The 978754-nt window shown below is 40.8% G+C and overlaps 7 protein-coding genes and 6 long non-coding RNA genes across 13 annotated transcripts; 5 read left to right on the top strand and 8 right to left on the bottom strand.

The window, feature by feature from the left end:
* Positions 1-20885: 20885 nt before the first annotated feature.
* LOC134224604 (adenylate cyclase type 6) lies at positions 20886-825715 on the top strand. Its single transcript, XM_062704018.1, has 19 exons — positions 20886-22799; positions 30692-31313; positions 424381-424607; positions 434015-434284; positions 531597-531693; positions 550371-550522; positions 632417-632588; positions 667817-668471; positions 714366-714794; positions 801166-801328; positions 812820-813638; positions 813706-814037; positions 814105-814189; positions 814255-814371; positions 814435-814515; positions 814584-814741; positions 823886-824126; positions 824191-824560; positions 824624-825715. Exons 3-19 carry the CDS (start codon positions 424485-424487, stop codon positions 824878-824880), a joined length of 4521 nt encoding a protein of 1506 aa, XP_062560002.1. The 5' UTR covers positions 20886-22799; positions 30692-31313; positions 424381-424484; the 3' UTR covers positions 824881-825715.
* Positions 233526-263320, top strand: LOC134224602 (constitutive coactivator of peroxisome proliferator-activated receptor gamma-like). Its single transcript, XM_062704015.1, has 3 exons — positions 233526-233641; positions 261351-262179; positions 262238-263320. Exons 1-3 carry the CDS (start codon positions 233559-233561, stop codon positions 263072-263074), a joined length of 1749 nt encoding a protein of 582 aa, XP_062559999.1. The 5' UTR covers positions 233526-233558; the 3' UTR covers positions 263075-263320.
* On the bottom strand, positions 281290-283319 carry LOC134220375 (uncharacterized). Its single transcript, XM_062699424.1, has 3 exons — positions 283176-283319; positions 282276-283116; positions 281290-282218 (listed from the first exon to the last, which is right to left on the bottom strand). The coding sequence occupies exons 1-3, from the start codon at positions 283256-283258 to the stop codon at positions 281331-281333; spliced, it is 1812 nt and encodes a 603-aa protein (XP_062555408.1). The 5' UTR covers positions 283259-283319; the 3' UTR covers positions 281290-281330.
* Positions 299425-301764, top strand: LOC134228115 (constitutive coactivator of PPAR-gamma-like protein 1 homolog). Its single transcript, XM_062709895.1, has 3 exons — positions 299425-299800; positions 299868-300711; positions 300778-301764. The coding sequence occupies exons 1-3, from the start codon at positions 299718-299720 to the stop codon at positions 301645-301647; spliced, it is 1797 nt and encodes a 598-aa protein (XP_062565879.1). The 5' UTR covers positions 299425-299717; the 3' UTR covers positions 301648-301764.
* Positions 726173-726833, top strand: LOC134224605 (uncharacterized). Its single transcript, XR_009982996.1, has 3 exons — positions 726173-726478; positions 726537-726623; positions 726688-726833. It is a non-coding gene; the product is annotated as an uncharacterized LOC134224605 (long non-coding RNA).
* A 34035-nt stretch (positions 825716-859750) lies between the features above and the next one.
* On the bottom strand, positions 859751-860572 carry LOC134220888 (uncharacterized). The gene is made up of 3 exons (XR_009982091.1): positions 860331-860572; positions 860005-860096; positions 859751-859943 (listed from the first exon to the last, which is right to left on the bottom strand). It is a non-coding gene; the product is annotated as an uncharacterized LOC134220888 (long non-coding RNA).
* A 2171-nt stretch (positions 860573-862743) lies between these two features.
* On the bottom strand, positions 862744-864926 carry LOC134226098 (SET and MYND domain-containing protein 4). Its single transcript, XM_062706645.1, has 3 exons — positions 864333-864926; positions 863898-864270; positions 862744-863840 (listed from the first exon to the last, which is right to left on the bottom strand). Exons 1-3 carry the CDS (start codon positions 864895-864897, stop codon positions 862790-862792), a joined length of 1989 nt encoding a protein of 662 aa, XP_062562629.1. The 5' UTR covers positions 864898-864926; the 3' UTR covers positions 862744-862789.
* A 179-nt stretch (positions 864927-865105) lies between these two features.
* On the top strand, positions 865106-880252 carry LOC134226100 (uncharacterized). Its single transcript, XR_009983396.1, has 4 exons — positions 865106-865243; positions 865313-865425; positions 878423-878492; positions 878944-880252. It is a non-coding gene; the product is annotated as an uncharacterized LOC134226100 (long non-coding RNA).
* On the bottom strand, positions 866883-921370 carry LOC134226099 (proton-coupled folate transporter). Its single transcript, XM_062706646.1, has 5 exons — positions 921197-921370; positions 868787-869080; positions 867720-868721; positions 867333-867658; positions 866883-867268 (listed from the first exon to the last, which is right to left on the bottom strand). Exons 2-5 carry the CDS (start codon positions 868805-868807, stop codon positions 867136-867138), a joined length of 1482 nt encoding a protein of 493 aa, XP_062562630.1. The 5' UTR covers positions 868808-869080; positions 921197-921370; the 3' UTR covers positions 866883-867135.
* Positions 921371-936311: 14941 nt separating this feature from the next.
* Positions 936312-936725, bottom strand: LOC134219295 (uncharacterized). The gene is made up of 2 exons (XR_009981528.1): positions 936540-936725; positions 936312-936467 (listed from the first exon to the last, which is right to left on the bottom strand). It is a non-coding gene; the product is annotated as an uncharacterized LOC134219295 (long non-coding RNA).
* Positions 936726-946346: 9621 nt separating this feature from the next.
* On the bottom strand, positions 946347-947357 carry LOC134219294 (uncharacterized). The gene is made up of 3 exons (XR_009981527.1): positions 947293-947357; positions 946933-947233; positions 946347-946857 (listed from the first exon to the last, which is right to left on the bottom strand). It is a non-coding gene; the product is annotated as an uncharacterized LOC134219294 (long non-coding RNA).
* Positions 947358-952719: 5362 nt separating this feature from the next.
* On the bottom strand, positions 952720-954529 carry LOC134220033 (uncharacterized). The gene is made up of 2 exons (XR_009981748.1): positions 954013-954529; positions 952720-953629 (listed from the first exon to the last, which is right to left on the bottom strand). It is a non-coding gene; the product is annotated as an uncharacterized LOC134220033 (long non-coding RNA).
* Positions 954530-958729: 4200 nt separating this feature from the next.
* On the bottom strand, positions 958730-978230 carry LOC134219376 (uncharacterized). The gene is made up of 7 exons (XM_062698097.1): positions 978097-978230; positions 977941-978033; positions 975366-975820; positions 974610-974787; positions 973658-973845; positions 973424-973595; positions 958730-961388 (listed from the first exon to the last, which is right to left on the bottom strand). The coding sequence occupies exons 1-7, from the start codon at positions 978158-978160 to the stop codon at positions 960931-960933; spliced, it is 1608 nt and encodes a 535-aa protein (XP_062554081.1). The 5' UTR covers positions 978161-978230; the 3' UTR covers positions 958730-960930.
* Positions 978231-978754: the final 524 nt, after the last annotated feature.

Genomic DNA, 978754 nt, shown 5'->3' with positions numbered 1-978754 from the left:
ACGTAAGCGGTCGCGTGTACTCAGACGACTAATGACGGTGAAAGACCGACACTTGATTACAATTATATGCGTATTATTCGGCAGCTCGGCCATTACGAAACCAAAACAAACCTGTTTTTTTTCCTGAAAATTATTCGCGAAGTCGAAGCAAAATTCTTCACACAAACAATGACAGTTCTTTATGGGTTTTTACAGTAGAGCAACAGAGAGGAGGAGATAACGGCCATGTTTCACTCAAACTCTGACAGATAGCAATGGGATTTCCCATAGGAGGGAAGAGCAGAATTTGCTTCGACTTCGCGAATTTCTCGACGAAAATCTGCGTGAATGAGCATTCTCTTCTCGTGAGAATGAGTGAAAATTACGATCATTGGATTAGCTGAACACCTACTTAAGAAAGATGCAGAGAACTCTACGATTTATCATAGGTTTCACAGATGTTTTTGGAATTTTTAGTGAGACAGGAAAAACAGTAGCATCGTTTTGGTACAAAACGATACAAAAATTATGAAGATTCATGTACAACGAGCCTGGAATTGAACGCTCGACCTCTTGCTTGTAATGCTCTCTAAACTTTTAAATATTTTTACTCCAAAATATGCATATTTTCCGACTTTCTGTGTGTATTGATGAACGATTTTTGCTATGGAATTTGACAACGCATGCAATCTTCAAGATTGGGGAGACTTGATCGCCTTTCTATGATATCTACTCAATAAATATATATTTTCTTGAATTTTTTAGACAAATTTTTATGTGGATGCCTAATGAGGCATAAAGTCTCCTCGAATTGAGGCAACAACTCAAAATCCAAATATCCTGAAATTGTGGTGGAATGATGGCATTTTTTTCAGTGAAGATCATTTAGCATATTTATGGATTTGTGCTGTGAAAAAATGATAGCATTTAATAATTATTGGGAGAAGTTGTTCTAATTTTGCGTGGCCACTAAAAAACATCTTCAGGAGGAAAAAACACAGTAAATAATAAAGTAAATAAGGTTGTCAATTAAAAAAATAACGCGCCACTAAAAATCATGAAATCATGAATCAGGTCAGTTCATGAAACCATGATTATAATTCATGATTTCAGGAACATTATTCATGGTAGTAGGCAATCCTCATCAGTCGACAGTATGCATAACCGGTTATATTTCGAACACTTCATTCCCAAGAGGTAAGAACTAGGGCTGTGCAAATATCGACAATATCGATATTATCGGATGAAATACATCGATACGATATCCGATATCATTGAACTCAGATATCGCTGATATCGATAAATTTTTGTAATCGATGTAATGATGATGCCCAATTAAATCAACTACATCCACTGGCTCACTGACTACATCCTTTAAAACATATGTAGCAAGCCAATCACATTTTTTAAATGTCCATTGTGTCTGGTGTTGAGAAATTGGGCGCATCAGTACCCACTAAGATGAAAGGCAAAACGCATGAACGATAAAGCTTACAAAACCCTCGACAGGAAATCTAAAATATAATAAACCACAGGCGGTGAAAGTTATTTCATGAAAAGTATTGTCGTTTGCGGTGTTTTAGCAAGATGAATAAGAGCGACTAAAATTTTCAAATGGTTTTGGAGTGACAAATTAGAGTTAGAAACGTGATAAAATCGATAGTAGACAAACTCGGGTAAAAACGATCCGATATCCGATATTTTCAAACCCGATATATCGCCGATACCGATATACAGTCAAACTTCCATGAGTCGATATTGAAGGGACCATCGACTCATGGAAATATCGAGATGTGGAATAGGAAATCCTTGGGAAGCTGTTTGGAGGGACCATCACAGTAGCCCAGAAAATATTTTTTTTAATATGGCATAATTTGCTTCCATGAGTCGATAGCGAGTCATGGAACATCGACTCATGGAGGTTTGACTGTATCACCAAATGAATATCGTCGATATCGATGAACCTCCATTGTGCACAGCCCTAGTAAGAACGACTGAGAGGTAGCACGCCGGACTCTCGCTCAGTGTACTCGAGTTCAAATCCCCTGTTGAACTTTTTTTTTTCTGTCGATCTAAACAACCAAATTGTAACGCAATGGTTGCGTTACGCGAAAATATATCATGAAATCATGATTTATATTCATGGTGTATTTTCATAGCATGAAAACACGACGGATTCATGGAATCATGAATTACTTTCTCATTTCTGGGAACAGATTTTTATATGTATTTTGGTTGATTTTGTTAATCGTTTGTCAATCCTCCCCACAAACTCAATCATTTCCAGCTTACCACAGATAAGCAAGATAGTAAAGCCTATTTTACTGTTGTGGGATTAGATCCATTAAATTGAGCTTTGTGAACGATTCACAGGCTTTTTACAAAATGAACAAAAATGCGAGTGTTACAAACATGCCATCATGGGCAGTTTAGTTCTTGGTAAAACAGGGGAGAATCAAGTCTCCCAAGGAATCAAGTCTCCTCACCTTCCCCTACTGCATGAAGTTTGAGTTTAAAAAACTTCGAAACCGACAGGTCTCTAGCTTGCATAACTGTATATAAATTTATAAATTGTGACGTAAAACGCCTTCAATTAGCTACTGGTGAAATGCCAATAAGAGCAGCGAGTTAAATGGCTGGCGATGTTTCAGAGAGATCATTTTTCCAAGATCCGTAATTTCATTTCCACCATGAACAAAGCATCTTCCAATGGGTACATAAATCTACATAAAAAAAATCTTAGTCAATAGTTTCAAAATAGTTGAAAATAGTGACTTTTTGCGAGAAAAAGTGACTTTAGTGACTTGAGGTCGAAAAAAGAGACTTTTTAGTGACTAGCCCGAAAAAAGTGACCAAGTCACTTAAAAGTGACCCGCTACCAGGCCTGCAAATCTAATACATTTCAATTCATGCGTCTTTATTCGTCATAATAATCATTAGGCGATAACAATACTTTCGCCTCTCCAACAAGCATTTGTTTACTTTGCTCGGTAGGTAGACGGTTTGACAGTTCAATAGGTAGATTTGGCTTCACCTTTTGCGCAACTCTATATATAATAGACTCTGATACAATACATTCATCAATTCGTTTGTCCAGATAATGTACATCACATCACAATAGAGACAATTGTGTCGCCATAAAATACATATTGGGTTTGCCAAGCACTTTGCGCCACTTCAAGTTTTCGTTGTTTGGTGGAATTAGGCTCACATATCTTGCTGTCATTCAATGTTCTCCACGGCTTTGGTATGATTTACTCTTTCAGTTCACTGTTTCCTCAAAATTTGTTCACTCATATTTTGCCGTAAGCTGAATTCTCCTTCCTCGTTTTTACCTTTTATTTCGAAAGAAGATGCTGCATGCACTCCACCCCCTTGGTAGTCTACCGAAAACAAAGCTTTGTTTTTGCATACAACTTTTCTTTCCGTGTTAGCTGTTAGCAACTGACTCTCTCTCAAAATTTCTCTATCTCTCTCTCAGAATTTCTCTCTCTCACTCTCTCTCTCTCTCTCTCAAAATTTCTCGCCGGTTTATCCAGCCTTCACCTTGAAGTGACTGGTGTCTCGGCGACTTTAGCAGCTAATTCTTCACATTCTACTCGGTCTCGTGCCAACGGGGAATCTAACTTACTCCGACAGAGCGCCGGCAAAGGAGGTTCTTCCGATACCGACGCCAAACACTCGAGTGCCAAGGTCGGTCCAGCGATTCCGGGGGACTGGTGCCCTGGCGACCCGTAACTGGTTGTATTTCATCGCGAACTACTCGGTCTAGTCTCCGGCGGTGGATCTAGCCTACGCCGACGGAGAGTTCTCCAACGAAGGAAGTTCTCCCGATACCGATGCTCTTTGGTCGTGACGCCATTTCTTCTGCAACTCGGATAAAATCCGTGTAGCTACCCTGTCGACTGCATTCCACGTGCTTTCCTCTCGGTACATTTTTTCTATCACGTTCTCTTGGATTAAACCGTGTATTTCCCTTCGAACTGCCTCAAACCTGTGTGTGTGCAGCCACGCACCAGAATGCAGCAAAAGTATTACTCATTTTCAGGCATGATTTGCTCGCTAGTTGCTCCCCCGATACCGACGACCCGCATGGCTGATACATTACCAACACTACACTTTCATCTGGTCAGCATGTTCATAGATCCGCTCAAGTCCTACGCACATTCTCACTTCAACGGGTGACCGGACGAGTGCCAAGGTCAGACCAAAGATGTTGAAGTTTTTTTGTAATGAATGTTTATTTTTAGACGTTTGATGATGGCTGAAGAAAAGTAAGCCGCAACGCGTAACATGAAAATGCTTTTTTGATTCCATCGTTACCGAAAAATGCCAATCAATTTCAATTAATGAATTCCACGGTGATTAGCTCAAAACCAGATAGAATGACATATAGTCAGACGACTACTCCACCAACTCATTCTTTCGACTGTCACTGAGGGTGCTTACTAATCATTCATTTATTTAGTTTACATCTAAACAGATAACACTGAATCAACAATTTGACCCCACAATACACGGTTCGAAGCCGCATCTCTCCATCCTCGAGTGAGCCCCACACTCGCCAAGTTGTTTTGCACCTGGTCTGCCCACCTCGCTCGCTGTGCTCCACGCTGTCTCGTACCTGCCGGATCGGAAGCGAACACCATATTTGCAGGGTTGCTGTCCGGCATTCTTCGCTGTATAGCTGAGCGAGCTCGTTCATTCTTCGCCGCCACACACCGTCTTCTTGCACACCGCCAAAGATGGTCCTAAGCACCTGTCTCTCGAATACTCTGAGTGCTTGCAAGTCCTTATCGAACATTGTTCATGTTTCATGTACGTAGAGGACTACCGGTCTTATCAGTGTCTTGTCATCTTCTTCTTATTGGCATTACATCCCCCACTGGGACATTGCTGCCTCGCAGCTTAGGGTTCATTAAGCACCTCCACAGTTATTAACCGCGAGGTTTTTAAGCCAAGTTACCATTTTTGCATTCGTATATCATGAGGCTTACACTATGATACTTTTATGCCCAGGGAAATCGAGATAATTTCCGGCACCGAGTATCGAACCCAGCCACCCTCAGCATGGCCTTGTTTTGTAGCCGCGCGTCTTACCGCTAGGCTAAGGAGCATCTTGTATATGACACATTTGGTGCGGTGGTGAATCTTTTATGATCGCAGTTTTTTTTGGAGCCCGTAGATGATGCGCCTTCGTATTTCACGACTAACATTATTATCAGCCGTTAGCAACGATCCGAGGTAGACGAATTCTTCGACCAGCTCGAAGGTATCCCCGTCTATCGTAACACTGCTTCCCACGCGGGACCTGTCGCGCTCGGTTCCGCCCACAAGCATTTACCTTGTCTTCGATGCATTCACCACCAGGCCAAGTTTTGTTTCTTCACGCTGTACAGTTTTGCCACATTTGCAAATGTTTGGCCGACAATGTCCATGTCATCCGCGAAACAAATAAATTGTCTGGATGTGTTGAAAATCGTACCCCGACTGTTACACCCGGCTCTTCACATGACATCTTCTAGCGCAATGTTTAATAACAGGCATGAAAGACCATCACCTTGTCTTAGTCCCCGGCGCGATTCGATTCGCGATTTGCACACCATCCACCGTTGCTTTGATCAGTCTAGTAAGCTTCCCAGAGAAGCTGTTATCGTCCATAATTTTCCATAGCTCTACGCGGTCTATACTGTCGTATGCCGCCTAGAAATCAATGAACAGATGGTAAGCTGGGATCTGGTATTCACGGCATTTTTTAAGGATTTGCCGTACAGTAAAGGTCTGGTTCGTTGTCGTGCGGCCGTCAACGAAGCCAGCTTGATAACTTCCCACGAACTCATTCACTAAAGGTGACAGACGTCGGATTACGATCTGGGATGTCACTTTGAAGGCGGCATTAAGGATGGTGATCGCTCGAAAGTTCTCACACGCCAGCTTGTCGCCTTTCTTGTAGATGGGGCATATAACCTCTTCCTTCCACTCCTCCGGTAGCTGTTCAGTTTCCCAGATTCGGACTATCAGGTTGTACAAGCAAGTGGCCAGCTTTTCCGGGACAAGATGCTCCCATCCTTATCCCTGCACATATCGGCCCGTGGCACGATGCCTTTGCGGGATGCGTTGAGCTTGTGATAGAACTTGCCTGTTTTTTGAGAATGGCACAGCTGTTCAAACTCCTCGCACTCCACTTCTTCCAGGCGAAGTTTATTCTCCTGAAAAAGGCGGGTCTGCTGTCTCCGCTTCCGTCTATAACGTTCAACGTTCTGTCGTGTACCTTGCTGCAGCACGACCGTCCTTCTCTTCCAGAATCTGACTGCACTCTTCGTCGAACAAATTGTTCCATCGACCTCGTCCCACATACCCGACGTTGTTCTACGCTGCGTCGGTAAAGGCTGCTTTAACTGTATTCCAACAGTCCTCAAGAGGGGCCCCATCGAGCTCCCCCTTTTCTGGCAACGCTGCTTGGAGATGCTGTGCGTATGCAGTGGCGATATCAGGTTGCTTCAGTCGCTCTAGGTCGTACCGCGGCGATCGTCGGTACCGAACATTGTTGATGACGGATAGTTTTGGGCGCAGTTTAACTATCACCAGCTAGTGGTCAGAGTCGATGTTAGTGCCACGATACGTACTGACGTCGATAATGTCGGAGAAGTGCCGTCCATCAATCAGTACGTAATCGATTTGTGATTCTGTCTGCAGTGGTGATCTCCAGGTGTACCGATACGGGAGGCTGTGTTGGAAGTAGGTGCTGAGAATGGCCATATTCTTGGAGGCCACGAAATCAATTAGTCGTAGGCCGTTTTCGTTTGTCAGCTAGTGAGCGCTGAACTTTCCAATAGTCGGTCTAAACTCCTTCTCTTGGCCAACCTGAGCGTTCAATTCTCCTATGACGATTTTGACGTCGTACTCACGTTCCAGCTGGGCGTAGAATGCGTCCTTATCATCATCAGTGCTTCCAGAGTGTGTGCTATGGACGTTGATTATGCTGAAGTTGAAGAATCGGCCTTTGATCCTCAACCTGCACATTCTCTCGTTAATCGGCCACCACCCGATCACGCGCCTTTGCATATCGCCCATCACTATGAAAGCTGTTCCCAGCTCGTGTGTGTTGCCGCAGCTCTGGTAGATGGTATGATTACCTCTAAACGTTCGCACCATTGATCCCTTCCAACAAACCTCCTGCAGCGCTACGATGCCGAATCCACGGTCCTTGAGCACATCGGCGAGTATGCGTGTGCTCCAGATGAAGTTGAGAGATTTGCAGTTCCACGAACCGAGTGTCCAATCGCTAGTACCTTTCGTCGCAGTGGTCTTCGCCGATGGTTTCGGTCCGTACTCTCTTGTTGATTGTTCATTGCGTATGTTTTTTTTTAAAGGCTGGCTTGTGCTGGCTTGCAGGGCCTGACACAAAACCCCCTAAATTTTCGGAGGACCATTCCTCCTTATTCCCGGTGGACCATGGTGCACAGTTTCACTTAGAGTCCCTCGCTGGCACTCGGACGATGATCAGCCGCCCCTAACATGGAGAACAGACGCTGTTGTGAGCCGCTCCTAACGTGGAGAACAGAGGCTCAGTAAGATTTGCACCTTAGGAGAGGGGCAACCCCCCCCCCCTTCCTTGTCAGCATACGACCATAGTTCCCACTGGGGTTGATTACCCGATCTTCCCTAAGGTTGCTCGTATCCCAGCCAGCGCCACGAGAAGGTAGGGATAGGAGTTGCTGGGTAAGAGGCTAAGGACCGCGAAATAGGGTCTATTTTATTCCTTCAGGTACGCGAAGTACCAATGGTACGCTTCACCCAGCATTTGCAGTGCCAAAACATAATTAGCATTGTTTATATTGATGTTTACCGTTGAAAGTACCTCGCGGATGCAAACCGGGTTCAGTTCTATGTGAAATTACTTTACTCATTTAAAACGTGTTTAGATTTTAGATAATTTATCATTTTCCAGTCCGAGTTCTGCCCCGGTCGAGTATAGACGCTTACTGGCAATTAATTAAACCAACTACCGCGATCGCGAAAGTATCATATTACCCCCGACCGAGACCGTGAAAGTGTCGAATCACCAATTACTAGTGCCGTCGACCGAAGCGTAAACAACATACATAGGGCTCTGAACTTGAATAAATCCTGCGCCACACCAACTTGCCGGATGAGTGCATCCAATTTCCCCCGACTGGGGAAAACCTCTGGGGGAAACCCCAGAGAAATGATAATGGTGATGGAAAGGATGGAAGAGGATAAAAATTTCCACGGAGTGTCCCCGATACTTGTGGAAAAAACAATCCAAAGTTACTGTGGAAGCGGAACCAGCGCAAAGAAAACGAAGGATGGAAAAATTCTAGTGACGGTGAGGAACGAACACCAGGCAAAAAACCTGGCTAAAATTGAAAAATTGTGTGACGAAATTACCGTCAAAGTGTACGAGCACAAAACTTTAAATTCGAGCAAAGTAGTGATAGTTTGCCGAGACTTGAAGGAAGTGAGTGACGACGAGCTTCTGGAAAACCTATCCTCCCAAAGAGTTACGGAAGTCAAACAGTTGATGAAAATGCGCGACAATGTTAAAACTCCGATGGGAGTTTTCGTTCTTACACTTAAAGGAAAAACACCCCCCAAAGAAGTTAAAATTGGAAACACTGTGCTGGAAACAAGACCATGGTATCCAAATCCGATGCGTTGCTTTAAGTGCCTAAAGTTTGGTCACATTGGAAGAAACTGTTCAAGTGAGAAAAAGTGCGGGAAATGTGGAAATAACTATCATGAAGAATGTGAAAACCGAGAAAAGTGTATAAATTGTGGAAACGAGCACGGAGCGTTCTTTAATGGATGCCCCGTCTCAAAAAGAGAAAAGGAAATAATAAAAATCAAAGTGGATAAAAACTTGTTTTTTCTGGGAAGCCAGAAAAATGATAGAAGATCAAAGCTCGAATACTTACGCCGACCAAGTGAAACAACTAAACGAAGAAAAGAAAACCCTTGAAGAAAAGATCAGAGCTGACATCAAAAATCAGTTCGAAGTGAAGCTGAAGGAATACAAAGAAGAAATCAAAAAAGTCTCAAATGAAAACGAGAAAAAGATGGAATCCATGGAGGAAAAATACAAAGCACTGAACCACAAATTCGAACATCTGGTATCAGTCTACAAAGAGGAGAAAACAAGAAGAAAAGCAGCCGAGAACGAACTTGAAAGTCTGAAAAAAGACAACAGTAAACTACAAGCAACATTGAATTTGTACGCACCCTCCCATAGCGGACAGAAGAACCCAACTAAGCACACAAGAAGTCAAGAGAAGCAGCCAAGTTCACCTCCAAGGAAAAAAGGAAACAAAATGAAAGCAGTTAGCGAAGAAGTAGGATATATTTCCACAGACCCGGAAAATAACTCAGATGACGGAAACGAGAAAATGAAATCCTAAAAAATAATAGCAAAACCAAAAAGCATTACAAAATAGCACAAACAACACAAGACCACTCAAGTACAATCAGCAGTGAACACCATATAATTTCATGGAATGTAAGAGGCTTAAGAGGAAGAAGGCCTGACCTCAACATCCTTGCAAGCACTTACAATACATTAGCTATTTGCCTTCAAGAAACTATGTGCCAAAATGACAACCAATCAGAAATCAGAGGATATTCAATATACCATCGTCCAAGAACAAATGGAGCAAGAGCAGCAGGCGGTGTAATAATCGCAGTAAAAAACGACATCGATAGTCAAATCATAGATATTGATACAGATCTAGAAGCAATTGCAGTTAACATCGGAGCACCACTGAACGCAAACTTACTAAACGTATACCTCCTCCGAAACAGATCACAAAAGAGGATATTATGGCTTTAATAGAACAAATTCCTGAACCTTTCATCCTGGTAGGTGACATAAATGCCCATCATCCCTTATGGGGATCGGAAAATATCAGCACTAGAGGTACAACAATAGAATCAATAATAAACGAAAAGAACCTGGTAGTTCTGAACAACGGTGAGAAAACCTACATAAACAGCGGCACAGGAATCGGATCTTGCATCGACATTTGCCTCTGCTCTAATCAACTAGCGGGAATATTGGAACTTACCGTCTGTGAGGATTCACACGGAAGTGATCATATTCCACTAATTATGTCGACACCGTCAAAATCGCCAGCAAGTGATCGTATTCCAAGATGGAAAATAGAAGATGCGGATTGGGAAAAATTCCAAAATAACATTAACATTGAGACGAAAAATGATGTCATCGATCAAGTAGAAGAAATAACTAAACAAATAATAATAGCAGCAGAACAATCAATTCCAAAAACTAAACCAACAACTGCTGGAAAACGTGTGCCATGGTGGAGCAAAGAAGTAGCCACAGCTGTAAAAACTAGAAGAAAAGCTCTACGTAAACTTAAAAATAACAAGAACAAACCTCCAAGCCCGCAACTAATATACGAATATCAAGACGCCAATGACAGAGCACAAAAAATCATCACAGAAGCAAAAATTAGCTCTTGGAAAGAATTCGTCAGCAAATTCAACGTTCATACTCCGGCCAAAGAGATGTGGAGCAATTTAAGGAAAATTCAGGGAAAATACCAATCATCAGCTATTAGAGAAATCAACTTTAACGGCCAACTTACTTACTTACTTATGGGTCCTGTACACTTCCGGTGGTGCAAAGGGCCGACTTGAAAGATCTCCATCCTGAGCGATGCCCAGCTATCGCTTTAACCTGTTGCCAGGTTAGATTTCGGTCGACCTCTTTTATTTCTTTATTGAGGCTTCGCCGCCATGAGCCTCTGGGTCTGCCTCTGCTGCGATGTCCCGCTGGGTTCCAGTCTAATGCTTGCTTACAGATTTCGTTTCCGCCCCTACGTAGAGTGTGGCCGACCCAGCCCCACTTCCGATCCCGAATTTCTGTTGTTATCGGCCTCTGGTGACAACGACGATGGAGCTCGTTGTTTGAGATCCAGTTGTGAGGCCACCAGGCCCGAATTATATACCGCAGGCATCGGCCAACGGCTTAACGGCCAACGCATGAACACAAACATTGAAATAGCAAACAGCCTAGCCGACCACTTTGGAAAATATCAAGCGATAAAGAGTACAATCAAAACTTTATACCATTGAAGAACAGGATCGAGCAAACACCTCTCGAAATAAAAAAATGAGGATACAGCAGAGTACAACGCACCATTCTCCAAAAACGAACTAGCAGAGGCAATGGAAGGATTAAAAGGGTCATCTCCTGGTCCAGACAACATACACTATGCCATGATCACTCATTTGCCAGTAGAATATAAGAACCTCTTGCTGAAAACATACAACTGGTTGTGGAATGAATCCATGTATCCAGTTAGTTGGACCAAATCATTCGTAGTACCTATTTACAAAGGAAAAGGGAAAGAAACAACCCTGGAAACTATAGACCTATTTACCTAAACAGTTGTCTTGGAAAGATCATGGAAAGAATGATCAACAACAGGCTAATGTTCATCTTAGAAGAAAAAATCTAATCAATCAACACCAGTATGCCTTTAGGAAAGGTAGATCTACTACCGATTATCTGGGCCATTTTGACAACATCGTGAGAGAAGCAATGCATAAAAACGGCTAACACAAGCAGTTTTTCTGGATATTAAAAAAGCCTACGACACAACCTGGCGCAGATTAGTTCTGAATAGAATAAGCGAATGGAAAATAGGAAGAAACCTCATCAAATATCTTCAACAAATGCTGATGAAAAGGAGCTTCAAAGTTAAGGTAAACGGCACATACTCCCGCGACACGCTAATGGAAAATGGTTTGTGTCAAGGATCAGTTATAAGCGTGACCCTGTTCTTGATAGCTATAGACACCATATGCTCAGACCTACCACCAAACGTCCAAGTCTTACTTTATGCAGATGACGTAGCTTTGATCTCCAGCGACAGTAACCAGAAGAAAATAGCTAAAAACCTGCAACTTGCTTTGAAAAAATTGAAGCTTGGGAAACCCACACTGGATTCAAGATCTCAGCCGAAAAATGTGCAACCGTAGTATTCAAAAAAGCGAGATCAAAAAAACAAGCCAACGTAAACCTTAAAATTAACAACAAGCTCAGTCATAAATGTCTTGGAGTAACACTAGACCAACACCTAACATTCAAAATACACATCGAAGAAATAAAGGCAGCATGCCAGCAAAGAATACAGTTTTTACGTTGCACAACCACCAAACAATGGGGTGCAGACCGGCAAACTTTATCAAAATATACAAATCAGCTGTACTAGAGAAAATGCTGTACGGCGCGCCAATCATCTCCTCAACCTGTGAATCTACAATGAAGCAGCTAGAGAGCATACATAACCAAGGACTGCGAATAATAACAGGAGCTTTTCAAACCAGCCCAATAGAAAGCCTACAAGCCAAATCGGGTATACCAAGTCTTAGAAGTTTTTTCAGTCAAAGACTCGCTATCTTCGCAACAAAGCAAACAAACAATGAACAGGCTTTAACAAATAGTGCAACAGACGAAGAGAATAACAACAGCTCAGGAGAATTGTGGGCCCAAGGCCCAGCATCAGAGCCAAGCAATATCAGAACAAGAAGCAAGAATATTATCGAAAATATTGGAATTCCTCTACCACCAAGCAAATCCCTAAATATACCAAAAACTCCGCCATGGATAAGAAAAGACATTCTAATAGACAAAACAATGATGTCCGCTAGTAGAAACGGGAAAAACCCAAACGAACGTAAAAACTGTTTGTTAAATAAAATCCACACCAAACATAAGTTCTGCAAGATGATATACACGGACGGATCAAAAAACGACTCTAAAACGGGATACAGCATATTAACCGCCGAAGGAATCATACGCAAGCGAACCCATAGTCTACTCAGTATTTATAGTGTGGAGAGCCTTGCAATAATAGAGGCCCTAAACTGGATTTCAAACCAGGAAAGAGTAGGCGCATATATTATTTGCACCGATTCTTTAAGTGTTGTCACATCACTAGAAAAGAAGAAAATCAGAACCAGCTTGAAAGACGAGATAGTTCATCTGTACACCAACATAGGGAAGAAAGGTACATCGGTAACATTCATGTGGGTCCCTAGTCACATAGGCATCCCAGGAAATGAGAAAGCGGACAAAGAAGCAAAGAGTGCGCTAGAGATGAGCACAATTACGCGGAAAACAGTTGATCACCGCGAAATAAAAACCATCATTAAAAATAGTATGACTAAAAAATGGGAATCCGAATGGAATTCAACGTCCCACATCAAACTTAGAGAGAAAAAAAACACTACCAAACCATTCAAAGAGGCGCTAACAGGAAATCGCAAAGAAGATGTCATACTCAGCAGCCTACGAATAGGCCACACCCGGCTAACACATGCATACTTACTGGAAAAGGAAGACCCACCAAAGTGCGTAAAATGTAACCACCCACTCACCATTAAACACATTATCGTTCAGTGCCCTGGATACGATGACGCAAGAAAGAAAATCGGACTCCAACCAAACATGAGGGAAGCATTAGCCGACGACAACAGTCAAGCAAAAAGAGTACTGGAGTTCTTTCAAGAAATATCGCTGATCGACGCGATTTGACCCCAAAGTGAAACCTTGAAGAAGAAGATGGAAACACCTTGATGAAGATGAAATCGCTGCAATAACTCTCAAGGAGAAAACGAACGATATCATACAACGTAGTAATTTAAGCAGTGTCAATAAACTCTGTAAACTCTTGACAGACTCGAATAAAATTTTAAAGAGTCTCTAATAAAAAAAAAAAAAATTATCATTTTGTAGATTGTGCGTAAATATTCAATAACTAATATTCAACGGAATATTGACAGTCCAGAGCCGACTATGAATGTGTCTGGAAGTGAGCTGACAAATAAGGAAAGGTGGACTTCATCAACAAATTTCGATTATTTCTCTGGTCTGAATAAACCGCGGAAATCCCGAAATAAAAGTGAAAAAAATGCATAAAAAGCGAATCGTGTAAAAAAATCGCGTTGAAACATGTACATCAGGTATGAAGCGTTGACTCTCCCTTGATCCAATAGTTCAAGAAAATTGAAAATCCATCGAGAAACGGCTGAGATATTAACGATCAAAGTCTATCATATTTTCGTGACGTTTTTCGTTTCGTAAAGTGTTTCCCAATATCGAATTCACAGACGAAGTTCTACGTCAAAAATCTTCATGCGTGCCGCTCCCTAACGGGATTATCAAATCTATACTTTTGCCTCTAATTTTATCATGTAAATGCCCTTCTAAGTTTGAAAGATGATATTAGTGCTTCCATATCAGTGTGATATGGTTCTGTTTTCTATAGAGTTATTTGTGATTTCGACGCCCCCAAGGGCTAACCTGGCTAACCGCACGCTACCGCGCTGCTTAACCCCTATTGGCCACTGCTGGAACTTATAGAATGTTCGTGAAAACCGTTTTCGAAGTAAATCGTTTCACCTAAATATTGACATGTTACTAATTAACAGCGATTTCTGCAAACCCTGCTAATTAGTTAATATCGAAAACATAAAACAATATGAATTTAGGAATACGCCAGACAGATCGGTGCCTTTTGAGCTGGCTGGAAATTAGTCAATTTCGTTTATTAATCCTAATGATTCGATTAAACGATTATGATTTGCACTGTCATCTATGCTCACTTTGCTATTGCTCTTGATGTGAAATGTAGTGCAAGCTGTTCCAGCCTTCATCGTTCCACCCTTACTATGTAAATATGTTCCATTAAACATTGATTGCACATAATAACCGACGACCTATATCTCATTACAACACCCCAAACTCCACTTAGAATTTGTTTCAAGCCAGTCAGCTCAAGTCAGAAGAAAACGTGTTAACAATTTTCCCACGTTTTAAATGTGCATCGTTACTACTCCCCTCACGGGCTGAGTGCTGCTCTCAGGAGTATGGCCCAAGCGAGAGTGAGTGTACGACAAACCACCCAACGTCGATTTTCCCAGCTGATGGTCTTGGACGCGCGTCGCGATTGCGATGTTTTCCGAACAACATCCGGTCGGACTGTTTTGTGTTTGCTTTGGAGACGCAACGGAATGGTATCCCGATGTATTGGCTTCGCAGCCTCACTTTGTCGGTGGACGTCGCGCTAGGTGTACGCGTTCTTTTCTATACTTCCGGGTCGCGTCTGACAGGATTTGGATTCCTTCACCCCGAAGTGTATGTGTGTGTGTGTTTGTGTGCAAGTGTGTTCTTTATCTCTGCATGCTAGGGAAGGGAGGCTCTTTGTGCTGTTGGGCCTTCCAAGAATAATAATAAGGGCATCCCACGCCCCGCCGTGCCACTCCTTTGCCGGTGGGCCGGGTGTTCGCCAACGGTGTCGGCGTTTCGGAATCGGGCACCTGTTGAAACGGCGCGCCGAGAGTTCGGACTTCGGGTGTTTCGCGTCTGTGAATATGGAGTGTGTCTAGTTGACCGTGGAAAAATTTTGCGGAGGTTCACCATCGTCGCGTGCTTTGTCGGGACGACACAAAGGATGATCAAAGAAAACGTCCCCAATTTGGTCTAAGCAACGTGTGCTGTATGAAGAAGAGTGAGAGATTTATTATTTATTTACCGAATCGTCGTGCTCATGGACCAACTGCTGGAAAACGACTAGGAAAATACTAAACAAGTGCCAGCTATTCATGTTTTCCGTTGGTATCTGCTGGCTGTAAGGCGGTTACGAGATAATATAAATAAATACCAAGTTGATGTTAAAATTTAAAGTAAATATTTTATGTGAAAACTCAGTGTACAGGCTGTTACTGTAGCCTATTCAACACGTGATATTTGGTGTTGATATCTTCAATGTGAGTGTTGGTGTACGCACATCTCTAGAAAAAAATAAACAATGTTACACGGATTCTGCTGTCTATAAACGTAAGTTATTTAGTTTGCCGAATACATCATGACAACATGATGTATTCTAAAAACCCTTAAAATTGAGAGAACTTTGTAAACCCCCTCCCCACTATGTAAACGCAGGTGCGAATATTTGTATTCCAAAAAAAGAATCGTACATAGTATAAACGAAATTAAATTTAGATCCAAATCAGTTCAAATATGCCTTGCTACTAAACAAGTAGGTAAATAAATCGGAACATCTATTTGATTTTTTATGATAAAATTATGTAAGCTCTTTGCTCTTTTAATGGAATGTCTTCAACTGTCATATAATAGTTGTTTTTTTGTTTTTTGGAAGCATAGAAACGGCGACTACTTCAGAACAAACAGACAAGCAAATGAATAAACGAAAAGGTAGAGTACTGCGAATCCGTCAACGCCAAGTTTAATTTCTCCAGATGGTAAATCCGAAACTACTACCTTATTAATTATTATTTTATATGAAGTTGTGTCGAAAAAATTACAGAACATATCAAACGGGAGTAGGTAAACTTTCTAAAGTTTAAGAAACATAAGAATAACCATGAATATAATGAAAGTTTGAAACTATTGTAAAAATGATCTGATGCATATATTATTAAAAATACATAGAGGGATATGCTTGGGAGTTTTCCCAACATCTTATGTAGTACAAATGGAAGCTTTTGAAAACCCTTTATCTGTATTCAATTTCATATCCACGCAAAAAAAACAAAAACATTTCCGATTTCCTGCAGAATAGACAGATTTATAGCAAGGATCTTGGAACACCAAAACGTTTTTTTATCTTTATTTAAGTGGTTTTAACATCAAGGCGTTCAAGTACACTTGTCTGTTGTTCCCGAAACCGTGACACAAAAGACACGGTAAAATGAAAAAAAAAATTCCAAAAATTGTTCTGTTTTAGCATACTTTCGATGGTTCGATGGTTACAATCGATTCAATCTTTCCTGATTATGTTTATATTTTTATTACCAGACTAAGGCCGAAGTGGCCTGTGCAGTACACAAAAGTCTTCTCCATTCAACTCGGTCCATGGATGCACGTCGCCAGCCACGCAGTCTGCGGAGGGTCCGCAAATCGTCCTCCACCTGATCGATCCACCTTGCTCGCTGTGCAACTCGCCTTCTTGTTCCCGTCGGATCGTTGTTGAGAACCATATTCACCGGATTACTGTCCGACATTCTGGCTCCGTGTCCGGCCCACCGCAGTCTTCGGATTTTCGCGGTGTGAACGAAGGATGGTTCTGATGCAACTCGTGGTTCATTCGCCTCCTCCACGTACCGTCCGCCATCTGCACCCCACCATAGATGGTACGCAGCACTTTCCTTTCGAAAACTCCCAGTGCGTGTAGGTCCTCCACGAGCATCGTCCAGGTCTCGTGTCCGTAGAGGACTACTGGTCTAATGAGCGTTTTGTAGATAGTCAGTTTGGTACGGCGGCGAACTCAATTCGATCGGAGCGTTTTGCGGAGTCCAAAGTACGTACGATTTCCTGCAATGATACGTCTCCGAATATCTCTGCAGGTATCGTTATCGGAGGTCACCAGTGATCCCAAGAACACGATTTCTTCAACCACCTCGATTTCGTCACCACCAATACAAACTCGTGGTGGGTGGCTTACGTTGTCCTCTCTTGAGACTTTTCCAATCATGTACTTCGTCTTCAACGTGTAGCTGACTAGTCCGATCTGTTGAGTTTCGCTTTTCAGTCTGATGTAGGCTTCCTCCATCCTCTCAAAGTTACGTGCCATAATATCAATGTCGTCGGCGAAACAAAATAATTAGACGGACTTCGTGAAAATCCTACCACTTGTGTCAATCCCTGCCCTTCGTATTACTCCCTCCAGAGCGATGTTGAATAGCAGACACGAAAGACCATCACCTTGCCGTAACCCTCTGCGCGTTTGAATGCCCCTGAAACTCGAACTACGCACATCAACCGATCCATCGTTGCCTTGATCAACCTTTTCAGTTTATCCGAAAATCCGTTTTCGTGCATTAGCGGCCATAGCTGGTCCCGATCGATTGTATCATATGCGGTTTTGAAGTCGATAGATAGATGATGTGTGGGCACGTTGTATTCGCGGCATTTCTGAAATACCTGACGTACGACGAACACCTGATCTGTGGTAGAGCGTTCACCCATAAATCCCGCCTGGTACTGCCCCACGAACTCTTTTGCAATTGGTGTTAGTCGGCGGCATAAAATTTGGGTGAGTACCTTATAGGCGGCCTTCAGCAATGTGATTGCGTGGTAGTTGGTACAATCCAGCTTATCGTTCTTACCCAAGTAACAATTTTCATGCTTGTCAGTTTTATTTAATTCTTATAGCGGATTTATGAAAGCAGTCACCATGGCTAGTTGATCAGATTTATTGGCGATCTTATTGCTATCAATAAACCTCTCATAAATCTGTTCGAAAACCTTCAAATGTCAAATGCCGACTGGTCTTGTTAGCAGCTCTACGGTTGTAACGAAGAGCATAATAAGTCCAATTTTAAAAGCTTGATCAAAGCCATAATTTTGGGTCGTAATGTGGTCAAATGAATAACCCCAATAAGAATATCTACATTGCAAAGGGTTTATAACGGTGTTTAATAAGAGCAACATTTTTCTGATCGAAATCTATGATGGCCATATTGGAAATGGAGAGCCATCTTCAAGTCAGTGAAATTTATCACTGGAATTTATGATTAGACGGTATTTTCGCCGCAAAAGACACGTTTTTGGTGAAGAATATAAAAAAAAAACAAACATATTTGGGTGTAATATTAATAAATTTTGTGAAAATTTACGTTATTGATGTTATACTAATTTTAAATTCATTGCCCAAAACTATATTATTTTGCGGGCGCGTAGTGCTTAATCTCATTTTTGCACTAGCTTTCACCGTGAAATCGAGCGCGCGCCTTATTTCCATGAAAGTACATTGAAAAAAAAAACTTGAAAAAGTATTATTTTGTAGTCATCCTCATCATGATTTTCTTCAACACTTTAGTTTGTTATTATTTGTTTGCAAAATTTTGTTTCTCTTTTTTCAAAGCAAATTTTTGACAGCTGCCGCAGCCAAATTCCCTTTTTGCGGGCGGCTTAAAACGGATTTTTATATACTCTTATAAGAGGTTTATAGTGGTAATCTAGAGAGGGCCATTTGGACATATCTTACTCTTATAGTGGTCATCAGAAGGTAATCATGTAGGAATGGGTTTTATTGTCAGTTCTTGTAATTCGATCTTGAAAACCATTTCTAGAGCGGAATAAAACTTGAAATGTTACTTGGGTATTGTAGATGGGGCACACGTGTTTAAACCACCATGTTTAAACAGCTCTCCTGGTAGTTGGTCAATTCTAGGGGCCAGCCGGCCAATTGTAGCGGTCGTAAATATTGAATGTGTTTCTGTATATATGTGAATGGGTGAAAATGCCATTTAAAATGTTTAAATGTTTAACTGTCCCTTAGCATAGGCAACAAGCCATACATTTTTGCTCAATCTTTCCTTGGGCGAGTTTATTTGTCGCCTCGAAAGGATGGAAAGGGACGGCAGCAGGTTCAGCGCACCGAGTTATCCTTCGGAATTGTGCAATCACGAATGTGCACGAAGAAATTTCAGGAAATGGCGAATCTCAGGATTGTCCGGGATTCACTTTCCTTAATCTGAGGGAACATAGATTCTGCCATTTCGTCTGTGAACAGCCAGTGTATAGGAAGTGTGCGCGTTTATTAGTTTATTCGTTTTTTCTAATAAGTATGTTAAATAGAGTGACGTTAAGTGCATAAAGTTAATTAAATATTTGTTCGTCCTTAGATTAGTAGTAAAGTGTGCGTAGTCAGGATTTGTGTGCGATATTTAAGTTAAAGCCAAAGCTAAAAGGTAATGTGCTCGATATGTGCTGTACGGTGCTTGTGCTCAAGTGTTCTGTTTAGCCATTTTGGCTATTTAATTCGCAGCAAACGTACTCGCACCCAAGCGTGCGAATTTCTTCCCCTCCATGGACGAAAGCCTTCCCAGCAACCGTCAACCCTCTGGAAGCTGGACGATCCGTCAACAAATCGTCCGGGCGAGGCCTGGGGGATCTCATCGTGGACAGGGTCCAGAAAATCGGTCCGTTTCATCGTACCGCCAACCGCCATCAAAAGCTGCCAACGCGTGTCGCCATCGCTGCATCGCCGCTGTTAGAGCGGGCAAGCCAACCATCATCGACCAAGCAGGCGCTTGGCGTCATCGTCGCCGCTCGAGACGGGCACATTGACCTGTCCTAAGGTCAACGACTGGGCCGGTAAGCCATCCAGAATCCGGTGAGTCCATCCAGTGGAAGTTTTCTTTTTTTGTGGAGTGGGGGGTCCGCTGAGGGCACCTCGGAGTAGTTTTTTGTCCAGTCAAAAGACTGAAGGAATGCGCCTTTAAAAGCCATTCAGAAGATTTGGTGACCGTGAAAGCGTACGTGACGCCGCTAAACTTTTCACCAGGAGCGCAGACTAGCCCACTGATGCGCTGCTAGAAATGTGACGTCACATCAAGAACATTTAAAGCACATGACCATCATTCCTAGTCTGATCGTCCGAGCAGTTCGGACGTGTCCTAGTACCAGCAGAGAGATTTTAGAGCTTGCTCCAGCGTTCCGCTCCTCATTCAGATCCTTGCGGGGTAGTCTGGTGTGGACACCGGTTCGCCTCGCACATGGGCAAACTATTATTTCGCGGCCTGTTGGCTATTAGGCTGTTATAAATCAGACGGTTGGCTACTAAAGTATATTTCTAAATCGTGTCGGTCGGTCGGCCAGTAAATGCCGCGTCGTCGTAAGAAGAATGGCAGACCTTCTGCCAATACTACTGCCAGCACCCCTGATCTGGACAATGCAAAGAAGAAACGGCATGTGGAAGAAGTCTCGGTTGCGTCCCACAACAAAGCAAGCGAAACTGGCGAAACCAACACTGTTGGCACCGCAATCAACGTCAGTGACCTCAACGGTTTCCAACCTACCTCAACGAGATCCAAAACGATGACACCCAGTCGCGTCCACCAACTTCAAGCAAGGTTCCCCCACTGATGGTGAAATCCATAGGACTGGATAAGCTCAAGCGGACTCTCAAGTCGATTGAAATCAACGCGTCCTATAAAATATGTCGCGTCGGTATCAATGTGGTTCTCACATCCAAGGAGGACTACTTAAAGACGAAGCAGTATCTCGACAAATGCAAAGCCAAATATTTTACCTTCGACATTCCGTTGGAGAAACCCTTCAAAGCAGTTATCCGTGGATTGCCCATCATGGACGTAGAGGAAATAAAGTTGGACGTGGAGCTTCGGTACAAGCTGAAGCCACTCGCCATTTTCCCCATGTCAAGACACAGCAGAGTCATGGAGTATCGTGACTGCTTGTACCGTGTGCACTTCCGGAAAGGTTCCGTGTCGCTTGGCGCACTGAGTGCAGCCCGAGTAATCCAGGATATTATCGTTTCGTGGGAAGATTACCGTGGAACGAATAAGGGTGTGACGCAGTGCATGCAATGCCTGAACTTTGGACATGGCACTCGAAACTGCCGACTGAAGGCTAGATGCAACGTCTGCTCCCAGGAACATCTCACCGATTCCTGCCCCATCGAGGGCGCCGTAGAATACAAGTGTGTTCATTGCGGTGGGGCCCACCGTTCAACTGTTCGAATCTGCCAGAAGAGGGAAGAATACAAGCAAATCCGAAAACAAGCATCAACATCAAACCAACCCGGGAGGAAGAGGGACCGGGCCCCCATTCTCGATCCGGCCGATTTCCCGGCTCTTTCTCCAGGAATCCAAGCCACTCATCAGCTGCCGTCGACAAATTGGAACATTCCGCACGCCGGAAGAACAAGTCAACGTGCACAAGTCCACTTCACCTGAACCTCCTCCTGGTTTCCAGCAATCAATTCAACCTCGTATGCGGCCGTCGTACGAAAATGATCAAGCTGCTGCTCCCCCGCTCCTGTACACAGCAGCTGACATTCAACACATTCTCAATGAGATGTGTGACAAACTTCAACAGTGTTCCACTCGTCTGGAACAAGTGCGGCTGATAGAAAATCTTGTGCTCACCTATGGCTACTAACGATCTACAACTGCTGCTGTGGAACGTCCGCTCTGTGATGCGGAAAAGTGTTGAGCTGCTAATTTTGTTGATAAGTCAGAATATCGACATTCTTGTAGTCACCGAAACTTATCTGAAGCCTGGTACCAATTTCAACCTACCAGGGTACATCGTTGTCAGACTGGATCGCACGCGCTCAAGCGGGGGTGGATGGCGTGTTGATCGCGGTAAGAAGCACATTGAAGTTCACCATCCAACCACATTATCATACAACTGTCATCGAAGCTCCGGGGATCGAAGTGAAGACGGATACCGGTGAGTACCTGATCATCGAGGCAATGCACCTACAACAACGGAACCAGCGGGGCCTTCAAAAACGACCTTGCGAAACTGACTAGAACCAGGAAGAAATTCATCGTTGCATGTGACCTGAATGCCCGTCATGAAGCCTGGAATAACCATCGACGAAACAAAAACGGCGTGTTGCTTTTCCAAGACAGCCAACTGGGATACTACACCGTCAGTGCACCACTGGATCCAACGTTTATCTCGCCAGCCGGCGTTACGTCAACGTTGGATATCTTTTTGACAAATGCTGATCCACATGTGCAAGCACCGGTTACCATATCCGAATTGAGTTCGGATCACTACCCAGTACAACTCCAGATACATGCAATTCCGTCTGTTCGCCCCAAAGGACAGCGAAAGGACTTCCATCATGTCAATTGGGTTGAGTTTCAGAGAAGGGTCAACCATCGCATTGACACACTAAGCCCCTTGGCAACCGCCGAGGATGTCGACCGTGCGTTGATGAATCTCCAAGACTCCATTGTAGCTGCTGAACAACACTGTCAACCCGTCAACTGTAAGTAACCCCATACAAATTGATCCCGTAACTGAAAACCTGATTACTAGGCGAAACACAGCACGTAGACAATTTCAAAGATCCGATAATCCCAGAGAGAAAATATTAGCATCCAAACTTATTAAAAACAGAATCAATGATCTCAAAAACTCAAATTTTCAAAATAACTTCTTGTACAAATTAGACTCCCGTTCAAGCGCATTCTGGAAACTGGCAATGAAATCCAAATCACAACAAGTTCCACCATTAAAAGTTAATAATTCGCTCCTTATTTCTCCTAAAGAGAAATCAAATGCAAATAGCACAACATTTTATGGATTCACGAGCACTAGGTAGCAATATACACGTAAAAAAATTTAATGTTATATATTATTAATATTTCTAATTCTTTTTTGCCAAAGCAGGCACTTTATGATATGTATAAGAAAAAACTTATACATCGCATTAGTCACATACATTCCGAAACTTATACTTTTCATTAACTTAGGAATGTTATTAGCTTTTTGATGTGGGATCATTCATTAGGTGGCATAATGATGAGTATAAGTATTTTCGAATGGGTTTTTGCCATAACATATAAGGTTATTTTTTTTCGCGTAGTTAGCCCAATGGAACCAGTGGTAATTAAACCATTGTCACGTTGAATAACACTCCTTGCTATGTCCCAAATGGCAAAACAATATAACATGTGATGAAGACAGGATAACTTTGAAAAATTGTAAGAACATGAAGGCCACAGGATTCGATTCAATTTTCAACATTTTACTCAAAAACTTAAGCAATACCATTTCAACACATCTATCTTGCATCTTGAACAAGTGCATGGATTTACAGTATTTTCCAACTAGCTGGAAAAGTGCCAAAGTGGTCCCAATACAGAAGCCTGGAAAGGATCCTACGGCGCCTCCTTTCATCGCTGAGTAAAATTTTTGAAAAGCTCATTCTTAACCGACTACTAGACCACATGCAAATTAATAGAATTCTGCCAGAAGAACAGTTTGGCTTCAGGAAGAACCATTCTACCACGCATCCACTACAAAGGGTTGCCAAGTTCATTAAAAGAAACAAGACAGTAGCTAAATCGGCGGTGATGGTACTGCTGGACATAGAGAAGGCCTTTGACAATGTCTGGCACGAAGGTCTTCTGTACAAGCTCTATAGGTATAATTTTCCAATTTATCTAATTACACTAATACAAAACTATCTATCGAATAGGAGTTTTAAAGTACAGTAGCCGTTCGATAACTGCAAAATGTTTACTTTTCAGTTAACGAATGCCGTTCGATAACTGTAACGCATTCTAGACGTCAAACGGTTGTCAATCGACGTCAGATGCAATAAAAGTGCATCTAAATGTGCAGCGCAATGCAGCTGTCATTGAGTTTGACATCAGTTTGAAGTTCAGCTAGAGGTGTGCGCCGGTCCAAAAATCGACGGCGGCGGCGTTTGTCAGAATTTTAATCGGCGGCGGCGGCGTTTTCGGCGTCACGCCGAAAGCCATTTTAACCGGCGGCGGCGGCGGCGTGAATCGGCGTGGTGATTTTTTTAAAACGTTCTCGAAGATTTTTTTTCGGGACGCATCGGGAGCATCTTTTCCAGAATTTTTTTTCCAAAATATTAATTATTAGAAATTATTTCCGAATTTTCCACAGGAACTACTTTGCAGCTCTTTGTCATTCTCAAGGATTTTTTTTTTTAATTTCAGGGGAAAGCAGTTCAAAATTAGCATGAGAAACTTTTCAGAATTTTCATGAGAAAATGTTCTAAATTTTGTACTCCAGAATACTCAACAAAATATTTTGTCAAATTTACATTGAACATTTTTCGGAACATCCACGGAAGACTCTAAGGAGTTTTTACGGGAAACTCGCTGGAGTTTTCACCAGAAATTTTCCGCGGGAAATTTTTCAAAATGAGAAAAAAATTTCGATTTCAATGGAAATTGTTAGCAGTTTTCATAGGAAATTTATTCTAATTGGTACGAGATTTTTTTTTTAAATTACCATGGAAAGTTGTGCGGAATTTTCCAGAACTTCCACAGCGTTACTACTACCTGGAGAACCTGAAAAAATGTTGGAATTATCAGAGAATTTCTGACACAATCAGGGAACTTTCAAACATGAAAAAATAACAAATTTAAGAATTGAACACGTATGGATCATTGTTACGATCTATGGACAAAAAAAAACATTTATCCAGCTTCAAAGGAATTTCTGAATAATTTCCGAAGCAATACCTAAAGAGAGCTAAGCATTTATTCGGGAAATCAAGTAGGTTTTGCTTGTAAAATCTTCTGAGAATTCGCAAGGAAATTCTTCATGAATGTATTAAAAAATATATAATAATTAAGGATTTCAAGGCTGGAAGAACTTTCGAAGAAATTTGTGGATCAATTTTCAAAAGAATTTTCGGAGGGTTTTACAAAGGAATCACGTGTCCTGGGAATTATATATAAGCGTAATTTTCTAAATAATTTCTGGGGGAATTTCCAAGATGAGTCCCCGAATGAATTCCTGGAGGAATTTCTAATTCCCGCGGTAGAACATAAAAAGATTTTCAAGAAAAAGGAAATTGTGAAGGATTTCTGCTAAAGGAATTTTTGATGGAATATCGAATGGATTTTCCAAGGAATTCCCGGAAGAATTTTCAAAAGAATTTCTAAAGGTATTCTCGAACTAATCCTCAAAAAAATTCAAAGAATTCCTCAGAAGGATTCCAAAATGAATTTATAAATAGATTCCCGAAGGAATTTCGAAATCAATTTCTATGGAAATTTTAAGAGAATTTCCGAATGTTCAAAGGAATTTGTAGAAGAGAAACTCTCTAGAAATGGCCGAAAAAATTTCCGGAGAAGATACTCAAGGAATTCCTCAAAACAAATACCGAAAATAATCTCCTCTAGGAATTCTAGAAATAATTTCCAAAGAAATTCCTTAAGGAAGAATTTACAAAGGAATCGTTTTTCTGAAGGAATATCCGTACGAAGTTCTGAAGGAATTCCAGAAGAAAGTCCCAAACAGATTTCCGGAACAATTCTTGAAGAAGTTTACCAAAGTTCCTCTAAAGGAATTCTGGAGGAAGTTTCGAAGGAATTCCTGAGGGAAATTTTTTCGAAGGAATTTTTAGAATGTCTCTTTGAAGGAATTTCCAATTTCATTTCCTGGAGGAATTTTCGAAGGAATACCTGAAGAAATTTTTGATTGAATGATTGAAGCAATTTCTTGATGAACTAATTTACGAGTCAGGCCATAAAGCAAAACCATGCACAAGGTGGCTGGGTTCGATTCCCGATCAGGTCTAGGAAATTGCGGTACACGGCTGCCTGATGACGACTGACAACTTGTTCTTCTCGGAGGCATTCCTCCAACGTTACCCGGATACATGACAACCGAACAATGCAATGATCGTTGGACTCATGGCACAGACAAATGGACACAATGGACTCACGACGAGATGGAGCAGCAACGAACAACACTGAATAATGGAAAAATCTAAAAATTTTGGATTTTTGGATTTCTACGGGAGGTTCTTTGTATTGTCCATAAGAAATTCTTCAAAAGTTCCATTGGGAAACATTTAAAACAGGAAAGGGTCATCGACCAAATAACTTTGGGCTAGATGGACTTCGGTCGAATGATGTGCTTGGTCAAACTACATATTCGGCCTAACAACTTTCGACCTTGTTTCGGCCAAATTACTTTCTGCCAAACGACAAAAATTCTATTTCAGCGAGAAATTCTTCGGAATTTCCACTCACAGTTTTTCTAAGTTTTTACGGAGAGATTTTAACGGTAATTCTCAAGGAAATCATTGGTATTTTCACGAAAAATTCTCTGGGGTTCCAAAGTGATGATGTGGGGATCATTCGGGAAATTCTACGGAAATTCTACTGAATTTTCGAAATTTTTACGGAACATTCTTCGGACTTCTTCAAATTTGAATCGGCGTGGAAAAATATAGATCAACGGCGTGACAAAATTTTGAATGGCGGCGCGCCGATGCAAAAATGCCGGCGGCGGCGGCGTGCCAAAAACTGTCGGCGGCGGCGGCGTGGCGCGGCGGCGCACACCTCTAAGTTCAGCGGTCCGATAACTGCAAAACTGTTGCAACTATCGAATTGCAGTTAAAAAGCATTGCAGTTAAATGACTTGCAGTTATCGAACGTCTACTGTAGTTGTAAACAATACCACCTCTGACACTTTTTCTATCCCAGCTGGGGTACCTCAAGGTAGTCTACTAGGTCCAATATTATATAATGTTTATACATCTGACATCCCGCAACCACCAGAGGGATGTCATCTCGCACTTTACGCAGGCGACACATCGCTGATGGCTAAAGGTAGGAATACCAGATGCACTATTAGAAAGTTGCAAGCTTATGTAACTTCTGTATCCGAGCATTGGCGTAAATAAGGGGTGGCCAGGGGGGGCCTGGCCCTCCCCAGACCCACTTGTGGCCCCCCCCAGAAAATTTTAAAAATTACAAAATAGTAAACTTCAATATATCACAGCCATATTTCCTCATTCCTCATTCATTCCATGTCTTCTTTGATATTTTTTTTCAGTTCAGAATGTCAAGTCCATAGATTTGTCAGATTTTTATTGCCAATCACTTCCTTTGCCAATAATCAATCAAGTGTTTGCAAAGCATGATAACATCCAATTTTATTATTTAAACCAAGTTGAAAAATAAGATTGTTTGCAAAAATATACATTCAAGTTCTGACATCTAACTAAAGTTAGATTTAATCGAAGCTATAACTTACTCGACCACAATTTTAGGAATAATAGTCGTTTACCCAAATTATTGGTCCTCATAATCCAGCAAAAGATAGTTCAAACGATAATTCTTAAGTAAACCTTTCCAAAATAGAAATTAGAGATTAGAATAAATTGGTAATTATTCAAGTATGCCACAAAAGAGTTGATCACATTCTAAATAAGGTTTTAAGTAGAGAGACAAGTGCAGATGTTTAGATTTCACTGCTTTCACTGTTCACTGCTCAACTCGGCCGATTGTAATTTAACGTCAGATATGCCTTTTCCAGTCTTACTGTAGAGATATGCAGAACGTAGATCTGAACAGATATAAAATTGTGGAATAAGGAAGAATAGTTGTTTTTATAGGCTAGTGGAATAAATAGTAACGTACTAATAAAATAATTTAAAAAAATAATTGAATGATTCCTAGATTTGTTCATTTTAGGGTTCAGAAATTTAAAACTCTGACGAAAACTTACAAGAATTTCTCATGGAATAGTGTAGTTTTTGTTGAAAACCGAAGTGAGCTAGTGCGTCCTTCATTGAATATTTCAATAACACCTTCCAGATCTCAATGAATTTTAAAAATATTTCTAGAATTATAAATCAAATAGACAAAAAAAATCACAGAATCTCAAAATTCTGTGCAAATATTAGGATATTTCAACTAGTTTTTTTTACTTGTTTGTTTTACTTGTTTTTTACTTGGTAGGCTCAATCGTGTATGGCGCTTTGCGGAGCCGTAATTCTTTAGTATGAAAATATTACGGTTATTAAACTCTCACAATGATTGAGATTGCCTGAATTGTTTGTGGACACCGCAATATCAACAAATCATCTTTGTTTTTACCTTTATTAAATTAAGGATTTTTATGGACACACCATGTAATTTTTTTTTCTTCCAAAAGTTTTTTTTTTATATAAATAGGAGCAGGATGTCGCAAAGTGCTTTAAAAAATCGGACTATCGTACAATGATCATGAAATTGGGAAGAAAGTACGTCCGCTTTATTTAAACATTTTTAAAGCTTTCCCCATATCATACAAACGTAAATAAAGAGATCCAAAAATTGCAAAGCTGATTTAGAAATAATAAAATTGGAAATGAAAATTAGACACGTATTGACTAAAGTCGGAATTCGCTGGTTGGGATTTTAATACTTGGGCCTCTGCTGGTTGGGTCATGGCCCAACTAAAAAGCAACCGTACGTCAAAACTCAATGTAAATACGGAAAACGGGATTGGGTGTCAATAGACATCATTTGTGATGTTCAAGTCGAAATACACGTGTTCAAATGGCTGTCAGTTGGCCCAACTAAAAAACCGAATTCGTTAGTTGGGTCGAGTTCGTGGCCCAACCAGCGAATCACGACTGTATAGCACACCATTACTAGAAATAAGTTTATTTTTTCGCATATTGAGTGAAGTTAAGAACAAGACAAATGGACAGCAAAGGCATAAAAAATCCTTGTCAGCCCATGCGTGACTGCTCTATATTGCTTTAGAATATTATCTCTCACCAGCTAAGGCCATGGCCCACCCTAGACCGGGACTCTAGTTACGCCTATGTAACCGAGTAAATGCAAAGCTGGAAAATTAAGATAAATAACTCCAAAACACAAGCCATTTTGTTTCCATACAACAATTCCACAAAACTGAACCCACCTGAAGATTGTAAAATAGCTGTTGAAGGTACCCCAGTCGATTGGTTAGACGAAGCGGTCTATCTAGGGCTTATACTGGACCGAAAACTAATTTTCCGTTCTCAAATACAAAAGACTAAAACCAAATGCCAAAAACTTTTGAAAAGCTTATACCCACTTATCAATAGAAGATCTAAATTATCTATTATAAACAAATTGGCAGTCTACAAACAAATTGTACTTCCTGTAATACTCTACGGTTCTCCCATTTGGTACAGTTGCGCTACAATGTATAAGAAACAACTACAAATAATCCAAAATAATTTCTTAAGATTAATATACTATTTGTCCAGATTCACAAGAACCAGTACCATTCACCAAATAGCAGAAACCAAAACTATTGTAGAACAATTAATAGATATAAAAAAAAACAAATTTATACAAAAATGCCAAATCTCGGAACATGGAATCATTCGTGGTCTATTTCCCTAGTTTTAGAATAAGTAGTATTAGGTGTAGGTTAAGTTTAAGCACAATCAGCAATGCAGAGCATTGAAAATGGAAAACAAAACCAGTAAAAATGTAAAAAACAACAATAAAAACTGCCAAACAACCAAAAATGCAAACGAAAGTGAATAAATTGAAATGTAAAAAGAACAGAAATTGTTAAACAAAATGTAACCAAATAAAATTGAAATAAAAAATGAAAAAATAAAAGTTTTCTCGATAGAATCAGCAGGACAATTACATCGAACATAGACGAATCGAACATCGAACATTGACGAATTTGAGTGCGTGCCCAATCTAACCCCCACTGGCTGGCAGCGATATTATTGAAGAAAGCTGTCTGTATTACAGTCAGATTTAGTCCGGGAGTTAGAAGGTGTTAGCTCTACTGCAGATCAGATGACCTATTTCAGACTGCCTGATATTTCACAACCAGTCCGTGGTCACCTTCACTTACAATAAGCCCCGCCTGTTTATGCTACCATTATTAATTGGACAATGGATCCATAAACGAACGTATCTAGTGTTATAGATGGGAATCGTAATAAAAATATATTGGAAAAATCACACCAAATCAATCCATTCCCTGATGGCGGACCTAACCACGAATTTCATGAACGTGGGAAGTCTCGGTAACTATGGGGGCAAATTCGTTCTAGCTAAGGATGTAGGAAATTACCTATACGCACTATTCTATGCTCGGTAATTAAGCGACAGGAATTTATTTAACGGCAATTCAAAATTTATGTCAACAGAATATGATCCAAAAACACCGTGACAACGAAAACAAAACACGTCTAATCGCGTCAAGACTTGCTACGATTTGTAATCTTGGTGAAGAATTCTTCGTTTTGCGTAAATTAATTACTCAAAATGCGGAGTAAAACAGGACGAATCCATTGTTTTCATTTATGAAATTCCACTAACCCCTTGCAACTTAGTAATATTTTAATAAGTTTATTTTTTTTTCTTCTAATTTTAGCTTGATGTATAAATGTTGAAATAAATAAGCTATCTAAGGAAAATATCAACATTTTCGGGTCTCCCGCCACTACTGACTGTATGCTCTACAAGCTAATCCAGCCGGTTCCAGCAAAACACGTGAACTCAACTTAGCCGCTGCTCCACCGCGTCGTCCTTCGCTGAGGTGCGTACCTGGCTAGCCGATCTCGTTGGTGGTGAATGTGAGGCAGATCGCTACTGTAGTTAGTGTTTAAATCCGCGTTATCAGTGTTTAGATTAGGCGTGTGTAAAAGTGGGAAGAAAATCACTGATGATTCAATGTAATTGCCGGCTGCGGCTTGGTGATGTAAATAGATCTTTATCCAGAGTGTTTGTACTATTGCTAAGGGGCTGCTGCGGTCGCCACCGCTGAGGGTTTGCAGTGAGTGTGAGAATCGGCGTTAAAGTGCTCTGGTTGTTGGCTTTGGTTAGCCGATTTTACCCAAGCGACTAAGTTTGCCGGTTGATTATTATTGCCGTGAAGGGGGTTAATTGGAGGAGATTTCAGTAGATCAGGTTAAAGTGTGGCTGGCTATAGTTAGTTGAACGTGAAAAGCGTTGATTCCGCTCGGTTCAAGGTCAGCCGGAGAACAAACAAAAAGGTGAGCAGACAGTTTTATTACTTGAATATTGATTTTGGAAGCGCATATGTGTTGAGGTTTTATGAATGCATTTCGAAACATTGGCGTGCAAATAACTTGCATTTCGAACTGTTATTTGGGTAATAAATGAGTGATATCATTGGATATTTGTTGACAGTAAGCGTTATATTTTGTTTCATCCTATCCGAATCCAAGAAGATCTTTAATTTTCCTTATATTTTTGATTTATAGGAATCACTCCGGAATCACAATTGGTCGGGGTTCAACGGAACCGCACCAAGCACCTTTTTGACTGACTTGCCATATTTTGTTCGTAGAATGAAAACCGAAAGTAATTCACATCAATTCATAAACATACATTTGTTGAAGGATATCCTCAGTTATAGGGTAGAAGGATATCCGACACGATGTGTAACAGAGCGTTAATGAATAAAGCTTCCAATGAATGATTTATGATTAATGAATAATGATTTAATAGCCCATTATTCATTAATCATGATTAAATCTATGATTAATCACTAATGCTCTGATGTGTAATCAATTGGATCTGCCACACGAAAGTTTGTATAAGAAAATGGGTAATTTTTCATTGGCGCTTGGTGCGATTTGGCTGAACCCCGACCGATTGTTAGGATTTGGTCCGATTCGCGAATTAAAATCAAATTAAACTTAAAAATGACAGTTCAATAATTTTCTAATAACCCTGCTCGCAGAGCAAGATTACTTTTGACAGATGTTGAATCATTTTTGATAGATATTTTGTTGGCCTTGCTGGGTAGCACCAGCCATTCTTATGAGCGGGGGATTTCATAATTTCTGAACTGTCACTTTTAAGTTTAATTTGATTTTAATTCGCGAATCGGACCAAAGCCTTAATATGCACTGCACAGGCTAGCAGTAAGATGTGCGACTACAAAGCAAGGCAGATGCTAACGTTTTGAATATTGGACTGACTAACTCTGATAATTATACTCGTCGAAAGGACAGAGTAGGCTGAGCTTGCGAACTAAAGCAAACTTTCTGTCAGTTTAATTTTTCTCGAATATTTTGTATTCAATTTGAAAGTATTGGCTGGCTGTGCTACGTTCTCCAAAGTGTTTTACGCGTTTCAGTTACAGTGATGCTAGTGTATTAGTTTACCTAACATAGACCATTGGGGTTTTCAAAAATGAATAGCACATATATTAGCTGCAAGAAGCATCAAAACAACTCGAAGCTACTTCCAGCTAATATATGCGCCATGGAGTTTCTGGTCTCCGGATATGTATATTTTGGTGAAATTGTCAAAATAATATTAGTAGATGCAGATTCTAAGTTTCTGGAGCCTTTTCCAGATGCCGAACAGAATGCCGAACAGAATGAAAAGTCCTACCGACCAGTATTCGTGGAACTTCTTGCTTCTTCAATTTCAGGAGATATTTGAAGCTAGGAATATTCCTTCCCAATTTAGAAAATTGTAAAGAATATTTTGAATCTCATAAAATTTGTAGGTGCTCATTTCAGGGTTGCTATCGGGGAAATGTTTTTTGAATTTTCGATTATGAATTCTGAATGTTTTGATTATCCAGCTTTTTACGAGTCGATGCTATAATACTTTGAATCACCTTTATTGACACATGCTGTGTCATCTACAATTTTGGATGGATTCAACAATCAGTACTTCGCTGAAATGTATTGTCCATAACATTGAACCATTGAGCTGTCATAATTTAACTTGGAACTCGAGCATGCTTCTAAAACATGGTTCAAAGGCATGCTCGTACCGAAACATACGATTAATTTTTAATTAGGGGTTAGAAACCAATATATTGAGAAATTATTTTGTTCAGCATTCTTCCGCAAGGCGGCGCTAGTATTCGTGAGCGATAAGTTTGGTTCGATATCTCGAGTTCAGTGGGAGTAAGAAAGTTGTCGTATTCTACAAAGTTGATCGGGGATTGGAATCCAACCTGTTAAGAAACTATTTAGTTCGGAATTCATCCACAGGACGGCGCTAGGATTTGTGGGCTTTAGAAAGTTGTCGTCTTCTACAAGGTGATAATCAAATCGATCAACATGAAGATCTACGATATCCTAACTATTTTTATGAGTTGGAATAGCTCCACGTTTCTTCGTTACACTATTATAAACACATTACAGAATTCGAAGAACATCTACGTCACTCCATGAGTTCAGATCTTAATTTTCAAATCAACATGACGATCTACGGCATCCCATCTATTTTTATGAGTTGGAATAGCTCCACGTTTCTTCGTTACACCATTATAGACACATTATAGAATTTTTTGAACATGTGCGACAATCCAAACTGCCCATGAGTTCAATTCTTTATATTCAAATCGATCAACAAAAAGATCTACGAGGGTCTAGCATGAATTTACTGCCCAAAATGTATATGGCGAAGGACATCTAGGGAAGATCCATATAGTACGTCACGCAAAACAATTACCATTTTCAATACCCCTCCCCTCTTCGTCTCACTTCTTGTAATAAACCTCTAGTAGTATTTATTTTATTTTATAAATCGTCACGCTGCTCAGACCTCCCCATCCCAGTAAGGATGTGACGTACTTGGTGAATGGCCACCTTACACAAGTTTCATCAAAAACAGGAGAATTTCTCAAAAAAAAAAAAGAAAACCAAACCAGTCTATCAAATATTTCATCGATAAAGAAGATTATTATTGAGAAACTTAACTATTGATACCTTTTGGTACACTGTGCTCCCAAAAGGTTTACTCCTAGTGTGCTGCATGTTTTCGGCAGTGCACCAGAGCTAAACGTGTCGATTTGAATTTGATTGTTTCTGATGATTCGACAACTAAAATGAAAGTTTTACTGAAGCGCAGAGGAACTGAGAGATAGATTTTTTTATAACATGTATAGTATACTATAGTAACAAGTTTTAGCTATTACATTACAATTCATTTTGGGATAAGTTCGTTGAAAAGTGTTTGAAGTGAAATTTTATTAAATTATTCATACGTAAATTAATTAACATTAACATATAAACGTTAATTTTAGAAACAACTACTTTCGTGCAGTTCTAGGTGTGCAATCCTCATTTATTGCTTAGACTGTAATCTCAGAATACTGTAATATGAATAATATATATAATATGTAGTGCCTTCGGGGTGCAACTTACTCTAATTCTGATCGTGTATGTAGTAGCAACAATTCACATGTACAGCCGGTCATCAACGGACGTCGTGGTGCCCGTAGACTAAGCTTTATTCTATAACACTATTGACGATACAATAAACGAAAAAAAATGCCGATGTGATGCTTGTGATCTTAATAACACGTTTATTTTCGTGCGTATGTACTGTATAATGATGTCCATTGGAGCAAATTCCAACTAACAAGCAAGTTTGGGAAGCTCTGTTATAGAATTCTAGAGTTCTGTAATTGTTCTGGGAATACTGTAACTTTTATATAATGGTGTAATGATGTTCCAAGACACTTCTCCAACTAACAAACAAGCTTCAGAGCCTACGAATCATTCTGTTGGTCTTTTAGACCTCCTATATCTGAACTCATGTATGGTACCGTAGATATTCTTGGAATGTTATGATTTGTATTTACTGGTGTAATGATGTCCCATGGGGTTTCTCCATTTGATACACACGCTCAGCAACCTATGAATCACTCTGTTGGCCTCGTAGGCCTCCAATATCTGAACTCAAGAATGTTTTGGAGTACCGTAGATATTCTGGGAATGTTTGTAATTTTCATATACTGGTGTAATTGGGCCCTCCTTAGCCGTGCGGTAAGACGCGCGGCTACAAAGCAAGACCATGAGGGTGGCTGGGTTCGATTCCCGGTGCCGGTCTAGGCAATTTTCGGATGGAAATTGTCTCGACTTCCCTGGGCATAAAAGTATCATCGTGCTAGCCTCATGATATACGAATGCAAAAATGGGTTGGTTTTGTAGACCCCCATGATCTGAATTTGAGAATGGTTTGCAGTATCGTTGATATTCTGGGAATATTGTATTTTGTATATACTGGTGTAATGATGTTCCATGCGGCTTCTCCAACTTACACACAAGCTCTGAAACCAAAGAATCGCTCTGCTGGTCTTGAAGACCTCCAATATCTGAACTCAAGGAGTTGGGGACCGCAGGAACTCTGGAAATGTTGTGATTTGTATATACTGGTGTAATGATATCCCATGGGGTTGCTTCAACTAACACACAAGCTCAGGACCCTATGAATCACTCTGTTGGTGTTGTAAACCTTCAATATCTAAACTCAAGAATGGTTTGGAGTATACCATAGCTATTCTGGGAATGTAGAATTTTTTATATACTAATGTAATGATGTCCCATGGGATTTCTAGAACTAACACACAAGCTCAGGAATCTATCAATCACTCTGTTGGTCACGTAGACATGTCAGATTTGAATTCAAGAATTGCTTAGAGAACCGTAAATATTCTGGGAATGTTGTATTTTGTATATACAGTGAACGTTCGCTAATTGGGTTTTTTCTAGTTGGGGCGTTTTTTAGTTGGGGGTTCGCTAATTGGGGCGAAACCCAATTAAAAAGCAGCTAAACGTCAGAATGTGACGTCAAAAACGCGTTGACGTTTTATTTCCGTGTTTGGCGGGATCGATATTTTCTGGCGCGCAAAATTTTCCTTTGTTCAATGCAAAAAGTAAACAACATTGACGCTTGTCAAAACGCCCCAATTAGCGAATGGCATTCGATAATTAGGGTGAGGTCGTGCCCCAATTAGCGAACGATCACTGTACTTATGTAATTATGTCCCATGGGGTTTCTACAACTAACACAAGCTCAGGAACCTATTAATCACTCTATTGGTCTTGTAGACCTCCAAGATCTGAACTCAAGAATAGTTTGGAGTACCGTTGATGTTCTGGTAAAACTGCGATTTGATAAAAATAGTTCAATTATGCCTCAAATAGTATTACCAACTTCAAATTAGGATTGAGGCTCCGTAAAACGCTCTGTTGTTTATGTCGATCATCAAGATCTGAGCTCAAAGAAAATTTGGAAGCCCTAGAAGATCCTAAAAAAAAAAAATTTTCCTCCATTTGTCTACTTTTTTATGGTTTGCATAAGTTTTTGAAGCAGTATGTCCAAAATTTATATTGAAATACGAGGAAAAAATCCGTATTGAATCGGTTAATGTACTAAATCAGCGGTTCTCAACCTTTTTCTTGAGTGATACCCCTTTAGACTATGACACAGCTGGAGTTATCCCCTGTTTTTTTTTTAATTTATCGGTAAGCTCAAATGTAAAAGTGGGTAATTGATTTTCATTGGGCTTTTATAAAACCTAACCATTAAATTTGATTGAATTTTCAACAACATAGTTTTGGGCTTCTGACAAATTTTCGTACATCGACTCATCAATTTTTAACCTTGCCACTTCCACAGAAAGGGTAAAAATTAAAGAAGTTCGGTGTTTTAGAAAAATAAAAGTCTTAGTCTTCTGATGCAAGACCATGATGAAGGAGGCTGGGTTCGATTCCCGGTTCGGTTCAGAAAGTTTTTTCGACTGGGCAGTTCCGCCGTGCCACCAATGCAAAAATAACAACAATGCTCCGAAGCATCGCAGGTAATAAAATAATGCCAAGGAAAAGTAATAGAACTTTAAAAACTCTGCAAGGATTTTGAAATTTTTACTAGGTTAAGAAAATGTCTTCAAAATATTGGAGCCTGAGTGAAATTTTGCAATTCTCATCAAAATTCTAGAAATGAAAGGGAAAATGTTTTGTGTCAGTGTTTGAGAAATTTGATTTTCTGTTCTTAAAAAAATAGTAGTTTTTGAAAAACTTTTGAGAATTTAGAATCTTAGGATTTAAAGCATTGAGTGACCCCAAAAAACGGAAAGTTGATGTCAACATCGCGTTTTCATTGAAGATTGACAAGAGAAATTTCATTCACCTTGGCCAGAACTAAACCATTTTCCTTAATTTGTTCGAAACCTGTTTATGTGTTAAGAGAATATTATGTTTGATTTGATTTGAAGGAATTTTAACCAAGAGACCAAGCATTGTACGAAATGTGATATTTGTATTGGATCATTAAAAAAAGTTGGAAAAGCTTCAAAGGTAAGGTGCTTATTGTGAGGGTGAGATATATTAGGAGTTGGGCAATCCGCTTTTAGAGTGCATTGATGACAGATATGCAAATATCGTATAACGGTTTGGTTGCCAACAGTAACTAGTAAAAAGCACGCCATGACTTTGCCTCTTTCCTCGTGGGACTCGTTATAGCTCGTTCGGCAGAACTAGGCCGCACACTTATTTAGTAAAAATTATCAATATTGATTAAAATTACTTATGGAAGTTATTGAGGTGAACCGGTCAAGGGCCGAAAACCTCATTAATAAAGACAATAAAAAAAACTTATGGAAGAGTGAGCAAACACCGAGTCTGAAAATGCAGCACGTGTCAGTTTTGCTGTTGGTGAAATTTTGTCAAAACAGTTCTTTGCGGACAGCACGGAAGTCACCGATCTTTCAGCACGGCAATGAATTATTGGCAGTGGCTGATTTTCTACTCGCCGCTGTCACATCCAGGCGCTATAGTATACACCCAGGTTTTTTTACACGGTTGGAATTCATTAATTTCTCGGTTAACCTGAACTTTTACAGCTTTTTAAATACCCCCTGAATTTTCTTTGATTTTTTGTGAATTTTTTGGTGGGGTTAACTCATTTCTTCATTGTCACTGAAGGTCTTAAACGACCAAAACCAAACCGTGTAAAAAAAAAACCTGGGTGTATGCGCAAAACACCCAGCAAGAGTTAACCGCCAGAACTTTGTATGGCGAAAGTAATCTAACGCGGGTTTTCTCAAAATAAGAAACTTTTCATGAAAAACTATTTGGTACCGATTATGTAGGAAGGTGTCCGCTACCATGCCTACCAAATATTTTTTTGATGAAAGTGCTTATTTTTTAGAAATCGAGCCTTAGATGCCTTTCACCATACTGATTTCAGAAAGTTAACTCCTAGTGTGCCGCTGTAAGCATGCTAAAAGCAGGCGATTCATTAAGACACATTTTATTGCATCATGCTATTAAGCTACATTTATTCCATATTATTATTAAATACTACGTCAAAAAATAATATTAAATACTTATATCTTCGGTGTTTCACTATGCGGCAACGGATATTTCAATTCCGTCGCTCCCGTGCTGTTGCTTAATCGTTTCTGATTAGTTTTCTTTAATCAGCATAACACCGAAGATGAATACACACAAATAATGTCCATGTTCAGAGATTTACTTACAAATATATTCTCACGTAACGCAGTTGAAACCATTTCAATTTAAAGAATGGAGAACTTGTTAGGGAATGCATATCTGTTGTTTTTGACATAATCTGCCCTAAGAAAAAGCCTTCTTCAGTAGCATTAGTTTATCGCGGAACACGATAAATATCAAAAGTTCTCGCAGAAGATTCGAAAACTACGTATGTACGAAAACTATGTACAAAAGACTCCTGCATCAGATTCTATATTCTCGCATGTAATGAAAATACTTATGTGAAAACATGGCACATGTAGCTATCTTCTCAAGGGATATTGTAGATCGTCTTCAAATCACAGAGGAATTGGCAGCTTTGATTCCAATGAGTGCAACGACTACCGGAAAAGACTGTAGAAAAATTTTTATGACCTGTCTGAAGGAACTTGGACTCTCCTTTAAAAACTGGCCTTACATCTGATGTCGCTGGGAATGTCGTCAATCATGGGAAAGAACACTGTCATTGTGATATTTCTAAGAAAGGAGAAGCATAACCACAGTATGATGGCATTTCCCTGCACATTGCATTATTCACCAAGAAAAAATATGTGCGAAACCGAGTGAATGAATAGCTTCTCTAGTAGATGACATCAAACATCTTTATTACTTTTATATAATGCTGCAAGGCACACATTTTCCAACATTGAAGCTTTTAAAACTAAATAAATACTTTGGCACAGTAGGTTTATTGGAGTTTTCAAGCCTATTCGCTGATTTTTGAGAACACAGTAACAAAAATTTCATATAAGAAAATTATTTTGAGCTTTTTAGTGGAATGTTTTCACCTTTCATAAGACGAGTTTATACAATCCCATTAAATTCCACCAAGTGGTTAATTAAGTGGTGGAATTCAATGGGATTGTATAAACTCGTCTTATGACAGGTGAAAACATTCCACTAAAAAGCTCAAAATAATTTTCTTATCAAAATGGCATCCAAGCGGAACGAGCGTAGTACTTTTATAGATTTGAAGAGGAGGATCGCAGGTATTCTTAAGGACATGGCGTTCCTTAAGAAGTGCCAAAAGGAGAGGCTGACTCCTGTCAGCCATAGGATTAAGATGGGAGCTCACATCCCAAAATCTATCAGTAAGAGGGCGGAATCGGATTTGTTGAAGTTGTCAATCAAGGGGCACTATGCCAAGCTAGAGAGGTTGAACTTGGAGTGCTACAACCTGCACCTCAAGCTGGCAAAGGAGAACCAAGATTCTTTCTACATATTCCTAAAGAAGGTACAGCGGGCCGAAGAGTGTGAAGCGGACAGGAAGAGGAGACTGCACAAGAAGAAATTGATCATTCTACGAGGGAAATCAGCGACGGAAGGTAGAACGACTAACCCCACAGTACAAATGATCGAGGGATTCGTTGTTAACCGTTCGACACAGCAGTTTACGGAAGAACAATTAGCACACCTCAACAAGGTGTTAGGGTATGCGACAACCCAGAAAGCGGATCTAGAGCAGATAATCGTGGATACTGAGACAGCGATTTCACGAAATGTTGATCAACGGGACCAGAATAGTGTGAGAAACATCGTAGCAGACGCCATAAAAGCAGGACATCATGGGACATCGAACAAAGACGAGAGGAGGATTTTAAAGGAGTTAAAGGAGAAACCAGTTTACTACATGAAGGCTGATGAAGGAAACGCAGTGGTGATAAAGGACAAAGAGGACTACGATGAACAGATGACGACAAAAATCGGAGGACCATACAGGCATTTGAGAGTGGACCCACTACCCGGACTAATCCGACTTACGGATAAAACGATAAAGGAATGCAAGACGATCATCGGAGAAGCCCGGGTTAAAATGACGAACCCTGTGTTACCAAGGATCAAAGGACTACCAAAGATACATAAGCCAGGTACAGAGATGCGAGAAATAGTTTCATCAGTGGGATCCCCTACACAAAACTTGGCCAAGTGGTTAGTCAAGGAGTTCCAGAGTATGCCGAAGCCGTTCCCCAGCAGATCAGTTGTAAACACCCAGGAGTTCACCAAGAGGATATTGGAATCAGGAAACATCGGAGAAGAGGACATCATGGTATCATTAGACGTAGCGGCATTGTTCCCAAGCGTTCCAGTGAAGGATGCTTTGAACCTTTTGGAGGATTGGCTACTAGAACAACGGACGGATACAGCATGGCGAGGAAAAGTAAAGATGTATCTCAAGCTTGCAAGATTATGTATGAACGAGAACTACTTTACATTCCGTGGAAGCTTCTACAAACAAACGAAGGGTGCACCTATGGGAAATCCGCTATCACCGTTTTTGTGCGAATTATTCATGGCGAATTTGGAGGTCAAACTAGAGGAACAAGGAGTACTACCCGAGAAATGGTGGAGATACGTGGACGACATTTTCAGCATTATCAACCGGAAAGATCTACCCAGGATTTTGGAAGCGATAAACAACGTGCATAAAGACATCAAATTCACCCACGAGGAGGAAAAGGAAGGTAAATTACCTTTCTTGGATCTACTGGTTATCAAAGGAACAAATGCAACATTAGACTTCAAAATCTACAGGAAGCCCACCAACACCATGAGAGTCATCCCATACACATCAAATCATTCGTATCAGCACAAAATGGCAGCTTTTCATCACATGATCCACAGGATGCAGACGATTCCCCTGAGCGAAGAAGGAAAAACGAAGAAGCTACAACACATCTTGGAAACAGCGAGGATAAACGGATACAAGGAAAGAACAATACAAGCAATAATCAACAAGAAGCAGAGGAACCTACGGAAAAACGAACTGACAACACTGACACCGATCGATGAACCGCTGAAGAGGGTATCGCTCCCCTATGATCGACACATCACCCACCACCTACGCCATCGACTGAGGAAATTCGGCATCGATTTAGTATTCTCCAGCAGAAGCAATCAACTGAAGACACTGTTGGGCTCCACAAAGGATAGAGTAGAAATGTTAAATAAGGCCGGGGTTTATCAAATTAATTGTTCACAGTGTGATAAAGTATATGTAGGTCAAACAAAAAGATCGTTAGATGTAAGGTTCAAAGAACATATTGCAGAAGTAAGTAAGGCTAAGAGGGAAACTGATAAGGGATTAAATTATGAGTTTAGGTCTAAGGTAGCTGAACATGTATATCAGGAAAATCATTCAATTACGACATCAAACATTAAAATTTTAAGAAATGTCTCTTCTCCGTGGAAACTTGATGTTGCTGAGAGCTTGGAAATCTACCGACAGGTACAAACGCGGTTGTTGAATAAAGATCAAGGAAATGGTAACTCCTGGCTCTTCAAGTTTATACCTAAGCATTAAGCGCATCAAGCGAGTAGAAATAAGCACCGTAGTAAGATAAGTACCTAGATAAATTATCATACCTACGCATAGTATAAATAGTGTAAGCTGCGATCATTTTCTTCAAGTCGAGTCAAGTACGAGACACTGAAGACGGCCTTACTTTTGAGGTCGAAATACGTATCTGTCAAGATACAATTAAGTGGTGGAATTCAATGGGATTGTATAAACTCGTCTTATGACAGGGGGAAAAATTTCATTTTCTCAACTCCGTTTACTGTTATGAACAATGTACCTGAAATATTAGGAGATTATTAACCTCCAATGTAAAAACAAGCCTAAATCTATACAAGCAACCTCGTCAGTAGTTCCTTTTCTATATGCCCTTTAGAAAGTGGTGCATGTTATAGAACCTGTCCCAATCTTCATAGAAATAGCTCTGGCCAATTGCTTTAGAATCAATTTTCACTTCATCAATTGATAAACCTTTTCTAAATGGGCGTAATAGATTTTGACCTTGGGCTTTAAACAGCGGTTGTGAAATCTCACCAAATCCTCATAAGAATTTTGTTTGCTTGAGGCAAGAAACCGTATGCGTGGAAACGCTTCGATATTGGCTCTGATTATGTAGGTATGCTGTCCAACTACAAATTTTACATTGCTTAGATTTGTCGTATCTATCAAGTGTCAAAAATTAATACAGAGTGGCCTACAACCGAAGACATTCCCTTACTCATTATAACAGTATTTAAGTATACCATTTTCATGTTGACACCTACACACCTATTTATAAAAATTTGAGAGCGATCCATTGCGCTTATTATTTACTTGTTAGAAAGATGCTGACAGAACGCTAAGATGCTTTATCATTGTATTTAAACGACCTACACACCTATTTATAAAAATTTGAGAGCGATCCATTGCGCTTATTATTTACTTGTTAGAAAGATGCTGACAGAACGCTAAGATGCTTTATCATTGTATTTAAACGACGCGGGACGTAAAGTTGAAAAAAAAAACAAAATTCATAACCAGTTTCAGAGATAAAACATTGAAAATGCTTCATCGAACGAAATACAGGAACCCCCCTTAGATCAATTTTCTGGCTACGCCACTGTAATGAAACCCATTGGTAATTGCAAATTTTGAAAAGCTAATGAAACGAAACTTCCAATTTTTGATTTTTCTTTTTTTTTTTTTTTTTTTAACTAATTTTATTTGCTAATTATCTAATACATGCATTCATCTCTTAGACTAGGTGTTCCGTGTTTTCTTAACACTATCATCCTTATTTGCTATGTTACGCTTTTAGTTATTATTAATACATTTCAATTGCCTCTGGCAGTTAGAATTTTTTCCTCTGGTTGAATTGAACCATGTAGGAATTACAACACACTTAAAATAAATCGCAGATTTCTGTGAAATTTCACCGAAATCTCAACAGCAGAACTGTTCGGTAAAAATTTTACAGATTTTTTGGTGGTTTTGACAGTTGAACAAAGAAAAATACCGCAGAAAATCGGTGAAATCATTACCGAACAAATCTGCTGTTGAGGTTTCGGTGAATTGAAGCAAAATTCACCGAAATCTGTGAAATGATTTAAGTGTGAATGTTTTCAACTTAAACTAAACTTAACCTATTTTATACTAAGGATACAAGGAGTTAATCGTTGCAATAGAAGATTGCAACGATTTTTGTCTAAAATTGGAAATTATTTTGTTGGTCATTTGTTGCAAAGTCTCAATATTAGAAATTCTATGAAGTTCATTGGTACTATACCACGGAGGCAACTTCAGAATCATTTTCAGAATTTTTTTTGAATCCTCTGAAGTGCCTTCTTTCTGGTATTGCAGCAACTAGTCCATATTGGCACAGCATACAACATGGCAGGTCTAAAAATTTGTTTGTAAATCAAAAGTTTGTTCTTAAGACAAAGTTTTGATTTTCTGTTTATAAGTGGATATAGGCACTTAATATATTTGTTACATTTGGCTTGAAGGCCTTCAATGTGATTTTTAAAAGTTAATTTTTGATCTAGCAGAAGTCCTAAATATTTAGCTTCGCTAGACCAATTAATTGGAACCCCATTCATAGTGACAATATGTCTGCTAGAAGGTTTCAAATAAGAAGCTCTCGGCTTATGTGGGAAAATTGTAAGCTGAGTTTTGGAAGCATTCGGGGAAATTTTCCATTTTTGCAAGTAAGTGGAGAAAATATCCAAACTTTTTTGCAATCTACTACAAATGACACGAAGGCTTCGCCCTTTGGCTGAAAGGCCCGTGTCATCTGCAAACAAAGATTTTTGACACCCTGGTGGTAAATCAGGTAAGTCAGAAATAAAAATGTTATACAATATGGGCCCCAGTATGCTGCCTTGGGGAACACCAGCTCTTACAGGTAATCTATCAGATTTAGAATTCTGATAGTTTACCTGCAGTGAGCGATCTGATAAATAATTTTGGATCAGTTTAATAATGTACAGAGGAAAATTAAAATTCATCAATTTTACAATCAAACCTTCATGCCAAACACTGTCAAATGCTTTCTCTATATCAAGGAAAGCAACTCCAGTCGAATATCCTTCAGATTTGTTGAGCCGAATTAAGTTCGTAACTCTTAATAACTGATGAGTGGTTGAATGCCCATGGCGAAAACCAAATTGCTCATCAGCAAAAATAGAATTGTCATTAATATGAACCATCATTCTATTTAAAATAACCTTTTCAAACAGTTTGCTTATTGAAGAAAGCAAACTGATTGGGCGATAACTAGAAGCCTCAGCTGGATTTTTGTCCGGCTTCAAAATTGGAACAACTTTGGCGTTTTTCCATTTATTTGGAAAGTATGCCAATTGAAAACATTTGTTAAATAAATTAACCAAAAAGGATAAAGAGCTCTCAGGAAGTTTTTTGATAAGTATGTAGAAAATACCATCATCACCCGGGGCTTTCATATTTTTAAATTTTCTAGTAATAGATCTCACTTCATCCAAATTAGTTCCCAACGAAGGGTCAAAAACATTATCTTGGATGAGAATGTCTTCGAAGCTTCGTGTAACCTGATCCTCAATTGGACTAGTGAGACCTAGACTAAAATTATGGGCACTCTCGAACTGCTGAGCAAGTTTTTGAGCCTTTTCGCCATTTGTTAATAAAATTTTATTTCCCTCTTTAAGCGCTGGAATTGGCTTTTGAGGTTTTTTAAGAATTTTTGTTAATTTCCAAAAGGGTTTCGAACTGGGATCCAACTTCGAGACATTATTCTCAAAGTTGGTATTTCTCAGAATAGCGAAACGTTTTTAATTTAATTTGCCAATCTCGCCAAATAACTTTCAACGCGGGATCGCGAGTTCTTTGGTATTGCCTTCTTCTCCCATTTTTAAGACGGATCAGTAGCTGAAGATCGTCGTCAATAATAATGGAGTTGAATTTAACTTCACATTTCGGAATTGCAATGCCTCTGGCTTCGACAATTAAATTTGTCAAAGATACGAGAGCATTATCAATATCACTTTTGGTATCGAGAGGAATATCAACATCAAAATTCCTATCGATATACGTTTTATATAAATCCCAATCAGCTCTATGATAATTAAAAGTAGAGTTGATTGGATTATAAATAACTTCTTGTGAGATTTCAAACGTCACAGGAAGGTGATCAGAGTCAAAATCAGCATGAGTTACCAATTGGCCACACAGCTGACTTGAATCCGTTAAAACTAAATCAATTGTAGAAGGATTTCGACTGGAAGAAAAACAAGTTGGTCCATTGGGATATTGAATAGTATAATATCCCGCAGAACAATCTTCAAATAAAATTTTACCATTGGAATTGATTTGAGCATTATTCCATGAACGGTGTTTGGCATTGAAGTCACCAATTACGAAGAATTTTGATTTGTTGCGAGTCAGAATTTGAAGATCAGCTTTCAACAAATTCTTTTGCTGCCCATTGCATTGAAAAGGCAAGTAGGCTGCAATGAAGGAAAATTGTCCAAAATTTGTTTCAACAGAAACTCCCAAGGTTTCAAAAACTTTGGTTTCAAACGAAGAAAATAATTTATGTTTGATACGTCTATTAATGACAATGGCGACCCCACCACAGGCGCTGTCAAGACGATCATTTCTGTAGATAAAATAGTTTGGATCTCTTTTAATGGAGAGTCCTGGTTTTAAATACGTTTCAGTTATAATGGCAATATGTACATTATGAACTGAAAGGAAGTTGAATAATTCATCTTCCTTACCCTTTAGAGAGCGGGCATTTCACTTTAGAAATTTTACACAATTATTTGGATCCATTGAAACGGAGTCCGATAACAATTTTTTGTGTGTACTTTATACCAACCTGAACAGCTTCAGGAATGGTATTTGCTTTGAACATTGCATCAATCATGTGATGCAATTGTTCAGTTAAAAAATCAAAATCGGAAGCAGTCATGCTACCTGAATCGGCAACATGACCGTTATTTTCCGTTGGGACATGAGTATAAACTTCATTTTGAGAAGAGAAATTTGGTCTACCAGCAGCGATGTTTGCATACGTAGGTACGTTGGAAAAATTGGAATTTACTGAAGTGCTTGCTACCCGTTGACGAGCGGCAAAATTTGTTTGTGAATTGTGGTGGGTATGAATTGCTCAACCGGTAACCGGTTTCGAAATTTGAGCGTTTGAAAAATTTCTACCCGTTGAATCTGGGATCCGATTGGAATTTCCCGTCATCAATTTTGCACGGGAATTCAAAACTTTTGCGTGAAGGGCATTCCCAGAAATTGGATTTATGATTGCCCCACAGTTTGCGCACTTAAATTTATTGGAATCTTCTCTCACAGGACATGCGTCCTTGGCGTGAGAGGTTCCACCACAAATCATGCATTTAGCATCCATGTGACAATGTTTAGTTCCATGACCCCACTTTTGGCACTTACGGCACTGGGTAGGGTTTGGAAATTTCCCCAGGCCTGCGGAAATGTTCCCATGTAACACGGACATGAGACATAATACAGGCCTTTTCCAAACTTTTCATATTATTTAGTTCACTTTTGTTAAAATGAACTAAATAAAATTCTTGAGAAATGCCCTCTGGGAAGTACCAGAATGGGATTTCTTTTCATCTTAATTACTTGGACTGGTGAAAATCCAAGTAGTTGAGAAATTTCAATTTTAATCTCATCCAGTGATTTGTCATCACTGGGGAGACCTTTCAAGACGACTTTGAACAATTGCTCAATTTTGTCGTCGTATGTGAAGAATTTATGGCGCTTCTCAGTTAAATAGTGAAGAAGACGTTTGCGATCGTCAAAGGATCCCGGCAAAACGCGGCAGTCACCCTTCCTAGCAATCTGAAATGAAACCTTGATCCCCTGAAGGTTACTCAAGATTTCATTCCGAAAGCCAGAAAACTCGGCAACAGATACCACAATTGGCGGAATCCTTTGTTTCTTCGCATGAATCGAATCACCTGGGCTAAAGGTAGATTCGATTTGCTCAATTTCATCATTAATCAAATCGAACTGATTGCTCAGTAAGATTGGAGAAGAATTATTTCCGATATTAGAATTAGACGGAATATCTGAATTCTCCAACTTCCTTCTATTTTTTCCGCGCTTTGGCAGGACGGTCTTGAAACCTTGTTTCTTTGAAGGAAGTGGAGAATTCAGAGACTCCCCCTTCCTCTTGTTTTTATTAATGCTCATGGCTGAGCGTGGAGACGTGACCTTCTAAGAGGTTTTTTCCCAGAACGGTGTCCCTGCAGGATTACCACCGCTTGTCGGAATTTTACTTCCGCAAACGGGTCCAACGTAAAACGAAGGCACGGGTCCTTGCAAAGATCGTAACGGGATCAGTGGGTACAAATAGCGCTAAGAAGCACCGTTGAAATTAAAATAGCTTCGGGTAGTATTAAAAACTTCCTTCCGCAAAGAGAGAAAGAACCGCACAGCACGAAAGCACGATGCGGTCTGTGACCAATTTTTGATTGATTCAAGACACTGTTCCACTATGTTATACGAATTATATTTTTTATTATTAGTTTGAATGCAACATAGGTATTCGAAAAACCCAAAACAGTTCGGTACAAATTGTACAAATGTCTGCTTACACCCATTTCAAACTCGAATTGCTCGAGGCTTCTAAAAGATAGTCCAGCATAGATCGATAAAGCAAATAAAATTACCGTTCATGTTTTCCCATGAGATCCAACCTTCTGAGAAGCTCGAAAAGCGTTTAAAATGAATGAATCAAAATGGAGCGGCGCTCACTCACTCATTTCGACCACCTCCGCACTTCCTGGATGCCTGCGAAAAAGAATTGCTTTTCCGTTATGCGACGTCTAACGTTCAAAAGTTGAAACACTTTAGAATAAAAGCTGCCGTATGCAAAGATTGCGATTTTCAAGCGGTTTATTCATCATTAATTCTCGCTTAACTTTTCAAAAGGACCTAAGTAACATTTTTTTCATGAATTAATTTGAATACTGCAATCAATAGCTTTCATGTTGTTCTGTTGATTGCGCTATTCAAATTAATTCATGAAAAAAATGTTACTTAGGTCCTTTTGAAAAGTTAAGCGAGAATTGCATTGTAATCTGTAATGACAAACCTTATTTGGCAGATACCTCGCTTGTACAAATTCGTGTTTGTGCGTGGAAATACTCGATGCCGTCAAAAGTACTTGGATTAGAATCGAAAATAGCCTAACTATCATGCGAAGAAATTTGAGATTATTTCCTGAAAAGAAAGAGAAATGAAAAATCTCTCACTCATCATTTCTGAATACACTTGGTCGGGGTCATGCTAAACCTGACGGCCTTCTGGTACTTTGCTCGTAAAAAGAATACAAAACAATATTCATAACTATTTATGCGCATAATTGATAAAGAACATCCTTGATTTTTTTCCGTCTTTATTAAAGAGATAGCAATATCCTTGATCTATAAACATTGTGTAAGTCCAGAAATGTTTCATTCGGATAATTAATAGCGCTACAAGTTGTTTTGTGCGTTAAAAGGGTGATTTTTCATTTGAACCGTTTGTTTAAGAAACTGCATATGTAACATTTCTGGTCAAATGAGATTTTTATATATTCTGAATCCTCGTCCAAAAATACGTATTCTGGCAAAAAACACGAAAAAAATTTTTTGTTCAGGTATGTATGAAAAAAATTGTTTGAGAAAATGATAATTTCAGAACTTTCATTTGCTTACAATCTTTTTCGACGTTGGATATCTGTTCTCTGTGACCGCAGTTACAACGCCGAAATGAGTTCTGTTCCGTGATATTATCTGATATTGTTGAATCTATAATGAAATGCTTCCTGTGCAAGCTTCCGATAAATACATCCAGAATGATGTCAGGGGAACTTCTTCGTTTCATCCTGGTCGTGAATCAACCGTGAATCTGGAATGTAATAGCGACATGATGGTGAATGCTGTTGCTGTTGGTTCAATTGGAGTGATGGAAAATAGAAGCTTTTGAAATGAAGGTGAACCGTATCGGTAGGACACGTACTCTATTGAACCTGTATGACAGCTCCCACATGATTAGAGGAAAAGAGCACGAAGCGGTGTCTAATGGGTATTGAATGTCAGTCAGCTATAAAGGTAAAGGCAACGTCTCGTTCTCATGCACTTGCACTGGTGGGTATTATCAAAGTTTTTTTTTCTATGGAGAGTTTTAACAGGAAAAAAACAAAATTAATCTTCTAGCATATTGAAAAGGAAAAAATCTCATTTAATCCATTAAGACATTCTCTAACTTAATAACAAATAAAAAAAAAACATAAAATCAATTCGGGCTATCTAGACCAGAGGTTCCCAAACTGTGGGTCGCGACCCCCAGGGGGGTCGTGGGCTGTTCAGTGGTGGGTCGCGAAAGACAAATCTAAATTCATAATTTTGTTACTATTTTGTCCCACAAATATAATCCAAAATTTAAAATAAGGATCTAAGTAATGATTTGATGATTAAATAGCAACAAACCTGACGAGGTCAACGGCCCTTTTTGTTTTACGATATTTAGGCAAGTAGAAAGAAGTCATATACAATCCAAATCTAAGCCCCGAACTCAATCCAAAACCAATCCTAATCCAATTCGAATCCAATCTAAATCAAATCCAAATCTATTTAAAATCCAATCCAAATCTAATTCAAATCCAATCCTAATCAAATCGAAATCCAATCTAAATAAATTTCAAATCCAATCCAAATCCAACCCAAATTTAATTCAAATCGCATCCAAATCCAATCCACATCCAATTGAAAAAATTGACGAAATTTTGACAAATACTATGATGGGATAAAGAGCAATTTGTTATGATTTGTCCAATCTAACGCGAACTCATTTTTATCTAATTTCACAAAATCAATACATTTGGTACCTGGTGGGTCGCAAGCAATATGGGATTCTGCTAGGTGGGTCGCATATCCAAAAGTTTGGGAACCTCTGATCTAGACCAATGGTTCTCAACCTTTTCGGTGTCGCGACCGTTTTTATGATCAGCCAAGCGGTCTATAGCTGTTAACTCATTCAGTGTGACTTTTGTACTTGAATTTGTGATACCAGCTAATCATAAATCGTTATCAATGTTCAATCTGTTTCTGCTTTGGTCTTTATCTGAAGATGTATTGAAAATCCACTCTCGCATAGATAAGCAAAAGCAAACGGTTTATTAGAGTCTCCATAGCTGAGACCACTGTTGTAAAATGTCATTTGCATTCGTTTGTATAATTTTTCCAGAACTTTTTTCAGAAGGTAGCTATCAATTCATGTTGTATGACGAACTTCTTCTTCTTCTACTAATTGGCATTACATCCCCACACTGGGACAGAGCCGAGCTGCTTAGTGTTCATTAAGCACTTCCACAGTTATTAACTGCGAAGTTTCTAATCCAGGTTTACCATTTTTGCATTCGTATATCATGAGGCTAACACGATGATACTTTTATGCCCAGGGAAGTCTAGATAGTTTCCAATCCGAAAATTGCCTAGACCGGCACCGGGAATCGAACCCAGCCACCCTCAGCATGGTCTTACTTTGTAGCCGTGCGTCTTACCGCACGGCTAAGGAGGGCCCCACATGTATGACGAACTTATAGCGGTTAAATAGGCCTACAACTTTGTCTAACAAGATTTTGCTGTAAATATGTAATCTGGGGCGTGGGAGGCAAAATGTCATTCCTCTTTGACACGTGACATTTTGGAGAGTTAAGATAGGTATTAAGCGAGAAGTTACCACCATACTTCTTCATTGAGATTGGCAAGCAAATAATGTTGACCCAGGCTTAAAAAAAATCAGTTTCATTCCGTAATTCAAAAACGCGAATAAGAACATTGTCTTTTGATAATTAAAGTACGTGTAGAAAAGAAGGGCCTCGTGATCTGGATTCATTTATTTGCAGCGTTTTTCGAATAAACTCTTCAGATTTGATTCTCAATTGGTCGGGGTTCTGCTACACCGCACCAAGCAACTTTTTGACTGTATTGTAATTTTTTCTCGTAAAAAGAATACATACCATTATTTATATCTATTTATCCGTTTATATCAGCGGTTCTCAACCTGGGGTACATGTACCCCCAGGGGTACCTTCGCTGACCCCAGGGGGTACCTCGGACGAAAATGCGTAATGGCGGACATTCCAATAAAAAACTATTGGTAAAGTTTTAAAAATTGTATAAATTTATATTTCAAGACTTTGTATTGTAGGGGTAATGACTGCTTATGCAGGTTTTGTTTTATTATTGGCAGATTTTTTTTTTATGACTGATTATGCTCAAATTTTCCCAAACATTCTTTGCATATCAAAGAATATTGTGGCCAAATTTCATAAAATTCGGTCGACAAAAACCCCCCTGCCAATAATAGAACAAAACCTGCCAAAGCCGTCTGTTCCCCTACATAATATGCATTGCAATAAGTAAAACAAAATCCACTTAATCGAAATAAAATTATGAAATATATTGAAAATATAATTCCTAACTAAAATATTAAATTTGAAGGCTCAGAAGCCTTGAAGCATGAAGGCTCTTTTTCCCACCTAAAAACTCTTGGAAGCCTTCTTCTACGTCGAAAGCTTTCTTCCAAGCAAAATAATTGAAATATTAAATTTGAAGGTTAGGACAAAGGCTTTTTTTTCAAAAAAAAAAAAAAAAAAACTTTTGGAAGCCTTCTTCGACGCGGTTGAACAACCTCCTTCCAAGACCGCTTCAAGAGACTTGGAAACCTCCTTTCGAGGGGCTCAGAATTCTTCTTTCAGCCAGCCCCCTTTCATGAGGCTCGAAATCCTCCTTTTAGGAGGCTCGGAACCAGCCTTTCGAGGGGCTCCGAATTCTTTCAGCCAACCCCCACAAGTGTTTCGGAAGCCTATTTTCAAATAGTCGGAAACCCAGTTTCAGTAGACTCGGAAGCATCCTTTTCAATAGGCTCAGAAGCCCACTTTCAAGAGGCTCGAAAACCCCTTTCATGCGGCACGGAAGCACCTTTTTAAGAGTCTCGGAAACCTCCTTTCGAAGGGGCTCGGAATTCTTCTTTCAGTCAGCCCTCTTTGAAGTGGCTCGGAAGCCTCTTTTCGGTAGCCCCTTTTCAAAACAGATAGGAAACCCTCATTCAAGAAGCTCAGATGCCACTTTTTTAGAGGTTCAAAGGCCCCTTTCTCCAGAGGGTTTGAGATCTTGTTTCAAATGACCCGGAAGTCTACTTTCAAGTGGCTCGGAAACACAATCGAGGGGCTCGGAATTCTTTGTTCAAGAAGCTTGGAAGCTTACTTTCAAAAGGCTCAGCAAAGTAATTTTAAGATGGTTAATGTCTCCTTTCAAGAGGCTCGAAAGACCCATTTTATCAGGGTCGGAAATCAGATTTCGAAGGGGCTCGGAATTCTTCTTTCAGTCAGCACCCTTTCAAGTGGTTCGGAAGCCTCTTTTGGAAAGGGTCGGAAGCCCCCTTTTAAGTGTCTCAAAAACTTCCTTTGGAGGGGCTCGGAATTCTTCCTTCGAGAAGCTTAGAAATATCATTTCAAGATGCCCAAAGCCTCATTTCAAGGCTGGAAAGACCCTTTTTCATGAGGATCGGAAGCCCCCTTTTAAGAGGAAGTCTCTTTTCAAAAGGGTCGAAATCCCAGTTTCAAGAGGCTCGGAATTTTCCTTTCGAGTGGTTGGGAATTCTTCTTTCAAGAAGTCTACTTTCAAACGGCTCAGCGACGTCATTTCAAGATCCTCAAAGCCTCCTTTCAAGAGGCTCGAAAGACCCCTTTCATGTGGCTTGGAAGCCTCATTTTGAAAGCCTCGGAAACTCTTTTTAAAGGGACTCGGAATTATTCTTTCAAGAGACTTGGAAGCCTACTTTCAAAAGGTTCACAAACGTCATTTCAAGATGCTCGAAAGCACTCTTTGAAGATAATTTTATGAGTTTCGCTTATAAAAATAGGGGGTACCTCAATGAATATAAAAACACGAAGGGGTACCTCTGAAGAAAAAGGTTGAGAACCGCTGATCTAAGGTAACAAATGATGTCGATATTTCATCCGCAACCTAACACTTGATTTTGATCCGTCCAACGTTATACGAATCAACCGTACCAGTTTCGCCGGAAAACCATGTTCAAGCATAATTTGCATATTCAGGAATAGGTGGTTGAAATTCAAAAAATTCCCAAAACATTATTAGGGTATCCAAGATCTATAATATATGAATGTTCAAAAAAAAAAAAACTCGAAACATTTCGGGCTCAAGAATTCTCCTTGAAATCCTTATAGAAGCTCCTCTGGGTACTTCTAAATTCCTCCTGAAAGTTATCCACAAATTCATCTGAAAATCGTTCGAAAATCCTTCTCATGTAATTGTAATTCCTCCTTATCCAGAAACCCCTCACTATTTTTTTTAGCAAATTCATGAGAAAATTCCTTGAAAATTTCTTTCCTTCTTTCCAAGTTTTACTTCTAGACGTTTTATCGGCTATTCTTCCAGAAAAATCTCCGGCATTTTGTTCAGGAATGCATTCGAGAGTTCTTTTAAGAATAAATACGGAATTCCTTCCCAAAATTCCACCAGAAGTTTCTTCAAAAATTTATGAAGGAAATCCTCCGATTTCGCTCCATATTTTCACTTGTAAATTCCTTCGGAAATTCTTCTAGGAACTTCTCCGGGTATCCCTTTAGGAACTTTTCCTCTATTTCCCCCGGGATAACTTCCAGGAAATTTTCTTTTCCAGAAGGATTTCCTTCTGGAATTCGCAATTACTTCCGAATACCCTTCAAAAATTCCTCTAGAAATTTCTTTAGGAATCTCTCCCGGAATTCGTCCAAGTATTTCTCCGGAAATTCTTACATGTATTTTTCCGGGAAACCCTTCAGGTACTTCCCCAGGAATTCCTTCAGGAATTTCTCCGGGAATTCTCGCGGGATTCTCCTAGAATTCTTTCCTCACACGGAATTTAGTCCAGAATTTCATTCTGAAATTATTTTGAGAGTTCCTGCAGGATGTCTTCCAAAAGTTCTCTCAGGAATTTCTTCAGAACAAACCCCCGGGAATTCATTCGGAAATTCATCTGGGAATACTTTCAAGATTTCATCTGGGAATTTCTCCTGGTAAATTCCTTTAGGAACTTCTCCAAGAATTATTTTAGGACTACAGCGTGGGAATTCCTCCGGAAGTGCTTGTGGAAGTTCTTCCGGGAGCTCCTCCAGGAGTTTTACCAAGAGTTCCTCCGGGATTCCCACCAGGAACTTCACAGGGGATTCCTGGAGGATATTTGGCAGGAGTTTCACAGGAAATGGGATTTCGGAAGTTCGTCTAGAAATCAACTCCGGGTATTCCACCGGATGTTCCTTTGAAAATTCCTCCGGGAGTTCCACCAGTATCTCCTCCGGGAATTCATTCAGGCTTTCTCTCAGGAATTTATTTAGGCTTTCTTTAGCAATTCATCTACAAATTCCTTCAGAAGTTCCTCGGAAAATTTCTCTGGGAGTTCCTCCGGGAGGTCCTTTAAGAATTCTTCCAGGAGTTTCTCCTAGATTTCTTACGGAAGTTCATCCAGGAGTTCTTACGAGAGTTCTTCCAGGAATTCCTCCAGGATTTCCTCCGGATATTCTTCCTGTAGTCTTCAAGAAATTCCTCCAGAGGTTCCACCGGCAGTTCCTCCGAGAATTTGTCCAATAATTCTCCGGGAATTCCTCCAGAAAATCCTCCGGGAGTTGTTCCGGAAATTATTCTGTGAGCTCTTCCTCAGAGGAACACCCGGTGGAACTGTCGGTGAAACTCCCGGAAGAATTCTCGTAGAAACTGCTGGGGGATCTCCCGGAGGAATCCCCGAAGGAACTGCCGGAGGACCTCCCGTAAGAACTCCCGGAGGGATTTCAGGAGGAACACCTAGAAGAAGGACCTCCCGGAGGAAATCCCAGAGAAACTATCGGAAGAACTACGGGAGGTATTTTCAGATAAATTTCTGAAGAAAGTCTTAATGATTTCCCGAAAGAGCTACAGGTTGAACTCCCGAAGGAATTCCCGAAGAAACTCCCGGAAGAACTGCCGGTGGAATTCCGGAAGAATTTCTGAAGAAACTCCCGGGAGAATTTTCAAAGGAACCCCCGGAGGAACTGGCAGTGAAACTACCAGAAGAATTCTCGGGAAAAATCTTGGAGAATTCATCTTATAGACAAATCTCGTCTAGCTGAAACCTTCGTAGGGGTATGTAACTGGACCATCATCATCATCAGAATGAATTCCAATTCTGGAGAAATAGGAACTGCCGATAGAACTACCGGAATTATTCTCGGAGGATCTCCCGGAGGAATGGAACTCCTGGAAGAATTCCCGGAGGAACTACCGGAGGAATTTTCGGAGAAACTCCTAGAGGATCTCCCAGTGGAAATCTTGAAGTTTCCACTGGAATTCTTTCCGGATTTCTTCGGGAATTAATCTAGGAATTCCTCCAAAAATTCCATTGTTGATTTCGTTTTCGGTATAATTTCTGTATAAATTTTTGGTGGAGTTCCTGAAGAAATTCTTTGAAATTTTCACAAGAAATTATTCGAAACTTCCATGGAAATACCTGCCTTAACCCTACCCTGATTTCTTTATTGACAATTTCTTATTTTTGTTATTTGAAATTTTTATTTCTTCATGGAAATTTAATTTTGCTGCCTTTTAAATAAGATGTATTGTGAATTTTTCAGGATTTCATAGAGCATGTTGTACAGACTTCAGTAGTAAACCGAAATCAAACGAAATCAAAGAGTACGACCGAAATACGACTAATAATAATCGTATGTAGGTATGTAAATACAGAATTCTTACACGTAAAAAAATAACCTTATATGTTATGGCAAAAAACCATTCGAAAATACTTATACTCTTCATTATGCCGCCTAATGAATGATCCCATATCAAAAAGCTAATAACATTCATAAGTTAATGAAAAGTATAAGTTTCCGAATGTATGTGACTAATGCGATGTATAAGTTTTTTCTTATACATGTCATTAAGCGCCTGCTTTGGCAAAAAAGTATTAGAAATATTAATAATAAACAACATTAAATTTTTTTACGTGTAGTTAAACAGCAAGAGGTCGGTGATAAAACTTGAAAGCTTTAGAAAAGTAAATATAAATTCTCACGTATCTAACCATATCAATTTTATTTGCAGTGTAGTGCAAATCTAAACAAAATCGGAATTTAAGAAAAATGGAACAAACCTACAGATTTCGCTGTTAAGGGAAAAGTAATTCGTTCTTGCACTGAGGTGCATCTTCTTCTTCTTCTTATTGGCAATACATCCCCACACTGGGACAGAGCCGCCTCGCAGCTTAGTGTTCATTAAGCTCTTCCACAGTTATTAACTGCGAGGTTTCTAAGCCAGGTTACCATTTTTGCATTCGTATATCATGAGGCTAACACCCTCAGCATGGTCTTGCTTTGTAGCCGCGCGTCTTACCGTACTGAGGTGCATGCCTTGCTTAAATTTCTTCTAATTCTTGTCTCATCGGTGAGAAAATTAATCATCAGAAGTAGTTGTTCGACACCAGCGACCAATGCAGGGAGTAGCTGCGTTGTAACTTTGTTGCTTGATTGAGTATAACGCACGAAGAAATGCCACTTATGTCATTATCCTACAAACTTGCAAACACCCTTCAAGCAGCTAAACGGCTGACCATACCGGGATTGAAGGCTTAACTTTGAAGAAACTTAGAAAAATAAAAATCAGCGATATCGTTCTTGGATTTAGACAATTAGATTTTTCATATCCTGTTGTTCTTGAAGCTTGAAGTTTTTTGGGATGTTGACCGTCTGATTTGAACTGGTCGCTTTCAAATTCAATCAAAACACTTGAGAATTATTGCCGGAAAAAATCTTCAGCTCCACAAATTGGAAGATATCAATAAATTTTTGACGGGAGGTTGCCCTAAAAGTTAATCCACCAAAGTTGATGAACCAAAGCACCATGCGTCTTCATATGCCCGATTCTTACATGATAATGAGCACTTTTTAATATCCTTACCTACCCTAGCTGCTTCCTGGAAGATTAGACGCCCCATTTGAAAACATTCATGAGGGCAATAAAATATCAGATTGTCGAAATAAGTTAGTATCACATCAACATAAAACATGAAACGCGATAAACGTAAACGTCGAGGATAAATCATAGCATGAGCATGAGCATGAGCATTATGACCGCACAATTCGTAGTTGCTACTCCGTGATTGACTGAACTTGCGAAATTGTACAGAGAACACAATGAATGGGGCTTGGGATTAGCTACCCATTCTCAATGTACACGTTTCGGGAGCTCAAATATTTAAAGTCAATAACGGCGCCGGCCACGTCCTTACGGTCATATAGGAATGGAAGGATTGTTAGTCCGACTCTCGTTGCTACTAGAGACCGAATATACCTCTGCATCTCCACGATTGTCTTGGGATAGGATATCGTCTTAGTTACAAAGGCTAATTTATCTGGATTCACTTTGGTAAGCGATGCGATCTATGGGATGGGAAATGACACTAATACGAGTTAAAAGTTAAAAAACATGCACGCCCGGTGGCATATGAAAGCTAAGGAGATTCGCGTTTTGGACGACCGCACGGAAGCGCAGCACTCTGTACTCACTTGTTCGATGGCTACAGCAAACTATTGAAGAACTCGCTTTTTTCGACCGCGCGCGACATGCGCATGAGCCACCGAACACAAGATACTTTATTTCTTTCCCGACGACTAAAACACGCACTGCACTTACTTGTTCGATAGCTACTCTTATTACCGGCCGCGCAATGCAGAACAAATATTTCGGCCGATCGCGTCATCGTTCTGCAGTCCGAAACAAGAGAAATCTCGCACTGAACTGATTTTTATTACCGGCCGCGCAATGCAGAACAAATATTTCGGCCTATCGCGTCATCGTTTTTTTTTTATTCCTTTATTTATTTGTTAGGCACTCTGTGTTTCTTAACCGCTACTGTGCCGAAATCTACTGTGGTATTCTGCTGAACAGAATCCACACAGAATCTATTTTTAGATTTCCATTATTGTTGTCGTTGCCAGTCCATCTCATCGTGAGTCCATTGTGTCCGTTTGTCCATGTCGTGCATCCAATGATCGTTGCATTGTTCGGTTGCCATTTATCCGGGTACGTTGGAGGAATGCCTCCGAGAAGAACAAGGTGTCAGTCGTCATCAGACAGCCGTGACGATAAGACGCGTTCCCCAATACGCTACCGCATAGGCTGCGTATCCGGCGACTGACGAGGGTTTGGTGGAGGGGCTGGGAATCGAACCCATGACCATTCGCTTGTAAGGCGAACGTGTAGCCAACTACGCTACGGGACCCCCATCGCGTCATCGTTCTGCAGTCCGAAACAAGAGAAATCTCGCCCTGAACTGATTTTTATTACCGGCCGCGCAATGCAGAACAAATATTTCGGCCGATCGCGTCATCGTTCGGCAGTCCGAAACAAGAGAAATCACGCACTGAACTGATTTTTATTACCGGCCGCGCAATGCAGAACAAATATTTCGGCCGATCGCGTCATCGTTCTGCAGTCCGAAACAAGAGAAATCACGCACTGAACTCTAAACGTCGAGGATAAATCATAAGCGACGAACCCCCAGCTATTTTGCGTCATCAAGAGTACATCTCTGTCGACGAGTGTTATCATTAATATTTACTCATCACCGACCCCAGCAAACTCCAGCATGTGGTGGAGAGTTAGTTCAGTTTTAACCATTTTTTGAAGTACAACAACGACCAAGAATCCGCGAGGTTCTGAACAAATTTCAACGAAGTATTACTCGAGACAGTGCAGTGGTATGGTAAAGCAGCACTAAGATACAGAGCTTACTTTTAATTGAATTTGACCCAACCGAAGCTATTGTTCGCATATAGATTGAATTTCTTGAAATCCCCCCTCAAATGGATCAGAAATCTCTTTCAAGAAGTGTTCTGGCAGGAACTAAATATTTCTTCTGGCGCTTCTCTTTCGTCCAAAATGTAAGAACGAAACATAATCCCTAATTACTGTGCAAGAGAAGTTTGTATCGTATTTAGATCTTTCTGTGTTCACTAAACCCGATTCTTTTACTTTCCTTATACACAGATGCATATCGAATGGTAAGCTTTTTAAAATATGAAAAATGTTCTGATGGGGCCAAGGAAGCCCCATCAGTTACTTTGCTTGAATGGTACATAATAAATTTCACGGCGACAAATTGTTTATGATAAGAAACGATGATGCATCGTTTTTTCTTACTGAATATATTAATTTATCCAATTTCAATAACTTTTATTCCATCATCCATGGTTCATCTATTCTGCTCACTTCCGGAGTAGCACCCGGGTATTTGAGACAATGAAAATGGTCACCTCTGTGAATTCGGTTTCCTCGCATTACAATAAGGAATTGTGGAAGCAGAGTGGGAGGCAATCCACAACCAGTAATTCAATAGTTTTTCTCCCTCAGGAAGAACAAAGCACCCGCTCCGGACGGACGGCAAGTATGACGACGAACACTGGTTTCGATTGCAATCCTTTGGGAACATTCTGCCATCGCCGGTAGTCCAACCGACCGACCGTTCATCATCGTCCGGTTGAATCAAATCGAGAGGGAAAACCACCATCACGACCCACCACCACCCAGTGTGCATCGAAAAAGGTATTCAATGGATCGAAGGAGAGTGCTTGAGATGAGATTTTGAAGTAGTTCGTCATTGGCGTACGAGGATCCGCAATGAAGGGGGTTAATGGCTTAATTTTGTAACCGTTTGGTTACAAATTGTAGATTTTTGTTTTGCAATTATGTTGTTTTGTCGGAGCCTTCACGTTTCTCGTGTAATACCAGCAGAACTACCACAGAAGCGTTAGGGTTTGGTACCGCTGTAAAGACATGAGGATGCTATCAAATATCCAACATGGCATCATGATTCTGCAAATGTCATGTTGGATGAAAAATGCAATAAAAATTAGCGGGAAAATATGGAGGGAATTTGGTATAAAAGAGTAGCCATTGCCCAAACTCGGCCTCTTAGTAAATCAGGCGTCCGTGTGCTGTGAAGTGAAAGTAAAGTGCAGTATTCCAAGTGAACCCCCCCCCCCCCTTTCTAGTGGGAGCTAGTGTGAGCTCCGGGGAAAAAGTGTTCAGGTAATTCCCAATCCTGTACTATGGAACTTGGAATTAATTCCTTGGTGTCCTTTAGGACCTCTTTTCCTACCTCTTTTTCAACGACGTTTTCGGACTGCTTTTCCGTCTAGCACACGGCTCGGCCCGCGAAGCCTTCAGGCTTCCGCGCCTAATCCGTCAAGGATTGTGACGTCCTTCACCGGACGATTCCTCGGGCCGTAGGCCCTAATCGTCAAGGAGGAGTTCCCCTCTCGGCCGTCCAAGGTGGCTAAGCCACGGCCGGCCGATCGCGCCTACTAGGGAAGACGCCTGCCCACCATCGTCCAGCAACGCCCGCTGGCCCCGTCGGACGAGAATCGTCCGTATCGACGCTCGCCTCGTTATTCCGGCGAGATTCCTGGCCGCACAGTTGGACTGGAGTCGCTGTGCCGGCTATTCCGGCCTCAACATCGAGAGTACCAGCGGTATGTACCGGTACCAACGTTTAAATTAGGTCACACTTAACAAATTAACACACAATTTGATAACACAGAACAACACGCACACGCCACAAATAGGAAAAATAAAATATGCATAAGTAATGTGAAAGTTCTGTGTTGTTAGTTTTTGTTTACCGCGAAAAACCCTTGATTACCCAGTAGTTAGCCGACCCTGGGATTGCCGGAGAGTCTCTTGTGTCCTGGTCTGGCCTGGCTATTGCTAGTTGTCGATTAGTAAAAGGGGGAGTTTCAATTTTTAATTATTTATGCTGTTACCTTCTGGGAGGTTGAAACATTATCAAAATTTAAGAATTGTGGTCCTTAGCTTAAAAAGTTCCGTTCCCTATATAGCTGATTCAGGCATACTAAAGGTAGACTAAAGAACAGGGTCATCGCCATAAGAGATCCTTGCAATCGAATCTTCCTAGTATTCCCTGGACGCTGAGTTAATACTCGAAAGGGCCTGTGGAGAGCACTCAACGGCTGTGGGTGCTCATCAACAGATGAATATAATTCGGAATATAATTCGGGCCTGGTGGCCTCACAATTGGATCTCAAACAATGAGCTCCTTCGTCGTTGTCACCAGGGGCCGCGGTCGATAGCAACAGAACTTCTGGATCGGAAGTGGGCGTCTTGGCCATAGCTTATGTAGGGGTGCAAACGAAATCTGTATATACAAGCATTAGACTGGAATACAGCGAGACATCGCAGCAGTGGCAGACCCAGAGGTTCATGACGGCGAAGCTTCAATAAAGAAATAAAAGAAGTCGATTGAAATCTAGCATGGCATCATGTTAAAGCAATAGCTGGACATCGCTCTGAATGAAAATCTTTCGAGTCGACCCTTTGCACCACCGGAGGTGTACAGTATATGTAAGTTAGTTTATGTCACTTACACACCTTTGCATTTCACCTCCGCTATTTTCATTGCTTGATGCCGGACAAACACCTTCTTTTGAATAAGGGATCAAATCCAACATTGCTTCAGTCCGGGAAAACGCCTAGTTTCAAAGAAGCATTCACATCCTTTGATTTATTCCGGGCCAACGCCTATTTTAAAAGAAGGGATTAAATTTACCATTGCCTTATTACAGGCAAACGCCTTCATCCAAAGGACGAATCACAAGAAGTACGCAGAACGATCGCGCGATCATCCAAAATAATGTGTTTTGCTTTGTGCGGCTGGTAAATAAATTAATTAGAGCGTGTTTGTATTTCTAGAAATGCGCAGAACGATTGAGAGGCCATTCAGAATAATTTGTGCGGCCGTGAATTTAATTAACTAGTGCGCGTATGGTCGTATTTTAGGTTACGCACTGGTTTGATTACCAAATGGATTCACCAGATGCTTAAAAACCGACATCTCTACTCGACATTACGTCAAGCAGCGATTAGGAAATTAAGTGTCTGTGGCTGCCCTCAAGGGGGAGTATTATCTCCACTTTTGTGGAACCTCGTTGCAGATACGCTATTGAGATTACTCAATAATGGCGGTTTTCCTACCTATGGATTTGCCGACGACTATCTAATATTAATAACCGGTTTGTGTATTACTACTTTATTCGACCTGATGCAAAATGCTCTTCAGGCAGTCGAAAGTTGGTGTCGCCAATATGGCCTTTCGGTTAATCCGAATAAAACATCTATTGTACTTTTCACGGAAAAACGTAACCGTAATGGTATTCGCCCATTACATCTTTTTGACTCTGAAATCAATGTAACGGATCAGGTAAAGTATGTGGGACTAATTCTTGATTCCAAGCTCTCCTGGACTCCTAACATTGAGTTCAGAGGCAAAAGGCGTGTATGGCTTTCGGTCAATGCCGACGAACTTTTGGTAAAACTTGGGGTCTTAAACCTAAATATATCAAATGGATTTACACAACAGTTGTACGACCAATTTTGGCTTATGGATGTCTTGTGTGGTGGCAAAAGGGTGAAGTGAGGACAATTCAGTCTAAATTAGGCCATCTTCAAAGGATGTGCCTAATGGCAATGACTGGTGCGTTCTCTTCGACTCCCACGGCTGCTCTCGAGGTTCTTCTCGACGTTGTCCCACTACACATACATCTCAAACAAGAAGCACTTTCTTGTACTTACCGATTATGGGTTCTCGGTTTCATGGAAGAGAATCCTGTTCACTTCGTTGTTACAACTCATGGTTGATTGGGACAGAACAGTCCTTGCTCCAAGTGATCTCACACTCGCTAGTAGTTTCCCTTATAGGACATTTTCAACACAATTCCCCTCGCGGGATGAGTGGACATCTGGCTATTCGGAGAGAAGTATGTCGGACAGCATTGTTTGTTATACTGACGGCTCCCTCTTCGAAGGTAGAGCGGGTGCAGGTGTCTACTCGCGTGAGCTAAGATTGGAACAGTCCCACTCACTGGGTAGACACTGCACTGTCTTTCAAGCGGAAATATTTGCCATTATGTGTGGAGTGCAATCCGCACTGCAAAAACACATAATGGGCAAAGTAATATACTTCTGTTCAGATAGTCAAGCAGCTATCAAAGCCCTCGCTTCGGCCAACTCAAGGTCGAAGTTAGTAATCGCATGTCGAACTCAAATAGAGGAACTGAATTCAGTTAATACATTGCACCTTATATGGGTACCTGGCCATTCTTCCATAGCTGGAAACGAATTGGCTGATGAGTTAGCTCGCACTGGAGCATCACAAGACTTTATTGGTCCTGAGCCAGCTATTCCAATATCTAAGTGTTGGGTGAAGCGTTTGATTAGCTCTTGGGCTTCCACTCAGCACAAACGGTATTGGAGTAGTTTGGATTCATGTCGACAAACAAAATTGTATATCCGAGAGCCATCTCCGGTAGTAGCTAACTATTTAGCTAATCTGTCTAAACAGAATTGCAGTGTCTTAGTCAAGGCCTTGACAGGTCACTGCCGACTCAACTATCACATGGCAAATATTCAACGTGTTGAATCCTTTGTCTGTGATGGTTGTGAATCCGATTATGGAACTTCTTATCATCTGATATGTAACTGCCCAGTTTATGCGCAACTGCGTTTCCAAATATTTGGTAAACACTTACTAAGTGAAATTGACTACAGAAACCTGAACCTTCAAAGTATTCTGTTGTTCATAACCCGTTGTGGTAAGGAGCTATGAGCTTTTGTACGTGTTGTATACATTGTATGCCCTCTTCAAGGGTACCTTTCCCAAACTTCCCATTTTTCTCCCATCCATATTCGTTTCCTTTTTGTTCACTTCCTTTTCCGTCAGGTGCGTGATGAGAAAGGCTGTGAAGGCGATGGCACAAATCTCCCGAATTGAGGTGAACGTGCCCCTGGAGCCGACGTTCTGATACCTGATACCTGATGTTCGTATTTTAGGTTACGCACTGGTTTGATGGGTAGAAACGTGAGTAGAGTATTTTCAATGCATGTATTTATATCCCATCCCATATGTTCCGGCCGGAGTCATCATATTGACCTGAAATAGAAACATAAACATGAATTGTAATAAGTAGTTATCAAATCGTGATCAAAGTGAAATATACTCCATCCAAATCGTTATTCCAGTGTTCTTATTCGAAACCGTGACTCTGCAGTCGTGAACCGTTACCGGTAGTAGTAAACCGTTGCCAGTGCCAGTGATTCCTAGCCAGTTCGGGACGAAAAGTAGTGTGAAAGGTCGACGCGAAAACATTTGGCGCTGTAGACAGGATGCCTTCGACATTCACCATGGAACAGGTAGTGCTGCGACGCTCCGCAGTGGAAGGAAAGTTGAAGCGGTCCACGACACGAGTGAGCAAGCTCAAAACGGACACGGTTTCCATCGACGAACTCAACGCTGAGCTCGATAACTTGCATCTTCTTTGGCAAGATTTTCGAGACCTGCAAAGCTCCATTCTCGGCCTCTGTGAGGACGCTGGGGCCATCAAAAACCACCTGGATTCTGAAGCCGAGCTCGAAAAGCGGTATATCCTTCTAAAAGCCACCATCACGCAGTTTATACGTGTGACCGCTAATCGAGACAATCTGCCGGGATCATCGCCAGGAGTTTCAAATTCGGTTGCCAGCCCGGGACCGAATGCTACGCTAGTTCCCCCCGAGCTACACCTTCCGAAGGGAATCCTCCCTACCTTTTCGGGAGACTACGGAGAGTGGAATTCCTTCTACGATCTGTTCGTCAGCTCCGTGCACAACAATCCGCGACTGACGAACGCACAAAGGCTGTTCTACCTGAAAACGTACACTACGGGAAGAGCAGCCGCCCTCTTGAAGTACATCAAGGTTGAAGATAATGCCTACGCTGGAGCCTTGGACATTCTGAAAAAGCGCTTCGATCGGAAAGACCAGATCGTTAATCATCATATTCAACGGTTCTGCGAAATTCCGAGCACCGTTATTCCTTTGGTGAACGGCCTACGCAAACTTCACGAAACGGCCGACGACGTCAAGCGGGCATTGCAAGCGATTGAACGTGTAGATCGAGACTGCTGGTTAATTTACCTTCTCCTGGCTAAGGTAGATTCCGAAACCCGACAGCAGTGGTCGGATAAGATCGCTTCAAAGCAGACGCCTCCTAAGCTGGAGGAATTTCTGGAGTTTCTCGAGCAACGAACCTATTCGTTGGAAACGGCTCAAACTCCGACCTCAAAGACAACGCTGAAGCATTCCGCTAAGCCGCAACCGCGGAGCTCAAGCTTCGTCAGCACCCACGAAGAACCGAAGACTCCCACAAAGTGCTCCGTCTGCAACGAAGGCCCGCACAGGTTGTACTATTGCAAACGTTTCCAAGAAATCCCGGTTGCTGAACGGATTCGTTTGGTAAACCAGCTAGGCCTTTGCAAGAATTGCCTCTGTGCGTCCCACGGCAAAAACTCCTGAACTGCTGGAGACTGTCGTAAGTGCAAAAAACGACATCACACTCTTCTCCATGAAGGACCACCGCTGGGATCTATCCCGCCACAGGGCAGTCAGCTATCATTCGGAGTCACCAGTCAACTCTCGTACAACGATTGTTTTACCTCTGTGTTTCTTGCCACCGCCGTCGTCGTTCTTGTCGACGCAAATGGTCAACAATTCACCACCCGTGCTCTATTAGACTCTGCGTCGCAAGCTAACTTCATCACGGCAAATCTCTCGAAGAAGCTGGGGTTGAAACCACATCGAAAAAACTTGCCGCTCAAAGGAATTTCCGGACTGATGACCAAGATCACCGAAGCCCTCAGGGTAGACCTGAAATCACGAATTTCCGAATACAACATCCGAATCGACTGTGCGGTACTATCAAAGATTTCGGATCCTATTCCGCACCAATTTGCCGACATTTCAGACTGGCATCGAGAACAGTCATTAAGCAAGCTAGTTGCAAAATTCTGGGAGATGGAAGATTTTAAACCAAGCAAGCACCTGACGAAGGAGGAGAAGTTTTGCGAAGAGCATTACAAGCAGACTACAGTCCGTGACGCAACCGGACGATATGTGGTAAGGCTTCCTTTTAAACAAGATCCAGCGACAATCGGGGAAACCGGTTACGCCGTATTGGCGCAATTCACTTCGATGCAACGGCAGTTACAGAGGGATCCGGAGAAATACGGTCTGTACCATAAATACATGGAAGCTTTCCTGGCATCCAACCACATTTCAAGGATTCCCCCGGATCCAAATCATCCGAAAATCATCTACGTGGCACACCATGGAGTCACCAAGGCAGACAGCAGCACTACGAAGCTTCGTGTAGTGGTCAACGCAGCCCAAAAATCATCCAATGGTCTGTCACTCAACGATCTGCTGGCAACCGGTCCCATCGTGCAGGACACACTTTACAACCTGCTGCCCAAGCAACACCACTTGTTTCTCAGTGAGTACCAATAACTGTGGTGTGACTTACTAAAGATCTAAATTATGTACAACACGTCGTATTTGGAACTCCTTTGTGACACAAAAAGCGCTAGAGGTGGAGTCTATTTGCAACATCTTGCGGCTACAATGAAAATAAAAACACAAAAACCAACCGGGATTCGAACCATGGACCTTGAGATTTGTTACCTTTTACTATAACCATCACACCATCAATTCTATTTAAAAACTCTGCTACAAGTGCACTATATAAACCACAAAGTCATTTGTAACTTCATTGTACCTTATAGGAAACATGCAAAGGACTGTCAAAAATAAAATATTGCTCAGCTGAGCTCAAAGTGTATTGCAACATATAAGGAACATTGTTGTGACAAAAATGAACCGAAGTGTTATTAATTCTGCAACTTATCTGTTTTGTTCCTGATATGAAACACATTGAATTCCAAATCACCCAAGAAGTCAGATGCGTGGCATATTGCAACGCCACTTAAACGGAAATGAAACATTATATGTTTCTGAAACTGGAAAGTGACTCGATGTATTGCCAATATCTTCAATGCAATTAATTAGCAACAAACAGCTATTTCAAAAATGTTGCGCGTGCTGCTTGGGTGATCAACTTCCCTTTGCATGCCGTTGTGATTACGGGAGACATTGAGAAGATGTATCTGCAGATACGTGTAACCGAGGACGATAGCAAGCTCATCCGAATGCTGTGGCAGGAGCCAGGACAACCGCTGGCGGAATACGGAGTCAACACCGTCACCTTTGGAATGTCTTGTGCGCCATATCTAGCTACCAGAACATTAAACCAGCTAGCAGAGGACGAAGGCCATGAGTTTCCGCTAGCAAAGGAAGCGATCGAAGACTTTTACGTCGACGATCTACTTTCCGGTGCTGCCACACGCGAAGAAGCGATCGAAAAGCGTCGTCAACTATCCGCCATGCTGCAACGAGGAGGTTTCGTCATTCGAAAATGGGCCTCCAACGACAAGGAAGTGCTGGCGGAGATACCGCCAGAAGACCAGTTTTCAAGGGCACACCATTCGAAACGGAAGCAACGCACAACTGTCATTTTTATTTTATCAGCTTTGCTGCGTCGCAGCATGCGTGCACACCAAGCACACCAAGCACCAACACCAACCGCTCGTGATGAAGAAAGCGTCAACAGTGAAGTCAGGAAGCAGTCACCTATCCTAGCTTACCTCATGACCAGCAGCGACGTCATCTAGGACCTGATAAACAAATATTCGTCCTACGCAAAATTGATAAGAGTGCTGGCGTGGGTCATTCGATTCGGTGAAAATTCTCAACTAGATCGCAGTCAACGTACCTCCGGACCCCTATCAGTCATCGAATTGCGCGCTTCAAGAAACCTGCTGATTCGGTACACTCAACATCAAGCATACGCAGAGGAAATCTCCGCTCTTGAGAAAGGTCAACCGTTACCCCAACGAAGCAAGCTTCTAAATCTCAATCCGTTCATGGATAGTAGCCTGCTCAGGGTGGGCGGCAGGCTCGCCAGAGCCAACCTCGAGTACTCTGCAAAGCATCCTAGCTAATAGTAGGTTAGCAACTCTAATATTTCAGTTCGAACACGGCCGGAATCATCATTTAGGACCGACTGCTTTGCTAACAGCCGTAAGAGAAACGTTTTGGGTTCCTCAAGGGAGAAACTTAGCTCGAAACACCGTCTGGAAGTGCTGGAAGTGGAAGATTCATATATCACAATTTCCTTGAGCCCAGATTAATAAATTCCATAATAAAGATATTCTAAGTTGTTGAAAACATGGGCCAATCTGACTCCTGTTTGACCAATTATCACCCCCGATGACGGTACATAAATCATAGTTTTGCTTTGTATTGTTCTAAATACAATGGCTTTTCAATTTTAACTAATATTGTAATTTCGACCTTCTGTCCTTTCGACATTTTGTCCTTTCGATCTGAGAGAGAAAAGCCAGCTCACTGACAGATCGTTTATTTACTATGTCTTCTTCTTCTTTATTTGTATGGAAACCGTGGAAGCTCAACAAATCAAAGTAACATTTCATAACGTCGAAAGCAACATTTTTCACTCCAATAAAAACATGTTCAAATTAGCTGATTTTAATGGTTATGACCTTCCTAATGTGGAACAAAACCGTTTTCTCATAATACGGGATCATTCATATGGATAATTACGGGTTCAAATCACTGTAGTAGATATAAGAAAAGTTGCGAACATAAATCGCCAAATAAATAATTTTGGTTACGACCATTTGAAGTTGCATCACAGTGTTTACTTTTTCGGTTCGCAGTGACTGGATCGCGGTGACATTAGGATGAACGTAAATAAAGCGAGCTGTCTTCTCTCTCTCAGCTTTCGATCTTTTGTCCGTTCGACCTTTTGTCCCGTCGACCTTTTGTCCCGTCGACCTATTGTCCCTTCGACCCTTTGTTCATTCGACCTTTTGTTCTTCGACCTTTTTCATAGATTCCCCCTAACGTCGCCATCTTAGTCGAATCAATTAAGAAATATTATTATTGACCTGAGTTTTATTCACCGTTCCGGTTTTGTATCCAGCATCACTTGGTCAAGCTTTTCATTTAGTGAGCTCCAGAAAAATGTATGCCAAATGTCCGTTATGCCGTGACTTCATAGTCGACATACATTGGAACTACCCGGATAAAAAATATCATTAAAATATCATAAATTTTATTGTTACAACACCATTTAAAACATAATTTTTACCATTGAATATAATGGAATTTTGACAATAAAATCACAAGAGAAATAATGGTTTTCCACGATAAAATGAATGGTAAATGGGACTTTTACAATTAAAAAGGGGGGTTGTTATGTATCTTTACAATAAAAAAATCGAAAATTTTCCATACAAAATTCGGAGCAAAACAATTGATTTTACGGTTCTTCAATGGGATGATTTCGAGCGACAAAACAATAGAAAACATTGTGTTTTAAATGTTTTCAATTACTGTTTCTATTGTTTTACAATAGGAATACAACAGGATTTAGAATACATTATACTCCAATATTTCAATAAAAATACAATACAATTAATTGTTTTACATATCATTTTATTTTCCTCCGGTTGTTTAGCATATCTTTAGATGAATCCAGCGCACTACTTCCAAAGTTAAGTGGGTTGCCTGTATCTGGAGAAAAATCCATCTTCGGTTTAAAAAGTTAGTACACTTTTTTGTTCCGAATAGATATAAACCTGTGAAAAATGTAAATTATAAAAGAATGTCATTTTTATTAGAAAAAATACGTCGAGAAGAAAATAAAAAATTACCTGCATCAGTTCTTATTATATCTCGTTGGTGAGATTGGCCAATGGTAGCCACTGAACGATCTTCAATCGGTGACCAGCAAGCAGCAGTATTTTATTTATCATAATCTTCATTTCTGTAAAGGAACAAGGATACATGTTACCAGGCATGTCATCAGGTACTATGATGATAAAATTTTCATTTATTTTTTGTTCGGGATGAACCACTGCGTTCATTATGTACATTGAACTTTTGTAGTATAAGATTACGATTACCGGTGGTGAGTATTAGCCGTTTGTCAGCGCAGTATCATTACTTGACACTTTACCAGTCGCTACTAAACGCGCTGCTAAAACAGTAGCGCAGCTGACAGGTGACCAAATTGACCAAATAACAGCGCTACTATTTGATGAACTATCAAACGTCGAACGTCACCGATACGGAATGCAGCCACCGAAATGATAACCGAAAATACTGAAAATAGTGACCGATGCGAAAAAGAGTGACTAATCTAAAATGACAGTACAGTGAGAGTGATCAAAATACTCGCGCCCAGTAATGATGCTCTAACGCGCTTCAACACTTTAGATACTCATCACGGTACAGAAGCCATAGTGATCTACCGCTTTCCCAGCAGCAGAAACTGCAATGAAAAAAACACTTTCTGCCTGCACCATACACCTGCTTCATTATTTTCAACTAATTATAAACAAAACTGTACACAGTCAAATGAATCCAGCCATTCTCCGAGTAAATTATAAGCAAAAGTTTTTGTTCCCTTTCATTTTTTTGAAATCAAATTTTTATTGCAAAACATTTCTAGACCTGCAACAAGACTTGCAATATGAAAATATATACTTGAGAACCGGTATAACATTTTTATTTATTTAATAAACAAAGCTATTGAAATTTTATTGTTTTCAATTGTTATTTCATCAATATAATAAATCCATGAAATATTCCAAAATTATATTGCGCTTTTTGCACTTTATAAGAGTTCTGCGAGATTTTTTTTCTCACAGTCATCTTTTTCTCACACTCAATACACTCAAAAAAGTTTGATTTTCCGTGCATAATATTTGTGTGTGAGTGCTCAATCTGAAAACAAATACACACTTAATTTATTTCGCCGAAGCCGGCAAAATAAATTGCCGAGAATCCAACAGCTGATATCTCGGTAAAAATCTCGGTGAAAGTTAAAATTACCGATCGGTCGTTAAATGTTCAACACCACCCAGCTGTCAAAATTTGCCGTTTCGTTCGGTAATGTGCTGCCGAATTGATCGGTAATGTTCTTTGCCGAAATTCAGTTAATTATTATTTTTATTCATTTTCAGATGAACCAAAACAAATATCAAACGCGTCAATAATATGAAAGTAGGATTTATTGCAGATTGTATTTTTGGTGTTGTACAAATAACTAATTGAATGCAAAAAAGTGCATGAGATTCCTATGCGCTCTGGCAGCCGTCTATTCAAATTCAAACTGAATGAATGGATTAATTAGTTAACTCTTCTGTAAACGTTGTGGCTGGAACCGGAATACTGCCCAAATAGTTATTCCCCTATACAGGTTCCTAATTTCTTCAACGATGTTCATCATGCTTATGCTGGCTTCTTCGCGCGGGGAGTCCATTTTTCTTGGTGTGTTTGAAGCAAATTTTCGCTGTGATTACAGCTGGAGCTGGAATCAAATACGTATGTTTCATTACATTCAATGTTGAAGTTAACGTAAAATGTAGTGTTAATATTCAACAGATTTGAAATAAGATTGAATGCTTACCAAAAAAGCAAAGATGAGGTTTTTATTTTCCAATTACTTTTTGTTTCTTCACAAGTTTTTAAACAGCGATTGAGCACGCTAGAGGTAATGTGTTTGACAGATGGGTTTGCCGAAACTCGGTGAAATAACGAACTACCGATCACTATGGCAAACTTGACTGCCGATTTTCAGTAACTTGTGCAAACGTCATATTTATTAACGAGATATCAGTTAAAATAAGCTTTACTGATCATGTTCGTCAATTTATTTTACCGAGAATAAAATTGTCGATTTAGTGTGTAGACGTCAAATCTTGGCGGGAATAGACTAACGCAAAATGAACTCCCCCAAGAAATTATGACGTTTGAGCGAGTCGCATAATGAACGCAAAATGAACTTTTGTTCGAGAAAACGACCCGCTCAAATGTCAAAATCCATCGGGTGAGTGAATTCGATGAACCCCTGCATAAGTCTATCGATTTAGTGTACACGCTTACATGTGACTAACGAGTAATGGGTTATATTTGGGTAAATTTCAGTAACAAAAATCGATCAACCCGAAATGAGAGTGAGTGTGAGAAAAATTAGCGGGCAAATCACAATCTACACAGAACTCTTCAAATTGGTGAAATCGGCAATATTAATTCAATAACATTAGACGGATTTCCAGATCATCCAAATCGAATACTTTTAAAAATTGTTTAGTTTTTGGATGAGCAATACTAAACATAAGCGAACAATAAAAATATAATAGAATATATCGGAAACATTTAAATATATTGTGATTTTAATGTACGTACAATAAAGATCTTTTACAACCGTGAACATTTTACAATAAGCATACAATAGTTTGTATTGTTTGCCACACAATCTATTGTATTTCAATGGGTTATGTAATACAAGTTACTGTAAATTTTTATCCGGGTAACTTACCAAATACATCCTTTTCTGGATATCTTTGTGCGGGGTTCGGTTTACAAATTGGGGGCTACCTTGGACGTTTTGAAACAAAAATTATGACGCAAATAGCTTACAAATGTTTATACTCACAGTTTTTGATGATTAAGGACACTCCTCACGAAATACAAATTTAAAAGTACTCGCGCTTTCAAGATCACACCCCTCGATGTGATATTGTGTATCCGGAATAAATTTATACCGCTTTTTATACCGAAGTTGGATTTTTCTCCAGATACAGACAACTTTCCCAACTTCGGAAGTAGTGCGCTGGATTCGCCTAAAGATGCGCTAAACAACGCATCAATTAGTTTGACAAATAAAACTTCGGAAGAAAGTTCGGTTCGGAAGTCCCGACTTCCGAATTCTAACTTGGTGCTACGCCGACAATAGCACAACTGTCATGCTGCATGTACACGGTAGAAATAAACTACCCAATAGTGAGTTTAATTCACCCAACCTTGAACATCCGTACGGGAAGCCAAAATTGAGTAAGTAGGGTCGAAGTAGTTTGCCTTTACTCCCATGTTAAAAAAGTACCCAACGGAAAATTTATTGACCCAAATTTAAGTTTAATTCACTCAATTTCGACCTCAGGTAATAAAACTCAAAATTGGCTTCCCGTATTGAACTGGCGTCGTTGGATTGTTTGGCTCTTTTGTTTTGACAACAAAAGAAAGAGTGGATGAAAGAGAAGAGAAAAATAACTCAAAAGTAAGTTTAAAAATACTCAATTTTGGGTACTTTTTTTCTTCCGTGTAGGGATCCTATTATAGGATCCCTAGCTGCATGCTGCGACACAGCAAAGCTGAAATAATAAAAATCTTTAGTTGTGCATTGCTTCAAAACGCGAGCACCTTAAAGGGTGGGTGGTATGGACTTCTTAAGTACTGTGCAAATAGATAGGACAAGTAGCAGTCAAGGAATGATTTTGCTGCTGACATTCCTTGAACAGTACGGAGCTGGCAAGGAAAATGAATAATTTGGGAATAGCAGGCGGATTGTTATGAAGAAAACACAAACCGTCATCTTTCCTTGCGAAATAATGCACTGATACATTATTCCGCAAGTAAAGTGACGTTTAGTTTTGTTCATATAGTTTTTGTTTTTGTTCGATAATTATTACAGATTATAGATAGTGGAACATATAGATGAGCGAAGATAAATCCTCTGTCTCCAAACGAACTGTCAAACGTGTCTCCAAACGAGCATGACGTCACGATTTCAATGGAAACGTTAAGGGCTGTGACGTCATTTGCACGTGCGCACGGGCAAAAAAATCGACTCAGCCATGCTTTCGCTCATCTATAGATTCTACTATCTATATTACAGATCTCCTATTTTCAGATTGTTGTGATCTCCAGATGTACTGCTACAGATGAAAGGAAGTGTTGCGCATGACCGTGTTCCTGGAAGAGGATAAATCAATTATTTGTAGGCCGTTTGCGTTTGTTAGTCGGTGGAGCTGAACTTTTCAATGCTTGGATTAATCCCTTTCTCCTGGCCAACCTGAGTATCGTGTGATGATTTTCATGGGGCAGCTTGAGCATCTGTATGCGTGTACATATATTGGCTGGTAATCATCAGTGCTTCCGGACTGTGTATGCGTCACTGCATTTTTTTATCATCACTATGATAGCTATTCCCAAATCGTGTGTTTTGTTGCAGATCTGGTGGATGTAAGGCTACCTCTAAATGTTCGCATCATTAACCACTTCCAACACACCTCCTGCAATGTTACTAGTAGCTATATATATGTATAGCTATATCGAATCGGCGGTCCTTTAGTACATCGGCAATTATGGCTAGCAGGGCTTTAACACCTACTCCTGAATTTCCTGCAAAGAACTTGGAAGATTTTCATGCCGACTTTAACAAGGCGAACAGGCGCTCGATCAGATTTGCACCTTCGGAAAGTTCCAAATTTTTCAGCAGGGTTGATTATCTGAGTTGCATCCAGTAAGGTCTATTTGATTATTTCAAGTATGAACACAAAGTATGAATGGTATGCCATGCTCAGCATTTAGCCTGCCAAAAATGCCAATTATTACCACCATAAAAGAAGACCCATCCAATGCCGTACCACGCCGCCGCCAACTGCAAAAATGAATCGACTCGACACCGTAATACAACTGACCACGCCGCCTATCCTTTAACCACGCCGATGCCTATTGAAGGACCGTTAAAGTAGAAAGTTCATAGGTTTCATTAGTTTTTTTTTTGAAGAGAAACTCGGGAGAGTTTCTGGAAGAATTTTTAGGGTTATTTCTTTAGAAGATTCCGGGGAAATTTCCCGCAATTCTGTGGATTTCTGGTATCGATTTCAAAAAATTAGTGGAAATTGCCGGGAGAATTTCTTAAATAGTTTCCTGAGAAGTTTCCAGGTGGTTTCTAGAGGAAATTCCCTGCGAAGTTTCCCCAAGAATTCCTCTAAAAGCTCTTCTAGAAATTTCTCAGGAAGTCCTTTCAGGAATTCCTCGAAAAGTTACACCAGGAACTCTCCGTTCTACAGGAATTCTTCCAGAAATTACTTCGTAAGTTCCTTAAAGAATTTCTCCGGAATTTTCCCGAACAATGCGACTTTTTGGATCAGTTCTTCCAGGAATTCATCAAAAAGTTCCTCCTCAAATTCCTCGGGAAATTTATCCGTACATTTGTATAGGAATTTCTCTGGAAGTTCCTCCAAAAACTCCTGGAGGAACTTCCAGAGCAATTCCCGGAGGAACTTCCGGAGAAATTCCCGGAGGAATTTCCAGAGGAACCCCGGAGGAACTTCCGGAGGAATTCCCGGAGGGTTTCCTGAGGATTTCCCGAGAAATTTCCTCGGGAAATTTATCCGTAAATTTGTATAGGAATTTCTCTGGAAGTTCCACCAGTAGTTTCTTCAAGAATTTCCCTGAAAGTTCCTTGCTTTGCAGGATTTCTTGTGGATATTGTTCAGGATATTTCTCCGGAAATCTCTCAGGTAACTCTTTCGGAAGTTCGTCACGGAATTCCTCCGGAAATTTTGTAGGGAGTTGCTCTTCCATGAACTATTTCGAATTACTGGACGAACTATACTAGGAACTCTTGGAGGAACTCCTAAGGTCTGAGGAAAGCTCTCTCGCGCTAGAGCGCTCTTTTCGTAATAAAATGTCTATAACTCGGTACTGGGAACGAATTTCGCTTATACCAACTGACAATCTCTTTTAAATTTATCAAGGAATGCTCCTAGGAAATTTCATGGACCTACTATTTCCTAAATTTGAATTAAGCACTATATACTGAAGTATTGTATAACGGAAATTTTCCCTTCTCATTACCTCTCTCCGATGATTTGAGGCATAAAGGAACCGAATTTCGCAAAACACAAATGACAAATGTTTTGAAATTTCCCAACAATTATTTTGCTGTAATGAAAGTATGTGACCGCATTAAATATTGAACCAAGTCAACAAAGTCTTAAGACAAAAACCCTAATTAATCCACCTAGCGGTGTTGGTGCCTTTCTCGTGCAAAAAAATACAAAAAAATATGAGTGATTGTTTTTTAGCGTGTTGCGCAAAGAAAATAGTATTTTGGCCATAACTTCTGATCCCATAGTCCAATCTGGCCAATTTTCAATAGCAAACAATGGGACAGGATTCTCAGTCGAATGGAACTTGTTGCGAGTAATTCGGCCAATGCTAAGTTCCAAAAAGTGTGTCTACAAAATTTTGTACACATACACACACACACACACATACATACATACATACACACATAACAGACATCACCACAGTTCATCGAGCTGAGTCGAATGGTATATAACACTATGGGTCTCCAAGCCTTCTACCAAAAGTTTGGATTTGCAGCAATCATATAGCCTTTACGTATACTTAGTATACGAGAAAGGCAAAAAATACATATAAGACAAATAAGACAAATAAGACAATTAAGACAATTAAGACAAATATGACAAATAAGAAAAATATAACAAATAATTCCGGGAGGATTTCATGGAGGAACTACAGGAAGAATTCGTGGAGGAATACCTGGAGGAATTCTTGGAGAAACTTTCGGAGAAATTCCTGGAGGAGCTTCCGCAAGAACTTCTGGCGGAATTCCCTGAGAAGCTTCCGGAAGAATTTCTGGAGGAACTTCCGGTGGAACTCCCGGAAAGAACCTCTGGTGGAATTACCGGATGAGCTTCCGGAGGAATCCCCAGAGGAACTTCCAAAGAATTCCTGGAGGAACTTCCGGGGATTTTCCGGAGGCACTTCCAAAGAATTCCCGGAGGATCTTCCGGAGCAATTCCCGGAGGAACTTCCGGAGGAATTCCCGGAGGAATTTCCGGAGGAATTCCCGCAGGAATTCCCGGAGGAACTTCCGGAGGAATTCCCGGAGGAACCTATTCCTGGAAAAACTTCTGGTGATACTTTCGGAGGAATTCCTGGAGAAAGAACCTGCGGAGGAATTATGGAAAAAAAAACCATAGTTTTTGTTTATAGAACATTTCGAGCAACTCCTAGAGGAACTTCTGGAGGAATTCCTGAATGAGGTTTTCACAAAAGAATTCATGGAAAAACTTCCAGAGGAATTCATGGAGTAACTTCCGCAGGGGAAATTTTCTTCGATGTTTTCTGGGTGTACTTCGTGAGGAATTTTTGATGGATCTTCCGGAAGAATTCCTCAGGGAATTCAAAGAAACTGGAAGTATTTCTGGAGGTACTTCAGTAGGAACTCCTGGAAGAACTGAAGGAGAAATTTTTGAAGGAGCTCCCGGAGGAATTCCCGAATGAACTTTTGGTAGAATTTTTGAAAGAATTTTCGGAGGAACTTCTTTATGATTTCTTGATAAAACGTTTGTAGAAATTCCCGATAGGAATCCTCAAGGAATTCCTGGACAAATTAGTAGAGGAACTTCTGAAGCAATTCCATGAAGTGGAATTTCAAGAGGAATTCTGGAGGAAACTTTCGAATGTATTCCTGAAGAATTTTCGAGAAGAAATTCTGGAGGAACTTCTGGATGAATACCTGGAGGAAATCTCAGAGCAACTCCTGGGGGAGTTCCTGGACAAACTACCGGAGGAATTCCTCGGTGCCACGCTGCTGGCTGAAAATGATAAAATTTCACTCGATGCAAAGCCGGAGACGACCCAGCCTAGGGCTAAAAATCTCCTTAATAAAAACAATTTTAAAAATAATGCGAAGCTCTACTCCAGAGAGTCTCTAGAGCAATTTCCTCAGTACTTCGGGCTGGGAAATTTCTGGGATAATTCTTGTTAGAATCTCCAAACTATTGCTAGGGAATTACGTGAGTAAATTTGCAATAGAACTTGAGGGAACCCTCAAAACAACTCGCGGTGAATATCCGAAGGAACGCCGAGTAATTCTTTGTGGAATTTTCCAAAGTCAATGTAGGGGAAGGGGGAGGAAATGATTATGCAATTCCTCGCCCACTGCAAGCCGAATATACCTCTGAACTTACCACTAGTGCATGCGGAATTTACTGAAATTTTTGAGTTAGGTTCATCTTGGTTAACGAGTTGCCAATGTGGCACGAGAAAGCAATTTATGGATTTCTAATTGGTTGCAGGAAACGAACTTTTTTGTTCTTTTCCAATTTCAGCAGTCGCTGCTAGTTGTCGAGCTGAAGATATGGGATAGATATGGAAACCAGGAGAATGGGACGGCCCTGGGATTGAACTCACAACCTCCTGCGTATGAGGCAGCCTTTTATGCCTGTTATGCCTGGATTTCTGACGCATGTGAAAGACGGTACCGTCGTCGGGGGTGACAATGGGTCAAATGGGGATGAGAATGGGTCACTTTTTCAACCACTTAGAATGCTTATAGAATAGATTGAATGTATCTGAGGGCAAGAATACTAAAATATAAGAGACCTTTTTGAACGATTTTGCTCTATGACCTCCAGACTGCAGGTGAGAGCGATGACCCATTCTTACCCCAGACCCATTGTCACCCCCGAAGTGAGTTTATAACCCAAATTGCATTTTTGGCTTTTGGGCACAAATGAATCCTGATTTCTGATGAGTAAGGTCAAAACAAATATCGTATTTTTCTTACGTCTTTAATTTAGATTTAAAATACTACAGAAAGTGTGTAAGTTACAGTCGTCTCGAATAAAACAAGCACAGTTTGCTTTCCCGAAAGTGATTTTTATTTAAAAAAAAAAAGACGTTCTGTGCTATTAAGCGTAGCTTCCTTTCTTTAACCCGACAGTTAACTCCGTACCCTAGTTACGATTCAGCTAGACTCTTGATTAATTCTGGTTCGTAAACATAAACCGTTTGGTTCATCAGGAAATGGGAACAACGCGTGATCTGGTTTCATTGCTCCTAGCATCTCAGTTCAACGACAGCGTAGTTTTGAACACCAAAGTTTACATTCTTGGAATTTTAACCACCACAACCCCATCTCAACGGTTCAACTATTCCAATATTAAGCTTCTCGACCATCTTGGAGAACTAGTAGACCCTAAATTCAATCCACCAAGCGCAATAGATATCGTACTAGGAACTGAATCTTTTCTTGCTCTTCTCGAGGTAGGACAATTCAGGAACAAAAGCGGCCATATAGTGGATCTTCAGATAGATTGTCGAAGGACAGTACAATGCAGCAGGAGCCACACATTTAAACTACAGCATTGTCAAACTGCATGTTGAAATAAATCTGAACCAAACCTTGGAGCATTTCAAGGAGCAGGAGACAGACTTCCGTTTGATGATTCCAAACCAGCGCTTGGCCATTCTCTCGTTGAAGCTATAAAAAGAATGCACGATGTGGAATGATCCAGCAGCGATTTTTTTATCTGCCTCACCAAGTCGCTTCTTTATCAGTCTCGCAGAAAGACCATTTCGCTGTTTCTTTGCGGCTCCGTTCTGACCAAGTACTCCTTTGGGCCTTTTCCATCGAAGCGTGGCTTCCAACGCATTGTTTTCCGTGAAAAACCGGGTCAGGCTTGTATTGTAGCATACGGTACTAAAACGGCTCCTCACATGGTATTTTATCCATGAGAAAGGCAGCCAAACCTTTTAAAGCAATATTCTCAAGTAGAATAATTTCAGAAAAGCATGAAAAGCATGCATTTTCTTAAGTCGTGATCGGATCAAGTTCCATGGATTTTTTGGACGTCTTCGAACAATCTTTGACTGCTGTCGTATATGCGAGAACAATATAGATGAACAGAATAAGGCATCGGTAGTTCTTGTAGTTGACCTACCACTTGTGGCGCCAATCAAGCAAATCTCTCAGCCCTGACTGAGAATGGTGCACATCCCCTCATTGATCTGATATAACTTACTAAACTGATTCAAAATCAAATGTGGTTTCAAGAAGCACCGTGGATGATGAAAGATGAGTCCGATAGGGAAGCAAGTTCCGCCGCTGCAGTCTGTTGAAAAAACATTGGAAGTAAAGCGGATTAAAACATTTCACAAAACATCAAAAACTGCTACAAACTGTTCTGGAACGAAGCACATTATTTGTGCACTACATTCCATTTCTGGATGCTGGAGGAAGCATGCGTGTAGGTGGCCTTTTGCAAAAAGGACAACCGATGACAAGAAACACCCAAACAATTGGTGCGTGATTTACATCTTCGTGAAACCATATACAGGGTCTACTCTGATCCATATACAGATCCTTTTCACATGTCCTTCTGGTCACCAAGGGGCACATCGTGGTGTTTGTGTGTCTCTCAACTAGAATTGTGCACCTAGAAGTGAAAATCTGTCACGTTTTCAGACTCTTTGAAATATATTATCTCGCGCTTTGATCACCTTGTTGAAATCCGGTCAAACGACGGGCCCAATTGTGTTGGTATTGACCGTTATTTGCGTGAATTCTGTAGCTATTGTAAAATCTGGGTATCTTCTTTCGCCTCAAACTCCGGAATCTGACAGACCGCGTCATCCAGAAGTATCCGGGGCTGTTATTGCAATGTTGCGTAGAAGTTCAACTGTGCATAATTTCGACTGATTTAAGCCACATGATACCTTGAAGCGCCTCACGTACGGGTGCCGTATATTTGAACTGCATTTATATTTTAACTGCAACATATTTTTCAATAAAACTGCAGTGGAAGAGAAGAATATTAAAATAAATCTTTTATATATTTATTATTTTCAATTGCATACCTGCTTGATGACATTTTGTCAGAAAATGCTTTATTTTTCGCCTCCTTTTTCAATTAAGTTCATAATGTCAATTTTACTTTGGTAATAAGATCAAATTTTCCTTGACCGTTTTCCTTGAGAACTGCATACTAAGCTTTAAACTTGGATTCCGTGAGGAGTGTGCTTAAATGGACTTTCTGTTCTAAGCTTGATACCTATGTTAGGTGGTGATCGCTAGTACCAGAAACAACTCGCTTCTACAACGCGTGGAAAAAAAAATACGTTCGGAAATTTGCGACCGCTTGCGAGCATGGTACTTTCAGGCCCGATGCACAACTGTGTTATTTAAGGTCACTCCTGACAGAATCCAAGATTCAAAGTGCTCGCGTTTTCGGGGGCACACCACTGGATACGGAGGCGGCGGACAACTGTCATTTTTGTCGATTCAGCTTTGCTGCGTCGCAGCATGCGTGAAAAAATAAAAAAGACAGTCGTGCGTTGCTTCCATATCGAGTGGTGTGCCCCCGAAAACGCGAGCACTTTGAAGCTTGGATTCTGTCAGGAGTGACCTTAAGTTTTCATCTGAGATTTGTATATTACGAACATAAAAATAGTTAAAGCTTGTGAAATCATGAATAGTTCCAAAAACTAGTTTTCATTGCTCATCTAATTTAACCACTATATAATATGTAAGTATTTTAGCACATGTGCGTATTTTGACCTTGGCTTATACCGAGAACATCCTAACTCAACTGTTCTCACGGTGAAACATTATTTTTCAAAAATCAGTATCTCTGAAACACCCACCACGTGAAAGTAGATGCTCTCCTCTTTCATTTAGTGGGTAAACTGAAATGTTCTATCGGGGGATCTAGAACCTTTTTTCTTTTTACTATTTTTGGTGCGAATTCCATAGAAATCTCAAATGATTTCTCGCTTAACTTTTCAAAAGGACCTAATTAACATTTTTCATGAATTAATTTGAATAGCGCAATCAACAGAACAACATGAAAACTATTGATTGCAGTATTCAAATTAATTCATGACAAAAATGTTACTTAGGTCCTTTTGAAAAGTTAAGCGGGATTTAACCAATGTATGGAAAAATGACCCCTGATAGAACATTTTAAAAATGCACCTACGTGAAAAAGGAAAACCTATACTTTCGTGTAGTGACAGTGTTAGAGATACTGATTTTTTTGAAAATAAGCCTCTTCGGACAAACACACCGTGTTCTAAATATGCGTTTCTGTCACATCAGTTATGGCATAATGAGGTGGAATTAAAATACACGGCAAGTTCGCCTTCCCATCAACATTTTGACTTGACCTTTTGCACAGTTGGATTATTTTTTTATACGCAAACAAGGTACGCGAGAAAAACTCTGACCTGTTCAAAATGCGGGATGCCCCTGCCAGCTACGTCAAGTTGACTGCAACTCATCATTTAATTCAAAAGTGTAGTCAACAGATCCTGAAACCTGTTCCGGCATGGGAAAAACCAGTTTCATTTCCTCGCCGTTGAACAACGGCACGCCGGGAAAAGGGAATGAGAGCCGGTATGTGGACGGGGTGGGGCTTTGCAATAACAATAATGGATAAAAAGTGCAAGCTGTGTGGGAGTTTTGACAAGCGAATAAAGGATCCGAGATGGACTGGACTTTGGTTTGCTGGCGAAGAGGCAGGGGTAGAAGAGTGTGTGCGATGAGCGGTGCAGAATGTATCCCATGGTTTTCCTTTTCTTGTGCTCCGACTTTTCTCAGTTCCAATACTTGTTGGCAGATTGTATGTGAGCGGTACTAGCGGGCAGAGGTAATTGTAGCAAAATGCAACAGCAGGGTATTTCATGAAAAGCATTACAAGTCAATACAACAGCTTATAAGATGCCACTTCGGATACTCATCACCATACAAAGCGTACGTGTCTGATCCCACTTTTTAAAGTCGATTTCCGTCTTTTTTCAGACTTGAATCAGACCATGACCAGGACTTTAGGCCAAGACAAGATCATTCTTAGCCGTAGAAAATGCCAACAGCATCAATTAGAAATGAAAAGGATCTCGTTTGTCATTTGTCGTTGGCCCTTCGACATACAATTGTAAAAAAAAATTATGCAAGCATGGTACAATTATGCAAATAGAGGTAGGCTCTATAATGAATAATGATGCTCATACAAAATCCATTCCAGCTGGTGCAAACTTTTTATCGAATTTGATCAAACCTTTCCATAAATTTGACCCAATTTAAATGTGGAATTTTATACATACTTTTTGAAATGTTTCGTCTCTATTATTTTTCTTAATTATGTATCTTTCCGTGTTGTTTTTGTTAGAAATTGTAATTTTACAAAACCAATACATTTTGGTTTTTTTTATCCTTTTTTATTTTCCACTACTCTGACGAAGAACTTACATTTGTATAAAATAGACTTTATGGTATAATATTGCATTCAATTTTGATTAACATGCCGTGTTAATCAAAATCTGAGTCAGATCATTTGATGCCGTTGTTCCTTATATTGCTTTCCTGCCGGTATAGATTTAAAGTATAGAAAAGCTACTTTGTTACAGAATGTTTTCTGATACTAGACAGATAGAGGACATGACGGCTCCGGTGGAAGTTGATTCCGGTAGGAGAGCGGAGGTAATGTGGAAAACTAATACGGGAAATGGAATGTTTACTTATGGTCGGGAGCCACGATAGCAGTGAATGTTGGTAGACTTTCAAACAAGTGAAACAATAGCTACACTTTTGTTTGACCAATACTGAATGCATTATTTTGCACTTCAGTGCAGTTTTGTTTGGAATGGGAAAGGGTCGTTTGGCTGAAACTCATTCGGCCGAAAGCCATTTGGGCGAATGCCGCTAGGCCGAAGAAAGCCGAATAGGTCATTTGGCAAAACAGGTCATTTAGCCAAACAGGTCAATTGGCCGAATACACTGAAAAAATTGCACACAATTTTTTGAAAAAAAAAAACCATTGATTTAAGTAAAATACATGTGGGGTCTGTTATATGCAGTTATGTGTGAATACAATTTCCATATATTTGGGTCCCCAAATTCCAAAAAATTATATGTACGACAAATATATTCAATATGAAGAATTTTCTCAATGTAGGACATTTAGCCAAGTAGGATATTTAGCCGAGCAGGACATTTCAAGACAAAATTTTCAAAACGACTTATCTGCTTTTGTAAACAAAGATTCAAACGGCGATTTGACGAATCTGATAGCTCTCCCGCGCAAACCAAAACCATCAATAGGTAGATGAAGAATTCCGCTACCTGTTGATGGTGTTGGTTTGCGTGGGAGAGCTATCAGATTCGTCGAATCGTCGATTGGATCTTTGTTTACAAAAGCAGATAAGTCGTTTTGAAAATTTTGTCTTGATTTAGCCGAGTAGGACATTTAGCCGAATAGGTCATTTGGCTGAACAAGTCATTTTTTAGGCAGTTTCAAATATAACGAAATTTTGATTGAATTTTGACGTCTGGAAATTGTAGAAGGAGTTACTTAGAAAAATTATCTTGAAAAATGTATCAAGATGTTATATTAGAAATTCATCCAGAAATTCCTATGGATCACCCAGACTTTTTTTTTGTAAATACCGCAAGGAATTCTTTCTGATATTCATTCAAAAATTCTTTCATGCATTATATAAGGATTTTGTTTTCTAAAAATTCCTTCAGGAAGTTTATTGAAAATTTCTCCAGGAATTTATTCTACAACTTTTTTCAGGAATTTACTTATCCGAAAATTTAATCGGAAATAGATCTTGAAATTTCTTTGAAAATTCATTCAGATAAAACTGTGGGTAATTCCTGAATGAAATTCATTTAGAAAATCCTTGAAAGCTTTCCTTAGAAATTCCTTCGGAACAGTGTTGGGAAATGTACAGTAAAACACTGTGATTATGCGAATGTTTACATTTTATCCGGTCAAATTTCACGCACCGCACAAACCGAAACAGTTTTCCAAAAAAAATGTACGCCTCATTGTGACATTTTTTTTACCGATGAGGCAAACTGTTTGTATGTTCCTGCCTGCTGCTGCGTGAGAGTCGAGCCGTCTGTGCGGTCAGGAGATTTCTTGTTTCGGTTCGTGCGCAGCGCAAACAGAACAGAATCGAGTTTAATTGCCTGTGGCGCAAAGCCTAGTAAGAATGCTAGCCGTTGGTACTAATTAATTAGTTCTAGTCTCTAAAATGAGCAAGGAGTAAAGAAATAATCATTTACCACCAAAAACGGTCATACGTCGTGAAATGAGCGTACAGAAACATTAATTGTGGGAGAGAAAATAATAAAATCATGTGCTGACTGTCGTCTGCTTGGTCGTGGCTGCTGCTGCGGCTGCCGTGTTTTTGTTTTTCTTTTACTTCGTGGCAGATTGGATGATAAAGAGAAATGTCAACCGTTCCCGTCCCTGCTTCGGAATAAGCATAAGGAATTCCTTGTCAATTTTTTTCAAAATTCCTTTAAAATTTTCAGATTTCTTCAGCCATTTAGCATTAGCATTAGCATTGTTAGTTTGTTACGGTGTAATTCGTAGATTGGACACTAGTGATACTCATGTTTTACTTTTGAGATCCTCATCTTGAACGATATCAGAAATCAAGAAGGGGAGTGGTCCTTGATTCCAGTCTTAGATAAAAATAACAAAAGTATGAGGATTACTACTCCTGGCTACGCCCATCTTCACCATAATTAGGAAAAGAAGGAAGTGTTGATGTGGTACTTACTTAACGAGAGGTCACCAACTTAGCGACACTCTCTTAATAGGCAAACAAAGACAATATTTTCGTCCTGAGGAAGGCACAATCTCCGTGTTGAAACGTCACTAAATTAAAGTTTAAGTATTCTTTTGGATTTTTTCAGGATTGAGTTCAAAAATAATTGTAGGAGAAATTTCTAAAGAAAATTTTAATTGTATTTCCGAAGGGATTATTGAAGTTTACGTTTCTAAAGAAATTCCAGGAGGATTTCCTCATAGAATATCCGTAGGAATTCATGAAGTAATTTTCCAGGAACTCCTGAATGAATATCAGATGGAATTCCTAAACGAAATCTGAGAGCAACTTCGTATAGAATACTAAGAGGAGAAACTTCCAAATGATTTTTTAAAGAAATTCCTTAATTATTTCTAGATTAATTTATTTGAGGAATTCCCTAAAAAAAATCCTTTCTGGAAAAAAATTAAAACAATTTTATAGGAGAACCTGAAAAGGTGTTTGAAAGAATTGCTAAACGGTTCCCGAAGCAATTCCTATTGGAATTTCCAAATAAATCCCTAATGGCCTCCAAGAAGTTCTTCAGGAATTATAGCAGGATTTTGTTTGTAAAATTCTTCCAGACATTTTGAATTCTTTTTAAGTAGGACAAAACGACGAAAAACCTTATGCCCCATTTATTCTTGCATTAGGACGTAAACTATCGACTCCTCATTTGAACCTTAGAACAAGCGATATGAATACAACATGTTCACTTTTTCTCTTGGAGATTTGCCCGGAATCTGTGTCAAAAGGTCGAAAGGACAAAGGGTCTGAAAGACAAAAGGTCGAAAGGACAGAAGGTCGAAAGGAAGAAATGTCGAAAGGACAAAAGGACGAATGTCAAACGTTTGAAAGGACAAAAGGTCGAAGGAAAAGAGGGTAAACAAATGACAGGAGGTTGAAGGAAAAACAGGTTGAAAAAGTAATTGGGTCAAAAGGTCGAAAGGACGGAAGATCGAAGAGACAAAAATTGACAGAAAAAAACAGTCGATTAGACAGAGATTGGAGGTTTCATTTTATGCATAATATATAAATAGTATGAGGTGCGATCATTTTCTTCAAGTCGAGTCAAGTTCGAGACACTGCTGCTGAGACGGACTTGCTGCTGAGGTCGAAATACGCATCTGTCAAAGGTGCAATAAAGCAGTCGAATTAAATGGAATAGTACAAACTAGTCTTATGACAAACAAATAAATATAAAAATGTGAATCTCATGTGTCTACATAAAAGTGCAAAAGAATCGACGTTTTGCCTATTTTTTTTCGACCTTCGACCTTTTGATTTTCGACTTTTTAACCTTCGTTTTTTTGTCCTATAACCGTAATTTCTATCTTTTGTTCTTTCGACCTTTTGTACTTTGACGTTTTTACTTTTTGTTCTTAGACCTTTTGACTCATCCTTTCGTCATTTTGACCTTTTGACCTTTCAACCTTTTGTCCTTCGACCTTTAGACTCAGATTTTTTGATAAGAAAATTGTTTTGAGCTTTTTAGTGGAATGTTTTCACTTGTCATAAGACGAGTGTATACAATCCCATTGAATTCATTAATTGTATCTTGACAGATACGTATTTCGACCTCAACAGTAAGGCCGTCTTCAGTGTCTCGTACTTGACTCGACTTCGAGTCGAGTCAAGTACGAGACACTGAAGGCGGCCTTACTGTTGAGGTCGAAATACGTATCTGTCAAGATACAATTAAGTGGTGGAATTCAATGGGATTGTATAAACTCGTCTTATGACAAGTCAGATTTTTTGTTTTGACCTATTGTCGGTTTGACCCTTCGACCTTCTGATTAAGAGTTTTTTATTTCGACCTTTTGACCTTCAACCTTTTGACCTACAACCGTATCCAGGTAGTTGACACCCTGTCATCTGACTTCATACTTCTCAATCATCATTTCTCACTTCAAACTGTAAAAAGAGAGAAATGAGAAGTTGATGAGTGAGATGGGAGGCGTCTTACTTCGCTCTTTCCACTTTTCACAGTGGGAGGTGATAAATGAGAAATGATTAGTGCGAATTAAGGAGTCAGACCTCTCACCATTCACTTCGCACTTTCCACTTTTCACAGTAAGCAGGGAAAATGAATAGTGAGAGACTGAGATACGTCTCACTTCTCATAAATTATTCCTCTTACTTCTTACTTCTTAATGTAAAAAGTTCAAGAGGCGTCTCACTACCCACTCCGCACTTCTGAGAAGTGAGATGTCTCATTTCTCACTTCGTCCTAATAATTTCTTATTTTTCACTGTGGAAAATGAGAAGTGCGGAGTGAGTAATGAGACGACTCACTTCTCATTTTACACTCCTCACTTTTCACAGTGAGAAGCTAGAAGTGACAAATTGGGAGTTAGAAGTGAGACGTCTAGCTTCTCACTACTCACTTTTCACTATGAAATGTGTGAAGAGCGAAGTGAGAAGAGAGACGTCTCTCTTCTCACTTATTATTTCTAACTTCTCATTTCTCACTTTTCACAGTGAGTAGTGAGGAGTGAGACGTCAAATTAACTGTTCGGCCAAATGACCTGTGGGATGCAAAACAGTGAATCCCATATAGCCCTGGCTTCAATGAAGAGAAGAGGGTGAAAAGAAAGAAACATCAATCAGACCGCATCGTGCTTTCGTGCTGTGCGGTTCTTTCTCTCTTTGCGGAAGGAAGTTTTTAATACTACCGAAGCTATTTTAATTTCAACGGTGCTTCTTAGCGCTATTTGTACCCACTGATCCCGTTACGATCTTTGCAAGGACCCGTGCCTTCGTTTTACGTTGGACCCGTTTGCGGAAGTAAAATTCCGACAAGCGGTGGTAATCCTGCAGGGACACCGTTCTGGGAAAAAACCTCTTAGAATTTCTCTTCTCCACGCTCAGCCATGAGCATTAATAAAAACAAGAGGAAGGAGTCTCTGAATTCTCCACTTCCTTCAAAGAAACAAGGTTTCAAGACCGTCCTGCCAAAGCGCGGAAAAATAGAAGGAAGCTGGAGAATTCAGATATTCCTTCTAACTCTAATATCGGAAATAATTCTTCTCCAATCGAACTGGAGCAATCAGTTCGATTTGATTAATGATGAAATTGAGCAAATCGAATATACCTCTAGCCCAGGTGATTCGATTCATGCGAAAAAGCAAAGGATTCCGCCAATTGTGGTATCTGTTGCCGAGTTTACTGGCTTCCGGAATGAGATTTTGAGTAACCTTCAGGGGATCAAGGTTTCATTTCAGATTGCTAGGAAGGGTGACTGCCGCGTTTTGGCGGGATCCTTTGACGATCGCAAACGTCTTCTTCAGTATTTAACTGAGAAGCGCCATAAATTCTTCACATACGACGACAAAACTGAGCGATTGTTCAAAGTCGTCTTGAAGGTCTCCCCAGTGATGATAAATCACTGGATGAGATTAAAATTGAAATTTCTCAATTACTTGGATTTTCACCAGTCCAAGTAATTAAGATGAAAAAGAAATCCCACTCTGGTACTTCCCAGAGGGGCATTTCTCAAGAATTTTATTTAGTTCATTTTAACAAAAGTGAACTAAATAATATGAAAAGTTTGGAAAAGGCCTGTATTATGTCTCATGTCCGTGTTACATGGGAACATTTCCGCAGGCCTGGGGGAAATTTCCAAAACCCCACCCAGTGCCGTAAGTGCCAGAAGTGGGGTCATGGAACCAAACATTGTCACATGGATGCTAAATGCATGATTTGTGGTGGAACCTCTCATGCCAAGGACGCATGTCCTGTGAGAGAAGATTCCAATAAATTTAAATGTGCAAATTGTGGGGGCAATCATAAATCCAATTTCTGGGAATGCCCTTCACGCAAAAAGTTTTGAATTCCGTGCAAAATTGATGACGGGAAATTCCAATCGGATCCCAGATTCGACGGGTAGAAATTTTTCAAACGCTCAAATTTCGAAACCAGTTACCGGTCGAGCAATTCATACCCACCACAATTCACAAACAAATTTTGCCGCTCGTCAACGGGTAGCAAGCACTTCAGTAAATTCCAGTAAAAAACAAAATTTCTCTTCTCAAAATGAGGTTTATACCCATGTCCCAACGGAAAATAACGGTCATGTTGTTGATACAGGTAGCATGTCTGCTTCCGATTTTGATTTTTTACTGAACAATTGCATCACATGATTGATGCAATGTTCAAAGCAAATACCATTCCTGAAGCTGTTCAGGTTGGTATAAAGTACACACACAAAATTGTTATCGGACTCCGTTTCAATGGATCCAAATAATTGTGTGAAAGTTCTAAATTGGAATGCCCGCTCTCTAAAGGGTAAGGAAGATGAATTATTCAACTTCCTTTCAGTTCATAATGTGCATATTGCCATTATAACTGAAACGTATTTAAAACCAGGACTCTCCATTAAAAGAGATCCAAATTATTTTATCTACAGAAATGATCGTCTTGACATGATTTGTGGTGGAACCTCTCATGCCAAGGACGCATGTCCTGTGAGAGAAGATTCCAATAAATTTAAATGTGCAAATTGTGGGGGCAATCATAAATCCAATTTCTGGGAATGCCCTTCACGCAAAAAAGTTTTGAATTCCCGTGCAAAATTGATGACGGGAAATTCCAATCGGATCCCAGATTCGACGGGTAGAAATTTTTCAAACGCTCAAATTTCGAAACCAGTTACCGGTCGAGCAATTCATACCCACCACAATTCACAAACAAATTTTGCCGCTCGTCAACGGGTAGCAAGCACTTCAGTAAATTCCAATTTTTCGAATGTACCTACGTATGCAAACATTGCAAACAAAATTTCTCTTCTCAAAATGAGGTTTATACCCATGTCCCAACGGAAAATAACGGTCATGTTGCCGATACAGGTAGCATGACTGCTTCCGATTTTGATTTTTTAACTGAACAATTGCATCACATGATTGATGCAATGTTCAAAGCAAATACCATTCCTGAAGCTGTTCAGGTTGGTATAAAGTACACACACAAAATTGTTATCGGACTCCGTTTCAATGGATCCAAATAATTGTGTGAAAGTTCTAAATTGGAATGCCCGCTCTCTAAAGGGTAAGGAAGATGAATTATTCAACTTCCTTTCAGTTCATAATGTGCATATTGCCATTATAACTGAAACGTATTTAAAACCAGGACTCTCCATTAAAAGAGATCCAAATTATTTTATCTACAGAAATGATCGTCTTGACAGCGCCTGTGGTGGGGTCGCCATCGTCATTAATAGACGTATCAAACATAAATTATTTTCTTCGTTTGAAACCAAAAAACCTTGGGAGTTTCTGTTGAAACAAATTTTGGTCAATTTTCCTTCATTGCAGCCTATTTGCCTTTTCAATGCAATGGGCAGCAAAAGAATTTGTTGAAAGCTGATCTTCAAATTCTGACTCGCAACAAATCAAAATTCTTCTTAATTGGTGACTTCAATGCCAAACACCGTTCATGGAATAATGCTCAAAGTAATTCCAATGGCAAAATTTTATTTGAAGATTGTTCTGCGGGATATTATACTATTCAATATCCCAATGGCCCTACTTGTTTTTCTTCCAGTCGAAATCCTTCTACAATTGATTTAGTTTTAACGGATTCAAGTCAGCTGTGTGGCCAATTGGTAACTCATGCTGACTTTGACTCTGATCACCTTCCTGTGACATTTGAAATCTCACAAGAAACCATTTACAATCCAATCAGCTCTGCTTTTAATTATCATAGAGCTGATTGGGATTTATATAAAACATATATCGATAGGAATTTTGATGTCAATATTCCTTTGGATACCAAAAGTGATATTGACAATGCGCTCGTATCTTTGACAAATTTAATTGTCGAAGCCAGAGGCATTGCAATTCCTAAATGTGAAATTAAATTCAACTCCATTATTATTGACGACGATCTTCAGCTACTGATCCGTCTTAAAAATGTGAGGCGAAGGCAATACTAAAGAACTCGCGATCCCGCGTTGAAAGTTATTTGGCGAGATTTGCAAATGATATTAAAAAACGTTTCGCTATTCTGAGAAATACCAACTTTGAGAATAATGTCTCGAAGTTGGATCCCAGTTCGAAACCCTTTTGGAAATTAACGAAAATTCTTAAAAACCTCTAAAGCCAAAGAGGGAAATAAAATTTTATTAACAAATGGCGAAAAAGCTCAAAAACTCATAATTTTAGTCTAGGTCTCACTAGTCCAATTGAGGATCAGGTTACACGGAGCTTCGAAGACATTCTCAATCAAGATAATGTTTTCGACCCTTCGTTGAGAACTAATTTGGATGAAGTGAGATCTATTACTAGAAAATTTAAAAATATGAAAGCCCCGGGTGATGATGGTATTTTCTACATACTTATCGAAAAACTTCCTGAGAGCTCTTATTCCTTTTTGGTTAATTTATTTAACAAATGTTTTCAATTGGCATACTTTCCAGATAAATGGAAAAACGCCAAAGTTGTTCTAATTTTAAAGCCGGACAAAAATCCAGCTGAGGCTTCTAGTTATCAGCTCAATCAGTTTGCTTTCTTCAATAAGCAAACTGTTTGAAAAGATTATTTTAAATAGAATGATGGTTCATATTAATGACAATTCTATTTTTGCTGATGAGCAATTTGGTTTTCGCCATGGGCATTCAACCACTCATCAATTATTAAGAGTTACGAACTTAATTCGGCTCAACAAATCTGAAGGATATTCGACTGGAATTGCTCTTCTTGATATAGAGAAAGCATTTGACAGTGTTTGGCATGAAGGTTTGATTGTAAAATTGATTAATTTTAATTTTCCTCTGTACATTATTAAACTGATCCAAAATTATTTATCAGATCGATCACTGCAGGTAAACTATCAGAATTCTAAATCTGATAGATTACCTGTAAGAGCTGGTGTTCCCCAAGGCAGCATACTGGGGCCCATTTTGTATAACATTTTACTTCTGACTTACCTGATTTACCACCAGGGTGTTAAAATCTTTGTTCGCAGATGACACAGGTCTCTCAGCCAAAGGGCGTAGCCTTCGTGTCATTTGTAGTAGATTGCAAAAAGTTTGGATATTTTCTCCACTTACTTGCAAAATGGAAAATTTCCCGAATGCTTCCAAAACTCAGCTTATAATTTTCCCACATAAGCCGAGAGCTTCTTATTTGAAACCTTCTAGCAGACATATTGTCACTATGAATGGGGTTCCAATTAATTGGTCTAGCGAAGCTAAATATTTAGGACTTCTGCTAGATCAAAAATTAACTTTTAAAAATCACAATGAAGGCCTTCAAGCCAAATGTAACAAATATATTAAGTGTCTATATCCACTTATAAACAGAAAATCAAAACTTTGTCTTAAGAACAAACTTTTGATTTACAAACAAATTTTTAGACCTGCCATGTTGTATGCTGTGCCAATATGGACTAGTTGCTGCAATACCAGAAAGAAGGCACTTCAGAGGATTCAAAATAAAATTCTGAAAATGATTCTGATGTTGCCTCCGTGGTATAGTACCAATGAACTTCATAGAATTTCTAATATTGAGACATTGCAACAAATGTCCAACAAAATAATTTCCAATTTTAGACAAAAATCGTTGCAATCTTCTATTGCAACGATTAGCTCCTTGTACCCTTAGTATAAATTAGGTTAAGTTTAGTTTAAGTAGAAAACATTGTAATTCCTACATGGTTCAATTCAACCAGAGGAAATATTCTAACTGCCAGAGGCAATTGAAATGTATTAATAATAACTAAAAATGTAACATAGCAAATAAGGATGATAGTGTTAAGAAAACACGGAACACCTAGTCTAAGAGATGAATGCATGTATTAGATAATTAGCAAATAAAATCACTAAATTAATGATTTCGTGTGTGTTACTTCTACGTGAAGTTAAACGATTTACAATGATATGGAAATGCTAATATCATCTTCCAAACTTGGACGTACATGTTCATGATAGCATTAGAGGCGAAAGTATAGAATTGATAGTTCCGTTAGGATACGGCAGGCATGAAGAATGTTTTATAGAAGTCGATTTGAAAGCGAGCGGAGGGCAATATTTGTGATGGCATATCGCACGACCTTCCTTCTGCCAAGCTCCTGTATGAAGGGGAGGGAAGAATATCAGTGTGGAAGCTGATATATCTCCACTGGCAAAAGGAAGGTGGTTTGACTTGCTCATATGCCATCGCGTGCGGAAGGATTTGCTATCGACGAGTACTGTCTCCAAATTTCTAATATGACATCAGCATTTAGTCGAATAGGATTTTTATTGCACAGTTCTGTTTTCTCATTGCGTCCGTCTCGTCGCAACCAACTTGGCTGCCTCGGAGAGAACAAAGCAGAGAAAGGCACTGGCATAAAAACATTCTTCATGCCTGCCGTATCCTAACGGAACTATCAATTCTATACTTTCGCCTCTAATGCTGTCATGAACATGTACGTCCAAGTTTGGAAGATGATATTAGCATTTCCATATCATTGTAAATCGTTTAACTTCACGTAGAAGTAACACACGAAATCATTAATTTAGTGAACTACTCTTGGTGGGGGCATCCATCAATTCAGCTGTTATTGGTCGACGGTACAGCAGCAGTGCCTTTCTCTGCTTTGTTCTCTCCGAGGCAGCCAAGTTGGTTGCGACGAGACGGACGCGATGAGAAAACAGAACTGTGCAATAAAATCCTATTCGACTAAATGCTGATGTCATATTAGAAATTTGGAGACAGTACTCGTCGATAGCAAATCCTTCCGCACGCGATGGCATATGAAAGTTAAGTCAAACCACCTTCCTTTTGCCAGTGGAGATATATCAGCTTCCACACTGATATTCTTCCCTCCCCCTTCATACGGGAGCTTGGCAGAAGGAAGGTCGTGCGATATGTGCCATCACAAATATTGCCCTCCGCTCGCTTTCAAATCGACTTCTATAAAAACATTCTTCATGCCTGCCGTATCCTAACGGAACTATCAATTCTATACTTTCGCCTCTAATGCTATCATGAACATGTACGTCCAAGTTTGGAAGATGAAATAAAATCAGTTAAAAAAAAAAAAAAAAAAAAAGAAACATCAATCAATACCAAATTTTCAAAACGACTTGCTCTTGTAAACAAAGATTCAAATGTCGATTTGACGAATCTGATATTACTCTGGGGCCTTCCTTAGCCGTGCGGTAAGACGCGCGGCTACAAAGCAAGACTATGCTGAGGGTGGCTGGGTTCGATTCCCGGTGCCGGTCTGGGCAATTTTCGGATTGGAAATTGTCTCGACTTCCCTGGGCATAAAAGTATCATCGTGCTAGCCTCATGATATACGAATGCAAAAATAGTAAACTGGCTTAGAAACCTCGCAGTTAATAACTGTGGAAGTGCTTAATGAACACTAAGCTGCGAGGCGGCTCTGTCCCAGTGTGGGGGGATGTAATGCCAATGAGAAGATATTACTCCCACGCAAACCAACACCATTAACAGGTAACAGAAACCTTCACCAACGTATTGACGATGTTGGTTTGCGTTGAAGTGCTATCAGATTCGTCAAATCGTCGTTTGAATCTTTGATCACAAAAGCACATAAGTCGTTTTGAAAATTTGGTATGGAAATGACCTGTTCCGCCAAATGACCTGATCCTCCAATTGTCCTATGCGGCCAAACAGTGTTGTGCTGAATCATTATCAGACGATAATGATTGCAATTTTCATCTTGAGACTTGATCCCCTTTTCTGATTCCCGATGTATCACTGCCAAAAATAAATAAACATACGCGATTTTCACACAGACTCTCTAAGAAATATAATATTTAACTTTACTGATGTATGACAATCCTTAAATTATTGTTGTTATTGATATACAAACGATTTTTTGGAGTTCTGTCAAAAATCGACTTTCAAAATATTCGGGGGAAACTGAATCCCTCTTCAAGAACTTGCTTTGATAATCTTCACTACCATACTACCCATAATTGGCCCATACTAATCTTTGAAGTTTTTTACTTTTATCTCAGAGCAGGCTATTTTGAGTTTTTTTTAATCCTAAAAGACAGCGAGTTTTGTTCAAATAATTGATGCTAAATGTCGAGGCATTTGTGGCGGTTAACAGTTCAATTTAAAAATTATATTTTATTGTTATCGCATTCGCAAAACTAGGATTTTTTCGTTACTTATTTTGTGAACAGACCCTAAAGACTGTTTTTAATTCGTATCGCTTGGCAATTTTTTTCATAGTTTTATTCTAGTACTACACTTAACTGACGCAGCCTAAATATAGTTGAGTTTGTTGTGGCTTATATAGTTTGTATTAGTGTGTGTTGCTCATTTTAGCTTGGAGTTTGTTTACGTTCTTTCTTCATTAATAAATAGTCTTCGTTGGTATCTAATAGATTTTTCATAATGGATAATGATGATGAGTCCTATTGTTCGGTTTGCAAGAAAAAAGAGACGGACTTTTTTTTGCTCATCAGATTGTTCGGCGACCTACCAAAGAATAGTCACTATGCAGAATAACAATCAATCACTATTGTATTCCTTTGCTGTTGAAATAAAATCAATAATTTCTGCTTCTGTTGCTAAAGAAATGCAATCGATAACAGATGAAGTCAAGCAGATTACCAGCACAATTGAAAAATCACAGATAGCTCTTTGAACTAAATTTGATGAAATCTTTACAGATTTTAGGGGTCATTTAACAAGTTAGGGTTAAATGTTGATAAGACTGACCGAGCAGCCTTAGAGAATAATGTTGTTGTATGGGGTATTCCTGCCACACCCGATCAAAATGTGTCTCAGGTAGTTCATTAGCAACTACATTGTATAGGTCCTAATGGAAACTGTGGGTTTGTATCAGCTGAGCACATGTTTGTTGATAGTAAGTCTTGTGCAATTCAACATCGCACATACGAATCACCCATCATGTTTACATTGCTTGCACTCGCGACTGACCTCGTGATGAAGGAAGAATTGACTGACCGCGAATGTGTCTCTTGCATGCGATGGCTGCTACGATCTGTCATGTGACTGAATAACAGTATATTAGACTTGTTCATGTTTATAGGCCTGTCCAACGCCACACATCTCCCCTCTTCTCTAAAAAAAAATAACGACTGGCATCTATGTTTAAAGAAAAAATAACTTTACCGACATATTATTAATGATGAGAATACTCTCTCACAATGATAAAAAGGCATCTTGAACCGAACGATCACTTCGGGCGCATTATTGTACAGCGAGCGTCTAATTTCGTAATCGAAAAACACTATGGATAAACCATCATTATGGTTGCCCAACTAAATATGGAAAATCATTCTCAAGACATTCTCGTGCAGTAGTAACTCGCAATGAAAACACCATTTTTAATAACCCTTTTTTGCTTCTAGTAACATTCATCAGTACTAATACTACCTTTACTTTCTATGAGCACACGTCTATTTCAATATGAAACTATAAATGTCAAACAACCAGCAACAAAAACTAGAAACCGATTCGGAATAGTATCGATAAACTGTTCTTAACTATAGGCGGATATCTTTTCTCAATGCAATCAATCTCCACGAGCACCTTTACGAATCCACGATAAAAATCTTAACTCTTCTGAGCTTTCTACCATTGTGGGGAAATTAAAATCTTGCCTGGGGATGTTCTACTATAGAGTTCTCACCATTTCGGCCTGTAGTAATACTATTCTTCTTGCGGGCGTCCCAATTAACGCAGAATAGTGATCATTCCGATCCACAATAACACCATTCTTCTTGCGGGCGTCCCACCAACGCAGAGGAAGAATCTACTGAATGCAGGCGTCCCAATTAACGCAGAATAGTGATCATACCGATCCACAATAACACCATTCTTCTTGCGGGCGTCCCACAAACGCAGAGAAAGAATCTACTGAATACGGGCGTCCCACCGCGCAGAATTGTGATCATTCCTATCCACAAAAACACCATTCTTCTTGCGGGCGTCCCACCAACGCAGAGGAAGAATTTACTGAATGCGGGCGTCCCACCACGCTGAATTGTGATTCTTCCGATTCACAATAGCACCCCTCTTCCTGCGGGCGTCGCACCACCGCAGAGGAAGAATCTACTGAATCGGGGTGTCCCCCCACGCTGAATTGAGATCATTCCGATCAACAATAACACCATTCTTCGTGCGGGCGTCCCACCAACGCAGAGGAAGAATCTACTGAATGCGGGCGTCTCTACCAACGCAGAATTGTGGATCATTCCCATCCACAATACCACCATTCTTCTTGCGGGCGTCCCACCAACGCAGAGGAAGAATCTACTGAATGCGGGCGTCCCACCACGCTGAATTGTGATCATTCCGATTCACAATAACACCATTCTTCTTGCGGGCGTCCCACCAACGCAGAGGAGGTATCTACTGAATGCGGGCGTCCCACCACGCTGAATTGTGATCATTCCGATCCACAATAACACCATGCTTCTTGCGGGCGTCCCACCAACGCAGAGGAAGAATCAACTGAATGCGGGCGTCCCACCACGCTGAATTGTGATCATTCCGATCCACAATAACACCATTTTTCTTGGTGGGCGTCCCTTGTACCAACGCAGACGAAAAGAACACTTGAACGCGGGTGTCTTTTTCACGCTTAACTAAAAACAATAAAACTCTCTTTATTGAACTCCTCGCTGAACTAAATTTTTCAACAGAAAGTATCAACAACATCTCAAAAAGTACTTTTTACGAATTTTTGGCAACACAGGCCACCAACAAAATTCACCTAATCGAAATATTGTTTTCTAAGCACAATACATCTAATCCACGTGGCATTGCAGATATTTTATGTCACAGTATCATTCGATTTCACCACACTCAGATACAAGAAGCATTGCGATTGCATATTTTCAGTAAATTCTGAAACAACAACATTGAACATAACACATAGTTTTGAAAATGGAACTTGTAAATAGTAATTTATGGAACGACTCTTTCTCATAAGTAAATTTCAGATTTTCATTCGACTTACTGAAAATCATTCCTATACTTTTTCAATGGTACTTTCAATTTTATCAATAACTTTATGTGTACTTCCAACTTAAAAAGCTTTTACTAAAACCAGTTCATATATCGCCTTGCTCCGAAGTTAATCAAATTTCACCATCTCACACTTGGAATAATCCATCAACAAACATATCCTACTCTACACACTTAAAATAAATCGCCGAATTCGGTAAAATTTTACCGAAATCTCAACAGCAGAACTATTCGGTAAATAATTTAACTGATTTTCGGTGATTTTGACAGTTGAGCAATGGAAAAAATTACAAAAAATCTGTAAAATAAAATACCGAACAGTTCTGCTGTTGAGATTTCGGTAAAATTTACTGAATACGGTGAAATGAGGTAAGTGTGTACTCTTCTACTACCAAGTCTACTACTCTATTCAACTAATCTAAAAAAGCCTTACGAAAGTTACTCTGTGTTACATACCAATCAAAGAATATGAACCATAAAATGCCAGCACATAAACGTCCCAAGCATCCGATGTTTTTCAAATGTCCAAGAACAGCACCCAAAGGCAGGGTCGGTGGATAAAATCAAAACATCAAAATCATTGTCAGAAAATCTCCATAAAAGCTTTGTAAAAGTATTCTTTGCATGGATTTGAGCATTCTGAGTGCAGTTGAGAGAGTACACGTGAAAAGTAAACTCATTCTATCGAGGCTTTTATCATTATCATTGTTTACAAAGCATTTCTTTGTTTTCTGTTAGAAATATCAGTCTTGCCTGTTTGCTGCTTAGATTATTCATGTCATTACATTCTAGGCATAAAATGCGGAAGAAAAACATTAATAAAAAGTAAAACGTAACAAACATCATTTTGTATTCGGGTCTACCGGAATGTTCAAGCAGAATCATATCAAAACAAAACCTTAAGTGTAAATAATCGGGCTGCCGCTATACGACTCATAAAATATCTTATAACTAACTTCCAACAAAACTCAACAAGTGAACGGTATGAATTCGGCGCAATCACTTATGCAATGCGACAAATCGAAGAAATAGTTGTAACTAATTAAAAAACCTAGATTAATCCACCTAGCGGTGATGGTGCCTTCCTCGTTCGTTCAAAAGGTTTGGAAAAATCTCAAATAACACCAATATGTGGATTGGTCTTATTTTTCATATTTGTTTATAGGCCTAAAAAAATTCTCGCCGAACGCAATTTGTTGCAAACAAATCGGATGAGCATAAGAGCAAAAATGGCATTTATTTAGTAGTTTTAAAATTAGTATTTTCGCCATAACTTTTGACCCAATTGTACGATCCGGCCAAGTTTCTATAGGAAACAATGGGACAAGATTCTGCGTCGAATGAAATCTGTTGCGAGCGACCTGAGAAGCACACATATTGGTAACATCAATCACAGTAACTTATATATGACCGGATTCCGTCACAATATGGTTACTGCAACCAGATTTGTTGAAATTGTGTTGCTTGGGGAATAGATGAAGTATAAGTGCTAAGAAAGTGAGCTAGACTTTTTTGAACTCTTTTTCACAATAAATAGTAATTTGACCATAACATCTAAGCCCATAGTCCGATCTGGCTAATTTTCAATAAGAAAATATGAGACATTCTGCGTCGAATGCAAATGCGAGCAAATCGGTTGAGGAAAAGTGCCTGTAAAATGAGTGACATTTTTTACGTAATTTTTTCATAAAAAACCCAGATTAATCCACCTAGCGGCGATGGTGCCTGTCTCGACCTTCGTAAAATGTGTGTGCTTGAAAATAGATGAGCTAGTAGCTAGGAGTAAAAAAGACAAATTTCTTTGTCCGTTGCGCACTACTCGCGATGCAGTTACAACATCCGGAAATGCGAGAAAATGCGATTGTCGCGAAACCTCGGTTCGGTTTTCAGCTTGATCTACAATATGCTAATAAGAATTTCTGACATTTTGTTTCCTTTCCAATCTTTTGACGTACATACCCTGTTTTATTTTTACCCAGTCATATCTTTTAAGGATATCACTTTTGGATGTAAATTGAACTGAAGCTCTGACTACACAAAAGAAACGAAAATGTCATTCCCATCAAGCGGGCGGCGGCCTACGTTTGTTATGCTCTAAACCTCATGACCGTCTTTCTCCCAACCTCCCGTATGAAGAGGAAGGGAAGTGTATCAGTGTGGAAGCATCCGATAGTTCGTTTTCGGAAAGAAATTATAGCCTTTCGGTACAACTTTGTTGCACAAGAAAGGCAAAAAGTATTTTGGCCATAATTTCAAAGGTAATAGTCCAATCTGGCCAACTTTCTAAGTAGAACAGGATTCCGCATCTAATGCAATTTGTTGTGAGTAAATCGGTTGAGGGTAAGTCCATTAAAAGTCAGCTAGACTTTTTACTCGCTTTTTATAACACATAGTATATTTTGGCCATAATTTCTGTGCCCATGGTCCAAATTTTCAATAGAAAACAATACGACAGGATTCCGCGTCGAATGAAACTTTGTTGGAATTATAGATAGTGGAATATATAGATGAGTGAAGATAAATCCTCTGTCTCCAAACGAACTGTCAAACGTGTCTCCAACTGAGCATGACGTCACGATTTCAATGGAAACGTTAAGGGCTGTGACGTCATATGTGCGTGTGCACGGGCAAAAAACCGACTCAGCCATGCTTTCGCTTATCTATATATTCTACTATCTATAGTTGGTATTAAATCGGTTGAGGATAAGTTCCAAAAAGTGAGCTAAACTTTTCGCACTTTTGGTGCGCACACACACACAGAGACATCATCGCAGTTCATCGAGCTTATACGTATATAACACTATGTGTCTCCAGGCCTTCTGTAAAAGTTTGGTTTGAGCGAACATACAGCCTTTTCAGAAAAAGGCAAAATGGTGTTTCAGCCATAATTTCCGATCCCATAGTCCGATCTAGCCAATTTTCAATAGAAAACAATGGGACAAGATTCTGCGTCGAATGCAATCTGTTGCGAGCGTCAATAGATGAAGTCTAAGTGCTAAAAAAGTGAGCTAGACTTTTTCGAACTCTTTTTCACAATAAATAGTAATTTGACCATAACATCTAAGCCCATAGTCCGATCTGGCCAATTTTCAATAAGAAAATATGAGACATTCTGCGTCGAATGCAACTTGTTGTGAGCAAATCGGTTAAGGATATGTGCCCGAAAAATGAGTGACATTTTTGACGCGATTTTTTCGTATGAATTTGTATTTTGGCCATAACTTTCGATCCCATAGTCCGATCTGGCCAAATTCAAATAGGAAACAATGGGACAGGATTCTGCGTCGAATGCAACATGTTGCGAGCAAATCGGTTGAGGATAAAAGCCCGAAAAATGAGTGACATTTTTTACGCGATTTTTTCGTATGAATTTGTATTTTGGCCACAACTTTCGATCCCATAGTCCGGTCTGGCCAATTTCAAATAGGAAACAATGGGACAGAATACTGCGTCAAATGCAACCTGTTGCAAGCAAATCGGTTGAGGATAAAAGCCCTAAAAATGAGTGACATTTTTTACGCGATTTTTTCGTATGAATTGGTATTTTGCCATAACTTTCGATCCCATAGTCCGATTCTGGCCAATTTCAAATAGGAAACAATGGGACAGGGTTCTGCGTCGAATGCAATTTGTTGCGAGCAAATCGGTTGAGGGTAAGTGCCCGAAAATGAGTGACATTTTTACGCGATTTTTTCGTATGAATTGGTATTTTGGCCATAACTTTCGATCCCATAGTCCGATCTGGCCAATTTCAAATAGGAAACAATAGGACAGGGTTCTGCGTCGAATGCAATTTGTTGCGAGCAAATCGGTTGAGGGTAAGTGGCCGAGAGATGAGTGACGTTTGTTACGCGATTATTTTGTATGAATTTGTATTTTGGCCATAACTTTTGTTCCCATAGTCCGACCTGGCCAATTTCAAATAGGAAACAATGGGACAGGATCCTGCGTCGAATGCAACTTGTTGCGAGCAAATCGGTTAAGGTAAGTGCCCGAAAAATGAGTGACATTTTTCTAGTAGTTTTGCACACACACACACACATACACACACACATACACACACACACACACACACACACACACACACACACACATAATAATAGCCACAGACATCACCTCACCCGTCGAACTGAGTCGATTGGTATATAACACTATGGGTCTCCGGGCCTTCTATAAAAAGTTTGTTTTTGAGCGATCATATAGCCTTTACCGTATACTTAGTATACGAGAAAGGCAAAAATGGTATAATTTTCGATCCCATAGTCCGATATGGCCAATAGGAAACAACGATACAGGATTCTACGTCGAATGCAACTTGTTGTGAGCAAATCGATTGAGGATAAGTGCCCGGAAAATGAGTGACATTTTTTACGAGATTTTTTCGTATGAATTTGTATTTTGGCCATAACTTCTGATCCCATGATCCGATCTGACCAATTTCACATAGGAAACAATGAGACTGGATTCTGCGTCGAATGCAACTTGTTGCGAGCAAATCGGTTGAGGATAAGTGCCCGAAAAATGAGTGATATTTTACGCGATTTTTTGTATGAATTTGTATTTTGACCATAACTTCTGATCCCATGGTTCGATCTGGTCAATTTCAAATAGGAAACAACTAGACAGGATTCCACGTCGAATGCAACTTGTTGTGAGCAAATCGATTGAGGATAAGTGCCCGGAAAATGAGTGACATTTTTTACGCGATTTTTTCGTATGAATTTGTATTTTGGTCATAACTTTCGATCCCATGATCCGATCGGACCAATTTCACATAGGAAACAATGAGACAGGATTCTGCGTCGAATGCAATTTGCTGCGAGCAAATCGGTTGAGGATAAGTGCCCGAAAAATGAGTGACATTTTTTACGAGATGTTTTCGGTTGAGTTTGTATTTTGGCCATAACTTCTGATCCCATAGTCCGATCTGACCAATTTCAAATAGGAAACAATGAGACAGGATTCTGCGTCGAATGCAATTTGTTGCGAGCAAATCGGTTGAGGATAAGTGCCCGAAAAATGAGTGACATTTTTTACGAGATTTTTTCGTATGAATTTGTATTTTGGCCATAACTTCTGATCCCATGATCCGATCTGACCAATTTCACATAGGAAACAATGAGACAGTATTCTGCGTCGAATGCAATTTGCTGCGAGCAAATCGGTTGAGGATAAGTGCCCGAAAAATGAGTGACATTTTTTACGCGATTTTTTCGTATGAATTTGTATTTTGGCCATAACTTTCGATCCCATAGTTCGATCTGGCCAATTTCAAATAGGAAATAATGGGACAGGATTCTGCGTCGAATGCAATTTGTTGCGAGCAAATCGGTTGAGGCTAAGTGCCCGAAAAATGAGTGATATTTTTTACGCGATTTTTTTGTATGAATTTGTATTTTGGCCATAACTTCTGATCCCATGGTTCGATCTGGTCAATTTCAAATAGGAAACAATGGGACAGGATTCTGCGTCGAATGCAACTTGTTGCGAGCAAATCGGTTGAGGATAAGTGCCCGGAAAATGAGTGACATTTTTTACGAGATTTTTTCGTATGAATTTGTATTTTGGCCATAACTTCTGATCCCATGATCCGATCTGACCAATTTCACATAGGAAACAATGAGACAGGATTCTGCGTCGAATGCAATTTGCTGCGAGCAAATCGGTTGAGGATAAGTGCCCGAAAAAAATGAGTGACATTTTACGCGATTTTTTCGTATGAATTTGTATTTTGGCCATAACTTCTGGATCCCATAGTCCGATCTGACCAATTTCAAATAGGAAACAGTGAGACAGGATTCTACGTCAGATGCAACTTGTTGCGAGCAAATCGGTTGAGGATAAGTGCCTGAAAAATGAGTGACATTTTTACGCGATTTTTTCGTATGAATTTGTATTTTGACCATAACTTTCGATCCCATAGTTCTATCTGGCCAATTTCAAATAGGGAAATAATGGGACAGGATTCTGCGTCGAATTCAATTTGTTGCGAGCAAATCGGTTGATGCTAAGTGCCCGAAAAATGAATGACATTTTTTACGCGATTTTTTTGTATGAATTTGTATTTTGACCATAACTTCTGATCCCATGGTTCGATCTGGTCAATTTCAAATAGGAAACAATGGGACAGGATTCTGCGTCGAATGCAACTTGTTGCGAGCAAATCGGTTGAGGATAAGTGCCCGGAAAATGAGTGACATTTTTTACGAGATTTTTTCGTATGAATTTGTATTTTGGCCATAACTTCTGATCCCATGATCCGATCTGACCAATTTCACATAAGAAACAATGAGACAGGATTCTGCGTCGAATGCAATTTGCTGCGAGCAAATCGGTTGAGGCTAAGTGCCCGAAAAATGAGTGACATTTTTTACGCGATTTTTTTGTATGAATTTGTATTTTGGCCATAACTTCTGATCCCATGATCCGATCTGACCAATTTCAAATAGGAAACAATGAGACAGGATTCTGCGTCGAATGCAATTTGTTGCGAGCAAATCGGTTGAGGATAAGTGCCCGAAAAATGAGTGACATTTTTTACGAGATTTTTTCGTATGAATTTGTATTTTGGCCATAACTTCTGATCCCATAGTCCGATCTGACCAATTTCAAATAGGAAACAATGAGACAGGATTCTGCGTCGAATGCAACTTGTTGCGAGCAAATCGGTTGAGGATAAGTGCCCGAAAAATGAGTGACATATTTTACGTGATTTTTTCGTATGAATTTGTATTTTGGCCATAACTTCTGATCCCATAGTCCGATCTGGCCAATTTCAAATAGGAAACAATGGGACAGGATTCTGCGTCGAATGCAACTTGTTGCGAGCAAATCGGTTGAGGATAAGTGCCTGAAAAATGAGTGACATTTTTGAGAAGTTTATGCACACACACACACACACATTCACACACACAGACACACACACAGACACACACACACACACAGACATCACCTCGATTCGTCGAACTGAGTCGATTGGTATATAACACTATGGGTCTCCGGGCCTTCTATAAAAAGTTTGTTTTTGGAGCGATCATATAGCCTTTACCGTATACTTAGTATACGAGAAAGGCAAAAAGGTATAATTTTCGATCCCATAGTCCGATATGGCCAATTTTCAATAGGAAACAACGAGACAGGATTCTACGTCGAATGCAACTTGTTGCGAGCAAATCGGTTGAGGCTAAGTGCCTGAAAAAATGAGTGACATTTTTACGCGATTTTTCGTATGAATTTGTATTTTGGCCATAACTTCTGATCCCCATAGTTCGATCTGGTCAATTTCAGATAGGAAACAATGGGACAGGATTCTGCGTCGAATGCAACTTGTTGCGAGCCAATCGGTTCAGGATAAGTGCCCGGAAAATGAGTGACATTTTTCACGAGATTTTTTCGTATGAATTAGTATTTCGGCCATAACTTCTGACCCCATGCTCCGATCTGACCAATTTCACATAGGAAACAATGAGACAGGATTCTGCGTCGAATGCAATTTGCTGCGAGCAAATCGGTTGAGGATAAGTGCCCGAAAATGAGTGACATTTTTTACGCGATTTTTTCGTATGAATTTGTATTTTGGCCATAACTTCTGATCCCATAGACAGATCTGACCAATTTCAAATAGGAAATAATGAGACAGGATTCTGCGTCGAATGCAATTTGTTGCGAGTAAATCGGTTGAGGATAAGTGCCCGAAAAATGAGTGACATTTTTACGAGATTTTTTCTTATGAATTTGTATTTTGGCTATAACTTCTGATCCCATAGTCCGATCTGACCAATTTCAAATAGGGAAACAATGGGACAAGATTCTGCGTCGAATGCAACTTGTTGCGAGCAAATCGGTTGAGGCTAAGTGCCTGGAAAAATGAGTGACATATTTTACGCGATTTTTTCGTATGAATTTGTATTTTGGCTATAACTTGATCCCATAGTCCGATCTGGCCAATTTCAAATAGGAAACAATGGACAGGATTCTGCGTCGAATGCATTTTGTTGCGAGCAAATCGGTTGAGGATAAGTGCCTGGAAAAATGAGTGACATTTTTTGAGTAGTTTTGCGCACACACACACACACACACACACATACACAAACACACACACACACAGACATCACCTCGATCTGTCGAACTGAGTCGATTGGTATATAACACTATGGGTCTCCGGGCCTTCTATAAAAAAGTTTGTTTTGAGCGATCATAGCCTTTACCGTATACTTAGTATACGAGAAAGGCAAAACAACACAATGACAATTCCACGTGAAAAATCGCAATGTGTGCACTGACAGGAGAGTTACAGGGTCTGTAGCAAAACATTTTGAAAATAAGAATCTCTCGAGTCCGCGGCTCCCCAGCCTGAGAGCGGCATCCACACAGATATAACCATTACTCCACCTATGCAAAAAGCTTCGCCACTCCAACCTATTTTCGGCTTCCCGTGAAGTTCGTTCAAAATCATAAGCACACATGTTTACACAACATGATGGTGATTCCACAAGCAACGCCAGCACACACTCATGGCAGGATCGCCAAATGTGCAATTCAACATCGCACATACGAATCACCCATCATGTTTACATTGCTTGCACTCGCGACTGACCTCGTGATGAAGTAAGAATTGACTGACCGCGAATGTGTCTCTTGCATGCGATGGCTGCTACGATCTGTCATGTGACTGAATAACAGTATATTAGACTTATTCATGTTTATAGGCCTGTCCAACGCCACACAAGTCTCCCAATTCGCTGACTCCAATCAGAATTGTTTTTCGTGATAAAGAGTCAAAAGAAGTAGTGCTAGACAAGAAAAATCAATTTGGAAAGTTATTGTCGTCTACGATTGATTCCGCATTTGTTGTTAACGGAATGAATGTAACATTACGTAAACCAGATTTAGTAAAAAGCAGGGATGATCTCAACCGCGTTGTAAGTGTGCTAATGAAAAGTTCATCTGTACCTAAACCTGCGAATGTTTCAAAGCCTTCTCCGTCGCCTAAACGGAATAAGAGTACGCATTAGATTTACAATAACAATATATTGTTCCGTAAAAAAGTTAAATAATAAAAATGGATTCCATACCGAAATTAATTTTAATTAATTACTTTGATAGTCTACATGATTTTAATACTAAATGCAAACTAAATTAGCATTAGCATTTAGCAGTTCGCATAAATTCGTTGGTGGTACAAGTCAAGACTATTGTATGAGAGTAGTATCACTTTCACCCGTTAGCACAGATATTGATTTGGGACTAATCACTAACTCTTAGATGGAAGCAATGCATTCTCCAATAGTCGAGACCTGTCCTGGCCACGTCCTTGTGAATGCTTAGGAAGAGGAAGGATGGTTTGTTGGACACCAACTTAAGAAAGATGCAGAGAATTCTACGACCTCTCATATGGCCATGGGAGGTTTTGGGATTGTGTGGAAGGTTATAACAGTAGGAATCGTTTTGGTATACGTGTGTAACGTGAAACACAGAAAGAACTTAGATAGAAATACAAAGTAGGAAAAGGACGAGCCTGGAATTGAACCCACGACCTCCTGCTTATAACTGAATGTTTGAATATTGTACAATGGAATGTTAGAGGTATAAATAATTTTGAAAAGTTCGATGAAATAATGTATTTTGTGAATGAGTGTAAATTTGATATCGATGTCGAGGTTATTGGCGAAACGTGGTAGAAAAAAGAAGCAAGCAGAATTTATAATATTCCTGGCTACAAAGCATTTTACTCGTGTCGTGATAATTCTTCGGGTGGTTTAGTTGTGTTTGTTAGAAGTCCTTTTTTGGAGAATAGACATAAAGAAAGTCGAACAATTGATGGTATGTACTACGTTCATTTGGAAGTTAAGTTCAAAGGTAATCAGTTTAATGTCATTGGTGTCTATCGTCCACCTTCGTTTGATTATAATTTATTTCCAAGTTCGTTTAAATTATAATCTATTTCGAAACACTTTGGAAGGCTGGTTATCAAATACCACGCCATCTAAGCCAACTTTAGTTGTCGGTGATGTCGATGTTCCAGTTAATTTGCACAACAATAATATTGTAGTTAGATACAAAATTTTATTGGAATCATACGGCTAGCACGTTAATAAGCCAACTGGTTGTCAATAAAAGTAGTAGACAATATTGTCTCCCAGCCTACTTATTGAAAGCTTACACAATCCCTTTTTCCAACATTTTATGTAAAGTCTTCAACCAAATAATAATAACTGGTTCATATCCTAATATTCTGAAAATAGCTAAGGTATCCCCAGTTTTCAGATGTGGTGATGTCTTTGACCCTTCTAATTATCGACCCATCGCAACTATATCAGTTATCAATAAGTTATTAGAAAACTCCTAACTGGTCGCTTAGTGAACTTTTTAACTTTGAACAATGTGTTATATAAACACCAGTATAATTTCCGGGAAGGATGTGGGACAGTTAATGCTATTACAGAGCTTATGGATGAATCAATAACCGAAATTGACCGGAAAAAGATAGTTGGGGATTATTCATTGACCTGAAAAAAGCTTTTGACACTATCAACCATGAAATACTTTTAAAGTAACTTGACAAATATGGAGTTAGAGGAGTGGCGAATGACTTGATAAGAAGCTATTTGAGCGACCGAAAACAATTCGTAGTAGTAAATGGTGTTCGGAGCAGTCTTCGGTCTATTAATATAGGAGTCCCACAAGGAAATAACATTGGACCATTGTTATTTTTAATTTTTGTAAATGATCTGTGGAATTTAAAGTTACGTGGGACCCCAAAACTGTTTGCTGATGACACAGCGTTGTTTTACCCAAGTACATGTGTTCATTCAGTTATTAGAGACATTGAGGCGGACTTGTCAACCTTTTTAATGGTAATTGTCTCTCTTTAAACATAGAGAAAACAAAATATATGATTTTTACTATGCGGCGTGTATTCATTCAATAATTCAATACCTTTTAATTGTTTGGGGTCATGCCACTAAATCAAAGTTAAAGAAAATACAAACACTTCAAAACAGATCCTTAAAATAATATACAGGGGATGGACAAAATAATTAGGACAGGCAAATTTTGGGTAAAATTAGATGTGTTGTAACTACCTTAGTTATCATCCGATTTTGACAATTCAGGCATGCCTGAACTAGAATATTAATGCAGTTTGACGGTATGTCCATGGAACTGACTATGGCCACCGGATTCCGGAGATGTTCTAGGTTTTTCGGAGGTAGGTTCAAAACCGTAAATTTGAGGTGGATATTAGGAGAAGTTGTGGTTGAAAATTGAATTATATTAGAAACCACAAATGAAGTAGGGGCTCTTGCTGATTGGAACCATATATTGAGATTTGAATCGGACCAGAATCAAGGAGATATGGCCATTTCTTTAAAATCGGTTCCGATCGATACTTGTCAACGGGGTCAGGCCACAACTTCATTTGAATCTCTCTTTTTGATAGATGGTCCACTATGATTTTATTCTAGAAGGTCTCTAATGATGGAAAAATGACCCCGATAGAATATTTTAAAATTGCACTTACGTGAAAGAGGTCTATACTATCGTATAGTGGGCGCTGATACTAATTTTTTGAAAATAAGTCTCTTCGGACAAAGATACCGCCAATATCATCAATTGATTGTAGATTACAGACACGTATTTCGACCTCAAGAGTTAGGCCGTCTTCAGTGAATATAGTATTTGTCTCAACTTGGTTGAGTGGCAACCATAGTGTAAAGCCCTGTAGTGAACCAACACATTATACATTATACTCGCTCAGCTCCTCGGATACCAAGTGGCGCTGCTTAACTGTAATTAAACAATTAAACCAGATATCCCGCATCCCGCCTTCCATTCAATCGAAATTCAAACCTAAGCAATGTGCATTGAATTATTTCGCATGAGCAAAATAAGCACTTAAATGCAAGCTGACGTCATTCATCGTTTCATCATCGATGATTGCCAAGAATTACTTTTATATAGCAATTATTCTCACTGCGGGGTAGCTACAAATCGTAGCGCATTCTCACACTATGCGTGTGAGGTCTGTGGGCAGCGCAATAAGTGTGTGTTTGATGATAATTTGTTATCAATTTTTACCAGTGTTCGAATTAATAATGCTCAAATTACCGGGAGTTCACAGCACTAGAAATTTGACGATATGATAATTTTCTGTACGTATTTTTTTTAAGAAAGAACGCGAACAATTTTGATTAATTGTTATTTTAATACTTTTATTATACTTTCAACTCGTTTGCTTGAACTTCTAATTAATAATTATGCATTCCGTTTATGTTATTAACAAACATAGACAGACGAACAATGATGCTCTCGACTTAAAGCGTGCGAAGTGGGCGGCGTTTGGTTGTTTTAATGCGAATCAATCGATAATTATGCCGATGATGGACGCAATGGCTTCTGGTAGTGTGATGAGCTGCACCCGCTCTGTGAGTGCGTTCCAGCGTGCGAGATTCCATTGAAAGTGTAGCGTTGCGTTGCTGCCTCGATGGGAACTGGACTGACGGGTGAGGCGGATCCTATCACGCCTACTGAAAAGAACCATTTATAAAGGGTGCGAAACAGCAATATCCAATTAATTATTACTGGAGTACCTGGTTATTAACATTGGATGATCATTTGTGACGTGACGCTCTGCTTTTGGATGATTTAAATGTTAAATGTTCTCTAGCTCGATGTCAGATCTCTTTCACTAATATTGAAAAGTTACCTCTGTAACGCGATATCCGCGCCTACGAGTTTTTACTTTGGACTACGTCAGTGCTTTCTATAGTGGGGTACACTTTGCGGTTGCGAATCGAAAGTATGATAGGCTTAAAACGTTCTCAGCAGTTTCAGAATTTCTTTGACCATTCGATCGAGGGAGCAATTACAGCTATGTAAGTAGTTCTACGTCACCTTTGCGTACAAACCACTAGGGCCTTTGAGTTTTTTTTATCGAATAAGCAAGAGTTCACTCTACATTAGAAAATCCATTGTTTCATACATAGTAAATAATGCATAACACAATTAAGCAGATGGCTTTTTTCTCTTAATCAATTAAGTGTAGTCCCTCAGCACCGGATACCTTCTAAAAGCGGACTCTTTTTCAAACGACGCTTGCAAAAGAAAGCGATTTGGAAGTTCTTTACATGCCCAGAACATTAGATCCTCATGTTGTAAGCTTCATTTGAGTTGCTCAAATGCTCAAAATTTACATTGCTTTATTTTAGAAGGATATTTAGACCTGTGCGCCGGTCATATAATCGGCGGCGGCGGCGTGGTGGTTACTTGTGGCCCGGCGGCGGCGGCGTCACGGCGGCGCGCCGTTGGTTTTCATCGGCGGCGGCGGCGGCGTGAACCGGCGTGGATGAAAAAATCAATGGCTGAAAAGTCAATTTTACCGTGGATTTTGAAAGTGGTTTAATGTGCCAAAAAGTTCTTGGCAGAGTTTCTGAAAGAATTTCTGAATGAAAACGAGATTTTGTTTTGAACCCCAATTACTTGGGAAATTTTATTCCTCGAGAATTTAGCGTTTGCATTGGAGCAATTCGCACAAATTCGTAGGTGGTACAAACATAGTATTTTCTAAGAGACTAATCACTATCTCTTAGATGGAAGGTAGGCACTCTTCAACATGTGATATCTGCTCTGGCCACGTCCTTGCGAATCCTGGGGAAGAGGAGGATTCTAAGACTTCTTCTTCTTCTTCTTATTGGCATTACATCCCTCTGTGATATTGCTGCCTCGCTGCTTAGTGTTTGCGCTTCCACAGTTATTAACTGCGAGGTTCTTGCTGTATAGCCGAGCGTGTTACCGCTAGGCTAAGGAGGGCCCCAGAAACCATCGTTTAGTTGAACTTAAGACTACTTAAGAAAGATGCAGAGAACTCTACTCATAGGTGCCACAGGGGTTTTGGAATTGTTAGTGTGGAAATCGTTTGGTAGGAATCGTTTTGGTAGAACGTGTAATACAGATAATAAAAACTGAGAGAGAAATACAAAGTAGGGAATGGATGAGCCTATAATTGAACCACGATCTCTTGCTTATGAGGCAGAAGAGATAGCCACTAGATCACCGAGCTCGTCATGGTAAAATCCTATGAGAATTTCTGCGGAAACTCATATAAGCCATTTTATGAGACAGATTCAATCAGCTGATCGAAATTTTGAGTAAACGGCTCGGTCTTTTGTTTTGGTAAATTTGCATGCAAACCATCATCATTTCGTCATCATCATCATGTTCCTTGTAAAAACGTAAATATTAGTGTTAGGTCTCCTGTCATATGAGCTTATAAAATAGCTTATAGGTATTCTTCCGAAAATCCATTCACGTTCTTTTTAGTAAAATCATACAATATTTCTTCTGGATTTCATTTGGCAATTTATTAAGGAATGAAATAGTTTCCGATGGAATTCGTAGAAGTATTTCCGAAGGAATTACGTGAAGAATTTTCGAAAGGCTTCCTAAAGGACTTTCTGAGAGAATTCCTGTTGTAAGGCCCGAAAGAGTTTGTGAATGCGTTTCCGGCAAACTTTTTGAAGGAATTTCCGGAAGACAGATAATTTAAAAAAAAACCCAAATTTATCCCGTAGTGGTGATTATGCCTTTCTCGATTCAATGTGTTGAATTCGAATTAGTATGGTCAATGCAACGTAAATTGCCTACATTTAGGCGGTTAATAGCTTTGATGCGATTATATCACGCTGCTTAAAAATAACTCAACTATTAGAGTAATGGATTGCGTCACGGCTAAATTGATTAATGATTTAAAATGTGCATGTACACAGCGTATTTGATAAAAGAAAAATAGAAATATTATTCAAACCGCATGAGATATTGGCAAACAAAAACAATAGTGTCCAACTAGGAAAGTTTCTCCGTCGAATGAAACTAGTTGCACTCGAATCGGTCAAGTCCTTCTAAATGAAACGTGTTTAACAATAAAAAAATTCCCGGGGCTACACACACACACATACACACACACAGTCAGACATGTGCTCAGTTTTTCGAGCTGAGTCGATTGGTATATAACACTATGGGTCTCCGAGCCTTCTATCAAAATTTGGCTTTTGGAGTGAAATTATAGCCTTCTGGTACAACTTGTTGTACGAGAAAGGCAAAAATCCTAACAGAATGCATCCCAAATGCAATTATCAAAGAAATTTCAATTTCTTTAAATGTCGAAAAAATCAAAAGTAATGGAGAATGTTGTAAAGGAATTCCTGAGGGAAATGGAATGAATTTTCTGAAGATTATCCTGAGAATTTTCCAAGGAATTGCTTAAGGTTGTTCTGAAAGAATTCCTATGGGAATTTCAGGAAAAATTGTCAAGAAGCTTGATAAGGAACCCTTTAAGGAATTTCTAAGAAATTTCCGAACTAATTTCTAAAAAAATCCGAAAGAAATTTCTAAGCAAATTATCAAACCCTAAAGGAATTTGCGAATGAATTTTAGAAGGAATTTTTAGTTAATTTTTGAAGGAATCCGTTTTAGAGGATTTTCGAAGGATCTTCTTAAATATTTTCTGATGATATTTCAAAAGAAATTTGTGAAGGATTTTCGGAAGGCATATTCGAGAGGATTTGTGAAGCTATGGAAGATGGAATTTGCTAAGGAATTCATGAAGTTTGTCCAAAGGAATTTCCTAAAACCAATCCTGGTAGAAGTTCTTAAATAATTCCTGAGGGAAGATTTGAAATATTTTATTTTTTTCTTATCATTTATTTTTTCTAGATTTATTTCCTAAAAATTAATGCGATCCCTAGAACTCTTGGAAAAAATCTAAGATTGTCGGAAGTTTTTTCAGGATATTCTTTCAGGAACTTGTTCAGGAATACTTAAGGAATTTCCTAGAAATTCGCCCAAGAACTTTGCAAAGAAGTCTGAAAGACTTTCTGGAATTCGTTTCCCGGAGTTTTGTGTGAGCTCCTTGGAGGCAATTTGAGGACTTACTGGACAAATCGAAAGAAAGGAATTTCTGGAGGAAATTGCGAATACATTACTGAAAAAAAAAGTCCAAAGAATTCCTTGGAGAAATCTAGATTTTACTTCAGAAATGCCAGTAGGCACTATTAGACATTCCTCTGGAAACTCCTTCAAAATTCTTCAGAAATTTGTTTATGGATCCTCTGAAAATTCCTCTAGGAATATTTTAGGAAGCCTTCTAGAAATACCTTCAAAAACTCTTTTAACAGTTCTTTAAGGAATTATTTTCGAAAATCCTTCAGGTTCTTTTGAAATGCCTTGAAAAGTTAATTTGGAAATTCTTGTACAAAACCCTCCATGATTTTCTTCAAAAACTCCTCCAAAAATTCACTTGATTAAATAATCTAAAACTACTTTAGCTATAATTTTGTAATGATAAACCCTAAAAGACTTTCAGGAAAGAATTGTTGAAAAAATCAGTGAAAATTACTGAAAGATTTTCGGAAAGAACTCATGAAGGCATATTCGAAGGAATTCCTGCAGAGAATGTTTTAAGGAATTGCTTGAAATAATTGTGCAGAAATACCTCAGGAAAATTGAAGAATTTCTTATTCAATATCTTGAAGAATTTATTTAAGGAATTCATTAAATAATTTCCAAAGAAATTTCAAAAGATGAATTTTCGAAGGAGTTCTCAAGGAATTTTCTAAAGGTATTACTTTTGAAAAATGAAGGATTTTGTAAGCATTTTTTGGAAAAACTCTTAACGGAATATCTCAAGGAATTTCCGGAGGAATTGCTAAATAAACTTCTGAAGGAATTCTTAAGGAGTCTCAACGAATTTTCGTAGGAACCCCTGCACTCATTTTCGTATGTATTCCTTAAAGAATTTCGAATAAAATTCGCAAAGGATTATCTACAGAAATCGGTAATGGAAATTCTGAAGGAATCGTATGAAATTTCGTAAGGAATTTCCAAAGAAATATATAAAGAAATTTCCGGAAGAATTCCTGAAGTAATTTTCTAAGTTTTTTTTAAAGGAAACTTTTAAATTCATTTCCGTAGCAATTTCTGGAATTATTTCCGAAGGAAGAAATTCTGAAGGAAATCTTAAAAACGATACTTTTTCAATTATTCTCAGGAATTCCTGGAATTGGAAGTTTTTGAAGGAACTTTTCCTAGAGCTTTCACAATAAACTATTACACAATAAAATAAAATTTCGTAATGTTTGAAACTCTTGGCGTTTCAACCAAATAAGTTCACTAAATAAGGTAAGACGGTATAATACTCCCCCCTAAGGCAACACCTATGATAACTTTTTACTTTTCAATGCAATTTAGGCAAACTTTGTGTTACCGCCATCGGGGGTGACAATGGGTCTGGGGGTGAGAATGGGTCATCGCTTTCACCGGCAGTCTGAAGGTCGTAGAGCAAAATCGTTCAAAAAGGTCTCTTATATTTTAGTCTTCTTGCCCTCAGATGCATTCAATCCAACCTACAAGCGTTCTAAGTGGTTGAAACAGTGACCCATTCTCACCACCGTTTGACCCATTGTCACCCCCGACGACGGTATTTGGTAGTCCAAAAGGTCGCGAATGCATTGCCTGTGGGTAGTCATATAAAACATATTACTGAGAAAACGCAATAAAGCTTTTTTGAAAAGTCGTGAAAAAATGGATTTCAAAAAGTGCCTGGCAAATACGCCCCACCTTAGCCGTTTTATTGCCCTTCATTATTATTTTTTCTATCCAATAATAAAAAGTTTACAAATCCTTATGTGCTTGACATTAAAAAACCAACAAATGTCCATTTAAGCAGGTGTGAATTACATTTTAAAATTTTCCATATAATTTGGAAGCAACAGCTGCAGGCTCGCTGCGCTTGTGTCCAGTTGGTAAGGGCACATCGTCCTGTCAACACTGGGCGTTTTGACCAGTGAAACATATTATCGGAAATCGTTACATTTTTAAAAGATGGAAGCAACTTTATATCATATCAACCACAGAGAAAAGTTATTTTGTTGCCCAACTGAGTGTTCCAGTGCAAGTTTTGCGGACAGTATGCTAGCGTCGCTCCAGAATGTTGATTGTTTGTTTCAACAATAAAAGTTACATCAAAACTGTAACTTTCTGTATTATGCTTTTATTTTCAAAAATGTAATACAAAAATACTTCCACATTCACATAGTATGATGGTTTTCTAATTATTTAAAGGTACCAACTAATTTTACTCTTAGTTAGTAATAGTTTGCTAGAAATCGAAGGGGGCGTTTTGGCTAGGTGGGGCGCATTATACCGTCTTACCCTACTACGCGACGAGGCGACAACATCCCCAACAGTGGCAGTTAATAAGAAAAGAAGAAGGGGTTTCAACTGATGTTCGCAATATACCAAGTGATTTTATCAATCATATTCAAAAACTGATTTCAAAATAAAAATTTGTTACACGGAATAAAAAAGAATCGGGAAAGCATTCACAGTAGGGATTTAATTATTTTGCTAAATTTAGCCAAATCAGTCAACTGTCCTAATGGTGCAAATCTAAAAACAAAGAAAACTGGCCTTTTTGATTTTGATAAATAAAAAAGAAAATATTGTCAAGATAATGAATGTGCTACTTAATTTGATATTCCTGAACTGTAATTATTTGCCTACACCATTGTCACATCCTATAAGAATGGGAGGGGGCGCTTTGAGTAAAAGCTTATGTACCACAACAAACATATTTTAGGAGTCTCCTACAAGTTTAGGTGCCCGACTGAATGAAGCCCTGACTTAGACGAATTCCAAAAACCAGTTAAACAATTAACATATGTTTTATTTTACTAGATAAAGCCTCATTCAAACTCTCAATCGAATCAACCAACTTTTTTCATTAACCAAGACAATGCATGTCACTACACCGACTTAGAGACACCGAGACACTATCACTTGAGGAAGATTTGAAATTGAATTCTGACGAGTTTACTCAACATCATTGTCAATAGACGAGTTTAGTACTATTCCAATTAATTCCACCAATTTGTATTGCTTTAGCGATACGTATTGCGATCTCATCTGTTAGGCCATCTTCAGTGTTTTGTTCTCGATTCGACTCAAGTTAATTGAATTTTTCATTGCGACTAATCATCGGCGTGGCAAAATTATGATCAGCGGCGCGCCGACCCAAAATCGCCGGCGGCGGCGGCGTGAGTAAAACCACCGGCGGCGGCGGCGTGGCGCGGCGGCGCACAGGTCTAAGGATATTAAAATCAATCAAATTTTGATTTTGTGGAGAAGGTCAGTATAAGCCTTGCTCTAAATAACGACTTGAATGTTTCGTGTCTGGTATCTACCGATATTTTTTCAATTCATTTATGTTCGTAATTTAAATAGAATTGAACAAATGACTTTAAACTCGGCTTCGAATAAAACTAACACACCAAAGGCTTGAAACGAAAAAAAAAACACATCAACTTATGGTACAACCTGCTAATGGCCAGCAAATAGATACTTAACACCGATTGTTTTCATCTCCCGAAATTGGAATCCAAACTTGGCGTCAGATAAAAGATACTAAATCTGCTGCCAGATTGCCCGCAAAATGGTTCCATGCGGTTGTTATGGTTATTTATGATTTTTACTGGTAAGCAATAAAACATAATTGAATGATCCATAAAGCTGAAGACGCCCGCGAATCTTTTGGTCTAGCCCACGCTCTCAATCTGTGCCACGGGATTGAGCCAATGCCAATGTGGTTAATATGGAAATATATATGCCTCATAATATGGGAGTTATGTTTGATTTATAAGTTTCAGTCGAGTTCGATATTGCCGATACAAAATATTCTCTTTACATGTTTGTATGACGGTTGTTGTAAATTGCTTTGAAAAAATAAACATATAAGTTAGTGTAATTTAAAAAGAAAAGCAAGAAACGGCATTATTTTGTTACCTTTCCGTCCCCAACGTCTGTTTTTAAGGGCTTTCAAAAATCTAAACTGCTGTAAAAATCGCATTTCTTGACCGATTCTTTCGCAACAAGTTGCATTCCATCCGGATGGATCCCAATTTTTGATTTATTTAGTTTCGAGGCTATCCACAATACGGTTCCAGAATTATTCCAGATTCCGTTGGGGTCAGTTGCCCCCGGAATAAGTGGCCATTTACAATTTTAAGTCAAAACAGGTCGTGCGACACCTCAAACTTCATGATTTCACAAAGCAATGATGCAAATGATATTTTTGGGGTTCCTGGCCCACTCGGACTCAATCTGGCTACATCGGTCACAATCCGGGGACCAACGGAATGACCATTTTCTAAATTGATTCAAAATAGGTCGTGCGACACCTCAAACTTCATGATTTTACAAAGCAATGATGGGAATGATATTTGTAGGGTTCCTGGCCCACTCGGATTCAATCCGGCCACATCGGTCACAATCCGGGGACCTACGGGATGGCCATTTTTTAAATCAATTCAAAATAGGTCATGTAACCAGAGCTTAAAATATTCATCTTCATGAAGCAACTTCGGTCCTAATTTTGACAAACATCGCATGAATATTCAAAACATAGAATGACATAGTCAGACGACTACTCCACGAACTATTCATTCGACTGTCACTGAATGTGGTTACTATGTGCAGAAAAAAAACATAATTATCATTGTTTATGTTGATGTTTACCACTGAAAGTGCCTCGCGGATGAAAATCGGATTCAGTCCTGTTTGATAAATTACTTTACTCATTTGAAACGTGTTCAGATTTCAGATAATTTATCAATTTGTAAAATGTGCATAAATATTCAATGACTAATATTCAACTGAATATTGACTGTCCAGAGCCGACTATGAATGTGTCGGAAGTGAACTGACAAATGAAGAAAAATGGTCTTCACTAAAAATTTTCGATTATTTTACACTCTGCATGTAACACCTCAAACTTCATGATTTTACAAAGCAATGATGGGAATGATACAAGCGCTTAGCCAGAGTGGACAGGTTGGGGCAAAACAACTCGAAAAGTTTCGGGCGCAAGAATTCTCCTTGAAATCCTTCTAGAAGCTCCCCTGGGAACTTCTAAATTCCTCCGAAAAGTAATCCACAAGTTCCTCTGAAAATCGTTCGAAAATCTTTCTCATGTAATTGTAGTTTCTCCTTATCTAGAAACCCCTCACTAAATTAGTTTTTTTTAGGAAATTCATGAGGAAATTCCTTGAAGATTTATTTTTTTCTCCAATTTTTCCTTCTAGACATTTCTTCGGCTATTCTTCCAGAAAATCTCCTGCATTTATATACATTCGGGAGTTCCTTCAAGAATACAAACGGAATTTCTTTCCAAAATTCCGCTAGAAGTTTCTTCAGAAATTTATGACGGAAATCCTCCGATTTCGCTCCACAATTTCACTTGTAAATCTATAAGAAATTCCTTCGGAAATTCTTCTAAGAACTTCTCCGGGCATTCCTCCAGGATTATTATTATTTATTCAGACTAAGGCCGAAGTGGCCTGTGCGGTATATAAGAGTCTTCTCCATTATGCTCCATGGCTACACGTCGCCAACCACGCAGTCTACGGAGGATCAGGCAAGTCATCTTCCACCTGATCGATCCACCTTGCCCGTCGGATCGTTGTCGAGAACCATTTTCACCGGGTTACTGTGCGACATTCTGGCTACGTGCCCGGCCCACCGCAGTCGTCCGATTTTCGCGGTGTGAACGATGGATGGTTCTGCCAACAGCTGATGCAACTCGTGGTTCATTCGCCTCCTCCACGTACCGTCCGCCGTCTGCACCCTACCATAGATGGTACGCAGCACTTTCCTTTCGAAAACTCCGAGTGCGCGTTGGTCCTCCACGAGCATCGTCCAGGTTCTAATGAGCGTTTTGTAGATTGTCAGTTTGGTACGGCGGCGAACTCTATCCGATCGGAGCGTCTTGCGGAGTCCAAAGTATGTACGATTTCCAGCCTCTATGCGTCTCCGAATTTCTCTGCTGGTATCATTTTCGGCAGTCACCAGTGAGCCCAAGTACACAAATTCTTCTACCACCTCGATTTCATCACCACCGATGTCAACTCACATTGTCGTCTCTTGAACCTCTTCCAATCATGTACTTCGTCTTCGACGTGTTGATGACTAGTCTGATCCGCTTGGCTTCCCTCTTCAGTCGGATGTAGGCTTCCTCCATCTTCTCAAAGTTACGTGCCATAATATCTATGTCGCCGGCGAAGCCAAATAGCTGGAGGGACTTATTGAAAATTGTACCACTCCTGCAGGAACTCTTCCTTTAATTCCTCCAGGATAACTTTCGGGAGTTTTTCCGGAAATACCTCCATAAATTTAGTAGTGAAATCCTCTAGGATTTCATTCTGGAATTCTTTCCGCTATTACTTCAGAATATCCTTCAAGAACTCATCTAAAAATTTCTTCAGAATTTTTTCCAGGAATTCGTCCATATATTTCTTCGAAAATTCTTCCAGGTATTATCCCGGAAATTGCTTCAGGTACTTCTCCAGGAATTCCTTTAGGAATTTCTCCCGAAATTTTTCCGCGGAATTGTCCTGGAATGCTTTCCGGACTTCACTAGAAATTCACTCCAGAATTTCATTCGGATATTAATTTGAGAGTTCCTCCAAGATATCTTTCAAGAGTTCTTCCAAGAATTTCTTCAGAACAATCTCCGGGAATTCATCCGGTAATTTCTTCAGCATTTCATCTGGGAATTTCTGCAATAATTTCTTCTGGTATTTTTTCTGGGAATTCCTTCACATATTTATCCAGAAATTCCTTCATGAACTTCTCCAAGAATTAGTTCAGGACTTTCTTGTGAGAATTCTTCCGGAAGTGCTTGTGGGACCTCCTCCAGGAGTTTTTCCAAGAGTTCCTCCAGGAATCCCTCCAAGAGCTTCACAGGGAATTCAGGAGAATATATGGCAGGAATTTCACGGGAAATGGAATTTCGGAAGTTCCTCTAGAAATTCAACTCCGGGTATTCCAACGACTGTTCCTCTGAAAATTTACCTGGGAGTTCCAGCAGTAGCTCCTCCGGGAATTCATTCAGGCTTTTTTTAGAATTTATCTACAAAATCCACCAGAAGTTCCGCGGAGAATTTCTCTGGGCGTTGCTCTGGGAGATCTTTTGAGAACTCTTCCAGGAGTTCCTCCTGGAATTCTTACGGAACTTCATTTGGGAGTTCATCCAAGAGTTTTTACGAGAGTTACTCTAGAAATTCTTCCTGTAGTTCTTTAGGAAATTCCTCAAGAAGTTCTACCGGAAGTTCCTCCGAAAAATCCTCTGATAATTTCTCCGGAAATTCCTCCAGAAATTCCTCCAGGAGCTCCTCCGGAAATAACTCCAGGAGTTCCTTCTTAGAAGAACACTCGGGGGAGCTGCCGTAGAAACTTCCGGAGAAATGCTCATTGAAACTGCCGGTGGATCTCCCGGAGGAATTCTCGTAGTAACTGCCGAAAGAGCTCCCGGAGGAATTTCAGGAGGAACTCCTAGCAGAATTCCTAGAGGGACTCCCAGAGAAACTATTGTATTGAAGAAGGACTAAATGATTTCCTGAAAAAAAGCCTGCATGATTTCCTGGAAGAGCTACCGGTGGAACTCCCGGAGGAATTCTTGAAATAACTTCCGGAGGAATTTCTGAAAAAACTCCCGGGAGAATTTTCACATGAACCCCCGGAGGAACTGCCAGTGAAACTACCAGAAGAATGCTCGAAAAAAATCTTGGATAATTCATCTTATACACAAATCTCGTCTAGCTGAAACCTTTCTAGGGGTATGTAGCTGAGCTGGGTCATCATCATCATCGGAGGACCTCCCGGAGATTACCTTCAGGAGCTCCCAGAGAAATTCTCGGTGGAGCTTCTGGAGGATTTTCTATATAAATTCCTGGAGAAGCCTAAATGAATTCCAGAAAGAAAGCTTGAATGAATTCCCGGAGGAAATTCTGGAGAAATTCCCGGAAGAGGAACCCCCGTAGGATCTGCCGATAGAACTACCGGAATAATTTTCGGAGAAAATCCTGCAGGAACTCTTTGAGGAACTGCCGGTGGAATTCCCGGTGGAACTCCGGGAGGAATTTTCAGAAAAACTCCTGAAGGATGTCCCAGTAGAAATCTTGAAGTTTCCACCGGAATTCTTTCAGGATTTCTTTGGGAATAAATCTAGGAATTCCTCCGAAAATTCCACTGTTGATTTCATTTACGGTATAATTTCTGTATAAATTTTCGGTGGAATTCCTGGGTCCCTGGATTGTAACCGATGTGGTCGGATTGAATCCGAGTGGGCCAGGAACCCAATTTAGAAAATGGCTATTCCATAGGTCCTCCGGATTGTGGCCGGAATGGATTCTAGTGGGCCAGGAACCCTAAAAATATCATTCTCATCATTGCTTTGTGAAATCATGAAGTTTGAGGTGTCGCCCGACCTATTTTGAATCAATTTAGAAAATGGTCATTCCGTTGGTCCCCGGATTGTGACCGATGTGGCCAGATTGAGTCCGAGTGGGCCAGGAATTCCACAAATAGCATTTGCATCATTAAAACGATGTCTGTGTACGTGCCCGCCGAAAAATCTCTTTCATTTTAAATGCACTTATCTTTAATCGATTTGCTTGCAACAAGTTGCATTTAATGGAGAATCCTGCCCCTTAGATTTTTATTGAATATGATCGGTCAGATCGGACTATTTGCTCAAGAGTTCTGGCCAAAATAGTAATTTCGTAAGGCACGAGAAATTAACCATTACCGCTAGGTTATTTTTCATTTCCCTATTTCTTTTGGTGCAGCTTTATTATTGCCAGTTCTTTTCTTGTCGTTATTTTCGAAGAAATATTGGCACTTTTTTATGGTTTGTTCAGCAACCTACCTGTCGGGCAAGTAAGAGGCCAAGAAGAGGCATATTAAATTGCAATAGATTTTTTTTTGTCGATTTCCCGTTATAAGTAAGTTATTACTTTCGGTGAACGATGAAACTCGACGTTTACCGAATTCGAGCTGTCGGACCTGTTTATTATGATCAATAAAAATAGCAGAATTGCGTTCCTGGATTTGATTCGGATATTAAAATTGAAGTGATGGAGATTCACTTGAATCGCATTTGATTTGTTCTATTTTAGAAATATTCCTTGTTCATTCATCTGGTAAGACATTTTTTAGAAGTACATGTACAACCTACTATCGAGTGGCCGAATCGAAAATTCAATTCATTTCCACTGAGCTATCAGGTATCAGATATCAGGACGTCAGCTCCAGGGGCACGTTCACCTCAATTTGGGAGATTTGTGCCATCGCCTTTACAGCCTTTCTCATCACGCACCTGACGGAAAAGTAAGTGAACAAAAGGAAAGGAATATGGATGGGAGAAAATGGAAGTTTGGGAAAAGGGACCCTTGAAGAGGGCATACAATGTACAAACGTACAAAAGTTCAAAGCTCTTTACCACAGCCAACGGGTTATGAACAACAGAATACTCTGAAGGCTCAGGTTTCTGAAGTCAATTTCACTTAGTAAGTGTTTACTAAATATTTGGAAACGCAGTTGCGTATAAACTGGGCAGTTACACATCAGATGATAAGAAGTACCATAATCGGATTCACAACCATCACAGACAAATGATTCAACACGTTGAATATTTGCCATGTTATTAGTTCAGTCGGCAGTGACCTGTCAAGGCCTTGACTAAGACACAGCATTTTTGTTTAGACAGATTAGCTAAATAGTTTGCTAATACCGGAGATGACTCTCGGATATACAATTTTGTTTGTCGACATGAATCCAAACTACTCCAATACAGTTTGTGCTGAGTGGAAGCCCAAGAGCTAATCAAACGCTTCACCCAACACTTAGATATTGGAATAGCTGGCTCAGGACCAATAAAGTCTAGGAACTTTTTTCAAATAGGCCTAACTGTATTTGACCTTGAAATTTGAATCGACTCATACTCTGTCTATTCACCAAATTTCGTTCAACTGACGTTACTACCGGATAGTCCGCAATCTATTCTTTCTGTTAAGTACATTAGTTGACCAAAATAGTTTGAATTAAGAGCACAATCGCCGTTCCAAAAATCAAGGTCAGAATCAATTACGCCCATTTGAAAAAAGTTCCTAGAAGTCTTGTGATGCTCCAGTGCGAGCTAACTCATCAGCCAATTCGTTTTCAGCTATGGAAGAATGGCCAGGTACCCATATAAGGTGCAACATATTAACTGAATTCAGTTCCTCAATTTGAGTTCGACATGTGATTACTAACTTCGACCTTGAGTTGGCCGAAGCGAGAGCAGCGATAGCTGCTTGGCTATCTGAACAGAAGTATATTACTTTGCCCATTATGTGTTTCTGCAGTGCGGATTGCACTCCACACATAATGGCAAATATTTCCGCTTGAAAGACAGTGCAGTGACTACCCAGTGAGTGGGACTGTTCCAATCTCAGCTCACGCGAGTAGACACCTGCACCCGCTGTGCCTTCGAAGAGGGAGCCGTCAGTGTAACAAACAATGCTACCAAACATACTTCTTTTCAAATAGCCAGATGTCCACTCATCCTGCTAGGGGAATTGTGTTGAAAGTGTCCTATAAGGAAAACTACTAGCGAGTGTAGGATCACTTGGAGCGAGGACAGTTCTGTCCCAATCAACCATGAGCTGTAACAACGAAGTGTGTGTAGAACTGCGGTTTACAGGATTCTCTCCTACCGAGAACCGGGAACCCATAATCGGTAAGTACAAGAAAGTGCTTCTTGTTTGAGATGTATGTGTAATGGGGCTACGTCGACGAGAGCCTCGAGAGCAGCCGTAGGAGTCGAAGAGAATGCACCAGTCATTACCATTAGGCACAACCTTTGAAGATGGCCTAATTTAGACTGAATTGTCCTCACTTCCCCCTTTTGCCACCACACAAGACATCCATAAGCCAAACTTGGTCGTAAAACTGTTATGTAAATCCATTTGATATATTTGGGTTTAAAATCCAAGTTTAACCAAAAGTTCACCGGTATTGGCCGAAAGCCATACACGCCTTTTTGACTCTGAACTCAATGTTCAATGTAATTCAATGGAATCATGATTTAGTCTCACATACTTTACCTGATCCGTTACATTGATTTCAGAGTCAAAAAGATGTAATGGGCGAATACCATTACGGTTACGTTTTTCCGTGAAAAGTACAATAGATGTTTTATTCAGATTAACCGAAAGGCCATATTGGCAACACCAACTTTCGACTGCCTGAAGAGCGTTTTGCATCAGGTCGAATAAAGTAGTAATACACAAACCGACTATCAATATTAGATAGTCGTCGGCAAATCCATAGGTAGGAACACCGCCATTATTGAGTAATCTGCAACAAGATTCCATTAAAGTGTAGATAATACTCCCCCTTGAGGGCATCCGCAGACATTTAGTTTCCTAATCGCTACTTGACGTAATGTCGAGTAGAGATGTCAGTTTTTAAGCATCTGGTGAATCCATTTGGTTATTATATTAGGGAGTCCATGACAACGGGCGGCTTCCAATATGGCATCGAAAGACACGTTGTCAAAAGTACCCTCAATATCTAAGACCGCACTCAAGCACGATTGCTTTTGAGCAAATGCTTTCTCGATGTCGTAGACATCCTTGTGTAGAAGAGTCACGGTGGACTTTCCAGATTTATAAGCATGTTGATTAACATGGTTTGCCAAACAGTCATCATGAATGTGATGATCGATAATACGTTCTAAGTATTTCAGAAGAAATAAGGTCAGATTGATGGGTCTAAAACTCTTTGCTCTTCATACGAAGCACGTCCTCCTTTTGGGATAAACTTTACAGTGACATCCCGCCAGGATATGGGAATATACCCAGTAGCAAAACTGCATACTAAAAGTTTTTTCAAAGCATGTTTGATATGCTCAAAACCTCTCTGAAGAAGAAAGGGATAGATCCCATCTTCCTAGATTTGTAAGGAGCAAAACTGTTAAGAGCCAATTGAATCGATTCAGTAGTTATGATTCTACGAGCCTGAGCCCAAGACCCGTAGCTACATTAGGGTGTCCCAAAAAAAATCGATGTTCGAAAAGTCATGGTGCTCAACCCTGAAATGAAAGATATACCTGTCTGGATAATTTTTGTAGAACAAACCGAATTTCTAAAAAATCGTTTAGAGGTCGCGCCAGATCGCTTTTTGAAAATGAGCTTTTTTTAGGTCAAAAATCAAATATTGAGTCCTTTCACAATTTTTTTTCAGGGTCACCCATTCGTTTTATTTTTTTTGTGGATCTTTGTCCATACTCTCCATGGATTAGTTTTTGGTATTATACCTGTTTACAGTCTGCAGAACTTTTTAAATATCGAAAAAAGCACATTTTTTTTACTAATTTTCGAAGTTATTTCATCCTCACACAAAGAATATTTTTTTCTCGTTCAGAAAAACTTACATACTACGAAGAGCTATTTATAAGGAGTATTTTCATTAAAAAATATCCAAGAAATGTCGTTCTGAGGCTGAGATATTGCAGTTTTGGTAAAAAGTCAAAAAGTGTCCAAATTCGGTACTTTTTCTTTACATATTATAATTTCGTCAAGTTGCACCAATATTTTAATTTGAATTAAAAACACCAAAAGCAAATAAATGGGAATATTTTCTGTGTAACATAGCTTTTATTTCCGATGGAGTTGGTTACCTGAATTACAGAATTTAGCCGGAGTATATGGATGGAGCCAGTTATAAAATGATATCACATCCAACAGTTAATATGTAACAATATACAAATAATCAGGTTTACTATGATCTCTTTATTAGTTTTGATTCAATCATAGGATGCTTTTCACGGTATACAAAAACAAGGCAGGCTAAGCACGTATGTAAATATTCAGTTTGAATGTAAACATGTGTTGTCACTACTATTTTCGCACAAGCTGAACTGAGACGATGCTCTACGGTCTCAGCATGCTTACTTTTGTACTCTATCAGGTGGCATTAAAATATGCGTCACTCTTGACGTGTCACTTTTCTTACAAGCCTACCTTGTTGTCTGTATACCGTGATGCTTTTGATATGTCATATGACAGTCAAACGTTTTTTTTCGTCGTACCAGTTCGACAGGTTTTCCATGAGTTCACTTGAGATATTGGAAAAATAAAAACGGAATAAACGTAAAGTAAAAATGGAAAAATGACACTTCAAGTGAGAGCATGCTGAGACCGTAGAGCATCGTTTCAGTTCAGCTTGTGCGAAGATTGACCATTGCACGAGTCAAAATCTCCATATAAAAAAAATTGTAAACATTGCCCTCATGAGAAGTCACTCCCATTTAAACACGGGTAAAAAAAATGTAAACATTGCCCTCATATGGTGTCCGATGACGTCATGATGCAATCGTTAATAGTAGTGACCACAGATGTTTACGTTCAAACTGAATGTTTACATACGTGCTGAGCCTGCCTTGTTTTTTGTATACCGTGAAAAGCAGCCTATGATTGAACCATAACTTATAAAGAGATCATAGTAAACCCGATTACTTGTATATTGCTACATATTAATAGTTGAATGTGATATCATTTTATAACTGTCTCCATCCATATACTCCGACCAAATCCTGTAATTCAGGTAACCAACTCCATCGGAAATAAAAGCTATGTTACACATAAAATATTCCCATTTATTCGCTTTTGAATTGTTTTTAATTTAAAATAAAATATTGGTGCAATCTTGATGAAATTATAACATGTAAAGAAAAACTACCGAATTTGTACCCTTTTTGACTATTTACTAAAACTGCAATATCTCAGCCCCAGAACAACATTTCTTGGATATTTTTTTATGAAAATACTCCTTATAAATAGCTCTTCGTAGTATGTAGGTTTTTCTGAACGGGAAACGACCTCTAAACGATTTTTTAGAAATTCGGTTTGTTCTACAAAAAATATCCAGACAGGTATATCTTTCATTTTAGGGTTGAGCAGCATGACTTTTCGAACATAGATTTTTTTTGGGACACCCTAAGCTACATGAAAATACATCAGGAACATCCGAAGATGCTATATCGACACATCCAGGGAAATGTATAACAAATAAGTGCTCTGATGCTTCCTCGTCAGAAGAAGTGTAGTCGCCATTAAGCTTGCGAATTTCGCCAACTTGGAAATCCTTAGATCTCGCAAGAATTTTATTTAACCTACTGGCTTCATTCTAATCGGAAACATTTGCACAAAGGTTTTTCCAGTTGGATTGTTCAGCAGCTTAAAGAGCCTTCTTGTAGGCTTTTCCTGCAAACTTGAAAGACTCAGTCCCTGCTGAATGGCGTCTGTTCCAACTTCTTCTGCACTGCTTCCTGAGTTTAACCAATACGGAATTCCACCATGGGTTTGAGGCTCTCACGGAACGCAAAGGGCAAGCTTTTTCGAAATTTTTCACAATATGCAACGTTGTAGTATCAACGGCATCATCAAAGTCGGTAGGAGTTTCAATGGTTGGTAGATATCCATGAAATTTTGTCGAGAGCAACTCTGTATAGAGATCCCAGTTAGTTGAACGAAGACTTCTAAAACGCAAGGTCTGCGAAGTTCAAATGATCAAAGAAGATGTAGCGATGGTCAGACATTGATTCCTCATCTGATACATACCAATTCGTGACTGATTCTATTGGTAAATAAACCGAACAATAGACGTATTTTCTGAAGGGCGTTCCACCAGTTACATCAATTGTAACAGCACATACATCTCTGGTTGTTATTTCAGAGATAAGTGTAGCAACGATAGCGTTGTTAACAAGTATACATGCACGACGCATTGATCGATTGTATGCCATTTCATTACTGAAAGCAGCAAAAACCGGGTTCACTAGGTTAGTTAGGTAGAAGCTACCCTTGCGAAAATAGGGTACCTGCACCAAAGCCACTTGGGATTTGCCATTTTGCATAAGTCTATAAGAGATTAATTGTAGCTATTCTTTTATGCTGAAGATTGATTTGAGCTATCTTAACTGTAGCCATTGCGAATTAAGATGATACACTCCACAACTTCAACATTTATGTGAACAGCAACGATGAAACCAACGATGGTTTCGTATCAAGAATGTCAAAGACGAAACACAGAGTACACTGCGAAAAACGCATAAAGCGAGTCCATATAGGTGATAATTTGAAGAAAAACTAAATAAAAACATACTCATAATCCCACCCTTATTTATTTATATTTTCCACCTTTATTTATTTATATTTTCCAAGGTTTTTTCTTCGGTATATATTCATTGAAATGATCTGCGCGTTCAGTTTTATTGTGAAACCTAGTAAAAAATAAGATTGAGCACTAGGCGCCGACAAAATTATGTAGTCCTGGGCAATACACTGGACATAATTATAACATTGATATTCTAAATATCCACTTATTCCATTCATTTCCCTCACCAATATATTTGCAATTCTAACCAATTGCAACCAGGAGATATTTGGACTGCAAATCCTGGAAAGGTAGTGGGTTTTATTAAAAGATCTTTTAGTTACTAGATAAAGATTGTCGCTTCGGTTCCCTTTGTTCTGCTGTCCGAAACATGTGTGGTCCATACCTGTCAAATCGTATGGATTTTACTTCTTTGACATTTAGCTCCCCTATCCTCGCCAGCAAAAGATGTTCCGGACAGCGACGACAGCGACAATCTTTATCTAGTAACTAAAATATCTTTTGTTTTATTAACTCAATTATACACTCAAAATAATTTTCACTTAGAAGCTACTTGAAAACATATGCAAATATTTTCCATGTAGTTTCGGGTGTAAAAGTTAAATGATTCATTAGTGATGGCACTCATTATTCTTAATTCACTAGAAAATAAAATAAAATTTAAGTGAATTTCCGTCTGGCCATGTACTTAAATTTTAAGTGAAACTTCGATAATTTTATTTCTATAGTATCCCTATAGTTGATATCCCGTCCACTAGAAGCGGACGAGGGCAAAAAGGAGCAGAAAATTAATTCAAACTCAAACAATTTTTTTTGCAAATCGTTCTCATAATGCTTCTGCAAAATGTTTCATTAGCGATTGTTAATAAACATACATTTCGCTCTGAGAACCCCACTCATATATTTTTCATACATTCATTTTGAGTAGAATTCACTAGAAGAGTATATAGATATTATTTTCTATGTTTTCTAATGAATTCCACTACATTTCTTATTAAGATGCACTTGTGATTTGAGTAAGTTTTATTTGATTCCAGTAAGGCCGATGAAAGTTTTGATTTTTAAAGTCTACATGACTTTTTATAGTAGAATTAAAGTGACAATTATTTTGAGTGTACCGGACTGGGAAAAGACGCGTCTTAGGTTGTTTACTTGACAAATGGTGATCAACCTACAAGATGCGAATACATAGTTAAGAGTATAGATAGTAGAATCTATAGATGAGCGAAAGCATGGCTGAGTCGATTTTTTTGCCCGTGCACACGCGCGTATGACGTCACAGCCCTTAAAGTTTTCATTGAAATCGTGACGTCATGCTCGTTTGGAGACACGTTTGACAGTTCGTTTGGAGACAGAGGATTTATCTTCGCTCATCTATATATTCCACTATCTATAGTTAATAGTAATCAGAGGTATACCACAAAAGTTCAACTCAATGGACGCAATGGTTCTACGCCCCAACAAAAAAAAAACAATTGCCTAAAAAGTTCTTTATGCGGCGTAAATATTGTCTAGAAGTGAATTTCAGTAATGAATTTCACTGATTTGGAAATGCTTTTCTATTTTCAAATGACCATCATGCATATCGCACAGAAAAATGTTGCTCTCGACGAACACCGTAATAAACTCTATGCAATGCAAATATTCTTATTGTGGTTATTCATTCGACCATATTACGGCCAAAAATTTTGGCTTTGATCGAGCTTTGAAAATATGACTTATTTCGCTCTCAGCCATAACCGTAAAGCTGCCCATAAGATCAATCAGCATTTAACGTTTGAAGCTTTTTCAGCAGATTTATGAGAGGTTTATTGATAGCAATAAGAACGCCAATAGAACATAACAACTGGTCATGGTGACTGCTGTTATAAATCCGCTATAAGAATTGAATAAATCTAACAAGCATTGAAATTGTTACTTGGGAGGGGACGAAAAGCACAGGATGTCTAGCTCGGTGTTAGGAGGCCCGAAAAGATTAACGAGGCGTGCACAAATGATAATTAAATTACAAATGATAATTAAATGATTAAAAACAGAATCGCAAAATAAAATAAAATATAAAAGCAAATATGAACTTTATTTGATTTATTAAAACTATTTTCACATCAATCAATGAAATTTAGAAACTTATTTTTGCGTCCTTTTTTATGCTCAAAATATGTGCATCAAAATGAATGTAAATTTACAAAATATTTCGGATAGTGTGCGAAGATAAGCAGGAACTATACACCAGTAAGATGTATTTGCTCTTTTGTAATATCAAGGAATATTTTTAGCTAGCGATTGTAGATACTTGTGGTTGAAATATAAGAGAGCTGCAGTTGCTGGCAGAAGTATCAGTCAATAGACCGCCATAGAGCAAAGAACACTCTAGTCTTGTGTTTTCTTTGTGAGGGAGTTCCCCTTGGCGTTGGGCGGTCAATACAAATAAAAATTGTGAGCATACACACTATTAGTAACCCTGAAGTAAAGAAAGATTTTTTGTCCCGGGTATCCCAGGATTTTCGGGATTTCAAAAATAATATCCCGGGAATCGGGAAATCCCGGGATTTTTCGTCCCGGAATGTCCCGGGATGGAAACTCTAGTCCGGTGTAAAATTACAGAAAACGGGCATATGGAAAATGGTTTGTTTTTGAATTATATGAATGTATAATTGTTTTGCTTTAAATTTAATATGTATAGAAGCGTAAAAATATGGATTTTTGGGAAAGATGATTTTAGAAAAGCGATCGTAAACGCGAAGCGAAAATTGATCGAAAAAACTGAGCGTTTACGGAAATTGTTGGAAACAGGACAGCAGGGCAAATCAAATACATTTCATTATTTGCCGCATGTTTTACTAATTTTCTAATTTTTACTAATTTTTACGCACGGTTACAAACAATCAGATTAATCCAAGCGTTGCTATCAATGGAAACATTTGAGACATGCATTGACACTAGATCGCAATGATCCTACGGTGCAAGTTGGTTTGCCATGTAAAACGGTCTAGCTGCTACGTAGTTTCGCGTCATCCAGCTTCCATTGTTCGGTTTACTCTAATCGCACCGAACATCAAGAATCGCCAGCTTCGCCGTCGGCTTTTCGTAGACTCCTGAATCCCTGTCCTTCCCAATACTGATTATTCTCCCCTTCGGCCAGCAGTTCCGGGGCAGCTTGGGATCCACAATAATTGCAATATCGTCTACAGATATTGGTTTTGCGGTCTGGTGCCACTTAGTTCGATTTCTGGGAGGTAATCCGTAACCCAGCGGCGCCAATATTTATTGGCCAGGATTTGCAACGTACTCCAATTCTGGGCTAAGGCGTTCCCAGTATCGTCGCACACACTGAGCGGTTTGCAGCCATCGGAAGATCCCAGTAGAAAATGGTTTGGTGTTAGAGCGGGGGCGGAGTAATCGTCAATTGGTACATGCGTTAGTGGACGGGAATTTACAGTGTTTTCAATTTCTGTTACAAGATTTCGTAGGACTTCATCTATCAGTTTTTTCATTGAACACACGGCTAACAAGTTGGTTTTTACTGTACGTGTAAGTCGTTCCAAACTACCACTCATGTGGGGGACATTTGGGGGGTTGAATATCCATTCAAGCTCTGCACTGACGAACTCCTTCATTAGCTCTTCATGACCCAGCGTCTTCTCTACTGCCTTTAATTCGCGATTTGTGCCGATGAAGTTCGTCCCGCGATCGCTGTAAATTTTTCGCGGTTTGCCCCTACGTGCGATAAAGTTGCGAAGTGCCATGATGCAAGAACTCGTAGTTAGTAAGTTTACAACTTCGATATGTACTGCGCGTATTGTCAAACAGGTCACCAGCATTCCCCAGCGCTTCTCTACTCGTCGACCTACTACAGTTTCAATTGGACCAAAATAATCCACGCCTACATATGTAAATGGACGTGTAAATGCGGCTAGACGGGCCGGCGAGATGTCGGCCATGATCGAAGGCTGTGGAATAGGCCGTTCTTGCAGCGCGCTGCGGCGCTGACATGATTTCCTTACATGAGCAAGACATACTCGCAGACGTGGAATTCTATACTTCTGTCGGATTTCATTCACAACAGTTTCTTGATTTAAGTGGTGGTATTTTTCGTGATAATATTTTATAATAAGGGTGGTGGTGTAATGGTATCGAGGAAGAATGATGGGGTTCTTTGCGTTGTCAGTAGCATGTTGACAGGCACCAATACGTGTTTTCGTTCTCATCATGGTTATCCATTCATGGTGCAAGTTGGTAGAGGGAGCTTGTACTTGGAATTGTCTCTGTCGAGCACGGATTACGTTTGACCCGTTGGAGAATAGCGAACTCATCCGAATATCCTGCCCGCTGAGCTTGGCTCAATAGGTAGTTTTCTGCTATGCGAAGCTCATCACTGGACAAAGATTCTTTTATTATTGGCGACTTGGGTAAGTGCTTAAGTTGGAAATTTTTCAAGAAACGTTGGACGTAGGCGACAATTCTGACTAGTTTGCACCAGCTGGAGTAGTTTTCAACACAGGTGAGTGGTTCTAGCGTTTGATGCACTGCTACAAACGAGGGACGAAGTTCGTTGACGGTCGTACATTTCTGCTTTAATTGTTGCGGCCATAGATTTTCCTTTGCCAGAGGAAATCGGGCCCTTTGAACCAGCGGCCATCCGGAGATAAATTCGGTAATAAATCCAATTTTGTGGCATCGTCCGCGACATTCTGCTTGCTAGGTATCCATCGCCATCGGACGTGAATTTTATCGGAGCTACCCGTGACCTGGACGAGTCTCGTGGAGGACCAACGCGCACTGGGAGTTTTTGAAAGAAAAGTGTTGCGTACCACCTATGGTGGGGTGCAGATGGCGGACGGTACGTGGAGGAGCCTAATGAACCACTAGTTGCATCAGCTGTTGGGTTGGGAGAACCATCCATCGTTCGCACCGCGAAAATCGGAAGACTGCGGTGAGCCGGGCACGTAGCCAGAATGTCGGAAAGTAATCCGGTGAAAATGGTTATCGATAACTATCCGTCAAGAACAAGAAGGCGAGGTGCACAGCGGGCAAGGTGGATCGATCAGGTGGAGGACGATTTGCGGACCCTCCGAAGACTGCGTGGTTGGCGAAGTGCAGACATGGACTGAGCTGAATGAAGAAGATTTTTATGTGCAGCACAGGCCACTCCGGCCGTAGTCTGGTAATAATAATAAAAAGCATTCGATTTTCCCCGCTTTGAAGATTCTTAGCATAACAAGGGCTGCCATTGTATTTTCGCTGGCATCAACAAATGTGTGCAACTGAATTTCATTTGCCTCATTTAGAGATATTTTATCGCGGTGTTGAACTTAGTCTGTAGATTAAAAAAACACCTTAATAAAATGATATGGAAATGCTAATATCATCTTCCAAACTTGGACGTACATGTTCATGATAGAATTAGAGGCGAAAGTATAGAATTGATAGTTCCGTTAGGATACGGCAGGCATGAAGAATGTTTTTATAGAAGTCGATTTGAAAGCGAGTGGAGGGCAATATTTGTGATGGCACATATCACGCGACCTTCCTTCTGCCAAGCTCCCGTATGAAGGGGGAGGGAAGAATATCAGTGTGGAAGCTGATATATCTCCACTGGCAAAAGGAAGGTGATTTGACTTGCTCATATGCCATCGCGTGCGGAAGGATTTTCTATCGACGAGTACTGCCTCCAAATTTCTAATATGACATCAGCATTTAGTCGAATAGGATTTAAATTGCACACTTAATAAAGATTAAAAAAAAACTAAAGCTATTTTATCTCTGTAGCATCGGGGTTTTTTAACATTTTCTACCTGTGGGAGAACTTTCAACTAAAGACACCATTTGCGGAACGTTTCCTCGTAATGGTTTCATCCCATAGAGTACCAGATCGCCAGATTTCTTGAAGGATGACTTTCAAAAATGCGAGAAAATGAGCAATCAAGCTAATGGGGTCATATATTGTCATCATTCCCAACACTTTCTCAGTTGACATTTCGGATGTTAGATCAAGGCATTTCTTTTCAGTGGTTGATTCGTTGAGTGTTGCTAGAACTTGGTTAGAATTGCTTATCCAATTTCTGATCTCAAATCCTCCTGCTGCATGAACGTTTTTCACTTCATTTGCTAGTTGAATAGCTTCTTCTTCGGAATCTACGCTGATCAACATGTTGTCGACGTAATGGGACTTCGTTATAGCTTCATATGCCGCCGGAGATCGTTCTCTGAACCGTTCTGCGTTCATGTTTTTAACGAACTGCGTACTACTGGAGGAGCAGCACGCACCAAAAGTCATGACCCGCATAGCGTAAGCCCCTATCTCACCTGTACTTTCTTTCCAGAAAAAGTTTGACCTGCTTCCCTGATTAACACCTGGTGGAATATCTCTCGTATATCCCCTGTTAGTCCGATGCGTCCTTCTCTAAACCTGAGCAAAATTGCAAATAGAGAGCACGTTTGATCTGGACCCTTGAGCAAAGCAGAATTGAGTGACTTGCCGAAGGCGGTAGCTGCCGCATCCCACACCAATCTTACCTTTCCCAGTTTATTTATATTCGTCACCGCGAATATGGGCAGATACCAAGTGCGGGCGGAGTGCTGATCAATTTCCTTTTGGGAAAGTATGTATCCTTTGTATCCTTTGTTCATGTAGTCTGTGATTTTTTGTTCGAGAACCTGCGCCAGCTCTGGGTCTTTAGATAGGCGTTTTTCAAGACAGTGGTACCGACGCAAAGCCATATTCCGGCTATCTGGCAGACGGGCATCGTCGTTACGCCAGAGTAGACCTGTCTCATAATGATCTCCCCGAAAAAGAGTTAAGGACTGGAGAAGGGATAGAGCCCGTTGATCTTTAGTAGGAAGAAGTGATTGGTTTGGCCTTTGAACACCTAGGCAATCCAAAGAGAAATACTTTTTCATCGCCTTGTGAAGTCTGTCATTTGACTGTTTGTTACAAGGGCAGATATGAAAAGTGTACCGGGGAAGTTTGCTTGGGTTGGATCTATTTCCTCCGCAGACTGTCCATCCCAACAAGGATTTCGCCGCAATTGGTTGATTCAGGTTTCCTTCTCTACATTTCCGTACCATACTCAGTTGAATGTGTTTCATGCCAATTAAGATTCGTGGACTGACGTCTTGGTGAGAATTTATTGGAAGCCCTCGGATGAATTGGGTACATTTATGTCCATCGTTTGTGAAGGCAATGCGAAATTTTCGACGGTCCTCACTCCATCTAATGAAAACAGCTTCTCTTCATTTTCTGGTCCTGCGATGTGTAGATTCACAATCCGCGATCATCCCAATCCTGTCCATCCCAAGAACAGCGGATCAAGGGGATCATCCAGTTCTAATTCCTCTGCAAGATCCTGGTTGATTAGTGTTTATTCCGCTCCTTCATCTAGTAAGGCATAGGTGCGAATTATTCGCTTGTGTCATTTTAGAACTACAGGAAGATAGCGAAACAATACGGCGCTCGTTTTCGTGATATGCACGTTGCATCCTTGCTTGGGGCCACATTTTTCTTCAGATTGAGTTTCACTTTCAGTTACAGCAGAGGAGTTTCCTTTTGTTCATTGTGTAACAATTCGTTGTGTCTGATCGTACAATAATTTTTACCACACGGTTTTGCTCGGAACTCAAAGGCGTGTGTTTGAGTTCGACATAGTCCAAGTTCTCGAACTATAGCCCATGTAGAGTCCCTGGTGAGCTCCAAGAAACGCTTGCACTTACCCGTCGACTTACAGGTCCCTTTGCAGATCGGACATTCGTCGTGTATCGGTGGGGCATATGATTTTCTGGGGAAACTGGTCTCGTCTTCTTCCTGTGATGATGTCTCGGAATGAGTATTCAAATAAGTTACACATTTATTTGCTCCTCGACTTTTTGGTTTAGTTTGCTATGTCAGTTGGTATGAAGTTAGAGGTGTGACGGAGCTTGCTGCATCAGCTAAAGAGTAAAGGCTTCCCCAGACCTAAGCGATTTCATCGCCGCGATGGCGACAACTAGTCGCCGCGATTCTATCGTTGGGTCGCTGCAGGCAATGTTCTATTTACGATTCCATACCAACGACGACAGAATCGCTGTCGTCAAGCGATAGAATCGCGTCGCGACTGTCGCATCGCGTGTGTTTGGGGGAACCTTAAATCCAACCACTAAATGTCGCCAGGTTGACCATTGGTAAACGCTAAAAAGCTGTAAATAACTATCAATAAATATATTATTTCAGTTTTTTAGCTAATGAATTACAAATATGTATTTTATTTGTTGTGAGCATCGGTTCAAAGCCACCAGCCAATAGCTTCCGCAACAGAAATAAAATCAATAACTGCAAAAAGTGTTAAATGCCTAGTTTAAAAAAAAAATAATTAAAATCTATGCATCAAAAATATACGCTGTAGGTCTTATAACGAATAATAGCCATATGTATAAGGTTTACTTTTCCGAAATCATTTTACGATCTGATTCGACAATGTGAGCATTGTCTACATTGTTTGTAGCTTTATTACATAAACTAAAGAATCTAAAGATTTGAAATAACGCATCGACCTGCTACTTGCTATCCGACTCATGTAAGACAAAGGTCCTATTCATAAAGCCAAATTTCCCAGCTGAACATGAAAGTCGTAAATAGTTTATACGTCGTTGATGTCGTTCTCCGTACTTCTCCCCGACTGATTGTCTGTGCGGTGCGATTCAATAATAATTCTCCAGCTATGTTTAGCTTCGCCATAAAGTAACGGCTTTTACAATCGATATATTTTCTTGTTGTTAGATTCCACCACACCGTAGATCGCCGTCGCCGTTCGTTCGTTGCTCTTTTTTTTTTTTTCGATTTTCCCTCCACTGCGCTGGGGTGCTGTTTTCCACACTTCGTCGTACGCTGTCTGGTGCGGCATAGCGCGGCCGTGGCCGTCAAACGACGGGAAAATTTCGGACTGCTTTCTTTCGTATTTTTTTTCCTCTTCATTTATTGCCATTGAATACCGATACAAATATTTACTTCATCATTGACCCCGAACTGACATGACCGACCGCTGGCTCGCTAGCCTGTGGGATGGTAAACTTGGCTGGCTGGTTCGGTGGAGGAAGAAAAATCGCGTGATATCTGAGACTTGGGAGAATACAAACGGGGATCTTTCACCTGTATCAATCAATAAATTACGAGAAATAAAAGAACAACAACTGGAAGAACAGAAAACCCCTACGGGTAAAGACGGATACCAGAAGACGGGGTTTGAAGACTCAAGAATAAAAATCGTTTCGAATGAATCGAAAAGTAATCATGGAGATCTTTCATCTGATTCATTTTTCATCGATAATTTTTCCAAAAATAATTCAACTCTTCGTGAGGTGGTTTGAGGTGAGCAAGTAAGTGGCAAAAGTCTATCTCTTGCAGAGTTGTCGTTTGTACGAACATAATCAGATTTGAGTTGGAAAACTTTATGTAGACGCTGAGGCTGGCTGAACAGCTTATAACTTTGGTGAGATCAATATGGCACTTGGCATCAAATCAATCATTCGATTTCCAAACGAAGTAACATGGATAGTTGACCATTTGAAATTTGAAAAAAATCAATAACCACGCAACACTTTAACAACTCAAAATGAAATTCAGACTTACTCATAAATGATGATATTGGTGATGATGATATATAATTCAATTTTAATACATGTGGAATATGTAAAGGAAGAGATTCAAAAACTAGAATTAATTAATTTTCAGACCAACTGCTGTTTTTATTACTGATATATTGTCTGTTCTTTTTAGCTCTAATATCGAAAAACATCGTCTGCTCGGGGTAGGTACTAGTCGTGAGAATAAACTCATTTGAATAATCCACAAAAATAACAAGAACTGCTGTGTGCCAAGTCTGAGTTCGTACATAAACTATGTTATCTAATAGACTGAGAGCACCTAAGGTGACCTTTTTCTGCGAAGTGCGTGTATCACATGCCGGTTTCACCTTTACCTACATGAGGATATGTTTATCTTTTGCTATCTATCGGTATCTAGGAAAGTTGCGTAAGCTTCAAATGGAAACGAACTGATTTTTTAGGAATTTTAAATTGAGTGACGCGAAAACTGCTACCAGGAAGCTTACATCAAGAGAACAAATTTTGATACTTTAGTTTCTCACAATGGCCATATCAATTAAGTTCGGTTTATAGTGAAATTTAATTACAGGGGTCACGTCCGGTGGCGCTTTGATACACAAAATGTCGCATTATCTTCAATTAGCGAGTAAATTAAAAGTTCCGGGACAAATGTTCGTGCCCGAATTTGTTTGTGTGTCAAACCCTTAATTTCATTTACCCTTCCCCTGTTTCCCTTGTACACCATCACAGGTAGATGGATGTTGGTTGTTCATCGACACCACTTTGAGTAATCAGTCATCCAAAATTCGCAGTCAGTTTCCTAACCCGGGCTTCTGGGCGTTTCCAGCGAAACCACCGAAAATAAATCAACCCGGACCAAAATGGATTCAATTATTCGCTTCCTCCCTCCCCATCTCGGAATTGCGGCGGTGCGGGACCATCCAGTTCCTCCAGGTGCTGTTGTCTGTGTTCCGTTTTTTGGATGGGAAACACTACGGCTGCTAATGGGGCACGTGTGGTTTCATATTGATAGAATTGAGATAGGGGCACGAAATGGAGTGCGCAACATTTTTTTTTTCTTTCGCGTGCACTGAAAAGGTCATCACTGCTTAACGAATACTCGAACTTGAATACTTTAAAATACACACATTTCACATTGTAAATTTTTGAATTCATCGAAAAATAATGCACATGATGCTTCTTCTTCTTCTTCTTCTTATTGGCATTACATCCCCACACTGGGACAGAGCCGCCTCGCAGCTTAGTGTTCATTAAGCACTTCCACAGTTATTAACTGCGAGGTTTCTAAGCCAAGTTACCATTTTTGCATTCGTATATCATGAGGCTAACACGATGATACTTTTATGCCCAGGGAAGTCGAGACAATTTCCAATCCGAAAAATTCCCTAGACCGGCACCGGGAATCGAACCCAGCCACCCTCAGCATGGTATTGCTTTGTAGTCGCGCGTCTTACCGCACGGCTAAGGAGGGCCCCATGATGCTTATAGGATATGAAACATTACCTTAGGAGTGTTTGAAAGTCGTCGAATCACATAAGGTCGAAAGGAATGTAATGTTTTCAAACTGAATGTCATCCAACAAAACGTCATTCGACAGTTCTTTCGATTGGAATATATATAAAATATAGCGGTGGTAATTTTTTCTGCAAAAAATCCTCAGAATATCCACAATTATTCCTTCTTCAAATGACGAGCTCGGTGGTCTAGTGAATATTACTTTTGTCCTACAAGCAGGAGGTCGAGGATTCAATCCTGTGTGACCCTAAATAGCTAGAACGAAATGATGCGGCAGCGACTCCGTGTACAGATATGAAACAATTTGTAAGCTTCATGTACACAAACTACGCAGAACGTTTAAATGTTTTTCAGTGTTGTGTTGTGATATTGAAATATCGGGAAAAGTAGCAACAATCTAAATAGGGGAAAATACGGCTTTGGCAGGATTCGTTCTATTATTGTCAGTGGGGTTTTTGTCGACCAAATTTTATGAAATTTATCCACAATATTCTTTGGAATGCAAAGAATGTTTATGCCAAATTTGAGCATAATCAGTAATAAAAAACCCCCTGACAATAATAGAACAAAACCTGCCGAAGCCGCCATTCCCTATATGTATCTGATTCCGTACATTCAATCCAATGACTTTTATTATTTTGTAAATTTCAAGAAATCTGATCCAACAGGTAACCCCGTTATGGCTAGTAAGTCAGTTCAATCCAAGATAAATTTCCAGATAAAAATTTTGGAGCACAGATTATTTCTGCTTATCTCTCAGATTTCGTTGTATCTAGACGTATGCTCCGATTGAAATTTTATCGGCGGCGGCGAAAAGGTCATTTTCAGCCAGCGGCGGTGGCGCTGCGGTGTGGGTTGGTGTAGGCTAATTTTATGCAATTCTCCGGATTTCTTCGGAAGCTTTCAGGATGTTTTATTAATTTTTCTTATTCCTTTCTTTATGATCGTTGCATTGTTCGGTTGCCATTTATTCGGGTAAGTTGTCAGTCGTCATCAGGCAGCCGTGACGGTAAGGCGCGTACCCTAAACACCATCGGGTTGTTGACTGACGAGGGTTGTTGAAGGGGCTGGGAAGCTTTCAGGATGTTCTCCACGAATTACTAAGAAGATTCATCGAGTGATTTCTCCAGAAAAAAAATCTTTCGAAAGTTCTTTCAGCAATTCCTCCGGAAGTTCCTCCAGGAATTCCTCCGGAAGTTCCTCCAGGAATTCCTCCGGAAGTTCCTCCAGGAATTCCTGCGGAAGTTCCTCCAGGAATTCCTCCGGAAGTTCCTCCAGGAATTCCTCCGGAAGTTCCTCCAGGAATTCCTCCGGAAGTTCCTCCAGGAATTCCTCCGGAAGTTCCTCCAGGAATTCCTCCGGAAGTTCCTCCCGGAATTCCTTCGGCAGTTCCTCCAGGAATTCCTCCGGAAGTTCCGTCAGGAATTCCTCCGGAAGTTCTGTCAGGAATTCCTCCGGAAGTTCCGTCAGGAATTCCTCCGGAAGTTCCGTCAGGAATTCCTCCGGAAGTTCCGTCAGGAATTCCTCCGGAAGTTCCGTCAGGAATTCCTCCGGAAGTTCCGTCAGGAATTCCTCCGGAAGTTCCGTCAGGAATTCCTCCGGAAGTTCCGTCAGGAATTCCTCCGGAAGTTCCGTCAGGAATTCCTCCGGAAGTTCCGTCAGGAATTCCTCCGGAAGTTCCGTCAGGAATTCCTCCGGAAGTTCCGTCAGGAATTCCTCCAGAAGTTCCGTCAGTCATTCCTGATGGAACTTCAGGAGGAATTCCTGACGGAACTTCCGGAGGAATTCCTGACGGAAGATTCAATCCTGTGTGACCTCCACCTCCACAGGAAGTTCCCCCGGGAATTCCTCCAGGAATTCCTCAAAGAATTCCTCCGGGAAGAGGAATTCCCGGAGGAACTTCCGGAGGAATTCCCGGAGGAACTTCCGGAGGAATTCCCGGAGGAACTTCCGGAGGAATTCCCGGAGGAACTTCCGGAGGAATTCCCGGAGGAACTTCGGAGGAATTCCCGGAGGAACTTCGGAGGAATTCCCGGAGGAACTTCGGAGGAATTCGGAGGAACTTCCGGAGGAATTCGGAGGAACTTCCGAAGGAACTCCCGGAGGAACTCCCGGAGGAACTTCCGGAGGAATTCCCGGAGGAACTTCCGGAGGAATTCCCGGAGGAACTTCCGGAGGAATTCAGGCGGGAACTTCCGGAGGAACTCCCAAGGGAACTTCCGGAGGAACTTCCGGAGGAACTCCCGGAGGAACTTCCGGAGGAACTCCCGGAGGAACTTCCGGAGGAACTCCCGGAGGAACTTCCGGAGGAACTCCCGGAGGAACTTCCGGAGGAACTCCCGGAGGAACTTCCGGAGGAACTCCCGGAGGAACTTCCGGAGGAACTCCCGGAGGAACTTCCGGAGGAGTTGATAGCCTTTGCTTATAGACGTCGGACGTGATTCTTCATTCGCTTCACTTTGTGCTCTTCGTACGATTGCCAATATGAACGTATCGAGAAAAAATACGATAATAGTTGATTTCAGTGTTTTACCTGAAAGACCTAATGCTACAAAAGTTCAGCAGTTCCTCGAAAAAGAAATTCAGTTGAATCTGTCGGAAACTGAAAGCATTCAGTTGCACAATATACGCAATTGCGTATATATTGAATTAAAAGATAGTGAAATAGCTGCTCGCTATCAACAGCTCCATAACAATAGACATTCGATCTTCCACGGTGATAAGGGTTTTAAAATACCCGTTTATGTGGATAGCGACACTGTTGCCGTGCGTGTGCTCGATTTACCGCCGGCAATGAAGCACACTATTGTAGTTGATTTCCTCCGGCAATACGGTGAAGTTCTATCCGTGACTAGGGAGCGTTGGAAAAATTATTTCCCAGGTGTACAATGGGGTTAGAATTCTGCACATGAAAGTGAAAAACTCAATTCCATCCTTCGTAACCATAAGTGGACATGAGACGACAATTTCTTACCCTGATCAGCCTAAATCATGTCGTTACTGCCTTAAGACCGCTCATCCGAAACAAAAATGCACGGAAGCATCGATGACTACGACTGCCGAAATATCCCAACCAACCACAAAAAATACCAAAGCGCCAAGCATCGCAGCGTCATTAGCGGTATCAAACCAAACGAACAATTGCTCGCTGAATCCAAAAGAGTTCCCCCCGATCGTGCCGTGCACTGTACTGTTACAGAAAACACCAAAGCCATTATCCACAATACCATTAGATGACACACAACATCAACAGAGCAGTAACGATAACGACGACGACGACGACGCAAACGATAGCTCTTCATCACACATTAGCGAAACTGCCAAAAAGCGACGGTTATCAACCAAGAAAGGAAAGGAGAGAAAGAAATTCAACAAGGGTTCCCAGAACAGTCAACATGTAATCAATGATTATAGCAATGCTTGATCTTGTTGGGGTTCTCTGGAATATTTCTGATAGAGAATAATTTACTTTGAATTGTATAATCAATTTTAATGTAAAAAAAAAGTTTGCAAAAGTGTAAATAAATCTGAAGGTTAGAGGTGAGTCAGCCTAGGGCTGCAAACCTCTTTAATAAAAAAAAAAAAAAAAAAAAACTTCCGGAGGAACTCTGGAGGAACTCCCGGAGGAACTTCGGAGGAACTCCCGGAGGAACTTCGGAGGAACTCCCGGAGGAACTTCGGAGGAACTCGGAGGAACTTCGGAGGAACTCCCGGAGGAACTTCCGGAGGAACTCCCGGAGGAACTTCGGAGGAACTCCCGGAGGAACTTCCGGAGGAACTCCCAGGAGGAACTTCCGGAGGAACTTCCGGAGGAACTTCGGAGGAACTCGGAGGAACTTCCGGAGGAACTCCCGGAGGAACTTCCGGAGGAACTCCCGGAGGAACTTCGGAGGAACTTCGGAGGAACTTCGGAGGAACTCCCGGAGGAACTTCCGGAGGAACTCGGAGGAACTTCCGGAGGAACTCCCGGAGGAACTTCCGGAGGAACTCCAGGAGGAACTTCCGGAGGAACTCCCGGAGGAACTTCCGGAGGAACTCCCGGAGGAACTTCCGGAGGAACTCCCGGAGGAACTTGGAGGAACTCCCGGAGGAACTTCGGAGGAACTCGGAGGAACTTCCGGAGGAACTCGGAGGAACTTCGGAGGAACTCCAGGAGGAACTTCGGAGGAACTCCGGAGGAACTTCCGGAGGAACTTCCGGAGGAACTTCCAGAGGAACTCCCGGAGGAACTTCCGGAGGAACTTTCGGAGGAACTCCCGGAGGAACTCCGGAGGAACTTCGGAGGAACTCCCGGAGGAACTCAGGAGGAACTCCCGGGGGAACTTCCGGAGGAACTCGGGAGGAACTTCGGAGGAACTCCAGGAGGAACTTCGGAGGAACTCGGAGGAACTTCAGGAGGAACTCCAGGAGGAACTTCCGGAGGAACTCCCGGAGGAACTTCCGGAGGAACTCGGAGGAACTTCCGGAGGAACTCCCGGAGGAACTTCCGGAGGAACTTCCAGGAGGAACTCCCGGAGGAACTTCCGGAGGAACCCCCGGGGGAACTTCCGGAGGAACTCCCGGGGGAACTTCCGGAGGAACTTCCGGAGGAACTCGGAGGAACTTCGGAGGAACTTCCGGAGGAACTCCAGGAGGAACTTCAGGAGGAACTCCAGGAGGAACTTCCGGAGGAACTCCCGGAGGAACTTCGGAGGAACTCCCGGAGGAACTTCGGAGGAACTTGGAGGAACTTCCGGAGGAACTCCCGGAGGAACTTCCGGAGGAACTCCCGGAGGAACTTCGGAGGAACTCCCGGAGGAACTTCCGGAGGAACTCCAGGAGGAACTTCCGGAGGAACTCCAGGAGGAACTCGGAGGAACTTCCGGAGGAACTCCCGGAGGAACTTCGGAGGAACTCCGGAGGAACTTCCGGAGGAACTCGGAGGAACTTCCGGAGGAACTCGGAGGAACTTCGGAGGAACTCCGGAGGAACTCCGGAGGAATTCCCGGAGGAACTTCTGAAGGAACTTCCGGAGGAACTTCCGGAGGAACTCGGAGGAACTTCCGGAGGAACTCCCGGAGGAACTTCCGGAGGAACTCGCGGAGGAACTTCCGGAGGAACTCCCGGAGGAACTCCCGGATGAACTCCCGGGGGAACTCCCGGAGGAACTTCCGGAGGAACTCCCGGAGGAACTTCCGGAGGAATTCCAGGAGGAACTTCCGGAGGAATTCCTGGAGGAACTTCGGAGGAACTCGGAGGAACTTCGGAGGAACTCCTGGAGGAACTTCCGGAGGAACTCCCGGAGGAACTTCGGAGGAACTCCCGGAGGAACTTCCGGAGGAACTCAGGAGGAACTTCCGGAGGAACTCCAGGAGGAACTTCGGAGGAACTCCCGGAGGAACTTCCGGAGGAACTCCCGGAGGAACTTCGGAGGAACTTCCGGAGGAACTCGGAGGAACTTCGGAGGAACTTCCGGAGGAACTCCCGGAGGAACTTCCGGAGGAACTCGGAGGAACTTCGGAGGAACTCCCAGGAGGAACTTCCGGAGGAACTCCCGGAGGAACTTCCGGAGGAACTCCAGGAGGAACTTCGGAGGAACTCCAGGAGGAACTTCCGGAGGAACTCCCGGAGGAACTTCCGGAGGAACTCCCGGAGGAACTTCAGGAGGAACTCCCGGAGGAACTTCCGGAGGAACTTCGGAGGAACTTCAGAGGAACTTCGGAGGAACTTCCGGAGGAACTTCCGGAGGAACTTCGGAGGAACTTCCGGAGGAACTTCGGAGGAACTTCCGGAGGAACTTCGGAGGAACTTCGGAGGAACTTCCGGAGGAACTTCCGGAGGAACTTCGGAGGAACTTCCGGAGGAACTTCGGAGGAACTTCGGAGGAACTTCCGGAGGAACTCGGAGGAACTTCCGGAGGAACTCCCAGGAGGAACTCCAGGAGGAACTTCGGAGGAACTCCAGGAGGAACTTCGGAGGAACTCCCGGAGGAACTTCCGGAGGAACTCCCGGATGAACTTCCGGAGGAACTTCCGGAGGAACTCCCGGAGGAACTTCGGAGGAACTCGGAGGAACTTCCGGAGGAACTCCGGAGGAACTTCGGAGGAACTCCAGGAGGAACTTCCGGAGGAACTCCCGGAGGAACTTCCGGAGGAACTCGGAGGAACTTCCGGAGGAGCTCCCGGAGGAATTTCCGGAGGAGCTCACGGAGGAACTTCCAGAGGAACTCACGGAGGAACTTCCAGGGGAACTCATGGAGGAACTTTGGAGGAACTTCCGGAGGAACTTCGGAGGAACTCCCGGAGGAACTTCGGAGGAACTCCAGGAGGAACTCGGAGGAACTCGGAGGAACTCCCGGAGGAACTTCCGGAGGAACTCCAGGAGGAACTTCGGAGGAACTCCCGGAGGAACTTCGGAGGAATTCCCGGAGGAACTTCCGGAGGAATTCCCGGAGGAACTTCCGGAGAAATTCCCGGAGGAACTTCCGGAGGAATTCCTGAAGGAACTCTGGAGGAACTTTTGGAGGAATTTCCGGATGAATTCTCGGAGGAACTACCGGAGGAATTCCCGGAGGAACTTCCGGAGGAATTCCCGCAGGAACTTCCGAAGGAATTCTTGGAGGAACTACCGAAGGAATTTCTGGAAGAACTACCGAAGGAATTCCTGGAGGAACTTCCGAAGGAATTCCTGGGAGAACTTTCGAAGACAATTCCTGGAGGAACTTCCGGTGGAATTCCTGGAGGAACTTCAGAAGGAATTGTTGGAGGAACTTCCGAAGGAATTGTTGGTGGAACTTCCGAAGGATTTCCTGAAGAAACTTACTTTATTTGTCTCATCTATCTTATTTGTCTCATTTGTCTTATTTGTCTTATTCGACTCATTTGTCTTATTTGTATTATTTGTCTTATTTGTATTATTTGTCTTATTTGTTTTATTTATCTTTATTAAGAAAATTATTTTGAGCTTTTTAGTGGAATGTCTTCACTTGTCATAAGACGAGTTTGTACAATCCCATTGAATTCCACCACTTAATTGTATCTTGACAGATACGTATTTCGACCTCAACAGTAAGGCCGTCTTCAGTGTCTCGTACTTGACTCGACAAGTCGACTAAGTCGAGTCAAGTACGAGACACTGAAGACAACCTGTGAGTCAATCTGTCAAGACTCAATAAGTGAATCAATGATAACTAAACTCGTCTTATTTATTGTCTTACTTACACCAGCAACACTGTTATCACCCAAATACTTTTCAAAGCATGTGTGGAAACCTTGTACAGAAATATTCTCACGATATTTTCTAATTTTGTTCTAGAAACGGCTCATGTTTTCATTTTCCAAAACCAGCTGGAGTTTGTTTATTTTGATTTCCTCATTGCGTGAATGGTCGGTGCTGCTGCTGTTCTCTCGCCGAACCACTGCATGAGTGATAAATTTCTTCTCCATTGTTGCCAATTCCTTTTGTTCTCCGTTTACGGCAAATTCTCAAGCAATTGTAAACTGCATAATGATGAAATAATTTTGGCGACATTGACAGCGTTATTCTGGCCGGCTGTATTGGGCAATTTTCTCTCTGAGAGAGTGCTACCACGTGCTTTTTTAACGGAAAACCCTTCCCTCAGACCTTAAGCACTTTCACAGTTATTAACTGCAATGTTTCTAAGCCAAGTTACCATTTCTGCATTCGTATATCATGAGGCTAACACGATGATACTTTTATGCCCAGGGAAGTCGAGACAATTTCCAAACCGAAGATTGCCTAAACCGGCACCGGGAATCGAACCCAGCCACCCGCAGCATAGTCTTGCTTTGTAGCCGCACATCTTACCGCACGGCTAAGGAGGGACTATTAGCAGCGAATTCGTATTCAATGCGCTTGGAAACCGAGAATCGCTTGACAGAGACAATTCAGGAAAATTTAAATTAATTTCGAAGCATGATTCTCGGTGATTCAGAAAATTGCCATTTTTTCTACGGGAAATTCTGCGAGAAATTCTTCGGAATTGTCGGAGTACATGTGTGTATCCTCATTCTAACACCCACTGTTCGGCAGCGGTATTATGGAAGAAAGCTGTCTGTAATAATGTCAGCCTTAGCCTGAGAGTTAGAAGGTGTTAACTCAACTGCACTGCAGCTCAGTCTGCCTGGTAACACACGTCCAGTCCGAGGTCACTTTTGCTTGCAACAAGCCCCGCCTGTTTATGCCACCTTTATCAATTTTTAAATCTAGCGTGAATCGAATTAAAGCACATTGGAACAATATTTCCAAACTACTCCAATTTCGGATAAATGAACTTAGTAAGCGAAGATCACTTCTAGTGGCCACAAACAATTCACTTTATTCTTCCAAAGCTATTCTTAGCAATTCGTTATTGATCCATGTATTCCAAATATTATCACACAGCCACACACATTTAACCAAAGACATCTCTGTGTACAAACTACACAAACGATTTCGCGCACTCAATTAAGAAATACACTTTGTTAAAGGTCATCAAACGCGTAAATTTCAAATTTCAGATCACTTAAACTGTTTTCTTCAAGTACATATTCAAAATATAGACAACAGCAAAATATATTTCTTGCGGGAACGAACAAAAATGTGACAGCAGAAAAAATCTGAGTTGTCGGAGTGAATTCTCCGGAATTTCCAATTGAAATTTTTCGGAACTTCAAGTGGAAATTCTTTTAGTCTCTCGAGAGAAATCTCCAGATTTTTTTTCTTTTGAGATGGATTCTTCATCTTTCGAGATAGTTGCTAAAATCCTGCTTTTGAATCGTAGTTGGGTTTCTCTGCAGTTTGTCTTTTTAGCTGGCAATACCATCTCAGATATAAATTTTGTCTATCTGGTAGGTACTTCATATTGTGCTTGTTGAAATCGATTCGATTCCGTCGATCGTATCAAAACATAAAATTCTTAGTACGGAGGCAGAAAAGAAGTAGAACGCAGTTGTATTTCAGAAGTTTTTTTTTTCTACTTTATCCTTATACATGATGTGCTGTCAGTAACGCATTTGTTATTCATTGCGATTGGAAACCGAGAATCGCTTACAAAGACAATTCAGGAAAATTGAAAGCATTTCCAAAGCATAATGTTCGTTGATTCAGAAAACAGCCTTCTTTTGTTTTGCGTTCAGCTCCCACACCTTATCTGTAGGTGGGGAAAAGTAGGACAAAATGCCCTGGTAAGTATCGTTAGAATCTTTAAGATGTACATACGACCGAATGTTATGGTTTATGGATGTTCTTACCTTATTCAACAGTCAACAAACATAGCATATGTTTTTCTCAAAATTGCGGAAAATCTCAATATTATTTATAGCACTCAAATTTCAAAAACTTGGTTATTTCCAGTTGCTCACTGCGTCACTGCGACAAACGCGTTTTAGCTGGCGGCTCTTTGGAACAAAGCACCATGCGTCCGCACTTAGCACGTCGCGTATTGGTGTTATCGAATGTTTTCCAATTGTAACAAATCGATATTTTTTGGACTCTTTTTGCACTTTTTTTTTCTATTCGATCAAAACAATGATAAATATGAGGGAATACCCAAAACGGTTGGTGGGCATTATGGGACACCTTCCCATAGTCATAAATGTCGAAATATTGAATTACTTTTCGTGGCTTCACGCCAACAGCTTGTAGCGTATTCAATTTAGAAGGCGCTCTATCTCTGCAATCTTTTATGGAACGGATGCCTGTCATGGAGCCTGCGTAACGGGGCAACGAATGAAGATTGAAATTGCAATAGGTCGGCTGACAAAATTCGTATAGGAAATTGAAACAAAACACCAAATTAATTCACCTTACGATGATGTAATTGTCATCGTTTAGTACCCGAATGTTAGGATGGAATATAGCAATTTTCTTTAAATTGCGAAGAATCTTCCAAGGTAATAGCGCTTCAGATGATTTGCATAGAATTACCCGAAAAATACAATCTTTATTAATGTTATCCTCAATTTTTGTTTCACTGTTCTTGGTGATTTTTGAAGAATTATTAGCTCTAACTTAATTACAGTAAATTAAACAATGCAGCTGTGAAAACTGCATTTTACCTTTTCATTGTTCATATTTTTTATTCAAACGGCCATTTGTTTGATGCGTGCGTTGAGCTCGATGGTATTTTTTTATTTAGAGTATATATAGTAGAATCTATAGATGAGCGAAAGCATGGCTGAGTCGATTTTTTTGCCCGTGCACACGCGCATATTACGTCACAGCCCTTAACGTTTCCATTGAAATCGTGACATCATGCTCGTTTGGAGACACGTTTGACAGTTCGTTTGGAGACAGAGGATTTATCTTCGCTCATCTATGTATTCCACTATCTATAATTTAGAGCAGTGCTCCCGGAGATCAGGGGTGGCATTGCGCACCTCGACTCGAAACGAAAAAAACATGCAAACTGTCATACGAAAGAGCTGTCGAAAGGAGATGCGCAATGAGGGCTCAGGATTTTTCAGGGTTTTTTTTTCTAAGTGCTGCCGTTACTAAGGGGCCTCACACACGCTCCGACATGTTGTACAACTTTGACTCCGCCTCCAGCAAATTTGGTTCGGTCGGAGTAAAGTCGGACCGTCTGTGGGCAAGTTGTACTGTCCAACAGTCGTACAACTTGCCCACAGACGATCCAACTGAGTCCCCATACACGCTCCGACATGTTGTACAACTTTGACTCCGCCCCCGAGAAATTTAATTCGGTTGGATTAAAGTCGGACCGTCTGTGGGCAAGTTGTACTGTTCAACAGTCGTACAACTTGCCCACAGACGGTCCGACTTTACTCCGTCCGAGCCAAATTTCCGAGGGGGGGAGTCAAAGTTGTACAACATGTCGGAGCGTGTATGGGCTCAAAAAATAAATAAATAAATCTATATACATAAAAATGAATTTCTGTCTGTCTGAACCATATAGACTCGGAAACTACTGAACCGATCGGCGTGAAAATTTGTATGCAATGGTTTTTGGGGACGGGGAAGGTTCTTAAGATGGTTTTAGACTCCTCCCCCTTTGGAAAGGGGGGCTCTCATACAAATGAAAGAGACATTTCTGAATAACTCGAGAAATAATCATAGAATGAATCAATTTTAGGCGAAGCGAAGTTCGTCGGGTCTGCTAGTAAATAAATAAATAAATGTATCAGACACGCAAGCTTGTACGCTGATGTAACAAATACAAGTAAAAAAGGCGCTGCTGAAAATTTAATATTTTAATTAGAAATGATATTGAAATAAATATACTTAAAAATGTATGTTCGTTCTTGATTTCAGCATAACATATTGAGCGCCACTGGATTGATCGTCGAGGGGGTCGCGACACTGAAAAGGTTGGGAACCACTGAGTTAGAGGGTTCAGCAGATCCACCAAATTCGTATCCGCTTCTATCCTAATTAATGAGCGCTCAGGAGCTTGGAGATTCATATAGTCGGCATCGAAACCAATCTAAGATTGTGTTTTCATAATTTACTCCATTGACTCCATCCACAAGGTGCAAAAGGTGGGTCATCTGAAAACAAATTATAGCCGTTCCATACTCTTCCGACCATCACTCATAAGTATTAACAGTAATAGTAAGAACTAGAGCACAGTGTGGTAGATCTTACTCCGTAAAACAACCCGAAAAGGTGTCTACCCAGCATTACGGGCGTTTTTGGGTTGGAGCGATTCAACTACTGTTCTGTCGTGGATCAAATCGGATACCCGTCGATATGGGCAGTACGTCGCCTTCAGAGTCAATGAGATCTTAAGCCTTTCAAAAATAGATGAATGGCGATGGTTGGGAACAAAAGTAAACGTCGCCGATGAAGCAACGAAATGGGGGAAAGGTCCGAACTGCAATCCCGATAGCAGATGGATGCGTGGTCCAGCTTTCATGTATGGTACGGAGAATGATTGGCTGAAGGACAAGTTTGAGGACATCGATGGAAACGAAGAAGAACTCCGACCTGCGTACGTTTGTAGTCATTTCCTGGCGGTGCCGCCTATTGATACGTCGCGATTTTCGAAATACGAGCGGATGCTGCGGAGCATAGCATATGTCTACAAATTCTACAAGAAACTGCTGCAACGTAGCAAGCAAGCATCGTACAAAGAAAGTGGGAGTCTCAGAAGCGAGGATTTGAAAAGCGCAGAGAAGAGCCTGTGGCGAACAGCCCAATCAGACTATTATCCGGATGAATTGGCTACGTTGAGGCACAATGCACAGGTTACTCCAGGGAACCAACAAGCACTGAGCCGAAGCAGTCCGCTAGCGAAGATTCCTCCAGTCCTGGACGAGGACGGACTGATGCGCGTTGATGGCCGTGTTAGCGGAGCAGAATATATGGTGTACGATGCCAAGTTTCCCATAATTCTGCCCAAGGAACATCCGATCACCAATCTGCTCTTGGATTGGTACCACCGAAAATTTCGTCACGCCAACAACGAAACGATCGTCAACGAAATTCGTCAAAAATTCTATATCCCAAAGTTGAGATCGTTGATTCGAACTGTGGCAAAACGATGCCAGTGGTGCCGTGTTTACAAGGCATCTCCTGTGGTACCAAAGATGAGCCAGCTACCCCAGTGTCGTATTACTCCTTTTATTCGGCCCTTCACATTTGTAGGAATCGACTAGATCGGTCGTAGCTCCGGAAAACGCTGGGTAGCGCTTTTTACGTGCCTAATGGTTTGGGCCATACACATGGAGATAGTGCATACGTTAACATCCGATTCGTGTAAGAAAGCTGTCCGTCGTTTCATCGCTCGCAGGGGTGCACCGCAAGAAGTATACATGGATAACAGTACAAACTTCACCGGCGCTAGCAGGGAGCTAGAAAACGAGTTGCGAGACATCAATCGCGACATTGGAAACACTTTCACGGACGCAAACACTAAATGGCGGTTCAACCCGCCATCCGCGCCCTATATGGGTGGATGCTGGGAGCGGATGATCCCATTCGTAAAAATTTCACTCGGAACGTTGCCCGAATCGCGAAAGTTGGACGATGAATTATTTGAAACGTTATTAGCCGAAGCCAAACATATGGTGAATTCCCCACCGCTTACTTTCCTGCCGCTGGATAGTGAGGAGCAGGAATCGTTAACTCCGAATCATTTCCTGATGCTCAGTTCAAGCGGAGTTCGGCAACCGGTCAAGGTACCGGTCGATGACAGCAAGACTTTGAAGGGCAGTTGGGAGCTGATTCAGAACAAGCTGGATGCTTTTTGGAAGCGATGGATCGTTGAGTATTTGCCTGTCATAACTCGACGGTCGAAGTGGTTTTATGATGTTGCACCAATCCAGGAAGGTACGTTGGTATTGGTAGCTGACGGGAAAATTCGCACTTAATGGATACGTGGCCGGGTGCACCGAACCTACCCGGGTAAAGATAGAGTCGTGCGTCAGGCGGACGTGCAAACTTCGAATGGAATGCTGAGAAGGCGAGCAGTGTGTAATCTGGCGGTTCTTGACGTATGCAATCGTGCTGAAACAGATAAAAGCGACCGTGCTGAGTCGGGTAGTGACAGTTCGAGAAGTAGTGAACGTGGTGCCGTCGAACAAGTGTGCACACGCCACGAGGGGAGGATGTTGCGACGAGTGTGTCTATTGGCGCGCCCCCCGAAGCTGATAACGTATCGAATACAAATGAGTGACCAAGCGCAACGGTCAACTGGTTGTCAGCGAGATTGAGATAACAAAAAGAAAGAGAAATTTGTATGTCATTGTTTTGCTAATGACGTGGAAGCAGCATTGCAAAGTGAATTAGAAATCCTATAAATATATTCTTAATTACTAATTGAAAACACTATTTACAGATGAATACTTACAGCTATAATTTGTTTCTAAATTTGTTCCTTAAATTGATTAATAGTACCTAGTACGAGACCAATTGTGAGTAAATTAATTTGTTATTCTATCATTATGTTATCAATAAACTTTACAGCTTTGAGCATTCAACACCGGGAGCATTGGTGAAGTGGCTTCAAGGAACTCCGAAAAGTTTCAACCGGAACATTATCCTTTGGATTCAAACCCTGGCATTGAGCAATTCGCACAAGTTCGTAGGTGGTACAAGCCTGGACTATTGTATTAGGTTAGCACCACTTTCATCCGTTACAACAGATATTGATTTGGGACTAACTACTATCTATTAGATGGAAGTAATGCACTCTTCAATAGTCGATATCTGTCCTGGCCACGTCCTGGCGAATGCTGAGGAAGGGTTAGTTGGACATCTACTTAAGAAAGATGCAGGGAACTCTACGACCTCTCATAAGTGTCACGGGGAGTTGTTTTTGGAAAGTTATAACAGTAGAAATCGTTTTGGTAGAACGTGAAACACAGAAACAACTAAGATGGAAATACAAATTTGGAAAGAGGCGAGCCTGAAATTGAACCCACGACATTCTGCTTATTAGGCAAAAGCGGTAGTCACTAGACCACCGAGCTCGCCACAACATCAAATCATTTGATGCACGGTAAATGTTGGTTTATTTTTTCGGTCTGAATGTTATTAAAATCAACGAAAATATGAAACTTTAATCGAGTCTTATATGCCGCTATATTCTTTAAACAAGGCTTATGGTACTTCCAAGACATTTTGTCACATATTTATGTGATTTAGAAACATTTTAGATTCCTTGAATATTCTTGACATTAAGAAATATCAACACTTTTCGTACAGTGCATGCCATTTGAAGTTTCCAAAACTCAATCTGCTTCTTCTTCTTTGCTCCGCAAAATTGAAAGTGTTCTCTTTGCTCGCAATAGATCATTGCGCGCGGAAAACCTAACCTCACTATTTTGACAAGTACTGGTCCTGTTGTTTACGTTTCGGACTTAGATTTTTTTTTGATCTAAATTAAATCTGCATATTTCATGTTGTTGAAGACATTCCGTACATTCCGCATTCAAATATTGGTAATTATCGATAAGTTTAGGTAATTATCGATCAGAAAATCCAAAGAATGGTAGAAGTATCTCAAAATTAAAATAAAGTCGTCTGTAAATAATAGGACCAGTACCTGTCAAAAGTCGCGCGTGACGTCACTGTGCAATGGAGTATATGAGGTTTCCCAAAAAACGTCATCGATTATTCGAATAAATCTTCTTTAGCCGAAAGAAAAAAATCGGAGACTTCAAAGTAATTATTATAGAAAACTTTTCAACAATTCAATAGAAACCTATTCGGAATTTTCACGGGTAACACTTCAGAGTTTTCGATTTTTTCACAGTTTCCGAGGGAAAATTTATCAAAATTTTCTGTAGTTTCCGCTGAAATTATTCGAAATTTCTAGAGTACTTACAATTTTAGGAAATTTCCACAAGATTCTTTGGATTTTATACGGGAAATGCTTCCTTCCAAAGAAACTTTGTCGAAATATGCAAGGAAAATTCTGTTGAATCTCTTGGAAACATCGTTAGAAATTTTGTGTGGGAAATTTTCAAGAGAAATTCCACGTTATTTCCATTTGAACTTTTAGTTGATTTCTGTTTTTTATTAGTTTTTTTTCAATTACTAAGGTAATTTGTACGACAAATTCTTTTATGTTTATGTTATTTTATTCGTGGGTCAAATCTACGTGATATAAAACTGAAATCTTGAAAAAAAACCCAGATTAATCCACCTAGCGTTGGTGGTGCCTTTCTCGCATTTAGTTAAGACACCAACCTTATATGGTTTTTTTTTATTTTACAAGGGAGAATGCATTTACACACTAACCCAGTACACGTGCATTGTAGTTGCCAAACTACCACACGGAAGTGTACTGGAGTGTCGGACTCGACCATACCGGTAATACCGACTAAACTCCCTTGGGCTCCACCATCGTTTCCCCAGGAACTACCTCGCAGTACTACTTCTGGGGGACGGCAGTACTAAGCGTACTCGCTCATTATCGCTCACACAGGCACTCGTCCCACGCGAGACTGACTTGGGTGCTCGCACACCATTCACTCCATTTGAGTCTTACTTGGATGCTCTCCCGGGCGCTCCCGCTGCCATGCCTCGAGGTGTCGATAGCGGTAACTGCCTGGGCCTACAGATATTACGCTACGACACTCCTGCCTCAGCACGAGCAGATCAATCACACCACTGCCGAAGCAGACCACACGCTACCCTGCCGAAGCAGGGACACTCCCCATGCACCACATGTGCACAACTGTGGGTGTTTGGGTACAACCCACTGCTACCCTGCCGCCGAAGCAGCTTCTCCAAAGACCATTCGCTCCATGTGACCCTTTTTCGGGTGCTCACTCTAACACTCCACTGCAATGCCTCGAGGTGTCGATGGGATACCTCGACTCCTACCTCAGCATGTGCAGTCCATACTCAGACTTCTGCTGCGCTTCGAGGTGACAATAGCGGCGACACGCTATGACACTCCTGCCTCAGCACAACCAGATCACTCACTCCCTGCCAGAAGCAGCTCACGCGCTACCCTACCGAAGTAGGGACACTCCCCAACTCACTCTAACACTCCACTGCCATGCCTCGAGGTGTCGATAGCGGTATGTAGGGACCAATCAACGATACTACGCTACGACACTCTTACCTTAGCATGTGCAGTCCATACTCAGACTTCTGCTGCGCTTCGAGGTGACAGTAGCGGTGACGCGCTATGACACTCCTGCCTCAGCACAAACAGATCACTCACTCCCTGCCGAAGCAGCTCACGCACTACCCTACCGAAGTAGGGACACTCCACATGCCAATTGGCACTCCCTGGGCTTGTGCTTTTGAAGCGGCACACAGTCGCTTTGATAGAGTCCGCTTACGGGCACTTGTGGTTTTTTGGGAGGGATTTTAGCAGAGCCCACTGCTAAACCCCACCACGCCCTTGGCAGTTCTCCTTATATGGGGTTTATATGGTCCGATGTACCATTTTCTTCATAACTTTGAAACGCAATGACCGATCGTTATAAAATTCAATAGTGATCAACAAGGCTTTGTCCCCTGTCGAATGAAACTTGTTGCGAGAAAATCGGTTAAGGATTACTATACGAAAAGTTGTCTAATGTTTTTTATAGCTTTTGTGCACACACATACACCCACACATATACACATACATACACACGACCCCTCCACATGGCCACTGCGAGTTAGACCGGGACCATCGTCCCTAACCCCTAATCCCAAGGCGTCAAGCGACCCGTGCCGAGGGGATGCATGGCCAGGGGGGTGAAATAATAAGCTAGGCCTTTAACGGAGCCTGTGTGGTACCTGGGCACCCTCCACAGTAATTGTCCCTTACCGCGTCATGCTGGGCTCTGGCGTGGTGGACCTCTTTTCCCGAGCAACTCGTGGGACCAAAATGGAAAACCAAGTCAATTCTTCAATTAGTGGTAGTAGTGTAGGCGACAACCCCTTCGCAAGAGGTGGGTTGTTCAGGTCTCCGCCTAGGAGGCCAGAGGCAATAGTCGGCAGCTCAGTGCGCAGCGCCAGCGTGGGTCACTCAACCTTCCTCTCGGCTATAAAAACGCCGGTAGGGGTTATTGACGGCCCATGGCTTGTGGAGGCGATGAACCGCAAACGCGATGGGCTTTCGGCCTTCGAGGTGGCGACGGAACAGCTGGACGCCATCATCGACTTTGCGTCATCGAAGCATAATATCAGCAAGGAGCTCAAGAGGAGCTTGCAGAAACTTCGAAAGTCGATGCTGGACGCCAAGCTGGAGAGGGCGGTCGGGACGGCCAAGTGTAAACCCGTGAAATCGGTGGAGTCGAGGTCTGCAGACTGAGGCCCAAGGATTCGCGGACTCAGGCAAGGTCGAATCGACCGAAGGCGTGCCAGCGAAGACGGTGGTGCCAAAGTCTACCCAGACTGAGGCTCAAGTATTTGCAGGTACGTCAGGGGGTGACTGCTCCAATGGAGCAGACACAAAAACAGGGAGACAGTCTCAGGGATGAGCTCCTGGGGGCCGCTCCAAAACGCGGAGGTTACTACCCCGAACAAGGGTAGTGGGGCTGGGAAGCTGAACCCCGGTCAGGTACCTCCAAAACCGGGGAGGAAGGACCTGGAAAGGTCCGTCCACTCCAGGAAAAGACGGTGATAAGGGGTTACGGCAGGCTGAAAGTTCTCAGCCGCACCAGACCAGAGAAATAGAGGTGACGCCTCCTGGACCCTGGTCAAGAACAAGAGGAAACCGAAGACGTCAAGGGCCGAAAAGAAGGCCCAGGCGAATGAGGGTAGCAAGAAGTCTAGGATAGGCGCCAATCGCTCCAGGGCGATGCCCTAGTCATCACGGCGGACGAGGCTAAGTACTCGGATGTTTTGAAGGCGATGAGGAGTGACGTCAAGCTCGGTGAACTCGGCGCCGACGTACGTCGAATAAGACGTACCCGGATGGGCGAGATGATACTCGAGCTGAAGCGGGGCGTCTCGCAAAAGGCGCCGCCTACAAGAAGTTGGCGGAGGAGGTCCTAGGCGAGACGGTCAAGGTGAGGGCACTCACGACGGAGGTGAATCTAAGGGTTAAAGACCTGGACGAGATCACTGAAGTCGAAGAGCTCGTCACGGCGCTGCGGCGACAGTGTGAAGTGGAGACGACCACCGCAGCCGTTCGGCTACGGAAAGGTCCGGCAGGGACGCAGGTAGCATTGGTTCGGCTATCTGCAGCGGACGCCTCCAAGGTAGTCAAGTTAGGGAGCGTCAAGGTGAGATGGTCGGTATGCCCTGTGCGCATATACGAGCAACCCGAAGTTTGCTTCAAGTGCCTGGAACCGGGGAACAAGCAATGGGACTGCAAAGGCCCTGACAGAAGCAATCTCTGCCGACGCTGCGGATTGGAGGGACATAAGGCACAATGCTGCACGAACCCTCCCAATTGTTTGATTTGTTCCAGCAAAGCTGTGAACAGCAAGCACCCCATGGGGGTTCGATGTGCCCGGCGTTTAAGCGTGCTGCAAAATCAAAGTGCAGGTAACGCAGCTGGCTTGCTCGGCCTCGCCCGAGTGTTTGGTGTGCGCAGGTTTAGAGGAAACGGCGGAACACGTGTTGTTCGTGTGCCCACGTTTTCGCGCAATGCGTGACCACATGCTTGCCACATGTGGTCTGGACACTACCGTAGTTCGGAGGATGTGTAAAGATGAAGTTGGCTGGAACGCCGTTTTATCGGCTATCGTCCATATCGTCTCGGAGCTACACAGAAGGTGGCGCGTGGACTCAAGGATGGCAAGTTCAGGCGCAAACAAGAGGTGGTCCAAGGGTTCGAAGTCGGCTTCAGGGGTCATACCGGTGGTCATGTCCTGTGGTCGAACTCGATCCTTCTATCGAACAAGTGGCCGCGCGAAGAACAACATGGTATCGTCGCTTTCGCGGCGTCAGTCAACCGGGCGGGTTCCGAGCCCGAGTACGGAAAGGGGTCCTCGTCAAGGCTGGGGCAGGCGTAGGCCTCGCGTCGGCAAGTCCCTCTGTGTGCTGTCGAATAGGCCCTATCGCAGAAAGGTCAATTTGGGGTGCACGCGGCATCATCATTCTTGATACCAGTCGTGCAGAGGGAAGCAGGCGCGAAGTCGACCCTTCCCACCTTCCGAGGACATAGGGCGTGGTAAGGCCACCTGGAAAGCCGGCAACGCGCTGGCACGATACCATGGTGTTCTTCTAGAAAAGCGAGTTACGATGTTCGGTGCTGCAAGGACACGCAGCTAACCTCGAGGGTGCGTTGTGCACTGGCCCCCCTTTGAAGCACTACTTTCTGGTTGTACCGAAGGGACTATGGGCTTGGCGGCAATGGAAACGGTTTAGTGGGTCGGGAATGTAGTCCTGCCTCCCTCGGTGATCCCTAACCCCGCACTTCCTGGTCAACCCAGGATGTCTGTTGAGCAGATTCCCCCTCCATTGTTTAGGAAGAAAAAAAACATACATACACACGGACAGACAGACATGTGCTCAGCTCGTCGAGCTGAGTCGATTGGTATATAATACTATGGGTCTCAGACGCTTCTATAAAAAGTTCGTTTTCGTAGTGAAATGATAGCCTTTCGGTACAACTTAGTTGTACGAGAAAGGCAAAACCCAAATTTAAACACCAGTGGTGATTATGCCTTTCTCGATTCAATGTGTTGAATTCGAATTATTATGGTAAATGCAACGTAAATTGCCTACATTTTGGCGGTTAAAAGCTTTGATGCGATTATATCACGCTGCTTAAGAATTACTCAACTATGAGAGTAATGGATTAAGTCACGGCTAAATGGATTAATGATTTAAAGTGTGCATATAAACAGCGTATTTGTTAAAAGAAAAATAGAAATATTATTCAAACCGAATGTATTATTAGCAAACAAAAACAATAGTGTTCAACTAGGAAAGTTTCCCCGTCGAATGAAACTAGTTGCATTCGAATTGGTCAAGTCCTTCTATAAGAAACGTGTTTAACAAAAAAAATTCCAGGGGCTACACACATCCACACACACACAGACGGACATTTACTCAGTTTTTCGAGCTGAGTCGATTGGTATATAACACTATGGGTCTCCGAGCCTCCTATCAAAATTTGGCTTTTGGAGTGAAATTATAGCCTTCTGGTACAACTTTGTTGTACGAGAAAGGCAAAAACAAATTTGAAACAGCCTGCATGTTCAAATTTAAAATATTTTCTTCACATGCAAATTACTTCTGATTTTATTGTAAAATCACTTTTTAACATAAATTCACATATTACGCAAATTTCACGAATGCAAAAATGTCGGCGGCGGTAGTCTAAGATCCTTCTGCAAAATGACCCAGACCCGGTTTTTCCCTATCCTTTCGACCTTAGTCCACGTATGTGTGCCTTTCTTTTCGAAAATCTAATAAAGCTCACTTTCGATATGTTTTTGTGTACCTCAACTTCTAACCGGGTCGGCGGCTTGGTACAACCACCGTAAGAGATAACGATCCAATTGCAGAAGAAGGAAATCTCTTTCAGAACCACACACCATTTTCCCTTACCACATCGCCTGCTGCCGTCGATGCGGTAGACGGATCCTATTTGTGCATCGAGGGAAACGAACCGGCTGGCAAAGTCGCAAGTAGGTATGTATGCGAGATAATCCCGTCAAGTTTTATCAGCTTTTTGATGCTCATTTCCTTATTCTCGATGGTTCATCCGGCAGCTCTGTAAGGAAAAGTTCCGACAGCTTTGAACGAAAGTCAAAGTAGGATAAGTATAGTCAGCTTGCTACTCGCCCAATCGTCATCCTTACCGGTGAACTGATTGGGCAAGGACTTTCAAGAGCACTCGAAACAATCTCCAGTAGAACCGGAAAAAAGAACTGGTAGGAAAGCGAGTGGGAAAATGGAAAACGCACACACACTTGACAACCCGGAATCGGATTTTGATGAAAGTGGTTGGCCGGAAGCGGTCATCTGAAGATGATAGACAACTGACAGTTGCATTTAATTTATTCCACCGAAGGAAGACGACATTTTGTAATCAATTTTATTCTATTTATACGACGGGGTCTGTTATTGGACTATTTTGATATTCTTTAGTAAAATAGATTAAGAATTAGTCGAAGGTTCTGTTGTGTTCAATATTCAAATATTAAAGAGCTGACTGTTAAAGTTGGAAACTGAGGAAATTGAGGTTACAACGGCAATGTGCTACTTAATTCGTCAAGTTAACGATTGTTCACATGAACAAGTACAGTATTGATACAAAAACATGGATACTTTATATTATGTATAGTAAATAGTCAATTTCTGTATTGCCATTTATTTTGTTCCATTTATTCTCCACACACGCACTCGCGGGTCGTAACACTAGCAGATGGCTATAAAGTTTTCATGTGCGGAACTGAAGTATGTTTGTGTACTCAAAGGACCACTCAAATCATGTGCATTGTACATGATTTCCTTCTATCGTGCGAGTTTTTGGCCGTTACGCACCTTCTTTACACATATTGAAGTGCTTCCTTAGTACATCGGTATGAGTCGTAGCCGTCAATAAAAACCTATCAATTTGTTGATTGCTTTTCGGAAAACGTTGGTAAACCAAGGTGTGTTTGGATTTTATCAACTGGAGGTGAAACGTGGCAAAGGGACGTTTTAGTTTAACTTTTAGATTCAATTTCCTAAGTTTGGGGTATTGATTCTTGAACGACTTGCCAATCGAGAGAAAAGTTTCTTGTCGCTCAACCATTATGGAAAGGAGAATTTTATTTTCCTCTATTTTCGCACGTTAAATGTAGTAGATCGGGCCACTATCCTAGACAGTTCGGTTCCGTTCTGGCTAGGATCTGATGTGTTTCCGTGGAATGCTAAAAATAGATCATTTGCTCCGGCTCACCTCGTTTTTTTTCTGCGAACGAACCAGCCATCCTCGTTTAGGCTCAATAAAAGAGTGGTTGTGAATCAGTTCCACTGGCGAAGCAGGTTGTGCCTACATTTGATAGCGGTGGCAGCGAACTTGAGTTACACATCATCGTTTTGTAGAAAGATTGATGTGAACTTTTAGCCTTTGGGAAGTATTGACACTGCATATGGCCTAAAGAACTCAATCAACGCAATTTAAAGCAAACTAAAAGTAGATATATATGGGAAGATGAGGAACCTTTATCCCTTGGTAAACTTTGTCCTCCCCTTTTTTACTGTGAACCAAAGTAGCTTTGTTCTAGCGCAGCGGTTCTCAACCTTTTTCTTGAGAGGTACTCCTCCAAACTTTCGCATTAAATGAGGTACCCACTCTTGAAAGTAGGCTTCCAAGCCTCTGAAAGAATAATTCAGAGCCTTTTGAATGGAGCCTTCTGAGCCTCTTGAAAGAAGCTTCTGAATCTCTTGAAAGTAGGCTTCCGCACCTCTTGACAAGATGGTGGCTTTCGAGTCACTTAAAAGGAGGCTTCCTTTGCACATTGAAAGGACGCTTCTGAGCCTCTTGAAAGAATGCTTCCAAGCCTCCTAAAAGAATTCTGAGTTTCTTGAAGGGAGGCTTCCGAGCCTTTTGAAAGGAGGCTTCCATTTCACCTGAAAGTAGGTTTTCGAGCCTCTTAAAAAGAGCCTTCCGAGCTTTTTGCAGGTAGGCTTCCGGTACCTCATAAAAGGAGGTTGAGCCTCTTGAAAGGAGCTTCTGGACCTCTTGAAAGTAGGCTTCTTCACCTCTTGATGAGATACTTCTGAGCGTCTTGTAGAGAGGCTTTCGAGACTCTCGAGTGGCGTCTTTTTCTAAGCCTTTTGAACGAAGAATTCCAAGCTTCTTGAAGGGAGGATTCCGGGATTTTTAAAAGAAGGCTTCCGGCCTTCTTAAAATTAAGCTTCCGGCCTTCTTAAAATGAGGCTTCCGAGCCTGTTGAAAATAGGTTTCCGGGCCTCTTGAAAGCAGACTTCCGAGCCTCTAGAAAGGAGCTTTCCGAGTCTTTGAAAAGAACCTTCCAAGCCCCTTGAAAGTAGGCTTCCAAGCCTCTTGAAAGCATGCTTCCGAGCCTGTGAGAAGGAGGCTTTCGAGCCTCTTTAAAGAAGGTTTCCGAGCCTCTTGATATGACGCTTCCACGACTCTTGAAAGGAGGTTTTCGAGCTGTTTGATATAAGGCTTCCGACCCTCTTGAAACGAGGCTTCCGGGTCTCTTGGAAAGAGACTTCCAACCCTTTTGGAAGGAGATGCTTCCGAGCATCTTAGAAGGAGGCTTCCGAGACTCTTAAAATAAGGCTTCCGAGCCTATTGAAAGGAAGCTTCCGAGCCTCTTGAAATGGGCTTTCCGAGTCTTTTGAAAAGAACCTACCGAACCTCTTGAAAGAAGGCTTCCGAGCTTTTTGTAAGTAGGCTTCCGACTTTCTTGAAAGGAGTCTTCTCTGTAAAAAGCCTTCATGGCTCTCAAACGGAGGCTTCCGAACCTTTAGATTCTAAATTTCAGTTGAAAAGCATATTCCTAACATATTATTCAACATTTTGTTTACATCACGTAAATTGCATTGAAGATTTTTCAAATTTGCTTATTCGACGTTTTGTCCGTTTGATCTTTTGTTCCGCAGCCCTTCATACGCTGAGGTGGTTGAGCAGGGTAGGATTCAATTTGCTTTGTTTTACTGATCGCCATGCATATTATGTACAAGACAAAGTTTTGCAATAAAAAATCAATTAAAAACCAATCAAAAAACCAATTATCAAAAGTTTCGATTGGAATTTAATACGAACGCCATTAAGCATTTTTGTCCGAGGCACTCCCTAGGGCCAGCGAAGGTACCCCCAGGGGTACATGTACCCCAGGTTGAGAACCGCTGTTCTAGTGTATTCCTAGCGTTTTTATTAGGACGGCTTGAACGTTTGGAATCTCCTAAAGATTGTTTTAGTGGCCACGCAAAATTTCAATAACTTCTACCATTCACCACAGAATATAATTTTTTCACAGCACAAAGCCATAAAATTTCAAATTATCTTCACTGACAACATTCCTTCACAATTTTAGGATACATATTTAAATTTCAATTCGGTTACTCAATATAGGGCCACTATTTGTTCCTTTATGAGTCACCCATGCAAAATATTGGCGAAAAAAAAAAAATTTGTTCTGAGGTGTCTAATTTTTTGATGAAATTCCACATTTTTACAAGGAAAATTATTCCATAAATCAGCGAGCATTTCTAATTTTATCAAAGCGAGTACTTGTAAAATTCCCTCCGACTTTTTAAAATTCAATTTTTAAGGCAAATCGATATCGTTTTTAGAGATTCTGTGCGAAGCCGCGTTAAATTATTTATTTTTGGCTGTGATATATATCAGAAATGACCAAAGGGGATCATGTCTCCTAAATTCCTCAGTCTCCCCTACAAGTTATGCAAAATGTTTTGAAAGATTTGTAGAATTGTTAAGATCTTGAGATTGGAGGAATTGAATTCCATGAAAGAAAAATGCTTTTGAGGGGTACAGATGGAGTGGACATGGTACGCATGGCAGAGGTTAATCAATAATGAATAGCATCAGATTTTACGGGAGATATCTATCGTTGATACCGCAGTAACAGAACGATTGTGTTGAACCGGGCATGTAGCCCGAGTATCGAATGAAGGGGCCCTGGGCATCCACAAAACCTTATGTACCAAAATCAACCTTTTTGCCTTTCTCGTATACTAAGTAAAGGCTATATGATCGATCCAAAAACAAACTTTTTATAGAAGGCTCGGATACCTATAGTGATATATTCCGATCGACTCAGTTCGACGAATTGAGGTGATGTCTGTGTGTATGTGTGTGTGTGTCTGTGCGCACCCACGTACCAAAATGTAGCAAAAGTGTCACTCATTTTTCGGGCACAACCGATTTGCTCGCAACAAGTTGCTACTTACTTGATACTTGATAGGCTACAGCTCTTCGATGAACCTACGCCGAATGGAGTTTCCTTCTCCACTGGACTCGATTCTGTGCCAATCGCTTCCAGTCGCCCTGAACATTGAGCGCCCTCAGGTCCTCTTCAACTGCAAAAAGCCATCGTGTACGCGGCCTTCCACGAAGCCAACGGCCTCTTCCGGGTCCTCTACTGAATATTCTCTTCGCTTGATGATCTTCCAGCATACGAACAACGTGTCCAGTCCACCTTAGTCTGCTGTGTTGTATAAGCTTAATAATATCCAGCCCTTTATACAGGTGGTACAATTGGTGATTCATGCGACGTCGCTAGATACCGTTCTGCTGTTTACTGCCGAGTATTGTCGGCAGAACCTTGCGCTCAAACACTCCGAAAGCTCTCCGATCAGCCTTCTTTAACGTCCATGTCTCATGACCGTATAAAGCCACCGGAAGAATCAGAGTTGTATACAGCGCAAGTTCTAAGTTTTTTTTTGTTTTTTTTTTTTTAACTATTTTTATTTGCTAATTATCTAATACATGCATTTATCTCTTAGACTAGGTGTTCCGTGTTTTATTAACACTATCATCCTTATTTGCTATGTTACGCTTTTAGTTATTATTAATACATTTCAATTGCCTCTGGCAGTTAGGATATTCCCTCTGATTGAATTAAACCGTGTAGGAATTACAATGTTTTCTACTTAAACTAAACTTAACCTAATTTATACTAAGGGTACAAGGAGCTAATCGTTGCAATAGAAGATTGCAACGATTTTTGTCTAAAATTGGAAATTATTTTGTTGGACATTTGTTGCAATGTCTCAATATTAGAAATTCTATGAAGTTCATTGGTACTATACCACGGAGGCAACTTCAGAATCATTTTCAAAATTTTATTTTGAATCCTCTGGAGTGCCTTCTTTCTGGTATTGCAGCAACTAGTCCATATTGGCACAGCATACAACATGGCTGGTCTAAAAATTTGTTTGTAAATCAATAGTTTGTTCTTAAGACAAAGTTTAGATTTTATGTTTAAAAGTGGATATAGACACTTAATATATTTGTTACATTTGGCTTGAAGGCCTTCAATGTGATTTTTAAAAGTTATTTTTTGGTCCAGCAGAAGTCCTAAATATTTGGCTTCGCTAGACCAATTAATTGGAATTCATAGTGACAATATGTCTGCTAGAAGGTTTCAAATAAGAAGCTCTCGGCTTATGTGGGAAAATTATATGCTGAGTTTTGGAAGCATTCGGGGAAATTTTCCATTTTTGCAAGTAAGTGGAGAAAATATCCAAACTTTTTTGCAATCTACTACAAATGACACGAAGGCTTCGCCCTTTGGCTGAGAGACCTGTGTCATCTGCAAACAAAGATTTTTGACACCCTGATGGTAAATCAGGTAAGTCAGAAGTAAAAATGTTATACAATATGGGCCCCAGTATGCTGCCTTGGGGAACACCAGCTCTAACAGGTAATCTATCAGATTTAGAATTCTGATAGTTTACCTGCAGGGAGCGATCTGATAAATAATTTTGGATCAGTTTAATAATGTACAGAGGAAAATTAAAATTCATCAATTTTACAATCAAACCTTCATGCCAAACACTGTCAAATGCTTTCTCTATATCAAGAAGAGCAACTCCAGTCGAATATCCTTCAGATTTGTTGAGCCGACTTAAGTTCGTAACTCTTAATAACTGATGAGTGGTTGAATGCCCATGGCGAAAACCAAATTGCTCATCAGCAAACATAGAATTGTCATTAATATGAACCATCATTCTATTTAAAATAATCTTTTCAAACAGTTTGCTTATTGGAAAAAAAAATAACTGATTGGGCGATAACTAGAAGGCTCAGCTGGATTTTTGTCCGGCTTCAAAATTGGAACAACTTTGGCATTTTCCATTTATCTGGGAAGTATGCTAATTGAAAACATTGTTAAATAAATTAACCAAAAAGGATAAAGAGCTCTCAGGAAGTTTTTGATAAGTATGTAGAAAATACCATCATCACCCAGGGCTTTCATATTTTTAAATTTTCTAGTAATAGATCTCACTTCATCCAAATTAGTTCCCGACAAAGGGTCAAAAACATTCTCTTGATTGATAATGTCTTCGAAACTCCGTGTAACCTGATCCTCAATTGGACTACTAAGACCTAGACTAAAATTATGGGCACTCTCGAACTGCTGAGCAAGTTTTTAGCCTTTTCACCATTTGTTAATAAAATTGTATTTCCCTCTTTAAGCGCTGGAATTGGCTTTTGAGGTTTTTAAAATTTTCGTTAATTTCAAAAGGGGTCGAACTGGGATCCAACTTCGAGACATTATTCTCAAAGTTGGTATTTCTCAGAATAGCGAAACGTTTTTTAATTTCATTTTGCAAATCTCGCCAAATAACTTTCAAAGCGGGATCGCGAGTTCTTTGGTATTGCCTTCGCCTCACATTTTTAAGACGGATCAGTAGCTGAAGATCGTCGTCAATAATAATGGAGTTGAATTTAATTTCACATTTAGGAATTGCAATGCCTCTGGCTTCGACAATTAAATTTGTCAAAGATACGAGCGCATTGTCAATATCACTTTTGGTATCCAAAGGAAGATTAACATCAAAATTCCGATCGATATATGTTTTATATAAATCCCAATCAGCTCTATGATAATTAAAAGTAGAGCTGATTGATTTCAAATGTCACAGGAAGGTGATCAGAGTCAAAGTCAGCATGAGTTACCAATTGGCCACACAGCTGACTTGAATCCGTTAAAACTAAATCAATTGTAGAAGGATTTCGACTGGAAGAAAAACAAGTAGGGCCATTGGGATATTGAATAGTATAATATCCGCAGAACAATCTTCAAATAAAATTTTACCATTGGAATTGCTTTGAGCATTATTCCATGAACGGTGTTGGCATTGAAGTCACCAATTACGAAGAATTTTGATTTGTTGCGAGTCAGAATTTGAAGATCAGCTTTCAACAAATTCTTTTGCTGCCCATTGCATTGAAAAGGCAAGTAGGTTGCAATGAAGGAAAATTGTCCAAAATTTGTTTCATCAGAAACTCCCAAGGTTTCAAAAACTTTGGTTTCGAACGAAGAAAATAATTTATGTTTGATACGTCTATTGATGACAATGGCGACCCCACCACAGGCGCTGTCAAGACGATCATTTCTGTAGATAAAATAGTTTGGATCTCTTTTAATGGAGAGTCCTGGTTTTAAATACGTTTCAGTTATAATGGCAATATGCAATGAACTGAAAGGAAGTTGAATAATTCATCTTCCTTACCCTTTAGAGAGCAGGCATTCCAATTTAGAACTTTCACACAATTATTTGGATCCATTGAAACAGGTCCGATAACAATTTTTTGTGTGTACTTTATACCAACCTGAACAGCTTCAGGAATGGTATTTGCTTTGAACATTGCATCAATCATGTGATGCAATTGTTCAGTTAACAAATCAAAATCGGAAGCAGTCATGCTACCTGAATCAGCAACATGACCGTAATTTTCCGTTGCGACATGGGTAGAAACCTCATTTTGAGAAGAGAAATTTTGTCTACCAGCAGCGATGTTTGCATACGTGGGTACATTTGAAAAATTGGAATTTACTGAAGTGCTTGCTACCCGTTGACGAGCGGCAAAATTTGTTTGTGAATTGTGGTGGGTATGAATTGCTCGACCGGTAACCGGTTTCGAAATTTGAGCGTTTGAAAATTTCTACCCGTCGAATCTGGGATCCGATTGGAATTTCCGTCATCAATTTTGCAGTGGAATTCAAAACTTTTTGCGCGAAAGGGCATTCCCAGAAATTGGATTTATGATTGCCCCACAATTTGCGCACTTAAATTTATTGGAATCTTCTCTCACAGGACATGCGTCCTTGGCGTGAGAGGCTCCACCACAAATCATGCATTTAGCATCCATGTGACAATGTTTAGTTCCGTGACCCCACTTTTGGCACTTACGGCACTGAGTGGGGTTTTGGAAAATTCCCCCAGGCCTGCGGAAATGTTCCCATGTAACACGGACATGGGACATAATACAGGCCTTTTCCAAACTTTTCATATTATTTAGTTCACTTTTGTTAAAATGAACTAAATAAAATTCTTGAGAAATGCCCCTCTGGGAAGTACCAGAGTGGGATTTCTTTTTCATCTTAATTACTTGGACTGGTGAAAATCTAAGTAATTGAGAAATTTCAATTTTAATCTCATCCAGTGATTTATCATCACTGGGAGACCTTCAAGACGACTTTGAACAATCGCTCAGTTTTGTCGTCATATGTGAAGAATTTATGGTGCTTCTCAGTTAAATACTGAAGAAGACGTTTGCGATCGTCAAAGGATCCCGGCAAAACGCGGCAGTCACCCTTCCTAGCAATCTGAAATGAAACCTTGATCCCCTGAAGGTTACTCAAAATCTCATTCCGGAAGCCAGAAAACTCGGCAACAGATACCACAATTGGCGGAATTCGTTGTTTCTTCGCATGAATCGAATCACCTGGGCTAGAGATAGATTCGATTTTCTCAAATTCGTCGTTAATCAAATCGAACTGATTGCTCAGTTCGATTGGAGAAGAATTATTTCCGATATTAGAGTTAGAAGGAATATCTGAATTCTCTAGCTTCCTTCTATTTTTTCCGCGCTTGGGCAGGACGGTCTTGAAACCTTGTTTCTTTGAAGGAAGTGGAGAATTCAGAGACTCCCCCTTCCTCTTGTTTTTGTTAATACTCATTGCTGAGCGTGGAGACGTGACCTTCTAAGAGGTTTTTCCCAGAACGGTGTCCCTGCAGGATTACCACCGCTTGTCGGAATTTTACTTCCGCAAACGGGTCCAACGTAAAACGAAGGCACGGGTCCTTGCAAAAGATCGTAACAGGATCAGTGGGTACAAATAGCGCTAAGAAGCACCGTTGAAATTTAAATAGCTTCGGGTAGTATTAAAAACTTCATTATCGCACGTCACTAATGTTCCAAGATATACAAATTCTTCTACCACTTCAAATTTTTCACCATCCAGCACCATTTCGCTACCACCACCACCAATGAACCCACGTTGATTTCCAGCGACCATGTACTTCGTTTTGCTGGTATTGATCGAGTCCAATCCTCGCTGTCTCCCTCTTAAAAGACACAAAAGCCTCTTCCATGGCACGGCGATCAGAGGAGCGACATCCAATTTTTTTACTATGGTTTTTGACAGGTTTGCCTGTTCGTTCTTTTTTGGGGGATAAATTTATCCCCAGTGTCAAATTACCCCAATACTGATTTATTTTGCAATAGTATGTGCGTGAACTTTGAATGTTTACGTTTTTACAGGAGAATATGATGCAAAACGCCCATACCACTAAATAATGCAACATGATACAATCATGAGAAAATAGAGAAAAATTTAACGAATTATCAATTAAAACAATTGCACACTCGATTCCATGCTTCAAACTTAAGAATGTTCAGCTTATTTGCTCAATTATTTAGAATGCTAGTTGTACAAGGTACTGTCTATGCATTTGTTCGTTTTGTATCATTTTCACCCTCGCAATTGTTTATGCTGCATTCGCAGTTCACTCGTATTGGTGATTCAGGAAAGATGTGACAAAGATGGCGTAGCTTGTCATCCCCGTGACGGCGATCAATTCCGATAATATCGATATCGTCCGCAAATCCCAGGAGCATATGCGATCTTGTGATAATGGTACCGCTTCTTTGCACACCAGCTCTCCTAATCGCTCCCTCTTACACTTGATTTCGATCCGTTCAACGTTATACGAATAAGCCGTATCAGTTTTGCCGGAAAACCATGTTCAAGCATAATTTGCCATAATTCATTCCGTTTCACTGAATCGTACGCCGCCTTGAAATCAATAAACAGATGATGTGTCTGCAAGTTGTACTCCCGGAATTTATCAAGGATTTGTCTCAGGGTAAACATTTGATCCGTCGTCGATCGGCCCTCACGAAAACCTGCTTGGTATTCGCCGACGAAGGACTCTTCAAGCGGTCTCAATCTGTTGAACAGAACACGGGACATAATTTTGTACGCCGAATTAAGGAGGGTTATTCCTCGGTAATTGGCGCACTCCAGTGTGTGCCCTTTCTTAAAGGGAGGGAAAATGAAGCCGTCCAACCAGCTAGCAGGCATTTCCTCGTCTTCCCATATTTTCGACATAATATGGTGCAGAACTTCATAAAGCTGCTCATTGCCATGTTTGAGAAGTTCAGCCGGGAGCTGGTCCTTCCTCGCAGCCTTACAGTTTTCAGGTCTTTAACAGCTTTTAACCTCATCTAGTGTAGGTGACTCCACAGCTTGTCCATTGTCGCTAATATTTATTCTGTTCACCGATGCACCGTAACTTCCTCCATTCAATAAAGTCTCGAAGTGTTGCTTCCACCTGGTAGCCACTTCAGTTTTATCTATCAGCAAATTCCCTTGTTGGTCGTTGCACATGATGGGAGATGGCGCTGTCTTTCTCCGCACGCCATTGACAGACTCATAAAACCTCCGCATATCGTTTTGCTCCATTTTTTTCCTGCGCCTCACTAATAACTTGTTCTTCGTACTCTTTTTTCTTCCTTCGGTGGGTTCGTTTTTCGGCTGCTCTTGCTTCCTTGTACCGATCTCTATTCGGGTACCCGACACCAACATCCAGCTTCTGGCAACGTTCTTCTCATCTGTCACTCTCTGACACTCCACATCGAACCAACCCGTCCTGGGTCGCCTCTGTGCAGTGCCTACCACTTCTCGTGCTGTTGTGCTCACCGCTCCATGGATCGACTCCCATAGATCGTTGATGTTGTCGCTAACGTTGATTGCACTTATCCGTCTGACAGCCGCCTTCCGCCGACAATCGCTGGATATTGTAACGCATCGTTCGCTGTGATCTTTCGTTCGATACAGTTGACAACCGTGATCGAATTTTACTGACAACGAGGTAGTGATCAGAGTCAATGTTCGGACCTCTGAATGTCCGCACATCGATAACATCCGAGAAATGGCGCCCATCCACTAGAACATGGTCTATCTGGTTGCAAGTTTCACCATTTGGGTGTCTCCAATTGTGCTTTCGGATGTTCTTTCGTGCAAAGTAGGTGCTACTGATGGCCATCCCTCTGGCAGCAGCAACATTTACTAGCCGTAGGCCGTTGTCATTGGTAGTGGAGTGAAGGCTTTCCCTACCGATTATGGGACGGAAAAAGTCCTCTCTACCGACCTGAGCGTTAGCGTCTCCGATAACAATTTTCACGTCATGCTTTGGGCACTTGCACTTTGGGCAAAAATAACATTCTCTTTTTCTTCTATCTCCATTTTTCGTGGTATTTGAGAGGCTTCAGTAAGCTACCTTACCAGGGTCGCGTTACTTTCATCGCGATGATGGGGCTGCCACCTTGTAGGTATAGTTGACGCGATACAGCATTTCGTTAATCAGCCGCTGGGTACCAGGCAGACGCTGTTTGAGCCGCACCTCCTGGTGAACAGACGCTCGAGGCGTACCTTCTCACTCTAGCTGATGTCAGAAGACAACAGTGCCCAGGCTGCACTACCAGCTAAGTACACAACCCTTAGCTGGCGGTCTTTTGTCATCGGACGACCCGTGGAAGCGTGAGATAGGGACTTGTGGGGACCAGAGCTCTGTTGGGCGCTCCTTCCCTGATGTCAACCCACCATTTTGTAGCCCAATAAGTTGCATTCGACGCAAAATTCTGTCCCATTGTTTTCTATTGAAAATTGGCCAAACCAGACTGTGGGATCGGAAGTTATGGCCTCAAACATATCATTACTCGCTTCTCACTATTCACTTTTATCTTGCAAGCAAAATCTTACTTCTCACTTCACACTTTAGAGATGGAAACAAATTTCAACTATTTTGCCAAACGGCATTCGACCAAACCTTAATAACAAACCAACAACAAAGTTCAAAGCTCTATCTCAAAGGAGATATTTAGAGCAATTTAGAGTAAACAAAAACTTTTCTTTTACCCTTTTGCCTTTATCGTACACCAAGGTGCAACGAAAAGGCTATATATTCACTTCCAAGACGATTTTGTGATAGAAGGCCCGGAGACCCATAGTGTTATATACCAATCGACTCAGCTCGACACATTGAGATGATGTCTGTCTGTACGTGTGTATGTGCATGTGTGTGTATGTATGTGCGCAAAATAAAACTCACTTGTCTTTTAGGCACTTATCTTGATCCAATTTGTTTGTAACAAGTTGCATTCGACGGGGAATCATGTCCCATTATTTTCAATTGAAAATTGGCCAAATGAGTTTCCAATTTCTGGAGGCCGTGGGAGAACGCAAAGAAAATCAGTGCGTGCGCTTCGGTGAGGATAAGGAGTCCGGTTCCAAATGGGTGTTAGGGATCGTGTGGAGCCCAGCAAACGAGGAATTTTTCTTTTCGACCAAGCTCAGGAACGATCTAGCGCCTTTCCTGTCCGGCGAGCAGCTGCCGACAAAAAAGATCGTGATGAGTTTCTTCGACTTGTTGGGACAACTCGCCGTTTTTACATTCTACGGGAAGCTGCTGATTCAAGATCTCTGGCGAAGCGGACGCGAATGGGATCAGTCCGAAGAGGCAGAGAAGTGGGACCAGTGGATCCGGAGGCTTCCGGAAGTCGAGGAAGTGCGAATCTCTCGTTACTATTTCCGCGGTGGACGTTCTATGGATTACGGTAGCCTTCAGCTGCATACATTTGTGGACGCAAGCCAGGACGCGTACGGAGCAGCAACGTACATCCACATTGAAACGGGCGAGGGGCCGATATGTTCGCTAGTAATGTCAAGGTCGAAGGTAGCACCGTTGCAACACATGTCAATTCCCCGCTTGGAGCTGTAAGCAGCAACGCTAGGAGCGAGGCTTGTCAGTTCCGTCGGCGAGATCCTTACGTTAGAAGTCAAGCAGGGTTTCATGTGGTCCAATTCGAAGACCGTACTCTCGTGGATTCACTTTGAGCACCGTCGGTATAAACAGTTCATGGCGTTTCGCATCGGCGAGATATACAGCCTAATAAAAAAAGCGCACAGCATGCATTCCGATGCTCCATGGTTCCGTGGCCCTGGATTCCACTACCAACCGGAGGATTGTAGCACATGGAAACGTGGAGTCTGCTGTGAACGAAATCTAACAAAGATCTAGCATCCAGAACCTGCGAGCCGAGTTGAAGCGGATCGGGAAGTCTTACATGTGGTGCAAGGTGAAGAAATGCCGATCGAGGACACCGAGAATGGCTCCATTGCCGCAGTCGCGCGTCTCGCCGGGACTACCACCGTTCAGCCACACCGGCGTGGACTTCTGCGGGCTTGGTTACAGTCATAGTCGGTCGAAGATCGGAGAAGCGGTACATCTGTTTGTTCACCTGCATGGTAGTCATGCTGCCCACCTTGAAGTCGCTCACAGCCTGGCGACCCAAGCGTGTTTGATGACCATCAGACTCGTGTGCCGCCTAGGAAAATGGTCGGAATTCTACTCCGACAACGGCATGAACTTTCAAGCCGGCAGCCAAGCGATTGTGAAGCAAATCGGAGAAGAGTGCGAGGACGAATTTACGGATCCAGAACCCGCTGGAATTTCAATCCGCTCAGCGCTCCACATATGAGAGGTGTCTCGGAGTGACTGGTCCGCTCAGTAAAAGCGGCGCTGACGGTATTCGACGAGGGGCGGTCTATAAAAGACGAAGTTTTCCTAACAGCAGTTGCGGAGGCTGAGGACCTCATCAACTCGCGGCCGCTGACATACGTGGCCCTGGAGTCAGAAGCACAAGAAGCGTTAACACCGAACCATTTCATTCGCGGCGTCGGAACGATCAACGTGGGCGAAGCACTGTGGGACCAGTACACGCGGTCGCAATTGTTGGCGGACAAACTGTGGGCTCGCTGGGTGTCCGAATATTTGCCATCAATATTCCGAGGTGACCTCGTATACATAGCAGATGACGCGATGCGGAAGAGCTGGGTTCGTAGCGTCGTGATTGAAATTTACCCTGGAGCGGACGGACGAATTCGGCAAGCGATGGTGAAGACTGCTAAGGGTAAGTTGAAGAGGCCGGTGATGAAACTAGCGGTGCTGGAGGTCCAGGATGGTAGCTCTGGCGTTGTAGAAGCCCCACCAGAAATACGGGGAGGGGGTATGTTGGCACCGCTACCACACGATATCGAGAAACAGTAAACCACATGTTTCGCTGGAACTATTCAATATTTTGAAAGCGGGAGCAGTATGTCTGGATTCGGCCAGACGTCTATCAATTTCTGTTACCTAGGAGAGAAACTGGCGTTTCTCGCAGACTGTACGTCTGGGACAGAAACAGGAGTCTACCGCTGACGCAAGCTGGGAGGGCTTATGTTTATTTTACAGCGAGTTGAGCTCGAATTTGATGTAGTATGAGCTGCAAGTTGACGTAGCGTTGAGTTTGGAATCGTATTCATGTTTATACAGCTTGTTTGAATGTTTTAACATTACGCTCATGTAACATTGAAACATAGGCAGATCATCGAATCATTTTTTGCTGCAAAAGGATACACTTCTCTTAGCCGTCTCTGTATTCGTGCGTGAGGTGACTAGAACAACAGCATTTCGAAGTAAATGTCTATGAGAAGCATACTCCAAAACCTGATCATAATGTGCTTCCATGTTATGCATGTACTCTGGAGCTCTCTCAAGCCAGAAACTGGTAGTATCGATGATGGACTATGATTGTATAGATCAGCGGTTCTCAACCTTTTTCTTGAAAGGTACCCCTTCAAACTTTTGCATGATTTGAGGTACCCCCTCTCGAAAGTAGGCTTTCAATCCTCTTGAAAACATAATTCCGAGCCCTTTGAAGGGAAGCTCCTTTAAGCTTTTGAGTCCCTTTGAAGTAGGCTTCCGAGCCTCTTGAAGGCGGTTTTCGAGCCACTTAAAAGGAAGCTTCCGTTGCATCTTGAAAGAACGCTTCTGAGCCTCTTGATAGTATGCTTCCAAGCATATTGAAAGAAGAATTGTGAGCTTCTTGAAGCGAGGCTTCCGAGCCTCTTGAAAGGAGGCTGCCGAGCCTCTTGAAAGAAGGCAACATAACCACGTGAAAGGAGGCTTCCGAACCTCTTGGAAAAAGGCTTCAGAGCATCTTGAAAGGAGGTTTTTAAGTCTCTAGAAAGGAAGGCTTTTGAGCCTCTAGAAAAGAAGGCTTTTGAGCCTCTTGAAAGGAGGCTTCCGAGCATCTTGAAAGAAGGCTTCCGAGCCTCTTGAGAGGAGGCTTCCGAGCCTCTTGAGGGATCCTTCTAAGCCTCTTGGAAAGAGGCTTGGGCCCTCTTAAAAGGGCTTTGAGCCTCTTGAAAGAGGCTGAGCCTCTAGAAAGGTTCTTGAAAGGAGGCTTCCGAGCCACTTGAGAGGAGGCTTTTGAGCCTCTTGAAAAGAGGCTTTCAGGCCTCTTGAGAAGAGGCTTCCAGGCCTCTTTAGAAGAGGTTTCCGAGCCTCTTGAGGAGGAAGCTTCCCTAGCCTCTTGAGAGGAGGCTTCCAGGCCTCTTGAGAGGAGGCTTCGAGGCCTCTTGAGAGGAGGCTTCCAGGCCTCTTGAGAGGAGGCTTCCGAGGCCTCTTGAGGAGGAGGCTTCCAGGCCTCTTGAGAGGAGGCTTCTGAGCCTCTTGAGAGGAGGCTTCCAAGCCTCTTGAGGAGGAGGCTTCAAGCCTCTTGAGAGGAGGCTTCCAGGCCTCTTGAGAGGAGGCTTCCGAGCCTCTTGAGAGGAGGCTTCCAGGCCTCTTGAGGAGGAGGCTTCGAGCCTCTTGAGGAGGAGGCTTCCGGAGTCTCTTGAGAGGAGGCTTCCAGGCCTCTTGAGAGGAGGCTTCCAGGCCTCTTGAGAGGAGGCTTCAGGCCTCCTGAGAGGAGGCTTCCAGGCCTCCTGAGGAGGAGGCTTGAGCCTCTTGAGGTAGGCTTCCGGGCCTCTTGAGTGGGCTTCCAGGCCTCTTGAGAGTAGGCTTCCAGGCCTCTTGAGGAGGAGGCTTCCAGGCCTCTTGAGAGGAGGCTTCAGGCCTCTTGAGAGGAGGCTTCCAGGCCTCTTGAGAGGAGGCTTCCGGGCCTCTTGAGGAGGAGGCTTCCAGGCCTCTTGAGAGGAGGCTTCCAGGCCTCTTGAGGAGGAGGCTTCCTGAGCCTCTTGAGGAGGAGGCTTCCAGGCCTCTTGAGAGGAGGCTTCCGAGCCTCTTGAGAGGAGGCTTCCAGGCCTCTTGAGAGGAGGCTTCCAGGCCTCTTGAGGAGGAGGCTTCCAGGCCTCTTGAGGAGGCTTCCAGGCCTCCTGAGAGGAGGCTTCCAGGCCTCCTGAGGAGGAGGCTGAGACTCTTGAGAGGTGGCTTCCGAGGCCTCTTGAGAGGAGGCTGAGGCTCTTGAGGAGGAGGCTTCCGGGCCTCTTGAGATGGGGCTTCAGGCCTCTTGAGAGGAGGCTTCCAGGCCTCTTGAGAGGAGGCTTCGAGGCCTCTTGAGAGGAGGCTTGAGGCCTCTTGAGGAGGAGGCTTCCAGGCCTCTTGATGGGAGGCTTCCTGAGGCCTCTTGAGAGGAGGCTTCTGAGGCCTCTTGAGGAGGCTTCAGGCCTCTTGAGAGGAGGCTTCAGGCCTCTTGAGAGGAGGCTTGAGGCCTCTTGAGAGGAGGCTTCCGAGGCCTCTTGAGAGGAGGCCTGAGCCTCTTGAGGAGGAGGCTTCTGAGCCTCTTGAGAGGAGGCTTCCAGGCCTCTTGAGAGGAGGCTTGAGCCTCTTGAGAGGAGGCTTCCAGGCCTCTTGAGAGGAGGCTTCCAGGCCTCTTGAGAGGAGGCTTCCAGGCCTCTTGAGAGGAGGCTTCCAGGCCTCTTGAGAGGAGGCTTGAGCCTCTTGAGGAGGAGGCTTCCAGGCCTCTTGAGGAGGCTCCAGGCCTCTTCAGAGGAGGCTTCCAGAGTCTCTTGAGGGGAGGCTTCCGGGCCTCTTGAGAGGAGGCTCCAGAGCCTCTTGAGAGGAGGCTTCGAGGCCTCTTGAAAGGAGGCTTCCGAACCTCTCGAAAGGAGGCTTCCGAACCTCTTGAAAGGAGGCTTCCGAGCCTCTTGAAAGAAGGCAGGCTAACTACTTGAAAGAAGGCTTCCGAGCCTCTTGAAAGGGAGCCTTCGAGCTACTTGGAAGAAGGCTTCCGAGAGGCGTAAAAGGATGCTTCTAATCCTCTTGCAACGAAGCAACCAAGTTTTAGTGAAAAAAAAATCATTTTGTTCATTCGACGTTTTGTTTGTTTGATCTTTTGTTCCGCAGCCCTTCATACATTGTGCTGGTTGAGGAAGGCACGAATCAATTGGGATTCATTGCTCGCATTACATATTTTGTACAATATAAATTTTTGAAATAGAAAATACACAATTATCAAAACTTTATCAATGAATTTTGATTGAAATTGTTATATGTCCGGCATTACGCATTTTTGTCCGAGGTACCCGCTAGAGCCAGCGAAGGTACCCCCAGGGGTACATGTACCCCAGGTTGAGAACCGCTGGTATAGATCAACCGTCTTCCTTCATGTGTTGTATAATATCTTTCGCGTTTGTACTGTCCTAGGACAACGAAGTGTCATCAGCAAACTTCCGAGGTTTCCATGCAGTTTCAATTTCGGCAAGTCGTTTATGTATAGGAGGAACAACAGTCAACCAAGAGTACTGCGTTGCGGAACACCGACGGTTAATTAACTAAATATTATTATTATTCACGTGTACAAATTGAGTTCTTCGAGATAGATAGCTACGGATGAGGTCATTTGATATTCCTCGAATTTAATTGAATTCCGCTTGCGCAATGATATGTCATGGTCGATGGTGCACGCAAACATGCGTTCATGAATTCGTGAACTAACGAGTTCACGGTGTATTTTTTCGGGAACAACAGTCACGGATTCGGGAATACAGTCACGTTTTCTGGAACGTTCTGGAAAACGTGACTGGGGTTCACGAATTCATGAGTTAAATCACGGTGTATTTTTGCTGGTTCACGAAAACGGGAACGCTTTTTTTTGCGTGTGTGATCTTACATGAACATGTCAAATGATTTGCTATTCCGCTATTTCACTGGGACTTCCGAAACATGTAACATGAATAAAATGGAATCTGAAAGTCTCGACCTTTTTCGGCGAATATCCTAGCGGTTTTCGAGAAGGACGATCATCAACGGACCAGATGTTTACTCTGCGACAAATTCTGGATTAATTCTGGGAATAAGACTTGCGGACTTGTCATCTGTTTGTGGACTTTGAAGCAATATACAACGGAACGAATTGTGACATATACTGCCGTAATCTGAAAAAATGACGTATACGCCATTTCCCAAAAATGGTGTTAACGAGTACTACTCATCAAGCTCTTTAACAGAAAAATGGAAAACATGCATGTTGTAAAATGGCTGTTACGTCACTTTTCCAGGTTACGGCAGTATAATGCTAGAACATGGATTTCCGGCAATGCTCATTATGCTGATTAGTGCGACGCTGTATGCGTCAAAATCGAGCGACAGATCATTTGGTGAGATATCCGATTCTTTCGCGACGTTATATGATGTGGAATGTATTCTGACTGTTTGCAGGTGGAATCCAATTGGAACACTTTACTCATCCGATCTGCCCGCAACAAATTGCGTTCGACGGTTGAGTATGAATGAATGCGAAAAATATTAGTTTTTTTTTAAACTAGAGCCTAGAAGCAGTACTTCCTCTCTAACTTTTAATCTACTTTTATTTCGTACGTTATAGCAATGGTACAAAATTCCCAAATTAGAGGAAACGTATACTCTGTTGATATCTGACTCTTGCGCTTCGTATAACCTCCTAATTACGTAAAATCAATCGTATAGCTTAATTACGGGAGAAAACAGCACCCCAATTGAGATGCCTCATGCCCAACCAGATTGATGATGTCGAAATGAAAAACCAACAAATTTCTTCTGCTCTCGTTATCCATCAGTTTTGCACCCCGTACCAGTTTCATCGCGATTACAAAGCCAAATATTTTTCGATCAGATTTCGACATCACCTCTCGCGCTTTAGTTCATACAACGTAAGGAGCGTTCAGAAATTATGTAACGTTCTTGTCCAAGGGAAATAGGATGGAAAACCATATAGCTTGATACCCGATACAAAAATCTACACAGGAGCACAGTTTAATTTTTTTTTGATTCAAAAGAACATTGCGATCGATTGAATTTTTACATTTATTTATTACGTTTATTTGCATGCTAAAAATTTGTGCATGAAAATACATTTAAAATCACAACATATTTTTATCTGTGTAAGATCAAAACATACATTCATACGTAATTTGCGAACGGTCCTGAAACGGATTTATGTCGCTACATTACCCGAAAATTGAAACATATTATTTATTCTTGACTCGGTGGAAACACCACACCATGGCGGAAAAAAAACTTTTCTCGGTAAAACGGTCGCTCGTATGACGAATTGGTACCCATTTCGCGATACACATTGCTCCGCGAATTGAAGATAACCATTGCGCCATAATGGTGACATCGGGAGGGGGATGAATTATATCCATTTCTCCGGAACCGGTCCGGGCGGGACTGAAATAAACGAGGCCATGAAGGTAAATGGTTTGCTCGGTACTTTGCATTTTTGAGTGAGTTGCAAATTTGACCAAACTCTTTTTATTTGAAGCAAAATTGGTAGTGTTCCAAACTGAAAGGCATCAAAATTTTTACCTGAATTTTATGTATTTCAAATTACTTGATGGGACCACCGCGTTCGAGAAGAATTCTAATAGAGATAGTTACGTTGAAATTACATCGTGATGATGAGAAGCTTGTATTCGCAAAACAAGTAACGTTGTCAATCAGATGATAGCCCAAAAACCATTCAATTCCAATATTGAAAATCATCGAAGTAGGCCGACTTCTGCCAAACCGTACTAAGCGGCTTTTTGACTAACTTGTGATATTGTGCCTTGCAACAAAATGACAAGTTTCGTGATCATTTTCCAAGGCTCTTATAGATGTGAAAAATTTCTCCGCAGTACAAATAGCAGTGCTATCAAAGCATTCACCGCCAGAATGGTGTACCTTAGAAATAATGATTACTCGAATAAGATCCGTGCTCTCCCAGACTGTGCTAAGCCGTTCTGGAAAATGACCAAAATGCTTATATCTAAGCCTCGGCCCATTCCACCTTTGATCCCTTTAGACAACAATGTCTCTACGGATCGCTTGATAACTCTTGCAGAGAAGCTCGCTGAAATAGGTTGTCAGTTCGCACAATCTCGGACAGAACACGAAGCAACCGTCAGCGAACATTCATCTGACTCCCAACGACTTCTCGGAGGAGTTAGAGATCTCAGCTGGCGAATTGACGGCCTATATCAAATCATCGAAGAACATGAAGGCCCCAGACATCGACAGTATCCTGAATCTCGAGCTCAAGTACATGAGTGATCCGTTCTTTGAGCACCTTTTGCTGATCCTTAATCAGTGTCTCAGACTCAGCTAACTTACATTGTTCTGGAAGTCAGCTAAAGTTATCACCATCCGGAAGCTTGGGAAGGATCTTTCCTCCCCCAAAAGTTATCGTCCCATCAGCCTTCTGTCAGGATTATCAAAGCTACTCGAAAAAGCTATTCATCACCGGTTACTTGAGGCTGCCGAAAATCTCAGAGTAATCCGGTTAAGAGAGCTTGTGGATTTCTCAAAAAACTAGTCCTGGATTTTGGAAAAAAAAAAACATACAATCTACTGTTGCTGATCCGGGACAATCTTCGACTAGTATTGAGGATTTCTCCGAACAAAGTCCCAGGGGCGAGACGCCAATTCCATAACATTCGCTCAACTGTTGTATCGTCTACTCCGCAATAACTGGGACATAACAAGTTTCCCGGACGACCGGATGCATGGTATCTCAGTGAAGGCGCTCAAAACTGAGACTGACTCTATGCGGCAAGTGGCGAGGTATCATGCTGCTGTATAATGCTTGTCTTCAAGGTTCCATGCAAAGTGATCCCAGAACGAATCCAGGAGAAGATTGATCCGACTCTTTGACGACAACAGGTCGGCTTGTATGTGGGAATATCCTATGTGTCCATATTGTCACGCTCCTTATCATTCTGGAGCCGGTCAACGGATTCCAAGACTCTTACAATTTGGTTCCCATTGTCTTCGAAAAATCTTTCAACCGACTTAATCACAATGAGACGATTTGTTAGCAAATCATCAACCTAATCAAGGCAAAGCAAGGGGCCTTCTCATACAAAGTGATACACAACGAGAACCTGTTCGATGTCAACCGGGTCGCAGCTGGTGAGGCAAGGATATATCCTATCATCACCTTGCTGCACAGTAAACGACGGTGTTGTTGTTCGTGATCCAAACCACGTACCACCAGATAGCACCGGAACGATGTCGATTTGGCTGAAAACGTTACACGTCTAGCTTAACGGCTATCTGATATGCAGATTAAGAGCGACGAACTGCCTTACATTCCTAATCGACAGGCTTAGTCATCAACGTTAACAAAACCAAATCGTTGAATGCAAACACGATGACCGCTTCCAACTTTATAGTGGCCGAAAAATTAGTGAAAAATGTTGAAAGCTTCTTGGAAGCCAAATGGCGTCAGACGGCGGTTCTAAGATCGATATAGGCGCACGGATAAGGAGGGCAAGTTAAAATAATGCGTGAAAATTGTGCTACTACAGTCGGGATTCGCTGGTTGGGATTTTAATACTTGAGTCATTTTTTAGTTAGGCCTCCGCTGGTTGGGTAATGGCCCAACTAAAAAGCAACCGTACGTCAAAATTCAATGTAAACACGGAAACGGTTTGGGCGTCACTGTACATCATTTGTGATGTTCAAGTCGAAATACACGTGCTCAAATGGCTGTCAGTTGGCCCAACTAAAAAACCGAATTCGTTAGTTGGGTCGAGGTCGTGGCCCAACCAGCGAATTGCGACTGTATACGCTAGTGAAACATGGTGTGCATCAGTGGACAGTCAGCGGCTGCAGGTATTCATCAACGGTGCTGGTAGCCTTACAAAAGGCTCTCAAACACCGAGCTCCATCGCTTCCTAAATTTCATTGCACGGTTATCCCGATCCACTTCCTACATTCAAGTGGGCGGTCATCCCGGTCCGCTTCCTAAATTTCATTGCGCCGTCATCCCGATCCGCTTCCTAAATTTCCTTGCGTGGTCATTTAGAACCGATTCCTATATTTTATTGTGCAATCATTCCGATCTGCTTCCTAGATTCCATTGCGCGGTCATCCCGATCCGCTTCCTAAATTTCATTGCGCGGTCATCCCGATCCGCTTCCTATATTCCATAGCGTGGTCATCCCGATCCGTTTTCTAAATTTCTTTGCGCGGTCATCCCGATCCGCTTCCTACTTTCAATCGCGCGGTCATCCCGATCCGCTTTCTATATTTAATTGCGCGGTCATCCCGATCCGCTTCCTACATTCCATAGCGCCGTCATCTCGATCCGCTTTCTAAATTTCTTTGGGCGATCATTTCGATCCACTTCCTAAATTTCATTGCGCAGTCATCCATATCCGCTTCCTAGATTCCGTTGGGCGGTCATCCCGATCCGCTTCCTATATTTCATTGTGCGGTCATCCCGATCCACTTCCTACATTCAAGTGGGTGGTCATCCCGATCCGCTTCCTAAATTTCATTGCGCGGTCATCCCGATCTGCTTCCTAAATTTCATTGCACGGTCATTTCGATCCGCTTACTAAATTTTATTGCGCAGTCATCCCGATCCGCTTTCTATTTTCCATAGCGTGGTCATCCTGATCCGCTTTCTAAATTTCTTTGCGCGGTCATCCCGATCCACTTCCTACATTCAATCGCACGGTCATCCCGACCCACTTCCTAAATTTCTTTGGGCGGTCATGTCAATCCGCTTCCTAAATTTCATTGCGCAGTCATCCCGATCCGCTTCCTAGATTGCATTGCGCGGTCATCTCGATGCGCACCCTAAATTTCTTTGCGCGGTCATCCCGATCCACTTCCTACATTCAAGTGGGCGGTCATCCCGATCCGCTTCCTAAATTTCATTGCACGGTCATTCCGATCCGCTTCCTACATTCCAATCGAAACTTACGATCTGTTCGTAAAAAAAACTGTTCTCAAATTGACATTTCTTTTTTTTTATGGCTCAAATTCATCTGGGGTGTTATTAGGAAGTAAATAAAGCCACTTCATGGGAAATAATAATTAGAGCTCTTGTTGTCCCGTTACGCTGGGATATGGATACTCTGAAGTAGTGCGTAACGGTGTAAATCCGGTCATATCGCCAGACTCAGTACAACACTGAAGCTGACAATATGACGTCCCTAACCCCGAATCCCAAGGTGTCAGGCGACCCGTGCTGAGGGGATGAATGGCCTGGGGGGTGAAACAATTAGCCAGGCAGTTAACGGAGCCTGTAATGCTGGGTAGACACTCTTCATGTTGCATTACGGAGTAAGATCTACCACACTGTGCTCTAGTTCTCACTATTCTTGTTAATACTTATGAGTGATGGTCGGAAGAGTATGGAACGACTATAATTTGCTTTTAGATAACCCATTTTTTGCTCCTCAATGTCAATGGATGCTCCTGAGTCAATGGAGTAAATTGTGAAAACGTAACTCAATCTTAGGCTGGTTTCGAAGCCGACGACATGAATCTCCAAGCTCCAGAGCGCTGATTAATTAGGAAAGAAGCGGATACGAATTTGGTGGATCTGCTGAACCCTCTGACTGATTAGAGCTCTGTGTAAAGGTGAGATTCGGAAATGCCAAACGCAATGAAATCAGATCTCTATACAAAAACGAATTCGGAACTCATAAGAAGCAAAAATATGTTTGAACTTCAGTACCGATGCATGGTCAAAATCAGTATTATCCCACTTATTGTTGAGCCGAAACTGATTGAGGGGCGCGCCTTTGAGAGTTGGTGTAAGCCATTTTTCGAAGGGTATAAATAGCGGAACCTTAATCTAAAGAGGCCTTACATTAAACTTGAGAAATATGTGAATAAAAAATGACTACTTCATTTCTTCTCAATAGAAATGGAGCAGAAAGACATGCACTAAACAAATGACACGGGTATACTACAAAGGTTCAATGAAATGGACGCAGTGGTTCATCCCGAACAAAAAAAAAGAGCTCTTGTTGATAAATAGAAAAACATATAATTTGTTGGTGGCAATATAATCCATGGGACCAGGCGTTTTATTTCCTCAATGCAGCCCGACCTCCTCAAAACTATGCTCTATACCACTTCACCCCGATCAGTCTCAGCATCAAACCCATCGACCAACAATGATGTACTTGATCAATATAACAAATTGCACCATACTCAATTTGTTAGATTTTCACTACTGTGCAGTGTGCACTGCTGTTATGAAAACAAAAACACAACAACTCCTTTGCGCGCTCGGATGAGTAGTAGGAAAATCCCTTTTACACCATCACCACGAGCTTGTGCTGGGTGATTCTCCATTTTTGCTACAGTAAATAGAATTAAACTCCTGGCAGGATCGCCAAATATGTAGCTTTGACTCCAACAGAGAATCACCCAACACAGCTCGATGTCCTTGCACTTTAGAATCCTCCTTACAACTGCCAGCAGTAATGGCTGTATACCTTACCTTACATGCACAGGATGCGCAAAGGGCTTTCATAGACTGATCCATGTTATAGACTGATTCATACCACACAGAAATCATTTCATATCAATTCATACATACATTTGTTGAAGGATATCTTCAGCTATGGAACTGAGGTATATCTGATACAATTTGTGGTCAATAAAATCTGATAAACGAAAGCTCTCTTAGAAATGTCATAAAATTCCGATTAATCAATCAGTAATCAATCGATTACTCTCGATTCTTGTCGATTATTGAATCGATTAATCGTTGAGAAGTAATCGATTCAAATTTGACCGATTATCATAACGATGAATCGATTAATTTGCGACATCTCTAGATTCGTTCATTCACGGCCATGAAGCATGAACGTTAAAAGATGCAGACTATCGAATTCTTGGAAAATACTGCACTCAATAATTGATGGCGTGGTGAAAAATGGTGAATGGCGTGGACGAACCACGAGCTGTACCAAGTGTACAAATATGCAGACATTGGCAGGTAGATGATGTCGGCTTCAGGGTAGACCCTGCACTCGCTGGCTGTATGCATTTGTGCAATCGAGGAGAAGCGCGTGCGGCTGGGGGCTTTCGGTTCAATCAAAGTTATTTGCCTTTTTTCTGGGCATTGGACCACTCGACCTGTACATTAATTTAAGGCGATTTCACAACATCAAAACAAGTTATCGATTTGTTCTCAAGCTTTGCTCAAAGAGGGCCCCCTCCTCACCGATTATGATTTCTTAATTTGATATCTTTTTGGTCGTTTCAACGGTTAAAATAACAAAACATATAGCAGAAAAATCTTACTGTGACATCAAATCGAAAACTATTCTGCTATCGATGAGATAATTTTAATATATTATAACAAAATAAGTACACAATTTGATGTCAGATCATACAATTTAGAAATCTACAGCCAAATGAGACCAAAATATGTAATCAATCATGATGATTCGTATTCGAAAATAAATTATGATTTTAATTTGATGTCAAAAACAAAATATGTCTTTCATATGCTCTCATTATGTTTTCAGACTAGCTTATTAAGTCATTATTGAGACCAAGTTGATAACACATTTTGTTATGTATGTTATGTAAGCAAATTACAAATTTAGTTATCCGTCATTACTGTTTTTTGACCAAAATAGTGGCATCTGCTTTACCGACTTCGTCATGCATTGAAAAAAAAAATGCATGCCGTTACCGGGACTCGAACTCGAAACGAGCGATTATAGGTCGCCGTTGCTATATGCTAATCGATAGCCAATTTGCCTGAGTGATAGGCACCCATCCCGAGTAGAAGGTCATATCAAAATTATATCAACATATGTTATTACGTTATACTAATTTTCTGAAATAAAAATTGTTAGAAACTAGGTGTCGGATGTTGCATTACACTACATGAACCAAAAAGCTTTCAAGCTTTGTTGCAATTTTATAGCAAATATAACATATTTTGTTATGAATTTATAACAGAATCAGATACAAAATATATTGTTTACTGTGCAGGAAGAATTTTTTTCTTACTTTGATGAAACTAAGCCCATTACAAATTAGGTAACCTTTTCAAATTCCATCAGAGTTGTGACATCCATTTTTATTGCCTGCTTTAAGGAAATCAGGCGCTGAACATTTTGAAAGTCATTTTATGATAAAATCTTGATACAACATTTGAATCATAATGGCTACTAAGAACAAATTTTTATCAACATAAGTTATAAGTATCACAATGTATAAAATCTGTGTTCAGTTTTTGTTATGCTCTTCTAGTCAAGATCCAGTTAATCTTACATGAGAAGCAGGGAAGATGAGTGCTACACTTTCTATATTTTTGCGTTTACTGAAATGTGTTTATATTTAGATCGTAATGCCACGGAGAGGGCCTCCTTAGCCGTACGGTAAGACGCGCGGCTACAAAGCAAGACCATGCTGAGGGTGGCTTGGTTCGATTACCGGTGCCGGTATAGGCAGTTTTCGGATTGAAAATTGTCTCGACTTTCCTGGCGTTAAAAGTATCATCATGCTAACCTCATGATATACGAATGCAAATGCCGTTAATAACTGTGGAAGTGCTTAATGAACACTAAGCTGCGAGGCGGCTCTGTCCCAGTGTGGGGATGTAATGCCAATAAGAAGAAGAAGAAGAATACCACGGTTATCACATGTGTTCAACAGAGAGCTGAACATCGGGCTAAGAAGAATAATTAATTAATAACAAAATCTATTATCCGGTTATTGTGATAACTAGAATTGTTATCATTTTGGTTGAATTGTCGAGCAATGTCGAGCAGCTTACCGAATTTCAATAAATTATTATATTAATCACGAGACGAACGATCCCGACCCTCGCGACCTGGTTGCTTTTTTTTCTGTCCAACTGTGAATTATTGAGTTTCCAGTTAAATGTTCCGTCCTTTCTTTTTCATATATAAGCACTGCTGATCCTAGGATGCATCAATCTGTAAATCTTTTCGCGAATTCTGCGAATTTCGTGATTTTAGCTGATCAATTGTAGTAATAATTCCTTTTAATCTGTATGGTAAACTATATTCAGGAAATGATTCGCAGTTTTCATTTGGTAGAGGTTTACTTATAGTGTGCCACCTCCGTAAGTTTATTAATTTTTTTTAAATATTAATTGGTCCGTGACAAATATTAAAAAAAAAATATGTCCTGTGGTCACCGAAAGGTCAAGGGGGAAGATAATGTTAAAAAATGTTTTGATGTTTCTCAAAATAACCCAAAAATTTTTTTGGTACCCCGCAAAATATTATTTTTAGGCGAAAAAATCCGAACGGGTAGACATAATTTAAAAAAAAAAAAAAATTTTATCGGTCTTATGATATCTGATAAATACTACTCTCGATCTTATATATCATTGGATGAATTTGTATTCAACAAGTTGTAGAGCACTTGCACATTTAAAAGGCGCAATATAAATGAATACTTTATGTGGCTAACTATATCAGATTCGGTGTAATTGGTGATAGTATTTTCTTTTGATTTATGGCCACATTTCGAGACAAACAGTTTTTTTTGCCTGGTTTCGTGCAAAATAAATCTTTTATAAATTAGAAACAGTTTATTCGCTTTTCATCTTATAGTGTTGCATAGGCTACCGACTTAGAAACTCGTTTTGGTCTGTCTGCCTGACAGGTTTTGCTCTGCTCCCTCATGCAAATTGTTCACAGCTTAAGGTCAAGGATGAGAAAGAAAACTATTTTTCACATTATGTTCCATGTGTATCTTTTATCCGTGTACTCAAACATTAATCAACACGATTGTTCTTTTGGCTTTGGGCTTCATATTTATTGTATGTAGAAAGAGTTCGAATTCGAATAAGGCCCGGTATATTCTCCTACAAAATTAGTATGTTTGAATGAATATAATGCTCAGTTCGATTATTGAATGAAATGAAATTAAAAAACTATCAAGTTTGTATTGATAATGCAATTTGTTGTCATTCATGTGCCCAATTCTCATGCAGAATTGTTAAAAAAATTATCAACGCTAGTTGGGTGTAGGAAAGGATACGTCGGAATTGTAGTTATTATCCCTCAGGAATTTTAAAATAAAATTGTACTGTGAAATCATCAGAAATTTTCCAGCAAACAGAGCATTTCTGTCTGCTGAAAAAATATGTAAATTGCGTACCCGTTGCCGGGGTGGTCCCCGGTGGCGATGGCCAGGTAACAGCAAGTTTCGAATTTCAGCCATAATTTGTTGGAAGCGTGGAAACGCAACGTCCCCATGATGATGGAAATGTGCTGAAAAAATATCGCCAAGCATAATCGGTCTCGACTGGAAGTCTGATGAAAGGTAATTATTAATGGGAATGACGAAAGTCATCTCGTTCGACCCGCGCCCGAAGAGCACTTTGGTCGATGGGCTGCCGACGCGACCGGTAGGATTAGATATCGAACGTGACAGAAAAAGCGATTGAGTGCTGAGTGGAAACGAACGGCAGCATAAATTAGATTTGATCGAGAGCTGTACAAGTTAGAATTTACATTTGTAATTAGGTATTGAGCTATGAAAACTGTAATCTCTATACACTAGATCTACACCGAACCGATAGAGGATTCTAGTAAACAAAATGCTAAACTCTTTAGCTTTTTGCCTTATCGTATTTTATGTAATAAGCAAAAGAGTAACAACAGAGAAAGATTGTCGGTACCCTTTGTTCTGCTGTACCCGAAATACGCTGGGTGCAGATAGATAGATAGATAAGGACTGTATCGAAAATAAGTTATCCACTTTCAAAGTGTTACTACTCAGAAACTCATGAAGGTATTGGTTTGTTTTACCCTGCATTTGATGTATTCATATGTTAAGTTTCAAATCAGAATTTTTTTGTTGAAAATGATGTATCTCACATTGAAAGTGATATGGAAATTTGAGTTTTGGACACATGGCTCCGTAAGACGGGCATCGAGATGGATAATTTGATCAAGCATTTTACTATTCACCCCCAAAGGTAAAAATTCATGGTCAACAAGCTTAAGGAGCTACACGTTCGCTAACCTGTCGGAAAAAGAAAGAAAATCAAAATCAAGTGACTGGAATTTGGGCCAGAAAGTAATCATGTTTTAAGGACATAGTTGGAAGAGTACCACGATGGCAGTCAAGATGGCACCGGACCTTCCACGGGTCAACCCCACACCTCCCGCACCCCTCTCCCACCAGCATTCGAATGCTTCGAACAGCATCGAACAAAAGTTGAATATTCAAATTACTAACCTGTTCACAGCATATTTATACTCTTCCCGTGATAATTAACATGTTTATCCAAAAAGTCCTATGAATTTCGGCTCGAATAATATCATAAATTAGCAGTTTCGTGCCAATTTATTGGCCGTTCGCGATTTGGTGGGTTTATTACTGCACTTCACTTCTTCTCAAACACCCCGAAATGTTGATGGAATGCAAATTAAACATCACTTTTCGAAATCAGTCACTTGAAAAAAACGATTAAAAACTGATCGCGGAGCGAATGTAAACAACGGCACCGGCAGCAGCAAACTAATAAACAGGGTGGCTCAAAAAATAATTTTGCTCCGCCACGCTCAGTCGATTATGATTTATAATTTGGGTGTTATCCGATGGTTTGGCCTGTTTTGATAAGAGGCTTACCGTGTACAGGTCGTTTCAGGTTTGTATGACAGTTGATATGGCGAGGTTGAGTTTTACATTATTCTGATTCTGGCACTCCGTCATTGGGCGACGGCGAGGGGGGAGACCATATGACTGGATGAAATATTCAAGAGCTTCAGCTCCATAGACAATCCATATAGAATGGTCGTTCCAATAGTTGGGAGTCGATTTTAAGCGAGGTTACGAATCTTCAGCATGATAATTAGGCTTCTCAGAAGGCATCAGTGAAACGTGCAATTCAAGACAAAATTCTCAAAACGACTTATCAGCTTTTGTAAACAAAGATTCAAACGACGATTTGACGAATCTGATAGCTCTCCCACGCAAACCAAAACCATCAACAGCTAGCGGAAACCTTCTCCTACCTATTGGTGGTATTGGTTTGCGTGAGAGAGCTATCAGATTCGTCAAATCGTCGTTTAAATCTTTGTTTACAAAAGCAGATAAGTCGTTTTGAAAATTTTGTCTTGAATTCAACAAAATACCCAGAATTTGTCTGTGATATCTATTGCACCAGGGGCAGATACTTCTAGTCTAGTCTAGTCTACACAATCGCGCAAGGGGCAAATGCTTCATACAAAAAGTTTGACGTGGGGGTGAGTGGGGTATAAAATGCTATTTTTGCGTTACGTAATCAATGGATCTTTCCTGCGGTGCGGTTTTCGATCAGTCAAGTTTCAGGAATGTTGCATTCAGCTATGTGGGTTCTCTTTTCGCCAGCGTTTGGAGGGGAGGCACTGTAGCCAGTGTAATAAAAGGTTTAGTTTCCCATACTAGTTTTCATACAAACTTGAACCGGCTTGCGCTCAACCAGTTTTTGTTCAAATTGGTTTTTGGAGGACACTAGGAGCATGGGACGGAATCGAGTGAGCGTGGTGGTGCTGGGTGGTTTTTTGAACCACCCTACTAATATTCTTTGTTTTTTTTATAAATACGATACCAATACTACTACAGCATATGACAGTTTTTATTGTACCAATACTCTCAAAGCTTTGTTTTGGTACTCAACCCACCTTCACCTTAAAACGAGGCAATTTCATGCCGATTTATGACAAGGAAAATGCTTGAATAAATGTTGGAATATGGCAATATTTATTGAGTATTATATTTTTTAATAAAACTTAACAAACAGAATTAACATATATTGCTAGACAAATTTTAATAAATTTTTAAAATCCATCCGATTTTATTCGAATAAAACAATGTGGATAACTTATTTTCGATACAGTCCTTAGATAGATAGATAGATAGATAGATAGATAGATAGATAGATAGATAGATAGATAGATAGATAGATAGATAGATAGATAGATAGATAGATAGATAGATAGATAGATAGATAGATAGATAGATAGATAGATAGATAGATAGATAGATAGATAGATAGATAGATAGATAGATAGATAGATAGATAGATAGATAGATAGATAGATAGATAGATAGATAGATAGATAGATAGATAGATAGATAGATAGATAGATAGATAGATAGATAGATAGATAGATAGATAGATAGATAGATAGATAGATAGATAGATAGATAGATAGATAGATAGATAGATAGATAGATAGATAGATAGATAGATAGATAGATAGATAGATAGATAGATAGATAGATAGATAGATAGATAGATAGATAGATAGATAGATAGATAGATAGATAGATAGATAGATAGATAGATAGATAGATAGATGGATAGATAGATAGATAGATAGATAGATGGATAGATAGATAGATAGATAGATAGATAGATAGATAGATAGATAGATAGATAGATAGATAGATAGATAGATAGATAGATAGATAGATAGATAGATAGATAGATAGATAGATAGATAGATAGATAGATAGATAGATAGATAGATAGATAGATAGATAGATAGATAGATAGATAGATAGATAGATAGATAGATAGATAGATAGATAGATAGATAGATAGATAGATAGATGGATAGATAGATAGATAGATAGATAGATAGATAGATAGATAGATAGATAGATAGATAGATAGATAGATAGATAGATAGATAGATAGATAGATAGATAGATAGATAGATAGATAGATAGATAGATAGATAGATAGATAGATAGATAGATAGATAGATAGATAGATAGATAGATAGATAGATAGATAGATAGATAGATAGATTGATAGATTGATAGATAGATAGATAGATAGATAGATAGATAGATAGATAGATAGATAGATAGATAGATAGATAGATAGATAGATAGATAGATAGATAGATAGATAGATAGATAGATAGATAGATAGATAGATAGATAGATAGATAGATAGATAGATAGATAGATAGATAGATAGATAGATAGATAGATAGATAGATAGATAGATAGATAGATAGATAGATAGATAGATAGATAGATAGATAGATAGATAGATAGATAGATAGATAGATAGATAGATAGATAGATAGATAGATAGATAGATAGATAGATAGATAGATAGATAGATAGATAGATAGATAGATAGATAGGCCATGCAGCCCCTCGGCACGGGTCGCACCTCCTCACTCTAGTCCTGCTATTTTCCCATGAACGTATGACATATGATCCATACATTTTTGGAAAATGACCCATAAAAAACTATACAGTCACTTCTCCTCATCTCGATATTGAAGGGACCATCGAGGAATGGTAGGAAAATCGGAATGGGTACTGGATCGAAAAAAGCCCGTTGCTATGAAAAACGTCAACAAAATAAATGTCGTTTCTTGTTGTTGATGTGTTTGTTATTGTTCAAAGATGGTCTAGTAGCATACAAATTTGAATATATCGACATAAGAAGAGTGAATCCTGAAAAAGTATGATCAGAACACATCGAGATAAAGAGATATCGAGAAATGGAGGTTTTCAAAATGTAGAAAATTCAAATTTATATAGACGAATCCAAGTAAAAACAAAAAAAATAAATTACAATATGTCTAGAATTTATTATAAGCATTTTAAAAATATCTCCCCATGCTGAACTGTAGGATCTGTCAAAGTTAACCCCGTCGTGTGTCGTCTTCTTATTTTAACTTGGATTTGTCTATAAGCCATTTCATGAGACAGATTCTAACAGCTGATCGAAATTTTGAGTGGACGGCTCGGTCTTTGTTTTGGTAAATTTGCATGTAAACCATCATCATTTCGTCATCATCATCATCATTTCATTTCATTTTCGCAAATGTTCCTTGTAAAATGTAAATATTAGTATTTGGTCTCCTGTCATTTGAGCTTTCTATAAAATGGCTTATAGGTAGGTTGAATAGACTGAGGAAACCATCGACATAAGTAGAGATATTGTCTATCCGGAACAAAGTTAGAACGCTTTTTATACCGAAGTTGGAGTTTTCGCCAGACACAGGCAACTTTCCCAACTTCGGAAGTAGTGCGCTGGATTCGTCTAAAGATGCGCTAAACAACGCATCATTTAGTTTGACAGATAAAACTTCGGTTCGGAAGTCCCGACTTCCGAATTCTAAGTTGGTGCTACACCGACAATATCGAGATCTGGGAGGGAGAGCCAGATACTACACACGAAATCAAAATAAAATTCAACGTCATGACGCAAGCAAATTATCGATTAGAAAAACATATCAAAGCAAGCGACGCGCGACGTGCGTGACTTACACGTGAAATATCTCATGAAATATTGCGCGCTTCTACCTTATAAGCAGGAGGCCATGGGTTCAATTCCAGGCTCGTCCCTTTCCTACTTTGTATTTCTATCTTAGTTCTTTCTGTGTTTCACGTTCTACCAAAACAATTCCTACTGTTATAAACCTTCCACACTAACAACTCCAAAACCTCCCGTGGCACCTATGAGAGGTCGTAGAGTTCTCTGCATCTTTCTTATGTAGGTGTCCAACTAACCATCCTTCCCCTTCCTCAGCATTCGCAAGGACGTGGCCAGGACAGATCTCGACTATTGGAGAGTGCATTGCTTCCATCTAAGAGATACTGATTAGTCCCAAATCAATATCTGTGGTAACGGATGAAAGTGATGCTACTCTCATACAATAGTCTTGGCTTGTACCACCTACGAATTTGTGCGAAGTGCTTAATGCTAATGCTAATGCTAAGTGTCTCATGAAATATTGCGGCCAGTGCAGTGAGAAGTGTCCGGAATTTAGTTCTTTTCGTTTCCCTACGGAGGGAATCACAAGATCCCGGTGGATTAAATTCTGCCGATTAAATCCGGATGTGAAAATCAGGCCAAGTTCTCGAATATGCAGTGTAAGTAAAACACGAATGTCGTGTTAGCAGCTTTAGTTTTTTATTGTACGAGAATGCGTTTTTCGTTTTTCATGCGCATTTCGAAGAATCCTGTTTTAAAACGTGTGCGAAAAGACGGAAGTTTTGCAAAGCAGATCCAGATTCGGACGACGAAAAATAGTGAAGTATTTTTTCAAATCTCGTCCTCTGTATTCCTCTCTGGATCTTCAAGATCACAATTTTATTTTGATCACGCAAATTTTGTTACCGTAATTGCGGATTGGGTTGACATTGAGGAACGTGAATCAAGCGATAAAGAAAGCGTCATGTGGACTAGAATACGCAGCGGAAAAGCCGGATATTTATGAAGATGAAGTGTATAGAGATCGTGCTTAAAATTGTTATATTCTTAGTTTTTAACTTTTTAGTTATCCAATTCTGATTTTCAAAACATTTATTTTCCTAACTCAATAATTTTTCATGCATCTAATTTTACAATTTTCCAATACATTGGTGTTGATTTTCACCCAGTGAATAATCTCAACACTTTTCCTAAGTCGTTTGGCATAAATATCTCAAAAACCTATTGTAAGATATCAACGCTATTGCCGTTCATAATTTTTGTCATGCAAGCTAATTTACACCCTGTCCCGTATTTTCCGGTGCGACGTTGTTAAATTAAAACAAAAATTACAATCATCATGGTTTGGGCTCCTTCTCATTATTCGATCCCGAGAAGCAGGCGCTAAGCGGAAGTGATATTTACAATCGGAAAATCACCTTCGATGATTTTTTCATACTAGTTCGTCAGAAAACCTTGATCAGCTGGCAACAGAAATGAGCAAATGAGGAGTTGGGTAGATGGCTGTAGGAGTCGAAGCGTTCAAAAAATTGAATATGGGACGAGAATTCATAATCTGTTTACGAGTGGGGCTGTCAATCTTTGTGTTTGTGGCGAGAATGTTGACCACGTCGTGTAGGCGTGCGAAGGGTATCAGGGCGTTAGATCTGCGCTAACTGAAGATCTCCGGTTCTGAGGAAAACACCGAAAGCATATTATGGTATTGGCGTGCCTTGAACTCGAATACGCTTGCCAGCAAACTTTTGAAAGTTGCTGATGAAAGACTGTAATCATAGTCTGTCCATCCCCTTGTCTGTTGCACCCATTACCCATTAATGCCTTCCTTTTGTTGGCCATCTCTGTCATTAATTCCTTTCGTGTGTCTTTCTCTCGTTGTCTACCAAGAAACAGTTTGTTTGTTCCGTCACAGAAGTGAAAAATCGCCAAGAATTTCAACTATGCGAACTTCAGCATCGTAATTACACAGACAGACAAACAGACGTAACACTGATGAAATTCCCATCGACCATGAGCCCAACGGTCGTTTCAAATTCAACTGCTTGCAAGTTTCACAAACAATGGCGCGCGCATCGGATACCGGATACTACTCAAATTTTGAGTAGTTCCACTTTTTACGAAAATTGAGTAACTTTTCAGTGAGAAAAAAGAGACGGCAATACAATTTCACTCAGTCTCTGAGTGATTTGAAACGGGTGTGTACTTAACTTTATTTCGTGTAACATGCACGTGAGGTGGTGGTGAATTAACTGCCCATGGGCGATGGATTTTAAATCAAATTGTTCTAGCTGTTACGTCTGTTTGTCTGTGGTAATTACTTGAGCACTCCCTCCCATTCCTATACTGTCCCTACTTTCTGACCTCGAACAACCTGCGAGGCTTTCGGTTTCCCAAAACCAACACTATGCATTGCATAAGAATTAATTTTCATTCCTTTCTTTATTTATTAGGCACTCTGTGCTACTTAACCGCTACGGTGCCGATATCTACTGTGGTATTCTGCTGTACAGAATCCACACAGAATTTATTTTTAAATTTCCATTATCATCATTGCCAGTCCATCGCACCGTGAGTCCATTTGTGTCCGTTGTCCATGTCGTGCTTCCAACGATCGTTGCATTGTTCGGTTGCCATTAATCCGGGAAACGTTGGAGGAATGCCTCCGAGAAGAACAAGTTGTCAGTCGTCATAAGGCAGCCGTGACGGTGAGGCGCATAGCCCAAAACACCACCGTATGGGCTGCGCATCCGGCGACTGACGGTTTGGTGGAGGGGCTGGGAATCGAACCCGTGACCGTGAATAAAAAAAGTGTTATAATCTACTTGATTATGACTCTGTAACGCTGTTCGGCAAATAAGTGTTCCAAATAAAATAAATAACCAACCAAGCAAGGCAGGCTACATGCCGCTTATATATAATACAAGAAGATTTATCAAATGATAATACCTACTATTATGCGCACTGATTGTGTTTTCTTCATTCCAGGTAATAATAACAATCATCATCAATTTCATTGCTGTCCCAAATAAGGTAACTATGGATGAAATTCAGCTCTCAACCCAAAAGGCTTCCTGTAAAATGTTAGGGAAGCTGTTCGTATTGTTACTCATTGGACATATATTTATTTCATCACCGAAGAAAGAAATTAGAAATAAATCTTGCCATTTTTTTGCTTACAAATGCGTGATCACCGCTGAAAAATAAACAAGAAACATAAGCAAATCAAATTCCTTCGGAATGCTTCGTTGTTCATGTGGTGAACATAGGAGGAGCTATGAGATGAAGTCCAGGAACAGTAATCCATAATCTGCTTCAGCACGTCACCATGAGCCCATTTGATGCTGCGCTCGTGAAACATCAGCAAAACTTACTAATGGAAATCCAAAGAAAATGTCATAATGCCGATACAGTGATGACGGTAGATGAAGATTATTTTATTATTTCATGAGAGATAGTTGGCTGCCAAAACAGAGCACACACAAACTGAAATTTTGTTAACTCTAGTAAAGAAAACAAGAGAATTGTTAAATAAGAAATGTATGCTTCTAAAGCTGATTCGAATCTGGACATTTTGCTGGTGGAACATTTTCTCGACTTCGCTGGCTGGCTGTTTGTTCGTGCTAGCTCTTGACGTGCAAATAAATGGTACTCTGACCCCACATATATGAGTCACTTTGTAACAATAATTAGTCACTCCAATTTGCATGTTGGTTACATGGAAATGACTCATAATAGTGTGTGACCCATGATTGTGAGGTCAGTGTACTTGACTTCTTGGCTGTAATGTTCATGTTAAGTGATATAATGCCAACAAAGAGCATAGAATATTATAGTGGACTTTTCATTAATATACTCAATTAAGTTGAAAACTGGAATCGGGGACTATCGAAGCTAGATTTTTCTCGCAAACTGTACGTTAAACCTAACTTCGCTAGTATTGCGTTAATCTAATTAAGACAGAACAGTCCAAAATGCACCGCTTAAGTTTTTTTTTCGATGTTTTCACCAATATAAACAAAAATTCACATTGTTCTCCTATTCAAAACAACAAGGTTCTCATAACTTTCTAACGCATTTAAAAAAATGTTTAAAAAATGGACCTGGGGCAAAACGCCCGAATGGTCATGTAAAATGACACAATTGCATATAAAATAATGATGAACGCATGGTTGTTTATTTTTTTCTGAATGGATTGAACGACAATCTTACGGGTGAGGTGGAAGAATCGTAAATCGTTAAATTTGAGTGAATATGAAAGGATATTGCCCATTGTTTTTCAATGGAGTAAAATAATGGATAACTAATTTCCTGCAAGTACAACGTTCTGAAAAAAAAAACTTCTTAGAAGGTCACGTCTCCACGTCCAGCAATGAGCACTAACAAAAACAAGAGGAACGGGGAGTCTCTGAATTTCCCATTTCCTTTTAAGAAACAAGGTCTCCAGACCGTCCTGCCAAAGCGCCACAAAAATAGAAGGAAGCTAGAGACTCCAGATTTTCCTTCTAACTCTTACACTGATCCCACATATATGGGTCACTTTGTAACAATAATTAGTCACTCCAATTTACATGTTGCTTAAATGGAAATGACTCATATTAGTGTGTGATCCATGATTGTGGGGTCAGTGTACATTGAAAATAATTCTTCTTCGATTGAACTAAGCAATCAGTTCGATTTGACTCATGACGAAATTGAGCAAATCGAGTCTACCTCTGGCACATGTGATTTGTTATTAAGGCTTGTACGCGACAAAATCTGGACACCTTTAAACACGTATAACTTTTGAAATAGCTCATCAACAAGTGAATTATTTCGTAGATTGATGAATGTATGTCTGTACTTTCTGAAAATATATTCCTTATAAGTGTTACAAGTACGTAAGATGGCGTCGGAGGAATTGCAGGTTCGGAAAGAATTGTGTGCAGTCGCAATTGAAATTCGGGTCTCTCGATCCACAAACTGACTAAAAACATTTTGTTTTCATGTGAACACTGTTCAAAGCGTTTTAAAATTTGTCGATGCTTGTTTGACAATATCTAAAACGTTAGAGAGTAGAACAAAAACGGATTTTATGAGCCACCAGAAGGATACGAGCTCGAAACAAATTCTACTGAGGGTGCCAGATCTTTCGGCACGTATTATTTCTTTGAAAATTCAAATGTCACCAAGTTTCGTGCATACATCGAAGCATCGATAAGGAATGAAGCCATTTGAAGTAAAAATCAGAAGGGTTATATACAAGATACGACCGCCCGACGTAAACTACGTAAAGCAGATCATAAGATAATAATTAATTTGCTTAGAACTTAGAGTGATTGAAATTTTGACTTTTTCGCTCTCCTATGCTTGAACGATAACATTTGCTGTTTTGATAAACCTCCTAAATTTTCAACTGAATTGGTTGTAATTTAACTGAGTACGAACAGTTTGAAGTTTGTATGAAAATCGCCCCTTATGTGAAAGATCGTTTCGTGAGGCGGCTCATTAACTATTTAGGGGGAGATCCCCCAGCGCAGGACACCTCCCAATACCGGACACTTCTTAAAACGATACTTGCAGAGTTCCCTCCTTCGACTTATTAAGTACAAAAGGAAGCTATTGAAAGGCTTTTAACGGCATGGGATATCAGATCTTCATGTGGTAAGCTTTGTACAAAATTTGAAATTGAATAAAAATGCTTAAAATTTTGATGTTTTGATGATGATGATTTGTTAGATGTAACATGTAATTGTGGTGTTCGAACATTGAGATTCATTGAGATCATAGCCATTTTTACACCTGTTTTGTTTCACTTACTTCAATTCAATTGTTTCTTCTTGCTGAGAAAGCCACAGAAATTAGCAGAAACAAAACTTGAAGATGACATTCAAAAAGGTGAGAATTTGGATTAAGATGTAAAAAATTTAGCTGAAGAGTCAAATAAGCTTTACTAACAATTTTTAATATTTACAGCTTGAAGCACGTAAAAACTATGATTATTCTGAATGATGTCTTTACTCATGTAACAGGAACTTAGTGACATTTGAACACTAATTGAACATTTGATGCAATACTGTTCGGTACTAGGAGACATTTTTCTGAACCGTGCAATTTTTCGTCGTAAAACGTGTTCAAATGATTAAATATAGCTTGTATGAATCATTAGTGGCCACATTTTATGTATAAGGTATAAAAGAAAACATAATCCGGATAGTTAGAGTTTTTTTTTCAAATTGCTTATGTGTCCGGCACTGGAGGATCTCCCCCTAAATATAATCAACCCGAAGACTTATTCTTTTACGTGCTCAATTGAATTTCCCACGGTTTAGTATTTCCTTAATAATATTTCTTGCAAGCAGCAAATTGTTTCGCAACAAAAACGATTCATTCGCTCGCTAAATTTGCCAACGTACTAATATATTTTCAAATCGCGCGTGCTGAGTCAAATTACAACCATATCTGCTAAAAATCAGGAAGTTCCATAAAGACAACTGATGCTTTTTTTTTTTCCAAGTTCGTTTATTTGGTAGGCTCAGGCGTGTATAACACTTTACGGAGCCATGGTTCTTTGTGATATATACAATCAATATCATTTAATTTTTCAGTTAGTAAGAGAGGGGTAGAAGCCAGCGTACTCGTGGTGACTCGAGGTTAGTTTACAATGTTTAAGGATGGACAGGGCTAAGGATTTGGGATCAGGGAATTTCAGCTTCTCATCCGGGTATTTGGCGTCAGGGACGATGTGGCGTGACGTCGTGCTCGAGGAATGGTTCGACTGGGAGCATCTTCCGGATGGCAGAGCTATGGTGCTCTACGGAACAGAAAGCAGAGACTAAACCCAAAAAAAAAACTTTGAAGAAAGAAAAAAAACTATTATATTTTGATATCAGAAGCACAAAGAAAACTATGAATGGCCTCCAAATAGACCACATCACGATCTCCCAAAACACCTCGAACTTCCCTGAAGGGTTGTTTACCTCAGGCCACTAGGGTATCCAATAATTGCTCTCTGAGGCGTCATTTTCCGAGCAGGACCAACTACGTGATCGATGTCATCATAACCGGCTCCGCACCTACATAAGTTGCTATCGACAAGGTTTATTCTGTACAGATGTGCGTTTAGTGAATAGTGATTAGACATAAGTCTCGACATCATGCGAATGAAGCCTCGACTTAAGTCCTCACCTCTGAACCACGCTCGCCCAGAAACTTTTGGAACTATAGAAAATAGCCACCGTCCAAGTTCGTTGTGTGTCCAATTATTTTGCCAACATTGAAGAGTACTCTGACGGACTAATGGGAAAAACTCGTTGCTCGAGAATTGTCTATCATAAACCTCACCTTCCTGTGCGCCCACCTTTGCCAGCGAGTCTGCCTTCTCATTGCCGTAGATTGAGCAGTGAGAAGGGACCCAAACAAAGGTAATCTTGAATGATCTTTCGACCAAAACACGCATCTGCTCTCTTATGTTTGTAAGAAAGTAAGATGCGTGCTTAAGGTGATTATACAATCGAGCCATGTGGTGAATTTCAAATTCACCACACGGTTTTCTACTCCTATTATCAAAAGTTCAAATCTAGCATAAGAATTTCCGTACAATGTTGAAAATGAAGTCGATTGTTTAGCATAAGTAAGCAAACGATCTACGGATGTTTCATCTGTTTGGGCATTGTGGTTCTCTCAATTCGTGCTCTTGAAAAATCACTAGAAAAAGCACGTGGTTTCCAAGATGGCCGATTTGTGGCTTTGTTGTATAACCACCTTAACGGGTTTCATCGACCGGAGTGCCTCGATAGAACTAAGACTATCCGAGAAGATGAAATAATGGTCTACGGGCTGATTGGAAATTATCCCCAAAGCGAAGTTAATTGCTGCCAGCTCAGCAACATAAACCGAACACGGTTCCTGAAGTTTTTGGAAGGTGGTTGAAGTCACATTGAAAACACCGAAGCCAGTGGATCCGTTGATACGAGAACCATCAGTGAAATATCTGTTGTTGCAATTGACATGTTCATATTTTTCAGAAAAAAAGTGAGGGAATAGATATTTGTCGAAGATGATCTGGTATTCCTTGAATAGCATGTTTCATGGACAGATCGTATACAATTGAGGAACTGTCGTTGGTGAAGTGAACTCGAGGTGGATTATAACACGGAAGACAAAGATCTGATGATATGTAGTTGAGATAAACTCTCAGGAATCTTGAACGACAAGTTAGTTCAAGCATATTATCGAAGTTATGTAAGACAAGTGTGTTACTTGTCCCACATTTGATGAGTATTCTAAGTGAGAGCTCCCAGTAACGATGCTTTAAAGGAGTGACTCCAGCAAGCACCTCCAGGCTCATGTTATGCGTTGAATGCATGCAGCCAAGGGCAATACGCAAACAACGATACTGAATTCGTTCCAATTTGATCAGGTGGCAATCAGCTGCTGAGAGGAAGCAGAAGGAGCCATACTCTAAAACAGAGAGAATAGTCGTTCTATAGAGTTTGATGAGGTCTTCCGGGTGAGCACCCCACCATGTTCCGGAGATAGAACGTAGAAAATTGATCCTTTTCCGGCATTTTTGTATCAAATACTCAATGTGGAGTTTCCAGGTACATTTGGAATCAAACACGACCCCAAGGTATTTAGAAGATAAAGTTTGGTTGATGTCATCATTCAACAGCTTGAGTTTCAGTTGAGCAGGATACCGCTTCTTAGTAAACACAACCAACTGAGTTTTTTGCGGTGAAAACTCGATCCCTAGATGTCTGGCCCAAACACTCAGATTATCCAGGGTACTTTGCAATGGTCCTTGCAAGACAGCTGCACATGGACCTCTTAGAGAGACCACGGCATCATCTGCAAGTTGTCTGAGCGTGCATTGTCCTTCCAAACAATTGTCAATATCTTTGACATAGAAATTATAAAGCAAGGGATTTAAACATGAACCTTGGGGAAGGCCCATGTAACTTTTTCTGGAAGTTGTCAGAGTGCCGAGTGTGAAGTTCATTTGTTTTTCTGACAACAAATTGTACAAGAAATTATTTAAAAATACGGGTAGCCCATTACTGTGCAGATTGTCTGACAGTACTTCAATGGAAACTGAATCAAAAGCGCCCTTAATATCCAAGAATACTGAAGCCAATTGCTCCTTGTGCGCAAAAGCCAGTTGTATATCTGAAGAAAGCAACGCTAGACAATCGTTTGTTCCTTTACCTTTACGAAATCCAAACTGAGTATTTGACAGTAATGCATTTTGCTCGACCCAATGGTCGATTCTTGAAAGGATCATTTTCTCCAATAATTTTCTCATGCATGATAGCATGGCAATCGGTCGGTATGAATTGTGATTAGACGCTGGTTTCCCAGGCTTTGAATAGCTATTACTTTGACCTGTCGCCATTCAGGTGGCACAATGTTGTACTCCATGAAACAGTTGTACAGGTCAAGTAATCGTCTTTGCGATATCTGGGAGGTTTTTAAGAAGATTGAATTTGATGTTATCGCATCCCGGAGCAGAGTTATTCGATGAAAGAAGAGACATAGAAAGTTCCAGCATTGTGAATGGTCCACCCAAAGAACCGGGATCATTGACTGATTCTCGAAATAGCGGTTCTGCTGGTACGGAATCTGGACAGACCTTTTTTCGAAGTTGAATATCCATCGATGGGAGTATTCTTCACTCTCGTTGGTGGAAGTGCGGTTCCGCATGTTGCGGGCCGTTTTCCAAAGTGTTGTCATTGAGGTTTCTCGCGATAGTCCTCGACAAAACGTCGCCAGTAGCTACGTTTTTTAGCCTTGAGAAGATTTTTGAGCTTTCTTTCAAGCCTCAAATACTCTTCGAAAAGCTCAGACCTTCCGTATTTACGGAAAGCCTTGAAGGCATCAGATTTCTCAGAATACAACTTAGTACATTCATCATCCCAACCAGGAGTGGCTGGTCTTCTTATGACGGTTGTACTTGGAACGCGTCGTTTCTGAGCTTCTAGTGCGCTTTTTTTAATTAATTCGGTAAGGAATTGATATTCATCCAGCGGTGGAAGAGTATCAGTTGATTCAATACCAATATTTACCGCCGATGCAAATTTTTGCCAGTCAATGTTCTTCGTGAGGTCGAAAGGAACATTAACTGGCTCAGATTGTTGATAGCTACTTTTAATTGTGGTAACTATCGGCATATGGTCACTACCGTGGGGATCTTGGATAACCTTCCACGTGCAATCTAACGATAGTGAATTTGAACATAAAGACAGATCAATACGGCTTTGTTGACCATTTGGTCCTATTCGAGTTACTTCACCAGTGTTCAAAATATTCAAATTGAAATCGTCACACAAATCATAGAAAATGGGCGCTCTATAATCGTCATACGTTTCGCCCCATCCAATACCATGTGCGTTCATATCACCCAATATCAATACTGGAGATGATAGGAGGGAGACTGCGCTCCAAAAATGTCGACGATTAATAGAGGCATTTGGAGGAATGTACACTGAAGCTATGCAAAGGTCTTTATTCTTCACATTTACTTGGCATGCGACGATTTCTAAGCCGGGAACAGTCGGAATGGGAATTCTGTAGAAGGAGTAGCATTTTTTGATCCCCAAAAGAACGCCACCATAATGATCATCCCGATCTTGGCGAATAATGTTAAAATCGTGGAAGTTGATTTCATCTTCAGAAGAAAGCCATGTTTCACAGAGTGCAAATATGTCGCAATCGGAATTGCGAATCAAAAACTTGAACACGTCTAATTTATTTTTAACATTTTTGACAGTTCCACTGCAGCACAGTGATTGTATCTTGTGGAATAGCCGTATTATCCATCGAAAGATACAATTCCTGCAAGAAGGGGCCATGAAACAGTCAATTGCTTCAGATAACTTTCCACTGTTGGTATAAAGAGGTCAATGATTGGCCTCAATGAATTCGGAATATTGAATAAATTCAAAAAACGGTCCACAAGGTCCTTAAAGGAGATCAATCCTCGCTTGGACGGAGTACTTTTTTGGGAAGAACGAATTGAAGTTTTTCTTTCATTGATTCTCCTAGCCGGATGTTTCTTGGAAACATCGGTTTTGGGCAATGGCGGGAATGTCTTGCTGCAAGATGGATCCAAAGGAGCAGTGAAGACAGGTTGCTTCGGGATTTTAAATAATCCCCCATTGCCTTCAGATTTGGGCAAGCTTTTATGGATGACTTTTGATTTCTTACGGCGCGACGGTTGCTTCCTCTTTTCGGGCACGTGTACCTCCGTAGAATCATCCATATCAGCTGTGTCAGAGTCCAATTCGTCAATGCATATGGAATCATAATAATCACTTACTTGAACGGTAGCTGAAATAGCAGCCTTTGCAGTGGTATCGGCGGATGTGTCTTGCGCTTTAACCATTTCCGCATAAGTCTGCTTGGAGCGCTGTACCAACGAGCGCTTCACTTTTTGGGTGCGCTTTCTGTACACCGGGCAATCTTGCAAACCATGGGCAGGAGCCATACCGCAATAAGCACAGGATTCCTCCCGATGTCTTTCGAAACATTTACCACAACGTGGTTTGTTGTCACAAAACTCGGCAGTGTGACCAAGTTGTTTGCAATTGGTACAATTAAATACCCTTGGTACAAAAAGACGCACCGGAAACAACATATTCTCTAAATCGACATATTTTGGGAGAATCGAACCGGCAAACGTCACCCGAAGCGAGCCTGACTTAGAATATACCTTTTTGCCATCTACCATGGTTGCTGAGTGCAATTCCTTGCAATCCAGAATATCCACGGTAGACTCAATTGCGTTCTTTAAGCGGCCTTTTCCCGCAAGTACATCCTTGCAAGTCAGGCTCGCTGCGTTGATCACACCTTCGATTTCGACCTCCCGCGAGGGGACATTTTTGTTTAATATTTGTTTTTTTTTTTGAAAAGTGCTGTTTTGCTGATGGACTCTTAACTGTTAAAACAATAACAACAAAATGTTTAGTACTGCCAGAATTATAAACTATTATTTTTAAGTCAAGTAAGAAACTCAAACTGGTTGAATAAATGGGGGCAATGGTCAAATGTACTTTTGAAATCACAGACGTGTTGTCTGAACGTGACTATTTCTTGCAAAAGTTCGGAATTGCAGACTTCCCGGACTATACGGAATACATGTGAATTGTGAAGTAGAATCGGTGAAGCATCATATCAGCATGCTCTACTACTTGTTAACGGATGGACTACGGGGATTTTTGTATACCTAGTCGTACGGAGGTCATTTCGGCTCAAGCACGGCGGTTGCTGTGTGGGCGCTTCCCAACCCCACACGATCTGAGTTGTCTTCTCAGGTGTCTGGTTGCAGATTTTCGTTTACCTTACTTCAAGCAAAGGTGCGATACACTAAAAACAACCTTGATTATTGGGAGTGTTATGAAAAATAAAACATTCCTCCAAAGTTCTTCCAAATAATCTAATTAAATTTCCATTTCTTTATAAAAATAGTTAATCAAAATTACATTGGCTTTACGACACCGGGGTTGGTCTCCTTCTCAGCATCCATGTACGTGTGTTCTGAGCACCTTTAGGGGTACATAGGGCCAACGTAAAACATCTCCATCCTTGACTTTGGCCCAAGTCTGATTACTATCGACTTCGAATATTTCTCTGTTAAGGTTTCGTCGCCAGGAGATTCTAGGTTTGCCTGTGCTACGATGTTCTGCCGGATTCCTGTCCAGCGCTTGCTTGCCGATTTCCGCTCTTGCATGGTGTGTGACCGACCTACGTCCATTCAAATTGTAGAGATGCTGTTGATATCGGATTTCGATGGACGTTGACATCGGTTGATGAATACTCGCAAATCTATGTGATCTCTGCTAATACACACCAAGTCTTACTGGCGTATATCATAACAGATTTCACGTGAAAGTTGCGTATTCGGGGTTTGGTGCATTTCCTGGACCGATTGGTTCTCCATGTTAAATGTTGATCTTGGTCCACCGCCCGTTGTTGATTTTCGACCTTCTCCACTGTTTGCCCGGCAACCGCACAGTTGAAATTTTTCACATCCAACAATTTGGTCTTGTTGACGTTGATGAGTGTCATTCCGTCACACGGCCAGGTCATTCAGTTTACTCTACACGGTAGATCACTTTTGCGTTGATAAGGCAGTATCATCATCTGAGTTGAGGTCGTTCGATTGCTCTATGGTGATGGGCTGCTAGAGCGGTCCATGATTTCGTCGATTTCGATGGGCAACAGCAACAGAGATATAATACATTCATTCATACCTAGAGGGACTCTTGAAATTCAATGATGCAAAGCGTGACAGAATGGCTCGGAATTAATCGTGTGCGGCGGAATCCTGTTTGCTGCCGTCGGAGAATTGTCAACCTTTCCCTATAGCTGAATTAGGATAAGTCGTCAAAACGTCAAGAAGATGTTCTAAGTGGTCGAGCAAACGTTTCAGCTGATCAGTTGGTATGGTGAGTGACTGACAAGTCACGTCTTTCTCTGACATCCACAGATTTGTCCTTGCTTCAACCATGCGTCGTGAAATATCGTAGAAGAAGCTATTATTGACGGTTGTTTCGGCTTTCCTTCCATCGTCGACCGTGGAGCCCACCTACCCCCCTTTCTCCCGTATGTAGCCAGCAGCGTTTGACTTACTTCTCTGAAGCCGCTTTTAGTTGACAGGTCTAGTATTTGGCTCCACTGGTAATTGATCAGCTGAAAGTGGAGACGGTACCCGTAATAAACGCAGCGCTGAAGTCGCATTTCATTATCATCTTCTAATTGGCGAGATCCGACAACGCATTGCTCGGATTCAGCGGCAGGAGGAGAGGTACGGGCGACGAATCAAAACAGACCGACTAGAAGATCCAGCTGTGAAGAACTTGGAGCTCGGGTAGTTGATATTCTGGAAGGTGGTAGCGTAAAAGAGAAGTGGGCGACGAAGAATGTTTTTATCGCAACCGGCGACAACAACATGGGTGTGCTGTTCACTCAGCGAAAAAAACGGAAGATTGAGGAGCATACAGAAGCAAAGATTGAGCAACAGAGAGAATCAGAGGAGTTCGAGTCCCGTCAACGATATGTGTCTCTGTAAGTAGGAGGCGGGTGCTGCTGCAGGCAGGACAGGACAGAAAGGATGGTTGCAGCAACCGGAAATTATCAAATACTCACTGACTTGGACAGCTGAAATGGAGCTTTGTCTAGCCCCATTCGGATAGTCGCTGATGTGAGGCAAGGATTTCATCTTCCTTGTTACTTCTGCGCGTAATTGATAAGATCTTTTTGGGTGCGATTGACTGTGTACCATACCTTGAGCTGCTTTGGCAGTTTATTTTCGCGTAACATCTAGACGACTCTGATTTGAATTGGCTAATGATCACGAAACGCTATATTAGTACAACGAGCTAACCGTATGCTTCATTGCGACGGGTCTTACCATCAACGTCAGCATGACGAGGTGGCTGAGTGTCAACGGGAACAGCCCCTCAAACTTTGCAGTAGGCGGATGTTTGGAGGATTTCAATATACTGGCAGTCTGATATCATCAGACGGCGAAATCAAGATCGACATGGAAGCACGAGTCAGAAAGACTGGGGCTATTTTCGTGAGTTTCCGAAATATTCGGAGACCCAACCGGATTGTTCTGTTCGGATTGCAGTGAGCGGATCTGATCCGTTCAGCTCATTGAAAAGAGTCAGCTCCTTGGATCAGCTCTTCAGTTCTTTAATGCTACATATAATAAAACATACCTAATTGGTCATATTATTATTTTAATTATTGTTAAAAAATTTGAAAAATTTATGTCATTCATTAATTTATTCATTCATTCATCATTCATCTATTTACCTTTCTTTGAAATTTTTAAAATGTTTAGCTACAGTGAGGTAATAATTTCTATTGAAAAACCGACAATTTTAAACTAATAACATTTATTACGCTTTTTCTGACCGTCTAATTTTGAAGTCTAGGAGTTCATTTAGAACCACCACATTTATTTCTATACAAAAACTAACTCAACATTATTTTCTATTCATAATTCTAAGTTACTTTTTGTTGATAACGTTTCTCAAATCGTTAATTTAAATAATTCAGTCCCTAGTCTCTGATATGTATATGAACCATATCACGTGTCATAAGTTTTCTCTTCATACTGGGTGCAGTAAATCAATGCCTTGTTTGCGCGCGCTTCTAAACCTTCTAACCATGCGTAGTTGACATTTTCATACAAGCGAGTCCATTCATCTATATTGGTTCCCGAAATGCGAGAGAAATAAAAACAAGAGAGTAAAAAAATACAGAGCACGGCGCTACAAACAAACCGAGTGCACATGTACCAGTATGCTGGCGGGAAAACCCGTCGCAAGTAAAAGATCCGCTCCGTGCAAGACACAGCACCCAGCTCGGTTCGTTTGAACCACACGGTTCGCTTGCTAGAATCGGTCGCGACTGATCCGGATCGAGATCCGTGTCGCACGGATCTGAGCTAGTGGCGCAGCTCTCGCTTCCATGTCACAGCAATTTTGAGCTGAACGACGACATGAGCGGAACTGAGAGTTGTTCGGATCTTCGGATCTTTTGCTTAGTACGGTTCGTTCGCTACCGCACTACTAGGTATCTTTTGTGTGTCCGTTCGTAGCGCCGAGTATGTGGGTATGGGTTAAGAAATAGGCGGCAAGCTAGATTATTTTTGCTTGTGTGTTTCTTATTCCTCTCTGCAGCAGAAATGATTTCTGTCGCTTGGCTTGATGGTGCTTGAGGTGCAAATAATAAACGATCAGCACGTGTGCGGTACTGGACTGGAATGCTCATACAAGCTCGCTTGTGTTGTGTACCGCGAGCGTGGTATTTTCGTTTGTGCTGTACAAAATACAACAGCGCGCGTGCTCGAGTGCGTACGCTCGAGGGAGTTTCTCTAGGCGCGTGTTTGACAATGATTTCATCAATTTAAAGTGAGCTGCTGAGCTGGGCTTCTTTAAAAAAGATCCATGGCTCATCAGCCCAATGTAAGGAAGCGAATCTTTGGAGCAGCTCCTGAGCGGAGCGCCCATCTCTAGATTGTTCCACGCACCAAAATTCAAATGTACTACTCTATTGTGAAACATGTTGTGTATAGGCAGATATAACGCAGATGATGTCTAAAATTAATAATTCTGACGGTCTTTTATTTATTTATTTATCATCAGACTAAGGCCGGAGTGGCCTGTGCTGCACATAAAAGACTTCTCCATTCAGCTCGGTTCATGGCTGCACTTCGCCAACCACGCAGTCTGCGGAGGGTACGCAAGTCGTCCTCCACCTGATCGATCCACCTTGCCCGCTGTGCACCTCGCCTTCTTGTTCCCGTCGGATAGTTGTCGAGAACCATTTTCACCGGATTACTGTCCGACATTCTGGCTACGTGCCCGGCCCACCGCAGTCTTCCGATTTTCGCGGTGTGAACGATGGATGGTTCTCCCAACAGCTGATGCAACTCGTGGTTCATTCGCCTCCTCCACGTACCGTCCGCCATCTGCAACCCACCATAGATGGTACGCAACATTTTCCTTTCGAAAACTCCCAGTGCGCGTTGGTCCTCCACGAGCATCGTCCAGGTCTCGTGGCCGTAGAGAACTACCGGTCTTATAAACGTTTTTTAGATAGTCAGTTTGGTACGGCGGCGAACTCTATTCGATCGGAGCGTCTTGCGGAGTCCAAAGTACGTACGATTTCCAGCCACTATGCGTCTCCGAATTTCTCTGCTGGTATCGTTATCGGCGGTCACCAGTGAGCCCAAGTACACGAATTCTTCAACCACCTCGATTTCGTCACCACCGATAGAAACTCGTGGTGGGTGGCTCACATTGACCTCTCTTGAGCCTCTTCCTATCATGTACTTCGTCTTCGACGTGTTGATGACTAGCTCAATCCGTTTAGCTTCGCTTTTCAGTCTGATGTAGGCTTCCTCCATCCTCTCAAAGTTACGTGCCATGATATCAATGTCGTCGGCGAAACCAAATAACTGGACGGACTTCGTGAAAATCGTACCACTCGTGTCAATCCCTGCCCTTCGTATTACTCCCTCCAAAGCGATGTTGAATAGCAGACACGAAAGACCATCACCTTGCCGTAACCCTCTACGGGTTTCGAAGGGACTCGAGAATGCCCCTGAAACTCGAACTACGCACATCACCCGATCCATCGTCGCCTTGATCAACCGTATCAGTTTATCCGGAAATCCGTGCATTAGCTGCCATAGCTGGTCCTGATCGATTGTATCATATGCGGCTTTGAAGTCGATATATAGATGATGTGTGGGCACGTTGTATTCGCGGCATTTCTGCAATACCTGACGTATGGCGAACACCTGGTCTGTGGTAGAGCGTTCACCCATAAACCCGCCTGGTACTGCCCCACGAACTCTCTTGCAATTGGTGTTAGTCGACGGCATAAAATTTGGGAGAGTACCTTGTAGGCGGCGTTTAGCAATGTGATTGCGCGGTAGTTGCTACAATCCAGCTTATCGCCCTTTTTGTAGATGGGACACACGACACCTTCCATCCACTCCTGCGGCAGAACCTCATCCTCCCAAACCTTGGTAATCACCCAGTGCAGCGCTCTAACCAGTGCCTCACCACCGTGTTTAAACAGCTCTCCTGGTAGTTGATCAACTCCAGGGGCTTTGTTGTTTTCAGCCGGCCGATCTCCTCCTGGATTTCCTGGAGATTCGGAGCCGGAAGTCGCATGTCCTGCGCGCGTGCTCCTAGGTTCATTACCATACCGCCATCGTTGTCTGCCATATCGCCATTCAGGTGCTCTTCGTAGTGCTACCGCCACCTTTGGATCACTTCACGCTCGTTCGTAAGAAGGTTCCCGTTTAAGTCCTTACACATATCGGGCTGTGGCACGTAGCTCTTACGTGAACGGTTCAACTTCTCATAGAACTTTCGTGCGTTATTAGCGCGGTACAGTTCCTCCGTCTTTTCACGGTCTCGATCTTCCTGCTGGCGCTTTTTCCTCCGGAAAATCGAGTTTTGTCTGTTCCGCGCCCGTTTGTATCGTGCCTCGTTCGCCCTCGTGCGGTGTTGCAGCAATCTCGCCCATGCTGCATTCTTCTCCTCAACTAACTGCTCACATTCGCCGTCATACCAGTCGTTTCTCCGATCCGGAGCCACCGTGCCTAGTGCAGCGGTTGCGGTGCTTCCAATGGCGGATCGAATATCTCTCCAGCCATCTTCAAGAGATGCTGCGTCTAGCTGCTCTTCCGTTGGGAGTGCCACTTCCAGCTGCTGCGCGTAGTCTTGGGCTAGTCTACCGTCTTGTAGCCGCCCAATGTTAAGCCGCGGCGGACGACTCCGACGCGTGTTGATCACCGTCGAAAGTTTTGAGCGCAGACATACTGCAACGAGGTAGTGGTCGGATTCAATATTCGCACTGCGGTAAGTGCGTACGTTCGTGATGTCGGAGAAGAATTTACCGTCGATTAGAACGTGGTCGATTTGGTTTTCCGTTACTTGATTAGGTGATTTCCATGTGGCCTTGTGGATATTCTTGCGGGGGAAGAAAGTGCTTCGGACTACCATTCCGCGGGAGGCTGCGAAGTTTATGCATCGTTGGCCGTTGTCGTTCGATACGGTATGCAGACTATCTGGTCCGATGACCGGTCTATACATTTCCTCCCTTCCTACCTGAGCGTTCATGTCACCGATGACGATTTTGACGTCCCGCAGTGGGCATCCATCGTATGACTGCTCCAGCTGCGCATAGAACGCTTCTTTCTCGTCGTCGGATCTCCCTTCGTGTGGGCAGTGCACGTTGATGATGCTATAGCTATAGTCCCAGCTCGTTGGTGGTGCCACAGCTTTGGTAGAAGGTAGCCGCTCGATGCCCGCTTTTCCACACTTTCTGTCCTGTCCAGCAGATTTCCTGCAGCGCTACGACATCGAAGTTGCGGGGATGTAATTCATCGTAGATTATCCTATCGCAACCTGCGAAGCCTAGCGACTTGCAGTTCCATGTTCCAAGCTTCCAATCGTGATCCTTTATTCGTCGCCTAGGTCGTTGCCGATTGTATCGAGTCGTATTATCTTCTATGTCGTTCGTAATAGTTGTTTTTAAAGGCGGCTTATTGGGCCTGCGCAAACCTCCTGTCTCGTCGGAGGGCCGTCGTGTCAGGGCTGTTTAGCGTCCCACCTAACACCAGGACTTGGGCTTATGCGCTTTGAGCGGCACACGATCGCTTTGGCGGAGCCTACTTGCGGATACATGCAGCTTTTTATAGAGGTTTAACAGGGCCCACTGTCAAACCCCACCACATCCTAGGCAGGCGCCACAACTCGCAGATGGGCTGGGGAGGGATCGTCAAGCCTTTGGACATAGTCCCTGCTCTGACGGTCTTAAATAGATGCTGAAAACGTGAATGGAAATGGCCACATATTGCATGGGAGGACGGAATCTGTAAGCAAGAGTCCCCTCAATATTCGGGACCTGATAGGATATAGAATATTTTCGTATTTTCAATTAAAATAGTCTTGGTAACAAATTTATGGTCTATAGATGGTATATTTCGTAACAAGATAAAAACAGTTATGTATAATGTTCAAAATTAAAAAAAAAAAAATCCTTCAAAAACACTTTTTTTTTCGCCCCCTCAATATTTTTGGAAAGTTGAAGGGGGAGGGGGGTGACATAAAATAAATTTAATATTTGTATCGGCCTAATGACAATTCTATTTTTGCTGATGAGCAATTTGGTTCGCTCACTGCAGGAAAACTATCAGAATTCTAAATCTGATAGATTACCTGTAAGAGCTGGTGTTCCCCAAGGCAGCATACTGGGGCCCATATTGTAAAATATTTTTACTTCTGACTTACCTGATTTACCACCAGGGTGTCAAAAATCTTTGTTTGCAGATGACACGGGCCTTTCTGCCAAAGGGCGAACATTTGTGTCATTTGTAGTAGATTGCAAAAAAGTTTGGATATTTTCTCCACTTACTTGCAAAACTGGAAAATTTCCCCGAATGCTTCCAAAACTCAGCTTATAATTTTCCCACATAGGCCGAGAGCTTTTTATTTGAAACCTTCTAGCAGACATATTGTCACTATGAATGGGGTTCCAATTAATTGGTTAATTGGAAGGCATTCAAGCCAAATGTAACAAATATATTAAGTGTCTATATCCACTTATAAACATAAAATCAAAACTATATCTTAAGAACAAACTTTTGATTTACAAACAAATTTTTAGACCAGCCATGTTATGTGCTGTGCCAATATGGACTAGTTGCTGCAATACCAGAATGAAGGCACTTCAGAGGATTGAAAATAAAGTTTTGAAAATGATTCTGAAGTTGTTTTCGTGGTATAGTTCCGATGAACGTCATAGATTATTTTATCCTGCAAAGTCCATGCACAATCCTGCAAAATCCATCTGCGTCAATGATGGCCCATTTATGTTTTAGCTAAATTTTGCCAGCTGCCATTGTAGCAAGGAAGTGCTACAATGGTACTAGGTATAATGGGGGAGTTCAGCCCATCCCAAAAAATCTTAATCCATCAAATTGTGCTCAGTTCCAGTTGTTCAGTTTTGGGCGATTATTAACAAGAAACTAAAGATGAAGGGATCAAGGTTAAAAGACTATTATTCTTCCATTTACTTCCACTATTCACTTTTTATGTATCAACAAACAGATACGTATTTCGGCATTTGTAGCATTTCCCCTAAGACGCTCTAAAATAATTAATCATTATGAAGGGATCAGTTACTACTGACATTGGCCGTATGAAGAATTGGTGGAATCAGCTAAGCAAAATCATGACTGAAGAAGGCGCCGACTGATAAGCGGCTGATAAGCGGCATCAACAGTAAACTGTGAGAATTTCTTCGAAATAACGATTCATGATTCATTTCAGACATTCATATATAAAATAAAATCATATAACATTTGTTCCATTCTTAGAAAGTTTTCCGATCAAACTGAAAGTTAAAAAATACACGCAATTGAAAGTGCCCCATTTCCAAATGATCTGGTCTTTAAGAAACTGATTGCTGAGTGGACGTAAATGTCGTTCACAAGATAAACATTGTGATACTTTTTGTAAAAGGTACCGTAATTTGAAGCAAAGCAAAACTGATCAGTGAAGTAAAATTTATCATTCTGATAACAAGTTTTCACAAGAAGAACTGTAATAATGCTTTACAGTATCTATGAGTTAATTTGTACCCTATCAAGGCATTTTTGAAATTTAAATGTTTCGTAAACTGTTCCCAAGACGGTGAAACAAATCGATAACCAATCAATCCAAATACGTTAAATACATCTGACATGAAGTTGGTGAAACTAATTTTAATCTTGTTTGTTTGAAATGCGATTGAGCATATTAATGCTATGTGGCATTTTTATTGTTTTATCCATTCGCCCCGTATTTCAGAACCATATTTTTCCACAGAACATATTATTATGACTACGTACGGTGGTTAAATAAAACAATCGTTCGATTCTGCGCAGCTTCAGTTCTCCTTGGGAGAACAGAGCATGACGCACCCAAATCGTTCTTTGAACTCACACCCTTTAGGTTTTCGTTCAATCAAATAAAATTTACAAACAGCCATGCGTTCACCATTTATTTGTAACGCAAGTGTGCCATCCTGTACCTCCTCTAGTTCGTTTTGCCCCGCATCCATTTTTGAACCAATTTTAATTGCTTCGGAAAATCATAAGCCCTGCTTATTTGGAGTCGAATTTTGTGCTTTCACGTAGAAACGATTTGGTATCTCTGTTCGTATTGGTAAAAAAAAAACGAAAAAGTTAAAGGGGGCATTTTGGACCATTCTTTCCTATGAGTGCCAGCTTGGCGGGTCTCCATAAAGTTATATCTCGCCTAGATGATGGAGGGTGTGATGATTTGTAAAACAAAATCACGGAAAGCGCAGTATAGAGTGAAGGCGGTTGAACAAGACCATCCATTTTCGATCCATACCGACTTGCTTCGGAGCCAGAATGCACGGATAGTTTTTATTGCTGATAATTTTCAATAGGGCCTTCTTGTGGGTATATTTTATTGAAGTCGTTGGTTTGTCCATAAATTTCGTTAATCAGTTAAAAACGATAATTGCTACTCCATAGTTGAGCAGAGCTGTCAGTGCTACGCAGGTAACTATTAGATAGGACTTCTTTTTGAAATATAATACTCGTATCGCAAATTTAAATTTGAATGAATAAATATTCCATTAAGAAAAAAAAACATGCAAAATAAAAACTCCTCTAAAAATTAGAAATTTTCCATAAAAAATACTTACTTGATACTTGATGGGCTACAGCTCTTCGATGAACCTACGCCGAATGGAGTATCCTTTTCCACTGGACTCGATCCTGGGCCAATCGCTTCCAGTCGCCCTGAACATTGAGCGCCCTCAGGTCCTCTTCAACTGCAAAAAGCCATCGTGTACGCGACCTTCCACGAAGCCTGCGGCCTCTTCCGGGTTCTCTACTAAATATTATCTTCGCTTGACGTTCTTCCGGCATACAAACAACGTGACCAGCCCACCGTAGTCTGCCGTGTTGTATAAGCTTAATAATATCCAGCCCTTTATACACCTGGGTACAATTCGTGATTCATGCGACGCCACCAGATACCGTTCTCCTGTTTACCGCCGAGTATTGTCCGCAGCACATTACGCTCAAACACTCCGAGAGCTCTCCGATCAGCCTCCTTTAACGTCCATGTCTCTTGGCCGTATAAAGCCACCGGAAGAATCAGAGTAGTATACAGCGCGAGTTTTGTTTTCGTTTGCAGACTACGGGACTTAAGCTGGTTACGAAGTCCGTAATAAGCCCTATTTGCAGCTGCAATACGTCTTTTCACCTCGCGGGTAACATCATTATCGCACGTCACTAATGTTCCAAGATACACAAATTCTTCTACCATTTCAAATGTTTCACCATCCAGCACCATTTCGCTACCACCACCACTAATGAACCCACGTTGATTGCCAGCGACCATTTACTTCGTTTTGCTGGTATTGATCGTGAGTCCAATCCTTGCTGTCTCCCTCTTAAAAGGCACAAAAGCCTCTTCCACGGCACGGTGATCAATTCCGATAATATCGATATCGTCTGCAAATCCCAGGAGCAAATGCGGTTTTGTGATAATGGTACCGCTTCTTTGCACACCAGCTCTCCTAATCGCTCCCTCGAGCGCTATATTAAACAGTAGGTTCGAGAGTGCATCACCCTGCTTCAATCCATCTAAGGTAACAAATGACGTCGATATTTCATCCGCAACCATTACACTTGATTTCGATCCGTCCAACGTTATACGAATCAGCCGTATCAGTTTCGCCGGAAAACCATGTTCAAGCATAATTTGCCATAATTCATTCCGTTTCACTGAATCGTACGCCGCCTTGAAATCAATAAACAGATGATGTGTCTGCAAGTTGTACTCCCGGAATTTATCAAGGATTTGTCTCAGGGTAAACATTTGATCCGTCGTTGATCGGCCCTCACGAAAACCTGCTTGGTATTCGCCGACGCAGGACTCTTCAAGCGGTCTCAATCTGTTGAACAGAATGCGGGACATAATTTTGAACGCCGAATTAAGGAGGGTTATTGCTCGGTAATTGGCGCACTCCAGTCTGTGCCTTTTCTTAAAGAGAGGGCAAATGAGGCTTGTCGATTATTACATCGATTAATCGTTGGGAAGTAATCGATTATCACAAGGATTAATCGATTAATTTGCGACATCTCTAAGCTCAAAATGCTCAAAACCTCTCTCGGTGCGATTGATAAATTTTGACGGTGGTAGGTCATTTGGTATGAAGTCGTTTGGCATAACGCCGTTTGGCATAAGGCCGTTTGGCATAAAGGTCGTTTGGCATAATGTCGTTTGACATAACGGCCGTTTGGCATAATGGCTGTTTGGCATAATAGTTCAATTACGAATTTTATGCATAATATGTCGAATTATATATAATGGCTGTCACTTGAACATTATAATTAATTATTTCGAATGAAAGATCAGATTTCATCAAATCACTGCTCGAAGGAGCTTTGGTAGATTTTTGATTATCTGCCTATTTCACTTCATTTTTTGTACCTCTGGTTCAGCAGCAAGATCGTCGTTGACTAAAAAACAAACGACAAAATACGGAAACTAGCAAAATTGTAAGTGCTCAAGAACAAAAACTATTTTTACACAAAAAAAAAGGCAATAAAAAGCAAATGAAGTTATTTCTGCATGAGATATATTCAAAGATATGAAAAAGCATACTTTGTCGTTCTTAACTCTAAAAAGTATATGCTTCGGCATATGATAAAAGAAGAAACGATACACTTTATTTTTTTTCAAATAATGCATTTGCCAGGCATAACACAAGGGAGAATATGTAGGGTAACCAACTTGATTTGGACCCATCCACATTTTGGACACTTCTGGCGACAGTTTTCGAATTTCTGAACTAAAAACAATGCCGCTGCTAATTCTCCCATTGGCTTCAGGAAATTAATATTGTTCAGTATCTGTTTCACTTGTTTCCAGTGCGAAAAAGCGATATTTAGATGAAATTTCGAGGAAATTAGTTTGCTCGTTAGCTCATTTCGAATTTCTTTTTCACAAATAAGACTTTCATATTTGAAATGGTGTCATTTCCGCCCATATCGAACCTGTATTTCAATAGACATTGGGATGCACTTCCTCAAGGGGTCCAAAATAGAACAGTTACCCTATGGTTCCGATTATCAATGTGTGCATTATTCAGTTTTAAGGAAAGAGAAGATATAATTCCTCCTTTCAAAGGATGCATTTTCTCGGCGAAAGCAAGGGAAGATTTTATTCATTTGTTCAATTAAGGCATTTGCTCTGTTTAACCTTTCCGTCCCCAACGTCTGTTTTGAAGGGCTTTCAAAAATCCAAACTGCTGTGAAAACCGCATTTCTTGACCGATTCTTTCGCAACAAGTTGCATTCCATCCGGAAGGATCTCAATTTTTGATTTATACTAGTTTCGAGGCTATCCACAGCACGGTTCCAGAATTATTACAGATTCCGTTGGGGTCAGTTGTCCCCGGAATAAGTGGCCATTTACAATTTTAAGTCAAAACAGGTCGTGCGACGCCTCAAACTTCATGATTTCACAAAGCAAGGATGCGAATGATATTTTTGGGGTTCCTGGCTCACTCGGACTCAATCTGGCCACATCGGTCACAGTCCGGGGACCTATGGAATGGCCATTTTCTAAATTGATTCAAAATAGGTCGTGCGACACCTCAAACTTCATGATTTTACAAAGCGATGATGAAAATGATATTTTTAGGGTTCCTGGCCCACTCGGATTCAATCCGGCCACATCAGCCCCAATCCGGGGACCAACGGAATGGCCATTTTCTAAATTGATTTAAAATAGGTCGTGCGACACATCAAACTTCATAATTTTAGAAAGCAATGATAGGAAAGATATTTTTAGGGTTCCTGGCCCACTCGGATTCAATCCGGCCACATAGGTCACAATCCGGGGAACTACGGAATGGCCATTTTCTAAATTTATTCAAGATAGGTCGTGCGACACCACAAACTCCATGATTTTACAAAGCAATGATGAAAATGATATTTTTAGGGTTCCTGACCCACTCGGATTCAATCCGGCCACATCGTTCACAATCCGGGGACCAACGGAATGGCCATTTTCTAAATTGATTCAAAATAGGTCGTGCGACACCTCAAACTTCATGATTTCACAAAGCAATGATGACAATGATAGTTTTAGGGTTCCTGGCCCACTCGGATTCAATCCGACCACATAGGTCACAATCCAGGGACCAACGGAATGGCCATTTTCTAAATTGATTCAAAATAGGACGTGCGACACCTCAAACTTCATGATTTTTCAAAGCGATGATATAAATGATATTTTTAGGGTTCCTAGTCCACTCGGATTCAATCCGGCCGGGGACCAACGGAATGGCCATTTTCTAAATTTATTCAAAATGATTTCATGATTCATGATTTTACAAAGCGATGATGGAAATGATATTTTTAGGGTTCCTGGCCCACTAAGATTCAATCCGGCCACATCAGTCCCAATCCGGGGACCAACGGAATGGCCATTTCCTAAATTGATTCAAAATAGGTCGGTGCGACACCTCAAACTTCATGATTTTACAAAGCAATGATGGGAATGATATTTTCAGGGTTCCTGGCCCACTCGGATCCATTCCGGCCACAATCCGGAGGACCAACGGAATGGCCATTTTCTAAATGTATTCAAGATAGGTCGTGCGACACCACAAACTCCATGATTTTACAAAGCAATGATGAAAATGATATTTTTAGGGTTCCTGACCCACTCGGATTCAATCCGGCCACATCGTTCACAATCCGGGGACCAACGGAATGGCCATTTTCTAAATTGATTCAAAATAGGTCGTGCGACACCTCAAACTTCATGATTTCACAAAGCAATGATGACAATGATAGTTTTAGGGTTCCTGGCCCACTCGGATTCAATCCGACCACATAGGTCACAATCCAGGGACCAACGGAATGGCCATTTTCTAAATTGATTCAAAATAGGACGTGCGACACCTCAAACTTCATGATTTTACAAAGCGATGATAGAAATGATGTCTTTAGGGTTCCTGGTCCACTCGGATTCAATCCAGCCACATCAGTCCCAATCCGGGGACCAACAGAATGGCCATTTTCTAAATTGATTCAAATTAGGTCGTGCGACACCTCAAACTTCATGACTTTACAAAGCAATAATGGGAATGATATTTTTAGGGTTCCTGGCCCACTCGGATTCAATCCGACCACATTTCCGGAGAAATTCTCAGAGGATTTTTCGGAGGAACTTCCGGTGGAACTTCTGGAGGAATTTCTTAAAGAACTACAGAAAGAATTTCTAGAGTATCTCTCGTAAGAGCTCTTGGATGAACTCCCAAATGAACTTCCGTAAGAATTCCAGGAGGAACTCCTGGAAGAGTTCTCAAAAGATCTCCCAGAGCAACTCCCAGAGAAATTCTCCGAGGAACTTCTGGAGGATTTTGTAGATAAATTCTAAGAAAACCCTGAATGAATTTCCGGAGCAGCTACTGCTGGAACACCCGGAGAAATTTTCAGAGGAACAGTCGTTGAAATACCCGGAGTTGAATTTCTAGAGGAACTTCCGAAATCCCATTTCCCGTGAAATTCCTGCCATATATCCTCCTGGATTTCCCTGTGAAGTTCTTGGAGGGATTCCCAGAGGAACTCTTGGAAAAACTCCTCCTCCTCCACAAGCACTTCCGGAAGAATTCTCACAAGGAAGTCCTGAACTAATTCTTGGAGAAGTTCATAAAGGAATTTCTGGATAAATATCTGAAGGAATTCCCGGAAAAATACCAGCAGGAAAGGAAAGGAATTCCGAAGAAATTTCTTATAGATTTACAAGTGAAATTGTGAAGCGAAATCGAAGGATTTCCGTCATAAATTTCTGAAAAAACTTCTAGCGGAATTTCGGAAGGAAATTCCTCTTGTATTCTTGAAGGAACTCTCGAATGTTTTCCTGAAGGAAATGCTGGAGGTTTCTTCTGGAAGAATAGCCAAAGAAATGTCTAGAAGGAAAAATTTGAGAAGAAAAGAAATCTTCAAGGAATTTCCTCATGAATTTCCTAAAAAACAAATTTAGTGAGGTGTTTCTAGATAAGGAGAAATTACAATTACATGAGAAAGATTTTCGAACGATTTTCAGAGGAATTTGTGGATTACTGTCCGGAGGAATTTAGAAGTTCCCAGGGGAGCTTCTAGAAGGATTTCAAGGAGAATTCTTGAGCCCGAAACTTTTCGAGTTGTTTTGCCCCAACCTGCCCACTCTGGCTACGCCCTTGTATCATTCCCATCATTGCTTTGTAAAATCATGAAGTTTGAGGTGTCACATGACCTATTTTGAATTAATTTAGAAAATGGCCATCCCGTAGGTCCCCGGATTGTGACCGATGTGGCCAGATTGAATCCGAGTGGGCCAGGAACCCTAAAAATATCATTCCCATCATTGCTTTGTGAAATCATGGAGTTTGAGGTGTCGCACGACCTATTTTGAATCAATTTAGAAAATGGCCATAGGTCCTCCGGATTGTGACCGATGTGGCCGGATTGAATCCGAGTGAGCCAGGAACCCTAAGAATATCATTCCCATCATTGCTTGGAAAATCATGAAGTTTGAGGTGTCCCACGACCTATTTTGAATCAATTTTGAAAATGGCCATTCCGTTTGTTTCCGGATTGTGACCTATGTGGTCGGATTGAATCCGGATGGGCCAGGAACCCCAAAAATATCATTCCCATCATTGCTTTGTAAAATCATAAGTTTGAGGTGTCGCATGACCTATTTTGAATAAATTTAGAAAATGGCCATTCCGTTGGTCCCCGGATTGTGACCGATGTGGCCGGATTGAATCCGAGTGAACCAGGAACCCTACAAATATCATTCCCATTATTGCTTTGTATAATGATGAAGTTTGAGGTGTCCCACGACCTATTTTAAATCAATTTTGAAAATGGCCATTCCGTTGGTTTCCGGATTGTGACCGATGTGGCCGGATTGAATACGTGTGGGCCAGGAGCCCCAAAAATATCATTCCCATCATTGCTTTGTAAAATCATGAAGTTTGATGTGTCGCACGACCTATTTTGAATCAATTTAGAAAATGGCCATTCCGTAGGTCCTCCGGATTGTGACCGGAATGGATCCGAGTGGGCCAGGAACCCTAAAAATATCATTCTCATCATTGCTTTGTAAAATCATGAAGTTTGATGTGTCGCACGACCTATTTTGAATCAATTTAGAAAATGGCCATTCCGTAGGTCCTCCGGATTGTGACCGGAATGGATCCGAGTGGGCCAGGAACCCTAAACATATTATTCTCATCATTGCTTTGTAAAATCATGAAGTTTGAGGTGTCGCACGACCTATTTTGAATCAATTTAGAAAATGGCCATTCCGTAAGGTCCTCCGGATTGTGACCGGAATGGATCCGAGTGGGTCAGGAACCCTAAAAATGTCATTCCCATTATTGCTTTGTAAAATCATGAAGTTTGAGGTGTCGCACGACCTATTTTGAATCAATTTGGAAAATGGCCATTCCGTTGGTCCCCGGATTGTGACCGTTGTGGCCGGATTGTATCCGAGTGGGTCAGGAACCCTAAAAATGTCATTCCCATTATTGCTTTGTAAAATCATGTAGTTTGAGGTGTCGCACGACCTATTTTCAATCAATTTAGAAAATGGCCATTTCGTAGGTCCTCCGGATTGTGACCGGAATGGATCCGAGTGGGCCAGGAACCCTAAAAATATTATTCTCATCATTGCTTTGTAAAATCATGAAGTTTGAGGTGTCGCACGACCTATTTTGAATCAATTTAGAAAATGGCCATTCCGTAAGGTCCTCCGGATTGTGACCGGAATGGATCCGAGTGGGTCAGGAACCCTAAAAATGTCATTCCCATTATTGCTTTGTAAAATCATGAAGTTTGAGGTGTCGCACGAGCTATTTTGAATCAATTTGGAAAATGGCCATTCCGTTGGTCCCCGGATTGTGACCGTTGTGGCCGGATTGTATCCGAGTGGGTCAGGAACCCTAAAAATGTCATTCCCATTATTGCTTTGTAAAATCATGAAGTTTGAGGTGTCGCACGACCTATTTTGAATCAATTTAGAAAATGGCCATTCCGTTGGTCCCCGGATTGTGACCGATGTGGCCAGTTTGAGTCCGAGTGGGCCAGGAACTTCAAAAATATCATTCGCATCATTGCTTTGAGAAATCATGAAGTTTGAGGTGTCGCACGAACTGTTTTGACTTAAAATTGTAAATGGCCACTAATTCCGGAGACAACTGACCCCAACGGAATCTGGAATAATTCTGGAATCGTGCTGTGGATAGCCTCGAAACTAGTATAAATCAAAAATTGGGATCCATCCGGATGGAATGCAACTTGTTGCGAAAGAATCGGTCAAGAAATGCGATTTTCACAGCAGTTTAGATTTTTGAAAGGCCCTAAAAACAGACGTTGGGGACGGAAAGGTTAAGCCAAAGGAATATATAATCCCTTCTTTCAAAGGATGTATCTTCCCAACAGTTGCATCAGAGAAGATATGGTGCCATTTTTTAAAGCATACGTTTGTCCGGCAGATTGCGAAATACGATATGCTTTCTTCCAAATCAGGCTTTTGCTTTTCTGGTTTAATGCGAGGGAAGATATGATCCCTTCCTTCAGAGGATGGCAGAAGGTCCACTAGAAGGCAAAAGATGATATAATTCCTTCTTTCAATTCAAGCATTTGCTTGACTAAAGGTGAAAGGTCCTTTATTCAATTCAGGTGTTAGTTCGGTTTAAGGCAAAGGATATATGATCCCTTCATTCAGAAATTGCTTTCTGAATGGTAGAACCTGTAGTTTTCCACTATCACTATTTTTAACACCCACAGATACCGCTGAATCGTAACATGACAATCTTTGAAAAGAATTTGTGTAGAATAAAAATAGGGGAACTGTTCCGATCTCCATCTCACTGAACATATATCCATCTCATCACTAAACAAAGATATGCTACTTACAGAAACGCAATAATGGTTCTGTTCAATCAACATTTGTGACTTTTCGTCTAATTCCCTTAAACCATCATTCTGCGCCATTATTATCTGGAAAAGTGCTATCCTACGAAATGGTGTAAGTGGGAAGATAACATCTTCTTTCTATTAACATAAGGTCTACAGTGGAAATAATGCCTTCTTTAAATGAACGGTATCGGTTTAAGACAAACATAGGAGGTAATGCCTTCTTTAGATGGATGCATTTTACGGTACAAGACAAACATAGGAGGTAATGCAATTTTTAAATGAACGCATTTGCCCGGTTTAAGACGAACATAGTTGATAATGTCTTCTTTTTATTAACGCGAATGCGCCGGATATAAAGCGAACAGGGTTGATAACACTTTCTTCAAATGAACGTGTTTACCCGGTTTAAGACAAACAGAGTTCTTTGGATGAACACATTTGTCAAATCTCGCCTAACTTTTCAAAAGGACCTAAGTAACATTTTTTTCATGATTTAATTTGAGTACTGCAATCAAAAGCTTTCATATTGTTCTGTTGATTGCAATATTCAAATTAAATCATGAAAAAAATGTTACTTAGGTCCTTTTGAAAAGTTAAGCGAGAAATATAATACGACAGAGTTGGTAATACCTTCTTTTTATGAACGCATTGCCCAGTATAAAGCGACCTTAGGAGATAATGCCTTCTTTAAATGAACGCTTTTGCTCGGTTTAATGCGAACAGAGTTGATAATGCCTTGTTGAGATGAATGCATTTGCCCGGTATGAGGCGAACACAGTTGATAATGCATTCTTTCAATGAACACTGCCAAAAATATCTATATAAGATATATGTGTCGCCGTTATAAATTTTTGCAATAGCTCCACCCTAATATAATCGATATAAAACCACACATAAATTAAATAATTGCTAATTCAAGACCACACATAAAGTTTATTTGGACATCTATTTTATTAGTAGTTCGCATGGAGAATGGTTAAGTGTGCGCTGATATACATCATAAGTAAAATCTGTGGATTTTTGCCAATAAATATGTGTGGATTTTTAGTAGAACGCATGCTATTAAAAACGCGTTTGCCCGGTATGAGGCGAACAGAAGAGATAACACCTCCTTTAAATGATCGCGTTTGCAAGGTATTAGGGGCTGTCCACAAACCACGTAGCCCGAAATTTCACATTTTCAAACCCAACCCCCCCCCCCGTCCCCTCTAGTAGACTTTCGTAGACTTTTCCGTTTGGTATCCGTAGGTTTATGATTAATAATTTAAAAAAAAGTCTTCCATTTATTTCGTACAATACTAAAATATTTTTCAACCATTTATTTCACTCCTAATTGATCCAATTAGGCTGATACAAATATTTAAAAACAATTATGTCTCCCCCCCCCCCTTGGATGATTTTGAGGATTTTCAAAACATTCTTTAATAAATCCGAGGAGTTTTATTGATTTTTTTTCCATTTTAATATTTATTTTTTATCATCCCTCCCCCCTTGATCTTTCAGAGACCAGAAGGACAAAATTTAAATTAAATATTTGTAACGGCCTGAAACTTGTGACTCGTATGGGATATGGGAATTCTCAAGGTCGTTACTCCAACTTACCTTTGTCTACTCTCGAACCAACCTCTCACTGGTACTCACCCACGTGAGGGAATGTTATTGAAACGAAACACGTGCCCACTGGGTTGACACGTGTACGGAAGAAAGTAAATTCTAGGGTTTTATGCTATAGTGACTCAAAAACCATAGGAAAGCGTACTCTTTGTTCAACCTCCGAAGACGAGGCTTGAAAACTCTATTCTGAGCACGGAAAAAGCGGAAAACAACGTAAGAGCAAGTGAAACCTTATTAATCCATGGATGCGCCTTAGAAAAAGAATCGCTTACGCCTGATTATTAAATTAACATGCTTTTGCTTTTATTCGCCCTTTGGGCTAATTTTGTAATTTAGGGGTATGTACATGACGTCATATCAAAAAAGGGTACTTGCGGTTGTAGGCATTGGCCAGCCTATGATACGGATCCGTAGAAGGTTTGGGGTGCACGTCTGAAGGTCTCTGCCCGAGGTGTATGGGACACGACGCTGCCGGGGCCTGCGGACGGCTGGTTGGTCGTGTAAAGCTGATTTTGCCGGCAGGCGACTGATAGGGCTGATGACAGGCGCTACGGTGGCCGGATGGCACGGTGGACAATACGATGGTGTTGCCGGGTGGCACGGTGGGCAATACGATGCTGTGGCCAGGTGGCACGGTGTGCAATTCGACGCTATGGCCGGGTGGCACGGGGGTCAAGACGATGCTGAGGCCAGGTGGCACGGTGGGCAAGGCGATGCGGTGGCCAGGTAGTACGGTGGGCAATTCGATGCTATGGCCGGGTGGTACGGTGGTCAAGACGATGCTGAGGCCAGGTGGCACGGTGGGCAAAGCGATGCGGTGGCCAGGTGGTACGGTGGGCACGGCGATTCGGTGGCCAGGTGGTACGGTGGGCACGGCGATTCGGTGGCCAGGTGCTATGGTGGGCACGGCGATTCGGTGGCTAGGTGGTACGGTGGGCACGGCGATTCGGTGGCTAGGTGGTACGGTGGGCACGGCGATTCAGTGGCCGGAACTTTCACAGTGATATCTTTTCCACGGGATAACAAATGGCGGCTACAGTTTCTTCCACAACGGCCTTCCAAGCAATGGCGGCTCGGTTGTATGGCTTTCCGGACAATAGCTTTAATAGTTGATCTGGACAAACGGCTAAACAATGGCGCGGCACACAATCGATCTTCACTCGCGCCGAAATTGTCCTTCAGGTGTCCGGAATTATTGCCACTTTTGCCTGACTGGACCGTGGGAATTCGTGGAGCAACCTCTTGCAGTAGAAATTTTATATGTGCGCGGTCTTCACTTCCCGTGGATGTCACTTGTGTCGTCAGCGAGGACAACTAAACCTGTCCAGTTGACACGGAAGATAAAAAAAGGCCCTTGTGTGGACCTGCCACATGGCATGAATACCCTCTCTACAATGACGTCATGCAACTTAATACCATCTAAGATAATTACCTTTTATGAATAAACTTCTTTAAAAGCAATTAATAATAACTAGCACTTTGACCGTACTATATTGATTAAGAATAAATCACTGAAATGTTAAGTAAGACGAACAAAATTAGAAAAATAAAGTTTTTTAGCTGTCAAAAGCACACCACTTGCTAACCTCAAATATTACACTTTAATGAATTCACGTCGCGCACTACAATTTCTTCTGAGGTTGCAACGAAATAGAAGGCTTTCTTTCTTCGGTCGAGAATATTTATATGGATTGCATAAAAAACGGAGGTCAATCGTCGTAAATCACGAAGATTGACGTTTTGCTGATCTCCTACCCTAAATGTACATTTCTTGAAAATATACACTAGTGCCCTCTTTATGTCATATTTTTTTATAGTGAGCAAGCATTTGTTTATGTGTATTTTTCATTCAAACCACAGTCGGCGAATATTCATGAGGAGGAATGGTTGAGAATGGACCATGAGTACCACATCTGTCAATCTCTTTGGTGAGAGATTGAGAGTGCACTCAATATATGTTGGGTAACTACAGGGTGGGAATAAAGGTAAGGCGAAATTGGCTTGTGGTGGAGCCAACAAGTAAGTAAATTGGAACCGTGGCCTATGCGGAATGTTGTCACATGAACTGGAACAGTGGTGAATTTCTCTGAAATCATGGTAAAATTATTCGGAAATTTCATAATAGTTTTAAAAACAGAGCGTAGTCTACAAAATAGTAGTTTTTACCACGGATTTTTTATGGATACCGTCCCGATAGAAAATGAGAGTAAGGTGTTGATATATTGAGTAAAATTTTGCTTAGGCCGGGAATTGATTTGAAGTGTGCCGGAAATGCAATCGCTTTGACTGAAATGAGTGTTGCACCTTGTTTATTTATATCAAATAAAAGCTTTTTCAAACGATGTTTAGCAAGAATAGGTATTTTTAAGCAGAAGTAAACCCCATTGCAGTACACATTCAGGAAAAGATGCTTTCTGTCATAAATATCAATTAAATAATGCAGTTTAAAGTTTCCCGATAATACTCCAAAGAACTTTCCGTAAATTTCGATACTTTTCTTATAAATTCCATGCAATAACTTGTTAAATATTCATCCGTTGAAATCCCATGAATTTCCTTCTTAAATCCAAAAGTTTTCCCGTTATGAGTAATTTATAGTAAAAATTAAAATTTATTTCCCGAGGTAATTCTAAGTTGAAACGAACATTTCCAACTATTTCAGAGGAATTTTAGAATGGTTTCCTAGGATATTTTTAAAATTCTTTTTCAAATTTGGAGCAATTTTCACATTGCAAAGAATTTTCCGAATAATTTTCGATGGAAATTATTAAGAATTTTCAGTTGAAACATTGGTGAATTTCGAATAAATTTTCGTGAAAATTATAAAGGCTTTCGTACAAAAATTGCAAATATTCTACCGAAATTAAAAAAAGTTTCCAAGGTACTTCCTAGAAAATTTCCAGTGGAAATTCTGAAGGGTTTCTTGCGGAAATTTCGGAGAACTCCCCTTACAAGTTTTAAAGAATGTCTTTTGGAAACTCAAATGGCTTTTTCTTTGCTACTCCAAAATGCTTTCTTTGGAAATTCCAAAGAATTTTCCATTGAAGTACGACATCATTTTCCAAATTCTTAAGAATCACTTGTCGTTTCCATAGAAGTTCCTTCCGAAAATCAAAAGATATTCTAATAGTTTTTACAGAACACATTTTCCTGCTGAACATATAAGAATTTCCGGGTGAAATCCATGGTAGTTTTAAGCCGTGGTTCAGCCAAAAAAAACCTTAAAAATCAAACAAGTGAACATCCCACAATGCTGTTGCATAAATTGTTGTCAACAAAAAAGTCTACGTGGGCTTTTGGTATACCCCCGTTCCCCTTCGTAGACTAACGTAGACTTTTTCGAACCCCCCCCCCCCCCCCCCTCAAGAGTCTACGTGTTTTATGGACAGTCCCTTACGAAACTATGCCTGCCTGTTCCTTACCACGTGAGGAACAAGCATATTCGACGTATAGAAGAGATCCTCTCATTCTGGGGTCTTGTCGCCATGCCCTTCTTGTCACAGTAAGGTTTATAGCCGGCAAAATTCAGAAGCAACTTTTCTACTCCTTTATTCTGTTTAAATACATGTTCGCGAGTCGTCTCAAGCCCAGTCGACGTGGGCTGAAATTTCCTCCAACTCCCTGAATTGAGCATGGGGTTCGAGGAAGTGGCCTTCGAGGTAATTGCATTATGGATAATGGAATTATGGGTAGTGTCATAGCGTCGAAAGGATCCCTTCTTTCAATTCAGGAATTTGATTGGTTTAAGCCATGGAAAAATATTTCCCTTCTTTCAAAGGATGCGTTTACCCAGCAGAAGCAAGAGAGGATATGACTCCTTCTTTCAATTCAAGCATTTGGTTCACACGGTTCAATGCAAGGGGAGATATGATCCTTTCTTAGAAACCGTTTGCTAATAAAAGGGAGAAATTGGCAAGCTTTCTGGCTTTTCCTTACATGAAAAACAAAAAAAGCTCCAATATCAATTTAATTTAATGCTGATCTAGTAGGTGCTAGTAGGTGCGTCAACATTTTAAAACGGTTTCGTTTTGACAGGAAGCTTCTTTATTTTTAATTTGTCACGCCGTACAATCCCGTTTTCAATTATCATGTATTACCCATATGAAGGAAACCACGTAACTGAATGGCTCAACAAATCTTACTTATCCATTACACAGCTTGAATAACAATTATGCCAAATGTCCTTATGCCAAACGACCATTATGCCAAACGGACATTATGCCAAACGGCCATTATGTCAAACGACTTTATGCCAAACGACTTTATGCCAAAAGACATTATGCCAAACGGGGTACAATCCTTTTTGACAGATTAAGTATTTTTGCGTGCGGTTACAAAAAAAAAGATATTTTAAAATATAATAAAATATAATAAAATATAATAAAATATAAAATATTTAAAATATCTTTTGTTACAACGCAAACTCCATCCAGGTGAAACTGACACCGGGAACAGATAGAACTCCGAGCCATATATGGAATAGCCATAAAGTGGAAAATGCCGTGAGTGGGCCCCAATATTTGTGTAATTAGCGGAAGCCATTGTTTACGTTTGCGACTTTCGCCCTTATGAAACAACAATGTCGAATTCCGTTTGGTTCGTTTGCAGCAACTCTAATGTAGCGTGCACACGCTCAAACACGTTGGGCCAACATTTAATCCGCCCCCAAGAAAACAATCAATTCTCGCTTAACTTTTCAAAAGGACCTAAGTAACATTTTTTTCAAGAATTAATTTGAATAGCGCAATCAACAGAACAACATGAAAGCTTTTGATTGCAGTACTCACATTAATTAATTAAAAATTGTTACTTAAAAACTGTTACTCAAAAGGACGAAAAGTTAAGTGAGAATTTATTCGACCAACAATATCACACACTAACGACCGGCGCGCCAACCATCAAAAAATATATGGTGATTTGTGTGACTTCAGTACAAACGCTCAACCATGTTCGGCGAACCATAACTTAGCCGCCGACAGCTCAAACCAAAATCAAACCGTTTTGATTGTTTTCAATCAAGTCGCCAGCTGTCAAATGGTTGTTCGAACAACTTCACACACGTTCAAACAAAGCAGCAACCGAAGCGTTTTCTTGGGGGCGGAGTCAATGCTCGTCAAAGTGCGTGAACGTATGTACGCTGCATAAGTTTATTGATTTTGTCGTATATGAGTCACTGAAATTTGTGCATGGAAAGTGCGCTACTCGGGTGCAACAGATCTTTTATCGAGCAAAAAGAGCCTGTGGAATTTGAATTTAATTATAGTATGTCATGTGAATTATATACAATCTTCCTCTGAATCACGCGCAATTTCGTGTTTTACTTGTGGAGATTATAATCACGGAATTTACCCCTTCAGCTTAGTCAGTTCGCTCGCGTGCCAACACGTGTGTTTCTATTTCAAATTAAAATTAACGTCGGCCACAGATTCCAGACACATTTATTTCCGAATAAGTAACTCTTCATCATTACCAATCAAACTTATGGCCGTTATGGATCAATCGTAAATAAATATTAATATCTATAAAATTAAAAGCTCATCGAGTTTGTTGAAGAATGATTTGGAACTTCATAATAGTTTTCTGAAATATATTTAAAATTCCCTCTAATAATTTACCCTAAAATACCAAGGGGGAGGCATAATTTAAAACATTTCTAATGGCAATCATGTTTGTCCACATCTCTCAAGTTGGGAAAAGTTTTGCCCCACGGAAAATATTATGTTGTTCACTATGATTAAATTTGTACAATATGCCCTCCTAGAGTGGTAGAACAGCTGCGGGGAAAATTAATGTTTCATATTCAAACTGACAGCCCCGAACGATTTGAATCACTGCTGATTTTGCTCTCAGTGCAATGTTCCAGAAATCAAACAACTAAAATTGCATCAAACAGATATTATTCATGAAATGAATTCATAAGTTGAAATCAAAATTTCAATGCATCCAAACCTGCGATATTAACCATTATTTTTGAATAACTTTTTGAAAATTTGTTCTCATAAACCAATCAATGCGGCTGGAAAGGTCTATTTTTCTCCAGATGTTATCGCACAGCGTAGTGGATTGGTAACAGTCCGGATTGAACAGTCAGTTTCTTTGCGATAGTCATGGGAGTTAAAGGTCTAAATTATTTCGCTTACAATCGTTTACCGAATGGGACATGTCCCATCAGAATCAAAGATGAGATAAGGTAAGTTTTGAATATCCATTTCGAGAGAAAAAAATCTCAACAAGGCCGGTAGTAGTTCCGGATGAAAGAAATGTGTATACATGAATTATCCCCATATGAAACTTTGGCTGTTACAAATATTTAATTAAAATTATGTCCTATTGGCCGTCGAAAGGTCAACTTCGGACGCTTCGATATATGAACATTAATTACAAAATCATTACGATTTCATTAGGTATATGTCGTCACATTCCACATACACGTTAGTGTCAGCTTTTATTATTTCTATTTTCTAGATTATTCTCGGGTCTGAATAAAAAAACCCAGATTAATCCACCTAGCGGTGATGGTGCCTTTCTCGTTCGTTCAAAAGGTTTGAAAAAATCTCAAATAACACCAACATGTGGATTGGTTTTTTGTGTGTCTTTATTAAAGAGACTTTCAGCCCGAGGCTGGCTCGTCTCCGATGTGGATTGGTCTTATTTTTCATATTTGTTTACATGCATAAAAAAAATTCTCGCCAAACGCAATTTGTTGCAAACAAATCGGATGAGCATAAGAGCAAAAAATGGCATTTTATTTTGTAGTTTTAAAATTAGTATTTTCGCCATAACTTTTGACCCAATTGTACGATCCGGCCAACTTTCTATAGGAAACAATGGGACAAGATTCTGCGTCGAACGCAATCTGTTGCGAGCGACCTGAGAAGCACACATATTGCACATCAATCACAGTAACTTATATATGACCGGATTCAGTCACAATATGGTTACTGCAATCAGATTTTTTGAACTTGTGTTGCTTGGAGAATATATGAAGTCTAAGTGCTAGACTCACTAGCTAGAGCTAGCTCACTAGCTAGACTTTTTTGAACTCTTTTTCACAATAAATAGTAATTTGACTATAACGTCTAAGCCCATAGTCCGATCTGGCCAATTTTCAATAAGAAATATGAGACATTCTGCGTCGAATGCAATTTGTTGCGAGCAAATCGGTTGAGGAAAAGTGCCTGAAAAATGAGTGAGTCTTTTTTTCCGATTTTTCCATAAAAAACCCAGATTAATCCACCTAGCGGTGATGGTGCCTTTCTCGACCTTCGTAAAATGTGTTTGCTTGAAAGTAGATGAGCTAGTAGCTAGGAGTAAAAAAGAAAAACTTCTTTGTCCGTTATATGAAAATTGGATTATTTTAAGCAAAGATATTGTAGATCCAGTTGAAATCGCGAGATCTCGTTTCGGTTTTCAACTTGATCTACAATATGCTAATAAGAATTTCTACAATTTTTTTCCTTTTCCAATCTTTTTGATGTACATACCCCTGTTTTATTTTACCCAGTTATATATTTTAAGGATATCTCATTTGAATGTTTTTTATAACATAAAGCATTTTGGCCATATTTTTTGTGCCCATAGTCCGATCTTTCAAACTTTTCAATAGAAAACAATACGACAGGATCCCGCGTCGAATGGAATTTGTTGCAAGTAAATCTGTAGGATAAGTACCAACTGAGCTAAACTTTCCGCACTTTTGGTGCGCGCACTGCACACACATACATACACCCACAGAGACATCCTCTCAGTTCGTCGAGCTGAGTCGATTGGTATATAACACTATGGGTCTCCAGGCCTTCTGTAAAAGTTTGGTTTTGAGAACGAGAGATAAATAATAAATAAACATTATTATTTTATTTATTCAGACTAAGGCCGAAGTGGCCTGTGCGGTATATAAGAGTCTTCTCCATTCGGCTCGGTCCATGGCTACACGTCGCCAACCACGCAGTCTACGGAGGGTCCGCAAGTCATCTTCCACCTGATCGATCCACCTTGCCCGCTGCGCACCTCGCCTTCTTGTGCCCGTCGGATCGTTGTCGAGAACCATTTTCACCGGGTTACTGTCCGACATTCTGGCTACGTGCCCGGCCCATCGCAGTCGTCCGATTTTCGCGGTGTGAGCGATGGATGGTTCTCCCAACAGCTGATGCAATTCGTGGTTCATTCGCCTCCTCCACGTACCGTCCGCCATCTGCACCCCACCATAGATGGTACGCAGCACTTTCCTTTCGAAAACTCCAAGTGCGCGTTGGTCCTCCACGAGCATCGTCCAGGTCTCGTGTCCGTAGAGGACTACCGGTCTAATTAGCGTTTTGTAGATTGTCAGTTTGGTACGGCGGCGAACTCTATTCGATCGGAGCGTCTTGCGGAGTCCAAAGTACGTACGGTTTCCAGCCACTATGCGTCTCCGAATTTCTCTGCTGGTGTCATTTTCGGCAGTCACCAGTGAGCCCAAGTACACAAATTCTTCTACCACCTCGATTTCGTCCCCACCGATGCAAACTCGCGGTGGGTGGCTCACATTGTCTTCTCTTGAACCTCTGCCTATCATGTACTTCGTCTTCGACGTGTTGATGACTAGTCCGATCCGCTTAGCTTCCCTCTTCAGTCTGATGTAGGCTTCCTCCATCTTCTCAAAGTTACGTGCCATAATATCTATGTCGTCGGCGAAACCAAATAGCTGGACGGACTTATTGAAAATTGTACCACTCGTGTTAATCCCTGCTCTTCGTATTACCCCTTCCAAAGCGATGTTGAATAGCAAACACGAAAGACCATCACCTTGCCGTAACCCTCTGCAGGTTTCGAAGGGACTCGAGAATGTCCCTGAAACTCGAACTACGCACATCACCCGATCCATCGTCGCTTTGATCAATCGTGTCAGTTTATCCGGAAAACCGTGTTCGTGCATTAGCTGCCATAGCTGGTCCCGATCGATTGTATCATATGCGGCTTTGAAGTCGATGAATAGATGATGTGTGGGCACGTTGTATTCACGGCATTTCTGCAGTACTTGGCGAATGGCGAACACCTGGTCCGTGGTGGAGCGTTCGCCCATAAAACCCGCCTGGTACTGCCCCACGAACTCCCTTGCAGTTGGTGCTAGTCGACGGCATAAAATTTGGGAGAGTACCTTGTAGGCGGCGTTCAGCAATGTGATTGCGCGGTAGTTGCTACAATCCAGCTTATCGCCCTTTTTGTAGATGGGACACACGACACCTTCCATCCACTGCTGCGGCAAAACTTCCTCCTCCCAAATCTTGGTAATGACCCAGTGCAGCGCTCTAGCCAGTGCCTCACCACCGTGTTTAAATAGCTCTCCTGGTAGTTGGACAACCCCAGGGGTTTAGTTGTTCTTCAGCCAGCCAATCTTCTCCTGGATTTCCTGGAGATCCGGAGTCGGTAAAATTATGTCCTGCGCGCGTTCTCCCAGGTCCATCACCATACCGCCATCTTCGTCTGCCACATCGCCATTCAGGTGCTCTTCGTAGTGCTGCCGCCACCTTTGGATCACCTCACGCTCGTTCGTAAGAAGGTTCCCGTTTATGTCCTTACACATATCAGGCTGTGGCACGTGGCCCTTACGTGAACGGTTTAATTTCTCATAGAACTTTCGTGTGTTATTAGCGCGGTACAGTTGCTCCGTTTCTTCACGGTCTCGATATTCCTGCTGGCGCTTTTTCCTCCGGAAAATCGAGTTTTGTCTGTTCCGCGCCTGTTTATATCGTGTCTCGTTCGCCCTCGTGCGGTGTTGCAGCAATCTCGCCCATGCTGCATTCTTCTCTTCCACTAACTGCTCGCATTCGCCGTCATACCAGTCGTTTCTCTGATCCGGGGGCACCGTGCCTAGTGCAGCGGTTGCGGTGCTACCAATGGCGGATCGAATATCTCTCCAGCCATCTTCAAGAGACGCTGCGCCTAGCTGCTCTTCCGTTGGAAGTGCCACTTCCAGCTGCTGCGCGTATTCTTGGGCTAGTCTACCGTCTTGTAGCCGCCCAATGTTAAGCCGCGGCGTCCGACTTCGACGCGTGTTGTACACCGTCGAGAGTTTTGAGCGCAGGCATACTGCAACGAGGTAGTGGTCGGATTCAATATTCGCACTGCGGTAAGTGCGGACATTCGTGATGTCGGAGAAGAATTTACCGTCGATTAGAACGTGATCGATTTGGTTTTCCGTTTCTTGGTTAGGTGATCTCCATGTGGCCTTGTGGATGTTTTTGCGGGGAAAGAAGGTGCTTCGGACTACCATTCCGCGGGAGGCTGCGAAGTTTATGCATCGTTGGCCGTTGTCATTCGATACGGTGTGCAGACTATCCGGTCCGATGACCGGTCTATACATTTCCTCCCTTCCTACCTGTGCGTTCATGTCACCGATGACGATTTTAACGTCCCGCAGTGGGCATCCATCGTATGTCTGCTCCAGCTGTGCGTAGAACGCTTCTTTCTCGTCGTCGGGTCTCCCTTCGTGTGGGCAGTGCACGTTGATGATGCTATAGTTGAAGAAACGGCCTTTAATCCTCAGCTTGCACATCCTTGCGTTGATTGGCTGCCACCCAATCACGCGTTGGCGCATCTTACCCAGCACTATGAAGCCGGTTCCCAGCTCGTTGGTGGTGCCACAGCTTTGGTAGAAGGTAGCCGCTCGATGCCCGCTTTTCCACACTTTCTGTCCTGTCCAGCAAATCTCCTGCAGCGCCACGACGTCGAAGTTGCGGGGATGTAATTCATCGTAGATCATCCTGTCGCAACCTGCGAAACCTAGCGACTTGCAATTCCATGTTCCAAGCTTCCAATCGTGATCCTGTATTCGTCGCCTAGTTCTTTGCCGATTATATCGAGTCGCATTATCTCTTATATTGTTCGTAATGATTGGTTTTCTAGGCGGCTTATTGGGCCTGCGCAAACCTCCTGTCTCGTCGGAGGGCCGTCGTGTCAGGGCTGTTTAGTGTCCCACCTAACACCAGGACTTGGGCTTGTGCGCTTTGAGCGGCACACGGTCGCTTTGGTGGGGCCTACTTGCGGATACATGCAGCTTTTTATAGAGGTTTAACAGGGCCCACTGTCAAACCCCACCACATCCTAGGCAAGCCCCACAACTCGCAGATGGCCTGGGGAGGGATCGTCAAGCCCTTGGACATAGTCCCTGCTGCCCGCGAAATAAATAAACGCCCGCGAAAAAAAATAAATAAATAAACATTTGCATTTAATATTATGTGGAAATTAGCTGTCCAACGTGTCCGAAATATGAAACAGTGCGTGCGTGTGTCCGAAGTTTGGTTCTAAAAGTAGTCGAAGAATTCTAGTTTTAGTGCATTTTATAGACTGCGACGAACGAATATTAACTTGAGAATCGAATGCTTTGGCTCTTGCCTTTCGGATTAAACTGTACTTGGATGGACTTGGTTAGTAGCTTGTGATTAAATTCTTAATTTGTCTAAAAAAGTCCTTAAGTGTCCGAATTATGAATTTGCACGGTATAGCCTTTTCGTATACTTTGTAGACAAAAGGCAAAAATGGTGTTTCGGCCATAACTTCCGATCCCATATTTCGATCTGGCCAATGTTCAATAGGACACATTGGGACAGGATTATGCGTCGAATGCAACTTGTTGCGAGCAAATAATCTGAAGATAAATGCCTAAAAATGAGTGACATTCTTTACGCGATTTTTTCGTAAAAGTTTGCATTTTAGCCATAGCTGGCCAATTTTCTATAGGAAACAATGGGGCAGGAATCTGCAGCGAATGCAACTTGTTGCGAGCAAATCGGTTAAAGATAAGTGCCCGAAAAATGAGTGACTTTTTTTACGCGATTTTTTCGTATGAATTTGTATTTTGGCCATAACTTTCGATCCCACAGTCCGATCTGGCCAATTGCAAATAGGAAACAATGAGACAGGATTCTGCGTCGAATGCAACTTGCTGCGCGCAAATCGGTTGAAGATAAGTGCCCGAAAAATGAGTGACTTTTTTTACACGATTTTTTCGTATGAATTTGTATTTTGGCCATAACTTTCGATCCCATAGTCCGATCTAGCCAATTTCAAATAGGAAACAATGAGACAGGATTCTGCAGCGAATGCAACTTGTTGCGAGCAAATCGGTTAAGGATAAGTGCCCGAAAAATGAGTGACATTTTTTACGCGTTTTTAAGTTTGAATTTGTATTTTGGCCATAACTTTCGATCCCATAGTCCGATCTAGCCAATTTCAAATAGGAAACAATGAGACAGGATTCTGCAGCGAATGCAACTTGTTGCGAGCAAATCGGTTAAGGATAAGTGCCCGAAAAATGAGTGACATTTTTTACGCGATTTTTACGTATGAATTTGTATTTTGGCCATAACTTTCGATCCCATAGTCCGATCTAGCCAATTTCAAATAGGAAACAATAAGACAGGATTCTGCGTCGAATGCAACTTGTTGCGCGCAAATCGGTTGAAGATAAGTGCCCGAAAAATGGGTGATTTTTTTTACGCGATTTTTTTGTATGAATTTGTATTTTGGCCATAACTTTCGATCCCATAGTCCGATCTGGCCAATTGCAAATAGGAAACAATGGGACAGGATTCTGCGTCGAATGCAACTTGTTGCGCGCAAATCGGTTGAAGATAAGTGCCCGAAAAATGAGTGACATTTTTTACGCGATTTTTACGTATGAATTTGTATTTTGGCCATAACTTGCGATCCCATACTCCGACCTGGCCAATTTTCAATAGGAAACAACAAGACAGGATTCCGCATCGAATGCAACTTGTTGCGAGCAAATCGGTTAAAGATAAGTGCCCGAAAATGAGTGACTTTTTTACGCGATTTTTTCGTATGAATTTGTATTTTGGCCATAACTTTCGATCCCATAGTCCGATCTAGCCAATTTCAAATAGGAAACAATGAGACAGGATTCTGCAGCGAATGCAACTTGTTGCGAGCAAATCGGTTAAGGATAAGTGCCCGAAAAATGAGTGACATTTTTTACGCGATTTTTACGTTTGAATTTGTATTTTGGCCATAACTTTCGATTCCATAGTCCGATCTAGCCAATTTCAAATAGGAAACAATGGGACAGGATTTTGCGTCGAATGCAACTTGTTGCGCGCAAATCGGTTGAAGATAAGTGCCCGAAAAATGGGTGACTTTTTTTACGCGATTTTTTCGTATGAATTTGTATTTTGGCCATAACTTTCGATCCCATAGTCCGATCTGGCCAGTTGCAAATAGGAAACAATGGGACAGGATTCTGCGTCGAATGCAACTTGTTGCGCGCAAATCGGTTGAAGATAAGTGCCCGAAAAATGAGTGACATTTTTTACGCGATTTTTACGTATGAATTTGTATTTTGGCCATAACTTTCGATCCCATAGTCCGATCTAGCCAATTTCAAATAGGAAACAATGGGACAGGATTCTACAGCGAATGCAACTTGTTGCGAGCAAATCGGTTAAAGATAAGTGCCCGAAAAATGAGTGACTTTTTTTAAGCGATTTTTTCGTATGAATTTGTATTTTGGCCATAACTTTCGATCCCATAGTCCGATCTGACCAATTCCAAATAGGAAACAATGGGACAGGATTCTGCGTCGAATGCAACTTGTTGCGAGCAAATCGGTTAAGGATAAGTGCCTGAAAAATGAGTGACATTTTTTGAGTAGTTTTGCGCACACACACACACACATACACACACACATACACACACACACACACATTATTATTACAGACATCACCTCAATTCGTCGAACTGAGTCGATTGGTATATAACACTATGGGTCTCCGGGCCTTCTATAAAAAGTTTGTTTTTGGAGCGATCATATAGCCTTTACCGTATACTTAGTATACGAGAAAGGCAAAAATGGTATAATTTTCGATCCCATAGTCCGATATGGCCAATTTTCAATAGGAAACAACGGGACAGGATTCTACGTCGAATGCAACTTGTTGTGAGCAAATCGGTTGAGGATAAGTTCCCGAAAAATGAGTGACATTTTTTACACGATTTTTTCGTATGAATTTGTATTTTGGCCATAACTTTTGATCCCATAATCCGATCTGGCCAATTTCAAATAGGAAACAATGAGATAGGATTCTGCGTCAAATGCAACTTGTTGCGAGCAAATCGGTTGAGGATAAGTGCCCGAAAAATGAGTGACATTTTTTACGCGATTTTTTCGTATGAATTTGTATTTTGGCCATAACTCTCGATCCCATAGTCCGACCTGGCCAATTTCAAATAGGAAACAATGGGACAGGATTCTGCGTCGAATGCAACTTTTTGCGAGCAAATCGGTTGAGGATAAGTGCCCGAAAATGAGTGACATTTTTTACGCGATTTTTTCGTATGAATTTGTATTTTGGCCATAACTTTCGATCCCATAGTCCGATCCGGTCAATTTCAAATAGGAAACAATGAGACAGGATTCTGCGTCGAATGCAACTTCTTGCGAGCAAATCGGTTAAGGATAAGTGCCCGAAAAATGAGTGACATTTTTTGAGTAGTTTTGCACACACACACACACACACACACACACACACACACACACACACACACACACACACACACACACACACACACACACACACACACACACACACACACACCACACACACACACACACACACACACACACACACACACACACACACACACACACACACACACACACACACACACACACACACACACACACACACACACACACACACACACACACACACACACACACACACACACACACACACACACACACACACACACACACACACACACACACACACACACACACACACACACACACACACACACACACACACACACACACACACACACACACACACACACACACACACACACACACACACACACACACACACACACACACACACACACACACACACACACACACACACACACACACACACACACACACACACACACACACACACACACACACACACACACACACACACACACACACACACACACACACACACACACACACACACACACACACACACACACACACACACACACACACACACACACACACACACACACACACACACACACACACACACACACACACACACACACACACACACACACACACACACACACACACACACACACACACACACACACACACACACACACACACACACACACACACACACACACACAAGTTAGGGAGCGTCAAGGTGGGGTGGTCGGTATGCCCTGTGGGCATATACGAGCAACCCGAAGTTTGCTTCAAGTGCCTGGAACCGGGGCACAAGCAATGGGACTGCAAAGGCCCTGACAGAAGCAAGCTCTGTCGACGCTGCGGATTGGAGGGACATAAGGCACAATGCTGCACGAACCCTCCCAACTGTTTGATCTGTTCCAGCAAAGCTGCGAACAGCAAGCACCCCATGGGGGTTCTGAAGTGCCCGGCGTTTAAGCGTGTTGCAAAATCACAGTGCAGGTAACGCAGCTAAACTTGAACCACTGTGATGCAGCCCAGCAACTGCTGTGTCAGACAGTTGCTGAATGGGGACGGATATCGCCATCATAGCAGATCCTTACCGGGTACCCGCCAGGAACGGTAATTGGGTCACCGATGGGTCTCAAATGGCAGCGATATGGACAACGGGAAATACCCAGTTCAAGAGTTGGTGTCTTCGACACACGAGGGCTTCGTCATTGCCAAAATCAACGGGGTCTTCCTCTGCAGCTGCTATGCGCCTCCTCGATGGTCGATCGAGCAGTTCGGTCGAATGCTAGATTGTTTGACGGCTAACTTGATGGGGCGTAGGCCTGTGGTGAATGGGCTTGGGCCGTGGAATGGGGAAGCCGATCCACGAATCAACGGGGGCAGATCCTGCTGGAATCACTGGCCATGTTGGATGTGGACTTGGCTAATGTCGGTACCAAAAGTACCTACAGCTGGAACGGGGCCGAGTCGATTATCGACGTTACGTTCTGGAGCCCTGGCCAAACGAGTAGTTCGAACTGGAGGGTAGATGATGGCTACACTCACAGCGACTACCTGGCGGTTCGCTACAGTATCGACTATACGACCAGCATTCAGCGGACGGAAGAAGGGGCGAGGCCTAGCCCTCGTATGTGGAAGACATCGTACTTCGACGACGAGGTGTTTAAGGAAGCGCTCCGCCGCGAGCACAATACTCTCGGTCTGAGCGGCGAGCAGCTGGTAACAGTACTCTCGCGTGCATGCGATGCCACCATGCCCAGGAAAGTCCACCCTAGGAATGGGAGACCACCGGCTTACTGGTGGACTCAAGCAATTGCGAACCTGCGCCGCGACTGCCTACGGGCAAGAAGGCGGATGCAGCGAGCACGCACAGAAGAGGAGCGTGTTGAACGACGGGTGGCGTTCGTGGCTGCTAGAGCCGCTCTGAAGACTGAGATTAGATCAAGTAAAAAAGCCTGCTTCGAGGGCCTGTGTCAAAGTGCCAACGCGAATCCATGGGGTGACGCCTATAGGGTCGTAATGGCTAAGACACGTGGGGCGATGGCCCCTACAGAGCGGTCTCCAGAGGTGCTGGAGAGGATCATCGCGGGGCTCTTCACACGTCACGACTAAAACCCCTGGCCTCCCTTCGTGGAGCTGCCAGGAGCCAGGGTGGCCGACGAGGGAAGAGTAACTGTGGCGGAACTTGCGGGGATTGCACAGTCCCTTAGTGTAGGTAAGGCGCCAGGACCGGATGGTATTCCGAACCTGGCCATTAAAGCGGCCATTGCCGAGGCTCCCGAGATGTTCAGATCTGTCATGCAGAGATGCCTGGACGAGGGAGTCTTCCCTGAAGCATGGAAAAGGCAGAGCTTGGTCCTATTGCCAAAGGCACGAAAACTACCGGGGATCCGTCGGCATATAGACCAATATGCCTGCTTGATACGGCGGGGAAGGTGCTCGAGAAGATCATCCTCAACAGGTTGTTGATACGCACGGAGGGTGCGGATGGTCTATCGAGTAACCAGTTTGGCTTCCGAAAGGGTAAGTCGACCGTAGACGCTATCTTGTCGGTTACCAAATCCGCGGAGATAGCTATCCAGCGTAAGAGGAGGGGAGTTCGCTATTGTGCAGTAGTGACTCTCGACGTGAGGAATGCTTTCAATAGTGCCAGTTGGGCAGCTATTGCAGATGCGCTCCTGCGTCTTGGAATTCCCGAGTACTTGTACAAGATTCTCGGAAGCTACTTCCAGAATCGAGTACTGGTATACGACACGGAGGCGGGTCGGAAGTGTGTTGACATAACCTCAGGGGTTCCGCAAGGTTCCATACTGGGTCCGGTGTTATGGAACGTCATGTACGACGGTGTCTTGAGGTTGAAGTTCCCGGTGGGCGTGGTAATCGTTGGTTTCGCTGACGATATTACGCTGGAGGTCTACGGCGAATCGATCGAAGAGGTGGAGTTGACTGCAGCCCACTCGATCGCAATTGTGGAGGAGTGGATGAGTTCCAGGAAGTTAGAACTGGCTCACCACAAGACTGAGGTGGTTGTTGTTAACAACCGAAAGTCGGAGCAGCAAGCGGTGATAAGGGCAGGCAACTGCACGATCACCTCTGAACGCTCAATCAAACTCTTGGGGGTAATAATCGACGATAAGCTCACCTTTGGTAGCCACGTCAATTACGCCTGCAAGCGTGCCTCCACAGCTATAGTGGCATTGTCCCGGATGATGTCCAATAGCTCTGCGGTTTATGCCAGCAAGCGCAAGCTTCTGGCTAGCGTTGCTCTGTCCATACTGAGGTATGGGGCCAGCTTGGGGCACGGCCCTGCGTATTAACTGCTACAGAACGAAGTTAGAAAGTACGTATAGGCTCATGTGCCTAAGAGTTGCGAGCGCGTACCGTACCGTGTCGCACGATGCACTCTGCGTCATCACCGGTATGATGCCTATTGACATCGTTATCGGTGAAGACATAGAGTGCTTTGAAATGCGCGGCACGAGAGGCATCCGCAGGACTGTCAGGTTGGCCTCAATGGTCAAATGGCAGCGTGCGTGGGACAGTTCCACTAAGGGTAGATGGACACATAGGTTGATACCGGAGATAGGTACGTGGGTCAAGAGGCGCCATGGGGAAATCACTTTCCACCTGACCCAGGTCCTTACAGGCCATGGTTGCTTCAGACAGTACCTACACCGGTTCGGACACTCGGCCTCGCCCGAGTGTCCGGTGTGCGTTGGTTTAGAGGAAACGGCGGAACACGTGTTGTTCGTGTGCCCGCGTTTTCGCACAATGCGTGACCACATGCTTGCCACATGTGGTCTGGACACTACCCCGGACAACCTAGTTCGGAGGATGTGTAAAGATGAAGTTGGCTGGAACGCCGTTTTATCGGCTATCGTCCAAATCGTCTCGGAGCTACACAGAAGGTGGCGCGTGGACTCGAGGGATGGCTAGTTCAGGCGCAAATAAGAGGTGGTCCAAGGGTTCGGAGTCGGCTTCATGGGTCATACCGGTGCCCTGTGGTCGAACTCGATCCTTTTATCGAACAAGTGGCCGCGTGAAAAACAACATGGTATCGTCGCTTTCGCGGCGTCGGTCAACCGGGCGGGTTCCGAGCCCGAGGACGGAAAGGGGTCCTCGTCAAGGCTGGGGCAGCCGTAGGCACCGCGTCGGCAAGTCCCTCTGTGTGCTGGCGAATAGGCCCTATCGCAGAAAGGTCAATTTGGGGTGCACACGGCATTATAATTCTTGATACCAGTCGTGCAGAGGGAAGCAGGCGCGAAGTCGACCCTGCCCACCTTCCGAGGACATAGGGCGTGGTAAGGCCACCTGGAAAGCCGGCAATGCGCTGGCACGATACCATGGTGTTCTTCTAAAAAAGCGAGTCACGATGTTCGATGCTGCAAGGACACGCAGCTAACCTCGAGGGTGCGTTATGCACTGGCCCCCCTTTGAAGCATTACTTTCTGGTTGTACCGAAGGGACGATGGGCTTGGCGGCAATGGAAACGGTTTAGCTGGTCGGGGATGCAGTCCTGCCTCCCTCATTGGAGGTGGCCCCTAACCCAGCACTTCCTGGTCAACCCAGGATGTCTGTTGAGCAGATTCCCCCTCCATTGCTTAGGAAGAAAAAAAAAACACACACACACACACACACACACACACACACAGACATCACCTTAATTCGTCGAACTGAGTCGATTGGTATATAACACTATGGGTCTCCGGGCCTTCTATAAAAAGTTTGTTTTTGGAGCGATCATATAGCCTTTACGTATACTTAGTATACGAGAAAGGCAAAAAGTGATTGCACGCTATGCTTGACCGGCACAAAATTGCGTTGAATTTGACACATTTTTGTAACTAATGGGACAACCTAATAATGTAGTAAAATATACCACTTTAATAAGATGATTATTTTGTGGAAAATATAAATAATCCTCCATCTAATGAAAAACGACTTTACCCACATTAGGTGCTATTCACATATTTGAAAACAGACTTCGAATCTTGTTATAATCGTCATTTTAATTAGGTACACTAGGGTCGCTTTTTACGAGGTTTGATTTTGGTTTTAATTTGGTTTGTGGCTCTTGGTTTTGATAAAACATTTAGTTGACCCAAGGATAAAATAAAACAAAAAATAAATCCATTCCGAAAAATTGTAGTAATATTATTTACTTAAATTTTTGCCTTTCTCGCATATAAAGTATACGTAAAGGCTATAGGATCACACCAAAATCTAACTTTTGATAGAAGGCTCGGAGAGCCTGTGTGTGTGTGTGTGTGTGTGTGTGTGTGTGTGTGTGTGTGTGTGTGTGTGTGTGTGTGTGTGTGTGTGTGTGTGTGTGTGTGTGTGTGTGTGTGTGTGTGTGTGTGTGTGTGTGTGTGTGTGTGTGTGTGTGTGTGTGTGTGTGTGTGTGTGTGTGTGTGTGTGTGTGTGTGTGTGTGTGTGTGTGTGTGTGTGTGTGTGTGTGTGTGTGTGTGTGTGTGTGTGTGTGTGTGTGTGTGTGTGTGTGTGTGTGTGTGTGTGTGTGTACAAAAATGTGAGCTACACTTTTTGGTACTTAGCATTTTCCGATTTGCTCGCAATCGACGCGCATTGCGGTCTTTTTGTTTCCTATTTGAAGTGTATTCAGTTGAGAGTGTAAAATGAAAAGGCCTTTATAATATGAGCAATCATAATCCATTTAAACTTAGTGTGTAAGTAACTCCGTTTAACGGAATCGAATAACGACGGTCGATAGATAGACGACCGAGCAGACGAAGGTCTGAATGATGAGCTAAATAAAGAACGAAGTGATTCGTATCTGAAACCTCAAAGTGAGCTGACGCTGTTTTTAATACCTCTAAAGAAAATCACAGTTTAGTTAATAACTATCGATTTGTTGGATCCGGAGTAATTGGGAATCTAATAACTGGCGACGAGGAAAATTGTGCGATTGAGCTGGTGGTGACAAAGTGCCGGAGAAGAAGTTTTAAAATCAGTTTTTCGGCAGATCGTTAGCCATCAATCAGCGCAAGGCTCTAAGGGACAAAACCATCCTGGAACGGGAATCTTACAACCGAAGTTTGCTAGTAAAGGAATTCAGAAGTGCGTCGATCAAAGGGTTTTTTATGGTGTGTGACTATAGGATCAATTAACGTTCCCAGGATCCGCCATCGCTGTGTTTTGTTCTTGCTTATCCGCAAGTAATCTTTCGGGAAACCAGCGCCATCTTCGGAGATTCTTCAATTTCAAGTGGTTGGCTTCCTAGGTTGGTGGATTTCAAGCCGGAAGAGGCTTTTCTGATTCGCTGACGTCAACTGACGGATTACTTGTTGCTTAGTGGCGAAAAGCGCGAATTCACCTTTTATCATTGTCGGCAACGGCTGAAAGGCGTATCTGGTGAGTCATTTTATCTTTATTATTGCGAGACAAAGGAATCCGGTTAAAACTTTATATTGCTTAGCGCAAATTGCTGCAGTGCTAGTTACAAACTTTTAAATCAATTATGGCTCAGTCCAATATTAATAGTACATTAGAGCCTTTCCGCAAGGGCAATTCTTTTGGAGATTGGGTTGAGCGGTTAGGTTTTTTCAATATGAATAAAGCTCCCGAAGATGAGAAACGGGACCATTTTATAACTTTAAGTGGCCCAACCATTTTCCGCGAATTGAAATTGCTATACCCTAATAGCAATTTGGCTGAAGTTCCTTATTTAGAAATGGTAGATAAATTGAAAGCACGACTCGACAAGACCGAATCAGACTTGGTACAACGTTTAAAGTTTAATGTAAGAGTTCAGCAGCCAGACGAATCGCTTGAGGATTTTGTGTTATCCATCAAGCTCCAGGCAGAGTTCTGCAACTTTGAGAATTTCAAGCAAATGGCAATTCGGGACCGCATTGTTGCTGGAATTCGAGATAAATCTCTTCAACAAAGATTGTTGAATGAGGAGAAATTGACTTTAGAAGCAGCTGAGAAATTAATCGCTACCTGGGAAATTGCCAGGAACAATGCTAAAAACATGGATAACAGCAACAATGCGGACCAAATAGCATCATTGAAATCGTCGGGCTTTCCTGGTGCAAGGTTGAACAAGTTAGCGGCAACATTTGATTTGGCAGCAAGATATAATGGTAATTCAGGGGCTGATCAAAACCGTGTTCCCGTAAAAAATAGATTAGGCTACTCGCCATACCAAAAAGATCGATTTAAACAAAGACAATGGCAAAATAGGCAATGGAGGAACAATAGTCAGGACAAACAGGTTGGAGGCCGTCAATGGGTTCGTCCAGATTATTCACAAATGGTTTGTGATTTTTGTGGTGTCAAGGGGCACATTAAGAGAAAATGCTTCAAGTTAAAAAACATGCACAGAGACGCAATAAACATGATTGATTCGAACGCTTCTTGCACCAACCCGGATAAATTTTTGAGCGATATGGTTAACAGGCTGAGAACGGATTCTGATAGCGAGGACGATGCGGATGGTGAGAAAAATGTTTTTAATTGTATGCACGTGTCTTCTATCGGTAACATAAGTGAACCTTGTCTTTTGAGAGTAGAAATTGATAACGTTTGGTTTGACATGGAAGTGGATTGTGGCTCGTCCGTGACTGTTATGAGTAGACAGCAATATTTCAATCATTTTTCTAAAGAATTATCAAAGAGTTATAAAAAGCTGGTTGTTGTGAATGGAACGAGTCTTGTCATAGAAGGAGAAGCAAATGTTTTTGTGAAATTGAATGAAAGTTCATCAAATTTGAAGCTCTTGGTGATAAATTGTGAGAAATCGTTCACCCCTTTACTGGGAAGACCATGGCTTGACGTATTTTTCCCTAATTGGAGGAAGGTTTTTGTGAATTCAATACATAGTTCTAGCCATGGAAACGATCAGACAATAATTGATGAGATAAAAAGAAAGTATAAAGATGTTTTCAGTAAAGATTTTTCCATTCCTATTCAGGGGTATGAGGCTGATTTGGTCTTAAAATCTGAGGCCCCAATATTTAGGAAAGCCTACGATGTGCCTTACCGCTTGCGGGATAAAGTCTTTGAACATTTGACAAAACTAGAAAACGAAAAAGTAATAACACCAATTAAAACAAGTGAATGGGCTTCTCCGGTAATCGTTGTTATGAAAAAGAATAATGAAATACGTTTAGTTATAGATTGCAAGGTTTCGATTAATAAATTTATTGTCGCAAACACTTATCCTTTGCCGACTGTTCAAGATGTTTTTGCCGGGTTAGCTGGATGCAAATTTTTCTGTTCTTTAGACCTTGAGGGAGCTTATACGCAGCTATCACTTTCCGAAAGATCCAAAGAATTTATGATAATAAACACTATCAAAGGACTTTATTCATACAATCGGCTTCCACAAGGTGCATCATCCAGTGCATCGATATTTCAACAAGTGATGGACCAGGTTCTGAATGGAATTGATCATGTAACAGTATATTTGGATGATGTGTTAATTGCTGGAAAGGACTTGAATGACTGCAAGCAAAAGTTAATCACAGTTCTTGAAAGACTTCAGAAAGCTAATATAAAGGTAAATTGGGAAAAATGCAGGTTTTTTGTGACGGAATTAGTTCATTTAGGGCATGTTATAAGTGAGAACGGATTGAGTCCATGCCCAGATAAAATTTCTACTATTAAAAATGCAAAGATACCTCGAAATGAGACGGAACTAAAGTCTTTCCTAGGGTTGATCAATTATTATCATAAATTTATTCCTAATCTGTCCACCAAGCTTTATTATTTATATAATTTGTTGAAGTCGGACGTTAAATTTGTTTGGGATTGCAAATGCGATAAAGCTTTCAATGAAAGTAAGAAGGCACTAGTAGAAACACAGTTTTTAGAGTTTTATGACCCCAATAGTTATAGTATCTGATGCTTCAGGATATGGTTTGGGAGGAGTAATGGCACATTTAATAGACGGATTTGAAAAGCCAATTTATTTCACATCATTTTCGCTGAATGCAGCCCAACAAAAATACCCAATTCTCCATTTAGAAGCGCTTGCATTGGTTTGCACTGTGAAAAAGTTTCATAAATTCTTATATGGTAAAAAGTTTTTTATTTATACGGATCATAAGCCTTTGGTGGGGATATTTGGTAAAGAGGGAAGAAATTCAATTTACGCCACAAGATTACAACGATTTGTTCTAGAATTATCTATTTATGAATTTGAAATACAGTATAGACCATCGAAACACATGGGAAACGCGGATTTTTGCTCTCGCTTCCCATTAAACCATGCCGTTCCCAATGAATGCGATGTAGAATTAGTTAATAGTGTTAATTTTGGTAACGAATTTCCCATTGATTTTTCTGTGATAGCCAATGAAACTAAGGCGGACAATTTTCTGCAAAACGTTATTTCATTCATGACAAATGGTTGGCCAGCAAAAGTGAATAAGCCCTATATTGATGTGTACGCTAATCAGCAGGATTTAGAAATGATAGATGAATGTCTACTATACAAAAACAGAGTAGTAATTCCTGCAACAATTAAAAATAGAGTCTTAAAATTGTTACATGGCAACCATGCAGGTATAGTAAAAATGAAACGTTTGGCCAGGCAATGTGTTTATTGGTTTGGTATTAACTCAGATATTGAACGATATGTGACAAAATGTGATTCTTGTAACAGTATGATGATATTGCAAAAAAACAAAACGAAATCTACATGGATACCTACAACAAGACCGTTCAGCAGGATTCACATTGATTTTTTTTATTTTGAGCACCGGACATATTTATTAATAGTTGATAGTTATTCCAATTGGATCGAGGTTGAATTAATGAGAAATGGCACGGATTGTGATAAAGTTTTGAAAAAATTAGTTGTTTTTTTTGCAAGGTTCGGGTTACCCGATGTATTAGTTTCCGATGGAGGCCCACCATTCAACGCACATAAATTTACGTTCTTTCTGAAATGCCAAGGAATTAAGGTACTTAAAAGTCCACCTTACAACCCATCTAGTAATGGACAGGCGGAAAGATCTGTAAGAACTATAAAAGATGTTTTAAAAATATTTCTAAATGATCCAGAACTTTCTCAATTGGATATTGAGAACCAAATCAGCTTATTTCTATTCAATTATAGAAATAATTGCCTTACTATTGATGATAGCTATCCAGCTCAAAAGATCTTTTCTTATAAGCCTAAAACAATATTAGATCTACTAAATCCTAAAACTAATTACAAAAATTTTTTGAAAAAAGAAGCAATGCATGATAATCTAATAACTAAAGAATGTTTAGTCCCAACGCATGATGCTAATCAAAAAAAGGATCGAGGGTTGTCATCAGATCCAATTGAAAGTCTGACGCCAGGGGACGAAGTATGGTATAAAAACCATAATCCTCACATCATAGCGAAATGGATTAAAGGAAATTACATTAAAAGATATTCTCATAATACATTCCAGATTCTAATTGGAAGCGTGCCAACCATGGCGCATCGAAATCAACTTCGCATCTATAGAGGTGGTGATTCCCACGCACGACCGAATATCCGCTTGGTGCGGCAGCAGCCGAGGGCACCCGAAAGCGAGGATGAATTCCGTGGCTTCTCAGATGTGGAGATTAGTCGAAGCAGAAAAAGAAGGGGTGTGATCGAACATTCCAATGATCCGGATGAATCGCCGGATTGCGGTCCAAGGCGATCGAAAAGACGACGAAAAACTAAAACTGATCTGAATTTTCTTTATTAAGTATTAGTTAGTGATTTCGAATCACATACAGCATACATTTATATTTGCTTATGAATTATAAATCTTTATTATTGTAATTTTACGTAAATGAACTAAAATTTGATTAATTTGAGATTTAAAATACGTAGTCAGAATACTGTCTTCCGAAGGGGAAAGGACTGAAGTGTATTCAGTTGAGAGTGTAAAATGAAAAGGCCTTTATAATATGAGCAATCATAATCCATTTAAACTTAGTGTGTAAGTAACTCCGTTTAACGGAATCGAATAACGACGGTCGATAGATAGACGACCGAGCAGACGAAGGTCTGAATGATGAGCTAAATAAAGAACGAAGTGATTCGTATCTGAAACCTCAAAGTGAGCTGACGCTGTTTTTAATACCTCTAAAGAAAATCACAGTTTAGTTAATAACTATCGATTTGTTGGATCCGGAGTAATTGGGAATCTAATACTATTGAAAATTGGCTCGATCGGTCATTGCGTATCAGAGTTATTCAAACAACATTGCTTTTTGCCAAGGGTCCTTGGATTTTTTTAAAAGCTTTTTTTTTTTTCTAATGTTGCGTTCGAATGTCCGCAAATAGATATGAATTGATGGAAAAAGTAAAATTTATCCCTCTAAAGTGCTATTTCGACCTCTCTAATGCGTTTTTCTTATATTTTCAATGCGCGAGGAAGGCACCACCAACGCTAGGTGGATTAATTTGGGTATTTTTTTTTAAATAAAAATGAGTTTGATTCGAATAAGGGCGCTGAATTCGCATGAAGATATCATAAATAACGCATCATTCAGTTTGACTGGGATTTCTTCCCGGTTTGTTGTTGTTTGTTGCTGGTCTTTGGATTTATGAAACTATGAGTTGCCTTCACGAAAAAGTTAACGTAAAATTGATAAAAAATCAGAAATTAAATTTTATTTTCTCTTTTTTTCTTTATTCATGTGAATTATGATGGTTGGGTCAGTTCTTCACTCATCGTTTATACCCAGGGGCCCGGGGGGGTGGGGGGGTTGGGGTCAGACAGGTGACTTGGAAAAATTGTCCGTCCGTCCGTCCGAAGATTGATTTTATTTGCTAACTATCTCTTAGGTACATGCATTCATCTCTTAGACTAGGTGTTCCGTGTTTGCTTAACACTGTCTTCCTTATTTGCTATGATACATTTTTAGTTATTATTGATACATTTCTATTGCCTCTGGCAGTTAGGATTTTTCATCTGGTTGAATTGAACCATGTAGGAATAACAATGTTTTTAACTTAAACTAAACCTAATTAATACTAAGGATGCAAGGAAATTATGGTTGCAATAGAAGATATGGGATACACCTTAGAATTGAAATTGGAAATTATTCTATTTGCACATTTGTTACAATGTCTCAATATTAGAAATTCTATGAACCCGGAGACGAGCCAGCCTGGGGCCAGAGGAAAATTAAAATTCATCAATTTTACAATCAAACCCTCATGCAAAACACTGCCAAATGCTTTCTCTATATCAAGAAGAGCAACTCCAGTCGAATATCCTTCAGATTTGTTGAGTCGAATTAAGTTCGTAACTCTTAATAACTGATGAGTGGTGGCCATGGCGAAAACCAAATTGCTCATCGGCAAAAATAGAATTGTCATTAATATGAACCATCGTTCTATTTAAACTAATATTTTTAAACAGTTTGCTTATTAAAGGAAGCAATCTGATTGGGCGAAAACTAGAAGCCCCAGCCGGATTTTTGTCCGGCTTTAAAATTGGAACAACTTTGGCGTTTTTTCATTTATCTGGGAAATATGCCAAATGAAAATATTTGTTTAATAAATTAACCTAAAAGGATAGAGAGCGCTCAGGAAGTTTCTTGATAAGTATGTAGAAAATACCATCATCACCCGGGGCTTTCAAATTTTTATATTGTGTCCACTTTATCCAAAATTATCCATTCTCTTAATCCCCGTCTGTCGTAACACTGCTTCCCAGGCGGGCCCTGTCGCACTCGGTTCCGCCCACAAGCATGTACTTTGTCTTCGATGCATTCACCACCAGTCCAACTTTAGTTACTTCACGTTTCAGGTGGGTGTACAGTTCTGCCACCTTTGCAAATGTTCGGTCGGCAATGTCCATGTTATCAGAGAAACAAATAAATTGACTGGATCTGTTGAAAATCGTACCCCGTCTGTTACACCCGGCTCTCCGCATGACACCTTCTAGCACAATGTTGGACAACAGGCACGAAAGTCCATCACCTTGTCTAAGTCCCCGGCGTGATTCGAACGAACTGGAGTGTTCGCCCGAAATCTTCACACAGTTTTGCACACCATCCACCGCTGCTTTGATCAGGGAAGCTGTTCTCGTCCATAATTTTCCATAGCTTTAAGGCTCCCCCAGACCAAAGCGATTTCATCGCCGCGACGGCGACAACTAGTCGCCGCGATTCTATCGTTGGGTAGCTGCAGGCAATGTTCTATTCTTCCATACCAACGGCGACAGAATCGCTGTCGCCAAGCGATAGATTCGCGACGCGACTGTCGCATCGCGTGTGTTTGGGGGAACCTTTACGCGGTAGAGGTGTGCGCCGCCGCGCCACGCCGCCGCCGACATTTTTGCACCGGCGCGCCGCCGTTTAAAATTTGTCACGCCGCTGATCTATAATTTTTCACGCCGATTCAAATTTGAAGAAGTCCGAAAAATTTCATGATTGATCCCTACAACATCACGTTTAAACTCCATGGAAAGTTTTGATACTGGTGATTTTCTTGAAAATTCCATACAATTTTTGATTGAAATATCAAAAACTACTCTCCGTAAAAACTAAGAAAAAAATCGTGTGGAAATTGCGAAAAATTTCCCGTTAAAACGCAAATAATTTCTCGTTGAAATTGAAGTTTTGGATGAAAAAGGGTCGTTCGGCAGAAAGCCATTTGGCCAAAGACCACAAGGCTGTAGATTGCTTGGTCGAATACATCGTTTGACCGATTAGACTGTTTGGTAGAAGACTAACTAGCCTAAAGTAATTTGGCCGAAAATGCAATTTGTTCGAACAGTTCATTTGCCTGAAAACATCGGTTGATTGACTAGCTCAAAAGGCCGAGTATGCCCTTTTGGCCGAAAAGGTCGTTTTACAGAAAGCACCATTTGGCCGATAATGTCGTTTGGCTGAATTGGTCATTTTATTTTGGATATTTTCGAAGCATTATTTATAGAAACTTTTGAATTTCGCCGAAAAAATGTGATCAACTTCCCAAGACAATGCTTCAAGGTGATTATACAATGAAGCCAGAAATCGGCCATTTTGTAAACCATGTGCTTTTCCAATATTTTTTTCAAGAGCACGAAATGAAAGAACCATAACGCGTATGGGGCTGATATAATGGTAGATCGTTTGCTTAGTTATGCTGAACAATTCTTATTTGAGTTTCGGCACTGTAGGAAAACTATTACGCCAGATTTGGGCTTTTGGAAATGTGTGTAGATAAACGTGTGATATATTTGATATTCACCACGGGCTTCATTCTATAATCACCTTAAGGTGATTATACAATCAAGCCATGTGGTGAATTTCAACAACAACAAAGTTATTAACAACAAAGCCACAAATCGGCCATCTTGGAAACCACGTGCTTTTTCTAGTGACTTTATAACTTTATAAAGACGACTAGTTTGGCATATATTCAACGTTACAACAGAAAATATATCGGAATATCTGCGGAAGATTCACTGGAATTTTCACGAAATTCTTCAAAGTTTCTGCGGAAGATTGTTAAAAATTTAAATTAAAAAAAAAATCTTTGGCTTTTAACGGAAAATTGCTCAAAAGTTATTAAGGATTTTTTTTGATTTCTACAGGAAATTCTATGTAATGTCCATAAGAAATTCTTAGGAAATTCGATTGACCGTTTACGCTAACAAGTCGTCAGGTCGAAACGATCATTTGACCACAGAAGTCATGAAACAAAAATGCCTTTGGCCATTTGGCAGAAAATGTTATCTAACATACGTCCAAATGTCAATTACTGAATGGATAATAGCACAGCATGAGCCCTTGCACAAAACGTAGGTGGAGTTGTCAAGGTCATTGTAGATTCTGCCCAAACCTACAATTAGGTACTGAATGGATAATAAAGTCAACAATGGCCACTCGTTTGGCGAAATGGCCTCTTCGTCAAATGACAGGTGAACAGAATTCCGTAACCTTTTTTTAATTTTTAAGGCGATACTGGCCCAAGCAGCACAAGTATAATGAAACTGGTTACAGCAACCCAATTGTGACTAAATCGGGTCACACATAAGCCACTGTGATCTATATACAACATGTGTGCTGCTCGGGGGGCTTTGAGCCAAAAGTCATCTTGCCAAATTTCACATAGCCGAGCCGAACTGAACGTTTATCTGAATCTGTTATCAGGTCGGAAATGGTTTGACCAAAAATATAGTTTGGCCGAAAGTGACATATAGCCGAAAGAAACATTCGGCTGAATGGGTAATTAGACTAAAAAAGATGTTTGACCTTACAGGTCATTTGACTGAAAATGCTGTTAGACCGAAAAAGTTGTTTGACCGAATAGATCATTTGACTAAAAATTCATTTTGGTAAAAATGGTCATTCGGTAGCAAGAGCCATTTGGCCTGATTTTCTGCCGAATAACCATTTCGGCCAAATGACATTTTCTGCGAAAAGTGTCATTCGGCTGAATCGATCATTTAGCTAAGAAGTCGTTTTGCCGAATAGGTCATTTGGGAGAAAATGCCGTTTGGCAGAAAGGATATTTTCGGGCCAAATGGCTCTTTCTGACAAATGACCACTTCACAAACGAAATTTTCGGTCGAATGAACTATTCGGTCTGACGATTGTTTCGACCAAACAACCAGTTTGGTTAACTTCAGACCAAATAACCATTTTGGCTATATGTCGATTTCTGCCAAACTACATTTGCGCACAAACCGTTTGGGACCTAATGACAGTTTCGGATATACGTTCAATTCGGCTTAGGTTGGCTTAAAACGACTTACAAAGTAGAGAGGTTACGAATTTTTGTTCAATAAGGCCAATCACCGTAAATGTAATTTGGCCAAACTGGTGAACGGACATTTTTGACCGTTACAACATTTTTGGCCAAATGGCATGTTGTGTCAAACGGCATTTTGGCATATGATCTATTCGGCCGAATGACCTGTTAGGGAATACGACTTTTTCGGACAAATTATCGGTTCGGCCATGTTTTGCTTTCAGCCAATGGAATTTCCCAAGAATTTCCTATGGACAATACAGTCGTTAGATAACTGCAACATGTTTACGTTTCAGTTAGTGAATGCTGTTCGATAACTGCAACGCATTCTAGACATCAAACGGTTGTCAGTTGACGTCAAATGTAATAGAAGTGCAGTTAAATTGGTTGCAGTTAAATGGGTTGCAGTTATCAAACGTCTTCTGTACAAAGAACTTCTCTTGGAAATACAAAGAATCCTTAAAAATTCCGAGAAATTTTCCGTTGAAATCCATAAATTTTATTACTGAAATCTACATTTTGAGCAACCTTCCGCGAAAATTGAAAACAAATTTCAGGTGAAATTCCGAAGACTTTCATTTGAAATTTTCAGAGAATTTCCTTTGAAAACTCCATAAAGTTTTCTGTTTTCTTTTCTAACGTTGGGCATGCCAAACTAGCCGTCTTAATTATTCTAGACTGAGCAAGCCAACGTTAAAACACCCATTCTACCAGCCGCACTCTTCTATCATTACGAGGAATTTTCTGTATAAATTTCGAAAAATATTCAACAGAATGTTAAAAGAAACTTCCCGTGGATATTTCGAACATTTTTCTGTAGAAATTTAGAACAATTTCTTATGCAATTTCCGAAGAATCTTCTGTTGAAATTCCAAACAATTTTCTTTGAAATTTCCAAAGAGCTTCTGTTGGTAATTCCGAAAAATTCTTCGTATTTCAAATCCAAATATAATTTCCATTTTGGAAAGCTTAAGGAACTTTTTGAGGAGGTTCATCAGATTTTTCAGGCAAAATTCAAAAGATTCCTCGCCTCTGTTAATATCTTGTATATAAATATCCCGAAACAAAGCAGAAAAAAAGTTAAAGAAACGTAATAAAAAAAATCGCCACGCCGATTCACGCCGCCGCTGCCGCCGACTAAAATGGCCTTCGGCGTGACGCCGAAAACGCCGTCGCTGCCGACCAAAATTCTGGCCAACGCCGCCGCCGACGAATATTGGACCGGCGCACACCTCTATTACGCGGTCTATACTGTCGCATGCCGCCTTGAAATCAACGAACAGATTGTGCGGCCCTGGTATTCACGGCATTTTTGAAGGAGTTGCCGTACAGTAAAGATCTGGTCCGTTGTCGAGCGGCCGTCAACGAAGCTGGCTTGATAACTTCCCACGAACTCGTTCACTAATGGTGACCTGGGTGCTGCGGATAGAGCCGCTTTTCTGCGCTCAAGCGAGTAGAGGGATATTTTGAAATCATTCCTATAAACAAAATTATTTTGCAGTTACTTGGCTGTCAAACATCTCCCGCTCTTCGAATTTCTCTTTCCACGCTGCATGAAGGCGCACAAATGCGCTAGACTCTACATGACTTTACGATTGTTTACATACATTAATGCTCTAATCAGCTACTGAATGTCGTGAAATTTCGTAACGAGTGCTTTTTAGTTGCAATCCTACTAATTTCCCACTCGAAATATATAGTAAGAATATTAGTTACAAAGAATACAAAACTCAAACAAAGTTTATTTTTATTTTTTCCCCAAATAATAACAATACTTCTCAATATTAGATCAGAAACGAACATAACCACAATCTTCAATGTTTGGCTCCGGCACAATAGAAAATTTTGGCTTCAGTTTGACAACCAAATCGATTCTATCCGCACCACCCAGATGGTGACAGACGTCGGAAGATGATCTGGGATATCACTTTGTATAGGCGGCATTAAAGATGGTGATCGCTCGAAAGTTCTCGCACTCCAGTCGCCTTTCTCGTAGATGAGGCATATAACCCCTTCCTTCCACTCCTCCGGTTGCTGTTCAGTTTCTCAGATTCTGTTTATCAGTTTGTGCAGGCAAGTGGCTAGCTTTTCCGGGCCCATCTTGATTAGAGATGTCGTAAAATCCCGATTAATCGATTAGTTACTAATCGATTACTCTTGATTCTTGTCGATTATTGAATCGATTAATCATTGTATGGTAATCGATTCAAAATTAATCGATTATTACAACGATGAATCGATTAATCGAAATAATCAATTAATTTTCTACATCCTTATGATGTCGTAAAATTTTGATTAATCGATTAGTAACTAATCGATTACTCACGATTCCTCTCGATTATTGAATCGATTAATCGTTGGGTAATAATCGATTCAAAATTAATCGATTATCTCAACAATGAATCGATTAATCGAAGTAATCGATTAATTTGCGACATCTCTAATCTTGATAAGCTCATCATACCATCCGCTCCGCTCCGATACCATCCTTACCAGCTGCTTTATTGATCTTTAGCTGTTGGATGGCATCCTTAAGGCTCAGGACTCCATCACAATGTTTTGAGAATTAATGCATCGCTTGTTTGTAATAGTGAGGCAATTGGTACGGAAAAGTGCAGCAGCCATAGATAAATTTCGTTTACTACTGGGGTGGGTGGAAATGGGGTGGATGCATAATGTTGCCAGACTTGACGAAATGTTTATTCTAGATCATAACACATGTTCACGGTGTATCAAATATATGGGTATTTATCGGTTTAAAATTTGTTATTCACCACTTGGAATTTAACAGAAGCTTACATAACATGTTTAAATATTTATTTCTGGTATATTTGTTCAATCCGACAAACAGCAATGATTTTTTTCCAATAAACGGCTTGATAACTCCCCGAACTCATTCATTCACTAACTCATTCACTAATGGTGACAGACGTCGGAAGATGATCTGGGATATCACTTTGTAGGCGGCATTAAAGATGGTGATCGCTCGAAAGTTCTCGCACTCCAGTCGCCTTTCTTGTAGATGAGGCATATAACCACTTCCTTGCACTCCTCCGGTAGCTGTTCAGTTTCCCAGAATCTGACTATCAATTTGTGCAGGCAAGTGGCCAGCTTTTCCGGGCCCATCTTGATGCTCCGATGCCATCCTTACCAGCTGCTTCATTGATCTTTAGCTGTTGGATGGCATCCTTAATTCCCCTCAAGGTGGGGGCTGGTTGGCTTCCATCGTCCGCTGAACTAACGTAGTCATCTCCTTCGCTGCCTTGACTTCCACTGCCTGTACTCTCAGCGCCATTCAAAAGTTCCTCGTAGTGCCGCTGCATTTTCCATTCAAAAAGACGTAATTTAAGCCCTAACGCAGACAACTAGTTGCGATGCATATTTAATAATGAAATAATTATATCAACATTTGTATAATGTTATAACGAGATATCTGTACAGATGATAGATTGTGTACAAATGAGTATGATTTAAAAACACTTGACTTGCCGTGTTCAAATATCACTCAAGACTGATATGCCGCTGCATTTTCCATTCAAAAATAATAATTTGGCTTCAACTACTCTAATGCTAAGTTAAGTTGAGCTAAGTTAAATATTCTTTTTCGAACATGTTTTTAATCATACTCATTTGTACACTACAATATCGACCTCTATTATAATTGTACTACGTCTAAACCGATTTAGACGTACTTGCTTAAAGTACTTGCCACTCTCCTATGATGATCTATTCTTTCAACCTTAACCTTTACAGGAAATATTATGACAGCTTTCCGGATGCACCACCGCCGATCATCGTTGTGGATTTGAAATGTTTGGTGTACCCATTTCTTCGATTAGACCCTGCTGGAGTCATCTGCGGAGGTCGCTTCAACTTTATTGCAACTCGTATGGATCGCTTCTTCACTGACCTGACGACGCTCGGGGCGAAGTTGGAGTTTTTCTGTGACGGCCCAATAAGAAACGCTACCAGTGAGAAATGGTGCATGAAAAAAGATGACTACTACAGAAGAATGGAACTTCTATTCGATGCCGTAGATAGCGATAAAGAACTTTCTATGATTCAAAGTTCTACTGATCTACCTTTCGATTATGTGTGCACCATCAAAACAATAGCGATGAAACATGGACCCTTTCACTGGGCTGTCACCAATGAATGTGATCAGGAGATGGCACATTTTGCGAACCAATCGAAATCGTTGGCCATTATGACGGATGATAGCGACTTTATGATATATGAGGGTTCTTTTCGATTTTGGTGTGTTTCAAAACTAAACGTCGAAAATTTAACTTTATTCGAGATCGATCGGGTAGGATTGGTAAGACACTTGAGGCTCAGCCCAAACCAGATGCCTTTGCTGGCAACCTTAGTTGGAAATGATGTTGTAGACTCAATAAAAATCCAAAGATTCCACAAAAGTTTGGGCCGCACATCAGAAACCATACGGAATGTTGCAGCATTCATTCGTAATCAGCAACAAATTGCAGTCGGTCAAATTTTTGACAAGGTTCTTACAATTAACTCCACTCGCTCTGGAGAATTAAAAAGTACTTTCCAAAAGAGTTATGATTCATATCAAAAAGTACGAAAAGACAACAAAATTTCGATTTTCAAACCTAATTTTAATTTATTTTTCGCAGACCTTTGAACCATTCAACCTGGAACACACCAGTGACCCAATTGAAGCAGTCCTTTTGTCGCGTAAAGCTCCGTTGTTCTATCAACTGTGGCACTCGAAGAACATAGAGTGCTTCCCCGGTGTAATTGATTTGCGCCATGACCAACTCGGAAAGCAAGTGACCCTAGCTAGGGTGTCTTTAATTCTTAGAATGGGGGGAATCATTTTATACCATCGACAGGTGTCACGCAAGACGAAGTGCAGCGTTATGGTTAAGCTTGACCATGATAGTGCCCATGCTGTACAACCGCGGTTTGTGATCTTTCCAACTCGAATGGAGCCTCCCCCACTTACGGACCTTCTATCGAATGATCCGGCCCTCTGCGATGAACTACAGGGAATAAAATGGAAGCTTCTTTGGTGGGTTGTATCGGAAACCTTTGATCAGCGTGGGATTGAGACAGTTCCAGAGCCGATGCAGATCGCCGTTGTCACTTTGTATTGGCTAATGGATAACCGCATTCTGGAACTGTACGAAGCCGATTTACTCTTGCAAGTAGCTCATGATGTAACATTTGACAAATACGATCTAGAGGCAGTTGAATATCCAGAAAAACTGGCCAGCCGCCCGTTTCGGGTGGCATTCCTATTTCCACTGTTGTACTCGCTCATAGCCAGCGTTTTCAATTTGGTTGGATTGCCTGGCTCAAGGTATGAAAATCCACCATTCGATGGGGCGCTGTTCCATTCTAGATACAATGGGTGGAAGGAACGATCGCTAAATGGTAGCGCTAGATGGGATGGAATTGAGGAGATGAGAATCTACTCATCAATCATTACTAGGCCGAGCACGGACTGATCGGTCTCGGTAAAACTTTTTATTAAATTATGTCATGAGTACACAAAACTCGGCAACAAATCGATATCTTGATCATGAATGAAATATAGTTACTCCATCAAAAGGCTTAATGAAAAAAATAATTGCTCTACGAATGACTTAATTTTTGCCTGTGCTTTGTGTGCTTACAATTTTATCTATACAAACTAGTACTAACACTAGCTTTGTACTTTCCGAAAACGGATTTAATATTACGTCATTTTGGATGAACTTACTATGAAATAAAATTTTAATACTTTTTTATCTGTTTTTTTTTTCGAGAAAAATCCGTTTAGGGTAGGTTGTTGTTATCATGGAATGGGAATAGATTTTCTTTTCAAAAGAAATCTGAAGTCCTTCTTATAGATCATTCTGAGAAGCAATTTAACAGCATGGGTAGTAAATTCATTTTGGGGTTTGTATATAGTAGAATGCTTCCACTTATTATAATACCAGTTTATATGACAGCCACTTGCAATTATGCAACATATATTCCAAATATAGTATATTAACAATATGGCTCACTTCGTGAATCTTCTATGTTGGGCAACGGTCAGTACAATCACATACATCTTGCGTCACAAAGGAAAACTAACGCCTAAAAAGCCTGAAAGCGATAGGCAAGGGGTGCCATAATTGCAAAAATAACACAAATTTTACAATGTTCAACAATTTGAATTTTATTTAAAAAAAACTCAAAGATGCAGCCCAATCGGGTTGTACGCAAAAGTGACTTAGGACTACGTAGCTATTCGAAATTGATGGTATTTGCCATAAGAATTTGTGTCGTTTTATTAACATTGAGCGAACTGCTCGGAGGCCAACTGAATTAAGAAGTCGAATAGTTGTTCCCAGTTGGATGGAGTTTGAGTCTCTAACCGTGGAATTAACATGACTCATCGGCCGCTGAAGCCAATCGACTGGCTTTCAGTCGGGGACATCACAACCCTTACTTTGCCACGTACGCTTACATCGCGGGTCTTTATGCAAAAGAAGGTTGATCCGACAATCCGATATGAACTTTCTTCAAAGTGCAAAACTCAATCGTAACTAGGAAATTTGATAGCGCGGAGGGAGATGATGCAATTAATTTGAACGGACGCAATAGATTTAACAGCAACCAAGCTACCCGATGCCGTCGAAACAATCAATTTTCGCAATTAACTCTTTCTTTCCATAAAATGCTGGTCCTGAGAAGAACCAATTTTCATTCCCAAATGCGTCTTTCCAATAACTAACTGCATCCAAACGCTTGTCAGCACCTTGCTGACCGCCACTTGATGATTTTTCGCTAAGCCTCCACCATTTGGAATAAATTTTCAGCATTACCACTGCTACCCACGCCTTCGTGCTGCTGGGTCCGCTCCGCTGCATCAAATTTTATCGAACCGCTCATTCCCGATCAAAATGGCTCGCGCGCCGAACAGCAGCTTTCTTGTACGTAATAAATTAAGCCCGTTAGCCCCGCCCCTTTGTGATCTGATATGGGTGTAAATATAATGTGCACTAAAAACGATTAATGAAAGGGGCGGGGCTAATGGAATTACTTCATTAGATATAAGAAAGCTGCTTATTGGCGCGCGTGAGCCAGAACAGGAGCACAGCACGCCGCAGAGTGGGTCAGCAGACACGCATCTGAGGAACGACGCACCATTCCAGTTCGAGACAGCAACACGTACGGACGTGTTTTTTGCTCGCGCATTTTTTCGAAGTGTTTTTTTTTTCTCGTTCTTTCGCTGTTTACGTTTTCGCTTGTCGCGTTGGCGTTATTTTCTCCCGGACCCGTCATGGGAGACTCGGTGGCCGATTCGGTCGCTGGAAAAGTGCCTAAGCGCACTGCTCTTGGAGGCGCGGGTAACCCCTCCAAGCAGCTTTTGCAGAGCAACGTGTTCTCGCCGTTGCCGCTTGATGACGCCGGCAATCCGCCGAAAAAGAGGAAGAAGCAGCAATCGCAGCTGCCGCAGGTGCAACCGGAGCGGAAGGAGAAGTGCCCGCCCGTGTTTGTGAAGGGCGATCCGCCGGATTTACGCCCAAAAATTCGCCAGCTGATCGCTAAGGGGCTGAAATGTACTTTTCGGCTCTGCAGCGAGGGCGTGAAAGTGATGCCGGCCAACAGGGACCATCATCAATCCGTCGTGGAGTTCCTCGAGGTCCACAAGTATGAGTACTACACTCATGACCACCCCGGCACGAAGCCGCTCAAGGCTTTGCTGCGAGGACTTCACGACATGAAGGAGGAAGAGCTCCAAGCAGAGCTTGAAAGTTGCGGACTGAAGCCAGTAGCCGTCCACAAGATCGCTCGTCACGACAAGGCGAGGAAATATCGCGACCAGCTTTACCTGATCCATCTGGAGCACGGTTCCACTACCTGGAAGGACCTGAAGCTGGTTGGCGTTATAAATTACACCGTCGTTGACTGGGAGCGATATCGGCCAGTGCACCGCGATGTCACGCAATGCACCAACTGCTTCAATTTCGGGCACGGCACCAGGAACTGCCGCATGAAGCCGCGCTGCAACAAGTGTGGCGAACCCCATCCGACTGACGAGTGCGACAAAATGGAGGTGGCCGATCCCAAGTGCGCCAACTGTGGCGACAAACATCGGGCCACCACAAAGGGCTGCCCAAAGCGAGCCGAGTTCCTGGAAATCCGGAAGAAGGCTTCCACCAGGACCATTCCGAAGAAGAACCGTGTTCCTGTAATCAACGAGGTGAACTTTCCAGCTATCCCGGCTCCCCGTCGTGTGATTCCAATACTCCCACCGCTACAGCCGCACAAGCGACTGGCAGCGGCAGCTGCATCGGTCCAAGCTCCAGCATCGTCGGCACCATCCACCAGCGAATGGCCCCCGCTTCCTCCTCCTGGGTTCCGTCGGCAGTCGGAGAACGAAGCCGTCCCACCGGAAGAATCTGCCCCGCTGTACACTCCGGAGCAACTGATGCCGATCTTCGCGCAGCTCACCACTCGACTGCGCGGCTGCAAAACCCGATTCGACCAGGTCTTCACTCTTGGCATGTTCATCATCGAAAATGGCTGCTAGGGTGGGCCTGGTCAACTGGAACGCTTGCTCGCTCAAGAGCAAAATAATTGAGCTGAAGGATTTCCTTGAGGAGAAGGAAATAGACGTGGCGTTCATCACCGAAACGCACCTAAACCCGGAGGTGAACATCAACATCCCGGACTTCCGCATCGTGCGACTCGACCGGCCGACCAGGGGAGGTGGTGTGGCCATCGCTCTTCGCTACAACATCAACTGTCGTCTGCTTCCAAGCTTCCAGCTCAGTGTCATCGAGGCCATCGGTGTCGAAATCACCACTTCGGTCAGCACAATCGCGCTCATCGCGGCGTACTGTCCAACGCAAGCCAAAGCCGGCGATGGATCATCGGCTGCCCTTCGGAGGGACATCGTCAAGCTGACGCGGAGGCAAGGCCAGTATATCATTGCCGGCGACTTGAATGCCAAACATCAAGCCTGGGGCAACAGTCGCGGCAATCGAAACGGCACCATCTGCAGCAACGACATGGAGGAAGGCCACTACACGATCCTGAGCCCGGATTCCCCCACTCGGCTGAGTCGGTCCGGTGCCCACGCAACGCTCGACCTCTACGTAACAAACCTGAGTGACCACGTCTCGCAGCCGGTTGTATACCAGGAGCTCAGTTCGGATCACTATCCGGCGGTGGTGGAACTGGGCTCCTCGGTCAATCGGCACCAGCAGTTACGGCGGAACTACCACCGAGTGAACTGGCAGCGTTTCCAGCAGTGCGTCGATAACACCGTCGACTACGAGGTGCGTCCGGAGACGCCAGAAAGTATCGACCGCCAGCTGTGCGCTATCGAGGAGGCGATCACGGCGGCCCGAGAGCAACACGTACCGACGGCTCGGCAGGTAAGCAACTCCTTAAACATCGATACACTCACCAAAGATTTGATTCGATTGCGGAATGTCACTCGCAGGCAGTTTCAGCGTACTGGACTGCCTGAGCTTAAGGCACGCTGCAATCGAATCACAAAAGTTATCAAGGCCAGAATGGTGGACCTCAAAAATAACGACTTCTCGAATAAGATCCGCACTCTCCCAGATTATGCTAAGCCGTTCTGGAAAATGACCAAAATTCTAAAACCCAAGCCTCGGCCCATTCCACCTTTGATCCCACTAGACAATAATGGCTCTAAGGATCGCTTGATAACTCCTGCAGAGAAGGTCGCTGAAATAGGTCGTCACTTCGTCAGCTCACACAATCTTGGGCAGAACATCGTCAGTCCACACGAAGCAGCCGTCAACGAGCATGCTAACAACATCCATTTGATTCCCAACGACTTCTCGGAGGAGTTGGAGATCTCAGCTGACGAATTGACGGCCTATATCAAATCGTCGAAAAACATGAAGGCCCCAGGCTTCGACAGCATCCTGAATCTCGAGCTCAAACACATGAGTGCTCCGTTCTTTAAGCACCTCTCGCTGATCTTTAATCAGTGTCTCCGGCTTAGCTACTTCCCATCGTCCTGGAAGTCAGCGAAAGTCATCCCCATCCGGAAGCCTGGGAAGGATCCTTCCTCCCCCAAAAGTTATCGACCCATCAGCCTTCTCTCAGGGTTATCCAAGCTATTCGAAAAAGCTATTCATCATCGGTTACTTGGGTCTGCCGAAAATCTCAACATCTTGCTCGAGGAACAGTTTGGTTTCCGACGCGGTCGCTCAACTGTACACCAACTGACCCGAGTTACCAACGTCCTCAGACGGAACAAGTTTGTCTCGAAAACATCCGCCATGGCCTTACTCGATGTCGAGAAGGCATTTGACAATGTATGGCATGATGGCCTGGTGTACAAACTACAACGCTACAATCTTCCCAGCTACCTGGTGAAAATCATCAACAATTACCTGTCGGCAAGGACATTCCGGGTCTCAATCAGCGGAGCGAGTTCCAATGCGCACAACATCGTCGCAGGCGTTCCCCAGGGCAGTATCCTCGGGCCCCTGCTTTTCAATCTGTTCACCTCCGACATGCCAGAACCTCCAGAAGGCGGCATTCTGTCTCTGTTCGCAGATGACACATCCATCGTCTACAACGGTAGAGTGATCAGAGCGCTAGTGGCAAAACTCCAACGAGGCCTGGATGCCCTGACAGAGTACCTCACCAGCTGGAAGATCTGTATCAACGCGGCGAAGACCCAGGTCATCATTTTCCCCCACTCCTAATCCCCTAAACTTGTTCCGCCTGGGGACTGTAAAATCATCCTCAATGGCACGACCGTGGAATGGGCCAATGAGGCCGGCTACCTTGGCTTGACCCTCGACAACAAGCTTATTTTCAGGCAACAGGTTGACAAAACGGTGACAAAGTGTAACGTCTTGTTGAAACTACTGTACCCTTTGATCAACCGCCGGTCGTCATTGTCCCTGAAAAATAAGCTTGCTGTCTACAAGCAAATCATCCTCCCTGTGATCGAATATGGCATGCCGGTCTGGGAGAGCTGCGCTAAAACCCACCACCTCAAACTTCAACGGGTCCAAAACAAATTCCTGAGGATGATCCTCAACCCCCCTCCCAGGACAAGAACATCCGAGGTCCACCGTCTGGCCGGAATAAAAACCTTACATGAACGCTTTGGTGAGTGTAAAGAAAAGTTTAGGGTCCGTTGCTTGCATTCGGATCAGGCTCCAATTAGGGCGCTAGTTCCAATCTAGGTTATCAAATTTCTTATTGTAAATATTAGTGTACATAGTAGTTAGGTTATCAAATTTAAAAAAAACACACCAGCGCCTCCTAAAGGCCGTCATGATATATCATATTAACACTTAAATAACAATGTAAACATAAAAATTTAAAATTGAAGTTGGAGGGCCAAGCCGGCCGAGCACTGTACATGTAAAAAATAATTGTAGAACAGAAAATGAAACAATAAAGAAGAATTTTACTACTACTACGCGCGTGAGCCATTTTGATGAGGATTCCGCAGACAATGTCGGAGAATGTTATTTGCCACTGCCTTGCAAGCGGGAAAAAATAAATAAGAGATTTAAAAAAAAAATAGATTTTACGTAAAACAAATCAAAACAAGGCACGTTACATTTTTTAGTGAAGAGTGCTAGTTGGAAAACGCATCACAAGTGAAAAAAAAATGTTTTGCACTTTTTTTTCCAGGCAATTTTGTCAAAAATCAAAAACCAAGTATACAAGAAAGGCAAAGTATGTTTCACGCTAATCACACCATAATCTAACACATGAGATTCAAAATAATTATTACCAATGGGAAAAAGTATATCTTTGTCGTCATTTATCAACGAATTATAACTGGAAATCCATCTTCCACTCGAAACTTACGATCTGTTCGTAAAAAACCGTTCTCAAATTGACATTTCAATTTTTATGGCTCAAATTCATCTGGGGGATTAGTAGGTAGTAAATATAGTCACTACATGGGAAATAATAAATAGAGCTCTTGTTAATAAACACAAAAACATATAATTTGTTGGTGGCATTATAGTTGACACTGCCTTATAAATGGTTAAACCGCTCTTTGCGGAATCCCGATCAAAATGGGTCGCGCGCCGGAAAGCAGCTTTCTTGTACTCAATAAATTATGCCCGTAAATTTGAATGGATGCAATCACTAACAGAAACCAAGCTTCCACGCCAAACGCCGATGCCACCGAAACAGTCCATTTTCACAATTAAACCTTTCTGTTCACAAAATGCTAGTCTTGAGAAGAGCCAATTTTCTTTCCCGCTTTCCCGCGCTTTCCCAATAATGTAATAAAAGCATAGCCACTGGCGGCACGGGATCGCAACAGTGCTATTTTTATAGTCAACCCTTTCTTCATATACAATTCTGGTTCGTTGAGGCGCAGGCCCAATAAGCCGCCTTTAAAAACAACTATTACGAACGACATAGAAGATAATACGACTCGATACAATCGGCAACGACCTAGGCGACGAATAAAGGATCACGATTGGAAGCTTGGAACATGGAACTGCAAGTCGCTAGGCTTCGCAGGTTGCGACAGGAAAATCTACGATGAATTACATCCCCGCAACTTCGATATCGTAGCGCTGCAGGAAATCTGCTGGACAGGACAGAAAGTGTGGAAAAGCGGGCATCGAGCGGCTACCTTCTACCAAAGTTGTGGCACCACCAACGAGCTGGGAACCGGCTTCATAGTTCTGGGAAAGATGCGCCAACGCGTGATTGGGTGACAGCCAATCAACGCAAGGGTGTGCAAGCTGAGGATAAAAGGCCGTTTCTTCAACTATAGCATCATCAACGTGCACTGCCCACACGAAGGGAGATCTGACGACGAGAAAGAAGCATTCTATGCGCAGCAGGAGCAGACATACGATGGATGCCCACTGCGGGACGTCAAAATCGTCATCGGTGACATGAACGCACAGGTAGGAAGGGAGGAAATGTATAGGCAGTTCAGCGGACCGGATAGTCTGCACACCGTATCGAATGACAACGGCCAACGATGCATAAACTTCGCAGCCTCCCGCGGAATGGTAGTTCGAAGCACCTTCTTTCCCCGAAAAAATATCCACAAGGCCACATGGAGATCACCTAACCAAGAAACGGAAAACCAAATCGATCACGTTCTAATCGACGGTAAATTCTTCTCCGACATCACGAATGTCCGCACTTTCCGCAGTGCGAATATTGAATCCGACCACTACCTCGTTGCAGTATGCTTGCGCTCAAAACTCTCGACGGTGTACAACACGCGTCGAAGTCGGACGCCGCGGCTTAACATTGGGCGGCTACAAGACGGTAGACTAGCCCAAGAATACGCGCAGCAGCTGGAAGTGGCACTTCCAACGGAAGAGCAGCTAGGCGCAGCGTCTCTTGAAGATGGCTAGAGAGATATTGGATCCGCCATTGGTAGCACCGCAACCGCTGCACTTGGCACGGTGCCCCCGGATCAGAGAAACGACTGGTATGACGGCGAATGTGAGCAGTTAGTGGAAGAGAAGAATGCAGCATGGGCGAGATTGCTGCAACACCGCACGAGGGCGAACGAGGCACGATATAAACAGGCGCGGAACCGACAAAACTCGATTTTCCGGAGGAAAAAGCGCCAGCAGGAAGATCGAGACCGTGAAGAAACGGAGCAACTGTACCGCGCTAATAACACACGAAAGTTCTATGAGAAGTTAAACCGTTCACGTAAGGGCCACGTGCCACAGCCTGATATGTGTAAGGACATAAACGGGAACCTTCTTACGAACGAGCGTGAGGTGATCCAAAGGTGGCGGCAGCACTACGAAGAACACCTAAATGGCGATGTGGCAGACGAAGATGGCGGTATGGTGATGGACCTGGGAGAACGCGCGCAGGACATAATTCTACCGGCTCCGGATCACCAGGAAATCCAGGAGGAGATTGGCCGGCTGAAGAACAACAAAGCCCCTGGGGTTGACCAACTACCAGGAGAGCTATTTAAACACGGTGGTGAGGCACTGGCTAGAGCGCTGCACTGGGTCATTACCAAGATTTGGGAGGAGGAAGTTTTGCCGCAGGAGTGGATGGAAGGTGTCGTGTGTCCCATCTACAAAAAGGGCGATAAGCTGGATTGTAGCAACTACCGCGCAATCACATTGCTGAATGCCGCCTGCAGGGTACTCCCAAATTTTATGCCGCCGACTAACACCAATTGCAAGAGAGTTCGTAGGGCAGTACCAGGCGGGATTTATGGGTCAACGCTCTACCACAGACCAGGTGTTCGCCATACGTCAGGTATTACAGAAATGCCGCGAATACAACGTGCCCACACATCATCTATTTATCGACTTCAAAGCCGCATATGATACAATCGATCGGGACCAGCTATGGCAGCTAATGCACGAAAACTGATTTCCGGATAAACTGATACGGTTGATCAAGGCGACGATGGATCGGGTGATGTGCGTAGTTCTAGTTTCAGGGGCATTCTCGAGTCCCTTCGAAACGCGTAGAGGGTTACGGCAAGGTGATGGTCTTTCGTGTCTGCTATTCAACAGCCTTGGAGGGAGTAATACGAAGGGCAGGGATTGACACGAGTGGTACGATTTTCACGAAGTCCGTCCAGTTATTTGGTTTCACCGACGACATTGATATCATGGCACGTAACTTTGAGAGGATGGAGGAAGCCTACATCAGACTGAAAAGCGAAGCTAAACGGATTGGACTAGTCATCAACACGTCGAAGACGAAGTACATGATAGGAAGAGGCTCAAGAGAGGTCAATGTAAGCCACCCACCACGAGTTTGTATCGGTGGTGAGGAAATCGAGGTGGTTGAAGAATTCATGTACTTGGGCTCATTGCTGACCGCCGATAACGATACCAGCAGAGAAATTCGTAGGCGCATAGTGGCTGGAAATCGTACGTACTTTGGACTCCGCAAGACGCTCCGATCGAATAGAGTTCGCCGCCGTACCAAACTGACTATCAAAACTGACTGACAAAACGCTTATAAGACCGGTAGTTCTCTACGGACACGAGACCTGTGCAATGCTCGTGGAGGACCAACGCGCACTGGGAGTTTTTGAAAGGAAAGTGTTGCGTACCATCTATGGTGGGGTGCAGATGGCGGACGGTACGTGGAGGAGGCGAATTAACCACGAGTTCTATCAGCTGTTGGGAGAACCATCCATCGTTCACACCGCGAAAATCGGAAGACTGCGGTGGGCCGGGCACGTAGCCTGAATGTCGGACAGTAATCCGGTGAAAATGGTTCTCAACAACGATCCGACGGGAACAAGAAGGCGAGGTGCACAGCGGGCAATGTGGATCGATCAGGTGGAGGACGATTTGCGGACCCTCCGCAGACTGCGTGGTTAGCGAAGTGCAGCCATGGACCGAGCTGAATGGAGAAGTCTTTTACAGGGGTTAGGGGTTTTCCGAAGGTATGTTCAAAATGCATTTTTTCCACTGCTTGTCATTCTATGTGATGTTTACTTTCATCCTGTTTTAAGCTTTCTCCAAGAACTAGAACTAATATGCCGGCCAATGGTGGCTGTAGATCGAGAATCAATCAAAACTACGCCGCAGAGATATGGCCATTTCCGTAAAAACGGTTCCGGGAACATGATAAAATGATAACAGATCGGAACAATGCAAATATGAGTATCTAACTTCATGGCTTTGCTAGACAATGTTTACAGAAACATTTTCAGAATGATAGTGTCCACTGCCACCCTTCTAGAGGGTTCCAAGGGCCTTTCAGGAGGGGGCGGTTTTGGCACCGTCTGGAACTATGCATATATGGGTGTCAAAATTTATGTTTTCCCAAGACGATGAATATAGGATCTTCATTAAAGATACATTATGGTTACTGTAAGACTCTCTGGCCAATTTGTAACAGGTTCCGGGTGTTCTGCGAAAGTGACATTTGTTCAGGGTGTATGGCCAATCCCGTACCGATTTCATGAAAATGGTCATATCTTTGCGTATACCAAACGAATTTTTGATCTGCAGCCAGCATTGGTCAGCTTATTAGTTCTAGTTTCCAGGGAGAGTATAAAACATGATGGCAGTAAACGTCAGATAAAACGACAAGCAGAAGAAAAAATGCATTTTTAACATATCCTCGGAAAACCCGGAATCAATCTGAGTTTTTGCATGGGGCCAGTATACTAGAAGAGTTTCCGCGTCCGGAGGTCCCGGTTTCATCGTAATCATTCTACGCAAAGTAATGCTGATTTGAACTTCGACAAAATGTTGCCTATCTTAACCTTTTTGTCTAACCCCTGTATGTGCAGCACAGGCCACTCCGGCCTTATTCTGATAATAAATAAATAGCTAGTGATGTATGTACGTGATTGGTTTGTATACCTATTTCTAAACTTTTTATCAAATTTCGATAATAAATAGTTAAAAATCAGTATCAGCAAAGAAGCGTTGACTCATCCTTGATCGAATGGTCCAAAAAAGTTGAAAATCCATCGAGAAACGGCTGAGATATTAAAGTTTAAAGTCTATCATATTTTCGTGGCGGTCCCTGATCTTCGTAATCGTAAAGTATACCCCAATATAGAAAAGACAGACGTAGTCCTACGTCAGAATGTGTCAACCTAGGATATAAAAATGGGGCCATAGTATCTAAAATAATACGTGAAATTGGATCTCTTCCTATTGGTTTTGATAGTTTAGGGATCCTACTACATTGAGTAGAAGTCACTTACAAAACGAATAAAATCGGACTGCACTTAGCACTATTTATATTTTAATAAAAAAAAGTCAAATCCAGGTGAGACGCCATACCTCAGGGGGAGATGCCGCACGTGGGAAATGCTGCAGAAAGGAGATTATAATTTGTTTTTTGGAGTTGAACGTACTTTTTCAGAAAAGCATAATCATTTATTTTTGTATTTCAACCCAAAAACAAAAACATTTCTTCGCGTGAACAATTTCTTATTTCTACTGTACGTATTACAATATATAGACGAGGACATTAGTCATTTAATAGTCTTTTACTTTGTTGATTTTTTCCCACAATCAATAACATTAATAATCAAAAATCGCATATATTGCGTTCTCCTATATCCACGTCGTTCTTTCAACTTGATTAACATTTTAACATGGCCTAATATTCTTCATCACAATGCTTTTCCTGCGTGAGGTAGAGCTCTTGCAATTATTAACATATACTTTGATTAAAATCAACCGAAAAAGATGAAATGAGGCACAAATTGATTTGTTTCTCATTATTGTGATGTTTTCAGTAGTGAGCTAGGGTGCCAATGAAAATCGACTTTTCGAATTTCAAAAACGGGTAGTGCTCAAAAGTTTCATCTCCTCGAAAAAAGTCCCTATGCAAAATTTCAGCTCAATCGGACTTCGTTAAGTGTTTGACCAAAGCGGTCAAAGTTTGACTGTTTTGAAACACGAAAATTTCTCAAGCCCCGTACAGGAAGAATTCGAAATCGATTTTTTGTATGCCAGATGTCTTAGAAATGCATGAAACGTAGATCTGGTGTCGACTCGACGTTTATGCATTTGTAAGACATTTGGTATCAATAAGAAAAATCCTCCCAAAAATAATCTAAGTCTCAAAAAGTCTATTTTTCCCAATTTTTTTTAGATTACACCAGATCTCGACGTTTCATGCATTTCTAAGACATTTGGCATAAAAAAAATCGATTTCGAATTTTTCCTTGGGAAATTTTCGTGTTTCAAAATAGTCAAACTTTGACCGCTTTGGTCAAACACTTAACGAAGTCCGATTGAGCTGAAATTTTGCATAGGGACTTTTTGGAATTCGATTCAAATTTTTCCCATATATTCCATTGGCACCCATTGTATAATGTAATATAAGTCTTTAGCTATTAAATATAAACTAATTTTATGCCAACAAACTCGAACGCAGACATACGCTTATTGCCAAATATTAACTTTAAAACCAACAGCATGACCTAACTAACAACTAACTGCTCTTCGGGAAACGCCCTGTACCGGTATGGTTGTGACTGAAAATCGATACAATTTTGAAGCTTTTGAATAATCTGGATCTGCAGGATCAAGAAAATGTGAGAAAATTTCAGATTTCTATAATATACGGAATCTAAGGAATTGAATCAGTTCCAGAATCTGGAATAAATAAGATATCAGAGAATTCCCCAAATCTGTAGCATTCTTAAATCTGCAAAGATCTAAAAATTTACTAAACTAGAAAAAAAAATCTGAAACATCACCATTTCCGTTTCACTGTTCTTAAAGAATGGTTGTTCAAACTAAATACTTTTTTTGTGGTTCAAAATGCAGTTTATTTTGTCAAGTGTTGATACACAGTTCATGGTTTTACGAAGTATATCCTGTCGTTACACTGGTTAACAAAATTTCCACTCGCATAGGTTTTCCTTTACCAGCCAGTACAGGTTTAGAAAGCTCTTCGAAGGACAATCGTCTCCACCCATTCGTTGTTCTTGTTAGCGTTCGTTGCAAAACTGTCGATGCCTGGACGACACGAGCGCAGGAACAAAATTTATGATGGAGCGTTTCGTTTCGATCTTATGGAAGGGGGTCGCGACCCCTCAACTTTGGGAAGCTATGCACTAGAGGATGAAGGTAGATGACGAAAAGGTGCATGGACAACGGGTCCCCTTGCCGCACCGAACGAGAGAGACGCCCGTTTGACGAGTAGCCGGTATGTGGAGTGACTGGCGATGCGCGTAAGAAGAGCGATGAGTTTCCGCTTAACTTTTCAAAAGGACCTAAGTAACATTTTTTTCATAAATTAATTTTAATAGCGCAATCAACAGTACAACATGAAAGCTTTTGAATGCAGTACTGAAATTAATTCATAAAATAAATGTTACTTAGGTCCTTTTGAAAAGTTAAGCGAGGTTCTTCGTTGAATCCGAGCGACCACATGGTGTCGAAAAGGAATGAATGGTGCACCCGATTGAAGGCGTTCTCAAGATCCAAGCTAATGAGCTTAAGGCTCTATAAACCGTCATCAATTTGATAATGACGATGATTTTTCCGTATTTGCACTAATACTAATGCAATTTTAGATTAAAATTAATATAGTACTGCTAAATACCGACTGACCCCCAGTGCATATTCATGGCATTTTACTATACGTTTTTCACTCACCTGACTAAGTAATTACTAAGGAATAGCTCAAAAAGCACTTTAAACTGCTTTTTCTTAGATCATGGTTCGTATGGTAGTCGAACACACACTAACTCCAAACTTTTAGATCAAACATATACACTGGGGTATCTTTTTACGCGGGTCGCTTTTTACGCGAATTTTGGGATTTACGCGGTTTTAATTTTTTACGCGATTTTCCGAAAAAGTCTTGAAATCACGTGAAAATTGTTAAAAGTTGATTTTTTATCGATTTTTGGAAAAGTCGTTTTTTACGCGGATTTCGGATTTTACGCGGTTTTCAAACAAATATTCTAAGTCCTTTTCGATGTTGGGTCATTAGAGCGAAGGCCGTCAGTCCCGGAGATCATTTGACCACAGCCGTTAGGCCGAATGAGAAGTGAGAAGGGAGAAGGGAGAAATGAGAAGAAAGGTGTAATATGTGAGATGTGAGACGTGAGTAGCAAGAAGGGAGAAGTGAGAAGGGAGAAGTAAGAAGTAAAAAGCGAGAAGTGTGAAGTGAGAAGCGAGAAGTGAGGAAGTGAGAAGTGAGAAGTAATAAGTGAGAAGCGATAAGTGAATAGTGAGAAGTGAGATGTGAGAGGTTACAAGTGAGAATTGAGAAGTGATATGTGAGAAATGAGAAGTGAGAAATAATTTGTGAGATGTGAGAAGTGATAAGTAGGAAATGAGAAATAATTTGTGAGAAGTGAGAAGCAAGAAGGGAGAAGTGAGGAGAGTGAAGTGAGAGAGCGAGAAGTGAGAAATAAGAAGGAAGAAATGAGAAGTGACAAGTGAGAGCAGAGAAGTGAATAGTGAGAAGTGAGTAATGAGATAAACATGTGGGATGTGAAAAGGGAAAACTGCGAAGCGAGAAGCGGTAAGTAAAAAGAGGAATGTGAGAAGTGACAAATGAGAGATTAGATACGATAATTGGGATTTAAGATAGAAAAAGTGAGAAGCGGGAAGAGAGAATTAGGAAGTACGTAGTGAAACATGAGAAGTGTGAAGTAAGTAGTGTAAAGTAAGAAGTGAGGAGTAAGAAGTAAATACAGGCCGGGAGGCTCGATTAACCGGAGGCTCGATTATCCGGGGCTCGATTTACCGGAGAAAATGGCTCGATTATCCGGAGTAATAGTTTTACCCATCTTACAAAAATAGAAATAATATCTTTGTGTATCAGTAACGTATCCAATATGTGCAAGACACCTAGTAATGATAGTGACTTTCTCGCTTTCTTAAGGGACTGTTCACAAATTACGTAACGCTTTAATTAATTTCAATTCAAAGCACCGATTTTTTTTTTACATTTGTATGTACATTCTGAGTACAGCATTGACATTGTGATTCATGCCACCAAATGGTCCATCGGAATATCCGGAATGGATTCATTCACAAATTCACAACGTTACGCTATATTTGATGATTCTGGACTTCCATCCTCCCCTCGTAACGCTTTTTATATGGAAGGTTTAATTGGTTTGTATTAATCGTAACGCACGATCTGACCCCTTCCCTCTCCTTCCAGCGTTACGTAATTTGTGAACAGCCTCAATATTTATATAAATAATAATTATTTCACCAACGGTGGTTCATGTATGGATTAAAACACCAGTTCTATATTCATAGTAACAACAATCCTTGTGTTTAATGAACATCCGTAAATTACGTAACGCTTAAAGGGGGGAGGGGGATTTCCTGAAGTGTGACACAATTTTTTCAGATACTTCATACAAAAAGTGTCACATAGGCGGGAGGGGGCCGGGAAAATGGCCATTTTTGCGTTACGTAATTAATCGATCTTCCCTAATGATGAAATTAATATTTTCATTTTCAAAAAAATTACACGGTGGCCATGGTGATCCATCCCGGTGAAAATGGTTCCTGTTAGGGATCCGCAGTTGACAAGAAGGCGAGATGCGCAGAGAGTAAGGTGGATCGATTGGAGGTCCCTTCGTGGAATGTAAATGAATTTTATGTTTTGCAGAGGCCTAAGTTTGAATAAATCAAATGAAATAAATTCCGATGTTAGAATGTCAAATGGTGCTATGCGATGAAATTAATTATTTTTTGTTTTATTTCATGGATGTTCCGGATTTTTCGGAAGGCCACGACATCTATAAGCCACAACATCAAAATTTAGAAGTTTTCATTTTTTGGGATCCTCAAGAATTCCCGGAGGACACCACGCTGGTTAGAGGTGTGCGCCGTTGCCAGGGACAGTTTATGACAATCCCGTTGAAAGACGATTTCTCGTGGAAAAAAGCTTGAAAATTCCATACAATTTTTCGTTGAAAAATCGAAAAAGCTTTTCGTAAAACTAAAAATTTTTATTGGAAATTCTGAAGATTTTCCTTCGATATCTCGAAAATACTACTGTTGAATTCTTAGTAAATTTCCTTAAAAATTGGGAAGAACTTTTAGTCGCACAGACTGAATACATAACACTTAGCATTGGACATACGCTTAGACTTAGATTAAATACGCTTAGACGACTGACGCCATTAACCACACGGCCACGAACAGGTGCAAATTCCAGAAATTTCATGAGTGAATTATAAAAAATTTCCTTCGAGTATCTCAAAGAATTACATGCGGAAATTTCCAAGGATTTCCTGTTAAAATCCACAGAATTTCACGTTGAAATCAAATGTTTTAACGGTGAAGGGCCGTTTGTTGTTTGGCCGAATATGTCATTAATCTGAAACTCGACTGGCATTTGGCCGTAATAGACATATAGCCGATAATGTCGTTCGGGCGAACAGGGCATTTAGCCGAAAAGGCCGAGATGGTTACCTTGGTCGGACGAGGTGACATAAGGTCGAAAACGGTTTGGCCAAAATTTCGTTTGGCTGAAGGCGACGTACGGATGAAGATCATACGGCCGCAAAAGACGATTACTTCGACAGCTCATTTGTTCGAAAATGGCGTTTGGTCGAACGGGTCGACGATTTTCGATATATATTCCGATCAGCTGAATAACATTTTCGGCCAAATTGCCCTTCCTGCTAAACTACCGTTTCGGTCAAATGAAATTTTCGACGACAAGGCCTATTCGACCAAACGACCTGTTAGAGCATATAGTTTTTTCAGTTAAATGACTAGTTTGGTCGTACCGTCAATCCGTTTTCCACATAATAACCGTATCAAACAAATGGAATTCGGCTAGATAGCTTTCGGCTTAACGTATTATTTGGCCAAGTGGTATTCGGTCAAATGACTTTCCTCCGAATGATTTTCAACCAAACGACCCTTCGTCTTTTGAAAATTTTCTCGTAGAATTTCCGAAGAATTACTAATAGACTACTACTTCTCCCGTTTATGTCTTAAAAATATCCTGGAAAAAAAACTTTACGTTACGAACGTAATAAATAAATCGCCAAGCCTTCGCCGACCAAAGTTATGACAAACGCCGCCGCCGACGATTTTCGGATCGGCGCTGACCTCTAACAGTAGTCAGAGCCCATGAACGGACCAACGGGATATTTTATTAGATTTTATATAACTAGAATAAAGATTGTTTGAGCAAAAGTTAAATTTTCAGCGACAACAAAAAATGGCTCGATTATCCGGAGTGAATTTTTTTTCAACACTCCGGATAATCGAGTCCGGCCTGTAGTGAGAGATAAGAACTGAGAGTAAGAAACGAGTGGTGTGACCCGAGAAGCAAGAAATGAGAAGCGAGAAGGAAGAAGTAAAAAGTAGATGAGAAGTGAGATGTGCGAAGTGAGAAGTAAGAAATAGGAAGGGAGAAATAATAAGTAAAAAACCAGATTAATCCACCTAGCGTTGGTGGTGCCTTTCTCGCATTTAGTTAAGACACCAACCTTAAATGGGGTTTATATGGTCCGATGTACCATTTTCTTCATAACTTTTAAACGCAATGACCGATCGTCATAAAATTCAATAGTGATCAACAAGGCTTTGTCCCCTGTCGAATAAAACTTGTTGCGCGAAAATCGGTTAAGGATTACTATTCGAAAAGTTGTCTAATGTTTTTTATATATTTTGTGCACACACATACACACACACACATACACACACACACATACACACATACATACACACGGACAGACAGACATGTGCTCAGTTTGTCGAGCTGAGTCGATTGGTATATAACACTATGGGTCTCAGAGGCTTCTATAAAAAGTTCGTTTTCGGAGTGAAATGATAGCCTTTCGGTACAACTTTGTTGTACGAGAAAGGCAAAAACGGTAGCGAGAAGTGAAATGTGTGAAGTAAGGAATGATATGCGACTCTTGAGATCATTTCGACAACATGTTCGGTGTTATGAAAATGCTTATTTTAATGACTCAGCTTTATATTTTTTAACTGTTTAGGTTGAAATTTCATCAGAAAAATTCTACTGTGGCATCGAATCGAAAACTTTGTCTGCTGTTTAAAAGAATAAATTGGAAATTAATTCTGATGTTAGTTTTCGATAGCAAAATAAATAGGTTGTTTGACGCCATACATACAATTATGAAGTCCACATTTATTATTTGAAAATGATATGCTCTTTGATTATTTTCTGCGTGGTCATGAAGTCATAGAAACATCTGATTGATGGATGATGATATTCACAATCAGTCTGGAAATATTTCAGTTGCATTGTAGTTTATTTTACAAACAAAATTCAGAGTGGACATTTTTATCCTGCGGGTTAATTAAACCTATGAATATTCCTGCGCTTGCGCATCTGTACGGTTTTCCAACCCGGCTCTTCAATTTCATCAGGAGCCAAAATTCCATTCGCTTCGTAGATTCTGTAGTCTCTAATTCGATCCAAGTCACATAATCCGCGGCTCCATTCGTCGTACAGGTCGTGGAACAATACACCATCGAACGGGAGATCATCCCGAACGGTTTCACCGTGATGTACACCCAGGAGGCGAAATGCTTTCGAAGTCTGAGCATACACTTTTTGAAAAAGGAAAACCACCCGATAAGGGCGACCCTTGATCGTCGTTGGATACTCAACAGCATTCGGATCGTACCTTTTGTATATCACATCGTAGGCTACCTGAAGGAATAGATCGGCTTCGAATAACTCGAGAACTTTCTGCTCCATCAGATAGTACAAAGTGTAAACGGTTAGACGCAATTCTTTCGGGATTCTCTGTAGACGGCCAGGATGAAGTGAATCGGAGGCGATCCACGCCAGCAATTGGTATTTGATATCCAGCACATTTTCGCTTACGGTAGAATCGGTGGAAAACAATTCAAGCACAGTGGGTGGTTCTACATCAGGCGGATACTGAATGTCTAGCCAATGTATTTGATGCGAGCTCGTGTGGCTTAATTTTATTATGATTGGGCATTGAGTTGGACGTGCAGGTTTTTTATGAAACAGAATGATTCCGGCCATTCGGAGTATAAGTGAAGTCAGTAGTTGCTCGTTATCAAAGCCCGGCTGACGCATATCTATTACTCCGACGGCTATATCTAATGGAATCCTCCTCCAGATAAAATAGTGGAATGGGGAGTCCAATGTAGAAAGTACTTGCGATACAGGATCGTCCTGCGAACTGTTTGTATTAATGCTGATGGTCTGAAAAAAAATCGATTTTATACTGAAGAGTCAGCCAAATTAGAAAAAAATACTTACCGTTCTGTATGAATCCAAACTCATCTCAAATTGTTCCATAAGGTCTTTGTCGATCAGATTGTTGTACAAAATTTGGCTCAAATTATTCAAGTTAGCAGTTTTTTGAACAAATGCAAGTGGCAGTTCTCGTACAATTCGAGCTGTGTCGGGAACTTTATTATGATGAGTAATTCGAAGTTCAGAATGCAATTGCAAATAAAATTCTCGAGGCATTCGATTGGCCCCACAAAGAGTGGCAAACAGTGGCATCTGTTGAAATGTTAGACCCAAATAGCTCAACAGTGCCGGGCGATTATATTCCCTGGTTTTCATTGACGATAGTTCCAACACTTGAGACGACCAATAGCGCCAGGAACCCTCGTAAATTAGGAAGTCCGAATTGTTGGAAATAATAGCCATCGCATTGTATTTGTTTGCATAGGTTGCTATCTCCCGGTGACAGTCTCGAGCCGGAGCCATTTTGTATAGACCGTGCTTTCTAGCAATTTTTGCTAGTGGGATTCGAAAGCTCAAGATATTCCAATGAAGGCGTAAGAAATCGTCAACTCCTATCTCCTCATCAACGGCGTCGAAGAGCATTAAATTTTTCATGTACCAAGTATCTTGACGATTGCACCAATCTTCATCTTTCTGCTCCTGCACCGCACCTTTATCGAAGAAAACCAATTCGACACCAAACGATTTAAATTTTTTGAAGAACTGATCAATCACTGAATAAGCCAAGTTAATTCTCCCACCAAATGGAAGCCCTTTTTCATCATATTTACTTAGAGTTCCATACAGTGACACCAGATCAATGACGATTATAGGCCTTGATGCAACCGCCAGGTCCGCGCATTTCCTAATTAGATTTGAGGGATTAGAGAAAGCACACTCACTTCTAATGCCATCCTTGCTTACCGAATTTCACTTTCCATTTCGATTAGGAAGAATCCGCCTGGTACATTGTTTCGAATGAACGAATCCAGATATGAAACTCCCATTGCAAGACAACGTGCGATCCGATCAGCAGGCACTCGACAAATAAATGTCGCACCAGGATGAATCGGATGAAATGTAGCATCGATCCACGATACACATCAGTTTGAACTAGGTTTTGCTGAGTAAGCACTTTTCCAAATAGTGTGGAACGAATAGAAGAATGGTAAGTATGGTTATCGAACATAATCTCGTTATGCTTGGAACAAATAAATACTGCTGGGAGGTTTGTTTATTTTTGGGAATTGCTGCAATACTTTCGGCCGTCTAAGTGTTTAATCATTTTATGCTTTCATGTTACAGCCCATAAGTGGACATTTCAACCAATGTTTAATTTTGAAAAATTGAAAAAGTCTGGACGTGGTAGATTTCTATTAAAGACTGTTTATTGTTTTAGTTGATTTTGTTTCATTGGCGTATCTTTGCTTTTTTTGTGATATACATTGAGACTACGATCACGACCACGACGGTTGAAGATCAGCCTTGAAATCTTGAATAATGGAAATCAGCAATTATCGGATTTGATTGCCTATAAACTATCATCACGATCAATTATAAGATTAAAATTGATAAACATGCAACAGTCCTAATAACCTGTTAAGTTTGAAGGGTTGGATAATGAAGAGCCGAAACATAAAGAGCGGCGGCGGCGCGGCGTGAAGCGTGTCATATGAAAGAAATCAGTGAACATTTGTCAGCATCAAGCACCATATGATAATAGTCAAACCGGTTTTAAAGCAAATTTAGTTCAGTTGGAGAAAGGACTTTTTTTCGAGATATTATATCAGAAGCTCCACGAAGAGATAGTTTGATTTTCCACAGAAAACGTCTGTCGAATTTCCGTGGGAAATTCCTGGATTTCCAACGAAAAATCTCTTGAAACGAGAAATTGTTTAGTTTTTCAACGGAAAATTCTTTTGATTTTCCGCTAGAAAATCACGCGAATTTAAAATCTTTCCAGTGGCCTTTGAATTCTTTTTCAATACGTCCACGGTATTTTTTTTTTCAAATTTTCACAAGAGCTCTCCCGACAAGCATTTGGATGCAGTTAGTTATTCGAAAAGCGCATTGGGGAAAAAATTGGTTCTTCTGAGGACCAGCAGTTTATGAAAAGAAAGAGTTAATTGCAAAAATGGACTGTTTCGGTGGCATCGGGTTTGACGTGGTAGCTTGGCTGCTGTTAGTGATGACTATGTTAGTGACTATGTTCATTAATATTTACAATAATAATTTGATAACCTCAATAGGAGCTAGCGCCCCAATGGTCGCCTGGTCAAATTGTAAGCAACGGACCCTTAACCTTCACACTCAGTTTTCATTTCTGCAGCTCGGCAAAATCCGCAGAGCCGTGTGCCCAGCAAAATAAAAAACTGATATCCCGTCAAAAATGAGGTTTGTTAGCTGGGTTTCGGCAAATTATTTGCTGATTTTCAGCAACTTTGACATATATCTCGGCGAAAAACATGTTTGCTGGGGCTCGGCTGTGCGAATCTCGGTAAAAGTTGAACAAATTGTTGAGATCCCGGTAAATAAAATTAAGTGTGTTTCATTACACTCACCAAAGCGCTCGTGTAGAGTTTTAATTCCGGCCAGACGGTGGACCTCAGAAGTTCGTGTCCTGGGAGAGGTGTTCATGATCATTCTCAGGTTTTGCGCAACTCTCCCAGACCGGCATGCCATATTCGATCACGGGGAGGATGATTTGCTTGTAGACAGCAAGCCTATTTTTCAAGGACAATGACGACCGACGGTTGATCTAAGGGTACAGTAGTTTCAACAAAACGTTACTTCGTCACCGTCTTGTCAACCTGTTGGCGGAAAATAAGCTTGCTGTCGAAGGTCAAGCCAAAGTAGTCGGCCTCATTTTCCCATTCCACAGTCGTGCCATTGAAGATGATTTTACAGTCCCCAGGCGGAACATGTTTAGGGGATTTAGAGTGGGGGAAAATGATGACCTGGGTTCCTTCGGGAATTCCTCCGAAAGTTCCTCTGGGAATTCCTCCGGAAGTTCCTCCGGGAATTCCTCCGGAAGTTCCTCTGGGAATTCCTCAAAAAGTTCCTCTGGGAATTCCTCCGGAAGTTCCTCTGGGAATTCCTCCGGAAGTTCCTTCGGGAATTCCTCCGGAAGTTCCTTCGGGAATTCCTCCGGAAGTTCCTTCGGGAATTCCTCCGGAAGTTCCATCGGGAATTCCTCCGGAAGTTCCATCGGGAATTCCTCCGGAAGTTCCTCCGGGAATTCCTCCGGAAGTTCCTCCGGGAATTCCTCCGCAAGTTCCTCCTGGAATTCCCCCGGAAGTTCCTCCTGGAATTCCTCCGGAAGTTCCTCCGGGAATTCCTCCGGAAGTTCCTCCGGGAATTCCTCCGCAAGTTCCTCCTGGAATTCCCCCGGAAGTTCCTCCTGGAATTCATCCGGAAGTTCCTCCGGGAATTCATCCGGAAGTTCCTCCGGGAATTCCTCCGGAAGTTCCTCCGGAAGTTCCTCCGGAAGTTCCTCCGGGAATTCCTCCGGAAGTTCCTCCGGGAATTCCTCCGGAAGTTCCTCCAGGAATTCCTCCGAAGTTCCTCCGAATTCCTCCGGAAGTTCTTCCGGGAATTCCTCCGAAGTTCCTCCGGAATTCCTCTGGAAGTTCCTCCGGGAATTCCTCCGAAGTTCTTCCGGGAATTCCTCCGGAAGTTCCTCCGAGAATTCCTCCGGAAGTTCCTCCGGGAATTCCTCCGAAGTTCCTCCGGGAATTCCTCCGAAGTTCCTCCGGGAATTCCTCCGGAAGTTCCTCCGGGAATTCCTCCGGAAGTTCCTCCGGAAGTTCCTCCGGGAATTCCTCCGGAAGTTCCTCCGGGAATTCCTCCGGGAATTCCTCCGGAAGTTCCTCCGGGAATTCCTCCGGAAGTTCCTCCGGGAATTCCTCCGGAAGTTCCTCCGGAAGTTCCTCCGGAAGTTCCTCCAGAAGTTCCTCCGGAAGTTCCTTCGGAAGTTCCTCTGGAAGTTCCTCCAGGAATTCCTCCGGAAGTTCCTCCCGGAATTCCTCGGAAGTTCCTCCGAATTCCTCCGGAAGTTCCTCCGGGAATTCCTCCGGAAGTTCCTCCGGGAATTCCTCCGGAAGTTCCTCTGGAATTCCTCCGGAAGTTCCTCCGAATTCCTCCGAAGTTCCTCCGGGAATTCCTCCGAAGTTCCTCCGGGAATTCCTCCGAAGTTCCTCCGAATTCCTCCGGAAGTTCCTCCGGGAATTCCTCCGGAAGTTCCTCCAGGAATTCCTCCGGAAGTTCCTCCGGGAATTCCTCCGGAAGTTCCTCCGGTAATTCCTCCGGAAGTTCCTCCGGGAATTCCTCCGGAAGTTCCTCCGGGAATTCCTCCGGAAGTTCCTCCGGGAATTCCTCCGAAAGTTCCTCCGAATTCCTCCGGAAGTTCCTCCGGGAATTCCTCCGGAAGTTCCTCCGAATTCCTCCGAAGTTCCTCCGGGAATTCCTCCGGAAGTTCCTCCGGAATTCCTCCGGAAGTTCCTCCGGGAATTCCTCCGGAAGTTCCTCCGAATTCCTCCGGAAGTTCCTCCGGGAATTCCTCCGAAGTTCCTCCGGGAATTCCTCCGGAAGTTCCTCCGAATTCCTCCGAAGTTCCTCCGGGAATTCCTCCGGAAGTTCCTCCGAATTCCTCCGAAGTTCCTCCGGGAATTCCTCCGGAAGTTCCTCCGGAATTCCTCCGGAAGTTCCTCCGGGAATTCCTCCGAAGTTCCTCCGGGAATTCCTCCGGAAGTTCCTCCGGGAATTCCTCCGAAGTTCCTCCGGAATTCCTCCGAAGTTCCTCCGAATTCCTCCGGAAGTTCCTCCGGGAATTCCTCCGGAAGTTCCTCCGGGAATTCCTCCGAAGTTCCTCCGGAATTCCTCCGGAAGTTCCTCCGGAATTCCTCCGGAAGTTCCTCCGGGAATTCCTCCGGAAGTTCCTCCGGGAATTCCTCCGAAGTTCCTCCGGGAATTCCTCCGAAGTTCCTCCGGAATTCCTCCGGAAGTTCCTCCGAATTCCTTCGGAAGTTCCTCCGGGAATCCCTCCGGAAGTTCCTCCAGCAACTGCTCCGGAAGTTCCTCCGGGAATTCCTCCGGAAGTTCCTCCAGGAATTCCTCCGAAGTTCCTCCAGAATTCCTCCGGAAGTTCCTCCGGGAATTCCTCCGGAAGTTCCTCCAGGAATTCCTCCGGAAGTTCCTCCGGGAATTCCTCCGGAAGTTCCTCCAGGAATTCCTCCGGAAGTTCCTCCGGGAATTCCTCCGGAAGTTCCTCCAGTAATTTCTTCGGAAGTTCCTCTAGGAATGCCTTCGAAGTTCCTCCAGGAATTCCGTCGGAAGTTCCTCCGGGAATTCCTCCGGAAGATCCTCCGGGAATTCCTCCGGAAGTTCCTCCGGGAGTTCCTCCGGAAGTTCCTCCGGGAATTCCTCCGGAAGTTCCTCCGGGAATTCCTCCGGAAGTTCCTCCAGGAATTCCTCCGGATGATCCTCCGGGAATTCCTTCGGAAGTTCCTCCACGAACTCCTCCAGAAGTTTCTCCAGGAACTCCTCCGTAAGTTCCTCCGGAAGTTCCTCCGAGAATTTCTCCGGAAGTTCCTCCGGAAGTTCCTCCGGGAATTCCTCCGGAAGTTCCTCCGGGAATTCCTCCGGAAGTTCCTCCGGGAATTCCTCCGGAAGTTCCTCCGGAAGTTCCTCCGGGAATTCCTCCGGAAGTTCCTCCGGGAATTCCTCCGGAAGTTCCTCCAGGAATTCCTCCTGAAGTTCCTCCGGGAATTCCTCCGGAAGTTCCTCCGGGAATTCCTCCGGAAGTTCCTCCGGGAATTCCTCCGGAAGTTCCTCCGGGAATTCCTCCGGAAGTTCCTCCGGGAATTCCTCCGGAAGTTCCTCCGGGAATTCCTCCGGAAGTTCCTCCGGGAATTCCTCCGGAAGTTCCTCCGGGAATTCCTCCGGGAATTCCTCCGGAAGTTCCTCCGGGAATTCCTCCGGAAATTCCTCCAGGAACTCCTCCGGAAGTTCCTCCAGGAACTCCTCCGGAAGTTCCTCCAGGAACTCCTCCGGAAGTTCCTCCAGGAACTCCTCCGGAAGTTCCTCCAGGAACTCCTCCGGAAGATCCTCCAGGAACTCCTCCGGAAGTTCCTCCAGGAACTCCTCCGGAAGTTCCTCCAGGAACTCCTCCGGAAGTTCCTCCAGGAACTCCTCCGGAAGTTCCTCCAGGAACTCCTCCGGAAGTTCCTCCAGGAACTCCTCCGGAAGTTCCTCCAGGAACTCCTCCGGAAGTTCCTCCAGGAACTCCTCCGGAAGTTCCTCCAGGAACTCCTCCGGAAGTTCCTCCAGGAACTCCTCCGGAAGTTCCTCCAGGAACTCCTCCGGAAGTTCCTCCAGGACCTCCTCCGGAAGTTCCTCCAGGAACTCCTCCGGAAGTTCCTCCAGGAACTCCTCCGGAAGTTCCTCCAGGAACTCCTCCGGAAGTTCCTCCAGGAACTCCTCCGGAAGTTCCTCCAGGAACTCCTCCGGAAGTTCCTCCAGGAACTCCTCCGGAAGTTCCTCCAGGAACTCCTCCGGAAGTTCCTCCAGGAACTCCTCCGGATGTTCCTCCAGGAACTCCTCCGGATGTTCCTCCAGGAACTCCTCCGGAAGTTCCTCCAGGAACTCCTCCGGAAGTTCCTCCAGGAACTCCTCCGGAAGATCCTCCAGGAACTCCTCCGGAAGTTCCTCCAGGAACTCCTCCGGAAGTTCCTCCAGGAACTCCTCCGGAAGTTCCTCCAGGAACTCCTCCGGAAGTTCCTCCAGGAACTCCTCCGGAAGTTCCTCCAGGAACTCCTCCGGAAGTTCCTCCAGGAACTCCTCCGGAAGTTCCTCCAGGAACTCCTCCGGAAGTTCCTCCAGGAACTCCTCCGGAAGTTCCTCCAGCTCCTCCTCCGGAAGTTCCTCCAGGAACTCCTCCGGAAGTTCCTCCAGGAACTCCTCCGGAAGTTCCTCCAGGAACTCCTCCGGATGTTCCTCCAGGAACTCCTCCGGATGTTCCTCCAGGAACTCCTCCGGATGTTCCTCCAGGAACTCCTCCGGATGTTCCTCCAGGAACTCCTCCGGATGTTCCTCCAGGAACTCCTCCGGAAGTTCCTCCAGGAACTCCTCCGGAAGTTCCTCCAGGAACTCCTCCGGAAGTTCCTCCAGGAACTCCTCCGGAAGTTCCTCCAGGAACTCCTCCGAAAGTTCCTCCAGGAACTCCTCCGAAAGTTCCTCCAGGAACTCCTCCGAAAGTTCCTCCAGGAACTCCTCCGAAAGTTCCTCCAGGAACTCCTCCGGAAGTTCCTCCAGGAACTCCTCCGGAAGTTCCTCCAGGAAGTTCCTCCGGAAGTTCCTGCAGGAACTCCTCCGGAAGCTCCTCCAGAAACTCCTCCGGAATTTCCTCCAGGAACTCTTCCGGAAGTTCCTCCAGGAACTCCTCCGTATTCCGAAGGAATTCCTGGATGAACTACCGAAGGAATTTCTGGATGAACTTCCGAAGGAATTCCTGGAGGAACTTCCGACGGAATTCCTGGAGGAACTTGTGGAGGAACTTCCGAAGGAATTCCTGGAGGAACTTCCAGAGGAATTCCTGGAGGAACTTCCAGAGGAATTCCTGTTTGTTTTGTCTTCTTTGTTTTATCTGTCTTATTTGTCTTATTTGTTTTGTTTGTCTTATTTATCTTATTTGTCGTATGTGTCTTATTTGTCTTATTTGTCTCTTTTATCTTATTTGTCGTGGTTGTTTCATTTGTCTCATTTGAGCGATTCCAAGCAACAGCATCAAAATTTAAGAAAATTTTTAATTCATGATTTTCTATTGAGTTGAAACTTTGCACAGTTTTTCAATTTCATCTAAATCGTCATTTTTCGATATCAAATCTTCATATTGAGTCACGACTAACTTTTCAAAAGGGTGTATGTGAAAATGGTTCAAAAATATTTAAAAAGCTGCACAGCAAAAACGGAATGTTCGATTGTTATGATTTTTTCAGCAAAGTTAGACAACTAAATGGTGATTCTTAAGAAAATGCGCACAGTAAAAAAATTTTTTTTTGCCTTTAAAAATATCATTTTTGTCACAAAAACTCAAATATCTCAAAACCCTATCTTTTTCGAACGTAATTTTTTAGGAAAACGGTCCATTATATTAGCTATCTACCATAAAAATTTGGTGATGGTAAACTAATAAACAAAAAAGTTATGACATTTCAAACATTTCACAATTTTCACATATAGTAAACAAAAAAATTTCCGTGTATTTTTTTTCAAGAATCGCAGTTTGATGCTGATTTTATTGTTAAGGGCCTTGCGTGAGTTAAACAAGTTGTTTGTATGATATTCCATATTTATGTATTCATCGATATTATGTATATTATATGTATAAATATTATATGTATAAATAAATAAAATGAATTAATATTATCCTAAGTATTAAATTAAATGTGGCAGTTACACAATGTTGTTATAGAAACTCTAAGAGTTTTGGGTTTGAATTTTGGTATGGGTTATGATATCATGAAAACAGTTTATTAATACTTATTTTTATTTATTTTTATTCAAATTTTTAAAATATCGAACACTTTTGAATTATTATCAGCACAGTTTGAGTATAGTTTTGCTTTAATTTTATTTTCCGACAATGGAATGAAACAGTGAAATTTTTGGGTTCCTTGGATCGTTTTCGCGTTATTAAATTGCTCGCTGAGCTCTGAAGCCTTTATTTCGTACTCTTCAGTAGTAGTAAAACAAAATGATAATTTGGTTAAATCTTTTCTTTTCTACGATTTGCCCAATCAAAAGTTCTTTCGCAGTTTTAATTGGATGCTCACGTTCTTTGGCTAAACTTGCTCTTGTGGCCATGCGCTTTATTGTTCCTCCAATAGCATCACAAGGACCTTTGCCATGTGATGTAGCAAAAAATGCCATTCTGCATCAATTCCGTACATTGATTTAAATTGACATAGGCTCGAAAAATTCTTACGATTTTGTACTGCGACGCTGCTCCATCAGACATGAAATATATCTTTTTGACTTCTTTATGCTTATCAACGCGTAAAAGTTAATCATTTTTCAATGAACAAGTTTACGGATACTGAATCGTGTCTTAAATCTTCGGAAATTATAATAAAACTTAAGTGTTCAATTTGCGTACTTCCATTAAAACAAATAACGAATGGATGAATTGTAGCTTATTGTACGTTCCAGTGATGGGACTGCACTTCATCTTGCAATACAAAGCTGTTATTTTCAGAAAAATCACAAATGACTAAAAATTCACCATTTTGTAATGTATTTTCGTATTTTTAAAAAGCTGGATTGTTCTGTTTTAATGAAATCGTGAGGGATTAAACTTTCTAATTTCAAGCAAAAATATGACACAAACTCATCTACAGGTTTTACAATAGTTTCTATGTCACACCTATCCGTGGTCACCCATTGCTCAAATGATAACTGATCAATATATTTTTCTTCAAACTCAGCGAATAAAGTATTTTCCAATGATGAAGAATCTGGACAATCCGAACAAGATCGTAGATAGCAATTTGATGTTGTATTTTCACACAAAAGACTACCAGTTAACATTTTAATATCCTTTGTTAAATTGATTCTTTTCAAACTATGTAAAATAAGATTAATATTCTCATGGGTTGTGCACACACACATTATGTGTTCCTGAATTGGAAAGAAGCTTACATTGCCTTGGCCGAAGGCTTGCAAATGAGGAAAAACCTATTTTAATATTATCGTGAATTTCCTTGAAGCGTGTGTACGCTTCTTTCAAAATCGTCATCATTAATCGTTTTTGGATTGCTTGACGCTTTCCATCTTTTTTACTGATACATAATCTTTTGACCAGGCATAGCTCGACTTACTTCATCATCTTCAAAATATTGAACTACTATTTCTTTTGTCTCATCTGTTAATGCAGTACTAGACCTTTTGGTTGAAAGACAGTTATTCTTCAATTGTTTTGCCTCTTTTACTGTATTTCTATTGGTTTTGAACTCATCAATGGCATCCTGAATAGACCACGAACTTGGCAGCATCGACAAAATCAATAATTTTTCTTTCCTTGTCGTGGCTGCATTCGAGAACCTTTCCTTCATATTTATAATTACCTCATCGTAGTCTGTATTTTCCACATCATCAGGTCCTAATTTGAAGAGGTTTCTTCGTACAGCTTCGTTTATTTCACGGTATTTTTCTCCGGGTAATAAACGTAGTCCATCTTACTCAATTTAATCAGGTCACTTTTATCCCAGCTATGCCCTCGTTAAAGCGTTCGATGTTGACCTTTTGGATACACTCATCTTCCGATTGATTTGTTGAAACAGATTTCGCTGATGGTACGGTGGCAAGGCTCTCAGCACTTAATACTTCTGGTAATTCCTCAGTTGTTGTCGATACATCTGGCAATTCCTCAGTTGCTGTCGTTTTCGAACTTCCTGCGCTCTGCTCAACCGATGATATACAGATTGCTCTTTTGTCAACGTTTAGACGGCAGGACGTGCAAATGCGTAAATTTGTATTCAATGTGGACATTGGAGCATAACCAGTCGCTTTCAGTTTATCTATGGTGCTTTCGGTGAGATTTCGTAACTCTTTTGAACACTTTTTTCCATCAAACGGCCTACAACAGTTGAGAAAGCGGCTACTCATGTTGTTCGTAATATTTCAATAAACAAAATCACTTTTAAGTTTTTACTGACCAGTTTGGTGTCATTTGCTTGACTGAAGAAAAAATTACAATAAGATCTTTAACAACCTTAGTAGTAGTAATTTTTTTGCTTTTCGTGAGCATTGTCATGGTATGTACCTATCATGCATTTGTTGTTGTTGAAGATACCCGTTTCCTCCCGATCATAAAGTCTATTCTCTAAGAGGTATATTTTTTGCAGGTAAACTATAGACGTACACGTGTATATAAATCTTTGATTTTGCAGCTTTTGTCTTAAAAATAACATTTCTGATATGTTTCTATCAACGTTATTATCAACAGGTTTCAACACTATTAAAAGAATTTTTCGCCAGTCACGTGCAATGAAAATTATGACACTATCAATACTTTTGATCACAAAACTGGATCGTGTCTAAGTTTCTTATAGATGCTATGAATAATTAAATCAAAATATCATGAAAACAACTTGTTTAAATCACGTCCCTTAACAATAAAATCTGCATCAAACTGCAATTCTCGAAATAACTTACACAGAAAAAAAATTTTTTTGACTAAATGTGAAAATTGTGAAATGTTCGAAATGTCATAACCTTTTTGTTTATTAATTTACCATCACCAAATTTTTATGGTAGATAGCTGATATAATGGACCGTTTTCCCTAAAAAAATTACGTTCGAAAAAAGATAGGGTTTTGAGATATTTGAGTTTTTGTGACAAAAATGATATTTTTAAAGGCAAAAAAATTTTTTTTTTTACTGTGCACATTTTCTTAAGAATCACCATTTAGTTGTCTAACTTTGCTGAAAAAATCATAACAATCGAACATTCCGTTTTTGCTGTGCAGCTTTTTAAATTTTTTTGAGCCATTTTCACATACACCCTTTTGAAAAGTTAGTCGTGACTCAATATGAAGATTTGATATCGAAAAATGACGATTTAGATGAAATTGAAAAACTGTGCAGAGTTTCAAATATTTTCGAAATGGTCGCTCAGGATCGACTGACATGCCCCCGTGGAATGCCTCTGCAGTTATTCGAAAAGCGCATTGAAAAAAAAAATGGTTCTTCTGAGGACCAGCATTTTATGGAAAGAAAGAGTTAATAGCAAAAATGGACTGTTTCGGTGGCATCGGATTTGACGCGGTAGCTTGGTTGCTGTTAGTGATTCCATCCATTCAATTTCATTGCATCTTCTACTTCCGATGCGCTATCAAATTCGCTAGCTACGATAGAGTTTTGAACTTTGAAGAAAGCTCATTTCGGATAGTCGTATCAATCTTTTTTTTATAAGATGGTGGCTTTTGTATAAAATCGATGAAGACGACACCTCAGTGGAAACTATCTACGGCAATCACCAATCGACGAACGTCACTTAGACAGACAGATACCAAGAGGTAATGTTTTGTAATATAAAAAAAACTTAGTTTTGAGTCAAATTTCTGTTGTTATTCTTCACAACAATACGCACAATAACCAAGAACTCATAACCAAATTCAGAATCTCACGAGAAAATTTCATAGAATTCTTAGAATTTGTCATTCTCCGAACGGTCCATTGTCTGTGGAATCCCGATCAAAATGGCTCCCGCGCGCCTTTTACCCTTCTTATTTTTACTTAAATTCATTTATTTTTGATTTTTGATAACTACTATGTACACTAATATTTACAATAATAATTTAATAACCTAAATTGGAACTTGCGCCCTAATGGTAAGCAACGGACCCCAAACCATTCCTTACACTCACCAAAGTGCTCGTGTAGAGATTTAATACCGGCCACACGGTGGACCTCAGAAGTTCGTGTCCTGGGAGGGGTGTTCATGATCATTCTCAGGTTTTGTGCAACTCTCCCAGACCGGCATGCCATATTCGATCACGGGGAGGATGATTTGCTTGTAGACAGCAAGCCTATTTTTCAGGGACAATGACGACCGACGGTTGATCTAAGGGTACAGTAGTTTCAACAAAACGTTACACTTCGTTACCGTCTTGTCAACCTGTTGCCTGAAAATAAGCTTGCTGTCGAAGGTCAAGCCAAGGTAGTCGGCCTCATTTGCCCATTCCACAGTCGTGCCATTGAGGAAGATTTTACCAGAGTTTAAAATAATTGAAAATTTTTGGTGGAGTCCACCTTTCTTCATTTGTCAGCTCACTTCCAGACACAATCAAAGTCGGCACGACCTATTTCAGAAACCTTCTCTGCAGGAGTTATAAAGCGATCCTTATAGCCATTATTGTCTAGTGGGATCAAAGGTGGAATGGGCCTAGGCCGAGGCTTAGATTTTAGAATTTTTGTTAGCTTCCAGAACGGCTTAGCACAGTCTGGGAGAGCGCGGATCTTATTAGAAAAATCACTATTTCTGAGGTTCACCATTCTGGCCTGGATAATTTTGGTCATGCGATTGCACCGAGCCTTGAGGTCTGAGGGAAGCTCTCTCGCGGTAGAGCGCTATTTTCGTACTAAAATGTCTGTAACTCGGAATTGGGAACGAATTTTGCTTATCCCAACTGACAATCTCTTTGGAATTTATCAACGAATGTTTCTAGAAAATTTGCTGGACCTACTATTTCCCTAATTTGTATTAAGCTCTAAATACTAAACAATTGTACAATTAAAATTATCGCTTCTCAGTACCTCTCTCCGATGATTTGAGGCATAAAGGAACCGAGTTTTGCAAAACCCAACTGATAAAAGTTTTGAAATTTTCCAACGATCATTTTGATGTAATAAAAAGTATATGTTACTGCATGACCGAAGTTCCTCCGGGAATTTCTCCGGAAGTTCCTCCGGAAGTTCCTCTGGGAATCCCTTCCTCCGGAAGTTCCTCCGGGAATCCCTTCCTCCGGAAGTTCCTCCGGGAATTCCTCCAGAAGTTCCTCCGGGAATTCCTCCGGAAGTTCCTCCGGGAATTCCTCCGGAAGTTCCTCCGGGAATTCCTCCGGAAGTTCATCCGGGAATTCCTCCGGGAATTCCTCCGGGAATTCCTCCGGAAGTTCCTCCGGGAATTCCTCCGGAAGTTCCTCCGGGAATTCCTCCGGAAGTTCCTCCGGGAATTCCTCCGGAAGTTCCTCCGGGAATTCCTCCGGAAGTTCCTCCGGGAATTCCTCCGGAAGTTCCTCCGGGCATTCCTCCGGAAGTTCCTCCGGGAATTCCTCCGGAAGTTCCTCCGGGAATTCCTCCGGAAGTTCCTCCGGAAGTTCCTCCGGAAGTTCCTCCGGAAGTTCCTCCGGAAGTTCCTCCGGAAGTTCCTCCGGAAGTTCCTCCGGAAGTTCCTCCAGAAGGTCCTCCGGAAAGTGCTCCGGAAGTTCCTAGGGGAAATCCTCCGGAAGTTCCTCCGGAATTCCTCCGGAAGTTCCTCCGGAATTCCTCCGGAAGTTCCTCCGAGAATTCCTCCGGAAGTTCCTCCGGAATTCCTCCGAAGTTCCTCCGGAATTCCTCCGGAAGTTCCTCCGAATTCCTCCGGAAGTTCCTCCGGAATTCCTCCGGAAGTTCCTCCAGGAATTCCTCCGGAAGTTCCTCCGAATTCCTCCGGAAGTTCCTCCGGGAATTCCTCCGGAAGTTCCTCCGGGAATTCCTCCGGAAGTTCCTCCGGGAATTCCTCCGGAAGTTCCTCCGAATTCCTCCGGAAGTTCCTCCGGAATTCCTCCGGAAGTTCCTCCGGGAATTCCTCCGGAAGTTCCTCCGGAATTCCTCCGAAGTTCCTCCAGAATTCCTCCGGAAGTTCCTCCGGAATTCCTCCGGAAGTTCCTCCGGGAATTCCTCCGGAAGTTCCTCCGAATTCCTCCGGAAGTTCCTCCGGAATTCCTCCGGAAGTTCCTCCGGGAATTCCTCCGGAAGTTCCTCCGGAATTCCTCCGGAAGTTCCTCCAGAATTCCTCCGGAAGTTCCTCCGGGAATTCCTCCGGAAGTTCCTCCGGAATTCCTCCGGAAGTTCCTCCGAATTCCTCCGGAAGTTCCTCCGGGAATTCCTCCGGAAGTTCCTCCGGGAATTCCTCCGGAAGTTCCTCCGGGAATTCCTCCGGAAGTTCCTCCGGGAATTCCTCCGCAAGTTCCTCCGGGAATTCCTCCGGACGTTCCTCCGGAAATCCCTCCGGAAGTTCCTCCGGAATTCCTCCGGAAGTTCCTCCGGAATTCCTCCGGAAGTTCCTCCGGGATTCCTACGGAAGTTCCTCCGGGATTCCTCCGAAAGTTCCTCCGGGAATTCCTGCGCAAGTTCCTCCGGGAATTCCTTCGGAAGTTCCTCCGGGAATTCCTGCGCAAGTTCCTCCGTGAATTCCTCCGGAAGTTCCTCCGGGAATTCCTCCGGAAGTTCCTCCGGAATTTCCTCCGGGAATTCCTCCGGAAGTTCCTCCGGGAATTCCTCCGGAAGTTCCTCCGGAAATTCCTCCAGAAGTTCCACCGGAAATTCCTTCGGAAGTTTCTTCGAGAATATCTCCGGAAGTTCTTCCGGAAGTTCCTCCGGGAATTCCTCCGGAAGTTCCTCCGGGAATTCCTCCGGAAGTTCCTCCGGGAATTCCTCCGGAAGTTCCTCCGGGAATTCCTCCGGAAGTTCCTCCGGGAATTCCTCCGGAAGTTCCTCCAGGAATTCCTCCGGACGTTCCTCCGGCACTTCCTCCGGGAGTTCCTCCGGGAGTTCCTCCGGAAGTTCCTCCGGAATTCCTCGGAAGTTCCTCCGGAATTCCTCCGGAAGTTCCTCCGGGAATTCCTCCGGAAGTTCCTCCGGAATTCCTCCGGAAGTTCCTCCGGGAATTCCTCCGGAAGTTCCTCCGGGAATTCCTCCGGAAGTTCCTCCGGGAATTCCTCCGGAAGTTCCTCCGGGAATTCCTCCGGAAGTTCCTCCGGGAATTCCTCCGGAAGTTCCTCCGGGAATTCCTCCGGAAGTTCCTCCGGGAATTCCTCCGGAAGTTCCTCCAGGAACTCCTCCGGAAGTTCCTCCAGGAACTCCTCCGGAAGCTCCTCCAGAAACTCCTCCGGAATTTCCTCCAGGAACTCTTTCGGAAGTTCCTCCAGGAACTCCTCCGTATTCCGAAGGAATTCCTGGATGAACTACCGAAGGAATTCCTGGATGAACTTCCGAAGGAATTCCTGGAGGAACTTCCGACGGAATTCCTGGAGGAACTTGTGGAGGAACTTCCGAAGGAATTCCTGGAGGAACTTCCAGAGGAATTCCTGGAGGAACTTCCAGAGGAATTCCTGTTTGTTTTGTCTTCTTTGTTTTATCTGTCTTATTTGTCTTATTTGTTTTGTTTGTCTTATTTATCTTATTTGTCGTATGTGTCTTATTTGTCTTATTTGTCTCTTTTATCTTATTTGTCTTAGTTGTTTCATTTGTCCCATTTGTCATATTTGTTTTATTTGTCGTATTTACACCAGCACTGTTATTACCCAAATCCTTTTCATAGCTTGTGTGGAAACCATGTTCAGAAATCCTCTCACGATATTTTCTAATGTTGTTCTAGATACGGCTCATGTTTTCATTTTGCAAAACCAGCTGGAGTTTGTTAATTTTGATCTTCTCATTGCGTGATTGGTCGGCGCTGCTGCTGTTCTCTCGCCGAACCACTGCATGACTGATACATTTCTTCCCCATTGTTGCCAATTCCGTTTGTTCTCCGTTTGCGGCAAATTCTAAAGCAATTGTAAACTGCATAATGATGAAATAATTTTGGCGACACTGACAGCGTCATTCTGGCGGGCTGAATTGGGCAATTTTCTCTCTCAGAGAGTGCTACCACGTGCTTTTTTAACGGAAACCCTTCCCTCAGATCTTAAGCACAGGCAGCTCAGTACGTTGGTACTGCCTGCGAGTGACATTCCGCAGACGGATCAAGTCTTTGGTGAGTAAATCAATGTTTAGGGTGTTGCTTACCAGTCGAGCAGCTGGCACATGTTGTTCACGGTCTTGAGAGATCGCCTCTTGGATGGTGTGGTCGGACGTCGCTGGTAGTTGATGTTTCCGTCCATACGATGGTAGTTTCGCCGGGACTGCTGATGCCGATCGACCGAGGAGCCCACTTCCGCCACCGCCGGGTACTGATCCGAGCTGAGCTCCTGGTAGACGACCGGCTGGGAGATGTGGTCGTTCATGTTTGTTATGTAGTGTAGAGGTCGATTGTGGAATGGGCGCCGGACCGACTTAGCCGAGTGGGGGAATCCGGGTTCAGGATCATGTAGTGACCTTCTTCCATGTCGTTGCTCCAAATGGTTCCGTTTTGATTTCAGCGACTGTTGCCCCAGACTTGGTGCTTGGCCATAACTTCTGAACCCATAGTCTGATCCTGCTGATTTTTAATAGCAAACAATTCTGCATCGAATGCAACTTGTTGCGAGCAAATCGATTAAGGATAAGTGAGTTTTTTGCACGTATTTAAAAAGTTCGTTTTTGGAGCGAATATATAGCCTTTACGTATACTTTGTATACAAAAAAAAAAAATTACCAGTTGTGGGTGCATATAGGTACAGTGTACACATGTACCTGGTACACATTAGAGGTTATAGGTACATGTTTGTTGTAAGATAGTCATGTATATATATACTTTTAGCTTTGAATGAATGAATCAGTGGACTGTAAATATCAAGTTGATAATAGACTTTCTTCTCTTAGATGTAGATATTTTACAACTGCCAGCAATTGTAACAAATAAGTGATATTGATCGTAGCAACCACAAAATTCCAAAACTAAACGCCTTTAATAAAAAAGTTCGTATAAATAAATCGAAAAAACCTAAGCATTGTCGTTATAAAGGCAGCAGAGGTGAGTTACTCAGAGAGAGTGTATTCATTGTTATGGGTATAGCTGGCCTCGACTCTTATACACGGGAAAATGTCCCAAACGGATACTTACAGATTGACATGGAGGTTGAAATACGGTAAGTGTGACGTTTAATATTATAGTTCAAAAATTTTTTTAACGATTTGACTTTTTTCGCGATTTAGGAAACATTTGGAAGCAGTAGCGGAAACAAGTCCATCACCTACGCCAATTATTGTCATCGACCTGATCTCACTGTACACACCGCTGAGCAAATACAATGAAATGGGTCTTCCATTTGGAGGAAGATTCAATTTGGCAGATTCTGTGGTGGAAGAATTCATTGAAAAGCTAAAATTACTTGGCGTCGATTTGGTGTTCTTCTGTAAAAGCCCAATGCAGCAGGAAAAGAGCACGGATTGGTGCAAAGTTCAAGATAATTGGTACTCGCTAAATTTGATCATGTTTGATGTGGTGGATAGAGGAATTGAGCTGGATGATTTCCTACGTCTGCATTCAAATATGCTCAATTTTCGATACCCTCTGACGAATGTCGCTAGAAGGCATGGTCTATTAAAAATAGCTACAACTCGGGACTGTAATAAAGAGCTGGCAACATACGCATCCGAATCCGGCGCTCTGGCTATCATCTCCAACGATTCAGATTTTCTTGTCTTTGAGGGCCCCTGGCGGTATTGGTCATCCCAAGTGTTGGAGTTGTCTACGTTGAAAACCATGGAATACAATCGACCAGCTTTGCTACGCCATTTGAAGCTCACATCTGAACAAATGCCACTGTTCGCCACACTCTGTGGTAATAAGATTATGCCAGCGCAGATCGGTTGGAAGCTACAAAAGGAACTTGGGTGTTGCAGAATAAGTGTGTCCAACATAGCTAAATTTGTACATGAATTCAATGGTCCTTTAAAAAATATCGATATAATTATTCTGCAGAAAATTTTGAATGCTACCAAATTAGATGAGGGCTTTTTAAAACTTTTCCAACGAAGCTTGATTTTCTATAATTTGGTAAGTATCGACGAAGAAAAATAATTCTTACGACAATCAATAATAAAACATGATTTATTTTTTCAGGCCATCAATCCAATAATTGTTAAACCCATGGGGGATCCAGTTTTGGAAATTCTCTCAAAAAAGGATTCTCCATTCTACTACCATATCTGGCAAGGAATTCCTCTAGACGTAGCTATTGGTATTGTGGATTTACGAAACCCAGGATTCAATTACAAGCAACTGTTGACAACACTTATTCTCCGAATGGCTGGCGTCATTCTTTTCCACAAGAAGCCCCAGCGACCAACGAAATGTCCGATCATCATCAAATTTAATCACGCGAGTCGCCATCAAGAATATATGCTTCCAATACAGTACCCATCAGATGTGAAACCACCAACATTTATAAAACTGTTGTCCGAGAAACCTTCAGTAAGCAAACGAATCCAGAATGAAAAATTTCAACTTTTAGCGTGGATCGCCTCCGACAACCTTCAGCCTGATGATCTGCTGCGGGTTCCAGAACTACTGCGTCTAACGGTGTACACATTGTACTACCTGGTGGAGCAAACCGTTCTTGAACTATTCGAGGCCGACCTACTCCTGCAGGTAGCCTACGATGTGATTTTCAAAACGTATGATCTTCACTCGGTCGAATATCCAACGACGATCAAGGGACGCCCTTACCGGGTGGTTTTCTTGTTTCAAAAGGTATACGCTTTCACGTCGAAAGCATTCCGGCTGCTTGGTGGGCACGGCGATGATTATCTGCTGAACAATCTCCCGTTCGATGGCGTTTTGTTTCACAGCCGGTACGATGAATGGAGCCGTGGTCAATATAACATGGATAAGATAAGGAACTTTAGAATCTATGAGGAGTTGAATGCTTCAGCTCCAAGCGAAGAGCCTGGTTGGCATACGGTGAAGACGCGCAAGCGCAGAAATTTGTGAAATAAATTTGAAATTAATTTAGCTAATTTAGATTGGTTTAATGTGTTTTTGTAAGTTTACGGTCACAAAATGTGAAATAAAACCCACCGGTGAGCTTTTGTGCTTTTGAAGCATTTAAAAAACGGTTATATTGATCCAGAATAAGATATAAATTCTCTTCCTTGGTTAAGCACGTTTCTGTTTTGCCTTGTCGGCACGGGCTGAGCCCGATGACTAGAGGGTCGCTGTTGCACCTCTCCTTCCTCTATCCGCTGGCCGCTCGCTCTGTTCCCCGTTCCAGGACCAGCTCCAGTAGGGGCTCCCTCCTCGGGCAATCGCATGGGTGGTATTGTTCTTAAGCGTAACTCCATATCTGGGTGTGCTTTCATTCCCGGAAGCTACGGGTTCTGTAAAGTTATTTAATTCTTTACAGTGCTAAATAGCTAGGTTCAAGCGCCAGTGCTCGCCCGAGGGTGGTTTTTCATTGGTGCTTAGGAATTGGGCCTTCAGCTCCCACCTACTCGAAATGGTGGTTTTTCATGGACGCCCAGGGTATTTCACCTGAGCTCCCACCTACTTATTATTATTATTATTATTATTATTATTATAGAGTTTTGGCACTTCCTCAGCAAGCGTGCTGGGAATTTTCACCTACCCGGGCAATCTGAATGCCAAAGGGGATTAGGCTCTGTGGATCTCATTCGCCGGTTGACTTCAAATCCTATAATAAACGTTTGCACCGGATGTATTAGTTATGGTGGTTCAGGAATCTTCTTACGATGCTGTAAGCTCCAAGAACCACTGTCTTTTGGATGCTATGGAGGTTATGAGATAGTTCCAGCTCTCCTAAGGATCTCAGAAGAGATTTCGGGACGATTCCGGTTGCTGAGATAACAACCGGAATTATACGCACGTCCTCCAGGTGCCACATCTGCTTCAACTCCTCCGCCAAGTCGTGGTACTTCGTTATCTTGTTGGAGAATGTTGTTTGAACATTATGGTCTAGCGTACAGCAATGTCGATGAGGGTTACCCGCTTCATCTTTTTGTCGTAGACCACAATATCGGGCCGATTGGCACGAATGAGAACATCCGTTATGATCTCGCGATCCCAGTACAGCTTTACGAAACTATTTTCCAGAACCGGGACATATTTGTAGTAGCACCAGCCACGTATTCGACGCCGCTTTGTCGACATATTCCAGCTCCAGTTGATGGGGGTGCGTCCCATGTAACTCCTTCTGCTTCCACGATGCGATCATCTCGTCGACAGATTTTATGTCGCAATTCAGCTGATAGTCCTCCTGCGCCAGATGCAGGGCACTGAATCCGTGGTCAGCTTCACACACAGCGCGATAGATTTCGTGGCGGTTCTGGCTTTCCACGAAGTATCTTCGCAACTGCTGGATCTGGGAAACACATAGTGTTTGTTTATCGGTGACGCCTCTTCCTCCTACTGTACGTGGCAGGGTGACTCTCTCAATAGACGATTTTGGATGGCGCATGCGATGCTTAGTGAACGCCACTCGTACTGCTCGTTCTAACGCCTCCAAGTCAGTCTTGTTCCACTTCACCACCCCGAAACTGTATGTCAACAAGGGCACAGCAAACGTGTTTATCGCCTTCACCTTGTTGCCGGCCGACAAGAGGCTCTTCAAAATACCGTTGACACGATGCAAGAACTTTTCATGCAGCTCTTTCTTGATCGTCGTATGGCGAATTCCTTTCAGTTGCAGGAAACCTAGGAACTTGTACGTTTCGCCTTCAACCATGTTTCGAATCTTCTCCTGTTCGTTGACGCGGAAACTGTCGGCATCCACCAGGTGACCCCGGTGTAGATGTATGGATCGACATTGATCGATACCAAACTCCATCCGGATGTCGTTGCTGAATACCGTTACAAGCCGCAAAAATTGGTGCAGCTTCTCCACAGATTCCGCAAACAGCTTAAAGTCGTCCATAAAGAAGGTGTGGGTAATGTTTGTACTCCTTTCCCCACTCTTCAAATGATAGCCATAGTTGTGTTGGTTGAGTGCTCTGCTAAGAGGGTTCATGGCAAGGCAAAACCATAGAGGACTAAAGGTATCGCCTTGGAATATGCCCCTCCTGATGCTGAGAGTCCTGGACCGTAACACCTTTTCTCCATCGGTAATGTGTAGGGATGTGCTCCACATCCCCATAGCGTGCTGCATTAGCCTGATGACGTTACCGTCTATCTTATACAACTGCAGTACCTTAAGAAGGTACAAGTGAGGTACTGAGTCGTATGCCTTTTTATAGTCGATATACGCCATGCTCAGGTTTCTTTGCTTGTGGGGGGCCTGCCCAACAACGACTGCATCAATGATGACCTGATCCTTGCAGCCTCGTGTGTTACGTCGACAACCTTTTTGTTCCTCGGTCATCAGGTTGTTGACGTCGCAATGGTTCTGCACCCTCCTCGCTATTACCGATGACAGCACTTTGTACAGACTCGAAAGGCACGTTATTGGTCTGTACTTGGCTGGGTTCAAAGTTTTCCGATCCTTCGGCAGAAGATAAGTGACACCCCTAGTGATGAATTCCGGTAGCTGCCCGGGGTTGTCTAGTACCGTGTTGAAGCATTCCGCCATCCGCCCGTGGAGCGTTGTGAGTTTTTTATACCAGAAATTATGCACGAAATCGGGTCCTGGTGCAGCCCAATTCCTGGTATACCGAGTAGCCTCACGTATGTCTTGGGCGGTCACGTTGATAGCGGTCATGTCTCCAATTTCACCACAATATTGCTCTTCTTCTGCCATCCACACCCCATCGCCGTTGAGTATGACAGGGTTCTCCCATAGATTGGACCAAAACTGCGTGACTTCTCCAATCTCCGGAAGGCCCTCGCCAAAGCCGGCTTTGTCGTTTCGGATGTGGTTGTAGAACTCCCTTTCGTTGATGTTGAACATTCGATTTTGCTCCTTCCTCTTCGAACATTCTCCATAACGTCGCAGTCGTTTAGCAAGAGCACTCAACCGCTGTACATGGGTGTCGAGGATCTCAGTTATATTCGCCTCGGTGAGATCACGGAGTTCTGTGGGTTTCGTAATTTCAGCAACATTCCGAACTAGCCTGGTTGATCGATTCCCCTGCTTGTACTGTGTTAATCGACCAACTTTTGACCGCAGTGTGGCGATGCGGTTCTCCAGACGTCGCATCCACGCGGGTTTTCGTGCTTTGGGGCGTGCGCGTCCATCACTCTCACCTTGTGGGCGCGTTCGCAATCCCAACGTTCTTACAACAGCCACTGCAGCCGAATACACGATAAATTGCAGCTCCTCAAGGTTCTCCACGGTTTCCAAGTACTGTGGCAAAATATCCTGGTTAAGGATGCTTACTGTACTCGTCAACCGATAGGAGTACTGCAACTTGGGTATCCGGTGTCGGGACATGGGGTCTGTCCCACGGAACTGTGTAACTGCTGTGCCCATATGATTAGCTAGTTCGTCCTTTAATTGCTGTCGTTGCAATTCCACTGTTGGTCCTGGAGCGGCGGGTGCAATCGAATCGCGACGGTTACTTGCGATTGATGCATCCAACCCAACAGAACTCCTTCTCGACGTATCGCTCGATCTTGCCTCCTCCTCCTCTCCTAATTCCCTCTGCACTTCCCGCTTGATGAACTCTAAGTCTTCTGTACAACTTGTTCTGGTCAAGCTGGGGTGCAAACCGAGGGAACCTTATTATTATTATTATCTTTATTAATGAGGTTTTCGGCCCTAGGCCGGTTCACCTCGTAACATGTCAAAAGAATGTCATGACAATGCTAATACTAATTTTCTAATAACTTTTTCCAAAAGTCATTTACCGTTCGGATTTTTTGATTGACATGAAGTATTAGTACTAGAACTTGATCGAACAGATGATTGTTCTACATACAAAGTGTGAGCCATGAGAGCGAGATTAAAAATTGTCACGGAATGTCATGACACGTCGCCAATATCATGTTAACGTTAGAAAAAGATTTCGTGTCCTTTGAGGGCTACATGTTTACATGGAAAACATAATTGTAAGCAATTTAGTCTCATGACATCGAAATGACACTTCCCGTCATAGGATCGGAGACCCATAGTGTTATTATCAGCTCGAAAAACTGAGCATATGCTGTCTGTGCGTGTGTGTGCTGTTTGTGTGTAGCGCATGAATATTTTGTTCGTTAGACGCGTATCATTAAGTTCGTCTTATTAAGAAAATTATTTTAAGCTTTTTAGTGGAATGTCTTTACTTGTCATTAGACGAGTTTGTTCAATCGCATTTAATTCCACCACTTAATTGTATCTTGGCAGATACGTATTTCGACCTCAGCAGTAAAGTCGTCATAGGGGCAGCAGGGACTATGTCCAAGGGCTTGACGACCCCTCCCCATGGCCACTGCGAGTTAGGGGGCCTGCCTAGGATGTGGTGGGGTTTGACAGTGGGCTCTGTTAAACCTCTACAAAAAGCTCAAACCCAGTCAACACATGAACGTATATGGTGTCGTGTAGGATGCTGAAGTGCAGGCGATAGAGGTACTTTTCCACACAACATGTATGTATATCGTCTCCAATTTAGCATCTTGTATTGCACCATGTGCGATTTTATGTAGACTGGGAAGCGACCGTGTGCCGCTCAAAGCGCACAAGCCCAACACGAGTGCCAACCGGCACATCAGGATTAATACCAGTGAGATCCTGATTACGGTATACTGGTCAAGGCAAGTGACAGACACGCGCGCGCGAAAGTAATGCAAAATAAACGACATGTAAAATGAACGTAAATTTACATTCTTACTTAACGTCAAATAGAGATAAAATAAGGGTTGCTGAATAACATTAGCTTTCCGATTACTATCAATTATTTTCAATCCCGTTTCTTTTTTACTTTTCTTACGTTAATTAAATGATAACGTGGGCGCCTAATCCGAAATTCAAATGAACAATCGCTCACTTTGAGCGATTGATTGTTTTTTCTCGCGAAGAATGAACAATTGAACAAATTAAGGAAATGCTAATACTGCTGTGTAGAAGTAGGAGTAGCAACCATTTATATGTACAGTCAGTCTAAGCTAAGCTAAGCTAAGCTAAGCTCAGCAGTAAAGTCGTCATCAGTGTCTCGTACTTGACTCGACGAAGTTGGAAATTTGGAAATTTTTATATTTTTAATTTCCTAAAATTAAAAAAATTAAAAATTTAGAAATTTAAAAAAAATATAAAAATTAAAAAATTTTAAAATTTCAAAATTTAAAAACATAAAAATATAAAAATTTAAAAATTTATTTATTTTAAAATTTAAAATTTTAAAAATTTAAAATTTTAAAAATTTAAAATTTTAAAAATTTAAAATTTTTAAAATTTAAAATTTTAAAAATAAAAAAATTAAAAAAATTTAAAATTTCAATATTTGAAGATTAAGAAATTAAAAAATGAAAAAATTAAAAAATTAAAAAATTTAAAAATTAAAAGATTAAAAATTTAAAAATTTAAAAATTTAAAAATTTAAAAATTTAAAAATTTAAAAATTTAAAAATTTAAAAATTTAAAAATTTAAAAATTTAAAAATTTAAAAATTTAAAAATTTAAAAACTTAAAAATTTAAAAATTTAAAAATTTAAAAATTTGAAAATTTGAAAATTTAAAAATTTAAAAATTTGAAAATTTAAAAATTTAATAATTTAAAAATTTAAAAATTTAAAAATTTAAAAATTGAAAAGTTTAAAATTGAAAAATTTAAATATTTCAAAATTTAAAAAATTTAAAAATTTAAAAATTTCAAAATTTAAAAACATAAAAATATAAAAATTTAAAAATTTAAAAATTTATTTATTTTAAAATTTAAGAGCCAGTTCGCGAGAAGCGCGACCCCCTTTCCAAGGGAGGTTGCAACGATGTTCTCCGATTTGGATGAAATTTTCAGGGTTTGTTCATATATGTAAGAGAAGGCATTTTGCAAATTTTCAGAATTTTTTCATTGAGGGAATGTGAAATAAAACGGCCCTTCAAAAATTATTGTTCAAAAATCGCCAAACACAAAAAAATGCAATAACTTTGGCAATGAGTGACCGATTTTGTTTAAATTTCGCACGTTTTTTCTACTCAATTAGTACTTTATACCAAGTGGTTAATAGGGTTATAAAGTTGTTTACTTTAGGAGAAAATTGACTTTTTCGATAAAAAATGGTCGTTTTTCCAAAGGGAATATTTTTCACCAACAGATCTAGGATAAAAAAACTAAACCCGTAAGGCAATTAAGGAACTAAAGAGCTTTCATCTCATATATTATTCAGAAGCGCCAACTCAAGAATTTCTTAGAAAATCGCAATTTTCTGCAACACTGTTTATTATTAAGAAAATTCGCACAAATTTCTACCCTACTTATGTTGATGTTTTCCGATCTGGTGAAAACTGTCCAAACTTTTTTGTCTCAGTTGAAATTAAAAATCAGAATTTTCTATTAGGGGAGTGTTAATAGTCTTTTAAAAATAAATGTCAAAAAATCATTTTTTCATGTGAGTTCTAGCAGAAAATACATAAGTTTAAAAAAACTGTTTCTTCTTCCTTCCAATTCATCTATATTTTTCGTCTCAATAGATACGTATATCCTTCGCTGATCTATATTCGATAGCAAACTATTTGCAGAACAATTTTCAACAGAAGTAAAATAGGACCAAAATAAGTGCCTTAAACATTAGCACGTCTTTCGCAAACTGAAACAAAAATGAACGAATTCGGCGAACGTGCTTGTTGATATTTTTTTCGAATAAGCTACAATTAACGTGGGTACCGGTAGTGATGTTGCTTTTACATCTATGCGAACAAAAAACAATTATTCTTAACGACAAATGAGCAATTCCGGTAAATTGGTCTATTTAGGCCTTGTAAAAATAAAATGTCAAAAATTCATAAATTTTTGTATGTCAGCTCAAGCAGAATATACATCAAACTTATTGAAACTTATTTCAGTGCGCCAACTTAAGAATAATCAATCAAATTATGAATTTCTGCATATTGCACTTTTTGTTTGCAAGCCAGTTTGTGAGAATCGCAACTCCATTTTATCGATGTTTCAGCATCTGGCTGAAACTCACAAGATTTATTTCTATATGTACATGAAACTATTTGGCAAAATATTGGGATGGGGAGAGAGGGGTAAAATAGATCTCCAAATATAAATAATGTTACGAAACAAGATAATCGTAACCACACTTCTTAGATTTGATTATTCCGACCCAACTGGCAACTAATCTAGTGATTTTGCTAGTTAGCTTCGAAATTCTTCCAAGCTTAGTGTTTTTATGGTTTTCTATCTGTCAACAATTAAATCCTTCACAATCTCTCAATCTCAAAAAATAACGTGAACTAGTCAACTAGTCATGTCATTTCTATAATATTCCGGCGGAGGTATTGTAAACTTTGCGCCGTCTTAAACTCCCGTTCAAAATTATTGTTCCACCCAAATATATTCCCACCAGTTCCTCCATGGTGACGTCTTAATTGCAAGAACGATGCATGGTTCAAGAACGACGTAAAGCAAAATCCAATGCTTTAGCTAGTTTCCATCCATTCGGAAGTGAGAACATTTGTTTTGGTACTTTGTTTGTTACATTGGTACTTCAACACGGTAATTTATTCTTCGGTGAAAAAAGCAATAGGGTTTCTTACCCCATTCCCGGCCTAACATGCGTACGACTGCATTATTTAATTGATATTTATGACAGGAAGCAACTTTTTCTGAAATTTGTAGGCTGTATAATACTGCATTGGGGTTCACTTCTGCTTAAAAAATAGCTATTCGTGCTAAATATCGTTCAAAGAAGCTTTTATTTGATTTAAATGAACGAGGTGCAGCACTCATTTCAGTCATAGCGATTCCCAATCCGGCATATCACAAAAACCAGTTCCAGGCCTAAGTAAAATTTCACTCAATCTCTCAACATTTCTCTCTCATTCACTCTCGGGACGGTAGAAAATGCGACGCAAACAAAAATATGCACGTTCCACGACAACAAGATGCCAGATGGTATTATTCATAATCATTTTTATTTGGTTGAGAAGATATTTAAACTCATCCAAATTTCTTCCAAATACTTTAAAACAATATTTATTTCACCTTTTAAAATCGAGAGAACTATAAATAACATGATAACGTCAACATATTAGACAATTTTCCTATTAACGATGAAGGATAATTTTTATAATCCTGGCCTTTTGGCAGCACGGTGCGGCTAGAAGTTCTTGGGCCGAGGTGAATTTTTGTTCGGTTTGTGAATACATTTTAAAATGTATTCTAGTATGTTTAAATAAGTTCTAGTGAAACGAATAAATAAGAATAATTGAAGTGCGGGTGTTTAGAATTATGGTGTGGTGATTAACAGCTTCATGCAATGGTTGTATCGAGCACTGTGACGATTTTCAGGTAGGTGTTTATTCGATAATACCGTTTTGTAAAAGTGGAAAGAATCACTTCGGCTCAGTGGTGTGGGATCGGAGAGTGAAATTTTGAATTCTACATTTTTATTTTCTACAATTGAATCAATTAGAAGTAAAACAAGTGATAGAAAAATATTGAGTATTGTGAAAAATAAATGGGAGACTTTTTAAAAATTATCAACCATAAACCTACGACTTCCAAACAGTTTAAATCATTAGTTTTATGTGCAGTGAGCCGGGAACCGGGTCCATAGGCCCAAGTAGTGATTTACCCTAGATAGATTTCTCAAAAAGTATTGCAAGCTGTTACTACCCAAGTACTACTTCTTAGCAAACCACACCTTATGGTTGATTGGAAATATGTTCATATAAGGTTAGCAAAGATTTCAAGAGAAAAAGGCTGATATTTAAGGCATCCTTTTTACAATCAACTACACAGTTTTGTTGAGGTACTCAAGCACTTTCAGGTGGTGTAAATTAAGCCGAGAATAAAACAGTTTTGCTTGGTAATCTTTTAATTAATTGATTAAGCGATCTACAATTTACATACTTTATCTATGAGTGTAGAAACGTGTATCCTAAAATTTGAAGTATTTTCATGAGGGGTGTGTTTTCAAATCGTCAGACAATAGATACTCTATCCTATTCAATAGTATACACATTACATTGTTTCGCTCTCCTTGTAAAAAATCAGCTCGTTGTAGAAAAAAAAAGGTTTCTCCCGTATTGTGCAAAATGAATGCAACTTTGTTAAACTTTGGAGTGATTTTCGCACAGTTGTGTAAACATAGAATCGAGGGTATTCTATTACCTATGAGATAAAATGGGCCAACCCTTGAAAATATATACACTCGATTAGAACTGGTATAGTCCATTCAGTCAAACATTTTGTTTAGATTGTATCTCTGTAATATTAGCTAGCAGTTTGAAGGTTAGTAATTCAAAATGTATGAATGGTACACGGTTTGACGTTTTTGCACAATAAACAGAATTTGGTTTAAATTGATAATGATGGAGGATGAAAGAGAGTTATGAATACCACGCAATCGTTACAAGCTACAAAAACAAGCCTATGGTAACCTGATGCAAGTAGGTACAAAAGAAAAATATAATCTCATTTGCCGTTAAGAATAATTGTTTTTTTTCGCATAGCTGTAAAAGCAACATCAGTACCGGTACCCACAGTAATTGCAGCTGATTCAAAAAAAAAATATCAACAAGCACTTTCGTCGAATCCGTTCATTTTTGTTTCAGTTTGCGAAAGACGTGCTAATGTTTAAGGCACTTATTTTGATCCTATTTTACTTCTGTTGAAAATTGTTCTGCAAATAGTTAGGATATACGTATCTATTGAGACGAAAAATATAAATGAATTGAAAGGAAGAAGAAACAGTTTTTTTAAACTTATGTATTTTCTGCTAGAACTCACATAAAAAAATGATGTATTTTTTGACATTTATTTTTAAAAGACTATTTTACCCTACACTCCCCTAATAGAAAATTCTGATTTTTAATTTCAACTGAGACAAAAAAGTTTGGACAGTTTTCACCACATCGGAAAACATCAACATAAGTAGGGTCAAAATTTGTGCGATTTTCTTTTGAATAAACAGTGTTGCAGAAAATTGCGATTTTCTTAGAAATTCTTGAGTTGGCGCTTCTACATTATATATGAGATGAAAGATCTTAAGTTCCTTAATTGCCTTACGGGTTTAGTTTTTTATCCTAGATCTGTTGGTGAAAAATATTCCCTTTGGAAAAACGACCATTTTTTATCGAAAAAGTCAATTTTCTCCTAAAGTAAACTAACCACTTGGTATAAAGTACTAATTGAGTAGAAAAAACGTGCGAAATTTAAACAAAATTGGTCACTCATTGCCAAAGTTATTGCATTTTTTTGTTTTTGGCGATTTTTGAACAATAATTTTTGAAGGGCCGTTTTACCCCACTTCCCCTCAATGAAAAAATCTGAAAATTTGCAAAATGTCTTCTCTTACATATATGAACAAACCCTGAAAATTTCATCCAAATCGGAGAATATCGATACAAGAGGGGGTCGCGCTTCTCGCGAACTGGCTCTTAAAATTTTAAAAATTTAAAATTTTAAAAATTTAAAATTTTAAAAATAAAAAAATTAAAAAAATTTAAAATTTCAATATTTGAAGATTAAGAAATTAAAAAATGAAAAAATTAAAAAATTAAAAAATTTAAAAATTAAAAAACTAAAAAATTAAAAAATTAAAAAATTTAAAAATTTAAAAATTTAAAAATTTAAAAATTTAAAAATTTAAAAATTCAAAAATTTAAAAATTTAAAAATTTAAAAACTTAAAAATTTAAAAATTTAAAAATTTAAAAATTTGAGAATTTGAAAATTTAAAAATTTAAAAATTTAAAAATCTAAAAATTTAAAAACTTAAAAATTTAAAAATTTGAAAATTTAAAAATTTAAAAATTTAAAAATCTAAAAATTTAAAAATTTAAAACTTAAAATTTAAAATTTAAAAATTTAAAATTTAAAATTTAAAATTTAAAATTTAAAATTTAAAATTTAAAATTTAAAAATTTAAAATTTAAAATTTAAAATTTAAAATTTAAAATTAATAATTTAAAATTTAAAAATTTAAAAATTTAAAATTTAAAATTTAAAAATTTAAAATTTAAAAATTTAAAATTTAAAATTTAAAATTTAAAATTTAAAATTTAAAATTTAAAAATTTAAAAATTTAAAATTTAAAAATTTAAAAATTTAAAATTTAAAATTTAAAAATTTAAAATTTAAAATTTAAAATTTAAAATTTAAAAATTTAAAATTTAAAATTTAAAATTTAAAAATTTAAAATTTAAAAATTTAAAATTTAAAAATTTAAAAATTTAAAAATTTAAAATTTAAAATTTAAAATTTAAAATTTAAAATTTAAAATTTAAAAATTTAAAATTTAAAATTTAAAATTTAAAAATTTAAAAATTTAAAATTTAAAATTTAAAATTTAAAAATTTAAAATTTAAAATTTAAAATTTAAAATTTAAAATTTAAAAATTTAAAATTTAAAATTTAAAATTTAAAATTTAAAAATTTAAAATTTAAAATTTAAAATTTAAAATTTAAAATTTAAAAATTTAAAATTTAAAATTTAAAAATTTAAAATTTAAAATTTAAAATTTAAAAACTTAAAATTTAAAATTTAAAATTTAAAAATTTAAAATTTAAAATTTAAAAATTTAAAAATTTTAAAATTTAAAGATTTAAAAATTTAAAAATTTAAAAATTTAAAAATTTAAAAATTTAAAAATTTAAAAATTTAAAAATTTAAAAATTTAAAAATTTAAAAATTTAAAAATTTAAAAATTTAAAAATTTAAAAATTTAAAAATTTAAAATTAAAAAATTAAAAAAATTAAAAACTCGAAAATTAAAAAAAAAAAAATATGTAGCACTTTAAGTAACTGAAGAGCTGATCAAATGGAACGTACACACGGTCAAGCCGTTTGACCAACATTGACTCCACCTCTCGTTTGTTCAAACATCCATCAAGTTTTATCAACAGCGGCACGAACAATCAAATCATTCGACCAACAATATCACACACGAACGACCGAAGCGCCAACTTGAACACCAACCATCAAAACTTATATGGGGGTTTGTGCAACTTCACTACAAATGCTCAAACATACATAAAAACAAATGCTCAAACATACAAATGCTCGGCGAACCTTGACTCCACCCCCGACAACTCAAACCAAAATCAAACCGTTTTATTTTTTTCCAATCGAGCCGCCAACTGTCAAATGGTTGTTCGAACAACTTCTCACACGTTCAAACAAAGCAGCAACCGAAGCGTTTTCTTAAGGGTGGAGTCAATATTCGTCAAACTGCTTGACTGGTGTGTACGTTGCATAAGGAGCTGACTCTTTTAAATGATCAGACCCGCTCACTGCAATGAGCTGTTTTGCCCATATCTGGTGCGTAGCGTAACGGAGTATACCCATTTTTGGACTGTCTCGTAAGTGTTCGGAATGTGAGTTGTAAGTCAAACAAAACGGGTAGTGTGCAGAGCACGAAGAGAAAATCAACATGAATTCTTGCCACTTAGTTTACCTGCATTTATCTAATCGATCTAACACTTTTATTATTAAATCCTACAGATTTCATCTTGCCCCACTTCTTTGCTTCTTTGTCTTGTGATAATTCTTCTCTATATACGATGGTAATGAGCTATGCATTGGTGTGTCAGATCAGAACAGAACATACCACGCAACGCGCCATAGCTATGATTTGCGCCAGGGAGAAGAGTTAACTGACAGAGTGATTCACTGTTCAAAAGTTCTGCCTTACAAACCAAAGCTATATGGAATGCGTTCATAATAATTGCGTTGACAGTAGAAGATAAACACTTAAATACCGATGTGAAGCTTGCGAAGCTTATGGGACGAACGTCCGAGAAGTGTTTTCTAAAGATGCGTTAAGTTGAACACTCACCGAAGATTGCGATTCAGAGCGTTTCTCAATAAATTAGAAAGCCCTAACTAATGCAGTTTAGTTAGTACAAGTTTACACCCCATAACGGGTGATGAACAGGAAATGTGGTAATAAAAAAGATTTGAACTTTTTTTTCCTAACTTTAGTTCTAATAACGGTTGGTTTGTATGCAAACAATAACAACATTTTTAGAACGATATTCTGATTTTAGAACTCAGAGGACATGGATCTGTTTTACGTAAGTTGATTTGTGTGTAAGTTAGGTAACTCAAATCAATCACCTTTAAAAAAAATCCTTAGCTAATTTTATAGCGTTGTTTCAGCAACAAACTTTCACATATTTGTTTTTTCGCTCAAGCAAAAATTAATTACTTACACATCAAGAGTTCATTCTACAGAGACCAAAACGTCCCGGTTGGATGCCGTGACGTTTATACTTACTATCCGACAGGGAGGTCATTCTCCGAACTCGTGTCACCCCAGGTTTGTCCTCTGCTTTTTCGTTGATCTATGGTAAGGTAAGAGGAGCTCAAATAATGAGACATTCTGTTTTGTACAACTAAGTTTTTTTTTTCAAGAAAACATCCAGAATTGCCACACATCACAAATTTGGAATTATTTAGATGCAGTATTTGTTTTGTTAAACATTGCAGAATAATTAATTTTTTTTCAATACTGCAGAATGTAGATTCTGTTGCCATATCGTTTCGGAACAAACATAAAGCAACTTTCGCCATTTTAATGGAGAAACTTTTAAGCTTCCTAATTAGTGTGCACAGTGGCAACAAAGAGCAAGTTTCGGTACCTACTACAAGTGCACACAAGCGCGCAGCCAGGGATATTGCCGGATGGAGATTAAGATGGTGCACGATAATCTCTTGGCTCTCTAACATCATGTCCCCGGTGTTGGAACATGTGTCACTTCGGTGGGAGCTTACACACCTTCGCCGTACCGACGCTGTTGTTCCTTGTTGCTTAGAGCTACATGAGTATAACTACTTTTGGAGATCTGATTGATGACAAGTGCACTACGATGTATAATCAAAATCTGGGAGCCAAGGTAGCTATTCAAGTGCTTTTTCCATGAAATTATCCTAACGCCATCAAACGCTTTTCAACATAGGATGGAGCATTTTTGGAACTGTGCTCAAGGTGGAAGATTATAGGGGAACTGTTCCGTTTTCCATCTCACTGTACATATATTCATCTCATAGCGAAACAAAAGAAATTCCGCACCAATTTCGTCGCTTCTTTTTGCTAACATGCATGCTCACTGCTGAAAAAATCACAAAAATAATAAACAAACAAAATACCTTTTCATTGCTTTGTTTTTCGTGAGACCAATATCGGAGCTATGAGATGAAGTCCAGGAGCAGTAACCCTATTTCAGGATTACTTGGTGTTCAAAAAACACACAAATAAGAGGTCCTTCAGAAACTACGTGGTCTAAATTTTCAAGCTTTCTCCCCATATATTTTATTGTACACATCTTAATATTCTTGTGTAAATCTGCGCTATCTTTTTCGTTAACTAAATTAGTTTCGCTTACTGACTGGGGTTTAATCACCGTGGAAACTTATTTGTTGTTTTTGTTTGTGTTGTTTGTCTGACTGAACAGCTAGGAGGTTGCCAGCTAGTAGCGTCTGATGATGGCTGAAGCGTAGTAAGCCGAAACGCGTAACGCTAAATTGCTGTTTTGATTTAATTGTCACCGAGAAAAGCCAATTAAAACAACAAATAGTTTCGCTTTAGTGTTTTAATTTATCTTCAGAATAGTGAAGCTATTCAGGCTGTTGTCGGGTACCCGATCGGACAGAGATCGGTACAAGGAAGCAAGAGCAGCCGAGAAACGAACCCACCGCAGGAAGAAGAAAGAATATGAAGAACAAGTGATTAGCGAGGCGCAGGAAAAAATGGAGCAGAATGATATGCGGAGGTTTTATGAGTCTGTCAATGGCGTGCGGAGAAAAACAGCGCCATCTCCCGTCATGTGCAACGACCAAGAAGGGAATTTGCTTACAGATAAAACTAAAGTGGCTGCCAGGTGTGAGCAACACTTCGATACTTTGTTGAATAGTGGAAGTGACGGTGCATCGGTGAACAGACTAAATATTAGCGACGATGGACATGCTGTGGAGTCTAGATGAGGTTAAAAAAGCTGTTAAAGAGCTGAAAACAATAAGGCTGCGTGGAAGAAACAGCTCCCGGCTGAACTTCTCAAACATGGCAGTAAGCAGCTTTATGAAGTTCTTCACCATATTATGTCAAAAATATGGGAAGACGAGGAAATGCCTGCCAGCTGGTTGGACGGCCTCATTTGCCCTTTCTTCAAGAAAGGGCACTGACTGGAGTGCCCCAATTACCGAGGAATAACCCTCCTTAATTCGGCGTACAAAATTATGTCCCGTATTCTGTTCAATAGATTGAGACTGCTTAAAGAGTCCTTCGTCGGAGAATACCAAGCAGGTTTTCGTGAGGGCCGATCAACGACGGATCAAATGTTTACCCTGAGACAAATCCTTGATAAATTCCGGGAGTACAACTTGCAGACACATCATCTGTTTATTGATTTCAAGCGGTGTACGATTCAGTGAAACGGAAAGATTTATGGCAAATTATGCTTGAACATGGTTTTGCGGCGAAACTGATACGGCTGATTCATACAACGTTGGACGGATCGAAATCAAGTGTAAGGGTTGCGGATGATATATCGGCGTCATTTTTTACCTTAGGTGGATTAAGGCAGGGCGACGCACTCTCGAATCTACTGTTCAATATAGCGCTCGAGGGAGCGATTAGGAGAGCTGGTGTGCAAAGAAGCGGTACCATTATCACAAAATCGCATATGCTCCTGGGATTTGCGATATCGATATTATCGGAATTGATCGCCGTGCCGTGGAAGAGGCTTTTGTGCCTTTTAAGAGGGAGACTGTGAGAATTGGACTCACGATCAATACCAGCAAAACGAAGTACATGGTCGCTGGCAATCAACGTGGGTTCATTAGTGGTGGTGGTAGCAAAATGGTGCTGGATGGTGAAACATTTGAAGTGTTAGAAGAATTTGTGTAACATTAGTGACGTGCGATAATGATGTTACCCGCGAGGTGAAAAGGCGTATTACAGCTGTAAATAGGGCTTATTACGGACTTCGTAACCAGCTTAAGTCCCGTAGTCTGCAAACGAAAACAAAACTCGCGCTGTATACTACTCTGATTCTTCCGGTGGCTTTAAACGGCCATGAAACATGGACGTTAAAGGAGGCTGATCGGAGAGCTTTCGGAGTGTTTGAGCGTAAGGTGCTGCGGATAATACTCGGCGGTAAACAGGAGAACGTTTTTTGGCGGCGTCGCATGAATCACGAATTGTACCAGGTGTATAAAGGGCTGGATATTATTAAGATTATACAACACTGCAGAGTACGGTAGACTGGTTACATTGTTCGTATGCCGGAAGAACGTCAAGCGAAGATAATATTTAGTAGAAAACCCGGAAGAGGCCGCGTACACGATGGCTTTTTGCAATTGAAGAGGACCTGAGGGCGCTCAATGTTCAGAGCGACTGGAAGCGATTGGCCCAGGATCGAGTCTAGTGGAGAAGGATACTCAATTCGGGTTAGGTTCATCGAAGAGCTGTAGCCCAAGTATCAAGTATCAAGTAAGTAAGATTTATTCTATGTAATTCAAACCTCATTCTTAAAGTACGAAGCACACAGATAGATCAAATTTCTTTGAAAATACGTAGTTTTGTAAATCAAAACCTGTTTTTTTCTCAAAAACTGGAGGTGTTACAAAAAATCTGAAAACATTACTGAAATCAGCGAAGGAAAATATTTTTACACTGTTCACTAGTGTTGACGATTAAAACCGAGATTGAAACTGTCGATACTGAATGTTATTCGAAGAGCAATTGTCAATGAAAAAACGAAAATGAAAACCATGTGTTTCTGTGATAAGCAAATTAGTACAATATCGTGTTTTATTTATGTCCCCTCTAAACAACGAGCATAGTCCGAGTCGTAGTTTCCCATATCACAGCATCGAATTCCCGGAATTAGCTAGCGAATACACATTTGACCGTGCGGACTAGAATCACTAATGAAATATTTAATCACAGCAGATTTCGCTGCTGGCAGACTGTGCTGTTGTATGCTTTGAGGGAGACACTTTTCTCCGAAAGAAAGCATGTTATCGTACGTGACGGGTGTACGGGACGTGTGTGGCAATGTAATGCTTGCCAGGGACGAATCAAATGAATGCTAGCACTAACAACGGGGCCTTCCGTGGGATAGTGGAATTATTGTCTGATTTTGCAGGACGCAAGGTTCGAATCCGAAATTTTGTCACTTTTTGCTCACGTTTACAATTATATGCTCAGTGACTTTAAGCCTCGAATTTTCCATGTGTTCAGTATTCGAGGATTGATTATGTGGCGTCTTGCTTAGTCATTTTCTTTTAAATTGAAGTTAAGTTAAAAAGTCTGTCAGTTCCTTTTTTTCAGGTAGATTTTAATATTATTATTTATTGTTGCCATTTCAGCTGTCATGCTTCTAACCAAAGTATTGAAATGAAATTACATTTTTATACATAACCTGTTATTTTGACGGCGGAATTTCATTGTTGCTCTGGATGTAATGTTATTATCAAGCAGAATAAAACACAACTGGATCTTTGCTAATTCCATTTCCAATCCGATTCGTACCATCATCATCGAATCTTGTTATTCTTCATCCTCAGTAATTATGTCCCATTGTATGATAACTAGCAGCGGCGTGTCGGTCTACCCCAAGTTGTCCCCATTAATAGAAACATGCACATCATTAGTGTCGCCTCGGTGTCTACCGAATGTCACCTTTGGCTGCTATCGCGCACCATGTCGACCATCGTCATCGTTTGGGTTTCTGATTTTTATGCGCGGGCTCCAGTTTTCTGGATCCAACTCGAAAGTCAAAACGCGGCATCGATGACACATTTTTGGTATCGTCTCGACGTAACGGTTCCCTCGGGCGCCTTGCTGCGGAATGACGTAACGCGACCTCCAGTACACTTGCTTTCGTTTGCCATTTCACCAACGGTTGCGTTGTTGTTCTTGCTGAAATTTTATGACCTATGGCTGGATTGGCTGGCGCCTGTTAACTTTCATTTTCTTTCCGTTCGGCGGCGACATTGAACATCTTCTTGGGTAATGGTGCCAAGTTTTATCACTGATGCAATGCAATGTGACCTTCAGTATACTGACTAGGAAAGCTCAATATTCAAAAACTGAATACACTAGGGGAACGTCCACAAATTACGTCACGCTTAGAGGGGGGAGGGGGGGTTCGGTGAAGTGTGACGATCCATACAAAAATTTCAGACGCTTCATACAAAAAGTGTGACATAGGGGGGAGGGGGGGTTGGAAAAACCCAATTTTTGCGTTACGTAATTAATGGATCTTCCCTAGGAGAAAAGTCAAAAAAGAAAAGTAGAATCACGAGAAAAAACCCAAAGCAAGATATGGGATGCAATTCTCCAAATAATTTTTAAAAATTCAAAATTATATGAATTTGAAAATGATTTGGAGCACAATGTTAGACATTCAATTATCTACATTGTACATCTTCTTCTTCTTATTGGCATTACATCCCCACACTGGGACAGAGCCGCCTCGCAGCTTAGTGTTCATTAAGGTCTGAGGGAAGCTCTCTCGCGGTAGAGTGCTATTTTCGTACTAAAATGTCTATAACTCGGAGTTGGGAACGAATTTCGCTTATCCCAACTGACAATCTCTTTGAAATTTATCAAGGAATGTTCCTACAAAATTTCATGGACGTACTATTTCCCAAATTTGAATAAAGCTCTAAATACTGAACTATTGTAGAACTGAAATTTTCGCTTCTCAGTACCTCTCTCCGATGATTTGAGGCACAAAGGAACCGAATTTCGCAAAACCCAACTGACAAAAGTTTTGAATTTTTCCAACGATCATTTTGATGTAATAAAAAGTATATGTCACCGCAATAAATTTTGCAGGAAGCTCTTTTTACTTCAACCAAGTTTTTTTAAATTCCATACAAAAGTTACCATTTCGAGAGAGCAGCCAACAGCATATTTTCTTGTGGCGTACGGCAGGAAAGGAGCGATGAGAGCGGTAGAAAGTCCGTCAACTTTGTATCTAGCGTGACACTAGAAAAAAGCTTATTCCTATTTGTGAACACGAGAATACCAAATATATAAATTGAAATCAAATATAGGAATTTGATGGGATAAACAATCGAAAATAAATAAAACAAATAAGACAAATAGAATAAATAAGCAAAATAAAAGAAATAAAACAAATAAGACAAATAGAGCAAATAAGACAAATAAGATAAACAAGACAAATTTCTACGGAAGTTCCTCCAGGTATTCCTCCGGAAAATCCTCCAGAAGTTCCTCCGGAAGTTCCTCCGGAAGTTCCTCCGGGAATTCCTCCAGAAGTTTCTACGACAATTCCTCCGGAAGTTCCTCCAGAAATTCCTCCAGAAATTCCTCCAGGAAATCCTCCAGAGGTTCCTCCAGATATTCCTCCTGAAGTTCCCTCAGGAATTACTCCGGAAGTTCCTCCAGTAACTCCTCCGGAAGATCCTCTAGTAATTCCTCCTGGAACTCCTCCGGAAGTTTCTGCAAAAAATCCTCCGGAAGTTCCTCCAGGAGTTCCTTCGGAAGTTCCTCCAGGAATTCCCACTGAAGTTATTCCAGGAATCCCTCCGGAAGTTCCTCCTGGAATTCCTCCGGAAGTTCCTCCTGGAATTCCTCCGGAAGTTCATCCAGTAATTCCTCCTGAAATTCCTTCGGAAGTTCCTTCAGAAATTCGGAAGTTCTTCCAGGAATTCCATCGGAAGTTCCTCCAGGAATTCCTTAGAAAGTTTCTCCAGGAATTCGTTCGGAAGTTCCTCCAGGAATTCCTTCGGAAGTTCCTCCAGGAATTCCTGGAAGAACTTCCGGAGGAATTCCTGGAGGAACTTCCGGAGGAATTCCTGGAGGAACTTCCGGAGGAACTTTCGGAGGAATTCCTTGAAGAACTTGTCTTATTTGTCTTATTTGTATTATTTTCCTTATTTGTCTTATTTGTCTCATTTGTCTTATTTGTCTTATTTGTCTTATTTGTCTTATTTGTCTTATTTGTCTTATTTGTCTTATTTGTCTTATTTGTCTTATTTGTCTTATTTGTCTTATTTACACCAGCACCACTGTTATCACCCAAATACTTTTCAAAGCTTGTGTGGAAACCTAGTACACAAACCCCCTCACGATATTTTCTAATGTTGTTCTAGAAACGGCTCATGTTTTCATTTTCCAAAACCAGCTGGAGTTTGTTTATTTTGATTTCCTCATTGCGTGATTGGTCGGCGCTGCTGCTGTTCTCTCGCCGAACCACTGCATGAGTGATAAATTTCTTCCCCATTGTTGCCAACTCCTTTTGTTCTCCGTTTACGGCAAATTCTCAAGCAATTGTAAACTGCATAATGATGAAATAATTTTGGCGACACTGACAGCGTCATTCTGGCGGGCTGAATTGGGCAATTTCCTCTCTCAGAGAGTGCTACCACGTGCTTTTTTAACGGAAAACCCTTCCCTCAGACCTTAAGCACTTCCATAGTTATTAACTGCGAGGTTTCTAAGCCAGGTTACCTTTTTTGCATTCGTATATCATGAGGCTAGCACGATGATACATTTATGCCCAGGGAAGTCGAGACAGTTTCCAATCCGAAAATTGCCCAGCCACACTCAGCATGGTCTTGCTTTGTAGCCGTGCGTCTTACCGCACGGCTAAGGAGGACCCCATTGTACATATATTTATTTAATTGGTAAAATAATTCATTTTTTTTTCTCTAGGTACGATTTTTAATGTTTATTGAATCTCTAATCTCGTGTAATAAACCATTTTCATAAAAAAATTAGCTCGTTATTTTAAACATTATTTTGAGTTCCATTGGCTGTACCTTGCCTTAGTCAATTTTTGTGATTCTTCATTCGGTTTTCCCAGGCCTTTGTTTGCTATTGAAAACTGGCCAGATCGGACTTTGGGATCAGAAGTTATGAATGACCAAAACATCTATCTATCTATCTATCTATCTATCTTCTATCTTATATCTTATATCTTATATCTTCTTATATTATATAATAAAACTCAATGTTTGGATGTTTGTATGTATGTTTGTATGTATGTTCCAGCATAACTTCTGAACCCATTGACCGATTTCAACCAAATTTGGAACACACATTCTTTATCTTAAGGAGACAACGATAGGGGGTTGAGGATGCTCTTTGGACAAGGGGGAGGGTATGGGGGGAGGAGTATTGCTTGGTTATCGATCAACTCAGTGTACCTTTGGAACCCCTTGGCCGATTTCAACCTAATTTGGAACACACATTCTTCATCTCAAGGAGACGATGATAGGGGGGTTAGGTTAGGGATGCTTTTTGGAAAAATGGGGAGGGTGTGGGGGGAGGGGTATTGCTTAGTTATCGATCAACTCAGTGTACCTTCTAAACCCCTTGGCCGATTTCAACCAAATTTGGAACGCACATTCTTAATCTTTAGGAGATGACGATAGGAGGATTAGGAATGCTCTTTTGGAAAGGGGGAGGGTATGGGGGGAGGGGTATTGCTTAGTTATTGATCAAGTCAGTGTACCTTTTGAACCCCTTGACCGATTTCAACCAAATTTGGAACACACATTCTTTATCTTAAGAAGACGATGATAGGGGGGTTAGGGATGCTTTTTTGGAAAAAGGGGGAGGGTGTGGGGGGAGGGGTATTTCTTAGTTATCGATCAACTCAGTATACCTCCTGAACCCCTTGGCCGATTTCAACCAAATTTGGAACACACTTTCTTTATCTTTAGGGGACGACTATAGAGTAGTTAAGCATACTGTTTGGACAAGGGAGAGGGGTATTGCATAGTTATTGATCAATTAAGTGTAGCTTTTGAACCCCTTGGCCGTTTTCAACCAAGTTTGGAACACACATTCTTGATATTAAGGAGACGACGATAGTTAGGCTAGGGATGCTCTTTGAAAAGGGGAGGGTATGGGAGGAGGAGTATTGTTCAGCAATCGATCAACTCAATGTAAGTCTTGAACCCAATGATTGATTTGAACCGTATCAAATATTGTCTGTCCTAAGGAAACAATTTTAGTGAATGTGGGTAGGTCATTTGAAAAGGGGGAGGGTGTGAGAGAGGGGTATTGTTTAGTTATCGATCAATTCAGCATAACTTTTGAACCCATTTACCGATGTCCACCAAATTTGGAACCCGTATTCTCTATTTAAGGAAGACTATATCAGACTGGGTAGGAGTGTCATAGCTGAATGAGAGAGAGGATATTTATTAAACTAACAGTTTAGTATATCTTTTTATTGATGGGTCAATTTAAACCAAATTTGTAAACACGTATTTTCTACCCAAAGGAAACTATTATAGAGAGGCTGGGAGGGACTTTGGGCTTTGCTTAGAAAACGATTTAAATTAAAATCCCTTTTATTTAGTTCATTCGAGCTCCGAAAACAAATTTCCCGAATTCCTCAAAAAAGCAAATCCGTGACAATAACATTTTCCCGGTAATAACATTCCCCCAAAAATGACGAAAATGATATTTTCCAAAAGTGATTCTTACCGATACACATATCCCAGAATATGACATTTCCCTGAAAATGACATATCCCTGAATGAAGCAGTCCATTAACATAACACTATTTGGCCTAAGGTCATTCGACATGAATTATGAACAGCATCAGAAAAATCTTTCATAGAAAGCATGCATTTGCTGGGTATAAAACATAGATTATTGTTACCCTTCATCGGAATCATGGTTTGCCCATTGAAAAGCAATGATTAATGTTTTTCCTTCTGGATGATGGATGTGATTGCTTCTTTTGAAAGTAGGCAATGGTGGGTGTGATCCCTTCTTTAAAAATATAAATAATGAATAAATAATGCATCGGTGGATGTTTTTCCTTCTTTAGAAATTGACGTTTTCCCGGAATAAGGCTATTCAAAACAACGATCCCTTCTTCAAGATCAGTCAATGTTTCCAAAAGCCTTATTTTAATCAAATCTTGAAGTATCAATAACAGTCTTCAAGGTGCAACATGTGTGAGATGTTCACCTAAGTTTGTGCACCCAATCAAACATTGCTTGCTATGTTCGAACTTGCACATAGCAATCTGAACACGAGCCTGAACTCCGATACACCCAGGCGCAATGTACAATGTTCAAACATAGAGTTTAAACTTGGGTTCAAACATGTGCGCTTGCACACGAGAATGCTACGCTTGGGTAAATGAACGGGTTGCTAGGGAAACTATTGTTGATTCTTCACGTTTCCCAGCCTTGTTATTCATATCTCGAATAAGAGAATTTAACCAAACTTCAATAAAGGAGTGATTGAAAAATTGAAACATGTTGTGCACATTTTTCGCACTTGCATAACGAAGTGTTTATAGAGGTGAGGTCTAGATTCAGGCCTTTCATACATGACGTCTTAGGTTCGAATCTGCTCTGAGCGGAGCTTTTTGTTCCATTTTCGAGGTTCTGAAAGCAATTCTTCTTAGAATTTCAGGATTCTGCAAATATCAAAAAACTGATTAGTTCATATTTCTAAAATTTTGGGATAAGATTTTTCTGACACGTTTATATGGGGGTAATTCATTCTACTTACTTTGCGGTAGTACTTGATAAATATACCGAGAATCTGAAGCGAAGTTCTGGGTTGCATAGAGATTTATTTATTCCAGGGAGAGGGTTTTCGACCTTTTTGAAGAAACTTATGATCAACTGGGCTTTAATTCCAGTTTCGTAATTTTTAGATTGTCATAATTGGAGATTTAATCTTTTATCCATGTAGTTTATAAGACATTTATGTTTAAGGATTTGTGGGCTTATTTCTGACCTGGAGCTCCATCGTTTGTGAGTTTTCTTTGTATTGCATGATGTCATCGGCGTATTATTTATACATTATTATCCATTATTACCCAGCGATGAATCGATTCAATAAGAATAAATAGTAATCGATTAGTTACTAATCGATTATTCGGGATTTTACGACATCTCTAGTAGCGTATGACGTCAGATTTGCATTGTGTAAAATGATTGGATGAAGATTATTATATAAATTATATAAATATCAGTTGAAAATGTCGATTTATGAAATTTTGAAATACTTGTTTGGATACACGTTGAGACAGACATAATTATAAGCATATGAAACTATAGACTAGATATTTTAAATCCTGTGGGGATTTCCTTGCCCCAATTTGCCCCTCTGTTGCATATGAAGCCTTCAAATTTCAATATTTTCGACCTTAAATCGCCGATAACAAGTCATGTTTGCAAAAAAACATCCCTGGTATCTTCCAGAAAGTGGTCTATTTTGATTATATATACATTTTTGTAGAATATTGTATTGACCTGAAACTTTTAATTTGGAAAATATCTTTAAATACTGTTATTTTAGGGTCTGTCCATAAAAAACGCCCGTATTTCAAAAACGATGATAGATGGACACTCGGTGTCTTCAGCAATAAAATTCATAATAAATTACACTACAACTTTGCCAAAGACACCATATTTAAAAATCGTTTATTAAAGAAGTTACATTTTGCAGCGCCACCTGTGGCAAAAATTGGAACTACAACTTTTCGTCATTCGATGCGCCATATTTTTCTAAAATTTATTCCCGAAGACACCGATGCCAAAAAATAACACCCTAAAGTGGTAAAACAAAAAGTTCACGATTTTAGCCAAACGCACCACTGTGCAATGTTCGTTCAGATATAGCCTGAATAGCTTCCTTTTTATGACTACTATCAGCTAACTGAAGCATCGGAAATGAAGATGTCTGGTTGGTTCACGTTTACTGGGTCCGCTGACTTTTCTGAATTGCTTCGATGGCCTTTCTTGCGATCTTATATACATGCTTGATTTATCAATATAACGTCGAGAATTGTCAATTAAAAAAAATATCCTCTGAAATTTTCTCAGCTCAGACAAAAACAAAAGGAGAGCTATTATTATTTAAACCTCGTTTCCTCCGGCAGTGGACGTATTGTTGACTTATCGTTACACAAACTGTCGAGCAGCCGGTCGTATTGCGCTATGTAGCAGCGTTTCCCGAACTGATTCCCATTTGCATACGTTATCTTGTTTGGTTAAATCACAAATCTTAAAACGTTCAAAAACGGGTGACTTCTTTTTAGCTTTTCGGTTTAACTTTTATGGATACGTTTTTAATTTGCAGGAATGGAAGAAATTCGTGTAAAAATAGTCCCGACTGAATGACTCATTTTTTAAATACTGGAACTGGAACATAGATTATCTCTGTTAAAACGCTTTGGTGGCACCTAGCAGCGTCATATCGAGTACACCTAAAATGTAGCTCTTGTTCCGCTCAGAGTAGGTGTTTCAATGAAATAAAATATCTGCTATTCTATCTTTCGACATTTGTGCTAGGTGACTAGGTGACCACTGAAGCGCGCCGTATTGTATAAGATTTACAATTTTTTTTCTTTTTTGAACATATTATATAGCAGCACGTAACTCATGCGTATGTGCCACACGCTTTTTTCTGACCTCCCACTGAGTATTGTACATAACACCTTCCAGTCGTAAAATTCAAAAGCAAATCTTAGTCCTGGAATTGACTAGGTAAGCAGAAGGTAACCTTATTTGTAGTAGAAATGCTTTATAATAATCGGTCATAATCGCCCGCTCCAAGCATTCGGGATAATTTTTCAACACCTCCAAACACAAACCTTCAAGCACTACCTCGGCATGATCAACACAAAACTTATCTCTGTCTCTACATGCAACCATGTACATCGTCAGAGCTAACGCATATGCTCTCGTTTTCCAAACGAAATCGAGCTCAATGGAAACGATCCCAGAGGAATGTGTAGTGAATGTGATTGAATACAAAGTGTAGATTGTTACGGATAGAAATAGAATGAGAGGATATGTAGGAGATGTGATTGAATGTGTTCAGGAAATTGTTTACCTTTGAATGCTTATAAAGTGGGACAATGATCCCTGGTAATATCGGTGTGCTTAAAATGGTTTCACAGCACACTTAAATAGGAATCAATGACAAAAGGTCGAAAGGACAAAAGGTCGAAAGACAAAAGGTCGAAAGGACAAAAGGTCGAAAAGACAAAACGTCGAAAGGGACAGAAGGTCGAAAGGGACAAAAAGTCGAAAAGGACAAAAGATCGAAAGGGACAAAAGGTCTATCAAAAATAATTTAATAACAATTTGGGTGTATTCCAAAAGAATTTATGAAATGCATTTAACTATAAGCAGAAATAACGAACTCATCTAAACAATCAAAGGTGAAGAATGAGCAATTTTCTAAGAAGGAGTAATTACCATAAGACAATATTATGAATATCTAAATAGTTCTGAAATAGATATAAAAAGATTGTTAAAAACATATGAATGAAGCTTATATTTCGCGAGATAGAATTGTTCATACCACGCAGGCGCACGCATTGAAAATACACCGGCGTATAGTACACGCCGGTGTATTTGATCGAAGTGACATTTAGAAAACTCTAACATTCATCTATAAGTGGTACTTATTGACGGAATTTCATTTAATTGTTAAAAATTGTAAAAACAAAAGAGCAGAGTTTTTGTTAACTGTGTAGGGCAACTCTGGTGCGAGATTGATTCTCTCCGTTTCAGTTTCTTGTCAATTTCAAACTTATGTCCCTTTCGACCTTTTGTCCCGTTCGAAGTTTTGTCCTTTCGACCTTTTGTCCTGTTCGACGTTTTGTCCTTTCGACCTTTTGTCCCTTTCGACCTTTTGTCCTTTTCGACCATTTGTCCCTTCGACCTTTTGTCTTTCGACCTTTCGAGCATGTAGCAGCAGCTTAGCTTCCGTAACATACATACAGAAATGAAATTCGCTATATATAAAACTTTAGTTCATCCAGTAGCCTTTTTCGGAAATTAGTCAGTTATGAGAAGTTATGAGACGAAAATAAGTCAGTTATGAGAAGAAGAACAATATATCAAGGGGAAAATATTATGAATCCTTTAAAATATGGTAGACTAACAATGGTGCTTAAGTAACATGATTACGAACAATCACCTTAACTAATTATTTTTATTCTTTCTCGGTTAAGGTAGCCTCACACCTCGGGAATTTGGTCCGCGGATTTTTTTCCCTTGTTGCTTAATATTGTTGAGATTACGGAATCGAACGAAACATTCTGGTGCTCAAAAGTTTCCCGTAAATTGCAAACCGATGTATGCTGTAGTCATCTCAAAGATTCGTGCTTACGCTTTGTCTCGTCGAAGTGGGTATGTCAGGACGACTACGACAACGACGACGGTGATGTGTTTGCCAACAGTACATTTTTTACGCCTGCCAAAGCCCGTCATCCTCTGTTGTTTTCCATTTATATGAAGTGTCACTATCTCTTTCCAACTAACGTGCTGTCGCTTTTTTTCTTTCTATCTGCCCTTACTTGGGGCATTCCAGGTAACATTCACTGTACATCAGCAGCCCCGCCGCCTACTTGAATTACACGGTTTACGCTTCGTGGCTTCCGGCACTGGTCCTTATGAGACGGATCACCTCCTACCCTGACGACGACGACAATGATTGCCATAGAAGCGTCTTGCCTATTTACTACACCCCATCTGCACAATAGCTGGAAGGTAGGAATGAAACGGATCTGGGGCGGATGGTTGTTGAAAATTGCGGAAAATGTTAAGCAAACAACGGGACCTCTGGTCAGTAGTAACTCTCCGGAGAAATCAAGTGTCCCATGATGCACAGTGCTTAGAAACCGTCGATTGTTCGATTAAAATTGATAACTTATGGCTTGAAGGGAGAGTCGACGAAATCTTTACAATCAACAAGTGATGCCACTGACAAGTAAAGCTCAAATAAATACGTACGCTCCATGGAAAATTAGATGACCATCATAGAAAATTTTCATATTCTCAATGAAGAAATTAGTATGCGAATGCAACAATTAAACATAAAGGTTCAAATATTGTTTTAGCATTGGCTTAGCATAAGCTTGGTGACTGTACACTTTGTAGTTGCTACTCCATAGTTGATCAGAGCAATTGCAATTGCACAAATTAATTGCTTTCCAACCTAAATGTGCACAGTTCCAGAGGTCTGGTACTTTTAAATTATCAATAATGGCGCTGGCCTCGCTGTGCCAAGAATTTATAGTTATTAGAATTCTCGTTTGGCCGTGTGTAATATGCATAATATCCATTGCATAATATCCAAAGGCGCCAACGCGACATTATTTGAATTGAGCGTCAGTAGGCCATGAATTACAACATGCTGCAAAGCAACCAGTTTTTCCTCTGATTAGTTACGGACGACACGTAAGTACCTACTATTTTGCCCCCGACAATTACCTAACGTATTCGGCTGGTCCTTTACTGATGGCAAGAGGCCACACACTATCTTTGCAAGGTTGCTGTCTGGCATTCTGGCTGGCAACATGCCCTGCCCATCATTCCCTTCTGGATTTAGCCACCTTCTGGATATTTTCTTTCACTCCTCCGGTAGCTGCTCAGATTTTCAGATTCTGATAATCAGTTTGTGCAGGAAATTGGCCAACTTTTCCGGGCCTATCTTGAAAAGCTCACCTCCGATATCATCCCTACTAACTGCTTTACTGCGCATGATCGCATATTTGTAACATTTGCATTTTGCTTGATTTTGTAAATCGTTTGTCAATCCTCCCCACAAACTCAATCATTTCCAGCTTACCACATATATGCAAGATAGTAAAGCCTATTTTACTGTTATGGGATTCTGCATCCAATCTCATGAAATTGAACTTTCTGAACGATTCACAGGCTTTTTACAAAATGAACAAAAATGCAAGTGCTACAAATATGCAATCATGGACAGTTTATTGGTGTTTAGCTGTTGGATGGCATCCTTAACTACCCTGGATGACTTCTATAGTCCGCTGAACCAACCTAGTCATTTTCTCCGCTGGCTTGACTCTCACTGCCGTCGGTTCCTAGCATTGTTGATGACCGATAGTTTTGGGCGCACAGATAGGGGTAAGAGTCGACGTTAGCGCCACGTTATTCCCTGACGTCAATAATGTCGGAGAAGTTCCGTCCATCAATCAGAACCTGCTCATTCTCTCATTGATCGGCTATCACCCAATCACGCGCCTTTGTTTATCGTAGAACACTACAAAAGCTGTTCCCAGCTCGTGTGTTTGGCCGTAGCTCTGGTAGGTGGAATGATTACCTCTAAACGTTCGCACCCTTGATCTCTTCCAACAAACCTGTGCACCGCTACGATGCCGAATCCGCGGTCCCTGGGCACATCAGCGTATGCTCCCGATTTGCAGTTCCATGAACCGAGTTTCCAATCGCTAGTCCCTTTCCGTCGTTGTTCCGGTCCGTATTCTCTCGTCGATTGTTCGTTGCTTGGTTTTTTAAAGCTGGCTTGCAGGACCATTCCGCCTAAATTTCCGATGGACCATGGAGCACAGTTTTGCTTAGAGTCCCTCGCTGAAACCCGGACGATGATCAACCACTTTTTGCAACCCCCCCCCCCTAGAGAAGCAAACACTTCCCCCTCCCTGTCAGCATATCACTAGAGTTCCCACTCGGGGTTGGTTACCCGATCTAAGGTTGCTCGTATCTCGGCCAGCTCCACGGGAAGGTTGGGATAGGAGTTGCTGGGTAAGAGGCTAAGGACGGCGAGATGGGGTCTATTTCATTGCTTCAGGTAAGCAAAGAACCAATAATGAGGGGAAGGGTCGTTTGGCCGAATATCGTTCGGCCGAAGGCCACTAGGCCGAAAGTTGTTTGGCCGAATATACCATTTGGCCGAAAGGGTCATTTGGGCGAAAAGCTCATTTAACCGAAAAGTTTATTTGGCTGAAAGGGTCAGTAGGCCGAATAGGTCATTTGATCGAATAGGTCATATGAAAAGTGAGAAATAGTGTGTGAAAAGTGAGACGTCTCACTTCTCACTACTTTTATCCCACTTCTCACTGTGAAAAGTGAGTTATGCGAAGAGTAGTAGTAGTGCTCACTATTCACTTTTCACAGTGAGAAGTGGTAAATAAGTACCCAAGTAACACGGTTTGTCGTATGAGTGTAAAAAATACATTTTTCGAACATATAGTTTGTTACGTTTTGGTATGAAAAACTGCTTTGATTACTTTCACACGACCCAAACAGCGCAAAAAATATCGATATTTTCAACATCTTTCAGTTGCAACCTTGTTTTTGATTGTACATTCAGAAGACTAAACTCAAGTACTAAGGATGTTTTCAGTAACCGACTTTCAACATGGTTCTGTCAAATTGAATACCAAAACAAAAATGCTGACCAACATGTTCGAAGAAAGAAATTTTATACAAAAAACGAATGAAAACAAGCATGCATGAAATGATGAACACCATTTTAACAATATTAATAATCATATACAAACTGAATTAATAAATCAAATTTGTTTCGAAGTCTCGGTCGAAACATTATGTGCGGCTCATGTTTCATTGGCTAAATTTTCATTTTACTCTCTCCTGCCAAAGCATAATTTTGAAATTGATATAGGGTTACAGCTCCTGGACTTTATCTCATAGCTCCGATATTGGTCTCACGAAAAACAAAGTAATGAAAAGGTAAATGGTTTGTTTATTATTTTTGTGATTTTTTTCAGGAGTGAGCCCGCATGTTAGCAAAAGGAAGCGACGAAATTGATGCCGTATTTCTTTGTTTCGCGATGAGATGAATATATGTTCAGTGAGATGAAAAATGGAACAGTTCCCCTATAAACAAATTCTCGAATCCGCAAAATAAAAAGAATATGGCGAGTTGTCGATAAACAACAGGGTCGATGAAGAACGTTCATAACATTGATCTTAAAAGATGTTGAATTCACGTTAAACTTCTATCTAGGGTGGTCGGTATTGGCAATTTTTGTCAAAAACCGGTATTCGGTATTTGATGGAGTCAATACCGGTAATACCGGTAGAATACCGGTTTTAGTGAAATTTTCAGGTAGTAAAAGAAAAACTTTTCTTTTGAACTTTTGGATGAAAAACAATGTTTGTTGACAAACTTCAAATGTGAAAATCATTGCTTGTTGAGCTGAGCAAAGCGACACTTAAGTAGACATCACATATACTGAGCTGAGCATATACTGATATCTCTTAATCCGCATTGGATTTTGTTAGCAATGTTGCCAACTACTGAGAATGCCCTCTCTGGTTCAACCCTGGGAGTTCAACCGAAGGTTCCAAGACCGTATTTGACACTGAAATCAGTGTCAAATACTTGCCCTTAATCCCTTCCGATTCATAGTAGGAGAATTCCTTATGTATTCAAGGATCCTGGCGTCAACGTATTTGCAACTAGCAACACAAGTGTTTTGCTCTGCTACAGTCTCTTCACAAGTTGTTCTTTAACCGATAAACTAGAAAAATATCCATAGAGGCATCTTCTTCGTACCGGTCGTCAGGTATGGTCGTTGCCTCAGTCTCAACAATCGCATCAAGAATGATTAGACGCTTCAAGATCCCGTACGCTTGCCTAATCAAAATAGCTCTGGGTGCCTCGAAGAAAACGCCAAAATCGTTTCTGGTTAATTGATTCACGATAAGAATTATTCAAAAAAGCAAAAAGATCCGCATATTTGGATCGTCTTTCTTGGATTCATTCCTTAAAAGCATGCGGAGATTTTTGTGGCTTCTGTTGTTCTAATTCAAAAAAATATTCAAGATTTTTTATACTGACAGCAAAATTTGAAATACCGAAAATACCGGTATTTTCGGTCTTGAATACCGGTATTTTCGGTACCGAAAATTGGCTGGAAATGCCGGTATTACCGGTTTCGGTACTACCGGTTAGACCACCCTACTTCTATCGTTAGGGTATATATTCTGACGAACCAAATGCCAAAAAATGAACATGTTATGACCTTGTTCGTAAAATCTTCCTGTAGACATGTTTTATTTTGTGAGAATGTAAAACGAAGCATATCAAAAAACCAAACAAATGTCAAAAGTTTACATGTTATCATCAAGTTGTGAGAATGTAGTATGAAACTTCTTCTTGATCAAAATGCTGTATGTTTTGCAAAAACCTTATCATAGCTTTCCTTGAACATAACATGTTTTGTATTTCATTTTCCCGACCTATATTCAACATCATTATTAGATCTTAGTTAATAATGATGTTTTCGGTGTTACTTGGGTAGTGAGAAGTAAGACGTCTCACTACACAATTCTCATTTTATACAGTGAAAAGTGAGAAATTAGGAGTTAGAAATGAAACGTCTCCGTTCTCACTGCTGATTTCTCTCTTCTCACTGTAACGACTCACTGCCCACTTTACAATACTCACTTTTTACAATGAGAAGTGAGAAATGAGGAGTGAGAAGTAAGACTTCTCACTTCTCACTCCACATTTCTCAACTCTTACTGTAAAAAATGAGAAGCGCGAAGTGAGTAGTGAGATGCCTCACTACTCACTTCTCATTTCTCACTGATCACTGTAAAATGTGAGTAGTGAGAACTGAGAAGTGAGACGGCTCCCTACTCACTTTTCAAATGATCTATTCCGCCAAATGTCGTGTTCGGCCAAATGTTCTATTTGGCCAAATGTCCAATCCAGCTTTTTACGGGTTGATGCCATAATACTTTGAATAAGTAGCGGAAGTAATGGAAGGGGAAATCATTGAAGTAGAGGAAGAAATTGTTGGAGACCATCAAGAGGAAGAAAGTCAGATGCAGGAAATAAGAGAGATGCCAGAAAAGCAGAGATCGGATATTGACGACGAGTATATCGAAAGAACGTTCGGAATTCCAAACTGTTCGCAGCTGGTCAATGACTTCAAGGTAGTCATGAAGGAAAAAACACGAAAGCTAGAGGCGAGCCAGCGTCGGGCACAATTTGCTTCTTCTGGATCCACCGAGCGAGCACCACCGAGAAAGAGCTCTCGAAAGACCGCTAGATGATGCTTTTTTATTGTTAAATTAACCACTTTGTGTTATTAAAATTGTTTTGGGCTCCGTTAAGTTTTGAGAAAACGCCTGAGCCTTAATAAACAAATTTATAAAAAAAAAATAATACTTTGAATCACCCCTTTTGACACGTCCACTTTAATATTTACAGACGGATCTTAGCAATCGATGATTCATTGATTTTTTTGTTTACAACATTAAACTGTCATAATTTTACCTGGAACTCAAGCATGCCATTAAAACGTGGTTAAATGTTCCATCTACATAAAAAATTATTAGTATACTTCTTTTAGGTGTCTGTGAAAATGTGAGCTTGGCTAGCGTCTGGGGCACGCCATTGGATTAATAGTAAACGAGCTTTCATGCATTATTTCAAGAATAAAGGACACACTCGTTCTAAGCAGTGTGGTATTATAATACTAGCTATGGTTTGTTGAATAAATGGTTTTGCGGCCAAAGAGATCAATAATGAATGTCATCTAAAATATGAGGTGCCTTCCTGAATAATTGTCTTAGAGCCGCGCGTTTCCTCTCCTTAATTACGGATAAAATAAAATATCTACTAATTACAGAAATGCTTATGAGAGGAAGAGCGTAATGAGGTAAATCATTTTCCTTGCATACGATTATTTCACGAGTAGAGAGACGAGACGAATTAATATTTCATTGAGCAAAGTCGAATGCTCTTATGTCAAATTCGTATACTATAGTCGCTTCACGAGAGAATAACCGGAATGTTCATCTTACTTCACTCGTAAAATACGAGCAATTTTGAAATGAATGGATCAGATAGGTACCTCGTATTCAAATATCAAGGTTCGTGGTCGGAAAGTTTGCGAAAAACTAATTATGACCTTCCCAAGGGTTGGAAACTCCAGAGTAAAAACCCTTACGCAATTCAAAACGTAATTAACTGTAGAATTCTGCGAAAGATCAACACTGAATAAAAAAGGAAAAGCTGTGCGAACTTATACCCCGAAAGCTGGGGTTGTATCATGGAAAATAGCTGCAAAGGGTTACGTCGCAGAGGCACAGCACGGAGTCTCGGATTGATCGTAGAACCAAGGTCGATCTTAAATTACAGACGCGGCATCGTTTAATGTTACATATGACGAAATCGTAAAGTTTCAAATTTGATACCAACGAACGTATCAAAACCGCTATTGGCCGTGTTATGCGTGGCTATCAAGCATTTTTCATTCATCCCTTGAAATGTCTAAAATAGAAGAATGGTTAGTAATAAAGAAAACACTGATGTGTGAATTTCCTTGTTATTTAAAAATAAATAGCCTAAAAATCTCCGTTGGTAACGGGAAAATCATAGCTCTACTCCATGGCTACCAAGATATTATTTCAAATTAAGTTCACAGCATATGTCAAATTCGATTCACCCCTTGTTAATTTATGGCTAGCGTAAAAAGCTGTATTCGGCCAAATATCTTATTTGGCCAAATGACTCTTTTGGTCAATTGACTCGTCCGGCCAAATGACCCTTTCAACAAAATGAACCTTTAGGCAAAATGACCAATTCGCCCAAATAACCCTTTCGGCCAAATCACGCTTTCGGCCAAATGACCAATTCGGCCTGACTTTCGGCCAGATGGGTGTCGGCCTAATGGTTTGTTTGGCCTAGTGGTATTCGGCCAAATGGCTTTCGGTCAAACGACTCTTCCGCCAATAATGGTACCAGCATTTGCCATGCCGTGAAAGAGGATCAATTCTATATTCTTTAATTGCATGCTCTGTTGAATTCTGTAGCAACGTGAGTAGTTAATACGCACAGCAAATCGGAGAATCTGTGTATTTGGGAGGTTTTTGTTTTAATGAAGGATATTATCGATCATTTAGTAATTTGCATTCGATTATTTAGTAGTTTGTCAATAACTCATTCCAAAAGCTGGTTCTCAAAATGTGTTGTATGGTGGATTTCTAGTGTGAAGGTTTTTCTACAACTCTGCCTAATGGTTCGTTGTTTGAATTCCACTAGTAATGGAGCTATAACTATAGTTTCAGTAGCTTAGACTAAATGATAACAAAATTCCAATCATTTAGTTTAAGTTACTGCAACTAGCGCTATAACTCCTTTATTAGTTGAATTCTAAAAACGAACTGTTAGACAGAGGTGTAGAAAAACCTTCGCACTAGAAGTCTACCATACAACACATTATGAGATTCAGCTTTTGGAATGAGTTATTGACAAACTACTAAATGATCGAACGCAAATTACTAAATGATCGATAACATCCTTGGTTTTAATCAGATAGCCCCATTTCACTTTTATCGAAGCATGTTCTTGGAGAGGGATTCCCCCGAACATTTATAAAGTCGATTTTTGAAAGCACTCAAAAAATCTGTTGTTTATCAATAATAACACCAATTTAATACCAAATTTTCAAAACGACTTATCTGTTTTGGAAAACAAAGATTCAATCGTTGATTTGACGAATCTGATAGCACTTAAATCTTTGTTTACAAAAGCAGACAAGTCGTTTTAAAAATTTGGATTTGAAATTACACATCAGAAAAGTTTAATTATGTATTTCTTAAAATTCCTAGGAAAAAAACGAGTAAACGGGAAAAACGGTTACTATTAATTAAGGGTATGCGATAACACCCTTTTTCCTAACGAAACGAAACGAAACGAAACGAAATTTGAAATGTCTATGTTGATTCGGATCGAAACGAAACGAAATATAGATTTACTTTCGAAACTTCGAAACGAAACGAAATCCAGGTTCATTTGATTCGAAATTTTTCGAAACGAAACGAAATTTCAATTTTTTTTTCCGCGGAATTTTGATTGAATTGGTTTTTCATTATGTACGCAATTCGGATTTCACTTTTTTGAAATCAAATAATTGTTTTACGACCAATAGAGTTATAATAACAGAAGAAGTAGTCTGTGATAAATCACCGCATTCTCGCCGGATATACCATTGTCGATAAGGCAATAACCCAGCATTTATGATATCAGAAAGTATAAAAAAAATATAGAAATTGTGGGATTTTTCATATACGGATTTAAATTTCGTTTAAAACCTGAATTCACTTAAGAATAATGTAATTATGCTGAAGCATACTTCATATTGTCTTGTCAGCGTGGTTTTATAGTATTGAGCTAATTCAAAATCTGAAAATTAATGCTTAAATTATTTTTTTTATTTAGTGGGATACTCAATTATGTATCCACATATGCCAGGCGCATACACAGATAGAGAATTGTTATTTGAAAAGTGCCAAAACTTATTCCTTCTTATTATTCATCTACATATATATAGCATACATTTGCTCACTAGAAGAATGCTGTGCACCTTTCTAAAATGCACAAAGATATGTACTTCAGATTGAATTTCACAGACCCATAGTCTGATATACAAACAGCTAAACAAACTGAGCTATAGTCTGCGTGTCCTTGGCATATGAGAACAGCTGTTTTAGTCAGTATGAGCTAAAAGCAATCATAAGTAAAAAACTTTCAGCAATTTTAATGATCTTCCAACCCGTCCTGGATTTTTTTTTGCAAATTCCATGCAAAGATCTAGAAATGCCCACAAATTTTCAATGTTCCTTACATATTGTGGAAATAGTCAAAGAAAAGCTTAGCTTGATTAACTGTACATATCGTAATTGCTAATCATGATTGTCTGAGAAAAAGCAAAAATGCACAGCTCACCTATTAAATAATATTCTTGGGATACAAAAAAGTTATTCTTATTGTATACTTTTTTCGGAGTTTCCAAATCATGACCAATAACGATGCTGGTCACGTCCATATAGTCAATTTAGGATTCGGAGACGAAAATTAGTTTAACACTCATTGTTATAAAACAGCGGTTCTCAACCTTCTCCTAGAGAGGTACCGTTCGAACTTTTGCATTAATTTAGTTACCCCCTATGTTTTTTTTTGCTGTAAACGAAAATAGTCGTAGCTCTTCAAGTATATCAAAAATGGACCTAAAATCTAACGGAATATATGGCTCTCCATATTTTTTCTGAAATTTTCATTTTTTCAAACCTTCTAATTAAAATTAAGTTCTTACATCAGGGGCTTCGGAGCCTCTTGAAAGGAGGCTTCCGAGCCTCTTGAAAGGAGGCTTCCGAGCCTCTTGAAAGGAGGCTTCCGAGCCTCTTGAAAGGAGGCTTCCGAGCCTCTTGAAAGGAGGCTTCCGAGCCTCTTGAAAGGAGGCTTCCGAGCCTCTTGAAAGGAGGCTTCCGAGCCTCTTGAAAGGAGGCTTTCTCCTTCTTCAAATGGAGGCTTTCGAATCGGTAGACTCTAGAATCATATTCTTAACATATTATTCAAAATTCTGTTTCGACCCGGTAGATTCCATAGAAGATTTTTGAAAGTTTGTTCATTCAAAGTTTCGCCCTTTTGATCTTTTGTCCCACTGATATACTGATCGCCATGCATATGATAAGGAAGGTATTTTGGACCACCAGTTCGAAGGCTCATATTTTGGACCACTGAGTGCAAATTCCTCTTGGTGGTCCAAAATAAAAGCCCCCGTAAGGGTGGTTACCCTATTATGTACAAGACAAAGTTTAGAAAAAAAAAATACAAAATTTTATCAATAAGTTTGGATTAAAATTGTAATTCATCCGCCATTAAGCATTTCGTACATGTACCCCAGGTTGAGAACCACTGTTACAAAAGACCGAGGAATGCTCTGCATCTCCGTGAGCGCTACGGGAAAGGAATCGTTGGTTAGTAAAGAAGGTAATTCATGTGAAGCCCCTAGGTAAGCGACTGAATATTTATTGTAAACAAAGTTATTTTGAAAACATGAAGACGAAAACTGTGTTTCAAATCAATCCAACACAATTCAATGTGCTTCGTTTAATAAGCTTCTACAATACGATCGATTCCGCACTAAATAATTCTGTGCTCTTCGCTGCAGACATTAGTTTTATCACTTCGCGTTCTCCCACACTAGCTGGCGTGATCAGCATCTACAAGATGCCGTCCCATAACCAGCAGCAACACGATCGATTCCGCATTCATATTGTACAAATAGTAAAAAATATCACAAAATTTAAATTTGAAACTTGGAAACACTGAAGACGTTTTATAGAAGAAAACTGCATACGTATTTGTCGACCAATAATGGGGTTAAGCGTTAATAGAAAAAATTGTATAACCTAAAGTTTTGAAAACAACTTAACGATTTTGCCAAAATTTTTGATAATATAAAGAACGGTTTAAGGTTAAATTTGTTTCGAAATTCCGCGGAATTCCGTTAAATTTCGTTAGAAGCTAGATTTTTCTAGCGAAATTTTTGTAATTTTACGAAACGAAACGAAATCATGAAATGCGATTTCGCCATGCTAAAATTCCGCGAAATTCCGCGGAATTTCGTTTCGAACCACCTGAAACGAAATTTTTCGAAATACCGCATATGCTTACTATTAATTATATGTGTGTTTTACTGCCGCTAACCGCAAGTCGAGCACATCCGTATATGGAGCTCCAGTGGAGAAGGATACTTCATTCGGCGTGGGCTTTTTTTATTTTTTTTATAAAGGGATGAAGGCAAATCTGTAAACACCTGAAGTTAGCACTCAGGGAGTAGGGTTGACGGAACGCCGGACCCACTAAACCCACCCAAGCAACGGAAGGTTACTTGAGTTACCCTTTCTACGAATACCCTGGTTCCCCCAGGAACTTCCTCCCAGCATTACTTCTGGGGGCGAAGGCTTATCGAGGAGAAGATGTAATCTATCAAGTAAGTATCAACCAAGTAAAGACGCAGTGAGTGAACTTAAAATTGGGTATCATTGTCCGTAATGTATGTTTTTGAACTTTTTATAAACTTTTTAGTTCATGATTTTTTTATCGAAGTACCAGTAATGTGTATAAAATATATATGAGAAAAGCTGCAGGGAAATTTGTGTCACCGTTAGATGGTCTGACTGACACGGTGGTTGCAGTGGACGTCTCCCAGGAGAAATCATCGCTACGAAAATTGTCCGCTGTCAACTCCATTGATGTCGAGCCGTGCATGTGTGTCGAAAATGCGTCGTCTTTCCACCAAAGGTAAGAGCAATAACAACACCCCAGGTGGATGCTCGACGGTTTAATTACCTCGGTTCACTTGTTTTGTGACGGAAAATGAGTTCGACTTGATAAATAAAGCTTGCGTTACCATGCGAGTGAAGCTGTCGGGTCGTTATTGTTTCTCAGGTGCTGCGCACGTGGGTGTGCGGTGCATTCGGGTGTGTGTAAAGGGGACGGTGATCCAAAATGCATCCATGACAATTAAATGCCGAAGATTAACTGTAGTGAAATTTATTAGCAAGAAATTAACTCACAATCCAGCATTAGATATTCAGTGTTGTATAATTAAAGTATAATTTAATAAAGATCATGTATGTTGGCAAAAAAAAGCAACGAGAAAGCTGTATTTATTTCTTTCGCGATTAGATGAATAAATGTTCAATGAGATGGAAATAGTAACATTTTCCAATTATGAAAATTATTTAATTTTTGAGTTTCCATTGGGAAAAGCAAAGGTACATTTTGGACCATCGACTCTTATGTACAACACACTCAGTTCAAGTACTTCCAATTAATGCCGCAATAGACGATGTTTACAATCTTGCGAAGAGGTACGCAAAGTCAATGGCGCCATTTAGAGGAGGACAAAATGGGCGAAGCGGGGGTTTGTTTTTGTTTTTGTAGAATTATGTGCAGAGAAGGTTTCTTTTTAAAGCAATCCTGCAATCGTCCCTGCAATGTTCTCTTTAATTATCAAACCTTGGTATGGTAATTTATACTTCGTTGTTTTCATGAGACATTATGAAGGAACGTGGGTAGACTTGGTAGTTGCCTCGCAACTATAAACCCAGAGGCCAAAGAGGGCTTAAACAAGTATCTTGCTCGATGATGGCCGTATGAGCTCCCCTTAATTCGTCATACAAGAAGTAAAAAACATCATCCGGTTTGCCTTAACAAGTGTGCAAGAAATAAACAAAAACAATTATCTTATGTTAGGGGAGCCGAACCCGATGCGGAGCTGCTCCATATCACCATCACTACAGCCAGATGCAGGATAGTGATAGCGGTGGTAGCAGCTAGATCATTTTTTCATCATATAGCAGTTAATGGTCTTTCAAAACGCTACACATTTTAAACTTTTAAAGTGACTTTGATAAAAAAAATCAGCCTGTACGAATCCATGTTCTCTTGGCCGCTGAGCTATTTTATGTAGATGGAACGCAGGTTCCACAATAGAATTCATTAATGTTCCGAATATTCTTAGATCCACCTATGCTGCCTACTTCATTCTATAATCGACCGGTAGTTTACCGACTAGGTCATGAAGAAAAGATGGGTTCATCAGATGTGCGTGTAGTACTCGATAGGACAACTCGAAGAGTACCAACCGGATTTGAAACTGGGCTCCTCTGGAAAACGGATAACGTGGAGCTTCCGCAAAGCTACGGAATGGCCTACAGAAGACTATGTTGCCTCGTCCTGTGTAAGGACGAACACCTGAACGAGTGTGTATGTAAAATAATCGGCGAATACGTAGAGAAACAGTATGTACATGAAGCCGCGAGCATGAACTTACAGCTACCAGACCAGAAAAAGTTAGTACTACCTTCCAATTGGTGTAGTCATCAATTAATTCTAAGAAGAACAAGGGCAGGCTGATCATGGATGCAAGAGCATCCAGTGTATCATTCCACTCTTTCCTATTGAGGATATGAGATATGCTAACATCCAGTGTTGGTAAAATCATTCATAAAACTCAATCATTGAGCGCTCCCGCGCGAACTAACTCGTTTGCGATTTAAAAATAATGCATCACGTCTGAGTTTTTCATGCTAAAACGGAACATTTCACTCATTTCCCAAAAAATCATTTCGCTCTAGAAAGTGTTTATAATCAATTTGGGGGCGATTTATTGTTTACAGACGCAAGAGTATATGCATTATTCTATGTGTTGAACGTAATTTACTGTTATTTTACGAAGGAGAACAAAAGAAAACTTAGGATGATTCAAATGGATGATTCAACTCAGTCATGATTTTTTAGGTGCTGAGTTGGGTGCGTTTCAACTCACGAGTGATTTGAATCGTTTATAAGTTTTGAGATTTTGAGTTTTTCCCAACATTGCACAGTGGTGCGTTTGGCTAAAATCGTGAACTTTTTGCTTTACCACTTTAGGGTGTTATTTTTTGGCATCGGTGTCTTCGGGAATAAATTTTAGAAAAATATGGCGCATCGAATGACGAAAAGTTGTAGTTCCAATTTTTGCCACAGGTGGCGCTGCAAAATGTAACTTCTTTAATTAACGATTTTTAAATATGGTGTCTTTGGCAAAGTTGTAGTGTAAATTATTATGAATTTTATTGAAGACACCGAGTGTCCATCTATCATCGTTTTTGAAATACGGGCGTTTTTATGGACAGAACCTAAAAAGCATTTAAAGATATTTTCGAAACTAACAGTTTCAGGTCAATACAATGTTCTACAAAAATGTATATATAACCAAAATAGACCACTTTCTGGAAGATACCAGGGATGTTTTTTGCAAACATGACTTGTTATCGGCGATTTAAGCTCGAAAATAGTGAAATTTGAAGGCTTCATATGCAACAGATAGGCAAATTGGGGCAAGGAAATCCCCACAGGATTTAAAATATCTAGTAGGGTGGTTCAAAAAATCGATTTTGCTCCACAGTGTTCATCTGATTCTTTACCATGTTCTGAGTGTCCTCTGAAAATTTGAGCTTATTTGGATTAAAACTGATTTAGCACAAGCCGTTTCAAGTTTGCATGCAAATTAGTATGGGGAAATTTAATTTTTCATTATACTGTTAATGACGTTTCCCCATTAAGCGCAGGTTAAAAGAAAACCTACATAGCTAAAAGGGATACTAAACAGCTTTCACCCAACGAAAACCGCATGTTGATTAATCGTCCAAATAATTAGTAATCGATTTTAAGACAGGTTGCGAATCTTTAGTCATGATCGTTAATCTTCTTTGAGGGCATCACTGAAATGTGCAGTGCAACATAGTAGCCTGAATTTGTGTGTGGAATCTTCCGCGCCACGAGCAGCAATGTTGCCTGTTGATGAGTTATGCAATTAGCTCCAGAAAACCACGGTATAGATTAAATTCGATTACTAATTATTGGAACGATTAATTGAGATGCGGTTTTCACTCAGTGAAAACTGTTGAGTATTCCTTTTAGCTATGTAGGTTTTCTTTTAACATGCGCTTGATGGGGAAGCGTCATTAACAGTAAAAAGAAAAAATAAATTTCCCCATACTAATTTGCATGCAAACTTGAAACGGCTTGTGCTAAATCAGTTTTAATCCAAATGAGCTCAAATTTTCAGAGGACACTCAGAACATGGTAAAGAATCAGATGAGCACTGTGGAGCAAAATCGATTTTTTGAACCACCCTATTATCTAGTCTGTAGTTTCATATGCATATAATTATGTCTGTCTCCACGTGTATCCAAACAAGTATTTCTAAATTTCATAAATCGACATTTTCAACTGATATTTATATGATAATTGAGATTTCACCACACTGCATACCACGCTGTTGAATGTTAATGTCAAAAGAAGTGCATCGTGAAGCTATTTTTTGTTCTCTTCATCCAATCATTTCACACAATGCAAACCTGACGTCATACGCTCCTAGAGATGTCGTAAAATCCCGAAAAATCGATTAGTAACTAATCGATTACTCTTTATTCTTGTCGATTAATGAATCGATCCATCGTTGGGTAGTAATCGATTTAAAATTAATCGATTGTCACAACGATAAATCGATTAATCGAAGTAATCGATTAATTAATAAATAGTAATCGATTAGTTACTAATCGATTATTCGTGATTTTACGACATCCCTAGCAGCGCATGACGTCAGATTTGAATTGTGTGAAATGATTGGATGAAGAGAACAGAAAAATAGCTTCACGCTGCACTTCTTTTGACATTAACATTCAACAGCGTGGTATGCAGTGTGGTGAAATCTCAATTATTATATAAATATCAGGACCAACGCGCACTTGGAGTTTTCGAAAGGAAAGTGCTGCGTACCATCTATGGTGGGGTGCAGATGGCGGACGGTACGTGGAGGAGGCGAATGAACCACGAATTGCATCAGCTGTTGGGAGAACCATCCATCGTTCACACCGCGAAAATCGGACGACTGCGATGGGCCGGGCACGTAGCCAGAATGTCGGACAGTAACCCGGTGAAAATGGTTCTCGACAACGATCCGACGGGCACAAGAAGGCGAGGTGCGATCGATCAGGTGGAAGATGACTTGCGGACCCTCCGTAGACTGCGTGGTTGGCGACGTGTAGCCATGGACCGAGCCGAATGGAGAAGACTCTTATATACCGCACAGACCACTTCGGCCTTAGTCTGAATAAATAAATAATAAATCAGTTGAAAATGTCGATTTATGGAATTTAGAAATACTTGTTTGGATACACGTGGAGACAGACATAATTATACGCATATGAAACTACAGACCAGATATTTTAAATCCTGTGGGGTTTCCTTGCCCCAATTCGCCCCTCTGTTGCATATGAAGTCTTCAAATATCACTATTTTCGACCTCAAATCGCCGATAACAAGTCATGTTTGGAAAAAACATCCCTGGTATCTTCCAGAAAGTGGTCTATTTTGATTATATATACATTTTTGTAGAAAATTGATGGACACTCGGTGTCTTCAGCAATAAAATTCATAATAAATTACACTACAACTTTGCCAAAGACACTATATTTAAAAATCGTTTATTAAAGAAGTTACATTTTGCAGCGCCACCTGTGGCAAAAATTGGAACTACAACCTTTCGTCATTCGATGCGCCATATTTTTCTAAAATTTATTCCCGAAGACACCGATGCTAAAAAATAACACCCTAAAGTGGTAAAACAAAAAGTTCACGATTTTAGCCAAACGCACCACTGTGCATTGCCTAACATCGTTACCAGCGGTTCTGAGTTAGTTGCGCAAGTTCCAATACGCCATAACAGCTGACATAAAGGAAATGTTTCATCACATCAAGATACGAGATGAGGATCCACAATTTCAACGGTTCCTGTGGCGAGACCGACCGGAATCAAAGCCTTCGACATTCGTGATGGGTGTAGCGATCTTTGAATCTACCTGTTCACCAAGCTCAGGCTAATATGTCCAAAATCGCAATGCACAAGAGATCGCGAACGAGTACCCAAAAACAAGGGACGCAATTATTCGTCATCATTAGATAGACGATTATCTCAGAAGATTTGGTTCAGACCGCTTTGTACTTTCTTGCTGTGCGGTTCTTTTTTCTTTGCTTGGACCCGTGCCTTCGTTTTACGTTGGACCCGTTTGCGAAAGTAAAATTCCGACAAGCGGTGGTAATCCTGTAAGGACACCGTTCTAGGAAAAAACCTCTTAGAAGGTTACGTCTCCACGCTCAGCAATGAGCATTAATAAAAACAAGAGGAAGGGGGAGTCTCTGAATTCTCCACTTCCTTCTGAGAAACAAGATTTCAAGACCGTCCTGCCAAGCGCGGAAAAATAGAAGAAAGCTAGAGACTTCAGATATTCCTTTTAACTCTAACATTGAAAATAATTCTTCTCCTAATGTTAAAATTTCAATCGGATCCCAGATTCACTGGTTAAACATATTACAAACGCTCAAAATCCGTAATCATTTGCAGGTCGAGCAATTTTGCTCGACTACCTATCATCACCGGGTAACGAACAGTTCGTCGAATTCAAATTTTTCAAACATACCTATCTATTTTTTGGAAAAGATGTTTAATTTTGATACACATAGTTAAGTTTGCCATCTTAGGGTGTTTTTAAGAGATATTGCGAAAAAAGATTCGGCTGCCGGTGGGACTTGAACCCACACTATTCCATTTAGTACACGGACGTATTACCAATTATACAACAGCTGCCCTTGCGAGAAGTTGTTCCATAACCAGCTAATAACGATGGGATATCAGTCAATTCCCCGTATCTATCGAATCTGCTTTGGCAACATTTCACACCCTGTTCTCTCTACCCAACTATGTGTATCAGAATTGAACAACAGTCGGTTGTAGGGTGGTCTAACCGATAGTACCGAAACCGGTAATACCGGTATTACCGGCCAATTTTGGGTACCGAAAATACCGGTATTAGAGACGGAAAAACCGGTATTTTCGGTTTTTCAAATTTTGCTGTCATTTGTAATTTGTTTATTTTTATTGGACACGGAAACCTGTTAGTGTGACATTTTGTATCAGGTCAAGGGTAATTATAGATCATCATAGAAAATCTCGAATAATTTTCACCTACATGTATCAGCTCAACTCAGGGTTTGCAGAAATCGCTCTCAACAGATAACGAACAACGATAAAGGAGAGGCAAAAACTGTTCCGAATCATAACAAACCATGATAACAAATTTATCAAACTTGTATACAAGTGCGAAAAAACAGAATCGGATAAGCAGCCCCCACAGAAAAATGGTGATTCTCGCTTCGTTTTCGCTCCTTCCGTGTTGGTGACTGCACAGCTGTGTAGAACAAGTTGAAATGCATCATTAGAGCCAGTGCTCCCTGTATTTGGAGCTTTCTAAAAGAAGTTTATCATGGGGTATAGCATCCCGAATCAGTTCTCTATCATGACAGCTTGCGAAAAAAGTTTTCCGCGGTATGCTACATATCGTATATGTATATACAGAGATGATAAGTGAGAGACTTGTTCTTTCTCTTTAGGATTCAATCCCTGGCTCAACTGCATGTAATCGCATATCATATCTAAATCCATCATTAGTTGAGTGAATTTTATGAACTCTTGCACAGGTCTATTAATTATACCTGTTGCTTCATTCTCTTAGCCATCTGTCAAACTGCGAATGACTTTTTTCTTCAATAAACATTATTGACATCGTCGACCATTTTCCGCAATGTATGAAATTATGAAAAATGTACACATGTGAAAACGATTGTCTGCAAAAAATGTCCCTTTTTCAATTTGGAAAATAATTTGAATTAGTGGCTGATGCCAATGCACGCTGGTATAACACCTTAACTTTGCTCAAACGGATCCATGAGTTTATGCTTTAATACAAATTTACCTTTTTTTTCCCTTGTCATAAGACGAGTTAATACAATCCCATTGAATTCTACCACTTAAGTGGTGGAATTCAATGGGATTGTATTAACTCGTCTTATGACAAGTGATGACATTCCACTAAAAAGCTCAAAATAATTTTCTTAACAAATTTACCTTCAGTGATGATTGTTTGACGGTTGGTGCAATAATTTAACCCCTCGAACCTGCTCAAGCTGCTGTGAGTTCTGTACTCTATATGAAGCCTACGTGGCGCTGCAATACATGTTGGAACAGTTATCAAATCAAGCCACAGAAATTTCCACCACTTATTCGATGCTTTTAAGGAATTTTCTTCGAGGCATCCAGAGCTACTTTGATTAATCAAGCGGATGCGATCGTTGAAACTGAACGGAACGAAGACGATGCCTCTATAAATATTTTTTGTCGTTTATCGGTTAAAGGACAACCTGTGGAGGGACTGTAGCAGAGTAAAACACTTGCGTTGCTGGTGGCAAATACGTTGATTTCATTATCCTTTCATGCAATCCGTAAGGAATTCCCCTACTATGAATCTGAAGGGATTAAGGGCAAGCATTTGACACTGATTTTTGACGGTCTTGGAACCATTCCTCCAATTCCGGTTGAATCAGAGAGAGCATTCTTAATAGTTGGAAACATTTCCAACAAAATCTAATGCGGATTAGGAGACGAGTCGCTCAGTATTTAATGTTTACATAAGTTTCGCTTAGCCCAGCTCAACATGCAACGATTTTAACATCTGAAGTTTGTCAACAAATATTGTTTTTCATCCAAAAATCCAATTCGAAAAAATTTCTTTTAATACGTGAAATTTTAACAAAAACCGGTATTCTACCGGTATTACCGGTATTGACTCCACCAAATACCGAATACCGGTATTTATCAAAAATTGCCAATACCGACCACCCTAGTCGGTTGCGTTTGAATCACAAACATGTGCTTATATTTGTCGTATTGAGGCGGGTTTGCTTCTGCAACGACAATAGAGGCTCGCTTGCCACCGAGCGTCCGACCAGCAGCGGTGTGTGATACTGCAGGGTATCATCGTTTCTCTTTTTCTTGATTGATGACTTGTGAGGGAAGTCAGATTTTTTCTTTTTTTGGAAAAGATGTTTAATTTTGATACACATAGTTAAGTTTGCCATCTTATGGTGTTTTTAAGAGATATTTCGAAAAAAGATTCGGCTGCCGGTGGGACTTGAACCCACACTATTCCATTTAGTACACGGACGTATTACCAATTATACAACAGCTGCCCTTGCGAGAAGTTGTTCCATAAAAATCTGACTTCCCTCACAAGTCATCAATCAAGAAAAAGAGAAACGATGATACCCTGCAGTATCACACACCGCTGCTGGTCGGACGCTCGGTGGCAAGCGAGCCTCTATTGTCGTTGCAGAAGCAAACCCGCCTCAATACGACAAATAGAAGCACATGTTTGTGATTCAAACGCAACCGACTGTTGTTCAATTCTGATACACATAGTTAGGTAGAGAGAACAGGGTGTGAAATGTTGCCAAAGCAGATTCGATAGATACGGGGAATTGACTGATATCCCATCGTTATTAGCTGGTTATGGAACAACTTCTCGCAAGGGCAGCTGTTGTATAATTGGTAATACGTCCGTGTACTAAATGGAATAGTGTGGGTTCAAGTCCCACCGGCAGCCGAATCTTTTTTCGCAATATCTGTTAAAAACACCATAAGATGGCAAACTTAACTATGTGTATCAAAATTAAACATCTTTTCCAAAAAAAGAAAAAATCTGACTTCCCTCACAAGTCATCAATCAAGAAAAATACCTATCTATGCAAGCATCGCTACAGGCAGGCGAAAATTCGTTTCTGAAAATTTACCGACGACGAAAGGTTTTCAAACCCATTCTTCAACGGAAAATAACGTTCGTTCTGACGACTAAGGTACCATGTCTGCTTCCGACTTTGATTTGATAAATGAAAAATTGCATCACATGATTGATGCAATGTTCAAAGTAAATACCAAAACTGAAGCTGTTTAGGTTGGTATCAAATTTACTAAAACAATGTTATTGGACTTTATTGGATTCAAATTATGTTTTGAAAATTTTAAATTGAAATGCCCGTCTTTAAAGGGTGAGGAAGATGAATTATTCAACTTCCTATCAGTTCATAATGTGCACATTGCCGTTATAACTGAAACATATTTAAAACCTGGACTCCAAATCCAAATTATTTTTTTTACAGAAATGATCGTCTTGATAGCGATGTACCTGGGGAGTTTCTGTTTAAACACATTTTGGACAATTCTTTTTTATTGGATTTTATAAATCCAAATTTTTCATAATTGGTGACTACAATGCCAAACACCGTTCATGGAATAATGCTCAAAGCAATTCCAATGGCAAAATTTCATTTGAAGATTGTTCTGCGGGATATTAGGGTTTAGTTTTAACGGATTCAAGACAGTTGTGTGGCCAATTGGTAACTCTGATCACCTTCCTGTGACGTTTGAAATCTCACATGAAGCCATAATTAATCCATTCAGCTCTACTTTTAATTATCATAGAGCTGTTTGGGATTTATGTAAAACGTATATCGATAGGAATTTTGATATTGATATTTCTCTCAATACGAAACGTGATATTGATAATGCTATCGAATCTTTGACAAATTTAATTGTCGAAGCCAGATGCATTGCAATTCCTCAATGTGAAATTAAATTCAACTCCATTATTATTGACGATCTTCAGCTTCTGATCCGTCTTAAAAATGTGAGGCGAAGGCAATACCAAAGAACTGGCAATCCCGCGTTGAAAGTTATTTGACGAGATTTGAAAAATCAAATAAATCAACATTGAGAATAATGTCTTTAAGTTGGATCCCAGTTCGAAACCTTTATGGAAATTAACGAAAATTCTTTAAAAAAACATCAAAAGCCAATTCCAGCGCTTAAAGAGGGAAATAAAATTTTATTAACAAATGGCGAGAAGGCTCAAAAACTTGCTCAGCAGTTCGAGAGTGCCCAAAAATTTTAGTCTAGGTCTCACTATCCCAATTGAGAATCAGGTTGCACGGAGCTTCGAAGTCTTTCTCAATCAAGATAATGACCCTTCGTTGGGAGCTAATTTGGATGAGATGAGATCTATTATGATGGTAGTATTCTCAACAAACTCATCAAAAAACTTACGGAGAGCTCTTTACCCTTTTTGGTTAATTTATTTAACAAAGGTTTTCAATTGGCATACTTCCCAGATAGATGGAAAACGTCAAAGTTGTTCCAATTTTAAATTCGGATAAAAATTTAGCTGAGGCTTCTAGTTATAGCCTAATCAGTTTGCTTTCTTCAATAGGCGAACTGCTTGAAGACACTTGAAGACACACATGACACAAGACACGACCGCTCGACATAAACTACGAATAAAGCCCCAAACGCAATACAACGGAACGGCGACGGAAACGGCAAATTTGACAGAAAATATATGGGCTAACTGTCAAATTTTCCGTTTCCGTCACCGTTTCGTTGTATTGCGTTTGGGGCTTAATTTTTTGGTGCAATGATAATTTTAGCGTCATGTAAAAATTAGTTTGCGGCAGCCGTTATCGCTACTCGATGCCATGGTCGAATCTCCGCCCGACGATCGCTTCCGATGCTGGATCACAGCCATACCATCGTGTCCGCTCTCTGTGAATGCTCGAACGGAAATGACACGCGCGCCTGAAACACGTGTCTTTTTATGCATAGAGAAAACAAAGAGGTGGACTCCGCCCTTACAGTGAATGTAGAAATGCATAAATAACATGTGCACCATTACTACTAATGGGCGGGGCTAATGGTTTTACTTTATTGGATACAAGAAAGCTGCTGTCTCGCGCGCACGCTATATGCCCTAGCTAAGCAAACACTGCTTTATTGTCTTATTTGTAACGCTATTCATGAGTATTTTAACATTATGCATCAGTTCAACAAGATAGCTAGTTGATGCCATTCAAAAATTGTCGAGAATCTCAATCATATTGATAAAAATCACATTTCAATAAAGTGGTGATATTCTGTTGAGCATGAGCATGAGCATGATGACCGTGCATTTCGTAGTTGCTACTCCGTGATCGACCAGAACAATCGCAATTGCACAGGGAACCAATGGGTGGAAGCATGGGATTTGCTCTCCAACCTCAATGTGCACAGTCCGAGAGCTCTAGCATTTTTGGATGGTCGATAACGGCGCTGGCCACGTCCTCACGGTCATCGGGGATGGGAAGGAATTGATGATGCAGTCACTCGCCCACTGCAAGCCGAGAACACCTCTGCACTCGCCACGAGTTCCTGCGGAATTTTATTGGAATCTGGGGTTAGGTTTTACGGCAGAGGTTCGTCTTGGTTAACGGGTTGCCAATGTGATAGTAATGAAAGGGTGGAGTATATTCTAATTGGATGACGAAACGAGCTTTTTTTTTGGCTCATTTCGAATTCTAACAGTTACCTGCAAGAACTATTCAAGTTGTAAGTATATTGATAGAAGATGGAAACGGTGTGAAATCCCATTTCCAGTTCTAGCGATTGCTAGAACATGAGAAATATATGAAAAGATACAAAGTAGGAGGAATGGAACGGGCCTGGGATTGAACCCACGACCTCCTGCGTATGAGGCAGAAGCGGTAGCCATATGACCACCAAGCCCGTTAGTCAATAAAGTGGTGATATTCTGTTGCCGGAAAACTCATGAGGCAAAACGCCTTTTGGCTGGCAGCTCCTAGGGAACAAAGCACCACGCGTCGGCGAATCAGCGTTCTGGTATGGATAGTGCGTGGAGACGCAAGTACATTGTAGGTTAGTGCCACTAGGGCGTTTTGCCTCGCCAAAATGTTAGATGTTTCTTCAAAATGTGGAAATTTTCGGTTTTTCCGACCTTCCCATACACTATTTTGAAACTTTTAACGCCTGACCTACATAATTTTCGATCTAGTTTTGTTATCTTAATGACGGTAAATATGAGGGAAACCACAAAAGGCGTTTTGCCCGGGGGGAAGGAGGCCTTGGTCGTTCGGGGCCTCTTCCCCTACCTAAGAAGAAAAGGGAGAGATAGAGAGGGGAGATGGCAGCCGTCGATTTATTGTTGTTTTAAAGCAAATAGTGAAGAAATGTTTCTGCAGCTACCTGCTCAGACCGATAATGGCGTCAGATTCCACTACCGACGCCAAGCGATTATGTTTGGTACTTAGAAGTTCGTTTCGAGAGAATTTTCTATTGTTAAACATCTCAATGATATGAACATTGAAACACATTGAAACAGCACATATCAAAACTCATGATGTCACATAAGATGCTAAAGTGGAGGCGATATAAGTACTTCCCCATACAAGACGTACGTATGTATATCGCTTCCAATTAACACCTTATGTTACATCTTATACGATTTAATGTTTGCCACTAACGTCATCGCTGCGCCAGCCGTTGTCGATGGGATTGCTACTCGATTCCATGGTCAACTTTCCGCCTGACGATCGCTTCCTATGCTGGCTCATAGCCATACTCTGTGAGTGCTTGAACGGAAATGACACGCGCGCCGAAACACGGGTCTTTCTAAGCATAGAGAAAATGAAGAAGGGGGCTCCGCCCGAACAGTGGATGTGACAATGCATAAATGAAATGTGCACCGTTTTTAATGGGGGGCTAATGGTTTTACTTTATTGGGTTGCAAGAAAGCTGCTGTCTCGCGCGCGCGTTTTCGGTTCACACTAACATTCCGCGCGGACGACAGGCAGTGTGAGAGACATGCCATCACATCACAATAATCGGCCGTAGCAAAGGACTCGGCAATGGGGCCGAGCATATTTCCGGTCTCATCTACTTGGAAACCTGTGCACGGAGCACTCCAAGCGCAGAATTGTCACCGTCATGGACCCGTACGCACTGACCGAGTAACACAAGTTTGACAAAAATGGTTGCAGCAACTTGGTTGTGACTAAATCTGGTAGTTGCAGTAACCTATGTGGGACATGTGTGCTGCTAAGGTCGCACGCTGTACGCCTCCGGAGGTGAAGCGTGTCCGTCCACATCGACAACAATCCAACGGCCCTTTTTAGAGCCACCGGGAACGTTCCCAAGCAAAAGGGGGTTGCTCGAGAAAAATAGAGGGAGAGAGATGTCAGCCTTAGATCCACAATAAATCGTGGATAAATAGCATAAGAGTGAACAAATTTTCTGCAGCTGCCACCTGCCAATGACCGCCGCTTGAACCGATACCAGGGCAGAAGCCATGAACAGAATAGCAAAACATCATTTAAATATCAAAATGTGCTCGCAGTCCGCTCGCCGGGAAATCTCGAACGAAAATGACGCTCACGCGCTAGACACGACTCTTTTTATGCACAGAGAAAATGAAGTGGTGGACCAAAAGGTGCGTACGTTGATGTCCGTGTTGGGGATGCATAAACGGAATTGGTTGGTTCTGAAATTTTTACCAGACGTGAAAGAACTAAAATTTTCAATAGTTTGACCTTTATATTCAATAGTTTTAATAAATTAGCGAATTGGTGGAAAGTTTCGGAATCTATTGATAAAAAATCTCGAAAATGCATCGAACGATAAAGTCGCTAGGGGCCGTCCAGAAACCACGTGGTCATATATGGGGGGAGGGGGGGGGGTTTGAAAAATGACCACGATAAGCCACATGGGGGGAGGGGGGTGTTGCTCTCGAACCACGTGGTTTTTTTTTCACGAAAAACTTTTGGTGAATAAAAATACAAATCAATAAAATTTAATGATTTAATCATTAAACGCAAAGCGTAGCGTAGCGTCTTTTCAACTCAGCGTTAAAAAGACGCAGGTGTGCATCGAGAAAACCGGTAACACAGCGTTGGTCGTAATGCCGATGCATATCTGCGCTACTTGACCATCTTAGCCTTAGATCCTTTTTCCATAAAAAAATAAGCGAAAAAACAGGTTGCGATTCAGTCTCAATTTCCACAACAAAAATTTTGAAAGGAAAAATGGGAAAATATAAAAAAAAAATCCGCCGCGCCACGCCACCGCCGCAGATGGTTTTTGGCATCACGCCACCGACACTCAAGGATGTGATCGACCTTTTGATAATCTGTTTTCGATCGTTTAGTAGTTTGTCAATAACTCATTCTAAAGGCCAAATTTAAAAATGTATTGTATGGTGGACTTTTAGTGCTAAGGTTTTTCTACAACTCTCCTTAACAGATCGATGTTTGAATTCCACTGCTAAAGGAGTTACGGTGCTAGTTGCCATACTTATACTAAATGATAACAAAATATGCAATCATTTAGTCTAAGTTACTGCTTATAGAGCACTAATAGTTCCGTTATTAGTGAAATTAAAACAACGAACTGTTAGGCAGAGTAGTAGATAAACCTTTGCACTAGAAGTCCACCATATAACACATTTTGAAATTTAGCCTGTGGAATGAGTTATTAAAAAACGACTAAATGATCAAATGCAGATTACTAAATGATCGATAACATCCTTGGACACTTTTGCATCAGCGGACTGCAGCTACAAATTTGAAAAATATTCATGTTTTTACAATAATCCAAGAAAAAACTTCAAAAGAATTTCTTGTGGATATTCAGGAAAAATCCAGTAAAGAAATTTCCTATAAAAACTTTGAAATTACTTCATATAATCCTGATAAACTGCTGGCATTCAGAATGATTTTTGAACAATTCTCTCTGAAAAAATTTGCTTGGAAATTTTGCTACAAATTGTCAATGAAAAAAAAAAAACAAAACATCTCCAGTGTAAATTGCGAAAAAATTTCCTTAAAACTCCGAAAAAAATTCCATGTGACTTCTATCTGAAAATTCAAAACAGTCCCGTGGGAAATAGGGGGAAAGACGGCTTTAGCAGGTTTTGTTCTATTATTGGCAGGGGGTTTTTGTCGACCAAATTTTATGAAATTTGGCCAAAATGTTCTTTGATAAGCAAAGAATGTTTAGGCCAAATTTGAGCATAGTGAGACATAAAAAACCCCCCTGCCAATAATAGAACAAAACCTGCCAAAGCCGTCATTCCCCCTACATATAATTTTCAGTGGAAAAAAAATGTTCAAATTTTCATATATTTTTTTTACATTCTAATGAAATTTTCTACGACAAGTTCTTTCGAATCTTCACTAGAAATTCTTCTTTATTTCCAAAAGAAGTTTTTCGAACATTTTAAGGAGTGCACTTAAAAATGTTCAGTTCAGTCTGCAATGGCTGGCCTATGAAAGCTTTCAATTTATAACTAAGAAAATGTCAATAGAATATACTAAGTTAAAAAGCAGACCAACTTTCAGTTGGAATATGAAGCCATAGAAGAAGAAGAAGACTTCTAAATTTTTCAATAAAAACTCTTCTGAATTTCCAAAAGATATTAAACAGCCAATGCCACATGAAACACTTTGATATTTCCGTTGATTTTTAGTTTTTGTTTTTTTTTTTCAAATTTGGAATATTGAATTGAAAATTTTTCGGAATACTTTTTTACGCTCTTTGTGAATTCTATCACTTTAAAATTTTCAAAGTATTTTTTTATTCAAGGCATTATTTAGAATTTCCACGGAAGAGTCTATGGATTATCTTCAACAAATTCTTTGGATTTTCAAAAAATAAACCTTTAGAATTCCATAAATTCCATATTACCATTCCAATTCCATTGTACCATAAATTCTTCCAAAATTTCATAAGGAATTCATTCTTCTTCGGGAAGTCATTTTGATTTCTTTGTATGTTCAGCTAAGCATTGCTTTAAGTCTTTACCATGCAAAGATGCACAGGAAATGATTTGGAAATTTTAAGGAATTTTCACATCGGAAAATCTTTAAAATTTTGATTTGATTTTTTAAGGAATTCCTTCAAAAGTTCAAAAGGAGATCTCCCAGTGCCGGACACATAAGCCATTAACAAAAAACTCTCTAATTATCCGGAATATGTTTGCTTGTATACTATATACACAAAATATGATCATTGATAAGGGAGAGTCCACAAATTACGTAACGCTTAGAGGGGGTAAAGGAGGTTAGTCAAAGTGTGACGATCCATTTTCAGATGTTTCATACAAAAAGTGTGACAGAGGAGGGAGGGGGGGTTGAAAGTGCCCAATTTTTGCGTTACGTAATTAATGGATCTTCATAATTCATACAAGCTATATTGGATCATTTGAACACGTTTTTCGACGATGTATTTTGATGATGAATTTTGGTGAGAATTTTCACGGTTCAGAAAAGTGTCCCCGAGTACCGGATACTATTTCATCATATTCAAATTTGACCAAGTTCCTGTTACATGAGTGAAAACATATTTTTCACTTGCCTCAAGTTTTAGGTATAAACTCGTGTTAGTAGAGCTTTTTTGATTCTCCAGCTCAATTTCTTACATCCTACTCAAAATTCCCTTCATTTTCATTAAAATTTATTTCTGCCTATTTCTGTGGCTTTCTGAGCAAGGAGCAAGGAAAAACATTTGAATTGAAGTAAGTTTCACAAAACAGGTGAAAGAATGGCTATTTTATCACATGAAAAAACTCACTGTCCGGACCCGGGGGACAGCTATCGGATACAGAAATTGTTATTGCACCATAAATACATTATATATCTAACAAATCATGATCGCTATTTGATATATGACTAATATTGACCATCTCGACATTATCAGAATGCATTCGATTGATTTTAATATTGTTGATTCAAACCTTCTAAAATAAGGCGAAACATGAAAATTTTTGACATTTTTGTTCAATTTCAAATTTTGTACAAAGCTTACATAATTAGGATCTGATATTCCATGCAGGTAAAGGACTTTTCAATAGCTTTCTTTTGTATCACATAAAACTATGAAGGGATCTCAGCAAGTGTTGTTTTTAGAAGTGTCCGGTATTGGGAGGTGTCCGGCGCTGGGGGATCTCCCCCTACAATTTTTTCGTAATTTTCACTTGTAAAAACATCGGAATTTCCCCGGGAAATTCATTATTGGTGTTTCAGATGACCTTTTTTCGATTTTCTACTGGAAAATCTTAGGAATTTCCATCGGAAATATTTTGGCATATTCCGAATAATTTGTTTTGGAAATTTAAAAAAACTGCTGAAAGTGTCTAAGAATTTCTTTTGGAAAACGGAAAAAATTTCCATTGGAAATTTAGAAGAACTTCCTTTGAAGATTCATTAAAGTTGCCCAGGATTTTGAAAAAAAAAATCTTTAGAGATTCTGTAAAAAAAAGTAAGCTGTCCCTAAAAAAAGTCCCAAATACTCTTAGGAATCTATAGGGATATTCAGTGAAGAACTTTATAATTATTAAAAAAAAATCACTGATAAAAAATTTAAACAAAAAAATAATAATATAGGGATATTTTGGAAAATTTCTGAACCATTACAATTTTTTCTCGAAATTTTTATAACATATTCGCGAGTCCACATTTTTTTTGTACCCTCCTGATGCATCGAAGGTGAACGAGTTCTAGATATCCTAATACCCGATACACATTACAACATGATAACATCATCAAAATGTTCAAATTCATGAAAATTTAAAATTTCCATGCTGGGTCTAGTTTGATTTTGAATCAGTTGAAATTGTCCATCTTCAAAATTGTTTTAGTAACATAAGGTTTAGTAACATAAGGTTTTTTTTTAATTTTTGTACTTTAGAAAAAACCACGTGGTCATAGGGGGGGAGGGGGGTCTGCCAAATGACCACGATAAGCCACATGGGGGGGGGTTGAAAATCTTCAAAAATATGACCACGTGGTTTCTGGATGGCCCCCTATTAACGTTTGAAATCTTACATGATTTCGTTACCTAATTTGGAAATTTTCATTTTGCACCCTGTATCCGAGTCTTTCCCTTAGATGTAGTTTACGTCAAAAAATCGTTGCAATCTTCTATTGCAACGATTTTTTTTCTTCTTTTTTAAAGAGGCTTTCAGCTCCTTGTGCCCTTAGTATAAGTTAGGATAAGTTTAGTTCAAGTTTAAAACATTGTAATTCATACATGGCTTAATTCAACCAGAAGAAAAAACCTAACTGCCAGAGGCAATTAAAATGTATTAATAATAACTTAAAAAATGTAGCATAGCAACTAAGAATGATAATGTTATGAAAACATGGAACACCTAGTCTAAGAGATGAATGCATGTACAGGCATACCTCGATAGTACGTACCCTCGATAGTGCGTACCCTCGATAGTACGTACCCTCGATTGTACGTACATTTTACCTCGATAGTACGCATAGAGATGTCGTAAAATCCCGATTAATCGATTAGTTACTAATCGATTACTCTTGATTCTTGTCGATTATTGAATCGATTAATCATTGTATAGTAATCGATTCAAAATTAATCGATTGTCACAACGATGAATCGATTAATCGAAATAATCAATTAAATTTCGACATCCTTATGATGTCGTAAAATTCTGATTAATCGATTAGTAACTAATCGATTACTCACGATTCATCTCGATTATTGAATCGATTAATCGTTGGGTAATAATCGATTCAAAATTAATCGATTATCACAACGATGAATCGATTAATCGAAGTAATCGATTAATTTGCGACATCTCTAAGTACGCACACAAAAAAAAATTTTTTTTTCGTTCTGTTTTCTGTACGATTTTAGTTAAAATTTTAAAATGTTTTGAACATGGCACATGCGTGGGGTCCTTTATATGCTACGTAATCATTTTACATCTGATTTAAACACCATCGTGAGCTTATAACGAATTTAGTTGCAGTACTTTAAAGAAGCAGCGCTTAATAATCGTCTGACAGTCTCACGTAGCACACATCATTCTATTATTTTAAACAATTCAAGGAACTCCTGAAACAGCTGATTACATTCTCCAAAAATATTACCATAATTGTATGGGTGTGGATGCATAGGCGATTTTCTTAGAAAGCAGAATAGCTATCCACTTAATTGAACGATTATTATGTTCATGAATTATTTTATCTAACAAGGAAGTTAGTTCCAGTTCTAGAAACCCATGTATTATTTCACCTTATAGACCCGAGAGCATTATCCCGAGGAGTAAATTAAATTAATCATGGGAATAATGTTTCACAAAAATGAATTTGCGGCAAGATGTACAATAGTTCAATTCAGTTCACAGTAAGTTTAGTTCCAATCTATCCCCTTGTTGATGACAACATTTTTCTTGAGAAATAAATCAGCAGCGTTACTAAAATGAAGATATTTTTTTTGGTTGCATAGTTATTTTTATTTTATTTATTTTGTTTTGTTTTTCAGTTATTTATTTGAAATAAAAATTCAGTTATTTCCCAGGAGTTCCTTAAAAAAATCATCCCTAGATTTCACTATAAATTCAATCAGGAGTTCCTTCTAAGATTCCTCTAAGACGTCTCACTAGAATCCCAGAAGAAATTTATCCTGTAACCGAAGTTTCTCCAGTTTCTACAGGATTTCACTTGATATTCACTCAAGACCTGTGCGCCGATTGAAATTATATCAGGGTGCCAGATAATTTTCAGCCAGAGCCAGCGGCGGTGGCGTGGCGGTGTCATGTCGCTGGTGATTTGCGGCAACGTGCATTTATGTTCCTCCAGGATTTCCTTCGGAAGTTTCTCCAAGAATTTCTCCGCAAGTTCCCCCAGAAATCTCTCCAGAAGCTCCGCAAGGAATTCATCTGCAAGTTCATTCAGGTCTTCCTCCGCAATTTCCTCCAGGCCTTCCTCCAAAAGTTCCTCCAGGAATCTCTCCGAAAGTTACTTAAGAAATTTCTCCGTAAGTTCCTCCAGGAATTACTTTGGAAGTTCCTTCAGAAGTTCCTCCGGAAGTTCTTCCAAGAACTCCTCCGGAAGGTCCTCCAGGGATTTCTCCCGAAGTTTCTCCAAGAATTCGACTAGGACTCATAGGAATTACTTCAAAAATTTCTCCGTAAATCCTTTCAATAAACTTTCAAAATCACATTTTAAATTGTTGCCTTAGAAATTTCCACGTCTCCTCTCTTAGAATTTTCACCAGAAAATCATTCAGAAATTCCCATGTAAACTCCTCCTGGCATTCGCTCTGAGGTTACTCCAGAAATTCCACCAAGATCTCTAATTAATTACTTGAGATCTTCCAGAAATTCCATATGAATTTCTTCATAAACTCACGTAGAAGCCCTTGATAGACCCTTCATAGACATCAGAAATTCCTTGAGAAATCCGTTTGAAAATTCATCTGACAATTTCTCCAGCTATTCTTCCGAAAATTTTGTTAAAGCTCTTTTGGGGCTTCCTCCCAAAATTCCTCTTGAAATTCCTCTGGAAATTATTGAAGCAATTCTCCCGCAAGAAAAACCCGGAATTCTCAACATTTCTGCGGTCTCCTCTAAAATGTCTACAAAAAATCATCTAAAAAATCTCTCATGATTTTCCGATATTTTTTGCCAGAAGTAAGCAGCAAGAACCTCGGAAATTCTTCGAAAAACTCTCCCAAATTTTCTTTCAGAAGCTCCTCCATGAATTCTCCCAACAATTTCATCAAGAATTTCCCCGGAAATTACTTCGAGAGTTTCTCCAGAAATCCCTTTTCCCAGAATTTTTCATGAATTCCTGGAATTCGTTTCGAATCCCACAGGAATTTCTTAAGCTATTCTGCATGGAATTCCTTCAAGAACTACTCAGGAAGTTTCTTTTTAGGAAGAATTTTCGAAGGAATTCTTGTGTGAGTATTCGAAGGAGTTCCCAAAGGATTTCCTGCTGCATTTCCTATTGTAGGTTCTGGAGGAGAGGATCCCAGATGGATTTTGTGGATTTCCTGGAGAGATTTTCAGAGGAATTCCTAGAAAAGTATCGGAAACAAATCTAGGAGAAATTCTACAATAAGAAGCTTTATTTAAATGAAGTTCATAAGGAATTTTCAGAGGAAAATATTTTTAAATTTCTAAGCAAATTTTAAATAAAGTTATGAAATAATTTCTGACTTTTAGTAGAGTGTTTAGTAGATTTTAGATTTAAAAACTTTATCGACAAACATCACCTTAATTCGTCGAGCTGTGTTGATCGCTATAGGGAAGTCATCAGCCTGTCATCAAAACATCGTTTTTTAGTGAACATACAGCCTTTTCGTTACACCTTAGTGCACGGAAAGCGTAAACACGATTCTAAAGACGAGAATACTAAAATAACATAGAACCTTCTTACATCTTCGAAATTTTTCTTGTTGTTTTTATACTCATCTCAGTGTTAAATACTCATATAATTACGAATCATAATGAAGGTTCCTCCAAACCAACGCGATGCGACTGTTGCTATGGTTGGCAGTTTGTCGCTTTGGTAAGGCAGCGTCATTGGAGTCAATAGAGTCGCAACGATAGTGATAGGCAACCTAAAAGCTTTTCATTCCCATAAAATCTATAGGGGAAATCCATAAAATACGTCATGTAAAAAATAAGTGATCTAGCAACCACCCCCAATCTTCGCTTTTTGTAGTAACATGCATAATCATGTACGATGTGTAACATACATTTAAAACATTACTCCTGCAAATGTCACGTAATTTATGGATGTTCTGAAGCATTAAAAAACAGTACATATTTTGTAGAAAAAGCCTCACATGTACAAAAACGATGATTTGGCTCAATGCTATATATGTAGGCACTATTTCAATAAAAATCTGGGTCCTGTTGGTTCCTCATGTACTATATCAAATACAAATATGCTTGGAGTACAGAGCCTTCTATCGAAATTTTGACTCCCGGATGGTTTTATGAACTTTCTGCTATTCAAAATACAAAAAGGCAACAAAAAAAAATTTTTTTTCGGATTTTTTTTTGCTTCGATAGTACGTACACTAAAATTACGCAGGTGTACGTACTATCGAGGTATGCCTGTATTAAATAATTAGCAATTAACCTGTCGTTAACCTTTACCCAGCATTTGGCACGGCAAATGCTGGGTAAAGCGTACCATTGGTACTTCGCGTACCTGAAGGAATAAAATAGACCCCATCTCGCGGTCCTTAGCCTCTTACCCAGCAACTCCTATCCCTACCTCCCCGCGGTGCTGGCCGGGATACGAGTAACCTTAGGGAAGATCGGGTAACCAACCCCGGTGGGAACTATGGTCGTATGCTGACAGGGAAGGGGGGGTTTGCTCCTCTCCGGAGGTGCAAATCTTATTGAGCGTCTGTTCTCCATGTCAGGATCGGCTCACAACAGCGTCTGTTCTACATGTTAGGGGCGGCTGATCATCGTCCGAGTGCCAGCGAGGGATTCTAAGTGAAACTGTGCACCATGGTCCACCGGAAATAAGGAGGAATGGTCCTCCGGAAATTTAGGGGTTTGGTGTCAGGCCCTGCAAGCCAGCCTTTAAAAATCATAAGCAACGAACAATCAACAAGAGAGTACGGACCGGAACCATCGGCGAAGACCACTGCGACGAAAAGGGACTAGCGATTGGAAACTCGGTTCGTGGAACTGCAAATCTCTCAACTTCATCGGGAGCACACGCATACTCGCCGATGTGCTCAAGGACCGTGGATTCGGCATCGTAGCGCTGCAGGAGGTTTGTTGGAAGGGATCAATGGTGCGAACGTTTAGAGGTAATCATACCATCTACCAGAGCTGCGGCAACACACACGAGCTGGGAACAGCTTTCATAGTAATGGGCGATATGCAAAGGCGCGTGATCGGGTGGTGGCCGATCAATGAAAGAATGTGCAGGTTGAGGATCAAAGGCCGGTTCTTCAACTTCAGCATAATCAACGTCCATAGCCCACACTCCGGAAGCACTGATGATGATAAGGACGCATTCTACGCGCAGCTGGAACGTGAGTACGACAGCTGCCCAAGCCACGACGTCAAAATCATCATAGGAGATTTGAACGCTCAGGTTGGCCAAGAGGAGGAATTTAGACCGACTATTGGAAAGTTCAGCGCTCACCGGCTGACGAACGAAAACGGCCTACGACTAATTGATTTCGCCGCCTCCAAGAATATGGCCATTCGCAGCACCTACTTCCAACACAGCCTCCCGTATCGGTACACCTGGAGATCACCACTGCAGACAGAATCACAAATCGACCACGTTCTGATTGATGGACGGCACTTCTCCGACATTATCGACGTCAGGACATATCGTGGCGCTAACATCGACTCTGACCACTATCTGGTGATGGTTAAACTGCGCCCAAAACTATCCGTCATTAACAATGTTCGGTACCGACGATCGCCGCGGTACGACCTAGAGCGACTGAAGCAACCTGATGTCGCCACTGCATACGCGCAGCATCTCGAGGCAGCGTTGCCGGAAGAGGGTGAGCTCGATGGGGCCCCTCTTGAGGACTGCTGGAATACAGTCAAAGCAGCCATTAACGACGCAGCGGAGAACAACGTCGGTATGTGGGTCGAAGTCGACGGAACGATTGGTTCGACGAAGAGTGCAGACAGATTCTGGAGGAGAAGGATGCAGCGCGGGCGGTCGCGCTGCAGCAAGGTACCCGGCAGAACGTGGAACGTTATAGACGGAAGCGGAGACAGCAGACCCGCCTTTTTCAGGAGAAGAAACGCCGCCTGGAAGAAGCGGAGTGCGAGGAGATGGAACAGCTGTGCCGTTCTCAAGATACACGCAAGTTCTATCAGAAGCTCAACGCATCCCGCAAAGGCTTCGTGCCGCGAGCCGAAATGTGCCGGGATAAGGATGGGAGCATCTTGACGGACGAACGTGTGGTGATCGAAAGGTGGAAGCAGCACTACGAGGAACATCTGAATGGCGCTGAGATTACAGGTAGTGAAAGTCAAGGCAGCGGAGGAGATGACTACGTCAGTTCAGCGGACGATGGAAGCCAACCAGCCCCATCTTGAGGGAAGTTAAGGATGCCATTCAACAGCTGAAGCCCAATAAAGCAGCTGGTAAGGATGGTATCGGAGCTGAGCTCATCAAGATGGGCCCGGAAAAGCTGGCCACTTGCCTGCACAAACTGATAGTCAGAATCTGGGAAACCGAACAGCTACCGGAGGAGTGGAAGGAAGGGGTTATATGCCCCATCTACAAGAAAGGCGACAAACTGGAGTGTGAGAACTTTCGAGCGATCACCATCCTTAATGCCGCCTACAAAGTGATATCCCAGATCATCTTCCGTCGTCTGTCACCATTAGTGAACGAGTTCGTGGAAGTTATCAAGCCGGCTTCGTTGGAGGCCGCTCGACAACGGACCAGATCTTTACTGTACGGCAAATCCTTAAAAATGCCGTGAATACCAGGTCCCAACGCACCATCTGTTCGTTGATTTCAAGGCGGCATACGACAGTATAGACCGCGTAGAGCTATGGAAAATTATGGACGAGAACAGCTTTCCTGGGAAGCTTACCAGACTGATCAAAGCAACGATGGATGGTGTGCAAAACTGTGTGAAGATTTCGGGCGAACACTCCAGTTCGTTCGAATCGCGCCGGGGACTAAGACAAGGTGATGGACTTTCGTGCCTGTTGTTCAACATTGCGCTAGAAGGTGTCATGCGGAGAGCCGGGTGTAACAGCCGGGGTACGATTTTCAACAGATCCAGTCAATTTATTTGCTTCGCGGATGACATGGACATTGTCGGCCGAACATTTGCAAAGGTGGCAGAACTGTACACCCGCCTGAAACGTGAAGCAACAAAAGTTGGACTGGTGGTGAATGCGTCAAAGACAAAGTACATGCTTGTGGGCGGAACCGAGCGCGACAGGGCCCGCCTGGGAAGCAGTGTTACGATAGACGGGGATACCTTCGAGGTGGTCGAGGAATTCGTTTACCTCGGATCCTTGCTAACGGCTGACAACAACGTTAGTCGTGAAATACGAAGGCGCATCATCTGTGGAAGTCGGGCCTACTACGGGCTCAAGAAGAAACTGCGGTCCAAAAAGATTCGCCACCGCACCAAATGTGTCATGTACAAGACGCTTGTAAGACCGGTTGTCCTCTACGGACATGAAACATGGACAATGCTCGAGGAGGACTTGCAAGCACTCGGAGTATTCGAGAGACGGGTGCTTAGGACCATCTTTGGCGGTGTGCAAGAAGACGGTGTGTGGCGGCGAAGAATGAACCATGAGCTCGCCCAGCTCTACGGCGAACCCAGTATCCAGAAGGTAGCTAAAGCCGGAAGGGTACGATGGGCAGGGCATGTTGCAAGAATGCCGGACAGCAACCCTGCAAAGATGGTGTTCGCTTCCGATCCGGCAGGTACGAGACGACGTGGAGCGCAGCGAGCGAGATGGGCAGACCAGGTGCAGAATGACTTGGCGAGCGTGGGGCGTATCCGAGGATGGAGAGATGCGGCCTCGAACCGTGCATTGTGGCGTCAAATTGTTGATTCAGTGTTATCTGTTTAGATGTTAACTAAATAAATAAATAACCTGTCGGGACTCGCATGGTCCCATATCACTCTTGTGATCCACGAGCGTTATTTTTTTTCGAAGGTGTTGTATATTTTACAACAACGGTGCGATTCCTAGAAGGTTAAAATGAGTTAAAAACCCAAATTTATCCACCAGTGGTGATGATGCCTTCCTCGATTCAATGGGTCGTATGAATAAAAAAAATAGCAAAACTCAATGCTTGTAGTATCTACTCAAAATGAAAATCCACAGAGAAAACCACATGTTTGATATGAATAAAAACATCTTCGAACTTATGGCATATGCTACATTCGAACTTAGCCTTTACTACAGTTTACTACCATTTTCTACAAGGAGAAACGTCAAAACAAAATAGACCTCATGATGACGATGATGATTTCATCATTTTGTTGCGGCTAATCAACATAAGACATGTCTGCTTTGTTTGTTTCCCCTAAATTGGACTTCTATTTACAAGAACAAAGCCGATTCCACGGTGCGCCGGTAGACCGTTATTATAAAATAAAAATGTCCATCAAAACCAAGTACAGTGCTCGATTCCTGTGGTAATTCTGCACCTCTGAACCAATTTAAAAAAAAATCCCTAGGAGGAATCTCGAGAAATTTTGATTTGAAGTTTTTAATTAGGAAATTTCAAAAGAATCTATATTTTAATTCAATAATATCCCCAAAATACCTTCAAAAGCGTCCAAAAAGTGGTCCAAGTTGTTTTCAACCAGTTTGCATTTATTGCCTTTCTTCTTCTTCAATGGCATTACATCACCCACTGAGACATTGCCGCCTCGCAGCTTAGTGTTCATTAAGCACTTTCACAGTTATTAACTGGGAGGTTTCTAAGCCAAGTTACCATTTCTGCATTCATACATTATGAGGCTAACATGATGATGCTTTTATGCCCAGGAAAGTCGAGACAATTTCCAATCCGAAAATTGTCTAGACCGGCACCGGGAATCGAACCCATCCACCCTCAGCAAGGTCTTGCTTTGCAGGCGCGCATTTTACCGCACGGCTAAGGAGGGCCCCATTGTTAGCTTTATACAATTATAAATTTTTACAACTGATTAAGCTCACCAAACTGACTTAGGTATGTTTTTTGTATGGCTTGAAGCCGTCTATCTTCAAGCATGCTACCTCTCGATCAGAACCATTCATTCACAGGCTGCAGATTCTTTGTTGAATGCCATTCAGATTAAAGTTTGTATTTTTTTATTGTAGTCACAAATTTATTCGAGCATCAGAAGTAATGATTGGAGTACGGAAGAAATTGAAAAAAAAAAACCAACAGCTTAAAGATTTGTTTAAAGTAGTGTAGTTGTTTTGCATTATATAACAGGTTAGATCTTCGTCAGATGCTGTAACAATTGAATTGACGGAGCTTTATCAAATTCTGAAATTTCCCCGCAAAAGGATCATCGGACTAGTAACGACTCCAATGGTGGCGGTAAGGAAAAGCTACGATTTTTAAGAGTGAGCTCAGCATATAGAATGAGATCTCGAGAACCAAGGAAAACATCAGGAAAAATGCACAAGAGAAAGAAAGAATTTTCCAAGCTTTGTGTATATTCTTTTGGGTTTTCGGTTACGACGAAGATATAATATTCAATTTTTGAACTTTTGAAAACACTTCAATAAAGAGACAAAATGAACCTTTGCTTACCCCCGCCACTACACATCTAGTTCGCAATTGTTAATACGATTTTAAAGTTGCTCGAGAAGCGCCATGTTGAGTAAATTTATGGGTGAACCAAGTACAGATGAGGCATCAACAAAATGCATAGAGTTCACTAGAATCCCGATCTTTCGGATTACGTCACGGTAAGTTACTCTGCTTAAACATTAGCAATTTTCTAATTAATATTTCAATCTGCAGGTTCTGAATGATTTCAAAAAAATGTACGCAAGATACAGCTTATTGAAACTCGAGCATGGTTTTGAGGAAGCAATTGATGGCTTTGCTAGCAGCTGGAAAAAGCCGCAGCTTCCATTCACGTCAAAGTACCATATCTTGAATTATGTATCATGTTTCCGAGTTCTGTAGAGGTACCGGAATAGGTCTTGGCTTACATATCAAACCTTCTTTTTCTAGTCCGTTGATTAGAACTTTGACGAGATTTGGCAGCAAAGATCGGTTAATAAGTGCTGTGATCCTACACGAACTCTGGTCTTACTTCTCTCCATTATGAACATGAACACTAAATTAAAATTAATTTTTACCTTTAATTCTATTAAACATGGAAAGCAACACTTTTACTAAACTCGAGCAAGTTAGCCATACAAAAACATACTTAAGTCAGTTTGGTAAGATAATTCAGTTGTAAATATTTATGGTTCTAATAACAGCAACGCGTGCTTAGGGCCATCTTTGGCGTTGTGCAAGAGAATGGTGTGTGGCGGCGAAGGATGAAACAAAAGCTCGCCCAGCTCTACGGCAAACCAAGTACCCAGAAGGTAGCTAAAGCTGGAAGGGTACGATGGGAAGGGCATATTTCAAGAATGCCGGAAAGCAACCCTGCAAAGCTGGTGGTTACTTCCGACCCGGCAGGTACAAGAAGAATTGAAGGACATCTATCTAGGTGGATTAATCATGGTTTTTGGTGATATTTTTGGATTCTTATATGGATGCTTTTGAAATTTCTTAACTAAAAACTTCATATCAAGATTTCTCGAGATTCCTCCTAGGGATTTTTTTAAAAATTGGTCCAGAGGTGCAGAATTACCACAGGAATCGAGCCCTGTACTTGGTTTTGATGGACATTTTTATTTTATAATAACGGTCTACCGGGGCACCGTGGATTCGCTTCGATTCTGATGAGTAATCTGCATTTGAAACATGAGTAGCAACGTCTTGAGCAGACTACAAGAAATCAGTAGTAAACTCTTGTTTTATTCATACCGAATCAGTTGTTTGTAGTATGTTCGAAATGTGTAGTGTAGTAGAGACTCTTTTATTCATACGAACATGTTCCACAAGTGACGTTTACTACTGAAAATGTAGTAAAGTTGAACTTACTACTTTTTATTCATACGACCCAATATGTTGAATTCGAATTGATGTTGTAAATGCACGGCTTATTGCCTACATTTCGACGGTTAAAAGATTTGGTGCAATTCTAGTACGCTGCTTAAACATTTCTCAACTATGAGAGTAATGGGTTGCGCCACGGCTAAAATGGTTAATGATCCAATGTGTAAATGCAAACAGTGTTTTTGTTGATTAAAAAATACAAATATAATCCAAACTGCTTGATTTGAGCTTGAGCTTGATTGACTGCTCGTAGTTGCTACTCCATTATGACCAGATCAGCTGTTCTTGCACAGGGAACCAACAGATGTTTGCTTGGGACTAGCTCACATCTTCAATGTACAAGTACTGGTGATCTCATTTGTTAGGTCATACTGGCGCCTGCCACGTCAGAATGCAAGTCAATGTAGGGAAAGGGGAGGAAATGATGATGCAATCACTCACCCACTGCAAGCCGAATATACCTCTGCACTTGCCACGAGTTCATGCGGAATTTGTTGGAATTTCTGGGTTAGGTTGGAGACGCAGGGGTCCGTCTTGGTTAACGAGCTGTCAATGTGATAGATAGCCCTAGTAACATTTTGGTTTTATGCTGGTTTTATTATACTCTTGTAGAGTAAATTATGGTCTTCAAGAGCGTTATAAAACTTAAAATGTTACTTGGGAGGAGAAGGTAACTGATGGAATTTCTAATTGGATGTAGGAAACGAGCTCTATAGTTCATTTCCAATTCTAGCAGATTACTGTTAGAATACTCAAGTTGAAGGTATAGGAATAGTAATGGAAACGGTATGGAAGTCCATTTGCAGTTCTAGCGATTGCTAGAACATAAGAAATAAAGAGAAAGATAAAAAGTAGGAGAATGGAACGGACCTGGGATTGAAACCATGACCTCTTGCGTATGAGGCAGAAGCAGTAGCCATATGACTACCAAGCCCGCCTCGAAACAAGAGAGATCACGCACTGAACTGATTAATTTTATTCCCGGCCGCGCAACGCAGAACACAATAATTCGGCCGACCGCGCGATCGTTGTGCTGTCCGAAACATGAGAGATCACGCACAGAACTGATTAATTTTATTACCGGCCGCGCAATGCAGAACACAATAATTCGGCCGACCGCGCGATCGTTCTGCTGTCCGAAACATCAGAGATCACGCACAGAACTGATTAATTTTATTATCGGCCGCGCAATCTATAATCCAAACTGCTTGATTCATTGAAAAACAAAAACAATAGTGTCCAACTAGGAAATTCGCTACGTCGAATGAAACCAGTTGCACTCGAATCTGTCAAGTCCTTCTATATGAAACGCGTTTAACAAAAAATATTTATGGGCTACACACATACACACTTTTGGAGTGAAATTATAGCCTTCTGGTACAACTTTGTTGTACGAGAAAGGTAAAAAGAATGTAAACCAAGAGAGACTCTCTTTTAAACATACGACGTTTTAAAAAATTTGTTACATGGCGATTTAAAGGAAATATTGTCACTTGTCATAAGACGAGTTCATACGATTCCATTCAATTCCACCACTTGATTGTACCTTTGACAGATATGTATTTCGACCTCAACAATAAAGCCGTTTTTAGTGTCTCGTACTTGACTAGACTATAATATTGTTTTATCCAACAATGAGAATACTTTAATATTTTGCATTACGCTGCATTTCAGATGTTGTTCGGAATTTTTGATAACATTTGATGGCGTGTTCAGTATTTAAGACACAAGTTTGGCAGAATAAAGTCATTTAGTATTGATAGCTACAATCAATGAAATATGATTATCTGGAATATCTTTTCTTTTGCTTGCTGCTAGAATCAATTACATTGAATTCTGTTTTACACGATTTTTTCGCTTGTAATTTTATTCGTGAACCTTCCATTTGCCACCAAAGTCTTTGCAACGTGTTTAAAAAAAATCCTAAATAATTCAAAGAAAAATCACATGGTAATTAATATGCGTCAAACATTTAGGAGAATTGCAAAATTGAGAAAATGAAAATCGTGTAAACACAGAATCCAGTGTGATCTATTCATAGATCTATCCTGATAGAGCTCATCACCTTGAGTATTCTCGTCAGCTATTGCCTAGAAAAATTAAATTCTTACATCTGTGGTAGAACTGGTTTGGCATGATGGGCAACTTTATTCTCTTACGTTGCAACAAAGTAGATATAATTGATGTTGATGGATGGTTCCACTTTATCAGCGTTTGACAGCATTCTACAGTATATCAACTGCATTGAATGAGTTGGTACGCCTTGTACTGTGCTGAGGCATAGTTTAACGCGATACTTCGTACCATGGTCGACGATAGTAGTTTAGAGTATTTGCTTCACTATTCACGATATGTTTTGATTTATTCTGAATTTTAGCAAAAAATATCTCTATCACCCAGACCATCAGAAGGAAGAGATAAATCCGTATTCCCAAACAAATGTTTAACTGTCAAAGTTCTGATTTCCATTACTGATACTTGCAATTACTGAAATCTATATCGATCTCGGATGAAAATTGTATTATAAAATTATTGTAATAAATGTATTTAAAAAGCAAAAAGGGTCAGAAATGTTCATTAGGATGGATATAGCAGCGAACGCCCTACTCCCGTTAGGCATTGTACCGTCGTTTATGATTTTGTGCGATGGAAACTGTGGAAACGAAAAGTGCATCGAATCTGTTCCCACTTTATTGTATCGCTCGCTTTTCGCATATTAACATGCCTCATCAATATGACGCGCCTCGTACGTGTCCTCCGTAGGAAGGACCTTCTGTTCCAAGCCCGTTGGAACAGCGTTGTTGCTTCAGAATGGGACCATCAGCAGAACGACGATGAGTGATGTTTTTAACTGAGCTGTCTGTCAATCATGGAGCCCGGAAACGCGCCGGCAAAGTGGCCTTAACCCACTTCCCGGATCGAAACGAGTCCTACGTGCGGTAACTTTTCAAGCTTTCAATGGCAGCGCTTTTGACTTTTGCGCGAGCGGAAATTGGTTTCAGTTTCGACTTTCAATCACCGGACGAGCGATGTAACTAGATGTTGGGCATTGCATAAGCTAGCGATTTGTTCCAGAGTGCTCACATACTATAGTAAGCTCGTCGCTAACTTGTCGAAATTATTTCAATCCTCTTTTCACACGTAGGTCGGGAGGAGTACATGCATGTGGCTGTTCAGCTGAAGGTACTCATCATGGATTGCACACGTGGTTAGCCGCAAAATTATTCCTGGCATAGTCAGCTCTGTTGCGCCGTTCGTAGAAGCAAAGTTTGCAGTTGAGCTTCCAGCTAGTGCTACACTTTTATTTTCTAACCTACATGTAATTTTGGTTTTAATGAAAGTTAATTGCACGGTTGTTCTCTATAATTTTCCTTGTTTCTCATTTTGAACGGATAAAACAGTTTTGCCTAGAAAAGAAAAAAATAATCCTATAAAAAATAGAGTAATCACGTGATTAACAGTTTCAAGCAATGATTGTATCGAGAATTGTGACGATTTTCAAGTAGGTCCAGTTTATATAATAATACCATTTTGAAAAAGTGGAAAGATTCACTCCGTCTCAGTGGTGTAGCAACGAAGAGCGAATGTTCGGAATCTACATTTTTATTTTCTACAATTGGATCAATAAGCAGTAAAATAAAGGGTTGAAAAGTATTGAGTATTGTGCGAAATAAATGGGAGACTTTTTTTAAATTATCAATCATAAAACTACGGCTTCCAAACAGTATAAATTCTCTATTTTTTTGTGCAGTGAGCCGGGAATCGGGTTCATGGGCCCAAGTAGTGATTTACCCTATATCCAATTCCTTGTAAGGACTGCCCACCTGTTTACATTGGTCAAACACGCCAAAAAGTGAAGACCCGCTTAAAGGAATACATCGAAAGAAATTGTATTTTCATGTTTATTAAAGTGATTTTTCTTGTTGGAATCAGAGTTCATCACTGAGAAAATAGAGGTGATTAGCGACGTTTTTGGATAACAGCATAAAATACAGTAGAGATCTGAAACAGGCCGTACTGACCCTCTGCGCACTAGTCGTGGAGGCGAAGTTGGAGTGAAAGACCCTGCTGGAGGCCAGCAAGAAAAAGGGTTCATAAGATTCGCCTCCTTACTGAGCGGTGGCGGTGAAAGCCAGTGAGGAGGCCGAATTAAAGAGTTGTCTCCTTACTGATGTAAAGCGGCTGGCGGAGAGCCAGACTGCGAAACTTCAAAAACGCATGGCGATGAGCGGTGCATTTCCAAAGCTTAGTAAGGTCACTCATATGGCGGACTTGAATGTAACTAACATGAAGTCAGTACCTCCGAAAAGGAGGGAAAGGCCCTAAGGAACAACAAAAAACTAGTGCCTTCACCAAAGAGGACTTCTGAAGATTGCCGAGAAGAAGGCCTGCTATGGGTGGACGTCAAGAATCCTGAAAAGGCGATGCGGAATGGTTAGCAAGCCGCAAGGAGTGCGGCAAATGGAGCGGAACATGCCACGGCTAAGAAGTGTAGAGCCCGTGAGAAAATAGGTGCTCTTTCCAATTGCAACGGCAAAAGAAAAGCCAGAGGTGAGGCGATTATCCTCCAGAAGTTCCTCCAGGAATTCCTCCTGAAGTTCTTCCAGGAATTCCTCCTGAAGTTCCTCCAGGAATTCCTCCGGAAGTTCCCCCAGGAATTCCTCCGGAAGTTCCTCCAGGAATTCCTCCGGAAGTTCCTCCAGGAATTCCTCCGGAAGTTCCTCCAGGAATTCCTCCGGAAGTTCCTCCAGGAATTCCTCCGGAAGTTCCTCCAGGAATTCCTCCGGAAGTTCCTCCAGGAATTCCTCCGGAAGTTCCTCCAGGAATTCCTCCGGAAGTTCCTCCAGGAATTCCTCCGGAAGTTCCGGAGGAATTCCTCCGGAAGTTCCTCCGGAATTCCTCCGGAAGTTCCTCCAGGAATTCTTCCGGAAGTTCCTCCAGGAATTCCGCGGAAAGTTCCTCCAGGAATTCCTCGGAAGTTCCTCCAGGAATTCCTCCGGAAGTTCCTCCAGGAATTCCTCCGGAAGTTCCTCCAGGAATTCCTCCGGAAGTTCCTCCAGGAATTCCTCCGAAGTTCCTCCAGGAATTCCTCCGAAGTTCCTCCAGAATTCCTCCGGAAGTTCCTCCAGGAATTCCTCCGGAAGTTCCTCCAGGAATTCCTCCGGAAGTTCCTCCAGGAATTCCTCCGGAAGTTCCTCCAGGAATTCCTCCGGAAGTTCCTCCAGGAATTCCTCCGGAAGTTCCTCCAGGAATTCCTCCGGAAGTTCCTCCAGGAATTCCTCCGGAAGTTCCTCCAGGAATTCCTCCGGAAGTTCCTCCAGGAATTCCTCCGGAAGTTCCTCCAGGAATTCCTCCGGAAGTTCCTCCAGGAATCGCTCCGGAAGCGCCTCCAGGTATCCCTCCGAAGTTCCTCCAGGAATTCCTCCGGAAGTTCCTCCAGGAATTCCTCCGGAAGTTCCTCCAGGAATTCCTCCGGAAGTTCCTCCAGGCATTCCTCCGGAAGTTCCTCCAGGAATTCCTCGCGACGTTCCTCCAGGAATTCCTCCGGAAGTTCCTCCAGGAATTCCTCCGGAAGTTCCTCCAGGAATTCCTCCGGAAGTTCCTCCAGGAATTCCTCCGGAAGTTTCTCCAGGAATTCCTCCGGAAGTTCCTCCAGGAATTCCTCCTGAAGTTCCTCCAGGAATTCCTCCGGAAGTTCCTCCAGGAATTCCTCCGGAAGTTCCACCAGGAATTTCTCCGGAAGTTCCTCCGGAAGTTCATCCAGAAGTTCCTTCAGGAATTTCTCCGGAAGTTCCTTCGGAAGTTCATCCCGAGGTTCCTCCAGGAGTTCCTCCAGAAGTTCCTCCAGGAATTCCTGCGAAAGTTCATCCGGAAGTTCCTCCAGAAATTTTTTTGGAAGTTCCTCCGGAAGCTTTTCAAGAATTTTTTCAGATTTTTTTTTCGAAAGTTCGGAAGTCTCACATCGCATGTTTTTACAATAATATTCACTTCACATCAGTAACATACGAGAATCGATTAATTTTTTTTTCAACCATATGTCTTGAGAAGAGGGAAAGACACGTCAACCTATGAGTCCTTTAATAAAAAACTAGAGGTGTTATAATTCGAGTTCGATTCTCGGTCCGGTCTAGAATGTTTTCGACGACGAATATACATACTCATTAGAGTGATTCAAATTTTGACTTTTTTGCTCCCCTATGCTTAAACGATGACACTTGCCATTTTAATAATCGTCCCAAATTTTTAGCTAATTTGGATGTAATTTGACTGAGCATAAGCAGTTTGAAGCTTGTATGAAAATTACTATGAAAACAGTAACTTTTGTGGAAAACCGTTCCCCATCATTGCCCATTTAGCTCTAAAAATGTATGAATACGTTAGCAACATAGGAAATTTAACAAGAGAAAATATCGTCGTTGTTGCTAAACGATTTGATGTTGGCAACAAAAGTTATTAGGGAAATACTGAATTGTGCTAAATTCAATTTAACACATAAAAAAATAACATCAATATCAATAATGAGCATTTCTGTTTTCTTTATAATTTTGCTCACAAAAGTCAGATTGCTTCGCAGCAACAACTGACTTTCAGTGTAGGATCTATTCTATGACGGCGATGCGTTAAATATATTCAAATAGATTCTGGGCTGCTTCACGAAACGATCCTTTACATAAGTGACAATTCTCATAGTAATTCTCATATAACCTTCAAATGGCACGTGCACAACCAAATTACATCCAAATTAGCTAAAAATTTGGAGGGCTATTAAAATAGCAAAAACAATCGTACAGGGGAGCCAAAAAGTCAAAATTTGAATCACTCTAATACTCATGCAATGGTGGGCACAGAAAAGCTTTCGATTAATAACTGAGGAAATGCTAATAGAATACTTAGTTGGCCAAGTTAGGCCAAGTTCCAGTTGGAATGTAGACCCTTAGAAGAAGAAGAAGAAGAAGAAGAAGAAGGAGAAGAATAAGGTGTTATAATAGAGAGCAGATTCAGGTACCCATGAACCGCCTTGAAAAAGGCTTCTGCTATCATCAGCGTAATTCCTGACTTTTCATATCTATCACGAGCTTTTCAGATGGCTTAGCACCAGAAAACAGCTCTGTGTAACATCTGCTTTCACAGTTTTCCAGGAGCCAGCAATTATAAATTCTGTGCAACAACAAAATCTTTTATTTCATTTATATTTCATTGAAACTGAAGAATACAAGAAGGAATATTAAGAAATGTTTAATGATAATTGTAGCAAACGATTTTGCGCTCACTCGTCAGCACGGCAAACATGATTCTAAGAAAAACATGCAAAAATCACAAATATTGTTATTCAATTCATTGTTGTAGATCGATTAAATAACCCATATTTTATGCAGGCCTGCTTCATAGAATACAATTCTCTGGAGATGTTTATTCTCAACACGTGTTCTCCACATGTTTAACCAACCTCCAAGCTATAAAAGCAAACATGCTGACTTCGAGGAACTTGTAGAAAATGTTTTCCAAGAAGAACCGCCGGCCAAATTTAGAAAACGTTCGAATCACAAAGCATTACATCCCAAATGTGACGCTAAGTCGAGATCAACGCTAGCAGGAACGACGATGAAGACGGACTCCTTTTTCTATCCGATCCAACTTGACCGGCAAACCTAACCTGTCAATCGCAGTGACGTGTTTCGTAGGCATTTCCTTCCTCGGAACTATCAGTCACCGTGGAAATTTATGCAACCAACCAATTTGCCTAGACCCAGAGCAAATTTAGTGGCATTGACGCCGCCACCGCACCGCACCTCCCATCCCCCGGAATATCGTTTGCAGACATTCGGCTCTGGGCTGTTTTTATGCGTTCGATTCTATTTGATCCAAGTTGGTTCAACCGAGGGAAGAAAATAGCGACGAAAACGTACAACGACTAAAATCTAATAGTCCCATAAAATGGAGAATAATGTTCGCTCAGAATCTTCTTCTTCTGCAAGGCATTTACGCGCTAATTGATTATGGCCATGTTCCCGGAGCTCAGCTTCCTCCGGTATCCAATGAGTATTTTTATTTGTACGGTTTCTGATGCAAAATGGACATTTTTATGATCATTTCTTTTCGGTCCATCGTGCAACGCACAACCAGATTGGATAATATCTGTTGGAAGCTGGCACTACAGTTATGAATTGTGGAGGAGAAAACCGAAGAAGGATGATGGAAAGGATTCGTGCAAATTTAATATTCAGATACGTTGACGAAGCCTCCCGGCTAAGATAGGGTTGGAGGCGAAGAAACGGAAACGTATGTACGTACAAACGTTGACAGAAGATATCACACATGGCACGTTCGGTATGCAAAGCTATGTCTTCTCGGTCTGGTGAAATGTTTGATCTCCATTTCTCTGCGTGTTTATGTGCGCGCGTGTGTGTGAAATTGTTGCCGAGATGTGACACATTCCTTAGAAAGATTTGTTGGAATCTGGAAAATTAGATCATCATAAGATGGAAAATATCGTTAGGCACTTGATAATGTGCAGGAAGTGGGGAAGAGGAATTTCGGAAGACTTGTGTGCAGAGATGCGAGTTCAATCATTACTAGTCGAGGATGCCACAGTCGTTATGACTATTGATATTTAGCTTGCCTAGGGAAAATCATTTAAACATTTAAATTCTAATGAAGGAATATTTCGGGGATCCAGCAAAAAAGGAATAAAGGAATAAAGGAATAAAGGAATAAAGGAATAAAGGAATAAAGGAATAAAGGAATAAAGGAATAAAGGAATAAAGGAATGAAGGAATAAAGGAATAAAGGAATAAAGGAATAAAGGAATAAAGGAATAAAGGAATAAAGGAATAAAGGAATAAAGGAATAAAGGAATAAAGGAATAAAGGAATAAAGGAATAAAGGAATAAAGGAATAAAGGAATAAAAGAATAAAGGAATAAAGGAATAAAGGAATAAAGGAATAAAGGAATAAAGGAATAAAGGAATAAAGGAATAAAGGAATAAAGGAATAAAGGAATAAAGGAATAAAGGAATAAAGGAATAAAGGAATAAAGGAATAAAGGAATAAAGGAATAAAGGAATAAAGGAATAAAGGAATAAAGGAATAAAGGAATAAAGGAATAAAGGAATAAAGGAATAAAGGAATAAAGGAATAAAGGAATAAAGGAATAAAGGAATAAAGGAATAAAGGAATAAAGGAATAAAGGAATAAAGGAATAAAGGAATAAAGGAATAAAGGAATAAAGGAATAAAGGAATAAAGGAATAAAGGAATAAAGGAATAAAGGAATAAAGGAATAAAGGAATAAAGGAATAAAGGAATAAAGGAATAAAGGAATAAAGGAATAAAGGAATAAAGGAATAAAGGAATAAAGGAATAAAGGAATAAAGGAATAAAGGAATAAAGGAATAAAGGAATAAAGGAATAAAGGAATAAAGGAATAAAGGAATAAAGGAATAAAGGAATAAAGGAATAAAGGAATAAAGGAATAAAGGAATAAAGGAATAAAGGAATAAAGGAATAAAGGAATAAAGGAATAAAGGAATAAAGGAATAAAGGAATAAAGGAATAAAGGAATAAAGGAATAAAGGAATAAAGGAATAAAGGAATAAAGGAATAAAGGAATAAAGGAATAAAGGAATAAAGGAATAAATGAATAAAGGAATAAGGGAATAAATTAATAAAGGAATAAAGGAATAAAGGAATGTGGTAGCATCTGCGGCAGAACTAAGGGCCGATGCTCGGGTAGAGTTTTATCAAAGCCACGCGCACGCAGCATTACCAAAACGCAGCGCAGGTGTGCATTGGGAAAAAAGCGGTACCGCAATGTTTCCGCCTAGAGGCATTCCTACATTCTTTCAGCGTCACGTGCACACAGCGTTGGTGTCGGCTCTAATTTTTCTCTAATACGAGCATTGAAAGTTTTCCAGTAGACGATGTAATAACGAAAAAAAGAAAAACGAAATGCATATGATTGATTTTCGGAATTCGTTTTCATTATTGCTGCTTTAACGCCAACGACAGCTTCCCGTTTACAAAAATGGCCTGCGTGAGTTTGATTCGCTTTTTCCGTTCCGTAGCAATTCCCTTTTGGATCCTAAAGCAGGCGGACTGATTAGAGCAAAAAACAGCTCTGCTAAAATATGCTGCGGCCGATGAAGCACGCCTGAAGCCGCATGACGCAGCGCCAGGGAAAAAAGGTGGGCTTCACGTGGTGCGAATGCTATTTATAGAATAGAATCGTTTTCCACTCAGCGCGCTTGGTCGTTGGTTCGGTTTGAAATTGCGTGCGGCATATCTTTCCCACATCATAGACCAAAAGCGTATTTGAATAGGTCCGAAAGCGGTTGGGGAACAACAGCGGCGGGGCAAAAAAGTTTCAGTTTGAGTCCCATCGAGGGTGGTGAGGGTGTGGTCTACCAGAAAATGATTGGTGTTGGGTTTCGCTCATTGAAAAATGAGCATATAACTGCTCTTTGATTGAGATGGCTTTTCAAATGATGAACTTTTTGAATCTGGCAGACAGCATGACGGTGATTAAATTTAGTGTTCAAATTCGAATGAGCAGCATATTCGTTTGAAGTAGCTCATATCTTTCAGGCAGCAAGCTTTAATTTTTATTGCTTTATTGCTAAGCAGACCAGATTTTTTTTTTCTAGGATACGCAACATTCTTATTTGATTATTCCTCACTGGCACCAAGTTTATTAAACGAAACAGTTTCATTTTTTAGAGTTATTATTCGTTGCTATGAGATACATGGATATCATGTTAATGTTATTAATGACTAAAAATCGAAGCAGCTTCTTTCCGTCAGTAACTCCAGTTCTAAGACTGTTGGACCTAAATTTATCATGTCCTCTTGTACGGCCGATTGGCATTCAACCCACCGCATTTTGCATATTAATTATTCATCAACTAATTTTCGCAGCACAATGTAACAACTGTGTACCACTCAAACCAGAGCGGATCCATTTCATTCGTTGACCACACAACTGGGCCGGTAATTGATGGCTTTTAGGTGCCCGCCCAGCCTCCGTCCAACCGCCCCGAAGTAAACATGAATAGTCTGTCTACGAAGGGCTTCGACAATCGCCCCTTCATTATTGGATCGGAGAGTCCGACGGTGGTGGTGACGTGGAAGCATATGAGAATGCGTATGCGGTCTGCCGCCGGTCAAATAGAAATGAATAATATAAACTAATTTTACGAAATGTGTACACTTCCGAGAAGCGAATGAAACTATTTGAATTATTCATGGGGAAAATATGTCCCCAGCACGTCGGTATGGGCACAGCAAGTGCATTGAGCCAAGTTTGTCATGCGGAAAATCTACGCATGAATTTGCTAATCTGGATGCTAATACAATTTTGCGACACTTCAATCAAGTTATTCACAAGGTTCAACATATAATGAGCTAACCCGCGGCAAAAACTCTGATTATTGTTGAGTTAATTAAATTAGCCACCGAAAAAAAGTTTCATGTTTCTTCTTGAAGTTGTATTCTTATCCCATGCATTATTATTTGTGACTGGTGCACTTCAAATCTATCATATCAAATCTATTTATCAATTTTTTTCGTTCTTTTCGGGAATATTTCCCGGAATCCTTCCCGGATTCCGGAGGGAATCCTTCCCGGATTCCGGAGGGAATCCTTCCCGGATTCCGGAGGGAATCCTTCCCGGATTCCGGAGGGAATCCTTCCCGGATTCCGGAGGAATCCTTCCCGGATTCCGGAGGAATCCTTCCCGGATTCGGAGGGAATCCTTCCCGGATTCGGAGGAATCCTTCCCAGTTCCGGAGGAATCCTTCCCGGATTCCGGAGGAATCCTTCCGGATTCCGGAGAGAATCCTTCCCGGATTCGGAGGGAATCCTTCCCGGATTCCGGAGGAATCCTTCCCGGATTCCGGAGGGAATCCTTCCCGGATTCCGGAGGAATCCTTCCCGGATTCCGGAGGAATCCTTCCCGGATTCCGGAGGAATCCTTCCCGGATTCCGGAGGAATCCTTCCCGGATTCCGGAGGGAATCCTTCCTGATTCCGGAGGAATCCTTCCCGGATTCCGGAGGAATCCTTCCCGGATTCGGAGGGAATCCTTCCCGGATTCCGGAGGAATCCTTCCCGGATTCCGGAGGAATCCTTCCCGGATTCCGGAGGAATCCTTCCCGGATTCCGGAGGAATCCTTCCCGGATTCGGAGGGAATCCTTCCCGGATTCCGGAGGAATCCTTCCCGATTCCGGAGGAATCCTTCCCGGATTCCGGAGGAATCCTTCCCGGATTCGGAGGGAATCCTTCCCGGATTCCGGAGGAATCCTTCCTGATTCCGGAGGAATCCTTCCCGGATTCGGAGGAATCCTTCCCGGATTCCGGAGGGAATCCTTCCCGGATTCCGGAGGAATCCTTCCTGATTCGGAGGAATCCTTCCCGGATTCCGGAGGAATCCTTCCCGGATTCCGGAGGAATCCTTCCCGGATTCCGGAGGAATCCTTCCCGGATTCCGGAGGAATCCTTCCCGGATTCCGGAGGAATCCTTCCCGGATTCGGAGGAATCCTTCCCGGATTCCGGAGGAATCCTTCCCGGATTCCGGAGGAATCCTTCCCGGATTCGGAGGAATCCTTCCCGGATTCGGAGGAATCCTTCCAGATTCCGGAGGAATCCTTCCCGGATTCGGAGGAATCCTTCCAGATTCCGGAGGAATCCTTCCCGGATTCCGGAGGGAATCCTTCCCGGATTCGGAGGAATCCTTCCCGGATTCCGGAGGAATCCTTCCCGGATTCCGGAGGAATCCTTCCCGGATTCCGGAGGAATCCTTCCCGGATTCCGGAGGAATCCTTCCAGATTCCGGAGGAATCCTTCCCGGATTCGGAGGAATCCTTCCCGGATTCCGGAGGAATCCTTCCCGGATTCGGAGGAATCCTTCCCGGATTCCGGAGGAATCCTTCCTGATTCCGGAGGAATCCTTCCCGGATTCCGGAGGAATCCTTCCCGGATTCCGGAGGAATCCTTCCCGGATTCCGGAGGAATCCTTCCTGATTCCGGAGGAATCCTTCCCGGATTCCGGAGGAATCCTTCCCGGATTCGGAGGAATCCTTCCCGGATTCCGGAGGAATCCTTCCTGGATTCCGGAGAATCCTTCCCGGATTCGGAGGAATCCTTCCCGGATTCCGGAGGAATCCTTCCAGATTCCGGAGGAATCCTTCCCGGATTCCGGAGGAATCCTTCCAGATTCCGGAGGAATCCTTCCCGGATTCCGGAGGAATCCTTCCCGGATTCCGGAGGAATCCTTCCCGGATTCGGAGGAATCCTTCCCGGATTCCGGAGGAATCCTTCCCGGATTCCGGAGGGAATCCTTCCAGATTCCGGAGGAATCCTTCCCAGATTCCGGAGGAATCCTTCCCGGATTCCGGAGGAATCCTTCCCGGATTCCGGAGGAATCCTTCCAGATTCGGAGGAATCCTTCCCGGATTCCGGAGGAATCCTTCCCGGATTCCGGAGGAATCCTTCCCGGATTCGGAGGAATCCTTCCCGGATTCCGGAGGAATCCTTCCCGGATTCGGAGGAATCCTTCCCGGATTCCGGAGGAATCCTTCCCGGATTCCGGAGGAATCCTTCCCGGATTCCGGAGGAATCCTTCCCGGATTCCGGAGGGAATCCTTCCTGATTCGGAGGAATCCTTCCCGGATTCCGGAGGAATCCTTCCCGGATTCCGGAGGAATCCTTCCCGGATTCCGGAGGGAATCCTTCCCGGATTCCGGAGGGAATCCTTCCCGGATTCCGGAGGGAATCCTTCCCGGATTCCGGGAAGCCTTTCTATACATTAATTCTCGCTTAACTTTTCAAAAGGACCTAAGTAACATTTTTCCATGAATTAATTTGATTGGCGCAATCAACATAACAACATGAAAGCTATTGATTGCTGTATTCAAATTGATTCATTAAAAAAATGTAACTTAGGTCCTTTTGAAAAGTTAAGCAAGAATTGAATAAAGGAAGTTGAAAACCCATTTGCATTCCATTATTATAAGGAATTCTTTTCAAGAAGGCAAAACAAAACTAAGCTAAAGTAAGCAAACAACACACAGAAGCTGTGAGCCAGTGCCGAAATCAAAACATGTACAAGTCTGATCCCTACTTCCTTTCTATGGATTTCGGTGGCGACCTTTGTGAAATTTATGGCACTGTTTTCGTACCCGTATGCTTATTCGGATGGCCATCCGATTGTTTTCCCATGCACAACATTTCGGTGTTAATTTCGATTCAAATAAATTAAATTCCTAAACGTAAACAAGCATACTCGAGACCAGCACCGTTGCGTGCTATTTTGGCTGTGGGTTCGGGATTCAGTGGGAAACGAAAGCAGCTGTACGAGAGACTAACATTTTACAGCCAAATATGGGGTACTACCGTTTTCTAGTGGTAGTGGGGGTTGCTACATAGCCGTGGGAGTCAGTGTCTAAAACATCCAATGTTTCATTCATGAAGCTTGGCACATATTTATTCGCCAGTGAGCACTCGTTTGCGTTGTTTTTCATTGCGCTTTTGGTATCGTGAATGATCTTCTGTTCAACGATTTATATAAAGTTCCAGCTTCAAATGTAATTTCAGTTTAACCATCCTTATGAGACAATAATCATGTTGTTTGGGACAGTATTCATTGTAAGCTTCTTTGTTCGTACTTGAGTAGACTGAGAGCCAGCTGTTTGAATATTTAGTTCCCATGATTTTCTGATCATGGTAGTCCGCGTTAGTAATTTCATCACGGTATTCGTAGTGTTAAAGACAAGTGCCAGAAAGTAAAAAAAATAGTACAAACATGATTGCATAACATTGATATTTATTTATTTAAACTTTTAAATAGTTCTATAGTATTTAAACTTTTAGCCAAATTACTATAGAACCACACTAATATTTCCCAATTGATATTAAATAAGTATTACGAACCCTGTTCACAGCCATCTTTTCTTTACATGTCATAAGACGAGGTCGTACAATTCCATTGAATTCCACCACTTGATTAATCCTTTGACCAGTTTTTTCCGAATCGGTTTTTTTTTTCCTACTTTTCCAACTGAGATAGTTTTATTTTCAAAGCTTGTTATGATTCGGAGAGGTTTTTGCCTCTCTTTTATCGTTGTTCGTTAACTATTGCTTCTTTGACAGATACGTATTTCGACCTCAACAGTAAGACCGTCTTCAGTGTCTCTTACTGGAATTAAATGGAATTGTACGCACTCGTCTTATGACAGTAAAGACCAAGATTTTTTTATGTACAGGTTATCCGACTTCGTCAGTAGATGGGAATAACCAGCGCGGGGGGGAAACATATATTTTCAGTGCAAAACGTAAACAAACGAGCATAAATTCCATACAAAAATACAAGATGGCTGAGTTGGGGATATTGACAAGTCGGATAACCTGTACATAAAAAAATCTTGGTAAAGACATTCCACTAAAAGTTCAAAATAATTTTCTCATCATTTATTCTTTGTTAACTTGATAAAGCTCGTGGTTCATGCGTCTATGCCTTGTAATCATATTATACTTTACAATCATATTATAGTATTGTGCGCAGAACCGTACTTGCCTCTTTTAACATCCATGCTTCATATCCATTAAAAATAATTGGGGTTAAATAATAATTAGGGTTTTCATTTAGATTTTGTGGGACCTTGGCTGACTCCGTCATCCATATACCATGAATGATACAAATGATTAGTGGGGGAAAAATCTTCAAACTCCAAACATATCCCCGTCGAGTCATATCGTCTGATAAGCTGTAACTCCATGTGCAATAACATCATGAATAGTAAAATTAGTATTCATACTCAAACTATACAATTACTCAAACGCATGATTCAACCGCTATTCAAGTATTTGTCGACACCGAAGAACGACATTATCTATTGGTAGGGTGCCTATCATCGTATGTTATTTATTTGCTCATCCATAGACTTGCACTGGTTCAATATTTATTCATGGTCGTTTGGACTGTAGCGACTCTTCTTACCCAGCTACGTATTTGGCAGAAACTGTCAACTGCTCGTTTTCTCATACATCTAATAGTGCCTATTTGACATCGCAATTCCCGGAAGAGATTGCCAAACGATGCACGTGGATAACAGTCGAGCACGGTCAAGGCCCTGAGACTGAAATGGTTTGCGGCATAGGTCTTCGTTGGTTTAAGATTGAGGCATAATCATCAACCATAAATCAGCGACAAAGAAATATCCTAATTGGATTATATGAACTTAAAAGTTGATAGATGCCTCATAATAAGAAGTCGAACAACATCGAACATGATTTAAAAATACACATATAGGAGAAGGTTGTCAATAACCTTTTATTTTCGATTCATAGCTTTCGTCCAATTGAACAAAGTGGAAATATTTGCGTACCAATGGAAGCCTATTGGCATAAGCTAATGATGCTACAAAGGGGTGGGTTGGAAGTTGAAAAGAGGCAATTGTGGCGTTATGTAATTTGTGAATGGTCCATCAGAAGACGTTGCTCATAGGTTTAAAATGTGATCCTATTCAAAATTAAAGATAAGGTTTTATTCTAATCGATGAAGTTTCAACATTTTCCCCATGGTTTTTTTTTCAAAAAGCCACTATACAAATTTTTGTATTGGAGCAGAAAACAGTTTTGGAGCACGTCACACTTTTGAGAAATTGATTTTCTTTTCGTTTCAAACAATCCAATGACTTAAAAATGCACAAAACGAAATGTTGAACAGTTGAAACATTCGGTTTGTTCTCTTAGATTACTTTTAAACGAATTCTAATCCAATTTCGATTTTATTTAATTTTGAAATACATTTTTGTTCGATTTCGAATCAATATGAATTAAATGTCGATTTCCATTCGATTTCAGTTTGATTCCGATTCAACTCGGTTTCGATTTGATTACCATTCGATTTCGTTCCTCGTTACAATTAAATTTCTATTTGATTTTATAACGATGATGGCTTAATTTTGATTCGATTTTGATTCTATTTCGAATCGATTTGTATTAGATTAAATTTTGATTCCGATTCAATTTCTAATCGATTCCGATACGGTTCTTTCGTTTGTTTTTGATTTGGTTTCGACTTGGCTTCGATTTCAATGCGGTTTCGATTCGAAATCGTACCAATTTCCATACGGATCCTATTTGACTTTTATTCACTTTCGTGTGGGCTTTGATTTAGGTTCGATTCGATTTTGATTCAATTTTGATTCGATCCCGTTTCTATTTCGAATTAATTTAGTTCAATATCGACACGATTTCAATTCCATTTCGTTCCTATTTTGATTTGATTGCGATTCGTTTTTGGATCGATTTCTAATCGATTTTATTTAGTATATTTAGAAGATTTCAATTCGAATTCGATAAGCTTTTTATTTCAATTTCGTTTTGATAATATTTCGATTTTCATACTTATTCTACCACTCGCATGAGTTGAGGCGGCATTTCGAATAAAGAGAATATTATCGTTATTTCCCATTTATGTGGGTCGTCTCACGCGAGACAAATCGAAATTGAAAATTGATTCGTTTCAAAATCATTTCAGATTCTATTCCTAATCGATTTCGATTCGATTTAGGTTTCAATTCAAAATCAATTCAGGGGGTTAGAAGCAGAGAGGTGTAAATTACATTTTGGTCAGAATTCAGTTGACGGCAGCAAAAAATGCTTTGGTTCAAGAGCTTTGCGGCAATATGTTGACATAGTTTATAAGTTGTTTATAAAAAATGTAAAAATTCACAGAAAATTAGTAATTCTATGAACTACCATACAAATTGTATGAAACGAAAATAATATTGAAAAACTTTGCACTAATTTTTCTCAAAACTAACTTTTTGTCACATACACCCATTTGCGTTTGACCTCCTCAATTCAATTTTAATTTATTTTCGAATATATTATGATTTTTATTCAATTTCGAATTGTTTTCGAATCGATTTTGATTTCGATTTGATTATGATTCATAGTCGATTCCGATCCGGAATAATTTTAGATTCCAATGCAAATCGATTTTGTTACTATTTCGAATCAATTCTGTTTCTATTTCAAATCAATTCTGTTTCGATTTTGATTCGATTGGATTTCGATTAAAAATCATTTTGATTTCAATTCAGTTAAAATTTGATTTTGCTTGGATTTCGAATAGTATTCAAAATTCGATTTTGATTCGATTAGGATTCGATTTCGAACTCCTTTCAATTCGATTTTCGATTCAATTTCGACTGGACTTCGACTTCAACCCGATTTCGATTCTATTTCAATCGGATTTTTATTTCGTTTTAGATTCGAGTAAAATTCGATTTCTAATTGATTTTGATTCGGTTTCAAATCGATTTAATTGCGATTTTGATCCAATTCGATTCCATTTCGATTCGATTTTGTTTTGATCAGGATTCAATTTCTCTTCAGTCTTTAATTCGTTCTGGTTTCAATTTGATTTATATTTGATTTTGATACGATATCGATTCGGTTTTGCTTCGATTTCGATTTTATTTTGATTAGGTTTTGATTAGAAATCGATTTAGATTTGATTTGGAGTTAATTTGGATTATATTTCCACTTGATTTCGATTTTTATTCAGTTTCGATTTGATTGCGATTTCGATTTGATTTTCGTTCTCGAATCAATTTTAATTCAATTTTATTTTATTGGCGAATCGATTTTGTTTTCAATTCGATCATGAATCGATTTAGAATCGATTTCGATGCAAGTTGGAATAAATTTTAGATTCCAATTCGAATCGATTTTGTTTCTATTTCGATTCAATTCGATTTCGATTAAAAATCATTTGATTTCAATTCAGTCTAAATTTGATTTTTAATTCATCTGTCATAAGACGAGTTTATACAATCCCATTGAATTCCACCACTTAATTGTATCTTGACAGATACGTATTTCGACCTCAACAGTAAGGCCGTCTTCAGTGTCTCGTACTTGACTCGACTTGAAGAAAATGATCGCAGCTTACACTATTTATACTATGCGTAGGTATAATAATTTATCTAATAATAATAATTTATCTAATAAGGCCGGGGTTTATCAAATTAATTGTTCACAGTGTGATAAAGTATATGTAGGTCAAACAAAAAGATCGTTAGATGTAAGGTTCAAAGAACATATTGCAGAAGTAAGTAAGGCTAAAAGGGAAACTGATAAGGGATTAAATTATGAGTTTAGGTCTAAGGTAGCTGAACATGTATATCAGGAAAATCATTCAATTACGACATCAAACATTAAAATTTTAAGAAATGTCTCTTCTCCGTGGAATCTTGATGTTGCTGAGAGCTTGGAAATCTACCGACAGGTACAAACACGATTGTTGAATAAAGATCAAGGAAATGGTAGCTCCTGGCTCTTTGCGTTTAAATTATTTTCGAATCGATTTTGATTTCGATTCAAACATAATCGATTTCGATTCCATTTGGAATAAATTACAGATTCCAATTCTAATCAATTCTGTTTCTATTTCATTTCAATTTTGTTTCGATTTTGATTTGATTGGATTTAAAAAATCATTTTGATTTCAATTCAGTTTAAATTTGATTTTGATTAGATTTCGAATAGTTTTCAAAATTCGATTTTGATTCGATTGGGACTTGATTTCGAATTCGTTTCAATTCGATTTTGATTCGATTTCGATTCAATTTCGACTGGACTTCGATTTGAACCCGAAACCCATTTCTCTTCTATTTCAATCGGATTTTTATTTCGTTTTTGATTCGAGTCCAGTTGGATTTCTATTCGATTTCGATTTGGTTTCAAATCGATTTGGTTGCGATTTTGATCCGATTCGATTTCGATTCCAATTCGATTCAAGTTTGAGTCATTTCCGAATCGTTTTCGATTCGATTTATTTTTGCCTTTCTCATATACAAAGTATACGTAAAGGCTATATGTTCGCTCCAAAAACAAACTTTTTATAGGATGCTCGGAGACCCATAGTGTTATATACCGATCGACTCAGCTCGACGAATCGAGGTGATGTCTGTGTGTGTGTATGTGTGTGTATGTGTGCAAAAAGTCTAGCCAACTTTTCAGGCACTTAGCCCTAACCGATTTGCTCGCAAAAAGTTGCATTCGACGCAGAATCCTGTCCCATTGTTTCCTATTGACAATTGGCCGGATCGGACTATGGGCTCCGATATTATGGTCAAAAAACTTTTTTTAGGCAACAACGAGTGGAAAAGTCTAACCCTTGTTTCAGGCACTTACTCGACGCAGAATCCTGTCCCATTGTTTCCCATTGAAAATTGGCCGGATCGGACAATGGGCTTGGAAGTTATGGCCAAAAGACTTTTTCTCATAAAAAAGCGCGTAAAAAATTATAGCTCACTTTTTTAGCACTTTCCTTCAACCAATTTCCTCGCAACAGGTTGCATTCGACGCAAAAACATGTCCTATTGAAAATTGGCCAGATCTGACTATGGGCTCGGTAGATATGCCCAAAATATTTTTTTTTCATACCAAAAATGCGTAGAAATTACTCACTCGAAAAAAAAAACGAGAAAGGCATCATCACCGCTAGGTGGATTAATCTGGTTTTTCTATTTGGATTTGGATTTCGATTTGATTTTATTCGATTCAGAATTATTTCATATTCTATTTCTAATCGATTTCGATTCGATTTTGATTTGACTCGATTTGGGTTCGATTTCGAATCAATTTCAATTCAATTTTATTTTATTGCCGAATCGATTTCGATTCAATTTGGAATAAATTTTAGATTCCAATTCGAATCACTTTTGTTTCTATTTCAAATCGAGACAGAATTTTCGATTCGATTTTGATTTCAATTCGGTGTTTTGATTAGATTTCGAAAAGTCTTAAAATTTGATTTCAATTCGGTTTTGATTCGATTTCGATTTAATTTTGACTGGACTTCGATTTAAACCCGATTTTGATTCCATTTAAATTCTATGTCAATCGGATTTTTATTTTGTTTTCGATTCGAGTTCAATTCGATTTCTATTTGATTTCGATTCGGTTTCAAATCAATTTGGTTGTGATTTTGATCCGATTCGATTTGGATTCCATTTCGATTCAAGTTTGAGTCGTTTCCCAATCGTTTTCGATTCGATTTTGATTTGATAAGGATTCAATTTCTCTTTAATCTTTAATTCGTTCTGGTTTCGATTTGATTTATATTTGATTTGGATACAATGTCGATTCGGCTTTGATTCTATTTCAATTTTATTTTATAATATATAATATTCGATTTAGATTTGATTTGGAGTTGGATAATTTGGATTCTATTTCAATTTGATTTCGATTGAACTTGAGTGCAATTGGATAGAAATTTTGGTTCGATTCGATTTATTTTTTCTATTTGGATTTCGATTTGATTTTGTATTGATTTGGGCTCATTTTCGAAACAATTTCAATTCAATTTTATTTTGGAATTGGAATCATGATTAGAATCGATTTTCATGCAATTTGGAATACATTTTAGATTCCAATTCGAGTCGTTTTGTTTCTATTTCTAATCAATTCTGTTTCGATTTTGATTAAAAATCATTTTGATTTCAATTCAGCTTAAATTTGATTTTGATTCGATTTCGAATAGTTTCAAAATTGGATTTTGATTCGATTTGAACTCAATTTCGAATTCGTTTCAATCAAGTTTTGATTCGATGTCGATTGAATTTCGACTAGACTTCGATTTCAACCGGATTTTAATTCCATTTCGATTTTATTTCAATCAGAATTTTATTTCGTTTTCGATTCGAGTCCAATTCGATTTCTGTTTGATTTCGATTTGTATTCAAATTGATTTGCTTGCGATTTTGATTCGATTCGATTTCGATTCCATTTCGATTCAAGTTTGAGTTGATTCCGAATTGTTTTCGAATCGTTTTTCATTCGATTAGGATTTAATTTCTCTTCAATTTTAAAATAGTTTTGGTTTCGATTTGATTTATATTTGATTTTGATACGATATCACTTCGGCTTTGATTCGATTTTATTTTGATTAGGTTTTGATTAGAAATCGATTTAGATTTGATTTCGAATTGATTCGATTTGGGTTCGTTCTCGAATCAATTTTAATTACATTTTAATTTCTTTTCGAATCGATTTTGATTTCCATTTGATCATGGTTCGATTTAAAATCGATTTCGATTTAATTCGGAATCAATTTTACATTCCATTCCGAATCGAATTTGTTTCTATTTTGAATCAATTCTGTTTCGATTTTGATTCGATTTCGATTAAAAATCATTTTGATTTTATTTTAGCTTAAATTTGATTTTGATTCGATTTCGAATAGTTTTAAAATTGGATTTTGATTCGATTTGGACTCGATTTCGATCCGATTCAACTTCGATTCGATTATAATTCGATTTCATTTCCGTTTTTATTTTTCGAGTCCGATTTGATTTCGATTCGATTCTTATAACTATTCGATATTGTTTTCGATATGTTTTCAATTAGATAACAATACGATTTCAATTCCATTTCGATTGTGACTTTTAATCTGTTTCAATTCAATTTTTAATCGATCTATTTTCGACTTGGAGTCTATTTATTTTCGATTTCAATAAATACTTTTTCGATTTTGATTCGTTTTCAATACAATTTTGATAAGACTTTGTTTCGATTTTGAATCAATTTCAATTTGGCCTAATGCCACTAAGCCGAAAGTTGTTTGGCCAAATATACCATTTGGCCGAACAGACCATTAGGCCGAAAGTCATTTGACCGAAAAGGTCATTTGGCCGAAAGGGTCGTTGGGCCGAAAGGGTCATTTAGCCGAAAGGGTTATTTGGCCGAAAGGGTTATTTAGCCAAGAGGGTCATTTAGCCGAGAGGGTAATTTGGCCGAATGGGTCATTTAGCCGAAAAGGACATTTGGCCGAAAGGGTCATTTAGCTGAAAGGGTCGTTTGGCCTAAAGGGTCATTTGACCGAAAGGGTCGTTTGGCCGAAAGGGTCTTCTTCTTCTTCTTCTTATTGGCATTACATCCCCACACTGGGACAGAGCCGCCTCGCAGCTTAGTGTTCATTAAGTTCATTAAGTACTTCCACAGTTATTAACTGCGAGGTTTCTAAGCCGAGTTACCATTTTTGCATTCCTATATCATGAGGCTAACACGATTACTTTTATGCCCAGGGAAGTCGAGACAATTTCCAATCCGAAAATTGCCTAGACCGGCACCGGGAATCGAACCCAGCCACCCTCAGCATGGTCTTGCTTTGTAGCCGCGCGTCTTACCGCACCGGCCGAAAGGGTCATTTAACCGAAATGGTCATTTGCCCAAAAGGGTCATTTAACCGAAATGGTCGTTTTGCCGAAAGTGTGGTTTGGTCTTAATAGTTGTTATGCCGAAAGGGTCGTTTGACCGAAAGGGTCATTTGACTGAAAAGGTCGTTTGGACGAATGGATCATTTGGGCGAATAGGTCATTTAGCCGAATAGCACATTTGACCGAATATGTCATTAAGCCGAAAAGTTCAATGAAAAGTGAAGAATTAGGAATGAGAAGAGATACGTCTCACTACCCACTTCGCACTACTCACTTTTCACAGTGAGAATTAAGAAATGAGGAAAGAGAAGTGAGACGTCTTACTTGTCACTCCTCATTTATCACTTCTCGCTGTAAAAAGTGAGACGTCTCATTTTAGGTTTCACACTTTTTAAAGCGAGAAATGAGGAGTGACAAGTGAGACGTCTCACTTCTCTTACCTCATTTCTTACTTCTCACTGTGAAAAGTGACTAGCGCGAAGTGGGTAGTGGGACAATTCTCTTCTCATTCCTAATTTCTCACTTTTCAATAATCTATTCAGCCAAATGACTTATTCGTCTAAACCTCTCTTTCCGCCAAACGACCCTTTCGGCCAAATGACCCTTTCGGCCAAATGACACTTTCGGCTAACTGACCCTTTCGGCAAAATGATCCATTCGGCCAAACGACCCTTTAGGTTAAATGACTTTTTCGGTCAAATGACCCTTTCGGCCAAATGAGCGGGCTCGGTAGTCATATGGCTACTGCTTCTGCCTCATACGCAGGAGGTCGTGGGTTCAATCCCAGGTCCGTTCCATTCTCCTACTTTGTATCTTTCTCTTCATTTCTCATGTTCTAGCAATCACTAGAACTGGAAATGGACTTCCATACCGTTTCCATTACTATTCCTATACCTTCAACTTGAGTATTCTAACAGTAATCTGCTTGAATTGGAAATGAACTATAGAGCTCGTTTCCTACATCCAATTAGAAATTCCATCAGTTACCTTCTCCTATCTATCACATTGGCAGCTCGTTAACCAAGACGGCCCTCTGCCTCTCCAACCTAACCCAGAAATTCCAACAAATTCCGCATGAGCTCGTGGCAAGTGCAGAGGTATATTCGGCTTGCAGTGGGCGAGTGATTGCATCATCATTTCCTCCCCCTTCCCTACATTGACTTGCATTCTGACGTGGCAGGCGCCAGTATGACCTAACAAATGAGATCACCAGTACTTGTACATTGAAGATGTGTGCTAGTCCCAAGCAAACATCTGTTGGTTCCCTGTGCAAGAACAGCTGATCTGGTCATAATGGAGTAGCAACTACGAGCAGTCAATCAAGCTCAAGCTCAAATGACCCTTTCGGCCAAATGACCCATTCGGCCAAACGACCCTTTTGGCCAAATGACCCTTTCGGCTTAATGACCCTTTCGGCTAAAAGACCCTTCCGGCCAAATGACCCTTTCGGATAAACGACCCTTTCGGCTAAATGACCCTTTCGGCCAAATGACCCTTTCGGCCAAACGACCCTTTCGGCCAAACGACCCTTTCGGCCAAATGACCCATTCGGTCAAACAACTCTTTCGGACAAATGACCCTTTCGGCCAAACGACCCTTTTGGCCAAATGACCCTTTCGGGGGCAGCAGGGACTATGTCCAAGGGCTTGACGATCCCTCCCCAGGCCATCTGCGAGTTGTGGCGCCTGCCTAGGATGTGGTGGGGTTCGACAGTGGGCCCTGTTAAACCTCTATAAAAAGCTGCAAGTATCCGCAAGTAGGCTCCGCCAAAGCGACCGTGTGCCGCTCAAAGCGCACAAGCCCAAGTCCTGGTGTTAGGTGGGACGCTAAACAGCCCTGACACGACGGCCCTCCGACGAGACAGGAGGTTTGCGCAGGCCCAATAAGCCGCCTTTAAAAACAACTATTACGAACGACATAGAAGATAATACGACTCGATACAATCGGCAACGACCTAGGCGACGAATAAAGGATCACGATTGGAAGCTTGGAACATGGAACTGCAAGTCGCTGGGCTTCGCAGGTTGCGACAGGATAATCTACGATGAATTACATCCCCGCAACTTCGATGTCGTAGCGCTGCAGGAAATCTGCTGGACAGGACAGAAAGTGTGGAAAAGCGGGCATCGAGCGGCTACCTTCTACCAAAGCTGTGGCACCACCAACGAGCTGGGAACCGGCTTCATAGTGCTGGGAAAGATGCGCCAACGCGTGATTGGGTGGCAGCCAATAAACGCAAGGATGTGCAAGCTGAGGATAAAAGGCCGTTTCTTCAACTATAGCATCATCAACGTGCACTGCCCACACGAAGGGAGATCCGACGACGAGAAAGAAGCGTTCTATGCGCAGCTGGAGCAGACATACGATGGATGCCCACTGCGGGACGTCAAAATCGTCATCGGTGACATGAACGCTCAGGTAGGAAGGGAGGAAATGTATAGACCGGTCATCGGACCGGATAGTCTGCATACCGTATCGAACGACAACGGCCAACGATGCATAAACTTTGCAGCCTCCCGCGGAATGGTAGTCCGAAGCACTTTCTTCCCCCGCAAGAATATCCACAAGGCCACATGGAAATCACCTAATCAAGTAACGGAAAACCAAATCGACCACGTTCTCATCGACGGTAAATTCTTCTCCGACATCACGAACGTTCGCACTTACCGCAGTGCGAATATTGAATCCGACCACTACCTCGTCGCAGTATGTCTGCGCTCAAAACTCTCGACGGTGATCAACACGCGTCGGAGTCGTCCGCCGCGGCTTAACATTGGGCGGCTACAAGACGGTAGACTAGCCCAAGACTACGCGCAGCAGCTGGAAGTGGCACTCCCAACGGAAGAGCAGCTAGGCGCAGCATCTCTTGAAGATGGCTGGAGAGATATTCGATCCGCCATTGGAAGCACCGCAAGCGCTGCACTAGGCACGGTGGCTCCGGATCAGAGAAACGACTGGTATGACGGCGAATGTGAGCAGTTAGTTGAGGAGAAGAATGCAGCATGGGCGAGATTGCTGCAACACCGCACGAGGGCGAACGAGACACGATACAAACGGGCGCGGAACAGACAAAACTCGATTTTCCGGAGGAAAAAGCGCCAGCAGGAAGATCGAGACCGTGAAGAGACGGAGGAACTGTACCGCGCTAATAACGCACGAAAGTTCTATGAGAAGTTGAACCGTTCACGTAAGGGCCACGTGCCACAGCCCGATATGTGTAAGGACATAAACGGGAACCTTCTTACGAACAAGCGTGAGGTGATCCAAAGGTGGCGGCAGCCAGTGTTGTAAAATGTCATTTGCATTCGTTTGAATAATTTTCCCAGAACTTTTTTCAGAAGGTAGCTATCGCTTCATGATGTATGACGAACTTATAGCGCTTAAATGTGCCTATAACTTTGTCTAACAAGACATTGCTTTAAATATGTTATCTGGGGCGTGGGAGGCAAAATGTCATTCAAATGACATTATGTCAAATGACACGTGACATTTTGAGGAATTTTCACTCTCCAGCCTCAGATGTTATATTTAGAGCAATGTACCCTTGGACAAAAATATAGCCCTACTCAAGCGTTATGAGTGCATCTAAAATTATGGAATAAATTTGGCTTCGAAAGAAAGTTACGGACAAATTAGTCAAATGACATGCAGATGACATTTTACAAGCCTGGCGGCAGCACTACGAAGAGCACCTGAATGGCGATATGGCAGACGACGGTGGCGGTATGGTAATGAACCTAGGAGCACGCGCGCAGGACATGCGACTTCCGGCTCCGAATCTCCAGGAAATCCAGGAGAAGATCGGCCGGCTGAAAAACAACAAAGCCCCTGGAGTTGACCAACTACCAGGAGAGCTGTTTAAACACGGTGGTGAAGAACTGGCTAGAGCGCTGCACTGGGTGATTACCAAGGTTTGGGAGGATGAGGTTCTGCCGCAGGAGTGGATGGAAGGTGTCGTGTCCCATCTACAAAAGGGCGATAAGCTGGATTGTAGCAACTACCGCGCAATCACATTGCTGAACGCCGCCTACAAGGTACTCTCCCAAATTTTATGCCGTCGACTAACACCAATTGCAAGAGAGTTCGTGGGGCAGTACCAGGCGGGATTTATGGGTGAACGCTCTACCACAGACCAGGTGTTCGCCATACGTCAGGTATTGCAGAAATGCCGCGAATACAACGTGCCCACACATCATCTATTTATCGACTTCAAAGCCGCATATGATACAATCGATCGGGACCAGCTATGGCAGCTAATGCACGAAAACGGATTTCCGGATAAACTGATACGGTTGATCAAGGCGACGATGGATCGGGTGATGTGCGTAGTTCGAGTTTCAGGGGCATTCTCGAGTCCCTTCGAAACCCGTAGAGGGTTACGGCAAGGTGATGGTCTTTCGTGTCTGCTATTCAACATCGCTTTGGAGGAGTAATACGAAGGGCAGGGATTGACACGAGTGGTACGATTTTCACGAAGTCCGTCCAGTTATTTGGTTTCGCCGACGACATTGATATCATGGCACGTAACTTTGAGAGGATGGAGGAAGCCTACATCAGACTGAAAAGCGAAGCTAAACGGATTGGACTAGTCATCAACACGTCGAAGACGAAGTACATGATAGGAAGAGGCTCAAGAGAGGTCAATGTAAGCCACCCACCACGAGTTTCTATCGGTGGTGACGAAATCGAGGTGGTTGAAGAATTCGTGTACTTGGGCTCACTGGTGACCGCCGATAACGATACCAGCAGAGAAATTCGGAGACGCATAGTGGCTGGAAATCGTACGTACTTTGGACTCCGCAAGACGCTACGATCGAATAGAGTTCGCCGCCGTACCAAACTGACTATCTACAAAACGCTTATAAGACCGGTAGTTCTCTACGGACACGAGACCTGCACGATGCTCGTGGAGGACCAACGCGCACTGGGAGTTTTCGAAAGGAAAGTGTTGCGTACCATCTATGGTGGAGGGCAGATGGCGGACGGTACGTGGAGGAGGCGAATGAACCACGAGTTGCATCAGCTGTTGGGAGAACCATCCATCGTTCACACCGCGAAAATCGGAAGACTGCGGTGGGCCGGGCACGTAGCCAGAATGTCGGACAGTAATCCGGTGAAAATGGTTCTCGACAACGATCCGACGGGAACAAGAAGGCGAGGTGCACAGCGGGCAAGGTGGATCGATCAGGTGGAGGACGACTTGCGGACCCTCCGCAGACTGCGTGGTTGGCGAAGTGCAGCCATGGACCGAGCTGAATGGAGAAGTCTTTTATGTGCAGCACAGGCCACTCCGGCCTTAGTCTGATGATAAATAAAATACCCTTTCGGCCAGATGGGTTTCAGCCTAATGGTTTGTTCGACCTAGTGGCCTTTGGCCAAATAGCTTTCGGCCGAATGGGTTAGGGCAAATAACCCTTTCCCGATTTTGATATTGTTTGTTTTTCGATTTTGTTTCGTTTTCTATTCGATTTTGACTAGATTTCGTTTCAATTTTGATCAATTCGATTTTGATTAGATTCTAATTCGATTTAGTCCGTTTGTTAAGACTGAGATAACCGCAATGCTTACATACAATCAAATGATTGCTAATTGGTATATTGCATTTCATTATGAGGGGATATACTGAGATCTATCATGCTCAAAATGACATTCGTAATCGAGGATGATTCGATTTAAAAAAAAAATATCAACGACTTATCCAGCATCCCTTGTAATAGCCAGCTCTGTCGTACCTGGAATGGTGCATTTCAATCCACGCGGAAAAATCTCAAAGCGAAAACTTTCTCCACTCGAACGCGGAGCAACAGTGTTCCTTCATTCTTTTTCGATCAAGCTATACGTTCTGTTCGTAGCGACCGGATGAATGATTGAACTCGGTGGAAACGGAAACCCACTCCGTGATGGTTCCGTACGAACAGAAGCTGCTGAGCGGGCCTGTTTATGCTTTTAATCAGTTTTCCAACTTTCACATTTTTCTCCGCCGAGAGTTGCGCAGAGTCCTCTGCTCTGCAACCCCACTTCCGGTAGGGGAAGTTTTGATCGCATCAAGGTGTGCTTCAAAATGAGCTGACGAATGAAGCGAGGAAAAGTTTATCCTCGTTCCGCGCCAACCCCCTTCGGGACTCGCATCGCATATTTCGAGATAATTTCCCTTTAATGGCAGACATATCGTTCTGGGAAATGCGATGCGGTGCGGATTAAATGGATCTCTGACGTGAGTGCGCTCCTGGTGATTCCATCTTTGTCGACGAAGGTTGGCAGAAAATTGAGTGCTGGAAATGAGGAAAAAAATATAAGTTTGCAATTTATCATTTACTTCTTTTATCCGCAATGGTAGCTGTGGCGCTTGGAGAGGCTCGGAACTAGTAGTGTTTCAAAGAACATTCTTCATCCTAGGATCAGCTGCAATGAAATAACAAGTGGAAGCGTAATTCCATTTTATTTCAATTTAGCTAATTGAAAGAAAAGAAAATATTGAAAAAACTTTCTCATTGTTACTACCGCCACATTGAGGAATGTGACAACGTAGATATGCACTTTTCTCGTCCAGGAGCATTCAAGTTTCTTATTGGTATTTTAACTGTGATATAATGTACCTGGGCAGAAGACATGAACAGAACAGAAGAACAAAACATGATATGGACATATTGATATTGTTGTCTGCTCTTTTATCTCTTATATTAATCAGGTCCATATCTTAATTTGCTTTCGGTGTCACAAAATTTACATTTCGAATCAAAAACCGTCAACCATTCTGGGGTCTCGTTTAATTGGGTCGTTTTTTACGCAACTTTTTTCCGAATATTTTTGGATTTATGGAAATGTTCATTGGAATTATTTAATGCGCTTTTTATAAACCTACTTGAAACCGTAAAAAACGATTATCGTTTAATTAGTTTTCACTCGGTTTTTGAGATTAGCGGCGTTTGGGGGAAGTGTGCCATAGGGGGAAGTTAGTCACCCGGTATTATTTAGTAAAATATCCATTCAACAACTCACCAGGTACACAGATGATTGGACCTTGCTACCAGACACAGTGTACGGAACACGGATGTTAACGTTAATAAACGATTAACACCGTTTCGTCAAACCGTTAACGTAAATATCAACGATTAACAATTTTTCCGTTAATCTTCATAAAACGTTAATCCTCGGTAACGGTAACTTTCTTCGTTAACTAAACGTTAACGGCTATACACCCAGGTTTTTTTTTACACGGTTTGGTTTTAGTCGTTTAAGACCTTCAGCGTCAATGAAACAATGAGTTAACCCCACGAAAAAATTCACAAAAAATCAAAGAAAATTCAGATGGTATTTGAAAAGATGTGAAAGTTCGGGTTAGCCGAGAAATTAATGAATTCCAACCGTGAAAAAAAAAACCTGGGTGTATTATTTTTTACGTTAATGTGTTGTCGAAATCCAATTGTTCAAGGAAAACTGTGACTTTTCTTCTTTTATTGGCAAGAGTTTTTGTTTTCAATATATGTAAAATTAAGACGTTTTGATATACAAAATAATTTTGCAAATAAATTTGAGATCATATGAAATATGCTTTCCAATAATAGATCACTTTGCCAAAGCCATCATTAATCAGATATTTTTATAAGTCAGATGACGGTAATATGACACAAGATATTAATGTATTTTGGAGTGAAATCAGAAGTGATTCAGATTCATTCCAAAATTTCGACCACTATTCTAGTTTGAATATGGAGCAAAATAGAACAAACTCACTGGTTTCCCCAGCAGTGTTCCATTCATATTTTACAAATTTTCAATAAAATGAAATCATTATGCTGCTGTCAAGAAAGGCGCCGGAATTGCAAAGTAGATTGATCCGTAGATAAAATGACGCATTCATACACTAAAACAATTGAAAAATATTTTAATCTCGTGATTCAATCGTGGTTCAAATCTGCAGAAAATATAACTGAGCGTTATAACAGTTCTAATTTTTTGACAGTTGACTGGTATAAAAAATGAATCTAGAACAGCTGCTGGGAAAATTTATGATTCAGATTCATATTCAAACTGACAGATATGCAGAAGCTTGTTTCATAAGATCCCCATATTCGATTGAAAACTAAGTGCGTACTCGTGCCCCACTTTTCTCTAATATTAATCTTTCCATCCTCAACCTATTTTGTGCACCCAATTTTTGATGATGTTTTGACGTGAACTACGTCTAAGGAATACAGGGTGCAAAATGAAATATCTTCTTCTTCTTCTTCTTTGCGGGGTGGCGAGACTGACGTTTCCAGTCTATACTGCCAAGGGTTGTCAAGTCGTGAAGCATATACGTTTAGGGCATAGCCATCGCCCATTTGTTAATTCGATCGCGATTTCTAATGATTTTGTTTTTCCTCGAGTTATTAATAAATGGCACCGATCCTTTTTTAATCGGTGATTAAGCTAAGTTAAGCGTTTATAAAAGTAAAAATCGTTCTCCAAGATGTTAGTTTCAAAGCTTGTGATTATTTTCTTTTAAGAATTTTGATATTTCTCGATATTCTTTAATTTTAGCTTGGTTAAGTAAACTGTCGATGTTTCTGTGTTGTGTTAGTATTTTGTATTTTGTTCTAGATTGTACGTATTTTTCACAGTGTAGAAGGATATGTTCTGAATCCTCCTTTACCCCACACTCGTCACATTTATCATCTTGAGCAAGGTTCCACATATATAGTTTTTCTTTTGTTAGAGTATGGTATGTTCTTAGTCTTCCTATCGTTACAATTTGTGTTGTGTCTAATTCAAATTTATCGAACCATGGTTTAAATGTTGGTTTTGGAAGTAAGTTGTAGTGTTTAATGCCTTTTTGTGTCGATATTGTTGTGTATTCTTGTATCCAGTCGTCTAGTGTTTCTTGTTTTGCTAAATTCATTGTATCATTCATTGGAATTTTTGTGTAAATCATCTGTTCACTATTACAACCCTCTTTGGCGAGCCTGTCTGCATGGTCATTCCTAAGTTCCTTTGTGACCTGGTACCCATTGCAGGTATATACTTTTGTTTGTTTTGCTCAATTTTTGTATTATGTCGTATGTAATAAAATTATCTTTTATATTTCTGTTTTTTATGTTTATCAAGGCTGATTTTGAATCTGAGCATATAACAAATTTTTGGTGTTCTTTTGTGTTAATTGTATCTATGGCCGTATTGATAGCCATCATTTCGACATTCGTGATAGTCATAGAATTGTTGACTCTACTTTTCAATTCTTCGTTATTTGATTCATACCATATCCCTATACCACAAGCTTCAGTCGTTTTTGATCCATCCGTGTAAATTTTTTCGCATTGACTATATTTTTCGTTTAGATGGCTTATTGTTAATTTTTCAATTGTTTCGCTGTTCATGTTATTAGTTTTTATTCCCGGTATTTCTATCTGTATTGTGTTCTCTATTTTATTATTTCTGTTGTATGTTAGTGTACGATTGTGAGTTAATGCAATCAGATAATTATTTTGAAATGTTATGTATTCTAAAAATGTGTAGTTTTTGGTAGTTCGTCTATTTCTAAAAATTTTGATGTTAGTTGTGTAATAGGTTTATTGAGAGAGAATGTTTTAATGGCTTCTTTTTGGCTAACCATTTAGCTCGAAGGTGTATAGGAATTTCACCAGATTCCGAGTAAAGAACGTTGATTGGTGTTGACTTTAGAAGTCTCAAACAAGTGCGTAGTGATGAATTGAAGGTTGAATTTAGTTTCATTAAATTTGTTTTAGCCGTTCCACCATAAAGTGTAAGTCCATAATCAATTTGAGATCTTATGATAGCTTTGTTAATTTTCAATGCAGTTTTTGGGTGCGCACCTTCATTCTTTTGCAGATCATTTTAATTATGTTTAATCTTTTTAATTTTATTGTTTACAAAGTTTATGTGTATTTTATGGGAAAGCTTATTATCTAGGATATAGCCTAAGCATTTATATTGTTCGTTCTGTTCTATTCGTTTGTCACCTATTTTTACATTAACTTTGGCGTTGAATTTACAGTTGTAGAGTACTACTGCAGATTTATCGGGATTAACATTGATTTTCAATGTTAAAAGCTCTTCTTCAATTTTTTCCAAAATGATGTTAGACGTTAATTCTACTTCTTCCAATGTTTCACCTATAATGGTTATTGAAAAATCATCTGCATATTGAATGAATACTGTTTTGTCTGTAGTTATGTCATGAAGCGTTCGAGTGTAAAGATTGAATAATATGGGCGAAAGTGGACAACCCTGTGGTAATCCTTGATTGGTGTTTTTCTTTACTTCTCCTTGTGAAGTCTCTATAATTATTTTTCTGTATTTTAGGTATAGATTTAACCAGTTAGTTATTTTTCTCGGGATTCTTAGCCTGTTTAATTGTTCTAATAGTATGTTTATGTCCACCGAATCGAATGCTTTTGTTAGGTCTAAGAAAATAGTTGCAGCTATTTCCTTTTGTCTTTTAGCTTCTGTGATTAATGTATTGATATGGTTAATACAGTTTATTGCGGAATACCCTTCTCTAAAGCCATATGATAATTTAGGCATTAGTTCGTGTTGCTCTATAAATATGTTTAGTCTTTTTAACTTCATTATTAATAATTTTAAATTTATATTAATTAATGCTATTGGTCTGTATGATGTTTCTTTGAGTTTATCTTTTCCTTGCTTCAGAATTGGTATTATTTTTATTATTAACCACTCTTCTGGTATTTTTTCATCCAACCATACTTGGTTTGTTAGTTCCAGTATTTTTGTGAGTAAATTGTGATTAATCTGTTTTAAGAAATAGTATGATAGTTTGTTTTGTCCTGGAGCGGATGAGTCCTTCCGTTCTTTCACAGTGGTTATCATGTGTTTGATGCTTAAGGGTGCTAGATATGTTTCTTCTTCTACGTCATAGTTTGTAAACATAATTTGATTAGTATCTACTTCTTCTTTAAAGTTTAGTTCCATGAATTTAGTAGCTAGGTCTTTGTTGCTTATTATTTCTGAATTGTCTTTGTGTTTGAAGTTTCCACTAACGCATCTAACTATTTTCCACATTTCATTTACTTTCGTCTGTTCGTTTATCCTGTCTAACATTTTCTTCCTATATTCAATAACCTGGCTTTTAAGTGCTTTTTTAAAATTTCGTTCTGCTTTTTTGAATTCATGTTTATTTGCTAGTGTGAGATTATTTCTAAACTCTATATGTTTTTTATTTTTTATTTCATATAACTTTTTAATGTTGTGATCCCAGTATGGTTTAATTTGTTTTTTACTGTTAGGGTGTATTGTGTATGTTGCTTTTTGTAATGCTTGGTTTATTGCTTTGTTAAGATCTTCAATGTTGTTTAGTGTTTTTGGGTCTATTTGATTAAGGTTTTCTATTGCATTTTTTTTACTAACTATTGTTCTTTTTGAATTATTTATGAATTTGTTGAAAAGTGTGATTCTACATTCTATTAATTTGTGATCTGATCCTATATCTTCTGTACTTTTCCCAATTAATTAATGGTGCTATGTCCGGTGTTGTGATCGTTAGATCTATTGCCGAAGATATGGAATTAATATCTTCCCATCTAGTTGTTTCTCCTGTGTTTAAGAATGTTACATCGTTATTTTCGAATAACTCACATATGAGTTCACCTCTCCTATCCGTTTTATTTGATACGTTGTCCCATATTGGGTGATGGGCGTTGAAATCTCCTCCTAAGAATATTGGTATTGTACTGTGCGTCATATATTGGAAAAGTTTTTCTAGTGGTTCTTTAATTTCTGTTATTGGAGTGTCAGGTGGTATGTATAGTGATATAAATATGATTGTTTGTTTTATGTTTTTAATTTTTACTGCAGTTAGTTCTAAATCTATGTCGTTCATTATGATTTCTTCGTATATTAGAGTAGGATGTATTAAAATACCTGTACCTCCGTAGCCATCTGGTCTACAGTTGTTTATGAAATTATAGTTGAGAAATTTAAATTTCTCATCTGGCTTTAGCCAAGTCTCTTGGAGTAAGAGTATATGTATGTTTTTAATTTTAAGTATGTTTTTATTGTTTCTCTTTTGTGTAGTGGTCGTATGCTGTGAATGTTTATTTGAGATATGTTTAAATCACCTTGGAAGCTATAGTCCATGAATGTGTCTAACAAAAATGGTTTCACTTACTATGGTGAGATTTGGTAAATGTCATTATATTTTGTATTATAGAAGCTATTTCGATCAGAAGAATGTCTGATTCTATTTTATTGTCACTAGTTTTGTCTGTAATCTTTTCTAGAATTTGTTGTAGCTGTCTGGTCAAATTTTCTTGTTCAGTTTGTATTTTTCTGTTTCTGTAACTTTGTGTGGGTTGTTTTTATCACTTGAACCTGTTCAGGGTAGTTTTCTACTGTCGGGAATGTGTTTCTGTGTATTTCTGTTCTCTGTTTTTTGGGTTTTCTTGATGGTCTTTTTTGCAATGTTTTGTATCAAAGTTCTGTAGTCAAGGTTTGGTGTGCTCTTCTGATTAACTCGTCTGAATGTTGCGTTTGTCGTACTTGGTTGTTCCAATTGTGGGAATTCAACGGCAGACTCTAGCAAGGCAAAGTTGTTGGAAGTTTTAATGCTCGGTTTCGGATAAAACTGTTCGGCTTCCTGGAAGGTCATTTTGTTTACGGTCATGGTTACGTTTATGTGTTCCATTCTTAGACGTTCGGGACATTCTTTGTGTGTAGGGAGATGATTTCCTCCACAGTTTCTACAGTTTTTCTTTTGGTTTTCATCACAATGTGTGTGTTCGTCTGTTATGTATTTGCCGCAGGTGATACATGTTTTTTTGCTTTTACAAGCCGTTTGCTTGTGCCCTAGTCTCCAACAAGAGGTACAGATCCTAACTGGGTAAATGTAGATTTCGGGTTTTTCACAAACCCCATAAATTGAAACTGTTCTTGGTAGTTCTGGTCCTTCAAATGTGATTTTTATTGACCTTGTGTCGATTAAACTAGATTGTGTGTCTCGGGGGTCTTTTCGTCGTTTTATTCTTTCGATTCTTGTGATTGTTTTTTCTGAGATCGTGTTCTGATAGATTTCTTTTTCTGTGAGTGAGACGGGTACGTTTTTCAGTATGCCTGTTGTTTCAAGTAACATTCTTGGAATGAAAGCTTTGTAGTTGTTGTTTTTAGTGTTTGTGTTGAGTTTAATATCTTTTCTGCGTCTTTTGGTCGTTTGTAAATTAGTTTGTATCTGTATTGCCCTGCTCGTTTCAATTCGGTGAATTGGTCTAACCCTAGCTCGTGTAGGAATTTACCTACCTCCATCGGCTCGAGTAGGTTCTCCCCTTCTTTGATTGAGATAGGTTCGATAAATAAGACATCGTGTTGTGTGTTTTTGATCAACATTGTTTGTTCGCTTTGGTTTGTATTTTTCAGATTGTTTGATTTCTTGTCGTTTGTGTGGCTTTTGTTGGTGTTTGTTTGTTCACTGTCTTTTGTTTGGATTTGTGTTTGTGATCTTGTGTAGTGTTGTGTTTGTGATTTTTTGAGTTGTTTGACTTGTTTTTCTTGATGTGTGTTGGTTTCTCGTCTTTTCCTTTGTTGGTTTTCTTTTTGTGTTTGTGTTTGTTGCTCATGTTCGATGAATCCTTCAAAAGATTCTTCTTCATCAGTGTGGGGTAAATTTGTATCCATCCAATCCTTACCTTTGTCAGGGGGAAGTTTTGGGTTGTCTGTTGGTGCGGAAGCCATGTTTGGTGTCAACCAAGCATGTGCTTGGGGTCCACCACTCTTTTTGTTTAACCTAGCTTATCAAAAAATATCGGTTTTTCTTTTTAATTTCTATTCACTACTTATTTCCTAACACTTATTGAACGAAATCTTACTCTCCTAAACTATTTACTAATATTACAAATGAAAATTATTAATTAAACGAGTATTTAAAAAATCACTAGAAATTTAAGGTTATGAAAATTTTTCGCACACGCGGTTTAGATGCTTCACTACACTTGACGCTTGGCTTTCAACTTTCGCTTTTGTGATCCGCTTCGAACGACGGTTTGAGAGGTTGTGCAAAATGAAATATTCCAAATTAGGGACCGTCACGAAATCATGAAAACTTCAAAAGTTAATAGCGACTTTATCTTTAGATGGATTATCGAGATTTTTTTTTTATCGAGTTCTGTGCGTGATCTCTCTTGTTTCGGACCGCAGAACGATCGCTCGGTCGGACGAATTATTGTGATCTGCATTGCGCGGCCGGTAATAAAATTTATCAGTTTTGTGCGTGATCTCTCTTGTTTCGGACCGCAGAACGATCGCGCGGTCGGACGAATTATTGTGTTCTGCATTGCGCGGTCGGTAATAAAATTAATCAGTTCTGTGCGTGATCTCTCTTGTTTCGGACCGCAGAACGATCGCTCGGTCGGACGAATTATTGTGATCTGCATTGCGCGGCCGGTAATAAAATTTATCAGTTCTGTGCGTGATCTCTCTTGTTTCGGACCGCAGAACGATCGCGCGGTCGGACGAATTATTGTGTTCTGCATTGCGCGGCCGGTAATAAGATTAATCAGTTCTGTGCGTGATCTCTCTTGTTTCGAAGCGGGCTTGGTAGTCATATGGCTACTGCTTCTGCCTCATACGCAGGAGGTCGTGGGTTCAATCCCAGGTCCGTTCCATTCTCCTACTTTGTATCTTCCTCTATATTTCTCATGTTCTAGCAATCGCTAGAACTGGAAATGGACTTTCATACCGTTTCCATTTTTATTCCTATACCTTCAACTTGAGTATTCTAACAGTAATCTGCTAGAATTGGAAATGAACTATAGAGCTCGTTTCCTACATCCAATTAGAAATTCCATCAGTTACCTTCTCCTATCTATCACATTGGCAGCTCGTTAACCAAAACGGACCTCTGCCTCTCCAACCTAACCCAGAAATTCCAACAAATTCCGCATGAACTCGTGGCAAGTGCAGAGGTATATTCGGCTTGCAGTGGGCGAGTGATTGCATCATCATTTCCTCCCCTTCCCTACATTGACTTGCATTCTGACGTGGCAGGCGCCAGTATGACCTAACAAATGAGATCACCAGTGCTTGTACATTGAAGATGTGTGCTAGTCCCAAGCAAACATCTGTTGGTTCCCTGTGCAAAAACAGCTGATCTGGTCATAATGGAGTAGCAACTACGAGCAGTCAATCAAGCTCAAGGATTATCGAGATTTTTTTATCAAAAGATTCAATTTCTCTATGTATAAAAATAGTCGTTTCTAGCGCGTGAGCGTCATTTTCGTTTGAGAGCGGACTGCTTCGCTGGAGCGTGGACCGTCTAGTAATAATGGCTAGGTGGCCTTGGCGTTCGGTGGCGGTCGTGGCACCAGCAGCAGCAGCGCGTCATTTAAGAGTGATATGGACTTCAAAGTACTGTGCAAATAGATAGAACAAGTAGCGGTCAAGGAATGATTTTGCTGCTGATATTCCTTGAATAGTGCGGAGCTAACTAGGAAATTAAATAATGAGGGACCGACTGTTTACTTCGATGACATTTACTTCCAGGGTGCAGCAGCCGTAAAAAGTGTAGACAACAACCTTCCGTGCACCATGTTTACGGTACTCGTCACTGAGTGGCGATACCGGCGTTTCTATCTGAGTTGTTAAGCCCGCTACTCTTTGTTCTGAGATTTTTATAATTTTCACCATGAGCTCATGGAAGAATGGTAGTTGGAAATCGATAAAATGTATGGGAAAATCAAGTATTTTGCAAAATTATGGAAAATGGTGGTGTTTTAGAAGAAAGTAGTGATAAGAAATGAAGTATGAGGTGAAAAGATTATCTCCTGCACTTAGTTTGTCCTGATTAGTAGTCTAATAATGATGAAATTTCGATTTTACTACCATTGAAAAAACGCCATCTCTTGCATTTAATCGTTTTGACTGGTACCTTATTTAGCAATAGCTGGCGCAGAGCTGGTAGCAAGTCACTTTTTAGTGACTTGGTCACTATTATGGGCCTAGTCACTAAAAAGTCACTATTTGCATCCAAAAGTCACTAAAGTCACTATTTTCCGGAAAATGGTGACTAAAGTCACTATTTTCGCACCACCGTTTGTAAAAAAAATTCAAAATAAAGATCATTTGTACCTACCATTATCATCAACCAAATCAAATGTAAATCTGTTAGCAAAATATATAAAGTTTGAAAAAATGCTCCAAGGCCGTCTTATGAAAGGCAGAGTGAGTTCGAACCATGGACTTCAGGATCGAGAGACACACAGACAGACCACACAGCGAAGCTTGGGCATACGTTTAGGTAATGCCGTATATAAAGCGCAGGATTGTTACGACTACGAGGAATTTGCGATTTTAGTGGTTTTTGCTATTCTCGCGGATTTGATGCGGATTTACATTTCGTGTGGAAATTTAATAAATAAGGAGCGTAGGGTTTTGTTTTTGATAGCAAAATGTCGTTGAGATGGGGCTCCACATTTGAAGTCTATGCTTACCCAATTTTTCGGATATTTCCAAGCCATTATTGAATGCATTAAACTCTTGAGTCTAAAACAAGTCTAAGCAAGCTTTATACGGGTAAGAACTTCACTTGTTGTTATTTTTCATCGTTTCTGAATATCCATTTGTAGTGAATATAAGGAATACAAAATAGAAATCAAGTTCACAAACAAATGATTGTGAAATAATAATAATTTAATATGAACAGTTTTCAAATTACTGGTTTATTAAAAAAAAGAATAAACGCCCAATCCTTTTGAACCGATAAAGACTATCAATGATGAAAGAATACAGACTGATGCGTACGATGACGCACAGCAGAAATTGCAACGGTAAAACTAGGGTTTCTCACCCCATTCCCGGCCTAACATGCGCACGACTGCATTATTTAATTGATATTTATGACTAGGGGCAACTTTTCTGAATTTTGTGGGCCGTGTAATATTGCGATGGGGTTCACCTCTGCTTCAAAAATAGTTATTCTTGCTAAACACCGCTTGAAAAAGCTTTTATTTGATTTAAATTAACATGGTGCAGCACTCATTTCAGTCATATGCGATTGTTTATCCGGCATACCCCAAATCTCCTCGGCATACGCAATATTTTACTCAATCTCTCAACATCTTACTCTCATTCTCTCTCTCGGGACGGTAGAAAATGCGACGTAAACAAAAATATGCACGTTCCACGACAACAAGATGCCAGATGGTATTATTCATAATCATTTTTATTTGGTTGAGAAGATATATTTACTCATCCAAATTTCTTCCAAACACTTAAAAACAATATCTTTTCCACCTTTTGAAATCGAGAGAATTACAAATAACATGATAGCGTCAACGTATTAGACAGTTTTTCTATTAACGATGAAGGATTATCTTCATACAAAAATAAGACTTATGGCCTTTTGGCAGCACTGTACAGCTAGAAGTTCTTGGGCCGAGGTGATTTTTTGTTCGGTTTGAGGATACATTTTTAAATGTATTCCAATATGTTTATATAAAATCTAGTGATACGAACAATTACAAAAGATTGAAGTGCGTGAGTTTAGCATTATTGTGTGGTGATAAACAGCCTGAAGCAATGGTTGTATCGAGCACTGTGACGATTTTCAGGTAGGTGTTTATTTCATGATACCGTTCTGTAAAAGTGGAAAGAATCACTCCGGCTCAGTGGTGTTGCAACGAAGAGCAAAAGTTTGAAATCTACCTTTTTATTTTCTATAATTGGATCGATTAGGAATAAAATAAATGGTTGAAAAATATTGAGTATTGTGCGAGATAAATAGGAGACTTTTTAAAATGATCAATCATAAACCTACGGCTACTAAACAGTATAAATCATTAGCTTTCTGTGCAGTGAGCCGGGAATGGGGTCCATAGGCCCAAGTAGTGATTTACCCTATGTTCCAATATGTAGAAAGTAAGGGTTATTAAATACCAGAACATTTCTAGAAAGCCGCTGAAGTTTAAAGATTTTCTGAAATATTTAATAAACTAATTCAAGTAAAAAAATAGATCCAGTAGTGTGTGGATTTTCTACAAAAAAAAAAGGATTTAATTAGGAAAATAAAATAATTCTCAATTCTTGCTATTCGATTTTGATTGCTATCGAACCTAGTCACACCAAGAAGAACCCCTATATGAAGTGGATGACGAAAAATTCAATTTCGGAGTGGCTTGGTTTGCAAAAAACTACTGTTCTTTAAATGAACTTCAAATTTGGAGTGAATTGGTTGATTGTGAGAATAGAGATTGGTCCAAGTCGTATCAAGAACAAAACAATTCCGGAGTGGGTTGTTTGATGGCCAGAATAACCAACAGGCCCTATTCAGATCAAGGTATATGAGTTTTTGGAATGGGTCTGGCGGTAGTTTGGTAGCACTGCTTGTTTTGGATGAACCAATAAATTTCTACTAATTTTCTTTCTTAAATAAAGTCAGTTACTGATCTCCCTCCCTCTTCCTAATCTAATTTAGCCGTCGTTACTGAAATCCCTTGATGCATATTCTCATATTCAGCTTTACTAGTTTATAAAGATTAGACTGGATCAAATGCGATCGCATAGTTTGACGGCATAAAATGAGCGAATTTATCTCAAATTCACACAAATTTCTTATCAGTACTTCTATACATCTATTATTAGATAACGGTTTGCATTTGTAAGTCGCAAACAAAAACTATATGTATTTGATTTACGCTTCGCCCTTGGCTTATTGAAGTCCTTATCTGGGGCTCCTTCCCCAGAAGCTTGTTTCATGCTCCTTTCCATTTGCATTTCCTGTTCCTTCCTTTTCCTTCGCTTTCTTTTCCATCAAGTAAATAATGAAAAAGACATTCCCAAATTAGGGGAGCATGCCGAAGTTCTGATACATTGAAATGTTATGACCCCGGGAGTTCCCAGAAAGGGACTAGCCTAGACCCCAAGCTGCTGGTCTGACCAACGGCAGCTTCCGGGGTGGGCGCAACATGCCTCCTTTCTCCCAGGTCCCAAGGACTTTATTCTTTACACTTTACCTTTATGGTGATGGGCGGCGATGAGATACAATGGCAATGGCTTGGTCAGTTAGCAGTGGCACTATCGCAGATGGCGTTAGGTACTGGCGCGACGTGTAGCTCGACGATCTTATGGCCGAGGTAAATTCCGAAATTATCATCCGTTGACGGAAGCCGGCGTTAGTTGCCACGATACGTGAGAAAAGCTGGGACGAATAATAGCTGTCGTTATCTGGACTCCGTATGAAAAAATGGCGTCCGTGCCGTGATATCGGTCCGGGCGAGAAAGTACCTTCAGGAATACGAGAAGTCCCGACACCTCTGGGCAAAATGTTAGCAACATCACCACACATGCACGTAGCTGGATTCCCACTTAGTTCGTTCCCGAACGTCAAACTATCGGACTGACTATTTGGGCTGATTTACCATATAATCATCAAATTCAGAGTTTCACGAGGAATGGAATAAACTCCAAAGATGCGAGTTGGCTGTAGGTTCTTAGTATCTCGTACCTCGACTGATCGCTTTATTCCTTTCTTCATAGAAAACTCTGGAGCACATATTTTTGATAACCGTATTCATTTACCACCCACTTTGCCCGTTTTAAAATTACGATTAGACACTAACTTGACAAATTATTTCCCTGCATGCCAACACCATACACAAAGTGATACCATTCGGTAACAACCTGTATCAGTTATTAACGGAACAGGGTCTTCCAGAAATATGTCAAATGATTGATTATGTATGTAGTCCCCGAGAGAATCGTAATAAAAGGTTAAATTTGTAGGGGAAACTGGACACACATGATCCCCACTTTTTGTTTAGGATATTTCTTGATGAAACATGGACTGATTTGCATGCTTCTTGATGGACTTGATAAAGAATTTAATGAGCTATTCAAAAACGTCATTGGAAGCAATTATTTGTCCATGAAAATTACCAAAAAATCGATTTTGCCGAAAGATAGAAAATTTGGAATTTTCAAAACTTGCGGGAGACTTGATCCCCATATAGGGGGAAATTGATCCCATTATGAGCTGAACATGTTTAGGTTCTTCCAAGTCTAATGAAATGTTGAATTGGTCTAGCTTCAAATCCTAATAATTCTTCATAGTCTGCCGTAATATCAGTTGTGCGAAAATTAAATATTGTGGGTATTAAGCAAGGCAAGTATTTTAGTTTTCGAATAGAGTAATAGTGACATATAGAATGTCTGCTATAGCAACAAAATTGACATGGTGATGATGATTTATCTGCAAACCAGTCACTCCACTAAAAGACAGTGGTCATATCACGACAACCATGATGTTCCCAAGAGGATCTCTCTTTATGATTGATACCAAGTTATGATACCAAAAATGGTTGATAGATACATAAATATATCTTTGTAATTTTAGAATTTAATTATTCTTTTAAATTGTTCAAAAATGTCTCTGATATTTTGAACTTCTTGCCGTCAGATGCATTCAATTTATTTTACAATCATTCTAAGTAGCTGAAACAGTGACCCATTCTCACCCCTATTTGACCCATTGCCTCCCCCGACGACGGTACATCGAGATTGCCAGACTACTACCAATACCACAACCGTGATCATACCATGGATGATGACTTCATACATCAATATGGTACTATCACGTATCATCATTTTTGTAGTGAGTGTTATTATTACACAAATGCGATTTCTCTTAAACGACTGACCAAAAGATGTTGAATGAGCCTATTATTAAAAATTCTTTAAGAAGATTTACAAATAAATGATGATTGTAAGCAAATCTCCTCGTTCAAACGGAAAAAAAATAATCGAAAAGATCGAAAAAAATCGAAAGATCGAACAATACTGATTTTAAGCCCTGTGATTTGTTGAATATTTTCAAAGCTTAATTCACACTCTTTCTCATTGAAAATAATGTAAAATGCATTTAATAAAACTAATCAAAACTAAGTATGTTTAACTACACTTTGTTCTGGTTAATGAAATAAGGTTATTGAGAAATTCAAATTGCGCGTGAATTGTCTGATTAACAAAATTAAAGAGAAATAAAATTTATTTATACTTTTTAACTAGAAAATAATTTTAACAGATCAATTAGTTACATACAATACAATAATATGCGACGGTATACAACAAACGCCTTAATATATGCAATATCGGGATCAAGTGTGTCCAAACTGTGGGGGATCAAGTGTGTCCATGTTGAGTATTTATCTTGTTTTGTTTTTTTATTCAATGGAAAATAAGCAATAGTTATTTGAATAAATTTATTCAATTCTACAATAATAAAACTTTGTCCAGTAAAAAATTGGTACGTTTTGGTTGGACATATTCAAAGTTATTAAACTTTTCTCCTTTGAAGAAAAAAAGGATTGAGAATGCTTAAATAATAAAACGTCTCTAAAACCCATGTACATAAAGTAACGAGTATCACATATCACTGGTATAAAAATGTGATTAGTTTTCGAGAAAACAAGGGGGGATCATGTGTCCCCGGGGATCATGTGTGTCCAGTTTCCCCTATCACTTTGAACCAGTGAATTTTTGAATTTGTCTTTTCCTATAGCGAAATTCTGGCGCCCCCCTAAGGCCAGGCGCCCTTGGCGGGGGCCAACCCGGCCAACCACACGCTACGGTGCTGCCCAACGAATACCTTCCTCAATATCCAACTCTGTGGTATTTATGATGGTGCCGCCAAGTCGGTTGTCCCCTGCTAAGATCCATTCTCTCCCTAGTTACGATGAAGATGCACACGGCCAGCAGTAGGCCTAGTAATCCTCATGATTTTGTTATTTTGTCTTCTCTTGATTTCTGATAGCATTCTAATAAGGACTTGAAGAAACATGATATCCCTAGTTTCCGATCTACTAAGATTTACACATTAACAATACGAATGCAACTCAGCTCACTTCCTGGTTAGTACTTCATACAAAAGTCACTATTTGGTCACTTTTTCTGCTTCTGAAAGTCACTATTTGGTCACTATTTTCGTCATCGTTGGTCACTAAGTCACTATTTTAAACAGCATTCATCGCTACCAGCCCTGGGCGTATTGCAGTAAATAAAATACAGACATACGTCTACCCTTGCGAAATAATGTGCATTATTCCGTAAGTAATGTGACGTTTGGTTATAAGTTCTCCACATTGTTTTTGTTTTTTTTTTTAAATAGTTTAACTAATCGCGATTAATTACAGATCTATGTTTTTTCGGCTGTTATGATCTCAAACCGTCTAAGACGAATTAAGTACTCTCCATTTAATTCCACCGGATTCCACTTAAAAGAGCTTTATATATTTTTCTGATGATCTCAAAGTTTACCGATGCGGAAGGAAGTAGGTGCTACAAATGGCCACGTTCTTGAAAGTAATAAAATCAATCAGTTGCAAGCAGTTTACGTTTTAAGGTTATGTAGCAGGGCTTGACACCAACATCTATATTTCACTTTTGCTTAGGGATACTCAAAGACACTTGGGCGTTGTTAAACCGCCCCTAACAAGGCATACAGACGCTGTTGTAAATAAGATCCGAGAAGTTGAACATCCAAAAAAAAAATCAAAGTTTCCACCAAAGCTCTTTATCAGATCGACCACATGGACAACATTTACCCTGCCAAATTTTTAATTATTATCACCATATAAGGCCGCTACCCCTTCGAAAGGTCAAGGAATGGAGAAATACAACTAATATTCAAACGATCAAAAATCTTAAAAAACAGCGTAACGTTTTCTAAATTCAAGATTATTTTTTTCTCCAAAAAAAGCATAAAGTTGAATGATTGTGAATTGTTAATTGAAAGATTATTTGACATTGCATTCATTAGAATTCTTAGTGACTGCTAGATAAAGCTTGATATGTAAGTTCTCACGATAGACTTTTTTAGTTTAACGATTTATGTTGCCGCTCTTTGTTTCTGTTTGGGAAACATAGTTTTATTATTTCCAATCAATAAAATTGTATCATATATGTATGTTCATGTTCATGTTCATTACACTTTTCTTTGTTGCCATTTGGTGCATTTGGCATCGAGTTTTTCAACACAAGTTGACAAAAGAACTTTCCTCCGACTTCTAGGTGGTCGTTCTGACTTAATTCAAAATTGTGATCGTCACGAAAGCAAGCCGGGAAGTATGAGCTAATAACTCAGCCATTTTTTAAACGATTTTGGAGATTTTGGTATCAATCGATCAACGGACTCTTTAAGATTTTGCTCAACTTATAAAAACAATGGATTAAAGAAGTTAAATCATTGAACAATTAAATTCCGCCTGACACTGTTGGAAATCGGTAAATCAACCAATCCTTTGGGAATTCCTGCGGAAGTTGCTTTGGCAATTCCTACGAGAGTTCCTTCAGGAATTCCTCCGGAAGTTCCTTTGGGAATTCCTCCGGAAGTTCCTTTGGGAATTCCTCCGGAAGTTCCTTTGGGAATTCCTCCGGAAGTTCCTTTGGGAATTCCTCCGGAAGTTCCTTTGGGAATTCCTCCGGAAGTTCCTTTGGGAATTCCTCCGGAAGCTCCTTTGGGAATTCCTCCGGAAGTTCCTTTAGGAATTCCTCCGGAAGTTCCTTTGGGAATTCCTCCGGAAGTTCCTTTGGGAATTCCTCCGGAAGTTCCTTTGGGAATTCCTCCGGAAGTTCCTTTGGGAATTCCTCCGGAAGTTCCTTTGGGAATTCCTCCGGAAGTTCCTTTGGGAATCCTCCGGAAGTTCCATTGGGAATTCATCCGGAACTTCCATTGGGAATTCATCCGGAAGTTCCTTTGGGAATTCCTCCGGAAGTTCCTTTGGGAATTCCTCCGGAAGTTTCTTTGGGAATTCCTCCGGAAGTTTCTTTGGCAATTCCTCCGGAAGTTCCTTTGGGAATTCCTCCAGAAGTTTCTGTGGGAATTCTTCCGGAAGTTCCTTTGGGAATTCCTCCGGAAGTTCCTTTGGAAATTCCTCCGGAAGTTAATTTGGGAATTCCTCCGGAAGTTCCTTTAGGAATTCCTCCAGAAGTTCTTTTAGGAATTCCTCCGGAAGTTCCTTTAGGATATTTTTAATTCATTTTTTCCTTTTTTTCTATTTCATTATCCTATCATCAGCTCATCGAACTCATAATTTTAAATAGTAATAGCTAAAGCATTAGTCATAGTAATAATAATAATAATAAAATTTACGACGAAAAATTCAGTGAAAAAGAAAAATTATGTACAAATTATTTACTAAATAAATGTAACCGAAATTAAAGGTTACAAACTGGTGGTCCAAAATACCTCCCTTACCCTACTATTTAAATCTGTACTATCCAATATACAATTGAAATCTCCACCGATTACCGAAAACTCACATTTCGACTTTGTGAGGTGTACCACAATTTCGCTACGAAAGAACTCATCACGAAATCCCTTTTTGTTCGTTCCCAACGGTACATAAATGTTCACAAAGTTGATGCCGTTTACCATTACCGATATTATTCGATCTGAAGGGTCGAGGATTGGACCGAGATCTACAAGACTGCATCGCTGTTAGATCCTTCTCTGGAGCCACAAGAGCTTTCTTAATCACCGGAACCGTGTCATCAGACCCAGAGGCAGACGAGTCTGAACCAGCGTTTTCTTCCGCTTGATGACTGATGACTTCTACTTGTTTCTTGGCCTTTTCTCCCTTTTGGATCTTCCTCAACCTTACCCTCATCTGCCTCCATGTCCTATCCTCAAGTACGTCGACCTCGACGCGTCGCGACGGCTGTTGCGATGGTGCAACTAGACCTCTTTATCACACTTTGAGCGTATGATCTACCTGCTCCTACCTCAAATCGATCGTTCACAGTGATGCGTTTCGGACAATTCATTTTGACATGTTCAGTGATTCCGCAAAAGAAACACTCACTTCTCATTCCGTCATAAAAACACTCTGTCCTGAAAATGCTGAATGTAAATCTGCGCTGGAATCTTTGATGTGAGTTCAATGTGCATGCGCACTCCGTTTAGGATGGGGTATCCAGTGTCAGCGCCGTATCGCTCTCGTACCATGTGCTGTATCTTCCCATACTTGGATATGGCGGATGTCACGTGTTTATCCTCGATCTCGACTGGGAGACCAAAAAATCTCGTACATACATGAAATTTCCCCGGGCTGCTTTCAAAGTTACCGGTGTGGTTTGTCCGTTGTCATACTGGAACGGAGATGATTCTAGACTTCGAGCTAACTCCTGTTTCATTTGCTCCTCTGTTTTGAACATCACGTAGACTAAATATTTCTTCGGTTTCCTGGCGTTCAACATTTCATCGGTCCAATTTCGCTTTCGCAAAAAAGCAAAAATCTCCTGATCTGAAGGCATTTTGGAATTTGCTTCAAAAACAATCTTCAAACAGTTCACATGTACATGTCAGGATTCCATTTTGCCACAATGCCTAGCCAGTTTTTATTATATTAGAACAATAGACACAATCCGTTCTATTATCAGTTCAATTTCTAGCTTCGACCACTTGAACCATACGTGTGTTAATTTCGGCTTCTGGACACGAACTGAGTTTGAATCCGAAGCGTTTCCGTATGAAAACAAATCCTATCCTTTTCATGCGCGTGCTAGAGAAAGATGATTAAACGTCAGATATAGAGTTTCCATTTCCCGGCCATTTTCGTCGTCCCGGGATTCGGGATGAACATGTTCGTATATCCCGGGATCCCGGGATTTTTCGATGTTTCCTTAGAAAACTTATTTTTTGATTTAAAAACGATTTTATTCAATGTTCAGGGGTAAAGTTCATATTTTATAAAACTCTAAAACAATATTTGATGCAATAATCGTTTAACTGCATCTTCAAAATAGAAGTTTTGTTAATAAAACCAAACTAAACAGTTAAGATATTAAAAATATTCTCAGATTATTTATTATAGAAAACTAAGACTCTGTAAGCAATTTAATGATTAGTAAATTCGGTGACCTTCTCGAATTCCAATTAAATCCACGATTTAAACGCGATTCTGAATATTTGAAGGTGATGCAATACTTAAAACAGGTTTTGTAAAACCAACTTGAGAATATTTGTACTTTTAACTTTAACATAGTTATCGATAAATCAACGAGTACTCGATTACGATAACGTTAAATCAACGCTCACTTTATCGTCAACGAAACATCATCGTACAACCATTATCGTTATCGAAGTTGGCGTTAAATTAACGACGATAATTCATTGATTAACAACCCTGGAACAGATTATGGTCCAGGAAGATTTTTTTTTTGTTATTTATTTTTTTTTTTTTGGAGTGGGAAGTTGGGGAGTTGATCAGTAGGAGTCCAAGCAAAGCTTTGGTCAGGAGCTGGTCAGCAGCAAAAAAAAAATAGGCAGAGCATCTGGGTCGGACCACTTATACTTGCGCATGTGCTGGAAAGTTTGTTGTACGAACGTCGATTGGAAGGACATGAATTGGATCAAGAATTGTTTTGGAGGCATGAAGCTCAGGAAGACTGACTGACAAGCTCGGTGGTCTAGTGGCTACCGCTTCTGCCTTATAAGCAGGAGGTCGGGGGTTCAATTCCAGGCTCGTCCCTTTCCTACTTTGTATTTCTATCTTAGTTCTTTCTGTGTTTCACGTTATACCAAAACGATTCCTACTGTTATAACCTTCCACACAATCCCAAAAAACCTCCCGTGGCACCTATGAGAGGTCGTAGAGTTCTCTGCATCTTTCTTAAGTAGGTGTCCAACAAACCATCCTTCCCCTTCCTCAGCATTCGCAAGGACGTGGCCAGGACAGATCTCGACTATTGGAGAGTACATTGCTTCCATCTAAGAGTTAGTGATTAGTCCCAAATCAATATCTGTGGTAACGGATGAAAGTGATGCTACTCTCATACAATAGTCTTGGCTTGTACCACCTACGAATTTGTGCGAACTGCTAAATGCTAATGCTAATGCTAATGCTAATGAAGCTCAGGAAGACTGACTCAATGTTGGGCGGCGCGAGGAGATTAGCAAGGCGAATATCAGCTAGTGTACACAACCTCGCTGTAGACGGGAGATGGGTAGGAAGCAGGCGCCAAATAGATGTAGCTGATCTTGTACTGTAGATACTTGTCGTTTAATTAATAGAGAGCTGTAGCTGCTGGAAAAAGTATCAGTCAGTAGCCCTCCATTGAGTGGTATAGGGGAATCTAATATTTTTTGTGAAGGTGTTCTATTAACTATCTCCGATATTTTCATGTCTGTTCCTCTCTTACTAATTTAATAATAAGATGATATCGATTGTACATCACACAAAACCTGAGCTCCGTGTACATGCCTGAGCCTACCAAATAAACGAACTTGGAAAAAAATCATGTCTGATGGGAGGTATAAAAATATGATATGAGTTTATCACCTAAGTTGGGTTTCGTTTAAAAAAAAAAACTTTTGTAAGACGAAAAATTACACTGTTTGCGAACCGAAAATGAAACAGTATTTTTTGTCCCGGGTATCCCGGGATTTTCGGGATTTCAAAAATAATATCCCGGGAATCGGGAAATCCCGAATTTCCCTAAATCCCGGGATTTTTTGTCCCGGGATGTCCCGGGATGGAAACTCTAGTCAGATAGCCTTATGAGGCGTTCACTCAAACTGATCCAAGAAAATTGAAAATCCATCGAGAAACGGCTGAGATATTAACGAACAAAGTTTATCATATTTTCGTGACGTTTTTCTTTTTTTTTTTTAATTCCTTTCTTTATTTGGTAGGTACTCTGTGTTACTTAACTGCTACTGTGCCGAGATCTACTACTGTGGTATTCTGCAGCCAGAATCCACACAGAATCTATTTTTAGATTTTTCCATTATTCATTGTTGTTGTCGTTGCTGATCCATCTCGTCATAAGTCCATTGTGATCGTTTTGTCCATGTCGTGTATCCAATGATCGTTGCATTTGTCCGGTTGCCATTTATCCGGGTAACATTGAAGGAATGCCTCCGAGAAGAACAAGTTGTCAGTCGTCATCAGGCAGCCGTGACGGTGAGGCGTGCACCCCAATACGCCACCGCATAGGCTGCGCATCCGGCGACTGACGAGGATTTTGGTGGAAGGGCTGGGAATCGAACCCAAGAACATTCGCTTGAAAGGCGAACGTGTAGCCAACTACGCTACGGGACCCCCTCTACGTTTTTCTTTTTATTGCAATCGTAAATTATGCCCCAAAATAGAAAGACAGACGTAGTTAACATCTAAACAGATAACACTGAATCAACAATTTGACGCCACAATGCACGGTTCGAGGCCGCATCTCTCCATCCTCGGATACGCCCCACGCTCGCCAAGTCGTTTTGCACCTGGTCTGCCCATCTCGTTCGCTGCGCTCCACGCCGTCTCGTACCTGCCGGATCAGCTAAAGGTGACATACTTGCCCCAAATTCCACTACACGGTTTTCGAGGTACATAAACAGTACAGACAGGAAAGAAAGTGTGGAAAAGCGGGCATCGAGCGGCTACCTTCTACCAAAGCTATGGCACCACCAACGAGCTGGGAACCGGCTTCATAGTGCTGGGTAAGATGCGCCAACGCGTGATTGGGTGGCAGCCAATCAACGCAAGGATGTGCAAGCAAAGGATTAAAGGCCGTTTCTTGAACTATAGCATCATCATCGTGCACTGCCCACACGAAGGGATACCTGACGACGAGAAAGAAGCGTTCTACGCACAGACATACGATGGATGCCCACTGCGGGACGTCAAAATCGTCATCGGTGACATGAACGCACAGGTAGAAAGGGGGGAAATGTATAGACCGGTCATCGGACCGGATAGTCTGCACACCGTATCGAATGACAACGGCCAACGATGCATAAACTTCGCAGCCTCCCGCTGAATGGTATTCCGAAGCACTTTCTTTCCCTGCAAAAATATCCACAAGGCCACATGGAGATCACCTAACCAAGAAACGGAAAACCAAATCGACAACGTTCTAATCGACGGTAAATTCTTCTCCGACATCACGAACGTCCGCACTTACCGCAGTGCGAATATTGAATCCGACCACTACCTCGTTGCAGTATGCCTGCACTCAAAACTCTCGACGGTGTACAACACGCGTCGAAGTCGGACGCCGCGGCTAAACATTGGGCGGCAACAAGACGGTAGACTAGCGCAAGAATACGCGCAGCAGCTGGAAGTGGCACTCCCAACGGAAGAGCAGCTAGGCGCAGCGTCTCTTGAAGATGGCTGGAGAGATATTCGATCCGCCATTGGTAGCACCGCAACCGCTGCACTTGGCACGGTGCCCCCGGATCAGAGAAACGACTGGTATGACGGCGAATGTGATCAGTTAGTAGAAGAGAAGAATGCAGCATGGGCGAGATTGCTGTAACACCGCACGAGGGCGAACGAGGCACGATATAAACAGGCGCGGAACAGATAAAACTCGATTTTCCGGAGGAAAAAGCGTCAGCAGGAAGATCGAGACCGTGAAGAGACGGAGCAACTGTACCGTTCACGAAAGGGCCACGTGCCACAGCCTGATATGTGTAAGAACATAAACGGGAACCTTCTTACGAACGAGCGTGAGGTGATCCAAAGGTGGCGGCAGCACTAGAAGAGCACCTGAATGGCGATGTGGCAGACGAAGATGGCAGTATGGTGATGGACCTGAGGGAACGCGCGCAGGACATAATTCTACCGGCTCCGGATCTCCAGGAAATCCAGGAGGAGATTGGTCGGCTGGAAAACAACAAAGCCCCTGGGGCTGACCAACTACCAGGAGAGCTATTTAAACACGGTGGTGAGGCACTGGCTAGAGCGCTGCACTGGGTCATTACCAAGATTTGGGAGGAGGAAGTTTTGCCGCAGGAGTGGATGGAGGGTGTCGTGTGTCCCATCTACAAAAAGGACGATAAGCTGGATTGTAGCAACTACCGCGCAATCAGATTGCTGAACGTCGCCTAAAAGGAACTCTCCCAAATTTTATGCCGTCGACTAGCACCAATTGCAAAGGAAGTTTTTTGGCCAGTACCAGGCGGATTCAATGGGCGAACGCTCCACCATGAACCAGGTGTTCGCCATTCGCCAAGTACTTCAGAAATGCCGCGAATACAACGTGCCCACACATCATCTATTCATCTATTCATCGGCATATGATACAATCGATCGGGACCAGCTATGGCAGCTAATGCACGAAAACGGATTTCCGGATAAACAGATACGGTTGATCAAAGCGACGATGGATCGGGTGATGTGCGTAGTTCGAGTTGCAGGGGCATTCTCGAGTCTCTTCGAAACCCGCAGAGGGTTACGGCAAGGTGATGGTCTTTCGTGTCTGCTATTCAACATCGCTTTGGAAGGGGTAATACGAAGAGCAGGGATTAACACGAGTGGTAAAATGTTCAATAAGTCCGTCCAGCCGAATGGAGAAGACTCTTATATACCGCACAGGCCACTACGGCCTTAGTCTGAATAAATAATAATAATCATATTTTTCTACTTTTTTAAGCGCGAGAAAGGCACCAGCACAGCTAGGTGGATTAGTCAGGGTTTTCCTTGAAGGTTCTCTTATCTGATGAAGGTCGATCGATATTTGTTTGTTGACGGTACTTCTTCTTCTTCAGCGGCATTACGTCTTCCACTGGGACAAAATTAACATGAATTGTTAATCTGCTACATTCGCACGCCATCAATTATTAGATACAACCAGGATACAACTACATAAAAAGAAAACGCTTCACTAACAATCAATTAATCGTCTCTACTCAGAATTAAACGCACGCATCTATGAGCTACATTAACATGTAATTACCCCATATTTCAATTGTGTATTCAGTTTCGCCTTGCTGATATTCCAGCAACAACAGTTCGCAATGATTAGCGGCTAACTTTGTGCGTGTCGTGAAATTAATTCCATCTCTTTGCCTTCGTCGGATAAAGCGGATCGGCAGCTATTAACTTCAACCAAATTGCTCAAACAATCAAAACAACCTCCGCCGTTTTCCTACCTCGCAAAATCGTGGTCCCCGCTCGGTGGTAAGCCGGACCAAATTATAGGTAAGTGAGTAACGAACTCGGAGGCTGGTTATTGCTTCTCTTACCGGTTGGATGCCTTCATCAAATTTTCACGCCATCCCGGTCAAAGTTCCAGAACCGGCCCAAAAAGATAAACAGCCTCGGAGAGTGAAGTTGCCTCTGCGTTGCCAATGTTAGATTGATAGCCGAAGATTGCGGTGTGTTATCTTTCGATGAAGTTCGTGGGATACTGACCTGACTTTCGCTGGCTCCCTTCACTGTGAAAGGTGGGCTTTCCGAAAGCTGTGGAGCTCGTTCGAATGGGCCTACCTAGTAGGGAATTAACGAACATTGTTCGGGAGGGACAGTCTTTTGCCACTCTCGATGGGAAGTGGAACGTGAGGGATGATGGTCCAGCTAGATTCAGCAGCGACGACACCGGCGCACGATAACATCCAAAGCCTACGTGGAAGATGATTCCGGATCTCATTGTTTCCGAGAGATGTTTTCCGGCGTGGGAATGATTTCAGCTGCGAATAGGCAACTTCTAAGAATGTGGTCGGTAAACAGTTTGCTATAGAAAGCTTTAGAAGCGTAGTTTAAAACGGTTTTAGCTCCGTGATGAAGATTAATGTCTATTTTGTCGGTTCAGCAATTTGTAAAAGCTTCGCCTTTCATAAACTGCAACGGAAGCTTATCTTGTAAACTGGATGTATTTGTAGGTATTCACATTCTTTTTATAAAATAACGTGGAGACTAATTTATGGTTTATGTTCATTGGCGGAAATTCAACAAAATCACATCAATGTGCTCAATTGTTTTAAAATAGACCTAATTATCTTTTACGTTACTTACAAATCTAGAGTAATTCAAATAATGAAGTTATGAAAATTGTCGTAAAGTTGATGGATTGTTTGTTTTCGTTGTCTTTGAGTTTTTCTGAATGTATATAACAATCTGCTTATGTTTTTCAATTATAGCATAATAGAAAATAAGTGGTGGAGAAAAATATAAAATGGTATGTTCAAATAATCTTGCACTACTTGGTGCTGCCCAACAACTTGGATATTCATTAGCTTGATACTTCCCCGACCTACACATTTCTGGATCCTTTTACCATGGGAACTCCAGCATTTCAGGATCAGATAAACGATTTTGAATTAATTTACGTCAAACGAATAGCACCCACTATCTCGCACTACTTGCATGCACAGCCCGACCCGACGATGCTAATTCCGTGATAACCGTCATTTCTCATTCTTGTTCGTGTCTTGTCTTCTCGGTTGCAGGGAACAGGCGCTACTTTCAAGACGGATGCATTGCGCCGATAACTGAACCCAACCGTTAGCACCGGAGGAGACCAGGGAGCCAGAACTGGTGGAGCAGAGGAGCCATGACATCACCCTTACCACTGTTGCGTTCCTTCTCGACCGAAAACCAGAACCGAGACTGGTGCAAGCGATTCTCGCTGCGAGTCAACCGGAAGGCCGCCAACAACGCCGCCGATGGAAAGTTGGTAAGTGAGTTACCGCAACGCGGAGGGGTGTTTGGGTAAACTGGCTTGTAAAATAAATAAATAAGTAATTGATAATACTTATTTAGATACCGAATAAAAATACAGTAGATAACGGAAAGGCTGACCTTGGCTACATTTTTGTTACACATATGCTGGGCATACTATAGAGCACCGAAATCGTCAATCATAGGCGAAGCTTATTCAGTTTCCTTGAGCGGATAGCGTCTGCAGTTCAGATTCCACCAAATTCAGCCAGCGTGTTTATGATCTTCCACGAAGTCGCCGGACGCTATCCGGTTTTTTGTTGAATATTGTTTTTGAAATGTCCTACGAAAGGCTGAAACACATAAGGCTGAATACTCATAAGGCTGAACTGAAAAGGCCGACATTTCGAAAAGCTGACAGTCTCAAAAGGCTGAAAGTATCGGAAGGCTGTTGTACCAACTATGTTGAGTACTTTTATAGTATAAATGAATGAATAAAGATAAATGATAAAGAATAAAGAATAAAGAATAAAGAATAAAGAATAAAGAATAAAGAATAAAGAATAAAGAATAAAGAATAAAGAATAAAGAATAAAGAATAAAGAATAAAGAATAAAGAATAAAGAATAAAGAATAAAGAATAAAGAATAAAGAATAAAGAATAAAAGAATAAAGAATAAAGAATAAAGAATAAAGAATAAAGAATAAAGAATAAAGAATAAAGAATAAAGAATAAAGAATAAAGAATAAAGAATAAAGAATAAAGAATAAAGAATAAAGAATAAAGAATAAAGAATAAAGAATAAAGAATAAAGAATAAAGAGTAAAGAATAAAGAATAAAGAATAAAGAATAAAGAATAAAGAATAAAGAATAAAGAATAAAGAATAAAGAATAAAGAATAAAGAATAAAGAATAAAGAATAAAGAATAAAGAATAAAGAATAAAGAATAAAGAATAAAGAATAAAGAATAAAGAATAAAAGAATAAAGAATAAAGAATAAAAGAATAAAGAATAAAGAATAAAGAATAAAGAATAAAGAATAAAGAATAAAGAATAAAGAATAAAAGAATAAAGAATAAAGAATAAAAGAATAAAGAATAAAGAATAAAGAATAAAAGAATAAAGAATAAAGAATAAAGAATAAAGAATAAAGAATAAAGAATAAAGAATAAAGAATAAAGAATAAAAGAATAAAGAATAAAGAATAAAGAATAAAGAATAAAGAATAAAGAATAAAGAATAAAGAATAAAGAATAAAGAATAAAGAATAAAGAATAAAGAATAAAGAATAAAAGAATAAAAGAATAAAGAATAAAGAATAAAGAATAAAGAATAAAGAATAAAAGAATAAAGAATAAAGAATAAAGAATAAAGAATAAAAGAATAAAGAATAAAGAATAAAGAATAAAGAATAAAGAATAAAGAATAAAGAATAAAAGAATAAAGAATAAAAGAATAAAGAATAAAGAATAAAGAATAAAGAATAAAAGAATAAAGAATAAAGAATAAAGAATAAAGAATAAAGAATAAAGAATAAAGAATAAAGAATAAAGAATAAAGAATAAAGAATAAAGAATAAAGAATAAAGAATAAAGAATAAAGAATAAAGAATAAAAGAATAAAGAATAAAGAATAAAGAATAAAGAATAAAGAATAAAAGAATAAAGAATAAAAGAATAAAGAATAAAGAATAAAGAATAAAGAATAAAAGAATAAAGAATAAAGAATAAAGAATAAAGAATAAAGAATAAAGAATAAAGAATAAAGAATAAAGAATAAAGAATAAAGAATAAAAGAATAAAGAATAAAGAATAAAGAATAAAAGAATAAAGAATAAAGAATAAAGATAAAGAATAAAGAATAAAGAATAAAGAATAAAGAATAAAGAATAAAGAATAAAGAATAAAGAATAAAGAATAAAGAATAAAGAATAAAGAATAAAGAATAAAGAATAAAGAATAAAGAATAAAGAATAAAGAATAAAGAATAAAGAATAAAGAATAAAGAATAAAGAATAAAGAATAAAGAATAAAGAATAAAGAATAAAGAATAAAGAATAAAGAATAAAAGAATAAAGAATAAAAGAATAAAGAATAAAGAATAAAGAATAAAGAATAAAGAATAAAGAATAAAGAATAAAGAATAAAGAATAAAGAATAAAAGAATAAAGAATAAAGAATAAAGAATAAAAGAATAAAGAATAAAGAATAAAGAATAAAGAATAAAGAATAAAGAATAAAGAATAAAGAATAAAAGAATAAAGAATAAAGAATAAAAGAATAAAGAATAAAGAATAAAGAATAAAAGAATAAAGAATAAAGAATAAAGAATAAAAGAATAAAGAATAAAGAATAAAGAATAAAGAATAAAGAATAAAGAATAAAGAATAAAGAATAAAGAATAAAAGAATAAAGAATAAAAGAATAAAGAATAAAGAATAAAGAATAAAGAATAAAGAATAAAAGAATAAAGAATAAAGAATAAAGAATAAAAGAATAAAGAATAAAGAATAAAGAATAAAGAATAAAGAATAAAGAATAAAAGAATAAAAGAATAAAGAATAAAGAATAAAGAATAAAAGAATAAAGAATAAAGAATAAAGAATAAAAGAATAAAGAATAAAGAATAAAGAATAAAGAATAAAGAATAAGAATAAAGAATAAAAGAATAAAGAATAAAGAATAAAGAATAAAAGAATAAAGAATAAAGAATAAAGAATAAAGAATAAAGAATAAAGAATAAAGAATAAAGAATAAAGAATAAAAGAATAAAGAATAAAGAATAAAGAATAAAGAATAAAGAATAAAGAATAAAAGAATAAAGAATAAAGAATAAAGAATAAAAGAATAAAGAATAAAGAATAAAGAATAAAGAATAAAGAATAAAGAATAAAGAATAAAGAATAAAGAATAAAGAATAAAGAATAAAGAATAAAAGAATAAAGAATAAAAGAATAAAGAATAAAGAATAAAGAATAAAGAATAAAGAATAAAGAATAAAGAATAAAGAATAAAAGAATAAAGAATAAAGAATAAAGAATAAAAGAATAAAGAATAAAGAATAAAGAATAAAGAATAAAGAATAAAGAATAAAGAATAAAGAATAAAAGAATAAAGAATAAAGAATAAAGAATAAAGAATAAAGAATAAAGAATAAAGAATAAAGAATAAAGAATAAAAGAATAAAGAATAAAGAATAAAGAATAAAGAATAAAGAATAAAGAATAAAAGAATAAAGAATAAAGAATAAAAGAATAAAGAATAAAGAATAAAGAATAAAGAATAAAGAATAAAGAATAAAGAATAAAGAATAAAGAATAAAGAATAAAGAATAAAGAATAAAGAATAAAGAATAAAGAATAAAGAATAAAGAATAAAGAATAAAGAATAAAGAATAAAGAATAAAGAATAAAGAATAAAGAATAAAGAGTGAAGAATAAAGAATAAGGAATAAAGAATAAAAAAGAATAAAGAATAAAAAAGAATAAAGAATAAAGAATAAAGAATAAAGAATAAAGAATAAAGAATAAAGAATAAAGAATAAAGAATAAAGAATAAAGAATAAAGAATAAAGAATAAAGAATAAAGAATAAAGAATAAAGAATAAAGAATAAAGAATAAAGAATAAAGAATAAAGAATAAAGAATAAAGAATAAAGAATAAAGAATAAAGAATAAAGAATAAAGAATAAAGAATAAAGAATAAAGAATAAAGAATAAAGAATAAAGAATAAAGAATAGAGAATAAAGAATAAAGAATAAAGAATAAAGAATAAAGAATAAAGAATAAAGAATAAAGAATAAAGAATAAAGAATAAAGAATAAAGAATAAAGAATGAAGGATAAAGAATAAAGAAGGAAATTGAAGAAGGGAAAGAGAAGATGGAAGAAGGGAGAAGGAAAAAGATGAAAGAATGAAGAGAAAATGTAGAATAAAGAAGAAGGAAAAAGTAAGACAAAGATGATGAAGCAAGAAGAAACAAGGAATAATGAAGACAGAAGACGGAATGATAAGGATGGAAGAAACAGTGAAAAAGGAAAAAGAAAATGAAAGAAGGGAAAAAGAATACGGAAGAAGGGAGAAGGAAAAAAAATGTGAGATTGAAGAAAAATATAGAAGAAAGAAGAAGGAAAAAATAAGATAAAGATGGAAGAAGGATCATTGATGAGACAAGAAGAAACAAGGAAGAAGAAAGAAAAAGGAACAAAAATGAAGAAAAAAAGAAAAGGAAGACGGTAGAAGAAAGAAGAAGGAAAAGGCGAAAAGGAAGGAAAATGAAGGAAGAAAAAAAACAGATGAAGAGACAAGGGAAAAGGAAGCAGGAAGAAAAGAACGAAGAAGGAAGGACGAAAAAAAGAAAAGGAAAAAAAAAGGTTAAAAGAAGGAAGAAAGTAGAATGAAGAAAGAATAGAGAAAAAGGAATAAGGAAAAAGAAAAAAGACACTAGGAAAAGGAAGAAGATAGAGAAAAGAAGACTAAAAGAAAGGGAAACCAGGACATGGAAGAAGGAAGAATGAAGAATAATAAAAGAAGAAGGAAGAAAAAGAACAAAGAAAAATGGAGGAAGAAGGTACCAGAAACAAAGAAGTAGGAAGAACGAAGAAAGAACAAGGGAGGTAGAAGAAGGAAGAAGGAAATAGCAACAAGTAAGGATGAATTAAGAAGGAAGAACTATGGAGGAAGAACTAAGAAGAAAGGTAGAACGAAGAAGGAACTAGCAAGGGTTGAAAAAGAAAGAACGAAAAAAATAGAAAAATGAAATCAAAAAGAAGGAAGAAGAAAAAAGGGAGAAGAATGAATAATAAAGGAGGAAAAAGAAGAAGGAAGAAGAGATGAGAATAGAGTATAAATAATAAAAAATATGAAAGTAATCTTGTCAAAATCAAAAACCAAATACAAGAATGAAGAACAATAAAGTCTTGATCCTTTCTATGTTACATAAAAAATTTTTGAGCTGTTCAGACTAAAAACTAAGAATTCCGTATAAAAATTGAAAGACAACAAGAAGTCGCAAGAAGGTTGCAGATCATTTTAGTTTGTGTCCGTGTTAAGCGGTAGTACACTTATTACGTAAACCACACCCCCCTCCCCTTGTAAGAATTTTTCCATACAAATTATTTTTTGTTTATAAGGAGCGTAAGAAAATGACAGACCCCACCTCCCCCCATAAATGCTTACGTAATTAGTGTACGCCCCTAACGTTAAATGTGAATTCTTCCACTTAAATTGGTTTCTCTCGATTTCTGGCCTTTCCTCTTTAGTTTTAAGGCTTATGGTTCCAATAAAAGTAATTGGGAAATTTTCTAATTTAACAGTTAGCCCTAAATAGGCATCGATTAATTTTAACAATTCAATAAACTAACTACTAGGTGCACTAATATTTACATTGAAAATTTGATAACCTAGATTGAAAATAGCGCCCCAATAGCGGTTTTGTCCTAATCTAAGCAACGGGCCCTAAACCGAACGTCACACTAACCAAAACGCTCGTGGAGTGTTTTGACACCAACCAGATGATGTATCTCAGAGTTTCGTGTCCTGGTAGGAATACTGAAGATCATCCTCAGGAATTTATTTGATCACAGGGAGAATGGTTTGCTTGTAGACAGCAAGCTTTTTTTCAGAAACAATGACGACCGACGGTAGATCGAAGGGTACAGTACAGAGCGCTAATCGCAAAACTCCAACGAGACCTGGATGCCCTGACAGAGTACCTCACCAGCTTGAAGATCTGCATCAACGCAACAAAAACCCAGGTCATCATTTTCCCCCACTTTAAATCCCCCAAATTTGTTCCGCCTAAGGACTGTAAAATCATCCTCAATGGCACGACTATGGCATGGGCCAATGAAGCCGAATATCTTGGCTTAACCCTCGACAGCAAGCTTATTTTCCGGCAACAGGTTGACAAGACGGTGACGAAGTGTGACGTTTTGTTGAAACTACTGTACCGTTTGATCGACCGCCGGTCGTCATTCATTTTCATTTATTTACTTTACATCCAATCAGATCGTTTTGTACCTGGTCTGCCCACCTCGCTCGCTGCGCTCCACGCCGCCTCGTACCTGCCGAATCGGAAGCGAACACCATTTTTGCAGGGTTGTTGTCCAACATTCTTGCAACACGCCCTGCCCACCGTACCATTCCGGCTTTAGTTACCTTCTGGATACTGGGTTCGCCGTAGAGCTGGGCGAGCTCGTGATTCATTTTTCGCCGCCACACACCGTCTTCTTGCACACCGCTAAAGATGGTCCTAAGCACCCGCCTCTAGAATACTCCGAATGTTTGCAAGTCCTAGTGATTGCAAGTCCTCGAGCATTGTCTATGTTTCATTTCCGTAGAGGATTACCGGTCTTATCAGCGTCTTGTACATGGCACATTTGATACGGTGGCGAATCTTTTTTGACCGCAGTTTCTTTTGGAGCCCGTAGTAGGCCCGACTTCCACAGATGATGCGCCTTCGTATTTCACGACTAACATTGTTATCAGCCGTTAGCAAGGATCCAAGTTAGACGAATTGCACGACTACCTCGAAGGTATCCTCGTCTATGCATTCACCATCAGTCCAACTTTTGTTGCCTTAACGTTTCAGGCGGGTGTACAGTTCTGCCACCTTTGCAAATGATCGGCCGATAATGTCCATGTCATCTGCCAAACAAATAAATTGACTGGATCTGTTGAAAATCGTAGCTCGGCTCTCCGCATAACACCTAGTGCAATGTTGAAAACATGCACGAAAGTTCATCACCTTGTCTTAGTCTCCGGCGTGATTCGAACGAACTGGAGTGTTCACCCGAAATCTTCACACAGTTTTGCACACCATCCACCGTTGCTTTGATCAGTCTGGTAAGCTTCCCAGGTAAGCTGTTCTCATCCATAACTTTTCATAGCTCTATGCGGTCTATACTCTCGTATACCGCCTTGAAATCAATGAACAGATGGTGCATTGGGACCTGGTATTCACGGCATTTTCGCTAAGATGCCATCTTCTTCTTCTTATTGGCATTACATCCCCACACTGGGACAGAGCCGCCTCGCAGCTTAGTGTTCATTAAGCACTTCCACAGTTATTAACTGCGAGGTTTCTAAGCCAAGTTACCATTTTTGCATTCGTATATCATGAGGCTAACACGATGATACTTTTATGCCCAGGGAAGTCGAAATAATTTCCAATCCGAAAATTATCTAGACCGGCACCGGGAATCGAACCCAGCCACCCTCAGCATGGTCTTGCTTTGTAGCCACGCGTCTTACCGCACGGCTAAGGAGGGCCCCTTAAAGATACCATCACTTAAAATATTTCTTCAGTGCCTGCACTGATGTCATGGAACCGCAACCGACGCCAATTTTGCAATTAACCCTTTCTTCTCATAAAATGTTGGTCTTGAAACGAACCTAATATCTGTAAATCTCCTAAACGTTGATTCGACCGAATATTGCGTGAAAATTTCCCTTGAGTGCTGCTGCGGTCAGCGTTGGTGACGTCCTCTCGATTATCCGTTTTCTGCTGAGACTACTGCTACCGGCGTCATCGTTGCGACAGTACTGTCCGGCCCTCGTGTTCCCTCTCCGAGAAATCGTGATTTAACCACAGAGTTAACTAAGGATTAGAGCCCAGCCCGTAAGTTGCACGATTTTGATGTCTGTGCTTGTGATGCACATACGGGATTGGTTGGTTTACCGTATTTTGACAGTGCCTGCCGAAATTCAATTTTGCAATAGATCAGTGGGCAGCTAAATAAAATTTCCATTTAAAATTAGAAATTTTCCATAAACAATTAGGAAATTGCCAATAAAAAAATCAGGGTATGAGCAATAAATAATTATAAAATTTCCACAAATAAAACAAAATTTCCATAAACTATTAAGAATTTTCCACAAAACAAAAATAAATAAGCACTTTTAAAAGCAAAAATAGCAATTATAAAAGAAGAATTTTCCATAAAGAAATGAAAATGTTCCACGAAAAAATACAAAATTTCCATAAATAAATCAATATTAGCAATACACAATTACAAAATTTTCCACAAAATAAATATATTGGTTCCATAAAAAAAAGAAAAATTTTCCACAAAATCGTAATCAAAAAAAGAGCAATAAAAAAATAAGAAAATTTCCATTAAAAAATACAAGAAAGCAACAAAGCTGATGAAATTTTACATGAATTTTAAACGCTTTAAAGAAGGGGTCATCTATGAAAAAAAAACACAGTTTGATTGCTTTTTTATATTTCTTTATGGAAATTTTCTTATTTTTTATTGCTTTTATTGATCATTTCGTGGAAAATTTTATTTTGTTATGGAAAAAATATATTTATTTTGTGGAAAATTTTGTTATTTTTTATTGCTAATATTGATTTATTTATGGAAATTTTGTATTTTTTTTTCGTGGAACATTAAATTTTTTTTATGGAAAATTCTTCTTTTATAATTGAAATTTTTGCTTTTAAAAGTGCTTATTTAGTTTTGTTTTGTGGAAAATTGTTAATTGTTTATGGAAATTTTGTTTTATTTGTGGAAATTTTATATTTATTTATTGCTCATACCCTGATTTCTTTATTGGCAATTTTCTATTTTCTTATGGGAATTTTCTAATTGTTTAGGGGGAGTATTTATTTTAGTCTAGATCAGTGCTTTGAACCCATTTTTTTTCAAATAGTTATGTACAATAGTTCGTAATACATTAATTCAATAATTAAATAATATAATAAATAAAAATATCGTTTCTTCCAGCTCCATTGATGTAGCATCCCTATGTGTAACACGCGTTTCCTCGGGGGCGAGTGCTTCTGTGTTGAACACTCGCACTTGCTACCGACGTGCAAGGTGAAAGCATATTATAGCTGCCTCAATGGTGTGAATTGCATTTTCACTCCGGCAAAACGTATGGCTTTCACGGTTGCTTTTATGTGGGCTATTCCGTTGGTTTGGATTCAAATTGGGTTCAAATTTATTGGGGTTGTATATTGGCTATCTGGCAGCTGCTGAACATGTGCCATAGTGGAATAGGGAACGAATGAATTACCGTTGTATTCGATATAGGAAATTAGTCGTTATTTGGGAATTATTGTGACACTCTGCCAATAAAGGATTAGCCGAAATGTAGATTTGGATGTACACAAAAGGATCAATGGGGTTTGGAACAAAATGGTGCTTATTTTCTCTGAAAACTGAAATATTTTACTGCAACAAGGTTGTTATCCTGATTTAGGAACAGTTTATCACTAGGCTTATTTTGGGTTAAGGATTTATAAAGATCAATAGATTTCAGTGACAAAGTCAGCCTGTATGTGGCACAACACTCCTACACATTCATTCATATATATGCCACGAGCCGCAAAATCAATCGCAAGATTACCCCATCCTGAGCCCTCTTAGCACTGTATTAATGCCTTTCTTCCTCCTCTGCACCGTCTTCTTAGGACTTTTCGACGCTGCGCAAAAACAAGTTCGCCCGCCGTTGTTCGTCCCTGCGGCAGCAACCAACGGGCCCCGAGCTGCAAACCACATCGAGCGTGACACTGGAGCTGAAGAGTGCCAGCCCAGCTCAATCGATGATTATCCACGAGAAGAGTGCAGCCCCCTCCAACAATAACAGCAGCAGCTCCCCCAAGAAGCCAAAATGGGAAGTGATTGAGCACTTCAAGAGCACCGGACGCGGCCAGGAGTCAATCAGCAGCAGTCTAATTGCGGTGAGTGTATTATTGCTGTTTATATAGGAGCTATTATTGTTTATGCGGAACGGGATTTGCGATCGAGCAGCAGCACAGCAGAGTAAGCAGCTTATCGTATGCACAGTTTGATTAACACGCACTGGTTGATCAAATAGTAAACAGTGAGCGCCAAATGACCAAGAATAATCCGTTTGATTAATTTCGTGGTAGGGTGAAACGAGTAAGGATTTGGAGGCGTAGTCTGGATTTCAAGAGCCATGACAATGGCGAAACCTTTATTGGATTAAGGATTTGGAATAAGGAGGAGGGGACAAAGGGGTTTTCAGTGGCCTTGAGAGCAAAGGCGTTGGAGATGACGAGATCGATTCTCGGTAACGTAACACCCACTATTTTTTGTTGCCGGTTCACGAAAACGATCTCAAAGGGATTTTAGAAGAAAAAAATCTAAAGGGATTTCTGAATGACTTTTGCTAACGGAATAATCGATGGAATTCCAAATGGATTTTCCTAGGAGAAAATTTTCAAAATAATTTCTAAAGGTATTCTCGAAAGAAAAAAAAAGTTTCAAAGATTTCCTGAGAAGGATTCCAAATTGTATTTATTTAGTAATTGATTTCGAAATTACTTCGTTAATATAGAAGTAATTTTGAAATCAATTACTATTAACATTTTAAACGAAGGTTCAAAGGAATTTGTAGAAGAGATGCAAAAAGAAACTCTCTAGAAATGTCCGAAGCAGTTACTGGAGGAATTTCCAAAACAAATACAGGGAATCATCTCCTATAGGAGTTCCAGAAATAATTTCCACAGAAATTCCTGAAGGAATTTAATAAAATTTCCAAAGAAATTCGTAAAGAACTATTTAACGAATCTCTAAAGGAATTGTCGTAGGAATATTTGGAACAATTCTATAAGGTGTTTTCTAAAGTTTTCGTAAAGAAATTTTTGAATGAATTCCTTAAAAATTTCCCAGGAATTAAAAGAAATCCGAAGAAATCCGTGGAAAGTTTCAAAGGAACTCGTAAAAAAATTGTAATCGTCAAATGATTTTCTGAATGAAAATCCGGAAGGAATACCGGAAGAAAGGCTCAAAAAGAATTCCGGAACAATTATTGTTTAAGAAGTTTACTTAAGTTCCCCTAAAGAAATTACCGATTTAAAATTGATCGAATTATCGAACAAATTTTAAAAGAATATCTGAAGAAATCTCCAGAGTATTTTACGAAGGAGACCCTAAAAGTAATTCTGAATGAAATTCTGGAGGAAGTTCTGAAGGAATTCCTGAGGAAAACTACGAAGCAATTCTTAGAATGCCCTCTTTGAAGGAATATCCGAACTCATTTTCTGGAGGAATTTTCGAAGGAATACCTGAAGGAATTTTTGATTGAATCACTGGATTCTGGATGAACTTGTGAAAGCATTTTTGGAAGAATTTCCGTAAACTACGTCTAAGGGGAAGGCTCGGATATAGGGTGTAGAATAAAAATTTCAAAATTGTGGACCGTCACGAAATCATGTAAGATTTGTAACCCTCATAGGTCCTTTATCTTTCGATGGATTTTAAAGATTTATATATCAATCGATTCGCAAGCTTTCCATTAAATTGCCTGTAGTATTGATTTGATTGATTTTTTTATTTTTATTTTTATTTTATTATTCAACGTGAAACTATTGAAAATTTTAGTTCTTTCATGCATCATGCATCCCCTAAAGAGCGCGTTCCAATCCTTGGTAATTGTCTACTTTTAGGGTATCATCAATTATTGAACTGGGTATGAATGAGGTGATCCATCCCTACTCCCTCACAGAGTGGGAGGCGCTGCTTAAACTGGATAATAGTGTCGGTGGGATGGTACCTCTCTTCTTATAGAGCGGAATAATTGAATCAGTGTACTATATTTGGTATTATGTAGTTTACGTCGAGCGGGTCTTGTATTCAACCTCAAGATTTTTAAGTAATTTACGAGTCAGGGCTATAAAGCAAGACCATGCAGAAGGTGGCTGGGTTCGATTCACTGTGGAGTTCCTTTAGTTGCGGAAGTGTTGTTTTTACTCAATATACGTAATTAACACAGCAACCCATGCAGTCTATCAATGTTGCCCTGTCATTATAAGCAATAGAAGAAAAATAGGTAAGAATTGCATAAAACCGTAAAAGTATCAATAAAATACCTTATCTTTCTCTCTGCTTTGCACCAATAGTTGCGGTAGTGTTCCTATAGTTGCGAGTCAGTGGGATTCGTATGTATAGGAACACGAATTAAAAAATACCGCTACTGATGCAACACTGCACCAATGATTGGAGGTATCATTTTACGTAAGAATGATGGATTCTGCAGCGATTGGATAATTCTTCGTTTAAAATATAATTGAATAATGCGTACTTAAGGTAAGCGGAATGAAGTATAGACGTGGTGTAAGCGAACAAATAGTGGTGGATCGTGCTTAGTTCCTCCACTATGGAACCTTTTACCCTAGAACAAAACATCTTCTACGATCAAAGAGCTGTATGTTTAGCAAAAGCCTTTTCACAACTTTTTTCGAACATGTTTTTTCAATCATTCGACATGAAATCGTCCTTTCCGTAATATTTTTTTTTAAAATTTGGCAGCATAACATTTTATAAAATTTCAGTTTCATAATATGAAGCATGCGTCTCAACGTCATTTTCGATTAAAACAAGTAGTAGCTTGCTGTGCTTGAAACAGCTTCTTTTCTACAAAAAAATCCCAATTCCAACTTATTTTTCCCATTTTATTTGCTAAAAACGTTGTGAAAAGCAGAACCTAATAAATAAAGAAGAAATACTACAAAAGTTCAATGAAATGGACGCAGTGGTTCATCACGAAAAAAAAGAAGAAATACACGATTAAAGCTGCTGCTGAATCGATTTTCCGACTGCTGATATCTGACCGGCTTAAATTCAACATCGTTAACCTATCTTCAGTCATCTAAAAACAGCTGAACCATTCATAGTGCACAGGTCTTTCATCCTTGTCGTCAGGTGCAAATATTAGTTGTAAAGCACAGCATCCCTGTTAGTTCATCCATATGAAGACGATAGCGACGACATCGTTCTAGCGATAATGGGACGTGCCTTCGAAGCAATCATCTTTGTTAAACGATTTGCAGATGTTTTCGCAGTGTAGGATGAAACTGGAAGTGAGGTTAAACAACCTTTGCTACAACAATAATATCTTCCTTTCCGTGAAGTTCACCTGCTGCAACCACTACTGCGCTCTGACTGCACGTTGTCGATGTCGATGTGGGATTCTCACAAAGGCAGCTAATGTTGCCGCTGATAGTCCTATGAAGCACATGATAATGTGGAGCATATGTAGAGTGTAGCGAAGGTAGGTTGTTTCTTGTAAGCGGCAGCATATCTAGATTTGCTGCATGGCACCAGCTCATCCACATAAAGGGCTGCATCTTTTAGTAGTAAATAGGAACAATCTACTCTGAAGTTTAGGTAAATCAGAATATAATCGTTTTCGTCTTGATGCCAGAGTACGTTTGTCTCGTACGTACGTTTGTCTCTGTGTATCTCGTTGGAAGTTTTAATATGTTAATTTTCAGTTTGAAATCAACACGGTATAATCGTTTTTAGATGAACTGAACATAGAAGCATCACAAATCTGTATAAGAGCTGGATTCACTAGCGAATCGATCTAATGGATGGGAAATAATTTTAAAATAAAAAAAAACTGTCCAGATTCTAAATAGTTTTTACCTCGCATTTTCAAAGGCACCAATCTCAACCAAGAAGCAATGAATAACAGTCCTCTTTTTTTAAGCTTTGCTGCGTCGCAGAAAGCATAGAATGAAAAGATTATGGCTGATCTTTGCTTCATTATTGAAAGAGGTGCCCTTCAAAACGTGAGGTGGAATAAATTTGATTCCGAAAAGCTCGTCCTTGAAATATTCTACTCAATTTCCTTTCCATCGAATTGGCGTGGTAACGTGCACAACTTAATTTATTTACCGGCCGCACAAAAGAGAACAAATTATTAAGGATGATCGCGCGATCGCTCAAACAAGCCTTTACTCATTGACCGCATAACGCGCAAGCACAAACTTGGATTTCTCAAATGTTCTGCGTCCTACCGACGATCTCGTACCATTTAATTTAATAATTTCCTGTGAGAACGGATTCATATACGAAAAAAAAAACTTTGTCTCGCCAACAATTGATAAAATTTCTAATACAATTTCTGCATACACTATAAAACAAATCGGTTCTTCAGGATGATTTTTCATTTGTTTTTGCAGTTTTATCATAACATTTTATATTTTTCCTATTAATTAAGTAAACATACACAAATTAGCATAAATCGATCTTTCTATTATCGAATAGTAATGCCTACTTCTTGTTATATGTACAATATACCAAAATTAAAGATACTGTTACACTTTTGCAAGCTTTTCTCACAATACCTAGTATGAATCCTTACATCTTCCATATATATATTAGGGTGGTTCAAAAAATCGATTTTGCTCCACAACGCTTTTTGATTCTGTCTCATGTTCGAAAATTTTTGCTGATCTGTCTTGTCTTGTCTCTGACAATTCGAGCTGATTTGGATTCAAGTTTGCACGGAAGATAGTAGGGGAATATTTTTTTATTATACTGACTATACTGCCGCTAACCGCAAGTCGAGCACATCTGTATATAGCGCTTCCCCAGTAGGCGCAAGTGAAAAGAAAACCTACGTGGCCAAAAGGAATACTTATAAGCTTTTACTCAACGAAAACCCCATCTTAAATTCTTAAATAATCGCCTTAATCGTAGGTTGCGAATCTTTAGTGATGATCATTGAACTTCTCTAAGGGCATCACTGATGATGGGGCCCTCCTTAGCCGTGCGGTAAGACGCGCGCCTACAAAGCAAGACCATGCTGAGGGTGGCTGGGTTCGATTTCCGTTGCCGGTCTAGACAATTTTCGGATTGGAAATTGTCTCGACTTTCCCGGGCATAAAAGTATCATCGTGCTAGCCTCATGATATACGAATGCAAAAATGGTAACCTGGCTTAGAAACCTCACAGTTAATAACTGTGGAAGTGCTGAATGAACACTAACCTGCGAGGCGACTCTGTCCCAGTGTGGGGATGTAATGCCAAGAAGAAGAAGAAGAAGAAGAAGAAGAAGAAGAAGAAGAAGAAGAAGAGCATCACTGAAGCGTGCTGGGTAACATAGTAGCCTGAATTTGTCTTAACTCTCTTTTGCACCAAGAGCAGCCTGTTGAGTAATTACGCAATTACCTAGCTCCCGAAAACTGCGAAACCCGAGCAGGAGCGACTACCTCGATACCATACTCTGTTATGAATTAGCCTTGCATAAGAGGTAAAATACCAAAAATTAATATGCAGAATACTCTAGGCCTGGGCTGCCCAACGTACGGCCTCGGCTCCTTTTTTGTGGCCCGTGAGCCGTAGCAGAAACTTCATAACCGGCCCACAAGCTTCTCTATGTGGCTCGAGAAGCTTCTTTTTATCAGTTATTATTAAACATCAGCTTACTGTGTTTGTGCAAATCGTTTTTCACGTCGTTTGCCAAAGTTCTCATTTTATTCCTGTTTTTAACAATGTAATATTTGCATTTATTGTCATCAAGTTATACCAAAGTGTTCAGCTTAAAGAGTAGTTCCTGGTTATATATGCCATTCTCACTTTAAGTACTAATATTGAATGTTACTACACCAAAACTGTTTGTGACTATTGACAATTGATTCTCTGCTCTGTCCATCGCCGTAAGGGGACAGCATTTCGATCGCGATGACGTCGGTGTTATGCAGTGTGTGTGATCAAAGGCAGCGTTACTGAAAGCGACCGTGTGTACTGCTTTGGTAGATGCAGAAAAATGTTGCATGTCCGCTGTTCGGAACTGACTAAAGCTGGAGCTAATGCTATGAAAGACAACGTTGGACTGAAGTACATGTGTTTTGACTGTCGAAAAATGCAAATCAGTTTGAACCATATACAGCAAACATGTTCTGAGATGAATGCTAAATTCGACATGCTGAACTGCCGCACCAATGACCTTATTTCTAATGTTGAGAGCATAATCCAGAAACAGTTACAACTACTCGAGAATTCTATATCGCTGCGTATTGAATCCGTCTTTAATAAACGTATTCAAGTCAGCAACTCTGCTTTGCTACCTACGACACCCTGTAGTAGCAGTTCTAACTCAGCTGCAGTACGACCGTCATTTGCCACTGTTTGTCGTAGTGGAAATAAACGAAAACGATCATCTTCTGATAAGATTCGCAATGGTGAATCTCCTGTTACCGTATTCCATGAGAATAGCATCCAGTTGGAAAACTCTGAGATTTCTTCCAGCTGTACAAATCTACATGAGTCTGGCTGGGTATTACGATCGGGCAGGCGCAAGAAAACTACTACATCAGATGTTAGTTCTCAAGCAGTGTCTTCCGTTCCTGTGAAAGCTGGAATAAATGGTGATACAATACAATTGAAATCGCCGATAGTCAAAACAAAACGGATCGAAAATATTGAAAAAACGGTACTGTTACGTCCTAAAATTAGCCAGGAAATTGTGGTGACGAAAACTGATTTGTGTGAAAAACTGGATCCTACTGCTTTTGCGGTTAAAGAAGTACGCTTTCGGGATTCGGGCAGCGTGTTGATCCAATGTGATACTAGCGAACAAGCATCCGGTCTTGCTTCTGCAGCATCCAGCTCACTATCGGATAAATACACTATAGAAATTATGAAACCACTACATCCTAGAATTAAGCTTGTCGGTCTCATTTCTGACTTCAACGAAAATTATCTGCTACGGAAAATGAAAGCTCAAAACCATCTTCCTTCAGACTTTAAATTCCGACTGGTGCGCGTCACCAAATCACAAAAACAGAACATCGAACGGTTTAGTGTATTACTTGAACTGGACGCTGTATCTTTCGATGCTATCATGAAGCTGCAGTACATAAATATTGGATGGGAACGCCACAGAGTCACTGAAGATATTAATGTTACGCGATGCTACAACTGTTCTGAATACGGTCATCTAGCTTCTTCGTGTGACAAGGCAACCTGTTGTCCTAGATGTTTTTTTTTCTTCCTAAACAATGGAGGGGGAATCTGCTCAACAGACATCCTGGGTTGACCAGAAAGTGCGGGGTTAGGGATCACCGAGGGAGGCAGGACTACATTCCCGACCCGCTAAACCGTTTCCATTGCCGCCAAACCCATAGTCCCTTCGGTACAACCAGAAAGTAATGCTTCAAAGGGGGGCCAGTACACAACGCACCCTCGAGGTTAGCTGCGTGTCCTTGCAGCACCGAACATCGTAACTCGCTTTTCTAGAAGAACACCATGGTATCGTGCCAGCGCGTTGCCGGCTCTCCAGGTGGCCTTACCACGCCCTATGTCCTCGGAAGGTGGGAAGGGTCGACTTCGCGCCTGCTTCCCTCTGCACGACTGGTATCAAGAATGATGATGCCACGTGCACCCCAAATTGACCTTTCTGCGATAGGGCCTATTCGCCAGCACACAGAGGGACTTGCCGACGCGAGGCCTACGCCTGCCCCAGCCTTGACGAGGACCCCTTTCCGTCCTCGGGCTCGGAACCCGCCCGGTTGACCGACGCCGCGAAAGCGACGATACCATGTTGTTCTTCGCGCGGCCACTTGTTCGATAAAAGGATCGAGTTCGACCACAGAGCATGACCACCGGTATGACCCATGAAGCCGACTCCGATCCCTTGGACCACCTCTTATTTGCGCCTGAACTAGCCATCCTTGAGTCTACGCGCCACCTTCTGTGTAGCTCCGAGACGATTTGGGCGATAGCCGATAAAACGGCGTTCCAGCCAACTTCATCTTTACACATCCTCCGAACTAGGTTGTCCGGGGTAGTGTCCAGACCACATGTGGCAAGCATGTGGTCACGCATTGCGCGAAAACGTGAGCACACGAACAACACGTGTTCCGCCGTTTCCTCTAAACCTGCGCACACCAAACACTCGGGCGAGGCCGAGCAAGCCAGCTGCGTTATCTGCACTTTGATTTTGCAGCACGCTTAAACGCCGGGCACATCGAACCCCCATGGGGTGCTTGCTGTTCACAGCTTTGCTGAAACAAATCAAACAATTGGGAGGTTCGTGCAGCATTGTGCCTTATGTCCCTCAATCCGCAGCGTCGGCAAAGATTGCTTCTGTCAGGGCCTTTGCAGTCCCATTGCTTGTGCCCCGGTTCCAGGCACTTGAAGCAAACTTCGGGTTGCTCGTATATGCGCACAGGGCATACCGACCATCCCACCTTGACGCTCCCTAACTTGACTACCTTGGAGGCGTCCGCTGCAGATAGCCGAACCAATGCTACCTGCGTCCCTGCCGGACCTTTCCGTAGCCGAACGGCTGCGGTGGTCGTCTCCACTTCACACTGTCGCCGCAGTGCCGTGACGAGCTCTTCTACTTCAGTGATCTCGTCCAGGTCTTTAACCCTTAGATTCACCTCCGTCGTGAGTGCCCTCACCTTGACCGTCTCGCCTAGGACCTCCTCCGCCAACTTCTTGTAGGCGGAGCCCTTTTGCGAGAAGCCCCGCTTCAACTCGAGTATCATCTCGCCCATCCGGGTACGTCTTATTCGACGTACGTCGGCGCCGAGTTCACCGAGCTTGACGTCACTCCTCATCGCCTTCAAAACATCCGAGTACTTAGCCTCGTCCGCCGTGATGACTAGGGCATCACCCCTGGAGCGATTGGCGCCTACCCTAGACTTCTTGCTACCCTCATTCGCCTGGGCCTTCTTTTCGGCCCTTGACGTCTTCGGTTTCCTCTTGTTCTTGGCCAGGGTCCAAGAGGCGTCACCCCCCTCTATTTCCCTGGTCTGGTGCGGCTGAGAACTTTCAGTCTGCCGTAGCCCCTTATCACCGTCTTTCCTGAGTGGACGGACCTTTCCAGGTCCTTCCTCCCCCGGTTTTGGAGGTACCTGACCGGGGTTCAGCTTCCCAGCCCCACTACTCTTGTTCGGGGTAGTAACCCTCCGCGTTTTGGAGCGGCCCCCAGGGAGCTCATCCCCTGGAGACTGTCTCCCCCGTTTTTGTGTCTGCTCCGTTGGAGCAGTCACCCCCGACGTACCCGCAAATACTTGAGCCTCAGTCTGGGTAGACTTTGGCACCACCGTCTTCGCTGGCACGCCTTCGGTCGATTCGACCTTGCCCGAGTCCGCGAATCCTTGGGCCTCAGTCTGGGTAGACCTCGACTCCACCGATTTCACGGGTTTACACTTGGCCGTCCCGACCGCCCTCTCCAGCTTGGCGTCCAGCATCGACTTTCGAAGTTTCTGCAAGCTCCTCTTTAGGTCCTTGCTGATATTATGCTTCGATGACGCAAAGTCGATGATGGCGTCCAGCTGTTCCGTCGCCACCTCGAAGGCCGAAAGCCCATCGCGTTTGCGGTTCATCGCCTCCACAAGCCATGGGCCGTCAATAACCCCTACCGGCGTTTTTATAGCCGAGAGGAAGGTTGAGTGACCCACGCTGGCGCTGCGCACTGAGCTGCCGACTATTGGCTCTGGCCTCCTAGGCGGAGACCTGAACAACCCACCTCTTGCGAAGGGGTTGTCACCTACACTACTACCACTAATTGAAGAATTGACTTGATTTTCCATTTTGGTCCCACGAGTTGCTCGGGAAAAGAGGTCCACCACGCCAGAGCCCAGCATGACGCGGTAAGGGACAATTACTGTGGAGGGTGCCCAGGTACCCCACAGGCTCCGTTAAAGGCCAAGCTTATTATTTCACCCCCTGGCCATGCATCCCCTCGGCACGGGTCGCTTGATGCCTTGGGATTAGGGGTTAGGGACGATGGTCCCGGTCTAACTCGCAGTGGCCATGGGGAGGGGTCGTCAAGCCCTTGGACAAAGTCCCTGCTGCCCCCTGCTGTCCTAGATGTAGAGGGTCATCCTATTGGTGAATGTGTTTCAGCCTATGAGAAGTGTATCAACTGCGACAAAATGAATTGCCTACGTACATCGAAACCTGATGCTTTGGTGGATATCGATCATTCTTCTTGGAGCCTGAAATGTCCGATCTTTATCTAAAGGCGTAATAAAGCACGTCAAAAAATTGACTATTCTACATAGCAGTTAGCGCATTCGTTGTATGCAGAACATTACACTGAACGAACTCGGCATCAGTCATCGGTGGATGTCCTTGCTTTCTCAGGTAACTATAAGACTGGTATATGTCCCGCCGAAGCAGGGATGACTACTGCACCTTGTCATAGCGATACCTCCATCTTGCAGACCCCTACTCAAGCCTATGTTCCTGTACTGACTGGTGTAACTGACCACTGTCGATCGTTGACTGACCTGCCGCATACCCTGCAAATTTACCCACAATTAAACGATGTAGTACCTGATCAATATATGAACACATCGATGGATACTCCGATATGTTATAGTTTAAGAATCTTCTACCAAAATGTGAGAGGGCTACGCACGAAGGTCGATGAGTTTTACCTCGCAACGTCTGATGCAGATTATGATGTGATTGTTCTCACCGTGACGTGGCTGAATGATCAGATATTCTCGTCGTAGCTGTTTGGAGACCTGTATACCGTATATAGGAAGGATCGGAATGCTGAAATAACCGGAAAGAAACGAGGTGGCGGCGTTATTGTCGCTGTTTCGAATCGCTTGAAATATGTTGATGTTACGCTTTCCTGCACATGATCAACTGGAACAGTTATGGGTTCGTGTTTCTACTGCTTCGAACGATGTTTGTATTGGTGTGATATATATATATATATATATATATATATATATATATATATATATATATATATATACCACCAGAATCACTACTGATCCTCACTACATTGAGCAGCATATTGAGTGTGCCAGTCATGTTGCGGGCTCACTTGGGCTGCATGATTCCCACCTTATACTTGGTGACTATAATCAGCTTGGACTCGTATGGAAAAATGTCCCTAACAATTTCCTATACCCCGACCCTTGTGAATCATCTTTCAATAGATCCAACTCAGCACTGATTGACGGTATGTCGGTGCTTGATATGAACCAATTTAACCCAGTTATCAATCATAGTGATCGTATACTGGACCTGGTTTTCTGCTATGAGAAAGATGCTTGCCAGTGTAGCATTACTGAAGCCGATGAGCCACTGGTTGCTATGGATGCATTCCATCCTGCTCTCCTAGTATCACTTAACTGTCCGCAGAAGATACCCTTTATAGGAACTTTCTCAGTTCAATTTTCGTAAAACTGATTTCTCCGCATTAAACCGTGCCATTTTAGAAAAAGACTGGACACCACTGTATACTGCTGAAAATATGAACGATGCTGTGAGAATCCTCACTGATACGCTTCTCGAGTTGTTTCGGGTCTATGCTCCTGTAACTCGTCGTACTCAAGGTCAACCTTGGTTGAACCAACGCCTGAGAATATTAAAACGTAAACGTGCTAAAGCCTTACAGCACTATTCTGCCAATCGGAATATAGTTACAAAACAAGAGTTCGTCGCTAGTAATAGATATAAGAACTATAACCGACTACTATATTCATATTATGTGCGACGAAGACAAAATGATTTGAAGCGTAATCCCAAGCGCTTCTGGACATTTGTGAATGAAAAGCGTAAAGTAAATGGTTTTCCCTCCGTTATGTCCTATGGTACTGAAACAGCATCATCTTCTGCGGAGATGTGCAATCTATTTGCAAGCCATTTCTCAAGCGTCTTCAAATCGGATGGGGCATCCGCGCAGCACATCGTAGCCGCTCTTCGTAATGTCCCAGAAGGACTACTAGGAATGCGGAACATCGTTTTCACTGAAGCGAATATTTGTGATGCTATCACCAAACTGAAAACATCTTGCCAACCAGGACCAGATGGTATACCACCCACTGTTTTCAAAAAGTGTGCCTTGGCACTCTGCGCTCCTCTATCTGCTATTTGCAATCAATCTATGGCCCAATCAGTATTCCCAGATACATGGAAGAAATCCATCCTTATCCCAGTTTTCAAAAAAGGCAACCGTGGCAATGTGAACAACTATCGCGGTATCACATTTTTATGTGCAGGATCAAAGTTACTTGAAATTCTGGTTCACAAAATACTGTTTCATGAAGTAAGGAATTATATTTCAAATGATCAACATGACTTCTTTGCTGGTCGATCAACAGTCACTAACCTCACAGAATTTACATCGTTCTGCTTACGTAATATGGAATACGGGTGTCAAGTAGACACTATATACACTGATCTGAAAGCTGCATTCGATCGTGTTGACCACAACCTTCTCCTTGCGAAGATCCAGCGGATGGCTGCTGCGCCAAAATTTATCAACTGATTAAAATCATACCTAACTAATCGACGTCTGTCTGTGAAGATTGGTGGAGCTCAGTCCAATTCCTTCTCGAATTTTTCCGGTGTTCCTCAGGGCAGCGACCTAGGCCCTTTGCTGTTTTCCTTGTTCATCAATGATGTTTGCGCTGTTCTCCCTAGAGGCTGCCGACTTCTGTATGCAGATGATCTTAATATATATATCGTTATAAAGTCCCTCGAAGACTGTTTAAAACTCCAGAAACTTGTTGATGCCTTTGCAGAATGGTGTGGAATCAACGAGATATTAATCAGTACTAAAAAATGCTCGGTTATATCTTTCACCCGTATTTCACCCCTATGATATTGAAGGTGAAATAGTCGCGAGAGAATCAGTAGTTAAGGATCTTGGCGTTCAACTAGACACAAAACTGTCTTTTCGAGAGCATTACTCGTATGTTATTGCGAAAGCTAATCGAAATATGGGATTTATCTTCAGAATATCAAATGAACTCAAGGATCCGTACTGCTTGCGAGCATTGTATTTCTCGCTAGTGCGGTCTGTAGTTGAATATGCTGCTGTCGTGTGGAGCCCTTATTCTGAAAGCTGGACTTCGAGAATAGAAGCCGTCCAATCTCGTTTTTTTTTCGTTATGCGTTGAGGCATCTTCCTTGGCGTGACCCTTTCAACTTACCATCATACCGGAGTCGCTGCCGTTTGCTTGCAATGGACACATTAACTAGGAGACGTCAGGTGGAAAGAGTTCTGTTTATAGAAAAAGTGATAACTGGATATATTGATTCATCCAATTTGCTAGCTCAAATCAACATAAATGCTATTCCTCGTAACTTAAGGTGATTATACAATCAAGCCATGTGGTGAATTTTAAATTCACCACACGAGTTTCTACTCCTATTATCAAATATTCAAATCTAGCGTAATAATTGTCGTACAATGCTGAAATTAAAGTCGATTGTTTAGCATGAGTAAGGAAACGATCTACGAATGTTTCATCCCCATGGGCGTTGTGGTTCTCTCAATTTGTGCTCTTGAAAAATCACTAGAAAAAGCACGTGGTTTCCAAGATGGCCGATTTGTGGCTTTGTTGTATAACTTAAGACTTTTTAAGATTGGACTATAGACGCACTGGCTATGGTCAGAACGAGCCAATACGTATAATGTGTTGTATGTTTAATAGTGTTTACAGTTTATTTGATTTTTCTATAAGCACAAGTAATTTCAGACTACGATTGTTGCAATCTAATGCATTTTCCTAGCTTAAGTTTTATGATGTAGACAATGATGTCAGATGAATGTACCAATTAATAAATAATAAAAATATCATTAGTTTGAAAAAAAGGTCTTGCAATTGCAATCTAGCCATTTACTTTTATTGTATTCCAATAATTTCATTTTGAATTTGAAACAAAAAACACTATTGAACAATGGAAAGCTGGAGAAGTCAAACCACTGAGGAATTGGCAGCTCATTGAGGAAAGACTGGAAAAGACCTGAGGGGAACTGTTGAGACCTGTATGAAGGTGCTCCTTTAAAAACTTAATTAGCCGTATATACAACTGATGGCGCCGGCATCGGCAGTAAGGAGTCATACACTTATTACCTAAGCAATTTTTCTAGGATTATCTTCCCATACTCCCCCCATGTAAGATTTTTTTCATACAAATGATTTTTATTTATATAGTGCGTACGAAAACGATAGACCCCCACTCCCCCATAATTGCTTATGTAATATATGTACGACCCCTAACGGGAAAGAACGCTGGCATCGTGACACTTCCAATAGAAGGAAAAAAACAACCACAGTGGCATGATTTTCCCCGCACATTGCATTATTCACTAAGAAAATCTATTTGAGAAAACGATCAATATTCTTGAAATACTGACGCTCGACATTAAGCCAACAAACTTTATCAACGCGAGGAATCCACCACCACCAATTCTAAATAATGTTGACGGAAATGGAGGCAGAATACGGAGATTTGGTGCATTATTGCTTTTCGTCTACTAAACCGTTTTACCAGGCTTAAAAGATTTTATTCTCTTCGAAACTAAATCGCACGATTTGATAAAGATAAACCAATGCCCAAACTGGTAGATCCTGAATAGGCGAGTGGCTTAGCTTTTGTGGTAGATATTACCAAAAATTTCAATGACTTGAACGGGAAGCTGCAAGAAATGGATCAACATGTCTTTTATTAGCCAATATTAAAGCTTTTGTAACGAAATTAGCACGAAACATTTTGGTTGCAGTTGCAGAATTAGCACATCTGAAAACATTGTTTTCGTGTATGCTGCAAGTGAGCAAAGTAAAAACTACTTTTCGCTGTTGCCTGTTATTGGCTTTTAGAGTTATGTCCCCCTGAGAGTGCTACGCGGTTTTGAAGGTGGATTCCAACGCGATTCATCATAATAATGTTTGAGAGGCAAAGGTCTGTCTTGGTTAACGAGCTAATGTGATAGCTAGGAGAAGGTAACTGATGGAATTTCTAATTGGATGTAGGAAACGAGCTCTATAGTTCATTTCCAATTCTAGCAGATTACTGATAGAATACTCAAGTTGAAGGTATAGGAATAGTAATGGAAACGGTATGGAAGTCCATTTCCAGTTCTAGCGATTGCTAGAACATGAGAAATAAAGAGAAAGATACAAAGTATGAGAATGGAACGGACCTGGGATTGAACCCACGACCTCCTGCGTATGAGGCAGAAGCAGTAGCGATATGACTACCAAGCCCGCTTCTGCGATATCTCACGGATGGTATCATCCAAAAACTAAAATCAATTGGATTTTCCAAGATATCCACACTGAACACCAAGGATTTTCGTATTTGTTCGTCTTGCCGTCTACATATTGATTCAAGAGCTCACCTCACCCAAAACGAAGAACAAAGCGTAGCCGGCGGCTCAATGATGCCATCTGTTCAGACCATACCTGATGTACCTGATTCGCAAAGCTATGAAAGTTTGGTCACGACACCATCAGCGTCAACGCTAAGCACAATTCAATCAAATGAAGACTTCACGATGCCTGTAGACGTCGAAATATTCAACCGAGGAATAGCAGCTATTCGTGTTTCGCCTATAGATTTAGGTAAGGTTAAAAATGTTCACTATCCTGAAAAAAAGTGCGCTGAAATCGTCGAAGGTGTACGAAGAAATCTTTTTAAATTAGACGCTAAAACAGAAAAAGCAAACGAGTTTGATGAAGTCATAGAAAATATGAAAATTAAATTTTTAAATTCAGCCACAAGGCAAGAAAAACTATCAATTTTATCATTGTTACTAGAGATGGGCAAAACAGCTCATTGCAGTGAGCGGATCTGATCCGTTCAGCTCATTGAAAAGAGTCAGCTCCTTGGATCAGCTCTTCAGTTCTTTAACGCTACATATATTAAAACATAATTGTTATTATTATTATTTTAATTATTGTTCAAAAATTTGAAAAATTTATGTCATTCATTAATTTATTCATTCATTCATCATTCATCTATTTACCCCACTTTGAAATTTTTAAAATGTTAACCTACAGTGAGGTAATAATTTCTATTGAAAACCCGACAATTTTAAACTAATAACATTTATTACGCTTTTTCTGACCGTCTAGTTTTGAAGTCTAGGAGTTCATTTAGAACCATCACATTTATTTCTATACAAAAACTAACTCAACATTATTTTCTATTCATAATTCTAAGTTACATTTTGTTGATAACGTTTCTCAAATCGTTAATTTGAATAATTCAGTCCCTAGTCTCTGATATGTATATGAATCACGTGTCATAAGTTTTCTCTTCATACTGGGTGCAGTAAATCAATGCCTTGTTTGCGCGCGCTTCTAATTCTAACCATCCGTAGTTGACATTTTCATACAAGCGAGTCCATTCATCTATATTGGTTCCCGAAATGCGAGAGAAATAAAATCAAGAGAGTAAAAAATAAAGAGCACGTTGCTACAAACAAACCGAGTGCACATGTAGCAGTATGCTGGCGGGAAAACCCGTCGCAAGTAAAAGATCCGCCCCGTGCAAGACACAGCTCCCAGTTCGGTTCGTTTGAACCACATGGTTCGCTCGCTAGAATCGGTCGCGACTGATCCGGATCGAGATCCGTGTCGCACGGATCTGAGCTGGTGGCGCAACTCTCGCTTCCATGTCACAGCAATTTCGAGCTGGACGACGACATGAGCGGAACTGAGAGTTGTTCGGATCTTCGGATCTTTTGCTTAGTACGGTTCGTTCGCTACCGCACTACTAGGTATCTTTTGTGTGTCCGTTCGTAGCGCCGAGTATGTGGGTATGGGTTAAGAAATAGACGGCAAGCTAGATTATTTTTGCTTGTGCATTTCTTATTCCTCTCTGCAGCAGAAATGATTTCTGTTGCTTGGCTAGATGGTGCTGTCGCTTGGCTTGATGGTGCTTGAGGTGCAAATAATAAACGATCAGCACGTGCGCGGTACTGGACTGGAATGCTCATACAAGCTCGCTTGTGTTGTGTACCGCGAGCGTGGTATTTTCGTTTGTGCTGTACAAAATACAACAGCGCGCGTACTCGAGTGCGTACGCTCGAGGGAGTTTCTCTAGGCGCGTGTTAGACAATGATTTCATCAATTTGAAGTGAGCTGTTGAGCTGGGCTTCTTTAAAAAAGATCCATGGCTCATCAGCTCAATGTAAGGAAGCGAATCTTTGGAACAGCTCCTGAGCGGAGCGCCCATCTCTAATTGTTACCAAAATCATGGTCAGTACAAAAAATTGTAGACGAATTTCAAACCAGTAGAAATGTGGCATCAGATGCAAGAAAGGAAAGAGATAATGTATTAGATTCATCTCAAGGTTCAAGCTCTGGAAAAGCTTTGAGCAATGAAAAAAAAATTGGTTTTGAATTGTTTTGAGGACGATGATATAAGCCGTGCAATGCTAGTCCAATGAGATTTGGTTAGCGTAAAGACAGGAAATAAGAGATTAGCTGTTTAGAAAAGATTGTTAATGATGACATTGAGAGAAGCTTTTAATCGCTTTAATGAAATGTACGTCAATGTAAAAATAGGGTTTTCATCATTTGCAAGCCTCCGCCCAAGGCAATGTAAACTATTGACTATCACAGGCAGTAGAGATGGGCGAACGCTCACGAGCCGTTCGTTTGAACCGGTTCATAAGAAAAAGCGTTCAAACCACGGCTCTCTAAGTTTGAGCCGCGGCTCTCAAATGCATCGTGGCTCAAATAACAAACACTGTGTTACTTGATCAGCCGCTTTATTTTGTTTGTTTGTTCAGGAGCTTGTTTTCTCCTTGTTAGGGGAGGAGGTTCGGTTGTGGGCACCTTTTTGTGTTTAATCCATAACTTTGGCCCTGGTTGATCTTATGTCGACATTTGCATAGCAATCGAAAGCTAAACTTATAACCTTACTACTAGCAAAGAAATTAATATGATTCCATCGATTTAGAAAAAAATATTGACAATTTAGAAAATTTGACATTTTTGGACATTTTCATTTCGTGGTTCGGTTGTGGGCACCCTTGAAAACTTAGCTAAAAATAAAGAAGTATGAATAAAAACCACCCAGATTTAAAGACAAGGAATAGTTTATTCATTCTAAAAGCCAGGAGACGCTAAAAAACTCAAATCAATTCACCTAGCAGTGATGATGCCTCACTCCGTGCATTAAGGAGGATGTTGAAAAAATCACATAAGAAAGGTCTAAAATAGCACTTTAGGTAAATGGGTTTTAATTTTTCATTGATTTACGTTTTATTGGTATGCATCACAGTCAAAAAAATCCTGATTAGTCACCCTAGCGGCAATAGTGCCTTTCTCGTTCATTTCAAAAAATAATATTTTGGCCATAAATTTTGATCCCATAGTCCGATCTGACCAATTTTCAATAGAAAACAATGGGAAAGCATTCCCCGTCGAATGCAATTTGTTGCAAGCAAATCGGCCAACGCTTTGTTCCAAAAGTGTGTGTATAATGACTAGACATGCCCAAAGAACAAAAATATTAAATAAACTCATTATTTCGAACAATTATGTCAAACTAATTATAAAAACTGCCTTAAAACGTTATTAAAAATAAGTTAAGGGACAAGTAAAACGATATTGAATGGTTTATCAATAAAATGAGGGTGCCTATAACCGAACCAATAAAGGTGCCCTCAACCGAATTTCGCAGCCTTTTTGGAACGAGAAGAAAAAATAATTCGCGCTAAAATTTTGATGGCAATCGACATTGGGCCTTGAGGCCCAATTTACTGTGTAAATACGCATTAGAACTCACTTTTTGAATTAAATCCTTTAATTTATGACACTTTGAAAAAGGCCAAAAAAAACTTTCGTGTTGTTTTTCTTGTACGAAAAATTTATTTGTTTCTAGTTCAAAGTAGAGATGCCCATCCGGTTTGATATTGAGCACAAAACATCATGCTAATAGCAAACAAATGACGGTTGTCAGAATGACAGCATCTCTTATCTGTCAAAAGATACATAGGGGTGCCCATAACCGAACGGTGCCCACAACCGAACCTCCTCCGAACTCCTTAGGATTTTCAGGCCTTGAAATGAACGAGCTGGTAGCGCAGTCGGTATTTCTCGTATTTTTGAATCCTCGATTTTAAAAACTGGGGTTTGGAGCTGACAGTAAATAACAGCAAATATATCAATCGATAATTGACCTTTCCCCTTTGAAAATTATTATTCGCTCAATCGATTCTTTATTTTTTTTTTAAGGTCAACTTTCCCAAAGAACCCATACTTTTTATGCCTTCTAAGTATTTTTTAAATTTAAAAAAAAAACCCAGATTAATCCACCTAGCGGTGATGGTGCCTTTCTCGTTTATTTCGAGTTAGTAATTTCTACGCACTTTTGGTATGAAAAAAAGTATTTTGTCCATAACTTTTGAGCCCATAGTCCGATCCGGCAAATTTTTAATAGGAAACAATGGGACAGGATTCTTCGTCGAACGCGACTTGTTGTGAGTAAATCGGTTAAGGATAAGTGCTCAAAAAATGAGCTATACTTTTTAATGTACTTTTACATGAAAAAAAGTATAACTTCCATAACTTCTAAGCCCATAGTCCGATCGGGTCAATTTTCAATAGGGCACTGCACGAACTGCTTTGTCTCTTTCTCGCTGCAAAGAAATTAGAAAACAACAAGGCCAGTAAACGTCAAAATTTATGAGGAACGAAAGAGAAAGAGATGTTTCCGTGCAGCGCCCTATAGGAAACAATGGGACAGGATTCTGCGTCGAATGCAATTTGTTGCAAGCAAATCCGTTAAGGGTAAGTGCCTGAAAAATGGGCTAGACTTTTCCACTCGTTGTTGTCTAAACAAAAAGTATTTTGACCATAACTTCTGAGCCCATAGTCCGATCCAGCCAATTTTCAATAGGAAACAATGGGACAAGATTCTGCGTCGAATGCAACTTGTTGCAAGCAAATCCGTTAAGGGTAAGTGCCTGAAAAGTGGGCTAGACTTTTTGCAAACTTTTGCGCACATACACACACATACACACACACACACATACACACACATACACACACACAGACATCACCTCGATTCGTCGAGCTGAGTCGATCGGTATATAACACTATGGGTCTCCGAGCCTCCTATAAAAAGTTTGTTTTTGGAGCGAACATATAGCCTTTACGTATACTTTGTAGACGAGAAAGGCAAAAACAAATAAAAAAATGCTGTCAAGGTTGGCCTAACATTTGCCCAACTTTGAATGAACATCGGGTGATTTTTTCAGGCCGGTTCACACGTGCAGTACTTTTTGGGTTTTGTCGATTTTTAAAATAGTTAGAGGCTTAAACAATATGACTGAAAAAGCCAAAGAATCGACTGAGACAATAAAACGAGATATAATTTTTGACGAGAAAGGTCAATTGAAAATAAAGAATCGATTATTCGAAAGGGAAAGGTCAATTCAAAAACAGGTTCTGTCGAAGCTCAGTTGTCTGTATGGGAGAAGTTTGACGAACAGATCATATTATGATCATATTATGATCCATCAGTTGCTGTCATAATCGAAGGCGCTAGGTACACTACTTCCGAAAGTTAGCAATCCCTTGTTATGGTGGGAGCAGATAAAAACAATTTATCCAAGGTTATATCAGTTGGTCTTGAAAAGATTTTGTATTACGGGTACTTCAAGGTCATGCGTGAGAAAACGGCACAAATTTGTAATAAGCGACTTAGCCGACTAACATCGGAGAAAAAAACAGTCCACTAGAAATGAGTTGCATATCAAGAAGTTACTAGAAGTTCAAATTAAAAATGAACTCCGATAATTTGAATGATGTTTCGTCAAACCACCGGGGGTTCATAGTTCTTTTGAATGAACTAACGAGCCGTTCAAATGAGTCGGCTCATTTAAGTGAACGCTTGCTTCAGAGCCGCTCATCTGAATGAACCGTTTTGCCCATCACTAATCAGAATTAGTGAGGATCATAGTAAGTTTTTGTACGTGATAAGCTAATGTTTATTAATAGTTTAGGGGGGCCGAAATTAGGTTCTATTAACAAATTCGGATTTTCAGCATATTTTTCGTTTGTTTTAATGTTTTTCTACGTTGCAATGTACAAAAGAAGTATAATCAGAAAATAAAAACAAAACTATTAAATAGGTTCCATAAGAATGTATGATTTATAACCTGATTTTCAATATTTACATGTAATCTGGGCGATGTCTGGGTTCACTAGTAGTGATATTTGTAAGAAACTCTAACAACCGCTGGTTGGGTGTGTAAATGCCATCTGAATACAATAATCACATGACTCTCTACTGGAGCAGCTTACTTGTATTGCTTTTTCAACTACTTCCAAAGCATTCTCATATTATCGCCGTTATCAAATTATCTCGAGGGTATTCCTTTCCGCCACAACTGCACAATCAACGTCCATAAAAAGTGACAATGTCAGTGTCAATATGAGCAACGACACAGCAGCCAGCAATCTGAGCTAGAGCCTCGTTTATCATCATTACGGAATATGTTTCTGAGGTCTGCAGCGGACGACAAATGACGAGTGCGCGTGTGGGGCGCTGTGGTGGATCGGATATGGGAAGATGCACCCATTCACGATGCATCCATGTTGCTGCCGTATGCCTCAGGTTGCGCTCCGCATATGACACTGTTGCTCCATTTTCCCGTTCCTCCAAGGTATACACACACGACATCCATCTCATCGCTTCAGGGCTCGACGGACGAGCATTCAAGGGGTTGCCAGTTAAGGAGCGTAGTCTCGTTGCTACTTTTACTTAAACATCGCTTCGTGGAAAGAGGTTGCCACTTCTTTCTACGCCCGCTAGACTATGATCAATGTGTAACTGTGGAAAAGGATAACACGGTTGAATAGAAATACCCAAAGGCGGTAAGGTGGCTGGTTTGGGATCTGAATGGCGAGCTAATGTGCATGGTTATATGACAAGCTTTGTTGATGCAGAATGCTCACGGGCTGCCACCAGCTGCTTGCTTGGTTCCAGGTGGATGGCAAAATGTGAAAATTTGTCACACCATAAAGGTAAATGTTACCAGCGGCACTTTTTGTAACAAACTTGGCATTCTTTTGTGTAACTGGTCTTGCTTCATTGGAGAAGATAGCTAAATCATTCATTAATGTTCCAAAATTTATCTTTTACTGTGGTCAAACAAAATATTAGCTGAACTATTCTGATTTCCTGTGCATCGATTGGCACAAAAATAGGTAATTGGAAATTTATTTATATTTATAATCTTATTTATTGTCTTTTAGTCTATTACACTTATTTTCTTATTTTCGTTCTGAGTCGTGGACCTGCTGCGCCACTGCTTCAATGACAATTTCCTTGAGCAATGATAATTCAATATGCAACACAACTAGGGAAGAGGAATCGATACTGTCCCATTGTAGTAAGAAGCCACGTTTTGATGCGTCGCATTGCTGAGGAACTTCGTTAAGCAGACGCCGATTTTTTTTTAAATCCGGTTGGGTAGTTGGGTATATTTATCACTGCGACAAGTTTTTTTTAGCTATTGTGACATATTCCTCCTTTTTTAGCTGAGTCGTAATGACAGTTGCCACGAGTAACGTCCTGGATCAAATATTGCCAACTGTCGAGTGTCGAGTGAAGTTGTATTTTTTCTCCATCCAATATGTACCGTGCAAACTCAAACTTCGGACGCTTAAGCACTTTCTGATATACAATCGTCCTGTTAAGTCGCATTTTAAATCACACCGTTTAAATCTCCATTGCAATCACTAAGTACAGTATTCATCTTTGCACTACGTATTTAATACGTGCAGAATATTGCAAAAAATGTTTGCAATTTATGAAAATGTCCGGCTTCTGTTTGATTCAAACCTCGGACACCGGCGGGGTTGGATTCATATTTCGGACACAAAGATTCAAACTTCGGACACCTGATTACACAGTAACGGGAAGAATTATTGAAAACAATTCTCACTGCACAGCTCCGACTGTCTTTTAATCATTTCGTCGCATTGTTTTAACATGTCTTATTAAAATGTAACTATACTAAAACAAGCAAAAACTATTAGTCCTTCCGTTCCAGCTTGACGAAACATTTCGATGAAATATTTCAGAAAATTTCCCATACGAATTCAAGCGTCCGAAGTTTGAGTGTGTCCGAATTTTGATTATCCACGGTATATATTGTACGTCCCTTAGGGATTTATTCTTATAATTCTAAGAATCCTCAGGTGTCTTAATATATCACCTTCGAAGAGGTTTTCGGATCCCTTTATCCTTAAAGCACACTTTTCCGCATCTAATGATTCAAAGGAAACAGATAGAGTAATGCTTTCAGTGCTTTCGTTGGTGTGCTGCTCATTGTAGCAATAATTGAAAGACTTGCTAGTCTTTGAAGTTTTTTCAACATTCTTTTAGCCCCTACCTGTTTCGTTTTCGGCCACCAGGCTATTGAAGCAAAGACAATTCTTGGACTTACAATCGCCAACTAAATCCAACTGAGGTAGTTCTTGTAAACACGCATCTCTGACTCCATGTCTATTATGTTAATGTTAATGACTCATCATTTGCATAATGTAATTCTTGTATTGAAGAGAAGAGGTCATAACCGCCGGGAAATATAACTAAATGGTTTTGGGCAACTTTGCAAAATATGGGCGCGATTGGTTGCGTCCTCGCTTTCCGCATCGCGTTTTAATTTTATATGAAGATTTTTGCTCTTATCGGCTTCTATTCATCGTCAATCACGTTAGCATTTAGTCTGGAAGATGCCGAAACACTTTATATTTTTATATTTATATTTTATATTTTATTTATTCAACTTAACAATGCAACCAGTTTGCTATAATAGACCTCAGGCAGTTAGAAAACTGATAAGGAGGCCTTGCTTCGCTATTCGTTTGTGCGTATGAGAGTTATTCATTTTGATCCAATTCATTATAATATGTTTTCCATTACAAATTTTTTTAAGCCTTCTCTAAACGTATTCAATGAGGTTGTTTGTTTCATTTCTAGTGGAAGATTATTAAAATTAACAATAGCAGGATACATGCATCCTAAACGTACATAATTTGTTCTTGGTGTGACTAAATTGATATTTTCCGTGTTTCGTGTATTGTAACGATGCAATTCATTAGCGGATTGTAAATCAAAATTATTTCTTATTAAATTTCTCTGAACTTTGAAAATGAACATAACCGACTCGAAAAAGCTAATTTGATTCAAATTCATTACTTGATTATTTGTATATAAATCTACTGTTCTAATATTTGGATCCAGGTACTGTTCCCAAAAGATGACTCTCATAAATTTGTTCACCGTGACAGTAATTTTTTTCGTGACGTATAATGGAGCATTTTGCCATATTATGTTTAGATAGCAAATATGCGAGTGCACGTGTGCATAAAACAAATGTTTCTTCTCATGTGTTGGTAACATATGATTAGCATGCCTTAGGATTCCGAGAAATTTGACAATTTTTTTATGAATATGTTCAATGTGCATGTTCCATTTTAGATTTTGTTGTAGTATTAGACCTAAGTAATTTGTGACCTCAACTCTCGCAATTTTCTCATTTCCTATCCAAAGAGAATTATCCACATAGTTAAAACGATCAGTACTAGCAAACATTACAAATTTTGATAAGAAAATTATTTTGAGCTTTTTAGTGGAATGTTTTCACCTGTCATAAGACGAGTTTAAACAATCCCATTGAATTCCACCACTTAATTGTATCCTGACCGATACGTATTTCGACCTCAACAGTAAGGCCGTCTTCAGTGTCTTGTACAAGTCCAAGTGTCCAAGTGTCCAAGTCGAGTCAAGTACAAGACACTGAAGACGGCCTTACTGTTGAGGTCGAAATACGTATCTGTCAGGATACAATTAAGTGGTGGAATTCAATGGGATTGTTTAAACTCGTCTTACAAATTTTGTTTTCGTGGCGTTTACAGTCAGACCATTGTCATAGAACCATCTGCGAATCAGGTCCAAGTCGTGTTGCATGTCTTGAAATATGGCCTCTACACTTTTTGAGCTGTAAACGATGGCCGCGTCATCAGCATATAGTTGAAGCACACCTTTTAAGGGCAACTCAAAAATATCGTTAATGAAAACATTAAACAATAACGGTCCTAATATTGACCCTTGGGGAACTCCAAAACGTACAGTTACTAACGTGCTTAATCGATTCTCTAGTGTTACATATTGCTGTCTGTTATTAAGATAGGATTCAATAAGCTTATTGGCATTCCCTCGGATGCCATAGCGATGCATTTTTTCTAATAGTATTTCATGTGGCACACAATCAAAGGCTTTGGATATATCTATAAAAATAGTGGAACATATCCTACGTTGATCTATGTTTTGCTGTATTTTGTCAACAAGGTTAACTGTAGCACTGGTAGTGTTGGATTTTGCTCGAAAACCATATTGGTTTCTATTGATGATGTCGTTTCTTTCAAGAAAACTGCTCAGCCTACTGTGAAGCACCTTCTCTAATATTTTGGATAATGTAGGAAGTATTGAAATTGGCCGATAATTTCCTAAACAGTTTCTTAAGCCGGACTTGTAGATGGGAACGACTTTAGCTTTTTTTAAACAAGAAGGGAATAAACCATCTTCTAAGGATTGATTCACTAATAACGTTAAAATAGGTACAAATAAGGCCATATTCCATTTAATAAGTTTTGCGGGTATTCTATCAGCTCCTACAGCACTAGAATGGTTCAGATCTTGAATGTAATTATTCATTTCGTTTTCTGTTACTGGTAACATCACTATAGAATTTACAATAGTTGTATTCAAGGTAAAATTTTGGGCTCATTTCTGAGCATCAATGTTAACTGCTTAGATAGCTCACATGGTATACCAACGAAAAACTTATTGAAAGCGTTACATATTTGTAATTCATTCTTCAAAACGATGTCATTGACAATTATTTCAGTTATGGTTTTTCTCTGGGATTTCTTATTGCCCCTAAAAGCGATTTCATTAAGTATACTCCAAACCTTTCTGATATTACTACGGTTCTGAGCAATCAAATTATGATAATACAATCTTTGCTTACGTTTCAACAATCCAGTTACATAGTTTTTTTGCCTGTTGTAGTTGCTTTTAATTAGAGCATTTCTTGGCCACTGAGTTGTCCTTCGATACATTTGTTCTCTTAATCTAATTTCTCTCAGTACCTCTCTATCAATCCACGGAGCTCTTATTTGTGTTGTTCTGTGTTTTGTAACTTCATAGGAATGTTTATTCATGGAATGAGTTAACAAATCTGTCAAGCTGTCAAAGCTGTCTGCTCTTTCAGAAAATTGTGCTATTTCAGAGGATATAAGGTTGTAATTGTACCTAACACTTGAAGTTACGGAGCGATGAAAAGCAGCACTAGAGTTAGTTCCGAAATTGATAAGCATGGCCTTATGATCTGAAAAACTAATAGTATCAAGACTGACGGAAAATTTCATTCTAACTAAATCGGTAATAGCATGGTCTATTATTGATCCGGTGGCTCCGTGACCATGAGTGGTGTGAGCAATATCAATTTGGTTCAAACACGTAAAACCATTAGATTCGATCATTGACAGATAACGTTGTGAGATAGAGTTGAGTAGGTTCATGTTGAAGTCACCCACACAAATCGTATTTTGATTGCATTCAAGTAAGGTGTCTATGTATTGAATACTTTCTCTCAATCCGGCATGTGGGGGTCTATAAACTAATGCCACATTGATCTTTGGTTGCCTAAGTGATATGATGATAGCACTTCCTTCCAAGAACTCTTCATTTCTGATCACGTCATATTCCATAGAATGATGAACAAATATACAAGCTCCACCACCCGATCTATTTGTTCTGGGGCAGCAGACGACGTCATAGAATTTATATAGAATTTATATTGACGTACAGTAGGTTGATTTTTGTGTTAGAAAAAGTTTCATTAGCGTGAGTGTAACATACATCTACATTATCTCTTAACTGCACATTACTGATAAAATCATTTCCATTAATTTGGTTCACTGTGTTTTCATATGCAAATAGTCAACACAACAGACACCAACAGCAGCAACCAACAGCAGCAGCAGGAGTGCAGAGATCAGGCCCTCCTTGGCGATGAGCGTAGTTTGAGAATGTCTTCAACGCAATCGATAACATAGACTTCTGATGAATCATCGCGTTTACAGTAGATGTTACCTTTGCTACACCACACATACTTGAACCCATGCGACGCTCGGAGAGATTTTGCCTCTCTGAAAATCGACCTTGTCTCTCTAGATAGATTTTCGTTGATGTAGACCTTAGTGTGATTACGCTTGATATTGGGAGAAGACCTGGAGCCACTTGGAGAAGACGCAGAGGGCAACACAACATTCCCAAAATCAATCTCGTCGAGAAATATTGACTTTCCCTTTCTGGCGCGGAGAATGTCGTTACGCACTTTGGAATTACTAAATTCAACAATAATCATTCCATTTTTTGTACGCTGAGTTTTTTCGATGTCCGTGGAGAACAACTGAACTCCAACAGCAGCAGCAACTTTAGTAACGATAGTCGATTCGCCGAGAGAGAGATCCTTTGGAATACCGTTGAGAACAATTTCATTTTTTAGTGCAGTCTGTTCGGCCAGCCGCAGTCGTTTTTTCATTTCATGGACGGAGCTATTCAGATTCCGGATCTGCACATCATGGCCACTCACTTCAGTCAAACAGCTCGACAAATCCTTCTTCATTTCTTCATGCAGTGTTTTGATATCTTCGTATTGCGCAGATATGAACGCTTGGGATGACTTCACCTCCTCCATCGTACTCTGCATCTCACGTTGCGATTTGGACATTTCACTTATCGACACCGACAGTTTCTTCACAGCTTCATCTGTTTTCTTCTGGTTAACTCCATTTTCTTCACATTTATCGTTTATTTTGTCCATTGAAGTTTGGAGACCACGCATAGTAATCAACAGTTCATCCATCTTTTTATTAGTTGAATGCGAAGATTCGCATTGGGTCGAGCAGTAGTAATTATGAGTCTTCTGAACTTTGTTGTAACGAGATTCAGACATTCCGGCACACTTCCAATGCAACGAAATGCTACAGTAGACACATTTTAGTTGTTTTTCATCCAACTTGATTTCATTGTGGCAGACATGGCATTCTTCCATTGCTGCTCTTTTACTACGGACTGTAGCAGCACTCATCACTGTACTTGAGGTACTCTTACGGTTGTAAGCGGCTTTGTGACACACCGATCAATTTCACAGAAAACCGCTGTACCATTAGGAATTTAAGGTTTTCGCCACTTTTCGGAAAAATCGCGTCGACGAATGGATGCAAATACGCGAAGTTGTGTATTTTGATGCACTTAATCCCGCAATAAGACCGAATTTTAGAGTGATATCTGATGGCGTCTGTTCACTCTCAGTCGCACTCACTCACACTTTGCTGAAGAAGGTACGTTACTAGAACGCCTACTAAAATGATATAATGCCTCGAATATTGGTTGTTCGAACCATATACATATATGGAAGAAATCAATGTTTCTGCCAGCACTACCAGGCTACCTATGGTTGATTGTGGGCAAAACCCTTCTACATCCTTGACCCGACTTAGGCTGTGAACCATTCCACCGATTCGTTTAACTTTTAGTTAAAATTTGACACTTTGATGGTTATTTCCCCATCGTGGTTAAAAGTTTACTCGGAAGCCGACCCATTTGAGTTTTGACAGATTGATAGTTATTCGGAACGAAATGGATTTGGCGCCAATTTTCTCGCGAACAAAGTTTAACTATCAAACTGTCAAATCTAACCATGCTCCGGAGCAGGGTTATTTTTAACCACGACGAAATAACCATCGAACTGTCAAATTCTAACTAAAAGTTAAACCACAGATAACAGACATTGAAGCTAGAACGAATTTTATTGAAAATCCTGTGTAAACTTTTGAATTGATATACGTTGGCCCACTACTGCCATCTACTCAACTGATTGCGGCAGTACATAAGGATGCAGCTGAATTACAACCGTCGAACGCAGCCAATGCATTTGACAGCCGCAATCGGGCTGCGTTTTCAATAACAATGATTCTTGCGCCATCTCCAATCGATTGCCAAACGTGGTCCCAATTTAAAATACATTTGAATTAACGGTTGCGGATGTTTACACACGTATGGGATGCTAGCCTCAACATCTGTTATCTGTGGTTAAACGAATCGGTGGAATGGTTCACAGCCTTAAACGTTGAGAAATGATTCCGAATAACTCCAGTTAGCATCCAAGCCTTATAAGATCAATAGTTTTGAAATAACATTCAGTTAAATTATTGGTCCATGTAGTTCGGTAGTGCTGGCAGAATAATCGGTGTTTTGCATATGGTTTGATCAAGCAATCGGGTTATACTTTAACACAATGTGTACGTTTGCCCATACTTAGTTTCATACAAACGCGATGCGGAAAGCGAGGAAGCAACCAATCGGGCTCATCAAATTTTGCAAAGTTGTTTGGGACCCCGAATGGTATCGAAAAACCATTGATTTGATGCTGTCCACTTGGCATCGTTTTTCAAGGCTAGTGTTATGTGCCATAAGAGGTATGTGCCATAAGATTTGTCACCGTTGATTGTCTTTTAACGAAGCCATGTTGATATTCGGAAATGATAGGTTCGGTAGCCGAATACAGTTTATCGTGAACTAGGAGCCAAGTGTCTTGGCGAGGCAGCACAGTATTGGAATAGGGCGATAGTTTTCAATATTATGAATGCTACCCGGTTTGTGTATCGGAGCGATTGCGGATAACTTTCAAGCGTCATGGAAGATACCTTGCGTGAGCGACAAATTGAACAGCAGACAAACGGTAAGACTCAGTACATCAGAACAATTTTGGATAAAACTTGGCGGTAGTTTATCTGAAACAGGGCTCTTGGATGGATCAAGGCGCTTACTATTTCTGCAGTTGAGAATGGCAGACGTGGGAAGATGATAGCGTTCAATAATAACATATATTTCGCCTTATGCATGGTTCCCCAAACTGTGGGTCCCGACCCCCAGGGGGGTCGCGTGCGGATTGTTGGTGGGTCGCGTAGAACAAATATTAATTGCAGCTCGAATGCCGAACGATTTGATCATTTTTTCAGGAATATAATTTCTAGTTCAAACCGCATTTGTTTTAAATATTCATCACCACGCTATTTCAGAAAACATTTATGCCTAAAAGCTATCCCCTTAATGAAGTAAAATAAAAACATTTTGACAAACATGTTTGTCATTTTTTGCATTTGTACAAGAAAGTAACGTGAATATTTTTGTAAAACTTGCCGAAACAGATGACAGTCTGATTCAATTAATGTATTAATAATACTACTTGGTAAAAAAAATTCATAGGTGGGTCGTGAGACATATAGAATTTTGCTAGGTGGGTCGCATACCCAAAAGTTTGGGAAGCTCTGGCCTTATGGATGCCTTATTTTGTAATACTAATCTTGTTAAAATACCTTAAAAATGATTGAGATTTATATGTTAGTAAATTTCAGAATTGGTACACATACGCATATATACATGCATATAAGTGGTCTATTAGTTTCTCAAAACATGCTCACATTTGCTATCTAGCTTCCACTGAAGAAATTTTTGAAATCCCTTTAAATTTTTACGTTTTTGCTTTTCAGAGAAGATTGTTTGGTACATGCTTCTATGTGTTCCTGAATTAAAATCAATTGTTTCTTTGAAACAAATCAGAAAAATATAATCATATTTCCATATCATATCATTTGTTATAATTATGTTTTCATTATTAAAGTTAAAAATATCATACATTTTTTTTCATATTTCAAGAGATTTGATGATAGATTAATGCGTAGCACGCCTGCGTAACGCATACAAAGCGAAATTATAGACACTTCCGAAGGAAGGGTCAAAAACAAAACAAGATAAATACTCAACATCTACACACACACTGTGCCACCAAAGTACTCTTTAATGGGTAAAAAAGTACCCATTATGAAGTTAAATAGTTCAACTCATTAAAAGAGTAAAATGCGTTTACTCATTAATGAGTAAACCGCTTATACGTCAAATTAGCGAGTGATTTTTACCCACTACCACCAAAAAGTTTGACCAGAAAATGTGTGAAATTTACCCTTTATTATTTTCAAAAAGCATCTAATAACGTAAGTAGCGCTATTTCACTAGTAAACTAAGCCATCATCTAAATTTGTACATTCTCGGCGTTAAATCAGAACAAATTGATGAACTTCCTGTCAGCGGATCCAGAGACTCTCGGATATTTTGATCCCTCCTGTTTTCTTCCGTGATTTTCAGCGAACATGGGATAGCGTAGCACCAACAGTTCCTGACGCCATAAAACGGCAAGGTGTTCTCTGGCTTTCGCATTTCGACAAATGCATAGAAGAATAGTTAGCTGAAATAATCAAAAGTTATTCTTCAACATTATCCTGCGAATCTCAATAAAATGAAGATAGTACTCACGTTAATTCCGTTTGCTGGAGATTGGTTTAGCCTTCTGCGTTTATTCACCATCAAGACGTAAAGTTGATTTTCACCCATTGATGGGTAAAATCATTTTCTTTAGAAATGGGGTAAAACTACGCATTATACATAATTTTGAAGTACCCATTATTTTTGGCATCATATACCATCGAATAATGGGTCTTTTTAACTCTTTAATGTGTATTGCTGGGTTTACAGTGCATGATCCCCCACACGGTTAGATGACTTTACCCATTAATGGGTACTATGTTATTGTTGATATTATTCCCACCGTGAAAAATTCACCCATTTCAAGAAAATGGGTGAATTTTTCACGGTGGGAATAATATCAACAATAACATAGTACCCATTAATGGGTAAAGTCATCTAACCGTGCAGGTTTTGGACACTTGATCCCGAAATTGCATATATTAAGGCGTTTGTTGTATACCATTGTATTGTATGTAACTAATTGATCTGTTAAAATTCTTTCTGGTTAAAACGTATAAATAAATTTATTTTTGCCTTTCTCGTATACTAAGTATACGTAAAGGCTATATGATCGCTCCAAAAACAAACTTTTGATAGAAGGCTCGGAGACCCATAGTGTTATATACCAATCGACTCAGCTCGACGAATTGAGGTGATGTCTGTTTGTGTGTATGTATGTATGTGTGTGTGTGTGTGTATGTGTGTATGTGTACAAAATTTTGTAGACACACTTTTTGGAACTTAGCATTGACCGAATAACTCGCAACAAGTTCCATTCAACTGAGAATCCTGTCCCATTGTTTGCTATTGAAAATTGGCCAAATTGGACTATGGGATCAGAAGTTATGGCTAAAATACTATTTTCTATGCGCAAAACACGCTAAAAACAGTCACTCATATTTTTTTTTTAGTATTTTTTGCACGAGATAGGCACCAACACCACTAGGTGGATTAATCAGGGTTTTTCTTTAATTTTGTGTATCAAGTGATACAAATTTGAATTTCTCAAGCCTTCTTTTATTAACCAGTACAAAGTGTAGTTGATCATACATAGTTTTGATTGGTTTTATTAAATGCTTCTACCATTATTTTCAATGAAAAAGAGAATAAATTAACCCAGGTAACCATTAAGCACTGTTATAAGCTTAATAGGAACCATATATTAGCATTTGATAAGCTGTAAGCTATAAGCTGTTAATAACTTTTGCTAATGCCTATAAGCACTGTGCTATTTAAGCAGCAAAGCAAACTCTACATGGGTATATAGCGCTATTTAACAGGGTTTTTAAGCCCAGTGTCAGCAAGCCGAGTGTGATGATTGCCAATGCCAGTCTACAAACAAAATAAATTTCAACAACAAAAAAGTCAACAATGGATGGAAGCGAAATTTGGCAAAAGTTCCTCAAAAGTGGAAGCTACAGGAGAAAGTTGGCGAAATATAAGCATTTAGTGGTAGATACTAACGCGCCATCGACCAGCAGCAATCCGACGACTAGCGATTTTCAGATTAGTTCATTTAAAGGGCAATGTGATGATGTCGACAGCCGCCAACCAAATGAATATGGTGCAATCACGGGGATAGCAATGGATGATGATGATTTCGACCTCGATTTGAACTGTGCTAGCGATCCAGAGATCTTTGAAACGTCGACGGAATATAGTCCTGCTGGATCATCAGATTCAGAGGTGGAAGACACAGGTGTAACTGATAGCTTAGCCAGTTTTATTCAAAAATGGAGTCTAGAACACAACATTTCACACTCAGCCTTGAAACCTTTGCTCAGTCGGCTATCTACAATTGATCGGAGCCTCCCCTTAGAACCGCGCAGATTGTTAGGAACCCCTAGAAAAGAACCAATTCTATTGGAAATCGGAGGTGGCCAATACTGGCACCGAGGGTTAGGTAAAATCCCTGATAAAAAGTATTTTTATAATTACACAAAACCCAAATGCCACATTTTCTCTATATCACAGGTGAATGTCTTCGTCAAGCTTTTCATGATCTCGACCAGCCTCAAACCATCTGTCTAAATATAAACATCGATGGGCTACCACTTTTTAAAAATGGTACCGATCAGGTTTGGCCAATTTTATGCAACATATTCGAACACCCAGAAATGAAGCCAATGATCATCGGTATGTTTCACGGAAAGAGCAAACCGAGTTTTGTAGAGGAATATCTGAAACCGTTTGCCGACGAGATGGAATCAATTTTGCTATCGGGAATTCTCATCAACAACAATGTATTAACTGTAAAAATAAGGGCATTCATATGCGACTCCCCCGCAAGGGCCTTCATTAAAGGTACTATTATAGTTTCATTTAACTTTCGATTTTTTGTTGATATCTATTGTTATATAATTGCAGGAACAGTAAACTTCAATTCATTTCATGGGTGCTTGAAGTGTACTTATTGTTGGAGAACGTTCGAATGTTCTGCGTGTAAATGTTTATCCTGCAACTGCGGCTCCTAAACGAACAAATGAAGGATTCCGCAACCAGTCATATGGAGAGCATCATCAGGTTTACAAAATGCTAGAGAATGGTAAACTCAGGAAGATTTTTGTCGAAACACCATTGCTTCGTTTGCCAATTGACGTGGTTGAAGATGTAATAGTGTCAGATTCATTGCATCTATTACATTTGGGAATCACGAAAAATTACTAACAATTTATAAAGAAGGTCAAATGTATTGTGCGAAGTGGCCCAAATCTACCACCGAAAGCATAGATAAAATACTCCTCAACATAAGATTACCATATTAGAAATTCACCGTAAAGTGCGAGGATTGCGTTTTCTTTGCCATTGGAAGGCATCAGAATGTGCCTCTTTTCTCAATTACATAGGCATAGCACTTCTCCAACATTTTGTCGAAGAACAGCATTTTGAAAATTTCATTAATTTGTTCTACGCGGTCACTATCTGATCTAATGCACACTATCAAAAATACTTTTTGAAACATTTATTGAAATTTCACAAATATTTCAAAATCATATCTAGTAACACACATAATTTAGTGCATATTGTAGATGAAGTGAATCGATTTGGACCACTTCCGACGCTGTCATCATATCCATTTGAAAATGTTTTACATCATATAAAAAAAATGGTACGATCTGGACGGTTGCCGTTGAATCAAATTATTGCGAGAATATTGAAAAATTCGAACCGGAGTCCGACGGTCGACTGTCGGAAAGCTGTTCCGCAAACGTCAAATCACTTGTTGCACAGTAAAAATTTTTGGTTTATTTTTTCGGTGTGAATGTTGATTATTTAAATCAACGGGAATATGCAACTTTAAACGAGTGTTACATACCGCTATATTTTTTAAACAAGTTTTATGATACTTTGAAGGCATATTGTCGTATATTTATGTAATTTTGAAACATTTTAGATTTCTCGAATATTCTTGATATCAAGAAATATCAACACTTTTCGTACAGTGCATGCCATTTTGAAGTTTCCGACACTCAGTCTGCTTCTTCTTCTTTGCTCCGCAAAATTAGAATTTTCTCTTTTCTCGCAATATCAATAGAATTTCTGAGAAAAATAATTACCATAACAACAGGTCCGATGATCAAGCATATCCTATTTTGAAGCAACCTTCTCAAAACGACAGTTCTAGCTTTGTGTGTTGCATCTTATACGACGGGTTCACTTTAACAAACAAGTTTCAGGACAAATGGTTTTTGACAAATGGGCAAGAAGTAGTAGCTATGAATTTTGGAACTGAAAATGGTATAGTTGGAACAGAACTTCTACATTTTGAAACTCATATCAAAAATCCATTCCCGTCGGATGTTTTTTACGTCTACAAATCAAACTCAAACAATAATTTCAGATCACCTAAACTTTATCCATTCCAAAGCATTTTTTGTAAATTAGTTGCAATAGAAATTTACAAAGAAACTGTTTTTGTACCTCTTCATCATACTTTACCTGCAAAATGAACACACATGAAAAAGCTCGAGCAAACAGATCTGTACAAAACATATTGTAAATAAAAAGATTCTGGTTTTCCTTGGTTGTTATTACTTTTTCGGTTTATTAGACTATTATCACTCATAGCATAGCTAACAATATTGCAAAGTATAAAAAACAAACGAAGACTTCAGACTTCTTGAACAAAAAAGAAAAACAATTCCAAATCCAACACATCACTTCAATCCTCGGTTTCGTATGTTTTTGCAGTCTTACATCTCAATTTTTAGATCGGAGTTTAGCGGTGGAAGGTTCTCCTCGTTTTCCTAGACTTCCAGAAACTCCACCTGCCATGAAGCGCTTACCGTAGTTTCGTCCGGTAACTTTTTGTCTTCCTCGATGAAGTCCGAACTGCTTCCGGCAGTCTCCTCTGATGTTCCTGGAACACTGACGCAGGCAAACTTCTTATCTCCCTCACCAACATGATCTTCAAACAACCGCTTTCGCTTCCGTGAAACTGAAACGGTATTTTAGCCAGCTTAACGCCGGACAGGTCATTCGCCGATGCTCCCGGTTGACATTGTTTGGCACCCAACGCATCCACTTTCGTATTTAGGGGAAGAGGCCCCAAAACGCCCCCCCGATGCAAAACGCCTTTTGGGGTTTCCGTCATATTTACCGTCATTAATATGGCCGTAACAAAACTAGATGTAAAATTATGTAGGTTAGGCGTAAAAAGTTTCAAAATAGTGTATGGGAAGGTCGGAAAAACCGAAAATTTCCACATTTTGAAGAAACATCTAACATTTTGGCGAGGCAAAATGCCCTAGTGGCGCTAACCTACAATGTACTTGCGTCTCCACGCACTATCCATACCAGAATGCTGATTCGCCGACGCATGGTACTTTGTTCCCTAGTAGTTGCCAGGTAAAAGGCGTTTTGCCTCATGAGTTTTCCGGCAACAGAATATCACCACTTTTTTGAAATGTGAATATTATCAATATGATTGAGATTTTTAACAATTTTTGAATGGCATCAACTAGCTAGCTCGTTTAACTGTTGCATAATGTAAAAATACCCATGAATAGCGTTACAAATAAGACAATAAATCAGTGTTTGCTTAGCTAGGGCATTTTGCCCCCCCCCCTTCCCCTACGTGTGAAATCAACACCAAGCATTTATTTATTTTTGTGTGGAGACTGTCATTCCCGTCCGCAGATTCATTTGGCTCCGTTTGCGTTGAAGCATCCTTTTTCTCTGGAACCTCTTCAACGTAAGAATCCTGTAGCTGTATGGCTCGCATCAATGCTGCTGCTGTCGGTTTCTTCTGACTCGTTTTTCTGCCAGAAGACACTGCGAGGTAAACAAAATGCAAATAAAAAAGAAATTTCCACAGATACTTTAAAGTAAACTTACTTGTAGTCAACCTTCTGCTTTAAGAACATCTATCTATCAAGAATGTCACCGGAGCAAAGATGGATTACCTGGAAAACGCCTACCGAACAGTCTTCAACCCAACGCAACTAAGTTCGAGTCCAGGCCGGTGCCGTTCGAGCTCACACAGCGAAACATATAACTTTCTACAGAGAAAATGAGAAACCACCGATGGTCTGACACGCGAAGGATTACAGTTGGTGTGAGGAAGAAAGAAAAAGCAATAAAAAACTTTTTGGTTGATTCAGAAGATCAAATGCAAGACGAAAGAACATAACATAAACAAAACATTTTTTGACGTAGAACTACGTCTGTCTTTTCTATATTGGGGTACACTTTACGATTGCAAAAAATCGAAAAACGTCACGAAAATATGATAGACTTTGATCGTTAATATCTCAGCCGTTTCTCGATGGATTTTCAATTTTCTTGGACCATTCGATCGAGGAAGAGTCAACGCTTCATACCCGATGTACACTAAAGTCGTTTTTTACACGATTTTTTTTACACGAATCACTTTTTATGCGATTTTTTTACACTCGTATTTCGGGATTTCCGCGGTTCATTCAGACATATTTTAGGACTTACGCGATTTTTACGTTGTTTGGATTCACGCGGTTCATATCCTCCGCGTAAAAACTGACTACAGTGTGTTACACACACCTAATTTTTTTCGCCGAGACCGGCAAAATAAATTGCCGAGAATCCAACAGCTGAGATCTCGGTAGAGTTCTCGGTGAAAGTTCAAATTGCCGACTGGTCGTAAATCATACAAAAATAATCATCTGTCAAAAATTGCCGTACTGCTCGGTAATACATTACCGAGTCGATCGGCAAAGTGCTTTGCCGAAATTCAGCATATTATTATTTTTATTATTATTGTTTGTTTCATGTTTCAAAATACGAAATCAAATCAAAATATGAAATGGAAAATTTATTTTCGGTGCTACTTCTCTTTTATTGCTCAAAATGTTTTATTGTTCAAAATGCAAGCACGTGTAGGTAAATATCAACATGACTCTTCATCAGAAACTCTCTGTACAACTTATCACGGGACCGTTGCCACGAACATGCGACCGTGCATTGCTTCGCGATGTAACATTGGGACTCAAAAATGGTTGTTTCTGGTTTGTTGCACCGACTCCGCCGCTCCGTATCCCTGGTTCCTGGATGGTATCCTTACGATGTTTAGCATGTCAAGTTTGGCTCTTAGCACAGAAGGCAATCAGCACGCCTTTGCTGTGATTACATATATCTGTGTGTAGTTAACTTTAGTTGGAGGAAATCCACTGAAATTGTAAAAAAGCAAAAGTATGCTTAAAGTCCGTCAAAATTAAACAGAAAATCGAGATTCAATTGAATGCTTACCGGAAAAATCTTCAGCGATGATATTTTTTTCTTTCCACGTGTGACCGACACCCCCATGAAACGGCTGTCATCCACGAACAACTCGACTGAAGCCAAAAACATGGTGCTGCAACATGGTGCTGGATGTAAACATTGCCGGTTAAGCAATAAACACACGAAGTCAGAACAGTCGGATGCGTAAGCGGCATGTGTTGCATTGTTATTCAAGTTATATTCAACGAGATGTATTCCATTGCTGCGTGATTTTCGATGTTATTAATTGGCGCTTTGATGTTGCATGAAGCAGAAAGATGATATTTAAAAAATTTCGCTCGGTAAAACATACGAGGATATTTTTGAAACTCTTCTCTGAAATTCTAGAGGCAATTTAATTAAAAACGGTAAACAGTACGGGGTTGGACTTTTCTTATACTGTGTATTAAGTATGATATCACAGAATAAAAATTGAAATTGAAATATTGTGTTTATTGTGCAGTAGAAAACAAATCTAACCCCGTACTGCTTACCGTTTTTAATTAAATTGCTTCTAGAATTTTGAAGAAAAGTTTCAAAATTTTTTTCGTATGTTTTCCTGTGCGAATATTTTTGATTATCATCTTTCTGCTTCTTCTTTTTCATGCAACATCAAATCGCCAATGCTCTCGCGGCGGTATGAACGGAGCTTAAAATAGGAAAGGCAACACTAGCGCCACCCAATCGGTAGACGGCTTTAAGAACTACATCTCATTTCAGGGGGGTGGTGACCGATAGAGCAATACAACTCGCAAAAAAAAATATTGTTTGACAGATGGGTTTGCCGAAGTTCAGTTCATTTCTAAAATGCCGAAAACTGTGGCAAAGTTGATTGCCGAATTTCAGTAGGATGAAGAAATGTCTTATTTATTAACGAGATGTCAGTTAAAATAATCTTTTACGGTCATGTTCGTCAATTTGATTTACCGAGCAAAAAATTATCGATTAAGTGTGCACTACTGAAAACTAAAAACTAAAAGTTTAGCAATCGGTTTCGGTGAATGAGTCAATCTCGTAAGTGCATCGCAAGCTTCTTCTTCTATAGCACTACATTCCAACTGGAACTTGGCCTGCTTTTCAAGTTAGTAATCTATTAGCATATCCTTAGTTATTAATTGAAAGCATTCTATGACCACAATTGCATTAATATGTCTCTTGTGTGGCAAATAAAATGGATATAATATGCCCAGGGTATCGAGAATAGCAAATAAAATGGATATAATATGCCCAAGGTGTCGAGAATGTTTCTCACCCGAAAACATTCTTGAACCGATCAAGAATCGCCACCAGGGGCTTAGACTGACTTAGTGGCGGGTGCTTAGTCTCTGTTCCAGTTTGTGTCGGTGATGGTTGCAGCGGTACACTATTGTTGGGTTGTGTTGAATCATTCTCATACGATAATGAATTATTGGCAGTGGCTGATTTTCTACCCGCCGCTTCCACATCCAGGCGCTATCGTATATGCGCAAATATCCAGCAAGAGTTAACCCCAGGAAATTTGTATGGCGAAAGACATCTAACGCGGGTTTTCTCAAAATGAGGACCTTTTCATGAAAAACTATTTGGTACCGGTTATGAAGAATGGTGTCCGCTACTACGCCTACCAAATATTTTATCGATGAAGCTGCTTAATTTTGAGAAATCGAGCCTTAGATGCCTTTCGCCATACTGATTTCAGAAAGTTAACTCCTAGTGTGCCGCTGTAAGCACGCTCAAAGCGGGCGATTCATTATTTGAAAGAATCGCCTGCTTTGAGCGTGCTTACAGCGGCACACTAAGAGTTAACTTTCGGAAATCAGTATGGCGAAAGGCATCTAATGTTTAATATCTCGAAAAAAGCACCTTAATCGAAAAAGTATTTGGTAGGCGTAGTAGTGGACACCTTCCTACATGACTGGTACTAAACATTTTTTCGTGAAAAGTTCCTACTGTTGAGAAAACCCGCGTTAGATGCATTCGCCATACAAACTTCAGGTGGTTAACTCATGCTGGCTATTTTTACATATACAATAGCGCATGGATACGGCAGCGGCGGGTAGGAAACCAACCACTGTATGTAATTCATTATTCATTATTTGATAACTTCTCAGGTGTGAAAAGTAGGCGAGTTGTCATCGGTGATAACTTTTCAAATTTTGGAATCGATTGATAATAAAAACAAAATTATCATTTAAATATAAACGTAACTAGCTAAACTAACTAACTAAACCTAACTACCAATTTAATGTCAACAATGAAGTTCAATCGGATGTTTGGCATTGCGTATTGGTGCTATGTAGGAAAATAAGTTCAAAAGCAGCATTTACCAATGCTTCAAATCTAGATACAATGTATCGCCTGCTTTGAGCGTGCTTACAGCGGCACACTAGGAAATCAGTATGGCGAAAGGCATCTAAAGCTCGATTTCTCAAAATTAAGCACCTTCATCGCAAAAATATTTGGTACGCGTTGTAGCGGACACCTTCCTACATAACCGGTACCAAATAGTTTTTCATGAAAAGATCCTAATTTTGAGAAAACCCGCGTTAAATCTATTTCACCATACAAATTTCTGGCGGTTAACTCATGCTGGTTATTGGCGCATATACGATAGCGCCTGGATGTGGAAGCGGCGGGTAGAAAATCAGCCACTGCCAATAATTCATTATCGAACAATTCTTACTCTCTAGCGAGTGATTATCAATTGATAGCTAATTGTTCATCCTTATTTCCATGTTTATTAAAATAATTGTTCATCCTTATTTGAAAACTTTATTTTTATCATCCTTTTCAAATGTTGGGCTAAAAATAATATACATTACCAGGGTTCGTAGCGTTTTGGCTCAAATCCCGAACATGACTCATATTCCGAACACTGGCGTTTTAGCGCCCTAAAATTGGTTTTCTTCACTGATGATCACGATTTCAAACGAATTTAGACTCCCGTGGAGAAAATTGCACGAATGAAGTAAAAATGGCCATTAAAAAGGTAATGTTCGGAATATGAGTCATGTTAGGAATTTGAGTCAAAACCGTAAAGCTTACTCAATCTCAGGAGCACAGGATGAACAACGAAAACAGTTTCACTCTGGGCTTGAAAAACGCTTGCTTTGGTCTTATCGAACAGAAAAGTCGAAAACCTGTACATTACATACAACTACGTAGTTCAACGTCACCTTTGCGTACAACCCGATTGGGCTGCACCTTTGAGTTTTTCGATCTTCTTATTCTTTCCCGTTGCGGTAGAAATATTTTGACGTCTCTGCCATGGGCATCGTTCGAAAGTGGGGGCAGGCAGTATATCAGCCGAATAATTCGCCAAAAGTGGATTTTAAGCAGCATTTTAATGGGATATAATTTTTTTAGGCTCTGTAAGACATGTTCTTTATTCGATTATAGAACCAAATTAGTGCCAATTTTTACGGCCTAACGGTTACCTGGGAAGCTTTGAAAATACTCTACAAATCACTGGGCTTAAAATCAGTATTGTTCAATCTGGTATTTAATTGTACTTTCCGTTTCAACTAGGGGAAGATTACTTACAATCATCATTCATTTGTAAATCTTCCTAAAGAATTTTTAATAATAGGCTCTTTTAACAACTTTCGGTCAGTCGTTTAAGAGAAATTGCATTTGTGTAATAATAACACGCACAAAATAACACGCAACAAAAAATGAAGATGTTTAAAGCATGCGTGACAGTGCCATATTGATGAATAAAGTCAACATCCTGGTATGATCACGGTTGTGGTATTGGGAGTAGTCTGGCAATTTCTATGTATAACAGACATTTTTTGTTGGTCACAAAACAGGTACTCAGGAATATTTACCATTGACCATGGCATTTGCGGTTTTTTCATTTGGCAAATTTTCAGAGATTTATTAGAATAATTAGATTTTAATGATTGTAGGAGATTGCGACTGGTAGAATGGATATTTTGACGTTGGCTTTCTCAGTCTAATTTAATTAAGACGGCTAGTTTGGCATAGCCCGACGTTTCGGTCCCGTGTATTGGACCTTTTTCAAGGGATAAGCTGTCGGCCGACTCTCGTTACATACATACAGTCGGCCGACAGCTTATCCCTTGAAAAAGGTCCAATACACGGGACCGAAACGTCGGGCTATGCCAAACTAGCCGTCTTAATTAAATTAGACTGAGAAAGCCAACGTCAAAATATTAGATTTTAAAATTACAAAGATATATTTATGTATCGATCAACCATTTTTGGTATCATAACTGTATCAATCACAAAGAGAAATCCTCTTGTTAACATCATGGTTGTCGATCATATACCACAGTTTTTCAGTGGAGTGAATGGTTTGCAGATAAATCATCATCACCATCACCAACTTTCTTGCTATAGCAGACATTCTATCTATACTCTGTTCGAGAACCAAAATACTTGCCTTGCTGAATATCAACAATATTTGATTTCCGCACGACTGCTATTACGACAGATTATGCAGAATTGTTAGGATTTGAGAATAGACCAATTTGACCTTTCGTTAGACTTGGAAGAACCTAAACATGTTAAGCTCATAATGGGATCAATTTCCCCCTATATGGGGATCAAGTCTCCCGCAAGTTTTGAGAATCCCAAATTTTCTATCTTTCGGCAAAATCGTTTTTTAGGTATCTTTCATAGACAAATAATTGCTTCCAGTGACGTTTTTGAATAAATAATAAAATTATTTATCAATTCCTTCGAAAAGCGTGCAAATCTGTGCATGTTACATCGAGAAATATCCTAAACAAAAAGTGGGGATCATGTGTGTCCAGTTTCCCCTACTTACTTGCTCTATGGCTACTGCAAACTCTGTTGAGTCAAAACGGTATTTCTAAATTTATTTGCGGCGGGTTTTTGACGATATTCCTTGAGGAGAGAGAAGAAATTCAAGATAGAATTCCTGGAGGATTTTTCGAAGGTATGTATACATGAAAGAATGTCTGGGTGACTAACCGAATTCATTCCTGGGGAAGGATTATTCGAACCAACATTTGAATAAAATCATGAAATGATGGCTACGATTCAGTGAAAAAATCAGCTGTGGCAGATAATGTCCGAACATGGTTTTCCGGCGAAACTGAATAGACTGATACATGCAACGCAACGTGCAACGATATCAAGTATTCGGATTCGGAGACGAGCCAGCCTAGGGCTGAAAGTCTCCCTAATAAAGACAAAAAAAAGGGGGTCGGATTGCAGACGAAGTGTCCTCCTCGTTTGTGACCTTAGACGGATTGAAGCAGAGTAATGCACTTTCGAATTTATTGTTCAACATAGCACTCGTAAGCGCTATTAGAAGACCTGGCGTGTAAAGGAACGGAACTATCATCACTCGGTCGCATATGCTCCCGGATTTTTTCGGACGACATCAACCTTGTTGGAATCGATCGCAGAACAGTAGTGGAGGAGTTTGTTCTACTGAAGAGGGAGATGGCGATGGCTAGACAAAGTACATGGTGGTAGGTAGAGAAAGAGGAAGACCTAGTGGTGTTGGTGCAGAGGTAGTGCTTGATGTTTTTGAAGTTGTTGGATAATTTGTTGACCTTGGAGCGCTTGTGACATGTGACAATGACGTTTCCCGTAAAATGAAAACTCGTATTGCTGCTGCGAACAGGGCCTTTTACGGATTACGTAATTAGCTTAGGTCCCGCAACATGCAGACGGAAACGAAATTTGTTCTAAATAAAACTTTGTGGTAAAAAACCAGTGGTAGAATCATGAATCATGAATGCTTCATTGACATGAAGCATGGACGTTAAAAGAGGCGGACCGGAGAGCTTTCGGGGTTTTCGAGCGAAAAGTGCTGCGTACAATACTCGGAGGGAAACTAAAATGGTGTATGTCGCAGACGCTTGAATTATGAGCTGTATCAAGTATACACAGAAGAAAATATTGTGAATCGTATAAAATACGGCAGACTTCAGTGGGCGAATGTCGGAAGAAAGAATAGCGAAAACAATATTCAACAGAGAACCAGATAGGGGCCGCTGACTGCACGCGGTGGAATCGGACCTGGGGACCCTGAACGTTCGGGGAAACTGGAGGAACATCGCTCAAGGCTGACGATTATGGAGCTCTACAATACGCCAGGCATAGGTGTATCGACGATGTAGCCAACCAGGTATATGAGGAATTTCCAATGAAATTTCTGGATTTATCTCCGAAGTAATTTTCGGAGAATTTTCAGAAGAAATTCCAAGAAATTCCGAAAAAAAATCTTGGAGGACAGTCCAAGGAAATTCTTGCAGTACTTTAGGAATGCCGGAAATTCCTTTACGAATTCTTTTCGAAATTCCTTTGGTAATTTTTTCAGATAATTCTATGTGAAATCCTTTGGGAATTCATTCAGCAATACCTATGGAAATTGTTTTAAGAATACCTTACTTGTCATAAGACGAGTTTGTACAATTCCATTTTATTCCACCTTTTTATTGTTCCTTTGACAGATAGTAACTTGACTTGACCGTTTAGTAGCCGTGCTTCTTTCCGCAAGGAACCCAGGTCAATGATGACTTTCTTTTTCAATACCTTTAATATGGTTCGCTACACTTTTCTGTAACGCTGTTTTAAAGGTGGTGCCAAAAACAGAATTCAATTATAGAGTAGCAATTTGGCGCACTCATCGTCGCTCAACATTGTTTAAACTCAACTGCCACATTTTAAACCCCGCGCAAGCAAACCTTGATAGTCCATGTCTATTCCCAGTACCCGTAACCTAGCCAATACCGTAAAAATGTCGTTTTTCAATCACTGCTAGCTAGAGCCGACTGTGATTGCTTTCAGTCCCATGAAATCATGACATAAGCCATCGTAAAAAAAATCTTTTCGATTTCCCCGATAGATACACAGCGAAAAATCAGTTCCGTAAATCACGTTCAAGCCGAGCGCTTTTTGTTCAAAGCCCCCATTCTATGTAGAGAAAAATGCTTTTTGTCAACGTGTAACCGCACCCAGTTTCGATTCAACATAAGCCCTTTTTCATGCGACAAAAAGTAGTCTACTTCGCTTGAACGCCTCCATTATTGAGCGATGAAGTCAATCTGGTTACTTCCTGACAGGCATCATCTCCCGCAGAAAAAAAAAAAAAAAGAAGTGGAAAAAGCGATTCATCTTTCATCGAACGTGAAGCCCCGTCGGAGAAGGCGGACGCCGAGAAAAATCTCGACATCCCGACAAAAAGTCCTTTTCGTCATTGTCCATTTTTTTTATCTGCAGCCTTTCCATCACCCGCCAGCTGGCATTTATCACCCACAAATCAATATAATGCTCCAGCGACAGAGGACGGTGCGATGTAAAACAAGGAAAAGCTTCGAGAGGGTTTTCTGGTGCGAGGGTGCGGGCAAAGCTACAAGTGTTCGAGTGGTTTTTCAAGAATGACCCTCGTTTTGCGCTGCGAAGAGATGCCGTGGGCGATTGGGGCACACTAAAGCATTTCTGTTGAAAATGCTTGTCAAAATTCATTAAAAGCCCTATGAAGTATTAGGAAGACAGCATACTGATAGCATAGTTTGTATGAAAATAAATAGAACATAATAGTGAATTGGAATTTCAGAGACAGTTATTGACATAAAAGCGAACCGAGAACCCAAATCGACGTCCAATGAAATAAAGACATTAGGGACATTTGATTCATCTTTTTTGGCCAGGTTTCTGGCCAAAATAATCCTTGTGTTCGACAGAAAGAGGCAATCAAACAGCACACTTTGAACTGAAGAATATGATGACTTGCGGTGCTCGGTATAATATCAGATCTAGTGTTGGACACTTGAGAATTATCTCGAGAAGGGTAAACACGTGAGAATAGATGAACCATTTAAAGCAAAAAGGATGATAGAAGAGGTTTGATTGAATATCATTAGCCCTGTGGTATCTTTTCAGTTGGGTCTCTATATGCATTAGGCTTAGGGGAGGGTGATCCAATATACAACCTTTTTCAATGTTCTAACCCAGTGGTCCCCAGTATGCTTACTATCAAGGGCCGCACAGAAGTTTTTAGTTGTTGAAGCGGGCCGCAGTAAATTTGTAAGATTTGTTTTGCAGTTTGCACATTACGGAATATTGAATATTTGAACAAACTATTTTATTCCTGTGAATCTTTTTCAAATAAAGTATGTAATGTACTTGTAAGGACATTTCATTGTCCAGAATTTATCGCCGTAGTTGACTTTTAGTCTATATGACCGTTTTTGCTTTAGCGGATTTGACATGAGAAATTGCAATTAATTGCATATTATTCGGCAACTCGGCCGTACGAAAACCATTTTGTTAAATATCTTGGCAGTGCATATGTACAGCACATGTTTCGAAATGGACAAATTGATATGAAATTTGCGAAAAAGAATCCACGTGTCTTGGAGGGACTCGAACCCTCAACCTCCTAGTTGTGATAACCCCTACACAACAAGACCACTTAAAGGTTACGTCTGCGGAAAAGTCATGGATCCATGTTAGGTGTTAATCTTTATCTGTGCCATTGCATGTCCTAGAACGTTTGCTTTGTATGGTATACAATTGTAGTAACTTTGTTGTATCGTGTGTCTTTATCGATGTCCTTTTTTCGTTAGCGTGGGTCGTTTGTTTGATCCGGGGGTTCTTGTTAGATGTCCTTGTCTCCATCTTTTAAGAAGTGGATGGTTGCCGTCTCGTATGCCGGGTCGTTGGATAGTGCATCCCTGATACTACCAATCGGGTACCGCGACCTAGCGGCCTCATAGAGGGGGTACTCATACAGTACATACTCGCTGCTGTTTCTTACTAACAGGTGTCGCACATCCGGTGGAACGGGCCCTGGCCGGAGAAGTCCTTGCTCAGCCTGGAGTGGCTGGTCCGAAGCCGGGACATTGCGCGTTGTTCTCTCCAGTCCACTCGATCCTCCCATGCTCTCCCAAGTAACATTTAAAGTTTTATAACGATCTTGAAGACCATAATTCACTCTTCAAGAGTGTTATAAAACCAGCATAAAATCAAAATGTTACTAGGGTGGTCTTCCGCAGGAACAAGGAGCGGTTTCCCCACCACTCTTTTTTCCCATGAATCTTTCACTGCTCTCCTTATTTCGTTTCTGACATCGGGCCCAGGAACCTCTCGCGTGAGGAAGCCGCTGTTTCTTTCCAAGTTGGCCAGCTTATCCGCCTCCTCATTTCGGCGTATTCCGACGTGGCCGGGTTGCCATGGGAAAGTGATGTTGCTGTCAGCTGCTTGCACGAGCTCCTGTGTGGCTTGGATCCACGGGTGCCTTTTTCTGGGTGTTTCGCTCTGGGCGCTCGCTGAGTGTGAAACGATCAAAGTGGATGCCGCATTTGTATCAGATGCTGCCTTGGATAAGGCCGCTGCTTCATACACTGGTCGGGAAGTCTCAGGTGTATCTGCAGATCTGAACCGAAGGCACCGATCCCCACCGAACCATTAGCCTTAGATCCGTCAGAGTACCGAATCTCCGCGTCTTGGTATTTGTGTCGGATCTTTTCACTGAAGAGAGGTTTGGCTCGAGTCGGGTTGGTACCCTTCCGCAGCTGCGCCTTGATTGCCCAGTCGAATGGTTGGGGCTTCGGCCTTCCAGCTTCCTGGTCCTACTCGGTGAACCTCAGCCACCGGGGGAAGCTTGGATTTGGCCACCACGTTTAGGGCAAGGGTTGCTTGGATTTGCAGGAAGCAAGCAAGCAGATTTCCCCATATACGTTCTAGGAATCCAACTGCTCTGCATCCGATTGTCGCTGGCCAAGGGAAGCCAGGTACGTCCCAGTGCCAAGGCCAGGCCGGAAAGCATGCTGTCTAAAGTCCAGTCCTTTGTGCTGTACAAGGTGGCCCATCAGTCTGCGGTTCACCATCCTCTCCGTCACCTTTGCCACGCAACTGGTCAAGGCGATTGGGCGGTAGTTACCGACCTCGTTGGCGGAACCGGTGCCTTTAGAGATGGGGATTATACAACTGTGTTCCCAGCCTTCAGGAAGTTTTGCCTCCAGCCACTCTTTGTTCATCCCTTGCAGGAGTGCGCTTTCCCGCTGGGGGGAGCCTTTTAAGCATTGGGTAACCCAGTTCATCTGGTCCTGTTGATTTCCTTTGGCGTTCTGTAGGGCGAATTCCAGGGGCTCTCCTTAGCTGTGAGATAAGAAGCGCGGCTACAAAGCAAGACCATGCTGAGGGTGGCTGGGTTCGATTCCCGGTGCCGGTCTAGGCAATTTTCGGATTGGAAATTGTCTCGACTTCCCTGGGAATAAAAGTATCATCGTGTTAGCCTCATGATATACGAATGCAAAAATGGTAAACTGGCTTAGAAACCTCGCAGTTAATAACTGTGGAAGTGCTTAATGAACACTAAGCTGCGAGGCGGCTCTGTCCCAGTGTGGGGATGTAATGCCAATAAGAAGAAGACGAAGAAGGGCGAATTCCAGCTCCTTCATGGAGAAGGGATGGTTGAAAACCTTCGTCGGGTCGTGAGGCACTACGAAATTCTTGATTGCCTGATCTGGTGCAGGGTGCCGGCTCAAGAAACGAGCGAGAGCTATTGGCCTATTGGCGCTTTGCGCGGGGGGAGCCGATGGAGTCGTGGCTGGTGGTGGATTTGGTAGTCGGTCGTGTCCGTTTCGATTGATGAGAGGAAGTGAACGTAGTGTCTTCGTCAGAAAAAAATTCGCATTTTGGAGCCTTCTTCTTTTGAGACATCTTCTTTTTCTTATTTCCTTTCGCTGGTGCGGTGGCTTCGTTCGTTTCGGACATGTGTTACTTACTTGATACTTGATGGGCTACAGATCTTCGATGAACCTACACTGAATGGAGTATCCTTCTCCACTGGATTCGATTGTGGGCCAATCGCTACCAGTCGATCTGAACATTGAGCGCCCTCAGGTCATCTTCAACTGCAAAAAGCCTTCCACGAAGCCTACGGCCTCTTCCGGGTTCTGAATAAAATATTATCTTCGCTTGACGTTCTTCCTGCATACGAATAACGTGACCAGCCCACCGTAGTCTGCCGTATTGTATAAGCTTAATAATATCCAGCCCTTTATACACCTGGTACAACTCGTGATTCATGCGACGCCGCCAGGTACCATTCTCCTGTTTACCGCCGAGTATTGTCCGCAGTACCTTACGCTCAAACACTCCGAAAGCTCTCCGATCAGCCTCCTTTGATGTCCATGTTTCATGGCCGTATAAAGCCACCGGAAGAATCAGAGTAGTATACAGCGCGAGGTTTGTTTTCGTTTGCAGACTACGGGACTTAAGCTGGTTACGAAGTCCGTAATAATCCCTATTTGCAGCTTTTCACCTCGCAGGTAACATCAATATCGCACGTCACTAATGTTCCAAGATACACAAATTCTTCACCATCCAGCACCATTTCGCTACCACCACCACTAATGATCCCACGTTGATTGCCAGCGCGCTGTACTTCGTTTTGCTGGTATTGCTCGTGAGTCCAAACCTCGCTGCCTCCCTCTTGAAACGCACAAAAGCCTTTTCCACGGCACGGTGATCAATCCCGATAATATCGATATCGTTCGCAAATCCCAGGAGCATATGCGATCTTGTGATAAAAGTACCGCTTCTTTGCACACCAGCTCTCCTAATCGCTCCCTCGAGCGCTATATTGAACAGTAGATTCGAGAGTGCATCGCCCAGCCTGAATCCACCTAAGGTAAAAATGACGGACATGTGTTATTCGAACCATTTTTCTATGCTGTCTACGGTTGCAGGCGCGTTACCTTTTCTGGACTGCGGCGTTTCGGGGATGGTGAACTGTGAGATGAGAGCACGATTGCTGTTATCAGACATAGTAGCAGCAGGCTGATCCCATCGCTCCCGGCTGGATGGGATCAGCCTGATTCATCAGCCTCCTGATCGTCTCACTCTTCCTCACAATCAGTTTATCCCGTTTTTCGAGGTCAGACTGCAGTTTCTTCACTGTGGTGGAAAGCTGTGGTGAGGATTTTTATATCAATCGACTTGGACACTCTCCAACAATTCGTTAATTTTATCAACGATTAACGATAAGCTATTGAAATTTTCAATTTTTGTCAAAGCCAATTAAAATTTCATATATAAACAATCCTGTACAATCCTGTCCTAACACGGACATCAGAATTCTGTGAGTCACGGGCTTTCGGGTCCACCGCAAGATTTTCTTTGTGTATAAAATAAGCTGTTCCTGCCGTGTGTGACTCATTCCAGTTTGAGACAGAAGCGCGTACTGACGTGCTTTTTGCTCGCACATTTTTCTCTCGTTCGTTCGCTGTGTTTACGTACACAGCATGCAGTCGCCAGCAGCAGAATATGCATTTTTTGCCATTCTATGCTTGGTAATGGTCGGATACAGTGAGGTCGGTTGCGAAATTGAAATTGCGTTTGAAATGGAAAACGGGACAGTTCCCTTAAAATAGCACCTTTTGCCCAAGTCTAAAAATTTGTTTATTAGAATTTTTAAACTTTAAATACTATCATCAATAAGAAATCTATAAATGTCCTACATTTGCTTGAGTAAATAAGAGCCTAATAGTTAGAAACAAAGCAATTCTGATTATGTATTTAATTATCTGATTATGAATTTAATTATTATTTCCAGAAGTTTTGAATAAACCAATTTCCAATAATTCTGCACATCATGAATGTTGTTGTTTCCGATATCAATACCTATAATCAAACCACATAAATTTAAAAGTTAAATGTATATACGTTACGTTTATATAAGTCCTACGTCTACTCGCGGTTATGCTTAAAACATTACCCATTGCTTGTTTTTCTTGGTCATGTCAAACGGAACATATTGTCCTATTAATTGCCAAATTTAAGCATAGTTATGGGCTTGAGCTAGAGTTGCTACTCCATTATCCTCTTCTTCGGTGACATTATCCCTCACCGGGACATTCCCGCCTCGACTAAGCTAGTCCACAGTTATTAACTGTGAGGTTTCTAAGCCAAGTTACCATTTTTGCATTTGTATATCGTGAGGCCAACACGATGATACGTTTCTGTCCAGAAAAGTCGAGAACGTTTACGAATTTCCGGACCGGGAATCGAACCCAACATAGTCTTGCTTTGAAGCCGCGCATCTTAGCGCACGGCTAAGAATATTCAGACATAAGGGGATGAAATTCAAAAGATTCCCATAAATTAATTAGGGAATCCAGAATCCATAATATATGAAAGTTAAAAAAAACTCGAAACGCTGAGCTGAGCTGAACGATTTTCCTTGAAATATCTGTAGTCTGTTTGAAATCCTTTTATTCAATTGAGAAACTCAATAATAACATTAATACTATATTCAGTATTGTGGATTTCTTTTATTGTTGTTACCCGATGCTTTACCCGGTCTTAATGTTTTTCACCATTTCTATAATACACTCCCGGCCAAAACTTTGGGTTCACCCTCGAAAAATATGGGCAAAAGTTTTTGGCCGTATTTTTGCCATCTTACATCCGATTTCGGGTATTGTTAACTCAGTACATAGATTATGAGTAGATCTTGGATCGTTGGTGTTTGAAACGAACAATTATCATTTATCAGTCAAATTTACAGGTATATAAACACCTAATATAATCGTCAGCTCATCAATTTCTAGGAACTGGTCTCAGATTGATGATCGGCCACATCTACACTCTGTGATTGACGGTGGATGGATCGAAAGTTTGCCATTTTTATATGGACGAAAATAGCATGATAGCCACACACTTAGTTTTTATTTCTGCAGCTCGGCAAAAATCCGCAAAATAAAAAAAAATAAAAAACTGATATTTCAGCAAAAATGACGTTTGTTAGCTGATTTTCGGCAAAATATTTGCTGATTTTCAGCAATTTTGACAGAAATCTCGGCAAAAAAACATGTTTGCTGGGGCACGGCTGTGCGAATCTCGGTAAAAGTTCAACATTTCGCTGAGATGCCAGTAAATAATATTAAGTGTGCACGCAATAACAATTAGATTTCTATTTTTTTTCGAAAATGTGCTAAATCTGTTATGGCATTTTGCGTCGTAACTTGCATACAATCAAAGCTTGCATTGAAATTGTTGTACTAAAGTCGTGTACAAAATCTAATAGAAGAGCTTGCATGGGTTGATACTTGTATGTGTTGGTTATGTTTTGTGATGAGTGTTGCCGAGAAATTCGTGGAATTTTTGCGTGAATTGTTTATGAATGGCAGGTAAAACTCGTTTTTATGTGTAGGTTTTCCATGTACAGTAGCGACTGCAGTAGAGCAGGGCGTGATTAGCCTCCACCACCCTAGAAGACCGCAGCCAACCACTCACCATAGTCCTCCAACCCAACACCAGAGGGCCAGAAGCTCCATCGTCGAGAAGCCATGAAGGGATGGCGTAATTGGGTTGATGCAATGATGCGAGGTGACTGACCTGAAAAAGGTCATGACCCTAGAATACGGGAAACAAGCATAAAACCGGTCACTTATCCTACGCAATTCGAAGTGAACGGAATAAAGTTTTAAAGCTAGCGAAAGTTACCGAATTAGAAGAAGTTGAAGTGAGAGAGTTTGTGGAAGAAGACCAGGCGTAGACGACGTCAGGTAGCTTAAAGTTGCTGCTTCCGGAGGCAGAAGCTGATCCCAGCATTTTCTTCTTCTCAGAACCCCGCCGTTTTTATGGTTAAACCCTTGGTTAAACCCCATCGAGAACTGCCATCGTATCCAGGTTCCATTGTCGGCCTGATTCGGCATTGTTCCGCCGATAGCCGTTCGGCCATCTTATTGGTCGTTTTGGACGCGGTGAGAAGCGAGAAGTATCCCCAAGCCACCCTGACGTTACTACCGGATCCGTAGTGAGCAGAGCAATCGGCTACCGACGCGCAGGTTACCGAAGAAGGAATGTAGAGAGGGAGTAGGAAGTCACGAAAAGAAGAGTCCACCGCCGCCACCACGTAGGCCGCCGGAGGGTGCAGGAAGCCTGTATTCTGTAGCGAGCGGTAGTAGAGGACGCTTGCGCTTGCAAGGAAGGTAGAGGACGAGGAAGGACCGGAGTCAAAGAAGGAAGAAGTGGAGTGGTGGAGTGTTGCCAGGAAGAGGGGCCCCAAGGAAGACAGTTTAGCTAGGCTTAAGAAAGTGAAAGAGTGGAGAAAATAAAGTGTCGCATTGTGAAGTTCTGTGGTTTTCCCTACATTTTGATTGCGAGAGTTCCCTGCCCGCGAGTAGCTTGAGGTGAGCGTGCCGACCCTGAGGCCATTGATTCAGGGAGTCTCAGCATAGCTCAGGCCATACTTACCCAATTATTACATACTTTAAGGCTATAACTTAATATATAAATACTATAACTTAATTACTATGTTTCATAACTATCTTAATATTTAGATTTTTTTGGAATGCACAATCGTTATGAAAGTCAATAGTAATCAACTAGGGTTTGTTCTCCGTCGCATGCAACTTGTTGCGAGAAAATCGGTTAAGAATTACTATATGAAAAAGTGGCTAATGTTTTTCGGTTCTCGTGTGCACACACACACACACACACACACACACACACACACACACACACACACACACACACACACACACACACACACACACACACACACACACACACACACACACACACACACACACACACACACACACACACACACACACACACACACATACATACACACGGAGCTGCCAGGGGCCAGGGTGGCCGACGAGGGAAGAGTAACTGTGACGGAACTTGCGGGGATTGCACAGTCCCTTAGTGTAGGTAAGGCGCCAGGACCGGATGGTATTCCGAACCTGACCATCAAAGCGGCCATTGCTGGGGCTCCCGAGATGTTCAGATCTGTCATGCAGAGATGCCTGGACGAGGGAGTCTTCCCTAAAGCATGGAAAAGGCAGAGCTTGGTCCTATTGCCAAAGGCACCACCGGGGATCCGTCGGCATATAGACCAATATGCCTGCTTGATACGGTGGGGAAGGTGCTCGAGAAGATCATCCTCAACAGGTTGTTGATACGCTCGGAGGGTGCGGATGGTCTATCGAGTAACCAGTTTGACTTCCGAAAGGGTAAGTCGACCGTAGACGCTATCTTGTCGGTTACCGAATCCGCGGAGATAGCTATCCAGCGTAAGAGGAGGGGAGTTCGCTATTGTGCAGTAGTGACTCTCGACGTGAGGAATGATTTCAATAGTGCCAGTTGGGCAGCTATTGCAGATGTGCTCCTGCGTCTTGAGTACCTGTACAAGATTCTCGGAAGCTACTTCCAGAATCGAGTACTGGTATACGACACGGAGGCGGGTCGGAAGTGCGTTGACATAACCTCAGGGGTTCCACAAGGTTCCATACTTAGTCCGGTGTTATGGAACGTCATGTACGACGGTGTCTTGAGGTTGAAGTTCCCGGTGGGCGTGGTAATCGTCGGCTTCGCTGACGATATTACGCTGGGGGTCTACGGCGAATCGATCGAAGAGGTGGAGTTGACTGCAGCCCACTCGATCGCAATTGTGGAGGAGTGGATGAGTTCCAGGAAGTTAGAACTGGCTCACCACAAGACTGAGGTGGTTGTTGTTAACAACCGAAAGTCGGAGCAACAAGCGGTGATAAGGGCAGGTAACTGCATGGTCACCTCTGAACGCTCCATCAAACTCTTGGGGGTAATGATCGACGATAAGCTCACCTTTGGTAGCCACGTCAATTACGCCTGCAAGCGTGCCTCCACAGCTGTAGCGGCATTGTCCCGGATGATGTCCAATAGCTCTGCGGTTTATGCCAGCAAGCGCAAGCCCCATACTGAGGTATGGGGGGCCAGCTTGGGGCACGGCCCTGCGTATTAACTGCTACAGAACGAAGTTAGAAAGTACGTATAGTCTCATGTGCCTAAGAGTTGCGAGCGCGTACCGTACCGTGTCGCACGATGCACTTTGCGTCATCACCGGTATGATGCCTATTGACATCGTTATCGGTGAAGACATAGAGTGCTTCGAAATGCGCGGCACGAGAGGCATCCGTAGGACTGTCAGGTTGGCCTCAATGGTCAAATGGCAGCGTGCGTGGGACAGTTCCACTAAGGGTAGATGGACACATAGGTTGATACCGGAGATAGGTACGTGGGTCAAGAGGCGCCATGGGGAAATCACTTTCCACCTGACCCAGGTCCTTACAGGCCATGGTTGCTTCAGACAGTACCTACACCGGTCTCGGTCTCGGTCTCGGTCTCGGCCTCGCCCGAGTGTCCGGTGTGCGTAGGTTTAGAGGAAACGGCGGAACACGTGTTGTTCGTGTGCCCGCGTTTTCGCACAATGCGCGACCACATGCTTGCCACATGTGGTCTGGACACTACCCCGGACAACCTAGTCCGGAGGATGTGTAAAGATGAAGTTGGCTGGAACGCCGTTTTATTGGCTATCGTCCAAATCGTCTCGGAGCTACACAGAAGGTGGCGCGTGGACTCGAGGAATGGCTAGTTCATGCGCAAATAAAAGGTGGTCCAAGGGTTCGGAGTCGGCTTCATGGGTCATACCGGTGCCCTGTGGTCGAACTCGATCGTTTTATCGAACAAGTGGCCGCGTGAAGAACAACATGGTATCGTCGCTTTCGCGGCGTCGGTCAACCGGGCGGGTTCCGAGCCCGAGGACGGAAAGGGGTCCTCGTCAAGGCTGGGGCAGGCGTAGGCACCGCGTCGGCAAGTCCCTCTGTGTGCTGGCGAATAGGCCCTATCGCAGAAAGGTCAATTTGGGGTGCACGCGGCATCATCATTCTTGATACCAGCCGTGCAGAGGGAAGCAGGCGCGAAGTCGACCCTTCCCACCTTCCGAGGACATAGGGCGTGGTAAGGCCACCTGGAAAGCCGGCAATGCGCTGGCACGATACCATGGTGTTCTTCTAAAAAAGTGAGTCACGATGTTCGGTGCTGCAAGGACACGCAGCTAACCTCGAGGATGCGTTGTGTACTGCCCCCCCCCCCCCCTTGAAGCATTACTTTCTGGTTGTACTGAAGAAACGATGGGCTTGGCGGCAATGGAAACGGCAATGGAAGCGGGTCGGGGATGTAGTCCTGTCTCCCTCGTTTGCTGTTGAAGGTGGTCCCTAACCCCGCACTTCCTGGACAGCCCAGGATGTCTGTTGAGCAGATTCCCCCACCATTGCTTAGGAAGAAAAAAAAAACACACACATCCACACACACACACACATACACACGGATAGACAGACATTTGTTCAGTTTGACGAGCTGAGTCGATTGGTATATAACATCATGGGTCTCCGAGACCTCTATAAAAAGTTCGATTTTGGAGTGAAATGATAGCCTTTCGGTACAACTTTGTTGTACGAGAAAGGCAAAAACGTGGTGGGGCATTTTACCCAACCAGCGCATTTCATACTTATTTCCGAGCTACTACACACATGTGGAAGCATTTGATTTAGGAAAAAGATTGTGAGTGCTTCGACCATGCGTCCGATCAGGGTAATGTGACCAGCAAGCGTCCTGCGAAACGCAGGACGCCTATCTAGATTGCGTAACTTGCTTAAAAATTGATCCTCCAAAAGTGCATTTCTCATAGATTTTTGCCCAAAAAAATTGGAAAAATATTTGTAAGGCTGTATGAATTGTAATAAATTTGTAAAACGAAGTTGAAAAATGCAGACGGGGGTCCTTCGTAGCTTAGTTTTTTAAAAGCACCAGTCTAACGTACTGAAAGTCGTGGGTTCAAGTCCCATTAAAGGAAACTGGTTACCTTCAATACATTTTTCAAATCAGAATCTTCCACATAATGTACATAGTCCGCCTGAGTTTTCAGAACATAGTAAAATAATGTCCAAGTCGAGTGGTCTAACACCCGGAACATTTGCAATTAACTTTGATTGAACAAAATATTCTTGAATCTATTCTCATCGGTTATACGAGAAGCATGAAAATCAAACACGCCACACATGCTTTTGATGGGCTAATTGATTCCGTAGTTAGCTCTAGAAGCACGATTACATATATAAAAATGAATGCGAGCGAAGACTACGATTCCATGAACTGAATTCCGTACACTGTGGACGGATTTAGATTCTAGAGAAGCTAATTTTATTCGTATTTTTAAAAAGCTTTGCTTAACAAATAGTTTATGAATGTGTCACATCAGAAAAACAGAGAACCGTTTTATGCAGAACATATAACAAACATGTTAATTGTATTATAAACGTATATTTTAGAGGCTATTTGCACAAATTAAGTGCTTAGGTGTACGGACTTCGGTGCCCTACGGTGATGCCAATGTTTGAATCATCAATATTCTTTATTCACTTTAACACTTATGCTTCAACATTATTTTTATTGTGACCCGGACTGCACATCAAAATCCGCATCGCCATGGTATCTAACTGTATTTAGATTAACAATGATAATAAAACATCTAGCAAAAACTATGAGGATATGAATCACGGTTACCTTAAGACTGTAATCCACTGTTCCAACCAAACGCCTTTGTATGAAAAAAACCACCCGCTGCTTGAATCATGCACAAAACCTCAACCGGTAATTACCTACCCTTATTCAAACAAACTCCTACTCAGGGAGTCAGGGAAATTCTCAACCGCAGTGAACTCAACTTGACTCGAGCGACGGAACTGGTTTTGTGCTTTGCACTACTCAAAGGCAGTGGCTGCATTCACTCATATTACAGTGAAACTTTCGGGGTGTTTGGTTAGACAGCACGCTACTAGAGCTATTTTTTTCATCAAGATTTAATTATGGATTACAGATTCATGAATGAAACAATAAGATCTATTTGCAAAGATATCGAAATAATTGGTGGAATTAAATGGAGTTACTTAACTCGTCTTTTTTTTTTTTTTTTTTATCTTTCGTTTATTTGGAAGGCTCATTTGCCGTGAAGCGTTACGGAGCCGAAATCAAGTTTAACAATACATTTCTTGATTCTTATACATAGTGTTAGTTTTGGGGAACCGAAAGACTCGCGGTTTAGTCGAGGTTAGGGAATACAATAATACAGTAGGAAAGGAAAGGATTTTAGGGTGCTTAAGTAATTACTATGCTGATGTTCACAAAGTTGACATTCCTCGCATTTTACATCTGTAACGGGACAAACAAACTTTTTTGGGAGACAACGACGAGAGGAAGACATACGGAAGGGATTAACGACAGACATGGAAATGTTCAACAAGAGGAAGACATTCGATATGGGGTACGACAGACAAGGGAATGGGCAGACAATGATTACAGTTTTACATCAGCAACTTTCAAAATTGGTGGACCAGGGACATGTACTCGAGATCAAGGCCCGACAACACTTCCCTAATAGGCTTTGGTTGTTTTCCTCGGACCCGGAGATGTTCAGTTAGCGCAGATCTGGGGCCACGATGCTCCTCGCACGCCCACACGACATGATCGATGTCCTGATAATCCTCGCCGCAAACACAGAGATTTCCTTCCGAGAGCCCCACTCTGAAAAGATGTGCATTTAGAGTGTAGTGATTGGACATTAGACGACACATGGTTCGAATGAAGTCTCGTCCCATATTCAATTTTTGAACCATGGACGCTTCGACACCTGCGGGCGAATTGAATACAGCCATCTACCCAACTCCCCATTTGTCCATTTCTGTTGCCAGCTGTTCAAGGTTTCCTGACGAACTAATGTGAAAAATTCATCGAAGGTGATTTTCCGATCGTAAATATCACCTTCCATAGCGCCCACCTTAGCCAAAGAGTCCGCTTTCTCATTTCCCGAGATCGAGCAATGAGAAGGGACCCAAGCCATGGTGATTGTGTAAGACCGTTGTGATAAGGCACTCAAAGCTTTCCGTATCCCATTCAGAAGATACGCTGAGTGCTTAACCGGTTTCATTGACCGAACAGCCTCCAAGGAACTTAGACTGTCGGTGAAGATAAAAAAGTGGTCAGGAGGTAGGGATGCGATTTGCTCGAGTGAATAGTGTATAGCTGCTAGCTCAGCAGTATACACGGAACAAGGCTCTTTGAGCTTAAAGTAGGCGCTATGAAAAACGTTGAAAACACCGAAACCAGTGGAGTCATCTATTTTGACCCGTCTGTAAAAATGCTTATCTCCTCACTGGCGTGCCCGTATTTGCTTGCAAATAATGGAGGTATGACCTCCGCACACAGAAAGTCTGGTATTCCATGAACCTCCTGCTTCATGGACAGATCAAAAGTAACAGAGGAACTGTAAGAGTCTAAGAAGTTAGCACGATTGGTGTCAACCGAAGATGGGCTTACCTCCAGCGTCATATACCAGTGGTAAATACTCATGAATCGGGATTGAGGGTTTTGTTCGAGCAGCTTCTCGAAGTTGTCAATGACCAATGGATTGAGAACCTCACAGCGGATGAGGAACCGGAGCGATAATTCTGCGAACTCTCGCAAGTACTTCCAAGCTCATCGTATGTGTCGAATTCATACATCCTAACGCGATACGAAGACAGCGGTACTGAATCCTTTGAAGCTTCAGCATGTGTGTTTTAGCCGCGGACTGGAAGCAGAAACTACCGTATTCGAGGACCAACAAAATTGTTGTTCGATACAACGTCATAAGATCTTCGGGATGCGCTCGCCACCATGTTCCGGTCATTGATCGCATGAAATTGATCCGTTTCTGGCATTTTTGTGTCAGATACACAATGTGCTTCCCGAAGGTACATTTCGAGTCGAACCAGACCCCGAGGTATTTAGAAGATATGCTATGAGTGATTGTCTTACCCATCAGTTGGAGCGGGAACTTTGTCGGCTTATGTTTTTTTGAAAAGACAACCATCTCAGTTTTCTCCGGAGAGAATTCGATACCCAGCTTCGTAGCCCAAGTAGACAAATTGTCCAAAGTATCTTGCAATGGTCCTTGCAGATCAACCGATGTTGGCCCCGAAACGGATACAACACAATCATCTGCAAGCTGTCTCAACGAGCAATTTGGCATGAGACATTCATCAATGTCTCTGACGTAAAAATTGTAAAGAAGGAAGCTCAAACATGATCCCATGTAGCTAATTCGTGAAGTGGCCGAGTCACCATGAAAAAAACTCATACGCTTCTCTGACAACAAATTGTACAAATAGTTGTTCGAAATTGGCGAAAGTCCACACTCGTGGAGATTGTCAGATAAGACATCGACGCAAACTGAATCAAAAGCCCCTAATGTCCAAGAACACTGAGCCCATTTTTTCTTTTTTAGCGAAAGTAAGCTGAATTTCTGAAGAAAGCAACGCAAGACAGTCGTTCGTTCCCTTGACCCTGCGGAATCCAAATTGTGTATCTGACAACAAACTATTCGATTCAACCCATTTGTCTAGCCGGAAGAGAATCATCTTCTCCAACAGCTTCCGAAGACATGACAGCATCGTGATGGGGCGATACGAGTTACAATCCGACGCGGGTTTTCCGGGCTTCTGGATGGCTATCACCCTCACTTCCTCCAATCATCCGGAACAATGTTGCACTCCAGTAACTGATTGAACAAGTTCAATAAGCGCCTCTTCGCGACGTCTGGGAGGTTTTTGAGCAAATTGAACCTGATTCTATCCATCCCTGGAGCGGAATTGTTACATGAAAGGAGAGCAAGTGAGAATTCAATCATCGAAAAGGGACGATCCATATCATCCCTGTCTGCAAAAGCATCACGTAGCTCTTGCCTCACCGGTACCGAATCCGGACAAACTTTCTTTGCGAAGTCAAGTATCCACCGCGACGAGCTTTCACGATCTTCGTTTACGGACGACGCGTTGCGCATTCTTCTCCCGACGGTCCACAGAGTTTTCATTGAAGTCTCGCGCGATAAACCTTCAACAAAAGTGCGCCAATATCCGCGCTTCTTCACTTTGACCAGTTTCTTGAACTGGATTTCGAGCGCAGTGTATCGTTTGTGAAGAACGATCGCCCCGTGTTTCCGAAATTCTTTGAACGCGGCGGATTTCTCGCGATAAAGTTGCGTACACTCGATGTCCCACCACGGACTGTAGGGTTTCCTACGAACCGAAGCTCCTGGCACCGGCCGACGTTGTGCCTGAAGAGCGCTTTCAAGAATCAACTGCGATAGAAACTTGTACTCTTCCCGCGGGGGAAGTGCTTTTATCGACAGTATGCCATCGCTGATGGCGTCCGCATATTTGCCCCAATCGATGTGTTTCGTGAGGTCATATGAAAGATCGATGGAAGCAGATTGCTTATGTCCATTGGAAATCGAAACTTCGATCGGCAAATGATCACTACCATGGGGATCTTGGACCACCTTCCAAGTACAGTCTAACGATAATGAGCTCGAACAAATGGAAAGATCTAGACGGCTATCTCTTGCTGGAGGAGCCACTCGTGTAACTTCTCCTGTATTCAAAATTGACATATTGAAGTCGTCGCAGAGGTCGTATATCATTGATGAACGGTTGTCGTCGTACAGTTCCCCCCAGCCTGTTCCGTGGGAGTTAAAATCTCCCAGGAGCAACCGTGGCTCGGGCATAACCGAGCAGATGTGCGAGAGATCTCTTCGAGATATCGCGGTGTTTGGAGGAAGATGTATCGAGGCGATACTGAGGTCTTTTCCTCGAATAGTCACCTGACATGCGACAGCTTCGGTGCCAGACATCGGCGCAAGATCGACTCTATAGAAGGAGTGCTGTTTTTGATCCTAAAAGCACCCCTCCATATCGATTTGCCCGATCGCGGCGGATTATGTTGAAATCAGGAAAATGAAGGTTCACATCTGGTGTTAGCCATGTTTCACATAAAGTAAAAGCATCGCATTGTAATATTTTAACTAAAAATATAAAAATATCTAATTTTGGAAGAATACTTCGACAGTTCCACTGTAGAATCGAAATCATGTTACCCTTATTGACTAAGTTAGCCATCGAAGGATACAAATGACTCGAGGAGGGCATTTTCGAAGCCAGCTGCTTCAGGAGAGGAGTCAGAATAGGAAGAACAGTTTTGACCATGTTCTTCACGGGGTCGGAAGCATCAAAGAAGTTGAGGATGAGCTCCACGATGCCAGAAAGTGTGAACATTGGAGCGCTCAGGGAGTTCTTCTGCTCGCTCTGTATGCTCTCTTTCTGGCTGAGAAATCGCAAAAAATGGGGTATCTGGGATTTTAGATGTTCCCGGAAGCGGTGGAAACTCTCGATCATCCCGATGTGAAACCACAAAAGTTGATCGTTTTGAGTATTTCCTCCGCTTTGAATTTAACCATGTTGGATTGGGGCTCACTTTGAGGCTGTTTTCTAGGCTTTTCGAGGGTCGCTGGCTCTGTTTTATTCTCTTCCTCGTTGAGCCATTGAAAACAAAGGGAACCCCATTTCCAACCTCGGAGTCAGAGCTACCTTGATCGTCCAAAGGAAGAGACGAGTAGATGGTGTCAGAAACGAGTGGAGGAGCGGCCTTCCTCAACATTTCGGCGTAACTTCGCCGAGAACGTTGCTGAAGAGACCGCTTCTGGTGGATTCGCTGCTGTATGTACGTTGGGCAAGCTTCAAGAGCATGTGGAGGGCTTTCGTTACAATAGACACATTTCGGTGCCGTCTTGCACGCTCCCTCCACATGCTTCTCTCCGCATGATGCACAGCGAGGTTTATTGCAACAGTACTGAGCGGTGTGGCCCAGCTGCTTGCAATTAACACAATTCATCACCTTCGGTACATACAGCCGAACAGGTAGACGAAGTTTGCCAATCACTACGTAGTCAGGCAGTGCGGACCCGGAAAAGTGACGCAGAAAGAGTCAGACGGGGAATAACTCCGCTTCTCTACCTCCTGCGACACCGAATACATTTGTTTGCAATCCAGTATCGCAACAGGAGGCAAAGAAACGTTCTTAAAACGACCGAAACCTTGTTTCAAATCGTCGCATGTCATACTTCCCTCCGTCACCACCCCCTGCGATCTCACACACTGCTGACGGTAAATACACCCTATATTCGAGAGTGAAAAGCTCACAGGTGACAATCTCGTTGGCCTGTTTGCGATCACTGACCGTGACACGGAGTTTACTGGACCCAACCATGTCAATGGTCGTGACAGACGAAAATCGCTTTTCCAGATCTTTGCTAATCTGGCTGATATTCAAACGTTTGCCTTTGGGTCGAAAGAAAACAACATACGGCCCACTAGAGTCGTGAGGGTAGACCTTGGGACGGGGGCTCGTAGAGGAAATTTTAGCGTTGCTGGTGTCCATTTCGTTTTGGTTTGGAACACCCGAATGCAACGAAACATCTGACATGGAATACGAAGTACCCCCGCCAACTTCGCCTTCGCGCATTGCGGACACGAAGTGCGCCGCTGCAGCGAGGCACAATCTCTTTTAAAACTAAACAATTATCACAAGGGCAGAAAAAAACACACACACACACAAACAAAATAATGATTTGGGACAGAGGGGAAGATGAGTAAAAAAGAAAGAAAAAAACTATTCCAATAAGATGGAGAAGAGAGGGGAACAATGAGAGGGAGCTCAATTAAATACTTGCGTTCACACTGCTGTGTTGCCGGCTAACAGTTCTGGCAGCACACACTAGCAGGGTTGCCACATTTAAATCTGTATTTTTTCTTCAGGAAATCTTCATATCTGTATCTCAAGTAAAAAAATCTGTATTGAAAATCTGTATCCATCTAAACCCAATCAAAATGGTTTTTGAACAAACTTTGTTTTGAACAATATGTAAATTTGATAAATAGTGAACGAAATCTGTCGTGGGTCCGTATATAACCAGGCTTCGGAATTCTCACTCATATGAATAAAAACCCAGGATTGATCCCAACAGCGGAGTGCAATTTTTCCATATTCTCCTTTGAGCAAGTGTTCTCACACAATATTTTATCCGGATAGAAAGACGGGCGATAAACTCGCGAGCGGCGGTTTGCCGGATAATTTAATTTTGGGCCTCCAAATTCTCCATCTCGCCACTTCTCCAGCTAAGTTTTAAAAGCATATTCACAAAAATGTAGGTCCGCGACGGGATTCGAACCCAAAACAATTTTAAAATGTATAGAGCGCCCACTATAACCACGCCACCACACGAACCGATTGAAAGCAAATAGAAAAACTGCTGTCTTGAACCTACTACTTATCGTGGCGCATCCTCGTATGCAATCAATTCGGAGAAGCAAAGTAAGCAGCATTTGATTTTCACGAAACATGGGAAGAGGGATAACAATTTTTCGCACCATCGCTTGTGCCGGAGTTTATCGCACTGTAATTTATCCGGATAAAATGGATGGTGGAGCGATCTGTTGTCGCGTGAGTGAGTGAGAAATCCGAACCCTGTATATAACTATTATAGCGACTTTAGTGGACCAACCGCTCAGTCACACTAAACCAACCAAGCAGAACTACTGTTTCTAGATATGTGAATATAGGCTAGATCTGATTCTCTTTTATTATTGCTTGAGCTTTTCTTGAGACCATTTTATTCAGATATAGTCTGAACATTTTACGGAGCAAAATCGTTGATTTGCATAAACCTGCCAGAGCCAAAATGTTCTGTCTTTTCAAATTAAGATTTTGCTAATATGATAATAGTCTGTAATAAGATCAGTTTTACAAAGAATTTTATTTTATAAGTCTCAAATCTTATTGAAAACAAGTATTTACTAATAGCAAATTATTTATATAATTTTTATTACAATTTTCAGTACTGCACTCTTCAAGAAATCTGTAAAATCTGTAATTTTGCTAAAAATCTGTATATCTGTATATACAGATTCTTGGTCACCGCTCTACCTCAAAAATCTGTAAAATACAGAATAATCTGTATATGTGGCAACCCTGCACACTAGCTCGATGGACACTCGCCGGTGGTGCGGTCGAAGCGAACCACGCTATTGTTGGTGTTCTCGCCGCACCCAACACTGCAACTGGGTGGATGGATGGTGGCAGGACGGCGGCGTCTGTGTTGGTGGAGACGCACGATGGATGATGACTGTCGGCGTGGGACGATGATGCCTGCGCCTGCGATGGACGTCGAATAAACTGCAAAGTTTTGCGTAGTTGCAAAACCAACGAAATGGCTACTTAACTGCTACAGCTAAGCACCACTTCCACTCAAGCACTATGCTTCAAAACACTTTCGAAAAAAAAACCACTACCTGTACTTCAGGAAAAAAAAACCGAATGAGAAGCAGACCGTACACGGACTTACAACCGTCTCGCACGGATGCTCGACGTGGAATGACTTAACTCGTCTTAGACGGTTGAATAAGATCTATTAATATTAATTTTCATGGATGATGATTGTTGATATTTTAAATTATTCACTACTTACCCCTAGTATCGTTTTCATATTTAGTGATTCTTCAAATAATTCCACAATTAAAAACATTTACTAGCATCGGATTTTTAAAAAAATCTACCTTGTACTATCAAATATTTCGAGATTGTTTTTATTGTTGTATCTACTATTAGGCCGATGCAAATATTAAATTTATTTTATGTCCGACAGCTCTTGGAAAACACGAGGGGGGGGGGTAATAAAAAAAAATAACAAGGAAACGAAAAAAAGTCCAAAATGGGAATAATTAACATGAAAAAATTGGAATTTTAATGGAAAATGATAGCAAAGAATGTTTAGAGAAATCAAAGAATATGAATATTTGTAATATATTTATGCAGTAATGAACTTAGCACGAACTTTATATAATTTAAAAAATACTTGAACTTATTTCCGTAGAAATTTTAGTTTTTCTTTTTGGGAAAGTTTTGCTGATGGACATTAAATTGTTGAATCCATGACACCAACATTTTTAAAGTACGGCTAGAATTATAAGCTTTTGTTTAAGTTAAGTATGAATCTCAATTTGGTTGTACTGGGGCAATGATCAGGTGTACTTTTGAAATCAGAGATGTGTTGTCTAAACATGGATGGTTCGGAATTGCAGACTTCCCGGACTATACGGAATAGATAGGTGAAGTTTGAAGTAGAATCGGTAAAGCACGTCATATCATGCTCACATTCCTAAAATTATTGAAATGCCAAGCTTCTTGTTAGCGGCATAGATACGGCCTCGGATAAACCCGTAGAGAGAATGCAATGGACGTTGAACTTACTCATGCAAGAAATATGCGTGGATCAGCTGCGGAGGTTTTTGTATACCGCCATCGGGGGTGACAATGGGTCTGGGGGGTGAGAATGGGTCATCGCTCTCACCGGAAGCATGGAGGTTGTAGAGCAAAATCGTCCAAAAAGGTCTCTTATATTTTAGTCTTCTTGCCCTCAGGTACATTCAATCCATTCTACAAGCATTCTAAGTAGTTGAAACAGTGACCCATTCTCACCCTCGACGACGGTAATCGTAAGGAGGTCATTTCGGCTCATGCACGGCGATTGCTGCCTGGGCGCTTCCCAATCCTTACACGATCTGAGATGTCTTATCAGGTGTCTGGTCGCAGATTTTGGTTTATCTTATTCCATGGTACGATACACTGAAAACAACCTTGCTTTTTGAGAGTTACAGCTCCACTATTAAGCTAATAAAAGTTACACAATTCATAGGCTATACGGCACTAGGATTGGTTTCTTTCTCAGCACCCATGTACATGTGGCATTCATTAAGTTGGATCCAATTCTCACCCACCCACTCTTGTGTTCTGAGCACCTTTTAGGGTACACGGGGACAACGTTAAGGATCTCCATCCTTGGCTTGAGCCCAAGTCTGATTTCCATCGACTTTGTTTATTTCTCTGTTAGGGTTTCGCTGCCAGGCGATCCTGGGGCTGCCTCTGCTGCGATGTTCTGCCGGATTCCAGCGCTTGCTTGCAGATTTCGTCTCTGCTCTTACGTTGTCTGTGGCCGGCCTACGCCCATTCACACTGTGGAGTTGCCGTTCATATTGGATCGTCGATGGGGCTCAGTATTCGGGATCCAGTTGTGAACCCACCAGGCCCGAGCTGTAAAACATAGACATCGGTTGATGAATACGCACCAAGTCTCACTGGTGAATAACATCACAGATTTCATGTTAGAGTTGAGTATTCGAGGTTTGGTGCATTGCCTGGACAGATTGGATTTCCATATTCTATGTTGATCTTGGTCCGCCGTCCGACGTTGGCTGGCTTTGGTTTCGACCTTCTCCAGTTGGAGTTTGTTGAGTGGGAGCATACGACCAGGTCATTCAGTTTACTCTAGTTTACTACATGGTAGAGCGCTGTGGCGTTAGTAGAGCAGTATCATCATCTCGTTCGATTGCTCTATGGAGGTAGACTGCTAGTAATGTCCATGATTTGGTTGACTACGATGGGAAATAGCAACAGAGGTATAATACATGCACCCTTGTCTCACTGTTGTACTCAGTCACGGTTCCGTGGTCAATCAGTACCAAATGGAAGGACTCTTGAAAATAAATAACCTGCTCCAGCATGATGCAAAGCTTGATAGAATAGTTCTCACATGATCGTCCGAGGCGGAATTTTTCTATCATCCACAGATTTTGAAATCGGCTAGAAAAACATGGGTGAGCTGCTCACTTAGCGAAAAGAATGTATTACAGGTGTAACCCGACGGAAGATTGAGGAGCGTAGAGAAGCAAACGGTGAGAAAAGTGAAGAATCAGAGAAGTAAAGTAGAGTCCGTCAACGGTATGTATTCCTCTAAGTTGAAGTTGGGCGCTACTGCAGACAGGACAGGCGGGCATTAGTGAATTTCCTGACCGTGACCGATGAAGAAAAGGTGGCTGCAGCAACCGGAGGTTATTGCCTCAATTGCTCTTTGACTAAGACAGCTGAAATGTTGGTTCACGAATTTCGAACAGCAGCTTCAAGTGTCAGCCAGTGTTCTTCGAAAACCACCCATCCGAGGCATACAATTTGAAGTATTGGCTGATGATCACGAAACACCATATTAAAGCCTGTCCACGTCAAATTTCGGACACTTAGGTACTGTCCAATTGATTTCTCGCCATTTTTATCAATTTGTGCGTGTTCAAAACATCTGAAAGCAGCACATAAAGCAGACAGATTCAGCTGTCATGTAAATTGATCGTCTCAGTAGTTGGTGAAAATTTTCAAAAATTGCCTGATGAAATTTAACGTGAACAGGCTTTAGTTTAGGGGCCCTTCTTAGCCGTGCGGTAAGACGCGTGGCTACAAAGCAAGACCATGCTGAGGGTGGCTGGGTTCGATTCCCGGTGCCGGTCTAGACAAAAACGACGTGAAACGTGTTGAGTATATAGGCAAAGATAACGCAGATGATATTTAAAATTTACAATTCGGATGACCATTCAGCTGGATTTCGTGTGCCGAGCAACATAAAAGCCATCAAATACCGATAACAATATGAAGATGTTCGATAACATTGGTGGATATCGGTAGGCAACATATTGCAAGGGAGCTTAGACGGAATCTGTAAGCAAGATTGCCCTTAATGTGCGTGACCTGATAGGATATAGAATATTAATGCCTATAGATATATATGCTGTTGTTTTCATTTGAAATACTCTTGGTGACAAATGTATGATCTATAAATGACATTTTTCGTACTAAGATAAAAACAGTGATGCACACGTTCAAAATTTAAAAAAAATATATCGCCAAAAAAAATTTTTTTTTCGCCCTCTCAATATTTTTGGAAAATTGAAGGGGGGGTGACATAAAATAAATTTAATATTTGTATCGGCCTTATAAAAAAAAAAAAATAGCGTTTAGCATTGAAGCAATTCGCACAAATTCGTAGGTTTAAAAGTGCGAACTTATTTTTATTTTGTGGAAAATTCTTAATTGTTTATGGAAATTTTGCTTCATTTAGAGAAATTTTATATTTATTTAATACTCATACCATTATTTCTTTATTGACAATTTCCTAATTTGTTATAGAAAATATAAAATTCTTCATGAATATTTTATTTTGTTGCCATATGTTGCTAAGTTTTAGTTTTACTTATTTTAGTAACGTAAACTTTAGTTGAGATTGTTTTCCTCTAGTTGACTTTGTGCCTCCGACCCAAAGCGTAGGTAGTTTTGCCAGTTTTACATCTTTTCATGGTATCGGAGCTGAGCTCATCAAGATGGGTCCGGAAAAGCTGGCCACTTGCCTGCACAAACTGATAGTCTGAATCTGGGAAACCGAACAGCTACCGGAGGAGTGGAAGGAAGGGGTTATATGCCCCATCTACAAGAAAGGCGACAAACTGGGGTGACATTGCGCATCTCGAATCGAATCACTCGATTCGTACGTTTTCGCATTCGTTTCGAAAAAATTGCGGCATTATGTATTTCGTTCGACTTCATTCAGTCGCAGTACAAGATTTCGAATGGTGCTGTACTAGTTCAAACGAGTATGTTCTGTCAAACGAAATGTAAACAGAGAGAATAAGAGATAGCTGTCTCAGTGTTTATCATGCCGCTCGCTGGAGAGACAACCTTCAGCGCATTGCGAATGTGAGTAAACAAAGAGAATAAGAGTAATTTCATCTGCGTGTAGCATGTGGCCTGTTGGAAAGGCATCCTTCATGGCATGAATTGGCAGTTAATTTATGAACAAGCAGATCGTGCTCAATGACTATAAAAGCAATATTATTTATTGAGCTGTTGAAACCGATTGAAACATTATTAAAACAAACATGTCCTATCGATGTTTTATAAATTGAGATATAGTTACGACACAAATTATAAATTTTATTATTCGGCAACTCGGCCGTACGAAAACCATTTTGTTTTTTTAATGTCTTGGCTGTGCATGGCTTTGCTAAAGCATTTGTTTAGTTTGATTGCTCTAATTGTAATCAAGTGTCGGTCTTCCACCGTCATTAGTCGTCTGAGTACACGCGACCGCATGCGTAGAGCAATCAAACTCATCAAATGCTTTAGCATTTATTATATTTATTCGAGTTTATGCCACAGATCCAATTTTGAGCTAAATAATTTGAAGCTAAAAAAGGATTCGATAATAAATTACTTTGATGTTTCCATCTGTTAGTTAGATGCACTTGGGCCATCTCTTGCGCGTTTTTTTATTTAACTCAACTATTTTTACTTAGATTTTGAAATATATACGTTTTTACGCAGATTTACCCCATAGATTTTTCACACGGTTTATCGAAATCGTCAAGAAATACGTGAAAACTGCAAAAAAAAAAAACGATTTAAGTTGAAGTCGTTTTTACGAGGATTTCGGGATTATTAGAGATTGCATATTGTCTGGAAGCTATAAAAGTAGGTATACTAATGATATTCTTTCCTTCAAGATACAATAATGAAACATTTAAACTCTTCCCGTAGAGAAATAATAACAAATATAATGAAAAACTTTCAGCAAGAAATGACTCTCGAACAACATTCGAAAGCTATAAAGGTGAGTGATTTTCATTTGACTTGAGTCGTTTTTCAGTGTGCTATCGAGTCTCCATAATGCCAAAACATCTCGTTATTCTTGTACCTCCTCGAGCATACTCGAACGATGAGTCGTTTTCGAGATCGAATCGAAAGCCGTAATGCCAAACATGTTCGACTCGATAGAATTACGTTCGAATCGAGATGCACAATGCCACCCCTGGAGTGTGGGAACTTTCGAGCGATCACCATCCTTAATGCCGCCTACAAAGTGATATCCCAGATCATCTTCCGTCGTCTGTCACCATTAGTGAACGAGTTCGTGGGAAGTTATCAAGCCGGCTTCGTTGACGGCCGCTCGACAACGGACCAGATCTTTACTGTACGGCAAATCCTTCAAAAATGCCGTGAATACCAGGTCCCAACGCACCATCTGTTCGTTGATTTCAAGGCAGCATACGACAGTATAGACCGCGTAGAGCTATGGAAAATTATGGACGAGAACAGCTTCCCTGGGAAGCTTACCAGACTGATCAAAGCAACGGTGGATGGTGTGCTAAACTGTGTGAAGATTTCGGGCGAACACTCCAGTTCGTTCGAATAGCGCCGGGGACTAAGACAAGGTGATGGACTTTCGTGCCTGTTGTTCAACATTGCGCTAGAAGGTGTCATGCGGAGAGCCGGGTGTAACAGCCGGGGTACGATTTTCAACAGATCCAGTCAATTTATTTGCTTCGCGGATGACATGGACATTGTCGGCCGAACATTTGCAAAGGTGGCAGAACTGTACACCCGCCTGAAACGTGAAGCAACAAAAGTTGGACTGGTGGTGAATGCGTCAAAGACAAAGTACATGCTTGTGGGCGGAACCGAGCGCGACAGGGCCCGCCTGGGAAGCAGTGTTACGATAGACGGGGATACCTTCGAGGTGGTCGAGGAATTCGTCTACCTCGGATCCTTGCTAACGGCTGACAACAACGTTAGTCGTGAAATACGAAGGCGCATCATCTGTGGAAGTCGGGCCTACTATGGGCTCCAGAAGAAACTGCGGTCGAAAAAGATTCGCCACCGCACCAAATGTGTCATGTACACGACGCTCATAAGACCGGTTGTCCTCTACGGACATGAAACATGGACAATGCTCGAGGAGGACTTGCAAGCACTCGGAGTATTCGAGAGACGGGTGCTTAGGACCATCTTTGGCGGTGTGCAAGAAGACGGTGTGTGGCGGCGAAGAATGAACCATGAGCTCGCCCAACTCTACGGCGAACCCAGTATCCAGAAGGTAGCTAAAGCCGGAAGGGTACGATGGGCAGGACATGTTGCAAGAATGCCGGACAGCAACCCCGCAAAGATGGTGTTCGCTTCCGATCCGGCAGGTACGAGACGGCGTGGAGCGCAGCGAGCGAGATGGGCAGACCAGGTGCAGAACGACTTGGCGAGCGTGGGGCGTATCCGAGGATGGAGAGATGCGGCCTCGAACCGTGTATTGTGGCGTCAAATTGTTGATTCAGTGTTATCTGTTTCGATGTAAACTAAATAAATGATGAAATGAACATCTTTTCAAATGATTTTCCATTGAGTGATCAATTTTATCCCATGGCTGACTTTTCAGTTTTGCATTTTTAGTTTGGTGGAATAGTTAAATACTAATGATCTTGGTTTATTTGATAAATATATGCCCAAAGTTTATGGTGTCTGCTGAAGAAAAGGTATGAAGAATAACTCTTTGAAAAGCAGATTATAATCATCCTTCAGAATTTGTAATATATAGACACATTATCCTTGAAATATATTCTTGAACAGACCAAAGAGGGTTCTGCCGAACGAAGCAAAAAGTACATCAGATGCTGTACATTGTGCAGCTTACGGTCGGCAAGAAACTGTTCTGCTTCATGTTTGCAACGTGTTGGATCGTCAGTTAACTCGCTGTCAACACGTCCAATTTGAATGTTAATTAACTTTTTCGCACCGCTTCGCTCGATGGCTTACATCTCTTGATACAGGTTTGAATCGGAAGCCTCGATGGTTTATTCATGCCGTTTTAAGATTACTTACCTTTCACCATCGACATAAAAATGCAAAAGCTCTAAAAATAGACTCGTGTAGGAAATATAGAGAATATTCGCAAACCAGTACCGTTTGGTTTCCAGTTCGGATCTTCTTTTTTAGCCTTCACGACTTTACGTTTCTTCTGGAACTTGGCCTGCCCAGAATTGAACATAGGGATGGGAATCGAACTCGCCGTCTTCGGTTTGCGTCTTTTACTTGTAAGGCCATCTCGTTTAGTCATGCAATCAAAATTCCACGTGACGTCGTTTTACATCGGGACTAGATCGTACAGTTGAGTCTCCCACAGCACAGATTATTACTACATAAATAATCGCTTTATATCGATGCTAGGTTTCACGCATATGACAATTAACGAAAAAATAATATTTTAATTCGTCTCATTATGGAATATCCGTTTATTTCCATCTTCACGGCTGACAGCCAGCAACCTACATATATGGAATGCCAATAATATTATCGATTATCGGGCATGCTTGAGGAAACCTGACTGTACTTCACTTGAACCTTTTTGTGGGCACTAAGACCAGGAAGCACGTGCCAGGGTTAGGCGAAATTGTTGCTCTTGCAAATTTTCTGAATTTCAACTCCAGCCGAACCATGAAGCAAAATCAGCATCCTTTGTCCGGCATTGTTCAGGACTTGCGTTACATCGTCGCGTCGTCGTCGGTCGATCCAGTAACTGACTGTGTTGGCCGTTATATCAACCCGGCGACGATAAGCACGTCCTACTAGTCAGTGTGTTAAAAACAACGAGAGCGTAAAATGATGATAAATGGCTCAGTAGGTTTGTAGGCAGCCCTGCTATCTATTGTAGATGACCGCTGGCTGCACAGAACACTCCTTGTCCTTATCCGGCTTGAGTGCATGCGGGCGGATGTCATGTCTGGTAAAGTAAGGATTTCATCCCCGCCAAAGTTAGTTCTAATGTGCGTTCCCGTTACAGGCTTCGGTTTGCATGATTGCCCCCTTGCTTCGAGTGTGGAAGGCACAGATTCCGGATGAAGCATGGAAGCTGCGATGAGTGATGATGATAAGGCTTCCTTCATGACTGGGCGAGCCATGGACGGATGATAATTTCCCGTTTAAATTATGCTAATGCAGGAAGTATTGCAATTTTCGACGGTTGGGATATATATTTGAGATTGATTACGTTCGTGAGGATCAATTATGCCCAAGTGAATGGACGTGTTCTAAATTATACTGCCAATGAGTGATGAGTTGAACCGAATACAACAAATAGAAGCTAAGATAAGTACATGGAATGAGAATTATTTCACAGTTGGAAAAGGACTAAAATATTGAATTGTTGTTAGTTTCAAAATATTTGAATCATGTTATCATGACTCAAGTAAACTTAGTTTCCATCTCAAAGGTGATTACCCGAGCCTAGACCCCCCTGAAAGGCCATTGAGCACCTTATTGCGTTTAGTGAAAAAGTTTCAAACCTTGGGGTCTCCATCGGTAATATCGCATCTCGTGCATTTGAAAAGAAAATGATGTTTGGTTTTCGCAATGAGCCTTTTCCTAACCGGTCAACGTCTGTGTCGTCGTAAAGACGGATAGAGCGGACCAGCATAAAGGCACAAGATACAGCCTCGGTGGTTTTCGACGGGGGATTAATATTGTATTTTCAATATGTATTTGTCCAGAAGACCGATACAAATTTGTTTTTCAAAAAGTTTATTTCTATATTTTAGAGATTTTACCACATATAGAAAATTAAAATTAAGTGCAAAATTACTGGAGAAGTATGGAATATTTCCCCATTTTTGAAAAAACAATTCGAAAATTCATAAGACATTCGTTTGGAACCCCTTAATTGAATTGGAATCCAATTTTACTTTTATTTTAGTTTAGATTGGACTGAACCAACAATTTGACGCCACAATACACGGTTCTTCGAATGCACCCCACGCTCGCCAAGTCGTTTTGCACCTGGTCTGCCCACCTCGCTTGCTGCGCTCCACGCCGTCTCGTATCTGCCGGATCGGAAACGAACACCACCTTTGCAGGTTTGTTGTCCGACATTCTTGCAACATGCCCTGCCCATCGTACCCTTCCGGCTTTAGCTACCTTCTGGATATTGGGTTCGCCGAAGAGCTGGGCGAGTTCGTGCACGCAAAAAAAAGCGTTCATGAATTCGTGAACTAACGAGTTCACGGTGTATTTTTTCATGAACAACAGTCACGGATTCGGGAACACCAGTCACGTTTTCCAGAACGTTCCAGAAAACGTGACTGTATTCCTGAATCCGTGACTGTTGTTCATGAAAAAATACACCGTGAACTCGTTAGTTCACGAATTCATGAACGCTTTTTTTTGCGTGTGGTTCATTATTCGCCGCCACAGATCGTCTTCTTGCACACCGCCAAAGATGGTCCTAAGCACCCGTCTCTCGAATACTTCAAGTGCTTGCAAGACCTCCAGTCCAGTCTAGCTTTTGTTGCTTCACATTTTAGGCGGGTACACAGCTCTGCCACCTATGGAAGTGTTCGGCCGACAATGCCCATGTCATCTGCGAATTAAATAAATTGACTGAATCCGTTGAAAATCGAACCCCGCCTGTTTCACCCGGCTCTTAGTATGACACCTTCTAGCGCAATGTTGAACAACAGGCACGAAAGTCCATTACCTTGTCTTAGTCCTCGGCGCGATTCGAACGAACTGGAGTGCTCACCCGAAATCTTCACACAGTTTGGCACACCATCCACCGTTGCTTTGAACAGTCTGGTAAGCTTCCCAGAGAAACTGTTCTCGTCCATAATTCCATAGTCCATCTCTCGCGCTTAGTTTCATAGGGGCGTAACTGTATTGATCGATTTCTCTTCGTCGATGTTTTCTTTTTATTATTATACCGAATTGCGCTAGTTTGTCGATGATTTAATGGTTTGGTGTGATAAAGGATGATTGTACCTTGCACTAGAATCAATAATCACGATTGTAGCTTTTGAAACAATTGAGTTATTAACAAAATATGAAATCGATTAAGATAAATCGATCAATACAGTTACGCCCCTATGAAACTAAGCGCGAGATCTATACTGTCGTATGCCGCCTCGAAATCAACGAACAGATGGTGTGTTGGGACCTGGTATTCACGGCATTTTTGAAGGATTTGCCGTACAGTAAAGATCTGGTCCGTTGTCGAGCGGGCGTCAACGAAGCCGGCTTGATAATTTCCCACGAACTCATTCACTAACGGTGACAGACGTCGGAAGATGATCTGGGATATCACTTTGTAGGCGGCATTAAGGATGTTGATCGCTCGAAAGTTCTCACACTCCAGCTTGTCGCCTTTCTTGTAAATGGGGCGTACAACCCCTTCCTTCCACTCCTCCGGTAGCTGTTCAGTTTCCCAGATTCTGACTATCAATTTATGCAGGCAAGTGGCTAGCTTTTCCGGGCCTATCTTGATGAGCTCAGCTCCGATACCATCCTTACCAGCTGCTTTATTGGTCTTTAGCTGTCGGATGGTATCCTTAACTTCCTCTAGGTGGGGGCTGGTTGGCTTCCATCGTCCGCTGAACTGACGTAGTCATCTCCTCCGCTGCCTTGACTTTCACTGCCTGTAGTCTCTAATGTCAAATGTTCCTCGTAGTGCTGCTTCCACCTTCCGATCACCACACGTTCGTCCGTCAAGATTCTCCCATCCTTATCCCTGCACATTTCGGCTCGCGACACGAAGCCTTTGCGGGATGCGTTGAGCTTCTGATAGAACTTGCACGTGTTTCTTGAGAACGGCACAGCTGTTCCATCTCCTTACACTTCGCTTCTTTCAGTCGGCTTTTCTTCTGCTGAAAAAGGCGGGTCTACTGTCTCCACTTCCTTCTATAACGTTCCACGTTCTGCCGGGTACCTTGCTGCAGCGCGCGCTACGACCTTCTCCTCCAGAATCTGTCTGCACTCTTCGACTCTATCGTTCCGTCGACTTCGTCCCACATACCCGACGTTGTTTTCTGCTGCGTCGTTAATGGCTGCTTTGACTGTAATCCAGCAGTCCTTAAGAGGGGCCCCATCGAGCCCACCCTCTTCCGGCAACGGTGCCTCGAGATGCGGCGGTCGTCGGTACCGAACATTGTTGATGACGGATAGTTTTGGGTGCAGTTTCACCATCACCAGATAGTGGTCAGAGTCGATGTTAGTGCCACGATATGTCCTGACGTCGATAATGTCGGAGAAGTGCCGTCCATCAATCAGAACGTGGTTGATTTGTGATTCTGTCTGCAGTGGTGATGTCCAGGTGTACCGATACGGGAGGCTGTGTTGGAAGTTGGTGCTGCGAATAGCCATATTCTTGGAAATCAATTAGTCGTAGACCGTTTTCGTTCGTCAGCCGGTGAGCGCTGCACTTTCCAATATTCGGTCTGAACTCCTCCTATTGGCCAACCTGAGCGTTCAAATCTCCTATGATGATTTTGACGTCGTGGCTTGGGCAGCTGTCGTATTCACGTTCCAGCTTGCGTGTAGAATGCGTCCTTATCATCATCTGTGTTTCCGGAGTGTGGGCTATGGACATTGATTATGCTAAAGTTGAAGAACCGGCCTTTGATCCTCAACCTGCACATTTTCTCATTGATCTGCCACCACCCGATCACGCGCCTTTGCATATCACCCATCACTATGAAAGCTGTTCCCAGCTCGTGTGTGTTGCCGCAGCTCTGGTAGATGGTATGATTACCTCTAAACGTTCGCATCATTGATCCCTTCCAACAAACCTCCTGCAGCGCTACGATACCGAATCCACGGTCTTCGAGCACATCGGCGAGTATGCGTGTGCTCCCGATGAAGTTGAGAGATTTGCAGTTCCACGAAAAGAGTTTCCAATCGTTAGTCCCTTTTCGTCGCAGTGGTCTTCGCCAATGGTTCCGGTCCGTGCTCTCTTGTTGATTGCTAGTTGCGTATGTTTTTTTAAAGGCTGGCTTGCAGGGCCTGACACTAAACCCCCTAAATTTCCGAAGGACCATTCTTCCTTGTTCCCAGTGGACCATGGTGCACAGTTTCACTTAGAGTCCATCGCTGGAACTCGGACGATGATCGGGCGGACAACATAGAGAACAGACGCTATTGTGAGCCGATCGTGACATGGAGAACAGACGCTCAATAAGATTTGCACCTCCGGAGAGGAGCAAACCCCCCCCCTTCCCTGTCAGCATAGTTCCCACCGGGGTTGATTACCCGATCTTCCCTAAGGTTGCTCGTATCACGGTCAGCACCACGAGGAGGTAAGGATAGGAGTTGCTGGGTAAGAGGCTAAGGACCGCGAGATCTATTTTATTCCTTCAGGTACACGAAGTACCAATGGTACGCTTTACCCAGCATTTGCCGTGCCTTCCAATGGAAATGTCAACGGGATTTCCAGATGAAATTTTCGACGGAACTCTTGAAGTAATCTCTAAATGAATCTCAAAAAAATTTTTGACGGAAATTTCTATCTTAACTTCCGGAGGAAGTTAATTAACTTTCTCAAGAATTCCTGGGTGGAATTATGAAGATATTCCTAAGAGGAATTTCAGAGGATTTCCAAGACTTTTTCATAGAGTATCTTAAGGAAGTACTGGAAGGATCTGTTTGCGAAAATCCTGGAATAAATGCTGTCGAAAATTATAAAAAAAGATTGAATTCCTTATTCAACTTCAGTAATTCCTTTGGAAGCTCTACGAAGAAATATTTTTTTAAGAACTTCCTCCAGGATTTCTTTCGAGAATTCTTTTAGGTATTCCTTCGGATGTTCATTCGGTTATTCCTTCTGATTTATTGAGCAATTCTTACATAAATTCCTTCAAACCTTCGGAGTTTCCATTTGAAATTTCCTCGTTATTTCATTTGCGCATTCTTTCAAAAGTCTCTTTAGAAAATCCTTTAGAATGTTTTTAAAGAATCCTTCGTAAATTCCATTTGGAAATTATTCTGGGAATTTCTTCGGGAATTCTTTAGACGTTCCATACAAAGTTAAATGAGGAAATCCTTTTGAATATACGTTAGAAACTCCTTTAAAAATTCCTTTAGGATTTCCTGTTTTCATTCTTAACCTTTACTGTACCGACCTTTTTTGTTCAGTAACTTAAGTTGGAAAAATATCACCCAATTCGATGGATTCAGAAATTCATATAGTTTTATGTTCCCGGAGTCTGGAGACGGTCCGTATCATGGTTCCGGAGATATTCCGGATTCCGTGAAGTTAATAGATTTTTTACGCATGGAAGAAAATCCTTTTCTCTGCAATCCAATGATTGTAAAATATAAATTCATCGACAGATGTTATAATACGTAATGCAGAATGACCTCATAGATTTCCTGTGATTGTTAGGCCACTTTAGAAGTACCTTATGCCTGGTTCCCTAGGGGAAGTGTCCACTTACCTGCCCAATTAGAACAAGCCCATGTATCGCTTCAAACTTCACGATTTTGCAATGCCAGTGCATTCCTGGTCATTTCGAACATTATATTTCTGTCTCTGTTCATCTGGCCATGTCCACTGACCACTGGTGCCCTGAGGAGAAGTGGCTACTTATCGATCCGAATCAAACAACGTCATGCGGCATATCAAACTTAATGATTTTACAAAGCCAGTTCATTGCGGGAAATTTCTTATATTTAATGTCTGGGTCTATCTGGCTATGTCCTCGAACCAGGTGTTCTGGGAGAAGTGGCCACATCGATCCGGATCAAACAGTGTCATTAGACGTAGCAAGCTTCATAATTTTTCAATACCAGGTCACTTCTGGCAATTTTGTAGAATATTATTTATCTGTGTCCGATTGTACATGTTCCGGTATAGGTGACCTGGGGAATGTGGCCACTTATTGATCCGAATCAAACAATTTCATGCGACCCATAAAACTTTATAGTTATATAGTTATTGTTGCTGGCAATTTGGTATATTTTCAATCAGTGTGCATCTTGTTGTGAGACGGACTAGTTGCCCTGGGGAAAATGATCACTTGGGCAGTTCAAATTCGAAAATGTTCGATAATCCCAGGTCCCATATCTGTATTAGCATCTTTTTGACATTCAAGGAGTCCTGGCAAAATTTCAAGTAATTTGTACAATCCTAATTTCAATCACGAAAATAAATAAATTAAAAAAAAAACAGTTTCAATCTCTAGTACCTATATAAACTGAACCAGGTCCCAACGCACCATCTGTTTACCGATTTCAAAACGTCGTATGACAGTATAGACCAAGATTAATACACAGCTAGGTGTTTCAATCTGCCCAATTTATGGACGAGAAGAAGGCGGGGGTGAAAAATTCATTTTCGGTGCAAAACATAAACAAACCGGCTGGCTCTCCCATACTAAAATCCCACGGTATACAGAAAACAAGGTAGGCTCGTTAGAAAAATGACACTTCGAATGTGACGCATATTTTATCGCCACAAGTAGGAGTGCAAAAGTAAGCATGCTGCGACCGTAGAGCATTGTCTCGGTCCAGCTTGTGCGAAGATAGCAGTGACGTCACATGTTTACATTCAAACTGTATGCCGTGCTAAAATCCAAGATGGCTGAATCGTGAATTTGGTAGATTGGAACACTTAGTGGTGTATTCATCTTGGTATAGACTGCGAAGAGCTATCTTTCTTGGGAAGCTTACAAGACTGATCAAAGCAACGGTGGATGGTTTCAAAAGCTGTGTAAGATTTCGGGCAAAAACTCCAGTTCGTTCGAATCCCGCCGGGGACTAAGACAAGGCGATGAATCTTTGTGCCTTTTACAAAGGTGGCAGAACTGTAAACCCGCCAGAAACGTGCAGCAACACAAGTTGGACTGTTAGTGAATGCCTCGAAGACAAAGTACATGCGAGTGGGCGAGACCAAGCGCGACAGGGCCCACATGGGATGCAGTGTTACGATAGACGGAATTCGTATCGTATACCTTGGATGTTTGCTAACGGCTGATAATGGTGTCAGTCGTGAAATACGAAGGCCTACTACGGGGCTCGAGAAGAAACTGTGGTAAAAAAAAATGTACAGAACGCTCATACGGACATGAAACTTGGACCACTTAGACTTGCAATTCGGACTATTTGAGAGAAGGGTGTTTAGAACCATCATTAGCAGTGTGCAAGAGGACGGTGTGTGGTGGCGAAGGATGAACCACGAGCTCGCTCAATTCTAACGTCGAACCCACCAGTATAAATTCATTATTCTAAGGATTTTGCCGAGACATTTTAATAAAATCTCTCGGGAAATACAAAGGAATTTCCTCCATACATATTGCGAAATTATTTTGAGAAATTATTCGCAATTTTCTCGGGAAATCCGCGGAATTTCATCAAGAAGTTTTTCAGAACTTTCATTAGGAATTCCCTCGGGAATTTTGTGACAATTTGCCCGGGAATGCCTCGGAATATCTACGGGAAACACAGAATTTTCTCGGAAAATTCTTTGGAACTTTCTCAGGAAACTCTTTGCATATACCTTGGGAAATTATTGGAATCTCGTCGGTAAATTCATTGGAACTTCCTCGGGAAACAATAAGTGAGTGACCACCAGAGCACCAGGTCCGAGGCACAGCCAAATACACACATATAGAAATTATAATAAAAAAGCAGCAGCGAAATCATGAAGTTTGATACGTCGCTTGACAATGTTTGATTTGGATCGATAAGTTGTCACTTCCCCTAGGGCATCTGGTCCGGCGCATGGACAGATGGCCACAGTCAAAAATACACGGAGTTGCCAGCAATGAACTGGCTTTGTAAAATCATGAAATTTGATGTGTCGGATGACATTGTTTGAATCGGATCGATAAGTGGCCACTTCCCTCAGGGCACCTGGCCAGGGACATGGCCAGATGAACATAGACAGAAAATAAACGAAGTTTCCTGCAAAGAAATGGTATTGTAAAATCATGAATTTTGATTCGTCGTATGACACTCTTTGATTCCGATCTATAAGTGGCCACTTCCCCCAGGGCACCTGGCCAGGGACATGGCCAGATGGACATAGACAAATAATAAACGAAATTGCCAGCAATGAACTGGAATTGTAACATCATGAAGTTTGATACGTCGCATGACATTGTTTGATTTGGATCGATAAGTGGCCACTTCCCCCAGGGCACCTGATCCGGGGACTTGGCCAGATGGACAGAGACAGAAATACAATGCCTGAAATGACCAGGAATGCACTGGAATTGCAAAATCGTGAAGTTTGAAACGTCACAAGGCCTTGTTTCGATTGGGTTGGTAAGTGGGCACTTCCCCCAAGGTACCAGGCATTTGGTACTTCCGAAGTGGCCTAATAATCAGAGTGAATTTATGAGGTTATTCTGCATTACGTATTGAAACATCTGTCGATGAATTTATATTTTACAATCATTATATTGCTGAGAAAAGGATTTTCTTCCATGCCAAAAAAATCTATTACCTCAACGGAATCCGGAATATCTCCGGAACCATGTTACGGTTCGTCTCCAGATTCTGGGAATAAAAACTATATGAATTTTTTCGATCCAACAATACCAGAAGCATAAAAATCGGTGGATATTTGACCAAGTTAGAGTAGATTGAAGGAAAACTCAAAGGAGCAGCCCAATCAGGTTGTACGCAAAGGTAACGTAGGACTACGTAGCTATTCGAAATTGATGGTATATTCCATGATAATTTGTGTTTTTTTTATTAACATTGAGCAAACTGCTCGGAGGACATTTGAATCAATAAGTCGAATAGTTGCTCCCAGTTAGATAGACTTTGAGTCTCCAACCGTGGAATTAACATGACTCATCGACCTCATCGCCGTTGAAAGCTATTCAACTGGTTTTCATTGGAGGACATCACAACCCTAGAGAACAACATCCTCAAAAATGTCCGGAATAAAGTAGAAACAAGCAAAATCAAAAGAAGCGTCAGACCAGACCCAAATATATTTATTTGAAACGTTTGGTTTTCGCCCGCTCTGCTTTCCGGCACACGCGAGTCATTTTGATCGGGATTCCGCAGAAAACGGACCGTTCAGAGAATGGCAAATTCTAAGAATACTATGAAATTTTCTCGCAAGATTTTGAATTTGGTTATGAGCTGTTGGTTATCTAAGATGCATGTTGTGAAGAATAACAACAGAAATTTGACTCAACACCCAACCGGCGGTTGTTAGATTTTCTAACAATTCTGTGTAAGAATCTACCAAAAACTGTATAAGAGCTGTGCATATGCGAAATTGTTAGATTCTTATACAAAAATTGTAAGAAATGCTTACAAAATTGTTAGATTCTTATACAATATTTGTATAAGAATCTAACAATTTCGCATATGCCCAGCTCTTATACAGGTTTTGGTAGATTCTTATACAGAATTGTTAGAAAATCTATGAAGCCATAGTTTCTTCATACAACAAAACATTATCTCCTGGCATCTGTCTATCTGAGCGACGTTCGCCGATGGGTGGTTGCTGTAGGTAATTTCCACTGAGGTGGCGTCTTCATCGGTTTTATACAAAAGAAGGTGGATCCGACTATCTGAAATGAAATTTCTTCAAAGTGCAAAACTCAATCGTAACTAGCGAATTTGCATTGGCGTAAATAAGGGGGGGCCGGGGGGGGCTGGCTTCCTCCAGACCTACTTGTGGCCCCCCCCAGAAAATTTTGAATAGTAATTCCAACTTAGTCAGTTTTTATTTCATTTACATATTTCCTACATATTTCTTAATTTTGATTATGAATTCCTTAAACACATTTTTTGTTGCGTTATCACATCTATGACCATTTGTTCAGCAAAGCATCGAAATATTTAAGTTGGACCCCCGGGAACATTTTCTCGATTTTTAAGCTAAAATCAATGCCGCTTCTAATTCAGTTGCTAGCTTAAAATAATAAATTTGTTCTGCATTTGTTTGACTAGTATCCTGGTCGCAGAAACATAAAAACATAATTGTATTAAGATATAAATATTTCTTTTCTATTAAACTACCATCCGCTTCAAAAAAGACTGAAGCAACTACATCAAAATGAGCAAATGTACACAAATCCGGTCAATGAAATTTCGAACGATCATTCTTTCGAAAATCTTCGAGTTAATCGCAAGGTATGCCGCAAAACAGTTGATCAAATTCCTATGGAGCTTTTTGCTCTCGCTATATAATTCTAGCACAGAAAGAAAAAAAATTATAAAACTTAAGAATCTTTTTTTACAATGACAGAAAAATCAACAACGCATTCCATTGAAAGTATTAGGACAAAACTTAGGCAACCTTCGCACTCACAACAGAGATTGCATTAAAAAAATATTTTTAAGATCTTGTTCCATTTAATTTTTTGGCGATTTCATAAGGATCATCGGAAAACTCTTTTGTGCCTGCTTTAGTTAGAATTTGTTTTTTAGGATAAAAAAAATGATTTAGAAACCAGTTCGTATCAGAAAACATTTCTTTTGCAGCACAATTCAAATCGATTTGGTTGCTTCTCAAGTCTCTTTGATTTTTGCAGAGAAATCTCTCACCTATTCAGAAATCCATAATAAAGCCTCTTCCTAACGTCAGTAACTACAAAAACCCTATGTTATTCTGGAATTTGATTTATGATTCTTAATTTTATGACTCATGGAATTTATGACTCATAAAAAACACTTTTGGATTCCAAATTTGTGTTCATCGGTACTTAACTATTTCAGCACATGGCATACATTTTGGAATTGCATGAATACTTATATTGATTATGACAAAATTTCGTGGAATTTATTCCACATCTAAAAAGTTTCAAAATTTCAAGTTTCAAAAAAATCGAGATTTTTATGCATTAAGTAATCATGAAAATGCTTGAAAACTTTCAGAAATATACTCATATCGAATTTCATTTAAAGATAATTCGAAGAAGATTCTTGAATCTTAGATTACACACTTATCCACATTTAGTAACATGGAGAAGACAAGTTGACACATACACAGCGTTTTGAAGCAATCACAGCATCATTGGAAATCAATTGTATTATTCGCGATTTTTTTATGTTAGTTCTAGGACGAATGAGCGATAAACTTAGTCAAACAATTTCTATTGCAATCCATGTGCACAGTGCTTTAAATCGCCTTTGAAAATTACATCCCAACAGCTGGTGCCATGGCCCCCCCCTAGACCGAGACTCTAGTTACGCCTATGCGAATTTGATAGCGCGTCGGAGGGAGATGATGCAAGAAAATTTTAATTGATGGAATCACTAACAGCAACCAAGCTACCACAAGCTGCCACCGAAACAGTCCATTTTCGCAATTAACTCTTTTTTTTCCATACAATGCTGGTCCTGAGAAGAACCAATTTTCTTTTACCAATGCGCCTTTCCAATAACTATCTGCATCCACACGCTTGTCAACACCTTGCGTTGAAATTTTTCGACCGCCACTCGATCATTTTTCGCTAAGCTTCTACCATTTGGAATAAAATTTCAGCATTACCACTTCTACCCACACCTTCGTGCTGCTGTGTCCGTTCCGCTGCATCAAATTTTGTCGAACCACATTACATAATACGCACTCATAACGATTAATGAAGGGGCGGGACTAATGGAATTACTTCATAAGATATAAGAAAACTGCTTTCCAGCGCGCGCGGGCCATTTTGATCGGAATTCCGCAGACAACGGGCCGATCGGAGAATGTAATTTGCCACTGCCTTGCAAGCGGGAGAAAAGACACCAACAAAAATAAATAAAAGATTTGAAAAAATAAGTTTTACATAAAACAAATCAAACCAAGACACGTTACATTTTTTTGGGAAGTGTCCTAGCTGGAAAACGTATTATAAGTGAACATTTTGGTTTTGCATTTTTTTTCCAAGCAATTTTGTCAAAAATATAAACACCAAATATACAAGAAAGGCAAAGCATTTTTTAAGATCATCACTGCATAATCTAAGATTATGAATAATTATTACCAATGGGAAAAAGAATATCTTTGTCATCTTTTTTCAACGATTTAAAACTGAAAATCCTTCTTCCACTCTAAACTTACGATATGTTCATAAAAAACTCGTTCTCAAATTGACATTTCAATTTTTATGGTTCAAATTCATCCGGTTACTAGGCAGCAAATATGGCCACTACATGGGAAATATTAAGTAGAGCTCTTGTCAATAAATAGAAAAACAAATAATATGTTGATGGCACAATAGTTGCCACTGCCTTATGAATGGTTAAACCGCGCTTTGCGGAATCCCGATCAAAATGGCTCGCGCGCCGGAGAGCAGCTTTCTTGTATTCAATAAATTAGGCCCGCAAATTAGAATGATGGAATAACAGATTACATGGCGGCGGGGGATCACAAAAGTGCCTTTTTTATAGTCTACCCTTTCTTAATATAAAATGCTGGTTCGTTGAGGTTGAATGATCTGCAACAACACACCGACATGCGATGGATTTCCGTTGAAAATGTTACCAGCGCCTCCATGATGCAGTGTCCGCTCCGCTGTGATCGCTTTGATGCGTTCGCTCTGCATAAAATCTTGTTCAAACTGAGGATTAGAATCAAAACCCGCAAGTGATTGATTTTTTATGTCTGTGCTAGTGATGCATGTTAATGATTGGTTGGTTTACCTATGTTTAAGCTTTTTATCAATTATCAATAATAAATAGTTAAAAATTAATATTTTCATATAAATACAAAGAAGCGTTGACTCGTCCTTGATCGAATGGTCCAAAAAAATTGAAAATTCCTCGAGAAACGGCTGAGATATTGAAGTTTAAAGTCTATCATATTTTCGTGACGGTCTCTGATTTTCGCAATGGTAAAGTGTACCCAAATATAGAAAAGACAGACGTAGTCCTACGTCAAAAAAGTTACTGGATAAATTATGTCGGTACAGTAAAGGTTTATACATATAAAAATTTTCCTGATGAATTTTTTCAGCAAAACTTCCGAAATAATTCCTGAATGAACTTTGGAAGGAATTTTACTTTGGAATTTCTGGAGAAATTTACAAAGGCTTTTCGGGAGGTTTTACGAGGGAATCCCTTTAGGGATATCCAAATAATCTACAAAGGGAATTTTATAAATTATTCCTGGAGGAGCATTTTTGTATGAATTTCAGGAGGAATTTCTGAAGAGCCACTTAAATAGATTTGGTACAAGAATTTCAAAACGAATTTCTGAGGGAATAATTGAAGGAATTTCCAGAGAAATTATGAAAAGAATCCTCGAAGGAATTCCCAATGGATTTTTTAATATAAATTTTTAGATTACTACGAGCTTGGTAGTCATATGGCTACTGCTTCTGCCTCATACGCAGGAGGTCATGGGTTCAATCCCAGGTCCGTTCCATTCTCCTACTTTGTATCTTTCTCTTTATTTTCTCATGTTCTAGCAATCGCTAGAACTGGAAATGGACTTCCATACCGTTTCCATTACTATTCCTATACCTTCAACTTGAGTATTCTAACAGTAATCTGCTAGAATTGGAAATGAACTTATGAAGCTCGTTTCCTACATCCAATTAGAATTTCCATCAGTTACCTTCTCCTATCTATCACATTGGCAGCTCGTTAACCAAGACGGACCTCTGCTTCTTCAACCTAACCCAGAAATTCCAACAAATTCCGCATGAACTCGTGGCAAGTGCAGAGGTATATTCGGCTTGCAGTGGGCGAGTGATTGCATCATCATTTCCTCCCCCTTCCCTACATTGACTTGCATTCTGACGTGGCAGGCGCCAGTATGACCTTACAAATGAGATCACCAGTACTTGTACATTGAAGATGTGTGCTAGTCCCAAGCAAACATCTGTTGGTTCCCTGTGCAAGAACAGCTGATCTGGTCATAATGGAGTAGCAACTACGAGCAGTCAATCAAGCTCAAGCTCAAGCTCAAGCTATATTTTTAAATTACTACGAGAATTCCTTGTGAATTCGGCCTGGAATTTCTCAAGGAAGTCCTTCGAATATTTGGACAGCGGTAAAACAAACCCTGCAAAGACTTAGTAAAAAAAGCAAAAATATCTGGATTTCAGTCGATCCATCATCATACTTCTTCGGATATTCCCCTAGGAATTAATTCGGTTAATCACCCAAAAATTCTTTCAGGTAAACCTTCAAAAAAAATCTTCAGGAATTACATCGTGAATTTTCTCTCTCTCCTTTAGAAATTTCTTCAAAACTCCTTCACAAATAAATTTAGAAATACTTTCAATAATTCCACAATTCCTTCGAAAATTACTTTAAAAATTTTCTCTAAGAATCCGCTGAAATTTCTTCCAGGAGTTTCCGAACGAATTCCTGATGGAATTTCCGAAATTCGTGAATTTCTCTGTGAAATCCTCCAGGGATTCTTTCGGCAAATTCTCAAGAAATTACTTTGGAGAGAGATCCACTTTTTTTTGGGTATACACAGGGCCAGATTTAGGGGGGGGGGTAGACCTGTGCGCCGCCGACACTTTTTCGCATACGCCGACGCCGATCAAGGTGTCGGCGGCGATCCATACGACGGTTGCCTCCACGCCGCCGATTTTCGTATTTCACGCCGATGACTGGCCAACACAAAAATCACAATATGCAGTGCTTTTGCATCTGCAAAACCAAGGCAACCTATCAGGCATTAATTAAATAGCTATAACTTTAGCAGATTTGTTTACTATCTCTGTCACTTTTACCCGCATTGGCATGTTAAATGTTAGGTCATCTAAGGTCATCTTCTTGGCTTCAGACCTACAATCAACGAGTGTAGCGATGAACTTCTAATATCATATGTAACTTCATGTGGAATAACCTCATTCTGGTTGCACAAGTCAATACTATGAATGTTGGATTTGGAATCCCAGTCTGGTAGAATTTTTCCAATCTTCCCTGGGCATGAAGTATCATTGTGATAGCTTCGTGATATACGAATGCAAAAGCTACAGCACGATGTGGCATGTGTCCCACCAAATTGAACATCTCCTTCACTATTCCTTGTACTTAATTGCCAGAAATGTTCTGAAAAAAAAAACTGGTTTTGATTTATATTGAAAAAAAAAGTTCAAAGAAATTTCTTGGTTTTCCTGAAATAATTTCCGAAGTAGGTCCTGGAGGAAGTTCTGAAGAAATATATGAAGAAATTCTTAGTCTTTAGGACTTTCTGGATTTATCCCCGTATTTCAGGAGGATTTTCTGAAGGAATCCCTGGAGAAAATTTTAAAGGAATTCTTGGAAGAATGAGCAAAGAAATTATTCAAGAAATTTAAAAATGTCGATTATTTCTTTAGGAGTGCCTTTGGAAATGGCTTTAGCAATTCGAGATATCCTAAAATGGTCTTAGAATTTTGAAAGGAAATTATGGAGAAAGTTTCGAAGGACTAGATGAATGTCCAAGGCAGAGCAGAGACACTTACGCGAAGTCCGCAGGATAGAGATAATCTCATTTTAATAGTGTAATCCAACAGACTAATAAAAAACCTTATTTGGATAAACAATTCCCATATAAATTTTCTTGGTTTTCTTGAAATAATTTACAAAGGAAGTCGTGGAGGAAGTTCTGCAGGAAAATATAAAGGAAATTCTTAGAGTCTTGAGGAATTTCTGGATCTATCTTCATAGTAATTTCTAGAGGATTTTCTGACGGAACCCCTGAAGAAAATTCCTAAGAAATTCTTGAAGGAATGTTCAAATCAATTATTAAGGAAATTTAGGAATATTGGTAATTCCTTTTGGAGGAAATTATATCTAATATGTAAAAATTCGTCCTAGAATTTTGGAAGGAAATGGCGGAGGAAACTCCGAAGGAATTACTAGATGAATTTCCGGTGGAAATGGAATATCTTATGGAATACCTGGAAAAGTTCCAGTGAAATTGTTAAAAGTATGTAGGGCAACCTCAGTAGCATTTTGGTTTTATAATGGTTTTAAGGCACACTTGTAGAGTGGAAAATGGTCTTCATGAGCGTTATAAAACTAAAAATGTTACTTAGGAAGTGTATCGGTTTTAGCCATCAATCCCGGAAAAGCTGTTTTGTTTTCGAAGTTATGGGAGAAATTGGGCAAATTAGGAACATGGCCAAATCTGGTACAGTTACCTATGTATTTATCCACCATCCTGGCTTGAGTCTTGCTCTGCATACGGTTCCAACAAATAGTACAATCGAATTTAATCACCATTCTGCTTTCAATGTACTGCTGTATGAAGAGCCAAATCGGAAGTGGTAGACCCGTAAGCAGAGACACTTTCGCGAAGTCCGCGGGATACAGAGAATCTCCTTCCAACAGTATAATCCAACAGACTAGTAAATAAATTCGCAATCCTTTTTGAGCTTTCCGAGAGATAGCTTCTTTAAGGAAGAGCGTGTAAAATTCATTACAACTAAGGGGAAGTGTACCCATCTACACGGGTAGCATATTTTAAAAATGTTTCAAAAAGAATTTCTGAAGAAATTCCTGATGGATTTGTCAAAATTATTCTCAGAAGAAATTTTGAAGGAATTTCCAGAAGAATTCTTCAAGAAATTTCCTAGGGTCCTAAGCAATTCCCGACGGAAATTTCAAAGAAAAACCTGGTTTCATTTGTGGAAGTATTTTAAGGAGGAGTAATTCCCGATCGAATTTCTGAAGGTTTACTAGAATGAGTTTCTTGATGACTTACCGAAATGGTTCCTAAATATAGGGAATTATTTGAGGTATTTACGAAAACAATCCTTTGAAATTTTCAAAGATATACTCCTGCAGTAAATTCCCGAGGAATTCTTGAGAAAATCCAAATATAGACCGTTCCGATAATAAAAAAAACCTTTTGGTTTATTGAATAATTAAAAAAAATTCAAATAATTTACTGTTTTATGGTTACATATAGCCTAACATTCTATTTAATTTCATACAGCATCGAGTTTTCCAGAATGTTCTAAATTCCATAAGTTCTATAATTTTTCTTTCGCAATGTTTCAAGGATTTTGCACAAAGTGTTTTTCTGCTATTATTTTTTTGTGGTTTTTCGAATTTTTTAGGTCATTGAAATTATTTTTCAGCCAGATCTCGTCATTTATGCGAAAAGACAGACATTATTAAGCGTCTGTATTGAAAATTATATTATAAGTTCTTTTCTAGGTAATTTACCAAAAAAACACGTTCCAAAAATAACCCATTCCGCGCAAAAAAAAAACTTGGTCAAAAATCAAAGCTTCATATTTTCCTAATTTTAAGCAAAAAAATCGGAAATTATACATCACGTGAAAGAGTTGGATGTAATTTAAAGGAGGTATCGACATTTTCATGGAATAACAAACGGTGTTTCAATTGGTGACTTTTTAGTGTATTTATAGTTATCGGAACGGTTTATATCCGCAATTTCTAGAGTCAAAATTGAGTTTGTTTTACTGCTGTCCGAAATTTCTGAGAAATTCTTGGAGAAATATAGAAATTTTTATTTATATTCCAATAGCTACTTGTTTGGAAAATTCCTTCAGAAATTCATTTTAAAATTCTGTTCGAAAATCTTTTCATGTATTTTTTGGTTATTCCTTAAAGAAATGAGTCAGAGATCCCTCCAGGAATTTCTTTGAAAATCTCTTTAGAAAAGCCACCAGGAATTAATTTGGACATTCATACAAAGATTCCTTCAGAAAACCCTCCAGAAAGCACATTTATTTTTCCTATAGAATTTCCTTAGGAATTGTTTTCAGTAAACCATCCAAAATTCCTGCAGGAATAATTACGGAACGAATTCTAATTTGATTCTGCAGGAATTTCTAGAAGAGTTGCTAAAGGAATTTCCGGAAGAATGTCCGAAGGAATTTGTATAGGAATTTCGGAAAGAATTCCTGAAGAAAGTTCCAAATAAATTCCAGAGAAACATTTCGAAAAAATACCAAAAATATCTTTTTACAGTTACCGAATAAATTCTTAGAGGAATTACTGGAAGAATTTTTGTAAGAAATTTCCGAAGGAATTCAAAATAAATCCTAAATCAAATTCCTAAGGTTTTCTTCTAAAGGGATTCCCGAATGTATCCCCAAAACAGTGTCCGTAGGTATTCCTGTAGACATTCTTGGAAGATTTTTCATGGGTATTTTCTAAAGAATTCTTAAAGGAATTTTCAAAGCAACAAGTTTTCGAATTCCCAATTCCCAAAGGCTTCGTGAAAGAATTTCCGAAGCAATCCCTAAACTGATTTCTATGGAAATTCCTGAAGGAACTTTTGGAGAAATGTCGAAACGAATTTCCGAAGAAATACCCAAATAAATTATCAAGGGATTTCTTGGAAGGAAGTTCTGGAAGATTCTAGGAGGAAGTTCTGAAGGAATTCATGAGGAAAATTCTAAATCAATTCTTAGAATTCCTTTTTTGAATTTTCTGAGGAATATCTTGATGAATTCCAAACGAATTTTTGTTTTTATAAGTAATCGAATTACTTTCCAATGAACTTATGTGCTGTGATGCGTCAATTTCCTGTGAAGGATGTAATGTAAACTTTTGCTGTGGAAATACCAGCTAGATATAGCTATTAGGATGTTCACACCATCAGTCTGACTGTAGCTAGCAATTGAACAAAACAATCTTAAATTCATAAAAAGCATCATATGCCTTGCAGCGTAATTTGAGAATGGGTCATCGCTCTCACCGGCAGCTTGGAGGTCGTAGAGCAAAATCGTTCAAAAATGTCTCTTATATTTTAGTCTTCTTGGCCTCCGATACATTCACTCCATTCTACAAGCATTCTAAGTAGTTGAAACAGTGACCCATTCTAACCCCCATTTGACCCATTGTCACCCCCGACGACGGTATGCTCAAAGTTCTTCACGCCGATTCACGCCGCCGCCGCCGCCGCCGATTATTGCTTACGGCGTGACGCCGCCGACGCCGCCGCCGCCGGTGTAAAAATGGACTTACGCCGCCGCCGTTCTCGAAAACTTCGGCGCACAGGTCTAGGGGGGGCGGTGGGTCCGTGGCCCACACAAATCTCATGTACCAAAACCAACCTTTTTTGTACATTTTGGGGCCCCCTTCCGGCCAAATCCGCCCTGGTTACCCGACTAGAAGGTCATATCAAAATTATATAAACCTATGTTATTATGTTATACTAAATTTTTATAACAAAATTTGTTAGAAACGTGGTGCAGAATGTTGTTAAAATATCTAAATTTCTATCAAAAATCACACTACTGGAAACAAAACAACTATCAAATTTTGTTACAATTTTATCATAAAAATAACATATTTTGTTAGAAATTTATAACAGAATCAGATACAAAAATATTGTTTCTGTGCAGTTTCACATTTTTACAGTTCGTGATAGGTCTCCAGATTGTGATCAACAATACAAAACTTTTATTTTTGTCTGAACACGAATATTTTTCGAGAACATGAAACTAACAACATTATAAATAAGGCAACCTTTGCAAATTATATCAGCGTTGTGATATCTATATGACTGGAAGACTTTGCTACATCCATTTTAATTGCCTACTGTTAGGCAATTCGCTGTTACGCATTTTTTAAATCATATTATGATAAAATCCTGTTACAACATTTGAAAGATAATGGCCACTAAGAACAAAATTCTATCAAAATAAGTTATAAATATCACAATATGTTAATATTGTGTTCAGTTTCTGTTATGCTCTTCTAGTCGGGTATACATCAAGATATTCCTTCAAAAATTCCTTCAGAAAATCCTTTAAAATTCTTAAGGAATTCTTGCGTCTAGAGAATTTAGTCAGAAATTCCTTCCGAGATTTCTTGGAAAATTCCTTTTTTTAAGAATTTTTTTATTATTTTTTTAAACTTCAACGGAAATTGATTTGAAAATTTGGTCGGAATTCCTGCGGAAGATTCTTCGGAAAAACTTATAAAGATTGATTTTCAGAATTCCTTGTAAAATTTCTTTATGATTTCTTTTGGAAATAGCTTTGGGAATATCTGCGGAAATTGGTTCAGGATTTTTTTTCGAACTTTTTTTTCGAAATTGCTTCAGCAATTGTTTTAGGAATTTCTTAAATAAATTTCTCCAGTATTCTTATTATTATTATTGGAGTTCAAACGAAATTTCTTCAGAACTTCATCTAGGTATTCTTTCGGTTTTGCCTTTCTTGTAGGGTGTGTGTACCAATCGTCGCCATAGTTAAGAACAACTATTTTTAAAAATATAGATAAAAGGTATATGGGAGACGTTGATAGGTCATGGGTAAGGATTCCCTTCCTGTTCCTTATAACAAATGTGAAAACCGCATTCAAATTTGTGATATTACCTAAACTTGCTTAATCCAGGACATATCGTGGCGCTAACATCGACTCTGACCACTATCTGGTGATGGTTAAACTGCGCCCAAAACTATCCGTCATCAACAATGTTCGGTACCGACGACCGCCGCGGTACGACCTAGAGCGACTGAAGCAACCTGATGTCGCCACTGCATACGCGCAGCATCTCGAGGCAGCGTTGCCGGAAGAGGGTGAGCTCGATGGGGCCCCTCTTGAGGACTGCTGGAGTACTGTCAAAGCAGCCATTAACGACGCAGCGGAGAACAACGTCGGGTATATGGGTCGAAGTCGACGGAACGATTGGTTCGACGAAGAGTGCAGACAGATTCTAGAGGAGAAGGACGCAGCGCGGGCGGTCGCGCTGCAGCAAGGTACCCGGCAGAACGTGGAACGTTATAGACGGAAGCGGAGACAGCAGACCCGCCTTTTTCAGGTGAAGAAACGCCGCCTGGAAGAAGCGGAGTGCGAGGAGATGGAACAGCTGTGCCGTTCTCAAGATACACGCAAGTTCTATCAGAAGCTCAACGCTTCCCGTAAAGGCTTCGTGCCGCGAGCCGAAATGTGCCGGGATAAGGATGGGAGCATTTTGACGGACGAACGTGTGGTGATCGAAAGGTGGAAGCAGCACTACGAGGAACATCTGAATGGCGCTGAGAGCACAGGCAGTGAAAGTCAAGACAGCGGAGGAGATGACTACGTCAGTTCAGCGGACGATGGAAGCCAACCAGCCTCCACGTTGAGAGAAGTTAAGGATGCCATTCAACAGCTAAAGACCAATAAAGCAGCTGGTAAGGATGGTATCGGAGCTGAGCTCATCAAGATGGGCCCGGAAAAGCTGGCCACTTGCCTGCACAAACTGATAGTCAGAATCTGGGAAACCGAACAGCTACCGGAGGAGTGGAAGGAAGGGGTTATATGCCCCATCTACAAGAAAGGCGACAAACTGGAGTGTGAGAACTTTCGAGCGATCACCATCCATAATGCCGCCTACAAAGTGATATCCCAGATCATCTTCCGTCGTCTGTCACCATTAGTGAGTTCGTGGGAAGTTATCAAGCCGGCTTCGTTGACGGCCGCTCGACAACGGACCAGATCTTTACTGTACGGCAAATCCTTAAAAAATGTCGTGAATACCAGGTTCCAACGCACCTTCTGTTCGTTGATTTCAAGGCGGCATACGACAGTATAGACCGCGTAGAGCTATGGAAAATTATGGACGAGAACAGCTTCCCTGGGAAGCTTACCAGACTGATCAAAGCAACGGTGGATGGTGTGCAAAACTGTGTGAAGATTTCGGGCGAACACTCCAGTTCGTTCGAATCGCGCCGGGGACTAAGACAAGGTGATGGACTTTCGTGCCTGTTGTTCAACATTGCGCTAGAAGGTGTCATGCGGAGAGCCGGGTGTAACAGCCGGGGTACGATTTTCAACAGATCCAGTCAATTTATTTGCTTCGCGGATGACATGGACATTGTCGGCCGAACATTTGCAAAGGTGGCAGAACTGTACACCCGCCTGAAACGTGAAGCAACAAAAGTTGGACTGGCGGTGAATGCGTCAAAGACAAAGTACATGCTTGTGGGTGGAACCGAGCGCGACAGGGCCCGCCTGGGAAGCAGTGTTACGATAGACGGGGATACCTTCGAGGTGGTCGAGGAATTCGTCTACCTCGGATCCTTGCTAACGGCTGACAACAACGTTAGTCGTGAAATACGAAGGCGCATCATCTGTGGAAGTCGGGCCTACTACGGGCTCCAGAAGAAACTGCGGTCGAAAAAGATTCGCCACCGCACCAAATGTGTCATGTACACGACGCTCATAAGACCGGTTGTCCTCTACGGACATGAAACATGGACAATGGTCGAGGAGGACTTGCAAGCACTCGGAGTATTCGAGAGACGGGTGCTAAGGATCATCTTTGGCGGTGTGCAAGAAGACGGTGTGTGGCGGCGAAGAATGAACCATGAGCTCGCCCAACTCTACGGCGAACCCAGTATCCAGAAGGTAGCTAAAGCCGGAAGGGTACGATGGGCAGGACATGTTGCAAGAATGCCGGACAGCAACCCTGCAAAGATGGTGTTCGCTTCCGATCCGGCAGGTACGAGACGGCGTGGAGCGCAGCGAGCGAGATGGGCAGACCAGGTGCAGAACGACTTGGCGAGCGTGGGGCGTATCCGAGGATGGAGAGATGCGGCCTCGAACCGTGCATTGTGGCGTCAAATTGTTGATTCAGTGTTATCTGTTTAGATGTTAACTAAATAAATTAAATGAATGCTTAATCCATAATAGGAACGCGTGTACCAGTGTTGGTACTATTATTAAATTAATTCTTAAAATATTTTAGCAAATCCCATTGTTTTATTATGGGGTTGGCCATAATGGGACCACTTGAGCAACAACTGGTGCAAAGGACGACAAAATTTAAGCAAAATCATTTTTTACAATTTTGGTTTGTTTGATTTGGAGAAGATTAAAGGTGTTATCGTGTCATATGAATATGGCTCATTGATCAGAAAATGGTATATAATGCACTAGTGAAACAGCTGGTGCTATAGCCACGACTGGTACATCAAGCCAATTCTAAGTATACGTAATTTAATTAATTTAATACTTAGTCAATATTTTCACCGGCTCTATTTTGAAATTTCGGAATAACCATTTATCTATGTATTTTTATAATCGAAGAGCTGCTTCTCCAACTCATCTGGTTCTCCATTCAGTCTCAAAAGCGCACATAAGCCATATTATTGTTTTAAGATCCCATTACTCATGAAAAAACCAAGTGGCACTCCTTTAGAAGTCCTTTCCGGCAAGAGTATGTGAAGCACAGCCTTCATTATCATAAGCGGGGTTGTTTTGGAAATGGTTAACTTTTCAGTACCCGCTCGTTTGTCTCCTTAGTCGGTCGGTTCACAATATAGAGGCGAACAATGCAAAACGTACCTATGGGACAAAATGGTCCATCTCTTAAAGTCACTCATACAATCATTTGTAGTATATTTCTGAGTTATTATTATCATTACAATTCAATATTAGATATCCATCATCAATATGTAGAACAAATATTGAGAAAAAATCCCTTCACGTTGATCGATGTGTGCGAATAAAAATCGAATAAGGTTAATAAAAAACCATGCGCTCACCTTCTATTTCTCATTTAAGTGTATCATTTTGCACGGTCTCTATTTTGACAGTTTTGTATCTGCACGATGAAATAATTAGATATTTCGGTTTATATTGGTTGAAACATCTAAAAACCTCCAGAGGAACATTGAGGACCATCCTCCGCTATATGTAGTGCTACAGTTGTGCTCGCAGAGAATCATGTTCCATGAATTTTTATGAAGATTTATCGCAATTTTGCGCAGCATCGTGCCGACGTCATCGTCAGTCAGCTACTTAGCTGCTTTAGACTCTACTGCAAGAATGGAACCAAATAAGAAGAGTGTGCTGGATCGCCCTTTCGTGCTCGTGAGCACCCATCACGGGGACGGAGCATTGCGATGACAGAACGACCAGTGGGAGCGCTTCATTGGAAGCTGATTGTTGAAATTGTTGAGAAAACGTGAAAGATGAAGAATGTTTCGGGTTATTATTATATCGCTATGTAGCTCATTCAAGACGGTATGTTTGCTACAAAACATACACAATTAGTTTCATTTACCTAATTTTATTCAGCTGAAAAAGAAAAAGCTAAAAAGAAAAAGTTTGTCTCACCGTTTCTAACACGAGCTCCGAAAATATAATGGCACGTTGGCTCCCCTGAGCATTCCCATCGTAAATGTTGTTCACCGAAACCATAAATATGCACAGCCGCACCTCCACCATCATCCGAAGTGACATTGATTCCCATCAATGCGATTAATTCGCTTAAATTGATCACGTCAACGATTTCCATATTTTTCCATTTACTCATGGTTCAATTCTCATGGTTGTTTTCTTTTTTTTTTCTTCTTCTCTCCACAGGCGGGAGTGACGGCATTCAACCTCGATGATACCACGTCGAACTACTCTGCAACAGCTTCGCTGCGGAAAAAGAGCTTCCAGATCTACGGTGCTGCCGGTGAGTGTCGACGCGTAAGAACGTTGGTGGGAGGTAAACTTTTCTTGTTTTCGTAGTTGAATTTGTGGTTCAAGTAAACAACTCTTCGCTAATTGTGCAATCCCCGCACTAGTGGGTGGTAGTAGCGAGGGAAAAAAGTTTCAGATCTATTTTCCTGCAGGATTTGTTTCGGAAAACTTGTTACTGAAACAGTTGTTGTTTGTTGGTTTGGCGGGATAACCGCACCTGTTTTGATGGTTGTTGGCAGCAGTTTTTACTCGAAATTCAAATGGAAGTTTCTGTAATAGGATTTTAACTAGACATTGTAATTTTGAATATGACTCGATGAGACTAAAATGATAAATCGTCGTGATCCATTTGCAGCTCTGATTCAAAAAAAACACGGGTAATAATAATTTTGACCTACACCCATTAAAGAAATAAAGATTATTGCTCCCCAGTTCTTGAAACCATAATAAATCGTCGGGAAGGTGATTCGGTAAAGTGATTGTCACGAAACCAATCATGAGGGAACCCTGACACAATATCCCATAAATCATCAGGGGCTTCAAAGGTAATATCGTAAATTTGATTACGACTTCCCGAAACACCTTGAACGTCTCCCATCAACTTTGGTTTGGCCACTACGTATCGGTATGCTGGCTGCAAATGATTTCCTTTTGGTCCACCATACAAGCATAAAGTCGACCCTTCTTCCATTCGTTATGAACTGATTCGGGGATATCTGTTTGCTAGACACATGTGCGAGCGGCGGAAAAAATAAGATGGGAACATCTACCCAAACATAATCAAGCTTGGGTTGACTATGGGAAAACGGTTTTTATGGCTTACAAATTAGCACTTTTGGGTCCTGCTAGACGATAAACGAAGCTTTGCAATTGCTGACCCGTTTTGTATAAAAAATCAAGATATCACACAGATATCTTTTATTTATTTCTACACACTAAACGCCAGGGCAAGAATATGCACATAAGAATGAAAAGTATATTGAAAATCTGAGCTGTGTGCCTAGGACAGATGCCAATTTTGTCAACATCATTTCATTTTTACTAAAAAATCGTTTAATGATCACATCAGCCCTCCATGAGGAGTCGTCCAGAAACCGTGACACTTGATGACAACGTGTTTTTTTTTCTTGTGCATAATCTCAAGCATAGATCTCTCAGAAAAAAATTGAAACATTTTGGAACAAGAAGAAAGCAAAGTAGAAATTGTTTTTCTAGGTGGAAACGAAAGCAAACTCCAGGTGGAAACGAAAGCATTTTTTTGCTGAGAGTTTCGCTAATAAAGACAAAAAAGCAAATTTTATCAGCAATTTGAATAAAAAAAGTTTTCTACGACATTTTTCACAACACAATCCAACCATTTTTTATCAAATAAGTAATTTCGTCAGAAAACATTAAATATATGAGTGGGAATTATTATTTTTAGGCGAAATTGCTTGCAACTCACTACAACTTTGAAGAATAGTCACAAAGGGTTGTGATATATTTTTTCTTGTGTAATAGATTTTTTCTTGTAGATTATTTTATGATATCATTTCTATTTTGATGTCATGTGAACATTATCACCAAATAGAAATTCAAATGAATAAGTAAGAAAATTAATATGGAAAAAATAGACTGGATTACTTGGAAACAAAGCCGCTACGTCGAATGGTGCCATGATGATTTCCACTCCGATGTTTCCTGCTTCCAATAATTTCTTGGCCCTTACAACTGATGCTTACTCCCAGGTGCTTACTACTGACCTGTCGGGGAACCACTTGGCCATGTTTTAGGTAGGGGTTACCACTGATGAAACTATTTCACGCATCTCTTCATCTGGATTACCTGGTAGAGAGAGAGTAATACTGTACCTGGTGGTCAGTATTACGTGAGAGACCATGTTAAAACTGGCAACACCTGTAGTCACGTTACGGCAACTGTCGGAATAATACTTTGATCTAACGGGCGGTTAAATATCATGTCGATGTGGTAACTGTTTTCTAGTTGAATCGTGCTAACTCAAGCTCAAATGTTAAAATTATATGAATTTATTTGCTTAACCTGAAGCGCCCCAAATTTTGGCGTATACAAATTATAGGATGATAAAATCATTGTATTAAAATCTTTAAATTTTGTATTAGTTTAATATAGTACCTGTATAAAGAGCTTACATTAGAGGTGAGCCAGCCAAGGGATTAAAGCCTGTCAATTAAAGACAATATAAATAATTAGTTTTCATTTTTGCCTTTCTCGTATACAAAGTACACCTGATCTGATTCTTTTTTACACGAATTATTTTCACACGGATTTTTTTGTACACGGCTTTTTTTACACGGATTCATTTTTACACGGAACGCATCCCCCATATTAACAAAGATCCGGTTACTTTTTTTACACGGAAATTTTTTGCGCGGCTTTTTTTACACGGTTTCTCGAAATAACACGAATTCTTTCACACGGCACGCATCCCCCGTGTAAAAAAAGAATCGGGTGTATACGTAAAGGCTACATATTCGCTCCAAAACAAACTTTTTATAGAAGGCTCGGACACTAACAATGTAATATACCAAGCGGCTTAAATCGACGAATTAAGGTGATGTCTGTGCACTAGAGTGATTCAAATTTTGACTTTTTCGCTCCCCTATGCTTAAACGATGACATTTGATGTTTTATTAATCCTCCTAAATTTTTAGCTAATTTGAATGTAACTAGACTGAGCACGCGCAGTTTGAAGTTTGTATGAAAATTACTATGAAAACAATAACTTTTGTGGAAAACCGTTCCGCAACGTTGCTCATTAGGCTCTAAAAACATATAAATATGTTGCCAATATAGAAAATTTTGCAATGAAACTGATCGTCTTTGTTGCGAAACGATTCTATGCTTGCAAGATAAGTTATTAGAGAAATACTGAATCGTGGTAAATTCAATTTAACACGTAAAAGAATAACATCAATATCAATAATGAGCATTTTTGTTTCATTAATAACTTTGCTTACAAAAGTCAAATCGCTTCGCAACAACAACTGGCCTCTCGCTTAGGAAGTATTCTATGAAAGCATCGTGTCGATTACATTTGAATAGTTAATGGGTCGCAACACGGAACAGTTTTTCACTTATGTGGCAATTCCTATAGTAATTTCCATACAAACTTCAAACTGCGCGTGCTCAGTCTAGTTACATCCAAATTAGCTAAAAATTTAGGAGGGTTAATAAAACATCAAATGTCATCGTTTAAGCATAGGGGAGCGAAAAAGTCAAAATTTGAATCAGTCTACTGTGCACCCAACCAGTGGTTGTTAGATTTTCTAACAATTATGTATAAGAATCTACCAAAACCTGTATAAGAACTGGGCATATGCGAAATTGTTAGATTCTTATACAAAAAATGTAAGCTCTCAAACAAATATTGTTAGAAAAGCTTACAATATTGTTAGATTCTTATACAATACTTGTATAAGAATCTAACAATTTCGCATATGCCCAGTTCTTATACAGGTTTTGGTAGATTCTTATACAGAATTGTTAGAAAATCTAGCATCCGCCGGTTGGGTGTGTGTGCGTGTCTGTGTGTTTGTGCGCCGCGCGTAATAAAAGTTTCACTCATTTTTCAGGCACTCATGCTTAACCGATTGCTAGCAACAAATTGCATTCGACGTAGAATCATGTTCCATTGTTTCCTATTGAAAATAGGTCAGATCGGACTGCCCAAAATACATATTTTCCATGCAAAAATTGCATTAAAAAAAATCACTCGTTTAGTAGGCTGTAAACGCTCTACCACAGATCAGGTGTTCGCCGTACGTCAGGTATTGCAGAAATGCCGCGAATACAACGTGCCCATACATCATCTATTTATCGACTTCAAAGCAGCATATGATACAATCGATCGGGACTAGCTACTGTGATGATAATTTAGCTGAAATATTAGTTTTCTTAATTTTCACTTTTTGACCCACGTGCTTTACCCTTTAAAACCTTGAAAAACATTGGTAATTTCAATTAATTCGTTCTCGTCATCGCTTTCACTGAAATCAGCTCAACTCTATGTGTTTGGAAGGGGAAAAATAGAGCTAAAAGATGGTGTCATGGAAATTGCTCTATGACTCTTCCTCTTTCCATAGGGAGGTTGAATGTATGATATAGGTCATAAATGCCTTAAACACAGTACCAAAGTAAAAACATCCTCTTTCAAAATGGCGCAAATTTGCGCAAGGTTTTTCTTCGGGATCCCGAAATATAGACATAAATGCGTCATCTCTATACTGAAATATTACCGAATACCATCGAATAAGTGTTTTATGCTTTTTGAAAATATGAGTAGCATTAACTAGTTTTAGCTCGAAAATGGACTTCGAATTACTCTTTTGTATTTCTGTTCAGAACCATTTATTCTTGTCAAAAATATGTTTACATGATACTATTTTGTCTACTTTTTCATGGTATGTACTGATCTGTCGATTAGGTCTCGTTTCGACCGTCTTCCTGTGCGGTTGGTTTTTGCGCTCTACTTTTGTGCGGTGATTCGCTCAAAAGTAGAACAATAGAACCAGTGCAGTGACCGCGGTCGAAACAAATGTGTAGTGTATAAAAAAGTGCTGCAGATCCGGAAGACGTGCGCATGTTTGTGCTTGCAAGGGCTAATCGATTGTTATCAAGGGCAATGCCCTTGCTAATATTGCGATCAAGGCTATGTAAATGCTCAAACATGTTCAGCGTCAGATTTATTAAGGAGAGGTAAGGTTTTGATGATCCGTAAATTTAACACGCACGCATTCACACAAACGCACACACACATTCACATTATACACACATGCATATACACAAATACATACATATACTGATGGACATGAGTGTTCGTCATGTTTTCATAGTAGTTCTATTAAAATATGACGAATACTTTTGTCTATCAGTGTAGACATATAAACACACATACACGCTCATATACATCATACAAAAAACACGTACAAGATTTTTATCATATATTAGGTATCTATATTATTGAAAGCGTTTGGTACGGGAGGTTCACGCTTTCTTCCTTTCCCCTCGATTCCAAGCTATTGAGTGACTTTAGGTATTCCTGAAGTCGCTCAATATCTAGGAGTCATCTCTGCGGTACATACTGCGTAGTTGGCCTGGCCATATGAAAAGAAAAATGACGGAATTCAGAAACCGTCATTTTCCAGGATGCTTTCAAATATTGGCTACGCATGTATGAGATTAGATTAGATTAGATTAGTATGTACTGATCTGTCGATTACTGTGACAAATATTTGACCACAATAGAACATACCGAACGTAATCAAATTCAACAGAGAAAACCGTTAATTTCCTCAATGAAAAACCTCTAACTTTCTAGAAGTGTAGTGGTAAAACTTTAAATATAAATAGAAAACCTAGTACTTGGACTGGCTCGCCTACTATTTAGAGAAGTTTTAGACATATTTGGACTGCTCTAGGACAATTTTGAAAATTTAATTTTATTCCGGCTAGAATGGTGAAATACCCCTATGTGCGATGGATCGGGTGATGTGCGTAGATCGGGTTTCAGGGAGATTATCGAGTCCCTTCGAAATACGCAGAGGGTTACGTTAAGGTGATGGTCTTTCGTGTCTGCTATTTTACATCGAGGGAGGGAGTAATACGAAGGGCAGGGATTGACACGAGTGGTACGATTTTCACGAAGTCCGTCCAGTTATTTGGTTTTGCCGACGACATTGATATTATGGCACGCAACTTTGAGAGGATGGAGGAAACCTACATCAGACTGAAAAGCGAAGCTAAACGGATTGGACTAGTCATCAACACGTCGAAGACGAAGTACATGATAGGAAGAGGCTCAAGAGAGGACAACGTAAGCCGCCCACCCAGGTGGTTGAAGAATTCGTGTACTGTACCAATTGGGCTCACTGGTAACCACCGATAACGTTACCAGCAGAGAAATTCGGAGACGCATCATGGCAGGAAATCGTACATACTTAGGACTCCGCAAAACGCTCCGATCGAAAAGAGTTCGCTGCCGTATCAAACTGACTAACGCTTAAGCTCCACAAAACGCGGTAGTTCTCTACGGACACGAGACCTGGACGATGCTTTTGGAGGACCAACGCGCACTGGAAGTTTTCGAAAGGAAAGTGTTGCGTAACATCTATGGTGGGGTGCAGATGCCAGACGGTACGTGGAGGAGGCAAATGAGCCACGAGTTGCATCAGCTTTTGGAAGAACCATCCATCGCTCACACCGCGAAAATTGGAAGACTGTGGTGGGCCGGGCACGTAGCCAGAATGTCGGACAGAAATCGAGTGAAAATAGTTCTCGACAACGATGCGACGGGAACAAGAAGGCGAGGTGCACAGTGACCTGGGTGGATCGATCAAGTGGAGGACGATTTGCGAACCCTCCGCAGGCTGCGTGGTTGGCGACGTGAAGTGCAGCCATGGACCGAGGTGAATGGAGAAGACATTTGTGTACTGCACAGGCCACTCCGGCCTTAGTCTGGTAATAAATTAAAAAAAAAACCTCAAATAAAACGTCAAACTTTAGATGCCAAATAATTTGAAAGGGCAGAATTCGCAGAAACGGACGGAAAAAGCGAACAAGTTTTCTGTCATATGTGGACTCTTCTTTTTAAATTTGAAATAGGTACCTACATGAGGTTCAAATAGTATTATTGTTTCCAGAGAGAAAAAAAAATTAAAATCTTAATGGGAAATGTGAAGGTGTTAAATAAAACATCGAGATAGTTAGTAAAAGGTGATGATCGGGAATACGTTAGAAAATTTTGTTGAGCGTCGAGATACATGTTGGTTTGAAAGGAATATATTTTCTCTTGGCTTAAAATTGTCAGAAATGCAGGAGCTGGATATTCAAGAGAGAATTTTCCGTAAAAAAAATATATTGCGGGTCACTTCCACTTTATAATCGGTACAGTGAGGAGACATCAAGAGAGACATCCTTGTACAAGCAGCGAAAATATGGACGTAGTGAAACCACTCCCCTCTGAATAGGAACTACTCTCATTCATTTTTTATGTACATAAAAAGAGGAACCTACAATTAAATGTACAATATATAATAAGAAATGTATAAGTCGGAAAACGGAAGATGAATTTTCGTGACGAAAATTTCAGACGGTTCAATGTCAACATTATTTATATACTTTGATTTGAACTTTGAAATTTATGTTGGATCCAGGAAATGTCAGATAGGGGTGCTTCAAAATTTATAAATTACTGTCCAGAGTAAAAAGCTGGCACTGATTTCAAGACTGATTTACGATTTGGGCGTAACATATTCTGGAAACAAACTTTGGAAGGCAAATTGCTGCTAAAGCAAGCATCTCCTGACAAAAACGAAGGCACGGAACAAACAGAATAGGCTTTCCTTCATCAGATAGGATAATTAGTTGTATAGAAAAATTATTGCATTCTACGGAATCAATAAAACAATGTTTGTTTACAAAATAAGTTACGCCCTAATTGTAAATTGGTGCCGATTTGTGATTTAGGCGTAACTTATTTTATAATCAAACATTGTTCTAAGGATACCTTAGAATGCATGCACTTTTCTTCAAAGCTTATTCCCCTATCTGATAGAGGGAAGCCCATTCTGTCGGATACACGGGTAAAAATCCGTTCCCGAAAATGAGAAAATAATTCATGATTTCATGAATCCAACGTGTTTTCATGTTATGAAAATACACCATGAATATAAATCATGATTTCATGATTTATTTTCGCGTAACGCAACCAATGCGTTACGATTTGGTTGTTGAGATCGAAAAATAAAAAAAAAGTTCAACAGGGGTTTTGAACTCGAGTACACCGAGTGAGAGTCCGGCGTGCTACCTTTCAGCCGTTTCCACTTCTTGGGAAGGGAGTGTTCGAAGTATAACCGGTTATGCATTTTGTCGACTGCTGAAGATTGCGCAGTACCATGAATAATGTTCCTGAAATCATGAATTATAATCATGATTTCATGAACTGGCATGATTCATGATTTCATGATTTTTTATTCATGATTGTGGGTATGCATTTGTTTCCGTGTACATATACAATGGTTTTGTCAGGAAATTCCTGCTTTAGCAATGTTTGTTCACAGAATAAGTTACGCCTAAATTGCAATTCAGTCCCGAATTGTATCATTGGGTGTAACTAAAAGGACTTATGGGGCCCTCCTTAGCCGTGCGGTATGACGCGCGGCTACAAAGCAAGACCATGCTGAGGGTGGCTGGGTTCGATTCCCGGTGCCGGTCTAGGCAATTTTCGGATTGGAAATTGTCTCGACTTCCCTGGGCATAAAAGTATCATCGTGCTAGCCTCATGATATACGAATGCAAAAATGGTAACCTGGCTTAGAAACCTCGCAGTTAATAACTGTGGAAGTGCTTAATGAACACTAAGCTGCGAGGCGGCTCTGTCCCAGTGTGGGGATGTAATGCCATTAAGAAGAAGAAGAAGAAGAAGAAGAAGAAAAGGACTTAAAAACCATAAAATAAATGTCCCAATTTAAAAAATATACAACACAGAAAGGAAACATCGAACTTATTTGATAATGTTTTAAGCACTTCACCTTCGTGTAAATTACTTTCAATCGAATCATGTGGAATAACAGTTGGAACAAATCCCAATTATCTACATGGAATGAAAAGAGGAACCAATTGTTAAACATCATCACTGCACACACGCACCACTTGTTTGCCTAAAGGTAAGAGTTGGAATAACAGAAACCAAGCGCACTCGAATTACAACTGAGGTGAACAAATTCAGTGACCAGTTCCTCCTTCCGGAAACCAACCCGGCTGCCACCACACTCGTTCAACTTTAACTCTGGAGGAAATTCAATTATTCGAAACTTTTTCCTTTCCTCCTGTGCTTACCTACTTGGAGCGACTTACGGAGGATCACCGTTGGTGGAGGAAAGCCACTCTGGATTATTGAATTTTGTGTAAGGGTGATGGTTATGGGAAAAGTCGCTCGGTCCTGTCGTGGATGGGAGACATAGAAGCCATTTGAACTTTAAGTGCATTTTGATTTCTATTTAAAACACGATAGCTGCGATACCTATCAGTGCGTTGGCAGTTTCAACCGGTAACTTACCTTGGCGGAGACTCTGTCTAAATCAGGTGAAAATGCGAAGCATACTCACGCAAACCAACACCGCCGACACATAACACCTTCGCCACCGGTTGTTCGTAGGTTTCCGTGGGTGTTCCACCGGATTCATCAAATATAGACGGTTGAATCTCTATTTAGAAAATCAGATCGTGTTGAATATATGCTACTGAAAAGATGTCTCCATTCTACTCTGCGAGGAGGAGGCGAATCATCTCCCGTCTTCTTTTATCCGTTCAATACCGAGAACCAATTTCATTTGGTTATTGTTTGCCTATATAATGGTTATGGGTTCCCTGGCAGCTGATACAATTCATTATCTTTTCCAAACCGTTGCTAGAGCGGAGCATTTTTTCCATTTTTCGGAACCCGAAAAGCGCATTGGTTTAAGTGATGAACTTTGTACTATCTTAAAAATCACTTTAATAAAAAAAAAAAGCGCATTGGTCCTCCACGAGAATTGTCCAGGTTTCGTGTCCGTAGACGACTACCAAGGGTTTTGAGGGTTATGCATATGGTCAATTTCTACTTCCTATCACTTTTCCACCGGTGCCATAGAAAACGATACACGTATGCCTCCACCGCAGGTGGAAACCGAACGTTACATATAAATATTGTGGGGCCGCCACCAAACCGGACCGCGGGATTGAGCACTCGCGCTGCGACGTGAGTCGCGACAATTTAAAAATATGTCATTAGTAGTGCGCATCATACACGCACGGATGTACTATCATGCGCATTAATCAGAAATGAGTTGCGACGTCTGATAACTGCAGATATTTCATTTTATTGAAAATAAATTTTCGATTTTCCACCATACACGGAATATATTTGCGTTTGGTTTCGCGTCGCTTCCGATTCGGCTTATTTTTATTTTTCTATTTTGACATTGTTGAGGATGGTGACTCCTGGGGTTCCGATGTCCTCCACTGAAAGCCAGATGATTGTCTTCAGTGGCTATGCGGCTTATTAATCCTTTTCCATGGTTGGAGACTTAAATTCCATCCAACTGGAAGCTACTAGTCGGCTTTACGATTCCATCGATGACTGATCCATGACAGCAGGTATTGTGCCCATAACGTGCTAGGTACACAATCGAGTAACTATGAATAAGCACTAACCCCATGATACACTTTCCTAGCACAGACATCAATTTCTTATACCACCTGGTAATCATTGGAAGCTTTATCCTCAAATTCCAATCAGTGCTAGGAAGTGTTTCGGTGCGTTGGATAGGGTCCCTATTATTCGATAAAAAAATCGAACAGTTTGAGAAAGTGTAGAAGAAGGAAGTGTGTAAATGGAAAGTGTAAGAAGAAAGTGCAATGTCACAACACATGGTTGAGTAAGAAAGAGTCAATACTGAGATTTTCGAAAGAGTGAAATATTAATAAAGAGACACAAAATATGATGACAAATACCATCCATTTCGTATAGCCACGTAGTCCTACGTCACCTTTGCGTTCAACTCGATTGGCCTGCACCTTTGAGTTTTTAAGAGTATTCACTACAGCGCATGCAGTTTGGATCTTGAACTATGAATCTAGAAGTAAATAAGTAAACATTCTTGGAAATATGTTTGAAATACCGCTAAAAATTCCAAAAGGTCGTTTTGTCCAAGGGGTTTACCCTATAAACCATTTTTTAACATTTTTTCGCGAATTAACCATCATAGTCTGAATGAACGATTCATTCTTTCATATAATCACTATAAAAAATCATAACTTCCGCATTATTCAACCGATTATGACAATCAATCAAAGAGTGGCGGATTTAAAAAATTTTATTGTTGAACGAAATGATCTATCAATTTGAATAATGTTGTATTTATTGATCAAGCCTTATTCTCTACAGCTCCAAAAAGAATTTTCTATTCTACTGGAGCAACCCTACCACTTTATTTCTACTTGCTTCTACAATAGTGAAAACATTTGGAAAGTGTACCAAATACACCACTATTTTGCTGGTGCATTGAATTTTACTTTATTTTCTTCTTGCTTTTTAGTGTGAGCTATCTCAGTTAGTCCCTTTGGAGTGAGAGTTAGAATTATTGTCTTCTGATTCGGATGTGTGTGAACAATGAATTCGAGCAGTGATTCCGATTGTGAGATTCTGGGGAAATCCGTGGGAGAGTGAAGGAGAGTCGAATACGATATAGAAGATGAGGCGCTTCCGTTCGGAGATGCTGTAGATGGTAACGAAGAGAGCAAAGAAGAAGAAGAAAGGCTGTTTCTAAAAGAAGCCGAAAACGTGATTTGGAGTATCAAATATTTTAAAGGAAACTGGATGGAATGAATCGCGATCCAAATTCGATCATTCGACAGGAAGTTTCTTCATCAACCGTGACAGCATCCGTTCATCGTAAGATGCGTTCATGGAATTCGTAGATAAAGAAATGCTGGGATTTATTGTACGATTCACAAATGTAGAAGCGTTAGCAGCAGCCCATACCAGGTTTAAACCGCTGACCGTAGAGGAACTTCTAGCATGGCTCGCGTGTTCAATAGTCGCTGGTTTGTTGGGCGCAAACCACACCAGTGTGAAACATTTATGGACAACGGACTCCGTATATAGCAACGGGTTCTTTCGAGCTGTAATGAGCATCTGTCGGTACATTCAGAAAATATTTGCCTGTTGAAAACCTTTTTGTTGATGAGCGAATGGTTAGCTTCAGAAGCAGAGTGGTGTTCAAGGTTTATAGCAAAGGGAAAACCCGACCCCTACGGAATATTTTTTTTTTATTTGTCCGACGCTGCGAACGCGTATTTTGCTGATTTCGATATTTACACAGGTAAGTAAAAGAGAACGAAACATTCCTCTTTTAAAAAATGTGCTCATTACTTATAGGGAAAGTAAAGAGTTGATGTGACAAGATCAATAAGTATAGTTGCCAATGGGCTACTCGTCATTAGTCTGAGACTTTATTTGAAAATTTTGTCGACATCACTGTACATGATTCATACATTTTGTTCAGTTGGGCCAATACTTCCACATCTCTTACCAAGAGAAACTATATTGAATGGCTTGCTGAAAGATTTAGCCATTGATCATGTAAGATCACGAAAACAGCAATCGTTCGGTATGCAATCTGAGATAATATGTAGACCTGATGGACAACTTTACGAATAATTTTGACAAATTGTTCGGACCAACGTCGAACCCCACAGCTTCGTGCAAAGTATGTGATCAAGACACTTGTTTTCAGATCTGTGCAAATTGTAAAACAGCAGGCTGCAGCAATTACTGTAGGGATCAGATGTTGAAATGGGAGATGTGAGGTTTGAGTAAAATGCCTTCAGCGTGTGTTAATAAAATCGCATATCAGCGTGTCAATCGGCGAGCAGCAAGCCATGACTTTGCTCTCTTCTAGTCAGACCTCCGCGGCGTGCACACGCATCCACGGAGAGTCGCTGTCATAACTTCGTTCCGGCCATTTGGAGTCACACATTTTGGCGATCCTGCCTGTCCTGTCGCTGATTTCATGAGGTGAGTTGAATTCAAGTATAGTTAAACTGTGATGAGTGATATATTTCAGTTTTTAAAATCACCAGACGCGTCTCGAAGATCGTCGGAAAATGGTTTGTGATTTGCAAAATCACATAACGTGTCTTGAAGACCGTCGGGAAATGGTTTGTGGTTGTCAAAATCACAAGACGCGTCTCGAAGACCGTCGAAATGGTTTATGGTTTGAAGAACATCAAAGCCTCGAATGGAGAACCGTTAAAAATTGGTTTGTGGTTTGCAAAATTACAATGCGTGTCTGGAAGATCAGTGGAAATGGTTTGTGGTTTAGAAAACTATAAGGTGCCTGCCAGAGTAAAAGCGACGTGCGATGCGACGCAGCTTGACTCACGTAAAAGAATAACAATCATTATCAACAGGCTGTCAAATTGCACTGTCGCGTCGCGTCGCACGTCGCGTTTACTGTGGCTTCACCCTAAGGCTTGTCTGGGAGGTGGCCGAAAATATGTATTGCAGTTTGCGGAATTACAAGGTGCGTATGGAAGACCAACCAAAACAAATTTAGATTTCATGGAGCCACTTGGCGACGTACATGAGACTTCCAGTTGAGCTATGATAAAACGAAATTTGAGAGAAATGGAAATAGTCAATGCTGTACTGTTTGAAACTGTTCGGAAAGCCAAATATATTATATGGAAATTTATCTTGGAATGTGCTGACTTAGTATCCATAGCGTAAATGGATGATGGTGTACTAAACGCGAAACTAAAAGTTGGATTAAAGCTATGTCCATTTAGAATCCGGAATAATAAAATCATCTGTATCTCGGTAACGGATTGACGTACAAATAAGGTTAATACATCAAAACTCAAACATCAAAGGGTAATTCACTGTACTTTAAGGAAAAATTATTGATGCAAATAATTTCTTCGTGTTTCTAGAGAAAATTCGCCCCTTCTTCTTTATTACTCTCATCAAAAGTTGCACACCTCCGGAGTCAACTTCCTTGGCACATTTGTTCCACATTTTGGTCATCTGAGTCGCGTCCCGAGCTGTTTTTCCACTTTTTCCACTTTTCTTAAGCTTCCGCTTCATTACTGCCCAAAATGTCTCGATGGGCCGGAGCTGTGGGCAGTTGCGTGGATTTATGTTTTTATCGATGAAATCTTCGTTATTATCGCGGTACCACTGGATGACTTCCCGGCTATAGTGGCAACTCGCCAAATCTGGCAAAAACTTCACGGGACCTTTATGGGCTTTATGGAAGGTCGACCGCGGTTTTTTGAGACATTCCTCCTTGTACAGCTTCGAGTCCATCGTCTTATTAGTCACAAACACTTAGATCTATGCCCCACAGTTGCATATCCCTTGCCAAAATCATCCGTTTTTTGCAAGTTTGTCCAAAAAGCAAACTTAAACTTCGCAGGAACTACTCCTCGTGCCGTCACCATGTAGAATTTTTGGCTAGGAAGCTGTCCGAAATCCATTTTGACGTAGGTTCCATCGTCGATGACAGGATTATCAACGTGGGTGTGCAGACTTTTTTTTCTCCTTTCGGCTTCCATCTGGAATAATTTTTGTTACGCTGCACAAAACTTCGTGAAATTTATACCACAGCAAGTAGGCGTCTAGGTGGACAAACCGCTGTAAAAGAATTCTCGCAGCGGTCACTTTCCGTGCCGCTGCAATACAATAAATGATTCCGGATTCTAAGTGGACATTGCTTGAAATGTACGGATTGAAATTGTAATTAAATTGGATTTGAATTAGATTCGAATTGGCTTTGCATTGGATTTGGATTTGGATTGGATTTGGATTGGATTTGAATTGGATTCGAATTGGCTTTGCATTGGATTTGGATTTGGATTTGGATTGGATTTGGATTGGATTTGGATTGGATTTGGATTGGATTTGGATTGGATTTGAATTGGATTTGGATTGGATTTGGATTGGATTTGGATTGGATTTGGATTGGATTTGGATTGGATTTGGATTGGATTTGGATTGGATTTGGATTGGTTTGGATTGGTTTGGATTGGTTTGGATTGGTTTGGATTGGTTTGGATTGGTTTGGATTGGTTTGGATTGGTTTGGATTGGTTTGGATTGGTTTGGTTGGTTTGGATTGGTTTGGATTGGTTTGGATTGGTTTGGATTGGTTTGGTTGGTTTGGATTGGTTTGGTTGGTTTGGATTGGTTTGGATTGGTTTGGATTGGTTTGGATTGGTTTGGATTGGTTTGGTTGGTTTGGTTGGTTTGGATTGGTTTGGATTGGTTTGGATTGGTTTGGATTGGTTTGGATTGGTTTGGATTGGTTTGGATTTGGTTGGATTGGTTTGGATTAGTTGGTTTGGATTGGATTGGTTTGGATTGGTTTGGATTGGTTTGGATTGGTTTGGATTGGTTTGGATTGGTTTGGATTGGTTTGGTTGGTTTGGATTGGTTTGGATTGGTTTGGATTGGTTTGGATTGGTTTGGATTGGTTTGGATTGGTTTGGTTGGTTTGGATTGGTTTGGATTGGTTTGGTTTGGTTGGTTTGGATTGGTTTGGTTGGTTTGGATTGGTTTGGATTGGTTTGGATTGGTTTGGTTGGTTTGGATTGGTTTGGATTGGTTTGGATTTGGATTGGATTTGGATTGGTTTGGTTGGTTTGGATTGGTTTGGATTGGTTGGATTGGTTGGATTGGTTTGGATTGGTTTGGATTGGTTTGGATTGGTTTGGATTGGTTTGGTTGGATTGGTTTGGATTGGTTTGGTTGGTTTGGATTGGTTTGGATTGGTTTGGATTGGTTTGGATTGGTTTGGATTGGTTTGGATTGGTTTGGATTGGTTTGGATTGGTTTGGATTGGTTTGGATTGGTTTGGATTGGTTTGGTTGGTTTGGATTGGTTTGGATTGGATTTGGATTGGTTTGGTTGGTTTGGATTGGTTTGGATTGGTTTGGATTGGTTTGGTTGGTTTGGATTGGTTTGGATTGGTTTGGATTGGTTTGGTTGGTTTGGATTGGTTTGGTTGGTTTGGATTGGTTTGGATTGGTTTGGATTGGTTTGGATTGGTTTGGATTGGTTTGGATTGGTTTGGTTGGATTGGTTTGGATTGGATTTGGATTGGTTTGGATTGGTTTGGATTGGTTTGGATTGGTTTGGATTGGTTTGGATTGGTTTGGATTGGTTTGGATTGGTTTGGTTGGTTTGGATTGGTTTTGATTGGTTTGGATTGGTTTGGATTGGTTTGGTTGGTTTGGATTGGTTTGGATTGGTTGGATTGGTTTGGATTGGTTTGGATTGGTTTGGGTTTGGTTTGGATTGGTTTGGATTGGTTGGATTGGTTTGGTTGGTTTGGATTGGTTTGGATTGGTTTGGTTGGTTTGGATTGGTTTGGATTGGTTTGGATTGGTTTGGATTGGTTTGGTTGGTTTGGATTGGTTTGGATTGGTTTGGATTGGTTTGGATTGGTTTGGATTGGTTTGGATTGGTTTGGATTGGTTTGGATTTGGTTTGGATTGGATTTGGTTGGTTTGGATTGGTTTGGATTGGTTTGGTTGGTTTGGATTGGTTTGGATTGGTTTGGGATTGGTTTGGGATTGGTTTGGATTGGTTTGGATTGGTTTGGATTGGTTTGGATTGGTTTGGATTGGTTTGGATTGGTTTGGATTGGTTTGGATTGGATTTGGATTGGTTTGGATTGGTTTGGATTGGTTTGGATTGGTTTGGTTGGTTTGGATTGGTTTGGATTGGTTTGGATTGGTTTGGATTGGTTTGGATTGGTTTGGATTGGTTTGGTTGGTTTGGATTGGTTTGGATTGGTTTGGATTGGTTTGGATTGGTTTGGATTGGTTTGGATTGGTTTGGATTGGTTTGGATTGGTTTGGATTGGTTTGGATTGGTTTGGATTGGTTTGGATTGGATTTGGATTGGTTTGGATTGGTTTGGATTGGTTTGGTTTGGATTGGTTTGGATTGGTTTGGATTGGTTTGGATTGGTTTGGATTGGTTTGGATTGGTTTGGGTTGGTTTGGATTGGTTTGGATTGGATTGGTTTGGATTGGTTTGGTTTGGTTTGGATTGATTTGGATTGGATTTGGATTGGATTTGGATTGGATTTGGATTGGATTTGGATTGGATTTGGATTTGATTTGGATTGGATTTGGATTGGATTTGGATTGGATTTGGATTGGATTTGGATTGGATTTGGATTGGATTTGGATTGGATTTGGATTGGATTTGGATTGGATTTAGATTTGATTTGGATTTGGTTTGGATTTGGATTTGAACTGGATTTGGATTGGATTTGGATTGAGTTTGGATTGGATTGAGATTGGATTCGATTTAGATTGGATTTGAATTAGATTTTGATTGAATTTGCATTGGATTTGATTCGGATTGAATTTGGATTAGCATGGATTTTCTTATATTTATTAGGTTGTTCTTAAATCTTATTAGTAATGAAGTTCAACACCTCTTAGTTTTGGATTGCATTTAGGTAAGATTTGGAATGTTTTTCGGAAGAAATTGTCATAGTATTTGACAAACAAAAGAAGGGCATTGGCTTCATAAATTTGTTGTTCTCTAATCTTCCAACGAAAGTATTAAAACCATGATGTTGAGTCAAATCTATTTTGGTGTGCCAATGGAGTTAACCGGTTGCTCAATTGCAACCGATGTTCACCTTCGTGTCATTTAAATAATCCAGGAGAAAAACAAGCATTGCATCCTATGTTAGAAGATTTTTTTTTTGCGTGGAAAGGAAAGGAAATGTGGGGTTTGAGAAAAATGCCAGCGTGTGTTAATAGAAGCTATGACTTTTCTCTCTTCTAGTCAGACCTCCACGGCGTACACACGCGTCCACGGAGAGTCGCTGTCATAACTACGTTCCGGCCATTTAGGGTCACACAGGAGAAGTGATGCTCCAAAAAGAAATGAAGCGTTGTTCATTTTGTCCTCGGATTAGAGTCAGAAAAATTTCTGTGGCTTGTCACAATTGTGGCAGGTTTATTTGTGCAAATCATACTAGGTTGATAATTCATATGACAATTTGCATTACTTGTATCATGTATCCCATTATTGTAAGAACGAACAAAATAAATTGAAAAAAAATTAAAACTTTTTTTCATGTTTATGTATGAAATCAAGATACAGGGGAGCTGTTCGGCACTTTATCTTATAGCTCCTATGTTCCTCTTCACTACATAATTCCTACCTTGGCAACGATCATAGCCGAGGAGGGCCTCACAAACTCTGTGATGAAATATTCCGTTTCATCGTTCAACATGGAAATAGCCTTGTGACCTCCCAGACGGTGCAATGTTTAGCTGCTCACAAAAAAAGAACCTTCTGACTTGAAGCATTTTAATTAAACATTATTTAGACGTCAACTCGTCGGTAATGGGGTGCAACCTTGTGATGGTCGAATCTGGCTCCGAGTTACTTAATGATGCGAATTTACTAAAGCACTCATTCAGACCTTGGAATAATTGGCTGATTCTTGTAAATTTTGAGCAAATTTGATATATATAGGGGAACTGCTCCTTGAATTCATACCATGTACCCAAATCAATACCATTCGAAAACAAAGAATTGGTGCGCAAATTGTTTTATTTCTCATTTTTGTGATTTTTTTCAACAGTGAGCACGTCGGATAACAACAAAACACGACACAAATTGAGCCTAAATTGCCTGTTTTGCAAATGTTATTGATATAGGAGCATGTTATTAATAATGGAACAGATACCCTATATATATATATATGCAGTCGTGGAATGATGGATTGTCTTCCCGAAGGCACTCCAGCGGTGACGTTTTGTGGTGCTGATAAGAATTCTGTAACTCGTACATAGAAAAATTGCCCTGTTAGATAATAACTAATAAGTTTCGTAGGTATTCAGGGAAGTTGGCTTGCACGAGCTTGTTTCTAGGATTCATTATTTTAACTTTCAACTTGGCGAAGGGCTTACGCTGCCAACAATTGGTATTATCCCCAATGTGGTTTCATTTTAATTCTAAGGTGTGATAATATAAACGAGAATGGTACGGAAAAGATATATAAAACGCATTTCACTCGAAAAGATTTCCTTTTATTGAACTTTTCGTTTGTTTCATTTCTATCCCTTTTTTTCAGCGCCAGACGAGCTTGAACCATTGAACAATGGCAGCCACAACTGTGGCACTGGACCTGGGGTGGAGGGTGTTTGCGACACCACCCGATGCTGGAATCACATCAAATGCCTATTCAACGGTATCATCTGTTCGCATAAATTCAAGAACGTTCAGGTGAGTACCTTTCCGAATGTGTGGTGTTGGTTGCCGCATGAACCGGCATAACTTCTCGTTAGCACAGGCAGGCAGGCGACTCTACCTTCCAGGAGAAAGGGATTTTCGCTTTATTTAGCGAACGAACGGGAACATGCTAAGCCGTTAATGGAGTGAAGATCCTGAAGTTTCTTACGACAGTGATGCTTCTTTTGTAGATTAAGGTATTAGGTCGAGCTGTGGGAAGAACGCCAGTAAGTTGCCCAAATTCGTACCCACTCATAAACTGTCGCAATATGCGCTGTCACTAAATTAAATACAGTCAAATAGTGGAATATCAAGTTTCTCACCACAAAATAGTTATAATGATGTTCCTATCTGCTGTACTGAATGCTCAAATGTTTTTGGAGGCCCATGGAGTTATATACGAATCGTTTGTATATCTGTACATGTGTACGCAAAACATTAGTGTTTTGTGTATTACTCCTAATTTGCTCGTAACTAGGGAATAAAAACCTGTATCTTTGTTTCATACTGAAAATGAGTCTAATAATTAATGACCTCAATGCTAGGTCGTTTTGAAAATTTGTTCTTGAATAATAAGGTGGAACTTGGATAGATCTGTACGATGAAACCACGCTAGTTTTGTAAAATAAAAAAAAATAGGAATGTTTTTGTGAATTAGAGTTATTTTTCATTCGGATATCTAGGTCATTACTACAAATATTTTATCAGATTGAATTGGAATCGAAATTGCAATCGACATGAACATGAATGTTCATTGTTTATCTTCAATGATTAACGTGATACTTTTTTAACTTTTTGCTCCGTATCATTGTCTAATTTGACGAATTGAAAAATGTTCGTCCATATTTGTATCGAACCGTGAGGAATTTCATTATAAAACGCTTACCAAAGTATGTACACCTCGCCAACTGATAGCTTTGGACGAGGAACCATCTTACGCTGCTTGATTTCCAGCCCTTACAGAACGAGGCAACTCGGAAGATAATGTGTAAATATGATCTTGTTCCTAAGTTGCAGTGAAATGGCGAATGCACGGGACAACTTTCGAAGCAACTCGATAAACAAACGCAGAAAGTTTCCGTGGAACGTACCACAGCATTCCCCACCGTGTAGGGGAGAATCGCTCTGAACGAACCACCAAAATTTACACACTTTGGTAAATGGACATTAGTACTACCAAGGCACTAATATCAGCGAATGTAAAATTAAACTAATAGCCAATGACAACAACGTGGTCCTCTCTTACAAATGTCAGGGTAGCACAACTGGCTTCAAAAAATCATCGGTTTTGAAGTATTTTTCGACAAAACAAACTATTGGTTGTCAACATTTGGACAAAAACACAGCCATCTATTGATATGATCTTAGTTTCGTCTTTTAACTATAAAAACAATCGCAGTTTGAATTTGAGCAGATAAATTTGAGCGTAACGTTGTCTTTATCCTCTGCGGATAGGGACACAGACATTATCGCTATTCTCTTTCGTTGATTGTTTTCTTGCGTTTGTCAGCGACAATTACACTCCTTGGTAGATGTCCTTTTTGTAATATCCTCCCCAATATCCGGAAAACACACTTTGAGGGTGGCGGCTGTTGCACGCCCCGAATATAATGATGGCGATGTCAGAGAGTTGCTGTCGACGAAGCATATAGTCCGTGTCTGACGCGGGTAATAGGAAATTGCAAACGAACTCAATGTTAACGTGAGTTGTAGATCTGTGATGACCAGAACTGGTTTTGAGTCTGAAAGTTTACCGGAGATGTTTGACTAGTGTAGTGGAAAGTTGTAAGCTCTTCCGACGGGTAGAGGAAGTTTGCTTTGTAAATTCTATTTTAGTAGCTGTGAAGCTTTGTTGTTTGATAGAGAAAGTTTTCCAATGCAGCTGGCGTAGCGATGATTATTATTGTTGTTTTTAAAGCTATTCGTTACGATTCTAATGTTCATCAAAACATGACAGGTTTATCTATTTATTAATAACTTCACTTTAATTAAGGATTTCTATGAAAAATTCTTTGAATGGTTCACGACTTTTAATTTTCCTGGTGGAGAAGGGTCGTTTGGACGAAACCCATTCGGCCGAATGCCACTAGGCCGAACAAACCATTAGTCCGAAGTCCATCTGGACGAAAGCATTTGGCCGAACGGGTCATCAGGTCGAATAGGTCATTTGATCGAATAGATCGAATTTGGCCGAAAAGGACATTTGGCCGAATACGTCATTTGGCTCACTTATCACCGCTCACTTCTCACTACTAACTTCTCACTTCGCACGACTCACTTTTAACTGTGAGAAGTGAGAAATAAAGAGTGAGACGTGAGACGTCTCACTTCTCACTCCTAATTTCTTACTGCTCACTGAAAATAGTTACTAGCGCGAAGTGCGTAGTGAGACATTTCATTACGTAATTCGCGCTTCTCTCTTTGTACAGCGAGAAGTGAGTCGTCTCCTTTTTCACACCTCATTTCCCTCTTTTCAAACTTCCTATTCAACCAAATAACCTATTCGGCCAAATGTTCTATTCAGCCCACGATCGCATATTTGAAACATCTGTATATATGTCGATTAGGTCATGAATCATCTTCAAATTGCTAGTTATATCAGCTTACCTGGTAAAATAAGAAAGTTCGTTCGAAAAATCTAGAAAAAACTACCAAGTTGTTTTGTAAAATCAAACAAAGTGACCACATTACCGTAACAATGGAAATGTTATTGCTGGTACACTGTGTACAAACATTGATGTGCTGTGTACAAAAATTTTCGCAATTAGTTTGCACTCAAATACTAATGAAATGTTTCTACCAAAGATTCCAACTGGATAAAGTGTTTGTGCATTTTTTGGGAATTTTCAGAAAATCATTGAGATTTGCATACTACCTCTACATTTCACAAACTTCATCGTTCCATTTCTCCCATGTCTACTTTTGTCGATTGCTACACATATGTGATCATAGGCACATAGCAATATTAAAGCCCGGATTTTGCAAAACCTAGGAAAGGATGTGACAACTCAATTGTGACCTGCTGCGTTTTTAATTGATTTTTATTGACGGGGAGGTCACCAATGCTAGGGGAAGAGGTTAGGTTTTAGGCACCGTTCAGTTATGGGCATCCCTACATATCTTTTCACAGGTGACATATTCTGTCATTCTGACAACTGTCAACATCAAACCAAATAGACATCTCTACTTTGAACTCAGAACATTTTTTTTACACGAAAAACAACACGAAAGTTTTATTAAACTTTTTCAACGTATCATAAATCGAAGTGATTTAATTGAAATAGTGCGTTTCAATGCGTATTTATAACAGTTAAATTATCCTCAAGATCAATGACGATTGCCATAAACATTTTTTTAGTGACATTTTTTTTCTTCACATTCCAAAAAAGCTGCAAAAATCGGTTATGGGCACCCTAATTTTATTGTAGTTGTCCAAAACTTATTTTTGATGGCGTTTTTATTCACGCGCGCATAGAACGAGTGAGCATACCAAGGAGGAATTTTTTTTTCAAAACATTTGTCATGGCACAAAACTTTAAATTTGACTTCCGATCGCAGCGCTGCTGTTAATTCTTTATTATGAATCGTACGACTGACAAAAGTTTTCTATGTGATGTGGAGTTGTGTTATGTTCCCATTTCACACTTATCACTTCTCATTTATTATTTCTCACTTCTCACCTCTCACTTTCAATTCACATTTCGGCATTAACACTAAAATCATATGGAATTTGGCCAAACGACCCTTGCGGCCAAATGTACCCATATTTTCTGTATGTATATTTGGAAGAGGAAAGGGATTCAAAATGATGTGGTTTCCAGTTGTGAATTTGCGTCATTTTTTGTGAGAGGCAAAGCGATTCAAAATAAAGGACCGAAAATGCCCTTGTTTCAAATAATGCAGCGAAACAACTGGGTGGCTTCCTAAATAAAGCAATTAGAAAAATTCTATTTACTCTCCATTAATCGATATCGAAGAGATCATAGACTCATGGAAATATTGAGAAAGAGAAGGAAATATTTTTAACATGTGCAGGAGATATAATTTTTACAAAAGTTTAATTCTGCTTAAATTAATAATTCTCATATGGAGTTGAAATAAGTAATGAAGACTACCACAATAAAAATTATTATTCAGCGGCGGAGAAGCGGATGCAAAATTTCGGCGAAGGCGAGATGCCAAAAAATACTCTTCGTGCGCCAGTGCACATTTTTACCTCTATTGATAGAAGGATTGCGATGAAAAGAAAAAAAAAACCATTTGGCTGTATCCTAATCTTGAAGCATATCGATTATTTTCCTAAAGCTGAAATAAAAATAGCCAGTCGATAATCATTGCACTCTGCACCCTTCAGCACTTTCTTCAAGGTCAGGTCAAACCTCCAAATAGCAGAAAAGCAATCCATTGCACAGTACGTAAAACACTGAGGGGTCAGAAAAGTGTAAAACAGTCATAATATAGACTGTTCCAGAAATTATAAGAACACTTGTTTTTTGCCTTTATCGTATACTAAGTATACGTAAAGGCTATATGATCACTCCAAAACAAAACTTTTGATAGAAGGCTCGGCGACCCATAGTGTTATATACCGATCAACTCAGCTCGACGAATTGAGGTGATGTCTGTATGTGTGTATGTATGTATGTGTGTGTGTATGTGTGTATGTGTACAAATTTTGTAGACACACTTTTTGGAACTTAGCATTACTTGATTTACTCGCAACGAGTTGCATTGGACGGGGAATGCGGTCCCATTGTTTGCTATTGAAAATTGACCCGATTGGACATTGAATTTCGGAATTATTGAAAAATCATTGTTTTTTCCCAGTTTTTTGGAAAAAAAAGTTCAAAATCGAAAAAAAAAATTTTTTTCAAGATTGGTGGCAATGCATAGTAATTAATGCGAAAACATGCAACATGATAGAAAATATGCGATCTATTCCCCTAAAGTGCTTCTTTGACCTTTCTTATGTGATTTTTTCAGAACATTTTACTATGCACGAGAAAGGCATCATCGCCGCTAGGTGGATTCATCTGGGTTTTTGAAATCAAAGGTATTTGGAAATGTTTTTGAGAGCTCCTTTGCAAATTCCTCCTTTTGAAACTTCTTTGGTTTCAGAGGTGAGCCAGCCTAGGGCTGCAAGCCTCTTTAATAAAGAAAAAAAAAAAAAACTTCTTTGGTAATTATTCCATTAAATAAATTCTTCGGAACGTCCCTAAAGAATTTTGTTACTTTTTAAGGACGTGCCTTAAAGGCACCGGCTAATATGAGCTTGAACTCTCAATTCCCAGAGTTGGCTACTTTCGAGGGGCTAATCAAGGTAATAATGGCGAAGTACACTACTTACAATCAACATTTGGTTGTAATTCAAGTGTAGGTGTAACTTACAGAATAGTTTGGTGTATCTGTGTGGAGCCGGCCGGCTAAAACTGCGTCGTTTACCACGAATCGTCTGGGGCAAAGTTGGGAAAGACCTCATGGGTTGCGGCTGGGTCTAACGTGCGGGGTAACTAGCGTCCGGAGGCTTTGGACGGTATGTTCAGCTGGCCGAGAGACACTCGGTGAAGCTGACTTCAAGGGTTCGACGTCACGGGGGTTCGAAAAGCCTTCCGATGTGGGTCACACCCCAAGTAACAATCGCAATGCTTCGAAGATTTATGCTAGTTTTGTAAAGGTTTTATTACGGCATGTAGAAATGCCTTAAGTTTTGCATTGGTTTTATACAGTTGTCATTTAATCAGATCCGCAAGAGTACTTGAAAACTACGTTTTGAATTCCAATTTAAAACCACAGCTCTTTGGGTTTTATAACGCTCCTGTGTTCCTCCTCAGAGCTAAAAATTGGAACTGACATAAAGCCAACAGTTTAGTTATATGTTGGTTTTGATCAAGACTTTTAAAAGCTACCAAGCTTCGTAAAGTCCTGTATAAAACCCACATATAACCTTTAATCCTGAAAAAGACCTGCATAGGAATACGAAGCTTTCAACTACTACAATGGATAGAAACCAAATTTCGAATTCAGTACAAATTGTTTGACCCACGGAAGTCTTTTCATTTCGATTTCAGACGAAAATAAAAAAAACCAACTGCAGTTTTTGACGTAAACTACGTCTAAGGGAAATACTCGGATACAGGGTGACAAATGAAAATTTCCAAATTCGAGACCGTCACGAAATCATGTAAGATTTCAAACGTTAATAGCTCCGTTATCTTTCAATGGATTTTCGAGATTTTATTATCAATCGAATCGGAAACTCTCCAGCAATTTTTTAAGCTCATTGGAACTATTGGCTATCAACGTAACAACATTGAAAATCCAAATCTTTACCAACCCAGTAAAATTTCAGATTTTCGTTACGACCGCCGTTTGGTGCCGTTGGTTCTTGCGCTCTACGGGGCCGTACACTTATTACGTAAGCATTTTTTCTGGGTTTTTCGACCCCCCCTCCTTCCTTGTAAGATTTTTGCCATACAAAAGATTTTTTGCCTTTCTCGTATACTAAGTATACGTAAAGGCTATAATTTCACTCCAAAACCAAACTTTTGATAGAAGGCTCGGAGACCCATAGTGTTATATACCAATCGACTCAGCTCGACGAATTGAGGTGATGTCTGTTTGTGTGTATGTATGTATGTGTGTGTGTGTGTATGTGTGAATGTGTACAAAATTTGTAGACACACTTTTTGGAACTTTGCATTACCCGATTTACTCGCAACAAGTTGCATTCGACGGGGAATGCGGTCCCATTGTTTGCTATTGAAAATTGGTTTGATCGGACATTGCATTTCGGAATTATTGAAAAATCATTGTTTTTTCCCAAAAGTCCCCCCTTGGAAAAAAAAATTTCAAAATCGAAAAAAAAATTTTTTTCAAAAATGGTGGAAATGCATAGTAATTAATGCAAAAATATGCAAAATGATAGAAAATATGCGATCTATCCCCCTAAAGTGCTTTTTTGACCTTTCCTATGTGTTTTTTTCAGTACATTTTACGATGCACGAGAAAGGCATCATCGCCGCTAGGTGGATTAATCTGGGTTTTATTTATATGACGCGTAAGATATTAACAGACCCCCCCTCCCCCCATAAGTGCTTACGTAATATGTGTACGGCCCCTACTTTTGTGCGGTGATTCGCACAAAAAGTACAACAATAGAACCAGAGTAATGACCGTGGTCGGAGCAAAAAAAGTGGTGTTTATGAAAAAGTGCTATAAATGCTGGACATGTTCGTGTAAGCAAGAGGTGATCATTAAAATTGATTATCAACTATAAACAAGGTTATCTTACTATTTAGGCGCGCGGCTACAAAGCAAGACCATGCTGAGAGTGCCTGGGTTCGATTCCCGGTGCCGGTCTAGGCAATTTTCGGATTGTGCTAGCCTCATGATATACGAATGCAAAAATGGTAACCTGGCCTAGAAACCTCGCAGTTAATAACTGTGGAAGTGCTTAATGAAGACTAAGCTGCGAGGCGGCTCTGTCCCAGTGTGGGGATGTAATGCCAATACGAAGAAGAAGAATAAGGTCAAAAATATCCACCCGTTTGGCCAAATAACATTTTCATTTGGCCGACAAACGGTTATTTCGGCCAAACGACTTTTGCGGCCAAATTTACAGTCGGCCGCACAACATTTTCGGCGTATGTCCATTTCAGCTAAATAAAATTGTCGACCAGATGGGTCTTGGTCTAATGGTTTGTTCGGCCGAATGACGGTCTTGTGTCTATCGGCCAAATGGCCCTACCTGTCGTTTGGCCGAATGTCAACAATAACAGGTTAGGGCAAAAGTCATCTAGCCAAATTTCATTAGGCTGAATTAAACGTTTGACCGAAACGGTATTAGGTCGAAAATGGTTTGTCCGACAATAACATTTGGCGGAAAGCGACAAACAACCGAGTGGCTCATTCGGCCAAATCGGTCATTTGACCGAAGAACTTGTCTGCTTTAATAATTTATTAATAGTTTACTCAAAATTTCATTTGGACGAAATGGTCGTTTAGACAAAAATGTCATTTGGATGAAATGGTCGTTTAGGCAAAAAAGTCATTTGACCGACCAGATCATTTGGCAGAAAATGCCGTTTTGTAGAAATGGTCGTTCGGCAGAAAGAGTTATTTGGCTCTAAAATGCCTCTTTTGCAAAACAAACATTTCAGCCAAACGGCATTTTCTACCAAATAATCTATTCAGCTAAACGGCGTTTTTGATGATGACCAAATTGTCAAGTGCGGGTGTGGCTCTGAGAAAAATTCCTGAGTGGCAGTGAGATTGCACTTGTTGTTAATTATCAAAAAGGCAATATCTAATTGATTTGAAAGAATCAAAGTAAGCTTGATATGAACAGCAACGTAGAGCCAAAATTTCAATCAAAGCAAACGGAGGAATTCCTGGAGGAACTTCCGGAGGAATTCCTGAAGGAACTTCCTGAGAAATTCCCCGAATGTAACATTTCCCCGAGTGGAACAGTTCCCCGAAAAGAAAGTATCTCCTGCAAAAACAACGGTGCGATCGATTGTATGTGTCTGAACAGATCAGCAGTCAAAGAAACGTTATAGAGTGTCTTCTTGGAGATTATTACCTGAATATCCTTTGATAGTATTGAAGAGTCTTGATCCCCCATAATGTGTTGGTAAATGAAAAAGATATCAGAGTACAGTGTTTCCAAAGTAGTTTTTTTTTCTAACATAGTCGAAAAACGGCTGCATCTTTTGAAAAAGTAAAAAGCCGAAAACGGCTGCATCTTTGAAAAAGAAAAAGTAAAATAGTTATTCTGGCAGATAGTGTTTGGGTGAATTTCTATCTTTGAAATCTAAATCCTGTCCTGCATATCACTTCTAAAGAACTATAAAGTAAGGGTTGATGTAAATCCTTTTGAACAAAAATAATGCGTTTGTCCTGAATGAGGCAATGGTGAATGTGATTCCTTCTTTAAATAGAATGCATCTCCAGGAATAATGCAATAGTAAATGTGTTCCTCCTTTAAAAGAGGGTTGTTTCCCGGAATAATGAAACAGTGATTTTTTTAATAGAATATCTTCCCGGAATAAGGAAATGGGGGATGTGGTCCATTCTTTGAAAAAAGGCATTTTCACGAAGTAAGGAAATGGTAGATGAAGTCTTTTTTTTTCAGAAGCGGACGATAGCTCGAAATGAGGCAAAAGCAAATGAGTTTCTCTTTTGGGGAGGACGTGTTTTTCCGCAATAAGGATGAATGTGATCTTTTATTTTGATGTAGGCGAATTTGACCAGAATAAGGAAAATATATATGAGATCCCTTCTCAACCTTCCGGCACTCTCATTGTCCTGGATCACTTACGGAGTCTCGCTGCTCTTGTAAACAACAAGCGTGCTTGTTTTCAAAGGTGTTGTACTTTTTACATTGGAGCGAGTCACGGAAGGTTAAGCAATGAGTATCGATTTTTTTGCAATTCTCCGAAAAACATTTTGCTAATGCGCGGAATAACATTTGGTGGTATGACATTTGATGGATTATACTCTTTCAGAATGACTTTTGGTGAAATACCATTTTGCAGAATGTTCCATTAGCAAATTAGCATTCCTCATATAAATGTACTGAAGAATAGGGGCAGTTTTGAGGCATATAATTGATTATCTCCTCTCCTTGCATTATAACGGATAGACTTTTTTGTTAATAATTTCCTTTCGTCTCATACTGGGTAGACAAAATCATTTAAAGAAGGCATTATCTCCTCCGTTTGCATTATTCCGGGCAAACGAGTTCATTTAAGGAAGGGACTATCTACCTTCTTTGTCTTCCATAGGGCAAATGTATTCATTTGAAGAAGGCATTATTTCCAAACCTCGCTTTGTACCGGAAGAAGGCATTATCTCCTTACTTCGCCATGTATCGGCCAGAAAGCATTGCCTTTTTTCACGGCTTAGTTTTCTTCTTCTTCAATTATTCTACTTTCCATCTCGAACTTGACCTACTTTTCAACTTGGGGTCCTTTTAGCATTACCACGGTTATGCCCAACAGTTGCATGCGTATGTGTCTTGTGTGACGAGTACGATGACTACACAATGCCCAAGGATCCAAGTATGTTTCCCACCCGAAAGTGTCCTAGGCCGAGACGAAAATCGAACTCGCAATCTCCGGATTGGCCAACCTACGTCTTTTCTCACATTTCATATTCAGCATATTCGATTGTACGACAAATCCCTGAAAACCAATTCCCCGAATGCAATTTCCCCGAATATAATTTCCCCGAATGTAAGAATTCCCCGAGTGGAACAATTCCCCGAAACCATAGTACCTCTTACAAACACACCTTCGCAATCGAAAAAAGACAGCGTTTAAAGATACGTTCAAGTGTGTCTTATTGGACATTACCACACCCAAAAAACAAATCTGACAATTATTGTATAAAATCTGGGCATATACAATTCTGTAAGCTTTTTATACAAATATTGTATTAAAATAATACAAATCTGTATTATTTTAATACAATATTTGTATAAAAAGCTTACAGAATTGTATATGCCCAATTATTATACAGTTTCTGTAAGATTCTTATGCAGAACTGTATTAAAATCCGCCATCCCCTGGTTGGGTGCAGTGCAATATCCTTTGGGAAAGATGGGCGTGGCCAGGAGTAGTATTCCTCGCTTCCGTGATATTTATCCTAGATTGAAATCAAGGATCACACCTTCCTTGATTTCTGATTCCTTTTTTAAAAATAATACATTTGCTCGGACTAATGCAATGGTGAATGCGTCGCTTCTTTAGGGAGTGTTTCCGCAGATTATTATTGTTATTATTCTATCTTTAATAACACGTATCTGCCCGAAATAAGATAATATGGATGTAATCCATTCTTTAAAAGAAATCATTTCCACGAAATAAGGCAATGGTAAATGTTATCTTCAGAAATAGGCGTTAGCTCGAAATAATGCAAATATGAATGAATTGAGAATGATAATAAGGATTCGTGTGCTCTCTTATTTTGGTGCTAATTTGGCCAGAATAAGGAAAAACCCTGATTAATCCACCTAGCGGTGATGGTGCCTTTCTCGTGCATTATAAAAATAGTATTTTGGCCATTACTCTTGAGCCCATAGTCCGATCTGGCCAATTTTCAATAGGAAACAATGGGAGAGTATTCTGCGTCGAATGCAACTTGTTGCGAGTAAATCGGTTAAGGATAAGTGCCTGAAAATGAGTGACATTTTTTTACTAAATTTTTCTATAAAAATGTGGTATTTTGGCCATAACTTCCGAGCCCATAGTCCGATCTGACCAATTTTCAATAGGAAACAATGGCAGAGTATCCTGCGTCGAATGCAACTTGTTGCGAGCAAATCGGTTAAGGATAAGTACCTGAAAATGAGTGACTTTTTTGGGTGCGCACAGACGCACACACACACACACACACACACACACACACACACACACACACACACACACACACACACACACACACACACACACACACACACACACACACACACACACACACACACACACACACACACACACACACACACACACACACACACACACACACACACACACACACACACACACACACACATACACACAGACATCACCTCAATTCGTCGAGCTGAGTCGATCGGTATATAACACTATGGGTCTCCGGGCCTTCTATAAAAAGTTTGTTTTTGGAGCGATCATATAGCCTTTACGTATACTTAGTATACGAGAAAGGCAAAAATATATAAGCAATATGTATTGAATGTATAATATTTTATCGAAAAACATTTTGCCGAATTTATTTCCTCAGAATAGCATTAGTTTTTTTTTTCAGATTGTTCTAAAACTTGTCTTTTTCTTGGATAAGTGTAGCATAGCAGCAGTTGTAAAACATAAATTTGCTCCATGTCAATCCTTTATTATATCTGGCAAGCGCGCTCCTATAGTGAACGAATTATCTCCTCTTCTTGCCTTATTATGGACAGACGTTCTTTCTCGAGACGCTTTATACTAGATAGACGTGTTTATACAAAGAAGGCATTATCTCCTCCATTAGCATTACATCGGGTAGACGGGATCATTTAAAGAAGGCACTGTCTTATTGATTCACTTTATTTCAGACAAACGAGTTCATTTAAAGAAGGGACTATCTATCCTCTTTGCCTTATATCGGGCAAATGTGTTCATTTGAGGAAGACATTGTCACTAACTTTTGCTTCAAGCCGGGCAGATGAATTCATCATTCACCAAGGATACTAATACATTTAAAGAAAGCAATTTGTCTTCACTTCGCCTTGGGCTTAGTGTTCTTCTCAACTTAGTGTTCTACTAGCATTTCCACAGTTATTGAAAGCTTTCCCGTGCCTGCCAGTTGCATGAATGTCTTGTGTGGCAAGTGCAATGGACATACTGGGCTCAAAGAGCCGAAAATGCTTCTCACTCGGAAGCATCCTAAGCCGAACCGAGAAGCGAACTCGCATCCTCCGGATCAGAAATCCTCCAATCGCTTTGTGCCGCACTTAAACAGAAGAGAAGCATTCGGGGAAATGTTACATTCGGGGAATTGTTTCATTCGGGGAATTGTTACATTCAGGGAAATGTTACATTCGGGGAATTGTTATTCGGGGAAATTGCATTCGGGGAATTGGTTTTCGGGGAATTATCGTACAATCGCATATTCAAATAGAAGAGGGAGGCCTTCGGGGAAATGTTTCGTTCGGGGAATTGTTACATTCGGGAAATTGTTATTCGGGGAATTCGCATTCGGGGAAATTGCATTCGGGGAATTAGTTTTCGGGGAATTGTCGTACAATCGTTCCTACCCAGTAAAAATATCGAAACCAACCAATCCCTTTCATGCATTCCCAACACGGACATCAGAATAATGTAAGTTACGGGCCTTGTGACCTACCGTTTCATTTTCTCCGGGTATAAAAAGGCCCATGATTCGCGCTCGCGCGTCATTTTTGTACGATGATCCACGGTGTGCGATCACGGAGAGCGGGAAGGAAAAGCACACAGAACGATGGCGTTGGTAGCAGTCCTAGCATGGATGGCGATGGTTTCTGCATCTGTAGCGGTTTAGCGGCAAACTATCGAGTGGCTATCGTCGGCGTCAGCGGCACTCCAGTGAAATTTTCGTGCATGGCTCTAGATCTGGTTTTGTTGCAGGACCAATAAATTGTTTCTTTTCAAGACCGCCATTTTATACAAGGGAAGGTTGAATTTTGTTCAAAGTACAAATTAATCGCTTTGCGACGCCAGAAAGTTGCCATCCGTAGTAGAATCACAAACGCGTGACGCGTCGGAGGGAGATGCTACAAATATTTATTCGCATGGATGGCGTCAGTGGCAGCCAAGTAAATTTTTTTCCAGATTCTGATTTGGTTTTGTTACTGTTTGTGACTGCCTCTTACGACATCCCGATTCAAATGGCTGGCGCGCGCAGAAAAGCTGCTTTCTTGTAATCAACCAAGTTAATCCTGTAGCCACGCCCCTTTGGTAAATGTTACGTTTACACAATATTTGCCCTCATATCGATCAACAAACAGGCGGAACTAATGTCATTTCATTTTAAATGTCCCAGAGAGGGGATAGCGGTTCCTATTCCAGTTCGAGACAGCAGCACGTACGGACGTGTTTTTTGCTCGCGCATTTTTTCCAAGTGTTTTTTTTTTTCTCGTTCGTTCGCTGTTTACGTTTTCGCTTCGTCGCGTTGGCGTTATTTTCTCCCGGACCCGTCATGGGAGACTTGGTGACCGATATTCGGTCGCTGGAAAAGTGCCTAAGCGCACTGCTCTTGGGGGCCGGTTTAAGACCGCCCCCCCCCCCTAAGCTTTTGCAGGGCAACGTGTTCTCGCCGCTGCCGCTTGATGACGCCGGCAATTCGCCGAAAAAGAGGAAGAAGCATCAATCGCAGCTGCCGCAGGTGCAACCGGAGCGGAAGGAGAAGTGCCCGCCCGTGTTTGTGAAAGGCGATCCGCCGGATCTACGCCCAAAAATTCGCAAATAAGGGGCTGAAATATACTTTTCGGCTCTGCAGCGAGGGCGTGAAAGTGATGCCGGCAAACAGGAACCATCATCAATCCGTCGTAGAGTTCCTCGAGGTCCACAAGTATGAGTACTACACTCATGACCACCCCGGCACGAAGCCGCTAAAGGCTTTGCTGCGAGGACTCCACGACATGAAGGAGGAAGAGCTCCAAGCAGAGCTTGAAAGTTGTGGACTGAAGCCAGTAGCCGTCCACAAGATCGCTCGTCATGACAAGGCTTTAACTGATCCATCTGGAGCACGGCTCCATTACCTGGAAAGACCTGAAGCTGGTTGTCGTTATAAATTACACCGTCGTTGACTGGGAGCGATATCGGTCAGTGCACCGCGATGTCACGCAACTGCTTCAATTTCGGGCACGGCACCAGGAACTGCAGCATGAAGCCGCGCTGCATCAAGTGTGGCGAACCCCATCCGACTGACGAGTGCGAAAAAATCAGAAGGGTTATGTACAAGACACAACCGCCCAACGTAAACTACGTAAGGCAGTTTTGTTCATTGAGGATTGTAGTGCCATCATGCATGAATATTTTTAGAAAATTCATTTGATTACTTATGTCACTGGTTTCGAACAAAACTAGCGTATCTTAAGATATGAAAATTGTTGGATTATATTATTCGGCAACTCGGCCGTACGAAAACCATTTTTGCCTTTCTCGTATACTAAGTATACGGTAAAGGCTATATGATCGCTCCAAAAACAAACTTTTTATAGAAGGCCCGGAGACCCATAGTGTTATATACCGATCGACTCAGCTCGACGAATTGAGGTGATGTCTGTGTGTATGTGTGTGTGTGTGTGTGTATGTGTGTGTGTCTGTGCGCACCCGCCCAAAAAAAATGTCACTCATTTTTCAGGTACTTATCCTCAACCGATTTACTCGCAACAAGTTGCATTCGACGCAGGATACTCTACCATTGTTTCCTATTGAAAATTGGTCAGATCGAACTATGGGCTCGGGAGTTATGGCCAAAATACCACTTTTTTATAGAAAATTTGTGTAAAAAAATGTCACTCATTTTTCAGGCACTTATCCTTAACCGATTTACTCGCAACAAGTTTTATTCGACGCAGGATACTCCACCATTGTTTCCTATTGAAAATTGGTCAGATCGGACAATGGGCTCGGAAATTATGGCCAAAATACTACCTTTTTATAGAAAAATTTAGTAAAAAAATGTCACTCATTTTTCAGGCACTTATCCTCAACCGAACAAGTTGCATTCGACGCAGAATACTCTCTCATTGTTTCCTATTGAAAATTGGCCAGATCGGACTATGGGCTCAAGAGTAATGGCCAAAATACTATTTTTATACTGCACGAGAAAGGCACCATCACCGCTAGGTGGATGAATCAGGGTTTTTTTTGTTTAATATCTTGGCTGTTCATATGCACAGCACATATTTCGAAATGGACAAATTGATATGAAATTTGCGAAAAAGAATCCACGTGTCTTGGAGGGACTCGAACCCTCAGTAGGAGGTTGAGGGTTCGAGTCCTTCTAAGACACGTGGGTTCTTTTTCGCAAATTTCATATTAATTTGTCCATTTCAAAACATGTGCTGTGCATATGCACAGCCAGGGCCGGATTTAGCCGGAAGGGGGCCCCGGGGCCGACGGTATGTGGGGCCCCAAAATGTACAAAAAAGCTTGGTTTTGGTACATAAGATTTGTTGTGGCCCGGGGCCACCCCCCCCCCCCCCCCCCCCCCCCCCCATAAATCCGGCCCTGTAGCACAGCCAATATATTTAACAAAAAAATCCTCTTTTCCGTTTGCAACATTTATTATTCAGAAATATTCCAATCATAGGCATATCTTGTTTTTCGTGCATCACTAAATATCATAAAATGTCAATCATGTACCAAAATCCAATTAATTTGGTTGTTATGCGCGCGAGTAGTAAACGCAACGGACGGGAAAAGAGGGTGTGTGTGTTATTACATTACAATCTAACTCCCACTGTCTGGCAGTGTCACCAGTGTTTTTGAAATCTCAAAATCTCAAATCTCATCGGCGATTCAAACCATGCGTGAGTCAAATCCCATCAGAATCATGGCCCAGAGATTTGCTCATGATTCGAATCGCAATTTGCATCATTGCATGATATTTACGTGTTCTTCATTGTTGAATGTATTGAATTAACTGTTTTTCGTCTAGAACAATGGCTAATAATTGCATGTATAAACAAAACATACGCCTCGATTGCGTTTTGACGCTTTTTAGAACGAAATCATTTTTTGGTGAGTGAGCGAAGCGATGCGATTCTGGCCGAGAAACTCAAGCGCGATGCTCCCCCTACAGAATCGCAGGCAAGTTAGCTCGTGCATGAAACCTCGATGATTCAGATTTGAGTATGATTCTACCAACACTGAGTGTCATTATGAATAAAATATTCGTGCAACCATTTTATTAATATTATTGCAAGACTTTTGAATCAGGGAGCAAGGAGGTGATAGATCTATTGTAACTCATATAGCCCGTTTCAAGAACGTATGCGTTCAGAAGCTTTTGTCGTGTACCACCCCCCACCCTTCGGTTTGTTTTGCAATAACAATTTGAGGGGCAACAACAAAAATTTTCGGTAAATTTTGAGAGCTTTCAAAACATTCTTTAACAAATCCGAGAAGTTTTTTTTTAGTTTTATTTTTTTCAATTTTAATATTTATTTTTTACTAGCAGACCCGACGAACTTTATTTCGCCTAAAATTGATTTATTCTCTGATTAGTTCTCGAGTTATGCAGAAATTTTTGGTTCATTTGTATGGGAGCCCCCCTTTCCAGAAAGGGGAGGCGTTGCAAACCACCACAGAAACATATCTTCCCTTCCAAAGCCTCCACACGCCAGATTTGTTTCCATTTTCTTGATCTCGAGTTAGATGAAATTGGTGTTTCTTTTGTATAGGAGCCAGGTTTCAAAGAGGAGAGGACCATCTTAAGAAGCTTCCCCGGCCCCAAAAACCTCTGCATTCAAATTTTCACGCCGCTCGATTCAGTAGAAGAAGAAGAAGAAGATTACCCCCTTCCCATTGACCTTGCGTAGACCATAATTTTAAAAAAATATGTGTAACGGCTTTATTAGTTTTCTGTTTGCCAAAAAATGCTCAATATTTTTCCAAATTCGTTTTTTAATATAAACATGTTTGGGCAATTACATTGCGATGATTGCATTACTAGCAAGGGCATTGGCATTGATCGTCCAATGCCTGCACAAACATGCCCCTATCTGCATCCCTTTTTATACACCATGCACTATTACGCATTTTTGTTATATTTGTTTCGATAGCGGTCACTAGTCCGGCTCCATTGTTCTACTTTTTGTGCGAAACACCGCACAAAAAGCAGAGTCCAAAAGCCAACCGCACTGAGCGGCGACGGCCGAAACGAGACTCTTGCGGACACTAAAAGAGGGTGCTGCCAAAATGATCTGATACCCTATTTTTTAAGTTCATAACCCAAAGTTTCAATATAATTAACAAATTGGTAGAGAATTTCCGAGTCGATTGATATATAAATCTCAAAAATCCATCGGAAGATAAAGGCGCTATTAAAGTTCAAAATCTTACATGATTTCGTGACGGTCTCGAATTTGGAAATTTTCATTTGTCACCCTGTATCCGAGTCTTCCCCTTAGACGTAGTTCACGTCAAAAATGTAGGTGGCCGATCCCAAGTGTGCCAACTGTGGCGACAAACATCGGGCCACCACAAAGGGCTGCCCAAAGTGAGCAGAGTTCCTGGAAATCCGGAAGAAAGCTTCCACCAGGACCATTCCGAAGAAGAACCGTGCTCCTGTAATCAACGAGGTGAGCTTTCCAGCCATCCCGGCTCCCCGTCATGTGATTCCAATACTCCCACCGTTACAGCCGCACAAGCGACTGGCAGCGGCAGCTGCATCGTTCCAAGCTCCAACATCGTCGGCACCATCCACCAGCGAATGCCCCCCGCTCCCTCCTCCTGGGTTCCGTCGGCAGTCGGAGAACGAAGCAGTCCCACCGGAAGAATCTGCCCCGCTGTACACTCCGGAGCAACTGATGCCGATCTTCGCGCAGCTCGCCACTCGAGTGCGCGGCTGCAAAACCCGCTTCGACCAGGTCTTCACTCTTGGCATGTTCATCATTGAAAATGGCTGCTAGGGTGGGCCTGGTCAACTGGAACGCTTGCTCGCTCAAGAGCAAAATAATTGAGCTGAAGGTTTTCTTTGAGGAGAAGGAAATAGACGTGGCGTTCATCACCGAAACGCACCTAAAACCGGAGGTGAACGTCAACATCCCGGACGCATCGTGCGACTCGACCGGCCAGCCAGCGGAGGCGGTGTGGCCATCGCTCTTCGCAACAACATCAACTGTCGTCTGCTCCCAAGCTTCCAGCTCAGTGTCATCGAGGCCATCGGTGTCGAAATCACCACTTCGGTCGGCACAATCGCGCTCATCGCGGCGTACTGTCCAACGCAAGTCAAAGCCGGCGATGGATCATCGGCTTCCCTTCGGAGGGACATCGTCAAGCTGACGAGGAGGCAAGGCCAGTATATCATTGTCGGCGACTTGAATGCCAAACATCAAGCCTGGGGCAACAGTCGCGGCAATCGAAACGGCACCATCTGGAGCAACGATATGGAGGAAGGTCACTACACGATCTTGAGCCCGGATTCCCCCACTCGGCTGAGTCGGTTCGGTATCCACGCAACCCTCGACCTGTACATATCGAACATGAAAGATCACGTCTCGCAGCCGGTCGTCCACCAGGAGCTCAGTTCGGATCACTATCCGGTGGTGGCGGAAGTGGGATTCTCGGTCAATCGGCACCAGCAGTTACGGCGAAACTACCATCGAGTGAACTGGCAGCGGTTCCAGCAGTGCGTTGGTAACACCGTCGATTACGAGGTGCGTCCGGAGACGCGGGAAAGTATCGACCGCCATCGAAGAGGCAATCTCGGTCGCCAGAGAGCAGCATGTCCCGACGGCTCGGCAGGTAAGCAACTCCTTAAACATCGATACACTCACCAAAGATTTGATTCGATTGCAGAATGTCACTCGCAGGCTCGATGTCGAGAAGGCATTTGACAATGTATGGCATGATGGCCTGGTGTACAAACTACAACGCAACGATCTTCCCAGCAACCTGGTGAAAATCATCAACAACAACAAAAATCAACAATCAACAATCAACAACAACCTGTCGGCAAGGACATCCCGGGTCTCAATCAGCGGAGCGGGTTTCAATGCGCACAGCATCGTCGCAGGCGTCCATCAGTGCAGTATCCTCGGGCCCCTGCTTTTCAATCTGTTCACCTCCGACATGCTAGAACCTCCAGAAGGAATTCTGTCTCTGTTCGCAGATGACACCTCCACTGTCTACAACGGTAGAGTGATCAGAGCGCTAGTGGCAAAACTCCAACGAGGCCTGGATGTCCTGACAGAGTACCTTACCAGCTGGAAGATCTGTATGAACGCGGCGAAGACCCAGGTCATCATTTTCCACACTCTAAATCCCCTAAACATGTTCCGCCTGGGGACTGTAAAATCATCCTCAATGGCACGACTGTGGAATGGGCCAATGAGACCCTTGGCTTTTCAGGCAACAGGTTGACAAAACGGTGACAAAGTGTAACGTCTTGTTGAAACTACTGTACCCTTTGATCAACCGTCGGTCGTCATTGTCCTTGAAAAATAAGCTTGCTGTCTACAAGCAAATCATCCTATTATTTATTATTTATTCAGACTAAGGCCGAAGTGGCCTGTGCGGTATATAAGAGTCTTCTCCATTCGGCTCGGTCCATTGCTATACGTCGCCAACCACGCAGTCTACGGAGGTTCCGCAAGTCATCTTCCACCTGATCGATCCACCTTGCCAGCTGCGCATCTCGCCTTCTTGTGCCCGTCGGATCGTTGTCGAGAACCATTTTCACTGGGTTACTGTCCGACATTCTGGCTACGTGCCCGGCCCATCGCAGTCGTCCGATTTTCGCGGTGTGAACGATGGATGGTTCTCCCAACAGCTGATGCAATTCGTGGTTCATTCGCCTCCTCCACGTACCGTCCGCTATCTGCACCCCACCATAGATGGTACGCAGCACTTTCCTTTCGAAAACTCCAAGTGCGCGTTGGTCCTCCACGAGCATCGTCCAGGTCTCGTGTCCGTAGAGGACTACCGGTCTAATTAGCGTTTTGTAGATTGTCAGTTTGGTACGGCGGCGAACTCTATTCGATCGGAGCGTCTTGCGGAGTCCAAAGTACGTACGATTTCCAGCCACTATGCGTCTCCGAATTTCTCTGCGGCAGTCACCAGTGAGCCCAAGTACACAAATTCTTCTACCACCTCGATTTCGTCACCACCGATGCAAACTCGCGGTGGGTGGCTCACATTGTCTTCTCTTGAACCTCTTCCTATCATGTACTTCGTCTTCGACGTGTTGATGACTAGTCCGATCCGCTTAGCTTCCCTCTTCAGTCTGATGTAGGCTTCCTCCATCTTCTCAAAGTTACGTGCCATAATATCTATGTCGTCGGCGAAACCAAATAGCTGGACGGACTTATTGAAAATTGTACCACTCGTGTTAATCCCTGCTCTTCGTATTACACCTTCCAAAGCGATGTTGAATAGCAGACACGAAAGACCATCACCTTGCCGTAACCCTCTGCGGGTTTCGAAGGGACTCGAGAATGCCCCTGAACTACGAACTACGCACATCACCCGATTCATCGTCGCTTTGATCAACCGTGTCAGTTTATCCGGAAAACCGTGTTCGTGCATTAGCTGCCATAGCTGGTCCCGATCGATTGTATCATATGCGGCTTTGAAGTCGATGAATAGATGATGTGTGGACACGTTGTATTCGCGGCATTTCTGCAGTACTTGGCGAATGGCAAACACCTGGTCCGTGGTGGAGCGTTCGCCCATAAAACCCGCCTGGTACTGCCTCACGAACTCCCTTGCAGTTGGTGCTAGTCGACGGCACAAAATTTGGGAGAGTATCTTGTAGGCGGCGTTCAGCAATGTGATTGCGCGGTAGTTGCTACAATCCAGCTTATCGCCCTTTTTGTAGATGGGACACACGACACCTTCCATCCACTCCTGCGGCAAAACTTCCTCCTCCCAAATCTTGGTAATGACCCAGTGCAGCGCTCTAGCCAGTGCCTCACCACCGTGTTTAAATAGCTCTCCTGGTAGTTGGTCAACCCCAGGGGCTTTGTTGTTCTTCAGCCGGCCAATCTCCTCCTGGATTTCCTGGAGATCCGGAGCCGGTAGAATTATGTCCTGCGCGCGTTCTCCCAGGTCCATCACCATACCGCCATCTTCGTCTGCCACATCGCCATTCAGGTGTTCTTCGTAGTGCTGCCGACACCTTTGGATCACCTCACGCTCGTTCGTAAGAAGGTTCCCGTTTATGTCCTTACACATATCGGGCTGTGGCACGTGGCCCTTACGTGAACGGTTTAACTTCTCATAGAACTTTCGTGTGTTATTAGCGCGGTACAGTTGCTCCGTTTCTTCACGGTCTCGATCTTCCTGCTGGCGCTTTTTCCTCCGGAAAATCGAGTTTTGTCTGTTCCGCGCCTGTTTATATCGTGCCTCGTTCGCCCTCGTTCGGTGTTGCAGCAATCTCGCCCATGCTGCATTCTTCTCTTCTACTAACTGCTCACATTCGCCGTCATACCAGTCGTTTCTCTGATCCGGGGGCACCGTGCCAAGTGCAGCGGTTGCGGTGCTACCAATGGCGGATCGAATATCTCTCCAGCCATCCTCAAGAGACGCTGCGCCTAGCTGCTCTTCCGTTGGAAGTGCCACTTCCAGCTGCTGCGCGTATTCTTGGGCTAGTCTACCGTCTTGTAGCCGCCCAATGTTAGGCCGCGGCGTCCGCCTTCGACGCGTGTTGTACACCGTCGAGAGTTTTGAGCGCAGGCATACTGCAACGAGGTAGTGGTCGGATTCAATATTCGCACTGCGGTAAGTGCGGACGTTCGTGATGTCGGAGAAAAATTTACCGTCGATTAGAACGTGGTCGATTTGGTTTTCCGTTGTGTGGGCAGTGCACGTTGATGATGCTATAGTTGAAGAAACGGCCTTTAATCCTCAGCTTGCACATCCTTGCGTTGATTGGCTGCCACCCAATCACGCGTTGGCGCATCTTACCCAGCACTATGAAGCCGGTTCCCAGCTCGTTGGTGGTGCCACAGCTTTGGTAGAAGGTAGCCGCTCGATGCCCGCTTTTCCACACTTTCTGTCCTGTCCAGCAAATCTCCTGCAGCGCCACGACGTCGAAGTTGCGGGGATGTAATTCATCGTAGATCATCCTGTCGCATCCTGCGAAACCTAGCGACTTGCACTTCCATGTTCCAAGCTTCCAATCGTGATCCTGTATTCGTCGCCTAGGTCTTTGCCGATTATATCGAGTCGCATTATCTCTTATATTGTTCGTAATGATTGGTTTTCTAGGCGGCTTATTGGGCCTGCGCAAACCTCCTGTCTCGTCGGAGGGCCGTCGTGTCAGGGCTGTTTAGCGTCCCACCTAACACCAGGACTTGGGCTTGTGCGCTTTGAGCGGCACACGGTCGCTTTGGTGCACCCTACTTGCGGATACATGCAGCTTTTTATAGAGGTTTAACAGGGCCCACTGTCAAACCCCACCACATCCTAGGCAAGCCCCACAACTCGCAGATGGCCTGGGGAGGGATCGTCAAGCCCTTGGACATAGTCCCTGCTGCCCACAAATCATCCTCCCTGTGATCGAATACGGCATGCTGGTCTGGGAGAGCTGCGCTTAAAACCCACCACATCAAACTTCAACGGGTCCAGAACAAATTCCTGAGGATGATCCTCAACACCCCTCACTGGGCAAGAACATCCGAGGTCCACCGTCTGGCCGGGATAAAAACCTTACATCAGCGGTTCTCAACCTGGGGTTCATCTACCCCCGGGGGTACCTTCGCTGACCCCAGGGGTACCTCGGACGAAAATGCGTAATGGCGGACATATTACAATTCCAATAAAAAACTATTGGCAAAGTTTTAAAAATTGTATAAATTTATATTCCAAGACTTTGTATTGTAGGGGTAATGACGGCTTATGCAGGTTTTGTTCTATTATAGGCAGGGGGTTTTTCATGACTAACTATGCTCAAATTTGGCCCAAACATTCTTTGCATATCGAAGAATATTGTGGCCAAATTTCATAAAATTCGGTCGACAAAAACCCCCCTGCCAATAATAGAACAAAACCTGCCAAAATCGTCTGTTCCCCTACATAATATGCATTGCAATAAGTAAAACAAAATCCACTTAATCGAAATAAAATTACGAAATATATTAAAAATATAATTCCTAACTAAAATATCAAATTTGAAGGCTCAGAAGCTTTGAAGCATGAAGGCTCCACCTAAAAACTCTTGGAAGCCTTCTTCTACGTCGAAAGCTTTCTTCCAAGCAAAATAATTGAAATATTAAATTTGAAGATTAGGACAAAGGCTTTTTTTAAAAAAAAACCCAGATTAATCCACCTAGCGGTGATGATGCCTTTCTCGCTCGTTCAAAATGGTTGATAAACATATATGAAAAGTCTAAAATAACAATTGGTGAATAAGACTTATTTTTCACATTTTCACATTCTCGTAAATAACGATAGATAAATAAAGATAGATTGAATTGAAAATTCACATTTGTTTATACACATTGTAATAATTGCTGCCGGATGCAATTTGTTGCAAGCAAATCGGATGAGGTTAAGTGCCCTGAAAATGTGATGAGGTTGAGCAATTGCACAAATCGAGTTTCAGAAATTCAGTTGACCATCCCCGTCAAAAATTGTATTTCGTTTCATTGTTTCAGTCGATTCTTTGGCTTATTTAAGGTCAACTTTCCCAAAGAAAATATGGGTTCTTTGAAGCCTCTAACTTTTAAATCGAAAACAAAAACCAGCCGCTGCAAACTTATAGGCCTGGAGACACTTGCGCTTCGTCGGACTAATCTGCAAAGGCTGTTTGTTTTTGATATTTTAAAAAACGTCGTGCAATGTCCATATTTATTGCAAAACGTTACGTTTTACGCTCCTTCTCGGCATCTGCGTGAACGCGATCTTATCATGATTCAGCATCACAGGACGTCATATGGTTTTAACAACCCTCTGGAAAACTGTTTTCGGTCGTTTAATAGTGCAAGTGCTGTTTTTGATTTTAATGTGTATAAACCAGTTTTTAAGAATAGAATAAGAAATATTAGATAAGAAGCAGTCTGAGGAGTTTTTTTTATAATTCAAGACGAAGAAATAAATAAATGAAAGCGAAATATGAAAAAACCGAAAACGTGTGCACGTGTTAACCGACCTGAAAAAAATCTTTCGATGTTCGTTCAAAATCGGGCCAATCTTAAAAAACAGCAATTTTTCGATTTTTGTTTTAAATTTAAAAAATACTTAAGCGAATAAAAATTTTTGACGGGAAAGGTCAATTTTTGCTAATGAGTAGTTCCGTTTTTGTCATTATCATTCAAACACTTTTCATCAAGATTTATGAATTTGATCTGATTTAAAAAAAATCTGATCAGAATTCTACTGGGGTTGCTATTCTTTATATGGAAAGCATTTCGCCATAATTATGAATGTATGGTTAAAATTGATTATTTTGATTTCTAAACTGATCCAAAACTATTTATCAGATCACTCTACAGGTAAACTATCCAAGTACAAAATCTGATAGATTACGCGTGACAGAGCTAGTGTTACCAAAATCAGCATTTTGAGCTCATATTGTGCAATAATTTACATCGTAATGATTACATACCTGATATACTATCAGAAAATCGAAAATCGTTGCTTGCCTTCGGGTAATTTGTTATGGATTGTGGCAAGGATGTTTTCGATCATTAGTATTGTGCCTTGCAACAAAATGACAACTTTCGTGATCATTTTCCAAGGCTCTCAAAGATGTGAAAAATTTCTCCGCAGTACAAATAGCACGTGCTATCCAAGCATTCACCGCCGGAAACGGTGGCGGCCAAATTAAAACAAATATCGAATTGGCTTTTTTTCTGGAGAGTGGAGGTATGTTGTTCTTAGGCGACTATCTGGCGCGTATTTTTCGTTGCGACCAAAAATGAGCGGAGGAGTAGATTTTTTTATGAGCGGTACAGTAATATAGGTTCGATAATTTAGTAGTTTGTCAATAACTCATTCCAGAGGTTAAATTTCAAACGTGATATGTGGAGGACTTCTAGAGCGAAGGTTTTTACAACTCTGCCTAATTGTTGTTTCTATTGCACTAATAACAGAGTTATAGCGCTAGTTGCAGTAACTTATTATACAGACTTATCGAAATTTTGTTATCATTTAGTATTAGTAACTAATGCTTTAACTCTATTATTAGTTGAATCAAAACAACAAACTATTAGGCAGAGCTGTAGAAAAATATTCGCACTAGAACTCCGCTGTAACACGTTTTGACATTTAACCTCTGGAATGAGTCATTGTAGTTTGTCAATGGTCGAACTAAGACTATTAAATGATCTAATACATACTTGGATTATAGAAAAGTTTGGATACTTTTTCTACTGACTTCCTAAAATAGAAAATTTTCTCCGAATCCTTCCAAAACTCAGTTTCTCCTACATAATCCGAGTGCTTTACAAACGAAATTAATATCCTATGGAAAGAACCACGCGAATAAGGTTGATTTAGCCATTTAAATGCTAGTGATCGGAATATGAGTCATTTTCGGGACTTGAGTCAAAACGGTTTATATTTTTCAACGTCCGATTAAATGCCACCGAACCAAAGCACAGCACCCGGTGCGTTACCGCAAGTATGCACAAGCAGCCGATGTCTTGATGCAGTGAAATAGTTATTTATTGCAAATCGCGTAGACTCTTGTTCTTCGAACACTACCCTCTCAAGAAACAAAGATAGTTCAGGGGTAACGTTGTAGGCTCTCAACCAGAGGATTTATGTACGGTCCTCTTGTAGATATCTTATTTTTTCCAAAACTCATATTTTCTAGGAGTGTGGTATAATATTACGCATTGCAAGAAAAGTTTTGAATACTAGAAAATTCAAACAAAATTTTTGTATTTAACATTTTCCATGCTAATAATCAATGGAACCTAATGCTGTGTATTGTTTATATTTATATTCATGACATTTCTATAATTGTTATTTGGGATATTTGAAAGAATTCAGGTCTGAACTTCAGATGATGGAGGAGGTAGGAAATGAAACATAAATGCATAAATTGAGAATCGATATGTACTCAACAGTTTTCTTTAATGATTGTTAGCAGAAACAAAATAGCTTTTGATTTACCTTGGTAGTAATCAAACTTGCCCACCGAGTTTCAATAGAGAGTAAACCTAAGTGGAAAATTATATTCGATTGCTTCAATGTACAAAGAAAAGATGCCTTACTGAATAGAAAAGACATAATTTTCAATAAAATTAGAAGCTTGCGAGTTTATGGGGCAGCAGACGCTATATCCAAGGAATTAAGACCGGGGATTTCCCTCTGCGCGTTATTTCCGCGCAGACATCTAAATTATTCTTTTTTTTTCGTGATACTCATGAACCAGTTTCCCCTAATCTCATTTGCTCGGATCAACATTCAACCCAGCTGAGCTAAAAATAGAACATTGCCGCACGCAATGCGATGTGTGTTGGTGATGCTTCATACGGCAATATTCATCCGACGGCAAGAGACTGAAGCGAATGCGCATGCGTCCCACGTCTTCCCGCACACCAGCTGCGCTCCCATATGCTGATTGAATGCCACAAAGAACGATGCATGCATATGCGTAAAAATAGAACAGAAGCACGGCTTGCCGCTGATGCTACGATGGTTAAGCCGACCGATCCACAGTGGCGGAAATCCAGACAAAACCTAAAACAAAAATCGTTCTTTCGTGAAGCTGATATTATTTTAATTTTGCACATTTAGTCAAGGATAATTCCTCAATTTGTTAATTGTAGTTGGTAAATTTATTTTTGGTGACTTGGCTCAAGTTGATGCTGTAAAGTATCTCCTAAACATATATGTATGAGAAAATTAAATTTGACTAAATTTTTTATCGGGAAAGATGCGGAAAGAACTGATATCACGCATTGAAATATATATTTTGTTTACTTAACAGTGGTTAGTTTGGCGAATTGCGCTTTGCTGCAATTAGTTAGAATTAAGACGCTACTGTAGCTGCAGATCCTAAGTCATGGGCTTCCGTAAGTCTTTGGATAGCATAGGATATGTCGGAACTAGGGGAAAATACCTATTCTTGGCAGTCTAAGACATTCGCCAAATTGAATGATAAAAATAATGAATAATTACACTAAAACACAGGTATAGTTCAACTGGTATACATTCGTATGCTCTTCCTTTGATGATTGGTGTTCACTTAATATAATATCTTTTACCACAAACTTAGTAAATTTAATATAAAGTAACAGGTCAACGTTTCTTCTATTGGCATAGCAATTTCTATTATCAGCAATGATTTTGCTCCCTTCAGCAACTAGACATGGAAGTAGAAAACTAGTAATGTATTGGTGCCAGATGCTGGTTGTTTATATCCTCTAGTAGTAAAATTCATTCATAATAATCGGCTGCACGCTCATCTCGCTTCACTCAATTTTGGAAGAAATTTTATTAATTATCAAAACTGGCTTAAAACAAAACATGAATTTTAGCCTTGGCATCAATTTTATGTCACGTGGAAGATAGGCAAAAACATTTAAACACATTGTAAAACAAATTTTACCCCTTATGCGGCCAACAAAAACAGACGTGAATGGCAGATAGGGTACCCGTGTACCCAGATATTGACAATTTCATAACTTTTACCATTTTTAACCTATTTGAATAATGTTGGCCATTTTGGAGAAGGGAACTAACATACTTTTCGTCCGCTGCCAAGATTTACATCTTTTGTCTTTTGTAATGCCTTAGAGTCTTCACGCGTAAGCAAAAGTCTATCAACCAGTTTCAAATATACAACTTGCTCTTTACGGTCCTTAGATTTGAAGGTCCTTACATGATATGTTTGTTTCATCAAAATAATCATGGGGGTTGTGTACAACGACGTAAACTATGTATGTAAAACCAAATCTATACACATAAGATTGAGCTGGAGCCACCTCATTCGTACACTACGTTTCACAGTTGAATAATTGATAATACCCTAAAAGTAGGCAATTATTTATGGTTGAAATGCGCTATGTAGGAACGGGAATGGTTATGATTTTTTTGATGAGCTTGGAAAGTATTGAAGTTGCAAAAGGAAAACGGTTCTGTCAGCCACATAAGGCTTAAAATACTACGGTGTGGCTATCACTTTTGATATAATTCATGGTCTGAGTAAAAATCTGAATAGAAGCATTTGTATTCTAACACTTTTTTAAAATAAATGCCAACGCCGGATATTTTGTTCGTAGTTTTGCTAAAATCAAATCACATGGAATTGTGCGTGGTATTTTTTTTAGCGTGTGTTTGATATGCTCACAAACACATTCTCTCGCTCTATTCCGAAGTGCGCTGCTGCCAAAGAAAACGAACAGTCCCAATTTTATTTAGTGAAACATAGAGCAAATATTGGATAAATTTGCTATTTGTGGTGATAATCAAGTGGTAATAAAGTGTAAAAAGTAGTTTACGTACCTAATTTGTCGTATCATACACGATAAAGAGAAGAAACAGGCGATCCAAAAAAGTAAGTAACAGTTTGCTTTTCGTCTGCTGCTTTCTTGGGCGATGCAATAATGGCAAGGATTTCGTAGGTGCAAATTTGTTTCGGTGATTAATTCGTCAAATCTTGCTATTTTTACACAAACAACTTATTCAAATGAAAGCCTAGACTTGAAATTGTGTGATTGAATCAAATTTATGTTCATAAATAGTGTATGTTTGCTGGAAAACGCAAATATTGTTGAGGGTGCCAACAAATGTCGCACCCTGCCAAAGCCGTATTCTACCCTATTTATATTTCAAAATGAATTCAGCGTTACAAGATTACTGTTGCTAAATTTTAAGCGCAATCGTAGGTTTAGTCGAGCATTTGTATGGGGGACCACCACTGCGCGACGGTACATTGCCATTCCTTCTTTTAGGCGCATTCGTACGGGAGAGCGTTGAACGTGTTGAACAAAGCACGATGCTTTTTGAAATTGCTACATGAGGATTATTTACAGGCTGTTATATAGGGTATTTGTGCTTTTCTTAGCGCTTGATAGCAAAAAGGCAAGGGAAAAGTTATGTCTAACGTTTAGCAGAGAAGATGATTTTTAATTATTGAACGGATATCCTATCCTAAAAAGTTTTGCATTGATTTCCTCGCATCATAGTGAATCTACTTTTATCTCCAATAAATGAACAGCGTATCCAAGCGGTTTTAATAGTTTATATATTAGAGCATCATTACTAGGTGCGAGTGTTTTGATCACCCTCCTCGCTGCTCTGTCATTTTAGTTTAGTCACTCTTTTTCGCACCGGTCGCTATTTTCGGTTATCATTTTGGTGGCTGCATTCCGTACCGGTGGCGTTTAATAGTTCCTCAAATAGCAGAGCTGTTTATCGCGCTACCAAATTTGATCACCTGTCAGCTGCGCTACTGTTTTAGCAACGCGTTTAGTAGCGACCGGTAAAGTGTCAAGTAATGATACTGCGCTGCCAAACGGCTTATACTCACCACGGCATCTTGTTCTAAGTTAATGTATTGAAACTGTATATTTTAATAACCAACGAGAAACATTAATATTTTCTTTTCTCAATCCATTAATACTTCCAGTATAGGAAACGATACCCTAGCAGGATGAATTCTGTTGCTTATAGAGGCAATGAATATATGCCCAATTCGATGATTTATATTCGTACGTATCTTCTCACATCTTATGTGTATCGATGGTACAGTGGTGTAGTAACCGCTTCCCGTTTCAGAGGTCACGAGTTCGAATCCAGAGTAGAGCGTTTTGCTTTTTTTTTGCACGTTAAAACAGTTTTTTGGCCATAACTCCGAAACGCAAAGTTCGATCGATCTAATTTTAAATAGGAACCAATGGGACTGTATTCCGCGTCGAGTGCAACTTGTTCCGAGCAAATCGGATGATGCTAAATGCCCAAAAACGTGTCTCACATTTTTGTACACATACACACACACACACACATACATACACACATACAGACATCACCTCAATTCGTCGAGCTGAGTCGATTGGTATATAACACTATGGGTCTCCGAGCCTTCTATAAAAAGTTCGGTTTTGGAGCAGTTCTATAGCCTTTCCGTATACTTAGTATACGAGAAAGGCAAAAAGACTTTTGGAAGCCTTCTTCGACGCGGTTCAACAATCTCCTTCCAAGACCGCTTCAAGAGACTTGGAATCCTCCTTTCGAGGGGCTCAGAATTCTTCTTTCAGCCAGCCCCCTTTTATGAGGCTCGAAATCCTCCTTTTAGGAGGCTCGGAACCATCCTTTCGAGGGGCTCCGAATTCTTTCAGCCAACCCCCACAAGTGTTTCGGATGCCTATTTTCAAATAGTCGGAAACCCAGTTTCAGTAGGCTCGGAAGCACATTTTTAAGAGTCTCGGAAACCTCCTTTCGAAGGGGCTCGGAATTCTTCTTTCAGTCAGCCCTCTTTGAAGTGGTTCGGAAGCCTCTTTTCGGTAGCCTCTTTTCAAAACAGATAGGAAACCCTCATTCAAGAAGCTCAGATGCCACTTTTTTAGAGGTTCAAAGGCCCCTTTCTCCAGAGAGTTTGAGATCTTGTTTCAAATGACCCGGAAGTCTACTTTCAAGTGGCTCGGAATCCCAATCGAAGGGCTCGGAATTCTTTGTTCAAGAAGCTTGGAAGCCTACTTTCAAAAGGCTCAGCAAAGTAATTTTAAGATGGTTAATGACTCCTTTCAAGAGGCTCGAAAGACCCATTTTATCAGGCTCGGAAATCAGATTTCGAAGGGGCTCGGAATTGTTCTTTCAGTCAGCCCCCTTTCAAGTGGTTCGGAAGCCTCTTTTTGACAGGGTCGGAAGCCCCCTTTCAAAAGGCTCATAAGCTCACTTTCAAGAGGCTCGGAAGCCCCCTTTAAAGTGTCTCGAAAACTTCCTTTGGAGGGGCTCGGAATTCTTCCTTCGAGAAGCTTAAGAGCCTACTTTCGATAAGCTCAGAAATATCATTTCAAAGCCTCATTTCAAGGCTGGAAAGACCCTTTTTCATGAGGATCGGAAGCCCCTTTTTAAGAGGGTCAGAATTCTCCGTTCAAGGGGATCGGAATTCTTTTAGCCAACCATCACGGCTTGGAATCCCAGTTTCAAGAGGCTCGGAATTTTCCTTTCGAGTGGTTGAGAATTCTTCTTTCAAGAAGTCTACTTTCAAACGGCTCAGCGACGTCATTTCAAGATCCTCAAAGCCTCTTTTCAAGAGGCTCGAAAGACCCCTTTCATGTGGCTTGGAAGCCTTCTTTTGAAATCCTCGGAAACTCCTTCTAAATTGACTCGGAATTATTCTTTCAAGAGATTTGGAAGCCTACTTTCAAAAGGTTCACAAACGTCATTTCAAGATGCTCAAAAGGTTCGAAAGCACTCTCTGAAGATAATTTTATAAGTTTCGCTTATAAAAATAGGGTGTACCTCAATGAATATAAAAACACGAAGGGGTACCTCTGAAGAAAAAGGTTGAGAGCCGCTGCCTTACATGAACGCTTTGGTGAGTGTAAAGAAAAGTTTAGAGTTTAGGGTTGCTTGCATTCGGATCAGGCTTCAATTATGGCGCTAGTTCCAATCTAGGTGATAAAATTTTTTAAAATGAATTAATGCCTGCAATAGGCTTCCATGTCATGCTAGAAATATTTTCAAATTACTTCTTTTTCAAAATTAATATTAATAAAAATAACAACAAAGATGAATGGCTGTGTGGCCAAACACTTATAATGTACAGTAGATGTAAAATCAAACCTAGTAAATAAACATACACTTATTGAAAAAAAAAAAAAAAATTGCGGCGTCGGCGGAGTTGCTGAAGCAAATTTACTCCCGTCGTTGACGTGAGTCGCGTGGACATCGTCGTAAGCTGATAGTGATTCTGAAGGTGCATTGTTGGAAAATAAATCGGTTCTCCTCAGTACCGTCGTTCTATACAAGTGAAGATTGAGGTGAGACGAATTTTATTTAAATTGCAATCGATTGGCTACGCCAGAATGTTGCCGTCCGTAGCAAAATCACGAACGCGCGTCGGAGGGAGATGCTACAAATATTTATTTGCATGGATGTCGTCATTGGCAGCCAAGTGAAATTTTCCCTTAAGTTTCCACAATCTACAACATGTTTGATCAAAATGTGTCTCAGGTACTTAACCATACTCATATTTCAACCAACAAAACAATAATACTTTAGTTAACAATTGAATCATAACCATAATGAACTACAATGCGTATTGTGTTACAATAATATCCTTACGCTGTCCAACGTCAACCCTGCGGTCAGGTCTTGTACAGAACCCTTCTGATTTATCAGACCAAAAAATAGAAGCCAAATGTTTCCTACATTTAATGCAAAATATTCGAAAAATTGCATCACGTTTATTGAATGAATGTTATCTATAGGATGCATCGAAATTTTCATGGAACATTACATACATTTTAATTTACCGACTTTTTAGTGTGCCGTTTATTTCTGGAACAGTCTAAATATGCTGCAGTGCCTGCCTAGTAATATCTCATCTAAATCATTGAAAAAGGTTCCATCGGAATCGAGAGATTATCTTGTCAAGGACGATATTTCGACCAAAATCTACCCTTGCAATAGAAATCCACGCTGTAAGCTGGAGGAAAAGCTGTTTTGAAGCAGAAATAATCCCCAATCGCAAATCCAGAAAGTAACATTCATCGCAAGTGGACTCGAGGGAAAGCAGACGGCTGCTGCTGGATGCAGTTTCATCGGATTCAAGGTTGGGTCGAAGAAAAAAAAAATGAACGAAAAACGATTTCCAACAAATGGTGATGACGGTGCCTCGAGAGGAGAGATTAGGTCAGCAAAAGTTGTTCTCCCAGAAAGTCGATTCCAATCGCCGTACACGCTGAAGCACGAAAGTCGGCGGGCTGGCCTGCGCAGGCCTGGGACTTGTCACCTTCATACAGAAAAACCACGCGACAAAACCAATGAGAAAACAGTCACCTCTAACTGGACAACACAACCTAACCAACGTAGCTTGATACAGCGTACTACTGGTCTCTCGCTCCGACAAGACATTTTGAATCTTGTCACATACTTATTTTGTTACGATATATTTGTCGTGTGATGCTTTCCATCACGACTAAGGTTTTGTACAACCAGACGGATTAGAATAGTTGTCATGGTTATTGACAAAAAGTTCGTCATGTCACCTTCGAATTTTGTCGCGACAAAATTGTTGTCGTTGTCAGCATAATGTTGTCATTATGAATTGATGACAAAATGTGGGAAACCACTGAAATGGTGTGGTTTCTGGGTTTTACAGCAGTTGAAGCCGGCTAATATGTACGGCATAATAATAATGTGTCGAATTTTCGTGATTTTATTTCAGCTCCTCCTGTTTAACCAAAATGCGTCATTTAATTACATATCTAAAATGTATGTTTAAAATCACGAATGGTTTGAAATGATCTATATCCGGAAATCTTTAAACGGGCCATTAACACTCAAGCGCACAAGCTGTTGTATTTTGAACAACATAAACCAAAAAACATACCACGCTGTACATAGCATGTACAAGCCCGCATGAGCGTTTCATGACCGTACACTTATTCACAGAAAATAATAATGAAAAATAAACAGCGCGTAAAACTTGACATGCGGAAATTTACGCTATTCAACGCTGAAATGGTCCTCTTCCTAACAAGATTGCTTACAACTTGTATGCAATATTGACGATTCTCGTCAAATATTGTATACATTTAGGCTATATCCCGTGTGGAATTACGCTAATAATGATGTTCCATTTATGTGCATGATTTTTAGCGTACATTTCAGTGGATTTTTCTATCTGTGTTACGTAAGCACTTATGGGGGGAGTACTATTATTTTCTTACTCTCCGTATACCTAAATAAAAGATAATGTGTAAGAAAAAAAACTACATGGGGAGGGGTTTCGAGAAACAGAAAAATGCAGCGTAATAAGTGTACGGCCCACAACAGTAAATGTATCGAATGTTTCTTAATTGCCCCTAATGTAGGATATACGCTTAAATAAAATTCCGTATTTCTCTTATACATAAAATATTGCAGTCAAATAAACGTCCTACGTAACCAAAAGTTCCTTTAAGAGTACGTTTTCGCTTAAGCAGCAATTTGTTTTTCAAAACCACGTGAACAAAATCGGTTAAAAAACGCATTAATCCAAAAATCCGCTTGAAAAGCACGAAAACTCAATAAACCGCGTGAAAAGCGAGCAAACTTGCGTCGCGTTAAATGGCTCAGTTATTCGACACTGGGGGATCTTTTCTATGCAAGAGACACTTATTTTTGTATTATTATGTACGTAACAACGCAAAATTGAATAAAATTTCTTATTTCTAAACAGAAAATCTGTCAACAGAACAAAGAAATAATTAATTATAAAGTGCTCTTTTCGGTATGATATTTCAAATTTGTCCGCTGCTATTGCTCCTCCACGCACATGGACAACCAGAAGATGCGACATAACTTACTTTTGGGACCAATGCTGCGTCGTGCACAGAGCCAAAAGTGTATGCGTTGTCACACTTTTGTCGCAGATGTGTGCTCTAACAAGACATACAACAAAAGCAAATTGTCGCGGTTGAAAAAAGTTGTCATCTGGTCGTAGGGGTCCAATCGTGCGACGGAAAACTGGAAGTTGACAAGTTGTTTTTGACTGACCATGTTTTTATGTATCTTGTCAGGTGTCACTGACAAACGCGACAATTCCCAGGCCTGGGCCTGCGGTTGATGAACGATGGGATGAGCCGTGATGGCGAAAGTTGCTTGATCCGGTCGGGTGCCTGTTTCTGTTGAGTTGTGAATGAATACGATATTGTATTTATTATCCTGTTTCCAGCCGGATAGAGATGTTCAGGACTGTGGAGTGGGTGACAGGAACTGCCGTCGCGTCGCCGGGGGGCGATCAACTTTGTTTGTTCAAGGTGGGTGGCTCATAGGTTGGCGCAGGTGTAGATTATATCGATGTGGATGGTCTTTTTTTGATGGTATTACAGAAAATTGGCCAGCAGACTGGGAAAGTCGATTGAATGTTTTGCTAGTCTGGCCGAAGGGGATGATTTAAATATCGTTCATATGAGAATAAAACCTTCCAAGAATGGATTACATTTCATAGAAGAAGTTACTTCGTTGGTTTTATTAAGTACATATATTTGAATAGATAGAAAGAAGAAATGTTTTTTCCTCTAGGTTTTTTGGAATTTATTCATGGTGGTGTTTAACTTAAAACCTCTTTCATGTAAGCATTGCTCATGCATCTTCACAGTTATTAATTTAAAGTTTACAATGCGAAATTATGCTTGAATTTGTGTGCTTTCGTAGCAAGAAAAATTATTAATTAATCCCTTATTAATAATTATTAATTAATCCCTCTCAGTAAACCATCAACGTCATCTGTGGTCTGAGTACTTTTTCGTTAGAAGTTCATTGAGTTTCGGCAACGGCCTTCATTAGGTTGAAATGGCTGCTATATACAAAGTCATTTGACAGCGTTCGCTTTCAGATTTATTTAGCTTTTTATCGACTTTTGACAGTGCCTTCTTTCGACCTCCTTTATCATTTTTCAATTATAAAGCAAAACAGCCGTACTAGTCCATATCCGAGTTAAAACAAAGTCGAATAAATACGTTTCAAGTAGGTTTTCTCATTCATTTCAATCTGCTTACCAGCTGCAAGCTAGTGTTTCTTCAATCTCAGTCCCATCACACTGGAAAAGTATGTTCCGATAGTAGGTACCAACGATTGGTTCTTCCGTCCCTGAACGCTCACCATCCTCGTCTGCGAATCGTATGCAACCTTAATCACACTCCACGCTGCAAGTCGATTCTCCAACAGCCGGATGCAATGCATATTTACACTCTATTCGGCATACCGACCGACCTAGCAGCATATCGAGCTAGAAGAGCCGCCTGATGAAATCCTGAATCTCGTTCGACTGGAATCGGAACAGCTGATACGGGCAGGGGGAAGCCGTACGATGGAAAATAGCAATTTCAATCTGATACTGTTAAAGTCATTCAACAAGTCTGCTAACATCGCACTTCAGCTAGGCGGTGGTGGAAGCGAACTCATCTACGTAGGGTGGCTTTCTGTAGAATTCGAACTGGTGGAGTTTTAATTTCAAGGAAATTTCGGATCCCCCTAACGATGGCTGTTTGGTGCCGTATGGTTCGTTCGTTAGACCCAATGACTAGGAACCCGCCGAAGCTGTAGGTGTTGAGTTGGCTGATGATGAAGTTCGTATTTGAAACTGCATTATCTGTGGGCATTCAGAATGAATTCATGGGGGAATTCAGAATGAATTCCTGGGGGAATTCAGAATAAATTCCTGTGGGAAATCAGAATGAATTCCTGGGGGAATTCATAATGAATTCCTGGGGGAATTCATAATGAATTCCTGGGGGAATTCATAATGAATTCCTGGGGGAATTCAGAATAAATTCCTGGGGGAATTCAGAATGAATTCCTGGGGGAATTCAGGATGAATTCCTGGGAGAATTCAGGATAAATTTCTGGGGGAATTCAGGATGAATTACTGGGGGAATTCAATATGAATTCCTGGGGGAATTCGATATGAATTCCTGGGGGAATTCGATATGCATTCCTGGGTGAATTCAATATGAATTCCTGGGGGAATTCAGGATGAATTCCTGGGGGAATTCAGGATGAATTCCTGGGGGAATTCAGGATGAATTCCTGGGGGAATTCAGGATGAATTCCTGGGGGAATTCAGGATGAATTCCTGGGGGAATTCAGGATGAATTTCTGGGGGAATTCAGGATGAATTTCTGGGGGAATTCAGGATGAATTTCTGGGGGAATTCAGAATGAATTCCTGGGGGAATTCAGAATGAATTCCTGGGGGAATTCAGGATGAATTCCTGGGGGAATTCAGGACGAATTCCTGGGGGAATTCAGGATGAATTCCTGGGAAATTCAGAATGAATTCCTGGGAGAATTCAGGATGAATTCCTGGGGGAATTCAGAATGAATTCCTTGGGGAAGAATGAAGGATGAATTCCAGGAGGAATTGAAGTTGAATTCCTGGGGGAATTGAGGATGAATTCCTGGGGGAATTGAGGATGAATTCCTGGGGGATTTCAGGATGAATTCCTGGAGGAATTCAGGATGAATTCCTGGAGGAATTCAGGATGAATTCCTGGAGGAATTCAGGATGAATTCCTGGAGGAATTCAGGATGAATTCCTGGAGGAATTCAGGATGAATTCCTGGAGGAATTCAGGACGAATTCCTGGAGGAATTCAGGACGAATTCCTGGAGGAATTCAGGATGAATTCCTGGAGGAATTCAGGATGAATTCCTGGAGGAATTCAGGATGAATTCCTGAAGGAATTCAGGATGAATTCCTGAAGGAATTCAGGATGAATTCCTGAAGGAATTCAGGATGAATTCCTGAAGGAATTCAGGATGAATTCCTGGAGGACTTCAGGATGAATTTCTGGAGGAATTCAGGATGAAGTCCTGGAGGAATTCAGGATGAGTTCCTGGAGGAATTCAGGATGAATTCCTGGAGGAATTCAGGATGAATTCCTGGGGGAATTCAGGATGAATTCCTGGGGGAATTCAGGATGAATTCCTGGGGGAATTCAGGATGAATTCCTGGGGGAATTCAGGATGAATTCTTGGGGGAATTCCGAATGAATTCCTGGGGGAATTTAGGATGAATCTCTGTGGGAATTTAGGATGAATTCCTGAGGGAATTCAGGATGAATTCCTGGGGAAATTCAGGATGAATTCCTGGGGGAATTCAGGATGAATTCCTGGGGAATTCAGAATGAATTCTGGGAATTCAGGATGAATTCTGGGGAATTCAGGATGAATTCCTGGGGAATTCAGGATGAATTCCTGGGGAATTCAGGATGAATTCCTGGGAATTCAGGATGAATTCCTGGGGAATTCAGGATGAATTCCTGGGGAATTCAGGATGAATTCTGGGAATTCAGGATGAATTCCTGGAAATTCAGGATGAATTCCTGGGGAATTCAGGATGAATTCCTGGGGAATTCAGGATGAATTCCTGGGGAATTCAGGATGAATTCTGGGAATTCAGAATGAATTCCTGGATGAATTCAGAATGAATTCCTGGGGAATTCAGGATGAATTCCTGGGGAAATTCAGGATGAATTCCTGGGGAAATTCAGGATGAATTCCTGGGGAAATTCAGGATGAATTCCTGGGGAAATTCAGGATGAATTCCTGGGGAAATTCAGGATGAATTCCTGGGGAAATTGAGGATGAATTCCTAGGGGAATCCAGGATGAATTCCTAGGGGAATTCAGGATGAATTCCTAGGGGAATTCAGGATGAATTCCTAGGGGAATTCAGGATGAGTTACTGAGGGAATTCAGGATGAATTCCTGGAGGAATTCAGGATGAATTCCTGGAGGAATTCAGGATGAATTCCTTGGGGAATTCAGGATGAATTCCTGGGGGAATTCAGGATGAATTCCTGGGGGAATTCAGGATGAATTCCTGGGGGAATTCAGGATGAATTCCTGAAATTCAGGATGAATTCCTGGGGAATTCAGGATGAATTCCTGGAAATTCAGGATGAATTCCTGGAAATTCAGGATGAATACCTGGGGAATTCAGGATGAATTCCTGGGGAATTCAGGATGAATTCCTGGAAATTCAGGATGAATTCCTGGGGAATTCAGGATGAATTCCTGGGGAATTCAGGATAAATTCCTGGGGAATTCAGGATGAATTCCTGAAATTCAGGATGAATTCTGGGGAATTCAGGATGAATTCCTGGGGAAATTCAGGATGAATTCCTGGGAATTCAGGATGAATTCCTGAAATTCAGGATGAATTCCTGAAATTCAGGATGAATTCCTTGGGAATTCAGGATGAATTCCTTGAAATTCAGGATGAATTCTAGAAATTCAAGATGAATTCAGAAATTCAAGATGAATTCCGGGGGGAATTCAAGATGAATTCCGGGGGGAATTCAGAATGAATTCCTGGGGGAATTCAGAATGAATTCCTGGGGGAATTCAGAATGAATTCCTGGGGGAATTCAGAATGAATTCCTGGGGGAATTCCGAATGAATTCCTGGGGGAATTCTAATGAATTCCTGGGGGAATTCAGAATGAATTCCTGGGGGAATTCAGAATGAATTACTGAGGGAATTCAGAATGAATTCCTGAGGGAATTCAGAATTAATTCCTAAGGGAATTCAAAATTAATTCCTGAGGGAATTCAGAATTAATTCCTGAGGGAGTTCAGAATGAATTCCTGAGGGAATTCAGAATGAATTCCTGAGGGAATTCAGAATAAATTCCTGAGGGAATTCAGAATGAATTCCTGAGGGAATTCAGAATAAATTCCTGAGGGAATTCAGTATGAATACCTGGGGGAATTCAGAATGAATTCCTGGGGGAATTCAGAAGGAATTTCTGGGGTAATACAGAAGGAATTCCTGTGGGAATTAAGATGGAATTCTGGGATGGATTCAGAATGAATTCCTGGGGAATTCAAAAAGAATTCCTTGTGAAATTCAGAAGGAATTCCTTTGGAAATTGATAGGAAATCCGGGAGGGATTCAGAATGAATTCCTGGGGGAATTCAGAAAGAATTCCTGGGGGAATTCAGAAAGAATTCCTGGGGGAATTCAGAAGGAATTCCTGGGGGAATTCAGAAGGAATTTCTGGGGGAATTCAGAAGGAATTCCTGGGGGAATTCAGAAGGAATTCCTGGGGGAATTCAGAAGGCATTCCTGGGGAAATTCAGAATGAATTCTTAGGGGAATTTAGAATGAATTCCTGGGGGATACAGAATGAATTCCTGGAGGAATTTAGAATGAATTCTTGGGGGTATTCAGATTGAATTCCTGGGGGAATTCAGATTGAATTCCTGGGGGAATTCAGATTGAATTCCTTGGGGAATTCAAATTGAATTCCTTGGGGAATTCAGAATGAATTCCTTGGGGAATTCAGAATAAATTCCTTGGGGAATTCAGAATGAATTCCTGAGGGAATTCAGAAAACATTTCTGGGGGAATTTTGAACGAATTCCTGGGGAATTCAGAATGAATTCCTGGGGGAATTCAGAATGAATTCCTGGGGGAATTCAGAATGAATTCCTGGGGGAATTCAGAATAAAATCCTGGGGGAATTCAGAATAAATTCCTGGTGGAATTCAGAATGATTTCCTGGGGGAATTCAGAATGAATTCCTGGGGGAATTCAGGATGAATTTTGAATGAATTCCTGGGTGAATTCAATATGAATTCCTGGGGGAATTCAGGATGAATTCCTGGGGGAATTCAGAAGGAAGTTCTGGGGAAATTCAGTAGGAATTCCTGTGGAAATTAGGAAGGAATTCTGGGAGGGATTCAGAATGAATTCCTGGGGGAATTCAGAAAGAATTCCTTGGGAAATTCAGAAGGATTTCCTTTGGAAATTGAAAGGAAATCCGGGAGGGATTAAGAATGAATTCCTGGGGGAATTCAGAAAGAATTCCTGGGGGAATTCAGAAGGAATTCCTGGGGGAATTCAGAAGGAATTCCTGGGGGAATTCAGAAGGAATTCCTGGGGGAATTCAGAAGGAATTCCTGGGGGAATTCAGAATGAATTCCTAGGGGAATTCAGAATGAATTCCTGGGGGATACAGAATGAATTCCTGGAGGAATTAAGAATGAATTCTTGGGGGAATTCAGAATGAATTCCTGGGGGACTTCAGATTGAATTCCTGGAGGAATTCAGATTGAATTCCTTGGGGAATTCAGATTGAATTCCTTGGGGAATTCAGAATGAATTCCTTGGGGAATTCAGAATAAATTCCTTGGAGAATTCAGAATGAATTCCTGAGGGAATTCAGAAAACATTTCTGGGGGAATTTTGAACGAATTCCTGGGGAATTCAGAATGAATTCCTGGGGGAATTTAGAATAAATTCCTGGGGAATTCAGAATGAATTCCTGGAGGAATTCAGAATGAATTCCTGGGGGAATTCAGAATGAATTCCTGGGGGAATTCAGAATGAATTCATGGGGGAGTTCAGAATAAAATCTTGGGGGAATTCAGAATAAATTCCTGGTGGAATTCAGAATGAATTCCTGGGGGAATTCAGAATGAATTCCTGGGGGAATTCAGAATGAATTCCTGGGGGAATTCAGAATGAATTCCTGGGGGAATTCAGAATGAATTCCTGGGGGAATTCAGAATGAATTCCTGGGGGAATTCAGAATGAATTCCTGGGGGAATTCAGAATGAATTCCTGGGGGAATTCAGAATGAATTCCTGGGGGAATTCAGAATGAATTCCTGGGGGGAATTCAGAATGAATTCCTGGGGGGAATTCAGAATGAATTCCTGGGGACATTCAGAATGAATTCATGGGGGAAATTTAGAATGAATTCCTGGAGGAATTCAGAATCAATTCCTGGGGGGAATTCAGAATAAATTCCTGGGGGAATTCAGAATGGATTCCTGGGGGAATTCAGAATGAATTCCTGGGGGAATTCAGAATGAATTCCTGGGGAATTCAGAATGAATTCCTGAAATTCAGAATGAATTCCTGGAGAATTCAGAATGAATTCCTGGGGTATTCAGAATGAATTCCTGGGGAACTCCTGGGGTAGTTCAGAACGAATTCATGGGGGAATTCAGAATGAATTCCTGGGGGAATTCAGAAAGAATTCCTGGGGGAATTCAGAATGAATTCCTGGGAGAATTCAGAATGAATTCCTGGGAGAATTCAGAATGAATTCCTGGGGAATTCAGAATGAATTCCTGGGGGAATTCAGAATGAATTCCTGGGGGAATTCAGAAAGAATTCCTGGGGGAATTCAGAATGAATTCCTGGGAGAATTCAGAATGAATTCCTGGGAGAATTCAGAATGAATTCCTGGGAGAATTCAGAATGAATTCCTGGGGGAATTCAGAATGAATTTTGAATGAATTCCTGGGTGAATTCAATATGAATTCCTGGGGGAATTCAGGATGAATTCCTGGGGGAATTTAGAATAAATTCCTGGGGGAATTCAGAATGAATTCCTGGAGGAATTCAGAATGAATTCCTGGGGGAATTCAGAATGAATTCCTGGGGGAATTCAGAATGAATTCCTGGGGGAATTCAGAATGAATTCATGGGGGAGTTCAGAATAAAATCTTGGGGGAATTCAGAATAAATTCCTGGTGGAATTCAGAATGAATTCCTGGGGGAATTCAGAATGAATTCCTGGGGGAATTCAGAATGAATTCCTGGGGGAATTTAGAATAAATTCCTGGGGGAATTCAGAATGAATTGCTGGTGTTATTCAGAATGATTTCCTGGTGGAATTTAGAATGAATTCCTGGGGAAATTCAGGATGAATTCCTGAAATTCAGAATGAATTCATGGGGAGTTCAGAATAAAATCTTGGGGAATTCAGAATAAATGCCTGGTGGAATTCAGAATGAATTCTGGAAATTCAGAATGAATTCCTGGGGAATTCAGAATGAATTCCTGGGGAATTCAGAATGAATTCCTGAAATTCAGAATGAATTCCTGGGGAATTCAGAATGAATTCCTGGGAATTCAGAATGAATTCCTGGAATTCAGAATGAATTCCTGGAATTCAGAATGAATTCCTGGGGAATTCAGAATGAATTCTGGGGAATTCAGAATGAATTCCTGGGGAATTCAGAATGAATTCCTGGGGAATTCAGAATGAATTCCTGAAATTCAGAATGAATTCCTGGGGAATTCAGAATGAATTCCTGGGGAATTCAGAATGAATTCCTGGGGAATTCAGAATGAATTCCTGGGGAGTTCAGATTGAATTCCTGGGGAGTTCTAAAAGAATTCCTGGGGACTTCAGTATGAATTCCTGGGAATTCAGAATGAATTCCTGGAAATTCAGAATGAATTCCTGGGGAATTCAGAATGAATTCCTGGGGAATTCAGAATGAATTCTGGGAATTCAGAATGAATTCTGGGGAATTCAGAATGAATTCCGAAAAGGGAATTCAGAATGAATTCCTGGGGGAATTCAGAATGAATTCCTGGGGGAATTCAGAATGAATTCCTGGGGGAATTCAGAATGAATTCCTGGGGGAATTCAGAATGAATTCCTGGGGGAATTCAGAATGAATTCCTGGGAGAATTCAGAATGAATTCCTGGGGGAATTCAGAATGAATTTTGAATGAATTCCTGGGTGAATTCAATATGAATTTTGAATGAATTCCTGGGTGAATTCAATATGAATTCCTGGGGGAATTCAGGATGAATTCCTGGGGGAATTCAGGATGAATTCCTGGGGGAATTCAGGATGAATTCCTGGGGGAATTCAGGATGAATTCCTGGGGGAATTCAGGATGAATTCCTGGGGGAATTCAGGATGAATTCCTGGGGGAATTCAGGATGAATTCCTGGGGGAATTCAAGATGAATTCCTGGGGGAATTCAGGATGAATTCCTTGGGGAATTCAGAATGAATTCCTTGGGGAAGAATGAAGGATGAATTCCAGGAGGAATTCAGGATGAATTCCTGGGGGAATTGAGGATAAATTCCTGGGGGAATTCATAATGAATTCCTGGGATGAATTCCTGGAGGAATTCAGGATGAATTCCTTGAGGAATTCAGGATGAATTCCTGGAGGAATTCAGGATGAATTCCTGGAGGAATTCAGGATGAATTCCTAGAGGAATTCAGGATGAATTCCTAGAGGAATTCAGGATGAATTCCTAGAGGAATTCAGGATGAATTCCTAGAGGAATTCAGGATGAATTCCTAGAGGAATTCAGGATGAATTCCTAGAGGAATTCAGGATGAATTCCTAGAGGAATTCAGGATGAATTCCTAGAGGAATTCAGGATGAATTCCTAGGAGAATTCAGGATGAATTCCTAGAGGAATTCAGGATGAATTCCTAGAGGAATTCAGGATGAATTCCTAGAGGAATTGAGGATGAATTCCTAGAGGAATTCAGGATGAATTCCTGGAGGAATTCCGGATGAATTCCTGGAGGAATTCCGGATGAATTCCTGGAGGAATTCCGGATGAATTCCTGGAGGAATTCCGGATGAATTCCTGGAGGAATTCCGGATGAATTCCTGGAGGAATTCAGGATGAATTCCTGGAGGAATTCAAGATGAATTCCTGGAGGAATTCAGGATGAATTCCTGAGGGAATTCAGAATAAATTCCTGGGGGAATTCAGGATGAATTCCTGGGGGAATTCAGAATGAATTACTGAGGGAATTCAGAATGAATTCCTGAGGGAATCCAGAATTATTTCCTAAGGGAATTCAGAATTAATTCCTGGGGGAATTCAGAATTAATTCCTGGGGGAATTCAGAATGAATTCCTGAGGGAGTTCAGAATGAATTCCTGAGGGAATTCAAAATGAATTCCTGAGGGAATTCAGAATGAATACCTGGTGGAAATCACAATGAATTCCTGGGTGAATTTAGAATAATTTCCTGTGGGATTTCAGAATGAATTCCTGAGGGAATTCAGGTTAAATTCCTGTAGGAATTCAGAATGAATTTCGGGGGGAATTCAGAAGGAATTTCTGGGGAAATTCAGAAGGAATTCCTGTGTAAATTAAGAAGGAATTCTGGAAGGGATTCAAAATGAATTCCTGGGGAATTCAGAATGAATTCCTGGGGGAATTCAGAAAGAATTCCTTGGGAAATTCAGAAGGAATTCCTTTGGAAATTAAAAAGGAAATCCGGGAGGGATTCAGAATGAATTCCTGGAGGAATTTAGAATGAATTCTTGGGGGAAGTCAGAATGAATTCCTGGGGGACTTCAGATTGAATTCCTGGGGGAATTCAGATTAAATTCCTTGGGGAATTCAGAATGAATTCCTTGGGGAATTCAGAATAAATTCCTTGGGGAATTCAGAATGAATTCCTGAGGGAATTCAGAAAACATTTCTGGGGGAATTTTGAACGAATTCCTGGGGGAATTCAGAATGAATTCCTGGGGGAATTCAGAATGAATTCCTGGGGGAATTCAGAATGAATTCCTGGGGGAATTCAGAATGAATTCCTGGGGGAATTCAGAATGAATTCCTGGGGGATTCAGAATGAATTCCTGGGGGAATTCAAGATGAATTCCTGGGAGAATTCAGGATAAATTTCTGGGGGAATTCAGGATGAATTCCTGGGGGAATTCAATATGAATTCCTGGGGGAATTCAGAATGAATTCTTGGGGGAATTCAGAATGAATTCCTGGGGGAATTCAGAATGAATTCCTGGGGGAATTCAGAATGAATTCCTGAAATTCAGAATGAATTCCTGAAATTCAGAATGAATTCCTGGGGAATTCAGAATGAATTCCTGGGGAATTCAGAATGAATTCCTGGGGAATTCAGAATGAATTCCTGGGAAGTTCAGAAAAAATTCTGGTGGAATTCAGAATGAATTACTGGGAATTCAGAATGAATTCTGGGAATTCAGAATGAATTCCTGAAATTCAGAATGAATTCTGGGGAATTCAGAATGAATTCCTGGGGAATTCAGAATGAATTCCTGGGGAATTTAGAATGAATTCCTGGGGAATTAAGAATGAATTCTGGGAATTCAGAATGAATTCCTGGGGAATTCAGAATGAATTCCTGAAATTCAGAATGAATTCTGGGGAATTCAGAATGAATTCCTGGGAATTCAGAATGAATTCCTGCGGGAATTCAGAATGAATTCTTGGAGGAATTCAGAATGAATTCTTGGAGGAATTCCTGGGGGAAATGAAATGAATTCCTGGGGGAAATCAGAATAAATTCCTGGGGGAATTCAGAATGAATTCCTGGGGGAATTCAGAATGAATTCCTGCGGGAATTCAGAATGAATTCTTGGAGGAATTCAGAATGAATTCTTGGAGGAATTCCTGGGGGAAATGAAATGAATTCCTGGGGGAAATCAGAATAAATTCCTGGGAGAATTCAGAATGAATCCCTGGAGGAATTCAGAATGAATTCCGGGGGGAATTCAGAATGAATTCCGGGGGGAATTCAGAATGAATTCCGGGGGGAATTCAGAATGAATTCCGGGGGGAATTCAGAATGAATTCCGGGGGGAATTCAGAATGAATTCCGGGGGAATTCAGAATGAATTCCGGGGGGAATTCAGAATGAATTCCGGGGGGAATTCAGAATGAATTCCGGGGGAATTCAGAATGAATTCCGGGGGGAATTCAGAATGAATTCCGGGGGGAATTCAGAATGAATTCCGGGGGGAATTCAGAATGAATTCCGGGGGAATTCAGAATGAAATCAGGAATTCAGAATGACCTGGGAATTCAGAATGAATTCCTACGGAATTCAGAATGAATTCCGGGGGGAATTCAGAATGAATTCCGGGGGAATTCAGAATGAATTCCGGGGGGAATTCAGAATGAATTCCGGGGGGAATTCAGAATGAATTCCGGGGGGAATTCAGAATGAATTCCGGGGGGAATTCAGAATGAATTCCGGGGGGAATTCAGAATGAATTCCGGGGGGAATTCAGAATGAATTCCGGGGGGAATTCAGAATGAATTCCGGGGGAATTCAGAATGAATCCGGGGGGGAATTCAGAATGAATCCGGGGGGGAATTCAGAATGAATTCGGGGGGAAATTCAGAATGAATTCCGGGGGGAATTCAGAATGAATTCCGGGGGGAATTCAGAATGAATTCCGGGGGGAATTCAGAATGAATTCCGGGGGGAATTCAGAATGAATTCCGGGGGGAATTCAGAATGAATTCCGGGGGGAATTCAGAATGAATTCCGGGGGGAATTCAGAATGAATTCCGGGGGGAATTCAGAATGAATTCCGGGGGGAATTTAGAATGAATTCCGGGGGGAATTCAGAATGAATTCCTGCGGGAATTCAGAATGAATTCTTGGAGGAATTCAGAATGAATTCTTGGAGGAATTCAGAATGAATTCTTGGAGGAATTCAGAATGAATTCCTGGAGGAATTCAGAATGAATTCCTGGAGGAATTCAGAATGAATTCCTGGAGGAATTCAGAATGAATTTCTGGGGGATTTCAGAATGAATTCCTGGGGGAATTCAGAATGAATTCCTGGGGGAACTCAGAATGAATTCCTGGGGGAATTCAGAATGAATTCCTGGGGGAATTCAGAATGAATTCCGGAGGGAATTCAGAATGAATCCCGGGGCTAATTCAGAATGAATTCCGGGGGGAATTCAGAATGAATTCCGGGGGGAATTCAGAATGAATTCCGGGGGGAATTCAGAATGAATTCCGGGGGGAATTCAGAATGAATTCCGGGGGGAATTCAGAATGAATTCCGGGGGGAATTCAGAATGAATTCCGGGGGGAATTCAGAATGAATTCCGGGGGGATTTCAGAATGAATTCCGGGGGGTATTCAGAATGAATTCCGGGGGGAATTCAGAATAAATTCCGGGGGGAATTTAGAATGAATTCCGGGGAGAATTTAGAATGAATTCCGGGGGGAATTCAGAATGAATTCCGGGGGGAATTCAGAATGAATTCCGGGGGGAATTCAGAATGAATTCCGGGGGGAATTCAGAATGAATTCCGGGGGGAATTCAGAATGAATTCCGGGGGGAATTCAGAATGAATTCCGGGGGAATTCAGAATGAATTTCGGGGGGAATTCAGAATGAATTCCGGGGGGAATTCAGAATGAATTCCGGGGGGAATTCAGAATGAATTCCGGGGGGAATTCAGAATGAATTCCGGGGGGAATTCAGAATGAATTCCGGGGGGAATTCAGAATGAATTCCGGGGGGAATTCAGAATGAATTCCGGGGGGAATTCAGAATGAATTCCGGGGGGAATTCAGAATGAATTCCGGGTGGGATTCAGAATGAATTTCGGGGGGAATTCAGAATGAATTCCGGGGGGAATTCAGAATGAATTCCGGGGGGAATTCAGAATGAATTCCTGCGGGAATTCAGAATGAATTCCTGCGGGAATTCAGAATGAATTCTTGGAGGAATTCAGAATGAATTCTTGGAGGAATTCAGAATGAATTCCTGGAGGAATTCAGAATGAATTCCTGGGGGAATTCAGAATAAATTCCTGGGAGAATTCAGAATGAATCCCTGGAGGAATTCAGAATGAATTTCTGGGGGATTTCAAAATGAATTCATGGGGGAATTCAGAATGAATTCCTGGGGGAATTCAGAATGAATTCCTGGGGGAATTCAGAATGAATTCCTGGGGGAATTCAGAATGAATTCCTGGGGGAATTCAGAATGAATTCCGGGGGGAATTCAGAATGAATTCCGGGGGGAATTCAGAATGAATTCCGGGGGGAATTCAGAATGAATTCCTGGGGGAATTCAGAATGAATTCCGGGGGGAATTCAGAATGAATTCCGGGGGGAATTCAGAATAAATTCCGGGGGGAATTCAGAATGAATTCCGGGGGGAATTTAGAATGAATTCCGGGGGGAATTTAGAATGAATTCCGGGGGAAATTCAGAATGAATTCCGGGGGGAATTCAGAATGAATTCCGGGGGGAATTCAGAATGAATTCCTGGAGGAATTCAGAATGAATTCCTGGAGGAATTCAGAATGAATTCCTGGAGGAATTCAGAACGAATTCCCGGAGGAATTCAAAATGAATTCCTGGAGGAATTCAGAATGAATTCCTGGAGGAATTCAGAATGAATTCCTGGGGGAATTCAGAATGAATTCCTGGAGGAATTCAGAATGAATTCCTGGAGGAATTTAGAATGAATTCCTGAAGGAATTCAGAATGAATTCCTGAAGGAATTCAGAATGAATTCCTGGAGGAATTCAGAATGAATTCCTGGAGGAATTCAGAATGAATTCCTGGAGGAATTCAGAATGAATTCCTGGAGGAATTCAGAATGAATTCCTGGAGGAATTCAGAATGAATTCCTGGAGGAATTCAGAATGAATTCCTGGAGGAATTCAGAATGAATTCCTGGAGGAATTCAGAATGAATTCCTGGAGGAATTCAGAATGAATTCCTGGAGGAATTCAGAATGAATTCCTGGAGGAATTCAGAATGAATTCCTGGAGGAATTCAGAATGAATTCCTGGAGGATTTCAGAATGAATTCCTGGAGGATTTCAGAATGAATTCCTGGAGGAATTCAGAATGAATTCCTGGGGGAATTCAGAATGAATTCCTGGAGGAATACAGAATGAATTCCTGGAGGAATTTAGAATGAATTCCTGGAGGAATTCAGAATGAATTCCTGGAGGAATTCAGAATGAATTCCTGGAGGAATTCAGAATGAATTCCTGGAGGAATTCAGAATGAATTCCTGGAGGAATTTAGAATGAATTCCTGGAGGAATTCAGAATGAATTCCTGGGGTAATTCAGAATGAATTCCTGTTTGAATTCAGAATGAATTCCTGGGGGAATTCAGATTGAATTGCTGGGAGAAATCATAATGAATTCCTGGGGGAATTCAGAATTTTTTCCTTGGGGAATTCAGAATGAATTCATGGGGGAATTCAGAATATATATTCCTAGGGTAATTCATTCTGAATTTCCCCAGAAATTCATTATGATTTCCCCCAGCATTTCATTATGATTTCTCCCAGCAATTAATTTTGAATTCCCCAAGGAATTAATTTTGAATTCCACCTACAATTCATTCTGAACTACCCTTAAAATTCATTCTGAGTTCCCCCAGGAATCCATTCTGAATACCCCCAGGAATTCATTCCGAGTTCCCCCAGGAATTCATTCTGAATTCCCCTAGGAATTTATTCTGAATTCCCCTAGGAATTCATTCTGAATTCCCCTAGGAATTCATTCTGAATTCCCCCAGGAATTCATTCTGAATTCCCCCAGAAATGCATTCTAAATTCCCCCAGAAATGCATTTTGAATTCCCCCAGAAAGGCATTCTGAATTCCCCCAGGAATTCATTCTGAATTCCCCCAGGAATTCATTCTGAATTCCCCTAGGAATTCATTCTGAATTCCCCCAGGAATGTATTCTGTTCGCCATGCCACCACCAGCATGGTTTTGCTTTATTGCCGCGCATCTTACCGCTAGGCAAAGGAGTGCCCCACGCCAGGAGAAATCCCTGGAGAAGCTCCCTAAGACACTCCAGGAGGAATGCCTGAAGAAGCTCCAGGAGGAATTCCTGATCGAACTCTAGGTGGAATTCCTTGTGGAACTACAACAGCAATTATTGGAGAAAACCCTATGGAAATTCTGGGGAACTCCAGGAGAAATTTCTAGAAGATTTTTTGGTAATTGAAACAGATTTTACGACCGTGATAGTAATGTATGATTTGTTTATCGGCTTTATCGGTCAGTTCTACTCAAAGTACGAGGGAATAGATAATCGAAAGATAGTTGAAAGTCAACTGATAGAAAGCCGTTTTCTAAGGAGCGAACAAGTACCTATGAAGCGATAGAGTGTGAAAGAGAGACAGAAATTGAATATATTAAATATAAATAAAATAAATAAATTGAAAATATTACAACGTTTACCATGTAAAAATGACGTGATTCCTTAGGGTGTCCATATTAGCTCCAGCCCCCCTACATCAAAATTACATCTACATGACATTTCAACCATAGTTTACATTAAATCATTAATAAACAGACTAGTTTTCAGGGATCTCAAACTTAGTCTGTTCAAAGATTATGTACGGGTTGAATTGATGATTTATCTCAAAATTCGATTTTTTTAAAGAAATTGTATCATGGTCATGGTGGGGTAAAATGGACACGTCCTGGTGTGGGTAATATGAACCATATGAAATACATACATTTTGTTTTCCTAAATTTTATTTTGAAATGTTTGTATTGTTTACCTCCGAAATCGCCAAGCATTCACGAGAAAATTTGAATTTCCTAGTTTTGTTTAGACCATTGGCACATGCTTTATAAGTAAAACCATAGTAAGTTGTATCATTTATATTCCAACAATTCGAATTCAAGAGGTACATTTTACAGATACTTAGCCTATGCACACAATTCATTAACTAAATTCATTGTTTTAAGCTTAATTTTTAACGTGTCCGTTTTACCGACACACTATGTCCATTTCACTCGCATACTTTTAAACCGAGATTTTTTCATCCTGATTTTCATTGTCATAAAAATCACAAACTCAGATTGTTTTACACTCAATTGTCTTCAATCCATCGTATTGCTTTAAGATTCACGTAAGTGGCTCATCAGGTCCCCAATATTACAACGTTTTCCATATGAAAATGACGCGGTTCCTTAGGGTGTCGTAGGTAATTCGGAATGTTGTGGCCGGCAAGAAAAGGATAACGAAACTCAACAATGTGCCAAACATGGTGATTCCATTTCGTTAATGGATTTTTTTTGTTTAGTGATAGGTGACACTAAGCAAAGGCTCATCAGAGAGTTATATTGATGGAAATTGCTGTTTTTTATCTTTTGGTATAATCTTCCCCTAATATTTTTTTGGTTGTATGGTATAATCTTCCCCTTTTAGCTCCGATCATAGAGACCTTACAACTAATTGCTTACCATCAACAATACCTTGCATAACAAAAGGCCAACGGATTACATCCATCATAATATATGGGTCATCATTTCCAATTATTTTACCACCTTTCGTAGCTACACCAAGTGCAGTTCATTGAAACTAATTCAAATGGAATCACCATGTTCGGCACATTGTTAGCTTTCGGTGTCCTTTTCTTGCCGACCACAACGTTCCAGATTACCCACGACTCCATCATTCCGGTACAACGCACCTTGGAGCAATCCTGTCCACCGGGAATGCTATTGTTCGGATCGATTCAGGATGGCGTTTTGGACATGCACGAGGCACCTGGACTGAATCAGTCAGCGTTAAGTTCAGAACCACAAACATCAACGAGAAAATGCAGCAAGATTCTGATCAACTGTTCGCTGGCGGCGATCGTGATCGACCTAATGCAGTGCTGTTCTCGTTCGGAACAGGAAAACTATTTTGATACAGATGTCAAATGGATTGCTGAGCACCTGGAAGTAGTTGTGAAGCGGGAGGTGTTTTACCTGCAGGGATGTTTGGAGCACATAAACAAGTTATCAACAAGGGGAAAACTTGAGATTGTTAAAGAGCACTACCACGCAAATGAGGCCACACATTGTAGAGTGTTGTTTGAGTTCTCTGTCCAAAGAAAGGTTCCATATTTGACAACGCAGTTTATTGCAATGGTATTTCTTCTTGGTTCTATTAGCATTTATTGCATATCGTTGGTAATCTATGTCTGTTTTCATTACGGATTGGAGCGATTCGAAAGTGTCTCGTATGTTCCAGATATTATGTAAATAAGACATACCGATAAGTAAAGTCAAATTATTTGTCTCATAACAGTGCTAGTGTTTTGCCTTTTAGCCTTTCTCGTACAACAAAGTTGTTCCGAAAGGCTATAATTTCACTTCAAAATCAAAATTTTAACAGAAGACTCGGAGACTCATAGTATATGCCAATCGACTCAGCTCGTCGATCTGAACAAATGTATGTCTGTCAGTGTGTATGTATGTATGTATGTATGTATGTATGTGTGTGCACAGTAGACGCGAAATAAAACGTAGTAGTTGATCACTATTGAATTTCATAACGATTGACTATTTTGAAAAATTGTTCATATTGAAAAAGTATTGGGACATGATCATTGATAAATAAAATGCTATGAAATGGTTTGCTGAGTGGCAAGTTGCAGAATTTGGTTACAAGTTCAGATTCACAGATGCCGTAAGCTGTATATTTTTGCGCCACCTATTGTTCGTACAATTTTAGTTCGCCCAATTTAGCGCCCTATCCTTGCCAGCAAAATATGTTTCGTCAGTGACGACAGCGACAGTCTTCCTCTATAGTTTATTAGCTCTATTGTATTGTAATAGACGAGTGCACAAGTCAAAAACTTTATTTCAAAACCGTGATTAAAACACCTAACGATAATAGTGCCTTTTTCAGAATAATAATGTGGTTAGTTATTGCCAAAATACTAATTTCAAAATAAATGGAGCCCCGGGCCCCGCAAATCTTATGTACCAAAACTAACCTTTTTAGTACATTTTGGGGCCCCCACAAGCTGTCGGCCCTGGGACCCTCTTCCGGGTAAATCCGGCCCTGCCACACGGCTAGAAGGGTCCCAAAAGGTTGAATACATTCCACTAAAAAGAGCATACAATATTTTTTCTGAGTTATGTTCAATTTATGCAAATGTTACAACATACATATTGATAAGGACATTATTCACAGCTTTGTAGTGGAATATCTTTACTTGACATAAGAGGAGATAGTATTAATGGTATTATCTCATTTATTTCCACCACTTGATTGTAACGTTACAGTAAATACAAAAAAAAACTATTTCGACTTCAACAGCAACCTTACTTGTCATCAGTATCTAATGTAACCAGACGTCCCGCGTTTCGCAGGACGCTGCATTTTTCAATTTCTTTTTACAAATTTATAACAATTCATACAGCCTTACAAATATTTAAAAATTGTATCTGGCATTTAACAATTACATTTAAACGAAGGGTCAACCTCGTTTGTGACCTTAGACAGATTAAAGCAGGGTGATGCACTTTCGAATTTATTGTTCAACATTGCACTTGAAGGCGCTATTAGGAGATCTGGCGTGCCGAGGAACGCCACTATCATCACACGGTCGCATATGCTCCTGGGCTGTGCGGACGACATCGACCTGATCGGAATCGATCGCAGAGCAGAAGTGGAGGCTTTTGTCCCACTGAAGAGGTAGATGGCGAGGATAGGCTTAACCATTAGCTCTACCAAGACAAAGTACAAAGTGGTGTTGGTGCAGAGGTAGTGCTTGATGGGGATGTGGTTGAAGTTGTTGAAGAATTTTTTCACCTTGAAACGCTTGTGACATGTGACAATGACGTTTCCCGTGAAGTGAAGAGAGGTATTGCTGCTGCGAATAGGGCCTTTTACGGATTACGTAACCAGCTTAGGTCCCGCAACATGCAGACGGAAACGAAATTTGCTCTATACAAAACTCTGATTCTACCAGTTGCCCTTTATGGACTTGAAGCATAGACATTAAAAGTGGCGGACTGGAAAGCTTTCGAGCGAAAAGTGCTGCATACAATACTCGGAGGGAAACTAGAAAAGGGTGTGTGGCGCAGACGCATGAATCATGAGCTGTATCAAAAAAGAAGAAAATATTGTGAATCGTATAAAATACGGCAGATTCCAGTGGGCTGGTAATTTAGTACGAATGTAGGAAGAAAGAATAGCGAAAACCATATTCAACAGTGAACCAGATAGGGGCCGGCAACTTCGTGGAAGCCCACGAACACGAACACGAAAAAGGTTTGTGGTTTGCTAAATCACTAGACGCGTCTCGAAGACCGTCGGAAAATGGTTTGTGGTGGCGTGTCTGAAAGACCGCTGGAAAAATGGTTTGTGGATTTGGATTGGATTTGGATTGGATTTGGATTGGATTTGGATTGGATTTGGATTGGATTTGGATTGGATTTGGATTGGATTTGGATTGGTTTGGTTGGTTTGGTTGGTTTGGATTGGTTTGGATTGGTTTGGTTGGTTTGGTTGGTTTGGATTGGTTTGGTTGGTTTGGTTGGTTTGGTTGGTTTGGTTGGTTTGGGTTGGTTTGATTGGTTTGGATTGGTTTGGTTGGTTTGGTTGGTTTGGTTTGGTTGGTTTGGTTGGTTTGGTTGGTTTGGTTGGTTTGGTTGGTTTGGGTTGGTTTGGTTGGTTTGGTTGGTTTGGTTTGGTTTGGTTGGTTTGGTTATTGGTTTGGTTGGTTTGGTTGGTTTGGATTGGTTTGGATTGGTTTGGTTGGTTTGGTTGGTTTGGATTGGTTTGGTTTGGTTGGTTTGGTTGGTTTGGTTGGTTTGGTTGGTTTGGATTGGTTTGGTTGGTTTGGTTGGTTTGGTTGGTTTGGATTTGGGTTTGGATTGGTTTGGTTTGGTTTGGGTTTGGTTTGGTTGGTTTGGATTGGTTTGGTTGGATTTGGTTGGTTTGGTTGGTTTGGATTGGTTTGGATTGGTTTGGTTGGTTTGGTTGGTTTGGATTGGTTTGGATTGGTTTGGTTGGTTTGGTTGGTTTGGATTGGTTTGGATTGGTTTGGTTGGTTTGGATTGGTTTGGTTGGTTTGGTTGGTTTGGTTGGTTTGGTTGGTTTGGTTGGTTTGGTTGGTTTGGTTGGTTTGGATTGGTTTGGTTGGTTTGGTTGGTTTGGTTGGTTTGGGTTGGTTTGGATTGGTTTGGATTGGTTTGGATTGGTTTGGTTGGTTTGGTTGGTTTGGTTGGTTTGGATTGGTTTGGTTGGTTTGGTTGGTTTGGTTGGTTTGGTTGGTTTGGATTGGTTTGGATTGGTTTGGTTGGTTTGGTTGGTTTGGTTGGTTTGGTTTGGTTTGGTTGGTTTGGTTGGTTTGGTTGGTTTGGTTGGTTTGGTTGGTTTGGTTGGTTTGGATTGGTTTGGTTGGTTTGGTTGGTTTGGTTGGTTTGGATTGGTTTGGTTGGTTTGGTTGGTTTGGTTGGTTTGGATTGGTTTGGTTGGTTTGGATTGGTTTGGTTGGTTTGGTTGGTTTGGATTGGTTTGGTTGGTTTGGTTGGTTTGGTTGGTTTGGTTGGTTTGGATTGGTTTGGTTGGTTTGGATTGGTTTGGTTGGTTTGGTTGGTTTGGATTGGTTTGGTTGGTTTGGTTGGTTTGGTTGGTTTGGGTTGGTTTGGTTGGTTTGGATTGGTTGGTTTGGATTGGTTTGGATTGGTTTGGATTGGTTTGGATTGGTTTGGTTGGTTTGGTTGGTTTGGTTGGTTTGGATTGGTTTGGATTGGTTGGTTTGGTTGGTTTGGTTGGTTGGTTTGGTTGGTTTGGTTGGTTTGGATTGGTTTGGTTGGTTTGGTTGGTTTGGTTGGTTTGGATTGGTTTGGATTGGTTTGGATTGGTTTGGTTGGTTTGGTTGGTTTGGTTTGGTTTGGATTGGTTTGGTTGGTTTGGTTGGTTTGGATTGGTTTGGATTTGGTTTGGATTGGTTTGGATTTGGTTTGGTTGGTTGGTTTGGATTGGTTTGGGTTTGGTTTGGATTGGTTTGGATTGGTTTGGATTGGTTTGGTTGGTTTGGTTGGTTTGGTTGGATTTGGATTGGATTTGGATTGGATTTAGATTGGATTTGAATTAGATTCGGTCTGAATTTGCATTGGATTTAATTTGGATTGAATTTGGATTAACATGGATTTTGTTATCTTTATTAAGTTGTTTTTTAATCTTATTAGTAATGAAGTTTGTTGTTCTCTAATCATTCAACGAAAGTATGAATCACGTTTTATCTTTCGCGACCAACAGTTTGGAAATCCACACTATGAATCATTCATCTGGTATTAAAACCATGATGTTGAGTCAAGTTTATTTTGGTGTGCAGTTTTCAATGGAGTTAACCGGTTTCTCAATTGAAACCGATGTTAACCTTCGTCTCATTTAAATAACCCAGGAGAAAAACAAACATTGCATCATATGCTAGAAGATTTTTTTTTTGCTTTTTAATGAGAGAAGAAGGGAAATGTAAAGTTTGAGTAAAATGCCTTCAGCGTGTATTAATAGAATCACACATCAGCGTGTCAATCGGCGAACAGCAAGCCATGACTTTGCCTCTTCCAGTCTGCCCTCCGCGGCGTGCACACGCATCAACGGAGGGTCGCCGTCATAACTTCGTTTCGGCCATTTAGGGTCACACAGGTGTATCGACGCTGTAGCCAAACCAGGTATCCAGGTAATTATTTCTACTCAGCTATTAAAACAATCAAAAGTCTTCTAATTGTTCCAGCAGCTGAATCAGTTTTCATCATGACCTCAAAATTATTCCAAGCCACTCTAATAAGAGGACGAGGACCATCCATAGATCCTGTTCAGTATCCATCGTATGACTACCGGTCCAATACCAACAGGCAGTTCAAGTTCAAGGCTATCGGTATCAACGTACACCAGGTGGTCATTACTGTTGTTCACGCGTAAAAATTGTTCAAGAAAAGTTGAGTTTTGTTACGGTTAACATTGATAACAACCCGTTTTTCGTATAGTCGAGTCCCAAAAAACAATTATCATTTATCATTATGGTCAAAACGTTACCTAGCAACAGTTTGCTTAAGGTGTTTGTTGCCGTTCTGGTTATGGTTTTGAATGGAACGTGAACCGTATGTTTAGTTGTGGTTGAGAATTATGCGGGTTGCTTTGGTAAAGGCTTGACGAGAGGGTATATTGTTAGGCGCTATTCGGATATGTATTGATTCCCTGATTATCAAATCGCGAGTCGAATCATGAACGATTCTCTAGTCCAAATGTCTGATGGGATTTGACTCGCGCTGGATTTGAATCGCCTATGAGATTTGAACACTTGTTGGATGTGGATGTGGCTGCGAACCTTCAACGCGTAGCTTACACGTGCGGTTCTCCTGGAAGACCCCATTACCGGGATAACCAGGTAAACTTTCGAAGGGGAGACGAAAGATGAACGGGTTCGATTTGCCTCAAAGTCGTAGGACTTGAAGTGATCCTGTGGTATCATTCTTGTCCATATACCATGGCAGACGTCTGCCACTGAATTCCCCGTCGATTAGATTCGATGCACCGTTATAACTGGAGTCCCCTGAATCCGCTAAACGGTAGGAGTGGCGCTCGGCCAACTCCATCGCGGTTTGCGCTAGTTGCCAACTGGTACTGGCAATTCGTTTTGTCCGGAAAAGCGAAACGAACAGAGCGCGACGAAAATTGTTTCTAACCTTCCACCAACCGAACTGGCGGATTCACCCGTAATGACGAAAGGGATTCTTTTCCCTACTACGGAACGAAATTATAATCCTCGCGTACCGTGCGTCTCCACCGCACTAGCGAGAAAAGTTTGCTTCACTACCACCAGGCCTGGGACTTGTCACCTTCATACAGAAAAACCACGCGACAAAACCAATGAGAAAACAGTCACCTCTAACTGGACAACACAACCTAACCAACGTAGCTTGATACAGCGTACTACTGGTCTCTCGCTCCGACAAGACATTTTGAATCTTGTCACATACTTATTTTGTTACGATATATTTGTCGTGTGATGCTTTCCATCACGACTAAGGTTTTGTACAACCAGACGGATTAGAATAGTTGTCATGGTTATTGACAAAAAAGTTCGTCATGTCACCTTCGAATTTTGTCGCGACAAAAATTGTTGTCGTTGTCAGCATAATGTTGTCATTATGAATTGATGACAAAATGTGGGAAACCACTGAAATGGTGTGGTTTCTGGGTTTTACAGCAGTTGAAGCCGGCTAATATGTACGGCATAATAATAATGTGTCGAATTTTCGTGATTTTATTTCAGCTCCTCCTGTTTAACCAAAATGCGTCATTTAATTACATATCTAAAATGTATGTTTAAAAATCACGAATGGTTTGAAATGATCTATATCCGGAAATCTTTTAAACGGGCCATTAACACTCAAGCGCACAAGCTGTTTGTATTTTGAACAACATAAACCAAAAAACATACCACGCTGTACATAGCATGTACAAGCCCGCATGAGCGTTTCATGACCGTACACTTATTCACAGAAAATAATAATGAAAAATAAACAGCGCGCAAAACTTGACATTTATGCTATTTAACGATGAAATAGTCCTCTTCCTAACAAGATTGCTTACAACTTGTATGCAATATTGACGATTCTCGTCAAATATTGTATACATTTAGGCTATATCCCGTGTGGAATTACGCTAATAATGATGTTCCATTTATGTGCATGATTTTTAGCGTACATTTCAGTGGATTTTTCTATCTGTGTTACGTAAGCACTTATGGGGGGAGTACTATTATTTTCTTACTCTCCGTATACCTAAATAAAAGATAATGTGTAAGAAAAAAAAACTACATGGGGAGGGGGTTTCGAGAAACAGAAAAATGCAGCGTAATAAGTGTACGGCCCACAACAGTAAATGTATCGAATGTTTCTTAATTGCCCTAATGTAGGATATACGCTTAAATAAAATTCCGTATTTCTCTTATACATAAAATATTGCAGTCAAATAAACGTCCTACGTAACCAAAAAGTTCCTTTAAGAGTACGTTTTTCGCTTAAGCAGCAATTTGTTTTCAAAACCACGTGAACAAAATCGGTTAAAAAAACGCATTAATCCAAAATCCGCTTGAAAAGCACGAAAACTCAATAAACCGCGTGAAAAGCGAGCAAACTTGCGTTGCGTTAAATGGCTCAGTTATTCGACACTGGGGGATCTTTTTCTATGCAAGAGACACTTATTTTTTGTATTATTATGTACGTAACAACGCAAAAATTGAATAAAATTTCTTATTTCTAAACAGAAAATCTGTCAACAGAACAAAGAAATAATTAATTATAAAGTGCTCTTTTCGGTATGATATTTCAAATTTGTCCGCTGCTATTGCTCCTCCACGCACATGGACAACCAGAAGATGCGACATAACTTACTTTTGGGACCAATGCTGCGTCGTGCACAGAGCCAAAAGTGTATGCGTTGTCACACTTTTGTCGCAGATGTGTGCTCTAACAAGACATACAACAAAAGCAAATTGTCGCGGTTGAAAAAAGTTGTCATCTGGTCGTAGGGGTCCAATCGTGCGACGGAAAACTGGAAGTTGACAAGTTGTTTTTGACTGACCATGTTTTTATGTATCTTGTCAGGTGTCACTGACAAACGCGACAATTCCCAGGCCTGACACGACTAAGGTTTTGTACAACCAGACGGATTAGAATAGTTGTCATGGTTATTGACAAAAAAGTTCGTCATGTCACCTTCGAATTTTGTCGCGACAAAAATTGTTGTCGTTGTCAGCATAATGTTGTCATTATGAATTGATGACAAAATGTGGGAAACCACTGAAATGGTGTGGTTTCTGGGTTTTACAGCAGTTGAAGCCGGCTAATATGTACGGCATAATAATAATGTGTCGAATTTTCGTGATTTTATTTCAGCTCCTCCTGTTTAACCAAAATGCGTCATTTAATTACATATCTAAAATGTATGTTTAAAAATCACGAATGGTTTGAAATGATCTATATCCGGAAATCTTTTAAACGGGCCATTAACACTCAAGCGCACAAGCTGTTGTATTTTGAACAACATAAACCAAAAACATACCACGCTGTACATAGCATGTACAAGCCCGCATGAGCGTTTCATGACCGTACACTTATTCACAGAAAATAATAATGAAAAATAAACAGCGTGTAAAACTTGACATGCGGAAATTTATGCTATTCAACGCTGAAATGGTCCTCTTCCTAACAAGATTGCTTACAAGTTGGATGCAATATTGACGATTCTCGTCAAATATTGTATACATTTAGGCTATATCCCGTGTGGAATTACGCTAATAATGATGTTCCATTTATGTGCATGATTTTTAGCGTACATTTCAGTGGATTTTTCTATCTGTGTTACGTAAGCACTTATGGGGGGAGTACTATTATTTTCTTACTCTCCGTATACCTAAATAAAAGATAATGTGTAAGAAAAAAAAACTACATGGGGAGGGGGTTTCGAGAAACAGAAAAATGCAGCGTAATAAGTGTACGGCCCACAACAGTAAATGTATCGAATGTTTCTTAATTGCCCCTAATGTAGGATATACGCTTAAATAAAATTCCGTATTTCTCTTATACATAAAATATTGCAGTCAAATAAACGTCCTACGTAACCAAAAGTTCCTTTAAGAGTACGTTTTTCGCTTAAGCAGCAATTTGTTTTTTCAAAACCACGTGAACAAAATCGGTTAAAAAAACGCATTAATCCAAAATCCGCTTGAAAAGCACGAAAACTCAATAAACCGCGTGAAAAGCGAGCAAACTTGCGTTGCGTTAAATGGCTCAGTTATTCGACACTGGGGGATCTTTTTCTATGCAAGAGACACTTATTTTTTGTATTATTATGTACGTAACAACGCAAAAATTGAATAAAATTTCTTATTTCTAAACAGAAAATCTGTCAACAGAACAAAGAAATAATTAATTATAAAGTGCTCTTTTCGGTATGATATTTCAAATTTGTCCGCTGCTATTGCTCCTCCACGCATGGACAACCAGAAGATGCGACATAACTTACTTTTGGGACCAATGCTGCGTCGTGCACAGAGCCAAAAGTGTATGCGTTGTCACACTTTTGTCGCAGATGTGTGCTCTAACAAGACATACAACAAAAGCAAATTGTCGCGGTTGAAAAAAGTTGTCATCTGGTCGTAGGGGTCCAATCGTGCGACGGAAAACTGGAAGTTGACAAGTTGTTTTTGACTGACCATGTTTTTATGTATCTTGTCAGGTGTCACTGACAAACGCGACAATTCCCAGGCCTGATCACGACTAAGGTTTTGTACAACCAGACGGATTAGAATAGTTGTCATGGTTATTGACAAAAAAGTTCGTCATGTCACCTTCGAATTTTGTCGCGACAAAAATTGTTGTCGTTGTCAGCATAATGTTGTCATTATGAATTGATGACAAAATGTGGGAAACCACTGAAATGGTGTGGTTTCTGGGTTTTACAGCAGTTGAAGCCGGCTAATATGTACGGCATAATAATAATGTGTCGAATTTTCGTGATTTTATTTCAGCTCCTCCTGTTTAACCAAAATGCGTCATTTAATTACATATCTAAAATGTATGTTTAAAAATCACGAATGGTTTGAAATGATCTATATCCGGAAATCTTTTAAACGGGCCATTAACACTCAAGCGCACAAGCTGTTGTATTTTGAACAACATAAACCAAAAAACATACCACGCTGTACATAGCATGTACAAGCCCGCATGAGCGTTTCATGACCGTACACTTATTCACAGAAAATAATAATGAAAAATAAACAGCGTGTAAAACTTGACATGCGGAAATTTATGCTATTCAACGCTGAAATGGTCCTCTTCCTAACAAGATTGCTTACAAGTTGGATGCAATATTGACGATTCTCGTCAAATATTGTATACATTTAGGCTATATCCCGTGTGGAATTACGCTAATAATGATGTTCCATTTATGTGCATGATTTTACCGTACATTTCAATGAATTTTTCTATCTGTGTTACGTAAGCACTTATGGGGGGAGTACTATTATTTTCTTACTCTCCGTATACCTAAATAAAAGATAATGTGTAAGAAAAAAAAACTACATGGGGAGGGGGTTTCGAGAAACAGAAAAATGCAGCGTAATAAGTGTACGGCCCACAACAGTAAATGTATCGAATGTTTCTTAATTGCCCCTAATGTAGGATATACGCTTAAATAAAATTCCGTATTTCTCTTATACATAAAATATTGCAGTCAAATAAACGTCCTACGTAACCAAAAGTTCCTTTAAAGAGTACGTTTTTCGCTTAAGCAGCAATTTGTTTTCAAAACCACGTGAACAAAATCGGTTAAAAACCGCATTAATCCAAAAGCCGCTTGAAAAGCAAGAAAACTCCATAAATCGCGTGAAAAGCGAGCAAACTTTCGTTGCGTTGATTGGGTCAGTTATTCGACACTGGGGGATCTTTTTCTATGCAAGAGACACTTGTTTTTTTTGTTTATGTATTATTATGTACGTAACAACGCATAAATTGAATAAAATTTCTTATTTCTAGATAGAAAATCTGTCAACAGAACAAAGAAATAATTAATTATAAAGTGCTCGGTATGATACTTCAAATTTGTCTGCACGCACGCACGCAGATGGACAACCAGAAGATGCGACATAACTACTTTCGGGACCAATGCTGCGTCGTGCACAGAGCCAAAAGTGTATGCGTTGTCACACTTTTGTCGCAGATGTGTGCTCTAACAAGACATACAACAAAAGCAAATTGTCGCGGTTGAAAAAAGTTGTCATCTGGTCGTAGGGGTCCAATCGTGCGACGGAAAACTGGAAGTTGACAAGTTGTTTTTGACTGACCATGTTTTTATGTATCTTGTCAGGTGTCACTGACAAACGCGACAATTCCCAGGCCTGATTACCACCGATAAAGTTGATCGGAAATAAGCGCACCGTGCGCCCCCATTGCACTAGCGCAGAAAAAAGTTTACCACACACAATCGATGGAATTCAAAAATAAGGTAAGCTTCTGCTGAGAGTGCCTTCCTCACACTTTCACTCGATACACCGGTTCACAACGAGCTCAGGACAAAACAGATCCGAAATATCTCCGGTGTCTGTGTACTCTAAAGGCTGTTCTTATTTGATGTAATTTGCTTAAATATTTGGTCTCCAAAGCCCCGGTTAAATAGATTTCAAGACAGGTTCTTTCATCTCGAATGAAAGCTTAAAACATAAAACAGGAATAACACTGCATTGCGCTGTTTGTGGCCGTCTTTTTGCCAGCTTCCCAACGCGGTACAATTTCCTCTAATTGGAAATTTAGTCCGGAAAACGGAACGAGGGAACACTAATTGTCGGTCGTATCGGGTGCACTCGGAAAAGCTCTCTTTAATGTCGCGACCCGACTTTTGTCGCGACACTGCTGGTCTATGACATGGTAACCGTTCCAGACACCACCATGAGGTTGCAACACGGACGCTTTTCACGGTGTGTTTGCCACAGCAGCATCAACACACAGTAGCTAATGGAGCCGGAATCACTACATTTCCAGGCTTAAATGGGTTTGCCCGTCCCGCGTTTCGACGCGAAAAATGCAGTGAAGCCCTTTCAGTTTTCGCGAAGCTCCTGTAAGCAAGGCTGCTGTGGTTCCATAATTTAGTATGCCGCTTCATTGCTTCCGGTTTTTCTATAGTTTCGCGTCGAAGCGAAAGATCGGAGGAAAATAATGACGACCGTGCTAGTTTCTTACTGTGCAGGAGAAGATAAAATTTCCATTACCATTGCATTACTCGCAGCGTCTTGAGAAATCGGAAACTCTTTTGCTGTGCTTCACAGCTCAATAGAATGGAGAGGGAAATATTGCTGGCGATAAAGTTTCTAACATCAGTAGTGCGCTCGGATCAGGATATGCAATTTGCCCGGGGGATGAAGAGCTACAAGTTGGGAGCTCCGATGCAATGCTTTATAAAACTATGCATTTGTTTGGAATTGGATAATCCGTCTTGAATATGGAAGAAGGAAGAAACATAGACAAATAACTCAGATATAAATAAACGAAATCTGATTTTTTTACTGCCACCTGCGGTAACACACTTTTAAGCGCGGCTCTGACGGTGTTAAAACTAATTTGTGTTAGAACTAGTTTACAGATATAATGATATCGATATGAAGGACTCATTTGTTGCTTTTTGTATCATTCGAAAAAAAAATTTGTTTTCTTTCTTCCCTTTGTCTTTTTGTCCCCTTAATATGCATGAAATAGTGTATCTGGATATACTTTTCCTATTAACCAATTGTACATTTAGTTTTGAAAAATTCGCCAGTCTTTCTAACACACGTTAAATTTGTTTGAACAATAAAATTTATTCGTATTATATGAATGGAAATCAATTCAGTGTATCGACATCTACTTGGATTCGAACGCAGCTCTGACACCATTCCAAGCAAAATTCTATGGAATCCATTCTTCCGAATCGACAATAATTTTTACGCCTAACTCCCCAATCGAAAGAAAGTGATTCCACGAGAAAGATTTTCTTTGTACCAAAGAAATGTAATCAATTATGTATTTTTTTCTGAATCGGTGCTCGCTGCCGTCGCACAAGACTCATCAAACATTCAGCGGATGCCGTTGTTAACACCTTCCTCTCGTCATCCCCAAGCTCCGAGAAGCCGTCGTCAATTCGGTTCGGGCTCACTTGACCAGACCCAGTCTGTTGAACGTACCTAATGGTCCCCCATCAAGGGAAAACCCCGAAGGAAGACTGCAGTGCCAGTGGAGGCTTTCTCAGAACTCAGGCGGCCATCTCCCATTTCGGTTACAACCGTCTTCAGTCTGCACTGTTACGAAGCTGGACGATGATTCGAGCTTTATTCCATTCACGTCCAACGTGGTGCGGGGAGCCCATTGCTGTTCATTATCCGCCGACGACGAGCTTACTGCTGCAGCTCAGCTGGGTGTGGTGTGATGGCGATAAAACTGCCATCACGCAAAATGGTAGTTGTCAAATAGCTCCAGTTAGGGCCGTTTACATCCACTGGCAACGACAAAATCAGCTAATTGATTTCAATTACCCTGAAGGGTACAGCACTGATATGATCAAATCGGATCAAGTACCGGCCGCTATGCTCTCGATTGAAATGTCAACCGGTGTTTGCGCCACACAACGAACGAGGGTGGAAACTGGCTCATAAATGAAGGGTCTCTTGATTTAGATATTGTGTTTTTTCCCTTGAGACCAATTAACCGCAATCATGTCAGAGTCTTTTTATTTTAATTAGATTGGGGTTGTCATGGGACAAAGTTAATAGCCGTTGGACAGTGAAGGTTTTTAGCCTAAAGAAGAAGGTCTTATTGGTATCAAGTGATGTGTCTTATGAAAAACTCAATACTATCTTTGGTTATTCGTTTGAAAGATTGATCGTTTCGAAGCAAAAGTCCAATTAGGAAACGTTAAATGCAAAAAAAAAAATTGTTTTATTTTTTATTATAATGTCTTCATTGGTGTATATGATTTGTATATGGAACTGAATGGCGTAATAACTGTCGAAACAAAACTCTGTTATGCTGGAAACGAAAAAAAACAAGTTTTATACAACTTATTTTAATGACTCAGGGATTAGAGAGAAGTCAAGTTGCGTGTCGTGGCGTTTATGCGAAGTTTGTGGATCAGAATTGTCAACCTTCAGAACAGACGAAAAACGTACCAAAAAACAATTCAAATTTATGAGACAAATCAGCCCAAAAACTTTTTTATAACCTAAAAAAATCTGATTCAATCCAAATCCAAATCCAATCCAAATCCATTCCAAATCCAATCAGAATCCAATCAGAATCCAATCAAAATCCAATCCAAATCCAATCCAAATCCAATCCAAATCCAATCCAAATCCAATCAAATCAATCCAAATCAATCAAATCAATCAAATCAATCCAAATCAGTCAAATCAATCCAAATCCAATCAAGTCAATCAAGATCAATCCAAATCAATCAAATCCAGTCCAATCAATCCAAATCAATCCAATCAATCCAGATCAATCCAAGTCCAATCCAATCAAGTCCAAATCAATCAAATCAATCCAAATCAATCAAATCAGTCCAGATCCAGTCCAGTCAGTCCAGATCAGTCAGGTCAGTCCAGATCAGTCAGGTCGATCCAGTCAGTCAAATCAGTCAGATCAGTCAAGATCAATCCAGATCCAGTCCAGATCCAGTCCAAGTCCAGTCAGGTCCAGATCCAGTCCAGGTCAGTCCAGATCCAGTCCAGATCCAGTCAGGTCAGTCCAGGTCAGTCCAGTCAGGTCAGTCAGGTCAGTCCAGGTCGGTCAGTCAGATCCAGATCAGTCCAGATCAGTCAGGTCAGTCCAGATCGATTCAGTCCAGATCAGTCAGGTCAGTCCAGATCCAGTCAGGTCCAGTCCAGTCGATCCAGTCAGGTCAGTCCAGATCAGTCAGATCCAGTCCAGTCAGATCCAGTCCAAGTCAGTCAGATCAGTCCAGGTCAGTCCAGATCAGTCAGATCAGTCAGGTCCAGTCCAGGTCAGTCCAGTCCAGGTCAGTCCAGATCCAGTCAGTCCAGATCCAGTCAGATCGGTCCAGATCAGTCAGGTCAGTCAGGTCAGTCCAGGTCAGTCAGGTCAGTCCAGGTCAGTCCAGATCAGTCCAGATCAGTCCAGGTCAGTCGAGTCAGTCCAGGTCAGTCCAGATCCAGTCAGATCAGTCCAGTCGGTCAGTCAGATCCAGGTCAGTCAGGTCCGGTCAGGTCCAGTCCAGGTCAGTCCAGATCCAGGTCGGTCAGATCCAGTCCAGATCAGTCCAGGTCAGTCCAGGTCAGTCCAGATCAGTCAGTCAGTCCAGATCCAGTCCAGATCGGTCCAGGTCAGTCCAGATCCAGTCCAGTCAGTCCAGGTCAGTCAGGTCAGTCCAGGTCAGGTCCAGTCCAGATCAGTCCAGGTCAGTCAGTCGGTCAGTCGATCCAGTCAGTCCAGGTCCAGTCCAGTCAGTCGGTCAGGTCAGTCCAGATCGGTCAGTCAGTCCAGATCAGTCCAGGTCCAGTCCAGATCCAGTCCAGTCGGTCAGATCAGTCAGGTCAGTCCAGGTCAGTCCAGTCAGTCCAGGTCAGTCAGGTCCAGTCCAGATCAGTCCAGATCCAGTCAGGTCAGTCCAGGTCAGTCCAGATCCAGTCAGGTCAGTCCAGATCCAGTCCAGATCCAGTCAGTCAGGTCAGATCCAGTCAGTCAGGTCAGTCCAGATCCAGTCCAGATCCAGTCCAGGTCAGTCCAGATCCAGTCCAGGTCAGTCCAGATCCAGTCCAGGTCCAGGTCAGGTCAGTCCCAGGTCAGTCCAGGTCCAGTCCAGGTCAGTCCAGGTCAGTCCAGTCGGTCAGATCCAGTCCAGGTCGGTCCAGATCAGGTCAGGTCCAGGTCAGTCCAGGTCCAGTCCAGGTCGGTCCAGAGTCGGTCAGTCGGTCCAGGTCAGTCCAGGTCGGTCAGGTCAGTCAGGTCAGGTCCAGGTCAGTCAGGTCAGTCAGGTCAGTCCAGGTCCAGTCCAGGTCAGTCCAGTCAGTCAGGTCCAGGTCAAGTCGGTCAGGTCGGTCGGTCCAGTCAGTCCAGATCCGGTCAGATCCAGTCCAGTCAGTCAGTCCAGTCAGGTCAGTCCAGATCCAGTCCAGATCCAGTCCAGGTCAGTCCAGATCCAGTCCAGGTCAGTCCAGGTCCAGTCCAGGTCAGTCCAGATCCAGTCAGGTCAGTCCAGATCCAGTCAGATCCAGGTCCAGTCCAGATCCAGTCCAGGTCAGTCCAGATCAGTCCAGGTCCAGTCCAGATCCAGTCCAGATCCAGTCCAGGTCCAGTCCAGGTCCAGTCCAGGTCAGTCCAGATCCAGTCAGGTCAGTCCAGATCCAGTCCAGATCAGTCCAGTCCAGTCAGGTCAGTCAAGATCAGTCCAGATCCAGTCCAGGTCAGTCCAGATCAGTCAAGGTCAGTCCAGTCGGTCCAGGTCAGGTCCAGTCAGTCAGTCCAGATCAGTCCAGGTCCAGTCAGGTCAGTCCAGATCCAGTCCAGGTCCAGTCAGTCCAGGTCAGTCCAGGTCAGTCCAGTCCAGGTCAAGTCGGTCAGTCAGGTCCAGGTCAGTCAGTCCAGTCCAGTCAGGTCAGGTCGGTCCAGATCCAGGTCAGTCAGGTCAGTCAGATCCAGGTCAGGTCAGTCAGGTCAGTCCAGTCGTCAGATCGGTCAGGTCAGTCCAGAGTCAGTCAGTCCAGTCAGTCCAGATCCAGTCGGTCAGTCCAGTCAGTCAGGTCAGATCAGGTCAGTCCAGTCCAGATCCAGTCCAGGTCAGTCAGGTCAGTCCAGTCGGTCAGGTCAGGTCCAGGTCAGTCCAGTCCAGTCCAGGTCAGTCAGATCCAGGTCCAGTCAGGTCCAGGTCAGTCAGGTCCAGTCCAGGTCCAGTCAGATCAGTCAGGTCAGTCAGGTCAGTCCAGATCAGTCCAGATCCAGTCAGGTCAGTCAGGTCAGTCAAGATCCAGTCCAGTCCAGTCCAGGTCAGTCCAGGTCCAGTCAGGTCAGTCCAGTCAGTCCAGTCCAGGTCAGTCCAGGTCAGGTCAGATCCAGTCAGATCAGTCCAGGTCAGTCCAGATCAGTCAGGTCAGTCCAGATCCAGTCCAGATCCAGTCAGTCAGTCCAGTCAGTCCAGATCCAGTCAGGTCCAGTCAGATCGGTCCAAGTCCAGTCAAGTCCGGTCAGGTCGGTCCAGGTCAGATCCAGGTCCAGTCCAGTCAGTCCAGGTCAGTCCAGTCAGTCCAGTCCAGGTCAGTCAGGTCAGATCAGTCCAGGTCCAGTCAGGTCAGGTCGGTCAGATCAGTCCAGGTCAGTCCAAGTCAGTCAAGTCCAGTCAAGTCCAGTCCCAAGTCAGTCCAGGTCAGTCCAGATCGGTCAGTCAGATCCAGTCCAGATCCAGTCCAGATCCAGTCCAGGTCCAGTCCAGGTCAGTCAGGTCAGGTCCAGATCGGTCCAGATCAGTCAGGTCCAGTCCAGATCCAGGTCAGGTCAGTCCAGATCCAGTCCAGATCCAGTCCAGATCCAGTCAGGTCAGTCCAGATCGAGGTCCAGTCCAGGTCAGGTCAAGATCCAGTCCAAGATCAGTCCAGTCCAGTCAGTCCAGGTCAGTCCAAGTCCAGTCCAGGTCAGTCCAGGTCAGTCCAGTCAGTCCAGGTCAGTCAGTCCAGTCAGATCCAGATCAGGTCAGGTCCAGTCCAGGTCAGTCAGGTCCAGTCAGGTCAGTCAGATCCAGTCAGATCCAGTCCAGATCGATCAGATCCAGGTCCAGTCAGTCCAGATCAGTCAGTCAGGTCGGTCAGTCAGATCCAGGTCCAGGTCGATCCAGTCCAGTCCAGTCAGTCCAGATCAGTCCAGGTCAGTCCAGATCCAGTCCAGATCCAGTCAGATCCAGTCCAGGTCAGTCAGTCCAGTCCAGATCGGTCAGTCAGGTCAGTCCAGATCCGGTCCAGTCAGGTCAGATCCAGTCCAGGTCAGTCCAGATCCAGTCCAGATCCAGTCAGGTCAGTCAGTCCAGGTCAGTCCAGATCGGTCAGATCCAGTCAGGTCAGTCCAGGTCAGTCCAGATCCAGTCCAGATCAGTCCAGATCAGTCAGGTCAGTCCAGATCCAGTCAAGTCCAGTCCAGGTCGAGTCCAGGTCAGTCCAAGATCCAGTCCAGGTCCAGTCCAGGTCAGTCAGATCCAGTCCAGATCCAGTCCAGTCAGTCAGTCGATCCAGTCAGATCAGTCCAGATCCAGTCCAGGTCCAGTCCAGATCCAGTCAGGTCAGTCCAGATCCAGTCCAGAGTCCAGTCCAGATCAGTCAGTCGGAGTCAGGTCCAGTCCAGGTCCAGTCCAGGTCAGTCAGTCCAGGTCGGTCCAGTCAGTCCAAGTCCAGTCAGATCCAGTCAGTCAGGTCAGTCCAGGTCCAGTCAGGTCAGTCCAGATCCAGTCCAGGTCAGTCCAGATCAGTCCAGTCAGTCCAGATCAGTCCAGGTCCAGTCAGGTCAGTCCAGGTCAGTCCAGATCCAGTCCAGATCAGTCAGATCAGTCCAGATCAGTCAAGATCAGTCAGATCCAGGTCCAGGTCCAGTCAGATCCAGTCCAGATCAGTCCAGGTCAGTCCAGGTCAGTCCAAGTCAGTCAGGTCAGGTCCAGGTCAGTCCAAGTCAGTCAGATCCAGTCGATCCAGTCAGGTCAGTCCAGGTCCAGTCAGATCGAGTCGGTCCAGTCAGGTCAGTCAGATCGTCCAGGTCAGTCCAGGTCCAGTCCAGATCCAGTCCAGGTCAGTCCAGGTCGGTCCAGGTCAGTCAGGTCAGTCCAAGGTCAGTCCAGTCAGTCAGTCAGTCAGGTCCAGGTCAGTCCAGATCCAGTCCAGGTCAGGTCAGTCAGTCCAGGTCAGTCAGATCCAGGTCAGTCCAGTCCAGATCCAGTCCAGATCCAGTCCAGGTCAGTCCAGATCGGTCCAGATCCAGTCAGGTCAGTCCAGATCCAGTCCAGGTCAGTCCAGGTCAGTCCAGATCCAGTCCAGATCCCAGTCAGTCAGTCAATCCAGTCAGATCAGTCCAGATCAGTCCAGATCCAGTCAGGTCCAGTCCAGATCCAGTCCAGGTCAGTCCAGATCGGTCAGTCCAGTCAGTCAGATCCAGGTCAGTCCAGATCCAGGTCAGATCCAGTCCAGGTCGGTCCAGGTCAGTCAGATCAATCAGGTCCAGGTCAGTCAGATCCAGTCAAGGTCAGTCCAGATCCAGTCCAGATCGGTCAGTCGGTCAGATCAGTCCAGGTCAGTCCAGTCAGTCAGTCCAGGTCAGTCCAGATCCAGGTCAGTCAGTCCAGTCCAGGTCAGTCCAGATCCAGTCCAGATCGGTCAGATCAGTCCAGGTCCAGTCAGTCCAGGTCAGATCAGTCCAGGTCAGTCAGTCCAGGTCGGTCCAGGTCGATCAGGTCAGTCCAGTCCAGGTCAGTCCAGGTCAGTCCAAGTCAGGTCCAGTCAGGTCCAGTCCAGATCAGTCCAGATCCAGTCAGATCCAGTCCAGATCCAGTCCAGGTCAGTCCAGATCCAGTCCAGATCCAGTCAGTCAGATCCAGTCCAGGTCAGTCCAGATCAGTCCAGTCAGTCCAGGTCAGGTCCAAGTCAGTCCAGATCCAGTCAGTCCAGGTCGGTCCAGATCCAGTCCAGGTCCAGTCCAGGTCAGTCCAGGTCCAGTCCAGATCCAGTCAGATCCAGTCCAGATCCAGTCCAGATCCAGTCAGGTCAGTCCAGTCAGATCCAGTCCAGGTCAGTCCAGATCCAGTCAGGTCCAGTCCAGGTCAGGTCCAGTCCAGGTCAGTCCAGATCCAGTCCAGGTCAGTCCAGGTCAGTCAGAGTCCAGTCCAGGTCAGTCCAGGTCGGTCCAGATCCAGTCAGATCCAGTCCAGATCCAGTCCAGGTCCAGTCCAGGTCAGTCCAGATCCAGTCCAGGTCCAGTCCAGGTCAGTCCAGATCAGTCAGTCAGTCCAGTCAGGTCCAGGTCAGTCCAGGTCGGTCAGATCAGGTCCAGTCAGGTCCAGGTCAGTCCAGGTCCAGTCCAGATCAGTCCAGATCCAGTCCAGGTCCAGTCCAGATCCAGTCCAGATCCAGTCAGGTCAGTCCAGGTCAGTCAGGTCCAGTCAGGTCAGTCGAGTCAGTCCAGATCCAGTCAGATCCAGTCCAGGTCAGTCCAGATCCAGTCCAGATCCAGTCCAGATCCAGTCCAGATCCAGTCCAGTCAGTCCAGATCCAGTCCAGATCCAGTCCAAGATCCAGTCCAGATCAGTCCAGATCCAGTCCAGATCCAGTCCAGGTCAGTCCAGGTCAGTCCAGGTCCAGGTCAGTCCAGATCCAGTCCAGATCCAGTCAGATCCAGTCAGGTCAGTCCAGGTCAGTCCAGATCCAGTCCAGTCCAGTCCAGGTCAGTCCAGATCAGTCCAGTCAGTCCAGATCCAGTCGGTCCAGGTCAGTCCAGGTCCAGGTCAGTCAGTCAGATCCAGTCCAGGGTCAGTCCAGGTCCGGTCCGATCCAGTCCAGGTCAGTCCAGATCGGTCCAGGTCCAGTCCAGATCCAGTCCAGATCAGTCCAGGTCCAGTCCAGATCCAGTCCAGGTCAGTCCAGGTCAGTCCAGATCCAGTCCAGATCAGGTCAGTCAGTCCAGATCAGTCCAAGGTCGGTCCAGATCCAGTCCAGGTCAGTCCAGTCCGTCAGATCCAGTCAGTCCAGGTCAGTCCAGGTCAGTCCAGGTCCAGTCCAGATCCAGTCCAGATCCAGTCCAGGTCAGTCCAGATCAGTCAGGTCAGTCCAGGTCAGTCCAGATCAGTCAGGTCGGTCAGGTCAGTCCAGTCCAAGATCAGTCCAGATCAGTCCAGGTCCAGTCCAGGTCAGTCAGTCCAGTCCAGATCCAGTCCAAGTCAGTCCAGGTCGATCCAGGTCAGTCCAGTCAGTCCAGGTCAGTCCAGATCCAGTCCAGATCAGTCCAGGTCAGTCAGGTCAGTCCAGATCCAGTCCAGGTCAGTCCAGTCAGTCCAGTCCAGTCGGTCAAGGTCCAGTCCAGGTCAGGTCAGGTCAGTCAGATCCAGTCCAGATCAGTCAGTCCAGGTCCAGTCAGGTCCAGATCCAGGTCAGATCCAGGTCCAGGTCAGTCCAGGTCAGTCCAGTCCAGTCCAGATCCAGTCCAGTCAGTCCAGGTCCAGTCCAGATCAGTCCAGTCCAGTCAGGTCGGTCAGATCCAGTCCAGATCCAGTCCAGGTCAGTCCAGTCAGTCCAGATCCAGTCCAGGTCCAGTCCAGATCCAGTCCAGATCAGTCAGGTCAGTCAGGTCCAGTCCAGATCCAGTCCAGGTCAGTCCAGATCCAGTCCAGGTCAGTCCAGGTCAGTCCAGGTCAGTCAGGTCAGTCCAGATCCAGTCCAGGTCCAGTCCAGATCCAGTCAGTCAGTCAAGATCCAGTCCAGATCCAGTCCAGATCAGTCCAGATCCAGTCCAGATCCAGTCCAGGTCAGGTCAGTCCAGGTCAGTCCAGATCAGTCCAGATCCAGTCGGTCAGTCCAGTCAGATCCAGTCCAGGTCAGTCAGGTCAGTCCAGGTCAGTCCAGATCAGTCCAGGTCAGTCCAGGTCAGTCCAGATCCAGTCCAGGTCAGTCAGTCCAGTCAGGTCAGTCCAGATCCAGTCCAGATCCAGGTCCAGGTCCAGTCCAGGTCAGTCCAGTCCAGTCAGATCCAGGTCAGATCCAGTCCAGATCCAGTCAGATCAGTCAGGTCAGGTCAGTCCAGTCAGTCCAGTCAGGTCAGTCCAGATCCAGGTCAGTCCAGATCAGTCAGTCCAGTCAGTCAGTCCAGGTCAGTCCAGATCCAGTCCAGTCAGTCAGGTCAGTCCAGATCAGTCCAGATCCAGTCCAGGTCAGTCCAGATCCAGTCAGATCCAGTCCAGATCCAGTCCGATCGGTCAGTCCAGTCCAGGTCCAGTCCAAGTCCAGATCCAGTCCAGGTCAGTCCAAGTCAGTCAGTCAGATCCAGGTCAAGTCCAGATCCAGTCCAGATCCAGTCCAGTCAGTCCAGATCCAGTCCAGGTCCAGTCAGTCAGATCCAGTCCAGATCAGTCCAGATCCAGTCCAGGTCAGTCCAGATCCAGTCCAGGTCAGTCAGGTCCAGTCAGGTCAGTCCAGGTCAGTCCAGGTCAGTCCAGATCCAGTCAGATCCAGTCAGTCAGTCCAGGTCAAGTCAGATCCAGTCAAGTCAGTCCAGGTCAGTCCAGATCCAGTCCAGGTCAGTCAGGTCAGTCCAGGTCGGTCCCAGATCCGAGTCAGATCAGTCCAGGTCAGTCCAGATCAGTCAGGTCCAGTCAGTCAGGTCAGGTCCAGGTCAGTCCAGTCAGTCCAGTCAGATCCAGTCAGATCAGTCCAGGTCGGTCAGATCAGTCCAGATCCAGTCCAGATCAGTCCAGTCCAGGTCCAGTCAGGTCAGTCAGGTCAGTCCAGATCAGTCCAGATCCAGTCCAGGTCAGTCCAGATCCAGTCCAGATCCAGTCAGATCCAGTCCAGTCAGTCAGTCAGTCCAGGTCCAGTCCAGGTCAGTCAGGTCAGTCCCAGGTCAGTCAGATCAGTCCAGATCCAGTCAGTCAGATCCAGTCCGATCAGTCAGGTCCAGATCCAGTCCAGATCAGTCCCAGGTCAGTCCAGGTCAGTCCAGGTCAGTCAGATCCAGTCCAGATCCAGTCCAGGTCAGTCAGATCCAGTCCAGAGTCAGTCCAGATCCAGTCCAGATCCAGTCAAATCAGTCCAGTCCAGTCAGTCAGGTCAGTCCAGTCCAGTCCAGGTCAGTCCAGATCCAGTCCAGGTCAGTCCAGGTCCAGTCAGATCGGTCAGGTCAGTCAGGTCCAGGTCGGTCCAGTCGGTCAGATCCAGTCCAGGTCAGTCCAGGTCGGTCCAAGTCCAGTCAGAGTCAGTCCAGGTCGGTCAGGTCAGTCCAAGTCCAGTCGGTCCAGTCCAGGTCAGTCCAGTCAGGTCAGTCCAGGTCCAGTCAAGTCAGTCAGTCCAGTCAAGTCAGTCCAAATCAGTCGATCCAGTCAGTCAAGTCAGTCCAGTCTGATCTAATCTAATTCAATTCCATTAAATAGGCAAAGACGATCCATAGACGATGACAAACGATTTGTTTATAACAGATTATTGTTTCATTGATCGCTTCCATTAGTCTATGAAATATTTCATGGGCGCCCATCAAGAGTAATTTGAGAATCCAAAAACTCGCCTATCATAGCAAAAATATGTTCCGCAAGACAGACCACGAAAAACAATAAAATTCTTGCTTTTTTCCTATAAGCGTATAAAAAAGCTCAATAAATGAATGATCCTTAAAAAGTATATTTTGATCCATATAAATTTAAATTGGTTAAATTTTTAACGAGATGATTATCTATAATTTTTATCGTATGATTCATAATGCACAAAAAGAAAACATATTCCTAGCAGCATTCATACCGATATTGATGCAGTAGCTTACATATGACTGTAACTTTGTAACTTTGTTTACAACATGTGTATCATGGGATATCAATTGATCAACAATTTAGAAGAAAATGTGGATCCTATCATCAAAATTATCATGAGCGGCATCAAGGAACCGTGGTACAAACGTTTCTGATATTCAAAAGCTCAACACAAATAATTCTCAGTATTCATTCAAGATTTTCAAGATGTCAATCTCAAAAACAGCTCTTTATCGCTCGTAGCAAATCAACATTCCATACTCAACATCTAGTGCTGGATATGGAGTCTGCTGCTTTGTGTGTATGTGCTTTTGAACTCCGGTGAATCCTTAAAGAGCAAGGAAACCCCACCACCCAGGCACAGTCTAATGAATTCCATACCGTTCCTTCCAGGGAAAGCATTCCATTCATCACATTTACTTTGCAGAGATTTTCCTCAGAAAAATGTCACCACCTACGCTTAATCTCTGTTGCTTGATAAGGCACGTACCTTACCTATTTAATTCTGTTACTGTATGGAAAAGAATGATCCCTAGACGTACATCCTCGGTAACATTTTAGTTATGATTCATACGACAAGAACTTCAATACTCCCCGAAATGACACTCAGAATGAGAAGAGTTGACGAATTTCGGTGAACACCGGTTAGTTGATTATTCCAACTTCTTTCGTTGCAGGCATCCTCATTTCGTATTCATCATATTTACCCCCTCCACCCTCGACGGAGCCCAGCATCTGAATTGAAGTTATGAAATCTCTCGTTCCCGTATAAGCTTCATTTTCTATCCATTCCGGAGAGTTCTTATTTAGAATGTAAAAGTAAGTCACGCTACTTCGTGCAGAGGTTCCGATCCTGAGTGAACAGCCAGACAAGATTGCTCCGAAGGGATGGTGACAAGATTAGGTGCGTTTCGTCTTTATTCTATTTGTGAACTCGTTGCCTCGGTCTGGGAACTGTCAGCATTGGCCAGTGCCGTATGCAAGGGATGGCATTCGGGTTCAGAACATTTTATTCATTGTCCTCTTGGTAGGTGTAATCACCATTGAATAGTTCTTTTATTTTATATTTTACCAGGAAATTTTTTTTATAATTTGAAAACTCTTGCTACGCCAATGATTGACCCTCGAGGCATCCTAAGTGATATGAGTCGCAAGAAAAAATATGCTGCACATTCCTCAGAACGTAAGAACATATGCATTTCACCGAGAAAGGAATTTTCCCAGAAGCAAGAACAGCATCAGATCCCTTCATTCGATTTCACTACTGCTGAAGCGACGGCATGAGCTATCAGACCAGTTGGTTAGAGGCAGAGCTGTAAAGCAGGGCAGGATATGAAGATGTCATTGTTGTGCAACATTTACTCAAGTTGTTCTGCTTTCAAACGCAAACAAAATCATATTCTCGTCTTCGGCGTCTCAGTTCTCGTCATCCTTGCAGTTGTTGTTGTTGATGCTATGCTGCTGTTGTTGGGCTCATGTGGCGAACAAGAAAACGTTCTCCCCGAAGAATGACACAGGAGAAGATTGGATTTTATGGACTCACAACCCATCAAGTATGTGGGTGGAAAATTGTTCGACGGAGGGTAGGGGGCTGTGAAAGTAGCTCAATCGGACCGGAAACAAAGTGAATGAATGGTTCCGTGCCAATTTGATTCTGTTGGCCCAGTTTGTTGGTTTGTTTGTGCATAAAGAGAAGCTGAAATGGGACGATTTAATGATGAGGTTTCTGAAGAAACAGAAAGCCATTTTCAAATGACGGCAATTGAGCCGGAGGAAATTGGGATGATTGTCGGGTAAGATTTATGTTCATTATCAAAGGACGTAGTGCCGGGACATTTTGATTTTGAATATTTTTATTGTACAAATGTAGTACACTCGATTCTTTTTTTTACACGAAAGCTGCGTTCCGTCATTCGTGTAGAAAAAAATCCGTGTTAAAAAAGAATCGGGTGTACATGAATACCAGAATGAAAAATAATATATGCGCTTGCTTACCAAGAAATATTTCCCCTAGCAAATCAAAAGACATTCACAAGAGTTCCACTGAAAATTCAGAAGAATCTACCCTGGAAATTATTGAGAATTTCCGCAGTTAATTCGAATAAAATTGATCAGGAAATTCAGCAGATATTGTGAAGAAAATTCAGAAAAAAAATAATTTGGAGCACAGAATAATTTACCATAACAAAGGCAGAAGTATCTTACCGTAGCTGCAAGGCCTATTCGCATTTCAAGTTAACCCTCAAATGCCCAAGTATATCTTCAAACGCGGCGGCGTGAGCCTATTATGTGCATAAAAAATCTGCGGATTTCTTTGGAAGCTTTGAATTCCCTTGTAAGTTCTTCCAGGAATTCCTCCGAAAGTTCATCCATGAGTTCCTCCGAAAGTTTTTCTGGGAATTCCTCCGGGAGTTTCTCCAAGAATCCAACAATTTCTCCAGCAATACTTTCGGAAGTTCCTTCAGCAATTCCTCCGGAAGTTCCTCCAACATTTTCTCCGGAATTTGCTCCAGGAATTCCTGCGGAAGTTCCTCAAGGAATTCCTCCGGAAGTTCCTCCAGGAATTCCTCCGGAAGTTCCTCCAGGAATTCCTCCGGAAGTTCCTCCAGGAATTCCTCCGGAAGTTCCTCCAGGAATTCCTCCGGAAGTTCCTCCAGGAATTCCTCCGGAAATTCCTCCAGAAATTCCTCCGGAAATTCCTCCAGGAATTCCTCCGGAAATTCCTCCAGGAATTTCTCCGGAAATTCCTCCAGGAATTCCTCCGGAAATTCCTCCAGGAATTCCTCTGGAAGTTCCTCCACGAATTCCTTCTTAAGTTCTTCCACGAATTCCTCCTGAAGTTCCTCAAGGAGTTCCTCGGAAGTTCCTCCAGGAATTCCTCCGGAAGTTCCTCCAGGAATTCCTCCGGAAGTTCCTCCAGGAATTCCTCCGGAAGTTCCTCCAGGAATTCCTCCGGAAGTTCCTCCAGGAATTCCTCCGGAAGTTCCTCCAGGAATTCCTTCGGAAGTTCCTCCAGGAATTCCTCCGGAAGTTCCTCCAGGAATTCCTCCGGAAGTTCCTCCAGGAATTCCTCCGGAAGTTCCTCCAGGAATTCCTCCGGAAGTTCCTCCAGGAATTCCTCCGGAAGTTCCTCCAGGAATGCCTCCGGAAGTTCCTCCAGGAATTCCTCCGGAAGTTCCTCCAGGAATTCCTCCGGAAGTTCCTCCAGGAATTCCCCCGGAAGTTCCCCCAGGAATTCCTCCGGACGTTCCTCCAGGAATTCCTCCGGAAGTTCCTCCAGGAATTCCTCCGGAAGTTCCTCCAGGAATTCCTCCGGAAGTTCCTCCAGGAATTCCTCCGGAAGTTCCTCCAGGAATTCCTCCGGAAGTTCCTCCAGGAATTCCTCCGGAAGTTCCTCCAGGAATTCCTCCGGAAGTTCCTCCAGGAATTCCTCCGGAAGTTCCTCCAGGAATTCCTCCGGAAGTTCCTCCAGGAATTCCTCCGGAAATTCCTCCAGGAATTCCTCCGGAAATTCCTCCAGGAATTCCTCTGGAAGTTCCTCCAGGAATTCCTCCGGAAGTTCCTCCAGGAATTCCTCCGGAAGTTCCTCCAGGAATTCCTCCGGAAGTTCCTCCAGGAATTCCTCCGGAAGTTCCTCCAGGAATTCCTCCGGAAGTTCCTCCAGGAATTCCTCCGGAAGTTCCTCCAGGAATTCCTCCGGAAGTTCCTCCAGGAATTCCTCCGGAAGTTCCTCCAGGAATTCCTCCGGAAGTTCCTCCAGGAATTCCTCTGGAAGTTCCTCCAGGAATTCCTCCGGAAGTTCCTCCAGGAATTCCTCCGGAAGTTCCTCCAGGAATTCCTCCGGAAGTTCCTCCAGGAATTCCTCCGGAAGTTCCTCCAGGAATTCCTCCGAAGGTTCCTCCAGGAATTCCTCCGGAAGTTCCTCCAGGAATTCCTCCGGAAGTTCCTCCAGGAATTCCTCCGGAAGTTCCTCCAGGAATTCCTCCGGAAGTACCTCCAGGAATTCCTCCGGAAGTTCCTCCAGGAATTCCTCCGGAAGTTCCTCCAGGAATTCCTCCGGAAGTTCCTCCAGGAATTCCTCCGGAAGTTCCTCCAGGAATTCCTCCGGAAGTTCCTCCAGGAATTCCTCGGAAGTTCCTCCAGGAATTCCTCCGGAAGTTCCTCCAGGAATTCCTCGGAAGTTCCGTCAGGAATTCCTCCGGAAGTTCCTCCAGGAATTCCTCCGGAAGTTCCTCCAGGAATTCCTCCGGAAGTTCCTCCAGGAATTCCTCCGGAAGTTCCTCCAGGAATTCCTCCGGAAGTTTCTCCAGGAATTCCTCCGGAAGTTCCTCCAGGAATTCCTCCGGAAGTTCCGTCAGGAATTCCTCCGTAAGTTCCGTCAGGAATTTTTCCGGAAGTTCCTCCAGGAATTCCTCCGGAAGTTCCTCCGGAAGTCTTTCGGTAGTTCCTCCGGGAATTCCTCCGGTAGTTCCTCCAGGCATTCCTCCGGAAGTTCTCCAGGAATTTCTCCGGAAGATCCTCCAGGAATTCCTCCGGAAGTTGCTCAAGGAATTCCTCCGGAAATTCCTCAAGGAATTCCTCCGGAAGTTCCTCCAATTCCTCGGAAGTTCCTCCAGGAATTCTTCCGGAAGTTCCTCCAGGAATTCCTCCGGAAGTTTCTCCAGGAATACCCATGGAAGTTCCTCCAGGAATACCTCCGGAAGTTGCCCTAGTAATTCCTCCGGAAGTTCCTCCAGGAATTCCTCCAGAAGCTTATCCCGGAATTCTTCCGGAAGTTCCTCCAGAAATTACTCTGGAAGTTTTTCCAGGAATTCCTCCGGAAGTTCCTCCAGGAATTCCTCCGGAAGTTCCTCCAGGAATTCCTCCGGAAGTTCCTCCAGGAATTCCTCCGGAAGTTTCTCCAGGAATTCCTCCGGAAGTTCCTCCAGGAATTCCTCCGGAAGTTCCTCCAGGAATTCCTCCGGAAGTTCCTCCAGGAATTCCTCCGGAAGTTCCTCCAGGAATTCCTCCGGAAGTTCCTCCAGGAATTCCTCCGGAAGTTCCTCCAGGAATTCCTCCGGAAGTTCCTCCGGAAGATCCTCCAGAAATTCCTCGGAAGTTCCTCCAGGAATTCCTCCGGAAGTTCCTCCAGGAATTCCTCAGGAAGTTCCTCCAGGAATTCCTCCGGAAGTTCCTCCAGGAATTCCTCCGGAAGTTCCTCCAGGAATTCCTCCGGAAGTTCCTCCAGGAATTCCTCCGGAAGTTCCTCCAGGAATTCCTCCGGAAGTTCCTCCAGAAATTCCTCCGGAAGTTCCTCCAGAAATTCCTCCGGAAGTTCCTCCAGAAATTCCTCCGGAAGTTCCTCCAGAAATTCCTCCGGAAGTTCCTCCAGAAAATCTTCCGGAAGTTCCTCCAGAAATTCCTCCGGAAGTTCCTCTAGAAATTCCTCCGGAAGTTCCTCCAGAAATTCCTCCGGAAGTTCCTCCAGAAATTCCTCCGGAAGTTCCTCCAGAAATTCCTCCGGAAGTTCCTCCAGGAATTCCTCCGGTAGTTCCTCCAGGAATTCCTCCGGTAGTTCCTCCAGGAATTCCTCCGGAAGTTCCTCCAGAAATTCCTCCGGAAGTTCCTCCAGAAATTCCTCCGGAAGTTCCTCCAGAAATTCCTCCGGAAGTTCCTCCAGGAATTCCTCCAGGAATTCCTCCGGAAGTTCCTCCAGGAATTCCTCCGGAAGTTCCTCCAGGAATTCCTCCGGAAGTTCCTCCAGAAATTCCTCCGGAAGTTCCTCCAGGAATTCCTCCGGAAGTTCCTCCAGGAATTCCTCAGGAAGTTCCTCCGGAAGTTCCTCCAGGAATTCCTCCGGAAGTTCCTCCAGGAATTCCTCCGGAAGTTCCTCCAGGAATTCCTTCGGAAGTTCCTCCAGGAATTCCTCCGGAAGTTCCTCCAGAAATTCCTCCGGAAGTTCCTCCAGAAATTCCTCCGGAAGTTCCTCCAGAAATTCCTCCGGAAGTTCCTCCAGAAATTCTTCCGGAAGTTCCTCCAGAAATTCCTCCGGAAGTTCCTCTAGAAATTCCTCCGGAAGTTCCTCCAGAAATTCCTTCGGAAGTTCCTCCAGAAATTCCTCCGGAAGTTCCTCCAGAAATTCCTCCGGAAGTTCCTCCAGGAATTCCTCCGGTAGTTCCTCCAGGAATTCCTCCGGTAGTTCCTCCAGGAATTCCTCCGGAAGTTCCTCCAGAAATTCCTCCGGAAGTTCCTCCAGAAATTCCTCCGGAAGTTCCTCCAGAAATTCCTCCGGAAGTTCCTCCAGGAATTCCTCCGGAAGTTCCTCCAGGAATTCCTCCGGAAGTTCCTCCAGGAATTCCTCCGGAAGTTCCTCCAGAAATTCCTCCGGAAGTTCCTCCAGGAATTCCTCCGGTAGTTCCTCCAGGAATTCCTCCGGAAGTTCCTCCAGGAATTCCTCCGGAAGTTCCTCCAGGAATTCCTCTGGAAGTTCCTCCAGGAATACCTCCGGAAGTTCCAGTGGCACATGTAATTTCAATGAAGAATAGAAGAAAAGTACTTGGAAGTAGATAAATGTCAAGGGCAAGAACTTCACTTCCTACTGAAAACACCCTAAGCAGGACCAAGAATCGAACTCGCTATCTCCGAGTTCTCATTGATATAATAGCTTATATTCGTCCCACTACATTTATAATTCCCCTGGTGTTGATTTAATTCAATATTTTATTTTACTTTTTTTCTTCCAGGTGGAGATGCTGTATCAGCGTTACTTCCTCCGCATGAACCAGAGCAATACGGTGCACATTGTGTGGCTACTATTAGGACTAATTTTCATCTTAGCTTTAATTCATCTCGTGTTCACCTTTATCCTGCAACAGTCGCTCGAAAGTTGCCCCGGTTTCACCACCGATTCGCTTGGTAAGTCCCCCACATAGAAGTGCGTTTATGTATGCAAATTTATCACTTTCCCAACAATCATCATACCTTGGCACCTCTTATCCATTTACGTTCGTAACTCTTAGAAAAACCTTACCTCCGTTCATTTATTTGTTCCAACACATTGCATACTATAAGCCTCATGATAATCTTATGATTTGCCTTGATGCTCGAACAAAGCATTCCTCTGCTAACAATGATGGAACTAAATTGAAGCAGCTTCCGGAAAGGTGAAAGCCTGCCTCATTTATCAGTCTATTAAATTCACTCACCGAGAAGCACCTTCTTCCTCGTCTCTTCTACGGTCGGAGGTGATCTTCACACATCAACCCACGCGCCCTCCAGTTCATCTCCTTATGCATCTACATGGGCATAACCGTAGACAAAGCACAAACCACAACGAACGACTGTTTCAGTTGAAAAGATTCCAATGGGGGCGCGGTGCTTTACCAAAGTCGTCTTTAGTGCGACGCTCGTTGTACAACCGATTGCTTGAGCTTGCAGCAGATGACGATTCTGTGTGTTCATCGGATTGCGTTTTCATTTGCGTAGCTGTTATCGCATTTTTATTTTTGTTCATTTCTTATGGATGTTTAATTTTGGCGATTTTGAGTTTGTTCAATTTTTCTGCACAACCAAACGATTTTCCAACCAAACGAGGGACAAACAAGTAGAGGGGGTTAAAGTTAAACAACGATTTTGTTTTAGGTTCGGGGATGAAAATATACGAGAACTTATAAACTTGAGTTCGGCTTTCCCTTGGGCCCGGAGGAGTGCAAATAAACCAGACATGGCAACTGCATACTGAGGATAGAATCGAACAACGTTGTTTATGTTTTGATAGACTGCTCCGCAGCAACAGCGACTGATACTTGTGACTGAGCATTATTCCTTAGAAATGCGTAATGGGTAATGAACTGGACCATAAAATTGAAATGCGTATTTTTTGATTGACCATTTCCGATACGAAATGTATCTTTTTCTATTGACTCAATCGATTGCTTCAAATTTTCATAGGCCATAGGCGGTTCAAAAGTTGACCTTGAATAAGTGAGCGAATTGATGAGCCTTAAAAATAGAAAAAAAAAATCAATTATTAAACCATTACTGTTTCTCATCATTGTCTTAAACCTAAACACTCCGACACTTTTGAGTAGGAGCCGATGCATACAATTTGCAATTATGATAACCTTTCAGGAGTTCAGCGCACATTCTTGAAACTTTGTGAACGATCAGAATTAGCAACGATTTTCTACAAATCCTTAATGTACTGCTTCTAGGAGTGATTAGGCTTCCAGTAAATAAGAAACTCGTATGGACTTCAAGGATTAAATCTTACACACATTTCCTGTAATTTTTCGAGAATGGTCTGGAAAGTCAGGGAATGTTATTCTCAAATTTGAGTCGACACTCTGACATACGAGCAAATGGACTTAACCACCGCGAATTCCAAGAATTTTTGAACGAAATTGAGGCCCAGTACGATGATGTGCCATGTTTCACCGAAGCGCTTTGGTTGAGCAGAGAAAAAGTCCTTAAACGTATGTTTGACTTAAAAGACGTCAAACTTCAGGGTAAAAACAATTTGGTTCACGAACTGTTCCAACAAGTAAGAGTTTTTGAGACTTATGGGAAATTCAATTGAAAAATCGCGATTTTTCTCATTTTTGTCCATGGCTCTTGCTTTATTAGTAACACCAAAATCTATGTTAGCATGATAGCGACACTGAGGGAAGTATTTCACGACAGATTCTATGAAATTAAAGCGAACGAGCTAAGTTAGAAGATTTTTTCTACGCCATGGTCAGTTGAGGTAGAAAAAGCTACAAACAAACTCTCAATGTTTCGGAAAGTAGATTTAATCGAGTTCTACTCAACATATATTACTGCAGAAAAGTTTCCGGACCTATGGAAGCACGCAGTACAGATGCTGTTGTTGTTCGCCACAAGATACTGAGGCTGTAAACAATTATTTTTGAATATGAAAAATGTTCAAAAGCCGATTAACAGATATTTATTTGGAAAAATTGCTCAGAATTTCTTCAACTAACATAACCATTATTTTATACCTGATTTTAAAGTAGGATTCAAGTGAATAATCAAACTAATTTCATATCAAATTCAAATCCAATCCAAATTCAATTCAAATCTAATCCAAATCCAATCCAAATCCAATCCAAAACCAATCTTAATCCAATGCAAATCCAATCCAAATCCAATCTAAATACAATATAAATCTAATCCAATTCCAATCCAAATCCAATCCAATGGATTTGGTTTGGATTCTGTTGGCGTAGTAACCATCGAATTTTTTTGCCTTTCTCGTACACTAAGTGTACGTAAAGGCTATAATATTGCTCCAAAAACAAAATTTTGATAGGAGGCCCGGAGGGCCGATTTTTATATACCGATCGACTCAGCTCGACTAATCGAGGTGATGTCTGTATGTGTGTATGTATGTATGTGTGTGTGTGTGTATGTGTGTATGTGTACAAATTTTGTAGACACACTTTTTTGATCTTCCCATTGTCCGATTTGCTCGCAATAAGTTGCAGTCGACGCGGAATTCAGTCCCATTGTTTGCTATTGAAAATTAGATCAATAGCTCATTGCAATCTGGAGTTATGGCCAAAAAACTGTTTTTGCGTATAAAAAAATAGCAAAATGTTCTATGCTGAATTCACCTAGATTCGAACCACTGACCTCTGGGGTGGAAAGCGCTTGCCATACCACAAAACCATCGGGACACACATGGTATGAGTAAATATAAGTCGTACAGTATTCATCAAATTGGTATATGTTCATTTCTTTTCAAAGCCACAGAGTTCACTCTGCTAGGGTAACGGTACCAATATTGGAAGTATTATTGAATCAATGAAAGAAAATATATATTTGATAATTAGAAATTGATAGTTTTAATGCATTAAATAATAGACAAACTTTGAATTTGCTAAAAATGAAATTGGATTTATTTCGTCTTGATAATCAATCTAATTTTCTTGGAGGTAAAACGAGCTCCACTATACTGCCGTCGCAAGCATAGTCGTCCAATATTGATTTTGCATGGAAGAAAATATGGAACAGTTACGCTTGCGGCGGCAGTATATAGGTAGGAAAGCCAATTTGTTTGGGAAATTATTGTTTTCAATTAGTGTTCATAATGGCATAATTACAACGTGTCGCTTCAAGTAAAGCAAACGTTAAGTAATGCAATGATGAACAATATTATTAAGAACCCATTGTCTCCACTGAGGCCATGATCGCCCTATAAGTGTTTATTTGGGTAACCTTTAACGAAGAGAAATATGTTCAATAATTGATAACGTTTCTCTTTACTAAACGTAATCAGGCCCATTTTTTCTATTATTTTGCTATCATGCGCTCGCATACCCTATATACGAGTGAACTTCTCACGTGGCATCTTTTTTGTGGCGTTCAATCAGCGTATGGGAGCGCAGCTGATGTGCGTGAGGACGCTTTGCAAGCACATTTCGGCGGGAGCGAACGGCACTGCATTCGCTTCAGTCGCTTGCCGTCGGATGAATATCGCAGAAAGAAGCATTGGCCCTGACGAAAGCGGGTAAACAAAATGGGGGCCGGATGATGCCTTTTTATTTCACCATGCAAGGGATATAGGGCGTAAATTTTAAAATGATTGTTAAAACGTTAAAACACATTTTAGCCCAAAATAGTTGGATTTTTCGGGTTCAAAATTTAATTTAATTTTAGATTGGCAACACGAAAGTCTAATTATTTCGACATATAGGTGAAGACTTCGGCTATCTGGTGGTGGTGTTGGATTGCGTGGGAGTGCTCTCGCCTCTCAGATTTGACGAATCGATATTTTAATCTTTGTTTACAAACGCAGAGAAGTCGTTTTAAAAATTTGGTAGGGTTTCTTACCCCATTCCCGGCCTAACATGCGCACGACTGCATTATTTAACTGATATTTATGACTAGGAGCTACTTTTCCTGAATTTTGTGGGCCATGTAATATTGCGATGGGGTTCACCTCTGCTTAAAAAATAGTTATTCTTGCTAAAAACCGCTCGAAAAAGCTTTTATTTGATTTAAATTAACATGGTGCAGCACTCATTTCAGTCTTAGGCGATTGCTTATCTGGCATACCCCAAATCTCTTCGGCATATGCAATATTTTACTCAATCTCTCAACATCTTACTCTCAATCTCTCTCGGGACTATAGAAAATGAGACGTAAACAAAAATATGCACGTTCCACGATACCGTGATGCCAGATGGTATTATTCTTAATAATTTTTAATTGGTTGAGAAGATATATGCACTCATCCAAATTCCTTCCAAATACTTGAAAAAATATTGCTTTTAGTCTTTGAAATTTAGATAATTATAAATAACATAAAAGCGTCAACGTTTTAGACAGTTTTCCTATTAACGACGAAGGATTATCTTCATACTAGAAAAAGACTCCTGGCCTTTTGGCAGCACTGTACGGCTAGAAATTCTTGGGCCGAGATGATTTTTTGTTAGGTTTGAGGATACATTTTTAAATGTTTTCTTATATGTTTTTATAAAATCTAGTGATACGAACAATTAGAAAAGATTGAAGTGCGCGATATTAGCAATTTTGTGTGGTGATAAACAGCCTGAAGCAATGGTTGTATCGAGCACTGTGAAGATTTTCAGGTAGGTGTTTATTTGATGATACCGTTTTGTAAAAGAGGAAAGAATCACTCCGGCTCAGTGGTGTTGCAACGAAGAGCAACTATCTGAAATCTACATTTTTAATTTCTATAATTGGATCGATTAGGAGTGAAATAAATGGTTGAAAAATATTGAATATTGTGCGCGATAAATAGGAGACATTTTAAAAAATATCAATCATAAACCTACGGCTACCAAACAGTATAAATAATTAGTTTTTTGTGCAGTGAGCCGGGAATGGGGTCCATAGGCCCAAGTAGTGATTTACCCTATTGAGTTATAGAAAATAAAAATTATTTAAAGTTCATTGGTATTATACTAGAAAATATGTTTTTGAAAAAAAAATTAGAGTCTAACGAGCGTCGAACGCAGACTCTCTGAGTGAGAGCCTAGAACTTTACCCCTCAGCTGTCTTTACTCCTTGAAAGAGTGGTGATCGAAGTATAACAGGTTATACGCAATTTGCACTGATCATCGGGAGCTTGTCCATTCGTGCGGCAATGCACCGGGTGCTGTGTTTAGGTTCCGTGGCATATTTAAATCATCTGACGTTGAAAAACATATACGATTGAGTCTACGTCATGTGCTTTTGTGTCAATTCATTTAGATAAGTCACCTAATATTCATAGTGTTTTGGTGTGCAGGGAAGTAGCTTCAATTTCAATATTATTGAATCCACTGTAACGCATTCTTCCTTGCGTTGTAGCAAATAATCCATATTGGCACAGTATATGTAAAACATGGCTGGTCTAACAATTAGTTTGTAAATAAAACTATTTATTTTAGTAAATGGTTTTGATTTTCTATAAATATTAATTTACTATTAATCCTACCTTTTCGTTTGCATACCTTCTGTGTGGTTTTTGATAGTTAATTAATTCATGCTATAGTCCTAAATCTTGGACTCGCTAGACCAATTAATTGGATAGTGACAACATATCTGTTTGCAGATTTCAAATAGCACTCGGATTATGTGGGAGAAGCTGAGTTTCGGAAGGATTCGGAGAAAATTTTCCATTCTTGCATGTCAATGAAAATGTATCCAAACTTTTCTACAATCCAAGGATGTTTTGGATCATGTAGTAATCTAAGTTCGATCATTTAGTTTGTCGATGACTCATTCCGGAGGTTAAATTTCAAAACGTTTTATGGTGGACTTCTGATGCGAATATTTTTGACAGGTTTGCCCTACAGCTTGTTGTTTTAATTTAACTAATAACAGAGATAAAGCACTTGTTTGTAATAACTTATACTAAATGATAACAACATTATTTTTTATTAGTTATTATTTGTCAGTATAAGGAAACAAAATGAGGGCTGGATAATGCTTTTTTATTTCACCCGGAAAGGGATATAGGGCGTCAATTTTAAAATGATTATTAAAACGTTAAAACACATTTTAGCCGAAAATAGTTTGATTTTTTGGGTTCGAAATTTAATTTTCTTTTAGATTGGCAACATGAAAGTCTGATTATTTTGATTGAAATACTTATGTAGACTACATATCTACTTACAAGGATGTTTTCGATCATTTAGTAATCTGCGTTCGATCATTTAGTAGTTTGTCAATAACACATTCCAGAGGCTAAATTTCAAAATGTGTAGCATGGTGGACTTCTAATTCAAAGGTTTATCTACAACTCTGCCTAAAAGTTCGATGTTTGAATTTTACAGGTAATAGAGCTATAGAGCGTATACTGAATGATTGGAATTTTGTTATCATTTAGTATAAGTTACTGCAACTAGCACTGTAACTCCTTCAATGGTGGAATTTAAACATCGATCTATTAGGCAGATATATAGAAAAACCTTCGCACTAGAAGTCCACCATACAACACATTTTGGAATTCAGCCTCTGGAATGAGTTATAGACAAACTACTAAATGATCTAACGCAGATTACTAGATGATCGATTACATCCTTGTGTTGTGTGTAGATAAAAAGTCTAACATATAGGTAAATACTTCGGCTACCTGTTGGTGGTGTAGGATTGCGTGGGAGTGCTCTCGCCTCTCAGATTTGACGAATCGATGTTTTAATCTTTGTTTACAAACGCAGAGAAGTCGTTTTAAAAATTTGGTATTGAGTTATAGAAAATAAAAATTGTTTAAAGTTCATTGGTATTACTAGAAAATATGTTTTTGAAAAAAAGATAGGTCTGAACGAGCGTCGAACGCAGACTCTCTGAGTGAGAGCCTAGAACTTTACCTCTCAGCTATCTTTACTCCTTGAAAGAGTGGTGATCGAAGTATAACACGTTATACGCAATTTGCACTGATCATCGGGAGCTTGTCCATTCGTGCAGCAACGCACCGGGTACTGTGTTTAGGTTCCGTGGCATATTTAAATCATCTGACGTTGAAAAACATATACGATTGAGTTTACGTCATGTGCTATTGTGTCAATTCATTCAGATATGTCACCTAATATTCATAATGTTTTGGTGTGCAGGGAAGCAACTTCAGAATCAATTTCAACATTTGATTTGATTCCACTGTAATGTACTCTTTTTGGCGTCGCAGCAAATAATCCATATTGGCACAGTATATGTAAAACATGGCTGGCCTAACAATTAGTTTGTAAATAAAACAATTTATTTTAGTAAATGGTTTTGATTTTCTATAAATATGAACTTACTATATTTGTACCTATTCGCTTGCATACCTTCTGTGTTTTTGATAGTTAATTAATTCACGCTATACATAAGTCCTAAATCTTGGACTTCATTAGACCAAATAATTGGAACCCCATTCATAGCGACAACATATCTGTGTGAAGATTTAAAATAGCACTCGGATTATGTGGGAGAAGCTGAGTTTCGGAGAAAATTTTTCTTTTTGGCAAGTCAATGGAAAATGTATCCAAACTTTTCTACAATCCAAGCATGTTTTGGATCATGTAGTAATCTAAGTTTGATCATTTAGTTTGTCGATGACTCATACCATACCATTTTATTTAAATTTTAAAACGTGTTTATGGTGGACTTCTGATGCGAATATTTTTCGACATTTAACCTCTGGAATGAGTTATTGACAAACTACTAAATTATCGAACCTATATTACTAAATGATCGAAAACATCCTTGCTATAATCCATAACGAATTACACTAACGCAAACAACAATTTTTGATTCCATGATAGAATAATATCAGGTATGCAATCAGTATGATATAAAGTATTACACATTATAGGCCCAAGTATGCTGATTTAGGTAACACCAGCTCTGTTACGAGTAATCTATCAGATTTTGTACAGGGATAGTTTACCTGTACAGAGTGATCTGATAAATAATTTTAGAACAGTTCAGTATAATATACACAAAGGCAAATTAAAAGTAATCAATTTTAATCAAACCTCCAGTTAATCACTCCGAAATGCTCTCCATATGAAGAAAAGCAACCCTAGTAGAATTCTCTTCAGATTTTATTAAGTCGGATCAAATTCGTAAATCTTAGTTAAAAAGTGATTAAATTCAATCACAAAAACGGAACTGCTCATCAGCAAAAATGAATTCCTATCTATATGATGAAGAATCATACTATTCCAGAAGGTGCCAGAAGCCTAAGCTGGATTCTGACTTCAAAACAGGAAACACTCGAAAGTTTGTCAATTGAACAAAATTATGGATCATATTTCCGAAGTTATGGATCATAATCACGATAAAAATTAGCAAAATTGTATTTTTTATTAAATGTAGTTTTCTATGGATAATTTTGCAAACATTTATGGATCATTTGTCATACGTTCATGGAAAAATAGCAAGGAATGATATTGTTTTTCTTGATCATGTTTGAAGGTACATACTTATTTTCCAATTATTATTTGATATATTTTTTTAGCTTAGTTATGGATCTTAAAATTATTCTTTATGGATAAGCCTGAGCTATTTTTTGGATTTAAAGTAGCGTTTTATTGAACATTCAGATGTTATTTATGGATCGTTTTTGTGCATTTAACGGTACAAAGTAAGGGCTGTCATAAACAAATGTGAAAAATAAGCCCTATTTAGTGTTAAATATATTAGACTTTTCTAATATGTTCGTCAAACCTTTTGAACGAGCGAGAAAGGCATCATCACCGCTAGGTGGATTAATCAGGGTTTTTTATCATAGTATGCCACTAACACATATGACATTAAATATATCAGTTTTTAGCTTGTACATATCGAACCAAACAGACTTGTTATAATTTAATTGTCCATTAGGTTATGGGCTCCAAGCAGTTGCTAAGGAAACAGTTCTGTTTGGCGAGGTAAAAAAATTCAAACCCGAAGAAAAGTTTAAAGAAAATGACCGGAGAAGGAGGAAACGGATCTCAAGATGGTTGCGGGGATCAAGAAAACCAAGTCCGAAATGGTATCAGGAATCAAGCCGCCATCGGAGGTCGCTTGCCGAGCAGCTCGGAATCGTTGCCGGCGCGGCTTGTGTTAATCGGTTTTGAGAATTACAGCTCGTGGTTTTTCGCGACCATAATGATCCTGATCAAGGAACGGACGTAGTGCGCAGTGAATGATCGGCAGAATGGTGAACGACGAGATTTGAGCGATGAGATTTCCGAGCAAGCTTTGGCCACGATATGTCTAAACGTAGATCCCAATATCTACGGCGTGGGACAATTTGTGCGATTCCTACGAGCATAGCGGCTCGACACGGAAGATTGGCCTGTAGAGAATACTGACGGGAAGCCGACTGGGATTGGAGTAGTCGGGAGTGCAGCTTACGGCGGACATCATCAAGACGAAAATCTTGCAGGATGTGAAGGTCGGCAACAATTGCAAGCCAAGTGATGGTGCGTTCTACAGTCATCCGAGACTGGAGCAGAAATCTGGAGAAAAGTCTGCGATGAAGTGCAAGAAGTCGGGAAACTATGCATCCCAGTGCCAGAGGAAATTTAGTGAGAAGAAGGAAACCCGAGGAGAAGTCCGTGAGCTTGAGCTTGAGCTTGCTTGAGCTTGATTGACTGCTCGTAGTTGCTACTCCATTATGACCAGATCAGCTGTTCTTGCACAAGGAACCAACAGATGTTTGCTTGGGACTAGCACACATCTTCAATGTGCAAGTACTGGTGATCTCATTTGATAGGTCATACTGGCGCCTGCCACGTCAGAATGCAAGTCAATGTAGGGAAGGGGGAGGAAATGATGATGCAATCACTCGCCCACTGCAAGCCGACTATACCTCTGCACTTGCCACGAGTTCATGCGGAATTTGTTGGAATTTTTGGGTTTGGTTGGAGAGGCAGAGGTCCGTCTTGGTTAACGAGCTGCCAATGTGATAGATAGGAGAAGGTAACTGATGGAATTTCTAATTGGATGTAGGAAACGAGCTGCATAGTTCATTTCCAATTCTAGCAGATTACTGTTAGAATACTCAAGTTGAAGGTATAGGAATAGTAATGGAAACGGTATGGAAGTCCATTTCCAGTTCTAGCGATTGCTAGAACATGAGAAATACAGAGAAAGATACAAAGTAGGAGAATGGAACGGACCTGGGATTGAACCCACGACCTCCTGCGTATGAGGCAGAAGCAGTAGCCATATGACTACCAAGCCCTCTTCGAAACAAGAGAGATCACGCACTGAACTGATTAATTTTATTACCGGCCGCGCAATGCAGAACACAATAATTCGTCCGACCACGCGATCGTTCTGCTGTCCGAAACATGAGAGATCACGCACTGAACTGAATAATTTTATTACCGGCCGCGCAATGCAGAACACAATAATTCGTCCGACCACGCGATCGTTCTGCTGTCCGAAACATGAGAGATCACGCACTGAACTGATTAATTTTATTACCGGCCGCGCAATGCAGAACACAATAATTCGTCCGACCACGCGATCGTTCTGCTGTCCGAAACAAGAGAGATCACGCACTGAACTGATTAATTTTATTACCGGCCGCGCAATGCAGAACACAATAATTCGTCCGACCACGCGATCGTTCTGCTGTCCGAAACATGAGAGATCACGCACTGAACTGAATAATTTTATTACCGGCCGCGCAATGCAGAACACAATAATTCGTCCGACCACGCGATCGTTCTGCTGTCCGAAACATGAGAGATCACGCACTGAACTGAATAATTTTATTACCGGCCGCGCAATGCAGAACACAATAATTCGTCCGACCACGCGATCGTTCTGCTGTCCGAAACATGAGAGATCACGCACTGAACTGATTAATTTTATTACCGGCCGCGCAATGCAGAACACAATAATTCGTCCGACCACGCGATCGTTCTGCTGTCCGAAACATGAGAGATCACGCACTGAACTGATTAATTTTATTACCGGCCGCGCAATGCAGAACACAATAATTCGTCCGACCACGCGATCGTTCTGCTGTCCGAAACATGAGAGATCACGCACTGAACTGATTAATTTTATTACCGGCCGCGCAATGCAGAACACAATAATTCGTCCGACCACGCGATCGTTCTGCTGTCCGAAACATGAGAGATCACGCACTGAACTCGGAAACCCGAGGAGAAGTCCGTGGGAAACAAAGTGGTCACGCTGCATTTTACGCGGCGTTCAATGCAATACAGTCGTCAGAGGTCAATGCCGATTGGGTCTTCGATTCTGGTGCAACAACGAATCTGTACCGAAACAGGAAGTTATTGGAAGAAGCTGAAAATGTGTCGTCAAGTATCAACGTAGCGAATAATGCGAAAGCTGACGTCATCTCGAAGGGCGTCGTAGTAGTTATCGGAGGTTCGTCGTGTGGTATCACCATGAAGAATGTGCTGTGTGTTCCAGATTTGGCCTTGAATCTGCTGTACGTGGGCAAGATGTTCCAGAGCGGATACCAGGTGACTTTCGACAAGAGCTCGTGCAAAGTCGTTAGCCCCACGAAGGAGATCGTAGCGGTTGGTATCGTTGGGAGGAAGCAGGTACTTCCTGAAATTCATCGATGATGTGAGCGGGAAAGCGTTTGTATATTTTTTGAAATCGAAGGCGGACGTTTTGGAAGCATTTGAAGATTTCAAGTCATTTGTCGAGAACCAAACGGGAGAGCAAATCAAGCAGATCAGAACGGACAACGGCAAGAAGTACGTTAATTGTGCGATACGGCGGTGCTTGTGTCGAGCTAAGATCCATCACGAGACAACGGTTCCGTACAATCCGGAGCAGAATGGGCTTCCGACTCCGACTATTTCAAAACTATTTGCTATGTTCTTCCAGGCAGCTCGGAAACTTCCTTTCAAGGGTTTCGGAGAACTCCTTTCAAGAGGCTCGGAAGCCTCCTCTCAAGAGGCTCGGAAGCCTCCTTTCAAGAGGCTCGCAAGCCTCCTATCAAGAGGCTCGGAAGCCTCCTTTCAAGAGGCTCGGAAGCCTCCTTGCAAGAGGCTCGGAAGCCTTCTTGCAAGAGGCCCGGAAGCCTCCTTTCAAGAGGCTCGGAAGCCTCCTTTCAAGAGGCCCAGAAGCCTTTTTTCAATAGCCTCCTTTCAAGAGGCCCGGAAGCCTCCTTTCAAGAGGCTCGGAAGCCTCCCAAGTAGCACACGCAACATCTTCCTAAAAGCACTTTGTTTCTATTCAGTTTCATTAAAGGCATTGGAAAAACATCAAAGCACGAAAAAGTTGCATCAAGATGTCAAAAACGTTTCAATGTTTCATTAAAATTACAATGCAGTACGTGTTTGACATTTGGAAACAAACAAACAAAGAATACTGCACTTCATGTTGCAAAAATGAAACAAAATCATTAAGTTGCATATATTTACCATGTAACTTTAACGCGTCTTTCAAAATTTAATTGTTTATTTAAATTAAGTTGCGGATAAGCTGAATGCGTCTTCCTTCATGTTTAATTTAGCATCGTTCAACGTTTTGAAAACTTACATTTTTTTCCTGTGATGGTGCAATCAAGTAACAGAAAACCCGTGTCAAAACTTCATAATCGTATGGTTTTTATGGTGAGTCAACATGCCTTCCCTTCGAAGTGTTAAATGGTGCTGTGGTAGAGTGAAGGACTATCAATCACAAGATCCATGAATCGAATCCAGTTTTATATTTTAATTTTATTTTTTTTCGCTGTAGTATTTTGCAACAATATTGCAATTTTACTGCAATAGAAGGATGTTTCCGTAGGCTCCACCTCTTGCGCTTTTTAGATTGCAAGAGAGTTATATTTGATGGCACATTCGCAAAGATTGTTTCTTTCCGAATAGTTGCAACACAGTTAAATGTTCAGTAGTGAAACAATTTGTGCTGCTTGGGCTCCTTTCAAGAGGCTTGGAAGCCTCCTTTCAAGAGGCTCGGAAGCCTCCTTTCAAGAGGCTCGGAAGCCTCCTTTCAAGAGGCTCGGAAGCCTCCTTTCAAGAGGCTCGGAAGCCTCCTTTCAAGAGGCTCGGAAGCCTCCTTTCAAGAGGCTCAGAAGCCTCCTTTCAAGAGGCTCAGAAGCCTCCTTTCAAGAGGCTCAGAAGCCTCCTTTCAAGAGGCTCAGAAGCCTCCTTTCAAGAGGCTCAGAAAGCTCCTTTCAAGAGGCTCGAAGCCTTCTTTCTTGAGGCTCAGAAGCATCCTTTCAAGAGGTTCAAAATCCTCCTTACACGAAGGTCAGAAGCCTCCTTTCAAGAGGCTCGAAGCCCCTTTCAAGAGGCTCAGAAGCCCCTTTCAAGAGGCTCAGAAGCCTCCTTTCAAGAGGCTCAGAAGCCTCCTTTCAAGAGGCTCGGAAGCCTCCTTTCAAGAGGCTCAGGCCTCCTTTCAAGAGGCTCAGAAGCCTCCTTTCAAGAGGCTCAGAAGCCTCCTTTCAAGAGGCTCAGGAAGCCTCCTTTCAAGAGGCTCAGAGCCTCCTTTCAAGAGGCTCAGGAAGCCTCCTTTCAAGAGGCTCAGAGCCTCCTTTCAAGAGGCTCAGAAGCCTCTTTTCAAGAGGCTCAGGAAGCCTCCTTTCAAGAGGCTCAGAAGCCTCCTTTCAAGAGCTCAGGCCTCCTTTCAAGAGGCTCAGAGCCTCCTTTCAGGAGGCTCAGGAAGCCTCCTTTCAGGAGGCTCAGAGCCTCCTTGCAAGAGGCTTGGAAGCCTCCTTTGAAGAGGCTCGGAAGCCTACTTTCAAGAGACTCGGAAGCCTACTTTCGAGAGGCTCGGAAGCCTCCTTTCAAGAGGTTCAGAAGCCTCCTTTCAAGAGGCTCGGAAGCCTTCTTTTAAGAGGTTCGGAAGCCTTCTTTCAAGAAGCTCAGAAGCCTCCTTTTCAAGAGGCTCGGAAGCGTCCTTTCAAGAGGCTCAGAAGCCTCCTTTCAAGAGGCTCGGAAGCCTCCTTTCAGGGGACTTTGAAGCCTCCTTTCATGAGGCTCAGAGCCTCCTTTCAAGAGGCTCAGGAAGCCTCCTTTCAAGAGGCTCAGGCCTCCTTTCAAGAGGCTCAGAGCCTCCTTTCAAGAGGCTCAGGCCTCCTTTCAAGAGGCTCAGAAGCCTCCTTTCAAGAGGCTCGGAAGCCTCCTTTCAAGAGGCTCAGAGCCTCCTTTCAAGAGGCTCAGGCTTCCTTTCAAGAAGCTCGGAAGCCTCCTTCCAAGAGGTTCGAAAGTCTCCTTTCCAGAGGCTCGGAAGTCTGCTTTCAAAAGGCTCGGAAGCCTCCTTTCAAGAGGCTTAGAATTCTTCTTTCAAGAGGCTTGGAAGCCTCCTTTTAAGATGCTCAGAAGCCTCCCTTCAAGATGCTCGAAAGCCTCCTTTTAAGATGCTCAGAAGCCTCCCTTCAAGATGCTTGGAAGCCTGCTTTCAAGAGACTCGGCAGCCTCCTTTCAAGAGGCTCGGAAGCCTCCTTTCAAGAGGCTCGGAAGCCTCCTTTCAAGAGGCTCGGAAGCCTTCTTTCAAGAGGCTCGGAAGCCTCCTTTCAAGAGGCTCGGAAGCCTCCTTTCAAGAGGCTCGGAAGCCTCCTTTCAAGAGGCTCGGAAGCCTCCTTTCAAGAGGCTCGGAAGCCTCTTTTCAAGAGGCTCGTTGTTTATGTTTCGTTTTTTATGTTGAGGATCATCTTTCACCCATCAATCTTTTCTATAGCATTAGCATTGGAAGATGAACGAAAATCTTGCCTATTAGATAAAAATCCTTTTTCGTTTCATTACTGTTACCTCTCACTCACTTTTCGCGAGAATTATCGCAGAACAATTTCAAAATTGTATGGCCACGCCGGGATTCGAACCCAGAATAGTAACAATAATAGCTGTGGGGATGCGCTTACTTTAGCCACACCACCACGCTATCTGTATGAAAGCGTTAAGTTATTTGTTCCACATAAGCTACTACCATTTGCATTGATGATGCCACGAAACGACTCGAATATGAAAGAAAAAGAGCAAACCAACGTTTAGCGGCAATCGAAGTGAGCGAAAAATTGTTATCATTTCTGTAGCGATTTGGCGATTTCTCCCCTAAAACTTTCGTGAGGAAAAATCATGTGCTCCTGAGATTGAGTGAGCATTACGAACCCTGGTTACAAGTGCACAATTTGACGAGTACTAATAATTCAGCTTCACCGTCTCAAAAACTGATAAAAAACCTACAATACTCGCCTGGTGGGTAAAGCACTGCCGGTGAAATCTCTGGGAAATGTTGTAAGCTAGATTTTGCTTTGGAAGCATGTTTCCAAACTTATTTTCGTATATTCCTTGGCAGAATAACAAAATATGAAATGGACTTGATTGATAAAGAGCTAAGAATATTGGTTACTTCTTACAAATAGTATAACTTGACCTTCTCATGATATTTTAGTGCAAAATATTGGTATTGTCGTCTGATCTTTTACCTTTTATATCAATCATGTCCATATCACATTTTACAAGATTTGATATTATTGGTTTTTTTTGTCTGCTCTGGTTTTGTCTCTTTCGTGTTCAGAATTATAGATTTTTATATTGCGAGAAGATTGAAAAATTCGAACCGGGGTCCGACGGTCGACTGTCAGAAAGCTGTTCCGCAAACGACAAATCACTTATTGCACGGTAAAAAAAATTTGTTTATTTTTTCGGTGTGAATGTTGATTTTTAAAATCAGCGGGAATATGCAACTTTAAACGAGTGTTACATGCCGCTATATTTTTTAAACAAGTTTTATGATACTTTGAAGGCATTTAGTCATATATTTATGTGATTTTGAAACATTTTAGATTTCTCGAATATTCCTGATATCAAGAAATATCAACACCTTTCGTACAGTGCATGCCATTTTGAAGTTTCCGACACTCAGTCTGCTTCTTCTTCTTCTTTGCTCTGCAAAATTAGAATTTTCCTCTTTTCTCGAAATATTTTTTGCATTCGACCTTTTGTTCCGTCGACCTTTTGTCCCTTCGACCTATTGTCTCTTCTACATTTTGTCCGTCAAACTTTTGTCCTTCGACCTTTTGTCTTTCGACCTTCTGTCTCAAAGCCGAGGAATGACCTGTCGATGCATAGTAGACCATGTTGAAAGTGGCCGGGCTCGATACGCAATTTAGTCTATGAAATTTCCGACAAATTTTCTCGGCTTCGCTAAACATATAGTTTGTGCTGCAAATGAAAAACAAATGTATTTGGAATCTCACTATTAATATCTGTGAAAGTGATTTTCGTAGTACACTTTGGAGTAGCCATGCTGATAAAAACGGGCAAACCCTACAAGCCATACATTTCCGAGATCCAAAATTGTTCGTAGCGTTTTCACCTGAACGGAAACAGTGTGCAACGGTCCGGAATCCGATATGCCGAATCGCAAAACTAAGCATATGCGGTATTTCGAAAAATTTCGTTTCAGGTGGTTCGAAACGAAATTCCGTGGAATTTGAGCAAGGTGAAATCTGGGGTGACATTGCGCATCTCGAATCGAATCAATCGATTCGTAAGTTTTTCGATTCGTTTCGAAAAAATTGCGGCATTATGTATTTCGTTCGACTTCATTCAGTCGCAGTACAAGATTTCGAATGGTGTTGTACTAGTTCAATCGAGTATGTTCTGTCAAACGGAATGTAAACAGAGAGAATAAGAGATAGCTGTCTCCGTGCTTAGTATGCCGCCTGCAGGAGAGACAACCTTCAACGCATGGCGCATGTGAGTAAACAGAGAGAATAAGAGTAATTTCATCTGCGTGTAGTATGTTGCCTGTTGGATAGGCATCCTTCATGGCATGAATTGACAGTTAATTTATAAACAAGGTGCTCGATGACTTTAAAAAGCAATACATATTATTTATTGAGCAGTTGCAACCGATTAAAACATTATGCCGATACGACATGTTTTGTAAATTGAGATATTGTTACGACACAAATTATAAGTTTTATGTTTATTCGAATTTATGCCACAGATCCAATTTTGAGCTAAATAATTTAAAGCTAAAGAAGGATTCGATAATAAATTACTTTGATGTTTCTATGTGTTTTAGTTAAATGCACTCATCTCATGCGCGTTTTTTTTTATTTTTATTTAACTAACTAACTAACTAACTAACTTAATTTTTTTTATTTAACTCATTTATTTTTACGTAGATTGTGGAATGAACACGTTTTTACGCAGATTTTCCTCATGGATTTTTCACGCGGTTTATCGAAATCGTCAAGAAATACGTGAAAACTTCGAAAAACCGATTTTTGTTGAAGTCGTTTTTACGCGGATTTCGGGATAATTAGAAATTGCATATTTTCAGGGAACTGTAAAAGTAGGTATACTTATGACATTGTTGTCCTCAAGAAACAATAATAAAACATTTATTCTCTTCTCGTAGAGAAATAATAACAAATTATAATTAAAAACTTTCAGCAAGAAATGACTCTCGAACAACATTCGAAAGCTAAAAAGGTGACGAGTGTTTTTCATTCGACTTGAGTCGTTTTTCAGTGTGCTATCGAGCATCCATAATGCCAAAACATCTCGTTATTCTTGTACCTCCTCGAGCATACTCGAACGATGAGTCGTTTTCGAGATCGAATCGAAACCCGTAATGCCAAACATGTTCGACTCGATAGAATTACGTTCGAATCGAGATGCACAATGCCACCCCTGATTTCTTGATTTCGTTTCGTTTCGTAAAATTGCAAAAATTTCGCAAGAAAAAACTAGCTTCTAACGAAATTGTACGGAATTCCGCGGAATTTCGAAACAAATTTAAACTTGAACCAGACTTTATTTTATCAAAAATTTTGGCTGCGCCGCTGAACAAAATCGTTAAGTTGTTTTTAAAACTTTAGGTTATAATTTTTTTTTCTATTAACGCTTACCACATAACCCCATTCTTAGTCGACAAATACGTATGTACAGGGGTTAGACAAAAAGGTTGAGATAGACAAAATTTTGTCGAAGTTTAAATCAGCACAACTTTGCGTAGAAAAATCCGGTTTGATGAAATTGGGACCGTCGGATGCGGAAACTCTTCTAGTATACTATCCCCATGCGAAACCTGAGATTGGTCCTTGGCCACCGGATATGTTCCGGGTTTTCCGGAACGTTTCGTCTTGAGAAAACATGAATTTTTACACCCATATATTTACACCCATATATGGTTCCTGATGGTGCCAAAACCGGCTTTTCCGGAAAGGCCCTTGGAAGCTGCTATAAGGGTGGCAGTGGACACTATCATTTTGGAAATGTTTCTGTAATCATGTTCTCGCAAAGCCATGAGGTTAGCTACTCATATTTACATTATTCCGATCTGTTATCATTTTATCATGTTCCCGGAACCGTTTTTACGGAAATGGCCATATCTCTGCGTAGTTTTGATGGTTTCTCGATCAACAGCCACCATTGGTCGGCATATTAGTTCTAGTTTTTGGACAAAACATAAAACATGATGAAAGTAAACGGCATATAATATGACAAGCAGTGGAAAAAATGCATCTTGAACGTACCCTCGGAAAACCCGGAACATCTCCGGTGGCCGAAGGCCAATCTCAGATTTTGCATGATGATAGTATACTAGAAGAGTTTCCGCGTCCGATGGTTCCAATTTTATCAAAATCGGATTATTCTACGCAAAGTTATGCTGACTTGAACTTCGGCAGAATTTTGCCTATCTCAACCTTTTTGTCTAACCCCTGTAGTTTTCTTCTATAAAACGTGTTTCCAAGATTCAAATTTAAATTTGATAATACTTTTTTACTATTTCCACAATATGAATGCGGAATCGATCGTGGGACGGCAGCTAGTCCGGGAGAACGCGAAGTGAAAAAATTCTACCTCGCGTAGCAGAAATTTGTTCAACCAGTGTGCAATCGATCGTGTTGATGTTGATCACTCCAGCTAGTGTTGGAGAACGTGAAGTGACATAACTAGTGTCTGCATCGAAGAGCACAAAATTATTTAGTGCGGAATCGATACACGCAAAAAAAAGCGTTCATGAATTCGTGAACTAACGAGTTCACGGTGTATTTTTTCGTGAACAACAGTCACGGATTCGGGAATAAAGCACCGTTTTCTGGAACGTTCTGGAAAACGTGATTGGTGTTCCCGAATCCATGAATTTAATCACGGTGTATTTTGGCTGGTTCACGAATTCGGGAACGCTTTTTTTTACGTGTAGTGTTGTAAAAGCTTATTAAACGAAGCACATTGATTTTGCGTTAGATTGATTTGAAACACAGTTTTCGTCTTCTTGTTTTCAAAATAACTTCGTAAACAATAAATATTTAGTCGCTTACCAAGGGGCTTCACATGAATTACCTTCTTAACTAACCAACGATTCCTTTCCCGTAGCGCTCACGGAGATGCAGAGCATTCCTCGGTCTCTTATAACAATGAGTGTTAAACTATTTTTCCGCTCCTAATCCTAAATTGACAGTAAGAAGCATCGTTAGGTATTGGTCATGAATTGAAAACTCTGTAGCAAGTATACAATAATAAAAACTTTTTAATTCATTAAATTGATAATTTAATTTCATTTCCCAAGAATATTATTTAATTGGTGAGCTGTGCTTATTTGCTGTTTCTCGGCCAATCATGATTGGCAACTACGATGTGTACAGTTAATCAAGCTAAGCTCTGCTTTGACTATTTGCACAAAACGTAAGGAACATTGCTGATTTGTGGGCATTTCTAGATCTTTGCATGGAATTTGCAAAAAAAAAATCATGAACGGGTTGAAAGAACATTAAAATTGCTGAAAGCTGAAAGCTTACAGCTCATACTGACCATAACTGTTGTTCTCATATGCCAAGGACACACAGGCAATATCTCACTTCGTCGAGCTGATTATATATAAGACTATGGGTCTGTGAAATCCAATCTGAAATACACATCTTTATGAATTTTATAAAGGTGCACAGGATTCTTCTAATGATCAAAAGTATGTTATATATATGTGGACGAATAAGAAGGAATAAGTTTTGGCTGTTACGCTCTTTTCAAATGGTGGTCTAGTAACATCAGTTCTCTATCTGCGTATACGCCTGGCAGATGTGGATACATAATTAAGTATGTATCCCTAAATAAAAATTACGTATACTTAGTATCCCAAGTAACAATTTCAATGCTCGTTAGATTTATTCAATTATAGCGGATTTATAACAGCATTTATAGCAGCGTTCTTATTGCTATCAATAAACCTCTCATAAATCTGCTGAAAAGGCTTCAAACGTCAAATGCTGATTGATCTTATGGGCAGCTTTACGGTTATAACTGAGAGTGTAATAAGTCATATTTTCAAAGCTCGATCAAAGCCTAAATTTTTGGCCGTAATGTGGTCGGATGAATAACCACAATAATAATATTTGCATTGCAAAGAGTTTATTACGGTGTTCGTCGAGAGCAACATTTTTCTGTTCGATATGCATGATGGCCATATTGAAAATAGAAAAGCATTTTCAAATCAGTGAAATTCATTACTGAAATTCACTTCTAGACAATATTTACGCCGCATAAAGAACTTTTTAGGCAAGTGGTTAGAATTGCAAATATATTGGTGAGGAAAATCAATGGAATAACTGGATATTTAGAATATCGATGTTATAATTATGTCCAGTGTATTGCCCAGGGGCCCTCCTTAGCCGTGCGGTAAGACGCGCAGCTACAAAGCAAGACCATGCTGAGGGTGGCTGGGTTCGATTCCCAGTGCCGGTCTAGACAATTTTCGGATTGGAAATTGTCTCGACTTCCCTGGGCATAAAAGTATCATCGTGTTAGCCTCATGATATACGAATGCAAAAATGGTAACCTGGCTTAGAAACCTCGCAGTTAATAACTGTGGAAGTGCTTAATGAACACTAAGCTGCGAGGCGGCTCTGTCCCAGTGTGGGGATGTAATGCCAATAAGAAGAAGAAGTATTGCCCAGAACTACATAATTTTGTCGGCGCCTAGTACTCAATCTCATTTTTTCACTAGGTTTCACAATAAAACTGAACGCGCAGCTCATTTCAATAAATATATACCGAAGAAAAAACCTTGGCAAATATATTTTGTTGTTTTCATTTTCATCTAGGTACAATCCTCGCTTAACTTTTCAAAAGGACCTAAGTAACATTTTTTTCATTAATTAATTTGAATAGCGCAATCAACAGAACAACATGAAAGCTTTTGATTGCAGTACTCAAATTAATTCATGAGAAAAATGTTACTTAGGTCCTTTTGAAAAGTTAAGCGAGCATCCATTTTGTTTTTATTATTCTGTGATGATTTTTTTTCTCTTTTTCAAAGCAACTTTTTTGACAACTGCCGCAGCCAAATTCCCTTTTTTGCGGGTGGCTTGAAAAGGGTTTCAAAATACTGTTAAAATACGTGTATAGTGGTTATCAAGGGTGAGCCACTTGGTCATATCTTACTCTTATAGTAGTCATCAGAAGGTTGTCGTGTGGTCGTGGGTTTTATTGTGAGTTATTATAATTTGATCTTGAAAACCATTCCAAGAGAGGAATAAAACTTAAAATGTTACTTGGGATACGAGAAAGGCAAAAATAAACCTAAGCATTCATTTTCTAATTTGACTTAGCTCAATACTATAAAACCACGCTGACAAGACAATATTACATAATTCTTAAGTGAACTAAGGTTTTAAACGAAATTTGAGTCCGTGTATGAAAAATCCCACAATATTTATATTTTACATACTTACTAATATAAAATTGATCAGATTCGGAAACACACGCTCCACGATGAATTCCTTTGAAAGCTGGGGAATTGCCTTGTCGCTGATTTATCACATGCGGCGATTTATCACAGACTGCCTCTTCCGTTATTATTATAAATTCAGTAGAAAACCGAATTATAGCCGCTATCAAAATTGGATTTTTCTCACAATCCATACGTTAAACCTAATTTCGGAAGTGGTGCGCTGTATAGCACATCACCAAATGAAAACAGCGCACCACTTCCGAAATTAGGTTTAACGTATGAATTAGGAGAAAAATCCAACTTCATTAGCGGCTATAATTCGGATTTGCACTGAATTGATAATATAACTCTATTGGTCGCAAAACTGTTATTTGACTTCGAAAATGAAATCAGAATGAATCACCCACTTTGAGCGTGCTTACAGCGGCACACTAAGAGTTAACTCTCTGAAATCAGTATGGCTTATAGTTTGTCATGAAAAGTCTCTAATTTTGAGAAAACCCGCGTTAGATGTCTTTCGCCATACAAATTTCTGGCGGTTTACTCATGCTGGCTATTTTGCGCATATCCAGCTTTCCACGATCGCCATAATGGCAGCTGTAATATTTTTTTCTGACAGTAACTGCTTCCGACGCCGAGCTGTGTTCGACGCTTTCGTATCTAGGCAACAATTTTCAACTTGTTTATTTATTCATCTCAGAGGAAGAAAATTATCCACCTACAAAAACGAGTTTAAACAATTTCTTGATTTTCAGGAAATTTCTTATTATATATTTGTGTTTTGTAGGATTTGGCGATCACTTTGTCACTTTCACGAATGTCTGGTGCAGCAATAATGAATCGCCTGCTTTGAGCGTGCTTACAGCGGCACACTAGGAGTTAACTTTCTAAAATCAGTATGACGAAAGGCATCTAAGGTTCGATTTCTCAAAATTAAGCACCTTCATCGAAAAAATATTTGGTAGGCGTAGTAGCGGACACCTTCCTACATAACCGGTACCAAATAGTTTTTCATGAAAAGTTCCTAATTTTGAGAAAATCCGCATTAGATGTCTTTCGCCATACAAATTTCTGGCGGATAACTCCTGCTGGCTATTTTACGCATATACTATAGCGCCTGGATGTGGTAGCGGCGAGTAGAAAATCAGCCACTGCCAATAATTCATTGGATTGAAGGGGAAAATAATCTAATTTCATGAAAAGTTACTCAGACTGAAAAAGGCGAACAGGTGTCGATTGCAGGCGGCTGAAAACTCATACAGATACCCATCACACAAATACCTGTCTGTCATATCCCTGTATGTGACAGCGACGGGTAGAAAATCAGTCACTGCCAATAATTCGTTGCGTACATAATGTAAAATCATTTTAATAAAAATTCCGCGGAAAAAAAAATTAATATTTCGTTTCGTTTCGAAAAATTTCGAAATTAATGAACCTTGATACGAAATCTCGAAAGTCTCGAAAGTAAATCTATATTTCGTTTCGTTTCGATCCGAATCAACATAGACATTTTAAATTTCGTTTCGTTTCGTTTCGTTAGGAAAAAGTGTGTTATCGCATACCCTTACAAAACCACTTCGCATTGGCGGTACTTTTTGACTATCTGGCGCTGGGTTTTGCTTCCTGTGGCAAGCGTAAAATGACACCGGCTAGAAAGTATCGTTGCTCGGATGGCAAAAACCAGTCTATTCGTGATTTGCTCTGCCAATGATGATTGTAATCAACAAGTTGCTTTTGCGAGTGTTGAATGGTGTGGCTTTGTCAGGTGTAGCTTGTGTGTGTTTTTGCCGCTGACAGAAAATAGAGGAAGATGTCATATGGGGCTCGCCTGCGCGGTGTGACGACTTTTCGGTACTCAGTCATGTTTACCGAAGTAATTCGATTCCCACTACATCAGTCTTGGAAGTACTATGTTCCCTGTCTACAACGCAACGTGCTATTTGGTTGCGATCTCGACGAGCCTCGTCAAAAAATTTTACCGAGATTTCATTGTAAATCGTTACCTAGTTCTAGATAATAAAAAAAATCATGCTGAATTTTGGTAATTTTTTTTTATAATTTCGGAAAAAGTTTTGGCAAATTTTGGTGAAAAAAAACCTAGGCTGTTAGAATCTCGAGATGCTGATATCGGCGGAATAATTTATGTGTGTGTGTGTTGCCCGGGATTCCATGAGGTATACATCCCGTTGAAACCTTAAATTGAAACTTTTCTCCTAGCAGCATCTGCTTAGATAAGGCTGACTACCTCCCTTTTCCCTACATAAGCAACTACAACGAAATAAATGCTCCTGCCAATGTATGAAGGTTGAATCATTAATTTTTCTATCTGACATTTTGAGCTATGATGATAAATTTCATGCATCACAAACTACGTATCCCAAATATGGAAACGAGCGAAAAACTAGAGCTGCAAAAGAAAATCCCATTAAAGTGTCGGCCAAAGGACCAGATTGCCGGTCACATTCTTCACGGTCATTACCGAGAGATTCCAAAGCATCAACGCTTCCAAAGCGTCTGTGCCCCAAACCAAACCCTTCTTTACCATCTCGTCGTGATGATGATGATCATCATCAACATCATCAACGCATTCACAGGCCCGATTCCTCTTCTATAAAGTAACTGTTGATAAAAAAGTAACGCTCCATAAGGAAATAGGAAATTTCCGTGAAAAATTCGGAAAATTGAAACGAAGAAATCAGCATTTCAGGCCTGGTTTATTTCAAAAAGCAATTAAAATGTAAATGTATCAATAGTAAAAATAAGTGATAAATGAGATAATAAATCGCTCTTTTATTCCCGATTTTATCATGAAAAAATATTCTGCTACCCTTTTGTGGTTCCATTTCCGGAAGAGGACGGGCAGCCTCTGATAACTGATACACCGCTATTATCCTATAGTTCGTTTGCGATGTTCACAGAGCTAGCGTTGTTTGCATATTTTTAACGAAACAAAAAAAAAATGCTTGCAAGCGGAAGCATGATAGGAACCAGTGGATTAAAATGTACTGTCTTGAACTGTAAATCGGTTGATGGTCACGTGTTGCATGTATGACGGTCATGTAACACAAATTATTGTAGCATGACAGAAAAAAAAGTCATGAGCTACCGTGACATTTTTCTATGCGACATAATATGTGTCACAAATGAAACGAATGTAATATAATTTTGAAGGTGATGAATGCATCACCAATAGAGCTAAATATTTGAACATAATACAGTTAATTATACGCTGAGCTCGCTTTTTGTGCTTTCTTTACGCGGATTTTGGGATTTATAAGTTTAATTTCCTATTTTCCGGGTATTGGTCACCCGAAATGAACAATAACTACAATATTATGAAAACTCGATTTGCATATGCACAGCAAGTAAAAGATTTAAGAAAGATGAACGGTTTACGTTATTTATACAAAGTGTTTCTTTCTTTCACGCGAGGAAAAAACCACTAGAAATCGATTTCGTTGAACCGTTTCTTACATTTATTTTAAAATTCACGTTCACGAATTATCGATATTGATTTTGTAGCTTTTTTCGGCGTACATCTTTTTCAAAATCAATTAGGACCATTTGAAAAAACAATCCAAGAAATATGACCCCAACATGTGTCCTTGAAAGTGTTTATGCTGATATTTTTTCAAAAAGTATGCTGTTTGTGCTGACGACGATCGTTCTCACATTAAAAAATCTAAGCTAACATCTAGCGTTGACTACGACTTCAGCATATGTGACTACCATATTATCAATAAACAAATCGCTATCCTGAACTGAAATCAGGTTACGAATTATGCTTCTATCAATCATTCCGTTACCACGATCTATAGTGCCGTGATCCGGAGGAACATTGATAATTTCTCGCTAAACTTTTCAAAAGGACCTAAGTAACATTTTTTTCATGAATTAATTTGAATAGCGCAATCAACAGAACAACATGAAATCTATTGATTGCAGTATTAAATTAATTCATGAAAAAAATGTTACTTAGGTCCTTTTGAAAAGTTAAGCGAGATTTTCTCCGTAAGTGGCTTTTCTCATATTTTAAAAACGAGTACTGCTACATGTATAACGTATTAGGTAATTGATCTTGATTATTCGATAATTTTAAACTTGATTTAAAAATATTTTTGCCTTTCTAGTATACTAAGTATGCGTAAAGGCTATATGATCGCTCCAAAAACAAACTTTTTATAGAAGGTCCGGAGACCCATAGTGTTATATACCGATCGACTCAGCTCGACGAATTGAGGTGGTGTCTGTGTGTGTGTCTGTGCGCACCCACCCAAAAAAATGTCACTCATTTTTCAGGTACTTATCGTTAACCGATTTACTCGCCATAAGTTGCATTCGACGCAGAATAATTTCGCATTGTTTCCTATTGAAAATTGTCCAGATCGGACTATGGGCTCAAGAGTTCTGGGCAAAATACTATTTTTATAATGCACGAGAAAGGCACCATCACCGCTAGGTGGATTAATCTGGGTTTTATGGAGTTTTTTGACTCTTCAATTTGGGGTAACTTTGATCATCAAATGTTTCAATCATTTATCTATGTATAGAGCAAGCGTCGGTAAACGCCTTAAGGTAGGCAATTATAGTTGGAATGCATCGATTGTTTGGACAAAGGCATCATCACCGCTAGTGGAATTAGGGGTAACTGGGGTATTATGCACCCCCGGGGCAAAACGACTTTTTGGCATATTCGGCGATGTTCCAGGAATATTTTCATTAATTTTTACTACTGGATCGCTAGTTAGAAACTACATACGCTGTAGTAAATACTCTGGAAAAACTGCTGAAAATGTATTCAAAAATGCAAATGGGTTGTTTGACCCGAGGGTGCATATTACCCCAGTTTCCCCAAGCTGGGTTTTCAACAATAAAAATCAAAATTTTGAAATAAAAAAATAATTATTTATATGATTTTTAAGCCTGTAAAAACGAGCAGCAACAGCTTTTAAATATATAAGAATTGTCTCATCGTTTGACGATTTATTGTTTGAGATATCTAACTCGGGATATAAAATGACGATACACTCTGTACGAAAGTGAATTCTCCGGGGTTTGAACCCCCTCCCCTATGAAAAATTGTTTCATTATAAATTATTTTTTGCTATTACCCCACCCGCCATAAGCCTTTACGTAATAAGTGTGCGGCCCCAAAGCAGCCAAACGAAACAAATTGTTTATTAATTTATTTTTTCTATAAGCATAATACCTTTATGACTGCTCAGAACATTCATTTTGCACTACCATCATAATAGATAGCGATACATTCACAGGCGGCATGAATATAGTCACATGATACGAACGACTCGCGGGTAATACGTTCATTGCCATGAATGGCATGTGTCCACAACACTATAATTGTCACAAGAGAATGTTGTGCAACATTCTGTCTGGTACAAACAATGTGACATGATAATAGCAGCAAAAATGTACTGTACGAATCACTGATAGGAACAGCACTATTGGACGGCACCACGATGGACCATTGCGATGCGATGATGAAGGACTGACTGTACAGTAACTATCCGAGTTCCACGAAGGATGTCGATTCATCTACATTCTTTATTTTACTTTATTATCCTTTGCTGTGCGAAGTTGTTTGGGGAATCTGCATGACAATAATGAAATGGGATGTGGTTTTCAAATGATGTTTATCGCAAATTAACATTTTCTTTGAAGGGACAGAGTTAAGATATTTCACGCAAATATTTACTTATAATATGATCAAAGAAAATCAATTTAACAATCTGACCAAATATGAGACCATCAGAGTAGATTACAGAGAATATTTTAAGCTATTAACCTGAGGTAAGATAGGTATCATAGTCTTCACCGAAGTATGCATTCACAGTGCGTTTGGAACTTTGCACCGTCTTATATAAATAATCAGAAAATCCACACACTCGAATGACCTCTGTCCCTGACGAGAGCCCGTTTTCACCTGCAGCAATCTTCTTACGGCGTCCCTACAGCTGCGGAGTGGATGCTCTACTGACACTTTCGTTTCTCAGGTAATATGAATAAAATAAAATTTTTAATTTGTTGCTCTTCTTAAACATTATTTTTATCTTTTTATCTTTGAAAGAATTATTTTTTTAAAAGAATGGGAAAAAAAGGAAATAATGATTTCTTAAGGAGCTCACGGAGAAATTTCGTAATAGCTCCTTTGAAATTTCTGGACTCCAGTGAAATGTTCAAAGTGAATTTGGAGCAAATGCTTCAGGAGCCTCCAAAAGGATTCTTGCAGGATTATCCAAAAGTATTACTTAAGAGACTTCCGGACGAGGAACTTTGAAAGGTTTTCCTGGAGAAAATTCCGAAGAAACTTCCTGTGTAATTCCTGAAGGAGTTCCGGGAAAAAATCATGGAGCAGCTTCCCGAGGAATTCCTGTAGGGGAAAATCCATTAGTTAAGTAACGCAAAAATTGGCCATTTTCAACCCCCTCTCCCCCTATGACACACTTTTTGTATGAATCATTTCAAATTTTTGTATGGAATCCCAGGATGAACTTCCGGAGGAATTCCCGGAGGACCTTCCGGAGGAATTCCCGGAGGAACTTCCGGAGGAACTTCCGGAGGAATTCCCGGAGGAACTTCCGGAGGAATTCCCGGAGGAACTTCCGGAGGAATTCCCGGAGGAACTTCCGGAGGAATTCCCGGAGGAACTTCCGGAGGAATTCCCGGAGGAACTTCCGGAGGAATTCCCGGAGGAACTTCCGGAGGAATTTGGAGGAACTTCCGGAGGAATTCCCGGAGGAACTTCCGAGGAATTCCCGGAGGAACTTCCGGAGGAATTCGGAGGAACTTCCGGAGGAATTCCCGGAGGAACTTCCGGAGGAATTCCCGGAGGAACTTCCGGAGGAATTGGAGGAACTTCCGGAGGAATTCCCGGAGGAACTTCGGAGGAATTCGGAGGAACTTCCGGAGGAATTCCCGGAGGAACTTCCGGAGGAATTCTCGGAGGAACTTCCGGAGGAATTCGGAGGAACTTCCGGAGGAATTCGGAGGAACTTCGGAGGAATTCCCGGAGGAACTTCCGGAGGAATTCCCGGAGGAACTTCCGGAGGAATTCCCGGAGGAACTTCCGGAGGAATTCCCGGAGGAACTTCCGGAGGAATTCCCGGAGGAACTTCCGGATGAATTCCCGGAGGAACTTCCGGAGGAATTCCCGGAGGAACTTCCGGAGGAATTCCCGGAGGAACTTCCGGAGGAATTCCCGGAGAAACTTTCGGAGGAATTCCCGGAGAAACTTTCGGAGGAATTCCCGGAGAAACTTTCGGAGGAATTCCCGGAGAAACTTCCGGAGGAATTCCCGGAGGAACTTCCGGAGGAATTCCCGGAGGAACTTCCGGAGGAATTCCCGGAGGAACTTCCGGAGGAATTCCCGGAGGAACTTCCGGATGTATTCCCGGAGGAACTTCGGAGGAATTCGGAGGAACTTCCGGAGGAATTCCCGGAGGAACTTCCGGAGGAATTCGGAGGAACTTCCGGAGGAATTCGGAGGAACTTCCGGAGGAATTCCGGAGGAACTTCCGGAGGAATTCCGGAGGAACTTCCGGAGGAATTCCCGGAGGAACTTCCGGAGGAATTCCCGGAGGAACTTCGGAGGAATTCCCGAGGAACTTCCGGAGGAACTTCCGGAGGAATTCCCGGAGGAACTTCCGGAGGAATTCCCGGAGGAACTTCGGAGGAATTCGGAGGAACTTCCGGAGGAATTCCGGAGGAACTTCCGGAGGAATTCCGGAGGAACTTCCGGAGGAATTCCCGGAGGAACTTCTGGAGGAATTCCCGAGGAACTTCCGGAGGAATTCTTGGAGGAACTTCCAGAGGAATTCGGAGGAACTTCCGGAGGAATTCCCGGAGGAATTCCCGAGGAACTTCGGAGGAATTCCCGGAGGAACTTCCGGAGGAATTCCGGAGGAACTTCCGGAGGAATTCGGAGGAACTTCCGGAGGAATTCCCGGAGGAACTTCCGGAGGAATTCCCGGAGGAACTTCCGGAGGAATTCCCGAAGGAACCTCCGGAGGAATTCCCGGAGGAACTTCCGGAGGAATTCCCGGAGGAACTTCCGGAGGAATTCCCGGAGGAACTTCCGGAGGAATTCCCGGAGGAACTTCCGGAGGAATTCCCGGATGCACTTCCGGAGGAATTCCCGGAGGAACTTCCGGAGGAACTTCCGGAGGAACTCCCGGAGGAACTTCCGGAGGAATTCCCGGAGGAACTTCCGGAGGAACTCCCGAAGGAACTTCCGGAGGAACTTCCGGAGGAATTCCCGGAGGAACTTCCGGAGGAATTCCCGGAGGAACTTCCGGAGGAATTCCCGGAGGAACTTCCGGAGGAATTCCCGGAGGAACTTCCGGAGGAATTCCCGGAGGAACTTCCGGAGGAATTTTCCGGAGGAACTTCCGGAGGAATTCCCGGAGGAACTTCCGGAGGAATTCCCGGAGGAACTTCCGGAGGAATTCCCGGAGGAACTTCCGGAGGAATTCCCGGAGGAACTTCCGGAGGAATTCCCGGAGGAACTTCCGGAGGAATTCCCGGAGGAACTTCCGGAGGAACTTGCGGAGGAATTCCCGGAGGAATTCCCGGAGGAATTCCCGGCGGAACTTCCGGAGGAATTCCCGGAGGAACTTCCGGAGGAATTCCCGGAGGAACTTCCGGAGGAACTCCCGGAGGAATTCCCGGAGGAACTTCCGGAGGAATTCCCGGAGGAACTTTCGGAGGAATTCCCGGAGAAACTTTCGGAGGAATTCCCGGAGAAACTTTCGGAGGAATTTCCGGAGAAACTTCCGACGGAATTCCCGGAGAAACTTCCGGAGGAATTCCCGGAGGAACTTCCGGAGGAATTCCCGGAGGAACTTCCGGAGGAATTCCCGGAGGAACTTCCGGAGGAATTCCCGGAGGAACTTCCGGAGGAATTCCCGGAGGAACTTCCGGAGGAATTCCCGGAGGAACTTCCGGAGGAATTCCCGGAGGAACTTCCGGAGGAATTCCTGAGGAACTTCCGGAGGAATTCGGAGGAACTTCCGGAGGAATTCCCGGAGGAACTTCCGGAGGAATTCGGAGGAACTTCCGAGGAATTCCCGAGGAACTTCCGGAGGAATTCGGAGGAACTTCCGGAGGAATTCGGAGGAACTTCCGGAGGAATTCGGAGGAACTTCCGGAGGAATTTGGAGGAACTTCCGGAGGAATTCCCGGAGGAACTTCCGGAGGAATTCGGAGGAACTTCGGAGGAATTCCCGGAGGAACTTCCGGAGGAATTTCGGAGGAACTTCCGGAGGAATTCCCGGAGGAACTTCCGGAGGAATTCCCGGAGGAACTTCCGGAGGAATTCCCGGAGGAACTTCCGGAGGAATTCCCGGAGGAACTTCCGGAGGAATTCCCGGAGGAACTTCCGGAGGAATTCCCGGAGGAATTCCCGGAGGAACTTCCGGAGGAATTCCCGAAGGAACTTGAAAGCCGAGCCTCTTGAAAGAGGCTTCCGAGCCTCTTGGAAGGAGGCTTCCGAGCCTCTTGGAAGGAGGCTTCCGAGCCTCTTGGAAGGAGGCTTCCGAGCCTCTTGGAAGGAGGCTTCCGAGCCTTTTGAAAGGAGGCTTGAGGCCTCTTGGAAGGAGGCTTCTGAGCCTCTTGGAAGGAGGCTCTGAGCCTCTTGGAAGGAGGCCTGAGCCTCTTGGAAGGAGGCTTCCTGAGCCTCTTGGAAGGAGGCTCTGAGCCTCTTGGAAGGAGGCTTCTGAGCCTCTTGGAAGGAGGCTTCTGAGCCTCTTGGAAGGAGGCTTGAGCCTCTTGGAAGGAGGCTTCTGAGCCTCTTGGAAGGAGGCTTCTGAGCCTCTTGGAAGGAGGCTTCTGAGCCTCTTGAAGGAGGCTTCTGAGCCTCTTGGAAGGAGGCCTGAGCCTCTTGGAAGGAGGCTTCTGAGCCTCTTGGAAGGAGGCCTGAGCCTCTTGGAAGGAGGCTTCCTGAGCCTCTTGAAGGAGGCTTCCTGAGCCTCTTGGAAGGAGGCTTCCAGGCCTCTTGGAAGGAGGCCTGAGCCTCTTGGAAGGAGGCTTCTGAGCCTCTTGAAGGAGGCTTCTGAGCCTCTTGGAAGGAGGCTTCTGAGCCTCTTGGAAGGAGGCTGTGAGCCTTGGAAGGAGGCCTGAGCCTCTTGGAAGGAGGCTTCCTCTTGGAAGGAGGCTTCCTGAGCCTCTTGGAAGGAGGCTTCTGAGCCTCTTGGAAGGAGGCTTCTGAGCCTCTTGGAAGGAGGCTTTGAGCCTCTTGAAGGAGGCCTGAGCCTCTTGGAAGGAGGCTTCTGAGCCTCTTGGAAGGAGGCTGGAGCCTCTTGGAAGGAGGCCTGAGCCTCTTGGAAGGAGGCTTCTGAGCCTCTTGAAGGAGGAGGCCTGAGCCTCTTGGAAGGAGGCTTCCTGAGCCTCTTGGAAGGAGGCTTCTGAGCCTCTTGGAAGGAGGCTTCTGAGCCTCTTGGAAGGAGGCTTGAGCCTCTTGGAAGGAGGCCTGAGCCTCTTGAAGGAGGCCTGAGCCTCTTGAAGGAGGCTTCCGAGCCTCTTGGAAGGAGGCTTCTGAGCCTCTTGAAAGGAGGCTTGAGCCTCTTGAAAGGAGGCTTCTGAGCCTCTTGAAAGGAGGCTTCTGAGCCTCTTGAAAGGAGGCTTCTGAGCCTCTTGAAAGGAGGCTCTGAGCCTCTTGAAAGGAGGCTTCTGAGCCTCTTGAAAGGAGGCTTCTGAGCCTCTTGAAAGGAGGCTTCTGAGCCTCTTGAAAGGAGGCTTGAGCCTCTTGAAAGGAGGCTTCTGAGCCTCTTGAAAGGAGGCTTCTGAGCCTCTTGAAAGGAGGCTTGAGCCTCTTGAAAGGAGGCTTCTGAGCCTCTTGAAAGGAGGCTTGAGCCTCTTGAAAGGAGGCTTCTGAGCCTCTTGAAAGGAGGCTTCTGAGCCTCTTGAAAGGAGGCTTCTGAGCCTCTTGAAAGGAGGCTTCTGAGCCTCTTGAAAGGAGGCTTCTGAGCCTCTTGAAAGGAGGCTCTGAGCCTCTTGAAAGGAGGCCTGAGCCTCTTGAAAGGAGGCTCTGAGCCTCTTGAAAGGAGGCTTCTGAGCCTCTTGAAAGGAGGCTTCCTGAGCCTTTTGAAAGGAGGCTTCCGTGCCTCTTGAAAGGAGGCTTCCGTGCCTCTTGAAAGGAGGCTTCCGTGCCTCTTGAAAGGAGGCTTCCGTGCCTCTTGAAAGGAGGCTTCCGTGCCTCTTGAAAGGAGGCTTCTGAGCCTTTTGAAGGAGGCTTCGAGCCTCTTGAAAGGAGGCCTGAGGCCTCTTGAAAGGAGGCCTGAGCCTCTTGAAAGGAGGCTCTGAGCCTCTTGAAAGGAGGCTTCTGAGCCTCTTGAAAGGAGGCTCTGAGCCTCTTGAAAGGAGGCCTGAGCCTCTTGAAAGGAGGCTTCTGAGCCTCTTGAAAGGAGGCTTCTGAGCCTCTTGAAAGGAGGCTTTGAGCCTCTTGAAACTGGGCTGAGCCTCTTGAAAGGAGGCTTCTGAGCCTCTTGAAAGGAGGCCTGAGCCTCTTGGAAGGACGCTTCCGAGCCTTTTGAAAGGAGGCTTTCGAGGCTTTTGAGCCTCTTGGAAGGAGGCTTCTGAGCCTCTTGAAAGGATGCTTCTTAGCATCTTGGAAGGAGGCTTCCAAGCGTTTTGAAAGGAGGCTGCCGAGCCTATTGAAAGGAGGCTGCTGATCCTCTTGTAAGGAGGCTTCTGAGCCTCTTGAAAGGGGCTTCTGAGCCTCTTGAAAGGAGGCTTTTGAGCCTCTTGGAAGGAGGCTTTTGAGCCTCTTGAGAAGAGGCTTCGGGGCCTCTTGAAAGGAGGCTTTTGAGCCTCTAGAAAAGAGGCTTCCGAGCCTCTTGGAAAAAGGCTTCAGAGGCTCTTGAAAGGAGGCTTTTAAGCCACTTGAAAGGAGGCTTCCGAGCATCTTGAAAGGAGGCTTCCGAGCCTCTTGAAAGAAGGCTTCCGAGCCTCTTGAAAGAAGGCTTCCGAGCCTCTTGAAAGGAAGCTTCCGAGCCTCTTGATAGGAGGCTACCGAATCCCAAGAAAAAGGCTTTCGAGCCTCTTGAAAGGAGGCTTCCGAGCCACTCGCAAAGAAGCTACTGAGCATTTCGGAAGAAGTTCTCATGCCCCTGAAATGGAAGCTTCTGATCCGTAGGTTCTTGATTTTAGTCACTTGACGTTCTGTCTACTTCTCGGTCTTTTTCTTCTTCTTCTTTTTCTTCTTCTTCTTCTTCTTCTTCTTCTTCTTCTTCTTCTTCTTCTTCTTCTTCTTCTTCTTCTTCTTCTTCTTCTTCTTCTTTTTCTTCTTCTTCTTCTTCTTTTCTTCCTTCTATTTGGCCGAGTTACTGCCAAATCGCACCAAGCGCCACCAAAAAATTATCCATTTTTTCTGCACAAATTTTCGTTTAGTTGATTCAATTGATCACAAATCGAATCGGATATCCCTCAACCCCATAGCTGAGGATATCCTGCAATAAATGTGTATATGAATTATTATGAAATATTTTTCGTTTTCCTTTTACGAACAAAATATCACAAGTCAGCTAAAACGCCGTTTGGTGCGGTTCGGCAGAACCCAGACCTTATGGCTCTACACTCTAACTGGAGCTTGACCTGCTTTTCAAACTAGTATTCTATTAGTACTCCCCCAGTTCCTAATTGAAAGTTTTTTTATGGCAGCCATTACAAGAGTATGTATCTTGCGTGGCAAAGACCAGATAGAGATAGGTCAGAGTGGTTTATAGTACACAATTTATGCTCTGCTACTGCTAAAGGGTCAGTTGATGGTAAATTACGCTGAGTGTTACCGTTGATTGGTGCCTACAATGGCGAATGGATTTATTTAATGATTGCGGACGATAACGATTTGATTCTGGCTCCAGATCAAAGAATTATCTAAGGATCTAAGGATCTATCAAGATTTTCGGTGATTACCTATTTCTTCCAAAGCGCTGTAGTGCCTGTAGTATACTGTTATTGTTATGCAAGTTGTGCTTTAGAACATTGTTTGATATCACAAAAAATTGAATTTCACGGTTCATAAATTTTAAAGTTCGTAACAATTTTGGGTAGACACATTTTCGTGGTTTGTTACGGTGGGAGATCTACTATCGTCACATTGTCTGCCACAGGCAAATCCTGACACATCGAATACCTTCCCCAAATATTCAACTCCCTGGTACTTATGAGGTTACCTCTCGTAACATCATTTTTGCTCATACATATTTTATGTCGGAACAATGTAGTTATTATTGTCGTGAAATAGTGATCCAGCCGTTAGGAAAGTTGCACTGCAACAAGCTACGTAATGTCATTTTTTTCATTTGAAGAACGAACGAGTAACTTCATTTCTGAGTATTTTATTTTATTGCCATTTAATATTTTACATCCCCATAGAACCTCTGCATAGTTTCCTTAAATCCCCCGCCAAATCAAGCCCCACATTTTCCTGGCCTAATTCAATAACCGTACTGCACACATCGAATCAGCTTTATCTCATCAATTACCCCCCTCTCTTTGATTCGTTTCCTTCCTCCCCGCAGATCTCGGAGGATGGAATTCTTCATCGACGGTTTCCCCAAACCTGACAACATCATCATCATCGTCAGCAGTAACGGTGGCGTCGGCTACGGTGTCGTCGTCGTCGTCCTGGGGATTATCAGAAACGGCGGCGGCTGAGCGATTTCCGGTCCGTCTGCTGTTCAACGAGAGTTTTCCCGATAAAGGTGGGGGTGGCTACGGGGACGGTGATGCCTCCAACGGTGATAATGTGCTCGATGTGAGTGAATCCCAGGGTGATGGAATGGAAGGAAGAACGAGAACTAGAAGAAGTGCAAGGATTCCGCCGTCAATTGTTGCGGTGAGTGAAAGTGAGATTCCAGAGGGGGCGATTGACAAAAGTCGCTCTGAAAGGGGAAAAGTTCAAGCAAGTGAAAGTTTGTGGAGCAAATTGCTTCCTGTCTCGGCGGGCGATGGCCGGGGTTTTGGGGACGGAAATGTGCCGGAAGGTGACGGTCATAATGGTAATGTTGTGTCGAATGAAGTAATTAATCATGCAATCGGGCGCGTTCGAGGGAAAATCCATTTAAAACCGAATCGAGTGCGGAGGAGTCTATCTGGAGGCGATGATCATGGGGAGAATCGAGTGGAGGCAGTGAAAAATTACCCGCCAGGAGAGAAACCACGGAAACGACAAGGGTGAGTATGTTGGAGGAGTTTATAACTTGGCTGTTGTTAGAGGGATCGGAGGTTATCTAATGAGAGCATGACACAGTCATGGGGATATGAGCGATGCGACAAAAGCTGCTCTTCTGCGAACAATTATCATTGTGACAGTGGAGCGTGAGGCTGTGAAGCAACAGGAACAACTCAATTAGACCTAATTGGCATTGTGTTGTCATCTATGGCCTATGTGGGAACTGGTTAGGGATATGAGATGATAAGAACATTACAATGGTGATTATCAAAGCCGCACGCAATTTGCAAGTAATATGAGTTCGCACCAATTAGTTTATTCGTTCTTATTGTTATGAAGAGACTTAAATTCATGTGACTGCAGAAGCTTCTGCTCGCCTTTGTGAGCAGAAGTCGCTTCTCGGTCCCATCCAGAACCCTTTCGAATGTTAATAATCACTGCACTTAGAGGTACACATGACATAGGGGCAGAATCTAAGTTGTAAGGCTAGTGAAAATTTAAAACTATGAAGAACCAAAATGAAACATGGGGAATGTTTTGTAAATTGATTTTATCGTAATTCTTTTAAATTGGACGGAACGAAACGTAAGAACCTAAACATGTTTGTATTATTATAATTTTCCGCATATTTAGACGGACATGGTTATCATATAATATATTTATTTTAACGCAATCTTCCAGTACTACAGGCACAGCTGGAATGGTTAACACAACGCTGCATGTCCTTATGCGAATGTCGATCAGGACATTTAGAAGGTGATAAACCGTTGGACGTGTATATGATCTCGACGTTAGAACCGAACGATTGGAGGTGTCGGGATACATTTTATTGTTGACTATTGCACAAGTAGAGAAATGATACTTCGGTAGTTCTATAGAAGACAGCCTTCAAATACATTTAACTGATAAAGCCAATCCTCTTCGATCCAGCTTAACATAAAAAGCAACTATATTGCAAAAATCAAATATGACATTTGCTTAACTAACCCATCAGTTGTTGCTTTCGACTGTGATTAATTATTGACGACGGTGTTTTTCGACACTCAGTTTTTATGACAAGCTAAAACTGGTTTTGCGTTTACTTATCACACGGGTGGTAGGTCATTTGGCATAATGTCGTTTGGGATAACGGCCGTTTAGTATAATGGCCGTTTGGCATAATGGTGATTTGGCATAATAGTTGTGAAATCATCAATTTCGAAACATATGCATAATATGTTCAATTATTTATAATTATTGTCACTTGGTGTGTCTCAAATTGATTATTTCAAATTAAGATCAGATTCTATTAAATCACTGCTCAAAGGAACTTTGGTAGTCTTTTAATATATCTGCCTTTTTCACTTAAAATCTTTTTACCTTTGGTCAACAGCAAGATCGTCGTTGACTAAAACAAACTACAAAATACGGTAACTCAAATAGCAAAATGAGATAAGAAAAGCTTTGTTTTGTATGAAATGGTGGACAGAAATAAATCGATTTCATTTAAAAAGACTAATAGAAGCAATACCAACGATTCTTACCAGAAAGATCACTTCCTGCCGACGACAGCCAAATCGATGAAGACGCCACCTTAGTGAAAATTGTTTACAGCAACCGCCCATCTTGCACGGAACCAGGAACTGCAACAAATATGGGGAACCCCATCCGACTGATGAGTGCGACAAGACGGAGGTGGCCACCAGCAGCTGCTGCGTCGGTTCAAGCTCCAGCTCCGCCGGCTCCATCCTCCAGCGAATGGCCCCCGCTCCCTCCTTCTGGATTCCACCGACAGCAAGACGAGCATCCTCTATCCCCGGAAGATTCCGCTCTGCTCTATACCCTGGAGCAGCTGGCTCCGATATTCAGCCAATTTGCAGCTCGGGTTCGAAGCTGCAAATCCCGGTTCGACCAGATCTACACTCTGGGCCTTTTCCGCATTGGAAATGGCTACTAGGTTGAACCTGGCAAACTGGAACGCTTGCTCGCCCAAGAGCAAAATCGTCGAGCTCAGTGATTTCCTTCAGGAGAAGGAGATTGATGCGGCTGTCATCACCGAAACTCACTCGAAGCCCGAGGTAAGTGCAACAATTCCGGGTTTCAGGCTGGTGAGGTTCAGAGGGGGAGCTTGCGAAGCAACATCGCCTTGCGGTGCAACATCCCCTGCCGCCAGCTGCCGGACTTCAAGCTCAAAACCATCGAAGCCGTTGGAGTGGAAGTCACCACCTCCGTCGAAGTCGTCACGTTCATCGTGGCTTACTGTCCCACACAAGCCAAAGTCAACGACGGCACGTCGGCCGAACTACGAGGAGACGTAGTCAAGCTCACTCGGCGGAAGGGGCAGTTCATCATCGCCGGAGACCTGGACGCAAAACACCAATCGTGGTGAAACACCGTCTGCGTCTCTAACCGCAACGGAGTCGTCTGGCTAGAGGGCCACTACACCACCCTGAGCCCTGACAGCCCTACCCAGTTGACACGGTCCGGGGCCCATGCAACGTTCGACATCTTCATCACGAACATAAACGATCACGTCTCCCAGCCGGTCGTCTTCCAGAAGCTCAGCTCGGATCACCAGCGGCATCCGGTGTCATCCGAAGACGTCGACGAGCAGCTGCACGCCATCCAGGAGGCGCTCTCCTTAGCTCGCGAACTGCATGTTCCAAAGACCCAACATGTAAGCAATACCCGGGCCATCGATATACTCACCAAAGATTTAATCCGTTTGCGAAATGTTACTCGCAGGCAGAACCAACGTACTGGGCTGCCTGGTGGACCTCAAAAATAGGGATTTTACCAATAAGATTCGCGCTCTCCCAGACTGTGCTAAGCCGTTCTGGAGGCTAACCAAAATTCTAAAATCTAAGCCATTCCCCATTCCACCTTTGATCCCATTAGACAGCTCTAAGGATCGCTTGATAGCTCCTGCAGAGAAGGTTACCGAAATAGTTCGTCACTTTGTCAGCTCGCACAATCTTAGACATGCTAACAACATCCATCTGACTCCCCTAGCTGCTTCTTGGAGGAGTTGGAGATCACAGCTGGCGAATTGACGGCCTATATCAAATCATCGAAAAACATTAAGGCCCCATTTTCCTCCACTCTAAATCCCCTAAACATGTTCCGCCTGCGGACTGTAAAATCATCCTTAACACGACTGTGGAATGGAATCCCGGCCAGACACGAACTTCTGAGGTCCACCGTCTGGCCGGGATCAAAACATTACAAGACCGCTTTGGTGAGTGTAAAGATCGGTTCATGACCCGTTGCTTAGATTCGGACCAGGCAAACATTACGACGCTTATACACAATTAGATTATCAAATTTTTACTGTAAATATTAGTGTACATAGTAGTTAGGTTATCAAATTATCAAATCAATCAATGCCATCTAAGGCTGTTATCTATATACATAAAAATGAATTTCTGTCTGTCTGAACCTTATAGACTCCGAAACTACTGAACCGATCGGCGTGAAAATTTATATGCAGAGGTTTTTGGGGTCGGGGAAGGTTCTTAAGATGGTTCGAGACCCCTCCCTCCTTTGGAAAGGGGGGCTCCCATACAAATGAAACCGAAATTTCTGCATAACTCGAGAACTAATCAATTTTAGGCGAAACGAAGTTCGTCGGGTCTGCTAGTGTTAAATAAGTATAACTTTTCAAATTGCATTTCAACTATAACCAAAAAAAAAACCTGAATAACTTGGTGAAAGTGCCAGGTAGCCAACCACTTAAACTTCAAATAAATCTCTGTACAAAACGAAAATTGAAAAATAAACTAGATTTTGAGTAAAAAAATCCAATTGCAGCATAAATAACACAAACACTTGTAGGAATTGAGACGGGTATGATAAAATATATGTTGGATTTCTTATCCAACGCGATTTGGGAAGTCTTTCGGATCGCACACTTCAAACACTTGGATTGTTTTTACCGTTTATTGCTTAACGTTCGGAATAAACACTTGCAACAGGACCGTTCCTTTGCCTTCTCCAATCCAAAAACTGTCCTCCTCACCTCGTTTGCCAGCTTTTATAGTTGGGTGGGGTTTCATTGGAGAAGGCAAACCGGCTGGTGTGTGAATGGTTCACAAAATAGTGCACCGATTAATACTTAATTCTAACAATCGGCCATCCTGACCGTCATTCGCCTCGAATGGCGTCTTCCCTAGCATCACCATGGTCTATTTCTTCGTCACTATCATCTACATCATCTAAAGAGATAAATCTTTTCATAAATTCAGCACACGTGGATGTACGATTTGGCCCTTCGTGGTTTCCAACCTTTTCAACATCATATCTATCATTTCTTTTTCTTAGTTACACGATAGGTTCCCAAAAACTTTTTAGCAATTTTCAAGTGTGTTCCAAATTGTGTACGATTAATTACCACTAAATCTCCAACATCATATTTGGTTGCGTTTTTTTCTGTTCTGATCAAATTGTTTTTTCATTGTTTCTTGTGCTTTTTGAATGTTTGTTTTCGCAACTTCTCTTAATTCATCCCTTGATTCCTCAAATAATGTTATCCACTCTCGTTCTATAGCCTCCGCTAGCTTCACATCTTCACGTAATCTCATTTTTGTTCCAAATAGCAATTCGAAAGGTGTTTTATTAATGCTTCATTGTATTGTGTTATTCAAAAATCTTTGTAAATCTCCTACGTGTTTATACCATGAATCTGGGCTGTTTATGGCCAGCTTCGCCAGAGCGGGAACTATTACACCGTGAATTCTTTCTACTTGGCCGTTGCCTCTTGGTACTCCCGTTGTAATGAGCAAATGTTCAATACCCTCCTCTTTACAATATAACTCAAAAATTGACGAAGTAAAAGCTGCCCGTCTATCCGATATTATCCTTTTTGGACTACCGAATACAGACTTCTGTACACCCAGTTTTTTAAAAACTTCTTCGGCTGTTGTTGATTTTACTGGATAAATCCATACAAACTTACTAAAAGCATCCATGACAGTAAAAATATAACGATATTGCTTATTCGACGCTGTCATGGCGCCTCAGTGATCTACATGCTAAGTTGTAAGTGGAATCTCGTCCTTTGGGATTGGATTTAAAAACCTTCCTTTTTCCAGCTTTACGACTAGCTAGAATGCAATTTACACAACTTCTCACTAATCTATCTACTTTACCTGATCAATTATCTATCCAATATTCTCTCAAAATAAATTCGCTCATCTTTTTTGTTGCAAAATGTCCCTGTTCATAAATTTGTCGAATAACAGAATTGTGCATTGATCTTGGAATAACTAAAAGTTTTGTACAAAACACCATGATCCAAAAAGTAATCATTGTAACATCCTACAGCTAAAGCTTGAATTATCGCGGCGAGCTTTTCATCTTTTCGTTGACATGCTTTTATTTGTTCAATAAAATTATTCTGTAAAAGTAATACTACTGGGTTTCGGCTTAATGCGTCAACGTGTTTCATGCGATCTCCAGGGCGATGCTCTAAACAATATTCGTATTCCTCTTACAGAAGCGCCCACACTGATATTCTTGGTGAAATATCCCTTTTTCTATTGTCATTTTAAAAACAGCTCAATCTGTAACTGTAGTGCAAAGAATTCCTTACAAACAAATGCAAATTTTCGTCAGTGCAGAAACAATAGCAAGAACTTCCAATTCATAGCTAGGATAATCGGTTTCAGCCGACAACGTTTTCCTGCTACTATAATAATAAATTGGGTAAAAATAAGTTTCATTCTTAGCTTTCTGAAGTAAGATTGCGCCATAACCTATCTTACATGCATCGGTGTGCAGCTCCGTTTGCGTATTTGGTTTATACAAATTCAATGTTGGTCTAACGCATAATGCTTCCTTCAACTTGTTCATAGCACTTCGTTCATTTGAACCGAACACAAATACCGAACCTTTCCGTAATAAATCAGTAAGAGGCTTAGCAATTATTGAATAGCCCTCTATAAATTTTCTAAAGTAACCTGTTAACCCCAAAAACTGCTGTATCTCCTTAAAGCTGCCAGGCTCAGGAAATTTGGAGACAGCTATTGTTTTATCTGCAGTTGGTCTTATAACACCGTTATCAATTTCATACCCTAAATGTTCTATTTTCCTTTTTAGCAATTGGCATTTTTTCCATTTAATTTTCAATCCATGTTTCTCTGCTATATCTAAAACCAATTTTAGTCTCTCTAATGCTTGATCCTCATTTAATGCAAGAATTAGCAAATCATCGATGTAAATAATCACAATCTTCTTTTCAATCAAATCTCGGAATATATTGTTTATGAAACGCTGGAAAACAGTTGGAGAGATACAAAGCCCGAAAGGAGTTTTTAAGAACTCGTATTGTCCTGATGGAGTTACGAATGCAGTGAATTTGACACTGGCTTCATCTACTGGCACATGAAAGAACCCGTTTTCGAGATCCAACGTTGAAAAAACTTTCGCTGAATGGAGATCATCAATGATATCTTCTATTAATGGTATTGGAAAGTGGTCTCGAACAATTATTTTATTAAGTTTCCGATAATCGACACATAATCGTCTACTTCCATCTTTCTTATGTGCTAGAACAATGGGACTGCTGTATTCAGATGTCCTAGGTCTTATAATTCCATCTTCTAACCATTTGGTAACCTGTTCATCTACAATCTGTTTTTCTAATGGGGCTAATCTACGTGGTAATTGTTGGATAGGTGAATCATTTTTCAGCACAACTTTCAACTTCACTCTTATATCTGTATTGCTTTGTGGTGTATAATTTTCAATCAACTCCTTAACCTTTTCACGCGTTTCAACATTTTGAATGTGACTCAATGGATTATCTTGATTTCATCTACTGTAATTCTCATTGCAAAATTGTCGTCCTTAGGATTAAATTTAGCTCCTTCTACGGTAACGCTAACATCACCGTAGATTAATAAATTCCTTCCTAATATCACACTCTGAGGCATATCTTGTTGAGCAAGAACATCAAAAACTAAACGAAGAGGTGTGTAATCAATTTGTACATCAACAGAAACTGAACCTAAAGTCCAAATAGTGCCATTTAGCGTTGATAATCTTTTCCTCTCATGCTCATTGATAACCAGCCCGAGTCTATCAGTCCAATCGAGTCGCAACAATGACACATCTGCGCCAGAGTCAAAAAAAGCTTCTTCAGGGAAATCACTCAACAAGATGGTCATATAAGTGCCCTTTGACGACATGGAAGATTTGCACACATTTACATTATTCTCGCTGAATCTTTTGGGACATTCCCTCGCCAAATGACCAACCTTACCACAGCTATAACAGGTAACAGCTTTAGCCACATTATTAAATCGATTTGGCGGGTTCAATTTATAACCCACAGCGGTTTTTGGACTAAAGTGTCTTTTCTCCGCATTTGCGAGTGCATATCGATTCTCTCTACTAAATTTACTATTTTTGATACTGTTGCTAAACTAGTTCTCCGGATTCGTGAGAATCACGCGCGCAGTGTCTTTTAGATGTGGTTTGACCACCGAATTGAAAACGCGCCGTTTTTTATATAAACGTGGTACACTAGACCGTTTATACTCGATTTTTTATTGAAGCGATATAGAATACGACATACACAGTGGATGGCTTTATTCGTACTGAATTTACTCTAGACTCCGAAACTAGTGAGTAGTGTTTTGTGTCTTGCGATACTCTTCTCCGCTTTGGTGAAGCCGAAAGATAGAATTGAGAGTGAGTGTTTAAATGCAACTAACGAAATTCATTTAAGGTAATTCTAGCAATTGTGGTCTGTGCCCTAACATACCGCCCACCATTGAAATATAGATTTCAATATAATTACTTGGCCATGGTGGGTATGCTTAACTTATCTACTATTAAATAACAAGATGTTGTATAAATTCAATAATATTCCTCCTGCTGTCTTCGTTGGCTTCTTCCTCTCGATCTCGGTTGGAACTCGCACGTCAACCAATGATTGGCAGTTGCCGGGTCGGAACTCGCACGTCGACATTGATTGGCAGTTGCCGGGTCGGAACTCGCACGTCGACCAACGATTTAGAGGTACAGGGTCAATCATAGCCGCAGTCCAGAATCCTACCAATACATTCGACTTTAGGACGGAGAAGACAAGGTGCAGCAAACTGAAGAAATACTTAACTTGTGAGGGGACCATGAGGTCCCCTCCCATCCGACATTGCCTGTGTTGCTGGCACCTCGAACGGCTGAACATTTAATTCTTCACAGTCAGCTGACTGTTTCTCGGGAATAGGCAAAACGCAGACTCGAGATATGGCCCGCTTGTAGACGCCGTCCTTGGTCCGAATGCTAACAACTCGGATGAGTCCATCACTGCCGGGAAATACTTCGATGATCCGACCGAATCGCCACTTTAATGGCGGCAGATGATCTTCACGAACAAGGACCATTGTTCCGATGCGTATATTGTCACGTTCACGGGTCCAACGGGTGCGCTGTTGTAGTCCCGACAGATATTCCATCGACCACCGCTTCCAGAGGCGGCGGAGAAACTCTTGAACCATTTGCCACTGCGACAACCTGTTGCAAGGTACTTCGTCGTAGGATGGTTCGGGGATCGCGGTCAGAGGTCTGTGCGCCAAAAAATGGCCTGGAGTGAGGACGTCCAAGTCCTCTGGTGAGTTGCTTAGATGCGTCAAAGGCCGAGAGTTGAGAAGCGCTTCGACCTGCGTTAAGAGCGTGTGAAATTGCTCGGTGGTAACCAAGGCGTTGGCTAATGTTCGTCGAAGGTGTGTCTTGAGGGATTTGACTGCGGCTTCCCAGATACCCCCGAAGTGCGGTGACCTTGGAGGTATGAAAGAGAATTGGATGCCCTCAGTGGAACACTGACGTGTGACATCCAAACGGTTCTGCTGGGATTTAAACAATTGTAGAAATTCGTTAAGTATTCGACGAGCTCCGACGAAGTTGGTAGCGTTATCGCAATAGATGTTTTTCGGTACTCCCCGACGTGCTGCAAATCTCTTTAATGACGCTATGAACGATTCAGTAGAAAGGTTGCCTACCAACTCAAGATGTACTGCTTTGGTTGATAGGCAGACGAAAACTGCCACAAATGTCTTCAGTGGGGCAGCCTTCCGCGAAGGCGGGCGAAGGTAAAATGGACCGCAAAAATCTACTCCAGCGTTCAGGAACGGAAATGTTGGTGATACTCGCACGGAAGGAAGATCTGCCATTATTTGCTCGCTTGTACTGGGTTGGGTGCGAAAACATGTGATGCATTCATGAGTGACTTTTCGCACGAGATCACGTAAGCGAAGAGGCCAAAATTTTGACCGAACGATGGCGCTGACCCTAGTAACACACTTGTTCCACGTAGGTTACTGCAACTCATATGTGACTAGATTCAGTCACAATCAAGTTGCCGCAACAACTTTTGCCTGGCTTGTGCTGCTTGGGGAGTAGTGTTGGTCCCGCGTGTAGTCGACTCAGATGATAATACCGAACAACTAACAGCGTGAAAGGATGTTTGTTGTCAAGGATCATTGGCTGCTTTTGAGCGTACGGTATAGCTGCATTATTGAGCCGACCTCGTGTGCGAAGAACACCATCAATGAGTACGTGGGAGAGACCCTTCACCTTAGACGATTGCTTCACTTGTCCGGTTGCACGGATCGAACGCAACTCCTCGACAAAAGATTCTTGTTGGGCGAGTTTAACAAGATTGACTAACGCTTCGTCGAGTTCAACCGTTGACAGAGGTCCGTTGTGTCTTGTTGTATGATCCTTCTTCCTTGCATTGTTGAAGAATCTGCGCATATGACCGACCATGCGAACTAGGTCCGATAGGGAAGATTTCATTGTAAAAATAGTGCTTCGGACGACTGCAGGAAAAGAAACTGACGGTTTTTCCTCTAGCTGATTATGATCGAAGTGATCATCTAATGTCGTAACGGGACCTGGCCAAAATCTGTTCGCCTGCTGCAACCATTGAGGTCCTTGCCACCATAGCGAGTAATCAACGAGCTCCTTTGCTGACATCCCACGAGAGATGACGTCCGCCGGATTTTCAATACCTGGTACATGTCTCCAAACTCCGGCAGCCGTGATTTGCTGGATTTCCGCTACTCGATTTCCAACAAACTTCTTCCAGCGAGCAGGTGAAGCTGCTAACCAATGAACGACAATCGTGGAATCTGTCCAAAAGAATGGACGACCTTGAATCTGCAAACTGCTTTCCACCTTTTCGAACAGGTGGCTTAAAAGAAGCGCTCCGCAGAGTTCCAGGCGAGGCAAGCGTACAGCAGTAGGAGTAAGTTTCTCGGTGCCTTTTGGAGCCACTTTTGATTTCGCTGTAAGTAAATGAACCGAAACACTACCATTTGACGATATGGTTCTGATGTAGATGCAAGCTCCGTATGCGCTTTCTGAAGCGTCGCTAAAACCATGAAGTTCAACTTGGGCACCATCCAATCCAGAAGCCGCCCACCGTGGAGCGGTGAACAAATCAAGTATATCGAGATCACTACGAAATTCTCTCCAACATAGTTGTTGATTTTCGGTCAGTGGAGCGTCCCAGGATACCTTTGCCTTCCATAACTCCTGCATAAAAAGCTTGGCCCGTAGAACGATAGGACCCAGTAGTCCCAAAGGATCGAACAAGCGCGCCGCTTCTGATAGAACTAAACGTTTGGTAATCGTAGCGTCGTAAGACCAAACCGGAATCTTGAACCGAAAAGCGTCTTCGGCTGGCTGCCACAATAATCCCAGAGTTTTTACTGACGATGATGACGAATCAAGTTCAAGAAGATTTCGATGTTCACGGAGGTCGACAGGGATATTTTGAAGAATTTCGGGGCTGTTGGATGCCCACTTGTGCAGCTTGAATCCAGCCGACTGCAGGAGATCGATCAATTGTCGGCACATTTCGTTTCCTTCTTCCTCTGATTCTACCCCGGACAGCAGGTCGTCGATATAGAAACTTTTGGATAGCACTTTGGAGGCTACTGGGTGAGTCAATTCACCGTCAGATGCAAGTTGCTGAAGACAACGGGTCGCAAGGTACGGTGCAGCCGCAGTACCATAAGTGATCGTCTGTAACTCATAGGTTTCAATAGGATCTACTAGCGAGGAACGAAAAACGATGCGTTGCAACATATGATCCGATGGATGCACCAACACTTGCCTATACATTTTTGCAAATCGGCAACGATGACAAAACGAGGGATTCGAAAGCGTAGAAGAATGCTGTACAGCTCGTCTTGAACGACGGGACCCACCATTAAAGCGTCGTTTAGCGAGACGCCGCTCTCGGTGGCGCAAGATGCGTCGAATACGACGCGAAGTTTCGTTGTAACACTGTCCGGGCGAACGATGCAGTGATGCGGCATGTAGTATGTTTTCTTGCCAGGTGGCAAGACTTCGTTGCTAGGGTTAATCAGAGCCATATGCCCTAGTTGAAGGTATTCCTGAATGAACGCCTTGTAGTCTTCCTTCAGCGGCGGGTTCGAATTAAGGCGGCGTTCTAGTGACATGAAACGCCGAATAGCGATGCTTCGAGACTCTCCAAGTTTACCGAGAACATCAAGCTTCTTAGGAAGCGAAACTACAAACCGTCCTGAAGGATCGCGAGTCGTATTTGCTGCAAAGTGAGTTTCGCATTTCCGCTCTTCTACTGAGAGCGATTCGTTCGAGTGACATGACTCTACCTCCCAAAAACGAGCAAGCTGCCTTTCCAAATCAGCATTGGTGCAGATGAGAGTGACGGCAGAGCGATTTGTCTCCGTCGTGTCGCATTTACCGGAAACTATCCAGCCAAAGACTGTTTCTTTCAGCTGAGGAAACTTTGGACCAAGATCCACAAATCCTGTTAGTAGCAGGCGATAGTAAACTTCAGCTCCAATGATGATTTCTATTTGGTTGGGCTCGAAGAAGCGAGAATCGGCGAGTTGAACAAAAGATGGAATATTCCAGTTACCTGTGTGCAACTGGCTTGAAGGTACGATGGGCTTGAATTCTGGTAATATGTGGAACTTGAGATCGACAGTATATTCCGTAAAACGTGAACGGATAGTTGCCATCGTCGATTGTTTTGATGTTGCAGCACTAGGTCCCACGCCTTGAAATGCTAGGTGATCGTGCTGCCGTTGCAGGTCTAGTCTGAAGGATGACCGAACGCGGACGATTCGATCGAAGCGGTGGCAGTGGGGGTGGTAGCGAAAACTTGCGATTGAGATGTGGAGGTATTGTCTAAAGCTGGTGCGATTGGTGGCTGACCTTGCGGAATAGCGGGTTTATTGAATTGCGATTGCGAATGATCTTGTCCCTGGCTGGATGCATTGTTGGAAACGCGCAAATGCAGCATCGTATGGTGCTTTTGGCCGCAAACACGACAAGCTGAGCTAGGACAAGCCCTTACCAAATGAGAGGAAGAAAGGCAATTAATACACAGGCCAGCTTTTTTGACTGATTCTAGCCGTTGGGAAGGAGTCATGTTGTTGAAGGAACTGCATTTAAAAGGAGAATGGAGAGGGTTTTGACAGTGTGGACAAGCTTTTCTCGGCACGGTTGTGGTAGTGAGTGTAGAGCCAAATTTGAACTTCTGCGCAGGTCTTCCATGGTCTTGGCGACACTCCGAAGGTCGAGGCTTACAAACTGCTAAAGGTTGCAGGGTGGCTAAATGGTCGCGCAGAAACTTCAGCATATCTTCGTAGGTCGGTACTTCTCGGGAATTGTGTGTCCGCTCCCAGTGCCTTTGAGTATCGGCATCGAGCCGAGTATAGAGTATGTGAGCCAATAGATGCGACCACCCTTTCGTAGGTAGTCCAATTTTCCTCAGTTGCAGTAGGTTGCGCTCATACGAGTCGATGAGATTCACTAGACCATCGTAAGATTCCCGCTTAATAGGTTCGGAATCCAAAAAACTGTTTATCAGCGTACGGGAGATCATCTTCTTGTTTTCGAACCGTTGTTCGAGCATTTGCCACGCCACTTCAAAGTTTATAGCCGTCACTTCGATTGACTCCACCAACGTTCTAGCTTCCTTGGTGAGCACGGAAAGCAGATAATTGAACTTGTCGATCGGTGACAACGAGATATCTTTGCCGATCATATTCTGGAAAGCATCGCGAAAGCTTAACCAGTCTTTCACACTACCATCAAACGAAGGTATCTTGAAAACCGGAAGGTTAATGCGAGAGGAAGAGGTTTGGCCGGGTGAAGAGGAAGAAGAGGAGGCTGTAGCTGTCGTGTTGCTTTGGTGTGACACCAAAAAATCTTTCACGTCGAAATACCGATTTTCGAAATCGAACCGTGTCGTTCGATTCGCTGTCTATTGTTCTTCTACACAAGCCACGCTGGCTTCACCACGAACAGGACGAAAAGGAAGAAGTGCGTCTCGTGACGCCGATAAGGCTCCGTGTCCGTGCGGGAAGATTCGTAGGCCGTAGATATTCTATCCGTTAGCTTTCGTCAGCAATGGGAAATTTTCAACTATCAATGTCGATGGATGGCTGCTCTTCTAGAAGCACCACGCTGTCGATTGTGATATTATCACACACCATAAATCACTATCGCGACGCAATAGCCACTAAACACGCACAAACCCGGTTCCTCGAAGGACCATTAAAATGTTGCTAAACTAGTTCTCCGGATTCGTGAGAATCACGCGCGCAGTGTCTTTTAGATGTGGTTTGACCACCGAATTGAAAACGCGCCGTTTTTTATCTAAACGTGGTACACTAGACCGTTTATACTCGATTCTTTATTGAAGCGATATAGAATACGACGTACACAGTGGATGGCTTTATTCGTACTGAATTTACTCTAGACTCCGAAACTAGTGAGTAGTGTTTTGTGTCTTGCGATACTCTTCTCCGCTTTGGTGAAGCCGAAAGATAGAATTGAGAGTGAGTGTTTAAATGCAACTAACGAAATTCATTTAAGGTAATTCTAGCAATTGTGGTCTGTGCCCTAACAGATACCTTGATAGATACGTAATTTGTGTCTAAATTCATCGATTGAATTCGCTCCATAAAGCAACATCTTATCCGGGCCGTTATCATTTATTCCATTGATGGTGTGAGTAATGATCGACTCTAAATCAACATTTGCTTTCGCTCCAATCTCCCTCATGATCAAAAAATATTCGAGAACATTTTCTCCCAAGTTCTTTTTTCTAGCTCTTAATTTCTCGTGAACAAGAGCACTATTCTCACTGTGCTCGAATTCAGCAATTAAAAAATATCTGAGTGCCTGCCAACTCGTAATGTGGCGAGCACTATTGAGCGACATTCTCGCCAAACCCACTAGCTTACGTTTAGCTACGACGAACATACGCATATTGGACAGACCGATTGTCTCTGCCATCTCCTCAAAATCATCAATCCATTCTCGTATGGGGCAATGGTCAGTGCCAGAAAACTCGGTAAAAGCAGATTCAACTTCACTTACCGTCAATCGGTGTTCAGATCCATCGTAACAATTATTACCCAAGCTACCATAATGCGCGCCGAGGTGGAATGCATTTGCATTACTTTCCGCACGTACTTCGGACCTGTCCGATCTAATTCCATGTCTGCGCTGGTCCATCGTTGGGTTTCCATTATAACACTCAAATAAGTATTAAAATCAATTTTTTGCAATTCCTGAACATAATATCTGGTTTACAGTTCGTCTTTGAGTGATAAAACGGCCTACTTTTCCATACGAACGAAATGGGTGCTTTAATGAACATTATGCAACTCAAATGGGTTGCATAATACTCATTATAACACTCATTTGGATGCTATAATGAAAAACCAACATCAGAACAGTACTTACATGACTATATTTTGCTGAATTAGCTTGGGTAAGCGCTCAAATAGTGTATCCTATGTGCTTCGTAATAAATTAAATAGTTTGGTGGGCATAACATCGAAAATTTACTAAGGCAAGTACATCTATCGCTTCACGGCTTATCGAACTATGCAATGTGGCACGCTAACATGGAATTTGATTGTTCTCCGCAGCAATATGATTTATTGGCAAGAATGATCATGTGGAGTAAATTTTGGTGTGCAATTGTGAACAATTTTGGTACAGATTTATCAAATTAAAGTCCATTTTTCGTCATTGAAAAAAATAGCGTGTGCAACTCGTTGCAAAACTCGATTTTTTCAGCACTCGTAGTATTTATCCAACTCGGCAAGCCTCATTGGATAAACGTACAACTCGTGCTGAAAAAATCATCTTTTTGCAACTTGTTGCACAAACTACTATTATGCAACTCATATGAATACTATATTGGTTAATAAAGCACTCATTTGGTTGGTATGGAAAAGTAGGCGTTTTTTACTTAAACATGATCCAGGTATTATGATCCGAAATTTCAAAAAGTCTTTTTCCAAGCTGCAGTAAATCGTGAATAACTTTTAAACGGATAGAGATAGAAGGTTGCTATTTTTAGCAAAATATTCGTTATAAAATTCCCCACCTTTCTATGTATATCTAGTTTTAAGAGCATTATGATGGATACCCGTTTTGGATGCATTAATAAAAAATATTAAGAAAAATTCATCATTTTGGGCATTTAAAGCATCAGTGAAAAATATATAGACCTAAAACATGCGGTATCAAAGTTTTACCATAAAGTATAGACCCTAAGTTAAATGTAAAAATATAAAATGGATGGGTTTCATCGAATTTCTTTCCGATATACCGGTATTTTCGATGTTACCTATAAAAAATGCACTTTTTTCATAAAACGCGTCGGGGCCACCCCTAAACGTCATTTCCCAGAGTTGTCGTAGAACAATTTTTCTTTTGTTTTACCCTAAGCTTTCATTTGAAGGTTGAGCCCCCAAAATCCCAGGCTTTGTCCAATTTTGGGACACCCTAATGCGGAAGCAAAACGATCGGCCAGTCACCGTAATTTTGTAACCGTAATTTGAAATTTTATGCTGCTTTGTTCGGGAGAGTTTGCAGTAGCCATCGAGCAAGTAAGTGCGGTGCGTGTCTTAGTCGTCGCGAAAACAAGAAAACATCTATCGTGTGTTCGATGGCTCATGCGCATGTACTGCGCTTTGCTCCGGTCGAAACAAGCGCGATCTTCAATAGTTTGCAGTAGCCATCGAGCATGTGAGTACAAAGTGCTGCGCTTCCGTTCGGTCGTCCAAAAACACGATTCTCCTCAGTTTCCATATTCCACCGGGCGTGCATGTTTTAACGTCGCGGGACAGCGTATTAGTGTTACTTCCCATCCCATAGATCGCATCACTTACCGAAGTGAATGCAGATAAATTATCCTTTGTAACTAAAACGATATCCTATCCCAAGACAATCGTGGAGATGCAGAGGTATACTCGGTCTCTAGTAGCATCGACAGTCGGACTAACAATGCTTTCCTTCCTATATGGCCGTAAGGACATGGCCGGCGCCGTTATTGACTTTAAATATTTGATCTTCCGAAACGTGTACATTGAGAATGGGTAGCTAATCCCAAGCCTCATTTATTGTGTTCTGTCCTCCTTAGCCTAGCGGTAAGATGCACGGATTAGACCTGTGCGCCGCCGCGCCACGCCGCCGGTGGTTTTACTCGCGCCGCCGCCAACGACGATTTTGGGTCGGCGCGCCGCCGATCATAATTTTGCCACGCCGATGACTAATCGCAATAAAAAGAATCAATTAACTTAAGTCGAGTCGAGCCAAGCACGAGACACTGAAAAAGGCCAAATACTTGATATGGAAATACGTATCTGTGAAGAAATACAGCGTGGTGGAGTTAATTGGAATAATACTAAACTAGTCTCAGACCGCATCGTGCTTCCGTGCTGTGCGGTTCTTTCTCTCTTTGCGGAAGGAAGTTTTTAATACTACCCGAAGCTATTTTAATTTCAACGGTGCTTCTTAGCGCTATTTGTACCCACTGATCCCGTTACGATCTTTGCAAGGACCCGTGCCTTCGTTTTACGTTGGACCCGTTTGCGGAAGTAAAATTCCGACAAGCGGTGGTAATCCTGCAGGGACACCGTTCTGGGAAAAAACCTCTTAGAAGGTCACGTCTCCACGCTCAGCAATGAGCATTAACAAAAACAAGAGGAAGGGGGAGTCTCTGAATTCTCCACTTCCTTCAAAGAAACAAGGTTTCAAGACCGTCCTGCCCAAGCGCGGAAAAAATAGAAGGAAGCTGGAGAATTCAGATATTCCTTCTAACTCTAATATCGGAAATAATTCTTCTCCAATCGAACTGAGCAATCAGTTCGATTTGATTAATGATGAAATTGAGCAAATCGAATATACTTCTAGCCCAGGTGATTCGATTCATGCGAAAAAGCAAAGGTTTCCGCCAATTGTGGTATCTGTTGCCGAGTTTTCTGGCTTCCGGAATGAGATTTTGAGTAACCTTCAGGGGATCAAGGTTTCATTTCAGATTGCTAGGAAGGGTGACTGCCGCGTTTTGCCGGGATCCTTTGGCGATCGCAAACGTCTTCTTCAATATTTAACTGAGAAGCGCCATAAATTCTTCACATACGACGACAAAACTGAGCGATTGTTCAAAGTCGTCTTGAAAGGTCTCCCCAGTGATGACAAATCACTGGATGAGATTAAAATTGAAATTTCTCAATTACTTGGATTTTCACCAGTCCAAGTAATTAAGATGAAAAAGAAATCCCATTCTGGTACTTCCCAGAGGGGCATTTCTCAAGAAATTTATTTAGTTCATTTTAACAAAAGTGAACTAAATAATATGAAAAGTTTGGAAAAGGCCTGTATTATGTCTCATGTCCGTGTTACATGGGAACATTTCCGCAGGCCTGGGGGAAATTTCCAAAACCCTACCCAGTGCCGTAAGTGCCAAAAGTGGGGTCATGGAACCAAACATTGTCACATGGATGCTAAATGCATGATTTGTGGTGGAACCTCTCACGCCAAGGACGCATGTCCTGTGAGAGAAGATTCCAATAAATTTAAGTGCGCAAACTGTGGGGGCAATCATAAATCCAATTTCTGGGAATGCCCTTCACGCAAAAAGTTTTGAATTCCCGTGCAAAATTGATGACGGGAAATTCCAATCGGATCCCAGATTCGACGGGTAGAAATTTTTCAAACGCTCAAATTTCGAAACCGGTTACCGGTCGAGCAATTCATACCCACCACAATTCACAAACAGATTTTGCCGCTCGTCAACGGGTAGCAAGCACTTCAGTAAATTCCAATTTTTCCAATGTACCTACGTATGCAAACATCGCTGCTGGTAGACAAAATTTCTCTTCTCAAAATGAGGTTTATACCCATGTCCCAACGGAAAATAATGGTCATGTTGCCGATTCAGGTAGCATGACTGCTTCCGATTTTGACTTTTTAACTGAACAATTGCATCACATGATTGATGCAATGTTCAAAGCAAATACCATACCAGAAGCTGTTCAGGTTGGTATAAAGTACACACAAAAAAATTGTTATCGGACTCCGTTTCAATGGATCCAAATAATTGTGTGAAAGTTCTAAATTGGAATGCCCGCTCTCTAAAGGGTAAGGAAGATGAATTATTCAACTTCCTTTCAGTTCATAATGCATATTGCCATTATAACTGAAACGTATTTAAAACCAGGATTCTCCATTAAAAGAGATCCAAACTATTTTATCTACAGAAATGATCGTCTTGACAGCGCCTGTGGTGGGGTCGCCATTGTCATTAATAGACGTATCAAACATAAATTATTTTCTTCGTTTGAAACCAAAGTTTTTGAAACCTTGGGAGTTTCTGTTGAAACAAATTTTGGACAATTTTCCTTCATTGCAGCCTACTTGCCTTTTCAATGCAATGGGCAGCAAAAGAATTTGTTGAAAGCTGATCATCAAATTCTGACTCGAAACAAATCAAAATTCTTCGTAATTGGTGACTTCAATGCCAAACACCGTTCATGGAATAATGCTCAAAGCAATTCCAATGGTAAAATTTTATTTGAAGATTGTTCTGCGGGATATTATACTATTCAATATCCCAATGGACCAACTTGTTTTTCTTCCAGTCGAAATCCTTCTACAATTGATTTAGTTTTAACGGATTCAAGTCAGCTGTGTGGCCAATTGGTAACTCATGCTGACTTTGACTCTGATCACCTTCCTGTGACATTTGAAATCTCACAAGAAGCCATTTATAATCCAATCAGCTCTACTTTTAATTATCATAGAGCTGATTGGGATTTATAAAAAACGTATATCGATAGGAATTTTGATGTTGATATTCCTCTCGATACCAAAAGTGATATTGATAATGCTCTCGTATCTTTGACAAATTTAATTGTCGAAGCCAGAGGCATTGCAATTCCGAAATGTGAAGTTAAATTCAACTCCATTATTATTGACGACGATCTTCAGCTACTGATCCGTCTTAAAAATGTGAGAAGAAGGCAATACCAAAGAACTCGCGATCCCGCGTTGAAAGTTATTTGGCGAGATTTGCACAATGAAATTAAAAACCGTTTCGCTATTCTGAGAAATACCAACTTTGAGAATAATGTCTCGAAGTTGGATCCCAGTTCGAAACCCTTTTGGAAATTAACAAAAATTCTTAAAAAACCTCAAAAGCCAATTCCAGCGCTTAAAGAGGGAAATAAAATTTTCTTAACAAATGGCGAAAAGGCTCAAAAACTTGCTCAGCATTTCGAGAGTGCCCATAATTTTAGTCTAGGTCTCACGAGTCCAATTGAGGATCAGGTTACACGGAGCTTCGAAGACATTCTCAATCAAGAGAATGTTTTTGACCCTTCGTTGGGAACTAATTTGGATGAAGTGAGATCTATTACTAGAAAATTTAAAAATATGAAAGCCCCGGGTGATGATGGTATTTTCTACATACTTATCAAAAAACTTCCTGAGAGCTCTTTATCCTTTTTGGTTAATTTATTTAACAAATGTTTTCAATTGGCATACTTTCCAGATAAATGGAAAAACGCCAAAGTTGTTCCAATTTTGAAGCCGGACAAAAATCCAGCTGAGGCTTCTAGTTATCGCCCAATCAGTTTGCTTTCTTCAATAAGCAAACTGTTTGAAAAGATTATTTTAAATAGAATGATGGTTCATATTAATGACAATTCTATTTTTGCTGATGAGCAATTTGGCTTTCGCCATGGGCATTCAACCACTCATCAGTTATTAAGAGTTACGAACTTAATTCGGCTCAACAAATCTGAAGGATATTCGACTGGAGTTGCTCTTCTTGATATAGAGAAAGCATTTGACAGTGTTTGGCATGAAGGTTTGGTTGTAAAATTGATGAATTTTAATTTTCCTCTGTACATCATCAAACTGATCCAAAATTATTTATCAGATCGCTCGCTGCAGGTAAACTATCAGAATACTAAATCTGATAGATTACCTGTAAGGGCTGGTGTCCCCCAAGGCAGCATACTGGGGCCCATATTGTATAACATTTTACTTCTGACTTACCTGATTTACCATCAGGGTGTCAAAATCTTTGTTTGTAGATGACACGGGCCTTTCAGCCAAAGGTCGAAGCCTTCGTGTCATTTGTAGTAGATTGCAAAAAATTTTGGAGGTTGTATCCACTTACTTCCAAAATGGAAAATTTCTCCGAATGCTTCCAAAACTCAGCTTATAATTTTCCCACATAAGCCGAGAGCTTCTTATTTGAAACCTTCTAGCAGACATATTGTCACTATGAATGGGGTTCCAATTAATTGGTCTAGCGAAGCTAAATATTTAGGACTTCTGCTAGATCAAAAATTAACTTTTAAAAATCACATTGAAGGCCTTCAAGCCAAATGTAACAAATATATTAAGTGCCTATATCCACTTATAAACAGAAAATCAAAACTTTGTCTTAAGAACAAACTTTTGATTTACAAACAAATTTTTAGACCTGCCATGTTGTATGCTGTGCCAATATGGGCTAGTTGCTGCAATACCAGAAAGAAGGCACTCCAGAGGAAAATGATTCTGAAGCTGCCTCCGTGGTATAGTACCAATGAACTTCATAGAATTTCTAATATTGAGACATTGCAACAAATGTCCAACAAAATAATTTCCAATTTTAGACAAAAATCGTTGCAATCTTCTATTGCAACGATTAACTCCTTGTACCCTTAGTATAAAATAGGTTAAGTTTAGTTTAAGTTGAAAACATTGTAATTCCTACATGGTTCAATTCAACCAGAGGAAAAATTCTAACTGCCAGAGGCAATTGAAATGTATTAATAATAACTAAAAGCGTAACATAGCAAATAAGGATGATAGTGTTAAGAAAACACGGAACACCTAGTCTAAGAGATGAATGCATGTATTAGATAAATAGCAAATAAAATTAGTTAAAAAAAAAAAAAAAAAAAAAAAAAAACTAAACTAGTCTTATGGCAGTTCATAAATGTTGTTAAGGTGGATCTCGTCAAAATTCAATTTCAAATCTACCTCAAGCGATTGTGTCTCTAAGTGGCATGCATTGTCGGTGAAGTGACATACATTGTCTTGGTTAATTAATAGGCTGGTTGATTAGTTTGAGAGTTTGAACTTTATCTAGTATAATAATACATAAATTGTTAAACTGATCTTTGAAATGCGTTAAGCCAAGGCTTCATTGAGTCGGGCACCTAAACTTGTAGGTCCCTCGCAAAATGGGTTTGTTGTGGTTCATAAGCTTTTGTGGGGCCTAGATGCATGCCCAAAGCGTCCCCATTCTTAAAGGATCTGGCATTGTACAGGAAAATTAATGCAGTTTAGAAATTTCAAGTTAAGTTGCAAATTAGTTATTTTGACAATATTTTTTTTATTTTGTTTTATAGTTTTTATAGTTTTCTTTGTTTTTAGATTTGTGCTATTAAGACAGTTGGCTTATAAGGCAAACTGATTTAGCAAAATAATTAAATCCCAACTGTGAATGCTTTACCGATTTTTTTGTTCCGACTCCCGAGTAAGTAATTTATATTTTGAAATCAATTTCTGAATATAACTGACAAAACCACTTGCTGAGCATCAGCAAAGCAAATATTGCTGAGAAAATATTACGAGCATCAGTTAAAAACGCTTCTTATTTTCTTACTCACAGCCATTGTAACCCAGAACTGGCGCGTTCTCGCCTCGCTGCATAGTGTTTAGTCAAATTATTTAGTTAAAACGTCAGGTATTTTCAAACATTACGAAAATTTAATTTTATTTTATTGTCTTGAACGTATTAAACTGTATTGTAAGAGCCTTATTGTAAAATTCCTGGAATTTCTGAGAATATTCGAAGAAGTATCGTTTAAACAATCATTTATGAATTCCTTCGAAAAATACTCCAGAAATTAGTTTGGAAATAAATCAAGAAATGTATTTGATAATTCCTCCAGATATTCCTCCGAAAAGTTTCTTTTAAAAAACATTGAAAAATTTCTCCGAAAATTCCTTGAGAATTTTCATTACGAATTTCTTCAGAAAATCCTTTACGATTTTTTTCGGAAATTGATTAAGGAATGCTTTCGGATTTTGTTCCACGAATTCCTACATTCGCCTTTGGAGACTCCTTGAGCAATTTCTTTGGAAGTTTCTTTAGCAATTCCTGCGGAAATTTCTTAAGGAATTCCTTAAAAAATTCCATTCGTCTTTTTGAGAATTTCTTCGGAAATTTTTCCTTTTGAAATTGTTTCAGCAATTATTTCATGATTCGCTGGAAAAATAAATCTTCTAGATATCCATAAGGAATACATTCAAAATTTGCCTAAGGAATTTGTTCAGAACTTCTTCCAACAATTCCTTTAAAACATTCTCCGGGAATTCTTCCGGAACTTCCTGCAGGAATTTCTTCGAAAATGCTTTCATCTTCCCGAAAGTCTTTTGGTGTTTGTTGTTTATTTTTGGATTTTTTTTTTCCGAAATTTCAATAAGTAACTACATTGCAAACAACTTCATTTTCAATAAATTTCAAAGGATTTCCTGGAAGATCTAAAAAAATCTAAAGAAATCTCGAAGGTTTTTCAAATAATCTTTGAAAGAAGTCCCTGGAGGAATATCCGAAGGAATTCAGGGCGGTATTTTCTTGATTATATAAGAAATCAAATTCTGGAGGATTTTACAAATAAATTTTTGGGGGCGTTTTTTTAAAGAAATTTGTGGTGGGGTAATGCAAGAATTTCCAAATAAATTTTTGGAGGCATTCCCAAAAGAGAACCTGAATGGATTTTCGAAAATAATTCCTAAAAGAACTTTTGAGTTTTTGAAGGTAAAATACTTTCTTGAAGAATTCCTAAAAGATCTTCTAGAGGGATCGATGAAGGTATTTTTGAAGGATTCTATGATGGAATTTCTGAAGAATTCACAAAGGGAAATACGGAGAAATTCGTAATAGAATTTCAGAGAAAATGCCAACGGATATTTCTGATGTAATTCCTTACTTTCTTCAAGAATTCCTTTGGAAATTTTCTCAGTAATTTATTCGCAATTTCCTCCAGAGATTCCTTTGAAGATTCGTCCAGGATTCCTTTCGGAAATTCTTGCGGATAGAAATTTACCTCAGGAATTACGTCAGAATTTGCTCCACGTATTCCTTTGTTTAAAAGAACCTTAGAAAATTCGTTAAGTTTCGTTCTTTTGGAAATTCCTTTAAAAATTTCGTAGGAAAGTGCTTTAGGAATTGCTTCATAAAATCCAGATCACAGATTCCATCGGAAATATGTTTAGACTTTGAAAGTTTGCTTTGGAATTTCTTCGGAAATTAATACGGAGGATTATTTTAAGAATTCCTTCGGATTTTTATAAGAAAAAAAAATGTTGGAACTTTTTAGAAATTCCCCTAAGGGTGCCTTAGCAAGTTCTTTGTCAACTTTTCCTTAAATTCCCATAGGAATTTTGTCAGAACTACCTTAAAGAATTCCTTGGGAATTTCTACGGCTAATCCTTTGAAATTTTTTTGGTAACTATAGACAGAAGTTCTTGGACATTTTCCTCAAGGGTTCTTTCTAAAATTAGGTAACGCTAAATTTGGCAATTTTGGACCCTCACCCCTCGTAACACTTTTTGTATGAAAGGTTTATTTTCTTTTGTATGGATCATAACGCTCGGCTTGACCCCCTCCCTCCCCATTCAACGTTACGTAATTTAGAAAGCCCCCCAATAGTTCCGTCACAACATTCTCCATTTCTTTTGATTTTTTTCGGGAATCTCTTCAGAAATTAATTCAAAGAAATTTCTTCGGAAATTGCTTTTGGGAACCATTCGGAAATTCATCTAGGAATTCCCTAGAACATTTTTTCGAAATTTACTGAGAAGATTCTTCCTGATTTTTCTGCGGGAATTCCTTCGGTTCCCTAATGTGAACTATTTTTGAAGTCGGTGCTACCGGGCAAAATTATAAAATACCTATACATATAATAAGAAACGCCTGCGTGCCCAAACCTTTCTGCCTTATGACGAATAAACGAATCTACATTTAGCAAGCAAACAAGCTAGTTCGGTTTTGTATTTCTTCGGTGTGATTTGGGGGAAGTCAGTTATGGGATCAATAGTGAAGTTGGCCAAGTTCGAACGAAGTATTTTTACACTAAGTTCTTTCAAAAATTCCTTCAAAAATTTTGTGAGAAATGTCTTTATAAACTCTTTTCGCTATTCCCTCGGAGAGTCCTTTCTGAACCCCTTCGAAGATTTTTTCAACAATTTCTTCGGAAATTGTTTTAGGAATTCTTTCGGAAACTATTTCATTCCTTAATAAATTTCCGAATTAATCCTGGAAGAATATTCTATGGTTTTACCTGTGGTTTTACTAAAGAAATTTCCCAACGAGAACCTTATGGTTTTTGATAAAATGCCTATATGAGAAAAATATATATAGCTCTTTTAGTGGAATGTATTCAACCGTCTAAGACGAATTAAGTCAAGTCGAGTCAAGTACAAGACACTGAAGACGACCACACAGTTGTGGTCGAAATACGTATCTGCAAAGATAACGAAAATTAACTGGTGGAATTAAATGGACAGTACTTGATTCGTCTTAGACGGTTGCCTATATGAGTTTCCTCAGAATTTTTTATAGGATTCTACAAAGGAATTTCTAATGAAACTTAGAAAAAAGATCGTAGAAAATTCTACCAAGAACTTTTTTGGCATATTTTACCAACTTTCGAGGAAAATATTCAATTTGGTTGGTCATCGTGCCCCAGTCTTACTCAGCCAGAGCTCATTTAAGTTATGTTGATCATCTATTGAGATTTGTGCATACAAGAACGCGATGTGGGGAGTAAACTGTCCATTGTGGTTGTCATTAGTGGATTCCATCGTGAATGTCCTTCCAGGATCCAAGGGAGCAGGTGAACGAAGTAGCACTGCAAATTCTCTAAATATACTAGATATGCAGTCGTTCAAACTTTGCCCAATTGTATATGTAACTCAAAGAATTGTTAGATTTTTTCTGAAATTTAGATATGGGTCCGATATGAAGTGACCGAGAAAAAATGCAAACGTGCAATCGACTTTCTTAGAATTAAATGAAATTTTGATCAATTGTTTATGTATGGGTTATACCCCAAAATCTCAAATTTCGTAGTGATTGGACCTCCCCACGATCAATACGACCATTCCCGTTTTCGGACAAATGTATGAAACCCATCATTTTGATTTGTTAATATCTCTGGAACTGTGAGGTCTATAATCAATCTAAGGTAACCATTCGAAAGAAGATTTTTCAAGGAATTTATTAAAAAATATTTTTTTTAATGTACAGTGTTGCCAAATAAACAAATTTTAAGTTTTTGTTCGAAAAATGCATTTTTTACCCAATGAGTATATTTTGATTTAAAAAATGACCTCACCAACGTGTTCTTTTGCCATTTTTATATTGGGAACGCTTGAAACCCCGAGGTATTATGTTCCGATCTTGAGATACAGGATTTTAAAAATGAAAAGTCTTTTTTTCACTGTGAACATTGAATATTTTTACTAATTTCCGAACATACACACACATTCGCATTGACACATACACACATACACAGCTCGATTGGTTGCTTTCCCACTTTCCGCATCGCGATTGGAATTTATATGAAGATTAGTATGGATTTTTTTTTTGCATTTTTGCTCCTGGAGGCTTTATTTTATCGTTAATTCAATCATCAGAATCAATACATTACCATACATATAGTCTGAAAGATGCCGAAAGAGCTTGCTGAAGAATAAGTACTGCTGGAAATATTACAACGCTTCGAAGATTGATTATTGAAATCATATGCAAAAAATCAATGTTTCTGCCAGCACTATCTGACGAACTGTGGTTGTTAGACGGCAAAATTATTTCTCTTTCCGGAATTTTCCTTTAAAATTAATCCGAATAAATACAATTTGTCCCTCCGCCCTAAAAAATTAAAAAATTGGAAATAACGCTCAGTTGAATGATTGGAACACGTAGTTTGGCAGTGCTGGCAGAATGAACAATTTTGGTCGTCATTCCAGCAAGGATCCTTCTTCTGCAAAGTTTTTCGGCATCCTTAGGGTCAACCTTTAACGCAATATGTCACATTTACTTACTTACTTATGGATCCTGTACACCTCCGATGATGCAAAGAGCCGACTTGAAAGATCTCCATCCTGAGCGTTGCCCGGCTATCGCTTTAATCTGTTGCCAGGTTAGATTTCGGTCGACTTCTTTTATTTTTTTTATTGAGGCTTCGCCGCCATAAGCCTCCGGGTCTGCCTCTGCTGCGATGTCCCGCTGGGTTCCAGTCGAATGCTTGTTTACAGATTTCGTTTCCGCCCCTACGTAGTGTGGCCGACCCAGCCCCACTCCCGATCCCGAATTTCTGTTGCTATCGGCCTCTGGTGACAACGACGATGGAGTTCGTTGTTTGAGATGGTTCGCTAGCGTATAATAGCACAGATTTCACGTTAGAGTTGAAAATTCGTATTTTGGTGCGTTCACTTATCTGCCTGTTTTTCCAGATATTTCTTAAACTCGCAAAGGCAGCCCTTGCTTTCTTGATCCGTGCGCCTATGTCGATCTTGGTACCGCCGTCTGACGCCATTTGGCTACCAAGATATTGGAAGCTTTCAACATTCTCCACTGGTTGCCCGGCTACTGTGAAACTGAAAGGAGTCACCGTGTTTACATCCAACGATTTGGTTTTGTTGACGTCGATGACTAAACCTGCCGAGGAGGAGCGCTCGGCAAGGTCGTTGAGTTACTCTGCATATCAGAGCGCCGTTGCGCGAGGAGTGCAACGTCATCAGCCAATTCGAAGTCGTTTAGGTGTTCCATGGTTATAGGCTGCCATAACAGCCCGCGGTTTGGTTCACGGTCAATCGCATCTACCAGAATCTCATCGATTACGATGAGGAACAGTAACGGTGATAGAATACATCCTTGCCTCACACCAGCTACGACTCGGATAGGGTCGGACAGAACCCCATTGTGCAGCACTCTACACGAAAAGGCCTCATACTGTGCTTCGATGAAGCCGATGATTTTCTCAGGAACCCCCTTGCGTCTCAGGGCGCCCCACATATTCTCGTGATTGAGACGGTCGAAAGCTTTTTCGTAGTCAATGAATACCAAGTAAAGAGACTCTTGGAATTCGTTGACCTTCTCCAGAATAAAGCGGAGCGTGACAATATGTTCCACTCAAAATCTTCCGGCACGGAATCCGGCTTGCTGCCGCCAGAGAGTCGCATCGATCTTCTCCTGAATCCGGGTTAGGATAATTTTGCAATGCAGTATGTCACATGGTTTAAGAAAATCTGAATTCTCTAGGAGTTAAAAATGCAATATATACCAAAAAAATGAATAGCAAATATTATCCATTTATTTTCAAAATACAGAAAATAAAATCATTATCTCAAAGAAGACCATTTTTATGATGTTTGTTTTTTGTCTACTATTTTCATATTTTGATAATATACATACACAGATGACCATTTTCGATTTCTTGGTGAGTGACTGAGAGCTCATTGCTGTCGTCAAATCACATTTGCGTACTGTGAAGTGTGAGTTTAATTGCCGTGGTAGTAAGATAAAAACTTTTCGAGGATAATTCCCCTCTGGTCGACTAGTATTGACATTAAGCTTTTCTTCTGCCTTGTGTATAATTACAAAATTCGTTTGAAAATAGCATTCAACGTTCTTTGCCACTTTCAACCCTCTTACCACCCTCTTACTCACAAATAGTCACAACTCACAAATCACTTACCCTCTCCTTACGTACATGTATCATTTACATAATGATTTGCCTTTTTCATACACTATTTTTTCACAATAACATAGTGAAAGTCTACTCCCTTATGAGCTTCTTTATTTTTCCCTTTCTCGTACACTAAGCGTACTGAAAGGCTATATGTTCGCTCCGAAAACAAACTTTTTACAGAAGGTCCGGGACCCATAGTGTTGTATACCAATCGACTCAGCTCGACAAATTAAGGTGATGTCTGTGTGTGTGCGCAGAAAAGTTTCACCCACTTTTTAGGGACTTTCCCTTAATCGATTTGCTCACAACATGTTGCATTTTACGGGAAATCTTGTCCCATTGTTTCCTATTTGAATTTGATTGGTTCGGATTATGGGCTCGAAACATATGGTAAAAATACTATTTTCAAAGTGCACGAAAAATGCACCATTCCCACAAGGTAAATTAATCAGGGTTTTAAATAATCATATCGTTTCTTCTGTTGTAATTGCCTCTCGTATGTCTTTCTTCTGCTGTTTTTAAGAACATGTTTGTTTCTATTATTAAAACACGAGTCTTTCGGTTCACTTAATCTAGCGTTATTTTATAAGAATAAAATAGTATAACCAATATTTCGGCTCCGTAACGCTTAACAGCATATGAGCTGAAAGCTTTTGAAATTAATTAATGCTTTATAAAATTTAAAAAAAATCTTTCCATAGCAGGTGAAATACTATAGTACCTATGTGAGTAATAGTTTAATAGTACGCTTTACAACAATACAGAAAAGCTATTTCTTCCATAGTGACTAAGTTTCCAAGTACATTATTTTCTATTCAAAGTTACATGTTTTACAATTTCTTTTAAGAAAACAATATCTTTGGCTTCTTGGCAATTCCATAAAAACATTCTAGCAAAAAGGGTAAAGGTTAGGTATGCATAACAAAATCTTATGTGATTGATAAGTTCCATATGAATCATATAACATTCAAAACTCTATAACTCGAGAACGGCTCATAATACCTTGGTGTTTCGAGTGTTTCTTATGCAAAATTCTGTGGAGAACACGATGCTGGTGTTATTTTTCGAATAAAAATATACTCATTGGCAGAAAAATACAATTTTATACTTAAAATGCAAAAACAAAACAGATGGCAACAGTTCTACTGAAAATTGTTATTTTTCTCAAAAAGTTTGAAAAATTCTCTTCAAAATGCATAAAAGAAGTTATTTGTAGCTTTAGAACTGTCCGAGATATGAGTCGTTCAAAAATATGGTTTTTACAAATCGTCAAAAACGGGGGGAGCTCGCATTTGCCGAGGGGTTGTCCAATCATCTAATAAATTTGGGTTTTTACATATAATCGGTAGATAAAAAAATCCACAAAATTTGATAAAAAATCGGTGTAAGTCGATTCCAAGTGGTTCGGTCACTTGGTATGGAATGGCCCATATATTATATTATATTGAGAAGTAAAAAAGTTTACCAAAATCCTGAATTGGAAAAACTTTTGGAAAAAATATTAACAAATTAGTCCTATGACACCAAAGTCTAATTCTCAATACTGCTCAAGGGTTACGAAAAGTGAAGCAGGATTCGTTGTTAAATTTTGATTAATCAAAATCAGAGAATAACATTTAGAGATCAGGTACTTATTAGTGTCGCTGGTAATTTACTATGGAATGTACTGTTTGATGATTAAATTGATTTTTTTAGCCATTGATTTTTGCATCCACGCCGGTTCACGCCTCCGCCGCCGCTGATAAAACCCTACGGCGTGCCGCCACTACGCCGCCGCCGCCGATTATATGACCGGCGCACAGGTCTAGCGCGGATATCAAGCAAGACCATGTTGAGGGTGGCTGGGTTCGATTCCCGTTGCCGTTCTAGACAATTTTCGGTTTGGAAATTGTCTCGACTTTCCTGGGCATAAAAGTATCATCGTGTTAGCCTCATGGTATACGAATGTGTCGTTTCTCTTCAAAATATCTAAAATAATCATTTTCGAAGTACGCCTTCTAGCATATAGCCAAAAGCTAACACCCATTTAAAATCCGGAATAACTCTGGTATCAAGTGGCCAGTCTCAAACATCCATACACGGAAGAAATAAACTACCCAATAGTGAGTTTAATTCACCCAGCCTCGAACATCCGTACGGGAAGCCAAAATTGAGTAAGTAGGGTCGAAGTAGTTTTCCTTTACTCCCATGTTAAAAAAGTACCCAACGGAAAATTTATTGACCCAAATTTAAGTTTAATTTACTCAATTTCGACCTCAGGTAATAAAACTCAAAATTGGCTTCCCGTATTGAACTGGCGTCGTTGGATTGTTTGGCTCTTTTGTTTTTGACAACAAAAGAAAGAGTGGATGAAAGCGAAGAGAAAAAATAACTCAAAAGTAAGTTTAAAAGTACTCAATTTTGGGTACTTTTTTTCTTCCGTGTAGAGTCCTTGAAACTTGAATAAATTTCGCTTCTTTTGATGAAAGTTGTGAAAATTTTTTTCGAAAAACAAAAAAATTACAACCAAAAAGATTTTTATTTTCGTTTTCAAAAGGGCGGTGGGTAATGGAAGGGTTAATAAAAAAATTGAAGTTTCTTTTTTTTTAGAGAAATTTTCAAAACGTCTTTTCTGAAAATTTGCAGATTTGGAGCGATGGAACTGGATTAATCGAAAGAATTTATAAAGTTCAGTCGCTTCGAGGTGGCTCATCAGCACTCATTGTAATGATGTTCGGAAATCTTTCTTCAGATCACAGCAGAGGGTAGCGTCATCTCTCGGGACAACTTGTTGCCAACGCAAACATATTATACCACAATCACAAATCGGGAACACCAATCCAATATAAACCTTCGCTCGTACGTATTTCAACTTGACGCGCTAATCCATAGAATCGATAAACGAAACCGGCCAGCAGCGTTCGGTAGATAAATACAATCTGATTTGCATTTTCCACGCATTTGCACGCATTGTTATTCACGCCAGAGGATTGCTGCATACGCTATGTATGGACTCAATAGCAAACAGTTCACGGGTCGAATAAACGTAATTATCGATGCACCAATCTCATGAGGGGATGTCCGTATACCACGTGGACAGGTTTTATTCAATTTCAGATACCGCCACTCCCCACGTGGACATTTACTCATGCAAATTTTCAATAATTTGTGTGGACCGTGGATATTTGCCATACCTGCCTCTCCCCTAAACTGTCCACGTAGTATATGGACAGCCCATAACCGTAGCTAATTCCACAGAATCTCGTAAACAGAACGGCACACCGAATTAATCGAAAATACTGATACTGCTCATACACTACTTAAGGACAATCGTGTATGACAATCGTGTTAGGGACAATCGTGTTTGATTCCAACAATGACCGACCGAGTCCACAATCACCCTAATAATCTCGTCAAAAGTTTTATCTCGGTTTATTTGATATCAACTTGCCCAAAGGACCCATATTGCTGTACCCCTCTAACTATTTTAAAAATGGTTAAAAGGTTAAAAGACTATTATTCTTCCATTAGTCTTTTAACCTTGTAGCATTTCCCCTAAGACGCTCTAAAATAATTAATCAATATTTTAAAAATAAAAAATTAAAAGATGTCATGCATTATAAAACGGCTTGATGTTGCACCAAAATTCGACCAAGACTATTGCAGCACTTTTTTTATTATTTTTTTCAATTTCAAAAATAATAATTATTAATTTAACTATTGAATTAGTCAAAAAATATTTGTTGTTTAGGAAAGTTGACATTACATAAGTAAAAAAAACAATCAAACCAATAAAACTGTTCGACGAAAAAGGTAGAACATCTGATTTTGTATGTTTGTTGCCCCTGAAGTGAAATGCATTTGGCCGAAAATTGCCATACTTCCATGAAGTTAAGCTTTGTTTGGTTTGCTAGTGCATATGTACAGAACGATGAATAGAATAATATTCACTATATGAATAATTTGTTTTCTTGGAAATCTGTAATGATCATTTGCAACTCCACTCCAAAGTAAATAATTTGAACTGGTACGATTCATGGGAAGCACACAATTCAGCCAAGTGGAAGCCACTTGATTCTTGTTTACCAGTCCTGGCTTGATTTGAATTCGTAGCGAGAGGAAAAGCTCTGTTCCTATAATGCACGGTTCACCTCGTCCTCTCCCATGCACTATCACCTTCACGTAGGTACATATAGTTCAGCGTTGGTGACGAATTCGCATCTCATTTCATTTTACCGCTTTCACAGAAGGGAATTTGCTGAAAACAGTTGGTCGAAAAATGAATGAATATTGCATTATAGTGAGCTATCCCCAACTCAATGTTCTATAAGTTGATGTGTTCTCTACCACGATGTCAATCCTGGCTACTTTCATCAATTTAGTCTCACTAATTTCAAAATTTTACCTTTCTCATTCGATATCCTCCGTTACTCGATTATTCCCTTACTAGGGTAAAATGCCCAATATAGTGACAGGTCATTTGACAGCGCTCCTGCTCGTTTGGAACACGATTTTGTATGGGAATGACAGATGAATTTTGTTCCAATTCTGACAGTGTCGCCACTCTTTATTACATACACATTGGTTTGAACCATCCCGGCTGCGAAAATACCCCACCGAGGCTCATCCCCACAAATGCAACCGACAACTATCGCACACGGCAACCCATCCGATGTGGTCCCATTTCACATTCAAATGATTCCGGATCCGGCACGGCTCGGGTGAAGATTAATGCGAAGCGCTTCTGAGCACGGTGTTTATTCGCACCCACTCATCGCCGTTCGAAGCTTCCTTCAGCGGAGAAAGCAGACTCAATCCGTGGATTTGATGTCCCTGGTCCCCCGATGAATAGGTGATGATCCACTACTGCCTCGCGCTGGGTTTTAACAAAACGCTAGAACAGGAGTGGGAGGTGATTTCCTTCGCATGACTTTCGTTCATTTACTCAATGCACCAGCGAGTCGCACCACTGCCAATGGACGATGCATTCGATCTGGCTGGACGAAGTTGTTGGTGCATCACTGGGCCCTGGCAGCGATTATCGACCATGGTCGTTTGCTTAGGCTACCTACTCTTGCACGTTGGCAAAAATTGCGTTCCGATGCTCCCAGGGATTAGCAGATCTGAATAGCAGATTTTTATTGCGATTTCGGTGGTTTTTGATTATTATTGCTTTTGCAAGTGGCCCGAGTGCTATCCAGATAGGAAAATATTGATTAAAGCTTTTTTATCTTTATGTCGATTGGACAATCCGTCTGCAGATAGAATGGTCTAATTCATATACATAGTGCCGATAGTCCCTACCCGTGATACCTACCTTGATACCTGGTTTGCTACAGCGTCGATACACCTATGCATGGCGTATTATAGAGCTCCATAATCGTCGGTCTTAGGCTATGTTCCTCCAGTTTCCCCGAACGTTCAGGGTCCCCAGGGCGCCCGAAGTCGCCGGCCCCTATCTGGTTCTCTGTTGAATATCGCTATTCTTTCTTCCGACATTCGCACTAAGTGACCAGCCCACTGAAGTCTGCCGTATTTTATACGATGCACAATATTTTCTACTTTATATACTTCATACAGCTCATGATTCATGCGTCTGCTCCGCACACCATTCCCTCCGAGTATTGTACGTAGCACTTTTCGCTGGAAAACCCCGAAAGCTCTCCGGTCGTAAAAGGCACTATTCGCAGCAGCAATACGTCTTTTCACTTCACGGGAAACGTCATTGTCACATGTCACAAGCGATCCAAGGTAAACAAATTCTTCAACAACTTCAAACACATCTCCATCACGCACTACCTATACAAAAGCCTACACTACTGCTCTGCGATCGATTCCAATTAGGTCGATGTCGTCCGCGAAGCCCAGGAGCATATGCGACCATGTGATGATAGTGCCGTTCCTCTGCACGCCAGATCTCCTAATAGCGCCTTTTAGTGCAATGTTGAACAATAAATTCGAAAGTGCATCACCCTGCTTCAATCCGTCTAAGGTCACAAACGAGGTTGATACTTCGTCTGCAATCCGAATACGTGATTTCGAGTCATCCAGCGTTGCACGTATCATTCTAATCAGTTTCGCCCGAAAACCATGTTCGGACATTATCTGCCACAGCTCATTTCTCTTGACTGAATCGTACGCTGCTTTGAAATCAATGAACAGATGGTGAGTCTGCAAGTTGTACTCCCGGAGTTTATCAAGAATCGTCCGCAGGCTGAACATCTGATCCGTCGTTGATCGGCCCTCATTCAAAGTTCTCACGTTCCACAATCGTTGTCCTTTATTCGTTGCCGGGTCTGTTGCCGTTGAATCAATTTATTTGCTATACTTTTGCCTTTCTTGGTAGCTGTAGAATCTTCGATAGGCTACCTTACCAGGGTTGCGCTACCTACATCGCGTTGAAGGGGCTGCCTTCTCGATGCTGACACGATGCAACATGATGTGCACAGTTTAGTTTAGAGTCTCACGCTGGCACTCGGACGATGATCAGCCGGGCCTAACATGGGGAACATGCGCAGTTGTGAGCCGCTCCTAACATAGTGGACAGATGCTCGATCAGATTTGCACGGAGAGGAGCAAATCCCCCCTTACCTGTCAGCATACGACCATAGTTCCAACCGGGGATCTTCCCTGAAGTTGCTCGTATCCCAGGCAGCGCCACGAGGAGGTGGGGATAGAAGTTGCTGGGTAAGAGGCGGATTGTAGCTGGATTCCGATGGGAATCCTTTCCGACGGGAATCTTTTCGGGATTCCGACGGGAATCCTTTCGGGATTCCGACGGAAATCCTTTCGGGATTCCGACGGAAATCCTTTCGGGATTCCGACGGAAATCCTTTCGGGATTCCGACGGAAATCCTTTCGGGATTCCGACCGGAAATCCTTTCGGGATTCCGACCGGAAATCCTTTCGGGATTCCGACCGGAAATCCTTTCGGGATTCCGACCGGAAATCCTTTCGGGATTCCGACCGGAAATCCTTTCGGGATTCCGACCGGAATCCTTTCGGTATTCCGACCGGAATCCTTTCGGGATTCCGACCGGAATCCTTTCGGGATTCCGACCGGAATCCTTTCAGGATTCCGACCGGAATCCTTTCAGGATTCCGACGGGAATCCTTTCGGGATTCCGACGGGAATCCTTTCGGAATTCCGACGGGAATCCTTTCGGAACTCCGACGGGAATCCTTTCGGGATTCCGACGGGAATCCTTTCGATTCCGACGGATTCCTTTCGGGATTCCGACGGGAATCCTTTCGATTCCGACGGAATCCTTTCGATTCCGACGGGAATCCTTTCGGGATTCCGACGGGAATCCTTTCGGGATTCCGACGGGAATCCTTTCGGGATTCCGACGGGAATCCTTTCGGGATGCCGACGGGAATCCTTTCGGGATGCCGACGGGAATCCTTTCGGGATGCCGACGGGAATCCTTTCGGGATTCCGACGGGAATCCTTTTGGGATTCCCTCCCGAAAGAAAATATTTTAAGATTGCCGAAGCTAATTCTTTTGGGATTGCCGAAGGAAAACCTTTTGGGATTTAAGAAGGAAAACCTTTTTTCCCGACGGAAACCCTTTTTTCCGAAGGAAAACCTTTTTTCTCGAAAGAAAAACTTCAGATCTCCCAAAAAAAATCCAGAGGAATCCCAGAAGGATTTCCTCAAAAAATCCTGAAGTATTTGCTCAGGAGTCATTGAAAGATTTACTCAGGAATCTCAAACATATTGCTTTCGGATTACCAGCAACATTCCCTCGGGAATCCCAGAAGGATTATGTCAGGAACCCCAGGAGGATTCCTTCAGGAATCTAAAAAAAAATCCTAAGAAATCTCGGATGGAATCACTTGGAAATCCTATAAGTATTCACTCAGGAGTCCCAGAAGAATTATCTGATGAATATCAGAAATATTTTTTATTTCCCTAGGGAATCTCAGAAGGAATATCTCAGGATTCCCAAAAAATTTCAAAAGTATTCGCGTAAGAATCCTGTAAGTATACACTCAGGATTACCATACACCCAACCGGCAGTTGTTAGATTTTCCAACAATTCTGTATAAGTATCTACCAAAACCTGTATAAGAGCTGGGCATATGCGAAATTGCTAGATTCTTATACAAATATTGTATAAGAATCTAACAATTTTGTAAGCTTTTCTAACATTTTGTGTATAAGTCTCTCAGGGATTCCAGAAGTATTCCCTCAGCGATCTTGAAAAGATTATCTAAGGCATTCCAAAAGGATTCTCAGGAATCACAGAAGTAATCGCGAAATAATATTAGAAGTACACTATCTGGACTCTTTAAGGAATCCCAGAAGGATTTTCTCAGGAACCTCTGAAGGATTTTCTCAGGAATCTCGAAAAGATTATCTGCATAACTCCAAAAGGATTTTTTCAGGAATCCCAGCAGGATTCTTTAAAGTATCCCAGAAAGATTCCCTGACGAGTTCCAGAAGGATTCTCTCAGGAATCTCAAAAAGAATCGCTTAGGAATCCTAGAAGTATACTCTCAGGATTCCCCGAAAGATTCCCTCAGGAATCTCAGAAGGATTTCTTCGGGAATCTCGGGAAGGTTATCTTGAGAACCCAGAAGGATTCTTTCACGAATCTCAGAAGGATTCCCTTACGAATTCCAGAAGGATTCTCTCAGAAATCTCAGAAGGATTTCCTCAGGAATCCCAGAACGATTTTCTCGGGAATTCCAGAAGGATTTCCTCAGGAACTCCAGAAGGATTTTCTCAGGAATCTTGAACAGATTATCAAAGGAATCCCAGAAGGATTCTTTCAGGAATCCCAGAAAGATCCCCTAACAAATTCCAGAATGATTCTCTTTGGATTCCTAGAAGGATTTCCTCAGAAATCTTGAAAGATTATCAAAGGAATTCCAGAAGTATTCTCTCACGAATTCCAGAAGAATTTTCTCAGCCTTCCCAGAAGGAGTTCCTCAGGAAACCTTTCGGAAACCTCTCGAAACCTTCATAAGAAAGAAACCCTTCGGATTCTTATGAAGATTCCCTTCCAATTCCCAGAAAGTTCCAAGATTTAAAAAAATCCCTTCAGAAGTTCAGAGATTCATTAGATACAGAAAGGATTCCATTCCGAAATCCAAGAGAATTTGTTCGTATTCAATGGATTTCCTTCACAATCTAAAAAATTCCCTTCGGAGCTACCTAATTCAATAATTAATCTTACCAGATTACAGATAAATTTTCTTCCGGATTTCATGAAGATTTTTTTCATTCCCATGTTGGTTTCATTCGGAATCTAACAAGTACAAACGTATAGTTTATGCTACTAAGTTTCTCATCGAAATACCAAAAATTCATTTAAAATCACAGAATTTCTTACAGATTCTATGGATTTTCCCCTGGAATTCCATAGACTCCCATCGGATTCTTAAAAGAGTTTCATTCATATTTGTGTTCTCTGAATGATTTTATCAAATCAAATAAAAACTAAAAACAACTTAAGCGCCTAAAGGAGTACACCTGATCACCTCGGGACATGGCTCCTACTGAATCCAGATTTTTCAATACCAATTCCTTTGTCGCTCATCTGCATAGAACTGCTAAACATTTTTGACTCATTATTTTCAGCGGTTCCGTGCTATTTTGTTCAATATCACTCCGGCGAAGGTAATCCAGTGTATGGGCTACCATTGGTCTGCAGATCGATACTGGAACCACCTGGAACCTAGCTGGAACGAATAAATCATGAAATGCAGTCTGCGAATAAACAACATGTTTCCGCCGTGGCTTGCAACCTATACGGACGGCAACGGGATTCAGGGCAAATTCTCTTTGCAGATCTGCGTCAAGATGCATTGCATGCATTGGACAAATTACAATTTACAAATCCCCAAAAAAACTAGATTAAAAATTATTGAAGGAAACCACGAAAAAACTCGTACGTCGCACTATTTTACGTTCCTTTTTTTACGTCACCTCGATTACATCGAATAGTTTTTACATCGGGAAAAATCACATCAAGTCTGTTTGTTACACAGCAAGCTCTTGAGTACATCGCGCAGTGTAATATTCAACAATCGATGGAATCGACGGGTTGCAGCGATGTCGATGTCATATTCAATAACATTTTTTGCAGTGTACACTGTCCCGCAGGAGATGTTTTAGAAAGGATCAATGGTACGAGTGTTTCAAGGCGATTATACCATTCATATCTTAAGTTTCTTGATTTTTATTTCGGATAAAACTAAACACTCATTTTCTATTTAACATGACGTTGCGGCCTACTGCCTTTCAGCCATCATCAGATCTAAAAAGATTTATTGAAATTAAAAAAAAATAGATGTTTGTGCAACAAGTTGCAAAAAGGTGATTTTTTCAGCACCACCCCCCAAAACTCAAACCAAAATCAAACCGTTTTAACTTTTTCCAACCGAGCCGCCAACTGTCAAATGGTTGTTCGAACAACTTCACACAGGTTCAAACAAAGCAGCAACCGAAGCGTTTTCTTGGGAGCGGAGTCAATGTTCGTCAAACTGCTTGACTGGTGTGTACGTTGCATTACGCGACGCAGAGAATACACTATTTGAACACTTATCCAAGCTTATTCAGCAAAATGTAGTCATGTAACTACTGTTCTGATGTTGGTTTTTCATTATAGCACCCAAATGAGTGCTATAATGAATATTATGCAACCCATTTGAGATGCATAATGTTCATTAAAGCACCCATTTCGTTGGTATGGAAAAGTAGGCCGTTTTATCATTCAAAGACGAACTGTAAACCAGATATTATGATCAGGAATTGCAAAAAAAAACAATTTTCTTTCACTCACTTGCAATAAAGCAATTGCTCACTGTACTGTCGTAGGTGATTCGGATTTACTTTGTATGCGCACAGTTTACTATACAACTGATGATTCTTTATTTCCATGATATGTAAGGTAGGTAGTGTCGTCATATGCGTGTTTGTCCCATGCTGGGATTACTATGCACATGGGACAGTTATGCGAATAAGCCTAGTACGTATTAGAGCGATTCCAAGCAACAGCATCAAAATTTAAGAAAATTTTTAATTCATGATTTTCTATTGAGTTGAAACTTTGCACAGTTTTTCAATTTCATCTAAATCGTCATTTTTCGATATCAAATCTTCATATTGAGTCACGACTAACTTTTCAAAAGGGTGTATGTGAAAATGGTTCAAAAATATTTAAAAAGCTGCACAGCAAAAACGGAATGTTCGATTGTTATGATTTTTTCAGCAAAGTTAGACAACAAAATGGTGATTCTTAAGAAAATGTGCACAGTAAAAAAAATTTTTTGCCTTTAAAAATATCATTTGTGTCACAAAAACTCAAATATCTCAAAACCCTATCTTTTTTCGAACGTATTTTTTTAGGAAAACGGTCCATTATATTAGCTATCTACCATAAAAATTTGGTGATGGTAAACTAATAAACAAAAAAGTTATGACATTTCAAACATTTCACAATTTTCACATATAGTAAACAAAAAAAAATTTCCGTGTATTTTTTTTTCAAGAATCGCAGTTTGATGCTGATTTTATTGTTAAGGGCCTTGCGTGAGTTAAACAAGTTGTTTGTATGATATTCCATATTTATGTATTCATATTATGTATATTATATATATAAATATTATATGTATAAATAAATTAAAATGAATTAATATTATCCTAAGTATTAAATTAAATGTGGCAGTTACACAATGTTGTTATAGAAACTCTAAGAGTTTTGGGTTTGAATTTTGGTATAGGTTATGATATCATGAAAACAGTTTATTAATACTTATTTTTTATTTATTTTTATTCAAATTTTTTAAAATATCGAACACTTTTGAATTATTATCAGCACAGTTTGAGTATTAGTTTTGCTTTAATTTTATTTTCCGACAATGGAATGAAACAGTGAAATTTTTGGGTTCCTTGGATCGTTTTCGCGTTATTAAATTGCTCGCTGAGCTCTGAAGCCTTTATTTCGTACTCTTCACTAGTAGTAAAACAAAATGATAATTTGGTTAAATCTTTTTCTTTTCTACGATTTGCCCAATCAAAAAGTTCTTTCGCAGTTTTAATTGGATGCTCACGTTCTTTGGCTAAACTTGCTCTTGTGGCCATGCGCTTTATTGTTCCTCCAATAGCATCACAAGGACCTTTGCCATGTGATGTAGCAAAAAATGCCATTCTGCATCAATTCCGTACATTGATTTAAATTGACATAGGCTCGAAAAATTCTTACGATTTTTGTACTGCGACGCTGCTCCATCAGACATGAAATATATCTTTTTGACTTCTTTATGCTTATCAACGCGTAAAAAGTTAATCATTTTTTCAATGAACAAGTTTACGGATACTGAATCGTGTCTTAAATCTTCGGAAATTATAATAAAACTTAAGTGTTCAATTTGCGTACTTCCATTAAAATAAATAACGAATGGATGAATTGTAGCTTGTTGTACGTTCCAGTGATGGGACTAAAAATTCACCATTTTGTAATGCATTTTTCGTATTTTTTAAAAAGCTGGATTGTTCTGTTTTAATGAAATCGTGAGGGATTAAACTTTCTAATTTCAAGCAAAAATATGACACAAACTCATCTACAGGTTTTACAATAGTTTCTATGTCACACCTATCCGTGGTCACCCATTGCTCAAATGATAACTGATCAATATATTTTTCTTCAAACTCAGCGAATGAAGTATTTTCCAATGATGAAGAATCTGGACAATCCGAACAAGATCGTAGATAGCAATTTGATGTTGTATTTTCACACAAAAGACTACCAGTTAACATTTTAATATCCTTTGTTAAATTGATTCTTTTCAAACTATGTAAAATAAGATTAATATTCTCATGGGTTGTGCACACACACATTATGTGTTCCTGAATTGGAAAGAAGCTTACAATGCCTTGGCCGAAGGCTTGCAAATGAGGAAAACCTATTTTAATATTATCGTGAATTTCCTTGAAGCGTGTGTACGCTTCTTTCAAAGTCGTCATCATTAATCGTTTTTGGATTGCTTGACGCTTTCCATCTTTTTACTGATACATAATCTTTTGACCAGGCATAGCTCGACTTACTTCATCATCTTCAAAATATTGAACTACTATTTCTTTTGTCTCATCTGTTAATGCAGTACTAGACCTAGTATTTTTGGTTGAAAGACAGTTATTCTTCAATTGTTTTGCCTCTTTTACTGTATTTCTATTGGTTTTGAACTCATCAATGGCATCCTGAATAGACCACGAACTTGGCAGCATCGACAAAATCAATAATTTTTCTTTCCTTGTATTAATATTTATAATTACCTCATCGTAGTCTGTATTTTCCATATCATCAGGTCCTAATTTGAAGAGGTTTCTTCGTACAGCTTCGTTTATTTCACGGTATTTTTTCTCCGGGTAATAAACGTAGTCCATCTTACTCCATTTAATCGGAGTCACTTTTATCCCAGCTATGCCCTCGTTAAAGCGTTCGATGTTGACCTTTTGGATACACTCATCTTCCGATTGATTTGTTGAAACAGATTTCGCTGATGGTACGGTGGCAAGGCTCTCAGCACTTAATACTTCTGGTAATTCCTCAGTTGTTGTCGATACATCTGGCAATTCCTCAGTTGCTGTCGTTTTCGAACTTCCTGCGCTCTGCTCAACCGATGATATACAGATTGCTCTTTTGTCAACGTTTAGACGGCAGGACGTGCAAATGCGTAAATTTGTATTCAATGTGGACATTGGAGCATAACCAGTCGCTTTCAGTTTATCTATGGTGCCTTCGGTGAGATTTCGGAACTCTTGGGAACATGGTTTTCCAGCAAACGGCCTACAACAGTTGAGAAAGCGGCTACTCATGTTGGTCGTAATATTTCAATAAACAAAATCACTTTTAAGTTTTTACTGGCTAGTTTGTTGTCATTTGCTTGACTGAAGAAAAAATTACTATAAGATCTTTAACAACCTTAGTAGTAGTAATTTTTTGCTTTTCGTGAGCATTGTCATGGTATGTACCTATCATGCATTTGTTGTTGTTGAAGATACCCGTTTCCTCTCGATCATAAAGTCTATTCTCTAAGAGGTATATTTTTGCAGGTAAACTATAGACGTACACGTGTATATAAATCTTTGATTTTGCAGCTTTTGTCTTAAAAATAACATTTCTGATATGTTTCTATCAACGTTATTATCAACAGGTTTCAACACTATTAAAAGAATTTTTCGCCAGTCACGTGCAATGAAAATTATGACACTATCAATACTTTTGATCACAACACTGGATCGTGTCTAAGTTTCTTATAGATGCTATGAATAATTAAATCAAAATATCATGAAAACAACTTGTTTAAATCACGTCCCTTAACAATAAAATCTGCATCAAACTGCAATTCTCGAAATAACTTACACAGAAAATTTTTTTTTTTTACTAAATGTGAAAATTGTGAAATGTTTGAAATGTCATAACTTTTTTGTTTATTAGTTTACCATCACCAAATTTTTATGGTAGATAGCTAATATAATGGACCGTTTTCCCTAAAAAAATTACGTTCGAAAAAAGATAGGGTTTTGAGATATTTGAGTTTTTGTGACAAAAATGATATTTTTAAAGGCAAAAAAAATTTTTTTTTACTGTGCACATTTTCTTAAGAATCACCATTTAGTTGTCTAACTTTGCTGAAAAAATCATAACAATCGAACATTCCGTTTTTGCTGTGCAGCTTTTTAAATATTTTTGAACCATTTTCACATACACCCTTTTGAAAAGTTAGTCGTGACTCAATATGAAGATTTGATATCGAAAAATGACGATTTAGATGAAATTGAAAAACTGTGCAGAGTTTCAAATATTTTCGAAATGGTCGCTCAGGATCGACTGACATGCCCCCGTGGAATGCCTCTATACACAATGTAACTGCCGGCGACGTCCACACGTCTATGCAGTGGACGTCCCCACGTCCCAAACTAGCTCACCTTTTGGGGAATTGGTACTCAGGTTCCAAGATTTAACGGCTTACTACCTGCTCAAGGGACACACAGACCAAGATGTAGCTGAAGTGGACGGTACAGGGAAAACCAACGGACTTGCATGCACCAAGAACCTTTCAATGCTCAGAAAAAAGGAATGAGATGTACATTTTTTTACTTTTTTTATTATTATTTTATCATTTTAGTTGGTTAAGGTTAGTGTTTTAGGATTAGTATAGCGTTGCGGCCGATAGATGGTGTTGTTTTGAGCTGACGTGGACAAGTGACATACCTTTGGATGTTGGGATTACACTTCGGGCGGGGTAGGATTTGTAACCTTGCCCTCGGCATTGTTGATCTTCGGTGCTGTCGCTGAACTGTCGATGAATAGTGCGGGTAGTAATCGGAGGGAGCGTGCCGTAGATCGATAGTCCTCTTCGGCTCCCCTCCGCGATGTTGAACTGGACTGTCTGGGATTGGACGATGATTCGGTTCCCTTAGGGTGAGTTCCGTCCGGCGAAAGCGGGCAGCGGGCTGGTAACTACTTCCACAGCGATGCAAATGAACGGTCGACGATACGACGACGAATACTTGGCAACCTCGTGGAGTGGGGTAGGAATAGCTTGATTTGGGCTTGACTTGATGTGTGGAACTCGACGATGAATCCGGTGTCGACGCACCGTACCTCCAAGCGTTTTGCCTCCTCGCACTGCGGTTCTTTCGGCCAAACGAACTTGCGCCTCGTGGTTTCCGGGGTGTCGAAGCAATGGCGGCCGTCCCCGTGCAGAAACCGGTTTAACTGTTCGAAGGCTACTTTTCTCCGATCAAATGGCTCCGCTTCCCAGTACGAACTATCTAATCTGGAACCCAGCGGACCGTGCTTCGTATCGGGAGTTCAAGAAAACGGCCACTCACCGCTTACAGCTTCCCCAGGGTTCGAATCTAACAATTCGTCGATACACGTGGCACCCGGAATTTTGGGTCGGATAGGTAGGGTAGTGCACACCTGGATCTCACAGCAAAACTACCGGCGTCTCGCACTCGGGTTCAAGGCCACCACTTTCTCGGCCAAATTTTAGAAAAAACGTGCTGACTTCGGCAAAAAACTTTCTGGGAAACTTGCTCACTACGGGAAAAAAGGTCTTCCTTCTTCGGTGTCTTCTCCACGACTCCCTGTCCAGTCCAGTTTTTTTTTCACTCCTCTCCTCCTCTCTTTTCTCCTACATTTCTTTCTTCATCAGACGGGGTGCCATCGCCGTGTTCGAGGGCGAGATGTGAGCCATATATCGCATACGATGAAATTTAGTAATTACACGATTAAGGTAGAATAGGCATTATACGTATTTCACTTAATACCTATTCTACCTTTTGGGTACTTCATGCAATAGTCTCACAATGTTTTTTTGTATTGTCAATTTGATTAGTATAATCATTAGTAGTTCAAGCAAGTACGTCGACCATTGTTACCCTGTACGGTAACAATAAATACAAAGGTATGACGTGAAATAGTACATCTGAAGGTAGCTTTACACTTTACAATGGTGCTGTCCAATGAGCAGCTTGAAGTAGCTCCAAGTTATTCCCATCCCGCTAATGTTCTGTTGTTCCCCTTTATCTTTATTTGATTGCATTCAGTAACCGGTGCATAGAGTAACCGTTAAAATGCGAAGTTCGCTTCATATGGCGTTTTGATCGCGTAGTGTATCCGTAGTTGGTGACTTCTGTAGCTGTTGAGTTTCTTATTTATCTCCGGATTCCTTCGATTCTTCTTGCCCAAACTAGGTAGCGTAGAGTTTCTTCAGATGAAAGATGTTGCGATGATCCGTCCAGACACCGTCGACTTTAATGTTACGTCGGAACTCCTTCGTGCAATGACGATGTACTCCTCCGGATCGAATGTCGTTGATAGTTTGTTATCTTTTTGGATACGTTTGATTACTACCTTATCGCCTTCTTCTAGATCGTCCGGCCTGGCCCCACGTCTTTTATTACCATATTCCGCTTCTTTCATCTTTTTCTCATGGTCACGATCCCGAATTTCCTCCAGTATATGTTCATCTTTCATCAGCCCCGGCAGTTTATCTTTGAGTATTCTTCCAAACCACATGCTCGAAGACGCCATCACTTGAGTAAATGAGGGCCTAATAGTTAGAAACAAAGCAATTCTGAAAAAACAAATTGCTAACAATGCTACACAGCATGGAAGTTGTCGTTTCCAATATAAATACCTACCAAACCCCATAAATTCAAAAGATAAATGATTTTTTTTTGAGTATTATCAGTTGATTATAATTGTCATATTATAAAAAAGATATGACACCATATTATATACCCATCAGGGAATCAATTTTTTTGGAATGCGCCTGCGAAACAAGCGACAAAAGAGAACCAACGACAAAGCTTTGTTTTTGTCGGAGATAATAATGACAAAGATCCGGAAAATTTTGTCAGCAACAAAAAAGAAGACAATCTTGTTGCTAACTTTTCATTCCGTTATTTTGCACTATTTCTCGAGCAAATTTCGGTTTTATGCTATCATAGTTTCTGCTTTTATGGAAATATTCGAGAATCGAACAATGATTACAAAATTAGCAGCGTATTTTCGGAGATATCAGAGCATGCAATGCAAAGGATTCTTGTCATATTGTGTTCAATTTCTGATAAAGGTTTGTCGCTAGGTGCGTTTGTCAGTAACAAACTCTGTTGATGACAAAGAGTATATTGTTAGGCGTTGCTCGAATATTGATTCCCTGATACCCATACATTCATGCTAACATCTGCTTGTAAAATAATCTCAACGATGTGAACGATTTAAGAAATAACAACAGCCACACCTTCTTAGTCTGCATTTCCTCATCCCTTTCGAACTCCAAGTGAGAGCAATTTCCGTCGGTTTGTGTCTCATTACCATCGTTTTATTTGCCTATTTCCAGCTCCATTAACGACCGCCATAACGGTGATGTTAACGACGTTATCAACACGGCCTACGACAACTACGACGGAGAGGATGGCAACGTCGTCGGTGCTATCGCCGTCGAAGAGGACAATAACGGCACGGCTAAAGCCACCCCACCGACCCCGCAATTTGATTTGTCGTCATCGTCCTCGTCAGCATCGGAGAACAATCGCTCCGCCGAGACCGTCGACGAGCTGGGTCTGTGCAGCCGGGACTATTTCACCCTGCTGAAGGACAACATGACCCAGCTGATCCTAATCGGGGTTTGCGCCACGGTTTACGCCCTGCTGCTGGCCTGCCTCTACAAACAGCGCATCAACGAAATTTACCTGTTCCAGGTATCGTACGTCGTGATGGTGACACTGCTGGCCCTGGACGTTTGCTTCAGCTTCACCACCTCGGTCAGGTGAGTTTAGGATTTTCGCTAGAAGAATGGATGCTAGGGTGTTAAAAAAGGGCTAACTTGTTGGTCTGTATGGTTATTTATCCAATACCGATCATCGTTGCAATCGATAATGCGTTTTAGAGACATGTGTCTACAGAATTATTCATAGTTTATTTTAAGTATTTTGAAAAGATTCTTTTGTCGATTTCTAGACTATTTGCAAGAACATGGTCCATTTTAATTTCTTATTTCTTGATGGCAGTTCAGCAGAACCTTTCAAATAAGGACCATACTCACTAGCAAAGTTATCTGATCAAAGTAATGTTTTTTTTTAAGGCATGAAATGTAGAACAGAACTGACTCCAACCTCAGAACTGAGTCAAATCTGACTCATTTTTATCAAACACGTGGCTACTCAAAAAATGAGTAAAATACGCTACTTCAATAAGATGATGATTTCGTGAAAGCTAAACACACCCAATATTAATACAGTTCTGCATTGTTCACATGCAGGTATTGTACATATAAGAACTAGGGATTCTATAATGAGAGATATGCAAACACTTTTCCAGATGATTTAGCAACGCTCTTACTTTTGGTAGCAAACGCTGCTAGCACTTGCTGCAGCGCAAAATGTTGAAGCTTGTATATGACTTTGCATTTGATGACAATTTGGAATATGTTTGTCTATCCACTAACAGTGTTTAAATAAGCATTGTCACTAGATTAAAAATGCAATATAAATGATCAAAATACGATGCATAGACCAGATTACTTCTACTCGCGAAAATAAAACATGTTTATTCCATGAAACATTTTTTGAAATTTAGTTCATAACAATCGCAATACCTCTCAATCTGCAACAATAACAATGTTCATTTGACACACATTTCGACAGTTCTCAATGCTCAATTGGCTTTCTAATAAGAACTAGGCATATCCAGTTTTTTACGAGTTGCACACGCTATTTTTTTGCAATGTCGAAAAATGAACTTTAATATGATAAATTTATACCAAAATTGTACAATCGAATTTACTCCACATGATCATTCATGTCAATAAATAATGAAGCTGCAGAGAACAATCAGATTCCTTGTTATCGTGTCAATTGCATAGCTCGACAAGCCATGAAGCGATAGATGAACTTGCCTTTAGAAAATTTTGATGTCATGTCCATCAAACTATTTTATTTATAACGAGACGCAGAGAATACACTATTTGATCACTCACCCAAGCTAATTCAGCAAAATGTAGTCATATTACTACTGCCCTAATGTTGATTTTTCATTATAGCACCCAAATGAGTGCTATAATGAATTTTATGCATCCCATAATGGTCATTAAAGCACCCATTCCGTTGGTATGGAAAAGTAGGCCGTTTTATCATACAAAGACGAACTGTAAACCAGGCCACTTGTCATAAGACGAGTTTGTACAATCCCCTTGAATTCCACCACTTAATTGTATCTTGACAGATACGTATTTCGACCTCAACAGTAAGGCCGTCTTCAGTGTCTCGTACTTGACTCGACTTTCAGAAGCTGAAGAAACGAAAAATATAATCCACAAAAGTCCTTTACCTTAGTTTCTATTTTACGTTAAATTATTTTTGATGCCATTGATGCCATACCCCTCAACCATGCTGATTATCAGCGGAATTATCAACAGTACATAAAAGGAAAATAAACGAAATACCACATCAGCTTTTTTAGAGTTACAGTTTGCGGTGTATGCACATATCTGCAGTGTTTTAGGATTGTAAATGAGATGAATAAAAAGTTAAAGATGATGCTGGAGACCATGCTCATATTTTAACGTAGCCTATCCATTAGAATTCTGTGAACTCTGTGACAGCTGACAGAGAATCAGAAATTTTTAAAAAGTATTCAGTACGGATCTACGTATCAAGTAAACCAATCTTTTATACAGGTTTTGTTTCATACAGACCGTGCGATTGAACTTCAATCTGGTCCTAACTTTGATAGCTATGTGTTTTGTGCTCTGGTCAATAGTAGACCAATATTTGAAAAGGGCGTATCAGCCAAAATTTATTCCTTCTGATTCTTCGTCCGTATTATATAGCTAGAAGAATCAGAAGGAATAAATTTTGGCTGTTACGCCCTTTTCAAATGTTGGCCAAATTATGGAATTGATAAAATACTAATGAAGAGTTATGAAACGTCTTTGGTTAAAGTGGGGCGTATTGCCCAGGCACTTTTTGAAATCCATTTTTCACGACTTTTCAAAAAAGCTTTATTACGTGTTATCTGTAATCTATCTATCTATCTATATATATATATATATATATATATATATATATATATATATATATATATATATATATATATATATATATATATAAAACTCAATGTTTGTATGTTTGTATGTATATTCCAGCATAATTTCTGAACCCTAAGCATATGTGGTATTTCGAAAAAAATCGTTTCAGGTGGTTCGGAATTTCGCGGAATTTTAGCATGGCGAAATCTTATTTCTTGATTTCGTTTTGTAAAATAAAATAAAAAAATTCGCTAGAAAAAACTACCCTTAAACGAAATTTAACGGAATTCCGCGGAATTTCGAAACAAATTCAAACTGCAACCCCAAATGGCATAATTCCATTTGACATAATGTCGTTTGGCATAAGTCCGTTTGGCAGAATGTCATTTGGCATAACGAGTTGAATAGCCAGGGGCCATTTGGCATTAAGACCATTTGGCATAACGACCGCTTGGCATAATTTTTTTTGTCTTTATTTAGGAGACTGATAGCTTGGCATAATTAAAAAAATAGACATAATGATTTTAGGGCAATTTGGCATAATGACCTGTTGGCACAATGACCATTTGGCATAAAAATTAAAAGAATTATGAAAACTCTAGGAAGAAGCTCAATTTACATCTGTATTATTGCCTTTTTCTGGGCATATGCGTATTTTAAGGAGTGATTTACTTTTTTATCCTAACGGGTGGCAACCAAAAAATTGGATTAAAAAAATGGCTTGGGATTAAAATACAAATAAGTACAGTTTAATCTGATATATGTTATACAAAGAGTTGTCCTTAGTCTTCAAACTTAGACTAATGAATATTGGCATATGTTCCGTGGTTCGCCGTGCTCCTTCTGATCCTGCTTATGAGTTGCTTCGTGGCTTTGGCATTACAATCACCTTTACTATGTCTGAAACTTGATTATGCATATGTACAACATGTGATAGATTTAGTTCGGAAAAGGTATTGGAGGGTAACCGCCCCTTCGGTGGGGTTTGATCCCACGACCCCAGTTCGCATGACAGGTGCTTTCCCTACTAAGCTACGAAGGACCTCCGTCGTCCACCGCAGCTTACCGGGTACTGATGAAACCAAATTCCCAGCACCAGGTACCAGCCGATCTCTCGCAATACATTTTCAGAGCTAACTCTCTCATATGTTATTTTTGTACACATGTCAACCAAGTAGGATGAGTATTTAGTATTGTCCGGCTCCTACACACTTGCTTCATCAGCAACGGCGCTCAATGAAGTAGGGTTGTGTGAGGTTGTGCCAGTTTGGTCGTCAGATTCCAACCCGACCACACAAGCGAAGAGTTGAGTTGAGAGACTTGATCGGTATCAGCTTGATAAATTGAGGTGGTGTCTGTCGATAAAGTATTTAAATCTAAATCATTGGATGTCTACTCACAAACTGCAACTAACGTGGATCTCTGGCCAAAAAGTGCGACGTGGGATAATTTTTGGCAACATGGCCACTATTCAACACATTCTCGGCCAAACATAAAGATACTTTTTTCTGAAAATGTGTGTTTGTTCTTCAGGAAACTAAGGAATTACTCCAAGAACACCCTCTGAAATTCTACTATAATTTTTTTTCCTATTTTAGTTTGAAATTATTTCAAAACTTTATTTGAAATTTGTTTTGACATTCATACATATTTTCATCTCAAAATTCCTTAGGAAATTCATTCAAAAAACTTCTTATTTTCAAATTTCTCCTAGATTTATTTCAGATATTCTTCTAGGATTTTTTTTCCGAGAATATCTCCAGGAAATCCATAGATCAATCCATCAAGATTTTTTGAAACTCAAACTCAAACCAAGAAATCCTTTGGGATTTTTTTTCAAAAATTACTTTAGGAAATTCTTCAGGAAATCCTTTTGGATACTCCTATTCTTCCTGAAAAAGGAGTTTCTCGGAGCATTTTTTGAAAGAATTTTCTGCAGAATAATTTGAAAAAAATCTGTGGGAATTCCGAAACGAATTCCCGGAAAATTCTTGAAGAACTTTTCGGGGGAACTTTAAAAGAGATTTCTGAAGAATTTTTGAAGTAATTTCCGGGGAAATTATTGGCGGATTTTTTGGGAGAATACATGGAGGAATTTCTGGAATAAAAGTGGGAGAGTTTCTCGAAGAATTTTCGAGGTTATTGTTTTAAAATATTGCTGCGAGTTCCTGAAGAAAAATCTCGGAAAATACTGAAGGGAGTTTTGGATGATTTTTTATAGAAATTTTAAGCGAAGTACCGTAGAAATTTTGAGAATGGCTGCAGGATCTTCCGGGAGAATCCCTTAAATAATTTCCAGAGGAATTTCAAGGGGAATTTTTCTAGGTAGTTCCGGAAGAGTTTTGACTAGTGGTGGAAATCTGTGAACCTTGTTCACAAAACAAGAAGTAGGCCATGCAAAATACTCGCGAACATTTGTTTGCCCTTTTTTGCCTACCTACTAGACTGGCCCAGGAAACAAAAAGTTGTCTAATTCCACGGGGCACCCCCCAGGATTGTGTCTTTGGGTGAGAAAATCAATCTCTGGAAATTTCAGCTCAATCGCTTGTTGCATAAGCTGGCGCATTTGATTTGAAGTTTGTATGGGTGTTATCACCGTCATGCTGCTCAGTGTACCTACCTATACCTTTGCGAGTGTCGATCGAATGAGCACTCCTAATGGTTAAATCATACACATATTTCATTAGCTACTAATACCTAGAAATGGAATGATAAGAGAAAATGGAATTGATAAGAGATGAAAAATAGAGCAAAACAAAGGTGATAAAAACGGCCATTGTTATCTAAAATCATAAAGTTAATATTAAAACGTTGTTTTTCGAGAATTAAACCTTACCTAAAAAACTTAATTTAGTGCTAGGGGTACTACAGAAGAAGAGGCGATACGAATAGTGTTTCGAATTAAGGATTCAGCGTAAATTAAAATGAATGGTAAATCATATCAGCTTGATTAAAGTGCATTATATTTACAGTAGAAGAATAGAGCGAAAATTTAGTTGCGACTGATTCAACTGGTCTGTTTCTGCATCGATACTACGGGTGCAAGCTTAGGGGTCCTAGTAAGTAATAAACTAGTTTTGAAGTGACCTGAAGAGATAAAACTAAAAATGTACATTTGCGTAGGGATAGTCAAGATAAGCTGAGATAACGTCGAAGGCTTTAGAATAGGTACTATCGGAAACGAGGCATACCAAATCTTGTAAGTAGTTGTAACAAATACCTTGAATTACGAGTAATAAAACAAAATTTTCTAGTTTTGAGCTGCCACAAATCCGTGCTGCTTCAGGAAGTTGGTACAAATCGAACAATCTCAAAAAAGATTTGTACGAGAATCGGATAGTCTAACGAGTACCATGAACGATTCTGATGGACAAACCTTGGACCTCACAGAAACTCCATGTGCGGCTTGCGATGAAGTTTCCACCCAGAATGAGCGGATGGTTGGCTGTGATGGATGCCAGCAGTGGTTCCACACTCGCTGCGTCGGAATACCAGCCGATGCTGTGATGGATAAAAAATGGTTCTGCGCGGATGAAAAATGCCAGCAAGCCAAACGTAAGAGGAAGAATCGTACCAAGAAGAGTGGTGACGATTCGGATCGTTCCAGCGTCAAATCTGACACTGCGTTCACCCTAGAGCAAAAGCTCAAAGCGATGGAGGAGAACCAGAAACGTCTAGAGCAAGAGCTGGAAGCGGAAATTATTTTGAAAAGGAAAGAAAGTGAATTTAAGCGAGCGATCGAAAGGAAACGCATGCTGTTGGAGAAACAAATGCGAGAAGAAGAGGAAGAGCAGGACAAGATTTTGCAGGAAGAGATTCTACGGGAAAGAAGGGTTCAACTGGAACGCATGAGAGCAAGGAAGCAGTCATTCGAGGACAGTATGAGAAACCTGGATAAAGAAATGTCCAAGCTAAAGTGTTCCCAGGAGAAGATTAAAGTTAAAGAAGTTGTCGACGCTGGTGAGGGTGTATCCGGAATGAATCGCACACCATTGCGGAACCCGGAAGTTGGAAAGATTACCGAGTCGAGCATGATAAAGCGAAACGTACCCCCTGTCGTAGGCTCCGAAGATGATTCCGATGAAGATGATGCTGATACGGAAGAAGAAAGCAGCGAATCTAGTGAGGAAACTGACGATTCACAAACTAAAAAGGACATGTCTGATAGAAAGGAAAAATCGAGTCCACACGGGCTGGGGCAGTCCCGATGTGTGCCAACTAAAATCCAAATGGCCGCGAGAAGCGGAATAAGCAGGAAGTTACCTATTTTCTCTGGTAGACCGGAAGAATGGCCGCTATTCTACGGGGCGTACCAAGCGTCAAATGAAGCATGTGGGTACAGTGATGTGGAGAATCTTGTACGGCTGCAAGAGTGTCTAAAGGGTCCAGCTTTGGAGATGGTGCGTGGACAGTTGCTTCTCCCTAAGTCCGTTCCCAAAGTGATCGTGAAACTACGCCAGCTATATGGTCGACCGGAACAACTACTTCAAAGCCACCTGGAGAAGGTCCGCCGATTAGAACCGCCTAAGTCTGGTAAACTCGCCAGCTTCATTCCATTTGGGACAGCGGTTGAACAGTTGTGCGAGCATCTGGAAGCAGCTGATCTAAAGCAACATCTAATAAACCCACTACTGGTTCAAGATGTAGTAGAAAAATTGCCAGACAACGAGAAGCGGGAATGGGTGCGCTTCAAAAGAGGCAAGAAGAAGGTCACTCTACGAACAATCACGAACTTTTTATCGGAAATTGTGTCGGAGGCATGTGAAGCTAACGTGAGCCTAGATTTTAAGCTGCACAACAAGGCAGCAGGTGAAGTACGGTCTGGAGTAGCAAGCAACAGAATGAAGGGAGCATTATTCAGCCACAGTGAAAGAGAAATCCAGCCAAACAGTGTATCTGTCGGAGATGAGGAACGAAAGGGATTGAAGCCGTGCCGAGTGTGCAACAGAACGGACCACCGATTGCGCTACTGTCAAGATTTTAGAAACATGGATTATGAGAATCGCATCCAAGTAGTTGAACAATGGCGACTATGCCGGGTCTGCTTGAACGAGCATGGGCAAGCGCAATGCAAGTTTAGGCTACGTTGCAATGTCGGGGACTGTCGCCAAGCACATAATTCTCTTCTTCATCCAAGGGCTGGCACCATCGGAACCAGTGCGCACATTCGATCTAAACATACAACGATGTTTCGAATGATTCCGGTTCGTGTCTATAGTGGTGGAAAATCGATAACAGTATTAGCCTTTCTGGACGAAGGAGCATCAGTGACGCTTGTTGAGCAAAAGTTGGCGGATCGCTTAGGAGTTGTCGGCGTGCACGAGAAACTTACCATTCAGTGGACAGCTGATATCGAGCGGGTCGAAAAAGACTCTACACGGACGAACTTTTGGGTGTCTGGGGTGCAAACGCATGAAAAGCTGTTACTAACTACGGTCCATACTGTTAACAAGCTAATGTTGCCAACGCAATCGCTGGATGCAAAGGAGATAACCCGCGAGTACGGCCACCTCCGGGACTTGCCAATTTCCTCCTATAATGGAAGACCGGAGATGCTCATCGGGCTTAACAACATTCATTCTTTCGCCCCGCTTGAAGCCAAAATTGGTACAGTGACGGAGCCAATAGCCGTTCGATGCCAACTCGGATGGACAGTATACGGACCGAAGCAGGCCACAAGAGCAGCCGCATCATCTGGGTACATAAACGTTCATCAGAGTGTCACTAATGAAGATCTGTATGATCTTCTGAAAAACCACTACGCTGTTGAAGAGTCAATTGTGGCTGTGAAATTGGAGTCTTCTGAAGATAAACGTGCTCGAGAAATCCTGGAGCACAGTACTAAGCGCATCGGTGAACGTTTCGAGACTGGCTTGTTGTGGAAGACAGACCGGCCTTTGTTTCCCGATAGTTATCCGATGGCTCTACGACGACTAGAGCAGTTAGAAAAAAAACTCGAAAAGAATCTGGACCTGCAACGAAACGTCGTCGAACAAATTGCGGATTATCAGAAGAAGGGTTACGCGCATCTGGCTACGGCAGAAGAGTTGGAGACAGTGCCGGAAAAGGTGTGGTATCTTCCGTTAAATGTCGTACTGAACCCAAAAAAGCCTGGTAAGGTTAGGCTTATATGGGATGCTGCGGCGAAGGTGAAAGGTGTGTCACTGAACGATCAACTTTTGAAAGGGCCAGACATGTTAGTTCCGCTGGTCACCGTTATAACCGGATTTCGAGAGCGTCGAATTGCCATAGGTGGCGATTTACGCGAAATGTACCACCAAATTAATATCGTTGCTCAAGACAAACAGTTCCAACGGTTTCTTTTCCGCCCCGACCCCAGGAGCCATGTCAACGTTTACGTTATGGACGTAGTCACATTTGGAGCAACAAGTTCTCCCTGCTCGGCACAATACGTAAAAAACCGTAACGCGCAAGAATTTTCTGCCAAATTTCCAGAAGCAACAGAAGCAATCATCAAACGCCACTATGTGGATGATTACTTCGACAGTGTTGATACCGTCGAAGAAGCCATTTGTCGCGCGAAGGAGGTTAAATTTGTTCATCAACAAGGAGGCTTCGAAATCAGGAATTGGGTTTCGAACTCAGCTGTGGTGTTGCAAGGCCTGGGAGAACATACACGGATTTCACCCGTTCATTTCACCGAAGACAAAGTGTGTGCGCAAGAACGTGTACTGGGGATGATTTGGGATCCGGTTAGCGATGAATTCTCATTCTCCACTAAGTATAGAGAACCACACCTAGCATATTTCAGTGGTGAGAAGCGACCAACTAAGCGAGCAGTGCTAAGCTGCGTTATGGGATTTTTTGATCCTCTGGGTCTTCTTGCCCCGTTTACCATTCACGGTAGGATTATTGTGCAGCACCTATGGCGTAGTGGTTGTCATTGGGATGAAACTATCAACGATGAAAGTTGGGAGATGTGGAAGCGTTGGATCGATCTACTTCCGGAAGTTGAAAATATCCGCATTCCACGTTGCTACCTCGGAACTCATTCGTCATCGGAAATTGAATCCATCGAAGCACACATCTTTACGGATGCCAGCGAACATGCTTATGGTTGTGTCGCATACCTACGAATCTCGGCCGGAGGAGCTATCCGGTGTACTGTGGCCATGTCCCGGTCAAAGGTAGCACCGCTGAAGCGGCAGTCGATTCCGCGGTTAGAACTGATGGCAGCCGTTTTGGGAGCTCGAATGAGCCAAACGTTAATGGCCACCCACTCACTGAAAATAAATCGATGCGTACTGTGGACAGATTCACGTACAGTGGTGAGCTGGATTCGGTCCGATCAGCACCAATATAAACAATTTGTTGCGTTTAGAATTGGAGAGATACTAGAGTTAACACGCGCGACAGACTGGCGATGGATTCCAACAAGGCAGAACTTGGCAGACATGTTGACGAAGTGGCATCGAAATACTTTAGACAACGAAAGCGAGTGGTTCATAGGCGCTGCATTTTTGTACCAAAGTGAAGATGAGTGGCCAACCCCTGAAGCTGCCATAGACCAGACTAAAGAAGAAGTCAGAGGTATTGTATCTTTTCATGGACTCATCGACGTTGAACGATATTCACGATGGACAAGACTACAAAGAGTGACAGCGTACGCATTAAGATTCATCAGCAACTGCAAACGCAAAGTGGCTGGTCAGCAGATATCTTCGCAACATTCGATTACAAAGGAAGAGTTTCAGAAAGCGGAGGTCATACTGTGGAAACAAGCACAGTTTGCAGCATTTCCAGACGAAATTCATGTACTCTCAAAACGCCTTGAAATAGGAAACAAAACAACAACTGAAGCAGTGAAGAAAACTAGTTGCCTGTACAAACTAACACCAATGCTTGACAAAGATGGTGTACTTCGGATGGGAGGAAGAATGGAGCTGGCAGAAGAATTATCGTTTGACAAGAAGTTTCCGATTATTCTTCCTCGGAAACATGCAACAACAGACAGATTAATACAGTTCTATCATGAGAAATTCGGACACGCCAACCGAGAGACTGTAATGAACGAGCTTCGGCAAAGATTCTGGATACCAAATATACGCGTCGCAATTCGACAAGTGATGAAGGAATGCTACAGGTGCAAAGTGCGACGATGTCATCCACAAGCCCCTTTAATGGCTCCGCTTCCAGCGCAACGAATTACACCATATCTTCGACCGTTCCACTCGGTTGGATTGGATTATCTTGGTCCGATCGAAGTAATTATCGGGCGCAGAAAAGAAAAAAGATGGGTGGCGGTATTCACTTGCTTGGCAGTCCGCGCCATTCATTTGGAAGTCGTTACTAGTTTGTCAACACAATCCTGTATGATGGCCATTCGGAGGTTCAGCTGTAGACGTGGTGTCCCCGGAGAGATATTCTCAGACAACGCTACCTGTTTCAAGGGAGCTAACAACGAGATGCAAAGAATTCACGGTGAATGCGCAGAAAAATTTGTTAGTGCCGTAACAGCATGGCATTTTAACCCTCCAGCGGCGCCGCATATGGGCGGCATCTGGGAAAGGATGGTAAGGTCAGTGAAGGAAGCTATGAAGGCGCTGGACGATGGGAGAACGCTGTCGGATGAAGTGTTGATGACGACTCTCACTGAAGCAGAAGATATGGTCAATACGCGTCCATTAACATACGCTCCTCAAGATGCAAACGAAGAAGCCATAATCCCGAACCACTTCCTTCGTGGGACGGGTGCGGATGTGGACATAATGGTCGAAGAAACAGTGGATAGTGCAAAGACTCTGCGTGACACGTACAAGCGTTCACAACTCTTAGCGAACCAAATGTGGGAACGATGGTTAAAGGAATATATACCAACGATCAATCAACGTACTAAATGGTTTGAAGAGAAAAGGCCGTTGAAAGTGAACGACCTGGTATTCCTTGTGGATGGTAAGAACCGGAAAAGCTGGATGAGAGGTATTGTCGAAGAGGTGCTACAAGGACCTGATGGACGCATAAGGCAAGCGATAGTGCGTACGTCTCGAGGAATGTATCGGCGAGCAGCAGCAAGTTTGGCGGTGTTAGAGATCTGAAGGTAAATCCAGGACGTCTACAGGATGTTACGGGCTGGGGCGTGTTATCACCGTCATGCTGCTCAGTGTACCTACCTATACCTTTGCGAGTGTCGATCGAATGAGCACTCCTAATGGTTAAATCATACACATATTTCATTAGCTACTAATACCTAGAAATGGAATGATAAGAGAAAATGGAATTGATAAGAGATGAAAAATAGAGCAAAACAAAGGTGATAAAAACGGCCATTGTTATCTAAAATCATAAAGTTAATATTAAAACGTTGTTTTTCGAGAATTAAACCTTACCTAAAAAACTTAATTTAGTGCTAGGGGTACTACAGAAGAAGAGGCGATACGAATAGTGTTTCGAATTAAGGATTCAGCGTAAATTAAAATGAATGGTAAATCATATCAGCTTGATTAAAGTGCATTATATTTACAGTAGAAGAATAGAGCGAAAATTTAGTTGCGACTGATTCAACTGGTCTGTTTCTGCATCGATACTACGGGTGCAAGCTTAGGGGTCCTAGTAAGTAATAAACTAGTTTTGAAGTGACCTGAAGAGATAAAACTAAAAATGTACATTTGCGTAGGGATAGTCAAGATAAGCTGAGATAACGTCGAAGGCTTTAGAATAGGTACTATCGGAAACGAGGCATACCAAATCTTGTAAGTAGTTGTAACAAATACCTTGAATTACGAGTAATAAAACAAAATTTTCTAGTTTTGAGCTGCCACAAATCCGTGCTGCTTCAGGAAGTTGGTACAAATCCGAACAATGGGGATTTCAGCCAAAATGTATAGGAAAATACACCTCCGTCACTCATTCGATCTGGAAATTGGTTCCGATTGCTCGATTGACCTCAGAATTGCAAAAACGGCAGTTGATATGCTACAGAACAATTTCACAGAACATTGTATGATGATTAAACAAACTTTTATATGGGTTTCGGCTGAAGCGATTCGATCAAAAAACCCAAAAATACACAAATCAGCTCCTAATAATTCAGCCGAAAATTATATAAAAGTTCATTTAATCATCATGCAATGTTCTGTGAAATTGTTCTGCAGCATACCAACTGCCGTTTCTGCAATTCTGAGGTCAATCGAGCAATCAGAACCAATTTCCAGATCGAATGAGTGACGGAGGTGTATTTTCCTATACATTTTGGCTGAAATCTCCATGCAAACTTCAAATCAAATGCGCCAGCTTATGCAACAAGCGATTGAGCTGAAATTTTCAGAGATTGATTTTCTCACCAAAGACACAATTCTGGGGGGTGCCCCGTGGAATTCGACAACATTTTTTTCTCCCCATAGTAATCTGGGCCAGTCTACTACCTACTACTCGCAAAGAAAACAGAAAAGCGAAAGCCGAAAAATGTTCGTGGAGCTTCGCGAGTCATTCGGGTTAATTTGCAAAATGTCATAAACCTCGGAACATGATTCTAACGGATGTTCGAGCAAGAACACATTTGTTCATTGTTATTGTGTTTATCCATTTTATTCGAAATAACCACAATTACTGGCGATCGTGATTTTTACACACTATTTTTTTTTTTTTAACTAATTTTATTTGCTAATTATCTAATTCATGCAATCATCTCTTAGACTAGGGGTTCCGTGTTTTCTTAACACTATCATCCTTATTTGCTATGTTATATTTTTAGTTATTATTAATACATTTCAATTGCCTCTGGCAGTTAGAATTTTTCCTCTGGTTGAATTGAACCATGTAGGAATTACAATGTTTTTAACTTAAACTAAGCTTAACCTATTTTATACTAAGGGTACAAGGAGTTAATCGTTGCAATAGAAGACTGCAACGATTTTTGTCTAAAATTGGAAATTATTTTGTTGGACATTTGTTGCAATGTCTCAATATTAGAAATTCTATGAAGTTCATTGGTACTATACCACGGAGGCAACTTCAGAATCATTTTCAAAATTTTATTTTGAATCCTCTGGAGTGCCTTCTTTCTGGTATTACAGCAACTAGTCCATATTGGCACAGCATACAACATGGCTGGTCTAAAAATTTGTTTGTAAATCAAAAGTTTGTTCTTAAGACAAAGTTTTGATTTTCTGTTTATAAGTGGATATAGACACTTAATATATTTGTTACATTTGGCTTGAAGGCCTTCAATGTGATTTTTAAAAGTTAATTTTTGATCTAGCAGAAGTCCTAAATATTTAGCTTCGCTAGACCAATTAATTGGAACCCCATTCATAGTGACAATATGTCTGCTAGAAGGTTTCAAATAAGAAGCTCTCGGCTTATGTGGGAAAATTATAAGCTGAGTTTTGGAAGCATTCGGGAAATTTTCCATTTTGCAAGTAAGTTGAGAAAATATCCAAATTTTTTGCAATCTACTACAAATGACACGAAGGCTACGCCCTTTGACTGAGAGACCTGTGTCATCTGCAAACAAAGATTTTTGACACCCTGGTGGTAAATCAGGTAAGTCAGAAGTAAAAATGTTATACAAAATGGGCCCCAGTATGCTGCCTTGGGGAACACCAGCTCTTACAGGTAATCTATCAGATTTAGAATTCTGATAGTTTACCTGCAGTGAGCGATCTGATAAATAATTTTGGATCAGTTTAATAATGTACAGAGGAAAATTAAAATTCATCAATTTTACAATTAAACCTTCATGCCAAACACTGTCAAATGCTTTCTCTATATCAAGAAGAGCAACTCCAGTCGAATATCCTTCAGATTTGTTGAGCCGAATTAAGTTCGTAACTCTTAATAACTGATGAGTGGTTGAATGCCCATGGCGAAAACCAAATTGCTCATCAGCAAAAATAGAATCGTCATTAATATGAACCATCATTCTATTTAAAATAATCTTTTCAAACAGTTTGCTTATTGAAGAAAGCAAACTGATTGGGCGATAACTAGAAGCCTCAGCTGGATTTTTGTCCGGCTTCAAAATTGGAACAACTTTGGCGTTTTTCCATTTATCTGGAAAGTATGCCAATTGAAAACATTTGTTAAATAAATTAACCAAAAAGGATAAAGAGCTCTCAGGAAGTGTTTTGATAAGTATGTAGAAAATACCATCATCACCCGGGGCTTTCATATTTTTAAATTTTCTAGTAATAGATCTCACTTCATCCAAATTAGTTCCCAACGAAGGGTCAAAAACATTATCTCGGTTAAGAATGTCTTCGAAGCTTCGTGTAACCTGATCCTCAATTGGACTAGTGAGACCTAGACTAAAATTATGGGCACTCTCGAACTGCTGAGCAAGTTTTTGAGCCTTTTCGCCATTTGTTAACAAAATTTTATTTCCCTCTTTAAGCGCTGGAATTGGCTTATGAGGTTTTTTAAGAATTTTCGTTAATTTCCAAAAGGGTTTCGAACTGGGATCCAACTTCGAGACATTATTCTCAAAGTTGGTATTTCTCAGAATAGCGAAACGTTTTTTAATTTCATTTTGCAAATCTCGCCAAATAACTTTCAACGCGGGATCACGAGTTCTTTGGTATTGCCTTCGCCTCACATTTTTAAGACGGATCAGTAGCTGAAGATCGTCGTCAATAATAATGGAGTTGAATTTAATTTCACATTTAGGTATTGCAATGCCTCTGGCTTCGACAATTAAATTTGTCAAAGATACGAGCGCATTGTCAATATCACTTTTGGTATCCAAAGGAATATTAACTTTATCACTCTATGATAATTAAAAGTAGATCTGATTGGATTATAAATGGCTTCTTGTGAGATTTCAAATGTCACAGGAAGGTGATCAGAGTCAAAGTCAGCATGAGTTACCAATTGGCCACACAGCTGACTTGAATCCGTTAAAACCAAATCAATTGTAGAAGGATTTCGACTGGAAGAAAAACAAGTAGGGCCATTGGGATATTGAATAGTATAATATCCCGCAGAACAATCTTCAAATAAAATTTTGCCGTTGGAATTGCTTTGAGCATTATTCCATGAACGGTGTTTGGCATTGAAGTCACCAATTACGAAGAATTTTGATTTGTTGCGAGTCAGAATTTGAAGATCAGCTTTCAACAAATTCTTTTGCTGCCCATTGCATTGAAAAGGCAAATAGGCTGCAATGAAGGAAAGTTGACCAAAATTTGTTTCAACAGAAACTCCCAAGGTTTCAAAAACTTTGGTTTCAAACGAAGAAAATAATTTATGTTTGATACGTCTATTAATGACAATGGCGACCCCACCACAGGCGCTGTCAAGACGATCATTTCTGTAGATAAAATAATTTGGATCTCTTTTAATGGAGAGTCCGGGCTTTAAAAAAGTTTCTGTTATAATGGCAATATGCACATTATGAACTGTTAGGAAGCTGAATCATTCATCTTCCTTACCCTTTAGAGAGCGGGCATTCCAATTTAGAACTTTCACACAATTATTTGGATCCATTGAAACGGAGTCCGATAACAATTTTTTGTGTGTACTTTATACCAACCTGAACAGCTTCAGGAATGGTATTTGCTTTGAACATTGCATCAATCATGTGATGCAATTGTTCAGTTAAAAAATCAAAATCGGAAGCAGTCATGCTACCTGAATCGGCAACATGACTATTATTTTCCGTTGGGACATGGGTATAAACCTCATTTTGAGAAGAGAAATTTTGTCTACCAGCAGCGATGTTTGCATACGTAGGTACATTCGAAAAATTGGAATTTACTGAAGTACTTGCTACCCGTTGACGAGCGGCAACATTTGTTTGTGAATTGTGGTGGGTATGAATTGCTCGACCGGTAACTGGTTTCGAAATTTGAGCGTTTGAAAAATTTCTACCCGTCGAATCTGGGATCCAATTGGAATTTCCCGTCATCAATTTTGCACGGGAATTCAAAACTTTTTTGCGTGAAGGGCATTCCCAGAAATTGGATTTATGATTGCCCCCACAATTTGCGCACTTAAATTTATTGGAATTTTCTCTCACAGGACATGCGTCCTTGGCGTGAGAGGTTCCACCACAAATCATGCATTTAGCATCCATGTGACAATGTTTGGTTCCATGACTCCACTTTTGGCACTTACGGCACTGGGCGGGGTTTTGGAAATTTCCCCCAGGCCTGCGGAAATGTTCCCATGTAACACGGACATGAGACATAATACAGGCCTTTTCCAAACTTTTCATATTATTTAGTTCACTTTTGTTAAAATGAACTAAATAAAATTCTTGAGAAATGCCCCTCTGGGAAGTACCAGAATGGGATTTCTTTTTCATCTTAATTACTTGGACTGGTGAAAATCCAAGTAATTGAGAAATTTCAATTTTAATCTCATCCAGTAATTTGTCATCACTGGGGAGGCCTTTCAAGACGACTTTGAACAATCGCTCAGTTTTGTCGTCGTATGTGAAGAATTTATGGCGCTTCTCAGTTAAATACTGCAGAAGACGTTTGCGATCGTCAAAGGATCCCGGCAAAACGCGGCAGTCACCCTTCCTAGCAATCTGAAATGAAACCTTTATCCCCTGAAGGTTACTCAAAATCTCATTCCGGAAGCCAGAAAACTCGGCAACAGATACCACAATTGGCGGAATCCTTTGCTTTTTCGCATGAATCGAATCACCTGGGCTAGAGGTATATTAGATTTGCTCAATTTCATCATTAATCAAATCGAACTGATTGCTCAGTTCGATTGATGAAGAATTATTTCCGATATTAGAGTTAGAAGGAATATCTGAATTCTCCAGCTTCCTTCTATTTTTTCCGCGCTTTGGCAGGACGGTCTTGAAACCTTGTTTCTTTGAAGGAAGTGGAGAATTCAGAGACTCCCCTTCCTCTTGTTTTTATTAATGCTCATTGCTGAGCGTGGAGAAGTGACCTTCTAAAAGGTTTTTCCCAGAACGGTGTCCCTGCAGGATTACCACCGCTTGTCGGAATTTTACTTCCGCAAACGGGTCCAACGTAAAACGAAGGCACGGCACGTCCTTGCAAAGATCGTAACGGGATCAGTGGGTACAAATAGCGCTAAGAAGCACCGTTGAAATTAAAATAGCTTCGGGTAGTATTAAAAACTTCCTTCCGCAAAGAGAGAAAGAACCGCACAGCACGAAAGCACGATGCGGCCTGCAAAAAAAAAATACTGCCCTGCTTTTTGTCTCTCCTCTGCTCGTACTCGCGAACAAAGCAAGCGCTAGAAAAAATGCAGGCAGTAGGTTCGCGCGAGTATGGCATTTCTGGTAGGCCCAATTATACTATTTTCTTAATCGTGAAGCGAATTCCAGCACTGGTTTTGACGAAATTTAATTTTTGTAGCCAGATGAATTTGCATACGAATTTTGCAAGGAATTTCCAAGAGAATTCCCGAAGAAAAAACGGGAACAATTTTCCGGGAGAGTTCTTGGAGGAATTTCCGGAAGAATTCCCGGGGCGTGAGTATCAAGGGCTTCCACGTGAGTTTCTGATGAAATTCAATGAGAATTTCCGGAAAGACCTCGAAGTAATTAATGGAGAGATCTTGATGGAATTTCTGGAGAAACTCCAGAGAGAACGCCCGGAGGAGTTTACATGGGAATTTCTGGGGATATGGAAATTTTTAAGAGAATTCCTAATTCCTAGTTGCTGAAGAAATCACCGAGAAAATAGAGAGAATTATTTGGCCATAATTTAAGATGGATGTTCGGAGGGATTTCGTAAAAATACGGAGAAATTCCTAGAGAAACTTCCGAAGGAATTCCTGGAGAAGCATCCAGATAAATTCCGGAAAACTTGTAATACACGAAATTGATTCACACCGCCGCAAATCACCACCACGTCACTGCAACTGGCTGAAAATGATCTATCACGCCTCAACGTCGATAAAATTCACTAGCGTGCACAGCGATCATATGAAGGGGGGGCACGGAATGACAAAGGTGCATAATAGTCCAAAGTGGTGGCGTGGTGCGAGGTGCGAAAGGTGCATAATGCAATAAAAGGTATCTGGTAATAATAGCTTATCAGATGGTGTAAAAATGATCACACAGAATAAGGTGCAAGGAGATATTGATGAAAGAAAGAGATTTTAGAACAAATCACCCCACCGCCAGAGTGTTCTGTTTAGTTTCACAATAATATTAAGGTGGTAAACTCAATCTACCTTGCTAAATATGTACAAAAACACCTTGCAAAATACCACCTGAAATGTGAAGCAGCAAAAGTTGGACCGAGGTGAATGCATCGAAGACTAAGTATATGCTAGTGAGCAAAACCGAGTGCGACAGGGCTCGTCTGAGAAACAGTGTTACGATAGAGGTGGTCTTCTTTTTTGGCGGTGTGCAGAAAGGTGTGTGGCGGGAAAGTATGAACCACGAGCATGATCAACTCTACGGCGAACCCAGGGAAGGGTACGATGGGCAGGACATGTTGCAAGAATGCCAGACAGCAACCCTGCAAAGGTGGTGTTTTCGACCAACCCGGCAGGTACTAGAAGGCGTAGAACGCAGCGAGCGAGGTGGGCTGACTAGGTGCAGAACGGCTTGCCAAGCGTGGGGCGCAACCGTGGCCTCGAACCGTGTATCCAATTCTCCGCGAGCGGTAATGGCCGCAAGCTTGCCTGTGGGCTAGTCTCTGGAGAAACTTACATTTTTTTATTAGACACTTTTTCGCGCAGTCTTTTGTACATGCTAAGGTTTTTTTATAATTGGTTTTGCTCCGTTACACTTTTTGTATTAAACCTTTAAAATTTTATATAGATCGCCACGCTGCTCGGAACACTAACCCCTCGCTCCCACTTAGAAGCGTGACGTACTTTGTGGATGATGCCTATTTCTTTTCTGCAGCTTTATAATCAGACTAGAGCATGCTACACAAATTTTCACGGGATATGGTTTATAATTTTCACGGGTAATCTTAATCTTTTTATTTTAATCAGGAAATGCTTTATTGGGATTCTTTTATATTCACACAAGCAAAACCACAATAGTACTTCTTTGACTTTCTAAGGAAAATTATTTTTCATTTTAACGCGATTTTTTTCTGAATTTCCACGAAAATACTTCTCTGCACGCAGCACTTTCTTACTTGAATTTTCACTGAAAATGAGACTGAAGAAGTAATTCTACTAAAACTCCACGGGATTTTTCTCAAGTTGTCAAGGTAAATTATAACATTTTCAAAGAAAGTTCAAAATGTTCAACATTCTAATCAAGGAAAGGAAATTCTAATCAAATTCGTAAGAAACTTGTTCTGAACTTCACCGGATGTTCTCCAGGCATTTTTTTAGATATTTTCATGAGCATTTTTTTCGATTTTTCACACGAAACTTCGATTTTTTAACGATTAATTTGTATTTATTTTCTAGTATTTGTTTTTAACAATAATTTTACATTATAAGTTGTTGACCACATGGCCCTTGATCTTAAGAATTATTAATTTCTTTATATAATTAAAGTGTTCGCACCGGGGAAGTTAATCCTACATAGTAGCCTGAGCAAGGATTTGTTTAATGAAAAAAAGACTAACTAAATTTGATATTCTAACTATTCTATATACAGTACGATTAAATTTGATAACCTTATTTGATACGAGCGCCCTAATTGCATCTTGGTCAGAGGAAAAGCAACAGACCCTAAACTTTTCTTTGTGCTCACCAAAGTGATCCTGCAATGTTTTAATCTCGGTCAGACGGTGGACCTCAGATGTTCTTTTCCTGGTGAGGTGTTCATGCAGGGTTGTTAATAGATAAATTATCATCGTTAATTTAACGTCCACTACGATGACGATAACGGTTGTACGATGATGCTTCGTTGGCGATAAAGTGAGCGTTAATTCAACGTTATCGTTATCGTGTATTCGTTGATTTATCTATAATTATCGAGTTAACGGTAACATGTACTACAGTTATTTTTAGAATTGCTTCGCCTCAAAATATTCAGTGACATCCTTAAATCATGGGATTAAATTGGTAAGAAGAACTTCAAGAGAAATACTTCCGGAGAGAATTTCGGAGCAATATCCGCAGGAATTTTCCGAGGAACTTCGGATGAATTTCTCGAAGAACTGCCGAAGGAAATTTTAGAGGAATTTCCATGGAGATTCTCAGATGAACTTCTGGGGGAATTCTTAGATGAACCTTTGAAAGAATTCCAAGAGAAACTTCCGTATGAATTTCCTGAAGAACTTCAATAGAATATATCGAAGGATCTTTCGGAGGGATTTTCGTTGTAATTTCCTTAGAAATTTCGGAGGAATTCCCAGAGGAAATTTTGTACGAATTTTCAGGGTGGAATTTCTGAAGGAATTCCCAAAGGAACTTTCAAAGGAATTCCAAGAAGAACAAAAGAATTCCAAGAGGAGTCCGGAACAGCTTCCATGGGAATATCCTGAAGAGCTTCTGGAGAAATTATAGGGGAATTTTACGGATGAATTCACGTAAGAACCTTTGGAGGTATTCCTAAGTGAACTTTCGTAGAGCTTCCCAGAGGAACTTCTGGATAATCTTTTGTAGGCATTTGCTTAAGAACTTCCAAAGGAATTTTTGAATGAATTTCCTAAAGTATGTCCGGAAGAATTACCGGAGGAACTTCCGGATAAATTTCTGGAGGAATTTCCTGAAGAGCACCCGATGAAATTTGCTAAAGAACTTCTGGAGTCATTTGTTGAGGAACTTTCGAAGAAGTTCCCAGAGGAGCATTGAACGGAGGAATGATGCTGAAATTTCTGGATGAATTCCCGAAGGAATTCTTTGAGGAACTTCCGAAGGAAGTCCCGGAGGAGCTACTTGAAGGATTTTTAGAATAACTTCCAGAAGAATTGCCAGAATAACGTCCAAGAAGTTCTAAGACGAACTTCCAGAGGAATTCCCAGATGAAATTTTAAGGGAATTCCTAGAGGAACTGTCGGAGGAATTCCCAGAGGGACTATCAATGGAATTCTTAGAGGAACTTCCGGAAAATGCCAAGAGGAGGGACTTCGGTAGGGATTCCCTGAAGAACTTAAAAATTCTCAATTCTCTGAGCAACTTCCGTAGAGATTTTCGTAGAATCTTCCGGATGATTGTCTAGAGGAACTTCCCGAAGAATTCTTGGAGGAACTTCCGCAGGAATTTCTAAAAAAAAAACTTCCAGAAGAATTCTAGAGACATTCCCAGAGGAAATTCCGTTGGAATTCCGAGCGGAATTTCCGGAGCAATCCACAGAGGAACTTCTAGAGGAATGCCTGGAGTAAATTCCGGAAGCTTTCAAATGAATTATTATAGAAATTCCCTGAAGAACTTCAAGAAATTTTCGGAGCAACTTCCAGAAGTTTTATTGGAAGAACTTCCTAAGGATCTACCGAGGGAATTTCTTGAGGAATTTTTGAAGAATTTTTTTAAACTTCCAGAGGAATTCGGAGGTATTCTTGAGAAAATTCAGATAAACTTCCGGTGGAATTACCGGAGTAACTTCCATAGGCATTCCTGAAGGAACTTTTGAAAGAGTTTCTGGAGGAATTTCCAGACGAACTACTAGAAGAATTTGCGGAGGAATTCCAGAGGAATGTCCGAAAGAATTCCAAGCGGAACTTCCGGAGAAATTGCTAGCGAAACTTCCGTAGTAATTCCTGGAGGGTCTTCCAGAGGAGCTAGCGCCACCAAGCGAATGAACTAAAAAATAACATGTTTTTTAATTCTTTATTACCGAGACAATTCTTCATCCCGAGACAGGCTCGTCTCGAATAATATGTTCTTCATCAACAAATTTGATGACGACGACAACTTTCTGAATATTACGGATTCAAACCAAACGAGTATTGCCATATATACTAACACCATCAAGCGGATAGGTTTCAAAATAATATATGGTTAATAAAATGGTTTTGAGCTGCTATAAAAATTGTAAATGACGGCAATTTTCTGAATATTACGGATTCCGAAATATTTAACTCAACGAGTTTTTTATATACACTATCGCCGCCAAATGGACGAGTTCGAAATAATATGATTTGCAACAGTATGGTATTGACCTCCTGAACAAGTTTGTAGAAGACGACACCTTTCTAAATCTATGGATTGAGAAATATACTACTAATACTATCATGAACATCAAAGGTCATTTTTGGTCCGATCGGAGGTCTCGACATCTCAAAAAATCTTGATGGACGGGAAGATTTGTGAGTCCCAAAATTGTTCAAATCGGATCACTAACGGCTGATATACATTTCGAATAATGGTCGTTCGTGAAAGTAAAACCTATCTCGGTCGGAGGAGTATTAATAAGATGTTTAATTACAATGTTTATTATAATACTTATACTATGTACTGGTAATTTCAAAATACAATCTACTGGTAATTTCAAAATACAAAATACAATTTTAGCTCATTTATAGGCTCTCCATTATTTCCATTTACTAACAATTGTAGGGTGCAGAGTGTATGTAATTAAGAGTGGCGACACTGTCAGAATTGGATCAAAATTCATCTGTCATTCCCATACAAAATCGTGTTCCAAACGAGCAGGAGACCTGTCAAATGCGGCACATGTCGCCACTCTTAATGACATACACTCTGGTAGTGTGTTTTAAATAATCGAAATTTATTTGTCCCCTGTAGTTCGTGGGGAAGCGGCAGTTGAATGTTTTTTGTTCATACAGTGAACAATCGGAATTCATTAACGTTGCGTAGGTAATTCGCGTTGTTACTCTTCGCGATAAATAGAATCATACAAAGCGAATGATGATTAATTCGGCAGTGCGTGGGGTTTGTTTTGTTTTGAATCGTTGCTTTCCGCGGCGGGAAGAAAGCAACGCATTTGTTTCGGTTGGGCTTTTTGTTTAGGAAGTGTACACTGAGAAAAACATCTACCTACATAATGGATGTGTGGTTATAATGGTTATGTGTGCATCAGTTGAGTCGATGGTTTTTTGACAATAAAATTTTGTAGATTTTTAGTAGTGCCGTGAATTTTAGTGGGATTTTTTTTTCTTCTGCGGTAGTGATCGAAATTTAAGTATACGCTTTGCTTCGAGAAACCGATTGATTGAGCACTCATCCCATGATTAAGTACTTTTTATATGCTATCTCTTTTTCGCTGCTGCAAAATTTACCCATTTTTTATGTTCAGTGGTATAACATGATGGCACAACTTATTAAACGAGCTATGCTATGCCTGAATTAATAAAAAAAAACTATGAGTTTTACAGCAGAGAAAAAGGGATAACAAAGAAAAAGACTCATGGGTGACTTGAGTTTCAGCGTGTAAGGAAGATAGTTGACGGGCTTCATGGCCGTGTGATTAGTGTTTACATGCAATCAAAAGGCATTGTGCTGCATTACCATTCGTGCGATAAGTGCGATTACCACCTCAGTCGCTATACATTTTGTAAGGAAACATTGTTCGGCAGAGCCAAAGACGTTAAATGCTGGTAACGTTGGTCCGTTATCTAGTGTGATGCTTCCTTTAAAGGGCGAAATGCTTACTGGTAGCAATAAAACGTTCAGTGTCTTCAAGAAAAAGGTAACTAATTCGGTATATAGCCCCGGAACATTAACTTAAAATTGATTATGATAAATTCCTGAAGCCTTCTGCAGTATTCAGGATATCCTTAGGATCTAAAAAAATGAGTTTTTGGACATTGAAGATAAATTAAAAATCGTGAATAATTCAGGGATTTACTGGAAATATGTGAGATTTTATTAGGATTTCAGAATATCACGAAATATACACATTCATGAGAATTTCTTTGCATTGGCATTTTTTAAATTATCTCTGTTTTTTTAGTATAATTTTAACAATTCCTTAATATTTTTGAAAATTCACTAACAAAATGGGTGGAAATTCCCTGTAGATATTGGGCGTTTTTGTATAAATATCAGACATTTTTTGGATATCGCTAAAAAGTTTGAAAATTTTCAAGAGACTTCTAAGAAAAAATGAAAATCATTATATTTTCCAGGAAATAAATCTTGTTTTTTTAGGTCCAGAGCTTCCTTCTGGAATTCCATAACAACTTCCGAAAGAAATTTTACCGGAAGTATTTCCATTGATTCCAGCAGAAGTTCCTCCAAGAATTCCTCTGAAAGTTTATCCAGAAATTCCTCCGGAAGGTCTTCCCGGACTCCCTCGAGGATATTCTGCGGATGTTACTCCAGGAATTCCCCGGGTGTTTCTTCAAGAGTTCCTTCAAAAGTTCTTCCAGAAACTCCCCTGGAAGTACCTCCAAGAATTCCTCCAGAAGAATCTTTGGGCATTTCTCCGAAGTTCCTACAGTCAGAAATCTTACCAGTTCCTCTAGCAATATCTCCAAAAGTACATTTGAAAGTTTCTTAAAAACATCCTCCAAATATTTCTACAAGAATTCCTCCAGAAGTTCCTCTAGTAATTTCTCCGAAAGTTCATCCAGTAATTCTACAGAAAGTACATCCGGGAAGTCCTCAGAAATTTCCTTCTCGAACACTTCGAAGTCCTTCTGGCAGAATTTTAATGGAATTCCTCCACATTTTTTTCCAGACGTCCTCCGTAAGTTCATCCAGAAATTCCTACAAAACTTCATCCAGTAATTCCCCTAAAGTTCCTCCAGGAGTTCTTTCGTAAGTACCTTCTGGAAATACTCCGGCAGTTCATAGAAGAAATTTCTGTAAATTACATCAGAAATTCCTAAACTGTGCGGTAAGATGCGGGGCTACAAAGCAAGAGCATACTGAGAGTGGCTGGGTTCGATTCCCGGTCCGGTCTAGGAAATTTTCGGTTTGGAAATTGTCTCGACTTCCCTGGGCATAAAAGTATCATCGTGTTAGTCTCATGATATACGAATGCAAAAAATGGTAACTTGGCATAGAAACCTCACAGTTGATTACTGTGGAAGGGCTTAATGAACATTAAGCTGCGAGGCGGCAATGTCCCAGTGTGCGATGTAATGCCAATAAGAATAAGAAGAATTCCTCTGGAACTTCCTCAAGGAATTCTTACAGGATTTCCCCAGAAGTTTCTGCAGGGATTCCTGTGACAGTTGCTTCAGAGATTTATCTGGTAGTTTCAACAGTAATTCTTCATAGAATTTCTCTGGAAACTTCCTCCAAGGATTCCTCGGGAAATTCCCCCAAAAAGTCCTCAGGAAGTTCCTCCAGGAATTATTCCAGGAATTCCAAGAAAGTTTTTCCAGGAATTCCGCCGGAACTTCCTCCCGGAATTCTTCCAGAAGTTTCCCCAGAAATTCTTTTGAAGAATTTCTACGGAAGTTACTCCAGGAGTTCCTCCGGAAGCTTCTTCATAAAGTCCTCTGAAAGTTTCTCCAGGAATTGTTTCGGAAGTACATTCATGAATTCATTCGGAAATAGCACCAGGAACTTCTCCGGACAGTTCCTCAAGGAATTCCTCCAGGATTTCCCTGAAAGTTACTACAGAAATTCCTGTGACAGTTGCTTCAGAAATGTCTCTGGTAGTTTCAACAGGAATTCTTCATAGAATTTCTCCGATAACTTCCTCACAGAAGTCCTCCGGAAGTTCTTCCAGAAATTCTTCAGGAAGTTCCTCCACAAATTCTTCAGGAATTTCCTTCAAAAATTCCACGGAAGTTCTGCCAGGAAGTTCTACCAGGAATTTCTGCCAGGAATTCCATGGAAGATCCTCCGGGAAATCCTCCGGAAGTTTCTCCAGAAGGTCTTTCGGATGTACCTCCAGCATAGCCTCCGGCCTACGGAAGTTCCTCCAGGAATTCCTCCGGAAATTACGCCACGAATTCCTCCGGAAGTTCCTCCAGGAGTTGTTTCGGAAGTACCTCCAGCAATTATTTTGGAAGCGTCAGAAAATCCTAGGAAGTTCCCTCAATCAATCCTCCGAAACATTGTCCAGGAAATTCCACGGATATTAATCCCGGAATTACTACGGAAGTTCCTCCAGAAATTCCTTCAGTAGTTCCTTCTGAAATTCCTTCAAAAGTTTCTCCAGGATCTCCTCCAAAAGTTCTTCCATGAATTCCTCCTGGAGATTCTCCAGGAATTCCTCTGGAAATTTCTCCTTGTATTCCTCCATGAAAAACCTCTAGGAATTTCTGTTAAAGTTCCCTCAGGAATTTCTCCGGAAATCTTAGATGATCCTCTAGCAATAACTCCACAAGTACATTAGAAAGATTCTTAAGAAAATCTTTCATAAATTTCTAAAAGAATTCCTCCGAAAAATGTGCAATAATTTCTCCAGAAAAGACTAGACGAAGCAAGTACCTCCAGAAATGTCTCTGGAAGTTTCTCCAGAAATTCTTCCGACAGTACCTCGGGTAAGTTCTCTGATATATCCTACAAGAATAAAATAATGTCTCTGTAGCAATTATTTTGAAAGTTTATTCCAAAGAATATTGACCTCTCGATACTCACTCCGTTGTAAAAATCACAATACTTTCCAAAAAAAACCACAAGACTGCGGGATTGCGTGAGTGGTTCCGGACTATGCGAATTCCAAAAGGTTAGGGAAATTCTCCAAAAATTCCTTCAAAGTTCTTCCAGGAATTTCTCCCAAAATTTTTCCAGGAATTCTTCGGGATATTTCTACAGAAATATTTCCAGGAACTCCTTCTCAAGTTCTTTCAATAATACCTACGGAAAACCATACAATAATTCCTCCGGAAAAAAAATCCTCCTTTGGAGAATCCTACAAGAAAATTTCGGAAATATTTCTGTGAGTTCTTCCAGGATATCCTACGATAGCTCCTCCAGGAATTCCTCTGGAATTTCTTTCAAATATAACGTTGAAGTTCCTCTAGGAATTCTTGCAAAAGTTCATTCGGAAGAATTTCATGGAAATTCTCCTGGAATTTCTCCGAAAGTCCTCCAGAACATTTTTAGAGCATTTTTCGAAGGAATGGGTGAAGAAACTTCAATTGGAAGTCTTGAAGGAACTTCTTGTGTATTTCCTGGAGAAGCAGCCGTATAATTTCCTGGAGGAACATTCGGAGGAATTCTTGAAAGAACTTTCGGAAGATTTTCTGGAGGTACCTGAAAAACCATTCCTGGAAGTACTTGCGTAACATTTCCTTGAGGAGTCTAGCGCGTAAAAACGTCTAGCTCACGTTTAATGCACTTATCCTAAACCGATTTCCTTGCCCAAAATCTCGCTCAAAATACTTTTTTTTACCGCACGAGAAAGGCATCATCACCGCTAGGTGGATTAATCTGAGTTTTTTGGAAAGTATTCTGATTTTTACAACGGAGTGAGTATCGAGAGGTCAATATTCTTTGGAATGAACATTCAAAAGAATTGCTTCAGAAACATTAATTTATTCTTGAAGGATATGTCAGAGAACTTACTCGAGGTACTGTCGGAAGAGTTCCTGGAGGAACTTCTAGAGACATTTCTAGAGGTACTTGCTCCGTCTAGTCTTTTCCGGAGGAATTATTGCACTGGACCAACTTGAGGAAAAATAGTTGTATTGGTTTCAAGAGGAATTTCTCCATGAACTTACGGAGGATTTTTTGTAGAAATTTCTGGAGGATTTTCTCAAGAAACTTTCGAGTGTTTATGTGGAGATATTGCTAAAGGGTTGATTTCCAGATAAATGATTGAGGTAACTTCCGGAGGACTGCTTGAAGGAATTTTCGGAGTAACTCCTTAAAGTACTTCTAGAAGAGTTCTTGTATGAATTCCATGGAGGTACATACGAAAGAATTCATGGGAAACTTTCAGAAGAATCCCTGGTGGAATTTCGTAGTAATTGCCGGAAGAATTTCAAATGAACTTTTCAGATATTGCTATTGGAAGTCCATGGTTTTTTCATGGTTTTTTGAAATAAATTCCATAGTACTTCCTGGAGTTACTTTCGAAGGAATTCTGAAGGAACTTTCAAAGGATTTCCTGGAAAAACTCGCAGATAAACTTTCGGAGAATTTCCTGGAGAATGCCGGAAGTATTCCTGAATAAACTTTCGGAGAAATTTCTTCAGAAACTTACGGAGGAATACCTGGAGGAACTTGTAATTCCTGGAGAATCTTCCGAAGATACTTCCAGAAAATCACTTGGATGTTCTTCCGGAGGAATACGAGGAGGAACTACCGGAGGAATTTCTGGAGAAACTTCCGGAGGAATCCCTGATGGAATTACAAAGGAATTCAGTGACTTCGAAGGTAGTAGGAAGTAAGGAACTTCCAGAGGCTATCAAGAGGTACTTCCCAAAGACTTTCTGGAGAAATTTCAGGAGAAATTCTTGGAGAATGTTCCGGAAGAGTTACTAGAGGAATTTCTGGAGCACTTTTTAGAGAAATTTTCGAAAAAATTTTATAAACAATTCTTGTTTAAACTAATGGAGAAATTCCTGAAGTAACTGCCATAGGAATTCATGGAGTAACTTCCTGCGAAATCCTAGAGAAATTTCTATGGATCTTTCAGAGGTTTCTGGAGAAACTTCCGGAGGAATTCCTGAAGTAACTTCCAGAAGAGTTCTTGAATGAACTTCCGGAGTATTTCCTGGAGGAATTACGAAAGTATTCCTGGAGGATGTTCTGGAGGACTTTCGGAGAAATTCCAGGAGAATTACCATGAAATTCTTCCGAATAAACTTTGCAAGAATTCCTAGAGGAACTTCAACGTTATATTTGAAAGAAATTCCAGAAGAATTCCTGGAGGTGCTATCGTAGGATACCCTGGAAGAACTCGCAGAAATATTTCCAAAATTATCTTGTAGGATTCTCGAAAGGAGGATACTTTTCCGGAGGAATTATTGTATGGTTTTCCGTAGGTATTATTGAAAGAACTTGAGAAGGAGTTCCTGGGAATACTTCTGTAGAAATATCCCGAAGAATTCCTGGAAAAATTTAGGGAGGAATTCCTGGAGGAACTTTGAAGGAATTTTTGGAGAATTTCCCAAACCTTTTGGAACTCGCATAGTCCGAAACCACTCACGGCGAGTCTTGTGGTGTTTTGGAAAGTATTGTGATTTTTACAACGGAGTGAGTATCGAGTGGTCAATATTCTTTGGAATGAACTATCAAAAGAATTGCTACAGAGACATGGAGGTATTCTTGAAGGATATATTAGGGAATTTACCCCAGGTACAGTCGGAAGCATTCCTGGAGGAACTTCCAGAGACATTTCTGGAGGTACTTGCCCTCCGTCTAGTTTTTTCTGGAGGAATTATTGCAGATTTTTCGGAGGAATTCTTGTAGAAATTTATGAAGGATTTTCTTAAGAATATTTCTAATGTACTTGTGGAATTATTACTAGAGGATCATCTAAGATTTCCGGAGAAATTCCTGAGGGAACTTTAACAGAAATTCCTAGAGGTTTTTTCATGGAGGAATTCAAGGAGGGATTTCCAGAGGGATTCCTGGAGAATCTCCAGGAGGAATTCATGGTAGAACTTTTGGAGGAGATCCTGGAGAAATTTTTGAAGGAATTTCAGAAGGAACTACTGAAGGAATTTCTGGAGGAACTTCCGTAGTAATTCCGGGATTAACATCCGCGGAATTTCCTGGACAATGTTTCGTAAGATTGATTGAGGGAACTTCTGGAGGATTTCCTGGCGCTTTCAAAATAATTGCTGGAGGTACTTGCGAAACAATTCCTGGAGGAACTTCCGGAAGAATATCTGGACTAACCTCTGGAGTAACTCCTGGAGTAACTTCTGGAGGAATTCGTGGCGTAATTTCCGGAGGAATTCCTGGAGGAACTTCCGTAGGAACTCTTTAAGTATTTCCAGTAGGATCTTCCGAGGAATTTTTGAAGGAATTTCCGGAAAAAATTGTAGAGGAACTTCCTGAAGAATTTCTGGAGGAACTTCCGGAGGACTTCTTTGCGGAAGTTATCGGAGAAATTCTATGGAGAATTCCTGTTGAAACAACCAGAGAAATTTCTGAAGCAACTGTCACAGGAATTTCTGTAGTAACTTTCAGGAAAATTCTGGAGGAATTCCTTGAGGAACTGTCCGGAGAAGTCCTGGTGCTATTTCCGAATGACTTCATGGATGTACTTCCGAAACAATTCCTGGAGGAAATTTCATGAAGAAGCTTCCGGAGGAACTCCTGGAGCAACTTCCGTAGAAATTCTTCAAAAGAATTTCTGGGGAAACTTCTGAAAGAATTCCAGGAGGAAGTTCCGGCGGAATTCCTGGAAAAACTTCCTTGGAATTCCTGGAAATTTTCCGGAATAATTCCTGGAGGAACTTCCTGAGGACTTCTTGGGATTCCTTCCGGAAATTCCTCCAGGAATTCCTCCGGAAGTTCCTCCAGGAATTTCTCCAGAACTTCCTCCAGGAATTCCTCCAAAAGTTACTCCAGGAAGTTCCTCCAGGAATTTCTCCGGAAGTTGCTCCCGGAATTCCTACGGAAGTTCCTCCAGGAATTCCTGCGAAAGTTCCTCCAGGGATTCAACCGGAAGTTCCTCCAGGAATTCTCCCGGAAGTTCCTCCAGGAATTCCTCCGAAAGTTCCTCCAAGAATTTCTCCGGAAGTTCCTCCAGAAATTCCTCCGGAAGTTCCTCCAGGAATTCCTCCGAAAGTTCCTCCAGGAATTGTCCCGGAAGTTCCTCCAGGAATTCTCCCGGAAGTTCCTCCAGGAAGTTCCTCCAGGAACTCCGCCGGAAGTTCCTTCAGGAATTCCTCCGGAAGTTCCTCAGGAATTTTCTCCAGAAATTCCTCAGGAAGTTCCTTCCAACATTCCTCCGGAAGTTCCTCTCGACATTCCTCCGAGAGTTCCTCCAGGAATTGATAGAACTTGCGTGTTTCGTGAGAACGGCACAGCTGCTCCATCTCCTCCTCGCTTCTTCCAGATGGCGTTTCTTCTCCTGAAAAAGGCGGGTCTGCTGTCTCCGCTTTCGTCTATAACGTTTCACGTTCTGCCGGGTACCTTGCTGCAGGGCGACCGCCCGCGCTGCGTCCTTCTCCTTCAGAATCTGTCTGCACTCTTCGTCGAACCAATCGTTCCGTCGAATTCGTCCCATTCATCCGACGTTGTTCTCCTCTGCGTCGTTAATGGCTGCTTTGACTGTATTACAGCAGTCCTTAAGAGAGGCCCCATCGAGCTCACCCTCTTCCGGCAACGCTGCCTCGAGATCAGCCGGTGGGCGCTGAACTTCCCAATAGTTGGTCTCAACTCCTCCTCTTGGCCAACCTGAGCGTTCAAATCTCCTATGATGATTTTGACATCGTGGCTTGGGCAGTTGTCGTACTCACGTTCCAGCTGCGTGTAGAATGCGTCCTTATCATCATCAGTGCTTCCGGAGTGTGGGCTATGGACGTTGATTATACTGAAGTTGAAGAACCGGCCTTTGATCCTTAACCTGCACAGTATTTTATTGATCGGCCACCACACGAACACGCGCCTTTGCATATAGCCCATCACTATGATCACTATGTACTTACGAAAGGCGGAGACGAGCCAGCCTTGAGCTGAAAGTCTCACTAATGCAGACAAACACACAAAAAACTTACGAATGAATTCCTGCATGAACTTTCTGCAGAATCCCTGGAGGAACTTTCGGGAGAATTCTTGGAAGAACTTTCGGGGAAATTACTGGAAGAACTTCCGTGGATTTCTTGGAGAATCTTCCGGAGGAATTCCTGGAGGATCCTCCTGCACTATTCTGGGGGACTAGTTGGCGAAACTTCCGAAAGAATCCTAAACAAAACTTTCGGAGGAATTTTCTTAAAACACTTTAGAATGTTTTTTGCAGGAATTGTTTATGGGACTTCCAGGCTTTCTTGAAGGAAATTTCAGAGGACTTCCCGGAGGAATTTGCGCAAGAATTCCTGGAGGCACTTTTGGAGAAACTCTTGGAGGATCTTTCGGAGGAATTCGTGAAGAAATTTGCGGAGGAATTTCTGGAGAAATTATTGGAGAAACATCCACATAATTCCTGGAGAAACTTTCGAATGAATTCTTGAAGGAACATTCAGAGGATTTCCTGATGATACCCCCAAAACAATTTCTTCGAAGAAATTCTTGAGGGAACTTCCGGACGAATTCCTGAAGGAACTTCCGGACGAATTTCGGGAGGAACTTTCGTACGAATTTCTGAAGGAACTTCCGGAGAAATTCCTGGAGGTACTTCCGGAGGAATTCCTGGAGGAACTTCCGGAGGAATTCCTGAAGGAACTTCCGGAGGAACTTTCATAAGACTTCATGAAGAAGCTTCCGGAGAAACTCCTGGAGCAACTTCCGTAGAAATTCTTCAAAAGAATTTCTGGGGAAACTTCTGAAAGAATTCCGGGAGGAAGTTCCGGCGGAATTCCTGGAAAAACTTCCTTGGAATTCCTGGAAATTTTCCGGAATAATTCCTGGAGAAACTTCCTGAGGACTTCTTGGGATTCCTTCCGGAAATTCCTCCAGGAATTTCTCCAGAACTTCCTCCAGGAATTCCTCTGGAAGTTCCTCCAAGAATTCCTCCGAAAGTTACTCCAGGAAGTTCCTCCAGGAATTTCTCCGGAAGTTACTCCAAGAAGTTCCTCCAGGAATTCCTCCATAAGTTCCTCCAGGAATTCCTCCGGAAGTTCCTCCAGGAATTTCTCCAGAACTTCCTCCAAAGTTCCTCAGGAATTTTCTCCAGGAATTCCTCAGGAAGTTCCTTCCGACATTCCTCCGGAAGTTCCTCTCGACATTCCTCCGAGAGAGTTTCTGCGGAGGAATTCCCGGAGGAACTTCCGGAGGAATTCCTGGAGGAACTTCCGGAGGAATTCCTGGAGGAACTTCCGGAGGAATTCCTGGTTTAACTTCCGGAGGAATTCCTGGAGGAACTTCCGGAGGAATTCCTGGAGGAACTTCCGGCGGAATTCCTGGAGGAACCTCCGGAGGAATTCCTGGAGGAACTCCCGGAGGAATTCCTGGAGGAACTTCCGGAGGAACTTCCGGAGGAACTTCCGGAGGAATTCCTGGAGGAACTTCGGGAGGAGTTCCTGGAGGAACTTCCGGAGGAGTTCCTGGAGGAACTTCCGGAGAAATTCCTGGAGGAACTTCCGGAGAAATTCCTGGAGGAACTTCCGGAGAAATTCCTGGAGGAACTTCCGGAGAAATTCCTGGAGGAACTTCCGGAGGAATTCTTGGAGGAACTTCCGGAGGAATTCCTGGAGGAACTTCCGGAGGAATTCCTGGAGGAACTTCCGGAGGAATTCCTGGAGGAACTTCCGGAGGAATTCCTGGAGGAACTTCCGGAGGAATTCCTGGAGGAACTTCCGGAGGAATTCCTGGAGGAACTTCCGGAGGAATTCCTGGAGGAACTCCCGGAGGAATTCCTGGAGGAACTTCCGGAGGAACTTCCGGAGGAACTTCCGGAGGAATTCCTGGAGGAACTTCCGGAGGAATTCCTGGAGGAACTTCCGGAGGAATTCCTGGAGGAACTTCCGGAGGAATTCCTGGAGGAACTTCCGGAGGAATTCCTGGAGGAACTTCCGGAGGAATTCCTGGAGGAACTTCCGGAGGAATTCCTGGAGGAACTTCCGGAGGAATTCCTGGAGGAACTTCCGGAGGAATTCCTGGAGGAACTTCCGGAGGAATTCCTGGAGGAACTTCCGGAGGAATTCCTGGAGGAACTTCCGGAGGAATTCCTGGAGGAACTTCCGGAGGAATTCCTGGAGGAACTTCCGGAGGAATTCCTGGAGGAACTTCCGGAGGAATTCCTGGAGGAACTTCCGGAGGAATTCCTGGAGGAACTTCCGGAGGAATTCCTGGAGGAACTTCCGGAGGAATTCCTGGAGGAACTTCCGGAGGAATTCCTGGAGGAACTTCCGGAGGAATTTCTGGAGGAACTTCCGGAGGAATTTCTGGAGGAACTTCCGGAGGAATTCCTGGAGGAACTTCCGGAGGAATTCCTGGAGGAACTTCCGAAGGAATTCCTGGAGGAACTTCCGGAGGAATTCTTCCGGAAGTTCCCACAAGAATTTCTTCGAATAAATTGTTTTCAGGGTACCACCATGAAATCCTCTGAATGTTCCTTCAAGAATTCATTCGAAAGTTTCTCCAGGAATTTATGTTAATGTTTCTCCAATAATTTCTCCAGAAATTCCTCGGTAAGTTTCTTCACGAATTCCTTCGAAAGATGCTCCCTCCGAAAGCTCCTCCAGGAATTCCTCCGCAAGTTCCTCCGGGAAGTCCTCTGAAGTTTCCTTCAAGAAAGCCTCGTAGTCCTGTAAGCAATTCTTGCAAAAATCATTCTAAAGTGTTTTAAGGTCACTCTGGACGGAATCCAAGTTCAAAAGTGCTCGCGTTTTCGGGGGCACACCACTCGATACGGAAGCAACTCACAACTGTCATTTTTATTATTTCCCGCATGCTGCGACGCAGCAAGACTAAATCAATAAAAATGACAGTTGTGCGCCGCCTTCGAATCGAGTGGTGTGCCCTCGAAAACGCGAGCAGTTTTTAACTTGGATACCGTCAGGAGTGACCTTAAGAAAATTCCTCCGAAAGTTAAGTTTTTTTTAGGATTTATTCGGAAGTTCCGCCAACCAATCCCCGGCAATAGTGCAGGAGGATCCTCCAGGAATTCCTCCCTAAGATCCTCCGGAAGATCCTTCAAGAAATCCACGGAAGTTCTTCCAGGAATTCTGGCGAAAGTTCATGCGGGAATTCTTTCGTATATACATAGTGATCATAGTGAAGGGCGATATGCAAAGGCGCGTGATCGAGTGGTGGCCGATCAATGAAAGAATGTGCAGGTTGAGAATCAAAGGCCGGTTCTTCAACTTCAGCATAATCAACGTCCATAGCCTACACCCCGGAAGCACTGATGATGATAAGGACGCATTCTACGCGCAGCTGGAACGCTCAGGATGGCCAAGAGGAGGAGTTTAGACCAACTATTGGGAAGTTCAGCGCCCACCGGCCGATCTCGAAGCAGCGTTGCCGGAAGATGGGGCCCCTCTTGAGAACTGCTGGAATACAGTCAAAGCAGCCATTAACGGCGCAGAGGAGAACAACGTCGGGTAAATGGGACGAATTGGACAGAACAATTGGTTCGACGAAGAGTGCAGACAGATTCTGAAGAAGAAGGACGCAGCGCGGGCGGTCGCCCTGCAGCAAGGTACCCGGCAGAACTTGGAACGTTATAGACGAAAGCGGAGACAGCAGACCCGCGTTTTTCAGGAGAAGAAACGCCGCCTGGAAGAAGCGGCGAGGAGATGGAACAGCTGTGTCGTTATCAAGAAAAACGCAAGTTCTATCAGAAGCTCAACGCATCCCGCAAAGACTTCGTGCCGCGAGCCGAAATGTGCAGGGATAAGAATGGGAGCATGTTGACAGACGAACATGTGGTTATCGAAAGGTAGAAGCAGCACTACAAGGAAAATTTGAATGTCGCTGAGAGTACAGGCAGTGAAAGTCAAGGCAGCGGAGGAGATGACTATGTCAGTTCAGCGGACGATGGAAGCCAACCAGCCCCTACCTTGAACTGGTAAGCTGGTAAGGATGGTATCGGAGATGAGCTCATCAAGATAGGCTCGGAAAAGCTAGCCACTTGTCTGCACAAACTGATAGTCAGAATCTGGGAAACTGAACAGCTAGCGGAGGAGTGGAAGGAAGGGATTATATGCCCCATCTACAAGAAAGGCGACAAGCTAGAATGTGGGACTTTCGAGCGATGACATCCGTAATGCCGCCTACAAAGTGATATCCCAGATCATCTTCCGACGTCTGTAACCACTGAAGAATGAGTTCGTGGGAAGTTATAAAGCCGGCTTCGTTGACGGCCGCTCGACAACGAACCAGTTCTTTACTGTACGGCAAATCCTTCAAAAATGCCGTGAATACCAGTTTCCAACGCACCATCTGTTCGTTGATTTCAAGGCGGCATACGACAGTATGGACCGCGTAGAGCTATGAAAATTATGGACGAGAACAACTTCCATGAAAAGCTTACCAGACTGATCAAAGCAACGGTGGATGGTGTGCAAAACTGTGTGAAGATTTCGGGCGAACACTCCATTGCGTTCGAATCGCGCCGACAAGACAATACAAGGTGATCGACTTTCGTGCATGTTGTTCAACATTGCGCTAGAAGGTGTCATGCGGAGAGCCGGGGTACGATTTTCAACAGATCCAGTCAATTTATTTGTTTCGCCGATGACATGAACATTGTCGGCCGAACATTTGCAAAGGTGGCAGAACTGTACACCCGCCTGAAACGTGAAGCAACAAAAGTTGGACTGGTGGTGAATGCGTCAAAAACAAAGTACATGCTTGTGGGCGGAACCGTGCGCGATTTGTAAGTAAAGTATTCCGCTCGGTGTTCCGGACGACGTTTCCCGTTATTTTTATAATCACAAACATCCGGATTGCACCCGGAGAATGTGCGGGTGACCCTCCCGTGCTTCCCACAATCCTAAACATCCGGATTGTCTGGTTCCTGCAGCGGAACAACAAATGCATTTTTGGAACTAACAAATTCCTGCTGAAAACATTGAAATTAACGCGAGCGGATTCCCCCTCCGTCACGCAAACTAACCGAGTCTTTTGGATTGCTTTTTCGGTCTTTCCAAACATAAATCCGTCCAGATCGATCTGCCGCAGCACCGGAACACCGAACGCCTCCTGGAAATCAACAAATTTCTGTCGAAAATGAGAAAAAAAATCCCCCCGCGATTTGTAAACAAAATGTTCCGCTCGGTGTTCCGGAAGGTGTTTCCCGCTATTTTTATAATCGCAAACATCCGGATTGCACCCGGAGAATGTGCGGGTGACCCTTCCCGTGCTTCCCATAATCCTAAACATCCGGATTGTCTGATTCCTGCAGCGGAACAACAAATGCATTTTTGGAACTAACAAATTCCTGCTGAAAACATTAAAATTAACGCGAGCGGATTCCCCCTCCCCGTGCTTCCCATAATCCTAAACATCCGGATTGTCTGATTCCTGCAGCGGAACAACAAATGCATTTTTGGAACTAACAAATTCCTGCTGAAAACATTAAAATTAACGCGAGCGGATTCCCCCTCCGTCACGCAAACTAACCGAGTCTTTTGGATTGCTTTTTCGGTCTTTCCAAACATAAATCCGTCCAGATCGATCTGCCCCAGCACCGGAACACCGAACGCCTCCTGGAAATCAACAAATTTCTGTTGAAAATGAGAAAAAAATCCCCCCGCGATTTGTAAACAAAATGTTCCGCTCGGTGTTCCGGACGGCGTTTCCCGCTATTTTTATAATCGCAAATAATCGCATAATCCTAAACATCCGGATTGTCTGATTCCTGCAGCGGAACAACAAATGCATTTTTGGAACTAACAAATTCCTGCTGAAAACATTGAAATTACGGCGGGCGGATTCCCCCTCCGTCACGCAAACTAACCGAGTCTTTTGGATTGCTTTTTCGGTCTTTCCAAACATAAATCCGTCCAGATCGATCTGCCCCAGCACCGGAACACCGAACGCCTCCTGGAAATCAACAAATTTCTGTCGAAAATGAGAAAAAAATCCCCGCGATTTGTAAACAAAATGTTCCGCTCGGTGTTCCGGACGGCGTTTCCCGCTATTTTTATAATCGCAAACATCCGGATTGCACCCGGAGAATGTGCGGGTGACCCTCCCCGTGCTTCCCATAATCCTAAACATCCGGATTGTCTGATTCCTGCAGCGGAACAACAAATGCATTTTTGAACTAACAAATTCCTGCTGAAAACATTAAAATTAACGCGAGCGGATTCCCCCTCCGTCACGCAAACTAACCGAGTCTTTTGGATTGCTTTTTCGGTCTTTCCAAACACAAATCCGTCCAGATCGATCTGCCCCAGCACCGGAACACCGAACGCCTCCTGAAATCAACAAATTTCTGTTGAAAATGAGAAAAAATCCCCCGCGATTTGTAAACAAAATGTTCCGCTCGGTGTTCGGGGCGGCGTGTCCCGCTATTTTTATAATCGCAAACATCCGGATTGCACCCGGAGGATGTGCGGGTGAGCCTCCCGTGGCTTCCCATAATCCTAAACATCCGGGTTTTCTGATTCCTGCAGCGGAACAACAAATGCACTTTTGAACTAACAAATTCCTGCTGAAAACATTAAAATTAACGCGAGCGGATTCCCCCTCCGTCACGCAAACTAACCGAGTCTTTTGGATTGCTTTTTCGGTCTTTCCAAACATAAATCCGTCCAGATCGATCTGCCCCAGCACCGGAACACCGAACGCCTCCTGGAAATCAACAAATTTCTGTTGAAAATGAGAAAAAAAATCCCCCCGCGATTTGTAAACAAAATGTTCCGCTCGGTGTTCCGGACGGCGTTTCCCGCTATTTTTATAATCGCAAACATCCGGATTGCACCCGGAGAATGTGCGGGTGACCCTCCCCGTGCTTCCCATAATCCTAAACATCCGGATTGTCTGATTCCTGCAGCGGAACAACAAATGCATTTTTGGAACTAACAAATTCCTGCTGAAAACATTAAAATTAACGCGAGCGGATTCCCCCTCCGTCACGCAAACTAACCGAGTCTTTTGGATTGCTTTTCGGTCTTTCCATACAGATAGCCGTCCAGATCGATCGGCCCCAGTACCGGCACACCGTACGCCTCCTGGAAACCAACAAGTTTCTGTTGAAAATGAGAAAAAAAAGCCCCCCGCGATTTGTAAACAAAATGTTCCGCTCGGTGTTCCGGACGGCGTTTCCGCTATTTTTATAATCGCAAACATCCGGATTGCACCCGGAGAATGTGCGGGTGACCCTCCCGTGCTTCCCATAATCCTAAACATCCGGATTGTCTGATTCCTGCAGCGGAACAACAAATGCATTTTGGAACTAACAAATTCCTGCTGAAAACATTAAAATTAACGCGAGCGGATTCCCCCTCCCCGTGCTTCCCATAATCCTAAACATCCGGATTGTCTGATTCCTGCAGCGGAACAACAAATGCATTTTTGGAACTAACAAATTCCTGCTGAAAACATTAAAATTAACGCGAGCGGATTCCCCCTCCGTCACGCAAACTAACCGAATCTTTTGGATTGCTTTTTCGGTCTTTCCAAACATAAATCCGTCCAGATCGATCTGCCCCAGCACCGGAACACCGAACGCCTCCTGGAAATCAACAAATTTCTGTTGAAAATGAGAAAAAAAATCCTCCCGCGATTTGTAAACAAAATGTTCCGCTCGGTGTTCCGGACGGCGTTTCCCGCTATTTTTGTAATCGCAAACATCCGGATTGCACCCGGAGAATGTGCGGGTGACCCTCCCCGTGCTTCCCATAATCCTAAACATCCGGATTGTCTGATTCCTGCAGCGGAACAACAAATGCATTTTTGGAACTAACAAATTCCTGCTGAAAACATTAAAATTAACGCGAGCGGATTCCTCCGTCACGCAAACTAACCGAGTCTTTTGGATTACTTTTTCGGTCTTTCCAAACATAAATCCGTCCAGATCGATCTGCCCCAGCACCGGAACACCGAACGCCTCCTGGAAATCAACAAATTTCTGTTGAAAATGAGAAAAAAATCCCCCCGCGATTTGTAAACAAAATGTTCCGCTCGGTGTTCCGGACGGCGTTTCCCGCTATTTTTATAATCGCAAACATCCGGATTGCACCCGGAGAATGTGCGGGTGACCCTTCCCGTGCTTCCCATAATCCTAAACATCCGGATTGTCTGGTTCCTGCAGCGGAACAACAAATGCATTTTTGGAACTAACAAATTCCTGCTGAAAACATTAAAATTAACGCGAGCGGATTCCCCCTCCGTCACGCAAACGAACCGAGTCTTTTGGATTGCTTTTTCGGTCTTTCCAAACATAAATCCGTCCAGATCGATCTGCCCCAGCACCGGAACACCGAACGCCTCCTGGAAATCAACAAATTTCTGTTGAAAATGAGAAAAAAAATCCCCCCGCGATTTGTAAACAAAATGTTCCGCTCGATGTTCCGGACGGCGTTTCCCGCTATTTTTATAATCGCAAACATCCGGATTGCACCCGGAGAATGTGCGGGTGACCCTCCCCGTGCTTCCCATAATCCTAAACATCCGGATTGTCTGATTCCTGCAGCGGAAAAACAAATGCATTTTTGGAACTAACAAATTCCTGCTGAAAACATTGAAATTCACGCGAGCGGATTCCCCTCCGTCACGCAAACTAACCGAGTCTTTCGGTTTTCTTTTCGGTCTTTCCATACACAAACCCACTCATATCGGTATGGCCCTGCACCGGCACATCTATTGTATTTTGGGAATGAACGAATTTCAGTTGAAAACAATAAAGTCAAGCCAAGTGCCACTTTCTCACCCATGAACCATCTTGGTGCGATTTGACTATTTCTTGCACCACCCAGGAAAACCGTGCACCACTTTGCCATCCCATCCACCATCTCGGTGCTGCATACGCCACCGTGCAGAACCATGCACCATCTGGTCAAACCGTGCACCACTTTGCCATCCCATCCACCATTTTGGTGCAGCATGCGCCACCCTGCAGAACCATGCACCATCTGGTCAAACCGTGCACCACTTTGCCATCCCATCCACCATCTCGGTGCTGCATACGCCACCGTGCAGAACCATGCACCATCTGGCCAAACCGTGCACCACTTTGCCATCCCATCCACCATCTCGGTGCTGCATACGCCACCGTGCAGAACCATGCACCATCTGGTCAAACCGTGCACCACTTTGCCATCCCATCCACCATCTCGGTGCTGCATACGCCACCGTGCAGAACCATGCACCATCTGGTCAAACCGTGCACCACTTTGCCATCCCATCCACCATTTTGGTGCAGCATGCGCCACCCCGCAGAACCATGCACCATCTGGTCAAACCGTGCACCACTTTGCCATCCCATCCACCATCTCGGTGCAGCATACACCACCGTGCAGAACCATGCACCATCTGGCCAAACCGTGCACCACTTTGCCATCCCATCCACCATCTCGGTGCTGCATACGCCACCGTGCAGAACCATGCACCATCTGGTCAAACCGTGCACCACTTTGCCATCCCATTCACCATTTTGGTGCGGCATGCGCCACCCCGCAGAACCATGCACCATCTGGTCAAACCGTACACTACTTTGCCATCCTATCCACCATCTCGGTGCAGAATGCGCCACCCTGCAGAACCATGCACCATCTGGTCAAACCGTGCACCACTTTGCCATCCCATCCACCATCTCGGTGCAGAATGCGCCACCCTGCAGAACCATGCACCATCTGGTCAAACCGTGCACCACTTTGCCATCCCATCCACCATCTCGGTGCTGCATACGCCACCGTGCAGAACCATGCACCATCTGGTCAAACCGTGCACCACTTTGCCATCCCATCCACCATCTCGGTGCTGCATACGCCACCGTGCAGAACCATGCACCATCTGGTCAAACCGTGCACCACTTTGCCATCCCATTCACCATTTTGGTGCGGCATGCGCCACCCCGCAGAACCATGCACCATCTGGTCAAACCGTACACTACTTTGCCATCCTATCCACCATCTCGGTGCAGAATGCGCCACCCTGCAGAACCATGCACCATCTGGTCAAACCGTGCACCACTTTGCCATCCCATCCACCATCTCGGTGCTGCATACACCACCGTGCAGAACCATGCACCATCTGGCCAAACCGTGCACCACTTTGCCATCCCATCCACCATCTCGGTGCTGCATACGCCACCGTGCAGAACCATGCACCATCTGGTCAAACCGTGCACCACTTTGCCATCCCATTCACCATTTTGGTGCAGCATGCGCCACCCCGCAGAACCATGCACCATCTGGTCAAACCGTGCACTACTTTGCCATCCCATCCACCATCTCGGTGCAGAATGCGCCACCCTGCAGAACCATGCACCATCTGGTCAAACCGTGCACCACTTTGCCATCCCATCCACCATCTTGGTGCAGCATGCGGCACCGTGCAGAACCATGCACCATCTGATCAAACCGTGCACCACTTTGCCATCCCATCCACCATTTTGGTGCAGCATGCTGCACCGTGCAGAACCATGCACCATCTGGTCAAACCGTGCACCACTTTGCCATCCCATCCACCATTTTGGTGCAGCATGCGCCACCGTGCAGAACCCTGCACCATCTGGTCAAACCGTGCACCACTTTGCCACCCCATCCACCATCTCGGTGCAGCATGCGCCACCGTGCAGAACCATGCACCATCTGGTCAAACCGTGCACCACTTTGCCATCCCATCCACCATCTTGCACCATCTGGTCAAACCGTGCACCACTTTGCCATCCCATCCACCATCTTGGTGCAGCATGCGCCACCGTGCAGAACCCTGCACCATCTGGTCAAACCGTGCACCACTTTGCCGTCCCATCCACCATCTTGGTGCAGCATGCGCCACCGTGCAGAACAAGGCACCATCTGGTCAAACCGTGCACCACTTTGCCATCCCATTCACCATCTTGCACCATCTGGTCAAACCGTGCACCACTTTGCCATCCCATCCACCATCTTGGTGCAGCATGCGCCACCGTGCAAAACCATGCACCATCTGGTCAAACCGTGCACCACTTTGCCATCCCATCCACCATTTGGTGCAGCATGCACCACCGTGCAGAACCATGCACCATCTGGGCAAACCGTGCACCACTTTGCCATCCCATCCACCATCTTGGTGCAGCATGTGCCACCGTGCAGAACCCTGCACCATCTGGTCAAACCGTGCACCACTTTGCCATCCCATCAACCATTTTGGTGCAGCATGCCCCACCGTGCAAAACCATGCACCATCTGGTCAAACCGTGCACCACTTTGCCATCCCATCCACCATTTGGTGCAGCATGCACCACCGTGCAGAACCATGCACCATCTGGGCAAACCGTGCACCACTTTGCCATCCCATCCACCATCTTGGTGCAGCATGCGGCACCGTGCAGAACCATGCACCATCTGATCAAACCGTGCTCCACTTTGCCACCCCATCCACCATCTCGGTGCAGCATGCGCCGTGCAGAACCATGCACCATCTGGTCAAATCGTGCACCACTTTGCCATCCCATCCACCATCTTGCACCATCTGGTCAAACCGTGCACCACTTTGCCATCCCATCCACCATTTTGGTGCAGCATGCGCCACCGTGCAGAACCCTGTACCATCTGGTCAAACCGTGCACCACTTTGCCACCCCATCCACCATCTCGGTGCAGCATGCGCCACCGTGCAGAACCATGCACCATCTGGTCAAACCGTGCACCACTTTGCCATCCCATCCACCATTTTGGTGCAGCATGCGCCACCGTGCAGAACCATGCACCATCTGGTCAAACCGTGCACCACTTTGCCATCCCATCCACCATCTCGGTGCAGCATGCGCCACCGTGCAGAACCATGCACCATCTGGTCAACCCGTGCACCACTGTGCCATCCCCTCCACCATTTGGTGCATGCGCCACCGTGCAGAACCATGCACCATCTGGTCAAACCGTGCACCACTTTGCCATCCCATCCACCATTTTGGTGCAGCATGCGCCACCGTGCAGAACCCTGCACCATCTGATCAAACCGTGCACCACTTTGCCACCCCATCCACCATCTCGGTGCAGCATGCGCCACCGTGCAGAACCATGCACCATCTGGTCAAACCGTGCACCACTTTGCCATCCCATCCACCATCTTGCACCATCTGGTCAAACCGTGCACCACTTTGCCATCCCATCCACCATTTTGGTGCAGCATGCGCCACCGTGCAGAACCCTGTACCATCTGGTCAAACCGTGCACCACTTTGCCACCCCATCCACCATCTCGGTGCAGCATGCGCCACCGTGCAGAACCATGCACCATCTGGTCAAACCGTGCACCACTTTGCCATCCCATCCACCATCTTGCACCATCTGGTCAAACCGTGCACCACTTTGCCATCCCATCCACCATTTTGGTGCAGCATGCGCCACCGTGCAGAACCCTGCACCATCTGATCAAACCGTGCACCACTTTGCCACCCCATCCACCATCTCGGTGCAGCATGTGCCACCGTGCAGAACCCTGCACCATCTGGTCAAACCGTGCACCACTTTGCCATCCCATCAACCATTTTGGTGCAGCATGCCCCACCGTGCAAAACCATGCACCATCTGGTCAAACCGTGCACCACTTTGCCATCCCATCCACCATTTGGTGCAGCATGCACCACCGTGCAGAACCATGCACCATCTGGGCAAACCGTGCACCACTTTGCCATCCCATCCACCATCTTGGTGCAGCATGCGGCACCGTGCAGAACCATGCACCATCTGATCAAACCGTGCTCCACTTTGCCACCCCATCCACCATCTCGGTGCAGCATGCGCCGTGCAGAACCATGCACCATCTGGTCAAATCGTGCACCACTTTGCCATCCCATCCACCATCTTGCACCATCTGGTCAAACCGTGCACCACTTTGCCATCCCATCCACCATTTTGGTGCAGCATGCGCCACCGTGCAGAACCCTGTACCATCTGGTCAAACCGTGCACCACTTTGCCACCCCATCCACCATCTCGGTGCAGCATGCGCCACCGTGCAGAACCATGCACCATCTGGTCAAACCGTGCACCACTTTGCCATCCCATCCACCATCTTGCACCATCTGGTCAAACCGTGCACCACTTTGCCATCCCATCCACCATTTTGGTGCAGCATGCGCCACCGTGCAGAACCCTGCACCATCTGATCAAACCGTGCACCACTTTGCCACCCCATCCACCATCTCGGTGCAGCATGCGCCACCGTGCAGAACCATGCACCATCTGGTCAAACCGTGCACCACTTTGCCACCCCATCCACCATCTCGGTGCAGCATGCGCCACCGTGCAGAACCATGCACCATCTAGTCAAACCGTGCACCACTTTGCCATCCCATCCACCATCTTGCACCATCTGGTCAAACCGTGCACCACTTTGCCATCCCATCCACCATTTGGTGCAGCATGCCCCACCGTGCAGAACCGGGCACCATCTGGGCAAACCGTGCACCACTTTGCCATCCCATCCACCATTTTGGTGCAGCATGCGCCACCGTGCAAAACCATGCACCATCTGGTCAAACCGTGCACCACTTTGCCATCCCATCCACCATTTTGGTGCAGCATGCGCCACCGTGCAAAACCATGCACCATCTGGTCAAACCGTGCACCACTTTGCCATCCCATCCACCATTGTGGTGCAGCATGCGCCTCCGTGCAGAACCCTGCACCATCTGGTCAAACCGTGCACCACTTTGCCATCCCATGCACCATTTTGGTGCAGCATGCGCCACCGTGCAGAACCCTGCACCATCTGGTCAAACCGTGCACCACTTTGCCATCCCATCCACCATCTTGGTGCAGCATGCGGCACCGTGCAGAACCATGCACCATCTGATCAAACCGTGCACCACTTTGCCATCCCATCCACCATTTTGGTGCAGCATGCTGCACCGTGCAGAACCATGCACCATCTGGTCAAACCGTGCACCACTTTGCCATCCCATCCACCATTTTGGTGCAGCATGCGCCACCGTGCAGAACCCTGCACCATCTGGTCAAACCGTGCACCACTTTGCCACCCCATCCACCATCTCGGTGCAGCATGCGCCACCGTGCAGAACCATGCACCATCTGGTCAAACCGTGCACCACTTTGCCATCCCATCCACCATCTTGCACCATCTGGTCAAACCGTGCACCACTTTGCCATCCCATCCACCATCTTGGTGCAGCATGCGCCACCGTGCAGAACCCTGCACCATCTGGTCAAACCGTGCACCACTTTGCCGTCCCATCCACCATCTTGGTGCAGCATGCGCCACCGTGCAGAACAAGGCACCATCTGGTCAAACCGTGCACCACTTTGCCATCCCATTCACCATCTTGCACCATCTGGTCAAACCGTGCACCACTTTGCCATCCCATCCACCATCTTGGTGCAGCATGCGCCACCGTGCAAAACCATGCACCATCTGGTCAAACCGTGCACCACTTTGCCATCCCATCCACCATTTGGTGCAGCATGCACCACCGTGCAGAACCATGCACCATCTGGGCAAACCGTGCACCACTTTGCCATCCCATCCACCATCTTGGTGCAGCATGTGCCACCGTGCAGAACCCTGCACCATCTGGTCAAACCGTGCACCACTTTGCCATCCCATCAACCATTTTGGTGCAGCATGCCCCACCGTGCAAAACCATGCACCATCTGGTCAAACCGTGCACCACTTTGCCATCCCATCCACCATTTGGTGCAGCATGCACCACCGTGCAGAACCATGCACCATCTGGGCAAACCGTGCACCACTTTGCCATCCCATCCACCATCTTGGTGCAGCATGCGGCACCGTGCAGAACCATGCACCATCTGATCAAACCGTGCTCCACTTTGCCACCCCATCCACCATCTCGGTGCAGCATGCGCCGTGCAGAACCATGCACCATCTGGTCAAATCGTGCACCACTTTGCCATCCCATCCACCATCTTGCACCATCTGGTCAAACCGTGCACCACTTTGCCATCCCATCCACCATTTTGGTGCAGCATGCGCCACCGTGCAGAACCCTGCACCATCTGATCAAACCGTGCACCACTTTGCCACCCCATCCACCATCTCGGTGCAGCATGTGCCACCGTGCAGAACCCTGCACCATCTGGTCAAACCGTGCACCACTTTGCCATCCATCAACCATCTTGTGCAGCCTGCACCACCGTGCAAAACCATGCACCATCTGGTCAAACCGTGCACCACTTTGCCATCCCATCCACCATTTGGTGCAGCATGCACCACCGTGCAGAACCATGCACCATCTGGGCAAACCGTGCACCACTTTGCCATCCCATCCACCATCTTGGTGCAGCATGCGGCACCGTGCAGAACCATGCACCATCTGATCAAACCGTGCTCCACTTTGCCACCCCATCCACCATCTCGGTGCAGCATGCGCCGTGCAGAACCATGCACCATCTGGTCAAATCGTGCACCACTTTGCCATCCCATCCACCATCTTGCACCATCTGGTCAAACCGTGCACCACTTTGCCATCCCATCCACCATTTTGGTGCAGCATGCGCCACCGTGCAGAACCCTGTACCATCTGGTCAAACCGTGCACCACTTTGCCACCCCATCCACCATCTCGGTGCAGCATGCGCCACCGTGCAGAACCATGCACCATCTGGTCAAACCGTGCACCACTTTGCCATCCCATCCACCATCTTGCACCATCTGGTCAAACCGTGCACCACTTTGCCATCCCATCCACCATTTTGGTGCAGCATGCGCCACCGTGCAGAACCCTGCACCATCTGATCAAACCGTGCACCACTTTGCCACCCCATCCACCATCTCGGTGCAGCATGCGCCACCGTGCAGAACCATGCACCATCTGGTCAAACCGTGCACCACTTTGCCACCCCATCCACCATCTCGGTGCAGCATGCGCCACCGTGCAGAACCATGCACCATCTAGTCAAACCGTGCACCACTTTGCCATCCCATCCACCATCTTGCACCATCTGGTCAAACCGTGCACCACTTTGCCATCCCATCCACCATTTGGTGCAGCATGCACCACCGTGCAGAACCATGCACCATCTGGGCAAACCGTGCACCACTTTGCCATCCCATCCACCATTTTGGTGCAGCATGCGCCACCGTGCAAAACCATGCACCATCTGGTCAAACCGTGCACCACTTTGCCATCCCATCCACCATTTTGGTGCAGCATGCGCCACCGTGCAAAACCATGCACCATCTGGTCAAACCGTGCACCACTTTGCCATCCCATCCACCATTGTGGTGCAGCATGCGCCTCCGTGCAGAACCCTGCACCATCTGGTCAAACCGTGCACCACTTTGCCATCCCATGCACCATTTTGGTGCAGCATGCGCCACCGTGCAGAACCCTGCACCATCTGGTCAAACCGTGCACCACTTTGCCATCCCATCCACCATCTTGGTGCAGCATGCGGCACCGTGCAGAACCATGCACCATCTGATCAAACCGTGCACCACTTTGCCATCCCATCCACCATTTTGGTGCAGCATGCTGCACCGTGCAGAACCATGCACCATCTGGTCAAACCGTGCACCACTTTGCCATCCCATCCACCATTTTGGTGCAGCATGCGCCACCGTGCAGAACCCTGCACCATCTGGTCAAACCGTGCACCACTTTGCCACCCCATCCACCATCTCGGTGCAGCATGCGCCACCGTGCAGAACCATGCACCATCTGGTCAAACCGTGCACCACTTTGCCATCCCATCCACCATCTTGCACCATCTGGTCAAACCGTGCACCACTTTGCCATCCCATCCACCATCTTGGTGCAGCATGCGCCACCGTGCAGAACCCTGCACCATCTGGTCAAACCGTGCACCACTTTGCCGTCCCATCCACCATCTTGGTGCAGCATGCGCCACCGTGCAGAACAAGGCACCATCTGGTCAAACCGTGCACCACTTTGCCATCCCATTCACCATCTTGCACCATCTGGTCAAACCGTGCACCACTTTGCCATCCCATCCACCATCTTGGTGCAGCATGCGCCACCGTGCAAAACCATGCACCATCTGGTCAAACCGTGCACCACTTTGCCATCCCATCCACCATTTGGTGCAGCATGCACCACCGTGCAGAACCATGCACCATCTGGGCAAACCGTGCACCACTTTGCCATCCCATCCATCATCTTGCACCATCTGGTCAAACCGTGCACCACTTTGCCATCCCATCCACCATTTTGGTGCAGCATGCGCCACCGTGCAGAACCCTGTACCATCTGGTCAAACCGTGCACCACTTTGCCACCCCATCCACCATCTCGGTGCAGCATGCGCCACCGTGCAGAACCATGCACCATCTGGTCAAACCGTGCACCACTTTGCCATCCCATCCACCATCTTGCACCATCTGGTCAAACCGTGCACCACTTTGCCATCCCATCCACCATTTTGGTGCAGCATGCGCCACCGTGCAGAACCCTGCACCATCTGATCAAACCGTGCACCACTTTGCCACCCCATCCACCATCTCGGTGCAGCATGCGCCACCGTGCAGAACCATGCACCATCTGGTCAAACCGTGCACCACTTTGCCATCCCATCCATCATCTTGCACCATCTGGTCAAACCGTGCACCACTTTGCCATCCCATCCACCATTTTGGTGCAGCATGCGCCACCGTGCAGAACCCTGTACCATCTGGTCAAACCGTGCACCACTTTGCCACCCCATCCACCATCTCGGTGCAGCATGCGCCACCGTGCAGAACCATGCACCATCTGGTCAAACCGTGCACCACTTTGCCATCCCATCCACCATCTTGCACCATCTGGTCAAACCGTGCACCACTTTGCCATCCCATCCACCATTTTGGTGCAGCATGCGCCACCGTGCAGAACCCTGCACCATCTGATCAAACCGTGCACCACTTTGCCACCCCATCCACCATCTCGGTGCAGCATGTGCCACCGTGCAGAACCCTGCACCATCTGGTCAAACCGTGCACCACTTTGCCATCCCATCAACCATTTTGGTGCAGCATGCCCACCGTGCAAAACCATGCACCATCTGGTCAAACCGTGCACCACTTTGCCATCCCATCCACCATTTGGTGCAGCATGCACCACCGTGCAGAACCATGCACCATCTGGGCAAACCGTGCACCACTTTGCCATCCCATCCACCATCTTGGTGCAGCATGCGGCACCGTGCAGAACCATGCACCATCTGATCAAACCGTGCTCCACTTTGCCACCCCATCCACCATCTCGGTGCAGCATGCGCCGTGCAGAACCATGCACCATCTGGTCAAATCGTGCACCACTTTGCCATCCCATCCACCATCTTGCACCATCTGGTCAAACCGTGCACCACTTTGCCATCCCATCCACCATTTTGGTGCAGCATGCGCCACCGTGCAGAACCCTGTACCATCTGGTCAAACCGTGCACCACTTTGCCACCCCATCCACCATCTCGGTGCAGCATGCGCCACCGTGCAGAACCATGCACCATCTGGTCAAACCGTGCACCACTTTGCCATCCCATCCACCATCTTGCACCATCTGGTCAAACCGTGCACCACTTTGCCATCCCATCCACCATTTTGGTGCAGCATGCGCCACCGTGCAGAACCCTGCACCATCTGATCAAACCGTGCACCACTTTGCCACCCCATCCACCATCTCGGTGCAGCATGCGCCACCGTGCAGAACCATGCACCATCTGGTCAAACCGTGCACCACTTTGCCACCCCATCCACCATCTCGGTGCAGCATGCGCCACCGTGCAGAACCATGCACCATCTAGTCAAACCGTGCACCACTTTGCCATCCCATCCACCATCTTGCACCATCTGGTCAAACCGTGCACCACTTTGCCATCCCATCCACCATTTGGTGCAGCATGCACCACCGTGCAGAACCATGCACCATCTGGGCAAACCGTGCACCACTTTGCCATCCCATCCACCATTTTGGTGCAGCATGCGCCACCGTGCAAAACCATGCACCATCTGGTCAAACCGTGCACCACTTTGCCATCCCATCCACCATTTTGGTGCAGCATGCGCCACCGTGCAAAACCATGCACCATCTGGTCAAACCGTGCACCACTTTGCCATCCCATGCACCATCTTGGTGTAGCATGTTTCATCTTACCATTTCATGCACCTTGTTGCTACGTTCGCACGTTGGTAAACTTTGACACTCATTTCTATCACACGACTTAATATCCAACATGTAATTTCCTCTGATGAAGACACAATCCCTGTGTCGGAACGTGGCACAATATACATTTTTCGTAACTCGTCCAAGGCTGCGTAGCCTTTTTTAAAATTATTTTTTTTATACATATCTTAAACTATTTTATTATTCCCAATACACTCTACGGGTAATTTTTTTAAATTATTTTTTTATAGAAGGGGGGGCAAGTGTCCCCCCTTGCCCCCCCCTGTGCACTCCAGTGATAAAATTTCAATCGGTTTACAGGCCTAGATAGAATATCAAGTTAAATCATGTATGGAATTTTCGACCAAACTACCAAGGTATCCCAGGAAGAACTCATGGGAGAAACTACTGTTCCAGGATAAACTTCTTCGGAAATCCCAGTAAGACGTCTCAGAGGACATTTTCGACCAAAAATTTTCTTCATTTAGTAACGCTGCTAATTTGTTTCTCAAGAAAAAAAAATGTTACCGACAAGTGGATAGAACAGAACTAAACTTAACTTAATTTAACATTAAAATATCTTACCGAAAATTCAATTTTATGAATCACCATTCCCATGATGGAATTGATTTTCTCCTTGGGGAAATATTTTCTGGTCTATCAGGTGAACTAATGCATGGGGAAGGGTTCTAGAACTGGATCTAATCTCCTTGATAGATAACATAATTTATTTATTTATTTATTTTCTTGTATATCTTCATTTGACTATATCTGTCTCTATGAAGTACTCTGGTAGGGAAAAGCCCAAAAATTGGCATAAAACCCTGCAGCTTTTTTTAACATATAGTATTACAAATAGAACACATTAAAATAACAAAAAATAGTCTAGTTAAAAAATAAAACACATCCAAGGTACTCCAATCGCTTAAAACTAACACATAATTTACAATTATTATTCACGGATTTGGTTACTTAATCGGCGTCCGAAATCAGCTGCATAATTCATAAACAATATAATCACAGACAAACAGACGTAACACTGATGAAATTACCATCGCCCATGCTATGAACGGCCGTTTTAAACTAAACTGATTACTCGTTTCACACATGAATTTTTCAGGAAATTGTTCTAACTGTTACGTCTGTTTGTCTGTGATATAATTGTTCAATTAAGTGGATAGCTAATCTGCTTTCTAAGAAAATCATACCCATAAAATTTCAATTATTGCTGATAACACTCTTATGCAGATGACATACTCACGCGAGTGCGTATGCGAACGTGTCCAATATAAAAGAATTCCTCTTGCTGATATTCTGCTCAGCTGTTTCAGATGTTCCTTCAATTGTTTAAAATGATAGTATAATATGTGTTACGTAAGACTGGCAAACATTTATGACACGCTGCTTTTCCAAAGTTTTGCTACTAAATTCGTTATAAGCTCACGATGGTATTTAAATCAGTTGTGAAATTATTACGTAACATATGAAAGGACCCCCGCATGTGCCATGATCAAAGCATATTCAAATTTTTACTAAAATCGTACAGAAAATTGAACGAAAAAAAAAAAAATGTTTCTGTACGTACTATCGAGGTAAAATGTACGTACAATTGAGGGTACGTACTATCGAGGGTACGCACTATCGAGGGTACGTACTATCGAGGTATGCCTGTATTGATAATGCGCTCGTATCTTTGACAAATTTAATTGTCGAAGCCAGAGGCATTGCAATTCCTAAATGTGAAATTAAATTCATCTCCATTATTATTGATGATGATCTTCAGCTACTGATCCGTCTTAAAAATGTGAGGCGAAGGCAATACCAAAGAACTCGCGATCCCGCGTTGAAAGTTATTTGGCGAGATTTGCAAAATGAAATAAAAAACGTTTCGCTATTCTGAGAAATACCAACTTTGTGAATAATGCATCGAAGTTGGATCCCAGTTCGAAACCCTTTTGGAAATTAACGAAAATTCTTTTTAAAAAAACCTCAAAAGCCAATTCCAGCGCTTAAAGAAGGAAATAAAATTTTATTAACAAATGGCGAAAAGGCTCAAAAACTTGCTCAGCAGTTCGAGAGTGCCCATAATTTTAGTCTATGCCTCACTAGTCCAATTGAGGATCAGGTTACACGAAGCTTCGAAGACATTCTCAACCAAGATAATGTTTTTGACCCTTCGTTGGGAACTAATTTGGATGAAGTGAGATCTATTACTAGAAAATTTAAAAAAAGGAAGCCCCGGTTGATGATGGTATTTTCTACATACTTTTCAAAAAAACTTCCTGAGAGCTCTTTATCCTTTTTGGTTAATTTGTTTAACAAATGTTTTCAATTGGCATACCTTCCAGATAAATGGAAAAACGCCAAAGTAGTTCCAATTTTGAAGCCGGACAAAAATCTAACTGAGGCTTCGCCCAATCAGTTTGCTTTCTTCAATAAGCAAACTGTTGGAAAAGCTTATTTTAAATAGAATGATGGTTCATATTGATGACAATTCTATTTTTACTGATAAGCAATTTGGTTTTTGCCATGGGCATTCAACCACTCATCAGTTATTAAGAGTAACGAATTCAATTCGGCTCAACAAATCTGAAGGATATTCGACTGGAGTTGCTCTTCTTGACATAGAGAAAGCATTTGACAGTGTTTGGCATGAAGGTTTGATTGTAAAATTGATGAATTTTAATTTTCCTCTGTACATTATTAAACTGCTCCAAAATTATTTATCAGATCGCTCACTGCAGGCAAACTATCAAAATTCTAAATCTGTTAGATTACCTGTAAGGGCTGGTATTCCCCAAGGCAGCATACTGGGGCCCATATTGTATAACATTTTTACTTCTGATTTACCACCAGGGTGTCAAAAATCTTTGTTTGCAGATGACATGGGCCTCTCAGCCAAAGGGCGAAGCATTCGTGTCATTTGTAGTGGATTGCAAAAAAGTTTGGACATTTTCTCCACTTACTTGCAAAAATGGAAAATTTCCCCGAATGCTTCCAAAACTCAGCTTATAATTTTCCCACATAAGCCGAGAGCTTCTTATTTGAAACCTTCTAGCAGACATATTGTCACTATGAATGGTGTTCCAATTAATTGGTCTAGCGAAGCTAAATATTTAGGACTTCTGCTAGATCAAAAATTAACTTATAAAAATCACATTGAAGCCAAATGTAACAAATATAATAAGTATCTATATCCCCTTATAAACAGAAAATCAAAACTTTGTCTGAAGAAGAAACTTTTGATTAACAAACACATTTTTAAACCTGCCATGTTGTATGCTGTGCCAATATGGACTAGTTGCTGCAATACCAGAAAGAAGGCACTTCAGAGGATTCAAAATAAAATTTTGAAAATGATACTGAAGTTACCTCCGTGGTATAGTACCAATGAACTTCATAGAATTTCCAAAATTGAGACATTACAACAAATGTCCTACAAAATAATTTCCAATTTTAGAAAACAAATCGTTGCAATCTTCTATTGTAATCAATTAGCTCCTTGTAGGGTAAGGGAGGTATTTTGGACCACTTTAGGAGATGGACGAACAATTTTTCGAATAAAAGTTAGTTTTTGTAATAATTCTTGATCAATTCCCTATGCAACTAAAAAATGGTAAATGCTATGTTGGATTTGTAGGTGAAATTTTTTCTAAATCTCACCGAAAGAACCAAAATATCATAAATTCTGAAGATATGTAAGATTTATTTTTTGACCACCTGTTTTTATTTTGGACCACCTATTTAACATATTTTGGACCACTCGAATAATTTTGAATTGCTTGCAAAGCTATGTTACTATTAGATAAATAAAGAATAAAGAATAAAGATTAAATTAGTGATTTCCAGCATTTTTGGCGTTTCATCGTAAAGGCCTTTGTTAACCTACACATTTTTATAAGCACTCAAAAGCTTAAAACAATACTTACCAATAGCTAAGGTATTGAAACAAATCAATTTCAGTACCACTCGGTACAGCATCATCAAAGCAGATCAAACGTGTGGCCCATGGCCGTGATGTAGGCACCTGGTCACTACTACCCTGTCATATTTTTTATGTAGTTTACCGATCTGTTCAATGTGCGTCCTTGATAGTAGTGGGTTGTTCGGTTCTTCCTTGGTCCTTGCACATTCTTTTTCCAAACGAAACATAATCGTAGAACACGGAACTCTGTTCCATTGGCAAGCAGCACGGATGGAGAGCTCTAGCAAAGATTGGTTCTTGTCATGGAGCTTTCTTAACTATTTTCGTATGGAAATAATTAAAATAGTTACATGTTGGTTTGAAAGACAGTTGTCTAGGACTTACATCAATGAACGGTAATTTATAAATTCGGTATGAACAGTAATTTATTAATGGTTTGATACTAGAGAAATAAATGATCGGTAAAAACAAAAGTTATTATTATTATTTTCTTCATTGTAAGCCAGCCAAGAGCTGAAAGCCTCTTATTTCAGCTCTTGGCTGGCTCACCTCTGGTAGCAAAAAGGCAAAAATTTAAGAGATCTAGAACTTAAAAAGGTAAGACGCGCGGTTACTAAGCAAGAACATGCTGAGGGTGGCTGGGTTCGATTCCCAGTGCAGGTCTAGGCAATTCTCGGATTGGAAATTGGCTCGACTTCCCTAGGCATAAAAGTATCACCGTGTTAGCCTCATGATACACGAATGCAAAAATGGTAACTTGGCTTAGAAACCTCGCAGTTAATAACTGTGGAAGTGCTCAATGAACACTAAGCTGCGAGGCGGCTCTGTCCCAGTGTGGGGATGTAATGCCAATAAGAAGAAGAAGAAGAAGAAGAAGAACTTAAAAAGGAGATATATCGAAAATATGTTCGGTTCAATGAAAATTTAACCTATTTTGGACATGCCTCAGAATACTGTTTTTAAACTTGCATTATAATGCTCCAGTTCTGAAACTGCATCAATTAGGTTCTAATAGGTCAACAACATCATTCACATGTTTTAAATCTATGTACAACTAAACTTACAGCTTTTGAAAGTTGAATTCCATTTAACATTATCGTCTTGGTTTTGGTTTAATCTAGCCGGAATGGGTAATTACGTGAAAATATTCTTAATAATGGCTAAATTTTATAAGAAACAAATGTAGGAGATACCTTATGGATAGTTTCTTTTTGCAATAAAATTTAAATGTTGCATGTTTTATTTAGTTTTGTGTGATAAAAATGCAAAATTCAGCTAGGTGGTCCAAAATATGAGCCCGGTTCAAAATACAGCCGTTACCCTACCCTTAGTATAAATTAGGTTAAGTTTAGTTTAAGTAGAAAACATTGTAATTCCTACATGGTTCAATTCAACCAGAGGAGAAATCCTAACTGCCAGAGGCAATTTGAATGTATTAATAATAACTAAAAATGTAACATAGCAAATAAGGATGATAGTGTTAAGAAAACACGGAACACCTAGTCTAAGAGATGAATGCACGTATTAGATGATTAGCAAATAAAATTAGTTGAAAAAATAGCTTTTATTTATTAATTTGGAAGAAGTTTTTTTACAAATCATAACATTACATCAAGATTTTTTTTTGTTAAATAACTTGTCTGTGCATATGCACACCGCATGTTTTCGAAATGAACAATTTGATTTGTAGTATCAAGAATTTTACGAACTTTTCCCGCATTTCTTGAATTATAATTAATTATTGGCCACCTTTGTTTTATTTATAACAAATCCTTTCCCCGTTTTGGGGCCATTGTCTACTAATTACATTAGCGCGAGAACAGTCCAGCGTTACGGCTTGTATGCAGGTTTTGATTAAAACTATGCATCGCATGTCCAAAGGATTATCCGTTTCGAATCCTGCCTATTAGCTTTATTCTCAACGATGAACTCAAAAAACACGTATAGAAGGACACTGGGCTGACGGAACGGTACCAGACCGCCGTCGTGTCGTCCTGTGCTTTTGGGTGCAACAATAAAATAAAGCCGTCAACTGGAATAATGTATTTACAACATCAACCCTTTGTATGCTGTTTGCGGTACCTACTCAATGCTCATATTGAGCGAACGTGTTGACAACTGCCATCCACGGATAGATGACTGGGGAACCTGTGGGCATCTCATCAACCGGGCAGAATTGGGATTTCAATTAATGCTCCATTACGCAAAGCCACTTAGCACATGGTCACAGCTCATAGCCGTGTACAACTGCAAGCGCTTGTAATGAAATTTCAAGGATTAAAGTGACACAAATTTTAAATAATTTTCCAGGAAGAATGAAGTCAGTATTATTTCAATTCGGGATCGATTTGCGTCCTCATTTGAGTCCTCATCGCTATTCTTATTATAGCGCTCCATTCCGAGTGCTATTTTAGGACAGCACCCCATCTTCCCACCGGTGGTTTCTGTTTTAGGAATAGCGACTTTGTAAACATATTGAGTTCTCACCGGGCGTTGCTAAAAGTAGTCATCTTCTTCAATGGCTCTACATTAGACTGGCCCAGGAAACAAAAAGTTGTCTAATTCCACGGGGTACCCCCCAGGATTGTGTCTTTGGGTGAGAAAATCAATCTCTGAAAATTTCAGCTCAATCGCTTGTTGCATAAGCTGGCGCATTTGATTTGAAGTTTGTATGGGGATTTCAGCCAAAATGTATAGGAAAATACACCTCCGTCACTCATTCGATCTGGAAATTGGTTCCGATTGCTCGATTGACCTCAGAATTGCAAAAACGGCAGTTGATATGCTACAGAACAATTTCACAGAACATTGTATGATGATTAAATGAACTTTTATATAGGTTTCCGCTGATGCGATTCGATCAAAAAACCCAAAAATACACAAATCAGCTACTAATAAATCAGCCGAAAATTATATAAAAGTTCATTTAATCATCATGCAATGTTCTGTGAAATTGTTCTGTAGCATACCAACTGCCGTTTTTGCAATTCTGAGGTTAATCGAGCAATCAGAACCAATTTTCAGATCGAATGAGTGACGGAGGTGTATTTTCCTATACATTTTGGCTGAAATCCCCATACAAACTTCAAATCAAATGCACCAGCTTATGCAACAAGCGATTGAGCTGAAATTTTCAGAGATTGATTTTCTCACCCAAAGACACAATTCTGGGGGGTGCCCCGTGGAATTCGACAACATTTTTTTCTCCCCATAGTAATCTGGGCCAGTCTACTCTACATTCCAACTGGAATTTGGCTAGCTGCTTAACTTCTGTTCTATTAGCATTTCCTCAGTTATTAATTGAAAGGTTTTCCGTGCCCGTCAGAGTATGTATTTTGTGTGACAACTATGCCCAAAGAGCCCACTCGAAAACATCCTTGACCGAATCGGGAATAGAACTCGCTATCTCCGGAGAGCAATTCTACGCTTTTGCTTGCAAGGGTAGCTGGAGATCCGTCGTAGTAATTTTTTTAACCGTTATACCTTCTGGACTTCCTTTCTCCTGTAAATTCTTTTCGGGGATAAGTATAAACTTGCAGTCAAAATAAATCCTCCTGAAACTCATACCAGTTTTCCTACAGGAATCTCTTGACAACATCCTGCAGGAATGCCTCCACAGTTTTTTCTCTGAAGGATGTCCCGGGAAAAAAATTGTCACAACATCCGAAAGTAAAGAATTCCCTTGAAAAAACTAGGTTTTCAATTAAAATTATCAAAGATATTATTTGGCTATTCCAATAAAAATATCCCGAAAGATTCTGGAAGAAATCCTAAAACTATTCAGGGAGAACTGCTAGGGAACTCCCGAAGAAATCTGCCAGGGATCCTACATGAATTTCCAAAACAAGTCATAATTGAATGAACAACAGAAAAGAGAAACTTGCGGAAGATTTTCGCGAGGAACTAGTTGAAGAACATATTGAATAATTACTAAAGGAACATTCTGAGAGATTCCTGGAAGACCTTGCAAAATAAAACAGTAGAATTTACTTTCGCGAAAAATCCATGAATATTTCGGGCTCTAGCGGGAGCCGGTGCGCATCGCTCCTTATTATAGCTCTATTACTTTAATTACTTCTTCGCGGAGTTGAACTGGGGCACTAGATAAAAAAATGGATATTTCCCTTGCTATTTAATAACTATTTAATTCCATCGAAATTGTTCTGAAAACAGAAAAACAGATTTTCTGCAATTTTGATCAATACCAAAGTGACGTTTCACAAAAAACCAACCCTGTATGGAAATTTAGCAACCCGCAGTATGGGGCGCTAAATTTGGAAACTCACGGCTAATTTTGAGTTGCGTTCTTATTTTACATTCCCGTTTAGATACCTCCGGTGTAAAAGTGGGTCCCTATAAAGGGCTCGGAAATAGCGATAGGGCCCCAGATGGGGACTCCCGTGGAGGTGCTCTAAAGCAAGCTTTTCCTGAGAAAACCACGGAATAAGAATAAGCTTTTCTCTATCAGGTAAGGAAGTCAGTGTTTGAGAAAAACGCTTGCATTCCACGGAATCTTTAAAATAATGTTTATTTACAAAACAAAATTATAACGCGGCTTTTAGCCTAACATGCCGTATTTAATTCTGTAGGAACTAAACGAGTATGATAGTTCATCATTAATGCCATTGTGCCATCCAGCTCTAAATTACTGTTTTTTGGATGTTTCTCCATACAATTCTGTTTTCGGTAATTGGAAATTCGAATGCTTCACACCACATTCTTGAATAAATAATTATCTTGCTTAGCTTTAAATAAAAAAAATCATATCTCTGTACGCTGAATGGAACGCGTGGAATGTGCCCGAGGAATTGCTAGCCTTAATTCAAAGCCCATGTATGTTGCATATGTACCCGCCCCGTCCGGTACGGCCCCACCAGAAACGGTAGGACAGCCACGGGAACATGAACATCACGCATGTTATTATAATTGATTTTTTCTCTCAATTTGCTTCAATTATCGAACCGGCCAGGACCATCGCAGCGGACCACAAATTGCTGTTTGATTAATTGAGATGGAATTGCAAATGTTTGCAGTGATCGCGGTTTTTCATCACCGCGCACCGACGGTGGTTCCCACTGCAATGGGAAATTTTGTATCCAAATGTACTTATGTCTAATTAAACAATGTCATTTCAATGTGGCGATGGGACGTTCCTGTGCGCCGCGGATCTGTGGCGGTTCTTTGGTGCAAAACCGCAAATAGGTGATGCTTATCGTGTTTGGAAGATAAATTCCACAGAGATGCGGGCCCCGGGAGAAGTGTGGTGTGGTAAAAGTTTTCCTAGGATTGCGCTCAAAGTTTGCCGATGCCGCAAGGAAGGGAGCGAGTTTTGTAAGTCGTTTTTGGGAAATTTCTTAGTGGTTGCAGCGAAAGCTGTTTGATGTAGATGATGGTGATGAATCGACTGACCCAGCTTTATGTGAGCTAAAATGAAAGATAATTTTCACTAAGGGGGAACCCTCAGAAAGTTTCTTATGGCGTTGAGAATAATCTTGGAAATTTTCGTATCTATCGGATGTTGCAAAAGCTGGCTTATTTAACTTCGAATAAAAGGTCAAATGGCAAATGGGTGTTAGTGACAAACACAAAGCTTCGAGAAAAATGGGTTGAGAGATTTTCAATACTACAATATGTTCGAAGCCCCAAAAAAATGTCTTTGTATTTTGTACATTATTATAAGTAGATAGCGTATAAACGACATCAATTTAACCCTTATGCGGCCGACAGGGTACCCGTGTTCCTTTTTCAACTTTCAAGACATTGAAACTTTTTATAGCTGGAAGCTGAAACTCGGTGACATCTAAGAACTCCAAAAAATGTAGCATCTGTGAGAAAATCACGTTGATACAGTGAGGTGGGACGTGGGGAGGGTCATCTGATTTTTTTACCACGTGGATGGCCGACAGGGTACCCGTGCTCCCATACATTTATATGTTCATAACTTTAACAATTTTCAACCGATTTAGATAACTCATATATTTTTTTCCCACTGTCAAGGTTTACGGCTTTTGTCCTTGGTTATACAAGAAATTCTTGAAATAAGGCTTAAAAGTTTACATGCGTAACCAAAGGACTATCAACCCAGTTTCAAATATGTTCCACCGACTACTCTATGAAGCGAAATGAACAGCGCTTCTTAGAGTAGTCGGTGTTCACAATATATGTTCTGGGTTTCCAAAAAACCTCTGGAGTGAGGCCTCAGTCATCCTGGAATAAGATCTTAAGGTCTGCTTACGTAACCAATGGTCTGTCGTCCAAATTCAAAAACGGTATATGTTCTTAATGGTACTTAGCATATAATGCGTTCACAGTTTATGTCCCGGGTCATCCAATAAATCTCTGGAGTAAGGCCTTAAGGTATACACTCGTAACTAAAAGTCTATCGACTTGTTTCAAAATGACTCTAGTGTTGACTACGATATTGCAGTATACGATGTCTATTTCATTTATACGATTCGAGGATCATGTTGTTGTTATGTTCGTACAAATGTCCCATTCAACCACAGATCGTGATCGTATATGGGTCATTCCGCGCCAAGTGACCGAGCACGTGCAATTAACCTATTTAAAAATAATGAAAAATACCTAGCACATATTAATTTTGGTCCATTATTTTGAATAACCATATGACCATGGTGATTAAACCGCCCCTTTCGACCAGAAACCCCTCCCTGTTTTTGGAGATTTTTAAAAACATGCTATTTTCAAATATCGATATCTCAGCCCCCGGTAAAGCTACAAGAAACTTTAATACCAGTTTTCCGCTTGAAATTTGATGAAGTTTTTAGAAAAAATACTTTAAATGCTGAGCAGTGTTGCCAACTATATTATTTTTCTCACAAAATAATAAAATAGCATTTTTCTCAAAATATGTATATTTTTTCTTCGATTTCTCAACGGATTCGAGCTTAACAGACTTTTTCCAGTCCGAAACACTTATCGATACAAAGTAAAATTCGCCGTTGCCGAGATATGGCAGCTTTAGTAAATCTTATTTGGGTCATTCCGCGCCAAGGGACATAGAAAAAGTGCAAACATGCAGGTTAATACTATGAAATCCAACCAAAATAGGTGTATCTACTTACTTTGGGCCCACATTTCGAAAAAGCATTTGATCCGACCTTTTGAGCCGCCCCTCCGGCCAAACACTCCTCCCCGTTTTTGAAGATTTTTAAAAACATGCCGTTTTCAATAATCGATATCTCCGCCCCTGATAAAGCTACAAAAAACGTCAGTACCAGTTTTCCGCTTGAAATTTTGTGAAGATTTTACAAAAAATATTTCAGATGCAAAGCAGTGTTGCCAACTACATTCTTCTTCTTATTGGCATTACATTCCCACACTGGAACAGAGCCGCCTCGCAGCTTAGTGTTCATTAAGCACTTCCACAGTTATTAACTGCGAGGTTTCTAAGCCAAGTTACCATTTTTGCATTCGTATATCATGAGGCTAACACGATGATACTTTTATGCCCAGGGAAGTCGAGACAATTTCCAATACGAAAATTGCCTAGACTGGCACCGGGAATCGAACCCAGCCACCCTCATCATGGTCTTGCTTTGTAGCCGCGCGTCTTACCGCACGGCTAAGGAGGGCCCCAACTACATTATTTTTATTAAAAAAAAAAATAGCATTTTTCTCAAAATAAGTATAATTTTTTTTAATTTCTCAGCGGATTTGAATTTATCAGGCAATTTCCTGTCAAAAACACTTATCGACCCCCAGGGCAGTCGCGGGATAATCATTGATGTGCCGCGAAAGACAACTCTTGATTCATACTTGAGTCCCTTTTTTGTCCTAAAAATGTATACCAGCTTTTAGATTTGAATCTTATAAGTAATGATTAGATTTGGAATACTAATAAACAAATGACTAAAGAACAGCACATTTTAAGAAGTAAATAGCCTTCTTTAGGTATCCAAAACAGTTGAAAATATTGAACTGTGCTGGTCGTCAAAATACATGCTCAATCCAAAAACAATATAAATTCAATCGAAAAATCTATTCGAAATCCAACCCGTATCTAAACCAAATTCAAACCAAAGCAAATCAGAATCCAGTCAAATCATATACAAATCTAATTCAAGTCAGATCCAAATTTAATCTAAATCTAATCCAATCTAAATTCAATCAAAATCTGATCCTATTCAGATCCAAATCTAATCCAATCCAAAGCTGATCCAAATCATATCCAAATTCAATCCAATACAAAACTAATCCAAATCGTTTGAAATTCAATCCAAATCCAATCTAAAACCAATCCAAATCCTATCAATGAAGGAATATAAAGTAATTTATTATGATTCGCTCAATATAAATCACTTTTAATTAAATTTCTAAAAATCAATTCATTTTGCACCTTGTGGTTCGCAAACAATATTGGATTCTGCTAGACCCACCTAGCATATCCAAAAAGTTCGGGAACCTCTGTACTAAGGAATTAAAGAAGATGGGGTTCGAAAATGTATCGTAGTTTATGGGCCACCCCTTATTGATTATAAATTTATGTTCTGTCATAATTATCAAAATTTTATTATCTTCAGACGAATTTCAGTGTTCAGAACGCTTAGTAAGGAACATGAAGAAATGCGTTGACGCAAAAGGTATTTTGTGCTGCCCCAATCTTAAGAGGAGTAATCCCCTCCAACAAGAAATCGTACAAAAAGTTCAGGATTTCTATCGCGAGGCCGACGTAAGCAAGGAACTGGCAGGGAAGAAAGAGTACAAAAGCGTACGTGAAGGAGGAAAACGGGTGCAGAAGCAGAAGCGTTTGGTTCTAAAGAATCTGTCTGAAATATATGCCCTCTTCAAGGAAAAACTGTTTTTTTTTACAAAATTGGATTTATCAAATTCGCCGAACATCGGCCGCCCGAATGCGTTTTAGCAGGAGCAGCAGGCACTCATACAGTATGTGTATGTGTAATCCACGAGTACTTCAAACTGATGTTTACGGGAGCAAAACTTGATCTCATTGAAGTTACTGGAATCAAAGCATTTCCCTCGTTTAAAGATCTATTGAAACTGAACCTTTGTAGCCCACCAGCGGAGCTAATTTAGCAAAATGCAGTCATGTAACTACTGTCCTATTGTTGATTTTTCATTGATGAGTGCTATAAATAAATTTATGCAACCCATTTGAGTTGCATAATGATCATTACATCACCCATTTCGTTGGGATGGAAAAGTAGGCCCTTTTATCAATCAAAGACGAACTGTAAACTAGGTATTATAATCAGGAATTGCAAAAACAACTTTAAACCATTAAAACATATTCAGAGGACATCTGGCATCACTGGCCTTAAAAGCATTATGTGCTGCAAAAATATGTTTTTTTTTGTAAATTATTCGAATAAAACTAAAAAAACTACATTATCATAGTTGTTTACCTTTACAGAACGATGAAAACTGGATGAAAACCTTCGATTATACCTAACTAAAACCGTCATAACTCAGCAGCTGCTCATTTTACTTTGTAACGATAAGTGTTTCTGACAGGAAATTGCCTGATAAACTCAAATCCGCTGAGAAATCAAAAAAAAATATACGTATTTTGAGAAAAATGCTATTTTTTATTTTTTTTATAAAAATAATGTAGTTGGCAACACTGCTTTGCATCTGAAATATTTTTTGTAAAATCTTCACAAAATTTCAAGCGGAAAACTGGTACTAACGTTTTTTGTAGCTTTATCAGGGGTGGAGATATCGATTATTGAAAATGGCATGTTTTTAAAAATCTTCAAAAACGGGGAGGAGTGTTTGGCCGGAAGGGCGGCTCAAACGGTCGGATTAAATGCTTTTTCAAAATGTAGGCCCAAAGTAAGTAGATACACCTATTTTGGTAGGAATTCATAGTATTCACCTGCAAGTGTTCACTTTTTCTCGGTCACTTGGCGCGGAATGACCCATATGAAAATATATATTTGATCGCATATATTGCAGTTTTTCATCGGACTCGAATATTATTATTTATAAAGATAGCCCAAATATGATTACTATCGTATGTAATACCTGCATATGGAATATGTATTTGCGATTGTGTTAAAAAAAAGAGTCCAAAAACGATATAAACAATATTCACTTAATCTGATATGGAAATGCTAATATCATCTTCCAAACTTTGACGTACATGTTCATGATAGAATTAGAGGCGAAAGTATATTTCCGAACAAATTAGGTTTCCTCGGCGTCCTAACTTCTGAATCAGATCCGGAGAATTTAGCACGGACACCACCGGACACTTTCAAGAATGTTAGTCCAACATCTTCAGAGGGTCATGATTGTGTGTCCGTATTTTAAATTATGGAGAACGGTAGAAATTCAATGATCCTTTGGAATCGATTTTTGGTGTACTTATACAGCGATTCCACGGGAAAAGAATAGAGTTGAAAAAAAAGTTGTCCAATTTTGCTCAAAATCGCTTGGTATGTTCCTAATCGAAAATAATTAGACCCGTATTTTTTTATTTTTTTATTAGGGTGACCATGTTCGATATAGGGTTACCAGAAAAATCGCTATTTTTCGGATTTTTTTTATTTTTAAAAATCATAACTTTTGAACCACTGGATCGATTTGCAATATTTTTTTTTATGGATAGAAAGCTTATTACTTCTAGTTCTTACTAAAAATTTTGGTTTGGTGTATTGGTGTACTCAAATTTGCTAAAATGGTCAAAATATTCGTTTTTTAAGATTTTTTAAATGTTGGACCACAATGACTATATATTTTTATATTTTTTATGAAAATTCAAATATTTTTACATAACATATCAAAAAAATTAGAAATGTTCATCGAGCCGTTTTTGAGTTACAGTTTTTTGAAAATTTCAAGTTTTCTGCCCATACACACATGGAATGAACGTTATTCTACACTATTTCAAATAGCTCAAATTAAATCAAAAGTATGAAAATGTTATTCAAGAGTGTTTGGTTGGTCTCGTTTATTAGAAGAATTTACGAATCGCAATAGTTGAAAATAATTCAATCGGAATAATCTGGTGTTGTTATTGATGACTTCATTCTCCAAAATCGGCAAAGCAATATGTCGTTTTTCAAAAAGGTTGGTTTCCAGCGATCCATACAATAGGTTACCTGCTTTGTTTATATGTTTTCAATATTTTTGATGCAGGTAATTCATTGTATTTTCTTTTTTGATTATGATTCATCTGTCTCCTTTTCCTTGTTCACTCTACCTAAATGATACCCAAAGGGACTATTTAAAGTGGTCTATAAGATAAAGTATATGTCAGTCAAGAAAATCAGTGAAATTGTCCAGTTGCCTTACTGAAGAAACGTTTAATACAGTGAAGCACGAATGCTCAAATTGCCATGTTTGGAGTAATTGTTACAGGAAACTTACTCCTTAACTGTATGATTATGCAGCGCAAAGGAGAATAAAATTGGATAAAAGCTGTTCCTACATTTGTAATACCTGCTATTGCCGACTTTATTGCATTATCAAGAAAGGAAACGAGCCAGCAGCTCGAAGTGCAGTTAATATAGAATGTGAAAATCAAGAACTCACCGTTTCTGAACCATCGAAACTTGATGATCTCGCCGTTGCCGGACCATCAGGCACCAATAATTTCGCCGTGGCGGGACCATCTAGAGTGAACAATTTCGCCGCACCAGCAAACATCAATAATGGTGGTTTCGAAATAATCGATCCCAATGCCGCTGGATCATCGGAAATTGACGCTGTTCCTAGTGTTGGTAAGTAGAATAATCTCTTCTTTTTGTTCATTCAGACATCATGATTTGCTACGTTATACTAGTTGTACTCGATTATTCAGAAAATTGAAAAAATCAGAAGGGTTATATGCAAGATACGACCGCCCGACGTAAACTACGTAAAGCAGATCATAAGATAATAATCAATTTGCTTAGAGCTTAGAGTGATTGAAATTTTGACTTTTTCGCTCCCCTATGCTTGAACGATAACATTTGCTGTTTTGATGAACCTCCTAAATTTTCAACTGAATTGGTTGTAATTTAACTGAGTACGAGAAGTTTGAATTTTGTATGGAAATCGCCCTGTATGTGAAGGATCGCTTCGTGAGGCGGCTCATTAACTATTTAGGAGGAGATCCCCCAGCGCAGGACACCTCCCAATACCGGACACTTTTTAAAACGGTTCTTGCAGAGCTCCCTCCTTCAACACAAAAGTACAAAGTACAAAAGGAAGCTATTGAAAAGACTTTTAACGGCATGGGATATCAGATCTTCATGTGGTAAGCTTTGTACAGAATTTGAAATTGAATAAAAATGCTTAAAATTTTCATGTTTCGCGTTCTTTTAGAAGGTTTGAACTAACAATATCAAAATCGATCTAATGCATTCTGATTATGTGAAGATGGTCCATATAGGTCCATATTAGCCATATTTTCAATAATGATGACGATTTGTTATATTTACCATGTAATTGTGGTGTTCGGACATTGAGATTTTTCATAGCCATTTTTTACACCTGTTTTACTACACTTACTTAAATTCAATTGTTTCTTCTTCCTGAGAAAGCCCACACAGAAAAAAAATAATGAAAAGTAAACAGCACGTAAAACTTGCCATGCGGGAATTTACGCTATCTTCGCTGAAATGGCCATCTTCCTAACAAGATTGCTTACAACTTGCATGCAATATAGACGATTCACGTCAAATATTGTATACATTTAGGCTATATCCGTTGTGGAATTACGCTAATAATGACGTTCCATTTATGTGCATGATTTTTTGCGTAAATTTCAGTGGATTTTTCTATCTGTGCAGATATTAGCAGAAACAAAAATTGAAGAGGACATTCAAAAAGGTGAGAATTCCGATTAAGATGTAAAAAATTTAGCTAAAGAGTCAAATAAGCTCTACTAACAATTTTTAATATGTACAGCTTGTTTAAAGTTACTCATGTAACAGGAACTTAGTCACATTTGAACAATATTTGAACATTTGATGCAATAGTGTCCGTTACTAGGAGACATTTTTCTGAACCGTGAAAATTTTCTCCAAAATTCATCGTCGTAAAACGTTTATGTTCAAATGATTAAATGTAGCTTGTATGAATCATCAATGGCCATATTTTATGTATAAGGTTTAAAAAGAACATAATCCGGATAGTTAGTTTTTTTGTCCGGCACTGGAGGATCTCCCCCTAAATATAATCAACCCGAAGACTTCGAAGAATATTTCTTAATCTGTAAGACGGTTGTTGTTGCGAACCGATCGATTTCGTAAGCAAAGTTATAATGAAAGCAAAAATGCTCATGATTGATATGTTATTCTTTTACGTGCTCAATTGAATTTCCCACGATTTAGTATTTCCTTAAAAATGTTTCTTGCAAGCAGCAAATTGAGCAACATTGCAAAACGGTTTTCCAAAAAAGTTACTGTTTTCATAGTAATTCTCAAACTTCAAATCGCGCGTGCTAAGTCAAATTACAACCAATTCTGCTAAAAATTAGGGAAGTTCTAAAAATACAACTGATGCCACCGTTTAAGCATAGGGGAGCGAAAAAGTCAAAATTTGAACCACTCTTATGAGCATGATTGACTGCCACGGTTGTTACTCTGTTTCTGCCAGGCCAGATGTAATTACAAAGAGAACCAACATGATATTTGACGTGATACTTTTATTAATAGAGGCCGACGAGTCATCTGCACTTCCACGAGTAACCATTGGGATATTGGATATATGGGGTCGGGATGTGGCGAGGTTCGTTTTGCCACGTGTAATGTGTAGTTTTTCCGCAAATCATGTTCGATCTCACACCAATTTGTGTTTCGAACAAAATTAGCGTAACTCAATATATGAAAATGGTTGAATATGACAATTTTAAATTTTCATTTAAAAACCCCAAATGTATTATTCCGCAGTGGTGATGATGCCTTTACTTTCTCCGACTGTTGTGTGACTTTTGAAGTGTTATTATAAAGGGGTGCTGCCTAAATAGTAAAAAATTTTTGTTTATATTTAGTTGATAATCAATTTTAATGATTACCTCTTGCTTGCATCAACATGTCCAGCATCTGTAGCACTTTTTCATAAACACAACTTTTTTGCTCCGACCGCGTTCATTGCTCTGGTTCTATTGTTGTACTTTTTGTGCGAATCACCGCACAAAAGTAGAGCGCAAGAACCAACGGCACCAGACGGCGGTCGTAACGAAATTCTGAAATTTTACTGGGTTGATAAAGAATTGGAATTTTCATTGTTTTTACATTGATAATCAATAGTTCCAATGGACTTAGAAAAATTGCTGGAGAGTTTCCGATTCGATTTATAATAAAATCTCGAAAATCCATTAAAAAATAAAGGAGCTATGAACGTTTGAAATCTTACATGATTTCGTGACGGTCCCCAATTTGGAAATTTTCATTTGTCACCCTGTATCCGAGTCTTCCCCTTAGACGTAGTTTACGTCAAAAACATCAGTTCCGTATAATCTTACCTAATCCGACCTAGTAGCTCAATTTGTAGAGCAGTTGCCTATCATGCAACAAAATAGAATAATCGAATACAATATGTATTACATTATATGAAGAAACATGCTCCTAACTAATAGTTATTTTTCCATCTTGTTTTCAGAATCTTTGTTTTCTTTGGAATCAACGAGTGCTGAATCAATTGGTAGCGCTGGTGCCCAGAAACCCGGAGACGGTCAGGAAATTCTTCAACAAATGAAGGCAAAAATTGCTGAAATATCTGACAGAAACGATCGATATAGGATTCTAACTTCCCTTCCCAAATCCTGGACTGCATACAAAATGATGCAAGAATTCGGTGTTTCGCAACGAACTGCTCAACGTGCAAAGGAATTACAGATTGAAAAAGATTGAGCACACCGGAGACCAGAGTAAATATGTTGTCTTTGAGCGATGATACTCTAACTGTAGTTAGGGACTTTTATAATAGGGGGGGGGGGGGAAAGGATTTCGTTATTGAAAATATGGCAGGAGAAAAAGTGCATGTACAGCGCAGGTTACTTTTATGTAACCTTCGTGAAATTTATTCAATTTTCAAAGAGCAATATTTTACTTTTGAAATTGGATTTTCAATGTTTTCCAGCAGCCGCCCAAAAAATTGTATTCTAGCTGGTTCAAGTGGAACGCATACTGTCTGCGTATGCATTTATCATCAGAATGTTAAATTAATGTTTAAAACCCTTAAGGACAAGAAACTTATTCATAACCATTTAAAAACTTTTTTAAATGCCTATCCTCTGTAGTTTTCTTCCCACTAAATTTGCTCAATAAACCATTAATTTCTCCTTCTAGCCGATTTTTCAATTGTTCGCCTTGCGGCCCACGAACCTGCAACCGCCCAACTCTCAACGAATAATGTTTCAAACGAGAAATACACCTATCATCCGGTCCTTTCTCCAATTGTTTTTCAATAGAACCAATTTTTCCCAGAATAAAATCAAAACTTGATCCACCGTACTTTTCGATCCATATTCCTCTCCTCTTTCACATCATCAAAGAAAAGATTCCTCAATAATCTTTGTTTCGACTCCAAATCACTTCTCGTTTCCTCTTCCCTATTCCTAAGAATCAATTCGTAATCCACCTCTTCATTCGTTAAGTGATCCGCCCTTGGGAATCTATGAGCCATTTTAGTTTTATCTGTACAACAGCTTTAGAAAACCCAGAATAAATATATATATTTTTCTTAATGCTGATTCTCTGTACTTTTTTTTTATTTGCTTTACGAAAATATCTCCGTAATACTTGAAATGCACTATATCCTCAAACTTTATCTCCAGATACTTCAATATTTCAACGTAAATCCCAAACAATATACATCATACAACCAAACATAAGTAACAAAGTCTAAAAAACTCATGAACATAATTTAACATAATAACTTAATATGGACCATAAGAACTAATATGCAAATTTACTCCAGATATTCACAAAAACCTACAATAAGACCTTTCAGTTGGGCGCCATTTTGTAGTCGGCGCTGGCCGATGCTCTAAAAATCGTGCGGCTTAAGCGCCACTCCATTCGGAGACCGCACGACGCGTCTAAATTTGCCCGGTTGAGACTGCCTCAGGGCGAGTCCATTTGAAAAACTCCGAAGAGGAGATCGAGCCAGTCCGCCTACTAACTACGCAAAAACTCGGGAAACTACCCTACCACACCTCAGCATAAATCTCAAAACTTCCAAACTATTTCTCCAAAGCACGGTATGAGATCACGCATACCCTCCAACGTTGCAATTAGCAATGCTACGTTGCACGTTCTCTTTTCATCACTGGTAACTTCAACTAAAGTCCACCAGAGGCGCAACCAACACGGAAGGGCATACGCAAGCAGTCAAATTCCGCCACGCGGAAGACATTCAAACCTAACATTAAACGACACGGAAGCAACGGCAAAAAAAAACACTTTCTCTCATTAATGCTACAAGGCAGAACATTTAACAGTAATTCATGGGTCTCATAACAAAGAAAGAAATTTATTTTGTATTCTTTAAAGGTAGGTATGAATTTTATTCAAACAAGCATGCTTTCAATTCCATCCCATGTCTTTATTCTACTGTCCTGTCTGTGTGTGCGTTTTTTTTATCTGTCTATTCTAGCTATCTACATGTGCTCATACATTGTGTTCTACTCCATACTATTCCCATTCAGTCATCCCTCGACGATGTGACGAACGACGAGAAGCTTCACACCCGGGTGTCTGACAATAGAGGTTGGATGGGACGTTCACGAATTACGTTACGTGCGCACGTTTTATAAATTCCACATCCAACCTCAAAATTTTATGGACGCGTCCAACTTTCTGACTCAGTCAGTCATCGACCTACGGTCGGTACAAAAAAATCCTCCGAGGCGTCCTCACCGGACGCCCCACTCGACAAAAAAGAGATCGCTTGACTCACCGACTGTTGTTCGCCTACCGGTACTGCTGCGCTCTTGGTAGACGGCGGAAAGCGATCGGCGTTCGCAGCGATGAATGGCCGTTGGTGACGTGGCCAATTCACCCACAGGGGGGGGTCGTAGGCCGCTCGGCACTCCCTCTCAGTGACGATGCGTTGCAATAGGCGACCACGATTAGAATTGGGACCAACGTGTTGACGGGTTGGTCCCGACGGGAATCTTTCGTCCCAACGATGGCGGTGTGACGCGGTTGCCTGCGACAAACGTAGCGGTCGGCTACATAAAGGACAATTAATTATACACAATGCACGGGAAACAACGAGCACGCGGAGCACATTACCTGGACAATTTCTTCGAGAAACGCACAAAACTGATCCTAACGCACACACTACGTTTGTTAAGCAAACTTGACACTACTTAACAAAAAGAAATAGAATTAAATAAAGAAAATCTAACACGTTGCTTAACTTACACTTCAACAAGAAACGAATCACGGACAAAAAGGCGCGACACTTCTGCTTCAGTTGGCGGTTTGGGAGAAATTGAATTTGAAGCCGTTACCCTCAGATTAAGGATGGTGACCTCGGCCGAACAGGAATTCGGCATTTCCCGCGAACTTCATTGAAATAGTTCGGAAGTCTGGAAGCTTACGCTGAGGCGTTCGCTAATGTATCGGGTTCAGCCGCGACCTTTTCTCTCTCTCAACATCTTCGGTGAATTTCAAATAAACTTGACCTTCGGAGCTGTTGGCTGAGTACTTAAATGACACAGGCGCTTAATGACATTGCATTTTGAACGTATCTTGCTAGTCTAGATTTTGGCGTGATTCTATTTAAAAGTCTTAAAAGATTTGCGATTAATGCTTTATAATCTAAGCCATGGAGCGAAGGCTACAGTATCATGACTTGTTTTTTGAAATACTTTGTGAAAATCCTACAGAGAAATGTTGGTTGAAAACCTGTGATCATTGCCCGGGTACGCAGACACTGGAGAATGACCTGATGAATTTTCTTGAAAATGTCGATTCCTTAGAATTTAAACAATGGAAGCAAACAGATCGTTGTCATTTAAATTCAATTCGAATGGATGCAGAAGAGTATGTGGAAACATTTTTAGAAAAAATAAGCGAATTATCTCCGCATAATTTTATTCCAGAGCAACAAGGAAACTACTTAAAACAACTTAAAATTAATTTGGAAGCAACTGATTGCATTATAATTGCTGACTTCTCTGAAAATTACTCTTTTGTTATTCAGGACGCTATACAAGGTTTTCATTGGGCAAACGCTCAATGCACAATCCATCCTTTTGCCATATATTATAAGCATGAAGCACAAAATTTAAAGTTTACAAGCTTCATAGCAATCGCAGAATTTACTAAACATAACCATGTTACCGTTCGGCTGTTTATAACAAATTGTGTGAATTTCATTAAAAAACCCAGATCAATCCACCTAGCGTTGGTGGTGCCTTTCTCGCGCATTTAATTAATAAGAAAAACACATAAGAGAGGTCGAAATAGCACTTTAGGGGGATAGATTTTACTTTTTCCATCAATTCATATGTATTTGCGGTCATTTGAATGCATTGCTGCAATCTTTGAAAAATTTTTTTTTTCCTTTTTGAAATTTTTTTTCCCAAGGGGGGACCCTTGGCAGAAAAACAATGTTCTTTCAATAACTTTGGAACGCAATGACCGATTAGGCCAATTTTCAATAGGAAACAACTAGACCGCAATCCGCGTCGACTGCAACTTGTTGCGAGCAAATCGAATAATGCTAAGTACCAAAAAGTGTGTCTCACATTTTTGTACACACACACACACACACACATACATACACACATACAGACATCACCTCAATTCGTCGAACTGAGTCGATTGGTATATAACACTATGGGTCTCCGAGCCTTCTATCAAAAGTTCGGTTTTGGAGTGATCCTATAGCCTTTACGTATACTTTGTATACGAGAAAGGCAAAAAGCTACCTTACCTAAAAATATCAATTTTTTCCTGATGGATCAGGCAGTCAATACAAAAATAAGATGACTGCTTTCAATTTTTGCCACATGTACAAAGACTTCGGTCTTAAAGCAGAGTGGAACTTTTTTGCCACTTGCCATGGAAAAGGGCCTTGTGACGCTTTAGGAGGTGTTCTAAAGCGAAACGCTTCAAAAGCAAGTTTACAAGGCCATCATATTACAACTGCATACGAACTTTACTCTTGGGCTGTTTCTAAAGTAGATTCCAAAATATATTACGAGTCTTTCTCGGAAAAAGATTACAATGCAATGGAAAAGAAAATAAAGAACCGTTATACTAGAGGGTCTTGTGCGGGAAATCCCGGGACAAAAATCCCGGGATATCCCGGGATCTGGAAAATCCCGAATCTCGGGATTTTTGCACCCACATCCCGGGATATCCCGAAATTATATTATATGACTTTTATCAATTTAACTCGCCATACAAGCCGTATTTACTCATCATAAACAGCCTCAATTTTTCATCCATCATATAAATTCAATATTGCTACGCTCAAAAAACTATTAGATTCCTCTTTTTTATACAGTAAACCTGTATTCAAATGGGTTTATGAATATACTAGGAACGTGGCACTGCATCAAGACGCTAGTGTGCATCGGTTCTTACATAATCGTGTTCGTTGGTATTGGTGGCGACTGGCGAGCTCGTGCTCGACTGGTAGTGTTTGGATTTTGACAGTTTAACCCTTAAATGCGCAATGTTGTTTTAAAACAACAAACCGAAAATATGTTTAATGTTAATAATTTCAATGGTTATTTACGTTAAAAATATTTCCGACGATTTCTAAAAAAATCACCTTGCGCCTTTAAGGGTTAATCAGAAGTGAAAGTAAAGTGAAATAACAGTTCAATTCACGCCTTACGGAGCACGCATCAAAGTGTGAAAACGTCGGGATCCAGAGAATCTGTCGTAGTGATCCGCCGCATACCGCTAGCATCTATTTGTTGTTTCCGTTGCTTCAGAAGCCGTCGCTGATCTGATTGTGAATTGCGAACAACATCAAGGAAGTTAAATTTAAAATTTCCGTCAGTACCCATCAAAAGCAGGTTTTGCACTTGAACTATCTTTGTATATAGATATCTGATTTTAAGTAAATACTATTTCAGTAGCTATGGCCGATGTTTGGAAAGAGTTCAAGAAGCTTCCTGGAGAACAAGCACAGTGTCACTTGTCATAAGACGAGTTAATACCATCCCATTGAATTCCACCACTTAATTGTATCTTGACAGATACGTATTTCGACCTCAACAGTAAGGCCGTCTTCACTGAAGACGGCCTTACTGTTGAGGTCGAAATACGTATCTGTCAAGATACAATTAAGTGGTGGAATTCAATGGGATGGTATTAACTCGTCTTATGACAAGTGAAGACATTCCACTAAAAAGCTCAAAATAATTTTCTTATCAAGCACAGTGTCTCAAATGCCCGAACATCGTGCAAGGGTAGTTCGACTAGCGGATTATGGCGACACCTGAAAAATAAGCATAACCATCAAAATCAGCGGGAATCCAAGTCCGACGTGGTGCCATTGAAGCAACGCAAAGTGTTGGATACCGCAGAACCAGCGTCTTCTATCAAACAGTCCTCGCTACTTCCGTTTCTGAAACGGAGAACGCTCTGTGAAACTGTTGCGCGGTTGGCAGCAGCTGACGGCATTTCAATTTCTGCCATTACCAACAGTCAGTTCATTCGGCAAGCTGTGGCTGAGCAAGGATTTAAACTACCCAGAACCAAAACCGCGGTAATGCACCTTGTCCACGAATTCTACGACTACGCCAAAAAGCAAACAATGCAAGAATTGACGGAAAAAACTCGCCCGAATAACGAACTTGTCAGTATGTCGACAGATGAATGGACAAGTGTCGCAAACAAGCGATATTTGAACGTGAATCTTCATTTTGCGGATGGTTCTTTCTTCAACCTAGGGCTGGTTCGAATTCGCGGAGCGTTCCCTGCGGAAAAAATAGTGGAAGCTGTGGAACAAATGATCAATGGTTTTGGACTTGATGCTAGCTCCATCGCAGCGGTCACATCAGACGGTGCATCGGTTATGGTGAAGTTCGGAAGGATGGTACCATATTTCCATCAACTTTGCTATAACCATGGGCTGCATCTTGCTGTTCAGGATGTCCTTTATCGCTCGGACTCGGCTCGGACTGCCTGTGAAACGGATGATGCATTAATCTCAGATTCAGAAGATTCGGACTCTGACGATGAAGAAGGAGAATCTCCTAACGAAACCGACGATGCCGAAACTGATGCAATGGACAATGGCAAGAACATATATGTATCTGGTAATATACATTAAATAGTTGTTTTTTCGACATTAATCAATCTAAATTGTTATTGTAGATTTGTACAAAACCAAACAATTTGGGAGTGTTCTCAAACGAATCCGAATTGTTGTTCGTATGTTCCGCAAATCACCCGTGAAGAATTCGGTTTTGCAAAAGAAGGTAATGGAACACTTCCACAAGCAGTATCAGCTTCTTCCGGACATAAAAACCCGCTGGAACAGCACTGAGACCATGCTTGAGCGGTACATCAAGCTCCATGACTGTGTTGTGAAAGCACTAAAGGAATTACGTGTGCCTAGCAGTGTGATCATTAGCGACAAAGAGCTGGATATGATAAAATCATTGCACGGCGCCCTGCAGCCTATTAGGTTAGTATCAGAAGCGCTGGGCCGTAGGGACGCAACTCTCATGACTGCTGAAGGTAGCTTGAACTTTTTGCTCACTAAACTAAAAAGCCAAGCTAGCCCTTTTGCAACACAACTCCACGAGGCTATTCTGAAACGAATCGAAGAACGGCGAAATCCTAAGCTTGTTTCGCTCATGAGATGGCTTCAGAATAGCGGATCATCGACATCGACTGTTTCAACGGAGCTCCCAACCATTCCCCGGAGTCAATTGATGACGCATCTCTTGAGAAGGAGCTCGAAGATATGATTCAGCAACATGCTGAAACGAGCAATACCCAACGTGAACCATTCAGTATCCAAAAAGTGATACAAAAAGAACTTGCACTTTTTGAGCTAACTGGCGAGCTAACACCGGGCCACCGGGACTGAACAATATGTACAAAGCGTTGAAGTCCATCAAACCGACATCCACGGATAGCGAGAGAGTTTTTTCTGATTCGGCAAATATCTGCACCAAGAAAAGATCATCTCTACAGGATTCAAGCATCAACGAGTTGTGCTTTCTCAAATCATATTTCAAGCGTGTCGATGGAAAATAAACCATCGTTACTGTTTAAATCGAGTAATTATGCACTGAATTATTAAATGAATTATTGTTTTGTTGTGAACTTTTCAAATGAATAAATTGAACTGAATTATTATCATTGAAAAAAAAACGGATTTTCATTTATATTTATGTTAATCTCGGGATCCCGGGATTTCCCGGGATGAAAAAAACTAAAATCCCGAATCCCGGGATTTTTTTTTGGCCGGGAAATAAGACCCTTTACGTTATACTCGTGTAAAACAAATCACTGGGACACAATCGTTTCGTTGCCACAAAATAAAAATTACATTATCGTGAAACGGTTTTCGTTTTCAGATGAAGAAAAGTGTGTTAAATTGTAAGAATTTTGCTATGTAATATTTTTTTTGATGAATTATGAAAAATAAAAATAATCAAATTAAATGCTGAGTTTTAATTGAAGCTAATCAGAGAAAAACATTGCTTGTAGTCTAAAGCTTTGAGATTTGAGCAACCATTCCTCAATATAGCAGAGCCAAGATTCTCTCAGACAGCGCTGGTTGCCAAATTTTTAATAATACCAATGGAAAGCATTTATTACACAAAGAATTTCAACATAGATTTCATTGGTCGGAAAAATTGTGTTTTTGGACTTCAAAATTGACTAAATATAAAAAAAATTCTACACGCTAAAAAAAATATATTCTAGTTTCAGTTCGGTTCACTCGAAATGACCCTTTTGTGGAATAATTCAAAATAGTTAAGTTTACTCAGTCGTGGTATATAGTCGTTGTGGTCCAACATTTCAAAAATCATAAAAAACGAATATTTTGGCCATTTTAGCAAATTTGAGTACACCAATACACCAAACCAATATTTTTAGTAAAAACTAGAAGTAATAAGCTTTCTATCCATAAAAAAATATTGCAAATCGATACAGTGGTTCAAAAGTTATGATTTTTTAAAAATAAATTTTTTTTTGAAAAATGGATGTTTTTCTGGTAACCCTATATCGAACATGGTCACCCTAATAAAAAAATAAAAAAATACGGGTCTAATTATTTTCGATGAAGAACATACCAAGCGATTTTGAGCAAAATTGGACAACTTTTTTTTTTCAACTCTATTCTTTTCCCATGGAATCGCTGAATATTCTTTTTTCTGTTGATGTAATTGTACTTGTAAACAACGGATGACTCGAACGCGTCGTCGTTAAATTCGCATTTAAAAGTACATTTGACATGCTTCAATATTGGAAGCCTTTTATGAAGAAAATTCACAGTTTGGTATCATGCAAATCATATACTCGCGAGCTTATATGCGTTACTGTTATCGCTCCGGGTAACTGAAGCGGAACAACCTGCCAACCTAGAAAAGGATAAACTCTCAGCCAAACGAACGCTGACCATCTGTTGCGGAAGGCATGTTAAGGTGCATTAGTAAAATTTCCAAAACTGGGTAATTTCCATCCATCTTTACTTAATTTATGTCTTTGGAGACACAAAATACAGCCAAGACAATATCTACGATTTGGAGCGTTTCCAGATCCGTCAGTGAAACAGAGTTAGCAAGATCTTCTAAAACAGAAGGCGAATTCTATTATAAATAGGAATCCACACCCAACTTACCTTAAGCAAACCCAACGGATGGGGCAGTGTTGTGTCAGTCTCAGCAGCATTTCCGTTCGTGTCACGTCTCGGACCGCCATACTTTCAGCTCCAGTTAACCGGAGCCGGCTTTAACTGTGAACCGTATATATAGGAATGTGCATCGCGGATGGAATTGTTCTACAGAATGCTCCGCTACAGCTGGTTTACTGCGAATGTGCCTCTGTAGATGACGTACGACAAGCAAGCGGATGGTCGAGTAGCAGACGACAGCAATAGCCAGAAGCCTGTTGCATCTCCAATGACGCGATGGTAGGAGTGTACTTGTCACTTGTTATATTCCCATAAAAGAGAAGAGAATTGCGTTTTACTTAACAGTCGACGATCATTCGGTAGTGTAATGAGGATTGAATAAAGCGGGGGACTCATAATTTTATGAATGGTGTCAAAATTGTACTTTGATAAAATTTTGTCAGCCCATATTCTCTTCAATTTGATATAAATAAAGATGCATGAAAATATAGATGAATGTATTATGTTTGCATTTACCGCAATAATGGTTCAATGCGACCCCCAGATTACCGAACACATAAACTTTTCTTCATACAATCAGACAATGCAAGATTTTATCACAATCCTTCATTAATATCATGCACAATTTGCCATAATTTTGGATATATGCACCGATTGCATAAAATCAATATCGCAAGCAATAGATAAAAGTTTCTCCCTGCTTGTTCAAAATCATTGACTTGATAGCGGATAGCAGAAGGTGCGGCAGTACTTTAAAGTGGATCTTACCAACTCGCAGGTTCATGAATCATTTCAGCTGTACTAATTGGTACAACTGCCTTTTTTTTGAGTCTCCACACCATCCATCAGAAAGCTTTCGACGCAGTGATTTTTAACCACATCTTCAACTGAACTGTAGAGCACGGTTATGGAGCGTATCAATGAAGTGAAAATGTTCTCGCTCAACAGTACGCTCCACCTCTGTCTGTTTCCCGAGAACGCTTCGCATTTGCTTTACTTACTTATATTATAGGCTCTGTCCACTTCGTGTGGTGTAAAGGACCGACACGAAAGATCTACATCCTGGATGAGGTGTGGAAGTTCCTCCAAAAATTTCCCTCCAGGAATTCCTCCGGAAGTTCCTCCAGGAATTTCTCCGGAAGTTCCTCCAGGAATTCCTCCGGAAGTTCCTCCAGGAATTCCTCCGGAAGTTCCTCCAGGAATTCCTCCGGAAGTTCCTCCAGGAATTCCTCCGAAAGTTCCTCCAGGAATTCCTTCGGAAGTTCCTCCAGGAATTCCTTCCGAAGTTCCTCCAGGAATTCCTTCGGAAGTTCCTCCAGGAATTCCTCCGGAAGTTCCTCCAGGAATTCCTCCGGAAGTTCCTCCAGGAATTCCTCCGGAAGTTCCTCCAGGAATTCCTCCGGAAGTTCCTCCAGGAATTCCTCCGGAAGTTCCTCCAGGAATTCCTCCGGAAGTTCCTCCAGGAATTCCTCCGGAAGTTCCTCCAGGAATTCCTCCGGAAGTTCCTCCAGGAATTCCTCCGGAAGTTCCTCCAGGAATTCCTCCGGAAGTTCCTCCAGGAATTCCTCCGGAAGTTCCTCCAGGAATTCCTCCGGAAGTTCCTCCAGGAATTCCTCCGGAAGCTTCTCCAGGAATTCCTCCGGAAGCTCCTTCAGGAATTCCTCCGAAGCTCCTTCAGGAATTCCTCCGAAGCTCCTTCAGGAATTCCTCCGAAAGTTCATAAAGGAATTCCTCCGGAAGTTCATCCAGGAATTCCTCCGGAAGTTCATCCAGGAATTCCTCCGGAAGTTCCTCCAGGAATTCCTCTGACAGTTCCTCCAGGAACTCTTCCCGAAGTTCCTCCAGATTTTCCTCCAGAAGTTCATCCAGGAATTCCTCCGGAAGTTCATCCAGGAATTCCTCCGGAAGTTCCTCCAGGAATTCCTCCGGAAGTTCCTCCAGGAATTCCTCCGGAAGTTCCTCCAGGAATTCCTCCGGAAGTTCCTCCAGGAATTCCTCCGGAAGTTCCTCCAGGAATTCCTCCGGAAGTTCCTCCAGGAATTCCTCCGGAAGTTCCTCCACGAATTTCTCCGGAAGTTCCTCCAGGAATTCCTCCGGAAGTTCCTCCACGAATTTCTCCGGAAGTTCCTCCACGAATTTCTCCGGAAGTTCCTCCATGAATTCCTCCGGAAGTTCCTCCAGTAATTCCTTCGGAAGTTCCTCCAGGAATTCCTCCGGAAAATCCTCCAGGAATTCCTCCGGAAGTTCCTCCAGGAATTCCTACGGAAATTCGTCCGGAAATTCTTCCGGAAAACTCCCGGGAATTCTTCCGGAAAATTGTTCAGGAATTCTTGAGAATTCCTTAAAGAAATTATATTGCGAAATCAGATGGCCTTCCTTAGCCAGGCGGTAAGCACAAAGCTACGAAGCAAGACTATGCTGAAGGTGGCTGGGATCGATTCCCCATGCGGTCTAGAAAATTTTCCGATTGGAAATTCTCTCGACTTCCCGGGGATAAAGTAGTGCCTAATGAAAACTAAGCTGCGATGCGGCAATATCTCTGTGGAGGATGTAATTCCAATGAGAAGAAGAAAAGGATTGCGAAATCTAGATCCACAACATCTAAAGCAAATTCCTCTGGAAATTATTCCAGAAATTAACCCGAATTTTTTTTGTATCTTTAATAAAGATACAAAAAACCCAAATTTATCCACCGGCGGTGATGATGCCTTTCTCGATACAATATTGTCGGCGTACACTCAGAAATAAAGAAATTGTTTGTTAGATTAAAATTTAATCTATATTGGCATTTTTGTACTTTAAACTTCCAATAGACTAAAATGTATACTATCTAACATTAAAAGTTATTCTATGAATGATTTGCACTTAAATATTTTGTTTTCGTATTCTTTGTGATTTTGATATCATTTTTTTTCGCACAAACTGACTATTGCGAGAAATATCGCGAAAAAATATTAAATTAATTATTCATAGTTCCCAAGGATTGCCGAATGCAGAAAGCAAATGGTTTCAGATAGCTTCGAAACCATAACTTTGGTTTATTTACAATCCAATACGGAAGTGGCGTGGAAATGACGAAGTCTAGAGGTGTATTGAATTCGCCGCTCCATTCGCCGAAGATGGCAGCCAGAAGCTGGACTGATTACCGGACATGGGAATGGAAATCGAAGCCCTTAAAAGTGAAAAGTAATCAACGAGATCACCTTATTCTGATATGGTATGTCATCTACCACAACAAAATGCATTCCATATTATTTTAATCGACATTTTAATTCATAAAATCTGATTCAACCTTACAGGAAGACTACAATCAAGCATGGAACTTCAAGCGATGCTCCAGGATACCGACCGAAAGGAGTCAAATGTTCACCATGGTTATCCAGAATCAGGCATTTACCAGGAAAATGCATATTATCAGCTACAGAATGATAAAATGTGTGGTGCAAAAAGTTGAGACTCACTAGGAGTGATTTTTTTTTATCATGTCGCGTATTAATTATCGAACCCTATATGATGACAATAATAGTGAATAACTAATCACGTCACGTTTTCTATAGTATAAAGATAATAATAAAATATAAATATAATTTTCTACCGTAATTTTTCTGTTTTTTTTTTCGAAGCAAAACAAAACATTCTACTGCAGAATCCATCTACGTAAAGAAAAATGTGGCCTGAAAGTATACTTTGGCATAATAACTCAAAGTTATACTAAGCACGTCTATGTGAAACTTATACTAAATCGGGGTCAACCAGGCGAATAGCCATTTAGAATGACTTTTAATCTATTTAGTATAGATTTTTCTCAGAGTGTAGCACCAACTTAGAATTCGGAAGTCCGGACTTCCGAACCGAACTTTCTTCCGAAGTTTTATCTGTCAAACTAATGGATGCGTTGTTTAGCGCATCTTCAGGGGAATCCAGCGCACTACTTCCGAAGTTGGGAAAGTTGCCTGTATCTGGAGAAAAATCCAACTTCGGTATAAAAAGCGGTATAAATTTATTCCGGATACACAATATGTTGAATTCGAATTAATGTTGTAAATGCAGTGCTTATTGCCTACATTTCGGCGATAAAAAGATTTGGTGCAATTCTAGTACGTTGCTTAAAAATTACTTACCGTGGGTTACCGTGGGTTGCGCCACGGCTAAAATGATTAATGATTCAATGGGCATTTGTGTTTTTGTTGATTAAAAAATAAAAATATAATCCAAACTCCTTGATTTATTAAAAAACAAAAACAATAGTGTCCAACTACGAAATTTGCTCCGTCGAATGAAACCAGTTGCACTCGAATCTGTCAAGCCCTTCTATATGAAACGCGTTTAACAAAAAAAATATTTATGGGCTACACACACACTTTTGGAGTGAAATTATAGCCTTCTGGTACAACTTTGTTGTACGAGAAAGGCAAAAATACCTCGAAAGTCAAACAAGGACTCTCCCGGAAAGTCGTTCACAAATAAAGCGAAGTAATTTTCCGGGAATTTCATTAAGTATTCTCCAAGAACTCTTTAAAAAATTTCATCTGGAGATCATTTAAGTAATTCCCCACTCCCCAGGAAATTCCCACGGAAACTTCTTCAGAATTTCTCCAAAAATTCACCCTTAAACCTCCAGGGGATTTTCCCGGGCAACTACCAGAAAAATTCCTCTGATATATCATTAGGAAATTACTCCGGCAATTATCCTGCTTTTTCTAAAGAGACTTTTTTTTTACAAATTCTCGAAGACTTTCCACATAAATGTCTACAAGAATATCCGCGGAAATCCTTAAAGAACTCTTCCAGAAATATCTCTATGTGTTTCCCTGGAAATTTTCCTAGAAAATTCCTCAAGGAACTGCTCCAATTTTCTTTTTATTCTTTATTAAAGAGGCTTGCAGCCCTATGCTGGCTCACCTCTGGGCCGGGAAGTACCTCTTTCGTGAAAAATTCACGACGGATTTTTTTAAGGAAATATCCGAAGAAAAAAGAAAGATTTTAATGAGCAATGCATGAAGGAAATCTTGAAGAAATTCGCAAGGAATTCCTGGTTTGAAACTCAGATTGTTTTGTGTAAGTTCTAGAATAAATTTATATAATAAATAATAAATTAAAATAAAAAATAAATTTGGATTTCCCGTTCGACTTGCAGGAGAAATTTTCCAAGGAATTCCCAAAAGAGTTTTCAATCAAATTCTAAATGAAATTCTGAAAATATTTTTAGACAAAAATATTCCGGCACGAACTTCCAAAAGCAATTCTTTGAATTCCTGAAGAACAATCCCCTCATTTTCTGGATAATTTATTGGTGAATTTTGTTTGAATCAATATTGTTTTGATTTACCGAGCATACGTTGTACAACAAGGGATCTTGTGGCTTCCCAACAAACAATTCAGGCTGAATAAGTTACTGTTTTGGCTGAAAAGCCTATCTTTAATGAAACAAGCCCTTCATCAACTTTCGATGTTTGTTTTGTCTAGGACGTGAGAATAAAAAATGCATAAATCAAAGGAAGATAATTATCGTTTGAACTTTGCTGAAAATATATATTTCCGACAGTAGCAGTAGATAAATCTGGACTTTACAGTAAAAATGCCATCAGCGTGGTAAAAAATAATTGGCAGCGTGGTTAAATTTTCATACGGCGGCGCGCCGATTCATTTTTTGACGGTGGTGGCGTCGTGGCGCGGCGGCGCACAGTTCTATCACTACTCACTTCGCACATCTCGCTCCTCATTTATCCCTTCACACTTTTCACTTCTCACTTCGCATTTCTCACTTCGAATTGTTTTCCTACTTACTTCTCACATTTCACTTCTCGCTTCTTACTTCTCACTTTTCTTTTCTCACATTTTACCTTTCATTTCTAACTTCTCAATTCTTACTTCTCACTTCACACTTCTCACTTACAACTTACTTTTCACTTTTAGATTTTCTTTTCTCTCATCTAACTTCACAATTCTCACTTTGTATATGTCACTACTCACTTCTTACTTTAAACTCGCTTACTACTTCTCGCTTTTTAATTCTCACTTCTTACTTCATACTTTTTACTTCTCATTTTTCCCAAATACTTTTCACTTTTTACTCACATCTTAATTCTTACTTCTTACTTTATACTAACTACTTCTCATTCCTCACTATTCACAATTTATTTTTCACTTCATACTGTTATAAAGTGAAAGAAGACTTTTCATTCCCTACTTCTTATTTCTCATTTCTTACTTCTCACTTCTTACTTATCACTTCTTACTTTTCACTTCCCATTTTCACTTATTACTTCTCACTTTACAGTTCACACTTCTCAAATTCATCACTTTTAAATTTTCTTTCTCACTTCTTAATTTTAACTTCTTACTTTTCACTACTCACTTCTTATTTCTCACGTCTTATTACTTATAAGATGTGCGAAATGTCTCATTCCTCATACACTGAGGCGATTCACTACTTCACTGAACCTCAAGCAACACGGCACCCGACTATCTACACCCTGGACAAAGGATCGATTTGAATACGTGCACCTACCATACATGGAATTGATTGTCCCGAACTTGACTCGACTTCTGTCAAGTACGAGACACTAACGAGAAGCTTCCTGTTAAAGTCAAAAAACGTATCAGTAAAGTTTACAATGTATGTAGAGTAGGGTGGCTCAAATTAGTATGGGAAAAACTTTGTTCAATTTTTTTGATGGGCCGTTTGGGCGGTGCTAAACTCGTTGGAAGTTTATATGGAAAAATGTATGCAGAAACATCCAAAAACAGTAAATTGCAGCTGGACTACACAACTTACGATGAAGAACTATGATACTCATTCAAATCTTGGAGAATTTAATACAGAATGTTATGCAGAAAACCGCGAGAAGATTCGAGTTTGCCCGGCTAAGTTATTAGCATTTCTCTGCAGTGGGGTTTGAGCAAATTTCGTTTCTTTTACCTTTGAAAATAAATAAATTCACCCCTACAACACTCCAGTAAAATGCTAATATCTTTGCGTAATAAACTCTAATCTCATCGCGGTTTTCAGTATAACATTCTGTATTTTATTTTACAAGAACTCAATGAGTATCATGGTTCTTGATCGTATATTGTGCTGTCCAACAGCGAATCACTGTTTTTGGATGTTTCTGCATACATTTTTCCATATAAACTTCCAACGAGTTTAGCACTGCCCAAACGTTGACCGATTTGGCTGAAATTTTGTCCAGAGCATCAGGGCATCAAATAGAACCGATTAAGAGGGCGGCCCATCAAAAAATTTGAAAAAGTGTTTTTTGAGCCACTCTAATGTAGAGTTGCGTTTCAATTGACTCTCCGCATTTCAATAAAAAGTAACTTTTTGTAAAGTGATTGGGTTGATCTATGACTCTATGAATTAGAAAGGCAAACAATCGAGCTTGGTTAGCCCCATCCACCCATCACCGATGCATGATTCAGGTGTCCAACAGTACTGATTTTCTAGCAAGGTGTAAGTTCGCCTCGTCAAGATCATGTCTATTTTATGACATTCGTAACGAATTTTTCATTGGTACGTAAAACTGTGAAGAAGTCCCTTTCAATGCTGAATAACCGTCGGACAAGCAGAAATATTTATCTCGCCCGTAGAAACGGTCGGACGCGAATAAGCTCGTTTTGTAAATGTTGCACATCGGCATCTATGCTATGATTTATAATATTACTTACTCGAATGATTTCAAATCCAACAAAAATCGAATAGAGTGGCTAAGCAGTAACTGCCGTGCTGCAACTCTGCATTGCACTCTCAACCAAACCACGCATTCAGCAACGGCACCATTTAAACAATTTACGTATCCAGTCCAGTCATTCTCTCCAGCGTGCATCCAATTTGGGGGCCCTTCATCTGGACTACTATCATCATTTGAACCATCAGCTACCAAAATGCAAACCCATTTTTGTCTAATTTGCCTTCCAACCTCACACTAGCTGCTTGCTTCCACTTGATTTTCCAGAAAGTTCACCTCGTCCGGCGGGTGCACCGTGATTGCGATCTACATCATCTACACCATGCTGCCGATTCGGCTACGGGAGGCTATCGTCGGCGGGACGCTGCTTTCCCTGTCGCACATCCTGCTCACCTTCTACATGGACGACGAGAACGAAGACCGCGAGGTGGTAAGTAGACCCGAGTGGAAGTAAGGAACAAAATGTGCTATCTACTGAGAAAGCAATTTTTATAATTTTCGAAAAGTTGGCCTTAATTTAAAGTCTGTATTATTATAGTTTTGATGAATAAATAAATTAGGGTTAACTGTTAAAACATTTTCTCATAAGGTGAGAAAAGGTTAACTCTTAACTGAATTTGTTGCATGATGTTACAAAAGTTCAATTTAGATGGAAAAGATTTAAGATTTCTTTCGAAAAACATACGGTAAATTGTTGAGGAATCTACTTCAGAGATCAGGACAAATGCTGTGATGAGTGAACTTCAACATCGCGTTGTTATCGACTGTTGTTGGGTACCGCTCGTCCCGGAAGGGAAGAACAAGGGATGTGAGGGATGTGTGTTTTAACTAATGAATTGCTCGATTTACTGGAAGAACCAAAGCATTTGCTATTTTGGGGGGTGTGGATATTTCAAGTTTCATGAACTGTGGTAATTAATGTATGTTTGCATTCAGTGCTGTTTGAATAAAATTCAGGGGTTGTGTACAAGACACGTCCGCTCGACAAAAACTACTTAAAACAGTTTTGTGCACTGAGGAATGCAGTGATCATCATGTATGAATATTTTAAGATAATTCATTCGATTACTTATGTCACTGGTTTAGAACAAAATTTACGAAGCTTAAAATATAGAAATTGCTGAATACCGTCGTCGGGGGTGACAATGGGTCAGCATCCTCACCCACAGTCTGGAGATCGGATAACAAAATCGTTCAAAAAGGTCTCTTATAACTAAGTTTTCTTGTACTCATAATTGTACTACATAAAATGTATTCAAAAAGCAATCTATGTAGTTGAAACAGTGACCCCTTTCTCACCCACAATTGAGCCATTGCCTCCCCCTACGACGGTACGATAAATTAAAATCTTCACTTTAAAAACCCATATGGTAATGATGCTTTTCGCGATTCCGACTGTTGGATTCGACTTATGGGCCAAACACAATTGATACGTTTGCGTGCGTTTTGACAGTTTTCGCATGGGAAAACTGTCAAAACGCACGCAAACGTATCAATTGTGTTTGACCCATTAGTGTGGTTAATGCATCCAAAGGTTAATTGCCTACATTTTGAAAGCAAAGAAAACGCCTTTGGGCAGCCCCCTTTTTTCCGTCTGCAACGTTTATTAACACTCAAAATAATTTTCACTTAAGAGTTACATGAAAACATATGCGGATATTTTCCATCTAGTTTCGTTTGTAGAAGTTAAATGATGTGTTAGTGATGGTACTCACTGCTCTCAATTCACTAAAAAATGTAATTAAATTTAAGTGAATTGAAATATCAACAAACACATAAATTTTAAGTGAATTGAAATTATAGTTTGCGCAATACCCGTGTGAGTGATAATAATTCCCGTCCACTAGAGGCGGACGGGACCAAAAATAGAGTTATGAAATAATTATTTCATACTCAAGACTTACTTTTGTAAATTGCTCTCATGATGTTTCTGCACAATTTTTTATTAGCGATTGATGCAAAACATAGACTTCGGTCTGAGTACCCCACTCATATATTTTTCATACATTCGTGACAAGTAGTATTCACTAGAAAAGAATATAGATATTGTTTTCTACGTTTTCATTTAAATTTCACTACATTTCTTTTTGGTAGACATATGACATGTGAGTAAGTTTTATTAGACTCAAGTAAGGTCGTCATAAATGTAGATTTTTAAAGCCTACCTGATTTTTATAGTGGAAATTAAGTGACAATTATTTTGAGTGCAATCGAAAGCGTTCCAACTACACAGATAGAAAAAGTTGTTAAAATTTACACGAAAGTAATGTACATAAAAGGAATGCCAAAAAGAGCATACTTTTGAACGATATTGTCACCTGAATGTGTGCAATTTCTATTGCATTATGCAATTATTTCTTACTTAACTTTTCAAAATGACCTAAGTAACATTTTTTCATGAATTAATTTGAGTACTGCAAACAAAAGTAAGCATATGCGGTATTTCGAAAAATTTCGTTTCAGGTGATTCGAAACGAAATTCCGCGGAATTTCGCGGAACCTTAGCATGGCGAAATCGCATTTCTTGATTTCGTTTCGTTTCGTAAAATTACAAAAATTTCGCTAGAAAAAACTAGCTTCTAACGGAATTTAACGGAATTCCGCGGAATTTCGAAACAAATTTAAACTCAAACCGTTCTTCATATTAGTGCTGTCCAATGAGCAGCTCGAAGTAGCTCGAAGTTGTTCCCGTCCTGCTCGTTCTTTTTTGTCAACGAATGGACATGAGCAGGACAGGGAGAAACTTCGAGCTACTTCAAGCTCTCATTGGACAGCACTATTATCAAAAAATTTGGCTGCGCCGCTGAACAAAATCGTTAAGTTGTTTTCAAAACTTTAGGTTATACATTTTTTTCTAATAACGCTTACTACATAACCCTATTCTTAGTTGACAAATACGTATGTAGTTTTCTTCTATAAAACGTGTCAGTGTTTCCAAGTTTCAAATTTATATTTTGTGATATTATACTTGTACAATATGGATGCGGAATCTATCGTGTTGCTGCTGGTCATGGGACGGCAGCTAGTCCGGTAGAACGCGAAGTGAAAAAAAATCTACTTCGCTTAGCAGAAATTTGTTTAACCAGTGTACAATCGATCTTGTAGATGCTGATCACGCCAGCTAGTGTGGGAGAACGCGAAGTGATAAAACTAATGTCTGCATCGAAGAGCACAGAAATATTTAGTGCGGAATCGATCGTATTGTAGAAGCTTAATAAACGAAGCACATTGAATTGTGTTGACACAGTTTTTCGTCTTCTTGTTTTCAAAATAAGTTTACAATGAATAGTTAGTCGCTTACCAAGGAGCTCCACATGAATTCCCTTTTCTACTAACCAACGCTTATTTTCCCGTAGCGCTCACGGAGATGCAGAGCATTCCTCGGTCTTTTATAACAGCGATTCTCAACCTGGGGTACATGTAACACTGGGGTTACTTTCGCCGGGCCCAGGGGTACCTCGGACGAAATGCTTAATGGCGGATGAATTACAATTTTAATCCAAACTTATTGATAAAGCTTTGTATTTTTTTTTTCTAAACTTTGTCTTGTACATAATAGGGTAAAGGATGTGTTTTGGACCACCCTTACGGGGCTCTTATTTTGAACCAAGAGGAATTTGCTCTCAGTGGTCCAAAATATGGGGCGTCGAACTGGTGGTCCAAAATACCTCCCTTACCCTATGCATGGCGATCAGTAAATCATGGTCTTTTGAATCCTGTCCTCCATAACCAGTACAATGGATGAAAAGATGTGGGACAAAAGATCAAAAGGGCAAAACCTCGAATGAACAAATTTTAAAAATCTTCTATGCAATCTTCCGGGTCAAAACATAATGTTGAATAATATGTCAAGAATATGATTCTTAACTAAAATCTAGAGTCTACAGATTCGAAAGCCTCCATTTGAAAGACATGAAGACTTTTTCCTGAACAGCTCAGTTGCTTTGTTGCAAGAGAATTGGAAGCATCCTTCTACGCTTCTCGGAAGCCTTCCAAGCAGCTCGGAAGCCTCCTTTTATGTGACCCCGAAGCATGATTTCAAGAGGTTCGATCACTTTCTTTTAAGAGGCCCGGAGGCCAAGCTGTTTCTCTAGAAATTTCCTTTTTTTTCAGCTTCTTTTAAAAGCCCCGGATCTTTTCAAGGGGCTCGGAAGGGATTTTTGAACAGGCTCGACAGCCTCGGAAACCTACTCTAAAGAGGGTTGGAATCCTCCTTTCTAGAGGCCCGAAAATCTTCTTTTGAGCTTTCTTCTGTAAACTTTCTTTTTTTCTTCTCTCCTTCTTTTAAAAGGCTCGGAAAGCTCATTTCAAAACGCTCGGAAGCCTTATTTCAAGAGGCTCGGAGCCACCTTTAAAGAGGCTAGGAAGCCTCCTTTCAAGAGGCTCGGAAGTCTCCTTTGAAGAGGCTCGGAAGTCTCCTTTGAAGAGGCTCGGAAGTCTCCTTTGAAGAGGCTCGGAAGTCTCCTTTGAAGAGGCTCGGAAGCCTCCTTTCAAGAGGCTCGGAAACCTCCTTTCAAGAGGCTCGGAAGCCTCCTTTCAAGAGGCTCGGAAGCCTTATTTCAAGAGGCTCGGAGCCACCTTTAAAGAGGCTAGGAAGCCTCCTTTCAAGAGGCTCGCCTCCTTTTAAGAGGCTCGGAAGTCTCCTTTGAAGAGGCTCGGAAGTCTCCTTTGAAGAGGCTCGGAAGCCTCCTTTCAAGAGGCTCGGAAGCCTCCTTTCAAGAGGCTCGGAAGCCTCCTTTCAAGAGGCTCGGAAGCCTCCTTTCGGAAGCCTCCTTTCAAGAGGCTCGGAAGCCTCCTTTCAAGAGGCTCGGAAGCCTCCTTTCAAGAGGCTCGGAAGCCCCCTTTCAAGAGGCTCGGAAGCCTCCTTTCAAGAGGCTCGGAAGCCTCCTTTCAAGAGGCTCGGAAGCCTCCTTTCAAGAGGCTCGGAAGCCTCCTTTCAAGAGGCTCGGAAGCTTCCTTTCAAGAGGCTCGGAAGCCTCCTTTCAAGAGCTTCGAAGCCCTCTCGAAAGCCTCGCAAGCCTCCTTTCAAGCAGCTCGGAAACCTCATTTCAAGAGGCTCGGAAGCCTTATTTCAAGAGGCTCGGAGCCACCTTTAAAGAGGCTAGGAAGCCTCCTTTCAAGAGGCTCGCCTCCTTTTAAGAGGCTCGGAAGTCTCCTTTGAAGAGGCTCGGAAGTCTCCTTTGAAGAGGCTCGGAAGTCTCCTTTGAAGAGGCTCGGAAGTCTCCTTTGAAGAGGCTCGGAAGTCTCCTTTGAAGAGGCTCGGAAGCCTCCTTTGAAGAGGCTCGGAAGCCTCCTTTCAAGAGGCTCGGAAGCCTCCTTTCAAGAGGCTCGGAAGCCTCCTTTCAAGAGGCTCGGAAGCCTCCTTTCAAGAGGCTCGGAAGCCTCCTTTCAAGAGGCTCGGCATCCTTCTTTCAAGAAGCTCGAAAGCCTTCTTTCAAGAGGCTCGGGAACCTACTTTCAAGAGGCTCGGAAGCCTTCTTTCAAGAGGCTCGGAAACTTCGTTTCAAAGGGCTCGGAAGCTTCATTTCAAAATACTCAGAAGCCTCATTTCAAGATGCTCGGAAGCCTCCTTTCAAGAGTCTTGGAAGTCTCCGTTCAAGGGGCTCGGAAGCCTCCGTTAAAGAGGCTCGGAAACCTCAGTTCAAGAGGCTTGGAAGCCTCCTTTCAAGAGGCTCGTAAACCTCCTTTCAAGAGGCTCAGAAGCCTTCAATAAAGAGGCTCGGAAGCCTCCGTTCAAGAGGCTCGGAAGCCTCCTTTCAAGAGGCTCGGAAGCCTCCTTTCAAGAGGCTCGGAAACCTTCTTTCAAGAGGCTCGGAAGCCTCCTTTCAAGAGGTTAGGAAGCCTCCTTTCAAGAGGCTCGGAAGCCTCCTTTCAAGAGGCTCGGAAGCCTCCTTTCAAGAGGCTCGGAAGCCTCCTTTCAAGAGGCTCGGAAGCCTCCTTTCAAGAGGCTCGTGTCGTATTCCAGCCGAAAACGGCTGAATGGAATCCGCCGTTGAAGAGCGGTGCGACTGTTCGTTTTAAAATTCGACAACAAACTGACGGTGCAATCTTCGTCGTTGCTACTCAACCCGATGGCGCTACCAACACCATCTCATACTGCGGTGGCTGCAATGCGCTAGCATTGCCATACCTCGCCGCGCAACCTCTCCCAGCCCCTCACAAGCTACCGATTCATTGGCACACGCTTAAATGAAGCAAAGTTCGTCAGAAAATTCAATATGTTGCTCTCCATACTCTCAAATACTCAATCATGCACAGATTCTTTCACGATAGAGATCAGTATTAGCGCATATGCAAAATTGAGAATTCGAATCAAGTCTAATGTAAAACTTGCCACATTGTACGGTAAATTGGGGAACGTGAAATATGTGATTTCACGATTGGTATATTTGATTGCTTATGTTTAATGTACAATCCGCAATAGCAGAATCAATTCATAGTCTAGAATCACTTATACAAACTAAAATCATTAGCCGCTTGCTCTGAATACTACATCTTTCTCCTTCCCTACTCTTTCAACTTTGTAAGAATATGATTTCAATTTTATAAATATTTCATTATAATGAAAAATCGTACCTAAATTGCTTCAAAATAAATTAAAACAATTCATAATATTGTAATACCATCAACATCTAATGCAAAGAAGAACAAACTTGATATGTTAAGTACCGTCATATTTTTGCTAAAAACTAATTATGATTGAGGGTCACATTTTAATTTTTTTTTCTTCGGAATTCTACTTGCTCTTGCACAAATCGGAATACACAAAAAATGCCTCGGAGTCCTGCTCGGTACTCGCAAAGAGCAATCCTCTATAGAACTTGCAAACGTAGTCCTACGTCAACATTCTTTGGAGTTCTACTCACTCTGGAATAATTAAAAAAAAACGCCTCGGAGTCCATTTGCAAAATGTATTCCTTCATAGAAGCCACAGACGTAATCCTACGTCCTTCTATAGAATACCCAGACGAACATGTCTTGGAGTTGCATCGGAGTCCTGCTCTGCATTCGCAAAGTATACTCTTCTATAGAATACACAAACGATGTCCTACCTCAAAATGCCTTGGAGTTCTACTCGCTCCGGAATAACCAAAAATGCTTTGGAGTCCTTCGCATTTGCAAAGTGTATTCTTCCATAGAATACACAGACGTATTCCTACGTCAAAATGCCTCGAATTTTTACTCGCTCCGGAATGAACAGAAAATGGAATAAACCAATTTTTTTCTCGGAGTCGTGCTCTGTATTCGCAGAGTGTGGTCCTCTATAGAATACCCAGACGTAGTCCTACGTCAATATGCTTCGGCGTTCTACTCGCTTCAGAATGAACACGAAAATGCCTCGAAGGTCGGCTCGCATTCACAAAGTGTACTCCACATAATACACAGACGTAGTCCAGCGTCAACATGTCTCGAAGTTCTACTCGCTCCGAAAAAGAAACAAAAAATGTCACGGGATCTTGCCATGCATTCGCAAAGTGTACTCCTCTTTAGAATACCCAGATGCAGTTCTACGTCAAAATGTCTCTGATGTTTACCCGCTCCGGAATGAAGACAAAATGCCTTGGAGTCCTGCTTTGCATTTTCAAAGTGTACTCTTCTTTTGAATACACAGACGAAGCCCTACTCCAACATGCCTCGGAGTTCTACTCGCTCCGGAATAAAGACAAAATGCCTTGGAGTCCTGCTTTGCATTTTCAAAGTGTACTCTTCTTTTGAATACACAGACGAAGCCCTACTCCAACATGCCTCGGAGTTCTACTCGCTCCGGAATAAACACGAGAATGCCTCGGAGTCCTTCACATTTGCAAAGTGTACTCCTCTATAGAATACACAGCCGTAGTCCTACGTCTACGGAATGAACACAAAATGTCTTGGAATCCTGCTTCGCATTTGCAAAGTGGTCACAGACGTAGTTCGACGTCAACATGCCTCGGAGTTCTACTCGCAGTCACAAAATAAAATGCCTCGGATTCTTACTCGCTCCGGAACGAACAGAAAATGGAATAAACAAAATTTTTCTCGGAGTCGTGCTCTGTATTCGCAGAGTGTGGTCCTCTATAGAATACCCAGACGTAGTCCTACGTCAACATGCCTCAGAGTTCTGCTCACTCCGGAATAAACAAAAATGCCTCGGAGTGCTTCATATTCACAAAGTGTACTCTTGTGTAGAACACACAGACGTAGTCCTACGACAATATGCTTCGGCGTTCTACTCGCTTCAGAATAAACACGAAAATACCTCGAAGGTCGGCTCGCATTCACAAAATAAAATGCCTCGAAGGTCGGCTCACATTCACAAAATAAAATGCCTCGGAGACCTGCTCGCTCCGGAATAAACAAAAAAATACCTCGGAAACCCGCTTGTTCCGGAATAAAAAAATGCCTCGGAAACCTGCTCGTTCCGGAATAAACAAAAAAAATGCCTCGGAGACCTGCTCGCTCCGGAATAAACAAAAAAAAAAAATGCCTCGGAAACCTGATCGTTCCGGAATAAACAAAAAATGCCTCGGAGACCTGCTCGCTCCGGAAAAAACAAAAAAATGCCTCGGAAACCTGCTCGTCCCGGAATAAACAAAAAAAAAAAAATGCCTCGGAGTCCTGCTCGGTACTCGCAAAGAGCAATCCTCTATAGAACTTGCAAACGTAGTCCTACGTCAACATTCTTTGGAGTTCTACTCACGTAATCCTACGTCCTTCTATAGAATACCCAGACGAACATGTCTTGGAGTTGCATCGAAGTCCTGCTCTGCATTCGCAAAGTATACTCTTCTATAGAATACACAAACGATGTCCTACCTCAAAATGCCTTGGAGTTCTACTCGCTCCGGAATAACCAAAAATGCTTTGGAGTCCTTCGCATTCGCAAAGTGTATTCTTCCATAGAATACACAGACGTATTCCTACGGCAAAATGCCTCGGATTTTTACTCGCTCCGGAATGAACAGAAATTGGAATAAACAAAAATTTTCTCGGAGTCGTGCTCTGTATTCGCAGAGTGTGGTCCTCTATAGAATACCCAGACGTAGTCCTACGTCAATATGCTTCGGCGTTCTACTCGCTTCAGAATAAACACGAAAATGCCTCGAAGGTCGGCTCGCATTCACAAAGTGTACTCCACATAATACACAGACGTATTCCAGCGCCAACATGTCTCGAAGTTCTACTCGCTCCGAAAAGAAACAAAAAATGTCACGGGATCTTGCCATGCATTCGTAAAGTGTACTCCTCTTTAGAATACCCAGATGCAGTCCTACGTCAAAATGTCTCTGATGTTTGCCCGCTCCGGAATGAAGACAAAATGCCTTGGAGTCCTGCTTTGCATTTTCAAAGTGTACTCTTCTTTTGAATACACAGACGAAGCCCTACTCCAACAGCTCGGAAGCCTCCTTTCAAGAGGCTCGGAAGCCTCCTTTCAAGAGGCTCGGAAGCCTCCTTTCAAGAGGCTCGGAAGCCTCCTTTCAAGAGGCTCGGAAGCCTCCTTTCAAGAGGCTCGGAAGCCTCCTTTCAAGAGGCTCGGAAGCCTCCTTTCAAGAGGCTCAGAAGCCTCCTTTCAAGAGGCTCAGGAAGCCTCCTTTCAAGAGGCTCAGAAGCCTCCTTTCAAGAGGCTCAGAAGCCTCCTTTCAAGAGGCTCAGAAGCCTCCTTTCAAGAGGCTCAGAAGCCTCCTTTCAAGAGGCTCAGAAGCCTCCTTTCAAGAGGCTCAGAAGCCTCCTTTCAAGAGGCTCGGAAGCCTCCTTTCAAGAGGCTCGGAAGCCTCCTTTCAAGAGGCTCGGAAGCCTCCTTTCAAGAGGCTCGGAAGCCTCCTTTCAAGAGGCTCGGAAGCCTCCTTTCAAGACGCACGGAAGCCTTCTTTCAAGAGGCTCGGAAGCCTCCTTGTTGGAAATAACATGCAATCAAAGTAGTCACGGGTAGCCGAGATGATCAAGTAGTCCCTTGTTTATGTCCTGTCAACCGGAGCAACTACAAATGCCGTGACATCCAGAGCAAGAGTTCATTCAAGATTGGATCGCCAATGAGAAACAACCAACTGAGAAGCAAAAATCAACCAACTGAGAAGCTAAGAAACAGAAAAAGCAACTAATCAAATTGTTATTATTTTTCAAACCGTAAATAAAAGAAATACTATTTATCAAGTTTTTACCCGGCAGCCCAAAAATTGTCCATTAAAACAGATGAAATGGTCCTTAAACAATTGAAAAATGCTCCTTAAAAAAACTGATAATTTTTCCTCAAATTATTGAACAAATTACCTTGGAATATATAAAATGCTCCGTAAACATTTGAAAAGTGTACCGTAGAAACGAAAAAAAATGTACCGTAAGCAATTGAAAATGCTCCTTAGAAAAACAAAGATTTGCTATTTAACTAATGATAATTGCGCAGTATATTGATTTAAAAATTATTGTGAAATAGTTGAAAAAGTACCTTGAAATTGGCTGTCATAAAGTAGAAAAAAAGAAGGAGTAAACCAATAAAAAATGCTCCTTAACCTGAAAAAATGCTCCTTAAACTAAAAACAGTGCTCCGTAAAAAAAAAACGAAATGATCCATAAACTTATACAAAATGTAATCTTAGCCTACAAGCTAAGCATTACAAGCTAAGCCTACAAGGAGCATTTTCAATTGTTTACGGTACATTTTTTTCCGTTTCTACGGTACACTTTTCAAATGTTTACGGAGCATTTTATATATTTCAAGGTAATTTGTTCAATAAATTAAGGAAAAATGATCAGTATTTTTAAGGAGCATTTTTCAATTGTTTAAGGATAATCATGATTGTTTCATGATGCATTTACCATTTTCCCTTTTTACCCTGCTGTTTTTATCAAATTTTTACCAAAATTTCCATTAGTCCCCTCGATCATCGCCTAGTTTATTTGATTCCAAAGCGAAATATAGAAGCACAGGTACGGCCGATAACGTCGCAACATCCCTGGTTGCAGTCGCTGACACTCCTTTCAAGAGGCTCGGAAACCTCCTTTCAAGAGGCTCGTAAGCCTCCTTTCAAGAGGCTCGGAAGCCTCCTTTCTAGAGGCTAAATTGACTGTAAGGATGTGACCAGCAGCGTTATTGGTCATGAATTGGAAACTTCGAAGCAAGTGTACAATAAGAATAACTTTTTTGTATCCCAAGAATATTATTTAATTGGTGAGTTGTGCATATTTGTTGTTTCTCGGCCAATCATGATAAGCAACTAAGATGTGTACAGTTAATCAAGCTAAGCTCTTCTTTGACTATTTCCACAAAATGTAAGGAACATTGAAGATTTGTGGCAATTCTAGATCTTCGTATGAAATTAAAAAAAACCAGAACGGGTTGAAATTGCTGAAAGTTCTTTACTTATGATTGCTTTTAGCTCATACTGACCATAACAGCTGTTCTCATATGCCAAGGACACACAGACAATAGCTCAGTTCGTCAAGCTTATTGTATATAAGACTGTGCTGCCGCTAACCGCAAGTCGAGCACATCTGTATATGGTAAAACAGTTATTTGACTTTAAAAAAGTGAAATCCGAATTGCGTACGTAAAACCAATTTAATCTAAATTCCGCGGAAAAAAAATTAAAATTTCGTTTCGTTTCGAAGTTTCGAAAGTAAATTCATATTTCGTTTCGATTCGATCCGAATCAACATAGACATTTTAAATTTCGTTTCGTTTCGTTTCGGAAAAAGTGTGTTATCGCATACCCTTAAACAAAAGCTTTTGTATTGGTCTATTGATTGCAATATTCAAATTAATTCATGAAAAAATGTTACTTAGGTCCTTCTGAAAAGTTAAGCAAGATTCATACGATTTAAAAATATAATTCACTAGAAATTGCATCCTAAATGTATGTTAACAGGTAGTCACTAATTACAATCAATTCCAAAACGCAATCTCCTTCGTAACTTATCACCTCACATATCTCCTTCCATTTCAGCTCCACTCGGACCTCATTACGCTGGCCTGCACGAACGCAACCGGCATTCTGCTCCACTGGCCCAAGGAGCGCTCCCAGCGTAATGCGTTCATGGAAACTCGTCAGTGCGTGGAGGCACGGCTCCGAATTCAACGGGAAAATCAAAAGCAAGAGCAACTGCTTCTGTCGGTACTGCCGCGTCATGTGGCAATGGAGATGAAGAACGACATCGCTGGACAGCCGCGGGAGGAAGCCCAGTTCCACAAAATCTACATCCAACGGCACGAGAATGTGAGTATTCTGTTCGCGGACATCTGCGGCTTCACCAGCTTATCGGACCAATGTACTGCAGAGGAATTGGTGCGGCTGCTGAACGAACTGTTCGCCCGGTTCGACCGGCTTGCACAGGAACACCACTGTCTGAGGATCAAGCTGCTTGGCGATTGCTATTACTGTGTGTCGGGCTTGCCGGAAGCAAGGCCCGATCATGCGATCTGTTCGGTCGAGATGGGATTGGATATGATCGATGCCATCGCTCTCGTTCGAGAGGTGATGGCAGTGAATGTCAACATGAGAGTGGGGATTCACACCGGGAGGGTGCACTGTGGAGTGCTGGGGTCGAGAAAGTGGCAGTTTGACGTGTGGTCCAACGATGTGACGCTGGCAAACTATATGGAAAGTGGGGGGGTTCCCGGGAGGGTTCACATTACGAAAGAAACGCTCAAAAGTTTGGGTGATCACTACGAAGTGGAGGAGGGTAAAGGAGCCGATCGCAACAATTACCTGAAAGATCACCAAATTCAAACCTATTTGATAGTTCCTAAGGAATCGTATCGAGCGGTAAGACGTTCACATAAGGACAATTACAAATTGATCTCAAGCTGAATATCAATATTATTGTTTCCAGCATACCATGTCCAAGCAGTCGTCTTCCGTGAATGGAAACATTTCCAAAGAACTGCGCATGATGGGCCACTGGTCCAAAATGGGTTTCAATGACAAACAGGAGCCCAAGAGCACCGAGGAGGAGGTCAACGAATATTTGATAAAGGCGATCGATGCGCGATCGATAGATCGTCTGCGGTTGGATCACTGCAAGCGCTTCCATTTGACTTTCATCAAGGACGACATCGAGCGGAAGTACTGTCGGGAGCCGGATCCGATGCTGAACGTGTACTTTTACTGCAGCATTATCATCTTTTTCGGGATCATGTCGATCCAGGTGCTGGTATTCCCAATGTAAGCCTTTTTTTTTGCTGTTTACGGAATACCGAAAGAGTGCTACATCGTTGATCTTATTTTTCAGGGATCATTACACCTACTGGGTGTACGGTATACTAACTGTGATGCTACTAGTTTCCTGTGTTCCAGTCTTCTCGAAGGAAGATACAGTTCGTAAAATGATTTTGATGAAGATGGTGCAACATATTTATACTGTTCTTATTTTGTTAAACAGAAAATATCCAACTTCTTCCGAATGATGTCGCAGAGAATTCACGGCCGTCGGGAGATCGCTCAAGTGATATCATTATGTGTTGTTGTTACTGTGATATGTTTGTCTTACTATAAACTGGTAACTAAAGTATGTGCGATTCTTATTTTCTTTACGTAACTTTTTCCTTTTAATTTTTTGCAGACTTTTATTCTCTATCTATCGCTTTCGGAGGAATATTTTCTGCAGTGGCCTAATCAGTGTAATGAATCGAAAACTTTTAATGTGAGTACCGGCACAGAGCGCAAAAAAAATCAGTTCGAATTCAGCTTCTCATTCTTTTCATCCAACAGATCCTATTGCTACTAACCTTGCTTGCCTTACTTACTTGTGCGGTACATCAGTTCATCAAGATCTTGTTCAAGATCGTCCTGCTGGTGGTTATTCTGATATGCTATATCGCTTCCATAGTGGTGCTGGCGTTGATCTTCGATCGGCATTGCGAGCCGTGGTACGTAACATAATGACAATTTAAGAAACCTAAGGCAAAACAACACGGACCCTATTCATGAAACCAAATATATGAGACTACATATCATGAGAATGGGGCAGTAGCAAGGGCAACACAGTATGGCCCTGTAACTTGACGAACTTTCGCATTGCGGGACTTTCCCATGATGTTGCGAGGTTTGACCGCATGTCCAAGCTTTGAGTATCTCAGCTAATTGGATGGCCGTTTGTATCTCTAGCAGTGATGGGTCTCGGTCAGTAGCTAATCAGTCGCGTCTTTCACAATGTTGTATTCATCTTCACCCCGCTTAACCCTTATCCAACAAAAAAAACACACGTGTATATGGCCGACAGGGTGCCATAAATTGATATTTCTATAACTTGAGAAATTCCTAACCGATTTAAATAATTTTGACCGGTTTTCGAACCAGAAACTAATATACTTTTTGTCCACTATCAAGGTTTACATCTTTTGCCCATGGTAATACAAGAACCTAAAGGCCTTTCAACCAGTTTCAAATATGCTACATGCTCTTTGCGGTCCCTAGAAAAAAAAAGTCTTCAAAGTACATGCTCCCGGGTCATTCAAACAATCCCTGGATTAAAACTTTAAGGTCTACTCGCGTAGCAAAAGGCATATCGTTCAAATTCAAATACAGAACATGCTCTTTGTGATCCTTAGAAAAGAATGTGATCACTACATATGTGTTGCGCGTCTCAGTCACACAAGAAATCATTGGAGAAATGCCTTAGGGTTAACACGCGTAGTTCAATCCAAATCCAATCCAAATCCAATCCAAATTCAATCCAAATCCAATCCAAATCCAATTCAAATCACAATTAAATCCAATCCAAATCCAATCCGAATCCAATTCAAATCCAATCCAAATCCAATCCAAATCCAATCCAAATCCAAATCCAATCAAAATCCAATCCATATTCAATCCAAATCCAATCCAAATCCAATCTAAATTCAATCCAAATCCAATTCAAATTCAATCCAAATCCAATTTAAATCCAAATCCAATCCAAATCCAATCCAAATCCAATCCAAATCCAATCCAAATCCAATCCAAATCCAATCCAAATCCAATCCAAATCCAACCAAACCAATCCAAACCAATCCAAACCAATCCAAACCAACCCAAACCAATCCAAACCAATCCAAACCAATCCAAACCAATCCAAACCAATCCAAACCAATCCAAACCAATCCAAACCAACCAAACCAATCCAAACCAATCCAAACCAATCCAAACCAATCCAAACCAATCCAACCAATCCAAACCAATCCAAACCAATCCAACCAATCCAAACCAATCCAAACCAATCCAAACCAACCAAACCAATCCAAATCCAATCCAAACCAATCCAAACCAACCAAACCAAACCAATCCAAACCAATCCAACCAATCCAAACCAACCAAACCAATCCAAACCAACCAAACCAATCCAAACCAATCCAAACCAACCAAACCAATCCAAACCAATCCAAACCAATCCAAACCAATCCAAACCAATCCAAACCAATCCAAACCAATCCAAACCAATCCAAACCAATCCAAACCAATCCAAACCAATCCAAACCAACCCAAACCAATCCAAACCAAACCAAACCAATCCAAACCCAATCCAAACCAACCCAAACCAATCCAAACCAATCCAAACCAATCCAAACCAATCCAAACCAATCCAAACCAATCCAAACCAATCCAATCCAAACCAATCCAAACCAACCAAACCAATCCAAACCAATCCAACCAATCCAAACCAATCCAAACCAATCCAAACATAATCCAAACCAATCCAAACCAATCCAACCAATCCAACCAATCCAAACCAATCCAACCAAACCAATCCAAACCAATCCAAACCAATCCAAACCAATCCAACCAATCCAAACCAATCCAAACCAATCCAAACCAATCCAAACCAACCAACCAAACCAATCCAAACCAACCAAACCAATCCAACCAACCAATCCAAACCAATCCAAACCAATCCAAACCAATCCAAACCAATCCAAACCAATCCAAACCAATCCAAACCAACCAAACCAATCCAAACCAACCCAAACCAATCCAAACCAATCCAAACCAATCCAAACCAATCCAAACCAATCCAAACCAATCCAAACCAACCAAACCAACCAAACCAACCAAACCAATCCAAACCAATCCAACCAATCCAAACCAATCCAAACCAATCCAACCAACCAAACCAACCAAACCAATCCAAACCAACCAAACCAATCCAAACCAATCCAAACCAATCCAAACCAACCAAACCAATCCAAACCAATCCAAACCAATCCAAACCAATCCAAACCAATCCAAACCAATCCAAACCAATCCAAACCAACCAACCAACCAACCAAACCAATCCAAACCAATCCAAACCAATCCAAACCAATCCAAACCAATCCAAACCAATCCAAACCAATCCAAACCAATCCAAACCAATCCAAACCAATCCAAACCAATCCAAACCAATCCAAACCAATCCAAACCAACCAAACCAATCCAAACCAAACCAATCCAAACCAACCAAACCAATCCAAACCAACCCAAACCAATCCAAACCAATCCAAACCAATCCAAACCAAACCAAACCAAACCCAATCCAAACCAATCCAAACCAATCCAAACCAATCCAAACCAATCCAAACCAAACCAATCCAAACCAATCCAACCAACCAATCCAAACCAATCCAAACCAATCCAAACCAATCCAAACCAATCCAAACCAACCAAACCAATCCAAACCAATCCAAACCAATCCAAACCAACCAAACCAATCCAAACCAATCCAAACCAATCCAAACCAACCAAACCAATCCAAACCAATCCAAACCAATCCAAACCAATCCAAACCAATCCAAACCAATCCAAACCAATCCAAACCAATCCAACCAATCCAAACCAATCCAAACCAATCCAAACCAATCCAAACCAATCCAAACCAACCAAACCAATCCAAACCAATCCAAACCAATCCAAACCAACCAAACCAAACCAAACCAATCCAAACCAATCCAAACCAATCCAAACCAATCCAAACCAAACCAACCAAACCAATCCAAACCAATCCAAACCAACCAAACCAACCAAACCAAACCAATCCAAACCAATCCAAACCAATCCAAACCAAATCCAAACCAACCAAACCAATCCAAACCAATCCAAACCAAACCAAACCCAATCCAAACCAACCAAATCCAAACCAATCCCAACCCAATCCAAACCAATCCAAACCAACCAAACCAATCCAAACCAATCCAAACCAACCAAACCAATCCAACCAATCCAAACCAATCCAAACCAATCCAAACCAATCCAAACCAATCCAAACCAACCAAACCAATCCAAATCCAAACCAATCCAAACCAATCCAATCCAAACCAATCCAAGTCCAACCAATCCAAACCAACCAATCCAAACCAATCCAAACCAATCCAAACCAATCCAACCAATCCAAACCAATCCAAACCAATCCAAACCAATCCAAACCAATCCAAACCAATCCAAACCAAACCAAACCAATCCAAACCAATCCAAACCAATCCAACCAATCCAAACCAATCCAAACCAATCCAAACCAATCCAAACCAATCCAAACCAATCCAAACCAACCAATCCAAACCAATCCAAACCAACCAAACCAATCCAAACCAATCCCAAACCAATCCAAACCAATCCAAACCAACCAAACCAATCCAAACCAATCCAAACCAATCCAAACCAATCCAAACCAATCCAAACCAATCCAAACCAATCCAAACCAATCCAAACCAATCCAAACCAATCCAAACCAATCCAAACCAATCCAAACCAATCCAAACCAATCCAAACCAATCCAAACCAATCCAAACCAACACAACCAAACCAAATCAAACCAAATCAAACCAATCCAAACCAATCCAAACCAATCCAAACCAATCCAAACCAATCCAAACCCAATCCAACCCAACGCAAATCCAAACCAATCCAAACCAACCAAACCAATCCAAACCCAATCCAAACCAATCCAAACCAATCCAAACCAATCCAAACCAAACCAATCCAAACCAATCCAAACCAACCAAACCAATCCAAACCAATCCAAACCAATCCAAACCAATCCAAACCAACCAAACCAATCCAAACCAACCAAACCAACCAAACCAACCAAACCAATCCAAACCAATCCAAACCAATCCAAACCAACCAAACCAATCCAAACCAATCCAAACCAATCCAAACCAATCCAAACCAATCCAAACCAACCAATCCAAACCAATCCAAACCAATCCAAACCAATCCAAACCAACCAAACCAATCCAAACCAATCCAAACCAATCCAAACCAATCCAAACCAATCCAAACCAACCAAACCAATCCAAACCAAACCAATCCAAACCAATCCAAACCAATCCAAACCAACCAAACCAACCAAACCAATCCAATCCAAACCAAACCAAATCCAATCCAAACGCAACCAAACCAATCCAAACCAATCCAATCCAATCCAAACCAATCCAAACCAATCCAAACCAACCCAAACCAAACCCAAACCAATCCAAACCAATCCAAACCAATCCAAACCAATCCAAACCAATCCAAACCAATCCAAACCAATCCAAACCAATCCAAACCAATCCAAACCAATCCAAACCAACCAAACCAAACCAATCCAAACCAATCCAAACCAATCCAAACCAACCAAACCAATCCAAACCAACCAAACCAATCCAAACCAATCCAAACCAACCAAACCAATCCAAACCAACCAAACCAATCCAAACCAATCCAAACCAATCCAAACCAATCCAAACCAATCCAAACCAATCCAAACCAATCCAATCCCAAACCAATCCAAACCAACACAACCAAACCAAATCAAACCAAATCCAAACCAATCCAAACCAATCCAAACCAATCCAAACCAATCCAAACCAATCCAAACCCAATCCAACCCAACGCAATCCAAACCAATCCAAACCAATCCAAACCAATCCAAACCCAATCCAAACCAATCCAAACCAATCCAAACCAATCCAAACCAAACCAATCCAAACCAATCCAAACCAATCCAAACCAATCCAATCCAAACCAATCCAAACCAATCCAAACCAATCCAAACCAATCCAAACCAATCCAAACCAATCCAAACCAATCCAAACCAATCCAAACCAACCAAACCAACCAAACCAATCCAAACCAATCCAAACCAATCCAAACCAATCCAAACCAATCCAAACCAATCCAAACCAATCCAACCAATCCAAACCAATCCAAACCAACCAAACCAATCCAAACCAATCCAAACCAATCCAAACCAATCCAAACCAATCCAAACCAATCCAAACCAATCCAAACCAATCCAAACCGATCCAAACCAAACCAATCCAAACCAATCCAAACCAATCCAAACCAATCCAATTCAAACCAACCAAACCAATCCAATCCAAACCAAACCAAACCAATCCAAACGCAACCAAACCAATCCAAACCAATCCAACCAAACCAATCCAAACCAATCCAAACCAATCCAAACCAACCCAAACCAATCCAAACCAATCCAAACCATTCCAAACCAATCCAAACCAACCAAACCAACCAAACCAATCCAAACCAAACCAAACCAATCCAAACCAATCCAAACCAATCCAAACCAATCCAAACCAAACCAAACCAAACCAAACCGATTCAAACCAAACCAAACCAATCCAAACCAAACCAAACCAATCCAAACCAATCCCAATCGAATCCAAACCAATCCAAACCCAATCCAAACCAATCCAAACCAATCCAAACCAATCCAAACCAACTGAAACCAATCCAAATCCAATCCAAACCAATCCAAACCAATCCAAACCAATCCAAACCAATCCAAACCAATCCAAACCAATCCAAACCAATCCAAACCAATCCAAACCAATCCAAACCAATCCAAACCAATCCAAACCAATCCAAACCAACCAAACCAACCAAACCAATCCAAACCAAACCAATCCAAACCAAACCAAACCAATCCAAACCAACCAAACCAACCAAACCAATCCAAACCAATCCAAACCAATCCAAACCAATCCAAACCAACCAAACCAATCCAAACCATCCCAAACCAATCCAAACCAATCCAAACCAATCCAAACCAATCCAAACCAACCAAACCAATCCAAACCAAACCAAACCAATCCAAACCAATCCAAACCAATCCAAACCAATCCAAACCAATCCAAATCCAACACAAACCAAACCAAATCAAACCAATCCAAACCAATCCAAACCAATCCAAACCCAATCCAAACCAATCCAAACCAATCCAAACCAATCCAAACCAATCCAAACCAATCCAAACCAATCCAAACCAATCCAAACCAATCCAAACCAATCCAAACCAATCCAAACCAATCCAAACCAATCCAAACCAATCCAAACCAATCCAAACCAATCCAAACCAATCCAAACCAATCCAAACCAATCCAAACCAACCAAACCAATCCAAACCAATCCAAACCAATCCAAACCAACCAAACCAATCCAAACCAAACCAATCCAAACCAATCCAAACCAACCAAACCAATCCAATCCAAACCAAACCAAACCAATCCAAACGCAACCAAACCAATCCAAACCAATCCAATCCAAACCAATCCAATCCAAACCAATCCAAACCAATCCAACCAACCCAAACCAATCCAAACCAACCAAACCAATCCAAACCAATCCAAACCATTCCAAACCAATCCAAACCAATTCAAACCAACCAAACCAATCCAACCAAACCAAACCAATCCAAACCAATCCAAACCAATCCAAACCAACCAAACCAAACCAAACCAAAACCAAACCGATTCAAACCAAACCAAATCCAATCCAAACCAAACCAAACCAATCCAAACCCAATCCAAACCAATCCAAACCAATCCCAACCGAATCCAAACCAATCCAAACCCAATCCAAACCAATCCAAACCAATCCAAACCAACTGAAACCAATCCAAACCAATCCAAACCAATCCAAACCAATCCAAACCAATCCAAACCAATCCAAACCAACCAAACCAATCCAAACCAATCCAAACCAATCCAAACCAATCCAAACCAACCAAACCAATCCAAACCAACCAAACCAACCAAACCAATCCAAACCAATCCAAACCAATCCAAACCAATCCAAACCAATCCAAACCAATCCAAACCAATCCAACCAATCCAAACCAACCAAACCAATCCAAACCAACCAAACCAAACCAAACCAACCAAACCAAACCAAACCAATCCAAACCAATCCAAACCAATCCAAACCAATCCAAACCAATCCAAACCAATCCAAACCAATCCAAACCAATCCAAACCAATCCAAACCATTCCAAACCAATCCAAACCAATCCAAACCAATCCAAACCAATCCAAACCAATTCAAACCAATCCAAACCAAACCAATCCAAACCAAACCAAACCAATCCAAACCAATCCAAACCAATCCAAACCAATCCAAACCAATCCAAACCAAACCAAACCAATCCAAACCAATCCAAACCAATCCAAACCAATCCAAAACAATCCAAACCAACACAACCAAACCAAACCAAACCAATCCAAACCAATCCAAACCAACCAAACCCAATCCAACCCAACGCAATCCAAACCAATCCAAACCAATCCCAACCAACCCAAACCAATCCAAACCCAATCCAAACCAATCCAAACCAACCGAACCAACCAACCAAACCAATCCAAACCAATCCAAACCAATCCAAACCAATCCAAACCAATCCAAACCAATCCAAACCAACCAAACCAATCCAAACCAATCCAAACCAATCCAAACCAATCCAAACCAATCCAAACCAATCCAAACCAATCCAAACCAATCCAAACCAATCCAAACCAATCCAAACCAATCCAAACCAATCCAAACCAATCCAAACCAATCCAAACCAATCCAAACCAACCAAACCAATCCAAATCCAATCCAAATTCAAACCAAATCCAATCCAAATCCAATTCAAATCCAATCCAAACCAAATCCAATCCAAATCCAAACCAAATCCAATTCAAATCCAATCCAAATCCAATCCAATCCAAATCCAATCCAAATCCAATCCAAATCCAATCCAAATCCAATCCAAATCCAATCCAAATCCATTCCAAATCCAATCCAAATCCAATTCAAATCCAATCCAAATCCAAACCAAATCCAATCCAAATCCAATCCAAATCCAATCCAAATCCAATCCAAATCCAAACCAAATCCAAACCAAATCCAATCCAAATCCAAACCAAATCCAATCCAAATCCAAACCAAATCCAATCCAAATCCAATCCAAATCCAATCCAAATCCAATCTAATACAAATGAAATACAAAACAGGATAAAAAAAATCCAATTTATTATGATTTGCTCAATCTAACGTAATATCATTTTTATCCAATTCCTAAAAATCAATTCATATTGCACCTGGTGGGTCACAAGCAATAAGGGGTTCTGCTAAGTGGGCCGCTTATCCAAAAAGTTTGGGAGCCTCTGCTCTAGAACGAATCTTTTCGGATGTTTCCTAACTGCCCGAGGACCATTGGATGGCTTTCCGGGCTCAATGAGTGGTCTTCGCATTAATTTCGCTCTGGCATTGCTACAAAAAACGGTTTAAAAAAAAGTCGCAGCTTTCTGGGACGAATGACTAAAATTGACCACTGCATCGCAGGACCATGGGTCGCGCAGCAGCATATCAGCAGAAAAAAGTTGAAATATAACACCAAATAATTGTAATCAAACCAATTATGTTGAATGTGTGTGTTTTTTGCCCAAACAAATATTTTACATTTGCCGCTACCTCAGACATAGTCGCGCCACTTTACTTGATTTTCCACTCAACGAATGAATTAGAAAGCAGCCATTATCCGTTCAGATATGTCCATTAACGACAAAGTTATTTAAACTGCAATTAGCACTGTTTTTGAAGCAAACATACGCAGCTCCACGCGGGAATCATGATCTTCTTTCTCCAGTGAAAATTCCTAATTTTTAATTTAACGCATCGGTGATGTTTCCTGGTGGCTGCTCCCACATACAAGGGAAAGCGGCAGACAGTTCAAATTACAACGATTCTAATTTGCCCTTCATTTTGTTCCCACCTCGTCCACCCCTCCGGGCACACAGGTTTCTCACCACGGAACGGTTCCTCATCGACGTCGCCTTTCTGGTGGTGTTCGTGATTGGTCAGATCATGCACAGCCAGCAGACGGAGATTACGCGCCGGTTGGATTTTATCTGGAAGCTGCAGGCTACCGAGGAGAAAGAGGACATGGAACACCTGCAGGCGTACAATCGGAAGCTGCTGGCCAACATTCTGCCGGTGCACGTGGCGGACCACTTTCTGCGCCGCGAAAAGAACATCGAGGTTGGTTCGAGTGAGAATTTGTAATGCAATAGTTTTTTGATAATTTCCAACCAATTCAACCTAGGAAATCTATCATGAACAGTGCGACAAGGCGTGCGTCATGTTCGCGTCGATTCCGAACTTTAGCGAATTCTACATCGAACTCGAGGGAAACAACGAAGGCGTCGAGTGTTTGCGGTTACTCAACGAAATTATCGTCGACTTTGACGAGCTGTTGGCGCAGGACCGCTTTCGGCACGTGGAGAAGATCAAAACGACCGGATCGACCTACATGGCGGCATCCGGACTGACGTTGAATAGTGGCGCCGGTGGAGATGCGGCCGCATTGGCTGAATCCGGACACGTCACTGCCATGCTGGACTATGCGTTGGAACTGTTTCAAAAAATTACCGACGTTAACGAGCATTCCTTTAACAATTTTAGGATGAGGATTGGTGAGGCTGTGGGTTGATTGAGCATGCAGCAGATCTAACAATTGTTCTTGTTTCCTTCAACAGGTATTAACATAGGACCGGTGGTGGCCGGAGTGATTGGCACCCGGAAGCCCCAGTACGACATCTGGGGCAACGCGGTGAACGTGGCCTCGCGGATGGACTCCACTGGGGTGATGGACCACATTCAGGTCACCGAGGACGTGTACGAAATCGTCAAGGACAAGGGCTACAATCTGACTTGCAGGGGGACAATCAACGTCAAGGGCAAGGGTACGATGGTGACCTACCTGATGCCGGGTATAGTCAAGGAGCAAAACTAGCCAGGCGGTGGGAGAGGAGTGAGCGGTTGTTGACATTGCGTAGTTTAAATTCAAGACTTTATTTTGCAGAGCTAGCCCGTGTTACCAGTATTTAAGAGATTTATATTCCATGAATGCCGAAGCGTATGATGAGACATATCAAGGGTATTATTTTCAGGGTAGCTTGAATACGTTAGACAAAGACGGAATTTAATGTTTAAACCAAAGCTAAAGTCGTTTAAGAATCATATTTATATCGAAATGACTGACTTGTTTTATGCAGTAACGAATGGAATGGTTGCCGTATTGTAAATCAGCTTTGGGTTCAGGCACATTTTTTTTAATTCGTTTATTTGGTAGGCTTTGGTGTAAATTACGTGGTAGAAACTTTTTCTCCATAATTGTCCAAATTTATTTACCTTTCAACAATAATTTTCGATAAAATCGACCTACAAATAAGAATTTTATAATTGGATTAGTCTTCAATGCGTTTCACGCAACAAAAGTTCTCAAATATTTCTTTTTATAATCTTTATCGACGAGACAGTCAGCCCGTGGTCATATTTTTCTATTTTAATTTCTTGGAATTTAACAAACAAAAGTCATTTATGTTGATAGACCGAGTTATTTCCATTCAGTCGATTTAAGATAAAGATAGTTATTATTTTTCAGGGGGGGACAAATAGAACGGTATTTCGCGGAATTCAGTAGATTACCAGAATTGCATTAAGAAACTCTCAGAAGGATTGTTTAAAGTTCACGGGAACTATTTCCTGGAGGATTATGATGTGAACGGCTGGTATACGTCAGGAACGGCAATAAAAATGCTGCCCAGAAGGATGGGTTTTTGATGGGAAATCCGTCTGAAATACCGAAGGAAATACATGTAAGCTTCAGTAGGGATATGCCTTTAGAATTCTATAAAAAAAATCTTCAAAAGTTCGATTAGAATCATTCGGGTTTTAGCAGTATATGCGGTGAATGTTTTTTTTTATTACTTCTCAGTTATCTGTCTTATTTTACTTCTGGACTGTATGAATCAACGTATAACCAAACCTGTTTTTCTTTTAATTCAATTACGTTACGCAAAGATGAGACACTCAATGTAGAGAAATATTGAAGTACATAGGGGACGTGATCTGACGTTATTCAGAAGAATTTGCGTTATAATCCCTAATATTTTTTTGGATTTGCTTCGGAATTTTGAAAGGATTCGCATTCGCTTCGGAACTTTGGATGGTTTCGCTCCGGAATCCCAGAAGCATTCGGCAAATGGATTTGGTTTGATTGAATGCCAAATGGATTTAATCTGAACAAAAGGAGCCAAAAACGATTTACTTCAGAACCTCAAATCCATTTTCTTTTAATCCCAGAATTCGCTTGACAAACCCAAAAGTATTTGCTTCAACATGTCGAATGCATTCTGTGTGGCAGTGAAACAGTAGGGTAAGACGGTATAATATGCCCCCCCTAAGGCAACTCCTTGATAACTTTTTACTTTTCAACGCAATTTATGCAAACTTTGTGTTATTTGGTAGTCCAGGAAGTCGCAAATGCATTGCCCGTGAGTAGTCATATAAAAATATTACAGATAACACGTAATAAAGCTTTTTTGAAAAGTCGTGAAAAAATTAATTTTAAAAAGTGCCTGGGCAATACGCCCCACCTCAACCAAAGACGTTTAATAGCCCTTCATTGGTATTTTATCAATCCCATAAAAAAAAGGCTACAAATCCTTATGCGCTTCACATTAAAAAACCAACATAGGTCCGTTCAAGTAGGTGTGAATTACATTTCAATATTTTCCATACAATTTGGAAGCAACTGCTGCAGGCTCGCTGCGCTTGTGTCCAGTTGGTAAGGGCATATCGTCCTGTCTACACTGGGGCGTTTTGGCCAGTGAAACATGTTTTCGAAAATCGTTACATTTTTGAAGATGGAAGCAATTTTATATCATATTAATCACTGAGAAAAGTAATTTTGTTGCCCAACTGAGTGTTCCAGTGCAAGTTTTGCGGACAGTATGCCAGAGTCGCTCCATAATATTGAGCAAACAAACATGAAAAGTTACATCAAAACTGTAACTTTTTGTATTTTGCTATTATTTTCATTGTGTAATACAAAAATACTTCCACATTCACATAGTATGATGGGTTTACAAATACTTATAGGTACCAACTGGTTTTGACCCTTAATTAGTTATAGTTTTCTAGAAATCAAAGGGGGGCGTTTTGGCCAAGTGGGGCGCATTATACCGTCTTACCCTACTTGCCATTTACTACATAAATCATATATTCAATTGCTTTGAAAGCATCGAAGTAGGCCCGAAGTAGGCCTGTAAACCACTACTTAGAGTCACATCATCAGCAATCACAGCAATCGGGGATTGTGTCGTCCGTGATATTCAGTGAACAAACAGTGCGATAAGACGTTCCAAGTGGCTCCCGCTTGCCAACAGTCAGGATGAACTCCACACATTCGCTCCGGAATCACAGAAGAGTTCGGTTCTTCTGAATCCCAATAGGATTCGCTACAGAAACCCAAAGGCACAGAGAAACGTCACGGCAACTAGATGGCGGTAATGCGCAAACGTCAAAAACAAGCAAAATCAATTGAAGTGTCATCGGTGGCCGATTGGCCACCAACAAAAAATTAGATCAACAGTTAAAAAAGTGAATGATGGAACATGTGTTGAGTGAGACGTATGTTTCTCTGCGCCAAAAGTGTTTGCCGTGGAATCATTAAACAATTTGTTTCGAAATCCTGGAGGAATCCGCTTCAGAATCCGAAAAAAATGACTTTGGAATATTGAAAGAATTTCATTAGGAATCTCAAAAAGAATCTCTTCGGATTTCTTGAAGGATTCCCATCGGTACTTTAAAAGGATTCTCTTCGATAATTCAGAAGAATTTGCTTTATAATACCAAAACAATTTTCTTTCGAATACCAGAAGGATTTGCTTCGTATGCATTTGATACGTTATGTTGAAATGATTCGCTTTGGAATCTTTGTAGAATTTTGTTAGCATCCCAAAAGGATTCAATCTCAAATAAATTTTCGATTTCGCTTCAGAATCCCAAAAGTATTTACTTCGAAATTCCGAATGGATTTTGAATTAATTCGCTCCGGAATCCCAAAAGAATTTGGTTCGGAATTCTGAACCAATTATCTTTCGAATCTTTGAAAGATTTGCTTCGGAATTTCGAATAGATTCAATGCCGAAAGAAATCGCTTCACGAGTATCTTGGTCTATGTCCCTTCCCTCTTACTAACGGTAAATAATAATGATATCAATTGTAAATATCAAAAAAGTATCTTGGCTCCGTTAAGTGTTATACACGCCTGATCCTGTAAAATAAATGCAATAGATAAAAAGAAAATCGCTCCAGGGTCTTCGAAGAATCTTGTTCGGAAGCCCAGAAGGCTTTGCTTGAATTTTCTTTCGAATTCCGGAAGAGTTTGCTAAAGAATCTCTGATTTGCTTCTGAATTTCGAAAGGATTCGCTCCGTTTTCCCATTGTGATTTGCTTGGAAGCCCCAGAAGGATTTGTTTCGGAATTTCGGAAGGATTTGCGTCAGAACCTCAAAACAATTGCCTTTTGAATCACAGGAAGATTTACTTTCGAATCCCTAAAGGATTTGTTTCGGAATTTCGAACGCATTCGCTTCGAAATCCCACCAGGATTTGCTTCGGAATCCCAGATAAATTTGCTTCAGAATCTCAAAAGAGCAAAAGAACAACAGAAGAAGAATTTTAATCAGAATCCCAAAATAATTCACTCCGGAATTCCAGAAAAATTTGATTCAGCACTACAAAACTTTGTTTTTCGAATCCCAGAAGGATTCTCTACGGAGTTTTGAATGGAATCGCTTTGGAATCTCACAAAAAAAATCTTTTTGATCACATAAGGATTTGCTCCGGAAATTCGAAAGGCTTCGCTGCGGAATCCCATCAGTATTTACTTCAGAATTCCAAAGATTTACTTCGAAATGTCGGAAGGATTTGTTTCAGAATCCCAAAAAAATGCCTTTGGAGTATCAGAATTTTTTTATTCAGAATCCCAAACGAATTCGCTTCGGTATTTTCGAAAAATTCTCTTCGAAATTTTAAAAGAACTTGCTTCAGAATCCCAAAACATTTGACTTTTGTATTTGATATGAAGATTTAATTCGTAATGTTGTAAAGATTTGCTATGGAACCTTTTTGAAGTTTTATTTGGAATCCCAGAAGATTCTGCTTCAAAACCACAAAACAATGTTCTTTCGATTCCCGAAAGAATTTGCTTTAGAATCCCAGAAGGATGGATTCGTTTCAGAATTTCGAAAGGATTCGCATCGGAAAACCAGAAGCATTTGAATTTTAATCCCAAAACAAATTGCTTTCGCATTCCGGAAGGATATGATTCGAAATTATGAATGGATTCTCTTCAAAATCTCAGAAGAATTTTGTTCGGAATTAAAAAACCGGTTTATTTTCGAATTCCAGAAGGATTTGCTTCGGAATTTTGAAAGGATTTGATTCATTATGTCTAATGTGACCAGATAAATTTTGTGTCAGCGCGGGACAAAAAGAAGTTCATAGTTCAATATGTTTTAGAAATCCCCCAGAACTTATTAATAAACCAAGGTTTAGTGTTCGATAAACGGTAACTCATTTTAGAAGTCAAAGCCTACGTTGAATGTGCAGCGCAATGTAGCTATCATTGAGTTTCACATCGTTTTGAAGTTTAGCGGTCCCCTGTCCGATAACTGTAAAACTGTTGCAACAATAGAATTGCAGTTAAAGGACTTTCAGCTGTTGAACGTCTGGTGTATATAATTTTGTTACAATATTATTTTTTAGTTGCGATATGAGCAATGATATCGAATCTCGAAAATTATTTTCTGAATAATCTAAATTACCTAACAAAAGTAGATACTGTGATGAAGAATTAACCTTTTCAGGACGGATGGGTCATATATGCCCAGCGCGTTGGGCAAATATGACCCATCCGTCTTGAAAAGGTTAATTATATCATATTTTTCAAAGTCTATTGTGGTGGAAGCTTCCGCCTCCAGGAATATTTATTTCCAAACGGGTGAGACTGAATAGATTTCGGCTCAGAACATCAAAAATTCCGTCCTATTTCAAATTACTTGGAGCCCAGAGTCCGGCCTAAAATTTTCCCAAAATGTGAGGCTACCTTGAACACAATATTCATTTTGTAGGGCACATTTTTGCATCAAGTTAAACGATGCAACTGTCGGATCTATTACTATTGACATCCAATATCAACACTCTGAAGGTCGTTCTTCCAACTGGGGTAAATTTTCCGCAAGATTTTGGTCCGCATGGAATTTAAATGGAGTGGGATTTTGGACGTTCCTTCCAAGGAAGGAAATCCAAGCAATCAGGCAGCAATAAATACATTAAAGCAAAATCTGCAGGATATAAGCAACAATCAATATAAAACTTAAGATTTTTGGTGATTACAGTTTCGTTAGCTATAAGTGTTCTTTGGTACCCAGTAACAAAATCGTCGCTTCAGTACGTAATCTATTGATACCCCCTTTAGAACAAAGTTTAGCACTGCTGTCATAGCAACATTTTCGTAAGTTGTTTTATCTCTAAACAAAAAAAATCCACTCAAACGGAAGATAATTATATTCATGGTATAAGGCCAGTGTTGGCAGAATAATGTTCAAATCTCAATCATCGAAGCCTCATGCGCGAGCTAACTCGCTTGGGATCTGTAGGCTTAAGATTTTCACACAAAATCGCATCGTTTTGCTCATTTGCCGAAAAATGATTTCGCTTCAAAAATCGTTAAGGTATACACACACAGTAAAATATTATGAAAATTAGACACGACGGAACTCATAATTGAATGTAAAATTCGGTAACAGAATGTGTACAAGACCATAATTTCAAGTTCTATGATGGAAATGATAAAATAATTGAAATTTCAATTCAGTTTATCTTAATTTTACATGACTCTACCAGAAACCTTGATGAGCCAGCACGCTGCTGTCAAAACAAATCAAAACAAACTTCATTGCGTTTCAATCAAATCGCAGCTGGCATCAATTTTATTCATATAAGCATCAACCAAAATGGTTGATGAAACATATAAAAACAAAGCAGCCTTTATTGCGCTGCATTTCATCACTGTAACTCTTCGTTTGTCGCCTATTCCGACGAGAAATCTGTGATGCTTTCAGCAAACTCAATCTCCAACAGTTCCGTTTTGGAAGAGATTCCGTGTCGTGTAAATTTAAGCTATCGTTTAGTCTGCTAGAGAGTAGCTGAATCACCAGGACGCTTAACCTGTTCTATTTGGATCTGCTCGTATTCAAGAAGTGGAAATACTCGAGCGGCTATCGAGATAGGCTCTCACTCTGCGGATCGAAGTTCGATTCCCCATGTTGGCACTATTTTTTTATTTTCCAATAAAAATATAAACAAATAAATTACAGCACGTGTAAATTTAAATGAACCTATAACTTTATGTTGTTAAACACGGAGGTCAATTTGTTACATCTACTTGAACGGGAATTTGCAGATTTCGTTCGAACTGTGCACCTAAAAATAATAATGTAATTTTAGGTGCTGTGACACCGACATATACGAGCGTCATTTTTGACGTAAAATTGATGGTACTTTAACTTTACATCACGACTTTATTGACAAAAAAAATTGATTGATCAGAACGAGAATCGAACATAAGTCAGCTGAGTGAGAGCCCAGCACGCTACCACTCAGCTATCTCCGTTTCTTGAAAGAGAGATGATCGAAGTAAAACTGGTTCCACGATTTGCACTGAACAAGTATTTCATTGCATCAAGTCATTATCTGCTTGTGCGTTGCAGCGGATGCTGTGTTTAGGTTCCGTGACATGTAATTTTAAATCATCTGACATTGAAAAATATACGATTCTGTTTACGTCATGTGGTTTTGTGTCATTTTATTGAAATACATCACCTGCAATATTCTAATTTTTTGATGTGTAGATTTACTATCCATTGTTTTAAGCATAGAAAGTTAATTTAATGAACACATCGAAGAAGAACACGTTGAAATCATGCAATGATGCAAATTGCGAGTCGAACATGATCGATAAACGATTCTCTGGGACATGAGTGTGGTGAGGTTTGACTCGCGCCTGATTTAAATCCTGGAATCCTAGAGCCTTCCTACATTGCTACAAGGCTTGAATAAAATACAAACCATATAGATAATTTTGTCTGAGTCACAGATGCACATTTTAATCTTGACTTCTATGATCCATATGTGCCTTACAAAACATTTGCTTCAGTCAAAATCATATATTTTGAAAAAACAATATTTCTTTAATAATACTGAGAAATAGTTAATTATGTATTCTATTTTTCTCTATTTCGCGGGACATTATCTAGAAATTTGTTAAATGCGGGACGTTTCGCGGGACGATTTTCAGCGCGGGACAAATAGTGAAAATGCGGGACTGTCCCGCGAAATGCGGGACGTTTGGTCACATTAATTATGTCGAAAGAATTCACTTCGGAATCTTTGAAGAATTCAGTTCGAATTCCTGAAGGATTTGCATCAGAATCACAAAACAATTTTCTTTCGATTCACGAAAAGATTTGCTTCAGAGTCCCAAAAAGATTCGCTTCGGAATTTCGAAATAATTCGCATAGTTCGGATCCCGGAAGGGTATGCTTCGGAATTCTGAATGGATTCTCTCCAAAATCCCAGTGGAATTTGGTTCGGTATCCTGAATCGATTTCTCGATTTGCTTCGGAATTTAGAAAGGATTCGCTCCGGAATCTCATCAGCATTTACTTCGGAATCCCAGAAAGTTTTGTATCGAAATCTCGGAAGGATTTGCTTCAGAATCTTAAAGATTCGTTTCGGTATTTTTGAAGGACTCTCTTAGGAATCTTAGAAAAAATAAGGTTTTGATTTCTGAATAGATTTCTTTAGGATTTCCAGAAGGATTCGCTTCGGAATTTCGAAAGGACCTGATTCGTAATGGCAAAAGGATTCACTTCGGAATCTTTGAAGAATTTTTCCCTTAGGAATATCAGAATGCGTCTCGGTATCCCAGAAGGATTTGTTCTAGTATCCTAAACGACCTTTCACTTGAATACCAGAAAAAAATCTCAGAAGAATTTTCTTCAGAATCTCAAAAAAGCTTCCTTTGAATATCAGAAGAATTTTATTCAGAATCTCAAAAGGATTCACTTCAAAATCCTAGAAGGGCCGCTTCGAAATGCTGAATGGATTCCCTTCGGAACTTCGAATGGATTTAATTATCAATATCGAAAGGATTTGCTTCGAAATCTTTGAAAAATTTTGTTCGGAATCCTAGAAGGAATTGCTTGAGAATCTCGGAAAGATTTGCGGCGGAATATCGAGTGGATCCACTACGGAGTTTTGAAAGGATTCGCTACGGTATCCATTAGGATTTGCATTGGAATTCCAGAAGGGTTTGTTTCTGTATTTCGAATAGATTTGCTTCGAAATTTCGAGAGGTTTCGCTTTAAAAGGATTTGTTTCGGAATTCTAAAACACCTTTTTTCTAAACATGAGAAGAATGTTGATCAGAATCCCAAAAGGATTCGTTCCGGAATTCTAAATGAATTTGTTTCGGAATTATAAAAGGGTTTCCCCTGGAATTTCCGAAGAATTTTCTTCAGCACCACAAAACTATTTTCTTTTGAACCCCAGAAGGATTCGCTTCGGAATTTTAACTAAATTTAATTCGTAATGTTGAAGGTATTCGCTTTGGAATCTTTTTGGAGTTTTGTTTGAGTTTCGGTTTTCTGACAAAACCTCAAATCCATTTGCTTTTGAATCCTAAAAGGATTCGATTCAGAATTCCAAAAGTATATGCTTTCGGATTTGGTTTGGAATTTCAAATAGAATAGAAATTCGCTCCGGAATGTCAAATGGATTTGATCGGTAACGTCGAAAGTATTCACTTCGGAATATTTGAAGAATTTTGTTCGAATCCCAGAAGGATTTGCTTTGGAATCTCAGAAGGATTTCTTTCGGAATTTCGAAAGGGCTCGCTTCAGAATCCCAAAACAATTGTGTTTTAAGTCACAAAAGGAGTTGCTTCGAAATTTCGAAAGGATTCGCTTCGAAATCCTTATAGAGCTTTCTTTGGAACATCAGAAGAATTCTAAAAGGATTCTTTCCGGAATTCCAGAAAAATTTGCTTCGGCACCACAAAACTATTTTCTTTTAAATCCCAGAAGGAATCGCTTTGGAATTTGGAATACATTTTCTTCAGAATTTCGAAAGGATTCGCATCCGAATCCCATCATGATTCACTCCGGAATTTCAGAAGGATTTGTTTCAAAATCACGGAAGGATTTGCTTCAGAATCCCAAAAGAATTGTCTGTCGAATATTAGAAGAGTTTTATTCAGAACCCCAATAGGGCAGGAGAAGACCACCAGCTGTCATCGAGAGAAAAAGTAAAATCATTGAAATTTCACACGGTGTGGTATAGGAAATGAAGTATATTTTTGTTATAAAACAAAAATTAAGGAAATTTCTCAAAAAAAAATGATTTACGGGGTTAGAATTTTAAAAGCACACAAAATAGACATGATATCTCGATTTTTATATTTTTTTTTTTTCGAAAAAGCAATCAATGCTTAAGATTGTTGAATTTCTAACCCCACAAACTAAAAATTATTTGACAAAAAAAAATTCTATAACGTTTTAGAGACATTTTAATTCTCATTTTCTATATCATGCCATGTCAAATTTCCATGGTTCTACTTTTTCTCTAAACTTTTCCAGGTGGCAGCACTGATGAAGGAACCTCCCCCATAGGACTCGCTTCGGTATTTTGAAAGAACTCTCTTCGGAATCGCAGAAAAAATTGCTTCAGAATACCGAAACAATTTTCTCCCGAATCCTCGAAGAATTCGCTTCGGAATTTCGAGTAGATTTGATTCGTAATGTCGAGAGTATTCGCTTCGGGAACTTTGAAGAATTTTGTTCGATTTTCTTTTGAATCCCAGAAGGATTTCCTTCAGACAGCGCCGTAGCGTGTGGTTGGCCAGGTTGGCCCCCGCCAAGGGCGCCAGCCTTTTGGGGGCGCCAAAATCCAGAAATATGCTATGAGAAATAGAACATTCTTATTAGATAAAATCGCAATTCATAACAAAATTACTATAAAGTCCGAAAGGCTATGGAAGAAATATTTTTAGATATCAAGAATTCCACTTCATCATGTCAACTGAATTAGACGAAATGTGTCAACACTGCAGGTCTTAGTTTTGACCTCTAGGTTGAAAACCTTGAAGTTTGATATCCGGATTGGATTAGTTACATTGTTGGCTACTGTTATGATCATCGAGAAACTTTTAGAACTATATATAATGATATGGAAATGCTAATATCATCACACGACCTTCCTTCTGCCATGCATGAAGCTCCCCTTCATACGGGAGCTTGGCAGAAGGAAGGTCGTGATATGTGCCATCACAAATATTGCCCTCCGCTCGCTTTCAAATCGACTTCTATAAAAACATTCTTCATGCCTGCCGTATCCTAACGGAACTATCAATTCTATACTTTCGCCTCTAATTCTATCATGAACATGTACGTCCAAGTTTGGGAGATGATATTAGCATTTCCATATCATTGTAAATCGTTTAACTTCACGTAGAAGTAACACACACGAAATCATTAATTTAGTATATATAATGCTTTACAGCAGTAAGGACAAATTAAACTAAAAATCGTTTCAAAAGTTTTAGCTCTTTCCAGTGGATTTATTCAAAATCTACATCTATAGGGAAGACCGGAGCTGGTTGGTCTAAGGGGCAGGCTGACCGAGTGACATTTTAAGGCGCATTTAAGACTCATTATAATAATTTGGGTGGGGTATTAGATCGAATGTAATTTCAGGTATTTTATTGTTTCCGTTTACTCACGTTCACGTTTCTTGCTATTTTAGTTCGAGCGAGTAAATTTTTGGCCGACTTTTGTGTGGTCTGTTTGGCCGAGTTGAAAACTTAGTAAATACCAATCGGCATTTTTTTACCGATTCCCTATTAAAAGCAGCATTGAAAAAGAGAAAAAATTTCCGCCACATTTGATTTGTTATAACATTTTTCTCAATTTGTGTTCATCCATGAAAATATGTCACAAACAGAGCTTTAAATAATCGAATATTTTTGGTGAAGCCCATCGGCCTTCTTTGTCATTCTCATTTCGTACATATTCATATTCGGCTGAACATTGACAATTTTCGATCAATTATCAGTCAGTGAGCATTTATTTAGATTTCGTAAACTAATAAATTACTGTAATTCTAAGCACATAAATGATGATTTCAACAATTACTCACATAGATCTGACCCCGGCGTCGAACTGAGGGGAAATTTTAGTGCCAAAAGTCAACATAATCAAGGCCAATTATGTTTTCTTTAAACGCAGTGACCATTCTCAGTACCAATCAAATGAATGAATATGTGAAGAAGAAAACTGAGTAAGTCATTCTATGTTTTGAATAATCATGCGACGTTTGTTAATATTCGTTCCGAAGTTGCTTCGCGAAGGTGATTATTTTATGTTCTGGCCACAAATGTGCTCAAGACTTGTATATTTATGACAGTGAAAACCGTTTTTTGAAAAGTTGAACCAGATTTAGAACATACATTATGGAAGCAAAACTCGGCCAACCAGCCCCGGTCTCCCTCAATCAGCCTGTTGTTTAAGATCCGTATAGCCCTAATACTCTAAGGATTGATTCCGAGAAGTAGTAATAGTAGTAGTAGTAATAGTAGTAATCTTCTCGTACTCGTTTTGTTGTAGTCGGACGCTGTTTTACCCGGTCTGTTGTTCGCGTTGAAATTCTTCGTTAAACTCAGGTTTTTTTCTACGAATGTATATTCGAGTTAATGTACTGAATACCGCGATCATTTTGTGCGTTGATTTCAATTGAAAGCAGCTTTCAAAATTCAGAATTCACTAAATTCGTTTCATCAAAAAATCAAGTGCCATTGTTATTCAGACAACCTCCCAATGGATACGCAATGCAAAAAGTGTACCACAGACATTGATGTCATGAAGGGATTGTATACTGTGTGCGAAGGAATGTGTGCGAAGAAGTTCCATGCAGCATGTGTTGGTGTCAGTGAGGCTGATCTGTGCGTACTATCCAATAATATTATTTGGATATGCGATGAGTGCATGTTTGAATTTCGCAAGGCAAGAGATGCAGCTTACGAATCACTCGGACACGTTAACTCTACATCCACGTCATCGATCGCAACTGAGCTGGAAGAACTGAAAACGCAAGTAACGAAAATCATCAATGCAGTAGCAAAAATCGACGAGTCACTCCATCCACCCGTTCCAGCACACTCAACTCCTACATCGACTCCGAAATCGTCTAATAATGTCAGTACTTGTGGAACTAATCAAAGCCGTAATGAATCGTTTTCGATGGTGTTGACGAATATTGACCGCTGTGTAACAGAGAATGATATCGTTCGCCTGGTATCCGTTTCTCTATCCGCTCCTGAGACCGAATGCTTGAAAGTTACTAAATTGGTACCGAATTGGAAGAAATGTGAAGACTTAGACTTTATATCGTTTAAAATAGTTTTAAATAAACGTTGGAAAGAACCTGCTTTGAATGCAAAAACTTGGCCTATAGGTGTGAAATATCGAGAGTTTATTAGTAGATTAAACGATACATGGAAACCGGTAAATGTATAAATGGCTTCGTATTTGAATAATTTGTTTTCCTGATTTTGTAATGTGGTGATTGATTTTATTGTATGTGTTTCGGTAATGTGAATGTTAGTATGGTTATTAATTGTTTGTAAAGTTAAAGTTGATGAAATTTATTGTAAATGACTGTTGAAAATATGAAATGATGTAAAATAGGTTAAGTAATTCAATAAGATCAACAAAGATCAGTTGAAGTAATACCAAATAAACAAATAAACAAATAAACAAATATGGGTTTTATGTAGATTTGAGATCATTTTCCTGTTTTATTCAGAGAAACTTCCTGTGGACCGATTCCAACTACAAAAATTAAAACGATGCGTACCTATTCCAAATTTTGTAACCATCTAAGATTTTTTTCTGGCAATTAAATTGGAGAAGATAAATATCTATCTAGTCCATTGTTGTTTTTTTCTTGATCCTTCTGCTTCTGATGGCAATTCCAACCATCGACTAATCCACTTCAGAGTTGGTTTTGATTGGTTCACCCAACTATATCCAGAAGTGCCTTCACCAGAGCTGGATTATTATCCTTCAATTAGGTCCATTGACAATTTCGGCCACCAATTGATCCGATTACGTTCAATAGCCATTTCGATCATCTACCAACTCACCCCAGAGTTGGATTTTGTTAACACGTACGTCCCCAACCCCCATTTTACGACAAAACTCAAAATTCAAAACCACGCAGCTCAGCCAATTTCTAACGGATTTTCAAGCAATCTTCTGGAATCGATCACAAAATTCCTATAGTTTTAGGAACCGAGGTCAATTTTTGTGCAATGACCATGGTTTCGGATATATTCCGGGGAGTACTGGGGTTACCTCCCTCCCGGAAAAAATGGTCACATGCAGATTGGCATCACAAACCATCTTTCGACATGTCAAACTTCATGGTTTTGCAAAACAAGTACACTGGAGTACTTTTCGGCGATTTTCGATCGAATTGGCCACCCTCCGGGTACTTCCAGGGCCTGGTTCCCTTGGGGAAGTGGCCAATTTTCGTTCAATCTTGGAACCCATCTTGCGACATGTCAAACTTCATGATTTTGCAAAACAAGTACACTGGAGTACATATCGGCAATTTTCGATCGAATTGGCCACCCTCCGGGTACTTCCAGGGCCTGGTTCCCTTGGGGAAGTGGCCAATTTTCGTTCAATCTTGGAACCCATCTTGCGACATGTCAAACTTCATGATTTTGCAAAACAAGTACACTGGAGTACATATCGGCAATTTTCGATCGAATTGGCCACCCTCCGGGTACTTCCAGGGCCTGGTTCCCTTGGGGAAGTGGCCAATTTTCGTTCAATCTTGGAACCCATCTTGCGACATGTCAAACTTCATGATTTTGCAAACCAAGTACACTGGAGTACATTTCGTCGATTTTCGATCGAATTGGCCACCCTCCGGGTACTGCCAGGGCCTGGTTCCCTTGGGGAAGTGGCCAATTTTCGTTCAATCTTGGAACCCATCTTGCGACATGTCAAACTTCATGATTTTGCAAACCAAGTACACTGGAGTACATATCGGCAATTTTCGATCGAATTGGCCACCCTCCGGGTACTTCCAGGGCCTGGTTCCCTTGGGGAAGTGGTCAATTTTCGTTCAATCTTGGAACCCATCTTGCGACATGTCAAACTTCATGATTTTGCAAAACAAGTACACTGGAGGACATTTTGTCGATTTTCGATCGAATTGGCCACCCTCCGGGTACTTCCAGGGCCTGGTTCCCTTGGGGAAGTGGCCAATTTTCATTCAATCTTGGAACCCATCTTGCGACATGTCAAACTTCATGATTTTGCAAAACAAGTACACTGGAGTACATTTCGTCGATTTTCGATCGAATTGGCCACCCTCCGGGTACTTCCAGGGCCTGGTTCCCTTGGGGAAGTGAGGTCCTCCGGGAATTCCTCCGGGAATTCCTCCGGGAATTCCTCCGGGAATTCCTCCGGAAGTTCCTCCGGGAATTCCTCCGGAAGTTCCTCCGGGAATTCCTCCGGAAGTTCCTCCGGGAATTCCTCCGGAAGTTCCTTTGGGAATTCCTCCGGAAGTTCCTCCTGAATTCCTCCGGAAGTTCCTCCGGAATTCCTCAGAAAGTTCCATCCGGAATTCCTCCGGAAGTTCCTCCAGGAATTCCCCGGAAGTTCCTCCGGAAGTTCCTCCGGGAATTCCTCCGAAGTTCCTCCGGGAATTCCTCCGAAGTTCCTCCGGGAATTCCTCCGGAAGTTCCTCCGGGAATTCCTCCGGAAGTTCCTCCGGAATTCCTCCGGAAGTTCCTCCGGGAATTCCTCCGGAAGTTCCTCCGGGAATTCCTCCGAAGTTCCTCCGAATTCCTCCGAAGTTCCTCCGAATTCCTCCGAAGTTCCTCCGGGAATTCCTCCGAAGTTCCTCCGAATTCCTCCGGAAGTTCCTCCGGAATTCCTCCGGAAGTTCCTCCGGGAATTCCTCCGGAAGTTCCTCCGAATTCCTCCGAAGTTCCTCCGGGAATTCCTCCGGAAGTTCCTCCGGGAATTCCTTCGGAAGGTCCTCCGAATTCCTCCGAATTCCTCCGGGAATTCCTCCGGAAGTTCCTCCGGGAATTCCTCCGGAAGTTCCTCCGGAATTCCTCCGGAAGTTCCTCCGAATTCCTCCGGAAGTTCCTCCGGGAATTCCTCCGGAAGTTCCTCCGGGAATTCCTCCGGAAGTTCCTCCGGGAATTCCTCCGGAAGTTCCTCCGGGAATTCCTCCGGAAGTTCCTCCGGAAGTTCCTCCAGGAATTCCTCCGGAAGTTCCTTCAGGAATTCCTCCGGAAGTTCCTCCGAGAAGTTCCTCCGGGAATTCCTCCGGAAGTTCCTCCGGGAATTCCTCCGGAAGTTCCTCCGGGAATTCCTCCGGAAGTTCCTCCGGGAATTCCTCCGGAAGTTCCTCCGGGAATTCCTCCGGAAGTTCCTCCGGGAATTCCTCCGGAAGTTCCTCCGGAATTCCTCCGGAAGTTCCTCCGAATTCCTCCGAAGTTCCTCCGGGAATTCCTCCGGAAGTTCCTCCGGGAATTCCTCCGAAGTTCCTCCGGAATTCCTCCGAAGTTCCTCCGAATTCCTCCGGAAGTTCCTCCGGGAATTCCTCCGGAAGTTCCTCCGGGAATTCCTCCGAAGTTCCTCCGAATTCCTCCGAAGTTCCTCCGGGAATTCCTCCGAAGTTCCTCCGGAATTCCTCCGGAAGTTCCTCCGAATTCCTCCGGAAGTTCCTCCGGGAATTCCTCCGGAAGTTCCTCCGAATTCCTCCGGAAGTTCCTCCGGGAATTCCTCCGGAAGTTCCTCCGGGAATTCCTCCGAAGTTCCTCCGGGAATTCCTCCGGAAGTTCCTCCGAAGTTCCTCCGAATTCCTCCGGAAGTTCCTCCGGGAATTCCTCCGGAAGTTCCTCCGAATTCTTCCGGAAGTTCCTCCGGAATTCCTCCGAAGTTCCTCCGGAATTCCTCCGGAAGTTCCTCCGGGAATTCCTCCGAAGTTCCTCCGGAATTCCTCCGAAGTTCCTCCGAATTCCTCCGGAAGTTCCTCCGGGAATTCCTCCGGAAGTTCCTCCGAATTCCTCCGGAAGTTCCTCCGAATTCCTCCGGAAGTTCCTCCGGGAATTCCTCCGGAAGTTCCTCCGGGAATTCCTCCGAAGTTCCTCCGAATTCCTCCGGAAGTTCCTCCGGGAATTCCTCCGGAAGTTCCTCCGAATTCCTCCGGAAGTTCCTCCGAATTCCTCCGAAGTTCCTCCGAATTCCTCCGGAAGTTCCTCCGGGAATTCCTCCGAAGTTCCTCCGAATTCCTCCGGAAGTTCCTCCGGAATTCCTCCGGAAGTTCCTCCGGGAATTCCTCCGGAAGTTCCTCCGAATTCCTCCGAAGTTCCTCCGGGAATTCCTCCGGAAGTTCCTCCGAATTCCTCCGGAAGTTCCTCCGGAATTCCTCCGGAAGTTCCTCCGAATTCCTCCGAAGTTCCTCCGGGAATTCCTCCGGAAGTTCCTCCGAATTCCTCCGAAGTTCCTCCGGAATTCCTCCGGAAGTTCCTCCGGGAATTCCTCCGAAGTTCCTCCGAATTCCTCCGGAAGTTCCTCCGAATTCCTCCGGAAGTTCCTCCGAATTCCTCCGGAAGTTCCTCCGGGAATTCCTCCGGAAGTTCCTCCGGGAATTCCTCCGGAAGTTCCTCCGGGAATTCCTCCGGAAGTTCCTCCGGGAATTCCTCCGGAAGTTCCTCCGGGAATTCCTCCGGAAGTTCCTCCAGGAATTCCTCCGGAAGTTTCTCCGGGAATTCCTCCGGATGTTCCTACGGGAATTCCTCCGGAAGTTCCTACGGGAATTCCTCCGGAAGTACCTACGGGAATTCTTCCAGAAGTTCCTCTGGAAATGCTTTCGGTAGTTCCTCTGGGAATGCCTCCAGAAGTTCCTCCAGTAGTTCCTCCGGAAGTTTCTGCAGTAATTCCTCCGGAAGTTACTCCGGGAATTCCTCCAGAAGTTCCTCCGGGAATGCCTCCGGAAGTTCCTCTGGGAATGCCTCTGGAAGTTCCTTTGGGATTGCTTCCGGAAGTTCCTCCAGTAATTCCTCAGGAAGTTTCTGCAGTAATTCACGCGGAAATTTCTCCAGTAGTTCTTCCGAAAGTTCCTCCAGTTATTTCTTCAGAAGTTCCTTCAGGAATTCCTCCGGAAGTCCTTCCGAAAATTCCTACAGGAATTCCACCAGTAATTCCTCCGGAAGTTTCTCCAGTAATTCACCCGGAAGTTTCTCCAGTAGTTCTTCCGGAAGTTCCTCCAGTTATTTCTTCAGAAGTTCCTTCAGGAATTCCTCCGGAAGTCCTTCCGGAAATTCCTACAGGAATTCCTCCGGAAGTTCCTCCAGGATTTTACTCCGAAAGTTTCTGCAGGAATTCCTGGAATTCCAGGTGGCCAATTCCAATTTCCAGAGGAGTTCCTGGAGGAAGTTCTGCAGGAATCCATGGAGAAAATTCTGGAGGAATTCCTGGAGGAACCTCCGGAGGAATTTATTGGAGGAACTTCCGGAGGAATTTCTGGAGGAATTTCCGGAGGAATTCCTGGAGAAACTACCAGATAAACTCCTGGGGGAGCTCTCGGAGGAAGTCCTGAAAGAACTTCCAGACGAAATCTGGGAGGAGTATCTGGAGGAACTTCCCAGAGGCACTTACGAAGGAATATCTGGATTAATGTACAAAGGAATTTCTTAACGATCTTTTAAAAATAAAGTTGAATGAACTTCTAGAAGAATTCCTGGAGGAGCTTCTGAAGAAATGTTGGCGCTTGAAACTGATTCACGCCGACCCACGCCGCCGCCGATCACCAACGGCGCGACGCTGCCGCTGGCTGAAAATGATCTACATATTACGCCACCTACGATAAAATTTCAATCACGTACATGGAATTACCCGGAGGGTGGCCAATTCGATCGAAAATCATCAAAATGGACTCCATTGTACTTGTTTTGCAAAATCATGAAGTTTGACATGTCGCAAGATGGGTTCCAAGATTGAACGAAAATTGGCCACTTCCCCAAGGGAACCAGGCTCTGGAAGTACCCGGAGGGTGGCCAATTCGATCGAAAATCGCCGAAATGTACTCAAGTGTACTTGTTTTGCAAAATCATGAAGTTTGACATGTCGCAAGATGGTTTTTGATGCCAATCTGCATGTGACCATTTGTTCCAGGAGGGAGGTAACCCCAGTACTCCCCGGAATATATCCGAAAGCATGGTCATTGCACAAAAATTGACCTCGGTTCCTAAAACTATTAGAATTTTGTGATCAATTCCAGAAGATTGCTTGAAAATCCGTTAGAAATTGGCTGAGTTGCGTGGTTTTGAATTTTGAGTTTTGTCGTAAAATGGGGGTTGGGGACGTACGTGTTAATCTAATTAAGTTGTTCAGTTGTTCCTTCAAACCAACGATCAAGCGACATCAGGTTTAGATTGTTCATAACTTTTGACTAGGTCCGACAGCGAATTCAAAAATCGATCAACCCACTTTAGAGCTGGGTTACGCTGAGTCTCCAAAGCTTCGACAGACCCTCTACAGAGAGGGATTTTTCTTGATCCGAAAAGATCGATCATCGACTGATCTACTTCAGACTTGGGTTTCATTAACCCAAAAAATCGTTTTTTTTTTTAAATTAGGAAGACTTTATTTAACCTACCAGATATTCGTTCAAAACTCAAGTTTATTTAAATTTTTGAGGAGCAAGTAAGTTTATTCAGCTACCCTTACTATCTAATCATGCTTGATCATAGGTCGTACAGAAATTATAAGAGAATTTTTTTTTAGTATGTCACGCAAAAATTGGTGATTCTGAACCCACTCCTCTCACCATGCGTATGGTCACTATTGTCTGAAATTATGTAAATTATGGCCACTATTATACGTTATGTATGTTATAGACAACCTAAAAACTTTCAGCAATTTTTGGAGTTTTCTGTTCGGCGCTATAAAAGTCCTCAAATTTTGCAAATAGGTTAAAAAGATAACAATACTTTAAAAATATCTCAGGCTATTCTCTGTAATCGAAAAAGTCTTGCAGGGATCAGGTTCCTGTACATCGCTGAACATTTACACATGACTTTTATTTGAACTTTTTAGGAACCACTAAACCCTTTAATCTTGTAAGATTCAAATTGATCTCGAAATTTGAATTCCTTTAGTAAGAAAGGGGCGCTCAATAAAGGTTTCGCCAAGGGCGCTGGAAGACCACGCTACGGCTCTGCCTTCAGAGTCCAAAAAGATTCACTTCGGAATCCCAGAAGGGTTAGGTTCGAAATGCTGATTGGATCCCCTTCAGAATGTTGCAAGGATTCAAGAGGGTTTGTTCATAATCCCAAAAGCATCAGATTTTCAAATTTATTTTTTTTTTTTTCATATATATCTTTCAGCCCTAAGCTGGCTCCTCTCCGCTTTTTCCCAAAACTTGTTTTCTTCACTCACAGAAGGAATTGAAATTTCAAATGCTTTGACTTAGGAGTTTCGAAAGAATTCGCTTCGGAAGCCCATCAGGATTTGCTTTAGAATCCCAAAAAAATGCCTCTCGTATCCTAGAAGTATCAAAAGGATTCATTTGCAATCTTAGAGGTTTTACTTCAGATATTCCAAAAAGATTTGCTTCAGAAACCCAGAAAAATCTCCTTTATTTACCCAACATAAAGTTCCTTCCGAATCCTAGTAGAATTATATTCAGAATGCCAGAATGTTGGTTAAAACCTTTGTTCGGTTAAATGATATATTCGGTCATACAGTGTTTTCGGCCGAATGTCGGCCCATTCCCCTAGAATAAGGCCCCGGAGTGATTAATTTGAATGGATTCTCTCTAGTCCCCGGGTAACCTAAAGAGGTGCTGTTTAAGCACAGAGAAACAGACGTCTCGCTTAGAACAAAATGCAATCAAAACTAGGCACTGTGTTTGGACAAGCGGCAACTAGATCGCGGTAGTGTGAAAACGTCAAACATAAACAAATCTGATGGAAGCGCCATCGGTGGCCGATCGACCACCTATACAAAAATTGAATCCAACGTTAAAAAGGTGAAACATGTATTGAGTGAGACTTCTGTTCCCCCGTGGTTTAAGTTTCTTATTTCGGCAACTTACTTCCGTGTTTTGAGCAGTGATACATAACATTACTTATGAATACACCCGATTCTGTTTTGACACGGATTTTTTTTACACGGCCGTGTAAAAAAAATACCATACAAAATTTTTGCAAAGTTGCTCCTTTTTGCATGATTCGTCGAGAAATCATAAAACTTTTTTTTATACGGATTTTCAAATTTTGAACTAAAAACTTTTTTTACACGGAACGCATCCCCGTGTAAAAATAGAATCGGGTGTATGTGTTCTGGTGTGGTAAATCGAAAATTTTTCGCGAGTTTTCATATCCTTCGATACTGAAGAATAAAAGTTTCCCCAAACGCACGCGATTGGCGACCACGATTCTATCGCCGTTGGTATGTATGTATGTGTATAAATATTGAAGACACGTTTTTGGGAACTTAGCATTTTCCGAATTACTCGAAACAGGTTCCTTTCGATTGGGAATCCGGTCCCATTGCTTGCTATTAAAAATAGACAAGATCGGACTATCAAAAGTTATGGCCAAACACTATTTTTATGCAAAAAAAAACGCATAAAAAACGCTCATTCATATTTTTTAGTATTTTTTTTTTGTTCGAGGAAGGCTGGGAAACATGTTCTGTGTAGTTGTCATTTTTTTCTAATATTTTCCATTTCCATTTCTTTCAGAAATTGTTAATTTTTTAAATTTTTTAATTAATTTTTTAAATTTTTCGTTATCCCGGGATATCCCGGGATCCCGGGATAAAAATAAAAATACTTGCAAATTTCAATTTCATATATTTATTACATTTTTAAGAATGGTAAAATATGTATCAGGTCAATTTACTAACGACTCGCCCCTTGTCTACTCGCTTGCAATCCGGTGGGTGGCACGACGCCATGTTTTTGCAGCCATGTTTTTTTTGTTTTTGCATATTTGCAACATCTCAGTGTAAAATTCATGATAGTATGTGTTTTGTTTACTAACATCACATATGATTCTCTTTAGGATACAAAACTGTCGGTGGGATACGGTCGCGCAATGTTGGCTGTAAAACAAACCTACTGTGTGAGATCGGGATGCCACCGGGCTGCTTGTAATACGTTTTAATTAATGTTAAGGCGTTGATGCATGAATCCGATAATAAATAATTCTTATTAGTTATTTCAGAATTAAAATCAGAGAACACCCGCTCGCTCAACCGGTGATTGGTAGATTTTCAAACAATTCTGTATAAGATCCTACCAAAACCTGTATAAGAACTGGGCATATGCGAAAACGCTGGATTCTTTTATAAATATTATATGAACCTTACAATTTCGCAAGCTTTTCTTACAATTTTTGTTTGTAATCTTATATTGTATAATAATCTAACAATGTTGCATATGCCCAGTTCTTATACAGGTTTTGGTAAGTTCTATACAGAAGTGTATGAAAATCTAACAGTCGCTGGTTGGGTATATCAATCGAAGTGGTTTTAATGGACTTGAATGCCATGAAAACCTTCTCCAGACTCGATCGATACTAGTTCATCAGTTACTTCAAACAGAGCATGCTCCTTCTTGATGAAATTATTCAAGCTACGACGCATTTATCTGTTTTTGGTCCATAGCTTACAACTCTTCTATGGAGATGAAGCCTTGTTCCCGTCAGATTCAGAAAATGATGTGTGGATCGGAAAACTTAATCAGCTGGTGACGGGAAGCGATCGAAAGCCCAGCAGAATTCGAAAATTACCTTTCTTTACTTTGAAGCCATCTCATCTCTTGATGTCTCGACGCTCATCTACTCGTTTTAGAATTGCATCGTGCAAATTCGAAGTGAAAGGGTTTTGCTGTCTATTCAGTTCAGATAGCAAAAAGTCTAGTCAACAACATTACGTCACGACCCTTCAGCGCCTCCGATATCACCCCAACAGGCTGGGGAGCGTCGAATATCGATTGAACCAGATCCAGATAATTTTTGATTATGTACGTACTTTTATTCTTATGGAGCGATTTCACAGTTCACTAGTTTTCAGAACATCCTGAACGAGTTGAAGTTGTTCCCTAAACCGGTTTTCATCCTTCCTCTGGAATTCGAACAATGTTTCGGATTCGTTTGAAAGTTTCTCCAAAATCGGTTTTATATAATCTGAATTAAATTCAACAATTGGTTAAGAAAATCAATATAATATAAGTTCAGATATTACCAAATGAGAACGAATTGAGTTCGTCATCTGATTTTTCACTACCATTGATGTCGTTGAAACAATCGTCGTCATCATTATCTGAACATTTTTATTCCGACATAATCGTCTTGGACTTGGGGGACTTCGATGAAAAACGTCATTAATAGCGAGGTGCGACAACTTGGGACAACTTCGGCTTTACGGATCGTTTCCGGCGGAGAAGATAAAGCAATCCGTGGAACAGCTGTTAACGAGTTGTGACATTGAACACAATTTCGTAGCCGCAGTTGATCGCACATCGGATGGCGCTTCGATTATTGTGAAATCTGGAAAGCTGATTCCTTATTTTCATCAGCTGTATGTTCGCTCCAAAAACAAAATAGTCAGAAGGCTAGGAGACCTATATTGTTACTCATCACTCTCTCGACGAATTGAGAAGATATCTGTGATTGCTTGTTTGTGTATGTTTGTATGTATGGGTGTGCATAAGACATGCGGGAAAATAAAAGCCGATGGGCTAACAAACTAGAATCGGTGCAATTATGCAGAACATACATTCATTAATTTATCTTAAATATTTTTGTTATCATGTATTTTTTATTTTCGGGAAATCCCGGGATTTGCATGAAAAATCCCGGGATCCGGGATGCGAACAAGACCCTCTACCCTGGATTATATAATGATTAAACTCCAGGTCTGAAAACCCTTGCAGATGGTGATATTTATGATTTCTACTTCATTCCGACGGCATTTTTTATTTAGATTTTTCCAGTTTAAATTAGATTCAGAACTGCATCTTTAGAACAGCATCCATGTGAAGTTTTATGTCAAAGAGGTGAGCCAGCCTAGGGCTGAAAACCTCTCAAATAAAGACAAAAAAAAGTATAATGTTCTGCAAATCAATTGTGATTATCAACTGGGAGCTGATCCGGTTTAAGATTCAGCAATTTATATACATTTGTTGCTTTTAAGCGGAGCCATTAGGCCCAAGGGTAGACATATAGTTTTGTTGAGATATACATACAACACTATGTCGGAACTTGCTTGGGACTTTGAACTGACACAAGTTGCTTCAAATACAACTGACTTATGATTGACAGTAACTTTTTGGAACATATTTAAAAACCAGACACCTTTTGATCTTGATTTCGCATCTCACTATGTCTCATCCATTACTACTATAATCAATATTTTTTTAATATTTTCCCTATGCCCTATTAAAAAAACTAAATAAAAACATACTCATAACCCACGCAAAAGAAAGTAAAAATAAACGACTAATCGTAATTAACGAAATATGTCTGGCTGTGCATTCTTCAAATTGAGATTAAATAAGGTATGCCGATTGACATTAGCTTTCCGATAACATTGTAGCTGAACAACCGTGAATATCCCCTTGTTTACAATTCTAATCGAAATTTTTTCTGCTTTCCTTACGTTCAAGAAATGATGACGTGAACGCTTAAACGAAAATACAAATGAGCACACTTTGAGCGATTGATTGTTTATCCTCGCGAAGGATGAACAATAGAACAAGACGGAGTAGCAACCATTGATATGTACAGTCAGTCTAAACTAAGCTAAGCTAAGCTTTGTATTGGAAATAAAATGATCGCGCGATTATCTAAATGTCCAATTCTGTTGCGCGGATGGGTAAATTAATAATAAAGTGCAGGTTTGTTTGTGTTTTGCAGGACATAGAACGATCGTAGATCGCGTCCATTTTTCTTCAAAGCCTAAGCAGAACGATCAACCGGTCACCGAAATTTTGTTCTGCTTTGTGCGGCCCTAAATTAAAATTATTAGTTTTGTTTTTATCGATTAAACTACACGCTATACACGGCATACCGTTTACCAAAACGAACCCTGCCACACTCCCTACCCCGTATATCCAACATCCCAGTGATTTCTCGTGGAAGTGCAGATGACTCGTCGGCTTCTATCAAAGCGAGAATCATGTCAACATTCTCCTACCCATTCCTCAATTGACCTGCATTCGGACACGGCTGGCGCTGGTATTGCTTATTCTTGGGTCACCAGTTCTTACACATTGAAGATGATGTTAGTCCCAAACTTTATCTGTTGGTTCTCTGTGTAATTACAGCTGGCCTGGCAATAACGGAGTAGCAACCGTGGGCGGTCAATCATGCTCATGCTCATGCTCGAGAAAGGCTGGGAAACAAATTTATCTATCTATCTGAATGCATTCTACAGAAAAAGTGCAATTATCATTTTATTGAAGTACAGTCTACTCTCTACATCTCGATGTACTATATCGCGACATCTCTCTCCTCTATTTCGATGGTTTTCTCGGTCCCTTCATTCTACAAACATTTGGCTATTATACATCTCCATACGCCCCCCCCCCCTTATCACGATATATCTCTATCTTGATGTCTTCTGGTCATATTTGTTCAGGATTCCTTCTCCATATGTCGATATATCAAAATTTTTGGGCTACTAGACCATCTTTGGACAATACCAAACACATCGAAAACAAGAGAAGTCATTTGATTGCTTGAAGTTTTTCATAGAAACAAGCCTTTTTCGATCTAGTACCCATTTCGATTTTTCTTTCGTTCCTCGTCCTCGCTATCTCTTTACCTCGATGGTTCAATATCGCGATGTGGAGAGGCGACTTTAATATCTTCTACTCTAATTTTGAGTTGTTCCATTTTCAATGAAAATTAGTCGGATTCGACTTAGTTTTAAACTTTGTTCGAATTTTAAACGAAAGTTTAATTGAGAGGTACTTTCAGCGATAAAAGTCAATATAATCGAGGCTAATTATGGTTTTTTTTTCTGATTATATTCATTCTATTTTGATTACATATATTCTTATATTCTCTATTTTTTGGTTCTGATAACATTCTTTCTAAACGTATATCTACTGTTTTCCGAAGCAATCTACATAATGGCAAACATACCAAATAGTTCATCCATGATCCATACTGTGAATTCGACTGATCTATACTATTAGATATTTTGTTCTGTAAATCATAACAAATTGTCATTACTGTCGTACGCTTCGTAAAGTACAACAAACCGTTAGAGAAATAGAAGTCAGCAAACCCCCAACTTTCGTTGTTTAGCTTTTATCTCCTAGGAAGATATCTAACTAAAAGAATGGAAAACTATGGAACAGTTCCATGTAAATTGTAGTGAAATAAAACGAATAAAACCGAAACAATTAATACATGGGCTGACGAATGTCTAAAAAAAGACCAAATGGCAAAACGAGGCTGTCAATTAACGACAAGGTTTTTACGAGAAATTCCTGATACAGACCAAGTAGCGAAAAAGTAACTTCATAATTTAAACACAAAGAAAGGACGATAGCGAAACTTAGTTTTGCTCCATATTAGGACAACTACTGGAAGAGAACTCTATCAACTTAGTGAAAACGGCACAGATGCATTCAAAGTGAAAGACTAATAGAGAAGGTATTTTTATAAGTCGCTTTTGATGATCGCACTATCTTTCATTTAACGGAAGCTCAAGCATACAGGTTGATGTCACAATGTTTGTGTTGTAGACTGTTTATATCGAATTTTCTACAGATGAATCCAAAGGATTGCTAAAATTGATAGATTTGTTGATTGTCGTTGTTTAGCGAGAAACTAATGTCGAATTGGAAATGAAAATTGTTCAAGTAAAAATACCGTTGTACGGAGCTAGTAGATATTGTAATTTATAAGAATAGTAGATCGAAGCCAAAGAGACGAAATCTGAGAATTGATTGTGTACAATAGACTTTATGATAGTACATTAACTTAAATCGAATAATGGAGAAGATAGTGGATCTCTAATAAAAATATTGGCAACAGTGACACAACAATCTAATGAACATGTATTATTTCAAACAGCTATCATTTCTTTTGATATCACAACTACCATTTTAGAACGATCTCTGGGGCTGTTATGGGTGCTGCATTCGAACGTACATTTTTGTAGGAGCACATGTACGTTGCCGAAATCTTCGACAGGTGCACGAAGGATTCTGGACCGAAATAGGTAGGTAGTTATGTACATCGGCTCGATTTCACGATTGCATTTTCTTCAACAAAGCTATGAAGCGCAGATCACATTATCAAGTAGTAGTCGTTATAAAAGTAGTAGTCGTAAGCAACAAAAAATATAAGAATACGAAATTATGAAAATATGAAAAAATAAATATATGAAAATATCAATATATGAAAATATGAACACACGAAGAAACGAAAATATGAAAACAAGATAAAATAAAAATAAAAACATACGAAAGTAAGAAAATATTCAAATACAAATATATGAAATTAATGAAAGTGAAGTAAAACTCACGTTTCTTTTGAAATTTCTGTCCAGATTGATATCAAGGTAGGTGTAGTTCTTGATTTCAATCCACGACAAAAATTACAAAAGCGTTAGGATTACTACTCCGGACTACGCCCATCTGTACCACAACTAGGGAAAGGGGAAGGAAATGTTGATGTGATATTTAACGAGAGGCTCTCGACTCAGCTACACTTTCATAAGTACCACGGAGTTGGATAATTGGAAGGTATTCGTTGGGTCAGGATTTGTCTGTAGCTGGCAATGTGACCGTGGTAAATCTTACACCGTAGCACACCACGTAAAAGTGTAGAGTGTTATAAAGCCAGTATAAAACCAAAATGTTACTGTCGTAGCGAAGCAAATTCGTCTTCCGATTTGCCTTTTACCAACGAAAACAAGCGCGGAACACCGAAAGATAATTCGCATGTTCACGCCTCAAAACAGAACACTGAATGATCGTTTGTGTTCACCGTTCGAATAATCTAGAATTCCTGTCAGCCTACTGAGATTGAATTTCAATTTTCTTCTCATTAGCTTCTTAGTATGCTGGCATTTCGAATTCCAACTACGATTGAATTTCAAATTCGTTATCATTTTTTTTTTATTAATGGCATTTTTAAATATTTTAGTTTATTTCGTTATTTTAATCATGAGTAAGAATTAAGAAATACGTTGCACTTTATCCATATGCTTTTTTCAAACTCACTTTATTCCCCACAGTTAGGGTTAGGGTCCTAGGGTGTCCACGTTTCAAACACATTTTCGAAAATTTATATGAACCATTGTACACGCTGAGGGGTATCTAAAACTGACAAAAACCTGTTCACCTAGTCCAGCCCCTTTGTTGTTAGCCTTTCGATTGTGGATCATCTGGACTAGAATTATTCCCGAGGCTACCGAAAAGCTACGAGCGTCATTCCCATCTAGGGTGACCATATGGTATCCTAAAGGAGGACATGTCCTCCTTTTTCATTGAAAATCAGATGTCCTCCTTTTTCGCTAAAATGTCCTCCTTTTTGGATATTTTCAAAAAATAACTTTTTTCTGCTGTAATTTTGTTTTATTAAACAATACTACAATAGAGTTCCATTCGCAAATTATTTGTTGGACATATTATTGTGTTTTGCTTTCTAATCTTCTTCTTCTTTTTCTTCTTCTATATACATAAAAATGAATTTCTGTCTGTCTGAACCTTATAGACTCCGAAACTACTGAAGCGATCGGCGTGAAAATTTGTATGCAGAGGTTTTTGGGGCTGGGGAAGGTTCTCTAGATTGTTTGAGACCCCTCCCACTTTTGGAAAGGGGGGCTCCCATACAAATGAAACACCAATTTCTCCATAGCATGAGAATTAATCAGAGAATAAATCAATTTTAGGCGAAACAAAGTTCGTCGGGTCTGCTAGTATGAAATATTTCCCTTCAAGTTTTTTTTTTAAATATAATCAATGTTAATATCTATCGAATTGCCTTTGGAACGCATCGCACGGTACGTTTCCCTATGCCATGCCTAGAAAGGAACAGTTGAGTTTCTTTAGTCTAAATCTGAATAGTTTTAAATTTCTTCAGTTATGAACTTGGTGATACAGCTAACAATATCATTCTCATTTACATACATGCCTTAAATTGTGATTCTCAATGACTTTCAAGAAAAAAATTCAACTGGTCTACTAAGCAGCTTGTGTTCGGTCCAGAGCATTAGTGATTAATCATAGATTTAATCATGATTAATGAATAATGGGTTATTTAATCATTATTCATTAATCATAATCATACAAAAAATACGATTCATTCATTAATCACTAATCGTTAATCATAGATTTTTGCATTTAATCATTAATCACTAATCGTATTCATGATTGTTTTCAGTTTATTCATTAATCATCAATCTTAATCATTGCATATATTGCTTTTATTCGGCACGGCAAATGCTGGGTAAAGCGTACCATTGGTACTTCGCGTACCGGAAGGAATAGAATTGACCCCATCTCGCGGTCCTTAGCCTCTTACCCAGCAACTCCTATCCCTACCCCCTCATGCTGGCCGGGATACGAGCAACCTTAGAGAAGATCGGGTAACCAACCCCGTTGGGAACTATGGTCGTATGCTGACAGGGAAGGGGGTTTGCTCCTCTCCGGAGGTGCAAATCTTATTGAGCGTCTGTTCTCCATGTCAGGATCGGCTCACAACAGCGTCTGTTCTCCATGTTAGGGGCGGCTGATCATCGTCCGAGTGCCAGCGAGGGACTCTAAGTGAAACTGTGCACCATGGTCCACCGGAAATAAGGAGGAATGGTCCTCCGGAAATTTAGGGGGTTTGGTGTCAGGCCCTGCAAGCCAGCCTTTAAAAATCATAAGCAACGAACAATCAACAAGAGAGTACGGACTGGAACCATCGGCGAAGACCACTGCGACGAAAAGGGACTAGCGATTGGAAACTCGGTTCGTGGAACTGCAAATCTCTCAACTTCATCGGGAGCACACGCATACTCGCCGATGTGCTCAAGGACCGTGGATTCGGCATCGTAGCGCTGCAGGAGGTTTGTTGGAAGGGATCAATGGTGCGAACGTTTAGAGGTAATCATACCATCTACCAGAGCTGCGGCAACACACACGAGCTGGGAACAGCTTTCATAGTGATGGGCGATATGCAAAGGCGCGTGATCGGGTGGTGGCCGATCAATGAAAGAATGTGCAGGTTGAGGATCAAAGGCCGGTTCTTCAACTTCAGCATAATCAACGTCCATAGCCCACACTCCGGAAGCACTGATGATGATAAGGACGCATTCTACGCGCAGCTGGAACGTGAGTACGACAGCTGCCCAAGCCACGACGTCAAAATCATCATAGGAGATTTGAACGCTCAGGTTGGCCAAGAGGAGGAGTTTAGAACGACTATTGGAAAATTCAGCGCTCACCGGCTGACGAACGAAAACGGCCTACGACTAATTGATTTCGCCGCCTCCAAGAATATGGCCATTCGCAGCACCTACTTCCAACACAGCCTCCCGTATCGGTACACCTGAAGATCACCACTGCAGACAGAATCACAAATCGACCATTCTGATTGATGGACGGCACTTCTCCGACATTATCAACGTCAGGACATATCGTGGCGCTAACATCGACTCTGACCACTATCTGGTGATGGTTAAACTGCGCCCAAAACTATCCGTCATTAACAATGTTCGGTACCGACGACCGCCGCGGTACGACCTAGAGCGACTGAAGCAACCTGATGTCGCCACGCATACGCGCAGCATCTCGAGACAGCGTTGCCGGAAGAGGGTGAGCTCGATGGGGCCCCTCTTGAGGACTGCTGGAATACAGTCAAAGCAGCCATTAACGACGCAGCGGAGAACAACGTCGGGTATATGGGTCGAAGTCGACGGAACGATTGGTTCGACGAAGAGTGCAGACAGATTCTGGAGGAGAAGGACGCAGCGCGGGCGGTCGCGCTGCAGCAAGGTACCTGGCAGAACGTGGAACGTTATAGACGGAAGCGGAGACAGCAGACCCGCCTTTTTCAGGAGAAGAAACGCCGCCTGGAAGAAGCGGAGTGCGAGGAGATGGAACAGCTGTGCCGTTCTCAAGATACACGCAAGTTCTATCAGAAGCTCAACGCATCCCGCAAAGGCTTCGTGCCGCGAGCCGAAATGTGCCGGGATAAGGATGGGAGCATCTTGACGGACGAACGTGTGGTGATCGAAAGGTGGAAGCAGCACTACGAGGAACATCTGAATGGCGCTGAGAGTACAGGCAGTGAAAGTCAAGGCAGCGGAGGAGATGACTACGTCAGTTCAGCGGACGATGGAAGCCAACCAGCCCCCACCTTGAGGGAAGTTAAGGATGCCATTCAACAGCTAAAGACCAATAAAGCAGCTGGTAAGGATGGTATCGGAGCTGAGCTCATCAAGATGGGCCCGGAGAAGCTGGCCACTTGCCTGCACAAACTGATAGTCAGAATCTGGGAAACCGAACAGCTACCGGAGGAGTGGAAGGAAGGGATTATATGCCCCATCTACAAGAAAGGCGACAAACTGGAGTGTGAGAACTTTCGAGCGATCACCATCCTTAATGCCGCCTACAAAGTGATATCCCAGATCATCTTCCGTCGTCTGTCACCATTAGTGAACGAGTTCGTGGGAAGTTATCAAGCCGGCTTCGTTGACGGCCGCTCGACAACGGACCAGATCTTTACTGTACGGCAGATCCTTAAAAATTGCCGTGAATACCAGGTCCCAACGCATCATCTGTTCGTTGATTTCAAGGCGGCATACGGCAGTATAGACCGCGTAGAGCTATGGAAAATTATGGACGAGAACGGCTTCCTGGAAAGCTTACCAGACTGATCAAAGCAACGGTGGATGGTGTGCAAAACTGTGTGAAGATTTCGGGCGAACACTCCAGTTCGTTCGAATCGCGCCGGGGACTAAGACAAGGTGATGGACTTTCGTGCCTGTTGTTCAACATTGCGCTAGAAGGTGTCATGCGGAGAGCCGGGTGTAACAGCCGGGGTACGATTTTCAACAGATCCAGTCAATTTATTTGCTTCGCGGATGACATGGACATTGTCGGCCGAACATTTGCAAAGGTGGCGGAACTGTACACCCGCCTGAAACGTGAAGCAACAAAAGTTGGACTGGTGGTGAATGCGTCAAAGACAAAGTACATGCTTGTGGGCGGAACCGAGCGCGACAGGGCCCGCCTGGGAAGCAGTGTTACGATAGACGGGGATACCTTCGAGGTGGTCGAGGAATTCGTCTACCTCGGATCCTTGCTAACGGCTGACAACAACGTTAGTCGTGAAATACGAAGGCGCACCATCTGTGGAAGTCGGGCCTACTACGGGCTCCAGAAGAAACTGCGGTCGAAAAAGATTCGCCACCGCACCAAATGTGTCATGTACAAGACGCTCATAAGACTGATTGTCCTCTACGGACATGAAATATGGACAATGCTCGAGGAGGACTTGCAAGCACTCGGAGTATTCGAGAGACGGGTGCTTAGGACCATCTTTGGCGGTGTGCAAGAAGACGGTGTGTGGCGGCGAAGAATGAACCATGAGCTCGCCCAACTCTACGGCGAACCCAGTATCCAGAAGGTAGCTAAAGCCGGAAGGGTACGATGGGCAGGACATGTTGCAAGAAAGCCGGACAGCAACCCTGCAAAGATGGTGTTCACTTCCGATCCGGCAGGTACGAAACGGCGTGGAGCGCAGCGAGCGAGATGGGCAGACCAGGTGCAGAACGACTTGGCGAGCGTGGGGCGTATCCGAGGATGGAGAGATGCGGCCTCGAACCGTGCATTGTGGCGTCAAATTGTTGATTCAGTGTTATCTGTTTAGATGTTAACTAAATAAATGAAATGAATATATTATTCTTTAATCATAATCATACAATTTTGATACCTTCAATAACATGATTTGGTAGAAAGGTTACTTGATAATTGATCACTATGCAAATCTATCAATTTGATTATTCATAATCATTAATCATTAATCATATCGATCGTTAATCATTATTCATACACATTAGGGTGGTTCAAAAAATCGATTTTGCTCCACAGTGCTTATTTGATTCTTTACCATGTTCTGAGTGTCCTCTGAAAATTTGAGCTCATTTGGATTAAAACTGATTTAGCACAAGCCGTTTCAAGTTTGCCTGTAAATTAGTATGGGGAAATTTATTTTTTCATTATACTGTTAATGACGCTTCCCCATCGCATGTTAAAAGAAAACCTACATAGCTAAAAGGAATACTCGACAGCTTTCACTCAGTGAAAACCGCATCTCAATTAATCGTTCCAATAATTAGTAATCGAATTTAATCTATACCGTGGTTTTCTGGACCTAATTGCATAACTCATCAACAGGCAACATTGCTGCTCGTGGCGCGAAAGATAGCACACACAAATTCAGGCTACTATGTTGCACTGCACATTTCAGTGATGCCCTCAAAGAAGTTTAACGATCATGACTAAAGATTCGCAACCTGTCTTAAAATCGATTACTAATTATTGGGACGATTAATCAACATGCGGGTTTCATTGGGTGAAAGCTGTTAAGTATCCCTTTTAGCCATGTAGGTTTTCTTTTAACCTGCGCTTAATAGTGAAACGTCATTAACAGTATAATGAAAAAATAAATTTCCTCATACTAATTTGCATGCAAACTTGAAACGGCTTGTGCTAAATCAGTTTTAATCCAAATGAGCTCAAATTTTCAGAGGGCAATCAGAACATGGTAAAGAATCAGATGAGCACTGTGGAGCAAAATCGATTTTTTGAACCACCCTAATGGAACGTACACACGGTCAAGCAGTTTGACCAACATTGACTCCACCTCTCGTTTATTCAAACATCCATCAAGTTTTACTAACAGCGGCACGAACAATCAATTTATTCGACCAACAATATCACACACGAACGACCGAAGCGACAACTTGAGCACCAACCATCAACAAATATATGGGGGTTGTGCAACTTCACTATACAAATGCTCGAACATGTTCGGCGAATCTTGACTCCACCCCGACAGGTCAAACCAAAATTAAACCGTTTTAAATTTTTCCAACCGAGCCGCCAACTGTCAAATGGTTGTTCGAACAACTTCACACACGTTCAAACAAAGCAGCAACCGAAGCGTTTTCTTGGGGCGGAGTCAATGTTCGTCAAACTGCTTGACTGGTGTGTACGTTGCATAATACACATATTGTGTCAACATTTAATCGCGATCGGTAATCGTTAATCATACTTCAATCGTTTCATTCTTTAATCATAATCGTTAATCATTGTCAAAAATGAATAAATCATTAATCATAATCTTTAATCATAGAGTTGAATAGTTTAATCATAAGAAATTTAATCATTCATTGGAATCTTTATTCATTAACGCTCTGGTTCGGTCCTTATAGAACCTAATGTTTAGTCAGTTATCTATTGACAAATTTTAAGAATTATATGCCATGAGCTGTTCTTGTTAAAATTCTGTTCACTGTTGATTTCAAAATTAGTTGAAACTAAAATCTTACCATTACAAAGAGGGAGCCTGCAGTGTATAACTGAAAAGTGATATACACTGATAAAAAAATACACGTTCGATTCATGTTTTTCGGAATATGGATATTTTCAATCAGCTTACACCATCAATTCTAGTGCAATCCACATCACTACGATGTTCTTGACATCCTCAGTTCAAATGTCATTGTATACATCCAAATTCATTATTGATACACTACCATATGATATGCACATCCATGAATAACCATAACAAATACACGTTCGACTCGTGTGTTTCAGAATGTTGATATTTCATTCCAAATTACACCATCAAGTCTGATGTATTTCACATCACTGAGATGTTCTTCACAAACTCAGTTCAAATGACTATGTTTATAGCAAATAATATAATTGATACACCACGATGTCATATGTTTATCTGAAACATGTTATGAATTACTTCAAACGAATTTGAGTATGCATTCAGACGATTCAGACGATCCTCCATGTGTCATTATTTCAATAAAAACGGACATGTTCATGCATGTTTCGAAAGGCCGCAACATTTTTCAATTTCAATTATCGGTAAACAGTGAACTGATTTTATATTAATTTGCACTTATTAATTTATGAATAAAAAAGAAGGGACATTTTATTGTTGAGCGCCCGGGAGGGCAGAAGATGTGTGGAACATGCAACCCTGCCAAATAAATGAAAAAAGTGAAGTTCACCTGCTATCTTAAGTAAAAACAAGTATAGTATAATGTTTGATTTAACTAATTGAAAAAAATATTTATAAACGTTTATAAATCTACGAAGGAATTCTCAAAAAAAAATAATCCATATTTTTCGGAACTGTAATTAAACGACAGGAAATGTAGATTTTTCACTTCTTTTTAATAATTTGTTTTCGTTTAATTTAATCCATCCGGAATGCGACTTCCGTTATACGGTTGAAACCCATTAATTTAATACATATATATTAATATTTTAAAATTAATTTTCTTGCTCTGGAAAATCTGGCTGACCTGCTGTGGCTCCTCGTTTATGTTGAATTGCATCAGAGCATACTAATTTGGTACTTTTTCTAATTGATTGCATGTTCCCTTCCTGCTTTAGCAGCAGCAGGATCAAATAAGATGGAATTATACTCAAAACGGCGAAGACGCATCGTCAATACCGGCCTCTTCCGACTATCCTTTGCGACGTATGTACTTCGTGGCGGCTTCTTGCTAGCAGGAATAAGCACCGAACCGATCATGTTCTCCGGCAGCAGCTCTTTTAGATGTAGGTAACTTGATTTTTTTGTGATCTGTGTGGATAATAAAAACCTTATTTACCGGTTGCAGATTTCGGAAAATAAAAGCACTCACCTGTTCAAAGACAAAATCGCCGGCCTCAGCTCGTAAAATAGTATTAGTTGGTGTGGTTCAACTTCTTTTAAAATAATAAATGCAACCACCCACTGTGGATATTACATTTTTACCAACTTGATTTTTTTTCTATATCCGGACATATCAATTTCCGTCAGAGGTTCGAAAACCAACGAGACGTTTTTCTATATTTCCACCGTTGATTCGTCGAAGTTATAGGAAAACTATGTTTCTTGAAATGGATTTCGATCCGATGACGGAAATCGGAATCCGGACGGATATGCAATCATTATTAAAATGTGAAAGAAAACACGAAATTCACTCACAATTCAAATGAAAATCAACACAATTATTCTTAGATATCATATATCAAACAAGCGGCTATGACAATTCGAGCAACCGAATTCGATTTGCTTTACACGTTAATACCGTGTGGTTTGTTTATAAAAAAAATGCTCAGTTTTGAATGAGCCATGTCATCTGTTTTACACGTGATATTGATTTGTATTGACAACATGCGCAAATTCATGTGTAGAACACACGGTCCTCTCGTGTATTTTTTTTATAGTGTAGACTATAATGACAGTTGGGAACTGTGCTGCGGATAGAGCCAGTTTTTCGCTCTCAAGCGAGTAAAGGGATATTTTGAAATCAATCCCATAAGCAAAATTATTTTGCAGTTTCTTGGTTGTCAAAACATTTCCCGCTCTTCGAATTTCTCTCCCATGCTGCATGAAGGCACACAAATGCACGAGACTCTACATGACTTTACGATTGTTTACATGCATTCCTGCTCCAATCAGCTGCTGAATCTCATGAAATCTCGTAACGAGTGCTAATTTGTTACAAAGAATACAAAACTCAAACTGAGTTTATTTTTATTTTTTCTCCAAACAATAGCAATACTTCTCAATATAAGATCTAAAACGAACATAACCACAATCTTCAATGTTTGGCTCCGGCACAATAGAAAATTTTGGCTTCAGTTTGACAACCAAATCGATTCTATCCGCACCACCCAGGTTGGGAATATTTCATCTGGAGATGTAATGTTAATAAAGTAGAAGAAGATCTCGTATCTCCTGGCTAAAACAAAGTTGCATGTGCTAGCAAATAAGTGTCAGGTGGAGGCGATATAAGCACATGCCTTTATTTGAGTTCATGCAAAGTGTTCATATATGGCCTCCACTTTGTGCTAATTGTTATACGATCTCTTGTTTGCTGGGTTACTTGCTGGTTCTTACAAAAACCTCTTCCAATGAACATTAGTGTGCAAAACTCTAACAAATATAATATTTTTAACCATATTAAAAACCAAAAATCGATCGATGTTTTCTATGTCCTCCTTTTTAATCAAATGTCCTCCTTTTCGCTACGATTTGGGTGAATTGTCCTCCTTTGGAAAAATTTCATATGGTCACCATATTCCTATCAGAAAGCACTAATCACATCACCTTCACATATCAACCACTCCAAAATTGCGTTTGATTGCCATATTTCCCTCCTTCCACCTAAAACATAAAAATGACGAATACATTTTTCAAACCAAGAAATAGATTCTGATAATATTTTTTTTTGCATTTTGCACATAATAATAAACAAAAATGTGAAAACTGTTGCTAAGATACAAAAAAGTTCAGCGTCGGAAACAATCCAGCGTCGGAAGCAGTTACTGTCAGATTTATTTATAGCAGCCGCCATTATGGCGAACATGGAAAGCTGGATTCGGCCAAATGTCCAATTTGGCAAAACGTCATATTCGGCTAAATGTCCTATTCGGCCAAATGTCCTATTCGACCAATTGTCTTATTCGGCCAAATATCATATTTGGCCAAATGGCCTATTCGGCCAAAGGTCCTATTCGGCTATTCGGACGCGGAACAGACAAAACTCGATTTTTCGCGCTAATAACGCACGAAAGTTCTATGAAAAGTTAAACCGTTCTAGTAAGGGCCACGTGCCACAGCCCGATATGTGTAAGGACATAAACGGAGACCTTCCTACAAACGAGCGTGAAGTGATCCAAAAACGGCGGCAGCACTACTAAGAGCACCTGAATGGCGATGTGGCAGACAACGGCAGCGGTATGGTAATGAACCTAGCACGCGCGCCGGACATACGACTTCTGGCTCCAAATCTCCAAAAAATCCAGGAGGAGATCGGCCGGCTACAAAAAAAACAGCATCTGGAGTTGATCAATTACCAAAGAAGCTGTTTAAATTCGGTGGTGAGGCACTGGTTAGAGAATTTTATGCCGTCGACTAGCACCAATTGCAAGAGAGTTTGTGGGGATGTACCAGGCGGGTTTTATGGGCGAATGCTCCACCACGGACCAGGTGTTCGCCATTCACCAAGTAATGCAGAAATGCCGCGAATACAACGTACCCAAACGTCATCTATTCTTCGACTTCAAAGCCGCAAAGGGTCACGGGAAGGTGCTATTCAACATCGCTTTTGAAGGAGTGATACGAAGGGCAGGGATTGACACGAGTGGTACTATTTTCACGAAGTCCGTCCAGTTATTTGATTTCGCCGACGACATTGATATCATGGCACGTAACTTTGAGAGGATGGAGAAAGCCTACATCAGACTGAAAGGATGAGCCACCAATATTCCAGACTTTGTCCAATTTTGGGACACCCTTACACACATGCAATGGCGGGCACAGAAAAGCTTCTAATCAATAACTGAGGAAATGCTAATAGAATAATGCTAATAAGTTGAAAGGCAGGACAAGCTTGAAAGGACATACACTTTATTAGTAAATGTATTTGCGTACAATAATTACACGCGGGTTTTGTTTCCAAAGTCAGCGTAACAAGACCTCAAAGACTCCTCCGCCACGTGAGTTGTCTTATGTGGAGGTACAGCCACCGTGTAGAACAAGTTTATTCCTTTGCTAAACAGTTGAGCTGCTTCTTCGACGCGTTCCTGTAACATTTTCTTCGCTCCTTCATCATACAGATTTTCACACTGTTGCAAGATTTTAATTGTTCCCTCAAAGTTTACGTTATTCTTACATTTGTAGCACTTTCCCTTCTGGGTGTAAACAAGCACACCGGAGCAATCCGGATGAGGGCAACGGAGCTTTGGTTTGTCTGGTATTTTGTCCAGAAGTGGCCAATCCTCGACACAAGCCTTGCAATCACACTTGAACCAATAGCGCGAACGAAGAACCTTCTGTCTAACGGACAAAGGTTGGCGCATGAAATGCATTCCATAATTTTCTGGAACCGAACTACCCTTTGCCAACGGTCGACTGGTGTGCAGAATCATTGTTGTCTTCAGGAAACTTCGCGAAACTCCCGAATGACAATCGTGATTCAGCAGAGATCCTGTCCTGTAAACCCCCACTCCAGTGTACTGCACTTTGGCCGAATCGATCCGATGATCACCAACTACCCTCATTTCATAGATTTCATGCGCGTTGAACTGGAGGGACTGCAGCAGCTCCAGGATAACGCCACCAACTTTGGCCTCTATGGGGGTTGGCTCAGCAGCTTCAGTTTTACGACGTCCGAAAAACTCCGACTTCTGCAAACACCGCAGCAGAAAAGCTGCCATCAAAGTACGCCGGAAGTAGTCCTCATGGCTACGATGTTCAGCATGAGAGCAAAGTGCCAAATCCTTGGTGATTTCGATGGCTTTTTCTGCGGTCCCGGCTTGCGTGATCAGCCGTAAGGCCAAGTGGCAAAGAATGGACATACCAGAGCCTATCATAAGATCCAAATACTGACATTCAAACCGGTGATAGCCAGTGCATGCTCGATCCCGGCACTCTGGGGAGCAGAAAGCCACCCCACAGCATTGCTCACAAGGAACGGAAGCGACCAATCTGGGAATTATAAATTGAATCATTACTCTAATCGTATCTTTTATTATTTGAATCTACCTGGAAAAACATAAGTTGCAATGCGTTCCGAAAAACTTCGGATAAAGACACGCTCCATAAGCTGCTTCGGTAAGTACCGTTTCACCAGGCTGTAGATCTTCCGCAGCCACAATATAGCGTCCCTTTTGCGAATCCTTCAGCGCTCCACTAAGAGCGATCTTTTTCGAAGCACCTTTTAACTCTTGGTTTTCACCTCCGGCAAGATCAGGAAGCTTCGGTTCTCGGCCCTGTGGTTTTATTGCGCTATCCTCCTCTTTAAGCGTCCTCAAATCCTCCAAATCTTCACGGAGCCGTTGCAGTCGATAATCGTCCAAACCGGCCAACTGGTGGAACAACTTAGCTGAAACTTCGGCGCGTTTCAAGTCACCCATCACTGAAATAGTAAGTTTCTGTAGAAATTAGTCAATTATAAAAATATTCGCGTTCGACGCTCACATGCATAACATTTGGCCATCTTTCCATAGTACTCGCCATTTGCCTTCACCGGAAAACCAGCTTTGGCAGCCATTTGTAAGTCTCGCAGCGCATGTACACCGTCCAGCATTCGAATCAACACCTCGGCCCTGGTCCAGAAGGCACATGCCAGAGTCATTCCTTGGTCGATGTGCATATCAACGCATTTCGCGGGAGCCCGCATGACGGCCTGACTGGCCAGTATCAGGGCCTGCTGCATCTTACCTTCATTCAACAGTTTGGTTGCTTGTTCCCGCCGTTGCCAACTAAACTTGGCGTCTTTGCCCCGGAACACCGGCTTGACATGCTCCAGCGTCCCCAGCACCTCGAAACAAACCACCGGGTCTTCGTAGATTAGCTGAACCCTGGCCGAGTCATTACCCGGTTGCACCTTCCCGAACACGTCCCGGAGCCAGTGCTCATTTTGACCGGTGAAATTTTCCGCCACCGTCCAGTAGAATGCATTGAAGAATCCTTCCTTCTGTGAGCTGAGAGTTTTGTCACTGCACAACTCCGTATACAGAGGATCGTTATCAATTGAGGCCATCGTGGAAATGGGGTTCTTAGGCGAAAAATCCGACTAGAATGCACACGGGTGACGACTATTATTAGACTCACTAGAAGAGTGGTGTGGTGCGCCTGCCGAAGCGATCGATTGCAATGTGAAAGGGGGTCGACGAGTTTCAGTCGTTCTAGCAGTTGGAGCATGCGCATGGCTGAAAACACGTGGGAGGCATGCGCCGGATTCCTGTGTGTAGATGTCTGTTATTGGACCGGTTCATTCTTGAATGCGGTTGATTAAATTTAAGATGGATTTATCTAATAGTTAGCAGAAACGACTTCGATTTTCATTCCGCTGAAATATGAGCAAAAACTAGGCAAGAATGGATTTGGTAAGTATAATTTTGGAGATCTTAATCCTCCCATTAAACCGAGGATTTTTTTCAATTCCGCATTTACAGGTGCAAACCCAGAAATTAATCACAAAGTTGCCGGGAATGTACTTGTCGTCAGAAAAACAATTCTTGGTACAAAGCCCTTGTGGTTCGTTGATGTGGTTTCGTGGAAAAAAGAGGTGGTTTTTTGTATGGAATCGCGTTGAAGTTTTCATAAGCAATCACGTACTCACATAAGAAAAAGAACGGAAAATTGTACCGGGATAGTAGGAAAATCGTAGAAAAATCAAACTCGCGTTTAGTTTCATAAGGGAGTAACTGTATTGATCGATTTCTCTTAATCGATTTTATATTTTGTTAATAACTCAATTGTTTCAAAAGCTACAACCGTGATTATCGATTCTGGTGCAAAATACATACATTCAAGTATTCAACCATTAAATCATCGACAAACTAGCGCAATTTGCTACAATACTAAGAAGAAAACATCGACGAAAATAAATCGATCAATACAGTTACGCCCCTATGAAACTAAATGCGAAATATGTTGCGAATGAATCCCATAATACTGCACCAAAATAAATCTAGAGTATTGCGCTACAGCTTATACATTTGATATTTGGACCACAACTGTTTATTCTAAAACTTTGAATAAGGTCGAGTTCAAATTATTATAGTAAAAAAATATTTATGCATTAATTAACCTCATTGTAGTGAATACGATCGCTCATCTTGTCTTGTTGATGTGGTGTGATTCGCAACGACGAGGTGGACAATCCCCCGAACACTCAACAGTCGAAGAAAGGGGCAAAACCGGCAATTTCGAATTGCGATTCGATGCGGAGAACGCGCTAGGTTCGACTTTCGTGGACCAGTGATCTATTCAAACTAAAACTCTTTTGATACATCACATTGGTATAGAGATCTGATTTCACCGTAATAGTGTCGATTAATACTTTACAGAGAAAAATGGCAAATCGGTTTCTCGATAGGGTTTCCAAACGGTGATAAACTCGTAAATTCATTAGATATTATTAGGAATTATCTTTAAATTATTAGCTGCACATTAGCACATAGTTCATTGATGAGCACATTCCGGACCCCGTTGAAACGGTCCGTTTCAACGATTATTTTTTTGCGATCCAGGTGTTTTGTGTTTTTCATTATCGGCATCTATCGGCAAAACTCTAACCTTCTGCACAGAGCGGCGCAGTTCTTGAAATCGAGAGAGACGAGTCATGTGGTCATCTGTAACGTCCGGCTCTGGAAAGGAGAACATCGGTTCCCCGACCAGAAAGTGGCCGGGCGTAAGCACTGCAAGGTCATCTGGGTTGTCGGTGAGGGGGTGAGAGGCCGGGAATTTAGTATGCTCTCAATGTGGGTCGTTGCCGTGGAAAACTCGTCCAATGTATAAGAATTTGCAGCAAAAATCCGGCGAAAATGAAATTTGAACGACGCAACCCCGGCCTCCCACAAACCACCGAAATGCGGAGAACGAGCAGGGATGAAGTGGAAGGAAATTCCAGATTCGTGGCAATAACTCCTCCATTCGTCTGATTTGAACTGATCGAGGTACTGGCGACGCAACGACTTCAACTCGCGGTCAGCCCCGACGAAGACTGTAGCATTGTCACAATGCAGCTCGATTAAATATTCGCTTGGTGAGGCCTTGTTTCATTTCAGATTTTTCAGTAAAAGACTTACCAATTCTGTAAGCAAGTAATAGTAAATCAGTTTTCAAAATGCCATAACCCTATAAACTTGATAACCCTAAATCTTTTAATGACTAAGTCTTAGTAGCCGAATCTTCGATGTAAACTATTATAGCTAAGTCTTTTGAAGAAATCTATTTTCTTTTAATTGCGCCAGTTCGCAAATGGAGTAATGCCTCATTGTTTAGGCACTGTTTGCCCTTCTGTCGCTACATCGTTCTCCGGCAACTGCTCCTCCTCAATCAATCCATTCAGGTTTTCAGTGGTGCCTTCCTCGAATGTTTTACCTCGCAAAGATATGTGAACACCCCTAAAAAATAGACAAGTATTAGGGGTTGGGGTGTCATTTGTTCCATTCGGTTCATGAAACTTACAAAGTCAGCAGAAGTACCATCACCTGGGTGCCCATGGTCAACAGGAAGAATGCCTGTGGGAAGGTGTTGATAGACGCGTTGTAGATCTGCGTATAGAGGATTCCGCTTAGCAGTGGGACGGCATTGTCGAATACGGACAGAAATGAGAAGATGACGCCTCGCTCGGTCGTCGGAACCATCTTGGAGATCATCGATCTTAGTACTGGTGCCACTATCGGGCCAAGGCTCGAAATGGTGGCCCCGATGTACAACAGCCAGTCCACTTGGGCAAATATGTAAACGAAGCGAGCTGAGGCGTGTGCGGTGGCACCAATCATGATGATGAACTGTAAATGCATTTGGATTTTAGTAAGTTGCTGGTGTTCAGAAAGTTTAGTCAAACAGTACCGTGTCTCTCATCTGGAGAACCTTGGTGAAGAATGGAACTCCGATGAACATCATCACCACGTAGGCAGCCGATTGATATGTTTTGAAGTAGCTATACAAATCAGCATTCCAATTGAACTTGAGTTGGGTGTAGAGATACATTTTGGGTTTTTCGTCCCGTTGGAATGTGTAGAAGGACATGGCGACCATTAGAACGTAGAGGTAGATCCTTCGGTTCATGGTGCGTTTCTTGAAGAACGTCGCCAGTGATGTGACGACATGTTGTCGATCGAAGAAATCGCCCGGCATGCGATACCAAGGCAGCTCCCTTATAGAAATTTGTCGATCGGTGGTACGAGATTTCAGACGAAAAATTGAGTATACAATCGAGAGGAGGAGTAATGCGGCGTTGATTGCAAACATCACCGTAAATGATTTGGCAGTACGGTTGTAAATGAGAGTACCGATCGCGACTCCGATGGGCATCGTGCTCAAGTATGTGGCATCGAGGATTGTAATCCTAAAGGTTCTGTCTGTTAGGGTTGTTATATCCGATATATAGGCGAAGCATGACGCAAATATGGCGATGTCCGCTCCAGTCAGTACACTTGGGATTGTGGCAGTGTAAATAATGTACTCCACTGGCCACGTTTCCATTCGAGTATTGACCACAATCATCACCGAGTAAACGAACTTTCCTATCAACCCCAAAATTAGTGGAAGTTTACGACCTCTGCGATCGGACCACGCTCCGAGGAACAAAGCTAACACAATTGGCACCACATACATCGCTATGTTATTCCACATGTGGAACGTCGAGGTGGTTATTTGAACCTCTTTCTTAATATCCTGATAGTTTTCGATGTTGATACAGATATCGTGCGAATAGCCATGATTCACAGTGCACGCCTTGTAGAGGAAAAACACCTGTTCAATGACCGACGTCAACATGAAGGCCATCATGTACAGAAACATCGACGGTTCTACCGTAATCTTGTGGTACCATCGCTCCACGCGAACCACCTAGAACGAAGGAATATTAATTAAAAACAACAATTCAAATCAATCAAATGATAACCGCGCCATACCCTATCCCCGTTGTCGCTCATGGTGACCGGGCAGAATCACATGGAGAACTTTTAAATTGACGGTATCGCGTCCACTGAACAGATGGAGACTGCCAGTCGAGTCGCGTTGCGCTGAATCGCAATATCAGCTGCACGAGATGATTGACTGAGATAAGACGAGACGGTGGACTTTCCACGGGATTGTTACTGTCACTGGTGGCGATGATGGCGATAAAGAGCCAAATCTCAGTGCTCGATGCATTCGGAGGAGATCCAAGAGGAGATTCAAGGTAGACAATTTGATCGCAGGAAATGCTGAAAATAGACAAAAAAAAATAAACCACATGAAACTATATGGCCATAATGGCGGATGCTATAAAAAAAATTGATTCAGTTGTTTATTTTTCATCAACTAAAACAAAATGATGAATTATGATCCCACACAATATTACAAACATTTTTTTCATTCCAGATATTCGATTTGAAGATTCAAGAAAATATGTCGGTACTATGCTTTAATAAGGGAAGATCAGCGGTGACAACAACATATTGTGCATTTAGGATCTGTCTCAATTGGATAATTAAACTGAAATTAAACTTAAAAGTGACATTTCAATAATTATCGAATAACCCTGCTCGCAGAGCAAGATTACTTTTGACAGATATCGAATCATTTTCCATCGATGTCCAATTGGAATTGCTGGGTAGCACCAGCCATTCTTATAACGGGGTGATTTTTTAATTTTCGAACTGTCACTTTTTAAGTTTAATTCTCCAAATGAGACAGACCCGTCTTAAACTGCTTGTACGACGATGATGAACTGTCGGCAAGGCCCACTTCCGATGGGATTCTTACGGAAAATAAAATAAATATGCAGCACTGCACGATGTTATCTGCGTCACAAAATCGTTTTTTGGCGCTGACAACGTCGCTGGCACTAAATTGAAGTTTTTCAATTTCAATTCAATTTCGCTGGCACTAAATTGAAGTTTTTCAATTTCAACTGTAACCCTTGTTACGCCCGATAATTTTGTTGGGTGGTCATTCGTTTTCACTAGAAACAATATTTGTATTAGAATCTTTTTTAAGGTCTAAAGCCCCAAACGCAATATAACGGAACGGCGACGGAAACGGCAAATTTGACAGAAAATATATGGGCTAACTGTCAAATTTTCCGTTTCCGTCGCCGTTCCGTTGCATTGCGTTTGGGGCTTAAGGGAAGCTCTCTCGCGGTAGAGCGCTATTTTCGGAATTGGGAACGAATTTCACTTATCCCAACTGACAATCTCTCCCCTCCTTAGCCGTGCGGTAAGACGCGCGGCTACAAAGCAAGACCATGCTGAGGGTGGCTGGGTTCGATTCCCGGTGCCGGTCTAGACAATTTTCGGATTGGAAATTGTCTCGACTTCCCTGGGCATAAAAGTATCATCGTGTTAGCCTCATGATATACGAATGCAAAAATGGTAACTTGGCTTAGAAAACCTCGCAGTTAATAACTGTGGAAGTGCTTAATGAACACTAAGCTGCGAGGCGGCTCTGTCCCAGTGTGGGGATGTAATGCCAATAAGAAGAAGAAGAAGAACTGACAATCTCTTTGAAATTTATCAAGGAATGTTCCTACAAAATTTCATGAACCTACTGTTTCCCAAATTTGAATTAAGCTTTAAATACTGAACTATTGTATAACTGAAATTTTCGCTTCTCAGTACCTCTCTCCGATGATTTGAGGCACAAAGGAACCGAATTTTGCAAAACCCAACTGACAAAAGTTTTGAATTTTTCCAACGATCATTTTGATGTAATAAAAAGTATGTCACCGTAATAGATTTTGAAGGAAGCTCTTTTTACTTCAACCAAGTTTTTTAAATTCTATACAAAAGTTACTATTTCGGGAGAGCAGCCAACAGCATATTTTCTTGTGGCGCACGCCAGGAAAGGAGCGATGAGAGCGATAGAAAGTCTGCACGGAAGAAAAAAAGTACCCAAAATTGAGTATTTTTAAACTTACTTTTGAGTTATTTTTTCTCTTTTCTTTCATCCACTCTTTCTTTTGTTGTCAAAAACAAAAGAGCCAAACAATCCAACGATGCCAGTTCAATACGGGAAGCCAATTTTGAGTTTTATTACCTGAGGTCGAAATTGAGTGAATTAAACTTACATTTGGGTAAATAAATTTTCCGTTGGGTACTTTTTTAACATGGGGTAAAGGCAAACTACTTCGACCTATAGATAGTGGAATATATAGATGAGCGAAGATAAATCCTCTGTCTCCAAACGAACTGTCAAACGTGTCTCCAAACGAGCATGACGTCACGATTTCAATGGAAACGTTAAGGGCTGTGACGTCATATGCGCGTGTGCACGGGCAAAAAAATCGACTCAGCCATGCATTCGCTCATCTATAGATTCTACTATCTATACTTCGACCCTACTAACTCAATTTTGGCTTCCTGTACGGATGTTCGAGGTTGGGTGAATTAAACTCACTATTGGGTAGTTTATTTCTTCCGTGCGTCAACTTTGTATCTAGCGTGATACTAGAAAAAAGCGTATTCCTATTTTTGAACACGAGGATACTAAATATCTGGGTACTGCGGATAGAGCCGCTTTTCTGCGCTCAAGCGAGCAGAGGGATATTTTGAAATCACTCCCATAAACAAAATTATTTTGCAGTTACTTGGCTGTCAAACATTTCCCGCTCTTCGAATTTCTCTTTCCACGCTGCATGAGAGCGCACAAATGCGCTAGACTCTACATGACTTTACGATTGTTTACATACATTCATGCTCCGATCAGCTGCTGAATCTCGTGAAATTTCGTAACGAATGCTTTTTAGTTGCATTCCCACTAAATTTCCACTCGAAATATAATGTGAGAATAATTGTTACAAAGAATACAAAACTCAAACAAAGTTTATTTTTATTTTTTCCCAAAATAATAACAATACTTCTCAATATTAGATCAGAAACGAACATAACCACAATCTTCAATGTTTGGCTCCGGCACAATAGAAAATTTTGGCTTCAGTTTGACAACCAAATCGATTCTATCCGCACCACCCAGCTAAATATATAAAGCGAAATCAAATATAGGAATGAGATAAGATAAACAATTGAAAATAAATAAGACAAATAAAACAAATAAGCCAAATAAAACAAATAAAACAAATAAGACGAATAAAGAAAATAAGACAAATAGGACAAATAAGACGAATAAAGAAAATAAGACAAATTTTTCTAAATTTATACGGAAGTCCCTCTAGGTATTCCTCCAGAAGTTCCTCCGGAAATTCCTTAGGAAATTCCTCCGGGAATTCCTTCGGAAGTTTCACCGGAGATTCCTCCAGGAATTCCTCCAGAAGTTCCTCCAGAAATTCCTCTAAAAGTTCCTCCAGAAGTTCCAACAGGAATTGCTTCGGAAGTTCCTCCAGGAACTCCTTTGGAAGGTTATCCAGAAATTCTTTCGGAAGTTACTCCAGAAATTCTTCCGGAAATCCTTCCAAGAATTCCTAAGTTACTGCAGAAATTCCTTCGGAAGTTCTGCCAGAAATTTCTTCCGAGGTTCCTCCAGGAATTCCTTCGGAAGTTTTTCCAGAAATTCCTTCGGAAGTTCCTCCAAGAATTTCTTCCTTCGGAAGTTCCTCCAAGAATTTCTTCTTTTGGAAATTCCTCCAGGAATTTCTTCCTTCGAAAGTTCCTCCAGGATTTTCTTCCTTCGAAAGTTCCTCCAGGAATTCCTACGGAAGTTCTTCCAGGAATTCCTTCGGAAGTTACTCCAGAAATTTCTTCAGAAATTCTATCAGGAATTGCTTCAGTAGTTTCTCCAGGAATTCCTCCGGAAGCTCCAAGCTCCTCCTGGAATGTCTCCAGTAATTCTTTCAGGAATTTTTCCGAAAGTTCCTGTGGGAATTCCTCCATAAGTTTCTGCGGGAATTCCTCCGGAAGTTCCTTCAAGAACTCCTCCGGAAGTTCCTCCAGGTATTCCCGGAGGAACTTCCCGAAGAATTCCCGGAGGAACTTTCGGAGGAATTCTCGGAGGAACTTCCGGAGGAATTCCTGGAAAAAATGCTTCGGAAGTTCCTCCAGGAATTCCTTCGGAAGTTCCTTCAGGAATTCCTTCGGAAGTTACTCCTGGAATTCCTAAGGAAGCTCCTCCAGGAATGCCTAAGTAAGTTCCTCCAGAAATATCTTCTGAAGTTTATTCAGAAATTCTTCCGCAAGGAAATAACTCTTGGCGACTGTGGAAAACTTAATTGAAAATCAAGTCGTTTTCGGCCGTTGCAGTCTTGTAAAGCAGCAAAAACAGGTTTACTTCTGCATCCGACGGTTTCGGTAATTTATTTTACCTTTTTCAAGGATTTGAAAAAGGTAAAATAAATTACCGAAACCGTCGGATGCAGAAGTAAACCTGTTTTTGCTGCTTTACAAGACTGCAACGGCCGAAAACGACTTGATTTTCAATTCTTCCGCAAGTTCCTCCAGAAATTTCTTCGGAAGTTCTTCCAGGAATTCCTAAGGAAGTTCCTCCAGGAATTCCTAAGGAAGTTCCTCCAGGAATTCCTTTCGAAAGTTCTTCCAGAAATTCATTCGGAAGTTCCTCAAGGAATTCCTTCGGAGGAATTCCCGGAGGAACTTCCGGAGGAATTCCCAGAGGAACTTCCGGAGGAATTCCCGGAGGAACTTCCGGAGGAATTCCCGGAGGAACTTCCGGAGGAATTCCCGGAGGAACTTCCGGAGGAATTCCCGGAGGAACTTCCGGAGGAATTCCCGGAGGAACGTCCGGAGGAATTCCCGGAGGAACTTCCGGAGGAATTCCCGGAGGAACTTCCGGAGGAATTCCCGGAGGAACTTCCGGAGGAATTCCCGGAGGAACTTCCGGAGGAATTCCCGGAGGAACTTCCGGAGGAATTCCCGGAGGAACTTCCGGAGGAATTCCCGGAGGAACTTCCGGAGGAATTCCCGGAGGAACTTCCGGAGGAATTCGGAGGAACTTCGGAGGAATTCCCGGAGGAACTTCCGGAGGAATTCCCGGAGGAACTTCCGGAGGAATTCGGAGGAACTTCCGGAGGAATTCCCGGAGGAACTTCCGGAGGAATTCGGAGGAACTTCCGGAGGAATTGGAGGAACTTCGGAGGAATTCCCGAGGAACTTCCGGAGGAATTCGGAGGAACTTCCGGAGGAATTCCCGGAGGAACTTCCGGAGGAATTCCCGGAGGAACTTCCGGAGGAATTCCCGGAGGAACTTCCGGAGGAATTCCCGGAGGAACTTCCGGAGGAATTCCCGGAGGAACTTCCGGAGGAATTCCCGGAGGAACTTCCGGAGGAATTCCCGGAGGAACTTCCGAAGGAACTTCCAACGGAATTCTTGGAAGAACTTCCGACGGCATTCCTGGAAGAACTTTCGACGGAATTCCTAGATTTCTTCTTAGTCTTATCTATCTTATTCGTCTTATTTGTCTTATTTTTCTTATTTGTCTTATTTGTCTTACTTACACCAGCACCACTGTTATCACCCAAATACTTTTCAAAGCTATCTCACGATATTTTCTAATGTTGTTCTAGAAACGGCTCATGTTTTCATTTTCCGAAACTAGCTGGAGTTTGTTTATTTTGATTTCCTCCTTGCTTGATTGGTCGACGCTGCTGCTGTTCTCTCGCCCAGGGACGGGAACGGTTGACATTTCTTTTTATCATTTTAAATCTGCCCCGAAGTAAAATAAAAACAAAAACACGGCAGCCGCAGCAGCAGCCACGACCAAGCAGACGACAGTCACCATATGATTTTTTTTTATTTTGTCTCCCCACAATTAATGTTTCTGTACACTCATTTCACGACGTATGACCGTTTTTGGTGGTAAATGATTATTTCTCTACTCCTTGTTCATTTTAGAGGCTAGAACTAATGAATGAATTATTGACAGTGGCTGATTTTCTACCCGCCGCTTCCTCATCCAGGCGCTATCGTATATGCGCAAATAGCCAGCATGAGTTAACCGCCAGAAATTTGTATGGCGAAAGATATCTAACGTGGGTTTTCTCAATATTAGGAACTTTTCATGAAAAACTATTTGGTACCAGTTATGAAGGATGGAGTCCGCTACTACGCCTACCAAATATGTTTCCGGTTAAGGTGCTTAATTTTGAGAAATGGAACCTTAGATGTCTTTCGCCATACTGATTTCAGAAAGTTAACTCCTAGTGTGCCGCTGTAAGCACGCTCAAAGCAGGCGATTCATTAGTACCAACGGCTAGCATTCTTTCTAGGCTTTGCGCCACAGGCAATGAATGAATCGACTGCTTTGAGCGTGCTTACAGCGGCACACTAGGAGTTAACTTTCTGAAATCAGTATGGCGAAAGGCATCTAAGGTTCGATTTCTCAAAATTAAGCACTTTAATCGTAAAAATATTTGGTAGGCGTAGTAGCAGACACCATCCCTCATAACCGGTACCAAATAGTTTTCATGAAAGTTAATTTGAAAACCAGCGTTAGATGTCTTTCGCCATATTCTGCTGTAACTATTTATAACGCCTGGATAACTGGCAGTAGAAAAATCAGCCACTATAATAATTCATTATTAATAATATAATTCATTATTGGCAGTGGCTGATTTTCTACTCGCCGCAGCCACATCCAGGCGCTATAGTATATGCACAAAATAGCCAGCAAGAGTTAACCGCCAGAAATTTGTATGGCGAAAGACATCTAACACTGGTTTTCTCAAAATTAGGAACTTTTCATGAAAAACTATTTGGTACTGGTTATGAGGGATGGTGTCCGCTACTACGCCTACCAAATATTTTTTCGATTAAAGTGCTTAGTTTTGAGAAATCGAACCTTAGATGCCTTTCGCCATACTGATTTCAGAAAGTTAACTCCTAGTGTGCCGCTGTAAGCACGCTCAAAGCCGGCGATTCATTAGCAGACCCCACACGAGGCATATATTGACAATACTTTTTTCGTCAAGCTCTTCATCAAACTTTTCTTCAATATTTTCACTGATTAGCCGGCATGGTCGTAGCTGAAGAAAAACTCAATTTTTTCGTGAACTAATACGAATCAAATAGCGGTATAACGCACAAAACACGCACACACTCAACCGTCATCGACTCCTGTGGGCAAACTGCGGGGGGAGATGAGGGGAAATATTTAAAGGAATATCAAACTTTTCTGATTTCCCTCAATATTTACTTCAATATTTTGGGTTCGCACTCACACTATCAATCTTTTTCTTCAATAATCAAGAGTTTGTCAAACTTTTTCCGTCGTGTGGGGTCTGCTATTAGTCGCCGCGATTCTATCGTTGGGTCGCTGCAGGCAATGTTCTATTTACGCTTCCACACTAACGGCGACAGAATCGCTGTCGCCAAGCGATAGAATCGCGTCGCGACTGTCGCGTCGCGTGTGTTTGGGGGAACCTTAACCCTTAAATGCGCAATGTTGTTTTAAAACAACAAATCGAAAATACGTTTAATGTTAATGATTTTAATGGTTATTTACGTTAAAAATATTTCCGACGATTTCTAAAAAAAATCGCTTTGCGCCTTTAAGGGTTAAACCGCCAGAAATTTGTATGGCGAAAGACATCTAACGCGGGATTTTTCAAAATTAGGAACTTTTCATGATTTTTTTTCAAATAGTTTTGGTACCGGTTATGAAGAATGATGTCCGCTACTACGCCTACCAAATATTTTTTTGATTAGGGTGCTTAATATTGAGAAATCAAACCTTAGATACCTTTCGCCATACTGCTTTCAGAAAGTTAACTCCTAGTGTGCCGCTGTAAGCACGCTCAAAGCAGGCGATTCATTGAAAACTGCATAATGATGAATTAATTTTGACGACACTGACAGCGTCATTCTGGCGGGTTGAATTGGGCAATTTTCTCTCTCAGAGAGTGCTACCACGTTCTTTTTTAACGGAAAACCCTTCCTTCAGACCTTAATGAGACTTTCAGCCCTAGGCTGGCTCGTATACGGAAACATGTTCAAAAACTGCAAAGGGTGTAGCGGCATAGCAGGGGACCTCCGATATAGCTTAAAAAGGGAAAGACAGCATTTCACTAAAAATCTTGGATGCTGTCTTTCCCTTTTGGGGTTGTAACCGAGATCTCCTGCTATGCTACTGGAAGGAATCCCTTTGCAGTCAATAAACATGTTTCCGGAGACTTTCAGCCCTAGACTAGCTCGTCCTAAAGATACTATAAAGATACTAAAAAAAAGATTGATCCACCTAGCGGTGTTTGTGCCTTTCTCGTACATTAGATAAACAAACAAAAATTGAGTGAAAGTTTCTTAGCGTGTTTTTTTTTTATATGTAAATCGTATTTTGGCCATAACTTTTGATCCCATAGTTCGATCTGGCCAATTTTCAATAGGAAACAATGGGATTGGATTCTCCATCGAATACAACTTGTTGCAAACAAATCGGATCAAGATAAATGCCTAAAAAATAGGTGAGTTTTATGTTACGCACATACATACACACACGCACACACATACACGCATACGGCCATCATCTCAATCCGTCGAGCTGAGTCGATTGGTATATAACACTATGGGTCTCCGCACCTTCTATCACAAAATCGTCTTGGAAGTGAATATATAGCCTTTTCGGTACACCTTGGTGCACGAGAAAGCCAAAACATGTTTCCTAATTGAGCGATTCCAAGCAACAGCATCAAAATTTAAGAAAATTTTTAATTCATGATTTTCTATTGAGTTGAAACTTTGCACAGTTTTTCAATTTCATCTAAATCGTCATTTTTCGATATCAAATCTTCATATTGAGTCACGACTAACTTTTCAAAAGGGTGTATGTGAAAATGGTTCAAAAATATTTAAAAAGCTGCACAGCAAAAACGGAATGTTCGATTGTTATGATTTTTTCAGCAAAGTTAGACAACTAAATGGTGATTCTTAAGAAAATGTGCACAGTAAAAAAAATTTTTTTGCCTTTAAAAATATCATTTTTGTCACAAAAACTCAAATATCTCAAAACCCTATCTTTTTCGAACGTAATTTTTTTTAGGGAAAACGGTCCATTATATTAGCTATCTACCATAAAAATTTGGTGATGGTAAACTAATAAACAAAAAAGTTATGACATTTCAAACATTTCACAATTTTCACATATAGTAAACAAAAAAAATTTCCGTGTATTTTTTTTTCAAGAATCGCAGTTTGATGCTGATTTTATTGTTAAGGGCCTTGCGTGAGTTAAACAAGTTGTTTGTATGATATTCCATATTTATGTATTCATCGATATTATGTATATTATATGTATAAATATTATATGTATAAATAAATAAAAATGAATTAATATTATCGTAAGTATTAAATTAAATGTGGCAGTTACACAATGTTGTTATAGAAACTCTACACTCACGTAAATAAAATATGGAAATCCATAAGTTTTGCCTTATGAAACAGCAGAAGTTCATTCCATAATTGATTCATAAGGCTTCTATGTAAGTCATAGTCATTCGAATAAATTACATAATTATGCCTTATGAAATTCAATATGTTGCCTCATGAATAAAAATCATAAGGTAAGCTTATGGACCAACATGTCATTGATGGTGTTCATTCAAAGAAAACAATCAACGTCATTACTTTTTCTGCAACCCGATTGACCACGATTTTTCTTCAACATTCAGTTAATTTGCAGATAATTAACACGATATTACCAGTAGCGCGATTTGGACAAACTTTTGGCAGCGGATGCAGGTAAGATATTGCTCAAAATACTACAAACATATCATGGAATAATTCCGAACGAATCCGCTGACTGCTTCCGCTCATGAACAAAAATTCTGATCTCCCATGTCAAAGATCTGTTACACTGCCAAAAATATCTATATAAGATATATGTGTCGCCGTTATAAATTTTTGCAATAGCTCCACCCTAATATAGTCGATATAAAACCACACATAAAATAAATAATTGTTAATTCGAGACCACACATAAAGTTTATTTGGACATATATTTTATTAGTAGTTCGCGTGGAGAATGGTTATGTGTGCGCTGATATACATCATAAGTTAAATCTATGGATTTTTGCCAATAAATATGTGTGGATTTTTAGTAGTGTACAGTTCTTCCACGGTTGTCCAGTTGCTTCCATGGTTGCGTGTTTTAAAAATATTTAACCTTCAATAAGACTTTCGGTTCTTCCAGATTTGACGGGTGCGACAACGGCACGTGGATGGAGGCCTTAAATAAGAAGCTGTTGACCCGTTGCTTCCTGTCCAATGAAGCAGAACGTCAGCTTACCTGGTTTGTCCAACACCAGCATACCTTGTGCCCTGTTAATACTGCTCCACATGCGTCTCGGTATCATAGGCAAGGCTGGAATTTCTCGACACGGACGTGCATCCCCAGAACTATAGTAGAGCTGCCCATCCAGAGTGACTGGGCAATAGGGCACTTTGGATTTTCAGCACATTCTGGTGGTAAATACCTCCGTAGTGGTCCGGCTGCAGCTCCCGTTAAGGAAACGAAATGAGTTTTTCGTAAAGCTAAAACTGGACATGGGCCGCTCGATTGATATCTTTCAGGAGGAGAAGTGGGTGATCACGGACAGCAATGGAGAAGACTGTTCCAGATATGACTGCATATCCAAGTCCATATCCGACTTGAAGGCTGGTTTACAGTTCTGAAAACTTGTCACGAGATTTGATTCCCCAATGCATTTTTAGAGGGGCGGGATTTATGGGAATTGGGCACGGAAAAATCGAAATTTCCGCCCTTTTGAAAATACATGGGGATCAAATCCCGTGACACGTTTTCCGAACTGTAAACCATCTATTAAGGCTGTGAACCATTCCACCGATTCGTTTAACTTTTAGTTAAAATTTGACAGTTCGATGGTTATTTCGCCGTGGTTAAAAATAACCCTGCTCCGGAGCATGGTTAGATTTGACAGTTCGATAGTTAAACTTTGTTCGCGAGAAAATTGGCGCCAAATCCATTTCGTTCTAAATAACTATCAATCTGTCAAAACTCAAATGAGTCGGCTTCGGAGTAAAATTTTAACCACGATGGGAAAATAACCATCGGAATGTCAAATTTTAACTAAAAGTTAAACGAATCGGTGGAATGGTTCACAGCCTAAGGAGGCGTACTATTTAGCGAAGTTTTTCGCGCCTGGAAGAAGGTTGATTGGAAGTCTAAGATTTGATGAAGTATCTCATCTTAGAGGAACGCATCTATTGTGGTCGATCGCGTTCAGAAATGTATTCGTGCAGTTGTTGCATGGAGACTGGGTTAATAACACGATGCAGATCGAGATCCAAAGTTCCTCGAAAGATTGGCATGACTAATGAAGCACACCGTATACTATGTGAGTGATTTGTATAGGATCCCAAGTAACCAAAAGTTCCATTAACCTTCTGTCTGTGCTCAAAAAAACTTACGTTGTCTGTGCTCTGGGGTCAAATTGACCCCAAATTGAAATTGCTATAACTTTTTTAATGTTTGGCCAATTTTTGATTTATGGGGCTGTTTCGAAAGATAATTTAATCATCTTTTAGGTCGTTACCAAAGATTGACTATTGGTGGGCGGGTACATCGCGGGGAGGGGTTTTAGTGAACAAGGGTATAAAACGAGTGATTTTTCATGATTATTTTACTTGTATCCGAAAATCCTTTCCATTTTGAACTGCACCTTTTTTAAAAAGGTTAAGCAGGAAGGCATGTGCTCTGGCATGAGGCGTTGATAAGTTTAGAACTCGGCCGCCAGGTGGTGGTATATTTGAATTAATTATTTTGGACTACTTAAGATATTCCGATATATAGAATTCTCCTCAGTGTAAATATTCTTATCGCACAAATTCAAAAATTGAAAGACGTACTCATTATATTGAGCACCGCTTTGTAGTGCTACATATCCTGAACAATGTTGCCGAATACAACTTGAGTGTAGGTACGAGGGATCTCAAGCTAAAGCAATATTTCATATATGCAAGAATATTGCAAGTACGCTAGCGCCGCCTATTTGTAAATTTCCTAATTATTTATTCCGTCACATGACAGTCCATTCCCACCAGACGAACTTTATTAAAGACGTCATCGTTACAAATTGCAAATTTGTGCGATAAGAATATTTACAATGAGGAAAATTCCATATATCGGAATTACTTGAGTAGTCTAAATTAATGAATTCAAATATACCGCCACCTAGCGAACAAGCTCTAAACTAATCAATACCTCATATCAAAGCACACGCCTTCCTGCATAACCTTTTTGAAAAGGTGCAGTTCAAAATGGGTAGGATTTTCAGATATAAGTAAAATAAGCATGAAAAATCACTGTTTTTGTACCCTTTTTAGGAAAAACCCTCCCCGCGATGTACCCGCCCACCTATAGTCAATCTTTGGTAACGACCTGAAAGATGATTAAATTATCTTTCAAAACAGCCCCAAAAATCCAAAATTGGCCAAGCATTAAAAAAGTTATAGCAATTTCAATTTGGGGTCAATTTGACCCCAGAGCACAGACAACGTAAGTTTTTTGAAAAAAGTACACTGTAGCGCATATTTTCAAGATTTTTGAAGTGAATTTGCACCTAGGAGATAGATCTCGGCGAGTTTCACCAAACTACCAAAAATTAGGAGAATCGGTTGAAAACTAAAAAAATGGCAGCCACTCAAAGTGGCCTGGGGTCATATTGACCCCAGAGCACAGACAAAAGGTTAAAAGTACGTTTTTCGCATAATCAGCTTGACTGAGCTAATTACGCCAAAAACGTACTTTTAAAGGAACTTTTGGTTACTTGGGATATTGCTGAAGCAGTCGAGGGTAATCCACGTAGTGGTGAATACCTACAAAAGCGCAGGAAATTGTTTGGGAAATGGTTTGTTAAGTGGTACGTGTCGCGCCGTACATCTTTCGATCGCGAAGATCAGTGCGTGGCAATATTTGGCAGCTTGCTTGGCAGGGTTCCTACTATAGACTAATGGAAAAATGAAATAAATAAATATTTGCTTCCAAAAATACTGTATGACCATTTTTATTTTTTAATTCTAATTTTATTTCTAATTGAAACCTTGAAAATGAGCATATGCTGAAAGTACGTATTTCATAACGAAACTTATGAAATTTCATAAGGTTAGGCAATGAAAATATTAAGGTAACCTTAAGTTAAGCATATGCCTCATTTTAGGCAGAGTTCATTTCAGGTTCACTCAGTTTCATAAGGCAACCTTATGGTTTTCAATAAATGTTCTTGTGGCGAAATTTCATAAGGCAAGTTAATGAACTTCGAAAGGTTTTTTTCGGCAGTGTAAGAGTTTTGGGTTTGAATTTTGGTATGGGTTATGATATCATGAAAACAGTTTATTAATACCGTGCGGGACCGAAATCCGTACAGCACCGAAATCCGTCCACTTCATGAGATATCAATGAATTAAAGGGTGTTAAAGGTAATTAATGTAGAAATAATTTATCTTATCCTGTTCAGATACTTGGCAGTAAGCTTCTAGGGCAAAGAAATGGAAAGAAGGCTTTGAAATTAAAACAGCAAAAATCAAAAACAAATCGCCACCCACCAAACGCGGAGTTTTCGCCGCCATTTTGTTTTCGGGTAGAGCATAATTGCACCAAAAGTAACTGTGTTTTAATTGCTAATTGCGAATCATTACATAAGAAAAGCGGAATACAAACCGAAGGGATCGCTTCTCAAGGTGCGTATAGAACTATTTACAGTGGTAGTTTAGTCAATCAGACTGCTTCAATTTAAATATTTAGTTAAATAATAGCTGTACGGATTTTGATCCTTTGATTCGAAATCCGTCCACGGTGGACGGATTTCAAGTCAGGAGTAGTAGATTTTATCCATTATTTTATCATGTTTTTCGAAGTTTTTAATGAGTAAATGTGAAACACTTCAAAGCTAGAAGCCTTCATGCTCCTGTGTCAGTGACAAACGTTTTATTTACATTCGATTACTATTTTATAATGACTTTTTCATATATAAGGTGCTTAAGTGTACGGATTTCGATGCCCCACGGTACTTATTTTTTATTTATTTTTATTCAAATTTTTTAAAATATCGAACACTTTTGAATTATTATCAGCACAGTTTGAGTATAGTTTTGCTTTAATTTTATTTTCCGACAATGGAATGAAACAGTGAAATTTTTGGGTTCCTTGGATCGTTTTCGCGTTATTAAATTGCTCGCTGAGCTCTGAAGCCTTTATTTCGTACTCTTCAGTAGTAGTAAAACAAAATGATAATTTGGTTAAATCTTTTTCTTTTCTACGATTTGCCCAATCACCAAGTTCTTTCGCAGTTTTAATAGGATGCTCACGTTCTTTGGCTAAACTTGCTCTTGTGGCCATGCGCTTTATTGTTCCTCCAATAGCATCACAAGGACCTTTGCCATGTGATGTAGCAAAAAATGCCATTCTGCATCAATTCCGTACATTGATTTAAATTGACATAGGCTCGAAAAATTCTTACGATTTTTGTACTGCGACGCTGCTCCATCAGACATGAAATATATCTTTTTGACTTCTTTATGCTTATCAACGCGTAAAAAGTTAATCATTTTTTCAATGAACAAGTTTACGGATACTGAATCGTGTCTTAAATCTTCGGAAATTATAATAAAACTTAAGTGTTCAATTTGCGTACTTCCATTAAAATAAATAACGAATGGATGAATATAGCTTGTTGTACGTTCCAGTGATGGGACTGCACTTCATCTTGCAATACAAAGCTGTAATTTTCAGAAAAATCACAAATGACTAAAAATTCACCATTTTGTAATGTATTTTTCGTATTTTTTAAAAAGCTGGATTGTTCTGTTTTAATGAAATCGTGAGGGATTAAACTTTCTAATTTCAAGCAAAAATATGACACAAACTCATCTACAGGTTTTACAATAGTTTCTATGTCACACCTATCCGTGGTCACCCATTGCTCAAATGATAACTGATCAATATATTTTTCTTCAAACTCAGCGAATAAAGTATTTTCCAATGATGAAGAATCTGGACAATCCGAACAAGATCGTAGATAGCAATTTGATGTTGTATTTTCACACAAAAGACTACCAGTTAACATTTTAATATCCTTTGTTAAATTGATTCTTTTCAAACTATGTAAAATAAGATTAATATTCTCATGGGTTGTGCACACACACACACATTATGTGTTCCTGAATTGGAAAGAAGCTTACATTGCCTTGGCCGAAGGCTTGCAAATGAGGAAAAACCTATTTTAATATTATCGTGAATTTCCTTGAAGCGTGTGTACGCTTCTTTCAAAGTCGTCATCATTAATCGTTTTTGGATTGCTTGACGCTTTCCATCTTTTTTACTGATACATAATCTTTTTGACCAGGCATAGCTCGACTTACTTCATCATCTTCAAAATATTGAACTACTATTTCTTTTGTCTCATCTGTTAATGCAGTACTAGACCTAGTATTTTTGGTTGAAAGACAGTTATTCTTCAATTGTTTTGCCTCTTTTACTGTATTTCTATTGGTTTTGAACTCATCAATGGCATCCTGAATAGACCACGAACTTGGCAGCATCGACAAAATCAATAATTTTTCTTTCCTTGTCGTGGCTGCACTCGAGAACCTTTCCTTCATATTTATAATTACCTCATCGTAGTCTGTATTTTCCACATCATCAGGTCCCTAATTTGAAGAGGTTTCTTCGTACAGCTTCGTTTATTTCACGGTATTTTTCTCCGGGTAATGAACGTAGTCCATCTTACTCCATTTAATCGGAGTCACTTTTATCCCAGCTATGCCCTCGTTAAAGCGTTCGATGTTGACCTTTTGGATACACTCATCTTCCGATTGATTTGTTGAAACAGATTTCGCTGATGGTACGGTGGCAAGGCTCTCAGCACTTAATACTTCTGGTAATTCCTCAGTTGTTGTCGATACATCTGGCAATTCCTCAGTTGCTGTCGTTTTCGAACTTCCTGCGCTCTGCTCAACCGATGATATACAGATTGCTCTTTTGTCAACGTTTAGACGGCAGGACGTGCAAATGCGTAAATTTGTATTCAATGTGGACATTGGAGCATAACCAGTCGCTTTCAGTTTATCTATGGTGCTTTCGGTGAGATTTCGTAACTCTTTTGAACACTTTTTTCCATCAAACGGCCTACAACAGTTGAGAAAGCGGCTACTCATGTTGTTCGTAGTATTTCAATAAACAAAATCACTTTTAAGTTTTTACTGACTAGTTTGGTGTCATTTGCTTGACTGAAGAAAAAAATTACTATAAGATCTTTAACAACCTTAGTAGTAGTAATTTTTTGCTTTTTCGTGAGCATTGTCATGGTATGTACCTATCATGCATTTGTTGTTGTTGAAGATACCCGTTTCCTCCCGATCATAAAGTCTATTCTCTAAGAGATATATTTTTGCAGGTAAACTATAGACGTACACGTGTATATAAATCTTTGATTTTGCAGCTTTTGTCTTAAAAATAACATTTCTGATATGTTTCTATCAACGTTATTATCAACAGGTTTCAACACTATTAAAAGAATTTTTCGCCAGTCACGTGCAATGAAAATTATGACACTATCAATACTTTTGATCACAACACTGGATCGTGTCTAAGTTTCTTATAGATGCTATGAATAATTAAATCAAAATATCATGAAAACAACTTGTTTAAATCACGTCCCTTAACAATAAAATCTGCATCAAACTGCAATTCTCGAAATAACTTACACAGAAAAAATTTTTTTTTACTAAATGTGAAAATTGTGAAATGTTTGAAATGTCATAACTTTTTTGTTTATTAGTTTACCATCACCAAATTTTCATAGTAGATAGCTAATATAATGGACCGTTTTCTCTAAAAAAATTACGTTCGAAAAAAGATAGGGTTTTGAGATATTTGAGTTTTTGTGACAAAAATGATATTTTTAAAGGCAAAAAAAAAATTTTTTTTACTGTGCACATTTTCTTAAGAATCACCATTTAGTTGTCTAACTTTGCTGAAAAATCATAACAATCGAACATTCCGTTTTTGCTGTGCAGCTTTTTAAATATTTTTGAACCATTTTCACATACACCCTTTTGAAAAGTTAGTCGTGACTCAATATGAAGATTTGATATCGAAAAATGACGATTTAGATGAAATTGAAAAACTGTGCAGAGTTTCAAATATTTTCGAAATGGTCGCTCAGGATCGACTGACATGCCCCCGTGGAATGCCTCGTTGAACGTATGTATTCAAGTTTCAGATCCTAACAGCAAAGCTATCATTGTCCTGTACATGATTAGATTTGTTGTCGAAATACATACACCGATCCTATATTCAACAAGTTAATGTTGAAGAATATGAATATTCGCTTAATTATGCATGATTCTCTGAACTATCCACCTAAAACTAGCCTCCTTTTGCAAAGTTTGAGTAATTTTCATTCAAGGTCCTATGTGAATTTGATTTAAGTATAATGTCCAATATGACAGGTCCCATCTGATTTTTCAAATTCGAAAGGTCCAAAGTAGCAAAAGTATCTTAAAATCCAAGAAAAATGACCTGAACTGGAAAACCATTACTTTTATTCAGTTCTACGACTATTATTTTGGCGGACAACGATTTAAAAATCGTCGAACGAAGTTGGAATTTTAATTCAGATTTATTTTCTTCTGCCAATTATTGCATCCCATATTTCTCAGATTATGGCAGATGTTAGGTAGGCCCATTTGAAATGTTTGTCTAGAATTATTAGTATGGTACTTATTTAAAGATTCTTATACCACCAGTGCAGTGTGTCATTAGTATAAGCAATTTTTTTCAAGTACAATCCCACTTCGATTGCATAAAAAGGATGTGGCTGTACTACCATTCAGTAGTGTTGCCATCAAATTTAGTTGACAATTTTAGTATACATGACGAGTTATGAAAAAAATGTGTTTGGGAGAACTTATTTATAATGTTGTTATAGATAATGTTGCAAATATTCTGAAATATTTTACAATAAAATAGCACCCGAATGTGATTGGAATGAGTTCAGATCAGATTGTACACTTTCGCCAGGTGATAAGTTGAAAGATATTTTAGTTACTAGATAAAGATTGTCGCTTCGGTCAAGGGGTAAACCACTCGGCACAATGTGCCGGCGGCACATTTTGGCACACTTTCGGCACGTCTGGGCACCCTTCTTTACGTTTCTCTATTTTGACAGCTAAACTTTCATGCATGAAGTGTCAAGGAGTGTAAAAACAAAACATTAATTCTCGGGAACTTTTTCAAATCGGCGTATGTAACATTTTGATCAAACTGAGAAAATGGACTTGGAAGTTTTCAGATTTTATTTTTATTCCTATTTAGAAATTAAACACATTTATCACAATTGAATTCACCTCAACGATACATTATGGAAAGGTTCATCGTCACTGACTCTGAAATCTGCACTGCGTGTGAACATTTCAGTTATTTTGATAAAAATATATGTTACAACGTTCTGCAACAGATAAATCACATACGTCGTTTTGATACGTCAGCATGACCGAGGTTATGCTACTTTCGTCGAAATGTTACGCTGCTCCGTACGCTGCATTGTTGATACGTCGAAATGTTGCGTCAAGTTGAAACGTTTCACCGCACATGCGACAAAAAATTGCAACACTTACAACACGACGTAACAACATTTGCTGCAGAAAAACAACGTAAAATGTTTTTCTTAACGAAAATCAGAAAATTCAAGCATCATGCTTAGTTTTGAAATCAGTGATGAAAAAGTACAAGCAGACGCACGTTTTAAACTATTTAGTTATTCGAAAAAACGTTTTAAAGTACATTTTCTGCTAAGCGGTGTATGTGCAATATTTTCAACAATGATGTTACACCGTTTTGTAAAAAATTGATTTACATTTTTAATAACACATTTTCAAGTAGCTTTGAAGATATACACATTTTTAGACGAATTTGATGCCATATGCTGTTGAAAACGGGTTTGTTTACAATTTGCGACATACGCCGTTTTGAAAAAGTACCCGAGAATTCATCAGATTCAGCTTCAACTGCAGCGCTTCCATCGTATTGGTCAACCGTTGGCCACCTTCCCGGAGAAGCTTCGAAATCCCTCCCAGCGAATACGTGGCAGATGCGGTGGATGATCTAACTATAACCAGTTTGAAAACCTGAATCAATCTTGCGCCGATTGCAAGGGTTTGAAGGACAGCTCTCTCTCACTTCCAGCAACTTTAGCAGAAGGAGCTGGTCATATTCAGCTGTTGGAATCGAAGTGCAGCTCTCCTATGCAAAGAGATGTTATTAAACATCAGACACCGCCCGCCAATGCTAAAGATCGAAGTTGAAAAACAAAGTGTCTACCTATAGGAAGATCGAAGACATATAACGGCCAACCACTGAGATGGCAACTTCGTCTATTCGACCGCAGGTCCTCAAAATACTAGTGCTATGACGAAGAGTTGCAACACAAATATTTGGGCGAGTCTAGGACAACAGATCGTACCAGAAAATCCAAGCGTGTCATCGACTTCTAGGAGAACTACGGCCCAGCGGAAGTAAGTCATATGGTTTTGGACTAATCCTATCTTAAGAAATTTCAATCAAAGCTTTGTGGTTTCTGTGCGGGAGTTTGGTTTTGAGCGAGATACTGTTCTGCGTTTGTTGCTGCGAAGCACACCATCAGTATCGAAGCGTTTGTATTTTCTAATTATATCCGAATGTATGCATTTTATTAAGTTGTAGTAATAATCCTGAGACAATGGATTAATTTTCTCGCCCCATTCTGATTGAGTCTGTTTTTCTTGTTTGTGATTTTAGTGGTATGTAGCATAGTTATGTACACAGTAACTTTTGATCACCGAACTCGGTAAAATTTTACTGAGTTTTTGAACAGCTGACTTAAGTCGGTAATTAGTTCAATTACTGAAAACTCGGTAATACAAAATTGGTCCGGAATTGTCAAAAAGTACCGATTAAGTCAGTACATGTTATTACTGAGTTATTCGGTAAACTTTTTGTTTACTTTTCGTTCGCTGAATTTTTCAGTGAAAAATATTTTCTTAATTATGATCCAAAATTATAAAATAAAAAATGTTTCGAAACTTGAAAAATCTATAGAGCATTAATTTGATTGCGAATTTGGAAACGCAGCGCAATGAAAAGATGTTTGAAAAGTTTTCCCTGGTACTTAATTTTTTTCACTGAGCCATTAAGGTTACGTTAAATTAGTTTTAAGTTCTGGGCCCCAAACAGGAGTCCCAGAATAACAAAAAAACTCCTCCCAAAAAAGCTCTTCGCAGCAATATTCCGGTGCGCTATCCTATATAGCAGATTCCACTGGCATACAACTTTCTGACTTTCTTGCCAAACAATGAATAGCAGATGAATAATCCCAAATTGGCTAAATTCTTTCGTTCTAGTGGCGTTGATAAACTGTGAAACATGATGCCATCGTGATGAACTTCGAAACGCGCTAAAAATGTTTTGATTGAAGTTGTCATTCTTTTTTGATGAAAACTCAGTAAAAAATTGTATATGTCGGAAATTCAGTACTTCTTTTTACTGACTCCTGATGAAATGTCAGTAAATAACAAGCCTTACCGAAACCCAGTACTAAAAATTACTGTAGACTGTAAACAATTACAGAAAATCAGACATATCCAATGGAACTGCTGATTTTCTCGGTAATTTTTCTGGTTTACGGAGCAAAACCGTAAACAAAATTACCGAACACGAGAGTCGAGAATAAGTGTGTACAATGGCAATGATCTGATCCATCACCGTCTGTTTTTATCTTCCAGGAACAATCTCATGTTGATATGTAGCAGACAGTAGCACAACAGGAAACGATAGAGGCAGTGAATTTATTTGAGGAATCGAAGTTTAGTTTTTGAACACTATTCTGCTGTTCAATAGAATGGAGTATGTCATGGACTACAAAGAGAAAAGGCTGGATCAGGAAATAAAACTTTGGTCAGATAAGGAAGGAATGGATCCTGTCGTCAGTATAACTAATTATTCAAAATCGCTCAAAGAAGTAAGGACAGAAAATTTTCCACACGCCTGTTCTGAACGAGCACCCAAGACCCTTATCTAACGGATTAAGCTATAGTTCTGAGCAATATTCAGTATCCAAAAAACTGCGTGGTCTCAATCGCTGCAAAGGTCGTCCAGATTCCGGAATCGGGTGAACTCTTTGAGATGGAAACGAAAAAGATTGTCAGATGCCGAACACGTTCCATCATCTGTTTTTCAAATTGTATCTATTCCGGTGATTTCCAATTCTACACCAGTCAGTATCTTCTGTTGTGACTCCTCCATCTCCGGTAGAAGTTGTAATCAACAATACAGTGGACGAATGTGATGGTTAACCACCTGCAGCAGCTGTTGATGCTCATTTTATTCTCATTGATGCTATACACAAGAACGGGGGGAATGTAACAAGCTAATTTGCGACACAATAAAATGGAAGAGTGGAAGACGTAAACCACAATCTTTTTGCTAGAAAACCGAACCTGTATTTGGACAATGAAGGACGTTCGCGCGCCAGATCAACATCAGCAAGCTGAATACGATTCCACGAACTATATATTTAAAAAAAAAACTGCAGCTTAGCCAAGTAAACATGCTAGATGAGCGCATTGCAATTCGTGGTTGCTGTCCACATGATTGCCCTCAGGAAAGACAACCGCATCTTACTTGTAAACGAAATTTCCCTTGAGCTGCTTTACTGGTTACATTTAGACTCCATGGGCGTTGTTAACTCTCCTTAGGTTAACCATTAAACTTGTAATTTAATACTGGCTAATACTTAGATCACCATCCTGTGCTGGTTCAAATTCAGCGACCTCAATTCGCGTTGACGGAGCCGCGCTGCTGCCATCTGGTGGTAAAATGTGTTCAACAGTGTTAGGTATACTGAAAACTTTTAAATACGTAGGGTTAGAATTTTTTGAAAACTACATGTTTGGCTACTTATCAACACATGTTTTTTAATCGAAATAATTCAACTTTCGTGTTGCTAATCTAAAAGTAAATCAAATTTCTAACCCGAAAAATCAAACTATTTTCGGCTATAACGTGTTTCAACGTTTTAATAAGCATTTAAAAATTGGATATGCCTTGCCGGGTGAAATAAAAAAGCATCATCCAGCCCCCATTTTGTTTTTGCACTGCCGTCAGGGGCAATTCATATACGCATAATGTACATTCCTGCATTCCCAAATTTTATGCCGCCGACTAAAGCCAATTGCAAGAGAGTTTGTGGGGCAGTACCAGGCCGAGTGAACGCTCTACCACAGATCAGGTGTTCGCCGTATACGTCAGGTACTGCAGAATTGCCGCGAATATAACGTGCCCATACATCATCTATTTATCGACTTCAAAGCCGCATATGATACAATCGATCGGAACCAGCTATGGCAGCTAACGCACGAAAACGGGTTTCCGGATAAACTGATACGGTTGATCAAGGCGACGATGGATTCGGTGATGTGTGTAGTTCGAGTTTCAGGGGCATTCTCGAGTCCCTTCGAAACGCGCAGAGGGTTACGGCAAGGTGATGGTCTTTCGTGTCTGCTATTCAACATCGCTTTGGAAAAGTAATACGAAGGGCAGGGATTGACACGAGTGGTACGATTTTCACGAAGTCCGTTTCGCCGACGACATTGATATCATGTCACGTAACTTTGAGAGGATGGATGAAGTCTACATAAGACTAAAAAGCGAAGCTAAACGGATTGGACTAGTCATCAACATGTCGAAACCGAAGTACATGATAGGAAGAGGTTCAAGAGAGGACAACCACCAGGGTGTAATGAAAAGGCTATATTTTATTGAATTTCATTAATTTTATTGGCGGCTAATCGGGTACAGGTTATATGTTCACTCCAGAAATGATTTTTTGATTGAAGGCACGGATGTCAAAGGTGATGTCTATCTATGTGTATGCACGTGTGCATTAGGCTTGGCGACGCTCAATTACCACTTTTTCCGATGTAGGTACACCAGAGTATGTTTAACTCCCACCCCCACCCTGTTTGAATAGACGTTATATGAGTTGTCTAATTGATCGTCTTCTTCTCACCGACAAGATGGGTGTCACCTCTAATGGACTTGATTTTGAAAATGCCATCATCGAAGAACATGATTGATAGATTGATACATCACAGGTCTTATGATAAACGTTGCGTTCATCATTGGCCTTCTTATTTGGACCCTGTAGGGAATTGCTATCGCTTTTTTGATGATACTAGTAGGTACGTTTAATCCGGAGATACCAGCATCCTTAGTAGCTTGCCGCTGCGATTCATTGCAATAAGATGGCACTATCACTACAACATTAGTAGGTTTGGCTGGTAGGTAGCCTGGAACTGATTTCCTCTGGGAAGATGCATTGGATTTTTCCTTTGTATACAACCTGCATCCTTGGCTTTTTCTCGATCGAGATCACATCATTTATTATAACCAAGTTCTTGCCGTTCAGATGTTCAGTATTGGTGCACTCCACGTATGCCATGCAAATCACTTTGTTTTTCCGAAACGAAAAACTTTTCCACTTGAGAAAATCAAATTTTCCATAAAAAGATAAAAACAAACATAAACAATTTTTTCCGGGATGCCATATAAGCATAAAATCCAGTGCAGCCAAAATAATTTTATTTTTGTTTCGGCACATTTCGGCACAGTATACGGCACACTGGGCACAATTAATCATTTTGGAAGTGTGCCGAGTGGTTTACCCCTTGGCTTCGGTTCCCTTTGTTCTGCTGTCCGGAACATGTTGGGTACCAAGCTGTCAAATCGTATGGATTTTCCTTCTTTGACATTTAGCTCCCCTATCATCGCCGGCAAAAGATTTTCCGGCCAGCGACGACAGCGACAAACTTTATCTTGTAACTAAAACATCTTTTGATAAGTTCGTTGATTTAAATGATCATTTGTTACACGCAAAAAAACACCGTGATCTAATTCATGGACTCGGGAACACTAGTCACGTTTTCCAGAACGTTCCAGAAAACGTGACAGTATTCCCGAATCCGCGACTGTTGTTCCCGAAAAAATACACCGTGAACTCGTTAGTTCACGAATTCATAAGCGCTTTTTTTGCGTGATGTATTGATTCACAAGTATTTAATAAAAAGCAAAACAGAAAAAAGATTTTTTTAGATCGAAATATTTTCACTATAACTTTTGACATTTGTTTTTCTTTTTTTCACCAAAAGGACATGCACGGCTGTTTTCGCGTGGATTTGACAATTCTGACACAAATAATACCAAAAAATCAGTAATGACTAAGAAGAAGGCTTTCATCTGTCTAGTGGTGAAATCCTCGAGGTCAAAGTAAAATCATGCTGAAAATGGCTGAGTTTAATTCCCGTTATAATCTGAACAACTTTAAAAAGTCAGAATAATGTCCAAAGTTCAATCAGAATCATTTTCCGTAAACTTTCAATTTTTCAAAGGAAATTCAAAACTATATCCCGTGCAAGTTGCACAATATTTATAGAAATTCCTATGCAAAGAATATCTCGAAAACTAAGAAAAACTCCCCAGATACAAAAGATTTTCTTTTGCAAATAAATTGAATTCCCTGTGGAAATTCGAAAAAAAAAATCCCCAATCTTACAGATGGGGAGCAACCAGTCGTTATGGTGGTCAGTTCTGACTCTGTCTACGTTTTAAGACAGCTCATTCAAATATGTCCTTCCCTCTTTTTAAGCTCTATGGGAAGTCTTCTTTTCACCATTGATAGACGGAACTTATTATTATCTACCATCAGACAATGATACTTAAGTACCACGCCATCTCACACTTTCAATCATGAACAAACTCTTCAACAATGTAGTAATCAACCATAACAAATAATTGACCGCATCCGACACTGATAACACAAATCTGTTGTCTGTCTGTCTGGCATGGCGTCAAAGATATCGCGAAGACAACAAACATTCTTACAGTCAAAAAAAATTCTCTCTTTTATCTATTTTTAAATTTCAAGTTCTTCACTCAACTTATCTTGAACTGATTTGCTTGCAACAAGTTGCATTCGACGGAGGATTGTTTCCCATTGAAAATTGGCCAGATCGGGTTATGTACCCCAAACACGCTGGGAAAACACACCATTTTTAACGTATACTACGGCTAAGGGGAAGACTCGGATACAGGGTGCAAAATGAAAATTTCCAAATTGGGTACCATCACAAAATCATGTAAGATTTCAAACGTTAAAAGCGACTTTATCTTGGGTTCAATCGGTTTATAAGATTTGTATATCCATCAATTCGCAAACGTTCCACCAATTCGCTTATGGTATTAAAATTATGAATTCTCAACGTCAAACTATTGAAAATTTTACTTCTTTCACGCCTCTTAAACATTTCTCGGTGGCGTTGGCGTTCGATGGTATCTGTGGCGATCGTGGCAGCAGCAGCAGCGCGTCATTTACGATTGAGATTCCACGGAGCGTGTGTCATCCGGCGTTCGTAGCAACGAATCATCGGACAGCGGTCGTGGTGCAATTGAAATTATTCGGTCTTCTGTTAGGACCACCGTTATACACAGAAGAGAATTTGTTTTGCCGAAAATTTCCATCATAATGAAAATTCATCCAACAATGGCGGCCAAAAAAGAAAACTCGTCGTCGGTAAGCACACCACTCAAGTGAAATCGTTGCTCGTATGCTGTTAGTAATTGCGAAGGCGCACAATTTTAAAAATCTGTCCCATGTGAGGACCATTACTATACAAAGAGAAGGATTTGATTTGCCGTGTTTGAATTTGTTGCATGAATTTGCGAAAATATTTCTCTTTATACTGCTGAATGGTTAGGGTCTGTTCACAAATTACGTAACGCAAAAATAAGAGTTTTTGACCCCCTCCCTCCCCCTCGTAACAAAAAGTAACATTTTTCACACTCCCTCCCTCCCCCATATAACGCGTAACTGAGAAAATTGTAATTCCATTTTTTTTCTCTGAAGCATGTGGGTTTTGTATTTATTGGAAACTGTTAGATTAGGAACGGCACATGATTAAAACCAAGCATATCAAGAATGCAGCTAGTAAAAACTAAAATAGAATTTGCGACCATTGTCAATCTGTCGATAAATACGATATTCGCTTTGTTCTTTTACGCGTAAAGGTCTCGCTATGTGCATGATTTTGGTAATGACTGAAACGATAACGATAGACAAATCATTTTTAAATTGGACTGTTTATGTGGTTAAAGTGGTTGAGCTAAAATGCAATTGCTTAGAATCAGTGACGTAGCCAGAAAATTGATCTGCGGGGGGTTTCCTGAAAAAAAAAAAATTTTCGAAAACAAAATTTCTTCCAAAAATGTTGTCTCTGGGGGGGTTTTATGCCCAAAACCACCCCCGTGGCTACGTCACTGCGTAGAATGAATATGCCTCGAAATTTAGCAACAATAAGGCAATCCATAAGACAGCTGCGATCAGCTGACGATTTTTGTTTACCTTGATTTTTTGACAGATTCTGACCGGACTGACAGAAAAATTCAAAGGAAAGTGTTAAGCGCGGTTTACACCAGACGTGAGTTCCATTCAATTGCATACACACTTTGTTTTGATTTCGATTGTCAGTCCCATCGCTGAATGTCCTCATGGATAGCCTAATAAGGCAATCCATAAGACAGCTGCGATCAGCTGACGATTTTTGTTTACCTTGATTTTTTGACAGATTCTGACCGGACTGACAGAACAATTCAAAGGAAAATGTTAAGCGCGGTTTACACCAGAAGTGAGTTCCGTTCAACTGCATACACATTTTGTTTTGATTTCGATTGTCAGTCCCATCGCTGAATGTCCTCATGGATAGCCTAATTATTCGAACAAAACTCGCTGGATTCCCAAAAAATCTAAATGTCACCCATCATCATCAAAATAGCCTGTCATCATGTCATCATCAAAATAGCCTGCACTGTAAAAAGACTAGCAGGGTACAATTATGCGTAGTATGGTAGTGAAGAGGGAAGGTTGGTACGTATTCATTGCCATGATTAAGACATATTAGCAATTACCTCAATCAGTGATTAAAAAAACCTTCAAGATAAACTTTTATTCGCGTTATGCGTAACATTTGCTAGTACCCACCCCCTCCCCCACCTTTTAGTGTAACAAAGTATAACGCAAGTTGGACCTCCCCCCTCCCCCCAAAAGCGTTACGTAATTTGTGAACAGACATACAGACGATAGCACGGCAATTTTTTTTTTTGCTTCGCCGACGGACAGCTCTGATGCTGCTGGGACCGACGCCATAATTTCCACTTTCAATTTGAAGAAAATTTGTCTCAAATTAATTTTCTTCCGATCAAAATGGGGATCATGAAAGGAAGCGTCTTGATGTGCCTTTAAAAACACTGACAGCAACCAAACGATTTTTCAAATCTAAAGAGAAATTTTCACTTCGTACCGCTAAATGAGGATCTCCTTGCGAGCAAAGGCGTTGGACTGCCAATCCAGAAATGGCGAGCTCCATTCACGGTTCAGTCAAGGATGTTTTCGGGTTGTAAACTTTCTCGACACCCTCGGCATAGTGTAAACATTACATACATTACATTACATTATATTACATTACATTACATTACAAACATACATAAGGTACTGTCTCATGCAATGGAAATGCTAATAGAATACTAAGTTTATTCAGCCTTCAACAGGCCAAGTTCCAATTGGAATGAAGAGACATTGAAGAAAAAGAAGAAGCTAAATGTCTGCAGCAGCTTCTCTGGCTAATAAATTGTCTACATCAGCCTTCGTCGACGGCAATCATTGATGCCGTTGGGATCACTAACGAGGCAAGCCATTTAATTTTATTTCACTTTCAAGAAATTTCGTCTAGAACCATCTCTTTTCCGTTCCAAATGGAGGTTTAGAGAGGAACCGATTTACGTTTTTTTGAAACCTTGTTGAGATTTTACAACATTGCGAGAAACTTTCACCTTCAATCATCAATTGAGTGATCGCGCTCGGGAAAGCAGCTTTCTTATATCCAATAAAGTAGATTCATCAGAAAAAGTTTGTTTTATTTTCAGTTAAGTGTCTTTACAATCAATATCCGCAACCAAACGATTATCCGAATCTAACGAGAAAATTTAACTTTCTACCGTTGACGCTATTGCGGCGAATAAATTGTATGCAGTTATCACCATTGGCGTAACTACCGCGGATGCCTAGGGGGGGCTATAGCCCCTTTATATTTTTCTCGAAATTGACCCTCTTTTTGAAAATTCTCGAACATTTTAACATCTCATCAAGTTATCAGCGGTCATTCATATTATTCTCTTTTCTCAAGCATGTGCACGTGTGCACGTGTGAGCAACAACTCACAGTCTATGTTTAATTGCGCTCGACTAGCGTCAGGCAGTGGATATATTTGCATACTTCATAAATATTCTATCTATCTCAAATGAAAAAAAAAAATAGTACAACTTGCCATGGATTCCGCCGAGATTCTTCCAAGAATTCTGATGAGAATCCTTTAGTGATGCTGACTGGAATGTTCCAGGGACTCCGACGGGAATCTCTAGATATTTCGACATGAATCCTTCAAGAATACCAATGGGAGCCTCCAGGGATCATGAAGGGAATCCACCAGAGATTTCGGAGGGAATGTTTCAGGAATTCCAACGGAAAAATTTCAAGGATTCCGACGAGAATGTACCAGGAATCCTTTACCCTCCAGGAATTTCGACGGGAATATTTCAGGAATTTGAAGGGGAATATTCCAGGGATTTCGTCGAAAACCCTCCAGGAATTCCAATATGATGGTCCGGTCCCAGGTATTTCATGAGCAATGTTCCAGGGATGATGACGCATATCGTCGAAGGATTCCGAAGCAATCCGTCGAAGGACTTTGAAGCAAATCGTCGAGCGACTCCGAATTAATCTTTCAATTATTTCGAAAAGAACCCTCCAGCGATCCTGAAGGGAATCCTCCAAGGATGTTGAAGCAAATCGTTGAGGGGTTCCGATGCAAATCATCAAAGGATTTCGCAAATCGTCGAATGGTTCCAAAAAATATTCGTTAAGGGACTCTGAACAAAATCTATGAGAATTTCTGAAGCAAACCGTCGATGTATTCCGAAACGAAACGTCGAATGATTTTGAAGAAATTCTTCGCGGGATTCCGAAGCTAATCGTCAGCCAGATTCCTTATCGTCTAGAGATCCCAACGCAGATCATTTGCAAAACGTCGAGAGAGTCCGAATTAAATCTTCAAAGGATTACGAAGCAAATCGCCGAAGGATTCTGATTTGTCAAGGAATTCCTGAACAAATCTTGAAACGAATCTGGAGATATTCCGGAGCAAATCAACGAGAGATTCTAAAGCAAATCCTCCATGGAAGGGCATTTTTCACAGATTCCCAATGGTATTGCTTAACAATACTGGAAAGAATCCAGTAGGATTTTTTTTGGATTACGATTGGAATACTTCGATGAATCCGAAAAGAATTCTTTAGAGATTGAAGTGAGAATTCATCTCGGATTCTGATGAGAATCCTTTTCGGATGCTGATGGGAATCTTTCTCTGAATTCAGAAACAAGCTAATTTTTCTTCCACTCATTTCATTAAGTATAATAGAGTGAATATGAGAGATAACTCGGATGCAGGGTCATTAGGCCGAAGGCCGTTAGGCCGAAGGTCATCAGGCCGAAGGCCATTAGGCCGAAGGCCATTAGGCCGAATGGTCACTAGGCCGAACGGTCATTAGGCCGAATGGCCATTAGGCCGAATGAAAACTGGGGAGTGAGAAGTGAGTAGTGCGAAGTGAGGAAGAAGTAGAACGGAAGAAGAAATAAGAAAAAAGGCGGAAGAATTATGAAGGAAGAAGGAAGAAGGAAGAAGAAATAAGAAAAAAGGCGGAAGAATTATGAAGGAAGAAGGAAAAAGGAAGAAGGAAGAAGGAAGTTAAAAGAAGGAAGAAAGAAGAAGGAAGAAGGAAAAAGAAAAAGGAAGAAGGAAAAAAGAAAAAAGAAGAAGGAAAAAAGAAAAAAGAAGAAGGAAGTTGAAAGAAGAAAGAAAAAAGAAGAAAGAATGAAGAAGGAAAAAGGAAGAAAGAAGAAGGAAGAAGTAGGAAGGAAGAAAGAAGAAGGAAGAAGGAAAGAAAGAAGAAGGAAGAAGTAAGGAGGAAGCAGGAAGAAGGAAGAAGGAAGAAGAAAGAATGAAGAAGGAAGAAGGAAGAAGGAAGAAGGAAGAAGGAAGAAGGAAGAAGGAAGAAGGAAGAAGGAAGAAGGAAGAAGGAAGGAGGAAGAAGGAAGAAAGAAGAAATAAGAAGGAAGAAGGAAGAAGGAAGTAGGAAAAAGAAAGAAGGAAGAAAGAAGAAAGAAGAAGGAAGAAAGAAGAAAGAAGAAGGAAGAAAGAAGGAAGAAGGAAGAAGGAAGAAAGAAGAAGGGAGAAGGAAGAAGGAAGAAGGAATAAAGAAGAAAGAAGAAGGAAGAAGGAAGATGGAAAAATGAAGAATGAAAAATGAAGAATGAAGAATGAAGAAGGAAGAAGGAAGAAGAAAGAAGCAAGAAAGAAGAAGGAAGAAGGAAGAAAGAAGAAGGAAGAAGGAAGAAGGAAGAAGGAAAAAGGAAGATGAAAGAAGGAAGATGAAAGAAGGAAGATGAAAGAAGGAAGATGAAAGAAGGAAGAAGGAAGTAGGAAGAAGGAAAAAGGAAAAAGGAAGAAGCAAAAAAGAAGAAGGAAAAAGGAAGAAGGAAGAAGGAAGAAGGAGGAATGAAGAAGGAAGAAGGAAGAAGGCAGAAGGGAGAAGGGAGAAAGAAGAAGGAAGAAAGAAAAAGGAAGAAGGAAAAAGGAAGAAAGGACAGATAGAAGAAGGAAGATGCAAGAAGGGAGAAGGAAGAAGGGATAAGGTGAAGAAAGAACTTCTCATTTTTCACTTTTTGCTTCTTTTTGTTAATTCGGCCTAATGGCCATTCGGCCTAATGACCATTCGGCCTAATGTCCATTCGGCCTAATGACCTTCGGCCAAATGGCCTTCAGCCTAACGGCCTTCGGCCTAATGGCCTGACACCGATAACTCTTTGGTCTTCAAACTTTTTCGGTAATTCATTATGCTATATGTTGAAAACTGATATCACTGCTAACTAACTTATCAAATCCTAGGGGGGGCTAATTTTTTTCTAGGGAGGGCTAAGCCCCCCCCCCTAGCCCCCCCTTATTTACGCCAATGGTTATCACTGATGCTGTTAGGATCAATAACGACGCAATCATTGTCATTTAGTTTAGTTTAGTTATTTATTGAAACATGACGTAAGATCAAGTCTTTTTTAGTGTCATTTACGAAATTATACATAGTTTACATTGTTTAGTTCTAGCTTACAGTCTAACATTTAAAATATGTGCTATGTGCTATTAAAATATACTAGTGCAGCCTTTTTGTACATTGCTTCCGTAGGAATTCGTTTAAGCTCCATAGGACTGTTAATCATAAATTTGTCATTTGTTATTTGTTAAAACAATATTCATCTGACCCAAAGTCTTAATGAATGATATAATATTAAATTACAAATTACAATCGAAGCTATTTCCAATATGGGTCGAACCAAGGCACAGTAGAGTGATTTCAGGCAATATGGGCCTGCAAAGTCTTTAGCAATCTTGGGGATAAAACCAAACTGACGAGTGGCTTTAGAGATAGCAGCCGAGCGATGTTCGTCGAACGAAAATTTAGCATCTAGCATAACACCTAAGGGTGAAATCAGGAGTGATTCAGTTTCATTCTAAATTTTCGACCACTATTCTAGTTTGAATCTGGAGCAAAATAGAACAAACTCGCTGGTTTCCCCAGCAGTGTTCTATTAATTTTTTTCAAATTTTCAATTAATTGAAATCATTATGTTACTGCCAAGAAAGGCACCGGAATTGCAAAGTGGATTGAGCCGTAGATAAAATGACGCATCCATACACCAAAACAATTGAAAAATATTTGAATCTCGTGATTCAATCGTGGTTCAAATCTGCAGAAAATAGAACGGAGCGTTATACCAGTTTTATTTTTTTGACAGTTGACTGGTATAAAAACTGAATCTAGAACAGCTGCTGGGAAAATGAATGTTTCAGATTGATATTCAAACTGACAGACCCGAACGATTTGAATCACTGCTGATTTTACTCCTTTACTTGATGTACCCTGGTCAGCGATACTCCGTTAATGCAATAGTCGAAAACAATTGAATAATTTGTTTGAGAAACTGCATAAGTCCATTTTATTCAATTTCTTCGATACAGATCAATAGTTTTTGGCAGAACTCAACACTGTGGGACACTTCCAGTGCGAACACTGTAGGCAGTTGTGGGGCTTGCCTAGGATGTGGTGGGGTTTGACAGTGGGCCCTGTTAGGCATGTATCCGCAAGTAGGCCCCACCAAAGCGACCGTGTGCCGCTCAAAGCGCACAAGCCCACCTCCTGGTGTTAAGTGGGACGCTAAACAGCCCTGACACGACGGCCCTCCGACGAGACAGGAGGTTTGCGCAGGCCCAATAAGCCGGCTGGAAAACCAATTATTACGAACAATATAAGAGATAATGCAACTCGATATAATCGGCAAAGACCTAGGCGACGAATAAAGGATCACGATTGGAAGCTTGGAACATGGAACTGCAAGTCGCTAGGTTTCGCAGGTTGCGACAGGATGATCTACGATGAATTACATCCCCGCAACTTCGACGTCGTGGCGCTGCAGGAGATTTGCTGGACAGGACAGAAAGTGTGGAAAAGCGGGCATCGAGCGGCTACCTTCTACCAAAGCTGTGGCACCACCAACGAGCTGGGAACCGGCTTCATAGTGCTGGGTAAGATGCGCCAACGAGTGATTGGTTGGCAGCCAATCAACACAAGGATGTGCAAGCTGAAGATTAAAGGCCGTTTCTTCAACTATAGCATTATCAACGTGCACTGCCCACACGAAGGGAGACCCGACGACGAGAAAGAAGCGTTCTACGCACAGCTGGAGCAGACGTACGATGGATGCCCACTGCGGGACGTCAAAATCGTCATCGGTGACATGAACGCACAGGTAGGAAGGGAGGAAATGTATAGACCGGTCATCGGACCGGATGGTCTGCACACCGTATCGAATGACAACGGCCAACGATGCATAAACTTCGCAGCCTCCCGCGGAATGGTAGTCCGAAACATCTTCTTTCCCCGCAAAAATATCCACAAGGCCACATGGAGATCACCTAACCAAGAAACGGAAAACCAAATCGACCACGTTCTAATCGACGGTACATTCTTCTTCGACATCACGAACGTCCACACTTACCGCAGTGCGAATATTGAATTGGACCACTACCTTGTTGAAGTATGCCTACGCTCAAAACTCTCGACGGTGTACAACACGCGTCGAAGTCGGACGCCGCGGTTTAACATTGGGCGGCTACAAGACGGTAGACTAGCCGAAGAATACGCGCAGCAGCTGGAAGTGGAACTCCCAACCGAAGAGCAGCTAGGTGCAGCGTCTCTTGAGGATGGCTGGATGGCGATCCGCCATTAGTAGCATCGCAACCGCTGCACTTGGCACGGTGCCCCCGGATCAGAGAAACGACTGGTATGACGGCGAATGTGAGCAGTTAGTAGAAGAGAAAAATGCAGCATGGGCGAGATTGCTGCAACACCGCACGAGGGCGAACGAGGCACGATATAAACGGGCGCGGAACAGACAAAACTCGATTTTTCGGAAGAAAAAGCGCCAGCAGGAAGATCGAGACCGTGAAGAGACGGAGCAACTGTACTGCGCTAATAACACACGAAAGTTCTATGATAAGTTAAACCGTTCACGTAAGGGCCACGTGCCACAGTCTGATATGTGCCCTTATAAACGGGAACCTTCTTACGAACGAGCGTGAGGTGATCCAAAGGTGGCGGCAGCACTACGAACTCGAAGAACACCTGAATGGCGATGAGGCAGACGAAGATGGCGGTATGGTGATGGACCTGGGAGAACGCGCGCAGGACATAATTCTACCGGCTCCAGATCTCCAGGAAATCCAGGAGGAGATTGGCCGGCTGAAGAACAACAAAGCCCCTGGGGTTGACCAACTACCAGGAGAGCTATTTAAACACGGTGGTCAGGCACTGGCGAGAGCGCTGCTCTGGGTCATTACCAAGATTTGGGAGGAGGAAGTTTTGCCGCAGGAGTGGATTGAAGGTTTCGTGTGTCCCATCTACAAAAAGGGCGATAAGCTGGATTGTAGTAACTACCGCGCAATCACATTGCTGAATGCCGCCTACAAGATACTCTCCCAAATTTTATGCCGTCGACTAGCACCAATTGCAAGGGAGTTCGTGGGGCATACAATCGATCGGCCTTTAGATCTTTAGACCTTTAGATCTGTACGCGGAACCAAAGATCTATCAACCTGTTTCAAATATGGTACATGTTCTGTGTGACTCATAGAAAAGATTGTGTTCAAAGTCTAAGTTCTTGGTCATCCAAAAAAAATTCCGAAACAAGGCCTTTAGATCTACACGCGTAACCAAAGATCTGTCCGTCTGTTTCAAATATGGTGCATGCTCTACGTGACTCAGAATAGATTGTGTTCAAAGCATAAGTTTATGGCCATCCAAAAAAAATTCCGAAGTAAGGCCTTTGGATCTATACGCGTAACCAAAGATCCGTCCGCCGGTTGCAAATATGGTACATGCTCTGTGTGCCTCATAGAATAGATTGTGTTCAAAGCATAAGTTCTTGGTCATCCAACAAAATTCCGAAGTAAGGCCTTTGGGTCTACACGCGTAACCAAAGATCTATCAGCCTGTTTCAAATATGGTACATACTCTACGTGACTCATAGAATAGATTGAGTGCAAAGCATAAGTTCTTGGTCATCCAAAAAATTCCGAAGGATGGCCTTTGGATCTACACGCGTAACCAAAGATATATCAGCCTGTTTCAAATATAGTGCATGCTCTACGTGACTCATAGAATAGATTGTGTTCAAAGCATAAGTTCTTGGTCATCCAAAATTTTCCGATGTAAGACCTTTGGATCTCTGGATTCTGGAACCCATTTTGATGAGCTCAGCTCCGACACCATCCTTACCAGCTGCTTTATTCGTTATTAGCTGTCTGATGGCATCCTTAACATCCCTCAGGGTATGGGCAGAATAAGCTGATGAACCGGTCTTTGATTCTCAACCTACACATTTCTCAAGAATCGGTCACCACCAGATCGCGCCTTTGAATATCGCCCATCGCTATGGGGACAAGAAGGCGAGGTACGCAGTGAGCAAGATAAATCGATCAGTTGAAGATAATTTGACGACCCTCCGTGAACTGTAAGGCTGGCGGCGTGCATCTACTGACCGAACTGAATGTAGATGGATTTTGTGTACATACAATACTTTTTTTTATGGATCCTGTACACCTCCGGTGGTGCAAAGGGCCGACTTGAAAGATCTCCATTCTGGGCGATGCCCGGCTATCGCTTTAACCTGTTGCCAGGTTAGATTTCGGTCGACTTCTTTTATTTCTTTATTGAGGCTTCGCCGCCATGAGCCTCTTGCTTACAGATTTCGTTTCCGCCCCTACGTAGAGTGTGGCCGACCCAGCCCCACTTTCGATCCCGAATTTCTGTTGTTATCGGCCTCTGGTGACAACGACGATGGAGCTCGTTGTTTGAGATCCAGTTGTGAGGCCACCAGGCCCGAATTATATACCGCAGGCATCTGTTAATGAACACCTGCAGCCGTTGAGTGTTCTCCACTGATACACACCATGTTTCGCTAGCGTATAACAGCACAGATTTCACGTTAGAGTTGAAAATTCGTATTTTGGTGCGTTCACTTATCTGCCTGTTTTTCCAGATATTTCTTAAACTCGCAAAGGCAGCCCTTGCTTTCTTGATCCGTGCGCCTATGTCGATCTTGGTACCGCCGTCCGACGCCATTTGGCTACCAAGATATTGGAAGCTTTCAACATTCTCCACTGGTTGCCCGGCTACTGTGAAACTGGAAGGAGTCGCCGTGTTTACATCCAACGATTTGGTTTTGTTGACGTTGATGACTAAACCTGCCGAGGAGGAGCGATCGGCAAGGTCGTTGAGCTTACTCTGCATATCAGAGCGCCGTTGCGCGAGTAGTGCAACGTCATCCGCCAATTCGAAGTCGTTTAGGTGCTCCATGGTTATAGGCTGCCATAACAGCCCGCGGTTTGGTTCACGGTCAATCGCATCTACCAGAATCTCATCGATTACGATGAGGAACAGTAACGGTGATAGAATACATCCTTGCCTCACACCAGCTACGACCCGGATAGGGTCGGACAGGACCCCATTGTGCAGCACTCTACACGAAAAGGCCTCGTACTGTGCTTCGATGAGGCCGATGATTTTCTCAGGAACCCCTTGCGTCTCAGGGCGCCCCACATATTCTCGTGATTGAGACGGTCGAAAGCTTTTTCGTAGTCAATGAATACCAAGTAAAGGGACTCTTGGAATTCGTTGACCTGCTCCAAAATGATGCGGAGCGTGACAATATGGTCCACACAGGATCTTCCGGCACGGAATCCGGCTTGCTGCCGCCGGAGAGTCGCATCGATCTTCTCCTGAATCCGGGCTAGGATAATTTTGCACAGAACTTTGAGAACGGTACACAGCAACATAATGCCTCGCCAGTTATCGCATACAGTCAGGTCACCCTTCACAATACTTTGTGAACCACAAAAAGACGAGTTGGGTGGCCTAGTGGCTACCGCTTCTGCCTTATAAGCAGTACGTCATGGGTTCATTTCCAGGTTCCTTCGTTTCCGACTGTATTTCTATCTTAGCTGTTTCTGTGTTTCACGTTTTACCAAAACGATTCCTACTGTTATAATCTTCCACATTAACAATCCCAAAAACCTAAAGTGACACACATGGGAGGTCGTCGCTGCATCTTAAGTAGGTGTTCAACACACAAAGACAGGCCAAGACAGATCTCGACTATTGCAGAGTGCATTGCTTCCATATAAGAGATAGTGATTAGCCCCAAATCAATATCTGTGGTAACGGATGAATGTGAAAGTGCTACTCCTATACAATAGTGCAGGCTTGTACCACCTACGAATTTATCCGAATTGCTCAATACTAATGCTGATGCTAATAATAAAGCTAATACTACACCACTAAGAGCATGTACCATATATTAAACATGCCGATAGATCTTTGGTTACGCATGTAGATGTCAAAGCCTTACTTCGGTACTTTATTGGATGGCCAATAACTTATGCTTTGAACACAATCTATTCTATGAGGCACACAGAGCATAAACCATATTTGAAAAAAGCCGATAGATCTTTGGTTACTCGTGTATATGTAAAGGGCTTACTTTGGAACTTTTTTGGATGACCAAGAACTTATGCTTTGATTACAATCTATCCTATGAGTCACATAGAGCATGTAGCATATTTGAAACAGGTGGATAAATATTTGGTTACACGTGTAGATCTGAAGGCCTTACTTCGGAAATTTTCTGGATGACCAAAAACTTATGCTTTGAACAGAATCTTTTCTATGAGTCACACAGAGCATGTACCGTATTTAAAACAGGCGGACAGATCTTTGGTTACGCGTGTAGATCTAAAGGCCTTGCTTCGGTACTTTTTTGGATGACCAATAACTTAGGCTTTGAACACAATCTATTCTATGAGTCACACAGAGCATGTACCATAGTGGAAACAGGCTGAAAGATCTTTGGTTACGCGTATAGATCCAAAGGCCTTACTTCGGAATTTTTTTGGATGACCAATAACTTAGGCTTTGAACACAATCTATTCTATGAGTCACGCAGAGCATGCACCATATTTGAAACAGGCGGATAGATCTTTGATTACGCGTGTAGATCTCAAGGCCTTACCTCGGAAGTTTTCTGGATGACCAAGAACTTATGCTTTGAACACAATCTTTTCTATGAGTCACACAGAGCATGTACCGTATTTGAAACAGGTTGATAGATCTTTGGTTACGCGTGTAGATGTAAAGGCCTTGCTTCGAGATTTTTTTGGATGATCAATAACTTAGGCTTTGAACACAATCTATTCTATGAGTCACACAGAGCATGTACCATATTTGAAACAAGAGGACAGATCTTCTTAGATCTCAAGGCCTTATTTCAGGAGATTCTTGGATGAGTTTGAGCATAGATCGGAAGACATTCCTGGTTTCATATCACAAAAACCATGTACCATATCGCGATCCATACTAGCGTACTATGACCTACAAACAACACCTAGCGAACAAATAGGAAGACGGGGACGGGGCCATTATAAGTCCCAATTTAAAATTTTCTAAGTCCCCAGTAGGCACCGGCATAAAAAAAAAATGTTCTAAGTCCCCATTAGGCACCAACATATAAAATTTTCTAAGTCCCCCATTATTATTATTTATTCAGACTAAGGCCGAAGTGGCCTGTGCGGTATATAAGAGTCTTCTCCATTCGGCTCGGTCCATGGCTACACGTCGCCAACCACGCAGTCTACGGAGGGTCCGCAAGTCATCTTCCACCTGATCGATCCACCTTGCCCGCTGCGCACCTCGCCTTCTTGTGCCCGTCGGATCGTTGTCGAGAACCATTTTCACCGGGTTACTGTCCGACATTCTGGCTACGTGCCCGGCCCATCGCAGTCGTCCGATTTTCGCGGTGTGAGCGATGGATGGTTCTCCCAACAGCTGATGCAATTCGTGGTTCATTCGCCTCCTCCACGTACCGTCCGCCATCTGCACCCCACCATAGATGGTACGCAGCACTTTCCTTTCGAAAACTCGAAGTGCGCGTTGGTCCTCCACGAGCATCGTCCAGGTCTCGTGTCCGTAGAGGACTACCGGTCTAATTAGCGTTTTGTAGATTGTCAGTTTGGTACGGCGGCGAACTCTATTCGATCGGAGTGTCTTGCGGAGTCCAAAGTACGTACGATTTCCAGCCACTATGCGTCTCCGAATTTCTCTGCTGGTGTCATTTTCGGCAGTCACCAGTGAGCCCAAGTACACAAATTCTTCTACCACCTCGATTTCGTCACCACCGATGCAAACCCGCGGTGGGTGGCTCACATTGTCTTCTCTTGAACCTCTGCCTATCATGTACTTCGTCTTCGACGTGTTGATGGCTAGTCCGATCCGCTTAGCTTCCCTCTTCAGTCTGATGTAGGCTTCCTCCATCCTCTCAAAGTTACGTGCCATAATATCTATGTCGTCGGCGAAACCAAATAGCTGGACGGACTTATTGAAAATTGTACCACTCGTGTTGATCCCTGCTCTTCGTATTACCCCTTCCAAAGCGATGTTGAATAGCAAACACGAAAGACTATCACCTTGCCGTAACCCTCTGCGGGTTTCGAAGGGACTCGAGAATGCCCCTGAAACTCGAACTACGCACATCACCCGATCCATCGTCGCCTTGATCAACCGTATCAGTTTATCCGGAAATCCGTTTTCGTGCATTAGCTGCCATAGCTGGTCCCGATCGATTGTATCATATGCGGCTTTGAAGTCGATGAATAGATGATGTGTGGGCACGTTGTATTCGCGGCATTTCTGCAGTACTTGGCGATCTAAGTCCCCCAATAGGTTTTTTTTACGTCGTTTTTTTGAAATAGCGCGGTTTTTTTACGTCGTTTTTTTTTAAATAACGCGGTTTTTTTTACGTCGGTACCACGTAAAAATATCCGCGTAAAAAAAAACGCGCAAAAAAAAACGCGTAAAAAAAAACTTCAGTGTATACGTAAAGGCTATAGGATAATGGGCCAAACACAATTGGTACGTTTGCGTGCGTTTTGACAGTTTTTCCATGGGAAAACTGTCAAAACGCACGCAAACGTATCAATTGTGTTTGGTCCATAACTCCTAAACCGAACTTTTGATAGAAGGCTCGGAGACCCATAGTGTTATATATCAATCGACTCAGCTCGACGAATTGAGGTGATGTCTGTATGTGTGTATGTGTACAAAAATGTGAGACATATTTTTTGGTAGTTAGCATTATCCAATTTGCTCGCAACAATTTGCAGTCGTCGCGGATTGCGGTCTAGTTGTTTCCTATTGAAAATTGGCCCGATCGGTCATCGCGTTCCAAAGTTAATAAAAAAAACATAGTTTTTCTACCAAGGGTCCCCATTGGGAAAAAAAAATTCAATTTTTTTTCAATGATTGCAGCAATGCATTCAGATGACCGCAAATGCATATGAATTGATGGAAAAACTCAAATCTATCCCCCTAAAGTGCTGTTTCGACCTCTCTTATGTGTTTTTCTTATTTTTTTTAATGCTCGAGAAAGGCACCACCAACGCTAGATGGATTGATCTGGGTTTTTATTTTATTATCTGCTGATATTGAAGCCTTCGTGTCATTTGTAGTAGATTGCATAAAAGTTTATATATTTTCTCCACTTACTTGCAAAAATGGAAAATTTCCCCGAATGCTTCCAAAACTCAGCTTATTATTTTTCCACATGAGCCGGGAGCTTCTTATTTGAAAATATTATCACTATGTGGGCTGCAAAATGGTGGGTTGACATCAAGGAAGGAGCGCCCAACAGAGCTCTGGTCCCCACAAGTCCCTATCTCACGCTTCCACGGGTCGTCCGATGACAAAAGACCGCCAGCTCAGGGTTGTGTACTTAGCTGGTAGTGCAGCCTGGGCACTGTTGTCCTTCTGACATCAGCTAGAGTGAGAAGGTCTGTTCACCAGGAGGTGCGGCTCAAACAGCGTCTGCCTGGTACCCAGCGGCTGATTAACGAAATGCTGTATCGCGTCAGCTATACCTAAGGTGGCAGCCCCATCATCGCGATGTAGGTAACGCGACCCCGGTAAGGTAGCTTACTGAAGCCTCTCAAATACCACGAAAAATGGAGATAGAAGAAAAAGAGAACGTTATTTTTGGCAACCGACCCGGCAACGAAATAAGGACTATGATTGGAAACTCGGTACCTGGAATGTCAGGACCCTAAATGAACCTGGACGAGTGAGCCTTCTGGATCGTGAACTGCAGAAGGTTGGAGTGAACGTGGCTGCTATTCAAGAAGTCCGATGGCCTAGATCCGGAGAACGTGAATTCCGAGCCGTGGACCCAAGACCAATACTGCATTCAAGTATAACATCTATCACAGTGGCGGTGAAAAAGCAGAGCATGGAGTTGGTTTCGTAGTGATGGGCAAGCAGATGAAGCGAGTGATGCGGTGGAAACCCATTAGCGAACGAATCTGTGTGTTGAGGATACGGGGCAAATTCTTAAATTACAGCCTAATCAACGTGTACGCACCGACAAACGATAAATCCGACGACGTGAAGGACACGTTTTATGAATGTCTTGATAAAGCCTATGGAGAGTGCCCAAAGCATGACGAGAAAATTGTTATCGGAGACGCTAACGCTCAGGTCGGTAGAGAGGACTTTTCCGTCCCATAATCGGTAGGGAGAGCCTTCACTCCGCTACCAATGACAACGGCCTACGGCTAGTAAATTTTGCTGCTGCCAGAGGGATGGCCATCAGTAGCACCTATTTTGCACGAAAGAACATCCGAAAGCACACCTGGAGACACCCAAATGGTGAAACTTGCAACCAGATAGAACATGTTCTGGTGGATGGGCGCCATTTCTCGGATGTTATCGATGTGCGGACATTCAGAGGTCCGAACATTGACTCTGATTACTACCTCGTTGTCAGTAAAATTCGATCACGGTTGTCAACTGTATCGAACGAAAGATCACAGCGAACGATGCGTTACAATATCCAGCGATTGTCGGCGGAAGGAGTATCGGCTGAGTACCGCCAGAAGCTCGACGAACGGATAAGTGCAATCAACGTTAGCGACAACATCAACGATCTATGGGAGTCGATCCATGGAGCGGTAAGCACAACAACACGAGAAACAACAACACTGCACAGAGGCGACCCAGGACGGGTTGGTTCGATGTGGAGTGCCAGAGAGTGACAGACGAGAAGAACGTTGCCAGAAGCCGGATGTTGGGGTCAGGTACCCGATCGAATAGAGATCGGTACAAGGAAGCAAGAGCAGCCGAAAAACGAACCCACCGCAGGAAGAAAAAAGAGTACGAAGAACAAGTGATTAGTGAGGCGCAGGAAAAAATGGAGCAGAACGATATGCGGAGGTTTTATGAGTCTGTCAATGGCGTGCGGAGAAAGACAGCGCCATCTCCCGTCATGTGCAACGACCAACAAGGGAATTTGCTGACAGATAAAACTGAAGTGGCTGCCAGGTGGAAGCAACACTTCGAGACTTTGTTGAATGGAGGAAGTGACGGTGCATCAGAGAACAGAATACAGTATACCCCCGCTGATCCGACAAATGTATGGCCGGACTACCGGGGTTTCTCTCGTTAATCCGACTGTCAAATCCATACAAATGAATCAAAACAAAATCACAGCACTAAATTGAAAACTGACAGCATAATGTGTTTAAATGGGTGTTGATACTTTTTAATCCGGAAAATTCCGAATTAGCGAGATCCGGACTAACGAGTCGTCGGATTAGCGAGGTCCGGATCAGCGGGGGGATACTGTAAATATTAGCGACGATGGACAAGCTGTGGAATCACCTACACTAGATGAGGTTAAAAAAGCTGTCAAAGAGCTGAAAAACAATTAGGCTGCGGGGAAGGACCAGCTCCCGGCTGAACTTCTCAAACATGGCAGTGAGCAGCTTTACGAAGTTCTGCACCATATGATGTCGAAAATATGGGAAGACGAGGAAATGCCTGCTAGCTGATTTCCTCCTTAATTCGGCGTACAAAATTATGTCCCGTATTCTGTTCAACAGATTGAGACCGCTTGAAGAGTCCTTCGTCGGCGAATACCAAGCAGGCAATGGACTTTATAAAATTTCTAGTATTGAGACATTGCAACAAATTTTTAATTTAAGGCAAAAATCGTTGCAATCTTCTATTGCAACGATTAGCTTCTTGTACCCTTAGTATAAATTAGGTTTAGTTTACACACTTACCTCATTTCACCGTATTCGGTAAATTTTACCGAAATCTCAACAGCAGAACTGTTCGGTAATTTATTTTACAGATTTTTTGTAATTTTTTCCATTGCTCAACTGTCAAAATCACCGAATATCAGTTAAATTATTTACCGAACAGTTCTGCTGTTGAGATTTCGGTAAAATTTTACCGAATTCGGCGATTTATTTTAAGTGTGTAGTTTTAGTTTAAAGCATTATAATTCCTACGTAGTTGAATAAAACAACAGGAAAAATCATGACTGTCAGAGGCAATCAAAACGTATTAATTAAAACCTATTCAAACTAAAAATGTATCATGGCAAAAAAGGATGGTAGATAAAACACGGAACACTTAGTAAGAAGAAAGATATAAATGTTAAAAAATGGCTAAAACGGTGAAATTGCTATAAATAAATGAAAACTTTATGTGCATGAAACATGGAACCATAGTAACATGTCCAGTCCCAGGAGCTTTTGCAAATGCTTCACCATCCAAATAAGTTCAATGGGGATGTTCTAGTACTTCAAATAGCTCGTAGGTTGGGTTTGATGGCGGATCAGGCAGACAACGGCAGCAGAAAATTGCGTTTCGGGACTCGGAATAGAAATAGTATTAACACGCGAGAAACTTTCGGTTATACAATAACTTTTATTTTAGCGAATACAGAAAACACGCGGCTAGGCGAAACTTGTAATAAAAATAAACGGTAAAACACTTGTCAGTTGCATCGATGGGAGATGTATTCTCCATGGGCACCGAGGGGCACACTGATGAGGAGCAGTATGACAGTGTACACACTCAACACTCCTCCTCACTGCAGACTGCTTCTATGCTGACCTTCCAATCCCAACAACTCACAACACATCTTGTGCTTTAGCGGACCTAACGGCTTTGTGAACACATCCGCCAGCATGTCTTCGGTCGGGCAGTATTGTAGGGTTATTTGCTTCGTAACGCACAGCTCGTACACGAACCGTTGCTTTGTGTCGATGTGTTTGGACCGACGATTCTGCCTCTCACTCTTTACGAAGGTTAGACAGGACTGGTTGTCCTCCATAACGATTGTAGGTTCAATTTGCTTTTCACGGAAATCCTGCAGCAGCTGCCTCAGCCATATGGCCTCTTGACAGGCCTCGGTGAGCGCCACGTATTCAGCCTCCATGGTTGATAGCGTGACACTTGATTGTCTTCTGCTGGCCCACGAAATAACTCCGCCGGCATACAGGAATACGAATCCCGATGTAGATCTTCTCGTGCCTATATCTCCCGCCCAATCAGAATCGGAGTATCCGATCAAGCCCTGCTTCGTATCTCCTCCTAGCTGTACTGCATAGCATCGCGTTCCCTTCAGATATCGCAGCAAGCGTTTTGCTGCACTCCAGTCGGCTTCAGTAGGCGAGCAGAACTTCCGCCCCAAAATTGCTGTACTTGCAACGATGTCAGGTCTCGCTACAACACCCAGGTAAAGAAGAGCACCTACGAGGCTCCGGTATTTGGTTACGTCATCCATCAGTTTGCTTGAATCCTCTACCTTCAGGTATCCTACGTCCATAGGGGATCTCGCTGGCTTTGCATCCACCATACCGTACCTTTTGATCAGGTTGTCGATGTAAGTTTCTAAGCGCACTACGTAACGATCGCCGATACGCTCAACCTCCATGCCAAGAAAATGGCGTACTTGGCCTAAGCTAGTCATTTGAAACTCCTGCTGCAAACTCCGGAAAATGTTCGTAATCTCTTCCTCTTCCGATGACGCGATCAGTAGGTCATCCACGTAAACCAACAGGAAAATAGTAATCGTGGCAGTTCGCTTCACATAGAGACACGGATCTGAATCTGCCGCTTTGAATCCGTACTTTGTCAGTATCTCGTTCAGCTTCCGATGCCAGCACCTTGCCGACTGTCGCAGACCATATATGCTGCGTCTGGAGCCGACACACCAACTCCTCCTGTTCCTTTGCTTCATATCCAATGGGCTGCTTCATATACACTTCCTCTTCCAGTGTTCCGTAGAGATAGGCGGTTTTAACGTCGAAGTGCTGTACGATCAAACCCTTCTTGGCCGCTACAGACAGGAATGTACGAAGTGTGGTATGACAAGTAACTGGTGCAAAGGTTTGCTCAAAGTCAATGCCAGGTCGTTGGGAAAATCCCTGAGCCACGATTCTTGCTTTGTGCTTCACCACTTCACCGTGCTTATTACGTTTTAGGCGGAACACCCATTTCGAGCCCACTGCTTTTCTTGAAGGTGGCAAAGCGACGAGATCCCACGTTCCACACTGCTCGTGCGACTTTATTTCATCGTCCATGGCCTGACGCCATTTTGGGTTCTTCACTGCTTCCTGGAAACTTCCTGGTTCTTCCGTGACACAAGCAGCTATTCCCACCTCGTAATCTAGCACAAATTCATCGAAATGTCGCGGAACCTTTCCACGCGTCTGTCGGCTGGATCGCCGGACTTCCCCAGTGGCTTCATCCTCTTCATTTGCAGCTTCAAAGTATTCATCAGCATCTGAATTATCGCTTCCTTGATGCTCTTCTTCCTCCTTAAATGGTATCAGCTTAATCTCGCTATCCGCTACATTTCGCTTGCTTGGAACAGATGTCACTACTGGTATCTCAACGGAAGACGTACCATTTCCGAGTTCCAGAAAATTCGCATCCCGGCTGATGGTAATCAGATCCGTTTCTGGATCCAGAAAACGGTAGCCCTTGTGCTCGAGCGAATATCCGACGAACACTAACTTTTTCGCTTTCCCATCCATTTTGTGACGTTTGACATCCGGAACATGTACGTAGGCTTGGGATCCGAACACCTTCAGATGGCTCATGTCAGGTTTGCGGCCCCACCAAAGCTCGTATGGTGTTTTTGATACAGATCTAGAGGGCAAACGATTCTGCAGGTATGTTGCCGTCAACACCGCTTCACCCCAGTAACGCTTGTCGAGACCGGCGTCCAGCAACATACAAGTTGCCATTTCGGTGATGGAACGATTCTTCCGTTCGGCCACCCCATTCTGCTGAGGAGAGTACGGGGTTGTGAATTGCGGTTTGATGCCTTCTTCCTTGTAGAATCTGCGAAGATCTCCGTTGTCAAACTCGCCGCCACCGTCGGAGCGAACAACCTTCGGTTTACGACCGAAAACATTTGCAGTCCAGTGAATGTAATCCTTTAGGTTTTGTGCGGCTTCGTTCTTATTGCGCAGCAGATACGTCACAGTGAATCTGCTGAAATCGTCAACGATATGCATTACGTACCGATTTCCACTCGGCGTCGTGTGCTTCATCGGGCCACACAAATCTGTGTGCACGATATCCAAGACGGCCGAAGACTTTCGGTCAGTCACATGAGGAAAGGGGGAACGAGCAGATTTTCCCTCTAAGCAACATTCACATATTAATTTTAGGCTACAGTCGCTTACCTTCATGCCGCTTGCTAGATGTTCTTTGTTAATTCGCTCGATGGCTGCCCAATCGCGGTGACCCAACCGGCGATGCCATTGGTGTTGGCAATTCAACAGATGATGTCCTTCGTTCACTTTCAACGACGATTCACCACATAACAGATGATACAAACTTCCACACCGACCACCTACTGCCACAATTTCACCCACAGCATCAACCACTCGGCAACTCGTGTCATCAAAACACACCGTCAGCTGCTTTTGAGCCAGCTTGCCGACGGAAATCAGACTCGTTGACAGCTCCGGTACGTACTTGACGTCCGACATAGTGATACGAACCGGTTTGTTGTCAGCATCCATGCCAATCAGCACTCCGCTTCCTACGCCCTTAATCTGGGTCTTCTTGCCATCGGCCACTGTGATCCAGCCACCTGGAAATTCCCCCAGCTCTTTAAAAATGACCTATCGTTAGTCATGTGGGCACCAGCCCCGTTATCGATCACCCACGATGAACACTTTTTTCCAACAGTAAACGCGACACTACGAATTTCACTGTGCGCTGCTTTGGCACCTTCGTTTTTCGGCTCGCATTTCGAACATTCGCCTTCTTTCTTAGAGGCCTGCAACTTCCTACATTTCCGGCGCAAATGGCCAGGCTTCTTACAATGATGGCATACTCGGGTTTCCTTATTCTTGCTCGTTTTCGCTTCAGCCGTTCGCATTGCCTTTTCGGATTTCACCCTCACATCCCCTCGCTCGAGCCGACGATGGTATTCGTCCATTAGTCTTGACTTCACTACATCCATTGATATCTCGTCATCCGACCTTGAATCCAGCGCCGAAACGATGCTGTCAAACGACGGAGGCAAACTGCGGAGCATCATGCAAATTTGCGTGTCCTTGTCAAGGTCGGTCCCGGCAGCAGTGAGGCGGTCGAGCGTGTCGTCTATCGTCATCAAATGTTGCTCCAGATCGCCGTTCTCCGGGAGATTTATCGAGCAAAGTTTCTTCAGCAGACTTACGCGGACAGATCTTGATGTTTTCTGGTGATAGCTTTTTAGTGCGGAGAACACATCCTTGGCGTTTGTTTTCCCTTTGACTAGCGGCAATTGGCTGTCTTCCAACAACAGCACCAGTGTTGCTCGCGCCTTTCGATCAGCTGCTTTCCATTCGTCGAAATCATCATCATCTTGATCAGGGGAATTATCTTCAATGACGTGCCACAGGTCCTCTCTGCATAACAACATTTCCACCCGCACACTCCACGTTTGCCAATTTGTCCCGTTCAGTTTCGGGATTAGGAACTTGGCATCACTCATTGTTTTTGTTTCGATATATCGTCCAACGTCCACTTTCTTTGCTCTTTCGCGGTTAACTTAACCTCACTCCAACAGCAAACAGTTCACACGGAGCGGAAAAAACTCTGGCACCGAATTCTACGTCGGCTCTCTCGGCCGGAAAACTATTCACACTATTTTCACTCCGCCCCGCAACTGGGACCATAACCTGATGGCGGATCAGGCAGACAACGGCAGCAGAAAATTGCGTTTCGGGACTCGGAATAGAAATAGTATTAACACGCGAGAAACTTTCGGTTATACGATAACTTTTATTTTAGCGAATACAGAAAACACGCGGACGCGGCTAGGCGAAACTAGTAATAAAAATAAACGGTAAAACACTGATGAATTCTCCATGGGCACCGAGGGGCACACTGATGAGGAGCAGTATGACAGTGTACACACTCAACAGGGTTCAACAAAAGATATTTATTTTAGTTACCAGATAAAGATTGTCGCTGTCGTCGCTGTCCGGAACATCTTTTGCTGGCGAGGATAGGGGATCTAAATGCAAATGAAGGAAAAATACATACGATTTGACAGTTAGGTACCACACATGTTTCGGACAGCAGAACAAAGGGAACCGAAGCGACAATCTTTATCTGGTAACTAAAATATCTTTTGGTTCAACTGTTCTATGTATCAGGTCAACTACGCCCCTGGTATCATACCGATACCGATTTGCTCGCAACAAGTTGCATTCGACGTGGAATCCTGTCCCATTATTTTATTTTGAAAATGTGCCAGATCGGACTGTGGGATCAAAAGCTATGGCAAAATTACAAATTTCAAAACAGGAAGAATGTGCAGGAAGAATGTTTTTTTTTGGTACACTCGCTCATCCGATTTGCTTGCAACAAGGTGCGTTCGACAGGAAATTGCACAATAAGTAGAAGCGAATATAAAAAATAAGACCCATCCACCTATTAGTGCACACAAAGAACAAAAATGGTTTTATAGAATATTATGCACTTTTCTTTTGAAAAGTGCTTTATTTTCCTAGAATTAAGAGTAAAATTATTCTCATTCAAAATTTCTTTTTTATTTAAAAGCTGTTTTGATCCTTCTCCAAAAGTAACATCTAAAGTTCTTTCTATCAACCTAAAAGTAGATAAACTTTTAAAGCATGTCAAACGAACCATTGGTGAAAAGAAAAGGAAAATATCGTAAATATTTTTCATCTCTCTATTCCTCTCAGTGTCTATATATGACAGAGCGAAAATATTCAACGAAATCTTGAGCCGAAGAAACAGAAGGGATACAGGCCATTTGCAGGTGAGTCAATTTCGATTTCTTTAATCGTAAACGTATAAAGTACCGGTGTGATCTAATGTCTCTTAGCAATGCCCAATTTCCATGATTCAATGGCGTAGTGTAAATCTATACTTATGCGAGATCTTCAATTCAATTTTCCACAGGTAATCTGTTTGTTTCGGCATTTCTGACCGAGAAAAAACCGTGGCGCAATGACCAAATGTCTGCATATGTACGATGCGCACACCAAAGAGCTGGACAGAGCTGGATTATTCGGATTAAGTTGGTTGGCAGCTGTTGTTCGGGCGCTCTGGCGAGTTTGTTTTGAGAACTAACAAACTAACTAATGTGATCTTACTCTGATTGATTTGATCAAAACTATTAAACTAAAATAAACATGCTCAAACTGTATACTCTGATTTCATTTTGAATTTAAAGAGAAACAATAAGAATGAGGGATAAGGGTGAAGGGAGCTTTTTTGGGATTTTTTAATAAAATGTTGCACTATATCTTCTACAATGTCACCATTTTTATTTAACAGTGCTACAATTTTATTTTGAAAGTATAAACTTTTATTTTCAGAGCGGCGACCAATTTTTGAACCACTGGTGTATTAAAAGTTTGGGTACTTTTGATTTGAAGACATGCAACTCTCTACGAAAAAGAACCAACGAAACTTTTTATTTTAACCAACGATTTTTTTAATTTGATTAATGATTTTTCTTTCTGTGTGTGATTTTATTTTTTTTTCTATGTGTTTTACGAACGAGAAAGGCATCATCACCGCTGGGTGGAATAATTAGTGTTTTGCAAACTGTTTCGGTTTGTTCAGTGCATTAAATTTGACCGGATTAAATGTTAATATTCAGAGAATCACAGTGTTTTACTGACTTCTCCCAACACTGCCATCTGCACAAGATACATATTCATGCAGGCATAGATAAACTTTTAAATAATAACTGTTGAAATCCAGAGCCATTTGAGAAGATCATTATGTGTCATAGAGATCTATCAAAGCGAGCACAACCGATTGTCGTCTTCTTTTCGTCCGTCTTCTACACTTATGTCGAATTCGTTTTTAAACCTGGGTCAGTGCCAACCCAAACCCTGAATAAAAAAACATTTTCAGGTCCATCTGTCATTGGATATGTTGGTGTACGTAGCATCGTGTTTGTTTTGACTTGAAACATATGATCCAGAACATCCATGCACTAGCAGTGCGTTGGCCTTGACTAATCAGATCATGATAAATAAAAAAAGTGCGTGAACTGTTTTTGCGGTTAATGGAATTTACTTATGGTCGGCGGATATATGTATTTAATTATTTATAATCTATAATGTTGTGCACATTTTTATACAAAGAATTCCGTATAGAATTCATGTAAAGGAGATTTTCTATTCTACAAAAAATCATCTAATAAATCATATTGATATTCCAATCACTATTTCTGCAAAAGTTTTTTTTTATACACTCAGAAGCATGTAATATAAATTCTACAGAATAAGCTAATTTTTTTCCTCGCCACCCTCCTGATAAAAGTAGCCTCACACCTCGGAAATATTTTCCGTCGGATTTTCAATGGGCCGATTTTGATTTTCCGTGACATATAAACATATGTAAAAATACAGGGGAAAAAATCTGTGGACTAAATTCCCGAGTTGTGAAGCTACCTTAATGCTAGGATTTCCTTCTGAAATTCCTTATCTTTCAATAGTCCAACATAGAAAACATAACAACGTTTTGCTCCGAAAGTTCCTTCAGGAATTCCCCCGCAGGTTTTATCTCTACATGTTCCTTGAGGAAATCTTACGAAAGTTCCTTGTGGATTTTTCCGGAAGTTCCATGAAGGATTCCTCAGAAAGTTCCTTGAAGGATTCATCCGAAGGTTTCTTCAGAATTTCCTCCGAAAGTTCCTTCAGATTTTCAAAGGAATTCATCTCGAAGGGATCTTTCGGAAACAAATATGGAGGAATGCCTGAAAGATATCGCTAATGAATGCATACAAGAATTCAAGAAAGAATTACTGGAATTAAATTCTGAAACGCACGAAAGAGTTTTTGGAATAATTTCAAAAGAAATTCTGCATATTATTTAAGAAAGAATTCTATTCGGTATTCTTCAAATATATTTGTCTGACAATTCTTAGCGGATTTTGTGAACGGGTTTCAAGGGGAATTCCCTAAATAATTCCATCCACCGACCTAATTTAGGACACAATCTGTGAGGAAAACCCTGAATGAACGTAAGAATAACTTCCCTAACAATTATTTTTAAAACTGAATCTAGACAACAGTACCAGATTAATTTCATTTAAAACTACAATAACAAATATAACGAAATTCCTGAAAAAAAAATTCAACGCGCATTTTATTTGAATAACAGACAGTTTCGTTTTTCCCTTCTGCTTGTTTATTCCGCCCAGTCCCACCCACTCATATGGTTTTGACAGTTGAAGTACAGTTGTATTGGTGAACCCGGTGCGAAACCGTGAAACAACACAGTGCGAACCCGACAGCTTTGGGGTTGGAACTAGTGCGAACCTAGTTCCAACCTGAGCGAATAAAAAACACTTTGACAGCACTTAGGTTGGAACTGGTTCCAACCTAGGTTGGAACTTTTTAAAAACGAATTCGACATAAGTGTGTGTAAGGGTTATAAGGTTCCAAAACTGATTGATAAACGGTTACTGCATATATATACTATTTGTTGGTCACCTCAGATAACCTGGATAGTTTTATTGAATACTAAGCCCGAGACTAAGCCTGTGAACCATTCCACCGTTTCGATTAACTTTTAGTTAAAACTTGACAGTTCTATGGTTATTTTCTCCTAAAATATCATTTCAAAATTCCAAGTTCGAAATCGACAGCATCGTTTTGAAAAAAACACACCCCATAAAGGTGAATAGTGAATTTAGGACTATCAAGCAACAAAAAACTTATCAACATCTTCTCGAACTACCTTAATTAATATGGATTATAAATGATGTACTCAGCTATGAACGAAATCATTCGATTTATGTATTTTCTCGCAATGCAAATCACTGGGTTTCAAACTGTCAGGTAAATGTGATATCAGCAAACATGAAGTCGTGTGCCACGTTTGACCGGTCTCCCGCTGGTATGAAAAATTGTTCCAGTTCTGAGTGCCATTAATTTTCATCTAACTACTTTGATAGTTTCACACATACGGAATCTGATCCGCGGATTTCGGTTTCATGTATTTTCCGAGGGCCGGTATTAATGGGTTGTCTTCACGAAAATCTCGACCTGTTTTTAATACATGGGGACCAACATCCGACGGAAAAATTTCGTTAGCTATCTTTCCATACACCCATGCTTCATCGAATGAAAACAACTGTGTATATAAAAATGCACATGCCGGGCTTGTTTTCGATAGAACGACAAAACAAAACTCCAAAACAACCACTCTCTTGTCACTGCTTATGTAAACTTGGCTCAAATACATCACTTGATACCGACACAGTTTGGTCGAATATAGTCTATACCTTTCACTGAACTGCCACTGCCAGGAATGCCATCACTTTGAAAACATTTCTAGAACAAAATAGCATAGATTTCTCATCTAATTTGAACGTAATGAAATGAACGAACTAAACAGCACACGTTGATATTCAATTGGCAAAGACAATCTGCTTGAAAGTTGATTACAGACTGTGAGAGTTAAATATAATGGCTCTCGCATCTTGTTTGAATGACTCTTTTTTTTTCTTTCTCTGAGATTGATCAAACGCTAAGAAAAATCAACACCACTATAGACGAATCCAAGTAAAAATAAGAAGAAGACACACGACGGTGTTAACTTTGACAGATCCTACAGCTCAGCATAGGGAGATCATTTTAAAATGCTTATAATAAATTCTAGACAAAATGTAATTAAAATCTGATTGATGTATGATACGGAAAAAGTTCCGAACTGTATGATAGATACATTTTTGGAAAAAAATCAAAAAATTGAGATAAGCTTCCAGATATGTAATTCGGAACTTTTTCCGTACCGTACATCAATCAGATTTTAATTACAATTTGTCTAGAATTTATTATAAGCATTTTAAAATGATCTCCCTATGCTGAGCTGTAGGATCTGTCAAAGTTAACACCGTCGTGTGTCTTCTTCTTATTTTTACTTGGATTCGTCTATCAAGCGTGTTAAGATTTTTGACCACAATAGAAACAATAATTGTTCGAACTGTGAAGTAAACATCGATAATCACTATCAAATATTTGCCTAACATTGAATCCAACCACAATTATTATTAATAATAATATTAATATAATGTTTCCTATAGGAATATATATCGCTCTTCAATCACAATTAAATTATTAGTCGTACTGATTTTTCCAAAAGCATACATGCCATTCAATGCTGTGCCAACTGTCAAAGTTAACAACGTCAATAATTGTCTTTTTCTTTTCAATTTGGATTCGTCTACACGCTACCGCTGATCTGCCCAAAATTCTTCCTCTCACACTGCTGTCAAATCGACCGCAATTGGCGCAATTGATGAATTTGGGTATATGTGGAATTAGGTTCTGCAGCGTCTGTACCTAACCTCAAACTGATGACAGATTAGTAGTACTTCGCGTTGGACTCGGGGGCAGCCAACCAATCACGAACTCGAACCATGTCGGAGTCCTCGTCGGAGTCAGTGGAAAGTACTACTGAACTGTCAAAAAAGTTCATTTGACGAGGACCGAATTCATTCGTGACGTCATACTGCAGAACCTAATAATATGTGTATATGCTATCCTACACGGATAGATAAATCAACCCAAAACTTTAGTTTAATTTACGCACTGTTGAGAACAAGGGGCCCTCCTTAGCCGTGCGGTAAGACGCGCGGCTACAAAGCAAGACCATGCTGAGGGTGGCTGGGTTCGATTCCCGGTGCCGGTCTAGGCAATTTTCGGATTGGAAATTGTCTCGACTTCTCTGGGCATAAAAGTATCATCGTGTTAGCCTCATGATATACGAATGCAAAAATGGTAACCTGGCTTAGAAACCTCGCAGTTAATAACTGTGGAAGTGCTTAATGAACACTAAGCTGCGAGGCGGCTCTGTCCCAGTGTGGGGATGTAATGCCAATAAGAAGAAGAAGACTGTTGAGAACATCGCAGAAAAAATTTAACCAAATTTGGGTAGTTTTCCCTTTCTTTCCCATGATTGTTGTCAAAACTAGAGAAAGATGCAAAAAACCTCACCGGGGTTGCTCAGCCCAATAACTCAAATTTGAGTAAATTCAATATTCCCAATTTAAAGTTGATTAAAGAAGTTAAAATCGATCAGAGAGCATTGGATGCCCCGCTTATCCGGACCTCGGTAGTCCGACGACTTGTTAGTCCGGATCTCGCTAATTTGGAAATTTCCGGATTAAAAAGTATCAACACCCATTTAAACACATTATGCTGTCAGTTTTCAAATTTGTGCTGTGATTTTGTTTTGGTTCATTTGTATGGATTTGACAGTCGGATTAACGAGAGAAACCCCGATAGTCCGGCCATACATTTGTCGGATCAGCGGGGGTATACTGTATCAATCAAATTTCTCAACAGTTTTATATGCATCCGCATCCTAGGGGTAGTAGTAGAGTGGGGCAAGAGTACGCACTTAGTTTTCAATCGATCATGTGGCCCTTATGAAGCAAGCTTCTGCATATCAAATTAGTGTCGATGATTCATATACTCTTCCTTTATGTTACCCAGTGGAAAAAATATTGAAATTATTGAGATTCGTTTTAGTAGATCCCTTATTGCAAGACAAGTGAAAAACGCACTCTTACCCCACTAGTGGGGTAAAAGTGCGCATCGGGTGGGGTAAGAGTACGCATTTATCCAATCATGTGCTTTAAGTATATATTAACACAAATAAAAGTTAATAACATTTTATTGATGTTTAATGAGCATATATTACGGAATGTTTAAAGATTACGTAACTCTTAAAGGGGGAGGGGCTCGTAAAAATGTGCACTTTCATACGAAAAACCATTGTTTTTTTTTATATATACAAAAAACTACAGAGGTAAACATCATATATATAATAGCCCTGTTTGTCTGTCCGGTGACTAGCCAACCAGACGCAGCACGCGGGGAAATTCTCACAAAAAATAAAATATTTGACACTTCAATTCTTTTTTACTATCAGATGCAGAAAACAATACCAGTGACAACCTTAGATAACCAGACACAGCATTTGATGAAAAAATCACAGACAACAGACGTTGAAAATTTAGATTTTTTTAAATGCAGAAAAGAATCTATCACTCTTAAACATTGAATAAAAAACACTTGCCACGGGCGCTATTGCGTCCACAAATAAACTAGTATATATCAGGTTTCGCACAAAGGCATTTTCCTTAAAGAAAGTCCATCAATCACATAACGTAAAATTTGGGTATTTCATCACCCCTCCCCCCCTACCTTATACTATTTGTATGAATCCTCTAAAAATTATATGGATCGTCACACATCTCGCAACCCCTCCCAGCTAAACGTTGCGTAATTTATGAATGTTTCTTTTGATTGAATGAAATTATCATTTAGATGAAATTCTGTTATCGTACTATGTTTAGGTGTACAAAAAGTCCTAGTACAATTTCATACTTTCGCTTCAGTGCTTTGTTCGCTAAAGGCCAGTATCGACTTAAAAAGTAGAGAGATTACGGAATTTTGTTCAATATTACCAAGAGGAATTTTGACAACTGATCTGCATGGAGCAAATTGTCACTTTTACTTGCGGAATAATCGAGCAGAATATTTTTCCGAAAGTAAAGTGACAGCTCCCATTACTTTGCGTGAGAACCTTACAAATGACAATTTTGTTTTTTGCTCTTTTCATGTGGATACTATTGTAAGAATTTTGTATCGATTCTTTACTTTTCCGATTCAGTGAACGGAAATTGACGTGTGATTGAGATAGAAAAAGAAATTTCTTTTGAACACGATACCAACCTTAAGTCAAAAGATATTTTAGTTACTAGATAAAGATTGTCGCTTCGGTTCCCTTTGTTCTGCTGTCCGAAACATGTGTGGTACATACCTGTCAAATCGTATGGATTTTCCTTCTTTGACATTTAGCTCCCCTATCCTCGCCAGCAAAAGATGTTCCAGACAGCGACGGCAGCGACAATCTTTATCTACTAACTAAAATATCTTTTGCTAAGTCCTTTCTAACACCGAATTACTTCAACTTATCCTAAAAACTTGTGATAATTTCAAATTCTGTCCCTTTTTTCTTAGTTGTGGATTTTTACGCTTTGGAAGAAGTCATATTTCGGCTGGAGATACGGGTTTGACATCATAACTTGAAGATTCATATGCGTACTCTTGCCCCACACCGGTTCCTGCGTACTTTTACCCCACAGCTACCACCTGGAAAAGTTTCGAGAAAAAGTAGAATCATATAGAACATGACGATTAAAATGCCTCAAGAACGTTATAAAAAAATTTTAGTTTTTGGGGTTAGAAATTTAACAATCTTAAGCATCAACTGCTTATTCGAAAACGTATATTAAAATCGAGATATCATGTCTATTTTGTGTGCTTTTAAAATTCTAACTCCTTAATCCAAGATTTTTTTAAAAAACATCTTTAGTTTTTGTTTTATTGCGCTTTTTGCACTTTATAAGAGTTCTGCGAGATTTTTTTTCTCACAGTCATCTTTCTCTCACACTCAATACACTCAAAAAAGTTTGATTTTCCGTGTATAATATTTGAGTGTGAGTGCTCAATCTGAAAACAAATAGACGTCAAATCATGGCGGGAATCGATTTAGTGTACACGCTTACATGTGACTAACGAGTAATGGGTTATAATTGGGTAAATTTCAGTAACAAAAATCGATCAACCCGAAATGAGAGTGAGTGTGAGAAAAAGAAGCGGGCAAATCACAATCTACACATAACTCTTCAAATTGGTGAAATCGGCAATATAACAAAAATATACTTCATTTCGGTAACTGGTCGTTTTTTTTTCACAGACGTCAAGTGTCTTCTTGTGTATTAAATTTTGCATATGACAACCATAGCTAAATTGAAGAAAATAGAGGTCCATCGATGCGCAACTTCTGGATCTATGAAGCAACATTTAGGAATGGGCGTTTTTCGGGAAAATATCGATACTGCCGAATCGATGTTTTCATTGTCGAAATATCGATGCCGAAAAATATCGGCGTTGAAACATCGATATTCTGATATATCGATACGCCCAAAAAATTACAAGCACGAGCAAACAGAAAAAAGTGGCGGGGGGGGCTTCCTATTGCCCATTTCAGGTCTCAAATCACACATCAAAGTTTCGCTGTTTTTAACAGATTGTGCCTAATGTTGCTAATGTGCTACACTTTTACTTTTGATATATCACGGATCATGTCTCGGAATTGAAAAAAAAATCGAAATCCGATATCAGCTACAAAAAATCGATACGGTCAAATATCGAACATTAAAAAATCGATACAAAATATCGATTATTCGGAGCGAAACTATCGATTCTCGATATATCGTATCGGTATCGCCCATTCCTAAGCAACAAACGAGTACGATATACAAATCACCAACGATGCGTACACCCCCGAGTGAGAGAACCTCCCGGTTGACCGCAAAATTTCCCGGAGTTGTGATTAACTATACCGTGGACCCCCGATAATTTGAACGGTACCTCATTCAAATTAACGGGGTTCATTTCTAATTTGAACTTCTGGTTACTCTATTTACATCAGAAAAACTGGTTTCTGGCTGCTCTCTTTGCTGGTTTGTTTTGATTCTGCATTCCGTTTCACGATGTTCCATTTTTCTTCTATCGATTCCACGTGCTAAATGACGTTTGAACCATTTTTAATTTGAACGATGTTCAAACGAACGGGGTTCAAATTAAAAAGTGTTCAGATTAAAAACGGTCATATTACCGGGGGTCCACGGTATTCAGAACTACTACGGAATGGCAAGCGGTACTTCTAGGTGTAAACGAGGAAGCCCTGAAACGGTTGTTCGGAAGCCAAGTCTAGAACAAACCTCAGCCGTGTTTCTTCCAGTAATTTCAATATGAGCCCAACCATTGCAGCATCCCAAAATACGCCCAAAATGAATTTGTCGATGATAAATTGGATGGAGCTCCACTGTTGGAATGGATTCGGTGAGTTTGTTCCGATATAAATAAGGGCGAACATGAGTGTAAATTGGAGTACTAATTTCGTAAACGATTTTTCTAGAGCTTTCAATTTCTGTAGACCAAATTTGATTTGCAAAATCCATATCTTTATCCATTCGTGAAATCCATATAAATAGTGTAGATCTTACTTGTTCTACACATTTAGCTTAATGGAACATGTACAAACATTATTATAATTCAGACTATTTTTTTTTTCGTTTTCCTGTCTTTATTTCTTTATTTATTGTTTTATCCATCTGACATCATGGTCTTTATGTATTATACTTACTTAAATTATAATTCTCGGGTACTTGCTCAAAAGGACGTATGTGATTTTGTAGACTGGGATTGAAACGTCGATGTGTCCAAGCTGATGGCACTCCCACGCAAACCAACACCACCAACAGGTAGCAGAAGGTTTGTCCTACCTGTCTGTGGTGATGGTTTGCTTGGGAGTGCTATCAGTTTCGACACATCGACGTTTCAATCTTGTTTGCAGAATCACATGCGTCCTTTTGAATAAGTACCCGAGAATTGAATTGTATTCCGCAGTGACCCCTAACTAAATGTTATGCCTTTATCTTCTTTATACTTCTGATTGTCTCCAAATAAGATTCCATATGACATTGATTGGCAATCAAAATCAATAAAAAAATATCCAAATGTAATTTACAAACTCAAGTAACTTAACATCGAATTACTTAAGCCCTGCTCTTCGTAACAGTCATACTTGAGCAGTTGTGTAGTAGCCCATTGATACTAACGGATTTCCATATAAGCATTATCTGCATTCAATTCAATTCAATTTTCCGGTAAATGTCAGCCTTGAATATTACTTTCTTTCACTTAGTTTGTACATTAGTACCCATGTTCGCGGTGATGTGACGTTCATGATGCACTACGTGTCTAGTTACATGTTTGAATCTCGCTCATTACAAAAACATATACAGATATCAATATTTCCCTAACAATTTCAATTAGAAACAAAAAGGGGGAAGGGATTTAAATATTTAACTTTCTTTCTCGTTTCAGAGAGCGATCAATGGCGCTTAAACCTAGGCTTATTAGCCAGGGCAAGTTTAATAGCTTCGCCCCATCCCAGGAAAATCATCAATGGAGTGACATAAATTTCTTAGCATGGTCATTCCCAACGTGTATTCAATCTTATCATATCATTTGCTTATGATGATACTCCTAAACTATATTCCCTTCCAACCATCCAACTCCTTGACATCTATGAGGGCGTCGGTGAGTCGCTGGCCTCTCTTTAAGTAGATGTCATATCATCATTTCCTTCCCTTCCCTAGTAACGGAGAAGATGTGCGTGGCCAGCAATGGTAGCTTTCATGCTTTATCATTTTGGACCTCCAATTGGGTTGCTATTAATTCCCAAAGGGAATATCCATTAATTACGTAACGCAAAAATTGGACTTTTTCAACACCCCCTCCCCCCTATGTCACACTTTTTGTATGAAGCATCTGAAAATTTTGTATGGATCGTCACACTTCACTAAACCCCCCCTCCCCCTCCAAGCGTTACGTAATTTGTGGACGTTCCCAAATAGTAATCCATAAGCAGTTGGGGTAAGAAAGATAAAGAATATACATGACAGCTATCAGTATGCAATCTACGAAATACTCCGTTACAACGCAACGCAACGTATAACAAAAATATACTTCATTTCCAATATTGCGAGAAGATAGAAAAATTCGAACGAGGGTCCGACGGTCGACCGTCGGGGTCGGAAAGCTGTTCCGCAAACGTCAAATCACTTGATGCACGGAAAATAATGTTGGTTGATTTTTTCGATGTAAATGTTGATTATTGAAATCAAAGAGAATATGTAACTTTAAACGAGTGTTACTTGCCGCTATATATTTGAAATAAGTTTTTTGGTACTTTCAAGGCATTTCGGAACGTATTTATGCGTTTTTGAAACATTTTAGACTTCTCTAATATTCTTGATATCAAGGAATATCAACACTTTTCGCACAGTGCATGTCATTTGAAGTTTCCGACACTCAGTCTTCTTCTTCTTCTTTGCTCCGCAAAATTAGAAGTTTTCTCTGTTCTCGCAATACCACACCGTCCCCATAAAACATTTGACAGATGGAAAATTTACTGATACACCGACGAAGTCGGGTGCCGAAGAAAACAACTGTTTTTATCTCCGACGAAATCGGGTGCCAATCAAGGTGTCGACGAAATCAACTGCTTATTCACCGACGAAATCGGGTGCAGTGAAAATCAACCATCATGAATGCCAACTAAATCTGGTGCTGACCAAATCATATGCATGGACTGTTGAGATAAACAATGTTTGTTCCTCGTAGAAACTGGCGATCTGGCAACATTGTACCCAAAAGTTGTCGGTTCGCAGATTGACCACATGGGTACTAAGTGTGAATGTGTGTGTTTTTGAGATGACAAGACAACTAAATAGATGTAAATAAACATATTTTTATTATGCCACCATGACTCGTACCGCGTAGTTGTTTTTATTTCGTTGTCCCCGTGAAAGTTCCCGTATTGTGTTTTTCTTTCTCCCGCGGCCGGTTCCGTTTGTGTTTACCCGTTGCGCTGTGTCCACCTCTGCCCAACAGGTTATGGTGCCCAGGCAAGTTCCGGATAGAGGAGAAAAAGTAGTGAGAAATTGTGTGTTCGATCGAGTTTAGAAGACTATTGTGTTGCGTGCCGTGAAACGAAATGGCGGACGTGAACAAGATTTCGTTTGCCAGATTGAATAATCAAAACTGGCAAATATGGAAGTTTCGAATGGAAATGATGTTAACGCGAGAAGAATTGTGGTACGTCATCGAAGACGAAAAGCCAGAAACGGTGTCGAAACAGTGGACGCGAGACGACAAGAAAGCTCGTGCCACTATCGGATTGTTTATTGATGACAATCAGTTCGGTTTGGTGAAAAACGCGAACAGTGCGAAAAAGTTCTGGGACAACTTGCGAGAATACCACGAGAAGAACACGGTTACCTCGCGAGTGTCTCTGTTGAAGAAGCTTTGCAGTCTGAATCTGCAAGAAGGAAGTGATCTCGAGAATCATTTAATGGTGTTAGACGATCTGTTCGATCGATTGATGAACGCGGGATTGGAACTGCAAGAATCCCTTCGAATCGCAATGATTCTCCGGAGCTTGCCGGATTCCTACAGTGGGCTAGTGACGGCTTTGGAAAGTCGTGCCGATGCCGACATCACCATGCAACTGGTGAAGTCGAAGCTCCTCGACGAATTCGAGAGGAGAAAAGAACGAGCTAGTGAATCGATGGTGGACAATAGTGAAACGATAGCGATGAAAAGTGTAACAGTGCAACGTGCGGCAACATCGGAGCGGGTGTGCTTCTTCTGTGGAAAGCCGGGGCATTATATTCGAAACTGCCGGCAGTATTTGGCGAAGAAGAAAGAAGGAGAAGAAGACGATAATAAGCCGGAAAACAGATTAAGTGAGAAGCAAAATGCCAAGCGAGTGAACAACAACAACAATGGTGCCGGTGTGTGTTTTATGGCTGGATGTGGACAACAACAAGAGTCGTGGTTTGTGGACAGTGGTGCCAGTTATCACATGACTAGTGATAAAAACTTTTTCAAGTCGCTGAAGAGCGTGGATGGTCCCGATGTGATTTTGGCCAACGGGAAGATTGCTGCCACTGCGGGATGTGGTGAAGGCTCTTTGCAAGGTTTTGATGAAAACGGCAACGTGATCCAAGTGAATCTGAGTAATGTGCTGTACGTCCCGTCGCTGACGAGTGGACTAATATCTGTTGACAGATTGACGTCCAAGGGTTTCACAGTGAACTTCAAGAAGAACAGCTGTATGATTCGTGATGCGACCGGCAAAGGAGTTGTGACAGGAGAAAAATACGAGTGTTGTTACAAGCTGAAGTTGGCCTAGTTGCAGAGGATGGTGAAGGGGAAAGCGCTCTTGTGGCAATGAAGAATAATGGTGAGCAGTGACGACAAAGATACATAACGATGAAGGAGGAGAATAATTCTGGTGGAGAAAGGTGAATACGAGGCCAACCATTATTGAGAAGGAGTGTTGAGATAAACAATGTTTGTTCCTCGTAGAAACTGGCGATCTGGCAACATTGTACCTAAAAGTTGTCGGTTCGCAGATTGACCACATGGGTACTAAGTGTGAATGTGTGTGTTTTTTGAGATGACAAGACAACTAAATAGATGTAAATAAACATATTTTTATTATGCCACCATGACTCGTACCGCGTAGTCGTTTTTATTTCGTTGTCCCCGTGAAAGTTCCCGTATTGTGTTTTTCTTTCTCCCGCGGCCGGTTCCGTTTGTGTTTACCCGTTGCGCTGTGTCCACCTCTGCCCAACATGGACAACCTATTTAGTCGGGTGGCTCTTAGACATTATTTAGATCGACGTATCAATCGATGGATCAAGTAGTGTTTATATAGCCGATTTAATCGGGGGAAATAGTTGATAAATTACATCTGTTTAGTGTATTGTTTACAAGTGAAGCAGTTGAGATCATTGCACAAAATATAATTATTAAAATTAGTTAGAAAGAGAATATCTAACATGTTAGTTCCAAAATGCGTAGTGCAGTATGCAATGGCAAGTATGTGTGTATGTACGTGTGTGTGTGCAAAAAGTATCGTTCGTTTTTGGCACTTATCGTTAACTCGCAATAAATTTCGACGGAAATTTTTGGTTTCCATTGAATATTGGTCGGACTATTGACTAAGGGTCAATTTCTTCAACCCCGCTTAGTCACTAAACCAGGTTTAAGCGGGGTAAATACCGCTTTAGAGTCAAACCGGAGGTGAACATATTGGCCCTAAGAGTCTTTGGTCAAACTACATTCTTTTATATTACTTTATTGTAAAATTAGTAATAAACCAGTTCTTCACTACATGTTTGGGCACTTATCTTCAACTGATTTGTTCGCATTGGCTTGCTTGCATTCGAGAGGAATTCTATCCCACTGTTTCCCATGGTGAAATGATTGGATCAGATTATGAACTCTGAAGCTATGACCAAATACATTTTTTATTTCAGCAAAACACAAAAAAAGGCAGATTATGGAGGCTGAATGGAACAATTTTCGAAGCCCTTCCAATCTTAAGTCAGGAATCTGTCTGGTGGGAATGAGCTAGAGGTGATCAGATTTCTATCTTTTTTTAAGTTCAATTCTTCAAAACTCTAAACTATCCACCTGGCGGTAATGGTGCTTTTCTCATAGTTCCGATCCAGCCCATAATCAATAGAAATAGGACAGGAATCCTCTTCAAATGCAACCTGTTGCAAGGATAATTATCTAAAAGGTGAACTAAATTTTCAACGCGTTTTTGAAATATTCAAGTATTTTAAACCAACTATTTCTAGTTGCCTTCATTTTCCGATAGCCTATTTCCTCACGAATAGCAGCCATCAACTCCAGGAAGATAACTCCTGGACCCTACATATCGTATACCCATCAAGACATGGGCCGGGATCTACGGCTTCTCTTGCTTTCTGAAGGAAGATGCTCTCAAATTATTTTTTTATACTCTATTTCATAGTGATTAATATTCATTTGGAGTTTTTGAAAGGAAAGTGCTGCGTACCATCTAGGGTGGGATGCAAATGGGGGACGATGCGTGGAGGAGACGAATGAACCACGAGTTGCAACAGCTGTTGGGAGAACCATCAATCGTTCTGACTGCAAAAATCAGAAGACTGCGGTGGGCCGGGCACATAACCAGAATGTCGGACAGTAATCCGGTGAAAATGGTTCTCGACAACGATCCAACGGGCACAAGAAGGCGAGTTGCGCAGCGGGCAGGTGGAAGATGACTTGCAGACCCTCCGTAGACTGTGTGGTTGGCGACGTGTAGCCGTGGACCGAGCCGAATATAGACGACTTTTATGTGTACTGCAAAGGCCACTTTGGCCTTAGTCTGAATAAATAATAAATAAATCTATTTTCATAATAAGTTCATCACTTACTAAATCAGATAATATCGATCAAACAAATACAAATAAATCACCCTATTTCGTCGGGTTATGCTTGCTTTCGTTTTTAAATATCCGATTAATAACCTATTTTGGTAGACCAAAAACAACCGATTTCATCGGGAATCGTCTACTGTCCATTAGAATACAATTACTAATCGAGCAATTTACTTGCTTTTAATCAGCCGATTTCGTCGGCTGCATTTCATTATTTGATTGAATCAGTTGATCAATCATCCAATTCTTCAGATTTTCATCGGTCGATTTTGTCGGTTTGATTGCTTTTCTGCCGTCGACTATGCTAGCCGATTAGTCTACCGACTAAATTGCTTCAAATCTATTGATTTAGTCGGCCGATTTAATGTATTGTTTAATCGTTAAACGCCCCTGTAAAGCTCCCATAAGCGTCTGTGCAACAAACAACCGATTAGTCGGATGCAAAGTACACGGATAAAAATAAAAAAGGTATTTAGCTTATTCTTTATTCCTTTTCAAACTTTATTGAGTTTTAATTATTTCAACGCTTTAAAATTAGAATAGCATGATTTTGTTTTATGCATTGTAATGCTTTTCTAAAATTTAATCATCCAATTGCTTATCAAGTTACCCTCGGGACTTGACAATTTTTTTTTCTTAAGTTAGCATCCATATTCTACATTATATTCTAAATTTTATAAGGATCGGCCGAAATAATAGGTAATGGGTTAGACAGTTTATTTCTACATGTTCTGATTTATATTTTTTTGAATATTCGTTTTTTCATTGTGATTTATTGCTACGCAACAACAATAAAGAATACCGCGTCGAAGGTAAGCTGAATCGGATCTTCAACCGCAAAAAGCCCTAGTGTTCGCGGCCTTCCTCGAAGTCTACGGCCTCTTCCGGGAAGGATTGTTTCAAAATACGCCTAAGCGAGTACCAAACGGATCAAATTTCGATCGACAACATCGATGAAAACTTTTTTAAAGCAACATTGTTGTATTTGGAGGCGAAATCATCAACGAGTCGAGTTCCTGTCAGTCCTAGACCACTAACATCTAAATAGCCACCTTTCCGGATCGAGAACGAAGGAGGTTCAATTTGTCCAAGGCGGCCATGGATCAGTGTGTTCCGTCTGGATATCGCCGGTCCGATAATGGCTTTTGATCTCCCAACTCCAATTCCTCAGCAAGCTACAGGTAGGAAAACCGTGAATCTTCTCGTACACGGAAGTACATATTTATAAAATTGCCCTTCATTGCAGGTATCAGATACTGCTCCATTTAACACTGGTGAAAACAGATGCTTTTGTGTCAATCATCTAATCACTTGGGTAGAAGATTACGAAGCGCTGATGGAATATCTCATCTGTCGGACATGCTCAAAACGGGATTACATTCACCCTGACTCTGACAACGACACCTGTCCACCAGAAAAATGTAGAAACCTTTGCTCCGAAAAATATAATTTCTGAAATAAATACCATGCCGTCTTCTTAATGCCAAAACGTCATTTTTTTCTGAAAATAAAATCACTTAACTTATATAAATTGCCATTAATCTTGATTCTATTAAACACGGAATAAGCAGTCCTATGAATAAATTTAGATTAATCATTCACAGCTTATTGGCAATTTAACCATTGTAATGAGTGGATAGACAGAATATGATTTTAGATTAGATTTTAATCTATTTAGCTTTTATATTTTTATCCGTGTAGGCCGATCCGACCGACGAAAACCGACTAAGAGCACCTCCACGGGAGTCCTCATCGCTATTCTCATTATAGCTCTCCATCTCGAGTGCTATTTTAGGATAGCGCCCCATCTTTACACCGGTGGTTTCTATTTTAAGTATAGTGACTTCATAAACATATTGAGTTCTCACCGGGCGTTGCTAAAAGTAGCCTTCTTTTCCTTCAATGGCGTTACATTCTAACTGGAACTTGACCTGCTTTTGTCGACTTGGTATTCTTTTAGCATTTTTTATGTCTTTTTTCCACGTGATTTTTTTATATAAAATTTAAGTTCATCACTGAGACATTCCCTCAGTTAATGATTACAAGTTTTTCTATGCCAGTGTTAGGCAAGCACGATATCATTTTCCAAATGAAAGCATCCTTGACTGAACCGAAAAAAGAACTAGTCATCTCCTGATTCTCAATCTACGCTTTTGCCTGCAAGGCTAACTGGAGACCCGGCATAGTACCAAAGACTAATTAGTCTTTGATAGTACTTAAATAAATAATAAAACTCTTTTTTAAACCGTTATTCTTTCTGATTTTTTCCCTTCCAGGTTTTTCCCTCGACAATCGAATAAATTTCTCCTGAAGTTTCCACTAGCTTACCTACCAGCAATTACTCTTCACTTCCTGCAGGAACGCTTTAACATCTCCCGGGTGTTTTCTGGAAGAAATTTTTAAATAATTCTGAGGGAATTCTTGGAAGAACTCCTGCAGAACCTTATGGCAGTACTCTTGAGGGAACTTCTGCAAAGGTTTTTAAAAGAACCCAAACATTTCAGGAAGTTTTCCCGGGGAATTCTTTCAGGGATTCGTAGAAAAAATTTCAAAAAAAAAGTCTGTATAAATAAACCAAAGAAAAGATAAACTTGCTGGAACATTTTCTAGAGGAACTCTTGGGAGAACATAATGGAAATTGTTAAAGAATCTTTCTGAGTCATTCCTGGAAGGCATCCTCCTGTGGAAATAACTTGCAAAACAAAAACAATAGGATTTTCTTTCACAAAAATCCTTGGCGAGCACCGGTGCGCGCCTCGTTGTAGCTGGTTCATTAGTATAATTACTTTTACCACAGATAACAGACATTGAAGCTAGAACAAATTTTATTGAAAATCCTGTGTAAACTTTTGAATTGATATACGTTGGCCCACTACTGCCATCTACTCAACTGATTGCGGCAGTACATAAGGATGCAGCTGAATTACAACCGTCGAATGCAACCAATGCATTTGACAGCCGCAATCGGGCTGCGTTTTCAATAACAATGATTCTTGCGCCAACTCCAATCAATTGCCAAACGCGGTCCCAATTTAAAATACATTTGAATTAACGGTTGTGGATGTTTACACACATATGGAATGCTAGCCTCAACATCTGTTATCTGTGCTTTTACGCAAAATAAACATATCAACACTGGCAGAGTTGAACTGGGCCACGAGACCCACCAAATTTAATATTTTCTTTTCTATTTAATTACATACGCCAAAATTGCTCTGAAAACAAATTTTCCGCAAATGTTGATCAATACCAAAGTGACGTTTCACAAAATAGCAACCCTGTATAGAAATTTAGCAACCCAGTGTGGGGCGCTAAATTTGGAAACTCACGGCTAATTTTGAGTTGCGTTCTTATTTTACATTCCCGTTTAGATACTACCGGTGTAGAAGTGGGTCCCTATATGGGGCCCGGAAATAGCGATAGGGACCCAGATGGGGACTCCCGTGGAGGTGCTCTAAGTCGGGGGAAAAGTCGGTAGGATGTTTTATGCATGGGGGTGTGAAATTTCAATGAGTTCACTTTTTCTCTCGATGACAGCTGGCGGTCTTCTCCTCCCCTATGAGTGAAGTGTTGCGAGCGTGCTTACAAGTTCGAGGCATGAAATATCTTGCACCGAAGATGACAATATAATCTGTAATCTGTAATCCTATAAAAGTAGAAAATATATAAATTAGGATTTATCTTGACTCATAGTCGAGCTCATAGTAAATGAACCTACGATAGCATGTTCGACGCCAAATTTGTGCACAACATCCTGGAAAGCACCGAACAACATCCGCTGTTGCAGAGAGGGAAATCGGGAATTTCTACACGCTGGGCTTTGGAAGTACATAACCTAAATTGATCAAGCGCTGGCTCCACCTCCTGCGTTGTCCCCATCAAAAACGCACCGTAAAAATATAGTCCTCACTATAGATAGTGGAATATATAGATGAGCGAAGATAAATCCTCTGTCTCCAAACGAACTGTCAAACGTGTCTCCAAACGAGCATGACGTCACGATTTCAATGGAAACGTTAAGGGCTGTGACGTCATATGCGCGTGTGCACGGGCAAAAAAATCGACTCATCCATGCATTCGCTCATCTATAGATTCTACTATCTATAGTCCTCACCAATCGTTTGATCCACTGCTGATTTGAACAAGTCGTTCATTACTCTCTGCTGCTGCTGATGCGAGGCGACGAAGAAGGTCTTGATCTGAAGGGGGAGTGGATGCATTATTCTCCTGCCTCGCGTGGGATGGGGATCTTTAGTGACGTTTTTTTTAGAGAAACCGGATTTCCCTGAGATGAGATACCCGGTAAAAATCGTTTACTCATTAATGGGTACTTTTTGTCTGCTATCTCTTTCTCCCTGCTGAAAAATTTACCCATTTTGGGAGAATAAGTGGATTTACTCATTTAAATGAGTAGATCCACTTATTCTCTCAAAATGGGTAAATTTTTCAGCAGAGGGAAAGAGATAACAAAGAAAAAGTACCCATTAATGAGTAAACGTGTTTCTCCGTGTAAGACAACTCGGAGCTGAGTGCCTTCTCATAATTTATCCTCGCTCCACACTGTAAACTCGACAATACCCATTAAAGAGTTGAAAAGGCCCATTTTTTGATGATGTATTGAGCTGTCAAAATAATGGGTACTTTGAAATTTCTGATAATGTGTACTTTCACCCCATTTTAAAGTTAAAAGTTTCTACCCAATAATGGGTGAAAATTTACTTGAAAGATGTTGTGCCAAACAATCGAGAAGAAGCTGGGAGAAGGAGAGACAATTTCGTGTGGTTTAATTGTATTGTAGATCAAGTTGAAAACCGAACTGAGCTCTCGCGACAATCGCATTTTCTCCCATTTCCGGATGTCGCAACTGCATCGCGAGTGGTGCGCATGATAGCGCACGGCTATGGCATAGATGCGCAATACTCGCGATGCAGTTGCGGCATCCGGAAATGGGGGAAAATGCGATTGTCGCGAGAGCTCAGTTCGGTTTTCAACTGGATCTACAATAAGTATTGTTTTGCTCAATTTAGTTTGATTACATAATTAAAAGTAGTTAAATCATAGTTATTGCAGCTAACGCCTTTTCCCTTTGGTTTGGCGTCGGGGAACATATAAAACCATATCTATCACCGGACAGGATGAAACTCCGCCTCTGCAACTGTTGGGGCCATACACGTAGCGGGGCTGTTTACTGTGGAAGCCTTATAATACCCGTAAACCGCTGGATCCGCCGATGTAAAAGGAACCTGTTTGATGGAATGTTTTCTCCCCGGGACAGAATACGCTTTGCAATGGTGAACGAGTTCCACTGGTCAACAGAATCGCTGTTCTGGACGGATATCCGCCTCTGTTGAAGCTATGCTGGTTTTGTTTTGCGGAGAATAATGGACAATCCTGTGTACTCCCGGATCCGCAGACAGAAAAGGAATTTCAATGTTTTCTTCCCATGAGAATAGACGGTTGGAAAGATGAGTGAGTTCCCTATCTACCGGTGAAGAAAACTGAACTCACATGAACTAATGTTTATTGTTATGCCGTTTAGAGTTTTAATAAACGTTATGATCATATTTATTTGCTACAAATAATTTCTTTCACTATTCGATTGATGGATTGAAAGTTTAATTCTAATGGCTGTTTCTGAAAACAATAATGGGTAAATTGTACACATTGTCCGGGATCAATAGTGGGTAAAAATCACTCGTTAGTTTGACGTATACTCGGTTTACTCATTAATGAGTTAACGACGTTTACTCTTTTAATGAGTTGAACTATTTAACTTCATAATGGGTACTTTTTTACCCATTAAAGAGTACTTTGGTGGCACAGTGCATGCGACGGGCAGTTCCAGTGCGACCATCTTTTTTCCACCAACTAAAAATTAACAAAACGAATTAATTTATATCAATAAGGCCGTTACAAATATTTAATTGACATTTTGTCCTAATGGTCTCCGTAAGGTCAAGGGGGGGATAATCTATATACATAAAAATGAATTTCTGTCTGTCTGTGCCTTATAGACTCGGAAACTACTGAACCGATCGACGTGAAAATTTGTATGTGGAGGTTTTTGGGGCCGGGGAAGGTTCTTAAGATGGTTCGAGACCCCTCCCCGCTTTGGAAAGGGGGGCTCCCATACAAATGAAACACCAATTTCTTCATAACGCGAGATCTAATCAGAAAATAAATCAATTTTAGGCGAAACGAAGTTCGTCGGGTCTGCTAGTAAAAAATAAATATTAAAATGAAAAAAACCCAAATTAATCCACCTAGCGGTGACGATGCCTTTCTCGATTAAATCAAAATATACTGAAGGTGGTAACTTCGTTTTTCCTATCTACACGTAAAAAAATAACCTTATATGTTATGGCAAAAACCATTCGAAAATACTAATACTCTTCATTATACCACCAGGAAATCCTCCGGAAGTTCCTCCAGGAATTCCTCCGGAAGTTTCTCCAGGAATTCCTCCGGAAGTTCCTCCAGGAATTCCTCCAAAAGTTCCTTCAGGAATTCCTCCGGAAGTTCCTCCAGGAATTCCTCCGGAAGTTTCTCCAGGAATTCCTCCGGAAGTTTCTCCAGGAATTTCTCCGGAAGTTCTTCCAGGAATTCCTCCGGAAGTTCCTCCAGGAATTCCTCCGAAAGTTCCTCCAGGAATTCCTCCGGAAGTTCCTCCAGGAATTCCTCCGGAAGTTCCTCCAGGAATTCCTCCGGAAGTTCCTCGAAGAATTCCTCCGAAACCTCCTCCAGGAATTCCTTCGGAAGTTCCTCCAGGAATTCCTCCGGAAGTTCCTCCAGGAATTCCTCAGGAAGTTCCTCCAGGAATTCCTCCGGAAGTTCCTCCAGGAACTCTTCCGGAAATTCCTCCCGGAATTCTTCCGGAAATTCCTCCCGGAATTCTTCCGGAAATTCCTCCAGGACTTCCTCCGGACATTCCTCCGGACATTCCTCCGGGAATTCCTCCAGGAATTCCTCCGAGAATTTCTCCAGGAATTCCTCTGAGAAATCCATCCAGGAATTCCATCGGGAGTTCATCCGTGAATTCATCCAAGATTCCTTCGGGAATCTATCCAGGAATTTCTTCGGGAGTTCCTCCAGGAAATACTTCGGGAATTTCTTCCAGGAATTCCTTCGGATGGATTCCCGAAGGAATTGCCGGAGGAATTACCATAGGAATTCCCGAAGAAATTTGATAAATTCCTGGAGAAATTCTCGAATGAATTCCAGGAGCAGTTCCAAGAGCAATTCCCGAAGGCATTCCCGGAAGAAAATCCCGAAGTATTGCCTAGAGGAACTCCCGAAGAAATTCCTGGATGGATTCCAGGAGGAATTCCCGAATGAATCTTGGATGAGCTCCCGATGGAATTACCGAAGGACATCCCGAAGAAATTCCCAAGGAATTCCCGCTGGAATTCTCAGAGGAATTCCCTAAGGCATTCCCTTAGAAATTCCCGAGGAATTACCGAAGGAATTCTCGAAATAATTCCCCTCCAGGAATTTTCTAAGTAATTGGCGAATGAGCTGTCAAAGAAATCGGCGGAGGAATTCTCGAACGGATAATCAGAGGAACTCCTGAAAAAAAATGTAGGAATTCTCTAAGTAATTCCCCGAAGGAATTCACGGCAGTATTCCCGTTGCAATTCTCGGAACAATTTCCGAAGAACGTCCCGGAGGAACATCCTAAATAAATTTCGTAGGAATTGATGAACACTTTATTGGAGGAATTATTGACGAATTTCGTGCCAACTCGACCAGCGGTTGGCAGCACCATCTCAGAATCGAATGAAACTTGGTGAGCATAAAGATATGGTATTGTCTATCCGGAATAAATTTATACCGCTTTTTATACCGAAGTTGGATTTTTCTCCAGATACAGGCAACTTTCCCAACTTCGGAAGTAGTGCGCTGGATTCGCCTAAAGATGCGCTAAACAACGCATCAATTAGTTTGACAAATAAAACTTCGGAAGAAAGTTCGGTTCGGAAGTCCCGACTTCCGAATTCTAACTTGGTGCTACGCCGACAATATTTCTAAGCCACTCTGCATACTTAGTTTTTCAAAAATTGTCAAGAATAACATTTGATGAGCACCTAATTTTTTTTCATGGATTTTTTATAAATCGATGTAACTCTAAAATGACAAGACCGAGGACAAGACCTACAAAAAAGTTTTGTATGGCGGACTGTCGTGAAATTCCCAGAAGTTTTTTGGAAAAATATCCAAAAAATAAAATACCGATTTCTACACTGAAAAAAATGAGTTTTAAAAATTAAAATCGATATTACCAAAAAACCTCATCTCAGAAATCGATGAAATTTTTTCTGCAGATAGGTATTTTAATTATCTAACTTTTCTGGGAATAATGTTCCTGTGATATATTTAAGGAAAAAAAGTTTTTCTAACAAAAACTTTTTCCATGTCCATATTGAGTGAAAATTTATCAGCGTGTTTTATGCCTACAGCGCCAATTATAGGTTCAGCAGCCTATCACCAACCAACGACACATTTTGGAAGTATAAAAATTTGTTTAGGAAGCAATTTAGCATAATCTAACATTAATGTGGACCAACATTTGGAAAGGGCGTATATTTTCCTAGATTGCTTATATTAATGTTACACACAAATGACCAGATTTACAAAATTGTGATGTTTGATGGCACATTGTAAATTTGTCTGAACTATGAAGTCTGAAACATAAAGGAGCATTTCGTTCACCGAGAAAATAAATTAATGAATGTAAAGATTAAAATTGGTTAAGCCAAAAAAAATTAAGGTCGATTTTTTTAATCAGATAACATTTTGATTCCAAACGATGAAGCTCGGTAGGTAATTTCATTAGGGGGATTTCCGGTAAACGTACATTTAAAGAATAATAAATTTTCCGCATTTTTTAAATTTTTTCTTCAATTTTATTTGTTACTACATTTAATTCTTATTTCTACTTGAATACTCATTAATTTGCAAATTTAGTCGAACAATTCAAAGACTTTTGGGTCTTCATCTGAGTTGGAATATTTTTAGCCAGGATTTTATTATGAGCGATTGGTATAAAAGAATGAAGCTTTTGTGTGCCAATTGGGTTGTTTAGGGGTATCGATGTTTTTACATATTCTGAATCTGTAGGAAAAACTGAGCCTAAACCCAATTTTTCAGAATTTTTGGAGCCCCGGAACTATTTTTAATTTGCATTTAAATTTATATGGAACTAAAAATTTGTTCTTATGCTGCATGGGCCAACTGTCATTCTATGAATGTTAGTGTCATTCTATCGATTGAAATGGCTTATTGTTTGCTATATAAAAATGTAAATAAAAGGTTTGCAAACAAAATAAAAATATGTTGGAGATCAGAAAAGCATGCTCTTTATGTTAAACTATAAAAAACCTAATATTTTTCTTCGCTAAACAACCCAATTATAGTTTTGCTTTTTGAAAAGTTCATCAAACTCTTGTTGAGTACCATCGTCGAAGGTGACAATCGGTCAAATGGGGTGAGAATGGGTCACTGTTTCAACTACTTAGAATGCTTGTAGAATGGATGTATCTGAGGACAAGAAGACAAAAATATAAGAGTCCTTTTTGAACGATTTTGCTCTACGCCCTCCATGCTCGCGGTGAGAGCGATGATCCATTCTCACCCCCAGACCCATTGCCACCCCCGATGGCGGTATTGCTCATTCGTGATATAACAGAAATGTAATATAGTTATTTTTTTTGTTTGATTGAAAACGTGCCCATTCGCCCATTCGTACAACTCCCGAGGAGTCTTGATAGTATTTCCATAATCTTTGGCAAGAGTTGCGCGTTTTGTCATTCGTTTGAGAGTGCCACCAATTGGGTTGTTTAGGGGTATCGATGTTTTTACATATTCTGAATCTGCATTAAAAACTGAGCCTAACCCCAAATTTTCAGAATTTTTGGAGCCGCGGAACTATTTTTAATTTGCATTTTAAATTTATATGGGACTAAAAATTTGTTCTTATGCTGCATGGGCTAACTGTCATTCTATGAATATTAGTGTCATTCTATCGATTAAAATGGCTTATTGTTTGCTGTATAGAAATGTAAATGAAAGGTTTACAAACAAAATAAAAATATGTCGGAGATCAGAAAAGCATGCTCTTTATGTTAAACTGCCAAAAATTCGATATTTTTCTGAGCTAAACAACCCAATTGCTTCGCAAGGGCCTTTTCCGTGTGATGTTGTAAAAAAGTGCCATTCTGTTTCTAAGCCATGTTTTTAATTTAAATAACACAGACTTGCAAAGTTCCTTTTATTTTTATAATGTGCCACAGCTCACCCAGGCACAAAAGTAATTTTTGTAAAATCGATCGACTGTTTCAAAAAGTCAATTAATTTGAAACGAATAAGTGAACAGCTTTTGTGTGATGGGTCATTACTTCTTATTAATAAAGCTAACGTTTTCTAATTAACCGTTTCTTTTAAGGTAAACTTCGAATGGATGTATTGTTGCCTGGGAATTATTCCAACCTTGAGCAGCATTTTGGATATTGAATGAATAATTTTCAGAGAAATCTAACAGTACAAGTGTATTGCTGTTTGCAAATAATGTCATAAGTTTTAAGTTTATCAATTTTTTCAATACAATACGATACAAAATCATCTACAGGTTTTAAGTTACTTCGATACAAAAAGTCAAATAAAACATAAACCCTTTTCAAATGTTGGTCCACAATAAGGCAAAGACAAAGGTGCTGTTTGAACGAGATGGCGCCACAACATTTAAAGTAAAATGAATTTTCTTGTATGGGCAAATCATCCGTTCTCATAAACTACGCATCGCATCAATATGAAACCTAGGTCAAAAAGCAACAAATAATTTTTAGATTTTTTGTTCCCACGACTTGTTTTACAGTTCTAAACAATAAAAGAGATTTCATTGTACCTCCATACTAAATTCTAGCTGTATACTTTCAATTTCTTCAAGACTGTTCTCCACCTCGTGTGTGTGGAAAGAACATTAAAAGCTTACGATATCGAACAGCAGATGTCACTAGTGTATATGCAATAGTACATTGATACAAACACACATCAACACCACCTGTCGCCTGATCATGGAAATATTGCAATTATACCATCAGGTGTAGTGGCTGTTGTTAAAATATTTAGGAAGGGCCTCAAGCGGAATTTTTGCTAGAATGCAACTGACGATCTCCTATTGCACATCAGTGTGCGAGCGTTAAACGTCACTCATCTCTATTGGCGTTGTAGGCATAAAACACGCTGATAAATTTTCACTCAATATGGACATGAAAAAAGTTTTTGTTAGAAAAACTTTTTTTCCTTAAATATGTCACAGGAACATTATTCCCAGAAAAGTTAGATAATTGAAATACCTACCTGCAGAAAAAATTTCATCGATTTCTGAGATGAGGTTTTTTTGTAATATCGATTTTAATTTTTAAAACTCATTTTTTCAGTGTAGAAATCGGTATTTCATTTTTTGGATATTTTTCCAAAAAACTTCTGGGAATTTCACGACAGTCCGCCATACAACACTTTTTTGTAGGTCTTGTCATTTTAGAGTTACATCGATTTATAAAAAATCCATGAAAAAAATTAGGCCCTCATCAAATGTTACTCTTGCCAATTTTTGAAAAACTAAGTATGCAGAGTGGCTTAGAAATACCATATCTTTATGCCCACCAAGTTTCATTCGATTCTGAGATGGTGCTGCCAGCCCCATTGAAGGGTTGGCGCGAAATTCGTCTATCCAGCATTTTACGTGTGGTAATGGCCGCCACAATTTTACTCACTTTTTGGTAGGATGCATTCGATTTGACGTTTGGCTTGTGTCGAATGACACAGCAGCGATCATCATCATCATGAATTCATCATTAGGGTGAAATCAGGAGTGATTCAGTTTGATTCTAAATTTTCGACCACTATTCTAGTTTGAATCTGGAGCAAAATAGAACAAACTCGCTGGTTTCCCCAGCAGTGTTCTATTCATGTTTTTCAAATTTTCAATTAATTGAAATCATTATGTTACTGCCAAGAAAGGCGCCGGAATTGCAAAGTGGATTGATCCGTAGATAAAATGACGCATCCATACACCAAAACAATTGAAAAATATTTGAATCTCGTGATTCAATCGTGGTTCAAATCTGCAGAAAATAGAACGGAGCGTTATACCAGTTTTATTTTTTTGACAGTTGACTGGTATAAAAACTGAATTTAGAACAGCTGCTGGGAAATTCAATGTTTCAGATTCATATTCAAACTGACAGCCCCGAACGATTTGAATCACTGCTGATTTTACTCTTATGATGATGAAAACTTATCGTTTTTGTGTCATACGACACAAGCCAAACTTCAAACTGTTTCCACCCTACCGAAAACTGAGTTGGATTGTGGCGGCCATTAGCGTTCGTAAAATGCTGGATTGAAGAAATTTATAAGGAATTCCCAAAGAATTTATCGAAGAAATTGTCGTAGGAATTTCCGAAGGAATTCCCGGAGGAAAACCCGATTGTTTAATAGAATTTCCAATGGAATTCTGGAAGGAGTTTCCGGAGCAATTTCCGAAAAAAAATCCTAAGCATGTCCCGAAAAATATCCTCAATAATTTCCGACAAAAAATCGACCGAATTCGTGCAGCAGTAATTCGACGAGGAATTCCCGAAAGAATTCCTGGAGAAATTATCGCATAAAATCTCGGAGGAATTCTCGAATAAATTCCCGTGAGAATTCTTGAAGAAATTCGTGAAGGGAAAATCGGAAAAATACCAAGAGGAATCTCCGAAGCAACTACTGAAGAAATCCTGGACAAACTCTTAATAGAATTCTCGAACGAGTGTTCGAAGGAACTCCCGGAATAATTTCCGAAGAAACTTTCGGAAGAATTCTTTAAGAAATTTCCGAAGAAACTTCCAGAATTTCTTGAAGGAAACCCGAAGGAATTGGGTGAAGAATTTGCCTACAGGATATTATCTAAGAAATTTCTAAAACAATTCTCTTTGTAATTCACGAATGAATTTTCATTTTTACCTGGAGGAATTCGCAAAGAAATTTCTGGAGTTACTCGGAACTTTACGAAGGAATTCCCGAAACAATTGGGTTGTTTAGCGAAGAAAAATATTAGGTTTTTTATAGTTTAACATAAAGAGCATGCTTTTCTGATCTCCAACATATTTTTATTTTGTTTGCAAACCTTTTATTTACATTTTTATATAGCAAACAATAAGCCATTTCAATCGATAGAATGACACTAACATTCATAGAATAACAGTTGGCCCATGCAGCATAAGAACAAATTTTTAGTCCCATATAAATTTAAAAGGAAAATTAAAAATAGTTCCGGGGCTCCAAAAATTCTGAAAAATTGGGTTTAGGCTCAGTTTTTCCTACAGATTCAGAATATGTAAAAACATCGATACCCCTAAACAACCCAATTACCAAAGGAAATTCTGAAGATATTAATCGCATCACCTGTTTCAGCAATTATTTATTATCGATAGCGCTGTGTCCAGGTCACGAGGATTTCGAGAAGAAATGAAACGATCTTACGTAAATTCTTCTGAGAATTCCACTTTTATTTTAGGAATATAGGATTTCTTTCCTTCAATCTTCAGATTTCTTTTGGCAATCTAAAGATTTCTAATGCGAATCTAGGGCTTTCCCCTGGAAGTCTACGAATTCCTTCTGGAAATCCATGTTGAGTTCTTCTAAGAATATGGGAATTTATTGTGGAAATCTTGAAATGTCTGGGAAACAAAAACCTCTACCAATCAATTTAAGGAGGGCTGCTTACATAGGACCCTACTTACCAGCTAATCCATGTCAGTTTGGACACAGATTAATTTGTACAGTCACCCTCACACTTTGGTCACACCGGTTGCATTTTTACCCATCAGCAAGGACTCCTAGGATATACATTATTCGTGATTTACCAAACCTGTCCAGTGGTCGTCGTTTGCAGGAATCATCGAAATTGATTGTGCCTACGCCATCAACATTTTTGTTGTTAAGAGTTCTGAAGACGTCCAGTGCTTGCATCGGAACCATGTAAGAAGCATCTTCTGCAGGGCGTTGTAGGAAAAATAGTTTTAAATTACTATTTTCAGTGGACTACCTACTTAGAGGACACTACTTACCGGTAAAGCCATATGCTAGTTCGAGCAAGGATTCATTAAATTTTCACAAAAGCACCTTGGGCAATCCATTGGTCGGTGCCACTGCAGTTTTGCTCACCGTCTTAGACATACACACAACGACTCGAATTCATCGTCCGGATCCGTTTCAGGGTCATCGGTGTATCATCGGAAGAATGACTCGAAGTGGCTATGTTCATGTTGATGACAGAAGTACCATGTTGATGACATTGTTGTTTAAATTATTTTGAAAAGGTCCACTGTCTAAACCGGAACCGTGTAAGGGAACCAGTGCTGTAAGGCGCTGTAAGAAAAGTAGTTTTAAATTACAATGTGTGGAGGACTGCTTACAAAAGACTTTACCTACTACCAGCTAAGCTATATGTCATAGTAATATGGGCTCATTCACAAATTACATAACGCAAAAAAACACAGATTTGAACCCCCACCCACCCCTCCGTGACTTGTTTGTAACAATTGCCTCATACCCACCCACCCCCATCTGTGACGTATAACGTCTTACTAAAATTTCACAAAAATGAAAAAATATTGGAATTTTTAGTGAACTCTTCCATAACTTCCTTCATAGTACATAATAATACTGTCAAATTTGAATTTAATTAGAAATTTCGTTTTTTATATTATTTTATTATTCATGTTATCCGTAACAGAACTAAACAAACCCACCCACCCCCTAGACAAACCGTAACATTTTGTAACGGAATATTGTGTACCCACCCACCCCTTGATGCGTTATGTAATTTGTGAATGAGCCCTATAGATCCGTTGGTCTTATCCGCTGTTTTTCTAATCACATGCACACTAAGGTGCTGTTTTACTGGTAAATTCAACGTCTGGAGAAATGCATACTGATTGGTTGGTTTTCGATTTTTTTACACCGATGCCGAACGCATTTCCACTGAACGTTTGACCCATTGTAAATACAAATATTCCGTGTATAGTACACACTTAATTTTTTTTACCGGGCTCGGTTAATGAATTACCGATTTCTCAACAGCTGAGCTCTCGGTAGTCACCTCGGTAATTAAGTTTGATTATAGATAGTAGAATCTATAGATGAGCGAATGCATGGATGAGTCGATTTTTTTGCCCGTGCACACGCGCATATGACGTCACAGCCCTTAACGTTTCCATTGAAATCGTGACGTCATGCTCGTTTGGAGACACGTTTGACAGTTCGTTTGGAGACAGAGGATTTATCTTCGCTCATCTATATATTCCACTATCTATAAGTTTGATTACCGAGCTCTCGGCTCACTTCGCACGCTAGTAAAATGTCAATAACTACCGAGTAGCACTGTAAAAATAACTGAGCACTCGGTAAAACAAAATACGGATGGATCTGTAAAAATAGAGCAAACCTTTGTATTCCAAACCTCGTTCCAAACTACCGAATAAAACAAAATTTGTAATAGAATTTCTCTCGGAATTTCTTGAAGAAAAAGAATACACAAATAATTTCATTTCAATCAATCATTTATTTCCGTTTATTTTAAATAATATTCTTGGAGTCATTGAAAAAGAGCTGCAAAGCTTTTATGGTGGAATGCAAATGGAGGAGACGAATGAACCATTACATTGGCTGTTGTTGAAAAAACATAATTTAGACGACTGCGGGTGGACAATAACCCGTTGATAACGATTCTAGAAAGTGATCAGATGGGTTCAAAATGATGAGTTGAGTGGCGCCATGCAGCTGTATACCGAGCATAATACAGACATAATTTTATTTTAACAATATTTGCCACTTTTTTTGGTCGTTCCATTTATTTCACTTCTTCCGGCACGATAAATTTACTACCGCTCTGCCACAAAATTGAACAAGTGATGGGGAAATTCGGTAATCATGCAATGACCTGAAACTATAATTATAAAAGAATTAAACATTGCTAAAATATACAATAATTGTTGCATTTACTTACACGCACGTCCAAATTTCAACCGCAATTGTACACGAACCATAGTCAGAACCGCTTTTAATTCAATCGACTGAAAAAACATGGCGGCATATCAAGCATCACGCTTGTTGAACGGAAACTGAGGGCTCGGTAAAAGAGTCACCGTGTACTCAGTAAATCGTATATTTTTACTGAGTGATCGGTATATTTTTTGACAAGTCTGATAGATTTCCATAATACGGAGTAGATCGGTAAATTATATTACTGAGGAACAGTAATTAATTTTATATTGCTGAAAGCTCGGCAAAAACTAATACGGAAATCGGTTAATTCTTCATACTTTACTGACCACTCGGTTCAAAATTACTTTTACTGGATAGAATCTGTAAAAAATATTACCGAGCTGCAATTCTGAATCTAAGTGTGTAGAAAATCGAAAATTTGTTTTCAATAAAATGAAATATCTGCAGTTATCAGACGTCGCAAGTCATTTCTGATTAGTGCGCATGATAGTACATCCATGCGTGCATGATGCGCACTACTAATGAAATATTTCAAATTGTCGCGACTCGCGTCGCAGCGCGAGTGCTCAATCGCGCGGTCCGGTTTGGTGCCGGCCCGACAATAATTTCAAACATAATTCACGTCCACGACCGAGACGGAGGCCAAATTAATTAACTTGCAAATGTTGATCGGTACAAACAAAATGTAAATAAAAATATGTACGAATGAGAAGGAGAAGTTCTAAAACACTTTTCCCAAAATAATACTTTTGTTCTTTTCACTCTCATAGCAGAAACAAAACGTCAAAACATGGCGTCTTGATTTTCGATGAGAAAGAAGAAGTAGATTTCGCCCAGAGCTTGATTCATCGAGGGCGACGCTATTGCGAGAAAAGAGAAAAATTCTAATTTTGCGGAGCAAAGAAGAAGAAGCAGACTGAGTGTCGGAAACTTCAAAATGGCATGCACTGTACGAAAAGTGTTGATATTTCTTGATATCAAGAAGATTCGAGAAATCTAAAATGTTTCAAAATCACATAAATATATGACAAAATGCCTTTAAAGTACCATAAAACTTGTTTAAAAAATATAGCGGCATGTAACACTCGTTTAAATTTGCATATTCTCGTTGATTTTAATAATCAACATTCACACCGAAAAAATAACCCAAAAATTTTTACCGTGCAACAAGTGATTTGACGTTTGCGGAACAGCTTTCCGACAGTCGACCGTCGGACCCCGGTTCGAATTTTTCAATCTTCTCGCAATAATGCTACGTTTAGACAAGGCAAGTGAATTGAGCAAGTCGCTTGAATCGAACGTGAACTGAACGTGTAAACATCTTAATTCAATTCACTTGAACGAAAAGAAAGTTGAACATGTTCAACTTTTGGCAAGTCAATTGGCCCTGACGAAAGCGAGAAAACAAAATGGGGGCCGGCTGATGCTTTTTTATTTCACCCAGCAAGGGATATAGGACGTCAATTTTAAAATGCTCATTAAAGCGTTAAAACACATTTTAGCCTAAAATTGTACACTTTTTTGGGTTAGAAATTTAATTTAATTTTATATACGATGCCTTTCTCGATTAAATCAAGATATACTGAAGGTGGTAACTTCGTTTTTTTCCAATTCCTATCTACCAAAAATGTTGGCAATTTTGTTTTTCTGTAAAATAAGCATTAGAATTAGCATTAGCATTAGCATTGTTACGGTGTAATTCGTAGATTGGACACTAGTGATACAATACTCATGTTTTTGAGATCCTTATCTAGAATGCTATCAGAAATCAAGAAGGGGAGTGGTCCTTGATTTCAGTCTTAAACAATAATAACAAAAGCATGAGGATTACTACTCCTGGCCACGCCCATCTTCACCGTAACTAGGGAGAGGAAGGAAGTGTTGATGTAGTACTTACTTAACGAGGGGCCACCGACTTAGCGACACCCTCATAAGTACCACGGAGTTGGATAATGAGGAAGGTAATCGTTGGGTCAGGATTTGCCTGTAGCTGGCAATGTAACCGTCGTGGTAGATCTTACCCCGTAACACACCACGTAAAGGTGTCTACCCAGCATTACGGGTCGTTTTTCTGTAAAATAAGCATAATACATTATGTTAAAATCAAGTTATGACGATCGTGAAATTTTCTTTCATCCATTTTTGACAGAGAAAGTATTTCAAGTACATATTGTTATTTCTAACACATATTGATATAATTGTTATGACTAACTGGTCGGGTTGGTATTTAACATCATGGGTCTCCAAGACTTCTATAAAAGGTTCGATTTCGGAGTGAAATGTACACGAACATTTTGAAAATTAAGCCAATAATTCTCAAAGCCGACTAGAATATGACGTCAAATACATTTAAGATTATTCAACCAACGACACCCCCACCTCCCTTCGCCAAGGCCCCGATGCCATTTTTGAACGATTCCTAAATATAAATAGAAGACTAACAAAACCGCATACATAATATAATATGGAAATAAGGAGATGTATAAACCGAAAACTATATTCAAATTTGCCCTTGAAATCACCCAAACTTCACCATAACTCCACACCACCCAAACCAAACAGCATGTTGAAGCATCAATGAAACCCCTCTTAAGAGGAAAATTTTTTCCCCTTCCAATTTATGACACAAAACAAACGCAAACACCACCATGGCTACGAACGTACGAACCAGTAGTTAATCGTGTCGTTATCGAGTGCAATTTCTGTTGCCAGCGATGAAACTTACAAATGTGTTGGTGCGAATGCTCCGATAAAGTATAATGGCAATAAACATCATCAAGTCGGCTCTAAACTTAAAAGCGCGTACTTTGTTCGTCGATTAGTTTTCGTGTTCAACACGTTCCACTTTGCAAGATTTGAAAAGCTTTGCTCGTTGCGTTAGCGTTATCGATATTGCCGTAGCGAGGATTCTAACCCATCGAGCGAACGGAATTTATATTATAGCATGGTAGCTGCTTAATGCTCGTAGTCCCGATTATATGGGGAAAAAATGGAAAACTGTCTAAACCATTTTCCTTGTCAGCTGCGAACGCATTAATCAATCTTGATGAAATTAAATAGCATGTAATTAGAAAAGTGGCTCTGTGGAATGCAACTTGTTGCGATAAAATCAGTTAAGTCTAAGTACATGAAAATCGTGTGAGTTTTTGAGGTTGAAAAAGTGACCATACAGACACACAAACATACACACACACATACACACACACACACAGATATCACCTCGATTCATCAAACTTAGTCGAATGGTATAAGAAACTTTACTATCAGATGTTCCTGTAAAAGCTCGTTTTCAGAGTGAAATGATAGCATTTCAGTACAACTTTGTTGTACGAGAAAGGCAAAAATCGTTCATTTTCTCAAACAAAATTTTCCACATACACTACAACAGAAGGTTGGCATATAATCCACTCTCGTGGGTTCAAACAATAAGCCTTATTTTGAAGTTAATCTTCTTCTTCTTATTGGCATTACATCCCCACACTGGGACAGAGCCGCCTCGCAGCTTAGTGTTCATTAAGCACTTCCACAGATATTAACTGCGACGTTTCTAAGCCAGGTTACCATTTTAGCATTCGTATATCATGACGCTAACACGATGATACTTTTATGCCCAGGGAAGTCGAAACAATTTCCAATCCAAAATTGCCTGGACCGGAACCGGGAATCGAACCCAGCCACCCTCAGCATGGTCTTGCTTTGTAGCCGCGAGTCTTACCGCACGGCTAAGGAGGAGGGAAATTAAAATCAAACCATATTAAGAGAATTTGTACAACAGTACACCTTGCGTTTAATTTTTGCTTTCGATTCTTTTTGCAATTTCTTTCGTTGTGTAATAATTAATACTTACGTTTGTATAGCATATGTATGTTTTATTCTTATAATTATTCCTTGAGGTTTCATAAAAACAGAGCAAATTCTGGATACAATATTACGCGCTCTGATTCTGGAATTCCACTTGAGAAAAGCTGCAACAATAATTGATAAAACGATCGTCTGCACCAAGTTGCCTCCCTTGGGCAGATGGAGCAGTGACTGCGCGGTAGCGCCGGCATTCGGACTAGCCCACAATGTCGATCCGGAATGATGGTGGTAATCGGAACTGTTGCGGATCAACTCACCTCGCCGGTTCACTACGTTGCCGGCGTAGTACTTCGTGCCGGATTCACCGTCCACCTCGTCATGGGCCGAGTGACGCGGATGAGACTCGAACGGGATCCTGTGCGAGGTCAATTGATGGTGAAAAAGCGGGGAAAATACGCCGTGAATTTTCTTTGCCATTTTCTTTGAATTGCGGACCGGATTCGCACGGGGCACACTTTGAATAGGTAAGGCAAGCCGTAGATCAGATTTTGGATGGTGTGTCTTGTGCCAGGACCGCGATAAACCTCGCTAAACTCTTGATCCTTCGCCTTCGCCATTCGTAGTACGTACTCAATCGGGTCGGAGAACGGATTGTTCCGACTAGTTTGCCACTCGATAGTTAGTGGAGTCCAAGCACCTGGCGCCGGCGCCCCCGTCGTTAGATGCGTACGGCATTTACGTGTACGGCAGTGACTCACATTACCATTCGACGAAATCGTCGTCGTAGCCGAAGGATGCTGTGGAGAACTGTTGGTGCTGTTGCCGCTACCACCCAGCGGTTCGACGTACACTCGTGGTGCCTTGATGGTGTTTGGTGTGGCTGCTTATAGAGGTGTCAAATTGTGATCCATTATCAGTTGCTTTATCGGCTTTAGGTGTTGATTCAGCAGGTTATTTCTGGAAAAAAATATTTGTAATTAGGTCAGAAAAAAATACTACAGTGAACGTTCGCTAATTGGGGTTTTTCTAGTTGGGGCGCTTTTTAGTTGGGGGTTCGCTAATTGGGGCGAAACCCAATTAAAAAGCAGCTAAACGTCAAAAACGTCAAAATGTCAAAAACGCGTTGACGTTTTGTTTCCGTGTTTGGCGGGATCGATATTTTCTGGCGCGTAAAATTTTTCTTTTGTTCAATGCAAAAAGTAAACAACATTGAAGCTTGTCAAAGCACCCCAATTAGCGAACGGCATTCGCTAGTTGGGGTGAGGTCGTGCCCCAATTAGCGAACGATCACTGTATTAGGTTTCTACAATAGACATGAAAATAATGGATGAATTTCATACCTCAAATCAGATCAAAGTTGCTATCGTATTGTCCACTTGGAGTCGAGCCTGGAGTAAAAAGATGCCCTTGTTGATGAAAAGAGAAGCAGCCGGTAAAAAAGAAACAACCGACGGAACCCACGGAACAGGAGGATTGACGATGTTGACTGATCCGATGACAGCTCAACAAAAAAAGAAAACATCAATGCTGCCAGTTATGCACGGCAAGCAATTTATGCGTAAATGTTAATAACTGACAGCGTCTGAATCTAGGGTGACAATTGGGTCCTAAAATGAAGAATCGATATTCGATTTTCTTTAAGGAAACGATGAAGGTAATCATTCTAAACGTGTCAGTTTTTCTCTAGACTCAAAAATCGAAAAGAACATTGCTTAATTTGAAATTGAAAAATAGATGAAAAATGCTTCCTCGACATTTTCGGTCTTGTTTGACGTACGGATTCAAACGCATTAGCAAAACACCACACACTCAGGAAAATCGACACATACTTTATGGCAAAAATCCATGTATTTTGAAATATGCATATCATGCGTCGGCACATACTTATTTGCATACAAATTCACACATGGATACTATGACCCACATGGAAAGTATGTGTGAACATACATGCAATGCATGTGTACGCATGGAATATATATGTCGAAAATATGGAATCCATTTCGCTACCCCCATTGCAAAAATCCATGTGTAAACTCATGAATATAATGCGGAGTTTTTTGTGAGTGCAGGGCACTTGACTCAACCTTTGTCAGTTAATATATGGGGCTGACGTTATGGGCTGATGGTTCATTCGTTCTGAAATGTTGCACAGCCCAAAATTTGCCTTAAAATGTCCTAAACACGAAAATATTATTTTTACTGATTTAGAATTTTACCAGAATTTTTATAACAACGGTACAAGTATTCTTGACCGATGCACTATCGTTTGCAACCATAAACGAGGTAGGTCTTTAGGACCCAATTGAATTGCGACTGCCTTGTTGTTTCCTCAGTCGATTGCTTCGACGAGGTGGTGGCCAGTGCTTCCAAATAATTTTTATGCAAAATCCGCCGAACAATATATGTGAAAAAATCATGTTTTCTCGTTCATTTCTTCCATTATTCTTAGTGAAAGACGCTACGTACTATCAGAAAAAAGTTTTAACATGGAATTAGATGAGTTTTATAGTGAAATGGGTAAAAAGTTGATAAATAATGCTTCAAATCAAGTGTTTTAAATTAGCATAACACTAGACAATCATGCATACATTATTTGCAGTCTGGCATAAATAAATTTTACCAAAAAAAAAACAAAAAGCAATCTTTTGAATTTTTTCATAAATTTCAATTTATTTACCCAGCAACACGGCCAAGGTAATAATAAGCTGCCCTTTTGAAAATGCGATACCGCCGATCGAAGTAATCGATTGTCATTTTCACCCAATCAGCAACCGGTACGATTTTCAATGACTAATTGGCACATCCTATCCTACACTGAGCTTAAATACCATCTAAATTTTATGTGCAACGCACATATATTTTTGCAATCAAGCTTTGCAAATACGTTTTATGAATCATGCACATAAAACTTGAGAATTTGATGGCTCTTTAATTTTATGTGCAACGCACATATAAAATGAATGCACATCTAATATAGTTTATTTGGCTTTTCCAATATACTCTAAATGCTACTGCAAATGTTATTCATGTGGTTTGCGTTATAAACCAAACGCATTCTGTTAAGTTTTTTTTTGGTTATAAAAAAGAATATACAAAAACACAAGGCATTTGAATGACTTTTATTTTATTTTATGCTAAAATAATATCGATGATGATTACAATCAAAGTTTCCCAGTAGCATAGATGGGAACGGTGCCGTAATCTTCAACGTGAATGATCCGTGGTGTTGTGTTTTGATTTCGGATTTGTTACTTTTTCAACAGATGGTTGAAAAACCGATGTTTTCGGTGGGAGATTATATCCGGCGATCTTTTTTCTGATACCGATGAAATGTTGACGCGTTTTATCAGTAGCGATGATTTGCTCAGAGGCCGTGAAAGACTGGTGGTGATTCGGCTTTTGGTTCCTAAAACAGATTCAGCCTCGGATTCAGCACCTGGTGACAAATTTCCACCAGAATTTCTATTGGCACTTCCTGAACAAACATATGCTATCATTAGCCAGAAAAATCAAGCGGTTGCATACTGGGAGAAGGCCTCGAAGTCGTTTCGTTCCGGTTTGAAGGCGTCCTTTTTCTCGAAGTATTGAAAATGGCAGCTATATTTTTCACCGGCAAAATAAGGAAGCGGAAAGCGAGAAGCGGAACTAGCTGCTGTTAAAATTGTCAATCCATGGTGCACACCAGTCCAAGGCAAGCATTTTAACTAAACTGGAAATGATAAAATATTAGTAGATATTCTATGCGTAAAACAGAATTAGCTTACACTTTGCCATCAGAGGAAAGGATCAGCGGGAGGATACTGTATACAATTTCGAAAAAGTGAAAAATACCCGAATAAAAAAGTCCAATAGAATTACAATAAAAAGTATTGTAACAATACGATAAATTTAATTGTAATTACAATAAACTCTATTGTTTCTCACAACAGAATAACAATTAAGAATATTGTTTTCCACCATAAATCCTATTGTAAATGGAAGTTTTACAATAGAAAATAGGGGTTGTTAGTTACCGTAACAATAAAACCCAGATTAATCCACCTAGCGGTGAAGGTGCCTTTCTCGTGCATTATAAAATATATTGAAAAAATCACTTTAAAAAGGTCAAAAAAGCTCTTTGGGTGAATAGATCACATTTTTTCGATCATTTTTAATATTTTTGCTTTGCCACCATTCAAAAACAATTGTTTTTTGATTTTTTTTCCGTGGGGACCTGTGGGAAAAAACAATGATTTTTCAATAATTCCGAAAAGCAATGATCGGGCCTATTTTCAATAGCAAACAATTCCCTGTCGAATGCAAATTGTTGCGAGTAAATCGGATAATTCTAAGTTCTAAAACGTGTGTCTACAAAATTTGTACACATACACATACATACACAAAAAAAAAAACAGACGTCACCTCAGTTTGTCGAGCTGAGTAGATCGGTATATAACACTATGGGTCTCCGGGCCTTCTATCAAAAGTTTTTTTGGAGCAATCATATAGCCTTTCGGTACAACTTTGTTGTACGAGAAAGGAAAAAATGCATATGATACAAATATGCGATCGTGGGTAAATAGTACAATAATTAGCGCAGCGGCACGTTTTAAAAAATACAGTATACCCCCGCTGATCCGACAAATGTATGGCCGGACTAACGGGGTTTCTCTCGTTAATCCGACTGTCAAATCCATACAAATGAATCAAAACAAAAGCACAGCACAAATTTGAAAACTGACAGCATAATGTGTTTAAATGGGTGTTGATACTTTTTAATCCGGAAAATTTCGAATAAGCGAGATCCGGACTAACGAGTCGTCGGATTAGTGAGGTCCGGATAAGCGGGGGGATACTGTACATTATAAAATACAATATGGATTAACTGTCCAGACAGCGCGTCTACAATTATTTTAGGGCCGATTCCCACGTAGTGTTTTTTCACCAATGTAATATTAAAGTTCAATAAATCTAGTTGTATGTCATACATTGATTTTGCATGCCTTTGTGTAATAATTGTACAAGTACATTTGTGAAAATTAACAACACAATTCACATAAATATCAATGGAAAAAAGCCGCATAATATGGAAATAATGAGGTGTATGAAAACGAACGTTATGTTCAAATCACCCAAATGCCCAAACTACACCATCATTCCACCCAAACCACCCAACCCAATAAGCAGTTAGCCTCAATGACACGCCTCTTCTTTCCTTCCAAAGCAGGAAAAAATGGCAGCAAACGTAACGAGCGCACGAGAAAGCATGTACGAATGCGATTTTTATTTCCAACGATGAAATTTTTACAACTGTGTTGATGCGAGCGGATAAAGTCATCGGCTTCGGTCTCTACACTGAAAACAACTTTGCAGTGGAAAATACCATTTTAGGGGTTTAAATTAAGGCTCAAGACTCCATCACAATATTTTGAAAATTAATGACTGTATCGCTTGTTTGTAATAGTGAGGCAATTGGTACGGAAAAGTGCAGCAGCAATAGATAAATTTTGTTTACAACTGGTGTGGGTGGAAATGGGGTGATAAAAATATGTCAGCTGATGCATAATGTTGCCAGACTTGACGAAATGTTTATTCAATATCATAACACATGTTCGCGATGTATCAATTATATGGGTATTTATCGGTTTAAAAACATTTATTCACCATTTGGAATGCAACAGAAGCTTACATAACATGTTTAAATATTTATTTCTGGTATATTTGTTCAGTCCGACAAACAACAATGACTTTTTTCAATAAATAAATCTGGCAACGGAGAGGAGATGATTATTTTCTTTTGTATGCACACCTTTGTTTGCGTGCTGGCTGGCGTATACGTTGTATTGTTCGGATTGAATGAAGTTGCATCGCGTAGATTTTGTACTCACCATTTCACTTATTGCGCTAGTGAATTTGAGTCTTCCGCATTTTATTGCATTCACAATACGGTCTTCAAATTTGTCTATCACTTCGATTTTCGAAAAGCAGTTTTTGACAGTTTTTGGACGTGAAGTGAAATAATCGGTAGTCAAGATTGAATAAAAGGTGAAACTCAGTTAGTGAATATGTTTTAGGAGTGATTAAATCAAGGAAACAGTGGAAAAAGATCAAGTGAAAAATCAAGTGCGTGTGTACGTGTTTGCTCCGAACGTTCGGAGTTAGTATGCGTTCGAAAAAATACGAATGCCGACTCAGGAAAAAAGGCAGTTTTCAGCGTTTTTTCAGCAATTCCTCAGTAATTGATAATTTAGATAAGTGAAAAATTGATATGAAAATGTAATGAATATGCTATGATGGAGGTAAGTCGACAAATAGCCCTAAAATATTGAATTTAGTTCAAAACTTTATTAGTATTAGTGCGGATTCGGATAAAATCATCGTCATTATCGAATTGATTACGGTTTATAGAGCCTTAACAGACCAGCACCAACGTTTTTCAACCGAAGTGATTTCATATTTAATTCAACAAAACATATTGTATTTTTCACTATTATCCCAGGTTTGCACTAACATGGTAATATCTACTACAAAATTGTCAATTAAACTATTGATTGTTAACGTTTGCCTGTTAATTTTATAAGATAAATCTGTTACTTTTACCATGCTTAAACGGTTAATTTAAGAACTATTTTACTGTTATAAATAAACTAGCATGGTCAAAAGAGAAAACCATCTTGTATGGTAAAATATACTTTCTATAGTTAAATCAAACATGAAGTCGTTTGTTCTATAGTTTATTTTTATTTTTACCGTGATTCTCAAATTTTATTTACAAAAGTATTTCTCCAGCCATATAAAGTTATTTTTATTTACGGTATACACATGTATGGGTGACCCATCGAATAATCATCTTATCAACAACGATTTTAATATGTCCCGTATAACAAAAGAAGTACATATGTTAACTAGAGGCTAGCTTCTAGACTAGAGGCAATATGGACAGTTTCGATTGCACACCCTAAATTTTTAATCAATATGAACTGTTTCAAATTGAATATATTTCAGATTTATATCAACTACATGATACTCATACAACCACCAGTTCTATATTTGATCGAATTGAAAATAAGTAAATTCCAATCAATTAGAACGATTTTTAAATAGTTTATTTTTCACTACTCTCGTGAAGGTCACTTTGTAGATTGGACACCCTTATAAACTATGAAATTAATTAAACTCATAATGGTATGCTATCGTAACCTATTTTACTTTTCCTTCTTTTTAGGCGTCGTCATTTATGGACGTTTTCTATAGAGAAAATTTCATGAATAAAATAAGTTTAATTACATAACGCAAATGAATACCCCTTTCACACATGTACATCGAACTTTTTGCCTTTCTCGTATACTGAGTATACGTAAAGGCTATATGATCACTCCAAAACCAAACTTTTTTATTTAGCATCTGATTTTTTTTATAGATAGTCACACTTGTTACAAGACCCCTCCCCACAAGTTGCCCCACTTTATGCGTTACGTAAGCTATGGACGCTTCTTAATACACAATGTGTCGTACCAATCAACTTTATCAATCAGGGAACATGACCGTTCGTTTTTTGTTACACACTTTCGACGTTCACTATTGCTCCTATCTCGGCTTCTATAGTATTTCTGTCTACTGCTGGTCTTTTCCTAACGATTTATAATTACGCACCGTGGTAACACGAAAACAACACAATATGTCCTGATTTGATGATTTTGAATTTACGTTTTTTACTTTGAAGGTGTCAGTTCTACTTCCATGTAGAATGTTCAGTTCGCCCCATCAAAACTTTCTCGTTTTATTGCCAGTCAATTTTTTGACTCATTAAAGGTCAACTTCTCAAAGAAACCACATTTTTGAAGCCTCAAACTATTTAAAAAAACAAAAACTTAAAAAGTGCTGCACGTGTGAACCGGGCTGAAGAATTGATCCAATGTTCTTTGGTTCTTTGGGAAAGTTGACCTTAAATAAAATGTAGAATCGAGAGAGAAAAATTTTAAAAATATTTTTCTTAACATACTGCGTCCAAATATTTATTTGAAGTTAATAATACATCTTGAATTTCGAATAATTTCATATTTCACGAACTTCGGAAGTTATATCGCTAACGGTGTATTATAGATCACTTTGCTAGCAGCAGTCTTGCAGAACTCTGCACATATGGTTTTCTATGCCTCTTGGTACGGTTTATATCAGGAAATTATGTTACTGGAACACATGTTAAGCATTTATATTTGAATGGTGTTTGAAATTAGATGGTGTTTCATGAATTAATGTTAGGTGATCCAGAAGGCACTTCATTTCTTGTGTGATTCCAGGAAGGCAAGCAACTGCAATATTTGTGTGTTTTTCGACTTTTGAGTGTAGTCAATATCGTAAAAATATTTACTGACAAACACCCAGAACAGTTCACTGCTCTCCGGGAACTGCAGATCCAAGGCAAACTTCAGCTTTACGACAACGTCCAGGCAACGTATGAGAGATGGTAGCTTGTAGACCAGCTTATTAGTTACGACAAAAAAACCCTCAAAATTGTCGATTTGACCAACAGCGTAAATTCTTGGCGAAAATTGTACGCCTTTTGATTCCAGCTCACTTCTTTGCGAATTCAGCGATTCAATAAGTTCTTCTTGGGTTTCACAAATGTTACAAGTATCGATTTGTGCTTGAAGAATTGTTGAAAGCTTTTTTGATGATGCTCTTACTGGTTTGACGAGACCGTGGAATGCTACACAAAGGACAAAGTCTCTTGTATCTGAAAAAAGAAAATCGATAACACGAAGTTAGGTTACATACATTGTTTGCAAAATCATGTTTACATTTCATTCATCTAATTGTTTGTGTTTGTTGTTAATGTGGAAATTATATGTACAGGTGTAGTATGAACATGCTTATTAGAGTGGGGCGCAGTTGTATGGAAAAACGCAAACTTCGTCCGATCAAGTGAGATCAAGGTTTTTCTGAATCGTTTTGGGACCCCAATCAACTGTGCAAAATATGGGCTCGATTGGTTGCAACCTCGCATGCCGCATCGCGTTTTGAATTTACATGGAAATTAGTATGGGAAAACGTACTTTTTTACATTTTTGCACCTAGCGGCTTCAATTTATCATCAATCACGTGACTCAATATGTTAGCATATAGTTTGGAAGATGCCGAAACACTTTGCCGAAGAAGGTACGTAGCTGGAAGGTCTACAAAAAATGTTATTACGTTTTGAAAATTGATTGCTCAAACCATATGCAAGAAATCAACGTTTCTGCCAGCACTACCGGACAACCTATGGTTATCAAAAGGCAAAACCCATCTTCCTTGTTTTCGGATTTTTTTCTTTGTGAAATAATTCCGAATAGCTCCCATTAGCTCTAAAGCCCAATTATTTAATTTATTTTGAAAAAAACACTCAGTTAAATTATTTGTCTACGTAGTATGGCAGTGCTGGCAGAATAAACGATTTTTTGCATATGGTTTGAACACTCAATGTTCGAAACGTTATAACTTTTTTCGTGGACGTTCCAGCAACGTGCCTTCTTCAGCAAAGTTTTTCGGCATCCTTTGGGTTATACTTTAACGCAATGTGCTACTTGGTTTACGATAAACTGAAACCTCTAGTAATAGAAATATACGTTCTCCCATACTAATTTCCATACAAACTTCAAACGCGATGCGGAAAGCGAGGGAGCAACCAATCGGTCCCAAATTCTGCACAGTTGTTCAGGACCCAGAATGGCTTCGAAAAACCATTGATTTGAAAAAATGACCATGACGCCCCACTCTAATGCTTATAGCCTATTCAGATTGGGCTATTTATGACTTTGTTAAGTGAGAGGGTATCCAATTATTACGAGGTGTTCAGACTGCAGCAAGATAATATATCTTGACGTTTCCATGCTTCCTCATTTGCACGCTAATACAGGGTTGAATTCAAGGAGAGTTTTAAAATTTAATTTGCGAAATCAAGCATTTGTGTGGCGACAATCGAACATTTTTTTCTGAACAAAAATTCTACGAAAAAAAATATTAAAAAAAATATGAAAAGGGATTTTCGAAGAATATTTTAAGCTCTCATTAAGGATAATGAGCGAAGCTACATTCATTAGTTGGGTGTGCCGTTCTTCGGGGAATCAGACTATTCCTCAATTTATGTTTAAGTTTAAAAAATATTTTGATTCTGTACTATGATCGAACGGAGATTTGATAGAAAAATTTAGATACTTTTGGGAATTCTCACAAATAAATAAAAAAAGGACGATTGGACCAATTTTCAAGAAATATTATCGAACTAAAATGTATTTCCACCAGTATCTCCATGTATGAAGGGCAACCCAGCAATTTAATTTTTTTTTCAAAATGGAAACTGAACCATTGCGTTCTACTCGACAATCAATGATACAGCTTCTAACAAAATCGAATCGTGTCAATGTGATATAATTTAAACTGGATGTTGGATGAATATGTATAAATTATATGTATAAACCCATTCAAATCGTACAGTTGTCCCACGTAAAAAATGTTGAAATCCAAAGTATATTAAGCCATTCAAGGAGCAGAATTGAAACAATTTATGAAATCATGTTTATTCATGAAACATATTCGTTTTACAACCATTCCTACGTTTTAAATTGTCTTCCGCATTGGCCCTTGAACTTTGAAAATTTATTCGATTTGTTCTATTAAATCTAGGTTTAAGTTAAATACTTCATGTTAATTCTAGAGAGCATCTGTTTTTTAAACAATTCATGTTGAATAAGTGGAGAATAAATAATTATCATCATTATTTTTCATCATATAAAATGCTTTCCACAAAACCATCACAATCCGAATTATTCTTCAGCGCTCAGAAGATTTCCATCTAACATGCATTCGACCCTGGTGCGACAGAAAGAGCATGACTGTCAACTACTGAAACGAAATGAAAACAGAGAGAATTTTCTCTCTGGTAAAGAGAGCGTGACGCTTGTCAGTTTTGTTTTGTTGAATTTCTCCCTGCATTCCAGTTAGAACGGAAGCTCTCTCGTAATAATTGTTCGTAATAAATTCTTTTTAGAGGGTATCTTTTGACAGCGCAAAATGTATGGAATATTACGTAAATAATGACATCATAAAGCGTATTTACCCTGAAACGCCAATTATTATGTCATTAATGGCGTAATCTGAATAGGCTATTATGAATTATTTTTTATTAAAGAAACTTCTTACGTTCTGTACACTTCGGGTAAAATCAGCAGTGATTCAAATCGTTCGGGGCTGTCAGTTTGAATATGATTCTGAAACATTCATTTTCCCAGCAGCTGTTCCAGATTCATTTTTTATACCAGTCAAATGTCAAAAAATAAAACTGGTATAACGCTCCGTTCTATTTTCTGCAGATTTGAACCACGATTGAATCACGAGATTCAAATATTTTCCAATTGTTTTGGTGTATGAATACGTCATTTTATCTACGGATTAATCCACTTTGCAATTACGGTGCCTTTCTTGCAGGCGGGTGTCAAGGTGTCAGATTCTGGTTGCCACTAATCGAGTCAATGATTCCGGCACTACCACAACGGCATCGTCTATAGCATATAAACAATACCGTCAGTGAGAATGCTGTAAAACGCACAGAGGATTCGAAAATGGCATTAACGTGTGTTTCTCCCCAGTATGAAGCTTCTTGTCAGCACATAATTATTTATCAGCATATTTCGGTCAAGAATGGAAACGATAACATTACATTTTAACGCATTTTGTATATTTTTGATCGTTCATTTCATTTCATTTATTTAGTTAACATCTAAACAGATAACACTGAATCAACAATTTGACGCCACAATACACGGTTCGAGGCCGCATCTCTCCATCCTCGGATACGCCCCACGCTCGCCAAGTCATTCTGCACCTGGTCTGCCCATCTCGCTCGCTGCGCTCCACGCCGTCTCGTACCTGCCGGATCGGAAGCGAACACCATCTTTGCAGGGTTGCTGTCCGGCATTCTTGCAACATGTCCTGCCCATCGTACCCTTCCGGCTTTAGCTACCTTCTGGATACTGGGTTCGCCGTAGAGTTGGGCGAGCTCATGGTTCATTCTTCGCCGCCACACACCGTCTTCTTGCACACCGCCAAAGATGGTCCTAAGCACCCGTCTCTCGAATACTCCGAGTGCTTGCAAGTCCTCCTCGAGCATTGTCCATGTTTCATGTCCGTAGAGGACTACCGGTCTTATTAACGTCTTGTACATGACACATTTGGTGCGGTGGCGAATCTTTTTCGACCGCAGTTTCTTCTGGAGCCCGTAGTAGGCCCGACTTCCACAGATGATGCGCCTTCGTATTTCACGACTAACGTTGTTGTCAGCCGTTAGCAAGGATCCGAGGTAGACGAATTCCTCGACCACCTCGAAGGTATCCCCGTCTATCGTAACACTGCTTCCCAGGCGGGCCCTGTCGCGCTCGGTTCCGCCCACAAGCATGTACTTTGTCTTTGACGCATTCACCACCAGTCCAACTTTTGTTGCTTCACGTTTCAGGCGGATGTACAGTTCTGCCACCTTTGCAAATGTTCGGCCGACAATGTCCATGTCATCCGCGAAGCAAATAAATTGACTGGATCTGTTGAAAATCGTACCCCGGCTGTTACACCCGGCTCTCCGCATGACACCTTCTAGCGCAATGTTGAACAACAGGCACGAAAGTCCATCACCTTGTCTTAGTCCCCGGCGCGATTCGAACGAACTGGAGTGTTCGCCCGATATCTTCACACAGTTTTGCACACCATACACCGTTGCTTTGATCAGTCTGGTAAGCTTCCCAGGGAAGCTGTTCTCGTCCATAATTTTCCATAGCTCTACGCGGTCTATACTGTCGTATGCCGCCTTGAAATCAACGAACAGATGGTGCGTTGGGACCTGGTATTCACGGCATTTTTGAAGGATTTGCCGTACAGTAAAGATCTGGTCCGTTGTCGAGCGGCCGTCAACGAAGCCGGCTTGATAACTTCCCACGAACTCGTTCACTAATGGTGACAGACGACGGAAGATGATCTGGGATATCACTTTGTAGGCGGCATTAAGGATGGTGATCGCTCGAAAGTTCTCACACTCCAGTTTGTCGCCTTTCTTGTAGATGGGGCATATAACCCCTTCCTTCCACTCCTCCGGTAGCTGTTCGGTTTCCCAGATTCTGACTATCAGTTTGTGCAGGCAAGTGGCCAGCTTTTCCGGGCCCATCTTGATGAGCTCAGCTCCGATACCATCCTTACCAGCTGCTTTGTTGGTCTTTAGCTGTTGAATGGCATCCTTAACTTCCCTCAAGGTGGGGGCTGGTTGGCTTCCATCGTCCGCTGAACTGACGTAGTCATCTCCTCCGCTGCCTTGACTTTCACTGCCTGTACTCTCAGCGCCATTCAGATGTTCCTCGTAGTGCTGCTTCCACCTTTCGATCACCACACGTTCGTCCGTCAAGATGCTCCCATCCTTATCCCGGCACATTTCGGCTCGCGGCACGAAGCCTTTGCGGGATGCGTTGAGCTTCTGATAGAACTTGCGTGTATCTTGAGAACGGCACAGCTGTTCCATCTCCTCGCACTCCGCTTCTTCCAGGCGGCGTTTCTTCTCCTGAAAAAGGCGGGTCTGCTGTCTCCGCTTCCGTCTATAACGTTCCACGTTCTGCCGGGTACCTTGCTGCAGCGCAACCGCCCGCGCTGCGTCCTTCTCCTCCAGAATCTGTCTGCACTCTTCGTCGAACCAATCGTTCCGTCGACTTCGACCGATATACCCGACGTTGTTCTCCGCTGCGTCGTTAATGGCTGCTTTAACTGTACTCCAGCAGTCCTCAAGATGGGCCCCATCGAGCTCACCCTCTTCCGGCAACGCTGCCTCGAGATGCTGCGCGTATGCAGTGGCGACATCAGGTTGCTTCAGTCGCTCTAGGTCGTACCGCGGCGGTCGTCGGTACCGAACATTGTTGATGACGGATAGTTTTGGGTGCAGTTTAACCATCACCAGATAGTGGTCAGAGTCGATGTTAGCGCCACGATATGTCCTGACGTCGATAATGTCGGAGAAGTGCCGTCCATCAATCAGAACGTGGTCGATTTGTGATTCTGTCTGCAGTGGTGATCTCCAGGTGTACCGATACGGGAGGCTGTGTTGGAAGTAGGTGCTACGAATGGCCATATTCTTGGAGGCGGCGAAATCAATTAGTCGTAGGCCGTTTTCGTTCGTCAGCCGGTGAGCGCTGAACTTTCCAATAGTCGGTCTAAACTCCTCCTCTTGGCCAACCTGAGCGTTCAAATCTCCTATGATGATTTTGACGTCGTGTCTTGGGCAGCTGTCGTACTCACGTTCCAGCTGCGCGTAGAATGCGTCCTTATCATCATCAGTGCTTCCGGAGTGTGGGCTATGGACGTTGATTATGCTGAAGTTGAAGAACCGGCCTTTGATCCTCAACCTGCACATTCTTTCATTGATCGGCCACCACCCGATCACGCGCCTTTGCATATCGCCCATCACTATGAAAGCTGTTCCCAGCTCGTGTGTGTTGCCGCAGCTCTGGTAGATGGTATGATTACCTCTAAACGTTCGCACCATTGATCCCTTCCAACAAACCTCCTGCAGCGCTACGATGCCGAATCCACGGTCCTTGAGCACATCGGCGAGTATGCGTGTGCTCCCGATGAAGTTGAGAGATTTGCAGTTCCACGAACCGAGTTTCCAGTTTCCGAGATATTTTTGATCGTATCATTCTTTAATTTGATATATGCGTTCGACACCACTCTCTCTTATAAAAATGGTAAACAATACAAATGTTCACGCATACCCCGCCAATACGTGAAAGTATAAGAGCATTTTGACATTGGAGTATAAATTTATGCACCAAATAAGAGGTGACTGTCATACTTGCCAAAGTCCATACGAAAAAAATCCGTTGTCCCCCCTCTGCTTTCTTGGCGCCAACATGATGATTATTCATTTAATTAAAAATTTGAAAAACATGAATAGAACACTGCTGGAGAAACCAGCGAGTTTGTTCTATTTGGCTCCAAATTTAAACTAGAATAGTGATCGAAAATTTGGAATGAAACTGAATCACTCCTGATTTCACTCTTATACCAGTTTTAATTTTTTGACAGTTGACTAGTATAAAAAATGAATCTAGCGCGTCTGCTGGGAAAATATTGTCGGCGTAGCACCAACTTAGAATTCGGAAGTCGGGACTTCCGAACCGAACTTTCTTCCGAAGTTTAATCTGTCAAACTAATTGATGCGTTGTTTAGCGCATCTTTAGGCGAATCTAGCGCACTATTTCCGAAGTTGGGAAAGTTGCCTGTATCTGGAGAAAAATCCAACTTCGGTATAAAAATCGGTCTAACTTTTATCCGGATAGACAATAAATGTTTCAGAATCACGAGATTCAAATATTTTTCAATTGTTTTGGTGTATGAATGCGTCATTTTATCTACGGATCAACCCCCTTTGCAATTACGGCGCATTTTTTTGCAGCACCATAATGATTTCATTTAATTGAAAATTTGAATTGAAAAAAAAACATGAATGGAACAATGAATGAGCGAGGTTTTACGGCATTAGACTATCCATGAAGACATTCAGCGATGGGACTAAAGGCCAGTATCGACTTAAAAAGTAGAGAGGTTACGGAATTTTGTTCAATATTACCAAGAGGAATTTTGACAACTGATCTGCATGGAGCAAATTGTCACTTTTACTTACGGAATAATCGAGCAGAATATTTTTCCGAAAGTAAAGTGACAGCTCCCATTACTTTGCGTGGGAACCTTACAAATGCCAATTTTGTTTTTTGTTCTTTTCATGTGGATACTGTTGTAAGAATTTTGTATCGATTCTTTACTTTTCCGATTCAGTGAACGGAATTTAACATGTGATTGAGATAGAAAAAGAAATTTCTTTTGAACACGATACCAACCTTAACAATCGAAATCAAGACAGTATGTAGGCAGTTGCAGGCAACTCACTGTTGGTGTAAACCGCGCCTAACATTTTTCTATTGATCGTTGTATCAGTCCGGTCTAAAATCGTCAGCCGATCGCAGCTGTGTTATGGATGACCTTATTAAACGGAATACCACTAACTCGTACAATAGTAACAGACATGCGTGCCACGAGTGACCGGTTGACCAACTAATGATTATTGATATTGGCTAGTAAATCAGTGAACGATGAAAATTTCCCAAGTGTTATGTATGTTTGTCTGTGATAGTAAGTTACACGCTTAGTTCAGTTCACCCAAACATGGGTGAACAGTACCCATAATCTCGAAAAAGTGCACATACCTATTTATGGGTGAAGTACCATTCACCCATATTTGAGTAGAAGTGGTTCATGGAAATATTGGTAATGTTCACCTATTTATGGGTACTTTATTATAGGTAAAATTTACCCTAATATGGGTGATATTTTTTTGTTTTGGTTTCAAAAATCGTATTGGATAAGATTATTAATTAAGCAAAATATGTTATAAGTTAATAAATATAAAGCAAAACGTTTATTGGCTTGCAGACATACATTTTACATTATATACCTAGTTCGATAATTTATTAAACCTTCTCGTTGCCGGCGAGGTTGCCGGATGCTTGACTACTCCTTTATAATCAACAGCAGGAACAGATGGCAGTGATCGCGGACTAACCGGAACATCCCTCAGCAACAGCTTCACGCCAGTATGGTGGTATAAACATCAATCTCCGGAACACAAGATAGCTGGCCACAGAAGCACCAATAATGTTGTGGAAGTTTAAGGCATGCCATTCCGGAACTTGTGACAGCTTGGCTGCTATTAGTTTTACGATAAATTGTTGCATCGATCCATTAAACGATTGTACATCCTTCACCACACAAGATCTGGGAAACATTGAAAATCATAATTAAATCCTAAATTACTTCAATCAACTATGAAATTTAAACTAAATAACATACCAATCTTGGCAATCCGGGTTAGCAGCAGTATCGAATGGTAGCAAAATAACATAGTCTTTGGCAAGGTCTTTGGCACAAACTATGTATCAGTATCCTCTTTCTAACTCTTGAAATACCCTGCCGTCTGGATTAATCTTTCAGTTACTTCTGTCAGTTCATCATGTTGCTTTGCTATTATGGTTCTCCCGATAATACGATCGGGAACAATTAGACGGAGCAGAATGCATGTTGGAACTAACAGTTTTTGTTCGAGTTGACCAGGGGTCCCAAACTGAGACGGTCGCTGGAGGATTCCGAAGCACTGGTACCACACAGGGATGTAAACTGCTTGCCGGCTGTGACCAATTCATGGTTCGGGAACTTGTATCCGTTTTTCGTCGCCAGTGAGGAGGTTGATATGGTGCTGCTGATCAAAGCTGGAGAAGCTCGTCGAGAACTGCGAGTTGTGACCTGAAAGTTATCGAAATTCAATATTATAAAAACATAGTAATCCTAATTAAATACAACAAAATAGTTACCTCATATGGAGAGCACTCACATCAACGGATATCGATTTTATGGCGCGCATAAATAATAGAAAAGGGAACTTTAAAAACTACTGCGATGACGGTGACCACCGTGACATGGCCGCCATCAGTTCGGATTTGTTTATGTTAATTTTTTCAACCAAATATGGGTGAATGAGATTACTCAAATATAGGTAAAGTCGATTTCTTCAGAATATCAGTATCTTTCACCGACTTTTTGGGTGAGTTTTATTAATAATATTGGTAGAATTGCATTTACCCATTATATGAGTGAATGTAGTACCCATAAATAGGTAAACCAATCTAAGCGTGTATAATGAATGTGAAGAATGATATTGCCTGATTTTCTTAAAATTGCACGCGGCAAACCCTTCATGATAGGTACAACCGTGCTTTCTGCACCCCGTTTACTTGATTCTTATGGGTAAATAGCATTGCGGTGTATCGTTTGGCGCGGCCGTACCTTTCGACAGTCATTCGCCGCGTGAAGTTTTGTGCAAGTACCCATTTGGAAACATTACAAACGCCGCGTAGTGTATCATATCCAGAAAATCTGACAATAGCAAAATTTGAATGTTAATTACCAAAGTTTATGATAAGTAAAACTAATAGAGGTAATAAACTATGGAGGAGGATTGTTGCTGTAGTCACGAAACATCTTTTGCTGGCAAAAATAGGGCGCTAAATGTCAACGAAGGAAAAATCAGTACGTTTTGACAGTTGTGTACCCGACATGTTTGGAAACGAGAACAAAGGGAACCGCAGCGACAATCATCCCCTATAGTTTATTACCTCTATATTCTAAAGTTACGCAAAAAGGATCTGCTTACACTGATTCTAAATAATGCCCTTGTTATTATGTTGGCAACTTTCATTTTTGTTCAATCCTTCAAGTGAGTGTTTACTTTTAAAGCTTTTAAATTCGATAACTAAGTTACCCACAAACAACAAGCAAGTAAGCTTCTTGTTGCTATTTTATTGGGGGTATATTGAAGTGTTTTCAAGTTTTTTTTTTTTTTTTTTTTTTGAAGGTTTACTGGCGGGACTCTGAATAGAGTAGAAACCTCTGCGCCAGGCCTTTGATGATCTCGTTGCATAATTCCTTTCAAAGCAGTTTGCCAGCCGTACACGGAACATGTCGTCCAAGAAGACGCTGTTGCAACTGAATCGGAGGGAATTACGTTCATGTTATATAGTCAATGAGTCTATTCGTAACAAACTTCGTAAGATTTCTTAAGTCAGTTTTGTCATTTTATTGTCAATGTCAAAACATGTTGTCATTTTTTTATGTAATGTAGATGTCTATTGTTATTATGGGTGGTCAAAATCTACCGGAGCAGTTTTTTCGACTCGCATGCTGCATGTTGCCCAATACTTCATCGAAAAAACTGAATCGAGAGTTTTTTTTATTAGACATAAGATAGTATTCAATCTTCGGTACGTAAAAAAGACAAGCTTATTACTTTTGAAGCAATTCTCCAGCCGTACAAGGATCATGTTGTCCATATAGACACTGTTGAACTGGTTCAAAAGCTATTATATTTACGAGTTTGATTGATATCTATTCTTTCCGATTTTCTCAGTCTTAAGTATGTAGATTAATCTGCTTGATGTCATCTTGTCATTTTATTTTATTAAATATATGTGAATGAAGTTGTCTGTTTTAGTCAGTTAATGTTTTCTACGTAATTACATACACGTATTTCATGAACCGTACAAGGATCATGTTGTCCACTGAGATACTGTTATATTGATTCGAAAGATGTAAACATATTCAATATCCCTTAGTCATAGTTATGCAGAATGTTTCGTACAATGTCACTTCGTCTTACATGCCGTCCCGACATGTTGATGGGTTTAAATACATTGTTTGAGACATATGCTTTAAAACAAAAGGAAAAAATGTCTTACCTTGACGATAGTAGTGTATTAGGTGCCTACTCATTTATACATAACCTGTGTTGTTTCTCAGGAATTACGATTCATTTTTGCCAGTTTTAGTCCAAGGCACATGGGAGTGGAAAATCCATTTAATTATTGTGGACCGCCTCTCAATTTTTTTCGTGTTGTTAAATATTTGATATATGAAAATAGAAAAGAGAAATCATGGATTATTGGTATTCAAAGGTTATATTCTCACGACGGCCGTTCAGAATGGTTCGACGGGTGCAGATAAGATCATCAAAGTACGCGAGTAAGATTTATAATTTGTAAAATTTATAACAATTTCGTTTTAAACTACATATTATGATATGGAAATGCTAATATCATCTTCCAAACTTGGACGTACATGTTCATGATAGCATTAGAGGCGAAAGTATAGAATTGATAGTTCCGTTAGGATACGGCAGGCATGAAGAATGTTTTTATAGAAGTCGATTTGAAAGCGAGCGGAGGGCAATATTTGTGATGGCACATATCGCACGACCTTCCTTCTGCCAAGCTCCCGTATGAAGGGGGAGGGAAGAATATCAGTGTGGAAGCTGATATTCTACATATTATGCTGTTAATAAATTTCTTTTACATACAATAAATTATAGACGAATGATCTTTCATCCCACCTTCTAGCGATCCTCACAAGCTTAATATTTCATTCAGGCACTTTTGAACGTCCATATCAAACTTGTTCTCGATAGAAATCTGCCTCGACCAACCTGGCAGAACGCGCCCATTCCCCTTTCTGAACCGAAGGGCAGGGATATTGAAGTGTTTTCAAGTTGTTTCTAAAACAAACCTAATACCACAGACAAACAGAAATAACACATGGAACATTCGCTCATTAAATTCATCGTCGTACAAACACTAACGACATCTGTTGTTTTCACTAAGTTGGGCAAATCACGAACTAAATGGCGATAGTGAGCAAACGTCAAATCCGAGCAAATCCAATGCGCGCGCCACGAGTGATCGATTGGCCAACTAATGATTATTTAAATTGACATGTAAATCACTGAACGATAAGAATTTCACGAGTGTTATGTCTGTTTGTCTGCGCTAATACTTTTTAGAAATAATAATCATTATGCGATAACAATACTTTCGCCTTACCAACAAGTATTTGTTTACTTTGCTCGGTAGGTAGACAGTGTGAAAGTTGAATAGGTAGATTGACTTCATTCATTGCGCTACTTTATAAAATAAACTCTGTTAGGAAACATCCATGAATTACGTTACGCTAAAGAGGGAGGAGGAGGGTTGCATGAAGTGTGACGACTCATAATAAAATTTCAGATACTTCATACAAAAAGTGACAGGGGGGGGGGTTGTTAAAAATTGCATTTTTTTGCGTTACGTAATTAATGGATCTTCCCACAACCAGTTACATAATTACCTTCTGGGTGATCGTCTTCTTCAAGCCTACAAAGAAGCTGACGTGAATTATCGTCCCTGACGTCCCCTGAGGAAAGGTATTCAAGAAAAATCGAGCAGAATGATTCCCATTCTTCCAACAGCTTGTTAGACTTGCCTGTTCTTTGAAATAGATAATCAAAGTCGACATCAACCTAGAAGCCAGTAAAATATTCATTATGTATTATTCGGTAAAAAGTTACAATGAAATATTTACCAGTAAGTAGCCGTCTTCATCAAGGTACCGAGGCCACTCAGACATTACTGTTGATTTGTTTATGTCTTTGTCGAGGTGAATACTTCTCAAACGCAGTAGAATTGACTGTTTCCACTGGCTCAGTACTAGATGACCAGGTGCACAATTGTTTCGAAGCCAAGTTTTACTTGACTCCAACCGACGAATTTCTATAAAAAAAAATATTGACTATTATGTAATATAATGCCTATAAGAATAATTCTGCGTGTCTTATATATTACTATTTCAATAGACAAATACATTTAACATCAATCCTGTTCAATGAGGCATCCTAAATATATATAATTGAAGTTGCAGCAACATGCTCAAGTTATCTGTCGACTTAAAGCTGGCAATTAATTTAAAACTACCTAAATTCAGAGTGTATGTAATTAAGAGTGGCGACATGTGCCGTATTTGACAGGTCTCCTGCTCGTTTGGAACACGATTTTGTATGGGAATGACAGATGAATTTTGTTCTAATTTTGACAGTATCACCACTCTTAATTACATACACTCTGCCTAAATTTACTGTTCATGACGAACACCTGAACAAGGTAAAATGAACAAAAATTCGCTGTTTCTGTGTAAATTAAAATGATTCAACGAACGCAAAAAATAACGATAATAATTCCAAGCTCTCATTGAACAGGGCTACTACCTCGGCTACTACGTTCTGACCACGAATAATTGAATACGAAATTTTCAAAACGACTTATCTACTTTTATAAACAAAGATTTAAACGTCAATTTGAGCACTGCCAAGCAAACCAATACCATAAACATGTAGAAGAGGCTTTCACCTAGGTATTGATCGTGTTGGTTTGCATGGGAGAACTATCAGATTCGTCAAATCGACGTTCGAATCGTTGTTTACAAAAGCAGATGAGTCGCTTTGAAAATTTGGTATTGAATTGTGAAGCTCTTTTTTTACCTGTTGCAGATAATTCCAGTGCCGCCAGCTTTTGTTCTGAATGAAAACTTGGTTCAACTTTTGGTACGTTAGAAATGCTTGTAATACAACTTTTCTTCCTGTTGTGAAAACGGTCGTACAACATACCGGATGGGTGCCTTTTATTTGCACAGATATTACGCGGATTGTAATATGTCATCTGAAACGAATTTTTTTAAATTATCAAGTGAATCTAAAAAACGACTTGCTTTTATGAAAAAAAAAGTATTTCTTCTATTTCGCTATTGTTGTAGACACTAATTTACATTATTGATAAGAAAGAGAACATATTTCATAATTGATACAATGCTAGTTTGCGAGGATGTTTTAGTTTTCCGACAGATAGACTGACAAGAAACTTCGTCAGACGTTGCGTGCACATCGCATGTGCGAGCAAATGATTTCTGAGAGCACTTCCTAGTGCAGTAGCTGCTCTTCGCCACAGATGATCAGACGTAACACTAATGAAATTCCTCAACGGAATTCTCACTGCAAGTGGTTTGCTTGCAACGACGCTTTAACTATTGCTTACAAAAGCAGAGAATATTTAAAAATTAAATCAACAAAGATCATATTTTGTTTTTGAAATATTTTCCCCGTCAAACAAGCAGGTTGAAGTCGCTCTAAGTTCATCCCACCATGCTCGTTCTTTTTTGTCGACTAATGGAAACGAATGGGATGGGAAAAACTTCTAGCGACTTCAACCTGCTCATTGAATGGGGATATTATGTTACTTACAGCTATTTCTGGAGGAAAACGGTCCACAATGAGCTCGGCAAATCTTTCCATATCCGGTAGCGAAAAATATTTTTGGTTTGCAATGTAATAATCCACGATTGTGTGCGCCAAGTATTTGCGATGTTGCTTATCGAGCCGATGCTGAAGTTGGTAGTATTTCGAAACAATCTTTCCTTTTTCATTTCGCTGCAAAATGTTGTCCAAAAGAGCCGTGGTAACATTCGTCGGAAGAAGTTTCCGATCCTTTGGTTCCGATGGTGGGCTTTGGTCGGTGGTTATGGTACTTGTTTTAGCTACGGTTTCTGAACCAGCCTCTTGGTAAAGCACACTTTCATCCCACGATATTAGTCTTCGACGGAGTGCATGTTTATGAGCCGTCCATTTTGTGATGGAGAACACATCGTTAAGAGCCTTTTCGTCCAAAATCTTGAGGTAATCCATTGTATAACCATGAGCTGAAAATATGGTAAAGGTAAAGTGCTTTAAGAAAAATCTAAAAATACAGTCAAACCACCATGAGTCGATGTTCTATGACTCGATATCGACTCATTAAAGCAAATTATATTGTCTATCCGGATAAAAGTTAGAACGCTTTTCATACCGAAGTTAGATTTTTCTCCGGATACAGGCAACTTTCCCAAGTTCGGATGAAGTGCGTTGGATTCACCTAAAAATGCGCTAAACAACGCATCAATTAGTTTGACAGATAAAAATTCGGAAGAAAGTTCGGTTCGGAAGTCCCGACTTCCGAATTCTAAGTTGGTGCTACGCCGACAATATCATACTAAGGGTCTGTCTCATTTGGAGAATTAAACTTAAAAGTGACAGTTCGAAAATTAATTAATCACCTCGTTATAAGAACGGCTGGTGCTACCCAGCAATTCCAATAGGACATCGATGGAAAATGAATCGATATCTGTCAAAAGTAATCTTGCTCTGCGAACAGGGTTATTCGATAATTATGGAAATGTCATTTCTAAGTTTAATTTCAGTTTAATTATCCAATTGAGACAGACCCTAAGGGTCTGTCTCATTTGGAGAATTAAACTTAAAAGTGACAGTTCGAAAATTAAAAAATCACCCCGTTATAAGAATGGCTGGTGCTACCCAGCAATTCCAATAGGACATCGATGGAAAATGATTCGATATCTGTCAAAAGTAATCTTGCTCTGCGAGCAGGGTATTTGATAATTATTGAAATGTCACTTTTAAGTTTAATTTCAGTTTAATTATCCAATTGAGACAGACCCTAAACGATATGTTTTAGGTTACTGTGATGGTCCCTTCGATATCGGTTCATGGAGGTTTGACTGTAGCACTGTTCAGAGGACAGAATAATTATCCAGAGTCTATTATATAGAGTTGCGCAAAGAGGACCTTCTTACTCTTATTCTGAATGATGCTCTTGTTATTATGTTGAAAACTTTCATTTTTGTTCAACCCTTCAAGTGACTTCACGGGAGTGATCACTTCTAAACCTTTTTAATTCGATAACCAAAGTCACCTACAGCGTGCAAGCACGTGAGTTTCTTGTTGCAACTTTATTGGGGGGTGTATTGAAGTTTTTTGAAGCTGTTTCTAGAACAAGCTGCAATCATAGAGAAAAACTATTTGAAATTCATTGCAAAAATATCCACTGCCGTCAGATAAATCTGCATCCTGTCACGCAATTTAAAAAAAAATCCATTTTTAAATTAAGTGCAGCAGTTCTTCCATCCTTAACTATTTTGAAGATCGATGGAGGGAATTCATACCATCGTCTAATTATCTTAAAATAATTTTCTATCATCTACCGCCGCAAACATAACTTTCTTATATTGATATATGAACCCTATAGCAATATGGGACAGCTATATTTGTCGCGGCAGTATTGTCCTCATCAAAAACAATCTGTTAACTTGTACCATGAGTCTGTCTCTAGTGTAAATCTTTTTCAGAGGAAGAATAACAATACATTCTTGCTGACATAATCGGGCTGATAACATAACGGAATAGAGGAAAGGATGACGAGAACTATCATATTCGTTAGTACTCCCGGAATAGATATCTTAATCTTGACTTATGCTTCTAGTGCCAACTATGGTTGTTCGTTATAGGACCAACATAACCAATCATAATAGAACTCAGTTTTTGTCCAACAATACTTTCGAATCCTTTGATGGATAAACCCTTCAGCGCAATGGAATGGAACGGCAACGGTAACGGCAGGATTAGGCTCTTAGCCCATATATTTTCTGTTACATTTTGCCGTTACCGTTAAGCCTCAAACGCAATTCAGCGGAACGGCGACGGAAATGGAAAATTTAACAGAAAATATGTGGACTAAAGCCCCTAACGCAATACAACGGAACGGCGACGGAAACGGAAAATTTGACAGTTAGCCCATGTATTTTCTGTCAAATTTGCCCTTTCCGTCGCCGTTCCGCTGTATTGAGTGGGAACCTTGTTCCGTTTCATTGCGCTAAAGGATCCTTCAAAGGATTTGAACGGATTGTTGAAAAAAACATGAGTTTCCTCTTCCGGGAGTAAAATCGAATTCAGTTCTCGTCATCCTTTTTTTTTTTATAAAACTTACCAATTAGAATCTCGTACACAGTTGCATCCAAGCCCCAACTTTCGGTAACCAAATACCGAAGGGCTTCATTCTCGGGAACATCCGGATCAGCATCTGAAAAAAATGTGAGATATAATAGAATAAAAATGTTTTTTTATAGTTTATTTCAATACTTACCATCGGATAATTCGTCCTGTGCAACAATTATTTCTACAAGCTCCTCTTTCGTTTCAATTTCCATTTTTCTGCTGGTTTTCACGGGAGATTTTTTTTTTCACGTCTTGCACTTACGCTGTTACTAAAGACAATCAGAAAATGGCGGACCGATCGTAAGCAAACACTGATACAAAATACCACACAATTGTAGTTAATTTGACAGAAAAACAACTTCGGTTGAATATCGTTGGTCTTTTCTGTTCAAAAATACTAGAGACACGGTAAAATGTAGAGTGCAATAAATGTGAAGGATAATGCACGCTTAGTTTAAGAATAATGATAGTGCTTTTTACCATGATATTTGGTACGCTGCACTGTTTTTTTAACAGCACTGTGCCTTTAATATTACAATAAATAAATTATAATGAATATGTTTAAAATAACAGAAATTTAGTAAATTCAACCGATTTTTTAGTACTTTCTACAATACTGGTGCATAGTGAAAATAACCACACATATGTAGTTTGAATTACCATGAAGTTAATCTCAGTGTATAGCGCGTGTGTTAGTTTTCGTGTTCCACATTTGAAGCTTTGGAAAGCTTTGCTTGAGAGGTTAGCATCATCAATAAAGCACGAAAGAAGCAACACAAACTTTAATGCTGTCAGTATACACGGTG

Source organism: Armigeres subalbatus, chromosome 3, assembly GCF_024139115.2.
Source record: "Armigeres subalbatus isolate Guangzhou_Male chromosome 3, GZ_Asu_2, whole genome shotgun sequence".
NCBI lineage: Eukaryota > Metazoa > Arthropoda > Insecta > Diptera > Culicidae > Armigeres > Armigeres subalbatus.
Note: the sequence above shows the minus strand (reverse complement) of the source record. Positions and strands in the feature narration are given on the sequence as shown.

Coding starts and splice junctions, on each gene's coding strand:
- LOC134226099 (XM_062706646.1), bottom strand. CDS start 868,807: ATGAGCGACAACGGGGATAGG. Junction 868,722..868,786: donor TGAGCGACAACGGGGATAGG/GTATGGCGCGGT, acceptor CCTTCGTTCTAG/GTGGTTCGCGTGGAGCGATG. Junction 867,269..867,332: donor ATGGTACTTCTGCTGACTTT/GTAAGTTTCATG, acceptor TCTATTTTTTAG/GGGTGTTCACATATCTTTGC.
- LOC134228115 (XM_062709895.1), top strand. CDS start 299,718: ATGGGTATAGCTGGCCTCGACTCTTATACACGGGAAAATGTCCCAAAC. Junction 299,801..299,867: donor GACATGGAGGTTGAAATACG/GTAAGTGTGACG, acceptor TTCGCGATTTAG/GAAACATTTGGAAGCAGTAG. Junction 300,712..300,777: donor GCTTGATTTTCTATAATTTG/GTAAGTATCGAC, acceptor TTATTTTTTCAG/GCCATCAATCCAATAATTGT.
- LOC134224604 (XM_062704018.1), top strand. CDS start 424,485: ATGACATCACCCTTACCACTGTTGCGTTCCTTCTCGACCGAAAACCAG. Junction 424,608..434,014: donor ACGCCGCCGATGGAAAGTTG/GTAAGTGAGTTA, acceptor CCGTCTTCTTAG/GACTTTTCGACGCTGCGCAA. Junction 814,372..814,434: donor GTTTGTCTTACTATAAACTG/GTAACTAAAGTA, acceptor AATTTTTTGCAG/ACTTTTATTCTCTATCTATC.
- LOC134226098 (XM_062706645.1), bottom strand. CDS start 864,897: ATGGCCTCAATTGATAACGATCCTCTGTATACGGAGTTGTGCAGTGAC. Junction 864,271..864,332: donor GATGGCCAAATGTTATGCAT/GTGAGCGTCGAA, acceptor TTACTATTTCAG/TGATGGGTGACTTGAAACGC. Junction 863,841..863,897: donor TGCAACTTATGTTTTTCCAG/GTAGATTCAAAT, acceptor TATAATTCCCAG/ATTGGTCGCTTCCGTTCCTT.
- LOC134224602 (XM_062704015.1), top strand. CDS start 233,559: ATGGGAGTTAAAGGTCTAAATTATTTCGCTTACAATCGTTTACCGAAT. Junction 233,642..261,350: donor AGAATCAAAGATGAGATAAG/GTAAGTTTTGAA, acceptor TAACCTTTACAG/GAAATATTATGACAGCTTTC. Junction 262,180..262,237: donor GTTATGATTCATATCAAAAA/GTACGAAAAGAC, acceptor TATTTTTCGCAG/ACCTTTGAACCATTCAACCT.
- LOC134220375 (XM_062699424.1), bottom strand. CDS start 283,258: ATGGGAGTTTCATATCTGGATTCGTTCATTCGAAACAATGTACCAGGC. Junction 283,117..283,175: donor GAAATGGAAAGTGAAATTCG/GTAAGCAAGGAT, acceptor AAATCTAATTAG/GAAATGCGCGGACCTGGCGG. Junction 282,219..282,275: donor GTTTGGATTCATACAGAACG/GTAAGTATTTTT, acceptor ATTTTTTTTCAG/ACCATCAGCATTAATACAAA.
- LOC134219376 (XM_062698097.1), bottom strand. CDS start 978,160: ATGGAAATTGAAACGAAAGAGGAGCTTGTAGAAATAATTGTTGCACAG. Junction 974,788..975,365: donor GTTTTCCTCCAGAAATAGCT/GTAAGTAACATA, acceptor AATTCGTTTCAG/ATGACATATTACAATCCGCG. Junction 961,389..973,423: donor AGAAGACGATCACCCAGAAG/GTAATTATGTAA, acceptor TTCTTTTTTCAG/ATACAAGAGACTTTGTCCTT.